Source organism: Stenella coeruleoalba, assembly GCF_951394435.1.
Source record: "Stenella coeruleoalba genome assembly, contig: scaffold_85, whole genome shotgun sequence".
NCBI classification, from domain to species: Eukaryota; Metazoa; Chordata; class Mammalia; order Artiodactyla; family Delphinidae; genus Stenella; species Stenella coeruleoalba.
The window spans coordinates 227837-1354476 of NW_027646009.1; the positions used below are offsets into that span (position 1 = coordinate 227837).

At 43.9% G+C, this 1126640-nt stretch overlaps 1 long non-coding RNA gene and 1 pseudogene across 18 annotated transcripts; one reads left to right on the top strand and one right to left on the bottom strand.

Annotated features, from left to right (window-relative positions):
* Positions 1-188240: 188240 nt before the first annotated feature.
* On the bottom strand, positions 188241-189511 carry LOC307181395 (protein-L-isoaspartate O-methyltransferase domain-containing protein 2-like; annotated as a pseudogene). Its single transcript has one exon. The product of its transcript is annotated as a protein-L-isoaspartate O-methyltransferase domain-containing protein 2-like (transcript).
* A 251985-nt stretch (positions 189512-441496) lies between these two features.
* On the top strand, positions 441497-972823 carry LOC307181396. Of its 17 annotated transcripts, XR_013826657.1 has the most exons (5): positions 450971-451026; positions 457263-457348; positions 460426-460507; positions 810097-810174; positions 813252-813316. It is a non-coding gene; the product is annotated as an uncharacterized lncRNA (long non-coding RNA). The 17 variants fall into 17 exon arrangements; XR_013826653.1 differs by lacking the exons at positions 450971-451026; positions 810097-810174; positions 813252-813316 and adding exons at positions 441497-441549; positions 484102-484468; XR_013826654.1 differs by lacking the exons at positions 810097-810174; positions 813252-813316 and adding an exon at positions 972743-972823.
* The last annotated feature ends 153817 nt before the right edge of the window (positions 972824-1126640 follow it).

Sequence of the window (1126640 nt, forward strand, 5' to 3'; positions counted from 1 at the left end):
GGGGGAAGTGAGACTTCATTGTAGTGCAGATTTCCTTTGCAAGCTTGCTTGGTTGGCCAAAAAGGGCGTATGCGTTTTTTCCTGAATATATTCAGGAAAAAACGCATACGCCCTTTTTGGCCAAGTGCATCATTGTGGACCTTAGGCCTCTTTTCCTATGCTTTCAATGCAATTCCAGTCTACCTCCTGAAATCGGTTTCCTGCAATTCTGCCCCGCTTTCAAGTCCTCTTGGCAGCCTTACTTCAGTCTATTTTTGGACGATAGCTGTCATTTATAACTCTGCAGGTTTGTGAATTACAGTGCCCCTGAGCTCCTTTCTTCAACTCGCTTTCTTGTGAGCTGGCCGCAACACCGCAGGATGGCTTCAGGCCCTAATCTGGTTCCGGCACGGCACCCTGAGCCTTTGGTTAATTCCTCTTCCTGGTGGGAAATGAGAGTTAAATTTGCCCGTCCAGACACCTCCAGCTAGTCTCTCATTGGTTCTCGCTATTCCTGTTCATCTTCCGCAGAAATTGCAAACTGGGCCAAACAGGAGGTTAAAGGGACTGACTCTCCAAGTCGGGAGAGTATTAGTAAAGCGTCTGGAATATTGCACCCGAGTACCAGGGTACGAAAACTGAGACATATTTGAACACGTCTCCCGATCACATGGTTGATCATACTCTAGGTTCCACATGCATGTTTTAGCTGAAGGAAGAATACCTTAAACCTGGGTAGTTGAAACCCGTGTAATGGGTACCTTGCAATATGACTTCAAAGGGTCTTCATTTGCTCACCGAACCTCTCCAATCCTATCACTGCTGCGTTTATGCCCCTGTACACATGCTTGATTGTCTTTTGGAGACATAGCAATCCATAGGTTTTAAGATACTTACTAGTCAGGTACATTCTTAGGCGTTTAATATGGGGTGTTGAGTCCATTTCGTTGAGCAAGGAGTAGCTCTTGTCTATTCCATATTTGGCTTAAGGAACTTTATCTGTGCTCATTTCAATCTCTGGTTTTATGCAGCACCCCAACTCACCTTTCCCCTTAAGCAAGCATAAGTTGGTTTTCTAAATTTGAGACCCTGTTCTGTTTTGGAATGCAGTTCCTGTGTAGCCAAGTTTCCATTCCGTGTATTAGTGATATCTTATGATGTTTCTTTTTCTGTGTGACTTATTTCAGTTAGAATCATCGTACCTGAATCCACTCATGATGCTGCTACGGGCCTGATGACATAGATTTCATTGCTGAGTGATACTGCATTGTACGTAAGTACCACAAGTTCTTTATCCATTTTTCACTTTCTGTGATATTGAACTTGTACGGTAAACGAGGTTCTTGTAAACAGAGGCGTCCCAAACTTTGGGGTGGCTGTGTCTTTTTGATTTTAATTTCCCTAAGCTATAGGACCATAAGTGGAAGGGCCCTAGGTTCTGTTGCTTTGTTTTTTAGATGTTTCAGGAAACACCATACACTTCTCCCGAGTGGTTGTTGGCAATTTACATCCCGCCCATCAGCATAACAAGGCTCCCAGTTCTCCATGGCCTGTCCTGCCTTTCTGGATTTTACACTTTTTTCAGATGGCCCTTTTGACCGGGGGGAAGTGAGACTTCATTGTAGTGCAGATTTCCTTTGCAAGCTTGCTTGGTTGGCCAAAAAGTGCGTATGCGTTTTTTCCTGAATATATTCAGGAAAAAACGCATACGCCCTTTTTGGCCAAGTGCATCATTGTGGACGTTCTGCCTCTTTTCCTATGCTTTCAATGCAATTCCAGTCTACCTCCTGAAATCGGTTTCCTGCAATTCTGCCCCGCTTTCAAGTCCTCTTGGCAGCCTTACTTCAGTCTATTTTTGGACGATAGCTGTCATTTATAACTCTGCAGGTTTGTGAATTACAGTGCCCCTGAGCTCCTTTCTTCAACTCGCTTTCTTGTGAGCTGGCCGCAACACCGCAGGATGGCTTCAGGCCCTAATCTGGTTCCGGCACGGCACCCTGAGCCTTTGGTTAATTCCTCTTCCTGGTGGGAAATGAGAGTTAAATTTGCCCGTCCAGACACCTCCAGCTAGTCTCTCATTGGTTCTCGCTATTCCTGTTCATCTTCCGCAGAAATTGCAAACTGGGCCAAACAGGAGGTTAAAGGGACTGACTCTCCAAGTCGGGAGAGTATTAGTAAAGCGTCTGGAATATTGCACCCGAGTACCAGGGTACGAAAACTGAGACATATTTGAACACGTCTCCCGATCACATGGTTGATCATACTCTAGGTTCCACATGCATGTTTTAGCTGAAGGAAGAATACCTTAAACCTGGGTAGTTGAAACCCGTGTAATGGGTACCTTGCAATATGACTTCAAAGGGTCTTCATTTGCTCACCGAACCTCTCCAATCCTATCACTGCTGCGTTTATGCCCCTGTACACATGCTTGATTCTCTTTCGGAGACATAGCAATCCATAGGTTTTAAGATACTTACTAGTCAGGTACATTCTTAGGCGTTTAATATGGGGTGTTGAGTCCATTTCGTTGAGCAAGGAGTAGCTCTTGTCTATTCCATATTTGGCTTAAGGAACTTTATCTGTGCTCATTTCAATCTCTGGTTTTATGCAGCACCCCAACTCACCTTTCCCCTTAAGCAAGCATAAGTTGGTTTTCTAAATTTGAGACCCTGTTCTGTTTTGGAATGCAGTTCCTGTGTAGCCAAGTTTCCATTCCGTGTATTAGTGATATCTTATGATGTTTCTTTTTCTGTGTGACTTATTTCAGTTAGAATCGTCGTACCTGAATCCACTCATGATGCTGCTACGGGCCTGATGACATAGATTTCATTGCTGAGTGATACTGCATTGTACGTAAGTACCACAAGTTCTTTATCCATTTTTCACTTTCTGTGATATTGAACTTGTACGGTAAACGAGGTTCTTCTAAACAGAGGCGTCCCAAACTTTGGGGTGGCTGTGTCTTTTTGATTTTAATTTCCCTAAGCTATAGGACCATAAGTGGAAGGGCCCTAGGTTCTGTTGCTTTGTTTTTTAGATGTTTCAGGAAACACCATACACTTCTCCCGAGTGGTTGTTGGCAATTTACATCCCGCCCATCAGCATAACAAGGCTCCCAGTTCTCCATGGCCTGTCCTGCCTTTCTGGATTTTACACTTTTTTCAGATGGCCCTTTTGACCGGGGGGAAGTGAGACTTCATTGTAGTGCAGATTTCCTTTGCAAGCTTGCTTGGTTGGCCAAAAAGGGCGTATGCGTTTTTTCCTGAATATATTCAGGAAAAAACGCATACGCCCTTTTTGGCCAAGTGCATCATTGTGGACGTTCTGCCTCTTTTCCTATGCTTTCAATGCAATTCCAGTCTACCTCCTGAAATCGGTTTCCTGCAATTCTGCCCCGCTTTCAAGTCCTCTTGGCAGCCTTACTTCAGTCTATTTTTGGACGATAGCTGTCATTTATAACTCTGCAGGTTTGTGAATTACAGTGCCCCTGAGCTCCTTTCTTCAACTCGCTTTCTTGTGAGCTGGCCGCAACACCGCAGGATGGCTTCAGGCCCTAATCTGGTTCCGGCACGGCACACTGATCCTTTGGTTATTTCCTCTTCCTGGTGGGAAATGAGAGTTAAATTTGCCCGTCCAGACACCTCCAGCTAGTCTCTCATTGGTTTTCGCTATTCCTGTTCATCTTCCGCAGAAATTGCAAACTGGGCCAAACAGGAGGTTAAAGGCGCTGACTCTCCAAGTGCGGAGAGTGTTAGTAAAGCGTCTGGAATGTTGCACCCGAGTACCAGGGGAGGAAAACTGAGACATATTTGAACACGTCTCCCGTTCACATGGTTGATCATACTTGGGTTCCACATGCATGTTTTAGCTGAAGGAAGAATACCTTAAACCTGGGTATTTGAAACCCGTGGAATGGGTACCATGCAATATGACTTCAAAGGGTCTTCATTTGCTCACTGAACCTCTCCAATCCTATCACTGCTGCGTTTATGCCCCTGTACACATGCTTGATTCTCTTTCGGAGACATAGCAATCCATAGGTTTTAAGATACTTAGTAGTCAGGTACATTCTTAGGCGTTTAATATGCGGTGTTGAGTCCATTTCGTTGAGCAAGGAGTAGCTCTTGTCTATTCCATATTTGGCTTAAGGAACTTTATCTGTGCTCATTTCAATCTCTGGTTTTATGCAGCACCCCAACTCACCTTTACCCTTAAGCAAGCATAAGTTGGTTTTCTAAATTTGAGACCCTGTTCTGTTCTGTAATTCAGTTCCTGTGTAGCCAAGTTTACATTCCGTGTATTACTGATATCTTATGATGTTTCTTTTTCTGTGTGACTTATTTCAGTTAGAATCATCATACCTGAATCCACTCATTGTGCTGCTAAGGGCCTGATGACACAGATTTCATTGCTGAGTGATATTGCTTTGTAAGTAAATACCACAACTTTTTAATCCATTTTTCACTTTCTGCGATGTTGAACTTGTACTGTAAACGAAGTTCTTGTAAACAGAGCCGTTTGAAACTTTGGGGTGGCTGTGTCTTTTTGATTTTAAATTCCCTAAGCTATAGGACCATAAGTGGAAGTGACCTAGGCTCTGATGCTTTGTTTTTTAGATGTTTCAGGAAACACCATACACTTCTCCCGAGTGTTTGTTGGCAATTTACAACCCGCCCTTCAGCATAACAAGGCTCCCAGTTCTCCATGGCCTGTCCTGCCTTTTTGGATTTTACACTTTTTTCAGATGGCCCTTTTGACCGGGGGGAAGTGAGACTTCATTGTAGTGCAGATTTCCTTTGCAAGCTTGCTTGGTTGGCCAAAAAGGGCGTATGCATTTTTTCCTGAATATATTCAGGAAAAAACGCATACGCCCTTTTTGGCCAAGTGCATCATTGTGGACGTTCTGCCTCTTTTCCTATGCTTTCAATGCAATTCCAGTCTACCTCCTGAAATCGGTTTCCTGCAATTCTGCCCGGCTCTCAAGTCCTCTTGGCAGCCTTACTTCAGTCTATTTTTGGACGATAGCTGTCATTTATAACTCTGCAGGTTTGTGAATTACAGTGCCCCTGAGCTCCTTTCTTCAACTCGCTTTCTTGTGAGCAGGCCGCAACACCGCAGGATGGCTTCAGGCCCTAATCTGGTTCCGGCACGGCACGCTGAGCCTTTGGTTATTTCCTCTTCCTGGTGGGAAATGAGAGTTAAATTTGCCCGTCCAGACACCTCCAGCTAGTCTCTCATTGGTTTTCGCTATTCCTGTTCATCTTCCGCAGAAATTGCAAACTGGGCCAAACAGGAGGTTAAAGGCGCTGACTCTCCAAGTGCGGAGAGTGTTAGTAAAGCGTCTGGAATGTTGCACCCGAGTACCAGGGGAGGAAAACTGAGACATATTTCAACACGTCTCCCGTTCACATGGTTGATCATACTTGGGTTCCACATGCATGTTTTAGCTGAAGGAAGAATACCTTAAACCTGGGTATTTGAAACCCGTGGAATGGGTACCATGCAATATGACTTCAAAGGGTCTTCATTTGCTCACTGAACCTCTCCAATCCTATCACTGCTGCGTTTATGCCCCTGTACACATGCTTGATTCTCTTTCGGAGACATAGCAATCCATAGGTTTTAAGATAATTACTAGTCAGGTACATTCTTAGGCGTTTAATATGCGGTGTTGAGTCCATTTCGTTGAGCAAGGAGTAGCTCTTGTCTATTCCATATTTGGCTTAAGGAACTTTATCTGTGCTCATTTCAATCTCTGGTTTTATGCAGCACCCCAACTCACCTTTCCCCTTAAGCAAGCATAAGTTGGTTTTCTAAATTTGAGACCCTGTTCTGTTCTGTAATTCAGTTCCTGTGTAGCCAAGTTTACATTCCGTGTATTACTGATATCTTATGATGTTTCTTTTTCTGTGTGACTTATTTCAGTTAGAATCATCATACCTGAATCCACTCATTATGCTGCCACGGGCCTGTTGACATAGATTTCATTGCTGAGTGATATTGCTTTGTAAGTGAATACCACAACTTCTTTATCCATTTTTCACTTTCTGCGATGTTGAACTTGTACTGTAAACGAGGTTCTTGTAAACAGAGCCGTTCCAAACTTTGGGGTGGCTGTGTCTTTTTGATTTTAATTTCCCTAAGCTATAGGACCATAAGTGGAAGTGCCCTAGGTTCTGTTGCTTTGTTTTTTAGATGTTTCAGGAAACACCATACACTTCTCCCGAGTGGTTGTTGGCAATTTACATCCCGCCCATCAACATTACAAGGCTCCCAGTTCTCCATGGCCTGTCCTGCCTTTCTGGATTTTACATTTTTTCAGATGGCCCTTTTGACCGGGGGGAAGTGAGACTTCATTGTAGTGCAGATTTCCTTTGCAAGCTTGCTTGGTTGGCCAAAAAGGGCGTATGCGTTTTTTCCTGAATATATTCAGGAAAAAACGCATACGCCCTTTTTGGCCAAGTGCATCATTGTGGACCTTAGGCCTCTTTTCCTATGCTTTCAATGCAATTCCAGTCTACCTCCTGAAATCGGTTTCCTGCAATTCTGCCCCGCTTTCAATTCTTCTTGGCAGCCTTACTTCAGTCTATTTTTGGACGATAGCTGTCATTTATAACTCTGCAGGTTTGTGAATTACAGTGCCCCTGAGCTCCTTTCTTCAACTCGCTTTCTTGTGAGCTGGCCGCAACATCGCAGGATGGCTTCAGGCCCTAATCTGGTTCCGGCACGGCACCCTGAGCCTTTGGTTAATTCCTCTTCCTGGTGGGAAATGAGAGTTAAATTTGCCCGTCCAGACACCTCCAGCTACTCTCTCATTGGTTCTCGCTATTTCTGTTCATCTTCCGCAGAAATTGCAAACTGGGCCAAACAGGAGGTTAAAGGGACTGACTCTCCACGTCGGGAGAGTATTAGTAAAGCGTCTGGAATATTGCACCCGAGTACCAAGGTACGAAAACTGAGACATATTTGAACACGTCTCCCGATCACATGGTTGATCATACTCTAGGTTCCACATGCATGTTTTAGCTGAAGGAAGAATACCTTAAACCTGGGTAGTTGAAACCCGTGTAATGGGTACCATGCAATATGACTTCAAAGGGTCTTCATTTGCTCACCGAACCTCTCCAATCCTATCACTGCTGCGTTTATGCCCCTGTACACATGCTTGATTGTCTTTTGGAGACATAGCAATCCATAGGTTTTAAGATACTTACTAGACAGGTACATTCTTAGGCGTTTAATATGGGGTGTTGAGTCCATTTCGTTGAGCAAGGAGTAGCTCTTGTCTATTCCATATTTGGCTTAAGGAACTTTATCTGTGCTCATTTCAATCTCTGGTTTTATGCAGCACCCCAGCTCACCTTTCCCCTTAAGCAAGTATAAGTTGGTTTTCTAAATTTGAGACCCTGTTCTGTTTTGGAATGCAGTTCCTGTGTAGCCAAGTTTCCATTCCGTGTATTAGTGATATCTTATGATGTTTCTTTTTCTGTGTGACTTATTTCAGTTAGAATCATCGTACCTGAATCCACTCATGATGCTGCTACGGGCCTGATGACATAGATTTCATTGCTGAGTGATACTGCATTGTACGTAAGTACCACAAGTTCTTTATCCATTTTTCACTTTCTGTGATATTGAACTTGTACGGTAAACGAGGTTCTTGTAAACAGAGGCGTCCCAAACTTTGGGGTGGCTGTGTCTTTTTGATTTTAATTTCCCTAAGCTATAGGACCATAAGTGGCAGTGCCCTAGGCTCTGTTGCTTTGTTTTTTAGATGTTTCAGGAAACACCATACACTTCTCCTGAGTGTCTGTTGGCAATTTACATCCCGCCCATCAGCATAACAAGGCTCCCAGTTCTCAATGGCCTGTTGCCTTTCTGGATTTTACACTTTTTTCAGATGGCCCTTTTGACCGGGGGAAGTGAGACTTCATTGTAGTGCAGATTTCCTTTGCAAGCTTGCTTGGTTGGCCAAAAAGGGCGTATGCGTTTTTTCCTGAATATATTCAGGAAGAAACGCATACGCCCTTTTTGGCCAAGTGCATCATTGTGGACGTTCTGCCTCTTTTCCTATGCTTTCAATGCAATTCCAGTCTACCTCCTGAAATCGGTTTCCTGCAATTCTGCCCCGCTTTCAAGTCCTCTTGGCAGCCTTACTTCAGTCTATTTTTGGACGATAGCTGTCATTTATAACTCTGCAGGTTTGTGAATTACAGTGCCCCTGAGCTCCTTTCTTCAACTCGCTTTCTTGTGACCTGGCCACAACACCGCAGGATGGCTTCAGGCCCTAATCTGGTTCCGGCCCGGCATGCTGAGCCTTTGGTTAATTCCTCTTCCTGGTGGGAAATGAGAGTTAAATTTGCCCGTCCAGACACCTCCAGCTAGTCTTTCATTGGTTCTCGCTATTCCTGTTCATCTTCCGCAGAAATTGCAAACTGGGCCAAACAGGAGGTTAAAGGGACTGACTCTCCAAGTCGGGAGAGTGTTAGTAAAGCGTCTGGAATGTAGCACCCGAGTACCAGGGGAGGAAAACTGAGACATATTTGAACACGTCTCCCGTTCACATGGTTGATCATACTCTGGGTTCCACATGCATGTTTTAGCTGAAGGAAGAATACCTTAAACCTGGAGAGTTGAGACCCGTGGAATGGGTACCATGCAATATGACTTCAAAGGGTCTTCATATGCTCACCGAACCTCTCCAATCCTATCACTGCTGCGTTTATGCCCCTGTACACATGCTTGATTCTCTTTCGGAGACATAGCAATCCATAGGTTTTAAGATACTTACTAGTCAGGTACATTCTTAGGCGTTTAATATGCGGTGTTGAGTCCATTTCGTTGAGCAAGGAGTAGCTCTTGTCTATTCCATATTTGGCTTAAGGAACTTTATCTGTGCTCATTTCAATCTCTGGTTTTATGCAGCACCCCAACTCACCTTTCCCCTTAAGCAAGCATAAGTTGGTTTTCTAAATTTGAGACCCTGTTCTGTTCTGTAATTCAGTTCCTGTGTAGCCAAGTTTCCATTCCGTGTATGACTGATATCTTATTATGTTTCTTTTTCTGTGTGACTTATTTCAGTTAGAATCATCATACCTGAATCCACTCATTGTGCTGCTAAGGGCCTGATGACATAGATTTCATTGCTGAGTGATATTGCTTTGTAAGTAAATACCACAACTTCTTTATCCATTTTTCACTTTCTGCGATGTTGAACTTGTACTGTAAACGAGGTTGTTGTAAACAGAGGCATGCCAAACTTTGGGGTGGCTGTGTCTTTTTGATTTTAATTTCCCTAAGCTATAGGACCATAAGTGGCAGTGCCCTAGGCTCTGTTGCTTTGTTTTTTAGATGTTTCAGGAAACACCATACACTTCTCCTGAGTGTTTGTTGGCAATTTACATCCTGCCCATCAGCATAACAAGGCTCCCAGTTCTCCATTGCCTGTCCTGCCTTTCTGGATTTTACACTTTTTTCAGATGGCCCTTTTGACTGGGGGGAAGTGAGACTTCATTGTAGTGCAGATTTCCTTTGCAAGCTTGCTTGGTTGGCCAAAAAGGGCGTATGCGTTTTTTCCTGAATATATTCAGGAAAAAACGCATACGCCCTTTTTGGCCAAGAGCATCATTGTGGACGTTCTGCCTCTTTTCCTATGCTTTCAATGCAATTCCAGTCTACCTCCTGAAATCGGTTTCCTGCAATTCTGCCCCGCTTTCAAGTCCTCTTGGCAGCCTTACTTCAGTCTATTTTTGGACGATAGCTGTCATTTATAACTCTGCAGGTTTGTGAATTACAGTGCCCCTGAGCTCCTTTCTTCAACTCGCTTTCTTGTGAGCTGGCCGCAACACCGCAGGAGGGCTTCAGGCCCTAATCTGTTTCCGGTACGGCACGCTGAGCCTTTGGTTATTTCCTCTTCCTGTTGGGAAATGAGAGTTAAATTTGCCCGTCCAGACACCTCCAGCTAGCCTCTCATTGGTTCTCGCTATTCCTGTTCATCTTCCGCAGAAATTGCAAACTGGGCCAAACAGGAGGTTAAAGGGACTGACTCTCCAAGTCGGGAGAGTATTAGTAAAGCGTCTGGAATATTGCACCCGAGTACCAGGGTACGAAAACTGAGACATATTTGAACACGTCTCCCGATCACATGGTTGATCATACTCTAGGTTCCACATGCATGTTTTAGCTGAAGGAAGAATACCTTAAACCTGGGTAGTTGAAACCCGTGTAATGGGTACCTTGCAATATGACTTCAAAGGGTCTTCATTTGCTCACCGAACCTCTCCAATCCTATCACTGCTGCGTTTATGCCCCTGTACACATGCTTGATTGTCTTTTGGAGACATAGCAATCCATAGGTTTTAAGATACTTACTAGTCAGGTACATTCTTAGGCGTTTAATATGGGGTGTTGAGTCCATTTCGTTGAGCAAGGAGTAGCTCTTGTCTATTCCATATTTGGCTTAAGGAACTTTATCTGTGCTCATTTCAATCTCGGTTTTATGCAGCACCCCAACTCACCTTTCCCCTTAAGCAAGCATAAGTTGGTTTCCTAAATTTGAGACCCTGTTCTGTTTTGGAATGCAGTTCCTGTGTAGCCAAGTTTCCATTCCGTGTATTAGTGATATCTTATGATGTTTCTTTTTCTGTGTGACTTATTTCAGTTAGAATCATCGTACCTGAATCCACTCATGATGCTGCTACGGGCCTGATGACATAGATTTCATTGCTGAGTGATACTGCATTGTACGTAAGTACCACAAGTTCTTTATCCATTTTTCACTTTCTGTGATATTGAACTTGTACGGTAAACGAGGTTCTTGTAAACAGAGGCGTCCCAAACTTTGGGGTGGCTGTGTCTTTTTGATTTTAATTTCCCTAAGCTATAGAACCATAAGTGGAAGGGCCCTAGGTTCTGTTGCTTTGTTTTTTAGATGTTTCAGGAAACACCATACACTTCTCCCGAGTGGTTGTTGGCAATTTACATCCCGCCCATCAGCATAACAAGGCTCCCAGTTCTCCATGGCCTGTCCTGCCTTTCTGGATTTTACACTTTTTTCAGATGGCCCTTTTGACCGGGGGGAAGTGAGACTTCATTGTAGTGCAGATTTCCTTTGCAAGCTTGCTTGGTTGGCCAAAAAGGGCGTATGCGTTTTTTCCTGAATATATTCAGGAAAAAACGCATACGCCCTTTTTGGCCAAGTGCATCATTGTGGACGTTCTGCCTCTTTTCCTATGCTTTCAATGCAATTCCAGTCTACCTCCTGAAATCGGTTTCCTGCAATTCTGCCCCGCTTTCAAGTCCTCTTGGCAGCCTTACTTCAGTCTATTTTTGGACGATAGCTGTCATTTATAACTCTGCAGGTTTGTGAATTACAGTGCCCCTGAGCTCCTTTCTTCAACTCGCTTTCTTGTGAGCTGGCCGCAACACCGCAGGATGGCTTCAGGCCCTAATCTGGTTCCGGCACGGCACCCTGAGCCTTTGGTTAATTCCTCTTCCTGGTGGGAAATGAGAGTTAAATTTGCCCGTCCAGACACCTCCAGCTAGTCTCTCATTGGTTCTCGCTATTCCTGTTCATCTTCCGCAGAAATTGCAAACTGGGCCAAACAGGAGGTTAAAGGGACTGACTCTCCAAGTCGGGAGAGTATTAGTAAAGCGTCTGGAATATTGCACCCGAGTACCAGGGTACGAAAACTGAGACATATTTGAACACGTCTCCCGATCACATGGTTGATCATACTCTAGGTTCCACATGCATGTTTTAGCTGAAGGAAGAATACCTTAAACCTGGGTAGTTGAAACCCGTGTAATGGGTACCTTGCAATATGACTTCAAAGGGTCTTCATTTGCTCACCGAACCTCTCCAATCCTATCACTGCTGCGTTTATGCCCCTGTACACATGCTTGATTCTCTTTCGGAGACATAGCAATCCATAGGTTTTAAGATACTTACTAGTCAGGTACATTCTTAGGCGTTTAATATGGGGTGTTGAGTCCATTTCGTTGAGCAAGGAGTAGCTCTTGTCTATTCCATATTTGGCTTAAGGAACTTTATCTGTGCTCATTTCAATCTCTGGTTTTATGCAGCACCCCAACTCACCTTTCCCCTTAAGCAAGCATAAGTTGGTTTTCTAAATTTGAGACCCTGTTCTGTTTTGGAATGCAGTTCCTGTGTAGCCAAGTTTCCATTCCGTGTATTAGTGATATCTTATGATGTTTCTTTTTCTGTGTGACTTATTTCAGTTAGAATCATCGTACCTGAATCCACTCATGATGCTGCTACGGGCCTGATGACATAGATTTCATTGCTGAGTGATACTGCATTGTACGTAAGTACCACAAGTTCTTTATCCATTTTTCACTTTCTGTGATATTGAACTTGTACGGTAAACGAGGTTCTTGTAAACAGAGGCGTCCCAAACTTTGGGGTGGCTGTGTCTTTTTGATTTTAATTTCCCTAAGCTATAGGACCATAAGTGGAAGGGCCCTAGGTTCTGTTGCTTTGTTTTTTAGATGTTTCAGGAAACACCATACACTTCTCCCGAGTGGTTGTTGGCAATTTACATCCCGCCCATCAGCATAACAAGGCTCCCAGTTCTCCATGGCCTGTCCTGCCTTTCTGGATTTTACACTTTTTTCAGATGGCCCTTTTGACCGGGGGGAAGTGAGACTTCATTGTAGTGTAGATTTCCTTTGCAAGCTTGCTTGGTTGGCCAAAAAGGGCGTATGCGTTTTTTCCTGAATATATTCAGGAAAAAACGCATACGCCCTTTTTGGCCAAGTGCATCATTGTGGACGTTCTGCCTCTTTTCCTATGCTTTCAATGCAATTCCAGTCTACCTCCTGAAATCGGTTTCCTGCAATTCTGCCCGGCTCTCAAGTCCTCTTGGCAGCCTTACTTCAGTCTATTTTTGGACGATAGCTGTCATTTATAACTCTGCAGGTTTGTGAATTACAGTGCCCCTGAGCTCCTTTCTTCAACTCGCTTTCTTGTGAGCAGGCCGCAACACCGCAGGATGGCTTCAGGCCCTAATCTGGTTCCGGCACGGCACGCTGAGCCTTTGGTTATTTCCTCTTCCTGGTGGGAAATGAGAGTTAAATTTGCCCGTCCAGACACCTCCAGCTAGTCTCTCATTGGTTTTCGCTATTCCTGTTCATCTTCCGCAGAAATTGCAAACTGGGCCAAACAGGATGTTAAAGGCGCTGACTCTCCAAGTGCGGAGAGTGTTAGTAAAGCGTCTGGAATGTTGCACCCGAGTACCAGGGGAGGAAAACTGAGACATATTTGAACACGTCTCCCGTTCACATGGTTGATCATACTTGGGTTCCACATGCATGTTTTAGCTGAAGGAAGAATACCTTAAACCTGGGTATTTGAAACCCGTGGAATGGGTACCATGCAATATGACTTCAAAGGGTCTTCATTTGCTCACTGAACCTCTCCAATCCTATCACTGCTGCGTTTATGCCCCTGTACACATGCTTGATTCTCTTTCGGAGACATAGCAATCCATAGGTTTTAAGATACTTAGTAGTCAGGTACATTCTTAGGCGTTTAATATGCGGTGTTGAGTCCATTTCGTTGAGCAAGGAGTAGCTCTTGTCTATTCCATATTTGGCTTAAGGAACTTTATCTGTGCTCATTTCAATCTCTGGTTTTATGCAGCACCCCAACTCACCTTTACCCTTAAGCAAGCATAAGTTGGTTTTCTAAATTTGAGACCCTGTTCTGTTCTGTAATTCAGTTCCTGTGTAGCCAAGTTTACATTCCGTGTATTACTGATATCTTATGATGTTTCTTTTTCTGTGTGACTTATTTCAGTTAGAATCATCATACCTGAATCCACTCATTGTGCTGCTAAGGGCCTGATGACACAGATTTCATTGCTGAGTGATATTGCTTTGTAAGTAAATACCACAACTTTTTAATCCATTTTTCACTTTCTGCGATGTTGAACTTGTACTGTAAACGAAGTTCTTGTAAACAGAGCCATTTGAAACTTTGGGGTGGCTGTGTCTTTTTGATTTTAAATTCCCTAAGCTATAGGACCATAAGTGGAAGTGACCTAGGCTCTGATGCTTTGTTTTTTAGATGTTTCAGGAAACACCATACACTTCTCCCGAGTGTTTGTTGGCAATTTACAACCCGCCCTTCAGCATAACAAGGCTCCCAGTTCTCCATGGCCTGTCCTGCCTTTTTGGATTTTACACTTTTTTCAGATGGCCCTTTTGACCGGGGGGAAGTGAGACTTCATTGTAGTGCAGATTTCCTTTGCAAGCTTGCTTGGTTGGCCAAAAAGGGCGTATGCATTTTTTCCTGAATATATTCAGGAAAAAACGCATACGCCCTTTTTGGCCAAGTGCATCATTGTGGACGTTCTGCCTCTTTTCCTATGCTTTCAATGCAATTCCAGTCTACCTCCTGAAATCGGTTTCCTGCAATTCTGCCCGGCTCTCAAGTCCTCTTGGCAGCCTTACTTCAGTCTATTTTTGGACGATAGCTGTCATTTATAACTCTGCAGGTTTGTGAATTACAGTGCCCCTGAGCTCCTTTCTTCAACTCGCTTTCTTGTGAGCAGGCCGCAACACCGCAGGATGGCTTCAGGCCCTAATCTGGTTCCGGCACGGCACGCTGAGCCTTTGGTTATTTCCTCTTCCTGGTGGGAAATGAGAGTTAAATTTGCCCGTCCAGACACCTCCAGCTAGTCTCTCATTGGTTTTCGCTATTCCTGTTCATCTTCCGCAGAAATTGCAAACTGGGCCAAACAGGAGGTTAAAGGCGCTGACTCTCCAAGTGCGGAGAGTGTTAGTAAAGCGTCTGGAATGTTGCACCCGAGTACCAGGGGAGGAAAACTGAGACATATTTCAACACGTCTCCCGTTCACATGGTTGATCATACTTGGGTTCCACATGCATGTTTTAGCTGAAGGAAGAATACCTTAAACCTGGGTATTTGAAACCCGTGGAATGGGTACCATGCAATATGACTTCAAAGGGTCTTCATTTGCTCACTGAACCTCTCCAATCCTATCACTGCTGCGTTTATGCCCCTGTACACATGCTTGATTCTCTTTCGGAGACATAGCAATCCATAGGTTTTAAGATAATTACTAGTCAGGTACATTCTTAGGCGTTTAATATGCGGTGTTGAGTCCATTTCGTTGAGCAGGAGTAGCTCTTGTCTATTCCATATTTGGCTTAAGGAACTTTATCTGTGCTCATTTCAATCTCTGGTTTTATGCAGCACCCCAACTCACCTTTCCCCTTAAGCAAGCATAAGTTGGTTTTCTAAATTTGAGACCCTGTTCTGTTCTGTAATTCAGTTCCTGTGTAGCCAAGTTTACATTCCGTGTATTACTGATATCTTATGATGTTTCTTTTTCTGTGTGACTTATTTCAGTTAGAATCATCATACCTGAATCCACTCATTATGCTGCCACGGGCCTGTTGACATAGATTTCATTGCTGAGTGATATTGCTTTGTAAGTGAATACCACAACTTCTTTATCCATTTTTCACTTTCTGCGATGTTGAACTTGTACTGTAAACGAGGTTCTTGTAAACAGAGCCGTTCCAAACTTTGGGGTGGCTGTGTCTTTTTGATTTTAATTTCCCTAAGCTATAGGACCATAAGTGGAAGTGCCCTAGGTTCTGTTGCTTTGTTTTTTAGATGTTTCAGGAAACACCATACACTTCTCCCGAGTGGTTGTTGGCAATTTACATCCCGCCCATCAACATTACAAGGCTCCCAGTTCTCCATGGCCTGTCCTGCCTTTCTGGATTTTACATTTTTTCAGATGGCCCTTTTGACCGGGGGGAAGTGAGACTTCATTGTAGTGCAGATTTCCTTTGCAAGCTTGCTTGGTTGGCCAAAAAGGGCGTATGCGTTTTTTCCTGAATATATTCAGGAAAAAACGCATACGCCCTTTTTGGCCAAGTGCATCATTGTGGACCTTAGGCCTCTTTTCCTATGCTTTCAATGCAATTCCAGTCTACCTCCTGAAATCGGTTTCCTGCAATTCTGCCCCGCTTTCATGTCTTCTTGGCAGCCTTACTTCAGTCTATTTTTGGACGATAGCTGTCATTTATAACTCTGCAGGTTTGTGAATTACAGTGCCCCTGAGCTCCTTTCTTCAACTCGCTTTCTTGTGAGCTGGCCGCAACACCGCAGGATGGCTTCAGGCCCTAATCTGGTTCCGGCACGGCACCCTGAGCCTTTGGTTAATTCCTCTTCCTGGTGGGAAATGAGAGTTAAATTTGCCCGTCCAGACACCTCCAGCTACTCTCTCATTGGTTCTCGCTATTTCTGTTCATCTTCCGCAGAAATTGCAAACTGGGCCAAACAGGACGTTAAAGGGACTGACTCTCCACGTCGGGAGAGTATTAGTAAAGCGTCTGGAATATTGCACCCGAGTACCAAGGTACGAAAACTGAGACATATTTGAACACGTCTCCCGATCACATGGTTGATCATACTCTAGGTTCCACATGCATGTTTTAGCTGAAGGAAGAATACCTTAAACCTGGGTAGTTGAAACCCGTGTAATGGGTACCATGCAATATGACTTCAAAGGGTCTTCATTTGCTCACCGAACCTCTCCAATCCTATCACTGCTGCGTTTATGCCCCTGTACACATGCTTGATTGTCTTTTGGAGACATAGCAATCCATAGGTTTTAAGATACTTACTAGACAGGTACATTCTTAGGCGTTTAATATGGGGTGTTGAGTCCATTTCGTTGAGCAAGGAGTAGCTCTTGTCTATTCCATATTTGGCTTAAGGAACTTTATCTGTGCTCATTTCAATCTCTGGTTTTATGCAGCACCCCAGCTCACCTTTCCCCTTAAGCAAGCATAAGTTGGTTTTCTAAATTTGAGACCCTGTTCTGTTTTGGAATGCAGTTCCTGTGTAGCCAAGTTTCCATTCCGTGTATTAGTGATATCTTATGATGTTTCTTTTTCTGTGTGACTTATTTCAGTTAGAATCATCATACCTGAATCCACTCATGATGCTGCTACGGGCCTGATGACATAGATTTCATTGCTGAGTGATACTGCATTGTACGTAAGTACCACAAGTTCTTTATCCATTTTTCACTTTCTGTGATATTGAACTTGTACGGTAAACGAGGTTCTTGTAAACAGAGGCGTCCCAAACTTTGGGGTGGCTGTGTCTTTTTGATTTTAATTTCCCTAAGCTATAGGACCATAAGTGGCAGTGCCTTAGGCTCTGTTGCTTTGTTTTTTAGATGTTTCAGGAAACACCATACACTTCTCCTGAGTGTCTGTTGGCAATTTACATCCCGCCCATCAGCATAACAAGGCTCCCAGTTCTCAATGGCCTGTTGCCTTTCTGGATTTTACACTTTTTTCAGATGGCCCTTTTGACCGGGGGAAGTGAGACTTCATTGTAGTGCAGATTTCCTTTGCAAGCTTGCTTCATTGGCCAAAAAGGGCGTATGCGTTTTTTCCTGAATATATTCAGGAAAAAACGCATACGCCCTTTTTGGCCAAGTGCATCATTGTGGACGTTCTGCCTCTTTTCCTATGCTTTCAATGCAATTCCAGTCTACCTCCTGAAATCGGTTTCCTGCAATTCTGCCCCGCTTTCAAGTCCTCTTGGCAGCCTTACTTCAGTCTATTTTTGGACGATAGCTGTCATTTATAACTCTGCAGGTTTGTGAATTACAGTGCCCCTGAGCTCCTTTCTTCAACTCGCTTTCTTGTCACCTGGCCACAACACCGCAGGATGGCTTCAGGCCCTAATCTGGTTCCGGCCCGGCATGCTGAGCCTTTGGTTAATTCCTCTTCCTGGTGGGAAATGAGAGTTAAATTTGCCCGTCCAGACACCTCCAGCTAGCCTCTCATTGGTTCTCGCTATTCCTGTTCATCTTCCGCAGAAATTGCAAACTGGGCCAAACAGGAGGTTAAAGGGACTGACTCTCCAAGTCGGGAGAGTGTTAGTAAAGCGTCTGGAATGTTGCACCCGAGTACCAGGGGAGGAAAACTGAGACATATTTGAACACGTCTCCCGTTCACATGGTTGATCATACTCTGGGTTCCACATGCATGTTTTAGCTGAAGGAAGAATACCTTAAACCTGGAGAGTTGAGACCCGTGGAATGGGTACCATGCAATATGACTTCAAAGGGTCTTCATATGCTCACCGAACCTCTCCAATCCTATCACTGCTGCGTTTATGCCCCTGTACACATGCTTGATTCTCTTTCGGAGACATAGCAATCCATAGGTTTTAAGATACTTACTAGTCAGGTACATTCTTAGGCGTTTAATATGCGGTGTTGAGTCCATTTCGTTGAGCAAGGAGTAGCTCTTGTCTATTCCATATTTGGCTTAAGGAACTTTATCTGTGCTCATTTCAATCTCTGGTTTTATGCAGCACCCCAACTCACCTTTCCCCTTAAGCAAGCATAAGTTGGTTTTCTAAATTTGAGACCCTGTTCTGTTCTGTAATTCAGTTCCTGTGTAGCCAAGTTTCCATTCCGTGTATGACTGATATCTTATTATGTTTCTTTTTCTGTGTGACTTATTTCAGTTAGAATCATCATACCTGAATCCACTCATTGTGCTGCTAAGGGCCTGATGACATAGATTTCATTGCTGAGTGATATTGCTTTGTAAGTAAATACCACAACTTCTTTATCCATTTTTCACTTTCTGCGATGTTGAACTTGTACTGTAAACGAGGTTGTTGTAAACAGAGGCATCCCAAACTTTGGGGTGGCTGTGTCTTTTTGATTTTAATTTCCCTAAGCTATAGGACCATAAGTGGCAGTGCCCTAGGCTCTGTTGCTTTGTTTTTTAGATGTTTCAGGAAACACCATACACTTCTCCTGAGTGTTTGTTGGCAATTTACATCCTGCCCATCAGCATAACAAGGCTCCCAGTTCTCCATTCCCTGTCCTGCCTTTCTGGATTTTACACTTTTTTCAGATGGCCCTTTTGACTGGGGGGAAGTGAGACTTCATTGTAGTGCAGATTTCCTTTGCAAGCTTGCTTGGTTGGCCAAAAAGGGCGTATGCGTTTTTTCCTGAATATATTCAGGAAAAAACGCATACGCCCTTTTTGGCCAAGTGCATCATTGTGGACGTTCTGCCTCTTTTCCTATGCTTTCAATGCAATTCCAGTCTACCTCCTGAAATCGGTTTCCTGCAATTCTGCCCCGCTTTCAAGTCCTCTTGGCAGCCTTACTTCAGTCTATTTTTGGACGATAGCTGTCATTTATAACTCTGCAGGTTTGTGAATTACAGTGCCCCTGAGCTCCTTTCTTCAACTCGCTTTCTTGTGAGCTGGCCGCAACACCGCAGGAGGGCTTCAGGCCCTAATCTGTTTCCGGTACGGCACGCTGAGCCTTTGGTTATTTCCTCTTCCTGTTGGGAAATGAGAGTTAAATTTGCCCGTCCAGACACCTCCAGCTAGCCTCTCATTGGTTCTCGCTATTCCTGTTCATCTTCCGCAGAAATTGCAAACTGTGCCAAACAGGAGGTTAAAGGCGCTGACTCTCCAAGTGGGGAGAGTGTTAGTAAAGCGTCTGGAATGTTGCACCCGAGTACCAGGGTACGAAAACTGAGACATATTTGAACACGTCTCCCGATCACATGGTTGATCATACTCTGGGTTCCACATGCATGTTTTAGCTGAAGGAAGAATACCTAAAACCTGGGTAGTTGAAACCCGTGGAATGGGTATCATGCAATATGACTTCAAAGGGTCTTCATTTGCTCACTGAACATCTCCAATCCTATCACTGCTACGTTTATGCCCCTGTACACATGCTTGATTCTCTTTCGGAGACATAGCAATCCATAGGTTTTAAGATACTTACTAGTCAGGTACACTCTTAGGCGTTTAATATGCGGTGTTGAGTCCATTTCATTGAGCAAGGAGTAGCTCTTGTCTATTCCATATTTGGCTTAAGGAACTTTATCTGTGCTCATTTCAATCTCTGGTTTTATGCAGCACCCCACCTCACCTTTCCCCTTAAGCAAGCATAAGTTGGTTTTCTAAATTTGAGACCCTGTTCTGTTCTGTAATTCAGTTCCTGTGTAGCCAAGTTTACATTCCGTGTATTAGTGATATCTTATGATGTTTCTTTTTCTGTGTGACTTATTTCAGTTAGAATCATCGTACCTGAATCCACTCATTATGCTGCTACGGGCCTGATGACATAGATTTCATTGCTGAGTGATACTGCATTGTACGTAAGTACCACAAGTTCTTTATCCATTTTTCACTTTCTGCTATGTTGAACTTGTACTGTAAACGAGGTTCTTGTAAACAGAGCCGTTCCAAACTTTGGGGTGGCTGTGTCTTTTTGATTTTAATTTCCCTAAGCTATAGGACCATAAGTGGAAGTGCCCTAGGTTCTGTTGCTTTGTTTTTTAGATGTTTCAGGAAACACCATACACTTCTCCCGAATGGTTGTTGGCAATTTACATCCCGCCCTTCAGCATAACAAGGCTCCCAGTTCTCCATGGCCTGTCCTGCCTTTCTGGATTTTACACTTTTTTCAGATGGCCCTTTTGACCAGGGGGAAGTGAGACTTCATTGTAGTGCAGATTTCCTTTGCAAGCTTGCTTGGTTGGCCAAAAAGGGCGTATGCGTTTTTTCCTGAATATATTCAGGAAAAAACGCATACGCCCTTTTTGGCCAAGTGCATCATTGTGGACGTTCTGCCTCTTTTCCTATGCTTTCAATGCAATTCCAGTCTACCTCCTGAAATCGGTTTCCTGCAATTCTGCCCCGCTTTCAAGTCCTCTTGGCAGCCTTACTTCAGTCTATTTTTAGACGATAGCTGTCATTTATAACTCTGCAGGTTTGTGAATTACAGTGCCCCTGCGCTCCTTTCTTCTACTTGGTTTCTTTAGAGCTGGCCACAACACCGCAGGATGGCTTCAGGCCCTAATCTGGTTCCGGTACGGCACGCTGAGCCTTTGGTTATTTCCTCTTCCTGGTGGGAAATGAGAGTTAAATTTGCCCGTCCAGACACCTCCAGCTAGCCTCTCATTGGTTCTCGCTATTCCTGTTCATCTTCCGCAGAAATTGCAAACTGTGCCAAACAGGAGGTTAAAGGCGCTGACTCTCCAAGTGGGGAGAGTGTTAGTAAAGCGTCTGGAATGTTGCACCCGAGTACCAGGGGAGGAAAACTGAGACATATTTGAACAAGTCTCCCGATCACATGGTTGATCATACTCTGGGTTCCACATGCATGTTTTAGCTGAAGGAAGAATACCTAAAACCTGGGTAGTTGAAACCCGTGGAATGGGTACCATGCAATATGACTTCAAAGGGTCTTCATTTGCTCACCGAACCTCTCCAATCCTATCACTGCTGCGTTTATGCCCCTGTACACATGCTTGATTCTCTTTCGGAGACATAGCAATCCATAGGTTTTAAGATACTTACTAGTCAGGTACATTCTTAGGCGTTTAATATGCGGTGTTGAGTCCATTTCGTTGAGCAAGGAGTAGCTCTGGTCTATTCCATATTTGGCTTAAGGAACTTTATCTGTGCTCATTTCAATCTCTGGTTTTATGCAGCAACCTAACTCACCTTTCCCCTTAAGCAAGCATAAGTTGGTTTTCTAAATTTGAGAACCTGTTCTGTTTTGGAATTCAGTTCCTGTGTAGCCAAGTTTACATTCCGTGTATTAGTGATATCTTATGATGTTTCTTTTTCTGTGTGACTTATTTCAGTTAGAATCATCGTACCTGAATCTACTCATTATGCTGCTATGGGCCTGATGACATAGATTTCATTGCTGAGTGATACTGCATTGTATGTAAGTACCACAAGTTCTTTATCCATTTTTCACTTTCTGCGATGTTGAACTTGTACTGTAAACGAGGTTCTTGTAAACAGAGCCGTTCCAAACTTTGGGGTGGCTGTGTCTTTTTGATTTTAATTTCCCTAAGCTATAGGACCATAAGTGGAAGTGCCCTAGGCTCTGTTGCTTTGTTTTTTAGATGTTTCAGGAAACACCATACACTTCTCCCGAGTGGTTGTTGGCAATTTACATCCCGCCCATCAGCATAACAAGGCTCCCAGTTCTCCATGACCTGTCCTGCCTTTCTGGATTTTACACTTTTTTCAGATGGCCCTTTTGACCGGGGGGAAGAGAGACTTCATTGTAGTGCAGATTTCCTTTGCAAGCTTGCTTGGTTGGCCAAAAAGGGCGTATGCGTTTTTTCCTGAATATAGTCAGGAAAAAACGCATACGCCCTTTTTGGCCAAGTGCATCATTGTGGACGTTCTGCCTCTTTTCCTATGCTTTCAATGCAATTCCAGTCTACCTCCTGAAATCGGTTTCCTGCAATTCTGCCCCGCTTTCAAGTCCTCTTGGCAGCCTTACTTCAGTCTATTTTTGGACGATAGCTGTCATTTATAACTCTGCAGGTTTGTGAATTACAGTGCCCCTGAGCTCCTTTCTTCAACTTGCTTTCTTGTGACCTGGCCGCAACACCGCAGGATGGCTTCAGGCCCTAATCTGGTTCCGGCACGGCACGCTGAGCCTTTGGTTATTTCCTCTTCCTGGTGGGAAATGAGAGTTAAATTTGCCCGTCCAGACACCTCCAGCTAGTCTCTCATTGGTTCTCGCTATTCCTGTTCATCTTCCGCAGAAATTGCAAACTGGGCCAAACAGGAGGTTAAAGGCGCTGACTCTCCAAGTGGGGAGAGTGTTAGTAAAGCGTCTGGAATGTTGCACCCGAGTACCAGGGTAGGAAAACTGAGACATATTTGAACACGTCTCCCGTTCACATGGTTGATCATACTTGGGTTCCACATGCATGTTTTAGCTGAAGGAAGAATACCTTAAACCTGGAGAGTTGAGACCCGTGTAATGGGTACCATGCAATATGACTTCAAAGGGTCTTCATTTGCTCACCGAACCTCTCCAATCCTATCACTGCTGCGTTTATGCCCCTGTACACATGCTTGATTGTCTTTTGGAGACATAGCAATCCATAGGTTTTACGATACTTACTAGTCAGGTACATTCTTAGGCGTTTAATATGTGGTGTTGAGTCCATTTCGTTGAGCAAGGTGTAGCTCTTGTCTATTCCATATTTGACTTAAGGAACTTTATCTGTGCTCATTTCAATCTCTGGTTTTATGCAGCACCCCAACTCACCTTTACCCTTAAGCAAGCATAAGTTGGTTTTCTAAATTTGAGACCCTGTTCTGTTCTGTAATTCAGTTCCTGTGTAGCCAAGTTTACATTCCGTGTATTACTGATATCTTATGATGTTTCTTTTTCTGTGTGACTTATTTCAGTTAGAATCATCATACCTGAATCCACTCATTGTGATGCTAAGGGCCTGATGACATAGATTTCATTGCTGAGTGATATTGCTTTGTAAGTAAATACCACAACTTCTTTATCCATTTTTCACTTTCTGCGATGTTGAACTTGTACAGTAAACGAGGTTCTTGTAAACAGAGGCGTCCCAAATTTGGGGTGGCTGTGTCTTTTTGATTTTAATTTCCCTAAGCTATAGGACCATAAGTGGCAGTGCCCTAGGCTCTGTTGCTTTGTTTTTTAGATGTTTCAGGAAACACCATACACTTCTCCCAAGTGTCTGTTGGCAATTTATATCCCGCCCCTCAGCATAACAAGGCTCCCAGTTCTCCATGGCCTGTCCTGCCTTTCTGGATTTTACACTTTTTTCTGATGGCCCTTTTGACCGGGGGGAAGAGAGACTTCATTGTAGTGCAGATTTCCTTTGCAAGCTTGCTTGGTTGGCCAAAAAGGGCGTATGCGTTTTTTCCTGAATATAGTCAGGAAAAAACGCATACGCCCTTTTTGGCCAAGTGCATCATTGTGGACGTTCTGCCTCTTTTCCTATGCTTTCAATGCAATTCCAGTCTACCTCCTGAAATCGGTTTCCTGCAATTCTGCCCCGCTTTCAAGTCCTCTTGGCAGCCTTACTTCAGTATATTTTTGGACGATAGCTGTCATTTATAACTCTGCAGGTTTGTGAATTACAGTGCCCCTGAGCTCCTTTCTTCAACTCGCTTTCTTTTGAGCTGGCCGCAACACCGCAGGATGGCTTCAGGCCCTAATCTGGTTCCGGTACGGCACGCTGAGCCTTTGGTTATTTCCTCTTCCTGGTGGGAAATGAGAGTTAAATTTGCCCGTCCAGACACCTCCAGCTAGCCTCTCATTGGTTCTCGCTATTCCTGTTCATCTTCCGCAGAAATTGCAAACTGGGCCAAACAGGAGGTTAAAGGCGCTGACTCTCCAAGTGGGGAGAGTGTTAGTAAAGCGTCTGGAATGTTGCACCCGAGTACCAGGGGAGGAAAACTGAGACATATTTGAACACGTCTCCCGTTCACATGGTTGATCATACTTGGGTTCCACATGCATGTTTTAGCTGAAGGAAGAATACCTTAAACCTGGAGAGTTGAGACCCGTGTAATGGGTACCATGCAATATGACTTCAAAGGGTCTTCATTTGCTCACCGAACCTCTCCAATCCTATCACTGCTGCGTTTATGCCCCTGTACACATGCTTGATTCTCTTTTGGAGACATAGCAATCCATAGGTTTTACGATACTTACTAGTCAGGTACATTCTTAGGCGTTTAATATGCGGTGTTGAGTCCATTTCGTTGAGCAAGGAGTAGCTCTTGTCTATTCCATATTTGACTTAAGGAACTTTATCTGTGCTCATTTCAATCTCTGGTTTTATGCAGCACCCCACCTCACCTTTACCCTTAAGCAAGCATAAGTTGGTTTTCTAAATTTGAGACCCTGTTCTGTTCTGTAATTCAGTTCCTGTGTAGCCAAGTTTACATTCCGTGTATTATTGATATCTTATGATGTTTCTTTTTCTGTGTGACTTATTTCAGTTAGAATCATCATACCTGAATCCACTCATTGTGATGCTAAGGGCCTGATGACATAGATTTCATTGCTGAGTGATATTGCTTTGTAAGTAAATACCACAACTTCTTTATCCATTTTTCACTTTCTGCGATGTTGAACTTGTACTGTAAACGAGGTTGTTGTAAACAGAGGCGTCCCAAACTTTGGGGTGGCTGTGTCTTTTTGATTTTAATTTCCCTAAGCTATAGGACCATAAGTGGCAGTGCCCTAGGCTCTGTTGCTTTGTTTTTTAGATGTTTCAGGAAACACCATACACTTCTCCCAAGTGTCTGTTGGCAATTTACATCCCGCCCATCAGCATAACAAGGCTCCCAGTTCTCCATGGCCTGTCCTGCCTTTCTGGATTTTACACTTTTTTCAGATGGCCCTTTTGACCAGGGGGAAGTGAGACTTCATTGTAGTGCAGATTTCCTTTGCAAGCTTGCTTGGTTGGCCAAAAAGGGCGTATGCGTTTTTTCCTGAATATATTCAGGAAAAAACGCATACGCCCTTTTTGGCCAAGTGCATCATTGTGGACGTTCTGCCTCTTTTCCTATGCTTTCAATGCAATTCCAGTCTACCTCCTGAAATCGGTTTCCTGCAATTCTGCCCCGCTTTCAAGTCCTCTTGGCAGCCTTACTTCAGTCTATTTTTGGACGATAGCTGTCATTTATAACTCTGCAGGTTTGTGAATTACAGTGCCCCTGAGCTCCTTTCTTCAACTCGCTTTCTTGTGACCTGGCCGCAACACCGCAGGATGGCTTCAGGCCCTAATCTGGTTCTGGCACGGCACGCTGAGCCTTTGTTTATTTCCTCCTCCTGGTGGGAAATGAGAGTTAAATTTGCCCGTCCAGACACCTCCAGCTAGCCTCTCATTGGTTCTCGCTATTCCTGTTCATCTTCCACAGAAATTGCAAACTGGGCCAAACAGGAGGTTAAAGGCGCTGACTTTCCAAGTGGGGAGAGTGTTAGTAAAGCGTCTGGAATGTTGCACCCGAGTACCAGGGGAGGAAAACTGAGACATATTTGAACACGTCTCCCGATCAAATGGTTGATCATACTCTGGGTTCCACATGCATGTTTTAGCTGAAGGAAGAATACCTAAAACCTGGGTAGTTGAAACCCGTGGAATGGGTACCATGCAATATGACTTCAAAGGGTCTTCATTTGCTCACCGAACCTCTCCAATCCTATCACTGCTGCGTTTATGCCCCTGTACACATGCTTCATTCTCTTTCGGAGACATAGCAATCTATAGGTTTTAAGATACTTACTAGTCAGGTACATTCTTAGGCGTTTAATATGCGGTGTTGAGTCCATTTCGTTGAGCAACGAGTAGCTCTTGTCTATTCCATATTTGGCTTAAGGAACTTTATCTGTGCTCATTTCAATCTCTGGTTTTATGCAGCACCCCAACTCACCTTTACCCTTAAGCAAGCATAAGTTGGTTTTCTAAATTTGAGACCCTGTTCTGTTCTGTAATTCAGTTCCTGTGTAGCCAAGTTTACATTCCGTGTATTACTGATATCTTATGATGTTTCTTTTTCTGTGTGACTTATTTCAGTTAGAATCATCATACCTGAATCCACTCATTGTGCTGCTAAGGGCCTGATGACACAGATTTCATTGCTGAGTGATATTGCTTTGTAAGTAAATACCACAACTTCTTTATCCATTTTTCACTTTCTGCGATGTTGAACTTGTACTGTAAACGAGGTTCTTGTAAACAGAGCCGTTCCAAACTTTGGGGTGGCTGTGTCTTTTTGATTTTAATTTCCCTAAGCTATAGGACCATAAGTGGAAGTGCCCTAGGTTCTGTTGCTTTGTTTTTTACATGTTTCAGGAAACACCATACACTTCTCCCGAGTGGTTGTTGGCAGTTTACATCCCGCCCATCAGCATAACAAGGCTCCCAGTTCTCCATGGCCTGTCCTGCCTTTCTGGATTTTACACTTTTTTCAGATGGCCCTTTTGACCGGGGGGAAGTGAGACTTCATTGTAGTGCAGATTTCCTTTGCAAGCTTGCTTGGTTGGCCAAAAAGGGCGTATGTGTTTTTTCCTGAATATATTCAGGAAAAAACGCATACGCCCTTTTTGGCCAAGTGCATCATTGTGGACGTTCTGCCTCTTTTCCTATGCTTTCAATGCAATTCCAGTCTACCTCCTGAAATCGGTTTCCTGCAATTCTGCCCCGCTTTCAAGTCCTCTTGGCAGCCTTACTTCAGTCTATTTTTGGACGATAGCTGTCATTTATAACTCTGCAGGTTTGTGAATTACAGTGCCCCTGAGCTCCTTTCTTCAACTCGCTTTCTTTTGAGCTGGCCGCCACACCGCAGGATGGCTTCAGGCCCTAATCTGGTTCCGGTACGGCACGCTGAGCCTTTGGTTATTTCCTCTTCCTGTTGGGAAATGAGAGTTAAATTTGCCCGTCCAGACACCTCCAGCTAGTCTCTCATTGGTTCTCGCTATTCCTGTTCATCTTCCGCAGAAATTGCAAACTGTGCCAAACAGGAGGTTAAAGGCACTGACTCTCCAAGTGGGGAGAGTGTTAGTAAAGCGTCTGGAATGTTGCACCCGAGTACCAGGGGAGGAAAACTGAGACATATTTGAACACGTCTCCCGATCACATGTTTGATCATACTCTGGGTTCCACATGCATGTTTTAGCTGAAGGAAGAATACCTAAAACCTGGGTAGTTGAAACCCGTGGAATGGGTACCATGCAATATGACTTCAAAGGGTCTTCATTTGCTCACCGAACCTCTCCAATCCTATCACTGCTGCGTTTATGCCCCTGTACACATGCTTGATTCTCTTTCGGAGAGATAGCAATCCATAGGTTTTAAGATACTTACTAGTCAGGTACATCTTAGGCGTTTAATATGCGGTGTTGAGTCCATTTCGTTGAGCAACGAGTAGCTCTTGTCTATTCCATATTTGGCATAAGGAACCTTATCTGTGCTCATTTCAATCTCTGGTTTTATGCAGCACCCCAACTCACCTTTACCCTTAAGCAAGCATAAGTTGGTTTTCTAAATTTGAGACCCTGTTCTGTTCTGTAATTCAGTTCCTGTGTAGCCAAGTTTACATTCCGTGTATTACTGATATCTTATGATGTTTCTTTTTCTGTGTGACTTATTTCAGTTAGAATCATCATACCTGAATCCACTCATTGTGATGCTAAGGGCCTGATGACATAGATTTCATTGCTGAGTGATATTGCTTTGTAAGTAAATACCACAACTTCTTTATCCATTTTTCACTTTCTGCGATGTTGAACTTGTACTGTAAACGAGGTTCTTGTAAACAGAGCCGTTCCAAACTTTGGGGTGGCTGTGTCTTTTTGATTTTAATTTCCCTAAGCTATAGGACCATAAGTGGAAGTGCCCTAGGTTCTGTTGCTTTGTTTTTTACATGTTTCAGGAAACACCATACACTTCTCCCGAGTGGTTGTTGGCAGTTTACATCCCGCCCATCAGCATAACAAGGCTCCCAGTTCTCCATGGCCTGTCCTGCCTTTCTGGATTTTACACTTTTTTCAGATGGCCCTTTTGACCGGGGGGAAGTGAGACTTCATTGTAGTGCAGATTTCCTTTGCAAGCTTGCTTGGTTGGCCAAAAAGGGCGTATGTGTTTTTTCCTGAATATATTCAGGAAAAAACGCATACGCCCTTTTTGGCCAAGTGCATCATTGTGGACGTTCTGCCTCTTTTCCTATGCTTTCAATGCAATTCCAGTCTACCTCCTGAAATCGGTTTCCTGCAATTCTGCCCCGCTTTCAAGTCCTCTTGGCAGCCTTACTTCAGTCTATTTTTGGACGATAGCTGTCATTTATAACTCTGCAGGTTTGTGAATTACAGTGCCCCTGAGCTCCTTTCTTCAACTCGCTTTCTTTTGAGCTGGCCGCCACACCGCAGGATGGCTTCAGGCCCTAATCTGGTTCCGGTACGGCACGCTGAGCCTTTGGTTATTTCCTCTTCCTGTTGGGAAATGAGAGTTAAATTTGCCCGTCCAGACACCTCCAGCTAGTCTCTCATTGGTTCTCGCTATTCCTGTTCATCTTCCGAGAAATTGCAAACTGTGCCAAACAGGAGGTTAAAGGCACTGACTCTCCAAGTGGGGAGAGTGTTAGTAAAGCGTCTGGAATGTTGCACCCGAGTACCAGGGGAGGAAAACTGAGACATATTTGAACACGTCTCCCGATCACATGTTTGATCATACTCTGGGTTCCACATGCATGTTTTAGCTGAAGGAAGAATACCTAAAACCTGGGTAGTTGAAACCCGTGGAATGGGTACCATGCAATATGACTTCAAAGGGTCTTCATTTGCTCACCGAACCTCTCCAATCCTATCACTGCTGCGTTTATGCCCCTGTACACATGCTTGATTCTCTTTCGGAGAGATAGCAATCCATAGGTTTTAAGATACTTACTAGTCAGGTACATCTTAGGCGTTTAATATGCGGTGTTGAGTCCATTTCGTTGAGCAACGAGTAGCTCTTGTCTATTCCATATTTGGCATAAGGAACCTTATCTGTGCTCATTTCAATCTCTGGTTTTATGCAGCACCCCAACTCACCTTTCCCCTTAAGCAAGCATAAGTTGGTTTTCTAAATTTGAGACCCTGTTCTGTTCTGTAATTCAGTTCCTGTGTAGCCAAGTTTACATTCCGTGTATTACTGATATCTTATGATGTTTCTTTTTCTGTGTGACTTATTTCAGTTAGAATCATCATACCTGAATCCACTCATTGTGATGCTAAGGGCCTGATGACATAGATTTCATTGCTGAGTGATATTGCTTTGTAAGTAAATACCACAACTTCTTTATCCATTTCTCACTTTCTGCGATGTTGAACTTGTACTGTAAACGAGGTTGTTGTAAACAGAGGCGTCCCAAACTTTGGGGTGGCTGTGTCTTTTTGATTTTAATTTCCCTAAGCTATAGGACCATAAGTGGCAGTGCCCTAGGCTCTGTTGCTTTGTTTTTTAGATGTTTCAGGAAACACCATACACTTCTCCCGAGTGTCTGTTGGCAATTTACATCCCGCCCATCAGCATAACAAGGCTCCCAGTTCTCCATGGCCTGTCCTGCCTTTCTGGATTTTACACTTTTTTCAGATGGCCCTTTTGACCGGGGGGAAGTGAGACTTCATTGTAGTGCAGATTTCCTTTGCAAGCTTGCTTGGTTGGCCAAAAAGGGCGTATGCGTTTTTTCCTGAATATATTCAGGAAAAAACGCATACGCCCTTTTTGGCCAAGTGCATCATTGTGGACATTCTGCCTCTTTTCCTATGCTTTCAATGCAATTCCAGTCTACCTCCTGAAATCGGTTTCCTGCAATTCTGCCCCGCTTTCAAGTCCTCTTGGCAGCCTTACTTCAGTCTATTTTTGGACGATAGCTGTCATTTATAACTCTGCAGGTTTGTGAATTACAGTGCCCCTGAGCTCCTTTCTTCAACTCGCTTTCTTGTGACCTGGCCGCAACACCGCAGGATGGCTTCAGGCCCTAATCTGGTTCTGGCACGGCACGCTGAGCCTTTGTTTATTTCCTCCTCCTGGTGGGAAATGAGAGTTAAATTTGCCCGTCCAGACACCTCCAGCTAGCCTCTCATTGGTTCTCGCTATTCCTGTTCATCTTCCACAGAAATTGCAAACTGGGCCAAACAGGAGGTTAAAGGCGCTGACTTTCCAAGTGGGGAGAGTGTTAGTAAAGCGTCTGGAATGTTGCACCCGAGTACCAGGGGAGGAAAACTGAGACATATTTGAACACGTCTCCCGATCAAATGGTTGATCATACTCTGGGTTCCACATGCATGTTTTAGCTGAAGGAAGAATACCTAAAACCTGGGTAGTTGAAACCCGTGGAATGGGTACCATGCAATATGACTTCAAAGGGTCTTCATTTGCTCACCGAACCTCTCCAATCCTATCACTGCTGCGTTTATGCCCCTGTACACATGCTTGATTCTCTTTCGGAGACATAGCAATCTATAGGTTTTAAGATACTTACTAGTCAGGTACATTCTTAGGCGTTTAATATGCGGTGTTGAGTCCATTTCATTGAGCAAGGAGTAGCTCTTGTCTATTCCATATTTGGCTTAAGGAACTTTATCTGTGCTCATTTCAATCTCTGGTTTTATGCAGCACCCCAACTCACCTTTACCCTTAAGCAAGCATAAGTTGGTTTTCTAAATTTGAGACCCTGTTCTGTTCTGTAATTCAGTTCCTGTGTAGCCAAGTTTACATTCCGTGTATTACTGATATCTTATGATGTTTCTTTTTCTGTGTGACTTATTTCAGTTAGAATCATCATACCTGAATCCACTCATTGTGCTGCTAAGGGCCTGATGACACAGATTTCATTGCTGAGTGATATTGCTTTGTAAGTAAATACCACAACTTCTTTATCCATTTTTCACTTTCTGCGATGTTGAACTTGTACTGTAAACGAGGTTCTTGTAAACAGAGCCGTTCCAAACTTTGGGGTGGCTGTGTCTTTTTGATTTTAATTTCCCTAAGCTATAGGACCATAAGTGGAAGTGCCCTAGGTTCTGTTGCTTTGTTTTTTACATGTTTCAGGAAACACCATACACTTCTCCCGAGTGGTTGTTGGCAGTTTACATCCCGCCCATCAGCATAACAAGGCTCCCAGTTCTCCATGGCCTGTCCTGCCTTTCTGGATTTTACACTTTTTTCAGATGGCCCTTTTGACCGGGGGGAAGTGAGACTTCATTGTAGTGCAGATTTCCTTTGCAAGCTTGCTTGGTTGGCCAAAAAGGGCGTATGCGTTTTTTCCTGAATATATTCAGGAAAAAACGCATACGCCCTTTTTGGCCAAGTGCATCATTGTGGACGTTCTGCCTCTTTTCCTATGCTTTCAATGCAATTCCAGTCTACCTCCTGAAATCGGTTTCCTGCAATTCTGCCCCGCTTTCAAGTCCTCTTGGCAGCCTTACTTCAGTCTATTTTTGGACGATAGCTGTCATTTATAACTCTGCAGGTTTGTGAATTACAGTGCCCCTGAGCTCCTTTCTTCAACTCGCTTTCTTGTGACCTGGCCGCAACACCGCAGGATGGCTTCAGGCCCTAATCTGGTTCTGGCACGGCACGCTGAGCCTTTGTTTATTTCCTCCTCCTGGTGGGAAATGAGAGTTAAATTTGCCCGTCCAGACACCTCCAGCTAGCCTCTCATTGGTTCTCGCTATTCCTGTTCATCTTCCACAGAAATTGCAAACTGTGCCAAACAGGAGGTTAAAGGCGCTGACTCTCCAAGTGGGGAGAGTGTTAGTAAAGCGTCTGGAATGTTGCACCCGAGTACCAGGGGAGGAAAACTGAGACATATTTGAACACGTCTCCCGATCACATGGTTGATCATACTCTGGGTTCCACATGCATGTTTTAGCTGAAGGAAGAATACCTAAAACCTGGGTAGTTGAAACCCGTGGAATGGGTACCATGCAATATGACTTCAAAGGGTCTTCATTTGCTCACCGAACCTCTCCAATCCTATCACTGCTGCGTTTATGCCCCTGTACACATGCTTGATTCTCTTTCGGAGACATAGCAATCTATAGGTTTTAAGATACTTACTAGTCAGGTACATTCTTAGGCGTTTAATATGCGGTGTTGAGTCCATTTCGTTGAGCAAGGAGTAGCTCTTGTCTATTCCATATTTGGCTTAAGGAACTTTATCTGTGCTCATTTCAATCTCTGGTTTTATGCAGCACCCCAACTCACCTTTCCCCTTAAGCAAGCATAAGTTGGTTTTCTAAATTTGAGACCCTGTTCTGTTCTGTAATTCAGTTCCTGTGTAGCCAAGTTTACATTCCGTGTATTACTGATATCTTATGATGTTTCTTTTTCTGTGTGACTTATTTCAGTTAGAATCATCATACCTGAATCCACTCATTGTGCTGCTAAGGGCCTGATGACACAGATTTCATTGCTGAGTGATATTGCTTTGTAAGTAAATACCACAACTTCTTTATCCATTTTTCACTTTCTGCGATGTTGAACTTGTACTGTAAACGAGGTTCTTGTAAACAGAGCCGTTCCAAACTTTGGGGTGGCTGTGTCTTTTTGATTTTAATTTCCCTAAGCTATAGGACCATAAGTGGAAGTGCCCTAGGTTCTGTTGCTTTGTTTTTTAGATGTTTCAGGAAACACCATACACTTCTCCCGAGTGGTTGTTGGCAATTTACATCCCGCCCATCAGCATAACAAGGCTCCCAGTTCTCCATGGCCTGTCCTGCCTTTCTGGATTTTACACTTTTTTCAGATGGCCCTTTTGACCGGGGGGAAGTGAGACTTCATTGTAGTGCAGATTTCCTTTGCAAGCTTGCTTGGTTGGCCAAAAAGGGCGTATGCGTTTTTTCCTGAATATATTCAGGAAAAAACGCATACGCCCTTTTTGGCCAAGTGCATCATTGTGGACGTTCTGCCTCTTTTCCTATGCTTTCAATGCAATTCCAGTCTACCTCCTGAAATCGGTTTCCTGCAATTCTGCCCCGCTTTCAAGTCCTCTTGGCAGCCTTACTTCAGTCTATTTTTGGACGATAGCTGTCATTTATAACTCTGCAGGTTTGTGAATTACAGTGCCCCTGAGCTCCTTTCTTCAACTCGCTTTCTTTTGAGCTGGCTGCAACACCGCAAGATGGCTTCAGGCCCTAATCTGGCTCCGGTACGGCACGCTGAGCCTTTGGTTATTTCCTCTTCTTGTTGGGAAATGAGAGTTAAATTTGCCCGTCCAGACACCTCCAGCTAGCCTCTCATTGGTTCTCGCTATTCCTGTTCATCTTCCGCAGAAATTGCAAACTGGGCCAAACAGGAGGTTAAAGGCGCTGACTCTCCAAGTGGGGAGAGTGTTAGTAAAGCGTCTGGAATGTTGCACCCGAGTACCAGGGTACGAAAACTGAGACATATTTGAACACGTCTCCCATTCACATGGTTGATCATACTTGGGTTCCACATGCATGTTTTAGCTGAAGGAAGAATACCTTAAACCTGGAGAGTTGAGACCCGTGTAATGGGTACCATGCAATATGACTTCAAAGGGTCTTCATTTGCTCACCGAACCTCTCCAATCCTATCACTGCTGCGTTTATGCCCCTGTACACATGCTTGATTCTCTTTCGTAGACATAGCAATCCATAGGTTTTACGATACTTACTAGTCAGGTACATTCTTAGGCGTTTAATATGCGGTGTTGAGTCCATTTCGTTGAGCAAGGAGTAGCTCTTGTCTATTCCATATTTGACTTAAGGAACTTTATCTGTGCTCATTTCAATCTCTGGTTTTATGCAGCACCCCAACTCACCTTTACCCTTAAGCAAGCATAAGTTGGTTTTCTAAATTTGAGACCCTGTTCTGTTCTGTAATTCAGTTCCTGTGTAGCCAAGTTTACATTCCGTGTATTACTGATATCTTATGATGTTTCTTTTTCTGTGTGACTTATTTCAGTTAGAATCATCATACCTGAATCCACTCATTGTGATGCTAAGGGCCTGATGACATAGATTTCATTGCTGAGTGATATTGCTTTGTAAGTAAATACCACAACTTCTTTATCCATTTTTCACTTTCTGCGATGTTGAACTTGTACTGTAAACGAGGTTCTTGTAAACGGAGGCGTCCCAAACTTTGGGGTGGCTGTGTCTTTTTTATTTTAATTTCCCTAAGCTATAGGACCATAAGTGGCAGTGCCCTAGGCTCTGTTGCTTTGTTTTTTAGATGTTTCAGGAAACACCATACACTTCTCCCGAGTGTCTGTTGGCAATTTACATCCCGCCCATCAGCATAACAAGGCTCCCAGTTCTCCATGGCCTGTCCTGCCTTTCTGGATTTTACACTTTTTTCAGATGGCCCTTTTGACCGGGGGGAAGTGAGACTTCATTGTAGTGCAGATTTCCTTTGCAAGCTTGCTTGGTTGGCCAAAAAGGGCGTATGCGTTTTTTCCTGATTATATTCAGGAAAAAACACATACGCCCTTTTTGGCCAAGTGCATCATTGTGGACGTTCTGCCTCTTTTCCTATGCTTTCAATGCAATTCCAGTCTACCTCCTGAAATCGGTTTCCTGCAATTCTGCCCCGCTTTCAAGTCCTCTTGGCAGCCTTACTTCAGTCTATTTTTGGACGATAGCTGTCATTTATAACTCTGCAGGTTTGTGAATTACAGTGCCCCTGAGCTCCTTTCTTCAACTCGCTTTCTTGTGACCTGGCCGCAACACCGCAGGATAGCTTCAGGCCCTAATCTGGTTCCGGCCGGGCATGCTGAGCCTTTGGTTAATTCCTCTTCCTGGTGGGAAATGAGAGTTAAATTTGCCCGTCCAGACACCTCCAGCTAGCCTCTCATTGGTTCTCGCTATTCCTGTTCATCTTCCACAGAAATTGCAAACTGGGCCAAACAGGAGGTTAAAGGGACTGACTCTCCAAGTGGGGAGAGTGTTAGTAAAGCGTCTGGAATGTTGCACCCGAGTACCAGAGGAGGAAAACTGAGACATATTTGAACACGTCTCCCGATCACATGGTTGATCATACTCTAGGTTCCACATGCATGTTTTAGCTGAAGGAAGAATACCTTAAACCTGGGTAGTTGAAACCTGTGGAATGGGTACCATGCAATATGACTTCAAAGGGTCTTCATTTGCTCACCGAACCTCTCCAATCCTATCACTGCTGCGTTTATGCCCCTGTACACATGCTTGATTCTCTTTCGGAGACATAGCAATCCATAGGTTTTAAGATACTTACTAGTCAGGTACATTCTTAGGCGTTTAATATGGGGTGTTGAGTCCATTTCGTTGAGCAAGGAGTAGCTCTTGTCTATTCCATATTTGGCTTAAGGAACTTTATCTGTGCTCATTTCAATCTCTGGTTTTATGCAGCACCCCACCTCACCTTTACCCTTAAGCAAGCATAAGTTGGTTTTCTAAATTTGAGACCCTGTTCTGTTCTGTAATTCAGTTCCTGTGTAGCCAAGTTTACATTCCGTGTATTACTGATATCTTATGATGTTTCTTTTTCTGTGTGACTTATTTCAGTTAGAATCATCATACCTGAATCCACTCATTGTGATGCTAAGTGCCTGATGACATAGATTTCTTTGCTGAGTGATATTGCTTTGTAAGTAAATACCACAACTTCTTTATCCATTTTTCACTTTCTGCGATGTTGAACTTGTACTGTAAACGAGGTTCTTGTAAACGGAGGCGTCCCAAACTTTGGGGTGGCTGTGTCTTTTTGATTTTAATTTCCCTAAGCTATAGGACCATAAGTGGCAGTGCCCTAGGCTCTGTTGCTTTGTTTTTTAGATGTTTCAGGAAACACCATACACTTCTCCCGAGTGTCTGTTGGCAATTTACATCCCGCCCATCAGCATAACAAGGCTCCCAGTTCTCCATGGCCTGTCCTGCCTTTCTGGATTTTACACATTTTTCAGATGGCCCTTTTGACCAGGGGGAAGTGAGACTTCATTGTAGTGCAGATTTCCTTTGCAAGCTTGCTTGGTTGGCCAAAAAGGGCGTATGCGTTTTTTCCTGATTATATTCAGGAAAAAACGCATACGCCCTTTTTGGCCAAGTGCATCATTGTGGACGTTCTGCCTCTTTTCCTATGCTTTCAATGCAATTCCAGTCTACCTCCTGAAATCGGTTTCCTGCAATTCTGCCCCGCTTTCAAGTCCTCTTGGCAGCCTTACTTCAGTCTATTTTTGGACGATAGCTGTCATTTATAACTCTGCAGGTTTGTGAATTACAGTGCCCCTGAGCTCCTTTCTTCAACTCGCTTTCTTGTGACCTGGCCGCAACACCGCAGGATGGCTTCAGGCCCTAATCTGGTTCCGGCCCGGCATGCTGAGCCGTTGGTTAATTCCTCTTCCTGGTGGGAAATGAGAGTTAAATTTGCCCGTCCAGACACCTCCAGCTAGCCTCTCATTGGTTCTCGCTATTCCTGTTCATCTTCCGCAGAAATTGCAAACTAGGCCAAACAGGAGGTTAAAGGGACTGACTCTCCAAGTGGGGAGAGTGTTAGTAAAGCGTCTGGAATGTTGCACCCGAGTACCAGAGGAGGAAAACTGAGACATATTTGAACACGTCTCCCGATCACATGGTTGATCATACTCTAGGTTCCACATGCATGTTTTAGCTGAAGGAAGAATACCTTAAACCTGGGTAGTTGAAACCTGTGGAATGGGTACCATGCAATATGACTTCAAAGGGTCTTCATTTGCTCACCGAACCTCTCCAATCCTATCACTGCTGCGTTTATGCCCCTGTACACATGCTTGATTCTCTTTCGGAGACATAGCAATCCATAGGTTTTAAGATACTTACTAGTCAGGTACATTCTTAGGCGTTTAATATGGGGTGTTGAGTCCATTTCGTTGAGCAAGGAGTAGCTCTTGTCTATTCCATATTTGGCTTAAGGAACTTTATCTGTGCTCATTTCAATCTCTGGTTTTATGCAGCACCCCACCTCACCTTTACCCTTAAGCAAGCATAAGTTGGTTTTCTAAATTTGAGACCCTGTTCTGTTCTGTAATTCAGTTCCTGTGTAGCCAAGTTTACATTCCGTGTATTACTGATATCTTATGATGTTTCTTTTTCTGTGTGACTTATTTCAGTTAGAATCATCATACCTGAATCCACTCATTGTGATGCTAAGGGCCTGATGACATAGATTTCATTGCTGAGTGATATTGCTTTGTAAGTAAATACCACAACTTCTTTATCCATTTTTCACTTTCTGCGATGTTGAACTTGTACTGTAAACGAGGTTCTTGTAAACGGAGGCGTCCCAAACTTTGGGGTGGCTGTGTCTTTTTGATTTTAATTTCCCTAAGCTATAGGACCATAAGTGGCAGTGCCCTAGGCTCTGTTGCTTTGTTTTTTAGATGTTTCAGGAAACACCATACACTTCTCCCGAGTGTCTGTTGGCAATTTACATCCCGCCCATCAGCATAACAAGGCTCCCAGTTCTCCATGGCCTGTCCTGCCTTTCTGGATTTTACACTTTTTTCAGATGGCCCTTTTGACCGGGGGGAAGTGAGACTTCATTGTAGTGCAGATTTCCTTTGCAAGCTTGCTTGGTTGGCCAAAAAGGGCGTATGCGTTTTTTCCTGAATATATTCAGGAAAAAACGCATACGCCCTTTTTGGCCAAGTGCATCATTGTGGACGTTCTGCCTCTTTTCCTATGCTTTCAATGCAATTCCAGTCTACCTCCTGAAATCGGTTTCCTGCAATTCTGCCCCGCTTTCAAGTCCTCTTGGCAGCCTTACTTCAGTCTATTTTTGGACGATAGCTGTCATTTATAACTCTGCAGGTTTGTGAATTACAGTGCCCCTGAGCTCCTTTCTTCAACTCGCTTTCTTGTGACCTGGCCGCAACACCGCAGGATGGCTTCAGGCCCTAATCTGGTTCCGGCCCGGCATGCTGAGCCTTTGGTTAATTCCTCTTCCTGGTGGGAAATGAGAGTTAAATTTGCCCGTCCAGACACCTCCAGCTAGCCTCTCATTGGTTCTCGCTATTCCTGTTCATCTTCCGCAGAAATTGCAAACTGGGCCAAACAGGAGGTTAAAGGGACTGACTCTCCAAGTGGGGAGAGTGTTAGTAAAGCGTCTGGAATGTTGCACCCGAGTACCAGAGGAGGAAAACTGAGACATATTTGAACACGTCTCCCGATCACATGGTTGATCATACTCTAGGTTCCACATGCATGTTTTAGCAGAAGGAAGAATACCTTAAACCTGGGTAGTTGAAACCTGTGGAATGGGTACCATGCAATATGACTTCAAAGGGTCTTCATTTGCTCACCGAACCTCTCCAATCCTATCACTGCTGCGTTTATGCCCCTGTACACATGCTTGATTCTCTTTCGGAGACATAGCAATCCATAGGTTTTAAGATACTTACTAGTCAGGTACATTCTTAGGCGTTTAATATGGGGTGTTGAGTCCATTTCGTTGAGCAAGGAGTAGCTCTTGTCTATTCCATATTTGGCTTAAGGAACTTTATCTGTGCTCATTTCAATCTCTGGTTTTATGCAGCACCCCACCTCACCTTTACCCTTAAGCAAGCATAAGTTGGTTTTCTAAATTTGAGACCCTGTTCTGTTCTGTAATTCAGTTCCTGTGTAGCCAAGTTTACATTCCGTGTATTACTGATATCTTATGATGTTTCTTTTTCTGTGTGACTTATTTCAGTTAGAATCATCATACCTGAATCCACTCATTGTGATGCTAAGGGCCTGATGACATAGATTTCATTGCTGAGTGATATTGCTTTGTAAGTAAATACCACAACTTCTTTATCCATTTTTCACTTTCTGCGATGTTGAACTTGTACTGTAAACGAGGTTCTTGTAAACGGAGGCGTCCCAAACTTTGGGGTGGCTGTGTCTTTTTGATTTTAATTTCCCTAAGCTATAGGACCATAAGTGGCAGTGCCCTAGGCTCTGTTGCTTTGTTTTTTAGATGTTTCAGGAAACACCATACACTTCTCCCGAGTGTCTGTTGGCAATTTACATCCCGCCCATCAGCATAACAAGGCTCCCAGTTCTCCATGGCCTGTCCTGCCTTTCTGGATTTTACACTTTTTTCAGATGGCCCTTTTGACCGGGGGGAAGTGAGACTTCATTGTAGTGCAGATTTCCTTTGCAAGCTTGCTTGGTTGGCCAAAAAGGGCGTATGCGTTTTTTCCTGAATATATTCAGGAAAAAACGCATACGCCCTTTTTGGCCAAGTGCATCATTGTGGACGTTCTGCCTCTTTTCCTATGCTTTCAATGCAATTCCAGTCTACCTCCTGAAATCGGTTTCCTGCAATTCTGCCCCGCTTTCAAGTCCTCTTGGCAGCCTTACTTCAGTCTATTTTTGGACGATAGCTGTCATTTATAACTCTGCAGGTTTGTGAATTACAGTGCCCCTGAGCTCCTTTCTTCAACTCGCTTTCTTGTGACCTGGCCGCAACACCGCAGGATGGCTTCAGGCCCTAATCTGGTTCCGGCCCGGCATGCTGAGCCTTTGGTTAATTCCTCTTCCTGGTGGGAAATGAGAGTTAAATTTGCCCGTCCAGACACCTCCAGCTAGCCTCTCATTGGTTCTCGCTATTCCTGTTCATCTTCCGCAGAAATTGCAAACTGGGCCAAACAGGAGGTTAAAGGGACTGACTCTCCAAGTGGGGAGAGTGTTAGTAAAGCGTCTGGAATGTTGCACCCGAGTACCAGAGGAGGAAAACTGAGACATATTTGAACACGTCTCCCGATCACATGGTTGATCATACTCTAGGTTCCACATGCATGTTTTAGCAGAAGGAAGAATACCTTAAACCTGGGTAGTTGAAACCTGTGGAATGGGTACCATGCAATATGACTTCAAAGGGTCTTCATTTGCTCACCGAACCTCTCCAATCCTATCACTGCTGCGTTTATGCCCCTGTACACATGCTTGATTCTCTTTCGGAGACATAGCAATCCATAGGTTTTAAGATACTTACTAGTCAGGTACATTCTTAGGCGTTTAATATGGGGTGTTGAGTCCATTTCGTTGAGCAAGGAGTAGCTCTTGTCTATTCCATATTTGGCTTAAGGAACTTTATCTGTGCTCATTTCAATCTCTGGTTTTATGCAGCACCCCACCTCACCTTTACCCTTAAGCAAGCATAAGTTGGTTTTCTAAATTTGAGACCCTGTTCTGTTCTGTAATTCAGTTCCTGTGTAGCCAAGTTTACATTCCGTGTATTACTGATATCTTATGATGTTTCTTTTTCTGTGTGACTTATTTCAGTTAGAATCATCATACCTGAATCCACTCATTGTTCTGCTAAGGGCCTGATGACATAGATTTCATTGCTGAGTGATATTGCTTTGTAAGTAAATACCACAACTTCTTTATCCATTTTTCACTTTCTGCGATGTTGAACTTGTACTGTAAACGAGGTTCTTGTAAACGGAGGCGTCCCAAACTTTGGGGTGGCTGTGTCTTTTTGATTTTAATTTCCCTAAGCTATAGGACCATAAGTGGCAGTGCCCTAGGCTCTGTTGCTTTGTTTTTTAGATGTTTCAGGAAACACCATACACTTCTCCCGAGTGTCTGTTGGCAATTTACATCCCGCCCATCAGCATAACAAGGCTCCCAGTTCTCCATGGCCTGTCCTGCCTTTCTGGATTTTACACTTTTTTCAGATGGCCCTTTTGACCGGGGGGAAGTGAGACTTCATTGTAGTGCAGATTTCCTTTGCAAGCTTGCTTGGTTGGCCAAAAAGGGCGTATGCGTTTTTTCCTGATTATATTCAGGAAAAAACGCATACGCCCTTTTTGGCCAAGTGCATCATTGTGGACGTTCTGCCTCTTTTCCTATGCTTTCAATGCAATTCCAGTCTACCTCCTGAAATCGGTTTCCTGCAATTCTGCCCCGCTTTCAAGTCCTCTTGGCAGCCTTACTTCAGTCTATTTTTGGACGATAGCTGTCATTTATAACTCTGCAGGTTTGTGAATTACAGTGCCCCTGAGCTCCTTTCTTCAACTCGCTTTCTTGTGACCTGGCCGCAACACCGCAGGATGGCTTCAGGCCCTAATCTGGTTCCGGCCCGGCATGCTGAGCCTTTGGTTAATTCCTCTTCCTGGTGGGAAATGAGAGTTAAATTTGCCCGTCCAGACACCTCCAGCTAGCCTCTCATTGGTTCTCGCTATTCCTGTTCATCTTCCGCAGAAATTGCAAACTGGGCCAAACAGGAGGTTAAAGGGACTGACTCTCCAAGTGGGGAGAGTGTTAGTAAAGCGTCTGGAATGTTGCACCCGAGTACCAGAGGAGGAAAACTGAGACATATTTGAACACGTCTCCCGATCACATGGTTGATCATACTCTAGGTTCCACATGCATGTTTTAGCAGAAGGAAGAATACCTTAAACCTGGGTAGTTGAAACCTGTGGAATGGGTACCATGCAATATGACTTCAAAGGGTCTTCATTTGCTCACCGAACCTCTCCAATCCTATCACTGCTGCGTTTATGCCCCTGTACACATGCTTGATTCTCTTTTGGAGACATAGCAATCCATAGGTTTTAAGATACTTACTAGTCAGGTACATTCTTAGGCGTTTAATATGCGGTGTTGAGTCCATTTCGTTGAGCAAGGAGTAGCTCTTGTCTATTCCATATTTGGCTTAAGGAACTTTATCTGTGCTCATTTCAATCTCTGGTTTTATGCAGCACCCCACCTCACCTTTACCCTTAAGCAAGCATAAGTTGGTTTTCTAAATTTGAGACCCTGTTCTGTTCTGTAATTCAGTTCCTGTGTAGCCAAGTTTACATTCCGTGTATTACTGATATCTTATGATGTTTCTTTTTCTGTGTAACTTATTTCAGTTAGAATCATCATACCTGAATCCACTCATTGTTCTGCTAAGGGCCTGATGACATAGATTTCATTGCTGAGTGATATTGCTTTGTAAGTAAATACCACAACTTCTTTATCCATTTTTCACTTTCTGCGATGTTGAACTTGTACTGTAAACGAGGTTCTTGTAAACAGAGCCGTTCCAAACATTGGGGTGGCTGTGTCTTTTTGATTTTGAATTCCCTAAGCTATAGGACCATAAGTGGAAGTGCCCTAGGCTCTGTTGCTTTGTTTTTTCGATGTTTCAGGAAACACCATACACTTCTCCCGAGTGTCTGTTGGCAATTTACATCCCGCCCATCAGCATAACAAGGCTCCCACTTCTCAATGGCCTGTTGCCTTTCTGGATTTTACACTTTTTTCAGATGGCCCTTTTGACCGGGGGGAAGTGAGACTTCATTGTAGTGCAGATTTCCTTTGCAAGCTTGCTTGGTTGGCCAAAAAGGGCGTATGCGTTTTTTCCTGAATATATTCAGGAAAAAACGCATACGCCCTTTTTGCCCAACTGCATCATTGTGGACGTTCTGCCTCTTTTCCTATGCTTTCAATGCAATTCCAGTCTACCTCCTGAAATCGGTTTCCTGCAATTCTGCCCCGCTTTCAAGTCCTCTTGGCAGCCTTACTTCAGTCTATTTTTGGACGATAGCTGTCATTTATAACTCTGCAGTTTTGTGAATTACAGTGCCCCTGAGCTCCTTTCTTCAACTCGCTTTCTTGTGACCTGGCTGCAACACCGCAGGATGGCTTCAGGCCCTAATCTGGTTCCGGCCCGGCATGCTGAGCCTTTGGTTAATTCCTCTTCCTGGTGGGAAATGAGAGTTAAATTTGCCCGTCCAGACACCTCCAGCTAGCCTCTCATTGGTTCTCGCTATTCCTGTTCATCTTCCGCAGAAATTGCAAACTGGGCCAAACAGGAGGTTAAAGGGACTGACTCTCCAAGTGGGGAGAGTGTTAGTAAAGCATCTGGAATGTTGCACCCGAGTACCAGGGGAGGAAAACTGAGACATATTTGAACACGTCTCCCGTTCACATGGTTGATCATACTCTGTGTTCCACATGCATGTTTAAGCTGAAGGAAGAATACCTTAAACATGGAGAGTTGAGACCCGTGTAATGGGTACCATGCAATATGACTTCAAAGGGTCTTCATTTGCTCACCAAACCTCTCCAATCCTATCAGTGCTGCGTTTATGCCTCTGTACACACGCTTGATTCTCTTTTGGAGACATAGCAATCCATAGGTTTTAAGATACTTACTAGTCAGGTACATTCTTAGGCGTTTAATATGGGGTTTTGAGTCCATTTCGTTGAGCAAGGAGTAGCTCTTGTCTATTCCATATTTGGCTTAAGGAACTTTATCTGTGCTCATTTCAATCTCTGGTTTTATACAGCACCCCAACTCACCTTTCCCCTTAAGCAAGCATAAGTTGGTTTTCTAAATTTGAGACCCTGTTCTGTTTTGGAATGCAGTTCCTGTGTAGCCAAGTTTACATTCCGTGTATTAGTGATATCTTATGATGTTTCTTTTTCTGTGTGACTTATTTCAGTTAGAATCATCGTACCTGAATCCACTCATTATGCTGCTACGGGCCTGATGACATAGATTTCATTGCTGAGTGATACTGCATTGTACGTAAGTACCACAAGTTCTTTATCCATTTTTCACTTTCTGTGATATTGAACTTGTACGGTAAACGAGGTTCTTGTAAACGGAGGCGTCCCAAACTTTGGGGTGGCTGTGTCTTTTTGATTTTAATTTCCCTAAGCTATAGGACCATAAGTGGAAGTGCCCTAGGTTCTGTTGCTTTGTTTTTTTGATGTTTCAGGAAACACCATACACTTCTCCCGAGTGGTTGTTGGCAATTTACATCCCGCCCATCAGCATAACAAGGCTCCCAGTTCTCCATGGCCTGTCCTGCCTTTCTGGATTTTACACTTTTTTCAGATGGCCCTTTTGACCAGGGGGAAGTGAGACTTCATTGTAGTGCAGATTTCCTTTGCAAGCTTGCTTGGTTGGCCAAAAAGGGCGTATGCGTTTTTTCCTGAATATATTCAGGAAAAAACGCATACGCCCTTTTTGGCCAAGTGCATCATTGTGGACGTTCTGCCTCTTTTCCTATGCTTTCAATGCAATTCCAGTCTACCTCCTGAAATCGGTTTCCTGCAATTCTGCCCCGCTTTCAAGTCCTCTTGGCAGCCTTACTTCAGTCTATTTTTGGACGATAGCTGTCATTTATAACTCTGCAGGTTTGTGAATTACAGTGCCCCTGAGCTCCTTTCTTCAACTCGCTTTCTTGTGACCTGGCCGCAACACCGCAGGATGGCTTCAGGCCCTAATCTGGTTCCGGCCCGGCAAGCTGAGCCTTTGGTTAATTCCTCTTCCTGGTGGGAAATGAGAGTTAAATTTGCCCGTCCAGACACCTCCAGCTAGCCTCTCATTGGTTCTCGCTATTCCTGTTCATCTTCCGCAGAAATTGCAAACTGGGCCAAACAGGAGGTTAAAGGGACTGACTCTCCAAGTGGGGAGAGTGTTAGTAAAGCGTCTGGAATGTTGCACCCGAGTACCACAGGAGGAAAACTGAGACATATTTGAACACGTCTCCCGATCACATGGTTGATCATACTCTAGGTTCCACATGCATGTTTTAGCTGAAGGAAGAATACCTTAAACCTGGGTAGTTGAAACCTGTGGAATGGGTACCATGCAATATGACTTCAAAGGGTCTTCATTTGCTCACCGAACCTCTCCAATCCTATCACTGCTGCGTTTATGCCCCTGTACACATGCTTGATTCTCTTTCAGAGACATAGCAATCCATAGGTTTTAAGATACTTACTAGTCAGGTACATTCTTAGGCGTTTAATATGCGGTGTTGAGTCCATTTCGTTGAGCAAGGAGTAGCTCTTGTCTATTCCATATTTGGCTTAAGGAACTTTATCTGTGCTCATTTCAATCTCTGGTTTTATGCAGCACCCCACCTCACCTTTACCCTTAAGCAAGCATAAGTTGGTTTTCTAAATTTGAGACCCTGTTCTGTTCTGTAATTCAGTTCCTGTGTAGCCAAGTTTACATTCCGTGTATTACTGATATCTTATGATGTTTCTTTTTCTGTGTGACTTATTTCAGTTAGAATCATCATACCTGAATCCACTCATTGTGATGCTAAGGGCCTGATGACATAGATTTCATTGCTGAGTGATATTGCTTAGTAAGTAAATACCACAACTTCTTTATCCATTTTTCACTTTCTGCGATGTTGAACTTGTACTGTAAACGAGGTTCTTGTAAACGGAGGCGTCCCAAACTTTGGGGTGGCTGTGTCTTTTTGATTTTAATTTCCCTAAGCTATAGGACCATAAGTGGCAGTGCCCTAGGCTCTGTTGCTTTGTTTTTTAGATGTTTCAGGAAACACCATACACTTCTCCCAAGTGTCTGTTGGCAATTTACATCCCGCCCATCAGCATAACAAGGCTCCCACTTCTCAATGGCCTGTTGCCTTTCTGGATTTTACACTTTTTTCAGATGGCCCTTTTGACCGGGGGGAAGTGAGACTTCATTGTAGTGCAGATTTCCTTTGCAAGCTTGCTTGGTTGGCCAAAAAGGGCGTATGCGTTTTTTCCTGAATATATTCAGGAAAAAACGCATACGCCCTTTTTGGCCAAGTGCATCATTGTGGACGTTCTGCCTCTTTTCCTATGCTTTCAATGCAATTCCAGTCTACCTCCTGAAATCGGTTTCCTGCAATTCTGCCCCGCTTTCAAGTCCTCTTGGCAGCCTTACTTCAGTCTATTTTTGGACGATAGCTGTCATTTATAACTCTGCAGTTTTGTGAATTACAGTGCCCCTGAGCTCCTTTCTTCAACTCGCTTTCTTGTGACCTGGCTGCAACACCGCAGGATGGCTTCAGGCCCTAATCTGGTTCCGGCCCGGCATGCTGAGCCTTTGGTTAATTCCTCTTCCTGGTGGGAAATGAGAGTTAAATTTGCCCGTCCAGACACCTCCAGCTAGCCTCTCATTGGTTCTCGCTATTCCTGTTCATCTTCCGCAGAAATTGCAAACTGGGCCAAACAGGAGGTTAAAGGGACTGACTCTCCAAGTCGGGAGAGTGTTAGTAAAGCGTCTGGAATGTTGCACCCGAGTACCAGGGGAGGAAAACTGAGACATATTTGAACACGTCTCCCGTTCACATGGTTGATCATACTCTGTGTTCCACATGCATGTTTAAGCTGAAGGAAGAATACCTTAAACATGGAGAGTTGAGACCCGTGTAATGGGTACCATGCAATATGACTTCAAAGGGTCTTCATTTGCTCACCGAACCTCTCCAATCCTATCAGTGCTGCGTTTATGCCTCTGTACACACGCTTGATTCTCTTTTGGAGACATAGCAATCCATAGGTTTTAAGATACTTACTAGTCAGGTACATTCTTAGGCGTTTAATATGGGGTTTTGAGTCCATTTCGTTGAGCAAGGAGTAGCTCTTGTCTATTCCATATTTGGCTTAAGGAACTTTATCTGTGCTCATTTCAATCTCTGGTTTTATACAGCACCCCAACTCACCTTTCCCCTTAAGCAAGCATAAGTTGGTTTTCTAAATTTGAGACCCTGTTCTGTTTTGGAATGCAGTTCCTGTGTAGCCAAGTTTACATTCCGTGTATTAGTGATATCTTATGATGTTTCTTTTTCTGTGTGACTTATTTCAGTTAGAATCATCGTACCTGAATCCACTCATTATGCTGCTACGGGCCTGATGACATAGATTTCATTGCTGAGTGATACTGCATTGTACGTAAGTACCACAAGTTCTTTATCCATTTTTCACTTTCTGTGATATTGAACTTGTACTGTAAACGAGGTTCTTGTAAACGGAGGCGTCCCAAACTTTGGGGTGGCTGTGTCTTTTTGATTTTAATTTCCCTAAGCTATAGGACCATAAGTGGAAGTGCCCTAGGTTCTGTTGCTTTGTTTTTTCGATGTTTCAGGAAACACCATACACTTCTCCCGAGTGGTTGTTGGCAATTTACATCCCGCCCATCAGCATAACAAGGCTCCCAGTTCTCCATGGCCTGTCCTGCCTTTCTGGATTTTACACTTTTTTCAGATGGCCCTTTTGACCGGGGGGAAGTGAGACTTCATTGTAGTGCAGATTTCCTTTGCAAGCTTGCTTGGTTGGCCAAAAAGGGCGTATGCGTTTTTTCCTGAATATATTCAGGAAAAAACGCATACGCCCTTTTTGGCCAAGTGCATCATTGTGGACGTTCTGCCTCTTTTCCTATGCTTTCAATGCAATTCCAGTCTACCTCCTGAAATCGGTTTCCTGCAATTCTGCCCCGCTTTCAAGTCCTCTTGGCAGCCTTACTTCAGTCTATTTTTGGACGATAGCTGTCATTTATAACTCTGCAGGTTTGTGAATTACAGTGCCCCTGAGCTCCTTTCTTCAACTCGCTTTCTTTTGAGATGGCCGCAACACCGCAGGATGGCTTCAGGCCCTAATCTGGTTCCGGCACGGCACGCTGAGCCTTTGGTTAATTCCTCTCTGGTGGGAAATGAGAGTTAAATTTGCCCGTCCAGACACCTCCAGCTAGCCTCTCATTGGTTCTCGCTATTCCTGTTCATCTTCCGCAGAAATTGCAAACTGGGCCAAACAGGAGGTTAAAGGGACTGACTCTCCAAGTGGGGAGAGTGTTAGTAAAGCGTCTGGAATGTTGCACCCGAGTACCAGGGGAGGAAAACTGAGACATATTTGAACACGTCTCCCGTTCACATGGTTGATCATACTCTGGGTTCCACATGCATGTTTTAGCTGAAGGAAGAATACCTTAAACCTGGAGAGTTGAGACCCGTGTAATGGGTACCATGCAATATGACTTCAAAGGGTCTTCATTTGCTCACCGAACCTCTCCAATCCTATCACTGCTGCTTTTATGCCCCTGTACACATGCTTGATTCTCTTTCGGAGACATAGCAATCCATAGGTTTTAAGATACTTACTAGTCAGGTACATTCTTAGGGGTTTAATATGTGGTTTTGAGTCCATTTCGTTGAGCAAGGAGTAGCTCTTGTCTATTCCATATTTGGCTTAAGGAACTTTATCTGTGCTCATTTCAATCTCTGGTTTTATGCAGCACCCCAACTCACCTTTCCCCTTAAGCAAGCATAAGTTGGCTTTCTAAATTTGAGACCCTGTTCTGTTTTGGAATGCAGTTCCTGTGTAGCCAAGTTTACATTCCGTGTATTAGTGATATCTTATGATGTTTCTTTTTCTGTGTGACTTATTTCAGTTAGAATCATCGTACCTGAATCCACTCATTATGCTGCTACGGGCCTGATGACATAGATTTCATTGCTGAGTGATACTGCATTGTACGTAAGTACCACAAGTTCTTTATCCATTTTTCACTTTCTGCGATGTTGAACTTGTACTGTAAACGAGGTTGTTGTAAACAGAGGCGTCCCAAACTTTGGGGTGGCTGTGTCTTTTTGATTTTAATTTCTCTAAGCTATAGGACCATAAGTGGCAGTGCCCTAGGCTCTGTTGCTTTGTTTTTTAGATGTTTCAGGAAACACCATACACTTCTCCCGAGTGTCTGTTGGCAATTTACATCCCGCCCATCAGCATAACAAGGCTCCCAGTTCTCCATGGCCTGTCCTGCCTTTCTGGATTTTACACTTTTTTCAGATGGCCCTTTTGACCGGGGGGAAGTGAGACTTCATTGTAGTGCAGATTTCCTTTGCAAGCTTGCTTGGTTGGCCAAAAAGGGCGTATGCGTTTTTTCCTGAATATATTCAGGAAAAAACGCATACGCCCTTTTTGGCCAAGTGCATCATTGTGGACGTTCTGCCTCTTTTCCTATGCTTTCAATGCAATTCCAGTCTACCTCCTGAAATCGGTTTCCTGCAATTCTGCCCCGCTTTCAAGTCCTCTTGGCAGCCTTACTTCAGTCTATTTTTGGACGATAGCTGTCATTTATAACTCTGCAGGTTTGTGAATTACAGTGCCCCTGAGCTCCTTTCTTCAACTCGCTTTCTTGTGACCTGGCCGCAACACCGCAAGATGGCTTCAGGCCCTAATCTGGTTCCGGGACGGCACGCTGAGCCTTTGGTTATTTCCTCTTCCTGGTGGGAAATGAGAGTTAAATTTGCCCGTCCAGACACCTCCAGCTAGTCTCTCATTGGTTCTCGCTATTTCTGTTCATCTTCCACAGAAATTGCAAACTGGGCCAAACAGGAGGTTAAAGGCGCTGACTCTCCAAGTGGGGAGAGTGTTAGTAAAGCGTCTGGAATGTTGCACCCGAGTACCAGGGGAGGAAAACTGAGACATATTTGAACACGTCTCCCGTTCACATGGTTGATCATACTTGGGTTCCACATGCATGTTTTAGCTGAAGGAAGAATACCTTAAACCTGGAGAGTTAAGACCCGTGTAATGGGTACCATGCAATATGACTTCAAAGGGTCTTCATTTGCTCACCGAACCTCTCCAATCCTATCACTGCTGCGTTTATGCCCCTGTACACATGCTTGATTCTCTTTCGGAGACATAGCAATCCATAGGTTTTAAGATACTTACTAGTCAGGTACATTCTTAGGCGTTTAATATGTGGTGTTGAGTCCATTTCGTTGAGCAAGGAGTAGCTCTTGTCTATTCCATATTTGGCATAAGGAACTTTATCTGTGCTCATTTCAATCTCTGGTTTTATGCAGCACCCCAACTCACCTTTCCCCTTAAGCAAGCATAAGTTGGTTTTCTAAATTTGAGACCCTGTTCTGTTTTGTAATGCAGTTCCTGTGTAGCCAAGTTTACATTCCGTGTATTACTGATATCTTATGATGTTTCTTTTTCTGTGTGACTTATTTCAGTTAGAATCATCGTACCTGAGTCTACTCATTATGCTGCTACGGGCCTGATGACATAGATTTCATTGCTGCGTGATACTGCATTGTACGTAAGTATCTCAAGTTCTTTATCCATTTTTCACTTTCTGCGATGTTGAACTTGTACTGTAAACGAGGTTCTTGTAAACAGAGCCGTCCCAAACTTTGGGGTGGCTGTGTCTTTTTGATTTTAATTTCCCTAAGCTATAGGACCATAAGTGGAAGTGCCCTAGGTTCTGTTGCTTTGTTTTTTAGATGTTTCAGGAAACACCATACACTTCTCCCGAGTGGTTGTTGGCAATTTACATCCCGCCCCTCAGCATAACAAGGCTCCCAGTTCTCAATGGCCTGTTGCCTTTCTGGACTTTACAGTTTTTTCAGATGGCCCTTTTGACCGAGGGGAAGTGAGACTTCATTGTAGTGCAGATTTCCTTTGCAAGCTTGCTTGGTTGGCCAAAAAGGGCGTATGCGTTTTTTCCTGAATATATTCAGGAAAAAACGCATACGCCCTTTTTGGCCAAGTGCATCATTGTGGACGTTCTGCCTCTTTTCCTATGCTTTCAATGCAATTCCAGTCTACCTCCTGAAATCGGTTTCCTGCAATTCTGCCCCGCTTTCAAGTCCTCTTGGCAGCCTTACTTCAGTCTATTTTTGGACGATAGCTGTCATTTATAACTCTGCAGGTTTGTGAATTACAGTGCCCCTGAGCTCCTTTCTTCAACTCGCTTTCTTGTGACCTGGTGGCAACACCGCAGGATGGCTTCAGACCCTAATCTGGTTCCGGCCCGGCATGCTGAGCCTTTGGTTAATTCCTCTTCCTGGTGGGAAATGAGAGTTAAATTTGCCCGTCCAGACACCTCCAGCTAGCCTCTCATTGGTTCTCGCTATTCCTGTTCATCTTCCGCAGAAATTGCAAACTGGGCCAAACAGGAGGTTAAAGGGACTGACTCTCCAAGTCGGGAGAGTGTTAGTAAAGCGTCTGGAATGTTGCACCCGAGTACCACAGGAGGAAAACTGAGACATATTTGAACACGTCTCCCGTTCACATGGTTGATCATACTTGGGTTCCACATGCATGTTTTAGCTGAAGGAAGAATACCTTAAACCTGGAGAGTTGAGACCCGTGTAATGGGTACCATGCAATATGACTTCAAAGGGTCTTCATTTGCTCACCGAACCTCTCCAATCCTATCACTGCTGCGTTTATGCCCCTGTACACATGCTTGATTCTCTTTCGGAGATATAGCAATCCATAGGTTTTACGATACTTACTAGTCAGGTACATTCTTAGGCGTTTAATATGCGGTGTTGAGTCCATTTCGTTGAGCAAGGAGTAGCTCTTGTCTATTCCATATTTGGCCTAAGGAACTTTATCTGTGCTCATTTCAATCTCTGGTTTTATGCAGCACCCCAACTCACCTTTCCCCTTAAGGAAGCATAAGTTGGTTTTCTAAATTTGAGACCCTGTTCTGTTCTGTAATTCAGATCCTGTGTAGCCAAGTTTACATTCCGTGTATTAGTGATATCTTATGATGTTTCTTTTTCTGTGTGACTTATTTCAGTTAGAATCATCATACCTGAATCCACTCATTGTGCTGCTAAGGGCCTGATGACACAGATTTCATTGCTGAGTGATATTGCTTTGTAAGTAAATACCACAACTTTTTTATCCATTTTTCACTTTCTGCGATGTTGAACTTGTACTGTAAACGAGGTTCTTGTAAACAGAGCCGTTCGAAACTTTGGGGTGGCTGTGTCTTTTTGATTTTAAATTCCCTAAGCTATAGGACCATAAGTGGAAGTGCCCTAGGCTCTGTTGCTTTGTTTTTTAGATGTTTCAGGAAACACCATACACTTCTCCCGAGTGTTTGTTGGCAATTTACATCCCGCCCTTCAGCATAACAAGGCTCCCAGTTCTCCATGGCCTGTCCTGCCTTTTTGGATTTTACACTTTTTTCAGATGGCCCTTTTGACCGGGGGGAAGTGAGACTTCATTGTAGTGCAGATTTCCTTTGCAAGCTTGCTTGGTTGGCCAAAAAGGGCGTATGCGTTTTTTCCTGAATATATTCAGGAAAAAACGCATACGTCCTTTTTGGCCAAGTGCATCATTGTGGACGTTCTGCCTCTTTTCCTATGCTTTCAATGCAATTCCAGTCTACCTCCTGAAATCGGTTTCCTGCAATTCTGCCCCGCTTTCAAGTCCTCTTGGCAGCCTTACTTCAGTCTATTTTTGGACGATAGCTGTCATTTATAACTCTGCAGGTTTGTGAATTGCAGTGCCCCTGAGCTCCTTTCTTCAACTCGCTTTCTTTTGAGCTGGCCGCAACACCGCAAGATGGCTTCAGGCCCTAATCTGGTTCCGGGACGGCACGCTGAGCCTTTGGTTATTTCCTCTTCCTGGTGGGAAATGAGAGTTAAATTTGCCCGTCCAGACACCTCCAGCTAGTCTCTCATTGGTTCTCGCTATTTCTGTTCATCTTCCACAGAAATTGCAAACTGGGCCAAACAGGAGGTTAAAGGCGCTGACTCTCCAAGTGGGGAGAGTGTTAGTAAAGCGTCTGGAATGTTGCACCCGAGTACCAGGGGAGGAAAACTGAGACATATTTGAACACGTCTCCCGTTCACATGGTTGATCATACTTGGGTTCCACATGCATGTTTTAGCTGAAGGAAGAATACCTTAAACCTGGAGAGTTAAGACCCGTGTAATGGGTACCATGCAATATGACTTCAAAGGGTCTTCATTTGCTCACCGAACCTCTCCAATCCTATCACTGCTGCGTTTATGCCCCTGTACACATGCTTGATTCTCTTTCGGAGACATAGCAATCCATAGGTTTTAAGATACTTACTAGTCAGGTACATTCTTAGGCGTTTAATATGTGGTGTTGAGTCCATTTCGTTGAGCAAGGAGTAGCTCTTGTCTATTCCATATTTGGCATAAGGAACTTTATCTGTGCTCATTTCAATCTCTGGTTTTATGCAGCACCCCAACTCACCTTTCCCCTTAAGCAAGCATAAGTTGGTTTTCTAAATTTGAGACCCTGTTCTGTTTTGTAATGCAGTTCCTGTGTAGCCAAGTTTACATTCCGTGTATTACTGATATCTTATGATGTTTCTTTTTCTGTGTGACTTATTTCAGTTAGAATCATCGTACCTGAGTCTACTCATTATGCTGCTACGGGCCTGATGACATAGATTTCATTGCTGCGTGATACTGCATTGTACGTAAGTATCTCAAGTTCTTTATCCATTTTTCACTTTCTGCGATGTTGAACTTGTACTGTAAACGAGGTTCTTGTAAACAGAGCCGTCCCAAACTTTGGGGTGGCTGTGTCTTTTTGATTTTAATTTCCCTAAGCTATAGGACCATAAGTGGAAGTGCCCTAGGTTCTGTTGCTTTGTTTTTTAGATGTTTCAGGAAACACCATACACTTCTCCCGAGTGGTTGTTGGCAATTTACATCCCGCCCCTCAGCATAACAAGGCTCCCAGTTCTCAATGGCCTGTTGCCTTTCTGGACTTTACAGTTTTTTCAGATGGCCCTTTTGACCGAGGGGAAGTGAGACTTCATTGTAGTGCAGATTTCCTTTGCAAGCTTGCTTGGTTGGCCAAAAAGGGCGTATGCGTTTTTTCCTGAATATATTCAGGAAAAAACGCATACGCCCTTTTTGGCCAAGTGCATCATTGTGGACGTTCTGCCTCTTTTCCTATGCTTTCAATGCAATTCCAGTCTACCTCCTGAAATCGGTTTCCTGCAATTCTGCCCCGCTTTCAAGTCCTCTTGGCAGCCTTACTTCAGTCTATTTTTGGACGATAGCTGTCATTTATAACTCTGCAGGTTTGTGAATTACAGTGCCCCTGAGCTCCTTTCTTCAACTCGCTTTCTTGTGACCTGGTGGCAACACCGCAGGATGGCTTCAGACCCTAATCTGGTTCCGGCCCGGCATGCTGAGCCTTTGGTTAATTCCTCTTCCTGGTGGGAAATGAGAGTTAAATTTGCCCGTCCAGACACCTCCAGCTAGCCTCTCATTGGTTCTCGCTATTCCTGTTCATCTTCCGCAGAAATTGCAAACTGGGCCAAACAGGAGGTTAAAGGGACTGACTCTCCAAGTCGGGAGAGTGTTAGTAAAGCGTCTGGAATGTTGCACCCGAGTACCACAGGAGGAAAACTGAGACATATTTGAACACGTCTCCCGTTCACATGGTTGATCATACTTGGGTTCCACATGCATGTTTTAGCTGAAGGAAGAATACCTTAAACCTGGAGAGTTGAGACCCGTGTAATGGGTACCATGCAATATGACTTCAAAGGGTCTTCATTTGCTCACCGAACCTCTCCAATCCTATCACTGCTGCGTTTATGCCCCTGTACACATGCTTGATTCTCTTTCGGAGATATAGCAATCCATAGGTTTTACGATACTTACTAGTCAGGTACATTCTTAGGCGTTTAATATGCGGTGTTGAGTCCATTTCGTTGAGCAAGGAGTAGCTCTTGTCTATTCCATATTTGGCCTAAGGAACTTTATCTGTGCTCATTTCAATCTCTGGTTTTATGCAGCACCCCAACTCACCTTTCCCCTTAAGGAAGCATAAGTTGGTTTTCTAAATTTGAGACCCTGTTCTGTTCTGTAATTCAGATCCTGTGTAGCCAAGTTTACATTCCGTGTATTAGTGATATCTTATGATGTTTCTTTTTCTGTGTGACTTATTTCAGTTAGAATCATCATACCTGAATCCACTCATTGTGCTGCTAAGGGCCTGATGACACAGATTTCATTGCTGAGTGATATTGCTTTGTAAGTAAATACCACAACTTTTTTATCCATTTTTCACTTTCTGCGATGTTGAACTTGTACTGTAAACGAGGTTCTTGTAAACAGAGCCGTTCGAAACTTTGGGGTGGCTGTGTCTTTTTGATTTTAAATTCCCTAAGCTATAGGACCATAAGTGGAAGTGCCCTAGGCTCTGTTGCTTTGTTTTTTAGATGTTTCAGGAAACACCATACACTTCTCCCGAGTGTTTGTTGGCAATTTACATCCCGCCCTTCAGCATAACAAGGCTCCCAGTTCTCCATGGCCTGTCCTGCCTTTTTGGATTTTACACTTTTTTCAGATGGCCCTTTTGACCGGGGGGAAGTGAGACTTCATTGTAGTGCAGATTTCCTTTGCAAGCTTGCTTGGTTGGCCAAAAAGGGCGTATGCGTTTTTTCCTGAATATATTCAGGAAAAAACGCATACGTCCTTTTTGGCCAAGTGCATCATTGTGGACGTTCTGCCTCTTTTCCTATGCTTTCAATGCAATTCCAGTCTACCTCCTGAAATCGGTTTCCTGCAATTCTGCCCCGCTTTCAAGTCCTCTTGGCAGCCTTACTTCAGTCTATTTTTGGACGATAGCTGTCATTTATAACTCTGCAGGTTTGTGAATTGCAGTGCCCCTGAGCTCCTTTCTTCAACTCGCTTTCTTTTGAGCTGGCCGCAACACCGCAGGATGGCTTCAGGCCCTAATCTGGTTCCGGTACAGCACGCTGAGCCTTTGGTTATTTCCTCTTCCTGGTGGGAAATGAGAGTTAAATTTGCCCGTCCAGACACCTCCAGCTAGCCTCTCATTGGTTCTCGCTATTCCTGTTCATCTTCCGCAGAAATTGCAAACTGGGCCAAACAGGAGGTTAAAGGCGCTGACTCTCCAAGTGGGGAGAGTGTTAGTAAAGCGTCTGGAATGTTGCACCCGAGTACCAGGGGAGGAAAACTGAGACATATTTGAACACGTCTCCCGTTCACATGGTTGATCATACTTGGGTTCCACATGCATGTTTTAGCTGAAGGAAGAATACCTTAAACCTGGAGAGTTGAGACCCGTGTAATGGGTACCATGCAATATGACTTCAAAGGGTCTTCATTTGCTCACCGAACCTCTCCAATCCTATCACTGCTGCGTTTATGCCCCTGTACACATGCTTGATTCTCTTTCGGAGATATAGCAATCCATAGGTTTTACGATACTTACTAGTCAGGTACATTCTTAGGCGTTTAATATGCGGTGTTGAGTCCATTTCGTTGAGCAAGGAGTAGCTCTTGTCTATTCCATATTTGGCCTAAGGAACTTTATCTGTGCTCATTTCAATCTCTGGTTTTATGCAGCACCCCAACTCACCTTTCCCCTTAAGGAAGCATAAGTTGGTTTTCTAAATTTGAGACCCTGTTCTGTTCTGTAATTCAGATCCTGTGTAGCCAAGTTTCCATTCCGTGTATTACTGATATCTTATGATGTTTCTTTTTCTGTGTGACTTATTTCAGTTAGAATCATCATACCTGAATCCACTCATTGTGCTGCTAAGGGCCTGATGACACAGATTTCATTGCTGAGTGATATTGCTTTGTAAGTAAATACCACAACTTTTTTATCCATTTTTCACTTTCAGCGATGTTGAACTTGTACTGTAAACGAGGTTCTTGTAAACAGAGCCGTTCGAAACTTTGGGGTGGCTGTGTCTTTTTGATTTTAAATTCCCTAAGCTATAGGACCATAAGTGGAAGTGCCCTAGGCTCTGTTGCTTTGTTTTTTAGATGTTTCAGGAAACACCATACACTTCTCCCGAGTGTTTGTTGGCAATTTACATCCCGCCCTTCAGCATAACAAGGCTCCCAGTTCTCCATGGCCTGTCCTGCCTTTTTGGATTTTACACTTTTTTCAGATGGCCCTTTTGACCGGGGGGAAGTGAGACTTCATTGTAGTGCAGATTTCCTTTGCAAGCTTGCTTGGTTGGCCAAAAAGGGCGTATGCGTTTTTTCCTGAATATATTCAGGAAAAAACGCATACGCCCTTTTTGGCCAAGTGCATCATTGTGGACGTTCTGCCTCTTTTCCTATGCTTTCAATGCAATTCCAGTCTACCTCCTGAAATCGGTTTCCTGCAATTCTGCCCCGCTTTCAAGTCCTCTTGGCAGCCTTACTTCAGTCTATTTTTGGACGATAGCTGTCATTTATAACTCTGCAGTTTTGTGAATTACAGTGCCCCTGAGCTCCTTTCTTCAACTCGCTTTCTTGTGACCTGGCTGCAACACCGCAGGATGGCTTCAGGCCCTAATCTGGTTCCGGCCCGGCATGCTGAGCCTTTGGTTAATTCCTCTTCCTGGTGGGAAATGAGAGTTAAATTTGCCCGTCCAGACACCTCCAGCTAGCCTCTCATTGGTTCTCGCTATTCCTGTTCATCTTCCGCAGAAATTGCAAACTGGGCCAAACAGGAGGTTAAAGGGACTGACTCTCCAAGTGGGGAGAGTGTTAGTAAAGCGTCTGGAATGTTGCACCCGAGTACCAGGGGAGGAAAACTGAGACATATTTGAACACGTCTCCCGTTCACATGGTTGATCATACTCTGTGTTCCACATGCACGTTTAAGCTGAAGGAAGAATACCTTAAACATGGAGAGTTGAGACCCGTGTAATTGGTACCATGCAATATGACTTCAAAGGGTCTTCATATGCTCACCGAACCTCTCCAATCCTATCACTGCTGCGTTTATGCCCCTGTACACATGCTTGATTCTCCTTCAGAGACATAGCAATCCATAGGTTTTAAGATACTTACTAGTCAGGTACATTCTTAGGCGTTTAATATGGGGTTTTGAGTCCATTTCGTTGAGCAAGGAGTAGCTCTTGTCTATTCCATATTTGGCTTAAGGAACTTTATCTGTGCTCATTTCAATCTCTGGTTTTATACAGCACCCCAACTCACCTTTCCCCTTAAGCAAGCATAAGTTGGTTTTCTAAATTTGAGACCCTGTTCTGTTTTGGAATGCAGTTCCTGTGTAGCCAAGTTTACATTCCGTGTATTAGTGATATCTTATGATGTTTCTTTTTCTGTGTGACTTATTTCAGTTAGAATCATCGTACCTGAATCCACTCATTATGCTGCTACGGGCCTGATGACATAGATTTCATTGCTGAGTGATACTGCATTGTACGTAAGTACCACAAGTTCTTTATCCATTTTTCACTTTCTGTGATATTGAACTTGTACGGTAAACGAGGTTCTTGTAAACGGAGGCGTCCCAAACTTTGGGGTGGCTGTGTCTTTTTGATTTTAATTTCCCTAAGCTATAGGACCATAAGTGGAAGTGCCCTAGGTTCTGTTGCTTTGTTTTTTCGATGTTTCAGGAAACACCATACACTTCTCCCGAGTGGTTGTTGGCAATTTACATCCCGCCCATCAGCATAACAAGGCTCCCAGTTCTCCATGGCCTGTCCTGCCTTTCTGGATTTTACACTTTTTTCAGATGGCCCTTTTGACCGGGGGGAAGTGAGACTTCATTGTAGTGCAGATTTCCTTTGCAAGCTTGCTTGGTTGGCCAAAAAGGGCGTATGCGTTTTTTCCTGAATATATTCAGGAAAAAACGCATACGCCCTTTTTGGCCAAGTGCATCATTGTGGACGTTCTGCCTCTTTTCCTATGCTTTCAATGCAATTCCAGTCTACCTCCTGAAATCGGTTTCCTGCAATTCTGCCCCGCTTTCAAGTCCTCTTGGCAGCCTTACTTCAGTCTATTTTTGGACGATAGCTGTCATTTATAACTCTGCAGGTTTGTGAATTACAGTGCCCCTGAGCTCCTTTCTTCAACTCGCTTTCTTGTGACCTGGCCGCAACACCGCAGGATGGCTTCAGGCCCTAATCTGGTTCCGGCCCGGCATGCTGAGCCTTTGGTTAATTCCTCTTCCTGGTGGGAAATGAGAGTTAAATTTGCCCGTCCAGACACCTCCAGCTAGCCTCTCATTGGTTCTCGCTATTCCTGTTCATCTTCCACAGAAATTGCAAACTGGGCCAAACAGGAGGTTAAAGGGACTGACTCTCCAAGTGGGGAGAGTGTTAGTAAAGCGTCTGGAATGTTGCACCCGAGTACCAGAGGAGGAAAACTGAGACATATTTGAACACGTCTCCCGATCACATGGTTGATCATACTCTAGGTTCCACATGCATGTTTTAGCTGAAGGAAGAATACCTTAAACCTGGGTAGTTGAAACCTGTGGAATGGGTACCATGCAATATGACTTCAAAGGGTCTTCATTTGCTCACCGAACCTCTCCAATCCTATCACTGCTGCGTTTATGCCCCTGTACACATGCTTGATTCTCTTTCAGAGACATAGCAATCCATAGGTTTTAAGATACTTACTAGTCAGGTACATTCTTAGGCGTTTAATATGCGGTGTTGAGTCCATTTCGTTGAGAAAGGAGTAGCTCTTGTCTATTCCATATTTGGCTTAAGGAACTTTATCTGTGCTCATTTCAATCTCTGGTTTTATGCAGCACCCCACCTCACCTTTACCCTTAAGCAAGCATAAGTTGGTTTTCTAAATTTGAGACCCTGTTCTGTTCTGTAATTCAGTTCCTGTGTAGCCAAGTTTACATTCCGTGTATTACTGATATCTTATGATGTTTCTTTTTCTGTGTGACTTATTTCAGTTAGAATCATCATACCTGAATCCACTCATTGTGATGCTAAGGGCCTGATGACATAGATTTCATTGATGAGTGATATTGCTTTGTAAGTAAATACCACAACTTCTTTATCCATTTTTCACTTTCTGCGATGTTGAACTTGTACTGTAAACGAGGTTCTTGTAAACGGAGGCGTCCCAAACTTTGGGGTGGCTGTGTCTTTTTGATTTTAATTTCCCTAAGCTATAGGACCATAAGTGGCAGTGCCCTAGGCTCTGTTGCTTTGTTTTATAGATGTTTCAGGAAACACCATACACTTCTCCCGAGTGTCTGTTGGCAATTTACATCCCGCCCATCAGCATAACAAGGCTCCCAGTTCTCCATGGCCTGTCCTGCCTTTCTGGATTTTACACTTTTTTCAGATGGCCCTTTTGACCGAGGGGAAGTGAGACTTCATTGTAGTGCAGATTTCTTTGCAAGCTTGCTTGGTTGGCCAAAAAGGGCGTATGCGTTTTTTCCTGAATATATTCAGGAAAAAACGCATACGCCCTTTTTGGCCAAGTGCATCATTGTGGACGTTCTGCCTCTTTTCCTATGCTTTCAATGCAATTCCAGTCTACCTCCTGAAATCGGTTTCCTGCAATTCTGCCCCGCTTTCAAGTCCTCTTGGCAGCCTTACTTCAGTCTATTTTTGGACGATAGCTGTCATTTATAACTCTGCAGGTTTGTGAATTACAGTGCCCCTGAGCTCCTTTCTTCAACTCGCTTTCTTGTGACCTGGCCGCAACACCGCAGGATGGCTTCAGACCCTAATCTGGTTCCGGCCCGGCATGCTGAGCCTTTGGTTAATTCCTCTTCCTGGTGGGAAATGAGAGTTAAATTTGCCCGTCCAGACACCTCCAGCTAGCCTCTCATTGGTTCTCACTATTCCTGTTCATCTTCCGCAGAAATTGCAAACTGGGCCAAACAGGAGGTTAAAGGGACTGACTCTCCAAGTCGGGAGAGTGTTAGTAAAGCGTCTGGAATGTTGCACCCGAGTACCAGGGGAGGAAAACTGAGACATATTTGAACACGTCTCCCGTTCACATGGTTGATCATACTCTGGGTTCCACATGCATGTTTTAGCTGAAGGAAGAATACCTTAAACCTGGAGAGTTGAGACCCGTGTAATGGGTACCATGCAATATGACTTCAAAGGGTCTTCATTTGCTCACCGAACCTCTCCAATCCTATCACTGCTGCTTTTATGCCCCTGTACACATGCTTGATTCTCTTTCGGAGACATAGCAATCCATAGGTTTTAAGATACTTACTAGTCAGGTACATTCTTAGGGGTTTAATATGTGGTTTTGAGTCCATTTCGTTGAGCAAGGAGTAGCTCTTGTCTATTCCATATTTGGCTTAAGGAACTTTATCTGTGCTCATTTCAATCTCTGGTTTTATGCAGCACCCCAACTCACCTTTCCCCTTAAGCAAGCATAAGTTGGCTTTCTAAATTTGAGACCCTGTTCTGTTTTGGAATGCAGTTCCTGTGTAGCCAAGTTTACATTCCGTGTATTAGTGATATCTTATGATGTTTCTTTTTCTGTGTGACTTATTTCAGTTAGAATCATCGTACCTGAATCCACTCATTATGCTGCTACGGGCCTGATGACATAGATTTCATTGCTGAGTGATACTGCATTGTACGTAAGTACCACAAGTTCTTTATCCATTTTTCACTTTCTGCGATGTTGAACTTGTACTGTAAACGAGGTTCTTGTAAACAGAGGCGTCCCAAACTTTGGGGTGGCTGTGTCTTTTTGATTTTAATTTCCCTAAGCTATAGGACCATAAGTGGCAGTGCCCTAGGCTCTGTTGCTTTGTTTTTTAGATGTTTCAGGAAACACCATACACTTCTCCCGAGTGTCTGTTGGCAATTTACATCCCGCCCATCAGCATAACAAGGCTCCCAGTTCTCCATGGCCTGTCCTGCCTTTCTGGATTTTACACTTTTTTCAGATGGCCCTTTTGACCGGGGGGAAGTGAGACTTCATTGTAGTGCAGATTTCCTTTGCAAGCTTGCTTGGTTGGCCAAAAAGGGCGTATGCGTTTTTTCCTGAATATATTCAGGAAAAAACGCATACGCCCTTTTTGGCCAAGTGCATCATTGTGGACGTTCTGCCTCTTTTCCTATGCTTTCAATGCAATTCCAGTCTACCTCCTGAAATCGGTTTCCTGCAATTCTGCCCCGCTTTCAAGTCCTCTTGGCAGCCTTACTTCAGTCTATTTTTGGACGATAGCTGTCATTTATAACTCTGCAGGTTTGTGAATTACAGTGCCCCTGAGCTCCTTTCTTCAACTCGCTTTCTTGTGACCTGGCCGCAACACCGCAAGATGGCTTCAGGCCCTAATCTGGTTCCGGGACGGCACGCTGAGCCTTTGGTTATTTCCTCTTCCTGGTGGGAAATGAGAGTTAAATTTGCCCGTCCAGACACCTCCAGCTAGTCTCTCATTGGTTCTCGCTATTTCTGTTCATCTTCCACAGAAATTGCAAACTGGGCCAAACAGGAGGTTAAAGGCGCTGACTCTCCAAGTGGGGAGAGTGTTAGTAAAGCGTCTGGAATGTTGCACCCGAGTACCAGGGTACGAAAACTGAGACATATTTGAACACGTCTCCCGTTCACATGGTTGATCATACTTGGGTTCCACATGCATGTTTTAGCTGAAGGAAGAATACCTTAAACCTGGAGAGTTAAGACCCGTGTAATGGGTACCATGCAATATGACTTCAAAGGGTCTTCATTTGCTCACCGAACCTCTCCAATCCTATCACTGCTGCGTTTATGCCCCTGTACACATGCTTGATTCTCTTTCGGAGACATAGCAATCCATAGGTTTTAAGATACTTACTAGTCAGGTACATTCTTAGGCGTTTAATATGTGGTGTTGAGTCCATTTCGTTGAGCAAGGAGTAGCTCTTGTCTATTCCATATTTGGCATAAGGAACTTTATCTGTGCTCATTTCAATCTCTGGTTTTATGCAGCACCCCAACTCACCTTTCCCCTTAAGCAAGCATAAGTTGGTTTTCTAAATTTGAGACCCTGTTCTGTTTTGGAATGCAGTTCCTGTGTAGCCAAGTTTACATTCCGTGTATTACTGATATCTTATGATGTTTCTTTTTCTGTGTGACTTATTTCAGTTAGAATCATCGTACCTGAATCTACTCATCATGCTGCTACGGGCCTGATGACATAGATTTCATTGCTGCGTGATACTGCATTGTACGTAAGTATCTCAAGTTCTTTATCCATTTTTCACTTTCTGCGATGTTGAACTTGTACTGTAAACGAGGTTCTTGTAAACGGAGGCGTCCCAAACTTTGGGGTGGCTGTGTCTTTTTGATTTTAATTTCCCTAAGCTATAGGACCATAAGTGGCAGTGCCCTAGGCTCTGTTGCTTTGTTTTTTAGATGTTTCAGGAAACACCATACACTTCTCCCGAGTGTCTGTTGGCAATTTACATCCCGCCCATCAGCATAACAAGGCTCCCAGTTCTCCATGGCCTGTCCTGCCTTTCTGGATTTTACACTTTTTTCAGATGGCCCTTTTGACCGAGGGGAAGTGAGACTTCATTGTAGTGCAGATTTCTTTGCAAGCTTGCTTGGTTGGCCAAAAAGGGCGTATGCGTTTTTTCCTGAATATATTCAGGAAAAAACGCATACGCCCTTTTTGGCCAAGTGCATCATTGTGGACGTTCTGCCTCTTTTCCTATGCTTTCAATGCAATTCCAGTCTACCTCCTGAAATCGGTTTCCTGCCATTCTGCCCCGCTTTCAAGTCCTCTTGGCAGCCTTACTTCAGTCTATTTTTGGACGATAGCTGTCATTTATAACTCTGCAGGTTTGTGAATTACAGTGCCCCTGAGCTCCTTTCTTCAACTCGCTTTCTTGTGACCTGGCCGCAACACCGCAGGATGGCTTCAGACCCTAATCTGGTTCCGGCCCGGCATGCTGAGCCTTTGGTTAATTCCTCTTCCTGGTGGGAAATGAGAGTTAAATTTGCCCGTCCAGACACCTCCAGCTAGCCTCTCATTGGTTCTCACTATTCCTGTTCATCTTCCGCAGAAATTGCAAACTGGGCCAAACAGGAGGTTAAAGGGACTGACTCTCCAAGTCGGGAGAGTGTTAGTAAAGCGTCTGGAATGTTGCACCCGAGTACCAGGGGAGGAAAACTGAGACATATTTGAACACGTCTCCCGTTCACATGGTTGATCATACTCTGGGTTCCACATGCATGTTTTAGCTGAAGGAAGAATACCTTAAACCTGGAGAGTTGAGACCCGTGTAATGGGTACCATGCAATATGACTTCAAAGGGTCTTCATTTGCTCACCGAACCTCTCCAATCCTATCACTGCTGCTTTTATGCCCCTGTACACATGCTTGATTCTCTTTCGGAGACATAGCAATCCATAGGTTTTAAGATACTTACTAGTCAGGTACATTCTTAGGGGTTTAATATGTGGTTTTGAGTCCATTTCGTTGAGCAAGGAGTAGCTCTTGTCTATTCCATATTTGGCTTAAGGAACTTTATCTGTGCTCATTTCAATCTCTGGTTTTATGCAGCACCCCAACTCACCTTTCCCCTTAAGCAAGCATAAGTTGGCTTTCTAAATTTGAGACCCTGTTCTGTTTTGGAATGCAGTTCCTGTGTAGCCAAGTTTACATTCCGTGTATTAGTGATATCTTATGATGTTTCTTTTTCTGTGTGACTTATTTCAGTTAGAATCATCGTACCTGAATCCACTCATTATGCTGCTACGGGCCTGATGACATAGATTTCATTGCTGAGTGATACTGCATTGTACGTAAGTACCACAAGTTCTTTATCCATTTTTCACTTTCTGCGATGTTGAACTTGTACTGTAAACGAGGTTCTTGTAAACAGAGGCGTCCCAAACTTTGGGGTGGCTGTGTCTTTTTGATTTTAATTTCCCTAAGCTATAGGACCATAAGTGGCAGTGCCCTAGGCTCTGTTGCTTTGTTTTTTAGATGTTTCAGGAAACACCATACACTTCTCCCGAGTGTCTGTTGGCAATTTACATCCCGCCCATCAGCATAACAAGGCTCCCAGTTCTCCATGGCCTGTCCTGCCTTTCTGGATTTTACACTTTTTTCAGATGGCCCTTTTGACCGGGGGGAAGTGAGACTTCATTGTAGTGCAGATTTCCTTTGCAAGCTTGCTTGGTTGGCCAAAAAGGGCGTATGCGTTTTTTCCTGAATATATTCAGGAAAAAACGCATACGCCCTTTTTGGCCAAGTGCATCATTGTGGACGTTCTGCCTCTTTTCCTATGCTTTCAATGCAATTCCAGTCTACCTCCTGAAATCGGTTTCCTGCAATTCTGCCCCGCTTTCAAGTCCTCTTGGCAGCCTTACTTCAGTCTATTTTTGGACGATAGCTGTCATTTATAACTCTGCAGGTTTGTGAATTACAGTGCCCCTGAGCTCCTTTCTTCAACTCGCTTTCTTGTGACCTGGCCGCAACACCGCAAGATGGCTTCAGGCCCTAATCTGGTTCCGGGACGGCACGCTGAGCCTTTGGTTATTTCCTCTTCCTGGTGGGAAATGAGAGTTAAATTTGCCCGTCCAGACACCTCCAGCTAGTCTCTCATTGGTTCTCGCTATTTCTGTTCATCTTCCACAGAAATTGCAAACTGGGCCAAACAGGAGGTTAAAGGCGCTGACTCTCCAAGTGGGGAGAGTGTTAGTAAAGCGTCTGGAATGTTGCACCCGAGTACCAGGGTACGAAAACTGAGACATATTTGAACACGTCTCCCGTTCACATGGTTGATCATACTTGGGTTCCACATGCATGTTTTAGCTGAAGGAAGAATACCTTAAACCTGGAGAGTTAAGACCCGTGTAATGGGTACCATGCAATATGACTTCAAAGGGTCTTCATTTGCTCACCGAACCTCTCCAATCCTATCACTGCTGCGTTTATGCCCCTGTACACATGCTTGATTCTCTTTCGGAGACATAGCAATCCATAGGTTTTAAGATACTTACTAGTCAGATACATTCTTAGGCGTTTAATATGTGGTGTTGAGTCCATTTCGTTGAGCAAGGAGTAGCTCTTGTCTATTCCATATTTGGCATAAGGAACTTTATCTGTGCTCATTTCAATCTCTGGTTTTATGCAGCACCCCAACTCACCTTTCCCCTTAAGCAAGCATAAGTTGGTTTTCTAAATTTGAGACCCTGTTCTGTTTTGGAATGCAGTTCCTGTGTAGCCAAGTTTACATTCCGTGTATTACTGATATCTTATGATGTTTCTTTTTCTGTGTGACTTATTTCAGTTAGAATCATCGTACCTGAATCTACTCATCATGCTGCTACGGGCCTGATGACATAGATTTCATTGCTGCGTGATACTGCATTGTACGTAAGTATCTCAAGTTCTTTATCCATTTTTCACTTTCTGCGATGTTGAACTTGTACTGTAAACGAGGTTCTTGTAAACAGAGCCGTCCCAAACTTTGGGGTGGCTGTGTCTTTTTGATTTTAATTTCCCTAAGCTATAGGACCATAAGTGGAAGTGCCCTAGGTTCTGTTGCTTTGTTTTTTAGATGTTTCAGGAAACACCATACACTTCTCCCGAGTGGTTGTTGGCAATTTACATCCCGCCCCTCAGCATAACAAGGCTCCCAGTTCTCAATGGCCTGTTGCCTTTCTGGATTTTACGGTTTTTTCAGATGGCCCTTTTGACCGAGGGGAAGTGAGACTTCATTGTAGTGCAGATTTCCTTTGCAAGCTTGCTTGGTTGGCCAAAAAGGGCGTATGCGTTTTTTCCTGAATATATTCAGGAAAAAACGCATACGCCCTTTTTGGCCAAGTGCATCATTGTGGACGTTCTGCCTCTTTTCCTATGCTTTCAATGCAATTCCAGTCTACCTCCTGAAATCGGTTTCCTGCAATTCTGCCCCGCTTTCAAGTCCTCTTGGCAGCCTTACTTCAGTCTATTTTTGGACGATAGCTGTCATTTATAACTCTGCAGGTTTGTGAATTGCAGTGCCCCTGAGCTCCTTTCTTCAACTCGCTTTCTTTTGAGCTGGCCGCAACACCGCAGGATGGCTTCAGGCCCTAATCTGGTTCCGGTACAGCACGCTGAGCCTTTGGTTATTTCCTCTTCCTGGTGGGAAATGAGAGTTAAATTTGCCCGTCCAGACACCTCCAGCTAGCCTCTCATTGGTTCTCGCTATTCCTGTTCATCTTCCGCAGAAATTGCAAACTGGGCCAAACAGGAGGTTAAAGGCGCTGACTCTCCAAGTGGGGAGAGTGTTAGTAAAGCGTCTGGAATGTTGCACCCGAGTACCAGGGGAGGAAAACTGAGACATATTTGAACACGTCTCCCGTTCACATGGTTGATCATACTTGGGTTCCACATGCATGTTTTAGCTGAAGGAAGAATACCTTAAACCTGGAGAGTTGAGACCCGTGTAATGGGTACCATGCAATATGACTTCAAAGGGTCTTCATTTGCTCACCGAACCTCTCCAATCCTATCACTGCTGCGTTTATGCCCCTGTACACATGCTTGATTCTCTTTCGGAGATATAGCAATCCATAGGTTTTACGATACTTACTAGTCAGGTACATTCTTAGGCGTTTAATATGCGGTGTTGAGTCCATTTCGTTGAGCAAGGAGTAGCTCTTGTCTATTCCATATTTGGCCTAAGGAACTTTATCTGTGCTCATTTCAATCTCTGGTTTTATGCAGCACCCCAACTCACCTTTCCCCTTAAGGAAGCATAAGTTGGTTTTCTAAATTTGAGACCCTGTTCTGTTCTGTAATTCAGATCCTGTGTAGCCAAGTTTACATTCCGTGTATTACTGATATCTTATGATGTTTCTTTTTCTGTGTGACTTACTTCAGTTAGAATCATCATACCTGAATCCACTCATTGTGCTGCTAAGGGCCTGATGACACAGATTTCATTGCTGAGTGATATTGCTTTGTAAGTAAATACCACAACTTTTTTATCCATTTTTCACTTTCTGCGATGTTGAACTTGTACTGTAAACGAGGTTTTTGTAAACAGAGACGTTCGAAACTTTGGGGTGGCTGTGTCTTTTTGATTTTAAATTCCCTAAGCTATAGGACCATAAGTGGAAGTGCCCTAGGCTCTGTTGCTTTGTTTTTTAGATGTTTCAGGAAACACCATACACTTCTCCCGAGTGTTTGTTGGCAATTTACATCCCGCCCTTCAGCATAACAAGGCTCCCAGTTCTCCATGGCCTGTCCTGCCTTTTTGGATTTTACACTTTTTTCAGATGGCCCTTTTGACCGGGGGGAAGTGAGACTTCATTGTAGTGCAGATTTCCTTTGCAAGCTTGCTTGGTTGGCCAAAAAGGGCGTATGCGTTTTTTCCTGAATATATTCAGGAAAAAACGCATACGCCCTTTTTGCCCAAGTGCATCATTGTGGACGTTCTGCCTCTTTTCCTATGCTTTCAATGCAATTCCAGTCTACCTCCTGAAATCGGTTTCCTGCAATTCTGCCCCGCTTTCAAGTCCTCTTGGCAGCCTTACTTCAGTCTATTTTTGGACGATAGCTGTCATTTATAACTCTGCAGGTTTGTGAATTACAGTGCCCCTGAGCTCCTTTCTTCAACTCGCTTTCTTGTGAGCTGGCCGCAACACCGCAGGATGTCTTCAGGCCCTAATGTGGTTCCGGCATGGCACGCTGAGCCTTTGGTTAATTCCTCTTCCTGGTGGGAAATGAGAGTTAAATTTGCCCATCCAGACACCTCCAGCTAGTCTTTCATTGGTTCTCGCTATTCTTGTTCATCTTCCGCAGAAATTGCAAACTGGGCCAAACAGGTGGTTAAAGGGACTGACTCTCCAAGTGGGGAGAGTGTTAGTAAAGCGTCTGGAATGTTGCACCCGAGTACCAGGGTACGAAAACTGAAACATATTTGAACACGTCTCCCGATCACATGGTTGATCATACTCTAGGTTCCACATGCATGTTTTAGATGAAGGAAGAATACCTTAAACCTGGGTAGTTGAAACCCGTGGAATGGGTACCATGCAATATGACTTCAAAGGGTCTTCATTTGCTCACGAACCTCTCCAATCCTATCACTGCTGCGTTTATGCCCCTGTACACATGCTTGATTCTCTTTTGGAGACATAGCAATCCATAGGTTTTAAGATACTTACTAGTCAGGTACATTCTTAGGCGTTTAATATGGGGTGTTGAGTCCATTTCGTTGAGCAAGGAGTAGCTCTTGTCTATTCCATATTTGGCTTAAGGAACTTTATCTGTGCTCATTTCAATCTCTGGTTTTATGCAGCACCCCAACTCACCTTTCCCCTTAAGCAAGCATAAGTTGGTTTTCTAAATTTGAGACCCTGTTCTGTTCTGTAATTCAGTTCCTGTGTAGCCAAGTTTCCATTCCGTGTATTAGTGATATCTTATGATGTTTCTTTTTCTGTGTGACTTATTTCAGTTAGAATCATCATACCTGAATCCACTCATTGTGCTGCTAAGGGCCTGATGACACAGATTTCATTGCTGAGTGATATTGCTTTGTAAGTAAATACCACAACTTCTTTATCCATTTTTCACTTTCTGCGATGTTGAACTTGTACTGTAAACGAGGTTCTTGTAAACAGAGCCGTTCCAAACTTTGGGGTGGCTGTGTCTTTTTGATTTTAATTTCCCTAAGCTATAGGACCATAAGTGGAAGTGCCCTAGGTTCTGTTGCTTTGTTTTTTAGATGTTTCAGGAAACACCATACACTTCTCCCGAGTGGTTGTTGGCAATTTACATCCCGCCCTTCAGCATAACAAGGCTCCCAGTTCTCCATGGCCTGTCCTGCCTTTCTGGATTTTACACTTTTTTCAGATGGCCCTTTTGACCGGGGGGAAGTGAGACTTCATTGTAGTGCAGATTTCCTTTGCAAGCTTGCTTGGTTGGCCAAAAAGTGCGTATGCGTTTTTTCCTGAATATATTCAGGAAAAAATGCATACGCCCTTTTTGGCCAAGTGCATCATTGTGGACGTTCTGCCTCTTTTCCTATGCTTTCAATGCAATTCCAGTCTACCTCCTGAAATCGGTTTCCTGCAATTCTGCTCCACTTTCAAGTCCTCTTGGCAGCCTTACTTCAGTCTATTTTTGGACGATAGCTGTCATTTATAACTCTGCAGGTTTGTGAATTACAGTGCCCCTGAGCTCCTTTCTTCAACTCGCTTTCTTTTGAGCTGGCCGCAACACCGCAGGATGGCTTCAGGCCCTAATCTGGTTCCGGTACAGCACGCTGAACCTTTGGTTATTTCCTCTTCCTGGTGGGAAATGAGAGTTAAATTTGCCCGTCCAGACACCTCCAGCTAGCCTCTCATTGGTTCTCGCTATTCCTGTTCATCTTCCGCAGAAATTGCAAACTGTGCCAAACAGGAGGTTAAAGGCGCTGACTCTCCAAGTGGGGAGAGTGTTAGTAAAGCGTCTGGAATGTTGCACCCGAGTACCAGGGGAGGAAAACTGAGACATATTTGAACACGTCTCCCAATCACATGGTTGATCATACTCTAGGTTCCACATGCATGTTTTAGCTGAAGGAAGAATACCTAAAACCTGGGTAGTTGAAACCCGTGTAATGGGTACCATGCAATATGACTTCAAAGGGTCTTCATTTGCTCACCGAACCTCTCCAATCCTATCACTGCTGCGTTTATGCCCCTGTACACATGCTTGATTCTCCTTCAGAGACATAGCAATCCATAGGTTTTAAGATACTTACTAGTCAGGTACATTCTTAGGCGTTTAATATGCGGTGTTGAGTCCATTTCGTTGAGCAAGGAGTAGCTCTTGTCTATTCCATATTTGGCTTAAGGAACTTTATCTGTGCTCATTTCAATCTCTGGTTTTATGCAGCACCCCAACTCACCTTTACCCTTAAGCAAGCATAAGTTGGTTTTCTAAATTTGAGACCCTGTTCTGTTCTGTAATTCAGTTCCTGTGTAGCCAAGTTTACATTCCGTGTATTACTGATATCTTATGATGTTTCTTTTTCTGTGTGACTTATTTCAGTTAGAATCATCATACCTGAATCCACTCATTGTGCTGCTAAGGGCCTGATGACACAGATTTCATTGCTGAGTGATATTGCTTTGTAAGTGAATACCACAACTTCTTTATCCATTTTTCACTTTCTGCGATGTTGAACTTGTACTGTAAACGAGGTTCTTGTAAACAGAGCCGTTTGAAACTTTGGGGTGGCTGTGTCTTTTTGATTTTAATTTCCCTAAGCTATAGGACCATAAGTGGAAGTGCCCTAGGCTCTGTTGCTTTGTTTTTTAGATGTTTCAGGAAACACCATACACTTCTCCCGAGTGGTTGTTGGCAATTTACATCCCGCCCATCAGCTTAACAAGGCTCCCAGTTCTCCATGGCCTGTCCTGCCTTTCTGGATTTTACACTTTTATCAGATGGCCCTTTTGACCAGGGGGAAGTGAGACTTCATTGTAGTGCAGATTTCCTTTGCAAGCTTGCTTGGTTGGCCAAAAAGGGCGTATGCGTTTTTTCCTGAATATATTCAGGAAAAAACGCATACGCCCTTTTTGGCCAAGTGCATCATTGTGGACGTTCTGCCTCTTTTCCTATGCTTTCAATGCAATTCCAGTCTACCTCCTGAAATCGGTTTCCTGCAATTCTGCCCCGCTTTCAAGTCCTCTTGGCAGCCTTACTTCAGTCTATTTTTGGACGATAGCTGTCATTTATAACTCTGCAGGTTTGTGAATTACAGTGCCCCTGAGCTCCTTTCTTCAACTCGCTTTCTTGTGAGCTGGCCGCAACACCGCAGGATGGCTTCAGGCCCTAATCTGGTTCCGGCACGGCACGCTGAGCCTTTGGTTATTTCCTCTTCCTGGTGGGAAATGAGAGTTAAATTTGCCCGTCCAGACACCTCCAGCTAGCCTCTCATTGGTTCTCGCTATTCCTGTTCATCTTCCGCAGAAATTGCAAACTGGGCCAAACAGGAGGTTAAAGGGACTGACTCTCCAAGTCGGGAGAGTGTTAGTAAAGCGTCTGGAATGTTGCACCCGAGTACCAGGGGAGGAAAACTGAGACATATTTGAACACGTCTCCCGTTCACATGGTTGATCATACTTGGGTTCCACATGCATGTTTTAGCTGAAGGAAGAATACCTTAAACCTGGAGAGTTGAGACCCGTGTAATGGGTACCATGCAATATGACTTCAAAGGGTCTTCATTTGCTCACCGAACCTCTCCAATCCTATCACTGCTGCGTTTATGCCCCTGTACACATGCTTGATTCTCTTTCGGAGATATAGCAATCCATAGGTTTTACGATACTTACTAGTCAGGTACATTCTTAGGCGTTTAATATGCGGTGTTGAGTCCATTTCGTTGAGCAAGGAGTAGCTCTTGTCTATTCCATATTTGGCCTAAGGAACTTTATCTGTGCTCATTTCAATCTCTGGTTTTATGCAGCACCCCAACTCACCTTTCCCCTTAAGGAAGCATAAGTTGGTTTTCTAAATTTGAGACCCTGTTCTGTTCTGTAATTCAGATCCTGTGTAGCCAAGTTTACATTCCGTGTATTACTGATATCTTATGATGTTTCTTTTTCTGTGTGACTTATTTCAGTTAGAATCATCATACCTGAATCCACTCATTGTGCTGCTAAGGGCCTGATGACACAGATTTCATTGCTGAGTGATATTGCTTTGTAAGTAAATACCACAACTTTTTTATCCATTTTTCACTTTCTGCGATGTTGAACTTGTACTGTAAACGAGGTTCTTGTAAACAGAGCCGTTCCAAACTTTGGGGTGGCTGTGTCTTTTTGATTTTAATTTCCCTAAGCTATAGGACCATAAGTGGAAGTGCCCTAGGCTCTGTTGCTTTGTTTTTTAGATGTTTCAGGAAACACCATACACTTCTCCCGAGTGTTTGTTGGCAATTTACATCCCGCCCTTCAGCATAACAAGGCTCCCAGTTCTCCATGGCCTGTCCTGCCTTTTTGGATTTTACACTTTTTTCAGATGGCCCTTTTGACCGGGGGGAAGTGAGACTTCATTGTAGTGCAGATTTCCTTTGCAAGCTTGCTTGGTTGGCCAAAAAGGGCGTATGCGTTTTTTCCTGAATATATTCAGGAAAAAACGCATACGCCCTTTTTGGCCAAGTGCATCATTGTGGACGTTCTGCCTCTTTTCCTATGCTTTCAATGCAATTCCAATCTACCTCCTGAAATCGGTTTCCTGCAATTCTGCCCCGCTTTCAAGTCCTCTTGGCAGCCTTACTTCAGTCTATTTTTGGACGATAGCTGTCATTTATAACTCTGCAGGTTTGTGAATTACAGTGCCCCTGAGCTCCTTTCTTCAACTCGCTTTCTTGTGAGCGGGCCGCAACACCGCAGGATGTCTTCAGGCCCTAATGTGGTTCCGGCATGGCACGCTGAGCCTTTGGTTAATTCCTCTTCCTGGTGGGAAATGAGAGTTAAATTTGCCCATCCAGACACCTCCAGCTAGTCTTTCATTGGTTCTCGCTATTCTTGTTCATCTTCCACAGAAATTGCAAACTGGGCCAAACAGGTGGTTAAAGGGACTGACTCTCCAAGTGGGGAGAGTGTTAGTAAAGCGTCTGGAATGTTGCACCCGAGTACCAGGGTACGAAAACTGAGACATATTTGAACACGTCTCCCGATCACATGGTTGATCATACTCTAGGTTCCACATGCATGTTTTAGATGAAGGAAGAATACCTTAAACCTGGGTAGTTGAAACCCGTGGAATGGGTACCATGCAATATGACTTCAAAGGGTCTTCATTTGCTCACGAACCTCTCCAATCCTATCACTGCTGCGTTTATGCCCCTGTACACATGCTTGATTCTCTTTTGGAGACATAGCAATCCATAGGTTTTAAGATACTTACTAGTCAGGTACATTCTTAGGCGTTTAATATGGGGTGTTGAGTCCATTTCGTTGAGCAAGGAGTAGCTCTTGTCTATTCCATATTTGGCTTAAGGAACTTTATCTGTGCTCATTTCAATCTCTGGTTTTATGCAGCACCCCATCTCACCTTTACCCTTAAGGAAGCATAAGTTGGTTTTCTAAATTTGAGACCCTGTTCTGTTCTGTATTTCAGTTCCTGTGTAGCCAAGTTTCCATTCCGTGTATTAGTGATATCTTATGATGTTTCTTTTTCTGTGTGACTTATTTCAGTTAGAATCATCATACCTGAATCCACTCATTGTGCTGCTAAGGGCCTGATGACACAGATTTCATTGCTGAGTGATATTGCTTTGTAAGTAAATACCACAACTTCTTTATCCATTTTTCACTTTCTGCGATGTTGAACTTGTACTGTAAACGAGGTTCTTGTAAACAGAGCCGTTCCAAACTTTGGGGTGGCTGTGTCTTTTTGATTTTAATTTCCCTAAGCTATAGGACCATAAGTGGAAGTGCCCTAGGTTCTGTTGCTTTGTTTTTTAGATGTTTCAGGAAACACCATACACTTCTCCCGAGTGGTTGTTGGCAATTTACATCCCGCCCATCAGCATAACAAGGCTCCCAGTTCTCCATGGCCTGTCCTGCCTTTCTGGATTTTACACTTTTTTCAGATGGCCCTTTTGACCGGGGGGAAGTGAGACTTCATTGTAGTGCAGATTTCCTTTGCAAGCTTGCTTGGTTGGCCAAAAAGGGCGTATGCGTTTTTTCCTGAATATATTCAGGAAAAAATGCATACGCCCTTTTTGGCCAAGTGCATCATTGTGGACGTTCTGCCTCTTTTCCTATGCTTTCAATGCAATTCCAGTCTACCTCCTGAAATCGGTTTCCTGCAATTCTGCCCCGCTTTCAAGTCCTCTTGGCAGCCTTACTTCAGTCTATTTTTGGATGATAGCTGTCATTTATAACTCTGCAGGTTTGTGAATTACAGTGCCCCTGAGCTCCTTTCTTCAACTCGCTTTCTTTTGAGCTGGCCGCAACACCGCAGGATGGCTTCAGGCCCTAATCTGGTTCCGGTACAGCACGCTGAACCTTTGGTTATTTCCTCTTCCTGGTGGGAAATGAGAGTTAAATTTGCCCGTCCAGACACCTCCAGCTAGCCTCTCATTGGTTCTCGCTATTCCTGTTCATCTTCCGCAGAAATTGCAAACTGTGCCAAACAGGAGGTTAAAGGCGCTGACTCTCCAAGTGGGGAGAGTGTTAGTAAAGCGTCTGGAATGTTGCACCCGAGTACCAGGGGAGGAAAACTGAGACATATTTGAACACGTCTCCCGTTCACATGGTTGATCATACTTGGGTTCCACATGCATCTTTTAGCTGAAGGAAGAATACCTTAAACCTGGGTATTTGAAACCCGTGGAATGGGTACCATGCAATATGACTTCAAAGGGTCTTCATTTGCTCACCGAACCTCTCCAATCCTATCACTGCTGCGTTTATGCCCCTGTACACATGCTTGATTCTCTTTCGGAGACATAGCAATCCATAGGTTTTAAGATACTTACTAGTCAGGTACATTCTTAGGCGTTTAATATGCGGTGTTGAGTCCATTTCGTTGAGCAAGGAGTAGCTCTTGTCTATTTCATATTTGGCCTAAGGAACTTTATCTGTGCTCATTTCAATCTCTGGTTTTATGCAGCACCCCAACTCACCTTTCCCCTTAAGGAAGCATAAGTTGGTTTTCTAAATTTGAGACCCTGTTCTGTTCTGTAATTCAGATCCTGTGTAGCCAAGTTTACATTCCGTGTATTACTGATATCTTATGATGTTTCTTTTTCTGTGTGACTTATTTCAGTTAGAATCATCATACCTGAATCCACTCATTGTGCTGCTAAGGGCCTGATGACACAGATTTCATTGCTGAGTGATATTGCTTTGTAAGTAAATACCACAACTTTTTTATCCATTTTTCACTTTCTGCGATGTTGAACTTGTACTGTAAACGAGTTTCTAGTAAACAGAGCCATTCGAAACTTTGGGGTGGCTGTGTCTTTTTGATTTTAAATTCCCTAAGCTATAGGACCATAAGTGGAAGTGCCCTAGGCTCTGTTGCTTTGTTTTTTAGATGTTTCAGGAAACACCATACACTTCTCCCGAGTGGTTGTTGGCAATTTACATCCCGCCCTTCAGCATAACAAGGCTCCCAGTTCTCCATGGCCTGTCCTGCCTTTTTGGATTTTACACTTTTTTCAGATGGCCCTTTTGACCGGGGGGAAGTGAGACTTCATTGTAGTGCAGATTTCCTTTGCAAGCTTGCTTGGTTGGCCAAAAAGGGCGTATGCGTTTTTTCCTGAATATATTCAGGAAAAAACGCATACGCCCTTTTTGGCCAAGTGCATCATTGTGGACGTTCTGCCTCTTTTCCTATGCTTTCAATGCAATTCCAGTCTACCTCCTGAAATCGGTTTCCTGCAATTCTGCCCCGCTTTCAAGTCCTCTTGGCAGCCTTACTTCAGTCTATTTTTGGACGATAGCTGTCATTTATAACTCTGCAGGTTTGTGAATTACAGTGCCCCTGAGCTCCTTTCTTCAACTCGCTTTCTTGTGAGCTGGCCGCAACACCGCAGGATGTCTTCAGGCCCTAATGTGGTTCCGGCATGGCACACTGAGCCTTTGGTTAATTCCTCTTCCTGGTGGGAAATGAGAGTTAAATTTGCCCATCCAGACACCTCCAGCTAGTCTTTCATTGGTTCTCGCTATTCTTGTTCATCTTCCACAGAAATTGCAAACTGGGCCAAACAGGAGGTTAAAGGCGCTGACTCTCCAAGTGGGGAGAGTGTTAGTAAAGCGTCTGGAATGTTGCACCCGAGTACCAGGGTACGAAAACTGAGACATATTTGAACACGTCTCCCGATCACATGGTTGATCATACTCTAGGTTCCACATGCATGTTTTAGATGAAGGAAGAATACCTTAAACCTGGGAGGTTGAAACCCGTGGAATGGGTACCATGCAATATGACTTCAAAGGGTCTTCATTTGCTCACCGAACCTCTCCAATCCTATCACTGCTGCGTTTATGCCCCTGTACACATGCTTGATTCTCTTTCGGAGACATAGCAATCCATAGGTTTTAAGATACTTACTAGTCAGGTACATTCTTAGGCGTTTAATATGGGGTGTTGAGTCCATTTCGTTGAGCAAGGAGTAGCTCTTGTTTATTCCATATTTGGCTTAAGGAACTTTATCTGTGCTCATTTCAATCTCTGGTTTTATGCAGCACCCCAACTCACCTTTCCCCTTAAGCAAGCATAAGTTGGTTTTCTAAATTTGAGACCCTGTTCTGTTCTGTAATTCAGTTCCTGTGTAGCCAAGTTTCCATTCCGTGTATTACTGATATCTTATGATGTTTCTTTTTCTGTGTTACTTATTTCAGTTAGAATCATCATACCTGAATCCACTCATTGTGCTGCTAAGGGCCTGATGACACAGATTTCATTGCTGAGTGATATTGCTTTGTAAGTAAATACCACAACTTCTTTATCCATTTTTCACTTTCTGCGATGTTGAACTTGTACTGTAAACGAGGTTCTTGTAAACAGAGCCGTTCCAAACTTTGGGGTGGCTGTGTCTTTTTGATTTTAATTTCCCTAAGCTATAGGACCATAAGTGGAAGTGCCCTAGGTTCTGTTGATTTGTTTTTTAGATGTTTCAGGAAACACCATACACTTCTCCCGAGTGTTTGTTGGCAATTTACATCCCGCCCATCAGCATAACAAGGCTCCCAGTTCTCCATGGCCTGTCCTGCCTTTCTGGATTTTACACTTTTTTCAGATGGCCCTTTTGACCGGGGGGAAGTGAGACTTCATTGTAGTGCAGATTTCCTTTGCAAGCTTGCTTGGTTGGCCAAAAAGGGCGTATGCGTTTTTTCCTGAATATATTCAGGAAAAAACGCATACGCCCTTTTTGGCCAAGTGCATCATTGTGGACGTTCTGCCTCTTTTCCTATTCTTTCAATGCAATTCCAGTCTACCTCCTGAAATCGGTTTCCTGCAATTCTGCTCCACTTTCAAGTCCTCTTGGCAGCCTTACTTCAGTCTATTTTTGGACGATAGCTGTCATTTATAACTCTGCAGGTTTGTGAATTACAGTGCCCCTGAGCTCCTTTCTTCAACTCGCTTTCTTTTGAGCTGGCCGCAACACCGCAGGATGGCTTCAGGCCCTAATCTGGTTCCGGTACAGCACGCTGAACCTTTGGTTATTTCCTCTTCCTGGTGGGAAATGAGAGTTAAATTTGCCCGTCCAGACACCTCCAGCTAGCCTCTCATTGGTTCTCGCTATTCCTGTTCATCTTCCGCAGAAATTGCAAACTGTGCCAAACAGGAGGTTAAAGGCGCTGACTCTCCAAGTGGGGAGAGTGTTAGTAAAGCGTCTGGAATGTTGCACCCGAGTACCAGGGGAGGAAAACTGAGACATATTTGAACACGTCTCCCGTTCACATGGTTGATCATACTTGGGTTCCACATGCATCTTTTAGCTGAAGGAAGAATACCTTAAACCTGGGTATTTGAAACCCGTGGAATGGGTACCATGCAATATGACTTCAAAGGGTCTTCATTTGCTCACCGAACCTCTCCAATCCTATCACTGCTGCGTTTATGCCCCTGTACACATGCTTGATTCTCTTTCGGAGACATAGCAATCCATAGGTTTTAAGATACTTACTAGTCAGGTACATTCTTAGGCGTTTAATATGCGGTGTTGAGTCCATTTCGTTGAGCAAGGAGTAGCTCTTGTCTATTTCATATTTGGCCTAAGGAACTTTATCTGTGCTCATTTCAATCTCTGGTTTTATGCAGCACCCCAACTCACCTTTCCCCTTAAGGAAGCATAAGTTGGTTTTCTAAATTTGAGACCCTGTTCTGTTCTGTAATTCAGATCCTGTGTAGCCAAGTTTACATTCCGTGTATTACTGATATCTTATGATGTTTCTTTTTCTGTGTGACTTATTTCAGTTAGAATCATCATACCTGAATCCACTCATTGTGCTGCTAAGGGCCTGATGACACAGATTTCATTGCTGAGTGATATTGCTTTGTAAGTAAATACCACAACTTTTTTATCCATTTTTCACTTTCTGCGATGTTGAACTTGTACTGTAAACGAGTTTCTAGTAAACAGAGCCATTCGAAACTTTGGGGTGGCTGTGTCTTTTTGATTTTAAATTCCCTAAGCTATAGGACCATAAGTGGAAGTGCCCTAGGCTCTGTTGCTTTGTTTTTTAGATGTTTCAGGAAACACCATACACTTCTCCCGAGTGGTTGTTGGCAATTTACATCCCGCCCTTCAGCATAACAAGGCTCCCAGTTCTCCATGGCCTGTCCTGCCTTTTTGGATTTTACACTTTTTTCAGATGGCCCTTTTGACCGGGGGGAAGTGAGACTTCATTGTAGTGCAGATTTCCTTTGCAAGCTTGCTTGGTTGGCCAAAAAGGGCGTATGCGTTTTTTCCTGAATATATTCAGGAAAAAACGCATACGCCCTTTTTGGCCAAGTGCATCATTGTGGACGTTCTGCCTCTTTTCCTATGCTTTCAATGCAATTCCAGTCTACCTCCTGAAATCGGTTTCCTGCAATTCTGCCCCGCTTTCAAGTCCTCTTGGCAGCCTTACTTCAGTCTATTTTTGGACGATAGCTGTCATTTATAACTCTGCAGGTTTGTGAATTACAGTGCCCCTGAGCTCCTTTCTTCAACTCGCTTTCTTGTGAGCTGGCCGCAACACCGCAGGATGTCTTCAGGCCCTAATGTGGTTCCGGCATGGCACACTGAGCCTTTGGTTAATTCCTCTTCCTGGTGGGAAATGAGAGTTAAATTTGCCCATCCAGACACCTCCAGCTAGTCTTTCATTGGTTCTCGCTATTCTTGTTCATCTTCCACAGAAATTGCAAACTGGGCCAAACAGGAGGTTAAAGGCGCTGACTCTCCAAGTGGGGAGAGTGTTAGTAAAGCGTCTGGAATGTTGCACCCGAGTACCAGGGTACGAAAACTGAGACATATTTGAACACGTCTCCCGATCACATGGTTGATCATACTCTAGGTTCCACATGCATGTTTTAGATGAAGGAAGAATACCTTAAACCTGGGAGGTTGAAACCCGTGGAATGGGTACCATGCAATATGACTTCAAAGGGTCTTCATTTGCTCACCGAACCTCTCCAATCCTATCACTGCTGCGTTTATGCCCCTGTACACATGCTTGATTCTCTTTCGGAGACATAGCAATCCATAGGTTTTAAGATACTTACTAGTCAGGTACATTCTTAGGCGTTTAATATGGGGTGTTGAGTCCATTTCGTTGAGCAAGGAGTAGCTCTTGTTTATTCCATATTTGGCTTAAGGAACTTTATCTGTGCTCATTTCAATCTCTGGTTTTATGCAGCACCCCAACTCACCTTTCCCCTTAAGCAAGCATAAGTTGGTTTTCTAAATTTGAGACCCTGTTCTGTTCTGTAATTCAGTTCCTGTGTAGCCAAGTTTCCATTCCGTGTATTACTGATATCTTATGATGTTTCTTTTTCTGTGTTACTTATTTCAGTTAGAATCATCATACCTGAATCCACTCATTGTGCTGCTAAGGGCCTGATGACACAGATTTCATTGCTGAGTGATATTGCTTTGTAAGTAAATACCACAACTTCTTTATCCATTTTTCACTTTCTGCGATGTTGAACTTGTACTGTAAACGAGGTTCTTGTAAACAGAGCCGTTCCAAACTTTGGGGTGGCTGTGTCTTTTTGATTTTAATTTCCCTAAGCTATAGGACCATAAGTGGAAGTGCCCTAGGTTCTGTTGATTTGTTTTTTAGATGTTTCAGGAAACACCATACACTTCTCCCGAGTGTTTGTTGGCAATTTACATCCCGCCCATCAGCATAACAAGGCTCCCAGTTCTCCATGGCCTGTCCTGCCTTTCTGGATTTTACACTTTTTTCAGATGGCCCTTTTGACCGGGGGGAAGTGAGACTTCATTGTAGTGCAGATTTCCTTTGCAAGCTTGCTTGGTTGGCCAAAAAGGGCGTATGCGTTTTTTCCTGAATATATTCAGGAAAAAACGCATACGCCCTTTTTGGCCAAGTGCATCATTGTGGACGTTCTGCCTCTTTTCCTATTCTTTCAATGCAATTCCAGTCTACCTCCTGAAATCGGTTTCCTGCAATTCTGCTCCACTTTCAAGTCCTCTTGGCAGCCTTACTTCAGTCTATTTTTGGACGATAGCTGTCATTTATAACTCTGCAGGTTTGTGAATTACAGTGCCCCTGAGCTCCTTTCTTCAACTCGCTTTCTTTTGAGCTGGCCGCAACACCGCAGGATGGCTTCAGGCCCTAATCTGGTTCCGGGACGGCACGCTGAGCCTTTGGTTATTTCCTCTTCCTGGTGGGAAATGAGAGTTAAATTTGCCCGTCCAGACACCTCCAGCTAGCCTCTCATTGGTTCTCGCTATTCCTGTTCATCTTCCGCAGAAATTGCAAACTGTGCCAAACAGGAGGTTAAAGGCGCTGACTCTCCAAGTGGGGAGAGTGTTAGTAAAGCGTCTGGAATGTTGCACCCGAGTACCAGGGGAGGAAAACTGAGACATATTTGAACACGTCTCCCATTCACATGGTTGATCATACTCTAGGTTCCACATGCATGTTTTAGCTGAAGGAAGAATACCTAAAACCTGGGTAGTTGAAACCCGTGTAATGGGTACCATGCAATATGACTTCAAAGGGTCTTCATTTGCTCACCGAACCTCTCCAATCCTATCACTGCTGCGTTTATGCCCCTGTACACATGCTTGATTCTCCTTCAGAGACATAGCAATCCATAGGTTTTAAGATACTTACTAGTCAGGTACATTCTTAGGCGTTTAATATGCGGTGTTGAGTCCATTTCGTTGAGCAAGGAGTAGCTCTTGTCTATTCCATATTTGGCTTAAGGAACTTTATCTGTGCTCATTTCAATCTCTGGTTTTATGCAGCACCCCAACTCACCTTTACCCTTAAGCAAGCATAAGTTGGTTTTCTAAATTTGAGACCCTGTTCTGTTCTGTAATTCAGTTCCTGTGTAGCCAAGTTTACATTCCGTGTATTACTGATATCTTATGATGTTTCTTTTTCTGTGTGACTTATTTCAGTTAGAATCATCATACCTGAATCCACTCATTGTGCTGCTAAGGGCCTGATGACACAGATTTCATTGCTGAGTGATATTGCTTTGTAAGTGAATACCACAACTTCTTTATCCATTTTTCACTTTCTGCGATGTTGAACTTGTACTGTAAACGAGGTTCTTGTAAACAGAGCCGTTTGAAACTTTGGGGTGGCTGTGTCTTTTTGATTTTAATTTCCCTAAGCTATAGGACCATAAGTGGAAGTGCCCTAGGCTCTGTTGCTTTGTTTTTTAGATGTTTCAGGAAACACCATACACTTCTCCCGAGTGGTTGTTGACAATTTACATCCCGCCCATCAGCTTAACAAGGCTCCCAGTTCTCCATGGCCTGTCCTGCCTTTCTGGATTTTACACTTTTATCAGATGGCCCTTTTGACCAGGGGGAAGTGAGACTTCATTGTAGTGCAGATTTCCTTTGCAAGCTTGCTTGGTTGGCCAAAAAGGGCGTATGCGTTTTTTCCTGAATATATTCAGGAAAAAACGCATACGCCCTTTTTGGCCAAGTGCATCATTGTGGACGTTCTGCCTCTTTTCCTATGCTTTCAATGCAATTCCAGTCTACCTCCTGAAATCGGTTTCCTGCAATTCTGCCCCGCTTTCAAGTCCTCTTGGCAGCCTTACTTCAGTCTATTTTTGGACGATAGCTGTCATTTATAACTCTGCAGGTTTGTGAATTACAGTGCCCCTGAGCTCCTTTCTTCAACTCGCTTTCTTGTGAGCTGGCCGCAACACCGCAGGATGGCTTCAGGCCCTAATCTGGTTCCGGCACGGCACGCTGAGCCTTTGGTTATTTCCTCTTCCTGGTGGGAAATGAGAGTTAAATTTGCCCGTCCAGACACCTCCAGCTAGCCTCTCATTGGTTCTCGCTATTCCTGTTCATCTTCCGCAGAAATTGCAAACTGGGCCAAACAGGAGGTTAAAGGGACTGACTCTCCAAGTCGGGAGAGTGTTAGTAAAGCGTCTGGAATGTTGCACCCGAGTACCAGGGGAGGAAAACTGAGACATATTTGAACACGTCTCCCGTTCACATGGTTGATCATACTTGGGTTCCACATGCATGTTTTAGCTGAAGGAAGAATACCTTAAACCTGGAGAGTTGAGACCCGTGTAATGGGTACCATGCAATATGACTTCAAAGGGTCTTCATTTGCTCACCGAACCTCTCCAATCCTATCACTGCTGCGTTTATGCCCCTGTTCACATGCTTGATTCTCTTTCGGAGATATAGCAATCCATAGGTTTTACGATACTTACTAGTCAGGTACATTCTTAGGCGTTTAATATGCGGTGTTGAGTCCATTTCGTTGAGCAAGGAGTAGCTCTTGTCTATTCCATATTTGGCCTAAGGAACTTTATCTGTGCTCATTTCAATCTCTGGTTTTATGCAGCACCCCAACTCACCTTTCCCCTTAAGGAAGCATAAGTTGGTTTTCTAAATTTGAGACCCTGTTCTGTTCTGTAATTCAGATCCTGTGTAGCCAAGTTTACATTCCGTGTATTACTGATATCTTATGATGTTTCTTTTTCTGTGTGACTTATTTCAGTTAGAATCATCATACCTGAATCCACTCATTGTGCTGCTAAGGGCCTGATGACACAGATTTCATTGCTGAGTGATATTGCTTTGTAAGTAAATACCACAACTTTTTTATCCATTTTTCACTTTCTGCGATGTTGAACTTGTACTGTAAACGAGGTTCTTGTAAACAGAGCCGTTCCAAACTTTGGGGTGGCTGTGTCTTTTTGATTTTAATTTCCCTAAGCTATAGGACCATAAGTGGAAGTGCCCTAGGCTCTGTTGCTTTGTTTTTTAGATGTTTCAGGAAACACCATACACTTCTCCCGAGTGTTTGTTGGCAATTTACATCCCGCCCTTCAGCATAACAAGGCTCCCAGTTCTCCATGGCCTGTCCTGCCTTTTTGGATTTTACACTTTTTTCAGATGGTCCTTTTGACCGGGGGGAAGTGAGACTTCATTGTAGTGCAGATTTCCTTTGCAAGCTTGCTTGGTTGGCCAAAAAGGGCGTATGCGTTTTTTCCTGAATATATTCAGGAAAAAACGCATACGCCCTTTTTGGCCAAGTGCATCATTGTGGACGTTCTGCCTCTTTTCCTATGCTTTCAATGCAATTCCAGTCTACCTCCTGAAATCGGTTTCCTGCAATTCTGCCCCGCTTTCAAGTCCTCTTGGCAGCCTTACTTCAGTCTATTTTTGGACGATAGCTGTCATTTATAACTCTGCAGGTTTGTGAATTACAGTGCCCCTGAGCTCCTTTCTTCAACTCGCTTTCTTGTGAGCGGGCCGCAACACCGCAGGATGTCTTCAGGCCCTAATGTGGTTCCGGCATGGCACGCTGAGCCTTTGGTTAATTCCTCTTCCTGGTGGGAAATGAGAGTTAAATTTGCCCATCCAGACACCTCCAGCTAGTCTTTCATTGGTTCTCGCTATTCTTGTTCATCTTCCACAGAAATTGCAAACTGGGCCAAACAGGTGGTTAAAGGGACTGACTCTCCAAGTGGGGAGAGTGTTAGTAAAGCGTCTGGAATGTTGCACCCGAGTACCAGAGTACGAAAACTGAGACATATTTGAACACGTCTCCCGATCACATGGTTGATCATACTCTAGGTTCCACATGCATGTTTTAGATGAAGGAAGAATACCTTAAACCTGGGTAGTTGAAACCCGTGGAATGGGTACCATGCAATATGACTTCAAAGGGTCTTCATTTGCTCACGAACCTCTCCAATCCTATCACTGCTGCGTTTATGCCCCTGTACACATGCTTGATTCTCTTTTGGAGACATAGCAATCCATAGGTTTTAAGATACTTACTAGTCAGGTACATTCTTAGGCGTTTAATATGGGGTGTTGAGTCCATTTCGTTGAGCAAGGAGTAGCTCTTGTCTATTCCATATTTGGCTTAAGGAACTTTATCTGTGCTCATTTCAATCTCTGGTTTTATGCAGCACCCCATCTCACCTTTACCCTTAAGGAAGCATAAGTTGGTTTTCTAAATTTGAGACCCTGTTCTGTTCTGTATTTCAGTTCCTGTGTAGCCAAGTTTCCATTCCGTGTATTAGTGATATCTTATGATGTTTCTTTTTCTGTGTGACTTATTTCAGTTAGAATCATCATACCTGAATCCACTCATTGTGCTGCTAAGGGCCTGATGACACAGATTTCATTGCTGAGTGATATTGCTTTGTAAGTAAATACCACAACTTCTTTATCCATTTTTCACTTTCTGCGATGTTGAACTTGTACTGTAAACGAGGTTCTTGTAAACAGAGCCGTTCCAAACTTTGGGGTGGCTGTGTCTTTTTGATTTTAATTTCCCTAAGCTATAGGACCATAAGTGGAAGTGCCCTAGGTTCTGTTGCTTTGTTTTTTAGATGTTTCAGGAAACACCATACACTTCTCCCGAGTGGTTGTTGGCAATTTACATCCCGCCCATCAGCATAACAAGGCTCCCAGTTCTCCATGGCCTGTCCTGCCTTTCTGGATTTTACACTTTTTTCAGATGGCCCTTTTGACCGGGGGGAAGTGAGACTTCATTGTAGTGCAGATTTCCTTTGCAAGCTTGCTTGGTTGGCCAAAAAGGGCGTATGCGTTTTTTCCTGAATATATTCAGGAAAAAATGCATACGCCCTTTTTGGCCAAGTGCATCATTGTGGACGTTCTGCCTCTTTTCCTATGCTTTCAATGCAATTCCAGTCTACCTCCTGAAATCGGTTTCCTGCAATTCTGCCCCGCTTTCAAGTCCTCTTGGCAGCCTTACTTCAGTCTATTTTTGGATGATAGCTGTCATTTATAACTCTGCAGGTTTGTGAATTACAGTGCCCCTGAGCTCCTTTCTTCAACTCGCTTTCTTTTGAGCTGGCCGCAACACCGCAGGATGGCTTCAGGCCCTAATCTGGTTCCGGTACAGCACGCTGAACCTTTGGTTATTTCCTCTTCCTGGTGGGAAATGAGAGTTAAATTTGCCCGTCCAGACACCTCCAGCTAGCCTCTCATTGGTTCTCGCTATTCCTGTTCATCTTCCGCAGAAATTGCAAACTGTGCCAAACAGGAGGTTAAAGGCGCTGACTCTCCAAGTGGGGAGAGTGTTAGTAAAGCGTCTGGAATGTTGCACCCGAGTACCAGGGGAGGAAAACTGAGACATATTTGAACACGTCTCCCGTTCACATGGTTGATCATACTTGGGTTCCACATGCATCTTTTAGCTGAAGGAAGAATACCTTAAACCTGGGTATTTGAAACCCGTGGAATGGGTACCATGCAATATGACTTCAAAGGGTCTTCATTTGCTCACCGAACCTCTCCAATCCTATCACTGCTGCGTTTATGCCCCTGTACACATGCTTGATTCTCTTTCGGAGACATAGCAATCCATAGGTTTTAAGATACTTACTAGTCAGGTACATTCTTAGGCGTTTAATATGCGGTGTTGAGTCCATTTCGTTGAGCAAGGAGTAGCTCTTGTCTATTTCATATTTGGCCTAAGGAACTTTATCTGTGCTCATTTCAATCTCTGGTTTTATGCAGCACCACAACTCACCTTTCCCCTTAAGCAAGCATAAGTTGGTTTTCTAAATTTGAGACCCTGTTCTGTTCTGTAATTCAGATCCTGTGTAGCCAAGTTTACATTCCGTGTATTACTGATATCTTATGATGTTTCTTTTTCTGTGTGACTTATTTCAGTTAGAATCATCATACCTGAATCCACTCATTGTGCTGCTAAGGGCCTGATGACACAGATTTCATTGCTGAGTGATATTGCTTTGTAAGTAAATACCACAACTTTTTTATCCATTTTTCACTTTCTGCGATGTTGAACTTGTACTGTAAACGAGTTTCTAGTAAACAGAGCCATTCGAAACTTTGGGGTGGCTGTGTCTTTTTGATTTTAAATTCCCTAAGCTATAGGACCATAAGTGGAAGTGCCCTAGGCTCTGTTGCTTTGTTTTTTAGATGTTTCAGGAAACACCATACACTTCTCCCGAGTGGTTGTTGGCAATTTACATCCCGCCCTTCAGCATAACAAGGCTCCCAGTTCTCCATGGCCTGTCCTGCCTTTTTGGATTTTACACTTTTTTCAGATGGCCCTTTTGACCGGGGGGAAGTGAGACTTCATTGTAGTGCAGATTTCCTTTGCAAGCTTGCTTGGTTGGCCAAAAAGGGCGTATGCGTTTTTTCCTGAATATATTCAGGAAAAAACGCATACGCCCTTTTTGGCCAAGTGCATCATTGTGGACGTTCTGCCTCTTTTCCTATGCTTTCAATGCAATTCCAGTCTACCTCCTGAAATCGGTTTCCTGCAATTCTGCCCCGCTTTCAAGTCCTCTTGGCAGCCTTACTTCAGTCTATTTTTGGACGATAGCTGTCATTTATAACTCTGCAGGTTTGTGAATTACAGTGCCCCTGAGCTCCTTTCTTCAACTCGCTTTCTTGTGAGCTGGCCGCAACACCGCAGGATGTCTTCAGGCCCTAATGTGGTTCCGGCATGGCACACTGAGCCTTTGGTTAATTCCTCTTCCTGGTGGGAAATGAGAGTTAAATTTGCCCATCCAGACACCTCCAGCTAGTCTTTCATTGGTTCTCGCTATTCTTGTTCATCTTCCACAGAAATTGCAAACTGGGCCAAACAGGAGGTTAAAGGCGCTGACTCTCCAAGTGGGGAGAGTGTTAGTAAAGCGTCTGGAATGTTGCACCCGAGTACCAGGGTACGAAAACTGAGACATATTTGAACACGTCTCCCGATCACATGGTTGATCATACTCTAGGTTCCACATGCATGTTTTAGATGAAGGAAGAATACCTTAAACCTGGGAGGTTGAAACCCGTGGAATGGGTACCATGCAATATGACTTCAAAGGGTCTTCATTTGCTCACCGAACCTCTCCAATCCTATCACTGCTGCGTTTATGCCCCTGTACACATGCTTGATTCTCTTTCGGAGACATAGCAATCCATAGGTTTTAAGATACTTACTAGTCAGGTACATTCTTAGGCGTTTAATATGGGGTGTTGAGTCCATTTCGTTGAGCAAGGAGTAGCTCTTGTTTATTCCATATTTGGCTTAAGGAACTTTATCTGTGCTCATTTCAATCTCTGGTTTTATGCAGCACCCCAACTCACCTTTCCCCTTAAGCAAGCATAAGTTGGTTTTCTAAATTTGAGACCCTGTTCTGTTCTGTAATTCAGTTCCTGTGTAGCCAAGTTTCCATTCCGTGTATTACTGATATCTTATGATGTTTCTTTTTCTGTGTTACTTATTTCAGTTAGAATCATCATACCTGAATCCACTCATTGTGCTGCTAAGGGCCTGATGACATAGATTTCATTGCTGAGTGATATTGCTTTGTAAGTAAATACCACAACTTCTTTATCCATTTTTCACTTTCTGCGATGTTGAACTTGTACTGTAAACGAGGTTCTTGTAAACAGAGCCGTTCCAAACTTTGGGGTGGCTGTGTCTTTTTGATTTTAATTTCCCTAAGCTATAGGACCATAAGTGGAAGTGCCCTAGGTTCTGTTGATTTGTTTTTTAGATGTTTCAGGAAACACCATACACTTCTCCCGAGTGTTTGTTGGCAATTTACATCCCGCCCATCAGCATAACAAGGCTCCCAGTTCTCCATGGCCTGTCCTGCCTTTCTGGATTTTACACTTTTTTCAGATGGCCCTTTTGACCGGGGGGAAGTGAGACTTCATTGTAGTGCAGATTTCCTTTGCAAGCTTGCTTGGTTGGCCAAAAAGGGCGTATGCGTTTTTTCCTGAATATATTCAGGAAAAAACGCATACGCCCTTTTTGGCCAAGTGCATCATTGTGGACGTTCTGCCTCTTTTCCTATTCTTTCAATGCAATTCCAGTCTACCTCCTGAAATCGGTTTCCTGCAATTCTGCTCCACTTTCAAGTCCTCTTGGCAGCCTTACTTCAGTCTATTTTTGGACGATAGCTGTCATTTATAACTCTGCAGGTTTGTGAATTACAGTGCCCCTGAGCTCCTTTCTTCAACTCGCTTTCTTTTGAGCTGGCCGCAACACCGCAGGATGGCTTCAGGCCCTAATCTGGTTCCGGTACGGCACGCTGAACCTTTGGTTATTTCCTCTTCCTGGTGGGAAATGAGAGTTAAATTTGCCCGTCCAGACACCTCCAGCTAGCCTCTCATTGGTTCTCGCTATTCCTGTTCATTTTCCGCAGAAATTGCAAACTGTGCCAAACAGGAGGTTAAAGGCGCTGACTCTCCAAGTGGGGAGAGTGTTAGTAAAGCGTCTGGAATGTTGCACCCGAGTACCAGGGGAGGAAAACTGAGACATATTTGAACACGTCTCCCAATCACATGGTTGATCATACTCTAGGTTCCACATGCATGTTTTAGCTGAAGGAAGAATACCTAAAACCTGGGTAGTTGAAACCCGTGTAATGGGTACCATGCAATATGACTTCAAAGGGTCTTCATTTGCTCACCGAACCTCTCCAATCCTATCACTGCTGCGTTTATGCCCCTGTACACATGCTTGATTCTCCTTCAGAGACATAGCAATCCATAGGTTTTAAGATACTTACTAGTCAGGTACATTCTTAGGCGTTTAATATGCGGTGTTGAGTCCATTTCGTTGAGCAAGGAGTAGCTCTTGTCTATTCCATATTTGGCTTAAGGAACTTTATCTGTGCTCATTTCAATCTCTGGTTTTATGCAGCACCCCAACTCACCTTTACCCTTAAGCTAGCATAAGTTGGTTTTCTAAATTTGAGACCCTGTTCTGTTCTGTAATTCAGTTCCTGTGTAGCCAAGTTTACATTCCGTGTATTACTGATATCTTATGATGTTTCTTTTTCTGTGTGACTTATTTCAGTTAGAATCATCATACCTGAATCCACTCATTGTGCTGCTAAGGGCCTGATGACACAGATTTCATTGCTGAGTGATATTGCTTTGTAAGTAAATACCACAACTTTTTTATCCATTTTTCACTTTCTGCGATGTTGAACTTGTACTGTAAACGAGTTTCTAGTAAACAGAGCCATTCGAAACTTTGGGGTGGCTGTGTCTTTTTGATTTTAAATTCCCTAAGCTATAGGACCATAAGTGGAAGTGCCCTAGGCTCTGTTGCTTTGTTTTTTAGATGTTTCAGGAAACACCATACACTTCTCCCGAGTGGTTGTTGGCAATTTACATCCCGCCCTTCAGCATAACAAGGCTCCCAGTTCTCCATGGCCTGTCCTGCCTTTTTGGATTTTACACTTTTTTCAGATGGCCCTTTTGACCGGGGGGAAGTGAGACTTCATTGTAGTGCAGATTTCCTTTGCAAGCTTGCTTGGTTGGCCAAAAAGGGCGTATGCGTTTTTTCCTGAATATATTCAGGAAAAAACGCATACGCCCTTTTTGGCCAAGTGCATCATTGTGGACGTTCTGCCTCTTTTCCTATGCTTTCAATGCAATTCCAGTCTACCTCCTGAAATCGGTTTCCTGCAATTCTGCCCCGCTTTCAAGTCCTCTTGGCAGCCTTACTTCAGTCTATTTTTGGACGATAGCTGTCATTTATAACTCTGCAGGTTTGTGAATTACAGTGCCCCTGAGCTCCTTTCTTCAACTCGCTTTCTTGTGAGCTGGCCGCAACACCGCAGGATGTCTTCAGGCCCTAATGTGGTTCCGGCATGGCACACTGAGCCTTTGGTTAATTCCTCTTCCTGGTGGGAAATGAGAGTTAAATTTGCCCATCCAGACACCTCCAGCTAGTCTTTCATTGGTTCTCGCTATTCTTGTTCATCTTCCACAGAAATTGCAAACTGGGCCAAACAGGAGGTTAAAGGCGCTGACTCTCCAAGTGGGGAGAGTGTTAGTAAAGCGTCTGGAATGTTGCACCCGAGTACCAGGGTACGAAAACTGAGACATATTTGAACACGTCTCCCGATCACATGGTTGATCATACTCTAGGTTCCACATGCATGTTTTAGATGAAGGAAGAATACCTTAAACCTGGGAGGTTGAAACCCGTGGAATGGGTACCATGCAATATGACTTCAAAGGGTCTTCATTTGCTCACCGAACCTCTCCAATCCTATCACTGCTGCGTTTATGCCCCTGTACACATGCTTGATTCTCTTTCGGAGACATAGCAATCCATAGGTTTTAAGATACTTACTAGTCAGGTACATTCTTAGGCGTTTAATATGGGGTGTTGAGTCCATTTCGTTGAGCAAGGAGTAGCTCTTGTTTATTCCATATTTGGCTTAAGGAACTTTATCTGTGCTCATTTCAATCTCTGGTTTTATGCAGCACCCCAACTCACCTTTCCCCTTAAGCAAGCATAAGTTGGTTTTCTAAATTTGAGACCCTGTTCTGTTCTGTAATTCAGTTCCTGTGTAGCCAAGTTTCCATTCCGTGTATTACTGATATCTTATGATGTTTCTTTTTCTGTGTGACTTATTTCAGTTAGAATCATCATACCTGAATCCACTCATTGTGCTGCTAAGGGCCTGATGACACAGATTTCATTGCTGAGTGATATTGCTTTGTAAGTAAATACCACAACTTCTTTATCCATTTTTCACTTTCTGCGATGTTGAACTTGTACTGTAAACGAGGTTCTTGTAAACAGAGCCGTTCCAAACTTTGGGGTGGCTGTGTCTTTTTGATTTTAATTTCCCTAAGCTATAGGACCATAAGTGGAAGTGCCCTAGGTTCTGTTGATTTGTTTTTTAGATGTTTCAGGAAACACCATACACTTCTCCCGAGTGTTTGTTGGCAATTTACATCCCGCCCATCAGCATAACAAGGCTCCCAGTTCTCCATGGCCTGTCCTGCCTTTCTGGATTTTACACTTTTTTCAGATGGCCCTTTTGACCGGGGGGAAGTGAGACTTCATTGTAGTGCAGATTTCCTTTGCAAGCTTGCTTGGTTGGCCAAAAAGGGCGTATGCGTTTTTTCCTGAATATATTCAGGAAAAAACGCATACGCCCTTTTTGGCCAAGTGCATCATTGTGGACGTTCTGCCTCTTTTCCTATTCTTTCAATGCAATTCCAGTCTACCTCCTGAAATCGGTTTCCTGCAATTCTGCTCCACTTTCAAGTCCTCTTGGCAGCCTTACTTCAGTCTATTTTTGGACGATAGCTGTCATTTATAACTCTGCAGGTTTGTGAATTACAGTGCCCCTGAGCTCCTTTCTTCAACTCGCTTTCTTTTGAGCTGGCCGCAACACCGCAGGATGGCTTCAGGCCCTAATCTGGTTCCGGTACGGCACGCTGAACCTTTGGTTATTTCCTCTTCCTGGTGGGAAATGAGAGTTAAATTTGCCCGTCCAGACACCTCCAGCTAGCCTCTCATTGGTTCTCGCTATTCCTGTTCATTTTCCGCAGAAATTGCAAACTGTGCCAAACAGGAGGTTAAAGGCGCTGACTCTCCAAGTGGGGAGAGTGTTAGTAAAGCGTCTGGAATGTTGCACCCGAGTACCAGGGGAGGAAAACTGAGACATATTTGAACACGTCTCCCAATCACATGGTTGATCATACTCTAGGTTCCACATGCATGTTTTAGCTGAAGGAAGAATACCTAAAACCTGGGTAGTTGAAACCCGTGTAATGGGTACCATGCAATATGACTTCAAAGGGTCTTCATTTGCTCACCGAACCTCTCCAATCCTATCACTGCTGCGTTTATGCCCCTGTACACATGCTTGATTCTCCTTCAGAGACATAGCAATCCATAGGTTTTAAGATACTTACTAGTCAGGTACATTCTTAGGCGTTTAATATGCGGTGTTGAGTCCATTTCGTTGAGCAAGGAGTAGCTCTTGTCTATTCCATATTTGGCTTAAGGAACTTTATCTGTGCTCATTTCAATCTCTGGTTTTATGCAGCACCCCAACTCACCTTTACCCTTAAGCTAGCATAAGTTGGTTTTCTAAATTTGAGACCCTGTTCTGTTCTGTAATTCAGTTCCTGTGTAGCCAAGTTTACATTCCGTGTATTACTGATATCTTATGATGTTTCTTTTTCTGTGTGACTTATTTCAGTTAGAATCATCATACCTGAATCCACTCATTGTGCTGCTAAGGGCCTGATGACACAGATTTCATTGCTGAGTGATATTGCTTTGTAAGTAAATACCACAACTTTTTTATCCATTTTTCACTTTCTGCGATGTTGAACTTGTACTGTAAACGAGTTTCTAGTAAACAGAGCCATTCGAAACTTTGGGGTGGCTGTGTCTTTTTGATTTTAAATTCCCTAAGCTATAGGACCATAAGTGGAAGTGCCCTAGGCTCTGTTGCTTTGTTTTTTAGATGTTTCAGGAAACACCATACACTTCTCCCGAGTGGTTGTTGGCAATTTACATCCCGCCCTTCAGCATAACAAGGCTCCCAGTTCTCCATGGCCTGTCCTGCCTTTTTGGATTTTACACTTTTTTCAGATGGCCCTTTTGACCGGGGGGAAGTGAGACTTCATTGTAGTGCAGATTTCCTTTGCAAGCTTGCTTGGTTGGCCAAAAAGGGCGTATGCGTTTTTTCCTGAATATATTCAGGAAAAAACGCATACGCCCTTTTTGGCCAAGTGCATCATTGTGGACGTTCTGCCTCTTTTCCTATGCTTTCAATGCAATTCCAGTCTACCTCCTGAAATCGGTTTCCTGCAATTCTGCCCCGCTTTCAAGTCCTCTTGGCAGCCTTACTTCAGTCTATTTTTGGACGATAGCTGTCATTTATAACTCTGCAGGTTTGTGAATTACAGTGCCCCTGAGCTCCTTTCTTCAACTCGCTTTCTTGTGAGCTGGCCGCAACACCGCAGGATGTCTTCAGGCCCTAATGTGGTTCCGGCATGGCACACTGAGCCTTTGGTTAATTCCTCTTCCTGGTGGGAAATGAGAGTTAAATTTGCCCATCCAGACACCTCCAGCTAGTCTTTCATTGGTTCTCGCTATTCTTGTTCATCTTCCACAGAAATTGCAAACTGGGCCAAACAGGAGGTTAAAGGCGCTGACTCTCCAAGTGGGGAGAGTGTTAGTAAAGCGTCTGGAATGTTGCACCCGAGTACCAGGGTACGAAAACTGAGACATATTTGAACACGTCTCCCGATCACATGGTTGATCATACTCTAGGTTCCACATGCATGTTTTAGATGAAGGAAGAATACCTTAAACCTGGGAGGTTGAAACCCGTGGAATGGGTACCATGCAATATGACTTCAAAGGGTCTTCATTTGCTCACCGAACCTCTCCAATCCTATCACTGCTGCGTTTATGCCCCTGTACACATGCTTGATTCTCTTTCGGAGACATAGCAATCCATAGGTTTTAAGATACTTACTAGTCAGGTACATTCTTAGGCGTTTAATATGGGGTGTTGAGTCCATTTCGTTGAGCAAGGAGTAGCTCTTGTTTATTCCATATTTGGCTTAAGGAACTTTATCTGTGCTCATTTCAATCTCTGGTTTTATGCAGCACCCCAACTCACCTTTCCCCTTAAGCAAGCATAAGTTGGTTTTCTAAATTTGAGACCCTGTTCTGTTCTGTAATTCAGTTCCTGTGTAGCCAAGTTTCCATTCCGTGTATTACTGATATCTTATGATGTTTCTTTTTCTGTGTGACTTATTTCAGTTAGAATCATCATACCTGAATCCACTCATTGTGCTGCTAAGGGCCTGATGACACAGATTTCATTGCTGAGTGATATTGCTTTGTAAGTAAATACCACAACTTCTTTATCCATTTTTCACTTTCTGCGATGTTGAACTTGTACTGTAAACGAGGTTCTTGTAAACAGAGCCGTTCCAAACTTTGGGGTGGCTGTGTCTTTTTGATTTTAATTTCCCTAAGCTATAGGACCATAAGTGGAAGTGCCCTAGGTTCTGTTGATTTGTTTTTTAGATGTTTCAGGAAACACCATACACTTCTCCCGAGTGGTTGTTGGCAATTTACATCCCGCCCATCAGCATAACAAGGCTCCCAGTTCTCCATGGCCTGTCCTGCCTTTCTGGATTTTACACTTTTTTCAGATGGCCCTTTTGACCGGGGGGAAGTGAGACTTCATTGTAGTGCAGATTTCCTTTGCAAGCTTGCTTGGTTGGCCAAAAAGGGCGTATGCGTTTTTTCCTGAATATATTCAGGAAAAAACGCATACGCCCTTTTTGGCCAAGTGCATCATTGTGGACGTTCTGCCTCTTTTCCTATTCTTTCAATGCAATTCCAGTCTACCTCCTGAAATCGGTTTCCTGCAATTCTGCTCCACTTTCAAGTCCTCTTGGCAGCCTTACTTCAGTCTATTTTTGGACGATAGCTGTCATTTATAACTCTGCAGGTTTGTGAATTACAGTGCCCCTGAGCTCCTTTCTTCAACTCGCTTTCTTTTGAGCTGGCCGCAACACCGCAGGATGGCTTCAGGCCCTAATCTGGTTCCGGTACGGCACGCTGAACCTTTGGTTATTTCCTCTTCCTGGTGGGAAATGAGAGTTAAATTTGCCCGTCCAGACACCTCCAGCTAGCCTCTCATTGGTTCTCGCTATTCCTGTTCATTTTCCGCAGAAATTGCAAACTGTGCCAAACAGGAGGTTAAAGGCGCTGACTCTCCAAGTGGGGAGAGTGTTAGTAAAGCGTCTGGAATGTTGCACCCGAGTACCAGGGGAGGAAAACTGAGACATATTTGAACACGTCTCCCAATCACATGGTTGATCATACTCTAGGTTCCACATGCATGTTTTAGCTGAAGGAAGAATACCTAAAACCTGGGTAGTTGAAACCCGTGTAATGGGTACCATGCAATATGACTTCAAAGGGTCTTCATTTGCTCACCGAACCTCTCCAATCCTATCACTGCTGCGTTTATGCCCCTGTACACATGCTTGATTCTCCTTCAGAGACATAGCAATCCATAGGTTTTAAGATACTTACTAGTCAGGTACATTCTTAGGCGTTTAATATGCGGTGTTGAGTCCATTTCGTTGAGCAAGGAGTAGCTCTTGTCTATTCCATATTTGGCTTAAGGAACTTTATCTGTGCTCATTTCAATCTCTGGTTTTATGCAGCACCCCAACTCACCTTTACCCTTAAGCAAGCATAAGTTGGTTTTCTAAATTTGAGACCCTGTTCTGTTCTGTAATTCAGTTCCTGTGTAGCCAAGTTTACATTCCGTGTATTACTGATATCTTATGATGTTTCTTTTTCTGTGTGACTTATTTCAGTTAGAATCATCATACCTGAATCCACTCATTGTGCTGCTAAGGGCCTGATGACACAGATTTCATTGCTGAGTGATATTGCTTTGTAAGTGAATACCACAACTTCTTTATCCATTTTTCACTTTCTGCGATGTTTAACTTGTACTGTAAACGAGGTTCTTGTAAACAGAGCCGTTCGAAACTTTGGGGTGGCTGTGTCTTTTTGATTTTAATTTCCCTAAGCTATAGGACCATAAGTGGAAGTGCCCTAGGCTCTGTTGCTTTGTTTTTTAGATGTTTCAGGAAACACCATACACTTCTCCCGAGTGGTTGTTGGCAATTTACATCCCGCCCATCAGCATAACAAGGCTCCCAGTTCTCCATGGCCTGTCCTGCCTTTCTGGATTTTACACTTTTATCAGATGGCCCTTTTGACCAGGGGGAAGTGAGACTTCATTGTAGTGCAGATTTCCTTTGCAAGCTTGCTTGGTTGGCCAAAAAGGGCGTATGCGTTTTTTCCTGAATATATTCAGGAAAAAACGCATACGCCCTTTTTGGCCAAGTGCATCATTGTGGACGTTCTGCCTCTTTTCCTATGCTTTCAATGCAATTCCAGTCTACCTCCTGAAATCGGTTTCCTGCAATTCTGCCCCGCTTTCAAGTCCTCTTGGCAGCCTTACTTCAGTCTATTTTTGGACGATAGCTGTCATTTATAACTCTGCAGGTTTGTGAATTACAGTGCCCCTGAGCTCCTTTCTTCAACTCGCTTTCTTGTGACCTGGCCGCAACACCGCAGGATGGCTTCAGGCCCTAATCTGGTTCCGGCACGGCACGCTGAGCCTTTGGTTATTTCCTCTTCCTGGTGGGAAATGAGAGTTAAATTTGCCCGTCCAGACACCTCCAGCTAGCCTCTCATTGGTTCTCGCTATTCCTGTTCATCTTCCGCAGAAATTGCAAACTGGGCCAAACAGGAGGTTAAAGGGACTGACTCTCCAAGTCGGGAGAGTGTTAGTAAAGCGTCTGGAATGTTGCACCCGAGTACCAGGGGAGGAAAACTGAGACATATTTGAACACGTCTCCCGTTCACATGGTTGATCATACTTGGGTTCCACATGCATGTTTTAGCTGAAGGAAGAATACCTTAAACCTGGAGAGTTGAGACCCGTGTAATGGGTACCATGCAATATGACTTCAAAGGGTCTTCATTTGCTCACCGAACCTCTCCAATCCTATCACTGCTGCGTTTATGCCCCTGTACACATGCTTGATTCTCTTTCGGAGATATAGCAATCCATAGGTTTTACGATACTTACTAGTCAGGTACATTCTTAGGCGTTTAATATGCGGTGTTGAGTCCATTTCGTTGAGCAAGGAGTAGCTCTTGTCTATTCCATATTTGGCCTAAGGAACTTTATCTGTGCTCATTTCAATCTCTGGTTTTATGCAGCACCCCAACTCACCTTTCCCCTTAAGGAAGCATAAGTTGGTTTTCTAAATTTGAGACCCTGTTCTGTTCTGTAATTCAGATCCTGTGTAGCCAAGTTTACATTCCGTGTATTACTGATATCTTATGATGTTTCTTTTTCTGTGTGACTTATTTCAGTTAGAATCATCATACCTGAATCCACTCATTGTGCTGCTAAGGGCCTGATGACACAGATTTCATTGCTGAGTGATATTGCTTTGTAAGTAAATACCACAACTATTTTATCCATTTTTCACTTTCTGCGATGTTGAACTTGTACTGTAAACGAGGTTCTTGTAAACAGAGCCGTTCCAAACTTTGGGGTGGCTGTGTCTTTTTGATTTTAATTTCCCTAAGCTATAGGACCATAAGTGGAAGTGCCCTAGGCTCTGTTGCTTTGTTTTTTAGATGTTTCAGGAAACACCATACACTTCTCCCGAGTGTTTGTTGGCAATTTACATCCCGCCCTTCAGCATAACAAGGCTCCCAGTTCTCCATGGCCTGTCCTGCCTTTTTGGATTTTACACTTTTTTCAGATGGCCCTTTTGACCGGGGGGAAGTGAGACTTCATTGTAGTGCGATTTCCTTTGCAAGCTTGCTTGGTTGGCCAAAAAGGGCGTATGCGTTTTTTCCTGAATATATTCAGGAAAAAACGCATACGCCCTTTTTGGCCAAGTGCATCATTGTGGACGTTCTGCCTCTTTTCCTATGCTTTCAATGCAATTCCAGTCTACCTCCTGAAATCGGTTTCCTGCAATTCTGCTCCACTTTCAAGTCCTCTTGGCAGCCTTACTTCAGTCTATTTTTGGACGATAGCTGTCATTTATAACTCTGCAGGTTTGTGAATTACAGTGCCCCTGAGCTCCTTTCTTCAACTCGCTTTCTTTTGAGCTGGCCGCAACACCGCAGGATGGCTTCAGGCCCTAATCTGGTTCCGGTACGGCACGCTGAAACTTTGGTTATTTCCTCTTCCTGGTGGGAAATGAGAGTTAAATTTGCCCGTCCAGACACCTCCAGCTAGCCTCTCATTGGTTCTCGCTATTCCTGTTCATCTTCCGCAGAAATTGCAAACTGTGCCAAACAGGAGGTTAAAGGCGCTGACTCTCCAAGTGGGGAGAGTGTTAGTAAAGCGTCTGGAATGTTGCACCCGAGTACCAGGGGAGGAAAACTGAGACATATTTGAACACGTCTCCCAATCACATGGTTGATCATACTCTAGGTTCCACATGCATGTTTTAGCTGAAGGAAGAATACCTAAAACCTGGGTAGTTGAAACCCGTGTAATGCGTACCATGCAATATGACTTCAAAGGGTCTTCATTTGCTCACCGAACCTCTCCAATCCTATCACTGCTGCGTTTATGCCCCTGTACACATGCTTAATTCTCCTTTAGAGACATAGCAATCCATAGGTTTTAAGATACTTACTAGTCAGGTACATTCTTAGGCGTTTAATATGCGGTGTTGAGTCCATTTCGTTGAGCAAGGAGTAGCTCTTGTCTATTCCATATTTGGCTTAAGGAACTTTATCTGTGCTCATTTCAATCTCTGGTTTTATGCAGCACCCCAACTCACCTTTACCCTTAAGCAAGCATAAGTTGGTTTCCTAAATTTGAGACCCTGTTCTGTTCTGTAATTCAGTTCCTGTGTAGCCAAGTTTCCATTCCGTGTATTACTGATATCTTATGATGTTTCTTTTTCTGTGTGACTTATTTCAGTTAGAATCATCATACCTGAATCCACTCATTGTGCTGCTAAGGGCCTGATGACACAGATTTCATTGCTGAGTGATATTGCTTTGTAAGTGAATACCACAACTTCTTTATCCATTTGTCACTTTCTGCGATGTTGAACTTGTACTGTAAACGAGGTTCTTGTAAACAGAGCCGTTCGAAACTTTGGGGTGGCTGTGTCTTTTTGATTTTAATTTCCCTAAGCTATAGGACCATAAGTGGAAGTGCCCTAGGCTCTGTTGCTTTGTTTTTTAGATGTTTCAGGAAACACCATACACTTCTCCCGAGTGGTTGTTGGCAATTTACATCCCGCCCATCAGCATAACAAGGCTCCCAGTTCTCCATGGCCTGTCCTGCCTTTCTGGATTTTACACTTTTTTCAGATGGCCCTTTTGACCAGGGGGAAGTGAGACTTCATTGTAGTGCAGATTTCCTTTGCAAGCTTGCTTGGTTGGCCAAAAAGGGCGTATGCGTTTTTTCCTGAATATATTCAGGAAAAAACGCATACGCCCTTTTTGGCCAAGTGCATCATTGTGGACGTTCTGCCTCTTTTCCTATGCTTTCAATGCAATTCCAGTCTACCTCCTGAAATCGGTTTCCTGCAATTCTGCCCCGCTTTCAAGTCCTCTTGGCAGCCTTACTTCAGTCTATTTTTGGACGATAGCTGTCATTTATAACTCTGCAGGTTTGTGAATTACAGTGCCCCTGAGCTCCTTTCTTCAACTCGCTTTCTTGTGACCTGGCCGCAACACCGCAGGATGGCTTCAGGCCCTAATCTGGTTCCGGTACGGCACGCTGAACCTTTGGTTATTTCCTCTTCCTGGTGGGAAATGAGAGTTAAATTTGCCCGTCCAGACACCTCCAGCTAGCCTCTCATTGGTTCTCACTATTCCTGCTCATCTTCCGCAGAAATTGCAAACTGTGCCAAACAGGAGGTTAAAGGCGCTGACTCTCCAAGTGGGGAGAGTGTTAGTAAAGCGTCTGGAATGTTGCACCCGAGTACCAGGGGAGGAAAACTGAGACATATTTGAACACGTCTCCCAATCACATGGTTGATCATACTCTAGGTTCCACATGCATGTTTTAGCTGAAGGAAGAATAACTTAAACCTGGAGAGTTGAGACCCGTGTAATGGGTACCATGCAATATGACTTCAAAGGGTCTTCATTTGCTCACCGAACCTCTCCAATCCTATCACTGCTGCGTTAATGCCCCTGTACACATGCTTGATTCTCTTTCGGAGACATAGCAATCCATAGGTTTTACGATACTTACTAGTCAGGTACATTCTTAGGCGTTTAATATGCGGTGTTGAGTCCATTTCGTTGAGCAAGGAGTAGCTCTTGTCTATTCCATATTTGGCTTAAGGAACTTTATCTGTGCTCATTTCAATCTCTGGTTTTATGCAGCACCCCAACTCACCTTTCCCCTTAAGCAAGCATAAGTTGGTTTTCTAAGTTTGAGACCCTGTTCTGTTCTGTAATTCAGTTCCTGTGTAGCCAAGTTTACATTCTGTGTATTAGTGATATCTTATGATGTTTCTTTTTCTGTGTGACTTATTTCAGTTCGAATCATCGTACCTGAATCCACTCATTATGCTGCTACGGGCCTGATGACATAGATTTCATTGCTGAGTGATACTGCATTGTACGTAAGTACCACAAGTTCTTTATCCATTTTTCACTTTCTGCGATGTTGAACTTGTACTGTAAACGAGGTTCTTGTAAACAGAGCCATTCGAAACTTTGGGGTGGCTGTGTCTTTTTGATTTTAAATTCCCTAAGCTATAGGACCATAAGTGGAAGTGCCCTAGGCTCTGTTGCTTTGTCTTTTAGATGTTTCAGGAAACACCATACACTTCTCCCGAGTGGTTGTTGGCAATTTACATCCCGCCCTTCAGCATAACAAGGCTCCCAGTTCTCCATGGCCTGTCCTGCCTTTCTGGATTTTACACTTTTTTCAGATGGCCCTTTTGACCTGGGGGAAGTGAGACTTCATTGTAGTGCCGATTTCCTTTGCAAGCTTGCTTGGTTGGCCAAAAAGGGCGTATGCGTTTTTTCCTGAATATATTCAGGAAAAAACGCATACGCCCTTTTTGGCCAAGTGCATCATTGTGGACGTTCTGCCTCTTTTCCTATGCTTTCAATGCAATTCCAATCTACCTCCTGAAATCGGTTTCCTGCAATTCTGCCCCGCTTTCAAGTCCTCTTGGCAGCCTTACTTCAGTCTATTTTTGGACGATAGCTGTCATTTATAACTCTGCAGGTTTGTGAATTACAGTGCTCCTGAGCTCCTTTCTTTAACTCGCTTTCTTGTGACCTGGCCGCAACACCGCAGGATGTCTTCAGGCCCTAATCTGGTTCTGGCACGGCACGCTGAGCCTTTGGTTAATTCCTCTTCCTGGTGGGAAATGAGAGTTAAATTTGCCCATCCAGACACCTCCAGCTACTCTCTCATTGGTTCTCGCTATTCCTGTTCATCTTCCACAGAAATTGCAAACTGGGCCAAACAGGAGGTTAAAGGGACTGACTCTCCAAGTGGGGAGAGTGTTAGTAAAGCGTCTGGAATGTTGCACCCGAGTACCAGGGTACGAAAACTGAGACATATTTGAACACGTCTCCCGATCACATGGTTGATCATACTCTAGGTTCCACATGCATGTTTTAGCTGAAGGAAGAATACCTTAAACCTGGGTAGTTGAAACCCGTGGAATGGGTACCATGCAATATGACTTCAAAGGGTCTTCATTTGCTCACCGAACCTCTCCAATCCTATCACTGCTGCGTTTATACCCCTGTACACACGCTTGATTCTCTTTTGGAGACATAGCAATCCATAGGTTTTAAGATACTTACTAGTCAGGTACATTCTTAGGCGTTTAATATGGGGTGTTGAGTCCATTTCGTTGAGCAAGGAGTAGCTCTTGTCTATTCCATATTTGGCTTAAGGAACTTTATCTGTACTCATTTCAATCTCTGGTTTTATGCAGCACCCCAACTCACCTTTCCCCTTAAGCAAGCATAAGTTGGTTTTCTAAATTTGAGACCCTGTTCTGTTTTGGAATGCAGTTCCTGTGTAGCCAAGTTTACATTCCGTGTATTAGTGATATCTTATGATGTTTCTTTTTCTGTGTGACTTATTTCAGTTAGAATCATCGTACCTGAATCCACTCATTATGCTGCTACAGGCCTGATGACATAGATTTCATTGCTGAGTGATAGTGCATTGTACGTAAGTACCACAAGTTCTTTATCCATTTTTCACTTTCTGTGATATTGAACTTGTACGGTAAACGAGGTTCTTGTAAACGGAGGCGTCCCAAACTTTGGGGTGGCTGTGTCTTTTTGATTTTAATTTCCCTAAGCTATAGGACCATAAGTGGAAGTGCCCTAGGCTCTGTTGCTTTGTTTTTTAGATGTTTCAGGAAACACCGTACACTTCTCCTGAGTGTCTGTTGGCAATTTACATCCCGCCCATCAGCATAACAAGGCTCCCAGTTCTCAATGGCCTGTTGCCTTTCTGGATTTTACACTTTTTTCAGATGGCCCTTTTGACCGGGGGGAAGTGAGACTTCATTGTAGTGCAGATTTCCTTTGCAAGCCTGCTTGGTTGGCCAAAAAGGGCGTATGCGTTTTTTCCTGAATATATTCAGGAAAAAACGCATACGCCCTTTTTGGCCAAGTGCATCATTGTGGACGTTCTGCCTCTTTTCCTATGCTTTCAATGCAATTCCAGTCTACCTCCTGAAATCGGTTTCCTGCAATTCTGCCCCGCTTTCAAGTCCTCTTGGCAGCCTTACTTCAGTCTATTTTTGGACGATAGCTGTCATTTATAACTCTGCAGGTTTGTGAATTACAGTGCCCCTGAGCTCCTTTCTTCAACTCGCTTTCTTGTGACCTGGCCGCAACACCGCAGGATGGCTTCAGGCCCTAATCTGGTTCCGGTACGGCACGCTGAACCTTTGGTTATTTCCTCTTCCTGGTGGGAAATGAGAGTTAAATTTGCCCGTCCAGACACCTCCAGCTAGTCTCTCATTGGTTCTCGCTATTCCTGTTCATCTTCCGCAGAAATTGCAAACTGTGCCAAACAGGAGGTTAAAGGCGCTGACTCTCCAAGTGGGGAGAGTGTTAGTAAAGCGTCTGGAATGTTGCACCCGAGTACCAGGGGAGGAAAACTGAGACATATTTGAACACGTCTCCCAATCACATGGTTGATCATACTCTAGGTTCCACATGCATGTTTTAGCTGAAGGAAGAATAACTTAAACCTGGAGAGTTGAGACCCGTGTAATGGGTACCATGCAATATGACTTCAAAGGGTCTTCATTTGCTCACCGAACCTCTCCAATCCTATCACTGCTGCGTTAATGCCCCTGTACACATGCTTTATTCTCTTTTGGAGACATAGCAATCCATAGGTTTTAAGATACTTACTAGTCAGGTACATTCTTAGGCGTTTAATATGGGGTGTTGAGTCCATTTCGTTGAGCAAGGAGTAGCTCTTGTCTATTCCATATTTGGCTTAAGGAACTTTATCTGTACTCATTTCAATCTCTGGTTTTATGCAGCACCCCAACTCACCTTTCCCCTTAAGCAAGCATAAGTTGGTTTTCTAAATTTGAGACCCTGTTCTGTTTTGGAATGCAGTTCCTGTGTAACCAAGTTTACATTCCGTGTATTAGTGATATCTTATGATGTTTCTTTTTCTGTGTGACTTATTTCAGTTAGAATCATCGTACCTGAATCCACTCATTATGCTGCTACGGGCCTGATGACATAGATTTCATTGCTGAGTGATACTGCATTGTACGTAAGTACCACAAGTTCTTTATCCATTTTTCACTTTCTGTGATATTGAACTTGTACGGTAAACGAGGTTCTTGTAAACGGAGGCGTCCCAAACTTTGGGGTGGCTGTGTCTTTTTGATTTTAATTTCCCTAAGCTATAGGACCATAAGTGGAAGTGCCCTAGGCTCTGTTGCTTTGTTTTTTAGATGTTTCAGGAAACACCATACACTTCTCCTGAGTGTCTGTTGGCAATTTACATCCCGCCCATCAGCATAACAAGGCTCCCAGTTCTCAATGGCCTGTTGCCTTTCTGGATTTTACACTTTTTTCAGATGGCCCTTTTGACCGGGGGGAAGTGAGACTTCATTGTAGTGCAGATTTCCTTTGCAAGCCTGCTTGGTTGGCCAAAAAGGGCGTATGCGTTTTTTCCTGATTATATTCAGGAAAAAACGCATACGCCCTTTTTGGCCAAGTGCATCATTGTGGACGTTCTGCCTCTTTTCCTATGCTTTCAATGCAATTCCAGTCTACCTCCTGAAATCGGTTTCCTGCAATTCTGCCCCGCTTTCAAGTCCTCTTGGCAGCCTTACTTCAGTCTCTTTTTGGACGATAGCTGTCATTTATAACTCTGCAGGTTTGTGAATTACAGTGCCCCTGAGCTCCTTTCTTCAACTAGCTTTCTTGTGACCTGGCCGCAACACCGCAGGATGGCTTCAGGCCCTAATCTGGTTCCGGCACGGCATGCTGAGCCTTTGGTTATTTCCTCTTCCTGGTGGGAAATGAGAGTTATATTTGCCCGTCCAGACACCTCCAGCTAGTCTCTCATTGGTTGTCGCTATTCCTGTTCATCTTCCACAGAAATTGCAAACTGGGCCAAACAGGAGGTTAAAGGGACTGACTCTCCAAGTCGGGAGAGTGTTAGTAAAGCGTCTGGAATGTTGCACCTGAGTACCAGGGGAGGAAAACTGAGACATATTTGAACACGTCTCCCATTCACATGGTTGATCATACTTGGGTTCCACATGCATGTTTTAGCTGAAGGAAGAATACCTTAAACCTGTGTATTTGAAAGCCGTGGAATGGGTACCATGCAATATGACTTCAAAGGGTCTTCATTTGCTTACCGAACCTCTCCAATCCTATCACTGCTGCGTTTATGCCCCTGTACACATGCTTGATTCTCTTTCGTAGACATAGCAATCCATAGGTTTTAACATACTTACTAGTCAGGTACATTCTTAGGCGTTTAATATGCGGTGTTGAGTCCATTTCGTTGAGCAAGGAGTAGCTCTTGTCTATTCCATATTTGGCTTAAGGAACTTTATCTGTGCTCATTTCAATCTCTGGTTTTATGCAGCACCCCAACTCACCTTTACCCTTAAGCAAGCATAAGTTGGTTTTCTAAATTTGAGACCCTATTCTGTTCTGTAACTGAGTTCCTGTGTAGCCAAGTTTACATTCCGTGTATTACTGATATCTTATGATGTTTCTTTTTCTGTGTGACTTGTTTCAGTTAGAATCATCATACCTGAATCCACTCATTGTGCTGCTAAGGGCCTGATGACACAGATTTCATTGCTGAGTGATATTGCTTTGTAAGTAAATACCACAACTTTTTTATCCATTTTTCACTTTCTGCGATGTTGAACTTGTACTGTAAACGAGGTTCTTGTAAACAGAGCCGTTCGAAACTTTGGGGTGGCTGTGTCTTTTTGATTTTAAATTCCCTAAGCTATAGGACCATAAGTGGAAGTGCCCTAGGCTCTGTTGCTTTGTTTTTTAGATGTTTCAGGAAACACCATACACTTCTCCTGAGTGTTTGTTGGCAATTTACATCCCGCCCTTCAGCATAACAAGGCTCCCAGTTCTCCATGGCCTGTCCTGCCTTTCTGCATTTTACACTTTTTTCAGATGGCCCTTTTGACCGGGGGAAGTGAGACTTCATTGTAGTGCAGATTTCCTTGCAAGCTTGCTTTGTTGGCCAAAAAGGGCGTATGCGTTTTTTCCTGAATATATTCAGGAAAAAACGCATATGCCCTTTTTGGCCAAGTGCATCATTGTGGACGTTCTGCCTCTTTTCCTATGCTTTCAATGCAATTCCAGTCTACCTCCTGAAATCGGTTTCCTGCAATTCTGCCCCGCTTTCAAGTCCTCTTGGCAGCCTTACTTCAGTCTATTTTTGGACGATAGCTGTCATTTATAACTCTGCAGGTTTGTGAATTACAGTGCCCCTGAGCTCCTTTCTTCAACTCGCTTTCTTTTGAGCTGGCCGCAACACCGCATGATGGCTTCAGGCCCTAATCTGGTTCCGGTACGGCACGCTGAGCCTTTGGTTATTTCCTCTTCCTGGTGGGAAATGAGAGTTAAATTTGCCCGTCCAGACACCTCCAGCTAGTCTCTCATTGGTTCTCGCTATTCCTGTTCATCTTCCGCAGAAATTGCAAACTGGGCCAAACAGGAGGTTAAAGGCGCTGACTCTCCAAGTGGGGAGAGTGTTAGTAAAGCGTCTGGAATGTTGCACCCGAGTACCAGGGGAGGAAAACTGAGACATATTTGAACACGTCTCCCGTTCACATGGTTGATCATACTCTGGGTTCCACATGCATGTTTTAGCTGAAGGAAGAATACCTTAAACCTGGAGAGTTGAGACCCGTGTAATGGGTACCATGCAATATGACTTCAAAGGGTCTTCATTTGCTCACCGAACCTCTCCAATCCTATCACTGCTGCGTTTATACCCCTGTACACACGCTTGATTCTCTTTTGGAGACATAGCAATCCATAGGTTTTAAGATACTTACTAGTCAGGTACATTCTTAGGCGTTTAATATGGGGTGTTGAGTCCATTTCGTTGAGCAAGGAGTAGCTCTTGTCTATTCCATATTTGGCTTAAGGAACTTTATCTGTACTCATTTCAATCTCTGGTTTTATGCAGCACCCCAACTCACCTTTCCCCTTAAGCAAGCATAAGTTGGTTTTCTAAATTTGAGACCCTGTTCTGTTTTGGAATGCAGTTCCTGTGTAGCCAAGTTTACATTCCGTGTATTAGTGATATCTTATGATGTTTCTTTTTCTGTGTGACTTATTTCAGTTCGAATCATCGTACCTGAATCCACTCATTATGCTGCTATGGGCCTGATGACATAGATTTCATTGCTGAGTGATACTGCATTGTACGTAAGTACCACAAGTTCTTTATCCATTTTTCACTTTCTGTGATATTGAACTTGTACGGTAAACGAGGTTCTTGTAAATGGAGGCGTCCCAAACTTTGGGGTGGCTGTGTCTTTTTGATTTTAATTTCCCTAAGCTATAGGACCATAAGTGGAAGTGCCCTAGGCTCTGTTGCTTTGTTTTTTAGATGTTTCAGGAAACACCATACACTTCTCCTGAGTGTCTGTTGGCAATTTACATCCCGCCCATCAGCATTACAAGGCTCCCAGTTCTCAATGGCCTGTTGCCTTTCTGGATTTTACACTTTTTTCAGATGGCCCTTTTGACCGGGGGGAAGTGAGACTTCATTGTAGTGCAGATTTCCTTTGCAAGCCTGCTTGGTTGGCCAAAAAGGGCGTATGCGTTTTTTCCTGAATATATTCAGGAAAAAACGCATACGCCCTTTTTGGCCAAGTGCATCATTGTGGACGTTCTGCCTCTTTTCCTATGCTTTCAATGCAATTCCAGTCTACCTCCTGAAATCGGTTTCCTGCAATTCTGCCCCGCTTTCAAGTCCTCTTGGCAGCCTTACTTCAGTCTATTTTTGGACGATAGCTGTCATTTATAAGTCTGCAGGTTTGTGAATTGCAGTGCCCCTGAGCTCCTTTCTTCAACTCGCTTTCTTGTGACCTGGCCGCAACACCGCAGGATGGCTTCAGGCCCTAATCTGGTTCCGGCCCGGCACGCTGAGCCTTTGGTTAATTCCTCTTCCTGGTGGGAAATGAGAGTTAAATTTGCCCGTCCAGACACCTCCAGCTAGCCTCTCATTGGTTCTCGCTATTCCTGTTCATCTTCCACAGAAATTGCAAACTGGGCCAAACAGCAGGTTAAAGGGACTGACTCTCCAAGTCGGGAGAGTGTTAGTAAAGCGTCTGGAATGTTGCACCTGCGTACCAGGGGAGGAAAACTGAGACATATTTGAACACGTCTCCCGTTCACATGGTTGATCATACTTGGGTTCCACATGCATGTTTTAGCTGAAGGAAGAATACCTTAAACCTGTGTATTTGAAACCCGTGGAATGGGTACCATGCAATATGACTTCAAAGGGTCTTCATTTGCTCACCGAACCTCTCCAATCCTATCACTGCTGCGTTTATGCCCCTGTACACATGCTTGATTCTCTTTCAGAGACATAGCAATCCATAGGTTTTAAGATACTTACTAGTCAGGTACATTCTTAGGCGTTTAATATGCGGTGTTGAGTCCATTTCGTTGAGCAAGGAGTAGCTCTTGTCTATTCCATATTTGGCTTAAGGAACTTTATCTGTGCTCATTTCAATCTCTGGTTTTATGCAGCACCCCAACTCACCTTTACCCTTAAGCAAGCATAAGTTGGTTTTCTAAATTTGAGACCCTGTTCTGTTCTGTAACTGAGTTCCTTGTAGCCAAGTTTACATTCCGTGTATTACTGATATCTTATGATGTTTCTTTTTCTGTGTGACTTATTTCAGTTAGAATCATCATACCTGAATCCACTCATTGTGCTGCTAAGGGCCTGATGACACAGATTTCATTGCTGAGTGATATTGCTTTGTAAGTAAATACCACAACTTTTTTATCCATTTTTCACTTTCTGCAATGTTGAACTTGTACTGTAAACGAGGTTCTTGTAAACAGAGCCGTTCGAAACTTTGGGGTGGCTGTGTCTTTTTGATTTTAAATTCCCTAAGCTATAGGACCATAAGTGGAAGTGCCCTAGGCTCTGTTGCTTTGTTTTTTAGATGTTTCAGGAAACACCATACACTTCTCCCCAGTGTTTGTTGGCAATTTACATCCCGCCCATCAGCATAACAAGGCTCCCAGTTCTCCATGGCCTGTCCTGCCTTTCTGCATTTTACACTATTTTCAGATGGCCCTTTTGACCGGGGGAAGTGAGACTTCATTGTAGTGCAGATTTCCTTTGCAAGCTTGCTTGGTTGGCCAAAAAGGGCGTATGCGTTTTTTCCTGAATATATTCAGGAAAAAACGCATACGCCCTTTTTGTCCAAGTGCATCATTGTGGACGTTCTGCCTCTTTTCCTATGCTTTCAATGCAATTCCAGTCTACCTCCTGAAATCGGTTTCCTGCAATTCTGCCCCGCTTTCAAGTCCTCTTGGCAGCCTTACTTCAGTCTATTTTTGGACGATAGCTGTCATTTATAACTCTGCAGGTTTGTGAATTACAGTGCCCCTGAGCTCCTTTCTTCAACTCGCTTTCTTTTGAGCTGGCCGCAACACCGCATGATGGCTTCAGGCCCTAATCTGGTTCCGGTACGGCACGCTGAGCCTTTGGTTATTTCCTCTTCCTGGTGGGAAATGAGAGTTAAATTTGCCCGTCCAGACACCTCCAGCTAGCCTCTCATTGGTTCTCGCTATTCCTGTTCATCTTCCGCAGAAATTGCAAACTGGGCCAAACAGGAGGTTAAAGGCGCTGACTCTCCAAGTGGGGAGAGTGTTAGTAAAGCGTCTGGAATGTTGCACCCGAGTACCAGAGGAGGAAAACTGAGACATATTTGAACACGTCTCCCGTTCACATGGTTGATCATACTCTGGGTTCCACATGCATGTTTTAGCTGAAGGAAGAATACCTTAAACCTGGAGAGTTGAGACCCGTGTAATGGGTACCATGCAATATGACTTCAAAGGGTCTTCATTTGCTTACCGAACCTCTCCAATCCTATCACTGCTGCGTTTATACCCCTGTACACACGCTTGATTCTCTTTTGGAGACATAGCAATCCATAGGTTTTAAGATACTTACTAGTCAGGTACATTCTTAGGCGTTTAATATGGGGTGTTGAGTCCATTTCGTTGAGCAAGGAGTAGCTCTTGTCTATTCCATATTTGGCTTAAGGAACTTTATCTGTGCTCATTTCAATCTCTGGTTTTATGCAGCACCCCAACTCACCTTTCCCCTTAAGCAAGCATAAGTTGGTTTTCTAAATTTGAGACCCTGTTCTGTTTTGGAATGCAGTTCCTGTGTAGCCAAGTTTACATTCCGTGTATTACTGATATCTTATGATGTTTCTTTTTCTGTGTGACTTATTTCAGTTAGAATCATCGTACCTGAATCCACTCATTATGCTGCTACGGGCCTGATGACATAGATTTCATTGCTGAGTGATACTGCATTGTATGTAAGTACCACAAGTTCTTTATCCATTTTTCACTTTCTGTGATATTGAACTTGTACGGTAAACGAGGTTCTTGTAAACGGAGGCGTCCCAAACTTTGGGGTGGCTGTGTCTTTTTTATTTTAATTTCCCTAAGCTATAGGACCATAAGTGGAAGTGCCCTCGGTTCTGTTGCTTTGTTTTTTAGATGTTTCAGGAAACACCATACACTTCTCCTGAGTGTCTGTTGGCAATTTACATCCCGCCCATCAGCATAACAAGGCTCCCAGTTCTCAATGGCCTGTTGCCTTTCTGGATTTTACACTTTTTTCAGATGGCCCTTTTGACCGGGGGGAAGTGAGACTTCATTGTAGTGCAGATTTCCTTTGCAAGCCTGCTTGGTTGGCCAAAAAGGGCGTATGCGTTTTTTCCTGAATATATTCAGGAAAAAACGCATACGCCCTTTTTGGCCAAGTGCATCATTGTGGACGTTCTGCCTCTTTTCCTATGCTTTCAATGCAATTCCAGTCTACCTCCTGAAATCGGTTTCCTGCAATTCTGCCCCGCTTTCAAGTCCTCTTGGCAGCCTTACTTCAATCTATTTTTGGACGATAGCTGTCATTTATAACTCTGCAGGTTTGTGAATTACAGTGCCCCTGAGCTCCTTTCTTCAACTCGCTTTCTTGTGACCTGGCCGCAACACCGCAGGATGTCTTCAGGCCCTAATCTGGTTCTGGCACGGCACGCTGAGCCTTTGGTTAATTCCTCTTCCTGGTGGGAAATGAGAGTTAAATTTGCCCATCCAGACACCTCCAGCTAGTCTCTCATTGGTTCTCGCTATTCCTGTTCATCTTCCACAGAAATTGCAAACTGGGCCAAACAGGAGGTTAAAGGGACTGACTCTCCAAGTCGGGAGAGTGTTAGTAAAGCATCTGGAATGTTGCACACGAGTACCAGGGGAGGAAAACTGAGACATATTTGAACACGTCTCCCGTTCACATGGTTGATCATACTTGGGTTCCACATGCATGTTTTATCTGAAGGAAGAATACCTTAAACCTGTGTATTTGAAAGCCGTGGAATGGGTACCATGCAATATGACTTCAAAGGGTCTTCATTTGCTTACCGAACCTCGCCAATCCTATCACTGCTGCGTTTATGCCCCTGTACACATGCTTGATTCTCTTTCGTAGACATAGCAATCCATAGGTTTTAACATACTTACTAGTCAGGTACATTCTTAGGCGTTTAATATGCGGTGTTGAGTCCATTTCGTTGAGCAAGGAGTAGCTCTTGTCTATTCCATATTTGGCTTAAGGAACTTTATCTGTGCTCATTTCAATCTCTGGTTTTATGCAGCACCCCAACTCACCTTTACCCTTAAGCAAGCATAAGTTGGTTTTCTAAATTTGAGACCCTGTTCTGTTCTGTAACTGAGTTCCTTGTAGCCAAGTTTACATTCCGTGTATTACTGATATCTTATGATGTTTCTTTTTCTGTGTGACTTATTTCAGTTAGAATCATCATACCTGAATCCACTCATTGTGCTGCTAAGGGCCTGATGACACAGATTTCATTGCTGAGTGATATTGCTTTGTAAGTAAATACCACAACTTTTTTATCCATTTTTCACTTTCTGCGATGTTGAACTTGTACTGTAAACGAGGTTCTTGTAAACAGAGCCGTTCGAAACTTTGGGGTGGCTGTGTCTTTTTGATTTTAAATTCCCTAAGCTATAAGACCATAAGTGGAAGTGCCCTAGGCTCTGTTGCTTTGTTTTTTAGATGTTTCAGGAAACACCATACACTTCTCCCGAGTGTTTGTTGGCAATTTACATCCCGCCCTTCAGCATAACAAGGCTCCCAGTTCTCCATGGCCTGTCCTGCCTTTCTGCATTTTACACTTTTTTCAGATGGCCCTTTTGACCGGGGGAAGTGAGACTTCATTGTAGTGCAGATTTCCTTTGCAAGCTTGCTTGGTTGGCCAAAAAGGGCGTATGCGTTTTTTCCTGAATATATTCAGGAAAAAACGCATACGCCCTTTTTGGCCAAGTGCATCATTGTGGACGTTCTGCCTCTTTTCCTATGCTTTCAATGCAATTCCAGTCTACCTCCTGAAATCGGTTTCCTGCAATTCTGCCCCGCTTTCAAGTCCTCTTGGCAGCCTTACTTCAGTCTATTTTTGGACGATAGCTGTCATTTATAACTCTGCAGGTTTGTGAATTACAGTGCCCCTGAGCTCCTTTCTTCAACTCGCTTTCTTTTGAGCTGGCCGCAACACCGCATGATGGCTTCAGGCCCTAATCTGGTTCCGGTACGGCACGCTGAGCCTTTGGTTATTTCCTCTTCCTGGTGGGAAATGAGAGTTAAATTTGCCCGTCCAGACACCTCCAGCTAGCCTCTCATTGGTTCTCGCTATTCCTGTTCATCTTCCGCAGAAATTGCAAACTGGGCCAAACAGGAGGTTAAAGGCGCTGACTCTCCAAGTGGGGAGAGTGTTAGTAAAGCGTCTGGAATGTTGCACCCGAGTACCAGGGGAGGAAAACTGAGACATATTTGAACACGTCTCCCGTTCACATGGTTGATCATACTCTGGGTTCCACATGCATGTTTTAGCTGAAGGAAGAATACCTTAAACCTGGAGAGTTGAGACCCGTGTAATGGGTACCATGCAATATGACTTCAAAGGGTCTTCATTTGCTCACCGAACCTCTCCAATCCTATCACTGCTGCGTTTATACCCCTGTACACACGCTTGATTCTCTTTTGGAGACATAGCAAACCATAGGTTTTAAGATACTTACTAGTCAGGTACATTCTTAGGCGTTTAATATGGGGTGTTGAGTCCATTTCGTTGAGCAAGGAGTAGCTCTTGTCTATTCCATATTTGGCTTAAGGAACTTTATCTGTACTCATTTCAGTCTCTGGTTTTATGCAGCACCCCAACTCACCTTTCCCCTTAAGCAAGCATAAGTTGGTTTTCTAAATTTGAGACCCTGTTCTGTTTTGGAATGCAGTTCCTGTGTAGCCATGTTTACATTCCGTGTATTAATGATATCTTATGATGTTTCTTTTTCTGTGTGACTTATTTCAGTTAGAATCATCGTACCTGAATCCACTCATTATGCTGCTACGGGCCTGATGACATAGATTTCATTGCTGAGTGATACTGCATTGTACGTAAGTACCACAAGTTCTTTATCCATTTTTCACTTTCTGTGATATTGAACTTGTACGGTAAACGAGGTTCTTGTAAACGGAGGCGTCCCAAACATTGGGGTGGCTGTGTCTTTTTGATTTTAATTTCCCTAAGCTATAGGACCATAAGTGGAAGTGCCCTAGGCTCTGTTGCTTTGTTTTTTAGATGTTTCAGGAAACACCATACACTTCTCCTGAGTGTCTGTTGGCAATTTACATCCCGCCCATCAGCATAACAAGGCTCCCAGTTCTCAATGGCCTGTTGCCTTTCTGGATTTTACACTTTTTTCAGATGGCCCTTTTGACCGGGGGGAAGTGAGACTTCATTGTAGTGCAGATTTCCTTTGCAAGCCTGCTTGGTTGGCCAAAAAGGGCGTATGCGTTTTTTCCTGAATATATTCAGGAAAAAACGCATACGCCCTTTTTGGCCAAGTGCATCATTGTGGACGTTCTGCCTCTTTTCCTATGCTTTCAATGTAATTCCAGTCTACCTCCTGAAATCGGTTTCCTGCAATTCTGCCCCGCTTTCAAGTCCTCTTGGCAGCCTTACTTCAGTCTATTTTTGGACGATAGCTGTCATTTATAACTCTGCAGTTTTGTGAATTACAGTGCCCCTGAGCTCCTTTCTTCAACTCGCTTTCTTTTGAGCTGGCCGCAACACCGCAGGATGGCTTCAGGCCCTAATCTGGTTCCGGCACGGCATGCTGAGCCTTTGGTTATTTCCTCTTCCTGGTGGGAAATGAGATTTAAATTTGCCCGTCCAGACACCTCCAGCTAGTCTCTCATTGGTTGTCGCTATTCCTGTTCATCTTCCACAGAAATTGCAAACTGGGCCAAACAGGAGGTTAAAGGGACTGACTCTCCAAGTCGGGAGAGTGTTAGTAAAACGTCTGGAATGTTGCACCTGAGTACCAGGGGAGGAAAACTGAGACATATTTGAACACGTCTCCCGTTCACATGGTTGATCATACTTGGGTTCCACATGCATGTTTTAGCTGAAGGAAGAATACCTTAAACCTGTGTATTTGAAAGCCGTGGAATGGGTACCATGCAATATGACTTCAAAGGGTCTTCATTTGCTTACCGAACCTCTCCAATCCTATCACTGCTGCGTTTATGCCCCTGTACACATGCTTGATTCTCTTTCGTAGACATAGCAATCCATAGGTTTTAAGATACTTACTAGTCAGGTACATTCTTAGGCGTTTAATATGCGGTGTTGAGTCCATTTCGTTGAGCAAGGAGTAGCTCTTGTCTATTCCATATTTGGCTTAAGGAACTTTATCTGTGCTCATTTCAATCTCTGGTTTTATGCAGCACCCCAACTCACCTTTACCCTTAAGCAAGCATAAGTTGGTTTTCTAAATTTGAGACCCTGTTCTGTTCTGTAACTGAGTTCCTGTGTAGCCAAGTTTACATTCCGTGTATTACTGATATCTTATGATGTTTCTTTTTCTGTGTGACTTATTTCAGTTAGAATCATCATACCTGAATCCACTCATTGTGCTGCTAAGGGCCTGATGACACAGATTTCATTGCTGAGTGATATTGCTTTGTAAGTAAATACCACAACTTTTTTATCCATTTTTCACTTTCTGCGATGTTGAACTTGTACTGTAAACGAGGTTCTTGTAAACAGAGCCGTTCGAAACTTTGGGGTGGCTGTGTCTTTTTGATTTTAAATTCCCTAAGCTATAGGACCATAAGTGGAAGTGCCCTAGGCTCTGTTGCTTTGTTTTTTAGATGTTTCAGGAAACACCATACACTTCTCCCGAGTGTTTGTTGGCAATTTACATCCCGCCCTTCAGCATAACAAGGCTCCCAGTTCTCCATGGCCTGTCCTGCCTTTCTGCATTTTACACTTTTTTCAGATGGCCCTTTTGACCGGGGGAAGTGAGACTTCATTGTAGTGCAGATTTCCTTTGCAAGCTTGCTTGGTTGGCCAAAAAGGGCGTATGCGTTTTTTCCTGAATATATTCAGGAAAAAACGCATACGCCCTTCTTGGCCAGGTGCATCATTGTGGACGTTCTGCCTCTTTTCCTATGCTTTCAATGCAATTCCAGTCTACCTCCTGAAATCGGTTTCCTGCAATTCTGCCCCGCTTTCAAGTCCTCTTGGCAGCCTTACTTCAGTCTATTTTTGGACGATAGCTGTCATTTATAACTCTGCAGGTTTGTGAATTACAGTGCCCCTGAGCTCCTTTCTTCAACTCGCTTTCTTTTGAGCTGGCCGCAACACCGCATGATGGCTTCAGGCCCTAATCTGGTTCCGGTACGGCACGCTGAGCCTTTGGTTATTTCCTCTTCCTGGTGGGAAATGAGAGTTAAATTTGCCCGTCCAGACACCTCCAGCTAGTCTCTCATTGGTTCTCGCTATTCCTGTTCATCTTCCGCAGAAATTGCAAACTGGGCCAAACAGGAGGTTAAAGGGACTGACTCTCCAAGTGGGGAGAGTGTTAGTAAAGCGTCTGGAATGTTGCACCCGAGTACCAGGGGAGGAAAACTGAGACATATTTGAACACGTCTCCCGTTCACATGGTTGATCATACTCTGGGTTCCACATGCATGTTTTAGCTGAAGGAAGAATACCTTAAACCTGGAGAGTTGAGACCCGTGTAATGGGTACCATGCAATATGAATTCAAAGGGTCTTCATTTGCTCACCGAACCTCTCCAATCCTATCACTGCTGCGTTTATACTCCTGTACACACGCTTGATTCTCTTTTGGAGACATAGCAATCCATAGGTTTTAAGATACTTACTAGTCAGGTACATTCTTAGGCGTTTAATATGGGGTGTTGAGTCCATTTCGTTGAGCAAGGAGTAGCTCTTGTCTATTCCATATTTGGCTTAAGGAACTTTATCTGTGCTCATTTCAATCTCTGGTTTTATGCAGCACCCCAACTCACCTTTCCCCTTAAGCAAGCATAAGTTGGTTTTCTAAATTTGAGACCCTGTTCTGTTTTGGAATGCAGTTCCTGTGTAGCCAAGTTTCCATTCCGTGTATTACTGATATCTTATGATGTTTCTTTTTCTGTGTGACTTATTTCAGTTAGAATCATCGTACCTGAATCCACTCATTATGCTGCTACGGGCCTGATGACATAGATTTCATTGCTGAGTGATACTGCATTGTACGTAAGTACCACAAGTTCTTTATCCATTTTTCACTTTCTGTGATATTGAACTTGTACGGTAAACGAGGTTCTTGTAAACGGAGGCGTCCCAAACTTTGGGGTGGCTGTGTCTTTTTGATTTTAATTTCCCTAAGCTATAGGACCATAAGTGGAAGTGCCCTAGGCTCTGTTGCTTTGTTTTTTAGATGTTTCAGGAAACACCATACACTTCTCCTGAGTGTCTGTTGGCAATTTACATCCCGCCCATCAGCATAACAAGGCTCCCAGTTCTCAATGGACTGTTGCCTTTCTGGATTTTACACTTTTTTCAGATGGCCCTTTTGACCGGGGGGAAGTGAGACTTCATTGTAGTGCAGATTTCCTTTGCAAGCCTGCTTGGTTGGCCAAAAAGGGCGTATGCGTTTTTTCCTGAATATATTCAGGAAAAAACGCATACGCCCTTTTTGGCCAAGTGCATCATTGTGGACGTTCTGCCTCTTTTCCTATGCTTTCAATGCAATTCCAGTCTACCTCCTGAAATCGGTTTCCTGCAATTCTGCCCCGCTTTCAAGTCCTCTTGGCAGCCTTACTTCAGTCTATTTTTGGATGATAGCTGTCATTTATAAGTCTGCAGGTTTGTGAATTGCAGTGCCCCTGAGCTCCTTTCTTCAACTCGCTTTCTTGTGACCTGGCCGCAACACCGCAGGATGGCTTCAGGCCCTAATCTGGTTCCGGCCCGGCATGCTGAGCCTTTGGTTAATTCCTCTTCCTGGTGGGAAATGAGAGTTAAATTTGCCCGTCCAGACACCTCCAGCTAGCCTCTCATTGGTTCTCGCTATTCCTGTTCATCTTCCACAGAAATTGCAAACTGGGCCAAACAGGAGGTTAAAGGGACTGACTCTCCATGTCGGGAGAGTGTTAGTAAAGCGTCTGGAATGTTGCACCTGAGTACCAGGGGAGGAAAACTGAGACATATTTGAACACGTCTCCCGTTCACATGGTTGATCATACTTGGGTTCCACATGCATGTTTTAGCTGAAGGAAGAATACCTTAAACCTGTGTATTTGAAAGCCGTGGAATGGGTACCATGCAATATGACTTCAAAGGGTCTTCATTTGCTCACCGAACCTCTCCAATCCTATCACTGCTGCGTTTATGCCCCTGTACACATGCTTGATTCTCTTTCGGAGACATAGCAATCCATAGGTTTTAAGATACTTACTAGTCAGGTACATTCTTAGGCGTTTAATATGCGGTGTTGAGTCCATTTCGTTGAGCAAGGAGTAGCTCTTGTCTATTCCATATTTGGCTTAAGGAACTTTATCTGTGCTCATTTCAATCTCTGGTTTTATGCAGCACCCCAACTCACCTTTCCCCTTAAGCAAGCATAAGTTGGTTTTCTAAATTTGAGACCCTGTTCTGTTCTGTAACTGAGTTCCTGTGTAGCCAAGTTTACATTCCATGTATTAGTGATATCTTATGATGTTTCTTTTTCTGTGTGACTTATTTCAGTTAGAATCATCATACCTGAATCCACTCATTGTGCTGCTAAGGGCCTGATGACACAGATTTCATTGCTGAGTGATATTGCTTTGTAAGTAAATACCACAACTTTTTTATCCATTTTTCACTTTCTGCGATGTTGAACTTGTACTGTAAACGAGGTTCTTGTAAACAGAGCCGTTCGAAACTTTGGGGTGGCTCTGTCTTTTTGATTTTAAATTCCCTAAGCTATAGGACCATAAGTGGAAGTGCCCTAGGCTCTGTTGCTTTGTTTTTTAGATGTTTCAGGAAACACCATACACTTCTCCCCAGTGTTTGTTGGCAATTTACATCCCGCCCTTCAGCATAACAAGGCTCCCAGTTCTCCATGGCCTGTCCTGCCTTTCTGGATTTTACACTTTTTTCAGATGGCCCTTTTGACCGGGGGAAGTGACACTTCATTGTAGTGCAGATTTCCTTTGCAAGCTTGCTTGGTTGGCCAAAAAGGCCGTATGCGTTTTTTCCTGAATATATTCAGTAAAAAACGCATACGCCCTTTTTGGCCAAGTGCATCATTGTGGACGTTCTGCCTCTTTTCCTATGCTTTCAATGCAATTCCAGTCTACCTCCTGAAATCGGTTTCCTGCAATTCTGTCCCGCTTTCAAGTCCTCTTGGCAGCCTTACTTCAGTCTATTTTTGGACGATAGCTGTCATTTATAACTCTGCAGGTTTGTGAATTACAGTGCCCCTGAGCTCCTTTCTTCAGCTCGCTTTCTTTTGAGCTGGCCGCAACACCGCATGATGGCTTCAGGCCCTAATCTGGTTCCGGTACGGCACGCTGAGCCTTTGGTTATTTCCTCTTCCTGGTGGGAAATGAGAGTTAAATTTGCCCGTCCAGACACCTCCAGCTAGCCTCTCATTGGTTCTCGCTATTCCTGTTCATCTTCCGCAGAAATTGCAAACTGGGCCAAACAGGAGGTTAAAGGCGCTGACTCTCCAAGTGGGGAGAGTGTTAGTAAAGCGTCTGGAATGTTGCACCCGAGTACCAGGGGAGGAAAACTGAGACATATTTGAACACGTCTCCCGTTCACATGGTTGATCATACTCTGGGTTCCACATGCATGTTTTAGCTGAAGGAAGAATACCTTAAACCTGGAGAGTTGAGACCCGTGTAATTGGTACCATGCAATATGACTTCAAAGGGTCTTCATTTGCTCACCGAACCTCTCCAATCCTATCACTGCTGCGTTTATACCCCTGTACACACGCTTGATTCTCTTTTGGAGACATAGCAATCCATAGGTTTTAAGATACTTACTAGTCAGGTACATTCTTAGGCGTTTAATATGGGGTGTTGAGTCCATTTCGTTGAGCAAGGAGTAGCTCTTGTCTATTCCATATTTGGCTTAAGGAACTTTATCTGTGCTCATTTCAATCTCTGGTTTTATGCAGCACCCCAACTCACCTTTCCCCTTAAGCAAGCATAAGTTGGTTTTCTAAATTTGAGACCCTGTTCTGTTCTGTAATTCAGTTCCTGTGTAGCCAAGTTTCCATTCCATGTATTACTGATATCTTATGATGTTTCTTTTTCTGTGTGACTTATTTCAGTTAGAATCATCATACCTGAATCCACTCATTGTGCTGCTAAGGGCCTTGTGACACAGATTTCATTGCTGAGTGATATTGCTTTGTAAGTAAATACCACAACTTCTTTATCCATTTTTCACTTTCTGCGAAGTTGAACTTGTACAGTAAACGAGGTTCTTGTAAACAGAGCCGTTCGAAACTTTGGGGTGGCTGTGTCTTTTTGATTTTAATTTCCCTAAGCTATAGGACCATAAGTGGAAGTGCCCTCGGCTCTGTTGCTTTGTTTTTTAGATGTTTCAGGAAACACCATACACTTCTCCCGAGTGGTTGTTGGCAATTTACATCCCGCCCATCAGCATAACAAGGCTCCCAGTTCTCCATGGCCTGTCCTGCCTTTCTGGATTTTACCCTTTTTTCAGATGGCCCTTTTGACCGGGGGGAAGTGAGACTTCATTGTAGTGCAGATTTCCTTTGCAAGCTTGCTTGGTTGGCCAAAAAGGGCGTATGCGTTTTTTCCTGAATATATTCAGGAAAAAACGCATACGCCCTTTTTGGCCAAGTGCATCATTGTGGACGTTCTGCCTCTTTTCCTATGCTTTCAATGCAATTCCAGTCTACCTCCTGAAATCGGTTTCTTGCAATTCTGCCCCGCTTTCAAGTCCTCTGGGCAGCCTAACTTCAGTCTATTTTTGGACGATAGCTGTCATTTATAACTCTGCAGGTTTGTGAATTGCAGTGCCCCTGAGCTCCTTTCTTCAACTCGCTTTCTTGTGACCTGGCCGCAACACCGCAGGATGGCTTCAGGCCCTAATCTGGTTCCGGCCCGGCATGCTGAGCCTTTGGTTAATTCCTCTTCCTGGTGGGAAATGAGAGTTAAATTTGCCCGTCCAGACACCTCCAGCTAGCCTCTCATTGGTTCTCGCTATTCCTGTTCATCTTCCGCAGAGATTGCAAACTGGGCCAAACAGGAGGTTAAAGGGACTGACTCTCCAAGTGGGGAGAGTGTTAGTAAAGCGTCTGGAATGTTGCACCCGAGTACCAGGGGAGGAATACTGAGACATATTTGAACACGTCTCCCGTTCACATGGTTGATCATACTCTGGGTTCCACATGCATGTTTTAGCTGAAGGAAGAATACCTTAAACCTGGAGAGTTGAGACCCGTGGAATGGGTACCATGCAATATGACTTCAAAGGGTCTTCATTTGCTCACCGAACCTCTCCAATCCTATCACTGCTGCGTTTATGCCCCTGTACAAACGCTTGATTCTCTTTTGGAGACATAGCAATCCATAGTGTTAAGATACTTACTAGTCAGGTACATTCTTAGGCGTTTAATATGGGGTTTTGAGTCCATTTCGTTGAGCAAGGAGTAGCTCTTGTCTATTCCATATTTGGCTTAAGGAACTTTATCTGTGCTCATTTCAATCTCTGGTTTTATGCAGCACCCCAACTCACCTTTCCCCTTAAGCAAGCATAAGTTGGTTTTCTAAATTTGAGACCCTGTTCTGTTTTGGAATGCAGTTCCTGTGTAGCCAAGTTTACATTCCGTGTATTAGTGATATCTTATGATGTTTCTTTTTCTGTGTGACTTATTTCAGTTAGAATCATCGTACCTTAATCCACTCATTGTGCTGCTAAGGGCCTGATGACACAGATTTCATTGCTGAGTGATATTGCTTTGTAAGTAAATACCACAACTTCTTTATCCATTTTTCACTTTCTGCGATGTTGAACGTGTACTGTAAATGAGGTTCTTGTAAACGGAGGCGTCCCAAACTTTGGGGTGGCTGTGTGTTTTTGATTTTAATTTCCCTAAGCTATAAGACCATAAGTGGAAGTGCCCTAGGCTCTGTTGCTTTGTTTTTTAGATGTTTCAGGAAACACCATACACTTCTCCCGAGTGGTTGTTGGCAATTTACATCCCGCCCATCAGCATAACAAGGCTCCCAGTTCTCCATGGCCTGTCCTGCCTTTCTGGATTTTACACTTTTTTCAGATGGCCCTTTTGACCGGGGGGAAGTGAGACTTCATTGTAGTGCAGATTTCCTTTGCAAGCTTGCTTGGTTGGCCAAAAAGGGCGTATGCGTTTTTTCCTGAATATATTCAGGAAAAAACGCATACGCCCTTTTTGGCCAAGTGCATCATTGTGGACGTTCTGCCTCTTTTCCTATGCTTTCAATGCAATTCCAGTCTACCTCCTGAAATCGGTTTCCTGCAATTCTGCCCCGCTTTCAAGTCCTCTTGGCAGCCTTACTTCAGTCTATTTTTGGACGATAGCTGTCATTTATAACTCTGCAGGTTTGTGAATTACAGTGCCCCTGAGCTCCTTTCTTCAACTCGCTTTCTTGTGACCTGGCTGCAACACCGCAGGATGGCTTCAGGCCCTAATCTGGTTCCGGCACGGCACGCTGAGCCTTTGGTTATTTCCTCTTCCTGGTGGGAAATGAGAGTTAAATTTGCCCGTCCAGACACCTCCAGCTAGTCTCTCATTGGTTCTCGCTATTCCTGTTCATCTTCCGCAGAAATTGCAAACTGGGCCAAACAGGAGGTTTAAGGGACTGACTCTCCAAGTCGGGAGAGTGTTAGTAAAGCGTCTGGAATATTGCACCCGAGTACCAGGGTACGAAAACTGAGACATATTTGAACACGTCTCCCGATCACATGGTTGATCATACTCTAGGTTCTACATGCATGTTTTAGCTGAAGGAAGAATACCTTAAACCTGGAGAGTTAAGACCCGTGTAATGGGTACCATGCAATATGACTTCAAAGGGTCTTCATTTGCTCACCGAACCTCTCCAATCCTATCACTGCTGCGTTTATGCCCCTGTACACATGCTTGATTCTCTTTCGGAGACATAGCAATCCATAGGTTTTAAGATACTTACTAGTCAGGTACATTCTTAGGCGTTTAATATGCGGTGTTGAGTCCATTTCGTTGAGCAAGGAGTAGCTCTTGTCTATTCCATATTTGGCTTAAGGAACTTTATCTGTGCTCATTTCAATCTCTGGTTTTATGCAGCACCCCAACTCACCTTTACCCTTAAGCAAGCATAAGTTGGTTTTCTAAATTTGAGACCCTGTTCTGTTCTGTAATTCAGTTCCTGTGTAGCCAAGTTTCCATTCCGTGTATTACTGATATCTTATGATGTTTCTTTTTCTGTGTGACTTATTTCAGTTAGAATCATCATACCTGAATCCACTCATTGTGCTGCTAAGGGCCTGATGACATAGATTTCATTGCTGAGTGATATTGCTTTGTAAGTGAATACCACAACTTCTTTATCCATTTTTCACTTTCTGCGATGTTGAACTTGTACTGTAAACGAGGTTCTTGTAAACAGAGCCGTTCCAAACTTTGGGGTGGCTGTGTCTTTTTGATTTTGAATTCCCTAAGCTATAGGACCATAAGTGGAAGTGCCCTAGGCTCTGTTGCTTTGTTTTTTAGATGTTTCAGGAAACACCATACACTTCTCCCAAGTGTCTGTTGGCAATTTACATCCCGCCCTTCAGCATAACAAGGCTCCCAGTTCTCCATGGCCTGTCCTGCCTTTCTGGATTTTACACTTTTTTCAGATGGCTCTTTTGACCGGGGGGAAGTGAGACTTCATTGTAGTGCAGATTTCCTTTGCAAGCTTGCTTGGTTGGCCAAAAAGGGCGTATGCGTTTTTTCCTGAATATATTCAGGAAAAAACGCATACACCCTTTTTGGCCAAGTGCATCATTGTGGACGTTCTGCCTCTTTTCCTATGTTTTCAATGCAATTCCAGTCTACCTCCTGAAATAGGTTTCCTGCAATTCTGCCCCGCTTTCAAGTCCTCTTGGCAGCCTTACTTCAGTCTATTTTTGGACGATAGCTGTCATTTATAACTCTGCAGGTTTGTGAATTACAGTGCCCCTGAGCTCCTTTCTTCAACTCGCTTTCTTGTGACCTGGCCGCAACACCGCAGGATGTCTTCAGGCCGTAATCTGATTCTGGCATGGCATGCTGAGCCTTTGGTTAATTCCTCTTCCTGGTGGGAAATGAGAGTTAAATTTGCCCATCCAGACACCTCCAGTTAGTCTTTCATTGGTTCTCGCTATTCCTGTTCATCTTCCACAGAAATTGCAAACTGGGCCAAACAGGAGGTTAAAGGGACTGACTCTCCAAGTCGGGAGAGTGTTAGTAAAGTGTCTGGAATGTTGCACCCGAGTACCAGGGTACGAAAACTGAGACATATTTGAACACGTCTCCCGATCACATGGTTGATCATACTCTAGGTTCCACATGCATGTTTTAACTGAAGGAAGAATACCTTAAACCTGGGTAGGTGAAACCCGTGGAATGGGTACCATACAATATGACTTCAAAGGGTCTTCATTTGCTCACCGAACCTCTCCAATCCTATCACTGCTGCGTTTATTCTCCTGTACACATGCTTGATTCTCTTTTGGAGACATAGCAATCCATAGGTTTTAAGATACTTACTAGTCAGGTACATTCTTAGGCGTTTAATATGCGGTGTTGAGTCCATTTCGTTGAGCAAGGAGTAGCTCTTGTCTATTCCATATTTGGCTTAAGGAACTTTATCTGTGCTCATTTCAATCTCTGGTTTTATGCAGCACCCCAACTCACCTTTCCCCTTAAGCAAGCATAAGTTGGTTTTCTAAATTTGAGACCCTGTTCTGTTCTGTAATTCAGTTCCTGTGTAGCCAAGTTTACATTCCGTGTATTACTGATATCTTATGATGTTTCTTTTTTTGTGTGACTTATTTCAGTTAGAATCATCATACCTGAATCCACTCATTGTGCTGCTAAGGGCCTGATGACATAGATTTCATTGCTGAGTGATATTGCTTTGTAAGTGAATACCACAACTTCTTTATCCATTTTTCACTTTCTGCGATGTTGAACTTGTACTGTAAACGAGGTTCTTGTAAACAGAGCCGTTCCAAACTTTGGGGTGGCTGTGTCTTTTTGATTTTAATTTCCCTAAGCTATAGGACCATAAGTGGAAGTGCCCTAGGCTCTGTTGCTTTGTTTTTTAGATGTTTCAGGAAACACCATACACTTCTCCCAAGTGTCTGTTGGGAATTTACATCCCGCCCATCAGCATAACAAGGCTCCCAGTTCTCCATGGCCTGTCCTGCCTTTCTGGATTTTACACTTTTTTCAGATGGCCCTTTTGACCGGGGGGAAGTGAGACTTCATTGTAGTGCAGATTTCCTTTGCAAGCTTGCTTGGTTGGCCAAAAAGGGCGTATGCGTTTTTTCCTGAATATATTCAGGAAAAAACGCATACGCCCTTTTTGGCCAAGTGCATCATTGTGGACGTTCTGCCTCTTTTCCTATGCTTTCAATGCAATTCCAGTCTACCTCCTGAAATCGGTTTCCTGCAATTCTGCCCCGCTTTCAAGTCCTCTTGGCAGCCTTACTTCAGTCTATTTTTGGACGATAGCTGTCATTTATAACTCTGCAGGTTTGTGAATTACAGTGCCCCTGAGCTCCTTTCTTCAACTCGCTTCCTTGTGAGCTGGCCGCAACACCGCAGGATGGCTTCAGGCCCTAATCTGGTTCCGGCCCGGCATGCTGAGCCTTTGGTTAGTTCCTCTTCCTGGTGAGAAATGAGAGTTAAATTTGCCCGTCCAGACACCTCCAGCTAGCCTCTCATTGGTTCTCGCTATTCCTGTTCATCTTCCGCAGAAATTGCAAACTGGGCCAAACAGGAGGTTAAAGGGACTGACTCTCCAAGTCGGGAGAGTGTTAGTAAAGCGTCTGGAATGTTGCACCTGAGTACCAGGGTAGGAAAACTGAGACATATTTGAACACGTCTCCCGTTGACATGGTTGATCATACTCTGGGTTCCACATGCATGTTTTAGCTGAAGGAAAAATACCTTAAACCTGGAGAGTTGAGACCCGTGGAATGGGTACCATGCAACATGACTTCAAAGGATCTTCATTTGCTCACCGAACCTCTCCAATCCTATGACTGCTGCGTTTATGCCCCTGTACACATGCTTGATTCTCTTTCGGAGACATAGCAATCCATAGGTTTTAAGATACTTACTAGTCAGGTACATTCTTAGGCGTTTAATATGCGGTGTTGAGTCCATTTCTTTGAGCAAGGAGTAGCTCTTTTCTATTCCATATTTGGCTTAAGGAACTTTATCTGTGCTCATTTCAATGTCTGGTTTTATGCAGCACCGCAACTCACCTTTACCCTTAAGCAAGCATAAGTTGGTTTTCTAAATTTGAGACCCTGTTCTGTTCTGTAATTCAGTTCCTGTGTAGCCAAGTTTCCATTCCGTGTATTACTGATATCTTATGATGTTTCTTTTTCTGTGTGACTTATTTCAGTTAGAATCATCATACCTGAATCCACTCATTGTGCTGCTAAGGGCCTGATGACATAAATTTCATTGCTGAGTGATATTGCTTTGTAAGTGAATACCACAACTTCTTTATCCATTTTTCACTTTCTGCGATGTTGAACTTGTACTGTAAACGAGGTTCTTGTAAACAGAGCCATTCCAAACTTTGGGGTGGCTGTGTCTTTTTGATTTTAATTTCCCTAAGCTATAGGACCATAAGTGGAAGTGCCCTAGGCTCTGTTGCTTTGTTTTTTAGATGTTTCAGGAAACACCATACACTTCTCCCGAGTGGTTGTTGGCAATTTACATCCCGCCCATCAGCATAACAAGGCTCCCAGTTCTCCATGGCCTGTCCTGCCTTTCTGGATTTTACACTTTTTTCAGATGGCCCTTTTGACCGGGGGGAAGTGAGACTTCATTGTAGTGCAGATTTCCTTTGCAAGCTTGCTTGGTTGGCCAAAAAGGGCGTATGCGTTTTTTCCTGAATATATTCAGGAAAAAACGCATACGCCCTTTTTGGCCAAGTGCATCATTGTGGACGTTCTGCCTCTTTTCCTATGCTTTCAATGCAATTCCAGTCTACCTCCTGAAATCGGTTTCCTGCAATTCTGCCCCGCTTTCAAGTCCTCTTGGCAGCCTTACTTCAGTCTATTTTTGGACGATAGCTGTCATTTATAACTCTGCAGGTTTGTGAATTACAGTGCCCCTGAGCTCCTTTCTTCAACTCTCTTTCTTGTGACCTGGCCGCAACACCGCAGGATGGCTTCAGGCCCTAATCTGGTTCCGGCCCGGCATGCTGAGCCTTTGGTTAATTCCTCTTCCTGGTGGGAAATGAGAGTTAAATTTGCCCGTCCAGACACCTCCAGCTAGCCTCTCATTGGTTCTCGCTATTCCTGTTCATCTTCCGCAGAAATTGCAAACTGGGCCAAACAGGAGGTTAAAGGGACTGACTCTCCAAGTCGGGAAAGTGTTAGTAAAGCGTCTGGAATGTTGCACCCGAGTACCAGGGTACGAAAACTGAGACATATTTGAACACGTCTCCCGTTCACATGGTTGATCATACTCTGGGTTCCACATGCATGTTTTAGCTGAAGGAAGAATACCTTAAACCTGGAGAGTTGAGACCCGTGGAATGGGTACCATGCAATATGACTTCAAAGGGTCTTCATTTGCTCACCGAACCTCTCCAATCCTATCACTACTGCGTTTATGCCCCTGTACACACGCTTGATTCTCTTTTGGAGACATAGCAATCCATAGGTTTTAAGATACTTACTAGTCAGGTACATTCTTAGGCGTTTAATATGCGGTGTTGAGTCCATTTCGTTGAGCAAGGAGTAGCTCTTGTCTATTCCATATTTGGCTTAAGGAACTTTATCTGTGCTCATTTCAATCTCTGGTTTTATGCAGCACCCCAACTCACCTTTCCCCTTAAGCAAGCATAAGTTGGTTTTCTAAATTTGAGACACTGTTCTGTTCTGTAATTCAGTTCCTGTGTAGCCAAGTTTACATTCCGTGTATTAGTGATATCTTATGATGTTTCTTTTTCTGTGTGACTTATTTCAGTTAGAATCATCGTACCTGAATCCACTCATTATGCTGCTACGGGCCTGAAGACATAGATTTCATTGCTGAGTGATACTGTATTGTACGTAAGTACCACAAGTTCTTTATCCATTTTTCACTTTCTGTGATATTGAACTTGTACGGTAAACGAGGTTCTTGTAAACAGAGGTGTCCCAAACTTTGGAGTGGCTGTGTCTTTTTGATTTTAATTTCCCTAAGCTATAGGACCATAAGTGGAAGTGCCCTAGGCTCTGTTGCTTTGTTTTTTAGATGTTTCAGGAAACACCATACACTTCTCCCGAGTGTCTGTAGGCAATTTACATCCCGCCCATCAGCATAACAAGGCTCCCAGTTCTCCATGGCCTGTCCTGCCTTTCTGGATTTTACACTTTTTTCAGATGGCCCTTTTGACTGGGGGGAAGTGAGACTTCATTGTAGTGCAGATTTCCTTTGCAAGCTTGCTTGGTTGGCCAAAAAGGGCGTATGCGTTTTTTCCTGAATATATTCAGGAAAAAACGCATACGCCCTTTTTGGCCAAGTGCATCATTGTGGACGTTCTGCCTCTTTTCCTATGCTTTCAATGCAATTCCAGTCTACCTCCTGAAATCTGTTTCCTGCAATTCTGCCCCGCTTTCAAGTCCTCTTGGCAGCCTTACTTCAGTCTATTTTTGGACGATAGCTGTCATTTATAACTCTGCAGGTTTGTGAATTACAGTGCCCCTGAGCTCCTTTCTTCAACTCGCTTTCTTGTGACCTGGCCGCAACACCGCAGGATGTCTTCAGGCCCTAATCTGGTTCTGGCACGGCACGCTGAGCCTTTGGTTAATTCCTCTTCCTGGTGGGAAATGAGAGTTAAATTTGCCCATCCAGACACCTCCAGCTAGTCTCTCATTGGTTCTCGCTATTCCTGTACATCTTCCACAGAAATTGCAAACTGGGCCAAACAGGAGGTTAAAGGGACTGACTCTCCAAGTGGGGAGAGTGTTAGTAAAGCGTCTGGAATGTTGCACCCGAGTACCAGGGTACGAAAACTGAGACATATTTGAACACGTCTCCCGATCACATGGTTGATCATACTGTAGGTTCCATATGCATGTTTTAGCTGACGGAAGAATACCTTAAACCTGGGTAGTTGAAACCCGTGGAATGGGTACCATGCAATATGACTTCAAAGGGTCTTCATTTGCTCACGAACCTCTCCAATCCTATCACTGCTGCGTTTATGCCCCTGTACACATGCTTGATTCTCTTTCGGAGACATAGCAATCCATAGGTTTTAAGATACTTACTAGTCAGGTACATTCTTAGGCGTTTAATATGCGGTGTTGAGTCCATTTCGTTGAGCAAGGAGTAGCTCTTGTCTATTCCATATTTGGCTTAAGGAACTTTATCTGTGCTCATTTCAATCTCTGGTTTTATGCAGCACCCCAACTCACCTTTACCCTTAAGCAAGCATAAGTTGGTTTTCTAAATTTGAGACCCTGTTCTGTTCTGTAATTCAGTTCCTGTGTAGCCAAGTTTCCATTCCGTGTATTACTGATATCTTATGATGTTTCTTTTTCTGTGTGACTTATTTCAGTTAGAATCATCATACCTGAATCCACTCATTGTGCTGCTAAGGGCCTGATGACATAGATTTCATTGCTGAGTGATATTGCTTTGTAAGTGAATACCACAACTTCTTTATCCATTTTTCACTTTCTGCGATGTTGAACTTGTACTGTAAACGAGGTTCTTGTAAACAGAGCCATTCCAAACTTTGGGGTGGCTGTGTCTTTTTGATTTTAATTTCCCTAAGCTATAGGACCATAAGTGGAAGTGCCTTAGGCTCTGTTGCTTTGTTTTTTAGATGTTTCAGGAAACACCATACACTTCTCCGGAGTGTCTGTAGGCAATTTACATCCCGCCCATCAGCATAACAAGGCTCCCAGTTCTCCATGGCCTGTCCTGCCTTTCTGGATTTTACACTTTTTTCAGATGGCCCTTTTGACCGGGGGGAAGTGAGACTTCATTGTAGTGCAGATTTCCTTTGCAAGCTTGCTTGGTTGGCCAAAAAGGGCGTATGCGTTTTTTCCTGAATATATTCAGGAAAAAACGCATACGCCCTTTTTGGCCAAGTGCATCATTGTGGACGTTCTGCCTCTTTTCCTATGCTTTCAATGCAATTCCAGTCTACCTCCTGAAATCGGTTTCCTGCAATTCTGCCCCGCTTTCAAGTCCTCTTGGCAGCCTTACTTCAGTCTATTTTTGGACGATAGCTGTCATTTATAACTCTGCAGGTTTGTGAATTACAGTGCCCCTGAGCTCCTTTCTTCAACTCGCTTTCTTGTGAGCTGGCCGCAACACCGCAGGATGGCTTCAGGCCCTAATCTGGTTCCGGCCCGGCATGCTGAGCCTTTGGTTAATTCCTCTTCCTGGTGGGAAATGAGAGTTAAATTTGCCCGTCCAGACACCTCCAGCTAGCCTCTCATTGGTTCTCGCTATTCCTGTTCATCTTCCGCAGAAATTGCAAACTGGGCCAAACAGGAGGTTAAAGGGACTGACTCTCCAAGTCGGGAGAGTGTTAGTAAAGCGTCTGGAATGTTGCACCCGAGTACCAGGGTAGGAAAACTGAGACATATTTGAACACGTCTCCCGTTCACATGGTTGATCATACTCTGGGTTCCACATGCATGTTTTAGCTGAAGGAAGAATACCTTAAACCTGGAGAGTTGAGACCCGTGGAATGGGTACCATGCAATATGACTTCAAAGGGTCTTCATTTGCTCACCGAACCTCTCCAATCCTATCACTACTGCGTTTATGCCCCTGTACACACGCTTGATTCTCTTTTGGAGACATAGCAATCCATAGGTTTTAAGATACTTACTAGTCAGGTACATTCTTAGGCGTTTAATATGCGGTGTTGAGTCCATTTCGTTGAGCAAGGAGTAGCTCTTGTCTATTCCATATTTGGCTTAAGGAACTTTATCTGTGCTCATTTCAATCTCTGGTTTTATGCAGCACCCCAACTCACCTTTCCCCTTAAGCAAGCATAAGTTGGTTTTCTAAATTTGAGACCCTGTTCTGTTTTGGAATGCAGTTCCTGTGTAGCCAAGTTTACATTCCGTGTATTAGTGATATCTTATGATGTTTCTTTTTCTGTGTGACTTATTTCAGTTAGAATCATCGTACCTGAATCCACTCATTATCCTGCTACGGGCCTGATGACATAGATTTCATTGCTGAGTGATACTGCATTGTACGTAAGTACCACAAGTTCTTTATCCATTTTTCACTTTCTGTGATATTGAACTTGTACGGTATCCGAGGTTCTTGTAAACGGAGGCGTCCCAAACTTTGGGGTGGCTGTGTCTTTTTGATTTTAATTTCCCTAAGCTATAGGACCATAAGTGGAAGTGCCCTAGGCTCTGTTGCTTTGTATTTTAGATGTTTCAGGAAACACCATACACTTCTCCCAAGTGTCTGTTGGCAATTTACATCCCGCCCATCAGCATAACAAGGCTCCCAGTTCTCCATGGCCTGTCCTGCCTTTCTGGATTTTACACTTTTTTCAGATGGCCCTTTTGACCGGGGGGAAGTGAGACTTCATTGTAGTGCAGATTTCCTTTGCAAGCTTGCTTGGTTGGCCAAAAAGGGCGTATGCGTTTCTTCCTGAATATATTCAGGAAAAAACGCATACGCCCTTTTTGGCCAAGTGCATCATTGTGGACGTTCTGCCTCTTTTCCTATGCTTTCAATGCAATTCCAGTCTACCTCCTGAAATCGGTTTCCTGCAATTCTGCCCCGCTTTCAAGTCCTCTTGGCAGCCTTACTTCAGTCTATTTTTGGACGATAGCTGTCATTTATAACTCTGCAGGTTTGTGAATTACAGTGCCCCTGAGCTCCTTTCTTCAACTCGCTTTCTTGTGACCTGGCTGCAACACCGCAGGATGGCTTCAGGCCCTAATCTGTTTCCGGCACGGCACGCTGAGCCTTTGGTTATTTCCTCTTCCTGGTGGGAAATGAGAGTTAAATTTGCCCGTCCAGACACCTCCAGCTAGTCTCTCATTGGTTCTCGCTATTCCTGTTCATCTTCCGCAGAAATTGCAAACTGGGCCAAACAGGAGGTTAAAGGCGCTGACTCTCCAAGTGGGGAGAGTGTTAGTAAAGTGTCTGGAATGTTGCACCCGAGTACCAGGGGAGGAAAACTGAGACATATTTGAACACGTCTCCCGTTCACGTGGTTGATCATACTTGGGTTCCACATGCATGTTTTAGCTGAAGGAAGAATACCTTAAACCTGGAGAGTTAAGACCCGTGTAATGGGTACCATGCAATATGACTTCAAAGGGTCTTCATTTGCTCACCGAACCTCTCCAATCCTATCACTGCTGCGTTTATGCCCCTGTACACATGCTTGATTCTCTTTCGGAGACATAGCAATCCATAGGTTTTAAGATACTTACTAGTCAGGTACATTCTTAGGCGTTTAATATGCGGTGTTGAGTCCATTTCGTTGAGCAAGGAGTAGCTCTTGTCTATTCCATATTTGGCTTAAGGAACTTTATCTGTGCTCATTTCAATCTCTGGTTTTATGCAGCAACCCAACTCACCTTTACCCTTAAGCAAGCATAAGTTGGTTTTCTAAATTTGAGACCCTGTTCTGTTCTGTAATTCAGTTCCTGTGTAGCCAAGTTTCCATTCCGTGTATTACAGATATCTTATGATGTTTCTTTTTCTGTGTGACTTATTTCAGTTAGAATCATCATACCTGAATCCACTCATTGTGCTGCTAAGGGCCTGATGACATAGATTTCATTGCTGAGTGATATTGCTTTGTAAGTGAATACCACAACTTCTTTATCCATTTGTCAATTTCTGCGATGTTGAACTTGTACTGTAAACGAGGTTCTTGTAAACAGAGCCGTTCCAAACTTTGGGGTGGCTGTGTCTTTTTGATTTTAATTTCCCTAAGCTATAGGACCATAAGTGGAAGTGCCCTAGGCTCTGTTGCTTTGTTTTTTAGATGTTTCAGGAAACACCATACACTTCTCCGGAGTGTCTGTAGGCAATTTACATCCCGCCCATCAGCATAACAAGGTTCCCAGTTCTCCATGGCCTGTCCTGCCTTTCTGGATTTTACACTTTTTTCAGATGGCCCTTTTGACCGGGGGGAAGTGAGACTTCATTGTAGTGCAGATTTCCTTTGCAAGCTTGCTTGGTTGGCCAAAAAGGGCGTATGCGTTTTTTCCTGAATATATTCAGGAAAAAACGCATACGCCCTTTTTGGCCAAGTGCATCATTGTGGACGTTCTGCCTCTTTTCCTATGCTTTCAATGCAATTCCAGTCTACCTCCTGAAATCGGTTTCCTGCAATTCTGCCCCGCTTTCAAGTCCTCTTGGCAGCCTTACTTCAGTCTATTTTTGGACGATAGCTGTCATTTATAACTCTGCAGGTTTGTGAATTACAGTGCCCCTGAGCTCCTTTCTTCAACTCGCTTTCTTGTGAGCTGGCCGCAACACCGCAGGATGGCTTCAGGCCCTAATCTGGTTCCGGCCCGGCATGCTGAGCCTTTGGTTAATTCCTCTTCCTGGTGGGAAATGAGAGTTAAATTTGCCCGTCCAGACACCTCCAGCTAGTCTCTCATTGGTTCTCGCTATTCCTGTTCATCTTCCGCAGAAATTGCAAACTGGGCCAAACAGGAGGTTAAAGGGACTGACTCTCCAAGTCGGGAGAGTGTTAGTAAAGCGTCTGGAATGTTGCACCCGAGTACAAGGGTAGGAAAACTGAGACATATTTGAACACGTCTCCCGTTCACATGGTTGATCATACTCTGGGTTCCACATGCATGTTTTAGCTGAAGGAAGAATACCTTAAACCTGGAGAGTTGAGACCCGTGGAATGGGTACCATGCAATATGACTTCAAAGGGTCTTCATTTGCTCACCGAACCTCTCCAATCCTATCACTACTGCGTTTATGCCCCTGTACACACGCTTGATTCTCTTTTGGAGACATAGCAATCCATAGGTTTTAAGATACTTACTAGTCAGGTACATTCTTAGGCGTTTAATATGCGGTGTTGAGTCCATTTCGTTGAGCAAGGAGTAGCTCTTGTCTATTCCATATTTGGCTTAAGGAACTTTATCTGTGCTCATTTCAATCTCTGGTTTTATGCAGCACCCCAACTCACCTTTCCCCTTAAGCAAGCATAAGTTGGTTTTCTAAATTTGAGACCCTGTTCTGTTTTGGAATGCAGTTCCTGTGTAGCCAAGTTTACATTCCGTGTATTAGTGATATCTTATGATGTTTCTTTTTCTGTGTGACTTATTTCAGTTAGAATCATCGTACCTGAATCCACTCATTATGCTGCTACGGGCCTGATGACATAGATTTCATTGCTGAGTGATACTGCATTGTACGTAAGTACCACAAGTTCTTTATCCATTTTTCACTTTCTGTGATATTGAACTTGTACGGTATCCGAGGTTCTTGTAAACGGAGGCGTCCCAAACTTTGGGGTGGCTGTGTCTTTTTGATTTTAATTTCCCTAAGCTATAGGACCATAAGTGGAAGTGCCCTAGGCTCTGTTGCTTTGTATTTTAGATGTTTCAGGAAACACCATACACTTCTCCCAAGTGTCTGTTGGCAATTTACATCCCGCCCATCAGCATAACAAGGCTCCCAGTTCTCCATGGCCTGTCCTGCCTTTCTGGATTTTACACTTTTTTCAGATGGCCCTTTTGACCGGGGGGAAGTGAGACTTCATTGTAGTGCAGATTTCCTTTGCAAGCTTGCTTGGTTGGCCAAAAAGGGCGTATGCGTTTCTTCCTGAATATATTCAGGAAAAAACGCATACGCCCTTTTTGGCCAAGTGCATCATTGTGGACGTTCTGCCTCTTTTCCTATGCTTTCAATGCAATTCCAGTCTACCTCCTGAAATCGGTTTCCTGCAATTCTGCCCCGCTTTCAAGTCCTCTTGGCAGCCTTACTTCAGTCTATTTTTGGACGATAGCTGTCATTTATAACTCTGCAGGTTTGTGAATTACAGTGCCCCTGAGCTCCTTTCTTCAACTCGCTTTCTTGTGACCTGGCTGCAACACCGCAGGATGGCTTCAGGCCCTAATCTGGTTCCGGCACGGCACGCTGAGCCTTTGGTTATTTCCTCTTCCTGGTGGGAAATGAGAGTTAAATTTGCCCGTCCAGACACCTCCAGCTAGTCTCTCATTGGTTCTCGCTATTCCTGTTCATCTTCCGCAGAAATTGCAAACTGGGCCAAACAGGAGGTTAAAGGCGCTGACTCTCCAAGTGGGGAGAGTGTTAGTAAAGTGTCTGGAATGTTGCACCCGAGTACCAGGGGAGGAAAACTGAGACATATTTGAACACGTCTCCCGTTCACATGGTTGATCATACTTGGGTTCCACATGCATGTTTTAGCTGAAGGAAGAATACCTTAAACCTGGAGAGTTAAGACCCGTGTAATGGGTACCATGCAATATGACTTCAAAGGGTCTTCATTTGCTCACCGAACCTCTCCAATCCTATCACTGCTGCGTTTATGCCCCTGTACACATGCTTGATTCTCTTTCGGAGACATAGCAATCCATAGGTTTTAAGATACTTACTAGTCAGGTACATTCTTAGGCGTTTAATATGCGGTGTTGAGTCCATTTCGTTGAGCAAGGAGTAGCTCTTGTCTATTCCATATTTGGCTTAAGGAACTTTATCTGTGCTCATTTCAATCTCTGGTTTTATGCAGCAACCCAACTCACCTTTACCCTTAAGCAAGCATAAGTTGGTTTTCTAAATTTGAGACCCTGTTCTGTTCTGTAATTCAGTTCCTGTGTAGCCAAGTTTCCATTCCGTGTATTACTGATATCTTATGATGTTTCTTTTTCTGTGTGACTTATTTCAGTTAGAATCATCATACCTGAATCCACTCATTGTGCTGCTAAGGGCCTGATGACATAGATTTCATTGCTGAGTGATATTGCTTTGTAAGTGAATACCACAACTTCTTTATCCATTTGTCAATTTCTGCGATGTTGAACTTGTACTGTAAACGAGGTTCTTGTAAACAGAGCCGTTCCAAACTTTGGGGTGGCTGTGTCTTTTTGATTTTAATTTCCCTAAGCTATAGGACCATAAGTGGAAGTGCCCTAGGCTCTGTTGCTTTGTTTTTTAGATGTTTCAGGAAACACCATACACTTCTCCGGAGTGTCTGTAGGCAATTTACATCCCGCCCATCAGCATAACAAGGCTCCCAGTTCTCCATGGCCTGTCCTGCCTTTCTGGATTTTACACTTTTTTCAGATGGCCCTTTTGACCGGGGGGAAGTGAGACTTCATTGTAGTGCAGATTTCCTTTGCAAGCTTGCTTGGTTGGCCAAAAAGGGCGTATGCGTTTTTTCCTGAATATATTCAGGAAAAAACGCATACGCCCTTTTTGGCCAAGTGCATCATTGTGGACGTTCTGCCTCTTTTCCTATGCTTTCAATGCAATTCCAGTCTACCTCCTGAAATCGGTTTCCTGCAATTCTGCCCCGCTTTCAAGTCCTCTTGGCAGCCTTACTTCAGTCTATTTTTGGACGATAGCTGTCATTTATAACTCTGCAGGTTTGTGAATTACAGTGCCCCTGAGCTCCTTTCTTCAACTCGCTTTCTTGTGAGCTGGCCGCAACACCGCAGGATGGCTTCAGGCCCTAATCTGGTTCCGGCCCGGCATGCTGAGCCTTTGGTTAATTCGTCTTCCTGGTGGGAAATGAGAGTTAAATTTGCCCGTCCAGACACCTCCAGCTAGCCTCTCATTGGTTCTCGCTATTCCTGTTCATCTTCCGCAGAAATTGCAAACTGGGCCAAACAGGAGGTTAAAGGGACTGACTCTCCAAGTCGGGAGAGTGTTAGTAAAGCGTCTGGAATGTTGCACCCGAGTACCAGGGTAGGAAAACTGAGACATATTTGAACACGTCTCCCGTTCACATGGTTGATCATACTCTGGGTTCCACATGCATGTTTTAGCTGAAGGAAGAATACCTTAAACCTGGAGAGTTGAGACCCGTGGAATGGGTACCATGCAATATGACTTCAAAGGGTCTTCATTTGCTCACCGAACCTCTCCAATCCTATCACTACTGCGTTTATGCCCCTGTACACACGCTTGATTCTCTTTTGGAGACATAGCAATCCATAGGTTTTAAGATACTTACTAGTCAGGTACATTCTTAGGCGTTTAATATGCGGTGTTGAGTCCATTTCGTTGAGCAAGGAGTAGCTCTTGTCTATTCCATATTTGGCTTAAGGAACTTTATCTGTGCTCATTTCAATCTCTGGTTTTATGCAGCACCCCAACTCACCTTTCCCCTTAAGCAAGCATAAGTTGGTTTTCTAAATTTGAGACCCTGTTCTGTTTTGGAATGCAGTTCCTGTGTAGCCAAGTTTCCATTCCGTGTATTACTGATATCTTATGATGTTTCTTTTTCTGTGTGACTTATTTCAGTTAGAATCATCGTACCTGAATCCACTCATTATGCTGCTACGGGCCTGATGACATAGATTTCATTGCTGAGTGATACTGCATTGTACGTAAGTACCACAAGTTCTTTATCCATTTTTCACTTTCTGTGATATTGAACTTGTACGGTATCCGAGGTTCTTGTAAACGGAGGCGTCCCAAACTTTGGGGTGGCTGTGTCTTTTTGATTTTAATTTCCCTAAGCTATAGGACCATAAGTGGAAGTGCCCTAGGCTCTGTTGCTTTGTATTTTAGATGTTTCAGGAAACACCATACACTTCTCCCAAGTGTCTGTTGGCAATTTACATCCCGCCCATCAGCATAACAAGGCTCCCAGTTCTCCATGGCCTGTCCTGCCTTTCTGGATTTTACACTTTTTTCAGATGGCCCTTTTGACCGGGGGGAAGTGAGACTTCATTGTAGTGCAGATTTCCTTTGCAAGCTTGCTTGGTTGGCCAAAAAGGGCGTATGCGTTTCTTCCTGAATATATTCAGGAAAAAACGCATACGCCCTTTTTGGCCAAGTGCATCATTGTGGACGTTCTGCCTCTTTTCCTATGCTTTCAATGCAATTCCAGTCTACCTCCTGAAATCGGTTTCCTGCAATTCTGCCCCGCTTTCAAGTCCTCTTGGCAGCCTTACTTCAGTCTATTTTTGGACGATAGCTGTCATTTATAACTCTGCAGGTTTGTGAATTACAGTGCCCCTGAGCTCCTTTCTTCAACTCGCTTTCTTGTGACCTGGCTGCAACACCGCAGGATGGCTTCAGGCCCTAATCTGGTTCCGGCACGGCACGCTGAGCCTTTGGTTATTTCCTCTTCCTGGTGGGAAATGAGAGTTAAATTTGCCCGTCCAGACACCTCCAGCTAGTCTCTCATTGGTTCTCGCTATTCCTGTTCATCTTCCGCAGAAATTGCAAACTGGGCCAAACAGGAGGTTAAAGGCGCTGACTCTCCAAGTGGGGAGAGTGTTAGTAAAGTGTCTGGAATGTTGCACCCGAGTACCAGGGGAGGAAAACTGAGACATATTTGAACACGTCTCCCGTTCACATGGTTGATCATACTTGGGTTCCACATGCATGTTTTAGCTGAAGGAAGAATACCTTAAACCTGGAGAGTTGAGACCTGTGGAATGGGTACCATGCAATATGACTTCAAAGGGTCTTCATTTGCTCACCGAACCTCTCCAATCCTATCACTACTGCGTTTATGCCCCTGTACACACGCTTGATTCTCTTTTGGAGACATAGCAATCCATAGGTTTTAAGATACTTACTAGTCAGGTACATTCTTAGGCGTTTAATATGCGGTGTTGAGTCCATTTCGTTGAGCAAGGAGTAGCTCTTGTCTATTCCATATTTGGCTTAAGGAACTTTATCTGTGCTCATTTCAATCTCTGGTTTTATGCAGCACCCCAACTCACCTTTCCCCTTAAGCAAGCATAAGTTGGTTTTCTAAATTTGAGACCCTGTTCTGTTTTGGAATGCAGTTCCTGTGTAGCCAAGTTTACATTCCGTGTATTAGTGATATCTTATGATGTTTCTTTTTCTGTGTGACTTATTTCAGTTAGAATCATCGTACCTGAATCCACTCATTATGCTGCTACGGGCCTGATGACATAGATTTCATTGCTGAGTGATACTGCATTGTACGTAAGTACCACAAGTTCTTTATCCATTTTTCACTTTCTGTGATATTGAACTTGTACGGTATCCGAGGTTCTTGTAAACGGAGGCGTCCCAAACTTTGGGGTGGCTGTGTCTTTTTGATTTTAATTTCCCTAAGCTATAGGACCATAAGTGGAAGTGCCCTAGGCTCTGTTGCTTTGTATTTTAGATGTTTCAGGAAACACCATACACTTCTCCCAAGTGTCTGTTGGCAATTTACATCCCGCCCATCAGCATAACAAGGCTCCCAGTTCTCCATGGCCTGTCCTGCCTTTCTGGATTTTACACTTTTTTCAGATGGCCCTTTTGACCGGGGGGAAGTGAGACTTCATTGTAGTGCAGATTTCCTTTGCAAGCTTGCTTGGTTGGCCAAAAAGGGCGTATGCGTTTCTTCCTGAATATATTCAGGAAAAAACGCATACGCCCTTTTTGGCCAAGTGCATCATTGTGGACGTTCTGCCTCTTTTCCTATGCTTTCAATGCAATTCCAGTCTACCTCCTGAAATCGGTTTCCTGCAATTCTGCCCCGCTTTCAAGTCCTCTTGGCAGCCTTACTTCAGTCTATTTTTGGACGATAGCTGTCATTTATAACTCTGCAGGTTTGTGAATTACAGTGCCCCTGAGCTCCTTTCTTCAACTCGCTTTCTTGTGACCTGGCTGCAACACCGCAGGATGGCTTCAGGCCCTAATCTGGTTCCGGCACGGCACGCTGAGCCTTTGGTTATTTCCTCTTCCTGGTGGGAAATGAGAGTTAAATTTGCCCGTCCAGACACCTCCAGCTAGTCTCTCATTGGTTCTCGCTATTCCTGTTCATCTTCCGCAGAAATTGCAAACTGGGCCAAACAGGAGGTTAAAGGCGCTGACTCTCCAAGTGGGGAGAGTGTTAGTAAAGTGTCTGGAATGTTGCACCCGAGTACCAGGGGAGGAAAACTGAGACATATTTGAACACGTCTCCCGTTCACATGGTTGATCATACTTGGGTTCCACATGCATGTTTTAGCTGAAGGAAGAATACCTTAAACCTGGAGAGTTAAGACCCGTGTAATGGGTACCATGCAATATGACTTCAAAGGGTCTTCATTTGCTCACCGAACCTCTCCAATCCTATCACTGCTGCGTTTATGCCCCTGTACACATGCTTGATTCTCTTTCGGAGACATAGCAATCCATAGGTTTTAAGATACTTACTAGTCAGGTACATTCTTAGGCGTTTAATATGCGGTGTTGAGTCCATTTCGTTGAGCAAGGAGTAGCTCTTGTCTATTCCATATTTGGCTTAAGGAACTTTATCTGTGCTCATTTCAATCTCTGGTTTTATGCAGCAACCCAACTCACCTTTACCCTTAAGCAAGCATAAGTTGGTTTTCTAAATTTGAGACCCTGTTCTGTTCTGTAATTCAGTTCCTGTGTAGCCAAGTTTCCATTCCGTGTATTACTGATATCTTATGATGTTTCTTTTTCTGTGTGACTTATTTCAGTTAGAATCATCATACCTGAATCCACTCATTGTGCTGCTAAGGGCCTGATGACATAGATTTCATTGCTGAGTGATATTGCTTTGTAAGTGAATACCACAACTTCTTTATCCATTTGTCAATTTCTGCGATGTTGAACTTGTACTGTAAACGAGGTTCTTGTAAACAGAGCCGTTCCAAACTTTGGGGTGGCTGTGTCTTTTTGATTTTAATTTCCCTAAGCTATAGGACCATAAGTGGAAGTGCCCTAGGCTCTGTTGCTTTGTTTTTTAGATGTTTCAGGAAACACCATACACTTCTCCGGAGTGTCTGTAGGCAATTTACATCCCGCCCATCAGCATAACAAGGCTCCCAGTTCTCCATGGCCTGTCCTGCCTTTCTGGATTTTACACTTTTTTCAGATGGCCCTTTTGACCGGGGGGAAGTGAGACTTCATTGTAGTGCAGATTTCCTTTGCAAGCTTGCTTGGTTGGCCAAAAAGGGCGTATGCGTTTTTTCCTGAATATATTCAGGAAAAAACGCATACGCCCTTTTTGGCCAAGTGCATCATTGTGGACGTTCTGCCTCTTTTCCTATGCTTTCAATGCAATTCCAGTCTACCTCCTGAAATCGGTTTCCTGCAATTCTGCCCCGCTTTCAAGTCCTCTTGGCAGCCTTACTTCAGTCTATTTTTGGACGATAGCTGTCATTTATAACTCTGCAGGTTTGTGAATTACAGTGCCCCTGAGCTCCTTTCTTCAACTCGCTTTCTTGTGAGCTGGCCGCAACACCGCAGGATGGCTTCAGGCCCTAATCTGGTTCCGGCCCGGCATGCTGAGCCTTTGGTTAATTCGTCTTCCTGGTGGGAAATGAGAGTTAAATTTGCCCGTCCAGACACCTCCAGCTAGCCTCTCATTGGTTCTCGCTATTCCTGTTCATCTTCCGCAGAAATTGCAAACTGGGCCAAACAGGAGGTTAAAGGGACTGACTCTCCAAGTCGGGAGAGTGTTAGTAAAGCGTCTGGAATGTTGCACCCGAGTACCAGGGTAGGAAAACTGAGACATATTTGAACACGTCTCCCGTTCACATGGTTGATCATACTCTGGGTTCCACATGCATGTTTTAGCTGAAGGAAGAATACCTTAAACCTGGAGAGTTGAGACCCGTGGAATGGGTACCATGCAATATGACTTCAAAGGGTCTTCATTTGCTCACCGAACCTCTCCAATCCTATCACTACTGCGTTTATGCCCCTGTACACACGCTTGATTCTCTTTTGGAGACATAGCAATCCATAGGTTTTAAGATACTTACTAGTCAGGTACATTCTTAGGCGTTTAATATGCGGTGTTGAGTCCATTTCGTTGAGCAAGGAGTAGCTCTTGTCTATTCCATATTTGGCTTAAGGAACTTTATCTGTGCTCATTTCAATCTCTGGTTTTATGCAGCACCCCAACTCACCTTTCCCCTTAAGCAAGCATAAGTTGGTTTTCTAAATTTGAGACCCTGTTCTGTTTTGGAATGCAGTTCCTGTGTAGCCAAGTTTCCATTCCGTGTATTACTGATGTCTTATGATGTTTCTTTTTCTGTGTGACTTATTTCAGTTAGAATCATCGTACCTGAATCCACTCATTATGCTGCTACGGGCCTGATGACATAGATTTCATTGCTGAGTGATACTGCATTGTACGTAAGTACCACAAGTTCTTTATCCATTTTTCACTTTCTGTGATATTGAACTTGTACGGTATCCGAGGTTCTTGTAAACGGAGGCGTCCCAAACTTTGGGGTGGCTGTGTCTTTTTGATTTTAATTTCCCTAAGCTATAGGACCATAAGTGGAAGTGCCCTAGGCTCTGTTGCTTTGTATTTTAGATGTTTCAGGAAACACCATACACTTCTCCCAAGTGTCTGTTGGCAATTTACATCCCGCCCATCAGCATAACAAGGCTCCCAGTTCTCCATGGCCTGTCCTGCCTTTCTGGATTTTACACTTTTTTCAGATGGCCCTTTTGACCGGGGGGAAGTGAGACTTCATTGTAGTGCAGATTTCCTTTGCAAGCTTGCTTGGTTGGCCAAAAAGGGCGTATGCGTTTCTTCCTGAATATATTCAGGAAAAAACGCATACGCCCTTTTTGGCCAAGTGCATCATTGTGGACGTTCTGCCTCTTTTCCTATGCTTTCAATGCAATTCCAGTCTACCTCCTGAAATCGGTTTCCTGCAATTCTGCCCCGCTTTCAAGTCCTCTTGGCAGCCTTACTTCAGTCTATTTTTGGACGATAGCTGTCATTTATAACTCTGCAGGTTTGTGAATTACAGTGCCCCTGAGCTCCTTTCTTCAACTCGCTTTCTTGTGACCTGGCTGCAACACCGCAGGATGGCTTCAGGCCCTAATCTGGTTCCGGCACGGCACGCTGAGCCTTTGGTTATTTCCTCTTCCTGGTGGGAAATGAGAGTTAAATTTGCCCGTCCAGACACCTCCAGCTAGTCTCTCATTGGTTCTCGCTATTCCTGTTCATCTTCCGCAGAAATTGCAAACTGGGCCAAACAGGAGGTTAAAGGCGCTGACTCTCCAAGTGGGGAGAGTGTTAGTAAAGTGTCTGGAATGTTGCACCCGAGTACCAGGGGAGGAAAACTGAGACATATTTGAACACGTCTCCCGTTCACATGGTTGATCATACTTGGGTTCCACATGCATGTTTTAGCTGAAGGAAGAATACCTTAAACCTGGAGAGTTGAGACCCGTGGAATGGGTACCATGCAATATGACTTCAAAGGGTCTTCATTTGCTCACCGAACCTCTCCAATCCTATCACTACTGCGTTTATGCCCCTGTACACACGCTTGATTCTCTTTTGGAGACATAGCAATCCATAGGTTTTAAGATACTTACTAGTCAGGTACATTCTTAGGCGTTTAATATGCGGTGTTGAGTCCATTTCGTTGAGCAAGGAGTAGCTCTTGTCTATTCCATATTTGGCTTAAGGAACTTTATCTGTGCTCATTTCAATCTCTGGTTTTATGCAGCACCCCAACTCACCTTTCCCCTTAAGCAAGCATAAGTTGGTTTTCTAAATTTGAGACCCTGTTCTGTTTTGGAATGCAGTTCCTGTGTAGCCAAGTTTCCATTCCGTGTATTACTGATATCTTATGATGTTTCTTTTTCTGTGTGACTTATTTCAGTTAGAATCATCGTACCTGAATCCACTCATTATGCTGCTACGGGCCTGATGACATAGATTTCATTGCTGAGTGATACTGCATTGTACGTAAGTACCACAAGTTCTTTATCCATTTTTCACTTTCTGTGATATTGAACTTGTACGGTATCCGAGGTTCTTGTAAACGGAGGCGTCCCAAACTTTGGGGTGGCTGTGTCTTTTTGATTTTAATTTCCCTAAGCTATAGGACCATAAGTGGAAGTGCCCTAGGCTCTGTTGCTTTGTATTTTAGATGTTTCAGGAAACACCATACACTTCTCCCAAGTGTCTGTTGGCAATTTACATCCCGCCCATCAGCATAACAAGGCTCCCAGTTCTCCATGGCCTGTCCTGCCTTTCTGGATTTTACACTTTTTTCAGATGGCCCTTTTGACCGGGGGGAAGTGAGACTTCATTGTAGTGCAGATTTCCTTTGCAAGCTTGCTTGGTTGGCCAAAAAGGGCGTATGCGTTTCTTCCTGAATATATTCAGGAAAAAACGCATACGCCCTTTTTGGCCAAGTGCATCATTGTGGACGTTCTGCCTCTTTTCCTATGCTTTCAATGCAATTCCAGTCTACCTCCTGAAATCGGTTTCCTGCAATTCTGCCCCGCTTTCAAGTCCTCTTGGCAGCCTTACTTCAGTCTATTTTTGGACGATAGCTGTCATTTATAACTCTGCAGGTTTGTGAATTACAGTGCCCCTGAGCTCCTTTCTTCAACTCGCTTTCTTGTGACCTGGCTGCAACACCGCAGGATGGCTTCAGGCCCTAATCTGGTTCCGGCACGGCACGCTGAGCCTTTGGTTATTTCCTCTTCCTGGTGGGAAATGAGAGTTAAATTTGCCCGTCCAGACACCTCCAGCTAGTCTCTCATTGGTTCTCGCTATTCCTGTTCATCTTCCGCAGAAATTGCAAACTGGGCCAAACAGGAGGTTAAAGGCGCTGACTCTCCAAGTGGGGAGAGTGTTAGTAAAGTGTCTGGAATGTTGCACCCGAGTACCAGGGGAGGAAAACTGAGACATATTTGAACACGTCTCCCGTTCACATGGTTGATCATACTTGGGTTCCACATGCATGTTTTAGCTGAAGGAAGAATACCTTAAACCTGGAGAGTTAAGACCCGTGTAATGGGTACCATGCAATATGACTTCAAAGGGTCTTCATTTGCTCACCGAACCTCTCCAATCCTATCACTGCTGCGTTTATGCCCCTGTACACATGCTTGATTCTCTTTCGGAGACATAGCAATCCATAGGTTTTAAGATACTTACTAGTCAGGTACATTCTTAGGCGTTTAATATGCGGTGTTGAGTCCATTTCGTTGAGCAAGGAGTAGCTCTTGTCTATTCCATATTTGGCTTAAGGAACTTTATCTGTGCTCATTTCAATCTCTGGTTTTATGCAGCAACCCAACTCACCTTTACCCTTAAGCAAGCATAAGTTGGTTTTCTAAATTTGAGACCCTGTTCTGTTCTGTAATTCAGTTCCTGTGTAGCCAAGTTTCCATTCCGTGTATTACTGATATCTTATGATGTTTCTTTTTCTGTGTGACTTATTTCAGTTAGAATCATCATACCTGAATCCACTCATTGTGCTGCTAAGGGCCTGATGACATAGATTTCATTGCTGAGTGATATTGCTTTGTAAGTGAATACCACAACTTCTTTATCCATTTGTCAATTTCTGCGATGTTGAACTTGTACTGTAAACGAGGTTCTTGTAAACAGAGCCGTTCCAAACTTTGGGGTGGCTGTGTCTTTTTGATTTTAATTTCCCTAAGCTATAGGACCATAAGTGGAAGTGCCCTAGGCTCTGTTGCTTTGTTTTTTAGATGTTTCAGGAAACACCATACACTTCTCCGGAGTGTCTGTAGGCAATTTACATCCCGCCCATCAGCATAACAAGGCTCCCAGTTCTCCATGGCCTGTCCTGCCTTTCTGGATTTTACACTTTTTTCAGATGGCCCTTTTGACCGGGGGGAAGTGAGACTTCATTGTAGTGCAGATTTCCTTTGCAAGCTTGCTTGGTTGGCCAAAAAGGGCGTATGCGTTTTTTCCTGAATATATTCAGGAAAAAACGCATACGCCCTTTTTGGCCAAGTGCATCATTGTGGACGTTCTGCCTCTTTTCCTATGCTTTCAATGCAATTCCAGTCTACCTCCTGAAATCGGTTTCCTGCAATTCTGCCCCGCTTTCAAGTCCTCTTGGCAGCCTTACTTCAGTCTATTTTTGGACGATAGCTGTCATTTATAACTCTGCAGGTTTGTGAATTACAGTGCCCCTGAGCTCCTTTCTTCAACTCGCTTTCTTGTGAGCTGGCCGCAACACCGCAGGATGGCTTCAGGCCCTAATCTGGTTCCGGCCCGGCATGCTGAGCCTTTGGTTAATTCCTCTTCCTGGTGGGAAATGAGAGTTAAATTTGCCCGTCCAGACACCTCCAGCTAGCCTCTCATTGGTTCTCGCTATTCCTGTTCATCTTCCGCAGAAATTGCAAACTGGGCCAAACAGGAGGTTAAAGGGACTGACTCTCCAAGTAGGGAAAGTGTTAGTAAAGCGTCTGGAATGTTGCACCCGAGTACCAGGGTACGAAAACTGAGACATATTTGAACACGTCTCCCGTTCACATGGTTGATCATACTCTGGGTTCCACATGCATGTTTTAGCTGAAGGAAGAATACCTTAAACCTGGAGAGTTGAGACCCGTGGAATGGGTACCATGCAATATGACTTCAAAGGGTCTTCATTTGCTCACCGAACCTCTCCAATCCTATCACTACTGCGTTTATGCCCCTGTACACACGCTTGATTCTCTTTTGGAGACATAGCAATCCATAGGTTTTAAGATACTTACTAGTCAGGTACATTCTTAGGCGTTTAATATGCGGTGTTGAGTCCATTTCGTTGAGCAAGGAGTAGCTCTTGTCTATTCCATATTTGGCTTAAGGAACTTTATCTGTGCTCATTTCAATCTCTGGTTTTATGCAGCACCCCAACTCACCTTTCCCCTTAAGCAAGCATAAGTTGGTTTTCTAAATTTGAGACACTGTTCTGTTCTGTAATTCAGTTCCTGTGTAGCCAAGTTTACATTCCGTGTATTAGTGATATCTTATGATGTTTCTTTTTCTGTGTGACTTATTTCAGTTAGAATCATCGTACCTGAATCCACTCATTATGCTGCTACGGGCCTGAAGACATAGATTTCATTGCTGAGTGATACTGTATTGTACGTAAGTACCACAAGTTCTTTATCCATTTTTCACTTTCTGTGATATTGAACTTGTACTGTAAACGAGGTTCTTGTAAACAGAGGCGTCCCAAACTTTGGAGTGGCTGTGTCTTTTTGATTTTAATTTCCCTAAGCTATAGGACCATAAGTGGAAGTGCCCTAGGCTCTGTTGCTTTGTTTTTTAGATGTTTCAGGAAACACCATACACTTCTCCCGAGTGTCTGTAGGCAATTTACATCCCGCCCATCAGCATAACAAGGCTCCCAGTTCTCCATGGCCTGTCCTGCCTTTCTGGATTTTACACTTTTTTCAGATGGCCCTTTTGACTGGGGGGAAGTGAGACTTCATTGTAGTGCAGATTTCCTTTGCAAGCTTGCTTGGTTGGCCAAAAAGGGCGTATGCGTTTTTTCCTGAATATATTCAGGAAAAAACGCATACGCCCTTTTTGGCCAAGTGCATCATTGTGGACGTTCTGCCTCTTTTCCTATGCTTTCAATGCAATTCCAGTCTACCTCCTGAAATCTGTTTCCTGCAATTCTGCCCCGCTTTCAAGTCCTCTTGGCAGCCTTACTTCAGTCTATTTTTGGACGATAGCTGTCATTTATAACTCTGCAGGTTTGTGAATTACAGTGCCCCTGAGCTCCTTTCTTCAACTCGCTTTCTTGTGACCTGGCCGCAACACCGCAGGATGTCTTCAGGCCCTAATCTGGTTCTGGCACGGCACGCTGAGCCTTTGGTTAATTCCTCTTCCTGGTGGGAAATGAGAGTTAAATTTGCCCATCCAGACACCTCCAGCTAGTCTCTCATTGGTTCTCGCTATTCCTGTACATCTTCCACAGAAATTGCAAACTGGGCCAAACAGGAGGTTAAAGGGACTGACTCTCCAAGTGGGGAGAGTGTTAGTAAAGCGTCTGGAATGTTGCACCCGAGTACCAGGGTACGAAAACTGAGACATATTTGAACACGTCTCCCGATCACATGGTTGATCATACTGTAGGTTCCATATGCATGTTTTAGCTGACGGAAGAATACCTTAAACCTGGGTAGTTGAAACCCGTGGAATGGGTACCATGCAATATGACTTCAAAGGGTCTTCATTTGCTCACGAACCTCTCCAATCCTATCACTGCTGCGTTTATGCCCCTGTACACATGCTTGATTCTCTTTCGGAGACATAGCAATCCATAGGTTTTAAGATACTTACTAGTCAGGTACATTCTTAGGCGTTTAATATGCGGTGTTGAGTCCATTTCGTTGAGCAAGGAGTAGCTCTTGTCTATTCCATATTTGGCTTAAGGAACTTTATCTGTGCTCATTTCAATCTCTGGTTTTATGCAGCACCCCAACTCACCTTTACCCTTAAGCAAGCATAAGTTGGTTTTCTAAATTTGAGACCCTGTTCTGTTCTGTAATTCAGTTCCTGTGTAGCCAAGTTTCCATTCCGTGTATTACTGATATCTTATGATGTTTCTTTTTCTGTGTGACTTATTTCAGTTAGAATCATCATACCTGAATCCACTCATTGTGCTGCTAAGGGCCTGATGACATAGATTTCATTGCTGAGTGATATTGCTTTGTAAGTGAATACCACAACTTCTTTATCCATTTTTCACTTTCTGCGATGTTGAACTTGTACTGTAAACGAGGTTCTTGTAAACAGAGCCATTCCAAACTTTGGGGTGGCTGTGTCTTTTTGATTTTAATTTCCCTAAGCTATAGGACCATAAGTGGAAGTGCCTTAGGCTCTGTTGCTTTGTTTTTTAGATGTTTCAGGAAACACCATACACTTCTCCGGAGTGTCTGTAGGCAATTTACATCCCGCCCATCAGCATAACAAGGCTCCCAGTTCTCCATGGCCTGTCCTGCCTTTCTGGATTTTACACTTTTTTCAGATGGCCCTTTTGACCGGGGGGAAGTGAGACTTCATTGTAGTGCAGATTTCCTTTGCAAGCTTGCTTGGTTGGCCAAAAAGGGCGTATGCGTTTTTTCCTGAATATATTCAGGAAAAAACGCATACGCCCTTTTTGGCCAAGTGCATCATTGTGGACGTTCTGCCTCTTTTCCTATGCTTTCAATGCAATTCCAGTCTACCTCCTGAAATCGGTTTCCTGCAATTCTGCCCCGCTTTCAAGTCCTCTTGGCAGCCTTACTTCAGTCTATTTTTGGACGATAGCTGTCATTTATAACTCTGCAGGTTTGTGAATTACAGTGCCCCTGAGCTCCTTTCTTCAACTCGCTTTCTTGTGAGCTGGCCGCAACACCGCAGGATGGCTTCAGGCCCTAATCTGGTTCCGGCCCGGCATGCTGAGCCTTTGGTTAATTCCTCTTCCTGGTGGGAAATGAGAGTTAAATTTGCCCGTCCAGACACCTCCAGCTAGCCTCTCATTGGTTCTCGCTATTCCTGTTCATCTTCCGCAGAAATTGCAAACTGGGCCAAACAGGAGGTTAAAGGGACTGACTCTCCAAGTCGGGAGAGTGTTAGTAAAGCGTCTGGAATGTTGCACCCGAGTACCAGGGTAGGAAAACTGAGACATATTTGAACACGTCTCCCGTTCACATGGTTGATCATACTCTGGGTTCCACATGCATGTTTTAGCTGAAGGAAGAATACCTTAAACCTGGAGAGTTGAGACCCGTGGAATGGGTACCATGCAATATGACTTCAAAGGGTCTTCATTTGCTCACCGAACCTCTCCAATCCTATCACTACTGCGTTTATGCCCCTGTACACACGCTTGATTCTCTTTTGGAGACATAGCAATCCATAGGTTTTAAGATACTTACTAGTCAGGTACATTCTTAGGCGTTTAATATGCGGTGTTGAGTCCATTTCGTTGAGCAAGGAGTAGCTCTTGTCTATTCCATATTTGGCTTAAGGAACTTTATCTGTGCTCATTTCAATCTCTGGTTTTATGCAGCACCCCAACTCACCTTTCCCCTTAAGCAAGCATAAGTTGGTTTTCTAAATTTGAGACCCTGTTCTGTTTTGGAATGCAGTTCCTGTGTAGCCAAGTTTACATTCCGTGTATTAGTGATATCTTATGATGTTTCTTTTTCTGTGTGACTTATTTCAGTTAGAATCATCGTACCTGAATCCACTCATTATGCTGCTACGGGCCTGATGACATAGATTTCATTGCTGAGTGATACTGCATTGTACGTAAGTACCACAAGTTCTTTATCCATTTTTCACTTTCTGTGATATTGAACTTGTACGGTATCCGAGGTTCTTGTAAACGGAGGCGTCCCAAACTTTGGGGTGGCTGTGTCTTTTTGATTTTAATTTCCCTAAGCTATAGGACCATAAGTGGAAGTGCCCTAGGCTCTGTTGCTTTGTATTTTAGATGTTTCAGGAAACACCATACACTTCTCCCAAGTGTCTGTTGGCAATTTACATCCCGCCCATCAGCATAACAAGGCTCCCAGTTCTCCATGGCCTGTCCTGCCTTTCTGGATTTTACACTTTTTTCAGATGGCCCTTTTGACCGGGGGGAAGTGAGACTTCATTGTAGTGCAGATTTCCTTTGCAAGCTTGCTTGGTTGGCCAAAAAGGGCGTATGCGTTTCTTCCTGAATATATTCAGGAAAAAACGCATACGCCCTTTTTGGCCAAGTGCATCATTGTGGACGTTCTGCCTCTTTTCCTATGCTTTCAATGCAATTCCAGTCTACCTCCTGAAATCGGTTTCCTGCAATTCTGCCCCGCTTTCAAGTCCTCTTGGCAGCCTTACTTCAGTCTATTTTTGGACGATAGCTGTCATTTATAACTCTGCAGGTTTGTGAATTACAGTGCCCCTGAGCTCCTTTCTTCAACTCGCTTTCTTGTGACCTGGCTGCAACACCGCAGGATGGCTTCAGGCCCTAATCTGTTTCCGGCACGGCACGCTGAGCCTTTGGTTATTTCCTCTTCCTGGTGGGAAATGAGAGTTAAATTTGCCCGTCCAGACACCTCCAGCTAGTCTCTCATTGGTTCTCGCTATTCCTGTTCATCTTCCGCAGAAATTGCAAACTGGGCCAAACAGGAGGTTAAAGGCGCTGACTCTCCAAGTGGGGAGAGTGTTAGTAAAGTGTCTGGAATGTTGCACCCGAGTACCAGGGGAGGAAAACTGAGACATATTTGAACACGTCTCCCGTTCACGTGGTTGATCATACTTGGGTTCCACATGCATGTTTTAGCTGAAGGAAGAATACCTTAAACCTGGAGAGTTAAGACCCGTGTAATGGGTACCATGCAATATGACTTCAAAGGGTCTTCATTTGCTCACCGAACCTCTCCAATCCTATCACTGCTGCGTTTATGCCCCTGTACACATGCTTGATTCTCTTTCGGAGACATAGCAATCCATAGGTTTTAAGATACTTACTAGTCAGGTACATTCTTAGGCGTTTAATATGCGGTGTTGAGTCCATTTCGTTGAGCAAGGAGTAGCTCTTGTCTATTCCATATTTGGCTTAAGGAACTTTATCTGTGCTCATTTCAATCTCTGGTTTTATGCAGCAACCCAACTCACCTTTACCCTTAAGCAAGCATAAGTTGGTTTTCTAAATTTGAGACCCTGTTCTGTTCTGTAATTCAGTTCCTGTGTAGCCAAGTTTCCATTCCGTGTATTACAGATATCTTATGATGTTTCTTTTTCTGTGTGACTTATTTCAGTTAGAATCATCATACCTGAATCCACTCATTGTGCTGCTAAGGGCCTGATGACATAGATTTCATTGCTGAGTGATATTGCTTTGTAAGTGAATACCACAACTTCTTTATCCATTTGTCAATTTCTGCGATGTTGAACTTGTACTGTAAACGAGGTTCTTGTAAACAGAGCCGTTCCAAACTTTGGGGTGGCTGTGTCTTTTTGATTTTAATTTCCCTAAGCTATAGGACCATAAGTGGAAGTGCCCTAGGCTCTGTTGCTTTGTTTTTTAGATGTTTCAGGAAACACCATACACTTCTCCGGAGTGTCTGTAGGCAATTTACATCCCGCCCATCAGCATAACAAGGTTCCCAGTTCTCCATGGCCTGTCCTGCCTTTCTGGATTTTACACTTTTTTCAGATGGCCCTTTTGACCGGGGGGAAGTGAGACTTCATTGTAGTGCAGATTTCCTTTGCAAGCTTGCTTGGTTGGCCAAAAAGGGCGTATGCGTTTTTTCCTGAATATATTCAGGAAAAAACGCATACGCCCTTTTTGGCCAAGTGCATCATTGTGGACGTTCTGCCTCTTTTCCTATGCTTTCAATGCAATTCCAGTCTACCTCCTGAAATCGGTTTCCTGCAATTCTGCCCCGCTTTCAAGTCCTCTTGGCAGCCTTACTTCAGTCTATTTTTGGACGATAGCTGTCATTTATAACTCTGCAGGTTTGTGAATTACAGTGCCCCTGAGCTCCTTTCTTCAACTCGCTTTCTTGTGAGCTGGCCGCAACACCGCAGGATGGCTTCAGGCCCTAATCTGGTTCCGGCCCGGCATGCTGAGCCTTTGGTTAATTCCTCTTCCTGGTGGGAAATGAGAGTTAAATTTGCCCGTCCAGACACCTCCAGCTAGTCTCTCATTGGTTCTCGCTATTCCTGTTCATCTTCCGCAGAAATTGCAAACTGGGCCAAACAGGAGGTTAAAGGGACTGACTCTCCAAGTCGGGAGAGTGTTAGTAAAGCGTCTGGAATGTTGCACCCGAGTACAAGGGTAGGAAAACTGAGACATATTTGAACACGTCTCCCGTTCACATGGTTGATCATACTCTGGGTTCCACATGCATGTTTTAGCTGAAGGAAGAATACCTTAAACCTGGAGAGTTGAGACCCGTGGAATGGGTACCATGCAATATGACTTCAAAGGGTCTTCATTTGCTCACCGAACCTCTCCAATCCTATCACTACTGCGTTTATGCCCCTGTACACACGCTTGATTCTCTTTTGGAGACATAGCAATCCATAGGTTTTAAGATACTTACTAGTCAGGTACATTCTTAGGCGTTTAATATGCGGTGTTGAGTCCATTTCGTTGAGCAAGGAGTAGCTCTTGTCTATTCCATATTTGGCTTAAGGAACTTTATCTGTGCTCATTTCAATCTCTGGTTTTATGCAGCACCCCAACTCACCTTTCCCCTTAAGCAAGCATAAGTTGGTTTTCTAAATTTGAGACCCTGTTCTGTTTTGGAATGCAGTTCCTGTGTAGCCAAGTTTACATTCCGTGTATTAGTGATATCTTATGATGTTTCTTTTTCTGTGTGACTTATTTCAGTTAGAATCATCGTACCTGAATCCACTCATTATGCTGCTACGGGCCTGATGACATAGATTTCATTGCTGAGTGATACTGCATTGTACGTAAGTACCACAAGTTCTTTATCCATTTTTCACTTTCTGTGATATTGAACTTGTACGGTATCCGAGGTTCTTGTAAACGGAGGCGTCCCAAACTTTGGGGTGGCTGTGTCTTTTTGATTTTAATTTCCCTAAGCTATAGGACCATAAGTGGAAGTGCCCTAGGCTCTGTTGCTTTGTATTTTAGATGTTTCAGGAAACACCATACACTTCTCCCAAGTGTCTGTTGGCAATTTACATCCCGCCCATCAGCATAACAAGGCTCCCAGTTCTCCATGGCCTGTCCTGCCTTTCTGGATTTTACACTTTTTTCAGATGGCCCTTTTGACCGGGGGGAAGTGAGACTTCATTGTAGTGCAGATTTCCTTTGCAAGCTTGCTTGGTTGGCCAAAAAGGGCGTATGCGTTTCTTCCTGAATATATTCAGGAAAAAACGCATACGCCCTTTTTGGCCAAGTGCATCATTGTGGACGTTCTGCCTCTTTTCCTATGCTTTCAATGCAATTCCAGTCTACCTCCTGAAATCGGTTTCCTGCAATTCTGCCCCGCTTTCAAGTCCTCTTGGCAGCCTTACTTCAGTCTATTTTTGGACGATAGCTGTCATTTATAACTCTGCAGGTTTGTGAATTACAGTGCCCCTGAGCTCCTTTCTTCAACTCGCTTTCTTGTGACCTGGCTGCAACACCGCAGGATGGCTTCAGGCCCTAATCTGGTTCCGGCACGGCACGCTGAGCCTTTGGTTATTTCCTCTTCCTGGTGGGAAATGAGAGTTAAATTTGCCCGTCCAGACACCTCCAGCTAGTCTCTCATTGGTTCTCGCTATTCCTGTTCATCTTCCGCAGAAATTGCAAACTGGGCCAAACAGGAGGTTAAAGGCGCTGACTCTCCAAGTGGGGAGAGTGTTAGTAAAGTGTCTGGAATGTTGCACCCGAGTACCAGGGGAGGAAAACTGAGACATATTTGAACACGTCTCCCGTTCACATGGTTGATCATACTTGGGTTCCACATGCATGTTTTAGCTGAAGGAAGAATACCTTAAACCTGGAGAGTTAAGACCCGTGTAATGGGTACCATGCAATATGACTTCAAAGGGTCTTCATTTGCTCACCGAACCTCTCCAATCCTATCACTGCTGCGTTTATGCCCCTGTACACATGCTTGATTCTCTTTCGGAGACATAGCAATCCATAGGTTTTAAGATACTTACTAGTCAGGTACATTCTTAGGCGTTTAATATGCGGTGTTGAGTCCATTTCGTTGAGCAAGGAGTAGCTCTTGTCTATTCCATATTTGGCTTAAGGAACTTTATCTGTGCTCATTTCAATCTCTGGTTTTATGCAGCAACCCAACTCACCTTTACCCTTAAGCAAGCATAAGTTGGTTTTCTAAATTTGAGACCCTGTTCTGTTCTGTAATTCAGTTCCTGTGTAGCCAAGTTTCCATTCCGTGTATTACTGATATCTTATGATGTTTCTTTTTCTGTGTGACTTATTTCAGTTAGAATCATCATACCTGAATCCACTCATTGTGCTGCTAAGGGCCTGATGACATAGATTTCATTGCTGAGTGATATTGCTTTGTAAGTGAATACCACAACTTCTTTATCCATTTGTCAATTTCTGCGATGTTGAACTTGTACTGTAAACGAGGTTCTTGTAAACAGAGCCGTTCCAAACTTTGGGGTGGCTGTGTCTTTTTGATTTTAATTTCCCTAAGCTATAGGACCATAAGTGGAAGTGCCCTAGGCTCTGTTGCTTTGTTTTTTAGATGTTTCAGGAAACACCATACACTTCTCCGGAGTGTCTGTAGGCAATTTACATCCCGCCCATCAGCATAACAAGGCTCCCAGTTCTCCATGGCCTGTCCTGCCTTTCTGGATTTTACACTTTTTTCAGATGGCCCTTTTGACCGGGGGGAAGTGAGACTTCATTGTAGTGCAGATTTCCTTTGCAAGCTTGCTTGGTTGGCCAAAAAGGGCGTATGCGTTTTTTCCTGAATATATTCAGGAAAAAACGCATACGCCCTTTTTGGCCAAGTGCATCATTGTGGACGTTCTGCCTCTTTTCCTATGCTTTCAATGCAATTCCAGTCTACCTCCTGAAATCGGTTTCCTGCAATTCTGCCCCGCTTTCAAGTCCTCTTGGCAGCCTTACTTCAGTCTATTTTTGGACGATAGCTGTCATTTATAACTCTGCAGGTTTGTGAATTACAGTGCCCCTGAGCTCCTTTCTTCAACTCGCTTTCTTGTGAGCTGGCCGCAACACCGCAGGATGGCTTCAGGCCCTAATCTGGTTCCGGCCCGGCATGCTGAGCCTTTGGTTAATTCGTCTTCCTGGTGGGAAATGAGAGTTAAATTTGCCCGTCCAGACACCTCCAGCTAGCCTCTCATTGGTTCTCGCTATTCCTGTTCATCTTCCGCAGAAATTGCAAACTGGGCCAAACAGGAGGTTAAAGGGACTGACTCTCCAAGTCGGGAGAGTGTTAGTAAAGCGTCTGGAATGTTGCACCCGAGTACCAGGGTAGGAAAACTGAGACATATTTGAACACGTCTCCCGTTCACATGGTTGATCATACTCTGGGTTCCACATGCATGTTTTAGCTGAAGGAAGAATACCTTAAACCTGGAGAGTTGAGACCCGTGGAATGGGTACCATGCAATATGACTTCAAAGGGTCTTCATTTGCTCACCGAACCTCTCCAATCCTATCACTACTGCGTTTATGCCCCTGTACACACGCTTGATTCTCTTTTGGAGACATAGCAATCCATAGGTTTTAAGATACTTACTAGTCAGGTACATTCTTAGGCGTTTAATATGCGGTGTTGAGTCCATTTCGTTGAGCAAGGAGTAGCTCTTGTCTATTCCATATTTGGCTTAAGGAACTTTATCTGTGCTCATTTCAATCTCTGGTTTTATGCAGCACCCCAACTCACCTTTCCCCTTAAGCAAGCATAAGTTGGTTTTCTAAATTTGAGACCCTGTTCTGTTTTGGAATGCAGTTCCTGTGTAGCCAAGTTTCCATTCCGTGTATTACTGATATCTTATGATGTTTCTTTTTCTGTGTGACTTATTTCAGTTAGAATCATCGTACCTGAATCCACTCATTATGCTGCTACGGGCCTGATGACATAGATTTCATTGCTGAGTGATACTGCATTGTACGTAAGTACCACAAGTTCTTTATCCATTTTTCACTTTCTGTGATATTGAACTTGTACGGTATCCGAGGTTCTTGTAAACGGAGGCGTCCCAAACTTTGGGGTGGCTGTGTCTTTTTGATTTTAATTTCCCTAAGCTATAGGACCATAAGTGGAAGTGCCCTAGGCTCTGTTGCTTTGTATTTTAGATGTTTCAGGAAACACCATACACTTCTCCCAAGTGTCTGTTGGCAATTTACATCCCGCCCATCAGCATAACAAGGCTCCCAGTTCTCCATGGCCTGTCCTGCCTTTCTGGATTTTACACTTTTTTCAGATGGCCCTTTTGACCGGGGGGAAGTGAGACTTCATTGTAGTGCAGATTTCCTTTGCAAGCTTGCTTGGTTGGCCAAAAAGGGCGTATGCGTTTCTTCCTGAATATATTCAGGAAAAAACGCATACGCCCTTTTTGGCCAAGTGCATCATTGTGGACGTTCTGCCTCTTTTCCTATGCTTTCAATGCAATTCCAGTCTACCTCCTGAAATCGGTTTCCTGCAATTCTGCCCCGCTTTCAAGTCCTCTTGGCAGCCTTACTTCAGTCTATTTTTGGACGATAGCTGTCATTTATAACTCTGCAGGTTTGTGAATTACAGTGCCCCTGAGCTCCTTTCTTCAACTCGCTTTCTTGTGACCTGGCTGCAACACCGCAGGATGGCTTCAGGCCCTAATCTGGTTCCGGCACGGCACGCTGAGCCTTTGGTTATTTCCTCTTCCTGGTGGGAAATGAGAGTTAAATTTGCCCGTCCAGACACCTCCAGCTAGTCTCTCATTGGTTCTCGCTATTCCTGTTCATCTTCCGCAGAAATTGCAAACTGGGCCAAACAGGAGGTTAAAGGCGCTGACTCTCCAAGTGGGGAGAGTGTTAGTAAAGTGTCTGGAATGTTGCACCCGAGTACCAGGGGAGGAAAACTGAGACATATTTGAACACGTCTCCCGTTCACATGGTTGATCATACTTGGGTTCCACATGCATGTTTTAGCTGAAGGAAGAATACCTTAAACCTGGAGAGTTAAGACCCGTGTAATGGGTACCATGCAATATGACTTCAAAGGGTCTTCATTTGCTCACCGAACCTCTCCAATCCTATCACTGCTGCGTTTATGCCCCTGTACACATGCTTGATTCTCTTTCGGAGACATAGCAATCCATAGGTTTTAAGATACTTACTAGTCAGGTACATTCTTAGGCGTTTAATATGCGGTGTTGAGTCCATTTCGTTGAGCAAGGAGTAGCTCTTGTCTATTCCATATTTGGCTTAAGGAACTTTATCTGTGCTCATTTCAATCTCTGGTTTTATGCAGCAACCCAACTCACCTTTACCCTTAAGCAAGCATAAGTTGGTTTTCTAAATTTGAGACCCTGTTCTGTTCTGTAATTCAGTTCCTGTGTAGCCAAGTTTCCATTCCGTGTATTACTGATATCTTATGATGTTTCTTTTTCTGTGTGACTTATTTCAGTTAGAATCATCATACCTGAATCCACTCATTGTGCTGCTAAGGGCCTGATGACATAGATTTCATTGCTGAGTGATATTGCTTTGTAAGTGAATACCACAACTTCTTTATCCATTTGTCAATTTCTGCGATGTTGAACTTGTACTGTAAACGAGGTTCTTGTAAACAGAGCCGTTCCAAACTTTGGGGTGGCTGTGTCTTTTTGATTTTAATTTCCCTAAGCTATAGGACCATAAGTGGAAGTGCCCTAGGCTCTGTTGCTTTGTTTTTTAGATGTTTCAGGAAACACCATACACTTCTCCGGAGTGTCTGTAGGCAATTTACATCCCGCCCATCAGCATAACAAGGCTCCCAGTTCTCCATGGCCTGTCCTGCCTTTCTGGATTTTACACTTTTTTCAGATGGCCCTTTTGACCGGGGGGAAGTGAGACTTCATTGTAGTGCAGATTTCCTTTGCAAGCTTGCTTGGTTGGCCAAAAAGGGCGTATGCGTTTTTTCCTGAATATATTCAGGAAAAAACGCATACGCCCTTTTTGGCCAAGTGCATCATTGTGGACGTTCTGCCTCTTTTCCTATGCTTTCAATGCAATTCCAGTCTACCTCCTGAAATCGGTTTCCTGCAATTCTGCCCCGCTTTCAAGTCCTCTTGGCAGCCTTACTTCAGTCTATTTTTGGACGATAGCTGTCATTTATAACTCTGCAGGTTTGTGAATTACAGTGCCCCTGAGCTCCTTTCTTCAACTCGCTTTCTTGTGAGCTGGCCGCAACACCGCAGGATGGCTTCAGGCCCTAATCTGGTTCCGGCCCGGCATGCTGAGCCTTTGGTTAATTCGTCTTCCTGGTGGGAAATGAGAGTTAAATTTGCCCGTCCAGACACCTCCAGCTAGCCTCTCATTGGTTCTCGCTATTCCTGTTCATCTTCCGTAGAAATTGCAAACTGGGCCAAACAGGAGGTTAAAGGGACTGACTCTCCAAGTCGGGAGAGTGTTAGTAAAGCGTCTGGAATGTTGCACCCGAGTACCAGGGTAGGAAAACTGAGACATATTTGAACACGTCTCCCGTTCACATGGTTGATCATACTCTGGGTTCCACATGCATGTTTTAGCTGAAGGAAGAATACCTTAAACCTGGAGAGTTGAGACCCGTGGAATGGGTACCATGCAATATGACTTCAAAGGGTCTTCATTTGCTCACCGAACCTCTCCAATCCTATCACTACTGCGTTTATGCCCCTGTACACACGCTTGATTCTCTTTTGGAGACATAGCAATCCATAGGTTTTAAGATACTTACTAGTCAGGTACATTCTTAGGCGTTTAATATGCGGTGTTGAGTCCATTTCGTTGAGCAAGGAGTAGCTCTTGTCTATTCCATATTTGGCTTAAGGAACTTTATCTGTGCTCATTTCAATCTCTGGTTTTATGCAGCACCCCAACTCACCTTTCCCCTTAAGCAAGCATAAGTTGGTTTTCTAAATTTCAGACCCTGTTCTGTTTTGGAATGCAGTTCCTGTGTAGCCAAGTTTACATTCCGTGTATTAGTGATATCTTATGATGTTTCTTTTTCTGTGTGACTTATTTCAGTTAGAATCATCGTACCTGAATCCACTCATTATGCTGCTACGGCCTGATGACATAGATTTCATTGCTGAGTGATACTGCATTGTACGTAAGTACCACAAGTTCTTTATCCATTTTTCACTTTCTGTGATATTGAACTTGTACGGTATACGAGGTTCTTGTAAACGGAGGCGTCCCAAACTTTGGGGTGGCTGTGTCTTTTTGATTTTAATTTCCCTAAGCTATAGGACCATAAGTGGAAGTGCCCTAGGCTCTGTTGCTTTGTATTTTAGATGTTTCAGGAAACACCATACACTTCTCCCAAGTGTCTGTTGGCAATTTACATCCCGCCCATCAGCATAACAAGGCTCCCAGTTCTCCATGGCCTGTCCTGCCTTTCTGGATTTTACACTTTTTTCAGATGGCCCTTTTGACCGGGGGGAAGTGAGACTTCATTGTAGTGCAGATTTCCTTTGCAAGCTTGCTTGGTTGGCCAAAAAGGGCGTATGCGTTTCTTCCTGAATATATTCAGGAAAAAACGCATACGCCCTTTTTGGCCAAGTGCATCATTGTGGACGTTCTGCCTCTTTTCCTATGCTTTCAATGCAATTCCAGTCTACCTCCTGAAATCGGTTTCCTGCAATTCTGCCCCGCTTTCAAGTCCTCTTGGCAGCCTTACTTCAGTCTATTTTTGGACGATAGCTGTCATTTATAACTCTGCAGGTTTGTGAATTACAGTGCCCCTGAGCTCCTTTCTTCAACTCGCTTTCTTGTGACCTGGCTGCAACACCGCAGGATGGCTTCAGGCCCTAATCTGGTTCCGGCACGGCACGCTGAGCCTTTGGTTATTTCCTCTTCCTGGTGGGAAATGAGAGTTAAATTTGCCCGTCCAGACACCTCCAGCTAGTCTCTCATTGGTTCTCGCTATTCCTGTTCATCTTCCGCAGAAATTGCAAACTGGGCCAAACAGGAGGTTAAAAGCGCTGACTCTCCAAGTGGGGAGAGTGTTAGTAAAGTGTCTGGAATGTTGCACCCGAGTACCAGGGGAGGAAAACTGAGACATATTTGAACACGTCTCCCGTTCACATGGTTGATCATACTTGGGTTCCACATGCATGTTTTAGCTGAAGGAAGAATACCTTAAACCTGGAGAGTTAAGACCCGTGTAATGGGTACCATGCAATATGACTTCAAAGGGTCTTCATTTGCTCACCGAACCTCTCCAATCCTATCACTGCTGCGTTTATGCCCCTGTACACATGCTTGATTCTCTTTTGGAGACATAGCAATCCATAGGTTTTAAGATACTTACTAGTCAGGTACATTCTTAGGCGTTTAATATGCGGTGTTGAGTCCATTTCGTTGAGCAAGGAGTAGCTCTTGTCTATTCCATATTTGGCTTAAGGAACTTTATCTGTGCTCATTTCAATCTCTGGTTTTATGCAGCAACCCAACTCACCTTTACCCTTAAGCAAGCATAAGTTGGTTTTCTAAATTTGAGACCCTGTTCTGTTCTGTAATTCAGTTCCTGTGTAGCCAAGTTTCCATTCCGTGTATTACTGATATCTTATGATGTTTCTTTTTCTGTGTGACTTATTTCAGTTAGAATCATCATACCTGAATCCACTCATTGTGCTGCTAAGGGCCTGATGACATAGATTTCATTGCTGAGTGATATTGCTTTGTAAGTGAATACCACAACTTCTTTATCCATTTGTCAATTTCTGCGATGTTGAACTTGTACTGTAAACGAGGTTCTTGTAAACAGAGCCGTTCCAAACTTTGGGGTGGCTGTGTCTTTTTGATTTTAATTTCCCTAAGCTATAGGACCATAAGTGGAAGTGCCCTAGGCTCTGTTGCTTTGTTTTTTAGATGTTTCAGGAAACACCATACACTTCTCCGGAGTGTCTGTAGGCAATTTACATCCCGCCCATCAGCATAACAAGGCTCCCAGTTCTCCATGGCCTGTCCTGCCTTTCTGGATTTTACACTTTTTTCAGATGGCCCTTTTGACCGGGGGGAAGTGAGACTTCATTGTAGTGCAGATTTCCTTTGCAAGCTTGCTTGGTTGGCCAAAAAGGGCGTATGCGTTTTTTCCTGAATATATTCAGGAAAAAACGCATACGCCCTTTTTGGCCAAGTGCATCATTGTGGACGTTCTGCCTCTTTTCCTATGCTTTCAATGCAATTCCAGTCTACCTCCTGAAATCGGTTTCCTGCAATTCTGCCCCGCTTTCAAGTCCTCTTGGCAGCCTTACTTCAGTCTATTTTTGGACGATAGCTGTCATTTATAACTCTGCAGGTTTGTGAATTACAGTGCCCCTGAGCTCCTTTCTTCAACTCGCTTTCTTGTGAGCTGGCCGCAACACCGCAGGATGGCTTCAGGCCCTAATCTGGTTCCGGCCCGGCATGCTGAGCCTTTGGTTAATTCGTCTTCCTGGTGGGAAATGAGAGTTAAATTTGCCCGTCCAGACACCTCCAGCTAGCCTCTCATTGGTTCTCGCTATTCCTGTTCATCTTCCGCAGAAATTGCAAACTGGGCCAAACAGGAGGTTAAAGGGACTGACTCTCCAAGTCGGGAGAGTGTTAGTAAAGCGTCTGGAATGTTGCACCCGAGTACCAGGGTAGGAAAACTGAGACATATTTGAACACGTCTCCCGTTCACATGGTTGATCATACTCTGGGTCCCACATGCATGTTTTAGCTGAAGGAAGAATACCTTAAACCTGGAGAGTTGAGACCCGTGGAATGGGTACCATGCAATATGACTTCAAAGGGTCTTCATTTGCTCACCGAACCTCTCCAATCCTATCACTACTGCGTTTATGCCCCTGTACACACGCTTGATTCTCTTTTGGAGACATAGCAATCCATAGGTTTTAAGATACTTACTAGTCAGGTACATTCTTAGGCGTTTAATATGCGGTGTTGAGTCCATTTCGTTGAGCAAGGAGTAGCTCTTGTCTATTCCATATTTGGCTTAAGGAACTTTATCTGTGCTCATTTCAATCTCTGGTTTTATGCAGCACCCCAACTCACCTTTCCCCTTAAGCAAGCATAAGTTGGTTTTCTAAATTTCAGACCCTGTTCTGTTTTGGAATGCAGTTCCTGTGTAGCCAAGTTTACATTCCGTGTATTAGTGATATCTTATGATGTTTCTTTTTCTGTGTGACTTATTTCAGTTAGAATCATCGTACCTGAATCCACTCATTATGCTGCTACGGCCTGATGACATAGATTTCATTGCTGAGTGATACTGCATTGTACGTAAGTACCACAAGTTCTTTATCCATTTTTCACTTTCTGTGATATTGAACTTGTACGGTATACGAGGTTCTTGTAAACGGAGGCGTCCCAAACTTTGGGGTGGCTGTGTCTTTTTGATTTTAATTTCCCTAAGCTATAGGACCATAAGTGGAAGTGCCCTAGGCTCTGTTGCTTTATATTTTAGATGTTTCAGGAAACACCATACACTTCTCCCAAGTGTCTGTTGGCAATTTACATCCCGCCCATCAGCATAACAAGGCTCCCAGTTCTCCATGGCCTGTCCTGCCTTTCTGGATTTTACACTTTTTTCAGATGGCCCTTTTGACCGGGGGGAAGTGAGACTTCATTGTAGTGCAGATTTCCTTTGCAAGCTTGCTTGGTTGGCCAAAAAGGGCGTATGCGTTTTTTCCTGAATATATTCAGGAAAAAACGCATACGCCCTTTTTGGCCAAGTGCATCATTGTGGACGTTCTGCCTCTTTTCCTATGCTTTCAATGCAATTCCAGTCTACCTCCTGAAATCGGTTTCCTGCAATTCTGCCCCGCTTTCAAGTCCTCTTGGCAGCCTTACTTCAGTCTATTTTTGGACGATAGCTGTCATTTATAACTCTGCAGGTTTGTGAATTACAGTGCCCCTGAGCTCCTTTCTTCAACTCGCTTTCTTGTGACCTGGCTGCAACACCGCAGGATGGCTTCAGGCCCTAATCTGGTTCCGGCACGGCACGCTGAGCCTTTGGTTATTTCCTCTTCCTGGTGGGAAATGAGAGTTAAATTTGCCCGTCCAGACACCTCCAGCTAGTCTCTCATTGGTTCTCGCTATTCCTGTTCATCTTCCGCAGAAATTGCAAACTGGGCCAAACAGGAGGTTAAAGGCGCTGACTCTCCAAGTGGGGAGAGTGTTAGTAAAGTGTCTGGAATGTTGCACCCGAGTACCAGGGGAGGAAAACTGAGACATATTTGAACACGTCTCCCGTTCACATGGTTGATCATACTTGGGTTCCACATGCATGTTTTAGCTGAAGGAAGAATACCTTAAACCTGGAGAGTTAAGACCCGTGTAATGGGTACCATGCAATATGACTTCAAAGGGTCTTCATTTGCTCACCGAACCTCTCCAATCCTATCACTGCTGCGTTTATGCCCCTGTACACATGCTTGATTCTCTTTCGGAGACATAGCAATCCATAGGTTTTAAGATACTTACTAGTCAGGTACATTCTTAGGCGTTTAATATGCGGTGTTGAGTCCATTTCGTTGAGCAAGGAGTAGCTCTTGTCTATTCCATATTTGGCTTAAGGAACTTTATCTGTGCTCATTTCAATCTCTGGTTTTATGCAGCAACCCAACTCACCTTTACCCTTAAGCAAGCATAAGTTGGTTTTCTAAATTTGAGACCCTGTTCTGTTCTGTAATTCAGTTCCTGTGTAGCCAAGTTTCCATTCCGTGTATTACTGATATCTTATGATGTTTCTTTTTCTGTGTGACTTATTTCAGTTAGAATCATCATACCTGAATCCACTCATTGTGCTGCTAAGGGCCTGATGACATAGATTTCATTGCTGAGTGATATTGCTTTGTAAGTGAATACCACAACTTCTTTATCCATTTGTCAATTTCTGCGATGTTGAACTTGTACTGTAAACGAGGTTCTTGTAAACAGAGCCGTTCCAAACTTTGGGGTGGCTGTGTCTTTTTGATTTTAATTTCCCTAAGCTATAGGACCATAAGTGGAAGTGCCCTAGGCTCTGTTGCTTTGTTTTTTAGATGTTTCAGGAAACACCATACACTTCTCCCGAGTGGTTGTTGGCAATTTACATCCCGCCCATCAGCATAACAAGGCTCCCAGTTCTCCATGGCCTGTCCTGCCTTTCTGGATTTTACACTTTTTTCAGATGGCCCTTTTGACCGGGGGGAAGTGAGACTTCATTGTAGTGCAGATTTCCTTTGCAAGCTTGCTTGGTTGGCCAAAAAGGGCGTATGCGTTTTTTCCTGAATATATTCAGGAAAAAACGCATACGCCCTTTTTGGCCAAGTGCATCATTGTGGACGTTCTGCCTCTTTTCCTATGCTTTCAATGCAATTCCAGTCTACCTCCTGAAATCGGTTTCCTGCAATTCTGCCCCGCTTTCAAGTCCTCTTGGCAGCCTTACTTCAGTCTATTTTTGGACGATAGCTGTCATTTATAACTCTGCAGGTTTGTGAATTACAGTGCCCCTGAGCTCCTTTCTTCAACTCGCTTTCTTGTGAGCTGGCCGCAACACCACAGGATGGCTTCAGGCCCTAATCTGGTTCCGGCCCGGCATGCTGAGCCTTTGGTTAATTCGTCTTCCTGGTGGGAAATGAGAGTTAAATTTGCCCGTCCAGACACCTCCAGCTAGCCTCTCATTGGTTCTCGCTATTCCTGTTCATCTTCCGCAGAAATTGCAAACTGGGCCAAACAGGAGGTTAAAGGGACTGACTCTCCAAGTCGGGAGAGTGTTAGTAAAGCGTCTGGAATGTTGCACCCGAGTACCAGGGTAGGAAAACTGAGACATATTTGAACACGTCTCCCGTTCACATGGTTGATCATACTCTGGGTTCCACATGCATGTTTTAGCTGAAGGAAGAATACCTTAAACCTGGAGAGTTGAGACCCGTGGAATGGGTACCATGCAATATGACTTCAAAGGGTCTTCATTTGCTCACCGAACCTCTCCAATCCTATCACTGCTGCGTTTATGCCCCTGTACACATGCTTGATTCTCTTTCGGAGACATAGCAATCCATAGGTTTTAAGATACTTACTAGTCAGGTACATTCTTAGGCGTTTAATATGCGGTGTTGAGTCCATTTCGTTGAGCAAGGAGTAGCTCTTGTCTATTCCATATTTGGCTTAAGGAACTTTATCTGTGCTCATTTCAATCTCTGGTTTTATGCAGCACCCCAACTCACCTTTCCCCTTAAGCAAGCATAAGTTGGTTTTCTAAATTTGAGACCCTGTTCTGTTTTGGAATGCAGTTCCTGTGTAGCCAAGTTTACATTCCGTGTATTAGTGATATCTTATGATGTTTCATTTTCTGTGTGACTTATTTCAGTTAGAATCATCGTACCTGAATCCACTCATTATGCTGCTACGGGCCTGATGACATAGATTTCATTGCTGAGTGATACTGCATTGTACGTAAGTACCACAAGTTCTTTATCCATTTTTCACTTTCTGTGATATTGAACTTGTACGGTATACGAGGTTCTTGTAAACGGAGGCGTCCCAAACTTTGGGGTGGCTGTGTCTTTTTGATTTTAATTTCCCTAAGCTATAGGACCATAAGTGGAAGTGCCCTAGGCTCTGTTGCTTTGTATTTTAGATGTTTCAGGAAACACCATACACTTCTCCCAAGTGTCTGTTGGCAATTTACATCCCGCCCATCAGCATAACAAGGCTCCCAGTTCTCCATGGCCTGTCCTGCCTTTCTGGATTTTACACTTTTTTCAGATGGCCCTTTTGACCGGGGGGAAGTGAGACTTCATTGTAGTGCAGATTTCCTTTGCAAGCTTGCTTGGTTGGCCAAAAAGGGCGTATGCGTTTCTTCCTGAATATATTCAGGAAAAAACGCATACGCCCTTTTTGGCCAAGTGCATCATTGTGGACGTTCTGCCTCTTTTCCTATGCTTTCAATGCAATTCCAGTCTACCTCCTGAAATCGGTTTCCTGCAATTCTGCCCCGCTTTCAAGTCCTCTTGGCAGCCTTACTTCAGTCTATTTTTGGACGATAGCTGTCATTTATAACTCTGCAGGTTTGTGAATTACAGTGCCCCTGAGCTCCTTTCTTCAACTCGCTTTCTTGTGACCTGGCTGCAACACCGCAGGATGGCTTCAGGCCCTAATCTGGTTCCGGCACGGCACGCTGAGCCTTTGGTTATTTCCTCTTCCTGGTGGGAAATGAGAGTTAAATTTGCCCGTCCAGACACCTCCAGCTAGTCTCTCATTGGTTCTCGCTATTCCTGTTCATCTTCCGCAGAAATTGCAAACTGGGCCAAACAGGAGGTTAAAAGCGCTGACTCTCCAAGTGGGGAGAGTGTTAGTAAAGTGTCTGGAATGTTGCACCCGAGTACCAGGGGAGGAAAACTGAGACATATTTGAACACGTCTCCCGTTCACATGGTTGATCATACTTGGGTTCCACATGCATGTTTTAGCTGAAGGAAGAATACCTTAAACCTGGAGAGTTAAGACCCGTGTAATGGGTACCATGCAATATGACTTCAAAGGGTCTTCATTTGCTCACCGAACCTCTCCAATCCTATCACTGCTGCGTTTATGCCCCTGTACACATGCTTGATTCTCTTTTGGAGACATAGCAATCCATAGGTTTTAAGATACTTACTAGTCAGGTACATTCTTAGGCGTTTAATATGCGGTGTTGAGTCCATTTCGTTGAGCAAGGAGTAGCTCTTGTCTATTCCATATTTGGCTTAAGGAACTTTATCTGTGCTCATTTCAATCTCTGGTTTTATGCAGCAACCCAACTCACCTTTACCCTTAAGCAAGCATAAGTTGGTTTTCTAAATTTGAGACCCTGTTCTGTTCTGTAATTCAGTTCCTGTGTAGCCAAGTTTCCATTCCGTGTATTACTGATATCTTATGATGTTTCTTTTTCTGTGTGACTTATTTCAGTTAGAATCATCATACCTGAATCCACTCATTGTGCTGCTAAGGGCCTGATGACATAGATTTCATTGCTGAGTGATACTGCATTGTACGTAAGTACCACAAGTTCTTTATCCATTTTTCACTTTCTGTGATATTGAACTTGTACGGTAAACGAGGTTCTTGTAAACAGAGGCGTCCCAAACTTTGGGGTGGCTGTGTCTTTTTGATTTTAATTTCCCTAAGCTATAGGACCATAAGTGGAAGGGCCCTAGGTTCTGTTGCTTTGTTTTTTAGATGTTTCAGGAAACACCATACACTTCTCCCGAGTGGTTGTTGGCAATTTACATCCCGCCCATCAGCATAACAAGGCTCCCAGTTCTCCATGGCCTGTCCTGCCTTTCTGGATTTTACACTTTTTTCAGATGGCCCTTTTGACCGGGGGGAAGTGAGACTTCATTGTAGTGCAGATTTCCTTTGCAAGCTTGCTTGGTTGGCCAAAAAGGGCGTATGCGTTTTTTCCTGAATATATTCAGGAAAAAACGCATACGCCCTTTTTGGCCAAGTGCATCATTGTGGACGTTCTGCCTCTTTTCCTATGCTTTCAATGCAATTCCAGTCTACCTCCTGAAATCGGTTTCCTGCAATTCTGCCCCGCTTTCAAGTCCTCTTGGCAGCCTTACTTCAGTCTATTTTTGGACGATAGCTGTCATTTATAACTCTGCAGGTTTGTGAATTACAGTGCCCCTGAGCTCCTTTCTTCAACTCGCTTTCTTGTGAGCTGGCCGCAACACCGCAGGATGGCTTCAGGCCCTAATCTGGTTCCGGCCCGGCATGCTGAGCCTTTGGTTAATTCGTCTTCCTGGTGGGAAATGAGAGTTAAATTTGCCCGTCCAGACACCTCCAGCTAGCCTCTCATTGGTTCTCGCTATTCCTGTTCATCTTCCGCAGAAATTGCAAACTGGGCCAAACAGGAGGTTAAAGGGACTGACTCTCCAAGTCGGGAGAGTGTTAGTAAAGCGTCTGGAATGTTGCACCCGAGTACCAGGGTAGGAAAACTGAGACATATTTGAACACGTCTCCCGTTCACATGGTTGATCATACTCTGGGTTCCACATGCATGTTTTAGCTGAAGGAAGAATACCTTAAACCTGGAGAGTTGAGACCCGTGGAATGGGTACCATGCAATATGACTTCAAAGGGTCTTCATTTGCTCACCGAACCTCTCCAATCCTATCACTACTGCGTTTATGCCCCTGTACACACGCTTGATTCTCTTTTGGAGACATAGCAATCCATAGGTTTTAAGATACTTACTAGTCAGGTACATTCTTAGGCGTTTAATATGCGGTGTTGAGTCCATTTCGTTGAGCAAGGAGTAGCTCTTGTCTATTCCATATTTGGCTTAAGGAACTTTATCTGTGCTCATTTCAATCTCTGGTTTTATGCAGCACCCCAACTCACCTTTCCCCTTAAGCAAGCATAAGTTGGTTTTCTAAATTTCAGACCCTGTTCTGTTTTGGAATGCAGTTCCTGTGTAGCCAAGTTTACATTCCGTGTATTAGTGATATCTTATGATGTTTCTTTTTCTGTGTGACTTATTTCAGTTAGAATCATCGTACCTGAATCCACTCATTATGCTGCTACGGCCTGATGACATAGATTTCATTGCTGAGTGATACTGCATTGTACGTAAGTACCACAAGTTCTTTATCCATTTTTCACTTTCTGTGATATTGAACTTGTACGGTATACGAGGTTCTTGTAAACGGAGGCGTCCCAAACTTTGGGGTGGCTGTGTCTTTTTGATTTTAATTTCCCTAAGCTATAGGACCATAAGTGGAAGTGCCCTAGGCTCTGTTGCTTTATATTTTAGATGTTTCAGGAAACACCATACACTTCTCCCAAGTGTCTGTTGGCAATTTACATCCCGCCCATCAGCATAACAAGGCTCCCAGTTCTCCATGGCCTGTCCTGCCTTTCTGGATTTTACACTTTTTTCAGATGGCCCTTTTGACCGGGGGGAAGTGAGACTTCATTGTAGTGCAGATTTCCTTTGCAAGCTTGCTTGGTTGGCCAAAAAGGGCGTATGCGTTTTTTCCTGAATATATTCAGGAAAAAACGCATACGCCCTTTTTGGCCAAGTGCATCATTGTGGACGTTCTGCCTCTTTTCCTATGCTTTCAATGCAATTCCAGTCTACCTCCTGAAATCGGTTTCCTGCAATTCTGCCCCGCTTTCAAGTCCTCTTGGCAGCCTTACTTCAGTCTATTTTTGGACGATAGCTGTCATTTATAACTCTGCAGGTTTGTGAATTACAGTGCCCCTGAGCTCCTTTCTTCAACTCGCTTTCTTGTGACCTGGCTGCAACACCGCAGGATGGCTTCAGGCCCTAATCTGGTTCCGGCACGGCACGCTGAGCCTTTGGTTATTTCCTCTTCCTGGTGGGAAATGAGAGTTAAATTTGCCCGTCCAGACACCTCCAGCTAGTCTCTCATTGGTTCTCGCTATTCCTGTTCATCTTCCGCAGAAATTGCAAACTGGGCCAAACAGGAGGTTAAAGGCGCTGACTCTCCAAGTGGGGAGAGTGTTAGTAAAGTGTCTGGAATGTTGCACCCGAGTACCAGGGGAGGAAAACTGAGACATATTTGAACACGTCTCCCGTTCACATGGTTGATCATACTTGGGTTCCACATGCATGTTTTAGCTGAAGGAAGAATACCTTAAACCTGGAGAGTTAAGACCCGTGTAATGGGTACCATGCAATATGACTTCAAAGGGTCTTCATTTGCTCACCGAACCTCTCCAATCCTATCACTGCTGCGTTTATGCCCCTGTACACATGCTTGATTCTCTTTCGGAGACATAGCAATCCATAGGTTTTAAGATACTTACTAGTCAGGTACATTCTTAGGCGTTTAATATGCGGTGTTGAGTCCATTTCGTTGAGCAAGGAGTAGCTCTTGTCTATTCCATATTTGGCTTAAGGAACTTTATCTGTGCTCATTTCAATCTCTGGTTTTATGCAGCAACCCAACTCACCTTTACCCTTAAGCAAGCATAAGTTGGTTTTCTAAATTTGAGACCCTGTTCTGTTCTGTAATTCAGTTCCTGTGTAGCCAAGTTTCCATTCCGTGTATTACTGATATCTTATGATGTTTCTTTTTCTGTGTGACTTATTTCAGTTAGAATCATCATACCTGAATCCACTCATTGTGCTGCTAAGGGCCTGATGACATAGATTTCATTGCTGAGTGATATTGCTTTGTAAGTGAATACCACAACTTCTTTATCCATTTGTCAATTTCTGCGATGTTGAACTTGTACTGTAAACGAGGTTCTTGTAAACAGAGCCGTTCCAAACTTTGGGGTGGCTGTGTCTTTTTGATTTTAATTTCCCTAAGCTATAGGACCATAAGTGGAAGTGCCCTAGGCTCTGTTGCTTTGTTTTTTAGATGTTTCAGGAAACACCATACACTTCTCCCGAGTGGTTGTTGGCAATTTACATCCCGCCCATCAGCATAACAAGGCTCCCAGTTCTCCATGGCCTGTCCTGCCTTTCTGGATTTTACACTTTTTTCAGATGGCCCTTTTGACCGGGGGGAAGTGAGACTTCATTGTAGTGCAGATTTCCTTTGCAAGCTTGCTTGGTTGGCCAAAAAGGGCGTATGCGTTTTTTCCTGAATATATTCAGGAAAAAACGCATACGCCCTTTTTGGCCAAGTGCATCATTGTGGACGTTCTGCCTCTTTTCCTATGCTTTCAATGCAATTCCAGTCTACCTCCTGAAATCGGTTTCCTGCAATTCTGCCCCGCTTTCAAGTCCTCTTGGCAGCCTTACTTCAGTCTATTTTTGGACGATAGCTGTCATTTATAACTCTGCAGGTTTGTGAATTACAGTGCCCCTGAGCTCCTTTCTTCAACTCGCTTTCTTGTGAGCTGGCCGCAACACCGCAGGATGGCTTCAGGCCCTAATCTGGTTCCGGCCCGGCATGCTGAGCCTTTGGTTAATTCGTCTTCCTGGTGGGAAATGAGAGTTAAATTTGCCCGTCCAGACACCTCCAGCTAGCCTCTCATTGGTTCTCGCTATTCCTGTTCATCTTCCGCAGAAATTGCAAACTGGCCAAACAGGAGGTTAAAGGGACTGACTCTCCAAGTCGGGAGAGTGTTAGTAAAGCGTCTGGAATGTTGCACCGAGTACCAGGGTAGGAAAACTGAGACATATTTGAACACGTCTCCCGTTCACATGGTTGATCATACTCTGGGTTCCACATGCATGTTTTAGCTGAAGGAAGAATACCTTAAACCTGGAGAGTTGAGACCCGTGGAATGGGTACCATGCAATATGACTTCAAAGGGTCTTCATTTGCTCACCGAACCTCTCCAATCCTATCACTACTGCGTTTATGCCCCTGTACACACGCTTGATTCTCTTTTGGAGACATAGCAATCCATAGGTTTTAAGATACTTACTAGTCAGGGGTACATTCTTAGGCGTTTAATATGCGGTGTTGAGTCCATTTCGTTGAGCAAGGAGTAGCTCTTGTCTATTCCATATTTGGCTTAAGGAACTTTATCTGTGCTCATTTCAATCTCTGGTTTTATGCAGCACCCCAACTCACCTTTCCCCTTAAGCAAGCATAAGTTGGTTTTCTAAATTTCAGACCCTGTTCTGTTTTGGAATGCAGTTCCTGTGTAGCCAAGTTTACATTCCGTGTATTAGTGATATCTTATGATGTTTCTTTTTCTGTGTGACTTATTTCAGTTAGAATCATCGTACCTGAATCCACTCATTATGCTGCTACGGCCTGATGACATAGATTTCATTGCTGAGTGATACTGCATTGTACGTAAGTACCACAAGTTCTTTATCCATTTTTCACTTTCTGTGATATTGAACTTGTACGGTATACGAGGTTCTTGTAAACGGAGGCGTCCCAAACTTTGGGGTGGCTGTGTCTTTTTGATTTTAATTTCCCTAAGCTATAGGACCATAAGTGGAAGTGCCCTAGGCTCTGTTGCTTTGTATTTTAGATGTTTCAGGAAACACCATACACTTCTCCCAAGTGTCTGTTGGCAATTTACATCCCGCCCATCAGCATAACAAGGCTCCCAGTTCTCCATGGCCTGTCCTGCCTTTCTGGATTTTACACTTTTTTCAGATGGCCCTTTTGACCGGGGGGAAGTGAGACTTCATTGTAGTGCAGATTTCCTTTGCAAGCTTGCTTGGTTGGCCAAAAAGGGCGTATGCGTTTTTTCCTGAATATATTCAGGAAAAAACGCATACGCCCTTTTTGGCCAAGTGCATCATTGTGGACGTTCTGCCTCTTTTCCTATGCTTTCAATGCAATTCCAGTCTACCTCCTGAAATCGGTTTCCTGCAATTCTGCCCCGCTTTCAAGTCCTCTTGGCAGCCTTACTTCAGTCTATTTTTGGACGATAGCTGTCATTTATAACTCTGCAGGTTTGTGAATTACAGTGCCCCTGAGCTCCTTTCTTCAACTCGCTTTCTTGTGACCTGGCTGCAACACCGCAGGATGGCTTCAGGCCCTAATCTGGTTCCGGCACGGCACGCTGAGCCTTTGGTTATTTCCTCTTCCTGGTGGGAAATGAGAGTTAAATTTGCCCGTCCAGACACCTCCAGCTAGTCTCTCATTGGTTCTCGCTATTCCTGTTCATCTTCCGCAGAAATTGCAAACTGGGCCAAACAGGAGGTTAAAGGCGCTGACTCTCCAAGTGGGGAGAGTGTTAGTAAAGTGTCTGGAATGTTGCACCCGAGTACCAGGGGAGGAAAACTGAGACATATTTGAACACGTCTCCCGTTCACATGGTTGATCATACTTGGGTTCCACATGCATGTTTTAGCTGAAGGAAGAATACCTTAAACCTGGAGAGTTAAGACCCGTGTAATGGGTACCATGCAATATGACTTCAAAGGGTCTTCATTTGCTCACCGAACCTCTCCAATCCTATCACTGCTGCGTTTATGCCCCTGTACACATGCTTGATTCTCTTTCGGAGACATAGCAATCCATAGGTTTTAAGATACTTACTAGTCAGGTACATTCTTAGGCGTTTAATATGCGGTGTTGAGTCCATTTCGTTGAGCAAGGAGTAGCTCTTGTCTATTCCATATTTGGCTTAAGGAACTTTATCTGTGCTCATTTCAATCTCTGGTTTTATGCAGCAACCCAACTCACCTTTACCCTTAAGCAAGCATAAGTTGGTTTTCTAAATTTGAGACCCTGTTCTGTTCTGTAATTCAGTTCCTGTGTAGCCAAGTTTCCATTCCGTGTATTACTGATATCTTATGATGTTTCTTTTTCTGTGTGACTTATTTCAGTTAGAATCATCATACCTGAATCCACTCATTGTGCTGCTAAGGGCCTGATGACATAGATTTCATTGCTGAGTGATATTGCTTTGTAAGTGAATACCACAACTTCTTTATCCATTTGTCAATTTCTGCGATGTTGAACTTGTACTGTAAACGAGGTTCTTGTAAACAGAGCCGTTCCAAACTTTGGGGTGGCTGTGTCTTTTTGATTTTAATTTCCCTAAGCTATAGGACCATAAGTGGAAGTGCCCTAGGCTCTGTTGCTTTGTTTTTTAGATGTTTCAGGAAACACCATACACTTCTCCGGAGTGTCTGTAGGCAATTTACATCCCGCCCATCAGCATAACAAGGCTCCCAGTTCTCCATGGCCTGTCCTGCCTTTCTGGATTTTACACTTTTTTCAGATGGCCCTTTTGACCGGGGGGAAGTGAGACTTCATTGTAGTGCAGATTTCCTTTGCAAGCTTGCTTGGTTGGCCAAAAAGGGCGTATGCGTTTTTTCCTGAATATATTCAGGAAAAAACGCATACGCCCTTTTTGGCCAAGTGCATCATTGTGGACGTTCTGCCTCTTTTCCTATGCTTTCAATGCAATTCCAGTCTACCTCCTGAAATCGGTTTCCTGCAATTCTGCCCCGCTTTCAAGTCCTCTTGGCAGCCTTACTTCAGTCTATTTTTGGACGATAGCTGTCATTTATAACTCTGCAGGTTTGTGAATTACAGTGCCCCTGAGCTCCTTTCTTCAACTCGCTTTCTTGTGAGCTGGCCGCAACACCGCAGGATGGCTTCAGGCCCTAATCTGGTTCCGGCCCGGCATGCTGAGCCTTTGGTTAATTCGTCTTCCTGGTGGGAAATGAGAGTTAAATTTGCCCGTCCAGACACCTCCAGCTAGCCTCTCATTGGTTCTCGCTATTCCTGTTCATCTTCCGCAGAAATTGCAAACTGGGCCAAACAGGAGGTTAAAGGGACTGACTCTCCAAGTCGGGAGAGTGTTAGTAAAGCGTCTGGAATGTTGCACCCGAGTACCAGGGTAGGAAAACTGAGACATATTTGAACACGTCTCCCGTTCACATGGTTGATCATACTCTGGGTTCCACATGCATGTTTTAGCTGAAGGAAGAATACCTTAAACCTGGAGAGTTGAGACCCGTGGAATGGGTACCATGCAATATGACTTCAAAGGGTCTTCATTTGCTCACTGAACTTCTCCAATCCTATCACTGCTGCGTTTATGCCCCTGTACACACGCTTGATTCTCTTTTGGAGACATAGCAATCCATAGGTTTTAAGATACTTACTAGTCAGGTACATTCTTAGGCGTTTAATATGCGGTGTTGAGTCCATTTCGTTGAGCAAGGAGTAGCTCTTGTCTATTCCATATTTGGCTTAAGGAACTTTATCTGTGCTCATTTCAATCTCTGGTTTTATGCAGCACCCCAACTCACCTTTCCCCTTAAGCAAGCATAAGTTGGTTTTCTAAATTTGAGACCCTGTTCTGTTCTGTAATTCAGTTCCTGTGTAGCCAAGTTTACATTCCGTGTATTAGTGATATCTTATGATGTTTCTTTTTCTGTGTGACTTATTTCAGTTAGAATCATCTACCTGAATCCACTCATTATGCTGCTACGGGCCTGAAGACATAGATTTCATTGCTGAGTGATACTGTATTGTACGTAAGTACCACAAGTTCTTTATCCATTTTTCACTTTCTGTGATATTGAACTTGTACGGTAAACGAGGTTCTTGTAAACAGAGGCGTCCCAAACTTTGGGGTGGCTGTGTCTTTTTGATTTTAATTTCCCTAAGCTATAGGACCATAAGTGGAAGTGCCCTAGGCTCTGTTGCTTTGTTTTTTAGATGTTTCAGGAAACACCATACACTTCTCCCGAGTGGTTGTTGGCAATTTACATCCCGCCCATCAGCATAACAAGGCTCCCAGTTCTCCATGGCCTGTCCTGCCTTTCTGGATTTTACACTTTTTTCAGATGGCCCTTTTGACCGGGGGGAAGTGAGACTTCATTGTAGTGCAGATTTCCTTTGCAAGCTTGCTTGGTTGGCCAAAAAGGGCGTATGCGTTTTTTCCTGAATATATTCAGGAAAAAACGCATACGCCCTTTTTGGCCAAGTGCATCATTGTGGACGTTCTGCCTCTTTTCCTATGCTTTCAATGCAATTCCAGTCTACCTCCTGAAATCGGTTTCCTGCAATTCTGCCCCGCTTTCAAGTCCTCTTGGCAGCCTTACTTCAGTCTATTTTTGGACGATAGCTGTCATTTATAACTCTGCAGGTTTGTGAATTACAGTGCCCCTGAGCTCCTTTCTTCAACTCGCTTTCTTGTGAGCTGGCCGCAACACCGCAGGATGGCTTCAGGCCCTAATCTGGTTCCGGCCCGGCATGCTGAGCCTTTGGTTAATTCCTCTTCCTGGTGGGAAATGAGAGTTAAATTTGCCCGTCCAGACACCTCCAGCTAGCCTCTCATTGGTTCTCGCTATTCCTGTTCATCTTCCGCAGAAATTGCAAACTGGGCCAAACAGGAGGTTAAAGGGACTGACTCTCCAAGTCGGGAGAGTGTTAGTAAAGCGTCTGGAATGTTGCACCCGAGTACCAGGGTAGGAAAACTGAGACATATTTGAACACGTCTCCCGTTCACATGGTTGATCATACTCTGGGTTCCACATGCATGTTTTAGCTGAAGGAAGAATACCTTAAACCTGGAGAGTTGAGACCCGTGGAATGGGTACCATGCAATATGACTTCAAAGGGTCTTCATTTGCTCACCGAACCTCTACAATCCTATCACTACTGCGTTTATGCCCCTGTACACACGCTTGATTCTCTTTTGGAGACATAGCAATCCATAGGTTTTAAGATACTTACTAGTCAGGTACATTCTTAGGCGTTTAATATGCGGTGTTGAGTCCATTTCGTTGAGCAAGGAGTAGCTCTTGTCTATTCCATATTTGGCTTAAGGAACTTTATCTGTGCTCATTTCAATCTCTGGTTTTATGCAGATCCCAACTCACCTTTCCCCTTATGCAAGCATAAGTTGGTTTTCTAAATTTGAGACCCTGTTCTGTTTTGTAATTCAGTTCCTGTGTAGCCAAGTTTACATTCCGTGTATTACTGATATCTTATGATGTTTCTTTTTCTGTGTGACTTATTTCAGTTAGAATCATCGTACCTGAATCCACTCATTATGCTGCTACGGGCCTGATGACATAGATTTCATTGCTGAGTGATACTGCATTGTACGTAAGTACCACAAGTTCTTTATCCATTTTTCACTTTCTGTGATATTGAACTTGTACGGTATACGAGGTTCTTGTAAACGGAGGCGTCCCAAACTTTGGGGTGGCTGTGTCTTTTTGATTTTAATTTCCCTAAGCTATAGGACCATAAGTGGAAGTGCCCTAGGCTCTGTTGCTTTGTATTTTAGATGTTTCAGGAAACACCATACACTTCTCCCGAGTGTCTGTTGGCAATTTACATCCCGCCCATCAGCATAACAAGGCTCCCAGTTCTCCATGGCCTGTCCTGCCTTTCTGGATTTTACACTTTTTTCAGATGGCCCTTTTGACCGGGGGGAAGTGAGACTTCATTGTAGTGCAGATTTCCTTTGCAAGCTTGCTTGGTTGGCCAAAAAGGGCGTATGCGTTTTTTCCTGAATATATTCAGGAAAAAACGCATACGCCCTTTTTGGCCAAGTGCATCATTGTGGACGTTCTGCCTCTTTTCCTATGCTTTCAATGCAATTCCAGTCTACCTCCTGAAATCGGTTTCCTGCAATTCTGCCCCGCTTTCAAGTCCTCTTGGCAGCCTTACTTCAGTCTATTTTTGGACGATAGCTGTCATTTATAACTCTGCAGGTTTGTGAATTACAGTGCCCCTGAGCTCCTTTCTTCAACTCGCTTTCTTGTGACCTGGCTGCAACACCGCAGGATGGCTTCAGGCCCTAATCTGGTTCCGGCACGGCACGCTGAGCCTTTGTTTATTTCCTCTTCCTGGTGGGAAATGAGAGTTAAATTTGCCCGTCCAGACACCTCCAGCTAGTCTCTCATTGGTTCTCGCTATTCCTGTTCATCTTCCGCAGAAATTGCAAACTGGGCCAAACAGGAGGTTAAAGGCGCTGACTCTCCAAGTGGGGAGAGTGTTAGTAAAGCGTCTGGAATGTTGCACCCGAGTACCAGGGGAGGAAAACTGAGACATATTTGAACACGTCTCCCGTTCACATGGTTGATCATACTTGGGTTCCACATGCATGTTTTAGCTGAAGGAAGAATACCTTAAACCTGGAGAGTTAAGACCCGTGTAATGGGTACCATGCAATATGACTTCAAAGGGTCTTCATTTGCTCACCGAACCTCTCCAATCCTATCACTGCTGCGTTTATGCCCCTGTACACATGCTTGATTCTCTTTCGGAGACATAGCAATCCATAGGTTTTAAGATACTTACTAGTCAGGTACATTCTTAGGCGTTTAATATGCGGTGTTGAGTCCATTTCGTTGAGCAAGGAGTAGCTCTTGTCTATTCCATATTTGGCTTAAGGAACTTTATCTGTGCTCATTTCAATCTCTGGTTTTATGCAGCACCGCAACTCACCTTTACCCTTAAGCAAGCATAAGTTGGTTTTCTAAATTTGAGACCCTGTTCTGTTCTGTAATTCAGTTCCTGTGTAGCCAAGTTTCCATTCAGTGTATTACTGATATCTTATGATGTTTCATTTTCTGTGTGACTTATTTCAGTTAGAATCATCATACCTGAATCCACTCATTGTGCTGCTAAGGGCCTGATGACATAGATTTCATTGCTGAGTGATATTGCTTTGTAAGTGAATACCACAACTTCTTTATCCATTTGTCAATTTCTGCGATGTTGAACTTGTACTGTAAACGAGGTTCTTGTAAACAGAGCTGTTCCAAACTTTGGGGTGGCTGTGTCTTTTTGATTTTAATTTCCCTAAGCTATAGGACCATAAGTGGAAGTGCCCTAGGCTCTGTTGCTTTGTTTTTTAGATGTTTCAGGAAACACCATACACTTCTCCCGAGTGGTTGTTGGCAATTTACATCCCGCCCATCAGCATAACAAGGCTCCCAGTTCTCCATGGCCTGTCCTGCCTTTCTGGATTTTACACTTTTTTCAGATGGCCCTTTTGACCGGGGGGAAGTGAGACTTCATTGTAGTGCAGATTTCCTTTGCAAGCTTGCTTGGTTGGCCAAAAAGGGTGTATGCGTTTTTTCCTGAATATATTCAGGAAAAAACGCATACGCCCTTTTTGGCCAAGTGCATCATTGTGGACGTTCTGCCTCTTTTCCTATGCTTTCAATGCAATTCCAGTCTACCTCCTGAAATCGGTTTCCTGCAATTCTGCCCCGCTTTCAAGTCCTCTTGGCAGCCTTACTTCAGTCTATTTTTGGAAGATAGCTGTCATTTATAACTCTGCAGGTTTGTGAATTACAGTGCCCCTGAGCTCCTTTCTTCAACTCGCTTTCTTGTGACCTGGCCGCAACACCGCAGGATGGCTTCAGGCCCTAATCTGGTTCCGGCCCGGCATGCTGAGCCTTTGGTTGATTCCTCTTCCTGGTGGGAAATGAGAGTTAAATTTGCCCGTCCAGACACCTCCAGCTAGCCTCTCATTGGTTCTCGCTATTCCTGTTCATCTTCCGCAGAAATTGCAAACTGGGCCAAACAGGAGGTTAAAGGGACTGACTCTCCAAGTCGGGAGAGTGTTAGTAAAGCGTCTGGAATGTTGCACCCGAGTACCAGGGTAGGAAAACTGAGACATATTTGAACACGTCTCCCGTTCACATGGTTGATCATACTCTGGGTTCCACATGCATGTTTTAGCTGAAGGAAGAATACCTTAAACCTGGAGAGTTGAGACCCGTGGAATGGGTACCATGCAATATGACTTCAAAGGGTCTTCATTTGCTCACGAACCTCTCCAATCCTATCACTGCTGCGTTTATGCCCCTGTACACATGCTTGATTCTCTTTCGGAGACATAGCAATCCATAGGTTTTAAGATACTTACTAGTCAGGTACATTCTTAGGCGTTTAATATGGGGTGTTGAGTTCATTTCGTTGAGCAAGGAGTAGCTCTTGTCTATTCCATATTTGGCTTAAGGAACTTTATCTGTGCTCATTTCAATCTCTGGTTTTATGCAGCACCCCAACTCACCTTTACCCTTAAGCAAGCATAAGTTGGTTTTCTAAATTTGAGACCCTGCTCTGTTCTGTAATTCAGTTCCTGTGTAACCAAGTTTCCATTCCGTGTATTACTGATATCTTATGATGTTTCTTTTTCTGTGTGACTTATTTCAGTTAGAATCATCATACCTGAATCCACTCATTGTGCTGCTAAGGGCCTGATGACACAGATTTCATTGCTGAGTGATATTGCTTTGTAAGTAAATACAACAACTTCTTTACCCATTTTTCACTTTCTGCGATGTTGAACTTGTACTGTAAACGAGGTTCTTGTAAACAGAGCCGTTCCAAACTTTGGGGTGGCTGTGTCTTTTTGATTTTAATTTCCCTAAGCTATAGGACCATAAGTGGAAGTGCCCTAGGTTCTGTTGCTTTGTTTTTTAGATGTTTCAGGAAACACCATACACTTCTCCCGAGTGGTTGTTGGCAATTTACATCCCGCCCATCAGCATAACAAGGCTCCCAGTTCTCCATGGCCTGTCCTGCCTTTCTGGATTTTACACTTTTTTAGATGGCCCTTTTGACCGGGGGGAAGTGAGACTTCATTGTAGTGCAGATTTCCTTTGCAAGCTTGCTTGGTTGGCCAAAAAGGGCATATGCGTTTTTTCCTGAATATATTCAGGAAAAAACGCATACGCCATTTTTGGCCAAGTGCATCATTGTGGACGTTCTGCCTCTTTTCCTATGCTTTCAATGCAATTCCAGTCTACCTCCTGAAATCGGTTTCCTGCAATTCTGCCCCGCTTTGAAGTCCTCTTGGCAGCCTTACTTCAGTATGTTTTTGGACGATAGCTGTCATTTATAACTCTGCAGGTTTGTGAATTCCAGTGACCCTGAGCTCCTTTTTTCAACTCGCTTTCTTGTGACCTGGCCGCAACACCGCAGGATGGCTTCAGGCCCTAATCTGGTTCCAGCACGGCACACTGAGCCTTTGGTTATTTCCTCTTCCTGGTAGGAAATGAGAGTTAAATTTGCCCATCCAGACACCTCCAGCTAGTCTCTCATTGGTTCTCGCTATTCCTGTTCATCTTCCACAGAAATTGCAAACTGGGCCAAACAGGAGGTTAAAGGGACTGACTCTCCAAGTGGGGAGAGTGTTAGTAAAGCGTCTGGAATGTTGCACCCGAGTACCAGGGTACGAAAACTGAGACATATTTGAACACGTCTCCCGATCACATGGTTGATCATACTGTAGGTTCCACATGCATGTTTTAGCTGAAGGAAGAATACCTTAAACCTGGAGAGTTGAGACCCGTGGAATGGGTACCATGCAATATGACTTCAAAGGGTCTTCATTTGCTCACGAACCTCTCCAATCCTATCACTGCTGCTTTTATGCCCCTGTACACATGCTTGATTCTCTTTCGGAGACATAGCAATCCATAGGTTTTAAGATACTTACTAGTCAGGTACATTCTTAGGCGTTTAATATGCGGTGTTGAGTCCATTTCGTTGAGCAAGGAGTAGCTCTTGTCTATTCCATATTTGGCTTAAGGAACTTTATCTGTGCTCATTTCAATCTCTGGTTTTATGCAGCACCCCAACTCACCTTTACCCTTAAGCAAGCATAAGTTGGTTTTCTAAATTTGAGACCCTGTTCTGTTCTGTAATTCAGTTCCTGTGTAGCCAAGTTTCCATTCCGTGTATTACAGATATCTTATGATGTTTCTTTTTCTGTGTGACTTATTTCAGTTAGAATCATCATACCTGAATCCACTCATTGTGCTGCTAAGGGCCTGATGACACAGATTTCATTGCTGAGTGATATTGCTTTGTAAGTAGATACCACAACTTCTTTATCCATTTTTCACTTTCTGCGATGTTGAACTTGTACTGTAAACGAGGTTCTTGTAAACAGAGCCGTTCCAAACTTTGGGGTGGCTGTGTCTTTTTGATTTTAATTTCCCTAAGCTATAGGACCATAAGTGGAAGTGCCCTAGGTTCTGTTGCTTTGTTTTTTAGATGTTTCAGGAAACACCATACACTTCTCCCGAGTGGTTGTTGGCAATTTACATCCCGCCCATCAGCATAACAAGGCTCCCAGTTCTCCATGGCCTGTCCTGCCTTTCTGGATTTTACCCTTTTTTCAGATGGCCCTTTTGACCGGGGGGAAGTGAGACTTCATTGTAGTGCAGATTTCCTTTGCAAGCTTGCTTGGTTGGCCAAAAAGTGCGTATGCGTTTTTTCCTGAATATATTCAGGAAAAAACGCATACGCCCTTTTTGGCCAAGTGCATCATTGTGGACGTTCTGCCTCTTTTCCTATGCTTTCAATGCAATTCCAGTCTACCTCCTGAAATCGGTTTCCTGCAATTCTGCCCCGCTTTCAAGTCCTCTTGGCAGCCTTACTTCAGTCTATTTTTGGACGATAGCTGTCATTTATAACTCTGCAGGTTTGTGAATTACAGTGCCCCTGAGCTCCTTTCTTCAACTCGCTTTCTTGTGACCTGGCCGCAACACCGCAGGATGTCTTCAGGCCCTAATCTGGTTCTGGCATGGCACGCTGAGCCTTTGGTTAATTCCTCTTCCTGGTGGGAAATGAGAGTTAAATTTGCCCATCCAGACACCTCCAGCTAGTCTCTCATTGGTTCTCGCTATTCCTGTTCATCTTCCACAGAAATTGCAAACTGGGCCAAACAGGAGGTTAAAAGGACTGACTCTCCAAGTGGGGAGAGTGTTAGTAAAGCGTCTGGAATGTTGCACCCGAGTTCCAGGGTACGAAAACTGAGACATATTTGAACACGTCTCCCGATCACATGGTTGATCATACTGTAGGTTCCATATGCATGTTTTAGCTGAAGGAAGAATACCTTAAACCTGGGTAGTTGAAACCCGTGGAATGGGTACCATGCAATATGACTTCAAAGGGTCTTCATTTGCTCACGAACCTCTCCAATCCTATCACTGCTGCGTTTATGCCCCTGTACACATGCTTGATTCTCTTTCGGAGACATAGCAATCCATAGGTTTTAAGATACTTACTAGTCAGGTACATTCTTAGGCGTTTAATATGCGGTGTTGAGTCCATTTCGTTGAGCAAGGAGTAGCTCTTGTCTATTCCATATTTGGCTTAAGGAACTTTATCTGTGCTCATTTCAATCTCTGGTTTTATGCAGCACCCCAACTCACCTTTCCCCTTAAGCAAGCATAAGTTGGTTTTCTAAATTTGAGACCCTGTTCTGTTCTGTAATTCAGTTCCTGTGTAGCCAAGTTTACATTCCGTGTATTACTGATATCTTATGATGTTTCTTTTTCTGTGTGACTTATTTCAGTTAGAATCATCATACCTGAATCCACTCATTGTGCTGCTAAGGGCCTGATGACATAGATTTCATTGCTGAGTGATATTGCTTTGTAAGTAAATACCACAACTTCTTTATCCATTTTTCACTTTCTGCGATGTTGAACTTGTACTGTAACCGAGGTTCTTGTAAACAGAGGCGTCCCAAACTTTGGGGTGGCTGTGTCTTTTTGATTTTAATTTCCCTAAGCTATAGGACCATAAGTGGCAGTGCCCTAGGCTCTGTTCCTTTTTTTTTAGATGTTTCAGGAAACACCATACACTTCTCCCGAGTGGTTGTTGGCAATTTACATCCTGCCCATCAGCATAACAAGGCTCCCAGTTCTCCATGGCCTGTCCTGCCTTTCTGGATTTTACACTTTTTTCAGATGGCCCTTTTGACCGGGGGGAAGTGGGACTTCATTGTAGTGCAGATTTCCTTTGCAAGCTTGCTTGGTTGGCCAAAAAGGGCGTATGCGTTTTTTCCTGAATATATTCAGGAAAAAACGCATACGCCCTTTTTGGCCAAGTGCATCATTGTGGACGTTCTGCCTCTTTTCCTATGCTTTCAATGCAATTCCAGTCTACCTCCTGAAATCAGTTTCCTGCAATTCTGCCCCGCTTTCAAGTCCTCTTGGCAGCCTTACTTCAGTCTATTTTTGGACGATAGCTGTCATTTATAACTCTGCAGGTTTGTGAATTACAGTGCCCCTGAGCTCCTTTCTTCAACTCGCTTTCTTGTGACCTGGCCGCAACACCGCAGGATGTCTTCAGGCCCTAATCTGGTTCCGGGACGGCACGCTGAGCCTTTGGTTAATTCCTCTTCCTGGTGGGAAATGAGAGTTAAATTTGCCCATCCAGACACCTCCAGCTAGTCTCTCATTGGTTCTCGCTATTCCTGTTCATCTTCCACAGAAATTGCAAACTGGGCCAAACAGGAGGTTAAAGGGACTGACTCTCCAAGTCGGGAGAGTGTTAGTAAAGCGTCTGGAATGTTGCACCCGAGTACCAGGGTACGAAAACTGAGACATATTTGAACACGTCTCCCGATCACATGGTTGATCATACTCTGGGTTCCACATGCATGTTTTAGCTGAAGGAAGAATACCTTAAACCTGGGTAGTTGAAACCCGTGGAATGGGTACCATGCAATATGACTTCAAAGGGTCTTCATTTGCTCACCGAACATCTCCAATCCTATCACTGCTGCGTTTATGCCCCTGTACACATGCTTGATTCTCTTTCGGAGACATAGCAATCCATAGGTTTTAAGATACTTACTAGTCAGGTACATTCTTAGGCGTTTAATATGCAGTGTTGAGTCCATTTCGTTGAGCAAGGAGTAGCTCTTGTCTATTCCATATTGGCTTAAGGAACTTTATCTGTGCTCATTTCAATCTCTGGTTTTATGCAGCACCCCAACTCACCTTTCCCCTTAAGCAAGCATAAGTTGGTTTTCTAAATTTGAGAACCTGTTCTGTTCTGTAATTCAGTTCCTGTGTAGCCAAGTTTACATTCCGTGTATTAGTGATATCTTATGATGTTTCTTTTTCTGTGTGACTTATTTCAGTTAGAATCAACGTACCTGAATCCACTCATGATGCTGCTACGGGCCTGATGACATAGATTTCATTGCTGAGTGATACTGCATTGTACGTAAGTACCACAAGTTCTTTATCCATTTTTCACTTTCTGTGATATTGAACTTGTACGGTAAACGAGGTTCTTGTAAACAGAGGCGTCCCAAACTTTGGGGTGGCTGTGTCTTTTTGATTTTAATTTCCCTAAGCTATAGGACCATAAGTGGAAGTGCCCTAGGCTCTGTTGCTTTGTTTTTTAGATGTTTCAGGAAACACCATACACTTCTCCCGAGTGTCTGTTGGCAATTTACATCCAGCCCATCAGCATAACAAGGCTCCCAGTTCTCCATGGCCTGTCCTGCCTTTTTGGATTTTACACTTTTTTCAGATGGCCCTTTTGACCGGGGGGAAGTGAGACTTCATTGTAGTGCAGATTTCCTTTGCAAGCTTGCTTGGTTGGCCAAAAAGGGCGTATGCGTTTTTTCCTGAATATATTCAGGAAAAAATGCATACGCCCTTTTTGGCCAAGTGCATCATTGTGGACGTTCTGCCTCTTTTCCTATGCTTTCAATGCAATTCCAGTCTACCTCCTGAAATCGGTTTCCTGCAATTCTGCCCCGCTTTCAAGTCCTCTTGGCAGCCTTACTTCAGTCTATTTTTGGACGATAGCTGTCATTTATAACTCTGCAGGTTTGTGAATTACAGTGCCCCTGAGCTCCTTTCTTCAACTCGCTTTCTTTTGAGCTGGCCGCAACACCGCATGATGGCTTCAGGCCCTCATCTGTTTCCGGCACGGCACGCTGAGCCTTTGGTTATTTCCTCTTCCTGGTGGGAAATGAGAGTTAAATTTGCCCGTCCAGACACCTCCAGCTAGCCTCTCATTGGTTCTCGCTATGCCTGTTCATCTTCTGCAGAAATTGCAAACTGGGCCAAACAGGAGGTTAAAGGCGCTGACTCTCCAAGTGGGGAGAGTGTTAGTAAAGCGTCTGGAATGTTGCACCCGAGTACCAGGGGAGGAAAACTGAGACATATTTGAACACGTCTCCCGTTTACATGGTTGATCATACTTGAGTTCCACATGCATGTTTTAGCTGAAGGAAGAATACCTTAAACCTGGAGAGTTGAGACCCGTGTAATGGGTACCATGCAATATGACTTCAAAGGGTCTTCATTTGCTCACCGAACCTCTCCAATCCTATCACTGTTGCGTTTATGCCCCTGTACACATGCTTGATTCTCTTTCAGAGACATAGCAATCCATAGGTTTTAAGATACTTACTAGTCAGGTACATTCTTAGGCGTTTAATATGCGGTGTTGAGTCCATTTCGTTGAGCAAGGAGTAGCTCTTGTCTATTCTATATTTGGCTTAAGGAACTTTATCTGTGCTCATTTCAATCTCTGGTTTTATGCAGCACCCCAACTCACCTTTCCCCTTAAGCAAGCATAAGTTGGTTTTCTAAATTTGAGACCCTGTTCTGTTCTGTAATTCAGTTCCTGTGTAGCCAAGTTTACATTCCGTGTATTACTGATATCTTTTTTTTTTTTTTGCCGTAACTACCTTTATTGGTATCGCTTGTGTATCAGTTCATCAAAACCTTTGTTTCATATTTCTCGCCTTAATCCCCTGAAAGTTCCAGATGGGCAAAAATAGTTTTAAATACGCAGCTGGCTTCTGTCTTATGTGCTTAATATTATACATTTGTTGCTTGTTTTGCACATGTCTATGGCTGCACTACTTGCAAGACGAAAGTCACATATAAAAATACAGACTAATCAACACACAAAAGTCAGCCATTGTCTAGAATGTGGTTTACAATACAGAGCTTGCAGACAACACAGACTATATATATAAGTCATCTGTCTGAAAACAGAAAGTAGTGTCTCATACTGACTCCGGAGAAAGGTGCTGACACACAGGGAAACTCACTGATGATTCTCCTTTATGTTTATTAGATAGATCAATACCAAATTATTTCACATATATTATATTCAATATCTATATATATATATCTTGTAACCAAATTCTGGTTTAAAAGTCACAAACCAACATGTAAATACAAAATGTTAGGAAAGGTTTAACATACATAGGGGAAAACATGTCTTATGCCTCGCAAAGACTTTCTACAATCTAGCATAAAGGCAAATGTGGTTGAAAAAAAAGGAAATCCATATACAATTACAGAAAAACATTTAGTCAAGCCACCTAATATAAAATATTTCAGATATCATGTCCAAAAACGTCCACGTGTTGCAGAGGTCTCTACAAATCAATTAGAATGACGTCAACAAGATCTGCAAACCGAAGTCTTAGCAAGTAAACGTGACTCATGCTTTTCTCTCTGAGACAATGAGGCTTGACGTTCAGTTAAAGGCAGGTAAACACGACTATGAAGAAACCCTTCTTTACAACAGCTTAACGGTACCCATTTAGGGCAATACACCCGCTTTCCCAGCTATGTGTGCACGCAGTGTTCTGTGATAAAATGACTCAGTTACTTTAAAAAAGCATAAATGGCAAAACAAAATAACCAGAACTCCGCGAAGCTGGTAAAACCACAAAGACACTGAAATCCAGCAACTCCTGAGAGGCTGAGAGATCAAATGAATCATAAAATCTGGATGACTCTGATTTGGGGTTTAACTTTGGTTAAAACTGAAAAGTCTGAAAAGAACCAATGTTTTGGAAGAAGCAGTGTCACTTGTAAACATCCTGCCACCTAACTAAAAGGACGGCCTCTTCTTCTAGACCCACGACTTAATAAGACAGGAAGCTCTCAACACACAGCGCTGGAGAAGATGGATTCCACAAGTCAAACTTGAGTGAAACTGTTCTAATGCAATGTACCAAACACGCGTTTGTTCTTAGGAAAAATTACAAAACTAACAAATATTTTTCTCCAGAATTATAAAAGATAAAATCTATGAATCAGTACTGTTATGTGATTACAGAACAATAGCCAACTGAAAAAAAAAACAAAACACCAACCCACAGGCCGTCTACACCGTCCCCAATCCATTTCCTGCAGCCAGTACTTCCCACCTGCTCTGAGGACTGAGCCTTAGACACCGTTGACTGTATTTAAAGTTGAGTCAACAGTACTCTCTGTCTCTGGGGCAAAAGTAATGCAGCTCATTACTTACACACAACACTTGTTTCATTCTTCAGGACTTTCTTTGACGGGATTACTCAATGTTGGTTACTTTAAAGGTAACAAAAGGTGTCAGAAAAAAATGCCTTGGAATTCTTTTGCAATTCCACAAAGACACCTGGCAATCTGATACGTTCATTCCTCTCCCCATCACAATTTTTGTTTTTTAAAATTACAATTGACAACTCACGTAAGATGTAATTAATTTACTTAAAATAAGAGAGGGCTTTTCAATCAAGTATCCACGTTCCAAATAACTAAAACATTTAGTTAAATCTTTTAAATTAATCTTTTAATAAATCTTTAATTACTCGGTGCCAGTAATTAAGAGGTTGATTCCGTAAAATTCAAACTTGCACATAGGCGTGTCCCACTCAGAAAAGATTTCATACACTTAGCAACTTGTGCTTTTTGTCTCACCTTTTATAAGAAACACAGATTAATTTCAACTTCAGTTTTCCTTTCTGATGCAGACACGTGTACCTTGTGTAAGAAACGGTCTCCAGGCCACCTCCACGTGTAGACCTCAGCATTTCCTGAGAGTGTGAAGTCAACCCCTCCTCCAGGAGACTCTCGCCCTTTTGAGACATTCCCCCTTGCACCTTATGTTTGTCAGACTATGTTTACAGAAATCAGATGACTGGATGAAAACTCTACAGGACAGTCAAGGACAGACGAGAAGACGAGATGCAGAGCGGGAGCCCCTTCCTCCTCCAGTGCACCTGCTGCGGGCAACCCTCCAGGAAGGCTTGGCCTCCTCCCCTGGACCACAGACTTACTTTTCTCTGTAATAAAGCAGGTAGTACTTCAGGGGATCTGGCAGAGGGAGGCTCAGGACCTTCTCACGCAGGAAGTTCACCGGGGGCTCGGGCTTGGTGTCCGGCGGGGTTGTCACCTCTTCTTCTTGCCGCTCGTCTTCCAGGTCTCCGCAGCTGGTGTCATCAGAGGGGTTGGAGAGCCGACTGGCAAACACCTCTTTGTCCAAAAAGACAATCGTTTCCATTCGGCGGCGGCGAACTCTCCTCCGTTTAAACCTGGGAGTGTTCTTCAGTCCGTTCCCGTTTTTGTTCACAGCTTCCTGGTGGATGACCTTCTTAATGGTGCCCCGGATGGCAATGCGCGCCAGGTCCTGGAGGCTGCGAACCGCCAGGGGTGTGGACAAGTCGTGATTCTCCTGACTCCGACTGGCAGGGCTGGACGAGTGGAGCAAAAGACACAGCCAGAATCTTTTTGGTTTCCCAGGCGGAAGGACCCGTCCGAGTTATCTTAGTCAACTTCTCTTCCAGCGGCATGACCAGGACGCCCCCGACTTTGAGGAGGCTCTTCATGTACCCCTCGTGCTGCTTCTGCACGCCTGCCCCGCAGTACACCCGGTCATACTGAGAGCAGCCTGGAGAGATCTCCAGGCAATTGCCGGTGACGAAGGAGGGCTCGCAGAAGTCAAACTTGTCGAAGCTGTCACTCGTCCTGATGAAAAAGTCCAGCTTCTGCTTCGCATACTCTGTCACATCTGAATGGAGTTCCACCCCGTGGTTCACACCAAAAGGACCGAGGATGAGCCCCACCATGGAGCTGAGGTAGCCGGTGCCGCTGCCCAGGTTCAGGAAGGAAAGGCCAGGCTGCAGGTCCAGGGCCTCCATCACCTCCGAATAGATGCACGGAGCAGAGAGGTGGATGTTCCCGTGCTTCCACGCCAGGTCCTTGTACGCGTTCTCCTTAAACTCCTCGAGGTAATAGTCGGCGCGGTCAACAGCTCGGAAGGCCTGCTCCACCAGCTCGGAGCGGATGTACTGCGCCGCCTTCAGATGGTCTATCAGCTCGTCGTTGTCTTCACCAGCACTCACCGCGCCTCCCATCTTCGGGACCGCGCTTACAGAAAGCTGCCGCTGGAGAGACCTCGGGAACCCCCGGAACGCTGGAGGGCGGACCCCCGGGGAGGGGGGAGGGGCGACGGGAGACGCCTGGGACGCGGAGGGGTGTTTATCCTTGGGGGTGGGGAACGAGAGGACAGCGGAAGAGGACAGGAAGACGGGGAGAGGAGAATGCGGCCCTGGGGGAGGGTCCGGGAGCCCGGGACCACGGGAAGGGGAGGGGTGGAGAGGAGGGAGAGAGGGGGAGGGGGCCGAGGGGCCGCACCGCCCCCATACCCCGCTGCAGGCCGGGCCGAGGGCGGCGGCGGCGGCGGCGGCGGCTCAGTACCTCCTGGCTCGGCGGGCCCGCGGAATCGGCCGCTGGGCCGCACCTGCAGCTCTTCCGGCGCCCCTCGCCAGTCCGCCTCCCACTACGCAGCCCCGACCTCCGCCCTACTGATATCTTATGATGTTTCTTTTTCTGTGTGACTTATTTCAGTTAGAATCATCATACCTGAATCCACTCATTGTGCTGCTAAGGGCCTGATGACACAGATTTCATTGCTGAGTGATATTGCTTTGTAAGTAAATACCACAACTTTTTTATCCATTTTTCACTTTCTGCGATGTTGAACTTGTACTGTAAATGAGGTTCTTGTAAACAGAGCCGTTCCAAACTTTGGGGTGGCTGTGTCTTTTTGATTTTAAATTCCCTAAGCTATAGGACCATAAGTGGAAGTGCCCTAGGTTCTGTTGCTTTGTTTTTTAGATGTTTCAGGAAACACCATACACTTCTCCCGAGTGTCTGTTGGCAATTTACATCCCGCCCATCAGCATAACAAGGCTCCCAGTTCTCCATGGCCTGTCCTGCCTTTCTGGATTTTACACTTTTTTCAGATGGCCCTTTTGACCGGGGGGAAGTGAGACTTCATTGTAGTGCAGATTTCCTTTGCAAGCTTGCTTGGTTGGCCAAAAAGGGCGTATGCGTTTTTTCCTGAATATATTCAGGAAAAAACGCATACGCCCTTTTTGGCCAAGTGCATCATTGTGGACGTTCTGCCTCTTTTCCTATGCTTGAAATGCAATTCCAGTCTACCTCCTGAAATCGGTTTCCTGCAATTCTGCCCCGCTTTAAAGTCCTCTTGGCAGCCTTACTTCAGTCTATTTTTGGACGATAGCTGTCATTTATAACTCTGCAGGTTTGTGAATTACAGTGCCCCTGAGCTCCTTTCTTCAACTCGCTTTCTTGTGACCTGGCCGCAACACCGCAGGATGTCTTCAGGCCCTAATCTGGTTCTGGCACGGCACGCTGAGCCTTTGGTTAATTCCTCTTCCTGGTGGGAAATGAGAGTTAAATTTGCCCATCCAGACACCTCCACCTAGTCTCTCATTGGTTCTCGCTATTCCTGTTCATCTTCCGCAGAAATTGCAAACTGGGCCAAACAGGAGGTTAAAGGGACTGACTCTCCAAGTGGGGAGAGTGTTACTAAAGCGTCTGGAATGTTGCACCCGAGTACCAGCGTACGAAAACTGAGACATATTTGAACACGTCTCCCGATCACATGGTTGATCATACTCTAGGTTCCACATGCATGTTTTAGCTGAAGGCAGAATACCTTAAACCTGGGTAGTTGAAACCCGTGGAATGGGTACCATGCAATATGACTTCAAAGGGTCTTCATTTGCTCACGAACCTCTCCAATCCTATCACTGCTGCGTTTATGCCCCTGTACACATGCTTGATTCTCTTTCGGAGACATAGCAATCCATAGGTTTTAAGATACTTACTAGTCAGGAACATTCTTAGGCGTTTAATATGGGGTGTTGAGTCCATTTCGTTGAGAAAGGAGTAGCTCTTGTCTATTCCATATTTGGCTTAAGGAACTTTATCTGTGCTCATTTCAATCTCTGGTTTTATGCAGCACCCCAACTCACCTTTACCCTTAAGCAAGCATAAGTTGGTTTTCTAAATTTGAGACCCTGTTCTGTTCTGTAATTCAGTTCCTGTGTAGCCAAGTTTACATTCCGTGTATTACTGATATCTTATGATGTTTCTTTTACTGTGTGACTTATTTCAGTTAGAATCATCATACCTGAATCCACTCATTGTGCTGCTAAGGGCCTGATGACACAGATTTCATTGCTGAGTGATATTGCTTTGTAAGTAAATACCACAACTTTTTTATCCATTTTTCACTTTCTGCGATGTTGAACTTGTACTGTAAACGAGGTTCTTGTAAACAGAGCCGTTCCAAACTTTGGGGTGGCTGTGTCTTTTTGATTTTAAATTCCCTAAGCTATAGGACCATAAGTGGAAGTGCCCTAGGCTCTGTTGCTTTGTTTTTTAGATGTTTCAGGAAACACCATACACTTCTCCTGAGTGGTTTTTGGCAATTTACATCCCGCCCTTCAGCATAACAAGGCTCCCAGTTCTCCATGGCCTGTCCTGCCTTTCTGGATTTTACACTTTTTTCAGATGGCCCTTTTGACCGGGGGGAAGTGAGACTTCATTGTAGTGCAGATTTCCTTTGCAAGCTTGCTTGGTTGGCCAAAAAGGGCGTATGCGTTTTTTCCTGAATATATTCAGGAAAAAACGCATACGCCCTTTTTGGCCAAGTGCATCATTGTGGACGTTCTGCCTCTTTTCCTATGCTTTCAATGCAATTCCAGTCTACCTCCTGAAATCGGTTTCCTGCAATTCTGCCCCGCTTTCAAGTCCTCTTGGCAGCCTTACTTCAGTCTATTTTTGGACGATTGCTGTCATTTATAACTCTGCAGGTTTGTGAATTACAGTGCCCCTGAGCTCCTTTCTTCAACTCGCTTTCTTGTGAGCTGGCCGCAACACCGCAGGATGGCTTCAGGCCCTAATCTGGTTTCGGCACGGCACACTGAGCCTTTGGTTAATTCCTCTTCCTGGTGGGAAATGAGAGTTCAATTGGCCCGTCCAGACACCTCCAGCTAGCCTCTCATTGGTTCTCGCTATTCCTGTTCATCTTCCGCAGAAATTGCAAACTGGGCCAAACAGGAGGTTAAAGGTGCTGACTCTCCAAGTGGGGAGAGTGTTAGTAAAGCGTCTGGAATGTTGCACCCGAGTACCAGCGTAGGAAAACTGAGACATATTTGAACACGTCTCCCGTTCACATGGTTGATCATACTTGGGTTCCACATGCATGTTTTAGCTGAAGGAAGAATACCTTAAACCTGGAGAGTTGAGACCCGTGTAATGGGTACCATGCAATATGACTTCAAAGGGTCTTCATTTGCTCACCGAACCTCTCCAATCCTATCACTGCTGCGTTTATGCCCCTGTACGCATGCTTGATTCTCTTTTGGAGACATAGCAATCCATAGGTTTTACGATACTTACTAGTCAGGTACATTCTTAGGCGTTTAATATGCGGTGTTGAGTCCATTTCGTTGAGCAAGGAGTAGCTCTTGTCTATTCCATATTTGACTTAAGGAACTTTATCTGTGCTCATTTCAATCTCTGGTTTTATGCAGCACCCCAACTCACCTTTACCCTTAAGCAAGAATAAGTTGGTTTTCTAAATTTGAGACCCTGTTCTGTTCTGTAATTCAGTTCCTGTGTAGCCAAGGTTCCATTCCGTGTATTACTGATATCTTATGATGTTTCTTTTTCTGTGTGACTTATTTCAGTTAGAATCATCATACCTGAATCCACTCATTGTGCTGCTAAGGGCCTGATGACATAGATTTCATTGCTGAGTGATATTGCTTTGTAAGTAAATACCACAACTTCTTTATCCATTTTTCACTTTCTGCGATGTTGAACTTGTACTGTAAACGAGGTTCTTGTAAACAGAGGCGTCCCAAACTTTGGGGTGGCTGTGTCTTTTTGATTTTAATTTCCCTAAGCTATAGGACCATAAGTGGAAGTGCCCTAGGCTCTGTTGCTTTGTTTTTTAGATGTTTCAGGAAACACCATACACTTCTCCCGAGTGTCTGTTGGCAATTTACATCCCGCCCATCAGCATAACAAGGCTCCCAGTTCTCCATGGCCTGTCCTGCCTTTCTGGATTTTACACTTTTTTCAGATGGCCCTTTTGACCGGGGGGAAGTGGGACTTCATTGTAGTGCAGATTTCCTTTGCAAGCTTGCTTGGTTGGCCAAAAAGGGCGTATGCGTTTTTTCCTGATTATATTCAGGAAAAAACGCATACGCCCTTTTTGGCCAAGTGCATCATTGTGGACGTTCTGCCTCTTTTCCTATGCTTTCAATGCAATTCCAGTCTACCTCCTGAAATCGGTTTCCTGCAATTCTGCCCCGCTTTCAAGTCCTCTTGGCAGCCTTACTTCAGTCTATTTTTGGACGATTGCTGTCATTTATAACTCTGCAGGTTTGTGAATTACAGTGCCCCTGAGCTCCTTTCTTCAACTCGCTTTCTTGTGAGCTGGCCGCAACACCGCAGGATGGCTTCAGGCCCTAATCTGGTTTCGGCACGGCACACTGAGCCTTTGGTTAATTCCTCTTCCTGGTGGGAAATGAGAGTTCAATTGGCCCATCCAGACACCTCCAGCTAGCCTCTCATTGGTTCTCGCTATTCCTGTTCATCTTCCGCAGAAATTGCAAACTGGGCCAAACAGGAGGTTAAAGGTGCTGACTCTCCAAGTGGGGAGAGTGTTAGTAAAGCGTCTGGAATGTTGCACCCGAGTACCAGCGTAGGAAAACTGAGACATATTTGAACACGTCTCCCGTTCACATGGTTGATCATACTTGGGTTCCACATGCATGTTTTAGCTGAAGGAAGAATACCTTAAACCTGGAGAGTTGAGACCCGTGTAATGGGTACCATGCAATATGACTTCAAAGGGTCTTCATTTGCTCACCGAACCTCTCCAATCCTATCACTGCTGCGTTTATGCCCCTGTACACATGCTTGATTCTCTTTTGGAGACATAGCAATCCATAGGTTTTACGATACTTACTAGTCAGGTACATTCTTAGGCGTTTAATATGCGGTGTTGAGTCCATTTCGTTGAGCAAGGAGTAGCTCTTGTCTATTCCATATTTGACTTAAGGAACTTTATCTGTGCTCATTTCAATCTCTGGTTTTATGCAGCACCCCAACTCACCTTTACCCTTAAGCAAGAATAAGTTGGTTTTCTAAATTTGAGACCCTGTTCTGTTCTGTAATTCAGTTCCTGTGTAGCCAAGGTTCCATTCCGTGTATTACTGATATCTTATGATGTTTCTTTTTCTGTGTGACTTATTTCAGTTAGAATCATCATACCTGAATCCACTCATTGTGCTGCTAAGGGCCTGATGACATAGATTTCATTGCTGAGTGATATTGCTTTGTAAGTAAATACCACAAATTCTTTATCCATTTTTCACTTTCTGCGATGTTGAACTTGTACTGTAAACGAGGTTCTTGTAAACAGAGGCGTCCCAAACTTTGGGGTGGCTGTGTCTTTTTGATTTTAATTTCCCTAAGCTATAGGACCATAAGTGGAAGTGCCCTAGGCTCTGTTGCTTTGTTTTTTAGATGTTTCAGGAAACACCATACACTTCTCCCGAGTGTCTGTTGGCAATTTACATCCCGCCCATCAGCATAACAAGGCTCCCAGTTCTCCATGGCCTGTCCTGCCTTTCTGGATTTTACACTTTTTTCAGATGGCCCTTTTGACCGGGGGGAAGTGAGACTTCATTGTAGTGCAGATTTCCTTTGCAAGCTTGCTTGGTTGGCCAAAAAGGGCGTATGCGTTTTTTCCTGATTATATTCAGGAAAAAACGCATACGCCCTTTTTGGCCAAGTGCATCATTGTGGACGTTCTGCCTCTTTTCCTATGCTTTCAATGCAATTCCAGTCTACCTCCTGAAATCGGTTTCCTGCAATTCTGCCCCGCTTTCAAGTCCTCTTGGCAGCCTTACTTCAGTCTATTTTTGGACGATAGCTGTCATTTATAACTCTGCAGGTTTGTGAATTACAGTGCCCCTGAGCTCCTTTCTTCAACTCGCTTTCTTGTGACCTGGCCGCAACACCGCAGGATGGCTTCAGGCCCTAATCTGGTTCCGGCCCGGCATGCTGAGCCTTTGGTTAATTCCTCTTCCTGGTGGGAAATGAGGGTTAAATTTGCCCGTCCAGACACCTCCAGCTAGCCTCTCATTGGTTCTCGCTATTCCTGTTCATCTTCCGCAGAAATTGCAAACTGGGCCAAACAGGAGGTTAAAGGGACTGACTCTCCAAGTGGGGAGAGTGTTAGTAAAGCGTCTGGAATGTTGCACCCGAGTACCAGGGGAGGAAAACTGAGACATATTTGAACACGTCTCCCGTTCACATGGTTGATCATACTTGGGTTCCACATGCATGTTTTAGCTGAAGGAAGAATACCTTAAACCTGGGTAGTTGAAACCCGTGGAATGGGTACCATGCAATATGACTTCAAAGGGTCTTCATTTGCTCACCGAACCTCTCCAATCCTATCACTGCTGCGTTTATGCCCCTGTACACATGCTTGATTCTCTTTCAGAGACATAGCAATCCATAGGTTTTAAGATACTTACAAGTCAGGTACATTCTTAGGCGTTTAATATGCGGTGTTGAGTCCATTTCGTTGAGCAAGGAGTAGCTCTTGTCTATTCCATATTTGGCTTAAGGAACTTTATCTGTGCTCATTTCAATCTCTGGTTTTATGCAGCACCCCAACTCACCTTTACCCTTAAGCAAGAATAAGTTGGTTTTCTAAATTTGAGACCCTGTTCTGTTCTGTAATTCAGTTCCTGTGTAGCCAAGGTTCCATTCCGTGTATTACTGATATCTTATGATGTTTCTTTTTCTGTGTGACTTATTTCAGTTAGAATCATCATACCTGAATCCACTCATTGTGCTGCTAAGGGCCTGATGACATAGATTTCATTGCTGAGTGATATTGCTTTGTAAGTAAATACCACAACTTCTTTATCCATTTTTCACTTTCTGCAATGTTGAACTTGTACTGTAAACGAGGTTCTTGTAAACAGAGGCGTCCCAAACTTTGGGGTGGCTGTGTCTTTTTGATTTTAATTTCCCTAAGCTATAGGACCATAAGTGGAAGTGCCCTAGGCTCTGTTGCTTTGTTTTTTAGATGTTTCAGGAAACACCATACACTTCTCCCGAGTGTCTGTTGGCAATTTACATCCCGCGCATCAGCATAACAAGGCTCCCAGTTCTCCATGGCCTGTCCTGCCTTTCTGGATTTTACACTTTTTTCAGATGGCCCTTTTGACCGGGGGGAAGTGAGACTTCATTGTAGTGCAGATTTCCTTTGCAAGCTTGCTTGGTTGGCCAAAAAGGGCGTATGCGTTTTTTCCTGAATATATTCAGGAAAAAACGCATACGCCCTTTTTGGCCAAGTGCATCATTGTGGACGTTCTGCCTCTTTTCCTATGCTTTCAATGCAATTCCAGTCTACCTCCTGAAATCGGTTTCCTGCAATTCTGCCCCGCTTTCAAGTCCTCTTGGCAGCCTTACTTCAGTCTATTTTTGGACGATAGCTGTCATTTATAACTCTGCAGGTTTGTGAATTACAGTGCCCCTGAGCTCCTTTCTTCAACTCGCTTTGTTGTGACCTGGCCGCAACACCGCAGGATGGCTTCAGGCCCTAATCTGGTTCCGGCCCGGCATGCTGAGCCTTTGGTTAATTCCTCTTCCTGGTGGGAAATGAGGGTTAAATTTGCCCGTCCAGACACCTCCAGCTAGCCTCTCATTGGTTCTCGCTATTCCTGTTCATCTTCCGCAGAAATTGCAAACTGGGCCAAACAGGAGGTTAAAGGGACTGACTCTCCAAGTGGGGAGAGTGTTAGTAAAGCGTCTGGAATGTTGCACCCGAGTACCAGGGGAGGAAAACTGAGACATATTTGAACACGTCTCCCATTCACATGGTTGATCATACTTGGGTTCCACATGCATGTTTTAGCTGAAGGAAGAATACCTTAAACCTGGGTAGTTGAAACCCGTGGAATGGGTACCATGCAATATGACTTCAAAGGGTCTTCATTTGCTCACCGAACCTCTCCAATCCTATCACTGCTGCGTTTATGCCCCTGTACACATGCTTGATTCTCTTTCAGAGACATAGCAATCCATAGGTTTTAAGATACTTACAAGTCAGGTACATTCTTAGGCGTTTAATATGCGGTGTTGAGTCCATTTCGTTGAGCAAGGAGTAGCTCTTGTCTATTCCATATTTGGCTTAAGGAACTTTATCTGTGCTCATTTCAATCTCTGGTTTTATGCAGCACCCCAACTCACCTTTACCCTTAAGCAAGCATAAGTTGTTTTTCTAAATTTGAGACACTGTTCTGTTCTGTAATTCAGTTCCTGTGTAGCCAAGTTTACATTCCGTGTATTACTGATATCTTATGATGTTTCTTTTTCTGTGTGACTTATTTCAGTTAGAATCATCATACCTGAATCCACTCATTGTGCTGCTAAGGGCCTGATGACACAGATTTCATTGCTGAGTGATATTGCTTTGTAAGTGAATACCACAACTTCTTTATCCATTTTTCACTTTCTGCGATGTTGAACTTGTACTGTAAACGAGGTTCCTGTAAACAGAGGCGTCCCAAACGTTGGGGTGGCTGTGTCTTTTTGATTTTAATTTCCCTAAGCTATAGGACCATAAGTGGAAGTGCCCTAGGTTCTGTTGCTTTGTTTTTTAGATGTTTCAGGAAACACCATACACTTCTCCCGAGTGGTTGTTGGCAATTTACATCCCGCCCATCAGCATAACAAGGCTCCCAGTTCTCCATGGCCTGTCCTGCCTTTCTGGATTTTACACTTTTTTCAGATGGCCCTTTTGACTAGGGGGAAGTGAGACTTCATTGTAGTGCAGATTTCCTTTGCAAGCTTGCTTGGTTGGCCAAAAAGGGCGTATGCGTTTTTTCCTGAATATATTCAGGAAAAAACGCATACGCCCTTTTTGGCCAAGTGCATCATTGTGGACGTTCTGCCTCTTTTCCTATGCTTTCAATGCAATTCCAGTCTACCTCCTGAAATCGGTTTCCTGCAATTCTGCCCCGCTTTCAAGTCCTCTTGGCAGCCTTACTTCAGTCTATTTTTGGACGATAGCTGTCATTTATAACTCTGCAGGTTTGTGAATTACAGTGCCCCTGAGCTCCTTTCTTCAACTCGCTTTCTTTTGAGCTGGCCGCAACAGCACAGGATGGCTTCAGGCCCTAATCTGGTTCCGGCCCGGCACGCTGAGCCTTTGGTTAATTCCTCTTCCTGGTGGGAAATGAGAGTTAAATTTGCCCGTCCAGACACCTCCAGCTAGCCTCTCATTGGTTCTCGCTATTCCTGTTCATCTACCGCAGAAATTGCAAACTGGGCCAAACAGGAGGTTAAAGGCGCTAACTCTCCAAGTGGGGAGAGTGTTAGTAAAGCGTCTGGAATGTTGCACCCGAGTACCAGGGGAGGAAAACTGAGACATATTTGAACACGTCTCCCGTTCACATGGTTGATCATACTTGGGTTCCACATGCATGTTTTAGCTGAAGGAAGAATACCTTAAACCTGGAGAGTAGAGACCCGTGTAACGGGTACCATGCAATACGACGTCAAAGGGTCTTCATTTGCTCACCGAACCTCTCCAATCCTATCACTGCTGCGTTTATGCCCCTGTACACATGCTTGATTCTCTTTCGGAGACATAGCAATCCATAGGTTTTAAGATACTTACTAGTCAGGTACATTCTTAGGCGTTTAATATGCGGTGTTGAGTCCATTTCGTTGAGCAAGGAGTAGCTCTTGTCTATTCCATATTTGACTTAAGGAACTTTATCTGTGCTCATTTCAATCTCTGGTTTTATGCAGCACCCCAACTCACCTTTACCCTTAAGCAAGCATAAGTTGGTTTTCTAAATTTGAGACCCTGTTCTGTTCTGGAATTCAGTTCCTGTGTAGCCAAGTTTACATTCCGTATATTACTGATATCTTATGATGTTTCTTTTTCTGTGTGACTTATTTCAGTTAGAATCTTCATACCTGAATCCACTCATTGTGCTGCTAAGGGCCTGATGACATAGATTTCATTGCTGAGTGATATTGCTTTGTAAGTAAATACCACAACTTCTTTATCCATTTTTCACTTTCTGCGATGTTGAACTTGTACTGTAAACGAGGTTCTTGTAAACAGAGGCGTCCCAAACTTTGGGGTGGCTGTGTCTTTTTGATTTTGATTTCCCTAAGCTATAGGACCACAAGTGGCAGTGCCCTAGGCTCTGTTGCTTTGTTTTTTAGATGTTTCAGGAAACACCATACACTTCTCCCGAGTGTCTGTTGGCAATTTACATCCCGCCCATCAACATAACAAGGCTCCCAGTTCTCCATGGCCTGTCCTGCCTTTCTGGATTTTACACTTTTTTCAGATGGCCCTTTTGACCAGGGGGAAGTGAGACTTCATTGTAGTGCAGATTTCCTTTGCAAGCTTGCTTGGTTGGCCAAAAAGGGCGTATGCGTTTTTTCCTGAATATATTCAGGAAAAAACGCATACGCCCTTTTTGGCCAAGTGCATCATTGTGGACGTTCTGCCTCTTTTCCTATGCTTTCAATGCAATTCCAGTCTACCTCCTGAAATCGGTTTCCTGCAATTCTGCCCCGCTTTCAAGTCCTCTTGGCAGCCTTACTTCAGTCTATTTTTGGACGATAGCTGTCATTTATAACTCTGCAGGTTTGTGAATTACAGTGCCCCTGAGCTCCTTTCCTCAACTCGGTTTCTTGTGACCTGGCCACAACACCGCAGGATGGCTTCAGGCCCTAATCTGGTTCCGGCCCGGCACGCTGAGCCTTTGGTTAATTCCTCTTCCTGGTGGGAAATGAGAGTTAAATTTGCCCGGCCAGACACCTCCAGCTAGCCTCTCATTGGTTCTCGCTATTCCTGTTCATCTTCCGCAGAAATTGCAAACTGGGCCAAACAGGAGGTTAAAGGGACTGACTCTCCAAGTCGGGAGAGTGTTAGTAAAGCGTCTGGAATGTTGCACCCGAGTACCAGGGGAGGAAAACTGAGACATATTTGAACACGTCTCCCGTTCACATGGTTGATCATACTCTGGGTTCCACATGCATGTTTTAGCTGAAGGAAGAATACCTTAAACCTGGAGAGTTGAGACCCGTGGAATGGGTACCATGTAATATGTCTTCAAAGGGTCTTCATTTGCTCACCGAACCTCTCCAATCCTATCACTGCTGCGTTTATGCCCCTGTACACACGCTTGATTCTCTTTTGGAGACATAGCAATCCATAGGTTTTAAGATACTTACTAGTCAGGTACATTCTTAGGCGTTTAATATGGGGTGTTGAGTCCATTTCGTTGAGCAAGGAGTAGCTCTTGTCTATTCCATATTTGGCTTAAGGAACTTTATCTGTGCTCATTTCAATCTCTGGTTTTATGCAGCACCACAACTCACCTTTCCCCTTAAGCAAGCATAAGTTGGTTTTCTAAATTTGAGACCCTGTTCTGTTCTGTAATTCAGTTCCTGTGTAGCCAAGTTTACATTCCGTGTATTACTGATAACTTATGATGTTTCTTTTTCTGTGTGACTTATTTCAGTTAGAATCATCATACCTGAATCCACTCATTGTGCTGCTAAGGGCCTGATGACATAGATTTCATTGCTGAGTGATATTGCTTTGTAAGTAAATACCACAACTTCTTTATCCATTTTTCACTTTCTGCGATGTTGAACTTGTACTGTAAACGAGGTTCTTGTAAACAGAGCCGTTCCAAACTTTGGGGTGGCTGTGTCTTTTTGATTTTAATTTCCCTAAGCTATAGGACCATAAGTGGAAGTGCCCTAGGTTCTGTTGCTTTGTTTTTTAGATGTTTCAGGAAACACCATACACTTCTCCCGAGTGGTTGTTGGCAATTTACATCCCGCCCATCAGCATAACAAGGCTCCCAGTTCTCCATGGCCTGTCCTGCCTTTCTGGATTTTACACTTTTTTCAGATGGCCCTTTTGACCGGGGGGAAGTGAGACTTCATTGTAGTGCAGATTTCCTTTGCAAGCTTGCTTGGTTGGCCAAAAAGGGCGTATGCGTGTTTTCCTGAATATATTCAGGAAAAAACGCATACGCCCTTTTTGGCCAAGTGCATCATTGTGGACGTTCTGCCTCTTTTCCTATGCTTTCAATGCAATTCCAGTCTACCTCCTGAAATCGGTTTCCTGCAATTCTGCCCCGCTTTCAAGTCCTCTTGGCAGCCTTACTTCAGTCTATTTTTGGATGATAGCTGTCATTTATAACTCTGCAGGTTTGTGAATTACAGTGCCCCTGAGCTCCTTTCTTCAACTCGCTTTCTTGTGAACTGGCCGCAACACCGCAGGATGGCTTCAGGCCCTAATCTGGTTCCGGCACGGCACACTGAGCCTTTGGTTATTTCCTCTTCCTGGTGGGAAATGAGAGTTAAATTTGCCCGTCCAGACACCTCCAGCTAGCCTCTCATTGGTTCTCGCTATTCCTGTTCATCTTCCGCAGAAATTGCAAACTGGGCCAAACAGGAGGTTAAAGGGACTGACTCTCCAAGTGGGGAGAGTGTTAGTAAAGCGTCTGGAATGTTGCACCCGAGTACCAGGGGAGGAAAACTGAGACATATTTGAACACGTCTCCCGTTCACGTGGTTGATCATACTTGGGTTCCATATGCATGTTTTAGCTGAAGGAAGAATACCTTAAACCTGGAGAGTTGAGACCCGTGTAATGGGTACCATGCAATATGACTTCAAAGGGTCTTCATGTGCTCACCGAACCTCTCCAATCCTATCACTGCTGCGTTTATGCCCCTGTACACATGCTTGATTCTCTTTCGGAGACATAGCAATCCATAGGTTTTAAGATACTTACTAGTCAGGTACATTCTTAGGCGTTTAATATGCAGTGTTGAGTCCATTTCGTTGAGCAAGGAGTAGCTCTTGTCTATTCCATATTTGGCTTAAGGAACTTTATCTGTGCTCATTTCAATCTCTGGTTTTATGCAGCACCCCAACTCACCTTTACCCTTAAGCAAGCATAAGTTGGTTTTCGAAATTTGAGACCCTGTTCTGTTCTGTAATTCAGTTCCTGTGTAGCCAAGTTTACATTCCGTGTATTACTGATATCTTATGATGTTTCTTTTTCTGTGTGACTTATTTCAGTTAGAATCATCATACCTGAATCCACTCATTGTGCTGCTAAGGGCCTGATGACACAGATTTCATTGCTGAGTGATATTGCTTTGTAAGTAAATACCACAACTTCTTTATCCATTTTTCACTTTCTGCGATGTTGAACTTGTACTGTAAACGAGGTTCTTGTAAACAGAGCCGTTCCAAACTTTGGGGTGGCTGTGTCTTTTTGATTTTGAATTCCCTAAGCTATAGGACCATAAGTGGAAGTGCCCTAGGCTCTGTTGCTTTGTTTTTTAGATGTTTCAGGAAACACCATACACTTCTCCCGAGTGGTTGTTGGCAATTTACATCCCGCCCATCAGCATAACAACGCTCCCAGTTCTCCATGGCCTGTCCTGCCTTTCTGGATTTTACACTTTTTTCAGATGGCCCTTTTGACTGGGGTGAAGTGAGACTTCATTGTAGTGCAGATTTCCTTTGCAAGCTTGCTTGGTTGGCCAAAAAGGGCGTATGCGTTTTTTCCTGAATATATTCAGGAAAAAACGCATACGCCCTTTTTGGCCAAGTGCATCATTGTGGACGTTCTGCCTCTTTTCCTATGCATTCAATGCAATTCCAGTCTACCTCCTGAAATCGGTTTCCTGCAATTCTGCCCCGCTTTGAGTCCTCTTGGCAGCCTTACTTCAGTCTATTTTTGGACGATAGCTGTCATTTATAACTCTGCAGGTTTGTGAATTACAGTGCCCCTGAGCTCCTTTCTTCAACTCGGTTTCTTGTGAGCTGGCCGCAACACCGCAGGATGGCTTCAGGCCCTAATCTGGTTCCGGCACGGCACGCTGAGCCTTTGGTTAATTCCTCTTCCTGGTGGGAAATGAGAGTTAAATTTGCCCGTCCAGACACCTCCAGCTAGTCTCTCATTGGTTCTCGCTATTCCTGTTCATCTTCCGCAGAAATTGCAAACTGGGCCAAACAGAAGGTTAAAGACACTGACTCTCCAAGTCGGGAGAGTGTTAGTAAAGCGTCTGGAATGTTGCACCCGAGTACCAGGGTACGAAAACTGAGACATATTTGAACACGTCTCCCGATCACATGGTTGATCATACTCTGGGTTCCACATGCATGTTTTAGCTGAAGGAAGAATACCTAAAACCTGGGTAGTTGAAACCCGTGGAATGGGTACCTTGCAATATGACTTCAAAGGGTCTTCATTTGCTCACCGAACCTCTCCAATCCTATCACTGCTGCGTTTATGCCCCTGTACACATGCTTGATTCTCTTTCGGAGACATAGCAATCCATAGGTTTTAAGATACTTACTAGTCAGGTACATTCTTAGGCGTTTAATATGCGGTGTTGAGTCCATTTCGTTGAGCAAGGAGTAGCTCTTGTCTATTCCATATTTGACTTAAGGAACTTTATCTGTGCTCATTTCAATCTCTGGTTTTATGCAGCACCCCAACTCACCTTTACCCTTAAGCAAGCATAAGTTGGTTTTCTAAATTTCAGACCCTGTTCTGTTCTGTAATTCAGTTCCTGTGTAGCCAAGTTTACATTCCGTGTATTACTCATATCTTATGATGTTTCTTTTTCTGTGTGACTTACTTCAGTTAGAATCATCATACCTGAATCCACTCATTGTGCTGCTAAGGGCCTGATGACACAGATTTCATTGCTGAGTGATATTGCTTTGTAAGTAAATACCACAACTTCTTTATCCATTTTTCACTTTCTGCGATGTTGAACTTGTACTGTAAACGAGGTTCTTGTAAACAGAGCCGTTCCAAACTTTGGGGTGGCTGTGTCTTTTTGATTTTGAATTCCCTAAGCTATAGGACCATAAGTGGAAGTGCCCTAGGCTCTGTTGCTTTGTTTTTTAGATGTTTCAGGAAACACCATACACTTCTCCTGAGTGGTTTTTGGCAATTTACATCCCGCCCTTCAGCATAACAAGGCTCCCAGTTGTCCATGGCCTGTCCTGCCTTTCTGGATTTTACACTTTTTTCAGATGGCCCTTTTGACCGGGGGGAAGTGAGACTTCATTGTAGTGCAGATTTCCTTTGCAAGCTTGCTTGGTTGGCCAAAAAGGGCGTATGCGTTTTTTCCTGAATATATTCAGGAAAAAACGCATACGCCCTTTTTGGCCAAGTGCATCATTGTGGACGTTCTGCCTCTTTTCCTATGCTTTCAATGCAATTCCAGTCTACCTCCTGAAATCGGTTTCCTGCAATTCTGCCCCGCTTTCAAGTCCTCTTGGCAGCCTTACTTCAGTCTATTTTTGGACGATAGCTGTCATTTATAACTCTGCAGGTTTGTGAATTACAGTGCCCCTGAGCTCCTTTCTTCAACTCGGTTTCTTTTGAGCTGGCCGCAACACCGCAGGATGGCTTCAGGCCCTAATCTGGTTCCGGTACGGCACGCTGAGCCTTTGGTTATTTCCTCTTCCTGGTGGGAAATGAGAGTTAAATTTGCCCGTCCAGACACCTCCAGCTAGCCTCTCATTGGTTCTCGCTATTCCTGTTCATCTTCCGCAGAAATTGCAAACTGGGCCAAACAGGAGGTTAAAGGCGCTGACTCTCCAAGTCGGGAGAGTGTTAGTAAAGCGTCTGGAATGTTGCACCCGAGTACCAGGGGAGGAAAACTGAGACATATTTGAACACGTCTCCCATTCACATGGTTGATCATACTCTGGGTTCCACATGCATGTTTTAGCTGAAGGAAGAATACCTTAAACCTGGAGAGTTGAGACCCGTGTAATGGGTACCATGCAATATGACTTCAAAGGGTCTTCATTTGCTCACCGAACCTCTCCAATCCTATGACTGCTGCGTTTATGCCCCTCTACACATGCTTGATTCTCTTTTGGAGACATAGCAATCCATAGGTTTTACGATACTTACTAGTCAGGTACATTCTTAGGCGTTTAATATGTGGTGTTGAGTCCATTTCGTTGAGCAAGGAGTAGCTCTTGTCTATTCCATATTTGGCTTAAGGAACTTTATCTGTGCTCATTTCAATCTCTGGTTTTATGCAGCACCCCAACTCACCTTTACCCTTAAGCAAGCATAAGTTGGTTTTCTAAATTTGAGACCCTGTTCTGTTCTGTAATTCAGTTCCTGTGTAGCCAAGTTTACATTCCGTGTATTACTGATAACTTATGATGTTTCTTTTTCTGTGTGACTTATTTCAGTTAGAATCATCATACCTGAATCCACTCATTGTTCTGCTAAGGGCCTGATGACATAGATTTCATTGCTGAGTGATATTGCTTTGTAAGTAAATACCACAACTTCTTTATCCATTTTTCACTTTCTGCGATGTTGAACTTGTACTGTAAACGAGGTTCTTGTGAACAGAGCCGTTCCAAACTTTGGGGTGGCTGTGTCTTTTTGATTTTAAATTCCCTAAGCCTTAGGACCATAAGTGGCAGTGCCCTAGGCTCTGTTGCTTTGTTTTTTAGATGTTTCAGGAAACACCATACACTTGTCCCTAGTGGTTGTTGGCAATATACATCCCGCCCATCAGCATAACAAGGCTCCCAGTTCTCCATGGCCTGTCCTGCCTTTCTGGATTTTACACTTTTTTCAGATGGCCCTTTTGACCGGGGGGAAGTGAGACTTCATTGTAGTGCAGATTTCCTTTGCAAGCTTGCTTGGTTGGCCAAAAAGGGCGTATGCGTTTTTTCCTGAATATATTCAGGAAAAAACGCATACGCCCTTTTTGGCCAAGTGCATCATTGTGGACGTTCTGCCTCTTTTCCTATGCTTTCAATGCAATTCCAGTCTACCTCCTGAAATCGGTTTCCTGCAATTCTGCCCTGCTTTCAAGTCCTCTTGGCAGCCTTACTTCAGTCTATTTTTGGACGATAGCTGTCATTTATAACTCTGCAGGTTTGTGAATTACAGTGTCCCTGAGCTCCTTTCTTCAACTCGCTTTCTTGTGAGCTGGCCGCAACACCGCAGGATGGCTTCAGGCCCTAATCTGGTTCCGGCACGGCATGCTGAGCCTTTGGTTATTTCCTCTTCCTGGTGGGAAATAAGAGTTAAATTTGCCCGTCCAGACACCTCCAGCTAGTCTCTCATTGGTTCTCGCTATTCCTGTTCATCTTCCGCAGAAATTGCAAACTGGGCCAAACAGGAGGTTAAAGGCGCTGACTCTCCAAGTGGGGAGAGTGTTAGTAAAGCGTCTGGAATGTTGCACCCGAGTACCAGGGGAGGAAAACTGAGACATATTTGAACACGTCTCCCGTTCACACGGTTGATCATACTCTGGGTTCCACATGCATGTTTTAGCTGAAGGAAGAATACCTTAAACCTGGAGAGTTGAGACCCGTGGAATGGGTACCATGCAATATGACTTCAAAGGGTCTTCATTTGCTCACCGAACTTCTTCAATCCTATCACTGCTGCGTTTATGCCCCTGTACACATGCTTGATTCTCTTTTGGAGACATAGCAATCCATAGGTTTTAAGATACTTACTAGTCAGGTACATTCTTAGGCGTTTAATATGGGGTGTTGAGTCCATTTCGTTGAGCAAGGAGTAGCTCTTGTCTATTCCATATTTGGCTTAAGGAACTTTATCTGTGCTCATTTCAATCTCTGGTTTTATGCAGCACCCCAACTCACCTTTACCCTTAAGCAAGCATAAGTTGGTTTTCTAAATTTGAGACCCTGTTCTGTTTTGGAATTCAGTTCCTGTGTAGCCAGGTTTACATTCCGTGTATTAGTGATATCTTATGATGTTTCTTTTTCTGTGTGACTTATTTCAGTTAGAATCATCGTACCTGAATCCACTCATTGTGCTGCTAAGGGCCTGATGACACAGATTTCATTGCTGAGTGATATTGCTTTGTAAGTAAATACCACAACTTCTTTATCCATTTTTCACTTTCTGCGATGTTGAACTTGTACTGTAAATGAGGTTCTTGTAAACAGAGCCGTTCCAAACTTTGGGGTGGCTGTGTCTTTTTGATTTTAATTTCCCTAAGCTATAGGACCATAAGTGGAAGTGCCCTAGGTTCTGTTGCTTTGTTTTTTAGATGTTTCAGGAAACACCATACACTCCTCCCGAGTGGTTGTTGGCAATTTACATCCCGCCCATCAGCATAACAAGGCTCCCAGTTCTCCATGGCCTGTCCTGCCTTTCTGGATTTTACACTTTATTCAGATGGCCCTTTTGACGGGGGGAAGTGAGACTTCATTGTAGTGCAGATTTCCTTTGCAAGCTTGCTTGGTTGGCCAAAAAGGGCGTATGCGTTTTTTCCTGAATATATTCAGGAAAAAACGCATACGCCCTTTTTGGCCAAGTGCATCATTGTGGACGTTCTGCCTCTTTTCCTATGCTTTCAATGCAATTCCAGTCTACCTCCTGAAATTGGTTTCCTGCAATTCTGCCCCGCTTTCAAGTCCTCTTGGCAGCCTTACTTCAGTCTATTTTTGGACGATAGCTGTCATTTATAACTCTGCAGGTTTGTGAATTACAGTGCCCCTGAGCTCCTTTCTTCAACTCGCTTTCTTGTGAGCTGGCCGCAACACCGCAGGATGGCTTCAGGCCCTAATCTGGTTCCGGCACGGCACACTGAGCCTTTGGTTATTTCCTCTTCCTGGTGGGAAATGAGAGTTAAATTTGCCCGTCCAGACACCTCCAGCTAGCCTCTCATTGGTTCTCGCTATTCCTGTTCATCTTCCGCAGAAATTGCAAACTGGGCCAAACAGGAGGTTAAAGGTGCTGACTCTCCAAGTGGGGAGAGTGTTAGTAAAGCGTCTGGAATGTTGCACCCGAGTACCAGGGGAGGTAAACTGAGACATATTTGAACACGTCTCCCGTTCACGTGGTTGATCATACTTGGGTTCCATATGCATGTTTTAGCTGAAGGAAGAATACGTTAAACCTGGAGAGTTGAGACCCGTGTAATGGGTACCATGCAATATGACTTCAAAGGGTCTTCATGTGCTCACCGAACCTCTCCAATCCTATCACTGCTGCGTTTATGCCCCTGTACACATGCTTGATTCTCTTTCGGAGACATAGCAATCCATAGGTTTTAAGATACTTACTAGTCAGGTACATTCTTAGGCGTTTAATATGCGGTGTTGAGTCCATTTCGTTGAGCAAGGAGTAGCTCTTGTCTATTCCATATTTGGCTTAAGGAACTTTATCTGTGCTCATTTCAATCTCTGGTTTTATGCAGCACCCCAACTCACCTTTACCCTTAAGCAAGCATAAGTTGGTTTTCTAAATTTGAGACCCTGTTCTGTTCTGTAATTCAGTTCCTGTGTAGCCAAGTTTACATTCCGTGTATTACTGATAACTTATGATGTTTCTTTTTCTGTGTGACTTATTTCAGTTAGAATCATCATACCTGAATCCACTCATTGTTCTGCTAAGGGCCTGATGACATAGATTTCATTGCTGAGTGATATTGCTTTGTAAGTAAATACCACAACTTCTTTATCCATTTTTCACTTTCTGCGATGTTGAACTTGTACTGTAAACGAGGTTCTTGTGAACAGAGCCGTTCCAAACTTTGGGGTGGCTGTGTCTTTTTGATTTTAAATTCCCTAAGCCTTAGGACCATAAGTGGCAGTGCCCTAGGCTCTGTTGCTTTGTTTTTTAGATGTTTCAGGAAACACCATACACTTCTCCCTAGTGGTTGTTGGCAATATACATCCCGCCCATCAGCATAACAAGGCTCCCAGTTCTCCATGGCCTGTCCTGCCTTTCTGGATTTTACACTTTTTTCAGATGGCCCTTTTGACCGGGGGGAAGTGAGACTTCATTGTAGTGCAGATTTCCTTTGCAAGCTTGCTTGGTTGGCCAAAAAGGGCGTATGCGTTTTTTCCTGAATATATTCAGGAAAAAACGCATACGCCCTTTTTGGCCAAGTGCATCATTGTGGACGTTCTGCCTCTTTTCCTATGCTTTCAATGCAATTCCAGTCTACCTCCTGAAATCGGTTTCCTGCAATTCTGCCCTGCTTTCAAGTCCTCTTGGCAGCCTTACTTCAGTCTATTTTTGGACGATAGCTGTCATTTATAACTCTGCAGGTTTGTGAATTACAGTGTCCCTGAGCTCCTTTCTTCAACTCGCTTTCTTGTGAGCTGGCCGCAACACCGCAGGATGGCTTCAGGCCCTAATCTGGTTCCGGCACGGCATGCTGAGCCTTTGGTTATTTCCTCTTCCTGGTGGGAAATAAGAGTTAAATTTGCCCGTCCAGACACCTCCAGCTAGTCTCTCATTGGTTCTCGCTATTCCTGTTCATCTTCCGCAGAAATTGCAAACTGGGCCAAACAGGAGGTTAAAGGCGCTGACTCTCCAAGTGGGGAGAGTGTTAGTAAAGCGTCTGGAATGTTGCACCCGAGTACCAGGGGAGGAAAACTGAGACATATTTGAACACGTCTCCCGTTCACACGGTTGATCATACTCTGGGTTCCACATGCATGTTTTAGCTGAAGGAAGAATACCTTAAACCTGGAGAGTTGAGACCCGTGGAATGGGTACCATGCAATATGACTTCAAAGGGTCTTCATTTGCTCACCGAACTTCTTCAATCCTATCACTGCTGCGTTTATGCCCCTGTACACATGCTTGATTCTCTTTTGGAGACATAGCAATCCATAGGTTTTAAGATACTTACTAGTCAGGTACATTCTTAGGCGTTTAATATGGGGTGTTGAGTCCATTTCGTTGAGCAAGGAGTAGCTCTTGTCTATTCCATATTTGGCTTAAGGAACTTTATCTGTGCTCATTTCAATCTCTGGTTTTATGCAGCACCCCAACTCACCTTTACCCTTAAGCAAGCATAAGTTGGTTTTCTAAATTTGAGACCCTGTTCTGTTTTGGAATTCAGTTCCTGTGTAGCCAGGTTTACATTCCGTGTATTAGTGATATCTTATGATGTTTCTTTTTCTGTGTGACTTATTTCAGTTAGAATCATCGTACCTGAATCCACTCATTGTGCTGCTAAGGGCCTGATGACACAGATTTCATTGCTGAGTGATATTGCTTTGTAAGTAAATACCACAACTTCTTTATCCATTTTTCACTTTCTGCGATGTTGAACTTGTACTGTAAACGAGGTTCTTGTAAACAGAGCCGTTCCAAACTTTGGGGTGGCTGTGTCTTTTTGATTTTAATTTCCCTAAGCTATAGGACCATAAGTGGAAGTGCCCTAGGTTCTGTTGCTTTGTTTTTTAGATGTTTCAGGAAACACCATACACTCCTCCCGAGTGGTTGTTGGCAATTTACATCCCGCCCATCAGCATAACAAGGCTCCCAGTTCTCCATGGCCTGTCCTGCCTTTCTGGATTTTACACTTTTTTCAGATGGCCCTTTTGACGGGGGTAAGTGAGACTTCATTGTAGTGCAGATTTCCTTTGCAAGCTTGCTTGGTTGGCCAAAAAGGGCGTATGCGTTTTTTCCTGAATATATTCAGGAAAAAACGCATACGCCCTTTTTGGCCAAGTGCATCATTGTGGACGTTCTGCCTCTTTTCCTATGCTTTCAATGCAATTCCAGTCTACCTCCTGAAATCGGTTTCCTGCAATTCTGCCCCGCTTTCAAGTTCTCTTGGCAGCCTTACTTCAGTCTATTTTTGGACGATAGCTGTCATTTATAACTCTGCAGGTTTGTGAATTACAGTGCCCCTGAGCTCCTTTCTTCAACTCGCTTTCTTGTGAGCTGGCCGCAACACCGCAGGATGGCTTCAGGCCCTAATCTGGTTCCGGCACGGCACACTGAGCCTTTGGTTATTTCCTCTTCCTGGTGGGAAATGAGAGTTAAATTTGCCCGTCCAGACACCTCCAGCTAGCCTCTCATTGGTTCTCGCTATTCCTGTTCATCTTCCGCAGAAATTGCAAACTGGGCCAAACAGGAGGTTAAAGGCGCTGACTCTCCAAGTGGGGAGAGTGTTAGTAAAGCGTCTGGAATGTTGCACCCGAGTACCAGGGGAGGAAAACTGAGACATATTTGAACACGTCTCCCGTTCACGTGGTTGATCATACTTGGGTTCCATATGCATGTTTTAGCTGAAGGAAGAATACCTTAAACCTGGAGAGTTGAGACCCGTGTAATGGGTACCATACAATATGACTTCAAAGGGTCTTCATGTGCTCACCGAACCTCTCCAATCCTATCACTGCTGCGTTTATGCCCCTGTACACATGCTTGATTCTCTTTCGGAGACATAGCAATCCATAGGTTTTAAGATACTTACTAGTCAGGTACATTCTTAGGCGTTTAATATGCGGTGTTGAGTCCATTTCGTTGAGCAAGGAGTAGCTCTTGTCTATTCCATATTTGGCTTAAGGAACTTTATCTGTGCTCATTTCAATCTCTGGTTTTATGCAGCACCCCAACTCACCTTTCCCCTTAAGCAAGCATAAGTTGGTTTTCGAAATTTGAGACCCTGTTCTGTTCTGTAATTCAGTTCCTGTGTAGCCAAGTTTACATTCCGTGTATTACTGATATCTTATGATGTTTCTTTTTCTGTGTGACTTATTTCAGTTAGAATCATCATACCTGAATCCACTCATTGTGCTGCTAAGGGCCTGATGACACAGATTTCATTGCTGAGTGATATTGCTTTGTAAGTAAATACCACAACTTCTTTATCCATTTTTCACTTTCTGCGATGTTGAACTTGTACTGTAAACGAGGTTCTTGTAAACAGAGCCGTTCCAAACTTTGGGGTGGCTGTGTCTTTTTGATTTTGAATTCCCTAAGCTATAGGACCATAAGTGGAAGTGCCCTAGGCTCTGTTGCTTTGTTTTTTAGATGTTTCAGGAAACACCATACACTTCTCCCGAGTGGTTGTTGGCAATTTACATCCCGCCCATCAGCATAACAAGGCTCCCAGTTCTCCATGACCTGTCCTGCCTTTCTGGATTTTACACTTTTTTCAGATGGCCCTTTTGACCGGGGGGAAGTGAGACTTCATTGTAGTGCAGATTTCCTTTGCAAGCTTGCTTGGTTGGCCAAAAAGGGCGTATGCGTTTTTTCCTGAATATATTCAGGAAAAAACGCATACGCCCTTTTTGGCCAAGTGCATCATTGTGGACGTTCTGCCTCTTTTCCTATGCATTCAATGCAATTCCAGTCTACCTCCTGAAATCGGTTTCCTGCAATTCTGCCCCGCTTTGAGTCCTCTTGGCAGCCTTACTTCAGTCTATTTTTGGACGATAGCTGTCATTTATAACTCTGCAGGTTTGTGAATTACAGTGCCCCTGAGCTCCTTTCTTCAACTCGCTTTCTTGTGAGCTGGCCGCAACACCGCAGGATGGCTTCAGGCCCTAATCTTGTTTCGGCACGGCACGCTGAGCCTTTGGTTAATTCCTCTTCCTGGTGGGAAATGAGAGTTAAATTTGCCCGTCCAGACACCTCCAGCTAGTCTCTCATTGGTTCTCGCTATTCCTGTTCATCTTCCGCAGAAATTGCAAACTGGGCCAAACAGGAGGTTAAAGACACTGACTCTCCAAGTCGGGAGAGTGTTAGTAAAGCGTCTGGAATGTTGCACCCGAGTACCAGGGTACGAAAACTGAGACATATTTGAACACGTCTCCCGATCACATGGTTGATCATACTCTGGGTTCCACATGCATGTTTTAGCTGAAGGAAGAATACCTAAAACCTGGGTAGTTGATACCCGTGGAATGGGTACCATGCAATATGACTTCAAAGGGTCTTCATTTGCTCACCGAACCTCTCCAATCCTATCACTGCTGCGTTTATGCCCCTGTACACATGCTTGATTCTCTTTCGGAGACATAGCAATCCATAGGTTTTAAGATACTTACTAGTCAGGTACATTCTTAGGCGTTTAATATGCGGTGTTGAGTCCATTTCGTTGAGCAAGGAGTAGCTCTTGTCTATTCCATATTTGACTTAAGGAACTTTATCTGTGCTCATTTCAATCTCTGGTTTTATGCAGCACCCCAACTCACCTTTACCCTTAAGCAAGCATAAGTTGGTTTTCTAAATTTGAGACCCTGTTCTGTTCTGTAATTCAGTTCCTGTGTAGCCAAGTTTACATTCCGTGTATTACTGATATCTTATGATGTTTCTTTTTCTGTGTGACTTACTTCAGTTAGAATCATCATACCTGAATCCACTCATTGTGCTGCTAAGGGCCTGATGACACAGATTTCATTGCTGAGTGATATTGCTTTGTAAGTAAATACCACAACTTCTTTATCCATTTTTCACTTTCTGCGATGTTGAACTTGTACTGTAAACGAAGTACTTGTAAACAGAGCCGTTCCAAACTTTGGGGTGGCTGTGTCTTTTTGATTTTAATTTCCCTAAGCTATAGGACCATAAGTGGAAGTGCCCTAGGTTCTGTTGCTTTGTTTTTTAGATGTTTCAGGAAACACCATACACTTCTCCCGAGTGGTTGTTGGCAATTTACATCCCGCCCATCAGCATAACAAGGCTCCCAGTTCTCCATGGCCTGTCCTGCCTTTCTGGATTTTACACTTTTTTCAGATGGCCCTTTTGACCGGGGGGAAGTGAGACTTCATTGTAGTGCAGATTTCCTTTGCAAGCTTGCTTGGTTGGCCAAAAAGGGCGTATGCGTTTTTTCCTGAATATATTCAGGAAAAAACGCATACGCCCTTTTTGGCCAAGTGCATCATTGTGGACGTTCTGCCTCTTTTCCTATGCTTTCAATGCAATTCCAGTCTACCTCCTGAAATCGGTTTCCTGCAATTCTGCCCCGCTTTCAAGTCCTCTTGGCAGCCTTACTTCAGTCTATTTTTGGACGATAGCTGTCATTTATAACTCTGCAGGTTTGTGAATTACAGTGCCCCTGAGCTCCTTTCTTCAACTCGCTTTCTTGTGAGCTGGCCGCAACACCGCAGGATGGCTTCAGGCCCTAATCTGGTTCCGGCACGGCACACTGAGCCTTTGGTTATTTCCTCTTCCTGGTGGGAAATGAGAGTTAAATTTGCCCGTCCAGACACCTCCAGCTAGCCTCTCATTGGTTCTCGCTATTCCTGTTCATCTTCCGCAGAAATTGCAAACTGGGCCAAACAGGAGGTTAAAGGCGCTGACTCTCCAAGTGGGGAGAGTGTTAGTAAAGCGTCTGGAATGTTGCACCCGAGTACCAGGGGAGGAAAACTGAGACATATTTGAACACGTCTCCCGTTCACATGGTTGATCATACTTGGGTTCCACATGCATGTTTTAGCTGAAGGAAGAATACCTAAAACCTGGGTAGTTGAAACCCGTGGAATGGGTACCATGCAATATGACTTCAAAGGGTCTTCATTTGCTCACCGAACCTCCCCAATCCTATCACTGCTGCGTTTATGCCCCTGTACACATGCTTGATTCTCTTTCGGAGACATAGCAATCCATAGGTTTTAAGATACTTACTAGTCAGGTACATTCTTAGGCGTTTAATATGGGGTGTTGAGTCCATTTCGTTGAGCAAGGAGTAGCTCTTGTCTATTCCATATTTGGCTTAAGGAACTTTATCTGTGCTCATTTCAATCTCTGGTTTTTTCAGCACCCCAACTCACCTTTCCCCTTATGCAAGGATAAGTTGGTTTTCTAAATTTGAGACCCTGTTCTGTTCTGTAATTCAGTTCCTGTGTAGCCAAGTTTACATTCCGTGTATTACTGATATCTTATGATGTTTCTTTTTCTGTGTGACTTATTTCAGTTAGAATCATCATACCTGAATCCACTCATTGTGCTGCTAAGGGCCTGATGACATAGATTTCATTGCTGAGTGATATTGCTTTGTAAGTAAATACCACAACTTCTTTATCCATTTTTCACTTTCTGCGATGTTGAACTTGTACTGTAAACGAGGTTCTTGTAAACAGAGCCGTTCCAAACTTTGGGGTGGCTGTGTCTTTTTGATTTTAATTTCCCTAAGCTATAGGACCATAAGTGGAAGTGCCCTAGGTTCTGTTGCTTTGTTTTTTAGATGTTTCAGGAAACACCATACACTTCTCCCGAGTGGTTGTTGGCAATTTACATCCCGCCCTTCAGCATAACAAGGCTCCCAGTTCTCCATGGCCTGTCCTGCCTTTCTGGATTTTACCCTTTTTTCAGATGGCCCTTTTGACCGGGGGGAAGTGAGACTTCATTGTAGTGCAGATTTCCTTTGCAAGCTTGCTTGTTTGGCCAAAAAGGGCGTATGCGTTTTTTCCTGAATATATTCAGGAAAAAACGCATACGCCCTTTTTGGCCAAGTGCATCATTGTGTACGTTCTGCCTCTTTTCCTATGCTTTCAATGCAATTCCAGTCTACCTCCTGAAATCGGTTTCCTGCAATTCTGCCCCGCTTTCAAGTCCTTTTGGCAGCCTTACTTCAGTCTATTTTTGGATGATAGCTGTCATTTATAACTCTGCAGGTTGGTGAATTACAGTGCCCCTGAGCTCCTTTCTTCAACTCGCTTTCTTGTGAGCTGGCCGCAACACCGCAGGATGGCTTCAGGCCCTAATCTGGTTCCGGCACGGCACACTGAGCCTTTGGTTATTTCCTCTTCCTGGTGGGAAATGAGAGTTAAATTTGCCCGTCCAGACACCTCCAGCTAGCCTCTCATTGGTTCTCGCTATTCCTGTTCATCTTCCGCAGAAATTGCAAACTGGGCCAAACAGGAGGTTAAAGGCGCTGACTCTCCAAGTGGGGAGAGTGTTAGTAAAGCGTCTGGAATGTTGCACCCGAGTACCAGGGGAGGAAAACTGAGACATATTTGAACACGTCTCCCGTTCATGTGGTTGATCATACTTGGGTTCCATATGCATGTTTTAGCTGAAGGAAGAATACCTTAAACCTGGAGAGTTGAGACCCGTGTAATGGGTACCATGCAATATGACTTCAAAGGGTCTTCATGTGCTCACCGAACCTCTCCAATCCTATCACTGCTGCGTTTATGCCCCTGTACACATGCTTGATTCTCTTTCGGAGACATAGCAATCCATAGGTTTTAAGATACTTACTAGTCAGGTACATTCTTAGGCGTTTAATATGCGGTGTTGAGTCCATTTCGTTGAGCAAGGAGTAGCTCTTGTCTATTCCATATTTGGCTTAAGGAACTTTATCTGTGCTCATTTCAATCTCTGGTTTTATGCAGCACCCCAACTCACCTTTCCCCTTAAGCAAGCATAAGTTGGTTTTCGAAATTTGAGACCCTGTTCTGTTCTGTAATTCAGTTCCTGTGTAGCCAAGTTTACATTCCGTGTATTACTGATATCTTATGATGTTTCTTTTTCTGTGTGACTTATTTCAGTTAGAATCATCATACCTGAATCCACTCATTGTGCTGCTAAGGGCCTGATGACACAGATTTCATTGCTGAGTGATATTGCTTTGTAAGTAAATACCACAACTTCTTTATCCATTTTTCACTTTCTGCGATGTTGAACTTGTACTGTAAACGAGGTTCTTGTAAACAGAGCCGTTCCAAACTTTGGGGTGGCTGTGTCTTTTTGATTTTGAATTCCCTAAGCTATAGGACCATAAGTGGAAGTGCCCTAGGCTCTGTTGCTTTGTTTTTTAGATGTTTCAGGAAACACCATACACTTCTCCAGAGTGGTTGTTGGCAATTTACATCCCGCCCATCAGCATAACAAGGCTCCCAGTTCTCCATGGCCTGTCCTGCCTTTCTGGATTTTACACTTTTTTCAGATGGCCCTTTTGACCGGGGGGAAGTGAGACTTCATTGTAGTGCAGATTTCCTTTGCAAGCTTGCTTGGTTGGCCAAAAAGGGCGTATGCGTTTTTTCCTGAATATATTCAGGAAAAAACGCATACGCCCTTTTTGGCCAAGTGCATCATTGTGGACGTTCTGCCTCTTTTCCTATGCATTCAATGCAATTCCAGTCTACCTCCTGAAATCGGTTTCCTGCAATTCTGCCCCGCTTTGAGTCCTCTTGGCAGCCTTACTTCAGTCTATTTTTGGACGATAGCTGTCATTTATAACTCTGCAGGTTTGTGAATTACAGTGCCCCTGAGCTCCTTTCTTCAACTCGCTTTCTTGTGAGCTGGCCGCAACACCGCAGGATGGCTTCAGGCCCTAATCTGGTTCCGGCACGGCACGCTGAGCCTTTGGTTAATTCCTCTTCCTGGTGGGAAATGAGAGTTAAATTTGCCCGTCCAGACACCTCCAGCTAGCCTCTCATTGGTTCTCGCTATTCCTGTTCATCTTCCGCAGAAATTGCAAACTGGGCCAAACAGGAGGTTAAAGACACTGACTCTCCAAGTCGGGAGAGTGTTAGTAAAGCGTCTGGAATGTTGCACCCGAGTACCAGGGTACGAAAACTGAGACATATTTGAACACGTCTCCCATTCACATGGTTGATCATACTTGGGTTCCACATGCATGTTTTAGCTGAAGGAAGAATACCTTAAACCTGGAGAGTTGAGACCCGTGTAATGGGTACCATGCAATATGACTTCAAAGGGTCTTCATTTGCTCACCGAACCTCTCCAATCCTATCACTGCTGCGTTTATGCCCCTGTACACATGCTTGATTCTCTTTCGGAGACATAGCAATCCATATGTTTTAAGATACTTACTAGTCAGGTACATTCTTAGGCGTTTAATATGGGGTGTTGAGTCCATTTCGTTGAGCAAGGAGTAGCTCTTGTCTATTCCATATTTGACTTAAGGAACTTTATCTGTGCTCATTTCAATCTCTGGTTTTATGCAGCACCCCAACTCACCTTTACCCTTAAGCAAGCATAAGTTGGTTTTCTAAATTTGAGACCCTGTTCTGTTCTGTAATTCAGTTCCTGTGTAGCCAAGTTTACATTCCGTGTATTACTGATAACTTATGATGTTTCTTTTTCTGTGTGACTTATTTCAGTTAGAATCATCATACCTGAATCCACTCATTGTTCTGCTAAGGGCCTGATGACATAGATTTCATTGCTGAGTGATATTGCTTTGTAAGTAAATACCACAACTTCTTTATCCATTTTTCACTTTCTGCGATGTTGAACTTGTACTGTAAACGAGGTTCTTGTAAACAGAGCCGTTCCAAACTTTGGGGTGGCTGTGTCTTTTTGATTTTGAATTCCCTAATCTATAGGACCATAAGTGGAAGTGCCCTAGGCTCTGTTGCTTTGTTTTTTAGATGTTTCAGGAAACACCATACACTTCTCCCGAGTGGTTGTTGGCAATTTACATCCCGCCCATCAGCATAACAAGGCTCCCAGTTCTCCATGGCCTGTCCTGCCTTTCTGGATTTTACACTTTTTTCAGATGGCCCTTTTGACCGGGGGGAAGTGAGACTTCATTGTAGTGCAGATTTCCTTTGCAAGCTTGCTTGGTTGGCCAAAAAGGGCGTATGCGTTTTTTCCTGAATATATTCAGGAAAAAACGCATACGCCCTTTTTGGCCAAGTGCATCATTGTGGACGTTCTGCCTCTTTTCCTATGCATTCAATGCAATTCCAGTCTACCTCCTGAAATCGGTTTCCTGCAATTCTGCCCCGCTTTGAGTCCTCTTGGCAGCCTTACTTCAGTCTATTTTTGGACGATAGCTGTCATTTATAACTCTGCAGGTTTGTGAATTACAGTGCCCCTGAGCTCCTTTCTTCAACTCGCTTTCTTGTGAGCTGTCCGCAACACCACAGGATGGCTTCAGGCCCTAATCTGGTTCCGGCACGGCCCGCTGAGCCTTTGGTTAATTCCTCTTCCTGGTGGGAAATGAGAGTTAAATTTGCCCGTCCAGACACCTCCAGCTAGTCTCTCATTGGTTCTCGCTATTCCTGTTCATCTTCCGCAGAAATTGCAAACTGGGCCAAACAGGAGGTTAAAGACACTGACTCTCCAAGTCGGGAGAGTGTTAGTAAAGCGTCTGGAATGTTGCACCCGAGTACCAGGGTACGAAAACTGAGACATATTTGAACACGTCTCCCGATCACATGGTTGATCATACTCTGGGTTCCACATGCATGTTTTAGCTGAAAGAAGAATACCTAAAACCTGGGTAGTTGAAACCCGTGGAATGGGTACCATGCAATATGACTTCAAAGGGTCTTCATTTGCTCACCGAACCTCTCCAATCCTATCACTGCTGCGTTTATGCCCCTGTACACATGCTTGATTCTCTTTCGGAGACATAGCAATCCATAGGTTTTAAGATACTTACTAGTCAGGTACATTCTTAGGCGTTTAATATGCGGTGTTGAGTCCATTTCGTTGAGCAAGGAGTAGCTCTTGTCTATTCCATATTTGACTTAAGGAACTTTATCTGTGCTCATTTCAATCTCTGGTTTTATGCAGCACCCCAACTCACCTTTACCCTTAAGCAAGCATAAGTTGGTTTTCTAAATTTGAGACCCTGTTCTGTTCTGTAATTCAGTTCCTGTGTAGCCAAGTTTACATTCCGTGTATTACTGATATCTTATGATGTTTCTTTTTCTGTGTGACTTACTTCAGTTAGAATCATCATACCTGAATCCACTCATTGTGCTGCTAAGGGCCTGATGACACAGATTTCATTGCTGAGTGATATTGCTTTGTAAGTAAATACCACAACTTCTTTATCCATTTTTCACTTTCTGCGATGTTGAACTTGTACTGTAAATGAGGTTCTTGTAAACAGAGCCGTTCCAAACTGTGGGGTGGCTGTGTCTTTTTGATTTTAATTTCCCTAAGCTATAGGACCATAAGTGGAAGTGCCCTAGGTTCTGTTGCTTTGTTTTTTAGATGTTTCAGGAAACACCATACACTTCTCCCGAGTGGTTGTTGGCAATTTACATCCCGCCCATCAGCATAACAAGGCTCCCAGTTCTCCATGGCCTGTCCTGCCTTTCTGGATTTTACACTTTTTTCAGATGGCCCTTTTGACCGGGGGGAAGTGAGACTTCATTGTAGTGCAGATTTCCTTTGCAAGCTTGCTTGGTTGGCCAAAAAGGGCGTATGCGTTTTTTCCTGAATATATTCAGGAAAAAACGCATACGCCCTTTTTGGCCAAGTGCATCATTGTGGACGTTCTGCCTCTTTTCCTATGCTTTCAATGCAATTCCAGTCTACCTCCTGAAATCGGTTTCCTGCAATTCTGCCCCGCTTTCAAGTCCTCTTGGCAGCCTTACTTCAGTCTATTTTTGGACGATAGCTGTCATTTATAACTCTGCAGGTTTGTGAATTACAGTGCCCCTGAGCTCCTTTCTTCAACTCGGTTTCTTTTGAGCTGGCCGCAACACCGCAGGATGGCTTCAGGCCCTAATCTGGTTCCGGTACGGCACGCTGAGCCTTTGGTTATTTCCTCTTCCTGGTGGGAAATGAGAGTTAAATTTGCCCGTCCAGACACCTCCAGCTAGCCTCTCATTGGTTCTCGCTATTCCTGTTCATCTTCCGCAGAAATTGCAAACTGTGCCAAACAGGAGGTTAAAGGCGCTGACTCTCCAAGTGGGGAGAGTGTTAGTAAAGCGTCTGGAATGTTGCACCCGAGTACCAGGGGAGGAAAACTGAGACATATATGAACACGTCTCCCATTCACATGGTTGATCATACTTGGGTTTCACATGCATGTTTTAGCTGAAGGAAGAATACCTTAAACCTGGAGAGTTGAGACCCGTGTAATGGTTACCATGCAATATGACTTCAAAGGGTCTTCATTTGCTCACCGAACCTCTCCAATCCTATCACTGCTGCGTTTATGCCCCTGTACACATGCTTGATTCTCTTTTGGAGACATAGCAATCCATAGGTTTTACGATACTTACTAGTCAGGTACATTCTTAGGCGTTTAATATGTGGTGTTGAGTCCATTTCGTTGAGCAAGGAGTAGCTCTTATCTATTCCATATTTGACTTAAGGAACTTTATCTGTGCTCATTTCAATCTCTGGTTTTATGCAGCACCCCAACTCACCTTTACCCTTAAGCAAGCATAAGTTGGTTTTCTAAATTTGAGACCCTGTTCTGTTCTGTAATTCAGTTCCTGTGTAGCCAAGTTTACATTCCGTGTATTACTGATAACTTATGATGTTTCTTTTTCTGTGTGACTTATTTCAGTTAGAATCATCATACCTGAATCCACTCATTGTTCTGCTAAGGGCCTGATGACATAGATTTCATTGCTGAGTGATATTGCTTTGTAAGTAAATACCACAACTTCTTTATCCATTTTTCACTTTCTGCGATGTTGAACTTGTACTATAAACGAGGTTCTTGTAAACAGAGCCGTTCCAAACTTTGGGGTGGCTGTGTCTTTTTGATTTTAAATTCCCTAAGCCTTAGGACCATAAGTGGCAGTGCCCTAGGCTCTGTTGCTTTGTTTTTTAGATGTTTCAGGAAACACCATACACTTCTCCCGAGTGGTTGTTGGCAATTTACATCCCGCCCATCAGCATAACAAGGCTCCCAGTTCTCCATGGCCTGTCCTGCCTTTCTGGATTTTACACTTTTTTCAGATGGCCCTTTTGTCCGGGGGGAAGTGAGACTTCATTGTAGTGCAGATTTCCTTTGCAAGCTTGCTTGGTTGGCCAAAAAGGGCGTATGCGTTTTTTCCTGAATATATTCAGGAAAAAACGCATACGCCCTTTTTGGCCAAGTGCATCATTGTGGACGTTCTGCCTCTTTTCCTATGCTTTCAATGCAATTCCAGTCTACCTCCTGAAATCGGTTTCCTGCAATTCTGCCCTGCTTTCAAGTCCTCTTGGCAGCCTTACTTCAGTCTATTTTTGGACGATAGCTGTCATTTATAACTCTGCAGGTTTGTGAATTACAGTGTCCCTGAGCTCCTTTCTTCAACTCGCTTTCTTGTGAGCTGGCCGCAACACCGCAGGATGGCTTCAGGCCCTAATCTGGTTCCGGCACGGCATGCTGAGCCTTTGGTTATTTCCTCTTCCTGGTGGGAAATAAGAGTTAAATTTGCCCGTCCAGACACCTCCAGCTAGTCTCTCATGGGTTCTCGCTATTCCTGTTCATCTTCCGCAGAAATTGCAAACTGGGTCAAACAGGAGGTTAAAGGCGCTGACTCTCCAAGTGGGGAGAGTGTTAGTAAAGCGTCTGGAATGTGGCACCCGAGTACCAGGGGAGGAAAACTGAGACATATTTGAACACGTCTCCCGTTCACACGGTTGATCATACTCTGGGTTCCACATGCATGTTTTAGCTGAAGGAAGAATACCTTAAACCTGGAGAGTTGAGACCCGTGGAATGGGTACCATGCAATATGACTTCAAAGGCTCTTCATTTGCTCACCGAACTTCTTCAATCCTATCACTGCTGCGTTTATGCCCGTGTAAACACGCTTGATTCTCTTTTGGAGACATAGCAATCCATAGGTTTTAAGATACTTACTAGTCAGGTACATTCTTAGGCGTTTAATATGGGGTGTTGAGTCCATTTCGTTGAGCAAGGAGTAGCTCTTGTCTATTCCATATTTGGCTTAAGGAACTTTATCTGTGCTCATTTCAATCTCTGGTTTTACGCAGCACCCCAACTCACCTTTACCCTTAAGCAAGCATAAGTTGGTTTTCTAAATTTGAGACCCTGTTCTGTTTTGGAATTCAGTTCCTGTGTAGCCAGGTTTACATTCCGTGTATTAGTGATATCTTATGATGTTTCTTTTTCTGTGTGACTTATTTCAGTTAGAATCATCGTACCTGAATCCACTCATTGTGCTGCTAAGGGCCTGATGACACAGATTTCATTGCTGAGTGATATTGCTTTGTAAGTAAATACCACAACTTCTTTATCCATTTTTCACTTTCTGCGATGTTGAACTTGTACTGTAAACGAGGTTCTTGTAAACAGAGCCGTTCCAAACTTTGGGGTGGCTGTGTCTTTTTGATTTTAATTTCCCTAAGCTATAGGACCATAAGTGGAAGTGCCCTAGGTTCTGTTGCTTTGTTTTTTAGATGTTTCAGGAAACACCATACACTTCTCCCGAGTGGTTGTTGGCAATTTACATCCCGCCCATCAGCATAACAAGGCTCCCAGTTCTCCATGGCCTGTCCTGCCTTTCTGGATTTTACACTTTTTTCAGATGGCTCTTTTGACCGGGGGGAAGTGAGACTTCATTGTAGTGCAGATTTCCTTTGCAAGCTTGCTTGGTTGGCCAAAAAGGGCGTATGCGTTTTTTCCTGAATATATTCAGGAAAAAACGCATACGCCCTTTTTGGCCAAGTGCATCATTGTGGACGTTCTGCCTCTTTTCCTATGCTTTCAATGCAATTCCAGTCTACCTCCTGAAATCGGTTTCCAGCAATTCTGCCCCGCTTTGAAGTCCTCTTGGCAGCCTTACTTCAGTCTATTTTTGGACGATAGCTGTCATTTATAACTCTGCAGGTTTGTGAATTACAGTGCCCCTGAGCTCCTTTCTTCAACTCGCTTTCTTGTGAGCTGGCCGCAACACCGCAGGATGGCTTCAGGCCCTAATCTGGTTCCGGCACGGCACACTGAGCCTTTGGTTATTTCCTCTTCCTGGTGGGAAATGAGAGTTAAATTTGCCCGTCCAGACACCTCCAGCTAGCCTCTCATTGGTTCTCGCTATTCCTGTTCATCTTCCGCAGAAATTGCAAACTGTGCCAAACAGGAGGTTAAAGGCGCTGACTCTCCAAGTGGGGAGAGTGTTAGTAAAGCGTCTGGAATGTTGCACCCGAGTACCAGGGGAGGAAAACTGAGACATATTTGAACACGTCTCCCGTTCACATGGTTGATCATACTTGGGTTCCACATGCATGTTTTAGCTGAAGGAAGAATACCTAAAACCTGGGTAGTTGAAACCCGTGGAATGGGTACCATGTAATATGACTTCAAAGGGTCTTCATTTGCTCACCGAACCTCCCCAATCCTATCACTGCTGCGTTTATGCCCATGTACACATGCTTGATTCTCTTTCGGAGACATAGCAATCCATAGGTTTTAAGATACTTACTAGTCAGGTACATTCTTAGGCATTTAATATGCGGTGTTGAGTCCATTTCGTTGAGCAAGGAGTAGCTCTTGTCTATTCCATATTTGGCTTAAGGAACTTTATCTGTGCTCATTTCAATCTCTGGTTTTATGCAGCACCCCAACTCACCTTTCCCCTTAAGCAAGCATAAGTTGGTTTTCGAAATTTGAGACCCTGTTCTGTTCTGTAATTCAGTTGCTGTGTAGCCAAGTTTACATTCCGTGTATTACTGATATCTTATGATGTTTCTTTTTCTGTGTGACTTATTTCAGTTAGAATCATCATACCTGAATCCACTCATTGTGCTGCTAAGGGCCTGATGACACAGATTTCATTGCTGAGTGATATTGCTTTGTAAGTAAATACCACAACTTCTTTATCCATTTTTCACTTTCTGCGATGTTGAACTTGTACTGTAAACGAGGTTCTTGTAAACAGAGCCGTTCCAAACTTTGGGGTGGCTGTGTCTTTTTGATTTTGAATTCCCTAAGCTATAGGACCATAAGTGGAAGTGCCCTAGGCTCTGTTGCTTTGTTTTTCAGATGTTTCAGGAAACACCATACACTTCTCCCGAGTGGTTGTTGGCAATTTACATCCCGCCCATCAGCATAACAAGGCTCCCAGTTCTCCATGGCCTGTCCTGCCTTTCTGGATTTTACACTTTCTTCAGATGGCCCTTTTGACTGGGGTGAAGTGAGACTTCATTGTAGTGCAGATTTCCTTTGCAAGCTTGCTTGGTTGGCCAAAAAGGGCGTATGCGTTTTTTCCTGAATATATTCAGGAAAAAACGCATACGCCCTTTTTGGCCAAGTGCATCATTGTGGACGTTCTGCCTCTTTTCCTATGCATTCAATGCAATTCCAGTCTACCTCCTGAAATCGGTTTCCTGCAATTCTGCCCCGCTTTGAGTCCTCTTGGCAGCCTTACTTCAGTCTATTTTTGGACGATAGCTGTCATTTATAACTCTGCAGGTTTGTGAATTACAGTGCCCCTGAGCTCCTTTCTTCAACTCGCTTTCTTGTGACCTGGCCGCAACACCGCAGGATGGCTTCAGGCCCTAATCTGGTTCCGGCACGGCACGCTGAGCCTTTGGTTAATTCCTCTTCCTGGTGGGAAATGAGAGTTAAATTTGCCCGTCCAGACACCTCCAGCTAGTCTCTCATTGGTTCTCGCTATTCCTGTTCATCTTCCGCAGAAATTGCAAACTGGGCCAAACAGGAGGTTAAAGACACTGACTCTCCAAGTCGGGAGAGTGTTAGTAAAGCATCTGGAATGTTGCACCCGAGTACCAGGGTACGAAAACTGAGACATATTTGAACACGTCTCCCGATCACATGGTTGATCATACTCTGGGTTCCACATGCATGTTTTAGCTGAAGGAAGAATACCTAAAACCTGGGTAGTTGAAACCCGTGGAATGGGTACCATGCAATATGACTTCAAAGGGTCTTCATTTGCTCACCGAACCTCTCCAATCCTATCACTGCTGCGTTTATGCCCCTGTACACATGCTTGATTCTCTTTCGGAGACATAGCAATCCATATGTTTTAAGATACTTACTAGTCAGGTACATTCTTAGGCGTTTAATATGCGGTGTTGAGTCCATTTCGTTGAGCAAGGAGTAGCTCTTGTCTATTCCATATTTGACTTAAGGAACTTTATCTGTGCTCATTTCAATCTCTGGTTCTATGCAGCACCCCAACTCACCTTTACCCTTAAGCAAGCATAAGTTGGTTTTCTAAATTTGAGACCCTGTTCTGTTCTGTAATTCAGTTCCTGTGTAGCCAAGTTTACATTCCGTGTATTAATGATATCTTATGATGTTTGTTTTTCTGTGTGACTTACTTCAGTTAGAATCATCATACCTGAATCCACTCATTGTGCTGCTAAGGGCCTGATGACACAGATTTCATTGCTGAGTGATATTGCTTTGTAAGTAAATACCACAACTTCTTTATCCATTTTTCACTTTCTGCGATGTTGAACTTGTACTGTAAACGAGGTTCTTGTAAACAGAGCTGTTCCAAACTTTGGGGTGGCTGTGTCTTTTTGATTTTAAATTCCCTAAGCCTTAGGACCATAAGTGGCAGTGCCCTAGGCTCTGTTGCTTTGTTTTTTAGATGTTTCAGGAAACACCATACACTTCTCCCGAGTTGTTGTTGGCAATTTACATCCCGCCCATCAGCATAACAAGGCTCCCAGTTCTCCATGGCCTGTCCTGCCTTTCTGGATTTTACACTTTTTTCAGATGGCCCTTTTGACCGGGGGGAAGTGAGACTTCATTGTAGTGCAGATTTCCTTTGCAAGCTTGCTTGGTTGGCCAAAAAGGGCGTATGCGTTTTTTCCTGAATATATTCAGGAAAAAACGCATACGCCCTTTTTGGCCAAGTGCATCATTGTGGACGTTCTGCCTCTTTTCCTATGCTTTCAATGCAATTCCAGTCTACCTCCTGAAATCGGTTTCCTGCAATTCTGCCCTGCTTTCAAGTCCTCTTGGCAGCCTTACTTCAGTCTATTTTTGGACGATAGCTGTCATTTATAACTCTGCAGGTTTGTGAATTACAGTGTCCCTGAGCTCCTTTCTTCAACTCGCTTTCTTGTGAGCTGGCCGCAACAACGCAGGATGGCTTCAGGCCCTAATCTAGTTCCGGCACGGCATGCTGAGCCTTTGGTTATTTCCTCTTCCTGGTGGGAAATAAGAGTTAAATTTGCCCGTCCAGACACCTCCAGCTAGTCTCTCATTGGTTCTCGCTATTCCTGTTCATCTTCCGCAGAAATTGCAAACTGTGCCAAACAGGAGGTTAAAGGCGCTGACTCTCCAAGTGGGGAGAGTGTTAGTAAAGCGTCTGGAATGTTGCACCCGAGTACCAGGGGAGGAAAACTGAGACATATTTGAACACGTCTCCCGTTCACACGGTTGATCATACTCTGGGTTCCACATGCATGTTTTAGCTGAAGGAAGAATACCTTAAACCTGGAGAGTTGAGACCCGTGGAATGGGTACCATGCAATATGACTTCAAAGGGTCTTCATTTGCTCACCGAACTTCTTCAATCCTATCACTGCTGCGTTTATGCCCCTGTATACACGCTTGATTCTCTTTTGCAGACATAGCAATCCATAGGTTTTAAGATACTTACTAGTCAGGTACATTCTTAGGCGTTTAATATGGGGTGTTGAGTCCATTTCTTTGAGCAAGGAGTAGCTCTTGTCTATTCCATATTTGGCTTAAGGAACTTTATCTGTGCTCATTTCAATCTCTGGTTTTATGCAGCACCCCAACTCACCTTTACCCTTAAGCAAGCATAAGTTGGTTTTCTAAATTTGAGACCCTGTTCTGTTTTGGAATTCAGTTCCTGTGTAGCCAGGTTTACATTCCGTGTATTAGTGATATCTTATGATGTTTCTTTTTCTGTGTGACTTATTTCAGTTAGAATCATCGTACCTGAATCCACTCATTGTGCTGCTAAGGGCCTGATGACACAGATTTCATTGCTGAGTGATATTGCTTTGTAAGTAAATACCACAACTTCTTTATCCATTTTTCACTTTCTGCGATGTTGAACTTGTACTGTAAACGAGGTTCTTGTAAACAGAGCCGTTCCAAACTTTGGGGTGGCTGTGTCTTTTTGATTTTAATTTCCCTAAGCTATAGGACCATAAGTGGAAGTGCCCTAGGTTCTGTTGCTTTGTTTTTTAGATGTTTCAGGAAACACCATACACTTCTCCCGAGTGTCTGTTGGCCATTTACATCCCGCCCATCAGCATAACAAGGCTCCCAGTTCTCCATGGCCTGTCCTGCCTTTCTGGATTTTACACTTTTTTCAGATGGCCCTTTTGACCGGGGGGAAGTGAGACTTCATTGTAGTGCAGATTTCCTTTGCAAGCTTGCTTGGTTGGCCAAAAAGGGCGTATGCGTTTTTTCCTGAATATATTCAGGAAAAAACGCATACGCCCTTTTTGGCCAAGTGCATCATTGTGGACGTTCTGCCTCTTTTCCTATGCTTTCAATGCAATTCCAGTCTACCTCCTGAAATCGGTTTCCTGCAATTCTGCCCTGCTTTCAAGTCCTCTTGGCAGCCTTACTTCAGTCTATTTTTGGACGATAGCTGTCATTTATAACTCTGCAGGTTTGTGAATTACAGTGCCCCTGAGCTCCTTTCTTCAACTCGCTTTCTTGTGAGCTGGCCGCAACACCGCAGGATGGCTTCAGGCCCTAATCTGGTTCCGGCACGGCACACTGAGCCTTTGGTTATTTCCTCTTCCTGGTGGGAAATGAGAGTTAAATTTGCCCGTCCAGACACCTCCAGCTAGCCTCTCATTGGTTCTCGCTATTCCTGTTCATCTTCCGCAGAAATTGCAAACTGTGCCAAACAGGAGGTTAAAGGCGCTGACTCTCCAAGTGGGGAGAGTGTTAGTAAAGCGTCTGGAATGTTGCACCCGAGTACCAGGGGAGGAAAACTGAGACATATTTGAACACGTCTCCCGTTCACATGGTTGATCATACTTGGGTTCCACATGCATGTTTTAGCTGAAGGAAGAATACCTAAAACCTGGGTAGTTGAAACCCGTGGAATGGGTACCATGTAATATGACTTCAAAGGGTCTTCATTTGCTCACCGAACCTCCCCAATCCTATCACTGCTGCGTTTATGCCCATGTACACATGCTTGATTCTCTTTCGGAGACATAGCAATCCATAGGTTTTAAGATACTTACTAGTCAGGTACATTCTTAGGCATTTAATATGCGGTGTTGAGTCCATTTCGTTGAGCAAGGAGTAGCTCTTGTCTATTCCATATTTGGCTTAAGGAACTTTATCTGTGCTCATTTCAATCTCTGGTTTTATGCAGCACCCCAACTCACCTTTCCCCTTATGCAAGCATAAGTTGGTTTTCTAAATTTGAGACCCTGTTCTGTTCTGTAATTCAGTTCCTGTGTAGCCAAGTTTACATTCCGTGTATTACTGATATCTTATGATGTTTCTTTTTCTGTGTGACTTATTTCAGTTAGAATCATCATACCTGAATCCACTCATTGTGCTGCTAAGGGCCTGATGACACAGATTTCATTGCTGAGTGATATTGCTTTGTAAGTAAATACCACAACTTCTTTATCCATTTTTCACTTTCTGCGATGTTGAACTTGTACTGTAAACGAGGTTCTTGTAAACAGAGCCGTTCCAAACTTTGGGGTGGCTGTGTCTTTTTGATTTTAAATTCCCTAAGCTATAGGACCATAAGTGGAAGTGCCCTAAGCTCTGTTGCTTTGTTTTTTAGATGTTTCAGGAAACACCATACACTTCTCCCGAGTGGTTGTTGGCAATTTACATCCCGCCCATCAGCATAACAAGGCTCCCAGTTCTCCATGGCCTGTCCTGCCTTTCTGGATTTTACACTTTTTTCAGATGGCCCTTTTGACCGGGGGGAAGTGAGACTTCATTGTAGTGCAGATTTCCTTTGCAAGCTTGCTTGGTTGGCCAAAAAGGGCGTATGCGTTTTTTCCTGAATATATTCAGGAAAAAACGCATACGCCCTTTTTGGCCAAGTGCATCATTGTGGACGTTCTGCCTCTTTTCCTATGCATTCAATGCAATTCCAGTCTACCTCCTAAAATCGGTTTCCTGCAATTCTGCCCCGCTTTCAAGTCCTCTTGGCAGCCTTACTTCAGTCTATTTTTGGACGATAGCTGTCATTTATAACTCTGCAGGTTTGTGAATTACAGTGCCCCTGAGCTCCTTTCTTCAACTCGCTTTCTTGTGAGCTGGCCGCAACACCGCAGGATGGCTTCAGGCCCTAATCTGGTTCCGGCACGGCACACTGAGCCTTTGGTTATTTCCTCTTCCTGGTGGGAAATGAGAGTTAAATTTGCCCGTCCAGACACCTCCAGCTAGCCTCTCATTGGTTCTCGCTATTCCTGTTCATCTTCCGCAGAAATTGCAAACTGTGCCAAACAGGAGGTTAAAGGCGCTGACTCTCCAAGTGGGGAGAGTGTTAGTAAAGCGTCTGGAATGTTGCACCCGAGTACCAGGGTAGGAAAACTGAGACATATTTGAACACGTCTCCCGTTCACATGGTTGATCATACTTGGGTTCCACATGCATGTTTTAGCTGAAGGAAGAATACCTAAAACCTGGGTAGTTGAAACCCGTGGAATGGGTACCATGCAATATGACTTCAAAGGGTCTTCATTTGCTCACCGAACCTCCCCAATCCTATCACTGCTGCGTTTATGCCCATGTACACATGCTTGATTCTCTTTCGGAGACATAGCAATCCATAGGTTTTAAGATACTTACTAGTCAGGTACATTCTTAGGCATTTAATATGCGGTGTTGAGTCCATTTCGTTGAGCAAGGAGTAGCTCTTGTCTATTCCATATTTGGCTTAAGGAACTTTATCTGTGCTCATTTCAATCTCTGGTTTTATGCAGCACCCCAACTCACCTTTCCCCTTATGCAAGCATAAGTTGGTTTTCTAAATTTGAGACCCTGTTCTGTTCTGTAATTCAGTTCCTGTGTAGCCAAGTTTACATTCCGTGTATTACTGATATCTTATGATGTTTCTTTTTCTGTGTGACTTATTTCAGTTAGAATCATCATACCTGAATCCACTCATTGTGCTGCTAAGGGCCTGATGACACAGATTTCATTGCTGAGTGATATTGCTTTGTAAGTAAATACCACAACTTCTTTATCCATTTTTCACTTTCTGCGATGTTGAACTTGTACTGTAAACGAGGTTCTTGTAAACAGAGCCGTTCCAAACTTTGGGGTGGCTGTGTCTTTTTGATTTTGAATTCCCTAAGCTATAGGACCATAAGTGGAAGTGCCCTAGGCTCTGTTGCTTTGTTTTTTAGATGTTTCAGGAAACACCATACACTTCTCCCGAGTGGTTGTTGGCAATTTACATCCCGCCCATCAGCATAACAAGGCTCCCAGTTCTCCATGGCCTGTCCTGCCTTTCTGGATTTTACACTTTTTTCAGATGGCCCTTTTGACCGGGGGGAAGTGAGACTTCATTGTAGTGCAGATTTCCTTTGCAAGCTTGCTTGGTTGGCCAAAAAGGGCGTATGCGTTTTTTCCTGAATATATTCAGGAAAAAACGCATACGCCCTTTTTGGCCAAGTGCATCATTGTGGACGTTCTGCCTCTTTTCCTATGCATTCAATGCAATTCCAGTCTACCTCCTAAAATCGGTTTCCTGCAATTCTGCCCCGCTTTCAAGTCCTCTTGGCAGCCTTACTTCAGTCTATTTTTGGACGATAGCTGTCATTTATAACTCTGCAGGTTTGTGAATTACAGTGCCCCTGAGCTCCTTTCTTCAACTCGCTTTCTTGTGAGCTGGCCGCAACACCGCAGGATGGCTTCAGGCCCTAATCTGGTTCCGGCACGGCACACTGAGCCTTTGGTTATTTCCTCTTCCTGGTGGGAAATGAGAGTTAAATTTGCCCGTCCAGACACCTCCAGCTAGCCTCTCATTGGTTCTCGCTATTCCTGTTCATCTTCCGCAGAAATTGCAAACTGTGCCAAACAGGAGGTTAAAGGCGCTGACTCTCCAAGTGGGGAGAGTGTTAGTAAAGCGTCTGGAATGTTGCACCCGAGTACCAGGGTAGGAAAACTGAGACATATTTGAACACGTCTCCCGTTCACATGGTTGATCATACTTGGGTTCCACATGCATGTTTTAGCTGAAGGAAGAATACCTAAAACCTGGGTAGTTGAAACCCGTGGAATGGGTACCATGCAATATGACTTCAAAGGGTCTTCATTTGCTCACCGAACCTCCCCAATCCTATCACTGCTGCGTTTATGCCCATGTACACATGCTTGATTCTCTTTCGGAGACATAGCAATCCATAGGTTTTAAGATACTTACTAGTCAGGTACATTCTTAGGCATTTAATATGCGGTGTTGAGTCCATTTCGTTGAGCAAGGAGTAGCTCTTGTCTATTCCATATTTGGCTTAAGGAACTTTATCTGTGCTCATTTCAATCTCTGGTTTTATGCAGCACCCCAACTCACCTTTCCCCTTATGCAAGCATAAGTTGGTTTTCTAAATTTGAGACCCTGTTCTGTTCTGTAATTCAGTTCCTGTGTAGCCAAGTTTACATTCCGTGTATTACTGATATCTTATGATGTTTCTTTTTCTGTGTGACTTATTTCAGTTAGAATCATCATACCTGAATCCACTCATTGTGCTGCTAAGGGCCTGATGACACAGATTTCATTGCTGAGTGATATTGCTTTGTAAGTAAATACCACAACTTCTTTATCCATTTTTCACTTTCTGCGATGTTGAACTTGTACTGTAAACGAGGTTCTTGTAAACAGAGCCGTTCCAAACTTTGGGGTGGCTGTGTCTTTTTGATTTTGAATTCCCTAAGCTATAGGACCATAAGTGGAAGTGCCCTAGGCTCTGTTGCTTTGTTTTTTAGATGTTTCAGGAAACACCATACACTTCTCCCGAGTGGTTGTTGGCAATTTACATCCCGCCCATCAGCATAACAAGGCTCCCAGTTCTCCATGGCCTGTCCTGCCTTTCTGGATTTTACACTTTTTTCAGATGGCCCTTTTGACCGGGGGGAAGTGAGACTTCATTGTAGTGCAGATTTCCTTTGCAAGCTTGCTTGGTTGGCCAAAAAGGGCGTATGCGTTTTTTCCTGAATATATTCAGGAAAAAACGCATACGCCCTTTTTGGCCAAGTGCATCATTGTGGACGTTCTGCCTCTTTTCCTATGCATTCAATGCAATTCCAGTCTACCTCCTGAAATCGGTTTCCTGCAATTCTGCCCCGCTTTGAAGTCCTCTTGGCAGCCTTACTTCAGTCTATTTTTGGACGATAGCTGTCATTTATAACTCTGCAGGTTTGTGAATTACAGTGCCCCTGAGCTCCTTTCTTCAACTCGGTTTCTTTTGAGCTGGCCGCAACACCGCAGGATGGCTTCAGGCCCTAATCTGGTTCCGGCACGGCATGCTGAGCCTTTGGTTAATTCCTCTTCCTGGTGGGAAATGAGAGTTAAATTTGCCCGTCCAGACACCTCCAGCTAGTCTCTCATTGGTTCTCGCTATTCCTGTTCATCTTCCGCAGAAATTGCAAACTGGGCCAAACAGGAGGTTATAGACACTGACTCTCCAAGTCGAGAGAGTGTTAGTAAAGCGTCTGGAATGTTGCACCCGAGTACCAGGGGAGGAAAACTGAGACATATTTGAACACGTCTCCCGATCACATGGTTGATCATACTCTGGGTTCCACATGCATGTTTTAGCTGAAGGAAGAATACCTAAAACCTGGGTAGTTGAAACCCGTGGAATGGGTACCATGCAATATGACTTCAAAGGGTCTTCATTTGCTCACCGAACCTCTCCAATCCTATCACTGCTGCGTTTATGCCCCTGTACACATGCTTGATTCTCTTTCGGAGACATAGCAATCCATAGGTTTTAAGATACTTACTAGTCAGGTACATTCTTAGGCGTTTAATATGCGGTGTTGAGTCCATTTCGTTGAGCAAGGAGTAGCTCTTGTCTATTCCATATTTGGCTTAAGGAACTTTATCTGTGCTCATTTCAATCTCTGGTTTTATGCAGCACCCCAACTCACCTTTCCCCTTAAGCAAGCATAAGTTGGTTTTCTAAATTTGAGACCCTGTTCTGTTCTGTAATTCAGTTCCTGTGTAGCCAAGTTTACATTCCGTGTATTACTGATATCTTATGATGTTTCTTTTTCTGTGTGACTTATTTCAGTTAGAATCATCATACCTGAATCCACTCATTGTGCTGCTACGGGCCTGATGACACAGATTTCATTGCTGAGTGATATTGCTTTGTAAGTAAATACCACAACTTCTTTATCCATTTTTCACTTTCTGCGATGTTGAACTTGTACTGTAAACGAGGTTCTTGTAAACAGAGCCGTTCCAAACTTTGGGGTGGCTGTGTCTTTTTGATTTTGAATTCCCTAAGCTATAGGACCATAAGTGGAAGTGCCCTAGGCTCTGTTGCTTTGTTTTTTAGATGTTTCAGGAAACACCATACACTTCTCCCCAGTGGTTGTTGGCAATTTACATCCCGCCCATCAGCATAACAAGGCTCCCAGTTCTCCATGGCCTGTCCTGCCTTTCTGGATTTTACACTTTTTTCAGATGGCCCTTTTGACCGGGGGGAAGTGAGACTTCATTGTAGTGCAGATTTTCTTTGCAAGCTTGCTTGGTTTGCCAAAAAGGGCGTATGCGTTTTTTCCTGAATATATTCAGGAAAAAACGCATACGCCCTTTTTGGCCAAGTGCATCATTGTGGACGTTCTGCCTCTTTTCCTATGCATTCAATGCAATTCCAGTCTACCTCCTGAAATCGGTTTCCTGCAATTCTGCCCCGCTTTGAAGTCCTCTTGGCAGCCTTACTTCAGTCTATTTTTGGACGATAGCTGTCATTTATAAGTCTGCAGGTTTGTGAATTACAGTGCCCCTGAGCTCCTTTCTTCAACTCGGTTTCTTTTGAGCTGGCCGCAACACCGCAGGATGGCTTCAGGCCCTAATCTGGTTCCGGCACGGCACGCTGAGCCTTTGGTTAATTCCTCTTCCTGGTGGGAAATGAGAGTTAAATTTGCCCGTCCAGACACCTCCAGCTAGTCTCTCATTGGTTCTCGCTATTCCTGTTCATCTTCCGCAGAAATTGCAAACTGGGCCAAACAGGAGGTTATAGACACTGACTCTCCAAGTCGAGAGAGTGTTAGTAAAGCGTCTGGAATGTTGCACCCGAGTACCAGGGTACGAAAACTGAGACATATTTGAACACGTCTCCCGATCACATGGTTGATCATACTCTGGGTTCCACATGCATGTTTTAGCTGAAGGAAGAATACCTAAAACCTGGGTAGTTGAAACCCGTGGAATGGGTACCATGCAATATGACTTCAAAGGGTCTTCATTTGCTCACCGAACCTCTCCAATCCTATCACTGCTGCGTTTATGCCCCTGTACACATGCTTGATTCTCTTTCGGAGACATAGCAATCCATAGGTTTTAAGATACTTACTAGTCAGGTACATTCTTAGGCGTTTAATATGCGGTGTTGAGTCCATTTTGTTGAGCAAGGAGTAGCTCTTGTCTATTCCATATTTGGCTTAAGGAACTTTATCTGTGCTCATTTCAATCTCTGGTTTTATGCAGCACCCCAACTCACCTTTCCCCTTAAGCAAGCATAAGTTGGTTTTCTAAATTTGAGACCCTGTTCTGTTCTGTAATTCAGTTCCTGTGTAGCCAAGTTTACATTCCGTGTATTACTGATATCTTATGATGTTTCTTTTTCTGTGTGACTTACTTCAGTTAGAATCATCATACCTGAATCCACTCATTGTGCTGCTAAGGGCCTGATGACACAGATTTCATTGCTGAGTGATATTGCTTTGTAAGTAAATACCACAACTTCTTTATCCATTTTTCACTTTCTGCGATGTTGAACTTGCACTGTAAACGAGGTTCTTGTAAACAGAGCCGTTCCAAACTTTGGGGTGGCTGTGTCTTTTTGATTTTAATTTCCCTAAGCTATAGGACCATAAGTGGAAGTGCCCTAGATTCTGTTGCTTTGTTTTTTAGATGTTTCAGGAAACACCATACACTCCTCCCGAGTGGTTGTTGGCAATTTACATCCCGCCCATCAGCATAACAAGGCTCCCAGTTCTCCATGGCCTGTCCTGCCTTTCTGGATTTTACACTTTTTTCAGATGGCCCTTTTGACAGGGGGGAAGTGAGACTTCATTGTAATGGAGATTTCCTTTGCAAGCTTGCTTGGTTGGCCAAAAAGGGCGTATGCGTTTTTTCCTGAATATATTCAGGAAAAAACGCATACGCCCTTTTTGGCCAAGGGCATCATTGTGGACGTTCTGCCTCTTTTCCTATGCTTTCAATGCAATTCCAGTCTACCTCCTGAAATCGGTTTCCTGCAATTCTGCCCCGCTTTCAAGTCCTCTTGGCAGCCTTACTTCAGTATATTTTTGGACGATAGCTGTCATTTATAACTCTGCAGGTTTGTGAATTACAGTGTCCCTGAGCTCCTTTCTTCAACTCGGTTTCTTTTGAGCTGGCCGCAACACCGCAGGATGGCTTCAGGCCCTAATCTGGTTCCGGTACGGCACGCTGAGCCTTTGGTTATTTCCTCTTCCTGGTGGGAAATGAGAGTTAAATTTGCCCGTCCAGACACCTCCAGCTAGCCTCTCATTGGTTCTCGCTATTCCTGTTCATCTTCCGCAGAAATTGCAAACTGGGCCAAACAGGAGGTTAAAGGCGCTGACTCTCCAAGTGGGGAGAGTGTTAGTAAAGCGTCTGGAATGTTGCACCCGAGTACCAGGGTACGAAAACTGAGACATATTTGAACACGTCTCCCATTCACATGGTTGATCATACTTGGGTTCCACATGCATGTTTTAGCTGAAGGAAGAATACGTTAAACCTGGAGAGTTGAGACCCGTGTAATGGGTACCATGCAATATGACTTCAAAGGGTCTTCATTGGCTCACCGAACCTCTCCAATCCTATCACTTCTGCGTTTATGCCCCTGTACACATGCTTGATTCTCTTTTGGAGACATAGCAATCCATAGGTTTTACGATATTTACTAGTCAGGTACATTCTTAGGCGTTTAATATGTGGTGTTGAGTCCATTTCGTTGAGCAAGGAGTAGCTCTTGTCTATTCCATATTTGACTTAAGGAACTTTATCTGTGCTCATTTCAATCTCTGGTTTTATGCAGCACCCCAACTCACCTTTACCCTTAAGCAAGCATAAGTTGGTTTTCTAAATTTGAGACCCTGTTCTGTTCTGTAATTCAGTTCCTGTGTAGCCAAGTTTACATTCCGTGTATTACTGATAACTTATGATGTTTCTTTTTCTGTGTGACTTATTTCAGTTAGAATCATCATACCTGAATCCACTCATTGTGATGCTAAGGGCCTGATGACATAGATTTCATTGCTGAGTGATATTGCTTTGTAAGTAAATACCACAACTTCTTTATCCATTTTTCACTTTCTGCGATGTTGAACTTGTACTGTAAACGAGGTTCTTGTAAACAGAGCCGTTCCAAACTTTGGGGTGGCTGTGTCTTTTTGATTTTGAATTCCCTAAGCTATAGGACCATAAGTGGAAGTGCCCTAGGCTCTGTTGCTTTGTTTTTCAGATGTTTCAGGAAACACCATACACTTCTCCCGAGTGGTTGTTGGCAATTTACATCCCGCCCATCAGCATAACAAGGCTCCCAGTTCTCCATGGCCTGTCCTGCCTTTCTGGATTTTACACTTTCTTCAGATGGCCCTTTTGACTGGGGTGAAGTGAGACTTCATTGTAGTGCAGATTTCCTTTGCAAGCTTGCTTGGTTGGCCAAAAAGGGCGTATGCGTTTTTTCCTGAATATATTCAGGAAAAAACGCATACGCCCTTTTTGGCCAAGTGCATCATTGTGGACGTTCTGCCTCTTTTCCTATGCATTCAATGCAATTCCAGTCTACCTCCTGAAATCGGTTTCCTGCAATTCTGCCCCGCTTTGAGTCCTCTTGGCAGCCTTACTTCAGTCTATTTTTGGACGATAGCTGTCATTTATAACTCTGCAGGTTTGTGAATTACAGTGCCCCTGAGCTCCTTTCTTCAACTCGGTTTCTTTTGAGCTGGCCGCAACACCGCAGGATGGCTTCAGGCCCTAATCTGATTCCGGCACGGCACGCTGAGCCTTTGGTTAATTCCTCTTCCTGGTGGGAAATGAGAGTTAAATTTGCCCGTCCAGACACCTCCAGCTAGTCTCTCATTGGTTCTCGCTATTCCTGTTCATCTTCCGCAGAAATTGCAAACTGGGCCAAACAGGAGGTTAAAGACACTGACTCTCCAAGTCGGGAGAGTGTTAGTAAAGCATCTGGAATGTTGCACCCGAGTACCAGGGTACGAAAACTGAGACATATTTGAACACGTCTCCCGATCACATGGTTGATCATACTCTGGGTTCCACATGCATGTTTTAGCTGAAGGAAGAATACCTAAAACCTGGGTAGTTGAAACCCGTGGAATGGGTACCATGCAATATGACTTCAAAGGGTCTTCATTTGCTCACCGAACCTCTCCAATCCTATCACTGCTGCGTTTATGCCCCTGTACACATGCTTGATTCTCTTTCGGAGACATAGCAATCCATATGTTTTAAGATACTTACTAGTCAGGTACATTCTTAGGCGTTTAATATGCGGTGTTGAGTCCATTTCGTTGAGCAAGGAGTAGCTCTTGTCTATTCCATATTTGACTTAAGGAACTTTATCTGTGCTCATTTCAATCTCTGGTTCTATGCAGCACCCCAACTCACCTTTACCCTTAAGCAAGCATAAGTTGGTTTTCTAAATTTGAGACCCTGTTCTGTTCTGTAATTCAGTTCCTGTGTAGCCAAGTTTACATTCCGTGTATTAATGATATCTTATGATGTTTGTTTTTCTGTGTGACTTACTTCAGTTAGAATCATCATACCTGAATCCACTCATTGTGCTGCTAAGGGCCTGATGACACAGATTTCATTGCTGAGTGATATTGCTTTGTAAGTAAATACCACAACTTCTTTATCCATTTTTCACTTTCTGCGATGTTGAACTTGTACTGTAAACGAGGTTCTTGTAAACAGAGCTGTTCCAAACTTTGGGGTGGCTGTGTCTTTTTGATTTTAAATTCCCTAAGCCTTAGGACCATAAGTGGCAGTGCCCTAGGCTCTGTTGCTTTGTTTTTTAGATGTTTCAGGAAACACCATACACTTCTCCCGAGTTGTTGTTGGCAATTTACATCCCGCCCATCAGCATAACAAGGCTCCCAGTTCTCCATGGCCTGTCCTGCCTTTCTGGATTTTACACTTTTTCAGATGGCCCTTTTGACCGGGGGGAAGTGAGACTTCATTGTAGTGCAGATTTCCTTTGCAAGCTTGCTTGGTTGGCCAAAAAGGGCGTATGCGTTTTTTCCTGAATATATTCAGGAAAAAATGCATACGCCCTTTTTGGCCAAGTGCATCATTGTGGACGTTCTGCCTCTTTTCCTATGCTTTCAATGCAATTCCAGTCTACCTCCTGAAATCGGTTTCCTGCAATTCTGCCCTGCTTTCAAGTCCTCTTGGCAGCCTTACTTCAGTCTATTTTTGGACGATAGCTGTCATTTATAACTCTGCAGGTTTGTGAATTACAGTGTCCCTGAGCTCCTTTCTTCAACTCGCTTTCCTTGTGAGCTGGCCGCAACAACGCAGGATGGCTTCAGGCCCTAATCTAGTTCCGGCACGGCATGCTGATCCTTTGGTTATTTCCTCTTCCTGGTGGGAAATAAGAGTTAAATTTGCCCGTCCAGACACCTCCAGCCTAGTCTCTCATTGGTTATCGCTATTCCTGTTCATCTTCCGCAGAAATTGCTAACTGTGCCAAACAGGAGGTTAAAGGCGCTGACTCTCCAAGTGGGGAGAGTGTTAGTAAAGCAGTCTGGAATGTTGCACCCGAGTACCAGGGGAGGAAAACTGAGACATATTTGAACACGTCTCCCGTTCACATGGTTGATCATACTGGGTCCCACATGCATGTTTTAGCTGAAGGAAGAATACCTAAAACCTGGGTAGTTGAAACCCGTGGAATGGGTACCATGCAATATGACTTCAAAGGGTCTTCATTTGCTCACCGAACCTCTCCAATCCTATCACTGCTGCGTTTATGCCCCTGTACACATGCTTGATTCTCTTTCGGAGACATAGCAATCCATAGGTTTTAAGATACTTACTAGTCAGGTACATTCTTAGGCGTTTAATATGCGGTGTTGAGTCCATTTCGTTGAGCAAGGAGTAGCTCTTGTCTATTCCATATTTGACTTAAGGAACTTTATCTGTGCTCATTTCAATCTCTGGTTTTATGCAGCACCCCAACTCACCTTTACCCTTAAGCAAGCATAAGTTGGTTTTCGAAATTTGAGACCCTGTTCTGTTCTGTAATTCAGTTCCTGTGTAGCCAAGTTTACATTCCGTGTATTACTGATAACTTATGATGTTTCTTTTTCTGTGTGACTTATTTCAGTTAGAATCATCATACCTGAATCCACTCATTGTGCTGCTAAGGGCCTGATGACACAGATTTCATTTCTGAGTGATATTGCTTTGTAAGTAAATACCACAACTTCTTTATCCATTTTTCACTTTCTGCGATGTTGAACTTGTACTGTAAACGAGGTTCTTGTAAACAGAGCCGTTCCAAACTTTGGGGTGGCTGTGTCTTTTTGATTTTAATTTCCCTAAGCTATAGGACCATAAGTGGAAGTGCCCTAGGTTCTGTTGCTTTGTTTTTTAGATGTTTCAGGAAACACCATACACTTCTCCGGAGTGGTTGTTGGCAATTTACATCCCGCCCATCAGCATAACAAGGCTCCCAGTTCTCCATGGCCTGTCCTGCCTTTCTGGATTTTACACTTTTTTCAGATGGCCCTTTTGACCGGGGGGAAGTGAGACTTCATTGTAGTGCAGATTTCCTTTGCAAGCTTGCTTGGTTGGCCAAAAAGGGCGTATGCGTTTTTTCCTGAATATATTCAGGAAAAAACGCATACGCCCTTTTTGGCCAAGTGCATCATTGTGGACGTTCTGCCTCTTTTCCTATGCTTTCAATGCAATTCCAGTCTACCTCCTGAAATCGGTTTCCTGCAATTCTGCCCCGCTTTCAAGTCCTCTTGGCAGCCTTACTTCAGTCTATTTTTGGACGATAGCTGTCATTTATAACTCTGCAGGTTTGTGAATTACAGTGCCCCTGAGCTCCTTTCTTCAACTCGCTTTCTTTTGAGCTGGCCGCAACACCGCAGGATGGCTTCAGGCCCTAATCTGGTTCCGGTACGGCACGCTGAGCCTTTGGTTATTTCCTCTTCCTGGTGGGAAATGAGAGTTAAATTTGCCCGTCCAGACACCTCCAGCTAGCCTCTCATTGGTTCTCGCTATTCCTGTTCATCTTCCGCAGAAATTACAAACTGGGCCAAACAGGAGGTTAAAGGCGCTGACTCTCCAAGTGGGGAGAGTGTTAGTAAAGCATCTGGAATGTTGCACCAGAGTACCAGGGTACGAAAACTGAGACATATTTGAACACGTCTCCCATTCACATGGTTGATCATACTTGGGTTCCACATGCATGTTTTAGCTGAAGGAAGAATACGTTAAACCTGGAGAGTTGAGACCCGTGTAATGGGTACCATGCAATATGACTTCAAAGGGTCTTCATTTGCTCACCGAACCTCTCCAATCCTATCACTTCTGCGTTTATGCCCCTGTACACATGCTTGATTCTCTTTTGGAAACATAGCAATCCATAGGTTTTACGATACTTACTAGTCAGGTACATTCTTAGGCGTTTAATATGTGGTTTTGAGTCCATTTCGTTGAGCAAGGAGTAGCTCTTGTCTATTCCATATTTGACTTAAGGAACTTTATCTGTGCTCATTTCAATCTCTGGTTTTATGCAGCACCCCAACTCACCTTTACCCTTAAGCAAGCATAAGTTGGTTTTCTAAATTTGAGACCCTGTTCTGTTCTGTAATTCAGTTCCTGTGTAGCCAAGTTTACATTCCGTGTATTACTGATAACTTATGATGTTTCTTTTTCTGTGTGACTTATTTCAGTTAGAATCATCATACCTGAATCCACTCATTGTTCTGCTAAGGGCCTGATGACATAGATTTCATTGCTGAGTGATATTGCTTTGTAAGTAAATACCACAACTTCTTTATCCATTTTTCACTTTCTGCGATGTTGAACTTGTACTGTAAACGAGGTTCTTGTAAACAGAGGCGTCCCAAACTTTGGGGTGGCTGTGTCTTTTTGATTTTAATTTCCCTAATCTATAGGACCATAAGTGGAAGTGCCCTAGGCTCTGTTGCTTTGTTTTTTAGATGTTTCAGGAAACACCATAAACTTCTCCCGAGTGTCTGTTGGCAATTTACATTCCGCCCATCAGCATAACAAGGCTCCCAGTTCTCCTTGGCCTGTCCTGCCTTTCTGGATTTTACACTTTTTTCAGATGGCCCTTTTGACCAGGGGGAAGTGAGACTTCATTGTAGTGCAGATTTCCTTTGCAAGCTTGCTTGGTTGGCCAAAAAGGGCGTATGCGTTTTTTCCTGAATATATTCAGGAAAAAACGCATACGCCCTTTTTGGCCAAGTGCATCATTGTGGACGTTCTGCCTCTTTTCCTATGCTTTCAATGCAATTCCAGTCAACCTCCTGAAATCGGTTTCCTGCAATTCTGCCCCGCTTTCAAGTCCTCTTGGCAGCCTTACTTCAGTCTATTTTTGGACGATAGCTGTCATTTATAACTCTGCAGGTTTGTGAATTACAGTGCCCCTGAGCTCCTTTCTTCAACTCGCTTTCTTGTGCCCTGGCCGCAACACCGCAGGATGGCTTCAGGCCCTAATCTGGTTCCGGCCCGGCATGGTGAGCCTTTGGTTAATTCCTATTCCTGGTGGGAAATGAGAGTTAAATTTGCCCGTCCAGACACCTCCAGCTAGCCTCTCATTGGTTCTCGCTATTCCTGTTCATCTTCTGCAGAAATTGCAAACTGGGCCAAACAGGAGGTTAAAGGGACTGACTCTCCAAGTGGGGAGAGTGTTAGTAAAGCGTCTGGAATGTTGCACCCGAGTACCAGGGGAGGAAAACTGAGACATATTTGAACACGTCTCCTGATCACATGGTAGATCATACTCTAGGTTGCACATGCATGTTTTAGCTGAAGGAAAAATACCTTAAACCTGGGTAGTTGAAACCCGTGGAATGGGTACCATGCAATATGACTTCAAAGGGTCTTCATTTGCTCACCGAACCTCTCCAATCCTATCACTGCTGGATTTATGCCCCTGTACACATGCTTGATTCTCTTTTGGAGACATAGCAATCCATAGGTTTTAAGATACTTACTAGTCAGGTACATTCTTAGGCATTTAATATGCGGTGTTGAGTCCATTTCGTTGAGCAAGGAGTAGCTCTTGTCTATTCCATATTTGGCTTAAGGAACTTTATCTGTGCTCATTTCAATCTCTGGTTTTATGCAGCACCCCAACTCACCTTTCCCCTTAAGCAAGCATAAGTTGGTTTTCGAAATTTGAGACCCTGTTCTGTTCTGTAATTCAGTTCCTGTGTAGCCAAGTTTACATTCCGTGTATTACTGATATCTTATGATGTTTCTTTTTCTGTGTGACTTATTTCAGTTAGAATCATCATACCTGAATCCACTCATTGTGCTGCTAAGGGCCTGATGACACAGATTTCATTGCTGAGTGATATTGCTTTGTAAGTAAATACCACAACTTCTTTATCCATTTTTCACTTTCTGCGATGTTGAACTTGTACTGTAAACGAGGTTCTTGTAAACAGAGCCATTCCAAACTTTGGGGTGGCTGTGTCTTTTTGATTTTAATTTCCCTAAGCTATAGGACCATAAGTGGAAGTGCCCTAGGTTCTGTTGCTTTGTTTTTTAGATGTTTCAGGAAACACCATACACTTCTCCCGAGTGGTTGTTGGCAATTTACATCCCGCCCATCAGCATAACAAGGCTCCCAGTTCTCCATGGCCTGTCCTGCCTTTCTGGATTTTACACTTTTTTCAGATGGCCCTTTTGACCGGGGGGAAGTGAGACTTCATTGTAGTGCAGATTTCCTTTGCAAGCTTGCTTGGTTGGCCAAAAAGGGCGTATGCGTTTTTTCCTGAATATATTCAGGAAAAAACGCATACGCCCTTTTTGGCCAAGTGCATCATTGTGGACGTTCTGCCTCTTTTCCTATGCTTTCAATGCAATTCCAGTCTACCTCCTGAAATCGGTTTCCTGCAATTCTGCCCCGCTTTCAAGTCCTCTTGGCAGCCTTACTTCAGTCTATTTTTGGACGATAGCTGTCATTTATAACTCTGCAGGTTTCTGAATTACAGTGCCCCTGAGCTCCTTTCTTCAACTCGCTTTCTTGTGAGCTGGCCGCAACACCACAGGATGGCTTCAGGCCCTAATCTGGTTCCAGCACGGCACACTGAGCCTTTGGTTATTTCGTCTTCCTGGTGGGAAATGAGAGTTAAATTTGCCCGTCCAGACACCTCCAGCTAGCCTCTCATTGGTTCTCGCTATTCCTGTTCATCTTCCGCAGAAATTGCAAACTGGGCCAAACAGGAGGTTAAAGGGACTGACTCTCCAAGTGGGGAGAGTGTTAGTAAAGCGTCTGGAATGTTGCACCCGAGTACCAGGGGAGGAAAACTGAGACATATTTGAACACGTCTCCCGAGCACATGGTTGATCATACTCTAGGTTCCACATGCATGTTTTAGCTGAAGGAAAAATACCTTAAACCTGGGTAGTTGAAACCCGTGGAATGGGTACCATGCAATATGACTTCAAAGGGTCTTCATTTGCTCACCGAACCTCTCCAATCCTATCACTGCTGCATTTATGCCCCTGTACACATGCTTGATTCTCTTTTGGAGACATAGCAATCCATAGGTTTTAAGATACTTACTAGTCAGGTACATTCTTAGGCATTTAATATGCGGTGTTGAGTCCATTTCGTTGAGCAAGGAGTAGCTCTTGTCTATTCCATATTTGGCTTAAGGAACTTTATCTGTGCTCATTTCAATCTCTGGTTTTATGCAGCACCCCAACTCACCTTTTCCCTTAAGCAAGCATAAGTTGGTTTTCTAAATTTGAGACCCTGTTCTCTTCTGTAATTCAGTTCCTGTGTAGCCAAGTTTCCATTCCGTGTATTACTGATATCTTATGATGTTTCTTTTTCTGTGTGACTTATTTCAGTTAGAATCATCATACCTGAATCCACTCATTGTGCTGCTAAGGGCCTGATGACACAGATTTCATTGCTGAGTGATATTGCTTTGTAAGTAAATACCACAACTTCTTTATCCATTTTTCACTTTCTGCGATGTTGAACTTGTACTGTAAACGAGGTTCTTGTAAACAGAGCCGTTCCAAACTTTGGGGTGGCTGTGTCTTTTTGATTTTAAATTCCCTAAGCCTTAGGACCATAAGTGGCAGTGCCCTAGGCTCTGTTGCTTTGTTTTTTAGATGTTTCAGGAAACACCATACACTTCTCCTGAGTGTCTGTTGGCAATTTACATCCCGCCCATCAGCATAACAAGGCTCCCAGTTCTCCATGGCCTGTCCTGCCTTTCTGGATTTTACACTTTTTTCAGATGGCCCTTTTGACCGGGGGGAAGTGAGACTTCATTGTAGTGCAGATTTCCTTTGCAAGCTTGCTTGGTTGGCCAAAAAGGGCGTATGCGTTTTTTCCTGAATATATTCAGGAAAAAACGCATACGCCCTTTTTGGCCAAGTGCATCATTGTGGACGTTCTGCCTCTTTTCCTATGCTTTCAATGCAATTCCAGTCTACCTCCTGAAATCGGTTTCCTGCAATTCTGCCCCACTTTCAAGTCCTCTTGGCAGCCTTACTTCAGTATATTTTTGGACGATAGCTGTCATTTATAACTCTGCAGGTTTGTGAATTACAGTGCCCCTGAGCTCCTTTCTTCAACTCGCTTTCTTTGAGCTGGCCGCAATACCGCAGGATGTCTTCAGGCCCTAATCTGGTTCCGGTACGGCACGCTGAGCCTTTGGTTATTTCCTCTTCCTGGTGGGAAATGAGAGTTAAATTTGCCCGTCCAGACACCTCCAGCTAGCCTCTCATTGGTTCTCGCTATTCCTGTTCATCTTCCGCAGAAATTGCAAACTGGGCCAAACAGGAGGTTAAAGGCGCTGACTCTCCAAGTGGGGAGAGTGTTAGTAAAGCGTCTGGAATGTTGCACCCGAGTACCAGGGGAGGAAAACTGAGACATATTTGAACACGTCTCCCGATCACATGGTTGATCATACTCTGGATTCCAATGCATGTTTTAGCTGAAGGAAAAATACCTAAAATCTGGGTAGTTGAAACCCGTGGAATGGGTACCATGCAATATGACTTCAAAGGGTCTACATTTGCTCACTGAACCTCTCCAATCCTATCACTGCTGCGTTTATGCCCCTGTACACATGCTTGATTCTCTTTCGGAGACATAGCAATCTATAGGTTTTAAGATACTTACTAGTCAGGTACATTCTTAGGCGTTTAATATGCGGTGTTGAGTCCATTTCGTTGAGCAAGGAGTAGCTCTTGTCTATTCCATATTTGACTTAAGGAACTTTATCTGTGCTCATTTCAATCTCTGGTTTTATGCAGCACCCCAACTCACCTTTCCCCTTAAGCAAGCATAAGTTGGTTTTCTAAATTTGAGACCCTGTTCTGTTCTGTAATTCAGTTCCTGTGTAGCCAAGTTTACATTCCGTGTATTACTGATATCTTATGATGTTTCTTTTTCTGTGTGACTTATTTCAGTTAGAATCATCATACCTGAATCCACTCATTGTGCTGCTAAGGGCCTGATGACACAGATTTCATTGCTGAGTGATATTGCTTTGTAAGTAAATACCACAACTTCTTTATCCATTTTTCACTTTCTGCGATGTTGAACTTGTACTGTAAACGAGGTTCTTGTAAACAGAGCCGTTCCAAACTTTGTGGTGGCTGTGTCTTTTTGATTTTAATTTCCCTAAGCTATAGGACCATAAGTGGAAGTGCCCTAGGTTCTGTTGATTTGTTTTTTAGATGTTTCAGAAAACACCATAACTTCTCCCGAGTGGTTGTTGGCAATTTACATCCCGCCCATCAGCATAACAAGGCTCCCAGTTCTCCATGGCCTGTCCTGCCTTTCTGGATTTTACACTTTTTTCAGATGGCCCTTTTGACCGGGGGGAAGTGAGACTTCATTGTAGTGCAGATTTCCTTTGCAAGCTTGCTTGGTTGGCCAAAAAGGGCGTATGCGTTTTTTCCTGAATATATTCAGGAAAAAACGCATACGCCCTTTTTGGCCAAGTGCATCATTGTGGACGTTCTGCCTCTTTTCCTATGCTTTCAATGCAATTCCAGTCTACCTCCTGAAATCGGTTTCCTGCAATTCTGCCCCGCTTTCAAGTCCTCTTGGCAGCCTTACTTCAGTATATTTTTGGACGATAGCTGTCATTTATAACTCTGCAGGTTTGTGAATTACAGTGCCCCTGAGCTCCTTTCTTCAACTCGCTTTCTTGTGAGCTGGCCGCAACACCGCAGGATGGCTTCAGTCCCTAATCTGGTTCCAGCACGGCACACTGAGCCTTTGGTTATTTCCTCTTCCTGGTGGGAAATGAGAGTTAAATTTGCCCGTCCAGACACCTCCAGCTAGCCTCTCATTGGTTCTCACTATTCCTGTTCATCTTCCGCAGAAATTGCAAACTGGGCCATACAGGAGGTTAAAGGCGCTGACTCTCCAAGTGGGGAGAGTGTTAGTAAAGCATCTGGAATGTTGCACCCGAGTACCAGGGGAGGAAAACTGAGACATATTTGAACACGTCTCCCGTTCACATGGTTGATCATACTTGGGTTCCACATGCATGTTTTAGCTGAAGGAAGAATACCTAAAACCTGGGTAGTTGAAACCCGTGGAATGGGTACCATGCAATATGACTTCAAAGGGTCTTCATTTGCTCACCGAACCTCTCCAATCCTATCACTGCTGCGTTTATGCCCCTGTGCACATGCTTGATTCTCTTTCGGAGACATAGCAATCCATAGGTTTTAAGATACTTACTAGTCAGGTACATTCTTAGGCGTTTAATATGCGGTGTTGAGTCCATTTCGTTGAGCAAGGAGTAGCTCTTGTCTATTCCATATTTGGCTTAAGGAACTTTATCTGTGCTCATTTCAATCTCTGGTTTTATGCAGCACCCCAACTCACCTTTCCTCTTAAGCAAGCATAAGTTGGTTTTCGAAATTTGAGACCCTGTTCTCTTCTGTAATTCAGTTCCTGTGTAGCCAAGTTTCCATTCCGTGTATTAGTGATATCTTATGATGTTTCTTTTTCTGTGTGACTTATTTCAGTTAGAATCATCATACCTGAATCCACTCATTGTGCTGCTAAGGGCCTGATGACATAGATTTCATTGTTGAGTGATATTGCTTTGTAAGTAAATACCACAACTTCTTTATCCATTTTTCACTTTCTGCGATGTTGAACTTGTACTGTATACGAGGTTCTTGTAAACAGAGCCGTTCCAAACTTTGGGGTGGCTGTGTCTTTTTGATTTTAATTTCCCTAAGCTATAGGACCATAAGTGGAAGTGCCCTAGGTTCTGTTGCTTTGTTTTTTAGATGTTTCAGGAAACACCATACACTTCTCCCGAGTGGTTGTTGGCAATTTACATCCCGCCCATCAGCATAACAAGGCTCCCAGTTCTCCATGGCCTGTCCTGCCTTTCTGGATTTTACACTTTTTTCAGATGGCCCTTTTGACCGGGGGGAAGTGAGACTTCATTGTAGTGCAGATTTCCTTTGCAAGCTTGCTTGGTTGGCCAAAAAGGGCGTATGCGTTTTTTCCTGAATATATTCAGGAAAAAACGCATACGCCCTTTTTGGCCAAGTGCATCATTGTGGACGTTCTGCCTCTTTTCCTATGCTTTCAATGCAATTCCAGTCTACCTCCTGAAATCGGTTTCCTGCAATTCTGCCCCGCTTTCAAGTCCTCTTGGCAGCCTTACTTCAGTCTACTTTTGGACGATAGCTGTCATTTATAACTCTGCAGGTTTGTGAATTACAGTGCACCTGAGCTCCTTTCTTCAACTCGCTTTCTTGTGAGCTGGCCGCAACACCGCAGGATGGCTTCAGGCCCTAATCTGGTTCCGGCACGGCACACTGAGCCTTTGGTTATTTCCTCTTCCTGGTGGGAAATGAGAGTTAAATTTGCCCGTCCAGACACCTCCAGCTAGCCTCTCATTGGTTCTCGCTATTCCTGTTCATCTTCCGCAGAAATTGCAAACTGGGCCAAACAGGAGGTTAAAGGGACTGACTCTCCAAGTCGGGAGAGTGTTAGTAAAGCGTCTGGAATGTTGCACCCGAGTACCAGGGGAGGAAAACTGAGACATATTTGAACACGTCTCCCATTCACATGGTTGATCATACTTGGGTTCCACATGCATGTTTTAGCTGAAGGAAGAATACCTAAAACCTGGGCAGTTGAAACCCGTGGAATGGGTACCATGCAATATGACTTCAAAGGGTCTTCATTTGCTCACCGAACCTCTCCAATCCTATCACTGCTGCGTTTATGCCCCTGTACACATGCTTGATTCTCTTTCGGAGACATAGCAATCCATAGGTTTTAAGATACTTACTAGTCAGGTACATTCTTAGGCGTTTAATATGCGGTGTTGAGTCCATTTCGTTGAGCAAGGAGTAGCTCTTGTCTATTCCATATTTGGCTTAAGGAACTTTATCTGTGCTCATTTCAATCTCTGGTTTTATGCAGCACCCCAACTCACCTTTCCCCTTATGCAAGCATAAGTTGGTTTTCGAAATTTGAGACCCTGTTCTGTTCTGTAATTCAGTTCCTGTGTAGCCAAGTTTACATTCCGTGTATTACTGATATCTTATGATGTTTCTTTTTCTGTGTGACTTATTTCAGTTAGATTCATCATACCTGAATCCACTCATTGTGCTGCTAAGGGCCTGATGACACAGATTTCATTGCTGAGTGATATTGCTTTGTAAGTAAATACCACAACTTCTTTATCCATTTTTCACTTTCTGCGATGTTGAACTTGTACTGTAAACGAGGTTCTTGTAAACAGAGCCGTTCCAAACTTTGGGGTGGCTGTGTCTTTTTGATTTTAAATTCCCTAAGCTATAGGACCATAAGTGGAAGTGCCCTAGGCTCTGTTGCTTTGTTTTTTAGATGTTTCAGGAAACACCATACACTTCTCCCGAGTGGTTGTTGGCAATTTACATTCCGCCCATCAGCATAACAAGGCTCCCAGTTCTCCATGGCCTGTCCTGCCTTTCTGGATTTTACACTTTTTTCAGATGGCCCTTTTGACCGGGGGGAAGTGAGACTTCATTGTAGTGCAGATTTCCTTTGCAAGCTTGCTTGGTTGGCCAAAAAGGGCGTATGCGTTTTTTCCTGAATATATTCAGGAAAAAACGCATACGCCCTTTTTGGCCAAGTGCATCATTGTGGACGTTCTGCCTCTTTTCCTATGCATTCAATGCAATTCCAGTCTACCTCCTGAAATAGGTTTCCTGCAATTCTGCCCCGCTTTCAAGTCCTCTTGGCAGCCTTACTTCAGTCTATTTTTGGACGATAGCTGTCATTTATAACTCTGCAGGTTTGTGAATTACAGTGCCCCTGAGCTCCTTTCTTCAACTCGCTTTCTTGTGAGCTGGCCGCAACACCGCAGGATGGCTTCAGGCCCTAATCTGGTTCCGGCACGGCACACTGAGCCTTTGGTTATTTCCTCTTCCTGGTGGGAAATGAGAGTTAAATTTGCCCGTCCAGACACCTCCAGCTAGCCTCTCATTGGTTCTCGCTATTCCTGTTCATCTTCCGCAGAAATTGCAAACTGTGCCAAACAGGAGGTTAAAGGCGCTGACTCTCCAAGTGGGGAGAGTGTTAGTAAAGCGTCTGGAATGTTGCACCCGAGTACCAGGGGAGGAAAACTGAGACATATTTGAACACGTCTCCCGTTCACATGGTTGAGCATACTTGGGTTCCACATGCATGTTTTAGCTGAAGGAAGAATACCTAAAACCTGGGTAGTTGAAACCCGTGGAATGGGTACCATGCAATATGACTTCAAAGGGTCTTCATTTCCTCACCGAACCTCCCCAATCCTATCACTGCTGCGTTTATGCCCCTGTACACATGCTTGATTCTCTTTCGGAGACATAGCAATCCATAGGTTTTAAGATACTTACTAGTCAGGTACATTCTTAGGCGTTTAATATGCGGTGTTGAGTCCATTTCGTTGAGCAAGGAGTAGCTCTTGTCTATTCCATATTTGGCTTAAGGAACTTTATCTGTGCTCATTTCAATCTCTGGTTTTATGCAGCACCCCAACTCACCTTTCCCCTTAAGCAAGCATAAGTTGGTTTTCGAAATTTGAGACCCTGTTCTGTTCTGTAATTCAGTTCCTGTGTAGCCAAGTTTACATTCCGTGTATTACTGATATCTTATGATGTTTCTTTTTCTGTGTGACTTATTTCAGTTAGAATCATCATACCTGAATCCACTCATTGTGCTGCTAAGGGCCTGATGACACAGATTTCATTGCTGAGTGATATTGCTTTGTAAGTAAATACCACAACTGCTTTAACCATTTTTCACTTTCTGCGATGTTGAACTTGTACTGTATACGAGGTTCTTGTAAACAGAGCCGTTCCAAACTTTGGGGTGGCTGTGTCTTTTTGATTTTAAATTCCCTAAGCTATAGGACCATAAGTGGAAGTGCCCTAGGCTCTGTTGCTTTGTTTTTTAGATGTTTCAGGAAACACCATACACTTCTCCCGAGTGGTTGTTGGCAATTTACATCCCGCCCATCAGCATAACAAGGCTCCCAGTTCTCCATGGCCTGTCCTGCCTTTCTGGATTTTACACTTTTTTCAGATGGCCCTTTTGACCGGGGGGAAGTGAGACTTCATTGTAGTGCAGATTTCCTTTGCAAGCTTGCTTGGTTGGCCAAAAAGGGCGTATGCGTTTTTTCCTGAATATATTCAAGAAAAAACGCATACGCCCTTTTTGGCCAAGTGCATCATTGTGGACGTTCTGCCTCTTTTCCTATGCTTTCAATGCAATTAAAGTCTACCTCCTGAAATCGGTTTCCTGCAATTCTGCCCCGCTTTCAAGTCCTCTTGGCAGCCTTACTTCAGTCTATTTTTGGACGATAACTGTCATTTATAACTCTGCAGGTTTGTGAATTACAGTGTCCCTGAGCTCCTTTCTTCAACTCGCTTTCTTGTGAGCTGGCCGCAACACCGCTGGATGGCTTCAGGCCCTAATCTGGTTCCGGCACGGCACACTGAGCCTTTGGTTATTTCCTCTTCCTGGTGGGAAATGAGAGTTAAATTTGCCCGTCCAGACACCTCCAGCTAGCCTCTCATTGGTTCTCGCTATTCCTGTTCATCTTCCGCAGAAATTGCAAACTGGGCCAAACAGGAGGTTAAAGGGACTGACTCTCCAAGTGGGGAGAGTGTTAGTAAAGCGTCTGGAATGTTGCACCCGAGTACCAGGGGAGGAAAACTGAGACATATTTGAATACGTCTCCCGTTCACGTGGTTGATCATACTTGGGTTCCATATGCATGTTTTAGCTGAAGGAAGAATAACTAAAACCTGGGTATTGAAACCCGTGGAATGGGTACCATGCAATATGACTTCAAAGGGTCTTCATTTGCTCACCGAACCTCTCCAATCCTATCACTGCTGCGTTTATGCCCCTGTACACATGCTTGATTCTCTTTCGGAGACATAGCAATCCATAGGTTTTAAGATACTTACTAGTCAGGTACATTCTTAGGCGTTTAATATGCGGTGTTGAGTCCATTTTGTTGAGCAAGGTGTAGCTCTTGTCTATTCCATATTTGGCTTAAGGAACTTTATCTGTGCTCATTTCAATCTCTGGTTTTATGCAGCACCCCAACTCACCTTTCCCCTTAAGCAAGCATAAGTTGGTTTTCTAAATTTGAGACCCTGTTCTGTTCTGTAATTCAGTTCCTGTGTAGCCAAGTTTACATTCCGTGTATTACTGATATCTTATGATGTTTCTATTTCCGTGTGACTTATTTCAGTTAGAATCATCATACCTGAGTCCACTCATTGTGCTGTTAAGGGCCTGATGACACAGATTTCATTGCTGAGTGATATTGCTTTGTAAGTAAATACCAGAACTTCTTTATCCATTTTTCACTTTCTGCGATGTTGAACTTGTACTGTAAACGAGGTTCCTGTAAACAGAGGCGTCCCAAACTTTGGGGTGGCTGTGTCTTTTTGATTTTAATTTCCCTAAGCTATAGGACCATAAGTGGAAGTGCCCTAGGCTCTGTTGCTTTGTTTTTTAGATGTTTCAGGAAACACCATACACTTCTCCCGAGTGGTTGTTGGCAATTTACATCCCGCCCATCAGCATAACAAGGCTCCCAGTTCTCCATGGCCTGTCCTGCCTTTCTGGATTTTACACATTTTTCAGATGGCCCTTTTGACCGGGGGGAAGTGAGACTTCATTGTAGTGCAGATTTCCTTTGCAAGCTTGCTTGGTTGGCCAAAAAGGGCGTATGCGTTTTTTCCTGAATATATTCAGGAAAAAACGCATACGCCCTTTTTGGCCAAGTGCATCATTGTGGACGTTCTGCCTCTTTTCCTATGCTTTCAATGCAATTCCAGTCTACCTCCTGAAATCGGTTTCCTGCAATTCTGCCCCGCTTTCAAGTCCTCTTGGCAGCCTTACTTCAGTCTATTTTTGGACGATAGCTGTCATTTATAACTCTGCAGGTTTGTGAATTACAGTGCCCCTGAGCTCCTTTCTTCAAATCGCTTTCTTTTGAGCTGGCCGCAACACCGCAGGATGGCATCAGGCCCTAATCTGGTTCCGGTACGGCATGCTGAGCCTTTGGTTATTTCCTCTTCCTGGTGGGAAATGAGAGTTAAATTTGCCCATCCAGACACCTCCAGCTAGCCTCTCATTGGTTCTCGCTATTCCTGTTCATCTTCCGCAGAAATTGCAAACTGGGCCAAACAGGAGGTTAAAGGCGCTGACTCTCCAAGTGGGGAGAGTGTTAGTAAAGCGTCTGGAATGTTGCACCCGAGTACCAGGGGAGGAAAACTGAGACATATTTGAACACGTCTCCCGTTCACATGGTTGATCATACTCTGGGTTCCACATGCATGTTTTAGCTGAAGGAAGAATACCTAAAACCTGGGTAGTTGAAACCCGTGGAATGGGTACCATGCAATATGACTTCAAAGGGTCTTCATTTGCTCACCGAACCTCTCCAATCCTATCACTGCTGCGTTTATGCCCCTGTACACATGCTTGATTCTCTTTCGGAGACATAGCAATCCATAGGTTTTAAGATACTTACTAGTCAGGTACATTCTTAGGCGTTTAATATGCGGTGTTGAGTCCATTTCGTTGAGCAAGGAGTAGCTCTTGTCTATTCCATATTTGGCTTAAGGAACTTTATCTGTGCTCATTTCAATCTCTGGTTTTATGCAGCACCCCAACTCACCTTTCCCCTTAAGCAAGCATAAGTTGGTTTTCTAAATTTGAGACCCTGTTCTGTTCTGTAATTCAGTTCCTGTGTAGCCAAGTTTACATTCCGTGTATTACTGATATCTTATGATGTTTCTTTTTCTGTGTGACTTATTTCAGTTAGAATCATCATACCTGAATCCACTCATTGTGCTGCTAAGGGCCTGATGACACAGATTTCATTGCTGAGTGATATTGCTTTGTAAGTAAATACCACAACTTCTTTATCCATTTTTCACTTTCTGCGATGTTGAACTTGTACTGTAAACGAGGTTCTTGTAAACAGAGCCGTTCCAAACTTTGGGGTGGCTGTGTCTTTTTGATTTTAATTTCCCTAAGCTATAGGACCATAAGTGGAAGTGCCCTAGGTTCTGTTGCTTTGTTTTTTAGATGTTTCAGGAAACACCATACACTTCTCCCGAGTGGTTGTTGGCAATTTACATCCCGCCCATCAGCATAACAAGGCTCCCAGTTCTCCATGGCCTGTCCTGCCTTTCTGGATTTTACACTTTTTTCAGATGGCCCTTTTGACCGGGGGGAAGTGAGACTTCATTGTAGTGCAGATTTCCTTTGCAAGCTTGCTTGGTTGGCCAAAAAGGGCGTATGCGTTTTTTCCTGAATATATTCAGGAAAAAACGCATACGCCCTTTTTGGCCAAGTGCATCATTGTGGACGTTCTGCCTCTTTTCCTATGCTTTCAATGCAATTCCAGTCTACCTCCTGAAATCGGTTTCCTGCAATTCTGCCCCGCTTTCAAGTCCTCTTGGCAGCCTTACTTCAGTATATTTTTGGACGATAGCTGTCATTTATAACTCTGCAGGTTTGTGAATTACAGTGCCCCTGAGCTCCTTTCTTCAACTCGCTTTCTTTTAAGCTGGCCGCAACACCGCAGGATGGCTTCAGGTCCTAATCTGGTTCCGGTACGGCATGCTGAGCCTTTGGTTATTTCCTCTTCCTGGTGGGAAATGAGAGTTAAATTTGCCCGTCCAGACACCTCCAGCTAGCCTCTCATTGGTTCTCGCTATTCCTGTTCATCTTCCGCAGAAATTGCAAACTGGGCCAAACAGGAGGTTAAAGGCGCTGACTCTCCAAGTGGGGAGACTGTTAGTAAAGCGTCTGGAATATTGCACCCGAGTACCAGGGGAGGAAAACTGAGACATATTTGAACACGTCTCCCGTTCACATGGTTGATCATACTTCGGTTCCACATGCATGTTTTAGCTGAAGGAAGAATACCTTAAACCTGGTTAGTTGAAACCCGTGTAATGGGTACCATGCAATATGACTTCAAAGGGTCTTCATTTGCTCACCGAACCTCTCCAATCCTATCACTGCTGCGTTTATGCCCCTGTACACATGCTTGATTCTCTTTTGGAGACATAGCAATCCATAGGTTTTACGATACTTACTAGTCAGGTACATTCTTAGGCGTTTAGTATGCGGTGTTGAGTCCATTTCGTTGAGCAAGGAGTAGCTCTTGTCTATTCCATATTTGGCTTAAGGAACTTTATCTGTGCTCATTTCAATCTCTGGTTTTATGCAGCACCCCAACTCACCTTTCCCCTTAAGCAAGCATAAGTTGGTTTTCTAAATTTGAGACCCTGTTCTGTTCTGTAATTCAGTTCCTGTGTAGCCAAGTTTACATTCCGTGTATTACTGATATCTTATGATGTTTCTTTTTCTGTGTGACTTATTTCAGTTAGAATCATCATACCTGAATCCACTCATTGTGCTGCTAAGGGCCTGATGACACAGATTTCATTGCTGAGTGGTATTGCTTTGTAAGTAAATACCACAACTTCTTTATCCATTTTTCACTTTCTGCGATGTTGAACTTGTACTGTAAACGAGGTTCTTGTAAACAGAGCCGTTCCAAACTTTAGGGTGGCTGTGTCTTTTTGATTTTAATTTCTCTAAGCTATAGGACCATAAGTGGAAGTGCCCTAGGTTCTGTTGCTTTGTTTTTTAGATGTTTCAGGAAACACCATACACTTCTCCCGAGTGGTTGTTGGCAATTTACATCCCGCCCATCAGCATAACAAGGCTCCCAGTTCTCCATGGCCTGTCCTGCCTTTCTGGATTTTACACTTTTTTCAGATGGCCCTTTTGACCGGGGGGAAGTGAGACTTCATTGTAGTGCAGATTTCCTTTGCAAGCTTGCTTGGTTGGCCAAAAAGGGCGTATGCGTTTTTTCCTGAATATATTCAGGAAAAAACGCATACGCCCTTTTTGGCCAAGTGCATCATTGTGGACGTTCTGCCTCTTTTCCTATGCTTTTAATGCAATTCCAGTCTACCTCCTGAAATCGGTTTCCTGCAATTCTGCCCCACTTTCAAGTCCTCTTGGCAGCCTTACTTCAGTCTATTTTTGGACGATAGCTGTCATTTATAACTCTGCAGGTTTGTGAATTACAGTGCCCCTGAGCTCCTTTCTTCAACTCGCTTTCTTTTGAGCTGGCCGCAACACCGTAGGATGGCTTCAGGCCCTAATCTGGCTCCGGTATGGCACGCTGAGCCTTTGGTTATTTCCTCTTCCTGGTGGGAAATGAGAGTTAAATTTGCCCGTCCAGACACCTCCAGCTAGCCTCTCATTGGTTCTCGCTATTCCTGTTCATCTTCCGCAGAAATTGCAAACTGGGCCAAACAGGAGGTTAAAGGCGCTGACTCTCCAAGTGGGGAGAGTGTTAGTAAAGCGTCTGGAATGTTGCACCCGAGTACCAGGGGAGGAAAACTGAGACATATTTGAACACGTCTCCCGATCACATGGTTGATCATACTCTAGGTTCCACATGCATGTTTTAGCTGAAGGAAGAACACCTTAAACCTGGGTAGTTGAAACCAGTGGAATGGGTACCATGCAATATGACTTCAAAGGGTCTTCATTTGCTCACTGAACCTCTCCAATCCTATCACTGCTGCGTTTATGCCCCTGTACACATGCTTGATTCTCTTTCGGAGACATAGCAATCCATAGGTTTTAAGATACTTACTAGTCAGGTACATTCTTAGGCGTTTAATATGGTGTGTTGAGTCCATTTCGTTGAGCAAGGAGTAGCTCTTGTCTATTCCATATTTGGCTTAAGGAACTTTATCTGTGCTCATTTCAATCTCTGGTTTTATGCAGCACCCCAACTCACCTTTACCCTTAAGCAAGCATAAGCTGGTTTTCTAAATTTGAGACCCTGTTCTCTTCTGTAATTCAGTTCCTGTGTAGCCAAGTTTACATTCCGTGTATTACTGATAACTTATGATGTTTCTTTTTCTGTGTGACTTATTTCAGTTAGAATCATGATACCTGAATCCACTCATTGTGATGCTAAGGGCCTGATGACACAGATTTCATTGCTGAGTGATATTGCTTTGTAAGTAAATACCACAACTTCTTTATCCATTTCTCACTTTCTGCGATGTTGAACTTGTACTGTAAACGAGGTTGTTGTAAACAGAGGCGTCCCAAACTTTGGGGTGGCTGTGTCTTTTTTATTTTAATTTCCCTAAGCTATAGGACCATAAGTGGCAGTGCCCTAGGCTCTGTTGCTTTGTTTTTTAGATGTTTCAGGAAACACCATACACTTCTCCCGAGTGGTTGTTGGCAATTTACATCCCGCCCATCAGCATAACAAGGCTCCCAGTTCTCCATGGCCTGTCCTGCCTTTCTGGATTTTACACTTTTTTCAGATGGCCCTTTTGACCAGGGGGAAGTGAGACTTCATTGTAGTGCAGATTTCCTTTGCAAGCTTGCTTGGTTCGACAAAAAGGGCGTATGCGTTTTTTCCTGAATATATTCAAGAAAAAACGCATACGCACTTTTTGGCCAAGTGCATCATTGTGGACGTTCTGCCTCTTTTCCTATGCTTTCAATGCAATTCCAGTCTACCTCCTGAAATCGGTTTCCTGCAATTCTGCCCCGCTTTCAAGTCCTCTTGGCAGCCTTACTTCAGTCTATTTTTGGACGATAGCTGTCATTTATAACTCTGCAGGTTTGTGAATTACAGTGTCCCTGAGCTCCTTTCTTCAACTCGCTTTCTTTTGAGCTGGCCGCAACACCGCAGGATGGCTTCAGGTCCTAATCTGGTTCCAGTACGGCATGCTGAGCCTTTGGTTATTTCCTCTTCCTGGTGGGAAATGAGAGTTAAATTTGCCCGTCCAGACACCTCCAGCTAGCCTCTCATTGGTTCTCGCTATTCCTGTTCATCTTCCGCAGAAATTGCAAACTGGGCCAAACAGGAGGTTAAAGGGACTGACTCTCCTAGTGGGGAGAGTGTTAGTAAAGCGTCTGGAATGTTGCACCCGAGTACCAGGGGAGGAAAACTGAGACATATTTGAACACGTCTCCCGATCACATGGTTGATCATACTCTGGGTTCCACATGCATGTTTTAGCTGAAGGAAGAATACCTTAAACCTGGGTAGTTGAAACCTGTGGAATGGGTACCATGCAATATGACTTCAAAGGGTCTTCATTTGCTCACCGAACCTCTCCAATCCTATCACTGCTGCGTTTATGCCCCTGTACACATGCTTGATTCTCTTTCGGAGACATAGCAATCCATAGGTTTTAAGATACTTACTAGTCAGGTACATTCTTAGGCGTTTCATATGCGGTGTTGAGTCCATTTCGTTGAGCAAGGAGTAGCTCTTGTCTATTCCATATTTGGCTTAAGGAACTTTATCTGTGCTCATTTCAATCTCTGGTTTTATGCAGCACCCCAACTCACCTTTACCCTTAAGCAAGCATAAGTTGGTTTTCTAAATTTGAGACCCTGTTCTGTTCTGTAATTCAGTTCCTGTGTAGCCAAGTTTACATTCCGTGTATTACTGATATCTTATGATGTTTCTTTTTCTGTGTGACTTATTTCAGTTAGAATCATCGTACCTGAATCTACTCATTATGCTGCTACGGGCCTGATGACATAGATTTCATTGCTGAGTGATACTGCATTGTACGTAAGTACCACAAGTTCTTTATCCATTTTTCACTTTCTGCGATGTTGAACTTGTACTGTAAACGAGGTTCTTGTAAACAGAGCCGTTCCAAACTTTGGGGTGGCTGTGTCTTTTTGATTTTAATTTCCCTAAGCTATAGGACCATAAGTGGAAGTGCCCTAGGTTCTGTTGCTTTGTTTTTTAGATGTTTCAGGAAACACCATACACTTCTCTCGAGTGGTTGTTGGCAATTTACATCCCGCCCATCAGCATAACAAGGCTCCCAGTTCTCCATGGCCTGTCCTGCCTTTCTGGATTTTACACTTATTTCAGATGGCCCTTTTGACCGGGGGGAAGTGAGACTTCATTGTAGTGCAGATTTCCTTTGCAAGCTTGCTTGGTTGGCCAAAAAGGGCGTATGCGTTTTTTCCTGAATATATTCAGGAAAAAACGCATACGCCCTTTTTGGCCAAGTGCATCATTGTGGACGTTCTGCCTCTTTTCCTATGCTTTCAATGCAATTCCAGTCTACCTCCTGAAATCGGTTTCCTGCAATTCTGCCCCGCTTTCAAGTCCTCTTGGCAGCCTTACTTCAGTATATTTTTGGACGATAGCTGTCATTTATAACTCTGCAGGTTTGTGAATTACAGTGCCCCTGAGCTCCTTTCTTCAACTCGCTTTCTTTTAAGCTGGCCGCAACACCGCAGGATGGCTTCAGGTCCTAATCTGGTTCCGGTACGGCACGCTGAGCCTTTGGTTATTTCCTCTTCCTGGTGGGAAATGAGAGTTAAATTTGCCCGTCCAGACACCTCCAGCTAGCCTCTCATTGGTTCTCGCTATTCCTGTTCATCTTCCGCAGAAATTGCAAACTGGGCCAAACAGGAGGTTAAAGGCGCTGACTCTCCAAGTGGGGAGAGTGTTAGTAAAGCGTCTGGAATGTTGCACCCGAGTACCAGGGGAGGAAAACTGAGACATATTTGAACACGTCTCCCGTTCACATGGTTGATCATACTTCGGTTCCACATGCATGTTTTAGCTGAAGGAAGAATACCTTAAACCTGGGTAGTTGAAACCCGTGGAATGGGTACCATGCAATATGACTTCAAAGGGTCTTCATTTGCTCACCGAACCTCTCCAATCCTATCACTGCTGCGTTTATGCCCCTGTACACATGCTTGATTCTCTTTTGGAGACATAGCAATCCATAGGTTTTACGATACTTACTAGTCAGGTACATTCTTAGGCGTTTAGTATGCGGTGTTGAGTCCATTTCGTTGAGCAAGGAGTAGCTCTTGTCTATTCCATATTTGGCTTAAGGAACTTTATCTGTGCTCATTTCAATCTCTGGTTTTATGCAGCACCCCAACTCACCTTTCCCCTTAAGCAAGCATAAGTTGGTTTTCTAAATTTGAGACCCTGTTCTGTTCTGTAATTCAGTTCCTGTGTAGCCAAGTTTACATTCCGTGTATTACTGATATCTTATGATGTTTCTTTTTCTGTGTGACTTATTTCAGTTAGAATCATCATACCTGAATCCACTCATTGTGCTGCTAAGGGCCTGATGACACAGATTTCATTGCTGAGTGGTATTGCTTTGTAAGTAAATACCACAACTTCTTTATCCATTTTTCACTTTCTGCGATGTTGAACTTGTACTGTAAACGAGGTTCTTGTAAACAGAGCCGTTCCAAACTTTAGGGTGGCTGTGTCTTTTTGATTTTAATTTCTCTAAGCTATAGGACCATAAGTGGAAGTGCCCTAGGTTCTGTTGCTTTGTTTTTTAGATGTTTCAGGAAACACCATACACTTCTCCCGAGTGGTTGTTGGCAATTTACATCCCGCCCATCAGCATAACAAGGCTCCCAGTTCTCCATGGCCTGTCCTGCCTTTCTGGATTTTACACTTTTTTCAGATGGCCCTTTTGACCGGGGGGAAGTGAGACTTCATTGTAGTGCAGATTTCCTTTGCAAGCTTGCTTGGTTGGCCAAAAAGGGCGTATGCGTTTTTTCCTGAATATATTCAGGAAAAAACGCATACGCCCTTTTTGGCCAAGTGCATCATTGTGGACGTTCTGCCTCTTTTCCTATGCTTTCAATGCAATTCCAGTCTACCTCCTGAAATCGGTTTCCTGCAATTCTGCCCCACTTTCAAGTCCTCTTGGCAGCCTTACTTCAGTCTATTTTTGGACGATAGCTGTCATTTATAACTCTGCAGGTTTGTGAATTACAGTGCCCCTGAGCTCCTTTCTTCAACTCGCTTTCTTTTGAGCTGGCCGCAACACCGTAGGATGGCTTCAGGCCCTAATCTGGCTCCGGTATGCAACGCTGAGCCTTTGGTTATTTCCTCTTCCTGGTGGGAAATGAGAGTTAAATTTGCCCGTCCAGACACCTCCAGCTAGCCTCTCATTGGTTCTCGCTATTCCTGTTCATCTTCCGCAGAAATTGCAAACTGGGCCAAACAGGAGGTTAAAGGCGCTGACTCTCCAAGTGGGGAGAGTGTTAGTAAAGCGTCTGGAATGTTGCACCCGAGTACCAGGGGAGGAAAACTGAGACATATTTGAACACGTCTCCCGATCACATGGTTGATCATACTCTAGGTTCCACATGCATGTTTTAGCTGAAGGAAGAACACCTTAAACCTGGGTAGTTGAAACCAGTGGAATGGGTACCATGCAATATGACTTCAAAGGGTCTTCATTTGCTCACTGAACCTCTCCAATCCTATCACTGCTGCGTTTATGCCCCTGTACACATGCTTGATTCTCTTTCGGAGACATAGCAATCCATAGGTTTTAAGATACTTACTAGTCAGGTACATTCTTAGGCGTTTAATATGGTGTGTTGAGTCCATTTCGTTGAGCAAGGAGTAGCTCTTGTCTATTCCATATTTGGCTTAAGGAACTTTATCTGTGCTCATTTCAATCTCTGGTTTTATGCAGCACCCCAACTCCCCTTTACCCTTAAGCAAGCATAAGTTGGTTTTCTAAATTTGAGACCCTGTTCTCTTCTGTAATTCAGTTCCTGTGTAGCCAAGTTTACATTCCGTGTATTACTGATAACTTATGATGTTTCTTTTTCTGTGTGACTTATTTCAGTTAGAATCATCATACCTGAATCCACTCATTGTGATGCTAAGGGCCTGATGACACAGATTTCATTGCTGAGTGATATTGCTTTGTAAGTAAATACCACAACTTCTTTATCCATTTCTCACTTTCTGCGATGTTGAACTTGTACTGTAAACGAGGTTGTTGTAAACAGAGGCGTCCCAAACTTTGGGGTGGCTGTGTCTTTTTTATTTTAATTTCCCTAAGCTATAGGACCATAAGTGGCAGTGCCCTAGGCTCTGTTGCTTTGTTTTTTAGATGTTTCAGGAAACACCATACACTTCTCCCGAGTGGTTGTTGGCAATTTACATCCCGCCCATCAGCATAACAAGGCTCCCAGTTCTCCATGGCCTGTCCTGCCTTTCTGGATTTTACACTTTTTTCAGATGGCCCTTTTGACCAGGGGGAAGTGAGACTTCATTGTAGTGCAGATTTCCTTTGCAAGCTTGCTTGGTTCGCCAAAAAGGGCGTATGCGTTTTTTCCTGAATATATTCAAGAAAAAACGCATACGCACTTTTTGGCCAAGTGCATCATTGTGGACGTTCTGCCTCTTTTCCTATGCTTTCAATGCAATTCCAGTCTACCTCCTGAAATCGGTTTCCTGCAATTCTGCCCCGCTTTCAAGTCCTCTTGGCAGCCTTACTTCAGTATATTTTTGGACGATAGCTGTCATTTATAACTCTGCAGGTTTGTGAATTACAGTGTCCCTGAGCTCCTTTCTTCAACTCGCTTTCTTTTGAGCTGGCCGCAACACCGCAGGATGGCTTCAGGTCCTAATCTGGTTCCGGTACGGCATGCTGAGCCTTTGGTTATTTCCTCTTCCTGGTGGGAAATGAGAGTTAAATTTGCCCGTCCAGACACCTCCAGCTAGCCTCTCATTGGTTCTCGCTATTCCTGTTCATGTTCCGCAGAAATTGCAAACTGGGCCAAACAGGAGGTTAAAGGCGCTGACTCTCCAAGTGGGGAGACTGTTAGTAAAGCGTCTTGAATGTTGCACCCGAGTACCAGGGGAGGAAAACTGAGACATATTTGAACACGTCTCCCGTTCACATGGTTGATCATACTTCGGTTCCACATGCATGTTTTAGCTGAAGGAAGAATACCTTAAACCTGGTTAGTTGAAACCCGTGTAATGGGTACCATGCAATATGACTTCAAAGGGTCTTCATTTGCTCACCGAACCTCTCCAATCCTATCACTGCTGCGTTTATGCCCCTGTACACATGCTTGATTCTCTTTTGGAGACATAGCAATCCATAGGTTTTACGATACTTACTAGTCAGGTACATTCTTAGGCGTTTAATATGCGGTGTTGAGTCCATTTAGTTGAGCAAGGAGTAGCTCTTGTCTATTCCATATTTGACTTAAGGAACTTTATCTGTGCTCATTTCAATCTCTGGTTTTATGCAGCACCCCACCTCACCTTTACCCTTAAGCAAGCATAAGTTGGTTTTCTAAATTTGAGACCCTGTTCTGTTCTGTAATTCAGTTCCTGTGTAGCCAAGTTTACATTCCGTGTATTACTGATATCTTATGATGTTTCTTTTTCTGTGTGACTTATTTCAGTTAGAATCATCATACCTGAATCCACTCATTGTTCTGCTAAGGGCCTGATGACATAGATTTCATTGCTGAGTGATATTGCTTTGTAAGTAAATACCACAACTTCTTTATCCATTTTTCACTTTCTGCGATGTTGAACTTGTACTGTAAACGAGGTTCTTGTAAACAGAGGCGTCCCAAACTTTGGGGTGGCTGTGTCTTTTTGATTTTAATTTCCCTAAGCTATAGGACCATAAGTGGCAGTGCCCTAGGCTCTGTTGCTTTGTGTTTTAGATGTTTCAGGAAACACCATACACTTCTCCCGAGTGTCTGTTGGCAATTTACATCCCGCCCATCAGCATAACAAGGCTCCCAGTTCTCCATGGCCTGTCCTGCCTTTCTGGATTTTACACTTTTTTCAGATGGCCCTTTTGACCGGGGGGAAGTGAGACTTCATTGTAGTGCAGATTTCCTTTGCAAGCTTGCTTGGTTGGCCAAAAAGGGCGTATGCGTTTTTTCCTGAATATATTCAGGAAAAAACGCATACGCCCTTTTTGGCCAAGTGCATCATTGTGGACGTTCTGCCTCTTTTCCTATGCTTTCAATGCAATTCCAGTCTACCTCCTGAAATCGGTTTCCTGCAATTCTGCCCCGCTTTCAAGTCCTCTTGGCAGCCTTACTTCAGTCTATTTTTGGACGATAGCTGTCATTTATAACTCTGCAGGTTTGTGAATTACAGTGCCCCTGAGCTCCTTTCTTCAACTTGCTTTCTTGTGACCTGGCCGCAACACCGCAGGATGGCTTCAGGCCCTAATCTGGTTCTGGCACGGCATGCTGGGCCTTTGTTTATTTCCTCCTCCTGGTGGGAAATGAGAGTTAAATTTGCCCGTCCAGACACCTCCAGCTAGCCTCTCATTGGTTCTCGCTATTCCTGTTCATCTCCACAGAAATTGCAAACTGGGCCAAACAGGAGTTTAAATGCGCTGACTCTCCAAGTGGGGAGAGTGTTAGTAAAGTGTCTGGAATGTTGCACCCGAGTACCAGGGGAGGAAAACTGAGACATATTTGAACACGTCTCCCGATCACATGGTTGATCATACTCTGGGTTCCACATGCATGTTTTAGCTGAAGGAAGAATACCTAAAACCTGGGTAGTTGAAACCCATGGAATGGATACCATGCAATATGACTTCAAAGGGTCTTCATTTGCTCACTGAACCTCTCCAATCCTATCACTGCTGCGTTTATGCCCCTGTACACATGCTTGATTCTCTTTCGGAGACATAGCAATCCATAGGTTTTAAGATACTTACTAGTCAGGTACATTCTTAGGCGTTTAGTATGCGGTGTTGAGTCCATTTCGTTGAGCAAGGAGTAGCTCTTGTCTATTCCATATTTGGCTTAAGGAACTTTATCTGTGCTCATTTCAATCTCTGGTTTTATGCAGCACCCCAACTCACCTTTCCCCTTAAACAAGCATAAGTTGGTTTTCTAAATTTGAGACCCTGTTCTGTTCTGTAATTCAGTTCCTGTGTAGCCAAGTTTACATTCCGTGTATTACTGATATCTTATGATGTTTCTTTTTCTGTGTGACTTATTTCAGTTAGAATCATCATACCTGAATCCACTCATTGTGCTGCTAAGGGCCTGATGACACAGATTTCATTGCTGAGTGATATTGCTTTGTAAGTAAATACCACAACTTCTTTATCCATTTTTCACTTTCTGCGATGTTGAACTTGTACTGTAAACGAGGTTCTTGTAAACAGAGCCGTTCCAAACTTTAGGGTGGCTGTGTCTTTTTGATTTTAATTTCCCTAAGCTATAGGACCATAAGTGGTAGTGCCCTAGGTTCTGTTGCTTTGTTTTTTAGATGTTTCAGGAAACACCATACACTTCTCCCGAGTGGTTGTTGGCAATTTACATCCCGCCCATCAGCATAACAAGGCTCCCAGTTCTCCATGGCCTGTCCTGCCTTTCTGGATTTTACACTTTTTTCAGATGGCCCTTTTGACCGGGGGGAAGTGAGACTTCATTGTAGTGCAGATTTCCTTTGCAAGCTTGCTTGGTTGGCCAAAAAGGGCGTATGCGTTTTTTCCTGAATATATTCAGGAAAAAACGCATACGCCCTTTTTGGCCAAGTGCATCATTGTGTACGTTCTGCCTCTTTTCCTATGCTTTCAATGCAATTCCAGTCTACCTCCTGAAATCGGTTTCCTGCAATTCTGCCCCACTTTCAAGTCCTCTTGGCAGCCTTACTTCAGTCTATTTTTGGACGATAGCTGTCATTTATAACTCTGCAGGTTTGTGAATTACAGTGCCCCTGAGCTCCTTTCTTCAACTCGCTTTCTTTTGAGCTTGCCGCAACACCGCAGGATGGCTTCAGGCCCTAATCTGGCTCCGGTACGGCACGCTGAGCCTTTGGTTATTTCCTCTTCCTGGTGGGAAATGAGAGTTAAATTTGCCCGTCCAGACACCTCCAGCTAGCCTCTCATTCGTTCTCGCTATTCCTGTTCATCTTCCGCAGAAATTGCAAACTGTGCCAAACAGGAGGTTAAAGGCGCTGACTCTCCAAGTGGGGAGAGTGTTAGTAAAGCGTCTGGAATGTTGCACCCGAGTACCAGGGGAGGAAAACTGAGACATATTTGAACACGTCTCCCGATCACATGGTTGATCATACTCTAGGTTCCACATGCATGTTTTAGCTGAAGGAAGAATACCTTAAACCTGGGTAGTTGAAACCCGTGGAATGGGTACCATGCAATATGACTTCAAAGGGTCTTCATTTGCTCACTGAACCTCTCCAATCCTATCACTGCTGCGTTTATGCCCCTGTACACATGCTTGATTCTCTTTCGGACACATAGCAATCCATAGGTTTTAAGATACTTACTAGTCAGGTACATTCTTAGGCGTTTAATATGGGGTGTTGAGTCCATTTCGTTGAGCAAGGAGTAGCTCTTGTCTATTCCATATTTGGCTTAAGGAACTTTATCTGTGCTCATTTCAATCTCTGGTTTTATGCAGCACCCCAACTCACCTTTACCCTTAAGCAAGAATAAGTTGGTTTTCTAAATTTGAGACCCTGTTCTGTTCTGTAATTCAGTTCCTGTGTAGCCAAGTTTACATTCCGTGTATTACTGATATCTTATGATGTTTCTTTTTCTGTGTGACTTATTTCAGTTAGAATAATCATACCTGAATCCACTCACTGTGCTGCTAAGGGCCTGATGACACAGATTTCATTGCTGAGTGATATTGCTTTGTAAGTAAATACCACAACTTCTTTATCCATTTTTCACTTTCTGCGATGTTGAACTTGTACTGTAAACGAGGTTCTTGTAAACAGAGCCGTTCCAAACTTTGGGGTGGCTGTGTCTTTTTGATTTTAATTTCCCTAAGCTATAGGACCATAAGTGGAAGTGCCCTAGGCTCTGTTGCTTTGTTTTTTAGATGTTTCAGGAAACACCATACACTTCTCCCGAGTGTCTGTTGGCAATTTACATCCCGCCCATCAGCATAACAAGGCTCCCAGTTCTCCATGGCCTGTTGCCTTTCTGGATTTTACACTTTTTTCAGATGGCCCTTTTGACCGGGGGGAAGTGAGACTTCATTGTAGTGCAGATTTCCTTTGCAAGCTTGCTTGGTTGGCCAAAAAGGGCGTATGCGTTTTTTCCTGATTATATTCAGGAAAAACCGTATACGCCCTTTTTGGCCAAGTGCATCATTGTGGACGTTCTGCCTCTTTTCCTATGCTTTCAATGCAATTCCAGTCTACCTCCTGAAATCGGTTTCCTGCAATTCTGCCCCGCTTTCAAGTCCTCTTGGCAGCCTTACTTCAGTCTATTTTTGGACGATAGCTGTCATTTATAACTCTGCAGGTTTGTGAATTACAGTGCCCCTGAGCTCCTTTCTTGAACTCGCTTTCTTGTTACCTGGCCGCAACACCGCAGGATGGCTTCAGGCCCTAATCTGGTTCCGGTACGGCACGCTGAGCCTTTGGTTATTTCCTCTTCCTGTTGGGAAATGAGAGTTAAATTTGCCCGTCCAGACACCTCCAGCTAGCCTCTCATTGGTTCTCGCTATTCCTGTTCATCTTCCGCAGAAATTGCAAACTGGGCCAAACAGGAGGTTAAAGGCGCTGACTCTCCAAGTGGGGAGAGTGTTAGTAAAGCGTCTGGAATGTTGCACCCGAGTACCAGGGGAGGAAAACTGAGACATATTTGAACACGTCTCCTGATCACATGGTTGATCATACTCTGGGTTCCACATGCATGTTTTAGCTGAAGGAAGAATACCTAAAACCTGGGTAGTTGAAACCCGTGGAATGGGTACCATGCAATATGACTTCAAAGGGTCTTCATTTGCTCACCGAACCTCTCCAATCCTATCACTGCTGCGTTTATGCCCCTGTACACATGCTTGATTCTCTTTCGGAGAGATAGCAATCCATAGGTTTTAAGATACTTACTAGTCAGGTACATTCTTAGGCGTTTAATATGCGGTGTTGAGTCCATTTCGTTGAGCAAGGAGTAGCTCTTGTCTATTCCATATTTGGCTTAAGGAACTTTATCTGTGCTCATTTCAATCTCTGGTTTTATGCAGCACCCCAACTCACCTTTACCCTTAAGCAAGAATAAGTTGGTTTTCTAAATTTGAGACCCTGTTCTGTTCTGTAATTCAGTTCCTGTGTAGCCAAGTTTACATTCCGTGTATTACTGATATCTTATGATGTTTCTTTTTCTGTGTGACTTATTTCAGTTAGAATCATCATACCTGAATCCACTCATTGTGATGCTAAGGGCCTGATGACATAGATTTCATTGCTGAGTGATATTGCTTTGTAAGTAAATACCACAACTTCTTTATCCATTTTTCACTTTCTGCGATGTTGAACTTGTACTGTAAACGAGGTTCTTGTAAACAGAGCCGTTCCAAAATTTGGGGTGGCTGTGTCTTTTTGATTTTAATTTCCCTAAGCTATAGGACCATAAGTGGCAGTGCCCTAGGCTCTGTTGCTTTGTTTTTTAGATGTTTCAGGAAACACCATACACTTCTCCCGAGTGTCTGTTGGCAATTTACATCCCGCCCATCAGCATAACAAGGCTCCCAGTTCTCCATGGCCTGTCCTGCCTTTCTGGATTTTACACTTTTTTCAGATGGCCCTTTTAACCGGGGGGAAGTGAGACTTCATTGTAGTGCAGATTTCCTTTGCAAGCTTGCTTGGTTGGCCAAAAAGGGCGTATGCGTTTTTTCCTGAATATATTCAGGAAAAACCGTATACGCCCTTTTTGGCCAAGTGCATCATTGTGGACGTTCTGCCTCTTTTCCTATGCTTTCAATGCAATTCCAGTCTACCTCCTGAAATCGGTTTCCTGCAATTCTGCCCCGCTTTCAAGTCCTCTTGGCAGCCTTACTTCAGTCTATTTTTGGACGATAGCTGTCATTTATAACTCTGCAGGTTTGTGAATTACAGTGCCCCTGAGCTCCTTTCTTCAACTCGCTTTCTTGTGACCTGGCCGCAACACCGCAGGATGGCTTCAGGCCCTAATCTGGTTCCGGTACGGCACGCTGAGCCTTTGGTTATTTCCTCTTCCTGTTGGGAAATGAGAGTTAAATTTGCCCGTCCAGACACCTCCAGCTAGCCTCTCATTGGTTCTCGCTATTCCTGTTCATCTTCCGCAGGAATTGCAAACTGAGCCAAACAGGAGGTTAAAGGGACTGACTCTCCAAGTGGGGAGAGTGTTAGTAAAGCGTCTGGAATGTTGCACCCGAGTACCAGGGGAGGAAAACTGAGACATATTTGAACACGTCTCCCGATCACATGGTTGATCATACTCTAGGTTCCACATGCATGTTTTAGCTGAAGGAAGAATACCTTAAACCTGGGTAGTTGAAACCTGTGGAATGGGTACCATGCAATATGACTTCAAAGGGTCTTCATTTGCTCACCGAACCTCTCCAATCCTAGCACTGCTGCGTTTATGCCCCTGTACACATGCTTGATTCTCTTTCGGAGACATAGCAATCCATAGGTTTTAAGATACTTACTAGTCAGGTACATTCTTAGGCGTTTAATATGGGGTGTTGAGTCCATTTCGTTGAGCAAGGAGTAGCTCTTGTATATTCCATATTTGGCTTAAGGAACTTTATCTGTGCTCATTTCAATCTCTGGTTTTATGCAGCACCCCAACTCACCTTTACCCTTAAGCAAGAATAAGTTGGTTTTCTAAATTTGAGACCCTGTTCTGTTCTGTAATTCAGTTCCTGTGTAGCCAAGTTTACATTCCGTGTATTACTGATATCTTATGATGTTTCTTTTTCTGTGTGACTTATTTCAGTTAGAATCATCATACCTGAATCCACTCATTGTGCTGCTAAGGGCCTGATGACACAGATTTCATTGCTGAGTGATATTGCTTTGTAAGTAAATACCACAAGTTCTTTATCCATTTTTCAATTTCTGCGATGTTGAACTTGTACTGTACACGAGGTTCTTGTAAACAGAGCTGTTCCAAACTTTGGGGTGGCTGTGTCTTTTTGATTTTAATTTCCCTAAGCTATAGGACCATAAGTGGAAGTGCCCTAGGCTCTGTTGCTTTGTTTTTTAGATGTTTCAGGAAACACCATACACTTCTCCCCAGTCTCTGTTGGCAATTTACATCCCGCCCATCAGCATAACAAGGCTCCCAGTTCTCCATGGCCTGTCCTGTCTTTCTGGATTTTACACTTTTTTCAGATGGCCCTTTTGACCGGGGGAAGTGAGACTTCATTGTAGTGCAGATTTCCTTTGCAAGCTTGCTGGGTTGGCCAAAAAGGGCGTATGCGTTTTTTCCTGAATATATTCAGGAAAAAACGCATACGCCCTTTTTGGCCAAGTGCATCATTGTGGACGTTCTGCCTCTTTTCCTATGCTTTCAATGCAATTCCAGTCTACCTCCTGAAATCGGTTTCCTGCAATTCTGCCCCGCTTTCAAGTCCTCTTGCCAGCCTTACTTCAGTCTATTTTTGGACGATAGCTGTCATTTATAACTCTGCAGGTTTGTGAATTACAGTGCCCCTGAGCTCCTTTCTTCAACTCGCTTTCTTGTGACCTGGCCGCAACACCGCAGGATGGCTTCAGGCCCTAATCTGGTTCCGGCACGGCACGCTGAGCCTTTGGTTAATTCCTCTTCCTGGTGGGAAATGAGAGTTAAATTTGCCCGTCCAGACACCTCCAGCTAGTCTCTCATTGGTTCTCGCTATTCCTGTTCATCTTCCGCAGAAATTGCAAACTGGGCCAAACAGGAGGTTAAAGGCGCTGACTCTCCAAGTGGGGAGAGTGTTATTAAAGCATCTGGAATGTTGCACCCGAGTACCAGGGGAGGAAAACTGAGACATATTTGAACACGTCTCCCGTTCACATGGTTGATCATACTTGGGTTCCACATGCATGTTTTAGCTGAAGGAAGAATACCTTAAACCTGGAGAGTTAAGACCCGTGTAATGGGTACCATGCAATATGACTTCAAAGTGTCTTCATTTGCTCACCGAACCTCTCCAATCCTATCACTGCTGCGTTTATGCCCCTGTACACATGCTTGATTCTCTATCGGAGACATAGCAATCCATAGGTTTTAAGATACTTACTAGTCAGGTACATTCTTAGGCGTTTAATATGCGGTGTTGAGTCCATTTCATTGAGCAAGGAGTAGCTCTTGTCTATTCCATATTTGGCTTAAGGAACTTTATCTGTGCTCATTTCAATCTCTGGTTTTATGCAGCACCCCAACTAACCTTTACCCTTAAGCAAGAATAAGTTGGTTTTCTAAATTTGAGACACTGTTCTGTTCTGTAATTCAGTTCCTGTGTAGCCAAGTTTACATTCCGTGTATTACTGATATCTTATGATGTTTCTTTTTCTGTGTGACTTATTTCAGTTAGAATCATCATACCTGAATCCACTCATTGTGCTGCTAAGGGCCTGATGACACAGATTTCATTGCTGAGTGATATTGCTTTGTAAGTAAATATCACAACTTCTTTATCCATTTTTCACTTTCTGCGATGTTGAACTTGTATTGTAAACGAGGTTCTTGTAAACAGAGGCGTCCCAAACTTTGGGGTGGCTGTGTCTTTTTGATTTTAATTTCCCTAAGCTATAGGACCATAAGTGGAAGTGCCCTAGGCTCTGTTGCTTTGTTTTTTAGATGTTTCAGGAAACACCATACACTTCTCCAGAGTGGCTGTTGGCAATTTACATCCCGCCCATCAGCATAAGAAGGCTCCCAGTTCTCCATGGCCTGTCGTGCCTTTATGGATTTTACACTTTTTTCAGATGGCCCTTTTGACCGGGGGGAAGTGAGACTTCATTGTAGTGCAGATTTCCTTTGCAAGCTTGCTTGGTTGGCCAAAAAGTGCGTATGCGTTTTTCCTGAATATATTCAGGAAAAAACGCATACGCCCTTTTTGGCCAAGTGCATCATTGTGGACGTTCTGCCTCTTTTCCTATGCTTTCAATGCAATTTCAGTCTACCTCCTGAAATCGGTTTCCTGCAATTCTGCCCCGCTTTCAAGTCCTCTTGGCAGCCTTACTTCAGTCTATTTTTGGACGATAGCTGTCATTTATAACTCTGCAGGTTTGTGAATTACAGTGACCCTGAGCTCCTTTCTACAACTCGCTTTCTTGTGAGCTGGCCGCAACACCGCAGGATGGCTTCAGGCCATAATCTGGTTCCGGCACGGCACGCTGAGCCTTTGGTGAATTCTTCTTCCTGGTGGGAAATGAGAGTTAAATTTGCCCGTCCAGAAACCTCCAGCTAGTCTCTCATTGGTTCTCGCTATTCCTGTTCATCTTCCGCAGAAATTGCAAACTGGGCCAAACAGGAGGTTAAAGGGACTGACTCTCCAAGTCGGGAGACTGTTAGTAAAGCGTCTGGAATGTTGCACCCGAGTACCAGGGTACGAAAACTGAGACATATTTGGACACGTCTCCCGATCACATGGTTGATCATACTCTGGGTTCCACATGCATGTTTTAGCTGAAGGAAGAATACCTAAAACCTGGGTAGTTGAAACCCGTGGAATGGGTACCATGCAATATGACTTCAAAGGGTCTTCATTTGCTCACGAACCTCTCCAATCCTATCACTGCTGCGTTTCTGCCCCTGTACACATGCTTGATTCTCTTTCGGAGACATAGCAATCCATAGGTTTTAAGATACTTACTAGACAGGTACATTCTTAGGCGTTTAATATGCGGTGTTGAGTCCATTTCGTTGAGCAAGGAGTAGCTCTTGTCTATTCCATATTTGGCTTAAGGAACTTTATCTGTGCTCATTTCAATCTCTGGTTTTATGCAGCACCCCAACTCACCTTTCCCCTTAAGCAAGCATAAGTTGGTTTTCTAAATTTGAGACCCTGTTCTGTTCTGTAATTCAGTTCCTGTGTAGCCAAGTTTACATTCCGTGTATTACTGATATCTTATGATGTTTCTTTTTCTGTGTGACTTATTTCAGTTAGAATCATCATACCTGAATCCACTCATTGTGCTGCTAAGGGCCTGATGACACAGATTTCATTGCTGAGTGATATTGCTTTGTAAGTAAATACCACAACTTCTTTATCCATTTTTCACTTTCTGCGATGTTGAACTTGTACTGTAAACGAGGTTCTTGTAAACAGAGGCGTCCCAAACTTTGGGGTGGCTGTGTCTTTTTGATTTTAATTTCCCTAAGCTATAGGACCATAAGTTGCAGTGCCCTAGGCTCTGATGCTTTGTTTTTTAGATGTTTCAGGAAACACCATACACTTCTCCCGAGTGTCTGTTGGCAATTTACATCCCGCCCATCAGCATAACAAGGCTCCCAGTTCTCCATGGCCTGTCCTGCCTTTCTGGATTTTACACTTTTATCAGATGGCCCTTTTGACCAGAGGGAAGTGAGACTTCATTGTAGTGCAGATTTCCTTTGCAAGTTTGCTTGGTTGGCCAAAATGGGCGTATGCGTTTTTTTCTGAATATATTCAGGAAAAAATGCATACGCCCTTTTTGGCCAAGTGCATCATTGTGGACGTTCTGCCTCTTTTCCTATGCTTTCAATGCAATTCCAGTCTACCTCCTGAAATTGGTTTCCTGCAATTCTGCCCCGCTTTCAAGTCCTCTTGGCAGGCTTACTTCAGTCTATTTTTGGACGATAGCTGTCATTTATAACTCTGCAGGTTTGTGAATTACAGTGCCCCTGAGCTCCTTTCTTCAACTCGCTTTCTTGTGAGCTGGCCGCAACACCGCAGGATGGCTTCAGGCCCTAATCTGGTTCCGGCACGGCACGCTGAGCCTTTGGTTATTTCCTCTTCCTGGTGGGAAATGAGAGTTAAATTTGCCCGTCCAGACACCTCCAGCTAGTCTCTCATTGGTTCTCGCTATTCCTGTTCATCTTCCGCAGAAATTGCAAACTGGGCCAAACAGGAGGTTAAAGGGACTGACTCTCCAGGTCGGGAGAGTGTTAGTAAAGCGTCTGGAATGTTGCACCCGAGTACCAGGGTACGAAAACTGAGACATATTTGAACACGTCTCCCGATCACATGGTTAATCATACTCTAGGTTCCACATGCATGTTTTAGCTGAAGGAAGAATACCTTAAACCTGGGTAGTTGAAACCCGTGGAATGGGTACCATGCAATATGACTTCAAAGGGTCTTCATTTGCTCACCGAACCTCTCCAATCCTATCACTGCTGCGTTTATGCCCCTGTACACATGCTTGATTCTCTTTCGGAGACATAGCAATCCATAGGTTTTACGATACTTACTAGTCAGGTACATTCTTAGGCGTTTAATATGGGGTGTTCAGTCCATTTCATTGAGCAAGGAGTAGCTCTTCTCTATTCCATATTTGGCTTAAGGAACTTTATCTGTGCTCATTTCAATCTCTGGTTTTATGCAGCACCCCAACTCACCTTTAGCCTTAAGCAAGAATAAGTTGGTTTTCTAAATTTGAGACCCTGTTCTGTTCTGTAATTCAGTTCCTGTGTAGCCAAGTTTACATTCCGTGTATTACTGATATCTTATGATGTTTCTTTTTCTGTGTGACTTTTTTCAGTTAGAATCATCATACCTGAATCCACTCATTGTGCTGCTAAGGGCCTGATGACACAGATTTCATTGCTGAGTGATATTGCTTTGTAAGTAAATACCACAACTTCTTTATCCATTTTTCACTTTCTGCGATGTTGAACTTGTATTGTAAACGAGGTTCTTGTAAACAGAGGCGTCCCAAACTTTGGGGTGGCTGTGTCTTTTTGATTTTAATTTCCCTAAGCTATAGGACCATAAGTGGAAGTGCCCTAGGCTCTGTTGCTTTGTTTTTTAGATGTTTCAGGAAACACCATACACTTCTCCAGAGTGGCTGTTGGCAATTTACATCCCGCCCATCAGCATAAGAAGGCTCCCAGTTCTCCATGGCCTGTCGTGCCTTTATGGATTTTACACTTTTTTCAGATGGCCCTTTTGACCGGGGGGAAGTGAGACTTCATTGTAGTGCAGATTTCCTTTGCAAGCTTGCTTGGTTGGCCAAAAAGGGCGTATGCGTTTTTTCCTGAATATATTCAGGAAAAAACGCATACGCCCTTTTTGGCCAAGTGCATCATTGTGGACGTTCTGCCTCTTTTCCTATGCTTTCAATGCAATTTCAGTCTACCTCCTGAAATCGGTTTCCTGCAATTCTGCCCCGCTTTCAAGTCCTCTTGGCAGCCTTACTTCAGTCTATTTTTGGACGATAGCTGTCATTTATAACTCTGCAGGTTTGTGAATTACAGTGACCCTGAGCTCCTTTCTACAACTCGCTTTCTTGTGAGCTGGCCGCAACACCGCAGGATGGCTTCAGGCCCTAATCTGGTTCCGGCACGGCACGCTGAGCCTTTGGTTAATTCCTCTTCCTGGTGGGAAATGAGAGTTAAATTTTCCCGTCCAGACACCTCCAGCTAGCCTCTCATTGGTTCTCGCTATTCCTGTTCATCTTCCGCAGAAATTGCAAACTGGGCCAAACAGGAGGTTAAAGGGACTGACTCTCCAAGTCGGGAGAGTGTTAGTAAAGCGTCTGGAATGTTGCACCCGAGTACCAGGGTACGAAAACTGAGACATATTTGAACACGTCTCCCGATCACATGGTTGATCATACTCTGGGTTCCACATGCATGTTTTAGCTGAAGGAAGAATACCTAAAACCTGGGTAGTTGAAACCCGTGGAATGGGTACCATGCAATATGACTTCAAAGGGTCTTCATTTGCTCACGAACCTCTCCAATCCTATCACTGCTGCGTTTCTGCCCCTGTACACATGCTTGATTCTCTTTCGGAGACATAGCAATCCATAGGTTTTAAGATACTTACTAGACAGGTACATTCTTAGGCGTTTAATATGCGGTGTTGAGTCCATTTCGTTGAGCAAGGAGTAGCTCTTGTCTATTCCATATTTGACTTAAGGAACTTTATCTGTGCTCATTTCAATCTCTGGTTTTATGCAGCACCCCAACTCACCTTTACCCTTAAGCAAGCATAAGTTGGTTTTCTAAATTTGAGACCCTGTTCTGTTCTGTAATTCAGTTCCTGTGTAGCCAAGTTTACATTCCGTGTATTACTGATATCTTATGAAGTTTCTTTTTCTGTGTGACTTACTTCAGTTAGAATCATCATACCTGAATCCACTCATTGTGCTGCTAAGGGCCTGATGACACAGATTTCATTGCTGAGTGATATTGCTTTGTAAGTAAATACCACAACTTCTTTATCCATTTTTCACTTTCTGCGATGTTGAACTTGTACTGTAAACGAGGTTCTTGTAAACAGAGGCGTCTCAAACTTTGGGGAGGCTGTGTCTTTTTGATTTTAATTTCCCTAAGCTATAGGACCATAAGTTGCAGTGCCCTAGGCTCTGTTGCTTTGTTTTTTAGATGTTTCAGGAAACACCATACACTTCTCCCGAGTGTCTGTTGGCAATTTACATCCCGCCCATCAGCATAACAAGGCTCCCAGTTCTCCATGGCCTGTCCTGCCTTTCTGGATTTTACACTTTTTTCAGATGGCCCTTTTGACCGGGGGGAAGTGAGACTTCATTGTAGTGCAGATTTCCTTTGCAAGTTTTCTTGGTTGGCCAAAATGGGCGTATGCGTTTTTTTCTGAATATATTCAGGAAAAAATGCATACGCCCTTTTTGGCCAAGTGCATCATTGTGGACGTTCTGCCTCTTTTCCTATGCTTTCAATGCAATTCCAGTCTACCTCCTGAAATCGGTTTCCTGCAATTCTGCCCCGCTTTCAAGTCCTCTTGGCAGGCTTACTTCAGTCTATTTTTGGACGATAGCTGTCATTTATAACTCTGCAGGTTTGTGAATTACAGTGCCCCTGAGCTCCTTTCTTCAACTCGCTTTCTTGTGAGCTGGCCGCAACACCGCAGGATGGCTTCAGGCCCTAATCTGGTTCCGGCACGGCACGTTGAGCCTTTGGTTATTTCCTCTTCCTGGTGGGAAATGAGAGTTAAATTTGCCCGTCCAGACACCTCCAGCTAGTCTCTCATTGGTTCTCGCTATTCCTGTTCATCTTCCGCAGAAATTGCAAACTGGGCCAAACAGGAGGTTAAAGGCGCTGACTCTCCAAGTCGGGAGAGTGTTAGTAAAGCGTCTGGAATGTTGCACCGGAGTACCAGGGTACGAAAACTGAGACATATTTGAACACGTCTCCCGTTCACACGGATGATCATACTCTTGGTTCCACATGCATGTTTTAGCTGAAGGAAGAATACCTTAAACCTGGGTAGTTGAAACCCGTGGAATGGGTACCATGCAATATGACTTCAAAGGGTCTTCATTTGCTCACCGAACCTCTCCAATCCTATCACTGCTGCGTTTATGCCCCTGTACACATGCTTGATTCTCTTTCGGAGACATAGCAATCCATAGGTTTTAAGATACTTACTAGTCAGGTACATTCTTAGGCGTTTAATATGCGGTGTTGAGTCCATTTCGTTGAGCAAGGAGTAGCTCTTGTCTATTCCATATTTGGCTTAAGGAACTTTATCTGTGCTCATTTCAATCTCTGGTTTTATGCAGCACCCCAACTCACCATTACTCTTAAGCAAGCATAAATTGGTTTTCTAAATTTGAGACCCTGTTCTGTTCTGTAATTCAGTTCCTGTGTAGCCACGTTTACATTCCGTGTATTATTGATATCTTATGATGTTTCTTTTTCTGTGTGACTTATTTCAGTTAGAATCATCATACCTGAATCCACTCATTGTGCTGCTAAGGGCCTGATGACACAGATTTCATTGCTGAGTGATATTGCTTTGTAAGTAAATACCACAAGTTCTTTATCCATTTTTCACTTTCTGCGATGTTGAACTTGTACTGTAAACGAGGTTCCTGTAAACAGAGCTGTTCCAAACTTTGGGGTGGCTGTGTCTTTTTGATTTTAATTTCCCTAAGCTATAGAACCATAAGTGGAAGTGCCCTAGGTTCTGTTGCTTTGTTTTTTAGATGTTTCAGGAAACACCATACACTTCTCCGGAGTGGTTGTTGGCAATTTACATCCCGCCGATCAGCATAACAAGGCTCCCAGTTCTCCATGGCCTGTCCTGCCTTTCTGGATTTTACACTTTTTTCAGATGGCCCTTTTGACCGGGGGGAAGTGAGACTTCATTGTAGTGCAGATTTCTTTGCAAGCTTGCTTGGTTGGCCAAAAAGGGCGTATGCGTTTTTTCCTGAATATATTCAGGAAAAAACGCATACGCCCTTTTTGGCCAAGTGCATCATTGTGGACGTTCTGCCTCTTTTCCTATGCTTTCAATGCAATTTCAGTCTACCTCCTGAAATCGGTTTCCTGCAATTCTGCCCCGCTTTCAAGTCCTCTTGGCAGCCTTACTTCAGTATATTTTTGGACGATAGCTGTCATTTATAACTCTGCAGGTTTGTGAATTACAGTGCCCCTGAGCTCCTTTCTTCAACTCGCTTTCTTGTGAGCTGGCCGCAACACCGCAGGATGGCTTCAGGCCCTAATCTGGTTCCGGCACGGCATGCTGAGCCTTTGGTTATTTCCTCTTCCTGGTGGGAAATGAGAGTTAAATTTGCCCGTCCAGACACCTCCAGCTAGCCTCTCATTGGTTCTCGCTATTCCTGTTCATCTTCCGCAGAAATTGCAAACTGAGCCAAACAGGAGGTTAAAGGGACTGACTCTCCAAGTGGGGAGAGTGTTAGTAAAGCGTCTGGAATGTTGCACCCGAGTACCAGGGGAGGAAAACTGAGACATATTTGAACACGTCTCCCGATCACATGGTTGATCATACTCTAGGTTCCACATGCATGTTTTAGCTGAAGGAAGAATACCTTAAACGTGGGTAGTTGAAACCTGTGGAATGGGTACCATGCAATATGACTTCAAAGGGTCTTCATTTGCTCACCGAACCTCTCCAATCCTAGCACTGCTGCGTTTATGCCCCTGTACACATGCTTGATTCTCTTTCAGAGACATAGCAATCCATAGGTTTTAAGATACTTACTAGTCAGGTACATTCTTAGGCGTTTAATATGGGGTGTTGAGTCCATTTCGTTGAACAAGGAGTAGCTCTTGTATATTCCATATTTGGCTTAAGGAACTTTATCTGTGCTCATTTCAATCTCTGGTTTTATGCAGCACCCCAACTCACCTTTACCCTTAAGCAAGAATAAGTTGGTTTTCTAAATTTGAGACCCTGTTCTGTTCTGTAATTCAGTTCCTGTGTAGCCAAGTTTCCATTCCGTGTATTACTGATATCTTATGATGTTTCTTTTTCTGTGTGACTTATTTCAGTTAGAATCATCATACCTGAATCCACTCATTGTGCTGCTAAGGGCCTGATGACACAGATTTCATTGCTGAGTGATATTGCTTTGTAAGTAAATACCACAAGTTCTTTATCCATTTTTCAATTTCTGCGATGTTGAACTTGTACTGTACACGAGGTTCTTGTAAACAGAGCTGTTCCAAACTTTGGGGTGGCTGTGTCTTTTTGATTTTAATTTCCCTAAGCTATAGGACCATAAGTGGAAGTGCCCTAGGCTCTGTTGCTTTGTTTTTTAGATGTTTCAGGAAACACCATACACTTCTCCCGAGTGTCTGTTGGCAATTTACATCCCGCCCATCAGCATAACAAGGCTCCCAGTTCTCCATGGCCTGTCCTGTCTTTCTGGATTTTACACTTTTTTCAGATGGCCCTTTTGACCGGGGGGAAGTGAGACTTCATTGTAGTGCAGATTTCCTTTGCAAGCTTGCTGGGTTGGCCAAAAAGGGCGTATGCGTTTTTTCCTGAATATATTCAGGAAAAAACGCATACGCCCTTTTTGGCCAAGTGCATCATTGTGGACGTTCTGCCTCTTTTCCTATGCTTTCAATGCAATTCCAGTCTACCTCCTGAAATCGGTTTCCTGCAATTCTGCCCCGCTTTCAAGTCCTCTTGGCAGCCTTACTTCAGTCTATTTTTGGACGATAGCTGTCATTTATAACTCTGCAGGTTTGTGAATTACAGTGCCCCTGAGCTCCTTTCTTCAACTCGCTTTCTTGTGACCTGGCCGCAACACCGCAGGATGGCTTCAGGCCCTAATCTGGTTCCGGCACGGCACGCTGAGCCTTTGGTGAATTCCTCTTCCTGGTGGGAAATGAGAGTTAAATTTGCCCGTCCAGACACCTCCAGCTAGTCTCTCATTGGTTCTCGCTATTCCTGTTCATCTTCCGCAGAAATTGCAAACTGGGCCAAACAGGAGGTTAAAGGCGCTGACTCTCCAAGTGGGGAGAGTGTTATTAAAGCATCTGGAATGTTGCACCCGAGTACCAGGGGAGGAAAACTGAGACATATTTGAACACCTCTCCCGTTCACATGGTTGATCATACTTGGGTTCCACATGCATGTTTTAGCTGAAGGAAGAATACCTTAAACCTGGAGAGTTAAGACCCGTGTAATGGGTACCATGCAATATGACTTCAAAGTGTCTTCATTTGCTCACCGAACCTCTCCAATCCTATCACTGCTGCGTTTATGCCCCTGTACACATGCTTGATTCTCTATCGGAGACATAGCAATCCATAGGTTTTAAGATACTTACTAGTCAGGTACATTCTTAGGCGTTTAATATGCGGTGTTGAGTCCATTTCATTGAGCAAGGAGTAGCTCTTGTCTATTCCATATTTGGCTTAAGGAACTTTATCTGTGCTCATTTCAATCTCTGGTTTTATGCAGCACCCCAACTCACCTTTACCCTTAAGCAAGAATAAGTTGGTTTTCTAAATTTGAGACCCTGTTCTGTTCTGTAATTCAGTTCCTGTGTAGCCAAGTTTACATTCCGTGTATTACTGATATCTTATGATGTTTCTTTTTCTGTGTGACTTATTTCAGTTAGAATCATCATACCTGAATCCACTCATTGTGCTGCTAAGGGCCTGATGACACAGATTTCATTGCTGAGTGATATTGCTTTGTAAGTAAATATCACAACTTCTTTATCCATTTTTCACTTTCTGCGATGTTGAACTTGTATTGTAAACGAGGTTCTTGTAAACAGAGGCGTCCCAAACTTTGGGGTGGCTGTGTCTTTTTGATTTTAATTTCCCTAAGCTATAGGACCATAAGTGGAAGTGCCCTAGGCTCTGTTGCTTTGTATTTTAGATGTTTCAGGAAACACCATACACTTCTCCAGAGTGGCTGTTGGCAATTTACATCCCGCCCATCAGCATAAGAAGGCTCCCAGTTCTCCATGGCCTGTCGTGCCTTTATGGATTTTACACTTTTCTCAGATGGCCCCTTTGACCGGGGGGAAGTGAGACTTCATTGTAGTGCAGATTTCCTTTGCAAGCTTGCTTGGTTGGCCAAAAAGGGCGTATGCGTTTTTTCCTGAATATATTCAGGAAAAAACGCATACGCCCTTTTTGGCCAAGTGCATCATTGTGGACGTTCTGCCTCTTTTCCTATGCTTTCAATGCAATTTCAGTCTACCTCCTGAAATCGGTTTCCTGCAATTCTGCCCCGCTTTCAAGTCCTCTTGGCAGCCTTACTTCAGTCTATTTTTGGACGATAGCTGTCATTTATAACTCTGCAGGTTTGTGAATTACAGTGACCCTGAGCTCCTTTCTACAACTCGCTTTCTTGTGAGCTGGCCGCAACACCGCAGGATGGCTTCAGGCCCTAATCTGGTTCCGGCACGGCACGCTGAGCCTTTGGTGAATTCTTCTTCCTGGTGGGAAATGAGAGTTAAATTTGCCCGTCCAGAAACCTCCAGCTAGTCTCTCATTGGTTCTCGCTATTCCTGTTCATCTTCCGCAGAAATTGCAAACTGGGCCAAACAGGAGGTTAAAGGGACTGACTCTCCAAGTCGGGAGAGTGTTAGTAAAGCGTCTGGAATGTTGCACCCGAGTACCAGGGTACGAAAACTGAGACATATTTGGACACGTCTCCCGATCACATGGTTGATCATACTCTGGGTTCCACATGCATGTTTTAGCTGAAGGAAGAATACCTAAAACCTGGGTAGTTGAAACCCGTGGAATGGGTACCATGCAATATGACTTCAAAGGGTCTTCATTTGCTCACGAACCTCTCCAATCCTATCACTGCTGCGTTTCTGCCCCTGTACACATGCTTGATTCTCTTTCGGAGACATAGCAATCCATAGGTTTTAAGATACTTACTAGACAGGTACATTCTTAGGCGTTTAATATGCGGTGTTGAGTCCATTTCGTTGAGCAAGGAGTAGCTCTTGTCTATTCCATATTTGGCTTAAGGAACTTTATCTGTGCTCATTTCAATCTCTGGTTTTATGCAGCACCCCAACTCACCTTTCCCCTTAAGCAAGCATAAGTTGGTTTTCTAAATTTGAGACCCTGTTCTGTTCTGTAATTCAGTTCCTGTGTAGCCAAGTTTACATTCCGTGTATTACTGATATCTTATGATGTTTCTTTTTCTGTGTGACTTATTTCAGTTAGAATCATCATACCTGAATCCACTCATTGTGCTGCTAAGGGCCTGATGACACAGATTTCATTGCTGAGTGATATTGCTTTGTAAGTAAATACCACAACTTCTTTATCCATTTTTCACTTTCTGCGATGTTGAACTTGTACTGTAAACGAGGTTCTTGTAAACAGAGGCGTCCCAAACTTTGGGGTGGCTGTGTCTTTTTGATTTTAATTTCCCTAAGCTATAGGACCATAAGTTGCAGTGCCCTAGGCTCTGTTGCTTTGTTTTTTAGATGTTTCAGGAAACACCATACACTTCTCCCGAGTGTCTGTTGGCAATTTACATCCCGCCCATCAGCATAACAAGGCTCCCAGTTCTCCATGGCCTGTCCTGCCTTTCTGGATTTTACACTTTTTTCAGATGGCCCTTTGGACCAGAGGGAAGTGAGACTTCATTGTAGTGCAGATTTCCTTTGCAAGTTTGCTTGGTTGGCCAAAATGGGCGTATGCGTTTTTTTCTGAATATATTCAGGAAAAAATGCATACGCCCTTTTTGGCCAAGTGCATCATTGTGGACGTTCTGCCTCTTTTCCTATGCTTTCAATGCAATTCCAGTCTACCTCCTGAAATTGGTTTCCTGCAATTCTGCCCCGCTTTCAAGTCCTCTTGGCAGGCTTACTTCAGTATATTTTTGGACGATAGCTGTCATTTATAACTCTGCAGGTTTGTGAATTACAGTGCCCCTGAGCTCCTTTCTTCAACTCGCTTTCTTGTGAGCTGGCCGCAACACCGCAGGATGGCTTCAGGCCCTAATCTGGTTCCGGCACGGCACGTTGAGCCTTTGGTTATTTCCTCTTCCTGGTGGGAAATGAGAGTTAAATTTGCCCGTCCAGACACCTCCAGCTAGTCTCTCATTGGTTCTCGCTATTCCTGTTCATCTTCCGCAGAAATTGCAAACTGGGCCAAACAGGAGGTTAAAGGGACTGACTCTCCAGGTCGGGAGAGTGTTAGTAAAGCGTCTGGAATGTTGCACCCGAGTACCAGGGTACGAAAACTGAGACATATTTGAACACGTCTCCCGATCACATGGTTAATCATACTCTAGGTTCCACATGCATGTTTTAGCTGAAGGAAGAATACCTTAAACCTTGGTAGTTGAAACCCGTGGAATGGGTACCATGCAATATGACTTCAAAGGGTCTTCATTTGCTCACCGAACCTCTCCAATCCTATCACTGCTGCGTTTATGCCCCTGTACACATGCTTGATTCTCTTTCGGAGACATAGCAATCCATAGGTTTTACGATACTTACTAGTCAGGTACATTCTTAGGCGTTTAATATGGGGTGTTCAGTCCATTTCATTGAGCAAGGAGTAGCTCTTGTCTATTCCATATTTGGCTTAAGGAACTTTATCTGTGCTCATTTCAATCTCTGGTTTTATGCAGCACCCCAACTCACCTTTACCCTTAAGCAAGAATAAGTTGGTTTTCTAAATTTGAGACCCTGTTCTGTTCTGTAATTCAGTTCCTGTGTAGCCAAGTTTACATTCCGTGTATTACTGATATCTTATGATGTTTCTTTTTCTGTGTGACTTTTTTCAGTTAGAATCATCATACCTGAATCCACTCATTGTGCTGCTAAGGGCCTGATGACACAGATTTCATTGCTGAGTGATATTGCTTTGTAAGTAAATACCACAACTTCTTTATCCATTTTTCACTTTCTGCGATGTTGAACTTGTATTGTAAACGAGGTTCTTGTAAACAGAGGCGTCCCAAACTTTGGGGTGGCTGTGTCTTTTTGATTTTAATTTCCCTAAGCTATAGGACCATAAGTGGAAGTGCCCTAGGCTCTGTTGCTTTGTTTTTTAGATGTTTCAGGAAACACCATACACTTCTCCAGAGTGGCTGTTGGCAATTTACATCCCGCCCATCAGCATAAGAAGGCTCCCAGTTCTCCATGGCCTGTCGTGCCTTTATGGATTTTACACTTTTTTCAGATGGCCCTCATTGTAGTGCAGATTTCCTTTGCAAGCTTGCTTGGTTGGCCAAAAAGGGCGTATGCGTTTTTTCCTGAATATATTCAGGAAAAAACGCATACGCCCTTTTTGGCCAAGTGCATCATTGTGGACGTTCTGCCTCTTTTCCTATGCTTTCAATGCAATTTCAGTCTACCTCCTGAAATCGGTTTCCTGCAATTCTGCCCCGCTTTCAAGTCCTCTTGGCAGCCTTACTTCAGTCTATTTTTGGACGATAGCTGTCATTTATAACTCTGCAGGTTTGTGAATTACAGTGACCCTGAGCTCCTTTCTACAACTCGCTTTCTTGTGAGCTGGCCGCAACACCACAGGATGGCTTCAGGCCCTAATCTGGTTCCGGCACGGCACGCTGAGCCTTTGGTTAATTCCTCTTCCTGGTGGGAAATGAGAGTTAAATTTGCCCGTCCAGACACCTCCATCTAGTCTCTCATTGGTTCTCGCTATTCCTGTTCATCTTCCGCAGAAATTGCAAACTGGGCCAAACAGGAGGTTAAAGGGACTGACTCTCCAAGTGGGGAGAGTGTTAGTAAAGCGTCTGGAATGTTGCACCCGAGTACCAGGGGAGGAAAATTGAGACATATTTGAACACGTCTCCCGATCACATGGTTGATCATACTCTGGGTTCCACATGCATGTTTTAGCTGAAGGAAGAATACCTAAAACCTGGGTAGTTGAAACCCGTGGAATGGGTACCATGCAATATGACTTCAAAGGGTCTTCATTTGCTCACGAACCTCTCCAATCCTATCACTGCTGCGTTTCTGCCCCTGTACACATGCTTGATTCTCTTTCGGAGACATAGCAATCCATAGGTTTTAAGATACTTACTAGACAGGTACATTCTTAGGCGTTTAATATGCGGTGTTGAGTCCATTTCGTTGAGCAAGGAGTAGCTCTTGTCTATTCCATATTTGGCTTAAGGAACTTTATCTGTGCTCATTTCAATCTCTGGTTTTATGCAGCACCCCAACTCACCTTTACTCTTAAGCAAGCATAAGTTGGTTTTGTAAATTTGAGACCCTGTTCTGTTCTGTAATTCAGTTCCTGTGTAGCCAAGTTTACATTCCGTGTATTACTGATATCTTATGATGTTTCTTTTTCTGTGTGACTTACTTCAGTTAGAATCATCATACCTGAATCCACTCATTGTGCTGCTAAGGGCCTGATGACATAGATTTCATTGCTGAGTGTTATTGCTTTGTAAGTAAATACCACAGCTTCTTTATCCATTTTTCATTTTCTGCGATGTTGAACTTGTACTGTAAACGAGGTTCTTGTAAACAGAGGCGTCCCAAACTTTGGGGTGGCTGTGTCTTTTTGATTTTAATTTCCCTAAGCTATAGGACCATAAGTGGAAGTGCCCTAGGCTCTGTTGCTTTGTTTTTTAGATGTTTCAGGAAACACCATACACTTCTCCAGAGTGGCTGTTGGCAATTTACATCCCGCCCATCAGCATAACAAGGCTCCCAGTTCTCCATGGCCTGTCCTGCCTTTCTGGATTTTACACTTTTTTCAGATGGCCCTTTGGACCAGAGGGAAGTGAGACTTCATTGTAGTGCAGATTTCCTTTGCAAGTTTGCTTGGTTGGCCAAAATGGGCGTATGCGTTTTTTTCTGAATATATTCAGGAAAAAATGCATACGCCCTTTTTGGCCAAGTGCATCATTGTGGACGTTCTGCCTCTTTTCCTATGCTTTCAATGCAATTCCAGTCTACCTCCTGAAATCGGTTTCCTGCAATTCTGCCCCGCTTTCAAGTCCTCTTGGCAGGCTTACTTCAGTCTATTTTTGGACGATAGCTGTCATTTATAACTCTGCAGGTTTGTGAATTACAGTGCCCCTGAGCTCCTTTCTTCAACTCGCTTTCTTGTGACCTGGCCGCAACACCGCAGGATGGCTTCAGGCCCTAATCTGGTTCCGGCACGGCACGCTGAGCCTTTGGTTATTTCCTCTTCCTGGTGGGAAATGAGAGTTAAATTTGCCCGTCCAGACACCTCCAGCTAGTCTCTCATTGGTTCTCGCTATTCCTGTTCATCTTCCGCAGAAATTGCAAACTGGGCCAAACAGGAGGTTAAAGGCGCTGACTCTCCAAGTCGGGAGAGTGTTAGTAAAGCGTCTGGAATGTTGCACCCGAGTACCAGGGTACGAAAACTGAGACATATTTGAACACGTCTCCCGTTCACACGGATGATCATACTCTGGGTTCCACATGCATGTTTTAGCTGAAGGAAGAATACCTTAAACCTGGGTAGTTGAAACCCGTGGAATGGGTACCATGCAATATGACTTCAAAGGGTCTTCATTTGCTCACGAACCTCTCCAATCCTATCACTGCACGTTTCTGCCCCTGTACACATGCTTGATTCTCTTTCGGAGACATAGCAATCCATAGGTTTTAAGATACTTACTAGACAGGTACATTCTTAGGCGTTTAATATGCGGTGTTGAGTCCATTTCGTTGAGCAAGGAGTAGCTCTTGTCTATTCCATATTTGGCTTAAGGAACTTTATCTGTGCTCATTTCAATCTCTGGTTTTATGCAGCACCCCAACTCACCATTACTCTTAAGCAAGCATAAATTGGTTTTCTAAATTTGAGACCCTGTTCTGTTCTGTAATTCAGTTCCTGTGTAGCCACGTTTACATTCCGTGTATTATTGATATCTTATGATGTTTCTTTTTCTGTGTGACTTATTTCAGTTAGAATCATCATACCTGAATCCACTCATTGTGCTGCTAAGGGCCTGATGACACAGATTTCATTGCTGAGTGATATTGCTTTGTAAGTAAATACCACAAGTTCTTTATCCATTTTTCACTTTCTGCGATGTTGAACTTGTACTGTAAACGAGGTTCCTGTAAACAGAGCTGTTCCAAACTTTGGGGTGGCTGTGTCTTTTTGATTTTAATTTCCCTAAGCTATAGAACCATAAGTGGAAGTGCCCTAGGTTCTGTTGCTTTGTTTTTTAGATGTTTCAGGAAACACCATACACTTCTCCCGAGTGGTTGTTGGCAATTTACATCCCGCCCATCAGCATAACAAGGCTCCCAGTTCTCCATGGCCTGTCCTGCCTTTCTGGATTTTACACTTTTTTCAGATGGCCCTTTTGACCGGGGGGAAGTGAGACTTCATTGTAGTGCAGATTTCTTTGCAAGCTTGCTTGGTTGGCCAAAAAGGGCGTATGCGTTTTTTCCTGAATATATTCAGGAAAAAACGCATACGCCCTTTTTGGCCAAGTGCATCATTGTGGACGTTCTGCCTCTTTTCCTATGCTTTCAATGCAATTCCAGTCTACCTCCTGAAATCGGTTTCCTGCAATTCTGACCCGCTTTCAAGTCCTCTTGGCAGCCTTACTTCAGTCTATTTTTGGACGATAGCTGTCATTTATAACTCTGCAGGTTTGTGAATTACAGTGCCCCTGAGTTCCTTTCTTCAACTCGCTTTCTTGTGAGCTGGCCGCAACACCGCAGGATGGCTTCAGGCCCTAATCTGGTTCCGGCACGGCACGCTGAGCCTTTGGTTAATTCCTCTTCCTGGTCGGAAATGAGAGTTAAATTTGCCCGTCCAAAAACCTCCAGCTAGTCTCTCATTGGTTCTCGCTATTCCTGTTCATCTTCCGCAGAAATTGCAAACTGGGCCAAACAGGAGGTTAAAGGGACTGACTCTCCAAGTCGGAAGAGTGTTAGTAAAGCGTCTGGAATGTTGCACCCGAGTACCAGGGTACGAAAACTGAGACATATTTGAACACGTCTCCCGATCACATGGTTGATCATACTCTGGGTTCCACATGCATGTTTTAGCTGAAGGAAGAATACCTAAAACCTGGGTAGTTGAAACCCGTGGAATGGGTACCATGCAATATGACTTCAAAGGGTCTTCATTTGCTCACCGAACCTCTCCAATCCTATCACTGCTGCGTTTATGCCCCTGTACACATGCTTGATTCTCTTTCGGAGACATAGCAATCCATAGGTTTTAAGATACTTACTAGTCAGGTACATTCTTAGGCGTTTAATATGCGGTGTTGAGTCCATTTCGTTGAGCAAGGAGTAGCTCTTGTCTATTCCATATTTGGCTTAAGGAACTTTATCTGTGCTCATTTCAATCTCTGGTTTTATGCAGCACCCCAACTCACCTTTACCCTTAAGCAAGCATAAGTTGGTTTTCTAAATTTGAGACCCTGTTCTGTTCTGTAATTCAGTTCCTGTGTAGCCAAGTTTCCATTCCGTGTATTAGTGACATCTTATGATGTTTCTATTTCTGTGTGACTTATTTCAGTTAGAATCATCATACCTGAATCCACTCATTGTGCTGCTAAGGGCCTGATGACATAGATTTCATTGCTGAGTGTTATTGCTTTGTAAGTAAATACCACAGCTTCTTTATCCATTTTTCATTTTCTGCGATGTTGAACTTGTACTGTAAACGAGGTTCTTGTAAACAGAGGCGTCCCAAACTTTGGGGTGGCTGTGTCTTTTTGATTTTAATTTCCCTAAGCTATAGGACCATAAGTGGAAGTGCCCTAGGCTCTGTTGCTTTGTTTTTTAGATGTTTCAGGAAACACCATACACTTCTCCAGAGTGGCTGTTGGCAATTTACATCCCGCCCATCAGCATAACAAGGCTCCCAGTTCTCCATGGCCTGTCCTGCCTTTCTGGATTTTACACTTTTTTCAGATGGCCCTTTGGACCAGAGGGAAGTGAGACTTCATTGTAGTGCAGATTTCCTTTGCAAGTTTGCTTGGTTGGCCAAAATGGGCGTATGCGTTTTTTTCTGAATATATTCAGGAAAAAATGCATACGCCCTTTTTGGCCAAGTGCATCATTGTGGACGTTCTGCCTCTTTTCCTATGCTTTCAATGCAATTCCAGTCTACCTCCTGAAATCGGTTTCCTGCAATTCTGCCCCGCTTTCAAGTCCTCTTGGCAGCCTTACTTCAGTCTATTTTTGGACGATAGCTGTCATTTATAACTCTGCAGGTTTGTGAATTACAGTGCCCCTGAGCTCCTTTCTTCAACTCGCTTTCTTGTGACCTGGCCGCAACACCGCAGGATGGCTTCAGGCCCTAATCTGGTTCCGGCACGGCACGCTGAGCCTTTGGTTATTTCCTCTTCCTGGTGGGAAATGAGAGTTAAATTTGCCCGTCCAGACACCTCCAGCTAGTCTCTCATTGGTTCTCGCTATTCCTGTTCATCTTCCGCAGAAATTGCAAACTGGGCCAAACAGGAGGTTAAAGGCGCTGACTCTCCAAGTCGGGAGAGTGTTAGTAAAGCGTCTGGAATGTTGCACCCGAGTACCAGGGTACGAAAACTGAGACATATTTGAACACGTCTCCCGTTCACACGGATGATCATACTCTGGGTTCCACATGCATGTTTTAGCTGAAGGAAGAATACCTTAAACCTGGGTAGTTGAAACCCGTGGAATGGGTACCATGCAATATGACTTCAAAGGGTCTTCATTTGCTCACGAACCTCTCCAATCCTATCACTGCACGTTTCTGCCCCTGTACACATGCTTGATTCTCTTTCGGAGACATAGCAATCCATAGGTTTTAAGATACTTACTAGACAGGTACATTCTTAGGCGTTTAATATGCGGTGTTGAGTCCATTTCGTTGAGCAAGGAGTAGCTCTTGTCTATTCCATATTTGGCTTAAGGAACTTTATCTGTGCTCATTTCAATCTCTGGTTTTATGCAGCACCCCAACTCACCATTACTCTTAAGCAAGCATAAATTGGTTTTCTAAATTTGAGACCCTGTTCTGTTCTGTAATTCAGTTCCTGTGTAGCCACGTTTACATTCCGTGTATTATTGATATCTTATGATGTTTCTTTTTCTGTGTGACTTATTTCAGTTAGAATCATCATACCTGAATCCACTCATTGTGCTGCTAAGGGCCTGATGACACAGATTTCATTGCTGAGTGATATTGCTTTGTAAGTAAATACCACAAGTTCTTTATCCATTTTTCACTTTCTGCGATGTTGAACTTGTACTGTAAACGAGGTTCCTGTAAACAGAGCTGTTCCAAACTTTGGGGTGGCTGTGTCTTTTTGATTTTAATTTCCCTAAGCTATAGAACCATAAGTGGAAGTGCCCTAGGTTCTGTTGCTTTGTTTTTTAGATGTTTCAGGAAACACCATACACTTCTCCCGAGTGGTTGTTGGCAATTTACATCCCGCCCATCAGCATAACAAGGCTCCCAGTTCTCCATGGCCTGTCCTGCCTTTCTGGATTTTACACTTTTTTCAGATGGCCCTTTTGACCGGGGGGAAGTGAGACTTCATTGTAGTGCAGATTTCTTTGCAAGCTTGCTTGGTTGGCCAAAAAGGGCGTATGCGTTTTTTCCTGAATATATTCAGGAAAAAACGCATACGCCCTTTTTGGCCAAGTGCATCATTGTGGACGTTCTGCCTCTTTTCCTATGCTTTCAATGCAATTCCAGTCTACCTCCTGAAATCGGTTTCCTGCAATTCTGACCCGCTTTCAAGTCCTCTTGGCAGCCTTACTTCAGTCTATTTTTGGACGATAGCTGTCATTTATAACTCTGCAGGTTTGTGAATTACAGTGCCCCTGAGTTCCTTTCTTCAACTCGCTTTCTTGTGAGCTGGCCGCAACACCGCAGGATGGCTTCAGGCCCTAATCTGGTTCCGGCACGGCACGCTGAGCCTTTGGTTAATTCCTCTTCCTGGTCGGAAATGAGAGTTAAATTTGCCCGTCCAAAAACCTCCAGCTAGTCTCTCATTGGTTCTCGCTATTCCTGTTCATCTTCCGCAGAAATTGCAAACTGGGCCAAACAGGAGGTTAAAGGGACTGACTCTCCAAGTCGGAAGAGTGTTAGTAAAGCGTCTGGAATGTTGCACCCGAGTACCAGGGTACGAAAACTGAGACATATTTGAACACGTCTCCCGATCACATGGTTGATCATACTCTGGGTTCCACATGCATGTTTTAGCTGAAGGAAGAATACCTAAAACCTGGGTAGTTGAAACCCGTGGAATGGGTACCATGCAATATGACTTCAAAGGGTCTTCATTTGCTCACCGAACCTCTCCAATCCTATCACTGCTGCGTTTATGCCCCTGTACACATGCTTGATTCTCTTTCGGAGACATAGCAATCCATAGGTTTTAAGATACTTACTAGTCAGGTACATTCTTAGGCGTTTAATATGCGGTGTTGAGTCCATTTCGTTGAGCAAGGAGTAGCTCTTGTCTATTCCATATTTGGCTTAAGGAACTTTATCTGTGCTCATTTCAATCTCTGGTTTTATGCAGCACCCCAACTCACCTTTACACTTAAGCAAGCATAAGTTGGTTTTCTAAATTTGAGACCCTGTTCTGTTCTGTAATTCAGTTCCTGTGTAGCCAAGTTTCCATTCCGTGTATTAGTGACATCTTATGATGTTTCTATTTCTGTGTGACTTATTTCAGTTAGAATCATCATACCTGAATCCACTCATTGTGCTGCTAAGGGCCTGATGACATAGATTTCATTGCTGAGTGTTATTGCTTTGTAAGTAAATACCACACCTTCTTTATCCATTTTTCATTTTCTGCGATGTTGAACTTGTACTGTAAACGAGGTTCTTGTAAACAGAGCCGTTCCAAACTTTGGGGTGGCTGTGTCTTTTTGATTTTAATTTCCCTAAGCTATAGGACCATAAGTGGAAGTGCCCTAGGTTCTGTTGCTTTGTTTTTTAAATGTTTCAGGAAACACCATACACTTCTCCCGAGTGGTTTTTGGCAATTTACATCCCGCCCATCAGCATAACAAGGCTCCCAGTTCTCCATGGCCTGTCCTGTCTTTCTGGATTTTACACTTTTTTCAGATGGCCCTTTTGACCGGGGGGAAGTGAGACTTCATTGTAGTGCAGATTTCCTTTGCAAGCTTGCTTGGTTGGCCAAAAAGGGCGTATGCGTTTTTTCCTGAATATATTCAGGAAAAAACGCATACGCCCTTTTTGGCCAAGTGCATCATTGTGGACGTTCTGCCTCTTTTCCTATGCTTTCAATGCAATTCCAGTCTACCTCCTGAAATCGGTTTCCTGCAATTCTGCCCCGCTTTCAAGTCCTCTTGGCAGCCTTACTTCAGTCTATTTTTGGACGATAGCTGTCATTTATAACTCTGCAGGTTTGTGAATTACAGTGCCCCTGAGTTCCTTTCTTCAACTCACTTTCTTGTGAGCTGGCCGCAACACCGCAGGATGGCTTCAGGCCCTAATCTGGTTCCGGCACGGCACGCTGAGCCTTTGGTTAATTCCTCTTCCTGGTCGGAAATGAGAGTTAAATTTGCCCGTCCAAAAACCTCCAGCTAGTCTCTCATTGGTTCTCGCTATTCCTGTTCATCTTCCGCAGAAATTGCAAACTGGGCCAAACAGGAGGTTAAAGGGACTGACTCTCCAAGTCGGAAGAGTGTTAGTAAAGCGTCTGGAATGTTGCACCCGAGTACCAGGGTACGAAAACTGAGACATATTTGAACACGTCTCCCGATCACATGGTTGATCATACTCTGGGTTCCACATGCATGTTTTAGCTGAAGGAAGAATACCTAAAACCTGGGTAGTTGAAACCCGTGGAATGGGTACCATGCAATATGACTTCAAAGGGTCTTCATTTGCTCACCGAACCTCTCCAATCCTATCACTGCTGCGTTTATGCCCCTGTACACATGCTTGATTCTCTTTCGGAGACATAGCAATCCATAGGTTTTAAGATACTTACTAGTCAGGTACATTCTTAGGCGTTTAATATGCGGTGTTGAGTCCATTTCGTTGAGCAAGGAGTAGCTCTTGTCTATTCCATATTTGGCTTAAGGAACTTTATCTGTGCTCATTTCAATCTCTGGTTTTATGCAGCACCCCAACTCACCTTTACACTTAAGCAAGCATAAGTTGGTTTTCTAAATTTGAGACCCTGTTCTGTTCTGTAATTCAGTTCCTGTGTAGCCAAGTTTCCATTCCGTGTATTAGTGACATCTTATGATGTTTCTATTTCTGTGTGACTTATTTCAGTTAGAATCATCATACCTGAATCCACTCATTGTGCTGCTAAGGGCCTGATGACATAGATTTCATTGCTGAGTGTTATTGCTTTGTAAGTAAATACCACAGCTTCTTTATCCATTTTTCATTTTCTGCGATGTTGAACTTGTACTGTAAACGAGGTTCTTGTAAACAGAGCCGTTCCAAACTTTGGGGTGGCTGTGTCTTTTTGATTTTAATTTCCCTAAGCTATAGGACCATAAGTGGAAGTGCCCTAGGTTCTGTTGCTTTGTTTTTTAAATGTTTCAGGAAACACCATACACTTCTCCCGAGTGGTTTTTGGCAATTTACATCCCGCCCATCAGCATAACAAGGCTCCCAGTTCTCCATGGCCTGTCCTGTCTTTCTGGATTTTACACTTTTTTCAGATGGCCCTTTTGACCGGGGGGAAGTGAGACTTCATTGTAGTGCAGATTTCCTTTGCAAGCTTGCTTGGTTGGCCAAAAAGGGCGTATGCGTTTTTTCCTGAATATATTCAGGAAAAAACGCATACGCCCTTTTTGGCCAAGTGCATCATTGTGGACGTTCTGCCTCTTTTCCTATGCTTTCAATGCAATTCCAGTCTACCTCCTGAAATCGGTTTCCTGCAATTCTGCCCCGCTTTCAAGTCCTCTTGGCAGCCTTACTTCAGTCTATTTTTGGACGATAGCTGTCATTTATAACTCTGCAGGTTTGTGAATTACAGTGCCCCTGAGTTCCTTTCTTCAACTCGCTTTCTTGTGAGCTGGCCGCAACACCGCAGGATGGCTTCAGGCCCTAATCTGGTTCCGGCACGGCACGCTGAGCCTTTGGTTAATTCCTCTTCCTGTTCGGAAATGAGAGTTAAATTTGCCCGTCCAAAAACCTCCAGCTAGTCTCTCATTGGTTCTCGCTATTCCTGTTCATCTTCCGCAGAAATTGCAAACTGGGCCAAACAGGAGGTTAAAGGGACTGACTCTCCAAGTCGGAAGAGTGTTAGTAAAGCGTCTGGAATGTTGCACCCGAGTACCAGGGTACGAAAACTGAGACATATTTGAACACGTCTCCCGATCACATGGTTGATCATACTCTGGGTTCCACATGCATGTTTTAGCTGAAGGAAGAATACCTAAAACCTGGGTAGTTGAAACCCGTGGAATGGGTACCATGCAATATGACTTCAAAGGGTCTTCATTTGCTCACCGAACCTCTCCAATCCTATCACTGCTGCGTTTATGCCCCTGTACACATGCTTGATTCTCTTTCGGAGACATAGCAATCCATAGGTTTTAAGATACTTACTAGTCAGGTACATTCTTAGGCGTTTGATATGCGGTGTTGAGTCCATTTCGTTGAGCAAGGAGTAGCTCTTGTCTATTCCATATTTGGCTTAAGGAAATTTATCTGTGCTCATTTCAATCTCTGGTTTTATGCAGCACCCCAACTCACCTTTACACTTAAGCAAGCATAAGTTGGTTTTCTAAATTTGAGACCCTGTTCTGTTCTGTAATTCAGTTCCTGTGTAGCCAAGTTTCCATTCCGTGTTTTAGTGACATCTTATGATGTTTCTATTTCTGTGTGACTTATTTCAGTTAGAATCATCATACCTGAATCCACTCATTGTGCTGCTAAGGGCCTGATGACATAGATTTCATTGCTGAGTGTTATTGCTTTGTAAGTAAATACCACAGCTTCTTTATCCATTTTTCATTTTCTGCGATGTTGAACTTGTACTGTAAACGAGGTTCTTGTAAACAGAGCCGTTCCAAACTTTGGGGTGGCTGTGTCTTTTTGATTTTAATTTCCCTAAGCTATAGGACCATAAGTGGAAGTGCCCTAGGTTCTGTTGCTTTGTTTTTTAAATGTTTCAGGAAACACCATACACTTCTCCCGAGTGGTTTTTGGCAATTTACATCCCGCCCATCAGCATAACAAGGCTCCCAGTTCTCCATGGCCTGTCCTGTCTTTCTGGATTTTACACTTTTTTCAGATGGCCCTTTTGACCGGGGGGAAGTGAGACTTCATTGTAGTGCAGATTTCCTTTGCAAGCTTGCTTGGTTGGCCAAAAAGGGCGTATGCGTTTTTTCCTGAATATATTCAGGAAAAAACGCATACGCCCTTTTTGGCCAAGTGCATCATTGTGGACGTTCTGCCTCTTTTCCTATGCTTTCAATGCAATTCCAGTCTACCTCCTGAAATCGGTTTCCTGCAATTCTGCCCCGCTTTCAAGTCCTCTTGGCAGCCTTACTTCAGTCTATTTTTGGACGATAGCTGTCATTTATAACTCTGCAGGTTTGTGAATTACAGTGCCCTTGAGTTCCTTTCTTCAACTCGCTTTCTTGTGAGCTGGCCGCAACACCGCAGGATGGCTTCAGGCCCTAATCTGGTTCCGGCACGGCACGCTGAGCCTTTGGTTAATTCCTCTTCCTGGTCGGAAATGAGAGTTAAATTTGCCCGTCCAAAAACCTCCAGCTAGTCTCTCATTGGTTCTCGCTATTCCTGTTCATCTTCCGCAGAAATTGCAAACTGGGCCAAACAGGAGGTTAAAGGGACTGACTCTCCAAGTCGGAAGAGTGTTAGTAAAGCGTCTGGAATGTTGCACCCGAGTACCAGGGTACGAAAACTGAGACATATTTGAACACGTCTCCCGATCACATGGTTGATCATACTCTGGGTTCCACATGCATGTTTTAGCTGAAGGAAGAATACCTAAAACCTGGGTAGTTGAAACCCGTGGAATGGGTACCATGCAATATGACTTCAAAGGGTCTTCATTTGCTCACGAACCTCTCCAATCCTATCACTGCTGCGTTTATGCCCCTGTACACATGCTTGATTCTCTTTCGGAGACATAGCAATCCATAGGTTTTAAGATACTTACTAGTCAGGTACATTCTTAGGCGTTTAATATGCGGTGTTGAGTCCATTTCGTTGAGCAAGGAGTAGCTCTTGTCTATTCCATATTTGGCTTAAGGAACTTTATCTGTGCTCATTTCAATCTCTGGTTTTATGCAGCACCCCAACTCACCTTTACACTTAAGCAAGCATAAGTTGGTTTTCTAAATTTGAGACCCTGTTCTGTTCTGTAATTCAGTTCCTGTGTAGCCAAGTTTCCATTCCGTGTATTAGTGACATCTTATGATGTTTCTATTTCTGTGTGACTTATTTCAGTTAGAATCATCATACCTGAATCCACTCATTGTGCTGCTAAGGGCCTGATGACATAGATTTCATTGCTGAGTGTTATTGCTTTGTAAGTAAATACCACAGCTTCTTTATCCATTTTTCATTTTCTGCGATGTTGAACTTGTACTGTAAACGAGGTTCTTGTAAACAGAGCCGTTCCAAACTTTTGGGTGGCTGTGTCTTTTTGATTTTAATTTCCCTAAGCTATAGGACCATAAGTGGAAGTGCCCTAGGTTCTGTTGCTTTGTTTTTTAAATGTTTCAGGAAACACCATACACTTCTCCCGAGTGGTTTTTGGCAATTTACATCCCGCCCATCAGCATAACAAGGCTCCCAGTTCTCCATGGCCTGTCCTGTCTTTCTGGATTTTACACTTTTTTCAGATGGCCCTTTTGACCGGGGGGAAGTGAGACTTCATTGTAGTGCAGATTTCCTTTGCAAGCTTGCTTGGTTGGCCAAAAAGGGCGTATGCGTTTTTTCCTGAATATATTCAGGAAAAAACGCATACGCCCTTTTTGGCCAAGTGCATCATTGTGGACGTTCTGCCTCTTTTCCTATGCTTTCAATGCAATTCCAGTCTACCTCCTGAAATCGGTTTCCTGCAATTCTGCCCCGCTTTCAAGTCCTCTTGGCAGCCTTACTTCAGTCTATTTTTGGACGATAGCTGTCATTTATAACTCTGCAGGTTTGTGAATTACAGTGCCCCTGAGTTCCTTTCTTCAACTCGCTTTCTTGTGAGCTGGCCGCAACACCGCAGGATGGCTTCAGGCCCTAATCTGGTTCCGGCACGGCACGCTGAGCCTTTGGTTAATTCCTCTTCCTGGTCGGAAATGAGAGTTAAATTTGCCCGTCCAAAAACCTCCAGCTAGTCTCTCATTGGTTCTCGCTATTCCTGTTCATCTTCCGCAGAAATTGCAAACTGGGCCAAACAGGAGGTTAAAGGGACTGACTCTCCAAGTCGGAAGAGTGTTAGTAAAGCGTCTGGAATGTTGCACCCGAGTACCAGGGTACGAAAACTGAGACATATTTGAACACGTCTCCCGATCACATGGTTGATCATACTCTGGGTTCCACATGCATGTTTTAGCTGAAGGAAGAATACCTAAAACCTGGGTAGTTGAAACCCGTGGAATGGGTACCATGCAATATGACTTCAAAGGGTCTTCATTTGCTCACCGAACCTCTCCAATCCTATCACTGCTGCGTTTATGCCCCTGTACACATGCTTGATTCTCTTTCGGAGACATAGCAATCCATAGGTTTTAAGATACTTACTAGTCAGGTACATTCTTAGGCGTTTAATATGCGGTGTTGAGTCCATTTCGTTGAGCAAGGAGTAGCTCTTGTCTATTCCATATTTGGCTTAAGGAACTTTATCTGTGCTCATTTCAATCTCTGGTTTTATGCAGCACCCCAACTCACCTTTCCCCTTAAGCAAGCATAAGTTGGTTTTCTAAATTTGAGACCCTTTTCTGTTTTGGAATGCAGTTCCTGTGTAGCCAAGTTTACATTCCGTGTATTACTGATATCTTATGATGTTTCTTTTCTGTGTTACTTATTTCAGTTCGAATCATCATACCTGAATCCACTCATTATGCTGCTACGGGCCTGATGACATAGATTTTATTGCTGAGTGATATTGAATTGTACGTAAGTACCACAAGTTCTTTATCCATTTTTCACTTTCTGCGATATTGAACTTGTACTGTAAACGAGGTTCTTGTAAACAGAGCCGTCCCAAACTTTGGGGTGGCTGTGTCTTTTTGATTTTAATTTCCCTAAGCTATAGGACCATAAGTGGAAGTGCCCTAGGTTCTGTTGCTTTGTTTTTTAGATGTTTCAGGAAACACCATACACTTCTCCAGAGTGGCTGTTGGCAATTTACATCCCGCCCATCAGCATAAGAAGGCTCCCAGTTCTCCATGGCCTGTCGTGCCTTTATGGATTTTACACTTTTTTCAGATGGCCCTTTTGACCAGGTGGAAATGAGACTTCATTGTAGTGCAGATTTCCTTTGCAAGCTTGCTTGGTTGGCCAAAAAGTGCGTATGCGTTTTTTCCTGAATATATTCAGGAAAAAACGCATACGCCCTTTTTGGCCAAGTGCATCATTGTCGAGTTTCTGACTCTCTTCATATGCTTTCAATGCAATTCCTGTCTACCTCCTGAAATCGGTTTCCTGCAATTCTGCCTTGCTTTCAATGCCTCTTCATAGCCTTACCTCAATATATTTTTTAAAAATAGTTGGCCTTTATAACTCTGCAGGTTTTTGAATTGCAGTGGCCCTTAGCTCCATTTTTTAGCTCTTATTTTTGTGGTATTGCCCCATAACCACAGGATTCCTTGAAGCCCTATTTTTCTTCTGGGGCACCTGCTGTGCCTTTGGTTAATTCTTCTTACTAATGTGATATTAGAGTGACATGTGCCCATTGAAACCGCTACAGCTAGTTTCTCACTGGTTCCCCCTATTCCCATTCATCCTCTGCACTAACTGCAGACTGTGCGATACCAGAACTTAAAGGCATTGACTCCATGTGGGGATGTTGTTAGTAAAGCGGCTGGAATGTCGATCCGGAGCCCCAGGAGAGGAAAAATGAGGTGCGTTTTAGAAACCTTTCCCGATCATATGGTATACCAGTCGCTGGGTTTCCCAAGCATGGTTTAGCTGTAGGAAGATTCCCTTCAACCTGGAGTGTTGGGACCCTTGGACTGAGTAGCATGAAGTATTGCATTAAACTTTCGGCAGTTGCTCACCAAAGCTCACCAATCCTGTCAGCCCCAAGTGTCCAGCCTTATGTCTTATCCAGCTGTGGGTTTATATGTGGTCAATCCAGGTTGCATCACAGCCCCTGAGCGAATTTTGTAAGAATTTTTCTCTCTTTCATTGTTTCAGCGTTTTGTTTTTAAAATTTATTTCTATAATGGGGTTTAGCTCCTTTTCACTGCTGTGTTTGTGCCGCTCTGCACACACTTGATTCCCTTATGGAGATATATCAATACATGGGTTTTAAGATTCTTATTCCTCAGATATATTTCTCTGCGGTGTATAGGGTGTGTTGAGGCCTGTTCATTGAGCAAGGTGTAGATCTTGTCTAATACCTATTTGGTTTATTGAACGGTATCTGTGCTAATTTCAAACTCTGGTTTTATGCATCACCCCACCTCTCCTTTCCCCTTAAGCTGACATAAGTGTGTTTTCTAAATGTGAGACACTGTTCTGTTCTGTAATTCATTTCTTGTGCAGCCATATTTACCCTCCCTCTATAAGTGATATCTTATGATATGTTTCTTTTTCTGTTTGACTTATTTCAAGTAGTATTATCGGACCTAAATCCACTCTTTATCCTTCTACTAGCCTTATTACATTGATTTCATGGTGAAGAGATATTCCATTGTACATAAGTACCACATCTTCTTTATCCATTGTTCTCTTTCCTGGGATATTTAAGGTGTACTGAAGTTGAGGTTCTTGTAAACAGAGTAGCCCTAAACTGTGGTGTGCTTGTGTCTTGTTGATTTTTAGACTTCCCTAGATATACTCCCATGATTGGAAGTGTCCTATGCTCTGTAGCTCTGTTTTTTAGATGATTTAGGAACCACCATACACTTCTCCAGAGTGGCTCTCGGCAGTTCACACACTGCCCATCAGCGTATAAAGGCTCCCTGTTCTCCATGGCCTGTCCTGCATTTCTGGTTTTTACAATTTTTTAGGATGGCCCTTTTGACCGGTGGGAAGTGAGACTTCTTTGTTGTGCACATTTGCATTGCTTGCTTGCTTCGTTGCCCATAAAGTGCGTATGCGTTTTTTCCTGGATATAATCAGGAAAAAACGCATACGCCCTTTTGGGCCAACTGCATCATTGTCGAAATTCTGCCGCTTTTCATGTGCGTTAAAGACGAGTCCAATCTATCTCTTGAAATCTGTTTCTTGCAATTCTGTCTTGCATTCAGATCCTCTTCTTTGCCTTACCTCAACATATTTTTGGATGTTAGTTTTCATTTATAACTCTGCAGGTTTGTGAATTGCAGTGACCCTGAGCTCCATTTTTTAAGTTGCTCTTTTGTGAGCTGGCCTCAAACCCGCAGGATTGCTTCAGGCCCTATTTTGGCTCCGGCGAGGCAGGCTGAGCCTTTCTTTAATTCTTATTCTTAATGGGAAATTAGAGTGATATGTGCCCGTCCAAACCCCTACAACTCTTCTCTCATTGGTTCCCCCTCTTCCCGTTCATCCTCCTCACAATTTGCAAAATGTGTGAAACAGAAGTTTAAATGTGCTGATTCTCCAAGTGGGGAGATTCTAAGTAGTGTGGCTGGAATGGTGAACAGGAGCACCAGGAGAGGATAAATGAGGTGCATTTTAGACACATCTCCCGATCACATGGTGTACAGTCCTCTGGGGTTTCCATGCATGTTTTAGCTGTAGGAAGATCCCTTGAACCTGCAGATTTGGGACCCATTGAATGGGTACCAGGTAGTATTACTTTAAAGGGTGTGCATTTCCTCACCCAACCTCACATTTCTCTTAGCGCAAACAGTTTCCAGCCTTATGTCTCATCCTGCTGTGGGTCTAGATGTGTTCAATCCATGTTGCATCACCGTCCCTGAGGAAAAGTTGTAAGAGGTTTTCTCTGTCTCTCTGTCGTTTATTTTTTTCAATTTATTACTATATTGGTTACAGCTGATTTTCAAAGCTCTGTTTCTTGCTGCTGTACATCCACTTGATTCGCGTACAGAGAGACATCAATAAATTCTTTTTCAGATTCTTACCAGTCGTATATATTCTTTTCCGGTGACTTGAGTGTGCTGAGTGCAGTTCTTTTAGCTACCGTGTAGGCCTTGTTGATTATCAGTTTGGTATTTGGAATGGTATCTTTGCTAATTTCAACCTCCTGGATGATGTCTCACCCCTCCCCACCTTTCCCGTTTAGCAGCCTTATGCGTGTTTTCTACATATTTGACTATGTTTTTGTTTTGTAATTTATTTCATGTGTAGCCATTTTGGATTCCACCTTTAAGTGATATCTTATGATATGTGTCTTTTTCTTTTTGAATTCTGTCACTTAGAATGATCATACGTAACTCCTCCGGGGTCGTTACAACTGGCCATATTTCATTGATTTCCAGGCTGAATAATATTCCACTCTACCTAAGTACCACATCTCTATCCATTTTTTCCCTCCAGAGACATTTAAGTTATATCCTAGTCGAGGATCTTTTAAACAGAGAGGGGGTAAACATTGGGGTGCCTGTGTCCTCTCGATTTTTGTTTTTCCCAAGATATACGCCCATGAGTGCAAGTGCCCTATGCTCTGTAGCTCATTTTTTAGATGCTTTAGTAAACACAATACACTTCTCCAGAATGGCCGTTGGCAATATACATTTCCACTATAAGTCTCACAGGGCTCCCTCTTCTCGTTGCCCTGTCCTGCATTTCTGTTGTTTACGCTTTATGAGGATGGCTCTTCTGACTGATGCGAAGTGATATCTTTTGTAGTATTGACTTCCAGTGCCCACCTGTTTGGTTGGCTAAAAAAGTGTATGCCCTTTTCTTGAATATATACAGAAAAGAACACATACACCCTTTTTGGCCAACTGCAATGTTGGCAATGTTCAGCTCCTTTTCTTGTGCTTAATGGCGAGTCCTTTCTACCTCCTCAAATCCCTTTCCTGCCATTCTCCCTTGCTTACAAGTCCTTTTCTCTGACTTTCCTCAAGACATTTTTCAGTGATGGATATTTTCAACTCTGCAGTTTTGTGAATTTTACTGCCCCTGAGTTCCATTGTTCAACTCGTGTTTATGGGAACTGGCCACAAAGCAGCGGGATTTCCTCAAGCCCTATACTGTTTCCATGGGCAACCTTAGCCTTTGGTCAATTCGTCTTCCTGATTGGAAATTAGAGTGACATGTGCCTGTCTGAACACCTAGGACTTGTCTCTCATTGTTCCTCATCCTTCCGCTTCATCCTCTGGACAAATTCCAAACTGTACGCAACAGGATGTTGACAGTGCTGACATCTCCAAGTGGGGAGACTGTTAGTAAAGACGCTGGAGGGGTGAACCCGAGCACCAGGAGATGAGGAGATGAGATGCCTTTTCCAAACTCTTCCCGATCAGACGGTATACCATCCTCTGGGTGTGACAGACATGTTTTAGCAGTAGGAAGAGTCCCATTCATGTAAGGAGAACACCAGGGCTTTTTCAAAATCAGTGTCTCCCCGAAACCCAAACTGGGGAAGTTTTTAAGCTACGGCTACACATATGTTCATTAAGGGCCTTGGGAAGTAGGCAGAGTCCAAACTTTAGATGATTGAAGTCTTCAGGGTCAGAAGCACTCACCACCAGCTTCCCTTAGGCTACACTTTAACTGTCATTGATAGATGATGTCAATAAAAATATCTATTCTTTTTCAGATTATTTCCCCTTATAGGTTATTGCAAAATGTTGAGTGTAGTTCCCTGTGCTATACAGTAGTTCCTTGTTGATGATCTATTTTATACATAGCAGTGTGTATGTGTTCATTCCAAACTGTTAATTTATCCCTCCTCCCACCTTTCCCCTTTGGTAATAATAAATTATAAGATTTTATACTTCTCAGAAATGGGGGAGCTGAAAGAGAGGTATCATTTTCAATGGAAAAGCATTTAAAACAAGATTGAAGGTTTAACCAAGATTATTAGCTGTACATCCTTGGAAAGAAATCACTTCGTTTCTCTAATATTGACCTGACAAATAAGACAAACCTTTTCACTGAACTTGCTTATAAAAAGTGATGGAAATATCAAATGGAAGTGTTAAAAACATCTTATTTTACCCGAGCCTTATACACTGTTCTATGTTAACTACAGTTTGGCTCACACATCTGTTCATTGAGGTTACAATAGTCTCAATTTCTGTTACTGATCCTCCAGAGTGGACCCCAACAAGTGTCCCCCTGCCCAGTGTCATTGGGGCCAACAGATCGAGACTGAGTTTGGTTCACAAGCAAAGGAAACTTTATATTTTGATCAGAGAATGGAAAGGTGAGAGCATGCACTACCCCGTGGGCTGTGGGCTGGGCTGCTGTGTAGAGATCCTGTCAGAGTCAGTGGGAGGGAGGGAGGCGGCGGAGCTCTCGAGGGCTGGGTTGGCTGTAGCTCAGGCTCTATATCGTGGAGTCTGCACTGGACCCCAGGAGCTGAGGTGTCGACCCAGCCATTCTGCACTAGGAAATCTGGTCTGAAGTGCCGGGTGTGGAACCTCTGCATGCGGGACCCTAGGAGCACGTGAAATTAGACAAAGCACAAAGGATAAAAAAGGTTAGACTTGACTTTATTGCCCAGATTCTATTTTTATCTCCCAGGGATTTTTAATGGGCTTTGCTGGGGACAAACCCCTCCTCTGCCTTTTGTCCCGTTCCTCATTCTTGGAGTGCTGAGGGTGCAGACCCTTCTTCTGTAACTGCTGAGTGCTGAGTTGGGAGCCCTCATACCCTGGGGCGAGGGTCAGAGCTTCTCCCCAGCAGCCTCCCGGTGACGTTGATTGTCCCCAGGACCCCTGCCTCCCTGCTCGTCCACCTGAGCACCAGCATTGGAAGTGTTATAGATTCTAATGACCTTTAAGGGTCCAGGAAAGAGATGTGCAGAGACGCTGTGGGGGCCGGTTTCACCCCGCCCCACATTTGTTCGGCCACCTTAGGCTGACCGTCTCTGCCAGCCTAGATGCTCTGACCAGTAGTCTGTGCTTTCTTCAGTTAGGCCCCTGAATTAACGTACAAACAGCACCAGGTGTCAGAGCCCTGCCCGCTCAACTCCCAGACAGTCCAGGGTCAGTGGTGATCAAGGACCATGATGGCTACTGAGTCAACAGCCTTTTGAAGTAAACAGGAGTCCAGCCGGTCTTATTGGCCACCATCATCACGGTGTCTGTAGGCTTTTCTATGGTGACAGTGTGGTATACTGTTCCCCCGCCAAGATTATTAGCTCCCCTCTGGGTGCAGTAAGTCCTGCAAGCAGTAGTCTACTCTTTTGGGACACACTCTTGTTGTTTTATGAGAGAAACTCCAGGTCAAGTGATGTTCACATGAGTCGTCATGGTGCCCTGTTGCCCCCGGTTATCTCTCTGGATGTTGGAGTTGGAGGGCCTCCTCACTCGAGGTCGGTGTGCCCACGGAGCGAACCCTGCAACTTCAGGGCATGGTTGGTGGTTAGGATCACCACGTGGGGTCCTTTTCCCTTAGGAGGGAGGTGGCCTTTTGGGCTGCTGATTTCCAGGTTTTTAGATACCGCCAGTATCTTGGCCAGATGTGGCAGTGGGCCAAGCCCCTTAGTGACCGTAGTTTATCCTACCTGGATGGCATTCTTGCATTGTTCCATTTCAAGTGGTCCCAGTTTTTGCACTAATTCTCCAATGGCGATTCACCTTTCACCGGGAATGTAAAGGTCAAAGGGTTTAGCTAAATTAGGGAGTTCCAGGGCAAGGGTCTGAATTGACTGCTCTTTCCATTCTTGAAAGGCCACTTCTGGATTCTATTCAAAAGGATCATCATCTTTTCCTTTCAGTGTTTCATATAGAGGCCCAGCTAGTAGACTGTAGCTAGGGATCCAGAAGCAGCAAACCCTGGCCTCCCCAGGAACCCCTAAGCTGTCTTCTAGTTTTAGAAAGGGGTAAGGCTGAAAATGGTTTCTTCCCTTTCCTGGGATGGGCTTCTCTGACCTTCTGTGAGAATGAAGCCCAGGCAGGTCACCGCAGTCTGTGATATTTGAGCTTTTTCTTGGACAACTTCTATCCTTTATTGGCTTGGTAGTTCAGAGGCCTCCTTAGTAGGGCTGGTGATCAGAATGTCGTCTGCATATTGAAGGAGGGTTTCCTTTTCCAGAGGTAGAACTTTTAGGTCTTTAGCTAAGCTTTCCCCAAAGATGGTGTGGGAATTTTTGCACCCTTGGGGCCAGACGGCCCGGAAGTATTGTTTTAGTTGTATGTTGAGTCCTGCCACTCACAAGCCAAAATTTCTTGTGACTCTGGGACTAATGGAATACAAAAGAAGGCATCATTGAAGACTAATACAGAATACCATGTCCTGGTGGTTGGTAGAATGACCAGCAGGGTGTAGGAATTAGGAGCAACTGGAGGTATATCCTCGGTGGCTTCACTGACTGTCCTGACATCCTTTACCAGGTCCCCAGCAGCCCATGGGGCTCTCGTGGTCAGACCAATCCCAGAATATGGAGCTCACCTGGGCAGGTACCCCACCCCCACCCCAGCCCACGGGGCTCTCGTGGTCAGGCCCCTCCCAGGATACAGAGCTACCCTTGCGGGTACCGTGGCAGGGCTGGGCACACAGGAACCGTGCACATAGCCCTCATTGCAGAGCACCCCCAGCTCACCTGTCGCTCAGAGCTGACACAGAGCACCTCAGAGCAGGACTTGAACTAACAAACAGCAGCTGCGACAGGTCTGTGACCCTGGGCATCACTCCGTGAGGCCTCCCTCCACCTGGTCTTCCAGAGACTTCCACTGCACCCGGGGCACCAGGCCTCTGTCTCCAACCACCACCCACCCCTCCTCTCCCTGACTCCTGGGTTCCTCTCATTAGGAGAGGGTTTTCTTGAAGTTGTCTCCCACTCATGGGCCAGATAAAATGATTAGAAAACAAGCCAAAGCTGCAGCCCCTTGTCTATCCTGACTCTCAGGAGCCCACACCTGTTCCTTGGACCTGGCCGGTTCAGCAAGTTCCATTTTCTGCAACTGTGAGCCCCTGAGGGGTGATGATTGGCTGACCTGGGCAGCCTTACCGTGCCGGCCAGCCCTCCCCAGGTGTGCCTGGGTTGAGATCAATATAAATACCACTCCAGGCAGCAAGAGCCCCTGCAGCCGTGCCTGACGCCATTTTCTCTGCCCTGTCAGCAGTCTCGGGGCTGGGCTGGTGGGAGGGAGTGAGAGGCCACGGCTTTGTGGGTGGCCCAGTGTGAGTGGGGCTCTGCTGGACTTTCTGCAGCAGTTGCCAGGCTGCCACCTGCTAAAGAAGAGGATGTGTCACCCATACCTGCTGCTGGAATTTCTCCCTGGGCAGAGGTGAGGAAGGAAAAAAGCAGTGGGGGCAGGGACAGGACGGGTATCTCAGGCAGGGAAATGGAAATCTTCCAGAAGAGCACCCAGGGCCAGGACCATCCTGGCTGGCCTGCAGGCACCAAGTCGGCCGGCATGCTGTCACTCGTGTGGCTCTATGGCCCTTCCTCTAGGCTTTCAAGTCCTTGTATATATTCAGGTGTTTTACCTGGGATGGGTGGGAATAGTTCAGCAGCAACTGGCCTGGGGCTCAGCTCACGTTTACTCACAGATGCCTCGGCACGGTGCCCCAGCTTTGCAATGAGGACGCTTGTTGCGTGGGGGCTGCTGGCTGAATGGGAGACGATTCCCCACCACTGACCAACTTCAGAATTGTTTACAACTGGAGCAAGTGCCCTGATACGGTTTTCCTCTGTGTAACTGGTGGGTTCTGTGTTTTTTTTCTCTTTTTCGTTTTTGGTTCAAGGTAGATTTTATTCCTCTTTTTTGTATTTACAGATATAAGCATGGAAATAATTTATTCATATAAATACATGTATGTGCAGGGAATAATTGTTTTTTCTGTTTTATTTTTTAAATTTTACTTCATTTTAATTTTGAATTTTATTTTATATTTTTATACAGCAGGTTCTTATTGGTTATCTATTTTATACATATAAATGTATACATGCCAATCCCAGTCTCTCAACTCCTCCCACCACCACCCCCCCAACAGCTTTCCCCCCTTGTTGTCCATACGTTTGTTGTCTACATCTGTTGCTCTATTTATGCCTTGCAAAATGGTTAATCTGTACAGTTTTTCTAGGTTCCACATATATGCATGAATATACAAGATTTGTTTTTCTCTTTCTGACTTACTTCACTCTGTATGACAGTCTCTAGATCCATCGACGTCTCTACAAATGACCCAATTTCATTCCTTTTCATGGCTGAGTATTATTCCATTTTATATATGTACCACAGCTTTATGCATTCGTCTGTCTGTGGGCATTTAGGTTGCTTCCATTACCTCGATATTGTAAATAGTGATGCAATGAACATTGCGGTGAGTGACTCTTTTTGATTTATGGTTTTGTCTGGGTATATGTCCAGTACTGGGATTGCTGTATCATATGGTAATTCTATTGTTAGTTTCTTAAGAAATTCCATATTGTTCTCCATAATGACTGTATCAATTTATATTCCCAACAATAGTGGAAGAGGGTTCCTTTTCTCCACACCCTTTCCAGCATTTTTTGTTTGTAGATTTTCAATGATGCCTATTCTACCAGGTGTGAGGTGATACCTCATTGTTGAATCCATTTCGTTGAGCAAGGGGTAGCTCTTGTCTATTACATATTTGGCTTATGGAACGGTATCTGTGCTAATTTCAAACTCTGCTTTTATGCAGCACCCCAACTCACCTTCCCCCTTAAGCAGGCATAAGTTGGTTTTCTAAACTTGAGACCCTGTTCTGTTTTGTAATTCAGTTCATGTGTAGCCAAGTTCACATTCTGTGTATTAGTGATACCTTATGATGTTTCTTTTTCTGTGTGACTTATTTCACTTAGAATCATCGTGCCTCAATGCACTCATTATGCTGGTACGGGCCTGGTGACATAGATTTCATTGCTGAGTGGTATTCTGTTGTACATAAGTACCGCAACTTCTTTATCCATTATTTGCTCTCTGGGATATTTAACTTGTGCCGTAGAAGAGATTTCTGTAAAAAGAGCCATCCCAAATTTTGGGGTTGCTGTGTCTTTTTGATATTAATTTCCCTAAGCTATAGGACCATAAGTGGAAGTGCCCTAGGCTCTGTTGCTTTGTTTTTTAGATGTTTCAGGAAACACCATACACATCTCCCGAGTGTCTGTTGGCAATTTACATCCCGCCCATCAGCATAACAAGGCTCCCAGTTCTCCATGGCCTGTCCTGCCTTTCTGGGTTTTACACTTTTTTCAGATGGCCCTTTTGACCGGGGGGAAGTGAGACTTCATTGTAGTGCAGATTTCCTTTGCAAGCTTGCTTGGTTGGCCAAAAAGGGCGTATGCGTTTTTTCCTGAATATATTCAGGAAAAAACGCATACGCCCTTTTGGCACAGTGCATCATTGTGGACGTTCTGCCTCTTTTCCTATGCTTTCAATGCAATTCCAGTCTACCTCCTGAAATCGGTATCCTGCAATTCTGCCCCGCTTTCAAGTCCTCTTGGCAGCCTTACTTCAGTATATTTTTGGACGATAGCTGTCATTTATAACTATGCAGGTTTGTGAATTACAGAGACCCTGAGCTCCTTTCTTCAACTCGCTTTCTTTTGAGCTGGCCGCAACACCGCAGGATGGCTTCAGGTCCTAATCTGGTTCCGGCACGGCACGCTGAGCCTTTGGTTAATTCCTCTTCCTGGTGGGAAATGAGAGTTAAATTTGCCCGTCCAGACACCTCCAGCTAGCCTCTCATTGGTTCTCGCTATTCCTGTTCATCTTCCGCAGAAATTGCAAACGGGGACAAACAGGAGGTTAAAGGGACTGACTCTCCACGTGGGGAGAGTGTTAGTAAAGCGTCTGGAATGTTGCACCCGAGTACCAGGGGAGGAAAACTGAGACATATTTGAACACGTCTCCCGATCACATGGTTGATCATACTCTAGGTTCCACATGCATGTTTTAGCTGAAGGAAGAATACCTTAAACCTGGGTAGTTGAAACCCGTGGAATGGGTACCATGCAATATGAATTCAAAGGGTCTTCATTTGCTCACCGAACCTCTCCAATCCTATCACTGCTGCGTTTATGCCCCTGTACACATGCTTGATTCTCTTTCGGAGACATAGCAATCCATAGGTTTTAAGATACTTACTAGTCAGGTACATTCTTAGGCGTTTAATATGCGGTGTTGAGTCCATTTCGTTGAGCAAGGAGTAGCTCTTGTCTATTCCATATTTGACTTAAGGAACTTTATCTGTGCTCCTTTCAATCTCTGGTTTTATGCAGCAGCCCAACTCACCTTTATCCTTAAGCAAGTAAAAGTTGGTTTTCTAAATTTGAGACCTGTTCTGTTCTGTAATTCAGTTCCTGTGTAGCCAAGTTTACATTCCGTGTATTACTGATATCTTATGATGTTTCTTTTTCTGTGTGACTTATTTCAGTTAGAATCATCATACCTGAATCCACTCATTGTGCTGCTAAGGGCCTGATGACACAGATTTCATTGCAGAGTGATATTGCTTTGTAAGTAAATACCACAACTTCTTTATCCATTTTTCACTTTCTGCGATGTTGAACTTGTACTGTAAATGAGGTTCTTGTAAACAGAGCCGTTCCAAACTTTGGGGTGGCTGTGTCTTTTTGATTTTAATTTCCCTAAGCTATAGGACCATAAGTGGAAGTGCCCTAGGTTCTGTTGCTTTGTTTTTTAGATGTTTCAGGAAACACCATACACTTCTCCCGAGTGGTTGTTGGCAATTTACATCCCGCCCATCAGCATAACAAGGCTCCCAGTTCTCCATGGCCTGTCCTGCCTTTCTGGATTTTACACTTTTTTCAGATGGCCCTTTTGACCGGGGGGAAGTGAGACTTCATTGTAGTGCAGATTTCCTTTGCAAGCTTGCTTGGTTGGCCAAAAAGGGCGTATGCGTTTTTTCCTGAATATATTCAGGAAAAAACGCATACGCCCTTTTTGGCCAAGTGCATCATTGTGGACGTTCTGCCTCTTTTCCTATGCTTTCAATGCAATTCCAGTCTACCTCCTGAAATCGGTTTCCTGCAATTCTGCCCCGCTTTCAAGTCCTCTTGGCAGACTTACTTCAGTCTATTTTTGGACGATAGCTGTCATTTATAACTCTGCAGGTTTGTGAATTACAGTGCCCCTGAGCTCCTTTCTTCAACTCGCTTTCTTTTGAGCTGGCCGAAACACCGCAGGATGGCTTCAGGCCCTAATCTGGTTCCGGTACGGCACGCTGAGCCTTTGGTTATTTCCTCTTCCTGGTGGGAAATGAGAGTTAAATTTGCCCGTCCAGACACCTCCAGCTAGCCTCTCATTGGTTCTCGCTATTCCTGTTCATCTTCCGCAGAAATTGCAAACTGGGCCAAACAGGAGGTTAAAGGCGCTGACTCTCCAAGTGGGGAGAGTGTTAGTAAAGCGTCTGGAATGTTGCACCCGAGTACCAGGGGAGGAAAACTGAGACATATTTGAACACGTCTCCCGTTCACATGGTTGATCATACTTGGGTTCCACATGCATGTTTTAGCTGAAGGAAGAATACCTTAAACCTGGAGAGTTGAGACCCGTGGAATGGATACCATGCAATATGACTTCAAAGGGTCTTCATTTGCTCACCGAACCTCTCCAATCCTATCACTGCTGCGTTTATGCCCCTGTACACATGCTTGATTCTCTTTCGGAGACATAGCAATCCATAGGTTTTACGATACTTACTAGTCAGGTACATTCTTAGGCGTTTAATATGCGGTGTTGAGTCCATTTTGTTGAGCAAGGAGTAGCTCTTGTCTATTCCATAATTGACTTAAGGAACTTTATCTGTGCTCATTTCAGTCTCTGGTATATGCAGCACCCCAACTCACCTTTACCCTTAAGCAAGCATAAGTTGGTTTTCGAAATTTGAGACCCTGTTCTGTTCTGTAATTCAGTTCCTGTGTAGCCAAGTTTCCATTCCGTGTATTAGTGATATCTTATGATGTTTCTTTTTCTGTGTGACTTATTTCAGTTAGAATCATCGTACCTGAATCCACTCATTATGCTGCTACGGGCCTGATGACAAAGATTTCATTGCTGAGTGATACTGCATTGTACGTAAGTACCACAAGTTCTTTATCCATTTTTCACTTTCTGTGATATTGAACTTGTACGGTAAACGAGGTTCTTGTAAACGGAGGCGTCCCAAACTTTGGGGTGGCTGTGTCTTTTTGATTTTAATTTCCCTAAGCTATAGGACCATAAGTGGAAGTGCCCTAGGCTCTGTTGCTTTGTTTTTTGGATGTTTCAGGAAACACCATACACTTCTCCGGAGTGGTTGTTGGCAATTTACATCCCGCCCATCAGCATAACAAGGCTCCCAGTTCTCCATGGCCTGTCCTGCCTTTCTGGATTTTACACTTTTTTCAGATGGCCCTTTTGACTGGGGGGAAGTGAGACTTCATTGTAGTGCAGATTTCCTTTGCAAGCTTGCTTGGTTGGCCAAAAAGGGCGTACGCGTTTTTTCCTGAATATATTCAGGAAAAAACGCGTACGCCCTTTTTGGCCAAGTGCATCATTGTGGACGTTCTGCCTCTTTTCCTATGCTTTCAATGCAATTCCAGTCTACCTCCTGAAATCGGTTTCCTGCAATTCTGCCCCGCTTTCAAGTCCTCTTGGCAGCCTTACTTCAGTCTATTTTTGGACGATAGCTGTCATTTATCACTCTGCAGGTTTGTGAATTACAGTGCCCGTGAGCTCCTTTCTTCAACTTGCTTTCTTTTGAGCTGGCCGCAACACCGCAGGATGGCTTCAGGCCCTAATCTGGTTCCGGTATGGCACGCTGAGCCTTTGGTTATTTCCTCTTCCTGGTGGGAAATGAGAGTTAAATTTGCCCGTCCAGACACCTCCAGCTAGCCTCTCATTTGTTCTCGCTATTCCTGTTCATCTTCCGCAGAAATTGCAAACTGGGCCAAACAGGAGGTTAAAGGCGCTGACTCTCCAAGTGGGGAGAGTGTTAGTAAAGCGTCTGGAATGTTGGACCCGAGTACCAGGGGAGGAAAACTGAGACATATTTGAACACGTCTCCCGTTCACATGGTTGATCATACTTGGGTTCCACATGCATGTTTTAGCTGAAGGAAGAATACCTTAAACCTGGAGAGTTGAGACCCGTGGAATGGGTACCATGCAATATGACTTCAAAGGGTCTTCATTTGCTCACCGAACCTCTCCAATCCTATCACTGCTGCGTTTATGCCCCTGTACACATGCTTGATTCTCTTTCGGAGACATAGCAATCCATAGGTTTTAAGATACTTACTAGTCAGGTACATTCTTAGGCCTTTAATATGGGATGTTGAGTCCATTTCGTTGAGCAAGGAGTAGCTCTTGTCTATTCCGTATTTGGCTTAAGGAACTTTATCTGTGCTCATTTCAATCTCTGGTTTTATGCAGCACCCCAACTCACCTTTACCCTTAAGCAAGAATAAGTTGGTTTTCTAAATTTGAGACCCTGTTCTGTTCTGTAATTCAGTTCCTGTGTAGCCAGGTTTACATTCCGTGTATTACTGATATCTTATGATGTTTCTTTTTCTGTGTGACTTATTTCAGTTAGAATCATCATACCTGAATCCACTCATTGTGCTGCTAAGGGCCTGATGACACAGATTTCATTGCTGAGTGATATTGCTTTGTAAGTAAATACCACAACTTCTTTATCCATTTTTCACTTTCTGCGATGTTGAACTTGTACTGTAAACGAGGTTCTTGTAAACAGAGCCGTTCCAAACTTTGGGGTGGCTGTGTCTTTTTGATTTTAATTTCCCTAAGCTATAGGACCATAAGTGGAAGTGCCCTAGGTTCTGTTGCTTTGTTTTTTAGATGTTTCAGGAAACACCATACACTTCTCCCGAGTGGTTGTTGGCAATTTACATCCCGCCCATCAGCATAACAAGGCTCCCAGTTCTCCATGGCCTGTCCTGCCTTTCTGGATTTTACACTTTTTTCAGATGGCCCTTTTGACCGGGGGGAAGTGAGACTTCATTGTAGTGCAGATTTCCTTTGCAAGCTTGCTTGGTTGGCCAAAAAGGGCGTATGCGTTTTTTCCTGAATATATTCAGGAAAAAACGCATACGCCCTTTTTGGCCAAGTGCATCATTGTGGACGTTCTGCCTCTTTTCCTATGCTTTCAATGCAATTCCAGTCTACCTCCTGAAATCGGTTTCCTGCAATTCTGCCCCGCTTTCAAGTCCTCTTGGCAGCCTTACTTCAGTATATTTTTGGACGATAGCTGTCATTTATAACTCTGCAGGTTTGTGAATTATAGTGCCCCTGAGCTCCTTTCTTCAACTCGCTTTCTTTTGAGCTGGCCGCAACACCGCAGGATGGCTTCAGGCCCTAATCTGGTTCCGGTACGGCACGCTGAGCCTTTGGTTATTTCCTCTTCCTGGTGGGAAATGAGAGTTAAATTTGCCCGTCCAGACACCTCCAGCAAGCCTCTCATTGGTTCTCGCTATTCCTGTTCATCTTCCGCAGAAATTGCAAACTGGGCCAAACTGGAGGTTAAAGGGACTGACTCTCCAAGTGGGGAGAGTGTTAGTAAAGCGTCTGGAATGTTGCACCCGAGTACCAGGGGAGGAAAACTGAGACATATTTGAACACGTCTCCCGATCACATGGTTGATCATACTCTGGGTTCCACATGCATATTTTAGCTGAAGGAAGAATACCTAAAACCTGGGTAGTTGAAACCCGTGGAATGGGTACCATGCAATATGACTTCAAAGGGTCTTCATTTGCTCACCAAACCTCTCCAATCCTATCACTGCTGCATTTATGCCCCTGTACACATGCTTGATTCTCTTTCGGAGACATAGCAATCCATAGGTTTTAAGATACTTACTAGTCAGGTACATTCTTAGGCGTTTAATATGCGGTGTTGAGTCCATTTCGTTGAGCAAGGAGTAGCTCTTGTTTATTCCATATTTGGCTTAAGGAACTTTATCTGTGCTCATTTCAATCTCTGGTTTTATGCAGCACCCCAACTCACCTTTCCCCTTAAGCAAGCATAAGTTGGTTTTCTAAATTTGAGATCCTGTTCTGTTTTGGAATGCAGTTCCTGTGTAGCCAAGCTTACATTCTGTGTATTAGTGATATCTTATGATGTTTCTTTTTCTGTGTGACTTATTTCAGTTAGAATCATCGTACCTGAATCCACTCATTATGCTGCTACGGGCCTGATGACATAGATTTCATTGCTGAGTGATACTGCATTGTACGTAAGTACCACAAGTTCTTTATCCATTTTTCACTTTCTGTGATATTGAACTTGTACGGTAAACGAGGTTCTTGTAAACGGAGGCATCCCAAACTTTGGGGTGGCTGTGTCTTTTTGATTTTAATTTCCCTAAGCTATAGGACCATAAGTGGAAGTGCCCTAGGCTCTGTTGCTTTGTTTTTTAGATGTTTCAGGAAACACCATACACTTCTCCCGAGTGGTTGTTGGCAATTTACATCCCGCCCATCAGCATAACAAGGCTCCCAGTTCTTCATGGCCTGTCCTGCTTTTCTGGATTTTACACTTTTTTCAGATGGCCCTTTTGACCGGGGGGAAGTGAGACTTCATTGTAGTGCAGATTTCCTTTGCAAGCTTGCTTGGTTGGCCAAAAAGGGCGTATGCGTTTTTTCCTGAATATATTCAGGAAAAAACGCATACGCCCTTTTTGGCCAAGTGCATCATTGTGGACGTTCTGCCTCTTTTCCTATGCTTTCAATGCAATTCCAGTCTACCTCCTGAAATCGGTTTCCTGCAATTCTGCCCTGCTTTCAAGTCCTCTTGGCAGCCTTACTTCAGTATATTTTTGGACGATAGCTGTCATTTATAACTCTGCAGGTTTGTGAATTATAGTGCCCCTGAGCTCCTTTGTTCAACTCGCTTTCTTTTGAGCTGGCCGCAACACCGCAGGATGGCTTCAGGCCCTAATCTGGTTCCGGTACGGCACGCTGAGCCTTTGGTTATTTCCTCTTCCTGGTGGGAAATGAGAGTTAAATTTGCCCGTCCAGACACCTCCAGCAAGCCTCTCATTGGTTCTCGCTATTCCTGTTCATCTTCCGCAGAAATTGCAAACTGGGCCAAACAGGAGGTTAAAGGGACTGACTCTCCAACTGGGGAGAGTGTTAGTAAAGCGTCTGGAATGTTGCACCCGAGTACCAGGGGAGGAAAACTGAGACATATTTGAACACGTCTCCCGATCACATGGTTGATCATACTCTGGGTTCCACATGCATATTTTAGCTGAAGGAAGAATACCTAAAACCTGGGTAGTTGAAACCCGTGGAATGGGTACCATGCAATATGACTTCAAAGGGTCTTCATTTGCTCACCGAACCTCTCCAATCCTATCACTGCTGCGTTTATGCCCCTGTACACATGCTTGATTCTCTTTCGGAGACATAGCAATCCATAGGTTTTAATATACTTACTAGTCAGGTACATTCTTAGGCCTTTAATATGCGGTGTTGAGTCCATTTCGTTGAGCAAGGAGTAGCTCTTGTCTATTCCATATTTGGCTTAAGGAACTTTATCTGTGCTCATTTCAATCTCTGGTTTTATGCAGCACCCCAACTCACCTTTACCCTTAAGCAAGCATAAGTTGGTTTTCTAAATTTGAGACCCTGTTCTGTTTTGGAATGCAGTTCCTGTGTAGCCAAGTTTACATTCCGTGTATTAGTGATATCTTATGATGTTTCTTTTTCTGTGTGACTTATTTCAGTTAGAATCATCGTACCTGAATCCACTCATTATGCTGCTATGGGCCTGATGACATAGATTTCATTGCTGAGTGATACTGCATTGTACGTAAGTACCACAAGTTCTTTATCCATTTTGCACTTTCTGTGATATTGAACTTGTACGGTAAACGAGGTTCTTGTAAACGGAGGCGTCCCAAACTTTGGGGTGGCTGTGTCTTTTTGATTTTAATTTCCCTAAGCTATAGGACCATAAGTGGAAGTGCCCTAGGCTCTGTTGCTTTGTTTTTTAGATGTTTCAGGAAACACCATACACTTCTCCCGAGTGTCTGTTGGCAATTTACATCCCGCCCATCAGCATAACTAGGCTCCCAGTTCTCCATGGCCTGTCCTGCCTTTCTGGATTTTACACTTTTTTCAGATGGCCCTTTTGACTGGGGGGAAGTGAGACTTCATTGTAGTGCAGATTTCCTTTGCAAGCTTGCTTGGTTGGCCAAAAAGGGCGTATGCGTTTTTTCCTGAATATATTCAGGAAAAAACGCATACGCCCTTTTTGGCCAAGTGCATCATTGTGGACGTTCTGCCTCTTTTCCTATGCTTTCAATGCAATTCCAGTCTACCTCCTGAAATCGGTTTCCTGCAATTCTGCCCTGCTTTCAAGTCCTCTTGGCAGCCTTACTTCAGTATATTTTTGGACGATAGCTGTCATTTATAACTCTGCAGGTTTGTGAATTATAGTGCCCCTGAGCTCCTTTGTTCAACTCGCTTTCTTGTGAGCTGGCCGCAACACCGCAGGATGGCTTCAGGCCCTAATCTGGTTCCGGTACGGCACGCTGAGCCTTTGGTTATTTCCTCTTCCTGGTGGGAAATGAGAGTTAAATTTGCCCGTCCAGACACCTCCAGCAAGCCTCTCATTGGTTCTCGCTATTCCTGTTCATCTTCCGCAGAAATTGCAAACTGGGCCAAACAGGAGGTTAAAGGGACTGACTCTCCAACTGGGGAGAGTGTTAGTAAAGCGTCTGGAATGTTGCACCCGAGTACCAGGGGAGGAAAACTGAGACATATTTGAACACGTCTCCCGATCACATGGTTGATCATACTCTGGGTTCCACATGCATATTTTAGCTGAAGGAAGAATACCTAAAACCTGGGTAGTTGAAACCCGTGGAATGGGTACCATGCAATATGACTTCAAAGGGTCTTCATTTGCTCACCGAACCTCTCCAATCCTATCACTGCTGCGTTTATGCCCCTGTACACATGCTTGATTCTCTTTCGGAGACATAGCAATCCATAGGTTTTAATATACTTACTAGTCAGGTACATTCTTAGGCCTTTAATATGCGGTGTTGAGTCCATTTCGTTGAGCAAGGAGTAGCTCTTGTCTATTCCATATTTGGCTTAAGGAACTTTATCTGTGCTCATTTCAATCTCTGGTTTTATGCAGCACCCCAACTCACCTTTACCCTTAAGCAAGCATAAGTTGGTTTTCTAAATTTGAGACCCTGTTCTGTTTTGGAATGCAGTTCCTGTGTAGCCAAGTTTACATTCCGTGTATTAGTGATATCTTATGATGTTTCTTTTTCTGTGTGACTTATTTCAGTTAGAATCATCGTACCTGAATCCACTCATTATGCTGCTATGGGCCTGATGACATAGATTTCATTGCTGAGTGATACTGCATTGTACGTAAGTACCACAAGTTCTTTATCCATTTTGCACTTTCTGTGATATTGAACTTGTACGGTAAACGAGGTTCTTGTAAACGGAGGCGTCCCAAACTTTGGGGTGGCTGTGTCTTTTTGATTTTAATTTCCCTAAGCTATAGGACCATAAGTGGCAGTGCCCTAGGCTCTGTTGCTTTGTTTTTTAGATGTTTCAGGAAACACCATACACTTCTCCCGAGTGTCTGTTGGCAATTTACATCCCGCCCATCAGCATAACTAGGCTCCCAGTTCTCCATGGCCTGTCCTGCCTTTCTGGATTTTACACTTTTTTCAGATGGCCCTTTTGACTGGGGGGAAGTGAGACTTCATTGTAGTGCAGATTTCCTTTGCAAGCTTGCTTGGTTGGCCAAAAAGGGCGTATGCGTTTTTTCCTGAATATATTCAGGAAAAAATGCATACGCCCTTTTTGGCCAAGTGCATCATTGTGGACGTTCTGCCTCTTTTCCTATGCTTTCAATGCAATTCCAGTCTACCTCCTGAAATCGGTTTCCTGCAATTCTGCCCCGCTTTCAAGTCCTCTTGGCAGCCTTACTTCAGTCTATTTTTGGACGATAGCTGTCATTTATAACTCTGCAGGTTTGTGAATTACAGTGCCCCTGAGCTCCTTTCTTCAACTCGCTTTCTTTTGAGCTGGCCGCAACACCGCAGGATAGCTTCAGGCCCTAATCTGGTTCCGGTACGGCACGCTGAGCCTTTGGTTATTTCCTCTTCCTGGTGGGAAATGAGAGTTAAATTTGCCCGTCCAGACACCTCCAGCTAGCCTCTCATTTGTTCTCGCTATTCCTGTTCATCTTCCGCAGAAATTGCAAACTGGGCCAAACAGGAGGTTAAAGGCGCTGACTCTCCAAGTGGGGAGAGTGTTAGTAAAGCGTCTGGAATGTTGGACCCGAGTACCAGGGGAGGAAAACTGAGACATATTTGAACACGTCTCCCGTTCACATGGTTGATCATACTTGGGTTCCACATGCATGTTTTAGCTGAAGGAAGAATACCTTAAACCTGGAGAGTTGAGACCCGTGGAATGGGTACCATGCAATATGACTTCAAAGGGTCTTCATTTGCTCACCGAACCTCTCCAATCCTATCACTGCTGCGTTTATTCCCCTGTACACATGCTTGATTCTCTTTTGGAGACATAGCAATCCATAGGTTTTACGATACTTACTAGTCAGGTACATTAGGCGTTTAATATGGGGTGTTGAGTCCATTTCGTTGAGCAAGGAGTAGCTCTTGTCTATTCCATATTTGACTTAAGGAACTTTATCTGTGCTCATTTCAATCTCTGGTTTTATGCAGCACCCCAACTCACCTTTACCCTTAAGCAAGCATAAGTTGGTTTTCTCAATTTGAGACCCTGTTCTGTTCTGTAATTCAGTTCCTGTGTAGCCAAGTTTACATTCCGTGTATTCCTGATATCTTATGATGTTTCTTTTTCTGTGTGACTTACTTCAGTTAGAATCATCATACCTGAATCCACTCATTGTGATGCTAAGGGCCTGATGACATAGATTTCATTGCTGAGTGATATTGCTTTGTAAGTAAATACCACAACTTCTTTATCCATTTTTCACTTTCTGCGATGTTGAACTTGTACTGTAAACGAGGTTCTTGTAAACAGAGCCGTTCCAAACTTTGGGGTGGCTGTGTCTTTTTGATTTTAATTTCCCTAAGCTATAGGACCATAAGTGGAAGTGCCCTAGGCTCTGTTGCTTTGTTTTTTAGATGTTTCAGGAAACACCATACACTTCTCCCGAGTGGTTGTTGGCAATTTACATCCCGCCCATCAGCATAACAAGGCTCCCAGTTCTCCATGGCCTGTCCTGCCTTTCTGGATTTTACACTTTTTTCAGATGGCCCTTTTGACCGGGGGGAAGTGAGACTTCATTGTAGTGCAGATTTCCTTTGCAAGCTTGCTTGGTTGGCCAAAAAGGGCGTATGCGTTTTTCCCTGAATATATTCAGGAAAAAACGCATACGCACTTTTTGGCCAAGTGCATCATTGTGGACGTTCTGCCTCTTTTCCTATGCTTTCAATGCAATTCCAGTCTACCTCCTGAAATCGGTTTCCTGCAATTCTGCCCCGCATTCAAGTCCTCTTGGCAGCCTTACTTCAGTCTATTTTTGGACGATAGCTGTCATTTATAACTCTGCAGGTTTGTGAATTACAGTGCCCGTGAGCTCCTTTCTTCAACTCGCTTTCTTTTGAGCTGGCCGCAACACCGCAGGATGGCTTCAGGCCCTAATCTGGTTCCGGTACGGCACGCTGAGCCTTTGGTTATTTCCTCTTCCTGGTGGGAAATGAGAGTTAAATTTGCCCGTCCAGACACCTCCAGCTAGCCTCTCATTTGTTCTCGCTATTCCTGTTCATCTTCCGCAGAAATTGCAAACTGGGTCAAACAGGAGGTTAAAGGCGCTGACTCTCCAAGTGGGGAGAGTGTTAGTAAAGCGTCTGGAATGTTGCACCCGAGTACCAGGGGAGGAAAACTGAGACATATTTGAACACGTCTCCCGTTCACATGGTTGATCATACTTGGGTTCCACATGCATGTTTTAGCTGAAGGAAGAATACCTTAAACCTGGAGAGTTGAGACCCGTGGAATGGGTACCATGCAATATGACTTCAAAGGGTCTTCATTTGCTCACCGAACCTCTCCAATCCTATCACTGCTGCGTTTATGCCCCTGTACACATGCTTGATTCTCTTTCGGAGACATAGCAATCCATAGGTTTTACGATACTTACTAGTCAGGTACATTCTTAGGCGTTTAATATGCGGTGTTGAGTCCATTTCGTTGAGCAAGGAGTAGCTCTTGTCTATTCCATATTTGGCTTAAGGAACTTTATCTGTGCTCAATTCAATCTCTGGTTTTATGCAGCACCCCAACTCACCTTTCCCCTTAAGCAAGCATAAGTTGGTTTTCTAAATTTGAGACCCTGTTCTGTTTTGGAATGCAGTTCCTGTGTAGCCAAGTTTACATTCCGTGTATTAGTGATATCTTATGATGTTTCTTTTTCTGTGTGACTTATTTCAGTTAGAATCATCGTACCTGAATCCACTCATTATGCTGCTACGGGCCTGATGACAAAGATTTCATTGCTGAGTGATACTGCATTGTACGTAAGTACCACAAGTTCTTTATCCATTTTTCACTTTCTGTGATATTGAACTTGTACGGTAAACGAGGTTCTTGTAAACGGAGGCGTCCCAAACTTTGGGGTGGCTGTGTCTTTTTGATTTTAATTTCTCTAAGCTATAGGACCATAAGTGGAAGTGCCCTAGGCTCTGTTGCTTTGTTTTTTGGATGTTTCAGGAAACACCATACACTTCTCCCGAGTGGTTGTTGGCAATTTACATCCCGCCCATCAGCATAACAAGGCTCCCAGTTCTCCATGGCCTGTCCTGCCTTTCTGGATTTTACACTTTTTTCAGATGGCCCTTTTGACTGGGGGGAAGTGAGACTTCATTGTAGTGCAGATTTCCTTTGCAAGCTTGCTTGGTTGGCCAAAAAGGGCGTACGCGTTTTTTCCTGAATATATTCAGGAAAAAACGCATACGCCCTTTTTGGCCAAGTGCATCATTGTGGACGTTCTGCCTCTTTTCCTATGCTTTCAATGCAATTCCAGTCTACCTCCTGAAATCGGTTTCCTGCAATTCTGCCCCGCTTTCAAGTCCTCTTGGCAGCCTTACTTCAGTCTATTTTAGGACGATAGCTGTCATTTATAACTCTGCAGGTTTGTGAATTACAGTGCCCGTGAGCTCCTTTCTTCAACTCGCTTTCTTTTGAGCTGGCCGCAACACCGCAGGATGGCTTCAGGCCCTAATCTGGTTCCGGTACGGCACGCTGAGCCTTTGGTTATTTCCTCTTCCTGGTGGGAAATGAGAGTTAAATTTGCCCGTCCAGACACCTCCAGCTAGCCTCTCATTTGTTCTCGCTATTCCTGTTCATCTTCCGCAGAAATTGCAAACTGGGTCAAACAGGAGGTTAAAGGCGCTGACTCTCCAAGTGGGGAGAGTGTTAGTAAAGCGTCTGGAATGTTGCACCCGAGTACCAGGGGAGGAAAACTGAGACATATTTGAACACGTCTCCCGTTCACATGGTTGATCATACTTGGGTTCCACATGCATGTTTTAGCTGAAGGAAGAATACCTTAAACCTGGAGAGTTGAGACCCGTGGAATGGGTACCATGCAATATGACATCAAAGGGTCTTCATTTGCTCACCGAACCTCTCCAATCCTATCACTGCTGCGTTTATGCCCCTGTACACATGCTTGATTCTCTTTCGGAGACATAGCAATCCATAGGTTTTAAGATACTTACTAGTCAGGTACATTCTTAGGCCTTTAATATGGGGTGTTGAGTCCATTTCGTTGAGCAAGGAGTAGCTCTTGTCTATTCCGAATTTGGCTTAAGGAACTTTATCTGTGCTCATTTCAATCTCTGGTTTTATGCAGCACCCCAACTCACCTTTACCCTTAAGCAAGAATAAGTTGGTTTTCTAACTTTGAGACCCTGTTCTGTTCTGTAATTCAGTTCCTGTGTAGCCAAGTTTACATTCCGTGTATTACTGATATCTTATGATGTTTCTTTTTCTGTGTGACTTATTTCAGTTAGAATCATCATACCTGAATCCACTCATTGTGCTGCTAAGGGCCTGATGACACAGATTTCATTGCTGAGTGATATTGCTTTGTAAGTAAATACCACAACTTCTTTATCCATTTTTCACTTTCTGCGATGTTGAACTTGTACTGTAAACGAGGTTCTTGTAAACAGAGCCGTTCCAAACTTTGGGGTGGCTGTGTCTTTTTGATTTTAATTTCCCTAAGCTATAGGACCATAAGTGGAAGTGCCCTAGGCTCTGTTGCTTTGTTTTTTAGATGTTTCAGGAAACACCATACACTTCTCCCGAGTGGTTGTTGGCAATTTACATCCCGCCCATCAGCATAACAAGGCTCCCAGTTCTTCATGGCCTGTCCTGCCTTTCTGGATTTTACACTTTTTTCAGATGGCCCTTTTGACCGGGGGGAAGTGAGACTTCATTGTAGTGCAGATTTCCTTTGCAAGCCTGCTTGGTTGGCCAAAAAGGGCGTATGCGTTTTTTCCTGAATATATTCAGGAAAAAACGCATACGCCCTTTTTGGCCAAGTGCATCATTGTGGACGTTCTGCCTCTTTTCCTATGCTTTCAATGCAATTCCAGTCTACCTCCTGAAATCGGTTTCCTGCAATTCTGCCCCGCTTTCAAGTCCTCTTGGCAGCCTTACTTCAGTCTATTTTTGGACGATAGCTGTCATTTATAACTCTGCAGGTTTGTGAATTACAGTGCCCCTGAGCTCCTTTCTTCAACTCGCTTTCTTGTGACCTGGCCGCAACACCGCAGCATGGCTTCAGGCCCTAATCTGGTTCCGGTACGGCACGCTGAGCCTTTGGTTATTTCCTCTTCCTGGTGGGAAATGAGAATTAAATTTGCCCGTCCAGACACCTCCAGCTAGCCTCTCATTGGTTCTCGCTATTCCTGTTCATCTTCCGCAGAAATTGCAAACTGGGCCAAACAGGAGTTTAAAGGCGCTGACTCTCCAAGTGGGGAGAGTGTTAGTAAAGCGTCTGGAATGTTGTACCCGAGTACCAGGGGAGGAAAACTGAGACATATTTGAACACGTCTCCCGTTCACATGGTTGATCATACTTGGGTTCCACATGCATGTTTTAGCTAAAGGAAGAATACCTTAAACATGGAGAGTTGAGACCCGTGGAATGGGTACCATGCAATATGACTTCAAAGGGTCTTCATTTGCTCACCGAACCTCTCCAATCCTATCACTGCTGCGTTTATGCCCCTGTACACATGCTTCATTCTCTTTCGGAGACATAGCAATCCATAGGTTTTAAGATACTTACTAGTCAGGTACATTCTTAGGCGTTTAATATGCGGTGTTGAGTCCATTTCGTTGAGCAAGGAGTAGCTCTTGTCTATTCCATATTTGGCTTAAGGAACTTTATCTGTGCTCATTTCAATCTCTGGTTTTATGCAGCACCCCAACTCACCTTTACCCTTAAGCAAGCATAAGTTGGTTTTCTAAATTTGAGACCCTGTTCTGTTCTGTAATTCAGTTCCTGTGTAGCCAAGTTTACATTCCATGTATTACTGATATCTTATGATGTTTCATTTTCTGTGTGACTTATTTCAGTTAGAATCATCATACCTGAATCCACTCATTGTGATGCTAAGGGCCTGATGACACAGATTTCATTGCTGAGTGATACTGCATTGTACGTAAGTACCACAAGTTCTTTATCCATTTTTCACTTTTTGTGATATTGAACTTGTACGGGAAACGAGGTTCTTGTAAACGGAGGCGTCCCAAACTTATGGTGGCTGTTTCTTTTTGATTTTAATTTCCCTAAGCTATAGGACCATAAGTGGAAGTGCCCTAGGCTCTGTTGCTTTGTTTTTTAGATGTTTCAGGAAACACCATACACTTCTCCCGAGTGGTTGTTGGCAATTTACATCCCGCCCATCAGCATAACAAGGCTCCCAGTTCTCCATGGCCTGTCCTGCCTTTCTGGATTTTACACTTTTTTCAGATGGCCCTTTTGACTGGGGGGAAGTGAGACTTCATTGTAGTGCAGATTTCCTTTGCAAGCTTGCTTGGTTGGCCAAAAAGGGCGTATGCGTTTTTTCCTGAATATATTCAGGAAAAAACGCATACGCCCTTTTTGGCCAAGTGCATCATTGTGGACGTTCTGCCTCTTTTCCTATGCTTTCAATGTAATACCAGTCTACCTCCTGAAATCGGTTTCCTGCAATTCTGCCCCGCTTTCAAGTCCTCTTGGCAGCCTTACTTCAGTATATTTTTGGACAATAGCTGTCATTTATAACTCTGCAGGTTTGTGAATTACAGTGCCCCTGAGCTCCTTTCTTCAACTCGCTTTCTTTTGAGCTGGCCGCAACACCGCAGGATGGCTTCAGGCCCTAATTTGGTTCCGGTACGGCACGCTGAGCCTTTGGTTATTTCCTCTTCCTGGTGGGAATTGAGAGTTAAATTTGCCCGTCCAGACACCTCCAGCTAGCCTCTCATTGGTTCTCGCTATTCCTGTTCATCTTCCACAGAAATTGCAAACTGGGCCAAACAGGAGGTTAAAGGCGCTGACTCTCCAAGTGGGGAGAGTGTTAGTAAAGCGTCTGGAATGTTGCACCCGAGTACCAGGGGAGGAAAACTGAGACATATTTGAACACGTCTCCCGTTCACATGGTTGATCATACTTGGGTTCCACATGCATGTTTTAGCTGAAGGAAGAATACCTTAAACCTGGAGAGTTGAGACCCGTGTAATGGGTACCATGCAATATGACTTCAAAGGGTCTTCATTTGCTCACCGAACCTCTCCAATCCTATCACTGCTGCGTTTATGCCCCTGTACACATGCTTGATTCTCTTTCGGAGACATAGCAATCCATAGGTTTTAAGATACTTACTAGTCAGGTACATTCTTAGGCGTTTAATATGCGGTGTTGAGTCCATTTCGTTGAGCAAGGAGTAGCTCTTGTCTATTCCATATTTGACTTAAGGAACTTTATCTGTGCTCATTTCAATCTCTGGTTTTATGCAGCACCCCAACTCACCTTTCCCCTTAAGCAAGCATAAGTTGGTTTTCTAAATTTGAGACCCTGTTCTGTTTTGGAATGCAGTTCCTGTGCAGCCAAGTTTACATTCCGTGTATTAGTGATATCTTATGATGTTTCTTTTTCTGTGTGACTTATTTCAGTTAGAATCATCGTACCTGAATCCACTCATTATGCTGCTACGGGCCTGATGACATAGATTTCATTGCTGAGTGATACTGCATTGTACGTAAGTACCACAAGTTCTTTATCCATTTTTCACTTTTTGTGATATTGAACTTGTACGGGAAACGAGGTTCTTGTAAACGGAGGCGTCCCAAACTTATGGTGGCTGTTTCTTTTTGATTTTAATTTCCCTAAGCTATAGGACCATAAGTGGAAGTGCCCTAGGCTCTGTTGCTTTGTTTTTTAGATGTTTCAGGAAACACCATACACTTCTCCGGAGTGTCTGTAGGCAATTTACATCCCGCCCATCAGCATAACAAGGCTCCCAGTTCTCCATGGCCTGTCCTGCCTTTCTGGATTTTACACTTTTTTCAGATGGCCCTTTTGACCGGGGGGAAGTGAGACTTCATTGTAGTGCAGATTTCCTTTGCAAGCTTGCTTGGTTGGCCAAAAAGGGCGTATGCGTTTTTTCCTGAATATATTCAGGAAAAAACGCATACGCCCTTTTTGGCCAAGTGCATCATTGTGGACGTTCTGCCTCTTTTCCTATGCTTTCAATGCAATTCCAGTCTACCTCCTGAAATCGGTTTCCTGCAATTCTGCCCCGCTTTCAAGTCCTCTTGGCAGCCTTACTTCAGTCTATTTTTGGACGATAGCTGTCATTTATAACTCTGCAGGTTTGTGAATTACAGTGCCCCTGAGCTCCTTTCTTCAACTCGCTTTCTATTGAGCTGGCCGCAACACCGCAGGATGGCTTCAGGCCCTAATCTTGTTCCGGTAAGGCACACTGAGCCTTTGGTTATTTCCTCTTCCTGGTGGGAAATGAGAGTTAAATTTGCCCGTCCAGACACCTCCAGCTAGCCTCTCATTGGTTCTCGCTATTCCTGTTCATCTTCCGCAGAAATTGCAAACTGGGCCAAACAGGAGGTTAAAGGCGCTGACTCTCCAAGTGGGGAGAGTGTTAGTAAAGCGTCTGGAATGTTGCACCCGAGTACCAGGGGAGGAAAACTGAGACATATTTGAACACGTCTCCCGTTCACATGGTTGATCATACTTGGGTTCCACATGCATGTTTTAGCTGAAGGAAGAATACCTTAAACCTGGAGAGTTGAGACCCGTGGAATGGGTACCATGCAATATGACTTCAAAGGGTCTACATTTGCTCACCGAACCTCTCCAATCCTATCACTGCTGCGTTTATGCCCCTGTACACATGCTTGATTCTCTTTCGGAGACATAGCAATCCATAGGTTTTAAGATACTTACTAGTCAGGTACATTCTTAGGCGTTTAATATGCGGTGTTGAGTCCATTTCGTTGAGCAAGGAGTAGCTCTTGTCTATTCCATATTTGACTTAAGGAACTTTATCTGTGCTCATTTCAATCTCTGGTTTTATGCAGCACCCCAACTCACCTTTACCCTTAAGCAAGCATAAGTTGGTTTTCTAAATTTGAGACCCTGTTCTGTTCTGTAATTCAGTTCCTGTGTAGCCAAGTTTACATTCCGTGTATTACTGATATCTTATGATGTTTCATTTTCTGTGTGACTTATTTCAGTTAGAATCATCATACCTGCATCCACTCATTGTGATGCTAAGGGCCTGATGACATAGATTTCATTGCTGAGTGATATTGCTTTGTAAGTAAATACCACAACTTCTTTATCCATTTTTCACTTTCTGCGATGTTGAACTTGTACTGTAAACGAGGTTCTTGTAAACAGAGGCGTCCCAAACTTTGGGGTGGCTGTGTCTTTTTGATTTTAATTTCCCTAAGCTATAGGACCATAAGTGGCAGTGCCCTAGGCTCTGTTGCTTTGTTTTTTAGATGTTTCAGGAAACACCATACACTTCTCCCGAGTGTCTGTTGGCAATTTACATCCCGCCCATCAGCATAACAAGGCTCCCAGTTCTCCATGGCCTGTCCTGCCTTTCTGGATTTTACACTTTTTTCAGATGGCCCTTTTGACTGGGGGGAAGTGAGACTTCATTGTAGTGCAGATTTCCTTTGCAAGCTTGCTTGGTTGGCCAAAAAGGGCGTATGCGTTTTTTCCTGAATATATTCAGGAAAAAACGCATACGCCCTTTTTGGCCAAGTGCATCATTGTGGACGTTCTGCCTCTTTTCCTATGCTTTCAATGCAATTCCAGTCTACCTCCTGAAATCGGTTTCCTGCAATTCTGCCCCGCTTTCAAGTCCTCTTGGCAGCCTTACTTCAGTCTATTTTTGGACGATAGCTGTCATTTATAACTCTGCAGGTTTGTGAATTACAGTGCCCCTGAGCTCCTTTCTTCAACTCGCTTTCTTTTGAGCTGGCCGCAACACCACAGGATGGCTTCAGGCCCTAATCTGATTCTGGCATGGCACGCTGAGCCTTTGGTTAATTCCTCTTCCTGGTAGGAAATGAGAGTTAAATTTGCCCGTCCAGACACCTCCAGCTAGTCTCCATTGGTTCTCGCTATTCCTGTTCATCTTCCGCAGAAATTGCAAACTGGGCCAAACAGGAGGTTAAAGGGACTGACTCTCCAAGTCGGGAGAGTGTTAGTAAAGCGTCTGGAATGTTGCAACCGAGTACCAGGGTACGAAAACTGAGACATATTTGAACACGTCTCCCGATCACATGGTTGATCATACTCTAGGTTCCACATGCATGTTTTAGCTGAAGGAAGAATACCTTAAACCTGGGTAGTTGAAACCCGTGGAATGGGTACCATGCAATATGACTTCAAAGGGTCTTCATTTGCTCACCGAAACTCTCCAATCCTATCACTGCTGCGTTTATGCCCCTGTACACATGCTTGATTCTCTTTTGGAGACATAGCAATCCATAGGTTTTAAGATACTTACAAGTCAGGTACATTCTTAGGCGTTTAATATGCAGTGTTGAGTCCATTTCGTTGAGCAAGGAGTAGCTCTTGTCTATTCCATATTTGGCTTAAGGAACTTTATCTGTGCTCATTTCAATCTCTGGTTTTATGCAGCACCCCAACTCACCTTTACCCTTAAGCAAGCATAAGTTGTTTTTCTAAATTTGAGTCCCTGTTCTGTTCTGTAATTCAGTTCCTGTGTAGCCAAGTTTACATTCCGTGTATTACTGATATCTTATGATGTTTCTTTTTCTGTGTGACTTACTTCAGTTAGAATCATCATACCTGAATCCACTCATTGTGCTGCTAAGGGCCTGATGACACAGATTTCATTGCTGAGTGATATTGCTTTGTAAGTAAATACCACAACTTCTTTCTCCATTTTTCACTTTCTGCGATGTTGAACTTGTACTGTAAACGAGGTTCTTGTAAACAGAGCCGTTCCAAACTTTGGGGTGGCTGTGTCTTTTTGATTTTAATTTCCCTAAGCTATAGGACCATAAGTGGAAGTGCCCTAGGTTCTGTTGCTTTGTTTTTTAGATGTTTCAGGAAACACCATACACTTCTCCCGAGTGGTTGTTGGCAATTTACATCCCGCCCATCAGCATAACAAGGCTCCCAGTTCTCCATGGCCTGTCCTGCCTTTCTGGATTTTACACTTTTTTCAGATGGCCCTTTTGACCGGGGGGAAGTGAGACTTCATTGTAGTGCAGATTTCCTTTGCAAGCTTGCTTGGTTGGCCAAAAAGGGCGTATGCGTTTTTTCCTGAATATATTCAGGAAAAAACGCATACGCCCTTTCTGGCCAAGTGCATCATTGTGGACGTTCTGCCTCTTTTCCTATGCTTTCAATGCAATTCCAGTCTACCTCCTGAAATCGGTTTCCTGCAATTCTGCCCCGCTTTCAAGTCCTCTTGGCAGTCTTACTTCAGTATATTTTTGGACGATAGCTGTCATTTATAACTCTGCAGGTTTGTGAATTACAGTGCCCCTGAGCTCCTTTCTTCAACTCGCTTTCTTTTGAGCTGGCTGCAACACCGCAGGATGGCTTCAGGCCCTAATCTTGTTCCGGTACGGCACGCTGAGCCTTTGGTTATTTCCTCTTCCTGGTGGGAAATGAGAGTTAAATTTGCCCGTCCAGACACCTCCAGCTAGCCTCTCATTGGTTCTCGCTATTCCTGTTCATCTTCCGCAGAAATTGCAAACTGGGCCAAACAGGAGGTTAAAGGCGCTGACTCTCCAAGTGGGGAGAGTGTTAGTAAAGCATCTGGAATGTTGCACCCGAGTACCAGGGGAGGAAAACTGAGACATATTTGAACACGTCTCCCATTCACATGGTTGATCATATTTGGGTTCCACATGCATGTTTTAGCTGAAGGAAGAATACCTTAAACCAGGAGAGTTGAGACCCGTGGAATGGGTACCATGCAATATGACTTCAAAGGGTCTTCATTTGCTCACCGAACCTCTCCAATCCTATCACTGCTGCGTTTATGCCCCTGTACACATGCTTGATTCTCTTTCGGAGACATAGCAATCCATAGGTTTTAAGATACTTACTAGTCACGTACATTCTTAGGCGTTTAATATGCAGTGTTGAGTCCATTTCGTTGAGCAAGGAGTAGCTCTTGTCTATTCCATATTTGGCTTAAGGAACTTTATCTGTGCTCATTTCAATCTCTGGTTTTATGCAGCAACCCAACTCACCTTTCCCCTTAAGCAAGCATAAGTTGGTTTTCTAAATTTGAGAACCTGTTCTGTTTTGGAATTCAGTTCCTGTGTAGCCAAGTTTACATTCCGTGTATTAGTGATATCTTATGATGTTTCTTTTTCTGTGTGATTTATTTCAGTTAGAATCATCTTACCTGAATCTACTCATTATGCTGCTACGGGCCTGATGACATAGATATCATTGCTGAGTGATACTGCATTGTACGTAAGTACCACAAGTTCTTTATCCGTTTTTCACTTTCTGCGATGTTGAACTTGTACTGTAAACGGGGTTCTTGTAAACAGAGCCGTTCCAAACTTTGGGGTGGCTGTGTCTTTTTGATTTTAATTTCCCTAAGCTATAGGACCATAAGTGGAAGTGCCCTAGGCTCTGTTGCTTTGTTTTTTAGATGTTTCAGGAAACACCATACACTTCTCCCGAGTGTCTGATGGCAATTTACATCCCGCCCATCAGCATAACAAGGCTCCCAGTTCTCAATGGCCTGTTGCCTTTCTGGATTTTACACTTTTTTCAGATGGTCCTTTTGACTGGGGGGAAGTGAGACTTCATTGTAGTGCAGATTTCCTTTGCAAGCTTGCTTGGTTGGCCAAAAAGGGCGTATGCGTTTTTTCCTGAATATATTCAGGAAAAAACGCATACGCCCTTTTTGGCCAAGTGCATCATTGTGGACGTTCTGCCTCTTTTCCTATGCTTTCAATGCAATTCCAGTCTACCTCCTGAAATCGGTTTCCTGCAATTCTGCCCCGCTTTCAAGTCCTCTTGGCAGCCTTACTTCAGTCTATTTTTGGACGATAGCTGTCATTTATAACTCTGCAGGTTTGTGAATTACAGTGCCCCTGAGCTCCTTTCTTCAACTCGCTTTCTTTTGAGCTGGCCGCAACACCGCAGGATGGCTTCAGGCCCTAATCTGATTCTGGCATGGCACGCTGAGCCTTTGGTTAATTCCTCTTCCTGGTAGGAAATGAGAGTTAAATTTGCCCGTCCAGACACCTCCAGCTAGTCTCCATTGGTTCTCGCTATTCCTGTTCATCTTCCGCAGAAATTGCAAACTGGGCCAAACAGGAGGTTAAAGGGACTGACTCTCCAAGTCGGGAGAGTGTTAGTAAAGCGTCTGGAATGTTGCACCCGAGTACCAGGGTACGAAAATTGAGACATATTTGAACACGTCTCCCGATCACATGGTTGATCATACTCTAGGTTCCACATGCATGTTTTAGCTGAAGGAAGAATACCTTAAACCTGGGTAGTTGAAACCCGTGGAATGGGTACCATGCAATATGACTTCAAAGGGTCTTCATTTGCTCACCCAACCTCTCCAATCCTATCACTGCTGCGTTTATGCCCCTGTACACATGCTTGATTCTCTTTTGGAGACATAGCAATCCATAGGTTTTAAGATACTTACAAGTCAGGTACATTCTTAGGCGTTTAATATGGGGTGTTGAGTCCATTTCGTTGAGCAAGGAGTAGCTCTTGTCTATTCCATATTTGGCTTAAGGAACTTTATCTGTGCTCATTTCAATCTCTGTTTTTATGCAGCACCCCAACTCACCTTTACCCTTAAGCAAGCATAAGTTGTTTTTCTAAATTTGAGTCCCTGTTCTGTTCTGTAATTCAGTTCCTGTGTAGCCAAGTTTACATTCCGTGTATTACTGATACCTTATGATGTTTCTTTTTCTGTGTGACTTACTTCAGTTAGAATCATCATACCTGAATCCACTCATTGTGCTGCTAAGGGCCTGATGACACAGATTTCATTGCTGAGTGATATTGCTTTGTAAGTAAATACCACAACTTCTTTCTCCATTTTTCACTTTCTGCGATGTTGAACTTGTACTGTAAACGAGGTTCTTGTAAACAGAGCCGTTCCAAACTTTGGGGTGGCTGTGTCTTTTTGATTTTAATTTCCCTAAGCTATAGGACCATAAGTGGAAGTGCCCTAGGTTCTGTTGCTTTGTTTTTTAGATGTTTCAGGAAACACCATACACTTCTCCCGAGTGGTTGTTGGCAATTCACATCCCGCCCATCAGCATAACAAGGCTCCCAGTTCTCCATGGCCTGTCCTGCCTTTCTGGATTTTACACTTTTTTCAGATGGCCCTTTTGACTGGGGGGAAGTGAGACTTCATTGTAGTGCAGATTTCCTTTGCAAGCTTGCTTGGTTGGCCAAAAAGGGCGTATGCGTTTTTTCCTGAATATATTCAGGAAAAAACGCATACGCCCTTTTTGGCCAAGTGCATCATTGTGGACGTTCTGCCTCTTTTCCTATGCTTTCAATGTAATTCCAGTCTACCTCCTGAAATCGGTTTCCTGCAATTCTGCCCCGCTTTCAAGTCCTCTTGGCAGCCTTACTTCAGTATATTTTTGGACAATAGCTGTCATTTATAACTCTGCAGGTTTGTGAATTACAGTGCCCCTGAGCTCCTTTCTTCAACTCGCTTTCTTTTGAGCTGGCCGCAACACCGCAGGATGGCTTCAGGCCCTAATCTGGTTCCGGTACGGCACGCTGAGCCTTTGGTTATTTCCTCTTCCTGGTGGGAATTGAGAGTTAAATTTGCCCGTCCAGACACCTCCAGCTAGCCTCTCATTGGTTCTCGCTATTCCTGTTCATCTTCTACAGAAATTGAAAACTGAGCCAAACAGGAGGTTAAAGGGGCTGACTCTCCAAGTGGGGAGAGTGTTAGTAAAGCGTCTGGAATGTTGCACCCGAGTACCAGGGGAGGAAAACTGAGACATATTTGAACACGTCTCCCGTTCACATGGTTGATCATACTTGGGTTCCACATGCATGTTTTAGCTGAAGGAAGAATACCTTAAACCTGGAGAGTTGAGAACCGTGTAATGGGTACCATGCAATATGACTTCAAAGGGTCTTCATTTGCTCACCGAACCTCTCCAATCCTATCACTGCTGCGTTTATGCCCCTGTACATATGCTTGATTCTCTTTCGGAGACATAGCAATCCATAGGTTTTAAGATACTTACTAGTCAGGTACATTCTTAGGCGTTTAATATGCCGTGTTGAGTCCATTTCGTTGAGCAAGGAGTAGCTCTTGTCTATTCCATATTTGACTTAAGGAACTTTATCTGTGCTCATTTCAATCTCTGGTTTTATGCAGCACCCCAACTCACCTTTACCCTTAAGCAAGCATAAGTTGGTTTTCTAAATTTGAGACCCTGTTCTGTTTTGGAATGCAGTTCCTGTGTAGCCAAGTTTACATTCCGTGTATTAGTGATATCTTATGATGTTTCTTTTTCTGTGTGATTTATTTCAGTTAGAATCATCGTACCTGAATCCACTCATTATGCTGCTACGGGCCTGATGACATAGATTTCATTGCTGAGTGATACTGCATTGTACGTAAGTACCACAAGTTCTTTATCCATTTTTCACTTTTTGTGATATTGAACTTGTACGGGAAACGAGGTTCTTGTAAACGGAGGCGTCCCAAACTTTGGGGTGGCTGTGTCTTTTTGATTTTAATTTCCCTAAGCTATAGGACCATAAGTGGAAGTTCCCTAGGCTCTGTTGCTTTCTTTTTTACATGTTTCAGGAAACACCATACACTTCTCCCGAGTGGTTGTTGGCAATTTACATCCCGCCCATCAGCATAACAAGGCTCCCAGTTCTCCATGGCCTGTCCTGCCTTTCTGGATTTTACACTTTTTTCAGATGGCCCTTTTGACCGGGGGGAAGTGAGACTTCATTGTAGTGCAGATTTCCTTTGCAAGCTTGCTTGGTTGGCCAAAAAGTGCGTATGCGTTTTTTCCTGAATATATTCAGGAAAAAACGCATACGCCCTTTTTGGCCAAGTGCATCATTGTGGACGTTCTGCCTCTTTTCCTATGCTTTCAATGCAATTCCAGTCTACCTCCTGAAATCGGTTTCCTGCAATTCTGCCCCGCTTTCAAGTCCTCTTGGCAGCCTTACTTCAGTCTATTTTTGGACGATAGCTGTCATTTATAACTCTGCAGGTTTGTGAATTACAGTGCCCCTGAGCTCCTTTCTTCAACTCGCTTTCTTGTGACCTGGCCGCAACACCGCAGGATGGCTTCAGGCCCTAATCTGGTTCCGGCCCGGCATGCTGAGCCTTTGGTTAATTCCTCTTCCTGGTGGGAAATGAGAGTTAAATTTGCCCGTCCAGACACCTCCAGCTAGCCTCTCATTGGTTCTCGCTATTCCTGTTCATCTTCCGCAGAAATTGCAAACTGGGCCAAACAGGAGGTTAAAGGGACTGACTCTCCAAGTGGGGAGTGTGTTAGTAAAGCGTCTGGAATGTTGCACCTGAGTACCAGGGGAGGAAAACTGAGACATATTTGAACACATCTCCCGATCACATGGTTGATCATACTCTAGGTTCCACATGCATGTTTTAGCTGAAGGAAGAATACCTTAAACCTGGGTAGTTGAAACCCGTGGAATGGGTACCATGCAATATGACTTCAAAGGGTCTTCATTTGCTCACCGAACCTCTCCAATCCTATCACTGCTGCGTTTATGCCCCTGTACACACGCTTGATTCTCTTTTGGAGACATAGCAATCCATAGGTTTTAAGATACTTACTAGTCAGGTACATTCTTAGGCGTTTAATATGCGGTGTTGAGTCCATTTCGTTGAGCAAGGAGTAGCTCTTGTCTATTCCATATTTGGCTTAAGGAACTTTATCTGTGCTCATTTCAATCTCTGGTTTTATGCAGCATCCCAACTCACCTTTCCCCTGAAGCAAGCATAAGTTGGTTTTCTAAATTTGAGACCCTGTTCTGTTTTGGAATGCAGTTCCTGTGTAGCCAAGTTTACATTCCGTGTATTAGTGATATCTTATGATGTTTCTTTTTCTGTGTGACTTATTTCAGTTAGAATCATCGTACCTGAATCCACTCATTATGCTGCTACGGGCCTGATGACATAGATTTCATTGCTGACTGATACTGCATTGTACGTAAGTACCACAAGTTCTTTATCCATTTTTCACTTTCTGTGATATTGAACTTGTACGGTAAACGAGGTTCTTGTAAACGGAGGCGTCCCAAACTTTGGGGTGGCTGTGTCTTTTTGATTTTAATTTCCCTAAGCTATAGGACCATAAGTGGAAGTGCCCTAGGCTCTGTTGCTTTGTTTTTTAGATGTTTCAGGAAACACCATACACTTCTCCCGAGTGGTTGTTGGCAATTTACATCCCGCCCATCAGCATAACAAGGCTCCCAGTTCTCCATGGCCTGTCCTGCCTTTCTGGATTTTACACTTTTTTCAGATGGCCCTTTTGACCAGGGGGAAGTGAGACTTCATTGTAGTGCAGATTTCCTTTGCAAGCTTGCTTGGTTGGCCAAAAAGGGCGTATGCGTTTTTTCCTGAATATATTCAGGAAAAAACGCATACGCCCTTTTTGGCCAAGTGCATCATTGTGGACGTTCTGCCTCTTTTCCTATGCTTTCAATGCAATTCCAGTCTACCTCCTGAAATCGGTTTCCTGCAATTCTGCCCCGCTTTCAAGTCCTCTTGGCAGCCTTACTTCAGTCTATTTTTGGACGATAGCTGTCATTTATAACTCTGCAGGTTTGTGAATTACAGTGCCCCTGAGCTCCTTTCTTCAACTCGCTTTCTTGTGACCTGGCCGCAACACCGCAGGATGGCTTCAGGCCCTAATCTGGTTCCGGCCCGGCATGCTGAGCCTTTGGTTAATTCCTCTTCCTGGTGGGAAATGAGAGTTAAATTTGCCCGTCCAGACACCTCCAGCTAGCCTCTCATTGGTTCTCGCTATTCCTGTTCATCTTCCGCAGAAATTGCAAACTGGGCCAAACAGGAGGTTAAAGGGACTGACTCTCCAAGTGGGGAGAGTGTTAATAAAGCGTCTGGAATGTTGCACCTGAGTACCAGGGGAGGAAAACTGAGACATATTTGAACACGTCTCCCGATCACATGGTTGATCATACTCTAGGTTCCACATGCATGTTTTAGCTGAAGGAAGAATACCTTAAACCTGGGTAGTTGAAACCCGTGGAATGGGTACCATGCAATATGACTTCAAAGGGTCTTCATTTGCTCACCGAACCTCTCCAATCCTATCACTGCTGCGTTTATGCCCCTGTACACATGCTTGATTCTCTTTCGGAGACATAGCAATCCATAGGTTTTAAGATACTTACTAGTCAGGTACATTCTTAGGCGTTTAATATGGGGTGTTGAGTCCATTTCGTTGAGCAAGGAGTAGCTCTTGTCTATTCCGTATTTGGCTTAAGGAACTTTATCTGTGCTCATTTCAATCTCTGGTTTTATGCAGCACCCCAACTCACCTTTACCCTTAAGCAAGAATAAGTTGGTTTTCTAAATTTGAGACCCTGTTCTGTTCTGTAATTCAGTTCCTGTGTAGCCAAGTTTACATTCCGTGTATTAGTGATATCTTATGATGTTTCTTTTTCTGTGTGACTTATTTCAGTTAGAATCATCGTACCTGAATCCACTCATTATGCTGCTACGGGCCTGATGACATAGATTTCATTGCTGACTGATACTGCATTGTACGTAAGTACCACAAGTTCTTTATCCATTTTTCACTTTCTGTGATATTGAACTTGTACGGTAAACGAGGTTCTTGTAAACGGAGGCGTCCCAAACTTTGGGGTGGCTGTGTCTTTTTGATTTTAATTTCCCTAAGCTATAGGACCATAAGTGGAAGTGCCCTAGGCTCTGTTGCTTTGTTTTTTAGATGTTTCAGGAAACACCATACACTTCTCCCGAGTGGTTGTTGGCAATTTACATCCCGCCCATCAGCATAACAAGGCTCCCAGTTCTCCATGGCCTGTCCTGCCTTTCTGGATTTTACACTTTTTTCAGATGGCCCTTTTGACCGGGGGGAAGTGAGACTTCATTGTAGTGCAGATTTCCTTTGCAAGCTTGCTTGGTTGGCCAAAAAGGGCGTATGCGTTTTTTCCTGAATATATTCAGGAAAAAACGCATACGCCCTTTTTGGCCAAGTGCATCATTGTGGACGTTCTGCCTCTTTTCCTATGCTTTCAATGCAATTCCAGTCTACCTCCTGAAATCGGTTTCCTGCAATTCTGCCCCGCTTTCAAGTCCTCTTGGCAGCCTTACTTCAGTCTATTTTTGGACGATAGCTGTCATTTATAACTCTGCAGGTTTGTGAATTACAGTGCCCCTGAGCTCCTTTCTTCAACTCGCTTTCTTGTGACCTGGCCGCAACACCGCAGGATGGCTTCAGGCCCTAATCTGGTTCCGGCCCGGCATGCTGAGCCTTTGGTTAATTCCTCTTCCTGGTGGGAAATGAGAGTTAAATTTGCCCGTCCAGACACCTCCAGCTAGCCTCTCATTGGTTCTCGCTATTCCTGTTCATCTTCCGCAGAAATTGCAAACTGGGCCAAACAGGAGGTTAAAGGGACTGACTCTCCAAGTGGGGAGAGTGTTAGTAAAGCGTCTGGAATGTTGCACCTGAGTACCAGGGGAGGAAAACTGAGACATATTTGAACACGTCTCCCGATCACATGGTTGATCATACTCTAGGTTCCACATGCATGTTTTAGCTGAAGGAAGAATACCTTAAACCTGGGTAGTTGAAACCCGTGGAATGGGTACCATGCAATATGACTTCAAAGGGTCTTCATTTGCTCACCGAACCTCTCCAATCCTATCACTGCTGCGTTTATGCCCCTGTACACATGCTTGATTCTCTTTCGGAGACATAGCAATCCATAGGTTTTAAGATACTTACTAGTCAGGTACATTCTTAGGCGTTTAATATGGGGTGTTGAGTCCATTTCGTTGAGCAAGGAGTAGCTCTTGTCTATTCCGTATTTGGCTTAAGGAACTTTATCTGTGCTCATTTCAATCTCTGGTTTTATGCAGCACCCCAACTCACCTTTACCCTTAAGCAAGAATAAGTTGGTTTTCTAAATTTGAGACCCTGTTCTGTTCTGTAATTCAGTTCCTGTGTAGCCAAGTTTACATTCCGTGTATTAGTGATATCTTATGATGTTTCTTTTTCTGTGTGACTTATTTCAGTTAGAATCATCGTACCTGAATCCACTCATTATGCTGCTACGGGCCTGATGACATAGATTTCATTGCTGACTGATACTGCATTGTACGTAAGTACCACAAGTTCTTTATCCATTTTTCACTTTCTGTGATATTGAACTTGTACGGTAAACGAGGTTCTTGTAAACGGAGGCGTCCCAAACTTTGGGGTGGCTGTGTCTTTTTGATTTTAATTTCCCTAAGCTATAGGACCATAAGTGGCAGTGCCCTAGGCTCTGTTGCTTTGTTTTTTAGATGTTTCAGGAAACACCATACACTTCTCCCGAGTGGTTGTTGGCAATTTACATCCCGCCCATCAGCATAACAAGGCTCCCAGTTCTCCATGGCCTGTCCTGCCTTTCTGGATTTTACACTTTTTTCAGATGGCCCTTTTGACCGGGGGGAAGTGAGACTTCATTGTAGTGCAGATTTCCTTTGCAAGCTTGCTTGGTTGGCCAAAAAGGGCGTATGCGTTTTTTCCTGAATATATTCAGGAAAAAACGCATACGCCCTTTTTGGCCAAGTGCATCATTGTGGACGTTCTGCCTCTTTTCCTATGCTTTCAATGCAATTCCAGTCTACCTCCTGAAATCGGTTTTCTGCAATTCTGCCCCGCGTTCAAGTCCTCTTGGCAGCCTTACTTCAGTCTATTTTTGGACGATAGCTGTCATTTATAACTCTGCAGGTTTGTGAATTACAGTGCCCCTGAGCTCCTTTCTTCAACTCGCTTTCTTTTGAGCTGGCCGCAACACCGCAGGATGGCTTCAGGCCCTAATCTTATTCCGGTACGGCACACTGAGCCTTTGGTTATTTCCTCTTCCTGGTGGGAAATGAGAGTTAAATTTGCCCGTCCAGACACCTCCAGCTAGCCTCTCATTGGTTCTCGCTATTCCTGTTCATCTTCCGCAGAAATTGCAAACTGGGCCAAACAGGAGGTTAAAGGCGCTGACTCTCCAAGTGGGGAGAGTGTTAGTAAAGCGTCTGGAATGTTGCACCCGAGTACCAGGGGAGGAAAACTGAGACATATTTGAACACGTCTCCCGTTCACATGGTTGATCATACTTGGGTTCCACATGCATGTTTTAGCTGAAGGAAGAATACCTTAAACCTGGAGAGTTGAGACCCGTGGAATGGGTACCATGCAACATGACTTCAAAGGGTCTTCATTTGCTCACCGAACCTCTCCAGTCCTATCACTGCTGCGTTTATGCCCCTGTACACATGCTTGATTCTCTTTCGGAGACATAGCAATCCATAGGTTTTAAGATACTTACTAGTCAGGTACATTCTTAGGCGTTTAATATGCGGTGTTGAGTCCATTTCGTTGAGCAAGGAGTAGCTCTTGTCTATTCCATATTTGACTTAAGGAACTTTATCTGTGCTCATTTCAATCTCTGGTTTTATGTAGCACCCCAACTCACCTTTACCCTTAAGCAAGCATAAGTTGTTTTTCTAAATTTGAGTCCCTGTTCTGTTCTGTAATTCAGTTCCTGTGTAGCCAAGTTTACATTCCGTGTATTACTGATATCTTATGATGTTTCTTTTTCTGTGTGACTTACTTCAGTTAGAATCATCATACCTGAATCCACTCATTGTGCTGCTAAGGGCCTGATGACACAGATTTCATTGCTGAGTGATATTGCTTTGTAAGTAAATACCACAACTTCTTTCTCCATTTTTCACTTTCTGCGATGTTGAACTTGTACTGTAAACGAGGTTCTTGTAAACAGAGCCGTTCCAAACTTTGGGGTGGCTGTGTCTTTTTGATTTCAATTTCCCTAAGCTATAGGACCATAAGTGGAAGTGCCCTAGGTTCTGTTGCTTTGTTTTTTAGATGTTTCAGGAAACACCATACACTTCTCCCGAGTGGTTGTTGGCAATTTACATCCCGCCCATCAGCATAACAAGGCTCCCAGTTCTCCATGGCCTGTCCTGCCTTTCTGGATTTTACACTTTTTACAGATGGCCCTTTTGACCGGGGGGAAGTGAGACTTCATTGTAGTGCAGATTTCCTTTGCAAGCTTGCTTGGTTGGCCAAAAAGGGCGTATGCGTTTTTTCCTGAATATATTCAGGAAAAAACGCATACGCCCTTTCTGGCCAAGGGCATCATTGTGGACGTTCTGCCTCTTTTCCTATGCTTTCAATGCAATTCCAGTCTACCTCCTGAAATCGGTTTCCTGCAATTCTGCCCCGCTTTCAAGTCCTCTTGGCAGCCTTACTTCAGTCTATTTTTGAACGATAGCTGTCATTTATAACTCTGCAGGTTTGTGAATTACAGTGCCCCTGAGCTCCTTTCTTCAACTCGCTTTCTTTTGAGCTGGCCGCAACACCGCAGGATGGCTTCAGGCCCTAATCTTGTTCCGGTACGGCACGCTGAGCCTTTGGTTATTTCCTCTTCCTGGTGGGAAATGAGAGTTAAATTTGCCCGTCCAGACACCTCCAGCTAGCCTCTCATTGGTTCTCGCTATTCCTGTTCACCTTCCGCAGAAATTGCAAACTGGGCCAAACAGGAGGTTAAAGGCGCTGACTCTCCAAGTGGGGAGAGTGTTAGTAAAGCGTCTGGAATGTTGCACCCGAGTACCAGGGGAGGAAAACTGAGACATATTTGAACACGTCTCCCGTTCACATGGTTGATTATACTTGGGTTCCACATGCATGTTTTAGCTGAAGGAAGAATACCTTAAACCTGGAGAGTTGAGACCCGTGGAATGGGTACCATGCAATATGACTTCAAAGGGTCTTCATTTGCTCACTGAACCTCTCCAATCCTATCACTGCTGCGTTTATGCCCCTGTACACATGCTTGATTCTCTTTTGGAGACATAGCAATCCATAGGTTTTAAGATACTTACTAGTCAGGTACATTCTTAGGCGTTTAATATGCGGTGTTGAGTCCATTTCGTTGAGCAAGGAGTAGCTCTTGTCTATTCCATATTTGACTTAAGGAACTTTATCTGTGCTCATTTCAATCTCTGGTTTTATGCAGCACCCCAACTCACCTTTACCCTTAAGCAAGCATAAGTTGGTTTTCTAAGTTTGAGACCCTGTTCTGTTCTGTAATTCAGTTCCTGTGTAGCCAAGTTTACATTCCGTGTATTACTGATATCTTATGATGTTTCATTTTCTGTGTGACTTATTTCAGTTAGAATCATCATACCTGCATCCACTCATTGTGATGCTAAGGGCCTGATGACATAGATTGCATTGCTGAGTGATATTGCTTTGTAAGTAAATACCACAACTTCTTTATCCATTTTTCACTTTCTGCGATGTTGAACTTGTACTGTAAACGAGGTTCTTGTAAACAGAGACGTCCCAAACTTTGGGGTGGCTGTGTCTTTTTGATTTTAATTTCCCTAAGCTATAGGACCATAAGTGGCAGTGCCCTAGGCTCTGTTGCTTTGTTTTTTAGATGTTTCAGGAAACACCATACACTTCTCCCGAGTGTCTGTTGGCAATTTACATCCCGCCCATCAGCATAACAAGGCTCCCAGTTCTCCATGGCCTGTCCTGCCTTTCTGGATTTTACACTTTTTTCAGATGGCCCTTTTGACCGGGGGGAAGTGAGACTTCATTGTAGTGCAGATTTCCTTTGCAAGCTTGCTTGGTTGGCCAAAAAGGGCGTATGCGTTTTTTTCTGAATATATTCAGGAAAAAACGCATACGCCCTTTTTGGCCAAGTGCATCATTGTGGACGTTCTGCCTCTTTTCCTATGCTTTCAATGCAATTCCAGTCTACCTCCTGAAATCGGTTTCCTGCAATTCTGCCCCGCTTTCAAGTCCTCTTGGCAGCCTTACTTCAGTCTATTTTTGGACGATAGCTGTCATTTATAACTCTGCAGGTTTGTGAATTACAGTGCCCCTGAGCTCCTTTCTTCAACTCGCTTTCTTTTGAGCTGGCCGCAACACCACAGGATGGCTTCAGGCCCTAATCTGATTCTGGCATGGCACGCTGAGCCTTTGGTTAATTCCTCTTCCTGGTAGGAAATGAGAGTTAAATTTGCCCGTCCAGACACCTCCAGCTAGTCTCCATTGGTTCTCGCTATTCCTGTTCATCTTCCGCAGAAATTGCAAACTGGGCCAAACAGGAGGTTAAAGGGACTGACTCTCCAAGTCGGGAGAGTGTTAGTAAAGCGTCTGGAATGTTGCACCCGAGTACCAGGGTACGAAAACTGAGACATATTTGAACACGTCTCCTGATCACATGGTTGATCATACTCTAGGTTCCACATGCATGTTTTAGCTGAAGGAAGAATACCTTAAACGTGGGTAGTTGAAACCCGTGGAATGGGTACCATGCAATATGACTTCAAAGGGTCTTCATTTGCTCACCGAACCTCTCCAATCCTATCACTGCTGCGTTTATGCCCCTGTACACATGCTTGATTCTCTTTCGGAGACATAGCAATCCATAGGTTTTAAGATACTTACTAGTCAGGTACATTCTTAGGCGTTTAATATGCGGTGTTGAGTCCATTTCGTTGAGCAAGGAGTAGCTCTTGTCTATTCCATATTTGACTTAAGGAACTTTATCTGTGCTCATTTCAATCTCTGGTTTTATGCAGCACCCCAACTCACCTTTACCCTTAAGCAAGCATAAGTTGTTTTTCTAAATTTGAGTCCCTGTTCTGTTCTGTAATTCAGTTCCTGTGTAGCCAAGTTTACATTCCGTGTATTACTGATATCTTATGATGTTTCTTTTTCTGTGTGACTTACTTCAGTTAGAATCATCATACCTGAATCCACTCATTGTGCTGCTAAGGGCCTGATGACACAGATTTCATTGCTGAGTGATATTGCTTTGTAAGTAAATACCACAACTTCTTTCTCCATTTTTCACTTTCTGCGATGTTGAACTTGTACTGTAAACGAGGTTCTTGTAAACAGAGCCGTTCCAAACTTTGGGGTGGCTGTGTCTTTTTGATTTTAATTTCCCTAAGCTATAGGACCATAAGTGGAAGTGCCCTAGGTTCTGTTGCTTTGTTTTTTAGATGTTTCAGGAAACACCATACACTTCTCCCGAGTGGTTGTTGGCAATTTACATCCCGCCCATCAGCATAACAAGGCTCCCAGTTCTCCATGGCCTGTCCTGCCTTTCTGGATTTTACACTTTTTTCAGATGGCCCTTTTGACCGGGGGGAAGTGAGACTTCATTGTAGTGCAGATTTCCTTTGCAAGCTTGCTTGGTTGGCCAAAAAGGGCGTATGCGTTTTTTCCTGAATATATTCAGGAAAAAACGCATACGCCCTTTCTGGCCAAGGGCATCATTGTGGACGTTCTGCCTCTTTTCCTATGCTTTCAATGCAATTCCAGTCTACCTCCTGAAATCGGTTTCCTGCAATTCTGCCCCGCTTTCAAGTCCTCTTGGCAGCCTTACTTCAGTCTATTTTTGAACGATAGCTGTCATTTATAACTCTGCAGGTTTGTGAATTACAGTGCCCCTGAGCTCCTTTCTTCAACTCGCTTTCTTTTGAGCTGGCCGCAACACCGCAGGATGGCTTCAGGCCCTAATCTTGTTCCGGTACGGCACGCTGAGCCTTTGGTTATTTCCTCTTCCTGGTGGGAAATGAGAGTTAAATTTGCCCGTCCAGACACCTCCAGCTAGCCTCTCATTGGTTCTCGCTATTCCTGTTCACCTTCCGCAGAAATTGCAAACTGGGCCAAACAGGAGGTTAAAGGCGCTGACTCTCCAAGTGGGGAGAGTGTTAGTAAAGCGTCTGGAATGTTGCACCCGAGTACCAGGGGAGGAAAACTGAGACATATTTGAACACGTCTCCCGTTCACATGGTTGATTATACTTGGGTTCCACATGCATGTTTTAGCTGAAGGAAGAATACCTTAAACCTGGAGAGTTGAGACCCGTGGAATGGGTACCATGCAATATGACTTCAAAGGGTCTTCATTTGCTCACCGAACCTCTCCAATCCTATCACTGCTGCGTTTATGCCCCTGTACACATGCTTGATTCTCTTTTGGAGACATAGCAATCCATAGGTTTTAAGATACTTACTAGTCAGGTACATTCTTAGGCGTTTAATATGCGGTGTTGAGTCCATTTCGTTGAGCAAGGAGTAGCTCTTGTCTATTCCATATTTGACTTAAGGAACTTTATCTGTGCTCATTTCAATCTCTGGTTTTATGCAGCACCCCAACTCACCTTTACCCTTAAGCAAGCATAAGTTGGTTTTCTAAGTTTGAGACCCTGTTCTGTTCTGTAATTCAGTTCCTGTGTAGCCAAGTTTACATTCCGTGTATTACTGATATCTTATGATGTTTCATTTTCTGTGTGACTTATTTCAGTTAGAATCATCATACCTGCATCCACTCATTGTGATGCTAAGGGCCTGATGACATAGATTGCATTGCTGAGTGATATTGCTTTGTAAGTAAATACCACAACTTCTTTATCCATTTTTCACTTTCTGCGATGTTGAACTTGTACTGTAAACGAGGTTCTTGTAAACAGAGACGTCCCAAACTTTGGGGTGGCTGTGTCTTTTTGATTTTAATTTCCCTAAGCTATAGGACCATAAGTGGCAGTGCCCTAGGCTCTGTTGCTTTGTTTTTTAGATGTTTCAGGAAACACCATACACTTCTCCCGAGTGTCTGTTGGCAATTTACATCCCGCCCATCAGCATAACAAGGCTCCCAGTTCTCCATGGCCTGTCCTGCCTTTCTGGATTTTACACTTTTTTCAGATGGCCCTTTTGACCGGGGGGAAGTGAGACTTCATTGTAGTGCAGATTTCCTTTGCAAGCTTGCTTGGTTGGCCAAAAAGGGCGTATGCGTTTTTTTCTGAATATATTCAGGAAAAAACGCATACGCCCTTTTTGGCCAAGTGCATCATTGTGGACGTTCTGCCTCTTTTCCTATGCTTTCAATGCAATTCCAGTCTACCTCCTGAAATCGGTTTCCTGCAATTCTGCCCCGCTTTCAAGTCCTCTTGGCAGCCTTACTTCAGTCTATTTTTGGACGATAGCTGTCATTTATAACTCTGCAGGTTTGTGAATTACAGTGCCCCTGAGCTCCTTTCTTCAACTCGCTTTCTTTTGAGCTGGCCGCAACACCACAGGATGGCTTCAGGCCCTAATCTGATTCTGGCATGGCACGCTGAGCCTTTGGTTAATTCCTCTTCCTGGTAGGAAATGAGAGTTAAATTTGCCCGTCCAGACACCTCCAGCTAGTCTCCATTGGTTCTCGCTATTCCTGTTCATCTTCCGCAGAAATTGCAAACTGGGCCAAACAGGAGGTTAAAGGGACTGACTCTCCAAGTCGGGAGAGTGTTAGTAAAGCGTCTGGAATGTTGCACCCGAGTACCAGGGTACGAAAACTGAGACATATTTGAACACGTCTCCTGATCACATGGTTGATCATACTCTAGGTTCCACATGCATGTTTTAGCTGAAGGAAGAATACCTTAAACGTGGGTAGTTGAAACCCGTGGAATGGGTACCATGCAATATGACTTCAAAGGGTCTTCATTTGCTCACCGAACCTCTCCAATCCTATCACTGCTGCGTTTATGCCCCTGTACACATGCTTGATTCTCTTTTGGAGACATAGCAATCCATAGGTTTTAAGATACTTACAAGTCAGGTACATTCTTAGGCGTTTAATATGCAGTGTTGAGTCCATTTCGTTGAGCAAGGAGTAGCTCTTGTCTATTCCATATTTGGCTTAAGGAACTTTATCTGTGCTCATTTCAATCTCTGGTTTTATGCAGCACCCCAACTCACCTTTCCCCTTAAGCAAGCATAAGTTGTTTTTCTAAATTTGAGTCCCTGTTCTGTTCTGTAATTCAGTTCCTGTGTAGCCAAGTTTACATTCCGTGTATTACTGATATCTTATGATGTTTCTTTTTCTGTGTGACTTACTTCAGTTAGAATCATCATACCTGAATCCACTCATTGTGCTGCTAAGGGCCTGATGACACAGATTTCATTGCTGAGTGATATTGCTTTGTAAGTAAATACCACAACTTCTTTCTCCATTTTTCACTTTCTGCGATGTTGAACTTGTACTGTAAACGAGGTTCTTGTAAACAGAGCCGTTCCAAACTTTGGGGTGGCTGTGTCTTTTTGATTTTAATTTCCCTAAGCTATAGGACCATAAGTGGAAGTGCCCTAGGTTCTGTTGCTTTGTTTTTTAGATGTTTCAGGAAACACCATACACTTCTCCCGAGTGGTTGTTGGCAATTTACATCCCGCCCATCAGCATAACAAGGCTCCCAGTTCTCCATGGCCTGTCCTGCCTTTCTGGATTTTACACTTTTTACAGATGGCCCTTTTGACCGGGGGGAAGTGAGACTTCATTGTAGTGCAGATTTCCTTTGCAAGCTTGCTTGGTTGGCCAAAAAGGGCGTATGCGTTTTTTCCTGAATATATTCAGGAAAAAACGCATACGCCCTTTCTGGCCAAGGGCATCATTGTGGACGTTCTGCCTCTTTTCCTATGCTTTCAATGCAATTCCAGTCTACCTCCTGAAATCGGTTTCCTGCAATTCTGCCCCGCTTTCAAGTCCTCTTGGCAGCCTTACTTCAGTCTATTTTTGAACGATAGCTGTCATTTATAACTCTGCAGGTTTGTGAATTACAGTGCCCCTGAGCTCCTTTCTTCAACTCGCTTTCTTTTGAGCTGGCCGCAACACCACAGGATGGCTTCAGGCCCTAATCTTGTTCCGGTACGGCACGCTGAGCCTTTGGTTATTTCCTCTTCCTGGTGGGAAATGAGAGTTAAATTTGCCCGTCCAGACACCTCCAGCTAGCCTCTCATTGGTTCTCGCTATTCCTGTTCACCTTCCGCAGAAATTGCAAACTGGGCCAAACAGGAGGTTAAAGGCGCTGACTCTCCAAGTGGGGAGAGTGTTAGTAAAGCGTCTGGAATGTTGCACCCGAGTACCAGGGGAGGAAAACTGAGACATATTTGAACACGTCTCCCGTTCACATGGTTGATTATACTTGGGTTCCACATGCATGTTTTAGCTGAAGGAAGAATACCTTAAACCTGGAGAGTTGAGACCCGTGGAATGGGTACCATGCAATATGACTTCAAAGGGTCTTCATTTGCTCACCGAACCTCTCCAATCCTATCACTGCTGCGTTTATGCCCCTGTACACATGCTTGATTCTCTTTTGGAGACATAGCAATCCATAGGTTTTAAGATACTTACTAGTCAGGTACATTCTTAGGCGTTTAATATGCGGTGTTGAGTCCATTTCGTTGAGCAAGGAGTAGCTCTTGTCTATTCCATATTTGACTTAAGGAACTTTATCTGTGCTCATTTCAATCTCTGGTTTTATGCAGCACCCCAACTCACCTTTACCCTTAAGCAAGCATAAGTTGGTTTTCTAAGTTTGAGACCCTGTTCTGTTCTGTAATTCAGTTCCTGTGTAGCCAAGTTTACATTCCGTGTATTACTGATATCTTATGATGTTTCATTTTCTGTGTGACTTATTTCAGTTAGAATCATCATACCTGCATCCACTCATTGTGATGCTAAGGGCCTGATGACATAGATTTCATTGCTGAGTGATATTGCTTTGTAAGTAAATACCACAACTTCTTTATCCATTTTTCACTTTCTGCGATGTTGAACTTGTACTGTAAACGAGGTTCTTGTAAACAGAGACGTCCCAAACTTTGGGGTGGCTGTGTCTTTTTGATTTTAATTTCCCTAAGCTATAGGACCATAAGTGGCAGTGCCCTAGGCTCTGTTGCTTTGTTTTTTAGATGTTTCAGGAAACACCATACACTTCTCCCGAGTGTCTGTTGGCAATTTACATCCCGCCCATCAGCATAACAAGGCTCCCAGTTCTCCATGGCCTGTCCTGCCTTTCTGGATTTTACACTTTTTTCAGATGGCCCTTTTGACCGGGGGGAAGTGAGACTTCATTGTAGTGCAGATTTCCTTTGCAAGCTTGCTTGGTTGGCCAAAAAGGGCGTATGCGTTTTTTTCTGAATATATTCAGGAAAAAACGCATACGCCCTTTTTGGCCAAGTGCATCATTGTGGACGTTCTGCCTCTTTTCCTATGCTTTCAATGCAATTCCAGTCTACCTCCTGAAATCGGTTTCCTGCAATTCTGCCCCGCTTTCAAGTCCTCTTGGCAGCCTTACTTCAGTCTATTTTTGGACGATAGCTGTCATTTATAACTCTGCAGGTTTGTGAATTACAGTGCCCCTGAGCTCCTTTCTTCAACTCGCTTTCTTTTGAGCTGGCCGCAACACCACAGGATGGCTTCAGGCCCTAATCTGATTCTGGCATGGCACGCTGAGCCTTTGGTTAATTCCTCTTCCTGGTAGGAAATGAGAGTTAAATTTGCCCGTCCAGACACCTCCAGCTAGTCTCCATTGGTTCTCGCTATTCCTGTTCATCTTCCGCAGAAATTGCAAACTGGGCCAAACAGGAGGTTAAAGGGACTGACTCTCCAAGTCGGGAGAGTGTTAGTAAAGCGTCTGGAATGTTGCACCCGAGTACCAGGGTACGAAAACTGAGACATATTTGAACACGTCTCCTGATCACATGGTTGATCATACTCTAGGTTCCACATGCATGTTTTAGCTGAAGGAAGAATACCTTAAACGTGGGTAGTTGAAACCCGTGGAATGGGTACCATGCAATATGACTTCAAAGGGTCTTCATTTGCTCACCGAACCTCTCCAATCATATCACTGCTGCGTTTATGCCCCTGTACACATGCTTGATTCTCTTTTGGAGACATAGCAATCCATAGGTTTTAAGATACTTACAAGTCAGGTACATTCTTAGGCGTTTAATATGCAGTGTTGAGTCCATTTCGTTGAGCAAGGAGTAGCTCTTGTCTATTCCATATTTGGCTTAAGGAACTTTATCTGTGCTCATTTCAATCTCTGGTTTTATGCAGCACCCCAACTCACCTTTCCCCTTAAGCAAGCATAAGTTGTTTTTCTAAATTTGAGTCCCTGTTCTGTTCTGTAATTCAGTTCCTGTGTAGCCAAGTTTACATTCCGTGTATTACTGATATCTTATGATGTTTCTTTTTCTGTGTGACTTACTTCAGTTAGAATCATCATACCTGAATCCACTCATTGTGCTGCTAAGGGCCTGATGACACAGATTTCATTGCTGAGTGATATTGCTTTGTAAGTAAATACCACAACTTCTTTCTCCATTTTTCACTTTCTGCGATGTTGAACTTGTACTGTAAACGAGGTTCTTGTAAACAGAGCCGTTCCAAACTTTGGGGTGGCTGTGTCTTTTTGATTTTAATTTCCCTAAGCTATAGGACCATAAGTGGAAGTGCCCTAGGTTCTGTTGCTTTGTTTTTTAGATGTTTCAGGAAACACCATACACTTCTCCCGAGTGGTTGTTGGCAATTTACATCCCGCCCATCAGCATAACAAGGCTCCCAGTTCTCCATGGCCTGTCCTGCCTTTCTGGATTTTACACTTTTTACAGATGGCCCTTTTGACCGGGGGGAAGTGAGACTTCATTGTAGTGCAGATTTCCTTTGCAAGCTTGCTTGGTTGGCCAAAAAGGGCGTATGCGTTTTTTCCTGAATATATTCAGGAAAAAACGCATACGCCCTTTCTGGCCAAGGGCATCATTGTGGACGTTCTGCCTCTTTTCCTATGCTTTCAATGCAATTCCAGTCTACCTCCTGAAATCGGTTTCCTGCAATTCTGCCCCGCTTTCAAGTCCTCTTGGCAGCCTTACTTCAGTCTATTTTTGAACGATAGCTGTCATTTATAACTCTGCAGGTTTGTGAATTACAGTGCCCCTGAGCTCCTTTCTTCAACTCGCTTTCTTTTGAGCTGGCCGCAACACCGCAGGATGGCTTCAGGCCCTAATCTTGTTCCGGTACGGCACGCTGAGCCTTTGGTTATTTCCTCTTCCTGGTGGGAAATGAGAGTTAAATTTGCCCGTCCAGACACCTCCAGCTAGCCTCTCATTGGTTCTCGCTATTCCTGTTCACCTTCCGCAGAAATTGCAAACTGGGCCAAACAGGAGGTTAAAGGCGCTGACTCTCCAAGTGGGGAGAGTGTTAGTAAAGCGTCTGGAATGTTGCACCCGAGTACCAGGGGAGGAAAACTGAGACATATTTGAACACGTCTCCCGTTCACATGGTTGATTATACTTGGGTTCCACATGCATGTTTTAGCTGAAGGAAGAATACCTTAAACCTGGAGAGTTGAGACCCGTGGAATGGGTACCATGCAATATGACTTCAAAGGGTCTTCATTTGCTCACCGAACCTCTCCAATCCTATCACTGCTGCGTTTATGCCCCTGTACACATGCTTGATTCTCTTTTGGAGACATAGCAATCCATAGGTTTTAAGATACTTACTAGTCAGGTACATTCTTAGGCGTTTAATATGCGGTGTTGAGTCCATTTCGTTGAGCAAGGAGTAGCTCTTGTCTATTCCATATTTGACTTAAGGAACTTTATCTGTGCTCATTTCAATCTCTGGTTTTATGCAGCACCCCAACTCACCTTTACCCTTAAGCAAGCATAAGTTGGTTTTCTAAGTTTGAGACCCTGTTCTGTTCTGTAATTCAGTTCCTGTGTAGCCAAGTTTACATTCCGTGTATTACTGATATCTTATGATGTTTCATTTTCTGTGTGACTTATTTCAGTTAGAATCATCATACCTGCATCCACTCATTGTGATGCTAAGGGCCTGATGACATAGATTTCATTGCTGAGTGATATTGCTTTGTAAGTAAATACCACAACTTCTTTATCCATTTTTCACTTTCTGCGATGTTGAACTTGTACTGTAAACGAGGTTCTTGTAAACAGAGACGTCCCAAACTTTGGGGTGGCTGTGTCTTTTTGATTTTAATTTCCCTAAGCTATAGGACCATAAGTGGCAGTGCCCTAGGCTCTGTTGCTTTGTTTTTTAGATGTTTCAGGAAACACCATACACTTCTCCCAAGTGTCTGTTGGCAATTTACATCCCGCCCATCAGCATAACAAGGCTCCCAGTTCTCCATGGCCTGTCCTGCCTTTCTGGATTTTACACTTTTTTCAGATGGCCCTTTTGACCGGGGGGAAGTGAGACTTCATTGTAGTGCAGATTTCCTTTGCAAGCTTGCTTGGTTGGCCAAAAAGGGCGTATGCGTTTTTTTCTGAATATATTCAGGAAAAAACGCATACGCCCTTTTTGGCCAAGTGCATCATTGTGGACGTTCTGCCTCTTTTCCTATGCTTTCAATGCAATTCCAGTCTACCTCCTGAAATCGGTTTCCTGCAATTCTGCCCCGCTTTCAAGTCCTCTTGGCAGCCTTACTTCAGTCTATTTTTGGACGATAGCTGTCATTTATAAATCTGCAGGTTTGTGAATTACAGTGCCCCTGAGCTCCTTTCTTCAACTCGCTTTCTTTTGAGCTGGCCGCAACACCACAGGATGGCTTCAGGCCCTAATCTGATTCTGGCATGGCACGCTGAGCCTTTGGTTAATTCCTCTTCCTGGTAGGAAATGAGAGTTAAATTTGCCCGTCCAGACACCTCCAGCTAGTCTCCATTGGTTCTCGCTATTCCTGTTCATCTTCCGCAGAAATTGCAAACTGGGCCAAACAGGAGGTTAAAGGGACTGACTCTCCAAGTCGGGAGAGTGTTAGTAAAGCGTCTGGAATGTTGCACCCGAGTACCAGGGTACGAAAACTGAGACATATTTGAACACGTCTCCTGATCACATGGTTGATCATACTCTAGGTTCCACATGCATGTTTTAGCTGAAGGAAGAATACCTTAAACCTGGGTAGTTGAAACCCGTGGAATGGGTACCATGCAATATGACTTCAAAGGGTCTTCATTTGCTCACCGAACCTCTCCAATCCTATCACTGCTGCGTTTATGCCCCTGTACACATGCTTGATTCTCTTTTGGAGACATAGCAATCCATAGGTTTTAAGATACTTACAAGTCAGGTACATTCTTAGGCGTTTAATATGCAGTGTTGAGTCCATTTCGTTGAGCAAGGAGTAGCTCTTGTCTATTCCATATTTGGCTTAAGGAACTTTATCTGTGCTCATTTCAATCTCTGGTTTTATGCAGCACCCCAACTCACCTTTCCACTTAAGCAAGCATAAGTTGTTTTTCTAAATTTGAGTCCCTGTTCTGTTCTGTAATTCAGTTCCTGTGTAGCCAAGTTTACATTCCGTGTATTACTGATATCTTATGATGTTTCTTTTTCTGTGTGACTTACTTCAGTTAGAATCATCATACCTGAATCCACTCATTGTGCTGCTAATGGCCTGATGACACAGATTTCATTGCTGAGTGATATTGCTTTGTAAGTAAATACCACAACTTCTTTCTCCATTTTTCACTTTCTGCGATGTTGAACTTGTACTGTAAACGAGGTTCTTGTAAACAGAGCCGTTCCAAACTTTGGGGTGGCTGTGTCTTTTTGATTTTAATTTCCCTAAGCTATAGGACCATAAGTGGAAGTGCCCTAGGTTCTGTTGCTTTGTTTTTTAGATGTTTCAGGAAACACCATACACTTCTCCCGAGTGGTTGTTGGCAATTTACATCCCGCCCATCAGCATAACAAGGCTCCCAGTTCTCCATGGCCTGTCCTGCCTTTCTGGATTTTACACTTTTTTCAGATGGCCCTTTTGATCGGGGGGAAGTGAGACTTCATTGTAGTGCAGATTTCCTTTGCAAGCTTGCTTGGTTGGCCAAAAAGGGCGTATGCGTTTTTTCCTGAATATATTCAGGAAAAAACGCATACGCCCTTTCTGGCCAAGTGCATCATTGTGGACGTTCTGCCTCTTTTCCTATGCTTTCAATGCAATTCCAGTCTACCTCCTGAAATCGGTTTCCTGCAATTCTGCCCCGCTTTCAAGTCCTCTTGGCAGCCTTACTTCAGTCTATTTTTGGACGATAGCTGTCATTTATAACTCTGCAGGTTTGTGAATTACAGTGCCCCTGAGCTCCTTTCTTCAACTCGCTTTCTTTTCAGCTGGCCGCAACACCGCAGGATGGATTCAGGCCCTAATCTTGTTCCGGTACGGCACGCTGAGCCTTTGGTTATTTCCTCTTCCTGGTGGGAAATGAGAGTTAAATTTGCCCGTCCAGACACCTCCAGCTAGCCTCTCATTGGTTCTCGCTATTCCTGTTCATCTTCCGCAGAAATTGCAAACTGGGCCAAACAGGAGGTTAAAGGCGCTGACTCTCCAAGTGGGGAGAGTGTTAGTAAAGCGTCTGGAATGTTGCACCCGAGTACCAGGGGAGGAAAACTGAGACATATTTGAACACGTCTCACGTTCACATGGTTGATCATACTTGGGTTCCACATGCATGTTTTAACTGAAGGAAGAATACCTTAAACCTGGAGAGTTGAGACCCGTGGAATGGGTACCATGCAATATGACTTCAAAGGGTCTTCATTTGCTCACCGAACCTCTCCAATCCTATCACTGCTGCGTTTATGCCCCTGTACACATGCTTGATTCTCTTTCGGAGACATAGCAATCCATAGGTTTTAAGATACTTACTAGTCAGGTACATTCTTAGGCGTTTAATATGCGGTGTTGAGTCCATTTCGTTGAGCAAGGAGTAGCTCTTGTCTATTCCATATTTGACTTAAGGAACTTTATCTGTGCTCATTTCAATCTCTGGTTTTATGCAGCACCCCAACTCACCTTTACCCTTAAGCAAGCATAAGTTGGTTTTCTAAATTTGAGACCCTGTTCTGTTCTGTAATTCAGTTCCTGTGTAGCCAAGTTTACATTCCGTGTATTACTGATATCTTATGATGTTTCATTTTCTGTGTGACTTATTTCAGTTAGAATCATCATACCTGCATCCACTCATTGTGATGCTAAGGGCCTGATGACATAGATTTCATTGCTGAGTGATATTGCTTTGTAAGTAAATACCACAACTTCTTTATCCATTTTTCACTTTCTGCGATGTTGAACTTGTACTGTAAACGAGGTTCTTGTAAACAGAGGCGTCCCAAACTTTGGGGTGGCTGTGTCTTTTTGATTTTAATTTCCCTAAGCTATAGGACCATAAGTGGCAGTGCCCTAGGCTCTGTTGCTTTGTTTTTTAGATGTTTCAGGAAACACCATACACTTCTCCGGAGTGTCTGTTGGCAATTTACATCCCGCCCATCAGCATAACAAGGCTCCCAGTTCTCCATGGCCTGTCCTGCCTTTCTGGATTTTACACTTTTTTCAGATGGCCCTTTTGACCGGGGGGAAGTGAGACTTCATTGTAGTGCAGATTTCCTTTGCAAGCTTGCTTGGTTGGCCAAAAAGGGCGTATGCGTTTTTTCCTGAATATATTCAGGAAAAAACGCATACGCCCTTTTTGGCCAAGTGCATCATTGTGGACGTTCTGCCTCTTTTCCTATGCTTTCAATGCAATTCCAGTCTACCTCCTGAAATCGGTTTCCTGCAATTCTGCCCCGCTTTCAAGTCCTCTTGGCAGCCTTACTTCAGTCTATTTTTGGACGATAGCTGTCATTTATAACTCTGCAGGTTTGTGAATTACAGTGCCCCTGAGCTCCTTTCTTCAACTCGCTTTCTTGTGACCTGGCCGCAACACCGCAGGATGGCTTCAGGCCCTAATCTGGTTCCGGCCCGGCTTGCTGAGCCTTTGGTTAATTCCTCTTCCTGGTGGGAAATGAGAGTTAAATTTGCCCGTCCAGACACCTCCAGCTAGCCTCTCATTGGTTCTCGCTATTCCTGTTCATCTTCCGCAGAAATTGCAAACTGGGCCAAACAGGAGGTTAAAGGGACTGACTCTCCAAGTCGGGAGAGTGTTAGTAAAGCGTCTGGAATGTTGCACCCGAGTACCAGGGGAGGAAAACTGAGACATATTTGAACACGTCTCCCGATCACATGGTTGATCATACTCTGGGTTCCACATGCATGTTTTAGCTGAAGGAAGAATACCTAAAACCTGGGTAGTTGAAACCCGTGGAATGGGTACCATGCAATATGACTTCAAAGGGTCTTCATTTGCTCACCGAACCTCTCCAATCCTATCACTGCTGCGTTTATACCCCTGTACACATGCTTGATTCTCTTTCGGAGACATAGCAATCCATAGGTTTTAAGATACTTACTAGTCAGGTACATTCTTAGGCGTTTAATATGCGGTGTTGAGTCCATTTCGTTGAGCAAGGAGTAGCTCTTGTCTATTCCATATTTGGCTTAAGGAACTTTATCTGTGCTCATTTCAATCTCTGGTTTTATGCAGCAACCCAACTCACCTTTCCCCTTAAGCAAGCATAAGTTGGTTTTCTAAATTTGAGACCCTGCTCTGTTCTGTAATTCAGTTCCTGTGTAGCCAAGTTTACATTCCGTGTATTAGTGATATCTTATGATGTTTCTTTTTCTGTGTGACTTATTTCAGTTAGAATCATCGTACCTGAATCTACTCATTATGCTGCTACGGGCCTGATGACATAGATTTCATTGCTGAGTGATATTGCTTTGTAAGTAAATACCACAACTTCTTTATCCATTTTTCACTTTCTGCTATGTTGAACTTGTACTGTAATCGAGGTTCTTGTAAACAGAGGCGTCCCAAACTTTGGGGTGGCTGTGTCTTTTTGATTTTAATTTCCCTAATCTATAGGACCATAAGTAGCAGTGCCCTAGGCTCTGTTGCTTTGTTTTTTAGATGTTTCAGGAAACACCATACACTTCTCCCGAGTGTCTGTTGGCAATTTACATCCCGCCCATCAGCATAACAAGGCTCCCAGTTCTCCATGGCCTGTCCTGCCTTTCTGGATTTTACACTTTATTCAGATGGCCCTTTTGACCGGGGGGAAGTGAGACTTCATTGTAGTGCAGATTTCCTTTGCAAGCTTGCTTGGTTGGCCAAAAAGGGCGTATGCGTTTTTTCCTGAATATATTCAGGAAAAAAAGCATACGCCCTTTTTGGCCAAGTGCATCATTGTGGACGTTCTGCCTCTTTTCCTATGCTTTCAATGCAATTCCAGTCTACCTCCTGAAATCGGTTTCCTGCAATTCTGCCCCGCTTTCAAGTCCTCTTGGCAGCCTTACTTCAGTCTATTTTTGGACGATAGCTGTCATTTATAACTCTGCAGGTTTGTGAATTACAGTGCCCCTGAGCTCCTTTCTTCAACTCGCTTTCTTGTGACCTGGCCGCAACACCGCAGGATGGCTTCAGGCCCTAATCTGGTTCCGTCCCGGCATGCTGAGCCTTTGGTTAATTCCTCTTCCTGGTGGGAAATGAGAGTTAAATTTGCCCGTCCAGACACCTCCAGCTAGCCTCTCATTGGTTCTCGCTATTCCTGTTCATCTTCCACAGAAATTGCAAACTGGGCCAAACAGGAGGTTAAAGGGACTGACTCTCCAAGTGGGGAGAGTGTTAGTAAAGCGTCTGGAATGTTGCACCCGAGTACCAGGGGAGGAAAACTGTGACATATTTGAACACGTCTCCCGATCACATGGTTGATCATACTCTGGGTTCCACATGCATGTTTTAGCTGAAGGAAGAATACCTAAAACCTGGGTAGTTGAAACCCGTGGAATGGGTACCATGCAATATGACTTCAAAGGGTCTTCATTTGCTCACCGAACCTCTCCAATCCTATCACTGCTGCGTTTATGCCCCTGTACACATGCTTGATTCTCTTTCGGAGACATAGCAATCCATAGGTTTTAAGATACTTACTAGTCAGGTACATTCTTAGGCGTTTAATATGCGGTGTTGAGTCCATTTCGTTGAGCAAGGAGTAGCTCTTGTCTATTCCATATTTGGCTTAAGGAACTTTATCTGTGCTCATTTCAATCTCTGGTTTTATGCAGCAACCCAACTCACCTTTCCCCTTAAGCAAGCATAAGTTGGTTTTCTAAATTTGAGACCCTGCTCTGTTCTGTAATTCAGTTCCTGTGTAGCCAAGTTTACATTCCGTGTATTAGTGATATCTTATGATGTTTCTTTTTCTGTGTGACTTATTTCAGTTAGAATCATCGTACCTGAATCTACTCATTATGCTGCTACGGGCCTGATGACATAGATTTCATTGCTGAGTGATATTGCTTTGTAAGTAAATACCACAACTTCTTTATCCATTTTTCACTTTCTGCTATGTTGAACTTGTACTGTAATCGAGGTTCTTGTAAACAGAGGCGTCCCAAACTTTGGGGTGGCTGTGTCTTTTTGATTTTAATTTCCCTAAGCTATAGGACCATAAGTGGCAGTGCCCTAGGCTCTGTTGCTTTGTTTTTTAGATGTTTCAGGAAACACCATACACTTCTCCCGAGTGTCTGTTGGCAATTTACATCCCGCCCATCAGCATAACAAGGCTCCCAGTTCTCCATGGCCTGTCCTGCCTTTCTGGATTTTACACTTTATTCAGATGGCCCTTTTGACCGGAGGGAAGTGAGACTTCATTGTAGTGCAGATTTCCTTTGCAAGCTTGCTTGGTTGGCCAAAAAGGGCGTATGCGTTTTTTCCTGAATATATTCAGGAAAAAACGCATACGCCCTTTTTGGCCAAGTGCATCATTGTGGACGTTCTGCCTCTTTTCCTATGCTTTCAATGCAATTCCAGTCTACCTCCTGAAATCGGTTTCCTGCAATTCTGCCCCGCTTTCAAGTCCTCTTGGCAGCCTTACTTCAGTCTATTTTTGGACGATAGCTGTCATTTATAACTCTGCAGGTTTGTGAATTACAGTGCCCCTGAGCTCCTTTCTTCAACTCGCTTTCTTGTGACCTGGCCGCAACACCGCAGGATGGCTTCAGGCCCTAATCTGGTTCCGGCCCGGCATGCTGAGCCTTTGGTTAATTCCTCTTCCTGGTGGGAAATGAGAGTTAAATTTGCCCGTCCAGACACCTCCAGCTAGCCTCTCATTGGTTCTCGCTATTCCTGTTCATCTTCCGCAGAAATTGCAAACTGGGCCAAACAGGAGGTTAAAGGGACTGACTCTCCAAGTGGGGAGAGTGTTAGTAAAGCGTCTGGAATGTTGCACCCGAGTACCAGGGGAGGAAAACTGAGACATATTTGAACACGTCTCCCGATCACATGGTTGATCATACTCTGGGTTCCACATGCATGTTTTAGCTGAAGGAAGAATACCTAAAACCTGGGTAGTTGAAACCCGTGGAATGGGTACCATGCAATATGACTTCAAAGGGTCTTCATTTGCTCACCGAACCTCTCCAATCCTATCACTGCTGCGTTTATGCCCCTGTACACATGCTTGATTCTCTTTCGGAGACATAGCAATCCATAGGTTTTAAGATACTTACTAGTCAGGTACATTCTTAGGCGTTTAATATGCGGTGTTGAGTCCATTTCGTTGAGCAAGGAGTAGCTCTTGTCTATTCCATATTTGGCTTAAGGAACTTTATCTGTGCTCATTTCAATCTCTGGTTTTATGCAGCAACCCAACTCACCTTTCCCCTTAAGCAAGAATAAGTTGGTTTTCTAAATTTGAGAACCTGTTCTGTTTTGGAATTCAGTTCCTGTGTAGCCAAGTTTACATTCCGTGTATTAGTGATATCTTATGATGTTTCTTTTTCTGTGTGACTTATTTCAGTTAGAATCATCGTACCTGAATCTACTCATTATGCTGCTACGGGCCTGATGACATAGATTTCATTGCTGAGTGATATTGCTTTGTAAGTAAATACCACAACTTCTTTATCCATTTTTCACTTTCTGCGATGTTGAACTTGTACTGTAAACGAGGTTCTTGTAAACAGAGCCGTCCCAAACTTTGGGGTGGCTGTGTCTTTTTGATTTTAATTTCCCTAAGCTATAGGACCATAAGTGGCAGTGCCCTAGGCTCTGTTGCTTTGTTTTTTAGATGTTTCAGGAAACACCATACACTTCTCCCTAGTGTCTGTTGGCAATTTACATCCCGCCCATCAGCATAACAAGGCTCCCAGTTCTCCATGGCCTGTCCTGCCTTTCTGGATTTTACACTTTTTTCAGATGGCCCTTTTGACCGGGGGGAAGTGAGACTTCATTGTAGTGCAGATTTCCTTTGCAAGCTTGCTTGGTTGGCCAAAAAGGGCGTATGCGTTTTTTCCTGAATATATTCAGGAAAAAACGCATACGCCCTTTTTGGCCAAGTGCATCATTGTGGACGTTCTGCCTCTTTTCCTATGCTTTCAATGCAATTCCAGTCTACCTCCTGAAATCGGTTTCCTGCAATTCTGCCCCGCTTTCAAGTCCTCTTGGCAGCCTTACTTCAGTCTATTTTTGGACGATAGCTGTCATTTATAACTCTGCAGGTTTGTGAATTACAGTGCCCCTGAGCTCCTTTCTTCAACTCGCTTTCTTGTGACCTGGCCGCAACACCGCAGGATGGCTTCAGGCCCTAATCTGGTTCCGGCCCGGCATGCTGAGCCTTTGGTTAATTCCTCTTCCTGTTGGGAAATGAGAGTTAAATTTGCCCGTCCAGACACCTCCAGCTAGCCTCTCATTGGTTCTCGCTATTCCTGTTCATCTTCCACAGAAATTGCAAACTGGGCCAAACAGGAGGTTAAAGGGACTGACTCTCCAAGTGGGGAGAGTGTTAGTAAAGCGTCTGGAATGTTGCACCCGAGTACCAGGGTACGAAAACTGAGACATATTTGAACACGTCTCCCGTTCACATGGTTGATCATACTCTGGGTTCCACATGCATGTTTTAGCTGAAGGAAGAATACCTAAAACCTGGGTAGTTGAAACCCGTGGAATGGGTACCATGCAATATGACTTCAAAGGGTCTTCATTTGCTCACCGAACCTCTCCAATCCTATCACTGCTGCGTTTATGCTCCTGTACACATGCTTGATTCTCTTTCGGAGACATAGCAATCCATAGGTTTTAAGATACTTACTAGTCAGGTACATTCTTAGGCGTTTAATATGCGGTGTTGAGTCCATTTCGTTGAGCAAGGAGTAGCTCTTGTCTATTCCATATTTGGCTTAAGGAACTTTATCTGTGCTCATTTCAATCTCTGGTTTTATGCAGCAACCCAACTCACCTTTCCCCTTAAGCAAGCATAAGTTGGTTTTCTAAATTTGAGAACCTGTTCTGTTTTGGAATTCAGTTCCTGTGTAGCCAAGTTTACATTCCGTGTACTAGTGATATCTTATGATGTTTCTTTTTCTGTGTGACTTATTTCAGTTAGAATCATCGTACCTGAATCCACTCATTATGCTGCTACGGGCCTGATGACATAGATTTCATTGCTGACTGATACTGCATTGTACGTAAGTACCACAAGTTCTTTATCCATTTTTCACTTTCTGTGATATTGAACTTGTACGGTAAACGAGGTTCTTGTAAACGGAGGCGTCCCAAACTTTGGGGTGGCTGTGTCTTTTTGATTTTAATTTCCCTAAGCTATAGGACCATAAGTGGAAGTGCCCTAGGTTCTGTTGCTTTGTTTTTTAGATGTTTCAGGAAACACCATACACTTCTCCCGAGTGTCTGTTGGCAATTTACATCCCGCCCATCAGCATAACAAGGCTCCCAGTTCTCCATGGCCTGTCCTGCCTTTCTGGATTTTACACTTTTTTCAGATGGCCCTTTTGACCGGGGGGAAGTGAGACTTCATTGTAGTGCAGATTTCCTTTGCAAGCTTGCTTGGTTGGCCAAAAAGGGCGTATGCGTTTTTTCCTGAATATATTCAGGAAAAAACGCATACGCCCTTTTTGGCCAAGTGCATCATTGTGGACGTTCTGCCTCTTTTCCTATGCTTTCAATGCAATTCCAGTCTACCTCCTGAAATCGGTTTCCTGCAATTCTGCCCCGCTTTCAAGTCCTCTTGGCAGCCTTACTTCAGTCTATTTTTGGACGATAGCTGTCATTTATAACTCTGCAGGTTTGTGAATTACAGTGCCCCTGAGCTCCTTTCTTCAACTCGCTTTCTTGTGACCTGGCCGCAACACCGCAGGATGGCTTCAGGCCCTAATCTGGTTCCGGCCCGGCATGCTGAGCCTTTGGTTAATTCCTCTTCCTGGTGGGAAATGAGAGTTAAATTTGCCCGTCCAGACACCTCCAGCTAGCCTCTCATTGGTTCTCGCTATTCCTGTTCATCTTCCGCAGAAATTGCAAACTGGGCCAAACAGGAGGTTAAAGGGACTGACTCTCCAAGTGGGGAGAGTGTTAGTAAAGCGTCTGGAATGTTGCACCCGAGTACCAGGGTACGAAAACTGAGACATATTTGAACACGTCTCCCGTTCACATGGTTGATCATACTCTGGGTTCCACATGCATGTTTTAGCTGAAGGAAGAATACCTAAAACCTGGGTAGTTGAAACCCGTGGAATGGGTACCATGCAATATGACTTCAAAGGGTCTTCATTTGCTCACCGAACCTCTCCAATCCTATCACTGCTGCGTTTATGCTCCTGTACACATGCTTGATTCTCTTTCGGAGACATAGCAATCCATAGGTTTTAAGATACTTACTAGTCAGGTACATTCTTAGGCGTTTAATATGCGGTGTTGAGTCCATTTCGTTGAGCAAGGAGTAGCTCTTGTCTATTCCATATTTGGCTTAAGGAACTTTATCTGTGCTCATTTCAATCTCTGGTTTTATGCAGCAACCCAACTCACCTTTCCCCTTAAGCAAGCATAAGTTGGTTTTCTAAATTTGAGAACCTGTTCTGTTTTGGAATTCAGTTCCTGTGTAGCCAAGTTTACATTCCGTGTACTAGTGATATCTTATGATGTTTCTTTTTCTGTGTGACTTATTTCAGTTAGAATTATCGTACCTGAATCCACTCATTATGCTGCTACGGGCCTGATGACATAGATTTCATTGCTGACTGATACTGCATTGTACGTAAGTACCACAAGTTCTTTATCCATTTTTCACTTTCTGTGATATTGAACTTGTACGGTAAACGAGGTTCTTGTAAACGGAGGCGTCCCAAACTTTGGGGTGGCTGTGTCTTTTTGATTTTAATTTCCCTAAGCTATAGGACCATAAGTGGAAGTGCCCTAGGCTCTGTTGTTTTGTTTTTTAGATGTTTCAGGAAACACCATACACTTCTCCCGAGTGGTTGTTGGCAATTTACATCCCGCCCATCAGCATAACAAGGCTCCCAGTTCTCCATGGCCTGTACTGCCTTTCTGGATTTTACACTTTTTTCAGATGGCCCTTTTGACCGGGGAGAAGTGAGACTTCATTGTAGTGCAGATTTCCTTTGCAAGCTTGCTTGGTTGGCCAAAAAGGGCGTATGCGTTTTTTCCTGAATATATTCAGGAAAAAACGCATACGCCCTTTTTGGCCAAGTGCATCATTGTGGACGTTCTGCCTCTTTTCCTATGCTTTCAATGCAATTCCAGTCTACCTCCTGAAATCGGTTTCCTGCAATTCTGCCCCGCTTTCAAGTCCTCTTGGCAGCCTTACTTCAGTCTATTTTTGGACGATAGCTGTCATTTATAACTCTGCAGGTTTGTGAATTACAGTGCCCCTGAGCTCCTTTCTTCAACTCGCTTTCTTTTGAGCTGGCCGCAACACCACAGGATGCCTTCAGGCCCTAATCTGATTCTGGCATGGCACGCTGAGCCTTTGGTTAATTCCTCTTCCTGGTAGGAAATGAGAGTTAAATTTGCCCGTCCAGACACCTCAGGCTAGTCTCCATTGGTTCTCGCTATTCCTGTTCATCTTCCGCAGAAATTGCAAACTGGGCCAAACAGGAGGTTAAGGGGACTGACTCTCCAAGTCGGGAGAGTGTTAGTAAAGCGTCTGGAATGTTGCACCCGAGTACCAGGGTACGAAAACTGAGACATATTTGAACACGTCTCCCGATCACATGGTTGATCATACTCTAGGTTCCACATGCATGTTTTAGCTGAAGGAAGAATACCTTAAACCTGGAGAGTTGAGACCCGTGTAATGGGTACCATGCAATATGACTTCAAAGGGTCTTCATTTGCTCACCGAACCTCTCCAATCCTATCACTGCTGCGTTTATGCCCCTGTACACATGCTTGATTCTCTTTCGGAGACATAGCAATCCATAGGTTTTAAGATACTTACTAGTCAGGTACATTCTTAGGCGTTTAATATGCGGTGTTGAGTCCATTTCGTTGAGCAAGGAGTAGCTCTTGTCTATTCCATATTTGACTTAAGGAACTTTATCTGTGCTCATTTCAATCTCTGGTTTTATGCAGCACCCCAACTCACCTTTACCCTTAAGCAAGCATACGTTGGTTTTCTAAATTTGAGACCCTGTTCTGTTCTGTAATTCAGTTCCTGTGTAGCCAAGTTTACATTCCGTGTATTACTGATATCTTATGATGTTTCTTTTTCTGTGTGACTTATTTCAGTTAGAATCATCATACATGAATCCACTCATTGTGATGCTAAGGGCCTGATGACATAGATTTCATTGCTGAGTGATATTGCTTTGTAAGTAAATACCACAACTTCTTTATCCATTTTTCACTTTCTGCGATGTTGAACTTGTACTGTAAACGAGGTTCTTGTAAACAGAGGCGTCCCAAACTTTGGGGTGGCTGTGTCTTTTTGATTTTAATTTCCCTAAGCTATAGGACCATAAGTGGCAGTGCCCTAGGCTCTGTTGCTTTGTTTTTTAGATGTTTCAGGAAACACCATACACTTCTCCCGAGTGTCTGTTGGCAATTTACATCCCGCCCATCAGCATAACAAGGCTCCCAGTTCTCCATGGCCTGTCCTGCCTTTCTGGATTTTACACTTTATTCAGATGGCCCTTTTGACCGGGGGGAAGTGAGACTTCATTGTAGTGCAGATTTCCTTTGCAAGCTTGCTTGGTTGGACAAAAAGGACGTATGAGTTTTTTCCTGAATATATTCAGGAAAAAACGCATACGCCCTTTTTGGCCAAGTGCATCATTGTGGACGTTCTGCCTCTTTTCCTATGCTTTCAATGCAATTCCAGTCTACCTCCTGAAATCGGTTTCCTGCAATTCTGCCCCGCTTTCAAGTCCTCTTGGCAGCCTTACTTCAGTCTATTTTTGGACGATAGCTGTCATTTATAACTCTGCAGGTTTGTGAATTACAGTGCCCCTGAGCTCCTTTCTTCAACTCGCTTTCTTGTGACCTGGCCGCAACACCGCAGGATGGCTTCAGGCCCTAATCTGGTTCTGGCCCGGCATGCTGAGCCTTTGGTTAATTCCTCTTCCTGGTGGGAAATGAGAGTTAAATTTGCCCGTCCAGACACCTCCAGCTAGCCTCTCATTGGTTCTCACTATTCCTGTTCATCTTCCGCAGAAATTGCAAACTGGGCCAAACAGGAGGTTAAAGGGACTGACTCTCAAAGTGGGGAGAGTGTTAGTAAAGCATCTGGAATGTTGCACCCGAGTACCAGGGGAGGAAAACTGAGACATATTTGAACACGTCTCCCGTTCACATGGTTGATCATACTCTAGGTTACACATGCATGTTTTAGCTGAAGGAAGAATACCTTAAACCTGGGTAGTTGAAACCCGTGGAATGGGTACCATGCAATATGACTTCAAAGGGTCTTCATTTGCTCACCGAACCTCTCCAATCCTATCACTGCTGCGTTTATGCCCCTGTACACATGCTTGATTCTCTTTCGGAGACATAGCAATCCATAGGTTTTAAGATACTTACTAGTCAGGTACACTCTTAGGCGTTTAATATGGGGTGTTGAGTCCATTTCGTTGAGCAAGGAGTAGCTCTTGTCTATTCCGTATTTGGCTTAAGGAACTTTATCTGTGCTCATTTCAATCTCTGGTTTAATGCAGCACCCCAACTCACCTTTACCGTTAAGCAAGAATAAGTTGGTTTTCTAAATTTGAGACCCTGTTCTGTTCTGTAATTCAGTTCCTGTGTAGCCAAGTTTACATTCCGTGTATTACTGATATCTTATGATGTTTCTTTTTCTGTGTGACTTATTTCAGTTAGAATCATCATACCTGAATCCACTCATTGTGCTGCTAAGGGCCTGATGACACAGATTTCATTGCTGAGTGATATTGCTTTGTAAGTAAATACCACAACTTCTTTATCCATTTTTCACTTTCTGCGATGTTGAACTTGTACTGTAAACGAGGTTCTTGTAAACAGAGCCTTTCCAAACTTTGGGGTGGCTGTGTCTTTTTGATTTTAATTTCCCTAAGCTATAGGACTATAAGTGGAAGTGCCCTAGGTTCTGTTGCTTTGTTTTTTAGATGTTTCAGGAAACACCATACACTTCTCCCGAGTGGTTGTTGGCAATTTACATCCCGCCCATCAGCATAACAAGGCTCCCAGTTCTCCATGGCCTGTCCTGCCTTTCTGGATTTTACACTTTTTTCAGATGGCCCTTTTGACCGGGGGGAAGTAAGACTTCATTGTAGTGCAGATTTCCTTTGCAAGCTTGCTTGGTTGGCGAAAAAGTGCGTATGCGTTTTTTCCTGAATATATTCAGGAAAAAACGCATACGCCCTTTTTGGCCAAGTGCATCATTTCTATGTTTTCCTGTTTTCCTATGCTTTCAATGCAATTCCAGTCTACCTCCTGAAATCGGTTTCCTGCAATTCTGCCCCAATTTCAAGTCCTCTTGGCAGCCTTACTTCAGTCTATTTTTGGACGATAGCTGTCATTTATAACTCTGCAGGTTTGTGAATTACAGTGCCCCTGAGCTCCTTTCTTCAACTCGGTTTCTTTTGAGGTGGCCGCAACACTGCAGGATGGCTTCAGGCCCTAATCTGGTTCCGGTACGGCACGCTGAGCCTTTGGTTATTTCCTCTTCCTGTTGGGAAATGAGAGTTAACTTTGCCCGTCCAGACACCTCCAGCTAGCCTCTCATTGGTTCTCGCTATTCCTGTTCATCTTCCGCAGAAATTGCAAACTGGGCCAAACTGGAGGTTAAAGGGACTGACTCTCCAAGTGGGGAGAGTGTTAGTAAAGCGTCTGGAATGTTGCACCCGAGTACCAGGGGAGGAAAACTGAGACATATTTGAACACGTCTCCCGATCACATGGTTGATCATACTCTGGGTTCCACATGCATATTTTAGCTGAAGGAAGAATACCTTAAACCTGGGTAGTTGAAACCCGTGGAATGGGTACCATGCAATATGACTTCAAAGGGTCTTCATTTGCTCACCGAACCTCTCCAATCCTATCACTGCTGCGTTTATGCCCCTGTACACATGCTTGATTCTCTTTCGGAGACATAGCAATCCATAGGTTTTAAGATACTTACTAGTCAGGTACATTCTTAGGCGTTTAATATGGGGTGTTGAGTCCATTTCATTGAGCAAGGAGTAGCTCTTGTCTATTCCATATTTGGCTTAAGGAACTTTATCTGTGCTCATTTCAATCTCTGGTTTTATGCAGCACCCCAACTCACCTTTACCCTTAAGCAAGCATAAGTTGGTTTTCTAAATTTGAGACCCTGTTCTGTTCTGTAATTCAGTTCCTGTGTAGCCAAGTTTACATTCCGTGTATTACTGATATCTTATGATGTTTCTTTTTCTGTGTGACTTATTTCAGTTAGAATCATCATACCTGAATCCACTCATTGTGCTGCTAAGGGCCTGATGACACAGATTTCATTGCTTAGTGATATTGCTTTGTAAGTAAATACCACAACTTCTTTATCCATTTTTCACTTTCTGCGATGTTGAACTTGTACTGTAAACGAGGTTCTTGTAAACAGAGCCGTTCCAAACTTTGGGGTGGCTGTGTCTTTTTGATTTTAATTTCCCTAAGCTATAGGACCATAAGTTGCAGTGCCCTAGGCTCTGTTGCTTTGTTTTTTAGATGTTTCAGGAAACACCATACACTTCTCCGGAGTGTCTGTTGGCAATTTACATCCCGCCCATCAGCATAACAAGGCTCCCAGTTCTCCATGGCCTGTCCTGCCTTTCTGGATTTTACACTTTTTTCAGATGGCCCTTTTGACCAGAGGGAAGTGAGACTTCATTGTAGTGCAGATTTCCTTTGCAAGTTTTCTTGGTTGGCCAAAAAGGGCGTATGCGTTTTTTCCTGAATATATTCAGGAAAAAACGCATACGCCCTTTTTGGCCAAGTGCATCATTGTGGACGTTCTGCCTCTTTTCCTATGCTTTCAATGCAATTCCAGTCTACCTCCTGAAATCGGTTTCCTGCAATTCTGCCCCGCTTTCAAGTCCTCTTGGCAGCCTTACTTCAGTATATTTTTGGACGATAGCTGTCATTTATAACTCTGCAGGTTTGTGAATTACAGTGCCCCTGAGCTCCTTTCTTCAACTCGCTTTCTTGTGAGCTGGCCGCAACACCGCAGGATGGCTTCAGGCCCTTATCTGGTTCCGGCACGGCACGCTGAGCCTTTGGTTATTTCCTCTTCCTGGTGGGAAATGAGAGTTAAATTTGCCCGTCCAGACACCTCCAGCTAGTCTCTCATTGGTTCTCGCTATTCCTGTTCATCTTCCGCAGAAATTGCAAACTGGGCCAAACAGGAGGTTAAAGGCGCTGACTCTCCAAGTCGGGAGAGTGTTAGTAAAGCGTCTGGAATGTTGCACCCGAGTACCAGGGTACGAAAACTGAGACATATTTGAACACGTCTCCCGTTCACACGGATGATCATACTCTTGGTTCCACATGCATGTTTTAGCTGAAGGAAGAATACCTTAAACCTGGGTAGTTGAAACCCGTGGAATGGGTACCATGCAATATGACTTCAAAGGGTCTTCATTTGCTCACCAAACCTCTCCAATCCTATCACTGCTGCGTTTATGCCCCTGTACACATGCTTGATTCTCTTTCGGAGACATAGCAATCCATAGGTTTTAAGATACTTACTAGTCAGGTACATTCTTAGGCGTTTAATATGCGGTGTTGAGTCCATTTCGTTGAGCAAGGAGTAGCTCTTGTCTATTCCATATTTGACTTAAGGAACTTTATCTGTGCTCATTTCAATCTCTGGTTTTATGCAGCACCCCAACTCACCTTTACCCTTAAGCAAGCATAAGTTGGTTTTCTAAATTTGAGACCCTTTTCTGTTCTGTAATTCAGTTCCTGTGTAGCCAAGTTTCCATTCCGTGTATTAGTGATATCTTATGATGTTTCTTTTTCTGTGTGACTTATTTCAGTTAGAATCATCATACCTGAATCCACTCATTGTGCTGCTAAGGGCCTGATGACATAGATTTCATTGCTGAGTGTTATTGCTTTGTAGGTAAATACCACAGCTTCTTTATCCATTTTTCATTTTCTGCGATGTTGAACTTGTACTGTAAACGAGGTTCTTGTAAACAGAGCCGTTCCAAACTTTGGGGTGGCTGTGTCTTTTTGATTTTAATTTCCCTAAGCTATAGGACCATAAGTGGAAGTGCCCTAGGCTCTGTTGCTTTGTTTTCTCGATGTTTCAGGAAACACCATACACTTCTCCCATGTGGTTGTTGGCAATTTACATCCCGCCCATCAGCATAACAAGGCTCCCAGTTCTCCATGTCCTGTCCTGCCTTTCTGCATTTTACACTTTTTTCAGATGGCCCTTTTGACCGGGGGGAAGTGAGACTTCATTGTAGTGCAGATTTCCTTTGCAAGCTTGCTTGGTTGGCCAAAAAGGGCGTATGCGTTTTTTCCTGAATATATTCAGGAAAAAACGCATACGCCCTTTTTGGCCAAGTGCATCATTGTGGACGTTCTGCCTCTTTTCCTATGCTTTCAATGCAATTCCAGTCTACCTCCTGAAATCGGTTTCCTGCAATGCTGCCCCGCGTTCAAGTCCTCTTGGCAGCCTTACTTCAGTCTATTTTTGGACGATAGCTGTCATTTATAACTCTGCAGGTTTGTGAATTACAGTGCCCCTGAGCTCCTTTCTTCAACTCGTTTTCTTGTGAGCTGGCTGCAACACCGCTGGATGGCTTCAGGCCCTAATCTGGTTCCGGCATGGCATGCTGAGCCTTTGGTTATTTCCTCTTTCTGGTGGGAAATGAGAGTTAAATTTGCCCGTCCAGACACCTCCAGCTAGTCTCTCATTGGTTCTCCCTATTCCTGTTCATCTTCCGCAGAAATTGCAAACGGGGCCAAACAGGAGGTTAAAGGTGCTGACTCCCCAAGTGGGGAGAGTGTTAGTAAAGCGTCTGGAATGTTGCACCCGAGTACCAGGGGAGGAAAACTGAGACATATTTGAACACGTCTCCCGTTCACACGGTTGATCATACTCTGGGTTCCACATGCATGTTTTAGCTGAAGGAAGAATACCTTAAACCTGGAGAGTTGAGACCCGTGTAGTGGGTACCATGCAATATGACTTCAAAGGGTCTTCATTTGCTCATGAACCTCTCCAATCCTATCACTGCTGCGTTTATGCCCCTGTACACATGCTTGATTCTCTTTCGGAGACATAGCAATCCATAGGTTTTAAGATACTTACTAGACAGGTACATTCTTAGGCGTTTAATATGCGGTGTTGAGTCCATTTCGTTGAGCAAGGAGTAGCTCTTGTCTATTCCATATTTGGCTTAAGGAAGTTTATCTGTGCTCATTTCAATCTCTGGTTTTATGCAGCACCCCAACTCACCTTTACCCTTAAGCAAGCATAAGTTGGTTTTCTAAATTTGAGACCCTGTTCTGTTCTGTAATTCAGTTCCTGTGTAGCCAAGTTTACATTCCGTGTATTACTGATATCTTATGATGTTTCTTTTTCTGTGTGACTTATTTCAGTTAGAATCATCATACCTGAATCCACTCATTGTGCTGCTAAGGGCCTGATGACATAGATTTCATTGCTTAGTGATATTGCTTTGTAAGTGAATACCACAACTTCTTTATCCATTTTTCACTTTCTGCGATGTTGAACTTGTACTGTAAACGAGGTTCTTGTAAACAGAGCCGTTCCAAACTTTGGGGTGGCTGTGTCTTTTTGATTTTAATTTCCCTAAGCTATAGGACCATAAGTGGAAGTGTCCTAGGTTCTGTTGCTTTGTTTTTTAGATGTTTCAGGAAACACCATACACTTCTCCCGAGTGGTTGTTGGCAATTTACATCCCGCCCATCAGCATAACAAGGCTCCCAGTTCTCCATGGCCTGTCCTGCCTTTCTGGATTTTACACTTTTTTCAGATGGCCCTTTTGACCGGGGGGAAGTGAGATTTCATTGTAGTGCAGATTTCGTTTGCAAGCTTGCTTGGTTGGCCAAAAAGGGCGTATGCGTTTTTTCCTGAATATATTCAGGAAAAAACGCATACGCCCTTTTTGGCCAAGTGCATCATTGTGGACGTTCTGCCTCTTTTCCTATGCTTTCAATGCAATTCCAGTCTACCTCCTGAAATCGGTTTCCTGCAATTCTGCCCCGCTTTCAAGTCCTCTTGGCAGCCTTACTTCAGTATATTTTTGGACGATAGCTGTCATTTATAACTCTGCAGGTTTGTGAATTACAGTGCCCCTGAGCTCCTTTCTTCAACTCGCTTTCTTGTGAGCTGGCCGAAACACCGCAGGATGGCTTCAGGCCCTAATCTGGTTCTGGCACGGCACGCTGAGCCTTTGGTTATTTCCTCTTCCTGGTGGGAAATGAGAGTTAAATTTGCCCCTCCAGACACCTCCAGCTAGTCTCTTATTGGTTCTCGCTATTCCTGTTCATCTTCCGCAGAAATTGCAAACTGGGCCAAACAGGAGGTTAAAGGGACTGACTCTCCAAGTCGGGAGACTGTTAGTAAAGCGTCTGGAATGTTGCACCTGAGTACCAGGGTACGAAAACTGAGACATATTTGAACATGTCTCCCGATCACATGGTTGATCATACTCTGGGTTCCACATGCATGTTTTAGCTGAAGGAAGAATACCTAAAACCTGGGTAGTTGAAACCCGTGGAATGGGTACCATGCAATATGACTTCAAAGGGTCTTCATTTGCTCACCGAACCTTTCCAATCCTATCACTGCTGCGTTTATGCCCCTGTACACATGCTTGATTCTCTTTCGGAGACATAGCAATCCATAGGTTTTAAGATACTTACTAGTCAGGTACATTCTTAGGCGTTTAATATGGGGTGTTGAGTCCATTTCGTTGAGCAAGGAGTAGCTCTTGTCTATTCCATATTTGGCTTAAGGAACTTTATCTGTGCTCATTTCAATCTCTGGTTTTATGCAGCACCCCAACTCACCTTTCCCCTTAAGCAAGCATAAGTTGGTTTTCAAAATTTGAGACCCTGTTCTGTTTTGTAATTCAGTTCCTGTGTAGCCAAGTTTACATTCCATGTATTACTGATATCTTATGATGTTTCTTTTTCTGTGTGACTTATTTCAGTTAGAATCATCATACCTGAATCCACTCATTGTGCTGCTAAGGGCCTGATGACACAGATTTCATTGCTGAGTGATATTGCTTTGTAAGTAAATACCACAAATTCTTTATCCATTTTTCACTTTCTGCAATGTTGAACTTGTACGGTAAACGCGGTTCTTGTAAACGGAGGCGTCCCAAACTTTGGGGTGGCTGTGTCTTTTTGATTTTAATTTCCCTAAGCTATAGGACCATAAGTGGAAGTGCCCTAGGCTCTGTTGCTTTGTTTTTTAGATGTTTCAGGAAACACCATACACTTCTCCCGAGTGTCTGTTGGCAATTTACATCCCGCCCATCAGCATAACAAGGCTCCCAGTTCTCCATGGCCTGTCCTGCCTTTCTGGATTTTACACTTTTTTCAGATGGACCTTTTGAACGGGGAGAAGTGAGACTTCATTGTAGTGCAGATTTCCTTTGCAAGTTTGCTTGGTTGGCCAACAAGGGCGTATGCGTTTTTTCCTGAATATATTCAGGAAAAAACGCATACGCCCTTTTTGGCCAAGTGCATCATTGTGGACGTTCTGCCTCTTTTCCTATGCTTTCAATGCAATTCCAGTCTACCTCCTGAAATCGGTTTCCTGCAATTCTGCCCCGCTTTCAAGTCCTCTTGGCAGCCTTACTTCAGTATATTTTTGGACGATAGCTGTCATTTATAACTCTGCAGGTTTGTGAATTACAGTGCCCCTGAGCTCCTTTCTTCAACTCGCTTTCTTTTGAGCTGGCCGCAGCACCGCAGGATGTCTTCAGTCTCTAATCTGGTTCTGGCACGGCACGCTGAGCGTTTGGTTAATTCCTCTTCCTGGTGGGAAATGAGAATTAAATTTGCCCGTCCAGACACCTCCAGCTAGTCTCTCATTGGTTCTCGCTATTCCTGTTCATCTTCCGCAGAAATTGCAAACTGGGCCAAACAGGAGGTTAAAGGCGCTGACTCTCCAAGTGGGGAGAGTGTTAGTAAAGCGTCTGGAATGTTGCACCCGAGTACCAGGGTACGAAAACTGAGACATATTTGAACACGTCTCCCGATCACATGGTTGATCATACTTGGGTTCCACATGCATGTTTTAGCTGAAGGAAGAATACCTTAAACCTGGAGAGTTGAGAACCGTGTAATGGGTACCATGCAATATGACTTCAAAGGGTCTTCATTTGCTCACCGAACCTCTCCAATCCTATCACTGCTGCATTTATGCCCCTGTACACATACTTGATTCTCTTTTGGAGACATAGCAATCCATAGGTTTTACGATACTTACTAGTCAGGTACATTCTTAGGCGTTTAATATGCGGTGTTGAGTCCATTTCGTTGAGCAAGGAGTAGCTCTTGTCTATTCCATATTTGACTTAAGGAACTTTATCTGTGCTCATTTCAATCTCTGGTTTTATGCAGCACCCCAACTCACCTTTACCCTTAAGCAAGCATAAGTTGGTTTTCTAAATTTGAGACCCTGTTCTGTTCTGTAATTCAGTTCCTGTGTAGCCAAGTTTCCATTCCGTGTATTAGTGATATCTTATGATGTTTCTTTTTCTGTGTGACTTATTTCAGTTAGAATCATCATACCTGAATCCACTCATTGTGCTGCTAAGGGCCTGATGACATAGATTTCATTGCTGAGTGTTATTGCTTTGTAGGTAAATACCACAGCTTCTTTATCCATTTTTCATTTTCTGCGATGTTGAACTTGTACTGTAAACGAGGTTCTTGTAAACAGAGCCGTTCCAAACTTTGGGGTGGCTGTGTCTTTTTGATTTTAATTTCCCTAAGCTATAGGACCATAAGTGGAAGTGCCCTAGGCTCTGTTGCTTTGTTTTCTCGATGTTTCAGGAAACACCATACACTTCTCCCATGTGGTTGTTGGCAATTTACATCCCGCCCATCAGCATAACAAGGCTCCCAGTTCTCCATGTCCTGTCCTGCCTTTCTGCATTTTACACTTTTTTCAGATGGCCCTTTTGACCGGGGGGAAGTGAGACTTCATTGTAGTGCAGATTTCCTTTGCAAGCTTGCTTGGTTGGCCAAAAAGGGCGTATGCGTTTTTTCCTGAATATATTCAGGAAAAAACGCATACGCCCTTTTTGGCCAAGTGCATCATTGTGGACGTTCTGCCTCTTTTCCTATGCTTTCAATGCAATTCCAGTCTACCTCCTGAAATCGGTTTCCTGCAATTCTGCCCCGCTTTCAAGTCCTCTTGGCAGCCTTACTTCAGTATATTTTTGGACGATAGCTGTCATTTATAACTCTGCAGGTTTGTGAATTACAGTGCCCCTGAGCTCCTTTCTTCAACTCGCTTTCTTGTGAGCTGGCCGCAACACCGCAGGATGGCTTCAGGCCCTAATCTGGTTCTGGCACGGCACGCTGAGCCTTTGGTTAATTCCTCTTCCTGGTGGGAAATGAGAGTTAAATTTGCCCGTCCAGACACCTCCAGCTAGTCTCTCATTGGTTCTCGCTATTCCTGTTCATCTTCCGCAGAAATTGCAAACTGGGCCAAACAGGAGGTTAAAGGGACTGACTCTCCAAGTCGGGAGACTGTTAGTAAAGCGTCTGGAATGTTGCACCTGAGTACCAGGGTACGAAAACTGAGACATATTTGAACATGTCTCCCGATCACATGGTTGATCATACTCTGGGTTCCACATGCATGTTTTAGCTGAAGGAAGAATACCTAAAACCTGGGTAGTTGAAACCCGTGGAATGGGTACCATGCAATATGACTTCAAAGGGTCTTCATTTGCTCACCGAACCTTTCCAATCCTATCACTGCTGCGTTTATGCCCCTGTACACATGCTTGATTCTCTTTCGGAGACATAGCAATCCATAGGTTTTAAGATACTTACTAGTCAGGTACATTCTTAGGCGTTTAATATGCGGTGTTGAGTCCATTTCGTTGAGCAAGGAGTAGCTCTTGTCTATTCCATATTTGGCTTAAGGAACTTTATCTGTGCTCATTTCAATCTCTGGTTTTATGCAGCACCCCAACTCACCTTTCCCCTTAAGCAAGCATAAGTTGGTTTTCAAAATTTGAGACCCTGTTCTGTTCTGTAATTCAGTTCCTGTGTAGCCAAGTTTACATTCCATGTATTACTGATATCTTATGATGTTTCTTTTTCTGTGTGACTTATTTCAGTTAGAATCATCATACCTGAATCCACTCATTGTGCTGCTAAGGGCCTGATGACACAGATTTCATTGCTGAGTGATATTGCTTTGTAAGTAAATACCACAAATTCTTTATCCATTTTTCACTTTCTGCAATGTTGAACTTGTACGGTAAACGCGGTTCTTGTAAACGGAGGCGTCCCAAACTTTGGGGTGGCTGTGTCTTTTTGATTTTAATTTCCCTAAGCTATAGGACCATAAGTGGAAGTGCCCTAGGCTCTGTTGCTCTGTTTTTTAGATGTTTCAGGAAACACCATACACTTCTCCTGAGTGTCTGTTGGCAATTTACATCCCGCCCATCAGCATAACAAGGCTCCCAGTTCTCCATGGCCTGTCCTGCCTTTCTGGATTTTACACTTTTTTCAGATGGACCTTTTGACCGGGGAGAAGTGAGACTTCATTGTAGTGCAGATTTCCTTTGCAAGTTTGCTTGGTTGGCCAACAAGGGCGTATGCGTTTTTTCCTGAATATATTCAGGAAAAAACGCATACGCCCTTTTTGGCCAAGTGCATCATTGTGGACGTTCTGCCTCTTTTCCTATGCTTTCAATGCAATTCCAGTCTACCTCCTGAAATCGGTTTCCTGCAATTCTGCCCCGCTTTCAAGTCCTCTTGGCAGCCTTACTTCAGTATATTTTTGGACGATAGCTGTCATTTATAACTCTGCAGGTTTGTGAATTACAGTGCCCCTGAGATCCTTTCTTCAACTCGCTTTCTTTTGAGCTGGCCGCAGCACCGCAGGATGTCTTCAGTCTCTAATCTGGTTCTGGCACGGCACGCTGAGCGTTTGGTTAATTCCTCTTCCTGGTGGGAAATGAGAATTAAATTTGCCCGTCCAGACACCTCCAGCTAGTCTCTCATTGGTTCTCGCTATTCCTGTTCTTCTTCCGCAGAAATTGCAAACTGGGCCAAACAGGAGGTTAAAGGTGCTGACTCTCCAAGTGGGGAGAGTGTTAGTAAAGCGTCTGGAATGTTGCACCCGAGTACCAGGGTACGAAAACTGAGACATATTTGAACACGTCTCCCGATCACATGGTTGATCATACTTGGGTTCCACATGCATGTTTTAGCTGAAGGAAGAATACCTTAAACCTGGAGAGTTGAGAACCGTGTAATGGGTACCATGCAATATGACTTCAAAGGGTCTTCATTTGCTCACCGAACCTCTCCAATCCTATCACTGCTGCATTTATGCCCCTGCACACATACTTGATTCTCTTTTGGAGACATAGCAATCCATAGGTTTTACGATACTTACTAGTCAGGTACATTCTTAGGCGTTTAATATGCGGTGTTGAGTCCATTTCGTTGAGCAAGGAGTAGCTCTTGTCTATTCCATATTTGACTTAAGGAACTTTATCTGTGCTCATTTCAATCTCTGGTTTTATGCAGCACCCCAACTCACCTTTACCCTTAAGCAAGCATAAGTTGGTTTTCTAAATTTGAGACCCTGTTCTGTTCTGTAATTCAGTTCCTGTGTAGCCAAGTTTACATTCCGTGTATTACTGATATCTTACGATGTTTCTTTTTCTGTGTGACTTATTTCAGTTAGAATCATCATACCTGAATCCACTCATTGTGATGCTAAGGGCCTGATGACATAGATTTCATTGCTGAGTGATATTGCTTTGTAAGTAAATACCACAACTTCTTTATCCATTTTTCACTTTCTGCGATGTTGAACTTGTACTGTAAACGAGGTTCTTGTAAACAGAGGCTTCCCAAACTTTGGGGTGGCTGTGTCTTTTTGATTTTAATTTCCCTAAGCTATAGGACCATATGTGGAAGTGCCCTAGGCTCTGTTGCTTTGTTTTTTAGATGTTTCAGGAAACACCATACACTTCTCCCGAGTGTCTGTTGGCAATTTACATCCCGCCCATCAGCATAACAAGGCTCCCAGTTCTCCATGGCCTGTCCTGCCTTTCTGGATTTTACACTTTTTTCAGATGGCCCTTTTGACCGGGGGGAAGTGAGACTTCATTGTAGTGCAGATTTCCTTTGCAAGCTTGCTTGGTTGGCCAAAAAGGGCGTATGCGTTTTTTCCTGAATATATTCAGGAAAAAACGCATACGCCCTTTTTGGCCAAGTGCATCATTGTGGACGTTCTGCCTCTTTTCCTATGCTTTCAATGCAATTCCAGTCTACCTCCTGAAATCGGTTTCCTGCAATTCTGCCCCGCTTTCAAGTCCTCTTGGCAGCCTTACTTCAGTCTATTTTTGGACGATAGCTGTCATTTATAACTCTGCAGGTTTGTGAATTACAGTGCCCCTGAGCTCCTTTCTTCAACTCGCTTTCTTGTGACCTGGCCGCAACACCGCAGGATGGCTTCAGGCCCTAATCTGGTTCCGGCCCGGCATGCTGAGCCTTTGGTTAATTCCTCTTCCTGGTGGGAAATGAGAGTTAAATTTGCCCGTCCAGACACCTCCAGCTAGCCTCTCATTGGTTCTCGCTATTCCTGTTCATCTTCCGCAGAAATTGCAAACTGGGCCAAACAGGAGGTTAAAGGGACTGACTCTCCAAGTGGGGAGAGTGTTAGTAAAGCGTCTGGAATGTTGCACCCGAGTACCAGGGGAGGAAAATTGAGACATATTTGAACACGTCTCCCGATCACATGGTTGATCATACTCTAGGTTCCACATGCATGTTTTAGCTGAAGGAAGAATACCTTAAACCTGGGTAATTGAAACCCGTGGAATGGGTACCATGCAATATGACTTCAAAGGGTCTTCATTTGCTCACCGAACCTTTCCAATCCTATCACTGCTGCGTTTATGCCCCTGTACACATGCTTGATTCTCTTTCGGAGACATAGCAATCCATAGGTTTTAAGATACTTACAAGTCAGGTACATTCTTAGGCGTTTAATATGCGGTGTTGAGTCCATTTCGTTGAGCAAGGAGTAGCTCTTGTCTATTCCATATTTGACTTAAGGAACTTTATCTGTGCTCATTTCAATCTCTGGTTTTATGCAGCACCCCAACTCACCTTTACCCTTAAGCAAGCATAAGTTGGTTTTCTAAATTTGAGACCCTGTTCTGTTCTGTAATACAGTTCCTGTGTAGCCAAGTTTACATTCCGTGTATTACTGATATCTTATGATGTTTCTTTTTCTGTGTGACTTACTTCAGTTAGAATCATCATACCTGAATCCACTCATTGTGCTGCTAAGGGCCTGATGACACAGATTTCATTGCTGAGTGATATTGCTTTGTAAGTGAATACCACAACTTCTTTATCCATTTTTCACTTTCTGCGATGTTGAACTTGTACTGTAAACGAGGTTCTTTTAAACAGAGCCGTTCCAAACTTTGGGGTGGCTGTGTCTTTTTGATTTTAATTTCCCTAAGCTATAGGACCATAAGTGGCAGTGCCCTAGGCTCTGTTGCTTTGTTTTTTAGATGTTTCAGGAAACACCATACACTTCTCCCCAGTGTCTGTTGGCAATTTACATCCCGCCCATCAGCATAACAAGGCTCCCAGTTCTCCATGGCCTGTCCTGCCTTTCTAGATTTTACACTTTTTTCAGATGGCCCTTTTGACCGGGGGGAAGTGAGACTTCATTGTAGTGCAGATTTCCTTTGCAAGCTTGCTTGGTTGGCCAAAAAGGGCGTATGCGTTTTTTCCTGAATATATTCAGGAAAAAACGCATACGCCCTTTTTGGCCAAGTGCATTATTGTGGACGTTCTGCCTCTTTTCCTATGCTTTCAATGCAATTCCAGTCTACCTCCTGAAATCGGTTTCCTGCAATTCTGCCCCGCTTTCAAGTCCTCTTGGCAGCCTTACTTCAGTCTATTTTTGGACGATAGCTGTCATTTATAACTCTGCAGGTTTGTGAATTACAGTGCCCCTGAGCTCCTTTCTTCAACTCGCTTTCTTGTGACCTGGCCGCAACACCGCAGGATGGCTTCAGGCCCTAATCTGGTTCCGGCCCGGCATGCTGAGCCTTTGGTTATTTCCTTTTCCTGGTGGGAAATGAGAGTTAAATTTGCCCGTCCAGATACCTCCAGCTAGTGTCTCATTGGTTCTCGCTATTCCTGTTCATCTTCCGCAGAAATTGCAAACTGGGCCAAACAGGAGGTTAAAGGGACTGACTCTCCAAGTCGGGAGAGTGTTAGTAAAGCGTCTGGAATGTTGCACCCGAGTACCACGGGAGGACAACTGAGACATATTTGAACACGTCTCCCGATCACATGGTTGATCATACTCTAGGTTCCACATGCATGTTTTAGCTGAAGGAAGAATACCTTAAACCTGGAGAGTTAAGACCCGTGTAATGGGTACCATGCAATATGACTTCAAAGGGTCTTCATTTGCTCACCGAACCTCTCCAATCCTATCACTGCTGCGTTTATGCCTCTGTACACATGCTTGATTCTCTTTCGGAGACATAGCAATCCATAGGTTTTTAAGATACTTACTAGTCAGGTACATTCTTAGGCGTTTAATATGCGGTGTTGAGTCCATTTCGTTGAGCAAGGAGTAGCTCTTGTCTATTCCATATTTGACTTAAGGAACTTTATCTGTGCTCATTTCAATCTCTGGTTTTATGCAGCACCCCAACTCACCTTTACCCTTAAGCAAGCATAAGTTGGTTTTCTAAATTTGAGACCCTGTTCTATTCTGTAATTCAGTTCCTGTGTAGCCAAGTTTACATTCCGTGTATTACTGATATCTTATGATGTTTCTTTTTCTGTGTGACTTATTTCAGTTAGAATCATCATACCTGAATCCACTCATTGTGATGCTAAGGGCCTGATGACATAGAATTCATTGCTGAGTGATATTGCTTTGTAAGTAAATACCACAACTTCTTTATCCATTTTTCACTTTCTGCGATGTTGAACTTGTACTGTAAACGAGGTTCTTGTAAACAGAGGCGTCCCAAACTTTGGGGTGGCTGTGTCTTTTTGATTTTAATTTCCCTAAGCTATAGGACCATAAGTGGCAGTGCCCTAGGCTCTGTTGCTTTGTTTTTTAGATGTTTCAGGAAACACCATACACTTCTCCCGAGTGGTTGTTGGCAATTTACATCCCGCCCATCAGCATAACAAGGCTCCCAGTTCTCCATGGCCTGTCCTGCCTTTCTGGATTTTACACTTTTTTCAGATGGCCCTTTTGACCGGGGGGAAGTGAGACTTCATTGTAGTGCAGATTTCCTTTGCAAGCTTGCTTGGTTGGCCAAAAAGGGCGTATGCGTTTTTTCCTGAATATATTCAGGAAAAAACGCATACGCCCTTTTTGGCCAAGTGCATCATTGTGGACGTTCTGCCTCTTTTCCTATGCTTTCAATGCAATTCCAGTCTACCTCCTGAAATCGGTTTCCTGCAATTCTGCCCCGCTTTCAAGTCCTCTTGGCAGCCTTACTTCAGTCTATTTTTGGACGATAGCTGTCATTTATAACTCTGCAGGTTTGTGAATTACAGTGCCCCTGAGCTCCTTTCTTCAACTCGCTTTCTTGTGACCTGGCCGCAACACCGCAGGATGGCTTCAGGCCCTAATCTGGTTCCGGCACGGCATGCTGATCCTTTGGTTATTTCCTCTTCCTGTTGGGAAATGAGAGTTAAATTTGCCCGTCCAGACACCTCCAGCTAGTCTCTCATTGGTTCTCGCTATTCCTGTTCATCTTCCACAGAAATTGCAAACTGGGCCAAACAGGAGGTTAAAGGGACTGACTCTCCAAGTCGGGAGAGTGTTAGTAAAGCGTCTGGAATGTTGCACCCGAGTACCAGGGGAGGAAAACTGAGACATATTTGAACACGTCTCCCGTTCACATGGTTGATCATACTCTGGGTTCCACATGCATGTTTTAGCTGAAGGAAGAATACCTTAAACCTGGAGAGTTGAGACCCGTGGAATGGGTACCATGCAATATGACTTCAAAGGGTCTTCATTTGCTCACCGAACCTCTCCAATCCTATCACTGCTGCGTTTATGCCCCTGTACACACGCTTGATTCTCTTTTGGAGACATAGCAATCCATAGGTTTTAAGATACTTACTAGTCAGGTACATTCTTAGGCGTTTAATATGGGGTGTTGAGTCCATTTCGTTGAGCAAGGAGTAGCTCTTGTCTATTCCATATTTGGCTTAAGGAACTTTATCTGTGCTCATTTCAATCTCTGGTTTTATGCAGCACCCCAACTCACCTTTCCCCTTAAGCAAGCATAAGTTGGTTTTCTAAATTTGAGACCCTGTTCTGTTTTGGAATGCAGTTCCTGTGTAGCCAAGTTTACATTCCGTGTATTACTGATATCTTATGATGTTTCTTTTTCTGTGTGACTTATTTCAGTTAGAATCATCGTACCTGAATCCACTCATTATGCTGCTACGGGCCTGATGACATAGATTTCATTGCTGAGTGATACTGCATTGTACGTAAGTACCACAAGTTCTTTATCCATTTTTCACTTTCTGCGATGTTGAACTTGTACTGTAAACGAGGTTCTTGTAAATAGAGGCGTCCCAAACTTTGGGGTGGCTGTGTCTTTTTGATTTTAATTTCCCTAAGCTATAGGACCATAAGTGGCAGTGCCCTAGGCTCTGTTGCTTTGTTTTTTAGATGTTTCAGGAAACACCATACACTTCTCCCGAGTTTCTGTTGGCAATTTACATCCCGCCCATCAGCATAACAAGGCTCCCAGTTCTCCATGGCCTGTCCTGCCTTTCCAGATTTTACACTTTTTTCAGATGGCCCTTTTGACCGGGGGGAAGTGAGACTTCATTGTAGTGCAGATTTCCTTTGCAAGCTTGCTTGGTTGGCCAAAATGGGCGTATGCGTTTTTTCCTGAATATATTCAGGAAAAAACGCATACGCCCTTTTTGGCCAAGTGCATCATTGTGGACGTTCTGCCTCTTTTCCTATGCTTTCAATGCAATTCCAGTCTACCTCCTGAAATCGGTTTCCTGCAATTCTGCCCCGCTTTCAAGTCCTCTTGGCAGCCTTACTTCAGTCTATTTTTGGACGATAGCTGTCATATATAACTCTGCAGGTTTGTGAATTACAGTGCCCCTGGGCTCCTTTCTTCTACTCGCTTTCTTTTGAGCTGGCCGCAACACCGCAGGATGTCTTCAGGCCCTAATCTGGTTCCGGTACGGCACGCTGAGCCTTTGGTTATTTCCTCTTCCTGGTGGGAAATGAGAGTTAAATTTGCCCGTCCAGACACCTCCAGCTAGCCTCTCATTGGTTCTCGCTATTCCTGTTCATCTTCCGCAGAAATTGCAAACTGGGCCAAACAGGAGGTTAAAGGCGCTGACTCTCCAAGTGGGGAGAGTGTTAGTAAAGCGTCTGGAATGTTGCACCCGAGTACCAGGGGAGGAAAACTGAGACATATTTGAACACGTCTCCCGTTCACATAGTTGATCATACTTGGGTTCCACATGCATGTTTTAGCTGAAGGAAGAATACCTTAAACCTGGAGAGTTGAGACCCGTGTAATGGGTACCATGCAATATCACTTCAAAGGGTCTTCATTTGCTCACCGAACCTCTCCAATCCTAACACTGCTGCGTTTATGCCCCTGTACACACGCTTGATTCTCTTTTGGAGACATAGCAATCCATAGGTTTTAAGATACTTACTAGTCAGGTACATTCTTAGGCGTTTAATATGGGGTGTTGAGTCCATTTCGTTGAGCAAGGAGTAGCTCTTGTGTATTCCATATTTGGCTTAAGGAACTTTATCTGTGCTCATTTCAATCTCTGGTTTTATGCAGCACCCCAACTCACCTTTACCCTTAAGCAAGCATAAGTTGCTTTTCTAAATTTGAGACACTGTTCTGTTTTGGAATTCAGTTCCTGTGTAGCCAAGTTTACATTCCGTGTATTAGTGATATCTTATGATGTTTCTTTTTCTGTGTGACTTATTTCAGTTAGAATCATCGTACCTGAATCCACTCATTGTGCTGCTAAGGGCCTGATGACACAGATTTCATTGCTGAGTGATATTGCTTTGTAAGTAAATACCACAACTTCTTTATCCATTTTTCACTTTCTGCGATGTTGAACTTGTACTGTAAACGAGGTTCTTTTAAACAGAGCCGTTCCAAACTTTGGGGTGGCTGTGTCTTTTTGATTTTAATTTCCCTAAGCTATAGGACCATAAGTGGAAGTGCCCTAGGTTCTGTTGCTTTGTTTTTTAGATGTTTCAGGAAACACCATACACTTCTCCCGAGTGGTTGTTGGCAATTTACATCCCGCCCATCAGCATAACAAGGCTCCCAGTTCTCCATGGCCTGTCTTGTCTTTCTGGATTTTACACTTTTTTCAGATGGCCCTTTTGACCGGGGGGAAGTGAGACTTCATTGTAGTGCAGATTTCCTTTGCAAGCTTGCTTGGTTGGCCAAAAAGGGCGTATGCGTTTTTTCCTGAATATATTCAGGAAAAAACGCATACGCCCTTTTTGGCCAAGTGCATCATTGTGGACGTTCTGCCTCTTTTCCTATGCTTTCAATGCAATTCCAGTCTACCTCCTGAAATCGGTTTCCTGCAATTCTGCCCCGCTTTCAAGTCCTCTTGGCAGCCTTACTTCAGTCTATTTTTGGACGATAGCTGTCATTTATAAGTCTGCAGGTTTGTGAATTACAGTGCCCCTGAGCTCCTTTCTTCAACTCGCATTCTTGTGACCTGGCCGCAACACCGCAGGATGGCTTCAGGCCCTAATCTGGTTCTGGCACGGCACGCTGAGCCTTTGGTTAATTCCTCTTCCTGGTGAGAAATGAGAGTTAAATTTGCCCGTCCAGACACCTCCAGCTAGTCTCTCATTGGTTCTCCCTATTCCTGTTCATCTTCCGCAGAAATTGCAAACTGGGCCAAACAGGAGGTTAAAGGGACTGACTCTCCAAGTCGGGAGAGTGTTAGTAAAGCGTCTGGAATGTTGCACCCGAGTACCACGGGAGGACAACTGAGACATATTTGAACACGTCTCCCGATCACATGGTTGATCATACTCTAGGTTCCACATGCATGTTTTAGCTGAAGGAAGAATACCTTAAACCTGGAGAGTTGAGACCCGTGTAATGCGTACCATGCAATATGACTTCAAAGGCTCTTCATTTGCTCACCGAACCTCTCCAATCCTATCACTGCTGCGTTTATGCCCCTGTACACATGCTTGATTCTCTCTTGGAGACATAGCAATCCATAGGTTTTCCGATCCTTACTAGTCAGGTACATTCTTAGGCGTTTAATATGCGGTGTTGAGTACATTTCGTTGAGCAAGGAGTAGCTCTTGTCTTTTCCATATTTGACTTAAGGAACTTTATCTGTGCTCATTTCAATCTCTGGTTTTATGCAGCACCCCAACACACCTTTCCCCTTAAGCAAGCATAAGTTGGTTTTCTAAATTTGAGACCCTGTTCTGTTCTGTAATTCAGTTCCTGTGTAGCCAAGTTTACATTCCGTGTATTACTGATATCTTATGATGTTTCTTTTTCTGTGTGACTTACTTCAGTTAGAATCATCATACCTGAATCCACTCATTGTGCTGCTAAGGGCCTGGTGACACAGATTTCATTGCTGAGTGATATTGCTTTGTAAGTAAATACCACAACTTCTTTATCCATTTTTCACTTTCTGTGATGTTGAACTTGTACTGTAAACGAGGTTCTTGTAAACGGAGGCGTCCCAAACTTTGGGGTGGCTGTGTCTTTTTGATTTTAATTTCCCTAAGCTATAGGACCATAAGTGGAAGTGCCCTAGGCTCTGTTGCTTTGTTTTTTAGATGTTTCAGGAAACACCATACACTTCTCCCGAGTGGTTGTTGGCAATTTATATCCCGCCCATCAGCATAACAAGGCTCCCAGTTCTCCATGGCCTGTCCTGCCTTTCTGGATTTTACACTTTTTTCAGATGGCTCTTTTGACCGGGGGGAAGTGAGACTTCATTGTAGTGCAGATTTCCTTTGCAAGCTTGCTTGGTTGGCCAAAAAGGGCGTATGCGTTTTTTCCTGAATATATTCAGGAAAAAACGCATACGCCCTTTTTGGCCAAGTGCATCATTGTGGACGTTCTGCCTCTTTTCCTATGCTTTCAATGCAATTCCAGTCTACCTCCTGAAATCGGTTTCCTGCAATTCTGCCCCGCTTTCAAGTCCTCTTGGCAGCCTTACTTCAGTCTATTTTTGGACGATAGCTGTCATTTATAAGTCTGCAGGTTTGTGCATTACAGTGCCCCTGAGCTCCTTTCTTCAACTCGCTTTCTTGTGACCTGGCCGCAACACCGCATGATGGCTTCAGGCCCTAATCTGGTTCCGGCACGGCATGCTGAGCCTTTGGTTATTTCCTCTTCCTGTTGGGAAATGAGAGTTAAATTTGCCCGTCCAGACACCTCCAGCTAGTCTCTCATTGGTTCTCGCTATTCCTGTTCATCTTCCGCAGAAATTGCAAACTGGGCCAAACAGGAGGTTAAAGGGACTGACTCTCCAAGTCGGGAGAGTGTTAGTAAAGCGTCTGGAATGTTGCACCCGAGTACCAGGGGAGGAAAACTGAGACATATTTGAACACGTCTCCCGTTCACATGGTTGATCATACTCTGGGTTCCACATGCATGTTTTAGCTGAAGGAAGAATACCTTAAACCTGGAGAGTTGAGACCCGTGGAATGGGTACCATGCAATATGACTTCAAAGGGTCTTCATTTGCTCACCGAACCTCTCCAATCCTATCACTGCTGCGTTTATGCCCCTGTACACACGCTTGATTCTCTTTTGGAGACATAGCAATCCATAGGTTTTAAGATACTTACTAGTCAGGTACATTCTTAGGCGTTTAATATGGGGTGTTGAGTCCATTTCGTTGAGCAAGGAGTAGCTCTTGTCTATTCCATATTTGGCTTAAGGAACTTTATCTGTGCTCATTTCAATCTCTGGTTTTATGCAGCACCCCAACTCACCTTTACCCTTAAGCAAGCATAAGTTGGTTTTCTAAATTTGAGACCCTGTTCTGTTTTGGAATGCAGTTCCTGTGTAGCCAAGTTTACATTCCGTGTATTACTGATATCTTATGATGTTTCTTTTTCTGTGTGACTTATTTCAGTTAGAATCATCGTACCTGAATCCACTCATTATGCTGCTACTGGCCTGATGACATAGATTTCATTGCTGAGTGATACTGCATTGTACGTAAGTACCACAAGTTCTTTATCCATTTTTCACTTTCTGCGATGTTGAACTTGTACTGTAAACGAGGTTCTTGTAAATAGAGGCGTCCCAAACTTTGGGGTGGCTGTGTCTTTTTGATTTTAATTTCCCTAAGCTATAGGACCATAAGTGGCAGTGCCCTAGGCTCTGTTGCTTTGTTTTTTAGATGTTTCAGGAAACACCATACACTTCTCCCGAGTGTCTGTTGGCAATTTACATCCCGCCCATCAGCATAACAAGGCTCCCAGTTCTCCATGGCCTGTCCTGCCTTTCTAGATTTTACACTTTTTTCAGATGGCCCTTTTGACCGGGGGGAAGTGAGACTTCATTGTAGTGCAGATTTCCTTTGCAAGCTTGCTTGGTTGGCCAAAATGGGCGTATGCGTTTTTTCCTGAATATATTCAGGAAAAAACGCATACGCCCTTTTTGGCCAAGTGCATCATTGTGGACGTTCTGCCTCTTTTCCTATGCTTTCAATGCAATTCCAGTCTACCTCCTGAAATCGGTTTCCTGCAATTCTGCCCCGCTTTCAAGTCCTCTTGGCAGCCTTACTTCAGTCTATTTTTGGACGATAGCTGTCATTTATAACTCTGCAGGTTTGTGAATTACAGTGCCCCTGGGCTCCTTTCTTCTACTCGCTTTCTTTTGAGCTGGCCGCAACACCGCAGGATGTCTTCAGGCCCTAATCTGGTTCCGGTACGGCACGCTGAGCCTTTGGTTATTTCCTCTTCCTGGTGGGAAATGAGAGTTAAATTTGCCCGTCCAGACACCTCCAGCTAGCCTCTCATTGGTTCTCGCTATTCCTGTTCATCTTCCGCAGAAATTGCAAACTGGGCCAAACAGGAGGTTAAAGGCGCTGACTCTCCAAGTGGGGAGAGTGTTAGTAAAGCGTCTGGAATGTTGCACCCGAGTACCAGGGGAGGAAAACTGAGACATATTTGAACACGTCTCCCGTTCACATAGTTGATCATACTTGGGTTCCACATGCATGTTTTAGCTGAAGGAAGAATACCTTAAACCTGGAGAGTTGAGACCCGTGTAATGGGTACCATGCAATATGACTTCAAAGGGTCTTCATTTGCTCACCGAACCTCTCCAATCCTAACACTGCTGCGTTTATGCCCCTGTACACACGCTTGATTCTCTTTTGGAGACATAGCAATCCATAGGTTTTAAGATACTTACTAGTCAGGTACATTCTTAGGCGTTTAATATGGGGTGTTGAGTCCATTTCGTTGAGCAAGGAGTAGCTCTTGTGTATTCCATATTTGGCTTAAGGAACTTTATCTGTGCTCATTTCAATCTCTGGTTTTATGCAGCACCCCAACTCACCTTTACCCTTAAGCAAGCATAAGTTGCTTTGCTAAATTTGAGACACTGTTCTGTTTTGGAATTCAGTTCCTGTGTAGCCAAGTTTACATTCCGTGTATTAGTGATATCTTATGATGTTTCTTTTTCTGTGTGACTTATTTCAGTTAGAATCATCGTACCTGAATCCACTCATTGTGCTGCTAAGGGCCTGATGACACAGATTTCATTGCTGAGTGATATTGCTTTGTAAGTAAATACCACAACTTCTTTATCCATTTTTCACTTTCTGCGATGTTGAACTTGTACTGTAAACGAGGTTCTTGTAAACAGAGCCGTTCCAAACTTTGGGGTGGCTGTGTCTTTTTGATTTTAATTTCCCTAAGCTATAGGACCATAAGTGGAAGTGCCCTAGGTTCTGTTGCTTTGTTTTTTAGATGTTTCAGGAAACACCATACACTTCTCCCGAGTGGTTGTTGGCAATTTACATCCCGCCCATCAGCATAACAAGGCTCCCAGTTCTCCATGGCCTGTCTTGTCTTTCTGGATTTTACACTTTTTTCAGATGGCCCTTTTGACCGGGGGGAAGTGAGACTTCATTGTAGTGCAGATTTCCTTTGCAAGCTTGCTTGGTTGGCCAAAAAGGGCGTATGCGTTTTTTCCTGAATATATTCAGGAAAAAACGCATACACCCTTTTTGGCCAAGTGCATCATTGTGGACGTTCTGCCTCTTTTCCTATGCTTTCAATGCAATTCCAGTCTACCTCCTGAAATCGGTTTCCTGCAATTCTGCCCCACTTTCAAGTCCTCTTGGCAGCCTTACTTCAGTCTATTTTTGGACGATAGCTGTCATTTATAAGTCTGCAGGTTTGTGAATTACAGTGCCCCTGAGCTCCTTTCTTCAACTCGCTTTCTTGTGACCTGGCCGCAACACCGCAGGATGGCTTCAGGCCCTAATCTGGTTCTGGCACGGCACGCTGAGCCTTTGGTTAATTCCTCTTCCTGGTGAGAAATGAGAGTTAAATTTGCCCGTCCAGACACCTCCAGCTAGTCTCTCATTGGTTCTCCCTATTCCTGTTCATCTTCCGCAGAAATTGCAAACTGGGCCAAACAGGAGGTTAAAGGGACTGACTCTCCAAGTCGGGAGAGTGTTAGTAAAGCGTCTGGAATGTTGCACCCGAGTACCACGGGAGGACAACTGAGACATATTTGAACACGTCTCCCGATCACATGGTTGATCATACTCTAGGTTCCACATGCATGTTTTAGCTGAAGGAAGAATACCTTAAACCTGGAGAGTTGAGACCCGTGTAATGCGTACCATGCAATATGACTTCAAAGGGTCTTCATTTGCTCACCGAACCTCTCCAATCCTATCACTGCTGCGTTTATGCCCCTGTACACATGCTTGATTCTCTTTTGGAGACATAGCAATCCATAGGTTTTCCGATCCTTACTAGTCAGGTACATTCTTAGGCGTTTAATATGCGGTGTTGAGTACATTTCGTTGAGCAAGGAGTAGCTCTTGTCTTTTCCATATTTGACTTAAGGAACTTTATCTGTGCTCATTTCAATCTCTGGTTTTATGCAGCACCCCAACTCACGTTTCCCCTTAAGCAAGCATAAGTTGGTTTTCGAAATTTGAGACCCTGTTCTGTTCTGTAATTCAGTTCCTGTGTAGCCAAGTTTACATTCCGTGTATTACTGATATCTTATGATGTTTCTTTTTCTGTGTGACTTACTTCAGTTAGAATCATCATACCTGAATCCACTCATTGTGCTGCTAAGGGCCTGGTGACACAGATTTCATTGCTGAGTGATATTGCTTTGTAAGTAAATACCACAACTTCTTTATCCATTTTTCACTTTCTGTGATGTTGAACTTGTACTGTAAACGAGGTTCTTGTAAACGGAGGCGTCCCAAACATTGGGGTGGCTGTGTCTTTTTGATTTTAATTTCCCTAAGCTATAGGACCATAAGTGGAAGTGCCCTAGGCTCTGTTGCTTTGTTTTTTAGATGTTTCAGGAAACACCATACACTTCTCCCGAGTGGTTGTTGGCAATTTATATCCCGCCCATCAGCATAACAAGGCTCCCAGTTCTCCATGGCCTGTCCTGCCTTTCTGGATTTTACACTTTTTTCAGATGGCTCTTTTGACCGGGGGGAAGTGAGACTTCATTGTAGTGCAGATTTCCTTTGCAAGCTTGCTTGGTTGGCCAAAAAGGGCGTATGCGTTTTTTCCTGAATATATTCAGGAAAAAACGCATACGCCCTTTTTGGCCAAGTGCATCATTGTGGACGTTCTGCCTCTTTTCCTATGCTTTCAATGCAATTCCAGTCTACCTCCTGAAATCGGTTTCCTGCAATTCTGCCCCGCTTTCAAGTCCTCTTGGCAGCCTTACTTCAGTATATTTTTGGACGATAGCTGTCATTTATAAGTCTGCAGGTTTGTGCATTACAGTGCCCCTGAGCTCCTTTCTTCAACTCGCTTTCTTGTGACCTGGCCGCAACACCGCAGGATGGCTTCAGGCCCTAATCTGGTTCCGGCACGGCACGCTGAGCCTTTGGTTATTTCCTCTTCCTGGTGGGAAATGAGAGTTAAATTTGCCCGTCCAGACACCTCCAGCTAGCCTGTCATTGGTTCTCGCTATTCCTGTTCATCTTCCGCAGAAATTGCAAACTGGGCCAAACAGGAGGTTAAAGGCGCTGACTCTCCAAGTGGGGAGAGTGTTAGTAAAGCGTCTGGAATGTTGCACCCGAGTACCAGGGGAGGAAAACTGAGACATATTTGAACACGTCTCCCGTTCACATGGTTGATCATACTTGGGTTCCACATGCATGTGTTAGCTGAAGGAAGAATACCTTAAACCTGGAGAGTTAAGACCCGTGTAATGGGTACCATGCAATATGACTTCAAAGGGTCTTCATTTGCTCACCGAACCTCTCCAATCCTATCACTGCTGCGTTTATGCCCCTGTACACATGCTTGATTCTCTTTCGGAGACATAGCAATCCATAGGTTTTTAAGATACTTACTAGTCAGGTACATTCTTAGGCGTTTAATATGCGGTGTTGAGTCCATTTCGTTGAGCAAGGAGTAGCTCTTGTCTATTCCATATTTGACTTAAGGAACTTTATCTGTGCTCATTTCAATCTCTGGTTTTATGCAGCACCCCAACTCACCTTTACCCTTAAGCAAGCATAAGTTGGTTTTCTAAATTTGAGACCCTGTTCTGTTCTGTAATTCAGTTCCTGTGTAGCCAAGTTTACATTCCGTGTATTACTGATATCTTATGATGTTTCTTTTTCTGTGTGACTTACTTCAGTTAGAATCATCATACCTGAATCCACTCATTGTGCTGCTAAGGGCCTGATGACACAGATTTCATTGCTGAGTGATATTGCTTTGTAAGTAAATACCACAACTTCTTTATCCATTTTTCACTTTCTGCGATGTTGAACTTGTACTGTAAACGAGGTTCTTGTAAACAGAGCCGTTCCAAACTTTGGGGTGGCTGTGTCTTTTTGATTTTAATTTCTCTATGCTATAGGTCCATAAGTGGAAGTGCCCTAGGTTCTGTTGCTTTGTTTTTTAGATGTTTCAGGAAACACCATACACTTCTCCCGAGTGGTTGTTGGCAATTTACATCCCGCCCATCAGCATAACAAGGCTCCCAGTTCTCCATGGCCTGTCCTGTCTTTCTGGATTTTACACATTTTTCAGATGGCCCTTTTGACCGGGGGGAAGTGAGACTTCATTGTAGTGCAGATTTCCTTTACAAGCTTGCTTGGTTGGCCAAAAAGGGCGTATGCGTTTTTTCCTGAATATATTCAGGAAAAAACGCATACGCCCTTTTTGGCCAAGTGCATCATTGTGGACGTTCTGCCTCTTTTCCTATGCTTTCAATGCAATTCCAGTCTACCTCCTGAAATCGGTTTCCTGCAATTCTGCCCCGCTTTCAAGTCCTCTTGGCAGCCTTACTTCAGTCTATTTTTGGACGATAGCTGTCATTTATAACTCTGCAGGTTTGTGAATTACAGTGCCCCTGAGCTCCTTTCTTCAACTCGCTTTCTTGTGACCTGGCCGCAACACCGCAGGATGGCTTCAGGCCCTAATCTGGTTCCGGTACGGCACGCTCAGCCTTTGGTTATTTCCTCTTCCTGGTGGGAAATGAGAGTTAAATTTGCCCGTCCAGACACCTCCAGCTAGCCTCTCATTGGTTCTCGCTATTCCTGTTCATCTTCCGCAGAAATTGCAAACTGGGCCAAACAGGAGGTTAAAGGCGCTGACTCTCCAAGTGGGGAGAGTGTTAGTAAAGCGTCTGGAATGTTGCACCCGAGTACCAGGGGAGGAAAACTGAGACATATTTGAACACGTCTCCCGTTCACATGGTTGATCATACTTGGGTTCCACATGCATGTTTTAGCTGAAGGAAGAATACCTAAAACCTGGGTAGTTGAAACCCGTGGAATGGGTACCATGCAATATGACTTCAAAGGGTCTTCATTTGCTCACCGAACCTCTCCAATCCTATCACTGCTGCGTTTATGCCCCTGTACACATGCTTGATTCTCTTTTGGAGACATAGCAATCCATAGGTTTTAAGATACTTACTAGTCAGGTACATTCTTAGGCGTTTAATATGTGGTGTTGAGTCCATTTCGTTGAGCAAGGAGTAGCTCTTGTCTATTCCATATTTGGCTTAAGGAACTTTATCTGTGCTCATTTCAATCTCTGGTTTTATGCAGCACCCCAACTCACCTTTCCCCTTAAGCAAGCATAAGTTGGTTTTCTAAATTTGAGACCCTGTTCTGTTCTGTAATTCAGTTCCTGTGTAGCCAAGTTTACATTCCGTGTATTACTGATATCTTATGATGTTTCTTTTTCTGTGTGACTTACTTCAGTTAGAATCATCGTACCTGAATCCACTCATTGTGCTGCTAAGGGCCTGATGACACAGATTTCATTGCTGAGTGATATTGCTTTGTAAGTAAATACCACAACTTCTTTATCCATTTTTCACTTTCTGCGATGTTGAACTTGTACTGTAAACGAGGTTCTTGTAAACAGAGCCGTTCCAAACTTTGGGGTGGCTGTGTCTTTTTGATTTTAATTTCCCTAAGCTATAGGACCATAAGTGGAAGTGCCCTAGGCTCTGTTGCTTTGTTTTTTAGATATTTCAGGAAACACCATACACTTCTCCCGAGTGGTTGTTGGCAATTTACATCCCGCCCATCAGCATAACAAGGCTCCCAGTTCTCCATGGCCTGTCCTGCCTTTCTGGATTTTACACTTTTTTCAGATGGCCCTTTTGACCGGGGGGAAGTGAGACTTCATTGTAGTGCAGATTTCCTTTGCAAGCTTGCTTGGTTGGCCAAAAAGGTCGTATGCGTTTTTTCCTGAATATATTCAGGAAAAAACGCATACGCCCTTTTTGGCCAAGTGCATCATTGTGGACGTTCTGCCTCTTTTCCTATGCTTTCAATGCAATTCCAGTCTACCTCCTGAAAACGGTTTCCTGCAATGCTGCCCCGCTTTCAAGTCCTCTTGGAAGCCTTACTTCAGTCTATTTTTGGACGATAGCTGTCATTTATAACTCTGCAGGTTTGTGAATTACAGTGCCCCTGAGCTCCTTTCTTCAACTCGCTTTCTTGTGACCTGGCCGAAACACCGCAGGATGGCTTCAGGCCCTAATCTGGTTCCGGGCCGGCATGCTGAGCCTTTGGTTAATTCCTCTTCCTGGTGGGAAATGAGAGTTAAATTTGCCCGTCCAGACACCTCCAGCTAGTCTCTCATTGGTTCTCGCTATTCCTGTTCATCTTCCACAGAAATTGCAAACTGGGCCAAACAGGAGGTTAAAGGGACTGACTCTCCAAGTCGGAAGAGTGTTAGTAAAGCGTCTGGAATGTTGCACCCGAGTACCAGGGGAGGAAAACTGAGACATATTTGAACACCTCTCCCGTTCACATGGTTGATCATACTCTGGGTTCCACATGCATGTTTTAGCTGAAGGAAGAATACCTTAAACATGGAGAGTTGAGACCCGTGGAATGGGTACCATGCAATATGACTTCAAAGGGTCTTCATTTGCTCACCGAACCTCTCCACTCCTATCACTGCTGCATTTATGCCCCTGTACACATGCTTGATTGTCTTTTGGAGACATAGCAATCCATAGGTTTTACGATACTTACTAGTCAGGTACATTCTTAGGCGTTTAATATATGGTGTTGAGTCCATTTCGTTGAGCAAGGAGTAGCTCTTGTCTATTCCATATTTGGCTTAAGGAACTTTATCTGTGCTCATTTCAATCTCTGGTTTTATGCAGCACCCCAACTCACCTTTCCCCTTAAGCAAGCATAAGTTGGTTTTCTAAATTTGAGACACTGTTCTGTTTTGGAATTCAGTTCCTGTGTAGCCAAGTTTACATTCCGTGTATTAGTGATATCTTATGATGTTTCTTTTTCTGTGTGACTTATTTCAGTTAGAATCATCGTACCTGAATCCACTCATTGTGCTGCTAAGGGCCTGATGACACAGATTTCATTGCTGAGTGATATTGCTTTGTATGTAAATACCACAAGTTCTTTATCCATTTTTCACTTTCTGCGATGTTGAACTTGTACTGTAAACGAGGTTCTTGTAAACAGAGCCGTTCCAAACTTTGGGATGGCTGTGTCTTTTTGATTTTAATTTCCCTAAGCTATAGGACCATAAGTGGCAGTGCCCTAGGCTCTGTTGCTTTGTTTTTTAGATGTTTCAGGAAACACCATACACTTCTCCCGAGTGGTTGTTGGCAATTTACATCCCGCCCATCAGCATAACAAGGCTCCCAGTTCTCCATGGCCTGTCCTGCCTTTCTGGATTTTACACTTTTTTCAGATGGCCCTTTTGACCGGGGGGAAGTGAGACTTCATTGTAGTGCAGATTTCCTTTGCAAGCTTGCTTGGTTGGCCAAAAAGGTCGTATGCGTTTTTTCCTGAATATATTCAGGAAAAAACGCATACGCCCTTTTTGGCCAAGTGCATCATTGTGGACGTTCTGCCTCTTTTCCTATGCTTTCAATGCAATTCCAGTCTACCTCCTGAAAACGGTTTCCTGCAATGCTGCCCCGCTTTCAAGTCCTCTTGGAAGCCTTACTTCAGTCTATTTTTGGACGATAGCTGTCATTTATAACTCTGCAGGTTTGTGAATTACAGTGCCCCTGAGCTCCTTTCTTCAACTCGCTTTCTTGTGACCTGGCCGAAACACCGCAGGATGGCTTCAGGCCCTAATCTGGTTCCGGCCCGGCATGCTGAGCCTTTGGTTAATTCCTCTTCCTGGTGGGAAATGAGAGTTAAATTTGCCCGTCCAGACACCTCCAGCTAGTCTCTCATTGGTTCTCGCTATTCCTGTTCATCTTCCACAGAAATTGCAAACTGGGCCAAACAGGAGGTTAAAGGGACTGACTCTCCAAGTCGGAAGAGTGTTAGTAAAGCGTCTGGAATGTTGCACCCGAGTACCAGGGGAGGAAAACTGAGACATATTTGAACACCTCTCCCGTTCACATGGTTGATCATACTCTGGGTTCCACATGCATGTTTTAGCTGAAGGAAGAATACCTTAAACATGGAGAGTTGAGACCCGTGGAATGGGTACCATGCAATATGACTTCAAAGGGTCTTCATTTGCTCACCGAACCTCTCCACTCCTATCACTGCTGCATTTATGCCCCTGTACACATGCTTGATTGTCTTTTGGAGACATAGCAATCCATAGGTTTTACGATACTTACTAGTCAGGTACATTCTTAGGCGTTTAATATATGGTGTTGAGTCCATTTCGTTGAGCAAGGAGTAGCTCTTGTCTATTCCATATTTGGCTTAAGGAACTTTATCTGTGCTCATTTCAATCTCTGGTTTTATGCAGCACCCCAACTCACCTTTCCCCTTAAGCAAGCATAAGTTGGTTTTCTAAATTTGAGACACTGTTCTGTTTTGGAATTCAGTTCCTGTGTAGCCAAGTTTACATTCCGTGTATTAGTGATATCTTATGATGTTTCTTTTTCTGTGTGACTTATTTCAGTTAGAATCATCGTACCTGAATCCACTCATTGTGCTGCTAAGGGCCTGATGACACAGATTTCATTGCTGAGTGATATTGCTTTGTATGTAAATACCACAAGTTCTTTATCCATTTTTCACTTTCTGCGATGTTGAACTTGTACTGTAAACGAGGTTCTTGTAAACAGAGCCGTTCCAAACTTTGGGATGGCTGTGTCTTTTTGATTTTAATTTCCCTAAGCTATAGGACCATAAGTGGCAGTGCCCTAGGCTCTGTTGCTTTGTTTTTTAGATGTTTCAGGAAACACCATACACTTCTCCCGAGTGTCTGTTGGCAATTTACATCCCGCCCATCAGCATAACAAGGCTCCCAGTTCTCCATGGCCTGTCCTGCCTTTCTGGATTTTACACTTTTTTCAGATGGCCCTTTTGACCGGGGGGAAGTGAGACTTCATTGTAGTGCAGATTTCCTTTGCAAGCTTGCTTGGTTGGCCAAAAAGGGCGTATGCGTTTTTTCCTGAATATATTCAGGAAAAAACGCATACGCCCTTTTTGGCCAAGTGCATCATTGTGGACGTTCTGCCTCTTTTCCTATGCTTTCAATGCAATTCCAGTCTACCTCCTGAAATCGGTTTCCTGCAATTCTGCCCCGCTTTCAAGTCCTCTTGGCAGCCTTACTTCAGTCTATTTTTGGACGATAGCTGTCATTTATAACTCTGCAGGTTTGTGAATTACAGTGCCCCTGAGCTCCTTTCTTCAACTCGCTTTCTTTTGACCTGGCCGCAACACCGCAGGATGGCTTCAGGCCCTAATCTGGTTCCGGCCCGGCATGCTGAGCCTTTGGTTAATTCCTCTTCCTGGTGGGAAATGAGAGTTAAATTTGCCCGTTCAGACACCTCCAGCTAGTCTCTCATTGGTTCTCGCTATTCCTGTTCACCTTCCGCAGAAATTGCAAACTGGGCCAAACAGGAAGTTAAAGGGACTGACTCTCCAAGTCGGGAGAGTGTTAGTAAAGCGTCTGGAATGTTGCACCCGAGTACCAGGGGAGGAAAACTGAGACATATTTGAACACCTCTCCCGTTCACATGGTTGATCATACTCTGGGTTCCACATACATGTTTTAGCTGAAGGAAGAATACCTTAAACATGGAGAGTTGAGACCCGTGGAATGGGTACCATGCAATATGACTTCAAAGGGTCTTCATTTGCTCACCGAACCTCTCCAATCCTATCACTGCTGCGTTTATGCCCCTGTACACACGCTTGATTCTCTTTTGGAGACATAGCAATCCATAGGTTTTAAGATACTTACTAGTCAGGTACATTCTTAGGCGTTTAATATGGGGTGTTGAGTCCATTTCGTTGAGCAAGGAGTAGCTCTTGTCTATTCCATATTTGGCTTAAGGAACTTTATCTGTGCTCATTTCAATCTCTGGTTTTATGCAGCACCCCAACTCACCTTTCCCCTTAAGCAAGCATAAGTTGGTTTTCTAAATTTGAGACCCTGTTCTGTTTTGGAATGCAGTTCCTGTGTAGCCAAGTTTACATTCTGTGTATTAGTGATATCTTATGATGTTTCTTTTTCTGTGTGACTTATTTCAGTTAGAATCATCGTACCTGAATCCACTCATTATGCTGCTATGGGCCTGATGACATAGATTTCATTGCTGAATGATACTGCATTGTACGTAAGTACCACAAGTTCTTTATCCATTTTTCAGTTTCTGTGATATCGAAATTGTACGGTAAACGAGGTTCTTGTAAACGGAGGCGTCCCAAACTTTGCGGTGGCTGTGTCTTTTTGATTTTAATTTCCCTAAGCTATAGGACCATAAGTGGCAGTGCCCTAGGCTCTGTTGCTTTGTTTTTTAGATGTTTCAGGAAACACCATACACTTCTCCCGAGTGGTTGTTGGCAATTTACATCCCGCCCATCAGCATAACAAGGCTCCCAGTTCTCCATGGCCTGTCCTGCCTTTCTGGATTTTACACTTTTTTCAGATGGCTCTTTTGACCGGGGGGAAGTGAGACTTCATTGTAGTGCAGATTTCCTTTGCAAGCTTGCTTGGTTGGCCAAAAAGGGCGTATGCGTTTTTTCCTGAATATATTCAGGAAAAAACGCATACGCCCTTTTTGGCCAAGTGCATCATTGTGGACGTTCTGCCTCTTTTCCTATGCTTTCAATGCAATTCCAGTCTACCTCCTGAAATCGGTTTCCTGCAATTCTGCCCCGCTTTCAAGTCCTCTTGGCAGCCTTACTTCAGTCTATTTTTGGACGATAGCTGTCATTTATAAGTCTGCAGGTTTGTGCATTACAGTGCCCCTGAGCTCCTTTCTTCAACTCGCTTTCTTGTGACCTGGCCGCAACACCGCAGGATGGCTTCAGGCCCTAATCTGGTTCCGGCACGGCACGCTGAGCCTTTGGTTATTTCCTCTTCCTGGTGGGAAATGAGAGTTAAATTTGCCCGTCCAGACACCTCCAGCTAGCCTGTCATTGGTTCTCGCTATTCCTGTTCATGTTCCGCAGAAATTGCAAACTGGGCCAAACAGGAGGTTAAAGGCGCTGACTCTCCAAGTGGGGAGAGTGTTAGTAAAGCGTCTGGAATGTTGCACCCGAGTACCAGGGGAGGAAAACTGAGACATATTTGAACACGTCTCCCGTTCACATGGTTGATCATACTTGGGTTCCACATGCATGTTTTAGCTGAAGGAAGAATACCTTAAACCTGGAGAGTTAAGACCCGTGTAATGGGTACCATGCAATATGACTTCAAAGGGTCTTCATTTGCTCACCGAACCTCTCCAATCCTATCACTGCTGCGTTTATGCCCCTGTACACATGCTTGATTCTCTTTCGGAGACATAGCAATCCATAGGTTTTTAAGATACTTACTAGTCAGGTACATTCTTAGGCGTTTAATATGGGGTGTTGAGTCCATTTCGTTGAGCAAGGAGTAGCTCTTGTCTATTCCATATTTGACTTAAGGAACTTTATCTGTGCTCATTTCAATCTCTGGTTTTATGCAGCACCCCAACTCACCTTTCCCCTTAAGCAAGCATAAGTTGGTTTTCAAAATTTGAGACCCTGTTCTGTTCTGTAATTCAGTTCCTGTGTAGCCAAGTTTACATTCCGTGTATTACTGATATCTTATGATGTTTCATTTTCTGTGTGACTTACTTCAGTTAGAATCATCGTACCTGAATCCACTCATTGTGCTGCTAAGGGCCTGATGACACAGATTTCATTGCTGAGTGATATTGCTTTGTAAGTAAATACCACAACTTCTTTATCCATTTTTCACTTTCTGCGATGTTGAACTTGTACTGTAAACGAGGTTCTTGTAAACAGAGCCGTTCCAAACTTTGGGGTGGCTGTGTCTTTTTGATTTTAATTTCCCTAAGCTATAGGACCATAAGTGGAAGTGCCCTAGGCTCTGTTGCTTTGTTTTTTAGATGTTTCAGGAAACACCATACACTTCTCCCGAGTGGTTGTTGGCAATTTACATCCCGCCCATCAGCATAACAAGGCTCCCAGTTCTCCATGGCCTGTCCTGCCTTTCTGGATTTTACACTTTTTTCAGATGGCCCTTTTGACCGGGGGGAAGTGAGACTTCATTGTAGTGCAGATTTCCTTTGCAAGCTTGCTTGGTTGGCCAAAAAGGGCGTATGCGTTTTTTCCTGAATATATTCAGGAAAAAACGCATACGCCCTTTTTGGCCAAGTGCATCATTGTGGACGTTCTGCCTCTTTTCCTATGCTTTCAATGCAATTCCAGTCCACCTCCTGAAATCGGTTTCCTGCAATTCTGCCCCGCTTTCAAGTCCTCTTGGCAGCCTTACTTCAGTCTATTTTTGGACGATAGCTGTCATTTATAACTCTGCAGGTTTGTGAATTACAGTGCCCCTGAGATCCTTTCTTCAACTCACTTTCTTGTGACCTGGCCGCAACACCGCAGGATGGCTTCAGGACCTAATCTGGTTCCGGCACGGCACGCTGAGCCTTTGGTTAATTCCTCTTCCTGGTGGGAAATGAGAGTTAAATTTGCCCGTCCAGACACCTCCAGCTAGTCTCTCATTGGTTCTCGCTATTCCTGTTCATCTTCCGCAGAAATTGCAAACTGGGCCAAACAGGAGGTTAAAGGGACTGACTCTCCAAGTCGGGAGAGTGTTAGTAAAGCGTCTGGAATGTTGCACCCGAGTACCAGGGTATGAAAACTGAGAAATATTTGAACACGTCTCCCGATCACATGGTTGATCATACTCTAGGTTCCACATGCATGTTTTAGCTGAAGGAAGAATACCTTAAACCTGGGTAGTTGAAACCCGTGGAATGGGTACCATGCAATATGACTTCAAAGTGTCTTCATTTGCGCACCGAACCTCTCCAATCCTATCACTGCTGCGTTTATGCCCCTGTACACATGCTTGATTGTCTTTTGGAGACATAGCAATCCATAGGTTTTAAGATACTTACTAGTCAGGAACATTCTTAGGCGTTTAATATGGGGTGTTGAGTCCATTTCGTTGAGCAAGGAGTAGCTCTTGTCTATTCCATATTTGGCTTAAGGAACTTTATCTGTGCTCATTTCAATCTCTGGTTTTATGCAGCACCCCAACTCACCTTTCCCCTTAAGCAAGCATAAGTTGGTTTTCTAAATTTGAGACCCTGTTCTGTTCTGTAATTCAGTTCCTGTGTAGCCAAGTTTACATTCCGTGTATTACTGATATCTTATGATGTTTCTTTTTCTGTGTGACTTACTTCAGTTAGAATCATCATACCTGAATCCACTCATTGTGCTGCTACGGTCCTGATGACACAGATTTCATTGCTGAGTGATATTGCTTTGTAAGTAAATACCACAACTTCTTTATCCATTTTTCACTTTCTGCGATGTTGAACTTGTACTGTAAACGAGGTTCTTGTAAACAGAGCCGTTCCAAACTTTGGGGTGGCTGTGTCTTTTTGATTTTAATTTCCCTAAGCTATAGGACCAAAAGTGGAAGTGCCCTAGGTTCTGTTGCTTTGTTTTTTAGATGTTTCAGGAAACACCATACACTTCTCCCGAGTGTCTGTTGGCAATTTACATCCCGCCCATCAGCATAACAAGGCTCCCAGTTCTCCGTGGCCTGTCCTGCCTTTCTGGATTTTACACTTTTTTCAGATGGCCCTTTTGACCGGGGGGAAGTGAGACTTCATTGTAGTGCAGATTTCCTTTGCAAGCTTGCTTGGTTGGCCAAAAAGGGCGTATGCGTTTTTTCCTGAATATATTCAGGAAAAAACGCATACGCCCTTATTGGCCAAGTGCATCATTGTGGACGATCTGCCTCTTTTCCTGTGCTTTCAATGCAATTCCAGTCTACCTCCTGAAATCGGTTTCCTGCAATGCTGCCCCGCTTTCAAGTCCTCTTGGCAGCCTTACTTCAGTCTATTTTTGGACGATAGCTGTCATTTATAACTCTGAAGGTTTGTGAATTACAGTGCCCCTGAGCTCCTTTCTTCAACTCGCTTTCTTGTGACCTGGCCGCAACACCGCATGATGGCTTCAGGCCCTAATCTGGTTCCGGCACGGCACGCTGAGCCTTTGGTTATTTCCTCTTCCTGGTGGGAAATGAGAGTTAAATTTGCCCGTCCAGACACCTCCAGCTAGCCTCTCATTGGTTCTCGCTATTCCTGTTCATCTTCCGCAGAAATTGCAAACTGGGCCAAACAGGAGGTTAAAGGCTCTGACTCTCCAAGTGGGGAGAGTGTTAGTAAAGCGTCTGGAATGTTGCACCCGAGTACCAGGGGAGGAAAACTGAGACATATTTGAACACGTCTCCCGTTCACATGGTTGATCATACTTGGGTTCCACATGCATGTGTTAGCTGAAGGAAGAATACCTTAAACCTGGAGAGTTAAGACCCGTGTAATGGGTACCATGCAATATGACTTCAAAGGGTCTTCATTTGCTCACCGAACCTCTCCAATCCTATCACTGCTGCGTTTATGCCCCTGTACACATGCTTGATTCTCTTTCGGAGACATAGCAATCCATAGGTTTTTAAGATACTTACTAGTCAGGTACATTCTTAGGCGTTTAATATGCGGTGTTGAGTCCATTTCGTTGAGCAAGGAGTAGCTCTTGTCTATTCCATATTTGACTTAAGGAACTTTATCTGTGCTCATTTCAATCTCTGGTTTTATGCAGCACCCCAACTCACCTTTACCCTTAAGCAAGCATAAGTTGGTTTTCTAAATTTGAGACCCTGTTCTGTTCTGTAATTCAGTTCCTGTGTAGCCAAGTTTACATTCCGTGTATTACTGATATCTTATGATGTTTCTTTTTCTGTGTGACTTACTTCAGTTAGAATCATCATACCTGAATCCACTCATTGTGCTGCTAAGGGCCTGATGACACAGATTTCATTGCTGAGTGATATTGCTTTGTAAGTAAATACCACAACTTCTTTATCCATTTTTCACTTTCTGCGATGTTGAACTTGTACTGTAAACGAGGTTCTTGTAAACAGAGCCGTTCCAAACTTTGGGGTGGCTGTGTCTTTTTGATTTTAATTTCCCTATGCTATAGGTCCATAAGTGGAAGTGCCCTAGGTTCTGTTGCTTTGTTTTTTAGATGTTTCAGGAAACACCATACACTTCTCCCGAGTGGTTGTTGGCAATTTACATCCCGCCCATCAGCATAACAAGGCTCCCAGTTCTCCATGGCCTGTCCTGCCTTTCTGGATTTTACACTTTTTTCAGATGGCCCTTTTGACCGGGGAGAAGTGAGACTTCATTGTAGTGCAGATTTCCTTTACAAGCTTGCTTGGTTGGCCAAAAAGGGCGTATGCGTTTTTTCCTGAATATATTCAGGAAAAAACGCATACGCCCTTTTTGGCCAAGTGCATCATTGTGGACGTTCTGCCTCTTTTCCTATGCTTTCAATGCAATTCCAGTCTACCTCCTGAAATCGGTTTCCTGCAATTCTGCCCCGCTTTCAAGTCCTCTTGGCAGCCTTACTTCAGTCTATTTTTGGACGATAGCTGTCATTTATAACTCTGCAGGTTTGTGAATTACAGTGCCCCTGAGCTCCTTTCTTCAACTCGCTTTCTTGTGACCTGGCCGCAACACCGCAGGATGGCTTCAGGCCCTAATCTGGTTCCGGTACGGCACGCTCAGCCTTTGGTTATTTCCTCTTCCTGGTGGGAAATGAGAGTTAAATTTGCCCGTCCAGACACCTCCAGCTAGCCTCTCATTGGTTCTCGCTATTCCTGTTCATCTTCCGCAGAAATTGCAATCTGGGCCAAACAGGAGGTTAAAGGCGCTGACTCTCCAAGTGGGGAGAGTGTTAGTAAAGCGTCTGGAATGTTGCACCCGAGTACCAGGGGAGGAAAACTGAGACATATTTGAACACGTCTCCCGTTCACATGGTTGATCATACTTGGGTTCCACATGCATGTTTTAGCTGAAGGAAGAATACCTAAAACCTGGGTAGTTGAAACCCGTGGAATGGGTACCATGCAATATGACTTCAAAGGGTCTTCATTTGCTCACCGAACCTCTCCAATCCTATCACTGCTGCGTTTATGCCCCTGTACACATGCTTGATTCTCTTTTGGAGACATAGCAATCCATAGGTTTTAAGATACTTACTAGTCAGGTACATTCTTAGGCGTTTAATATGGGGTGTTGAGTCCATTTCGTTGAGCAAGGAGTAGCTCTTGTCTATTCCATATTTGGCTTAAGGAACTTTATCTGTGCTCATTTCAATCTCTGGTTTTATGCAGCACCCCAACTCACCTTTATCCTTAAGCAAGCATAAGTTGGTTTTCTAAATTTGAGACCCTGTTCTGTTCTGTAATTCAGTTCCTGTGTAGCCAAGTTTACATTCCGTGTATTACTGATATCTTATGATGTTTCTTTTTCTGTGTGACTTACTTCAGTTAGAATCATCGTACCTGAATCCACTCATTGTGCTGCTAAGGGCCTGATGACACAGATTTCATTGCTGAGTGATATTGCTTTGTAAGTAAATACCACAACTTCTTTATCCATTTTTCACTTTCTGCGATGTTGAACTTGTACTGTAAACGAGGTTCTTGTAAACAGAGCCGTTCCAAACTTTGGGGTGGCTGTGTCTTTTTGATTTTAATTTCCCTAAGCTATAGGACCATAAGTGGAAGTGCCCTAGGCTCTGTTGCTTTGTTTTTTAGATATTTCAGGAAACACCATACACTTCTCCCGAGTGGTTGTTGGCAATTTACATCCCGCCCATCAGCATAACAAGGCTCCCAGTTCTCCATGGCCTGTCCTGCCTTTCTGGATTTTACACTTTTTTCAGATGGCCCTTTTGACCGGGGGGAAGTGAGACTTCATTGTAGTGCAGATTTCCTTTGCAAGCTTGCTTGGTTGGCCAAAAAGGGCGTATGCGTTTTTTCCTGAATATATTCAGGAAAAAACGCATACGCCCTTTTTGGCCAAGTGCATCATTGTGGACGTTCTGCCTCTTTTCCTATGCTTTCAATGCAATTCCAGTCTACCTCCTGAAATCGGTTTCCTGCAATGCTGCCCCGCTTTCAAGTCCTCTTGGCAGCCTTACTTCAGTCTATTTTTGGACGATAGCTGTCATTTATAACTCTGCAGGTTTGTGAATTACAGTGCCCCTGAGCTCCTTTCTTCAACTCGCTTTCTTGTGACCTGGCCGAAACACCGCAGGATGGCTTCAGGCCCTAATATGGTTCCGGCCCGGCATGCTGAGCCTTTGGTTAATTCCTCTTCCTGGTGGGAAATGAGAGTTAAATTTGCCCGTCCAGACACCTCCAGCTAGCCTCTCATTGGTTCTCGCTATTCCTGTTCATCTTCCGCAGAAATTGCAAACTGGGCCAAACAGGAGGTTAAAGGGACTGACTCTCCAAGTCGGGAGAGTGTTAGTAAAGCGTCTGGAATGTTGCACCCGAGTACCAGGGGAGGAAAACTGAGACATATTTGAACACGTCTCCCGTTCACATGGTTGATCATACTCTGGGTTCCACATGCATGTTTTAGCTGAAGGAAGAATACCATAAACCTGGAGAGTTGAGACCCGTGTAATGGGTACCATGCAATATAACTTCAAAGGGTCTTCATTTGCTCACCGAACCTCTCCAATCCTATCACTGCTGTGTTTATTCCCCTGTACACACGCTTGATTGTCTTTTGGAGACATAGCAATCCATAGGTTTTAAGATACTTACTAGTCAGGTACATTCTTAGGGGTTAATATGGGGTTTTGAGTCCATTTCGTTGAGCAAGGAGTAGCTCTTGTCTATTCCATATTTGGCTTAAGGAACTTTATCTGTGCTCATTTCAATCTCTGGTTTTATGCAGCACCCCAACTCACCTTTACCCTTAAGCAAGCATAAGTTGGTTTTCTAAATTTGAGACCCTGTTCTGTTCTGTAATTCAGTTCCTGTGTAGCCAAGTTTACATTCCGTGTATTACTGATATCTTATGATGTTTCTTTTTCTGTGTGACTTATTTCAGTTAGAATCATCATACCTGAATCCACTCATTGTGATGCTAAGGGCCTGATGACATAGAATTCATTGCTGAGTGATATTGCTTTGTAAGTAAATACCACAACTTCTTTATCCATTTTTCACTTTCTGCGATGTTGAACTTGTACTGTAAACGAGGTTCTTGTAAACAGAGGCGTCCCAAACTTTGGGGTGGCTGTGTCTTTTTGATTTTAATTTCCCTAAGCTATAGGACCATAAGTGGCAGTGCCCTAGGCTCTGTTGCTTTGTTTTTTAGATGTTTCAGGAAACACCATACACTTCTCCCGAGTGTGTGTTGGCAATTTACATCCCGCCCATCAGCATAACAAGGCTCCCAGTTCTCCATGGCCTGTCCTGCCTTTCTGGATTTTACACTTTTTTCAGATGGCCCTTTTGACCGGGGAGAAGTGAGACTTCATTGTAGTGCAGATTTCCTTTGCAAGCTTGCTTGGTTGGCCAAAAAGGGCGTATGCGTTTTTTCCTGAATATATTCAGGAAAAAACGCATACGCCCTTTTTGGCCAAGTGCATCATTGTGGACGTTCTGCCTCTTTTCCTATGCTTTCAATGCAATTCCTGTCTACCTCCTGAAATCGGTTTCCTGCAATTCTGACCTGCTTTCAAGTCCTCTTGGCAGCCTTACTTCAGTCTATTTTTGGACGATAGCTGTCATTTATAACTCTGCAGGTTTGTGAATTACAGTGCCCCTGAGCTCCTTTCTTCAACTCGCTTTCTTGTGACCTGGCCGCAACACCGCAGGATGGATTCAGGCCCTAATCTGGTTCCGGCACGGCACGCTGAGCCTTTGGTTATTTCCTCTTCCTGGTGGGAAATGAGAGTTAAATTTGCCCGTCCAGACACCTCCAGCTAGTCTCTCATTGGTTCTCGCTATTCCTGTTCATCTTCCGCAGAAATTGCAAACTGGGCCAAACAGGAGGTTAAAGGGACTGACTCTCCAAGTCGGGAGAGTGTTAGTAAAGCGTCTGGAATGTTGCACCCGAGTACCAGGGTACGAAAACTGAGACATATTTGAACACGTCTCCCGATCACATGGTTGATCATACTCTAGGTTCCACATGCATGTTTTAGCTGAAGGAAGAATACCTTAAACCTGGGGAGTTAAGACCCGTGTAATGGGTACCATGCAATATGACTTCAAAGGGTCTTCATTTGCTCACCGAACCTCTCCAATCCTATCACTGCTGCGTTTATGCCCCTGTACACATGCTTGATTCTCTTTCGGAGACATAGCAATCCATAGGTTTTTAAGATACTTACTAGTCAGGTACATTCTTAGGCGTTTAATATGCGGTGTTGAGTCCATTTCGTTGAGCAAGGAGTAGCTCTTGTCTATTCCATATTTGACTTAAGGAACTTTATCTGTGCTCATTTCAATCTCTGGTTTTATGCAGCACCCCAACTCACCTTTCCCCTTAAGCAAGCATAAGTTGGTTTTCTAAATTTGAGACCCTGTTCTGTTCTGTAATTCTGTTCCTGTGTAGCCAAGTTTACATTCCGTGTATTACTGATATCTTATGATGTTTCTTTTTCTGTGTGACTTACTTCAGTTAGAATCATCATACCTGAATCCACTCATTGTGCTGCTAAGGGCCTGATGACACAGATTTCATTGCTGAGTGATATTGCTTTGTAAGTAAATACCACAAGTTCTTTATCCATTTTTCACTTTCTGCGATGTTGAACTTGTACTGTAAACGAGGTTCTTGTAAACGGAGCCGTTCCAAACTTTGGGGTGGCTGTGTCTTTTTGATTTTAATTTCCCTAAGCTATAGGACCATAAGTGGCAGTGCCCTAGGTTCTGTTGCTTTGTTTTTTAGATGTTTCAGGAAACACCATACACTTCTCCCGAGTGGTTGTTGGCAATTTACATCCCGCCCATCAGCATAACAAGGCTCCCAGTTGTCCATGGCCTGTCCTGCCTTTCTGGATTTTACACTTTTTTCAGATGGCCCTTTTGACCGGGGGGAAGTGAGACTTCATTGTAGTGCAGATTTCCTTTGCAAGCTTGCTTGGTTGGCCAAAAAGGGCGTATGCGTTTTTTCCTGAATATATTCAGGAAAAAACGCATACGCCCTTTTTGGCCAAGTGCATCATTGTGGACGTTCTGCCTCTTTTCCTATGCTTTCAATGCAATTCCAGTCTACCTCCTGAAATCGGTTTCCTGCAATTCTGCCCCGCTTTCAAGTCCTCTTGGCAGCCTTACTTCAGTCTATTTTTGGACGATAGCTGTCATTTATAACTCTGCAGGTTTGTGAATTACAGTGCCCCTGAGCTCCTTTGTTCAACTCGCTTTCTTTTGAGCTGGCCGCAACACCGCAGGATGGCTTCAGGCTCTAATCTGGTTCCGGTACGGCACGCTGAGCCTTTGGTTAATTCCTCTTCCTGGTGGGAAATGAGAGTTAAATTTGCCCGTCCAGACACCTCCAGCTAGCCTCTCATTGGTTCTCGCTATTCCTGTTCATCTTCCGCAGAAATTGCAAACTGGGCCAAACAGGAGGTTAAAGGTGCTGACTCTCCAAGTGGGGAGAGTGTTAGTAAAGCGTCTGGAATGTTGCACCCGAGTACCAGGGGAGGAAAACTGAGACATATTTGAACACGTCTCCCATTCACATGGTTGATCATACTTGGGTTCCACATGCATGTTTTAGCTGAAGGAAGAATACCTAAAACCTGGGTAGTTGAAACCCGTGGAATGGGTACCATGCAATATGACTTCAAAGGGTCTTCATTTGCTCACCGAACCTCTCCAATCCTATCACTGCTGCGTTTATGCCCCTGTACACATGCTTGATTCTCTTTCGGAGACATAGCAATCCATAGGTTTTAAGATACTTACTAGTCAGGTACATTCTTAGGCGTTTAATATGCGGTGTTGAGTCCATTTCGTTGAGCAAGGAGTAGCTCTTGTCTATTCCATATTTGGCTTAAGGAACTTTATCTGTGCTCATTTCAATCTCTGGTTTTATGCAGCACCCCAACTCACCTTTCCCCTTAAGCAAGCATAAGTTGGTTTTCTAAATTTGAGACCCTGTTCTGTTTTGGAATTCAGTTCCTGTGTAGCCAAGTTTACATTCCGTGTATTAGTGATATCTTATGATGTTTCTTTTTCTGTGTGACTTATTTCAGTTAGAATCATCGTACCTGAATCTACTCATTATGCTGCTACGGGCCTGATGACATAGATTTCATTGCTGAGTGATACTGCATTGTACGTAAGTACCACAAGTTCTTTATCCATTTTTCACTTTCTGCGATGTTGAACTTGTACTGTAAACGAGGTTCTTGTAAACAGAGCCGTTCCAAACTTTGGGGTGGCTGTGTCTTTTTGATTTTAATTTCCCTAAGCTATAGGACCATAAGTGGAAGTGCCCTAGGCTCTGTTGCTTTGTTTTTTAGATGTTTCAGGAAACACCATACACTTCTCCCGAGTGGTTGTTGGCAATTTACATCCCGCCCATCAGCATAACAAGGCTCCCAGTTCTCCATGGTCTGTCCTGCCTTTCTGGATTTTACACTTTTTTCAGATGGCCCTTTTGACCGGGGGGAAGTGAGACTTCATTGTAGTGCAGATTTCCTTTGCAAGCTTGCTTGGTTGGCCAAAAAGGGCGTATGCGTTTTTTCCTGAATATATTCAGGAAAAAACGCATACGCCCTTTTTGGCCAAGTGCATCATTGTGGACGTTCTGCCTCTTTTCCTATGCTTTCAATGCAATTCCAGTCTACCTCCTGAAATCGGTTTCCTGCAATTCTGTCCCACTTTCAAGTCCTCTTGGCAGCCTTACTTCAGTCTATTTTTGGACGATAGCTGTCATTTATAACTCTGCAGGTTTGTGAATTACAGTGCCCCTGAGCTCCTTTCTTCAACTCGCTTTCTTGTGACCTGGCCGCAACACCGCAGGATGGCTTCAGGACCTAATCTGGTTCCGGCACGGCACGCTGAGCCTTTGGTTAATTCCTCTTCCTGGTGGGAAATGAGAGTTAAATTTGCCCGTCCAGACACCTCCAGCTAGTCTCTCATTGGTTCTCGCTATTCCTGTTCATCTTCCGCAGAAATTGCAAACTGGGCCAAACAGGAGGTTAAAGGGACTGACTCTCCAAGTCGGGAGAGTGTTAGTAAAGCGTCTGGAATGTTGCACCCGAGTACCAGGGTACGAAAACTGAGACATATTTGAACACGTCTCCCGATCACATGGTTGATCATACTCTAGGTTCCACATGCATGTTTTAGCTGAAGGAAGAATACCTTAAACCTGGGGAGTTAAGACCCGTGTAATGGGTACCATGCAATATGACTTCAAAGGGTCTTCATTTGCTCACCGAACCTCTCCAATCCTATCACTGCTGCGTTTATGCCCCTGTACACATGCTTGATTCTCTTTCGGAGACATAGCAATCCATAGGTTTTTAAGATACTTACTAGTCAGGTACATTCTTAGGCGTTTAATATGCGGTGTTGAGTCCATTTCGTTGAACAAGGAGTAGCTCTTGTCTATTCCATATTTGACTTAAGGAACTTTATCTGTGCTCATTTCAATCTCTGGTTTTATGCAGCACCCCAACTCACCTTTACCCTTAAGCAAGCATAAGTTGGTTTTCTAAATTTGAGACCCTGTTCTGTTCTGTAATTCAGTTCCTGTGTAGCCAAGTTTACATTCCGTGTATTACTGATATCTTATGATGTTTCTTTTTCTGTGTGACTTACTTCAGTTAGAATCATCATACCTGAATCCACTCATTGTGCTGCTAAGGGCCTGATGACACAGATTTCATTGCTGAGTGATATTGCTTTGTAAGTAAATACCACAACTTCTTTATCCATTTTTCACTTTCTGCGATGTTGAACTTGTACTGTAAACGAGGTTCTTGTAAACAGAGGCGTCCCAAACTTTGGGGTGGCTGTGTCTTTTTGATTTTAATTTCCCTAAGCTATAGGACCATAAGTGGAAGTGCCCTAGGTTCTGTTGCTTTGTTTTTTAGATGTTTCAGGAAACACCATACACTTCTCCCGAGTGGTTGTTGGCAATTTACATCCCGCCCATCAGCATAACAAGGCTCCCAGTTCTCCATGTCCTGTCCTGCCTTTCTGGATTTTACACTTCTTTCAGATGGCCCTTTTGACCGGGGGGAAGTGAGACTTCATTGTAGTGCAGATTTCCTTTGCAAGCTTACTTGGTTGGCCAAAAAGGGCGTATGCGTTTTTTCCTGAATATATTCAGGAAAAAACGCATACGCCCTTTTTGGCCAAGTGCATCATTGTGGACGTTCTGCCTCTTTTCCTATGCTTTCAATGCAATTCCAGTCTACCTCCTGAAATCGGTTTCCTGCAATGCTGCCCCGCTTTCAAGTCCTCTTGGCAGCCTTACTTCAGTCTATTTTTGGACGATAGCTGTCATTTATAACTCTGCAGGTTTGTGAATTACAGTGCCCCTGAGCTCCTTTCTTCAACTCGCTTTCTTGTGACCTGGCCGCAACACCGCAGGATGGCTTCAGGACCTAATCTGGTTCCGGCACGGCACGCTGAGCCTTTGGTTAATTCCTCTTCCTGGTGGGAAATGAGAGTTAAATTTGCCCGTCCAGACACCTCCAGCTAGTCTCTCATTGGTTCTCGCTATTCCTGTTCATCTTCCACAGAAATTGCAAACTGGGCCAAACAGGAGGTTAAAGGGACTGACTCTCCAAGTCGGGAGAGTGTTAGTAAAGCGTCTGGAATGTTGCACCCGAGTACCAGGGTACGAAAACTGAGACATATTTGAACACGTCTCCCGATCACATGGTTGATCATACTCTAGGTTCCACATGCATGTTTTAGCTGAAGGAAGAATACCTTAAACCTTGGTAGTTGAAACCAGTGGAATGGGTACCATGCAATATGACTTCAAAGGGTCTTCATTTGCTCACCGAACCTCTCCAATCCTATCACTGCTGCGTTTATGCCCCTGTACACATGCTTGATTCTCTTTTGGAGACATAGCAATCCATAGGTTTTAAGATACTTACTAGTCAGGAACATTCTTAGGCGTTTAATATGCGGTGTTGAGTCCATTTCGTTGAGCAAGGAGTAGATCTTGTCTATTCCATATTTGGCTTAAGGAACTTTATCTGTGCTCATTTCAATCTCTGGTTTTATGCAGCATCCCAACTCACCTTTCCCCTTAAGCAAGCATAAGTTGGTTTTCTAAATTTGAGACCCTGTTCTGTTCTGTAATTCAGTTCCTGTGTAGCCAAGTTTACATTCTGTGTATTACTGATATCTTATGATGTTTCTTTTTCTGTGTGACTTACTTCAGTTAGAATCATCATACCTGAATCCACTCATTGTGCTGCTACGGGCCTGATGACACAGATTTCATTGCTGAGTGATATTGCTTTGTAAGTAAATACCACAACTTCTTTATCCATTTTTCACTTTCTGCGATGTTGAACTTGTACTGTAAACGAGGTTCTTGTAAACAGAGCCGTTCCAAACTTTGGGGTGGCTGTGTCTTTTTGATTTTAATTTCCCTAAGCTATAGGACCATAAGTGGAAGTGCCCTAGGTTCTGTTGCTTTGTTTTTTAGATGTTTCAGGAAACACCATACACTTCTCCCGAGTGGTTGTTGGCAATTTACATCCCGCCCATCAGCATAACAAGGCTCCCATTTCTCCATGGCCTGTCCTGCCTTTCTGGATTTTACACTTTTTTCAGATGGCCCTTTTGACCGGGCGGAAGTGAGACTTCATTGTAGTGCAGATTTCCTTTGCAAGCTTGCTTGGTTGGCCAAAAAGGGCGTATGCGTTTTTTCCTGAATATATTCAGGAAAAAACGCATACGCCCTTTTTGGCCAAGTGCATCATTGTGGACGTTCTGCCTCTTTTCCTATGCTTTCAATGCAATTCCAGTCTACCTCCTGAAATCGGTTTCCTGCAATGCTGCCCCGCTTTCCAGTCCTCTTGGCAGCCTTACTTCAGTCTATTTTTGGACGATAGCTGTCATTTATAACTCTGCAGGTTTGTGAATTACAGTGCCCCTGAGCTCCTTTCTTCAACTCGCTTTCTTGTGACCTGGCCGCAACACCGCAGGATGGCTTCAGGCCCTAATCTGGTTCCGGCACGGCACGCTGAGCCTTTGGTTATTTCCTCTTCCTGGTGGGAAATGAGAGTTAAATTTGCCCGTCCAGACACCTCCAGCTAGCCTCTCATTGGTTCTCGCTATTCCTGTTCATCTTCCGCAGAAATTGCAAACTGGGCCAAACAGGAGGTTAAAGGCACTGACTCTCCAAGTGGGGAGAGTGTTAGTAAAGCGTCTGGAATGTTGCACCCGAGTACCAGGGGAGGAAAACTGAGACATATTTGAACACGTCTCCCGTTCACATGGTTGATCATACTTGGGTTCCACATGCATGTTTTAGCTGAAGGAAGAATACCTTAAACCTGGGTAGTTGAAACCCGTGGAATGGGTACCATGCAATATGACTTCAAAGGGTCTTCATTTGCTCACCGAACCTCTCCAATCCTATCACTGCTGCGTTTATGCCCCTGTACACATCCTTGATTCTCTTTTGGAGACATAGCAATCCATAGGTTTTAAGATACTTACTAGTCAGGAACATTCTTAGGCGTTTAATATGGGGTGTTGAGTCCATTTCGTTGGGCAAGGAGTAGCTCTTGTCTATTCCATATTTGGCTTAAGGAACTTTATCTGTGCTCATTTCAATCTCTGGTTTTATGCAGCACCCCAACTCACCTTTACCCTTAAGCAAGCATAAGTTGGTTTTCTAAATTTGAGTCCCTGTTCTGTTCTGTAATTCAGTTCCTGTGTAGCCAAGTTTACATTCCGTGTATTACTGATATCTTATGATGTTTCTTTTTCTGTGTGACTTACTTCAGTTAGAATCATCATACCTGAATCCACTCATTGTGCTGCTACGGGCCTGATGACACAGATTTCATTGCTGAGTGATATTGTTTTGTAAGTAAATATCACAACTTCTTTATCCATTTTTCACTTTCTGCGATGTTGAACTTGTACTGTAAACGAGGTTCTTGTAAACAGAGCCATTCCAAACTTTGGTGTGGCTGTGTCTTTTTGATTTTAATTTCCCTAAGCTATAGGACCATAAGTGGAAGTGCCCTAGGTTCTGTTGCTTTGTTTTTTAGATGTTTCAGGAAACACCATACACTTCTCCCGAGTGGTTGTTGGCAATTTACATCCCGCCCATCAGCATAACAAGGCTCCCAGTTCTCCATGGCCTGTCCTGCCTTTCTGGATTTTACACTTCTTTCAGATGGCCCTTTTGACCGGGGGGAAGTGAGACTTCATTGTAGTGCAGATTTCCTTTGCAAGCTTGCTTGGTTGGCCAAAAAGGGCGTATGCGTTTTTTCCTGAATATATTCAGGAAAAAACGCATACGCCCTTTTTGGCCAAGTGCATCATTGTGGACGTTCTGCCTCTTTTCCTATGCTTTCAATGCAATTCCAGTCTACCTCCTGAAATCGGTTTCCTGCAATTCTGCCCCGCTTTCAAGTCCTCTTGGCAGCCTTACTTCAGTATATTTTTGGACGATAGCTGTCATTTATAACTCTGCAGGTTGGTGTATTACAGTGCCCCTGAGCTCCTTTGTTCAACTCGCTTTCTTTTGAGCTGGCCGCAACACCGCAGGATGGCTTCAGGCTCTAATCTGGTTCCGGCACGGCACTCTGAGCCTTTGGTTAATTCCTCTTCCTGGTGGGAAATGAGAGTTAAATTTGCCAGTCCAGACACCTCCAGCTAGCCTCTCATTGGTTCTCGCTATTCCTGTTCATCTTCCGCAGAAATTGCAAACTGGGCCAAACAGGAGGTTAAAGGGACTGACTCTCCAAGTCGGGAGAGTGTTAGTAAAGCGTCTGGAATGTTGCACCCAAGTTCCAGGGTACGAAAACTGAGACATATTTGAACACGTCTCCCGATCACATGGTTGATCATACTCTAGGTTCCACATGCATGTTTTAGCTGAAGGAAGAATACCTTAAACCTGGGTAGTTGAAACCCGTGGAATGGGTACCATGCAATATGACTTCAAAGGGTCTTCATTTGCTCACCGAACCTCTCCAATCCTATCACTGCTGCGTTTATGCCCCTGAACACATGCTTGATTCTCTTTTGGAGACATAGCAATCCATAGGTTTTAAGATACTTACTAGTAAGGAACATTCTTAGGCGTTTAATATGGGGTGTTGAGTCCATTTCGTTGAGCAAGGAGTAGCTCTTGTCTATTCCATATTTGGCTTAAGGAACTTTATCTGTGCTCATTTCAATCTCTGGTTTTATGCAGCACCCCAACTCACCTTTACCCTTAAGCAAGCATAAGTTGGTTTTCTAAATTTGAGACCCTGTTCTGTTCTGTAATTCAGTTCCTGTGTAGGCAAGTTTACATTCCGTGTATTAGTGATATCTTATGATGTTTCTTTTTCTGTGTGACTTATTTCAGTTAGAATCATCATACCTGAATCCACTCATTGCGATGCTAAGGGCCTGATGACATAGATTTCATTGCTGAGTGATATTGCTTTGTAAGTGAATACCACAAATTCTTTATCCATTTTTCACTTTCTGCGATGTTGAACTTGTACTGTAAACGAGGTTCTTGTAAACAGAGCCGTTCCAAACTTTGGGGTGGCTGTGTCTTTTTGATTTTAATTTCCCTAAGCTATAGGACCATAAGTGGAAGTGCCCTAGGCTCTGTTGCTTTGTTTTTTAGATGTTTCAGGAAACACCATACACTTCTCCCAAGTGTCTGTTGGCAATTTACATCCCGCCCATCAGCATAACAAGGCTCCCAGTTCTCAATGGCCTCTTGCCTTTCTGGATTTTACACTTTTTTCAGATGGCCCTTTTGACCGGGGGGAAGTGAGACTTCATTGTAGTGCAGATTTCCTTTGCAAGCTTGCTTGGTTGGCCAAAAAGGGCGTATGCGTTTTTTCCTGAATATATTCAGGAAAAAACGCATACGCCCTTTTTGGCCAAGTGCATCATTGTGGACGTTCTGCCTCTTTTCCTATGCTTTCAATGCAATTCCAGTCTACCTCCTGAAATCGGTTTCCTGCAATGCTGTCCCGCTTTCAAGTCCTCTTGGCAGCCTTACTTCAGTCTATTTTTGGACGATAGCTGTCATTTATAAGTCTGCAGGTTTGTGAATTACAGTGCCCCTGAGCTCCTTTCTTCAACTCGCTTTCTTGTGACCTGGCCGCAACACCGCAGGATGGCTTCAGGCCCTAATCTGGTTCCGGCACGGCACGCTGAGCCTTTGGTTATTTCCTCTTCCTGGTGGGAAATGAGAGTTAAATTTGCCAGTCCAGACACCTCCAGCTAGCCTCTCATTGGTTCTCGCTATTCCTGTTCATCTTCCGCAGAAATTGCAAACTGGGCCAAACAGGAGGTTAAAGGCACTGACTCTCCAAGTGCGGAGAGTGTTAGTAAAGCGTCTGGAATGTTGCACCCGAGTACCAGGGGAGGAAAACTGAGACATATTTGAACACGTCTCCCGTTCACATGGTTGATCATACTTGGGTTCCACATGCATGTTTTAGCTGAAGGAAGAATACCTTAAACCTGGAGAGTTAAGACCTGTGTAATGGGTACCATGCAATATGACTTCAAAGGGTCTTCATTTGCTCACCGAACCTCTCCAATCCTATCACTGCTGCGTTTATGCCCCTGTACACATGCTTGATTCTCTTTCGGAGACATAGCAATCCATAGGTTTTAAGATACTTACTAGTCAGGTACATTCTTAGGCGTTTAATATGCGGTGTTGAGTCCATTTCGTTGAGCAAGGAGTAGCTCTTGTCTATTCCATATTTGACTTAAGGAACTTTATCTGTGCTCATTTCAATCTCTGGTTTTATGCAGCACCCCAACTCACCTTTACCCTTAAGCAAGCATAAGTTGGTTTTCTAAATTTGAGACCCTGTTCTGTTCTGTAATTCAGTTCCTGTGTAGCCAAGTTTACATTCCGTGTATTACTGATATCTTATGATGTTTCTTTTTCTGTGTGACTTACTTCAGTTAGAATCATCATACCTGAATCCACTCATTGTGCTGCTAAGGGCCTGATGACACAGATTTCATTGCTGAGTGATATTGCTTTGTAAGTAAATACCACAACTTCTTTATCCATTTTTCACTTTCTGCGATGTTGAACTTGTACTGTAAACGAGGTTCTTGTAAACAGAGCCGTTCCAAACTTTGGGGTGGCTGTGTCTTTTTGATTTTAATTTCCCTAAGCTATAGGACCATAAGTGGAAGTGCCCTAGGTTCTGTTGCTTTGTTTTTTAGATGTTTCAGGAAACACCATACACTTCTCCCGAGTGGTTGTTGGCAATTTACATCCCGCCCATCAGCATAACAAGGCTCCCAGTTCTCCATGGCCTGTCCTGCCTTTCTGGATTTTACACTTTTTTCAGATGGCCCTTTTGACCGGGGGGAAGTGAGACTTCATTGTAGTGCAGATTTCCTTTGCAAGCTTGCTTGGTTGGCCAAAAAGGGCGTATGCGTTTTTTCCTGAATATATTCAGGAAAAAACGCATACGCCCTTTTTGGCCAAGTGCATCATTGTGGACGTTCTGCCTCTTTTCCTATGCTTTCAATGCAATTCCAGTCTACCTCCTGAAATCGGTTTCCTGCAATTCTGCCCCGCTTTCAAGTCCTCTTGGCAGCCTTACTTCAGTATATTTTTGGACGATAGCTGTCATTTATAACTCTGCAGGTTTGTGAATTACAGTGCCCCTGAGCTCCTTTGTTCAACTCGCTTTCTTTTGAGCTGGCTGCAACACCGCAGGATGGCTTCAGGCCCTAATCTGGTTCCGGTACGGCACGCTGAGCCTTTGGTTATTTCCTCTTCCTGGTGGGAAATGAGAGTTAAATTTGCCCGTCCAGACACCTCCAGCTAGCCTCTCATTGGTTCTCGCTATTCCTGTTCATCTTCCGCAGAAATTGCAAACTGGGCCAAACAGGAGGTTAAAGGCGCTGACTCTCCAAGTGGGGAGAGTGTTAGTAAAGCGTCTGGAATGTTGCACCCGAGTACCAGGGGAGGAAAACTGAGACATATTTGAACACGTCTCCCGTTCACATGGTTGATCATACTTGGGTTCCACATGCATGTTTTAGCTGAAGGAAGAATACCTAAAACCTGGGTAGTTGAAACCCGTGGAATGGGTACCATGCAATATGACTTCAAAGGGTCTTCATTTGCTCACCGAACCTCTCCAATCCTATCACTGCTGCGTTTATGCCCCTGTACACATGCTTGATTCTCTTTTGGAGACATAGCAATCCATAGGTTTTAAGATACTTACTAGTCAGGTACATTCTTAGGCGTTTAATATGCGGTGTTGAGTCCATTTCGTTGAGCAAGGAGTAGCTCTTGTCTATTCCATATTTGGCTTAAGGAACTTTATCTGTGCTCATTTCAATCTCTGGTTTTATGCAGCAACCCAACTCACCTTTCCCCTGAAGCAAGCATAAGTTGGTTTTCTAAATTTGAGACCCTGTTCTGTTTTGGAATTCAGTTCCTGTGTAGCCAAGTTTACATTCCGTGTATTACTGATATCTTATGATGTTTCTTTTTCTGTGTGACTTATTTCAGTTAGAATCATCGTACCTGAATCTACTCATTATGCTGCTACGGGCCTGATGACATAGATTTCATTGCTGAGTGATACTGCATTGAACGTAAGTACCACAAGTTCTTTATCCATTTTTCACTTTCTGCGATGTTGAACTTGTACTGTAAACGAGGTTCTTGTAAACAGAGCCGTTCCAAACTTTGGGGTGGCTGTGTCTTTTTGATTTTAATTTCCCTAAGCTATAGGACCATAAGTGGAAGTGCCCTAGGCTCTGTTGCTTTGTTTTTTAGATGTTTCAGGAAACACCATACACTTCTCCCTAGTGGTTGTTGGCAATTTACATCCCGCCCATCAGCATAACAAGGCTCCCAGTTCTCCATGGCCTGTCCTGCCTTTCTGGATTTTACACTTTTTTCAGATGGCCCTTTTGACCAGGGGGAAGTGAGACTTCATTGTAGTGCAGATTTCCTTTGCAAGCTTGCTTGGTTGGCCAAAAAGGGCGTATGCGTTTTTTCCTGAATATATTCAGGAAAAAAACGCATACGCCCTTTTTGGTCAAGTGCATCATTGTGGACGTTCTGCCTCTTTTCCTGTGCTTTCAATTCAATTCCAGTCTACCTCCTGAAATCGGTTTCCTGCAATTCTGCCCCGCTTTCAAGTCCTCTTGGCAGCCTTACTTCAGTCTATTTTTGGACGATAGCTGTCATTTATAACTCTGCAGGTTTGTGAATTACAGTGCCCCTGAGCTCCATTCTTCAACTCGCTTTCTTGTGACCTGGCCGCAACACCGCAGGATGGCTTCAGGACCTAATCTGGTTCCGGCACGGCATGCTGAGCCTTTGGTTAATTCCTCTTCCTGGTGGGAAATGAGAGTTAAATTTGCCCGTCCAGACACCTCCAGCTAGCCTCTCATTGGTTCTCGCTATTCCTGTTCATCTTCCGCAGAAATTGCAAACTGGGCCAAACAGGAGGTTAAAGGGACTGACTCTCCAAGTCGGGAGAGTGTTAGTAAAGCGTCTGGAATGTTGCACCCAAGTACCAGGGTACGAAAACTGAGACATATTTGAACACGTCTCCCGATCACATGGTTGATCATACTCTAGGTTCCACATGCATGTTTTAGCTGAAGGAAGAATACCTTAAACCTGGGTAGTTGAAACCCGTGGAATGGGTACCATGCAATATGACTTCAAAGGGTCTTCATTTGCTCACCGAACCTCTCCAATCCTATCACTGCTGCGTTTATGCCCCTGTACACATGCTTGATTCTCTTTTGGAGACATAGCAATCCATAGGTTTTAAGATACTTACTAGTCAGGAACATTCTTAGGCGTTTAATATGGGGTGTTGAGTCCATTTCGTTGGGCAAGGAGTAGCTCTTGTCTATTCCATATTTGGCTTAAGGAACTTTATCTGTGCTCATTTCAATCTCTGGTTTTATGCAGCACCCCAACTCACCTTTACCCTTAAGCAAGCATAAGTTGGTTTTCTAAATTTGAGACCCTGTTCTGTTCTGTAATTCAGTTCCTGTGTAGCCAAGTTTCCATTCCGTGTATTAGTGATATCTTATGATGTTTCTTTTTCTGTGTGACTTATTTCAGTTAGAATCATCATACCTGAATCCACTCATTGCGATGCTAAGGGCCTGATGACATAGATTTCATTGCTGAGTGATATTGCTTTGTAAGTGAATACCACAACTTCTTTATCCATTTTTCACTTTCTGCGATGTTGAACTTGTACTGTAAACGAGGTTCTTGTAAACAGAGCCGTTCCAAACTTTGGGGTGGCTGTGTCTTTTTGATTTTAATTTCCCTAAGCTATAGGACCATAAGTGGCAGTGCACTAGGCTCTGTTGCTTTGTTTTTTAGATGTTTCAGGAAACACCATACACTTCTCCCGAGTGGTTGTTGGCAATTTACATCCCGCCCATCAGCATAACAAGGCTCCCAGTTCTCAATGGCCTGTTGCCTTTCTGGATTTTACACTTTTTTCAGATGGCCCTTTTGACCAGGGGGAAGTGAGACTTCATTGTAGTGCAGATTTCCTTTGCAAGCTTGCTTGGTTGGCCAAAAAGGGCGTATGCGTTTTTTCCTGAATATATTCAGGAAAAAAACGCATACGCCCTTTTTGGCCAAGTGCATCATTGTGGACGTTCTGCCTCTTTTCCTATGCTTTCAATTCAATTCCAGTCTACCTCCTGAAATCGGTTTCCTGCAATTCTGCCCCGCTTTCAAGTCCTCTTGGCAGCCTTACTTCAGTCTATTTTTGGACGATAGCTGTCATTTATAACTCTGCAGGTTTGTGAATTACAGTGCCCCGAGCTCCTTTCTTCAACTCGCTTTCTTGTGACCTGGCCGCAACACCGCAGGATGGCTTCAGGCCCTAATCTGGTTCCGGTACGGCACGCTGAGCCTTTGGTTATTTCCTCTTCCTGGTGGGAAATGAGAGTTAAATTTGCCCGTCCAGACACCTCCAGCTAGCCTCTCATTGGTTCTCGCTATTCCTGTCCATCTTCCGCAGAAATTGCAAACTGGGCCAAACAGGAGGTTAAAGGGACTGACTCTCCAAGTCGGGAGAGTGTTAGTAAAGCGTCTGGAATGTTGCACCCGAGTACCAGGGTACGAAAACTGAGACATATTTGAACACGTCTCCCGATCACATGGTTGATCATACTCTAGGTTCCACATGCATGTTTTAGCTGAAGGAAGAATACCTTAAACCTGGGTAGTTGAAACCCGTGGAATGGGTACCATGCAATATGACTTCAAAGGGTCTTCATTTGCTCACCGAACCTCTCCAATCCTATCACTGCTGCGTTTATGCCCCTGTACACACGCTTGATTCTCTTTTGGAGACATAGCAATCCATAGGTTTTAAGATACTTACTAGTCAGGTACATTCTTAGGGGTTTAATATGGGGTTTTCAGTCCATTTCGTTGAGCAAGGAGTAGCTCTTGTCTATTCCATATTTGGCTTAAGGAACTTTATCTGTGCTCATTTCAATCTCTGGTTTTATGCAGCACCCCAACTCACCTTTCCCCTTAAGCAAGCATAAGTTGGTTTTCTAAATTTGAGACCCTGTTCTGTTCTGTAATTCAGTTCCTGTGTAGCCAAGTTTACATTCCGTGTATTACTGATATCTTATGATGTTTCTTTTTCTGTGTGACTTATTTCAGTTAGAATCATCATACCTGAATCCACTCATTGTGATGCTAAGGGCCTGATGACATAGAATTCATTGCTGAGTGATATTGCTTTGTAAGTAAATACCACAACTTCTTTATCCATTTTTCACTTTCTGTGATGTTGAACTTGTACTGTAAACGAGGTTCTTGTAAACAGAGGCGTCCCAAACTTTGGGGTGGCTGTGTCTTTTTGATTTTAATTTCCCTAAGCTATAGGACCATAAGTGGCAGTGCCCTAGGCTCTGTTGCTTTGTTTTTTAGATGTTTCAGGAAACACCATACACTTCTCCCGAGTGGTTGTTGGCAATTTACATCCCGCCCATCAGCATAACAAGGCTCCCAGTTCTCCATGGCCTGTCCTGCCTTTCTGGATTTTACAGTTTTTTCAGATTGCCCTTTTGACCGGGGGGAAGTGAGACTTCATTGTAGTGCAGATTTCCTTTGCAAGCTTGCTTGGTTGGCCAAAAAGTGCGTATGCATTTTTTCCTGAATATATTCAGGAAAAAACGCATACGCCCTTTTTGGCCAAGTGCATCATTGTGGACGTTCTGCCTCTTTTCCTATGCTTTCAATGCAATTCCAGTCTACCTCCTGAAATCGGTTTCCTGCAATTCTGCCCCGCTTTCAAGTCCTCTTGGCAGCCTTACTTCAGTCTATTTTTGGACGATAGCTGTCATTTATAACTCTGCAGGTTTGTGAATTACAGTGCCCCTGAGCTCCTTTCTTCAACTCGCTTTCTTGTGACCTGGCCGCAACACCGCATGATGGCTTCAGGCCCTAATCTGGTTCCGGCACGGCACGCTGAGCCTTTGGTTATTTCCTCTTCCTGGTGGGAAATGAGAGTTAAATTTGCCCGTCCAGACACCTCCAGCTAGCCTCTCATTGGTTCTCGCTATTCCTGTCCATCTTCCGCAGAAATTGCAAACTGGGCCAAACAGGAGGTTAAAGGGACTGACTCTCCAAGTCGGGAGAGTGTTAGTAAAGCGTCTGGAATGTTGCACCCGAGTACCAGGGTACGAAAACTGAGACATATTTGAACACGTCTCCCGATCACATGGTTGATCATACTCTAGGTTCCACATGCATGTTTTAGCTGAAGGAAGAATACCTTAAACCTGGGTAGTTGAAACCCGTGGAATGGGTACCATGCAATATGACTTCAAAGGGTCTTCATTTGCTCACCGAACCTCTCCAATCCTATCACTGCTGCGTTTATGCCCCTGTACACATGCTTGATTCTCTTTCGGAGACATAGCAATCCATAGGTTTTAAGATACTTACTAGTCAGGTACATTCTTAGGCGTTTAATATGCGGTGTTGAGTCCATTTCGTTGAGCAAGGAGTAGCTCTTGTCTATTCCATATTTGACTTAAGGAACTTTATCTGTGCTCATTTCAATCTCTGGTTTTATGCAGCACCCCAACTCACCTTTACCCTTAAGCAAGCATAAGTTGGTTTTCTAAATTTGAGTCCCTGTTCTGTTCTGTAATTCAGTTCCTGTGTAGCCAAGTTTACATTCCGTGTATTACTGATATCTTATGATGTTTCTTTTTCTGTGTGACTTACTTCAGTTAGAATCATCATACATGAATCCACTCATTGTGCTGCTACGGGCCTGATGACACAGATTTCATTGCTGAGTGATATTGCTTTGTAAGTAAATATCACAACTTCTTTATCCATTTTTCACTTTCTGCGATGTTGAACTTGTACTGTAAACGAGGTTCTTGTAAACAGAGCCGTTCCAAACTTTGGGGTGGCTGTGTCTTTTTGATTTTAATTTCCCTAAGCTATAGGACCATAAGTGGAAGTGCCCTAGGCTCTGTTGCTTTGTTTTTTAGATGTTTCAGGAAACACCATACACTTCTCCCAAGTGTCTGTTGGCAATTTACATCCCGCCCATCAGCATAACAAGGCTCCCAGTTCTCAATGGCCTCTTGCCTTTCTGGATTTTACACTTTTTTCAGATGGCCCTTTTGACCGGGGGGAAGTGAGACTTCATTGTAGTGCAGATTTCCTTTGCAAGCTTGCTTGGTTGGCCAAAAAGGGCGTATGCGTTTTTTCCTGAATATATTCAGGAAAAAACGCATACGCCCTTTTTGGCCAAGTGCATCATTGTGGACGTTCTGCCTCTTTTCCTATGCTTTCAATGCAATTCCAGTCTACCTCCTGAAATGGGTTTCCTGCAATGCTGTCCCGCTTTCAAGTCCTCTTGGCAGCCTTACTTCAGTCTATTTTTGGACGATAGCTGTCATTTATAAGTCTGCAGGTTTGTGAATTACAGTGCCCCTGAGCTCCTTTCTTCAACTCGCTTTCTTGTGACCTGGCCGCAACACCGCAGGATGGCTTCAGGCCCTAATCTGGTTCCGGCACGGCACGCTGAGCCTTTGGTTATTTCCTCTTCCTGGTGGGAAATGAGAGTTAAATTTGCCCGTCCAGACACCTCCAGCTAGCCTCTCATTGGTTCTCGCTATTCCTGTTCATCTTCCGCAGAAATTGCAAACTGGGCCAAACAGGAGGTTAAAGGCACTGACTCTCCAAGTGCGGAGAGTGTTAGTAAAGCGTCTGGAATGTTGCACCCGAGTACCAGGGGAGGAAAACTGAGACATATTTGAACACGTCTCCCATTCACATGGTTGATCATACTTGGGTTCCACATGCATGTTTTAGCTGAAGGAAGAATACCTTAAACCTGGAGAGTTAAGACCCGTGTAATGGGTACCATGCAATATGACTTCAAAGGGTCTTCATTTGCTCACCGAACCTCTCCAATCCTATCACTGCTGCGTTTATGCCCCTGTACACATGCTTGATTCTCTTTCGGAGACATAGCAATCCATAGGTTTTAAGATACTTACTAGTCAGGTACATTCTTAGGCGTTTAATATGCGGTGTTGAGTCCATTTCATTGAGCAAGGAGTAGCTCTTGTCTATTCCATATTTGACTTAAGGAACTTTATCTGTGCTCATTTCAATCTCTGGTTTTATGCAGCACCCCAACTCACCTTTACCCTTAAGCAAGCATAAGTTGGTTTTCTAAATTTGAGACCCTGTTCTGTTCTGTAATTCAGTTCCTGTGTAGGCAAGTTTACATTCCGTGTATTAGTGATATCTTATGATGTTTCTTTTTCTGTGTGACTTATTTCAGTTAGAATCATCATACCTGAATCCACTCATTGCGATGCTAAGGGCCTGATGACATAGATTTCATTGCTGAGTGATATTGCTTTGTAAGTGAATACCACAAATTCTTTATCCATTTTTCACTTTCTGCGATGTTGAACTTGTACTGTAAACGAGGTTCTTGTAAACAGAGCCGTTCCAAACTTTGGGGTGGCTGTGTCTTTTTGATTTTAATTTCCCTAAGCTATAGGACCATAAGTGGAAGTGCCCTAGGCTCTGTTGCTTTGTTTTTTAGATGTTTCAGGAAACACCATACACTTCTCCCAAGTGTCTGTTGGCAATTTACATCCCGCCCATCAGCATAACAAGGCTCCCAGTTCTCAATGGCCTCTTGCCTTTCTGGATTTTACACTTTTTTCAGATGGCCCTTTTGACCGGGGGGAAGTGAGACTTCATTGTAGTGCAGATTTCCTTTGCAAGCTTGCTTGGTTGGCCAAAAAGGGCGTATGCGTTTTTTCCTGAATATATTCAGGAAAAAACGCATACGCCCTTTTTGGCCAAGTGCATCATTGTGGACGTTCTGCCTCTTTTCCTATGCTTTCAATGCAATTCCAGTCTACCTCCTGAAATGGGTTTCCTGCAATGCTGTCCCGCTTTCAAGTCCTCTTGGCAGCCTTACTTCAGTCTATTTTTGGACGATAGCTGTCATTTATAAGTCTGCAGGTTTGTGAATTACAGTGCCCCTGAGCTCCTTTCTTCAACTCGCTTTCTTGTGACCTGGCCGCAACACCGCAGGATGGCTTCAGGCCCTAATCTGGTTCCGGCACGGCACGCTGAGCCTTTGGTTATTTCCTCTTCCTGGTGGGAAATGAGAGTTAAATTTGCCCGTCCAGACACCTCCAGCTAGCCTCTCATTGGTTCTCGCTATTCCTGTTCATCTTCCGCAGAAATTGCAAACTGGGCCAAACAGGAGGTTAAAGGCACTGACTCTCCAAGTGCGGAGAGTGTTAGTAAAGCGTCTGGAATGTTGCACCTGAGTACCAGGGGAGGAAAACTGAGACATATTTGAACACGTCTCCCGTTCACATGGTTGATCATACTTGGGTTCCACATGCATGTTTTAGCTGAAGGAAGAATACCTTAAACCTGGAGAGTTAAGACCCGTGTAATGGGTACCATGCAATATGACTTCAAAGGGTCTTCATTTGCTCACCGAACCTCTCCAATCCTATCACTGCTGCGTTTATGCCCCTGTACACATGCTTGATTCTCTTTCGGAGACATAGCAATCCATAGGTTTTAAGATACTTACTAGTCAGGTACATTCTTAGGCGTTTAATATGCGGTGTTGAGTCCATTTCGTTGAGCAAGGAGTAGCTCTTGTCTATTCCATATTTGACTTAAGGAACTTTATCTGTGCTCATTTCAATCTCTGGTTTTATGCAGCACCCCAACTCACCTTTACCCTTAAGCAAGCATAAGTTGGTTTTCTAAATTTGAGACCCTGTTCTGTTCTGTAATTCAGTTCCTGTGTAGCCAAGTTTACATTCCGTGTATTACTGATATCTTATGATGTTTCTTTTTCTGTGTGACTTACTTCAGTTAGAATCATCATACCTGAATCCACTCATTGTGCTGCTAAGGGCCTGATGACACAGATTTCATTGCTGAGTGATATTGCTTTGTAAGTAAATACCACAACTTCTTTATCCATTTTTCACTTTCTGCGATGTTGAACTTGTACTGTAAACGAGGTTCTTGTAAACAGAGCCGTTCCAAACTTTGGGGTGGCTGTGTCTTTTTGATTTTAATTTCCCTAAGCTATAGGACCATAAGTGGAAGTGCCCTAGGTTCTGTTGCTTTGTTTTTTAGATGTTTCAGGAAACACCATACACTTCTCCCGAGTGGTTGTTGGCAATTTACATCCCGCCCATCAGCATAACAAGGCTCCCAGTTCTCCATGGCCTGTCCTGCCTTTCTGGATTTTACACTTTTTTCAGATGGCCCTTTTGACCGGGGGGAAGTGAGACTTCATTGTAGTGCAGATTTCCTTTGCAAGCTTGCTTGGTTGGCCAAAAAGGGCGTATGCGTTTTTTCCTGAATATATTCAGGAAAAAACGCATACGCCCTTTTTGGCCAAGTGCATCATTGTGGACGTTCTGCCTCTTTTCCTATGCTTTCAATGCAATTCCAGTCTACCTCCTGAAATCGGTTTCCTGCAATTCTGCCCCGCTTTCAAGTCCTCTTGGCAGCCTTACTTCAGTATATTTTTGGACGATAGCTGTCATTTATAACTCTGCAGGTTTGTGAATTACAGTGCCCCTGAGCTCCTTTGTTCAACTCGCTTTCTTTTGAGCTGGCTGCAACACCGCAGGATGGCTTCAGGCCCTAATCTGGTTCCGGTACGGCACGCTGAGCCTTTGGTTATTTCCTCTTCCTGGTGGGAAATGAGAGTTAAATTTGCCCGTCCAGACACCTCCAGCTAGCCTCTCATTGGTTCTCGCTATTCCTGTTCATCTTCCGCAGAAATTGCAAACTGGGCGAAACAGGAGGTTAAAGGCGCTGACTCTCCAAGTGGGGAGAGTGTTAGTAAAGCGTCTGGAATGTTGCACACGAGTACCAGGGGAGGAAAACTGAGACATATTTGAACACGTCTCCCGTTCACATGGTTGATCATACTTGGGTTCCACATGCATGTTTTAGCTGAAGGAAGAATACCTAAAACCTGGGTAGTTGAAACCCGTGGAATGGGTACCATGCAATATGACTTCAAAGGGTCTTCATTTGCTCACCGAACCTCTCCAATCCTATCACTGCTGCGTTTATGCCCCTGTACACATGCTTGATTCTCTTTTGGAGACATAGCAATCCATAGGTTTTAAGATACTTACTAGTCAGGTACATTCTTAGGCGTTTAATATGCGGTGTTGAGTCCATTTCGTTGAGCAAGGAGTAGCTCTTGTCTATTCCATATTTGGCTTAAGGAACTTTATCTGTGCTCATTTCAATCTCTGGTTTTATGCAGCAACCCAACTCACCTTTCCCCTGAAGCAAGCATAAGTTGGTTTTCTAAATTTGAGACCCTGTTCTGTTTTGGAATTCAGTTCCTGTGTAGCCAAGTTTACATTCCGTGTATTACTGATATCTTATGATGTTTCTTTTTCTGTGTGACTTATTTCAGTTAGAATCATCGTACCTGAATCTACTCATTATGCTGCTACGGGCCTGATGACATAGATTTCATTGCTGAGTGATACTGCATTGAACGTAAGTACCACAAGTTCTTTATCCATTTTTCACTTTCTGCGATGTTGAACTTGTACTGTAAACGAGGTTCTTGTAAACAGAGCCGTTCCAAACTTTGGGGTGGCTGTGTCTTTTTGATTTTAATTTCCCTAAGCTATAGGACCATAAGTGGAAGTGCCCTAGGCTCTGTTGCTTTGTTTTTTAGATGTTTCAGGAAACACCATACACTTCTCCCTAGTGGTTGTTGGCAATTTACATCCCGCCCATCAGCATAACAAGGCTCCCAGTTCTCCATGGCCTGTCCTGCCTTTCTGGATTTTACACTTTTTTCAGATGGCCCTTTTGACCAGGGGGAAGTGAGACTTCATTGTAGTGCAGATTTCCTTTGCAAGCTTGCTTGGTTGGCCAAAAAGGGCGTATGCGTTTTTTCCTGAATATATTCAGGAAAAAAACGCATACGCCCTTTTTGGTCAAGTGCATCATTGTGGACGTTCTGCCTCTTTTCCTGTGCTTTCAATTCAATTCCAGTCTACCTCCTGAAATCGGTTTCCTGCAATTCTGCCCCGCTTTCAAGTCCTCTTGGCAGCCTTACTTCAGTCTATTTTTGGACGATAGCTGTCATTTATAACTCTGCAGGTTTGTGAATTACAGTGCCCCTGAGCTCCTTTCTTCAACTCGCTTTCTTGTGACCTGGCCGCAACACCGCAGGATGGCTTCAGGACCTAATCTGGTTCCGGCACGGCACGCTGAGCCTTTGGTTAATTCCTCTTCCTGGTGGGAAATGAGAGTTAAATTTGCCCGTCCAGACACCTCCAGCTAGCCTCTCATTGGTTCTCGCTATTCCTGTTCATCTTCCGCAGAAATTGCAAACTGGGCCAAACAGGAGGTTAAAGGGACTGACTCTCCAAGTCGGGAGAGTGTTAGTAAAGCGTCTGGAATGTTGCACCCAAGTACCAGGGTACGAAAACTGAGACATATTTGAACACGTCTCCCGATCACATGGTTGATCATACTCTAGGTTCCACATGCATGTTTTAGCTGAAGGAAGAATACCTTAAACCTGGGTAGTTGAAACCCGTGGAATGGGTACCATGCAATATGACTTCAAAGGGTCTTCATTTGCTCACCGAACCTCTCCAATCCTATCACTGCTGCGTTTATGCCCCTGTACACATGCTTGATTCTCTTTTGGAGACATAGCAATCCATAGGTTTTAAGATACTTACTAGTCAGGAACATTCTTAGGCGTTTAATATGGGGTGTTGAGTCCATTTCGTTGGGCAAGGAGTAGCTCTTGTCTATTCCATATTTGGCTTAAGGAACTTTATCTGTGCTCATTTCAATCTCTGGTTTTATGCAGCACCCCAACTCACCTTTACCCTTAAGCAAGCATAAGTTGGTTTTCTAAATTTGAGACCCTGTTCTGTTCTGTAATTCAGTTCCTGTGTAGCCAAGTTTCCATTCCGTGTATTAGTGATATCTTATGATGTTTCTTTTTCTGTGTGACTTATTTCAGTTAGAATCATCATACCTGAATCCACTCATTGCGATGCTAAGGGCCTGATGACATAGATTTCATTGCTGAGTGATATTGCTTTGTAAGTGAATACCACAACTTCTTTATCCATTTTTCACTTTCTGCGATGTTGAACTTGTACTGTAAACGAGGTTCTTGTAAACAGAGCCGTTCCAAACTTTGGGGTGGCTGTGTCTTTTTGATTTTAATTTCCCTAAGCTATAGGACCATAAGTGGCAGTGCCCTAGGCTCTGTTGCTTTGTTTTTTAGATGTTTCAGGAAACACCATACACTTCTCCCGAGTGGTTGTTGGCAATTTACATCCCGCCGATCAGCATAACAAGGCTCCCAGTTCTCAATGGCCTGTTGCCTTTCTGGATTTTACACTTTTTTCAGATGGCCCTTTTGACCAGGGGGAAGTGAGACTTCATTGTAGTGCAGATTTCCTTTGCAAGCTTGCTTGGTTGGCCAAAAAGGGCGTATGCGTTTTTTCCTGAATATATTCAGGAAAAAAACGCATACGCCCTTTTTGGCCAAGTGCATCATTGTGGACGTTCTGCCTCTTTTCCTATGCTTTCAATTCAATTCCAGTCTACCTCCTGAAATCGGTTTCCTGCAATTCTGCCCCGCTTTCAAGTCCTCTTGGCAGCCTTACTTCAGTCTATTTTTGGACGATAGCTGTCATTTATAACTCTGCAGGTTTGTGAATTACAGTGCCCCGAGCTCCTTTCTTCAACTCGCTTTCTTGTGACCTGGCCGCAACACCGCAGGATGGCTTCAGGCCCTAATCTGGTTCCGGTACGGCACGCTGAGCCTTTGGTTATTTCCTCTTCCTGGTGGGAAATGAGAGTTAAATTTGCCCGTCCAGACACCTCCAGCTAGCCTCTCATTGGTTCTCGCTATTCCTGTCCATCTTCCGCAGAAATTGCAAACTGGGCCAAACAGGAGGTTAAAGGGACTGACTCTCCAAGTCGGGAGAGTGTTAGTAAAGCGTCTGGAATGTTGCACCAGAGTACCAGGGTACGAAAACTGAGACATATTTGAACACGTCTCCCGATCACATGGTTGATCATACTCTAGGTTCCACATGCATGTTTTAGCTGAAGGAAGAATACCTTAAACCTGGGTAGTTGAAACCCGTGGAATGGGTACCATGCAATATGACTTCAAAGGGTCTTCATTTGCTCACCGAACCTCTCCAATCCTATCACTGCTGCGTTTATGCCCCTGTACACACGCTTGATTCTCTTTTGGAGACATAGCAATCCATAGGTTTTAAGATACTTACTAGTCAGGTACATTCTTAGGGGTTTAATATGGGGTTTTGAGTCCATTTCGTTGAGCAAGGAGTAGCTCTTGTCTATTCCATATTTGGCTTAAGGAACTTTATCTGTGCTCATTTCAATCTCTGGTTTTATGCAGCACCCCAACTCACCTTTCCCCTTAAGCAAGCATAAGTTGGTTTTCTAAATTTGAGTCCCTGTTCTGTTCTGTAATTCAGTTCCTGTGTAGCCAAGTTTACATTCCGTGTATTACTGATATCTTATGATGTTTCTTTTTCTGTGTGACTTATTTCAGTTAGAATCATCATACCTGAATCCACTCATTGTGATGCTAAGGGCCTGATGACATAGAATTCATTGCTGAGTGATATTGCTTTGTAAGTAAATACCACAACTTCTTTATCCATTTTTCACTTTCTGCGATGTTGAACTTGTACTGTAAACGAGGTTCTTGTAAACAGAGGCGTCCCAAACTTTGGGGTGGCTGTGTCTTTTTGATTTTAATTTCCCTAAGCTATAGGACCATAAGTGGCAGTGCCCTAGGCTCTGTTGCTTTGTTTTTTAGATGTTTCAGGAAACACCATACACTTCTCCCGAGTGGTTGTTGGCAATTTACATCCCGCCCATCAGCATAACAAGGCTCCCAGTTCTCCATGGCCTGTCCTGCCTTTCTGGATTTTACAGTTTTTTCAGATTGCCCTTTTGACCAGGGGGAAGTGAGACTTCATTGTAGTGCAGATTTCCTTTGCAAGCTTGCTTGGTTGGCCAAAAAGTGCGTATGCATTTTTTCCTGAATATATTCAGGAAAAAACGCATACGCCCTTTTTGGCCAAGTGCATCATTGTGGACGTTCTGCCTCTTTTCCTATGCTTTCAATGCAATTCCAGTCTACCTCCTGAAATCGGTTTCCTGCAATTCTGCCCCGCTTTCAAGTCCTCTTGGCAGCCTTACTTCAGTCTATTTTTGGACGATAGCTGTCATTTATAACTCTGCAGGTTTGTGAATTACAGTGCCCCTGAGCTCCTTTCTTCAACTCGCTTTCTTGTGACCTGGCCGCAACACCGCATGATGGCTTCAGGCCCTAATCTGGTTCCGGCACGGCACGCTGAGCCTTTGGTTATTTCCTCTTCCTGGTGGGAAATGAGAGTTAAATTTGCCCGTCCAGACACCTCCAGCTAGCCTCTCATTGGTTCTCGCTATTCCTGTCCATCTTCCGCAGAAATTGCAAACTGGGCCAAACAGGAGGTTAAAGGGACTGACTCTCCAAGTCGGGAGAGTGTTAGTAAAGCGTCTGGAATGTTGCACCCGAGTACCAGGGTACGAAAACTGAGACATATTTGAACACGTCTCCCGATCACATGGTTGATCATACTCTAGGTTCCACATGCATGTTTTAGCTGAAGGAAGAATACCTTAAACCTGGGTAGTTGAAACCCGTGGAATGGGTACCATGCAATATGACTTCAAAGGGTCTTCATTTGCTCACCGAACCTCTCCAATCCTATCACTGCTGCGTTTATGCCCCTGTACACATGCTTGATTCTCTTTCGGAGACATAGCAATCCATAGGTTTTAAGATACTTACTAGTCAGGTACATTCTTAGGCGTTTAATATGCGGTGTTGAGTCCATTTCGTTGAGCAAGGAGTAGCTCTTGTCTATTCCATATTTGACTTAAGGAACTTTATCTGTGCTCATTTCAATCTCTGGTTTTATGCAGCACCCCAACTCACCTTTACCCTTAAGCAAGCATAAGTTGGTTTTCTAAATTTGAGTCCCTGTTCTGTTCTGTAATTCAGTTCCTGTGTAGCCAAGTTTACATTCCGTGTATTACTGATATCTTATGATGTTTCTTTTTCTGTGTGACTTACTTCAGTTAGAATCATCATACCTGAATCCACTCATTGTGCTGCTACGGGCCTGATGACACAGATTTCATTGCTGAGTGATATTGCTTTGTAAGTAAATATCACAACTTCTTTATCCATTTTTCACTTTCTGCGATGTTGAACTTGTACTGTAAACGAGGTTCTTGTAAACAGAGCCGTTCCAAACTTTGGGATGGCTGTGTCTTTTTGATTTTAATTTCCCTAAGCTATAGGACCATAAGTGGAAGTGCCCTAGGCTCTGTTGCTTTGTTTTTTAGATGTTTCAGGAAACACCATACACTTCTCCCAAGTGTCTGTTGGCAATTTACATCCCGCCCATCAGCATAACAAGGCTCCCAGTTCTCAATGGCGTCTTGCCTTTCCGGATTTTACACTTTTTTCAGATGGCCCTTTTGACCGGGGGGAAGTGAGACTTCATTGTAGTGCAGATTTCCTTTGCAAGCTTGCTTGGTTGGCCAAAAAGGGCGTATGCGTTTTTTCCTGAATATATTCAGGAAAAAACGCATACGGCCTTTTTGGCCAAGTGCATCATTGTGGACGTTCTGCCTCTTTTCCTATGCTTTCAATGCAATTCCAGTCTACCTCCTGAAATGGGTTTCCTGCAATGCTGTCCCGCTTTCAAGTCCTCTTGGCAGCCTTACTTCAGTCTATTTTTGGACGATAGCTGTCATTTATAAGTCTGCAGGTTTGTGAATTACAGTGCCCCTGAGCTCCTTTCTTCAACTCGCTTTCTTGTGACCTGGCCGCAACACCGCAGGATGGCTTCAGGCCCTAATCTGGTTCCGGCACGGCACGCTGAGCCTTTGGTTATTTCCTCTTCCTGGTGGGAAATGAGAGTTAAATTTGCCCGTCCAGACACCTCCAGCTAGCCTCTCATTGGTTCTCGCTATTCCTGTTCATCTTCCGCAGAAATTGCAAACTGGGCCAAACAGGAGGTTAAAGGCACTGACTCTCCAAGTGCGGAGAGTGTTAGTAAAGCGTCTGGAATGTTGCACCCGAGTACCAGGGGAGGAAAACTGAGACATATTTGAACACGTCTCCCGTTCACATGGTTGATCATACTTGGGTTCCACATGCATGTTTTAGCTGAACGAAGAATACCTTAAACCTGGAGAGTTAAGACCCGTGTAATGGGTACCATGCAATATGACTTCAAAGGGTCTTCATTTGCTCACCGAACCTCTCCAATCCTATCACTGCTGCGTTTATGCCCCTGTACACATGCTTGATTCTCTTTCGGAGACATAGCAATCCATAGGTTTTAAGATACTTACTAGTCAGGTACATTCTTAGGCGTTTAATATGCGGTGTTGAGTCCATTTCGTTGAGCAAGGAGTAGCTCTTGTCTATTCCATATTTGACTTAAGGAACTTTATCTGTGCTCATTTCAATCTCTGGTTTTATGCAGCACCCCAACTCACCTTTACCCTTAAGCAAGCATAAGTTGGTTTTCTAAATTTGAGACCCTGTTCTGTTCTGTAATTCAGTTCCTGTGTAGCCAAGTTTACATTCCGTGTATTACTGATATCTTATGATGTTTCTTTTTCTGTGTGACTTACTTCAGTTAGAATCATCATACCTGAATCCACTCATTGTGCTGCTAAGGGCCTGATGACACAGATTTCATTGCTGAGTGATATTGCTTTGTAAGTAAATACCACAACTTCTTTATCCATTTTTCACTTTCTGCGATGTTGAACTTGTACTGTAAACGAGGTTCTTGTAAACAGAGCCGTTCCAAACTTTGGGGTGGCTGTGTCTTTTTGATTTTAATTTCCCTAAGCTATAGGACCATAAGTGGAAGTGCCCTAGGTTCTGTTGCTTTGTTTTTTAGATGTTTCAGGAAACACCATACACTTCTCCCGAGTGGTTGTTGGCAATTTACATCCCGCCCATCAGCATAACAAGGCTCCCAGTTCTCCATGGCCTGTCCTGCCTTTCTGGATTTTACACTTTTTTCAGATGGCCCTTTTGACCGGGGGGAAGTGAGACTTCATTGTAGTGCAGATTTCCTTTGCAAGCTTGCTTGGTTGGCCAAAAAGGGCGTATGCGTTTTTTCCTGAATATATTCAGGAAAAAACGCATACGCCCTTTTTGGCCAAGTGCATCATTGTGGACGTTCTGCCTCTTTTCCTATGCTTTCAATGCAATTCCAGTCTACCTCCTGAAATCGGTTTCCTGCAATTCTGCCCCGCTTTCAAGTCCTCTTGGCAGCCTTACTTCAGTATATTTTTGGACGATAGCTGTCATTTATAACTCTGCAGGTTTGTGAATTACAGTGCCCCTGAGCTCCTTTGTTCAACTCGCTTTCTTTTGAGCTGGCTGCAACACCGCAGGATGGCTTCAGGCCCTAATCTGGTTCCGGTACGGCACGCTGAGCCTTTGGTTATTTCCTCTTCCTGGTGGGAAATGAGAGTTAAATTTGCCCGTCCAGACACCTCCAGCTAGCCTCTCATTGGTTCTCGCTATTCCTGTTCATCTTCCGCAGAAATTGCAAACTGGGCCAAACAGGAGGTTAAAGGCGCTGACTCTCCAAGTGGGGAGAGTGTTAGTAAAGCGTCTGGAATGTTGCACCCGAGTACCAGGGGAGGAAAACTGAGACATATTTGAACACGTCTCCCGTTCACATGGTTGATCATACTTGGGTTCCACATGCATGTTTTAGCTGAAGGAAGAATACCTAAAACCTGGGTAGTTGAAACCCGTGGAATGGGTACCATGCAATATGACTTCAAAGGGTCTTCATTTGCTCACCGAACCTCTCCAATCCTATCACTGCTGCGTTTATGCCCCTGTACACATGCTTGATTCTCTTTTGGAGACATAGCAATCCATAGGTTTTAAGATACTTACTAGTCAGGTACATTCTTAGGCGTTTAATATGCGGTGTTGAGTCCATTTCGTTGAGCAAGGAGTAGCTCTTGTCTATTCCATATTTGGCTTAAGGAACTTTATCTGTGCTCATTTCAATCTCTGGTTTTATGCAGCAACCCAACTCACCTTTCCCCTGAAGCAAGCATAAGTTGGTTTTCTAAATTTGAGACCCTGTTCTGTTTTGGAATTCAGTTCCTGTGTAGCCAAGTTTACATTCCGTGTATTACTGATATCTTATGATGTTTCTTTTTCTGTGTGACTTATTTCAGTTAGAATCATCGTACCTGAATCTACTCATTATGCTGCTACGGGCCTGATGACATAGATTTCATTGCTGAGTGATACTGCATTGAACGTAAGTACCACAAGTTCTTTATCCATTTTTCACTTTCTGCGATGTTGAACTTGTACTGTAAACGAGGTTCTTGTAAACAGAGCCGTTCCAAACTTTGGGGTGGCTGTGTCTTTTTGATTTTAATTTCCCTAAGCTATAGGACCATAAGTGGAAGTGCCCTAGGCTCTGTTGCTTTGTTTTTTAGATGTTTCAGGAAACACCATACACTTCTCCCTAGTGGTTGTTGGCAATTTACATCCCGCCCATCAGCATAACAAGGCTCCCAGTTCTCCATGGCCTGTCCTGCCTTTCTGGATTTTACACTTTTTTCAGATGGCCCTTTTGACCAGGGGGAAGTGAGACTTCATTGTAGTGCAGATTTCCTTTGCAAGCTTGCTTGGTTGGCCAAAAAGGGCGTATGCGTTTTTTCCTGAATATATTCAGGAAAAAAACGCATACGCCCTTTTTGGTCAAGTGCATCATTGTGGACGTTCTGCCTCTTTTCCTGTGCTTTCAATTCAATTCCAGTCTACCTCCTGAAATCGGTTTCCTGCAATTCTGCCCCGCTTTCAAGTCCTCTTGGCAGCCTTACTTCAGTCTATTTTTGGACGATAGCTGTCATTTATAACTCTGCAGGTTTGTGAATTACAGTGCCCCTGAGCTCCTTTCTTCAACTCGCTTTCTTGTGACCTGGCCGCAACACCGCAGGATGGCTTCAGGACCTAATCTGGTTCCGGCACGGCACGCTGAGCCTTTGGTTAATTCCTCTTCCTGGTGGGAAATGAGAGTTAAATTTGCCCGTCCAGACACCTCCAGCTAGCCTCTCATTGGTTCTCGCTATTCCTGTTCATCTTCCGCAGAAATTGCAAACTGGGCCAAACAGGAGGTTAAAGGGACTGACTCTCCAAGTCGGGAGAGTGTTAGTAAAGCGTCTGGAATGTTGCACCCAAGTACCAGGGTACGAAAACTGAGACATATTTGAACACGTCTCCCGATCACATGGTTGATCATACTCTAGGTTCCACATGCATGTTTTAGCTGAAGGAAGAATACCTTAAACCTGGGTAGTTGAAACCCGTGGAATGGGTACCATGCAATATGACTTCAAAGGGTCTTCATTTGCTCACCGAACCTCTCCAATCCTATCACTGCTGCGTTTATGCCCCTGTACACATGCTTGATTCTCTTTTGGAGACATAGCAATCCATAGGTTTTAAGATACTTACTAGTCAGGAACATTCTTAGGCGTTTAATATGGGGTGTTGAGTCCATTTCGTTGGGCAAGGAGTAGCTCTTGTCTATTCCATATTTGGCTTAAGGAACTTTATCTGTGCTCATTTCAATCTCTGGTTTTATGCAGCACCCCAACTCACCTTTACCCTTAAGCAAGCATAAGTTGGTTTTCTAAATTTGAGACCCTGTTCTGTTCTGTAATTCAGTTCCTGTGTAGCCAAGTTTCCATTCCGTGTATTAGTGATATCTTATGATGTTTCTTTTTCTGTGTGACTTATTTCAGTTAGAATCATCATACCTGAATCCACTCATTGTGATGCTAAGGGCCTGATGACATAGATTTCATTGCTGAGTGATATTGCTTTGTAAGTGAATACCACAACTTCTTTATCCATTTTTCACTTTCTGCGATGTTGAACTTGTACTGTAAACGAGGTTCTTGTAAACAGAGCCGTTCCAAACTTTGGGGTGGCTGTGTCTTTTTGATTTTAATTTCCCTAAGCTATAGGACCATAAGTGGAAGTGCCCTAGGCTCTGTTGCTTTGTTTTTTAGATGTTTCAGGAAACACCATACACTTCTCCCAAGTGTCTGTTGGCAATTTACATCCCGCCCATCAGCATAACAAGGGTCCCAGTTCTCAATGGCCTGTTGCCTTTCTGGATTTTACACTTTTTTCAGATGGCCCTTTTGACCAGGGGGAAGTGAGACTTCATTGTAGTGCAGATTTCCTTTGCAAGCTTGCTTGGTTGGCCAAAAAGGGCGTATGCGTTTTTTCCTGAATATATTCAGGAAAAAAACGCATACGCCCTTTTTGGCCAAGTGCATCATTGTGGACGTTCTGCCTCTTTTCCTATGCTTTCAATTCAATTCCAGTCTACCTCCTGAAATCGGTTTCCTGCAATTCTGCCCCGCTTTCAAGTCCTCTTGGCAGCCTTACTTCAGTCTATTTTTGGACGATAGCTGTCATTTATAACTCTGCAGGTTTGTGAATTACAGTGCCCCTGAGCTCCTTTCTTCAACTCGCTTTCTTGTGACCTGGCCGCAACACCGCAGGATGGCTTCAGGCCCTAATCTGGTTCCGGCACGGCACGCTGAGCCTTTGGTTATTTCCTCTTCCTGGTGGGAAATGAGAGTTAAATTTGCCCGTCCAGACACCTCCAGCTAGCCTCTCATTGGTTCTCGCTATTCCTGTTCATCTTCCGCAGAAATTGCAAACTGGGCCAAACAGGAGGTTAAAGGTGCTGACTCTCCAAGTGGGGAGAGTGTTAGTAAAGCGTCTGGAATGTTGCACCCGAGTACCAGGGGAGGAAAACTGAGACATATTTGAACACGTCTCCCGTTCACATGGTTGATCATACTTGGGTTCCACATGCATGTTTTAGCTGAAGGAAGAATACCTTAAACCTGGAGAGTTAAGACCCGTGTAATGGGTACCATGCAATATGACTTCAAAGGGTCTTCATTTGCTCACCAAACCTCTCCAATCCTATCACTGCTGCGTTTATGCCCCTGTACACATGCTTGATTCTCTTTCGGAGACATAGCAATCCATAGGTTTTTAAGATACTTACTAGTCAGGTACATTCTTAGGCGTTTAATATGCGGTGTTGAGTCCATTTCGTTGAGCAAGGAGTAGCTCTTGTCTATTCCATATTTGACTTAAGGAACTTTATCTGTGCTCATTTCAATCTCTGGTTTTATGCAGCACCCCAACTCACCTTTACCCTTAAGCAAGCATAAGTTGGTTTTCTAAATTTGAGACCCTGTTCTGTTCTGTAATTCAGTTCCTGTGTAGCCAAGTTTACATTCCGTGTATTACTGATATCTTATGATGTTTCTTTTTCTGTGTGACTTACTTCAGTTAGAATCATCATACCTGAATCCACTCATTGTGCTGCTAAGGGCCTGATGACACAGATTTCATTGCTGAGTGATATTGCTTTGTAAGTAAATACCACAACTTCTTTATCCATTTTTCACTTTCTGCGATGTTGAACTTGTACTGTAAATGAGGTTCTTGTAAACAGAGGCGTCCCAAACTTTGGGGTGGCTGTGTCTTTTTAATTTTAATTTCCCTAAGCTATAGGACCATAAGTGGAAGTGCCCTAGGTTCTGTTGCTTTGTTTTTTAGATGTTTCAGGAAACACCATACACTTCTCCCGAGTGGTTGTTGGCAATTTACATCCCGCCCATCAGCATAACAAGGCTCCCAGTTCTCCATGGCCTGTCCTGCCTTTCTGGATTTTACACTTTTTTCAGATGGCCCTTTTGACCGGGGGGAAGTGAGACTTCATTGTAGTGCAGATTTCCTTTGCAAGCTTGCTTGGTTGGCCAAAAAGGGCGTATGCGTTTTTTCCTGAATATATTCAGGAAAAAACGCATACGCCCTTTTTGGCCAAGTGCATCATTGTGGACGTTCTGCCTCTTTTCCTATGCTTTCAATTCAATTCCAGTCTACCTCCTGAAATCGGTTTCCTGCAATTCTGCCCCGCTTTCAAGTCCTCTTGGCAGCCTTACTTCAGTCTATTTTTGGACGATAGCTGTCATTTATAACTCTGCAGGTTTGTGAATTACAGTGCCCCTGAGCTCCTTTCTTCAACTCGCTTTCTTGTGACCTGGCCGCAACACCGCAGGATGGCTTCAGGCCCTAATCTGGTTCCGGTACGGCACGCTGAGCCTTTGGTTATTTCCTCTTCCTGGTGGGAAATGAGAGTTAAATTTGCCCGTCCAGACACCTCCAGCTAGCCTCTCATTGGTTCTCGCTATTCCTGTTCATCTTCCGCAGAAATTGCAAACTGGGCCAAACAGGAGGTTAAAGGCGCTGACTCTCCAAGTGGGGAGAGTGTTAGGAAAGCGTCTGGAATGTTGCACCCGAGTACCAGGGGAGGAAAACTGAGACATATTTGAACACGTCTCCCGTTCACATGGTTGATCATACTTGGGTTCCACATGCATGTTTTAGCTGAAGGAAGAATACCTTAAACCTGGAGAGTTGAGACCTGTGGAATGGGTACCATGCAATATGACTTCAAAGGGTCTTCATTTGCTCACCGAACCTCTCCAATCCTATCACTGCTGTGTTTATGCCCCTGTACACATGCTTGATTGTCTTTTGGAGACATAGCAATCCATAGGTTTTAAGATACTTACTAGTCAGGAACATTCTTAGGCGTTTAATATGGGGTGTTGAGTCCATTTCGTTGAGCAAGGAGTAGCTCTTGTCTATTCCATATTTGGCTTAAGGAACTTTATCTGTGCTCATTTCAATCTCTGGTTTTATGCAGCACCCCAACTCACCTTTACCCTTAAGCAAGCATAAGTTGGTTTTCTAAATTTGAGACCCTGTTCTGTTCTGTAATTCAGTTCCTGTGTAGGCAAGTTTACATTCCGTGTATTAGTGATATCTTATGATGTTTCTTTTTCTGTGTGACTTATTTCAGTTAGAATCATCATACCTGAATTCACTCATTGCGATGCTAAGGGCCTGATGACATAGATTTCATTGCTGAGTGATATTGCTTTGTAAGTGAATACCACAACTTCTTTATCCATTTTTCACTTTCTGCGATGTTGAACTTGTACTGTAAACGAGGTTCTTGTAAACAGAGCCATTCCAAACTTTGGGGTGGCTGTGTCTTTTTGATTTTAATTTCCCTAAGCTATAGGACCATAAGTGGCAGTGCCCTAGGCTCTGTTGCTTTGTTTTTTAGATGTTTCAGGAAACACCATACACTTCTCCCGAGTGTCTGTTGGCAATTTACATCCCGCCCATCAGCATAACAAGGCTCCCAGTTCTCCATGGCCTGTCCTGCCTTTCTGGATTTTACACTTTTTTCAGATGGCCCTTTTGACCGGGGGGAAGTGAGACTTCATTGTAGTGCAGATTTCCTTTGCAAGCTTGCTTGGTTGGCCAAAAAGGGCGTATGCGTTTTTTCCTGAATATATTCAGGAAAAAACGCATACGCCCTTTTTGGCCAAGTGCATCATTGTGGACGTTCTGCCTCTTTTCCTATGCTTTCAATGCAATTCCAGTCTACCTCCTGAAATCGGTTTCCTGCAATTCTGCCCCGCTTTCAAGTCCTCTTGGCAGCCTTACTTCAGTCTATTTTTGGATGATAGCTGTCATTTATAACTCTGCAGGTTTGTGAATTACAGTGCCCCTGAGCTCCTTTCTTCAACTCGCTTTCTTGTGACCTGGCCACAACACCGCAGGATGGCTTCAGGCCCTAATCTGGTTCCGGCACGGCACGCTGAGCCTTTGGTTATTTCCTCTTCCTGGTGGGAAATGAGAGTTAAATTTGCCCGTCCAGACACCTCCAGCTAGTCTCTCATTGGTCTCGCTATTCCTGTTCATCTTCCGCAGAAATTGCAAACTGGGCCAAACAGGAGGTTAAAGGGACTGACTCTCCAAGTCGGGAGAGTGTTAGTAAAGCGTCTGGAATGTTGCACCCGAGTACCAGGGTACGAAAACTGAGACATATTTGAACACGTCTCCCGATCACATGGTTGATCATACTCTAGGTTCCACATGCATGTTTTAGCTGAAGGAAGAATACCTTAAACCTGGGTAGTTGAAACCCGTGGAATGGGTACCATGCAATATGACTTCAAAGGGTCTTCATTTGCTCACCGAACCTCTCCAATCCTATCACTGCTGCTTTTATGCCCCTGTACACATGCTTGATTCTCTTTCGGAGACATAGCAATCCATAGGTTTTAAGATACTTACTAGTCAGGTACATTCTTAGGCGTTTAATATGGGGTGTTGAGTCCATTTCGTTGAGCAAGGAGTAGCTCTTGTCTATTCCATATTTGACTTAAGGAACTTTATCTGTGCTCATTTCAATCTCTGGTTTTATGCAGCACCCCAACTCACCTTTCCCCTTAAGCAAGCATAAGTTGGTTTTCTAAATTTGAGTCCCTGTTCTGTTCTGTAATTCAGTTCCTGTGTAGCCAAGTTTACATTCCGTGTATTACTGATATCTTATGATGTTTCTTTTCTGTGTGACTTACTTCAGTTAGAATCATCATACCTGAATCCACTCATTGTGCTGCTAAGGGCCTGATGACACAGATTTGATTGCTGAGTGATATTGCTTTGTAAGTAAATACCACAACTTCTTTATCCATTTTTCACTTTCTGCGATGTTGAACTTGTACTGTAAACGAGGTTCTTGTAAACAGAGCCGTTCCAAACTTTGGGGTGGCTGTGTCTTTTTGATTTTAATTTCCCTAAGCTATAGGACCATAAGTGGAAGTGCCCTAGGTTCTGTTGCTTTGTTTTTTAGATGTTTCAGGAAACACCATACACTTCTCCCGAGTGGTTGTTGGCAATTTACATCCCGCCCATCAGCATAACAAGGCTCCCAGTTCTCCATGGCCTGTCCTGCCTTTCTGGATTTTACACTTTTTTCAGATGGCCCTTTTGACCGGGGGGAAGTGAGACTTCATTGTAGTGCAGATTTCCTTTGCAAGCTTGCTTGGTTGGCCAAAAAGGGCGTATGCGTTTTTTCCTGAATATATTCAGGAAAAAACGCATACGCCCTTTTTGGCCAAGTGCATCATTGTGGACGTTCTGCCTCTTTTCCTATGCTTTCAATGCAATTCCAGTCTACCTCCTGAAATCAGTTTCCTGCAATTCTGCCCCGCTTTCAAGTCCTCTTGGCAGCCTTACTTCAGTATATTTTTGGACGATAGCTGTCATTTATAACTCTGCAGGTTTGTGAATTACAGTGCCCCTGAGCTCCTTTGTTCAACTCGCTTTCTTTTGAGCTGGCCGCAACACCGCAGGATGGCTTCAGGCCCTAATCTGGTTCCGGTACGGCACACTGAGCCTTTGGTTATTTCCTCTTCCTGGTGGGAAATGAGAGTTAAATTTGCCCGTCCAGACAGCTCCAGCTAGCCTCTCATTGTTTCTCGCTATTCCTGTTCATCTTCCGCAGAAATTGCAAACTGGGCCAAACAGGAGGTTAAAGGCGCTGACTCTCCAAGTGGGGAGAGTGTTAGGAAAGCGTCTGGAATGTTGCACCCGAGTACCAGGGGAGGAAAACTGAGACATATTTGAACACGTCTCCCGTTCACATGGTTGATCATACTTGGGTTCCACATGCATGTTTTAGCTGAAGGAAGAATACCTAAAACCTGGGTAGTTGAAACCCGTGGAATGGGTACCATGCAATATGACTTCAAAGGGTCTTCATTTGCTCACCGAACCTCTCCAATCCTATCACTGCTGCGTTTATGCCCCTGTACACATGCTTGATTCTCTTTTGGAGACATAGCAATCCATAGGTTTTAAGATACTTACTAGTCAGGTACATTCTTAGGCGTTTAATATGCGGTGTTGAGTCCATTTCGTTGAGCAAGGAGTAGCTCTTGTCTATTCCATATTTGGCTTAAGGAACTTTATCTGTGCTCATTTCAATCTCTGGTTTTATGCAGCAACCCAACTCACCTTTACCCTTAAGCAAGCATAAGTTGGTTTTCTAAATTTGAGACCCTGTTCTGTTTTGGAATTCAGTTCCTGTGTAGCCAAGTTTACATTCCGTGTATTACTGATATCTTATGATGTTTCTTTTTCTGTGTGACTTATTTCAGTTAGAATCATCGTACCTGAATCTACTCATTATGCTGCTACGGGCCTGATGACATAGATTTCATTGCTGAGTGATACTGCATTGTACGTAAGTACCACAAGTTCTTTATCCATTTTTCACTTTCTGCGATGTTGAACTTGTACTGTAAACGAGGTTCTTGTAAACAGAGCCATTCCAAACTTTGGGGTGGCTGTGTCTTTTTGATTTTAATTTCCCTAAGCTATAGGACCATAAGTGGAAGTGCCCTAGGCTCTGTTGCTTTGTTTTTTAGATGTTTCAGGAAACACCATACACTTCTCCCGAGTGGTTGTTGGCAATTTACATCCCGCCCATCAGCATAACAAGGCTCCCAGTTCTCCATGGCCTGTCCTGCCTTTCTGGATTTTACACTTTTTTCAGATGGCCCTTTTGACCGGGGGGAAGTGAGACTTCATTGTAGTGCAGATTTCCTTTGCAAGCTTGCTTGGTTGGCCAAAAAGGGCGTATGCGTTTTTTCCTGAATATATTCAGGAAAAAACGCATACGCCCTTTTTGGCCAAGTGCATCATTGTGGACGTTCTGCCTCTTTTCCTATGCTTTCAATGCAATTCCAGTCTACCTCCTGAAATCGGTTTCCTGCAATTCTGCCCCGCTTTCAAGTCCTCTTGGCAGCCTTACTTCAGTCTATTTTTGGACGATAGCTGTCATTTATAACTCTGCAGGTTTGTGAATTACAGTGCCCCTGAGCTCCTTTCTTCAACTCGCTTTCTTGTGACCTGGCCGCAACACCGCAGGATGGCTTCAGGACCTAATCTGGTTCCGGCACGGCACGCTGAGCCTTTGGTTAATTCCTCTTCCTGGTGGGAAATGAGAGTTAAATTTGCCCGTCCAGACACCTCCAGCTAGCCTCTCATTGGTTCTCGCTATTCCTGTTCATCTTCCGCAGAAATTGCAAACTGGGCCAAACAGGAGGTTAAAGGCGCTGACTCTCCAAGTGGGGAGAGTGTTAGTAAAGCGTCTGGAATGTTGCACCCGAGTACCAGGGGAGGAAAACTGAGACATATTTGAACACGTCTCCCGTTCACATGGTTGATCATACTCTGGGTTCCACATGCATGTTTTAGCTGAAGGAAGAATACCTTAAACCTGGAGAGTTGAGACCCGTGTAATGGGTACCATGCAATATAACTTCAAAGGGTCTTCATTTGCTCACCGAACCTCTCCAATCCTATCATTGCTGTGTTTATTCCCCTGTACACACGCTTGATTCTCTTTTGAAGACATAGCAATCCATAGGTTTTAAGATACTTACTAGTCAGGTACATTCTTAGGGGTTTAATATGGGGTTTTGAGTCCATTTCGTTGAGCAAGGAGTAGCTCTTGTCTATTCCATATTTGGCTTAAGGAACTTTATCTGTGCTCATTTCAATCTCTGGTTTTATGCAGCACCCCAACTCACCTTTCCCCTTAAGCAAGCATAAGTTGGTTTTCTAAATTTGAGACCCTGTTCTGTTCTGTAATTCAGTTCCTGTGTAGCCAAGTTTACATTCCGTGCATTACTGATATCTTATGATGTTTCTTTTTCTGTGTGACTTATTTCAGTTAGAATCATCATACCTGAATCCACTCATTGTGATGCTAAGGGCCTGATGACATAGAATTCATTGCTGAGTGATATTGCTTTGTAAGTAAATACCACAACTTCTTTATCCATTTTTCACTTTCTGCGATGTTGAACTTGTACTGTAAACGAGGTTCTTGTAAACAGAGGCGTCCCAAACTTTGGGGTGGCTGTGTCTTTTTGATTTTAATTTCCCTAAGCTATAGGACCATAAGTGGCAGTGCCCTAGGCTCTGTTGCTTTGTTTTTTAGATGTTTCAGGAAACACCATACACTTCTCCCAAGTGTCTGTTGGCAATTTACATCCCGCCCATCAGCATAACAAGGCTCCCAGTTCTCCATGGCCTGTCCTGCCTTTCTGGATTTTACACTTTTTTCAGATGGCCCTTTTGACCGGGGGGAAGTGAGACTTCATTGTAGTGCAGATTTCCTTTGCAAGCTTGCTTGGTTGGCCAAAAAGGGCGTATGCGTTTTTTCCTGAATATATTCAGGAAAAAACGCATACGCACTTTTTGGCCAAGTGCATCATTGTGGACGTTCTGCCTCTTTTCCTATGCTTTCAATGCAATTCCAGTCTACCTCCTGAAATCGGTTTCCTGCAATTCTGCCCCGCTTTCAAGTCCTCTTGGCAGCCTTACTTCAGTCTATTTTTGGACGATAGCTGTCATTTATAACTCTGCAGGTTTGTGAATTACAGTGCCCCTGAGCTCCTTTCTTCAACTCGCTTTCTTGTGACCTGGCCGCAACACCGCAGGATGGCTTCAGGCCCTAATCTGGTTCCGGCACGGCATGCTGAGCCTTTGGTTATTTCCTCTTCCTGGTGGGAAATGAGAGTTAAATTTGCCCGTTCAGACACCTCCACCTAGTCTCTCATTGGTTCTCGCTATTCCTGTTCATCTTCCGCAGAAATTGCAAACTGGGCCAAACAGGAGGTTAAAGGGACTGACTGTCCAAGTCGGGAGAGTGTTAGTAAAGCGTCTGGAATGTTGCACCCGAGTACCAGGGTACGAAAACTGAGACATATTTGAACACGTCTCCCAATCACATGGTTGATCATACTCTAGGTTCCACATGCATGTTTTAGCTGAAGGAAGAATACCTTAAACCTGGAGAGTTGAAACCCGTGGAATGGGTACCATGCAATATGACTTCAAAGGGTCTTCATTTGCTCACCGAACCTCTCCAATCCTATCACTGCTGCGTTTATGCCCCTGTACACATGCTTGATTCTCTTTCGGAGACATAGCAATCCATAGGTTTTAAGATACTTACTAGTCAGGTACATTCTTAGGCGTTTAATATGCGGTGTTGAGTCCATTTCGTTGAGCAAGGAGTAGCTCTTGTCTATTCCATATTTGACTTAAGGAACTTTATCTGTGCTCATTTCAATCTCTGGTTTTATGCAGCACCCCAACTCACCTTTACCCTTAAGCAAGCATAAGTTGGTTTTCTTAATTTGAGTCCCTGTTCTGTTCTGTAATTCAGTTCCTGTGTAGCCAAGTTTACACTCCGTGTATTACTGATATCTTATGATGTTTCTTTTTCTGTGTGACTTACTTCAGTTAGAATCATCATACCTGAATCCACTCATTGTGCTGCTACGGGCCTGATGACACAGATTTCATTGCTGAGTGATATTGCTTTGTAAGTAAATACCACAACTTCTTTATCCATTTTTCACTTTCTGCGATGTTGAACTTGTACTGTAAACGAGGTTCTTGTAAACAGAGCCGTTCCAAACTTTGGGGTGGCTGTGTCTTTTTGATTTTAATTTCCCTAAGCTATAGGACCATAAGTGGAAGTGCCCTAGGTTCTGTTGCTTTGTTTTTTAGATGTTTCAGGAAACACCATACACTTCTCCCGAGTGGTTGTTGGCAATTTACATCCCGCCCATCAGCATAACAAGGCTCCCAGTTCTCCATGGCCTGTCCTGCCTTTCTGGATTTTACACTTTTTTCAGATGGCCCTTTTGACCGGGGGGAAGTGAGACTTCATTGTAGTGCAGATTTCCTTTGCAAGCTTGCTTGGTTGGCCAAAAAGGGCGTATGCGTTTTTTCCTGAATATATTCAGGAAAAAACGCATACGCCCTTTTTGGCCAAGTGCATCATTGTGGACGTTCTGCCTCTTTTCCTATGCTTGCAATGCAATTCCAGTCTACCTCCTGAAATCGGTTTCCTGCAATTCTGCCCCGCTTTCAAGTCCTCTTGGCAGCCTTACTTCAGTCTATTTTTGGACGATAGCTGTCATTTATAACTCTGCGGGTTTGTGAATTACAGTGCCCCTGAGCTCCTTTCTTCAACTCGCTTTCTTTTGAGCTGGCCGCAACACCGCAGGATGGCTTCAGGCCCTAATCTGGTTCCGGTACGGCATGCTGAGCCTTTGGTTATTTCCTCTTCCTGGTGGGAAATGAGAGTTAAATTTGCCCGTCCAGACACCTCCAGCTAGCCTCTCATTGGTTCTCGCTATTCCTGTTCATCTTCCGCAGAAATTGCAAACTGGGCCAAACAGGAGGTTAAAGGCGCTGACTCTCCAAGTGGGGAGAGTGTTAGTAAAGCGTCTGGAATGTTGCACCCGAGTACCAGGGGAGGAAAACTGAGACATATTTGAACACGTCTCCCGTTCACATGGTTGATCATACTTGGGTTCCACATGCATGTTTTAGCTGAAGGAAGAATACCTTAAACCTGGAGAGTTGAGACCCGTGTAATGGGTACCATGCAATATGACTTCAAAGGGTCTTCATTTGCTCACCGAACCTCTCCAATCCTATCACTGCTGCGTTTATGCCCCTGTACACACGCTTGATTCTCTTTTGGAGACATAGCAATCCATAGGTTTTAAGATACTTACTAGTCAGGTACATTCTTAGGCGTTTAATATGGGGTGTTGAGTCCATTTCGTTGAGCAAGGAGTAGCTCTTGTCTATTCCATATTTGGCTTAAGGAACTTTATCTGTGCTCATTTCAATCTCTGGTTTTATGCAGCACCCCAACTCACCTTTACCCTTAAGCAAGCATAAGTTGGTTTTCTAAATTTCAGACCCTGTTCTGTTCTGTAATTCTGTTCCTGTGTAGCCAAGTTTACATTCCGTGTATTACTGATATCTTATGATGTTTCTTTTTCTGTGTGACTTACTTCAGTTAGAATCATCATACCTGAATCCACTCATTGTGCTGCTAAGGGCCTGATGACACAGATTTCATTGCTGAGTGATATTGCTTTGTAAGTAAATACCACAACTTCTTTATCCATTTTTCACTTTCTGCGATGTTGAACTTGTACTGTAAACGAGGTTCTTGTAAACAGAGCCGTTCCAAACTTTGGGGTGGCTGTGTCTTTTTGATTTTAATTTCCCTAAGCTATAGGACCATAAGTGGCAGTGCCCTAGGCTCTGTTGCTTTGTTTTTTAGATGTTTCAGGAAACACCATACACTTCTCCCGAGTGGTTGTTGGCAATTTACATCCCGCCCATCAGCATAACAAGGCTCCCAGTTCTCCATGGCCTGTCCTGCCTTTCTTGATTTTACACTTTTTTCAGATGGCCCTTTTGACCGGGGGGAAGTGAGACTTCATTGTAGTGCAGATTTCCTTTGCAAGCTTGCTTGGTTGGCCAAAAAGGGCGTATGCGTTTTTTCCTGAATATATTCAGGAAAAAACGCATACGCCCTTTTTGGCCAAGTGCATCATTTTGGACGTTCTGCCTCTTTTCCTATGCTTTCAATGCAATTCCAGTCTACCTCCTGAAATCGGTTTCCTGCAATTCTGCCCCGCTTTCAAGTCCTCTTGGCAGCCTTACTTCAGTATATTTTTGGACGATAGCTGTCATTTATAACTCTGCAGGTTTGTGAATTACAGTGCACCTGAGCTCCTTTGTTCAACTCGCTTTCTTTTGAGCTGGCCGCAACACCGCAGGATGGCTTCAGGCCCTAATCTGGTTCCGGTACGGCACGCTGAGCCTTTGGTTATTTCCTCTTCCTGGTGGGAAATGAGAGTTAAATTTGCCCGTCCAGACACCTCCAGCTAGCCTCTCATTGGTTCTCGCTATGCCTGTTCATCTTCTGCAGAAATTGCAAACTGGGCCAAACAGGAGGTTAAAGGCGCTGACTCTCCAAGTGGGGAGAGTGTTAGTAAAGCGTCTGGAATGTTGCACCCGAGTACCAGGGGAGGAAAACTGAGACATATTTGAACACGTCTCCCGTTCACATGGTTGATCATACTTGGGTTCCACATGCATGTTTTAGCTGAAGGAAGAATACCTAAAACCTGGGTAGTTGAAACCCGTGGAATGGGTACCATGCAATATGACTTCAAAGGGTCTTCATTTGCTCACCGAACCTCTCCAATCCTATCACTGCTGCGTTTATGCCCCTGTACACATGCTTGATTCTCTTTTGGAGACATAGCAATCCATAGGTTTTAAGATACTTACTAGTCAGGTACATTCTTAGGCGTTTAATATGCGGTGTTGAGTCCATTTCGTTGAGCAAGGAGTAGCTCTTGTCTATTCCATATTTGGCTTAAGGAACTTTATCTGTGCTCATTTCAATCTCTGGTTTTATGCAGCAACCCAACTCACCTTTACCCTTAAGCAAGCATAAGTTGGTTTTCTAAATTTGAGACCCTGTTCTGTTTTGGAATTCAGTTCCTGTGTAGCCAAGTTTACATTCCGTGTATTACTGATATCTTATGATGTTTCTTTTTCTGTGTGACTTATTTCAGTTAGAATCATCGTACCTGAATCTACTCATTATGCTACTACGGGCCTGATGACATAGATTTCATTGCTGAGTGATACTGCATTGTACGTAAGTACCACAAGTTCTTTATCCATTTTTCACTTTCTGCGATGTTGAACTTGTACTGTAAACGAGGTTCTTGTAAACAGAGCCGTTCCAAACTTTGGGGTGGCTGTGTCTTTTTGATTTTAATTTCCCTAAGCTATAGGACCATAAGTGGCAGTGCCCTAGGCTCTGTTGCTTTGTTTTTTAGATGTTTCAGGAAACACCATACACTTCTCCCGAGTGGTTGTTGGCAATTTACATCCCGCCCATCAGCATAACAAGGCTCCCAGTTCTCCATGGCCTGTCCTGCCTTTCTGGATTTTACACTTTTTTCAGATGGCCCTTTTGACCGGGGGGAAGTGAGACTTCATTGTAGTGCAGATTTCCTTTGCAAGCTTGCTTGGTTGGCCAAAAAGGGCGTATGCGTTTTTTCCTGAATATATTCAGGAAAAAACGCATACGCCCTTTTTGGCCAAGTGCATCATTGTGGACGTTCTGCCTCTTTTCCTATGCTTTCAATGCAATTCCAGTCTACCTCCTGAAATCGGTTTCCTGCAATTCTGCCCCGCTTTCAAGTCCTCTTGGCAGCCTTACTTCAGTCTATTTTTGGACGATAGCTGTCATTTATAACTCTGCAGGTTTGTGAATTACAGTGCCCCTGAGCTCCTTTCTTCAACTCGCTTTCTTGTGACCTGGCCGCAACACCGCAGGATGGCTTCAGGACCTAATCTGGTTCCGGCACGGCACGCTGAGCCTTTGGTTAATTCCTCTTCCTGGTGGGAAATGAGAGTTAAATTTGCCCGTCCAGACACCTCCAGCTAGCCTCTCATTGGTTCTCGCTATTCCTGTTCATCTTCCGCAGAAATTGCAAACTGGGCCAAACAGGAGGTTAAAGGCGCTGACTCTCCAAGTGGGGAGAGTGTTAGTAAAGCGTCTGGAATGTTGCACCCGAGTACCAGGGGAGGAAAACTGAGACATATTTGAACACGTCTCCCGTTCACATGGTTGATCATACTCTGGGTTCCACATGCATGTTTTAGCTGAAGGAAGAATACCTTAAACCTGGAGAGTTGAGACCCGTGTAATGGGTACCATGCAATATAACTTCAAAGGGTCTTCATTTGCTCACCGAACCTCTCCAATCCTATCATTGCTGTGTTTATTCCCCTGTACACACGCTTGATTCTCTTTTGAAGACATAGCAATCCATAGGTTTTAAGATACTTACTAGTCAGGTACATTCTTAGGGGTTTAATATGGGGTTTTGAGTCCATTTCGTTGAGCAAGGAGTAGCTCTTGTCTATTCCATATTTGGCTTAAGGAACTTTATCTGTGCTCATTTCAATCTCTGGTTTTATGCAGCACCCCAACTCACCTTTCCCCTTAAGCAAGCATAAGTTGGTTTTCTAAATTTGAGACCCTGTTCTGTTCTGTAATTCAGTTCCTGTGTAGCCAAGTTTACATTCCGTGCATTACTGATATCTTATGATGTTTCTTTTTCTGTGTGACTTATTTCAGTTAGAATCATCATACCTGAATCCCCTCATTGTGATGCTAAGGGCCTGATGACATAGAATTCATTGCTGAGTGATATTGCTTTGTAAGTAAATACCACAACTTCTTTATCCATTTTTCACTTTCTGCGATGTTGAACTTGTACTGTAAACGAGGTTCTTGTAAACAGAGCCGTTCCAAACTTTGGGGTGGCTGTGTCTTTTTGATTTTAATTTCCCTAAGCTATAGGACCATAAGTGGCAGTGCCCTAGGCTCTGTTGCTTTGTTTTTTAGATGTTTCAGGAAACACCATACACTTCTCCCAAGTGTCTGTTGGCAATTTACATCCCGCCCATCAGCATAACAAGGCTCCCAGTTCTCCATGGCCTGTCCTGCCTTTCTGGATTTTACACTTTTTTCAGATGGCCCTTTTGACCGGGGGGAAGTGAGACTTCATTGTAGTGCAGATTTCCTTTGCAAGCTTGCTTGGTTGGCCAAAAAGGGCGTATGCGTTTTTTCCTGAATATATTCAGGAAAAAACGCATACGCCCTTTTTGGCCAAGTGCATCATTGTGGACGTTCTGCCTCTTTTCCTATGCTTTCAATGCAATTCCAGTCTACCTCCTGAAATCGGTTTCCTGCAATTCTGCCCCGCTTTCAAGTCCTCTTGGCAGCCTTACTTCAGTCTATTTTTGGACGATAGCTGTCATTTATAACTCTGCAGGTTTGTGAATTACAGTGCCCCTGAGCTCCTTTCTTCAACTCGCTTTCTTGTGACCTGGCCGCAACACCGCAGGATGGCTTCAGGCCCTAATCTGGTTCCGGCACGACACGCTGAGCCTTTGGTTATTTCCTCTTCCTGGTGGGAAATGAGAGTTAAATTTGCCCGTCCAGACACCTCCAGCTAGTCTCTCATTGGTTCTCGCTATTCCTGTTCATCTTCCGCAGAAATTGCAAACTGGGCCAAACAGGAGGTTAAAGGGACTGACTCTCCAAGTCAGGAGAGTGTTAGTAAAGCGTCTGGAATGTTGCACCCGAGTACCAGGGTACGAAAACTGAGACATATTTGAACACGTCTCCCGATCACATGGTTGATCATACTCTAGGTTCCACATGCATGTTTTAGCTGAAGGAAGAATACCTTAAACCTGGGTAGTTGAAACCCGTGGAATGGGTACCATGCAATATGACTTCAAAGGGTCTTCATTTGCTCACCGAACCTCTCCAATCCTATCACTGCTGCGTTTATGCCCCTGTACACATGCTTGATTCTCTTTTGGAGACATAGCAATCCATAGGTTTTAAGATACTTACTAGTCAGGTACATTCTTAGGCGTTTAATATGCGGTGTTGAGTCCATTTCGTTGAGCAAGGAGTAGCTCTTGTCTATTCCATATTTGACTTAAGGAACTTTTTTCTGTGCTCATTTCAATCTCTGGTTTTATGCAGCACCCCAACTCACCTTTACCCTTAAGCAAGCATAAGTTGGTTTTCTAAATTTGAGTCCCTGTTCTGTTCTGTAATTCAGTTCCTGTGTAGCCAAGTTTACACTCCGTATATTACTGATATCTTATGATGTTTCTTTTTCTGTGTGACTTACTTCAGTTAGAATCATCATACCTGAATCCACTCATTGTGCTGCTACGGGCCTGATGACACAGATTTCATTGCTGAGTGATATTGCTTTGTAAGTAAATACCACAACTTCTTTATCCATTTTTCACTTTCTGCGATGTTGAACTTGTACTGTAAACGAGGTTCTTGTAAACAGAGCCGTTCCAAACTTTGGGGTGGCTGTGTCTTTTTGATTTTAATTTCCCTAAGCTATAGGACCATAAGTGGCAGTGCCCTAGGCTCTGTTGCTTTGTTTTTTAGATGTTTCAGGAAACACCATACACTTCTCCCGAGTGGTTGTTGGCAATTTACATCCCGCCCATCAGCATAACAAGGCTCCCAGTTCTCCATGGCCTGTCCTGCCTTTCTGGATTTTACACTTTTTTCAGATGGCCCTTTTGACCGGGGGGAAGTGAGACTTCATTGTAGTGCAGATTTCCTTTGCAAGCTTGCTTGGTTGGCCAAAAAGGGCGTATGCGTTTTTTCCTGAATATATTCAGGAAAAAACGCATACGCCCTTTTTGGCCAAGTGCATCATTGTGGACGTTCTGCCTCTTTTCCTATGCTTTCAATGCAATTCCAGTCTACCTCCTGAAATCGGTTTCCTGCAATTCTGCCCCGCTTTCAAGTCCTCTTGGCAGCCTTACTTCAGTCTATTTTTGGACGATAGCTGTCATTTATAACTCTGCAGGTTTGTGAATTACAGTGCCCCTGAGCTCCTTTCTTCAACTCGCTTTCTTGTGACCTGGCCGCAACACCGCAGGATGGCTTCAGGCCCTAATCTGGTTCCGGCACGGCACGCTGAGCCTTTGGTTATTTCCTCTTCCTGGTGGGAAATGAGAGTTAAATTTGCCCGTCCAGACACCTCCAGCTAGCCTCTCATTGGTTCTCGCTATTCCTGTTCATCTTCCGCAGAAATTGCAAACTGGGCCAAACAGGAGGTTAAAGGCGCTGACTCTCCAAGTGGGGAGAGTGTTAGTAAAGCGTCTGGAATGTTGCACCCGAGTACCAGGGGAGGAAAACTGAGACATATTTGAACACGTCTCCCGTTCACATGGTTGATCATACTTGGGTTCCACATGCATGTTTTAGCTGAAGGAAGAATACCTAAAACCTGGGTAGTTGAAACCCGTGGAATGGGTACCATGCAATATGACTTCAAAGGGTATTCATTTGCTCACCGAACCTCTCCAATCCTATCACTGCTGCGTTTATGCCCCTGTACACATGCTTGATTCTCTTTTGGAGACATAGCAATCCATAGGTTTTAAGATACTTACTAGTCAGGTACATTCTTAGGCGTTTAATATGCGGTGCTGAGTCCATTTCGTTGAGCAAGGAGTAGCTCTTGTCTATTCCATATTTGGCTTAAGGAACTTTATCTGTGCTCATTTCAATCTCTGGTTTTATGCAGCAACCCAACTCACCTTTACCCTTAAGCAAGCATAAGTTGGTTTTCTAAATTTGAGACCCTGTTCTGTTTTGGAATTCAGTTCCTGTGTAGCCAAGTTTACATTCCGTGTATTACTGATATCTTATGATGTTTCTTTTTCTGTGTGACTTATTTCAGTTAGAATCATCGTACCTGAATCTACTCATTATGCTGCTACGGGCCTGATGACATAGATTTCATTGCTGAGTGATACTGCATTGTACGTAAGTACCACAAGTTCTTTATCCATTTTTCACTTTCTGCGATGTTGAACTTGTACTGTAAACGAGGTTCTTGTAAACAGAGCCGTTCCAAACTTTGGGGTGGCTGTGTCTTTTTGATTTTAATTTCCCTAAGCTATAGGACCATAAGTGGCAGTGCCCTAGGCTCTGTTGCTTTGTTTTTTAGATGTTTCAGGAAACACCATACACTTCTCCCGAGTGGTTGTTGGCAATTTACATCCCGCCCATCAGCATAACAAGGTTCCCAGTTCTCCATGGCCTGTCCTGCCTTTCTGGATTTTACACTTTTTTCAGATGGCCCTTTTGACCGGGGGGAAGTGAGACTTCATTGTAGTGCAGATTTCCTTTGCAAGCTTGCTTGGTTGGCCAAAAAGGGCGTATGCGTTTTTTCCTGAATATATTCAGGAAAAAACGCATACGCCCTTTTTGGCCAAGTGCATCATTGTGGACGTTCTGCCTCTTTTCCTATGCTTTCAATGCAATTCCAGTCTACCTCCTGAAATCGGTTTCCTGCAATTCTGCCCCGCTTTCAAGTCCTCTTGGCAGCCTTACTTCAGTCTATTTTTGGACGATAGCTGTCATTTTTAACTCTGCAGGTTTGTGAATTACAGTGCCCCTGAGCTCCTTTCTTCAACTCGCTTTCTTGTGACCTGGCCGCAACACCGCAGGATGGCTTCAGGCCCTAATCTGGTTCCGGCACGGCACGCTGAGCCTTTGGTTATTTCCTCTTCCTGGTGGGAAATGAGAGTTAAATTTGCCCGTCCAGATACCTCCAGCTAGTCTCTCATTGGTTCTCGCTATTCCTGTTCATCTTCCGCAGAAATTGCAAACTGGGCCAAACAGGAGGTTAAAGGGACTGACTCTCCAAGTCGGGAGAGTGTTAGTAAAGCGTCTGGAATGTTGCACCCGAGTACCAGGGGAGGAAAACTGAGACATATTTGAACACGTCTCCCGTTCACATGGTTGATCATACTTGGGTTCCACATGCATGTTTTAGCTGAAGGAAGAATACCTTAAACCTGGAGAGTTGAGACCCGTGTAATGGGTACCATGCAATATGACTTCAAAGGGTCTTCATTTGCTCACCGAACCTCTCCAATCCTATCACTGCTGCGTTTATGCCCCTGTACACACGCTTGATTCTCTTTTGGAGACATAGCAATCCATAGGTTTTAAGATACTTACTAGTCAGGTACATTCTTAGGCGTTTAATATGGGGTGTTGAGTCCATTTCGTTGAGCAAGGAGTAGCTCTTGTCTATTCCATATTTGGCTTAAGGAACTTTATCTGTGCTCATTTCAATCTCTGGTTTTATGCAGCACCCCAACTCACCTTTACCCTTAAGCAAGCATAAGTTGGTTTTCTAAATTTGAGACCCTGTTCTGTTCTGTAATTCAGTTCCTGTGTAGCCAAGTTTACATTCCGTGTATTACTGATATCTTATGATGTTTCTTTTTCTGTGTGACTTACTTCAGTTAGAATCATCATACCTGAATCCACTCATTGTGCTGCTAAGGGCCTGATGACACAGATTTCATTGCTGAGTGATATTGCTTTGTAAGTAAATACCACAACTTCTTTATCCATTTTTCACTTTCTGCGATGTTGAACTTGTACTGTAAACGAGGTTCTTGTAAACAGAGCCGTTCCAAACTTTGGGGTGGCTGTGTCTTTTTGATTTTAATTTCCCTAAGCTATAGGACCATAAGTGGAAGTGCCCTAGGTTCTGTTGCTTTGTTTTTTAGATGTTTCAGGAAACACCATACACTTCTCCCGAGTGGTTGTTGGCAATTTACATCCCGCCCATCAGCATAACAAGGCTCCCAGTTCTCCATGGCCTGTCCTGCCTTTCTGGATTTTACACTTTTTTCAGATGGCCCTTTTGACCGGGGGGAAGTGAGACTTCATTGTAGTGCAGATTTCCTTTGCAAGCTTGCTTGGTTGGCCAAAAAGGGCGTATGCGTTTTTTCCTGAATATATTCAGGAAAAAACGCATATGCCCTTTTTGGCCAAGTGCATCATTGTGGACGTTCTGCCTCTTTTCCTATGCTTTCAATGCAATTCCAGTCTACCTCCTGAAATCGGTTTCCTGCAATTCTGCCCCGCTTTCAAGTCCTCTTGGCAGCCTTACTTCAGTATATTTTTGGACGATAGCTGTCATTTATAACTCTGCAGGTTTGTGAATTACAGTGCCCCTGAGCTCCTTTGTTCAACTCGCTTTCTTTTGAGCTGGCCGCAACACCGCAGGATGGCTTCAGGCCCTAATCTGGTTCCGGTACGGCACGATGAGCCTTTGGTTATTTCCTCTTCCTGGTGGGAAATGAGAGTTAAATTTGCCCGTCCAGACACCTCCAGCTAGCCTCTCATTGGTTCTCGCTATTCCTGTTCATCTTCTGCAGAAATTGCAAACTGGGCCAAACAGGAGGTTAAAGGCGCTGACTCTCCAAGTGGGGAGAGTGTTAGTAAAGCGTCTGGAATGTTTCACCCGAGTACCAGGGGAGGAAAACTGAGACATATTTGAACACATCTCCCGTTCACATGTTTGATCATACTTGGGTTCCACATGCATGTTTTAGCTGAAGGAAGAATACCTTAAACCTGGAGAGTTGAGACCCGTGTAATGGGTACCATGCAATATAACTTCAAAGGGTCTTCATTTGCTCACCGAACCTCTCCAATCCTATCATTGCTGTGTTTATTCCCCTGTACACACGCTTGATTCTCTTTTGAAGACATAGCAATCCATAGGTTTTAAGATACTTACTAGTCAGGTACATTCTTAGGGGTTTAATATGGGGTTTTGAGTCCATTTCGTTGAGCAAGGAGTAGCTCTTGTCTATTCCATATTTGGCTTAAGGAACTTTATCTGTGCTCATTTCAATCTCTGGTTTTATGCAGCACCCCAACTCACCTTTCCCCTTAAGCAAGCATAAGTTGGTTTTCTAAATTTGAGACCCTGTTCTGTTCTGTAATTCAGTTCCTGTGTAGCCAAGTTTACATTCCGTGTATTACTGATATCTTATGATGTTTCTTTTTCTGTGTGACTTATTTCAGTTAGAATCATCATACCTGAATCCACTCATTGTGCTGCTAAGGGCCTGATGACACAGATTTCATTGCTGAGTGATATTGCTTTTTAAGTAAATACCACAAGTTCTTTATCCATTTTTCACTTTCTGCGATGTTGAACTTGTACTGTAAACGAGGTTCTTGTAAACAGAGCCATTCCAAACTTTGGGGTGGCTGTGTCTTTTTGATTTTAATTTCCCTAAGCTATAGGACCATAAGTGGAAGTGCCCTAGGTTCTGTTGCTTTGTTTTTTAGATGTTTCAGGAAACACCATACACTTCTCCCGAGTGGTTGTTGGCAATTTACATCCCGCCCATCAGCATAACAAGGCTCCCAGTTCTCCATGGCCTGTCCTGCCTTTCTGGATTTTACACTTTTTTCAGATGGCCCTTTTGACCGGGGGGAAGTGAGACTTCATTGTAGTGCAGATTTCCTTTGCAAGCTTGCTTGGTTGGCCAAAAAGGGTGTATGCGTTTTTTCCTGAATATATTCAGGAAAAAACGCATACGCCCTTTTTGGCCAACTGCATCATTGTGGACGTTCTGCCTCTTTTCCTATGCTTTCAATGCAATTCCAGTCTACCTCCTGAAATCGGTTTCCTGCAATTCTGCCCCGCTTTCAAGTCCTCTTGGCAGCCTTACTTCAGTCTATTTTTGGACGATAGCTGTCATTTATAACTCTGCAGGTTTGTGAATTACAGTGCCCCTGAGCTCCTTTGTTCAACTCGCTTTCTTTTGAGCTGGCCGCAACACCGCAGGATGGCTTCAGGCCCTAATCTGGTTCCGGTACGGCACGCTGAGCCTTTGGTTATTTCCTCTTCCTGGTGGGAAATGAGAGTTAAATCTGCCCGTCCAGACACCTCCAGCTAGCCTGTCATTGGTTCTCGCTATTCCTGTTCATCTTCCACAGAAATTGCAAACTGGGCCAAACAGGAGGTTAAAGGCGCTGACTCTCCAAGTGGGGAGAGTGTTAGTAAAGCGTCTGGAATGTTGCACCCGAGTACCAGGGGAGGAAAACTGAGACATATTTGAACACGTCTCCCGTTCACATGGTTGATCATACTTGGGTTCCACATGCATGTTTTAGCTGATGGAAGAATACCTTAAACCTGGGTAGTTGAAACCCGTGGAATGGGTACCATGCAATATGACTTCAAAGGGTCTTCATTTGCTCACCGAACCTCTCCAATCCTATCACTGCTGCGTTTATGCCCCTGTACACATGCTTGATTCTCTTTCGGAGACATAGCAATCCATAGGTTTTAAGATACTTACTAGTCAGGTACATTCTTAGGCGTTTAATATGCGGTGTTGAGTCCATTTCGTTGAGCAAGGAGTAGCACTTGTCTATTCCATATTTGACTTAAGGAACTTTATCTGTGCTCATTTCAATCTCTGGTTTTATGCAGCACCCCAACTCACCTTTACCCTTAAGCAAGCATAAGTTGGTTTTCTAAATTTGAGTCCCTGTTCTGTTCTGTAATTCAGTTCCTGTGTAGCCAAGTTTACATTCCATGTATTACTGATATCTTATGATGTTTCTTTTTCTGTGTGACTTACTTCAGTTAGAATCATCATACCTGAATCCACTCATTGTGCTGCTACGGGCCTGATGACACAGATTTCATTGCTGAGTGATATTGCTTTGTAAGTAAATATCACAACTTCTTTATCCATTTTTCACTTTCTGCGATGTTGAACTTGTACTGTAAACGAGGTTCTTGTAAACAGAGCCGTTCCAAACTTTGGGGTGGCTGTGTCTTTTTGATTTTAATTTCCCTAAGCTATAGGACCATAAGTGGAAGTGCCCTAGGTTCTGTTGCTTTGTTTTTTAGATGTTTCAGGAAACACCATACACTTCTCCCGAGTGGTTGTTGGCAATTTACATCCCGTCCATCAGCATAACAAGGCTCCCAGTTCTCCATGGCCTGTCCTGCCTTTCTGGATTTTACACTTTTTTCAGATGGCCCTTTTGACCGGGGGGAAGTGAGACTTCATTGTAGTGCAGATTTCCTTTGCAAGCTTGCTTGGTTGGCCAAAAAGGGCGTATGCGTTTTTTCCTGAATATATTCAGGAAAAAACGCATACGCCCTTTTTGGCCAAGTGCATCATTGTGGACGTTCTGCCTCTTTTCCTATGCTTTCAATGCAATTCCAGTCTACCTCCTGAAATCGGTTTCCTGCAATTCTGCCCCGCTTTCAAGTCCTCTTGGCAGCCTTACTTCAGTCTATTTTTGGACGATAGCTGTCATTTATAACTCTGCAGATTTGTGAATTACAGTGCCCCTGAGCTCCTTTCTTCAACTCGCTTTCTTGTGGCCTGGCCGCAACACCGCAGAATGGCTTCAGGCCCTAATCTGGTTCCGGCCCGGCATGCTGAGCCTTCGGTTAATTCCTCTTCCTGGTGGGAAATGAGAGTTAAATTTGCCCGTCCAGACACCTCCAGCTAGCCTCTCATTGGTTCTCGCTATTCCTGTTCATCTTCCGCAGAAATTGCAAACTGGGCCAAACAGGAGGTTAAAGGGACTGACTCTCCAAGTGGGGAGAGTGTTAGTAAAGCGTCTGGAATGTTGCACCCGAGTACCAGGGGAGGAAAACTGAGACATATTTGAAGACGTCTCCCGTTCACATGGTTGATCATACTCTGGGTTCCACATGCATGTTTTAGCTGAAGGAAGAATACCTTAAACCTGGGTAGTTGAAACCCGTGGAATGGGTACCATGCAATATGACTTCAAAGGGTCTTCATTTGCTCACCGAACCTCTCCAATCCTATCACTGCTGCGTTTATGCCCCTGTACACACGCTTGATTCTCTTTTGGAGACATAGCAATCCATAGGTTTTAAGATACTTACTAGTCAGGTACATTCTTAGGGGTTTAATATGGGGTTTTGAGTCCATTTCGTTGAGCAAGGAGTAGTTCTTGTCTATTCCATATTTGGCTTAAGGAACTTTATCTGTGCTCATTTCAATCTCTGGTTTTATGCAGCACCCCAACTCACCTTTCCCCTTAAGCAAGCATAAGTTGGTTTCCTAAATTTGAGACCCTGTTCTGTTCTGTAATTCAGTTCCTCTGTAGCCAAGTTTACATTCCGTGTATTACTGATATCTTATGATGTTTCTTTTTCTGTGTGACTTATTTCAGTTAGAATCATCATACCTGAATCCACTCATTGTGCTGCTAAGGGCCTGATGACACAGATTTCATTGCTGAGTGATATTGCTTTTTAAGTAAATACCACAAGTTCTTTATCCATTTTTCACTTTCTGCGATGTTGAACTTGTACTGTAAACGAGGTTCTTGTAAACAGAGCCATTCCAAACTTTGGGGTGGCTGTGTCTTTTTGATTTTAATTTCCCTAAGCTATAGGACCATAAGTGGAAGTGCCCTAGGTTCTGTTGCTTTGTTTTTTAGATGTTTCAGGAAACACCATACACTTCTCCCGAGTGGTTGTTGGCAATTTACATCCCGCCCATCAGCATAACAAGGCTCCCAGTTCTCCATGGCCTGTCCTGCCTTTCTGGATTTTACACTTTTTTCAGATGGCCCTTTTGACCGGGGGGAAGTGAGACTTCATTGTAGTGCAGATTTCCTTTGCAAGCTTGCTTGGTTGGCCAAAAAGGGCGTATGCGTTTTTTCCTGAATATATTCAGGAAAAAACGCATACGCCCTTTTTGGCCAAGTGCATCATTGTGGACGTTCTGCCTCTTTTCCTATGCTTTCAATGCAATTCCAGTCTACCTCCTGAAATCGGTTTCCTGCAATTCTGCCCCGCTTTCAAGTCCTCTTGGCAGCCTTACTTCAGTCTATTTTTGGACGATAGCTGTCATTTATAACTCTGCAGGTTTGTGAATTACAGTGCCCCTGAGCTCCTTTCTTCAACTCGCTTTCTTTTGAGCTGGCCGCAACACCGCAGGATGGCTTCAGGCCCTAATCTGGTTCCGGTACGGCACGCTGAGCCTTTGGTTATTTCCTCTTCCTGGTGGGAAATGAGAGTTAAATTTGCCCGTCCAGACACCTCCAGCTAGCCTGTCATTGGTTCTCGCTATTCCTGTTCATCTTCCGCAGAAATTGCAAACTGGGCCAAACAGGAGGTTAAAGGCGCTGACTCTCCAAGTGGGGAGAGTGTTAGTAAAGTGTCTGGAATGTTGCACCCGAGTACCAGGGGAGGAAAACTGAGACATATTTGAACACGTCTCCCGTTCACATGGTTGATCATACTTGGGTTCCACATGCATGTTTTAGCTGAAGGAAGAATACCTTAAACCTGGAGAGTTGAGACCCGTGGAATGGGTACCATGCAATATGACTTCAAAGGGTCTTCATTTGCTCACCGAACCTCTCCAATCCTATCACTGCTGCGTTTATGCCCCTGTACACACGCTTGATTCTCTTTTGGAGACATAGCAATCCATAGGTTTTAAGATACTTACTAGTCAGGTACATTCTTAGGCGTTTAATATGGGGTGTTGAGTCCATTTCGTTGAGCAAGGAGTAGCTCTTGTCTATTCCATATTTGGCTTAAGGAACTTTATCTGTGCTCATTTCAATCTCTGGTTTTATGCAGCACCCCAACTCACCTTTCCCCTTAAGCAAGCATAAGTTGGTTTTCTAAATTTGAGACCCTGTTCTGTTTTGGAATTCTGTTCCTGTGTAGCCAAGTTTACATTCCGTGTATTACTGATATCTTATGATGTTTCTTTTTCTGTGTGACTTATTTCAGTTAGAATCATCATACCTGAATCTACTCATTATGCTGCTACGGGCCTGATGACATAGATTTCATTGCTGAGTGATACTGCATTGTACGTAAGTACCACAAGTTCTTTATCCATTTTTCACTTTCTGCGATGTTGAACTTGTACTGTAAACGAGGTTCTTGTAAACAGAGCCGTTCCAAACTTTGGGGTGGCTGTGTCTTTTTGATTTTAATTTCCCTAAGCTATAGGACCATAAGTGGCAGTGCCCTAGGCTCTGTTGCTTTGTTTTTTAGATGTTTCAGGAAACACCATACACTTCTCCCGAGTGGTTGTTGGCAATTTACATCCCGCCCATCAGCATAACAAGGCTCCCAGTTCTCCATGGCCTGTCCTGCCTTTCTGGATTTTACACTTTTTCAGATGGCCCTTTTGACCGGGGGGAAGTGAGACTTCATTGTAGTGCAGATTTCCTTTGCAAGCTTGCTTGGTTGGCCAAAAAGGGCGTATGCGTTTTTTCCTGAATATATTCAGGAAAAAACGCATACGCCCTTTTTGGCCAAGTGCATCATTGTGGACGTTCTGCCTCTTTTCCTATGCTTTCAATGCAATTCCAGTCTACCTCCTGAAATCGGTTTCCTGCAATTCTGCCCCGCTTTCAAGTCCTCTTGGCAGCCTTACTTCAGTCTATTTTTGGACGATAGCTGTCATTTATAACTCTGCAGGTTTGTGAATTACAGTGCCCCTGAGCTCCTTTCTTCAACTCGCTTTCTTGTGACGTGGCCGCAACACCGCAGAATGGCTTCAGGCCCTAATCTGGTTCCGTCCCGGCATGCTGAGCCTTTGGTTAATTCCTCTTCCTGGTGGGAAATGAGAGTTAAATTTGCCCGTCCAGACACCTCCAGCTAGCCTCTCATTGGTTCTCGCTATTCCTGTTCATCTTCCGCAGAAATTGCAAACTGGGCCAAACAGGAGGTTAAAGGGACTGACTCTCCAAGTCGGGAGAGTGTTAGTAAAGCGTCTGGAATGTTGCACCCGAGTACCAGGGGAGGAAAACTGAGACATATTTGAACACGTCTCCCGTTCACATGGTTGATCATACTCTGGGTTCCACATGCATGTTTTAGCTGAAGGAAGAATACCTTAAACCTGGGTAGTTGAAACCCGTGGAATGGGTACCATGCAATATGATTTCAAAGGGTCTTCATTTGCTCACCGAACCTCTCCAATCCTATCACTGCTGCGTTTATTCCCCTGTACACACGCTTGATTCTCTTTTGGAGACATAGCAATCCATAGGTTTTAAGATACTTACTAGTCAGGTACATTCTTAGGGGTTTAATATGGGGTTTTGAGTCCATTTCGTTGAGCAAGGAGTAGCTCTTGTCTATTCCATATTTGGCTTAAGGAACTTTATCTGTGCTCATTTCAATCTCCGGTTTTATGCAGCACCCCAACTCACCTTTCCCCTTAAGCAAGCATAAGTTGGTTTTCTAAATTTGAGACCCTGTTCTGTTCTGTAATTCAGTTCCTGTGTAGCCAAGTTTACATTCCGTGTATTACTGATATCTTATGATGTTTCTTTTTCTGTGTGACTTATTTCAGTTAGAATCATCATACCTGAATCCACTCATTGTGCTGCTAAGGGCCTGATGACACAGATTTCATTGCTGAGTGATATTGCTTTGTAAGTAAATACCACAACTTCTTTATCCATTTTTCACTTTCTGCGATGTTGAACTTGTACTGTAAACGAGGTTCTTGTAAACAGAGCCATTCCAAACTTTGGGGTGGCTGTGTCTTTTTGATTTTAATTTCCCTAAGCTATAGGACCATAGGTGGAAGTGCCCTAGGTTCTGTTGCTTTGTTTTTTAGATGTTTCAGGAAACACCATACACTTCTCCCGAGTGGTTGTTGGCAATTTACATCCCGCCCATCAGCATAACAAGGCTCCCAGTTCTCCATGGCCTGTCCTGCCTTTCTGGATTTTACACTTTTTTCAGATGGCCCTTTTGACCGGGGGGAAGTGAGACTTCATTGTAGTGCAGATTTCCTTTGCAAGCTTGCTTGGTTGGCCAAAAAGGGCGTATGCGTTTTTTCCTGAATATATTCAGGAAAAAACGCATACGCCCTTTTTGGCCAAGTGCATCATTGTGGACGTTCTGCCTCTTTTCCTATGCTTTCAATGCAATTCCAGTCTACCTCCTGAAATCGGTTTCCTGCAATTCTGCCCCGCTTTCAAGTCCTCTTGGCAGCCTTACTTCAGTCTATTTTTGGACGATAGCTGTCATTTATAACTCTGCAGGTTTGTGAATTACAGTGCCCCTGAGCTCCTTTCTTCAACTCGCTTTCTTTTGAGCTGGCCGCAACACCGCAGGATGGCTTCAGGCCCTAATCTGGTTCCGGCACGGCACGCTGAGCCTTTGGTTATTTCCTCTTCCTGGTGGGAAATGAGAGTTAAATTTGCCCGTCCAGACACCTCCAGCTAGCCTGTCATTGGTTCTCGCTATTCCTGTTCATCTTCCGCAGAAATTGCAAACTGGGCCAAACAGGAGGTTAAAGGCGCTGACTCTCCAAGTGGGGAGAGTGTTAGTAAAGTGTCTGGAATGTTGCACCCGAGTACCAGGGGAGGAAAACTGAGACATATTTGAACACGTCTCCCGTTCACATGGTTGATCATACTTGGGTTCCACATGCATGTTTTAGCTGAAGGAAGAATACCTTAAACCTGGAGAGTTGAGACCCGTGGAATGGGTACCATGCAATATGACTTCAAAGGGTCTTCATTTGCTCACCGAACCTCTCCAATCCTATCACTGCTGCGTTTATGCCCCTGTACACACGCTTGATTCTCTTTTGGAGACATAGCAATCCATAGGTTTTAAGATACTTACTAGTCAGGTACATTCTTAGGCGTTTAATATGGGGTGTTGAGTCCATTTCGTTGAGCAAGGAGTAGCTCTTGTCTATTCCATATTTGGCTTAAGGAACTTTATCTGTGCTCATTTCAATCTCTGGTTTTATGCAGCACCCCAACTCACCTTTACCCTTAAGCAAGCATAAGTTGGTTTTCTAAATTTGAGACCCTGTTCTGTTTTGGAATTCTGTTCCTGTGTAGCCAAGTTTACATTCCATGTATTACTGATATCTTATGATGTTTCTTTTTCTGTGTGACTTATTTCAGTTAGAATCATCATACCTGAATCTACTCATTATGCTGCTACGGGCCTGATGACATAGATTTCATTGCTGAGTGATACTGCATTGTACGTAAGTACCACAAGTTCTTTATCCATTTTTCACTTTCTGCGATGTTGAACTTGTACTGTAAACGAGGTTCTTGTAAACAGAGCCGTTCCAAACTTTGGGGTGGCTGTGTCTTTTTGATTTTAATTTCCCTAAGCTATAGGACCATAAGTGGCAGTGCCCTAGGCTCTGTTGCTTTGTTTTTTAGATGTTTCAGGAAACACCATACACTTCTCCCGAGTGGTTGTTGGCAATTTACATCCCGCCCATCAGCATAACAAGGCTCCCAGTTCTCCATGGCCTGTCCTGCCTTTCTGGATTTTACACTTTTTTCAGATGGCCCTTTTGACCGGGGGGAAGTGAGACTTCATTGTAGTGCAGATTTCCTTTGCAAGCTTGCTTGGTTGGCCAAAAAGGGCGTATGCGTTTTTTCCTGAATATATTCAGGAAAAAACGCATACGCCCTTTTTGGCCAAGTGCATCATTGTGGACGTTCTGCCTCTTTTCCTATGCTTTCAATGCAATTCCAGTCTACCTCCTGAAATCGGTTTCCTGCAATTCTGCCCCGCTTTCAAGTCCTCTTGGCAGCCTTACTTCAGTCTATTTTTGGACGATAGCTGTCATTTATAACTCTGCAGGTTTGTGAATTACAGTGCCCCTGAGCTCCTTTCTTCAACTCACTTTCTTGTGACCTGGCCGCAACACCGCAGGATGGCTTCAGGCCCTAATCTGGTTCCGGCACGGCACGCTGAGCCTTTGGTTATTTACTCTTCCTGGTGGGAAATGAGAGTTAAATTTGCCCGTCCAGACACCTCCAGCTAGTCTCTCATTGGTTCTCGCTATTCCTGTTCATCTTCCGCAGAAATTGCAAACTGGGCCAAACAGGAGGTTAAAGGGACTGACTCTCCAAGTGGGGAGAGTGTTAGTAAAGCGTCTGGAATGTTGCACCCGAGTACCAGGGTACGAAAACTGAGACATATTTGAACACGTCTCCCAATCACATGGTTGATCATATTCTAGGTTCCACATGCATGTTTTAGCTGAAGGAAGAATACCTTAAACCTGGGTAGTTGAAACCCGTGGAATGGGTACCATGCAATATGACTTCAAAGGGTCTTCATTTGCTCACCGAACCTCTCCAATCCTATCACTGCTGCGTTTATGCCCCTGTACACATGCTTGATTCTCTTTCGGAGACATAGCAATCCATAGGTTTTAAGATACTTACTAGTCAGGTACATTCTTAGTCGTTTAATATGCGGTGTTGAGTCCATTTCGTTGAGCAAGGAGTAGCTCTTGTCTATTCCATATTTGGCTTAAGGAACTTTATCTGTGCTCATTTCAATCTCTGGTTTTATGCAGCACCCCAACTCACCTTTACCCTTAAGCAAGCATAAGTTGGTTTTCTAAATTTGAGACCCTGTTCTGTTCTGTAATTCAGTTCCTCTGTAGCCAAGTTTACATTCCGTGTATTAGTGATATCTTATGATGTTTCTTTTTCTGTGTGACTTACTTCAGTTAGAATCATCATACCTGAATCCACTCATTGTGCTGCTAAGGGCCTGATGACACAGATTTCATTGCTGAGTGATATTGCTTTGTAAGTAAATACCACAACTTCTTTATCCATTTTTCACTTTCTGCGATGTTGAACTTGTACTGTAAACGAGGTTCTTGTAAACAGAGCCGTTCCAAACTTTGGGGTGGCTGTGTCTTTTTGATTTTAATTTCCCTAAGCTATAGGACCATAAGTGGAAGTGCCCTAGGCTCTGTTGCTTTGTTTTTTAGATGTTTCAGGAAACACCATACACTTCTCCCGAGTGGTTGTTGGCAATTTACATCCCGCCCATCAGCATAACAAGGCTCCCAGTTCTCCATGGCCTGTCCTGCCTTTCTGGATTTTACACTTTTTTCAGATGGCCCTTTTGACCGGGGGGAAGTGAGACTTCATTGTAGTGCAGATTTCCTTTGCAAGCTTGCTTGGTTGGCCAAAAAGGGCGTATGCGTTTTTTCCTGAATAGGAAAAAACGCATACGCCCTTTTTGGCCAAGTGCATCATTGTGGACGTTCTGCCTCTTTTCCTATGCTTTCAATGCAATTCCAGTCTACCTCCTGAAATCGGTTTCCTGCAATTCTGCCCCGCTTTCAAGTCCTCTTGGCAGCCTTACTTCAGTCTATTTTTGGACGATAGCTGTCATTTATAACTCTGCAGGTTTGTGAATTACAGTGCCCCTGACCTCCTTTCTTCAACTCGCTTTCTTGTGACCTGGCCGCAACACCGCAGAATGGCTTCAGGCCCTAATCTGGTTCCGTCCCGGCATGCTGAGCCTTTGGTTAATTCCTCTTCCTGGTGGGAAATGAGAGTTAAATTTGCCCGTCCAGACACCTCCAGCTAGCCTCTCATTGGTTCTCGCTATTCCTGTTCATCTTCCGCAGAAATTGCAAACTGGGCCAAACAGGAGGTTAAAGGGACTGGCTCTCCAAGTCGGGAGAGTGTTAGTAAAGCGTCTGGAATGTTGCACCCGAGTACCAGGGGAGGAAAACTGAGACATATTTGAAGACGTCTCCCGTTCACATGGTTGATCATACTCTGGGTTCCACATGCATGTTTTAGCTGAAGGAAGAATACCTTAAACCTGGGTAGTTGAAACCCGTGGAATGGGTACCATGCAATATGATTTCAAAGTGTCTTCATTTGCTCACCGAACCTCTCCAATCCTATCACTGCTGCGTTTATTCCCCTGTACACACGCTTGATTCTCTTTTGGAGACATAGCAATCCATAGGTTTTAAGATACTTACTAGTCAGGTACATTCTTAGGGGTTTAATATGGGGTTTTGAGTCCATTTCGTTGAGCAAGGAGTAGCTCTTGTCTATTCCATATTTGGCTTAAGGAACTTTATCTGTGCTCATTTCAATCTCCGGTTTTATGCAGCACCCCAACTCACCTTTCCCCTTAAGCAAGCATAAGTTGGTTTTCTAAATTTGAGACACTGTTCTGTTCTGTAATTCAGTTCCTGTGTAGCCAAGTTTACATTCCGTGTATTACTGATATCTTATGATGTTTCTTTTTCTGTGTGACTTATTTCAGTTAGAATCATCATACCTGAATCCACTCATTGTGCTGCTAAGGGCCTGATGACACAGATTTCATTGCTGAGTGATATTGCTTTGTAAGTAAATACCACAACTTCTTTATCCATTTTTCACTTTCTGCGATGTTGAACTTGTACTGTAAACGAGGTTCTTGTAAACAGAGCCATTCCAAACTTTGGGGTGGCTGTGTCTTTTTGATTTTAATTTCCCTAAGCTATAGGACCATAGGTGGAAGTGCCCTAGGTTCTGTTGCTTTGTTTTTTAGATGTTTCAGGAAACACCATACACTTCTCCCGAGTGGTTGTTGGCAATTTACATCCCGCCCATCAGCATAACAAGGCTCCCAGTTCTCCATGGTCTGTCCTGCCTTTCTGGATTTTACACTTTTTTCAGATGGCCCTTTTGACCGGGCGGAAGTGAGACTTCATTGTAGTGCAGATTTCCTTTGCAAGCTTGCTTGGTTGGCCAAAAAGGGCGTATGCGTTTTTTCCTGAATATATTCAGGAAAAAACGCATACGCCCTTTTTGGCCAAGTGCATCATTGTGGACGTTCTGCCTCTTTTCCTATGCTTTCAATGCAATTCCAGTCTACCTCCTGAAATCGGTTTCCTGCAATTCTGCCCCGCTTTCAAGTCCTCTTGGCAGCCTTACTTCAGTCTATTTTTGGATGATAGCTGTCATTTATAACTCTGCAGGTTTGTGAATTACAGTGCCCCTGAGCTCCTTTCTTCAACTCGCTTTCTTTTGAGCTGGCCGCAACACCGCAGGATGGCTTCAGGCCCTAATCTGGTTCCGGTACGGCACGCTGAGCCTTTGGTTATTTCCTCTTCCTGGTGGGAAATGAGAGTTAAATTTGCCCGTCCAGACACCTCCAGCTAGCCTCTCATTGGTTCTCGCTATTCCTGTTCATCTTCCGCAGAAATTGCAAACTGGGCCAAACAGGAGGTTAAAGGCGCTGACTCTCCAAGTGGGGAGAGTGTTAGTAAAGCGTCTGGAATGTTGCACCCGAGTACCAGGGGAGGAAAACTGAGACATATTTGAACACGTCTCCCGTTCACATGGTTGATCATACTTGGGTTCCACATGCATGTTTTAGCTGAAGGAAGAATACCTTAAACCTGGGTAGTTGAAACCCGTGGAATGGGTACCATGCAATATGACTTCAAAGGGTCTTCATTTGCTCACCGAACCTCTCCAATCCTATCACTGCTGCGTTTATGCCCCTGTACACATGCTTGATTCTCTTTCGGAGACATAGCAATCCATAGGTTTTAAGATACTTACTAGTCAGGTACATTCTTAGGCGTTTAATATGCGGTGTTGAGTCCATTTCGTTGAGCAAGGAGTAGCTCTTGTCTATTCCATATTTGGCTTAAGGAACTTTATCTGTGCTCATTTCAATCTCTGGTTTTATGCAGCACCCCAACTCACCTTTACCCTTAAGCAAGCATAAGTTGGTTTTCTAAATTTGAGACCCTGTTCTGTTTTGGAATTCTGTTCCTGTGTAGCCAAGTTTACATTCCATGTATTACTGATATCTTATGATGTTTCTTTTTCTGTGTGACTTATTTCAGTTAGAATCATCATACCTGAATCTACTCATTATGCTGCTACGGGCCTGATGACATAGATTTCATTGCTGAGTGATACTGCATTGTACGTAAGTACCACAAGTTCTTTATCCATTTTTCACTTTCTGCGATGTTGAACTTGTACTGTAAACGAGGTTCTTGTAAACAGAGCCGTTCCAAACTTTGGGGTGGCTGTGTCTTTTTGATTTTAATTTCCCTAAGCTATAGGACCATAAGTGGCAGTGCCCTAGGCTCTGTTGCTTTGTTTTTTAGATGTTTCAGGAAACACCATACACTTCTCCCGAGTGGTTGTTGGCAATTTACATCCCGCCCATCAGCATAACAAGGCTCCCAGTTCTCCATGGCCTGTCCTGCCTTTCTGGATTTTACACTTTTTTCAGATGGCCCTTTTGACCGGGGGGAAGTGAGACTTCATTGTAGTGCAGATTTCCTTTGCAAGCTTGCTTGGTTGGCCAAAAAGGGCGTATGCGTTTTTTCCTGAATATATTCAGGAAAAAACGCATACGCCCTTTTTGGCCAAGTGCATCATTGTGGACGTTCTGCCTCTTTTCCTATGCTTTCAATGCAATTCCAGTCTACCTCCTGAAATCGGTTTCCTGCAATTCTGCCCCGCTTTCAAGTCCTCTTGGCAGCCTTACTTCAGTCTATTTTTGGACGATAGCTGTCATTTATAACTCTGCAGGTTTGTGAATTACAGTGCCCCTGAGCTCCTTTCTTCAACTCACTTTCTTGTGACCTGGCCGCAACACCGCAGGATGGCTTCAGGCCCTAATCTGGTTCCGGCACGGCACGCTGAGCCTTTGGTTATTTCCTCTTCCTGGTGGGAAATGAGAGTTAAATTTGCCCGTCCAGACACCTCCAGCTAGTCTCTCATTGGTTCTCGCTATTCCTGTTCATCTTCCGCAGAAATTGCAAACTGGGCCAAACAGGAGGTTAAAGGGACTGACTCTCCAAGTGGGGAGAGTGTTAGTAAAGCGTCTGGAATGTTGCACCCGAGTACCAGGGTACGAAAACTGAGACATATTTGAACACGTCTCCCAATCACATGGTTGATCATATTCTAGGTTCCACATGCATGTTTTAGCTGAAGGAAGAATACCTTAAACCTGGGTAGTTGAAACCCGTGGAATGGGTACCATGCAATATGACTTCAAAGGGTCTTCATTTGCTCACCGAACCTCTCCAATCCTATCACTGCTGCGTTTATGCGCCTGTACACATGCTTGATTCTCTTTCGGAGACATAGCAATCCATAGGTTTTAAGATACTTACTAGTCAGGTACATTCTTAGGCGTTTAATATGCGGTGTTGAGTCCATTTCGTTGAGCAAGGAGTAGCTCTTGTCTATTCCATATTTGGCTTAAGGAACTTTATCTGTGCTCATTTCAATCTCTGGTTTTATGCAGCACCCCAACTCACCTTTACCCTTAAGCAAGCATAAGTTGGTTTTCTAAATTTGAGACCCTGTTCTGTTCTGTAATTCAGTTCCTCTGTAGCCAAGTTTACATTCCGTGTATTACTGATATCTTATGATGTTTCTTTTTCTGTGTGACTTACTTCAGTTAGAATCATCATACCTGAATCCACTCATTGTGCTGCTAAGGGCCTGATGACACAGATTTCATTGCTGAGTGATATTGCTTTGTAAGTAAATACCACAACTTCTTTATCCATTTTTCACTTTCTGCGATGTTGAACTTGTACTGTAAACGAGGTTCTTGTAAACAGAGCCGTTCCAAACTTTGGGGTGGCTGTGTCTTTTTGATTTTAATTTCCCTAAGCTATAGGACCATAAGTGGAAGTGCCCTAGGCTCTGTTGCTTTGTTTTTTAGATGTTTCAGGAAACACCATACACTTCTCCCGAGTGGTTGTTGGCAATTTACATCCCGCCCATCAGCATAACAAGGCTCCCAGTTCTCCATGGCCTGTCCTGCCTTTCTGGATTTTACACTTTTTTCAGATGGCCCTTTTGACCGGGGGGAAGTGAGACTTCATTGTAGTGCAGATTTCCTTTGCAAGCTTGCTTGGTTGGCCAAAAAGGGCGTATGCGTTTTTTCCTGAATATATTCAGGAAAAAACGCATACGCCCTTTTTGGCCAAGTGCATCATTGTGGACGTTCTGCCTCTTTTCCTATGCTTTCAATGCAATTCCAGTCTACCTCCTGAAATCGGTTTCCTGCAATTCTGCCCCGCTTTCAAGTCCTCTTGGCAGCCTTACTTCAGTCTATTTTTGGACGATAGCTGTCATTTATAACTCTGCAGGTTTGTGAATTACAGTGCCCCTGAGCTCCTTTCTTCAACTCGCTTTCTTGTGACCTGGCCGCAACACCGCAGAATGGCTTCAGGCCCTAATCTGGTTCCGTCCCGGCATGCTGAGCCTTTGGTTAATTCCTCTTCCTGTTGGGAAATGAGAGTTAAATTTGCCCGTCCAGACACCTCCAGCTAGCCTCTCATTGGTTCTCGCTATTCCTGTTCATCTTCCGCAGAAATTGCAAACTGGGCCAAACAGGAGGTTAAAGGGACTGACTCTCCAAGTCGGGAGAGTGTTAGTAAAGCGTCTGGAATGTTGCACCCGAGTACCAGGGGAGGAAAACTGAGACATATTTGAAGACGTCTCCCGTTCACATGGTTGATCATACTCTGGGTTCCACATGCATGTTTTAGCTGAAGGAAGAATACCTTAAACCTGGGTAGTTGAAACCCGTGGAATGGGTACCATGCAATATGATTTCAAAGGGTCTTCATTTGCTCACCGAACCTCTCCAATCCTATCACTGCTGCGTTTATTCCCCTGTACACACGCTTGATTCTCTTTTGGAGACATAGCAATCCATAGGTTTTAAGATACTTACTAGTCAGGTACATTCTTAGGGGTTTAATATGGGGTTTTGAGTCCATTTCGTTGAGCAAGGAGTAGCTCTTGTCTATTCCATATTTGGCTTAAGGAACTTTATCTGTGCTCATTTCAATCTCCGGTTTTATGCAGCACCCCAAGTCACCTTTCCCCTTAAGCAAGCATAAGTTGGTTTTCTAAATTTGAGACACTGTTCTGTTCTGTAATTCAGTTCCTGTGTAGCCAAGTTTACATTCCGTGTATTACTGATATCTTATGATGTTTCTTTTTCTGTGTGACTTATTTCAGTTAGAATCATCATACCTGAATCCACTCATTGTGCTGCTAAGGGCCTGATGACACAGATTTCATTGCTGAGTGATATTGCTTTGTAAGTAAATACCACAACTTCTTTATCCATTTTTCACTTTCTGCGATGTTGAACTTGTACTGTAAACGAGGTTCTTGTAAACAGAGCCATTCCAAACTTTGGGGTGGCTGTGTCTTTTTGATTTTAATTTCCCTAAGCTATAGGACCATAGGTGGAAGTGCCCTAGGTTCTGTTGCTTTGTTTTTTAGATGTTTCAGGAAACACCATACACTTCTCCCGAGTGGTTGTTGGCAATTTACATCCCGCCCATCAGCATAACAAGGCTCCCAGTTCTCCATGGTCTGTCCTGCCTTTCTGGATTTTACACTTTTTTCAGATGGCCCTTTTGACCGGGCGGAAGTGAGACTTCATTGTAGTGCAGATTTCCTTTGCAAGCTTGCTTGGTTGGCCAAAAAGGGCGTATGCGTTTTTTCCTGAATATATTCAGGAAAAAACGCATACGCCCTTTTTGGCCAAGTGCATCATTGTGGACGTTCTGCCTCTTTTCCTATGCTTTCAATGCAATTCCAGTCTACCTCCTGAAATCGGTTTCCTGCAATTCTGCCCCGCTTTCAAGTCCTCTTGGCAGCCTTACTTCAGTCTATTTTTGGATGATAGCTGTCATTTATAACTCTGCAGGTTTGTGAATTACAGTGCCCCTGAGCTCCTTTCTTCAACTCGCTTTCTTTTGAGCTGGCCGCAACACCGCAGGATGGCTTCAGGCCCTAATCTGGTTCCGGTACGGCACGCTGAGCCTTTGGTTATTTCCTCTTCCTGGTGGGAAATGAGAGTTAAATTTGCCCGTCCAGACACCTCCAGCTAGCCTCTCATTGGTTCTCGCTATTCCTGTTCATCTTCCGCAGAAATTGCAAACTGGGCCAAACAGGAGGTTAAAGGCGCTGACTCTCCAAGTGGGGAGAGTGTTAGTAAAGCGTCTGGAATGTTGCACCCGAGTACCAGGGGAGGAAAACTGAGACATATTTGAACACGTCTCCCGTTCACATGGTTGATCATACTTGGGTTCCACATGCATGTTTTAGCTGAAGGAAGAATACCTTAAACCTGGAGAGTTGAGACCCGTGGAATGGGTACCATGCAATATGACTTCAAAGGGTCTTCATTTGCTCACCGAACTTCTCCAATCCTATCACTGCTGCGTTTATGCCCCTGTACACACGCTTGATTCTCTTTTGGAGACATAGCAATCCATAGGTTTTAAGATACTTACTAGTCAGGTACATTCTTAGGCGTTTAATATGGGGTGTTGAGTCCATTTCGTTGAGCAAGGAGTAGCTCTTGTCTATTCCATATTTGGCTTAAGGAACTTTATCTGTGCTCATTTCAATCTCTGGTTTTATGCAGCACCCCAACTCACCTTTACCCTTAAGCAAGCATAAGTTGGTTTTCTAAATTTGAGACCCTGTTCTGTTCTGTAATTCAGTTCCTGTGTAGGCAAGTTTACATTCCGTGTATTAGTGATATCTTATGATGTTTCTTTTTCTGTGTGACTTATTTCAGTTAGAATCATCATACCTGAATCCACTCATTGTGATGCTAAGGGCCTGATGACATAGATTTCATTGCTGAGTGATATTGCTTTGTAAGTGAATACCACAACTTCTTTATCCATTTTTCACTTTCTGCGATGTTGAACTTGTACTGTAAACGAGGTTCTTGTAAACAGAGCCGTTCCAAACTTTGGGGTGTCTGTGTCTTTTTGATTTTAATTTCCCTAAGCTATAGGACCATAAGTGGAAGTGCCCTAGGTTCTGTTGCTTTGTTTTTTAGATGTTTCAGGAAACACCATACACTTCTCCCGAGTGGTTGTTGGCAATTTACATCCCGCCCATCAGCATAACAAGGCTCCCAGTTCTCCATGGCCTGTCCTGCCTTTCTGGATTTTACACTTTTTTCAGATGGCCCTTTTGACCGGGGGGAAGTGAGACTTCATTGTAGTGCAGATTTCCTTTGCAAGCTTGCTTGGTTGGCCAAAAAGGGCGTATGCGTTTTTTCCTGAATAGGAAAAAACGCATACGCCCTTTTTGGCCAAGTGCATCATTGTGGACGTTCTGCCTCTTTTCCTATGCTTTCAATGCAATTCCAGTCTACCTCCTGAAATCGGTTTCCTGCAATTCTGCCCCGCTTTCAAGTCCTCTTGGCAGCCTTACTTCAGTCTATTTTTGGACGATAGCTGTCATTTATAACTCTGCAGGTTTGTGAATTACAGTGCCCCTGAGCTCCTTTCTTCAACTCGCTTTCTTTTGAGCTGGCCGCAACACCGCAGGGTGGCTTCAGGCCCTAATCTGGTTCCGGTACGGCACGCTGAGCCTTTGGTTATTTCCTCTTCCTGGTGGGAAATGAGAGTTAAATTTGCCCGTCCAGACACCTCCAGCTAGCCTCTCATTGGTTCTCGCTATTCCTGTTCATCTTCTGCAGAAATTGCAAACTGGGCCAAACAGGAGGTTAAAGGCGCTGACTCTCCAAGTGGGGAGAGTGTTAGTAAAGCGTCTGGAATGTTGCACCCGAGTACCAGGGGAGGAAAACTGAGACATATTTGAACACGTCTCCCGTTCACATGGTTGATCATACTTGGGTTCCACATGCATGTTTTAGCTGAAGGAAGAATACCTTAAACCTGGAGAGTTGAGACCCGTGTAATGGGTACCATGCAATATGACTTCAAAGGGTCTTCATTTGCTCACCGAACCTCTCCAATCCTATCACTGCTGCATTTATGCCCCTGTACACATGCTTAATTCTCTTTTGGAGACATAGCAATCCATAGGTTTTACGATACTTACTAGTCAGGTACATTCTTAGGCGTTTAATATGCGGTGTTGAGTCCATTTCGTTGAGCAAGGAGTAGCTCTTGTCTATTCCATATTTGACTTAAGGAACTTTATCTGTGCTCATTTCAATCTCTGGTTTTATGCAGCACCCCAACTCACCTTTACCCTTAAGCAAGCATAAGTTGGTTTTCTAAATTTGAGACCCTGTTCTGTTCTGTAATTCAGTTCCTGTGTAGCCAAGTTTACATTCCGTGTATTACTGATATCTTATGATGTTTCTTTTTCTGTGTGACTTATTTCAGTTAGAATCATCGTACCTGAATCCACTCATTGTGCTGCTAAGGGCCTGATGACACAGATTTCATTGCTGAGTGATATTGCTTTGTAAGTAAATACCACAACTTCTTTATCAATTTTTCACTTTCTGCGATGTTGAACTTGTACTGTAAACGAGGTTCTTGTAAACAGAGCCGTTCCAAACTTTGGGGTGGCTGTGTCTTTTTGATTTTAATTTCCCTAAGCTATAGGACCATAAGTGGAAGTGCCCTAGGTTCTGTTGCTTTGTTTTTTACATGTTTCAGGAAACACCATACACTGCTCCCGAGTGGTTCTTGGCAATTTACATCCCGCCCATCAGCATAACAAGGCTCCCAGTTCTCCATGGCCTGTCCTGCCTTTCTGGATTTTACACTTTTTTCAGATGGCCCTTTTGACCGGGGGGAAGTGAGACTTCATTGTAGTGCAGATTTCCTTTGCAAGCTTGCTTGGTTGGCCAAAAAGGGCGTATGCGTTTTTTCCTGAATATATTCAGGAAAAAACGCATACGCCCTTTTTGGCCAAGTGCATCATTGTGGACGTTCTGCTTCTTTTCCTATGCTTTCAATGCAATTCCAGTCTACCTCCTGAAATCGGTTTCCTGCAATTCTGCCCTGCTTTCAAGTCCTCTTGGCAGCCTTACTTCAGTCTATTTTTGGACGATAGCTGTCATTTATAACTCTGCAGGTTTGTGAATTACAGTGCCCCTGAGCTCCTTTCTTCAACTCGCTTTCTTTTGAGCTGGCCGCAACACCACAGGATGGCTTCAGGCCCTAATCTGGTTCCGGCACGGCACGCTCAGCCTTTCGTGAATTCCTCTTCCTGGTGGGAAATGAGAGTTAAATTTGCCCGTCCAGACACCTCCAGCTAGCCTCTCATTGGTTCTCGCTATTCCTGTTCATCTTCCGCAGAAATTGCAAACTGGGCCAAACAGGAGGTTAAAGGCGCTGACTCTCCAAGTGGGGAGAGTGTTAGTAAAGCGTCTGGAATGTTGCACCCGAGTACCAGGGGAGGAAAACTGAGACATATTTGAACACGTCTCCCGTTCACATGGTTGATCATACTTGGGTTCCACATGCATGTTTTAGCTGAAGGAAGAATACCTTAAACCTGGAGAGTTAAGACCCGTGTAATGGGTACCATGCAATATGACTTCAAAGGGTCTTCATTTGCTCACCGAACCTCTCCAATCCTATCACTGCTGCGTTTATGCCCCTGTACACATGCTTGATTCTCTTTCGGAGACATAGCAATCCATAGGTTTTAAGATACTTACTAGTCAGGTACATTCTTAGGCGTTTAATATGCGGTGTTGAGTCCATTTCGTTGAGCAAGGAGTAGCTCTTGTCTATTCCATATTTGACTTAAGGAACTTTATCTGTGCTCATTTCAATCTCTGGTTTTATGCAGCACCCCAACTCACCTTTACCCTTAAGCAAGCATAAGTTGGTTTTCTAAATTTGAGACCCTGTTCTGTTCTGTAATTCAGTTCCTGTGTAGCCAAGTTTACATTCCGTGTATTACTGATATCTTATGATGTTTCTTTTTCTGTGTGACTTACTTCAGTTAGAATCATCATACCTGAATCCACTCATTGTGCTGCTAAGGGCCTGATGACACAGATTTCATTGCTGAGTGATATTGCTTTGTAAGTAAATACCACAACTTCTTTATCCATTTTTCACTTTCTGCGATGTTGAACTTGTACTGTAAACGAGGTTCTTGTAAACAGAGGCGTCCCAAACTTTGGGGTGGCTGTGTCTTTTTGATTTTAATTTCCCTAAGCTATAGGACCATAAGTGGCAGTGCCCTAGGCTCTGTTGCTTTGTTTTTTAGATGTTTCAGGAAACACCATACACTTCTCCCGAGTGGTTGTTGGCAATTTACATGCCGCCCATCAGCATAACAAGGCTCCCAGTTCTCCATGGCCTGTCCTGCCTTTCTGGATTTTACACTTTTTTCAGATGGCCCTTTTGACCGGGGGGAAGTGAGACTTCATTGTAGTGCAGATTTCCTTTGCAAGCTTGCTTGGTTGGCCGTAAAGGGCGTATGCGTTTTTTCCTGAATATATTCAGGAAAAAACGCATACGCCCTTTTTGGCCAAGTGCATCATTGTGGACGTTCTGCCTCTTTTCCTATGCTTTCAATGCAATTCCAGTCTACCTCCTGAAATCGGTTTCCTGCAATTCTGCCCCGCTTTCAAGTCCTCTTGGCAGCCTTACTTCAGTCTATTTTTGGACGATAGCTGTCATTTATAACTCTGCATGTTTGTGAATTACAGTGCCCCTGAGCTCCTTTCTTCAACTCGCTTTCTTGTGACCTGGCCGCAACACCGCAGGATGGCTTCAGGCCCTAATCTGGTTCTGGCACGGCACGCTGAGCCTTTGGTTATTTCCTCTTCCTGGTGGGAAATGAGAGTTAAATTTGCCCGTCCAGACACCTCCAGCTAGTCTCTCATTGGTTCTCGCTATTCCTGTTCATCTTCCGCAGAAATTGCAAACTGGGCCAAACAGGAGGTTAAAGGCGCTGACTCTCCAAGTGGGGAGAGTGTTAGTAAAGCGTCTGGAATGTTGCACCCGAGTACCAGGGGAGGAAAACTGAGACATATTTGAACACGTCTCCCGTTCACATGGTTGATCATACTTGGGTTCCACATGCATGTTTTAGCTGAAGGAAGAATACCTTAAACCTGGAGAGTTAAGACCCGTGTAATGGGTACCATGCAATATGACTTCAAAGGGTCTTCATTTGCTCACCGAACCTCTCCAATCCTATCACTGCTGCGTTTATGCCCCTGTACACATGCTTGATTCTCTTTCAGAGACATAGCAATCCATAGGTTTTAAGATACTTACTAGTCAGGTACATTCTTAGGCGTTTAATATGCGGTGTTGAGTCCATTTCGTTGAGCAAGGAGTAGCTCTTGTCTATTCCATATTTGACTTAAGGAACTTTATCTGTGCTCATTTCAATCTCTGGTTTTATGCAGCACCCCAACTCACCTTTACCCTTAAGCAAGCATAAGTTGGTTTTCTAAATTTGAGACCCTGTTCTGTTCTGTAATTCAGTTCCTGTGTAGCCAAGTTTACATTCCGTGTATTACTGATATCTTATGATGTTTCTTTTTCTGTGTGACTTACTTCAGTTAGAATCATCATACCTGAATCCACTCATTGTGCTGCTAAGGGCCTGATGACACAGATTTCATTGCTGAGTGATATTGCTTTGTAAGTAAATACCACAACTTCTTTATCCATTTTTCACTTTCTGCGATGTTGAACTTGTACTGTAGACAAGGTTCTTGTAAACAGAGCCGTTCCAAACTTTGGGGTGGCTGTGTCTTTTTGATTTTAATTTCCCTAAGCTATAGGACCATAAGTGGCAGTGCCCTAGGCTCTGTTGCTTTGTTTTTTAGATGTTTCAGGAAACACCATACACTTCTCCCGAGTGTCTGTTGGCAATTTACATCCCGCCCATCAGCATAACAAGGCTCCCAGTTCTCCATGGCCTGTCCTGCCTTTCTGGATTTTACACTTTTTTCAGATGGCCCTTTTGACCGGGGGGAAGTGAGACTTCATTGTAGTGCAGATTTCCTTTGCAAGCTTGCTTGGTTGGCCAAAAAGGGCGTATGCGTTTTTTCCTGAATATATTCAGGAAAAAACGCATACGCCCTTTTTGGCCAAGTGCATCATTGTGGACGTTCTGCCTCTTTTCCTATGCTTGCAATGCAATTCCAGTCTACCTCCTGAAATCGGTTTCCTGCAATTCTGCCCCGCTTTCAAGTCCTCTTGGCAGCCTTACTTCAGTATATTTTTGGACGATAGCTGTCATTTATAACTCTGCAGGTTTGTGAATTACAGTGCCCCTGAGCTCCTTTCTTCAACTCGCTTTCTTGTGACCTGGCCGCAACACCGCAGGATGGCTTCAGGCCCTAATCTGGTTCCGGCCCGGCACGCTGAGCGTTTGGTTAATTCCTCTTCCTGGTGGGAAATGAGAGTTAAATTTGCCCGTCCAGACACCTCCAGCTAGCCTCTCATTGGTTCTCGCTATTCCTGTTCATCTTCCGCAGAATTTGCAAACTGGGCCAAACAGGAGGTTAAAGGGACTGACTCTCCAAGTGGGGAGAGTGTTAGTAAAGCGTCTGGAATGTTGCACCCGAGTACCAGGGGAGGAATACTGAGACATATTTGAACACGTCTCCCGATCACATGGTTGATCATACTCTAGGTTCCATATGCATGTTTTAGCTGAAGGAAGAATACCTTAAACCTGGGTAGTTGAAACCCGTGGAATGGGTACCATGCAATATGACTTCAAAGGGTCTTCATTTGCTCACCGAACCTCTCCAATCCTATCACTGCTGCGTTTATGCCCCTGTACACATGCTTGATTCTCTTTCGGAGACATAGCAATCCATAGGTTTTAAGATACTTACAAGTCAGGTATATTCTTAGGCGTTTAATATGCGGTGTTGAGTCCATTTCGTTGAGCAAGGAGTAGCTCTTGTCTATTCCATATTTGGCTTAAGGAACTTTATCTGTGCTCATTTCAATCTCTGGTTTTATGCAGCACCCCAACTCACCTTTCCCCTTAAGCAAGCATAAGTTGGTTTTCTAAATTTGAGACCCTGTTCTGTTCTGTAATTCAGTTCCTGTGTAGCCAAGTTTCCATTCCGTGTATTACTGATATCTTATGATGTTTCTTTTTCTGTGTGACTTATTTCAGTTAGAATCATCATACCTGAATCCACTCATTGTGCTGCTAAGGGCCTGATGACATAGATTTCATTGCTGAGTGATATTGCTTTGTAAGTGAATACCACAAGTTCTTTATCCATTTTTCACTTTCTGCGATGTTGAACTTGTACTGTAAACGAGGTTCTTGTAAACAGAGCCGTTCCAAACATTAGGGTGGCTGTGTCTTTTTGATTTTTATTTCCCTAAGCTATAGGACCATAAGTGGAAGTGCCCTAGGCTCTGTTTCTTTGTTTTTTAGATGTTTCAGGAAACACCATACACTTCTCCCAAGTGTCTGTTGGCAATTTACATCCCGCCCATCAGCATAACAAGGCTCCCAGTTCTCAATGGCCTGTTGCCTTTCTGGATTTTACACTTTTTTCAGATGGCCCTTTTGACCGGGGGGAAGTGAGACTTCATTGTAGTGCAGATTTCCTTTGCACGCTTGCTTGGTTGGCCAAAAAGTGCGTATGCGTTTTTTCCTGAATATATTCAGGAAAAAACGTATACGCCCTTTTTGGCCAAGTGCATGATTGTGGACGTTCTGCCTCTTTTCCTATGCTTTCAATGCAATTCCAGTCTACCTCCTGAAATCGGTTTCCTGCAATTCTGCCCCGCTTTCAAGTCGACTTGGCAGCCTTACTTCAGTCTATTTTTGGACGATAGCTGTCATTTATAACTCTGCAGGTTTCTGAATTACAGTGCCCCTGAGCTCCTTTCTTCAACTCGCTTTCTTTTGAGCTGGCCGCAACACCGCAGGATGGCTTCAGGCCCTAATCTGGTTCAGGCACGGCACGCTGAGCCTTTGGTTATTTCCTCTTCCTGGTGGGAAATGAGAGTTAAATTTGCCCGTCCAGACACCTCCAGCTAGTCTCTCATTGGTTCTCGCTATTCCTGTTCTTCTTCCGCAGAAATTGCAAACTGGGCCAAACAGGAGGTTAAAGGCGCTGACTCTCCAAGTGGGGAGAGTGTTAGTAAAGCGTCTGGAATGTTGCACCCGAGTACCAGGGGAGGAAAACTGAGACATATTTGAACACGTCTCCCGTTCACATGGTTGATCATACTTGAGTTCCACATGCATGTTTTAGCTGAAGGAAGAATACCTTAAACCTGGAGAGTTAAGACCCGTGTAATGGGTACCATGCAATATGACTTCAAAGGGTCTTCATTTGCTCACCGAACCTCTCCAATCCTATCACTGCTGCGTTTATGCCCCTGTACACATGCTTGATTCTCTTTCGGAGACATAGCAATCCATAGGTTTTAAGATACTTACTAGTCAGGTACATTCTTAGGCGTTTAATATGCGGTGTTGAGTCCATTTCGTTGAGCAAGGAGTAGCTCTTGTCTATTCCATATTTGACTTAAGGAACTTTATCTGTGCTCATTTCAATCTCTGGTTTTATGCAGCACCCCAACTCACCTTTACCCTTAAGCAAGCATAAGTTGGTTTTCTAAATTTGAGACCCTGTTCTGTTCGGTAATTCAGTTCCTGTGTAGCCAAGTTTACATTCCGTGTATTACTGATATCTTATGATGTTTCTTTTTCTGTGTGACTTACTTCAGTTAGAATCATCATACCTGAATCCACTCATTGTGCTGCTAAGGGCCTGATGACACAGATTTCATTGCTGAGTGATATTGCTTTGTAAGTAAATACCACAACTTCTTTATCCATTTTTCACTTTCTGCGATGTTGAACTTGTACTGTAAACGAGGTTCTTGTAAACAGAGGCGTCCCAAACTTTGGGGTGGCTGTGTCTTTTTGATTTTAATTTCCCTAAGCTATAGGACCATAAGTGGAAGTGCCCTAGGCTCTGTTGCTTTGTTTTTTAGATGTTTTAGGAAACACCATACACTTCTCCCGAGTTTCTGTTGGCAATTTACATGCCGCCCATCAGCATAACAAGGCTCCCAGTTCTCCATGGCCTGTCCTGCTTTTCTGGATTTTACACTTTTTTCAGATGGCCCTTTTGACCGGGGGGAAGTGAGACTTCATTGTAGTGCAGATTTCCTTTGCAAGCTTGCTTGGTTGGCCATAAAGTGCGTATGCGTTTTTTCCTGAATATATTCAGGAAAAAACGCATACGCCCTTTTTGGCCAAGTGCATCATTGTGGACGTTCTGCCTCTTTTCCTATGCTTTCAATGCAATTCCAGTCTACCTCCTGAAATCGGTTTCCTGCAATTCTGCCCCGCTTTCAAGTCGACTTGGCAGCCTTACTTCAGTCTATTTTTGGACGATAGCTGTCATTTATAACTCTGCAGGTTTGTGAATTACAGTGCCCCTGAGCTCCTTTCTTCAACTCGCTTTCTTTTGAGCTGGCCGCAACACTGCAGGATGGCTTCAGGCCCTAATCTGGTTCAGGCCCGGCACGCTGAGCCTTTGGTTATTTCCTCTTCCTGGTGGGAAATGAGAGTTAAATTTGCCCGTCCAGACACCTCCAGCTAGCCTCTCATTGGTTCTCGCTATTCCTGTTCATCTTCCGCAGAAATTGCAAACTGGGCCAAACAGGAGGTTAAAGGCGCTGACTCTCCAAGTGGGGAGAGTGTTAGTAAAGCGTCTGGAATGTTGCACCCGAGTACCAGGGGAGGAAAACTGAGACATATTTGAACACGTCTCCCGTTCACATGGTTGATCATACTTGGGTTCCACATGCATGTTTTAGCTGAAGGAAGAATACCTTAAACCTGGAGAGTTGAGACCCGTGTAATGGGTACCATGCAATATGACTTCAAAGGGTCTTCATTTGCTCACCGAACCTCTCCAATCCTATCACTGCTGCATTTATGCCCCTGTACACATGCTTAATTCTCTTTTGGAGACATAGCAATCCATAGGTTTTACGATACTTACTAGTCAGGTACATTCTTAGGCGTTTAATATGCGGTGTTGAGTCCATTTCGTTGAGCAAGGAGTAGCTCTTGTCTATTCCATATTTGACTTAAGGAACTTTATCTGTGCTCATTTCAATCTCTGGTTTTATGCAGCACCCCAACTCACCTTTACCCTTAAGCAAGCATAAGTTGGTTTTCTAAATTTGAGACCCTGTTCTGTTCTGTAATTCAGTTCCTGTGTAGCCAAGTTTACATTCCGTGTATTACTGATATCTTATGATGTTTCTTTTTCTGTGTGACTTATTTCAGTTAGAATCATCATACCTGACTCCACTCATTGTGCTGCTAAGGGCCTGATGACACAGATTTCATTGCTGAGTGATATTGCTTTGTAAGTAAATACCACAACTTCTTTATCAATTTTTCACTTTCTGCGATGTTGAACTTGTACTGTAAACGAGGTTCTTGTAAACAGAGGCGTCCCAAACTTTGGGGTGGCTGTGTCTTTTTGATTTTAATTTCCCTAAGCTATAGGACCATAAGTGGAAGTGCCCTAGGTTCTGTTGCTTTGTTTTTTACATGTTTCAGGAAACACCATACACTGCTCCCGAGTGGTTCTTGGCAATTTACATCCCGCCCATCAGCATAACAAGGCTCCCAGTTCTCCATGGCCTGTCCTGCCTTTCTGGATTTTACACTTTTTTCAGATGGCCCTTTTGACCGGGGGGAAGTGAGACTTCATTGTAGTGCAGATTTCCTTTGCAAGCTTGCTTGGTTGGCCAAAAAGGGCGTATGCGTTTTTTCCTGAATATACTCAGGAAAAAACGCATACGCCCTTTTTGGCCAAGTGCATCATTGTGGACGTTCTGCTTCTTTTCCTATGCTTTCAATGCAATTCCAGTCTACCTCCTGAAATCGGTTTCCTGCAATTCTGCCCTGCTTTCAAGTCCTCTTGGCAGCCTTACTTCAGTCTATTTTTGGACGATAGCTGTCATTTATAACTCTGCAGGTTTGTGAATTACAGTGCCCCTGAGCTCCTTTCTTCAACTCGCTTTCTTGTGACCTGGCCGCAACACCGCAGGATGGCTTCAGGCCCTAATCTGGTTCCGGTACGGCACGCTCAGCCTTTGGTTAATTCCTCTTCCTGGTGGGAAATGAGAGTTAAATTTGCCCGTCCAGACACCTCCAGCTAGCCTCTCATTGGTTCTCGCTATTCCTGTTCATCTTCCGCAGAAATTGCAAACTGGGCCAAACAGGAGGTTAAAGGCGCTGACTCTCCAAGTGGGGAGAGTGTTAGTAAAGCGTCTGGAATGTTGCACCCGAGTACCAGGGGAGGAAAACTGAGACATATTTGAACACGTCTCCCGTTCACATGGTTGATCATACTTGGGTTCCACATGCATGTTTTAGCTGAAGGAAGAATACCTTAAACCTGGAGAGTTAAGACCCGTGTAATGGGTACCATGCAATATGACTTCAAAGGGTCTTCATTTGCTCACCGAACCTCTCCAATCCTTTCACTGCTGCGTTTATGCCCCTGTACACATGCTTGATTCTCTTTCGGAGACATAGCAATCCATAGGTTTTAAGATACTTACAAGTCAGGTATATTCTTAGGCGTTTAATATGCGGTGTTGAGTCCATTTCGTTGAGCAAGGAGTAGCTCTTGTCTATTCCATATTTGGCTTAAGGAACTTTATCTGTGCTCATTTCAATCTCTGGTTTTATGCAGCACCCCAACTCACCTTTACCCTTAAGCAAGCATAAGTTGTTTTTCTAAATTTGAGACCCTGTTCTGTTCTGTAATTCAGTTCCTGTGTAGCCAAGTTTCCATTCCGTGTATTACTGATATCTTATGATGTTTCTTTTTCTGTGTGACTTATTTCAGTTAGAATCATCATACCTGAATCCACTCATTGTGCTGCTAAGTGCCTGATGACATAGATTTCATTGCTGAGTGATATTCCTTTGTAAGTGAATCCCACAACTTCTTTATCCATTTTTCACTTTCTGCGATGTTGAACTTGTACTGTAAACGAGGTTCTTGTAAACAGAGCCGTTCCAAACATTGGGGTGGCTGTGTCTTTTTGATTTTTATTTCCCGAAGCTATAGGACCATAAGTGGAAGTGCCCTAGGCTCTGTTTCTTTGTTTTTTAGATGTTTCAGGAAACACCATACACTTCTCCCAAGTGTCTGTTGGCAATTTACATCCCGCCCATCAGCATAACAAGGCTCCCAGTTCTCAATGGCCTGTTGCCTTTCTGGATTTTACACTTTTTTCAGATGGCCCTTTTGACCGGGGGGAAGTGAGACTTCATTGTAGTGCAGATTTCCTTTGCAAGCTTGCTTGGTTGGCCAAAAAGGGCGTATGCGTTTTTTCCTGAATATATTCAGGAAAAAACGTATACGCCCTTTTTGGCCAAGTGCATCATTGTGGACGTTCTGCCTCTTTTCCTATGCTTTCAATGCAATTCCAGTCTACCGCCTGAAATCGGTTTCCTGCAATTCTGCCCCGCTTTCAAGTCGACTTGGCAGCCTTACTTCAGTCTATTTTTGGACGATAGCTGTCATTTATAACTCTGCAGGTTTGTGAATTACAGTGCCCCTGAGCTCCTTTCTTCAACTCGCTTTCTTTTGAGCTGGCCGCAACACCGCAGGATGGCTTCAGGCCCTAATCTGGTTCAGGCCCGGCACGCTGAGCCTTTGGTTATTTCCTCTTCCTGGTGGGAAATGAGAGTTAAATTTGCCTGTCCAGACACCTCCAGCTAGTCTCTCATTGGTTCTCGCTATTCCTGTTCTTCTTCCGCAGAAATTGCAAACTGGGCCAAACAGGAGGTTAAAGGCGCTGACTCTCCAAGTGGGGAGAGTGTTAGTAAAGCGTCTGGAATGTTGCACCCGAGTACCAGGGGAGGAAAACAAACATATTTGAACACGTCTCCCGTTCACATGGTTGATCATACTTGGGTTCCACATGCATGTTTTAGCTGAAGGAAGAATACCTTAAACCTGGAGAGTTTAGACCCGTGTAATGGGTACCATGCAATATGACTTCAAAGGGTCTTCATTTGCTCACCGAACCTCTCCAATCCTATCACTGCTGCGTTTATGCCCCTGTACACATGCTTGATTCTCTTTCGGAGACATAGCAATCCATAGGTTTTAAGATACTTACTAGTCAGGTACATTCTTAGGCGTTTAATATGCGGTGTTGAGTCCATTTCGTTGAGCAAGGAGTAGCTCTTGTCTATTCCATATTTGACTTAAGGAACTTTATCTGTGCTCATTTCAATCTCTGGTTTTATGCAGCACCCCAACTCACCTTTACCCTTAAGCAAGCTTAAGTTGGTTTTCTAAATTTGAGACCCTGTTCTGTTCTGTAATTCAGTTCCTGTGTAGCCAAGTTTACATTCCGTGTATTACTGATATCTTATGATGTTTCTTTTTCTGTGTGACTTACTTCAGTTAGAATCATCATACCTGAATCCACTCATTGTGCTGCTAAGGGCCTGATGACACAGATTTCATTGCTGAGTGATATTGCTTTGTAAGTAAATACCACAACTTCTTTATCCATTTTTCACTTTCTGCGATGTTGAACTTGTACTGTAAACGAGGTTCTTGTAAACAGAGGCGTCCCAAACTTTGGGGTGGCTGTGTCTTTTTGATTTTAATTTCCCTAAGCTATAGGACCATAAGTGGCAGTGCCCTAGGCTCTGTTGCTTTGTTTTTTAGATGTTTCAGGAAACACCATACACTTCTCCCGAGTGGTTGTTGGCAATTTACATGCCGCCCATCAGCATAACAAGGCTCCCAGTTCTCCATGGCCTGTCCTGCCTTTCTGGATTTTACACTTTTTTCAGATGGCCCTTTTGACCGGGGGGAAGTGAGACTTCATTGTAGTGCAGATTTCCTTTGCAAGCTTGCTTGGTTGGCCATAAAGGGCGTATGCGTTTGTTCCTGAATATATTCAGGAAAAAACGCATACGCCCTTTTTGGCCAAGTGCATCATTGTGGACGTTCTGCCTCTTTTCCTATGCTTTCAATGCAATTCCAGTCTACCTCCTGAAATCGGTTTCCTGCAATTCTGCCCCGCTTTCAAGTCCTCTTGGCAGCCTTACTTCAGTCTATTTTTGGACGATAGCTGTCATTTATAACTCTGCAGGTTTGTGAATTACAGTGCCCCTGAGCTCCTTTCTTCAACTCGCTTTCTTGTGACCTGGCCGCAACACCGCAGGATGGCTTCAGGCCCTAATCTGGTTCCGGCACGGCACGCTGAGCCTTTGGTTATTTCCTCTTCCTGGTGGGAAATGAGAGTTAAATTTGCCCGTCCAGACACCTCCAGCTAGTCTCTCATTGGTTCTCGCTATTCCTGTTCATCTTCCGCAAAAATTGCAAACTGGGCCAAACAGGAGGTTAAAGGCGCTGACTCTCCAAGTGGGGAGAGTGTTAGTAAAGCGTCTGGAATGTTGCACCCGAGTACCTGGGGAGGAAAACTGAGACATATTTGAACACGTCTCCCGTTCACATGGTTGATCATACTTGGGTTCCACATGCATGTTTTAGCTGAAGGAAGAATACCTTAAACCTGGAGAGTTAAGACCCGTGTAATGGATACCATGCAATATGACTTCAAAGGGTCTTCATTTGCTCACCGAACCTCTCCAATCCTATCACTGCTGCGTTTATGCCCCTGTACACATGCTTGATTCTCTTTCAGAGACATAGCAATCCATAGGTTTTAAGATACTTACTAGTCAGGTACATTCTTAGGCGTTTAATATGCGGTGTTGAGTCCATTTCGTTGAGCAAGGAGTAGCTCTTGTCTATTCCATATTTGACTTAAGGAACTTTATCTGTGCTCATTTCAATCTCTGGTTTTATGCAGCACCCCAACTCACCTTTACCCTTAAGCAAGCATAAGTTGTTTTTCTAAATTTGAGACCCTGTTCTGTTCTGTAATTCAGTTCCTGTGTAGCCAAGTTTACATTCCGTGTATTACTGATATCTTATGATGTTTCTTTTTCTGTGTGACTTACTTCAGTTAGAATCATCATACCTGAATCCACTCATTGTGCTGCTAAGGGCCTGATGACACAGATTTCATTGCTGAGTGATATTGCTTTGTAAGTAAATACCACAACTTCTTTATCCATTTTTCACTTTCTGCGATGTTGAACTTGTACTGTAAACGAGGTTCTTGTAAACAGAGGCGTCCCAAACTTTGGGGTGGCTGTGTCTTTTTGATTTTAATTTCCCTAAGCTATAGGACCATAAGTGGCAGTGCCCTAGGCTCTGTTGCTTTGTTTTTTAGATGTTTCAGGAAACACCATACACTTCTCCCGAGTGTCTGTTGGCAATTTACATCCCGCCCATCAGCATAACAAGGCTCCCAGTTCTCCATGGCCTGTCCTGCCTTTCTGGATTTTACACTTTTTTCAGATGGCCCTTTTGACCGGGGGGAAGTGAGACTTCATTGTAGTGCAGATTTCCTTTGCAAGCTTGCTTGGTTGGCCAAAAAGGGCATATGCGTTTTTTCCTGAATATATTCAGGAAAAAACGCATACGCCCTTTTTGGCCAAGTGCATCATTGTGGACGTTCTGCCTCTTTTCCTATGCTTGCAATGCAATTCCAGTCTACCTCCTGAAATCGGTTTCCTGCAATTCTGCCCCGCTTTCAAGTCCTCTTGGCAGCCTTACTTCAGTCTATTTTTGGACGATAGCTGTCATTTATAACTCTGCAGGTTTGTGAATTACAGTGCCCCTGAGCTCCTTTCTTCAACTCGCTTTCTTGTGACCTGGCCGCAACACCGCAGGATGGCTTCAGGCCCTAATCTGGTTCCGGCACGGCACGCTGAGCCTTTGGTTATTTCCTCTTCCTGGTGGGAAATGAGAGTTAAATTTGCCCGTCCAGACACCTCCAGCTAGTCTCTCATTGGTTCTCGCTATTCCTGTTCATCTTCCGCAAAAATTGCAAACTGGGCCAAATAGGAGGTTAAAGGTGCTGACTCTCCAAGTGGGGAGAGTGTTAGTAAAGCGTCTGGAATGTTGCACCCGAGTACCAGGGGAGGAAAACTGAGACATATTTGAACACGTCTCCCGTTCACATGGTTGATCATACTTGGGTTCCACATGCATGTTTTAGCTGAAGGAAGAATACCTTAAACCTGGAGAGTTAAGACCCGTGTAATGGGTACCATGCAATATGACTTCAAAGGGTCTTCATTTGCTCACCGAACCTCTCCAATCCTATCACTGCTGCGTTTATGCCCCTGTACACATGCTTGATTCTCTTTCAGAGACATAGCAATCCATAGGTTTTAAGATACTTACTAGTCAGGTACATTCTTCGGCGTTTAATATGCGGTGTTGAGTCCATTTCGTTGAGCAAGGAGTAGCTCTTGTCTATTCCATATTTGACTTAAGGAACTTTATCTGTGCTCATTTCAATCTCTGGTTTTATGCAGCACCCCAACTCACCTTTACCCTTAAGCAAGCATAAGTTGGTTTTCTAAATTTGAGACCCTGTTCTGTTCTGTAATTCAGTTCCTGTGTAGCCAAGTTTCCATTCCGTGTATTACTGATATCTTATGATGTTTCTTTTTCTGTGTGACTTATTTCAGTTAGAATCATCATACCTGAATCCACTCATTGTGCTGCTAAGGGCCTGATGACATAGATTTCATTGCTGAGTGATATTGCTTTGTAAGTAAATACCACAACTTCTTTATCCATTTTTCACTTTCTGCGATGTTGAACTTGTACTGTAAACGAGGTTCTTGTAAACAGAGCCGTTCCAAACTTTGGGGTGGCTGTGTCTTTTTGATTTTTATTTCCCTAAGCTATAGGACCATAAGTGGAAGTGCCCTAGGCTCTGTTGCTTTGTTTTTTAGATGTTTCAGGAAACACCATACACTTCTCCCAAGTGTCTGTTGGCAATTTACATCCCGCCCATCAGCATAACAAGGCTCCCAGTTCTCAATGGCCTGTTGCCTTTCTGGATTTTACACTTTTTTCAGATGGCCCTTTTGACCGGGGGGAAGTGAGACTTCATTGTAGTGCAGATTTCCTTTGCAAGCTTGCTTGGTTGGCCAAAAAGTGCGTATGCATTTTTTCCTGAATATATTCAGGAAAAAACGTATACGCCCTTTTTGGCCAAGTGCATCATTGTGGACGTTCTGCCTCTTTTCCTATGCTTTCAATGCAATTCCAGTCTACCTCCTGAAATCGGTTTCCTGCAATTCTGCCCCGCTTTCAAGTCCTCTTGGCAGCCTTACTTCAGTCTATTTTTGGACGATAGCTGTCATTTATAACTCTGCAGGTTTGTGAATTACAGTGCCCCTGAGCTCCTTTCTTCAACTCGCTTTCTGTTGAGCTGGCCGCAACACCGCAGGATGGCTTCAGGCCCTAATCTGGTTCCGGCCCGGCACGCTGAGCCTTTGGTTATTTCCTCTTCCTGGTGGGAAATGAGAGTTAAATTTGCCCGTCCAGACACCTCCAGCTAGTCTCTCATTGGTTCTCGCTATTCCTGTTCTTCTTCCGCAGAAATTGCAAACTGGGCCAAACAGGAGGTTAAAGGCGCTGACTCTCCAAGTGGGGAGAGTGTTAGTAAAGCGTCTGGAATGTTGCACCCGAGTACCAGGGGAGGAAAACTGAGACATATTTGAACACGTCTCCCGTTCACATGGTTGATCATACTTGGGTTCCACATGCATGTTTTAGCTGAAGGAAGAATACCTTAAACCTGGGTAGTTGAAACCCGTGGAATGGGTACCATGCAATATGACTTCAAAGGGTCTTCATTTGCTCACCGAACCTCTCCAATCCTATCACTGCTGCGCTTATGCCCCTGTACACATGCTTGATTCTCTTTCAGAGACATAGCAATCCATAGGTTTTAAGATACTTACTAGTCAGGTACATTCTTAGGCGTTTAATATGCGGTGTTGAGTCCATTTCGTTGAGCAAGGAGTAGCTCTTGTCTATTCCATATTTGACTTAAGGAACTTTATCTGTGCTCATTTCAATCTCTGGTTTTATGCAGCACCCCAACTCACCTTTACCCTTAAGCAAGCATAAGTTGGTTTTCTAAATTTGAGACCCTGTTCTGTTCTGTAATTCAGTTCCTGTGTAGCCAAGTTTACATTCCGTGTATTACTGATATCTTATGATGTTTCTTTTTCTGTGTGACTTACTTCAGTTAGAATCATCATACCTGAATCCACTCATTGTGCTGCTAAGGGCCTGATGACACAGATTTCATTGCTGAGTGATATTGCTTTGTAAGTAAATACCACAACTTCTTTATCCATTTTTCACTTTCTGCGATGTTGAACTTGTACTGTAAACGAGGTTCTTGTAAACAGAGGCGTCCCAAACTTTGGGGTGGCTGTGTCTTTTTGATTTTAATTTCCCTAAGCTATAGGACCATAAGTGGCAGTGCCCTAGGCTCTGTTGCTTTGTTTTTTAGATGTTTCAGGAAACACCATACACTTCTCCCGAGTGTCTGTTGGCAATTTACATCCCGCCCATCAGCATAACAAGGCTCCCAGTTCTCCATGGCCTGTCCTGCCTTTCTGGATTTTACACTTTTTTCAGATGGCCCTTTTGACCGGGGGGAAGTGAGACTTCATTGTAGTGCAGATTTCCTTTGCAAGCTTGCTTGGTTGGCCAAAAAGGGCGTATGCGTTTTTTCCTGAATATATTCAGGAAAAAACGCATACGCCCTTTTTGGCCAAGTGCATCATTGTGGACGTTCTGCCTCTTTTCCTATGCTTGCAATGCAATTCCAGTCTACCTCCTGAAATCGGTTTCCTGCAATTCTGCCCCGCTTTCAAGTCCTCTTGGCAGCCTTACTTCAGTCTATTTTTGGACGATAGCTGTCATTTATAACTCTGCAGGTTTGTGAATTACAGTGCCCCTGAGCTCCTTTCTTCAACTCGCTTTCTTGTGACCTGGCCGCAACACCGCAGGATGGCTTCAGGCCCTAATCTGGTTCCGGCCCGGCACGCTGAGCCTTTGGTTAATTCCTCTTCCTGGTGGGAAATGAGAGTTAAATTTGCCCGTCCAGACACCTCCAGCTAGCCTCTCATTGGTTCTCGCTATTCCTGTTCATCTTCCGCAGAAATTGCAAACTGGGCCAAACAGGAGGTTAAAGGGACTGACTCTCCAAGTGGGGAGAGTGTTAGTAAAGCGTCTGGAATGTTGCACCCGAGTACCAGGGGAGGAAAACTGAGACATATTTGAACACGCCTCCCGTTCACATGGTTGATCATACTTGGGTTCCACATGCATATTTTAGTTGAAGGAAGAATACCTTAAACCTGGAGAGTTAAGACCCGTGTAATGGGTACCATGCAATATGACTTCAAAGGGTCTTCATTTGCTCACCGAACCTCTCCAATCCTATCACTGCTGAGTTTATGCCCCTGTACACATGCTTGATTCTCTTTCAGAGACATAGCAATCCATAGGTTTTAAGATACTTACTAGTCAGGTACATTCTTAGGCGTTTAATATGCGGTGTTGAGTCCATTTCGTTGAGCAAGGAGTAGCTCTTGTCTATTCCATATTTGACTTAAGGAACTTTATCTGTGCTCATTTCAATCTCTGGTTTTATGCAGCACCCCAACTCACCTTTACCCTTAAGCAAGCATAAGTTGGTTTTCTAAATTTGAGACCCTGTTCTGTTCTGTAATTCAGTTCCTGTGTAGCCAAGTTTACATTCCGTGTATTACTGATATCTTATGATGTTTCTTTTTCTGTGTGACTTACTTCAGTTAGAATCATCATACCTGAATCCACTCATTGTGCTGCTAAGGGCCTGATGACACAGATTTCATTGCTGAGTGACATTGCTTTGTAAGTAAATACCACAAATTCTTTATCCATTTTTCACTTTCTGCGATGTTGAACTTGTACTGTAAACGAGGTTCTTGTAAACAGAGCCGTTCCAAACTTTGGGGTGGCTGTGTCTTTTTGATTTTAATTTCCCTAAGCTATAGGACCATAAGTGGAAGTGCCCTAGGTTCTGTTGCTTTGTTTTTTAGATGTTTCAGGAAACACCATACACTTCTCCCGAGTGGTTGTTGGCAATTTACATCCCGCCCATCAGCATAACAAGGCTCCCAGTTCTCCATGGCCTGTCCTGCCTTTCTGGATTTTACACTTTTTTCAGATGGCCCTTTTGACCGGGGGGAAGTGAGACTTCATTGTAGTGCAGATTTCCTTTGCAAGCTTGCTTGGTTGGCCAAAAAGGGCGTATGCGTTTTTTCCTGAATATATTCAGGAAAAAACGCATACGCCCTTTTTGGCCAAGTGCATCATTGTGGACGTTCTGCCTCTTTTCCTATGCTTTCAATGCAATTCCAGTCTACCTCCTGAAATCGGTTTCCTGCAATTCTGCCCCACTTTCAAGTCCTCTTGGCAGCCTTACTTCAGTCTATTTTTGGACGATAGCTGTCATTTATAACTCTGCATGTTTGTGAATTACAGTGTCCCTGAGCTCCTTTCTTCAACTCGCTTTCTTGTGACCTGGCCGCAACACCGCAGGATGGCTTCAGGCCCTAATCTGGTTCTGGTACGGCACGCTGAGCCTTTGGTTATTTCCTCTTCCTGGTGGGAAATGAGAGTTAAATTTGCCCGTCCAGACACCTCCAGCTAGCCTCTCATTGGTTCTCGCTATTCCTGTTCATCTTCCGCAGAAATTGCAAACTGGGCCAAACAGGAGGTTAAAGGCGCTGACTCTCCAAGTGGGGAGAGTGTTAGTAAAGCGTCTGGAATGTTGCACCCGAGTACCAGGGGAGGAAAACTGAGACATATTTGAACACGTCTCCCGTTCACATGGTTGATCATACTTGGGTTCCACATGCATGTTTTAGCTGAAGGAAGAATACCTTAAACCTGGAGAGTTGAGACCCGTGGAATGGGTACCATGCAATATGACTTCAAAGGGTCTTCATTTGCTCACCGAACCTCTCCAATCCTATCACTGCTGCGTTTATGCCCCTGTACACATGCTTGATTCTCTTTCGGAGACATAGCAATCCATAGGTTTTAAGATACTTACTAGTCAGGTACATTCTTAGGCGTTTATATGCGGTTTTGAGTCCATTTCGTTGAGCAAGGAGTAGCTCTTGTCTATTCCATATTTGACTTAAGGAACTTTATCTGTGCTCATTTCAATCTCTGGTTTTATGCAGCACCCCAACTCACCTTTACCCTTAAGCAAGCATAAGTTGTTTTTCTAAATTTGAGTCCCTGTTCTGTTCTGTAATTCAGTTCCTGTGTAGCCAAGTTTACATTCCGTGTATTACTGATATCTTATGATGTTTCTTTTCCTGTGTGACTTACTTCAGTTAGAATCATCATACCTGAATCCACTCATTGTGCTGCTAAGGGCCTGATGACATAGATTTCATTGCTGAGTGATATTGCTTTGTAAGTAAATACCACAACTTCTTTATCCATTTTTCACTTTCTGCGATGTTGAACTTGTACTGTAAACGAGGTTCTTGTAAACAGAGCCGTTCCAAACTTTGGGGTGGCTGTGTCTTTTTGATTTTAATTTCCCTAAGCTATAGGACCATAAATGGAAGTGCCCTAGGTTCTGTTGCTTTGTTTTTTAGATGTTTCAGGAAACACCATACACTTCTCCCGAGTGGTTGTTGGCAATTTACATCCCGCACATCAGCATAACAAGGCTCCCAGTTCTCCATGGCCTGTCCTGCCTTTCTGGATTTTACACTTTTTTCAGATGGCCCTTTTGACCGGGGGGAAGTGAGACTTCATTGTAGTGCAGATTTCCTTTGCAAGCTTGCTTGGTTGGCCAAAAAGGGCGTATGCGTTTTTTCCTGAATATATTCAGGAAAAAACGCATACGCCCTTTTTGGCCAAGTGCATCATTGTGGACGTTCTGCCTCTTTTCCTATGCTTTCAATGCAATTCCAGTCTACCTCCTGAAATCGGTTTCCTGCAATTCTGCCCCGCTTTCAAGTCCTCTTGGCAGCCTTACTTCAGTCTATTTTTGGACGATAGCTGTCATTTATAACTCTGCAGGTTTGTGAATTACAGTGCCCCTGAGCTCCTTTCTTCAACTCGCTTTCTTTTGAGCTGGCCGCAACACCGCAGGATGGCTTCAGGCCCTAATCTGGTTCCGGTACGGCACGCTGAGCCTTTGGTTATTTCCTCTTCCTGGTGGGAAATGAGAGTTAAATTTGCCCGTCCAGACACCTTCAGCTAGCCTCTCATTGGTTCTCGCTATTCCTGTTCATCTTCCGCAGAAATTGCAAACTGGGCCAAACAGGAGGTTAAAGGCGCTGACTCTCCAAGTGGGGAGAGTGTTAGTAAAGCGTCTGGAATGTTGCACCGAGTACCAGGGGAGGAAAACTGAGACATATTTGAACACGTCTCCCATTCACATGGTTGATCATACTTGGGTTCCACATGCATGTCTTAGCTGAAGGAAGAATACCTTAAACCTGGAGAGTTAAGACCCGTGTAATGGGTACCATGCAATATGACTTCAAAGGGTCTTCATTTGCTCACCGAACCTCTCCAATCCTATCACTGCTGCGTTTATGCCCCTGTACACATGCTTGATTCTCTTTCGGAGACATAGCAATCCATAGGTTTCAAGATACTTACTAGTCAGGTACATTCTTAGGCGTTTAATATGGGGTGTTGAGTCCATTTCGTTGAGCAAGGAGTAGCTCTTGTCTATTCCATATTTGGCTTAAGGAACTTTATCTGTGCTCATTTCAATCTCTGGTTTTATGCAGCACCCCAACTCACCTTTACCCTTAAACAAGAATAAGTTGTTTTTCTAAATTTGAGACCCTGTTCTGTTCTGTAATTCAGTTCCTGTGTAGCCAAGTTTACATTCCGTGTATTACTGATATCTTATGATGTTTCTTTTTCTGTGTGACTTATTTCAGTTAGAATCATCGTACCTGAATCTACTCATTATGCTGCTACTGGCCTGATGACATAGATTTCATTGCTGAGTGATACTGCATTGTACGTAATACCACAAGTTCTTTATCCATTTTTCACTTTCTGCGATGTTGAACTTGTACTGTAAACGAGGTTCTTGTAAACAGAGCCGTTCCAAACTTTGGGGTGGCTGTGTCTTTTTGATTTTAATTTCCTTAAGCTATAGGACCATAAGTGGAAGTGCCCTAGGTTCTGTTGCTTTGTTTTTAAGATGTTTCAGGAAACACCATACACTTCTCCCAAGTGTCTGTTGGCAATTTACATCCCGCCCATCAGCATAACAAGGCTCCCAGTTCTCAATGGCCTGTTGCCTTTCTGGATTTTACACTTTTTACAGATGGCCCTTTTGACCGGGGGGAACAGAGACTTCATTGTAGTGCAGATTTCCTTTGCAAGCTTGCTTGGTTGGCCAAAAAGGGCGTATGCGTTTTTTCCTGAATATATTCAGGAAAAAACGCATACGCCCTTTTTGGCCAAGTGCATCATTGTGGACGTTCTGCCTCTTTTCCTATGCTTTCAATGAAATTCCAGTCTACCTCCTGAAATCGGTTTCCTGCAATTCTGCCCCGCTTTCAAGTCCTCTTGGCAGCCTTACTTCAGTCTATTTTTGGACGATAGCTGTCATTTATAACTCTGCAGGTTTGTGAATTACAGTGCCCCTGAGCTCCTTTCTTCAACTCGCTTTCTTGTGACCTGGCCGCAACACCGCAGGATGGCTTCAGGCCCTAATCTGGTTCCGGCCCGACATGCTGAGCCTTTGGTTAATTCCTCTTCCTGGTGGGAAATGAGAGTTAAATTTGCCCGTCCAGACACCTCCAGCTAGCCTCTCATTGGTTCTCGCTATTCCTGTTCATCTTCCGCAGAAATTGCAAACTGGGCCAAACAGGAGGTTAAAGGCGCTGACTCTCCAAGTGGGGAGAGTGTTAGTAAAGCGTCTGGAATGTTGCACCCGAGTACCAGGGGAGGAAAACTGAGACATATTTGAACACGTCTCCCGTTCACATGGTTGATCATACTTGGGTTCCACATGCATGTTTTAGCTGAAGGAAGAATACCTTAAACCTGGAGAGTTGAGACCCGTGTAATGGGTACCATGCAATATGACTTCAAAGGGTCTTCACTTGCTCACCGAACCTCTCCAATCCTATCACTGCTTCGTTTATGCCCCTGTACACATGCTTGATTCTCTTTTGGAGACATAGCAATCCATAGGTTTTACGATACTTACTAGTCAGGTACATTCTTAGGCGTTTAATATGGGGTGTTGAGTCCATTTCGTTGAGCAAGGAGTAGCTCTTGTCTATTCCATATTTGACTTAAGGAACTTTATCTGTGCTCATTTCAATCTCTGGTTTTATGCAGCACCCCAACTCACCTTTACCCTTAAGCAAGCATAAGTTGGTTTTCTAAATTTGAGACCCTGTTCTGTTCGGTAATTCAGTTCCTGTGTAGCCAAGTTTACATTCCGTGTATTACTGATATCTTATGATGTTTCTTTTTCTGTGTGACTTACTTCAGTTAGAATCATCATACCTGAATCCACTCATTGTGCTGCTAAGGGCCTGATGACACAGATTTCATTGCTGAGTGACATTGCTTTGTAAGTAAATACCACAAATTCTTTATCCATTTTTCACTTTCTGCGATGTTGAACTTGTACTGTAAACGAGGTTCTTGTAAACAGAGCCGTTCCAAACTTTGGGGTGGCTGTGTCTTTTTGATTTTAATTTCCCTAAGCTATAGGACCATAAGTGGAAGTGCCCTAGGTTCTGTTGCTTTGTTTTTTAGATGTTTCAGGAAACACCATACACTTCTCCCGAGTGGTTGTTGGCAATTTACATCCCGCCCATCAGCATAACAAGGCTCCCAGTTCTCCATGGCCTGTCCTGCCTTTCTGGATTTTACACTTTTTTCAGATGGCCCTTTTGACCGGGGGGAAGTGAGACTTCATTGTAGTGCAGATTTCCTTTGCAAGCTTGCTTGGTTGGCCAAAAAGGGCGTATGCGTTTTTTCCTGAATATATTCAGGAAAAAACGCATACGCCCTTTTTGGCCAAGTGCATCATTGTGGACGTTCTGCCTCTTTTCCTATGCTTTCAATGCAATTCCAGTCTACCTCCTGAAATCGGTTTCCTGCAATTCTGCCCCACTTTCAAGTCCTCTTGGCAGCCTTACTTCAGTCTATTTTTGGACGATAGCTGTCATTTATAACTCTGCATGTTTGTGAATTACAGTGCCCCTGAGCTCCTTTCTTCAACTCGCTTTCTTGTGACCTGGCCGCAACACCGCAGGATGGCTTCAGGCCCTAATCTGGTTCCGGTACGGCACGCTGAGCCTTTGGTTATTTCCTCTTCCTGGTGGGAAATGAGAGTTAAATTTGCCCGTCCAGACACCTCCAGCTAGCCTCTCATTGGTTCTCGCTATTCCTGTTCATCTTCCGCAGAAATTGCAAACTGGGCCAAACAGGAGGTTAAAGGCGCTGACTCTCCAAGTGGGGAGAGTGTTAGTAAAGCGTCTGGAATGTTGCACCCGAGTACCAGGGGAGGAAAACTGAGACATATTTGAACACGTCTCCCGTTCACATGGTTGATCATACTTGGGTTCCACATGCATGTTTTAGCTGAAGGAAGAATACCTTAAACCTGGAGAGTTGAGACCCGTGGAATGGGTACCATGCAATATGACTTCAAAGGGTCTTCATTTGCTCACCGAACCTCTCCAATCCTATCACTGCTGCGTTTATGCCCCTGTACACATGCTTGATTCTCTTTCGGAGACATAGCAATCCATAGGTTTTAAGATACTTACTAGTCAGGTACATTCTTAGGCGTTTATATGCGGTTTTGAGTCCATTTCGTTGAGCAAGGAGTAGCTCTTGTCTATTCCATATTTGACTTAAGGAACTTTATCTGTGCTCATTTCAATCTCTGGTTTTATGCAGCACCCCAACTCACCTTTACCCTTAAGCAAGCATAAGTTGTTTTTCTAAATTTGAGTCCCTGTTCTGTTCTGTAATTCAGTTCCTGTGTAGCCAAGTTTACATTCCGTGTATTACTGATATCTTATGATGTTTCTTTTCCTGTGTGACTTACTTCAGTTAGAATCATCATACCTGAATCCACTCATTGTGCTGCTAAGGGCCTGATGACATAGATTTCATTGCTGAGTGATATTGCTTTGTAAGTAAATACCACAACTTCTTTATCCATTTTTCACTTTCTGCGATGTTGAACTTGTACTGTAAACGAGGTTCTTGTAAACAGAGCCGTTCCAAACTTTGGGGTGGCTGTGTCTTTTTGATTTTAATTTCCCTAAGCTATAGGACCATAAATGGAAGTGCCCTAGGTTCTGTTGCTTTGTTTTTTAGATGTTTCAGGAAACACCATACACTTCTCCCGAGTGGTTGTTGGCAATTTACATCCCGCACATCAGCATAACAAGGCTCCCAGTTCTCCATGGCCTGTCCTGCCTTTCTGGATTTTACACTTTTTTCAGATGGCCCTTTTGACCGGGGGGAAGTGAGACTTCATTGTAGTGCAGATTTCCTTTGCAAGCTTGCTTGGTTGGCCAAAAAGGGCGTATGCGTTTTTTCCTGAATATATTCAGGAAAAAACGCATATGCCCTTTTTGGCCAAGTGCATCATTGTGGACGTTCTGCCTCTTTTCCTATGCTTTCAATGTAATTCCAGTCTACCTCCTGAAATCGGTTTCCTGCAATTCTGCCCCGCTTTCAAGTCCTCTTGGCAGCCTTACTTCAGTCTATTTTTGGACGATAGCTGTCATTTATAACTCTGCAGGTTTGTGAATTACAGTGCCCCTGAGCTCCTTTCTTCAACTCGCTTTCTTTTGAGCTGGCCGCAACACCGCAGGATGGCTTCAGGCCCTAATCTGGTTCCGGTACGGCACGCTGAGCCTTTGGTTATTTCCTCTTCCTGGTGGGAAATGAGAGTTAAATTTGCCCGTCCAGACACCTTCAGCTAGCCTCTCATTGGTTCTCGCTATTCCTGTTCATCTTCCGCAGAAATTGCAAACTGGGCCAAACAGGAGGTTAAAGGCGCTGACTCTCCAAGTGGGGAGAGTGTTAGTAAAGCGTCTGGAATGTTGCACCGAGTACCAGGGGAGGAAAACTGAGACATATTTGAACACGTCTCCCATTCACATGGTTGATCATACTTGGGTTCCACATGCATGTCTTAGCTGAAGGAAGAATACCTTAAACCTGGAGAGTTGAGACCCGTGTAATTGGTACCATGCAATATGACTTCAAAGGGTCTTCATTTGCTCACCGAACCTCTCCAATCCTATCACTGCTGCGTTTATGCCCCTGTACACATGCTTGATTCTCTTTCGGAGACATAGCAATCCATAGGTTTCAAGATACTTACTAGTCAGGTACATTCTTAGGCGTTTAATATGGGGTGTTGAGTCCATTTCGTTGAGCAAGGAGTAGCTCTTGTCTATTCCATATTTGGCTTAAGGAACTTTATCTGTGCTCATTTCAATCTCTGGTTTTATGCAGCACCCCAACTCACCTTTACCCTTAAGCAAGCATAAGTTGGTTTTCTAAATTTGAGACCCTGTTCTGTTCTGTAATTCAGTTCCTGTGTAGCCAAGTTTACATTCCGTGTATTACTGATATCTTATGATGTTTCTTTTTCTGTGTGACTTACTTCAGTTAGAATCATCATACCTGAATCCACTCATTGTGCTGCTAAGGGCCTGATGACACAGATTTCATTGCTGAGTGATATTGCTTTGTAAGTAAATACCACAACTTCTTTATCCATTTTTCACTTTCTGCGATGTTGAACTTGTACTGTAAACGAGGTTCTTGTAAACAGAGCCGTTCCAAACTTTGGGGTGGCTGTGTCTTTTTGATTTTAATTTCCCTAAGCTATAGAACCATAAGTGATAGTGCCCTAGGCTCTGTTGCTTTGTTTTTTAGATGTTTCAGGAAACACCATACACTTCTCCCAAGTGTCTGTTGGCAATTTACATCCCGCCCATCAGCATAACAAGGCTCCCAGTTCTCAATGGCCTGTTGCCTTTCTGGATTTTACACTTTTTACAGATGGCCCTTTTGACCGGGGGGAACAGAGACTTCATTGTAGTGCAGATTTCCTTTGCAAGCTTGCTTGGTTGGCCAAAAAGGGCGTATGCGTTTTTTCCTGAATATATTCAGGAAAAAACGCATACGCCCTTTTTGGCCAAGTGCATCATTGTGGACGTTCTGCCTCTTTTCCTATGCTTTCAATGAAATTCCAGTCTACCTCCTGAAATCGGTTTCCTGCAATTCTGCCCCGCTTTCAAGTCCTCTTGGCAGCCTTACTTCAGTCTATTTTTGGACGATAGCTGTCATTTATAACTCTGCAGGTTTGTGAATTACAGTGCCCCTGAGCTCCTTTCTTCAACTCGCTTTCTTGTGACCTGGCCGCAACACCGCAGGATGGCTTCAGGCCCTAATCTGGTTCCGGCCCGACATGCTGAGCCTTTGGTTAATTCCTCTTCCTGGTGGGAAATGAGAGTTAAATTTGCCCGTCCAGACACCTCCAGCTAGCCTCTCATTGGTTCTCGCTATTCCTGTTCATCTTCCGCAGAAATTGCAAACTGGGCCAAACAGGAGGTTAAAGGCGCTGACTCTCCAAGTGGGGAGAGTGTTAGTAAAGCGTCTGGAATGTTGCACCCGAGTACCAGGGGAGGAAAACTGAGACATATTTGAACACGTCTCCCGTTCACATGGTTGATCATACTTGGGTTCCACATGCATGTTTTAGCTGAAGGAAGAATACCTTAAACCTGGAGAGTTGAGACCCGTGTAATGGGTACCATGCAATATGACTTCAAAGGGTCTTCACTTGCTCACCGAACCTCTCCAATCCTATCACTGCTTCGTTTATGCCCCTGTACACATGCTTGATTCTCTTTTGGAGACATAGCAATCCATAGGTTTTACGATACTTACTAGTCAGGTACATTCTTAGGCGTTTAATATGGGGTGTTGAGTCCATTTCGTTGAGCAAGGAGTAGCTCTTGTCTATTCCATATTTGACTTAAGGAACTTTATCTGTGCTCATTTCAATCTCTGGTTTTATGCAGCACCCCAACTCACCTTTACCCTTAAGCAAGCATAAGTTGGTTTTCTAAATTTGAGACCCTGTTCTGTTCTGTAATTCAGTTCCTGTGTAGCCAAGTTTACATTCCGTGTATTACTGATATCTTATGATGTTTCTTTTTCTGTGTGACTTACTTCAGTTAGAATCATCATACCTGAATCCACTCATTGTGCTGCTAAGGGCCTGATGACACAGATTTCATTGCTGAGTGATATTGCTTTGTAAGTAAATACCACAACTTCTTTATCCATTTTTCACTTTCTGCGATGTTGAACTTGTACTGTAAACGAGGTTCTTGTAAACAGAGCCGTTCCAAACTTTGGGGTGGCTGTGTCTTTTTGATTTTAATTTCCCTAAGCTATAGGACCATAAGTGGAAGTGCCCTAGGTTCTGTTGCTTTGTTTTTTAGATGTTTCAGGAAACACCATACACTTCTCCCGAGTGGTTGTTGGCAATTTACATCCCGCCCATCAGCATAACAAGGCTCCCAGTTCTCCATGGCCTGTCCTGCCTTTCTGGATTTTACACTTTTTTCAGATGGCCCTTTTGACCGGGGGGAAGTGAGACTTCATTGTAGTGCAGATTTCCTTTGCAAGCTTGCTTGGTTGGCCAAAAAGGGCGTATGCGTTTTTTCCTGAATATATTCAGGAAAAAACGCATACGCCCTTTTTGGCCAAGTGCATCATTGTGGACGTTCTGCCTCTTTTCCTATGCTTTCAATGCAATTCCAGTCTACCTCCTGAAATCGGTTTCCGGCAATTCTGCCCCGCTTTCAAGTCCTCTTGGCAGCCTTACTTCAGTCTATTTTTGGACGATAGCTGTCATTTATAACTCTGCAGGTTTGTGAATTACAGTGCCCCTGAGCTCCTTTCTTCAACTCGCTTTCTTGTGACCTGGCCGCAACACCACAGGATGTCTTCAGGCCCTAATCTGGTTCCGGCACGGCACGCTGAGCCTTTGGTTATTTCCTCTTCCTGGTGGGAAATGAGAGTTAAATTTGCCCGTCCAGACACCTCCAGCTAGCCTCTCATTGGTTCTCGCTATTCCTGTTCATCTTCCGCAGAAATTGCAAACTGGGCCAAACAGGAGGTTAAAGGGACTGACTCTCCAAGTGGGGAGAGTGTTAGTAAAGCGTCTGGAATGTTGCACCCGAGTACCAGGGGAGGAAAACTGAGACATATTTGAACACGTCTCCCGATCACATGGTTGATCATACTCTAGGTTCCACATGCCTGTTTTAGCTGAAGGAAGAATACCTTAAACCTGGGTAGTTGAAACCCGTGGAATGGGTACCATGCAATATGACTTCAAAGGGTCTTCATTTGCTCACCGAACCTCTCCAATCCTATCACTGCTGCATTTATGCCCATGTACACATGCTTGATTCTCTTTCGGAGACATAGCAATCCATAGGTTTTAAGATACTTACTAGTCAGGTACATTCTTAGGCGTTTAATATGCGGTGTTGAGTCCATTTCGTTGAGCAAGGAGTAGCTCTTGTCTATTCCATATTTGGCTTAAGGAACTTTATCTGTGCTCATTTCAATCTCTGGTTTTATGCAGCACCCCAACTCACCTTTCCCCTTAAGCAAGCATAAGTTGTTTTTCTAAATTTGAGACCCTGTTCTGTTCTGTAATTCAGTTCCTGTGTAGCCAAGTTTACATTCCGTGTATTACTGATATCTTATGATGTTTCTTTTTCTGTGTGACTTATTTCAGTTAGAATCATCATACCTGAATCCACTCATTGTGCTGCTAAGGGCCTGATGACATAGATTTCATTGCTGAGTGATATTGCTTTGTAAGTGAATACCACAACTTCTTTATCCATTTTTCACTTTCTGCGATGTTGAACTTGTACTGTAAACGAGGTTCTTGTAAACAGAGCCGTTCCAAACTTTGGGGTGGCTGTGTCTTTTTGAGTTTAATTTCCCTAAGCTATAGGACCATAAGTGGCAGTGCCCTAGGCTCTGTTGCTTTGTTTTTTAGATGTTTCAGGAAACACCATACACTTCTCCCGAGTGTCTGTTGGCAATTTACATCCCGCCCATCAGCATAACAAGGCTCCCAGTTCTCCATGGCCTGTTGCCTTTCTGGATTTTACACTTTTTTCAGATGGCCCTTTTGACCGGAGGGAAGTGAGACTTCATTGTAGTGCAGATTTCCTTTGCAAGCTTGCTTGGTTGGCCAAAAAGCGCGTGTGCGTTTTTACCTGAATATATTCAGGAAAAAACGCATACGCCCTTTTTGGCCAAGTGCATCATTGTGGACGTTCTGCCTCTTTTCCTATGCTTTCAATGCAATTCCAGTCTACCTCCTGAAATCGGTTTCCTGCAAATGTGCCCCGCTTTCAAGTCCACTTGGCAGCCTTACTTCAGTCTATTTTTGGACGATAGCTGTCATTTATAACTCTGCAGGTTTGTGAATTACAGTGCCCCTGAGCTCCTTTCTTCAACTCGCTTTCTTGTGACCTGGCCGCAACACCGCAGGATGGCTTCAGGCCCTAATCTGGTTCCGGCCCGGCATGCTGAGCCTTTGGTTAATTCCTCTTCCTGGTGGGAAATGAGAGTTAAATTTGCCCGTCCAGACACCTCCAGCTAGCCTCTCATTGGTTCTCGCTATTCCTGTTCATCTTCCGCAAAAATTGCAAACTGGGCCAAACAGGAGGTTAAAGGCGCTGACTCTCCAAGTGGGGAGAGTGTTAGTAAAGCGTCTGGAATGTTGCACCCGAGTACCAGGGGAGGAAAACTGAGACATATTTGAACACGTCTCCCGTTCACATGGTTGATCATACTTGGGTTCCACATGCATGTTTTAGCTGAAGGAAGAATACCTTAAACCTGGAGAGTTAAGAACCGTGTAATGGATACCATGCAATATGACTTCAAATGGTCTTCATTTGCTCACCGAACCTCTCCAATCCTATCACTGCTGCGTTTATGCCCCTGTACACATGCTTGATTCTCTTTCAGAGACATAGCAATCCATAGGTTTTAAGATACTTACTAGTCAGGTACATTCCTAGGCGTTTAATATGCGGTGTTGAGTCCATTTCGTTGAGCAAGGAGTAGCTCTTGTCTATTCCATATTTGACTTAAGGAACTTTATCTGTGCTCATTTCAATCTCTGGTTTTATGCAGCACCCCAACTCACCTTTACCCTTAAGCAAGCATAAGTTGTTTTTCTAAATTTGAGACCCTGTTCTGTTCTGTAATTCAGTTCCTGTGTAGCCAAGTTTACATTCCGTGTATTACTGATATCTTATGATGTTTCTTTTTCTGTGTGACTTACTTCAGTTAGAATCATCATACCTGAATCCACTCATTGTGCTGCTAAGGGCCTGATGACACAGATTTCATTGCTGAGTGATATTGCTTTGTAAGTAAATACCACAACTTCTTTATCCATTTTTCACTTTCTGCGATGTTGAACTTGTACTGTAAACGAGGTTCTTGTAAACAGAGGCGTTCCAAACTTTGGGGTGGCTGTGTCTTTTTGATTTTAATTTCCCTAAGCTATAGGACCATAAGTGGCAGTGCCCTAGGCTCTGTTGCTTTGTTTTTTAGATGTTTCAGGAAACACCATACACTTCTCCCGAGTGTCTGTTGGCAATTTACATCCCGCCCATCAGCATAACAAGGCTCCCAGTTCTCCATGGCCTGTCCTGCCTTTCTGGATTGTACACTTTTTTCAGATGGCCCTTTTGACCGGGGGGAAGTGAGACTTCATTGTAGTGCAGATTTCCTTTGCAAGCTTGCTTGGTTGGCCAAAAAGGGCGTATGCGTTTTTTCCTGAATATATTCAGGAAAAAACGCATACGCCCTTTTTGGCCAAGTGCATCATTGTGGACGTTCTGCCTCTTTTCCTATGCTTGCAATGCAATTCCAGTCTACCTCCTGAAATCGGTTTCCTGCAATTCTGCCCCGCTTTCAAGTCCTCTTGGCAGCCTTACTTCAGTCTATTTTTGGACGATAGCTGTCATTTATAACTCTGCAGGTTTGTGAATTACAGTGCCCCTGAGCTCCTTTCTTCAACTTGCTTTCTTGTGACCTGGCCGCAACACCGCAGGATGGCTTCAGGCCCTAATCTGGTTCCGGCCCGGCACGCTGAGCCTTTGGTTAATTCCTCTTCCTGGTGGGAAATGAGAGTTAAATTTGCCCGTCCAGACACCTCCAGCTAGCCTCTCATTGGTTCTCGCTATTCCTGTTCATCTTCCGCAGAAATTGCAAACTGGGCCAAACAGGAGGTTAAAGGGACTGACTCTCCAAGTGGGGAGAGTGTTAGTAAAGCGTCTGGAATGTTGCACCCGAGTACCAGGGGAGGAAAACTGAGACATATTTGAACACGTCTCCCGATCACATGGTTGATCATACTCTAGGTTCCATATGCATGTTTTAGCTGAAGGAAGAATACCTTAAACCTGGGTAGTTGAAACCCGTGGAATGGGTACCATGCAATATGACTTCAAAGGGTCTTCATTTGCTCACCGAACCTCTCCAATCCTATCACTGCTGCGTTTATGCCCCTGTACACATGCTTGATTCTCTTTCGGAGACATAGCAATCCATAGGTTTTAAGATACTTACAAGTCAGGTATATTCTTAGGCGTTTAATATGCGGTGTTGAGTCCATTTCGTTGAGCAAGGAGTAGCTCTTGTCTATTCCATATTTGGCTTAAGGAACTTTATCTGTGCTCATTTCAATCTCTGGTTTTATGCAGCACCCCAACTCACCTTTACCCTTAAGCAAGCATAAGTTGTTTTTCTAAATTTGAGACCCTGTTCTGTTCTGTAATGCAGTTCCTGTGTAGCCAAGTTTCCATTCCGTGTATTACTGATATCTTATGATGTTTCTTTTTCTGTGTGACTTATTTCAGTTAGAATCATCATACCTGAATCCACTCATTGTGCTGCTAAGGGCCTGATGACATAGATTTCATTGCTGAGTGATATTGCTTTGTAAGTGAATACCACAGCTTCTTTATCCATTTTTCACTTTCTGCGATGTTGAACTTGTACTGTAAACGAGGTTCTTGTAAACAGAGCCGTTCCAAACTTTGGGGTGGCTGTGTCTTTTTGATTTTTATTTCCCTAAGCTATAGGACCATAAGTGGAAGTGCCCTAGGCTCTGTTGCTTTGTTTTTTAGATGTTTCAGGAAACACCATACACTTCTCCCAAGTGTCTGTTGGCAATTTACATCCCGCCCATCAGCATAACAAGGCTCCCAGTTCTCAATGGCCTGTTGCCTTTCTGGATTTTACACTTTTTTCAGATGGCCCTTTTGACCGGGGGGAAGTGAGACTTCATTGTAGTGCAGATTTCCTTTGCAAGCTTGCTTGGTTGGCCAAAAAGGGCGTATGCGTTTTTTCCTGAATATATTCAGGAAAAAACGCATACGCACTTTTTGGCCAAGTGCATCATTGTGGACGTTCTGCCTCTTTTCCTATGCTTGCAATGCAATTCCAGTCTACCTCCTGAAATCGGTTTCCTGCAATTCTGCCCCGCTTTCAAGTCCTCTTGGCAGCCTTACTTCAGTGTATTTTTGGACGATAGCTGTCATTTATAACTCTGCAGGTTTGTGAATTACAGTGCCCCTGAGCTCCTTTCTTCAACTCGCTTTCTTGTGACCTGGCCGCAACACCGCAGGATGGCATCAGGCCCTAATCTGGTTCCGGCCCGGCACGCTGAGCCTTTGGTTAATTCCTCTTCCTGGTGGGAAATGAGAGTTAAATTTGCCCGTCCAGACACCTCCAGCTAGCCTTTCATTGCTTCTCGCTATTCCTGTTCATCTTCCGCAGAAATTGCAAACTGGGCCAAACAGGAGGTTAAAGGGACTGATTCTCCAAGTGGGGAGAGTGTTAGTAAAGCGTCTGGAATGTTGCACCCGAGTACCAGGGGAGGAAAACTGAGACATATTTGAACACGTTTCCCGATCACATGGTTGATCATACTCTAGGTTCCATATGCATGTTTTCGCTGAAGGAAGAATACCTTAAACCTCGGTAGTTGAAACCCGTGGAATGGGTACCATGCAATATGACTTCAAAGGGTCTTCATTTGCTCACCGAACCTCTCCAATCCTATCACTGCTGCGTTTATGCCCCTGTACACATGCTTGATTCTCTTTCGGAGACATAGCAATCCATAGGTTTTAAGATACTTACAAGTCAGGTATATTCTTAGGCGTTTAATATGCGGTGTTGAGTCCATTTCGTTGAGCAAGGAGTAGCTCTTGTCTATTCCATATTTGGCTTAAGGAACTTTATCTGTGCTCATTTCAATCTCTGGTTTTATGCAGCACCCCAACTCACCTTTACCCTTAAGCAAGCATAAGTTGGTTTTCTAAATTTGAGACCCTGTTCTGTTCTGTAATTCAGTTCCTGTGTAGCCAAGTTTCCATTCCGTGTATTACTGATATCTTATGATGTTTCTTTTTCTGTGTGACTTATTTCAGTTAGAATCATCATACCTGAATCCACTCATTGTGCTGCTAAGGGCCTGATGACATAGATTTCATTGCTGAGTGATATTGCTTTGTAAGTGAATACCACAACTTCTTTATCCATTTTTCACTTTCTGTGATGTTGAACTTGTACTGTAAACGAGGTTCTTGTAAACAGAGCCGTTCCAAACTTTGGGGTGGCTGTGTCTTTTTGATTTTTATTTCCCTAAGCTATAGGACCATAAGTGGAAGTGCCCTAGGCTCTGTTGCTTTGTTTTTTAGATGTTTCAGGAAACACCATACACTTCTCCCAAGTGTCTGTTGGCAATTTACATGCCGCCGATCAGCATAACAAGGCTCCCAGTTCTCAATGGCCTGTTGCCTTTCTGGATTTTACACTTTTTTCAGATGGCCCTTTTGTCCGGGGGGAAGTGAGTCTTCATTGTAGTGCAGATTTCCTTTGCAAGCTTGCTTGGTTGGCCAAAAAGGGCGTATGCGTTTTTTCCTGAATATATTCAGGAAAAAACGCATACGCCCTTTTTGGCCAAGTGCATCATTGTGGACGTTCTGCCTCTTTTCCTATGCTTTCAATGCAATTCCAGTCTACCTCCTGAAATCGGTTTCCTGCAATTCTGCCCTGCTTTCAAGTCCTCTTGGCAGCCTTACTTCAGTCTATTTTTGGACGATAGCTGTCATTTATAACTCTGCAGGTTTGTGAATTACAGTGCTCCTGAGCTCCTTTCTTCAACTCGCTTTCTTGTGACCTGGCCGCAACACCACAGGATGGCTTCAGGCCCTAATCTGGTTCCGGCCCGGCATGCTGAGCCTTTGGTTAATTCCTCTTCCTGGTGGGAAATGAGAGTTAAATTTGCCCGTCCAGACACCTCCAGCTAGCCTCTCATTGGTTCTCGCTATTCCTGTTCATCTTCCGCAGAAATTGCAAACTGGGCCAAACAGGAGGTTAAAGGGACTGACTCTCCAAGTGGGGAGAGTGTTAGTAAAGCGTCTGGAATGTTGCACCCGAGTACCAGGGGAGGAAAACTGAGACATATTTGAACACGTCTCCCGATCACATGGTTGATCATACTCTAGGTTCCACATGCATGTTTTAGCTGAAGGAAGAATACCTTAAACCTGGGTAGTTGAAACCCGTGGAATGGGTACCATGCAATATGACTTCAAAGGTTCTTCATTTGCTCACCGAACCTCTCCAAACCTATCACTGCTGCGTTTATGCCCCTGTACACATGCTTGATTCTCTTTCGGAGACATAGCAATCCATAGGTTTTAAGATACTTACTAGTCAGGTACATTCTTAGGCGTTTAATATGCGGTGTTGAGTCCATTTCGTTGAGCAAGGAGTAGCTCTTGTCTATTCCATATTTGGCTTAAGGAACTTTATCTGTGCTCATTTCAATCTCTGGTTTTATGCAGCACCCCAACTCACCTTTACCTTTAAGCAAGCATAAGTTGTTTTTCTAAATTTGAGACCCTGTTCTGTTCTGTAATTCAGTTCCTGTGTAGCCAAGTTTACATTCCGTGTATTACTGATATCTTATGATGTTTCTTTTTCTGTGTGACTTACTTCAGTTAGAATCATCATACCTGAATCCACTCATTGTGCTGCTAAGGGCCTGATGACACAGATTTCATTGCTGAGTGATATTGCTTTGTAAGTAAATACCACAACTTCTTTATCCATTTTTCACTTTCTGCGATGTTGAACTTGTACTGTAAACGAGGTTCTTGTAAACAGAGCCGTTCCAAACTTTGGGGTGGCTGTGTCTTTTTGATTTTTATTTCCCTAAGCTATAGGACCATAAGTGGAAGTGCCCTAGGCTCTGTTGCTTTGTTTTTTAGATGTTTCAGGAAACACCATACACTTCTCCCGAGTGTCTGTTGGCAATTTACATCCCGCCCATCAGCATATCAAGGCTCCCAGTTCTCAATGGCCTGTTGCCTTTCTGGATTTTACACTTTTTTCAGATGGCCCTTTTGACCGGGGGGAAGTGAGAGTTCATTGTAGTGCAGATTTCCTTTGCAAGCTTGCTTGGTTGGCCAAAAAGGGCGTATGCGTTTTTTCCTGAATATATTCAGGAAAAAACGCATACGCCCTTTTTGGCCAAGTGCATCATTGTGGACGTTCTGCCTCTTTTCCTATGCTTGCAATGCAATTCCAGTCTACCTCCTGAAATCGGTTTCCTGCAATTCTGCCCTGCTTTCAAGTCCTCTTGGCAGCCTTACTTCAGTCTATTTTTGGACGATAGCTGTCATTTATAACTCTGCAGGTTTGTGAATTACAGTGCCCCTGAGCTCCTTTCTTCAACTCGCTTTCTTGTAACCTGGCCGCAACACCGCAGGATGGCATCAGGCCCTAATCTGGTTCCGGCCCGGCACGCTGAGCCTTTGGTTAATTCCTCTTCCTGGTGGGAAATGAGAGTTAAATTTGCCCGTCCAGACACCTCCAGCTAGCCTTTCATTGGTTCTCGCTATTCCTGTTCATCTTCCGCAGAAATTGCAAACTGGGCCAAACAGGAGGTTAAAGGGACTGATTCTCCAAGTGGGGAGAGTGTTAGTAAAGCGTCTGGAATGTTGCACCCGAGTACCAGGGGAGGAAAACTGAGACATATTTGAACACGTTTCCCGATCACATGGTTGATCATACTCTAGGTTCCATATGCATGTTTTCGCTGAAGGAAGAATACCTTAAACCTGGGTAGTTGAAACCCGTGGAATGGGTACCATGCAATATGACTTCAAAGGGTCTTCATTTGCTCACCGAACCTCTCCAATCCTATCACTGCTGCGTTTATGCCCCTGTACACATGCTTGATTCTCTTTCGGAGACATAGCAATCCATAGGTTTTAAGATACTTACAAGTCAGGTATATTCTTAGGCGTTTAATATGCGGTGTTGAGTCCATTTCGTTGAGCAAGGAGTAGCTCTTGTCTATTCCATATTTGGCTTAAGGAACTTTATCTGTGCTCATTTCAATCTCTGGTTTTATGCAGCACCCCAACTCACCTTTACCCTTAAGCAAGCATAAGTTGTTTTTCTAAATTTGAGACCCTGTTCTGTTCTGTAATTCAGTTCCTGTGTAGCCAAGTTTCCATTCCGTGTATTACTGATATCTTATGATGTTTCTTTTTCTGTGTGACTTATTTCAGTTAGAATCATCATACCTGAATCCACTCATTGTGCTGCTAAGGGCCTGATGACATAGATTTCATTGCTGAGTGATATTGCTTTGTAAGTGAATACCACAACTTCTTTATCCATTTTTCACTTTCTGCGATGTTGAACTTGTACTGTAAACGAGGTTCTTGTAAACAGAGCCGTTCCAAACTTTGGGGTGGCTGTGTCTTTTTGATTTTAATTTCCCTAAGCTATAGGACCATAAGTGGAAGTGCCCTAGGTTCTGTTGCTTTGTTTTTTAGATGTTTCAGGAAACACCATACACTTCTCCCGAGTGGTTGTTGGCAATTTACATCCCGCCCATCAGCATAACAAGGCTCCCAGTTCTCCATGGCCTGTCCTGCCTTTCTGGATTTTACACTTTTTTCAGATGGCCCTTTTGACCGGGGGGAAGTGAGACTTCATTGTAGTGCAGATTTCCTTTGCAAGCTTGCTTGGTTGGCCAAAAAGGGCGTATGCGTTTTTTCCTGAATATATTCAGGAAAAAATGCATACGCCCTTTTTGGCCAAGTGCATCATTGTGGACGTTCTGCCTCTTTTCCTATGCTTTCAATGCAATTCCAGTCTACCTCCTGAAATCGGTTTCCTGCAATTCTGCCCCGCTTTCAAGTCCTCTTGGCAGCCTTACTTCAGTCTATTTTTGGACGATAGCTGTCATTTATAACTCTGCAGGTTTGTGAATTACAGTGCCCCTGAGCTCCTTTCTTCAACTCGCTTTCTTTTGAGCTGGCCGCAACACCGCAGGATGGCTTCAGGCCCTAAACTGGTTCCGGCACGGCACGCTGAGCCTTTGGTTAATTCCTCTTCCTGGTGGGAAATGAGAGTTAAATTTGCCCGTCCAGACACCTCCAGCTAGCCTCTCATTGGTTCTCGCTATTCCTGTTCATCTTCCGCAGAAATTGCAAACTGGGCCAAACAGGAGGTTAAAGGGACTGACTCTCCAAGTGGGGAGAGTGTTAGTAAAGCGTCTGGAATGTTGCACCCGAGTACCAGGGGAGGAAAACTGAGACATATTTGAACACGTCTCCCGATCACATGGTTGATCATACTTGGGTTCCACATGCATGTCTTAGATGAAGGAAGAATACCTTAAACCTGGAGAGTTGAGACCCGTGTAATTTGTACCATGCAATATGACTTCAAAGGGTCTTCATTTGCTCACCGAACCTCTCCAATCCTATCACTGCTGCGTTTATGCCCCTGTACACATGCTTGATTCTCTTTCGGAGACATAGCAATCCATAGGTTTTAAGATACTTACTAGTCAGGTACATTCTTAGGCGTTTAATATGCGGTGTTGAGTCCATTTCGTTGAGCAAGGAGTAGCTCTTGTCTATTCCATATTTGACTTAAGGAACTTTATCTGTGCTCATTTCAATCTCTGGTTTTATGCAGCACCCCAACTCACCTTTACCCTTAAGCAAGCATAAGTTGTTTTTCTAAATTTGAGTTCCTGTTCTGTTCTGTAATTCAGTTCCTGTGTAGCCAAGTTTACATTCCGTGTATTACTGATATCTGATGATGTTTCTTTTTCTGTGTGACTTACTTCAGTTAGAATCATCATACCTGAATCCACTCATTGTGCTGCTAAGGGCCTGATGACATAGATTTCATTGCTGAGTGATATTGCTTTGTAAGTGAATACCACAACTTCTTTATCCATTTTTCACTTTCTGCGATGTTGAACTTGTACTGTAAACGAGGTTCTTGTAAACAGAGCCGTTCCAAACTTTGGGGTGGCTGTGTCTTTTTGATTTTTATTTCCCTAAGCTATAGGACCATAAGTGGAAGTGCCCTAGGCTCTGTTGTTTGTTTTTTAGATGTTTCAGGAAACACCATACACTTCTCCCGATTGGTTGTTGGCAATTTACATCCCGCCCATCAGCATAACAAGGCTCCCAGTTCTCCATGGCCTGTCCTGCCTTTCTGGATTTTACACTTTTTTCAGATGGCCCTTTTGACCGGGGAGAAGTGAGACTTCATTGTAGTGCAGATTTCCTTTGCAAGCTTGCTTGGTTGGCCAAAAAGGGCGTATGCGTTTTTTCCTGAATATATTCAGGAAAAAACGCATACGCCCTTTTTAGCCAAGTGCATCATTGTGGACGTTCTGCCTCTTTTCCTATGCTTTCAATGCAATTCCAGTCTACCTCCTGAAATCGGTTTCCTGCAATTCTGCCCCGCTTTCAAGTCCTCTTGGCAGCCTTACTTCAGTCTATTTTTGGACGATAGCTGTCATTTATAACTCTGCAGGTTTGTGAATTACAGTGCCCCTGAGCTCCTTTCTTCAACTCGCTTTCTTGTGAGCTGGCCGCAACACCGCAGGATGGCTTCAGGCCCTAATCTGGTTCCGGCATGGCACGCTGAGCCTTTGGTTATTTCCTCTTCCTGGTGGGAAATGAGAGTTAAATTTGCCCGTCCAGACACCTCCAGCTAGTCTCTCATTGGTTCTCGCTATTCCTGTTCATCTTCCGCAGAAATTGCAAACTGGGCCAAACAGGAGGTTAAAGGCGCTGACTCTCCAAGTGGGGAGAGTGTTAGTAAAGCGTCTGGAATGTTGCACCCGAGTACCAGGGGAGGAAAACTGAGACATATTTGAACACGTCTCCCGTTCACATGGTTGATCATACTTGGGTTCCACATGCATGTTTTAGCTGAAGGAAGAATACCTTAAACCTGGAGAGTTAAGACCCGTGTAATGGGTACCATGCAATATGACTTCAAAGGGTCTTCATTTGCTCACCGAACCTCTCCAATCCTATCACTGCTGCGTTTATGCCCCTGTACACATGCTTGATTCTCTTTCGGAGACATAGCAATCCATAGGTTTTAAGATACTTACTAGTCAGGTACATTCTTAGGCGTTTAATATGCGGTGTTGAGTCCATTTCGTTGAGCAAGGAGTAGCTCTTGTCTATTCCATATTTGACTTAAGGAACTTTATCTGTGCTCATTTCAATCTCTGGTTTTATGCAGCACCCCAACTCACCTTTCCCCTTAAGCAAGCATAAGTTGGTTTTCTAAATTTGAGACCCTGTTCTGTTCTGTAATTCAGTTCCTGTGTAGCCAAGTTTACATTCCGTGTATTACTGATATCTTATGATGTTTCTTTTTCTGTGTGACTTACTTCAGTTAGAATCATCATACCTGAATCCACTCATTGTGCTGCTAAGGGCCTGATGACACAGATTTCATTGCTGAGTGATATTGCTTTGTAAGTAAATACCACAACTTCTTTATCCATTTTTCAATTTCTGCGATGTTGAACTTGTACTGTAAACGAGGTTCTTGTAAACAGAGCCGTTCCAAACTTTGGGGTGGCTGTGTCTTTTTGATTTTAATTTCCCTAAGCTATAGGACCATAAGTGGAAGTGCCCTAGGTTCTGTTGCTTTGTTTTTTAGATGTTTCAGGAAACACCATACACTTCTCCCGAGTGGTTGTTGGCAATTTACATCCCGCCCATCAGCATAACAAGGCTCCCAGTTCTCCATGGCCTGTCCTGCCTTTCTGGATTTTACACTTTTTTCAGATGGCCCTTTTGACCGGGGGGAAGTGAGACTTCATTGTAGTGCAGATTTCCTTTGCAAGCTTGCTTGGTTGGCCAAAAAGGGCGTATGCGTTTTTTCCTGAATATATTCAGGAAAAAACGCATACGCCCTTTTTGGCCAAGTGCATCATTGTGGACGTTCTGCCTCTTTTCCTATGCTTTCAATGCAATTCCAGTCTACCTCCTGAAATCGGTTTCCTGCAATTCTGCCCCGCTTTCAAGTCCTCTTGGCAGCCTTACTTCAGTCTATTTTTGGACGATAGCTATCATTTATAACTCTGCAGGTTTGTGAATTACAGTGCCCCTGAGCTCCTTTCTTCAACTCGCTTTCTTTTGAGCTGGCCGCAACACCGCAGGATGGCTTCAGGCCCTAATCTGGTTCCGGCACGGCACGCTGAGCCTTTGGTTAATTCCTCTTCCTGGTGGGAAATGAGAGTTAAATTTGCCCGTCCAGACACCTCCAGCTAGCCTCTCATTGGTTCTCGCTATTCCTGTTCATCTTCCACAGAAATTGCAAACTGGGCCAAACAGGAGGTTAAAGGGACTGACTCTCCAAGTGGGGAGAGTGTTAGTAAAGCGTCTGGAATGTTGCACCCGAGTACCAGGGGAGGAAAACTGAGACATATTTGAACACGTCTCCCGATCACATGGTTGATCATACTTGGGTTCCACATGCATGTCTTAGCTGAAGGAAGAATACCTTAAACCTGGAGAGTTGAGACCCGTGTAATTGGTACCATGCAATATGACTTCAAAGGGTCTTCATTTGCTCACCGAACCTCTCCAATCCTATCACTGCTGCGTTTATGCCCCTGTACACATGCTTGATTCTCTTTCAGAGACATAGCAATCCATAGGTTTTAAGATACTTACTAGTCAGGTACATTCTTAGGCGTTTAATATGCGGTGTTGAGTCCATTTCGTTGAGCAAGGAGTAGCTCTTGTCTATTCCATATTTGACTTAAGGAACTTTATCTGTGCTCATTTCAATCTCTGGTTTTATGCAGCACCCCAACTCACCTTTACCCTTAAGCAAGCATAAGTTGTTTTTCTAAATTTGAGTTCCTGTTCTGTTCTGTAATTCAGTTCCTGTGTAGCCAAGTTTACATTCCGTGTATTACTGATATCTGATGATGTTTCTTTTCCTGTGTGACTTACTTCAGTTAGAATCATCATACCTGAATCCACTCATTGTGCTGCTAAGGGCCTGATGACATAGATTTCATTGCTGAGTGATATTGCTTTGTAAGTGAATACCACAACTTCTTTATCCATTTTTCACTTTCTGCGATGTTGAACTTGTACTGTAAACGAGGTTCTTGTAAACAGAGCCGTTCCAAACTTTGGGGTGGCTGTGTCTTTTTGATTTTTATTTCCCTAAGCTATAGGACCATAAGTGGAAGTGCCCTAGGCTCTGTTGCTTTGTTTTTTAGATGTTTCAGGAAACACCATACACTTCTCCCAAGTGTCTGTTGGCAATTTACATGCCGCCCATCAGCATAACAAGGCTCCCAGTTCTCAATGGCCTGTTGCCTTTCTGGATTTTACACTTTTTTCAGATGGCCCTTTTGTCCGGGGGGAAGTGAGACTTCATTGTAGTGCAGATTTCCTTTGCAAGCTTGCTTGGTTGGCCAAAAAGGGCGTATGCGTTTTTTCCTGAATATATTCAGGAAAAAACGCATACGCCCTTTTTGGCCAAGTGCATCATTGTGGACGTTCTGCCTCTTTTCCTATGCTTTCAATGCAATTCCAGTCTACCTCCTGAAATCGGTTTCCTGCAATTCTGCCCCGCTTTCAAGTCCTCTTGGCAGCCTTACTTCAGTCTATTTTTGGACGATAGCTGTCATTTATAACTCTGCAGGTTTGTGAATTACAGTGCTCCTGAGCTCCTTTCTTCAACTCGCTTTCTTGTGACCTGGCCGCAACACCGCAGGATGGCTTCAGGCCCTAATCTGGTTCCGGCCCGGCATGCTGAGCCTTTGGTTAATTCCTCTTCCTGGTTGGAAATGAGAGTTAAATTTGCCCGTCCAGACACCTCCAGCTAGCCTCTCATTGGTTCTCGCTATTCCTGTTCATCTTCCGCAGAAATTGCAAACTGGGCCAAACAGGAGGTTAAAGGGACTGACTCTCCAAGTGGGGAGAGTGTTAGTAAAGCGTCTGGAATGTTGCACCCGAGTACCAGGGGAGGAAAACTGAGACATATTTGAACACGTCTCCCGATCACATGGTTGATCATACTCTAGGTTCCACATGCATGTTTTAGCTGAAGGAAGAATACCTTAAACCTGGGTAGTTGAAACCCGTGGAATGGGTACCATGCAATATGACTTCAAAGGGTCTTCATTTGCTCACCGAACCTCTCCAATCCTATCACTGCTGCGTTTATGCCCCTGTACACATGCTTGATTCTCTTTCGGAGACATAGCAATCCATAGGTTTTAAGATACTTACTAGTCAGGTACATTCTTAGGCGTTTAATATGCGGTGTTGAGTCCATTTCGTTGAGCAAGGAGTAGCTCTTGTCTATTCCATATTTGACTTAAGGAACTTTATCTGTGCTCATTTCAATCTCTGGTTTTATGCAGCACCCCAACTCACCTTTACCCTTAAGCAAGCATAAGTTGGTTTTCTAAATTTGAGACCCTGTTCTGTTCTGTAATTCAGTTCCTGTGTAGCCAAGTTTACATTCCGTGTATTACTGATATCTTATGATGTTTCTTTTTCTGTGTGACTTACTTCAGTTAGAATCATCATACCTGAATCCACTCATTGTGCTGCTAAGGGCCTGATGACACAGATTTCATTGCTGAGTGATATTGCTTTGTAAGTAAATACCACAACTTCTTTATCCATTTTTCACTTTCTGCGATGTTGAACTTGTACTGTAAACGAGGTTCTTGTAAACAGAGCCGTTCCAAACTTTGGGGTGGCTGTGTCTTTTTGATTTTAATTTCCCTAAGCTATAGGACCATAAGTGGAAGTGCCCTAGGTTCTGTTGCTTTGTTTTTTAGATGTTTCAGGAAACACCATACACTTCTCCCGAGTGGTTGTTGGCAATTTACATCCCGCCCATCAGCATAACAAGGCTCCCAGTTCTCCATGGCCTGTCCTGCCTTTCTGGATTTTACACTTTTTTCAGATGGCCCTTTTGACCGGGGGGAAGTGAGACTTCATTGTAGTGCAGATTTCCTTTGCAAGCTTGCTTGGTTGGCCAAAAAGGGCGTATGCGTTTTTTCCTGAATATATTCAGGAAAAAACGCATACGCCCTTTTTGGCCAAGTGCATCATTGTGGACGTTCTGCCTCTTTTCCTATGCTTGCAATGCAATTCCAGTCTACCTCCTGAAATCGGTTTCCTGCAATTCTGCCCCGCTTTCAAGTCCTCTTGGCAGCCTTACTTCAGTCTATTTTTGGACGATAGCTGTCATTTATAACTCTGCAGGTTTGTGCATTACAGTGCCCCTGAGCTCCTTTCTTCAACTTGCTTTCTTGTGACCTGGCCGCAACACCGCAGGATGGCTTCAGGCCCTAATCTGGTTCCGGCACGGCACGCTGAGCCTTTGGTTATTTCCTTTTCCTGGTGGGAAATGAGAGTTAAATTTGCCCGTCCAGACACCTCCAGCTAGCCTCTCATTGGTTCTCACTATTCCTGTTCATCTTCCGCAGAAATTGCAAACTGTGCCAAACAGGAGGTTAAAGGCGCTGACTCTCCAAGTGGGGAGAGTGTTAGTAAAGCGTCTGGAATGTTGCACCCGAGTACCAGGGGAGGAAAACTGAGACATATTTGAACACGTCTCCCGTTCACATGGTTGATCATACTTGGGTTCCACATGCATGTTTTAGTTGAAGGAAGAATACCTTAAACCTGGAGAGTTAAGACCCGTGTAATGGGTACCATGCAATATGACTTCAAAGGGTCTTCATTTGCTCACCGAACCTCTCCAATCCTATCACTGCTGCGTTTATGCCCCTGTACACATGCTTGATTCTCTTTCGGAGACATAGCAATCCATAGGTTTTAAGATACTTACTAGTCAGGTACATTCTTAGGCGTTTAATATGCGGTGTTGAGTCCATTTCGTTGAGCAAGGAGTAGCTCTTGTCTATTCCATATTTGGCTTAAGGAAATTTATCTGTGCTCATTTCAATCTCTGGTTTTATGCAGCACCCCAACTCACCTTTCCCCTTAAGCAAGCATAAGTTGGTTTTCTAAATTTGAGACCCTGTTCTGTTGTGTAATTCAGTTCCTGTGTAGCCAAGTTTACATTCCGTGTATTACTGATATCTTATGATGTTTCTTTTCTGTGTGACTTATTTCAGTTAGAATCATCATACCTGAATCCACTCATTGTGCTGCTACGGGCCTGATGACACAGATTTCATTGCTGAGTGATATTGCTTTGTAAGTAAATACCACAACTTCTTTATCCATTTTTCACTTTCTGCGATGTTGAACTTGTACTGTAAACGAGGTTCTTATAAACAGAGCCGATCCAAATTTTGGGGTGGCTGTGTCTTTTTGATTTTAATTTCCCTAAGCTATAGGACCATAAGTGGCAGTGCCCTAGGCTCTGTTGCTTTGTTTTTTAGATGTTTCAGGAAACACCATACACTTCTCCCGAGTGTCTGTTGGCAATTTACATCCCGCCCATCAGCATAACAAGGCTCCCAGTTCTCCATGGCCTGTCCTGCCTTTCTGGATTTTACACTTTTTTCAGATGGCCCTTTTGACCGGGGGGAAGTGAGACTTCATTGTAGTGCAGATTTCCTTTGCAAGCTTGCTTGGTTGGCCAAAAAGGGCGTATGCGTTTTTTCCTGAATATATTCAGGAAAAAACGCATACGCCCTTTTTGGCCAAGTGCATCATTGTGGACGTTCTGCCTCTTTTCCTATGCTTTCAATGCAATTCCAGTCTACCTCCTGAAATCGGTTTCCTGCAATTCTGCCCCGCTTTCAAGTCCTCTTGGCAGCCTTACTTCAGTCTATTTTTGGACGATAGCTGTCATTTATAACTCTGCAGGTTTGTGAATTACAGTGCCCCTGAGCTCCTTTCTTCAACTCGCTTTCTTGTGACCTGGCCGCAACACCGCAGGATGGCTTCAGGCCCTAATCTGGTTCCGGCACGGCACGCTGAGCCTTTGGTTAATTCCTCTTCCTGGTGGGAAATGAGAGTTAAATTTGCAGGTCCAGACACCTCCAGCTAGTCTCTCATTGGTTCTCGCTATTCCTGTTCATCTTCCGCAGAAATTGCAAACTGGGCCAAACAGGAGGTTAAAGGCGCTGACTCTCCAAGTGGGGAGAGTGTTAGTAAAGCGTCTGGAATGTTGCACCCGAGTACCAGGGGAGGAAAACTGAGACATATTTGAACACGTCTCCCGTTCACATGGTTGATCATACTTGGGTTCCACATGCATGTTTTAGCTGAAGGAAGAATACCTTAAACCTGGAGAGTTGAGACCTGTGGAATGGGTACCATGCAATATGACTTCAAAGGGTCTTCATTTGCTCACCGAACCTCTCCAATCCTATCACTGCTGCGTTTATGCCCCTGTACACATGCTTGATTCTCTTTTGGAGACATAGCAATCCATAGGTTTTACGATACTTACTAGTCAGGTACATTCTTAGGCATTTAATATGCGGTGTTGAGTCCATTTCGTTGAGCAAGGAGTAGCTCTTGTCTATTCCATATTTGACTTAAGGAACTTTATCTGTGCTCATTTCAATCTCTGGTTTTATGCAGCACCCCAACTCACCTTTCCCCTTAAGCAAGCATAAGTTGGTTTTCTAAATTTGAGACCCTGTTCTGTTCTGTAATTCAGTTCCTGTGTAGCCAAGTTTAGATTCCGTGTATTACTGATATCTTATGATGTTTCTTTTTCTGTGTGACTTATTTCAGTTAGAATTATCATACCTGAATCCACTCATTGTGATGCTAGGGGCCTGATGACATAGATTTCATTGCTGAGTGATATTGCTTTGTAAGTAAATACCACAACTTCTTTATCCATTTTTCACTTTTTGTGATAGTGAACTTGTACAGTAAACGAGGTTCTTGTAACCAGAGGCGTCCCAAACTTTTGGGCGGCTGTGTCTCTTTGATTTTAATTTCCCTAAGCTATAGGACCATAAGTGGAAGTGCCCTAGGCTCTGTTGCTTTGTTTTTTAGATGTTTCAGGAAACACCATACACTTCTCCGGAGTTTCTGTTGGCAATTTACATCCCGCCCATCAGCATAACAAGGCTCCCAGTTCTCCATGGCCTGTCCTGCCTTTCTGGATTTTACACTTTTTTCAGATGGCCCTTTTGACCGGGGGGAAGTGAGACTTCATTGTAGTGCAGATTTCCTTTGCAAGCTTGCTTGGTTGGCCAAAAAGGGCGTATGCGTTTTTTCCTGAATATATTCAGGAAAAAACGCATACGCCCTTTTTGGCCAAGTGCATCATTGTGGACGTTCTGCCTCTTTTCCTATGCTTTCAATGCAATTCCAGTCTACCTCCTGAAATTGGTTTCCTGCAATTCTGCCCCGCTTTCAAGTCCTCTTGGCAGCCTTACTTCAGTATATGTTTGGACGATGGGTGTCATTTATAACTCTGCAGGTTTGTGAATTACAGTGCCCCTGAGCTCATTTCTTCAACTCGCTTTCTTTTGAGCTGGCCGCAACACCGCAGGATCGCTTCAGTCCCTAATCTGGTTCCGGCACGGCACGCTGAGCCTTTGGTTATTTCCTCTTCCTGGTGGGAAATGAGAGTTAAATTTGCCCGTCCAGACACCTCCAGCTAGTCTCTCATTGGTTCTCCCTATTCCTGTTCATCTTCCGCAGAAATTGCAAACTGGGCCAAACAGGAGGTTAAAGGCGCTGACTCTCCAAGTGGGGAGAGTGTTAGTAAAGCGTCTGGAATGTTGCACCCGAGTACCAGGGGAGGAAAACTGAGACATATTTGAACACGTCTCCCGTTCACACGGTTGATCATACTCTGGGTTCCACATGCATGTTTTAGCTGAAGGAAGAATACCTTAAACCTGGAGAGTTGAGACCCTTGTAATGGGTACCATGCAATATGACTTCAAAGGGTCTTCATTTGCTCACCGAACCTCTCCAATCCTATCACTGCTGCGTTTATGCCCCTGTACACACGCTTGATTCTCTTTTGGAGACATAGCAATCCATAGGTTTTAAGATACTTACTAGTCAGGTACATTCTTAGGCGTTTAATATGGGGTGTTGAGTCCATTTCGTTGAGCAAGGAGTAGCTCTTGTCTATTCCATATTTGGCTTAAGGAAATTTATCTGTGCTCATTTCAATCTCTGGTTTTATGCAGCACCCCAACTCACCTTTCCCCTTAAGCAAGCATAAGTTTATTTTCTAAATTTGAGACCCTGTTCTGTTTTGGAATTCAGTTCCTGTGTAGCCACGTTTACATTCCGTGTATTAGTGATATCTTATGATGTTTCTTTTTCTGTGTGACTTATTTCAGTTAGAATCATCGTACCTGAATCCACTCATTATGCTGCTACGGGCCTGATGACATAGATTTCATTGCTGAGTGATACTGCATTGTACGTAAGTACCACAAGTTCTTTATCCATTTTTCACTTTCTGTGATAGTGAACTTGTACAGTAAACGAGGTTCTTGTAACCAGAGGCGTCCCAAACTTTCGGGCGGCTGTGTCTTTTTGATTTTAATTTCCCTAAGCTATAGGACCATAAGTGGAAGTGCCCTAGGCTTTGTTGCTTTGTTTTTTAGATGTTTCAGGAAACACCATACACTTCTCCCGAGTTTCTGTTGGCAATTTACATCCCGCCCATCAGCATAACAAGGCTCCCAGTTCTCCATGGCCTGTCCTGCCTTTCTGGATTTTACACTTTTGTCAGATGGCCCTTTTGACCGGGGGGAAGTGAGACTTCATTGTAGTGCAGATTTCCTTTGCAAGCTTGCTTGGTTGGCCAAAAAGGGCGTATGCGTTTTTTCCTGAATATATTCAGGAAAAAACGCATACGCCCTTTTTGGCCAAGTGCATCATTGTGGACGTTCTGCCTCTTTTCCTATGCTTTCAATGCAATTCCAGTCTACCTCCTGAAATCGGTTTCCTGCAATTCTGCCCTGCTTTCAAGTCCTCTTGGCAGCCTTACTTCAGTATATTTTTGGACGATGGCTGTCATTTATAACTCTGCAGGTTTGTGAATTACAGTGCCCCTGAGCTCCTTTCTTCAACTCGCTTTCTTTTGAGCTGGCCGCAACACCGCAGGATGGCTTCAGTCCCTAATCTGGTTCCGGCACGGCACGCTGAGCCTTTGGTTATTTCCTCTTCCTGGTGGGAAATGAGAGTTAAATTTGCCCGTCCAGACACCTCCAACTAGTCTCTCATTGGTTCTCCCTATTCCTGTTCATCTTCCGCAGAAATTGCAAACTGGGCCAAAAAAGAGGTTAAAGGGACTTACTCTCCAAGTGGGGAGAGTGTTAGTAAAGCGTCTGCAATGTTGCACCCGAGTACCAGGGGAGGAAAACTGAGACATATTTGAACACGTCTCCCGTTCACACGGTTGATCATACTCTGGGTTCCACATGCATGTTTTAGCTGAAGGAAGAATACCTTAAACCTGGAGAGTTGAGACCCGTGGAATGGGTACCATGCAATATGACTTCAAAGGGTCTTCATTTGCTCACCGAACCTCTCCAGTCCTATCACTGTTGCGTTTATGCCCCTGTACACATGCTTGATTCTCTTTTGGAGACATAGCAATCCATAGGTTTTAAGATACTTACTAGTCACGTACATTCTTAGGCGTTTAATATGGGGTGTTGAGTCCATTTCGTTGAGCAAGGAGTAGCTCTTGTCTATTCCATATTTGGCTTAAGGAACTTTATCTGTGCTCATTTCAATCTCTGGTTTTATGCAGCACCCCAACTCACCTTTACCCTTAAGCAAGCATAAGTTGGTTTTCTAAATTTGAGACCCTGTTCTGTTCTGTAATTCAGTTCCTGTGTAGCCAAGTTTCCATTCCGTGTATTACTGATATCTTATGATGTTTCTTTTTCTGTGTGACTTATTTCAGTTAGAGTCATCATACCTGAATCCACTCATTGTGCTGCTAAGGGCCTGATGACATAGATTTCATTGCTGAGTGATATTGCTTTGTAAGTGAATACCACAACTTCTTTATCCATTTTTCACTTTCTGCAATGTTGAACTTGTACTGTAAACGAGGTTCTTGTAAACAGAGGCGTCCCAATCTTTGGGGTGGCTGTGTCTTTTTGATTTTAATTTCCCTAAGCTATAGGACCATAAGTGGAAGTGCCCTAGGCTCTGTTGCTTTGTTTTTCAGATGTTTCAGGAAACACCATACACTTCTCCGGAGTGTCTGTTGGCAATTTACATCCCGCCCATCAGCATAACAAGGCTCCCAGTTCTCCATGGCCTGTCCTGCTTTTCTGGATTTTACACTTTTTTCAGATGGCCCTTTTGACCGGGGGGAAGTGAGACTTCATTGTAGTGCAGATTTCCTTTGCAAGCTTGCTTGGTTGGCCAAAAAGGGCGTATGCGTTTTTTCCTGAATATATTCAGGAAAAAACGCATACGCCCTTTTTGGCCAAGTGCATCATTGTGGACGCTCTGCCTCTTTTCCTTTGCTTTCAATGCAATTCCAGTCTACCTCCTGAAATCGGTTTCCTGCAATTCTGCCCCGCTTTCAAGTCCTCTTGGCAGCCTTACTTCAGTATATTTTTGGACGATAGCTGTCATTTATAACTCTGCAGGTTTGTGAATTACAGTGCCCCTGAGCTCCTTTCTTCAACTCGCTTTCTTGTGACCTGGCCGCAACACCGCAGGATGGCTTCAGGCCCTAATCTGGTTCCGGCCTGGCATGCTGAGCCTTTGGTTAATTCCTCTTCCTGGTGGGAAATGAGAGTTAAATTTGCCCGTCCAGACACCTCCAGCTAGTCTCTCATTGGTTCTCCCTATTCCTGTTCATCTTCCGCAGAAATTGCAAACTGGGCCAAACAGGAGGTTAAAGGCGCTGACTCTCCAAGTGGGGAGAGTGTTAGTAAAGCGTCTGGAATGTTGCACCCGAGTACCAGGGGAGGAAAACTAAGACATATTTGAACACGTCTCCCGATCACATGGTTGATCATACTCTAGGTTCCACATGCATGTTTTAGCTGAAGGAAGAATACCTTAAACCTGGGTAGTTGAAACCCGTGGAATGGGTACCATGCAATATGACTTCAAAGGGTCTTCATTTACTCACCGAACCTCTCCAATCCTATCACTGCTGCGTTTATGCCCCTGCACACACGCTTGATTCTCTTTTGGAGACATAGCAATCCATAGGTTTTAAGATACTTACTAGTCAGGTACATTCTTAGGCGTTTAATATGGGGTGTTGAGTCCATTTTGTTGAGCAAGGAGTAGCTCTTGTCTATTCCATATTTGGCTTAAGGAACTTTATCTGTGCTCATTTCGATCTCTGGTTTTATGCAGCACCCCAACTCACCTTTCCCCTTAAGCAAGCATAAGTTGGTTTTCTAAATTTGAGACCCTGTTCTGTTTTGGAATTCAGTTCCTGTGTAGACAAGTTTACATTCCGTGTATTAGTGATATCTTATGATGTTTCTTTTTCTGTGTGACTTACTTCAGTTAGAATCATCATACCTGAATCCACTCATTGTGCTGCTACGGGCCTGATGACACAGATTTCATTGCTGAGTGATATTGCTTTATAAGTAAATACCACAACTTCTTTATCCATTTTTCACTTTCTGCGATGTTGAACTTGTACTGTAAATGAGGTTCTTGTAAACAGATCCGTTCCAAACTTTGGGGTGGCTGTGTCTTTTTTATTTTAATTTCCCTAAGCTATAGGACCATAAGTGGAAGTGCCCTAGGTTCTGTTGCTTTGTTTTTTAGATGTTTCAGGAAACACCATACACTTCTCCCCAGTGGTTCTTGGCAATTTACATCCCGCCCATCAGCATAACAAGGCTCCCAGTTCTCCATGGCCTGTCCTGCCTTTCTGGATTTTACACTTTTTTCAAATGGCCCTTTTGACCGGGGGGAAGTGAGACTTCATTGTAGTGCAGATTTCCTTTGCAAGCTTGCTTGGTTGGCCAAAAAGGGCGTATGCGTTTTTTCCTGAATATATTCAGGAAAAAACGCATACGCCCTTTTTGGCCAAGTGCATCATTGTGGACATTCTGCCTCTTTTCCTATGCTTTCAATGCAATTCCAGTCTACCTCCTGAAATCGGTTTCCTGCAATTCTGCCCCGCTTTCAAGTCCTCTTGGCAGCCTTACTTCAGTCTATTTTTGGACGATAGCTGTCATTTATAACTCTGCAGGTTTGTGAATTACAGTGCCCCTGAGCTCCTTTCTTCAACTCGCTTTCTTGTGACCTGGCCGCAACACCGCAGGATGGCTTCAGGCCCTAATCTGGTTCCGGTACGGCACGCTGAGCCTTTGGTTATTTCCTCTCTGTGGTGGGAAATGAGAGTTAAATTTGCCCGTCCAGACACCTCCAGCTAGCCTCTCATTGGTTCTCGCTATTCCTGTTCATCTTCTGCAGAAATTGCAAACTGGGCCAAACAGGAGGTTAAAGGCGCTGACGCTCCAAGTGGGGAGAGTGTTAGTAAAGCGTCTGGAATGTTGCACCCGAGTACCAGGGGAGGAAAACTGAGACATATTTGAACACGTCTCCCGTTCACATGGTTGATCATACTTGGGTTCCACATGCATGTTTTAGCTGAAGGAAGAATACCTTAAACCTGGAGAGTTGAGACCTGTGGAATGGGTACCATGCAATATGACTTCAAAGGGTCTTCATTTGCTCACCGAACCTCTCCAATCCTATCACTGCTGCGTTTATGCCCCTGTACACATGCTTGATTCTCTTTTGGAGACATAGCAATCCATAGGTTTTACGATACTTACTAGTCAGGTACATTCTTAGGCATTTAATATGCGGTGTTGAGTCCATTTCGTTGAGCAAGGAGTAGCTCTTGTCTATTCCATATTTGACTTAAGGAACTTTATCTGTGCTCATTTCAATCTCTGGTTTTATGCAGCACCCCAACTCACCTTTACCCTTAAGCAAGCATAAGTTGGTTTTCTAAATTTGAGACCCTGTTCTGTTTTGGAATTCAGTTCCTGTGTAGCCAAGTTTAGATTCCGTGTATTACTGATATCTTATGATGTTTCTTTTTCTGTGTGACTTATTTCAGTTAGAATCATCATACCTGAATCCACTCATTGTGCTGCTAAGGGCCTGATGACATAGATTTCATTGCTGAGTGATATTGCTTTGTAAGTGAATACCACAACTTCTTTATCCATTTTTCACTTTCTGCGATGTTGAACTTGTACTGTAAACGAGGTTCTTGTAAACAGAGCCGTTCCAAACTTTGGGGTGGCTGTGTCTTTTTGATTTTAATTTCCCTAAGCTATAGGACCATAAGTGGCAGTGCCCTAGGCTCTGTTGCTTTGTTTTTTAGATTTTTCAGGAAACACCATACAATTCTCCCGAGTGTCTGTTGGCAATTTACATCTCGCCCATCAGCATAACAAGGCTCCCAGTTCTCCATGGCCTGTCCTGCCTTTCTGGATTTTACACTTTTTTCAGATGGCCCTTTTGACCGGGGGGAAGTGAGACTTCATTGTAGTGCAGATTTCCTTTGCAAGCTTGCTTGGTTGGCCAAAAAGGGCGTATGCGTTTTTTCCTGAATATATTCAGGAAAAAACGCATACGCCCTTTTTGGCCAAGTGCATCATTGTGGACGTTCTGCCTCTTTTCCTATGCATTCAATGCAATTCCAGTCTACCTCCTGAAATCGGTTTCCTGCAATTCTGCCCCGCTTTCAAGTCCTCTTGGCAGCCTTACTTCAGTCTATTTTTGGACGATAGCTGTCATTTATAACTCTGCAGGTTTGTGAATTACAGTGCCCCTGAGCTCCTTTCTTCAACTTGCTTTCTTGTGACCTGGCCGCAACACCGCAGGATGGCTTCACGCCCTAATCTGGTTCCGGCATGGCACGCTGAGCCTTTGGTTATTTCCTCTTCCTGGTGGGAAATGAGAGTTAAATTTGCCCGTCCAGACACCTCCAGCTAGTCTCTCATTGGTTCTCGCTATTCCTGTTCATCTTCCGCAGAAATTGCAAACTGGGCCAAACAGGAGGTTAAAGGCGCTGACTCTCCAAGTGGGGAGAGTGTTAGTAAAGCGTCTGGAATGTTGCACCCGAGTACCAGGGGGGGAAAACTGAGACATATTTGAACACGTCTCCCGTTCACATGGTTGATCATACTTGGGTTCCACATGCATGTTTTAGCTGAAGGAAGAATACCTTAAACCTGGAGAGTTGAGACCCGTGTAATGGGTACCATGCAATATGACTTCAAAGGGTCTTCATTTGCTCACCGAACCTCTCCAATCCTATCACTGCTGCGTTTATGCCCCTGTACACACGCTTGATTCTCTTTTGGAGACATAGCAATCCATAGGTTTTAAGATACTTACTAGTCAGATACATTCTTAGGCGTTTAATATGGGGTGTTGAGTCCATTTTGTTGAGCAAGGAGTAGCTCGTGTCTATTCCATATTTGGCTTAAGGAAATTTATTTGTGCTCATTTTGATCTCTGGTTTTATGCAGCACCCCAACTCACCTTTACCCTTAAGCAAGCATAAGTTGGTTTTCTAACTTTGGGACCCTGTTCTGTTCTGTAATTCAGTTCCTGTGTAGCCAAGTTTACATTCCGTGTATTACTGATATCTTATGATGTTTCTTTTTCTGTGTTACTTATTTCAGTTAGAATCATCATACCTGAATCCACTCATTATGCTGCTACGGGCCTGATGACATAGATTTCATTGCTGAGTGATACTGCATTGTACGTAAGTACCACAAGTTCTTTATCCATTTTTCACTTTTTGTGATAGTGAACTTGTACAGTAAACGAGGTTCTTGTAACCAGAGGTGTCCCAAACTTTCGGGCGGCTGTGTCTCTTTGATTTTAATTTCCCTAAGCTATAGGACCATAAGTGGAAGTGCCCTAGGCTCTGTTGCTTTGTTTTTTAGATGTTTCATGAAACACCATACACTTCTCCCGAGTTTCTGTTGGCAATTTACATCCCGCCCATCAGCATAACAAGGCTCCCAGTTCTCCATGGCCTGTCCTGCCTTTCTGGATTTTACACTTTTTCAGATGGCCCTTTTGACCGGGGGGAAGTGAGACTTCATTGTAGTGCAGATTTCCTTTGCAAGCTTGCTTGGTTGGCCAAAAAGGGCGTATGCGTTTTTTCCTGAATATATTCAGGAAAAAACGCATACGCCCTTTTTGGCCAAGTGCATCATTGTGGACGTTCTGCCTCTTTTCCTATGCTTTCAATGCAATTCCAGTCTACCTCCTGAAATCGGTTTCCTGCAATTCTGCCCCGCTTTCAAGTCCTCTTGGCAGCCTTACTTCAGTATATATTTGGACGATGGGTGTCATTTATAACTCTGCAGGTTTGTGAATTACAGTGCCCCTGAGCTCATTTCTTCAACTCGCTTTCTTTTGAGCTGGCCGCAACACCGCAGGATCGCTTCAGTCCCTAATCTGGTTCCGGCACGACACGCTGAGCCTTTGGTTATTTCCTCTTCCTGGTGGGAAATGAGAGTTAAATTTGCCCGTCCAGACACCTCCAGCTAGTCTCTCATTGGTTCTCCCTATTCCTGTTCATCTTCCGCAGAAATTGCAAACTGTGCCAAAAAGGAGGTTAAAGGGACTGACTCTCCAAGTGGGGAGAGTGTTAGTAAAGCATCTGGAATGTTGCACCCGAGTACCAGGGGAGGAAAACTGAGACATATTTGAACACGTCTCCCGTTCACACGGTTGATCATACTCTGGGTTCCACATACATGTTTTAGCTGAAGGAAGAATACCATAAACCTGGAGAGTTGAGACCCTTGTAATGGGTACCATGCAATATGACTTCAAAGGGTCTTCATTTGCTCACCGAACCTCTCCAATCCTATCACTGCTGCGTTTATGCCCCTGTACACACGCTTGATTCTCTTTTGGAGACATAGCAATCCATAGGTTTTAAGATACTTACTAGTCAGGTACATTCTTAGGCGTTTAATATGGGCTGTTGAGTCCATTTCTTTGAGCAAGGAGTAGCTCTTGTCTATTCCATATTTGGCTTAAGGAACTTTATCTGTGCTCATTTCAATCTCTGGTTTTATGCAGCACCCCAACTCACCTTTACCCTTAAGCAAGCATAAGTTGGTTTTCTAAATTTGAGACCCTGTTCTGTTCTGTAATTCAGTTCCTGTGTAGCCAAGTTTAGATTCCGTGTATTACTGATATCTTATGATGTTTCTTTTTCTGTGTGACTTATTTCAGTTAGAATCATCATACCTGAATCCACTCATTGTGATGCTAAGGGCCTGATGACATAGATTTCATTGCTGAGTGATATTGCTTTGTAAGTAAATACCACAACTTCTTTATCCATTTTTCACTTTCTGCGATGTTGAAATTGTACTGTAAACGAGGTTCTTGTAAACAGAGGCGTCCCAAACTTTGGGGTGGCTGTGTCTTTTTGATTTTAATTTCCCTAAGCTATAGGACCATAAGTGGCAGTGCCCTAGGCTCTGTTGCTTTGTTTTTTAGATTTTTCAGGAAACACCATACAATTCTCCCAAGTGTCTGTTGGCAATTTACATCTCGCCCATCAGCATAACATGGCTCCCAGTTCTCCATGGCCTGTCCTGCCTTTCTGGATTTTACACTTTTTTCAGATGGCCCTTTTGACCGGGGGGAAGTGAGACTTCATTGTAGTGCAGATTTCCTTTGCAAGCTTGCTTGGTTGGCCAAAAAGGGCGTATGCGTTTTTTCCTGAATATATTCAGGAAAAAACGCATACGCCCTTTTTGGCCAAGTGCATCATTGTGGACGTTCTGCCTCTTTTCCTATGCTTTCAATGCAATTCCAGTCTACCTCCTGAAATCGGTTTCCTGCAATTCTGCCCCGCTTTCAAGTCCTCTTGGCAGCCTTACTTCAGTCTATTTTTGGACGATAGCTGTCATTTATAACTCTGCAGGTTTGTGAATTACAGTGCCCCTGAGCTCCTTTCTTCAACTTGCTTTCTTGTGACCTGGCCGCAACACCGCAGGATGGCTTCACGCCCTAATCTGGTTCCGGCACGGCACGCTGAGCCTTTGGTTATTTCCTCTTCCTGGTGGGAAATGAGAGTTAAATTTGCCCGTCCAGACACCTCCAGCTAGCCTCTCATTGGTTCTCGCTATTCCTGTTCATCTTCCGCAGAAATTGCAAACTGGGCCAAACAGGAGGTTAAAGGGACTGACTCTCCAAGTGGGGAGAGTGTTAGTAAAGCGTCTGGAATGTTGCACCCGAGTACCAGGGGAGGAAAACTGAGACATATTTGAACACATCTCCCGATCACATGGTTGATCATACTCTAGGTTCCACATGCATGTTTTAGCTGAAGGAAGAATACCTTAAACCTGGGTAGTTGAAACCCGTGGAATGGGTACCATGCAATATGACTTCAAAGGGTCTTCATTTGCTCACCGAACCTCTCCAATCCTATCACTGCTGCGTTTATGCCCCTGTACACATGCTTGATTCTCTTTCGGAGACATAGCAATCCATAGGTTTTAAGATACTTACTAGTCAGGTACATTCTTAGGCGTTTAATATGCGGTGTTGAGTCCATTTCGTTGAGCAAGGAGTAGCTCTTGTCTATTCCATATTTGGCTTAAGGAACTTTATCTGTGCTCATTTCAATCTCTGGTTTTATGCAGCACCCCAACTCACCTTTACCCTTAAGCAAGTATAAGTTGGTTTTCTAAATTTGAGACCCTGTTCTGTTCTGTAATTCAGTTCCTGTGTAGCCAAGTTTACATTCCGTGTATTACTGATATCTTATGATGTTTCTTTTTCTGTGTGACTTATTTCAGTTAAAATCATCATACCTGAATCCACTCATTGTGCTGCTAAGGGCCTGATGACACAGATTTCATTGCTGAGTGATATTGCTTTGTAAGTAAATACCACAACTTCTTTATCCATTTTTCACTTTCTGCGATGTTGAACTTGTACTGTAAACGAGGTTCTTGTAAACAGAGGCGTCCCAAACTTTGGGGTGGCTGTGTCTTTTTGATTTTAATTTCCCTAAGCTATAGGACCATAAGTGGAAGTGCCCTAGGCTCTGTTGTTTGTTTTTTAGATGTTTCAGGAAACACCATACACTTCTCCCGATTGGTTGTTGGCAATTTACATCCCGCCCATCAGCATAACAAGGCTCCCAGTTCTCCATGGCCTGTCCTGCCTTTCTGGATTTTACACTTTTTTCAGATGGCCCTTTTGACCGGGGAGAAGTGAGACTTCATTGTAGTGCAGATTTCCTTTGCAAGCTTGCTTGGTTGGCCAAAAAGGGCGTATGCGTTTTTTCCTGAATATATTCAGGAAAAAACGCATACGCCCTTTTTAGCCAAGTGCATCATTGTGGACGTTCTGCCTCTTTTCCTATGCTTTCAATGCAATTCCAGTCTACCTCCTGAAATCGGTTTCCTGCAATTCTGCCCCGCTTTCAAGTCCTCTTGGCAGCCTTACTTCAGTCTATTTTTGGACGATAGCTGTCATTTATAACTCTGCAGGTTTGTGAATTACAGTGCCCCTGAGCTCCTTTCTTCAACTCGCTTTCTTGTGAGCTGGCCGCAACACCGCAGGATGGCTTCAGGCCCTAATCTGGTTCCGGCATGGCACGCTGAGCCTTTGGTTATTTCCTCTTCCTGGTGGGAAATGAGAGTTAAATTTGCCCGTCCAGACACCTCCAGCTAGTCTCTCATTGGTTCTCGCTATTCCTGTTCATCTTCCGCAGAAATTGCAAACTGGGCCAAACAGGAGGTTAAAGGCGCTGACTCTCCAAGTGGGGAGAGTGTTAGTAAAGCGTCTGGAATGTTGCACCCGAGTACCAGGGGAGGAAAACTGAGACATATTTGAACACGTCTCCCGTTCACATGGTTGATCATACTTGGGTTCCACATGCATGTTTTAGCTGAAGGAAGAATACCTTAAACCTGGAGAGTTAAGACCCGTGTAATGGGTACCATGCAATATGACTTCAAAGGGTCTTCATTTGCTCACCGAACCTCTCCAATCCTATCACTGCTGCGTTTATGCCCCTGTACACATGCTTGATTCTCTTTCGGAGACATAGCAATCCATAGGTTTTAAGATACTTACTAGTCAGGTACATTCTTAGGCGTTTAATATGCGGTGTTGAGTCCATTTCGTTGAGCAAGGAGTAGCTCTTGTCTATTCCATATTTGACTTAAGGAACTTTATCTGTGCTCATTTCAATCTCTGGTTTTATGCAGCACCCCAACTCACCTTTCCCCTTAAGCAAGCATAAGTTGGTTTTCTAAATTTGAGACCCTGTTCTGTTCTGTAATTCAGTTCCTGTGTAGCCAAGTTTACATTCCGTGTATTACTGATATCTTATGATGTTTCTTTTTCTGTGTGACTTACTTCAGTTAGAATCATCATACCTGAATCCACTCATTGTGCTGCTAAGGGCCTGATGACACAGATTTCATTGCTGAGTGATATTGCTTTGTAAGTAAATACCACAACTTCTTTATCCATTTTTCAATTTCTGCGATGTTGAACTTGTACTGTAAACGAGGTTCTTGTAAACAGAGCCGTTCCAAACTTTGGGGTGGCTGTGTCTTTTTGATTTTAATTTCCCTAAGCTATAGGACCATAAGTGGAAGTGCCCTAGGTTCTGTTGCTTTGTTTTTTAGATGTTTCAGGAAACACCATACACTTCTCCCGAGTGGTTGTTGGCAATTTACATCCCGCCCATCAGCATAACAAGGCTCCCAGTTCTCCATGGCCTGTCCTGCCTTTCTGGATTTTACACTTTTTTCAGATGGCCCTTTTGACCGGGGGGAAGTGAGACTTCATTGTAGTGCAGATTTCCTTTGCAAGCTTGCTTGGTTGGCCAAAAAGGGCGTATGCGTTTTTTCCTGAATATATTCAGGAAAAAACGCATACGCCCTTTTTGGCCAAGTGCATCATTGTGGACGTTCTGCCTCTTTTCCTATGCTTTCAATGCAATTCCAGTCTACCTCCTGAAATCGGTTTCCTGCAATTCTGCCCCGCTTTCAAGTCCTCTTGGCAGCCTTACTTCAGTCTATTTTTGGACGATAGCTATCATTTATAACTCTGCAGGTTTGTGAATTACAGTGCCCCTGAGCTCCTTTCTTCAACTCGCTTTCTTTTGAGCTGGCCGCAACACCGCAGGATGGCTTCAGGCCCTAATCTGGTTCCGGCACGGCACGCTGAGCCTTTGGTTAATTCCTCTTCCTGGTGGGAAATGAGAGTTAAATTTGCCCGTCCAGACACCTCCAGCTAGCCTCTCATTGGTTCTCGCTATTCCTGTTCATCTTCCACAGAAATTGCAAACTGGGCCAAACAGGAGGTTAAAGGGACTGACTCTCCAAGTGGGGAGAGTGTTAGTAAAGCGTCTGGAATGTTGCACCCGAGTACCAGGGGAGGAAAACTGAGACATATTTGAACACGTCTCCCGATCACATGGTTGATCATACTTGGGTTCCACATGCATGTCTTAGCTGAAGGAAGAATACCTTAAACCTGGAGAGTTGAGACCCGTGTAATTGGTACCATGCAATATGACTTCAAAGGGTCTTCATTTGCTCACCGAACCTCTCCAATCCTATCACTGCTGCGTTTATGCCCCTGTACACATGCTTGATTCTCTTTCAGAGACATAGCAATCCATAGGTTTTAAGATACTTACTAGTCAGGTACATTCTTAGGCGTTTAATATGCGGTGTTGAGTCCATTTCGTTGAGCAAGGAGTAGCTCTTGTCTATTCCATATTTGACTTAAGGAACTTTATCTGTGCTCATTTCAATCTCTGGTTTTATGCAGCACCCCAACTCACCTTTACCCTTAAGCAAGCATAAGTTGTTTTTCTAAATTTGAGTTCCTGTTCTGTTCTGTAATTCAGTTCCTGTGTAGCCAAGTTTACATTCCGTGTATTACTGATATCTGATGATGTTTCTTTTCCTGTGTGACTTACTTCAGTTAGAATCATCATACCTGAATCCACTCATTGTGCTGCTAAGGGCCTGATGACATAGATTTCATTGCTGAGTGATATTGCTTTGTAAGTGAATACCACAACTTCTTTATCCATTTTTCACTTTCTGCGATGTTGAACTTGTACTGTAAACGAGGTTCTTGTAAACAGAGCCGTTCCAAACTTTGGGGTGGCTGTGTCTTTTTGATTTTTATTTCCCTAAGCTATAGGACCATAAGTGGAAGTGCCCTAGGCTCTGTTGCTTTGTTTTTTAGATGTTTCAGGAAACACCATACACTTCTCCCAAGTGTCTGTTGGCAATTTACATGCCGCCCATCAGCATAACAAGGCTCCCAGTTCTCAATGGCCTGTTGCCTTTCTGGATTTTACACTTTTTTCAGATGGCCCTTTTGTCCGGGGGGAAGTGAGACTTCATTGTAGTGCAGATTTCCTTTGCAAGCTTGCTTGGTTGGCCAAAAAGGGCGTATGCGTTTTTTCCTGAATATATTCAGGAAAAAACGCATACGCCCTTTTTGGCCAAGTGCATCATTGTGGACGTTCTGCCTCTTTTCCTATGCTTTCAATGCAATTCCAGTCTACCTCCTGAAATCGGTTTCCTGCAATTCTGCCCCGCTTTCAAGTCCTCTTGGCAGCCTTACTTCAGTCTATTTTTGGACGATAGCTGTCATTTATAACTCTGCAGGTTTGTGAATTACAGTGCTCCTGAGCTCCTTTCTTCAACTCGCTTTCTTGTGACCTGGCCGCAACACCGCAGGATGGCTTCAGGCCCTAATCTGGTTCCGGCCCGGCATGCTGAGCCTTTGGTTAATTCCTCTTCCTGGTGGGAAATGAGAGTTAAATTTGCCCGTCCAGACACCTCCAGCTAGCCTCTCATTGGTTCTCGCTATTCCTGTTCATCTTCCGCAGAAATTGCAAACTGGGCCAAACAGGAGGTTAAAGGGACTGACTCTCCAAGTGGGGAGAGTGTTAGTAAAGCGTCTGGAATGTTGCACCCGAGTACCAGGGGAGGAAAACTGAGACATATTTGAACACGTCTCCCGATCACATGGTTGATCATACTCTAGGTTCCACATGCATGTTTTAGCTGAAGGAAGAATACCTTAAACCTGGGTAGTTGAAACCCGTGGAATGGGTACCATGCAATATGACTTCAAAGGGTCTTCATTTGCTCACCGAACCTCTCCAATCCTATCACTGCTGCGTTTATGCCCCTGTACACATGCTTGATTCTCTTTCGGAGACATAGCAATCCATAGGTTTTAAGATACTTACTAGTCAGGTACATTCTTAGGCGTTTAATATGCGGTGTTGAGTCCATTTCGTTGAGCAAGGAGTAGCTCTTGTCTATTCCATATTTGACTTAAGGAACTTTATCTGTGCTCATTTCAATCTCTGGTTTTATGCAGCACCCCAACTCACCTTTACCCTTAAGCAAGCATAAGTTGGTTTTCTAAATTTGAGACCCTGTTCTGTTCTGTAATTCAGTTCCTGTGTAGCCAAGTTTACATTCCGTGTATTAGTGATATCTTATGATGTTTCTTTTTCTGTGTGACTTACTTCAGTTAGAATCATCATACCTGAATCCACTCATTGTGCTGCTAAGGGCCTGATGACACAGATTTCATTGCTGAGTGATATTGCTTTGTAAGTAAATACCACAACTTCTTTATCCATTTTTCACTTTCTGCGATGTTGAACTTGTACTGTAAACGAGGTTCTTGTAAACAGAGCCGTTCCAAACTTTGGGGTGGCTGTGTCTTTTTGATTTTAATTTCCCTAAGCTATAGGACCATAAGTGGAAGTGCCCTAGGTTCTGTTGCTTTGTTTTTTAGATGTTTCAGGAAACACCATACACTTCTCCCGAGTGGTTGTTGGCAATTTACATCCCGCCCATCAGCATAACAAGGCTCCCAGTTCTCCATGGCCTGTCCTGCCTTTCTGGATTTTACACTTTTTTCAGATGGCCCTTTTGACCGGGGGGAAGTGAGACTTCATTGTAGTGCAGATTTCCTTTGCAAGCTTGCTTGGTTGGCCAAAAAGGGCGTATGCGTTTTTTCCTGAATATATTCAGGAAAAAACGCATACGCCCTTTTTGGCCAAGTGCATCATTGTGGACGTTCTGCCTCTTTTCCTATGCTTGCAATGCAATTCCAGTCTACCTCCTGAAATCGGTTTCCTGCAATTCTGCCCTGCTTTCAAGTCCTCTTGGCAGCCTTACTTCAGTCTATTTTTGGACGATAGCTGTCATTTATAACTCTGCAGGTTTGTGCATTACAGTGCCCCTGAGCTCCTTTCTTCAACTTGCTTTCTTGTGACCTGGCCGCAACACCGCAGGATGGCTTCAGGCCCTAATCTGGTTCCGGCACGGCACGCTGAGCCTTTGGTTATTTCCTTTTCCTGGTGGGAAATGAGAGTTAAATTTGCCCGTCCAGACACCTCCAGCTAGCCTCTCATTGGTTCTCACTATTCCTGTTCATCTTCCGCAGAAATTGCAAACTGTGCCAAACAGGAGGTTAAAGGCGCTGACTCTCCAAGTGGGGAGAGTGTTAGTAAAGCGTCTGGAATGTTGCACCCGAGTACCAGGGGAGGAAAACTGAGACATATTTGAACACGTCTCCCGTTCACATGGTTGATCATACTTGGGTTCCACATGCATGTTTTAGTTGAAGGAAGAATACCTTAAACCTGGAGAGTTAAGACCCGTGTAATGGGTACCATGCAATATGACTTCAAAGGGTCTTCATTTGCTCACCGAACCTCTCCAATCCTATCACTGCTGCGTTTATGCCCCTGTACACATGCTTGATTCTCTTTCGGAGACATAGCAATCCATAGGTTTTAAGATACTTACTAGTCAGGTACATTCTTAGGCGTTTAATATGCGGTGTTGAGTCCATTTCGTTGAGCAAGGAGTAGCTCTTGTCTATTCCATATTTGGCTTAAGGAAATTTATCTGTGCTCATTTCAATCTCTGGTTTTATGCAGCACCCCAACTCACCTTTCCCCTTAAGCAAGCATAAGTTGGTTTTCTAAATTTGAGACCCTGTTCTGTTGTGTAATTCAGTTCCTGTGTAGCCAAGTTTACATTCCGTGTATTACTGATATCTTATGATGTTTCTTTTCTGTGTGACTTATTTCAGTTAGAATCATCATACCTGAATCCACTCATTGTGCTGCTACGGGCCTGATGACACAGATTTCATTGCTGAGTGATATTGCTTTGTAAGTAAATACCACAACTTCTTTATCCATTTTTCACTTTCTGCGATGTTGAACTTGTACTGTAAACGAGGTTCTTATAAACAGAGCCGATCCAAATTTTGGGGTGGCTGTGTCTTTTTGATTTTAATTTCCCTAAGCTATAGGACCATAAGTGGCAGTGCCCTAGGCTCTGTTGCTTTGTTTTTTAGATGTTTCAGGAAACACCATACACTTCTCCCGAGTGTCTGTTGGCAATTTACATCCCGCCCATCAGCATAACAAGGCTCCCAGTTCTCCATGGCCTGTCCTGCCTTTCTGGATTTTACACTTTTTTCAGATGGCCCTTTTGACCGGGGGGAAGTGAGACTTCATTGTAGTGCAGATTTCCTTTGCAAGCTTGCTTGGTTGGCCAAAAAGGGCGTATGCGTTTTTTCCTGAATATATTCAGGAAAAAACGCATACGCCCTTTTTGGCCAAGTGCATCATTGTGGACGTTCTGCCTCTTTTCCTATGCTTTCAATGCAATTCCAGTCTACCTCCTGAAATCGGTTTCCTGCAATTCTGCCCCGCTTTCAAGTCCTCTTGGCAGCCTTACTTCAGTCTATTTTTGGACGATAGCTGTCATTTATAACTCTGCAGGTTTGTGAATTACAGTGCCCCTGAGCTCCTTTCTTCAACTCGCTTTCTTGTGACCTGGCCGCAACACCGCAGGATGGCTTCAGGCCCTAATCTGGTTCCGGCACGGCACGCTGAGCCTTTGGTTAATTCCTCTTCCTGGTGGGAAATGAGAGTTAAATTTGCAGGTCCAGACACCTCCAGCTAGTCTCTCATTGGTTCTCGCTATTCCTGTTCATCTTCCGCAGAAATTGCAAACTGGGCCAAACAGGAGGTTAAAGGCGCTGACTCTCCAAGTGGGGAGAGTGTTAGTAAAGCGTCTGGAATGTTGCACCCGAGTACCAGGGGAGGAAAACTGAGACATATTTGAACACGTCTCCCGTTCACATGGTTGATCATACTTGGGTTCCACATGCATGTTTTAGCTGAAGGAAGAATACCTTAAACCTGGAGAGTTGAGACCTGTGGAATGGGTACCATGCAATATGACTTCAAAGGGTCTTCATTTGCTCACCGAACCTCTCCAATCCTATCACTGCTGCGTTTATGCCCCTGTACACATGCTTGATTCTCTTTTGGAGACATAGCAATCCATAGGTTTTACGATACTTACTAGTCAGGTACATTCTTAGGCATTTAATATGCGGTGTTGAGTCCATTTCGTTGAGCAAGGAGTAGCTCTTGTCTATTCCATATTTGACTTAAGGAACTTTATCTGTGCTCATTTCAATCTCTGGTTTTATGCAGCACCCCAACTCACCTTTCCCCTTAAGCAAGCATAAGTTGGTTTTCTAAATTTGAGACCCTGTTCTGTTCTGTAATTCAGTTCCTGTGTAGCCAAGTTTAGATTCCGTGTATTACTGATATCTTATGATGTTTCTTTTTCTGTGTGACTTATTTCAGTTAGAATTATCATACCTGAATCCACTCATTGTGATGCTAGGGGCCTGATGACATAGATTTCATTGCTGAGTGATATTGCTTTGTAAGTAAATACCACAACTTCTTTATCCATTTTTCACTTTTTGTGATAGTGAACTTGTACAGTAAACGAGGTTCTTGTAACCAGAGGCGTCCCAAACTTTTGGGCGGCTGTGTCTCTTTGATTTTAATTTCCCTAAGCTATAGGACCATAAGTGGAAGTGCCCTAGGCTCTGTTGCTTTGTTTTTTAGATGTTTCAGGAAACACCATACACTTCTCCGGAGTTTCTGTTGGCAATTTACATCCCGCCCATCAGCATAACAAGGCTCCCAGTTCTCCATGGCCTGTCCTGCCTTTCTGGATTTTACACTTTTTTCAGATGGCCCTTTTGACCGGGGGGAAGTGAGACTTCATTGTAGTGCAGATTTCCTTTGCAAGCTTGCTTGGTTGGCCAAAAAGGGCGTATGCGTTTTTTCCTGAATATATTCAGGAAAAAACGCATACGCCCTTTTTGGCCAAGTGCATCATTGTGGACGTTCTGCCTCTTTTCCTATGCTTTCAATGCAATTCCAGTCTACCTCCTGAAATTGGTTTCCTGCAATTCTGCCCCGCTTTCAAGTCCTCTTGGCAGCCTTACTTCAGTATATGTTTGGACGATGGGTGTCATTTATAACTCTGCAGGTTTGTGAATTACAGTGCCCCTGAGCTCATTTCTTCAACTCGCTTTCTTTTGAGCTGGCCGCAACACCGCAGGATCGCTTCAGTCCCTAATCTGGTTCCGGCACGGCACGCTGAGCCTTTGGTTATTTCCTCTTCCTGGTGGGAAATGAGAGTTAAATTTGCCCGTCCAGACACCTCCAGCTAGTCTCTCATTGGTTCTCCCTATTCCTGTTCATCTTCCGCAGAAATTGCAAACTGGGCCAAACAGGAGGTTAAAGGCGCTGACTCTCCAAGTGGGGAGAGTGTTAGTAAAGCGTCTGGAATGTTGCACCCGAGTACCAGGGGAGGAAAACTGAGACATATTTGAACACGTCTCCCGTTCACACGGTTGATCATACTCTGGGTTCCACATGCATGTTTTAGCTGAAGGAAGAATACCTTAAACCTGGAGAGTTGAGACCCTTGTAATGGGTACCATGCAATATGACTTCAAAGGGTCTTCATTTGCTCACCGAACCTCTCCAATCCTATCACTGCTGCGTTTATGCCCCTGTACACACGCTTGATTCTCTTTTGGAGACATAGCAATCCATAGGTTTTAAGATACTTACTAGTCAGGTACATTCTTAGGCGTTTAATATGGGGTGTTGAGTCCATTTCGTTGAGCAAGGAGTAGCTCTTGTCTATTCCATATTTGGCTTAAGGAAATTTATCTGTGCTCATTTCAATCTCTGGTTTTATGCAGCACCCCAACTCACCTTTCCCCTTAAGCAAGCATAAGTTTATTTTCTAAATTTGAGACCCTGTTCTGTTTTGGAATTCAGTTCCTGTGTAGCCACGTTTACATTCCGTGTATTAGTGATATCTTATGATGTTTCTTTTTCTGTGTGACTTATTTCAGTTAGAATCATCGTACCTGAATCCACTCATTATGCTGCTACGGGCCTGATGACATAGATTTCATTGCTGAGTGATACTGCATTGTACGTAAGTACCACAAGTTCTTTATCCATTTTTCACTTTCTGTGATAGTGAACTTGTACAGTAAACGAGGTTCTTGTAACCAGAGGCGTCCCAAACTTTCGGGCGGCTGTGTCTTTTTGATTTTAATTTCCCTAAGCTATAGGACCATAAGTGGAAGTGCCCTAGGCTTTGTTGCTTTGTTTTTTAGATGTTTCAGGAAACACCATACACTTCTCCCGAGTTTCTGTTGGCAATTTACATCCCGCCCATCAGCATAACAAGGCTCCCAGTTCTCCATGGCCTGTCCTGCCTTTCTGGATTTTACACTTTTGTCAGATGGCCCTTTTGACCGGGGGGAAGTGAGACTTCATTGTAGTGCAGATTTCCTTTGCAAGCTTGCTTGGTTGGCCAAAAAGGGCGTATGCGTTTTTTCCTGAATATATTCAGGAAAAAACGCATACGCCCTTTTTGGCCAAGTGCATCATTGTGGACGTTCTGCCTCTTTTCCTATGCTTTCAATGCAATTCCAGTCTACCTCCTGAAATCGGTTTCCTGCAATTCTGCCCTGCTTTCAAGTCCTCTTGGCAGCCTTACTTCAGTATATTTTTGGACGATGGCTGTCATTTATAACTCTGCAGGTTTGTGAATTACAGTGCCCCTGAGCTCCTTTCTTCAACTCGCTTTCTTTTGAGCTGGCCGCAACACCGCAGGATGGCTTCAGTCCCTAATCTGGTTCCGGCACGGCACGCTGAGCCTTTGGTTATTTCCTCTTCCTGGTGGGAAATGAGAGTTAAATTTGCCCGTCCAGACACCTCCAACTAGTCTCTCATTGGTTCTCCCTATTCCTGTTCATCTTCCGCAGAAATTGCAAACTGGGCCAAAAAAGAGGTTAAAGGGACTTACTCTCCAAGTGGGGAGAGTGTTAGTAAAGCGTCTGCAATGTTGCACCCGAGTACCAGGGGAGGAAAACTGAGACATATTTGAACACGTCTCCCGTTCACACGGTTGATCATACTCTGGGTTCCACATGCATGTTTTAGCTGAAGGAAGAATACCTTAAACCTGGAGAGTTGAGACCCGTGGAATGGGTACCATGCAATATGACTTCAAAGGGTCTTCATTTGCTCACCGAACCTCTCCAGTCCTATCACTGTTGCGTTTATGCCCCTGTACACATGCTTGATTCTCTTTTGGAGACATAGCAATCCATAGGTTTTAAGATACTTACTAGTCACGTACATTCTTAGGCGTTTAATATGGGGTGTTGAGTCCATTTCGTTGAGCAAGGAGTAGCTCTTGTCTATTCCATATTTGGCTTAAGGAACTTTATCTGTGCTCATTTCAATCTCTGGTTTTATGCAGCACCCCAACTCACCTTTACCCTTAAGCAAGCATAAGTTGGTTTTCTAAATTTGAGACCCTGTTCTGTTCTGTAATTCAGTTCCTGTGTAGCCAAGTTTCCATTCCGTGTATTACTGATATCTTATGATGTTTCTTTTTCTGTGTGACTTATTTCAGTTAGAGTCATCATACCTGAATCCACTCATTGTGCTGCTAAGGGCCTGATGACATAGATTTCATTGCTGAGTGATATTGCTTTGTAAGTGAATACCACAACTTCTTTATCCATTTTTCACTTTCTGCAATGTTGAACTTGTACTGTAAACGAGGTTCTTGTAAACAGAGGCGTCCCAATCTTTGGGGTGGCTGTGTCTTTTTGATTTTAATTTCCCTAAGCTATAGGACCATAAGTGGAAGTGCCCTAGGCTCTGTTGCTTTGTTTTTCAGATGTTTCAGGAAACACCATACACTTCTCCGGAGTGTCTGTTGGCAATTTACATCCCGCCCATCAGCATAACAAGGCTCCCAGTTCTCCATGGCCTGTCCTGCTTTTCTGGATTTTACACTTTTTTCAGATGGCCCTTTTGACCGGGGGGAAGTGAGACTTCATTGTAGTGCAGATTTCCTTTGCAAGCTTGCTTGGTTGGCCAAAAAGGGCGTATGCGTTTTTTCCTGAATATATTCAGGAAAAAACGCATACGCCCTTTTTGGCCAAGTGCATCATTGTGGACGCTCTGCCTCTTTTCCTTTGCTTTCAATGCAATTCCAGTCTACCTCCTGAAATCGGTTTCCTGCAATTCTGCCCCGCTTTCAAGTCCTCTTGGCAGCCTTACTTCAGTATATTTTTGGACGATAGCTGTCATTTATAACTCTGCAGGTTTGTGAATTACAGTGCCCCTGAGCTCCTTTCTTCAACTCGCTTTCTTGTGACCTGGCCGCAACACCGCAGGATGGCTTCAGGCCCTAATCTGGTTCCGGCCTGGCATGCTGAGCCTTTGGTTAATTCCTCTTCCTGGTGGGAAATGAGAGTTAAATTTGCCCGTCCAGACACCTCCAGCTAGTCTCTCATTGGTTCTCCCTATTCCTGTTCATCTTCCGCAGAAATTGCAAACTGGGCCAAACAGGAGGTTAAAGGCGCTGACTCTCCAAGTGGGGAGAGTGTTAGTAAAGCGTCTGGAATGTTGCACCCGAGTACCAGGGGAGGAAAACTAAGACATATTTGAACACGTCTCCCGATCACATGGTTGATCATACTCTAGGTTCCACATGCATGTTTTAGCTGAAGGAAGAATACCTTAAACCTGGGTAGTTGAAACCCGTGGAATGGGTACCATGCAATATGACTTCAAAGGGTCTTCATTTACTCACCGAACCTCTCCAATCCTATCACTGCTGCGTTTATGCCCCTGCACACACGCTTGATTCTCTTTTGGAGACATAGCAATCCATAGGTTTTAAGATACTTACTAGTCAGGTACATTCTTAGGCGTTTAATATGGGGTGTTGAGTCCATTTTGTTGAGCAAGGAGTAGCTCTTGTCTATTCCATATTTGGCTTAAGGAACTTTATCTGTGCTCATTTCGATCTCTGGTTTTATGCAGCACCCCAACTCACCTTTCCCCTTAAGCAAGCATAAGTTGGTTTTCTAAATTTGAGACCCTGTTCTGTTTTGGAATTCAGTTCCTGTGTAGACAAGTTTACATTCCGTGTATTAGTGATATCTTATGATGTTTCTTTTTCTGTGTGACTTACTTCAGTTAGAATCATCATACCTGAATCCACTCATTGTGCTGCTACGGGCCTGATGACACAGATTTCATTGCTGAGTGATATTGCTTTATAAGTAAATACCACAACTTCTTTATCCATTTTTCACTTTCTGCGATGTTGAACTTGTACTGTAAATGAGGTTCTTGTAAACAGATCCGTTCCAAACTTTGGGGTGGCTGTGTCTTTTTTATTTTAATTTCCCTAAGCTATAGGACCATAAGTGGAAGTGCCCTAGGTTCTGTTGCTTTGTTTTTTAGATGTTTCAGGAAACACCATACACTTCTCCCCAGTGGTTCTTGGCAATTTACATCCCGCCCATCAGCATAACAAGGCTCCCAGTTCTCCATGGCCTGTCCTGCCTTTCTGGATTTTACACTTTTTTCAAATGGCCCTTTTGACCGGGGGGAAGTGAGACTTCATTGTAGTGCAGATTTCCTTTGCAAGCTTGCTTGGTTGGCCAAAAAGGGCGTATGCGTTTTTTCCTGAATATATTCAGGAAAAAACGCATACGCCCTTTTTGGCCAAGTGCATCATTGTGGACATTCTGCCTCTTTTCCTATGCTTTCAATGCAATTCCAGTCTACCTCCTGAAATCGGTTTCCTGCAATTCTGCCCCGCTTTCAAGTCCTCTTGGCAGCCTTACTTCAGTCTATTTTTGGACGATAGCTGTCATTTATAACTCTGCAGGTTTGTGAATTACAGTGCCCCTGAGCTCCTTTCTTCAACTCGCTTTCTTGTGACCTGGCCGCAACACCGCAGGATGGCTTCAGGCCCTAATCTGGTTCCGGTACGGCACGCTGAGCCTTTGGTTATTTCCTCTCTGTGGTGGGAAATGAGAGTTAAATTTGCCCGTCCAGACACCTCCAGCTAGCCTCTCATTGGTTCTCGCTATTCCTGTTCATCTTCTGCAGAAATTGCAAACTGGGCCAAACAGGAGGTTAAAGGCGCTGACGCTCCAAGTGGGGAGAGTGTTAGTAAAGCGTCTGGAATGTTGCACCCGAGTACCAGGGGAGGAAAACTGAGACATATTTGAACACGTCTCCCGTTCACATGGTTGATCATACTTGGGTTCCACATGCATGTTTTAGCTGAAGGAAGAATACCTTAAACCTGGAGAGTTGAGACCTGTGGAATGGGTACCATGCAATATGACTTCAAAGGGTCTTCATTTGCTCACCGAACCTCTCCAATCCTATCACTGCTGCGTTTATGCCCCTGTACACATGCTTGATTCTCTTTTGGAGACATAGCAATCCATAGGTTTTACGATACTTACTAGTCAGGTACATTCTTAGGCATTTAATATGCGGTGTTGAGTCCATTTCGTTGAGCAAGGAGTAGCTCTTGTCTATTCCATATTTGACTTAAGGAACTTTATCTGTGCTCATTTCAATCTCTGGTTTTATGCAGCACCCCAACTCACCTTTACCCTTAAGCAAGCATAAGTTGGTTTTCTAAATTTGAGACCCTGTTCTGTTTTGGAATTCAGTTCCTGTGTAGCCAAGTTTAGATTCCGTGTATTACTGATATCTTATGATGTTTCTTTTTCTGTGTGACTTATTTCAGTTAGAATCATCATACCTGAATCCACTCATTGTGCTGCTAAGGGCCTGATGACATAGATTTCATTGCTGAGTGATATTGCTTTGTAAGTGAATACCACAACTTCTTTATCCATTTTTCACTTTCTGCGATGTTGAACTTGTACTGTAAACGAGGTTCTTGTAAACAGAGCCGTTCCAAACTTTGGGGTGGCTGTGTCTTTTTGATTTTAATTTCCCTAAGCTATAGGACCATAAGTGGCAGTGCCCTAGGCTCTGTTGCTTTGTTTTTTAGATTTTTCAGGAAACACCATACAATTCTCCCGAGTGTCTGTTGGCAATTTACATCTCGCCCATCAGCATAACAAGGCTCCCAGTTCTCCATGGCCTGTCCTGCCTTTCTGGATTTTACACTTTTTTCAGATGGCCCTTTTGACCGGGGGGAAGTGAGACTTCATTGTAGTGCAGATTTCCTTTGCAAGCTTGCTTGGTTGGCCAAAAAGGGCGTATGCGTTTTTTCCTGAATATATTCAGGAAAAAACGCATACGCCCTTTTTGGCCAAGTGCATCATTGTGGACGTTCTGCCTCTTTTCCTATGCTTGCAACGCAATTCCAGTCTACCTCCTGAAATCGGTTTCCTGCAATTCTGCCCCGCTTTCAAGTCCTCTTGGCAGCCTTACTTCAGTCTATTTTTGGACGATAGCTGTCATTTATAACTCTGCAGGTTTGTGAATTACAGTGCCCCTGAGCTCCTTTCTTCAACTTGCTTTCTTGTGACCTGGCCGCAACACCGCAGGATGGCTTCACGCCCTAATCTGGTTCCGGCATGGCACGCTGAGCCTTTGGTTATTTCCTCTTCCTGGTGGGAAATGAGAGTTAAATTTGCCCGTCCAGACACCTCCAGCTAGTCTCTCATTGGTTCTCGCTATTCCTGTTCATCTTCCGCAGAAATTGCAAACTGGGCCAAACAGGAGGTTAAAGGCGCTGACTCTCCAAGTGGGGAGAGTGTTAGTAAAGCGTCTGGAATGTTGCACCCGAGTACCAGGGGGGGAAAACTGAGACATATTTGAACACGTCTCCCGTTCACATGGTTGATCATACTTGGGTTCCACATGCATGTTTTAGCTGAAGGAAGAATACCTTAAACCTGGAGAGTTGAGACCCGTGTAATGGGTACCATGCAATATGACTTCAAAGGGTCTTCATTTGCTCACCGAACCTCTCCAATCCTATCACTGCTGCGTTTATGCCCCTGTACACACGCTTGATTCTCTTTTGGAGACATAGCAATCCATAGGTTTTAAGATACTTACTAGTCAGATACATTCTTAGGCGTTTAATATGGGGTGTTGAGTCCATTTTGTTGAGCAAGGAGTAGCTCGTGTCTATTCCATATTTGGCTTAAGGAAATTTATTTGTGCTCATTTTGATCTCTGGTTTTATGCAGCACCCCAACTCACCTTTACCCTTAAGCAAGCATAAGTTGGTTTTCTAACTTTGGGACCCTGTTCTGTTCTGTAATTCAGTTCCTGTGTAGCCAAGTTTACATTCCGTGTATTACTGATATCTTATGATGTTTCTTTTTCTGTGTTACTTATTTCAGTTAGAATCATCATACCTGAATCCACTCATTATGCTGCTACGGGCCTGATGACATAGATTTCATTGCTGAGTGATACTGCATTGTACGTAAGTACCACAAGTTCTTTATCCATTTTTCACTTTTTGTGATAGTGAACTTGTACAGTAAACGAGGTTCTTGTAACCAGAGGTGTCCCAAACTTTCGGGCGGCTGTGTCTCTTTGATTTTAATTTCCCTAAGCTATAGGACCATAAGTGGAAGTGCCCTAGGCTCTGTTGCTTTGTTTTTTAGATGTTTCATGAAACACCATACACTTCTCCCGAGTTTCTGTTGGCAATTTACATCCCGCCCATCAGCATAACAAGGCTCCCAGTTCTCCATGGCCTGTCCTGCCTTTCTGGATTTTACACTTTTTCAGATGGCCCTTTTGACCGGGGGGAAGTGAGACTTCATTGTAGTGCAGATTTCCTTTGCAAGCTTGCTTGGTTGGCCAAAAAGGGCGTATGCGTTTTTTCCTGAATATATTCAGGAAAAAACGCATACGCCCTTTTTGGCCAAGTGCATCATTGTGGACGTTCTGCCTCTTTTCCTATGCTTTCAATGCAATTCCAGTCTACCTCCTGAAATCGGTTTCCTGCAATTCTGCCCCGCTTTCAAGTCCTCTTGGCAGCCTTACTTCAGTATATATTTGGACGATGGGTGTCATTTATAACTCTGCAGGTTTGTGAATTACAGTGCCCCTGAGCTCATTTCTTCAACTCGCTTTCTTTTGAGCTGGCCGCAACACCGCAGGATCGCTTCAGTCCCTAATCTGGTTCCGGCACGACACGCTGAGCCTTTGGTTATTTCCTCTTCCTGGTGGGAAATGAGAGTTAAATTTGCCCGTCCAGACACCTCCAGCTAGTCTCTCATTGGTTCTCCCTATTCCTGTTCATCTTCCGCAGAAATTGCAAACTGTGCCAAAAAGGAGGTTAAAGGGACTGACTCTCCAAGTGGGGAGAGTGTTAGTAAAGCATCTGGAATGTTGCACCCGAGTACCAGGGGAGGAAAACTGAGACATATTTGAACACGTCTCCCGTTCACACGGTTGATCATACTCTGGGTTCCACATACATGTTTTAGCTGAAGGAAGAATACCATAAACCTGGAGAGTTGAGACCCTTGTAATGGGTACCATGCAATATGACTTCAAAGGGTCTTCATTTGCTCACCGAACCTCTCCAATCCTATCACTGCTGCGTTTATGCCCCTGTACACACGCTTGATTCTCTTTTGGAGACATAGCAATCCATAGGTTTTAAGATACTTACTAGTCAGGTACATTCTTAGGCGTTTAATATGGGCTGTTGAGTCCATTTCTTTGAGCAAGGAGTAGCTCTTGTCTATTCCATATTTGGCTTAAGGAACTTTATCTGTGCTCATTTCAATCTCTGGTTTTATGCAGCACCCCAACTCACCTTTACCCTTAAGCAAGCATAAGTTGGTTTTCTAAATTTGAGACCCTGTTCTGTTCTGTAATTCAGTTCCTGTGTAGCCAAGTTTAGATTCCGTGTATTACTGATATCTTATGATGTTTCTTTTTCTGTGTGACTTATTTCAGTTAGAATCATCATACCTGAATCCACTCATTGTGATGCTAAGGGCCTGATGACATAGATTTCATTGCTGAGTGATATTGCTTTGTAAGTAAATACCACAACTTCTTTATCCATTTTTCACTTTCTGCGATGTTGAAATTGTACTGTAAACGAGGTTCTTGTAAACAGAGGCGTCCCAAACTTTGGGGTGGCTGTGTCTTTTTGATTTTAATTTCCCTAAGCTATAGGACCATAAGTGGCAGTGCCCTAGGCTCTGTTGCTTTGTTTTTTAGATTTTTCAGGAAACACCATACAATTCTCCCAAGTGTCTGTTGGCAATTTACATCTCGCCCATCAGCATAACATGGCTCCCAGTTCTCCATGGCCTGTCCTGCCTTTCTGGATTTTACACTTTTTTCAGATGGCCCTTTTGACCGGGGGGAAGTGAGACTTCATTGTAGTGCAGATTTCCTTTGCAAGCTTGCTTGGTTGGCCAAAAAGGGCGTATGCGTTTTTTCCTGAATATATTCAGGAAAAAACGCATACGCCCTTTTTGGCCAAGTGCATCATTGTGGACGTTCTGCCTCTTTTCCTATGCTTTCAATGCAATTCCAGTCTACCTCCTGAAATCGGTTTCCTGCAATTCTGCCCCGCTTTCAAGTCCTCTTGGCAGCCTTACTTCAGTCTATTTTTGGACGATAGCTGTCATTTATAACTCTGCAGGTTTGTGAATTACAGTGCCCCTGAGCTCCTTTCTTCAACTTGCTTTCTTGTGACCTGGCCGCAACACCGCAGGATGGCTTCACGCCCTAATCTGGTTCCGGCACGGCACGCTGAGCCTTTGGTTATTTCCTCTTCCTGGTGGGAAATGAGAGTTAAATTTGCCCGTCCAGACACCTCCAGCTAGTCTCTCATTGGTTCTCGCTATTCCTGTTCATCTTCCGCAGAAATTGCAAACTGGGCCAAACAGGAGGTTAAAGGCGCTGACTCTCCAAGTGGGGAGAGTGTTAGTAAAGCGTCTGGAATGTTGCACCCGAGTACCAGGGGGGGAAAACTGAGACATATTTGAACACGTCTCCCGTTCACATGGTTGATCATACTTGGGTTCCACATGCATGTTTTAGCTGAAGGAAGAATACCTTAAACCTGGAGAGTTGAGACCCGTGTAATGGGTACCATGCAATATGACTTCAAAGGGTCTTCATTTGCTCACCGAACCTCTCCAATCCTATCACTGCTGCGTTTATGCCCCTGTACACACGCTTGATTCTCTTTTGGAGACATAGCAATCCATAGGTTTTAAGATACTTACTAGTCAGATACATTCTTAGGCGTTTAATATGGGGTGTTGAGTCCATTTTGTTGAGCAAGGAGTAGCTCTTGTCTATTCCATATTTGGCTTAAGGAAATTTATTTGTGCTCATTTTGATCTCTGGTTTTATGCAGCACCCCAACTCACCTTTACCCTTAAGCAAGCATAAGTTGGTTTTCTAACTTTGAGACCCTGTTCTGTTCTGTAATTCAGTTCCTGTGTAGCCAAGTTTACATTCCGTGTATTACTGATATCTTATGATGTTTCTTTTTCTGTGTTACTTATTTCAGTTAGAATCATCATACCTGAATCCACTCATTATGCTGCTACGGGCCTGATGACATAGATTTCATTGCTGAGTGATACTGCATTGTACGTAAGTACCACAAGTTCTTTATCCATTTTTCACTTTTTGTGATAGTGAACTTGTACAGTAAACGAGGTTCTTGTAACCAGAGGTGTCCCAATCTTTCGGGCGGCTGTGTCTCTTTGATTTTAATTTCCCTAAGCTATAGGACCATAAGTGGAAGTGCCCTAGGCTCTGTTGCTTTGTTTTTTAGATGTTTCAGGAAACACCATACACTTCTCCCGAGTTTCTGTTGGCAATTTACATCCCGCCCATCAGCATAACAAGGCTCCCAGTTCTCCATGGCCTGTCCTGCCTTTCTGGATTTTACACTTTTTTCAGATGGCCCTTTTGACCGGGGGGAAGTGAGACTTCATTGTAGTGCAGATTTCCTTTGCAAGCTTGCTTGGTTGGCCAAAAAGGGCGTATGCGTTTTTTCCTGAATATATTCAGGAAAAAACGCATACGCCCTTTTTGGCCAAGTGCATCATTGTGGACGTTCTGCCTCTTTTCCTATGCTTTCAATGCAATTCCAGTCTACCTCCTGAAATCGGTTTCCTGCAATTCTGCCCCGCTTTCAAGTCCTCTTGGCAGCCTTACTTCAGTATATATTTGGACGATGGGTGTCATTTATAACTCTGCAGGTTTGTGAATTACAGTGCCCCTGAGCTCATTTCTTCAACTCGCTTTCTTTTGAGCTGGCCGCAACACCGCAGGATCCCTTCAGTCCCTAATCTGGTTCCGGCACGGCACGCTGAGCCTTTGGTTATTTCCTCTTCCTGGTGGGAAATGAGAGTTAAATTTGCCCGTCCAGAAACCTCCAGCTAGTCTCTCATTGGTTCTCCCTATTCCTGTTCATCTTCCGCAGAAATTGCAAACTGGGCCAAAAAGGAGGTTAAAGGGACTGACTCTCCAAGTGGGGAGAGTGTTAGTAAAGCATCTGGAATGTTGCACCCGAGTACCAGGGGAGGAAAACTGAGACATATTTGAACACGTCTCCCGTTCACACGGTTGATCATACTCTGGGTTCCACATGCATGTTTTAGCTGAAGGAAGAATACCTTAAACCTGGGTAGTTGAAACCCGTGGAATGGGTACCATGCAATATGACTTCAAAGGGTCTTCATTTGCTCACCGAACCTCTCCAATCCTATCACTGCTGCGTTTATGCCCCTGCACACACGCTTGATTCTCTTTTGGAGACATAGCAATCCATAGGTTTTAAGATACTTACTAGTCAGGTACATTCTTAGGCGTTTAATATGGGGTGTTGAGTCCATTTTGTTGAGCAAGGAGTAGCTCTTGTCTATTCCATATTTGGCTTAAGGAACTTTATCTGTGCTCATTTCGATCTCTGGTTTTATGCAGCACCCCAACTCACCTTTACTCTTAAGCAAGCATAAGTTGGTTTTCTAAATTTGAGACCCTGTTCTGTTCTGTAATTCAGTTCCTGTGTAGCCACGTTTACATTCCGTGTATTAGTGATATCTTATGATGTTTCTTTTTCTGTGTGACTTATTTCAGTTAGAATCATCGTACCTGAATCCACTCATTATGCTGCTACGGGCCTGATGTCATAGATTTCATTGCTGAGTGATACTGCATTGTACGTAAGTACCACAAGTTCTTTATCCATTTTTCACTTTCTGTGATAGTGAACTTGTACAGTAAACGAGGTTCTTGTAACCAGAGGCGTCCCAAACTTTCGGGCGGATGTGTCTTTTTGATTTTAAATTCCCTAAGCTATAGGACCATAAGTGGAAGTGCCCTAGTCTCTGTTGCTTTGTTTTTTAGATGTTTCAGGAAACACCATACACTTCTCCCGAGTTTCTGTTGGCAATTTACATCCCGCCCATCAGCATAACAAGGCTCCCAGTTCTCCATGGCCTGTCCTGCCTTTCTGGATTTTACACTTTTTTCAGATGGCCCTTTTGACCGGGGGGAAGTGAGACTTCATTGTAGTGCAGATTTCCTTTGCAAGCTTGCTTGGTTGGCCAAAAAGGGCGTTTGCGTTTTTTCCTGAATATATTCAGGAAAAACGCATACGCCCTTTTTGGCCAAGTGCATCATTGTGGACGTTCTGCCTCTTTTCCTATGCTTTCAATGCAATTCCAGTCTACCTCCTGAAATCGGTTTCCTGCAATTCTGCCCCGCTTTCAAGTCCTCTTGGCAGTCTTACTTCAGTATATTTTTGGACGATAGCTGTCATTTATAACTCTGCAGGTTTGTGAATTACAGTGCCCCTGAGCTGCTTTCTTCAACTCGCTTTCTTTTGAGCTGGCCGTAACACCGCAGGTTGGCTTCAGGCCGTAATCTGGTTCGGGCACGGCATGCTGAGCCTTTGGTTATTTCCTCTTCCTGGTGGGAAATGAGAGTTAAATTTGCCCGTCCAGACACCTCCAGCTAGTCTCTCATTGGTTCTCCCTATTCCTGTTCATCTTCCGCAGAAATTGCAAACTGGGCCAAAAAGGAGGTTAAAGGGACTGACTCTCCAAGTGGGGAGAGTGTTAGTAAAGCGTCTGGAATGTTGTACCCGAGTACCAGGGGAGGAAAACTGAGACATATTTGAACACGTCTCCCGTTCACATGGTTGATCATACTCTGGGTTCCACATGCATGTTTTAGCTGAAGGAAGAATACGTTAAACCTGGAGAGTTGAGACCCGTGGAATGGGTACCATGCAATATGACTTCAAAGGGTCTTCATTTGCTCACCGAACCTCTCCAATCCTATCACTGCTGCGTTTATGCCCCTGTACACACGCTTGATTCTCTTTTGGAGACATAGTAATCCATAGGTTTTAAGATACTTACTAGTCAGGTACATTCTCAGGCGTTTAATATGGGGTGTTGAGTCCATTTCGTTGAGCAAGGAGTAGCTCTTGTCTATTCCATATTTGGCTTAAGGAAATTTATTTGTGCTCATTTCAATCTCTGATTTTATGCAGCACCCCAACTCACCTTTCCCCTTAAGCAAGCATAAGTTGGTTTTCTAAATTTGAGACCCTGTTCTGTTTTGGAATTCAGTTCCTGTGTAGCCAAGTTTACATTCCGTGTATTAGTGATATCTTGTGATGTTTCTTTTTCTGTGTGACTTATTTCAGTTAGAATCATCGTACCTGAATCCACTCATTATGCTGCTACGGGCCTGATGACATAGATTTCATTGCTGAGTGATACTGCATTGTACGTAAGTACCACAAGTTCTTTATCCATTTTTCACTTTCTGTGATATTGAACTTGTACGGTAAACGAGGTTCTTGTAAACAGAGGCGTCCCAAACTTTGGGGTGGCTGTGTCTTTTTGATTTTAATTTCCCTAAGCTATAGGACCATAAGTGGAAGTGCCCTAGGCTCTGTTGCTTTGTTTTTTAGATGTTTCAGGAAACACCATACACTTCTCCCGAGTGTCTGTTGGCAATTTACATCCCGCCCATCAGCATAACAAGGCTCCCAGTTCTCCATGGCCTGTCCTGCCTTTCTGGATTTTACACTTTTTTCAGATGGCCCTTTTGACCGGGGGGAAGTGAGACTTCATTGTAGTGCAGATTTCCTTTGCAAGCTTGCTTGGTTGGCCAAGAAGGGCGTATGAGTTTTTTCCTGAATATATTCAGGGAAAAACGCATACGCCCTTTTTGGCCAAGTGCATCATTGTGGACGTTCTGCCTCTTTTCCTATGCTTTCAATGCAATTCCAGTCTACCTCCTGAAATCGGTTTCCTGCAATTCTGCCCCACTTTCAAGTCCTCTTGGCAGCCTTACTTCAGTATATTTTTGGACGATAGCTGTCATTTATAACTCTGAAGGTTTGTCAATTACAGTGCCCCTGAGCTCCTTTCTTCAACTCGTTTTCTTTTGAGCTGGCCGCAACACCGCAGAATGGCTTCAGGCCCTAATCTGGTTCCGGAACGGCACACTGATCCTTTGGTTATTTCCTCTTCCTGGTGGGAAATGAGAGTTAAATTTGCCCGTCCAGACACCTCCAGCTAGTCTCTCATTGGTTCTCCCTATTCCTGTTCATCTTCCGCAGAAATTGCAAACTTGGCCAAACAGGAGGTTAAAGGCGTTGACTCTCCAAGTGGGGAGAGTGTTAGTAAAGCGTCTGGAATGTTGCACCCGAGTACCAGGGGAGGAAAACTGAGACATATTTGAACACGTTTCCCGTTCACATGGTTGATCATACTCTGGGTTCCACATGCATGTTTTAGCTGAAGGAAGAATACGTTAAACCTGGAGAGTTGAGACCCGTGGAATGGGTACCATGCAATATGACTTCAAAGGGTCTTCATTTGCTCACCGAACCTCTCCAATCCTATCACTGCTGCGTTTATGCCCCTGTACACACGCTTGATTCTCTTTTGGAGACATAGCAATCCATAGGTTTTAAGATACTTACTAGTCAGGTACATTCTTAGGCGTTTAATATGGGGTGTTGAGTCCATTTCGTTGAGCAAGGAGTAGCTCTTGTCTATTCCATATTTGGCTTAAGGAACTTTATCTGTGCTCATTTCAATCTCTGGTTTTATGCAGCACCCCAACTCACCTTTCCCCTTAAGCAAGCATAAGTTGGTTTTCTAAATTTTAGACCCTCTTCTGTTTTGGAATTCAGTTCCTGTGTAGCCAAGTTTACATTCCGTGTATTAGTGATATCTTATGATGTTTCTTTTTCTGTGTGACTTATTTCAGTTAGAATCATCGTACCTGAATCCACTCATTATGCTGCTACGGGCCTGATGACATAGATTTCATTGCTGAGTGATACTGCATTGTACATAAGTACCACAAGTTCTTTATCCATTTTTCACTTTCTGTGATATTGAACTTGTACGGTATACGAGGTTCTTGTAAACAGAGGCGTCCCAAACTTTGGGGTGGCTGTGTCTTTTTGATTTTAATTTCCCTAAGCTATAGGACCATAAGTGGAAGTGCCCTAGGCTCTGTTGCTTTGTTTTTTAGATGTTTCAGGAAACACCATACACTTCTCCCGAGTGTCTGTTGGCAATTTACATCCCGCCCATCAGCATAACAAGGCTCCCAGTTCTCCATGGCCTGTCCTGCCTTTCTGGATTTTACACTTTTTTCAGATGGCCCTTTTGACCGGGGGGAAGTGAGACTTCATTGTAGTGCAGATTTCCTTTGCAAGCTTGCTTGGTTGGCCAAGAAGGGCGTATGCGTTTTTTCCTGAATATATTCAGGAAAAAACGCATACGCCCTTTTTGGCCAAGTGCATCATTGTGGACGTTCTGCCTCTTTTCCTATGCTTTCAATGCAATTCCAGTCTACCTCCTGAAATCGGTTTCCTGCAATTCTGCCCCGCTTTCAAGTCCTCTTGGCAGCCTTACTTCAGTATATTTTTGGACGATAGCTGTCATTTAAAACTCTGCATGTTTGTGAATTACAGTGCCCCTGAGCTCCTTTCTTCAACTCGCTTTCTTTTGAGCTGGCCGCAACACCGCAGAATGTCTTCAGGCCCTAATCTGGTTCCGGAACGGCACACTGAGCCTTTGGTTATTTCCTCTTCCTGGTGGGAAATGAGAGTTAAATTTGCCCGTCCAGACCCCTCCAGCTAGTCTCTCATTGGTTCTCCCTATTCCTGTTCATCTTCCGCAGAAATTGCAAACTTGGCCAAACAGGAGGTTAAAGGCGCTGACTCTCCAAGTCGAGAGAGTGTTAGTAAAGCGTCTGGAATGTTGCACCCGAGTACCAGGGGAGGAAAACTGAGACATATTTGAACACGTCTCCCGTTCACATGGTTGATCATACTCTGGGTTCCACATGCATGTTTTAGCTGAAGGAAGAATACCTTAAACCTGGAGAGTTGAGACCCGTGGAATGGGTACCATGCAATATGACTTCAAGGGGTCTTCATTTGCTCACCGAACCTCTCCAATCCTATCACTGCTGGGTTTATGCCCCTGTACACAGGCTTGATTCTCTTTTGGAGACATAGCAATCCATAGGTTTTAAGATACTTACTAGTCAGGTACATTCTTAGGCGTTTAATATGGGGTGTTGAGTCCATTTCTTTGAGCAAGGAGTAGCTCTTGTCTATTCCATATTTGGCTTAAGGAACTTTATCTGTGCTCATTTCAATCTCTGGTTTTATGCAGCACCCCAACTCACCTTTCCCCTTAAGCAAGCATAAGTTGGTTTTCTAAATTTGAGACCCTGTTCTGTTTTGGAATTCAGTTCCTGTGTAGCCAAGTTTACATTCCGTGTATTACTGATATCTTATGATGTTTCTTTTTCTGTTTGACTTATTTCAGTTAGAATCATCATACCTGAATCCACTCATTGTGCTGCTAAGGGCCTGATGACATAGATTTCATTGCTGAGTGATATTGCTTTGTAAGTAAATACCACAACTTCTTTATCCATTTTTCACTTGCTGCGATGTTGAACTTGTACTGTAAACGAGGTTCTTGTAAACAGAGCCGTTCCAAACTTTGGGGTGGCTGTGTCTTTTTGATTTTAATTTCCCTAAGCTATAGGACCATAAGTGGAAGTGCCCTAGGCTCTGTTGCTTTGTTTTTTAGATGTTTCAGGAAACACCATACACTTCTCCCCAGTGGCTGTTGGCAATTTACATCCCGCCCATCAGCATAACAAGGCTCCCAGTTCTCCATGGCCTGTCCTGCCTTTCTGGATTTTACACTTTTTTCAGATGGCCCTTTTGACCGGGGGGAAGTGAGACTTCATTGTAGTGCAGATTTCCTTTGCAAGCTTGCTTGGTTGGCCAAAAAGCGCGTATGCCTTATTTCCTGAATATATTCAGGAAAAAACGCATACGCCCTTTTTGGCCAAGTGCATCATTGTGGATGTTCTGCCTCTTTTCCTATGCTTTCAATGCAATTCCAGTCTACCTCCTGAAATCGGTTTCCTGCAATTCTGCCCCGCTTTCAAGTCCTCTTGGCAGCCTTACTTCAGTCTATTTTTGGACGATAGCTGTCATTTATAACTCTGCAGGTTTTTGAATTACAGTGCCCCTGAGCTCCTTTCTTCAACTCGCTTTCTTGTGACCTGGCCGCAACACCGCAGGATGGCTTCAGGCCCTAATCTGGTTCCGGCACGGCACGCTGAGCCTTTGGTTAATTCCTCTTCCTGGTGGGAAATGAGAGTTAAATTTGCCCGTCCAGACACCTCCAGTTAGTCTCTCATTGGTTCTCGCTATTCCTGTTCATCTTCCGCAGAAATTGCAAACTGGGCCAAACAGGAGGTTAAAGGGACTGACTCTCCAAGTGGGGAGAGTGTTAGTAAAGCGTCTGGAATGTTGCACCCGAGTACCAGGTTACGAAAACTGAGACATATTTGAACACATCTCCCGTTCACACGGTTGATCATACTCTGGGTTCCACATGCATGTTTTAGCTGAAGGAAGAATACCTTAAACCTGGAGAGTTGAGACCCGTGTAATGGGTACCATGCAATATGACTTCAAAGGGTCTTCATTTGCTCACCGAACCTCTCCAATCCTATCACTGCTGCGTTTATGCCCCTGTACACACGCTTGATTCTCTTTTGGAGACATAGCAATCCATAGGTTTTAAGATACTTACTAGTCAGGTACATTCTTAGGCGTTTAATATGGGGTGTTGAGTCCATTTCATTGAGCAAGGAGTAGCTCTTGTCTATTCCATATTTGGCTTAAGGAAATTTATCTGTGCTCATTTCAATCTCTGGTTTTATGCAGCACCCCAACTCACCTTTCCCCTTAAGCAAGCATAAGTTGGTTTTCTAAATTTGAGACCCTGTTCTGTTTTGGAATTCAGTTCCTGTGTAGCCACGTTTACATTCCGTGTATTAGTGATATCTTATGATGTTTCTTTTTCTGTGTGACTTATTTCAGTTAGAATCATCGTACCTGAATCCACTCATTATGCTGCTACGAGCCTGATGTCATAGATTTCATTGCTGAGTGATACTGCATTGTACGTAAGTACCACAAGTTCTTTATCCATTTTTCACTTTTTGTGATAGTGAACTTGTACGGTAAACGAGGTTCTTGTAACCAGAGGCGTCCCAAACTTTGGGGTGGCTGTGTCTTTTTGATTTTAATTTCCCTAAGCTATAGGACCATAAGTGGAAGTGCCCTAGGCTCTGTTGCTTTGTTTTTTAGATGTTTCAGGAAACACCATACACTTCTCCCGAGTGTCTGTTGGCAATTTACATCCCGCCCATCAGCATAACAAGGCTCCCAGTTCTCCATGGCCTGTCCTGCCTTTCTGGATTTTACACTTTTTTCAGATGGCCCTTTTGACCGGGGGGAAGTGAGACTTCATTGTAGTGCAGATTTCCTTTGCAAGCTTGCTTGGTTGGCCAAAAAGGGCGTATGCGTTTTTTCCTGAATATATTCAGGAAAAAACGCATACGCCCTTTTTGGCCAAGTGCATCATTGTGGACGTTCTGCCTCTTTTCCTATGCTTGCAACGCAATTCCAGTCTACCTCCTGAAATCGGTTTCCTGCAATTCTGCCCCGCTTTCAAGTCCTCTTGGCAGCCTTACTTCAGTCTATTTTTGGACGATAGCTGTCATTTATAACTCTGCAGGTTTGTGAATTACAGTGCCCCTGAGCTCCTTTCTTCAACTCGCTTTCTTGTGAGCTGGCCGCAACACCGCAGGATGGCTTCAGGCCCTAATCTGGTTCCGGCACGGCACGCTGAGCCTTTGGTTATTTCCTCTTCCTGGTGGGAAATGAGAGTTAAATTTGCCCGTCCAGACACCTCCAGCTAGCCTCTCATTGGTTCTCCCTATTCCTGTTCATCTTCCGCAGAAATTGCAAACTGGGCCAAACAGGAGGTTAAAGGCGCTGACTCTCCAAGTCGAGAGAGTGTTAGTAAAGTGTCTGGAATGTTGCACCCGAGTACCAGGGGAGGAAAACTGAGACATATTTGAACACGTCTCCCGTTCACATGGTTGATCATACTCTGGGTTCCACATGCATGTTTTAGCTGAAGGAAGAATACCTTAAACCTGGAGAGTTGAGACCCGTGGAATGGGTACCATGCTATATGACTTCAAAGGGTCTTCATTTGCTCACCGAACCTCTCCAATCCTATCACTGCTGCGTTTATGCCCCTGTACACACGCTTGATTCTCTTTTGGAGACATAGCAATCCATAGGTTTTAAGATACTTACTAGTCAGGTACATTCTTAGGCGTTTAATATGGGGTGTTGAGTCCATTTCGTTGAGCAAGGAGTAGCTCTTGTCTATTCCATATTTGGCTTAAGGAACTTTATCTGTGCTCATTTCAATCTCTGGTTTTATGCAGCACCCCAACTCACCTTTCCCCTTAAGCAAGCATAAGTTGGTTTTCTAAATTTGACACCCTGTTCTGTTCTGCAATTCAGTTCCTGTGTAGCCAAGTTTACATTCTGTGTATTACTGATATCTTATGATGTTTCTTTTTCTGTGTGGCTTATTTCAGTTAGAATCATCAAACCTGAATCCACTCATTGTGCTGCTAAGGGCCTGATGACATAGATTTCATTGCTGAGTGATATTGCTTTGTAAGTAAATACCACAACTTCTTTATCCGTTTTTCACTTTCTGCGATGTTGAACTTGTACTGTAAACGAGGTTCTTGTAAACAGAGCCGTTCCAAACTTTGGGGTGGCTGTATCTTTTTGATTTTAATTTCCCTAAGCTATAGGACCATAAGTGGAAGTGCCCTAGGCTCTGTTGCTTTGTTTTTTAGGTGTTTCAGGAAACACCATACACTTCTCCCTAGTGTCTGTTGGCAATTTACATCCCGCCCATCAGCATAACAAGGCTCCCAGTTCTCCATGGCTTGTCCTGCCTTTCTGGATTTTACACTTTTTTCAGATGGCCCTTTTGACCGGGGGGAAGTGAGACTTCTTTGTAGTGCAGATTTCCTTTGCAAGCTTGCTTGGTTGGCCAAAAAGGGCGTATGCGTTTTTTCCTGAATATATTCAGGAAAAAACGCATACGCCCTTTTTGGCCAAGTGCATCATTGTGGACGTTCTGCCTCTTTTCCTATGCATTCAATGCAATTCCAGTCTACCTCCTGAAATCAGTTTCCTGCAATTCTGCCCCGCTTTGAAGTCCTCTTGGCAGCCTTACTTCAGTCTATTTTTGGACGATAGCTGTCATTTATAACTCTGCAGGTTTGTGAATTACAGTGCCCCTGAGCTCCTTTCTTCAACTCGCTTTCTTGTGACCTGGCCGCAACACCGCAGGATGGCTTCAGGCCCTAATCTGGTTCCGGCACGGCACGCTGAGCCTTTGGTTATTTCCTCTTCCTGGTGGGAAATGAGAGTTAAATTTGCCCGTCCAGACCCCTCCAGCTAGTCTCTCATTGGTTCTCCCTATTCCTGTTCATCTTCCGCAGAAATTGCAAACTGGGCCAAACAGGAGGTTAAAGGGACTGACTCTCCAAGTGGGGAGAGTGTTAGTAAAGCGTCTGGAATGTTGCACCCGAGTACCAGGGTACGAAAACTGAGACATATTTGAACACATCTCCCGTTCACACGGTTGATCATACTCTGGGTTCCACATGCATGTTTTAGCTGAAGGAAGAATACCTTAAACCTGGAGAGTTGAGACCCGTGTAATGGGTACCATGCAATATGACTTCAAAGGGTCTTCATTTGCTCACCGAACCTCTCCAATCCTATCACTGCTGCGTTTATGCCCCTGTACACACGCTTGATTCTCTTTTGGAGACATAGCAATCCATAGGTTTTAAGATACTTACTAGTCAGGTACATTCTTAGGCGTTTAATATGGGGTGTTGAGTCCATTTCATTGAGCAAGGAGTAGCTCTTGTCTATTCCATATTTGGCTTAAGGAAATTTATCTGTGCTCATTTCAATCTCTGGTTTTATGCAGCACCCCAACTCACCTTTCCCCTTAAGCAAGCATAAGTTGGTTTTCTAAATTTGAGACCCTGTTCTGTTTTGGAATTCAGTTCCTGTGTAGCCACGTTTACATTCCGTGTATTAGTGATATCTTATGATGTTTCTTTTTCTGTGTGACTTATTTCAGTTAGAATCATCGTACCTGAATCCACTCATTATGCTGCTACGAGCCTGATGTCATAGATTTCATTGCTGAGTGATACTGCATTGTACGTAAGTACCACAAGTTCTTTATCCATTTTTCACTTTTTGTGATAGTGAACTTGTACGGTAAACGAGGTTCTTGTAACCAGAGGCGTCCCAAACTTTGGGGTGGCTGTGTCTTTTTGATTTTAATTTCCCTAAGCTATAGGACCATAAGTGGAAGTGCCCTAGGCTCTGTTGCTTTGTTTTTTAGATGTTTCAGGAAACACCATACACTTCTCCCGAGTGTCTGTTGGCAATTTACATCCCGCCCATCAGCATAACAAGGCTCCCAGTTCTCCATGGCCTGTCCTGCCTTTCTGGATTTTACACTTTTTTCAGATGGCCCTTTTGACCGGGGGGAAGTGAGACTTCATTGTAGTGCAGATTTCCTTTGCAAGCTTGCTTGGTTGGCCAAAAAGGGCGTATGCGTTTTTTCCTGAATATATTCAGGAAAAAACGCATACGCCCTTTTTGGCCAAGTGCATCATTGTGGACGTTCTGCCTCTTTTCCTATGCTTGCAACGCAATTCCAGTCTACCTCCTGAAATCGGTTTCCTGCAATTCTGCCCCGCTTTCAAGTCCTCTTGGCAGCCTTACTTCAGTCTATTTTTGGACGATAGCTGTCATTTATAACTCTGCAGGTTTGTGAATTACAGTGCCCCTGAGCTCCTTTCTTCAACTCGCTTTCTTGTGAGCTGGCCGCAACACCGCAGGATGGCTTCAGGCCCTAATCTGGTTCCGGCACGGCACGCTGAGCCTTTGGTTATTTCCTCTTCCTGGTGGGAAATGAGAGTTAAATTTGCCCGTCCAGACACCTCCAGCTAGTCTCTCATTGGTTCTCCCTATTCCTGTTCATCTTCCGCAGAAATTGCAAACTGGGCCAAACAGGAGGTTAAAGGCGCTGACTCTCCAAGTCGAGAGAGTGTTAGTAAAGTGTCTGGAATGTTGCACCCGAGTACCAGGGGAGGAAAACTGAGACATATTTGAACACGTCTCCCGTTCACATGGTTGATCATACTCTGGGTTCCACATGCATGTTTTAGCTGAAGGAAGAATACCTTAAACCTGGAGAGTTGAGACCCGTGGAATGGGTACCATGCAATATGACTTCAAAGGGTCTTCATTTGCTCACCGAACCTCTCCAATCCTATCACTGCTGCGTTTATGCCCCTGTACACACGCTTGATTCTCTTTTGGAGACATAGCAATCCATAGGTTTTAAGATACTTACTAGTCAGGTACATTCTTAGGCGTTTAATATGGGGTGTTGAGTCCATTTCGTTGAGCAAGGAGTAGCTCTTGTCTATTCCATATTTGGCTTAAGGAACTTTATCTGTGCTCATTTCAATCTCTGGTTTTATGCAGCACCCCAACTCACCTTTCCCCTTAAGCAAGCATAAGTTGGTTTTCTAAATTTGAGACCCTGTTCTGTTCTGCAATTCAGTTCCTGTGTAGCCAAGTTTACATTCTGTGTATTACTGATATCTTATGATGTTTCTTTTTCTGTGTGGCTTATTTCAGTTAGAATCATCAAACCTGAATCCACTCATTGTGCTGCTAAGGGCCTGATGACATAGATTTCATTGCTGAGTGATATTGCTTTGTAAGTAAATACCACAACTTCTTTATCCGTTTTTCACTTTCTGCGATGTTGAACTTGTACTGTAAACGAGGTTCTTGTAAACAGAGCCGTTCCAAACTTTGGGGTGGCTGTATCTTTTTGATTTTAATTTCCCTAAGCTATAGGACCATAAGTGGAAGTGCCCTAGGCTCTGTTGCTTTGTTTTTTAGGTGTTTCAGGAAACACCATACACTTCTCCCTAGTGTCTGTTGGCAATTTACATCCCGCCCATCAGCATAACAAGGCTCCCAGTTCTCCATGGCTTGTCCTGCCTTTCTGGATTTTACACTTTTTTCAGATGGCCCTTTTGACCGGGGGGAAGTGAGACTTCTTTGTAGTGCAGATTTCCTTTGCAAGCTTGCTTGGTTGGCCAAAAAGGGCGTATGCGTTTTTTCCTGAATATATTCAGGAAAAAACGCATACGCCCTTTTTGGCCAAGTGCATCATTGTGGACGTTCTGCCTCTTTTCCTATGCATTCAATGCAATTCCAGTCTACCTCCTGAAATCAGTTTCCTGCAATTCTGCCCCGCTTTGAAGTCCTCTTGGCAGCCTTACTTCAGTCTATTTTTGGACGATAGCTGTCATTTATAACTCTGCAGGTTTGTGAATTACAGTGCCCCTGAGCTCCTTTCTTCAACTCGCTTTCTTGTGACCTGGCCGCAACACCGCAGGATGGCTTCAGGCCCTAATCTGGTTCCGGCACGGCACGCTGAGCCTTTGGTTATTTCCTCTTCCTGGTGGGAAATGAGAGTTAAATTTGCCCGTCCAGGCACCTCCAGCTAGTCTCTCATTGGTTCTCGCTATTCCTGTTCATCTTCCGCAGAAATTGCAAACTGGGCCAAACAGGAGGTTAAAGGGACTGACTCTCCAAGTGGGGAGAGTGTTAGTAAAGCGTCTGGAATGTTGCACCCGAGTACCAGGGGAGGAAAACTGAGACATATTTGAACACGTCTCCCGTTCACATGGTTGATCATACTCTGGGTTCCACATGCATGTTTTAGCTGAAGGAAAAATACCTAAAACCTGGGTAGTTGAAACCCGTGGAATGGGTACCATGCAATATGACTTCAAAGGGTCTTCCTTTGCTCACCGAACCTCTCCAATCCTATCACTGCTGCGTTTATGCCCCTGTACACATGCTTGATTCTCTTTCGGAGACATAGCAATCCATAGGTTTTAAGATACTTACTAGTCAGGTACATTCTTAGGCGTTTAATATGCGGTGTTGAGTCCATTTCGTTGAGCAAGGAGTAGCTCTTGTCTATTCCATATTTGGCTTAAGGAACTTTATCTGTGCTCATTTCAATCTCTGGTTTTATGCAGCACCCCAACTCACCTTTCCCCTTAAGCAAGCATAAGTTGGTTTTCTAAATTTGAGACCCTGTTCTGTTCTGTAATTCAGTTCCTGTGTAGCCAAGTTTACATTCCGTGTATTACTGATATCTTATGATGTTTCTATTTCTGTGTGACTTATTTCAGTTAGAATCATCATACCTGAATCCACTCATTGTGCTGCTAAGGGCCTGATGACACAGATTTCATTGCTGAGTGATATTGCTTTGTAAGTAAATACCAGAACTTCTTTATCCATTTTTCACTTTCTGCGATGTTGAACTTGTACTGTAAACGAGGTTCCTGTAAACAGAGGCGTCCCAAACTTTGGGGTGGCTGTGTCTTTTTGATTTTAATTTCCCTAAGCTATAGGACCATAAGTGGAAGTGCCCTAGGCTCTGTTGCTTTGTTTTTTAGATGTTTCAGGAAACACCATACACTTCTCCCGAGTGGTTGTTGGCAATTTACATCCCGCCCATCAGCATAACAAGGCTCCCAGTTCTCCATGGCCTGTCCTGCCTTTCTGGATTTTACACTTTTTTCAGATGGCCCTTTTGACCGGGGGGAAGTGAGACTTCATTGTAGTGCAGATTTCCTTTGCAAGCTTGCTTGGTTGGCCACAAAGCGCGTATGCCTTATTTCCTGAATATATTCAGGAAAAAACGCATACGCCCTTTTTGGCCAAGTGCATCATTGTGGACGTTCTGCCTCTTTTCCTATGCTTTCAATGCAATTCCAGTCTACCTCCTGAAATCGGTTTCCTGCAATTCTGCCCCGCTTTCAAGTCCTCTTGGCAGTCTTACTTCAGTATATTTTTGGACGATAGCTGTCATTTATAACTCTGCAGGTTTGTGAATTACAGTGCCCCTGAGCTCCTTTCTTCAACTCGCTTTCTTGTGACCTGGCCGCAACACCGCAGGATGGCTTCAGGCCCTAATCTGGTTCCGGCACGGCACGCTGAGCCTTTGGTTAATTCCTCTTCCTGGTGGGAAATGAGAGTTAAATTTGCCCGTCCAGACACCTCCAGTTAGTCTCTCATTGGTTCTCGCTAGTCCTGTTCATCTTCCGCAGAAATTGCAAACTGGGCCAAACAGGAGGTTAAAGGGACTGACTCTCCAAGTGGGGAGAGTGTTAGTAAAGCGTCTGGAATGTTGCACCCGAGTACCAGGGTACGAAAACTGAGACATATTTGAACACATCTCCCGTTCACACGGTTGATCATACTCTGGGTTCCACATGCATGTTTTAGCTGAAGGAAGAATACCTTAAACCTGGAGAGTTGAGACCCGTGTAATGGGTACCATGCAATATGACTTCAAAGGGTCTTCATTTGCTCACCGAACCTCTCCAATCCTATCACTGCTGCGTTTATGCCCCTGTACACACGCTTGATTCTCTTTTGGAGACATAGCAATCCATAGGTTTTAAGATACTTACTAGTCAGGTACATTCTTAGGCGTTTAATATGGGGTGTTGAGTCCATTTCATTGAGCAAGGAGTAGCTCTTGTCTATTCCATATTTGGCTTAAGGAAATTTATCTGTGCTCATTTCAATCTCTGGTTTTATGCAGCACCCCAACTCACCTTTCCCCTTAAGCAAGCATAAGTTGGTTTTCTAAATTTGAGACCCTGTTCTGTTTTGGAATTCAGTTCCTGTGTAGCCACGTTTACATTCCGTGTATTAGTGATATCTTATGATGTTTCTTTTTCTGTGTGACTTATTTCAGTTAGAATCATCGTACCTGAATCCACTCATTATGCTGCTACGAGCCTGATGTCATAGATTTCATTGCTGAGTGATACTGCATTGTACGTAAGTACCACAAGTTCTTTATCCATTTTTCACTTTCTGCGATGTTGAACTTGTACTGTAAACGAGGTTCTTGTAAACAGAGCCGTTCCAAACTTTGGGGTGGCTGTATCTTTTTGATTTTAATTTCCCTAAGCTATAGGACCATAAGTGGAAGTGCCCTAGGCTCTGTTGCTTTGTTTTTTAGGTGTTTCAGGAAACACCATACACTTCTCCCTAGTGTCTGTTGGCAATTTACATCCCGCCCATCAGCATAACAAGGCTCCCAGTTCTCCATGGCTTGTCCTGCCTTTCTGGATTTTACACTTTTTTCAGATGGCCCTTTTGACCGGGGGGAAGTGAGACTTCTTTGTAGTGCAGATTTCCTTTGCAAGCTTGCTTGGTTGGCCAAAAAGGGCGTATGCGTTTTTTCCTGAATATATTCAGGAAAAAACGCATACGCCCTTTTTGGCCAAGTGCATCATTGTGGACGTTCTGCCTCTTTTCCTATGCATTCAATGCAATTCCAGTCTACCTCCTGAAATCAGTTTCCTGCAATTCTGCCCCGCTTTGAAGTCCTCTTGGCAGCCTTACTTCAGTCTATTTTTGGACGATAGCTGTCATTTATAACTCTGCAGGTTTGTGAATTACAGTGCCCCTGAGCTCCTTTCTTCAACTCGCTTTCTTGTGACCTGGCCGCAACACCGCAGGATGGCTTCAGGCCCTAATCTGGTTCCGGCACGGCACGCTGAGCCTTTGGTTATTTCCTCTTCCTGGTGGGAAATGAGAGTTAAATTTGCCCGTCCAGACACCTCCAGCTAGTCTCTCATTGGTTCTCGCTATTCCTGTTCATCTTCCGCAGAAATTGCAAACTGGGCCAAACAGGAGGTTAAAGGGACTGACTCTCCAAGTGGGGAGAGTGTTAGTAAAGCGTCTGGAATGTTGCACCCGAGTACCAGGGGAGGAAAACTGAGACATATTTGAACACGTCTCCCGTTCATGTGGTTGATCATACTTGGGTTCCATATGCATGTTTTAGCTGAAGGAAGAATACCTAAAACCTGGGTAGTTGAAACCCGTGGAATGGGTACCATGCAATATGACTTCAAAGGGTCTTCCTTTGCTCACCGAACCTCTCCAATCCTATCACTGCTGCGTTTATGCCCCTGTACACATGCTTGATTCTCTTTCGGAGACATAGCAATCCATAGGTTTTAAGATACTTACTAGTCAGGTACATTCTTAGGCGTTTAATATGCGGTGTTGAGTCCATTTCGTTGAGCAAGGAGTAGCTCTTGTCTATTCCATATTTGGCTTAAGGAACTTTATCTGTGCTCATTTCAATCTCTGGTTTTATGCAGCACCCCAACTCACCTTTCCCCTTAAGCAAGCATAAGTTGGTTTTCTAAATTTGAGACCCTGTTCTGTTCTGTAATTCAGTTCCTGTGTAGCCAAGTTTACATTCCGTGTATTACTGATATCTTATGATGTTTCTTTTTCTGTGTGACTTATTTCAGTTAGAATCATCATACCTGAATCCACTCATTGTGCTGCTAAGGGCCTTATGACACAGATTTCATTGCTGAGTGATATTGCTTTGTAAGTAAATACCACAACTTCTTTATCCATTTTTCACTTTCTGCGATGTTGAACTTGTACTGTAAACGAGGTTCCTGTAAACAGAGGCGTCCCAAACTTTGGGGTGGCTGTGTCTTTTTGATTTTAATTTCCCTAAGCTATAGGACCATAAGTGGAAGTGCCCTAGGCTCTGTTGCTTTGTTTTTTAGATATTTCAGGAAACACCATACACTTCTCCCGAGTGTCTGTTGGCAATTTACATCCCACCCATCACCATAACAAGGCTCCCAGTTCTCCATGGCCTGTCCTGCCTTTCTGGATTTTACACTTTTTTCAGATGGCCCTTTTGACCGGGGGGAAGTGAGACTTCATTGTAGTGCAGATTTCCTTTGCAAGCTTGCTTGGTTGGCCAAAAAGGGCGTATGCGTTTTTTCCTGAATATATTCAGGAAAAAACGCATACGCCCTTTTTGGCCAAGTGCATCATTGTGGACGTTCTGCCTCTTTTCCTATGCTTTCAATGCAATTCCAGTCTACCTCCTGAAATCGGTTTCCTGCAATTCTGCCCCGCTTTCAAGTCTTCTTGGCAGCCTTACTTCAGTCTATTTTTGGACGATAGCTGTCATTTATAACTCTGCAGGTTTGTGAATTACAGTGCCCCTGAGCTCCTTTCTTCAACTCGCTTTCTTGTGAGCTGGCCGCAACACCGCAGGATGGCTTCAGGCCCTAATCTGGTTCCGGCCCGGCACGCTGAGCCTTTGGTTAATTCCTCTTCCTGGTGGGAAATGAGAGTTAAATTTGCCCGTCCAGACACCTCCAGCTAGCCTCTCATTGGTTCTCGCTATTCCTGTTCATCTTCCGCAGAAATTGCAAACTGGGCCAAACAGGAGGTTAAAGGGACTGACTCTCCAAGTCGGGAGAGTGTTAGTAAAGCGTCTGGAATGTTGCACCCGAGTACCAGGTTACGAAAACTGAGACATATTTGAACACGTCTCCCGATCACATGGTTGATGATACTCTGGGTTCCACATGCATGTTTTAGCTGAAGGAAGAATACCTAAAACCTGGGTAGTTGAAACCCGTGGAATGGGTACCATGCAATATGACTTCAAAGGGTCTTCATTTGCTCACCGAACCTCTCCAATCCTATCACTGCTGCGTTTATGCCCCTGTACACATGCTTGATTCTCTTTCGGAGACATAGCAATCTATAGGTTTTAAGATACTTACTAGTCAGGTACATTCTTAGGCGTTTAATATGCGGTGTTGAGTCCATTTCGTTGAGCAAGGAGTAGCTCTTGTCTATTCCATATTTGACTTAAGGAACTTTATCTGTGCTCATTTCAATCTCTGGTTTTATGCAGCACCCCAACTCACCTTTACCCTTAAGCAAGCATAAGTTGGTTTTCTAAATTTGAGACCCTGTTCTGTTCTGTAATTCAGTTCCTGTGTAGCCAAGTTTACATTCCGTGTATTACTGATAACTTATGATGTTTCTTTTTCTGTGTGACTTATTTCAGTTAGAATCATCATACCTGAATCCACTCATTGTTCTGCTAAGGGCCTGATGACATAGATTTCATTGCTGAGTGATATTGCTTTGTAAGTAAATACCACAACTTCTTTATCCATTTTCCACTTTCTGCGATGTTGAACTTGTACTGTAAACGAGGTTCTTGTAAACAGAGGCGTCCCAAACTTTGGGGTGGCTGTGTCTTTTTGATTTTAATTTCCCTAAGCTATAGGACCATAAGTGGCAGTGCCCTAGGCTCTGTTGCTTTGTGTTTTAGATGTTTCAGGAAACACCATACACTTCTCCCGAGTGTCTGTTGGCAATTTACATCCCGCCAATCAGCATAACAAGGCTCCCAGTTCTCCATGGCCTGTCCTGCCTTTCTGGATTTTACACTTTTTTCAGATTGCCCTTTTGACCGGGGGGAAGTGAGACTTCATTGTAGTGCAGATTTCCTTTGCAAGCTTGCTTGGTTGGCCAAAAAGGGCGTATGCGTTTTTTCCTGAATATATTCAGGAAAAAACGCATACGCCCTTTTTGGCCAAGTGCATCATTGTGGACGTTCTGCCTCTTTTCCTATGCTTTCAATGCAATTCCAGTCTACCTCCTGAAATCGGTTTCCTGCAATTCTGCCCCGCTTTCAAGTCCTCTTGGCAGCCTTACTTCAGTCTATTTTTGGACGATAGCTGTCATTTATAACTCTGCATGTTTGTGAATTACAGTGCCCCTGAGCTCCTTTCTTCAACTCGCTTTCTTGTGACCTGGCCGCAACACCGCAGGATGGCTTCAGGCCCTAATCTGGTTCTGTCACGGCATGCTGAGCCTTTGGTTATTTCCTCCTCCTGGTGGGAAATGAGAGTTAAATTTGCCCGTCCAGACACCTGCAGCTAGCCTCTCATTGGTTCTCGCTATTCCTGTTCATCTTCCGCAGAAATTGCAAACTGGGCCAAACAGGAGGTTAAAGGCGCTGACTCTCCAAGTGGGGAGAGTGTTAGTAAAGCGTCTGGAATGTTGCACCCGAGTACCAGGGTACAAAAACTGAGACATATTAGAACACGTCTCCCGATCACATGGTTGATGATACTCTGGGTTCCACATGCATGTTTTAGCTGAAGGAAGAATACCTAAAACCTGGGTAGTTGAAACCCGTGGAATGGGTACCATGCAATATGACTTCAAAGGGTCTTCATTTGCTCACCGAACCTCTCCAATCCTATCACTGCTGCGTTTATGCCCCTGTACACATGCTTGATTCTCTTTCGGAGACATAGCAATCTATAGGTTTTAAGATACTTACTAGTCAGGTACATTCTTAGGCGTTTCATATGCGGTGTTGAGTCCATTTCGTTGAGCAAGGAGTAGCTCTTGTCTATTCCATATTTGACTTAAGGAACTTTATCTGTGCTCATTTCAATCTCTGGTTTTATGCAGCACCCCAACTCACCTTTACCCTTAAGCAAGCATAAGTTGGTTTTCTAAATTTGAGACCCTGTTCTGTTCTGTAATTCAGTTCCTGTGTAGCCAAGTTTACATTCCGTGTATTACTGATAACTTATGATGTTTCTTTTTCTGTGTGACTTATTTCAGTTAGAATCATCATACCTGAATCCACTCATTGTTCTGCTAAGGGCCTGATGACATAGATTTCATTGCTGAGTGATATTGCTTTGTAAGTAAATACCAAAACTTCTTTATCCATTTTTCACTTTCTGCGATGTTGAACTTGTACTGTAAACGAGGTTCTTGTAAACAGAGGCGTCCCAAACTTTGGGGTGGCTGTGTCTTTTTGATTTTAATTTCCCTAAGCTATAGGACCATAAGTGGCAGTGCCCTAGGCTCTGTTGCTTTGTTTTTTAGATGTTTCAGGAAACACCATAAACTTCTCCCGAGTGTCTGTTGGCAATTTACATTCCGCCCATCAGCATAACAAGGCTCCCAGTTCTCCATGGCCTGTCCTGCCTTTCTGGATTTTACACTTTTTTCAGATGGCCCTTTTGACCAGGGGGAAGTGAGACTTCATTGTAGTGCAGATTTCCTTTGCAAGCTTGCTTGGTTGGCCAAAAAGTGCGTATGCGTTTTTTCCTGAATATATTCAGGAAAAAACGCATACGCCCTTTTTGGCCAAGTGCATCATTGTGGACGTTCTGCCTCTTTTCCTATGCTTTCAATGCAATTCCAGTCAACGTCCTGAAATCGGTTTCCTGCAATTCTGCCCCGCTTTCAAGTCCTCTTGGTAGCCTTACTTCAGTCTATTTTTGGATGATAGCTGTCATTTATAACTCTGCAGGTTTGTGAATTACAGTGCCCCTGAGCTCCTTTCTTCAACTCGCTTTCTTGTGACCTGGCCGCAACACCGCAGGATGGCTTCAGGACCTAATCTGGTTCCGGCCCGGCATGGTGAGCCTTCGGTTAATTCCTCTTCCTGGTGGGAAATGAGAGTTAAATTTGCCCGTCCAGACACCTCCAGCTAGCCTCTCATTGGTTCTCGCTATTCCTGTTCATCTTCCGCAGAAATTGCAAACTGGGCCAAACAGGAGGTTAAAGGGACTGACTCTCCAAGTGGGGAGAGTGTTAGTAAAGCGTCTGGAATGTTGCACCCGAGTACCAGGGGAGGAAAACTGAGACATATTTGAACACGTCTCCCGATCACATGGTTGATCATACTCTAGGTTCCACATGCATGTTTTAGCTGAAGGAAGAATACCTTAAACCTGGGTAGTTGAAACCCGTGGAATGGGTACCATGCAATATGACTTCAAAGGGTCTTCATTTGCTCACCGAACCTCTCCAATCCTATCACTGCTGCGTTTACGCCCCTGTACACATGCTTGATTCTCTTTTGGAGACATAGCAATCCATAGGTTTTAAGATACTTACTAGTCAGGTACATTCTTAGGCATTTAATATGCGGTGTTGAGTCCATTTCGTTGAGCAAGGAGTAGCTCTTGTCTATTCCATATTTGGCTTAAGGAACTTTATCTGTGCTCATTTCAATCTCTGGTTTTATGCAGCACCCCAACTCACCTTTTCCCTTAAGCAAGCATAAGTTGGTTTTCGAAATTTGAGACCCTGTTCTGTTCTGTAATTCAGTTCCTGTGTAGCCAAGTTTACATTCCGTGTATTACTGATATCTTATGATGTTTCTTTTTCTGTGTCACTTATTTCAGTTAGAATCATCATACCTGAATCCACTCATTGTGCTGCTAAGGGCCTGATGACACAGATTTCATTGCTGAGTGATATTGCTTTGTAAGTAAATACCACAACTTCTTTATCCATTTTTCACTTTCTGCGATGTTGAACTTGTACTGTAAACGAGGTTCTTGTAAACAGAGCCCTTCCAAACTTTGGGGTGGCTGTGTCTTTTTGATTTTAAATTCCCTAAGCCTTAGGACCATAAGTGGCAGTGCCCTAGGCTCTGTTGCTTTGTTTTTTAGATGTTTCAGGAAACACCATACACTTCTCCCGAGTGGTTGTTGGCAATTTACATCCCGCCCATCAGCATAACAAGGCTCCCAGTTCTCCATGGCCTGTCCTGCCTTTCTGGATTTTACACTTTTTTCAGATGGCCCTTTTGACCGGGGGGAAGTGAGACTTCATTGTAGTGCAGATTTCCTTTGCAAGCTTGCTTGGTTGGCCAAAAAGGGCGTATGCGTTTTTTCCTGAATATATTCAGGAAAAAACGCATACGCCCTTTTTGGCCAAGTGCATCATTGTGGACGTTCTGCCTCTTTTCCTCTGCTTTCAATGCAATTCCAGTCTACCTCCTGAAATCGGTTTCCTGCAATTCTGCCCCACTTTCAACTCCTCTTGGCAGCCTTACTTCAGTATATTTTTGGACGATAGCTGTCATTTATTACTCTGCAGGTTTGTGAATTACAGTGCCCCTGAGCTCCTTTCTTCAACTCGCTTTCTTTTGAGCTGGCCGCAATACCGCAGGATGGCTTCAGGCCCTAATCTGGTTCCGGTACGGCACGCTGAGCCTTTGGTTATTTCCTCTTCCTGGTGGGAAATGAGAGTTAAATTTGCCCGTCCAGACACCTCCAGCTAGCCTCTCATTGGTTCTCGGTATTCCTGTTCATCTTCCGCAGAAATTGCAAACTGGGCCAAACAGGAGGTTAAAGGCGCTGACTCTCCAAGTGGGGAGAGTGTTAGTAAAGCGTCTGGAATGTTGCACCCGAGTACCAGGGTACGAAAACTGAGACATATTTGAACACGTCTCCCGATCACATGGTTGATCATACTCTGGGTTCCACATGCATGTTTTAGCTGAAGGAAAAATACCTAAAATCTGGGTAGTTGAAACCCGTGGAATGGGTACCATGCAATATGACTTCAAAGGGTCTTCATTTGCTCACTGAACCTCTCCAATCCTATCACTGCTGCGTTTATGCCCCTGTACACATGCTTGATTCTCTTTCGGAGACATAGCAATCCATAGGTTTTAAGATACTTACTAGTCAGGTACATTCTTAGGCGTTTAATATGCGGTGTTGAGTCCATTTCGTTGAGCAAGGAGTAGCTCTTGTCTATTCCATATTTGGCTTAAGGAACTTTATCTGTGCTCATTTAAATCTCTGGTTTTATGCAGCACCCCAACTCACCTTTCCCCTTAAGCAAGCATAAGTTGGTTTTCGAAATTTGAGACCCTGTTCTGTTCTGTAATTCAGTTCCTGTGTAGCCAAGTTTACATTCCGTGTATTACTGATATCTTATGATGTTTCTTTTTCTGTGTGACTTATTTCAGTTAGAATCATCATACCTGAATCCACTCATTGTGCTGCTAAGGGCCTGATGACACAGATTTCATTGCTGAGTGATATTGCTTTGTAAGTAAATACCACAACTTCTTTATCCATTTTTCACTTTCTGCGATGTTGAACTTGTACTGTAAACGAGGTTCTTGTAAACAGAGCCGTTCCAAACTTTGGGGTGGCTGTGTCTTTTTGATTTTAAGTTCCCTAAGCTATAGGACCATAAGTGGAAGTGCCCTAGGTTCTGTTGCTTTGTTTTTTAGATGTTTCAGGAAACACCATACACTTCTCCCGAGTGGTTGTTGGCAATTTACATCCCGCCCATCAGCATAACAAGGCTCCCAGTTCTCCATGGCCTGTCCTGCCTTTCTGGATTTTACACTTTTTTCAGATGGCCCTTTTGACCAGGGGGAAGTGCAACTTCATTGTAGTGCAGATTTCCTTTGCAAGCTTGCTTGGTTGCCCAAAAAGGGCGTATGCGTTTTTTCCTGAATATATTCAGGAAAAAACGCATACGCCCTTTTTGGCCAAGTGCATCATTGTGTACGTTCTGCCTCTTTTCCTATGCTTTCAATGCAATTCCAGTCTACCTCCTGAAATCGGTTTCCTGCAATTCTGCCCCGCTTTCAAGTCCTCTTGGCAGCCTTACTTCAGTCTATTTTTGGACGATAGCTGTCATTTATAACTCTGCAGGTTTGTGAATTACAGTGCCCCTGAGCTCCTTTCTTCAACTCGCTTTCTTGTGAGCTGGCCGCAACACCGCAGGATGGCTTCAGGCCCTAATCTGGTTCCGGCACGGCACGCTGAGCCTTTGGTTATTTCCTCTTCCTGGTGGGAAATGAGAGTTAAATTTGCCCGTCCAGACACCTCCAGCTAGCCTCTCATTGGTTCTCGCTATTCCTGTTCATCTTCCGCAGAAATTGCAAACTGGGCCAAACAGGAGGTTAAAGGCGCTGACTTTCCAAGTGGGGAGAGTGTTAGTAAAGCGTCTGGAATGTTGCACCCGAGTACCAGGGGAGGAAAACTGAGACATATTTGAACACGTCTCCCGTTCACATGGTTGATCATACTTGGGTTCCACATGCATGTTTTAGCTGAAGGAAGAATACCTAAAACCTGGGTAGTTGAAACCCGTGGAATGGGTACCATGCAATATGACTTCAAAGGGTCTTCATTTGCTCACTGAACCTCTCCAATCCTATCACTGCTGCGTTTATGCCCCTGTACACATGCTTGATTCTCTTTCGGAGACATAGCAATCCATAGGTTTTAAGATACTTACTAGTCAGGTACATTCTTAGGCGTTTCATATGCGGTGTTGAGTCCATTTCGTTGAGCAAGGAGTAGCTCTTGTCTATTCCATATTTGGCTTAAGGAACTTTATCTGTGCTCATTTCAATCTCTGGTTTTATGCAGCACCCCAACTCACCTTTCCTCTTAAGCAAGCATAAGTTGGTTTTCGAAATTTGAGACCCTGTTCTGTTTTGGAATGCAGTTCCTGTGTAGCCAAGTTTACATTCCGTGTATTACTGATATCTTATGATGTTTCTTTTTCTGTGTGACTTATTTCAGTTAGAATCATCGTACCTGAATCTACTCATTATGCTGCTACGGGCCTGCTGACATAGATTTCATTGCTGAGTGATACTGCATTGTACGTAAGTACCACAAGTTCTTTATTCATTTTTCACTTTCTGCGATGTTGAACTTGTACTGTAAACGAGGTTCTTGTAAACAGAGCCGTTCCAAACTTTGGGGTGGCTGTGTCTTTTTGATTTTAATTTCCCTAAGCTATAGGACCATAAGTGGAAGTGCCCTAGGCTCTGTTGCTTTGTTTTTTAGATGTTTCAGGAAACACCATACACTTCTCCCGAGTGGTTGTTGGCAATTTACATCCCGCCCATCAGCATAACAAGGCTCCCAGTTCTCCATGGCCTGTCCTGCCTTTCTGGATTTTACACTTTTTTCAGATGGCCCTTTTGACCGGGGGGAAGTGAGACTTCATTGTAGTGCAGATTTCCTTTGCAAGCTTGCTTGGTTGGCCAAAAAGGGCGTATGCGTTTTTTCCTGAATATATTCAGGAAAAAACGCATACGCCCTTTTTGGCCAAGTGCATCATTGTGGACGTTCTGCCTCTTTTCCTATGCTTTCAATGCAATTCCAGTCTACCTCCTGAAATCGGTTTCCTGCAATTCTGCCCCGCTTTCAAGTCCTCTTGGCAGCCTTACTTCAGTCTATTTTTGGACGATAGCTGTCATTTATAACTCTGCAGGTTTGTGAATTACAGTGCCCCTGAGCTCCTTTCTTCAACTCGCTTTCTTGTGACCTGGCCGCAACACCGCAGGATGGCTTCAGGCCCTAATCTGGTTCCGGTACGGCACGCTGAGCCTTTGGTTATTTCCTCTTCCTGGTGGGAAATGAGAGTTAAATTTGCCCGTCCAGACACCTCCAGCTAGCCTCTCATTGGTTCTCGCTATTCCTGTTCATCTTCCGCAGAAATTGCAAACTGGGCCAAACAGGAGGTTAAAGGGACTGACTCTCCAAGTGGGGAGAGTGTTAGTAAAGCGTCTGGAATGTTGCACCCGAGTACCAGGGGAGGAAAACTGAGACATATTTGAACACGTCTCCCGATCACATGGTTGATCATACTCTAGGTTCCACATGCATGTTATAGCTGAAGGAAGAATACCTTAAACCTGGGTAGTTGAAACCCGTGGAATGGGTACCATGCAATATGACTTCAAAGGGTCTTCATTTGCTCACCGAACCTCTCCAATCCTATCACTGCTGCGTTTATGCCCCTGTACACATGCTTTATTCTCTTTCGGAGACATAGCAATCCATAGGTTTTAAGATACTTACTAGTCAGGTACATTCTTAGGCGTTTAATATGGGGTGTTGAGTCCATTTCGTTGAGCAAGGAGTAGCTCTTGTCTATTCCATATTTGGCTTAAGGAACTTTATCTGTGCTCATTTCAATCTCTGGTTTTATGCAGCACCCCAACTCACCTTTACCCTTAAGCAAGAATAAGTTGGTTTTCTAAATTTGAGACCCTGTTCTGTTCTGTAATTCAGTTCCTGTGTAGCCAAGTTTACATTCCGTGTATTACTGATATCTTATGATGTTTCTTTTTCTGTGTGACTTATTTCAGTTAGAATCATCATACCTGAATCCACTCATTGTGCTGCTAAGGGCCTGATGACACAGATTTCATTGCTGAGTGATATTGCTTTGTAAGTAAATACCACAACTTCTTTATCCATTTTTCACTTTCTGCGATGTTGAACTTGTACTGTAAACGAGGTTCTTGTAAACAGAGCCGTTCCAAACTTTCGGGTGGCTGTGTCTTTTTGATTTTAATTTCCCTAAGCTATAGGACCATAAGTGGAAGTGCCCTAGGTTCTGTTGCTTTGTTTTTTAGATGTTTCAGGAAACACCATACACTTCTCCCGAGTGGTTGTTGGCAATTTACATCCCGCCCATCAGCATAACAAGGCTCCCAGTTCTCCATGGCCTGTCCTGCCTTTCTGGATTTTACACATTTTTCAGATGGCCCTTTTGACCGGGGGGAAGTGAGACTTCATTGTAGTGCAGATTTCCTTTGCAAGCTTGCTTGGTTGGCCAAAAGGGGCGTATGCGTTTTTTCCTGAATATATTCAGGAAAAAACGCATACGCCCTTTTTGGCCAAGTGCATCATTGTGGACGTTCTGCCTCTTTTCCTATGCTTTCAATGCAATTACAGTCTACCTCCTGAAATCGGTTTCCTGCAATTCTGCCCCGCTTTCAAGTCCTCTTGGCAGCCTTACTTCAGTCTATTTTTGGACGATAGCTGTCATTTATAACTCTGCAGGTTTGTGAATTACAGTGCCCCTGAGCTCCTTTCTTCAAATCGCTTTCTTTTGAGCTGGCCGCAACACCGCAGGATGGCTTCAGGCCCTAATCTGGTTCCGGTACGGCACGCTGAGCCTTTGGTTATTTCCTCTTCCTGGTGGGAAATGAGAGTTAAATTTGCCCGTCCAGACACCTCCAGCTAGCCTCTCATTGGTTCTCGCTATTCCTGTTCATCTTCCGCAGAAATTGCAAACTGTGCCAAACAGGAGGTTAAAGGCGCTGACTCTCCAAGTGGGGAGAGTGTTATTAAAGCGTCTGGAATGTTGCACCCGAGTACCAGGGGAGGAAAACTGAGACATATTTGAACACGTCTCCCGATCACATGGTTGATCATACTCTGGGTTCCACATGCATGTTTTAGCTGAAGGAAGAATACCTAAAACCTGGGTAGTTGAAACCCGTGGAATGGGTACCATGCAATATGACTTCAAAGGGTCTTCATTTGCTCACCGAACCTCTCCAATCCTATCACTGCTGCGTTTATGCCCCTGTACACATGCTTGATTCTCTTTCGGAGACATAGCAATCCATAGGTTTTAAGATACTTACTAGTCAGGTACATTCTTAGGCGTTTAATATGCGGTGTTGAGTCCATTTCGTTGAGCAAGGAGTAGCTCTTGTCTATTCCATATTTGGCTTAAGGAACTTTATCTGTGCTCATTTCAATCTCTGGTTTTAGGCAGCACCCCAACTCACCTTTCCCCTTAAGCAAGCATAAGTTGGTTTTCTAAATTTGAGACCCTGTTCTGTTTTGGAATGCAGTTCCTGTGTAGCCAAGTTTAATTCCGTGTATTAGTGATATCTTATGATGTTTCTTTTTCTGTGTGACTTATTTCAGTTAGAATCATCGTACTTGAATCCACTCATTATGCTGCTACGGGCCTGATGACATAGATTTCATTGCTGAGTGATACTGCATTGTACGTAAGTACCACAAGTTCTTTATCCATTTTTCACTTTCTGTGATATTGAACTAGTACGGTAAATGAGGTTCTTGTAAACAGAGGCGTCCCAAACTTTGGGGTGGCTGTGTCTTTTTGATTTTAATTTCCCTAAGCTATAGGACCATAAGTGGAAGTGCCCTAGGCTCTGTTGCTTTGTTTTTTAGATGTTTCAGGAAACACCATACACTTCTCCCGAGTGGTTGTTGGCAATTTACATCCCGCCCATCAGCATAACAAGGCTCCCAGTTCTCCATGGCCTGTCCTGCCTTTCTGGATTTTACACATTTTTCAGATGGCCCTTTTGACCGGGGGGAAGTGAGACTTCATTGTAGTGCAGATTTCCTTTGCAAGCTTGCTTGGTTGGCCAAAAAGGGCGTATGCGTTTTTTCCTGAATATATTCAGGAAAAAACGCATACGCCCTTTTTGGCCAAGTGCATCATTGTGGACGTTCTGCCTCTTTTCCTATGCTTTCAATGCAATTCCAGTCTACCTCCTGAAATCGGTTTCCTGCAATTCTGCCCCGCTTTCAAGTCCTCTTGGCAGCCTTACTTCAGTCTATTTTTGGACGATAGCTGTCATTTATAACTCTGCAGGTTTGTGAATTACAGTGCCCCTGAGCTCCTTTCTTCAACTTGCTTTCTTGTGACCTGGCCGCAACAGCACAGGATGGCTTCAGGCCCTAATCTGGTTCCGGCACGGCACGCTGAGCCTTTGGTTATTTCCTCTTCCTGGTGGGAAATGAGAGTTAAATTTGCCCGTCCAGACACCTCCAGCTAGTCTCTCATTGGTTCTCGCTATTCCTGTTCATCTTCCGCAGAAATTGCAAACTGGGCCAAACAGGAGGTTAAAGGCGCTGACTCTCCAAGTGGGGAGAGTGTTAGTAAAGCGTCTGGAATGTTGCACCCGAGTACCAGGGGAGGAAAACTGAGACATATTTGAACACGTCTGCCGATCACATGGTTGATCATACTCTGGGTTCCACATGCATGTTTTAGCTGAAGGAAGAATACCTTAAACCTGGGTAGTTGAAACCTGTGGAATGGGTACCATGCAATATGACTTCAAAGGGTCTTCATTTGCTCACCGAACCTCTCCAATCCTATCACTGCTGCGTTTATGCCCCTGTACACATGCTTGATTCTCTTTCGGAGACATAGCAATCCATAGGTTTTAAGATACTTACTAGTCAGGTACATTCTTAGGCGTTTAATATGGGGTGTTGAGTCCATTTCGTTGAGCAAGGAGTAGCTCTTGTCTATTCCATATTTGGCTTAAGGAACTTTATCTGTGCTCATTTCAATCTCTGGTTTTATGCAGCACCCCAACTCACCTTTACCCTTAAGCAAGCATAAGTTGGTTTTCTAAATTTGAGACCCTGTTCTGTTCTGTAATTCAGTTCCTGTGTAGCCAAGTTTACATTCCGTGTATTACTGATATCTTATGATGTTTCTTTTTCTGTGTGACTTATTTCAGTTAGAATCATCATACCTGAATCCACTCATTGTGCTGCTAAGGGCCTGATGACACAGATTTCATTGCTGAGTGATATTGCTTTGTAAGTAAATACCACAACTTCTTTATCCATTTTTCACTTTCTGCGATGTTGAACTTGTACTGTAAACGAGGTTCTTGTAAACAGAGCCGTTCCAAACTTTGGGGTGTCTGTGTCTTTTTGATTTTAATTTCCCTAAGCTATAGGACCATAAGTGGAAGTGCCCTAGGTTCTGTTGCTTTGTTTTTTAGATGTTTCAGGAAACACCATACACTTCTCCCGAGTGGTTGTTGGCAATTTACATCCCGCCCATCAGCATAACAAGGCTCCCAGTTCTCCATGGCCTGTCCTGCCTTTCTGGATTTTACACTTTTTTCAGATGGCCCTTTTGACCGGGGGGAAGTGAGACTTCATTGTAGTGCAGATTTCCTTTGCAAGCTTGCTTGGTTGGCCAAAAAGGGCGTATGCGTTTTTTCCTGAATAGGAAAAAACGCATACGCCCTTTTTGGCCAAGTGCATCATTGTGGACGTTCTGCCTCTTTTCCTATGCTTTCAATGCAATTCCAGTCTACCTCCTGAAATCGGTTTCCTGCAATTCTGCCCCGCTTTCAAGTCCTCTTGGCAGCCTTACTTCAGTCTATTTTTGGACGATAGCTGTCATTTATAACTCTGCAGGTTTGTGAATTACAGTGCCCCTGAGCTCCTTTCTTCAACTCGCTTTCTTGTGACCTGGCCGCAACACCGCATGATGGCTTCAGGCCCTAATCTGGTTCCGGCCCGGCATGCTGAGCCTTTGGTTAATTCCTCTTCCTGGTGGGAAATGAGAGTTAAATTTGCCCGTCCAGACACCTCCAGCTAGCCTCTCATTGGTTCTCGCTATTCCTGTTCATCTTCCGCAGAAATTGCAAACTGGGCCAAACAGGAGGTTAAAGGGAGTGACTCTCCAAGTGGGGAGAGTGTTAGTAAAGCGTCTGGAATGTTGCACCCGAGTACCAGGGGAGGAAAACTGAGACATATTTGAACACGTCTCCCGATCACATGGTTGATCATACTCTAGGTTCCACATGCATGTTTTAGCTGAAGGAAGAATACCTTAAACCTGGGTAGTTGAAACCTGTGGAATGGGTACCATGCAATATGACTTCAAAGGGTCTTCATTTGCTCACCGAACCTCTCCAATCCTATCACTGCTGCGTTTATGCCCCTGTACACATGCTTGATTCTCTTTCGGAGACATAGCAAAACATAGGTTTTAAGATACTTACTAGTCAGGTACATTCTTAGGCGTTTAATATGCGGTGTTGAGTCCATTTCGTTCAGCAAGGAGTTGCTCTTGTCTATTCCATATTTGGCTTAAGGAACTTTATCTGTGCTCATTTCAATCTCTGGTTTTATGCAGCACCCCAACTCACCTTTACCCTTAAGCAAGCATAAGTTGGTTTTCTAAATTTGAGACCCTGTTCTGTTCTGTAATTCAGTTCCTGTGTAGCCAAGTTTACATTCCGTGTATTACTGATATCTTATGATGTTTCTTTTTCTGTGTGACTTATTTCAGTTAGAATCATCATACCTGAATCCACTCATTGTGCTGCTAAGGGCCTGATGACACAGATTTCATTGCTGAGTGATATTGCTTTGTAAGTAAATACCACAACTTCTTTATCCATTTTTCACTTTCTGCGATGTTGAACTTGTACTGTAAACGAGGTTCTTGTAAACAGAGCCGTTCCAAACTTTGGGGTGGCTGTGTCTTTTTGATTTTAATTTCCCTAAGCTATAGGACCATAAGTGGAAGTGCCCTAGGCTCTGTTGCTTTGTTTTTTAGATGTTTCAGGAAACACCATACACTTCTCCCGAGTGTCTGTTGGCAATTTACATCCCGCCCATCAGCATAACAAGGCTCCCAGTTCTCAATGGCCTGTTGCCTTTCTGGATTTTACACTTTTTTCAGATGGCCCTTTTGACCGGGGGGAAGTGAGACTTCATTGTAGTGCAGATTTCCTTTGCAAGCTTGCTTGGTTGGCCAAAAAGGGCGTATGCGTTTTTTCCTGATTATATTCAGGAAAAAACGCATACGCCCTTTTTGGCCAAGTGCATCATTGTGGACGTTCTGCCTCTTTTCCTATGCTTTCAATGCAATTCCAGTCTACCTCCTGAAATCGGTTTCCTGCAATTCTGCCCCGCTTTCAAGTCCTCTTGGCAGCCTTACTTCAGTCTATTTTTGGACGATAGCTGTCATTTATAACTCTGCAGGTTTGTGAATTACAGTGCCCCTGAGCTCCTTTCTTCAACTCGCTTTCTTGTGACCTGGCCGCAACACCGCAGGATGGCTTCAGGCCCTAATCTGGTTCCGGCCCGGCATGCTGAGCCTTTGGTTAATTCCTCTTCCTGGTGGGAAATGAGAGTTAAATTTGCCCGTCCAGACACCTCCAGCTAGCCTCTCATTGGTTCTCGCTATTCCTGTTCATCTTCCGCAGAAATTGCAAACTGGGCCAAACAGGAGGTTAAAGGGACTGACTCTCCAAGTGGGGAGAGTGTTAGTAAAGCGTCTGGAATGTTGCACCCGAGTACCAGGGGAGGAAAACTGAGACATATTTGAACACGTCTCCCGATCACATGGTTGATCATACTCTAGGTTCCACATGCATGTTATAGCTGAAGGAAGAATACCTTAAACCTGGGTAGTTGAAACCCGTGGAATGGGTACCATGCAATATGACTTCAAAGGGTCTTCATTTGCTCACCGAACCTCTCCAATCCTATCACTGCTGCGTTTATGCCCCTGTACACATGCTTGATTCTCTTTCGGAGACATAGCAATCCATAGGTTTTAAGATACTTACTAGTCAGGTACATTCTTAGGCGTTTCATATGCGGTGTTGAGTCCATTTCGTTGAGCAAGGAGTAGCTCTTGTCTATTCCATATTTGGCTTAAGGAAATTTATCTGTGCTCATTTCAATCTCTGGTTTTATGCAGCACCCCAACTCACCTTTACCCTTAAGCAAGCATAAGTTGGTTTTCTAAATTTGAGACCCTGTTCTGTTTTGGAATGCAGTTCCTGTGTAGCCAAGTTTACATTCCGTGTATTACTGATATCTTATGATGTTTCTTTTTCTGTGTCACTTATTTCAGTTAGAATCATCATACCTGAATCCACTCATTGTGCTGCTAAGGGCCTGATGACACAGATTTCATTGCTGAGTGATATTGCTTTGTAAGTAAATACCACAACTTCTTTATCCATTTTTCACTTTCTGCGATGTTGAACTTGTACTGTAAACGAGGTTCTTGTAAACAGAGCCCTTCCAAACTTTGGGGTGGCTGTGTCTTTTTGATTTTAAATTCCCTAAGCCTTAGGACCATAAGTGGCAGTGCCCTAGGCTCTGTTGCTTTGTTTTTTAGATGTTTCAGGAAACACCATACACTTCTCCCGAGTGGTTGTTGGCAATTTACATCCCGCCCATCAGCATAACAAGGCTCCCAGTTCTCCATGGCCTGTCCTGCCTTTCTGGATTTTACACTTTTTTCAGATGGCCCTTTTGACCGGGGGGAAGTGAGACTTCATTGTAGTGCAGATTTCCTTTGCAAGCTTGCTTGGTTGGCCAAAAAGGGCGTATGCGTTTTTTCCTGAATATATTCAGGAAAAAACGCATACGCCCTTTTTGGCCAAGTGCATCATTGTGGACGTTCTGCCTCTTTTCCTCTGCTTTCAATGCAATTCCAGTCTACCTCCTGAAATCGGTTTCCTGCAATTCTGCCCCACTTTCAACTCCTCTTGGCAGCCTTACTTCAGTATATTTTTGGACGATAGCTGTCATTTATTACTCTGCAGGTTTGTGAATTACAGTGCCCCTGAGCTCCTTTCTTCAACTCGCTTTCTTTTGAGCTGGCCGCAATACCGCAGGATGGCTTCAGGCCCTAATCTGGTTCCGGTACGGCACGCTGAGACTTTGGTTATTTCCTCTTCCTGGTGGGAAATGAGAGTTAAATTTGCCCGTCCAGACACCTCCAGCTAGCCTCTCATTGGTTCTCGCTATTCCTGTTCATCTTCCGCAGAAATTGCAAACTGGGCCAAACAGGAGGTTAAAGGCGCTGACTCTCCAAGTGGGGAGAGTGTTAGTAAAGCGTCTGGAATGTTGCACCCGAGTACCAGGGGAGGAAAACTGAGACATATTTGAACACGTCTCCCGATCACATGGTTGATCATACTCTGGGTTCCACATGCATGTTTTAGCTGAAGGAAAAATACCTAAAATCTGGGTAGTTGAAACCCGTGGAATGGGTACCATGCAATATGACTTCAAAGGGTCTTCATTTGCTCACTGAACCTCTCCAATCCTATCACTGCTGCGTTTATGCCCCTGTACACATGCTTGATTCTCTTTCGGAGACATAGCAATCCATAGGTTTTAAGATACTTACTAGTCAGGTACATTCTTAGGCGTTTAATATGCGGTGTTGAGTCCATTTCGTTGAGCAAGGAGTAGCTCTTGTCTATTCCATATTTGGCTTAAGGAACTTTATCTGTGCTCATTTCAATCTCTGGTTTTATGCAGCACCCCAACTCACCTTTCCCCTTAAGCAAGCATAAGTTTGTTTTCGAAATTTGAGACCCTGTTCTGTTCTGTAATTCAGTTCCTGTGTAGCCAAGTTTACATTCCGTGTATTACTGATATCTTATGATGTTTCTTTTTCTGTGTGACTTATTTCAGTTAGAATCATCATACCTGAATCCACTCATTGTGCTGCTAAGGGCCTGATGACACAGATTTCATTGCTGAGTGATATTGCTTTGTAAGTAAATACCACAACTTCTTTATCCATTTTTCACTTTCTGCGATGTTGAACTTGTACTGTAAACGAGGTTCTTGTAAACAGAGCCGTTCCAAACTTTGGGGTGGCTGTGTCTTTTTGATTTTAAGTTCCCTAAGCTATACGACCATAAGTGGAAGTGCCCTAGGTTCTGTTGCTTTGTTTTTTAGATGTTTCAGGAAACACCATACACTTCTCCCGAGTGGTTGTTGGCAATTTACATCCCGCCCATCAGCATAACAAGGCTCCCAGTTCTCCATGGCCTGTCCTGCCTTTCTGGATTTTACACTTTTTTCAGATGGCCCTTTTGACCAGGGGGAAGTGAAACTTCATTGTAGTGCAGATTTCCTTTGCAAGCTTGCTTGGTTGGCCAAAAAGTGCGTATGCGTTTTTTCCTGAATATATTCAGGAAAAAACGCATACGCCCTTTTTGGCCAAGTGCATCATTGTGGACGTTCTGCCTCTTTTCCTATGCTTTCAATGCAATTCCAGTCTACCTCCTGAAATCGGTTTCCTGCAATTCTGCCCCGCTTTCAAGTCCTCTTGGCAGCCTTACTTCAGTCTATTTTTGGATGATAGCTGTCATTTATAACTCTGCAGGTTTGTGAATTACAGTGCCCCTGAGCTCCTTTCTTCAACTCGCTTTCTTGTGACCTGGCCGCAACACCGCAGGATGGCTTCAGGCCCTAATCTGGTTCCGGCACGGCACGCTGAGCCTTTGGTTATTTCCTCTTCCTGGTGGGAAATGAGAGTTAAATTTGCCCGTCCAGACACCTCCAGCTAGCCTCTCATTGGTTCTCGCTATTCCTGTTCATCTTCCGCAGAAATTGCAAACTGGGCCAAACAGGAGGTTAAAGGCGCTGACTCTCCAAGTGGGGAGAGTGTTAGTAAAGCGTCTGGAATGTTGCACCCGAGTACCAGGGGAGGAAAACTGAGACATATTTGAACACGTCTCCCGTTCACATGGTTGATCATACTTGGGTTCCACATGCATGTTTTAGCTGAAGGAAGAATACCTAAAACCTGGGTAGTTGAAACCCGTGGAATGGGTACCATGCAATATGACTTCAAAGGGTCTTCATTTGCTCACTGAACCTCTCCAATCCTATCACTGCTGCGTTTATGCCCCTGTACACATGCTTGATTCTCTTTCGGAGACATAACAATCCATAGGTTTTAAGATACTTACTAGTCAGGTACATTCTTAGGCGTTTAATATGCGGTGTTGAGTCCATTTCGTTGAGCAAGGAGTAGCTCTTGTCTATTCCATATTTGGCTTAAGGAACTTTATCTGTGCTCATTTCAATCACTGGTTTTATGCAGCACCCCAACTCACCTTTCCTCTTAAGCAAGCATAAGTTGGTTTTCGAAATTTGAGACCCTGTTCTGTTTTGGAATGCAGTTCCTGTGTAGCCAAGTTTACATTCCGTGTATTACTGATATCTTATGATGTTTCTTTTTCTGTGTGACTTATTTCCGTTAGAATCATCGTACCTGAATCCACTCATTATGCTGCTACGGGCCTGATGACATAGATTTCATTGCTGAGTGATACTGCATTGTACGTAAGTACCACAAGTTCTTTATCCATTTTTCACTTTCTGTGATATTGAACTTGTACGGTAAACGAGGTTCTTGTAAACAGAGGCGTCCCAAACTTTGGGGTGGCTGTGTCTTTTTGATTTTAATTTCCCTAAGCTATAGGACCATAAGTGGAAGTGCCCTAGGCTCTGTTGCTTTGTTTTTTAGATGTTTCAGGAAACACCATACACTTCTCCCGAGTGTCTGTTGGCAATTTACATCCCGCCCATCAGCATAACAAGGCTCCCAGTTCTCAATGGCCTGTTGCCTTTCTGGATTTTACACTTTTTTCAGATGGCCGTTTTGACCGGGGGGAAGTGAGACTTCATTGTAGTGCAGATTTCCTTTGCAAGCTTGCTTGGTTGGCCAAAAAGGGCGTATGCGTTTTTTCCTGATTATATTCAGGAAAAAACGCATACGCCCTTTTTGCCAAGTGCATCATTGTGGACGTTCTGCCTCTTTTCCTATGCTTTCAATGCAATTCCAGTCTACCTCCTGAAATCGGTTTCCTGCAATTCTGCCCCGCTTTCAAGTCCTCTTGGCAGCCTTACTTCAGTCTATTTTTGGACGATAGCTGTCATTTATAACTCTGCAGGTTTGTGAATTACAGTGCCCCTGAGCTCCTTTCTTCAACTCGCTTTCTTGTGACCTGGCCGCAACACCGCAGGATGGCTTCAGGCCCTAATCTGGTTCCGGCCCGGCATGCTGAGCCTTTGGTTAATTCCTCTTCCTGGTGGGAAATGAGAGTTAAATTTGCCCATCCAGACACCTCCAGCTAGCCTCTCATTGGTTCTCGCTATTCCTGTTCATCTTCCGCAGAAATTGCAAACTGGGCCAAACAGGAGGTTAAAGGGACTGACTCTCCAAGTGGGGAGAGTGTTAGTAAAGCGTCTGGAATGTTGCACCCGAGTACCAGGGGAGGAAAACTGAGACATATTTGAACACGTCTCCCGATCACATGGTTGATCATACTCTAGGTTCCACATGCATGTTTTAGCTGAAGGAAGAATACCTTAAACCTGGGTAGTTGAAACCTGTGGAATGGGTACCATGCAATATGACTTCAAAGGGTCTTCATTTGCTCACCGAACCTCTCCAATCCTATCACTGCTGCGTTTATGCCCCTGTACACATGCTTGATTCTCTTTCGGAGACATAGCAATCCATAGGTTTTAAGATACTTACTAGTCAGGTACATTCTTAGGCGTTTAATATGCGGTGTTGAGTCCATTTCGTTGAGCAAGGAGTAGCTCTTGTCTATTCCATATTTGGCTTAAGGAACTTTATCTGTGCTCATTTCAATCTCTGGTTTTATGCAGCACCCCAACTCACCTTTACCCTTAAGCAAGCATAAGTTGGTTTTCTAAATTTGAGACCCTGTTCTGTTCTGTAATTCAGTTCCTGTGTAGCCAAGTTTCCATTCCGTGTATTACTGATATCTTATGATGTTTCTTTTTCTGTGTGACTTATTTCAGTTAGAATCATCATACCTGAATCCACTCATTATGCTGCTAAGGGCCTGATGACACAGATTTCATTGCTGAGTGATATTGCTTTGTAAGTAAATACCACAACTTCTTTATCCATTTTTCACTTTCTGCGATGTTGAACTTGTACTGTAAACGAGGTTCTTGTAAACAGAGCCGTTCCAAACTTTGGGGTGGCTGTGTCTTTTTGATTTTAATTTCCCTAAGCTATAGGACCATAAGTGGAAGTGCCCTAGGCTCTGTTGCTTTGTTTTTTAGATGTTTCAGGAAACACCATACACTTCTCCCGAGTGTCTGTTGGCAATTTACATCCCGCCCATCAGCATAACAAGGCTCCCAGTTCTCAATGGCCTGTTGCCTTTCTGGATTTTACACTTTTTTCAGATGGCCGTTTTGACCGGGGGGAAGTGAGACTTCATTGTAGTGCAGATTTCCTTTGCAAGCTTGCTTGGTTGGCCAAAAAGGGCGTATGCGTTTTTTCCTGATTATATTCAGGAAAAAACGCATACGCCCTTTTTGCCAAGTGCATCATTGTGGACGTTCTGCCTCTTTTCCTATGCTTTCAATGCAATTCCAGTCTACCTCCTGAAATCGGTTTCCTGCAATTCTGCCCCGCTTTCAAGTCCTCTTGGCAGCCTTACTTCAGTCTATTTTTGGACGATAGCTGTCATTTATAACTCTGCAGGTTTGTGAATTACAGTGCCCCTGAGCTCCTTTCTTCAACTCGCTTTCTTGTGACCTGGCCGCAACACCGCAGGATGGCTTCAGGCCCTAATCTGGTTCCGGCCCGGCATGCTGAGCCTTTGGTTAATTCCTCTTCCTGGTGGGAAATGAGAGTTAAATTTGCCCATCCAGACACCTCCAGCTAGCCTCTCATTGGTTCTCGCTATTCCTGTTCATCTTCCGCAGAAATTGCAAACTGGGCCAAACAGGAGGTTAAAGGGACTGACTCTCCAAGTGGGGAGAGTGTTAGTAAAGCGTCTGGAATGTTGCACCCGAGTACCAGGGGAGGAAAACTGAGACATATTTGAACACGTCTCCCGATCACATGGTTGATCATACTCTAGGTTCCACATGCATGTTTTAGCTGAAGGAAGAATACCTTAAACCTGGGTAGTTGAAACCTGTGGAATGGGTACCATGCAATATGACTTCAAAGGGTCTTCATTTGCTCACCGAACCTCTCCAATCCTATCACTGCTGCGTTTATGCCCCTGTACACATGCTTGATTCTCTTTCGGAGACATAGCAATCCATAGGTTTTAAGATACTTACTAGTCAGGTACATTCTTAGGCGTTTAATATGCGGTGTTGAGTCCATTTCGTTGAGCAAGGAGTAGCTCTTGTCTATTCCATATTTGGCTTAAGGAACTTTATCTGTGCTCATTTCAATCTCTGGTTTTATGCAGCACCCCAACTCACCTTTACCCTTAAGCAAGCATAAGTTGGTTTTCTAAATTTGAGACCCTGTTCTGTTCTGTAATTCAGTTCCTGTGTAGCCAAGTTTCCATTCCGTGTATTACTGATATCTTATGATGTTTCTTTTTCTGTGTGACTTATTTCAGTTAGAATCATCATACCTGAATCCACTCATTATGCTGCTAAGGGCCTGATGACACAGATTTCATTGCTGAGTGATATTGCTTTGTAAGTAAATACCACAACTTCTTTATCCATTTTTCACTTTCTGCGATGTTGAACTTGTACTGTAAACGAGGTTCTTGTAAACAGAGCCGTTCCAAACTTTGGGGTGGCTGTGTCTTTTTGATTTTAATTTCCCTAAGCTATAGGACCATAAGTGGAAGTGCCCTAGGCTCTGTTGCTTTGTTTTTTAGATGTTTCAGGAAACACCATACACTTCTCCCAAGTGTCTGTTGGCAATTTACATCCCGCCCATCAGCATAACAAGGCTCCCAGTTCTCAATGGCCTGTTGCCTTTCTGGATTTTACACTTTTTTCAGATGGCCCTTTTGACCGGGGGGAAGTGAGACTTCATTGTAGTGCAGATTTCCTTTGCAAGCTTGCTTGGTTGGCCAAAAAGGGCGTATGCGATTTTTCCTGATTATATTCAGGAAAAAACGCATACGCCCTTTTTGCCAAGTGCATCATTGTGGACGTTCTGCCTCTTTTCCTATGCTTTCAATGCAATTCCAGTCTACCTCCTGAAATCGGTTTCCTGCAATTCTGCCCCGCTTTCAAGTCCTCTTGGCAGCCTTACTTCAGTCTATTTTTGGACGATAGCTGTCATTTATAACTCTGCAGGTTTGTGAATTACAGTGCCCCTGAGCTCCTTTCTTCAACTCGCTTTCTTGTGACCTGGCCGCAACACCGCAGGATGGCTTCAGGCCCTAATCTGGTTCCGGCCCGGCATGCTGAGCCTTTGGTTAATTCCTCTTCCTGGTGGGAAATGAGAGTTAAATTTGCCCGTCCAGACACCTCCAGCTAGCCTCTCATTGGTTCTCGCTATTCCTGTTCATCTTCCGCAGAAATTGCAAACTGGGCCAAACAGGAGGTTAAAGGGACTGACTCTCCAAGTGGGGAGAGTGTTAGTAAAGCGTCTGGAATGTTGCACCCGAGTACCAGGGGAGGAAAACTGAGACATATTTGAACACGTCTCCCGATCACATGGTTGATCATACTCTAGGTTCCACATGCATGTTATAGCTGAAGGAAGAATACCTTAAACCTGGGTAGTTGAAACCTGTGGAATGGGTACCATGCAATATGACTTCAAAGGGTTTTCATTTGCTCACCGAACCTCTCCAATCCTATCACTGCTGCGTTTATGCCCCAGTACACATGCTTGATTCTCTTTCGGACACATAGCAATCCATAGGTTTTAAGATACTTACTAGTCAGGTACATTCTTAGGCGTTTAATATGGGGTGTTGAGTCCATTTCGTTGAGCAAGGAGTAGCTCTTGTCTATTCCATATTTGGCTTAAGGAACTTTATCTGTGCTCATTTCAATCTCTGGTTTTATGCAGCACCCCAACTCACCTTTACCTTTAAGCAAGAATAAGTTGGTTTTCTAAATTTGAGTCCCTGTTCTGTTCTGTAATTCAGTTCCTGTGTAGCCAAGTTTACATTCCGTGTATTACTGATATCTTATGATGTTTCTTTTTCTGTGTGACTTATTTCAGTTAGAATCATCATACCTGCATCCACTCATTGTGCTGCTAAGGGCCTGATGACACAGATTTCATTGCTGAGTGATATTGCTTTGTAAGTAAATACCACAACTTCTTTATCCATTTTTCACTTTCTGCGATGTTGAACTTGTACTGTAAACGAGGTTCTTGTAAACAGAGCCATTCCAAACTTTGGGGTGGCTGTGTCTTTTTGATTTTAATTTCCCTAAGCTATAGGACCATAAGTGGAAGTGCCCTAGGTTCTGTTGCTTTGTTTTTTAGATGTTTCAGGAAACACCATACACTTCTCCCGAGTGGTTGTTGGCAATTTACATCCCGCCCATCAGCATAACAAGGCTCCCAGTTCTCCATGGCCTGTCCTGCCTTTCTGGATTTTACACTTTTTTCAGATGGCCCTTTTGACCGGGGGGAAGTGAGACTTCATTGTAGTGCTGATTTCCTTTGCAAGCTTGCTTGGTTGGCCAAAAAGTGGGTATGCGATTTTTCCTGAATATATTCAGGAAAAAACGCATACGCCCTTTTTGGCCAAGTGCATCATTGTGGACGTTCTGCCTCTTTTCCTATGCTTTCAATGCAATTCCAGTCTACCTCCTGAAATCGGTTTCCTGCAATTCTGCCCCGCTTTCAAGTCCTCTTGGCAGCCTTACTTCAGTCTATTTTTGGACGATAGCTGTCATTTATAACTCTGCAGGTTTGTGAATTACAGTGCCCCTGCGCTCCTTTCTTCAACTCGGTTTCTTTTGAGCTGACCGCAACACCGCAGGATGACTTCAGGCCCTAATCTGGTTCCGGTACGGCACGCTGAGCCTTTGGTTATTTCCTCTTCCTGTTGGGAAATGAAAGTTAAATTTGCCCGTCCAGACACCTCCAGCTAGCCTCTCATTGGTTCTCGCTATTCCTGTTCATCTTCCGCAGAAATTGCAAACTGGGCCAAACAGGAGGTTAAAGGCGCTGACTCTCCAAGTGGGGAGAGTGTTAGTAAAGCGTCTGGAATGTTGCACCCGAGTACCAGGGGAGGAAAACTGAGACATATTTGAACACGTCTCCCGATCACATGGTTGATCATACTCTGGGTTCCACATGCATGTTTTAGCTGAAGGAAGAATACCTAAAACCTGGGTAGTTGAAACCCGTGGAATGGGTACCATGCAATATGACTTCAAAGGGTCTTCATTTGCTCACCGAACCTCTCAAATCCTATCACTGCTGCGTTTATGCCCCTGTACACATGCTTGATTCTCTTTCGGAGACATAGCAATCCATAGGTTTTAAGATACTTACTAGTCAGGTACATTCTTAGGCGTTTAATATGCGGTGTTGAGTCCATTTCGTTGAGCAAGGAGTAGCTCTTGTCTATTCCATATTTGGCTTAAGGAACTTTATCTGTGCTCATTTCAATCTCTGGTTTTATGCAGCAACCCAACTCACCTTTCCCCTTAAGCAAGCATAAGTTGGTTTTCTAAATTTGAGAACCTGTTCTGTTTTGGAATTCAGTTCCTGTGTAGCCAAGTTTACATTCCGTGTATTAGTGATATCTTATGATGTTTCTTTTTCTGTGTGACTTATTTCAGTTAGAATCATCGTACCTGAATCTACTCATTATGCTGCTACGGGCCTGATGACATAGATTTCATTGCTGAGTGATACTGCATTGTACGTAAGTACCACAAGTTCTTTATCCATTTTTCACTTTCTGCGATGTTGAACTTGTACTGTAAACGAGGTTCTTGTAAACAGAGCCGTTCCAAACTTTGGGGTGGCTGTGTCTTTTTGATTTTAATTTCCCTAAGCTATAGGACCATAAGTGGAAGTGCCCTAGGTTCTGTTGCTTTGTTTTTTAGATGTTTCAGGAAACACCATACACTTCTCTCGAGTGGTTGTTGGCAATTTACATCCCGCCCATCAGCATAACAAGGCTCCCAGTTCTCCATGGCCTGTCCTGCCTTTCTGGATTTTACACTTTTTTCAGATGGCCCTTTTGACCGGGGGGAAGTGAGACTTCATTGTAGTGCAGATTTCCTTTGCAAGCTTGCTTGGTTGGCCAAAAAGGGCGTATGCGTTTTTTCCTGAATATATTCAGGAAAAAACGCATACGCCCTTTTTGGCCAAGTGCATCATTGTGGACGTTCTGCCTCTTTTCCTATGCTTTCAATGCAATTCCAGTCTACCTCCTGAAATCGGTTTCCTGCAATTCTGCCCCGCTTTCAAGTCCTCTTGGCAGCCTTACTTCAGTCTATTTTTGGACGATAGCTGTCATTTATAACTCTGCAGGTTTGTGAATTACAGGGCCCCTGCGCTCCTTTCTTCAACTCGGTTTCTTTAGAGCTGGCCGCAACACCGCAGGATGGCTTCAGGCCCTAATCTGGTTCCGGTACGGCACGCTGAGCCTTTGGTTATTTCCTCTTCCTGGTGGGAAATGAGAGTTAAATTTGCCCGTCCAGACACCTCCAGCTAGCCTCTCATTGGTTCTCGCTATTCCTGTTCATCTTCCGCAGAAATTGCAAACTGGGCCAAACAGGAGGTTAAAGGCGCTGACTCTCCAAGTGGGGAGAGTGTTAGTAAAGCGTCTGGAATGTTGCACCCGAGTACCAGGGGAGGAAAACTGAGACATATTTGAACACGTCTCCCGTTCACATGGTTGATCATACTTGGGTTCCACATGCATGTTTTAGCTGAAGGAAGAATACCTTAAACCTGGAGAGTTGAGACCCGTGTAATGGGTACCATGCAATATGACTTCAAAGGGTCTTCATTTGCTCACCGAACCTCTCCAATCCTATCACTGCTGCGTTTATGCCCCTGTACACATGCTTGATTCTCTTTCGGAGACATAGCAATCCATAGGTTTTACGATACTTACTAGTCAGGTACATTCTTAGTCGTTTAATATGCGGTGTTGAGTCCATTTAGTTGAGCAAGGAGTAGCTCTTGTCTATTCCATATTTGACTTAAGGAACTTTATCTGTGCTCATTTCAATATCTGGTTTTATGCAGCACCCCAACTCACCTTTACCCTTAAGCAAGCATAAGTTGGTTTTCTAAATTTGAGAACCTGTTCTGTTCTGTAATTCAGTTCCTGTGTAGCCAAGTTTACATTCTGTGTATTACTGATATCTTATGATGTTTCTTTTTCTGTGTGACTTATTTCAGTTAGAATCATCATACCTGAATCCACTCATTGTGATGCTAAGGGCCTGATGACATAGATTTCATTGCTGAGTGATATTGCTTTGTAAGTAAATACCACAACTTCTTTATCCATTTTTCACTTTCTGCGATGTTGAACTTGTACTGTAAACGAGGTTGTTGTAAACAGAGGCGTCCCAAACTTTGGGGTGGCTGTGTCTTTTTGATTTTAATTTCCCTAAGCTATAGGACCATAAGTGGCAGTGCCCTAGGCTCTGTTGCTTTGTTTTTTAGATGTTTCAGGAAACACCATACACTTCTCCCCAGTGTCTGTTGGCAATTTACATCCCGCCCATCAGCATAACAAGGCTCCCAGTTCTCCATGGCCTGTCCTGCCTTTCTGGATTTTACACTTTTTTCAGATGGCCCTTTTGACCGGGGGGAAGTGAGACTTCATTGTAGTGCAGATTTCCTTTGCAAGCTTGCTTGGTTGGCCAAAAAGGGCGTATGGGTTTTTTCCTGATTATATTCAGGAAAAAACGCATACGCCCTTTTTGGCCAAGTGCATCATTGTGGACGTTCTGCCTCTTTTCCTATGCTTTCAATGCAATTCCAGTCTACCTCCTGAAATCGGTTTCCTGCAATTCTGCCCCGCTTTCAAGTCCTCTTGGCAGCCTTACTTCAGTCTATTTTTGGACGATAGCTGTCATTTATAACTCTGCAGGTTTGTGAATTACAGTGCCCCTGAGCTCCTTTCTTCAACTCGCTTTCTTTTGAGCTGGCCGCAACACCGCAGGATGGCTTCAGGACCTAATCTGGTTCCGGCCCGGCATGCTGAGCCTTTGGTTAATTCCTCTTCCTGGTGGGAAATGAGAGTTAAATTTGCCCGTCCAGACACCTCCAGCTAGCCTCTCATTGGTTCTCACTATTCCTGTTCATCTTCCGCAGAAATTGCAAACTGGGCCAAACAGGAGGTTAAAGGGACTGACTCTCCAAGTGGGGAGAGTGTTAGTAAAGCGTCTGGAATGTTGCACCCGAGTACCAGGGGAGGAAAACTGAGACATATTTGAACACGTCCTCCGATCACATGGTTGATCATACTCTAGGTTCCACATGCATGTTTTAGCTGAAGGAAGAATACCTTAAACCTGGGTAGTTGAAACCTGTGGAATGGGTACCATGCAATATGACTTCAAAGGGTCTTCATTTGCTCACCAAACCTCTCCAATCCTAGCACTGCTGCGTTTATGCCCCTGTACACATGCTTGATTCTCTTTTGGAGACATAGCAATCCATAGGTTTTACGATACTTACTAGTCAGGTACATTCTTAGGCGTTTAGTATGCGGTGTTGAGTCCATTTCGTTGAGCAAGGAGTAGCTCTTGTCTATTCCATATTTGGCTTAAGGAACTTTATCTGTGCTCATTTCAATCTCTGGTTTTATGCAGCACCCCAACTCACCTTTCCCCTTAAGCAAGCATAAGTTGGTTTTCTAAATTTGAGACCCTGTTCTGTTCTGTAATTCAGTTCCTGTGTAGCCAAGTTTACATTCCGTGTATTACTGATATCTTATGATGTTTCTTTTTCTGTGTGACTTATTTCAGTTAGAATCATCATACCTGAATCCACTCATTGTGCTGCTAAGGGCCTGATGACACAGATTTCATTGCTGAGTGGTATTGCTTTGTAAGTAAATACCACAACTTCTTTATCCATTTTTCACTTTCTGCGATGTTGAACTTGTACTGTAAACGAGGTTCTTGTAAACAGAGCCGTTCCAAACTTTAGGGTGGCTGTGTCTTTTTGATTTTAATTTCCCTAAGCTATAGGACCATAAGTGGCAGTGCCCTAGGTTCTGTTGCTTTGTTTTTTAGATGTTTCAGGAAACACCATACACTTCTCCCGAGTGGTTGTTGGCAATTTACATCCCGCCCATCAGCATAACAAGGCTCCCAGTTCTCCATGGCCTGTCCTGCCTTTCTGGATTTTACACTTTTTTCAGATGGCCCTTTTGACCGGGGGGAAGTGAGACTTCATTGTAGTGCAGATTTCCTTTGCAAGCTTGCTTGGTTGGCCAAAAAGGGCGTATGCGTTTTTTCCTGAATATATTCAGGAAAAAAACGCATACGCCCTTTTTGGCCAAGTGCATCATTGTGGACGTTCTGCCTCTTTATCTATGCTTTCAATGCAATTCCAGTCTACCTCCTGAAATCGGTTTCCTGCAATTCTGCCCCACTTTCAACTCCTCTTGGCAGCCTTACTTCAGTCTATTTTTGGACGATAGCTGTCATTTATAACTCTGCAGGTTTGTGAATTACAGTGCCCCTGAGCTCCTTTCTTCAACTCGCTTTCTTTTGAGCTGGCCGCAACACCGCAGGATGGCTTCAGGCCCTAATCTGGCTCCGGTACGGCACGCTGAGCCTTTGGTTATTTCCTCTTCCTGTTGGGAAATGAGAGTTAAATTTGCCCGTCCAGACACCTCCAGCTAGCCTCTCATTGGTTCTCGCTATTCCTGTTCATCTTCCGCAGAAATTGCAAACTGGGCCAAACAGGAGGTTAAAGGCGCTGACTCTCCAAGTGGGGAGAGTGTTAGTAAAGCGTCTGGAATGTTGCACCCGAGTACCAGGGTAGGAAAACTGAGACATATTTGAACACGTCTCCCGATCACATGGTTGATCATACTCTAGGTTCCACATGCATGTTTTAGCTGAAGGAAGAATACCTTAAACCTGGGTAGTTGAAACCCGTGGAATGGGTACCATGCAATATGACTTCAAAGGGTCTTCATTTGCTCACTGAACCTCTCCAATCCTATCACTGCTGCGTTTATGCCCCTGTACACATGCTTGATTCTCTTTCGGAGACATAGCAATCCATAGGTTTTAAGATACTTACTAGTCAGGTACATTCTTAGGCGTTTAATATGGTGTGTTGAGTCTATTTCGTTGAGCAAGGAGTAGCTCTTGTCTATTCCATATTTGGCTTAAGGAACTTTATCTGTGCTCATTTCAATCTCTGGTTTTATGCAGCACCCCAACTCCCCTTTACCCTTAAGCAAGCATAAGTTGGTTTTCTAAATTTGAGACCCTGTTCTGTTCTGTAATTCAGTTCCTGTGTAGCCAAGTTTACATTCCGTGTATTACTGATATCTTATGATGTTTCTTTTTCTGTGTGACTTATTTCAGTTAGAATCATCATACCTGAATCCACTCATTGTGATGCTAAGGGCCTGATGACACAGATTTCATTGCTGAGTGATATTGCTTTGTAAGTAAATACCACAACTTCTTTATCCATTTCTCACTTTCTGCGATGTTGAACTTGTACTGTAAACGAGGTTGTTGTAAACAGAGGCGTCCCAAACTTTGGGGTGGCTGTGTCTTTTTTATTTTAATTTCCCTAAGCTATAGGACCATAAGTGGCAGTGCCCTAGGCTCTGTTGCTTTGTTTTTTAGATGTTTCAGGAAACACCATACACTTCTCCCGAGTGGTTGTTGGCAATTTACATCCCGCCCATCAGGATAACAAGGCTCCCAGTTCTCCATGGCCTGTCCTGCCTTTCTGGATTTTACACTTTTTTCAGATGGCCCTTTTGACCGGGGGGAAGTGAGACTTCATTGTAGTGCAGATTTCCTTTGCAAGCTTGCTTGGTTGGCCAAAAAGGGCGTATGCGTTTTTTCCTGAATATATTCAGGAAAAAATGCATACGCCCTTTTTGGCCAAGTGCATCATTGGGGACGTTCTGCCTCTTTTCCTATGCTTTCAATGCAATTCCAGTCTACCTCCTGAAATCGGTTTCCTGCAATTCTGCCCCGCTTTCAAGTCCTCTTGGCAGCCTTACTTCAGTCTATTTTTGGACGATAGCTGTCATTTATAACTCTGCAGGTTTGTGAATTACAGTGCCCCTGAGCTCCTTTCTTCAACTCGCTTTCTTTTGAGCTGGCCGCAACACCGCAGGATGGCTTCAGGTCCTAATCTGGTTCCGGTACGGCATGCTGAGCCTTTGGTTATTTCCTCTTCCTGGTGGGAAATGAGAGTTAAATTTGCCCGTCCAGACACCTCCAGCTAGCCTCTCATTGGTTCTCGCTATTCCTGTTCATCTTCCGCAGAAATTGCAAACTGGGCCAAACAGGAGGTTAAAGGCGCTGACTCTCCAAGTGGGGAGAGTGTTAGTAAAGCGTCTGGAATGTTGCACCCGAGTACCAGGGGAGGAAAACTGAGACTTATTTGAACACGTCTCCCGTTCACATGGTTGATCATACTTCGGTTCCACATGCATGTTTTAGCTGAAGGAAGAATACCTTAAACCTGGTTAGTTGAAACCCGTGTAATGGGTACCATGCAATATGACTTCAAAGGGTCTTCATTTGCTCACCGAACCTCTCCAATCCTATCACTGCTGCGTTTATGCCCCTGTACACATGCTTGATTCTCTTTTGGAGACATAGCAATCCATAGGTTTTAAGATACTTACTAGTCAGGTACATTCTTAGGCGTTTAATATGCGGTGTTGAGTCCATTTCGTTGAGCAAGGAGTAGCTCTTGTCTATTCCATATTTGACTTAAGGAACTTTATCTGTGCTCATTTCAATCTCTGGTTTTATGCAGCACCCCACCTCACCTTTACCCTTAAGCAAGCATAAGTTGGTTTTCTAAATTTGAGACCCTGTTCTGTTCTGTAATTCAGTTCCTGTGTAGCCAAGTTTACATTCCGTGTATTACTGATATCTTATGATGTTTCTTTTTCTGTGTGACTTATTTCAGTTAGAATCATCATACCTGAATCCACTCATTGTTCTGCTAAGGGCCTGATGACATAGATTTCATTGCTGAGTGATATTGCTTTGTAAGTAAATACCACAACTTCTTTATCCATTTTTCACTTTCTGCGATGTTGAACTTGTACTGTAAACGAGGTTCTTGTAAACAGAGGCGTCCCAAACTTTGGGGTGGCTGTGTCTTTTTGATTTTAATTTCCCTAAGCTATAGGACCATAAGTGGCAGTGCCCTAGGCTCTGTTGCTTTGTGTTTTAGATGTTTCAGGAAACACCATACACTTCTCCCGAGTGTCTGTTGGCAATTTACATCCCGCCCATCAGCATAACAAGGCTCCCAGTTCTCCATGGCCTGTCCTGCCTTTCTGGATTTTACACTTTTTTCAGATGGCCCTTTTGACCGGGGGGAAGTGAGACTTCATTGTAGTGCAGATTTCCTTTGCAAGCTTGCTTGGTTGGCCAAAAAGGGCGTATGCGTTTTTTCCTGAATATATTCAGGAAAAAATGCATACGCCCTTTTTGGCCAAGTGCATCATTGGGGACGTTCTGCCTCTTTTCCTATGCTTTCAATGCAATTCCAGTCTACCTCCTGAAATCGGTTTCCTGCAATTCTGCCCCGCTTTCAAGTCCTCTTGGCAGCCTTACTTCAGTCTATTTTTGGACGATAGCTGTCATTTATAACTCTGCAGGTTTGTGAATTACAGTGCCCCTGAGCTCCTTTCTTCAACTCGCTTTCTTTTGAGCTGGCCGCAACACCGCAGGATGGCTTCAGGTCCTAATCTGGTTCCGGTACGGCATGCTGAGCCTTTGGTTATTTCCTCTTCCTGGTGGGAAATGAGAGTTAAATTTGCCCGTCCAGACACCTCCAGCTAGCCTCTCATTGGTTCTCGCTATTCCTGTTCATCTTCCGCAGAAATTGCAAACTGGGCCAAACAGGAGGTTAAAGGCGCTGACTCTCCAAGTGGGGAGAGTGTTAGTAAAGCGTCTGGAATGTTGCACCCGAGTACCAGGGGAGGAAAACTGAGACTTATTTGAACACGTCTCCCGTTCACATGGTTGATCATACTTCGGTTCCACATGCATGTTTTAGCTGAAGGAAGAATACCTTAAACCTGGTTAGTTGAAACCCGTGTAATGGGTACCATGCAATATGACTTCAAAGGGTCTTCATTTGCTCACCGAACCTCTCCAATCCTATCACTGCTGCGTTTATGCCCCTGTACACATGCTTGATTCTCTTTTGGAGACATAGCAATCCATAGGTTTTAAGATACTTACTAGTCAGGTACATTCTTAGGCGTTTAATATGCGGTGTTGAGTCCATTTCGTTGAGCAAGGAGTAGCTCTTGTCTATTCCATATTTGACTTAAGGAACTTTATCTGTGCTCATTTCAATCTCTGGTTTTATGCAGCACCCCACCTCACCTTTACCCTTAAGCAAGCATAAGTTGGTTTTCTAAATTTGAGACCCTGTTCTGTTCTGTAATTCAGTTCCTGTGTAGCCAAGTTTACATTCCGTGTATTACTGATATCTTATGATGTTTCTTTTTCTGTGTGACTTATTTCAGTTAGAATCATCATACCTGAATCCACTCATTGTTCTGCTAAGGGCCTGATGACATAGATTTCATTGCTGAGTGATATTGCTTTGTAAGTAAATACCACAACTTCTTTATCCATTTTTCACTTTCTGCGATGTTGAACTTGTACTGTAAACGAGGTTCTTGTAAACAGAGGCGTCCCAAACTTTGGGGTGGCTGTGTCTTTTTGATTTTAATTTCCCTAAGCTATAGGACCATAAGTGGCAGTGCCCTAGGCTCTGTTGCTTTGTGTTTTAGATGTTTCAGGAAACACCATACACTTCTCCCGAGTGGTTGTTGGCAATTTACATCCCGCCCATCAGCATAACAAGGCTCCCAGTTCTCCATGGCCTGTCCTGCCTTTCTGGATTTTACACTTTTTTCAGATGGCCCTTTTGACCGGGGGGAAGTGAGACTTCATTGTAGTGCAGATTTCCTTTGCAAGCTTGCTTGGTTGGCCAAAAAGGGCGTATGCGTTTTTTCCTGAATATATTCAGGAAAAAACGCATACGCCCTTTTTGGCCAAGTGCATCATTGTGGACGTTCTGCCTCTTTTCCTATGCTTTCAATGCAATTCCAGTCTACCTCCTGAAATCGGTTTCCTGCAATTCTGCCCCGCTTTCAAGTCCTCTTGGCAGCCTTACTTCAGTCTATTTTTGGACGATAGCTGTCATTTATAACTCTGCAGGTTTGTGAATTACAGTGCCCCTGAGCTCCTTTCTTCAACTCGCTTTCTTGTGACCTGGCCGCAACACCGCAGGATGGCTTCAGGCCCTAATCTGGTTCTGGCACGGCACGCTGAGCCTTTGTTTATTTCCTCCTCCTGGTGGGAAATGAGAGTTAAATTTGCCCGTCCAGACACCTCCAGCTAGCCTCTCATTGGTTCTCGCTATTCCTGTTCATCTTCCACAGAAATTGCAAACTGGGCCAAACAGGAGTTTAAAGGCGCTGACTCAACAAGTGGGGAGAGTGTTAGTAAAGTGTCTGGAATGTTGCACCCGAGTACCAGGGGAGGAAAACTGAGACATATTTGAACACGTCTCCCGATCACATGGTTGATCATACTCTGGGTTCCACATGCATGTTTTAGCTGAAGGAAGAATACCTAAAACCTGGGTAGTTGAAACCCATGGAATGGGTACCATGCAATATGACTTCAAAGGGTCTTCATTTGCTCACTGAACCTCTCCAATCCTATCACTGCTGCGTTTATGCCCCTGTACACATGCTTGATTCTCTTTCGGAGACATAGCAATCCATAGGTTTTAAGATACTTACTAGTCAGGTACATTCTTAGGCGTTTAGTATGCGGTGTTGAGTCCATTTCGTTGAGCAAGGAGTAGCTCTTGTCTATTCCATATTTGGCTTAAGGAACTTTATCTGTGCTCATTTCAATCTCTGGTTTTATGCAGCACCCCAACTCACCTTTCCCCTTAAGCAAGCATAAGTTGGTTTTCTAAATTTGAGACCCTGTTCTGTTCTGTAATTCAGTTCCTGTGTAGCCAAGTTTACATTCCGTGTATTACTGATATCTTATGATGTTTCTTTTTCTGTGTGACTTATTTCAGTTAGAATCATCATACCTGAATCCACTCATTGTGCTGCTAAGGGCCTGATGACACAGATTTCATTGCTGAGTGATATTGCTTTGTAAGTAAATACCACAACTTCTTTATCCATTTTTCACTTTCTGCGATGTTGAACTTGTACTGTAAACGAGGTTCTTGTAAACAGAGCCGTTCCAAACTTTCGGGTGGCTGTGTCTTTTTGATTTTAATTTCCCTAATCTATAGGACCATAAGTGGAAGTGCCCTAGGTTCTGTTGCTTTGTTTTTTAGATGTTTCAGGAAACACCATACACTTCTCCCGAGTGGTTGTTGGCAATTTACATCCCGCCCATCAGCATAACAAGGCTCCCAGTTCTCCATGGCCTGTCCTGCCTTTCTGGATTTTACACTTTTTTCAGATGGCCCTTTTGACCGGGTGGAAGTGAGACTTCATTGTAGTGCAGATTTCCTTTGCAAGCTTGCTTGGTTGGCCAAAAAGGGCGTATGCGTTTTTTCCTGAATATATTCAGGAAAAAACGCATACGCCCTTTTTGGCCAAGTGCATCATTGTGGACGTTCTGCCTCTTTATCTATGCTTTCAATGCAATTCCAGTCTACCTCCTGAAATCGGTTTCCTGCAATTCTGCCCCACTTTCAAGTCCTCTTGGCAGCCTTACTTCAGTCTATTTTTGGACGATAGCTGTCATTTATAACTCTGCAGGTTTGTGAATTACAGTGCCCCTGAGCTCCTTTCTTCAACTCGCTTTCTTTTGAGCTGGCCGCAACACCGCAGGATGGCTTCAGGCCCTAATCTGGCTCCGGTACGGCACGCTGAGCCTTTGGTTATTTCCTCTTCTTGGTGGGAAATGAGAGTTAAATTTGCCCGTCCAGACACCTCCAGCTAGCCTCTCATTGGTTCTCGCTATTCCTGTTCATCTTCCGCAGAAATTGCAAACTGGGCCAAACAGGAGGTTAAAGGCGCTGACTCTCCAAGTGGGGAGAGTGTTAGTAAAGCGTCTGGAATGTTGCACCCGAGTACCAGGGGAGGAAAACTGAGACATATTTGAACACGTCTCCCGATCACATGGTTGATCATACTTGGGTTCCACATGCATGTCTTAGCTGAAGGAAGAATACCTTAAACCTGGAGAGTTAAGACCCGTGTAATGGGTACCATGCAATATGACTTCAAAGGGTCTTCATTTGCTCACCGAACCTCTCCAATCCTATCACTGCTGCGTTTATGCCCCTGTACACATGCTTGATTCTCTTTCGGAGACATAGCAATCCATAGGTTTTAAGATACTTACTAGTCAGGTACATTCTTAGGCGTTTAATATGGTGTGTTGAGTCTATTTCGTTGAGCAAGGAGTAGCTCTTGTCTATTCCATATTTGGCTTAAGGAACTTTATCTGTGCTCATTTCAATCTCTGGTTTTATGCAGCACCCCAACTCCCCTTTACCCTTAAGCAAGCATAAGTTGGTTTTCTAAATTTGAGACCCTGTTCTGTTCTGTAATTCAGTTCCTGTGTAGCCAAGTTTACATTCCGTGTATTACTGATATCTTATGATGTTTCTTTTTCTGTGTGACTTATTTCAGTTAGAATCATCATACCTGAATCCACTCATTGTGATGCTAAGGGCCTGATGACACAGATTTCATTGCTGAGTGATATTGCTTTGTAAGTAAATACCACAACTTCTTTATCCATTTCTCACTTTCTGCGATGTTGAACTTGTACTGTAAACGAGGTTGTTGTAAACAGAGGCGTCCCAAACTTTGGGGTGGCTGTGTCTTTTTTATTTTAATTTCCCTAAGCTATAGGACCATAAGTGGCAGTGCCCTAGGCTCTGTTGCTTTGTTTTTTAGATGTTTCAGGAAACACCATACACTTCTCCCGAGTGGTTGTTGGCAATTTACATCCCGCCCATCAGGATAACAAGGCTCCCAGTTCTCCATGGCCTGTCCTGCCTTTCTGGATTTTACACTTTTTTCAGATGGCCCTTTTGACCGGGGGGAAGTGAGACTTCATTGTAGTGCAGATTTCCTTTGCAAGCTTGCTTGGTTGGCCAAAAAGGGCGTATGCGTTTTTTCCTGAATATATTCAGGAAAAAATGCATACGCCCTTTTTGGCCAAGTGCATCATTGGGGACGTTCTGCCTCTTTTCCTATGCTTTCAATGCAATTCCAGTCTACCTCCTGAAATCGGTTTCCTGCAATTCTGCCCCGCTTTCAAGTCCTCTTGGCAGCCTTACTTCAGTCTATTTTTGGACGATAGCTGTCATTTATAACTCTGCAGGTTTGTGAATTACAGTGCCCCTGAGCTCCTTTCTTCAACTCGCTTTCTTTTGAGCTGGCCGCAACACCGCAGGATGGCTTCAGGTCCTAATCTGGTTCCGGTACGGCATGCTGAGCCTTTGGTTATTTCCTCTTCCTGGTGGGAAATGAGAGTTAAATTTGCCCGTCCAGACACCTCCAGCTAGCCTCTCATTGGTTCTCGCTATTCCTGTTCATCTTCCGCAGAAATTGCAAACTGGGCCAAACAGGAGGTTAAAGGCGCTGACTCTCCAAGTGGGGAGAGTGTTAGTAAAGCGTCTGGAATGTTGCACCCGAGTACCAGGGGAGGAAAACTGAGACTTATTTGAACACGTCTCCCGTTCACATGGTTGATCATACTTCGGTTCCACATGCATGTTTTAGCTGAAGGAAGAATACCTTAAACCTGGTTAGTTGAAACCCGTGTAATGGGTACCATGCAATATGACTTCAAAGGGTCTTCATTTGCTCACCGAACCTCTCCAATCCTATCACTGCTGCGTTTATGCCCCTGTACACATGCTTGATTCTCTTTTGGAGACATAGCAATCCATAGGTTTTAAGATACTTACTAGTCAGGTACATTCTTAGGCGTTTAATATGCGGTGTTGAGTCCATTTCGTTGAGCAAGGAGTAGCTCTTGTCTATTCCATATTTGACTTAAGGAACTTTATCTGTGCTCATTTCAATCTCTGGTTTTATGCAGCACCCCACCTCACCTTTACCCTTAAGCAAGCATAAGTTGGTTTTCTAAATTTGAGACCCTGTTCTGTTCTGTAATTCAGTTCCTGTGTAGCCAAGTTTACATTCCGTGTATTACTGATATCTTATGATGTTTCTTTTTCTGTGTGACTTATTTCAGTTAGAATCATCATACCTGAATCCACTCATTGTTCTGCTAAGGGCCTGATGACATAGATTTCATTGCTGAGTGATATTGCTTTGTAAGTAAATACCACAACTTCTTTATCCATTTTTCACTTTCTGCGATGTTGAACTTGTACTGTAAACGAGGTTCTTGTAAACAGAGGCGTCCCAAACTTTGGGGTGGCTGTGTCTTTTTGATTTTAATTTCCCTAAGCTATAGGACCATAAGTGGCAGTGCCCTAGGCTCTGTTGCTTTGTGTTTTAGATGTTTCAGGAAACACCATACACTTCTCCCGAGTGTCTGTTGGCAATTTACATCCCGCCCATCAGCATAACAAGGCTCCCAGTTCTCCATGGCCTGTCCTGCCTTTCTGGATTTTACACTTTTTTCAGATGGCCCTTTTGACCGGGGGGAAGTGAGACTTCATTGTAGTGCAGATTTCCTTTGCAAGCTTGCTTGGTTGGCCAAAAAGGGCGTATGCGTTTTTTCCTGAATATATTCAGGAAAAAACGCATACGCCCTTTTTGGCCAAGTGCATCATTGTGGACGTTCTGCCTCTTTTCCTATGCTTTCAATGCAATTCCAGTCTACCTCCTGAAATCGGTTTCCTGCAATTCTGCCCCGCTTTCAAGTCCTCTTGGCAGCCTTACTTCAGTCTATTTTTGGACGATAGCTGTCATTTATAACTCTGCAGGTTTGTGAATTACAGTGCCCCTGAGCTCCTTTCTTCAACTCGCTTTCTTGTGACCTGGCCGCAACACCGCAGGATGGCTTCAGGCCCTAATCTGGTTCTGGCACGGCACGCTGAGCCTTTGTTTATTTCCTCCTCCTGGTGGGAAATGAGAGTTAAATTTGCCCGTCCAGACACCTCCAGCTAGCCTCTCATTGGTTCTCGCTATTCCTGTTCATCTTCCACAGAAATTGCAAACTGGGCCAAACAGGAGTTTAAAGGCGCTGACTCAACAAGTGGGGAGAGTGTTAGTAAAGTGTCTGGAATGTTGCACCCGAGTACCAGGGGAGGAAAACTGAGACATATTTGAACACGTCTCCCGATCACATGGTTGATCATACTCTGGGTTCCACATGCATGTTTTAGCTGAAGGAAGAATACCTAAAACCTGGGTAGTTGAAACCCATGGAATGGGTACCATGCAATATGACTTCAAAGGGTCTTCATTTGCTCACTGAACCTCTCCAATCCTATCACTGCTGCGTTTATGCCCCTGTACACATGCTTGATTCTCTTTCGGAGACATAGCAATCCATAGGTTTTAAGATACTTACTAGTCAGGTACATTCTTAGGCGTTTAGTATGCGGTGTTGAGTCCATTTCGTTGAGCAAGGAGTAGCTCTTGTCTATTCCATATTTGGCTTAAGGAACTTTATCTGTGCTCATTTCAATCTCTGGTTTTATGCAGCACCCCAACTCACCTTTCCCCTTAAGCAAGCATAAGTTGGTTTTCTAAATTTGAGACCCTGTTCTGTTCTGTAATTCAGTTCCTGTGTAGCCAAGTTTACATTCCGTGTATTACTGATATCTTATGATGTTTCTTTTTCTGTGTGACTTATTTCAGTTAGAATCATCATACCTGAATCCACTCATTGTGCTGCTAAGGGCCTGATGACACAGATTTCATTGCTGAGTGATATTGCTTTGTAAGTAAATACCACAACTTCTTTATCCATTTTTCACTTTCTGCGATGTTGAACTTGTACTGTAAACGAGGTTCTTGTAAACAGAGCCGTTCCAAACTTTCGGGTGGCTGTGTCTTTTTGATTTTAATTTCCCTAATCTATAGGACCATAAGTGGAAGTGCCCTAGGTTCTGTTGCTTTGTTTTTTAGATGTTTCAGGAAACACCATACACTTCTCCCGAGTGGTTGTTGGCAATTTACATCCCGCCCATCAGCATAACAAGGCTCCCAGTTCTCCATGGCCTGTCCTGCCTTTCTGGATTTTACACTTTTTTCAGATGGCCCTTTTGACCGGGTGGAAGTGAGACTTCATTGTAGTGCAGATTTCCTTTGCAAGCTTGCTTGGTTGGCCAAAAAGGGCGTATGCGTTTTTTCCTGAATATATTCAGGAAAAAACGCATACGCCCTTTTTGGCCAAGTGCATCATTGTGGACGTTCTGCCTCTTTATCTATGCTTTCAATGCAATTCCAGTCTACCTCCTGAAATCGGTTTCCTGCAATTCTGCCCCACTTTCAAGTCCTCTTGGCAGCCTTACTTCAGTCTATTTTTGGACGATAGCTGTCATTTATAACTCTGCAGGTTTGTGAATTACAGTGCCCCTGAGCTCCTTTCTTCAACTCGCTTTCTTTTGAGCTGGCCGCAACACCGCAGGATGGCTTCAGGCCCTAATCTGGCTCCGGTACGGCACGCTGAGCCTTTGGTTATTTCCTCTTCTTGGTGGGAAATGAGAGTTAAATTTGCCCGTCCAGACACCTCCAGCTAGCCTCTCATTGGTTCTCGCTATTCCTGTTCATCTTCCGCAGAAATTGCAAACTGGGCCAAACAGGAGGTTAAAGGCGCTGACTCTCCAAGTGGGGAGAGTGTTAGTAAAGCGTCTGGAATGTTGCACCCGAGTACCAGGGGAGGAAAACTGAGACATATTTGAACACGTCTCCCGATCACATGGTTGATCATACTCTAGGTTCCACATGCATGTTTTAGCTGAAGGAAGAATACCTTAAACCTGGGTAGTTGAAACCCGTGGAATGGGTACCATGCAATATGACTTCAAAGGGTCTTCATTTGCTCACTGAACCTCTCCAATCCTATCACTGCTGCGTTTATGCCCCTGTACACATGCTTGATTCTCTTTCGGAGACATAGCAATCCATAGGTTTTAAGATACTTACTAGTCAGGTACATTCTTGGGCGTTTAATATGGGGTGTTGAGTCCATTTCGTTGAGCAAGGAGTAGCTCTTGTCTATTCCATATTTGGCTTAAGGAACTTTATCTGTGCTCATTTCAATCTCTGGTTTTATGCAGCACCCCAACTCACCTTTCCCCTTAAGCAAGCATAAGTTGGTTTTCTAAATTTGAGACCCTGTTCTGTTCTGTAATTCAGTTCCTGTGTAGCCAAGTTTACATTCCGTGTATTACTGATATCTTATGATGTTTCTTTTTCTGTGTGACTTATTTCAGTTAGAATCATCATACCTGAATCCACTCACTGTGCTGCTAAGGGCCTGATGACACAGATTTCATTGCTGAGTGATATTGCTTTGTAAGTAAATACCACAACTTCTTTATCCATTTTTCACTTTCTGCGATGTTGAACTTGTACTGTAAACGAGGTTCTTGTAAACAGAGCCGTTCCAAACTTTGGGGTGGCTGTGTCTTTTTGATTTTAATTTCCCTAAGCTATAGGACCATAAGTGGAAGTGCCGTAGGCTCTGTTGCTTTGTTTTTTAGATGTTTCAGGAAACACCATACACTTTTTCCGAGTGTCTGTTGGCAATTTACATCCCGCCCATCAGCATAACAAGGCTCCCAGTTCTCAATGGCCTGTTGCCTTTCTGGATTTTACACTTTTTTCAGATGGCCCTTTTGACTGGGGGGAAGTGAGACTTCATTGTAGTGCAGATTTCCTTTGCAAGCTTGCTTGGTTGGCCAAAAAGGGCGTATGCGTTTTTTCCTGAATATATTCAGGAAAAAACGCATACGCCCTTTTTGGCCAAGTGCATCATTGTGGACGTTCTGCCTCTTTTCCTATGCTTTCAATGCAATTCCAGTCTACCTCCTGAAATCGGTTTCCTGCAATTCTGCCCCGCTTTCAAGTCCTCTTGGCAGCCTTACTTCAGTCTATTTTTGGACGATAGCTGTCATTTATAACTCTGCAGGTTTGTGAATTACAGTGCCCCTGAGCTCCTTTCTTCAACTCGCTTTCTTGTGACCTGGCTGCAACACCGCAGGATGGCTTCAGGCCCTAATCTGGTTCTGGCACGGCACGCTGAGCCTTTGGTTATTTCCTCCTCATGGTGGGAAATGAGAGTTAAATTTGCCCGTCCAGACACCTCCAGCTAGCCTCTCATTGGTTCTCACTATTCCTGTTCATCTTCCGCAGAAATTGCAAACTGTGCCAAACAGGAGGTTAAAGGCGCTGACTCTCCAAGTGGGGAGAGTGTTAGTAAAGCGTCTGGAATGTTGCACCCGAGTACCAGGGGAGGAAAACTGAGACATATTTGAACACGTCTCCCGATCACATGGTTGATCATACTCTGGGTTCCACATGCATGTTTTAGCTGAAGGAAGAATACCTAAAACCTGGGTAGTTGAAACCCGTGGAATGAGTACCATGCAATATGACTTCAAAGGGTCTTCATTTGCTCACCGAACCTCTCCAATCCTATCACTGCTGCGTTTATGCCCCTGTACACATGCTTGATTCTCTTTCGGAGACATAGCAATCTATAGGTTTTAAGATACTTACTAATCAGGTACATTCTTAGGCGTTTAATATGCGGTGTTGAGTCCATTTCGTTGAGCAAGGAGTAGCTCTTGTCTATTCCATATTTGGCCTAAGGAACTTTATCTGTGCTCATTTCAATCTCTGGTTTTATGCAGCACCCCAACTCACCTTTCCCCTTAAGCAAGCATAAGTTGGTTTTCTAAATTTGAGACCCTGTTCTGTTCTGTAATTCAGTTCCTGTGTAGCCAAGTTTACATTCCGTGTATTACTGATATCTTATGATGTTTCTTCTTCTGTGTGACTTACTTCAGTTAGAATCATCATACCTGAATCCACTCATTGTGCTGCTAAGGGCCTGATGACACAGATTTCATTGCTGAGTGATATTGCTTTGTAAGTAAATACCACAACTTCTTTATCCATTTTTCACTTTCTGCGATGTTGAACTTGTACTGTAAACGAGGTTCTTGTAAACAGAGCCGTTCCAAACTTTCGGGTGGCTGTGTCTTTTTGATTTTAATTTCCCTAATCTATAGGACCATAAGTGGAAGTGCCCTAGGTTCTGTTGCTTTGTTTTTTAGATGTTTCAGGAAACACCATACACTTCTCCCGAGTGGTTGTTGGCAATTTACATCCCGCCCATCAGCATAACAAGGCTCCCAGTTCTCCATGGCCTGTCCTGCCTTTCTGGATTTTACACTTTTTTCAGATGGCCCTTTTGACCGGGTGGAAGTGAGACTTCATTGTAGTGCAGATTTCCTTTGCAAGCTTGCTTGGTTGGCCAAAAAGGGCGTATGCGTTTTTTCCTGAATATATTCAGGAAAAAACGCATACGCCCTTTTTGGCCAAGTGCATCATTGTGGACGTTCTGCCTCTTTATCTATGCTTTCAATGCAATTCCAGTCTACCTCCTGAAATCGGTTTCCTGCAATTCTGCCCCACTTTCAAGTCCTCTTGGCAGCCTTACTTCAGTCTATTTTTGGACGATAGCTGTCATTTATAACTCTGCAGGTTTGTGAATTACAGTGCCCCTGAGCTCCTTTCTTCAACTCGCTTTCTTTTGAGCTGGCCGCAACACCGCAGGATGGCTTCAGGCCCTAATCTGGCTCCGGTACGGCACGCTGAGCCTTTGGTTATTTCCTCTTCTTGGTGGGAAATGAGAGTTAAATTTGCCCGTCCAGACACCTCCAGCTAGCCTCTCATTGGTTCTCGCTATTCCTGTTCATCTTCCGCAGAAATTGCAAACTGGGCCAAACAGGAGGTTAAAGGCGCTGACTCTCCAAGTGGGGAGAGTGTTAGTAAAGCGTCTGGAATGTTGCACCCGAGTACCAGGGGAGGAAAACTGAGACATATTTGAACACGTCTCCCGATCACATGGTTGATCATACTCTAGGTTCCACATGCATGTTTTAGCTGAAGGAAGAATACCTTAAACCTGGGTAGTTGAAACCCGTGGAATGGGTACCATGCAATATGACTTCAAAGGGTCTTCATTTGCTCACTGAACCTCTCCAATCCTATCACTGCTGCGTTTATGCCCCTGTACACATGCTTGATTCTCTTTCGGAGACATAGCAATCCATAGGTTTTAAGATACTTACTAGTCAGGTACATTCTTGGGCGTTTAATATGGGGTGTTGAGTCCATTTCGTTGAGCAAGGAGTAGCTCTTGTCTATTCCATATTTGGCTTAAGGAACTTTATCTGTGCTCATTTCAATCTCTGGTTTTATGCAGCACCCCAACTCACCTTTACCCTTAAGCAAGAATAAGTTGGTTTTCTAAATTTGAGACCCTGTTCTGTTCTGTAATTCAGTTCCTGTGTAGCCAAGTTTACATTCCGTGTATTACTGATATCTTATGATGTTTCTTTTTCTGTGTGACTTATTTCAGTTAGAATAATCATACCTGAATCCACTCACTGTGCTGCTAAGGGCCTGATGACACAGATTTCATTGCTGAGTGATATTGCTTTGTAAGTAAATACCACAACTTCTTTATCCATTTTTCACTTTCTGCGATGTTGAACTTGTACTGTAAACGAGGTTCTTGTAAACAGAGCCGTTCCAAACTTTGGGGTGGCTGTGTCTTTTTGATTTTAATTTCCCTAAGCTATAGGACCATAAGTGGAAGTGCCGTAGGCTCTGTTGCTTTGTTTTTTAGATGTTTCAGGAAACACCATACACTTTTTCCGAGTGTCTGTTGGCAATTTACATCCCGCCCATCAGCATAACAAGGCTCCCAGTTCTCAATGGCCTGTTGCCTTTCTGGATTTTACACTTTTTTCAGATTGCCCTTTTGACTGGGGGGAAGTGAGACTTCATTGTAGTGCAGATTTCCTTTGCAAGCTTGCTTGGTTGGCCAAAAAGGGCGTATGCGTTTTTTCCTGAATATATTCAGGAAAAAACGCATACGCCCTTTTTGGCCAAGTGCATCATTGTGGACGTTCTGCCTCTTTATCTATGCTTTCAATGCAATTCCAGTCTACCTCCTGAAATCGGTTTCCTGCAATTCTGCCCCACTTTCAAGTCCTCTTGGCAGCCTTACTTCAGTCTATTTTTGGACGATAGCTGTCATTTATAACTCTGCAGGTTTGTGAATTACAGTGCCCCTGAGCTCCTTTCTTCAACTCGCTTTCTTTTGAGCTGGCCGCAACACCGCAGGATGGCTTCAGGCCCTAATCTGGCTCCGGTACGGCACGCTGAGCCTTTGGTTATTTCCTCTTCCTGGTGGGAAATGAGAGTTAAATTTGCCCGTCCAGACACCTCCAGCTAGCCTCTCATTGGTTCTCGCTATTCCTGTTCATCTTCCGCAGAAATTGCAAACTGGGCCAAACAGGAGGTTAAAGGCGCTGACTGTCCAAGTGGGGAGAGTGTTAGTAAAGCGTCTGGAATGTTGCACCCGAGTACCAGGGGAGGAAAACTGAGACATATTTGAACACGTCTCCCGATCACATGGTTGATCATACTCTAGGTTCCACATGCATGTTTTAGCTGAAGGAAGAATACCTTAAACCTGGGTAGTTGAAACCCGTGGAATGGGTACCATGCAATATGACTTCAAAGGGTCTTCATTTGCTCACTGAACCTCTCCAATCCTATCACTGCTGCGTTTATGCCCCTGTACACATGCTTGATTCTCTTTCGGAGACATAGCAATCCATAGGTTTTAAGATACTTACTAGTCAGGTACATTCTTAGGCGTTTAATATGGGGTGTTGAGTCCATTTCGTTGAGCAAGGAGTAGCTCTTGTCTATTCCATATTTGGCTTAAGGAACTTTATCTGTGCTCATTTCAATCTCTGGTTTTATGCAGCACCCCAATTCACCTTTACCCTTAAGCAAGAATAAGTTGGTTTTCTAAATTTGAGACCCTGTTCTGTTCTGTAATTCAGTTCCTGTGTAGCCAAGTTTACATTCCGTGTATTACTGATATCTTATGATGTTTCTTTTTCTGTGTGACTTATTTCAGTTAGAATAATCATACCTGAATCCACTCACTGTGCTGCTAAGGGCCTGATGACACAGATTTCATTGCTGAGTGATATTGCTTTGTAAGTAAATACCACAACTTCTTTATCCATTTTTCACTTTCTGCGATGTTGAACTTGTACTGTAAACGAGGTTCTTGTAAACAGAGCCGTTCCAAACTTTGGGGTGGCTGTGTCTTTTTGATTTTAATTTCCCTAAGCTATAGGACCATAAGTGGAAGTGCCGTAGGCTCTGTTGCTTTGTTTTTTAGATGTTTCAGGAAACACCATACACTTCTCCCGAGTGTCTGTTGGCAATTTACATGCCGCCCATCAGCATAACAAGGCTCCCAGTTCTCAATGGCCTGTTGCCTTTCTGGATTTTACACTTTTTTCAGATGGCCCTTTTGACCGGGGGGAAGTGAGACTTCATTGTAGTGCAGATTTCCTTTGCAAGCTTGCTTGGTTGGCCAAAAAGGGCGTATGCGTTTTTTCCTGAATATATTCAGGAAAAAACGCATACGCCCTTTTTGGCCAAGTGCATCATTGTGGACGTTCTGCCTCTTTTCCTATGCTTTCAATGCAATTCCAGTCTACCTCCTGAAATCGGTTTCCTGCAATTCTGCCCCGCTTTCAAGTCCTCTTGGCAGCCTTACTTCAGTCTATTTTTGGACGATAGCTGTCATTTATAACTCTGCAGGTTTGTGAATTACAGTGCCCCTGAGCTCCTTTCTTCAACTCGCTTTCTTGTGACATGGCTGCAACACCGCAGGATGGCTTCAGGCCCTAATCTGGTTCTGGCACGGCACGCTGAGCCTTTGGTTATTTCCTCCTCATGGTGGGAAATGAGAGTTAAATTTGCCCGTCCAGACACCTCCAGCTAGCCTCTCATTGGTTCTCACTATTCCTGTTCATCTTCCGCAGAAATTGCAAACTGTGCCAAACAGGAGGTTAAAGGCGCTGACTCTCCAAGTGGGGAGAGTGTTAGTAAAGCGTCTGGAATGTTGCACCCGAGTACCAGGGGAGGAAAACTGAGACATATTTGAACACGTCTCCCGATCACATGGTTGATCATACTCTGGGTTCCACATGCATGTTTTAGCTGAAGGAAGAATACCTAAAACCTGGGTAGTTGAAACCCGTGGAATGAGTACCATGCAATATGACTTCAAAGGGTCTTCATTTGCTCACCGAACCTCTCCAATCCTATCAGTGCTGCGTTTATGCCCCTGTACACATGCTTGATTCTCTTTCGGAGACATAGCAATCTATAGGTTTTAAGATACTTACTAATCAGGTACATTCTTAGGCGTTTAATATGCGGTGTTGAGTCCATTTCGTTGAGCAAGGAGTAGCTCTTGTCTATTCCATATTTGGCCTAAGGAACTTTATCTGTGCTCATTTCAATCTCTGGTTTTATGCAGCACCCCAACTCACCTTTCCCCTTAAGCAAGCATAAGTTGGTTTTCTAAATTTGAGACCCTGTTCTGTTCTGTAATTCAGTTCCTGTGTAGCCAAGTTTACATTCCGTGTATTACTGATATCTTATGATGTTTCTTCTTCTGTGTGACTTACTTCAGTTAGAATCATCATACCTGAATCCACTCATTGTGCTGCTAAGGGCCTGATGACACAGATTTCATTGCTGAGTGATATTGCTTTGTAAGTAAATACCACAACTTCTTTATCCATTTTTCACTTTCTGCGATGTTGAACTTGTACTGTAAACGAGGTTCTTGTAAACAGAGCCGTTCCAAACTTTGGGGTGGCTGTGTCTTTTTGATTTTAATTTCCCTAAGCTATAGGACCATAAGTGGAAGTGCCCTAGGTTCTGTTGCTTTGTTTTTTAGATGTTTCAGGAAACACCATACACTTCTCCCGAGTGGTTGTTGGCAATTTACATCCCGCCCATCAGCATAACAAGGCTCCCAGTTCTCCATGGCCTGTCCTGCCTTTCTGGATTTTACACTTTTTTCAGATGGCCCTTTTGACCTGGGGGAAGTGAGACTTCATTGTAGTGCAGATTTCCTTTGCAAGCTTGCTTGGTTGGCCAAAAAGGGCGTATGCGTTTTTACATCCCGCCCATCAGCATAACAAGACTCCTAGTTCTCCATGGCCTGTCCTGCCTTTCTGGATTTTACACTTTTTTCAGATGGCCCTTTTGACCGGGGGAAAGTGAGACTTCATTGTAGTGCAGATTTCCTTTGCAAGCTTGCTTGGTTGGCCAAAAAGGGCGTATTCGTTTTTTCCTGAATATATTCAGGAAAAAACGCATACGCCCTTTTTGGCCAAGTGCATCATTGTGGACGTTCTGCCTCTTTTCCTATGCTTGCAATGCAATTCCAGTCTACCTCCTGAAATCGGTTTCCTGCAATTCTGCCCTGCTTTCAAGTCCTCTTGGCAGCCTTACTTCAGTCTATTTTTGGACGATAGCTGTCATTTATAACTCTGCAGGTTTGTGCATTACAGTGCCCCTGAGCTCCTTTCTTCAACTTGCTTTCTTGTGACCTGGCCGCAACACCGCAGGATGGCTTCAGGCCCTAATCTGGTTCCGGCACGGCACGCTGAGCCTTTGGTTATTTCCTTTTCCTGGTGGGAAATGAGAGTTAAATTTGCCCGTCCAGACACCTCCAGCTAGCCTCTCATTGGTTCTCACTATTCCTGTTCATCTTCCGCAGAAATTGCAAACTGTGCCAAACAGGAGGTTAAAGGCGCTGACTCTCCAAGTGGGGAGAGTGTTAGTAAAGCGTCTGGAATGTTGCACCCGAGTACCAGGGGAGGAAAACTGAGACATATTTGAACACGTCTCCCGTTCACATGGTTGATTATACTTGGGTTCCACATGCATGTTTTAGTTGAAGGAAGAATACCTTAAACCTGGAGAGTTAAGACCCGTGTAATGGGTACCATGCAATATGACTTCAAAGGGTCTTCATTTGCTCAACGAACCTCTCCAATCCTATCACTGCTGCGTTTATGCCCCTGTACACATGCTTGATTCTCTTTCGGAGACATAGCAATCCATAGGTTTTTAAGATACTTACTAGTCAGGTACATTCTTAGGCATTTAATATGCGGTGTTGAGTCCATTTCGTTGAGCAAGGAGTAGCTCTTGTCTATTCCATATTTGACTTAAGGAACTTTATCTGTGCTCATTTCAATCTCTGGTTTTATGCAGCACCCCAACTCACCTTTACCCTTAAGCAAGCATAAGTTGGTTTTCTAAATTTGAGTCCCTGTTCTGTTCGGTAATTCAGTTCCTGTGTAGCCAAGTTTACATTCCGTGTATTACTGATATCTTATGATGTTTCTTTTTCTGTGTGACTTACTTCTGTTAGAATCATCATACCTGAATCCACTCATTGTGCTGCTAAGGGCCTGATGACACAGATTTCATTGCTGAGTGATATTGCTTTGTAAGTAAATACCACAACTTCTTTATCCATTTTTCACTTTCTGCGATGTTGAACTTGTACTGTAAACGAGGTTCTTGTAAACAGAGCCGTTCCAAACTTTGGGGTGGCTGTGTCTTTTTGATTTTAATTTCCCTAAGCTATAGGACCATAAGTGGAAGTGCCCTAGGTTCTGTTGCTTTGTTTTTTAGATGTTTCAGGAAACACCATACACTTCTCCCGAGTGGTTGTTGGCAATTTACATCCCGCCCATCAGCATAACAAGGCTCCCAGTTCTCCATGGCCTGTCCTGCCTTTCTGGATTTTACACTTTTTTCAGATGGCCCTTTTGACCGGGGGGAAGTGAGACTTCATTGTAGTGCAGATTTCCTTTGCAAGCTTGCTTGGTTGGCCAAAAAGGGCGTATGCGTTTTTTCCTGAATATATTCAGGAAAAAACGCATACGCCCTTTTTGGCCAAGTGCATCATTGTGGACGTTCTGCCTCTTTTCCTATGCTTGCAATGCAATTCCAGTCTACCTCCTGAAATCGGTTTCCTGCAATTCTGCCCTGCTTTCAAGTCCTCTTGGCAGCCTTACTTCAGTCTATTTTTGGACGATAGCTGTCATTTATAACTCTGCAGGTTTGTGCATTACAGTGCCCCTGAGCTCCTTTCTTCAACTTGCTTTCTTGTGACCTGGCCGCAACACCGCAGGATGGCTTCAGGCCCTAATCTGGTTCCGGCACGGCACGCTGAGCCTTTGGTTATTTCCTTTTCCTGGTGGGAAATGAGAGTTAAATTTGCCCGTCCAGACACCTCCAGCTAGCCTCTCATTGGTTCTCGCTATTCCTGTTCATCTTCCGCAGAAATTGCAAACTGTGCCAAACAGGAGGTTAAAGGCGCTGACTCTCCAAGTGGGGAGAGTGTTAGTAAAGCGTCTGGAATGTTGCACCCGAGTACCAGGGGAGGAAAACTGAGACATATTTGAACACGTCTCCCGTTCACATGGTTGATCATACTTGGGTTCCACATGCATGTTTTAGTTGAAGGAAGAATACCTTAAACCTGGAGAGTTAAGACCCGTGTAATGGGTACCATGCAATATGACTTCAAAGGGTCTTCATTTGCTCACCGAACCTCTCCAATCCTATCACTGCTGCGTTTATGCCCCTGTACACATGCTTGATTCTCTTTCGGAGACATAGCAATCCATAGGTTTTTAAGATACTTACTAGTCAGGTACATTCTTAGGCATTTAATATGCGGTGTTGAGTCCATTTCGTTGAGCAAGGAGTAGCTCTTGTCTATTCCATATTTGACTTAAGGAACTTTATCTGTGCTCATTTCAATCTCTGGTTTTATGCAGCACCCCAACTCACCTTTACCCTTAAGCAAGCATAAGTTGGTTTTCTAAATTTGAGACCCTGTTCTGTTGTGTAATTCAGTTCCTGTGTAGCCAAGTTTACATTCCGTGTATTACTGATATCTTATGATGTTTCTTTTTCTGTGTGACTTACTTCTGTTAGAATCATCATACCTGAATCCACTCATTGTGCTGCTAAGGGCCTGATGACACAGATTTCATTGCTGAGTGATATTGCTTTGTAAGTAAATACCACAACTTCTTTATCCATTTTTCACTTTCTGCGATGTTGAACTTGTACTGTAAACGAGGTTCTTGTAAACAGAGCCGTTCCAAACTTTGGGGTGGCTGTGTCTTTTTGATTTTAATTTCCCTAAGCTATAGGACCATAAGTGGAAGTGCCCTAGGTTCTGTTGCTTTGTTTTTTAGATGTTTCAGGAAACACCATACACTTCTCCCGAGTGGTTGTTGGCAATTTACATCCCGCCCATCAGCATAACAAGGCTCCCAGTTCTCCATGGCCTGTCCTGCCTTTCTGGATTTTACACTTTTTTCAGATGGCCCTTTTGACCGGGGGGAAGTGAGACTTCATTGTAGTGCAGATTTCCTTTGCAAGCTTGCTTGGTTGGCCAAAAAGGGCGTATGCGTTTTTTCCTGAATATATTCAGGAAAAAACGCATACGCCCTTTTTGGCCAAGTGCATCATTGTGGACGTTCTGCCTCTTTTCCTATGCTTTCAATGCAATTCCAGTCTACCTCCTGAAATCGGTTTCCTGCAATTCTGCCCTGCTTTCAAGTCCTCTTGGCAGCCTTACTTCAGTGTATTTTTGGACGATAGCTGTCATTTATAACTCTGCAGGTTTGTGAATTACAGTGCCCCTGAGCTCCTTTCTTCAACTCGCTTTCTTGTGACCTGGCCGCAACACCGCAGGATGGCTTCAGGCCCTAATCTGGTTCCGGCACGGCACGCTGAGCCTTTGGTTAATTCCTCTTCCTGGTGGGAAATGAGAGTTAAATTTGCAGGTCCAGACACCTCCAGCTAGTCTCTCATTGGTTCTCGCTATTCCTGTTCATCTTCCGCAGAAATTGCAAACTGGGCCAAACAGGAGGTTAAAGGCGCTGACTCTCCAAGTGGGGAGAGTGTTAGTAAAGCGTCTGGAATGTTGCACCCGAGTACCAGGGGAGGAAAACTGAGACATATTTGAACACGTCTCCCGTTCACATGGTTGATCATACTTGGGTTCCACATGCATGTTTTAGCTGAAGGAAGAATACCTTAAACCTGGAGAGTTGAGACCTGTGGAATGGGTACCATGCAATATGACTTCAAAGGGTCTTCATTTGCTCACCGAACCTCTCCAATCCTATCACTCCTGCGTTTATGCCCCTGTACACATGCTTGATTCTCTTTTGGAGACATAGCAATCCATAGGTTTTACGATACTTACTAGTCAGGTACATTCTTAGGCATTTAATATGCGGTGTTGAGTCCATTTCGTTGAGCAAGGAGTAGCTCTTGTCTATTCCATATTTGACTTAAGGAACTTTATCTGTGCTCATTTCAATCTCTGGTTTTATGCAGCACCCCAACTCACCTTTCCCCTTAAGCAAGCATAAGTTGGTTTTCTAAATTTGAGACCCTGTTCTGTTCTGTAATTCAGTTCCTGTGTAGCCAAGTTTAGATTCCGTGTATTACTGATATCTTATGATGTTTCTTTTTCTGTGTGACTTATTTCAGTTAGAATCATCATACCTGAATCCACTCATTGTGATGCTAGGGGCCTGATGACATAGATTTCATTGCTGAGTGATATTGCTTTGTAAGTAAATACCACAACTTCTTTATCCATTTTTCACTTTTTGTGATAGTGAACTTGTACAGTAAACGAGGTTCTTGTAACCAGAGGCGTCCCAAACTTTTGGGCGGCTGTGTCTCTTTGATTTTAATTTCCCTAAGCTATAGGACCATAAGTGGAAGTGCCCTAGGCTCTGTTGCTTTGTTTTTTAGATGTTTCAGGAAACACCATACACTTCTCCGGAGTTTCTGTTGGCAATTTACATCCCGCCCATCAGCATAACAAGGCTCCCAGTTCTCCATGGCCTGTCCTGCCTTTCTGGATTTTACACTTTTTTCAGATGGCCCTTTTGACCGGGGGGAAGTGAGACTTCATTGTAGTGCAGATTTCCTTTGCAAGCTTGCTTGGTTGGCCAAAAAGGGCGTATGCGTTTTTTCCTGAATATATTCAGGAAAAAACGCATACGCCCTTTTTGGCCAAGTGCATCATTGTGGACGTTCTGCCTCTTTTCCTATGCTTTCAATGCAATTCCAGTCTACCTCCTGAAATCGGTTTCCTGCAATTCTGCCCCGCTTTCAAGTCCTCTTGGCAGCCTTACTTCAGTCTATTTTTGGACGATAGCTGTCATTTATAACTCTGCAGGTTTGTGAATTACAGTGCCCCTGAGCTCCTTTCTTCAACTCGCTTTCTTTTGAGCTGGCCGCAACACCGCCGGATCGCTTCAGTCCCTAATCTGGTTCCGGCACGGCACGCTGAGCCTTTGGTTATTTCCTCTTCCTGGTGGGAAATGAGAGTTAAATTTGCCCGTCCAGACACCTCCAGCTAGTCTCTCATTGGTTCTCCCTATTCCTGTTCATCTTCCGCAGAAATTGCAAACTGGGCCAAACAGGAGGTTAAAGGCGCTGACTCTCCAAGTGGGGAGAGTGTTAGTAAAGCGTCTGGAATGTTGCACCCGAGTACCAGGGGAGGAAAACTGAGACATATTTGAACACGTCTCCCGTTCACACGGTTGATCATACTCTGGGTTCCACATGCATGTTTTAGCTGAAGGAAGAATACCTTAAACCTGGAGAGTTGAGACCCTTGTAATGGGTACCATGCAATATGACTTCAAAGGGTCTTCATTTGCTCACCGAACCTCTCCAATCCTATCACTGCTGCGTTTATGCCCCTGTACACACGCTTGATTCTCTTTTGGAGACATAGCAATCCATAGGTTTTAAGATACTTACTAGTCAGGTACATTCTTAGGCGTTTAATATGGGGTGTTGAGTCCATTTTGTTGAGCAAGGAGTAGCTCTTGTCTATTCCATATTTGGCTTAAGGAACTTTATCTGTGCTCATTTCGATCTCTGGTTTTAGGCAGCACCCCAACTCACCTTTCCCCTTAAGCAAGCATAAGTTGGTTTTCTAAATTTGAGACCCTGTTCTGTTTTGGAATTCAGTTCCTGTGTAGCCAAGTTTAGATTCCGTGTATTACTGATATCTTATGATGTTTCTTTTTCTGTGTGACTTATTTCAGTTAGAATCATCATACCTGAATCCACTCATTGTGATGCTAAGGGCCTGATGACATAGATTTCATTGCTGAGTAATATTGCTTTGTAAGTAAATACCACAACTTCTTTATCCATTTTTCACTTTCTGCGATGTTGAAATTGTACTGTAAACGAGGTTCTTGTAAACAGAGGCGTCCCAAACTTTGGGGTGGCTGTGTCTTTTTGATTTTAATTTCCCTAAGCTATAGGACCATAAGTGGCAGTGCCCTAGGCTCTGTTGCTTTGTTTTTTAGATGTTTCAGGAAACACCATACACTTCTCCCGAGTGTCTGTTGGCAATTTACATCCCGCCCATCAGCATAACAAGGCTCCCAGTTCTCCATGGCCTGTCCTGCCTTTCTGGATTTTACACTTTTTTCAGATGGCCCTTTTGACCGGGGGGAAGTGAGACTTCATTGTAGTGCAGATTTCCTTTGCAAGCTTGCTTGGTTGGCCAAAAAGGGCGTATGCGTTTTTTCCTGAATATATTCAGGAAAAAACGCATACGCCCTTTTTGGCCAAGTGCATCATTGTGGACGTTCTGCCTCTTTTCCTATGCTTTCAATGCAATTCCAGTCTACCTCCTGAAATCGGTTTCCTGCAATTCTGCCCCGCTTTCAAGTCCTCTTGGCAGCCTTACTTCAGTCTATTTTTGGACGATAGCTGTCATTTATAACTCTGCAGGTTTGTGAATTACAGTGCCCCTGAGCTCCTTTCTTCAACTCGCTTTCTTGTGACCTGGCCGCAACACCGCAGGATGGCTTCAGGCCCTAATCTGGTTCCGGTACAGCACGCTGAGCCTTTGGTTATTTCCTCTCTGTGGTGGGAAATGAGAGTTAAATTTGCCCGTCCAGACACCTCCGGCTAGCCTCTCATTGGTTCTCGCTATTCCTGTTCATCTTCTGCAGAAATTGCAAACTGGGCCAAACAGGAGGTTAAAGGCGCTGACTCTCCAAGTGGGGAGAGTGTTAGTAAAGCGTCTGGAATGTTGCACCCGAGTACCAGGGGAGGAAAACTGAGACATATTTGAACACGTCTCCCGTTCACATGGTTGATCATACTTGGGTTCCACATGCATGTTTTAGCTGAAGGAAGAATACCTTAAACCTGGAGAGTTGAGACCCGTGGAATGGGTACCATGCAATATGACTTCAAAGGGTCTTCATTTGCTCACCGAACCTCTCCAATCCTATCACTGCTGCGTTTATGCCCCTGCACACATGCTTGATTCTCTTTTGGAGACATAGCAATCCATAGGTTTTAAGATACTTACTAGTCAGGTACATTCTTAGGCGTTTAATATGGGGTGTTGAGTCCATTTTGTTGAGCAAGGAGTAGCTCTTGTCTATTCCATATTTGACTTAAGGAACTTTATCTGTGCTCATTTCGATCTCTGGTTTTATGCAGCACCCCAACTCACCTTTACTCTTAAGCAAGCATAAGTTGGTTTTCTAAATTTGAGACCCTGTTCTGTTCTGTAATTCAGTTCCTGTGTAGCCACGTTTACATTCCGTGTATTAGTGATATCTTATGATGTTTCTTTTTCTGTGTGACTTATTTCAGTTAGAATCATCGTACCTGAATCCACTCATTATGCTGCTACGGGCCTGATGACATAGATTTCATTGCTGAGTGATACTGCATTGTACGTAAGTACCACAAGTTCTTTATCCATTTTTCACTTTCTGTGATAGTGAACTTGTACAGTAAACGAGGTTCTTGTAACCAGAGGCGTCCCAAACTTTCGGGCGGATGTGTCTTTTTGATTTTAATTTCCCTAAGCTATAGGACCATAAGTGGAAGTGCCCTAGTCTCTGTTGCTTTGTTTTTTAGATGTTTCAGGAAACACCATACACTTCTCCCGAGTTTCTGTTGGCAATTTACATCCCGCCCATCAGCATAACAAGGCTCCCAGTTCTCCATGGCCTGTCCTGCCTTTCTGGATTTTACACTTTTTTCAGATGGCCCTTTTGACCGGGGGGAAGTGAGACTTCATTGTAGTGCAGATTTCCTTTGCAAGCTTGCTTGGTTGGCCAAAAAGGGCGTATGCGTTTTTTCCTGAATATATTCAGGAAAAAACGCATACGCCCTTTTTGGCCAAGTGCATCATTGTGGACGTTCTGCCTCTTTTCCTATGCTTTCAATGCAATTCCAGTCTACCTCCTGAAATCGGTATCCTGCAATTCTGCCCCGCTTTCAAGTCCTCTTGGCAGCCTTACTTCAGTATATTTTTGGACGATAGCTGTCATTTATAACTCTGCAGGTTTGTGAATTACAGTGCCCCTGAGCTCCTTTCTTCAACTCGCTTTCTTTTGAGCTGGCCGTAACACCGCAGGTTGGCTTCAGGCCCTAATCTGGTTCGGGCACGGCATGCTGAGCCTTTGGTTATTTCCTCTTCCTGGTGGGAAATGAGAGTTAAATTTGCCCGTCCAGACACCTCCAGCTAGTCTCTCATTGGTTCTCCCTATTCCTGTTCATCTTCCGCAGAAATTGCAAACTGGGCCAAAAAGGAGGTTAAAGGGACTGACTCTCCAAGTGGGGAGAGTGTTAGTAAAGCGTCTGGAATGTTGTACCTGAGTACCAGGGGAGGAAAACTGAGACATATTTGAACACGTCTCCTGTTCACACGGTTGATCATACTCTGGGTTCCACATGCATGTTTTAGCTGAAGGAAGAATACCTTAAACATGGAGAGTTGAGACCCGTGGAATGGGTACCATGCAATATGACTTCAAAGGGTCTTCATTTGCTCACCGAACCTCTCCAATCCTATCATTGCTGCGTTTATGCCCTTGTACACACGCTTGATTCTCTTTTGGAGACATAGCCATCCATAGGTTTTAAGATACTTACTAGTCACGTACATTCTTAGGCGTTTAATATGGGGTGTTGAGTCCATTTCGTTGAGCAAGGAGTAGCTCTTGTCTATTCCATATTTGGCTTAAGGAAGTTTATCTGTGCTCATTTCAATCTCTGGTTTTATGCAGCACCCCAACTCACCTTTCCCCTTAAGCAAGCATAAGTTGGTTTTCTAAATATGAGACCCTGTTCTGTTTTGGAATTCAGTTCCTGTGTAGCCAAGTTTACATTCCGTGTATTAGTGATATCTTATGATGTTTCTTTTTCTGTGTGACTTATTTCAGTTAGAATCATCGTACCTGAATCCACTCATTATGCTGCTACGGGCCTGATGACATAGATTTCATTGCTGAGTGATACTGCATTGTACGTAAGTACCACAAGTTCTTTATCCATTTTTCACTTTCTGTGATATTGAACTTGTACGGTAAACGAGGTTCTTGTAAACAGAGGCGTCCCAAACTTTGGGGTGGCTGTGTCTTTTTGATTTTAATTTCCCTAAGCTATAGGACCATAAGTGGAAGTGCCCTAGGCTCTGTTGCTTTGTTTTTTAGATGATTCAGGAAACACCATACACTTCTCCCGAGTGTCTGTTGGCAATTTACATCCCGCCCATCAGCATAACAAGGCTCCCAGTTCTCCATGGCCTGTCCTGCCTTTCTGGATTTTACACTTTTTTCAGATGGCCCTTTTGACCGGGGGGAAGTGAGACTTCATTGTAGTGCAGATTTCCTTTGCAAGCTTGCTTGGTTGGCCAAGAAGTGCGTATGCGTTTTTTCCTGAATATATTCAGGAAAAAACGCATACGCCCTTTTTGGCCAAGTGCATCATTGTGGACGTTCTGCCTCTTTTCCTATGCTTTCAATGCAATTCCAGTCTACCTCCTGAAATCGGTTTCCTGCAATTCTGCCCCGCTTTCAAGTCCTCTTGGCAGCCTTACTTCAGTATATTTTTGGACGATAGCTGTCATTTATAACTCTGCAGGTTTGTGAATTACAGTGCCCCTGAGCTGCTTTCTTCAACTCGCTTTCTTTTGAGCTGGCCGCAACACCGCAGAATGGCTTCAGGCCGTAATCTGGTTCCGGAACGGCACACTGATCCTTTGGTTATTTCCTCTTCCTGGTGGGAAATGAGAGTTAAATTTGCCCGTCCAGACACCTCCAGCTAGTCTCTCATTGGTTCTCACTATTCCTGTTCATCTTCCGCAGAAATTGCAAACTTGGCCAAACAGGATGTTAAAGGCGCTGACTCTCCAAGTGGGGAGAGTGTTAGTAAAGCGTCTGGAATGTTGCACCCGAGTACCAGGGGAGGAAAACTGAGACATATTTGAACACGTCTCCCGTTCACATGGTTGATCATACTCTGGGTTCCACATGCATGTTTTAGCTGAAGGAAGAATACGTTAAACCTGGAGAGTTGAGACCCGTGGAATGGGTACCATGCAATATGACTTCAAAGGGTCTTCATTTGCTCACCGAACCTCTCCAATCCTATCACTGCTGCGTTTATGCCCCTGTAAACACGCTTGATTCTCTTTTGGAGACATAGCAATCCATAGGTTTTAAGATACTTACTAGTCAGGTACATTCTCAGGCGTTTAATATGGGGTGTTGAGTCCATTTCGTTGAGCAAGGAGTAGCTCTTGTCTATTCCATATTTGGCTTAAGTAAATTTATTTGTGCTCATTTCAATCTCTGATTTTATGCAGCACCCCAACTCACCTTTCCCCTTAAGCAAGCATAAGTTGGTTTTCTAAATTTGAGACCCTGTTCTGTTTTGGAATTCAGTTCCTGTGTAGCCAAGTTTACATTCCGTGTATTAGTGATATCTTGTGATGTTTCTTTTTCTGTGTGACTTATTTCAGTTAGAATCATCGTACCTGAATCCACTCATTATGCTGCTACGGGCCTGATGACATAGATTTCATTGCTGAGTGATACTGCATTGTACGTAAGTACCACAAGTTCTTTATCCATTTTTCACTTTCTGTGATATTGAACTTGTACGGTAAACGAGGTTCTTGTAAACAGAGGCGTCCCAAACTTTGGGGTGGCTGTGTCTTTTTGATTTTAATTTCCCTAAGCTATAGGACCATAAGTGGAAGTGCCCTAGGCTCTGTTGCTTTGTTTTTTAGATGTTTCAGGAAACACCATACACTTCTCCCGAGTGTCTGTTGGCAATTTACATCCCGCCCATCAGCATAACAAGGCTCCCAGTTCTCCATGGCCTGTCCTGCCTTTCTGGATTTTACACTTTTTTCAGATGGCCCTTTTGACCGGGGGGAAGTGAGACTTCATTGTAGTGCAGATTTCCTTTGCAAGCTTGCTTGGTTGGCCAAGAAGGGCGTATGAGTTTTTTCCTGAATATATTCAGGGAAAAACGCATACGCCCTTTTTGGCCAAGTGCATCATTGTGGACGTTCTGCCTCTTTTCCTATGCTTTCAATGCAATTCCAGTCTACCTCCTGAAATCGGTTTCCTGCAATTCTGCCCCACTTTCAAGTCCTCTTGGCAGCCTTACTTCAGTATATTTTTGGACGATAGCTGTCATTTATAACTCTGAAGGTTTGTCAATTACAGTGCCCCTGAGCTCCTTTCTTCAACTCGTTTTCTTTTGAGCTGGCCGCAACACCGCAGAATGGCTTCAGGCCCTAATCTGGTTCCGGAACGGCACACTGATCCTTTGGTTATTTCCTCTTCCTGGTGGGAAATGAGAGTTAAATTTGCCCATCCAGACACCTCCAGCTAGTCTCTCATTGGTTCTCCCTATTCCTGTTCATCTTCCGCAGAAATTGCAAACTTGGCCAAACAGGAGGTTAAAGGCGTTGACTCTCCAAGTGGGGAGAGTGTTAGTAAAGCGTCTGGAATGTTGCACCCGAGTACCAGGGGAGGAAAACTGAGACATATTTGAACACGTTTCCCGTTCACATGGTTGATCATACTCTGGGTTCCACATGCATGTCTTAGCTGAAGGAAGAATACGTTAAACCTGGAGAGTTGAGACCCGTGGAATGGGTACCATGCAATATGACTTCAAAGGGTCTTCATTTGCTCACCGAACCTCTCCAATCCTATCACTGCTGCGTTTATGCCCCTGTACACACGCTTGATTCTCTTTTGGAGACATAGCAATCCATAGGTTTTAAGATACTTACTAGTCAGGTACATTCTTAGGCGTTTAATATGGGGTGTTGAGTCCATTTCGTTGAGCAAGGAGTAGCTCTTGTCTATTCCATATTTGGCTTAAGGAACTTTATCTGTGCTCATTTCAATCTCTGGTTTTATGCAGCACCCCAACTCACCTTTCCCCTTAAGCAAGCATAAGTTGGTTTTCTAAATTTTAGACCCTCTTCTGTTTTGGAATTCAGTTCCTGTGTAGCCAAGTTTACATTCCGTGTATTAGTGATATCTTATGATGTTTCTTTTTCTGTGTGACTTATTTCAGTTAGAATCATCGTACCTGAATCCACTCATTATGCTGCTACGGGCCTGATGACATAGATTTCATTGCTGAGTGATACTGCATTGTACATAAGTACCACAAGTTCTTTATCCATTTTTCACTTTCTGTGATATTGAACTTGTACGGTAAACGAGGTTCTTGTAAACAGAGGCGTCCCAAACTTTGGGGTGGCCGTGTCTTTTTGATTTTAATTTCCCTAAGCTATAGGACCATAAGTGGAAGTGCCCTAGGCTCTGTTGCTTTGTTTTTTAGATGTTTCAGGAAACACCATACACTTCTCCCGAGTGTCTGTTGGCAATTTACATCCCGCCCATCAGCATAACAAGGCTCCCAGTTCTCCATGGCCTGTCCTGCCTTTCTGGATTTTACACTTTTTTCAGATGGCCCTTTTGACCGGGGGGAAGTGAGACTTCATTGTAGTGCAGATTTCCTTTGCAAGCTTGCTTGGTTGGCCAAGAAGGGCGTATGCGTTTTTTCCTGAATATATTCAGGAAAAAACGCATACGCCCTTTTTGGCCAAGTGCATCATTGTGGACGTTCTGCCTCTTTTCCTATGCTTTCAATGCAATTCCAGTCTACCTCCTGAAATCGGTTTCCTGCAATTCTGCCCCGCTTTCAAGTCCTCTTGGCAGCCTTACTTCAGTATATTTTTGGACGATAGCTGTCATTTAAAACTCTGCATGTTTGTGAATTACAGTGCCCCTGAGCTCCTTTCTTCAACTCGCTTTCTTTTGAGCTGGCCGCAACTCCGCAGAATGTCTTCAGGCCCTAATCTGGTTCCGGAACGGCACACTGAGCCTTTGGTTATTTCCTCTTCCTGGTGGGAAATGAGAGTTAAATTTGCCCGTCCAGACCCCTCCAGCTAGTCTCTCATTGGTTCTCCCTATTCCTGTTCATCTTCCGCAGAAATTGCAAACTTGGCCAAACAGGAGGTTAAAGGCGCTGACTCTCCAAGTCGAGAGAGTGTTAGTAAAGCGTCTGGAATGTTGCACCCGAGTACCAGGGGAGGAAAACTGAGACATATTTGAACACGTCTCCCGTTCACATGGTTGATCATACTCTGTGTTCCACATGCATGTTTTAGCTGAAGGAAGAATACCTTAAACCTGGAGAGTTGAGACCCGTGGAATGGGTACCATGCAATATGACTTCAAGGGGTCTTCATTTGCTCACCGAACCTCTCCAATCCTATCACTGCTGCGTTTATGCCCCTGTACACACGCTTGATTCTCTTTTGGAGACATAGCAATCCATAGGTTTTAAGATACTTACTAGTCAGGTACATTCTTAGGCGTTTAATATGGGGTGTTGAGTCCATTACTTTGAGCAAGGAGTAGCTCTTGTCTATTCAATATTTGGCTTAAGGAAATTTATCTGTGCTCATTTCAATCTCTGGTTTTATGCAGCACCCCAACTCACCTTTCCCCTTAAGCAAGCATAAGTTGGTTTTCTAAATTTGAGACCCTGTTCTGTTTTGGAATTCAGTTCCTGTGTAGCCAAGTTTACATTCCGTGTATTACTGATATCTTATGATGTTTCTTTTTCTGTGTGACTTATTTCAGTTAGAATCATCATACCTGAATCCACTCATTGTGCTGCTAAGGGCCTGATGACATAGATTTCATTGCTGAGTGATATTGCTTTGTAAGTAAATACCACAACTTCTTTATCCATTTTTCACTTGCTGCGATGTTGAACTTGTACTGTAAACGAGGTTCTTGTAAACAGAGCCGTTCCAAACTTTGGGGTGGCTGTGTCTTTTTGATTTTAATTTCCCTAAGCTATAGGACCATAAGTGGAAGTGCCCTAGGCTCTGTTGCTTTGTTTTTTAGATGTTTCAGGAAACACCATACACTTCTCCCCAGTGGCTGTTGGCAATTTACATCCCGCCCATCAGCATAACAAGGCTCCCAGTTCTCCATGGCCTGTCCTGCCTTTCTGGATTTTACACTTTTTTCAGATGGCCCTTTTGACCGGGGGGAAGTGAGACTTCATTGTAGTGCAGATTTCCTTTGCAAGCTTGCTTGGTTGGCCAAAAAGCGCGTATGCCTTATTTCCTGAATATATTCAGGAAAAAACGCATACGCCCTTTTTGGCCAAGTGCATCATTGTGGACGTTCTGCCTCTTTTCCTATGCTTTCAATGCAATTCCAGTCTACCTCCTGAAATCGGTTTCCTGCAATTCTGCCCCGCTTTCAAGTCCTCTTGGCAGTCTTACTTCAGTATATTTTTGGACGATAGCTGTCATTTATAACTCTGCAGGTTTGTGAATTACAGTGCCCCTGAGCTCCTTTCTTCAACTCGCTTTCTTGTGAGCTGGCCGCAACACCGCAGGATGGCTTCAGGCCCTAATCTGGTTCCGGCACGGCACGCTGAGCCTTTGGTTACTTCCTCTTCCTGGTGGGAAATGAGAGTTAAATTTGCCCGTCCAGACACCTCCAGTTAGTCTCTCATTGGTTCTCGCTAGTCCTGTTCATCTTCCGCAGAAATTGCAAACTGGGCCAAACAGGAGGTTAAAGGGACTGACTCTCCAAGTGGGGAGAGTGTTAGTAAAGCGTCTGGAATGTTGCACCCGAGTACCAGGGTACGAAAACTGAGACATATTTGAACACATCTCCCGTTCACACGGTTGATCATACTCTGGGTTCCACATGCATGTTTTAGCTGAAGGAAGAATACCTTAACCCTGGAGAGTTGAGACCCGTGTAATGGGTACCATGCAATATGACTTCAAAGGGTCTTCATTTGCTCACCGAACCTCTCCAATCCTATCACTGCTGCGTTTATGCCCCTGTACACACGCTTGATTCTCTTTTGGAGACATAGCAATCCATAGGTTTTAAGATACTTACTAGTCAGGTACATTCTTAGGCGTTTAATATGGGGTGTTGAGTCCATTTCATTGAGCAAGGAGTAGCTATTGTCTATTCCATATTTGGCTTAAGGAAATTTATCTGTGCACATTTCAATCTCTGGTTTTATGCAGCACCCCAACTCACCTTTCCCCTTAAGCAAGCATAAGTTGGTTTTCTAAATTTGAGACCCTGTTCTGTTTTGGAATTCAGTTCCTGTGTAGCCACGTTTACATTCCGTGTATTAGTGATATCTTATGATGTTTCTTTTTCTGTGTGACTTATTTCAGTTAGAATCATCATACCTGAATCCACTCATTGTGATGCTAAGGGCCTGATGACACAGATTTCATTGCTGAGTGATATTGCTTTGTAAGTAAATACCACAACTTCTTTATCCGTTTTTCACTTTCGGCGATGTTGAACTTGTACTGTAAACGAGGTTCTTGTAAACAGAGCCGTTCCAAACTTTGGGGTGGCTGTATCTTTTTGATTTTAATTTCCCTAAGCTATAGGACCATAAGTGGAAGTGCCCTAGGCTCTGTTGCTTTGTTTTTTAGGTGTTTCAGGAAACACCATACACTTCTCCCTAGTGTCTGTTGGCAATTTACATCCCGCCCATCAGCATAACAAGGCTCCCAGTTCTCCATGGCTTGTCCTGCCTTTCTGGATTTTACACTTTTTTCAGATGGCCCTTTTGACCGGGGGGAAGTGAGACTTCTTTGTAGTGCAGATTTCCTTTGCAAGCTTGCTTGGTTGGCCAAAAAGGGCGTATGCGTTTTTTCCTGAATATATTCAGGAAAAAACGCATACGCCCTTTTTGGCCAAGTGCATCATTGTGGACGTTCTGCCTCTTTTCCTATGCATTCAATGCAATTCCAGTCTACCTCCTGAAATCAGTTTCCTGCAATTCTGCCCCGCTTTGAAGTCCTCTTGGCAGCCTTACTTCAGTCTATTTTTGGACGATAGCTGTCATTTATAACTCTGCAGGTTTGTGAATTACAGTGCCCCTGAGCTCCTTTCTTCAACTCGCTTTCTTGTGACCTGGCCGCAACACCGCAGGATGGCTTCAGGCCCTAATCTTGTTACGGCACGGCACGCTGAGCCTTTGGTTATTTCCTCTTCCTGGTGGGAAATGAGAGTTAAATTTGCCCGTCCAGACACCTCCAGCTAGTCTCTCATTGGTTCTCGCTATTCCTGTTCATCTTCCGCAGAAATTGCAAACTGGGCCAAACAGGAGGTTAAAGGGACTGACTCTCCAAGTGGGGAGAGTGTTAGTAAAGCGTCTGGAATGTTGCACCCGAGTACCAGGGGAGGAAAACTGAGACATATTTGAACACGTCTCCCGTTCACATGGTTGATCATACTCTGGGTTCCACATGCATGTTTTAGCTGAAGGAAGAATACCTAAAACCTGGGTAGTTGAAACCCGTGGAATGGGTACCATGCAATATGACTTCAAAGGGTCTTCATTTGCTCACCGAACCTCTCCAATCCTATCACTGCTGCGTTTATGCCCCTGTACACATGCTTGATTCTCTTTCGGAGACATAGCAATCCATAGGTTTTAAGATACTTACTAGTCAGGTACATTCTTAGGCGTTTAATATGCGGTGTTGAGTCCATTTTGTTGAGCAAGGAGTAGCTCTTGTCTATTCCATATTTGGCTTAAGGAACTTTATCTGTGCTCATTTCAATCTCTGGTTTTATGCAGCACCCCAACTCACCTTTCCCCTTAAGCAAGCATAAGTTGGTTTTCTAAATTTGAGACCCTGTTCTGTTCTGTAATTCAGTTCCTGTGTAGCCAAGTTTACATTCCGTGTATTACTGATATCTTATGATGTTTCTTTTTCTGTGTGACTTATTTCAGTTAGAATCATCATAACTGAATCCACTCATTGTGCTGCTAAGGGCCTGATGACACAGATTTCATTGCTGAGTGATATTGCTTTGTAAGTAAATACCACAACTTCTTTATCCATTTTTCACTTAATGCGATGTTGAACTTGTACTGTAAACGAGGTTCCTGTAAACAGAGGCGTCCCAAACTTTGGGGTGGCTGTGTCTTTTTGATTTTAATTTCCCTAAGCTATAGGACCATAAGTGGAAGTGCCCTAGGCTCTGTTGCTTTGTTTTTTAGATGTTTCAGGAAACACCATACACTTCTCCCGAGTGGTTGTTGGCAATTTACATCCCGCCCATCAGCATAACAAGGCTCCCAGTTCTCCATGGCCTGTCCTGCCTTTCTGGATTTTACACTTTTTTCAGATGGCCCTTTTGACCGGGGGGAAGTGAGACTTCATTGTAGTGCAGATTTCCTTTGCAAGCTTGCTTGGTTGGCCAAAAAGGGCGTATGCGTTTTTTCCTGAATATATTCAGGAAAAAACGCATACGCCCTTTTTGGCCAAGTGCATCATTGTGGACGTTCTGCCTCTTTTCCTATGCTTTCAATGCAATTAAAGTCTACCTCCTGAAATCGGTTTCCTGCAATTCTGCCCCACTTTCAAGTCCTCTTGGCAGCCTTATTTCAGTCTATTTTTGGACGATAGCTGTCATTTATAACTCTGCAGGTTTGTGAATTACAGTGCCCCTGAGCTCCTTTCTTCAACTCGCTTTCTTGTGAGCTGGCCGCAACACCGCAGGATGGCTTCAGGCCCTAATCTGGTTCCGGCACGGCACACTGAGCCTTTGGTTATTTCCTCTTCCTGGTGGGAAATGAGAGTTAAATTTGCCCGTCCAGACACCTCCAGCTAGCCTCTCATTGGTTCTCGCTATTCCTGTTCATCTTCCGCAGAAATTGCAAACTGGGCCAAACAGGAGGTTAAAGGGACTGACTCTCCAAGTGGGGAGAGTGTTAGTAAAGCGTCTGGAATGTTGCACCTGAGTACCAGGGGAGGAAAACTGAGACATATTTGAACACGTCTCCCGTTCATGTGGTTGATCATACTTGGGTTCCATATGCATGTTTTAGCTGAAGGAAGAATACCTAAAACCTGGGTAGTTGAAACCCGTGGAATGGGTACCATGCAATATGACTTCAAAGGGTCTTCATTTGCTCACCGAACCTCTCCAATCCTATCACTGCTGCGTTTATGCCCCTGTACACATGCTTGATTCTCTTTCGGAGACATAGCAATCCATAGGTTTTAAGATACTTACTAGTCAGGTACATTCTTAGGCGTTTAATATGCGGTGTTGAGTCCATTTCGTTGAGCAAGGAGTAGCTCTTGTCTATTCCATATTTGGCTTAAGGAACTTTATCTGTGCTCATTTCAATCTCTGGTTTTATGCAGCACCCCAACTCACCTTTCCCCTTAAGCAAGCATAAGTTGGTTTTCTAAATTTGAGACCCTGTTCTGTTCTGTAATTCAGTTCCTGTGTAGCCAAGTTTACATTCCGTGTATTACTGATATCTTATGATGTTTCTATTTCTGTGTGACTTATTTCAGTTAGAATCATCATACCTGAATCCACTCATTGTGCTGCTAAGGGCCTGATGACACAGATTTCATTGCTGAGTGATATTGCTTTGTAAGTAAATACCACAACTTCTTTATCCATTTTTCACTTTCTGCGATGTTGAACTTGTACTGTAAACGAGGTTCCTGTAAACAGAGGCGTCCCAAACTTTGGGGTGGCTGTGTCTTTTTGATTTTAATTTCCCTAAGCTATAGGACCATAAGTGGAAGTGCCCTAGGCTCTGTTGCTTTGTTTTTTAGATATTTCAGGAAACACCATACACTTCTCCCGAGTGTCTGTTGGCAATTTACATCCCGCCCATCAGCATAACAAGGCTCCCAGTTCTCCATGGCCTGTCCTGCTTTTCTGGATTTTACACTTTTTTCAGATGGCCCTTTTGACCGGGGGGAAGTGAGACTTCATTGTAGTGCAGATTTCCTTTGCAAGCTTGCTTGGTTGGCCAAAAAGGGCGTATGCGTTTTTTCCTGAATATATTCAGGAAAAAACGCATACGCCCTTTTTGGCCAAGTGCATCATTGTGGACGTTCTGCCTCTTTTCCTATGCTTTCAATGCAATTCCAGTCTACCTCCTGAAATCGGTTTCCTGCAATTCTGCCCCGCTTTCAAGTCCTCTTGGCAGCCTTACTTCAGTCTATTTTTGGACGATAGCTGTCATTTATAACTCTGCAGGTTTGTGAATTACAGTGCCCCTGAGCTCCTTTCTTCAACTCGCTTTCTTGTGAGCTGGCCGCAACACCGCAGGATGGCTTCAGGCCCTAATCTGGTTCCGGCACGGCACGCTGAGCCTTTGGTTAATTCCTCTTCCTGGTGGGAAATGAGAGTTAAATTTGCCCGTCCAGACACCTCCAGCTAGCCTCTCATTGGTTCTCGCTATTCCTGTTCATCTTCCGCAGAAATTGCAAACTGGGCAAAACAGGAGGTTAAAGGGACTGACTCTCCAAGTCGGGAGAGTGTTAGTAAAGCGTCTGGAATGTTGCACCCGAGTACCAGGGTACGAAAACTGAGACATATTTGAACACGTCTCCCGATCACATGGTTGATGATACTCTGGGTTCCACATGCATGTTTTAGCTGAAGGAAGAATACCTAAAACCTGGGTAGTTGAAACCCGTGGAATGGGTACCATGCAATATGACTTCAAAGGGTCTTCATTTGCTCACCGAACCTCTCCAATCCTATCACTGCTGCGTTTATGCCCCTGTACACATGCTTGATTCTCTTTCGGAGACATAGCAATCCATAGGTTTTAAGATACTTACTAGTCAGGTACATTCTTAGGCGTTTAATATGCGGTGTTGAGTCCATTTCGTTGAGCAAGGAGTAGCTCTTGTCTATTCCATATTTGACTTAAGGAACTTTATCTGTGCTCATTTCAATCTCTGGTTTTATGCAGCACCCCAACTCACCTTTACCCTTAAGCAAGCATAAGTTGGTTTTCTAAATTTGAGACCCTGTTCTGTTCTGTAATTCAGTTCCTGTGTAGCCAAGTTTACATTCCGTGTATTACTGATAACTTATGATGTTTCTTTTTCTGTGTGACTTATTTCAGTTAGAATCATCATACCTGAATCCACTCATTGTTCTGCTAAGGGCCTGATGACATAGATTTCATTGCTGAGTGATATTGCTTTGTAAGTAAATACCACAACTTCTTTATCCATTTTCCACTTTCTGCGATGTTGAACTTGTACTGTAAACGAGGTTCTTGTAAACAGAGGCGTCCCAAACTTTGGGGTGGCTGTGTCTTTTTGATTTTAATTTCCCTAAGCTATAGGACCATAAGTGGCATTGCCCTAGGCTCTGTTGCTTTGTGTTTTAGATGTTTCAGGAAACACCATACACTTCTCCCGAGTGTCTGTTGGCAATTTACATCCCGCCAATCAGCATAACAAGGCTCCCAGTTCTCCATCGCCTGTCCTGCCTTTCTGGATTTTACACTTTTTTCAGATTGCCCTTTTGACCGGGGGGAAGTGAGACTTCATTGTAGTGCAGATTTCCTTTGCAAGCTTGCTTGGTTGGCCAAAAAGGGCATATGCGTTTTTTCCTGAATATATTCAGGAAAAAACGCATACGCCCTTTTTGGCCAAGTGCATCATTGTGGACGTTCTGCCTCTTTTCCTATGCTTTCAATGCAATTCCAGTCTACCTCCTGAAATCGGTTTCCTGCAATTCTGCCCCGCTTTCAAGTCCTCTTGGCAGCCTTACTTCAGTCTATTTTTGGACGATAGCTGTCATTTATAACTCTGCATGTTTGTGAATTACAGTGCCCCTGAGCTCCTTTCTTCAACTCGCTTTCTTGTGACCTGGCCGCAACACCGCAGGATGGCTTCAGGCCCTAATCTGGTTCTGGCACGGCACGCTGAGCCTTTGGTTATTTCCTCCTCCTGGTGGGAAATGAGAGTTAAATTTGCCCGTCCAGACACCTGCAGCTAGCCTCTCATTGGTTCTCGCTATTCCTGTTCATCTTCCGCAGAAATTGCAAACTGGGCCAAACAGGAGGTTAAAGGCGCTGACTCTCCAAGTGGGGAGAGTGTTAGTAAAGCGTCTGGAATGTTGCACCCGAGTACCATGGTACGAAAACTGAGACATATTAGAACACGTCTCCCGATCACATGGTTGATGATACTCTGGGTTCCACATGCATGTTTTAGCTGAAGGAAGAATACCTAAAACCTGGGTAGTTGAAACCCGTGGAATGGGTACCATGCAATATGACTTCAAAGGGTCTTCATTTGCTCACCGAACCTCTCCAATCCTATCACTGCTGCGTTTATGCCCCTGTACACATGCTTGATTCTCTTTCGGAGACATAGCAATCTATAGGTTTTAAGATACTTACTAGTCAGGTACATTCTTAGGCGTTTAATATGCGGTGTTGAGTCCATTTCGTTGAGCAAGGAGTAGCTCTTGTCTATTCCATATTTGACTTAAGGAACTTTATCTGTGCTCATTTCAATCTCTGGTTTTATGCAGCACCCCAACTCACCTTTACCCTTAAGCAAGCATAAGTTGGTTTTCTAAATTTGAGACCCTGTTCTGTTCTGTAATTCAGTTCCTGTGTAGCCAAGTTTACATTCCGTGTATTACTGATAACTTATGATGTTTCTTTTTCTGTGTGACTTATTTCAGTTAGAATCATCATACCTGAATCCACTCATTGTTCTGCTAAGGGCCTGATGACATAGATTTCATTGCTGAGTGATATTGCTTTGTAAGTAAATACCAAAACTTCTTTATCCATTTTTCACTTTCTGCGATGTTGAACTTGTACTGTAAACGAGGTTCTTGTAAACAGAGGCGTCCCAAACTTTGGGGTGGCTGTGTCTTTTTGATTTTAATTTCCCTAAGCTATAGGACCATAAGTGGCAGTGCCCTAGGCTCTGTTGCTTTGTTTTTTAGATGTTTCAGGAAACACCATAAACTTCTCCCGAGTGTCTGTTGGCAATTTACATTCCGCCCATCAGCATAACAAGGCTCCCAGTTCTCCATGGCCTGTCCTGCCTTTCTGGATTTTACACTTTTTTCAGATGGCCCTTTTGACCAGGGGGAAGTGAGACTTCATTGTAGTGCAGATTTCCTTTGCAAGCTTGCTTGGTTGGCCAAAATGTGCGTATGCGTTTTTTCCTGAATATATTCAGGAAAAAACGCATACGCCCTTTTTGGCCAAGTGCATCATTGTGGACGTTCTGCCTCTTTTCCTATGCTTTCAATGCAATTCCAGTCAACGTCCTGAAATCGGTTTCCTGCAATTCTGCCCCGCTTTCAAGTCCTCTTGGCAGCCTTACTTCAGTCTATTTTTGGATGATAGCTGTCATTTATAACTCTGCAGGTTTGTGAATTACAGTGCCCCTGAGCTCCTTTCTTCAACTCGCTTTCTTGTGACCTGGCCGCAACACCGCAGGATGGCTTCAGGACCTAATCTGGTTCCGGCCCGGCATGGTGAGCCTTTGGTTAATTCCTCTTCCTGGTGGGAAATGAGAGTTAAATTTGCCCGTCCAGACACCTCCAGCTAGCCTCTCATTGGTTCTCGCTATTCCTGTTCATCTTCCGCAGAAATTGCAAACTGGGCCAAACAGGAGGTTAAAGGCGCTGACTCTCCAAGTGGGGAGAGTGTTAGTAAAGCGTCTGGAATGTTGCACCCGAGTACCAGGGGAGGAAAACTGAGACATATTTGAACACGTCTCCCGTTCACATGGTTGATCATACTTGGGTTCCACATGCATGTTTTAGCTGAAGGAAGAATACCTTAAACCTGGAGAGTTGAGACCCGTGGAATGGGTACCATGCAATATGACTTCAAAGGGTCTTCATTTGCTCACCGAACCTCTCCAATCCTATCACTGCTGCGTTTATGCCCCTGTACACATGCTTGATTCTCTTTCGGAGACATAGCAATCCATAGGTTTTAAGATACTTACTAGTCAGGTACATTCTTAGGCGTTTAATATGCGGTGTTGAGTCCATTTCGTTGAGCAAGGAGTAGCTCTTGTCTATTCCATATTTGACTTAAGGAACTTTATCTGTGCTCATTTCAATCTCTGGTTTTATGCAGCACCCCAACTCACCTTTACCCTTAAGCAAGCATAAGTTGGTTTTCTAAATTTGAGACCCTGTTCTGTTCTGTAATTCAGTTCCTGTGTAGCCAAGTTTACATTCCGTGTATTACTGATATCTTATGATGTTTCTTTTTCTGTGTGACTTACTTCAGTTAGAATCATCATACCTGAATCCACTCATTGTGCTGCTAAGGGCCTGATGACACAGATTTCATTGCTGAGTGATATTGCTTTGTAAGTAAATACCACAACTTCTTTATCCATTTTTCACTTTCTGCGATGTTGAACTTGTACTGTAAACGAGGTTCTTGTAAACAGAGCCGTTCCAAACTTTGGGGTGGCTGTGTCTTTTTGATTTTAATTTCCCTATGCTATAGGACCATAAGTAGAAGTGCCCTAGGTTCTGTTGCTTTGTTTTTTAGATGTTTCAGGAAACACCATACACTTCTCCCGAGTGGTTGTTGGCAATTTACATCCCGCCCATCAGCATAACAAGGCTCCCAGTTCTCCATGGCCTGTCCTGCCTTTCTGGATTTTACACTTTTTTCAGATGGCCCTTTTGACCGGGGGGAAGTGAGACTTCATTGTAGTGCAGATTTCCTTTGCAAGCTTGCTTGGTTGGCCAAAAAGGGCGTATGCGTTTTTTCCTGAATATATTCAGGAAAAAACGCATACGCCCTTTTTGGCCAAGTGCATCATTGTGGACGTTCTGCCTCTTTTCCTATGCTTGCAATGCAATTCCAGTCTACCTCCTGAAATCGGTTTCCTGCAATTCTGCCCCGCTTTCAAGTCCTCTTGGCAGCCTTACTTCAGTCTATTTTTGGACGATAGCTATCATTTATAACTCTGCAGGTTTGTGAATTACAGTGCCCCTGAGCTCCTTTCTTCAACTCGCTTTCTTGTGACCTGGCCGCAACACCGCAGGATGGCTTCAGGCCCTAATCTGGTTCCGGTACGGCATGCTGAGCCTTTGGTTAATTCCTCTTCCTGGTGGGAAATGAGAGTTAAATTTGCCCGTCCAGACACCTCCAGCTAGCCTCTCATTGGTTCTCGCTATTCCTGTTCATCTTCCCCAGAAATTGCAAACTGGGCCAAACAGGCGGTTAAAGGGACTGACTCTCCAAGTGGGGAGAGTGTTAGTAAAGCGTCTGGAATGTTGCACCCGAGTACTAGGGGAGGAAAACTGAGACATATTTGAACACGTCTCCCGTTCACATGGTTGATCATACTTGGGTTCCAAATGCATGTTTTAGCTGAAGGAAGAATACCTTAAACCTGGAGAGTTAAGACCCGTGTAATGGGTACCATGCAATATGACTTCAAAGGGTCTTCATTTGCTCACCGAACCTCTCCAATCCTATCACTGCTGCGTTTATGCCCCTGTACACATGCTTGATTCTCTTTCGGAGACATAGCAATCCATAGGTTTTAAGATACTTACTAGTCAGGTACATTCTTAGGCGTTTAATATGCGGTGTTGAGTCCATTTCATTGAGCAAGGAGTAGCTCTTGTCTATTCCATATTTGGCTTAAGGAACTTTATCTGTGCTCATTTCAATCTCTGGTTTTATGCAGCACCCCAACTCACCTTTACCCTTAAGCAAGAATAAGTTGGTTTTCTAAATTTGAGACCCTGTTCTGTTCTGTAATTCAGTTCCTGTGTAGCCAAGTTTACATTCCGTGTATTACTGATATCTTATGATGTTTCTTTTTCTGTGTGACTTATTTCAGTTAGAATCATCATACCTGAATCCACTCATTGTGCTGCTAAGGGCCTGATGACACAGATTTCATTGCTGAGTGATATTGCTTTGTAAGTAAATACCACAACTTCTTTATCCATTTTTCACTTTCTGCGATGTTGAACTTGTACTGTAAACGAGGTTCTTGTAAACAGAGCCATTCCAAACTTTGGGGTGGCTGTGTCTTTTTGATTTTAATTTCCCTAAGCTATAGGACCATAAGTGGAAGTGCCCTAGGTTATGTTGCTTTGTTTTTTAGATGTTTCAGGAAACACCATACACTTCTCCCGAGTGGTTGTTGGCAATTTACATCCCACCCATCAGCATAACAAGGCTCCCAGTTCTCAATGGCCTGTTGCCTTTCTGGATTTTACACTTTTTTCAGATGGCCCTTTTGACCAGGGGGAAGTGAGACTTCATTGTAGTGCAGATTTCCTTTGCAAGCTTGCTTGGTTGGCCAAAAAGGGCGTATGCGTTTTTTCCTGAATATATTCAGGAAAAAACGCATACGCCCTTTTTGGCCAAGTGCATCATTGTGGACGTTCTGCCTCTTTTCCTATGCTTTCAATGCAATTCCAGTCTACCTCCTGAAATCGGTTTCCTGCAATTCTGCCCCGCTTTCAAGTCCTCTTGGCAGCCTTACTTCAGTCTATTTTTGGACGATAGCTGTCATTTATAACTCTGCAGGTTTGTGAATTACAGTGCCCCTGAGCTCCTTTCTTCAACTCGCTTTCTTGTGACCTGGCCGCAACACCGCAGGATGGCTTCAGGCCCTAATCTGGTTCCGGCCGGCATGCTGAGCCTTTGGTTAATTCCTCTTCCTGGTGGGAAATGAGAGTTAAATTTGCCCGTCCAGACACCTCCAGCTAGCCTCTCATTGGTTCTCGCTATTCCTGTTCATCTTCCGCAGAAATTGCAAACTGGGCCAAACAGGAGGTTAAAGGGACTGACTCTCCAAGTGGGGAGAGTGTTAGTAAAGCGTCTGGAATGTTGCACCCGAGTACTAGGGGAGGAAAATTGAGACATATTTGAACACGTCTCCCGTTCACATGGTTGATCATACTTGGGTTCCAAATGCATGTTTTAGCTGAAGGAAGAATACCTTAAACCTGGAGAGTTAAGACCCGTGTAATGGGTACCATGCAATATGACTTCAAAGGGTCTTCATTTGCTCACCGAACCTCTCCAATCCTATCACTGCTGCGTTTATGCCCCTGTACACATGCTTGATTCTCTTTCGGAGACATAGCAATCCATAGGTTTTAAGATACTTACTAGTCAGGTACATTCTTAGGCGTTTAATATGCGGTGTTGAGTCCATTTCGTTGAGCAAGGAGTAGCTCTTGTCTATTCCATATTTGGCTTAAGGAACTTTATCTGTGCTCATTTCAATCTCTGGTTTTATGCAGCACCCCAACTCACCTTTACCCTTAAGCAAGCATAAGTTGGTTTTCTAAATTTGAGACCCTGTTCTGTTCTGTAATTCAGTTCCTGTGTAGCCAAGTTTACATTCCGTGTATTACTGATATCTTATGATGTTTCTTTTTCTGTGTGACTTATTTCAGTTAGAATCATCATACCTGAATCCACTCATTGTGCTGCTAAGGGCCTGATGAAACAGATTTCATTGCTGAGTGATATTGCTTTGTAAATAAATACCACAACTTCTTTATCCATTTTTCACTTTCTGCGATGTTGAACTTGTACTGTAAACGAGGTTCTTGTAAACAGAGCCGTTCCAAACTTTGGGGTGGCTGTGTCTTTTTGATTTTAATTTCCCTAAGCTATAGGACCATAAGTGGAAGTGCCCTAGGTTCTGTTGCTTTGTTTTTTAGATGTTTCAGGAAACACCATACACTTCTCCCGAGTGGTTGTTGGCAATTTACATCCCGCACATCAGCATAACAAGGCTCCCAGTTCTCAATGGCCTGTTGCCTTTCTGGATTTTACACTTTTTTCAGATGGCCCTTTTGACCGGGGGGAAGTGAGACTTCATTGTAGTGCAGATTTCCTTTGCAAGCTTGCTTGGTTGGCCAAAAAGGGCGTATGCGTTTTTTCCTGAATATATTCAGGAAAAAACGCATACGCCCTTTTTGGCCAAGTGCATCATTGTGGACGTTCTGCCTCTTTTCCTATGCTTTCAATGCAATTCCAGTCTACCTCCTGAAATCGGTTTCCTGCAATTCTGCCCCGCTTTCAAGTCCTCTTGGCAGCCTTACTTCAGTCTATTTTTGGACGATAGCTGTCATTTATAACTCTGCAGGTTTGTGAATTACAGTGCCCCTGAGCTCCTTTCTTCAACTCGCTTTCTTTTGAGCTGGCCGCAACACCGCAAGATGGCTTCAGGCCCTAATCTGGTTCCGGTACGGCACGCTGAGCCTTTGGTTATTTCCTCTTCCTGGTGGGAAATGAGAGTTAAATTTGCCCGTCCAGACACCTCCAGCTAGCCTCTCATTGGTTCTCGCTATTCCTGTTCATCTTCCGCAGAAATTGCAAACTGGGCCAAACAGGAGGTTAAAGGCGCTGACTCTCCAAGTGGGGAGAGTGTTAGTAAAGCGTCTGGAATGTTGCACCCGAGTACCAGGGGAGGAAAACTGAGACATATTTGAACACGTCTCCCGTTCACATGGTTGATCATACTTGGGTTCCACATGCATGTTTTAGCTGAAGGAAGAATACCTTAAACCTGGAGAGTTGAAACCCGTGGAATGGGTACCATGCAATATGACTTCAAAGGGTCTTCATTTGCTCACCGAACCTCTCCAATCCTATCACTGCTGCGTTTATGCCCCTGTACACATGCTTGATTCTCTTTCGGAGACATAGCAATCCATAGGTTTTAAGATACTTACTAGTCAGGTACATTCTTAGGCGTTTAATATGCGGTGTTGAGTCCATTTCGTTGAGCAAGGAGTAGCTCTTGTCTATTCCATATTTGGCTTAAGGAACTTTATCTGTGCTCATTTCAATCTCTGGTTTTATGCAGCACCCCAACTCACCTTTACCCTTAAGCAAGCATAAGTTGGTTTTCTAAATTTGAGACCCTGTTCTGTTCTGTAATTCAGTTCCTGTGTAGCCAAGTTTCCATTCCGTGTATTACTGATATCTTATGATGTTTCTTTTTCTGTGTGACTTATTTCAGTTAGAATCATCATACCTGAATCCACTCATTGTGCTGCTAAGGGCCTGATGACACAGATTTCATTGCTGAGTGATATTGCTTTGTAAGTAAATACCACAACTTCTTTATCCATTTTTCACTTTCTGCGATGTTGAACTTGTACTGTAAACGAGGTTCTTGTAAACAGAGGTGTCCCAAACTTTGAGGTGGCTGTGTCTTTTTGATTTTAATTTCCCTAAGCTATAGGACCATAAGTGGCAGTGCCCTAGGCTCTGTTGCTTTGTTTTTTAGATGTTTCAGGAAACACCATACACTTCTCCCAAGTGTCTGTTGGCAATTTACATCCCGCCCATCAGCATAACAAGGCTCCCAGTTCTCCATGGCCTGTCCTGACTTTCTGGATTTTACACTTTTTTCAGATGGCCCTTTTGACCGGGGGGAAGTGAGACTTCATTGTAGTGCAGATTTCCTTTGCAAGCTTGCTTGGTTGGCCAAAAAGTGCGTATGCGTTTTTTCCTGAATATATTCAGGAAAAAACGCATACGCCCTTTTTGGCCAAGTGCATCATTGTGGACGTTCTGCCTCTTTTCTTATGCTTTCAATGCAATTTCAGTCTACCTCCTGAAATCGGTTTCCTGCAATTCTGCCCCGCTTTCAAGTCCTCTTGGCAGCCTTACTTCAGTCTATTTTTGGACGATAGCTGTCATTTATAACTCTGCAGGTTTGTGAATTACAGTGCCCCTGAGCTCCTTTCTTCAACTCGCTTTCTTTTGAGGTGGCCGCAACACCGCAGGATGGCTTCAGGCCCTAATCTGGTTCCGGCACGGCACGCTGAGCCTTTGGTTATTTCCTCTTCCTGGTGGGAAATGAGAGTTAAATTTGCCCGTCCAGACACCTCCAGCTAGCCTCTCATTGGTTCTCGGTATTCCTGTTCATCTTCCGCAGAAATTGCAAACTGGGCCAAACAGGAGGTTAAAGGCGCTGACTCTCCAAGTGGGGAGAGTGTTAGTAAAGTGTCTGGAATGTTGCACCCGAGTACCAGGGGAGGAAAACTGAGACATATTTGAACACGTCTCCCGATCACATGGTTGATCATACTCTGGGTTCCACATGCATGTTTTAGCTGAAGGAAAAATACCTAAAATCTGGGTATTTGAAACCCGTGGAATGGGTACCATGCAATATGACTTCAAAGGGTCTTCATTTGCTCACTGAACCTCTCCAATCCTATCACTGCTGCGTTTATGCCCCTGTACACATGCTTGATTCTCTTTCGGAGACATAGCAATCCATAGGTTTTAAGATACTTACTAGTCAGGTACATTCTTAGGCGTTTAATATGCGGTGTTGAGTCCATTTCGTTGAGCAAGGAGTAGCTCTTGTCTATTCCATATTTGGCTTAAGGAACTTTATCTGTGCTCATTTCAATCTCTGGTTTTATGCAGCACCCCAACTCACCTTTCCCCTTAAGCAAGCATAAGTTGGTTTTCGAAATTTGAGACCCTGTTCTGTTCTGTAATTCAGTTCCTGTGTAGCCAAGTTTACATTCCGTGTATTACTGATATCTTATGATGTTTCTTTTTCTGTGTGACTTATTTCAGTTAGAATCATCATACCTGAATCCACTCATTGTGCTGCTAAGGGCCTGATGACACAGATTTCATTGCTGAGTGATATTGCTTTGTAAGTAAATACCACAACTTCTTTATCCATTTTTCACTTTCTGCGATGTTGAACTTGTACTGTAAACGAGGTTCTTGTAAACAGAGCCGTTCCAAACTTTGGGGTGGCTGTGTCTTTTTGATTTTAATTTCCCTAAGCTATAGGACCATAAGTGGAAGTGCCCTAGGCTCTGTTGCTTTGTTTTTTAGATGTTTCAGGAAACACCATACACTTCTCCCGAGTGGTTGTTGGCAATTTACATCCCGCCCATCAGCATAACAAGGCTCCCAGTTCTCCATGGCCTGTCCTGCCTTTCTGGATTTTACACTTTTTTCAGATGGCCCTTTTGACCGGGGGGAAGTGAGACTTCATTGTAGTGCAGATTTCCTTTGCAAGCTTGCTTGGTTGGCCAAAAAGGGCGTATGCGTTTTTTCCTGAATATATTCAGGAAAAAACGCATACGCCCTTTTTGGCCAAGTGCATCATTGTGGACGTTCTGCCTCTTTTCCTATGCTTTCAATGCAATTCCAGTCTACCTCCTGAAATCGGTTTCCTGCAATTCTGCCCCGCTTTCAAGTCCTCTTGGCAGCCTTACTTCAGTCTATTTTTGGACGATAGCTGTCATTTATAACTCTGCAGGTTTGTGAATTACAGTGCCCCTGAGCTCCTTTCTTCAACTCGCTTTCTTGTGACCTGGCCGCAACACCGCAGGATGGCTTCAGGCCCTAATCTGGTTCCGGTACGGCACGCTGAGCCTTTGGTTATTTCCTCTTCCTGGTGGGAAATGAGAGTTAAATTTGCCCGTCCAGACACCTCCAGCTAGCCTCTCATTGGTTCTCGCTATTCCTGTTCATCTTCCGCAGAAATTGCAAACTGGGCCAAACAGGAGGTTAAAGGGACTGACTCTCCAAGTGGGGAGAGTGTTAGTAAAGCGTCTGGAATGTTGCACCCGAGTACCAGGGGAGGAAAACTGAGACATATTTGAACACGTCTCCCGATCACATGGTTGATCATACTCTAGGTTCCACATGCATGTTATAGCTGAAGGAAGAATACCTTAAACCTAGGTAGTTGAAACCCGTGGAATGGGTACCATGCAATATGACTTCAAAGGGTCTTCATTTGCTCACCGAACCTCTCCAATCCTATCACTGCTGCGTTTATGCCCCTGTACACATGCTTTATTCTCTTTCGGAGACATAGCAATCCATAGGTTTTAAGATACTTACTAGTCAGGTACATTCTTAGGCGTTTAATATGGGGTGTTGAGTCCATTTCGTTGAGCAAGGAGTAGCTCTTGTCTATTCCATATTTGGCTTAAGGAACTTTATCTGTGCTCATTTCAATCTCTGGTTTTATGCAGCACCCCAACTCACCTTTACCCTTAAGCAAGAATAAGTTGGTTTTCTAAATTTGAGACCCTGTTCTGTTCTGTAATTCAGTTCCTGTGTAGCCAAGTTTACATTCCGTGTATTACTGATATCTTATGATGTTTCTTTTTCTGTGTGACTTATTTCAGTTAGAATCATCATACCTGAATCCACTCATTGTGCTGCTAAGGGCCTGATGACACAGATTTCATTGCTGAGTGATATTGCTTTGTAAGTAAATACCACAACTTCTTTATCCATTTTTCACTTTCTGCGATGTTGAACTTGTACTGTAAACGAGGTTCTTGTAAACAGAGCCGTTCCAAACTTTCGGGTGTCTGTGTCTTTTTGATTTTAATTTCCCTAATCTATAGGACCATAAGTGGAAGTGCCCTAGGTTCTGTTCCTTTGTTTTTTAGATGTTTCAGGAAACACCATACACTTCTCCCGAGTGGTTGTTGGCAATTTACATCCCGCCCATCAGCATAACAAGGCTCCCAGTTCTCCATGGCCTGTCCTGCCTTTCTGGATTTTACACATTTTTCAGATGGCCCTTTTGACCGGGGGGAAGTGAGACTTCATTGTAGTGCAGATTTCCTTTGCAAGCTTGCTTGGTTGGCCAAAAAGGGCGTATGCGTTTTTTCCTGAATATATTCAGGAAAAAACGCATACGCCCTTTTTGGCCAAGTGCATCATTGTGGACGTTCTGCCTCTTTTCCTATGCTTTCAATGCAATTCCAGTCTACCTCCTGAAATCGGTTTCCTGCAATTCTGCCCCGCTTTCAAGTCCTCTTGGCAGCCTTACTTCAGTCTATTTTTGGATGATAGCTGTCATTTATAACTCTGCAGGTTTGTGAATTACAGTGCCCCTGAGCTCCTTTCTTCAAATCGCTTTCTTTTGAGCTGGCCGCAACACCGCAGGATGGCTTCAGGCCCTAATCTGGTTCCGGTACGGCACGCTGAGCCTTTGGTTATTTCCTCTTCCTGGTGGGAAATGAGAGTTAAATTTGCCCGTCCAGACACCTCCAGCTAGCCTCTCATTGGTTCTCGCTATTCCTGTTCATCTTCCGCAGAAATTGCAAACTGTGCCAAACAGGAGGTTAAAGGCGCTGACTCTCCAAGTGGGGAGAGTGTTAGTAAAGCGTCTGGAATGTTGCACCCGAGTACCAGGGGAGGAAAACTGAGACATATTTGAACACGTCTCCTGATCACATGGTTGATCATACTCTGGGTTCCACATGCATGTTTTAGCTGAAGGAAGAATACCTAAAACCTGGGTAGTTGAAACCCGTGGAATGGGTACCATGCAATATGACTTCAAAGGGTCTTCATTTGCTCACCGAACCTCTCCAATCCTATCACTGCTGCGTTTATGCCCCTGTACACATGCTTGATTCTCTTTCGGAGACATAGCAATCCATAGGTTTTAAGATACTTACTAGTCTGGTACATTCTTAGGCGTTTAATATGCGGTGTTGAGTCCATTTCGTTGAGCAACGAGTAGCTCTTGTCTATTCCATATTTGGCTTAAGGAACTTTATCTGTGCTCATTTCAATCTCTGGTTTTATGCAGCACCCCAACTCACCTTTCCCCTTAAGCAAGCATAAGTTGGTTTTCTAAATTTGAGACCCTGTTCTGTTTTGGAATGCAGTTCCTGTGTAGCCAAGTTTTATTCCGTGTATTAGTGATATCTTATGATGTTTCTTTTTCTGTGTGACTTATTTCAGTTAGAATCATCGTACCTGAATCCACTCATTATGCTGCTACGGGCCTGATGACATAGATTTCATTGCTGAGTGATACTGCATTGTACGTAAGTACCACAAGTTCTTTATCCATTTTTCACTTTCTGTGATATTGAACTAGTACGGTAAATGAGGTTCTTGTAAACAGAGGCGTCCCAAACTTTGGGGTGGCTGTGTCTTTTTGATTTTAATTTCCCTAAGCTATAGGACCATAAGTGGAAGTGCCCTAGGCTCTGTTGCTTTGTTTTTTAGATGTTTCAGGAAACACCATACACTTCTCCCGAGTGGTTGTTGGCAATTTACATCCCGCCCATCAGCATAACAAGGCTCCCAGTTCTCCATGGCCTGTCCTGCCTTTCTGGATTTTACACTTTTTTCAGATGGCCCTTTTGACCGGGGGGAAGTGAGACTTCATTGTAGTGCAGATTTCCTTTGCAAGCTTGCTTGGTTGGCCAAAAAGGGCGTATGCGTTTTTTCCTGAATATATTCAGGAAAAAACGCATACGCCCTTTTTGGCCAAGTGCATCATTGTGGACGTTCTGCCTCTTTTCCTATGCTTTCAATGCAATTCCAGTCTACCTCCTGAAATCGGTTTCCTGCAATTCTGCCCCGCTTTCAAGTCCTCTTGGCAGCCTTACTTCAGTCTATTTTTGGACGATAGCTGTCATTTATAACTCTGCAGGTTTGTGAATTACAGTGCCCCTGAGCTCCTTTCTTCAACTTGCTTTCTTGTGACCTGGCCGCAACAGCACAGGATGGCTTCAGGCCCTAATCTGGTTCCGGCACGGCACGCTGAGCCTTTGGTTATTTCCTCTTCCTGGTGGGAAATGAGAGTTAAATTTGCCCGTCCAGACACCTCCAGCTAGTCTCTCATTGGTTCTCGCTATTCCTGTTCATCTTCCGCAGAAATTGCAAACTGGGCCAAACAGGAGGTTAAAGGCGCTGACTCTCCAAGTGGGGAGAGTGTTAGTAAAGCGTCTGGAATGTTGCACCCGAGTACCAGGGGAGGAAAACTGAGACATATTTGAACACGTCTCCCGATCACATGGTTGATCATACTCTAGGTTCCACATGCATGTTATAGCTGAAGGAAGAATACCTTAAACCTGGGTAGTTGAAACCCGTGGAATGGGTACCATGCAATATGACTTCAAAGGGTCTTCATTTGCTCACCGAACCTCTCCAATCCTATCACTGCTGCGTTTATGCCCCTGTACACATGCTTTATTCTCTTTCGGAGACATAGCAATCCATAGGTTTTAAGATACTTACTAGTCAGGTACATTCTTAGGCGTTTAATATGGGGTGTTGAGTCCATTTCGTTGAGCAAGGAGTAGCTCTTGTCTATTCCATATTTGGCTTAAGGAACTTTATCTGTGCTCATTTCAATCTCTGGTTTTATGCAGCACCCCAACTCACCTTTACCCTTAAGCAAGAATAAGTTGGTTTTCTAAATTTGAGACCCTGTTCTGTTCTGTAATTCAGTTCCTGTGTAGCCAAGTTTACATTCCGTGTATTACTGATATCTTATGATGTTTCTTTTTCTGTGTGACTTATTTCAGTTAGAATCATCATACCTGAATCCACTCATTGTGCTGCTAAGGGCCTGATGACACAGATTTCATTGCTGAGTGATATTGCTTTGTAAGTAAATACCACAACTTCTTTATCCATTTTTCACTTTCTGCGATGTTGAACTTGTACTGTAAACGAGGTTCTTGTAAACAGAGCCGTTCCAAACTTTCGGGTGGCTGTGTCTTTTTGATTTTAATTTCCCTAAGCTATAGGACCATAAGTGGAAGTGCCCTAGGTTCTGTTGCTTTGTTTTTTAGATGTTTCAGGAAACACCATACACTTCTCCCGAGTGGTTGTTGGCAATTTACATCCCGCCCATCAGCATAACAAGGCTCCCAGTTCTCCATGGCCTGTCCTGCCTTTCTGGATTTTACACATTTTTCAGATGGCCCTTTTGACCGGGGGGAAGTGAGACTTCATTGTAGTGCAGATTTCCTTTGCAAGCTTGCTTGGTTGGCCAAAAAGGGCGTATGCGTTTTTTCCTGAATATATTCAGGAAAAAACGCATACGCCCTTTTTGGCCAAGTGCATCATTGTGGACGTTCTGCCTCTTTTCCTATGCTTTCAATGCAATTCCAGTCTACCTCCTGAAATCGGTTTCCTGCAATTCTGCCCCGCTTTCAAGTCCTCTTGGCAGCCTTACTTCAGTCTATTTTTGGACGATAGCTGTCATTTATAACTCTGCAGGTTTGTGAATTACAGTGCCCCTGAGCTCCTTTCTTCAACTCGCTTTCTTTTGAGCTGGCCGCAACACCGCAAGATGGCTTCAGGCCCTAATCTGGTTCCGGTACGGCACGCTGAGCCTTTGGTTATTTCCTCTTCCTGGTGGGAAATGAGAGTTAAATTTGCCCGTCCAGACACCTCCAGCTAGCCTCTCATTGGTTCTCGCTATTCCTGTTCATCTTCCGCAGAAATTGCAAACTGGGCCAAACAGGAGGTTAAAGGCGCTGACTCTCCAAGTGGGGAGAGTGTTAGTAAAGCGTCTGGAATGTTGCACCCGAGTACCAGGGGAGGAAAACTGAGACATATTTGAACACGTCTCCCGTTCACATGGTTGATCATACTTGGGTTCCACATGCATGTTTTAGCTGAAGGAAGAATACCTTAAACCTGGAGAGTTGAAACCCGTGGAATGGGTACCATGCAATATGACTTCAAAGGGTCTTCATTTGCTCACCGAACCTCTCCAATCCTATCACTGCTGCGTTTATGCCCCTGTACACATGCTTGATTCTCTTTCGGAGACATAGCAATCCATAGGTTTTAAGATACTTACTAGTCAGGTACATTCTTAGGCGTTTAATATGCGGTGTTGAGTCCATTTCGTTGAGCAAGGAGTAGCTCTTGTCTATTCCATATTTGGCTTAAGGAACTTTATCTGTGCTCATTTCAATCTCTGGTTTTATGCAGCACCCCAACTCACCTTTACCCTTAAGCAAGCATAAGTTGGTTTTCTAAATTTGAGACCCTGTTCTGTTCTGTAATTCAGTTCCTGTGTAGCCAAGTTTCCATTCCGTGTATTACTGATATCTTATGATGTTTCTTTTTCTGTGTGACTTATTTCAGTTAGAATCATCATACCTGAATCCACTCATTGTGCTGCTAAGGGCCTGATGACACAGATTTCATTGCTGAGTGATATTGCTTTGTAAGTAAATACCACAACTTCTTTATCCATTTTTCACTTTCTGCGATGTTGAACTTGTACTGTAAACGAGGTTCTTGTAAACAGAGGTGTCCCAAACTTTGAGGTGGCTGTGTCTTTTTGATTTTAATTTCCCTAAGCTATAGGACCATAAGTGGCAGTGCCCTAGGCTCTGTTGCTTTGTTTTTTAGATGTTTCAGGAAACACCATACACTTCTCCCAAGTGTCTGTTGGCAATTTACATCCCGCCCATCAGCATAACAAGGCTCCCAGTTCTCCATGGCCTGTCCTGACTTTCTGGATTTTACACTTTTTTCAGATGGCCCTTTTGACCGGGGGGAAGTGAGACTTCATTGTAGTGCAGATTTCCTTTGCAAGCTTGCTTGGTTGGCCAAAAAGTGCGTATGCGTTTTTTCCTGAATATATTCAGGAAAAAACGCATACGCCCTTTTTGGCCAAGTGCATCATTGTGGACGTTCTGCCTCTTTTCTTATGCTTTCAATGCAATTTCAGTCTACCTCCTGAAATCGGTTTCCTGCAATTCTGCCCCGCTTTCAAGTCCTCTTGGCAGCCTTACTTCAGTCTATTTTTGGACGATAGCTGTCATTTATAACTCTGCAGGTTTGTGAATTACAGTGCCCCTGAGCTCCTTTCTTCAACTCGCTTTCTTTTGAGGTGGCCGCAACACCGCAGGATGGCTTCAGGCCCTAATCTGGTTCCGGCACGGCACGCTGAGCCTTTGGTTATTTCCTCTTCCTGGTGGGAAATGAGAGTTAAATTTGCCCGTCCAGACACCTCCAGCTAGCCTCTCATTGGTTCTCGGTATTCCTGTTCATCTTCCGCAGAAATTGCAAACTGGGCCAAACAGGAGGTTAAAGGCGCTGACTCTCCAAGTGGGGAGAGTGTTAGTAAAGTGTCTGGAATGTTGCACCCGAGTACCAGGGGAGGAAAACTGAGACATATTTGAACACGTCTCCCGATCACATGGTTGATCATACTCTGGGTTCCACATGCATGTTTTAGCTGAAGGAAAAATACCTAAAATCTGGGTAGTTGAAACCCGTGGAATGGGTACCATGCAATATGACTTCAAAGGGTCTTCATTTGCTCACTGAACCTCTCCAATCCTATCACTGCTGCGTTTATGCCCCTGTACACATGCTTGATTCTCTTTCGGAGACATAGCAATCCATAGGTTTTAAGATACTTACTAGTCAGGTACATTCTTAGGCGTTTAATATGCGGTGTTGAGTCCATTTCGTTGAGCAAGGAGTAGCTCTTGTCTATTCCATATTTGGCTTAAGGAACTTTATCTGTGCTCATTTCAATCTCTGGTTTTATGCAGCACCCCAACTCACCTTTCCCCTTAAGCAAGCATAAGTTGGTTTTCGAAATTTGAGACCCTGTTCTGTTCTGTAATTCAGTTCCTGTGTAGCCAAGTTTACATTCCGTGTATTACTGATATCTTATGATGTTTCTTTTTCTGTGTGACTTATTTCAGTTAGAATCATCATACCTGAATCCACTCATTGTGCTGCTAAGGGCCTGATGACACAGATTTCATTGCTGAGTGATATTGCTTTGTAAGTAAATACCACAACTTCTTTATCCATTTTTCACTTTCTGCGATGTTGAACTTGTACTGTAAACGAGGTTCTTGTAAACAGAGCCGTTCCAAACTTTGGGGTGGCTGTGTCTTTTTGATTTTAATTTCCCTAAGCTATAGGACCATAAGTGGAAGTGCCCTAGGCTCTGTTGCTTTGTTTTTTAGATGTTTCAGGAAACACCATACACTTCTCCCGAGTGGTTGTTGGCAATTTACATCCCGCCCATCAGCATAACAAGGCTCCCAGTTCTCCATGGCCTGTCCTGCCTTTCTGGATTTTACACTTTTTTCAGATGGCCCTTTTGACCGGGGGGAAGTGAGACTTCATTGTAGTGCAGATTTCCTTTGCAAGCTTGCTTGGTTGGCCAAAAAGGGCGTATGCGTTTTTTCCTGAATATATTCAGGAAAAAACGCATACGCCCTTTTTGGCCAAGTGCATCATTGTGGACGTTCTGCCTCTTTTCCTATGCTTTCAATGCAATTCCAGTCTACCTCCTGAAATCGGTTTCCTGCAATTCTGCCCCGCTTTCAAGTCCTCTTGGCAGCCTTACTTCAGTCTATTTTTGGACGATAGCTGTCATTTATAACTCTGCAGGTTTGTGAATTACAGTGCCCCTGAGCTCCTTTCTTCAACTCGCTTTCTTGTGACCTGGCCGCAACACCGCAGGATGGCTTCAGGCCCTAATCTGGTTCCGGTACGGCACGCTGAGCCTTTGGTTATTTCCTCTTCCTGGTGGGAAATGAGAGTTAAATTTGCCCGTCCAGACACCTCCAGCTAGCCTCTCATTGGTTCTCGCTATTCCTGTTCATCTTCCGCAGAAATTGCAAACTGGGCCAAACAGGAGGTTAAAGGGACTGACTCTCCAAGTGGGGAGAGTGTTAGTAAAGCGTCTGGAATGTTGCACCCGAGTACCAGGGGAGGAAAACTGAGACATATTTGAACACGTCTCCCGATCACATGGTTGATCATACTCTAGGTTCCACATGCATGTTATAGCTGAAGGAAGAATACCTTAAACCTAGGTAGTTGAAACCCGTGGAATGGGTACCATGCAATATGACTTCAAAGGGTCTTCATTTGCTCACCGAACCTCTCCAATCCTATCACTGCTGCGTTTATGCCCCTGTACACATGCTTTATTCTCTTTCGGAGACATAGCAATCCATAGGTTTTAAGATACTTACTAGTCAGGTACATTCTTAGGCGTTTAATATGGGGTGTTGAGTCCATTTCGTTGAGCAAGGAGTAGCTCTTGTCTATTCCATATTTGGCTTAAGGAACTTTATCTGTGCTCATTTCAATCTCTGGTTTTATGCAGCACCCCAACTCACCTTTACCCTTAAGCAAGAATAAGTTGGTTTTCTAAATTTGAGACCCTGTTCTGTTCTGTAATTCAGTTCCTGTGTAGCCAAGTTTACATTCCGTGTATTACTGATATCTTATGATGTTTCTTTTTCTGTGTGACTTATTTCAGTTAGAATCATCATACCTGAATCCACTCATTGTGCTGCTAAGGGCCTGATGACACAGATTTCATTGCTGAGTGATATTGCTTTGTAAGTAAATACCACAACTTCTTTATCCATTTTTCACTTTCTGCGATGTTGAACTTGTACTGTAAACGAGGTTCTTGTAAACAGAGCCGTTCCAAACTTTCGGGTGTCTGTGTCTTTTTGATTTTAATTTCCCTAATCTATAGGACCATAAGTGGAAGTGCCCTAGGTTCTGTTCCTTTGTTTTTTAGATGTTTCAGGAAACACCATACACTTCTCCCGAGTGGTTGTTGGCAATTTACATCCCGCCCATCAGCATAACAAGGCTCCCAGTTCTCCATGGCCTGTCCTGCCTTTCTGGATTTTACACATTTTTCAGATGGCCCTTTTGACCGGGGGGAAGTGAGACTTCATTGTAGTGCAGATTTCCTTTGCAAGCTTGCTTGGTTGGCCAAAAAGGGCGTATGCGTTTTTTCCTGAATATATTCAGGAAAAAACGCATACGCCCTTTTTGGCCAAGTGCATCATTGTGGACGTTCTGCCTCTTTTCCTATGCTTTCAATGCAATTCCAGTCTACCTCCTGAAATCGGTTTCCTGCAATTCTGCCCCGCTTTCAAGTCCTCTTGGCAGCCTTACTTCAGTCTATTTTTGGATGATAGCTGTCATTTATAACTCTGCAGGTTTGTGAATTACAGTGCCCCTGAGCTCCTTTCTTCAAATCGCTTTCTTTTGAGCTGGCCGCAACACCGCAGGATGGCTTCAGGCCCTAATCTGGTTCCGGTACGGCACGCTGAGCCTTTGGTTATTTCCTCTTCCTGGTGGGAAATGAGAGTTAAATTTGCCCGTCCAGACACCTCCAGCTAGCCTCTCATTGGTTCTCGCTATTCCTGTTCATCTTCCGCAGAAATTGCAAACTGTGCCAAACAGGAGGTTAAAGGCGCTGACTCTCCAAGTGGGGAGAGTGTTAGTAAAGCGTCTGGAATGTTGCACCCGAGTACCAGGGGAGGAAAACTGAGACATATTTGAACACGTCTCCTGATCACATGGTTGATCATACTCTGGGTTCCACATGCATGTTTTAGCTGAAGGAAGAATACCTAAAACCTGGGTAGTTGAAACCCGTGGAATGGGTACCATGCAATATGACTTCAAAGGGTCTTCATTTGCTCACCGAACCTCTCCAATCCTATCACTGCTGCGTTTATGCCCCTGTACACATGCTTGATTCTCTTTCGGAGACATAGCAATCCATAGGTTTTAAGATACTTACTAGTCTGGTACATTCTTAGGCGTTTAATATGCGGTGTTGAGTCCATTTCGTTGAGCAACGAGTAGCTCTTGTCTATTCCATATTTGGCTTAAGGAACTTTATCTGTGCTCATTTCAATCTCTGGTTTTATGCAGCACCCCAACTCACCTTTCCCCTTAAGCAAGCATAAGTTGGTTTTCTAAATTTGAGACCCTGTTCTGTTTTGGAATGCAGTTCCTGTGTAGCCAAGTTTTATTCCGTGTATTAGTGATATCTTATGATGTTTCTTTTTCTGTGTGACTTATTTCAGTTAGAATCATCGTACCTGAATCCACTCATTATGCTGCTACGGGCCTGATGACATAGATTTCATTGCTGAGTGATACTGCATTGTACGTAAGTACCACAAGTTCTTTATCCATTTTTCACTTTCTGTGATATTGAACTAGTACGGTAAATGAGGTTCTTGTAAACAGAGGCGTCCCAAACTTTGGGGTGGCTGTGTCTTTTTGATTTTAATTTCCCTAAGCTATAGGACCATAAGTGGAAGTGCCCTAGGCTCTGTTGCTTTGTTTTTTAGATGTTTCAGGAAACACCATACACTTCTCCCGAGTGGTTGTTGGCAATTTACATCCCGCCCATCAGCATAACAAGGCTCCCAGTTCTCCATGGCCTGTCCTGCCTTTCTGGATTTTACACTTTTTTCAGATGGCCCTTTTGACCGGGGGGAAGTGAGACTTCATTGTAGTGCAGATTTCCTTTGCAAGCTTGCTTGGTTGGCCAAAAAGGGCGTATGCGTTTTTTCCTGAATATATTCAGGAAAAAACGCATACGCCCTTTTTGGCCAAGTGCATCATTGTGGACGTTCTGCCTCTTTTCCTATGCTTTCAATGCAATTCCAGTCTACCTCCTGAAATCGGTTTCCTGCAATTCTGCCCCGCTTTCAAGTCCTCTTGGCAGCCTTACTTCAGTCTATTTTTGGACGATAGCTGTCATTTATAACTCTGCAGGTTTGTGAATTACAGTGCCCCTGAGCTCCTTTCTTCAACTTGCTTTCTTGTGACCTGGCCGCAACAGCACAGGATGGCTTCAGGCCCTAATCTGGTTCCGGCACGGCACGCTGAGCCTTTGGTTATTTCCTCTTCCTGGTGGGAAATGAGAGTTAAATTTGCCCGTCCAGACACCTCCAGCTAGTCTCTCATTGGTTCTCGCTATTCCTGTTCATCTTCCGCAGAAATTGCAAACTGGGCCAAACAGGAGGTTAAAGGCGCTGACTCTCCAAGTGGGGAGAGTGTTAGTAAAGCGTCTGGAATGTTGCACCCGAGTACCAGGGGAGGAAAACTGAGACATATTTGAACACGTCTCCCGATCACATGGTTGATCATACTCTAGGTTCCACATGCATGTTATAGCTGAAGGAAGAATACCTTAAACCTGGGTAGTTGAAACCCGTGGAATGGGTACCATGCAATATGACTTCAAAGGGTCTTCATTTGCTCACCGAACCTCTCCAATCCTATCACTGCTGCGTTTATGCCCCTGTACACATGCTTTATTCTCTTTCGGAGACATAGCAATCCATAGGTTTTAAGATACTTACTAGTCAGGTACATTCTTAGGCGTTTAATATGGGGTGTTGAGTCCATTTCGTTGAGCAAGGAGTAGCTCTTGTCTATTCCATATTTGGCTTAAGGAACTTTATCTGTGCTCATTTCAATCTCTGGTTTTATGCAGCACCCCAACTCACCTTTACCCTTAAGCAAGAATAAGTTGGTTTTCTAAATTTGAGACCCTGTTCTGTTCTGTAATTCAGTTCCTGTGTAGCCAAGTTTACATTCCGTGTATTACTGATATCTTATGATGTTTCTTTTTCTGTGTGACTTATTTCAGTTAGAATCATCATACCTGAATCCACTCATTGTGCTGCTAAGGGCCTGATGACACAGATTTCATTGCTGAGTGATATTGCTTTGTAAGTAAATACCACAACTTCTTTATCCATTTTTCACTTTCTGCGATGTTGAACTTGTACTGTAAACGAGGTTCTTGTAAACAGAGCCGTTCCAAACTTTCGGGTGGCTGTGTCTTTTTGATTTTAATTTCCCTAAGCTATAGGACCATAAGTGGAAGTGCCCTAGGTTCTGTTGCTTTGTTTTTTAGATGTTTCAGGAAACACCATACACTTCTCCCGAGTGGTTGTTGGCAATTTACATCCCGCCCATCAGCATAACAAGGCTCCCAGTTCTCCATGGCCTGTCCTGCCTTTCTGGATTTTACACATTTTTCAGATGGCCCTTTTGACCGGGGGGAAGTGAGACTTCATTGTAGTGCAGATTTCCTTTGCAAGCTTGCTTGGTTGGCCAAAAAGGGCGTATGCGTTTTTTCCTGAATATATTCAGGAAAAAACGCATACGCCCTTTTTGGCCAAGTGCATCATTGTGGACGTTCTGCCTCTTTTCCTATGCTTTCAATGCAATTCCAGTCTACCTCCTGAAATCGGTTTCCTGCAATTCTGCCCCGCTTTCAAGTCCTCTTGGCAGCCTTACTTCAGTCTATTTTTGGACGATAGCTGTCATTTATAACTCTGCAGGTTTGTGAATTACAGTGCCCCTGAGCTCCTTTCTTCAAATCGCTTTCTTTTGAGCTGGCCGCAACACCGCAGGATGGCTTCAGGCCCTAATCTGGTTCCGGTACGGCACGCTGAGCCTTTGGTTATTTCCTCTTCCTGGTGGGAAATGAGAGTTAAATTTGCCCGTCCAGACACCTCCAGCTAGCCTCTCATTGGTTCTCGCTATTCCTGTTCATCTTCCGTAGAAATTGCAAACTGTGCCAAACAGGAGGTTAAAGGCGCTGACTCTCCAAGTGGGGAGAGTGTTAGTAAAGCGGCTGGAATGTTGCACCCGAGTACCAGGGGAGGAAAACTGAGACATATTTGAACACGTCTCCTGATCACATGGTTGATCATACTCTGGGTTCCACATGCATGTTTTAGCTGAAGGAAGAATACCTAAAACCTGGGTAGTTGAAACCCGTGGAATGGGTACCATGCAATATGACTTCAAAGGGTCTTCATTTGCTCACCGAACCTCTCCAATCCTATCACTGCTGCGTTTATGCCCCTGTACACATGCTTGATTCTCTTTCGGAGACATAGCAATCCATAGGTTTTAAGATACTTACTAGTCAGGTACATTCTTAGGCGTTTAATATGCGGTGTTGAGTCCATTTCGTTGAGCAACGAGTAGCTCTTGTCTATTCCATATTTGGCTTAAGGAACTTTATCTGTGCTCATTTCAATCTCTGGTTTTATGCAGCACCCCAACTCACCTTTCCCCTTAAGCAAGCATAAGTTGGTTTTCTAAATTTGAGACCCTGTTCTGTTTTGGAATGCAGTTCCTGTGTAGCCAAGTTTAATTCCGTGTATTAGTGATATCTTATGATGTTTCTTTTTCTGTGTGACTTATTTCAGTTAGAATCATCGTACCTGAATCCACTCATTATGCTGCTACGGGCCTGATGACATAGATTTCATTGCTGAGTGATACTGCATTGTACGTAAGTACCACAAGTTCTTTATCCATTTTTCACTTTCTGTGATATTGAACTAGTACGGTAAATGAGGTTCTTGTAAACAGAGGCGTCCCAAACTTTGGGGTGGCTGTGTCTTTTTGATTTTAATTTCCCTAAGCTATAGGACCATAAGTGGAAGTGCCCTAGGCTCTGTTGCTTTGTTTTTTAGATGTTTCAGGAAACACCATACACTTCTCCCGAGTGGTTGTTGGCAATTTACATCCCGCCCATCAGCATAACAAGGCTCCCAGTTCTCCATGGCCTGTCCTGCCTTTCTGGATTTTACACTTTTTTCAGATGGCCCTTTTGACCGGGGGGAAGTGAGACTTCATTGTAGTGCAGATTTCCTTTGCAAGCTTGCTTGGTTGGCCAAAAAGTGCGTATGCGTTTTTTCCTGAATATATTCAGGAAAAAACGCATACGCCCTTTTTGGCCAAGTGCATCATTGTGGACGTTCTGCCTCTTTTCCTATGCTTTCAATGCAATTCCAGTCTACCTCCTGAAATCGGTTTCCTGCAATTCTGCCCCGCTTTCAAGTCCTCTTGGCAGCCTTACTTCAGTCTATTTTTGGACGATAGCTGTCATTTATAACTCTGCAGGTTTGTGAATTACAGTGCCCCTGAGCTCCTTTCTTCAACTCGCTTTCTTGTGACCTGGCCGCAACAGCACAGGATGGCTTCAGGCCCTAATCTGGTTCCGGCACGGCACGCTGAGCCTTTGGTTATTTCCTCTTCCTGGTGGGAAATGAGAGTTAAATTTGCCCGTCCAGACACCTCCAGCTAGTCTCTCATTGGTTCTCGCTATTCCTGTTCATCTTCCGCAGAAATTGCAAACTGGGCCAAACAGGAGGTTAAAGGCGCTGACTCTCCAAGTGGGGAGAGTGTTAGTAAAGCGTCTGGAATGTTGCACCCGAGTACCAGGGGAGGAAAACTGAGACATATTTGAACACGTCTGCCGATCACATGGTTGATCATACTCTGGGTTCCACATGCATGTTTTAGCTGAAGGAAGAATACCTTAAACCTGGGTAGTTGAAACCCGTGGAATGGGTACCATGCAATATGACTTCAAAGGGTCTTCATTTGCTCACCGAACCTCTCCAATCCTATCACTGCTGCGTTTATGCCCCTGTACACATGCTTGATTCTCTTTCGGAGACATAGCAATCCATAGGTTTTAAGATACTTACTAGTCAGGTACATTCTTAGGCGTTTAATATGGGGTGTTGAGTCCATTTCGTTGAGCAAGGAATAGCTCTTGTCTATTCCATATTTGGCTTAAGGAACTTTATCTGTGCTCATTTCAATCTCTGGTTTTATGCAGCACCCCAACTCACCTTTACCCTTAAGCAAGCATAAGTTGGTTTTCTAAATTTGAGACCCTGTTCTGTTCTGTAATTCAGTTCCTGTGTAGCCAAGTTTACATTCCGTGTATTACTGATATCTTATGATGTTTCTTTTTCTGTGTGACTTATTTCAGTTAGAATCATCATACCTGAATCCACTCATTGTGCTGCTAAGGGCCTGATGACACAGAATTCATTGCTGAGTGATATTGCTTTGTAAGTAAATACCACAACTTCTTTATCCATTTTTCACTTTCTGCGATGTTGAACTTGTACTGTAAACGAGGTTCTTGTAAACAGAGCCGTTCCAAACTTTGGGGTGGCTGTGTCTTTTTGATTTTAATTTCCCTAAGCTATAGGACCATAAGTGGAAGTGCCCTAGGCTCTGTTGCTTTGTTTTTTAGATGTTTCAGGAAACACCATACACTTCTCCCGAGTGTCTGTTGGCAATTTACATCCCGCCCATCAGCATAACAAGGCTCCCAGTTCTCAATGGCCTGTTGCCTTTCTGGATTTTACACTTTTTTCAGATGGCCCTTTTGACCGGGGGGAAGTGAGACTTCATTGTAGTGCAGATTTCCTTTGCAAGCTTGCTTGGTTGGCCAAAAAGGGCGTATGCGTTTTTTCCTGATTATATTCAGGAAAAAACGCATACGCCCTTTTTGCCAAGTGCATCATTGTGGACGTTCTGCCTCTTTTCCTATGCTTTCAATGCAATTCCAGTCTACCTCCTGAAATCGGTTTCCTGCAATTCTGCCCCGCTTTCAAGTCCTCTTGGCAGCCTTACTTCAGTCTATTTTTGGACGATAGCTGTCATTTATAACTCTGCAGGTTTGTGAATTACAGTGCCCCTGAGCTCCTTTCTTCAACTCGCTTTCTTGTGACCTGGCCGCAACACCGCAGGATGGCTTCAGGCCCTAATCTGGTTCCGGCCCGGCATGCTGAGCCTTTGGTTAATTCCTCTTCCTGGTGGGAAATGAGAGTTAAATTTGCCCGTCCAGACACCTCCAGCTAGCCTCTCATTGGTTCTCGCTATTCCTGTTCATCTTCCGCAGAAATTGCAAACTGGGCCAAACAGGAGGTTAAAGGGACTGACTCTCCAAGTGGGGAGAGTGTTAGTAAAGCGTCTGGAATGTTGCACCCGAGTACCAGGGGAGGAAAACTGAGACATATTTGAACACGTCTCCCGATCACATGGTTGATCATACTCTAGGTTCCACATGCATGTTATAGCTGAAGGAAGAATACCTTAAACCTGGGTAGTTGAAACCCGTGGAATGGGTACCATGCAATATGACTTCAAAGGGTCTTCATTTGCTCACCGAACCTCTCCAATCCTATCACTGCTGCGTTTACGCCCCTGTACACATGCTTGATTCTCTTTCGGAGACATAGCAATCCATAGGTTTTAAGATACTTACTAGTCAGGTACATTCTTAGGCGTTTCATATGCGGTGTTGAGTCCATTTCGTTGAGCAAGGAGTAGCTCTTGTCTATTCCATATTTGGCTTAAGGAAATTTATCTGTGCTCATTTCAATCTCTGGTTTTATGCAGCACCCCAACTCACCTTTACCCTTAAGCAAGCATAAGTTGGTTTTCTAAATTTGAGACCCTGTTCTGTTCTGTAATTCAGTTCCTGTGTAGCCAAGTTTACATTCCGTGTATTACTGATATCTTATGATGTTTCTTTTTCTGTGTCACTTATTTCAGTTAGAATCATCATACCTGAATCCACTCATTGTGCTGCTAAGGGCCTGATGACACAGATTTCATTGCTGAGTGATATTGCTTTGTAAGTAAATACCACAACTTCTTTATCCATTTTTCACTTTCTGCGATGTTGAACTTGTACTGTAAACGAGGTTCTTGTAAACAGAGCTCTTCCAAACTTTGGGGTGGCTGTGTCTTTTTGATTTTAAATTCCCTAAGCCTTAGGACCATAAGTGGCAGTGCCCTAGGCTCTGTTGCTTTGTTTTTTAGATGTTTCAGGAAACACCATACACTTCTCCCGAGTGGTTGTTGGCAATTTACATCCCGCCCATCAGCATAACAAGGCTCCCAGTTCTCCATGGCCTGTCCTGCCTTTCTGGATTTTACACTTTTTTCAGATGGCCCTTTTGACCGGGGGGAAGTGAGACTTCATTGTAGTGCAGATTTCCTTTGCAAGCTTGCTTGGTTGGCCAAAAAGGGCGTATGCGTTTTTTCCTGAATATATTCAGGAAAAAACGCATACGCCCTTTTTGGCCAAGTGCATCATTGTGGACGTTCTGCCTCTTTTCCTCTGCTTTCAATGCAATTCCAGTCTACCTCCTGAAATCGGTTTCCTGCAATTCTGCCCCACTTTCAACTCCTCTTGGCAGCCTTACTTCAGTATATTTTTGGACGATAGCTGTCATTTATTACTCTGCAGGTTTGTGAATTACAGTGCCCCTGAGCTCCTTTCTTCAACTCGCTTTCTTTTGAGCTGGCCGCAATACCGCAGGATGGCTTCAGGCCCTAATCTGGTTCCGGTACGGCACGCTGAGCCTTTGGTTATTTCCTCTTCCTGGTGGGAAATGAGAGTTAAATTTGCCCGTCCAGACACCTCCAGCTAGTCTCTCATTGGTTCTCGCTATTCCTGTTCATCTTCCGCAGAAATTGCAAACTGGGCCAAACAGGAGGTTAAAGGCGCTGACTCTCCAAGTGGGGAGAGTGTTAGTAAAGCGTCTGGAATGTTGCACCCGAGTACCAGGGGAGGAAAACTGAGACATATTTGAACACGTCTGCCGATCACATGGTTGATCATACTCTGGGTTCCACATGCATGTTTTAGCTGAAGGAAGAATACCTTAAACCTGGGTAGTTGAAACCTGTGGAATGGGTACCATGCAATATGACTTCAAAGGGTCTTCATTTGCTCACCGAACCTCTCCAATCCTATCACTGCTGCGTTTATGCCCCTGTACACATGCTTGATTCTCTTTCGGAGACATAGCAATCCATAGGTTTTAAGATACTTACTAGTCAGGTACATTCTTAGGCGTTTAATATGGGGTGTTGAGTCCATTTCGTTGAGCAAGGAATAGCTCTTGTCTATTCCATATTTGGCTTAAGGAACTTTATCTGTGCTCATTTCAATCTCTGGTTTTATGCAGCACCCCAACTCACCTTTCCCCTTAAGCAAGCATAAGTTGGTTTTCTAAATTTGAGACCCTGTTCTGTTCTGTAATTCAGTTCCTGTGTAGCCAAGTTTACATTCCGTGTATTACTGATATCTTATGATGTTTCTTTTTCTGTGTGACTTATTTCAGTTAGAATCATCATACCTGAATCCACTCATTGTGCTGCTAAGGGCCTGATGACACAGAATTCATTGCTGAGTGATATTGCTTTGTAAGTAAATACCACAACTTCTTTATCCATTTTTCACTTTCTGCGATGTTGAACTTGTACTGTAAACGAGGTTCTTGTAAACAGAGCCGTTCCAAACTTTGGGGTGGCTGTGTCTTTTTGATTTTAATTTCCCTAAGCTATAGGACCATAAGTGGAAGTGCCCTAGGCTCTGTTGCTTTGTTTTTTAGATGTTTCAGGAAACACCATACACTTCTCCCGAGTGTCTGTTGGCAATTTACATCCCGCCCATCAGCATAACAAGGCTCCCAGTTCTCAATGGCCTGTTGCCTTTCTGGATTTTACACTTTTTTCAGATGGCCCTTTTGACCGGGGGGAAGTGAGACTTCATTGTAGTGCAGATTTCCTTTGCAAGCTTGCTTGGTTGGCCAAAAAGGGCGTATGCGTTTTTTCCTGATTATATTCAGGAAAAAACGCATACGCCCTTTTTGCCAAGTGCATCATTGTGGACGTTCTGCCTCTTTTCCTATGCTTTCAATGCAATTCCAGTCTACCTCCTGAAATCGGTTTCCTGCAATTCTGCCCCGCTTTCAAGTCCTCTTGGCAGCCTTACTTCAGTCTATTTTTGGACGATAGCTGTCATTTATAACTCTGCAGGTTTGTGAATTACAGTGCCCCTGAGCTCCTTTCTTCAACTCGCTTTCTTGTGACCTGGCCGCAACACCGCAGGATGGCTTCAGGCCCTAATCTGGTTCCGGCACGGGACACTGAGCCTTTGGTTAATTCCTCTTCCTGGTGGGAAATGAGAGTTAAATTTGCCCGTCCAGACACCTCCAGCTAGCCTCTCATTGGTTCTCGTTATTCCTGTTCATCTTCCGCAGAAATTGCAAACTGGCCAAACAGGAGGTTAAAGGGACTGACTCTCCAAGTGGGGAGAGTGTTAGTAAAGCGTCTGGAATGTTGCACCCGAGTACCAGGGGAGGAAAACTGAGACATATTTGAACACGTCTCCCGATCACATGGTTGATCATACTCTAGGTTCCACATGCATGTTATAGCTGAAGGAAGAATACCTTAAACCTGGGTAGTTGAAACCCGTGGAATGGGTACCATGCAATATGACTTCAAAGGGTCTTCATTTGCTCACCGAACCTCTCCAATCCTATCACTGCTGCGTTTACGCCCCTGTACACATGCTTGATTCTCTTTCGGAGACATAGCAATCCATAGGTTTTAAGATACTTACTAGTCAGGTACATTCTTAGGCGTTTCATATGCGGTGTTGAGTCCATTTCGTTGAGCAAGGAGTAGCTCTTGTCTATTCCATATTTGGCTTAAGGAAATTTATCTGTGCTCATTTCAATCTCTGGTTTTATGCAGCACCCCAACTCACCTTTACCCTTAAGCAAGCATAAGTTGGTTTTCTAAATTTGAGACCCTGTTCTGTTCTGTAATTCAGTTCCTGTGTAGCCAAGTTTACATTCCGTGTATTACTGATATCTTATGATGTTTCTTTTTCTGTGTCACTTATTTCAGTTAGAATCATCATACCTGAATCCACTCATTGTGCTGCTAAGGGCCTGATGACACAGATTTCATTGCTGAGTGATATTGCTTTGTAAGTAAATACCACAACTTCTTTATCCATTTTTCACTTTCTGCGATGTTGAACTTGTACTGTAAACGAGGTTCTTGTAAACAGAGCCCTTCCAAACTTTGGGGTGGCTGTGTCTTTTTGATTTTAAATTCCCTAAGCCTTAGGACCATAAGTGGCAGTGCCCTAGGCTCTGTTGCTTTGTTTTTTAGATGTTTCAGGAAACACCATACACTTCTCCCGAGTGGTTGTTGGCAATTTACATCCCGCCCATCAGCATAACAAGGCTCCCAGTTCTCCATGGCCTGTCCTGCCTTTCTGGATTTTACACTTTTTTCAGATGGCCCTTTTGACCGGGGGGAAGTGAGACTTCATTGTAGTGCAGATTTCCTTTGCAAGCTTGCTTGGTTGGCCAAAAAGGGCGTATGCGTTTTTTCCTGAATATATTCAGGAAAAAACGCATACGCCCTTTTTGGCCAAGTGCATCATTGTGGACGTTCTGCCTCTTTTCCTCTGCTTTCAATGCAATTCCAGTCTACCTCCTGAAATCGGTTTCCTGCAATTCTGCCCCACTTTCAACTCCTCTTGGCAGCCTTACTTCAGTATATTTTTGGACGATAGCTGTCATTTATTACTCTGCAGGTTTGTGAATTACAGTGCCCCTGAGCTCCTTTCTTCAACTCGCTTTCTTTTGAGCTGGCCACAATACCGCAGGATGGCTTCAGGCCCTAATCTGGTTCCGGTACGGCACGCTGAGAATTTGGTTATTTCCTCTTCCTGGTGGGAAATGAGAGTTAAATTTGCCCGTCCAGACACCTCCAGCTAGCCTCTCATTGGTTCTCGGTATTCCTGTTCATCTTCCGCAGAAATTGCAAACTGGGCCAAACAGGAGGTTAAAGGCGCTGACTCTCCAAGTGGGGAGAGTGTTAGTAAAGCGTCTGGAATGTTGCACCCGAGTACCAGGGGAGGAAAAATGAGACATATTTGAACACGTCTCCCGATCACATGGTTGATCATACTCTGGGTTCCACATGCATGTTTTAGCTGAAGGAAAAATACCTAAAATCTGGGTAGTTGAAACCCGTGGAATGGGTACCATGCAATATGACTTCAAAGGGTCTTCATTTGCTCACTGAACCTCTCCAATCCTATCACTGCTGCGTTTATGCCCCTGTACACATGCTTGATTCTCTTTCGGAGACATAGCAATCCATAGGTTTTAAGATACTTACTAGTCAGGTACATTCTTAGGCGTTTAATATGCGGTGTTGAGTCCATTTCGTTGAGCAAGGAGTAGCTCTTGTCTATTCCATATTTGGCTTAAGGAACTTTATCTGTGCTCATTTCAATCTCTGGTTTTATGCAGCACCCCAACTCACCTTTCCCCTTAAGCAAGCATAAGTTGGTTTTCGAAATTTGAGACCCTGTTCTGTTCTGTAATTCAGTTCCTGTGTAGCCAAGTTTACATTCCGTGTATTACTGATATCTTATGATGTTTCTTTTTCTGTGTGACTTATTTCAGTTAGAATCATCATACCTGAATCCACTCATTGTGCTGCTAAGGGCCTGATGACACAGATTTCATTGCTGAGTGATATTGCTTTGTAAGTAAATACCACAACTTCTTTATCCATTTTTCACTTTCTGCGATGTTGAACTTGTACTGTAAACGAGGTTCTTGTAAACAGAGCCGTTCCAAACTTTGGGGTGGCTGTGTCTTTTTGATTTTAAGTTCCCTAAGCTATAGGACCATAAGTGGAAGTGCCCTAGGTTCTGTTGCTTTGTTTTTTAGATGTTTCAGGAAACACCATACACTTCTCCCGAGTGGTTGTTGGCAATTTACATCCCGCCCATCATCATAACAAGGCTCCCAGTTCTCCATGGCCTGTCCTGCCTTTCTGGATTTTACACTTTTTTCAGATGGCCCTTTTGACCAGGGGGAAGTGAAACTTCATTGTAGTGCAGATTTCCTTTGCAAGCTTGCTTGGTTGGCCAAAAAGGGCGTATGCGTTTTTTCCTGAATATATTCAGGAAAAAACGCATACGCCCTTTTTGGCCAAGTGCATCATTGTGGACGTTCTGCCTCTTTTCCTCTGCTTTCAATGCAATTCCAGTCTACCTCCTGAAATCGGTTTCCTGCAATTCTGCCCCACTTTCAACTCCTCTTGGCAGCCTTACTTCAGTATATTTTTGGACGATAGCTGTCATTTATTACTCTGCAGGTTTGTGAATTACAGTGCCCCTGAGCTCCTTTCTTCAACTCGCTTTCTTTTGAGCTGGCCACAATACCGCAGGATGGCTTCAGGCCCTAATCTGGTTCCGGTACGGCACGCTGAGAATTTGGTTATTTCCTCTTCCTGGTGGGAAATGAGAGTTAAATTTGCCCGTCCAGACACCTCCAGCTAGCCTCTCATTGGTTCTCGGTATTCCTGTTCATCTTCCGCAGAAATTGCAAACTGGGCCAAACAGGAGGTTAAAGGCGCTGACTCTCCAAGTGGGGAGAGTGTTAGTAAAGCGTCTGGAATGTTGCACCCGAGTACCAGGGGAGGAAAAATGAGACATATTTGAACACGTCTCCCGATCACATGGTTGATCATACTCTGGGTTCCACATGCATGTTTTAGCTGAAGGAAAAATACCTAAAATCTGGGTAGTTGAAACCCGTGGAATGGGTACCATGCAATATGACTTCAAAGGGTCTTCATTTGCTCACTGAACCTCTCCAATCCTATCACTGCTGCGTTTATGCCCCTGTACACATGCTTGATTCTCTTTCGGAGACATAGCAATCCATAGGTTTTAAGATACTTACTAGTCAGGTACATTCTTAGGCGTTTAATATGCGGTGTTGAGTCCATTTCGTTGAGCAAGGAGTAGCTCTTGTCTATTCCATATTTGGCTTAAGGAACTTTATCTGTGCTCATTTCAATCTCTGGTTTTATGCAGCACCCCAACTCACCTTTCCCCTTAAGCAAGCATAAGTTGGTTTTCGAAATTTGAGACCCTGTTCTGTTCTGTAATTCAGTTCCTGTGTAGCCAAGTTTACATTCCGTGTATTACTGATATCTTATGATGTTTCTTTTTCTGTGTGACTTATTTCAGTTAGAATCATCATACCTGAATCCACTCATTGTGCTGCTAAGGGCCTGATGACACAGATTTCATTGCTGAGTGATATTGCTTTGTAAGTAAATACCACAACTTCTTTATCCATTTTTCACTTTCTGCGATGTTGAACTTGTACTGTAAACGAGGTTCTTGTAAACAGAGCCGTTCCAAACTTTGGGGTGGCTGTGTCTTTTTGATTTTAAGTTCCCTAAGCTATAGGACCATAAGTGGAAGTGCCCTAGGTTCTGTTGCTTTGTTTTTTAGATGTTTCAGGAAACACCATACACTTCTCCCGAGTGGTTGTTGGCAATTTACATCCCGCCCATCATCATAACAAGGCTCCCAGTTCTCCATGGCCTGTCCTGCCTTTCTGGATTTTACACTTTTTTCAGATGGCCCTTTTGACCAGGGGGAAGTGAAACTTCATTGTAGTGCAGATTTCCTTTGCAAGCTTGCTTGGTTGGCCAAAAAGTGCGTATGCGTTTTTTCCTGAATATATTCAGGAAAAAACGCATACGCCCTTTTTGGCCAAGTGCATCATTGTGGACGTTCTGCCTCTTTTCCTCTGCTTTCAATGCAATTCCAGTCTACCTCCTGAAATCGGTTTCCTGCAATTCTGCCCCACTTTCAACTCCTCTTGGCAGCCTTACTTCAGTATATTTTTGGACGATAGCTGTCATTTATTACTCTGCAGGTTTGTGAATTACAGTGCCCCTGAGCTCCTTTCTTCAACTCGCTTTCTTTTGAGCTGGCCACAATACCGCAGGATGGCTTCAGGCCCTAATCTGGTTCCGGTACGGCACGCTGAGAATTTGGTTATTTCCTCTTCCTGGTGGGAAATGAGAGTTAAATTTGCCCGTCCAGACACCTCCAGCTAGCCTCTCATTGGTTCTCGGTATTCCTGTTCATCTTCCGCAGAAATTGCAAACTGGGCCAAACAGGAGGTTAAAGGCGCTGACTCTCCAAGTGGGGAGAGTGTTAGTAAAGCGTCTGGAATGTTGCACCCGAGTACCAGGGGAGGAAAACTGAGACATATTTGAACACGTCTCCCGATCACATGGTTGATCATACTCTGGGTTCCACATGCATGTTTTAGCTGAAGGAAAAATACCTAAAATCTGGGTAGTTGAAACCCGTGGAATGGGTACCATGCAATATGACTTCAAAGGGTCTTCATTTGCTCACTGAACCTCTCCAATCCTATCACTGCTGCGTTTATGCCCCTGTACACATGCTTCATTCTCTTTCGGAGACATAGCAATCCATAGGTTTTAAGATACTTACTAGTCAGGTACATTCTTAGGCGTTTAATATGCGGTGTTGAGTCCATTTCGTTGAGCAAGGAGTAGCTCTTGTCTATTCCATATTTGGCTTAAGGAACTTTATCTGTGCTCATTTCAATCTCTGGTTTTATGCAGCACCCCAACTCACCTTTCCCCTTAAGCAAGCATAAGTTGGTTTTCGAAATTTGAGACCCTGTTCTGTTCTGTAATTCAGTTCCTGTGTAGCCAAGTTTACATTCCGTGTATTACTGATATCTTATGATGTTTCTTTTTCTGTGTGACTTATTTCAGTTAGAATCATCATACCTGAATCCACTCATTGTGCTGCTAAGGGCCTGATGACACAGATTTCATTGCTGAGTGATATTGCTTTGTAAGTAAATACCACAACTTCTTTATCCATTTTTCACTTTCTGCGATGTTGAACTTGTACTGTAAACGAGGTTCTTGTAAACAGAGCCGTTCCAAACTTTGGGGTGGCTGTGTCTTTTTGATTTTAAGTTCCCTAAGCTATAGGACCATAAGTGGAAGTGCCCTAGGTTCTGTTGCTTTGTTTTTTAGATGTTTCAGGAAACACCATACACTTCTCCCGAGTGGTTGTTGGCAATTTACATCCCGCCCATCATCATAACAAGGCTCCCAGTTCTCCATGGCCTGTCCTGCCTTTCTGGATTTTACACTTTTTTCAGATGGCCCTTTTGACCAGGGGGAAGTGAAACTTCATTGTAGTGCAGATTTCCTTTGCAAGCTTGCTTGGTTGGCCAAAAAGTGCGTATGCGTTTTTTCCTGAATATATTCAGGAAAAAACGCATACGCCCTTTTTGGCCAAGTGCATCATTGTGGACGTTCTGCCTCTTTTCCTCTGCTTTCAATGCAATTCCAGTCTACCTCCTGAAATCGGTTTCCTGCAATTCTGCCCCACTTTCAACTCCTCTTGGCAGCCTTACTTCAGTATATTTTTGGACGATAGCTGTCATTTATTACTCTGCAGGTTTGTGAATTACAGTGCCCCTGAGCTCCTTTCTTCAACTCGCTTTCTTTTGAGCTGGCCACAATACCGCAGGATGGCTTCAGGCCCTAATCTGGTTCCGGTACGGCACGCTGAGAATTTGGTTATTTCCTCTTCCTGGTGGGAAATGAGAGTTAAATTTGCCCGTCCAGACACCTCCAGCTAGCCTCTCATTGGTTCTCGGTATTCCTGTTCATCTTCCGCAGAAATTGCAAACTGGGCCAAACAGGAGGTTAAAGGCGCTGACTCTCCAAGTGGGGAGAGTGTTAGTAAAGCGTCTGGAATGTTGCACCCGAGTACCAGGGGAGGAAAACTGAGACATATTTGAACACGTCTCCCGATCACATGGTTGATCATACTCTGGGTTCCACATGCATGTTTTAGCTGAAGGAAAAATACCTAAAATCTGGGTAGTTGAAACCCGTGGAATGGGTACCATGCAATATGACTTCAAAGGGTCTTCATTTGCTCACTGAACCTCTCCAATCCTATCACTGCTGCGTTTATGCCCCTGTACACATGCTTGATTCTCTTTCGGAGACATAGCAATCCATAGGTTTTAAGATACTTACTAGTCAGGTACATTCTTAGGCGTTTAATATGCGGTGTTGAGTCCATTTCGTTGAGCAAGGAGTAGCTCTTGTCTATTCCATATTTGGCTTAAGGAACTTTATCTGTGCTCATTTCAATCTCTGGTTTTATGCAACACCCCAACTCACCTTTCCCCTTAAGCAAGCATAAGTTGGTTTTCGAAATTTGAGACCCTGTTCTGTTCTGTAATTCAGTTCCTGTGTAGCCAAGTTTACATTCCGTGTATTACTGATATCTTATGATGTTTCTTTTTCTGTGTGACTTATTTCAGTTAGAATCATCATACCTGAATCCACTCATTGTGCTGCTAAGGGCCTGATGACACAGATTTCATTGCTGAGTGATATTGCTTTGTAAGTAAATACCACAACTTCTTTATCCATTTTTCACTTTCTGCGATGTTGAACTTGTACTGTAAACGAGGTTCTTGTAAACAGAGCCGTTCCAAACTTTGGGGTGGCTGTGTCTTTTTGATTTTAAGTTCCCTAAGCTATAGGACCATAAGTGGAAGTGCCCTAGGTTCTGTTGCTTTGTTTTTTAGATGTTTCAGGAAACACCATACACTTCTCCCGAGTGGTTGTTGGCAATTTACATCCCGCCCATCAGCATAACAAGGCTCCCAGTTCTCCATGGCCTGTCCTGCCTTTCTGGATTTTACACTTTTTTCAGATGGCCCTTTTGACCAGGGGGAAGTGAAACTTCATTGTAGTGCAGATTTCCTTTGCAAGCTTGCTTGGTTGGCCAAAAAGTGCGTATGCGTTTTTTCCTGAATATATTCAGGAAAAAACGCATACGCCCTTTTTGGCCAAGTGCATCATTGTGGACGTTCTGCCTCTTTTCCTATGCTTTCAATGCAATTCCAGTCTACCTCCTGAAATCGGTTTCCTGCAATTCTGCCCCGCTTTCAAGTCCTCTTGGCAGCCTTACTTCAGTCTATTTTTGGATGATAGCTGTCATTTATAACTCTGCAGGTTTGTGAATTACAGTGCCCCTGAGCTCCTTTCTTCAACTCGCTTTCTTGTGAGCTGGCCGCAACACCGCAGGATGGCTTCAGGCCCTAATCTGGTTCCGACACGGCACGCTGAGCCTTTGGTTATTTCCTCTTCCTGGTGGGAAATGAGAGTTAAATTTGCCCGTCCAGACACCTCCAGCTAGCCTCTCATTGGTTCTCGCTATTCCTGTTCATCTTCCGCAGAAATTGCAAACTGGGCCAAACAGGAGGTTAAAGGCGCTGACTCTCCAAGTGGGGAGAGTGTTAGTAAAGCGTCTGGAATGTTGCACCCGAGTACCAGGGGAGGAAAACTGAGACATATTTGAACACGTCTCCCGATCACATGGTTGATCATACTCTAGGTTCCACATGCATGTTATAGCTGAAGGAAGAATACCTTAAACCTGGGTAGTTGAAACCCGTGGAATGGGTACCATGCAATATGACTTCAAAGGGTCTTCATTTGCTCACCGAACCTCTCCAATCCTATCACTGCTGCGTTTATGCCCCTGTACACATGCTTTATTCTCTTTCGGAGACATAGCAATCCATAGGTTTTAAGATACTTACTAGTCAGGTACATTCTTAGGCGTTTAATATGGGGTGTTGAGTCCATTTCGTTGAGCAAGGAGTAGCTCTTGTCTATTCCATATTTGGCTTAAGGAACTTTATCTGTGCTCATTTCAATCTCTGGTTTTATGCAGCACCCCAACTCACCTTTACCCTTAAGCAAGAATAAGTTGGTTTTCTAAATTTGAGACCCTGTTCTGTTCTGTAATTCAGTTCCTGTGTAGCCAAGTTTACATTCCGTGTATTACTGATATCTTATGATGTTTCTTTTTCTGTGTGACTTATTTCAGTTAGAATCATCATACCTGAATCCACTCATTGTGCTGCTAAGGGCCTGATGACACAGATTTCATTGCTGAGTGATATTGCTTTGTAAGTAAATACCACAACTTCTTTATCCATTTTTCACTTTCTGCGATGTTGAACTTGTACTGTAAACGAGGTTCTTGTAAACAGAGCCGTTCCAAACTTTCGGGTGGCTCTGTCTTTTTGATTTTAATTTCCCTAATCTATAGGACCATAAGTGGAAGTGCCCTAGGTTCTGTTGCTTTGTTTTTTAGATGTTTCAGGAAACACCATACACTTCTCCCGAGTGGTTGTTGGCAATTTACATCCCGCCCATCAGCATAACAAGGCTCCCAGTTCTCCATGGCCTGTCCTGCCTTTCTGGATTTTACACATTTTTCAGATGGCCCTTTTGACCGGGGGGAAGTGAGACTTCATTGTAGTGCAGATTTCCTTTGCAAGCTTGCTTGGTTGGCCAAAAAGGGCGTATGCGTTTTTTCCTGAATATATTCAGGAAAAAACGCATACGCCCTTTTTGGCCAAGTGCATCATTGTGGACGTTCTGCCTCTTTTCCTATGCTTTCAATGCAATTCCAGTCTACCTCCTGAAATCGGTTTCCTGCAATTCTGCCCCGCTTTCAAGTCCTCTTGGCAGCCTTACTTCAGTCTATTTTTGGACGATAGCTGTCATTTATAACTCTGCAGGTTTGTGAATTACAGTGCCCCTGAGCTCTTTTCTTCAAATCGCTTTCTTTTGAGCTGGCCGCAACACCGCAGGATGGCTTCAGGCCCTAATCTGGTTCCGGTACGGCACGCTGAGCCTTTGGTTATTTCCTCTTCCTGGTGGGAAATGAGAGTTAAATTTGCCCGTCCAGACACCTCCAGCTAGCCTCTCATTGGTTCTCGCTATTCCTGTTCATCTTCCGCAGAAATTGCAAACTGTGCCAAACAGGAGGTTAAAGGCGCTGACTCTCCAAGTGGGGAGAGTGTTAGTAAAGCGTCTGGAATGTTGCACCCGAGTACCAGGGGAGGAAAACTGAGACATATTTGAACACGTCTCCCGATCACATGGTTGATCATACTCTGGGTTCCACATGCATGTTTTAGCTGAAGGAAGAATACCTAAAACCTGGGTAGTTGAAACCCGTGGAATGGGTACCATGCAATATGACTTCAAAGGGTCTTCATTTGCTCACCGAACCTCTCCAATCCTATCACTGCTGCGTTTATGCCCCTGTACACATGCTTGATTCTCTTTCGGAGACATAGCAATCCATAGGTTTTAAGATACTTACTAGTCAGGTACATTCTTAGGCGTTTAATATGCGGTGTTGAGTCCATTTCGTTGAGCAACGAGTAGCTCTTGTCTATTCCATATTTGGCTTAAGGAACTTTATCTGTGCTCATTTCAATCTCTGGTTTTATACAGCACCCCAACTCACCTTTCCCCTTAAGCAAGCATAAGTTGGTTTTCTAAATTTGAGACCCTGTTCTGTTTTGGAATGCAGTTCCTGTGTAGCCAAGTTTAATTCCGTGTATTAGTGATATCTTATGATGTTTCTTTTTCTGTGTGACTTATTTCAGTTAGAATCATCGTACCTGAATCCACTCATTATGCTGCTACGGGCCTGATGACATAGATTTCATTGCTGAGTGATACTGCATTGTACGTAAGTACCACAAGTTCTTTATCCATTTTTCACTTTCTGTGATATTGAACTAGTACGGTAAATGAGGTTCTTGTAAACAGAGGCGTCCCAAACTTTGGGGTGGCTGTGTCTTTTTGATTTTAATTTCCCTAATCTATAGGACCATAAGTGGAAGTGCCCTAGGTTCTGTTGCTTTGTTTTTTAGATGTTTCAGGAAACACCATACACTTCTCCCGAGTGTCTGTTGGCAATTTACATCCCGCCCATCAGCATAACAAGGCTCCCAGTTCTCCATGGCCTGTCCTGCCTTTCTGGATTTTACACATTTTTCAGATGGCCCTTTTGACCGGGGGGAAGTGAGACTTCATTGTAGTGCAGATTTCCTTTGCAAGCTTGCTTGGTTGGCCAAAAAGGGCGTATGCGTTTTTTCCTGAATATATTCAGGAAAAAACGCATACGCCCTTTTTGGCCAAGTGCATCATTGTGGACGTTCTGCCTCTTTTCCTATGCTTTCAATGCAATTCCAGTCTACCTCCTGAAATCGGTTTCCTGCAATTCTGCCCCGCTTTCAAGTCCTCTTGGCAGCCTTACTTCAGTCTATTTTTGGACGATAGCTGTCATTTATAACTCTGCAGGTTTGTGAATTACAGTGCCCCTGAGCTCCTTTCTTCAACTCGCTTTCTTTTGAGCTGGCCGCAACACCGCAGGATGGCTTCAGGCCCTCATCTGGTTCCGGTACGGCACGCTGAGCCTTTGGTTATTTCCTCTTCCTGGTGGGAAATGAGAGTTAAATTTGCCCGTCCAGACACCTCCAGCTAGCCTCTCATTGGTTCTCGCTATTCCTGTTCATCTTCCGCAGAAATTGCAAACTGTGCCAAACAGGAGGTTAAAGGCGCTGACTCTCCAAGTGGGGAGAGTGTTAGTAAAGCGTCTGGAATGTTGCACCCGAGTACCAGGGGAGGAAAACTGAGACATATTTGAACACGTCTCCCGATCACATGGTTGATCATACTCTGGGTTCCACATGCATGTTTTAGCTGAAGGAAGAATACCTAAAACCTGGGTAGTTGAAACCCGTGGAATGGGTACCATGCAATATGACTTCAAAGGGTCTTCATTTGCTCACCGAACCTCTCCAATCCTATCACTGCTGCGTTTATGCCCCTGTACACATGCTTGATTCTCTTTCGGAGACATAGCAATCCATAGGTTTTAAGATACTTACTAGTCAGGTACATTCTTAGGCGTTTAATATGCGGTGTTGAGTCCATTTCGTTGAGCAACGAGTAGCTCTTGTCTATTCCATATTTGGCTTAAGGAACTTTATCTGTGCTCATTTCAATCTCTGGTTTTATACAGCACCCCAACTCACCTTTCCCCTTAAGCAAGCATAAGTTGGTTTTCTAAATTTGAGACCCTGTTCTGTTTTGGAATGCAGTTCCTGTGTAGCCAAGTTTAATTCCGTGTATTAGTGATATCTTATGATGTTTCTTTTTCTGTGTGACTTATTTCAGTTAGAATCATCGTACCTGAATCCACTCATTATGCTGCTACGGGCCTGATGACATAGATTTCATTGCTGAGTGATACTGCATTGTACGTAAGTACCACAAGTTCTTTATCCATTTTTCACTTTCTGTGATATTGAACTAGTACGGTAAATGAGGTTCTTGTAAACAGAGGCGTCCCAAACTTTGGGGTGGCTGTGTCTTTTTGATTTTAATTTCCCTAAGCTATAGGACCATAAGTGGAAGTGCCCTAGGCTCTGTTGCTTTGTTTTTTAGATGTTTCAGGAAACACCATACACTTCTCCCGAGTGGTTGTTGGCAATTTACATCCCGCCCATCAGCATAACAAGGCTCCCAGTTCTCCATGGCCTGTCCTGCCTTTCTGGATTTTACACTTTTTTCAGATGGCCCTTTTGACCGGGGGGAAGTGAGACTTCATTGTAGTGCAGATTTCCTTTGCAAGCTTGCTTGGTTGGCCAAAAAGGGCGTATGCGTTTTTTCCTGAATATATTCAGGAAAAAACGCATACGCCCTTTTTGGCCAAGTGCATCATTGTGGACGTTCTGCCTCTTTTCCTATGCTTTCAATGCAATTCCAGTCTACCTCCTGAAATCGGTTTCCTGCAATTCTGCCCCGCTTTCAAGTCCTCTTGGCAGCCTTACTTCAGTCTATTTTTGGACGATAGCTGTCATTTATAACTCTGCAGGTTTGTGAATTACAGTGCCCCTGAGCTCCTTTCTTCAAATCGCTTTCTTTTGAGCTGGCCGCAACACCGCAGGATGGCTTCAGGCCCTAATCTGGTTCCGGTACGGCACGCTGAGCCTTTGGTTATTTCCTCTTCCTGGTGGGAAATGAGAGTTAAATTTGCCCGTCCAGACACCTCCAGCTAGCCTCTCATTGGTTCTCGCTATTCCTGTTCATCTTCCGCAGAAATTTCAAACTGTGCCAAACAGGAGGTTAAAGGCGCTGACTCTGCAAGTGGGGAGAGTGTTAGTAAAGCGTCTGGAATGTTGCACCCGAGTACCAGGGGAGGAAAACTGAGACATATTTGAACACGTCTCCCGATCACATGGTTGATCATACTCTGGGTTCCACATGCATGTTTTAGCTGAAGGAAGAATACCTAAAACCTGGGTAGTTGAAACCCGTGGAATGGGTACCATGCAATATGACTTCAAAGGGTCTTCATTTGCTCACCGAACCTCTCCAATCCTATCACTGCTGCGTTTATGCCCCTGTACACATGCTTGATTCTCTTTCGGAGACATAGCAATCCATAGGTTTTAAGATACTTACTAGTCAGGTACATTCTTAGGCGTTTAATATGCGGTGTTGAGTCCATTTCGTTGAGCAACGAGTAGCTCTTGTCTATTCCATATTTGGCTTAAGGAACTTTATCTGTGCTCATTTCAATCTCTGGTTTTATACAGCACCCCAACTCACCTTTCCCCTTAAGCAAGCATAAGTTGGTTTTCTAAATTTGAGACCCTGTTCTGTTTTGGAATGCAGTTCCTGTGTAGCCAAGTTTAATTCCGTGTATTAGTGATATCTTATGATGTTTCTTTTTCTGTGTGACTTATTTCAGTTAGAATCATCGTACCTGAATCCACTCATTATGCTGCTACGGGCCTGATGACATAGATTTCATTGCTGAGTGATACTGCATTGTACGTAAGTACCACAAGTTCTTTATCCATTTTTCACTTTCTGTGATATTGAACTAGTACGGTAAATGAGGTTCTTGTAAACAGAGGCGTCCCAAACTTTGGGGTGGCTGTGTCTTTTTGATTTTAATTTCCCTAAGCTATAGGACCATAAGTGGAAGTGCCCTAAGCTCTGTTGCTTTGTTTTTTAGATGTTTCAGGAAACACCATACACTTCTCCTGAGTGGTTGTTGGCAATTTACATCCCGCCCATCAGCATAACAAGGCTCCCAGTTCTCCATGGCCTGTCCTGCCTTTCTGGATTTTACACTTTTTTCAGATGGCCCTTTTGACCGGGGGGAAATGAGACTTCATTGTAGTGCAGATTTCCTTTGCAAGCTTGCTTGGTTGGCCAAAAAGGGCGTATGCGTTTTTTCCTGAATATATTCAGGAAAAAACGCATACGCCCTTTTTGGCCAAGTGCATCATTGTGGACGTTCTGCCTCTTTTCCTATGCTTTCAATGCAATTCCAGTCTACCTCCTGAAATCGGTTTCCTGCAATTCTGCCCCGCTTTCAAGTCCTCTTGGCAGCCTTACTTCAGTCTATTTTTGGACGATAGCTGTCATTTATAACTCTGCAGGTTTGTGAATTACAGTGCCCCTGAGCTCCTTTCTTCAACTCGCTTTCTTGTGACCTGGCCGCAACACCGCAGGATGGCTTCAGGCCCTAATCTGGTTCCGGCCCGGCATGCTGAGCCTTTGGTTAATTCCTCTTCCTGGTGGGAAATGAGAGTTAAATTTGCCCGTCCAGACACCTCCAGCTAGCCTCTCATTGGTTCTCGCTATTCCTGTTCATCTTCCGCAGAAATTGCAAACTGGGCCAAACAGGAGGTTAAAGGGACTGACTCTCCAAGTGGGGAGAGTGTTAGTAAAGCGTCTGGAATGTTGCACCCGAGTACCAGGGGAGGAAAACTGAGACATATTTGAACACGTCTCCCGATCACATGGTTGATCATACTCTAGGTTCCACATGCATGTTTTAGCTGAAGGAAGAATACCTTAAACCTGGGTAGTTGAAACCTGTGGAATGGGTACCATGCAATATGACTTCAAAGGGTCTTCATTTGCTCACCGAACCTCTCCAATCCTATCACTGCTGCGTTTATGCCCCTGTACACATGCTTGATTCTCTTTCGGAGACATAGCAATCCATAGGTTTTAAGATACTTCCTAGTCAGGTACATTCTTAGGCGTTTAATATGCGGTGTTGAGTCCATTTCGTTGAGCAAGGAGTAGCTCTTGTCTATTCCATATTTGGCTTAAGGAACTTTATCTGTGCTCATTTCAATCTCTGGTTTTATGCAGCACCCCAACTCACCTTTACCCTTAAGCAAGCATAAGTTTGTTTTCGAAATTTGAGACCCTGTTCTGTTCTGTAATTCAGTTCCTGTGTAGCCAAGTTTACATTCCGTGTATTACTGATATCTTATGATGTTTCTTTTTCTGTGTGACTTATTTCAGTTAGAATCATCATACCTGAATCCACTCATTGTGCTGCTAAGGGCCTGATGACACAGATTTCATTGCTGAGTGATATTGCTTTGTAAGTAAATACCACAACTTCTTTATCCATTTTTCACTTTCTGCGATGTTGAACTTGTACTGTAAACGAGGTTCTTGTAAACAGAGCCGTTCCAAACTTTGGGGTGGCTGTGTCTTTTTGATTTTAATTTCCCTAAGCTATAGGACCATAAGTGGAAGTGCCCTAGGCTCTGTTGCTTTGTTTTTTAGATGTTTCAGGAAACACCATACACTTCTCCCGAGTGTCTGTTGGCAATTTACATCCCGCCCATCAGCATAACAAGGCTCCCAGTTCTCAATGGCCTGGTGCCTTTCTGGATTTTACACTTTTTTCAGATGGCCCTTTTGACCGGGGGGAAGTGAGACTTCATTGTAGTGCAGATTTCCTTTGCAAGCTTGCTTGGTTGGCCAAAAAGGGCGTATGCGTTTTTTCCTGATTATATTCAGGAAAAAACGCATACGCCCTTTTTGGCCAAGTGCATCATTGTGGACGTTCTGCCTCTTTTCCTATGCTTTCAATGCAATTCCAGTCTACCTCCTGAAATCGGTTTCCTGCAATTCTGCCCCGCTTTCAAGTCCTCTTGGCAGCCTTACTTCAGTCTATTTTTGGACGATAGCTGTCATTTATAACTCTGCAGGTTTGTGAATTACAGTGCCCCTGAGCTCCTTTCTTCAACTCGCTTTCTTGTGACCTGGCCGCAACACCGCAGGATGGCTTCAGGCCCTAATCTGGTTCCGGCCTGACATGCTGAGCCTTTGGTTAATTCCTCTTCCTGGTGGGAAATGAGAGTTAAATTTGCCCGTCCAGACACCTCCAGCTAGCCTCTCATTGGTTCTCGCTATTCCTGTTCATCTTCCGCAGAAATTGCAAACTGGGCCAAACAGGAGGTTAAAGGGACTGACTCTCCAAGTGGGGAGAGTGTTAGTAAAGCGTCTGGAATGTTGCACCCGAGTACCAGGGGAGGAAAACTGAGACATATTTGAACACGTCTCCCGATCACATGGTTGATCATACTCTAGGTTCCACATGCATGTTATAGCTGAAGGAAGAATACCTTAAACCTGGGTAGTTGAAACCTGTGGAATGGGTACCATGCAATATGACTTCAAAGGGTCTTCATTTGCTCACCGAACCTCTCCAATCCTATCACTGCTGCGTTTATGCCCCTGTACACATGCTTGATTCTCTTTCGGAGACATAGCAATCCATAGGTTCTAAGATACTTACTAGTCAGGTACATTCTTAGGCGTTTCATATGCGGTGTTGAGTCCATTTCGTTGAGCAAGGAGTAGCTCTTGTCTATTCCATATTTGGCTTAAGGAACTTTATCTGTGCTCATTTCAATCTCTGGTTTTATGCAGCACCCCAACTCACCTTTACCCTTAAGCAAGCATAAGTTGGTTTTCTAAATTTGAGACCCTGTTCTGTTCTGTAATTCAGTTCCTGTGTTGCCAAGTTTACATTCCGTGTATTACTGATATCTTATGATGTTTCTTTTTCTGTGTGACTTATTTCAGTTAGAATCATCATACCTGAATCCACTCATTGTGCTGCTAAGGGCCTGATGACACAGATTTCATTGCTGAGTGATATTGCTTTGTAAGTAAATACCACAACTTCTTTATCCATTTTTCACTTTCTGCGATGTTGAACTTGTACTGTAAACGAGGTTCTTGTAAACAGAGCCGTTCCAAACTTTGGGGTGGCTGTGTCTTTTTGATTTTAATTTCCCTAAGCTATAGGACCATAAGTGGAAGTGCCCTAGGCTCTGTTGCTTTGTTTTTTAGATGTTTCAGGAAACACCATACACTTCTCCCGAGTGTCTGTTGGCAATTTACATCCCGCCCATCAGCATAACAAGGCTCCCAGTTCTCAATGGCCTGTTGCCTTTCTGGATTTTACACTTTTTTCAGATGGCCCTTTTGACCGGGGGGAAGTGAGACTTCATTGTAGTGCAGATTTCCTTTGCAAGCTTGCTTGGTTGGCCAAAAAGGGCGTATGCGTTTTTTCCTGAATATATTCAGGAAAAAACGCATACGCCCTTTTTGCCAAGTGCATCATTGTGGACGTTCTGCCTCTTTTCCTATGCTTTCAATGCAATTCCAGTCTACCTCCTGAAATCGGTTTCCTGCAATTCTGCCCCGCTTTCAAGTCCTCTTGGCAGCCTTACTTCAGTCTATTTTTGGACGATAGCTGTCATTTATAACTCTGCAGGTTTGTGAATTACAGTGCCCCTGAGCTCCTTTCTTCAACTCGCTTTCTTGTGACCTGGCCGCAACACCGCAGGATGGCTTCAGGCCCTAATCTGGTTCCGGCCCGGCATGCTGAGCCTTTGGTTAATTCCTCTTCCTGGTGGGAAAGGAGAGTTAAATTTGCCCGTCCAGACACCTCCAGCTAGTCTCTCATTGGTTCTCGCTATTCCTGTTCATCTTCCACAGAAATTGCAAACTGGGCCAAACAGGAGGTTAAAGGGACTGACTCTCCAAGTGGGGAGAGTGTTAGTAAAGCGTCTGGAATGTTGCACCCGAGTACCAGGGGAGGAAAACTGAGACATATTTGAACACGTCTCCCGATCACATGGTTGATCATACTCTAGGTTCCACATGCATGTTATAGCTGAAGGAAGAATACCTTAAACCTGGGTAGTTGAAACCTGTGGAATGGGTACCATGCAATATGACTTCAAAGGGTTTTCATTTGCTCACCGAACCTCTCCAATCCTATCACTGCTGCGTTTATGCCCCTGTACACATGCTTGATTCTCTTTCGGACACATAGCAATCCATAGGTTTTAAGATACTTACTAGTCAGGTACATTCTTAGGCGTTTAATATGGGGTGTTGAGTCCATTTCGTTGAGCAAGGAGTAGCTCTTGTCTATTCCATATTTGGCTTAAGGAACTTTATCTGTGCTCATTTCAATCTCTGGTTTTATGCAGCACCCCAACTCACCTTTACCCTTAAGCAAGAATAAGTTGGTTTTCTAAATTTGAGACCCTGTTCTGTTCTGTAATTCAGTTCCTGTGTAGCCAAGTTTCCATTCCGTGTATTACTGATATCTTATGATGTTTCTTTTTCTGTGTGACTTATTTCAGTTAGAATCATCATACCTGCATCCACTCATTGTGCTGCTAAGGGCCTGATGACACAGATTTCATTGCTGAGTGATATTGCTTTGTAAGTAAATACCACAACTTCTTTATCCATTTTTCACTTTCTGCGATGTTGAACTTGTACTGTAAACGAGGTTCTTGTAAACAGAGCCGTTCCAAACTTTGGGGTGGCTGTGTCTTTTTGATTTTAATTTCCCTAAGCTATAGGACCATAAGTGGAAGTGCCCTAGGTTCTGTTGCTTTGTTTTTTAGATGTTTCAGGAAACACCATACACTTCTCCCGAGTGGTTGTTGGCAATTTACATCCCGCCCATCAGCATAACAAGGCTCCCAGTTCTCCATGGCCTGTCCTGCCTTTCTGGATTTTACACTTTTTTCAGATGGCCCTTTTGACCGGGGGGAAGTGAGACTTCATTGTAGTGCAGATTTCCTTTGCAAGCTTGCTTGGTTGGCCAAAAAGTGGGTATGCGATTTTTCCTGAATATATTCAGGAAAAAACGCATACGCCCTTTTTGGCCAAGTGCATCATTGTGGACGTTCTGCCTCTTTTCCTATGCTTTCAATGCAATTCCAGTCTACCTCCTGAAATCGGTTTCCTGCAATTCTGCCCCGCTTTCAAATCCTCTTGGCAGCCTTACTTCAGTCTATTTTTGGACGATAGCTGTCATTTATAACTCTGCAGGTTTGTGAATTACAGTGCCCCTGCGCTCCTTTCTTCAACTCGGTTTCTTTTGAGCTGACCGCAACACCGCAGGATGACTTCAGGCCCTAATCTGGTTCCGGTACGGCACGCTGAGCCTTTGGTTATTTCCTCTTCCTGTTGGGAAATGAGAGTTAAATTTGCCCGTGCAGACACCTCCAGCTAGCCTCTCATTGGTTCTCGGTATTCCTGTTCATCTTCCGCAGAAATTGCAAACTGGGCCAAACAGGAGGTTAAAGGCGCTGACTCTCCAAGTGGGGAGAGTGTTAGTAAAGCGTCTGGAATGTTGCACCCGAGTACCAGGGGAGGAAAACTGAGACATATTTGAACACGTCTCCCGATCACATGGTTGATCATACTCTGGGTTCCACATGCATGTTTTAGCTGAAGGAAGAATACCTAAAACCTGGGTAGTTGAAACCCGTGGAATGGGTACCATGCAATATGACTTCAAAGGGTCTTCGTTTGCTCACCGAACCTCTCCAATCCTATCACTGCTGCGTTTATGCCCCTGTACACATGCTTGATTCTCTTTCGGAGACATAGCAATCCATAGGTTTTAAGATACTTACTAGTCAGGTACATTCTTAGGCGTTTAATATGCGGTGTTGAGTCCATTTCGTTGAGCAAGGAGTAGCTCTTGTCTATTCCATATTTGGCTTAAGGAACTTTATCTGTGCTCATTTCAATCTCTGGTTTTATGCAGCAACCCAACTCACCTTTCCCCTTAAGCAAGCATAAGTTGGTTTTCTAAATTTGAGAACCTGTTCTGTTTTGGAATTCAGTTCCTGTGTAGCCAAGTTTACATTCCGTGTATTAGTGATATCTTATGATGTTTCTTTTTCTGTGTGACTTATTTCAGTTAGAATCATCGTACCTGAATCTACTCATTATGCTGCTACGGGCCTGATGACATAGATTTCATTGCTGAGTGATACTGCATTGTACGTAAGTACCACAAGTTCTTTATCCATTTTTCACTTTCTGCGATGTTGAACTTGTACTGTAAACGAGGTTCTTGTAAACAGAGCCGTTCCAAACTTTGGGGTGGCTGTGTCTTTTTGATTTTAATTTCCCTAAGCTATAGGACCATAAGTGGAAGTGCCCTAGGTTCTGTTGCTTTGTTTTTTAGATGTTTCAGGAAACACCATACACTTCTCTCGAGTGGTTGTTGGCAATTTACATCCCGCCCATCAGCATAACAAGGCTCCCAGTTCTCCATGGCCTGTCCTGCCTTTCTGGATTTTACACTTTTTTCAGATGGCCCTTTTGACCGGGGGGAAGTGAGACTTCATTGTAGTGCAGATTTCCTTTGCAAGCTTGCTTGGTTGGCCAAAAAGGGCATATGCGTTTTTTCCTGAATATATTCAGGAAAAAACGCATATGCCCTTTTTGGCCAAGTGCATCATTGTGGACGTTCTGCCTCTTTTCCTATGCTTTCAATGCAATTCCAGTCTACCTCCTGAAATCGGTTTCCTGCAATTCTGCCCCGCTTTCAAGTCCTCTTGGCAGCCTTACTTCAGTCTATTTTTGGACGATAGCTGTCATTTATAACTCTGCAGGTTTGTGAATTACAGGGCCCCTGCGCTCCTTTCTTCAACTCGGTTTCTTTAGAGCTGGCCGCAACACCGCAGGATGGCTTCAGGCCCTAATCTGGTTCCGGTACGGCACGCTGAGCCTTTGGTTATTTCCTCTTCCTGGTGGGAAATGAGAGTTAAATTTGCCCGTCCAGACACCTCCAGCTAGCCTCTCATTGGTTCTCGCTATTCCTGTTCATCTTCCGCAGAAATTGCAAACTGGGCCAAACAGGAGGTTAAAGGGACTGACTCTCCAAGTGGGGAGAGTGTTAGTAAAGCGTCTGGAATGTTGCACCCGAGTACCAGGGGAGGAAAACTGAGACATATTTGAACACGTCTCCCGATCACATGGTTGATCATACTCTAGGTTCCACATGCATGTTATAGCTGAAGGAAGAATACCTTAAACCTGGGTAGTTGAAACCTGTGGAATGGGTACCATGCAATATGACTTCAAAGGGTCTTCATTTGCTCACCGAACCTCTCCAATCCTATCACTGCTGCGTTTATGCCCCTGTACACATGCTTGATTCTCTTTCGGAGACATAGCAATCCATAGGTTCTAAGATACTTACTAGTCAGGTACATTCTTAGGCGTTTCATATGCGGTGTTGAGTCCATTTCGTTGAGCAAGGAGTAGCTCTTGTCTATTCCATATTTGGCTTAAGGAACTTTATCTGTGCTCATTTCAATCTCTGGTTTTATGCAGCACCCCAACTCACCTTTACCCTTAAGCAAGCATAAGTTGGTTTTCTAAATTTGAGACCCTGTTCTGTTCTGTAATTCAGTTCCTGTGTTGCCAAGTTTACATTCCGTGTATTACTGATATCTTATGATGTTTCTTTTTCTGTGTGACTTATTTCAGTTACAATCATCATACCTGAATCCACTCATTGTGCTGCTAAGGGCCTGATGACACAGATTTCATTGCTGAGTGATATTGCTTTGTAAGTAAATACCACAACTTCTTTATCCATTTTTCACTTTCTGCGATGTTGAACTTGTACTGTAAACGAGGTTCTTGTAAACAGAGCCGTTCCAAACTTTGGGGTGGCTGTGTCTTTTTGATTTTAATTTCCCTAAGCTATAGGACCATAAGTGGAAGTGCCCTAGGCTCTGTTGCTTTGTTTTTTAGATGTTTCAGGAAACACCATACACTTCTCCCGAGTGTCTGTTGGCAATTTACATCCCGCCCATCAGCATAACAAGGCTCCCAGTTCTCAATGGCCTGTTGCCTTTCTGGATTTTACACTTTTTTCAGATGGCCCTTTTGACCGGGGGGAAGTGAGACTTCATTGTAGTGCAGATTTCCTTTGCAAGCTTGCTTGGTTGGCCAAAAAGGGCGTATGCGATTTTTCCTGATTATATTCAGGAAAAAACGCATACGCCCTTTTTGCCAAGTGCATCATTGTGGACGTTCTGCCTCTTTTCCTATGCTTTCAATGCAATTCCAGTCTACCTCCTGAAATCGGTTTCCTGCAATTCTGCCCCGCTTTCAAGTCCTCTTGGCAGCCTTACTTCAGTCTATTTTTGGACGATAGCTGTCATTTATAACTCTGCAGGTTTGTGAATTACAGTGCCCCTGAGCTCCTTTCTTCAACTCGCTTTCTTGTGACCTGGCCGCAACACCGCAGGATGGCTTCAGGCCCTAATCTGGTTCCGGCCCGGCATGCTGAGCCTTTGGTTAATTCCTCTTCCTGGTGGGAAATGAGAGTTAAATTTGCCCGTCCAGACACCTCCAGCTAGTCTCTCATTGGTTCTCGCTATTCCTGTTCATCTTCCGCAGAAATTGCAAACTGGGCCAAACAGGAGGTTAAAGGGACTGACTCTCCAAGTGGGGAGAGTGTTAGTAAAGCGTCTGGAATGTTGCACCCGAGTACCAGGGGAGGAAAACTGAGACATATTTGAACACGTCTCCCGATCACATGGTTGATCATACTCTAGGTTCCACATGCATGTTATAGCTGAAGGAAGAATACCTTAAACCTGCGTAGTTGAAACCTGTGGAATGGGTACCATGCAATATGACTTCAAAGGGTTTTCATTTGCTCACCGAACCTCTCCAATCCTATCACTGCTGCGTTTATGCCCCTGTACACATGCTTGATTCTCTTTCGGACACATAGCAATCCATAGGTTTTAAGATACTTACTAGTCAGGTACATTCTTAGGCGTTTAATATGGGGTGTTGAGTCCATTTCGTTGAGCAAGGAGTAGCTCTTGTCTATTCCATATTTGGCTTAAGGAACTTTATCTGTGCTCATTTCAATCTCTGGTTTTATGCAGCACCCCAACTCACCTTTACCCTTAAGCAAGAATAAGTTGGTTTTCTAAATTTGAGACCCTGTTCTGTTCTGTAATTCAGTTCCTGTGTAGCCAAGTTTCCATTCCGTGTATTACTGATATCTTATGATGTTTCTTTTTCTGTGTGACTTATTTCAGTTAGAATCATCATACCTGCATCCACTCATTGTGCTGCTAAGGGCCTGATGACACAGATTTCATTGCTGAGTGATATTGCTTTGTAAGTAAATACCACAACTTCTTTATCCATTTTTCACTTTCTGCGATGTTGAACTTGTACTGTAAACGAGGTTCTTGTAAACAGAGCCGTTCCAAACTTTGGGGTGGCTGTGTCTTTTTGTTTTTAATTTCCCTAAGCTATAGGACCATAAGTGGAAGTGCCCTAGGTTCTGTTGCTTTGTTTTTTAGATGTTTCAGGAAACACCATACACTTCTCCCGAGTGGTTGTTGGCAATTTACATCCCGCCCATCAGCATAACAAGGCTCCCAGTTCTCCATGGCCTGTCCTGCCTTTCTGGATTTTACACTTTTTTCAGATGGCCCTTTTGACCGGGGGGAAGTGAGACTTCATTGTAGTGCAGATTTCCTTTGCAAGCTTGCTTGGTTGGCCAAAAAGTGGGTATGCGATTTTTCCTGAATATATTCAGGAAAAAACGCATACGCCCTTTTTGGCCAAGTGCATCATTGTGGACGTTCTGCCTCTTTTCCTATGCTTTCAATGCAATTCCAGTCTACCTCCTGAAATCGGTTTCCTGCAATTCTGCCCCGCTTTCAAATCCTCTTGGCAGCCTTACTTCAGTCTATTTTTGGACGATAGCTGTCATTTATAACTCTGCAGGTTTGTGAATTACAGTGCCCCTGCGCTCCTTTCTTCAACTCGGTTTCTTTTGAGCTGACCGCAACACCGCAGGATGACTTCAGGCCCTAATCTGGTTCCGGTACGGCACGCTGAGCCTTTTATTATTTCCTCTTCCTGTTGGGAAATGAGAGTTAAATTTGCCCGTGCAGACACCTCCAGCTAGCCTCTCATTGGTTCTCGCTATTCCTGTTCATCTTCCGCAGAAATTGCAAACTGGGCCAAACAGGAGGTTAAAGGCGCTGACTCTCCAAGTGGGGAGAGTGTTAGTAAAGCGTCTGGAATGTTGCACCCGAGTACCAGGGGAGGAAAACTGAGACATATTTGAACACGTCTCCCGATCACATGGTTGATCATATTCTGGGTTCCACATGCATGTTTTAGCTGAAGGAAGAATACCTAAAACCTGGGTAGTTGAAACCCGTGGAATGGGTACCATGCAATATGACTTCAAAGGGTCTTCATTTGCTCACCGAACCTCTCCAATCCTATCACTGCTGCGTTTATGCCCCTGTACACATGCTTGATTCTCTTTCGGAGACATAGCAATCCATAGGTTTTAAGATACTTACTAGTCAGGTACATTCTTAGGCGTTTAATATGCGGTGTTGAGTCCATTTCGTTGAGCAAGGAGTAGCTCTTGTCTATTCCATATTTGGCTTAAGGAACTTTATCTGTGCTCATTTCAATCTCTGGTTTTATGCAGCAACCCAACTCACCTTTCCCCTTAAGCAAGCATAAGTTGGTTTTCTAAATTTGAGAACCTGTTCTGTTTTGGAATTCAGTTCCTGTGTAGCCAAGTTTACATTCCGTGTATTAGTGATATCTTATGATGTTTCTTTTTCTGTGTGACTTATTTCAGTTAGAATCATCGTACCTGAATCTACTCATTATGCTGCTACGGGCCTGATGACATAGATTTCATTGCTGAGTGATACTGCATTGTACGTAAGTACCACAAGTTCTTTATCCATTTTTCACTTTCTGCGATGTTGAACTTGTACTGTAAATGAGGTTCTTGTAAACAGAGCCGTTCCAAACTTTGGGGTGGCTGTGTCTTTTTGATTTTAATTTCCCTAAGCTATAGGACCATAAGTGGAAGTGCCCTAGGTTCTGTTGCTTTGTTTTTTAGATGTTTCAGGAAACACCATACACTTCTCTCGAGTGGTTGTTGGCAATTTACATCCCGCCCATCAGCATAACAAGGCTCCCAGTTCTCCATGGCCTGTCCTGCCTTTCTGGATTTTACACTTTTTTCAGATGGCCCTTTTGACCGGGGGGAAGTGAGACTTCATTGTAGTGCAGATTTCCTTTGCAAGCTTGCTTGGTTGGCCAAAAAGGGCATATGCGTTTTTTCCTGAATATATTCAGGAAAAAACGCATATGCCCTTTTTGGCCAAGTGCATCATTGTGGACGTTCTGCCTCTTTTCCTATGCTTTCAATGCAATTCCAGTCTACCTCCTGAAATCGGTTTCCTGCAATTCTGCCCCGCTTTCAAGTCCTCTTGGCAGCCTTACTTCAGTCTATTTTTGGACGATAGCTGTCATTTATAACTCTGCAGGTTTGTGAATTACAGGGCCCCTGCGCTCCTTTCTTCAACTCGGTTTCTTTAGAGCTGGCCGCAACACCGCAGGATGGCTTCAGGCCCTAATCTGGTTCCGGTACGGCACGCTGAGCCTTTGGTTATTTCCTCTTCCTGGTGGGAAATGAGAGTTAAATTTGCCCGTCCAGACACCTCCAGCTAGCCTCTCATTGGTTCTCGCTATTCCTGTTCATCTTCCGCAGAAATTGCAAACTGGGCCAAACAGGAGGTTAAAGGCGCTGACTCTCCAAGTGGGGAGAGTGTTAGTAAAGCGTCTGGAATGTTGCACCCGAGTACCAGGGGAGGAAAACTGAGACATATTTGAACACGTCTCCCGTTCACATGGTTGATCATACTTGGGTTCCACATGCATGTTTTAGCTGAAGGAAGAATACCTTAAACCTGGGTAGTTGAAACCTGTGGAATGGGTACCATGCAATATGACTTCAAAGGGTCTTCATTTGCTCACCGAACCTCTCCAATCCTATCACTGCTGCGTTTATGCCCCTGTACACATGCTTGATTCTCTTTCGGAGACATAGCAATCCATAGGTTTTAAGATACTTACTAGTCAGGTACATTCTTAGGCGTTTCATATGCGGTGTTGAGTCCATTTCGTTGAGCAAGGAGTAGCTCTTGTCTATTCCATATTTGGCTTAAGGAACTTTATCTGTGCTCATTTCAATCTCTGGTTTTATGCAGCACCCCAACTCACCTTTACCCTTAAGCAAGCATAAGTTGGTTTTCTAAATTTGAGACCCTGTTCTGTTCTGTAATTCAGTTCCTGTGTAGCCAAGTTTCCATTCCGTGTATTACTGATATCTTATGATGTTTCTTTTTCTGTGTGACTTATTTCAGTTAGAGTCATCATACCTGAATCCACTCATTGTGCTGCTAAGGGCCTGATGACACAGATTTCATTGCTGAGTGATATTGCTTTGTAAGTAAATACCACAACTTCTTTATCCATTTTTCACTTTCTGCGATGTTGAACTTGTACTGTAAACGAGGTTCTTGTAAACAGAGCCGTTCCAAACTTTGGGGTGGCTGTGTCTTTTTGATTTTAATTTCCCTAAGCTATAGGACCATAAGTGGAAGTGCCCTAGGCTCTGTTGCTTTGTTTTTTAGATGTTTCAGGAAACACCATACACTTCTCCCGAGTGTCTGTTGGCAATTTACATCCCGCCCATCAGCATAACAAGGCTCCCAGTTCTCAATGGCCTGTTGCCTTTCTGGATTTTACACTTTTTTCAGATGGCCCTTTTGACCGGGGGGAAGTGAGACTTCATTGTAGTGCAGATTTCCTTTGCAAGCTTGCTTGGTTGGCCAAAAAGGGCGTATGCGATTTTTCTTGATTATATTCAGGAAAAAACACATACGCCCTTTTTGCCAAGTGCATCATTGTGGACGTTCTGCCTCTTTTCCTATGCTTTCAATGCAATTCCAGTCTACCTCCTGAAATCGGTTTCCTGCAATTCTGCCCCGCTTTCAAGTCCTCTTGGCAGCCTTACTTCAGTCTATTTTTGGACGATAGCTGTCATTTATAACTCTGCAGGTTTGTGAATTACAGTGCCCCTGAGCTCCTTTCTTCAACTCGCTTTCTTGTGACCTGGCCGCAACACCGCAGGATGGCTTCAGGCCCTAATCTGGTTCCGGCCCGGCATGCTGAGCCTTTGGTTAATTCCTCTTCCTGGTGGGAAATGAGAGTTAAATTTGCCCGTCCAGACACCTCCAGCTAGTCTCTCATTGGTTCTCGCTATTCCTGTTCATCTTCCGCAGAAATTGCAAACTGGGCCAAACAGGAGGTTAAAGGGACTGACTCTCCAAGTGGGGAGAGTGTTAGTAAAGCGTCTGGAATGTTGCACCCGAGTACCAGGGGAGGAAAACTGAGACATATTTGAACACGTCTCCCGATCACATGGTTGATCATACTCTAGGTTCCACATGCATGTTATAGCTGAAGGAAGAATACCTTAAACCTGGGTAGTTGAAACCTGTGGAATGGGTACCATGCAATATGACTTCAAAGGGTTTTCATTTGCTCACCGAACCTCTCCAATCCTATCACTGCTGCGTTTATGCCCCTGTACACATGCTTGATTCTCTTTCGGACACATAGCAATCCATAGGTTTTAAGATACTTACTAGTCAGGTACATTCTTAGGCGTTTAATATGGGGTGTTGAGTCCATTTCGTTGAGCAAGGAGTAGCTCTTGTCTATTCCATATTTGGCTTAAGGAACTTTATCTGTGCTCATTTCAATCTCTGGTTTTATGCAGCACCCCAACTCACCTTTACCCTTAAGCAAGAATAAGTTGGTTTTCTAAATTTGAGACCCTGTTCTGTTCTGTAATTCAGTTCCTGTGTAGCCAAGTTTCCATTCCGTGTATTACTGATATCTTATGATGTTTCTTTTTCTGTGTGACTTATTTCAGTTAGAATCATCATACCTGAATCCACTCATTGTGCTGCTAAGGGCCTGATGACACAGATTTCATTGCTGAGTGATATTGCTTTGTAAGTAAATACCACAATTTCTTTATCCATTTTTCACTTTCTGCGATGTTGAACTTGTACTGTAAACGAGGTTCTTGTAAACAGAGCCGTTCCAAACTTTGGGGTGGCTGTGTCTTTTTGATTTTAATTTCCCTAAGCTATAGGACCATAAGTGGAAGTGCCCTAGGTTCTGTTGCTTTGTTTTTTAGATGTTTCAGGAAACACCATACACTTCTCCCGAGTGGTTGTTGGCAATTTACATCCCGCCCATCAGCATAACAAGGCTCCCAGTTCTCCATGGCCTGTCCTGCCTTTCTGGATTTTACACTTTTTTCAGATGGCCCTTTTGACCGGGGGGAAGTGAGACTTCATTGTAGTGCAGATTTCCTTTGCAAGCTTGCTTGGTTGGCCAAAAAGTGGGTATGCGATTTTTCCTGAATATATTCAGGAAAAAACGCATACGCCCTTTTTGGCCAAGTGCATCATTGTGGACGTTCTGCCTCTTTTCCTATGCTTTCAATGCAATTCCAGTCTACCTCCTGAAATCGGTTTCCTGCAATTCTGCCCCGCTTTCAAGTCCTCTTGGCAGCCTTACTTCAGTCTATTTTTGGACGATAGCTGTCATTTATAACTCTGCAGGTTTGTGAATTACAGTGCCCCTGCGCTCCTTTCTTCAACTCGGTTTCTTTTGAGCTGACCGCAACACCGCAGGATGACTTCAGGCCCTAATCTGGTTCCGGTACGGCACGCTGAGCCTTTGGTTAATTCCTCTTCCTGGTGGGAAATGAGAGTTAAATTTGCCCGTCCAGACACCTCCAGCTAGCCTCTCATTGGTTCTCGCTATTCCTGTTCATCTTCCGCAGAAATTGCAAACTGGGCCAAACAGGAGGTTAAAGGCGCTGACTCTCCAAGTGGGGAGAGTGTTAGTAAAGCGTCTGGAATGTTGCACCCGAGTACCAGGGGAGGAAAACTGAGACATATTTGAACACGTCTCCCGATCACATGGTTGATCATACTCTGGGTTCCACATGCATGTTTTAGCTGAAGGAAGAATACCTAAAACCTGGGTAGTTGAAACCCGTGGAATGGGTACCATGCAATATGACTTCAAAGGGTCTTCATTTGCTCACCGAACCTCTCCAATCCTATCACTGCTGCGTTTATGCCCCTGTACACATGCTTGATTCTCTTTCGGAGACATAGCAATCCATAGGTTTTAAGATACTTACTAGTCAGGTACATTCTTAGGCATTTAATATGCGGTGTTGAGTCCATTTCGTTGAGCAAGGAGTAGCTCTTGTCTATTCCATATTTGGCTTAAGGAACTTTATCTGTGCTCATTTCAATCTCTGGTTTTATGCAGCAACCCAACTCACCTTTCCCCTTAAGCAAGCATAAGTTGGTTTTCTAAATTTGAGAACCTGTTCTGTTTTGGAATTCAGTTCCTGTGTAGCCAAGTTTACATTCCGTGTATTAGTGATATCTTATGATGTTTCTTTTTCTGTGTGACTTATTTCAGTTAGAATCATCGTACCTGAATCTACTCATTATGCTGCTACGGGCCTGATGACATAGATTTCATTGCTGAGTGATACTGCATTGTACGTAAGTACCACAAGTTCTTTATCCATTTTTCACTTTCTGCGATGTTGAACTTGTACTGTAAACGAGGTTCTTGTAAACAGAGCCGTTCCAAACTTTGGGGTGGCTGTGTCTTTTTGATTTTAATTTCCCTAAGCTATAGGACCATAAGTGGAAGTGCCCTAGGTTCTGTTGCTTTGTTTTTTAGATGTTTCAGGAAACACCATACACTTCTCTCGAGTGGTTGTTGGCAATTTACATCCCGCCCATCAGCATAACAAGGCTCCCAGTTCTCCATGGCCTGTCCTGCCTTTCTGGATTTTACACTTTTTTCAGATGGCCCTTTTGACCGGGGGGAAGTGAGACTTCATTGTAGTGCAGATTTCCTTTGCAAGCTTGCTTGGTTGGCCAAAAAGGGCGTATGCGTTTTTTCCTGAATATATTCAGGAAAAAACGCATACGCCCTTTTTGGCCAAGTGCATCATTGTGGACGTTCTGCCTCTTTTCCTATGCTTTCAATGCAATTCCAGTCTACCTCCTGAAATCGGTTTCCTGCAATTCTGCCCCGCTTTCAAGTCCTCTTGGCAGCCTTACTTCAGTCTATTTTTGGACGATAGCTGTCATTTATAACTCTGCTGGTTTGTGAATTACAGGGCCCCTGCGCTCCTTTCTTCAACTCGGTTTCTTTAGAGCTGGCCGCAACACCGCAGGATGGCTTCAGGCCCTAATCTGGTTCCGGTACGGCACGCTGAGCCTTTGGTTATTTCCTCTTCCTGGTGGGAAATGAGAGTTAAATTTGCCCGTCCAGACACCTCCAGCTAGCCTCTCATTGGTTCTCGCTATTCCTGTTCATCTTCCGCAGAAATTGCAAACTGGGCCAAACAGGAGGTTAAAGGCGCTGACTCTCCAAGTGGGGAGAGTGTTAGTAAAGCGTCTGGAATGTTGCACCCGAGTACCAGGGGAGGAAAACTGAGACATATTTGAACACGTCTCCCGTTCACATGGTTGATCATACTTGGGTTCCACATGCATGTTTTAGCTGAAGGAAGAATACCTTAAACCTGGAGAGTTGAGACCCGTGTAATGGGTACCATGCAATATGACTTCAAAGGGTCTTCATTTGCTCACCGAACCTCTCCAATCCTATCACTGCTGCGTTTATGCCCCTGTACACATGCTTGATTCTCTTTCGGAGACATAGCAATCCATAGGTTTTACGATACTTACTAGTCAGGTACATTCTTAGTCGTTTAATATGCGGTGTTGAGTCCATTTAGTTGAGCAAGGAGTAGCTCTTGTCTATTCCATATTTGACTTAAGGAACTTTATCTGTGCTCATTTCAATATCTGGTTTTATGCAGCACCCCAACTCACCTTTACCCTTAAGCAAGCATAAGTTGGTTTTCTAAATTTGAGAACCTGTTCTGTTCTGTAATTCAGTTCCTGTGTAGCCAAGTTTACATTCCGTGTATTACTGATATCTTATGATGTTTCTTTTTCTGTGTGACTTATTTCAGTTAGAATCATCATACCTGAATTCACTCATTGTGATGCTAAGGGCCTGATGACATAGATTTCATTGCTGAGTGATATTGCTTTGTAAGTAAATACCACAACTTCTTTATCCATTTTTCACTTTCTGCGATGTTGAACTTGTACTGTAAACGAGGTTGTTGTAAACAGAGGCGTCCCAAACTTTGGGGTGGCTGTGTCTTTTTTATTTTAATTTCCCTAAGCTATAGGACCATAAGTGGCAGTGCCCTAGGCTCTGTTGCTTTGTTTTTTAGATGTTTCAGGAAACACCATACACTTCTCCCGAGTGTCTGTTGGCAATTTACATCCCGCCCATCAGCATAACAAGGCTCCCAGTTCTCCATGGCCTGTCCTGCCTTTCTGGATTTTACACTTTTTTCAGATGGCCCTTTTGACCGGGGGGAAGTGAGACTTCATTGTAGTGCAGATTTCCTTTGCAAGCTTGCTTGGTTGGCCAAAAAGGGCGTATGCGTTTTTTCCTGATTATATTCAGGAAAAAACGCATACGCCCTTTTTGGCCAAGTGCATCATTGTGGACGTTCTGCCTCTTTTCCTATGCTTTCAATGCAATTCCAGTCTACCTCCTGAAATCGGTTTCCTGCAATTCTGCCCCGCTTTCAAGTCCTCTTGGCAGCCTTACTTCAGTCTATTTTTGGACGATAGCTGTCATTTATAACTCTGCAGGTTTGTGAATTACAGTGCCCCTGAGCTCCTTTCTTCAACTCGCTTTCTTTTGACCTGGCCGCAACACCGCAGGATGGCTTCAGGACCTAATCTGGTTCCGGCCCGGCATGCTGAGCCTTTGGTTAATTCCTCTTCCTGGTGGGAAATGAGAGTTAAATTTGCCCGTCCAGACACCTCCAGCTAGCCTCTCATTGGTTCTCACTATTCCTGTTCATCTTCCGCAGAAATTGCAAACTGGGCCAAACAGGAGGTTAAAGGGACTGACTCTCCAAGTGGGGAGAGTGTTAGTAAAGCGTCTGGAATGTTGCACCCGAGTACCAGGGGAGGAAAACTGAGACATATTTGAACACGTCCTCCGATCACATGGTTGATCATACTCTAGGTTCCACATGCATGTTTTAGCTGAAGGAAGAATACCTTAAACCTGGGTAGTTGAAACCTGTGGAATGGGTACCATGCAATATGACTTCAAAGGGTCTTCATTTGCTCACCAAACCTCTCCAATCCTAGCACTGCTGCGTTTATGCCCCTGTACACATGCTTGATTCTCTTTTGGAGACATAGCAATCCATAGGTTTTACGATACTTACTAGTCAGGTACATTCTTAGGCGTTTAGTATGCGGTGTTGAGTCCATTTCGTTGAGCAAGGAGTAGCTCTTGTCTATTCCATATTTGGCTTAAGGAACTTTATCTGTGCTCATTTCAATCTCTGGTTTTATGCAGCACCCCAACTCCCCTTTACCCTTAAGCAAGCATAAGTTGGTTTTCTAAATTTGAGACCCTGTTCTGTTCTGTAATTCAGTTCCTGTGTAGCCAAGTTTACATTCCGTGTATTACTGATATCTTATGATGTTTCTTTTTCTGTGTGACTTATTTCAGTTAGAATCATCATACCTGAATCCACTCATTGTGATGCTAAGGGCCTGATGACACAGATTTCATTGCTGAGTGATATTGCTTTGTAAGTAAATACCACAACTTCTTTATCCATTTCTCACTTTCTGCGATGTTGAACTTGTACTGTAAACGAGGTTGTTGTAAACAGAGGCGTCCCAAACTTTGGGGTGGCTGTGTCTTTTTTATTTTAATTTCCCTAAGCTATAGGACCATAAGTGGCAGTGCCCTAGGCTCTGTTGCTTTGTTTTTTAGATGTTTCAGGAAACACCATACACTTCTCCCGAGTGGTTGTTGGCAATTTACATCCCGCCCATCAGCATAACAAGGCTCCCAGTTCTCCATGGCCTGTCCTGCCTTTCTGGATTTTACACTTTTTTCAGATGGCCCTTTTGACCGGGGGGAAGTGAGACTTCATTGTAGTGCAGATTTCCTTTGCAAGCTTGCTTGGTTGGCCAAAAGGGCGTATGCGTTTTTTCCTGAATATATTCAGGAAAAAACGCATACGCCCTTTTTGGCCAAGTGCATCATTGTGGACGTTCTGCCTCTTTTCCTATGCTTTCAATGCAATTCCAGTCTACCTCCTGAAATCGGTTTCCTGCAATTCTGCCCCGCTTTCAAGTCCTCTTGGCAGCCTTACTTCAGTATATTTTTGGACGATAGCTGTCATTTATAACTCTGCAGGTTTGTGAATTACAGTGCCCCTGAGCTCCTTTCTTCAACTCGCTTTCTTTTGAGCTGGCCGCAACACCGCAGGATGGCTTCAGGTCCTAATCTGGTTCCGGTACGGCATGCTGAGCCTTTGGTTATTTCCTCTTCCTGGTGGGAAATGAGAGTTAAATTTGCCCGTCCAGACACCTCCAGCTAGCCTCTCATTGGTTCTCGCTATTCCTGTTCATCTTCCGCAGAAATTGCATACTGGGCCAAACAGGAGGTTAAAGGCGCTGACTCTCCAAGTGGGGAGAGTGTTAGTAAAGCGTCTGGAATGTTGCACCCGAGTACCAGGGGAGGAAAACTGAGACTTATTTGAACACGTCTCCCGTTCACATGGTTGATCGTACTTCGGTTCCACATGCATGTTTTAGCTGAAGGAAGAATACCTTAAACCTGGTTAGTTGAAACCCGTGTAATGGGTACCATGCAATATGACTTCAAAGGGTCTTCATTTGCTCACCGAACCTCTCCAATCCTATCACTGCTGCGTTTATGCCCCTGTACACATGCTTGATTCTCTTTTGGAGACATAGCAATCCATAGGTTTTACGATACTTACTAGTCAGGTACATTCTTAGGCGTTTAATATGCGGTGTTGAGTCCATTTAGTTGAGCAAGGAGTAGCTCTTGTCTATTCCATATTTGACTTAAGGAACTTTATCTGTGCTCATTTCAATCTCTGGTTTTATGCAGCACCCCACCTCACCTTTACCCTTAAGCAAGCATAAGTTGGTTTTCTAAATTTGAGACCCTGTTCTGTTCTGTAATTCAGTTCCTGTGTAGCCAAGTTTACATTCCGTGTATTACTGATATCTTATGATGTTTCTTTTTCTGTGTGACTTATTTCAGTTAGAATCATCATACCTGAATCCACTCATTGTTCTGCTAAGGGCCTGATGACATAGATTTCATTGCTGAGTGATATTGCTTTGTAAGTAAATACCACAACTTCTTTATCCATTTTTCACTTTCTGCGATGTTGAACTTGTACTGTAAACGAGGTTCTTGTAAACAGAGGCGTCCCAAACTTTGGGGTGGCTGTGTCTTTTTGATTTTAATTTCCCTAAGCTATAGGACCATAAGTGGCAGTGCCCTAGGCTCTGTTGCTTTGTGTTTTAGATGTTTCAGGAAACACCATACACTTCTCCCGAGTGTCTGTTGGCAATTTACATCCCGCCCATCAGCATAACAAGGCTCCCAGTTCTCCATGGCCTGTCCTGCCTTTCTGGATTTTACACTTTTTTCAGATGGCCCTTTTGACCGGGGGGAAGTGAGACTTCATTGTAGTGCAGATTTCCTTTGCAAGCTTGCTTGGTTGGCCAAAAAGGGCGTATGCGTTTTTTCCTGAATATATTCAGGAAAAAACGCATACGCCCTTTTTGGCCAAGTGCATCATTGTGGACGTTCTGCCTCTTTTCCTATGCTTTCAATGCAATTCCAGTCTACCTCCTGAAATCGGTTTCCTGCAATTCTGCCCCGCATTCAAGTCCTCTTGGCAGCCTTACTTCAGTCTATTTTTGGACGATAGCTGTCATTTATAACTCTGCAGGTTTGTGAATTACAGTGCCCCTGAGCTCCTTTCTTCAACTCGCTTTCTTGTGACCTGGCCGCAACACCGCAGGATGGCTTCAGGCCCTAATCTGGTTCTGGCACGGCACGCTGAGCCTTTGTTTATTTCCTCCTCCTGGTGGGAAATGAGAGTTAAATTTGCCCGTCCAGACACCTCCAGCTAGCCTCTCATTGGTTCTCGCTATTCCTGTTCATCTTCCACAGAAATTGCAAACTGGGCCAAACAGGAGTTTAAAGGCGCTGACTCAACAAGTGGGGAGAGTGTTAGTAAAGCGTCTGGAATGTTGCACCCGAGTACCAGGGGAGGAAAACTGAGACATATTTGAACACGTCTCCCGATCACATGGTTGATCATACTCTGGGTTCCACATGCATGTTTTAGCTGAAGGAAGAATACCTAAAACCTGGGTAGTTGAAACCCATGGAATGGGTACCATGCAATATGACTTCAAAGGGTCTTCATTTGCTCACTGAACCTCTCCAATCCTATCACTGCTGCGTTTATGCCCCTGTACACATGCTTGATTCTCTTTCGGAGACATAGCAATCCATAGGTTTTAAGATACTTACTAGTCAGGTACATTCTTAGGCGTTTAGTATACGGTGTTGAGTCCATTTCGTTGAGCAAGGAGTAGCTCTTGTCTATTCCATATTTGGCTTAAGGAACTTTATCTGTGCTCATTTCAATCTCTGGTTTTATGCAGCACCCCAACTCACCTTTCCCCTTAAGCAAGCATAAGTTGGTTTTCTAAATTTGAGACCCTGTTCTGTTCTGTAATTCAGTTCCTGTGTAGCCAAGTTTCCATTCCGTGTATTACTGATATCTTATGATGTTTCTTTTTCTGTGTGACTTATTTCAGTTAGAATCATCATACCTGCATCCACTCATTGTGCTGCTAAGGGCCTGATGACACAGATTTCATTGCTGAGTGATATTGCTTTGTAAGTAAATACCACAACTTCTTTATCCATTTTTCACTTTCTGCGATGTTGAACTTGTACTGTAAACGAGGTTCTTGTAAACAGAGCCGTTCCAAACTTTAGGGTGGCTGTGTCTTTTTGATTTTAATTTCCCTAAGCTATAGGACCATAAGTGGTAGTGCCCTAGGTTCTGTTGCTTTGTTTTTTAGATGTTTCAGGAAACACCATACACTTCTCCCGAGTGGTTGTTGGCAATTTACATCCCGCCCATCAGCATAACAAGGCTCCCAGTTCTCCATGGCCTGTCCTGCCTTTCTGGATTTTACACTTTTTTCAGATGGCCCTTTTGACCGGGGGGAAGTGAGACTTCATTGTAGTGCAGATTTCCTTTGCAAGCTTGCTTGGTTGGCCAAAAAGGGCGTATGCGTTTTTTCCTGAATATATTCAGGAAAAAACGCATACGCCCTTTTTGGCCAAGTGCATCATTGTGGACGTTCTGCCTCTTTATCTATGCTTTCAATGCAATTCCAGTCTACCTCCTGAAATCGGTTTCCTGCAATTCTGCCCCGCTTTCAAGTCCTCTTGGCAGCCTTACTTCAGTCTATTTTTGGACGATAGCTGTCATTTATAACTCTGCAGGTTTGTGAATTACAGTGCCCCTGAGCTCCTTTCTTCAACTCGCTTTCTTTTGAGCTGGCCGCAACACCGCAGGATGGCTTCAGGCCCTAATCTGGCTCCGGTACGGCACGCTGAGCCTTTGGTTATTTCCTCTTCCTGGTGGGAAATGAGAGTTAAATTTGCCCGTCCAGACACCTCCAGCTAGCCTCTCATTGGTTCTCGCTATTCCTGTTCATCTTCCGCAGAAATTGCAAACTGGGCCAAACAGGAGGTTAAAGGCGCTGACTCTCCAAGTGGGGAGAGTGTTAGTAAAGCGTCTGGAATGTTGCACCCGAGTACCAGGGGAGGAAAACTGAGACATATTTGAACACGTCTCCCGATCACATGGTTGATCATACTCTAGGTTCCACATGCATGTTTTAGCTGAAGGAAGAATACCTTAAACCTGGGTAGTTGAAACCCGTGGAATGGGTACCATGCAATATGACTTCAAAGGGTCTTCATTTGCTCACTGAACCTCTCCAATCCTATCACTGCTGCGTTTATGCCCCTGTACACATGCTTGATTCTCTTTCGGAGACATAGCAATCCATAGGTTTTAAGATACTTACTAGTCAGGTACATTCTTGGGCGTTTAATATGGGGTGTTGAGTCCATTTCGTTGAGCAAGGAGTAGCTCTTGTCTATTCCATATTTGGCTTAAGGAACTTTATCTGTGCTCATTTCAATCTCTGGTTTTATGCAGCACCCCAACTCACCTTTACCCTTAAGCAAGAATAAGTTGGTTTTCTAAATTTGAGACCCTGTTCTGTTCTGTAATTCAGTTCCTGTGTAGCCAAGTTTACATTCCGTGTATTACTGATATCTTATGATGTTTCTTTTTCTGTGTGACTTATTTCAGTTAGAATAATCATACCTGAATCCACTCACTGTGCTGCTAAGGGCCTGATGACACAGATTTCATTGCTGAGTGATATTGCTTTGTAAGTAAATACCACAACTTCTTTATCCATTTTTCACTTTCTGCGATGTTGAACTTGTACTGTAAACGAGGTTCTTGTAAACAGAGCCGTTCCAAACTTTGGGGTGGCTGTGTCTTTTTGATTTTAATTTCCCTAAGCTATAGGACCATAAGTGGAAGTGCCCTAGGCTCTGTTGCTTTGTTTTTTAGATGTTTCAGGAAACACCATACACTTTTCCCGAGTGTCTGTTGGCAATTTACATCCCGCCCATCAGCATAACAAGGCTCCCAGTTCTCAATGGCCTGTTGCCTTTCTGGATTTTACACTTTTTTCAGATGGCCCTTTTGACTGGGGGGAAGTGAGACTTCATTGTAGTGCAGATTTCCTTTGCAAGCTTGCTTGGTTGGCCAAAAAGGGCGTATGCGTTTTTTCCTGAATATATTCAGGAAAAAACGCATACGCCCTTTTTGGCCAAGTGCATCATTGTGGACGTTCTGCCTCTTTTCCTATGCTTTCAATGCAATTTCAGTCTACCTCCTGAAATCGGTTTCCTGCAATTCTGCCCCGCTTTCAAGTCCTCTTGGCAGCCTTACTTCAGTCTATTTTTGGACGATAGCTGTCATTTATAACTCTGCAGGTTTGTGAATTACAGTGACCCTGAGCTCCTTTCTACAACTCGCTTTCTTGTGAGCTGGCCGCAACACCGCAGGATGGCTTCAGGCCCTAATCTGGTTCCGGCACGGCACGCTGAGCCTTTGGTTAATTCTTCTTCCTGGTGGGAAATGAGAGTTAAATTTGCCCGTCCAGAAACCTCCAGCTAGTCTCTCACTGGTTCTCGCTATTCCTGTTCATCTTCCGCAGAAATTGCAAACTGGGCCAAACAGGAGGTTAAAGGGACTGACTCTCCAAGTCGGGAGAGTGTTAGTAAAGCGTCTGGAATGTTGCACCCGAGTACCAGGGTACGAAAACTGAGACATATTTGAACACGTCTCCCGATCACATGGTTGATCATACTCTGGGTTCCACATGCATGTTTTAGCTGAAGGAAGAATACCTAAAACCTGGGTAGTTGAAACCCGTGGAATAGGTACCATGCAATATGACTTCAAAGGGTCTTCATTTGCTCACGAACCTCTCCAATCCTATCACTGCTGCGTTTCTGCCCCTGTACACATGCTTGATTCTCTTTCGGAGAGATAGCAATCCATAGGTTTTAAGATACTTACTAGTCAGGTACATTCTTAGGCGTTTAATATGCGGTGTTGAGTCCATTTCGTTGAGCAAGGAGTAGGTCTTGTCTATTCCATATTTGGCTTAAGGAACTTTATCTGTGCTCATTTCAATCTCTGGTTTTATGCAGCAACCCAACTCACCTTTACCCTTAAGCAAGCATAAGTTGGTTTTCTAAATTTGAGACCCTGTTCTGTTCTGTAATTCAGTTCCTGTGTAGCCAAGTTTACATTCCGTGTATTACTGATATCTTATGATGTTTCTTTTTCTGTGTGACTTATTTCAGTTAGAATCATCATACCTGAATCCACTCATTGTGATGCTAAGGGCCTGATGACATAGATTTCATTGCTGAGTGATATTGCTTTGTAAGTGAATACCACAACTTCTTTATCCATTTTTCACTTTCTGCGATGTTGAACTTGTACTGTAAACGAGGTTCTTGTAAACAGAGCCGTTCCAAACTTTGGGGTGGCTGTGTCTTTTTGATTTTAATTTCCCTAAGCTATAGGACCATAAGTGGCAGTGCCCTAGGCTCTGTTGCTTTGTTTTTTAGATGTTTCAGGAAACACCATACACTTCTCCCGAGTGTCTGTTGGCAATTTACATCCCGCCCATCAGCATAACAAGGCTCCCAGTTCTCCATGGCCTGTCCTGCCTTTCTGGATTTTACACTTTTTTCAGATGGCCCTTTTAACCGGGGGGAAGTGAGACTTCATTGTAGTGCAGATTTCCTTTGCAAGCTTGCTTGGTTGGCCCAAAAGGGCGTATGCGTTTTTTTCTGAATATATTCAGGAAAAACCGTATACGCCCTTTTCGGCCAAGTGCATCATTGTGGACGTTCTGCCTCTTTTCCTATGCTTTCAATGCAATTCCAGTCTACCTCCTGAAATCGGTTTCCTGCAATTCTGCCCCGCTTTCAAGTCCTCTTGGCAGCCTTACTTCAGTCTATTTTTGGACGATAGCTGTCATTTATAACTCTGCAGGTTTGTGAATTACAGTGCCCCTGAGCTCCTTTCTTCAACTCGCTTTCTTGTGACCTGGCCGCAACACAGCAGGATGGCTTCAGGCCCTAATCTGGTTCCGGCCCGGCATGCTGAGCCTTTGGTTAATTCCTCTTCCTGGTGGGAAATGAGAGTTAAATTTGCCCGTCCAGACACCTCCAGCTAGCCTCTCATTGGTTCTCGCTATTCCTGTTAATCTTCCGCAGAAATTGCAAACTGGGCCAAACAGGAGGTTAAAGGGACTGACTCTCCAAGTGGGGAGAGTGTTAGTAAAGCGTCTGGAATGTTGCACCCGAGTACCAGGGGAGGAAAACTGAGACATAATTGAACACGTCTCCCGATCACATGGTTGATCATACTCTAGGTTCCACATGCATGTTTTAGCTGAAGGAAGAATACCTTAAACCTGGGTAGTTGAAACCCGTGGAATGGGTACCATGCAATATGACTTCAAAGGGTCTTCATTTGCTCACTGAACCTCTCCAATCCTATCACTGCTGCGTTTATGCCCCTGTACACATGCTTGATTCTCTTTCGGAGACATAGCAATCCATAGGTTTTAAGATACTTACTAGTCAGGTACATTCTTAGGCGTTTAGTATGCGGTGTTGAGTCCATTTCGTTGAGCAAGGAGTAGCTCTTGTCTATTCCATATTTGGCTTAAGGAACTTTATCTGTGCTCATTTCAATCTCTGGTTTTATGCAGCACCCCAACTCACCTTTCCCCTTAAGCAAGAATATGTTGGTTTTCTAAATTTGAGACCCTGTTCTGTTCTGTAATTCAGTTCCTGTGTAGCCAAGTTTACATTCCATGTATTACTGATATCTTATGATGTTTCTTTTTCTGTGTGACTTATTTCAGTTAGAATCATCATACCTGAATCCACTCATTGTGCTGCTAAGGGCCTGATGACACAGATTTCATTGCTGAGTGATATTGCTTTGTAAGTAAATACCACAACTTCTTTATCCATTTTTCACTTTCTGCGATGTTGAACTTGTACTGTAAACGAGGTTCTTGTAAACAGAGCCGTTCCAAACTTTAGGGTGGCTGTGTCTTTTTGATTTTAATTTCCCTAAGCTATAGGACCATAAGTGGAAGTGCCCTAGGTTCTGTTGCTTTGTTTTTTAGATGTTTCAGGAAACACCATACACTTCTCCCGAGTGGTTGTTGGCAATTTACATCCCGCCCATCAGCATAACAAGGCTCCCAGTTCTCCATGGCCTGTCCTGCCTTTCTGGATTTTACACTTTTTTCAGATGGCCCTTTTGACCGGGGGGAAGTGAGACTTCATTGTAGTGCAGATTTCCTTTGCAAGCTTGCTTGGTTGGCCAAAAAGGGCGTATGCGTTTTTTCCTGAATATATTCAGGAAAAAACGCATACGCCCTTTTTGGCCAAGTGCATCATTGTGGACGTTCTGCTTCTTTTCCTATGCTTTCAATGCAATTCCAGTCTACCTCCTGAAATCGGTTTCCTGCAATTCTGCCCTGCTTTCAAGTCCTCTTGGCAGCCTTACTTCAGTCTATTTTTGGACGATAGCTGTCATTTATAACTCTGCAGGTTTGTGAATTACAGTGCCCCTGAGCTCCTTTCTTCAACTCGCTTTCTTGTGACCTGGCCGCAACACCGCAGGATGGCTTCAGGCCCTAATCTGGTTCTGGTACGGCACGCTCAGCCTTTGGTTAATTCCTCTTCCTGGTGGGAAATGAGAGTTAAATTTGCCCGTCCAGACACCTCCAGCTAGCCTCTCATTGGTTCTCGCTATTCCTGTTCATCTTCCGCAGAAATTGCAAACTGGGCCAAACAGGAGGTTAAAGGCGCTGACTCTCCAAGTGGGGAGAGTGTTAGTAAAGCGTCTGGAATGTTGCACCCGAGTACCAGGGGAGGAAAACTGAGACATATTTGAACACGTCTCCCGTTCACATGGTTGATCATACTTGGGTTCCACATGCATGTTTTAGCTGAAGGAAGAATACCTTAAACCTGGAGAGTTGATACCCGTGGAATGGGTAGCATGCAATATGACTTCAAAGGGTCTTCATTTGCTCACGAACCTCTCCAATCCTATCACTGCTGCGTTTATGCCCCTGTACACATGCTTGATTCTCTTTCGGAGACATAGCAATCCATAGGTTTTACGATACTTACTAGTCAGGTACATTCTTAGGCGTTTAATATGGGGTGTTGAGTCCATTTCGTTGAGCAAGGAGTAGCTCTTGTCTATTCCATATTTGGCTTAAGGAACTTTATCTGTGCTCATTTCAATCTCTGGTTTTATGCAGCACCCCAACTCACCTTTACCCTTAAGCAAGAATAAGTTGGTTTTCTAAATTTGAGACCCTGTTCTGTTCTGTAATTCAGTTCCTGTGTAGCCAAGTTTACATTCCGTGTATTACTGATATCTTATGATGTTTCTTTTTCTGTGTGACTTATTTCAGTTAGAATAATCATACCTGAATCCACTCACTGTGCTGCTAAGGGCCTGATGACACAGATTTCATTGCTGAGTGATATTGCTTTGTAAGTAAATACCACAACTTCTTTATCCATTTTTCACTTTCTGCGATGTTGAACTTGTACTGTAAACGAGGTTCTTGTAAACAGAGCCGTTCCAAACTTTGGGGTGGCTGTGTCTTTTTGATTTTAATTTCCCTAAGCTATAGGACCATAAGTGGAAGTGCTCTAGGCTCTGTTGCTTTGTTTTTTAGATGTTTCAGGAAACACCATACACTTCTCCCGAGTGTCTGTTGGCAATTTACATCCCGCCCATCAGCATAACAAGGCTCCCAGTTCTCAATGGCCTGTTGCCTTCTGGATTTTACACTTTTTTCAGATGGCCCTTTTGACCGGGGGGAAGTGAGACTTCATTGTAGTGCAGATTTCCTTTGCAAGCTTGCTTGGTTGGCCAAAAAGGGCGTATGCGTTTTTTCCTGATTATATTCAGGAAAAAATGCATACGCCCTTTTTGGCCAAGTGCATCATTGTGGACGTTCTGCCTCTTTTCCTATGCTTTCAATGCAATTCCAGTCTACCTCCTGAAATCGGTTTCCTGCAATTCTGCCCCGCTTTCAAGTCCTCTTGGCAGCCTTACTTCAGTCTATTTTTGGACGATAGCTGTCATTTATAACTCTGCACGTTTGTGAATTACAGTGCCCCTGAGCTCCTTTCTTCAACTCGCTTTCTTGTGACCTGGCCGCAACACCGCAGGATGGCTTCAGGCCCTAATCTGGTTCCGGTACGGCACGCTGAGCCTTTGGTTATTTCCTCTTCCTGTTGGGAAATGAGAGTTAAATTTGCCCGTCCAGACACCTCCAGCTAGCCTCTCATTGGTTCTCGCTATTCCTGTTCATCTTCCGCAGAAATTGCAAACTGGGCCAAACAGGAGGTTAAAGGCGCTGACTCTCCAAGTGGGGAGAGTGTTAGTAAAGCGTCTGGAATGTTGCACCCGAGTACCAGGGGAGGAAAACTGAGACATATTTGAACACGTCTCCTGATCACATGGTTGATCATACTCTGGGTTCCACATGCATGTTTTAGCTGAAGGAAGAATACCTAAAACCTGGGTAGTTGAAACCCGTGGAATGGGTACCATGCAATATGACTTCAAAGGGTCTTCATTTGCTCACCGAACCTCTCCAATCCTATCACTGCTGCGTTTATGCCCCTGTACACATGCTTGATTCTCTTTCGGAGAGATAGCAATCCATAGGTTTTAAGATACTTACTAGTCAGGTACATTCTTAGGCGTTTAATATGCGGTGTTGAGTCCATTTCGTTGAGCAAGGAGTAGGTCTTGTCTATTCCATATTTGGCTTAAGGAACTTTATCTGTGCTCATTTCAATCTCTGGTTTTATGCAGCAACCCAACTCACCTTTACCCTTAAGCAAGCATAAGTTGGTTTTCTAAATTTGAGACCCTGTTCTGTTCTGTAATTCAGTTCCTGTGTAGCCAAGTTTACATTCCGTGTATTACTGATATCTTATGATGTTTCTTTTTCTGTGTGTCTTATTTCAGTTAGAATCATCATACCTGAATCCACTCATTGTGATGCTAAGGGCCTGATGACATAGATTTCATTGCTGAGTGATATTGCTTTGTAAGTAAATACCACAACTTCTTTATCCATTTTTCACTTTCTGCGATGTTGAACTTGTACTGTAAACGAGGTTCTTGTAAACAGAGCCATTCCAAACTTTGGGGTGGCTGTGTCTTTTTGATTTTAATTTCCCTAAGCTATAGGACCATAAGTGGCAGTGCCCTAGGCTCTGTTGCTTTGTTTTTTAGATGTTTCAGGAAACACCATACACTTCTCCCCAGCGGCTGTTGGCAATTTACATCCCGCCCATCAGCATAACAAGGCTCCCAGTTCTCCATGGCCTGTCCTGCCTTTCTGGATTTTACAGTTTTTTCAGATGGCCCTTTTGACCGGGGGGAAGTGAGACTTCATTGTAGTGCAGATTTCCTTTGCAAGCTTGCTTGGTTGGCCAAAAAGGGCGTATGCGTTTTTTCCTGAATATATTCAGGAAAAACCGTATACGCCCTTTTTGGCCAAGTGCATCATTGTGGACGTTCTGCCTCTTTTCCTATGCTTTCAATGCAATTCCAGTCTACCTCCTGAAATCGGTTTCCTGCAATTCTGCCCCGCTTTCAAGTCCTCTTGGCAGCCTTACTTCAGTCTATTTTTGGACGATAGCTGTCATTTATAACTCTGCAGGTTTGTGAATTACAGTGCCCCTGAGCTCCTTTCTTCAACTCGCTTTGTTGTGACCTGGCCGCAACACCGCAGGATGGCTTCAGGCCCTAATCTGGTTCCGGCACGGCACGCTGAGCCTTTGGTTAATTCCTCTTCCTGGTGGGAAATGAGAGTTAAATTTGCCCGTCCAGACACCTCCAGCTAGTCTCTCATTGGTTCTCGCTATTCCTGTTCATCTTCCGCAGAAATTGCAAACTGGGCCAAACAGGAGGTTAAAGGCGCTGACTCTCCAAGTGGGGAGAGTGTTATTAAAGCATCTGGAATGTTGCACCCGAGTACCAGGGGAGGAAAACTGAGACATATTTGAACACGTCTCCCGTTCACATGGTTGATCATACTTGGGTTCCACATGCATGTTTTAGCTGAAGGAAGAATACCTTAAACCTGGAGAGTTAAGACCCGTGTAATGGGTACCATGCAATATGACTTCAAAGGGTCTTCATTTGCTCACCGAACCTCTCCAATCCTATCACTGCTGCGTTTATGCCCCTGTACACATGCTTGATTCTCTATCGGAGACATAGCAATCCATAGGTTTTAAGATACTTACTAGTCAGGTACATTCTTAGGCGTTTAATATGCGGTGTTGAGTCCATTTCATTGAGCAAGGAGTAGCTCTTGTCTATTCCATATTTGGCTTAAGGAACTTTATCTGTGCTCATTTCAATCTCTGGTTTTATGCAGCACCCCAACTCACCTTTACCCTTAAGCAAGAATAAGTTGGTTTTCTAAATTTGAGACCCTGTTCTGTTCTGTAATTCAGTTCCTGTGTAGCCAAGTTTACATTCCGTGTATTACTGATATCTTATGATGTTTCTTTTTCTGTGTGACTTATTTCAGTTAGAATCATCATACCTGAATCCACTCATTGTGCTGCTAAGGGCCTGATGACACAGATTTCATTGCTGAGTGATATTGCTTTGTAAGTAAATATCACAACTTCTTTATCCATTTTTCACTTTCTGCGATGTTGAACTTGTATTGTAAACGAGGTTCTTGTAAACAGAGGCGTCCCAAACTTTGGGGTGGCTGTGTCTTTTTGATTTTAATTTCCCTAAGCTATAGGACCATAAGTGGAAGTGCCCTAGGCTCTGTTGCTTTGTTTTTTAGATGTTTCAGGAAACACCATACACTTCTCCAGAGTGGCTGTTGGCAATTTACATCCCGCCCATCAGCATAACAAGGCTCCCAGTTCTCCATGGCCTGTCGTGCCTTTATGGATTTTACACTTTTTTCAGATGGCCCTTTTGACCGGGGGGAAGTGAGACTTCATTGTAGTGCAGATTTCCTTTGCAAGCTTGCTTGGTTGGCCAAAAAGGGCGTATGCGTTTTTCCTGAATATATTCAGGAAAAAACGCATACGCCCTTTTTGGCCAAGTGCATCATTGTGGACGTTCTGCCTCTTTTCCTATGCTTTCAATGCAATTTCAGTCTACCTCCTGAAATCGGTTTCCTGCAATTCTGCCCCGCTTTCAAGTCCTCTTGGCAGCCTTACTTCAGTCTATTTTTGGACGATAGCTGTCATTTATAACTCTGCAGGTTTGTGAATTACAGTGACCCTGAGCTCCTTTCTACAACTCGCTTTCTTGTGAGCTGGCCGCAACATCGCAGGATGGCTTCAGGCCCTAATCTGGTTCCGGCACGGCACGCTGAGCCTTTGGTTAATTCTTCTTCCTGGTGGGAAATGAGAGTTAAATTTGCCCGTCCAGAAACCTCCAGCTAGTCTCTCACTGGTTCTCGCTATTCCTGTTCATCTTCCGCAGAAATTGCAAACTGGGCCAAACAGGAGGTTAAAGGGACTGACTTTCCAAGTCGGGAGAGTGTTAGTAAAGCGTCTGGAATGTTGCACCCGAGTACCAGGGTACGAAAACTGAGACATATTTGAACACGTCTCCCGATCACATGGTTGATCATACTCTGGGTTCCACATGCATGTTTTAGCTGAAGGAAGAATACCTAAAACCTGGGTAGTTGAAACCCGTGGAATGGGTACCATGCAATATGACTTCAAAGGGTCTTCATTTGCTCACGAACCTCTCCAATCCTATCACTGCTGCGTTTCTGCCCCTGTACACATGCTTGATTCTCTTTCGGAGACATAGCAATCCATAGGTTTTAAGATACTTACTAGACAGGTACATTCTTAGGCGTTTAATATGCGGTGTTGAGTCCATTTCGTTGAGCAAGGAGTAGCTCTTGTCTATTCCATATTTGGCTTAAGGAACTTTATCTGTGCTCATTTCAATCTCTGGTTTTATGCAGCACCCCAACTCACCTTTCCCCTTAAGCAAGCATAAGTTGGTTTTCTAAATTTGAGACCCTGTTCTGTTCTGTAATTCAGTTCCTGTGTAGCCAAGTTTACATTCCGTGTATTACTGATATCTTATGATGTTTCTTTTTCTGTGTGACTTATTTCAGTTAGAATCATCATACCTGAATCCACTCATTGTGCTGCTAAGGGCCTGATGACACAGATTTCATTGCTGAGTGATATTGCTTTGTAAGTAAATACCACAACTTCTTTATCCATTTTTCACTTTCTGCGATGTTGAACTTGTACTGTAAACGAGGTTCTTGTAAACAGAGGCGTCCCAAACTTTCGGGTGGCTGTGTCTTTTTGATTTTAATTTCCCTAAGCTATAGGACCATAAGTTACAGTGCCCTAGGCTCTGATGCTTTGTTTTTTAGATGTTTCAGGAAACACCATACACTTCTCCCGAGTGTCTGTTGGCAATTTACATCCCGCCCATCAGCATAACAAGGCTCCCAGTTCTCCATGGCCTGTCCTGCCTTTCTGGATTTTACACTTTTTTCAGATGGCCCTTTTGACCAGAGGGAAGTGAGACTTCATTGTAGTGCAGATTTCCTTTGCAAGTTTGCTTGGTTGGCCAAAATGGGCGTATGCGTTTTTTTCTGAATATATTCAGGAAAAAATGCATACGCCCTTTTTGGCCAAGTGCATCATTGTGGACGTTCTGCCTCTTTTCCTATGCTTTCAATGCAATTCCAGTCTACCTCCTGAAATCGGTTTCCTGCAATTCTGCCCCGCTTTCAAGTCCTCTTGGCAGCCTTACTTCAGTCTATTTTTGGACGATAGCTGTCATTTATAACTCTGCAGGTTTGTGAATTACAGTGCCCCTGAGCTCCTTTCTTCAACTCGCTTTCTTGTGAGCTGGCCGCAACACCGCAGGATGGCTTCAGGCCCTAATCTGGTTCCGGCACGGCACGCTGAGCCTTTGGTTATTTCCTCTTCCTGGTGGGAAATGAGAGTTAAATTTGCCCGTCCAGACACCTCCAGCTAGCCTCTCATTGGTTCTCGCTATTCCTGTTCATCTTCCGCAGAAATTGCAAACTGGGCCAAACAGGAGGTTAAAGGCGCTGACTCTCCAAGTGGGGAGAGTGTTAGTAAAGCGTCTGGAATGTTGCACCCGAGTACCAGGGGAGGAAAACTGAGACATATTTGAACACGTCTCCCGTTCACATGGTTGATCATACTTCGGTTCCACATGCATGTTTTAGCTGAAGGAAGAATACCTTAAACCTGGAGAGTTAAGACCCGTGTAATGGGTACCATGCAATATGACTTCAAAGGGTCTTCATTTGCTCACCGAACCTCTCCAATCCTATCACTGCTGCGTTTATGCCCCTGTACACATGCTTGATTCTCTATCGGAGACATAGCAATCCATAGGTTTTAAGATACTTACTAGTCAGGTACATTCTTAGGCGTTTAATATGCGGTGTTGAGTCCATTTCATTGAGCAAGGAGTAGCTCTTGTCTATTCCATATTTGGCTTAAGGAACTTTATCTGTGCTCATTTCAATCTCTGGTTTTATGCAGCACCCCAACTCACCTTTACCCTTAAGCAAGAATAAGTTGGTTTTCTAAATTTGAGACCCTGTTCTGTTCTGTAATTCAGTTCCTGTGTAGCCAAGTTTACATTCCGTGTATTACTGATATCTTATGATGTTTCTTTTTCTGTGTGACTTATTTCAGTTAGAATCATCATACCTGAATCCACTCATTGTGCTGCTAAGGGCCTGATGACACAGATTTCATTGCTGAGTGATATTGCTTTGTAAGTAAATATCACAACTTCTTTATCCATTTTTCACTTTCTGCGATGTTGAACTTGTATTGTAAACGAGGTTCTTGTAAACAGAGGCGTCCCAAACTTTGGGGTGGCTGTGTCTTTTTGATTTTAATTTCCCTAAGCTATAGGACCATAAGTGGAAGTGCCCTAGGCTCTGTTGCTTTGTTTTTTAGATGTTTCAGGAAACACCATACACTTCTCCAGAGTGGCTGTTGGCAATTTACATCCCGCCCATCAGCATAACAAGGCTCCCAGTTCTCCATGGCCTGTCGTGCCTTTATGGATTTTACACTTTTTTCAGATGGCCCTTTTGACCGGGGGGAAGTGAGACTTCATTGTAGTGCAGATTTCCTTTGCAAGCTTGCTTGGTTGGCCAAAAAGGGCGTATGCGTTTTTCCTGAATATATTCAGGAAAAAACGCATACGCCCTTTTTGGCCAAGTGCATCATTGTGGACGTTCTGCCTCTTTTCCTATGCTTTCAATGCAATTTCAGTCTACCTCCTGAAATCGGTTTCCTGCAATTCTGCCCCGCTTTCAAGTCCTCTTGGCAGCCTTACTTCAGTCTATTTTTGGACGATAGCTGTCATTTATAACTCTGCAGGTTTGTGAATTACAGTGACCCTGAGCTCCTTTCTACAACTCGCTTTCTTGTGAGCTGGCCGCAACACCGCAGGATGGCTTCAGGCCCTAATCTGGTTCCGGCACGGCACGCTGAGCCTTTGGTTAATTCTTCTTCCTGGTGGGAAATGAGAGTTAAATTTGCCCGTCCAGAAACCTCCAGCTAGTCTCTCACTGGTTCTCGCTATTCCTGTTCATCTTCCGCAGAAATTGCAAACTGGGCCAAACAGGAGGTTAAAGGGACTGACTCTCCAAGTCGGGAGAGTGTTAGTAAAGCGTCTGGAATGTTGCACCCGAGTACCAGGGTACGAAAACTGAGACATATTTGAACACGTCTCCCGATCACATGGTTGATCATACTCTGGGTTCCACATGCATGTTTTAGCTGAAGGAAGAATACCTAAAACCTGGGTAGTTGAAACCCGTGGAATGGGTACCATGCAATATGACTTCAAAGGGTCTTCATTTGCTCACGAACCTCTCCAATCCTATCACTGCTGCGTTTCTGCCCCTGTACACATGCTTGATTCTCTTTCGGAGACATAGCAATCCATAGGTTTTAAGATACTTACTAGACAGGTACATTCTTAGGCGTTTAATATGCGGTGTTGAGTCCATTTCGTTGAGCAAGGAGTAGCTCTTGTCTATTCCATATTTGGCTTAAGGAACTTTATCTGTGCTCATTTCAATCTCTGGTTTTATGCAGCACCCCAACTCACCTTTCCCCTTAAGCAAGCATAAGTTGGTTTTCTAAATTTGAGACCCTGTTCTGTTCTGTAATTCAGTTCCTGTGTAGCCAAGTTTACATTCCGTGTATTACTGATATCTTATGATGTTTCTTTTTCTGTGTGACTTATTTCAGTTAGAATCATCATACCTGAATCCACTCATTGTGATGCTAAGGGCCTGATGACACAGATTTCATTGCTGAGTGATATTGCTTTGTAAGTAAATACCACAACTTCTTTATCCATTTTTCACTTTCTGCGATGTTGAACTTGTACTGTAAACGAGGTTCTTGTAAACAGAGGCGTCCCAAACTTTGGGGTGGCTGTGTCTTTTTGATTTTAATTTCCCTAAGCTATAGGACCATAAGTTGCAGTGCCCTAGGCTCTGATGCTTTGTTTTTTAGATGTTTCAGGAAACACCATACACTTCTCCCGAGTGTCTGTTGGCAATTTACATCCCGCCCATCAGCATAACAAGGCTCCCAGTTCTCCATGGCCTGTCCTGCCTTTCTGGATTTTACACTTTTTTCAGATGGCCCTTTTGACCAGAGGGAAGTGAGACTTCATTGTAGTGCAGATTTCCTTTGCAAGTTTGCTTGGTTGGCCAAAATGGGCGTATGCGTTTTTTTCTGAATATATTCAGGAAAAAATGCATACGCCCTTTTTGGCCAAGTGCATCATTGTGGACGTTCTGCCTCTTTTCCTATGCTTTCAATGCAATTCCAGTCTACCTCCTGAAATCGGTTTCCTGCAATTCTGCCCCGCTTTCAAGTCCTCTTGGCAGCCTTACTTCAGTCTATTTTTGGACGATAGCTGTCATTTATAACTCTGCAGGTTTGTGAATTACAGTGCCCCTGAGCTCCTTTCTTCAACTCGCTTTCTTGTGAGCTGGCCGCAACACCGCAGGATGGCTTCAGGCCCTAATCTGGTTCCGGCACGGCACGCTGAGCCTTTGGTTATTTCCTCTTCCTGGTGGGAAATGAGAGTTAAATTTGCCCGTCCAGACACCTCCAGCTAGCCTCTCATTGGTTCTCGCTATTCCTGTTCATCTTCCGCAGAAATTGCAAACTGGGCCAAACAGGAGGTTAAAGGCGCTGACTCTCCAAGTGGGGAGAGTGTTAGTAAAGCGTCTGGAATGTTGCACCCGAGTACCAGGGGAGGAAAACTGAGACATATTTGAACACGTCTCCCGATCACATGGTTGATCATACTCTAGGTTCCACATGCATGTTTTAGCTGAAGGAAGAATACCTTAAACCTGGGTAGTTGAAACCCGTGGAATGGGTACCATGCAATATGACTTCAAAGGGTCTTCATTTGCTCACTGAACCTCTCCAATCCTATCACTGCTGCATTTATGCCCCTGTACACATGCTTGATTCTCTTTCGGAGACATAGCAATCCATAGGTTTTAAGATACTTACTAGTCAGGTACATTCTTAGGCGTTTAATATGGGGTGTTGAGTCCATTTCGTTGAGCAAGGAGTAGCTCTTGTCTATTCCATATTTGGCTTAAGGAACTTTATCTGTGCTCATTTCAATCTCTGGTTTTATGCAGCACCCCAACTCACCTTTACCCTTAAGCAAGAATAAGTTGGTTTTCTAAATTTGAGACCCTGTTCTGTTCTGTAATTCAGTTCCTGTGTAGCCAAGTTTACATTCCGTGTATTACTGATATCTTATGATGTTTCTTTTTCTGTGTGACTTATTTCAGTTAGAATAATCATACCTGAATCCACTCACTGTGCTGCTAAGGGCCTGATGACACAGATTTCTTTGCTGAGTGATATTGCTTTGTAAGTAAATACCACAACTTCTTTATCCATTTTTCACTTTCTGCGATGTTGAACTTGTACTGTAAACGAGGTTCTTGTAAACAGAGCCGTTCCAAACTTTGGGGTGGCTGTGTCTTTTTGATTTTAATTTCCCTAAGCTATAGGACCATAAGTGGAAGTGCCCTAGGCTCTGTTGCTTTGTTTTTTAGATGTTTCAGGAAACACCATACACTTCTCCCGAGTGTCTGTTGGCAATTTACATCCCGCCCATCAGCATAACAAGGCTCCCAGTTCTCAATGGCCTGTTGCCTTTCTGGATTTTACACTTTTTTCAGATGGCCCTTTTGACCGGGGGGAAGTGAGACTTCATTGTAGTGCAGATTTCCTTTGCAAGCTTGCTTGGTTGGCCAAAAAGGGCGTATGCGTTTTTTCCTGAATATATTCAGGAAAAACCGTATACGCCCTTTTTGGCCAAGTGCATCATTGTGGACGTTCTGCCTCTTTTCCTATGCTTTCAATGCAATTCCAGTCTACCTCCTGAAATCGGTTTCCTGCAATTCTGCCCCGCTTTCAAGTCCTCTTGGCAGCCTTACTTCAGTCTATATTTGGACGATAGCTGTCATTTATAACTCTGCAGGTTTGTGAATTACAGTGCCCCTGAGCTCCTTTCTTCAACTCGCTTTCTTGTGACCTGGCCGCAACACCGCAGGATGGCTTCAGGCCCTAATCTGGTTCCGGTACGGCACGCTGAGCCTTTGGTTATTTCCTCTTCCTGTTGGGAAATGAGAGTTAAATTTGCCCGTCCAGACACCTCCAGCTAGCCTCTCATTGGTTCTCGCTATTCCTGTTCATCTTCCGCAGAAATTGCAAACTGAGCCAAACAGGAGGTTAAAGGGACTGACTCTCCAAGTGGGGAGAGTGTTAGTAAAGCGTCTGGAATGTTGCACCCGAGTACCAGGGGAGGAAAACTGAGACATATTTGAACACGTCTCCCGATCACATGGTTGCTCATACTCTAGGTTCCACATGCATGTTTTAGCTGAAGGAAGAATACCTTAAACCTGGGTAGTTGAAACCTGTGGAATGGGTACCATGCAATATGACTTCAAAGGGTCTTCATTTGCTCACCGAACCTCTCCAATCCTAGCACTGCTGCGTTTATGCCCCTGTACACATGCTTGATTCTCTTTCAGAGACATAGCAATCCATAGGTTTTAAGATACTTACTAGTCAGGTACATTCTTAGGCGTTTAATATGGGGTGTTGAGTCCATTTCGTTGAGCAAGGAGTAGCTCTTGTATATTCCATATTTGGCTTAAGGAACTTTATCTGTGCTCATTTCAATCTCTGGTTTTATGCAGCACCCCAACTCACCTTTACCCTTAAGCAAGAATAAGTTGGTTTTCTAAATTTGAGACCCTGTTCTGTTCTGTAATTCAGTTCCTGTGTAGCCAAGTTTACATTCCGTGTATTACTGATATCTTATGATGTTTCTTTTTCTGTGTGACTTATTTCAGTTAGAATCATCATACCTGAATCCACTCATTGTGCTGCTAAGGGCCTGATGACACAGATTTCATTGCTGAGTGATATTGCTTTGTAAGTAAATACCACAAGTTCTTTATCCATTTTTCAATTTCTGCGATGTTGAACTTGTACTGTACACGAGGTTCTTGTAAACAGAGCTGTTCCAAACTTTGGGGTGGCTGTGTCTTTTTGATTTTAATTTCCCTAAGCTATAGGACCATAAGTGGAAGTGCCCTAGGCTCTGTTGCTTTGTTTTTTAGATGTTTCAGGAAACACCATACACTTCTCCAGAGTGTCTGTTGGCAATTTACATCCCGCCCATCAGCATAACAAGGCTCCCAGTTCTCCATGGCCTGTCCTGCCTTTCTGGATTTTACACTTTTTTCAGATGGCCCTTTTGACCGGGGGGAAGTGAGACTTCATTGTAGTGCAGATTTCCTTTGCAAGCTTGCTGGGTTGGCCAAAAAGGGCGTATGCGTTTTTTCCTGAATATATTCAGGAAAAAACGCATACGCCCTTTTTGGCCAAGTGCATCATTGTGGACGTTCTGCCTCTTTTCCTATGCTTTCAATGCAATTCCAGTCTACCTCCTGAAATCGGTTTCCTGCAATTCTGCCCCGCTTTCAAGTCCTCTTGGCAGCCTTACTTCAGTCTATTTTTGGACGATAGCTGTCATTTATAACTCTGCAGGTTTGTGAATTACAGTGCCCCTGAGCTCCTTTCTTCAACTCGCTTTCTTGTGACCTGGCCGCAACACCGCAGGATGGCTTCAGGCCCTAATCTGGTTCCGGCACGGCACGCTGAGCCTTTGGTTAATTCCTCTTCCTGGTGGGAAATGAGAGTTAAATTTGCCCGTCCAGACACCTCCAGCTAGTCTCTCATTGGTTCTCGCTATTCCTGTTCATCTTCCGCAGAAATTGCAAACTGGGCCAAACAGGAGGTTAAAGGCGCTGACTCTCCAAGTGGGGAGAGTGTTATTAAAGCATCTGGAATGTTGCACCCGAGTACCAGGGGAGGAAAACTGAGACATATTTGAACACGTCTCCCGTTCACATGGTTGATCATACTTGGGTTCCACATGCATGTTTTAGCTGAAGGAAGAATACCTTAAACCTGGAGAGTTAAGACCCGTGTAATGGGTACCATGCAATATGATTTCAAAGGGTCTTCATTTGCTCACCGAACCTCTCCAATCCTATCACTGCTGCGTTTATGCCCCTGTACACATGCTTGATTCTCTATCGGAGACATAGCAATCCATAGGTTTTAAGATACTTACTAGTCAGGTACATTCTTAGGCGTTTAATATGCGGTGTTGAGTCCATTTCATTGAGCAAGGAGTAGCTCTTGTCTATTCCATATTTGGCTTAAGGAACTTTATCTGTGCTCATTTCAATCTCTGGTTTTATGCAGCACCCCAACTCACCTTTACCCTTAAGCAAGAATAAGTTGGTTTTCTAAATTTGAGACCCTGTTCTGTTCTGTAATTCAGTTCCTGTGTAGCCAAGTTTACATTCCGTGTATTACTGATATCTTATGATGTTTCTTTTTCTGTGTGACTTATTTCAGTTAGAATCATCATACCTGAATCCACTCATTGTGCTGCTAAGGGCCTGATGACACAGATTTCATTGCTGAGTGATATTGCTTTGTAAGTAAATATCACAACTTCTTTATCCATTTTTCACTTTCTGCGATGTTGAACTTGTATTGTAAACGAGGTTCTTGTAAACAGAGGCGTCCCAAACTTTGGGGTGGCTGTGTCTTTTTGATTTTAATTTCCCTAAGCTATAGGACCATAAGTGGAAGTGCCCTAGGCTCTGTTGCTTTGTTTTTTAGATGTTTCAGGAAACACCATACACTTCTCCAGAGTGGCTGTTGGCAATTTACATCCCGCCCATCAGCATAAGAAGGCTCCCAGTTCTCCATGGCCTGTCGTGCCTTTATGGATTTTACACTTTTTTCAGATGGCCCTTTTGACCGGGGGGAAGTGAGACTTCATTGTAGTGCAGATTTCCTTTGCAAGTTTGCTTGGTTGGCCAAAAAGGGCGTATGCGTTTTTCCTGAATATATTCAGGAAAAAACGCATACGCACTTTTTGGCCAAGTGCATCATTGTGGACGTTCTGCCTCTTTTCCTATGCTTTCAATGCAATTTCAGTCTACCTCCTGAAATCGGTTTCCTGCAATTCTGCCCCGCTTTCAAGTCCTCTTGGCAGCCTTACTTCAGTCTATTTTTGGACGATAGCTGTCATTTATAACTCTGCAGGTTTGTGAATTACAGTGACCCTGAGCTCCTTTCTTCAACTCGCTTTCTTGTGAGCTGGCCGCAACACCGCAGGATGGCTTCAGGCCCTAATCTGGTTCCGGCACGGCACGCTGAGCCTTTGGTTAATTCTTCTTCCTGGTGGGAAATGAGAGTTAAATTTGCCCGTCCAGAAACCTCCAGCTAGTCTCTCACTGGTTCTCGCTATTCCTGTTCATCTTCCGCAGAAATTGCAAACTGGGCCAAACAGGAGGTTAAAGGGACTGACTCTCCAAGTCGGGAGAGTGTTAGTAAAGCGTCTGGAATGTTGCACCCGAGTACCAGGGTACGAAAACTGAGACATATTTGAACACGTCTCCCGATCACATGGTTGATCATACTCTGGGTTCCACATGCATGTTTTAGCTGAAGGAAGAATACCTAAAACCTGGGTAGTTGAAACCCGTGGAATGGGTACCATGCAATATGACTTCAAAGGGTCTTCATTTGCTCACGAACCTCTCCAATCCTATCACTGCTGCGTTTCTGCCCCTGTACACATGCTTGATTCTCTTTCGGAGACATAGCAATCCATAGGTTTTAAGATACTTACTAGACAGGTACATTCTTAGGCGTTTAATATGCGGTGTTGAGTCCATTTCGTTGAGCAAGGAGTAGCTCTTGTCTATTCCATATTTGGCTTAAGGAACTTTATCTGTGCTCATTTCAATCTCTGGTTTTATGCAGCACCCCAACTCACCTTTCCACTTAAGCAAGCATAAGTTGGTTTTCTAAATTTGAGACCCTGTTCTGTTCTGTAATTCAGTTCCTGTGTAGCCAAGTTTACATTCCGTGTATTACTGATATCTTATGATGTTTCTTTTTCTGTGTGACTTATTTCAGTTAGAATCATCATACCTGAATCCACTCATTGTGCTGCTAAGGGCCTGATGACACAGATTTCATTGCTGAGTGATATTGCTTTGTAAGTAAATACCACAAGTTCTTTATCCATTTTTCACTTTCTGCGATGTTGAACTTGTACTGTAAACGAGGTTCCTGTAAACAGAGCTGTTCCAAACTTTGGGGTGGCTGTGTCTTTTTGATTTTAATTTCCCTAAGCTATAGAACCATAAGTGGAAGTGCCCTAGGTTCTGTTGCTTTGTTTTTTAGATGTTTCAGGAAACACCATACACTTCTCCGGAGTGGTTGTTGGCAATTTACATCCCGCCGATCAGCATAACAAGGCTCCCAGTTCTCCATGGCCTGTCCTGCCTTTCTGGATTTTACACTTTTTTCAGATGGCCCTTTTGACCGGGGGGAAGTGAGACTTCATTGTAGTGCAGATTTCCTTTGCAAGCTTGCTTGGTTGGCCAAAAAGGGCGTATGCGTTTTTTCCTGAATATATTCAGGAAAAAACGCATACGCCCTTTTTGGCCAAGTGCATCATTGTGGACGTTCTGCCTCTTTTCCTATGCTTTCAATGCAATTCCAGTCTACCTCCTGAAATCGGTTTCCTGCAATTCTGCCCCGCTTTCAAGTCCTCTTGGCAGCCTTACTTCAGTCTATTTTTGGACGATAGCTGTCATTTATAACTCTGCAGGTTTGTGAATTACAGTGCCCCTGAGCTCCTTTCTTCAACTCGCTTTCTTGTGAGCTGGCCGCAACACCGCAGGATGGCTTCAGGCCCTAATCTGGTTCCGGCACGGCACGCTGAGCCTTTGGTTAATTCCTCTTCCTGGTGGGAAATGAGAGTTAAATTTGCCCGTCCAGACACCTCCAGCTAGTCTCTCATTGGTTCTCGCTATTCCTGTTCATCTTCCGCAGAAATTGCAAACTGGGCCAAACAGGAGGTTAAAGGGACTGACTCTCCAAGTCGGGAGAGTGTTAGTAAAGCGTCTGGAATGTTGCACCCGAGTACCAGGGTACGAAAACTGAGACATATTTGAACACGTCTCCCGATCACATGGTTGATCATACTCTGGGTTCCACATGCATGTTTTAGCTGAAGGAAGAATACCTTAAACCTGGGTAGTTGAAACCCGTGGAATGGGTACCATGCAATATGACTTCAAAGGGTCTTCATTTGCTCACCGAACCTCTCCAATCCTATCACTGCTGCGTTTATGCCCCTGTACACATGCTTGATTCTCTTTCGGAGACATAGCAATCCATAGGTTTTAAGATACTTACTAGTCAGGTACATTCTTTGGCATTTAATATGGGGTGTTGAGTCCATTTCGTTGAGCAAGGAGTAGCTGTTGTCTATTCCATATTTGGCTTAAGGAACTTTATCTGTGCTCATTTCAATCTCTGGTTTTATGCAGCACCCCAACTCACCTTTCCCCTTAAGCAAGCATAAGTTGGTTTTCTAAATTTGAGACCCTTTTCTGTTTTGGAATGCAGTTCCTGTGTAGCCAAGTTTACATTCCGTGTATTACTGATATCTTATGATGTTTCTTTTTCTTTGTGAATTATTTCAGTTAGAATCATCGTACCTGAATCCACTCATTATGCTGCTACGGGCCTGATGACATAGATTTCATTGCTGAGTGATACTGCATTGTACGTAAGTACCACAAGTTCTTTATCCATTTTTCACTTTCTGTGATATTGAACTTGTACGGTAAACGAGGTTCTTGTAAACGAAGCCGTTCCAAACTTTGGGGTGGCTGTGTCTTTTTGATTTTAATTTCCCTAAGCTATAGGACCATAAGTGGAAGTGCCCTAGGCTCTGTTGCTTTGTTTTTTAGATGTTTCAGGAAACACCATACACTTCTCCCACGTGTCTGTTGGCAATTTACATCCCGCCCATCAGCATAACAAGGCTCCCAGTTCTCCATGGCCTGTCCTGCCTTTCTGGATTTTACACTTTTTTCAGATGGCCCTTTTGACCGGGGGGGAAGTGAGACTTCATTGTAGTGCAGATTTCCTTTGCAAGCTTGCTTGGTTGGCCAAAAAGTGCGTATGCGTTTTTTCCTGAATATATTCAGGAAAAAACGCATACGCCCTTTTTGGCCAAGTGCATCATTGTGGACGTTCTGCCTCTTTTCCTATGCTTTCAATGCAATTCCAGTCTACCTCCTGAAATCGGTTTCCTGCAATTCTGCCCGGCTTTCAAGTCCTCTTGGTAGCCTTACTTCAGTCTATTTTTGGACGATAGCTGTCATTTATAACTCTGCAGGTTTGTGAATTACAGTGCCCCTGAGCTCCTTTCTTCAACTCGTTTTCTTGTGAGCTGGCTGCAACACCGCTGGATGGCTTCAGGCCCTAATCGGGTTCCGGCACGGCATGCTGAGCCTTTGGTTATTTCCTCTCTCTGGTGGGTAATGAGAGTTAAATTTGCCCGTCCAGACACCTCCAGCTAGGCTCTCATTGGTTCTCCCTATTCCTGTTCATCTTCCGCAGAAATTGCAAACGGGGCCAAACAGGAGGTTAAAGGTGCTGACTCTCCAAGTGGGGAGAGTGTTAGTAAAGCGTCTGGAATGTTGCACCCGAGTACCAGGGGAGGAAAACTGAGACATATTTGAACATGTCTCCCGTTCACACGGTTGATCATACTCTGGGTTCCACCTGCATGTTTTAGCTGAAGGAAGAATACCTTAAACCTGGAGAGTTGAGACCCGTGTAATGGGTACCATGCAATATGACTTCAAAGGGTCTTCATTTGCTCACCGAACCTCTCCAATCCTATCACTGCTGCGTTTATGCCCCTGTACACACGCTTGATTCTCTTTTGGAGACATAGCAATACATAGGTTTTAAGATACTTACTAGTCAGGTACATTCTTAGGCGTTTAATATGCGGTGTTGAGTCCATTTCGTTGAGCAAGGAGTAGCTCTTGTCTATTCTATATTTGGCTTAAGGAACTTTATCTGTGCTCATTTCAATCTCTGGTTTTATGCAGCACCCCAACTCACCTTCCCCCTTAAGCATGCATAAGTTGGTTTTCTAAACTTGAGACACTGTTCTGTTTTGTAATTCAGTTCATGTGTAGCCAAGTTCACATTCTGTGTATTAGTGATACCTTATGATGTTTCTTTTCTGTGTTACTTATTTCAGTTCGAATCATCATACCTGAATCCACTCATTATGCTGCTACGGGCCTGATGACATAGATTTTATTGCTGAGTGATATTGCATTGTACGTAAGTACCACAAGTTCTTTATCCATTTTTCACTTTCTGCGATATTGAACTTGTACTGTAAACGAGGTTCTTGTAAACAGAGCCGTCCCAAACTTTGGGTTGGCTGTGTCTTTTTGATTTTAATTTCCCTAAGTTATAGGACCATAAGTGGAAGTGCCCTAGGTTCTTTTGCTTTGTTTTTTAGATGTTTCAGGAAACACCATACACTTCTCCAGAGTGGCTGTTGGCAATTTACATCCCGCCCATCAGCATAAGAAGGCTCCCAGTTCTCCATGGCCTGTCGTGCCTTTATGGATTTTACACTTTTTTCAGATGGCCCTTTTGACCAGGTGGAAATGAGACTTCATTGTAGTGCAGATTTCCTTTGCAAGCTTGCTTGGTTGGCCAAAAAGTGCGTATGCGTTTTTTCCTGAATATATTCAGGAAAAAACGCATACGCCCTTTTTGGCCAAGTGCATCATTGTCGAGTTTCTGACTCTCTTCATATGCTTTCAATGCAATTCCTGTCTACCTCCTGAAATCGGTTTCCTGCAATTCTGCCTTGCTTTCAATGCCTCTTCATAGCCTTACCTCAATATATTTTTTAAAAATAGTTGGCCTTTATAACTCTGCAGGTTTTTGAATTGCAGTGGCCCTTAGCTCCATTTTTTAGCTCTTATTTTTGTGGTATTGCCCCATAACCACAGGATTCCTTGAAGCCCTATTTTTCTTCTGGGGCACCTGCTGTGCCTTTGGTTAATTCTTCTTACTGATGTGATATTAGAGTGACATGTGCCCATTGAAACCGCTACAGCTAGTTTCTCACTGGTTCCCCCTATTCCCATTCATCCTCTGCACTAACTGCAGACTGTGCGATACCAGAACTTAAAGGCATTGACTCCATGTGGGGATGTTGTTAGTAAAGCGGCTGGAATGTCGATCCGGAGCCCCAGGAGAGGAAAAATGAGGTGCGTTTTAGAAACCTTTCCCGATCATATGGTATACCAGTCGCTGGGTTTCCCAAGCATGGTTTAGCTGTAGGAAGATTCCCTTCAACCTGGAGTGTTGGGACCCTTGGACTGAGTAGCATGAAGTATTGCATTAAACTTTCGGCAGTTGCTCACCAAAGCTCACCAATCCTGTCAGCCCCAAGTGTCCAGCCTTATGTCTTATCCAGCTGTGGGTTTATATGTGGTCAATCCAGGTTGCATCACAGCCCCTGAGCGAATTTTGTAAGAATTTTTCTCTCTTTCATTGTTTCAGCGTTTTGTTTTTAAAATTTATTTCTATAATGGGGTTTAGCTCCTTTTCACTGCTGTGTTTGTGCCGCTCTGCACACACTTGATTCCCTTATGGAGATATATCAATACATGGGTTTTAAGATTCTTATTCCTCAGATATATTTCTCTGCGGTGTATAGGGTGTGTTGAGGCCTGTTCATTGAGCAAGGTGTAGATCTTGTCTAATACCTATTTGGTTTATTGAACGGTATCTGTGCTAATTTCAAACTCTGGTTTTATGCATCACCCCACCTCTCCTTTCCCCTTAAGCTGACATAAGTGTGTTTTCTAAATGTGAGACACTGTTCTGTTCTGTAATTCATTTCTTGTGCAGCCATATTTACCCTCCCTCTATAAGTGATATCTTATGATATGTTTCTTTTTCTGTTTGACTTATTTCAAGTAGTATTATTGGACCTAAATCCACTCTTTATCCTTCTACTAGCCTTATTACATTGATTTCATGGTGAAGAGATATTCCATTGTACATAAGTACCACATCTTCTTTATCCATTGTTCTCTTTCCTGGGATATTTAAGGTGTACTGAAGTTGAGGTTCTTGTAAACAGAGTAGCCCTAAACTGTGGTGTGCTTGTGTCTTGTTGATTTTTAGACTTCCCTAGATATACTCCCATGATTGGAAGTGTCCTATGCTCTGTAGCTCTGTTTTTTAGATGATTTAGGAACCACCATACACTTCTCCAGAGTGGCTCTTGGCAGTTCACACACTGCCCATCAGCGTATAAAGGCTCCCTGTTCTCCATGGCCTGTCCTGCATTTCTGGTTTTTACAATTTTTTAGGATGGCCCTTTTGACCGGTGGGAAGTGAGACTTCTTTGTTGTGCACATTTGCATTGCTTGCTTGCTTCGTTGCCCATAAAGTGCGTATGCGTTTTTTCCTGGATATAATCAGGAAAAAACGCATACGCCCTTTTGGGCCAACTGCATCATTGTCGAAATTCTGCCGCTTTTCATGTGCGTTAAAGACGAGTCCAATCTATCTCTTGAAATCTGTTTCTTGCAATTCTGTCTTGCATTCAGATCCTCTTCTTTGCCTTACCTCAACATATTTTTGGATGTTAGTTTTCATTTATAACTCTGCAGGTTTGTGAATTGCAGTGACCCTGAGCTCCATTTTTTAAGTTGCTCTTTTGTGAGCTGGCCTCAAACCCGCAGGATTGCTTCAGGCCCTATTTTGGCTCCGGCGAGGCAGGCTGAGCCTTTCTTTAATTCTTATTCTTAATGGGAAATTAGAGTGATATGTGCCCGTCCAAACCCCTACAACTCTTCTCTCATTGGTTCCCCCTCTTCCCGTTCATCCTCCTCACAATTTGCAAAATGTGTGAAACAGAAGTTTAAATGTGCTGATTCTCCAAGTGGGGAGATTCTAAGTAGTGTGGCTGGAATGGTGAACAGGAGCACCAGGAGAGGATAAATGAGGTGCATTTTAGACACATCTCCCGATCACATGGTGTACAGTCCTCTGGGTTTTCCATGCATGTTTTAGCTGTAGGAAGATCCCTTGAACCTGCAGATTTGGGACCCATTGAATGGGTACCAGGTAGTATTACTTTAAAGGGTGTGCATTTCCTCACCCAACCTCACATTTCTCTTAGCGCAAACAGTTTCCAGCCTTATGTCTCATCCTGCTGTGGGTCTAGATGTGTTCAATCCATGTTGCATCACCGTCCCTGAGGAAAAGTTGTAAGAGGTTTTCTCTGTCTCTCTGTCGTTTATTTTTTTCAATTTATTACTATATTGGTTACAGCTGATTTTCAAAGCTCTGTTTCTTGCTGCTGTACATCCACTTGATTCGCGTACAGAGAGACATCAATAAATTCTTTTTCAGATTCTTACCAGTCGTATATATTCTTTTCCGGTGACTTGAGTGTGCTGAGTGCAGTTCTTTTAGCTACCGTGTAGGCCTTGTTGATTATCAGTTTGGTATTTGGAATGGTATCTTTGCTAATTTCAACCTCCTGGATGATGTCTCACCCCTCCCCACCTTTCCCGTTTAGCAGCCTTATGCGTGTTTTCTACATATTTGACTATGTTTTTGTTTTGTAATTTATTTCATGTGTAGCCATTTTGGATTCCACCTTTAAGTGATATCTTATGATATGTGTCTTTTTCTTTTTGAATTCTGTCACTTAGAATGATCATACGTAACTCCTCCGGAGTCGTTACAACTGGCCATATTTCATTGATTTCCAGGCTGAATAATATTCCACTCTACCTAAGTACCACATCTCTATCCATTTTTTCCCTCCAGAGACATTTAAGTTATATCCTAGTCGAGGATCTTTTAAACAGAGAGGGGGTAAACATTGGGGTGCCTGTGTCCTCTCGATTTTTGTTTTTCCCAAGATATACGCCCATGAGTGCAAGTGCCCTATGCTCTGTAGCTCATTTTTTAGATGCTTTAGTAAACACAATACACTTCTCCAGAATGGCCGTTGGCAATATACATTTCCACTATAAGTCTCACAGGGCTCCCTCTTCTCGTTGCCCTGTCCTGCATTTCTGTTGTTTACGCTTTATGAGGATGGCTCTTCTGACTGATGCGAAGTGATATCTTTTGTAGTATTGACTTCCAGTGCCCACTTGTTTGGTTGGCTAAAAAAGTGTATGCCCTTTTCTTGAATATATACAGAAAAGAACGCATACACCCTTTTTGGCCAACTGCAATGTTGGCAATGTTCAGCTCCTTTTCTTGTGCTTAATGGCGAGTCCTTTCTACCTCCTCAAATCCCTTTCCTGCCATTCTCCCTTGCTTACAAGTCCTTTTCTCTGACTTTCCTCAAGACATTTTTCAGTGATGGATATTTTCAACTCTGCAGTTTTGTGAATTTTACTGCCCCTGAGTTCCATTGTTCAACTCGTGTTTATGGGAACTGGCCACAAAGCAGCGGGATTTCCTCAAGCCCTATACTGTTTCCATGGGCAACCTTAGCCTTTGGTCAATTCGTCTTCCTGATTGGAAATTAGAGTGACATGTGCCTGTCTGAACACCTAGGACTTGTCTCTCATTGTTCCTCATCCTTCCGCTTCATCCTCTGGACAAATTCCAAACTGTACGCAACAGGATGTTGACAGTGCTGACATCTCCAAGTGGGGAGACTGTTAGTAAAGACGCTGGAGGGGTGAACCCGAGCACCAGGAGATGAGGAGATGAGATGCCTTTTCCAAACTCTTCCCGATCAGACGGTATACCATCCTCTGGGTGTGACAGACATGTTTTAGCAGTAGGAAGAGTCCCATTCATGTAAGGAGAACACCAGGGCTTTTTCAAAATCAGTGTCTCCCCGAAACCCAAACTGGGCAAGTTTTTAAGCTACGGCTACACATATGTTCATTAAGGGCCTTGGGAAGTAGGCAGAGTCCAAACTTTAGATGATTGAAGTCTTCAGGGTCAGAAGCACTCACCACCAGCTTCCCTTAGGCTACACTTTAACTGTCATTGATAGATGATGTCAATAAAAATATCTATTCTTTTTCAGATTATTTCCCCTTATAGGTTATTGCAAAATGTTGAGTGTAGTTCCCTGTGCTATACAGTAGTTCCTTGTTGATGATCTATTTTATACATAGCAGTGTGTATGTGTTCATTCCAAACTGTTAATTTATCCCTCCTCCCACCTTTCCCCTTTGGTAATAATAAATTATAAGATTTTATACTTCTCAGAAATGGGGGAGCTGAAAGAGAGGTATCATTTTCAATGGAAAAGCATTTAAAACAAGATTGAAGGTTTAACCAAGATTATTAGCTGTACATCCTTGGAAAGAAATCACTTCGTTTCTCTAATATTGACCTGACAAATAAGACAAACCTTTTCACTGAACTTGCTTATAAAAAGTGATGGAAATATCAAATGGAAGTGTTAAAAACATCTTATTTTACCCGAGCCTTATACACTGTTCTATGTTAACTACAGTTTGGCTCACACATCTGTTCATTGAGGTTACAATAGTCTCAATTTCTGTTACTGATCCTCCAGAGTGGACCCCAACAAGTGTCCCCCTGCCCAGTGTCATTGGGGCCAACAGATCGAGACTGAGTTTGGTTCACAAGCAAAGGAAACTTTATATTTTGATCAGAGAATGGAAAGGTGAGAGCATGCACTACCCCGTGGGCTGTGGGCTGGGCTGCTGTGTAGAGATCCTGTCAGAGTCAATGGGAGGGAGGGAGGCGGCGGAGCTCTCGAGGGCTGGGTTGGCTGTAGCTCAGGCTCTATATCGTGGAGTCTGCACTGGACCCCAGGAGCTGAGGTGTCGACCCAGCCATTCTGCACTAGGAAATCTGGTCTGAAGTGCCGAGTGTGGAACCTCTGCATGCGGGACCCTAGGAGCACGTGAAATTAGACAAAGCACAAAGGATAAAAAAGGTTAGACTTGACTTTATTGCCCAGATTCTATTTTTATCTCCCAGGGATTTTTAATGGGCTTTGCTGGGGACAAACCCCTCCTCTGCCTTTTGTCCCGTTCCTCATTCTTGGAGTGCTGAGGGTGCAGACCCTTCTTCTGTAACTGCTGAGTGCTGAGTTGGGAGCCCTCATACCCTGGGGCGAGGGTCAGAGCTTCTCCCCAGCAGCCTCCCGGTGACGTTGATTGTCCCCAGGACCCCTGCCTCCCTGCTCGTCCACCTGAGCACCAGCATTGGAAGTGTTATAGATTCTAATGACCTTTAAGGGTCCAGGAAAGAGATGTGCAGAGACGCTGTGGGGGCCGGTTTCACCCCGCCCCACATTTGTTCGGCCACCTTAGGCTGACCGTCTCTGCCAGCCTAGATGCTCTGACCAGTAGTCTGCGCTTTCTTCAGTTAGGCCCCTGAATTAACGTACAAACAGCACCAGGTGTCAGAGCCCTGCCCGCTCAACTCCCAGACAGTCCAGGGTCAGTGGTGATCAAGGACCATGATGGCTACTGAGTCAACAGCCTTTTGAAGTAAACAGGAGTCCAGCCGGTCTTATTGGCCACCATCATCACGGTGTCTGTAGGCTTTTCTATGGTGACAGTGTGGTATACTGTTCCCCCGCCAAGATTATTAGCTCCCCTCTGGGTGCAGTAAGTCCTGCAAGCAGTAGTCTACTCTTTTGGGACACACTCTTGTTGTTTTATGAGAGAAACTCCAGGTCAAGTGATGTTCACATGAGTCGTCATGGTGCCCTGTTGCCCCCGGTTATCTCTCTGGATGTTGGAGTTGGAGGGCCTCCTCACTCGAGGTCGGTGTGCCCACGGAGCGAACCCTGCAACTTCAGGGCATGGTTGGTGGTTAGGATCACCACGTGGGGTCCTTTTCCCTTAGGAGGGAGGTGGCCTTTTGGGCTGCTGATTTCCAGGTTTTTAGATACCGCCAGTATCTTGGCCAGATGTGGCAGTGGGCCAAGCCCCTTAGTGACCGTAGTTTATCCTACCTGGATGGCATTCTTGCATTGTTCCATTTCAAGTGGTCCCAGTTTTTGCACTAATTCTCCAATGGCGATTCACCTTTCACCGGGAATGTAAAGGTCAAAGGGTTTAGCTAAATTAGGGAGTTCCAGGGCAAGGGTCTGAATTGACTGCTCTTTCCATTCTTGAAAGGCCACTTCTGGATTCTATTCAAAAGGATCATCATCTTTTCCTTTCAGTGTTTCATATAGAGGCCCAGCTAGTAGACTGTAGCTAGGGATCCAGAAGCAGCAAACCCTGGCCTCCCCAGGAACCCCTAAGCTGTCTTCTAGTTTTAGAAAGGGGTAAGGCTGAAAATGGTTTCTTCCCTTTCCTGGGATGGGCTTCTCTGACCTTCTGTGAGAATGAAGCCCAGGCAGGTCACCGCAGTCTGTGATATTTGAGCTTTTTCTTGGACAACTTCTATCCTTTATTGGCTTGGTAGTTCAGAGGCCTCCTTAGTAGGGCTGGTGATCAGAATGTCGTCTGCATATTGAAGGAGGGTTTCCTTTTCCAGAGGTAGAACTTTTAGGTCTTTAGCTAAGCTTTCCCCAAAGATGGTGTGGGAATTTTTGCACCCTTGGGGCCAGACGGCCCGGAAGTATTGTTTTAGTTGTATGTTGAGTCCTGCCACTCACAAGCCAAAATTTCTTGTGACTCTGGGACTAATGGAATACAAAAGAAGGCATCATTGAAGACTAATACAGAATACCATGTCCTGGTGGTTGGTAGAATGACCAGCAGGGTGTAGGAATTAGGAGCAACTGGAGGTATATCCTCGGTGGCTTCACTGACTGTCCTGACATCCTTTACCAGGTCCCCAGCAGCCCATGGGGCTCTCGTGGTCAGACCAATCCCAGAATATGGAGCTCACCTGGGCAGGTACCCCACCCCCACCCCAGCCCACGGGGCTCTCGTGGTCAGGCCCCTCCCAGGATACAGAGCTACCCTTGCAGGTACCGTGGCAGGGCTGGGCACACAGGAACCGTGCACATAGCCCTCATTGCAGAGCACCCCCAGCTCACCTGTCGCTCAGAGCTGACACAGAGCACCTCAGAGCAGGACTTGAACTAACAAACAGCAGCTGCGACAGGTCTGTGACCCTGGGCATCACTCCGTGAGGCCTCCCTCCACCTGGTCTTCCAGAGACTTCCACTGCACCCGGGGCACCAGGCCTCTGTCTCCAACCACCACCCACCCCTCCTCTCCCTGACTCCTGGGTTCCTCTCATTAGGAGAGGGTTTTCTTGAAGTTGTCTCCCACTCATGGGCCAGATAAAATGATTAGAAAACAAGCCAAAGCTGCAGCCCCTTGTCTATCCTGACTCTCAGGAGCCCACACCTGTTCCTTGGACCTGGCCGGTTCAGCAAGTTCCATTTTCTGCAACTGTGAGCCCCTGAGGGGTGATGATTGGCTGACCTGGGCAGCCTTACCGTGCCGGCCAGCCCTCCCCAGGTGTGCCTGGGTTGAGATCAATATAAATACCACTCCAGGCAGCAAGAGCCCCTGCAGCCGTGCCTGACGCCATTTTCTCTGCCCTGTCAGCAGTCTCGGGGCTGGGCTGGTGGGAGGGAGTGAGAGGCCACGGCTTTGTGGGTGGCCCAGTGTGAGTGGGGCTCTGCTGGACTTTCTGCAGCAGTTGCCAGGCTGCCACCTGCTAAAGAAGAGGATGTGTCACCCATACCTGCTGCTGGAATTTCTCCCTGGGCAGAGGTGAGGAAGGAAAAAAGCAGTGGGGGCAGGGACAGGACGGGTATCTCAGGCAGGGAAATGGAAATCTTCCAGAAGAGCACCCAGGGCCAGGACCATCCTGGCTGGCCTGCAGGCACCAAGTCGGCCGGCATGCTGTCACTCGTGTGGCTCTATGGCCCTTCCTCTAGGCTTTCAAGTCCTTGTATATATTCAGGTGTTTTACCTGGGATGGGTGGGAATAGTTCAGCAGCAACTGGCCTGGGGCTCAGCTCACGTTTACTCACAGATGCCTCGGCACGGTGCCCCAGCTTTGCAATGAGGACGCTTGTTGCGTGGGGGCTGCTGGCTGAATGGGAGACGATTCCCCACCACTGACCAACTTCAGAATTGTTTACAACTGGAGCAAGTGCCCTGATACGGTTTTCCTCTGTGTAACTGGTGGGTTCTGTGTCTTTTTTCTCTTTTTCGTTTTTGGTTCAAGGTAGATTTTATTCCTCTTTTTTGTATTTACAGATATAAGCATGGAAATAATTTATTCATATAAATACATGTATGTGCAGGGAATAATTGTTTTTTCTGTTTTATTTTTTAAATTTTACTTCTTTTTAATTTTGAATTTTATTTTATATTTTTATACAGCAGGTTCTTATTGGTTATCTATTTTATACATATAAATGTATACATGCCAATCCCAGTCTCTCAACTCCTCCCACCACCACCCCCCCAACAGCTTTCCCCCCTTGTTGTCCATACGTTTGTTGTCTACATCTGTTGCTCTATTTATGCCTTGCAAAATGGTTAATCTGTACAGTTTTTCTAGGTTCCACATATATGCATGAATATACAAGATTTGTTTTTCTCTTTCTGACTTACTTCACTCTGTATGACAGTCTCTAGATCCATCGACGTCTCTACAAATGACCCAATTTCATTCCTTTTCATGGCTGAGTATTATTCCATTTTATATATGTACCACAGCTTTATGCATTCGTCTGTCTGTGGGCATTTAGGTTGCTTCCATTACCTCGATATTGTAAATAGTGATGCAATGAACATTGCGGTGAATGACTCTTTTTGATTTATGGTTTTGTCTGGGTATATGTCCAGTACTGGGATTGCTGTATCATATGTTAATTCTATTGTTAGTTTCTTAAGAAATTCCATATTGTTCTCCATAATGACTGTATCAATTTATATTCCCAACAATAGTGGAAGAGGGTTCCTTTTCTCCACACCCTTTCCAGCATTTTTTGTTTGTAGATTTTCAATGATGCCTATTCTACCAGGTGTGAGGTGATACCTCATTGTTGAATCCATTTCGTTGAGCAAGGGGTAGCTCTTGTCTATTACATATTTGACTTATGGAACGGTATCTGTGCTAATTTCAAACTCTGCTTTTATGCAGCACCCCAACTCACCTTCCCCCTTAAGCAGGCATAAGTTGGTTTTCTAAACTTGAGACCCTGTTCTGTTTTGTAATTCAGTTCATGTGTAGCCAAGTTCACATTCTGTGTATTAGTGATACCTTATGATGTTTCTTTTTCTGTGTGACTTATTTCACTTAGAATCATCGTGCCTCAATGCACTCATTATGCTGGTACGGGCCTGGTGACATAGATTTCATTGCTGAGTGGTATTCTGTTGTACATAAGTACCGCAACTTCTTTATCCATTATTTGCTCTCTGGGATATTTAACTTGTGCCGTAGAAGAGATTTCTGTAAAAAGAGCCATCCCAAATTTTGGGGTTGCTGTGTCTTTTTGATATTAATTTCCCTAAGCTATAGGACCATAAGTGGAAGTGCCCTAGGCTCTGTTGCTTTGTTTTTTAGATGTTTCAGGAAACACCATACACATCTCCCGAGTGTCTGTTGGCAATTTACATCCCGCCCATCAGCATAACAAGGCTCCCAGTTCTCCATGGCCTGTCCTGCCTTTCTGGGTTTTACACTTTTTTCAGATGGCCCTTTTGACCGGGGGGAAGTGAGACTTCATTGTAGTGCAGATTTCCTTTGCAAGCTTGCTTGGTTGGCCAAAAAGGGCGTATGCGTTTTTTCCTGAATATATTCAGGAAAAAACGCATACGCCCTTTTGGCACAGTGCATCATTGTGGACGTTCTGCCTCTTTTCCTATGCTTTCAATGCAATTCCAGTCTACCTCCTGAAATCGGTATCCTGCAATTCTGCCCCGCTTTCAAGTCCTCTTGGCAGCCTTACTTCAGTATATTTTTGGACGATAGCTGTCATTTATAACTATGCAGGTTTGTGAATTACAGAGACCCTGAGCTCCTTTCTTCAACTCGCTTTCTTTTGAGCTGGCCGCAACACCGCAGGATGGCTTCAGGCCCTAATCTGGTTCCGGCACGGCACGCTGAGCCTTTGGTTAATTCCTCTTCCTGGTGGGAAATGAGAGTTAAATTTGCCCGTCCAGACACCTCCAGCTAGCCTCTCATTGGTTCTCGCTATTCCTGTTCATCTTCCGCAGAAATTGCAAACGGGGACAAACAGGAGGTTAAAGGGACTGACTCTCCAAGTGGGGAGAGTGTTAGTAAAGCGTCTGGAATGTTGCACCCGAGGATCAGGGTACGAAAACTGAGACATATTTGAACACGTCTCCCGATCACATGGTTGATCATACTCTAGGTTCCACATGCATATTTTAGCTGAAGGAAGAATACCTTAAACCTGGGTAGTTGAAACCCGTGGAATGGGTACCATGCAATATGAATTCAAAGGGTCTTCATTTGCTCACCGAACCTCTCCAATCCTATCACTGCTGCGTTTATGCCCCTGTACACATGCTTGATTCTCTTTCGGAGACATAGCAATCCATAGGTTTTAAGATACTTACTAGTCAGGTACATTCTTAGGCGTTTAATATGCGGTGTTGAGTCCATTTCGTTGAGCAAGGAGTAGCTCTTGTCTATTCCATATTTGACTTAAGGAACTTTATCTGTGCTCATTTCAATCTCTGGTTTTATGCAGCAGCCCAACTCACCTTTACCCTTAAGCAAGCATAAGTTGGTTTTCTAAATTTGAGACCCTGTTCTGTTCTGTAATTCAGTTCCTGTGTAGCCAAGTTTACATTCCGTGTATTACTGATATCTTATGATGTTTCTTTTTCTGTGTGACTTATTTCAGTTAGAATCATCATACCTGAATCCACTCATTGTGCTGCTAAGGGCCTGATGACACAGATTTCATTGCAGAGTGATATTGCTTTGTAAGTAAATACCACAACTTCTTTATCCATTTTTCACTTTCTGCGATGTTGAACTTGTACTGTAAACGAGGTTCTTGTAAACAGAGCCGTTCCAAACTTTGGGGTGGCTGTGTCTTTTTGATTTTAATTTCCCTAAGCTATAGGACCATAAGTGGAAGTGCCCTAGGTTCTGTTGCTTTGTTTTTTAGATGTTTCAGGAAACACCATACACTTCTCCCGAGTGGTTGTTGGCAATTTACATCCCGCCCATCAGCATAACAAGGCTCCCAGTTCTCCATGGCCTGTCCTGCCTTTCTGGATTTTACACTTTTTTCAGATGGCCCTTTTGACCGGGGGGAAGTGAGACTTCATTGTAGTGCAGATTTCCTTTGCAAGCTTGCTTGGTTGGCCAAAAAGGGCGTATGCGTTTTTTCCTGAATATATTCAGGAAAAAACGCATACGCCCTTTTTGGCCAAGTGCATCATTGTGGACGTTCTGCCTCTTTTCCTATGCTTTCAATGCAATTCCAGTCTACCTCCTGAAATCGGTTTCCTGCAATTCTGCCCCGCTTTCAAGTCCTCTTGGCAGCCTTACTTCAGTCTATTTTTGGACGATAGCTGTCATTTATAACTCTGCAGGTTTGTGCATTACAGTGCCCCTGAGCTCCTTTCTTCAACTCGCTTTCTTGTGACCTGGCCGCAACACCGCAGGATGGCTTCAGGCCATAATCTGGTTCCGGCACGGCACGCTGAGCCTTTGGTTATTTCCTTTTCCTGGTGGGAAATGAGAGTTAAATTTGCCCGTCCAGACACCTCCAGCTAGTCTCTCATTGGTTCTCGCTATTCCTGTTCATCTTCCGCAGAAATTGCAAACTGGGCCAAACAGGAGGTTAAAGGCGCTGACTCTCCAAGTGGGGAGAGTGTTAGTAAAGCGTCTGGAATGTTGCACCCGAGTACCAGGGGAGGAAAACTGAGACATATTTGAACACGTCTCCCGTTCACATGGTTGATCATACTTGGGTTCCACATGCATGTTTTAGCTGAAGGAAGAATACCTTAAACCTGGAGAGTTAAGACCCGTGTAATGGGTACCATGCAATATGACTTCAAAGGGTCTTCATTTGCTCACCGAACCTCTCCAATCCTATCACTGCTGCGTTTATGCCCCTGTACACATGCTTGATTCTCTTTCGGAGACATAACAATCCATAGGTTTTAGGATACTTACTAGTCAGGTACATTCTTAGGCGTTTAATATGCGGTGTTGAGTCCATTTCGTTGAGCAAGGAGTAGCTCTTGTCTATTCCATATTTGGCTTAAGGAACTTTATCTGTGCTCATTTCAATCTCTGGTTTTAGGCAGCACCCCAACTCACCTTTACCCTTAAGCAAGCATAAGTTGGTTTTCTAAATTTGAGACCCTGTTCTGTTCTGTAATTCAGTTCCTGTGTAGCCAAGTTTACATTCCGTGTATTACTGATATCTTATGATGTTTCTTTTTCTTTGTGACTTACTTCAGTTAGAATCATCATACCTGAATCCACTCATTATGCTGCTAAGGGCCTGATGACACAGATTTCATTGCTGAGTGATATTGCTTTGTAAGTAAATACCACAACTTCTTTATCCATTTTTCACTTTCTGCGATGTTGAACTTGTACTGTAAACGAGGTTCTTGTAAACAGAGCCGTTCCAAACTTTGGGGTGGCTGTGTCTTTTTGATTTTAATTTCCCTAAGCTATAGGACCATAAGTGGAAGTGCCCTAGGTTCTGTTGCTTTGTTTTTTAGATGTTTCAGGAAACACCATACACTTCTCCCGAGTGGTTGTTGGCAATTTACATCCCGCCCATCAGCATAACAAGGCTCCCAGTTCTCCATGGCCTGTCCTGCCTTTCTGGATTTTACACTTTTTTCAGATGGCCCTTTTGACCGGGGGGAAGTGAGACTTCATTGTAGTGCAGATTTCCTTTGCAAGCTTGCTTGGTTGGCCAAAAAGGGCGTATGCGTTTTTTCCTGAATATATTCAGGAAAAAACGCATACGCCCTTTTTGGCCAAGTGCATCATTGTGGACGTTCTGCCTCTTTTCCTATGCTTTCAATGCAATTCCAGTCTACCTCCTGAAATCGGTTTCCTGCAATTCTGCCCCGCTTTCAAGTCCTCTTGGCAGCCTTACTTCAGTCTATTTTTGGACGATAGCTGTCATTTATAACTCTGCAGGTTTGTGAATTACAGTGCCCCTGAGCTCCTTTCTTCAACTCGCTTTCTTTTGAGCTGGCCGCAACACCGCAGGATGGCTTCAGGCCCTAATCTGGTTCCGGTACGGCACGCTGAGCCTTTGGTTATTTCCTCTTCCTGGTGGGAAATGAGAGTTAAATTTGCCCGTCCAGACACCTCCAGCTAGCCTCTCATTGGTTCTCGCTATTCCTGTTCATCTTCCGCAGAAATTGTAAACTGGGCCAAACAGGAGGTTAAAGGCGCTGACTCTCCAAGTGGGGAGAGTGTTAGTAAAGCGTCTGGAATGTTGCACCCGAGTACCAGGGGAGGAAAACTGAGACATATTTGAACACGTCTCCCGTTCACATGGTTGATCATACTTGGGTTCCACATGCATGTTTTAGCTGAAGGAAGAATACCTTAAACCTGGAGAGTTGAGACCCGTGGAATGGGTACCATGCAATATGACTTCAAAGGGTCTTCATTTGCTCACCGAACCTCTCCAATCCTATCACTGCTGCGTTTATGCCCCTGTACACATGCTTGATTCTCTTTTGGAGACATAGCAATCCATAGGTTTTACGATACTTACAAGTCAGGTACATTAGGCGTTTAATATGCGGTGTTGAGTCCATTTCGTTGAGCAAGGAGTAGCTCTTGTCTATTCCATATTTGACTTAAGGAACTTTATCTGTGCTCATTTCAATCTCTGGTTTTATGCAGCACCCCAACTCACCTTTACCCTTAAGCAAGCATAAGTTGTTTTTCTAAATTTGAGTCCCTGTTCTGTTCTGTAATTCAGTTCCTGTGTAGCCAAGTTTACATTCCGTGTATTACTGATATCTTATGATGTTTCTTTTTCTGTGTGACTTACTTTAGTTAGAATCATCATACCTGAATCCACTCATTGTGCTGCTAAGGGCCTGATGACACAGATTTCATTGCTGAGTGATATTGCTTTGTAAGTAAATACCACAACTTCTTTATCCATTTTTCACTTTCTGCGATGTTGAACTTGTACTGTAAACGAGGTTCTTGTAAACAGAGCCGTTCCAAACTTTGGGGTGGCTGTGTCTTTTTGATTTTAAGTTCCCTAAGCTATAGGACCATAAGTGGAAGTGCCCTAGGTTCTGTTGCTTTGTTTTTTAGATGTTTCAGGAAACACCATACACTTCTCCCGAGTGGTTGTTGGCAATTTACATCCCGCCCATCAGCATAACAAGGCTCCCAGTTCTCCATGGCCTGTCCTGCCTTTCTGGATTTTACACTTTTTTCAGATGGCCCTTTTGACCGGGGGGAAGTGAGACTTCATTGTAGTGCAGATTTCCTTTGCAAGCTTGCTTGGTTGGCCAAAAAGGGCGTATGCGTTTTTTCCTGAATATATTCAGGAAAAAACGCATACGCCCTTTTTGGCCAAGTGCATCATTGTGGACGTTCTGCCTCTTTTCCTATGCTTTCAATGCAATTCCAGTCTACCTCCTGAAATCGGTTTCCTGCAATTCTGCCCCGCTTTCAAGTCCTCTTGGCAGCCTTACTTCAGTATATTTTTGGACGATAGCTGTCATTTATAACTCTGCAGGTTTGTGAATTATAGTGCCCCTGAGCTCCTTTCTTCAACTCGCTTTCTTTTGAGCTGGCCGCAACACCGCAGGATGGCTTCAGGCCCTAATCTGGTTCCGGTACGGCACGCTGAGCCTTTGGTTATTTCCTCTTCCTGGTGGGAATTGAGAGTTAAATTTGCCCGTCCAGACACCTCCAGCAAGCCTCTCATTGGTTCTCGCTATTCCTGTTCATCTTCCGCAGAAATTGCAAACTGGGCCAAACTGGAGGTTAAAGGGACTGACTCTCCAAGTGGGGAGAGTGTTAGTAAAGCGTCTGGAATGTTGCACCCGAGTACCAGGGGAGGAAAACTGAGACAAATTTAACACGTCTCCCGATCACATGGTTGATCATACTCTGGGTTCCACATGCATATTTTAGCTGAAGGAAGAATACCTAAAACCTGGGTAGTTGAAACCCGTGGAATGGGTACCATGCAATATGACTTCAAAGGGTCTTCATTTGCTCACCAAACCTCTCCAATCCTATCACTGCTGCGTTTATGCCCCTGTACACATGCTTGATTCTCTTTCGGAGACATAGCAATCCATAGGTTTTAAGATACTTACTAGTCAGGTACATTCTTAGGCGTTTAATATGCGGTGTTGAGTCCATTTCGTTGAGCAAGGAGTAGCTCTTGTCTATTCCATATTTGGCTTAAGGAACTTTATCTGTGCTCATTTCAATCTCTGGTTTTATGCAGCACCCCAACTCACCTTTCCCCTTAAGCAAGCATAAGTTGGTTTTCTAAATTTGAGAACCTGTTCTGTTTTGGAATGCAGTTCCTGTGTAGCCAAGTTTACATTCCGTGTATTAGTGATATCTTATGATGTTTCTTTTTCTGTGTGACTTATTTCAGTTAGAATCATCGTACCTGAATCCACTCATTATGCTGCTACGGGCCTGATGACATAGATTTCATTGCTGAGTGATACTGCATTGTACGTAAGTACCACAAGTTCTTTATCCATTTTTCACTTTTTGTGATATTGAACTTGTTCGGGAAACGAGGTTCTTGTAAACGGAGGCGTCCCAAACTTTGGGGTGGCTGTGTCTTTTTGATTTTAATTTCCCTAAGCTATAGGACCATAAGTGGAAGTGCCCTAGGCTCTGTTGCTTTGTTTTTTAGATGTTTCAGGAAACACCATACACTTCTCCCGAGTGGTTGTTGGCAATTTACATCCCGCCCATCAGCATAACAAGGCTCCCAGTTCTCCATGGCCTGTCCTGCCTTTCTGGATTTTACACTTTTTTCAGATGGCCCTTTTGACCGGGGGGAAGTGAGACTTCATTGTAGTGCAGATTTCCTTTGCAAGCTTGCTTGGTTGGCCAAAAAGGGCGTATGCGTTTTTTCCTGAATATATTCAGGAAAAAACGCATACGCCCTTTTTGGCCAAGTGCATCATTGTGGACGTTCTGCCTCTTTTCCTATGCTTTCAATGCAATTCCAGTCTACCTCCTGAAATCGGTTTCCTGCAATTCTGCCCCGCTTTCAAGTCCTCTTGGCAGCCTTACTTCAGTCTATTTTTGGACGATAGCTGTCATTTATAACTCTGCAGGTTTGTGAATTACAGTGCCCCTGAGCTCCTTTCTTCAACTCGCTTTCTTGTGACCTGGCCGCAACACCGCAGGATGGCTTCAGGCCCTAATCTGGTTCCGGCCCGGCATGCTGAGCCTTTGGTTAATTCCTCTTCCTGGTGGGAAATGAGAGTTAAATTTGCCCGTCCAGACACCTCCAGCTAGCCTCTCATTGGTTCTCGCTATTCCTGTTCATCTTCCGCAGAAATTGCAAACTGGGCCAAACAGGAGGTTAAAGGGACTGACTCTCCAAGTGGGGAGAGTGTTAGTAAAGCGTCTGGAATGTTGCACCCGAGTACCAGGGGAGGAAAACTGAGACATATTTGAACACGTCTCCCGATCACATGGTTGATCATACTCTAGGTTCCACATGCATGTTTTAGCTGAAGGAAGAATACCTAAAACCTGGGTAGTTGAAACCCGTGGAATGGGTACCATGCAATATGACTTCAAAGGGTCTTCATTTGCTCACCGAACCTCTCCAATCCTATCACTGCTGCGTTTATGCCCCTGTACACATGCTTGATTCTCTTTTGGAGACATAGCAATCCATAGGTTTTAAGATACTTACAAGTCAGGTACATTCTTAGGCGTTTAATATGCAGTGTTGAGTCCATTTCGTTGAGCAAGGAGTAGCTCTTGTCTATTCCATATTTGGCTTAAGGAACTTTATCTGTGCTCATTTCAATCTCTGGTTTTATGCAGCACCCCAACTCACCTTTACCCTTAAGCAAGCATAAGTTGTTTTTCTAAATTTGAGTCCCTGTTCTGTTCTGTAATTCAGTTCCTGTGTAGCCAAGTTTACATTCCGTGTATTACTGATATCTTATGATGTTTCTTTTTCTGTGTGACTTACTTCAGTTAGAATCATCATACCTGAATCCACTCATTGTGCTGCTAAGGGCCTGATGACACAGATTTCATTGCTGAGTGATATTGCTTTGTAAGTAAATACCACAACTTCTTTCTCCATTTTTCACTTTCTGCGATGTTGAACTTGTACTGTAAACGAGGTTCTTGTAAACAGAGCCGTTCCAAACTTTGGGGTGGCTGTGTCTTTTTGATTTTAATTTCCCTAAGCTATAGGACCATAAGTGGAAGTGCCCTAGGTTCTGTTGCTTTGTTTTTTAGATGTTTCAGGAAACACCATACACTTCTCCCGAGTGGTTGTTGGCAATTTACATCCCGCCCATCAGCATAACAAGGCTCCCAGTTCTCCATGGCCTGTCCTGCCTTTCTGGATTTTACACTTTTTTCAGATGGCCCTTTTGACCGGGGGGAAGTGAGACTTCATTGTAGTGCAGATTTCCTTTGCAAGCTTGCTTGGTTGGCCAAAAAGGGCGTATGCGTTTTTTCCTGAATATATTCAGGAAAAAACGCATACGCCCTTTTTGGCCAAGTGCATCATTGTGGACGTTCTGCCTCTTTTCCTATGCTTTCAATGTAATTCCAGTCTACCTCCTGAAATCGGTTTCCTGCAATTCTGCCCCGCTTTCAAGTCCTCTTGGCAGCCTTACTTCAGTATATTTTTGGACAATAGCTGTCATTTATAACTCTGCAGGTTTGTGAATTACAGTGCCCCTGAGCTCCTCTCTTCAACTCGCTTTCTTTTGAGCTGGCCGCAACACCGCAGGATGGCTTCAGGCCCTAATCTGGTTCCGGTACGGCACGCTGAGCCTTTGGTTATTTCCTCTTCCTGGTGGGAATTGAGAGTTAAATTTGCCCGTCCAGACACCTCCAGCTAGCCTCTCATTGGTTCTCGCTATTCCTGTTCATCTTCCACAGAAATTGCAAACTGGGCCAAACAGGAGGTTAAAGGCGCTGACTCTCCAAGTGGGGAGAGTGTTAGTAAAGCGTCTGGAATGTTGCACCCGAGTACCAGGGGAGGAAAACTGAGACATATTTGAACACGTCTCCCGTTCACATGGTTGATCATACTTGGGTTCCACATGCATGTTTTAGCTGAAGGAAGAATACCTTAAACCTGGAGAGTTGAGACCCGTGTAATGGGTACCATGCAATATGACTTCAAAGGGTCTTCATTTGCTCACCGAACCTCTCCAATCCTATCACTGCTGCGTTTATGCCCCTGTACACATGCTTGATTCTCTTTCGGAGACATAGCAATCCATAGGTTTTAAGATACTTACTAGTCAGGTACATTCTTAGGCGTTTAATATGCGGTGTTGAGTCCATTTCGTTGAGCAAGGAGTAGCTCTTGTCTATTCCATATTTGACTTAAGGAACTTTATCTGTGCTCATTTCAATCTCTGGTTTTATGCAGCACCCCAACTCACCTTTCCCCTTAAGCAAGCATAAGTTGGTTTTCTAAATTTGAGACCCTGTTCTGTTTTGGAATGCAGTTCCTGTGTAGCCAAGTTTACATTCCGTGTATTAGTGATATCTTATGATGTTTCTTTTTCTGTGTGACTTATTTCAGTTAGAATCATCGTACCTGAATCCACTCATTATGCTGCTACGGGCCTGATGACATAGATTTCATTGCTGAGTGATACTGCATTGTACGTAAGTACCACAAGTTCTTTATCCATTTTTCACTTTTTGTGATATTGAACTTGTACGGGAAACGAGGTTCTTGTAAACGGAGGCGTCCCAAACTTTGGGGTGGCTGTGTCTTTTTGATTTTAATTTCCCTAAGCTATAGGACCATAAGTGGAAGTGCCCTAGGCTCTGTTGCTTTGTTTTTTAGATGTTTCAGGAAACACCATACACTTCTCCCGAGTGGTTGTTGGCAATTTACATCCCGCCCATCAGCATAACAAGGCTCCCAGTTCTCCATGGCCTGTCCTGCCTTTCTGGATTTTACACTTTTTTCAGATGGCCCTTTTGACCGGGGGGAAGTGAGACTTCATTGTAGTGCAGATTTCCTTTGCAAGCTTGCTTGGTTGGCCAAAAAGGGCGTATGCGTTTTTTCCTGAATATATTCAGGAAAAAACGCATACGCCCTTTTTGGCCAAGTGCATCATTGTGGACGTTCTGCCTCTTTTCCTATGCTTTCAATGCAATTCCAGTCTACCTCCTGAAATCGGTTTCCTGCAATTCTGCCCCGCTTTCAAGTCCTCTTGGCAGCCTTACTTCAGTCTATTTTTGGACGATAGCTGTCATTTATAACTCTGCAGGTTTGTGAATTACAGTGCCCCTGAGCTCCTTTCTTCAACTCGCTTTCTTGTGACCTGGCCGCAACACCGCAGGATGGCTTCAGGCCCTAATCTGGTTCCGGCCCGGCATGCTGAGCCTTTGGTTAATTCCTCTTCCTGGTGGGAAATGAGAGTTAAATTTGCCCGTCCAGACACCTCCAGCTAGCCTCTCATTGGTTCTCGCTATTCCTGTTCATTTTCCACAGAAATTGCAAACTGGGCCAAACAGGAGGTTAAAGGGACTGACTCTCCAAGTGGGGAGAGTGTTAGTAAAGCGTCTGGAATGTTGCACCCGAGTACCAGGGGAGGAAAACTGAGACATATTTGAACACGTCTCCCGATCACATGGTTGATCATACTCTGGGTTCCACATGCATGTTTTAGCTGAAGGAAGAATACCTAAAACCTGGGTAGTTGAAACCCGTGGAATGGGTACCATGCAATATGACTTCAAAGGGTCTTCATTTGCTCACCGAACCTCTCCAATCCTATCACTGCTGCGTTTATGCCCCTGTACACATGCTTGATTCTCTTTCGGAGACATAGCAATCCATAGGTTTTAAGATACTTACTAGTCAGGTACATTCTTAGGCGTTTAATATGCGGTGTTGAGTCCATTTCGTTGAGCAAGGAGTAGCTCTTGTCTATTCCATATTTGGCTTAAGGAACTTTATCTGTGCTCATTTCAATCTCTGGTTTTATGCAGCACCCCAACTCACCTTTACCCTTAAGCAAGCATAAGTTGTTTTTCTAAATTTGAGTCCCTGTTCTGTTCTGTAATTCAGTTCCTGTGTAGCCAAGTTTACATTCCGTGTATTACTGATATCTTATGATGTTTCTTTTTCTGTGTGACTTACTTCAGTTAGAATCATCATACCTGAATCCACTCATTGTGCTGCTAAGGGCCTGATGACACAGATTTCATTGCTGAGTGATATTGCTTTGTAAGTAAATACCACAACTTCTTTCTCCATTTTTCACTTTCTGCGATGTTGAACTTGTACTGTAAACGAGGTTCTTGTAAACAGAGCCGTTCCAAACTTTGGGGTGGCTGTGTCTTTTTGATTTTAATTTCCCTAAGCTATAGGACCATAAGTGGAAGTGCCCTAGGTTCTGTTGCTTTGTTTTTTAGATGTTTCAGGAAACACCATACACTTCTCCCGAGTGGTTGTTGGCAATTTACATCCCGCCCATCAGCATAACAAGGCTCCCAGTTCTCCATGGCCTGTCCTGCCTTTCTGGATTTTACACTTTTTTCAGATGGCCCTTTTGACCGGGGGGAAGTGAGACTTCATTGTAGTGCAGATTTCCTTTGCAAGCTTGCTTGGTTGGCCAAAAAGGGCGTATGCGTTTTTTCCTGAATATATTCAGGAAAAAACGCATACGCCCTTTTTGGCCAAGTGCATCATTGTGGACGTTCTGCCTCTTTTCCTATGCTTTCAATGCAATTCCAGTCTACCTCCTGAAATCGGTTTCCTGCAATTCTGCCCCGCTTTCAAGTCCTCTTGGCAGCCTTACTTCAGTATATTTTTGGACAATAGCTGTCATTTATAACTCTGCAGGTTTGTGAATTACAGTGCCCCTGAGCTCCTTTCTTCAACTCACTTTCTTTTGAGCTGGCCGCAACACCGCAGGATGGCTTCAGGCCCTAATCTGGTTCCGGCACGGCACGCTGAGCCTTTGGTTATTTCCTCTTCCTGGTGGGAAATGAGAGTTAAATTTGCCCGTCCAGACACCTCCAGCTAGCCTCTCATTGGTTCTCGCTATTCCTGTTCATCTTCCGCAGAAATTGCAAACTGGGCCAAACAGGAGGTTAAAGGCGCTGACTCTCCAAGTGGGGAGAGTGTTAGTAAAGCGTCTGGAATGTTGCACCCGAGTACCAGGGGAGGAAAACTGAGACATATTTGAACACGTCTCCCGTTCACATGGTTGATCATACTTGGGTTCCACATGCATGTTTTAGCTGAAGGAAGAATACCTTAAACCTGGAGAGTTGAGACCCGTGTAATGGGTACCATGCAATATGACTTCAAAGGGTCTTCATTTGCTCACCGAACCTCTCCAATCCTATCACTGCTGCGTTTATGCCCCTGTACACATGCTTGATTCTCTTTCGGAGACATAGCAATCCATAGGTTTTAAGATACTTACTAGTCAGGTACATTCTTAGGCGTTTAATATGCGGTGTTGAGTCCATTTCGTTGAGCAAGGAGTAGCTCTTGTCTATTCCATATTTGGCTTAAGGAACTTTATCTGTGCTCATTTCAATCTCTGGTTTTATGCAGCACCCCAACTCACCTTTACCCTTAAGCAAGCATAAGTTGGTTTTCTAAATTTGAGACCCTGTTCTGTTCTGTAATTCAGTTCCTGTGTAGCCAAGTTTACATTCCATGTATTACTGATATCTTATGATGTTTCATTTTCTGTGTGACTTATTTCAGTTAGAATCATCATACCTGAATCCACTCATTGTGCTGCTAAGGGTCTGATGACACAGATTTCATTGCTGAGTGATATTGCTTTGTAAGTAAATACCACAACTTCTTTATCCATTTTTCACTTTCTGCGATGTTGAACTTGTACTGTAAACGAGGTTCTTGTAAACAGAGCCGTTCCAAACTTTGGGGTGGCTGTGTCTTTTTGATTTTAATTTCCCTAAGCTATAGGACCATAAGTGGCAGTGCCCTAGGCTCTGTTGCTTTGTTTTTTAGATGTTTCAGGAAACACCATACACTTCTCCCGAGTGTCTGTTGGCAATTTACATCCCGCCCATCAGCATAACAAGGCTCCCAGTTCTCCATGGCCTGTCCTGCCTTTCTGGATTTTACACTTTATTCAGATGGCCCTTTTGACCGGGGGGAAATGAGACTTCATTGTAGTGCAGATTTCCTTTGCAAGCTTGCTTGGTTGGCCAAAAAGGGCGTATGCGTTTTTTCCTGAATATATTCAGGAAAAAACGCATACGCCCTTTTTGGCCAAGTGCATCATTGTGGACGTTCTGCCTCTTTTCCTATGCTTTCAATGCAATTCCAGTCTACCTCCTGAAATCGGTTTCCTGCAATTCTGCCCCGCTTTCAAGTCCTCTTGGCAGCCTTACTTCAGTCTATTTTTGGACGATAGCTGTCATTTATAACTCTGCAGGTTTGTGAATTACAGTGCCCCGAGCTCCTTTCTTCAACTTGCTTTCTTGTGACCTGGCCGCAACACCGCAGGATGGCTTCAGGCCCTAATCTGGTTCCGGCCCGGCATGCTGAGCCTTTGGTTAATTCCTCTTCCTGGTGGGAAATGAGAGTTAAATTTGCCCGTCCAGACACCTCCAGCTAGCCTCTCATTGGTTCTCGCTATTCCTGTTCATCTTCCGCAGAAATTGCAAACTGGGCCAAACAGGAGGTTAAAGGGACTGACTCTCCAAGTGGGGAGAGTGTTAGTAAAGCGTCTGGAATGTTGCACCCGAGTACCAGGGGAGGAAAACTGAGACATATTTGAACACGTCTCCCGATCACATGGTTGATCATACTCTAGGTTCCACATGCATGTTTTAGCTGAAGGAAGAATACCTAAAACCTGGGTAGTTGAAACCCGTGGAATGGGTACCATGCAATATGACTTCAAAGGGTCTTCATTTGCTCACCGAACCTCTCCAATCCTATCACTGCTGCGTTTATGCCCCTGTACACATGCTTGATTCTCTTTCGGAGACATAGCAATCCATAGGTTTTAAGATACTTACAAGTCAGGTACATTCTTAGGCGTTTAATATGGGGTGTTGAGTCCATTTCGTTGAGCAAGGAGTAGCTCTTGTCTATTCCATATTTGGCTTAAGGAACTTTATCTGTGCTCATTTCAATCTCTGGTTTTATGCAGCACCCCAACTCACCTTTACCCTTAAGCAAGCATAAGTTGTTTTTCTAAATTTGAGTCCCTGTTCTGTTCTGTAATTCAGTTCCTGTGTAGCCAAGTTTACATTCCGTGTATTACTGATATCTTATGATGTTTCTTTTTCTGTGTGACTTACTTCAGTTAGAATCATCATACCTGAATCCACTCATTGTGCTGCTAAGGGCCTGATGACACAGATTTCATTGCTGAGTGATATTGCTTTGTAAGTAAATACCACAACTTCTTTCTCCATTTTTCACTTTCTGCGATGTTGAACTTGTACTGTAAACGAGGTTCTTGTAAACAGAGCCGTTCCAAACTTTGGGGTGGCTGTGTCTTTTTGATTTTAATTTCCCTAAGCTATAGGACCATAAGTGGAAGTGCCCTAGGTTCTGTTGCTTTGTTTTTTAGATGTTTCAGGAAACACCATACACTTCTCCCGAGTGGTTGTTGGCAATTTACATTCCGCCCATCAGCATAACAAGGCTCCCAGTTCTCCATGGCCTGTCCTGCCTTTCTGGATTTTACACTTTTTTCAGATGGCCCTTTTGACCGGGGGGAAGTGAGACTTCATTGTAGTGCAGATTTCCTTTGCAAGCTTGCTTGGTTGGCCAAAAAGGGCGTATGCGTTTTTTCCTGAATATATTCAGGAAAAAACGCATACGCCCTTTTTGGCCAAGTGCATCATTGTGGACGTTCTGCCTCTTTTCCTATGCTTTCAATGTAATTCCAGTCTACCTCCTGAAATCGGTTTCCTGCAATTCTGCCCCGCTTTCAAGTCCTCTTGGCAGCCTTACTTCAGTATATTTTTGGACAATAGCTGTCATTTATAACTCTGCAGGTTTGTGAATTACAGTGCCCCTGAGCTCCTTTCTTCAACTCGCTTTTTTTGAGCTGGCCGCAACACCGCAGGATGGCTTCAGGCCCTAATCTGGTTCCGGTACGGCACGCTGAGCCTTTGGTTATTTCCTCTTCCTGGTGGGAATTGAGAGTTAAATTTGCCCGTCCAGACACCTCCAGCTAGCCTCTCATTGGTTCTCGCTATTCCTGTTCATCTTCCACAGAAATTGCAAACTGGGCCAAACAGGAGGTTAAAGGCGCTGACTCTCCAAGTGGGGAGAGTGTTAGTAAAGCGTCTGGAATGTTGCACCCGAGTACCAGGGGAGGAAAACTGAGACATATTTGAACACGTCTCCCGTTCACATGGTTGATCATACTTGGGTTCCACATGCATGTTTTAGCTGAAGGAAGAATACCTTAAACCTGGAGAGTTGAGACCCGTGTAATGGGTACCATGCAATATGACTTCAAAGGGTCTTCATTTGCTCACCGAACCTCTCCAATCCTATCACTGCTGCGTTTATGCCCCTGTACACATGCTTGATTCTCTTTCGGAGACATAGCAATCCATAGGTTTTAAGATACTTACTAGTCAGGTACATTCTTAGGCGTTTAATATGCGGTGTTGAGTCCATTTCGTTGAGCAAGGAGTATCTCTTGTCTATTCCATATTTGACTTAAGGAACTTTATCTGTGCTCATTTCAATCTCTGGTTTTATGCAGCACCCCAACTCACCTTTCCCCTTAAGCAAGCATAAGTTGGTTTTCTAAATTTGAGACCCTGTTCTGTTTTGGAATGCAGTTCCTGTGTAGCCAAGTTTACATTCCGTGTATTAGTGATATCTTATGATGTTTCTTTTTCTGTGTGACTTATTTCAGTTAGAATCATCGTACCTGAATCCACTCATTATGCTGCTACGGGCCTGATGACATAGATTTCATTGCTGAGTGATACTGCATTGTACGTAAGTACCACAAGTTCTTTATCCATTTTTCACTTTTTGTGATATTGAACTTGTACGGGAAACGAGGTTCTTGTAAACGGAGGCGTCCCAAACTTTGGGGTGGCTGTGTCTTTTTGATTTTAATTTCCCTAAGCTATAGGACCATAAGTGGAAGTGCCCTAGGCTCTGTTGCTTTGTTTTTTAGATGTTTCAGGAAACACCATACACTTCTCTCGAGTGGTTGTTGGCAATTTACATCCCGCCCATCAGTATAACAAGGCTCCCAGTTCTCCATGGCCTGTCCTGCCTTTCTGGATTTTACACTTTTTTCAGATGGCCCTTTTGACCGGGGGGAAGTGAGACTTCATTGTAGTGCAGATTTCCTTTGCAAGCTTGCTTGGTTGGCCAAAAAGGGCGTATGCGTTTTTTCCTGAATATATTCAGGAAAAAACGCATACGCCCTTTTTGGCCAAGTGCATCATTGTGGACGTTCTGCCTCTTTTCCTATGCTTTCAATGCAATTCCAGTCTACCTCCTGAAATCGGTTTCCTGCAATTCTGCCCCGCTTTCAAGTCCTCTTGGCAGCCTTACTTCAGTCTATTTTTGGACGATAGCTGTCATTTATAACTCTGCAGGTTTGTGAATTACAGTGCCCCTGAGCTCCTTTCTTCAACTCGCTTTCTTGTGACCTGGCCGCAACACCGCAGGATGGCTTCAGGCCCTAATCTGGTTCCGGCCCGGCATGCTGAGCCTTTGGTTAATTCCTCTTCCTGGTGGGAAATGAGAGTTAAATTTGCCCGTCCAGACACCTCCAGCTAGCCTCTCATTGGTTCTCGCTATTCCTGTTCATTTTCCGCAGAAATTGCAAACTGGGCCAAACAGGAGGTTAAAGGGACAGACTCTCCAAGTGGGGAGAGTGTTAGTAAAGCGTCTGGAATGTTGCACCCGAGTACCAGGGGAGGAAAACTGAGACATATTTGAACACGTCTCCCGTTCACATGGTTGATCATACTTGGGTTCCACATACATGTTTTAGCTGAAGGAAGAATACCTTAAACCTGGAGAGTTGAGACCCGTGTAATGGGTACCATTCAATATGACTTCAAAGGGTCTTCATTTGCTCACCGAACCTCTCCAATCCTATCACTGCTGCGTTTATGCCCCTGTACACATGCTTGATTCTCTTTTGGAGACATAGCAATCCATAGGTTTTACGATACTTACTAGTCAGGTACATTCTTAGGCGTTTAATATGCGGTGTTGAGTCCATTTCGTTGAGCAAGGAGTAGCTCTTGTCTATTCCATATTTGACTTAAGGAACTTTATCTGTGCTCATTTCAATCTCTGGTTTTATGCAGCACCCCAACTCACCTTTACCCTTAAGCAAGCATAAGTTGGTTTTCTAAATTTGAGACCCTGTTCTGTTCTGTAATTCAGTTCCTGTGTAGCCAAGTTCACATTGCATGTATTACTGATATCTTATGATGTTTTTTCTCTGTGTGACTTATTTCAGTTAGAATCATCATACCTGAATCCACTCATTGTGATGCTAAGGGCCTAATGACATAGATTTCATTGCTGAGTGATATTGCTTTGTAAGTAAATACCACAACTTCTTTATCCATTTTTCACTTTCTGCGATGTTGAACTTGTACTGTAAACGAGGTTCTTGTAAACAGAGGCGTCCCAAACTTTGGGGTGGCTGTGTCTTTTTGATTTTAATTTCCCTAAGCTATAGGACCATAAGTGGCAGTGCCCTAGGCTCTGTTGCTTTGTTTTTTAGATGTTTCAGGAAACACCATACACTTCTCCCAAGTGTCTGTTGGCAATTTACATCCCGCCCATCAGCATAACAAGGTTCCCAGTTCTCAATGGCCTGTTGCCTTTCTGGATTTTACACTTTTTTCAGATGGCCCTTTTGACTGGGGGGAAGTGAGACTTCATTGTAGTGCAGATTTCCTTTGCAAGCTTGCTTGGTTGGCCAAAAAGGGCGTATGCGTTTTTTCCTGAATATATTCAGGAAAAAACGCATACGCCCTTTTTGGCCAAGTGCATCATTGTGGACGTTCTGCCTCTTTTCCTATGCTTTCAATGCAATTCCAGTCTACCTCCTGAAATCGGTTTCCTGCAATTCTGCCCCGCTTTCAAGTCCTCTTGGCAGCCTTACTTCAGTCTATTTTTGGACGATAGCTGTCATTTATAACTCTGCAGGTTTGTGAATTACAATGCCCCTGAGCTCCTTTCTTCAACTCGCTTTCTTGTGACCTGGCCGCAACACCGCAGGATGGCTTCAGGCCCTAATCTGGTTCCGGCCCGGCATGCTGAGCCTTTGGTTAATTCCTCTTCCTGGTGGGAAATGAGAGTTAAATTTGCCCGTCCAGACACCTCCAGCTAGCCTCTCATTGGTTCTCGCTATTCCTGTTCATCTTCCGCAGAAATTGCAAACTGGGCCAAACAGGAGGTTAAAGGCGCTGACTCTCCAAGTGGGGAGAGTGTTAGTAAAGCGTCTGGAATGTTGCACCCGAGTACCAGGGGAGGAAAACTGAGACATATTTGAACACGTCTCCCGTTCACATGGTTGATCATACTTGGGTTCCACATGCATGTTTTAGCTGAAGGAAGAATACCTTAAACCTGGAGAGTTGAGACCCGTGTAATGGGTACCATGCAATATGACTTCAAAGGGTCTTCATTTGCTCACCGAACCTCTCCAATCCTATCACTGCTGCATTTATGCCCCTGTACACATGCTTGATTCTCTTTCGGAGACATAGCAATCCATAGGTTTTAAGATACTTACTAGTCAGGTACATCCTTAGGCGTTTAATATGCGGTGTTGAGTCCATTTCGTTGAGCAAGTAGTATCTCTTGTCTATTCCATATTTGACTTAAGGAACTTTATCTGTGCTCATTTCAATCTCTGGTTTTATGCAGCACCCCAACTCACCTTTCCCCTTAAGCAAGCATAAGTTGGTTTTCTAAATTTGAGACCCTGTTCTGTTTTGGAATGCAGTTCCTGTGTAGCCAAGTTTACATTCCGTGTATTAGTGATATCTTATGATGTTTCTTTTTCTGTGTGACTTATTTCAGTTAGAATCATCGTACCTGAATCTACTCATTATGCTGCTACGGGCCTGATGACATAGATTTCATTGCTGAGTGATACTGCATTGTACGTAAGTACCACAAGTTCTTTATCCATTTTTCAGTTTCTGCGATGTTGAACTTGTACTGTAAACGGGGTTCTTGTAAACAGAGCCGTTCCAAACTTTGGGGTGGCTGTGTCTTTTTGATTTTAATTTCCCTAAGCTATAGGACCATAAGTGGAAGTGCCCTAGGCTCTGTTGCTTTGTTTTTTAGATGTTTCAGGAAACACCATACACTTCTCCCGAGTGTCTGATGGCAATTTACATCCCGCCCATCAGCATAACAAGGCTCCCAGTTCTCAATGGCCTGTTGCCTTTCTGGATTTTACACTTTTTTCAGATGGCCCTTTTGACCGGGGGGAAGTGAGACTTCATTGTAGTGCAGATTTCCTTTGCAAGCTTGCTTGGTTGGCCAAAAAGCGCGTATGCGTTTTTTCCTGAATATATTCAGGAAAAAACGCATACGCCCTTTTTGGCCAAGTGCATCATTGTGGACGTTCTGCCTCTTTTCCTATGCTTTCAATGCAATTCCAGTCTACCTCCTGAAATCGGTTTCCTGCAATTCTGCCCCGCTTTCAAGTCCTCTTGGCAGCCTTACTTCAGTCTATTTTTGGACGATAGCTGTCATTTATAACTCTGCACGTTTGTGAATTACAGTGCCCCTGAGCTCCTTTCTTCAACTCGCTTTCTTGTGACCTGGCCGCAACACCGCAGGATGGCTTCAGGCCCTAATCTGGTTCCGGCCCGGCATGCTGAGCCTTTGGTTAATTCCTCTTCCTGGTGGGAAATGAGAGTTAAATTTGCCCGTTCAGACACCTCCAGCTAGTCTCTCATTGGTTCTCGCTATTCCTGTTCATCTTCCGCAGAAATTGCAAACTGGGCCAAACAGGAGGTTAAAGGGACTGACTCTCCAAGTGGGGAGAGTGTTAGTAAAGCGTCTGGAATGTTGCACCCGAGTACCAGGGGAGGAAAACTGAGACATATTTGAACACGTCTCCCGATCACATGGTTGATCATACTCTGGGTTCCACATGCATGTTTTAGCTGAAGGAAGAATACCTTAAACCTGGAGAGTTGAGACCCGTGGAATGGGTACCATGCAACATGACTTCAAAGGGTCTTCATTTGCTCACCGAACCTCTCCAATCCTATCACTGCTGCGTTTATGCCACTGTACACACGCTTGATTCTCTTTTGGAGACATAGCAATCCATAGGTTTTAAGATACTTACTAGTCAGGTACATTCTTAGGCGTTTAATATGGGGTGTTGAGTCCATTTCGTTGAGCAAGGAGTAGCTCTTGTCTATTCCATATTTGGCTTAAGGAACTTTATCTGTGCTCATTTCAATCTCTGGTTTTATGCAGCAACCCAACTCACCTTTCCCCTGAAGCAAGCATAAGTTGGTTTTCTAAATTTGAGTCCCTGTTCTGTTCTGTAATTCAGTTCCTGTGTAGCCAAGTTTACATTCCGTGTATTACTGATATCTTATGATGTTTCTTTTTCTGTGTGACTTACTTCAGTTAGAATCATCATACCTGAATCCACTCATTGTGCTGCTAAGGGCCTGATGACACAGATTTCATTGCTGAGTGATATTGCTTTGTAAGTAAATACCACAACTTCTTTCTCCATTTTTCACTTTCTGCGATGTTGAACTTGTACTGTAAACGAGGTTCTTGTAAACAGAGCCGTTCCAAACTTTGGGGTGGCTGTGTCTTTTTGATTTTAATTTCCCTAAGCTATAGGACCATAAGTGGAAGTGCCCTAGGTTCTGTTGCTTTGTTTTTTAGATGTTTCAGGAAACACCATACACTTCTCCCGAGTGGTTGTTGGCAATTTACATCCCGCCCATCAGCATAACAAGGCTCCCAGTTCTCCATGGCCTGTCCTGCCTTTCTGGATTTTACACTTTTTTCAGATGGCCCTTTTGACCGGGGGGAAGTGAGACTTCATTGTAGTGCAGATTTCCTTTGCAAGCTTGCTTGGTTGGCCAAAAAGGGCGTATGCGTTTTTTCCTGAATATATTCAGGAAAAAACGCATACGCCCTTTTTGGCCAAGTGCATCATTGTGGACGTTCTGCCTCTTTTCGTATGCTTTCAATGCAATTCCAGTCTACCTCCTGAAATCGGTTTCCTGCAATTCTGCCCCGCTTTCAAGTCCTCTTGGCAGCCTTACTTCAGTCTATTTTTGGACGATAGCTGTCATTTATAACTCTGCAGGTTTGTGAATTACAGTGCCCCTGAGCTCCTTTCTTCAACTCGCTTTCTTTTGAGCTGGCCGCAACACCGCAGGATGGCTTCAGGCCCTAATCTGATTCTGGCATGGCACGCTGAGCCTTTGGTTAATTCCGCTTCCTGGTAGGAAATGAGAGTTAAATTTGCCCGTTCAGACACCTCCAGCTAGCCTCTCATTGGTTCTCGCTATTCCTGTTCATCTTCCGCAGAAATTGAAAACTGGGCCAAACAGGAGGTTAAAGGCGCTGACTCTCCAAGTGGGGAGAGTGTTAGTAAAGCGTCTGGAATGTTGCACCCGAGTACCAGGGTAGGAAAACTGAGACATATTTGAACACGTCTCCCGATCACATGGTTGATCATACTTGGGTTCCACATGCATGTTTTAGCTGAAGGAAGAATACCTTAAACCTGGAGAGTTGAGACCCGTGTAATGGGTACCATGCAATATGACTTCAAAGGGTCTTCATTTGCTCACCGAACCTCTCCAATCCTATCACTGCTGCGTTTATGCCCCTGTACACATGCTTGATTCTCTTTCGGAGACATAGCAATCCATAGGTTTTAAGATACTTACTAGTCAGGTACATTCTTAGGCGTTTAATATGCGGTGTTGAGTCCATTTCGTTGAGCAAGGAGTAGCTCTTGTCTATTCCATATTTGACTTAAGGAACTTTATCTGTGCTCATTTCAATCTCTGGTTTTATGCAGCACCCCAACTCACCTTTCCCCTTAAGCAAGCATAAGTTGGTTTTCTAAATTTGAGACCCTGTTCTGTTTTGGAATGCAGTTCCTGTGTAGCCAAGTTTACATTCCGTGTATTAGTGATATCTTATGATGTTTCTTTTTCTGTGTGACTTATTTCAGTTAGAATCATCGTACCTGAATCCACTCATTATGCTGCTACGGGCCTGATGACATAGATTTCATTGCTGAGTGATACTGCATTGTACGTAAGTACCACAAGTTCTTTATCCATTTTTCACTTTTTGTGATATTGAACTTGTACGGGAAACGAGGTTCTTGTAAACGGAGGCGTCCCAAACTTTGGGGTGGCTGTGTCTTTTTGATTTTAATTTCCCTAAGCTATAGGACCATAAGTGGAAGTGCCCTAGGCTCTGTTGCTTTCTTTTTTAGATGTTTCAGGAAACACCATACACTTATCCTGAGTGGTTGTTGGCAATTTACATCCCGCCCATCAGCATAACAAGGCTCCCAGTTCTCCATGGCCTGTCCTGCCTTTCTGGATTTTACACTTTTTTCAGATGGCCCTTTTGACCGGGGGGAAGTGAGACTTCATTGTAGTGCAGATTTCCTTTGCAAGCTTGCTTGGTTGGCCAAAAAGGGCGTATGCGTTTTTTCCTGAATATATTCAGGAAAAAACGCATACGCCCTTTTTGGCCAAGTGCATCATTGTGGACGTTCTGCCTCTTTTCCTATGCTTTCAATGCAATTCCAGTCTACCTCCTGAAATCGGTTTCCTGCAATTCTGCCCCGCTTTCAAGTCCTCTTGGCAGCCTTACTTCAGTCTATTTTTGGACGATAGCTGTCATTTATAACTCTGCAGGTTTGTGAATTACAGTGCCCCTGAGCTCCTTTCTTCAACTCGCTTTCTTGTGACCTGGCCGCAACACCGCAGGATGGCTTCAGGCCCTAATCTGGTTCCGGTACGGCACGCTGAGCCTTTGGTTATTTCCTCTTCCTGGTGGGAATTGAGAGTTAAATTTGCCCGTCCAGACACCTCCAGCTAGCCTCTCATTGGTTCTCGCTATTCCTGTTCATCTTCCACAGAAATTGCAAACTGGGCCAAACAGGAGGTTAAAGGCGCTGACTCTCCAAGTGGGGAGAGTGTTAGTAAAGCGTCTGGAATGTTGCACCCGAGTACCAGGGGAGGAAAACTGAGACATATTTGAACACGTCTCCCGTTCACATGGTTGATCATACTTGGGTTCCACATGCATGTTTTAGCTGAAGGAAGAATACCTTAAACCTGGAGAGTTGAGACCCGTGTAATGGGTACCATGCAATATGACTTCAAAGGGTCTTCATTTGCTCACCGAACCTCTCCAATCCTATCACTGCGGCGTTTATGCCCCTGTACACATGCTTGATTCTCTTTCGGAGACATAGCAATCCATAGGTTTTAAGATACTTACTAGTCAGGTACATTCTTAAGCGTTTAATATGTGGTGTTGAGTCCATTTCGTTGAGCAAGGAGTAGCTCTTGTCTATTCCATATTTGACTTAAGGAACTTTATCTGTGCTCATTTCAATCTCTGGTTTTATGCAGCACCCCAACTCACCTTTCCCCTTAAGCAAGCATAAGTTGGTTTTCTAAATTTGAGACCCTGTTCTGTTTTGGAATGCAGTTCCTGTGTAGCCAAGTTTACATTCCGTGTATTAGTGATATCTTATGATGTTTCTTTTTCTGTGTGACTTATTTCAGTTAGAATCATCATACCTGAATCCACTCATTATGCTGCTACGGGCCTGATGACATAGATTTCATTGCTGAGTGATACTGCATTGTACGTAAGTACCACAAGTTCTTTATCCATTTTTCACTTTTTGTGATATTGAACTTGTACGGGAAACGAGGTTCTTGTAAACGGAGGCGTCCCAAACTTTGGGGTGGCTGTGTCTTTTTGATTTTAATTTCCCTAAGCTATAGGACCATAAGTGGAAGTGCCCTAGGCTCTGTTGCTTTGTTTTTTAGATGTTTCAGGAAACACCATACACTTCTCCCGAGTGGTTGTTGGCAATTTACATCCCGCCCATCAGCATAACAAGGCTCCCAGTTCTCCATGGCCTGTCCTGCCTTTCTGGATTTTACACTTTTTTCAGATGGCCCTTTTGACCGGGGGGAAGTGAGACTTCATTGTAGTGCAGATTTCCTTTGCAAGCTTGCTTGGTTGGCCAAAAAGGGCGTATGCGTTTTTTCCTGAATATATTCAGGAAAAAACGCATACGCCCTTTTTGGCCAAGTGCATCATTGTGGACGTTCTGCCTCTTTTCCTATGCTTTCAATGCAATTCCAGTCTACCTCCTGAAATCGGTTTCCTGCAATTCTGCCCCGCTTTCAAGTCCTCTTGGCAGCCTTACTTCAGTCTATTTTTGGACGATAGCTGTCATTTATAACTCTGCAGGTTTGTGAATTACAGTGCCCCTGAGCTCCTTTCTTCAACTCGCTTTCTTGTGACCTGGCCGCAACACCGCAGGATGGCTTCAGGCCCTAATCTGGTTCCGGCCCGGCATGCTGAGCCTTTGGTTAATTCCTCTTCCTGGTGGGAAATGAGAGTTAAATTTGCCCGTCCAGACACCTCCAGCTAGCCTCTCATTGGTTCTCGCTATTCCTGTTCATTTTCCGCAGAAATTGCAAACTGGGCCAAACAGGAGGTTAAAGGGACTGACTCTCCAAGTGGGGAGAGTGTTAGTAAAGCGTCTGGAATGTTGCACCCGAGTACCAGGGGAGGAAAACTGAGACATATTTGAACACGTCTCCCGATCACATGGTTGATCATACTCTGGGTTCCACATGCATGTTTTAGCTGAAGGAAGAATACCTAAAACCTGGGTAGTTGAAACCCGTGGAATGGGTACCATGCAATATGACTTCAAAGGGTCTTCATTTGCTCACCGAACCTCTCCAATCCTATCACTGCTGCGTTTATGCCCCTGTACACATGCTTGATTCTCTTTCGGAGACATAGCAATCCATAGGTTTTAAGATACTTACTAGTCAGGTACATTCTTAGGCGTTTAATATGCGGTGTTGAGTCCATTTCGTTGAGCAAGGAGTAGCTCTTGTCTATTCCATATTTGGCTTAAGGAACTTTATCTGTGCTCATTTCAATCTCTGGTTTTATGCAGCAACCCAACTCACCTTTCCCCTTAAGCAAGCATAAGTTGGTTTTCTAAATTTGAGACCCTGTTCTGTTCTGTAATTCAGTTCCTGTGTAGCCAAGTTTCCATTCCGTGTATTACTGATATCTTATGATGTTTCTTTTTCTGTGTGACTTATTTCAGTTAGAATCATCATACCTGAATCCACTCATTGTGCTGCTAAGGGCCTGATGACATAGATTTCATTGCTGAGTGATACTGCATTGTACGTAAGTACCACAAGTTCTTTATCCATTTTTCACTTTCTGCGATGTTGAACTTGTACTGTAAACGGGGTTCTTGTAAACAGAGCCGTTCCAAACTTTGGGGTGGCTGTGTCTTTTTGATTTTAATTTCCCTAAGCTATAGGACCATAAGTGGAAGTGCCCTAGGCTCTGTTGCTTTGTTTTTTAGATGTTTCAGGAAACACCATACACTTCTCCGGAGTGTCTGTTGGCAATTTACATCCCGCCCATCAGCATAACAAGGCTCCCAGTTCTCAATGGTCTGTTGCCTTTCTGGATTTTACACTTTTTTCAGATGGCCCTTTTGACCGGGGGGAAGTGAGACTTCATTGTAGTGCAGATTTCCTTTGCAAGCTTGCTTGGTTGGCCAAAAAGGGCGTATGCGTTTTTTCCTGAATATATTCAGGAAAAAACGCATATGCCCTTTTTGGCCAAGTGCATCATTGAGGACGTTCTGCCTCTTTTCCTATGCTTTCAATGCAATTCCAGTCTACCTCCTGAAATCGGTTTCCTGCAATTCTGCCCCGCTTTCAAGTCCTCTTGGCAGCCTTACTTCAGTCTATTTTTGGACGATAGCTGTCATTTATAACTCTGCAGGTTTGTGAATTACAGTGCCCCTGAGCTCCTTTCTTCAACTCGCTTTCTTGTGACCTGGCCGCAACACCGCAGGATGGCTTCAGGCCCTAATCTGGTTCCGGCCCGGCATGCTGAGCCTTTGGTTAATTCCTCTTCCTGGTGGGAAATGAGAGTGAAATTTGCCCGTTCAGACACCTCCAGCTAGCCTCTCATTGGTTCTCGCTATTCCTGTTCATCTTCCGCAGAAATTGCAAACTGGGCCAAACAGGAGGTTAAAGGGACTGACTCTCCAAGTCGGGAGAGTGTTAGTACAGCTTCTGGAATGTTGCACCCGAGTACAAGGGGAGGAAAACTGAGACATATTTGAACACGTCTCCCGTTCACATGGTTGATCATACTCTGGGTTCCACATGCATGTTTTAGCTGAAGGAAGAATACCTAAAACCTGGGTAGTTGAAACCCGTGGAATGGGTACCATGCAACATGACTTCAAAGGGTCTTCATTTGCTCACCGAACCTCTCCAATCCTATCACTGCTGCGTTTATGCCCCTGTACACATGCTTGATTCTCTTTCGGAGACATAGCAATCCATAGGTTTTAAGATACTTACTAGTCAGGTACATTCTTAGGCGTTTAATATGGGGTGTTGAGTCCATTTCGTTGAGCAAGGAGTAGCTCTTGTCTATTCCATATTTGGCTTAAGGAACTTTATCTGTGCTCATTTCAATCTCTGGTTTTATGCAGCACCCCAACTCACCTTTACCCTTAAGCAAGAATAAGTTGGTTTTCTAAATTTGAGACCCTGTTCTGTTCTGTAATTCAGTTCCTGTGTAGCCAAGTTTACATTCCGTGTATTAGTGATATCTTATGATGTTTCTTTTTCTGTGTGACTTATTTCAGTTAGAATCATCGTACCTGAATCCACTCATTATGCTGCTACGGGCCTGATGACATAGATTTCATTGCTGACTGATACTGCATTGTACGTAAGTAACACAAGTTCTTTATCCATTTTTCACTTTCTGTGATATTGAACTTGTACGGTAAACGAGGTTCTTGTAAATGGAGGCGTCCCAAACTTTGGGGTGGCTGTGTCTTTTTGATTTTAATTTCCCTAAGCTATAGGACCATAAGTGGAAGTGCCCTAGGCTCTGTTGCTTTGTTTTTTAGATGTTTCAGGAAACACCATACACTTCTCCAGAGTGGTTGTTGGCAATTTACATCCCGCCCATCAGCATAACAAGGCTCCCAGTTCTCCATGGCCTGTCCTGCCTTTCTGTATTTTACACTTTTTTCAGATGGCCCTTTTGACCGGGGGGAAGTGAGACTTCATTGTAGTGCAGATTTCCTTTGCAAGCTTGCTTGGTTGGCCAAAAAGGGCGTATGCGTTTTTTCCTGAATATATTCAGGAAAAAACGCATACGCCCTTTTTGGCCAAGTGCATCATTGTGGACGTTCTGCCTCTTTTCCTATGCTTTCAATGCAATTCCAGTCTACCTCCTGAAATCGGTTTCCTGCAATTCTGCCCCGCTTTCAAGTCCTCTTGGCAGCCTTACTTCAGTCTATTTTTGGACGATAGCTGTCATTTATAACTCTGCAGGTTTGTGAATTACAGTGCCCCTGAGCTCCTTTCTTCAACTCGCTTTCTTTTGAGCTGGCCGCAACACCGCAGGATGGCTTCAGGCCCTAATCTTGTTCCGGTACGGCACACTGAGCCTTTGGTTATTTCCTCTTCCTGGTGGGAAATGAGAGTTAAATTTGCCCGTCCAGACACCTCCAGCTAGCCTCTCATTGGTTCTCGCTATTCCTGTTCATCTTCCACAGAAATTGCAAACTGGGCCAAACAGGAGGTTAAAGGCGCTGACTCTCCAAGTGGGGAGAGTGTTAGTAAAGCGTCTGGAATGTTGCACCCGAGTACCAGGGGAGGAAAACTGAGACATATTTGAACACGTCTCCCGTTCACATGGTTGATCATACTCTGGGTTCCACATGCATGTTTTAGCTGAAGGAAGAATACCTTAAACCTGGAGAGTTGAGACCCGTGTAATGGGTACCATGCAATATAACTTCAAAGGGTCTTCATTTGCTCACCGTACCTCTCCAATCCTATCACTGCTGTGTTTATTCCCCTGTACACAAGCTTGATTCTCTTTTGGAGACATAGCAATCCATAGGTTTTAAGATACTTACTAGTCAGGTACATTCTTAGGGGTTTAATATGGGGTTTTGAGTCCATTTCGTTGAGCAAGGAGTAGCTCTTGACTATTCCATATTTCGCTTAAGGAACTTTATCTGTGCTCATTTCAATCTCTGGTTTTATGCAGCACCCCAACTCACCTTTCCCCTTAAGCAAGCATAAGTTGGTTTTCTAAATTTGAGACCCTGTTCTGTTCTGTAATTCAGTTCCTGTGTAGCCAAGTTTACATTCCGTGTATTACTGATATCTTATGATGTTTCTTTTTCTGTGTGACTTATTTCAGTTAGAATCATCATACCTGAATCCACTCATTGTGATGCTAAGGGCCTGATGACATAGAATTCATTGCTGAGTGATATTGCTTTGTAAGTAAATACCACAACTTCTTTATCCATTTTTCACTTTCTGCGATGTTGAACTTGTACTGTAAACGAGGTTCTTGTAAACAGAGGCGTCCCAAACTTTGGGGTGGCTGTGTCTTTTTGATTTTAATTTCCCTAAGCTATAGGACCATAAGTGGCAGTGCCCTAGGCTCTGTTGCTTTGTTTTTTAGATGTTTCAGGAAACACCATACACTTCTCCCGAGTGTCTGTTGGCAATTTACATCCCGCCCATCAGCATAACAAGGCTCCCAGTTCTCCATGGCCTGTCCTGCCTTTCTGGATTTTACACTTTTTTCAGATGGCCCTTTTGACCGGGGGGAAGTGAGACTTCATTGTAGTGCAGATTTCCTTTGCAAGCTTGCTTGGTTGGCCAAAAAGGGCGTATGCGTTTTTTCCTGAATATATTCAGGAAAAAAAGCATACGCCCTTTTTGGCCAAGTGCATCATTGTGGACGTTCTGCCTCTTTTCCTATGCTTTCAATGCAATTCCAGTCTACCTCCTGAAATTGGTTTCCTGCAATTCTGCCCCGCTTTCAAGTCCTCTTGGCAGCCTTACTTCAGTCTATTTTTGGACGATAGCTGTCATTTATAACTCTGCAGGTTTGTGAATTACAGTGCCCCTGAGCTCCTTTCTTCAACTCGCTTTCTTTTGAGCTGGCCGCAACACCGCAGGATGGCTTCAGGCCCTAATCTTGTTCCGGTACGGCACGCTGAGCCTTTGGTTATTTCCTCTTCCTGGTGGGAAATGAGAGTTAAATTTGCCCGTCCAGACACCTCCAGCTAGCCTCTCATTGGTTCTCGCTATTCCTGTTCATCTTCCACAGAAATTGCAAACTGGGCCAAACAGGAGGTTAAAGGCGCTGACTCTCCAAGTGGGGAGAGTGTTAGTAAAGCGTCTGGAATGTTGCACCCGAGTACCAGGGGAGGAAAACTGAGACATATTTGAACACGTCTCCCGTTCACATGGTTGATCATACTCTGGGTTCCACATGCATGTTTTAGCTGAAGGAAGAATACCTTAAACCTGGAGAGTTGAGACCCGTGTAATGGGTACCATGCAATATAACTTCAAAGGGTCTTCATTTGCTCACCGAACCTCTCCAATCCTATCACTGCTGTGTTTATTCCCCTGTACACACGCTTGATTCTCTTTCGGAGACATAGCAATCCATAGGTTTTAAGATACTTACTAGTCAGGTACATTCTTAGGGGTTTAATATGGGGTTTTGAGTCCATTTCGTTGAGCAAGGAGTAGCTCTTGACTATTCCATATTTCGCTTAAGGAACTTTATCTGTGCTCATTTCAATCTCTGGTTTTATGCAGCACCCCAACTCACCTTTCCCCTTAAGCAAGCATAAGTTGGTTTTCTAAATTTGAGACCCTGTTCTGTTCTGTAATTCAGTTCCTGTGTAGCCAAGTTTACATTCCGTGTATTACTGATATCTTATGATGTTTCTTTTTCTGCGTGACTTATTTCAGTTAGAATCATCATACCTGAATCCACTCATTGTGATGCTAAGGGCCTGATGACATAGAATTCATTGCTGAGTGATATTGCTTTGTAAGTAAATACCACAACTTCTTTATCCATTTTTCACTTTCTGCGATGTTGAACTTGTACTGTAAACGAGGTTCTTGTAAACAGAGGCGTCCCAAACTTTGGGGTGGCTGTGTCTTTTTGATTTTAATTTCCCTAAGCTATAGGACCATAAGTGGCAGTGCCCTAGACTCTGTTGCTTTGTTTTTTAGATGTTTCAGGAAACACCATACACTTCTCCCGAGTGTCTGTTGGCAATTTACATCCCGCCCATCAGCATAACAAGGCTCCCAGTTCTCCATGGCCTGTCCTGCCTTTCTGGATTTTACACTTTTTTCAGATGGCCCTTTTGACCGGGGGGAAGTGAGACTTCATTGTAGTGCAGATTTCCTTTGCAAGCTTGCTTGGTTGGCCAAAAAGGGCGTATGCGTTTTTTCCTGAATATATTCAGGAAAAAACGCATACGCCCTTTTTGGCCAAGTGCATCATTGTGGACGTTCTGCCTCTTTTCCTATGCTTTCAATGCAATTCCAGTCTACCTCCTGAAATCGGTTTCCTGCAATTCTGCCCCGCTTTCAAGTCCTCTTGGCAGCCTTACTTCAGTCTATTTTTGGACGATAGCTGTCATTTATAACTCTGCAGGTTTGTGAATTACAGTGCCCCTGAGCTCCTTTCTTCAACTCGCTTTCTTGTGACCTGGCCGCAACACCGCAGGATGGCTTCAGGCCCTAATCTGGTTCCGGCACGGCACGCTGAGCCTTTGGTTATTTCCTCTTCCCTGTGGGAAATGAGAGTTAAATTTGCCCGTCCAGACACCTCCAGCTAGCCTCTCATTGGTTCTCGCTATTCCTGTTCATCTTCCGCAGAAATTGCAAACTGGGCCAAACAGGAGGTTAAAGGGACTGACTCTCCAAGTGGGGAGAGTGTTAGTAAAGCGTCTGGAATGTTGCACCCGAGTACCAGGGTACGAAAACTGAGACATATTTGAACACGTCTCCCGATCACATGGTTGATCATACTCTAGGTTCCACATGCATGTTTTAGCTGAAGGAAGAATACCTTAAACCTGGGTAGTTGAAACCCGTGGAATGGGTACCATGCAATATGACTTCAAAGGGTCTTCATTTGCTCACCGAACCTCTCCAATCCTATCACTGCTGCGTTTATGCCCCTGTACACATGCTTGATTCCCTCCGGAGACATAGCAATCCATAGGTTTTAAGATACTTACTAGTCAGGTACATTCTTAGGCGTTTAATATGCGGTGTTGAGTCCATTTCGTTGAGCAAGGAGTAGCTCTTGTCTATTCCATATTTGACTTAAGGAACTTTATCTGTGCTCATTTCAATCTCTGGTTTTATGCAGCACCCCAACTCACCTTTCCCCTTAAGCAAGCATAAGTTGGTTTTCTAAATTTGAGTCCCTGTTCTGTTCTGTAATTCAGTTCCTGTGTAGCCAAGTTTACATTCCGTGTATTACTGATATCTTATGATGTTTCTTTTTCTGTGTGACTTACTTCAGTTAGAATCATCATACCTGAATCCACTCATTGTGCTGCTACGGGCCTGATGACACAGATTTCATTGCTGAGTGATATTGCTTTGTTAGTAAATATCACAACTTCTTTATCCATTTTTCACTTTCTGCGATGTTGAACTTGTACTGTAAACGAGGTTCTTGTAAACAGAGCCGTTCCAAACTTTGGGGTGGCTGTGTCTTTTTGATTTTAATTTCCCTAAGCTATAGGACCATAAGTGGAAGTGCCCTAGGTTCTGTTGCTTTGTTTTTTAGATGTTTCAGGAAACACCATACACTTCTCCCGAGTGGTTGTTGGCAATTTACATCCCGCCCATCAGCATAACAAGGCTCCCAGTTCTCCATGGCCTGTCCTGCCTTTCTGGATTTTACACTTCTTTCAGATGGCCCTTTTGACCGGGGGGAAGTGAGACTTCATTGTAGTGCAGATTTCCTTTGCAAGCTTGCTTGGTTGGCCAAAAAGGGCGTATGCGTTTTTTCCTGAATATATTCAGGAAAAAACGCATACGCCCTTTTTGGCCAAGTGCATCATTGTGGACGTTCTGCCTCTTTTCCTATGCTTTCAATGCAATTCCAGTCTACCTCCTGAAATCGGTTTCCTGCAATTCTGCCCCGCTTTCAAGTCCTCTTGGCAGCCTTACTTCAGTCTATTTTTGGACGATAGCTGTCATTTATAACTCTGCAGGTTTGTGAATTACAGTGCCCCTGAGCTCCTTTCTTCAACTCGCTTTCTTTTGAGCTGGCCGCAACACCGCAGGATGGCTTCAGGCTCTAATCTGGTTCCGGCACGGCACTCTGAGCCTTTGGTTAATTCCTCTTCCTGGTGGGAAATGAGAGTTAAATTTGCCCGTCCAGACACCTCCAGCTAGCCTCTCATTGGTTCTCGCTATTCCTGTTCATCTTCCGCAGAAATTGCAAACTGGGCCAAACAGGAGGTTAAAGGGACTGACTCTCCAAGTCGGGAGAGTGTTAGTAAAGCGTCTGGAATGTTGCACCCAAGTTCCAGGGTACGAAAACTGAGACATATTTGAACACGTCTCCCGATCACATGGTTGATCATACTCTAGGTTCCACATGCATGTTTTAGCTGAAGGAAGAATACCTTAAACCTGGGTAGTTGAAACCCGTGGAATGGGTACCATGCAATATGACTTCAAAGGGTCTTCATTTGCTCACCGAACCTCTCCAATCCTATCACTGCTGCGTTTATGCCCCTGAACACATGCTTGATTCTCTTTTGGAGACATAGCAATCCATAGGTTTTAAGATACTTACTAGTAAGGAACATTCTTAGGCGTTTAATATGGGGTGTTGAGTCCATTTCGTTGAGCAAGGAGTAGCTCTTGTCTATTCCATATTTGGCTTAAGGAACTTTATCTGTGCTCATTTCAATCTCTGGTTTTATGCAGCACCCCAACTCACCTTTACCCTTAAGCAAGCATAAGTTGGTTTTCTAAATTTGAGACCCTGTTCTGTTCTGTAATTCAGTTCCTGTGTAGGCAAGTTTACATTCCGTGTATTAGTGATATCTTATGATGTTTCTTTTTCTGTGTGACTTATTTCAGTTAGAATCAGCATACCTGAATCCACTCATTGTGATGCTAAGGGCCTGATGACATAGATTTCATTGCTGAGTGATATTGCTTTGTAAGTGAATACCACAAATTCTTTATCCATTTTTCACTTTCTGCGATGTTGAACTTGTACTGTAAACGAGGTTCTTGTAAACAGAGCCGTTCCAAACTTTGGGGTGGCTGTGTCTTTTTGATTTTAATTTCCCTAAGCTATAGGACCATAAGTGGAAGTGCCCTAGGCTCTGTTGCTTTGTTTTTTAGATGTTTCAGGAAACACCATACACTTCTCCCAAGTGTCTGTTGGCAATTTACATCCCGCCCATCAGCATAACAAGGCTCCCAGTTCTCAATGGCCTCTTGCCTTTCTGGATTTTACACTTTTTTCAGATGGCCCTTTTGACCGGGGGGAAGTGAGACTTCATTGTAGTGCAGATTTCCTTTGCAAGCTTGCTTGGTTGGCCAAAAAGGGCGTATGCGTTTTTTCCTGAATATATTCAGGAAAAAACGCATACGCCCTTTTTGGCCAAGTGCATCATTGTGGACGTTCTGCCTCTTTTCCTATGCTTTCAATGCAATTCCAGTCTACCTCCTGAAATCGGTTTCCTGCAATGCTGTCCCGCTTTCAAGTCCTCTTGGCAGCCTTACTTCAGTCTATTTTTGGACGATAGCTGTCATTTATAACTCTGCAGGTTTGTGAATTACAGTGCCCCTGAGCTCCTTTCTTCAACTCGCTTTCTTGTGACCTGGCCGCAACACCGCAGGATGGCTTCAGGCCCTAATCTGGTTCCGGCACGGCACGCTGAGCCTTTGGTTATTTCCTCTTCCTGGTGGGAAATGAGAGTTAAATTTGCCCGTCCAGACACCTCCAGCTAGCCTCTCATTGGTTCTCGCTATTCCTGCTCATCTTCCGCAGAAATTGCAAACTGGGCCAAACAGGAGGTTAAAGGCACTGACTCTCCAAGTGCGGAGAGTGTTAGTAAAGCGTCTGGAATGTTGCACCCGAGTACCAGGGGAGGAAAACTGAGACATATTTGAACACGTCTCCCGTTCACATGGTTGATCATACTTGGGTTCCACATGCATGTTTTAGCTGAAGGAAGAATACCTTAAACCTGGAGAGTTAAGACCCGTGTAATGGGTACCATGCAATATGACTTCAAAGGGTCTTCAGTTGCTCACCGAACCTCTCCAATCCTATCACTGCTGCGTTTATGCCCCTGTACACATGCTTGATTCTCTTTCGGAGACATAGCAATCCATAGGTTTTTAAGATACTTATTAGTCAGGTACATTCTTAGGCGTTTAATATGCGGTGTTGAGTCCATTTCGTTGAGCAAGGAGTAGCTCTTGTCTATTCCATATTTGACTTAAGGAACTTTATCTGTGCTCATTTCAATCTCTGGTTTTATGCAGCACCCCAACTCACCTTTACCCTTAAGCAAGCATAAGTTGGTTTTCTAAATTTGAGACCCTGTTCTGTTCTGTAATTCAGTTCCTGTGTAGCCAAGTTTACATTCCGTGTATTACTGATATCTTATGATGTTTCTTTTTCTGTGTGACTTACTTCAGTTAGAATCATCATACCTGAATCCACTCATTGTGCTGCTAAGGGCCTGATGACACAGATTTCATTGCTGAGTGATATTGCTTTGTAAGTAAATACCACAACTTCTTTATCCATTTTTCACTTTCTGCGATGTTGAACTTGTACTGTAAACGAGGTTCTTGTAAACAGAGCCGTTCCAAACTTTGGGGTGGCTGTGTCTTTTTGATTTTAATTTCCCTAAGCTATAGGACCATAAGTGGAAGTGCCCTAGGCTCTGTTGCTTTGTTTTTTAGATGTTTCAGGAAACACCATACACTTCTCCCGAGTGGTTGTTGGCAATTTACATCCCGCCCATCAGCATAACAAGGCTCCCAGTTCTCCATGGCCTGTCCTGCCTTTCTGGATTTTACAGTTTTTTCAGATGGCCCTTTTGACCGGGGGGAAGTGAGACTTCATTGTAGTGCAGATTTCCTTTGCAAGCTTGCTTGGTTGGCCAAAAAGGGCGTATGCGTTTTTTCCTGAATATATTCAGGAAAAAACGCATACGCCCTTTTTGGCCAAGTGCATCATTGTGGACGTTCTGCCTCTTTTCCTATGCTTTCAATGCAATTCCAGTCTACCTCCTGAAATCGGTTTCCTGCAATTCTGCCCCGCTTTCAAGTCCTCTTGGCAGCCTTACTTCAGTCTATTTTTGGACGATAGCTGTCATTTATAACTCTGCAGGTTTGTGAATTACAGTGCCCCTGAGCTCCTTTGTTCAACTCGCTTTCTTTTGAGCTGGCTGCAACACCGCAGGATGGCTTCAGGCCCTAATCTGGTTCCGGTACGGCACGCTGAGCCTTTGGTTATTTCCTCTTCCTGGTGGGAAATGAGAGTTAAATTTGCCCGTCAAGACACCTCCAGCTAGCCTCTCATTGGTTCTCGCTATTCCTGTTCATCTTCCGCAGAAATTGCAAACTGGGCCAAACAGGAGGTTAAAGGCGCTGACTCTCCAAGTGGGGAGAGTATTAGTAAAGCGTCTGGAATGTTGCACCCGAGTACCAGGGGAGGAAAACTGAGACATATTTGAACACGTCTCCCGTTCACATGGTTGATCATACTTGGGTTCCACATGCATGTTTTAGCTGAAGGAAGAATACCTTAAACCTGGAGAGTTAAGAACCGTGTAATGGATACCATGCAATATGACTTCAAAGGGTCTTCATTTGGTCACCGAACCTCTCCAATCCTATCACTGCTGCGTTTATGCCCCTGTACACATGCTTGATTCTCTTTTGGAGACATAGCAATCCATAGGTTTTAAGATACTTACTAGTCAGGTACATTCTTAGGCGTTTAATATGCGGTGTTGAGTCCATTTCGTTGAGCAAGGAGTAGCTCTTGTCTATTCCATATTTGGCTTAAGGAACTTTATCTGTGCTCATTTCAATCTCTGGTTTTATGCAGCAACCCAACTCACCTTTACCCTGAAGCAAGCATAAGTTGGTTTTCTAAATTTGAGACCCTGTTCTGTTTTGGAATTCAGTTCCTGTGTAGCCAAGTTTACATTCCGTGTATTACTGATATCTTATGATGTTTCTTTTTCTGTGTGACATATTTCAGTTAGAATCATCGTACCTGAATCTACTCATTATGCTGCTACGGGCCTGATGACATAGATTTCATTGCTGAGTGATACTGCATTGAACGTAAGTACCACAAGTTCTTTATCCATTTTTCACTTTCTGCGATGTTGAACTTGTACTGTAAACGAGGTTCTTGTAAACAGAGCCGTTCCAAACTTTGGGGTGGCTGTGTCTTTTTGATTTTAATTTCCCTAAGCTATAGGACCATAAGTGGAAGTGCCCTAGGCTCTGTTGCTTTGTTTTTTAGATGTTTCAGGAAACACCATACACTTCTCCCTAGTGGTTGTTGGCAATTTACATCCCGCCCATCAGCATAACAAGGCTCCCAGTTCTCCATGGCCTGTCCTGCCTTTCTGGATTTTACACTTTTTTCAGATGGCCCTTTTGACCAGGGGGAAGTGAGACTTCATTGTAGTGCAGATTTCCTTTGCAAGCTTGCTTGGTTGGCCAAAAAGGGCGTATGCGTTTTTTCCTGAATATATTCAGGAAAAAAACGCATACGCCCTTTTTGGTCAAGTGCATCATTGTGGACGTTCTGCCTCTTTTCCTATGCTTTCAATTCAATTCCAGTCTACCTCCTGAAATCGGTTTCCTGCAATTCTGCCCCGCTTTCAAGTCCTCTTGGCAGCCTTACTTCAGTCTATTTTTGGACGATAGCTGTCATTTATAACTCTGCAGGTTTGTGAATTACAGTGCCCCTGAGCTCCTTTCTTCAACTCGCTTTCTTGTGACCTGGCCGCAACACCGCAGGATGGCTTCAGGACCTAATCTGGTTCCGGCACGGCACGCTGAGCCTTTGGTTAATTCCTCTTCCTGGTGGGAAATGAGAGTTAAATTTGCCCGTCCAGACACCTCCAGCTAGCCTCTCATTGGTTCTCGCTATTCCTGTTCATCTTCCGCAGAAATTGCAAACTGGGCCAAACAGGAGGTTAAAGGGACTGACTCTCCAAGTGGGGAGAGTGTTAGTAAAGCGTCTGGAATGTTGCACCCGAGTACCAGGGTACGAAAACTGAGACATATTTGAACACGTCTCCCGATCACATGGTTGATCATACTCTAGGTTCCACATGCATGTTTTAGCTGAAGGAAGAATACCTTAAACCTGGGTAGTTGAAACCCGTGGAATGGGTACCATGCAATATGACTTCAAAGGGTCTTCATTTGCTCACCGAACCTCTCCAATCCTATCACTGCTGCGTTTATGCCCCTGTACACATGCTTGATTCTCTTTTGGAGACATAGCAATCCATAGGTTTTAAGATACTTACTAGTCAGGAACATTCTTAGGCGTTTAATATGGGGTGTTGAGTCCATTTCGTTGGGCAAGGAGTAGCTCTTGTCTATTCCATATTTGGCTTAAGGATCTTTATCTGTGCTCATTTCAATCTCTGGTTTTATGCAACACCCCAACTCACCTTTACCCTTAAGCAAGCATAAGTTGGTTTTCTAAATTTGAGACCCTGTTCTGTTCTGTAATTCAGTTCCTGTGTAGCCAAGTTTCCATTCCGTGTATTACTGATATCTTATGATGTTTCTTTTTCTGTGTGACTTATTTCAGTTAGAATCATCATACCTGAATCCACTCATTGCGATGCTAAGGGCCTGATGACATAGATTTCATTGCTGAGTGATATTGCTTTGTAAGTGAATACCGCAACTTCTTTATCCATTTTTCACTTTCTGCGATGTTGAACTTGTACTGTAAACGAGGTTCTTGTAAACAGAGCCGTTCCAAACTTTGGGGTGGCTGTGTCTTTTTTATTTTAATTTCCCTAAGCTATAGGACCATAAGTGGAAGTGCCCTAGGCTCTGTTGCTTTGTTTTTTAGATGTTTCAGGAAACACCATACACTTCTCCCAAGTGTCTGTTGGCAATTTACATCCCGCCCATCAGCATAACAAGGCTCCCAGTTCTCAATGGCCTGTTGCCTTTCTGGATTTTACACTTTTTTCAGATGGCCCTTTTGACCAGGGGGAAGTGAGACTTCATTGTAGTGCAGATTTCCTTTGCAAGCTTGCTTGGTTGGCCAAAAAGGGCGTATGCGTTTTTTCCTGAATATATTCAGGAAAAAAACGCATACGCCCTTTTTGACCAAGTGCATCATTGTGGACGTTCTGCCTCTTTTCCTATGCTTTCAATTCAATTCCAGTCTACCTCCTGAAATCGGTTTCCTGCAATTCTGCCCCGCTTTCAAGTCCTCTTGGCAGCCTTACTTCAGTCTATTTTTGGACGATAGCTGTCATTTATAACTCTGCAGGTTTGTGAATTACAGTGCCCCGAGCTCCTTTCTTCAACTCGCTTTCTTGTGACCTGGCCGCAACACCGCAGGATGGCTTCAGGCCCTAATCTGGTTCCGGTACGGCACGCTGAGCCTTTGGTTATTTCCTCTTCCTGGTGGGAAATGAGAGTTAAATTTGCCCGTCCCGACAGCTCCAGCTAGCCTCTCATTGGTTCTCGCTATTCCTGTTCATCTTCCGCAGAAATTGCAAACTGGGCCAAAGAGGAGGTTAAAGGCGCTGACTCTCCAAGTGGGGAGAGTGTTAGTAAAGCGTCTGGAATGTTGCACCCGAGTACCAGGGGAGGAAAACTGAGACATATTTGAACACGTCTCCCGTTCACATGGTTGATCATACTTGGGTTCCACATGTATGTTTTAGCTGAAGGAAGAATACCTAAAACCTGGGTAGTTGAAACCCGTGGAATGGGTACCATGCAATATGACTTCAAAGGGTCTTCATTTGCTCACCGAACCTCTCCAATCCTATCACTGCTGCGTTTATGCCCCTGTACACATGCTTGATTCTCTTTTGGAGACATAGCAATCCATAGGTTTTAAGATACTTACTAGTCAGGTACATTCTTAGGCGTTTAATATGGGGTGTTGAGTCCATTTCGTTGAGCAAGGAGTAGCTCTTGTCTATTCCATATTTGGCTTAAGGAACTTTATCTGTGCTCATTTCAATCTCTGGTTTTATGCAGCAACCCAACTCACCTTTACCCTTAAGCAAGCATAAGTTGGTTTTCTAAATTTGAGACCCTGTTCTGTTTTGGAATTCAGTTCCTGTGTAGCCAAGTTTACATTCCGTGTATTACTGATATCTTATGATGTTTCTTTTTCTGTGTGACTTATTTCAGTTAGAATCATCGTACCTGAATCTACTCATTATGCTGCTACGTGCCTTATGACATAGATTTCATTGCTGAGTGATACTGCATTGTACGTAAGTACCACAAGTTCTTTATCCATTTTTCACTTTCTGCGATGTTGAACTTGTACTGTAAACGAGGTTCTTGTAAACAGAGCCGTTCCAAACTTTGGGGTGGCTGTGTCTTTTTGATTTTAATTTCCCTAAGCTATAGGACCATAAGTGGAAGTGCCCTAGGCTCTGTTGCTTTGTTTTTTAGATGTTTCAGGAAACACCATACACTTCTCCCTAGTGGTTGTTGGCAATTTACATCCCGCCCATCAGCATAACAAGGCTCCCAGTTCTCCATGGCCTGTCCTGCCTTTCTGGATTTTACACTTTTTTCAGATGGCCCTTTTGACCAGGGGGAAGTGAGACTTCATTGTAGTGCAGATTTCCTTTGCAAGCTTGCTTGGTTGGCCAAAAAGTGCGTATGCGTTTTTTCCTGAATATATTCAGGAAAAAAACGCATACGCCCTTTTTGGCCAAGTGCATCATTGTGGACGTTCTGCCTCTTTTCCTATGCTTTCAATTCAATTCCAGTCTACCTCCTGAAATCGGTTTCCTGCAATTCTGCCCCGCTTTCAAGTCCTCTTGGCAGCCTTACTTCAGTCTATTTTTGGACGATAGCTGTCATTTATAACTCTGCAGGTTTGTGAATTACAGTGCCCCTGAGCTCCTTTCTTCAACTCGCTTTCTTGTGACCTGGCCGCAACACCGCAGGATGGCTTCAGGCCCTAATCTGGTTCCGGCCCGGCATGCTGAGCCTTTGGTTAATTCCTCTTCCTGGTGGGAAATGAGAGTTAAATTTGCCCGTCCAGACACCTCCAGCTAGCCTCTCATTGGTTCTCGCTATTCCTGTTCATCTTCCGCAGAAATTGCAAACTGGGCCAAACAGGAGGTTAAAGGGACTGACTCTCCAAGTCGGGAGAGTGTTAGTAAAGCGTCTGGAATGTTGCACCCGAGTACCAGGGGAGGAAAACTGAGACATATTTGAACACGTCTCCCGTTCACATGGTTGATCATACTCTGGGTTCCACATGCATGTTTTCGCTGAAGGAAGAATACCTTAAACCTGGAGAGTTGAGACCCGTGTAATGGGTACCATGCAATATAATTTCAAAGGGTCTTCATTTGCTCACCGAACCTCTCCAATCCTATCACTGCTGTGTTTATTCCCCTGTACACACGCTTGATTCTCTTTTGGAGACATAGCAATCCATAGGTTTTAAGATACTTACTAGTCAGGTACATTCTTAGGGGTTTAATATGGGGTTTTGAGTCCATTTCGTTGAGCAAGGAGTAGCTCTTGTCTATTCCATATTTGGCTTAAGGAACTTTATCTGTGCTCATTTCAATCTCTGGTTTTATGCAGCACCCCAACTCACCTTTCCCCTTAAGCAAGCATAAGTTGGTTTTCTAAATTTGAGACCCTGTTCTGTTTTGGAATTCAGTTCCTGTGTAGCCAAGTTTACATTCCGTGTATTACTGATATCTTATGATGTTTCTTTTTCTGTGTGACTTATTTCAGTTAGAATCATCGTACCTGAATCTACTCATTATGCTGCTACGGGCCTTATGACATAGATTTCATTGCTGAGTGATACTGCATTGTACGTAAGTACCACAAGTTCTTTATCCATTTTTCACTTTCTGCGATGTTGAACTTGTACTGTAAACGAGGTTCTTGTAAACAGAGCCGTTCCAAACTTTGGGGTGGCTGTGTCTTTTTGATTTTAATTTCCCTAAGGTATAGGACCATAAGTGGAAGTGCCCTAGGCTCTGTTGCTTTGTTTTTTAGATGTTTCAGGAAACACCATACACTTCTCCCTAGTGGTTGTTGGCAATTTACATCCCGCCCATCAGCATAACAAGGCTCCCAGTTCTCCATGGCCTGTCCTGCCTTTCTGGATTTTACACTTTTTTCAGATGGCCCTTTTGACCAGGGGGAAGTGAGACTTCATTGTAGTGCAGATTTCCTTTGCAAGCTTGCTTGGTTGGCCAAAAAGTGCGTATGCGTTTTTTCCTGAATATATTCAGGAAAAAAACGCATACGCCCTTTTTGGCCAAGTGCATCATTGTGGACGTTCTGCCTCTTTTCCTATGCTTTCAATTCAATTCCAGTCTACCTCCTGAAATCGGTTTCCTGCAATTCTGCCCCGCTTTCAAGTCCTCTTGGCAGCCTTACTTCAGTCTATTTTTGGACGATAGCTGTCATTTATAACTCTGCAGGTTTGTGAATTACAGTGCCCCTGAGCTCCTTTCTTCAACTCGCTTTCTTGTGACCTGGCCGCAACACCGCAGGATGGCTTCAGGCCCTAATCTGGTTCCGGCCCGGCATGCTGAGCCTTTGGTTAATTCCTCTTCCTGGTGGGAAATGAGAGTTAAATTTGCCCGTCCAGACACCTCCAGCTAGCCTCTCATTGGTTCTCGCTATTCCTGTTCATCTTCCGCAGAAATTGCAAACTGGGCCAAACAGGAGGTTAAAGGGACTGACTCTCCAAGTCGGGAGAGTGTTAGTAAAGCGTCTGGAATGTTGCACCCGAGTACCAGGGGAGGAAAACTGAGACATATTTGAACACGTCTCCCGTTCACATGGTTGATCATACTCTGGGTTCCACATGCATGTTTTCGCTGAAGGAAGAATACCTTAAACCTGGAGAGTTGAGACCCGTGTAATGGGTACCATGCAATATAATTTCAAAGGGTCTTCATTTGCTCACCGAACCTCTCCAATCCTATCACTGCTGTGTTTATTCCCCTGTACACACGCTTGATTCTCTTTTGGAGACATAGCAATCCATAGGTTTTAAGATACTTACTAGTCAGGTACATTCTTAGGGGTTTAATATGGGGTTTTGAGTCCATTTCGTTGAGCAAGGAGTAGCTCTTGTCTATTCCATATTTGGCTTAAGGAACTTTATCTGTGCTCATTTCAATCTCTGGTTTTATGCAGCACCCCAACTCACCTTTCCCCTTAAGCAAGCATAAGTTGGTTTTCTAAATTTGAGACCCTGTTCTGTTTTGGAATTCAGTTCCTGTGTAGCCAAGTTTACATTCCGTGTATTACTGATATCTTATGATGTTTCTTTTTCTGTGTGACTTATTTCAGTTAGAATCATCGTACCTGAATCTACTCATTATGCTGCTACGGGCCTTATGACATAGATTTCATTGCTGAGTGATACTGCATTGTACGTAAGTACCACAAGTTCTTTATCCATTTTTCACTTTCTGCGATGTTGAACTTGTACTGTAAACGAGGTTCTTGTAAACAGAGCCGTTCCAAACTTTGGGGTGGCTGTGTCTTTTTGATTTTAATTTCCCTAAGGTATAGGACCATAAGTGGAAGTGCCCTAGGCTCTGTTGCTTTGTTTTTTAGATGTTTCAGGAAACACCATACACTTCTCCCTAGTGGTTGTTGGCAATTTACATCCCGCCCATCAGCATAACAAGGCTCCCAGTTCTCCATGGCCTGTCCTGCCTTTCTGGATTTTACACTTTTTTCAGATGGCCCTTTTGACCAGGGGGAAGTGAGACTTCATTGTAGTGCAGATTTCCTTTGCAAGCTTGCTTGGTTGGCCAAAAAGTGCGTATGCGTTTTTTCCTGAATATATTCAGGAAAAAAACGCATACGCCCTTTTTGGCCAAGTGCATCATTGTGGACGTTCTGCCTCTTTTCCTATGCTTTCAATTCAATTCCAGTCTACCTCCTGAAATCGGTTTCCTGCAATTCTGCCCCGCTTTCAAGTCCTCTTGGCAGCCTTACTTCAGTCTATTTTTGGACGATAGCTGTCATTTATAACTCTGCAGGTTTGTGAATTACAGTGCCCCTGAGCTCCTTTCTTCAACTCGCTTTCTTGTGACCTGGCCGCAACACCGCAGGATGGCTTCAGGCCCTAATCTGGTTCCGGCCCGGCATGCTGAGCCTTTGGTTAATTCCTCTTCCTGGTGGGAAATGAGAGTTAAATTTGCCCGTCCAGACACCTCCAGCTAGCCTCTCATTGGTTCTCGCTATTCCTGTTCATCTTCCGCAGAAATTGCAAACTGGGCCAAACAGGAGGTTAAAGGGACTGACTCTCCAAGTCGGGAGAGTGTTAGTAAAGCGTCTGGAATGTTGCACCCGAGTACCAGGGGAGGAAAACTGAGACATATTTGAACACGTCTCCCGTTCACATGGTTGATCATACTCTGGGTTCCACATGCATGTTTTCGCTGAAGGAAGAATACCTTAAACCTGGAGAGTTGAGACCCGTGTAATGGGTACCATGCAATATAATTTCAAAGTGTCTTCATTTGCTCACCGAACCTCTCCAATCCTATCACTGCTGTGTTTATTCCCCTGTACACACGCTTGATTCTCTTTTGGAGACATAGCAATCCATAGGTTTTAAGATACTTACTAGTCAGGTACATTCTTAGGGGTTTAATATGGGGTTTTGAGTCCATTTCGTTGAGCAAGGAGTAGCTCTTGTCTATTCCATATTTGGCTTAAGGAACTTTATCTGTGCTCATTTCAATCTCTGGTTTTATGCAGCACCCCAACTCACCTTTCCCCTTAAGCAAGCATAAGTTGGTTTTCTAAATTTGAGACCCTGTTCTGTTCTGTAATTCAGTTCCTGTGTAGCCAAGTTTACATTCCGTGTATTACTGATATCTTATGATGTTTCTTTTTCTGTGTGACTTATTTCAGTTAGAATCATCATACCTGAATCCACTCATTTTGATGCTAAGGGCCTGATGACATAGAATTCATTGCTGAGTGATATTGCTTTGTAAGTAAATACCACAACTTCTTTATCCATTTTTCACTTTCTGCGATGTTGAACTTGTACTGTAAACGAGGTTCTTGTAAACAGAGGCGTCCCAAACTTTGGGGTGGCTATGTCTTTTTGATTTTAATTCCCTAAGCTATAGGACCATAAGTGGCAGTGCCCTAGGCTCTGTTGCTTTGTTTTTTAGATGTTTCAGGAAACACCATACACTTCTCCCGAGTGTCTGTTGGCAATTTACATCCCGCCCATCAGCATAACAAGGCTCCCAGTTCTCCATGGCCTGTCCTGCCTTTCTGGATTTTACACTTTTTTCAGATGGCCCTTTTGACCGGGGGGAAGTGAGACTTCATTGTAGTGCAGATTTCCTTTGCAAGCTTGCTTGGTTGGCCAAAAAGGGCGTATGCGTTTTTTCCTGAATATATTCAGGAAAAAACGCATACGCCCTTTTTGGCCAAGTGCATCATTGTGGACGTTCTGCCTCTTTTCCTATGCTTTCAATGCAATTCCAGTCTACCTCCTGAAATCGGTTTCCTGCAATTCTGCCCCGCTTTCAAGTCCTCTTGGCAGCCTTACTTCAGTCTATTTTTGGATGATAGCTGTCATTTATAACTCTGCAGGTTTGTGAATTACAGTGCCCCTGAGCTCCTTTCTTCAACTCGCTTTCTTTTGAGCTGGCCGCAACACCGCAGGATGGCTTCAGGCCCTAATCTGGTTCCGGCACGGCACGCTGAGCCTTTGGTTATTTCCTCTTCCTGGTGGGAAATGAGAGTTAAATTTGCCCGTCCAGACACCTCCAGCTAGTCTCTCATTGGTTCTCGCTATTCCTGTTCATCTTCCGCAGAAATTGCAAACTGGGCCAAACAGGAGGTTAAAGGGACTGACTCTCCAAGTCGGGAGAGTGTTAGTAAAGCGTCTGGAATGTTGCACCCGAGTACCAGGGTACGAAAACTGAGACATATTTGAACACGTCTCCCGATCACATGGTTGATCATACTCTAGGTTCCACATGCATGTTTTAGCTGAAGGAAGAATACCTTAAACCTGGGTAGTTGAAACCCGTGGAATGGGTACCATGCAATATGACTTCAAAGGGTCTTCATTTGCTCACCGAACCTCTCCAATCCTATCACTGCTGCGTTTATGCCCCTGTACACATGCTTGATTCTCTTTCGGAGACATAGCAATACATAGGTTTTAAGATACTTACTAGTCAGGTACATTCTTAGGCGTTTAATATGCGGTGTTGAGTCCATTTCGTTGAGCAAGGAGTAGCTCTTGTCTATTCCATATTTGACTTAAGGAACTTTATCTGTGCTCATTTCAATCTCTGGTTTTATGCAGCACCCCAACTCACCTTTACCCTTAAGCAAGCATAAGTTGGTTTTCTAAATTTGAGTCCCTGTTCTGTTCTGTAATTCAGTTCCTGTGTAGCCAAGTTTACATTCCGTGTATTACTGATATCTTATGATGTTTCTTTTCTGTGTGACTTACTTCAGTTAGAATCATCATACCTGAATCCACTCATTGTGCTGCTACGGGCCTGATGACACAGATTTCATTGCTGAGTGATATTGCTTTGTAAGTAAATACCACAACTTCTTTATCCATTTTTCACTTTCTGCGATGTTGAACTTGTACTGTAAACGAGGTTCTTGTAAACAGAGCCGTTCCAAACTTTGGGGTGGCTGTGTCTTTTTGATTTTAATTTCCCTAAGCTATAGGACCATAAGTGGAAGTGCCCTAGGTTCTGTTGCTTTGTTTTTTAGATGTTTCAGGAAACACCATACACTTCTCCCGAGTGGTTGTTGGCAATTTACATCCCGCCCATCAGCATAACAAGGCTCCCAGTTCTCCATGGCCTGTCCTGCCTTTCTGGATTTTACACTTTTTTCAGATGGCCCTTTTGACCGGGGGGAAGTGAGACTTCATTGTAGTGCAGATTTCCTTTGCAAGCTTGCTTGGTTGGCCAAAAAGGGCGTATGCGTTTTTTCCTGAATATATTCAGGAAAAAACGCATACGCCCTTTTTGGCCAAGTGCATCATTTTGGACGTTCTGCCTCTTTTCCTATGCTTTCAATGCAATTCCAGTCTACCTCCTGAAATCGGTTTCCTGCAATTCTGCCCCGCTTTCAAGTCCTCTTGGCAGCCTTACTTCAGTATATTTTTGGACGATAGCTGTCATTTATAACTCTGCAGGTTTGTGAATTACAGTGCCCCTGAGCTCCTTTGTTCAACTCGCTTTCTTTTGAGCTGGCCGCAACACCGCAGGATGGCTTCAGGCCCTAATCTGGTTCCGGTATGGCACACTGAGCCTTTGGTTATTTCCTCTTCCTGGTGGGAAATGAGAGTTAAATTTGCCCGTCCAGACAGCTCCAGCTAGCCTCTCATTGTTTCTCGCTATTCCTGTTCATCTTCCGCAGAAATTGCAAACTGGGCCAAACAGGAGGTTAAAGGCGCTGACTCTCCAAGTGGGGAGAGTGTTAGTAAAGCGTCTGGAATGTTGCACCCGAGTACCAGGGGAGGAAAACTGAGACATATTTGAACACGTCTCCCGTTCACATGGTTGATCATACTTGGGTTCCACATGCATGTTTTAGCTGAAGGAAGAATACCTAAAACCTGGGTAGTTGAAACCCGTGGAATGGGTACCATGCAATATGACTTCAAAGGGTCTTCATTTGCTCACCGAACCTCTCCAATCCTATCACTGCTGCGTTTATGCCCCTGTACACATGCTTGATTCTCTTTTGGAGACATAGCAATCCATAGGTTTTAAGATACTTACTAGTCAGGTACATTCTTAGGCGTTTAATATGCGGTGTTGAGTCCATTTCGTTGAGCAAGGAGTAGCTCTTGTCTATTCCATATTTGGCTTAAGGAACTTTATCTGTGCTCATTTCAATCTCTGGTTTTATGCAGCAACCCAACTCACCTTTACCCTTAAGCAAGCATAAGTTGGTTTTCTAAATTTGAGACCCTGTTCTGTTTTGGAATTCAGTTCCTGTGTAGCCAAGTTTACATTCCGTGTATTACTGATATCTTATGATGTTTCTTTTTCTGTGTGACTTATTTCAGTTAGAATCATCGTACCTGAATCTACTCATTATGCTGCTAGGGGCCTGATGACATAGATTTCATTGCTGAGTGATACTGCATTGTACGTAAGTACCACAAGTTCTTTATCCATTTTTCACTTTCTGCGATGTTGAACTTGTACTGTAAACGAGGTTCTTGTAAACAGAGCCGTTCCAAACTTTGGGGTGGCTGTGTCTTTTTGATTTTAATTTCCCTAAGCTATAGGACCATAAGTGGAAGTGCCCTAGGCTCTGTTGCTTTGTTTTTTAGATGTTTCAGGAAACACCATACACTTCTCCCGAGTGGTTGTTGGCAATTTACATCCCGCCCATCAGCATAACAAGGCTCCCAGTTCTCCATGGCCTGTCCTGCCTTTCTGGATTTTACACTTTTTTCAGATGGCCCTTTTGACCGGGGGGAAGTGAGACTTCATTGTAGTGCAGATTTCCTTTGCAAGCTTGCTTGGTTGGCCAAAAAGGGCGTATGCGTTTTTTCCTGAATATATTCAGGAAAAAACGCATACGCCCTTTTTGGCCAAGTGCATCATTGTGGACGTTCTGCCTCTTTTCCTATGCTTTCAATGCAATTCCAGTCTACCTCCTGAAATCGGTTTCCTGCAATTCTGCCCCGCTTTCAAGTCCTCTTGGCAGCCTTACTTCAGTCTATTTTTGGACGATAGCTGTCATTTATAACTCTGCAGGTTTGTGAATTACAGTGCCCCTGAGCTCCTTTCTTCAACTCGCTTTCTTGTGACCTGGCCGCAACACCGCAGGATGGCTTCAGGACCTAATCTGGTTCCGGCACGGCACGCTGAGCCTTTGGTTAATTCCTCTTACTGGTGGGAAATGAGAGTTAAATTTGCCCGTCCAGACACCTCCAGCTAGCCTCTCATTGGTTCTCGCTATTCCTGTTCATCTTCCGCAGAAATTGCAAACTGGGCCAAACAGGAGGTTAAAGGCGCTGACTCTCCAAGTGGGGAGAGTGTTAGTAAAGCGTCTGGAATGTTGCACCCGAGTACCAGGGGAGGAAAACTGAGACATATTTGAACACGTCTCCCGTTCACATGGTTGATCATACTCTGGGTTCCACATGCATGTTTTAGCTGAAGGAAGAATACCTTAAACCTGGAGAGTTGAGACCCGTGTAATGGGTACCATGCAATATAACTTCAAAGGGTCTTCATTTGCTCACCGAACCTCTCCAATCCTATCATTGCTGTGTTTATTCCCCTGTACACACGCTTGATTCTCTTTTGAAGACATAGCAATCCATAGGTTTTAAGATACTTACTAGTCAGGTACATTCTTAGGGGTTTAATATGGGGTTTTGAGTCCATTTCGTTGAGCAAGGAGTAGCTCTTGTCTATTCCATATTTGGCTTAAGGAACTTTATCTGTGCTCATTTCAATCTCTGGTTTTATGCAGCACCCCAACTCACCTTTCCCCTTAAGCAAGCATAAGTTGGTTTTCTAAATTTGAGACCCTGTTCTGTTCTGTAATTCAGTTCCTGTGTAGCCAAGTTTACATTCCGTGCATTACTGATATCTTATGATGTTTCTTTTTCTGTGTGACTTATTTCAGTTAGAATCATCATACCTGAATCCACTCATTGTGATGCTAAGGGCCTGATGACATAGAATTCATTGCTGAGTGATATTGCTTTGTAAGTAAATACCACAACTTCTTTATCCATTTTTCACTTTCTGCGATGTTGAACTTGTACTGTAAACGAGGGTCTTGTAAACAGAGGCGTCCCAAACTTTGGGGTGGCTGTGTCTTTTTGATTTTAATTTCCCTAAGCTATAGGACCATAAGTGGCAGTGCCCTAGGCTCTGTTGCTTTGTTTTTTAGATGTTTCAGGAAACACCATACACTTCTCCCAAGTGTCTGTTGGCAATTTACATCCCGCCCATCAGCATAACAAGGCTCCCAGTTCTCCATGGCCTGTCCTGCCTTTCTGGATTTTACACTTTTTTCAGATGGCCCTTTTGACCGGGGGGAAGTGAGACTTCATTGTAGTGCAGATTTCCTTTGCAAGCTTGCTTGGTTGGCCAAAAAGGGCGTATGCGTTTTTTCCTGAATATATTCAGGAAAAAACGCATACGCCCTTTTTGGCCAAGTGCATCATTGTGGACGTTCTGCCTCTTTTCCTATGCTTTCAATGCAATTCCAGTCTACCTCCTGAAATCGGTTTCCTGCAATTCTGCCCCGCTTTCAAGTCCTCTTGGCAGCCTTACTTCAGTCTATTTTTGGACGATAGCTGTCATTTATAACTCTGCAGGTTTGTGAATTACAGTGCCCCTGAGCTCCTTTCTTCAACTCGCTTTCTTGTGAGCTGGCCGCAACACCGCAGGATGGCTTCAGGCCCTAATCTGGTTCCAGCACGGCACGCTGAGCCTTTGGTTATTTCCTCTTCCTGGTGGGAAATGAGAGTTAAATTTGCCCGTCCAGACACCTCCACCTAGTCTCTCATTGGTTCTCGCTATTCCTGTTCATCTTCCGCAGAAATTGCAAACTGGGCCAAACAGGAGGTTAAAGGGACTGACTCTCCAAGTCGGGAGAGTGTTAGTAAAGCGTCTGGAATGTTGCACCCGAGTACCAGGGGAGGAAAACTGAGACATATTTGAACACGTCTCCCAATCACATGGTTGATCATACTCTAGGTTCCACATGCATGTTTTAGCTGAAGGAAGAATACCTTAAACCTGGGTAGTTGAAACCCGTGGAATGGGTACCATGCAATATGACTTCAAAGGGTCTTCATTTGCTCACCGAACCTCTCCAATCCTATCACTGCTGCGTTTATGCCCCTGTACACATGCTTGATTCTCTTTCGGAGACATAGCAATCCATAGGTTTTAAGATACTTACTAGTCAGGTACATTCTTAGGCGTTTAATATGCGGTGTTGAGTCCATTTCGTTGAGCAAGGAGTCGCTCTTGTCTATTCCATATTTGACTTAAGGAACATTATCTGTGCTCATTTCAATCTCTGGTTTTATGCAGCACCCCAACTCACCTTTACCCTTAAGCAAGCATAAGTTGGTTTTCTAAATTTGAGTCCCTGTTCTGTTCTGTAATTCAGTTCCTGTGTAGCCAAGTTTACACTCCGTGTATTACTGATATCTTATGATGTTTCTTTTTCTGTGTGACTTACTTCAGTTAGAATCATCATACCTGAATCCACTCATTGTGCTGCTACGGGCCTGGTGACACAGATTTCATTGCTGAGTGATATTGCTTTGTAAGTAAATAGCACAACTTCTTTATCCATTTTTCACTTTCTGCGATGTTGAACTTGTACTGTAAACGAGGTTCTTGTAAACAGAGCCGTTCCAAACTTTGGGGTGGCTGTGTCTTTTTGATTTTAATTTCCCTAAGCTATAGGACCATAAGTGGAAGTGCCCTAGGTTCTGTTGCTTTGTTTTTTAGAAGTTTCAGGAAACACCATACACTTCTCCCGAGTGGTTGTTGGCAATTTACATCCCGCCCATCAGCATAACAAGGCTCCCAGTTCTCCATGGCCTGTCCTGCCTTTCTGGATTTTACACTTTTTTCAGATGGCCCTTTTGACCAGGGGGAAGTGAGACTTCATTGTAGTGCAGATTTCCTTTGCAAGCTTGCTTGGTTGGCCAAAAAGGGCGTATGCGTTTTTTCCTGAATATATTCAGGAAAAAACGCATACGCCCTTTTTGGCCAAGTGCATCATTGTGGACGTTCTGCCTCTTTTCCTATGCTTTCAATGCAATTCCAGTCTACCTCCTGAAATCGGTTTCCTGCAATTCTGCCCCGCTTTCAAGTCCTCTTGGCAGCCTTACTTCAGTCTATTTTTGGACGATAGCTGTCATTTATAACTCTGCAGGTTTGTGAATTACAGTGCCCCTGAGCTCCTTTCTTCAACTCGCTTTCTTTTGAGCTGGCCGCAACACCGCAGGATGGCTTCAGGCCCTAATCTGGTTCCGGTACGGCAGGCTGAGCCTTTGGTTATTTCCTCTTCCTGGTGGGAAATGAGAGTGAAATTTGCCCGTCCAGACACCTCCAGCTAGCCTCTCATTGGTTCTCGCTATGCCTGTTCATCTTCTGCAGAAATTGCAAACTGGGCCAAACAGGAGGTTAAAGGCGCTGACTCTCCAAGTGGGGAGAGTGTTAGTAAAGCGTCTGGAATGTTGCACCCGAGTACCAGGGGAGGAAAACTGAGACATATTTGAACACGTCTCCCGTTCACATGGTTGATCATACTTGGGTTCCACATGCATGTTTTAGCTGAAGGAAGAATACCTAAAACCTGGGTAGTTGAAACCCGTGGAATGGGTACCATGCAATATGACTTCAAAGGGTCTTCATTTGCTCACCGAACCTCTCCAATCCTATCACTGCTGCGTTTATGCCCCTGTACACATGCTTGATTCTCTTTTGGAGACATAGCAATCCATAGGTTTTAAGATACTTACTAGTCAGGTACATTCTTAGGCGTTTAATATGCGGTGTTGAGTCCATTTCGTTGAGCAAGGAGTAGCTCTTGTCTATTCCATATTTGGCTTAAGGAACTTTATCTGTGCTCATTTCAATCTCTGGTTTTATGCAGCAACCCAACTCACCTTTACCCTTAAGCAAGCATAAGTTGGTTTTCTAAATTTGAGACCCTGTTCTGTTTTGGAATTCAGTTCCTGTGTAGCCAAGTTTACATTCCGTGTATTAGTGATATCTTATGATGTTTCTTTTTCTGTGTGACTTATTTCAGTTAGAATCATCGTACCTGAATCTACTCATTATGCTGCTACGGGCCTGATGACATAGATTTCATTGCTGAGTGATACTGCATTGTACGTAAGTACCACAAGTTCTTTATCCATTTTTCACTTTCTGCGATGTTGAACTTGTACTGTAAACGAGGTTCTTGTAAACAGAGCCGTTCCAAACTTTGGGGTGGCTGTGTCTTTTTGATTTTAATTTCCCTAAGCTATAGGACCATAAGTGGAAGTGCCCTAGGCTCTGTTGCTTTGTTTTTTAGATGTTTCAGGAAACACCATACACTTCTCCCGAGTGGTTGTTGGCAATTTACATCCCGCCCATCAGCATAACAAGGCTCCCAGTTCTCCATGGCCTGTCCTGCCTTTCTGGATTTTACACTTTTTTCAGATGGCCCTTTTGACCGGGGGGAAGTGAGACTTCATTGTAGTGCAGATTTCCTTTGCAAGCTTGCTTGGTTGGCCAAAAAGGGCGTATGCGTTTTTTCCTGAATATATTCAGGAAAAAACGCATACGCCCTTTTTGGCCAAGTGCATCATTGTGGACGTTCTGCCTCTTTTCCTATGCTTTCAATGTAATTCCAGTCTACCTCCTGAAATCGGTTTCCTGCAATTCTGCCCCGCTTTCAAGTCCTCTTGGCAGCCTTACTTCAGTCTATTTTTGGACGATAGCTGTCATTTATAACTCTGCAGGTTTGTGAATTACAGTGCCCCTGAGCTCCTTTCTTCAACTCGCTTTCTTGTGACCTGGCCGCAACACCGCAGAATGGCTTCAGGCCCTAATCTGGTTCCGGCACGGCATGCTGAGCCTTTGGTTAATTCCTCTTCCTGGTGGGAAATGAGAGTTAAATTTGCCCGTCCAGACACCTCCAGCTAGCCTCTCATTGGTTCTCGCTATTCCTGTTCATCTTCCGCAGAAATTGCAAACTGGGCCAAACAGGAGGTTAAAGGGACTGACTCTCCAAGTCGGGAGAGTGTTAGTAAAGCGTCTGGAATGTTGCACCCGAGTACCAGGGGAGGAAAACTGAGACATATTTGAACACGTCTCCCGTTCACATGGTTGATCATACTTGGGTTCCACATGCATGTTTTAGCTGATGGAAGAATACCTTAAACCTGGGTAGTTGAAACCCGTGGAATGGGTACCATGCAATATGACTTCAAAGGGTCTTCATTTGCTCACCAAACCTCTCCAATCCTATCACTGCTGCGTTTATGCCCCTGTACACATGCTTGATTCTCTTTCGGAGACATAGCAATCCATAGGTTTTAAGATACTTACTAGTCAGGTACATTCTTAGGCGTTTAATATGCGGTGTTGAGTCCATTTCGTTGAGCAAGGAGTAGCACTTGTCTATTCCATATTTGACTTAAGGAAATTTATCTGTGCTCATTTCAATCTCTGGTTTTATGCAGCACCCCAACTCACCTTTACCCTTAAGCAAGCATAAGTTGGTTTTCTAAATTTGAGTCCCTGTTCTGTTCTGTAATTCAGTTCCTGTGTAGCCAAGTTTACATTCCGTGTATTACTGATATCTTATGATGTTTCTTTTTCTGTGTGACTTACTTCAGTTAGAATCATCATACCTGAATCCACTCATTGTGCTGCTACGGGCCTGATGACACAGATTTCATTGCTGAGTGATATTGCTTTGTAAGTAAATACCACAACTTCTTTATCCATTTTTCACTTTCTGCGATGTTGAACTTGTACTGTATACGAGGTTCTTGTAAACAGAGGCGTTCCAAACTTTGGGGTGGCTGTGTCTTTTTGATTTTAATTTCCCTAAGCTATAGGACCATAAGTGGAAGTGCCCTAGGTTCTGTTGCTTTGTTTTTTAGATGTTTCAGGAAACACCATACACTTCTCCCGAGTGGTTGTTGGCAATTTACATCCCGCCCATCAGCATAACAAGGCTCCCAGTTCTCCATGGCCTGTCCTGCCTTTCTGGATTTTACACTTTTTTCAGATGGCCCTTTTGACCGGGGGGAAGTGAGACTTCATTGTAGTGCAGATTTCCTTTGCAAGCTTGCTTGGTTGGCCAAAAAGGGCGTATGCGTTTTTTCCTGAATATATTCAGGAAAAAACGCATACGCCCTTTTTGGCCAAGTGCATCATTGTGGACGTTCTGCCTCTTTTCCTATGCTTTCAATGCAATTCCAGTCTACCTCCTGAAATCGGTTTCCTGCAATTCTGCCCCGCTTTCAAGTCCTCTTGGCAGCCTTACTTCAGTCTATTTTTGGACGATAGCTGTCATTTATATCTCTGCAGGTTTGTGAATTACAGTGCCCCTGAGCTCCTTTGTTCAACTCGCTTTCTTTTGAGCTGGCCGCAACACCGCAGGATGGCTTCAGGCCCTAATCTGGTTCCGGTACGGCACGCTGAGCCTTTGGTTATTTCCTCTTCCTGGTGGGAAATGAGAGTTAAATTTGCCCGTCCAGACACCTCCAGCTAGCCTCTCATTGGTTCTCGCTATTCCTGTTCATCTTCCGCAGAAATTGCAAACTGGGCCAAACAGGAGGTTAAAGGCGCTGACTCTCCAAGTGGGGAGAGTGTTAGTAAAGCGTCTGGAATGTTGCACCCGAGTACCAGGGGAGGAAAACTGAGACGTATTTGAACACGTCTCCCGTTCACATGGTTGATCATACTTGGGTTCCACATGCATGTTTTAGCTGAAGGAAGAATACCTTAAACCTGGAGAGTTGAGACCCGTGTAATGGGTACCATGCAATATGACTTCAAAGGGTCTTCATTTGCTCACCGAACCCCTCCAATCCTATCACTGCTGCGTTTATGCCCCTGTACACACGCTTGATTCTCTTTTGGAGACATAGCAATCCATAGGTTTTAAGATACTTACTAGTCAGGTACATTCTTAGGCGTTTAATATGGGGTGTTGAGTCCATTTCGTTGAGCAAGGAGTAGCTCTTGTCTATTCCATATTTGGCTTAAGGAACTTTATCTGTGCTCATTTCAATCTCTGGTTTTATGCAGCACCCCAACTCACCTTTCCCCTTAAGCAAGCATAAGTTGGTTTTCTAAATTTGAGACCCTGTTCTGTTCTGTAATTCAGTTCCTGTGTAGCCAAGTTTACATTCCGTGTATTACTGATATCTTATGATGTTTCTTTTTCTGTGTGACTTACTTCAGTTAGAATCATCATACCTGAATCCACTCATTGTGCTGCTAAGGGCCTGATGACACAGATTTCATTGCTGAGTGATATTGCTTTGTAAGTAAATACCACAACTTCTTTATCCATTTTTCACTTTCTGCGATGTTGAACTTGTACTGTAAACGAGGTTCTTGTAAACAGAGCCGTTCCAAACTTTGGGGTGGCTGTGTCTTTTTGATTTTAATTTCCCTAAGCTATAGGACCATAAGTGGAAGTGCCCTAGGTTCTGTTGCTTTGTTTTTTAGATGTTTCAGGAAACACCATACACTTCTCCCGAGTGGTTGTTGGCAATTTACATCCCGCCCATCAGCATAACAAGGCTCCCAGTTCTCCATGGCCTGTCCTGCCTTTCTGGATTTTACACTTTTTTCAGATGGCCCTTTTGACCGGGGGGAAGTGAGACTTCATTGTAGTGCAGATTTCCTTTGCAAGCTTGCTTGGTTGGCCAAAAAGGGCGTATGCGTTTTTTCCTGAATATATTCAGGAAAAAACGCATACGCCCTTTTTGGCCAAGTGCATCATTGTGGACGTTCTGCCTCTTTTCCTATGCTTTCAATGCAATTCCAGTCTACCTCTTGAAATCGGTTTCCTGCAATTCTGTCCCGCTTTCAAGTCCTCTTGGCAGCCTTACTTCAGTCTATTTTTGGACGATAGCTGTCATTTATAACTCTGCAGGTTTGTGAATTACAGTGCCCCTGAGCTCCTTTGTTCAACTCGCTTTCTTTTGAGCTGGCCGCAACACCGCAGGATGGCTTCAGGCCCTAATCTGGTTCCGGTACGGCACGCTGAGCCTTTGGTTATTTCCTCTTCCTGGTGGGAAATGAGAGTTAAATTTGCCCGTCCAGACACCTCCAGCAAGCATCTCATTGGTTCTCGCTATGCCTGTTCATCTTCCGCAGAAATTGCAAACTGGGCCAAACAGGAGGTTAAAGGCGCTGACTCTCCAAGTGGGGAGAGTGTTAGTAAAGCGTCTGGAATGTTGCACCCGAGTACCAGGGGAGGAAAACTGAGACATATTTGAACACGTCTCCCGTTCACATGGTTGATCATACTTGGGTTCCACATGCATGTTTTAGCTGATGGAAGAATACCTTAAACCTGGGTAGTTGAAACCCGTGGAATGGGTACCATGCAATATGACTTCAAAGGGTCTTCATTTGCTCACCGAACCTCTCCAATCCTATCACTGCTGCATTTATGCCCCTGTACACATGCTTGATTCTCTTTCGGAGACATAGCAATCCATAGGTTTTAAGATACTTACTAGTCAGGTACATTCTTAGACGTTTAATATGCGGTGTTGAGTCCATTTCGTTGAGCAAGGAGTAGCACTTGTCTATTCCATATTTGACTTAAGGAACTTTATCTGTGCTCATTTCAATCTCTGGTTTTATGCAGCACCCCAACTCACCTTTACCCTTAAGCAAGCATAAGTTGGTTTTCTAAATTTGAGTCCCTGTTCTGTTCTGTAATTCAGTTCCTGTGTAGCCAAGTTTACATTCCGTGTATTACTGATATCTTATGATGTTTCTTTTTCTGTGTGACTTACTTCAGTTAGAATCATCATACCTGAATCCACTCATTGTGCTGCTACGGGCCTGATGACACAGATTTCATTGCTGAGTGATATTGCTTTGTAAGTAAATACCACAACTTCTTTATCCATTTTTCACTTTCTGCGATGTTGAACTTGTACTGTAAACGAGGTTCTTGTAAACAGAGGCGTTCCAAACTTTGGGGTGGCTGTGTCTTTTTGATTTTAATTTCCCTAAGCTATAGGACCATAAGTGGAAGTGCCCTAGGCTCTGTTGCTTTGTTTTTTAGATGTTTCAGGAAACACCATACACTTCTCCCAAGTGTCTGTTGGCAATTTACATCCCGCCCATCAGCATAACAAGGCTTCCAGTTCTCAATGGCCTGCTGCCTTTCTGGATTTTACACTTTTTTCAGATGGCCCTTTTGACCGGGGGGAAGTGAGACTTCATTGTAGTGCAGATTTCCTTTGCAAGCTTGCTTGGTTGGCCAAAAAGTGCGTATGCGTTTTTTCCTGAATATATTCAGGAAAAAACGCATACGCCCTTTTTGGCCAAGTGCATCATTGTGGACGTTCTGCCTCTTTTCCTATGCTTTCAATTCAATTCCAGTCTACCTCCTGAAATCGGTTTCCTGCAATTCTGCCCCGCTTTCAAGTCCTCTTGGCAGCCTTACTTCAGTCTATTTTTGGACGATAGCTGTCATTTATAACTCTGCAGGTTTGTGAATTACAGTGCCCCTGAGCTCCTTTCTTCAACTCGCTTTCTTGTGACCTGGCCGCAACACCGCAGAATCGCTTCAGGCCCTAATCTGGTTCCGGCCCGGCATGCTGAGCCTTTGGTTAATTCCTCTTCCTGGTGGGAAATGAGAGTTAAATTTGCCCGTCCAGACACCTCCAGCTAGCCTCTCATTGGTTCTCGCTATTCCTGTTCATCTTCCGCAGAAATTGCAAACTGGGCCAAACAGGAGGTTAAAGGGACTGACTCTCCAAGTGGGGAGAGTGTTAGTAAAGCGTCTGGAATATTGCACGCGAGTACCAGGGGAGGAAAACTGAGACATATTTGAAGACGTCTCCCATTCACATGGTTGATCATACTCTGGGTTCCACATGCATGTTTTAGCTGAAGGAAGAATACCTTAAACCTGGGTAGTTGAAACCCGTGGAATGGGTACCATGCAATATGACTTCAAAGGGTCTTCATTTGCTCACCGAACCCCTCCAATCCTATCACTGCTGCGTTTATTCCCCTGTACACACGCTTGATTCTCTTTTGGAGACATAGCAATCCATAGGTTTTAAGATACTTACTAGTCAGGTACATTCTTAGGGGTTTAATATGGGGTTTTGAGTCCATTTCGTTGAGCAAGGAGTAGCTCTTGTCTATTCCATATTTGGCTTAAGGAACTTTATCTGTGCTCATTTCAATCTCTGGTTTTATGCAGCACCCCAACTCACCTTTCCCCTTAAGCAAGCATAAGTTGGTTTTCTAAATTTGAGACCCTGTTCTGTTCTGTAATTCAGTTCCTGTGTAGCCAAGTTTACATTCCGTGTATTACTGATATCTTATGATGTTTCTTTTTCTGTGTGACTTATTTCAGTTAGAATCATCATACCTGAATCCACTCATTGTGCTGCTAAGGGCCTGATGACGCAGATTTCATTGCTGAGTGATATTGCTTTTTAAGTAAATACCACAAGTTGTTTATCCATTTTTCACTTTCTGCGATGTTGAACTTGTACTGTAAACGAGGTTCTTGTAAACAGAGCCATTCCAAACTTTGGGGTGGCTGTGTCTTTTTGATTTTAATATCCCTAAGCTATAGGACCATAAGTGGAAGTGCCCTAGGTTCTGTTGCTTTGTTTTTTAGATGTTTCAGGAAACACCATACACTTCTCCCGAGTGGTTGTTGGCAATTTACATCCCGCCCATCAGCATAACAAGGCTCCCAGTTCTCCATGGCCTGTCCTGCCTTTCTGGATTTTACACTTTTTTCAGATGGCCCTTTTGACCGGGGGGAAGTGAGACTTCATTGTAGTGCAGATTTCCTTTGCAAGCTTGCTTGGTTGGCCAAAAAGGGTGTATGCGTTTTTTCCTGAATATATTCAGGAAAAAACGCATACGCCCTTTTTGGCCAAGTGCATCATTGTGGACGTTCTGCCTCTTTTCCTATGCTTTCAATGCAATTCCAGTCTACCTCCTGAAATCGGTTTCCTGCAATTCTGCCCCGCTTTCAAGTCCTCTTGGCAGCCTTACTTCAGTCTATTTTTGGACGATAGCTGTCATTTATAACTCTGCAGGTTTGTGAATTACAGTGCCCCTGAGCTCCTTTCTTCAACTCGCTTTCTTTTGAGCTGGCCGCAACACCGCAGGATGGCTTCAGGCCCTAATCTGGTTCCGGTACGGCACGCTGAGCCTTTGGTTATTTCCTCTTCCTGGTGGGAAATGAGAGTTAAATCTGCCCGTCCAGACACCTCCAGCTAGCCTCTCATTGGTTCTCGCTATTCCTGTTCATCTTCCGCAGAAATTGCAAACTGGGCCAAACAGGAGGTTAAAGGCGCTGACTCTCCAAGTGGGGAGAGTGTTAGTAAAGCGTCTGGAATGTTGCACCCGAGTACCAGGGGAGGAAAACTGAGACGTATTTGAACACGTCTCCCGTTCACATGGTTGATCATACTTGGGTTCCACATGCATGTTTTAGCTGAAGGAAGAATACCTTAAACCTGGAGAGTTGAAACCCGTGGAATGGGTACCATGCAATATGACTTCAAAGGGTCTTCATTTGCTCACCGAACCTCTCCAATCCTATCACTGCTGCGTTTATGCCCCTGTACACATGCTTGATTCTCTTTTGGAGACATAGCAATCCATAGGTTTTAAGATACTTACTAGTCAGGTACATTCTTAGGCGTTTAATATGCGGTGTTGAGTCCATTTCGTTGAGCAAGGAGTAGCTCTTGTCTATTCCATATTTGGCTTAAGGAACTTTATCTGTGCTCATTTCAATCTCTGGTTTTATGCAGCAACCCAACTCACCTTTACCCTTAAGCAAGCATAAGTTGGTTTTCTAAATTTGAGACCCTGTTCTGTTTTGGAATTCAGTTCCTGTGTAGCCAAGTTTACATTCCGTGTATTACTGATATCTTATGATGTTTCTTTTTCTGTGTGACTTATTTCAGTTAGAATCATCGTACCTGAATCTACTCATTATGCTGCTAGGGGCCTGATGACATAGATTTCATTGCTGAGTGATACTGCATTGTACGTAAGTACCACAAGTTCTTTATCCATTTTTCACTTTCTGCGATGTTGAACTTGTACTGTAAACGAGGTTCTTGTAAACAGAGCTGTTCCAAACTTTGGGGTGGCTGTGTCTTTTTGATTTTAATTTCCCTAAGCTATAGGACCATAAGTGGAAGTGCCCTAGGCTCTGTTGCTTTGTTTTTTAGATGTTTCAGGAAACACCATACACTTCTCCCAAGTGTCTGTTGGCAATTTACATCCCGCCCATCAGCATAACAAGGCTCCCAGTTCTCAATGGCCTGCTGCCTTTCTGGATTTTACACTTTTTTCAGATGGCCCTTTTGACCGGGGGGAAGTGAGACTTCATTGTAGTGCAGATTTCCTTTGCAAGCTTGCTTGGTTGGCCAAAAAGGGCGTATGCGTTTTTTCCTGAATATATTCAGGAAAAAACGCATACGCCCTTTTTGGCCAAGTGCATCATTGTGGACGTTCTGCCTCTTTTCCTATGCTTTCAATGCAATTCCAGTCTACCTCCTGAAATCGGTTTCCTGCAATTCTGCCCCGCTTTCAAGTCCTCTTGGCAGCCTTACTTCAGTCTATTTTTGGACGATAGCTGTCATTTATAACTCTGCAGGTTTGTGAATTACAGTGCCCCTGAGCTCCTTTCTTCAACTCGCTTTCTTGTGACCTGGCCGCAACACCGCAGAATGGCTTCAGGCCCTAATCTGGTTCCGGCCCGGCATGCTGAGCCTTTGGTTAATTCCTCTTCCTGGTGGGAAATGAGAGTTAAATTTGCCCGTCCAGACACCTCCAGCTAGCCTCTCATTGGTTCTCGCTATTCCTGTTCATCTTCCGCAGAAATTGCAAACTGGGCCAAACAGGAGGTTAAAGGGACTGACTCTCCAAGTGGGGAGAGTGTTAGTAAAGCGTCTGGAATGTTGCACCCGAGTACCAGGGGAGGAAAACTGAGACATATTTGAAGACGTCTCCCGTTCACATGGTTGATCATACTCTGGGTTCCACATGCATGTTTTAGCTGAAGGAAGAATACCTTAAACCTGGGTAGTTGAAACCCGTGGAATGGGTACCATGCAATATGACTTCAAAGGGTCTTCATTTGCTCACCGAACCCCTCCAATCCTATCACTGCTGCGTTTATTCCCCTGTACACACGCTTGATTCTCTTTTGGAGACATAGCAATCCATAGGTTTTAAGATACTTACTAGTCAGGTACATTCTTAGGGGTTTAATATGGGGTTTTGAGTCCATTTCGTTGAGCAAGGAGTAGCTCTTGTCTATTCCATATTTGGCTTAAGGAACTTTATCTGTGCTCATTTCAATCTCTGGTTTTATGCAGCACCCCAACTCACCTTTCCCCTTAAGCAAGCATAAGTTGGTTTTCTAAATTTGAGACCCTGTTCTGTTCTGTAATTCAGTTCCTGTGTAGCCAAGTTTACATTCCGTGTATTACTGATATCTTATGATGTTTCTTTTTCTGTGTGACTTATTTCAGTTAGAATCATCATACCTGAATCCACTCATTGTGCTGCTAAGGGCCTGATGACGCAGATTTCATTGCTGAGTGATATTGCTTTTTAAGTAAATACCACAAGTTCTTTATCCATTTTTCACTTTCTGCGATGTTGAACTTGTACTGTAAACGAGGTTCTTGTAAACAGAGCCATTCCAAACTTTGGGGTGGCTGTGTCTTTTTGATTTTAATTTCCCTAAGCTATAGGACCATAAGTGGAAGTGCCCTAGGTTCTGTTGCTTTGTTTTTTAGATGTTTCAGGAAACACCATACACTTCTCCCGAGTGGTTGTTGGCAATTTACATCCCGCCCATCAGCATAACAAGGCTCCCAGTTCTCCATGGCCTGTCCTGCCTTTCTGGATTTTACACTTTTTTCAGATGGCCCTTTTGACCGGGGGGAAGTGAGACTTCATTGTAGTGCAGATTTCCTTTGCAAGCTTGCTTGGTTGGCCAAAAAGGGTGTATGCGTTTTTTCCTGAATATATTCAGGAAAAAACGCATACGCCCTTTTTGGCCAAGTGCATCATTGTGGACGTTCTGCCTCTTTTCCTATGCTTTCAATGCAATTCCAGTCTACCTCCTGAAATCGGTTTCCTGCAATTCTGCCCCGCTTCCAAGTCCTCTTGGCAGCCTTACTTCAGTCTATTTTTGGACGATAGCTGTCATTTATAACTCTGCAGTTTTGTGAATTACAGTGCCCCTGAGCTCCTTTCTTCAACTCGCTTTCTTTTGAGCTGGCCGCAACACCGCAGGATGGCTTCAGGCCCTAATCTGGTTCCGGTACGGCACGCTGAGCCTTTGGTTATTTCCTCTTCCTGGTGGGAAATGAGAGTTAAATCTGCCCGTCCAGACACCTCCAGCTAGCCTCTCATTGGTTCTCGCTATTCCTGTTCATCTTCCGCAGAAATTGCAAACTGGGCCAAACAGGAGGTTAAAGGCGCTGACTCTCCAAGTGGGGAGAGTGTTAGTAAAGCGTCTGGAATGTTGCACCCGAGTACCAGGGGAGGAAAACTGAGACGTATTTGAACACGTCTCCCGTTCACATGGTTGATCATACTTGGGTTCCACATGCATGTTTTAGCTGAAGGAAGAATACCTTAAACCTGGAGAGTTGAAACCCGTGGAATGGGTACCATGCAATATGACTTCAAAGGGTCTTCATTTGCTCACCGAACCTCTCCAATCCTATCACTGCTGCATTTATGCCCCTGTACACATGCTTGATTCTCTTTCGGAGACATAGCAATCCATAGGTTTTAAGATACTTACTAGTCAGGTACATTCTTAGGCGTTTAATATGCGGTGTTGAGTCCATTTCGTTGAGCAAGGAGTAGCACTTGTCTATTCCATATTTGACTTAAGGAACTTTATCTGTGCTCATTTCAATCTCTGGTTTTATGCAGCACCCCAACTCACCTTTACCCTTAAGCAAGCATAAGTTGGTTTTCTAAATTTGAGTCCCTGTTCTGTTCTGTAATTCAGTTCCTGTGTAGCCAAGTTTACATTCCGTGTATTACTGATATCTTATGATGTTTCTTTTTCTGTGTGACTTACTTCAGTTAGAATCATCATACCTGAATCCACTCATTGTGCTGCTACGGGCCTGATGACACAGATTTCATTGCTGAGTGATATTGCTTTGTAAGTAAATACCACAACTTCTTTATCCATTTTTCACTTTCTGCGATGTTGAACTTGTACTGTAAACGAGGTTCTTGTAAACAGAGCCGTTCCAAACTTTGGGGTGGCTGTGTCTTTTTGATTTTAATTTCCCTAAGCTATAGGACCATAAGTGGAAGTGCCCTAGGTTCTGTTGCTTTGTTTTTTAGATGTTTCAGGAAACACCATACACTTCTCCCGAGTGGTTGTTGGCAATTTACATCCCGCCCATCAGCATAACAAGGCTCCCAGTTCTCCATGGCCTGTCCTGCCTTTCTGGATTTTACACTTTTTTCAGATGGCCCTTTTGACCGGGGGGAAGTGAGACTTCATTGTAGTGCAGATTTCCTTTGCAAGCTTGCTTGGTTGGCCAAAAAGGGCGTATGCGTTTTTTCCTGAATATATTCAGGAAAAAACGCATACGCCCTTTTTGGCCAAGTGCATCATTGTGGACGTTCTGCCTCTTTTCCTATGCTTTCAATGCAATTCCAGTCTACCTCCTGAAATCGGTTTCCTGCAATTCTGCCCCGCTTTCAAGTCCTCTTGGCAGCCTTACTTCAGTCTATTTTTGGACGATAGCTGTCATTTATAACTCTGCAGGTTTGTGAATTACAGTGCCCCTGAGCTCCTTTGTTCAACTCGCTTTCTTTTGAGCTGGCCGCAACACCGCAGGATGGCTTCAGGCCCTAATCTGGTTCCGGTACGGCACGCTGAGCCTTTGGTTATTTCCTCTTCCTGGTGGGAAATGAGAGTTAAATTTGCCCGTCCAGACACCTCCAGCTAGCCTCTCATTGGTTCTCGCTATTCCTGTTCATCTTCCGCAGAAATTGCAAACTGGGCCAAACAGGAGGTTAAAGGCGCTGACTCTCCAAGTGGGGAGAGTGTTAGTAAAGCGTCTGGAATGTTGCACCCGAGTACCAGGGGAGGAAAACTGAGACATATTTGAACACGTCTCCCGTTCACATGGTTGATCATACTTGGGTTCCACATGCATGTTTTAGCTGAAGGAAGAATACCTTAAACCTGGAGAGTTGAGACCCGTGTAATGGGTACCATGCAATATGACTTCAAAGGGTCTTCATTTGCTCACCGAACCTCTCCAATCCTATCACTGCTGCGTTTATGCCCCTGTACACACGCTTGATTCTCTTTTGGAGACATAGCAATCCATAGGTTTTAAGATACTTACTAGTCAGGTACATTCTTAGGCGTTTAATATGGGGTGTTGAGTCCATTTCGTTGAGCAAGGAGTAGCTCTTGTCTATTCCATATTTGGCTTAAGGAACTTTATCTGTGCTCATTTCAATCTCTGGTTTTATGCAGCACCCCAACTCACCTTTCCCCTTAAGCAAGCATAAGTTGGTTTTCTAAATTTGAGACCCTGTTCTGTTCTGTAATTCAGTTCCTGTGTAGCCAAGTTTACATTCCGTGTATTACTGATATCTTATGATGTTTCTTTTTCTGTGTGACTTACTTCAGTTAGAATCATCATACCTGAATCCACTCATTGTGCTGCTAAGGGCCTGATGACACAGATTTCATTGCTGAGTGATATTGCTTTGTAAGTAAATACCACAACTTCTTTATCCATTTTTCACTTTCTGCGATGTTGAACTTGTACTGTAAACGAGGTTCTTGTAAACAGAGCCGTTCCAAACTTTGGGGTGGCTGTGTCTTTTTGATTTTAATTTCCCTAAGCTATAGGACCATAAGTGGAAGTGCCCTAGGCTCTGTTGCTTTGTTTTTTAGATGTTTCAGGAAACACCATACACTTCTCCCAAGTGTCTGTTGGCAATTTACATCCCGCCCATCAGCATAACAAGGCTCCCAGTTCTCCATGGCCTGTTGCCTTTCTGGATTTTACACTTTTTTCAGATGGCCCTTTTGACCGGGGGGAAGTGAGACTTCATTGTAGTGCAGATTTCCTTTGCAAGCTTGCTTGGTTGGCCAAAAAGGGCGTATGCGTTTTTTCCTGAATATATTCAGGAAAAAACGCATACGCCCTTTTTGGCCAAGTGCATCATTGTGGACATTCTGCCTCTTTTCCTATGCTTTCAATGCAATTCCAGTCTACCTCCTGAAATCGGTTTCCTGCAATTCTGCCCCGCTTTCAAGTCCTCTTGGCAGCCTTACTTCAGTCTATTTTTGGACGATAGCTGTCATTTATAACTCTGCAGGTTTGTGAATTACAGTGCCCCTGAGCTCCTTTCTTCAACTCGCTTTCTTTTGAGCTGGCCGCAACACCGCAGGGTGGCTTCAGGCCCTAATCTGGTTCTGGTACGGCACGCTGAGCCTTTGGTTATTTCCTCTTCCTGGTGGGAAATGAGAGTTAAATTTGCCCGTCCAGACACCTCCAGCTAGCCTCTCATTGATTCTCGCTATTCCTGTTCATCTTCCGCAGAAATTGCAAACTGGGCCAAACAGGAGGTTAAAGGCGCTGACTCTCCAAGTGGGGAGAGTGTTAGTAAAGCGTCTGGAATGTTGCACCCGAGTACCAGGGGAGGAAAACTGAGACATATTTGAACACGTCTCCCGTTCACATGGTTGATCATACTTGGGATCCACATGCATGTTTTAGCTGAAGGAAGAATACCTTAAACCTGGAGAGTTGAGACCCGTGTAATGGGTACCATGCAATATGACTTCAAAGGGTCTTCATTTGCTCACCGAACCTCTCCAATCCTATCACTGCTGCGTTTATGCCCCTGTACACACGCTTGATTCTCTTTTGGAGACATAGCAATCCATAGGTTTTACGATACTTACTAGTCAGGTACATTCTTAGGCGTTTAATATGGGGTGTTGAGTCCATTTCGTTGAGCAAGGAGTAGCTCTTGTCTATTCCATATTTGGCTTAAGGAACTTTATCTGTGCTCATTTCAATCTCTGGTTTTATGCAGCACCCCAACTCACCTTTACCCTTAAGCAAGCATAAGTTGGTTTTCAAAATTTGAGACCCTCTTCTGTTCTGTAATTCAGTTCATGTGTAGCCAAGTTTACATTCCGTGTATTACTGATATCTTATGATGTTTCTTTTCTGTGTGACTTACTTCAGTTAGAATCATCATACCTGAATCCACTCATTGTGCTGCTAAGGGCCTGATGACACAGATTTCATTGCTGAGTGATATTGCTTTGTAAGTAAATACCACAACTTCTTTATCCATTTTTCACTTTCTGCGATGTTGAACTTGTACTGTAAACGAGGTTCTTGTAAACAGAGCCGTTCCAAACTTTGGGGTGGCTGTGTCTTTTTGATTTTAATTTCCCTAAGCTATAGGACCATAAGTGGAAGTGCCCTAGGTTCTGTTGCTTTGTTTTTTAGATGTTTCAGGAAACACCATACACTTCTCCCGAGTGGTTGTTGGCAATTTACATCCCGCCCATCAGCATAACAAGGCTCCCAGTTCTCCATGGCCTGTCCTGCCTTTCTGGATTTTACACTTTTTTCAGATGGCCCTTTTGACCGGGGGGAAGTGAGACTTCATTGTAGTGCAGATTTCCTTTGCAAGCTTGCTTGGTTGGCCAAAAAGGGCGTATGCGTTTTTTCCTGAATATATTCAGGAAAAAACGCATACGCCCTTTTTGGCCAAGTGCATCATTGTGGACGTTCTGCCTCTTTTCCTATGCTTTCAATGCAATTCCAGTCTACCTCCTGAAATCGGTTTCCTGCAATTCTGCCCTGCTTTCAAGTCCTCTTGGCAGCCTTACTTCAGTCTATTTTTGGACGATAGCTGTCATTTATAACTCTGCAGGTTTGTGAATTACAGTGCCCCTGAGCTCCTTTCTTCAACTCGCTTTCTTTTGAGCTGGCCGCAACACCGCAGGGTGGCTTCAGGCCCTAATCTGGTTCCGGTACGGCACGCTGAGCCTTTGGTTATTTCCTCTTCCTGGTGGGAAATGAGAGTTAAATTTGCCCGTCCAGACACCTCCAGCTAGCCTCTCATTGGTTCTCGCTATTCCTGTTCATCTTCCGCAGAAATTGCAAACTGGGCCAAACAGGAGGTTAAAGGCGCTGACTCTCCAAGTGGGGAGAGTGTTAGTAAAGCGTCTGGAATGTTGCACCCGAGTACCAGGGGAGGAAAACTGAGACGTATTTGAACACGTCTCCCGTTCACATGGTTGATCATACTTGGGTTCCACATGCATGTTTTAGCTGAAGGAAGAATACCTTAAACCTGGAGAGTTGAGACCCGTGTAATGGGTACCATGCAATATGACTTCAAAGGGTCTTCATTTGCTCACCGAACCTCTCCAATCCTATCACTGCTGCGTTTATGCCCCTGTACACACGCTTGATTCTCTTTTGGAGACATAGCAATCCATAGGTTTTAAGATACTTACTAGTCAGGTACATTCTTAGGCGTTTAATATGGGGTGTTGAGTCCATTTCGTTGAGCAAGGAGTAGCTCTTGTCTATTCCATATTTGGCTTAAGGAACTTTATCTGTGCTCATTTCAATCTCTGGTTTTATGCAGCACCCCAACTCACCTTTCACCTTAAGCAAGCATAAGTTGGTTTTCTAAATTTGAGACCCTGTTCTGTTCTGTAATTCAGTTCCTGTGTAGCCAAGTTTACATTCCGTGTATTACTGATATCTTATGATGTTTCTTTTTCTGTGTGACTTACTTCAGTTAGAATCATCATACCTGAATCCACTCATTGTGCTGCTAAGGGCCTGATGACACAGATTTCATTGCTGAGTGATATTGCTTTGTAAGTAAATACCACAACTTCTTTATCCATTTTTCACTTTCTGCGATGTTGAACTTGTACTGTAAACGAGGTTCTTGTAAACAGAGCCATTCCAAACTTTGGGGTGTCTGTGTCTTTTTGAATTTAATTTCCCTAATCTATAGGACCATAGGTGGAAGTGCCCTAGGTTCTGTTGCTTTGTTTTTTAGATGTTTCAGGAAACACCATACACTTCTCCCGAGTGGTTGTTGGCAATTTACATCCCGCCCATCAGCATAACAAGGCTCCCAGTTCTCCATGGCCTGTCCTGCCTTTCTGGATTTTACACTTTTTTCAGATGGCCCTTTTGACCGGGCGGAAGTGAGACTTCATTGTAGTGCAGATTTCCTTTGCAAGCTTGCTTGGTTGGCCAAAAAGGGCGTATGCGTTTTTTCCTGAATATATTCAGGAAAAAACGCATACGCCCTTTTTGGCCAAGTGCATCATTGTGGACGTTCTGCCTCTTTTCCTATGCTTTCAATGCAATTCCAGTCTACCTCCTGAAATCGGTTTCCTGCAATTCTGCCCCGCTTTCAAGTCCTCTTGGCAGCCTTACTTCAGTCTATTTTTGGATGATAGCTGTCATTTATAACTCTGCAGGTTTGTGAATTACAGTGCCCCTGAGCTCCTTTCTTCAACTCGCTTTCTTTTGAGCTGGCCGCAACACCGCAGGATGGCTTCAGGCCCTAATCTGGTTCCGGTACGGCACGCTGAGCCTTTGGTTATTTCCTATTCCTGGTGGGAAATGAGAGTTAAATTTGCCCGTCCAGACACCTCCAGCTAGCCTCTCATTGGTTCTCGCTATTCCTGTTCATCTTCCGCAGAAATTGCAAACTGGGCCAAACAGGAGGTTAAAGGCGCTGACTCTCCAAGTGGGGAGAGTGTTAGTAAAGCGTCTGGAATGTTGCACCCGAGTACCAGGGGAGGAAAACTGAGACATATTTGAACACGTCTCCCGTTCACATGGTTGATCATACTTGGGTTCCACATGCATGTTTTAGCTGAAGGAAGAATACCTTAAACCTGGAGAGTTGAGACCCGTGGAATGGGTACCATGCAATATGACTTCAAAGGGTCTTCATTTGCTCACCGAACTTCTCCAATCCTATCACTGCTGCGTTTATGCCCCTGTACACACGCTTGATTCTCTTTTGGAGACATAGCAATCCATAGGTTTTAAGATACTTACTAGTCAGGTACATTCTTAGGCGTTTAATATGGGGTGTTGAGTCCATTTCGTTGAGCAAGGAGTAGCTCTTGTCTATTCCATATTTGGCTTAAGGAACTTTATCTGTGCTCATTTCAATCTCTGGTTTTATGCAGCAACCCAACTCACCTTTCCCCTTAAGCAAGCATAAGTTGGTTTTCTAAATTTGAGACCCTGTTCTGTTCTGTAATTCAGTTCCTGTGTAGGCAAGTTTACATTCCGTGTATTAGTGATATCTTATGATGTTTCTTTTTCTGTGTGACTTATTTCAGTTAGAATCATCATACCTGAATCCACTCATTGCGATGCTAAGGGCCTGATCACATAGATTTCATTGCTGAGAGATATTGCTTTGTAAGTGAATACCACAACTTCTTTATCCATTTTTCACTTTCTGCGATGTTGAACTTGTACTGTAAACGAGGTTCTTGTAAACAGAGCCGTTCCAAACTTTGGGGTGGCTGTGTCTTTTTGATTTTAATTTCCCTAAGCTATAGGACCATAAGTGGAAGTGCCCTAGGCTCTGTTGCTTTGTTTTTTAGATGTTTCAGGAAACACCATACACTTCTCCCAAGTGTCTGTTGGCAATTTACATCCCGCCCATCAGCATAACAAGGCTCCCAGTTCTCCATGGCCTGTTGCCTTTCTGGATTTTACACTTTTTTCAGATGGCCCTTTTGACCGGGGGGAAGTGAGACTTCATTGTAGTGCAGATTTCCTTTGCAAGCTTGCTTGGTTGGCCAAAAAGGGCGTATGCGTTTTTTCCTGAATATATTCAGGAAAAAACGCATACGCCCTTTTTGGCCAAGTGCATCATTGTGGACGTTCTGCCTCTTTTCCTATGCTTTCAATGCAATTCCAGTCTACCTCCTGAAATCGGTTTCCTGCAATTCTGCCCCGCTTTCAAGTCCTCTTGGCAGCCTTACTTCAGTCTATTTTTGGACGATAGCTGTCATTTATAACTCTGCAGGTTTGTGAATTACAGTGCCCCTGAGCTCCTTTCTTCAACTCGCTTTCTTTTGAGCTGGCCGCAACACCGCAGGGTGGCTTCAGGCCCTAATCTGGTTCCGGTACGGCACGCTGAGCCTTTGGTTATTTCCTCTTCCTGGTGGGAAATGAGAGTTAAATTTGCCCGTCCAGACACCTCCAGCTAGCCTCTCATTGGTTCTCGCTATTCCTGTTCATCTTCCGCAGAAATTGCAAACTGGGCCAAACAGGAGGTTAAAGGCGCTGACTCTCCAAGTGGGGAGAGTGTTAGTAAAGCGTCTGGAATGTTGCACCCGAGTACCAGGGGAGGAAAACTGAGACATATTTGAACACGTCTCCCGTTCACATGGTTGATCATACTTGGGATCCACATGCATGTTTTAGCTGAAGGAAGAATACCTTAAACCTGGAGAGTTGAGACCCGTGTAATGGGTACCACGCAATATGACTTCAAAGGGTCTTCATTTGCTCACCGAACCTCTCCAATCCTATCACTGCTGCGTTTATGCCCCTGTACACACGCTTGATTCTCTTTTGGAGACATAGCAATCCATAGGTTTTACGATACTTACTAGTCAGGTACATTCTTAGGCGTTTAATATGGGGTGTTGAGTCCATTTCGTTGAGCAAGGAGTAGCTCTTGTCTATTCCATATTTGGCTTAAGGAACTTTATCTGTGCTCATTTCAATCTCTGGTTTTATGCAGCACCCCAACTCACCTTTCCCCTTAAGCAAGCATAAGTTGGTTTTCAAAATTTGAGACCCTCTTCTGTTCTGTAATTCAGTTCCTGTGTAGCCAAGTTTACATTCCGTGTATTACTGATATCTTATGATGTTTCTTTTTCTGTGTGACTTATTTCAGTTAGAATCATCGTACCTGAATCCACTCATTGTGCTGCTAAGTGCCTGATGACACAGATTTCATTGCTGAGTGATATTGCTTTGTAAGTAAATACCACAACTTCTTTATCCATTTTTCACTTTCTGCGATGTTGAACTTGTACTGTAAACGAGGTTCTTGTAAACAGAGCCGTTCCAAACTTTGGGGTGGCTGTGTCTTTTTGATTTTAATTTCCCTAAGCTATAGGACCATAAGTGGAAGTGCCCTAGGTTCTGTTGCTTTGTTTTTTACATGTTTCAGGAAACACCATACACTGCTCCCGAGTGGTTCTTGGCAATTTACATCCCGCCCATCAGCATAACAAGGCTCCCAGTTCTCCATGGCCTGTCCTGCCTTTCTGGATTTTACACTTTTTTCAGATGGCCCTTTTGACCGGGGGGAATTGAGACTTCATTGTAGTGCAGATTTCCTTTGCAAGCTTGCTTGGTTGGCCATAAAGGGCGTATGCGTTTGTTCCTGAATATATTCAGGAAAAAACGCATACGCCCTTTTTGGCCAAGTGCATCATTGTGGACGTTCTGCCTCTTTTCCTATGCTTTCAATGCAATTCCAGTCTACCTCCTGAAATCGGTTTCCTGCAATTCTGCCCCGCTTTCAAGTCGACTTGGCAGCCTTACTTCAGTCTATTTTTGGACGATAGCTGTCATTTATAACTCTGCAGGTTTGTGAATTACAGTGCCCCTGAGCTCCTTTCTTCAACTCGCTTTCTTTTGAGCTGGCCTCAACACCGCAGGATGGCTTCAGGCCCTAATCTGGTTCAGGCCCGGCACGCTGAGCCTTTGGTTATTTCCTCTTCCTGGTGGGAAATGAGAGTTAAATTTGCCCGTCCAGACACCTCCAGCTAGCCTCTCATTGGTTCTCGCTATTCCTGTTCATCTTCCGCAGAAATTGCAAACTGGGCCAAACAGGAGGTTAAAGGCGCTGACTCTCCAAGTGGGGAGAGTGTTAGTAAAGCGTCTGGAATGTTGCACCCGAGTACCAGGGGAGGAAAACTGAGACATATTTGAACACGTCTCCCGTTCACATGGTTGATCATACTTGGGATCCACATGCATGTTTTAGCTGAAGGAAGAATACCTTAAACCTGGAGAGTTGAGACCCGTGTAATGGGTACCATGCAATATGACTTCAAAGGGTCTTCATTTGCTCACCGAACCTCTCCAATCCTATCACTGCTGCGTTTATGCCCCTGTACACACGCTTGATTCTCTTTTGGAGACATAGCAATCCATAGGTTTTAAGATACTTACTAGTCAGGTACATTTTTAGGTGTTTAATATGCCGTGTTGAGTCCATTTCGTTGAGCAAGGAGTAGCTCTTGTCTATTCCATATTTGGCTTAAGGAACTTTATCTGTGCTCATTTCAATCTCTGGTTTTATGCAGCACCCCAACTCACCTTTCCCCTTAAGCAAGCATAAGTTGGTTTTCAAAATTTGAGACCCTCTTCTGTTCTGTAATTCAGTTCCTGTGTAGCCAAGTTTACATTCCGTGTATTACTGATATCTTATGATGTTTCTTTTCTGTGTGACTTACTTCAGTTAGAATCATCATACCTGAATCCACTCATTGTGCTGCTAAGGGCCTGATGACACAGATTTCATTGCTGAGTGATATTGCTTTGTAAGTAAATACCACAACTTCTTTATCCATTTTTCACTTTCTGCGATGTTGAACTTGTACTGTAAACGAGGTTCTTGTAAACAGAGCCGTTCCAAACTTTGGGGTGTCTGTGTCTTTTTGATTTTAATTTCCCTAAGCTATAGGACCATAAGTGGAAGTGCCCTAGGTTCTGTTGCTTTGTTTTTTAGATGTTTCAGGAAACACCATACACTTCTCCCGAGTGGTTGTTGGCAATTTACATCCCGCCCATCAGCATAACAAGGCTCCCAGTTCTCCATGGCCTGTCCTGCCTTTCTGGATTTTACACTTTTTTCAGATGGCCCTTTTGACCGGGGGGAAGTGAGACTTCATTGTAGTGCAGATTTCCTTTGCAAGCTTGCTTGGTTGGCCAAAAAGGGCGTATGCGTTTTTTCCTGAATATATTCAGGAAAAAACGCATACGCCCTTTTTGGCCAAGTGCATCATTGTGGACGTTCTGCCTCTTTTCCTATGCTTTCAATGCAATTCCAGTATACCTCCTGAAATCGGTTTCCTGCAATTCTGCCCCGCTTTCAAGTCCTCTTGGCAGCCTTACTTCAGTCTATTTTTGGACGATAGCTGTCATTTATAACTCTGCAGGTTTGTGAATTACAGTGCCCCTGAGCTCCTTTCTTCAACTCGCTTTCTTTTGAGCTGGCCGCAACACCGCAGGGTGGCTTCAGGCCCTAATCTGGTTCCGGTACGGCACGCTGAGCCTTTGGTTATTTCCTCTTCCTGGTGGGAAATGAGAGTTAAATTTGCCCGTCCAGACACCTCCAGCTAGCCTCTCATTGGTTCTCGCTATTCCTGTTCATCTTCCGCAGAAATTGCAAACTGGGCCAAACAGGAGGTTAAAGGCGCTGACTCTCCAAGTGGGGAGAGTGTTAGTAAAGCGTCTGGAATGTTGCACCCGAGTACCAGGGGAGGAATACTGAGACATATTTGAACACGTCTCCCGTTCACATGGTTGATCATACTTGGGTTCCACATGCATGTTTTAGCTGAAGGAAGAATACCTTAAACCTGGAGAGTTGAGACCCGTGTAATGGGTACCATGCAATATGACTTCAAAGGGTCTTCATTTGCTCACCGAACCTCTCCAATCCTATCACTGCTGCATTTATGCCCCTGTACACATGCTTAATTCTCTTTTGGAGACATAGCAATCCATAGGTTTTAAGATACTTACTAGTCAGGTACATTCTTAGGCGTTTAATATGCGGTGTTGAGTCCATTTCGTTGAGCAAGGAGTAGCTCTTGTCTATTCCATATTTGACTTAAGGAACTTTATCTGTGCTCATTTCAATCTCTGGTTTTATGCAGCACCCCAACTCACCTTTACCCTTAAGCAAGCATAAGTTGGTTTTCTAAATTTGAGACCCTGTTCTGTTCTGTAATTCAGTTCCTGTGTAGCCAAGTTTACATTCCGTGTATTACTGATATCTTATGATGTTTCTTTTTCTGTGTGACTTATTTCAGTTAGAATCATCGTACCTGACTCCACTCATTGTGCTGCTAAGGGCCTGATGACACAGATTTCATTGCTGAGTGATATTGCTTTGTAAGTAAATACCACAACTTCTTTATCCATTTTTCACTTTCTGCGATGTTGAACTTGTACTGTAAACGAGGTTCTTGTAAACAGAGCCGTTCCAAACTTTGGGGTGGCTGTGTCTTTTTGATTTTAATTTCCCTAAGCTATAGGACCATAAGTGGAAGTGCCCTAGGTTCTGTTGCTTTGTTTTTTACATGTTTCAGGAAACACCATACACTGCTCCCGAGTGGTTCTTGGCAATTTACATCCCACCCATCAGCATAACAAGGCTCCCAGTTCTCCATGGCCTGTCCTGCCTTTCTGGATTTTACACTTTTTTCAGATGGCCCTTTTGACCGGGGGGAAGTGAGACTTCATTGTAGTGCAGATTTCCTTTGCAAGCTTGCTTGGTTGGCCAAAAAGGGCGTATGCGTTTTTTCCTGAATATATTCAGGAAAAAACGCATACGCCCTTTTTGGCCAAGTGCATCATTGTGGACGTTCTGCTTCTTTTCCTATGCTTTCAATGCAATTCCAGTCTGCCTCGTGAAATCGGTTTCCTGCAATTCTGCCCTGCTTTCAAGTCCTCTTGGCAGCCTTACTTCAGTCTATTTTTGGACGATAGCTGTCATTTATAACTCTGCAGGTTTGTGAATTACAGTGCCCCTGAGCTCCTTTCTTCAACTCGCTTTCTTTTGAGCTGGCCGCAACACCGCAGGATGGCTTCAGGCCCTAATCTGGTTCCGGTACGGCACGCTCAGCCTTTGGTTAATTCCTCTTCCTGGTGGGAAATGAGAGTTAAATTTGCCCGTCCAGACACCTCCAGCTAGCCTCTCATTGGTTCTCGCTATTCCTGTTCATCTTCCGCAGAAATTGCAAACTGGGCCAAACAGGAGGTTAAAGGCGCTGACTCTCCAAGTGGGGAGAGTGTTAGTAAAGCGTCTGGAATGTTGCACCCGAGTACCAGGGGAGGAAAACTGAGACATATTTGAACACGTCTCCCGTTCACATGGTTGATCATACTTGGGTTCCACATGCATGTTTTAGCTGAAGGAAGAATACCTTAAACCTGGAGAGTTAAGACCCGTGTAATGGGTACCATGCAATATGACTTCAAAGGGTCTTCATTTGCTCACCGAACCTCTCCAATCCTATCACTGCTGCGTTTATGCCCCTGTACACATGCTTGATTCTCTTTCAGAGACATAGCAATCCATAGGTTTTACGATACTTACTAGTCAGGTACATTCTTAGGCGTTTAATATGCGGTGTTGAGTCCATTTCGTTGAGCAAGGAGTAGCTCTTGTCTATTCCATATTTGACTTAAGGAACTTTATCTGTGCTCATTTCAATCTCTGGTTTTATGCAGCACCCCAACTCACCTTTCCCCTTAAGCAAGCATAAGTTGGTTTTCTAAATTTGAGACCCTGTTCTGTTTTGGAATTCAGTTCCTGTGTAGCCAAGTTTACATTCCGTGTATTACTGATATCTTATGATGTTTCTTTTTCTGTGTGACTTATTTCAGTTAGAATCATCGTACCTGAATCTACTCATTATGCTGCTACGGGCCTGATGACATAGATTTCATTGCTGAGTGATACTGCATTGTACGTAAGTACCACAAGTTCTTTATCCATTTTTCACTTTCTGCGATGTTGAACTTGTACTGTAAACGAGGTTCTTGTAAACAGAGCCGTTCCAAACTTTGGGGTGGCTGTGTCTTTTTGATTTTAATTTCCCTAAGCTATAGGACCATAAGTGGAAGTGCCCTAGGCTCTGTTGCTTTGTTTTTTAGATGTTTCAGGAAACACCATACACTTCTCCCGAGTGGTTGTTGGCAATTTACATCCCGCCCATCAGCATAACAAGGCTCCCAGTTCTCCATGGCCTGTCCTGCCTTTCTGGATTTTACACTTTTTTCAGATGGCCCTTTTGACCGGGGGGAAGTGAGACTTCATTGTAGTGCAGATTTCCTTTGCAAGCTTGCTTGGTTGGCCAAAAAGGGCGTATGCGTTTTTTCCTGAATATATTCAGGAAAAAACGCATACGCCCTTTTTGGCCAAGTGCATCATTGTGGACGTTCTGCCTCTTTTCCTATGCTTTCAATGCAATTCCAGTCTACCTCCTGAAATCGGTTTCCTGCAATTCTGCCCCGCTTTCAAGTCCTCTTGGCAGCCTTACTTCAGTCTATTTTTGGACGATAGCTGTCATTTATAACTCTGCAGGTTTGTGAATTACAGTGCCCCTGAGCTCCTTTCTTCAACTCGCTTTCTTGTGACCTGGCCGCAACACCGCAGGATGGCTTCAGGACCTAATCTGGTTCCGGCACGGCACGCTGAGCCTTTGGTTAATTCCTCTTCCTGGTGGGAAATGAGAGTTAAATTTGCCCGTCCAGACACCTCCAGCTAGCCTCTCATTGGTTCTCGCTATTCCTGTTCATCTTCCGCAGAAATTGCAAACTGGGCCAAACAGGAGGTTAAAGGCGCTGACTCTCCAAGTGGGGAGAGTGTTAGTAAAGCGTCTGGAATGTTGCACCCGAGTACCAGGGGAGGAAAACTGAGACATATTTGAACACGTCTCCCGTTCACATGGTTGATCATACTCTGGGTTCCACATGCATGTTTTAGCTGAAGGAAGAATACCTTAAACCTGGAGAGTTGAGACCCGTGTAATGGGTACCATGCAATATAACTTCAAAGGGTCTTCATTTGCTCACCGAACCTCTCCAATCCTATCATTGCTGTGTTTATTCCCCTGTACACACGCTTGATTCTCTTTTGAAGACATAGCAATCCATAGGTTTTAAGATACTTACTAGTCAGGTACATTCTTAGGGGTTTAATATGGGGTTTTGAGTCCATTTCGTTGAGCAAGGAGTAGCTCTTGTCTATTCCATATTTGGCTTAAGGAACTTTATCTGTGCTCATTTCAATCTCTGGTTTTATGCAGCACCCCAACTCACCTTTCCCCTTAAGCAAGCATAAGTTGGTTTTCTAAATTTGAGACCCTGTTCTGTTCTGTAATTCAGTTCCTGTGTAGCCAAGTTTACATTCCGTGCATTACTGATATCTTATGATGTTTCTTTTTCTGTGTGACTTATTTCAGTTAGAATCATCGTACCTGACTCCACTCATTGTGCTGCTAAGGGCCTGATGACACAGATTTCATTGCTGAGTGATATTGCTTTGTAAGTAAATACCACAACTTCTTTATCCATTTTTCACTTTCTGCGATGTTGAACTTGTACTGTAAACGAGGTTCTTGTAAACAGAGCCGTTCCAAACTTTGGGGTGGCTGTGTCTTTTTGATTTTAATTTCCCTAAGCTATAGGACCATAAGTGGAAGTGCCCTAGGTTCTGTTGCTTTGTTTTTTACATGTTTCAGGAAACACCATACACTGCTCCCGAGTGGTTCTTGGCAATTTACATCCCGCCCATCAGCATAACAAGGCTCCCAGTTCTCCATGGCCTGTCCTGCCTTTCTGGATTTTACACTTTTTTCAGATGGCCCTTTTGACCGGGGGGAAGTGAGACTTCATTGTAGTGCAGATTTCCTTTGCAAGCTTGCTTGGTTGGCCAAAAAGGGCGTATGCGTTTTTTCCTGAATATATTCAGGAAAAAACGCATACGCCCTTTTTGGCCAAGTGCATCATTGTGGACGTTCTGCTTCTTTTCCTATGCTTTCAATGCAATTCCAGTCTGCCTCCTGAAATCGGTTTCCTGCAATTCTGCCCTGCTTTCAAGTCCTCTTGGCAGCCTTACTTCAGTCTATTTTTGGACGATAGCTGTCATTTATAACTCTGCAGGTTTGTGAATTACAGTGCCCCTGAGCTCCTTTCTTCAACTCGCTTTCTTGTGACCTGGCCGCAACACCGCAGGATGGCTTCAGGCCCTAATCTGGTTCCGGTACGGCACGCTCAGCCTTTGGTTAATTCCTCTTCCTGGTGGGAAATGAGAGTTAAATTTGCCCGTCCAGACACCTCCAGCTAGCCTCTCATTGGTTCTCGCTATTCCTGTTCATCTTCCGCAGAAATTGCAAACTGGGCCAAACAGGAGGTTAAAGGCGCTGACTCTCCAAGTGGGGAGAGTGTTAGTAAAGCGTCTGGAATGTTGCACCCGAGTACCAGGGGAGGAAAACTGAGACATATTTGAACACGTCTCCCGTTCACATGGTTGATCATACTTGGGTTCCACATGCATCTTTTAGCTGAAGGAAGAATACCTTAAACCTGGAGAGTTAAGACCCGTGTAATGGGTACCATGCAATATGACTTCAAAGGGTCTTCATTTGCTCACCGAACCTCTCCAATCCTATCACTGCTGCGTTTATGCCCCTGTACACATGCTTGATTCTCTTTCGGAGACATAGCAATCCATAGGTTTTACGATACTTACTAGTCAGGTACATTCTTAGGCGTTTAATATGCGGTGTTGAGTCCATTTCGTTGAGCAAGGAGTAGCTCTTGTCTATTCCATATTTGACTTAAGGAACTTTATCTGTGCTCATTTCAATCTCTGGTTTTATGCAGCACCCCAACTCACCTTTCCCCTTAAGCAAGCATAAGTTGGTTTTCTAAATTTGAGTCCCTGTTCTGTTCTGTAATTCAGTTCCTGTGTAGCCAAGTTTACATTCCGTGTATTACTGATATCTTATGATGTTTCTTTTCTGTGTGACTTACTTCAGTTAGAATCATCATACCTGAATCCACTCATTGTGCTGCTACGGGCCTGATGACACAGATTTCATTGCTGAGTGATATTGCTTTGTAAGTAAATACCACAACTTCTTTATCCATTTTTCACTTTCTGTGATGTTGAACTTGTACTGTAAACGAGGTTCTTGTAAACAGAGCCGTTCCAAACTTTGGGGTGGCTGTGTCTTTTTGATTTTAATTTCCCTAAGCTATAGGACCATAAGTGGAAGTGCCCTAGGTTCTGTTGCTTTGTTTTTTAGATGTTTCAGGAAACACCATACACTTCTCCCGAGTGGTTGTTGGCAATTTACATCCCGCCCATCAGCATAACAAGGCTCCCAGTTCTCCATGGCCTGTCCTGCCTTTCTGGATTTTACACTTTTTTCAGATGGCCCTTTTGACCGGGGGGAAGTGAGACTTCATTGTAGTGCAGATTTCCTTTGCAAGCTTGCTTGGTTGGCCAAAAAGGGCGTATGCGTTTTTTCCTGAATATATTCAGGAAAAAACGCATACGCCCTTTTTGGCCAAGTGCATCATTGTGGACGTTCTGCCTCTTTTCCTATGCTTTCAATGCAATTCCAGTCTACCTCCTGAAATCGGTTTCCTGCAATTCTGCCCCGCTTTCAAGTCCTCTTGGCAGCCTTACTTCAGTCTATTTTTGGACGATAGCTGTCATTTATAACTCTGCAGGTTTGTGAATTACAGTGCCCCTGAGCTCCTTTGTTCAACTCGCTTTCTTTTGAGCTGGCCGCAACACCGCAGGATGGCTTCAGGCCCTAATCTTGTTCCGGTATGGCACACTGAGCCTTTGGTTATTTCCTCTTCCTGGTGGGAAATGAGAGTTAAATTTGCCCGTCCAGACAGCTCCAGCTAGCCTCTCATTGTTTCTCGCTATTCCTGTTCATCTTCCGCAGAAATTGCAAACTGGGCCAAACAGGAGGTTAAAGGCGCTGACTCTCCAAGTGGGGAGAGTGTTAGTAAAGCGTCTGGAATGTTGCACCCGAGTACCAGGGGAGGAAAACTGAGACATATTTGAACACGTCTCCCGTTCACATGGTTGATCATACTTGGGTTCCACATGCATGTTTTAGCTGAAGGAAGAATACCTAAAACCTGGGTAGTTGAAACCCGTGGAATGGGTACCATGCAATATGACTTCAAAGGGTCTTCATTTGCTCACCGAACCTCTCCAATCCTATCACTGCTGCGTTTATGCCCCTGTACACATGCTTGATTCTCTTTTGGAGACATAGCAATCCATAGGTTTTAAGATACTTACTAGTCAGGTACATTCTTAGGCATTTAATATGCGGTGTTGAGTCCATTTCGTTGAGCAAGGAGTAGCTCTTGTCTATTCCATATTTGGCTTAAGGAACTTTATCTGTGCTCATTTCAATCTCTGGTTTTATGCAGCAACCCAACTCACCTTTACCCTTAAGCAAGCATAAGTTGGTTTTCTAAATTTGAGACCCTGTTCTGTTTTGGAATTCAGTTCCTGTGTAGCCAAGTTTACATTCCGTGTATTACTGATATCTTATGATGTTTCTTTTTCTGTGTGACTTATTTCAGTTAGAATCATCGTACCTGAATCTACTCATTATGCTGCTACGGGCCTGATGACATAGATTTCATTGCTGAGTGATACTGCATTGTACGTAAGTACCACAAGTTCTTTATCCATTTTTCACTTTCTGCGATGTTGAACTTGTACTGTAAACGAGGTTCTTGTAAACAGAGCCGTTCCAAACTTTGGGGTGGCTGTGTCTTTTTGATTTTAATTTCCCTAAGCTATAGGACCATAAGTGGCAGTGCCCTAGGCTCTGTTGCTTTGTTTTTTAGATGTTTCAGGAAACACCATACACTTCTCCCGAGTGGTTGTTGGCAATTTACATCCCGCCCATCAGCATAACAAGGCTCCCAGTTCTCCATGGCCTGTCCTGCCTTTCTGGATTTTACACTTTTTTCAGATGGCCCTTTTGACCGGGGGGAAGTGAGACTTCATTGTAGTGCAGATTTCCTTTGCAAGCTTGCTTGGTTGGCCAAAAAGGGCGTATGCGTTTTTTCCTGAATATATTCAGGAAAAAACGCATACGCCCTTTTTGGCCAAGTGCATCATTGTGGACGTTCTGCCTCTTTTCCTATGCTTTCAATGCAATTCCAGTCTACCTCCTGAAATCGGTTTCCTGCAATTCTGCCCCGCTTTCAAGTCCTCTTGGCAGCCTTACTTCAGTCTATTTTTGGACGATAGCTGTCATTTATAACTCTGCAGGTTTGTGAATTACAGTGCCCCTGAGCTCCTTTCTTCAACTCGCTTTCTTGTGACCTGGCCGCAACACCGCAGGATGGCTTCAGGACCTAATCTGGTTCCGGCACGGCACGCTGAGCCTTTGGTTAATTCCTCTTCCTGGTGGGAAATGAGAGTTAAATTTGCCCGTCCAGACACCTCCAGCTAGCCTCTCATTGGTTCTCGCTATTCCTGTTCATCTTCCGCAGAAATTGCAAACTGGGCCAAACAGGAGGTTAAAGGCGCTGACTCTCCAAGTGGGGAGAGTGTTAGTAAAGCGTCTGGAATGTTGCACCCGAGTACCAGGGGAGGAAAACTGAGACATATTTGAACACGTCTCCCGTTCACATGGTTGATCATACTCTGGGTTCCACATGCATGTTTTAGCTGAAGGAAGAATACCTTAAACCTGGAGAGTTGAGACCCGTGTAATGGGTACCATGCAATATAACTTCAAAGGGTCTTCATTTGCTCACCGAACCTCTCCAATCCTATCATTGCTGTGTTTATTCCCCTGTACACACGCTTGATTCTCTTTTGAAGACATAGCAATCCATAGGTTTTAAGATACTTACTAGTCAGGTACATTCTTAGGGGTTTAATATGGGGTTTTGAGTCCATTTCGTTGAGCAAGGAGTAGCTCTTGTCTATTCCATATTTGGCTTAAGGAACTTTATCTGTGCTCATTTCAATCTCTGGTTTTATGCAGCACCCCAACTCACCTTTCCCCTTAAGCAAGCATAAGTTGGTTTTCTAAATTTGAGACCCTGTTCTGTTCTGTAATTCAGTTCCTGTGTAGCCAAGTTTACATTCCGTGCATTACTGATATCTTATGATGTTTCTTTTTCTGTGTGACTTATTTCAGTTAGAATCATCATACCTGAATCCACTCATTGTGGATGCTAAGGGCCTGATGACATAGATTTCATTGCTGAGTGATATTGCTTTGTAAGTGAATACCACAACTTCTTTATCCATTTTTCACTTTCTGCGATGTTGAACTTGTACTGTGAACGAGGTTCTTGTAAACAGAGCCGTTCCAAACTTTGGGGTGGCTGTGTCTTTTTGATTTTAATTTCCCTAAGCTATAGGACCATAAGTGGAAGTGCCCTAGGCTCTGTTGCTTTGTTTTTTAGATGTTTCAGGAAACACCATACACTTCTCCCAAGTGGCTGTTGGCAATTTACATCCCGCCCATCAGCATAACAAGGCTCCCAGTTCTCAATGGCCTGTTGCCTTTCTGGATTTTACACTTTTTTCAGATGGCCCTTTTGACCGGGGGGAAGTGAGACTTCATTGTAGTGCAGATTTCCTTTGCAAGCTTGCTTGGTTGGCCAAAAAGGGCGTATGCGTTTTTTCCTGAATATATTCAGGAAAAAACTCATACGCCCTTTTTGGCCAAGTGCATCATTGTGGACGTTCTGCCTCTTTTCCTATGCTTTCAATGCAATTCCAGTCTACCTCCTGAAATCGGTTTCCTGCAATGCTGCCCCGCTTTCAAGTCCTCTTGGCAGCCTTACTTCAGTCTATTTTTGGACGATAGCTGTCATTTATAACTCTGCAGGTTTGTGAATTACAGTGCCCCTGAGCTCCTTTCTTCAACTCGCTTTCTTGTGACCTGGCCGCAACACCGCAGGATGGCTTCAGGCCCTAATCTGGTTCCGGCACGGCACGCTGAGCCTTTGGTTATTTCCTCTTCCTGGTGGGAAATGAGAGTTAAATTTGCCCGTCCAGACACCTCCAGCTAGCCTCTCATTGGTTCTCGCTATTCCTGTTCATCTTCCGCAGAAATTGCAAACTGGGCCAAACAGGAGGTTAAAGGCGCTGACTCTCCAAGTGGGGAGAGTGTTAGTAAAGCGTCTGGAATGTTGCACCCGAGTACCAGGGGAGGAAAACTGAGACATATTTGAACACGTCTCCCGTTCACATGGTTGATCATACTTGGGTTCCACATGCATGTTTTAGCTGAAGGAAGAATACCTTAAATCTGGAGAGTTAAGACCCGTGTAATGGGTACCATGCAATATGACTTCAAAGGGTCTTCATTTGCTCACCGAACCTCTCCAATCCTATCACTGCTGCGTTTATGCCCCTGTACACATGCTTGATTCTCTTTCGGAGACATAGCAATCCATAGGTTTTTAAGATACTTACTAGTCAGGTACATTCTTAGGCGTTTAATATGCGTTGTTGAGTCCATTTCGTTGAGCAAGGAGTAGCTCTTGTCTATTCCATATTTGACTTAAGGAACTTTATCTGTGCTCATTTCAATCTCTGGTTTTATGCAGCACCCCAACTCACCTTTACCCTTAAGCAAGCATAAGTTGGTTTTCTAAATTTGAGACCCTGTTCTGTTCTGTAATTCAGTTCCTGTGTAGCCAAGTTTACATTCCGTGTATTACTGATATCTTATGATGTTTCTTTTTCTGTGTGACTTACTTCAGTTAGAATCATCATACCTGAATCCACTCATTGTGCTGCTAAGGGCCTGATGACACAGATTTCATTGCTGAGTGATATTGCTTTGTAAGTAAATACCACAACTTCTTTATCCATTTTTCACTTTCTGCGATGTTGAACTTGTACTGTAAACGAGGTTCTTGTAAACAGAGTCGTTCCAAACTTTGGGGTGGCTGTGTCTTTTTGATTTTAATTTCCCTAAGCTATAGGACCATAAGTGGAAGTGCCCTAGGTTCTGTTGCTTTGTTTTTTAGATGTTTCAGGAAACACCATACACTTCTCCCGAGTGGTTGTTGGCAATTTACATCCCGCCCATCAGCATAACAAGGCTCCCAGTTCTCCATGGCCTGTCCTGCCTTTCTGGATTTTACACTTTTTTCAGATGGCCCTTTTGACCGGGGGGAAGTGAGACTTCATTGTAGTGCAGATTTCCTTTGCAAGCTTGCTTGGTTGGCCAAAAAGGGCGTATGCGTTTTTTCCTGAATATATTCAGGAAAAAACGCATACGCCCTTTTTGGCCAAGTGCATCATTGTGGACGTTCTGCCTCTTTTCCTATGCTTTCAATGCAATTCCAGTCTACCTCCTGAAATCGGTTTCCTGCAATTCTGCCCCGCTTTCAAGTCCTCTTGGCAGCCTTACTTCAGTCTATTTTTGGACGATAGCTGTCATTTATAACTCTGCAGGTTTGTGAATTACAGTGCCCCTGAGCTCCTTTGTTCAACTCGCTTTCTTTTGAGCTGGCCGCAACACCGCAGGATGGCTTCAGGCCCTAATCTGGTTCCGGCCCGGCATGCTGAGCCTTTGGTTATTTCCTCTTCCTGGTGGGAAATGAGAGTTAAATTTGCCCGTCCAGACACCTCCAGCTAGCCTCTCATTGGTTCTCGCTATTCCTGTTCATCTTCCGCAGAAATTGCAAACTGGGCCAAACAGGAGGTTAAAGGCGCTGACTCTCCAAGTGGGGAGAGTGTTAGTAAAGCGTCTGGAATGTTGCACCCGAGTACCAGGGGAGGAAAACTGAGACATATTTGAACACGTCTCCCGTTCACATGGTTGATCATACTTGGGTTCCACATGCATGTTTTATCTGAAGGAAGAATACCTAAAACCTGGGTAGTTGAAACCCGTGGAATGGGTACCATGCAATATGACTTCAAAGGGTCTTCATTTGCTCACCGAACCTCTCCAATCCTATCACTGCTGCGTTTATGCCCCTGTACACATGCTTGATTCTCTTTTGGAGACATAGCAATCCATAGGTTTTAAGATACTTACTAGTCAGGTACATTCTTAGGCGTTTAATATGCGGTGTTGAGTCCATTTCGTTGAGCAAGGAGTAGCTCTTGTCTATTCCATATTTGGCTTAAGGAACTTTATCTGTGCTCATTTCAATCTCTGGTTTTATGCAGCAACCCAACTCACCTTTACCCTTAAGCAAGCATAAGTTGGTTTTCTAAATTTGAGACCCTGTTCTGTTTTGGAATTCTGTTCCTGTGTAGCCAAGTTTACATTCCGTGTATTACTGATATCTTATGATGTTTCTTTTTCTGTGTGACTTATTTCAGTTAGAATCATCGTACCTGAATCTACTCATTATGCTGCTACGGGCCTGATGACATAGATTTCATTGCTGAGTGATACTGCATTGTACGTAAGTACCACAAGTTCTTTATCCATTTTTCACTTTCTGCGATGTTGAACTTGTACTGTAAACGAGGTTCTTGTAAACAGAGCCGTTCCAAACTTTGGGGTGGCTGTGTCTTTTTGATTTTAATTTCCCTAAGCTATAGGACCATAAGTGGAAGTGCCCTAGGCTCTGTTGCTTTGTTTTTTAGATGTTTCAGGAAACACCATACACTTCTCCCGAGTGGTTGTTGGCAATTTACATCCCGCCCATCAGCATAACAAGGCTCCCAGTTCTCCATGGCCTGTCCTGCCTTTCTGGATTTTACACTTTTTTCAGATGGCCCTTTTGACCGGGGGGAAGTGAGACTTCATTCTAGTGCAGATTTCCTTTGCAAGCTTGCTTGGTTGGCCAAAAAGGGCGTATGCGTTTTTTCCCTGAATATATTCAGGAAAAAAACGCATACGCCCTTTTTGGCCAAGTGCATCATTGTGGACGTTCTGCCTCTTTTCCTATGCTTTCAATGCAATTCCAGTCTACCTCCTGAAATCGGTTTCCTGCAATTCTGCCCCGCTTTCAAGTCCTCTTGGCAGCCTTACTTCAGTCTATTTTTGGACGATAGCTGTCATTTATAACTCTGCAGGTTTGTGAATTACAGTGCCCCTGAGCTCCTTTCTTCAACTCACTTTCTTGTGAGCTGGCCGCAACACCGCAGGATGGCTTCAGGCCCTAATCTGTTTCCGGCACGGCACGCTGAGCCTTTGGTTAATTCCTCTTCCTGGTGGGAAATGAGAGTTAAATTTGCCCGTCCAGATATCTCGGGCTAGCCTCTCATTGGTTCTCGCTATTCCTGTTCATCTTCCGCAGAAATTGCAAACTGGGCCAAACAGGAGGTTAAAGGGACTGACTCTCCAAGTCGGGAGAGTGTTAGTAAAGCGTCTGGAATGTTGCACCAAAGTACCAGGTACGAAAACTGAGACATATTTGAACACGTCTCCCGATCACATGGTTGATCATACTCTAGGTTCCACATGCATGTTTTAGCTGAAGGAAGAATACCTTAAACCTGGGTAGTTGAAACCCGTGGAATGGGTACCATGCAATATGACTTCAAAGGGTCTTCATTTGCTCACCGAACCTCTCCAATCCTATCACTGCTGCGTTTATGCCCCTGTACACATGCTTGATTCTCTTTTGGAGACATAGCAATCCATAGGTTTTAAGATACTTACTAGTCAGGAACATTCTTAGGCGTTTAATATGGGGTGTTGAGTCCATTTCGTTGAGCAAGGAGTAGCTCTTGTCTATTCCATATTTGACTTAAGGAACTTTATCTGTGCTCATTTCAATCTCTGGTTTTATGCAGCACCCCAACTCACCTTTACCCTTAAGCAAGCATAAGTTGGTTTTCTAAATTTGAGACCCTGTTCTGTTCTGTAATTCAGTTCCTGTGTAGCCAAGTTTACATTCCGTGTATTACTGATATCTTATGATGTTTCTTTTTCTGTGTGACTTACTTCAGTTAGAATCATCATACCTGAATCCACTCATTGTGCTGCTAAGGGCCTGATGACACAGATTTCATTGCTGAGTGATATTGCTTTGTAAGTAAATACCACAACTTCTTTATCCATTTTTCACTTTCTGCGATGTTGAACTTGTACTGTAAACGAGGTTCTTGTAAACAGAGGCGTCCCAAACTTTGGGGTGGCTGTGTCTTTTTGATTTTAATTTCCCTAAGCTATAGGACCATAAGTGGCAGTGCCCTAGGCTCTGTTGCTTTGTTTTTTAGATGTTTCAGGAAACACCATACACTTCTCCCGAGTGTCTGTTGGCAATTTACATCCCGCCCATCAGCATAACAAGGCTCCCAGTTCTCCATGGCCTGTCCTGCCTTTCTGGATTTTACACTTTTTTCAGATGGCCCTTTTGACCGGGGGGAAGTGAGACTTCATTGCAGTGCAGATTTCCATTGCAAGCTTGCTTGGTTGGCCAAAAAGTGCGTATGCGTTTTTTCCTGAATATATTCAGGAAAAAACGCATACGCCCTTTTTGGCCAAGTGCATCATTGTGGACGTTCTGCCTCTTTTCCTATGCTTTCAATGCAATTCCAGTCTACCTCCTGAAATCGGTTTCCTGCAATTCTGCCCCGCTTTCAAGTCCTCTAGGCAGCCTTACTTCAGTCTATTTTTGGACGATAGCTGTCATTTATAACTCTGCAGGTTTGTGAATTACAGTGCCCCTGAGCTCCTTTCTTCAACTCGCTTTCTTGTGACCTGGCCGCAACACCGCAGGATGGCTTCAGGCCCTAATCTGGTTCCGGCACGGCACGCTGAGCCTTTGGTTATTTCCTTTTCCTGGTGGGAAATGAGAGTTAAATTTGCCCGTCCAGACACCTCCAGCTAGTCTCTCATTGGTTCTCGCTATTCCTGTTCATCTTCCGCAAAAATTGCAAACTGGGCCAAACAGGAGGTTAAAGGCACTGACTCTCCAAGTGGGGAGAGTGTTAGTAAAGCGTCTGGAATGTTGCACCCGAGTACCAGGGGAGAAAAACTGAGACATATTTGAACACGTCTCCCGTTCACATGGTTGATCATACTTGGGTTCCACATGCATGTTTTAGCTGAAGGAAGAATACCTTAAACCTGGAGAGTTAAGACCCGTGTAATGGGTACCATGCAATATGACTTCAAAGGGTCTTCATTTGCTCACCGAACCTCTCCAATCCTATCACTGCTGCGTTTATGCCCCTGTACACATGCTTGATTCTCTTTCAGAGACATAGCAATCCATAGGTTTTAAGATACTTACTAGTCAGGTACATTCTTAGGCGTTTAATATGCGGTGTTGAGTCCATTTCGTTGAGCAAGGAGTAGCTCTTGTCTATTCCATATTTGACTTAAGGAACTTTATCTGTGCTCATTTCAATCTCTGGTTTTATGCAGCACCCCAACTCACCTTTCCCCTTAAGCAAGCATAAGTTGGTTTTCTAAATTTGAGACCCTGTTCTGTTCTGTAATTCAGTTCCTGTGTAGCCAAGTTTCCATTCCGTGTATTACTGATATCTTATGATGTTTCTTTTTCTGTGTGACTTACTTCAGTTAGAATCATCATACCTGAATCCACTCATTGTGCTGCTACGGGCCTGATGACACAGATTTCATTGCTGAGTGACATTGCTTTGTAAGTAAATACCACAACTTCTTTATCCATTTTTCACTTTCTGCGATGTTGAACTTGTACTGTAAACGAGGTTCTTGTAAACAGAGCCGTTCCAAACTTTGGGGTGGCTGTGTCTTTTTGATTTTAATTTCCCTAAGCTATAGGACCATAAGTGGCAGTGCCCTAGGCTCTGTTGCTTTGTTTTTTAGATGTTTCAGGAAACACCATACACTTCTCCCGAGTGTCTGTTGGCAATTTACATCCCGCCCATCAGCATAACAAGGCTCCCAGTTCTCCATGGCCTGTCCTGCCTTTCTGGATTTTACACTTTTTTCAGATGGCCCTTTTGACCGGGGGGAAGTGAGACTTCATTGTAGTGCAGATTTCCTTTGCAAGCTTGCTTGGTTGGCCAAAAAGGGCGTATGCGTTTTTTCCTGAATATATTCAGGAAAAAACGCATACGCCCGTTTTGGCCAAGTGCATCATTGTGGACGTTCTGCCTCTTTTCCTATGCTTGCAATGCAATTCCAGTCTACCTCCTGAAATCGGTTTCCTGCAATTCTGCCCCGCTTTCAAGTCCTCTTGGCAGCCTTACTTCAGTCTATTTTTGGACGATAGCTGTCATTTATAACTCTGCAGGTTTGTGAATTACAGTGCCCCTGAGCTCCTTTCTTCAACTCGCTTTCTTGTGACCTGGCCGCAACACCGCAGGATGGCTTCAGGCCCTAATCTGGTTCCGGCCCGGCACGCTGAGCCTTTGGTTATTTCCTCTTCCTGGTGGGAAATGAGAGTTAAATTTGCCCGTCCAGACACCTCCAGCTAGCCTCTCATTGGTTCTCGCTATTCCTGTTCATCTTCCGCAGAAATTGCAAACTGGGCCAAACAGGAGGTTAAAGGGACTGACTCTCCAAGTGGGGAGAGTGTTAGTAAAGCGTCTGGAATGTTGCACCCGAGTACCAGGGGAGGAAAACTGAGACATATTTGAACACGTCTCCCGTTCACATGGTTGATCATACTCTAGGTTCCATATGCATGTTTTAGCTGAAGGAATAATACCTTAAACCTGGAGAGTTGAGACCCGTGTAATGGGTACCATGCAATATGACTTCAAAGGGTCTTCATTTGCTCACCGAACCTCTCCAATCCTATCACTGCTGCGTTTATGCCCCTGTACACATGCTTGATTCTCTTTTGGAGACATAGCAATCCATAGGTTTTACGATACTTACTAGTCAGGTACATTCTTAGGCGTTTAATATGCGGTGTTGAGTCCATTTCGTTGAGCAAAGAGTAGCTCTTGTCTATTCCATATTTGACTTAAGGAACTTTATCTGTGCTCATTTCAATCTCTGGTTTTATGCAGCACCCCAACTCACCTTTCCCCTTAAGCAAGCATAAGTTGGTTTTCTAAATTTGAGACCCTGTTCTGTTCTGTAATTCAGTTCCTGTGTAGCCAAGTTTCCATTCCGTGTATTACTGATATCTTATGATGTTTCTTTTTCTGTGTGACTTACTTCAGTTAGAATCATCATACCTGAATCCACTCATTGTGCTGCTAAGGGCCTGATGACACAGATTTCATTGCTGAGTGATATTGCTTTGTAAGTAAATACCACAACTTCTTTATCCATTTTTCACTTTCTGCGATGTTGAACTTGTACTGTAAACGAGGTTCTTGTAAACAGAGGCGTCCCAAACTTTGGGGTGGCTGTGTCTTTTTGATTTTAATTTCCCTAAGCTATAGGACCATAAGTGGCAGTGCCCTAGGCTCTGTTGCTTTGTTTTTTAGATGTTTCAGGAAACACCATACACTTCTCCCGAATGTCTGTTGGCAATTTACATCCCGCCCATCAGCATAACAAGGCTCCCAGTTCTCCATGGCCTGTCCTGCCTTTCTGGATTTTACACTTTTTTCAGATGGCCCTTTTGACCGGGGGGAAGTGAGACTTCATTGTAGTGCAGATTTCCATTGCAAGCTTGCTTGGTTGGCCAAAAAGGGCGTATGCGTTTTTTCCTGAATATATTCAGGAAAAAACGCATACGCCCTTTTTGGCCAAGTGCATCATTGTGGACGTTCTGCCTCTTTTCCTATGCTTTCAATGCAATTCCAGTCTACCTCCTGAAATCGGATTCCTGCAATTCTGCCCCGCTTTCAAGTCCTCTTGGCAGCCTTACTTCAGTCTATTTTTGGACGATAGCTGTCATTTATAACTCTGCAGGTTTGTGAATTACAGTGCCCCTGAGCTCCTTTCTTCAACTCGCTTTCTTGTGACCTGGCCGCAACACCGCAGGATGGCTTCAGGCCCTAATCTGGTTCCGGCACGGCACGCTGAGCCTTTGGTTATTTCCTTTTCCTGGTGGGAAATGAGAGTTAAATTTGCCCGTCCAGACACCTCCAGCTAGTCTCTCATTGGTTCTCGCTATTCCTGTTCATCTTCCGCAAAAATTGCAAACTGGGCCAAACAGGAGGTTAAAGGCGCTGACTCTCCAAGTGGGGAGAGTGTTAGTAAAGCGTCTGGAATGTTGCACCCGAGTACCAGGGGAGAAAAACTGAGACATATTTGAACACGTCTCCCGTTCACATGGTTGATCATACTTGGGTTCCACATGCATGTTTTAGCTGAAGGAAGAATACCTTAAACCTGGAGAGTTAAGACCCGTGTAATGGGTACCATGCAATATGACTTCAAAGGGTCTTCATTTGCTCACCGAACCTCTCCAATCCTATCACTGCTGCGTTTATGCCCCTGTACACATGCTTGATTCTCTTTCAGAGACATAGCAATCCATAGGTTTTAAGATACTTACTAGTCAGGTACATTCTTAGGCGTTTAATATGCGGTGTTGAGTCCATTTCGTTGAGCAAGGAGTAGCTCTTGTCTATTCCATATTTGACTTAAGGAACTTTATCTGTGCTCATTTCAATCTCTGGTTTTATGCAGCACCCCAACTCACCTTTCCCCTTAAGCAAGCATAAGTTGGTTTTCTAAATTTGAGACCCTGTTCTGTTCTGTAATTCAGTTCCTGTGTAGCCAAGTTTCCATTCCGTGTATTACTGATATCTTATGATGTTTCTTTTTCTGTGTGACTTACTTCAGTTAGAATCATCATACCTGAATCCACTCATGGTGCTGCTAAGGGCCTGATGACACAGATTTCATTGCTGAGTGATATTGCTTTGTAAGTAAATACCACAACTTCTTTATCCATTTTTCACTTTCTGCGATGTTGAACTTGTACTGTAAACGAGGTTCTTGTAAACAGAGCCGTTCCAAACTTTGGGGTGGCTGTGTCTTTTTGATTTTAATTTCCCTAAGCTATAGGACCATAAGTGGCAGTGCCCTAGGCTCTGTTGCTTTGTTTTTTAGATGTTTCAGGAAACACCATACACTTCTCCCGAGTGTCTGTTGGCAATTTACATCCCGCCCATCAGCATAACAAGGCTCCCAGTTCTCCATGGCCTGTCCTGCCTTTCTGGATTTTACACTTTTTTCAGATGGCCCTTTTGACCGGGGGGAAGTGAGACTTCATTGTAGTGCAGATTTCCTTTGCAAGCTTGCTTGGTTGGCCAAAAAGGGCGTATGCGTTTTTTCCTGAATATATTCAGGAAAAAACGCATACGCCCGTTTTGGCCAAGTGCATCATTGTGGACGTTCTGCCTCTTTTCCTATGCTTTCAATGCAATTCCAGTCTACCTCCTGAAATCGGTTTCCTGCAATTCTGCCCCGCTTTCAAGTCCTCTTGGCAGCCTTACTTCAGTCTATTTTTGGACGATAGCTGTCATTTATAACTCTGCAGGTTTGTGAATTACAGTGCCCCTGAGCTCCTTTCTTCAACTCGCTTTCTTGTGACCTGGCCGCAACACCGCAGGATGGCTTCAGGCTCTAATCTGGTTCCGGCCCGGCACGCTGAGCCTTTGGTTATTTCCTCTTCCTGGTGGGAAATGAGAGTTAAATTTGCCCGTCCAGACACCTCCAGCTAGCCTCTCATTGGTTCTCGCTATTCCTGTTCATCTTCCGCAGAAATTGCAAACTGGGCCAAACAGGAGGTTAAAGGGACTGACTCTCCAAGTGGGGAGAGTGTTAGTAAAGCGTCTGGAATGTTGCACCCGAGTACCAGGGGAGGAAAACTGAGACATATTTGAACACGTCTCCCGATCACATGGTTGATCATACTCTAGGTTCCATATGCATGTTTTAGCTGAAGGAAGAATACCTTAAACCTGGAGAGTTGAGACCCGTGTAATGGGTACCATGCAATATGACTTCAAAGGGTCTTCATTTGCTCACCGAACCTCACCAATCCTATCACTGCTGCGTTTATGCCCCTGTACACATGCTTGATTCTCTTTTGGAGACATAGCAATCCATAGGTTTTACGATACTTACTAGTCAGGTACATTCTTAGGCGTTTAATATGCGGTGTTGAGTCCATTTCGTTGAGCAAAGAGTAGCTCTTGTCTATTCCATATTTGGCTTAAGGAACTTTATCTGTGCTCGTTTCAATCTCTGGTTTTATGCAGCACCCCAACTCACCTTTACCCTTAAGCAAGCATAAGTTGGTTTTCTAAATTTGAGACCCTGTTCTGTTCTGTAATTCAGTTCCTGTGTAGCCAAGTTTACATTCCGTGTATTACTGATATCTTATGATGTTTCTTTTTCTGTGTGACTTATTTCAGTTAGAATCATCATACCTGAATCCACTCATTGTGATGCTAAGGGCCTGATGACATAGATTTCATTGCTGAGTGATATTGCTTTGTAAGTAAATACCACAACTTCTTTATCCATTTTTCACTTTCTGCGATGTTGAACTTGTACTGTAGACGAGGTTCTTGTAAACAGAGGCGTCCCAAACTTTGGGGTGGCTGTGTCTTTTTGATTTTAATTTCCCTAAGCTATAGGACCATAAGTGGCAGTGCCCTAGGCTCTGTTGCTTTGTTTTTTAGATGTTTCAGGAAACACCATACACTTCTCCCCAGTGTCTGTTGGCAATTTACATGCCGCCCATCAGCATAACAAGGCTCCCAGTTCTCCATGGCCTGTCCTGTCTTTCTGGATTTTACACTTTTTTCAGATGGCCCTTTTGACCGGGGGGAAGTGAGACTTCATTGTAGTGCAGATTTCCTTTGCAAGCTTGCTTGGTTGGCCAAAAACGGCGTATGCGTTTTTTCCTGAATATATTCAGGAAAAAACGCATACGCCCTTTTTGGCCAAGAGCATCATTGTGGACGTTCTGCCTCTTTTCGTATGCTTTCAATGCAATTGCAGTCTACCTCCTGAAATCGGTTTCCTGCAATTCTGCCCCGCTTTCAAGTCCTCTTGGCAGCCTTACTTCAGTCTATTTTTGGACGATAGCTGTCATTTATAACTCTGCAGGTTTGTGAATTACAGTGCCCCTGAGCTCCTTTCTTCAACTCGCTTTCTTGTGACCTGGCCGCAACACCGCAGGATGGCTTCAGGCCCTAATCTGGTTCCGGCACGGCACGCTGAGCCTTTGGTTATTTCCTCTTCCTGGTGGGAAATGAGAGTTAAATTTGCCCGTCCAGACACCTCCAGCTAGTCTCTCATTGGTTCTCGCTATTCCTGTTCATCTTCCGCAGAAATTGCAAACTGGGCCAAACAGGAGGTTAAAGGCGCTGACTCTCCAAGTGGGGAGAGTGTTACTAAAGCATCTGGAATGTTGCACCCGAGTACCAGGGGAGGAAAACTGAGACATATTTGAACACGCCTCCCGTTCACATGGTTGATCATACTTGGGTTCCACATGCATGTTTTAGTTGAAGGAAGAATACCTTAAACCTGGAGAGTTAAGACCCGTGTAATGGGTACCATGCAATATGACTTCAAAGGGTCTTCATTTGCTCACCGAACCTCTCCAATCCTATCACTGCTGAGTTTATGCCCCTGTACACATGCTTGATTCTCTTTCAGAGACATAGCAATCCATAGGTTTTAAGATACTTACTAGTCAGGTACATTCTTAGGCGTTTAATATGCGGTGTTGAGTCCATTTCGTTGAGCAAGGAGTAGCTCTTGTCTATTCCATATTTGACTTAAGGAACTTTATCTGTGCTCATTTCAATCTCTGGTTTTATGCAGCACCCCAACTCACCTTTACCCTTAAGCAAGCATAAGTTGGTTTTCTAAATTTGAGACCCTGTTCTGTTCTGTAATTCAGTTCCTGTGTAGCCAAGTTTACATTCCGTGTATTACTGATATCTTATGATGTTTCTTTTTCTGTGTGACTTACTTCAGTTAGAATCATCATACCTGAATCCACTCATTGTGCTGCTACGGGCCTGATGACACAGATTTCATTGCTGAGTGACATTGCTTTGTAAGTAAATACCACAACTTCTTTATCCATTTTTCACTTTCTGCGATGTTGAACTTGTACTGTAAACGAGGTTCTTGTAAACAGAGCCGTTCCAAACTTTGGGGTGGCTGTGTCTTTTTGATTTTAATTTCCCTAAGCTATAGGACCATAAGTGGAAGTGCCCTAGGTTCTGTTGCTTTGTTTTTTAGATGTTTCAGGAAACACCATACACTTCTCCCGAGTGGTTGTTGGCAATTGACATCCCGCCCATCAGCATAACAAGGCTCCCAGTTCTCCATGGCCTGTCCTGCCTTTCTGGATTTTACACTTTTTTCAGATGGCCCTTTTGACCGGGGGGAAGTGAGACTTCATTGTAGTGCAGATTTCCTTTGCAAGCTTGCTTGGTTGGCCAAAAAGGGCGTATGCGTTTTTTCCTGAATATATTCAGGAAAAAACGCATACGCCCTTTTCGGCCAAGTGCATCATTGTGGACGTTCTGCCTCTTTTCCTATGCTTTCAATGCAATTCCAGTCTACCTCCTGAAATCGGTTTCCTGCAATTCTGCCCCGCTTTCAAGTCCTCTTGGCAGCCTTACTTCAGTCTATTTTTGGACGATAGCTGTCATTTATAACTCTGCAGGTTTGTGAATTACAGTGCCCCTGAGCTCCTTTCTTCAACTCGCTTTCTTTTGAGCTGGCCGCAACACCGCAGGATGGCTTCAGGCCCTAATCTGGTTCCGGCCCGGCATGCTGAGCCTTTGGTTAATTCCTCTTCCTGGTGGGAAATGAGAGTTAAATTTGCCCGTCCAGACACCTCCAGCTAGCCTCTCATTGGTTCTCACTATTCCTGTTCATCTTCCGCAGAAATTGCAAACTGGGCCAAACAGGAGGTTAAAGGGACTGACTCTCCAAGTGGGGAGAGTGTTAGTAAAGCGTCTGGAATGTTGCACCCGAGTACCAGGGGAGGAAAACTGAGACATATTTGAACACGTCTCCCGATCACATGGTTGATCATACTTGGGTTCCACATGCATGTCTTAGCTGAAGGAAGAATACCTTAAACCTGGAGAGTTGAGACCCGTGTAATGGGTACCATGCAATATGACTTCAAAGGGTCTTCATTTGCTCACCGAACCTCTCCAATCCTATCACTGCTGCGTTTATGCCCCTGTACACATGCTTGATTCTCTTTCGGAGACATAGCAATCCATAGGTTTTAAGATACTTACTAGTCAGGTACATTCTTAGGCGTTTAATATGCGGTGTTGAGTCCATTTCGTTGAGCAAGGAGTAGCTCTTGTCTATTCCATATTTGACTTAAGGAACTTTATCTGTGCTCATTTCAATCTCTGGTTTTATGCAGCACCCCAACTCACCTTTACCCTTAAGCAAGCATAAGTTGTTTTTCTAAATTTGAGTCCCTGTTCTGTTCTGTAATTCAGTTCCTGTGTAGCCAAGTTTACATTCCGTGTATTACTGATATCTTATGATGTTTCTTTTTCTGTGTGACTTATTTCAGTTAGAATCATCATACCTGAATCCACTCATTGTGCTGCTAAGGGCCTGATGACACAGATTTCATTGCTGAGTGATATTGCTTTGTAAGTAAATACCACAACTTCTTTATCCATTTTTCACTTTCTGCGATGTTGAACTTGTACTGTAAACGAGGTTCTTGTAAACAGAGCCGTTCCAAACTTTGGGGTGGCTGTGTCTTTTTGATTTTAATTTCCCTAAGCTATAGGACCATAAGTGGAAGTGCCCTAGGCTCTGTTGCTTTGTTTTTTAGATGTTTCAGAAACACCATACACTTCTCCCGAGTGGTTGTTGGCAATTTACATCCCGCCCATCAGCATAACAAGGCTCCCAGTTCTCCATGGCCTGTCCTGCCTTTCTGGATTTTACACTTTTTTGAGATGGCCCTTTTGACCGGGGGGAATTGAGACTTCATTGTAGTGCACATTTCCTTTGCAAGCTTGCTTGGTTGGCCAAAAAGGGCGTATGCGTTTTTTCCTGAATATATTCAGGAAAAAACGCATACGCCCTTTTTGGCCAAGTGCATCATTGTGGACGTTCTGCCTCTTTTCCTATGCTTTCAATGCAATTGCAGTCTACCTCCTGAAATCGGTTTCCTGCAATTCTGCCCCGCTTTCAAGTCCTCTTGGCAGCCTTACTTCAGTCTATTTTTGGACGATAGCTGTCATTTATAACTCTGCAGGTTTGTGAATTACAGTGCCCCTGAGCTCCTTTCTTCAACTCGCTTTCTTTTGAGCTGGCCGCAACACCGCAGGATGGCTTCAGGCCCTAATCTGGTTCCGGTACGGCACGCTGAGCCTTTGGTTATTTCCTCTTCCTGGTGGGAAATGAGAGTTAAATTTGCCCGTCCAGACACCTTCAGCTAGCCTCTCATTGGTTCTCGCTATTCCTGTTCATCTTCCGCAGAAATTGCAAACTGGGCCAAACAGGAGGTTAAAGGCGCTGACTCTCCAAGTGGGGAGAGTGTTAGTAAAGCGTCTGGAATGTTGCACCCGAGTACCAGGGGAGGAAAACTGAGACATATTTGAACACGTCTCCCGTTCACATGGTTGATCATACTTGGGTTCCACATGCATGTCTTAGCTGAAGGAAGAATACCTTAAACCTGGAGAGTTGAGACCCGTGTAATGGGTACCATGCAATATGACTTCAAAGGGTCTTCATTTGCTCACCGAACTTCTCCAATCCTATCACTGTTGCGTTTATGCCCCTGTACACATGCTTGATTCTCTTTCGGAGACATAGCAATCCATAGGTTTCAAGATACTTACTAGTCAGGTACATTCTTAGGCGTTTAATATGGGGTGTTGAGTCCATTTTGTTGAGCAAGGAGTAGCTCTTGTCTATTCCATATTTGGCTTAAGGAACTTTATCTGTGCTCATTTCAATCTCTGGTTTTATGCAGCACCCCAACTCACCTTTACCCTTAAGCAAGAATAAGTTGTTTTTATAAATTTGAGACCCTGTTCTGTTCTGTAATTCAGTTCCTGTGTAGCCAAGTTTACATTCCGTGTATTACTGATATCTTATGATGTTTCTTTTTCTGTGTGACTTATTTCAGTTAGAATCATCGTACCTGAATCTACTCATTATGCTGCTACGGGCCTGATGACATAGATTTCATTGCTGAGTGATACTGCATTGTACGTAAGTACCACAACTTCTTTATCCATTTTTCACTTTCTGCGATGTTGAACTTGTACTGTAAACGAGGTTCTTGTAAACAGAGCCGTTCCAAACTTTGGGGTGGCTGTGTCTTTTTGATTTTAATTTCCCTAAGCTATAGGACCATAAGTGGCAGTGCCCTAGGCTCTGTTGCTTTGTTTTTTAGATGTTTCAGGAAACACCATACACTTCTCCCGAGTGTCTGTTGGCAATTTACATCCCGCCCATCAGCATAACAAGGCTCCCAGTTCTCAATGGCCTGTTGCCTTTCTGGATTTTACACTTTTTTCAGATGGCCCTTTTGACTGGAGGGAAGTGAGAGTTCATTGTAGTGCAGATTTCCTTTGCAAGCTTGCTTGGTTGGCCAAAAAGGGCGTATGCGTTTTTTCCTGAATATATTCAGGAAAAAACGCATACGCCCTTTTTGGCCAAGTGCATCATTGTGGACGTTCTGCCTCTTTTCCTATGCTTTCAATGCAATTCCAGTCTGCCTCCTGAAATCGGTTTCCTGCAATTCTGCCCCGCTTTCAAGTCCTCTTGGCAGCCTTACTTCAGTCTATTTTTGGACGATAGCTGTCATTTATAACTCTGTAGGTTTGTGAATTACAGTGCCCCTGAGCTCCTTTCTTCAACTCGCTTTCTTGTGACCTGGCCGCAACACCGCAGAATGGCTTCAGGCCCTAATCTGGTTCTGGCCCGGCATGCTGAGCCTTTGGTTAATTCCTCTTCCTGGGTGGAAATGAGAGTTAAATTTTCCCGTTCGGACACCTCCAGCTAGTCTCTCATTGGTTCTCGCTATTCCTGTTCATCTTCCGCAGAAATTGCAAACTGGGCCAAACAGGAGGTTAAAGGGACTGACTCTCCAAGTCGGGAGAGTGTTAGTAAAGCGTCTGGAATGTTGCACCCGAGTACCAGGGGAGGAAAACTGAGACATATTTGAACACGTCTCCCGTTCACGTGGTTGATCATACTCTGGGTTCCACATGCATGTTTTAGCTGAAGGAAGAATACCTTAAACCTGGAGAGTTGAGACCCGTGGAATGGGTACCATGCAATATGACTTCAAAGGGTTTTCATTTGCTCACCGAACCTCTCCAATCCTATCACTGCTGCGTTTATGCCCCTGTACACATGCTTGATTCTCTTTTGGAGACATAGCAATCCGTAGGTTTCAAGATACTTACTAGTCAGGTACATTCTTAGGCGTTTAATATGCGGTGTTGAGTCCATTTCGTTGAGCAAGGAGTAGCTCTTGTCTATTCCATATTTGGCTTAAGGAACTTTATCTGTGCTCATTTCAATCTCTGGTTTTTTGCAGCACCCCAACTCACCTTTCCCCTTAAGCAAGAATAAGTTGTTTTTCTAAATTTGAGACCCTGTTCTGTTCTGTAGTTCAGTTTCTGTGTAGCCAAGTTTACATTCCGTGTATTACTGATATCTTATGATGTTTCTTTTTCTGTGTGACTTATTTCAGTTAGAATCATCATACCTGAATCCACTCATTGTGATGCTAAGGGCCTGGTGACATAGATTTCATTGCTGAGTGATATTGCTTTGTAAGTAAATACCACAACTTCTTTATCCATTTTTCACTTTCTGCGATGTTGAACTTGTACTGTAAACGAGGTTCTTGTAAACAGAGCCGTCCCAAACTTTGGGGTGGCTGTGTCTTTTTGATTTTAATTTCCCTAAGCTATAGGACCATAAGTGGCAGTGCCCTAGGCTCTGTTGCTTTGTTTTTTAGATGTTTCAGGAAACACCATACACTTCTCCTGAGTGTCTGTTGGCAATTTACATCCCGCCCATCAGCATAACAAGGCTCCCAGTTCTCCATGGCCTGTCCTGCCTTTCTGGATTTTACACTTTTTTCAGATGGCCCTTTTGACCGGGGGGAAGTGAGACTTCATTGTAGTGCAGATTTCCTTTGCAAGCTTGCTTGGTTGGCCAAAAAGGGCGTATGCGTTTTTTCCTGAATATATTCAGGAAAAAACGCATACGCCCTTTTTGGCCAAGTGCATCATTGTGGACGTTCTGCCTCTTTTCCTATGCTTTCAATGCAATTCCAGTCTACCTCCTGAAATCGGTTTCCTGCAATTCTGCCCTGCTTTCAAGTCCTCTTGGCAGCCTTACTTCAGTCTATTTTTGGACGATAGCTGTGATTTATAACTCTGCAGGTTTTTGAATTACAGTGCCCCTGAGCTCCTTTCTTCAACTCGCTTTCTTGTGACCTGGCCGCAACACCGCAGGATGGCTTCAGGCCCTAATCTGGTTCCGGCACGGCACGCTGAGCCTTTGGTTATTTCCTCTTCCTGGTGGGAAATGAGAGTTAAATTTGCCCGTCCAGACACCTCCAGCTAGTCTCTCATTGGTTCTCGCTATTCCTGTTCATCTTCCGCAGAAATTGCAAACTGGGCCAAACAGGAGGTTAAAGGCGCTGACTCTCCAAGTGGGGAGAGTGTTAGTAAAGCGTCTGAAATGTTGCACCCGAGTACCAGGGGAGGAAAACTGAGACATATTTGAACACATCTCCCGTTCGCATGGTTGATCATACTTGGGTTCCACATGCATGTTTTAGCTGAAGGAAGAATACCTTAAACCTGGAGAGTTAAGACCCGTGTAATGGGTACCATGCAATATGACTTCAAAGGGTCTTCATTTGCTCACCGAACCTCTCCAATCCTATCACTGATGCGTTTATGCCCCTGTACACATGCTTGATTCTCTTTTGGAGACATAGCAATCCATAGGTTTTAGGATACTTACTAGTCAGGTACATTCTTAGGCGTTTAATATGGGGTGTTGAGTCCATTTCGTTGAGCAAGGAGTAGCTCTTGTCTATTCCATATTTGACTTAAGGAACTTTATCTATGCTCATTTCAATCTCTGGTTTTATGCAGCACCCCAACTCACCTTTACCTTTAAGCAAGCATAAGTTTGTTTTCTAAATTTGAGACCCTGTTCTGTTCTGTAATTCAGTTCCTGTGTAGCCAAGTTTACATTCCGTGTATTACTGATATCTTATGATGTTTCTTTTTCTGTGTGACTTATTTCAGTTAGAATCATCGTACCTGAATCCACTCATTGTGATGCTAAGGGCCTGATGACGTAGATTTCATTGCTGAGTGATATTGCTTTGTAAGTAAATACCACAACTTCTTTATCCATTTTTCACTTTCTGCGGTGTTGAACTCGTACTGTAAAGGAGGTTCTTGTAAACAGAGCCGTTCCAAACTTTGGGATGGCTGTGTCTTTTTGATTTTAATTTCCCTAAGCTATAGGACCATAAGTGGCAGTGCCCTAGGCTCTGTTGCTTTGTTTTTTAGATGTTTCAGGAAACACCATACACTTCTCCCGAGTGGTTGTTGGCAATTTACATCCCGCCCATCAGCATAACAAGGCTCCCAGTTCTCCATGGCCTGTCCTGCCTTTCTGGATTTTACACTTTTTTCAGATGGCCCTTTTGACCGGGGGGAAGTGAGACTTCATTGTAGTGCAGATTTCCTTTGCAAGCTTGCTTGGTTGGCCAAAAAGGGCGTATGCGTTTTTTCCTGAATATATTCAGGAAAAAACGCATACGCCCTTTTTGGCCAAGTGCATCATTGTGGACGTTCTGCCTCTTTTCCTATGCTTTCAATGCAATTCCAGTCTACCTCCTGAAATCGGTTTCCTGCAATTCTGCCCCGCTTTCAAGTCCTCTTGGCAGCCTTACTTCAGTCTATTTTTGGACGATAGCTGTCATTTATAACTCTGCAGGTTTGTGAATTACAGTGCCCCTGAGCTCCTTTCTTCAACTCGCTTTCTTGTGACCTGGCCGCAACACCGCAGGATGGCTTCAGGCCCTAATCTGGTTCCGGCCCGGCATGCTGAGCCTTTGGTTAATTCCTCTTCCTGGTGGGAAATGAGAGTTAAATTTGCCCGTCCAGACACCTCCAGCTAGCCTCTCATTGGTTCTCGCTATTCCTGTTCATCTTCCGCAGAAAAAGCAAACTGGGCCAAACAGGAGGTTAAAGGGACTGACTCTCCAAGTGGGGAGAGTGTTAGTAAAGCGTCTGGAATATTGCACCCGAGTACCAGGGGAGGAAAACTGAGACATATTTGAACACGTCTCCCGATCACATGGTTGATCATACTCTAGGTTCCACATGCATGTTTTAGCTGAAGGAAGAATACCTTAAACCTGGAGAGTTGAGACCCGTGTAATGGGTACCATGCAATATGACTTCAAAGGGTCTTCATTTGCTCACCGAACCTCTCCAATCCTATCACTGCTGCGTTTATGCCCCTGTACACATGCTTGATTCTCTTTTGGAGACATAACAATCCATAGGTTTTACGATAATTACTAGTCAGGTACATTCTTAGGCGTTTAATATGCGGTGTTGAGTCCATTTCGTTGAGCAAGGAGTAGCTCTTGTCTATTCCATATTTGACTTAAGGAACTTTATCTGTGCTCATTTCAATCTCTAGTTTTATGCAGCACCCCAACTCACCTTTCCCCTTAAGCAAGCATAAGTTGGTTTTCTAAATTTGAGACCCTGTTCTGTTCTGTAATTCAGTTCCTGTGTAGCCAAGTTTACATTCCGTGTATTACTGATATCTTATGATGTTTCTTTTTCTGTGTGACTTATTTCAGTTAGAATCATCATACCTGAATCCACTCATTGTGATGCTAAGGGCCTGATGACATAGATTTCATTGCTGAGTGATATTGCTTTGTAAGTAAATACCACAACTTCTTTATCCATTTTTCACTTTCTGTGATGTTGAACTTGTACTGTAAACGAGGTTCTTGTAAACAGAGGCGTCCCAAACTTTGGGGTGGCTGTGTCTTTTTGATTTTAATTTCCCTAAGCTATAGGACCATAAGTGGCAGTGCCCTAGGCTCTGTTGCTTTGTTTTTTAGACGTTTCAGGAAACACCATACACTTGTCCCGAGTGTCTGTTGGCAATTTACATCCCGCCCATCAGCATAACAAGGCTCCCAGTTCTCCATGGCCTGTCCTGCCTTTCTGGATTTTACACTTTTTTCAGATGGCCCTTTTGACCGGGGGGAAGTGAGACTTCATTGTAGTGCAGATTTCCTTTGCAAGCTTGCTTGGTTGGCCAAAAAGGGCGTATGCGTTTTTTCCTGAATATATTCAGGAAAAAACGCATACGCCCTTTTTGGCCAAGTGCATCATTGTGGACGTTCTGCCTCTTTTCCTATGCTTTCAATGCAATTCCAGTCTACCTCCTGAAATCGGTTTCCTGCAATTCTGCCCCGCTTTCAAGTCCTCTTGGCAGCCTTACTTCAGTCTATTTTTGGACGATAGCTGTCATTTATAACTCTGCAGGTTTGTGAATTACAGTGCCCCTGAGCTCCTTTGTTCAACTCGCTTTCTTTTGAGCTGGCCGCAACACCGCAGGATGGCTTCAGGCCCTAATCTGGTTCCGGCACGGCACGCTGAGCCTTTGGTTAATTCCTCTTCCTGGTGGGAAATGAGAGTTAAATTTGCCCGTCCAGACACCTCCAGCTAGCCTCTCATTGGTTCTCGCTATTCCTGTTCATCTTCCGCAGAAATTGCAAACTGGGCCAAACGGGAGGTTAAAGGCGCTGACTCTCCAAGTGGGGAGAGTGTTAGTAAAGCATCTGGAATGTTGCACCCGAGTACCAGGGGAGGAAAACTGAGACATATTTGAACACGTCTCCCGTTCACATGGTTGATCATACTTGGGTTCCACATGCATGTTTTCGCTGAAGGAAGAATATCTTAAACCTGGAAAGTTAAGACCCGTGGAATGGGTACCATGCAATATGACTTCAAAGGGTCTTCATTTGCTCACCGAACCTCTCCAATCCTATCACTGCTGCGTTTATGCCCCTGTACACATGCTTGATTCTCTTTCGGAGACATAGCAATCCATAGGTTTTAAGATACTTACTAGTCAGGTACATTCTTAGGCGTTTAATATGGGGTGTTGAGTCCATATCGTTGAGCAAGGAGTAGCTCTTGTCTATTCCATATTTGGCTTAAGGAACTTTATCTGTGCTCATTTCAATCTCTGGTTTTATGCAGCACCCCAACTCACCTTTACCTTTAAGCAAGAATAAGTTGGTTTTCTAAATTTGAGACCCTGTTCTGTTCTGTAATTCAGTTCCTGTGTAGCCAAGTTTACATTCCGTGTATTACTGATATCTTATGATGTTTCTTTTTCTGTGTGACTTATTTCAGTTAGAATAATCATACCTGAATCCACTCATTGTGCTGCTAAGGGCCTGATGACACAGATTTCATTGCTGAGTGATATTGTTTTGTAAGTAAATAGCACACTTCTTTATCCATTTTTCACTTTCTGCGATGTTGAACTTGTACTGTAAACGAGGTTCTTGTAAACAGAGCCATTCCAAACTTTGGGGTGGCTGTGTCTTTTTGATTTTAATTTCCCTAAGCTATAGGACCATAAGTGGAAGTGCCCTAGGTTCTGTTGCTTTGTGTTTTAGATGTTTCAGGAAACACCATACACTTCTCCCGAGTGTCTGTTGGCAATTTACATCCCGCCCATCAGCATAACAAGGCTCCCAGTTCTCCATGGCCTGTCCTGCCTTTCTGGATTTTACACTTTTTTCAGATGGCCCTTTTGACCGGGGGGAAGTGAGACTTCATTGTAGTGCAGATTTCCTTTGCAAGCTTGCTTGGTTGGCCAAAAAGGGCGTATGCGTTTTTTCCTGAATATATTCAGGAAAAAACGCATACGCACTTTTCGGCCAAGTGCATCATTGTGGACGTTCTGCCTCTTTTCCTATGCTTTCAATGCAATTCCAGTCTACCTCCTGAAATCGGTTTCCTGCAATTCTGCCCCGCTTTCAAGTCCTCTTGGCAGCCTTACTTCAGTCTATTTTTGGACGATAGCTGTCATTTATAACTCTGCAGGTTTGTGAATTACAGTGCCCCTGAGCTCCTTTCTTCAACTCGCTTTCTTGTGACCTGGCCACAACACCGCAGGATGGCTTCAGGCCCTAATCTGGTTCCGACACGGCACGCTGAGCCTTTGGTTATTTCCTCTTCCTGGTGGGAAATGAGAGTTAAATTTACCCGTCCAGACACCTCCAGCTAGTCTCTCATTGGTTCTTGCTATTCCTGTTCATCTTCCGCAGAAATTGCAAACTGGGCCAAACAGGAGGTTAAAGGGACTGACTCTCCAAGTGGGGAGAGTGTTAGTAAAGCGTCTGGAATGTTGCACCCGAGTACCAGGGGAGGAAAACTGAGACATATTTGAACACGTCTCCCGTTCACATGGTTGATCATACTTGGGTTCCACATGCATGTTTTAGCTGAGGGAAGAATACCTTAAACCTGGAGAGTTAAGACCCGTGAAATGGGTACCATGCAATATGACTTCAAAGGGTCTTCATTTGCTCACTGAACCTCTCCAATCCTATCACTGCTGCGTTTATGCCCCTGTACACATGCTTGATTCTCTTTCGGAGACATAGCAATCCATAGGTTTTAAGATACTTACTAGTCAGGTACATTCTTAGGCGTTTAATATGGGGTGTTGAGTCCAATTTGTTGAGCAAGGAGTAGCTCTTGTCTATTCCATATTTGACTTAAGGAACTTTATCTGTGCTCATTTCAATCTCTGGTTTTATGCAGCACCCCAACTCACCTTTACCCTTAAGCAAGCATGAGTTGGTTTTCTAAATTTGAGACCCTGTTCTGTTCTGTAATTCAGTTCCTGTGTAGCCAAGTTTACATTCCGTGTATTACTGATATCTTATGATGTTTCTTTTTCTGTGTGACTTACTTCAGTTAGAATCATCATACCTGAATCCACTCATTGTGCTGCTAAGGGCCTGATGACACAGATTTCATTGCTGAGTGATATTGCTTTGTAAGTAAATACCACAACTTCTTTATCCATTTTTCACTTTCTGCGATGTTGAACTTGTACTGTAAACGAGGTTCTTGTAAACAGAGGCGTCCCAAACTTTGGGGTGGCTGTGTCTTTTTGATTTTAATTTCCCTAAGCTATAGGACCATAAGTGGAAGTGCCCTAGGTTCTGTTGCTTTGTTTTTTAGATGTTTCAGGAAACACCATACACTTCTCCCGAGTGTCTGTTGGCAATTTACATCCCGCCCATCAGCATAACAAGGCTCCCAGTTCTCCATGGCCTGTCCTGCCTTTCTGGATTTTACACTTTTTTCAGATGGCCCTTTTGACCGGGGGGAAGTGAGACTTCATTTTAGTGCAGATTTCCTTTGCAAGCTTGGTTGGTTGGCCAAAAAGGGCGTATGCGTTTTTTCCTGAATATATTCAGGAAAAAACGCATACGCCCTTTTTGGCCAAGTACATCATTGTGGACGTTCTGCCTCTTTTCCTATGCTTTCAATGCAATTCCAGTCTACCTCCTGAAATCGGTTTCCTGCAATTCTGCCCCGCTTTCAAGTCCTCTTGGCAGCCTTACTTCAGTCTATTTTTGGACGATAGCTGTCATTTATAACTCTGCAGGTTTGTGAATTACAGTGCCCCTGAGCTCCTTTCTTCAACTCACTTTCTTGTGACCTGGCCGCAACACCACAGGATGGCTTCAGGCCCTAATCTGGTTCCGGCCCGGCATGCTGAGCCTTTGGTTAATTCCTCTTCCTGGTGGGAAATGAGAGTTAAATTTGCCCGTCCAGACACCTCCAGCTAGCCTCTCATTGGTTCTCGCTATTCCTGTTCATCTTCCGCAGAAATTGCAAACTGGGCCAAACAGGAGGTTAAAGGGACTGACTCTCCAAGTGGGGAGAGTGCTAGTAAAGCGTCTGGAATGTTGCACCCGAGTACCAGGGGAGGAAAACTGAGACATATTTGAACACGTCTCCCGATCACATGGTTGATCATACTCTAGGTTCCACATGCATGTTTTAGCTGAAGGAAGAATACCTTAAACCTGGGTAGTTGAAACCCGTGGAATGGGTACCATGCAATATGACTTCAAAGGGTCTTCATTTGCTCACCGAACCTCTCCAATCCTATCACTGCTGCGTTTATGCCCCTGTACACATGCTTGATTCTCTTTCGGAGACATAGCAATCCATAGGTTTTAAGATACTTACTAGTCAGGTACATTCTTAGGCGTTTAATATGGGGTGTTGAGTCCATTTCGTTGAGCAAGGAGTAGCTCTTGTCTATTCCATATTTGGCTTAAGGAACTTTATCTGTGCTCATTTCAATCTCTGGTTTTATGCAGCACCCCAAGTCACCTTTAACCTTAAGCAAGAATAAGTTGGTTTTCTAAATTTGAGACCCTGTTCTGTTCTGTAATTCAGTTCCTGTGTAGCCAAGTTTACATTCCGTGTATTACTGATATCTTATGATGTTTCTTTTTCTGTGTGACTTATTTCAGTTAGAATCATCATACCTGATCCACTCATTGTGCTGCTAAGGGCCTGATGACACAGATTTCATTGTTGAGTGATATTGCTTTGTAAGTAAATACCACAACTTCTTTATCCATTTTTCACTTTCTGCGATGTTGAACTTGTACTGTAAACGAGGTTCTTGTAAACAGAGCCGTTCCAAACTTTGGGGTGGCTGTGTCTTTTTGATTTTAATTTCCCTAAGCTATAGGACCATAAGTGGAAGCGCCCTAGGTTCTGTTGCTTTGTTTTTTAGATGTTTCAGGAAACACCATACACTTCTCCCGAGTGGTTGTTGGCAATTTACATCCCGCCCATCAGCATAACAAGGCTGCCAGTTCTCCATGGCCTGTCCTGCCTTTCTGGATTTTACACTTTTTTCAGATGGCCCTTTTGACCGGAGGGAAGTGAGACTTCATTGTAGTGCAGATTTCCTTTGCAAGCTTGCTTGGTTGGCCAAAAAGGGCGTATGCGTTTTTTCCTGAATATATTCAGGAAAAAACGCATACGCCCTTTTTGGCCAAGTGCATCATTGTGGACGTTCTGCCTCTTTTCCTATGCTTTCAATGCAATTCCAGTCTACCTCCTGAAATCGGTTTCCTGCAATTCTGCCCCGCTTTCAAGTCCTCTTGGCAGCCTTACTTCAGTCTATTTTTGGACGATAGCTGTCATTTATAACTCTGTAGGTTTGTGAATTACAGTGCCCCTGAGCTCCTTTCTTCAACTCGCTTTCTTGTGACCTGGCCGCAACACCGCAGGATGGCTTCAGGCCCTAATCAGGTTCCGGCCCGGCATGCTGAGCCTTTGGTTAATTCCTCTTCCTGGTGGGAAATGAGAGTTAAATTTGCCCGTCCAGACACCTCCAGCTAGCCTCTCATTGGTTTTCGCTATTCCTGTTCATCTTCCGCAGAAATTGCAAACTGGGCCAAACAGGAGGTTAAAGGGACTGACTCTCCAAGTGGGGAGAGTGTTAGTAAAGCGTCTGGAATGTTGCACCCGAGTACCAGGGGAGGAAAACTGAGACATATTTGAACACGTCTCCCGATCACATGGTTGATGATACTCTAGGTTCCACATGCCTGTTTTAGCTGAAGGAAGAATACCTTAAACCTGGGTAGTTGAAACCCGTGGAATGGGTACCATGCAATATGACTTCAAAGGGTCTTCATTTGCTCACCGCACCTCTCCAATCCTATCACTGCTGCGTTTATGCCCCTGTACACATGCTTGATTCTCTTTCGGAGACATAGCAATCCATAGGTTTTAAGATACTTACAAGTCAGGTACATTCTTAGGCGTTTAATATGCGGTGTTGAGTCAATTTCGTTGAGCAAGGAGTAGCTCTTGTCTATTCCATATTTGGCTTAAGGAACTTTATCTGTGCTCATTTCAATCTCTGGTTTTATGCAGCACCCCAACTCACCTTTACCCTTAAGCAAGCATAAGTTGTTTTTCTAAATTTGAGACTCTGTTCTGTTCTGTAATTCAGTTCCTGTGTAGCCAAGTTTACATTCCGTGTATTACTGATATCTTATGATGTTTCTTTTTCTGTGTGACTTATTTCAGTTAGAATCATCATACCTGAATCCACTCATTGTGCTGCTAAGGGCGTGATGACATAGATTTCATTGCTGAGTGATATTGCTTTGTAAGTGAATACCACAACTTCTTTATCCATTTTTCACTTTCTGCGATGTTGAACTTGTACTGTAAACGAGGTTCTTGTAAACAGAGCCGTTCCAAACTTTGGGGTGGCTGTGTCTTTTTGATTTTAATTTCCCTAAGCTATAGGACCATAAGTGGAAGTGCCCTAGGCTCTGTTGCTTTGTTTTTTAGATGTTTCAGGAAACACCATACACTTCTCCCAAGTGTCTGTTGGCAATTTACATCCCGCCCATCAGCATAACAAGGCTCCCAGTTCTCAATGGCCTGTTGCCTTTCTGGATTTTACACTTTTTTCAGATGGCCCTTTTGACCGGGGGGAAGTGAGACTTCATTGTAGTGCAGATTTCCTTTGCAAGCTTGCTTGGTTGGCCAAAAAGGGCGTATGCGTTTTTTCCTGAATATATTCAGGAAAAAACGCATACGCCCTTTTTGGCCAAGTGCATCATTGTGGACGTTCTGCCTCTTTTCCTATGCTTTCAATGCAATTCCAGTCTACCTCCTGAAATCGGTTTCCTGCAATTCTGCCCCGCTTTCAAGTCCTCTTGGCAGCCTTACTTCAGTCTATTTTTGGACGATAGCTGTCATTTATAACTCTGCAGGTTTGTGAATTACAGTGCCCCTGAGCTCCTTTCTTCAACTCGCTTTCTTGTGACCTGGCCGCAACACCGCAGGATGGCTTCAGGCCCTAATCTGGTTCCGGCCCGGCATGCTGAGCCTTTGGTTAATTCCTCTTCCTGGTGGGAAATGAGAGTTAAATTTGCCCGTCCAGACACCTCCAACTAGCCTCTCATTGGTTCTCGCTATTCCTGTTCATCTTCCGCAGAAATTGCAAACTGGGCCAAACAGGAGGTTAAAGGCGCTGACTCTCCAAGTGGGGAGAGTGTTAGTAAAGCGTCTGGAATGTTGCACCCGAGTACCAGGGGAGGAACACTGAGACATATTTGAACACGTCTCCCGTTCACATGGTTGATCATACTTGGGTTCCACATGCATGCTTTAGCTGAAGGAAGAATACCTTAAACCTGGGTAGTTGAAACCCGTGGAATGGGTACCATGCAATATGACTTCAAAGGGTCATCATTTGCTCACCGAACCTCTCCAATCCTATCACTGCTGCGTTTATGCCCCTGTACACATGCTTGATTCTCTTTCGGAGACATAGCAATCCATAGGTTTTACGATACTTACTAGTCAGGTATATTCTTAGGCGTTTAATATGCGGTGTTGAGTCCATTTCGTTGAGCAAGGAGTAGCTCTTGTCTATTCCATATTTGACTTAAGGAACTTTATCTGTGCTCATTTCAATCTCTGGTTTTATGCAGCACCCCAACTCACCTTTATCCTTAAGCAAGCATAGTTGGTTTTCTAAATTTGAGACCCTGTTCTGTTCAGTAATTCAGTTCCTGTGTAGCCAAGTTTACATTCCGTGTATTACTGATATCTTATGATGTTTCTTTTTCTGTGTGACTTACTTCAGTTAGAATCATCATACCTGAATCCACTCATTGTGCTGGTAAGGGCCTGATGACACAGATTTCATTGCTGAGTGATATTGCTTTGTAAGTAAATACCACAACTTCTTTATCCATTTTTCACTTTCTGCGATGTTGAACTTGTACTGTAAACGAGGTTCTTGTAAACAGAGCCGTTCCAAACTTTGGGTTGGCTGTGTCTTTTTGATTTTAATTTCCCTAAGCTATAGGACCATAAGTGGCAGTGCCCTAGGCTCTGTTGCTTTGTTTTTTAGATGTTTCAGGAAACACCATACACTTCTCCCGAGTGGTTGTTGGCAATTTACATCCCGCCCATCAGCATAACAAGGCTCCCAGTTCTCCATGGCCTGTCCTGCCTTTCTGGATTTTACACTTTTTTCAGATGGCCCTTTTGTCCGGGGGGAAGTGAGACTTCATTGTAGTGCAGATTTCCTTTGCAAGCTTGCTTGGTTGGCCAAAAAGGGCGTATGCGTTTTTTCCTGAATATATTCAGGAAAAAACGCATACGCCCTTTTCGGCCAAGTGCATCATTGTGGACGTTCTGCCTCTTTTCCTATGCTTTCAATGCAATTCCAGTCTACCTCCTGAAATCGGTTTCCTGCAATTCTGCCCCGCTTTCAAGTCCTCTTGGCAGCCTTACTTCAGTCTATTTTTGGACGATAGCTGTCATTTATAACTCTGCAGGTTTGTGAATTACAGTGCCCCTGAGCTCCTTTCTTCAACTCGCTTTCTTTTGAGCTGGCCGCAACACCGCAGGATGGCTTCAGGCCCTAATCTGGTTCCGGCCCGGCACGCTGAGCCTTTGGTTATTTCCTCTTCCTGGTGGGAAATGAGAGTTAAATTTGCCCGTCCAGACACCTCCAGCTAGCCTCTCATTGGTTCTCGCTATTCCTGTTCATCTTCCGCAGAAATTGCAAACTGGGCCAAACAGGAGGTTAAAGGCGCTGACTCTCCAAGTGGGGAGAGTGTTAGTAAAGCGTCTGGAATGTTGCACCCGAGTACCAGGGGAGGAAAACTGAGACATATTTGAACACGTCTCCCGTTCACACGGTTGATCATACTTGGGTTCCACATGCATGTTTTAGCTGAAGGAAGAATACCTTAAACCTGGGTAGTTGAAACCCGTGTAATGGGTACCATGCAATATGACTTCAAAGGGTCTTCATTTGCTCACCGCACCTCTCCAATCCTATCACTGCTGCGTTTATGCCCCTGTACACATGCTTGATTCTCTTTCGGAGACATAGCAATCCATAGGTTTTAAGATACTTACTAGTCAGGTACATTCTTAGGCGTTTAATATGGGGTGTTGAGTCCATTTTGTTGAGCAAGGAGTAGCTCTTGTCTATTCCATATTTGGCTTAAGGAACTTTATCTGTGCTCATTTCAATCTCTGGTTTTATGCAGCACCCCAACTCACCTTTACCCTTAAGCAAGCATAAGTTGGTTTTCTAAATTTGAGACCCTGTTCTGTTCTGTAATTCAGTTCCTGTGTAGCCAAGTTTCTATTCCGTGTATTACTGATATCTTATGATGTTTCTTTTTCTGTGTGACTTATTTCAGTTAGAATCATCATACCTGAATCCACTCATTGTGCTGCTAAGGGCCTGATGACACAGATTTCATTGCTGAGTGATATTGCTTTGTAAGTAAATACCACAACGTCTTTATCCATTTTTCACTTTCTGCGATGTTGAACTGGTACTGTAAACGAGGTTCTTGTAAACAGAGCCGTTCCAAACTTTGGGGTGGCTGTGTCTTTTTGATTTTAATTTCCCTAAGCTATAGGACCATAAGTGGAAGTGCCCTAGGCTCTGTTGCTTTGTTTTTTAGATGTTTCAGGAAACACCATACACTTCTCCCGAGTGGTTGTTGGCAATTTACATCCCGCCCATCAGCATAACAAGGCTCCCAGTTCTCCATGGCCTGTCCTGCCTTTCTGGATTTTACACTTTTTTCAGATGGCCCTTTTGACTGGGGGGAAGTGAGACTTCATTGTAGTGCAGATTTCATTTGCAAGCTTGCTTGGTTGGCCAAAAAGGGCGTATGCGTTTTTTCCTGAATATATTCAGGAAAAAACGCATACGCCCGTTTTGGCCAAGTGCATCATTGTGGACGTTCTGCCTCTTTTCCTATGCTTTCAATGCAATTCCAGTCTACCTCCTGAAATCGGTTTCCTGCAATTCTGCCCCGCTTTCAAGTCCTCTTGGCAGCCTTACTTCAGTCTATTTTTGGACGATAGCTGTCATTTATAACTCTGCAGGTTTGTGAATTACAGTGCCCCTGAGCTCCTTTCTTCAACTCGCTTTCTTTTGAGCTGGCCGCAACACCGCAGGATGGCTTCAGGCCCTAATCTGGTTCCGGCCCGGCACGCTGAGCCTTTGGTTATTTCCTCTTCCTGGTGGGAAATGAGAGTTAAATTTGCCCGTCCAGACACCTCCAGCTAGCCTCTCATTGGTTCTCGCTATTCCTGTTCATCTTCCGCAGAAATTGCAAACTGGGCCAAACAGGAGGTTAAAGGCGCTGACTCTCCAAGTGGGGAGAGTGTTAGTAAAGCGTCTGGAATGTTGCACCCGAGTACCAGGGGAGGAAAACTGAGACATATTTGAACACGTCTCCCGTTCACATGGTTGATCATACTTGGGTTCCACATGCATGTTTTAGCTGAAGGAAGAATACCTTAAACCTGGGTAGTTGAAACCCGTGTAATGGGTACCATGCAATATGACTTCAAAGGGTCTTCATTTGCTCACCGCACCTCTCCAATCCTATCACTGCTGCGTTTATGCCCCTGTACACATGCTTGATTCTCTTTCGGAGACATAGCAATCCATAGGTTTTAAGATACTTACTAGTCAGGTACATTCTTAGGCGTTTAATATGGGGTGTTGAGTCCATTTTGTTGAGCAAGGAGTAGCTCTTGTCTATTCCATATTTGGCTTAAGGAACTTTATCTGTGCTCATTTCAATCTCTGGTTTTATGCAGCACCCCAACTCACCTTTACCCTTAAGCAAGCATAAGTTGGTTTTCTAAATTTGAGACCCTGTTCTGTTCTGTAATTCAGTTCCTGTGTAGCCAAGTTTCTATTCCGTGTATTACTGATATCTTATGATGTTTCTTTTTCTGTGTGACTTATTTCAGTTAGAATCATCATACCTGAATCCACTCATTGTGCTGCTAAGGGCCTGATGACACAGATTTCATTGCTGAGTGATATTGCTTTGTAAGTAAATACCACAACGTCTTTATCCATTTTTCACTTTCTGCGATGTTGAACTGGTACTGTAAACGAGGTTCTTGTAAACAGAGCCGTTCCAAACTTTGGGGTGGCTGTGTCTTTTTGATTTTAATTTCCCTAAGCTATAGGACCATAAGTGGAAGTGCCCTAGGCTCTGTTGCTTTGTTTTTTAGATGTTTCAGGAAACACCATACACTTCTCCCGAGTGGTTGTTGGCAATTTACATCCCGCCCATCAGCATAACAAGGCTCCCAGTTCTCCATGGCCTGTCCTGCCTTTCTGGATTTTACACTTTTTTCAGATGGCCCTTTTGACTGGGGGGAAGTGAGACTTCATTGTAGTGCAGATTTCCTTTGCAAGCTTGCTTGGTTGGCCAAAAAGGGCGTATGCGTTTTTTCCTGAATATATTCAGGAAAAAACGCATACGCCCGTTTTGGCCAAGTGCATCATTGTGGACGTTCTGCCTCTTTTCCTATGCTTTCAATGCAATTCCAGTCTACCTCCTGAAATCGGTTTCCTGCAATTCTGCCCCGCTTTCAAGTCCTCTTGGCAGCCTTACTTCAGTATATTTTTGGACGATAGCTGTCATTTATAACTCTGCAGGTTTGTGAATTACAGTGCCCCTGAGCTCCTTTCTTCAACTCGCTTTCTTGTGACCTGCCCGCAACACCGCAGGATGGCTTCAGGCCCTAATCTGGTTCCGGTACGGCACGCTGAGCCTTTGGTTATTTCCTCTTCCTGTTGGGAAATGAGAGTTAAATTTGCCCGTCCAGACACCTCCAGCTAGCCTCTCATTGGTTCTCGCTATTCCTGTTCATCTTCCGCAGAAATTGCAAACTGTGCCAAACAGGAGGTTAAAGGCGCTGATCTCCAAGTGGGGAGAGTGTTAGTAAAGCATCTGGAATGTTGCACCCGAGTACCAGGGGAGGAAAACTGAGACATATTTGAACACGTCTCCCGATCACATGGTTGATCATACTCTGGGTTCCACATGCATGTTTTAGCTGAAGGAAGAATACCTAAAACCTGGGTAGTTGAAACCCGTGGAATGGGTACCATGCAATATGACTTCAAAGGGTCTTCATTTGCTCACCGAACCTCTGCAATCCTATCACTGCTGCGTTTATGCCCCTGTACACATGCTTGATTCTCTTTCGGAGACATAGCAATCCATAGGTTTTAAGATACTTACTAGTCAGGTACATTCTTAGGCGTTTAATATGCGGTGTTGAGTCCATTTCATTGAGCAAGGAGTAGCTCTTGTCTATTCCATATTTGGCTTAAGGAACTTTATCTGTGCTCATTTCAATCTCTGGTTTTATGCAGCAACCCAACTCCCCTTTACCCTTAAGCAAGCATAAGTTGGTTTTCTAAATTTGAGAACCTGTTCTGTTTTGGAATTCAGTTCCTGTGTAGCCAAGTTTACATTCCGTGTATTAGTGATATCTTATGATGTTTCTTTTTCTGTGTGACTTATTTCAGTTAGAATCATCGTACCTGAATCCACTCATTATGCTGCTACGGGCCTGATGACATAGATTTCATTGCTGTGTGACACTGCATTGTACGTAAGTACCACAAGTTCTTTATCCATTTTTCACTTTCTGCGATGTTGAACTTGTACTGTAAACGAGGTTCTTGTAAACAGAGCCGTTCCAAACTTTGGGGTGGCCGTGTCTTTTTGATTTTAATTTTCCTAAGCTATAGGACCATAAGTGGAAGTGCCCTAGGCTCTGTTGCTTTGTTTTTTAGATGTTTCAGGAAACACCATACACTTCTCCCAAGTGTCTGTTGGCAATTTACATCCCGCCCATCAGCATAAGAAGGCTCCCAGTTCTCAATGGCCTGTTGCCTTTCTGGATTTTACACTTTTTTCAGATGGCCCTTTTGACCGGGGGGAAGTGAGACTTCATTGTAGTGCAGATTTCCTTTGCAAGCTTGCTTGGTTGGCCAAAAAGGGCGTATGCGTTTTTTCCTGAATATATTCAGGAAAAAACGCATACGCCCTTTTTGGCCAAGTGCATCATTGTGGACGTTCTGCCTCTTTTCCTATGCTTTCAATGCAATTCCAGTCTACCTCCTGAAATCGGTTTCCTGCAATTCTGCCCCGCTTTCAAGTCCTCTTGGCAGCCTTACTTCAGTCTATTTTTGGACGATAGCTGTCATTTATAACTCTGCAGGTTTGTGAATTACAGTGCCCCTGAGCTCCTTTCTTCAACTCGCTTTCTTGTGACCTGGCCGCAACACCGCAGGATGGCTTCAGGCCCTAATCTGGTTCCGGCACGGCACGCTGAGCCTTTCGTTAATTCCTCTTCCTGGTGGGAAATGAGAGTTAAATTTGCCCGTCCAGACACCTCCAGCTAGTCTCTCATTGGTTCTCGCTATTCCTGTTCATCTTCCGCAGAAATTGCAAACTGGGCCAAACAGGAGGTTAAAGGCGCTGACTCTCCAAGTGGGGAGAGTGTTAGTAAAGCGTCTGGAATGTTGCACCCGAGTACCAGGGGAGGAAAACTGAGACATATTTGAGCATGTCTCCCGATCACACGTTTGATCATACTCTGTCTTCCACATGCATGTTTTAGCTGAAGGAAGAATACCTTAAACCTGGAGAGTTGAGACCCGTGGAATGGGTACCATGCAATATGACTTCAAAGGGTCTTCATTTGCTCACCGAACCTCTCCAATCCTATCACTGCTGCGTTTATGCCCCTGTACACACGCTTGATTCTATTTGGAGACATAGCAATCCATAGGTTTTAAGATACTTACTAGTCAGGTACATTCTTAGGCGTTTAGTATGGGGTGTTGAGTCCATTTCGTTGAGCAAGGAGTAGCTCTTGTCTATTCCATATTTGGCTTAAGGAACTTTATCTGTGCTCATTTCAATCTCTGGTTTTATGCAGCACCCCAACTCACCTTTCCCCTTAAGGAAGCATAAGTTGCGTTTCTAAATTTGAGACCCTGTTCTGTTTTGGAATTCAGTTCCTGTGTAGCCAAGTTTACATTCCTTGTATTAGTGATATCTTATGATGTTTCTTTTTCTGTGTGACTTATTTCAGTTAGAATCATCGTACCTGAATCCACTCATTATGCTGCTACGGGCCTGATGACATAGATTTCATGGCTGAGTGATACTGCATTGTAAGTAAATTCCACAACTTCTTTATCCATTTTTTACTTCCTGCGATGTTGAACTTGTACTGTAAACGAGGTTCTTGTAAATAGAGGCGTCCCAAACTTTGGGGTGGCTGTGTCTTTTTGATTTTAATTTCCCTAAGCTATAGGACCAGAAGTGGAAGTGCCCTAGTCTCTGTTGCTTTGGTTTTTAGATGTTTCAGGAAACACCGTGCACTACTCCCGAGTGTCTGTTGGCAATTTACATCCCTCCCATCAGCATAACAAGGCTCCCATTTGTCCATGGCCTGTCCTGCCTTTCTGGATTTTACACTTTTTTCAGATGGCCCTTTTGACCGGGGGGAAGTGAGACTTCATTGTAGTGCAGATTTCCTTTGCAAGCTTGCTTGGTTGGCCAAAAAGGGCGTATGCGTTTTTTCCTGAATATATTCAGGAAAAAACGCATACGCCCTTTTTGGCCAAGTGCATCATTTTGGACGTTCTGCCTCTTTTCCTATGCTTTCAATGCAATTCCAGTCTACCTCCTGAAATCGGTTTCCTGCAGTTCTGCCCCGTTTTCAAGTCCTCTTGGCAGCCTTACTTCAGTATATTTTTTGACGATAGCTGTCATTTATAACTCTGCAGGTTTGTGAATTACATTGCCCCTGAGCTACTTTCTTCAACTCGCTTTCTTGTGAGCTGGCCGCAACACCGCAGGATGGCTTCAGGCCCTAATCTGGTTCTGGCTCGGCACACTGAGCCTTTGGTTAATTCCTCTTCCTGGTGGGAAATGAGAGTTAAATTTGCCCGTCCAGACACCTCCAGCTAGTCTCTCATTGGTTCTCCCTATTCCTGTTCATCTTCCGCAGAAATTGCGAACTGGGCCAAACAGGAGTTTAAAGGCGCTGACTCTCCAAGTCGGGAGAGTGTTAGTAAAGCGTCTGGAATGTTGCCCCCGAGTACCAGGGTACGAAAACTGAGACATATTTGAACACGTCTCTCGATCACATGGTTGATCATACTCTAGGTTCCACATGCATGTTTTAGCTGAAGGAAGAATACCTTAAACCTGGGTAGTTGAAACCCGTGGAATGGGTACCATGCAATATGACTTCAAAGGGTCTTCATTTGCTCACCGAACCTCTCCAATCCTATCACTGCTGCGTTTATGCCCCTGTACACATGCTTGATTCTCTTTTGGAGACATAGCAATCCATAGGTTTTAAGATACTTACTAGTCAGGAACATTCTTAGGCGTTTAATATGGGGTGTTGAGTCCATTTCGTTGAGCAAGGAGTAGCTCTTGTCTATTCCATATTTGGCTTAAGGACCTTTATCTGTGCTCATTTCAATCTCTGGTTTTATGCAGCACCCCAACTCACCTTTCCCCTTAAGCAAGCATAAGTTGGTTTTCTAAATTTGAGACCCTTTCTGTTCTGTAATTCAGTTCCTGTGTAGCCAAGTTTACATTCCGTGTATTAGTGATATCTTATGATGTTTCTTTTTCTGTGTGACTTATTTCAGTTAGAATCATCGTACCTGAATCCACTCATTATGCTGCTACGGGCCTGATGACATAGATTTCATTGCTGAGTGATACTGCATTGTACGTAAGTACCACAAGTTCTTTATCCATTTTTCACTTTCTGTGATATTGAACTTGTACTGTAAACGAGGTTCTTGTAAACAGAGCCATTCCAAACTTTGGGGTGGCTGTGTCTTTTTGATTTTAATTTCCCTAAGCTATAGGACCATAAGTGGAAGTGCCCTAGGCTCTGTTGCTTTGTTTTTTAGATGTTTCAGGAAACACCATACACTTCTCCCGAGTGTCTGTTGGCAATTTACATCCCGCCCATCAGCATAACAAGGCTCCCAGTTCTCCATGGCCTGTCCTGCCTTTCTGGATTTTACACTTTTTTCAGATGGCCCTTTTGACCGGGGGGAAGTGAGACTTCATTGTAGTGCAGATTTCCTTTGCAAGCTTGCTTGGTTGGCCAAAAAGGGCGTATGCGTTTTTTCCTGAATATATTCAGGAAAAAACGCATACGCCCTTTTTGGCCAAGTGCATCATTGTGGACGTTCTGCCTCTTTTCCTATGCTTTCAATGCAATTCCAGTCTACCTCCTGAAATCGGTTTCCTGCAATTCTGCCCCGCTTTCAAGTCCTCTTGGCAGCCTTACTTCAGTATATTTTTGGACGATAGCTGTCATTTATAACTCTGCATGTTTGTGAATTACAGTGCCCCTGATCTCCTTTCTTCAACTCGCTTTCTTGTGACCTGGTCGCAACACCGTAGGATGGCTTCAGGCCCTAATCTGGTTCTGGCACGGCACGCTGAGCCTCTGGTTATTTCCTCTTTTTGGTGGGAAATGAGAGTTGAATTTGCCCGTCCAGACACCTCCAGCTAGCCTCTCATTGGTTCTCGCTATTCCTGTTCATCTTCCGCAGAAATTGCAAACTGTCCCAAACAGGAGGTTAAAGGCGCTGACTCTCCAAGTGGGGAGAGTGTTAGTAAAGCATCTGGAATGTTGCACCCGAGTACCAGGGGAGGCAAACTGAGACAAATTTGAACACGTCTCCCGTTCACACGGTTGATCATACTCTGGGTTCCACATGCATGTTTTAGCTGAAGGAAGAATACCTTAAACATGGAGAGTTGAGACCCGTGTAATGGGTACCATGCAATATGACTTCAAAGGGTCTTCATTTGCTCACCGAACCTCTCCAATCCTATCACTGCTGCGTTTATGTCCTTGTACACACGCTTGATTCTCTTTTGGAGACATAGCAATCCATAGGTTTTAAGATACTTACTAGTCAGGTACATTCTTAGGTGTTTAATATGCGGTGTTGAGTCCATTTCGTTGAGCAAGGAGTAGCTCTTGTCTATTCCATATTTGGCTTAAGGAACTTTATCTGTGCTCATTTCAATCTCTGGTTTTATGTAGCACCCCAACTCACCTTTCCCCTTAAGCAAGCATAAGTTGGGTTTCTAAATTTGAGACCCTGTTCTGTTTTGGAATTCAGTTCCTGTGTAGCCATGTTTACATTCCGTGTATTACTGATATCTTATGATGTTTCTTTTTCTGTGTGACTTATTTCAGTTAGAATCATCGTACCTGAATCCACTCATTATGCTGCTACGGGCCTGATGACATAGATTTCATGGCTGAGTGATACTGCATTGTACGTAAGTACCACAAGTTCTTTATCCATTTTTCACTTTCTGTGATATTGAACTTGTACGGTAAACGAGGTTCTTGTAAACAAAGGCGTCCCAAACTTTGGGGTGGCTGTGTCTTTTTGATTTTAATTTCCCTAAGCTATAGGACCATAAGTGGAAGTGCCCTAGGCTCTGTTGCTTTGTTTTTTAGATGTTTCAGGAAACACCATACACTTCTCCCGAGTGTCTGTTGGCAATTTACATCCCGCCCATCAGCATAACAAGGCTCCCAGTTCTCCATGGCCTGTCCTGCCTTTCTGGATTTTACACTTTTTTCAGATGGCCCTTTTGACCGGGGGGAAGTGAGACTTCATTGTAGTGCAGATTTCCTTTGCAAGCTTGCTTGGTTGGCCAAAAAGGGCGTATGCGTTTTTTCCTGAATATATTCAGGAAAAAACGCATACGCCCTTTTTGGCCAAGTGCATCATTGTGGACGTTCTACCTCTTTTCCTATGCTTTCAATGCAATTCCAGTCTACCTCCTGAAATCGGTTTCCTGCAATTCTGCCCCGCTTTCAAGTCCTCTTGGCAGCCTTACTTCAGTCTATTTTTGGACGATAGCTGTCATTTATAACTCTGCAGATTTGTGAATTACAGTGCCCCTGAACTCCTTTCTTCAACTCGCTTTCTTGTGACCTGGCCGCAACACCGCAGGATGTCTTCAGGCCCTAAACTGGTTCCGGCACGGCACGCTGAGCCTTTGGTTATTTCCTCTTCCTGGTGGGAAATGAGAGTTAAATTTGCCCGTCCAGACACCTCCAGCTAGTCTCTCATTGGTTCTCCCTATTCCTGTTCATCTTCCGCAGAAATTGCAAACTGGGCCAAACATGAGGTTAAAGGGACTGACTCTCCAAGTGGGGCGAGTGTTAGTAAAGTGTCTGGAATGTTGCACCCGAGTACCAGGGGAGGAAAACTGAGACATATTTGAACACGTCTCCCGTTCACACGGTTGATCATACTCTGGGTTCCACGTGCATGTTTTAGCTGAAGGAAGAATACCTTAAACCTGGAAAGTTGAGACCCGTGGAATGGGTACCATGCAATATGACTTCAAAGGGTCTTCATTTGCTCACCGAACGTCTCCAATCCTATCACTGCTGCGTTTATGCCCCTGTACACATGCGTGATTCTCTTTCGGAAACATAGCAATCCATAGGTTTTAAGATACTTACTAGTCAGGTACATTCTTAGGCGTTTAATATGGGGTGTTGAGTCCATTTCGTTGAGCAAGGAGTAGCTCTTGTCTATTCCATATTTGGCTTAAGGAACTTTATCTGTGCTCATTTCAATCTCTGGTTTTATGCAGCACCCCAACTCACCTTTCCCCTTAAGCAAGCATAAGTTGGTTTTCTAAATTTGAGACCCTGTTCTGTTCTGTAATTCAGTTCCTGTGTAGCCAAGTTTACATTCCGTGTATTACTGATATCTTATGATGTTTCTTTTTCTGTGTGACTTATTTCAGTTTGAATCATCATACCTGAATCCACTCATTGTGCTGCTAAGGGCCTGATGACATAGATTTCATTGCTGAGTGATATTGCTTTGTAAGTAAATACCACAACTTCTTTATCCATTTTTCACTTTCTGTGATGTTGAACTTGTACTGTAAACGAGGTTCTTGTAAACAGAGGCATCCCAAACTTTTGGGTGGCTGTGTCTTTTTGATTTTAATTTCCCTAAGCTATAGGACCATAAGTGGAAGTGCCCTAGGCTCTTTTGCTTTGTTTTTTAGATGTTCCTGGAAACACCATACACTTCTCCCGAGTGTCTGTTGGCAATTTACATCCCGCCCATCAGCATAACAAGGCTCCCAGTTCTCCATGGCCTGTCCTGCCTTTCTGGATTTTACACTTTTTTCAGATGGCCCGTTTGACCGGGGGGAAGTGAGACTTCATTGTAGTGCAGATTTCCTTTGCAGGCTTGCTTGGTTGGCCAAAAAGGGCGTATGCGTTTTTTCCTGAATATATTCAGGAAAAAACGCATACGCCCTTTTTGGCCAAGTGCATCATTGTGGACGTTCTGCCTCTATTCCTATGCTTTCAATGCAATTCCAGTCTACCTCCTGAAAACAGTTTCCTGCAATTCTGCCCCGCTTTCAAGTCCTCTTGGCAGCCTTACTTCAGTATATTTTTGGACGAGAGCTGTCATTTATAACTCTGCAGGTTTGTGAATTACAGTGCCCCTGAGCTCCTTTCTTCAACTTGCTTTCTTGTGAGCTGGCCGCAACACCGCAGGATGGCTTCAGGCCCTAATCTGGTTCTGTCACGGCACGCTGAGCCTTTGGTTAATTCCTCTTCCTGGTGGGAAATGAGAGTTAAATTTGCCCGTCCAGACACCTCCAGCTAGTCTCTCATTGGTTCTCGGTATTCCTGTTCATCTTCCGCAGAAATTGCAAGCTGGGCCAAACAGGAGGTTAAAGGGACTGACTCTCCAAGTCGGGAGAGTGTTAGTAAAGCGTCTGGAATGTTGCATCCGAGTACCAGGGTACGAAAACTGAGACATATTTGAACACGTCTCTCGATCACATGGTTGGTCATACACTAGGTTCCACATGCATGTTTTAGCTGAAGGAAGAATACCTTAAACCTGGAGAGTTGAGACCCGTGGAATGGGTACCATGCAATATGAGTTCAAAGGGTCTTCATTTGCTCACCGAACCTCTCCAATCCTATCACTGCTGCCTTTATGCCCCTGTACACACGCTTGATTCTCTTTCGGAGACATAGCAATCCATAGGTTTTAAGTTACTTACTAGTCAGGTACATTCTTAGGAGTTTAATATGGGGTGTTGAGTCCATTTCGTTGAGCAAGGAGTAGCTCTTGTCTATTCCATATTTGGCTTAAGGAACTTTATCTGTGCTCATTTCAATCTCTGGTTTTATGTAGCACCCCAACTCACCTTTACCCTTACGCAAGCATAAGTTGGTTTTCTCAATTTGAGACCCTGTTCTGTTTTGGAATTCAGTTCCTGTGTAGCCAAGTTTACATTCCGTGTATTACTGATATCTTATGATGTTTCTTTTTCTGTGTGACTTATTTCAGTTAGAATCATCGTACCTGAATCCACTCATTATGCTGCTACGGGCCTGATGACATAGATTTCATTGCTGAGTGATACTACATTGCACGTAAGTACCACAAGTTCTTTATCCATTTTTCACTTTCTGTGATATTCAACTTGTACGGTAAATGAGGTTCTTGTAAACAGAGGCGTCCCAAACTTTGGGGTGGTTGTGTCTTTTTGATTTTAATTTCCCTAAGCTATAGGACCATAAGTGGAAGTGCCCTAGGCTCTGTTGCTTTGTTTCTTAGATGTTTCAGGAAACACCATACACTTCTCCCGAGTGTCTGTTGACAATTTACATCCCGCCCATCAACATAACAAGGCTCCCAGTTATCCATGGCCTGTCCTGCCTTTCTGGATTTTACACTGTTTTCAGATGGCCCTTTTGACCGGGGGGAAGTGAGACTTCATTGTAGTGCAGATTTCCTTTGCAAGTTTGCTTGGTTGGCCAAAAAGGGCGTATTCGTTTTTTCCTAAATATATTCAGGAAAAAACGCATATGCCCTTTTTGGCCAAGTGCATCATTGTGGACGTTCTGCCTCTTTTCCTATGCTTTCAATGCAATTCCAGTCTACCTCCTGAAATCGGTTTCCTGCAATTCTGCCCCGCTTTCAAGTCCTCTTGGCAGCCTTACTTCACTATATTTTTGGACGATAGCTGTCATTTATAACTCTGCAGGTTTGTGAATTACAGTGCCCCTGAGCTCCTTTCTTCAACTCCCTATCTTTTGAGCTGGCCGCAACACCGCAGGATGGCCTCAGGCCCTAATCTGGTTCCGACATGGCATGCTGAGCCTTTGGTTAATTCCTCTTCCTGGTGGGAAATGAGAGTTAAATTTGCCCGTCCAGACACCTCCAGCTAGTCTCTCATTGGTTCTCCCTATTCCTGTTCATCTTCCGCAGAAATTGCAAACTGGGCCAAACAGGAGGTTAAAGGCGCTGACTCTCCAAGTGGGGAGAGTGTTAGTAAAGCGTCTGGAATGTTGCCCCCGAGTACCAGGGGAGGAAAACTGAGACATATATGAACACGTCTCCCGTTCACATGGTTGATCATACTCTAGGTTCCACATGCATGTTTTAGCTGAAGGAAGAATACCTTAAACCTGGGTAGTTGAAACCCGTGTAATGGGTACCATGCAATATGACTTCAAAGGGTCTTCATTTGCTCACCGAACCTCTCCAATCCTATCACTGCTGCGTTTATGCCCCTGTACACATGCTTGATTCTCTTTTGGAGACATAGCAATCCATAGGTTTTAACATACTTACTAGTCAGGTACATTTTTAGGCGTTTAATATGCGGTGTTGAGTCCATTTCGTTGAGCAAGGAGTAGCTCTTGTGTATTCCATATTTGGCTTGAGGAACTTTATCTGTGCTCATTTCAATCTCTGGTTTTATGCAGCACCCCAACTCACCTTTACCCTTAAGCAAGCATAAGTTGGTTTTCTAAATTTGAGACCCTGTTCTGTTTTGGAATTCATTTCCTGTGTAGCCAAGTTTCCATTCCGTGTATTAGTGATATCTTATGATGTTTCTTTTTCTGTGTGACTTATTTCAGTTAGAATCATCATACCTGAATCGACTCATTGTGCTGCTAAGGGCCTGATGACACAGATTTCATTACTGAGTGATATTGCTTTGTAAGTAAATACCACAACTTCTTTATCCATTTTTCACTTTCTGCGATGTTGAACTTGTACTGTAAACGAGGTTCTTGTAAACAGAGCCGTTCCAAACTTTGGGGTGGCTGTGTCTTTTTCATTTTAATTTCCCTAAGCTATAGGACCATAAGTGGAAGTGCCCTAGGTTCTGTTGCTTTGTTTTTTAGTTGTTTCAGGAAACACCATACACTTCTCCCAAGTGGTTCTTGGCAATTTACATCCCGCCCATCAGCATAACAAGGCTCCCAGTTCTCCATGGCCTGTCCTGCCTTTCTGGATTTTACACTTTTTTCAGATGGCCCTTTTGACCGGGGGGAAGTGAGACTTCATTGTAGTGCAGATTTCCTTTGCAAGCTTGCTTGGTTGGCCAAAAAGGGCGTATGCGTTTTTTCCTGAATATATTCAGGAAAAAACGCATACGCCCTTTTTGGCCAAGTGCATCATTGTGGACGTTCTGCCTCTTTTCCTATGCTTTCAAAGCAATTCCAGTCTACCTCCTGAAATCGGTTTCCTGCAATTCTGCCCCGCTTTCAAGTCCTCTTGGCAGCCTTACTTCAGTCTATTTTTGGACGATAGCTGTCATTTATAACTCTGCAGGTTTGTGAATTACAGTGCCCCTGAGCTCCTTTCTTCAACTCGCTTTCTTGTGACCTGGCCGCAACACTGCAGGATGGCTTCAGGCCCTAATATGGTTCCGGCCCGGCATGCTGAGCCTTTGGTTAACTCCTCTTCCTGGTGGGAAATGAGAGTTTAATTGCCCGTCCAGACACCTCCAGCTAGCCTCTCATTGGTTCTCGCTATTCCTGTTCATCTTCCGCAGAAATTGCAAACTGGGCCAAACAGGAGGTTAAAGGGACTGACTCTCCAAGTCGGGAGAGTGTTAGTAAAGCGTCTGGAATGTTGCACCCGAGTACCAGGGGAGGAAAACTGAGACATATTTGAACACGTCTCCCGATCACATGGTTGATCATACTCTGGGTTCCACATGCATGTTTTAGCTGAAGGAAGAATACCTTAAACCTGGAGAGTTGAGACCCGTGTAATGGGTACCATGCAATATGACTTCAAAGGGTCTTCATTTGCTCACCGAACCTCTCCAATCCTATGACTGCTGCGTTTATGCCCCTGTACACACGCTTGATTCTCTTTTGGAGACATAGCAATCCATAGGTTTTAAGATACTTACTAGTCAGTTACATTCTTAGGCGTTTAATATGCGGTGTTGAGTCCATTTCGTTGAGCAAGGAGTAGCTCTTGTCTATTCCATATTTGGCTTAAGGAACTTTATCTGTGCTCATTTCAATCTCTGGTTTTATGCAGCACCCCAACTCACCTTTCCCCTTAAGCAAGCATAAGTTGGTTTTCTAAATTTGAGACCCTGTTCTGTTCTGTAATTCAGTTCCTGTGTAGCCAAGTTTCCATTCCGTGTATTACTGATATCTTATGATGTTTCTTTTTCTGTGTGACTTATTTCAGTTAGAATCATCATACCTGAATCCACTCATTGTGCTGCTAAGGGCCTGATGACACAGATTTCATTGCTGAGTGATATTGCTTTGTAAGTAAATACCACAACTTCTTTATCCATTTTTCACTTTCTGCGATGTTGAACTTGTACTGTAAACGAGTTTCTTGTAAACAGAGCCGTTCCAAACTTTGGGGTGGCTGTGTCTTTTTCATTTTAATTTCCCTAAGCTATAGGACCATAAGTGGAAGTGCCCTAGGTTCTGTTGCTTTGTTTTTTAGATGTTTCAGGAAACACCATACACTTCTCCCGAGTGGTTGTTGGCAAATTACATCCCGCCCATCAGCATAACAAGGCTCCCAGTTCTCCATGGCCTGTCCTGCCTTTCTGGATTTTACACTTTTTTCAGATGGCCCTTTTGACCGGGGGGAAGTGAGACTTCATTGTAGTGCAGATTTCCTTTGCAAGCTTGCTTGGTTGGCCAAAAAGTGCGTATGCGTTTTTTCCTGAATATATTCAGGAAAAAACGCATACGCCCTTTTTGGCCAAGTGCATCATTGTGGACGTTCTGCCTCTTTTCCTATGCTTTCAATGCAATTCCAGTCTACCTCCTGAAATCGGTTTCCTGCAATTCTGCCCCGCTTTCAAGTCCTCTTGGCAGCCTTACTTCAGTCTATTTTTGGACGATAGCTGTCATTTATAACTCTGCAGGTTTGTGAATTACAGTGCCCCTGAGCTCCTTTCTTCAACTCGCTTTCTTGTGACCTGGCCGCAACACCGCAGGATGGCTTCAGGCCCTAATCTGGTTCCGGCACGGCACGCTGAGCCTTTGGTTAATTCCTCTTCCTGGTGGGAAATGAGAGTTGAATTTGCCCGTCCAGACACCTCCAGCTAGCCTCTCATTGGTTCTCGCTATTCCTGTTCATCTTCCGCAGAAATTGCAAACTGGGCCAAACAGGAGGTTAAAGGGACTGACTCTCCAAGTCGGGAGAGTGTTAGTAAAGCGTCTGGAATGTTGCACCCGAGTACCAGGGGAGGAAAACTGAGACATATTTGAACATGTCTCCCGTTCACATGGTTGATCATACTCTGGGTTCCACATGCATGTTTTAGCTGAAGGAAGAATACCTTAAACCTGGAGAGTTGAGACCCGTGTAATGGGTACCATGCAATATGACTTCAAAGGGTCTTCATTTGCTCACCGAACCTCTCCAATCCTATCACTGCTGCGTTTATGCCCCTGTACACACGCTTGATTCTCTTTTGGAGACATAGCAATCCATAGGTTTTAAGATACTTACTTGTCAGGTACATTCTTAGGCGTTTAATATGGGGTTTTGAGTCCATTTCGTTGAGCAAGGAGTAGCTCATGTCTATTCCATATTTGGCTTAAGGAACTTTATCTGTGCTCATTTCAATCTCTGGTTTTATGCAGCACCCCAACTCACCTTTCCCCTTAAGCAAGCATAAGTTGGTTTTCTAAATTTGAGACCCTGTTCTGTTTTGGAATGCAGTTCCTGTGTAGCCAAGTTTACATTCCGTGTATTAGTGATATCTTATGATGTTTCTTTTTCTGTGTGACTTATTTCAGTTAGAATCATCATACCTGAATCCACTCATTGTGCTGCTAAGGGCCTGATGACACAGATTTCATTGCTGAGTGATATTGCTTTGTAAGTAAATACCACAACTTCTTTATCCATTTTTCACTTTCTGCGATGTTGAACTTGTACTGTAAACGAGGTTCTTGTAAACAGAGCCGTTCCAAACTTTGGGGTGGCTGTGTCTTTTTCATTTTAATTTCCCTAAGCTATAGGACCATAAGTGGAAGTGCCCTAGGTTCTGTTGCTTTGTTTTTTAGATGTTTCAGGAAACACCATACACTTCTCCCGAGTCGTTGTTGGCAAATTACATCCCGCCCATCAGCATAACAAGGCTCCCAGTTCTCCATGGCCTGTCCTGCCTTTCTGGATTTTACACTTTTTTCAGATGGCCCTTTTGACCGGGGGGAAGTGAGACTTCATTGTAGTGCAGATTTCCTTTGCAAGCTTGCTTGGTTGGCCTAAAAGGGCATATGCGTTTTTTCCTGAATATATTCAGGAAAAAACGCATACGCCCTTTTTGGCCAAGTGCATCATTGTGGACGTTCTGCCTCTTTTCCTATGCTTTCAATGCAATTCCAGTCTACCTCCTGAAATCGGTTTCCTGCAATTCTGCCCCGCTTTCAAGTCCTCTTGGCAGCCTTACTTCAGTCTATTTTTGGACGATAGCTGTCATTTATAACTCTGCAGGTTTGTGAATTACAGTGCCCCTGAGCTCCTTTCTTCAACTCGCTTTCTTGTGACCTGGCCGCAACACCGCTGGATGGCTTCAGGCCCTAATCTGGTTCCGGCACGGCACGCTGAGCCTTTGGTTAATTCCTCTTCCTGGTGGGAAATGAGAGTTGAATTTGCCCGTCCAGACACCTCCAGCTAGCCTCTCATTGGTTCTCGCTATTCCTGTTCATCTTCCGCAGAAATTGCAAACTGGGCCAAACAGGAGGTTAAAGGGACTGACTCTCCAAGTCGGGAGAGTGTTAGTAAAGCGTCTGGAATGTTGCACCCGAGTACCAGGGGAGGAAAACTGAGACATATTTGAACACGTCTCCCGTTCACATGGTTGATCATACTCTGGGTTCCACATGCATGTTTTAGCTGAAGGAAGAATACCTTAAACCTGGAGAGTTGAGACCCGTGTAATGGGTACCATGCAATATGACTTCAAAGGGTCTTCATTTGCTCACCGAACCTCTCCAATCCTATCACTGCTGCGTTTATGCCCCTGTACACACGCTTGATTCTCTTTTGGAGACATAGCAATCCATAGGTTTTAAGATACTTACTTGTCAGGTACATTCTTAGGCGTTTAATATGGGGTTTTGAGTCCATTTCGTTGAGCAAGGAGTAGCTCATGTCTATTCCATATTTGGCTTAAGGAACTTTATCTGTGCTCATTTCAATCTCTGGTTTTATGCAGCACCCCAACTCACCTTTCCCCTTAAGCAAGCATAAGTTGGTTTTCTAAATTTGAGACACTGTTCTGTTTTGGAATGCAGTTCCTGTGTAGCCAAGTTTACATTCCGTGTATTAGTGATATCTTATGATGTTTCTTTTTCTGTGTGACTTATTTCAGTTAGAATCATCATACCTGAATCCACTCATTGTGCTGCTAAGGGCCTGATGACACAGATTTCATTGCTGAGTGATATTGCTTTGTAAGTAAATACCACAACTTCTTTATCCATTTTTCACTTTCTGCGATGTTGAACTTGTACTGTAAACGAGGTTCTTGTAAACAGAGCCGTTCCAAACTTTGGGGTGGCTGTGTCTTTTTCATTTTAATTTCCCTAAGCTATAGGACCATAAGTGGAAGTGCCCTAGGTTCTGTTGCTTTGTTTTTTAGTTGTTTCAGGAAACACCATACACTTCTCCCAAGTGGTTCTTGGCAATTTACATCCCGCCCATCAGCATAACAAGGCTCCCAGTTCTCCATGGCCTGTCCTGCCTTTCTGGATTTTACACTTTTTTCAGATGGCCCTTTTGACCCGGGGGAAGTGAGACTTCATTGTAGTGCAGATTTCCTTTGCAAGCTTGCTTGGTTGGCCAAAAAGGGCGTATGCGTTTTTTCCTGAATATATTCAGGAAAAAACGCATACGCCCTTTTTGGCCAAGTGCATCATTGTGGACGTTCTGCCTCTTTTCCTATGCTTTCAATGCAATTCCAGTCTACCTCCTGAAATCGGTTTCCTGCAATTCTGCCCCGCTTTCAAGTCCTCTTGGCAGCCTTACTTCAGTCTATTTTTGGACGATAGCTGTCATTTATAACTCTGCAGGTTTGTGAATTACAGTGCCCCTGAGCTCCTTTCTTCAACTCGCTTTCTTGTGACCTGGCCGCAACACCGCAGGATGTCTTCAGGCCCTAATCTGGTTCCGGCCCGGCATGCTGAGCCTTTGGTTAATTCCTCTTCCTGGTGGGAAATGAGAGTTGAATTTGCCCGTCCAGACACCTCCAGCTAGTCTCTCATTGGTTCTCGCTATTCCTGTTCATCTTCTGCAGAAATTGCAAACTGGACCAAACAGGAGGTTAAAGGGACTGACTCTCCAAGTCGGGAGAGTGTTAGTAAAGCGTCCGGAATGTTACACCCGAGTACCAGGGTACGAAAACTGAGACATATTTGAACACATCTCCCGATCACATGGTTGATCATACTCTAGGTTCCACATGCATGTTTTAGCTGAAGGAAGAATACCTTAAACCTGGGTAGTTGAAACCCGTGGAATGGGTACCATGCAATATGACTTCACAGGGTCTTCATTTGCTCACCGAACCTCTCCAATCCTATCACTGCTGTGTTTTTGCCCCTGTAGACATGCTTGATTCTTTTTCGGAGACATAGCAATCCATAGGTTTTAAGATACTTACTAGTCAGGTACATTCTTAGGCGTTTTATATGGGGTGTTGAGTCCATTTCGTTGAGCAAGGAATAGCTCTTGTCTATTCCATATTTGGCTTAAGGAACTTTATCTGTGCTCATTTCAATCTCTGGTTTTATGCAGCACCCCAACTCTCCTTTCCCCTTAAGCAAGCATAAGTTGGTTTTCTAAATTTGAGACCCTGTTCTGTTTTGGAATTCAGTTCCTGTGTAGCCAAGTTTACATTCCGTGTATTAGTGATATCTTATGATGTTTCTTTTTCTGTGTGACTTATTTCAGTTAGAATCATCGTACCTGAATCCACTCATTATGCTGCTACGGGCCTGATGACATAGATTTCATTGCTGAGTGATACTGCATTGTACGTAAGTACCACAAGGTCTTTATCCATTTTTCACTTTCTGCGATGTTGAACTTGTACTGTGAACGAGGTTCTTGTAAACAGAAGCGTCCCAAACTTTGGGGTGGCTGTGTCTTTTTGATTTTAATTTCCCTAAGCTATAGGACCATAAGTGGAAGTGCCCTAGGCTCTGTTGCTTTGTTTTTTAGATGTTTCAGTAAACACCATACACTTCTACCGAGTGTCTGTTGGCAATTTACATCCCGCCCATCAGCATAACAAGGCTCCCAGTTTTCCATGGCCTGTCCTGCCTTTCTGGATTTTACACTGTTTTCAGATGGCCCTTTTGACCGGGGGGGAAGTGAGACTTCATTGTAGTGCAGATTTCCTTTGCAATCTTCCTTGGTTGGCCAAAAATGGCGTATGCGTTTTTTCCTGAATATATTCAGGAAAAAACGCATACGCACTTTTTGACGAAGTGCATCATTGTGGACGTTCTGCCTCTTTTCCTATGCTTTCAATGCAATTCCAGTCTACCTCCTGAAATCGGTTTCCTGCAATTCTGCCCCGCTTTCAAGTCCTCTTGGCAGCCTTACTTCAGTCTATTTTTGGACGATAGCTGTCATTTATAACTCTGCAGGTTTGTGAATTACAGTGCCCCTGAGCTCCTTTCTTCAACTCGCTATATTTTGAGCTGGCCGCAACACCGCAGGATGGCTTCAGGCCCTAATCTGGTTCCGGCACGGCACGCTGAGCCTTTGGTTAATTCCTCTTCCTGGTGGGAAATGAGAGTTAAATTTGCCCGTCCAGACACCTCCAGCTAGTCTCTCATTGGTTCTCCCTATTCCTGTTCATCTTCCGCAGAAATTGCAAACTGGGCCAAACAGGAGGTTAAAGGGGCTGACTCTCCAAGTCAGTAGAGTGTTAGTAAAGCGTCTAGAATGTTGCACCCGAGTACCAGGGTACGAAAACTGAGACATATTTGAATACGTCTCCCGTTCACACGGTTGATCATACTCTGGGTTCCACATGCATGTTTTAGCTGAAGGAAGAATACCTTAAAACTGGGTAGTTGAAACCCGTGGAATGGGTACCATGCAATATGACTTCAAAGGGTCTTCATTTGCTCACCGAACCTCTCCAATACTATCACTGCTGCGTTTATGCCCCTGTACACATGCTTGATTCTCTTTCAGAGACATAGCAATCCATAGGTTTTAAGATACTTACTAGTCAGGTACATTCTTAGGCGTTTAATATGCGGTGTTGAGTCCATTTCGTTGAGCAAGGAGTAGCTCTTGTCTATTCCATATTTGGCTTAAGGAACTTTATTTGTGCTAATTTCAATCTCTGGTTTTATGCAGCACCCCAACTCACCTTTCCCCTCTAGCAAGCATAAGTTGGTTTTTTAAATTTGAGACCCCGTTCTTTTCTGTAATTCTGTTCCTGTGTAGCCAAGTTTACATTCCATGTATTAGTGATATCTTATGATGTTTCTTTTTCTGTGTGACTTATTTCAGTTAGAATCATCGTACCTGAATCCACTCATTATGCTGCTACGGGCCTGATGACATAGATTTCATTGCTGAGTGATACTGCATTGTACGTAAGTACCACAAGTTCTTTATCCATTTTTCACTTTCTGTGATATTGAACTTGCACGGTAAACGAGGTTCTTGTAAACAGAGGCGTCCCAAACTTTGGGGTGGCTTTGTCTTTTTGATTTTAATTTCTCTAAGCTATAGGACCATAAGTGGAAGTGCCCTAGGCTCTGTTGCTTTGTTTTTTAGATGTTTCAGGAAACACCATACACTTCTCCCCAGTGGTTGTTGGCAATTTACATCCCGCCCATCAGCATAACAAGGCTCCCAGTTCTCCATGGCCTGTCCTGCCTTTCTGGATTTTACACTTTTTTCAGATGGCCCTTTTGACCGGGGGGAAGTGAGACTTCATTGTAGTGCAGATTTCCTTTGCAAGCTTGCTTGGTTGGCCAAAAAGGGCGTATGCGTTTTTTCCTGAATATATTCAGGAAAAAACGCATACGCCCTTTTTGCCCAAGTGCATCATTGTGGACGTTCTGCCTCTTTTCCTATGCTTTCAATGCAATTCCAGTCTACCTCCTGAAATCGGTTTCCTGCAATTCTGCCCCGCTTTCAAGTCCTCTTGGCAGCCTTACTTCAGTATATTTTTGGACGATAGCTGTCATTTATAACTCTGCAGGTTTGTGAATTACAGTGCCCCTGAGCTCCTTTCTTCAACTCGCTTTCTTGTGACCTGGCCGCAACACCGCAGGATGGCTTCAGGCCCTAATCTGGTTTGGCACGGCACGCTGAGCCTTTGGTTAATTCCTCTTCCTGGTGGGAAATGAGAGTTAAATTTGCCCGTCCAGACACCTCCAGCTAGTCTCTCATTGGTTCTCGCTATTCCTGTTCATCTTCCGCAGAAATTGCAAACTGGGCCAAACAGGAGGTTAAAGGGACTGACTCTCCAAGTCAGTAGAGTGTTAGTAAAGCATCTGGAATGTTGCACCCGAGTACCAGGGTACGAAAACTGAGACATATTTGAATACGTCTCCCGATCACATGGTTGATCATACTCTAGGTTCCACATGCATGTTTTAGCTGAAGGAAGAATACCTTAAAACTGGGTAGTTGAAACCCGTGGAATGGGTACCATGCAATATGACTTCAAAGGGTCTTCATTTGCTCACCGAACCTCTCCAATACTATCACTGCTGCGTTTATGCCCCTGTACACATGCTTGATTCTCTTTCAGAGACATAGCAATCCATAGGTTTTAACATACTTACTAGTCAGGTACATTCTTAGGCGTTTAATATGCGGTGTTGAGTCCATTTCGTTGAGCAAGGAGTAGCTCTTGTCTATTCCATATTTGGCTTAAGGAACTTTATTTGTGCTAATTTCAATCTCTGGTTTTATGCAGCACCCCAACTCACCTTTCCCCTCTAGCAAGCATAAGTTGGTTTTCTAAATTTGAGACCCCGTTCTTTTCTGTAATTCTGTTCCTGTGTAGCCAAGTTTACATTCCGTGTATTAGTGATATCTTATGATGTTTCTTTTTCTGTGTGACTTATTTCAGTTAGAAGCATCGTACCTGAATCCACTCATTATGCTGCTACGGGCCTGATGACATAGATTTCATTGCTGAGTGATACTGCATTGTACGTAAGTACCACAAGTTCTTTATCCATTTTTCACTTTCTGTGATATTGAACTTGTACGGTAAACGAGTTTCTTGTAAACAGAGGCGTCCCAAACTTTGGGGTGGCTTTGTCTTTTTGATTTTAATTTCTCTAAGCTATAGGACCATAAGTGGAAGTGCCCTAGGCTCTGTTGCTTTGTTTTTTAGATGTTTCAGGAAACACCATACACTTCTCCCGAGTGTCTGTTGGCAATTTACATCCCGCCCATCAGCATAACAAGGCTCCCAGTTCTTCATGGCCTGTCCTGCCTTTCTGGATTTTACACTTTTTTCAGATGGCCCTTTTGACCGGGGGGAAGTGAGACTTCATTGTAGTGCAGATTTCCTTTGCAAGCTTGCTTGGTTGGCCAAAAAGGGCGTATGCGTTTTTTCCTGAATATATTCAGGAAAAAACGCATACGCCCTTTTTGGCCAAGTGCATCATTGTGGACGTTCTGCCTCTTTTCCTATGCTTTCAATGCAATTCCAGTCTACCTCCTGAAATCGGTTTCCTGCAATTCTGCCCCGCTTTCAAGTCCTCTTGGCAGCCTTACTTCAGTATATTTTTGGACGATAGCTGTCATTTATAACTCTGCAGGTTTGTGAATTACAGTGCCCCTGAGCTCCTTTCTTCAACTCGCTTTCTTGTGAGCTGGCCGCAACACCGCAGGATGGCTTCAGGCCCTAATCTGGTTCCGGCATGGCACACTGAGCCTTTGGTTAATTCCTCTTCCTGGTGGGAAATGAGAGTTAAATTTGCCCGTCCAGACACCTCCAGCTAGCCTCTCATTGGTTCTCGCTATTCCTGTTCATCTTCCGCAGAAATTGCAAACTGGGCCAAACAGGAGGTTAAAGGGACTGACTCTCCAAGTGGGGAGAGTGTTAGTAAAGCGTCTGGAATGTTGCACCCGAGTACCAGGGGAGGAAAACTGAGACATATTTGAACACGTCTCCCGATCACATGGTTGATCATACTCTAGGTTCCACATGCATGTTTTAGCTGAAGGAAGAATACCTTAAACCTGGGTAGTTGAAACCCGTGGAATGGGTACCATGCAATATGACTTCAAAGGGTCTTCATTTGCTCACCGAACCTCTCCAATCCTATCACTGCTGCATTTATGCCCCTGTACACATGCTTGATTCTCTTTCGGAGACATAGCAATCCATAGGTTTTAAGATACTTACTAGTCAGGAACATTCTTAGGCGTTTAATATGGGGTGTTGAGTCCATTTCGTTGAGCAAGGAGTAGCTCTTGTCTATTCCATATTTGGCTTAAGGAACTTTATCTGTGCTCATTGCAATCTCTGGTTTTATGCAGCACCCCAACTCACCTTTCCCCTTAAGCAAGAATAAGTTGGTTTTCTAAATTTGAGACCCTGTTCTGTTCTGTAATTCAGTTCCTGTGTAGCCAAGTTTACATTCCGTGTATTACTGATATCTTATGATGTTTCTTTTTCTGTGTGACTTACTTCAGTTAGAATCATCATACCTGAATCCACTCATTGTGCTGCTAAGGGCCTGATGACACAGATTTCATTGCTGAGTGATATTGCTTTGTAAGTAAATACCACAACTTCTTTATCCATTTTTCACTTTCTGCGATGTTGAACTTGTACTGTAAACGAGGTTCTTGTAAACAGAGCCGTTCCAAACTTTGGGGTGGCTGTGTCTTTTTGATTTTAATTTCTCTAAGCTATAGGACCATAAGAGGAAGTGCCCTAGGTTCTGTTGCTTTGTTTTTTAGATGTTTCAGGAAACACCATACACTTCTCCCGAGTGGTTGTTGGCAATTTACATCCCGCCCATCAGCATAACAAGGCTCCCAGTTCTCCATGGCCTGTCCTGCCTTTCTGGATTTTACACTTTTTTCAGATGGCCCTTTTGACCGGGGGGAAGTGAGACTTCATTGTAGTGCAGATTTCCTTTGCAAGCTTGCTTGGTTGGCCAAAAAGGGCGTATGCGTTTTTTCCTGAATATATTCAGGAAAAAACGCATACGCCCTTTTTGGCCAAGTGCATCATTGTGGACGTTCTGCCTCTTTTCCTATGCTTTCAATGCAATTCCAGTCTACCTCCTGAAATCGGTTTCCTGCAATTCTGCCCCGCTTTCAAGTCCTCTTGGCAGCCTTACTTCAGTCTATTTTGGATGATAGCTGTCATTTATAACTCTGCAGGTTTGTGAATTACAGTGCCCCTGAGCTCCTTTCTTCAACTTGCTTTCTTGTGACCTGGCCGCAACACCGCAGGATGGCTTCAGGCCCTAATCTGGTTCCGGCACGGCACGCTGAGCCTTTGGTTATTTCCTTTTCCTGGTGGGAAATGAGAGTTAAATTTGCCCGTCCAGACACCTCCAGCTAGTCTCTCATTGGTTCTCGCTATTCCTGTTCATCTTCCGAAGAAATTGCAAACTGGGCCAAACAGGAGGTTAAAGGCGCTGACTCTCCAAGTGGGGAGAGTGTTAGTAAAGCGTCTGGAATGTTGCACCCGAGTACCAGGGGAGGAAAACTGAGACATATTTGAACACGTCTCCCATTCACATGGTTGATCATACTTGGGTTCCACATGCATGTTTTAGCTGAAGGAAGAATACCTTAAACCTGGAGAGTTGAGACCCGTGTAATGGGTACCATGCAATATGACTTCAAAGGGTCTTCATTTGCTCACCGAACCTCTCCAATCCTATCACTGCTGCGTTTATGCCCCTGTACACATGCTTGATTCTCTTTCGGAGACATAGCAATCCATAGGTTTTAAGATACTTACTAGTCAGGTACATTCTTAGGCGTTTAATATGCGGTGTTGAGTCCATTTCGTTGAGCAAGGAGTAGCTCTTGTCTATTCCATATTTGACTTAAGGAACTTTATCTGTGCTCATTTCAATCTCTGGTTTTATGCAGCACCCCAACTCACCTTTCCCCTTAAGCAAGCATAAGTTGTTTTTCTAAATTTGAGACCCTGTTCTGTTCTGTAATTCAGTTCCTGTGTAGCCAAGTTTACATTCCGTGTATTACTGATATCTTATGATGTTTCTTTTTCTGTGTGACTTACTTCAGTTAGAATCATCATACCTGAATCCACTCATTGTGATGCTAAGGGCCTGATGACACAGATTTCATTGCTGAGTGATATTGCTTTGTAAGTAAATACCACAACTTCTTTATCCATTTTTCACTTTCTGCGATGTTGAACTTGTACTGTAAACGAGGTTCTTGTAAACAGAGCCGTTCCAAACTTTGGGGTGGCTGTGTCTTTTTGATTTTAATTTCCCTAAGCTATAGGACCATAAGTGGAAGTGCCCTAGGTTCTGTTGCTTTGTTTTTTAGATGTTTCAGGAAACACCATACACTTCTCCCGAGTGGTTGTTGGCAATTGACATCCCGCCCATCAGCATAACAAGGCTCCCAGTTCTCCATGGCCTGTCCTGCCTTTCTGGATTTTACACTTTTTTCAGATGGCCCTTTTGACCGGGGGGAAGTGAGACTTCATTGTAGTGCAGATTTCCTTTGCAAGCTTGCTTGGTTGGCCAAAAAGGGCGTATGCGTTTTTTCCTGAATATATTCAGGAAAAAACGCATACGCCCTTTTTGGCCAAGTGCATCATTGTGGACGTTCTGCCTCTTTTCCTATGCTTTCAATGCAATTCCAGTCTACCTCCTGAAATCGGGTTCCTGCAATTCTGCCCCGCTTTCAAGTCCTCTTGGCAGCCTTACTTCAGTCTATTTTGGATGATAGATGTCATTTATAACTCTGCAGGTTTGTGAATTACAGTGCCCCTGAGCTCCTTTCTTCAACTTGCTTTCTTGTGACCTGGCCGCAACACCGCAGGATGGCTTCAGGCCCTAATCTGGTTCCGGCACGGCACGCTGAGCCTTTGGTTATTTCCTTTTCCTGGTGGGAAATGAGAGTTAAATTTGCCCGTCCAGACACCTCCAGCTAGTCTCTCATTGGTTCTCGCTATTCCTGTTCATCTTCCGCAGAAATTGCAAACTGGGCCAAACAGGAGGTTAAAGGCGCTGACTCTCCAAGTGGGGAGAGTGTTAGTAAAGCGTCTGGAATGTTGCACCCGAGTACCAGGGGAGGAAAACTGAGACATATTTGAACACGTCTCCCGTTCACATGGTTGATCATACTTGGGTTCCACATGCATGTTTTAGCTGAAGGAAGAATACCTTAAACCTGGAGAGTTGAGACCCGTGTAATGGGTACCATGCAATATGACTTCAAAGGGTCTTCATTTGCTCACCGAACCTCTCCAATCCTATCACTGCTGCGTTTATGCCCCTGTACACATGCTTGATTCTCTTTCGGAGACATAGCAATCCATAGGTTTTAAGATACTTACTAGTCAGGTACATTCTTAGGCGTTTAATATGCGGTGTTGAGTCCATTTCGTTGAGCAAGGAGTAGCTCTTGTCTATTCCATATTTGACTTAAGGAACTTTATCTGTGCTCATTTCAATCTCTGGTTTTATGCAGCACCCCAACTCACCTTTCCCCTTAAGCAAGCATAAGTTGTTTTTCTAAATTTGAGACCCTGTTCTGTTCTGTAATTCAGTTCCTGTGTAGCCAAGTTTACATTCCGTGTATTACTGATATCTTATGATGTTTCTTTTTCTGTGTGACTTACTTCAGTTAGAATCATCATACCTGAATCCACTCATTGTGCTGCTAAGGGCCTGATGACACAGATTTCATTGCTGAGTGATATTGCTTTGTAAGTAAATACCACAACTTCTTTATCCATTTTTCACTTTCTGCGATGTTGAACTTGTACTGTAAACGAGGTTCTTGTAAACAGAGCCATTCCAAACTTTGGGGTGGCTGTGTCTTTTTGATTTTAATTTCCCTAAGCTATAGGACCATAAGTGGAAGTGCCCTAGGTTCTGTTGCTTTGTTTTTTAGACGTTTCAGGAAACACCATACACTTCTCCTGAGTGGTTGTTGGCAATTTACATCCCGCCCATCAGCATAACAAGGCTCCCAGTTCTCCATGGCCTGTTGCCTTTCTGGATTTTACACTTTTTTCAGATGGCCCTTTTGACCGGGGGGAAGTGAGACTTCATTGTAGTGCAGATTTCCTTTGCAAGCTTGCTTGGTTGGCCAAAAACGGCGTATGCGTTTTTTCCTGAATATATTCAGGAAAAAACGCATACGCCCTTTTTGGCCAAGTGCATCATTGTGGACGTTCTGCCTCTTTTCCTATGCTTTCAATGCAATTCCAGTCTACCTCCTGAAATCGGTTTCCTGCAATTCTGCCCCGCTTTCAAGTCCTCTTGGCAGCCTTACTTCAGTCTATTTTGGATGATAGCTGTCATTTATAACTCTGCAGGTTTGTGAATTACAGTGCCCCTGAGCTCCTTTCTTCAACTTGCTTTCTTGTGACCTGGCCGCAACACCGCAGGATGGCTTCAGGCCCTAATCTGGTTCCGGCACGGCACGCTGAGCCTTTGGTTATTTCCTTTTCCTGGTGGGAAATGAGAGTTAAATTTGCCCGTCCAGACACCTCCAGCTAGTGTCTCATTGGTTCTCGCTATTCCTGTTCATCTTCCGAAGAAATTGCAAACTGGGCCAAACAGGAGGTTAAAGGCGCTGACTCTCCAAGTGGGGAGAGTGTTAGTAAAGCGTCTGGAATGTTGCACCCGAGTACCAGGGGAGGAAAACTGAGACATATTTGAACACGTCTCCCATTCACATGGTTGATCATACTTGGGTTCCACATGCATGTTTTAGCTGAAGGAAGAATACCTTAAACCTGGAGAGTTGAGACCCGTGTAATGGGTACCATGCAATATGACTTCAAAGGGTCTTCATTTGCTCACCGAACCTCTCCAATCCTATCACTGCTGCGTTTATGCCCCTGTACACATGCTTGATTCTCTTTCGGAGACATAGCAATCCATAGGTTTTAAGATACTTACTAGTCAGGTACATTCTTAGGCGTTTAATATGCGGTGTTGAGTCCATTTCGTTGAGCAAGGAGTAGCTCTTGTCTATTCCATATTTGACTTAAGGAACTTTATCTGTGCTCATTTCAATCTCTGGTTTTATGCAGCACCCCAACTCACCTTTCCCCTTAAGCAAGCATAAGTTGTTTTTCTAAATTTGAGACCCTGTTCTGTTCTGTAATTCAGTTCCTGTGTAGCCAAGTTTACATTCCGTGTATTACTGATATCTTATGATGTTTCTTTTTCTGTGTGACTTACTTCAGTTAGAATCATCATACCTGAATCCACTCATTGTGATGCTAAGGGCCTGATGACACAGATTTCATTGCTGAGTGATATTGCTTTGTAAGTAAATACCACAACTTCTTTATCCATTTTTCACTTTCTGCGATGTTGAACTTGTACTGTAAACGAGGTTCTTGTAAACAGAGCCGTTCCAAACTTTGGGGTGGCTGTGTCTTTTTGATTTTAATTTCCCTAAGCTATAGGACCATAAGTGGAAGTGCCCTAGGTTCTGTTGCTTTGTTTTTTAGATGTTTCAGGAAACACCATACACTTCTCCCGAGTGGTTGTTGGCAATTGACATCCCGCCCATCAGCATAACAAGGCTCCCAGTTCTCCATGGCCTGTCCTGCCTTTCTGGATTTTACACTTTTTTCAGATGGCCCTTTTGACCGGGGGGAAGTGAGACTTCATTGTAGTGCAGATTTCCTTTGCAAGCTTGCTTGGTTGGCCAAAAAGGGCGTATGCGTTTTTTCCTGAATATATTCAGGAAAAAACGCATACGCCCTTTTTGGCCAAGTGCATCATTGTGGACGTTCTGCCTCTTTTCCTATGCTTTCAATGCAATTCCAGTCTACCTCCTGAAATCGGGTTCCTGCAATTCTGCCCCGCTTTCAAGTCCTCTTGGCAGCCTTACTTCAGTCTATTTTGGATGATAGATGTCATTTATAACTCTGCAGGTTTGTGAATTACAGTGCCCCTGAGCTCCTTTCTTCAACTCACTTTCTTGTGACCTGGCCGCAACACCGCAGGATGGCTTCAGGCCCTAATCTGGTTCCGGCACGGCACGCTGAGCCTTTGGTTATTTCCTTTTCCTGGTGGGAAATGAGAGTTAAATTTGCCCGTCCAGACACCTCCAGCTAGTCTCTCATTGGTTCTCGCTATTCCTGTTCATCTTCCGCAGAAATTGCAAACTGGGCCAAACAGGAGGTTAAAGGCGCTGACTCTCCAAGTGGGGAGAGTGTTAGTAAAGCGTCTGGAATGTTGCACCCGAGTACCAGGGGAGGAAAACTGAGACATATTTGAACACGTCTCCCGTTCACATGGTTGATCATACTTGGGTTCCACATGCATGTTTTAGCTGAAGGAAGAATACCTTAAACCTGGAGAGTTGAGACCCGTGTAATGGGTACCATGCAATATGACTTCAAAGGGTCTTCATTTGCTCACCGAACCTCTCCAATCCTATCACTGCTGCGTTTATGCCCCTGTACACATGCTTGATTCTCTTTCGGAGACATAGCAATCCATAGGTTTTAAGATACTTACTAGTCAGGTACATTCTTAGGCGTTTAATATGCGGTGTTGAGTCCATTTCGTTGAGCAAGGAGTAGCTCTTGTCTATTCCATATTTGACTTAAGGAACTTTATCTGTGCTCATTTCAATCTCTGGTTTTATGCAGCACCCCAACTCACCTTTCCCCTTAAGCAAGCATAAGTTGTTTTTCTAAATTTGAGACCCTGTTCTGTTCTGTAATTCAGTTCCTGTGTAGCCAAGTTTACATTCCGTGTATTACTGATATCTTATGATGTTTCTTTTTCTGTGTGACTTACTTCAGTTAGAATCATCATACCTGAATCCACTCATTGTGCTGCTAAGGGCCTGATGACACAGATTTCATTGCTGAGTGATATTGCTTTGTAAGTAAATACCACAACTTCTTTATCCATTTTTCACTTTCTGCGATGTTGAACTTGTACTGTAAACGAGGTTCTTGTAAACAGAGCCATTCCAAACTTTGGGGTGGCTGTGTCTTTTTGATTTTAATTTCCCTAAGCTATAGGACCATAAGTGGAAGTGCCCTAGGTTCTGTTGCTTTGTTTTTTAGACGTTTCAGGAAACACCATACACTTCTCCTGAGTGGTTGTTGGCAATTTACATCCCGCCCATCAGCATAACAAGGCTCCCAGTTCTCAATGGCCTGTTGCCTTTCTGGATTTTACACTTTTTTCAGATGGCCCTTTTGACCGGGGGGAAGTGAGACTTCATTGTAGTGCAGATTTCCTTTGCAAGCTTGCTTGGTTGGCCAAAAACGGCGTATGCGTTTTTTCCTGAATATATTCAGGAAAAAACGCATACGCCCTTTTTGGCCAAGTGCATCATTGTGGACGTTCTGCCTCTTTTCCTATGCTTTCAATGCAATTCCAGTCTACCTCCTGAAATCGGTTTCCTGCAATTCTGCCCCGCTTTCAAGTCCTCTTGGCAGCCTTACTTCAGTCTATTTTTGGACGATAGCTGTCATTTATAACTCTGCAGGTTTGTGAATTACAGTGCCCCTGAGCTCCTTTCTTCAACTCGCTTTCTTGTGACCTGGCCGCAACACCGCAGGATGACTTCAGGCCCTAATCTGGTTCCGGCATGGCACGCTGAGCCTTTGGTTAATGCCTCTTCCTGGTGGGAAATGAGAGTTAAATTTGCCCGTCCAGACACCTCCAGCTAGTCTCTCATTGGTTCTCGCTATTCCTGTTCATCTTCCGCAGAAATTGCAAACTGGGCCAAACAGGAGGTTAAAGGGACTGACTCTCCAAGTCGGGAGAGTGTTAGTAAAGCGTCTGGAATGTTGCACCCGAGTACTAGGGGAGGAAAACTGAGACATATTTGAACACGTCTCCCGATCACATGGTTGATCATACTCTAGGTTCCACATGCATGTTTTAGCTGAAGGAAGAATACCTTAAACCTGGGTACTTGAAACCCGTGGAATGGGTACCATGCAATATGACTTCAAAGGGTCTTCATTTGCTCACCGAACCTCTCCAATCCTATCACTGCTGCATTTATGCCCCTGTACACATGCTTGATTCTCTTTCGGAGACATAGCAATCCATAGGTTTTAAGATACTTACTAGTCAGGAACATTCTTAGGCGTTTAATATGGGGTGTTGAGTCCATTTCGTTGAGCAAGGAGTAGCTCTTGTCTATTCCATATTTGGCTTAAGGAACTTTATCTGTGCTCATTGCAATCTCTGGTTTTATGCAGCACCCCAACTCACCTTTCCCCTTAAGCAAGAATAAGTTGGTTTTCTAAATTTGAGACCCTGTTCTGTTCTGTAATTCAGTTCCTGTGTAGCCAAGTTTACATTCCGTGTATTACTGATATCTTATGATGTTTCTTTTTCTGTGTGACTTACTTCAGTTAGAATCATCATACCTGAATCCACTCATTGTGCTGCTAAGGGCCTGATGACACAGATTTCATTGCTGAGTGATATTGCTTTGTAAGTAAATACCACAACTTCTTTATCCATTTTTCACTTTCTGCGATGTTGAACTTGTACTGTAAACGAGGTTCTTGTAAACAGAGCCGTTCCAAACTTTGGGGTGGCTGTGTCTTTTTGATTTTAATTTCTCTAAGCTATAGGACCATAAGAGGAAGTGCCCTAGGTTCTGTTGCTTTGTTTTTTAGATGTTTCAGGAAACACCATACACTTCTCCCGAGTGGTTGTTGGCAATTTACATCCCGCCCATCAGCATAACAAGGCTCCCAGTTCTCCATGGCCTGTCCTGCCTTTCTGGATTTTACACTTTTTTCAGATGGCCCTTTTGACCGGGGGGAAGTGAGACTTCATTGTAGTGCAGATTTCCTTTGCAAGCTTGCTTGGTTGGCCAAAAAGGGCGTATGCGTTTTTTCCTGAATATATTCAGGAAAAAACGCATACGCCCTTTTTGGCCAAGTGCATCATTGTGGACGTTCTGCCTCTTTTCCTATGCTTTCAATGCAATTCCAGTCTACCTCCTGAAATCGGTTTCCTGCAATTCTGCCCCGCTTTCAAGTCCTCTTGGCAGCCTTACTTCAGTCTATTTTGGATGATAGCTGTCATTTATAACTCTGCAGGTTTGTGAATTACAGTGCCCCTGAGCTCCTTTCTTCAACTTGCTTTCTTGTGACCTGGCCGCAACACCGCAGGATGGCTTCAGGCCCTAATCTGGTTCCGGCACGGCACGCTGAGCCTTTGGTTATTTCCTTTTCCTGGTGGGAAATGAGAGATAAATTTGCCCGTCCAGACACCTCCAGCTAGTCTCTCATTGGTTCTCGCTATTCCTGTTCATCTTCCGAAGAAATTGCAAACTGGGCCAAACAGGAGGTTAAAGGCGCTGACTCTCCAAGTGGGGAGAGTGTTAGTAAAGCGTCTGGAATGTTGCACCCGAGTACCAGGGGAGGAAAACTGAGACATATTTGAACACGTCTCCCATTCACATGGTTGATCATACTTGGGTTCCACATGCATGTTTTAGCTGAAGGAAGAATACCTTAAACCTGGAGAGTTGAGACCCGTGTAATGGGTACCATGCAATATGACTTCAAAGGGTCTTCATTTGCTCACCGAACCTCTCCAATCCTATCACTGCTGCGTTTATGCCCCTGTACACATGCTTGATTCTCTTTCGGAGACATAGCAATCCATAGGTTTTAAGATACTTACTAGTCAGGTACATTCTTAGGCGTTTAATATGCGGTGTTGAGTCCATTTCGTTGAGCAAGGAGTAGCTCTTGTCTATTCCATATTTGACTTAAGGAACTTTATCTGTGCTCATTTCAATCTCTGGTTTTATGCAGCACCCCAACTCACCTTTCCCCTTAAGCAAGCATAAGTTGTTTTTCTAAATTTGAGACCCTGTTCTGTTCTGTAATTCAGTTCCTGTGTAGCCAAGTTTACATTCCGTGTATTACTGATATCTTATGATGTTTCTTTTTCTGTGTGACTTACTTCAGTTAGAATCATCATACCTGAATCCACTCATTGTGATGCTAAGGGCCTGATGACACAGATTTCATTGCTGAGTGATATTGCTTTGTAAGTAAATACCACAACTTCTTTATCCATTTTTCACTTTCTGCGATGTTGAACTTGTACTGTAAACGAGGTTCTTGTAAACAGAGCCGTTCCAAACTTTGGGGTGGCTGTGTCTTTTTGATTTTAATTTCCCTAAGCTATAGGACCATAAGTGGAAGTGCCCTAGGTTCTGTTGCTTTGTTTTTTAGATGTTTCAGGAAACACCATACACTTCTCCCGAGTGGTTGTTGGCAATTTACATCCCGCCCATCAGCATAACAAGGCTCCCAGTTCTCCATGGCCTGTCCTGCCTTTCTGGATTTTACACTTTTTTCAGATGGCCCTTTTGACCGGGGGGAAGTGAGACTTCATTGTAGTGCAGATTTCCTTTGCAAGCTTGCTTGGTTGGCCAAAAAGGGCGTATGCGTTTTTTCCTGAATATATTCAGGAAAAAACGCATACGCCCTTTTTGGCCAAGTGCATCATTGTGGACGTTCTGCCTCTTTTCCTATGCTTTCAATGCAATTCCAGTCTACCTCCTGAAATCGGGTTCCTGCAATTCTGCCCCGCTTTCAAGTCCTCTTGGCAGCCTTACTTCAGTCTATTTTGGATGATAGATGTCATTTATAACTCTGCAGGTTTGTGAATTACAGTGCCCCTGAGCTCCTTTCTTCAACTTGCTTTCTTGTGACCTGGCCGCAACACCGCAGGATGGCTTCAGGCCCTAATCTGGTTCCGGCACGGCACGCTGAGCCTTTGGTTATTTCCTTTTCCTGGTGGGAAATGAGAGTTAAATTTGCCCGTCCAGACACCTCCAGCTAGTCTCTCATTGGTTCTCGCTATTCCTGTTCATCTTCCGCAGAAATTGCAAACTGGGCCAAACAGGAGGTTAAAGGCGCTGACTCTCCAAGTGGGGAGAGTGTTAGTAAAGCGTCTGGAATGTTGCACCCGAGTACCAGGGGAGGAAAACTGAGACATATTTGAACACGTCTCCCGTTCACATGGTTGATCATACTTGGGTTCCACATGCATGTTTTAGCTGAAGGAAGAATACCTTAAACCTGGAGAGTTGAGACCCGTGTAATGGGTACCATGCAATATGACTTCAAAGGGTCTTCATTTGCTCACCGAACCTCTCCAATCCTATCACTGCTGCGTTTATGCCCCTGTACACATGCTTGATTCTCTTTCGGAGACATAGCAATCCATAGGTTTTAAGATACTTACTAGTCAGGTACATTCTTAGGCGTTTAATATGCGGTGTTGAGTCCATTTCGTTGAGCAAGGAGTAGCTCTTGTCTATTCCATATTTGACTTAAGGAACTTTATCTGTGCTCATTTCAATCTCTGGTTTTATGCAGCACCCCAACTCACCTTTCCCCTTAAGCAAGCATAAGTTGTTTTTCTAAATTTGAGACCCTGTTCTGTTCTGTAATTCAGTTCCTGTGTAGCCAAGTTTACATTCCGTGTATTAGTGATATCTTATGATGTTTCTTTTTCTGTGTGACTTACTTCAGTTAGAATCATCATACCTGAATCCACTCATAGTGCTGCTAAGGGCCTGATGACACAGATTTCATTGCTGAGTGATATTGCTTTGTAAGTAAATACCACAACTTCTTTATCCATTTTTCACTTTCTGCGATGTTGAACTTGTACTGTAAACGAGGTTCTTGTAAACAGAGCCGTTCCAAACTTTGGGGTGGCTGTGTCTTTTTGATTTTAATTTCCCTAAGCTATAGGACCATAAGTGGAAGTGCCCTAGGTTCTGTTGCTTTGTTTTTTAGACGTTTCAGGAAACACCATACACTTCTCCCGAGTGGTTGTTGGCAATTTACATCCCGCCCATCAGCATAACAAGGCTCCCAGTTCTCCATGGCCTGTCCTGCCTTTCTGGATTTTACACTTTTTTCAGATGCCCCTTTTGACCGGGGGGAAGTGAGACTTCATTGTAGTGCAGATTTCCTTTGCAAGCTTGCTTGGTTGGCCAAAAAGGGCGTATGCGTTTTTTCCTGAATATATTCAGGAAAAAACGCATACGCCCTTTTTGGCCAAGTGCATCATTGTGGACGTTCTGCCTCTTTTCCTATGCTTTCAATGCAATTCCAGTCTACCTCCTGAAATCGGGTTCCTGCAATTCTGCCCCGCTTTCAAGTCCTCTTGGCAGCCTTACTTCAGTCTATTTTGGATGATAGATGTCATTTATAACTCTGCAGGTTTGTGAATTACAGTGCCCCTGAGCTCCTTTCTTCAACTTGCTTTCTTGTGACCTGGCCGCAACACCGCAGGATGGCTTCAGGCCCTAATCTGGTTCCGGCACGGCACGCTGAGCCTTTGGTTATTTCCTTTTCCTGGTGGGAAATGAGAGTTAAATTTGCGCGTCCAGACACCTCCAGCTAGTCTCTCATTGGTTCTCGCTATTCCTGTTCATCTTCCGCAGAAATTGCAAACTGGGCCAAACAGGAGGTTAAAGGCGTTGACTCTCCAAGTGGGGAGAGTGTTAGTAAAGCGTCTGGAATGTTGCACCCGAGTACCAGGGGAGGAAAACTGAGACATATTTGAACACGTCTCCCGATCACATGGTTGATCATACTCTGGGTTCCACATGCATGTTTTAGCTGAAGGAAGAATACCTAAAACCTGGGTAGTTGAAACCCGTGGAATGGGTACCATGCAATATGACTTCAAAGGGTTTTCATTTGCTCACCGAACCTCTCCAATCCTATCACTGCTGCGTTTATGCCCCTGTACACATGCTTGATTCTCTTTTGGAGACATAACAATCCATAGGTTTTAAGATACTTACTAGTCAGGTACATTCTTAGGCGTTTAATATGCGGTGTTGAGTCCATTTCATTGAGCAAGGAGTAGCTCTTGTCTATTCCATATTTGGCTTAAGGAACTTTATCTGTGCTCATTTCAATCTCTGGTTTTATGCAGCAACCCAACTCACCTTTCCCCTTAAGCAAGCATAAGTTGGTTTTCTAAATTTTTGAACCTGTTCTGTTTTGGAATTCAGTTCCTGTGTAGCCAAGTTTACATTCCGTGTATTAGTGATATCTTATGATGTTTCTTTTTCTGTGTGACTTATTTCAGTTAGAATCATCGTACCTGAATCTACTCATTATGCTGCTACGGGCCTGATGACATAGATTTCATTGCTGAGTGACACTGCATTGTACGTAAGTACCACAAGTTCTTTATCCATTTTTCACTTTCTGCGATGTTGAACTTGTACTGTAAACGAGGTTCTTGTAAACAGAGCCGTTCCAAACTTTGGGGTGGCTGTGTCTTTTTGATTTTAATTTTCCTAAGGTATAGGACCATAAGTGGAAGTGCCCTAGGCTCTGTTGCTTTGTTTTTTAGATGTTTCAGGAAACACCATACACTTCTCCCAAGTGTCTGTTGGCAATTTACATCCCGCCCATCAGCATAACAAGGCTCCCAGTTCTCAATGGCCTGTTGCCTTTCTGGATTTTACACTTTTTTCAGATGGCCCTTTTGACCGGGGGGAAGTGAGACTTCATTGTAGTGCAGATTTCCTTTGCAAGCTTGCTTGGTTGGCCAAAAAGGGCGTATGCGTTTTTTCCTGAATATATTCAGGAAAAAACGCATACGCCCTTTTTGGCCAAGTGCATCATTGTGGACGTTCTGCCTCTTTTCCTATGCTTTCAATGCAATTCCAGTCTACCTCCTGAAATCGGTTTCCTGCAATTCTGCCCCGCTTTCAAGTCCTCTTGGCAGCCTTACTTCAGTCTATTTTTGGACGATAGCTGTCATTTATAACTCTGCAGGTTTGTGAATTACAGTGCCCCTGAGCTCCTTTCTTCAACTCGCTTTCTTTTGAGCTGGCCGCAACACCGCAGGATGGCTTCAGGCCCTAATCTGGTTCCGGTACGGCACGCTGAGCCTTTGGTTATTTCCTCTTCCTGGTGGGAAATGAGAGTTAAATTTGCCCGTCCAGACACCTCCAGCTAGCCTCTCATTGGTTCTCGCTATTCCTGTTCATCTTCCGCAGAAATTGCAAACTGGGCCAAACAGGAGGTTAAAGGCGCTGACTCTCCAAGTGGGGAGAGTGTTAGTAAAGCGTCTGGAATGTTGCACCCGAGTACCAGGGGAGGAAAACTGAGACATATTTGAACACGTCTCCCGTTCACATGGTTGATCATACTTGGGTTCCACATGCATGTTTTAGCTGAAGGAAGAATACCTTAAACCTGGAGAGTTGAGACCCGTGTAATGGGTACCATGCAATATGACTTCAAAGGGTCTTCATTTGCTCACCGAACCTCTCCAATCCTATCACTGCTGCGTTTATGCCCCTGTACACATGCTTGATTCTCTTTTGGAGACATAGAAATCCATAGGTTTTACGATACTTACTAGTCAGGTACATTCTTAGGCGTTTAATATGCGGTGTTGAGTCCATTTCGTTGAGCAAGGAGTAGCTCTTGTCTATTCCATATTTGACTTAAGGAACTTTATCTGTGCTCATTTCAATCTCTGGTTTTATGCAGCACCCCAACTCACCTTTACCCTTAAGCAAGCATAAGTTGGTTTTCTAAATTTGAGACCCTGTTCTGTTCTGTAATTCAGTTCCTGTGTAGCCAAGTTTACATTCCGTGTATTACTGATATCTTATGATGTTTCTTTTTCTGTGTGACTTATTTCAGTTAGAGTCATCATACCTGAATCCACTCATTGTGATGCTAAGGGCCTGATGACATAGATTTCATTGCTGAGTGATATTGCTTTGTAAGTAAATACCACAACTTCTTTATCCATTTTTCACTTTCTGCGATGTTGAACTTGTACTGTAAACGAGGTTCTTGTAAACAGAGCCGTTCCAAACTTTGGGGTGGCTGTGTCTTTTTGATTTTAATTTCCCTAAGCTATAGGACCATAAGTGGAAGTGCCCTAGGTTCTGTTGCTTTGTGTTTTAGATGTTTCAGGAAACACCATACACTTCTCCCTAGTGGTTGTTGGCAATTTACATCCAGCCCATCAGCATAACAAGGCTCCCAGTTCTCCATGGCCTGTCCTGCCTTTCTGGATTTTACACTTTTTTCAGATGGCCCTTTTGACCGGGGGGAAGTGAGACTTCATTGTAGTGCAGATTTCCTTTGCAAGCTTGCTTGGTTGGCCAAAAAGGGCGTATGCGTTTTTTCCTGAATATATTCAGGAAAAAACGCATACGCCCTTTTTGGCCAAGTGCATCATTGTGGACGTTCTGCCTCTTTTCCTATGCTTTCAATGCAATTCCAGTCTACCTCCTGAAATCGGTTTCCTGCAATTCTGCCCCGCTTTCAAGTCCTCTTGGCAGCCTTACTTCAGTCTATTTTTGGACGATAGCTGTCATTTATAACTCTGCAGGTTTGTGAATTACAGTGCCCCTGAGCTCCTTTCTTCAACTCGCTTTCTTGTGACCTGGCCGCAACACCGCAGGATGGCTTCAGGCCCTAATCTGGTTCCGGCACGGCACGCTGAGCCTTTGGTTATTTCCTCTTCCTGGTGGGAAATGAGAGTTAAATTTGCCCGTCCAGACACCTCCAGCTAGCCTCTCATTGGTTCTCGCTATTCCTGTTCATCTTCCGCAGAAATTGCAAACTGGGCCAAACAGGAGGTTAAAGGCGCTGACTCTCCAAGTGGGGAGAGTGTTAGTAAAGCGTCTGGAATGTTGCACCCGAGTACCAGGGGAGGAAAACTGAGACATATTTGAACATGTCTCCCGTTCACATGGTTGATCATACTTGGGTTCCACATGCATGTTTTAGCTGAAGGAAGAATACCTTAAACCTGGAGAGTTGAGACCCGTGTAATGGGTACCATGCAATATGACTTCAAAGGGTTTTCATTTGCTCACCGAACCTCTCCAATCCTATCACTGCTGCGTTTATGCCCCTGTACACATGCTTGATTCTCTTTCGGAGACATAGCAATCCATAGGTTTTACGATACTTACTAGTCAGGTACATTCTTAGGCGTTTAATATGCGGTGTTGAGTCCATTTCGTTGAGCAAGGAGTAGCTCTTGTCTATTCCATATTTGACTTAAGGAACTTTATCTGTGCTCATTTCAATCTCTGGTTTTATGCAGCACCCCAACTCACCTTTACCCTTAAGCAAGCATAAGTTGGTTTTCTAAATTTGAGAACCTGTTCTGTTCTGTAATTCAGTTCCTGTGTAGCCAAGTTTACATTCCGTGTATTACTGATATCTTATGATGTTTCTTTTTCAGTGTGACTTATTTCAGTTAGAATCATCATACCTGAATCCACTCATTGTGATGCTAAGGGCCTGATGACATAGATTTCATTGCTGAGTGATATTGGTATGTAAGTAAATACCACAACTTCTTTATCCATTTTTCACTTTCTGCGATGTTGAACTTGTACTGTAAACGAGGTTCTTGTAAACACAGGCGTCCCAAACTTTGGGGTGGCTGTGTCTTTTTGATTTTAATTTCCCTAAGCTATAGGACCATAAGTGGCAGTGCCCTAGGCTCTGTTGCTTTGTTTTTTAGATGTTTCAGGAAACACCATACACTTCTCCCGAGTGTCTGTTGGCAATTTACATCCCGCCCATCAGCATAACAAGGCTCCCAGTTCTCCATGGCCTGTCCTGCCTTTCTGGATTTTACACTTTTTTCAGATGGCCCTTTTGACCGGGGGAAAGTGAGACTTCATTGTAGTGCAGATTTCCTTTGCAAGCTTGCTTGGTTGGCCAAAAAGGGCGTATGCGTTTTTTCCTGAATATATTCAGGAAAAAACGCATACGCCCTTTTTGGCCAAGTGCATCATTGTGGACGTTCTGCCTCTTTTCCTATGCTTTCAATGCAATTCCAGTCTGCCTCCTGAAATCGGATTCCTGGAATTCTGCCCCGCTTTCAAGTCCTCTTGGCAGCCTTACTTCAGTCTATTTTTGGACGATAGCTGTCATTTATAACTCTGCAGGTTTGTGAATTAAGTGCCCCTGAGCTCCTTTCTTCAACTCGCTTTCTTGTGACCTGGCCGCAACACCACAGGATGGCTTCAGGCCCTAATCTGGTTCCGGCACGGCACGCTGAGCCTTTGGTTAATTCCTCTTCCTGGTGGGAAATGAGAGTTAAATTTGCCCGTCCAGACACCTCCAGCTAGCCTCTCATTGTTTCTCGCTATTCCTGTTCATCTTCCGCAGAAATTGCAAACTGGGCCAAACAGGAGGTTAAAGGTACTGACTCTCCAAGTGGGGAGAGTGTTAGTAAAGCGTCTGGAATGTTGCACCCGAGTACCAGGGGAGGAAAACTGAGACATATTTGAACATGTCTCCCGATCACATGGTTGATCATACTCTAGGTTCCACATGTATGTTTTACCTGAAGGAAGAATACCTTAAACCTGGGTAGTTGAAACCCGTGGAATGGGTACCATGCAATATGACTTCAAAGGGTCTTCATTTGCTCACCGAACCTCTCCAATCCTATCACTGCTGCGTTTATGCCCCTGTACACATGCTTGATTCTCTTTCGGAGACATAGCAATCCATAGGTTTTAAGATACTTACAAGTCAGGTACATTCTTAGGCGTTTAATATGCGGTGTTGAGTCCATTTCGTTGAGCAAGGAGTAGCTCTTGTCTATTCCATATTTGGCTTAAGGAACTTTATCTGTGCTCATTTCAATCTCTCGTTTTATGCAGCACCCCAACTCACCTTTACCCTTAAGCAAGCATAAGATGTTTTTCTAAATTTGAGACCCTGTTCTGTTCTGTAATTCAGTTCCTGTGTAGCCAAGTTTCCATTCCGTGTTTTACTGATATCTTATGATGTTTCTTTTTCTGTGTGACTTATTTCAGTTAGAATCATCATACCTGAATCCACTCATTGTGCTGCTAAGGGCCTGATGACATAGATTTCATTGCTGAGTGATATTGCTTTGTAAGTGAATACCACAACTTCTTTATCCATTTTTCACTTTCTGCGATGTTGAACTTGTACTGTAAAGGAGGTTCTTGTAAACAGAGGCGTCCCAAACTTTGGGGTGGCTGTGTCTTTTTGATTTTAATTTCCCTAAGCTATAGGACCATAAGTGGAAGTGCCCTAGGCTCTGTTGCTTTGTTTTTTAGATGTTTCAGGAAACACCATACACTTCTCCCAAGTGTCTGTTGGCAATTTACATCCCGCCCATCAGCATAAGAAGGCTCCCAGTTCTCAATGGCCTGTTGCCTTTCTGGATTTTACACTTTTTTCAGATGGCCCTTTTGACCGGGGGGAAGTGAGACTTCATTGTAGTGCAGATTTCCTTTGCAAGCTTGCTTGGTTGGCCAAAAAGGGCGTATGCGTTTTTTCTGAATATATTCAGGAAAAAATGCATACGCCCTTTTTGGCCAAGTGCATCATTGTGGACGTTCTGCCTCTTTTCCTATGCTTTCAATGCAATTCCAGTCTACCTTCTGAAATTGGTTTCCTGCAATTCTGCCCCGCTTTCAAGTCCTCTTGGCAGCCTTACTTCAGTCAATTTTTGGACGATAGCTGTCATTTATAACTCTGCAGGTTTGTGAATTACAGTGCCCCTGAGCTCCTTTCTTCAACTCGATTTCTTGTGACCTGGCCGCAACACCGCAGGATGGCTTCAGGCCCTAATCTGGTTCCGGCCCGGCACGCTGAGCCTTTGGTTAATTCCTCTTTCTGGTGGGAAATGAGAGTTAAATTTGCCCGTCCAGACACCTCCAGCTAGCCTCTCATTGGTTCTCGATATTCCTGTTTATCTTCCGCAGAAATTGCAAACTGGGCCAAACAGGAGGTTAAAGGGACTGACTCTCCAAGTGGGGAGAGTGTTAGTAAAGCGTCTGGAATGTTGCACCCGAGTACCAGGGGAGGAAAACTGAGACATATTTGAACACGTCTCCCGATCACATGGTTGTTCATACTCTAGGTTCCACATGCATGTTTTAGCTGAAGGAAGAATACCTTAAACCTGGGTAGTTGAAACCCGTGGAATGGGTACCATGCAATATGACTTCAAAGGGTCTTCATTTGCTCACCGAACCTCTCCAATCCTATCACTGCTGCATTTATGCCCCTGTACACATGCTTGATTCTCTTTCGGAGACATAGCAATCCATAGGTTTTAAGATACTTACTAGTCAGGTACATTCTTAGGCGTTTAATATGCGGTGTTGAGTCCATTCCGTTGAGCAAGGAGTAGCTCTTGTCTATTCCATATTTGGCTTACGGAACTTTATCTGTGCTCATTTCAATCTCTGGTTTTATGCAGCACCCCAACTCACCTTTACCCTTAAGCCAGAATAAGTTGGTTTTCTAAATTTGAGACCCTGTTCTGTTCTGTAATTCAGTTCCTGTGTAGCCAAGTTTCTATTCCGTGTATTACTGATATCTTATGATGTTTCTTTTTCTGTGTGACTTATTTCAGTTAGAATCATCATACCTGAATCCACTCATTGTGCTGCTAAGGGCCTGATGACACAGATTTCATTGCTGAGTGATATTGCTTTGTAAGTAAATACCACAACTTCTTTATCCATTTTTCACTTTCTGCGATGTTGAACTTGTACTGTAAACGAGGTTCTTGTAAACAGAGCCGTTCCAAACTTTGGGGTGGCTGTGTCTTTTTGATTTTAATTTCCCTAAGCTATAGGACCATAAGTGGAAGTGCCCTAGGTTCTGTTGCTTTGTTTTTTAGATGTTTCAGGAAACACCATACACTTCTCCCGAGTGGTTGTTGGCAATTTACATCCCGCCCATCAGCATAACAAGGCTCCCAGTTCTCCATGGCCTGCCCTGCCTTTCTGGATTTTACACTTTTTTCAGATGGCCCTTTTGACCGGGGGGAAGTGAGACTTCATTGTAGTGCAGATTTCCTTTGCAAGCTTGCTTGGTTGGCCAAAAAGGGCGTATGCGTTTTTTCGTGAATATATTCAGGAAAAAACGCATACGCCCTTTTTGGCCAAGTGCATCATTGTGGACGTTCTGCCTCTTTTCCTATGCTTTCAATGCAATTCCAGTCTACCTCCTGAAATCGGTTTCCTGCAATTCTGCCCCGCTTTCAAGTCCTCTTGGCAGCCTTACTTCAGTCTATTTTTGGACGATAGCTGTCATTTATAACTCTGCAGGTTTGTGAATTACAGTGCCCCTGAGCTCCTTTCTTCAACTTGCTTTCTTGTGACCTGGCCGCAACACCGCAGGATGGCTTCACGCCCTAATCTGGTTCCGGCACGGCACGCTGAGCCTTTGGTTACTTCCTCTTCCTGGTGGGAAATGAGAGTTAAATTTGCCCGTCCAGACACCTCCAGCTAGTCTCTCATTGGTTCTCGCTATTCCTGTTCATCTTCCGCAGAAATTGCAAACTGGGCCAAACAGGAGGTTAAAGGCACTGACTCTCCAAGTGGGGAGAGTGTTAGTAAAGCGTCTGGAATGTTGCACCCGAGTACCAGGGGAGGAAAACTGAGACATATTTGAACACGTCTCCCGTTCACATGGTTGATCATACTTGGGTTCCACATGCATGTTTTAGCTGAGGGAAGAATACCTTAAACCTGGAGAGTTAAGACCCGTGTAATGGGTACCATGCAATATGACTTCAAAGGGTCTTCATTTGCTCACCGAACCTCTCCAATCCTATCACTGCTGCGTTTATGCCCCTGTACACATGCTTGATTCTCTTTCGGAGACATAGCAATCTATAGGTTTTAAGATACTTACTAGTCAGGTACATTCTTAGGCGTTTAATATGCGGTGTTGAGTCCATTTCGTTGAGCAAGGAGTAGCTCTTGTCTATTCCATATTTGGCTTAAGGAACTTTATCTGTGCTCATTTCAGTCTCTGGTTTTATGCAGCACCCCAACTCACCTTTCCCCTTAAGCAAGCATAAGTTGGTTTTCTAAATTTGAGACCCTGTTCTGTTCTGTAATTCAGTTCCTGTGTAGCCAAGTTTACATTCCGTGTATTACTGATATCTTATGATGTTTCTTTTTCTGTGTGACTTATTTCAGTTAGAATCATCATACCTGAATCCACTCATTGTGCTGCTAAGGGCCTGATGACACAGATTTCATTGCTGAGTGATATTGCTTTGTAAGTAAATACCACAACTTCTTTATCCATTTTTCACTTTCTGCGATGTTGAACTTGTACTGTAAACGAGGTTCTTGTAAACAGAGCCGTTCCAAACTTTGGGGTGGCTGTGTCTTTTTGATTTTAATTTCCCTAAGCTATAGGACCATAAGTGGAAGTGCCCTAGGTTCTGTTGCTTTGTTTTTTAGATGTTTCAGGAAACACCATACACTTCTCCCGAGTGGTTGTTGGCAATTTACATCCCGCCCATCAGCATAACAAGGCTCCCAGTTCTCCATGGCCTGTCCTGCCTTTCTGGATTTTACACTTTTTTCAGATGGCCCTTTTGACCGGGGGGAAGTGAGACTTCATTGTAGTGCAGATTTCCTTTGCAAGCTTGCTTGGTTGGCCAAAAAGGGCGTATGCGTTTTTTCCTGAATATATTCAGGAAAAAACGCATACGCCCTTTTTGGCCAAGTGCATCATTGTGGACGTTCTGCCTCTTTTCCTATGCTTTCAATGCAATTCCAGTCTACCTCCTGAAATCGGTTTCCTGCAATTCTGCCCTGCTTTCAAGTCCTCTTGGCAGCCTTACTTCAGTCTATTATTGGACGATAGCTGTCATTTATAACTCTGCAGGTTTGTGCATTACAGTGCCCCTGAGCTCCTTTCTTCAACTTGCTTTCTTGTGACCTGGCAGCAACACCGCAGGATGGCTTCAGGCCCTAATCTGGTTCCGGCACGGCACGCTGAGCCTTTGGTTATTTCCTTTTCCTTGTGGGAAATGAGAGTTAAATTTGCCCGTACAGACACCTCCAGCTAGCCTCTCATTGGTTCTCGCTATTCCTGTTCATCTTCCGCAGAAATTGCAAACTGGGCCAAACAGGAGGTTAAAGGCGCTGACTCTCCAAGTGGGGAGAGTGTTAGTAAAGCGTCTGGAATGTTGCACCCGAGTACGAGGGGAGGAAAACTGAGACATATTTGAACACGTCTCCCGTTCACATGGTTGATCATACTTGGGTTCCACATGCATGTTTTAGCTGAAGGAAGAATACCTAAAACCTGCGTAGTTGAAACCCGTGGAATGGGTACCATGCAATATGACTTCAAAGGGTCTTCATTTGCTCACCGAACCTCTCCAATCCTATCACTGCTGCGTTTATGCCCCTGTACACATGCTTGATTCTCTTTCGGAGACATAGCAATCCATAGGTTTTAAGATACTTACTCGTCAGGTACATTCTTAGGCGTTTAATATGGGGTGTTGAGTCCATTTCGTTGAGCAAGGAGTAGCTCTTGTCTATTCCATATTTGGCTTAAGGAACTTTATCTGTGCTCATTTCAATCTCTGGTTTTATGCAGCACCCCAACTCACCTTTCCCCTTAAGCAAGCATAAGTTGGTTTTCTAAATTTGAGACCCTGTTCTGTTTTGGAATTCAGTTCCTGTGTAGCCAAGTTTACATTCCGTGTATTAGTGATATCTTATGATGTTTCTTTTTCTGTGTGACTTACTTCAGTTAGAATCATCATACCTGAATCCACTCATTGTGCTGCTACGGGCCTGATGACACAGATTTCATTGCTGAGTGATATTGCTTTGTAAGTAAATACCACAACTTCTTTATCCATTTTTCACTTTCTGCGATGTTGAACTTGTACTGTAAACGAGGTTCTTGTAAACAGAGCCGTTCCAAACTTTGGGGTGGCTGTGTCTTTTTGATTTTAATTTCCCTAAGCTATAGGACCATAAGTGGCAGTGCCCTAGGCTCTGTTGCTTTGTTTTTTAGATGTTTCAGGAAATACCATACACTTCTCCCGAGTGTCTGTTGGCAATTTACATCCCGCCCATCAGCATAACAAGGCTCCCAGTTGTCCATGGCCTGTCCTGCCTTTCTGGATTTTACACTTTTTTCAGATGGCCCTTTTGACCGGGGGGAAGTGAGACTTCATTGTAGTGCAGATTTCCTTTGCAAGCTTGCTTGGTTGGCCAAAAAGGGCGTATGCGTTTTTTCCTGAATATATTCAGGAAAAAACGCATACGCCCTTTTTGGCCAAGTGCATCATTGTGGACGTTCTGCCTCTTTTCCTATGCTTTCAATGCAATTCCAGTCTACCTCCTGAAATCTGTTTCCTGCAATTCTGGCCCGCTTTCAAGTCCTCTTGGCAGCCTTACTTCAGTCTATTTTTGGACGATAGCTGTCATTTATAACTGCAGGTTTGTGAATTACAGTGCCCCTGAGCTCCTTTCTTCAACTCGCTTTCTTGTGACCTGGCCGCAACACCGCAGGATGGCTTCAGGCCCTAATCTGGTTCCGGCACGGCACGCTGAGCCTTTGGTTAATTCCTCTTCCTGGTGGGAAATGAGAGTTAAATTTGCCCGTCCAGACACCTCCAGCTAGCCTCTCATTGGTTCTCGCTCTTCCTGTTCATCTTCCGCAGAAATTGCAAACTGGGCCAAACAGGAGGTTAAAGGCGCTGACTCTCCAAGTGGGGAGAGTGTTAGTAAAGCGTCTGGAATGTTGCACCCGAGTACCAGGGGAGGAAAACTGAGACATATTTGAACACGTCTCCCGTTCACATGGTTGATCATACTTGGGTTCCACATGCATGTTTTAGCTGAAGGAAGAATACCTTAAACCTGGAGAGTTGAGACCCGTGGAATCGGTACCATGCAATATGACTTCAAAGGGTCTTCATTTGCTCACCGAACCTCTCCAATCCTATCACTGCTGCGTTTATGCCCCTGTACACATGCTTGATTCTCTTTTGGAGACATAGCAATCCATAGGTTTTACGATACTTACTAGTCAGGTACATACTTAGGCGTTTAATATGCGGTGTTGAGTCCATTTCGTTGAGCAAGGAGTAGCTCTTGTCTATTCCATATTTGACTTAAGGAACTTTATCTGTGCTCATTTCAATCTCTGGTTTTATGCAGCACCCCAACTCACCTTTACCCTTAAGCAAGCATAAGTTGGTTTTCTAAATTTGAGACCCTGTTCTGTTCTGTAATTCAGTTCCTGTGTAGCCAAGTTTACATTCCGTGTATTACTGATATCTTATGATGTTTCTTTTTCTGTGTGACTTATTTCAGTTAGAATCATCATACCTGAATCCACTCATTGTGATGCTAAGGGCCTGATGACACAGATTTCATTGCTGAGTGATATTGCTTTGTAAGTAAATACCACAACTTCTTTATCCATTTTTCACTTTCTGCGATGTTGAACTTGTACTGTAAATGAGGTTCTTGTAAACAGAGCCGTTCCAAACTTTGGGGTGGCTGTGTCTTTTTGATTTTAATTTCCCTAAGCTATAGGACCATAAGTGGCAGTGCCCTAGGCTCTGTTGCTTTGTTTTTTAGATGTTTCAGGAAACACCATACACTTCTCCCGAGTGTCTGTTGGCAATTTACATCCCGCCCATCAGCATAACAAGGCTCCCAGTTGTCCATGGCCTGTCCTGCCTTTCTGGATTTTACACTTTTTTCAGATGGCCCTTTTGACCGGGGGGAAGTGAGACTTCATTGTAGTGCAGATTTCCTTTGCAAGCTTGCTTGGTTGGCCAAAAAGGGCGTATGCGTTTTTTCCTGAATATATTCAGGAAAAAACGCATACGCCCTTTTTGGCCAAGTGCATCATTGTGGACGTTCTGCCTCTTTTCCTATGCTTTCAATGCAATTCCAGTCTACCTCCTGAAATCGGTTTCCTGCAATTCTGGCCCGCTTTCAAGTCCTCTTGGCAGCCTTACTTCAGTGTATTTTTGGACGATAACTGTCATTTATAACTCTGCAGGTTTGTGAATTACAGTGCCCCTGGGCTCCTTTCTTCAACTCGCTTTCTTTTGAGCTGGCCGCAACACCGCAGGATGGCTTCAGGCCCTAATCTGGTTCCGGTACGGCACGCTGTGCGTTTGGTTATTTCCTCTTCCTGGTGGGAAATGAGAGTTAAATTTGCCCGTCCAGACACCTCCAGCTAGTCTCTCATTGGTTCTCGCTATTCCTGTTCATCTTCCGCAGAAATTGCAAACTGGGCCAAACAGGAGGTTAAAGGGACTGACTCTCCAAGTCGGGAGAGTGTTAGTAAAGCGTCTGGAATGTTGCACCCGAGTACCAGGGGAGGAAAACTGAGACATATTTGAACACGTCTCCCGTTCACATGGTTGATCATACTCTGGGTTCCACATGCATGTTTTAGCTGAAGGTAGAATACCTTATACATGGAGAGTTGAGACCCGTGGAATGGGTACCATGCAATATGACTTCAAAGGGTCTTCATTTGCTCACCGAACCTCTCCAATCCTATCACTGCTGCGTTTATGCCCCTGTACACACGCTTGATTCTCTTTTGGAGACATAGCAATCCATAGGTTTTAAGATACTTACTAGTCAGGTACATTCTTAGGTGTTTAATATGGGGTGTTGAGTCCATTTCGTTGAGCAAGGAGTAGCTCTTGTCTATTCCATATTTGGCTTAAAGAACTTTATCTGTGCTCATTTCAATCTCTGGTTTTATGCAGCACCCCAACTCACCTTTACCCTTAAGCAAGCATAAGTTGGTTTTCTAAATTTGAGAACCTGTTCTGTTTTGGAATTCAGTTCCTGTGTAGCCAAGTTTACATTCCGTGTATTAGTGATATCTTATGATGTTTCTTTTTCTGTGTGACTTATTTCAGTTAGAATCATCGTACCTGAATCCACTCATTGTGCTGCTAAGGGCCTGATGACACAGATTTCATTGCTGAGTGATATTGCTTTGTAAGTAAATACCACAACTTCTTTATCCATTTTTCACTTTCTGCGATGTTGAACTTGTACTGTAAACGAGGTTCTTGTAAACAGAGCCGTTCCAAACTTTGGGGTGGCTGTGTCTTTTTGATTTTAATTTCCCTAAGCTATAGGACCATAAGTGGCAGTGCCCTAGGTTCTGTTGCTTTGTTTTTTAGATGTTTCAGGAAACACCATACACTTCTCCCGAGTGTCTGTTGGCAATTTACATCCCGCCCATCAGCATAACAAGGCTCCCAGTTGTCCATGGCCTGTCCTGCCTTTCTGGATTTTACACTTTTTTCAGATGGCCCTTTTGACCGGGGGGAAGTGAGACTTCATTGTAGTGCAGATTTCCTTTGCAAGCTTGCTTGGTTGGCCAAAAAGGGCGTATGCGTTTTTTCCTGAATATATTCAGGAAAAAACGCATATGCCCTTTTTGGCCAAGTGCATCATTGTGGACGTTCTGCCTCTTTTCCTATGCTTTCAATGCAATTCCAGTCTACCTCCTGAAATCGGTTTCCTGCAATTCTGCCCCGCTTTCAAGTCCTCTTGGCAGCCTTACTTCAGTCTATTTTTGGACGATAGCTGTCATTTATAACTCTGCAGGTTTGTGAATTACAGTGCCCCTGAGCTCCTTTCTTCAACTCGCTTTCTTGTGACCTGGCCGCAACACCGCAGGATGGCTTCAGGCCCTAATCTGGTTCCGGCACGGCACGCTGAGCCTTTGGTTAATTCCTCTTCCTGGTGGGAAATGAGAGTTAAATTTGCCCGTCCAGACACCTCCAGCTAGTCTCTCATTGGTTCTCGCTATTCCTGTTCATCTTCCGCAGAAATTGCAAACTGGGCCAAACAGGAGGTTAAAGGGACTGACTCTCCAAGTGGGGAGAGTGTTAGTAAAGCGTCTGGAATGTTGCACCCGAGTACCAGGGGAGGAAAACTGAGACATATTTGAACACGTCTCCCGTTCACATGGTTGATCATACTCTGGGTTCCACATGCATGTTTTAGCTGAAGGAAGAATACCTTAAACCTGGAGAGTTGAGACCCGTGTAATGGGTACCATGCAATATGACTTCAAAGGGTCTTCATTTGCTCACCGAACCTCTCCACTCCTATCACTGCTGCGTTTATGCCCCTGTACACATGCTTGATTCTCTTTTGGAGACATAGCAATCCATAGGTTTTACGATACTTACTAGTCAGATACATTCTTAGGCGTTTAATATGGGGTGTTGAGTCCATTTCCGTTGAGCAAGGAGTACCTCTTGTCTATTCCATATTTGGCTTAAGGAACTTTATCTGTGCTCATTTCAATCTCTGGTTTTATGCAGCACCCCAACTCACCTTTCCCCTTAAGCAAGCATAAGTTGGTTTTCTAAATTTGAGACCCTGTTCTGTTTTGGAATGCAGTTCCTGTGTAGCCAAGTTTACATTCCGTGTATTAGTGATATCTTATGATGTTTCTTTTTCTGTGTGACTTACTTCAGTTAGAATCATCATACCTGAATCCACTCATTGTGCTGCTACGGGCCTGATGACACAGATTTCATTGCTGAGTGATATTGCTTTGTAAGTAAATACCACAACTTCTTTATCCATTTTTCACTTTCTGCGATGTTGAACATGTACTGTAAATGAGGTTCTTGTAAACAGATCCGTTCCAAACTTTGGGGTGGCTGTGTCTTTTTTATTTTAATTTCTTAAGCTATAGGACCATAAGTGGAAGTGCCCTAGGTTCTGTTGCTTTGTTTTTTAGATGTTTCAGGAAACACCATACACTTCTCCCGAGTGGTTGTTGGCAATTTACATCCCGCCCATCAGCATAACAAGGCTCCCAGTTCTCCATGGCCTGTCCTGCCTTTCTGGATTTTACACTTTTTTCAGATGGCCCTTTTGACCGGGGGGAAGTGAGACTTCATTGTAGTGCAGATTTCCTTTGCAAGCTTGCTTGGTTGGCCAAAAAGGGCGTATGCGTTTTTTCCTGAATATATTCAGGAAAAAACGCATACGCCCGTTTTGGCCAAGTGCATCATTGTGGACGTTCTGCCTCTTTTCCTATGCTTTCAATGAAATTCCAGTCTACCTCCTGAAATCGGTTTCCTGCAATTCTGCCCCGCTTTCAAGTCCTCTTGGCAGCCTTACTTCAGTTTATTTTTGGACGATAGCTGTCATTTATAACTCTGCAGGTTTGTGAATTACAGTGCCCCTGAGCTCCTTTGTTCAACTCGCTTTCTTGTGACCTGGCCGCAACACCGCAGGATGGCTTCAGGCCCTAATCTGGTTCCGGCACGGCACGCTGAGCCTTTGGTTAATTCCTCTTCCTGGTGGGAAATGAGAGTTAAATTTGCCCGTCCAGACACCTCCAGCTAGTCTCTCATTGGTTCTCGCTATTCCTGTTCATCTTCCGCAGAAATTGCAAACTGGGCCAAACAGGAGGTTAAAGGGACTGACTCTCCAAGTGGGGAGAGTGTTAGTAAAGCGTCTGGAATGTTGCACCCGAGTACCAGGGGAGGAAAACTGAGACATATTTGAACACGTCTCCCGTTCACATGGTTGATCATACTCTGGGTTCCACATGCATGTTTTAGCTGAAGGAAGAATACCTTAAACCTGGAGAGTTGAGACCCGTGGAATGGGTACCATGCAATATGACTTCAAAGGGTCTTCATTTGCTCACCGAACCTCTCCACTCCTATCACTGCTGCGTTTATGCCCCTGTACACATGCTTGATTCTCTTTTGGAGACATAGCAATCCATAGGTTTTAAGATACTTACTAGTCAGGTACATTCTTAGGCGTTTAATATGCGGTGTTGAGTCCATTTCGTTGAGCAAGGAGTAGCTCTTGTCTATTCCATATTTGACTTAAGGAACTTTATCTGTGCTCATTTCAATCTCTGGTTTTATGCAGCACCCCAACTCACCTTTCCCCTTAAGCAAGCATAAGTTGGTTTTCTAAATTTGAGACCCTGTTCTGTTCTGTAATTCAGTTCCTGTGTAGCCAAGTTTACATTCCGTGTATTACTGATATCTTATGATGTTTCTTTTTCTGTGTGACTTACTTCAGTTAGAATCATCATACCTGAATCCACTCATTGTGCGGCTAAGTGCCTGATGACACAGATTTCATTGCTGAGTGATATTGCTTTGTAAGTAAATACCACAACTTCTTTATCCATTTTTCACTTTCTGCGATGTTGAACTTGTACTGTAAACGAGGTTCTTGTAAACGGAGCCGTTCCAAACTTTGGGGTGGCTGTGTCTTTTTGATTTTAATTTCCCTAAGCTATAGGACCATAAGTGGAAGTGCCCTAGGTTCTGTTGCTTTGTTTTTTAGATGTTTCAGGAAACACCATACACTTCTCCCGAGTGGTTGTTGGCAATTTACATCCCGCCCATCAGCATAACAAGGCTCCCAGTTCTCCATGGCCTGTCCTGCCTTTCTGGATTTTACACTTTTTTCAGATGGCCCTTTTGACCGGGGGGAAGTGAGACTTCATTGTAGTGCAGATTTCCTTTGCAAGCTTGCTTGGTTGGCCAAAAAGGGCGTATGCGTTTTTTCCTGAATATATTCAGGAAAAAACGCATACACCCTTTTTGGCCAAGTGCATCATTGTGGACGTTCTGCCTCTTTTCCTATGCTTTCAATGCAATTCCAGTCTACCTCCTGAAATCGGTTTCCTGCAATTCTGCCCCGCTTTCAAGTCCTCTTGGCAGCCTTACTTCAGTCTATTTTTGGACGATAGCTGTTATTTATAACTCTGCAGGTTTGTGCATTACAGTGCCCCTGAGCTCCTTTCTTCAACTTGCTTTCTTGTGACCTGGCCGCAACACCGCAGGATGGCTTCAGGCCCTAATCTGGTTCCGGCACGGCACGCTGAGCCTTTGGTTATTTCCTTTTCCTGGTGGGAAATGAGAGTTAAATTTGCCCGTCCAGACACCTCCAGCTAGTCTCTCATTGGTTCTCGCTATTCCTGTTCATCTTCCGTAGAAATTGCAAACTGGGCCAAACAGGAGGTTAAAGGCGCTGACTCTCCAAGTGGGGAGAGTGTTAGTAAAGCGTCTGGAATGTTGCACCCGAGTACCAGGGGAGGAAAACTGAGACATATTTGAACACGTCTCCCGTTCACATGGTTGATCATACTTGGGTTCCACATGCATGTTTTAGCTGAAGGAAGAATACCTTAAACCTGGAGAGTTAAGACCCGTGTAATGGGTACCATGCAATATGACTTCAAAGGGTCTTCATTTGCTCACCGAACCTCTCCAATCCTATCACTGCTGCGTTTATGCCCCTGTACACATGCTTGATTCTCTTTCGGAGACATAGCAATCCATAGGTTTTTAAGATACTTACTAGTCAGGTACATTCTTAGGCGTTTAATATGCGGTGTTGAGTCCATTTCGTTGAGCAAGGAGTAGCTCTTGTCTATTCAATATTTGGCTTAAGGAACTTTATCTGTGCTCATTTCTATCTCTGGTTTTATGCAGCAACCCAACTCACCTTTCCCCTTAAGCAAGCATAAGTGGGTTTTCTAAATTTGAGACCCTGTTCTGTTTTGGAATTCAGTTCCTGTGTAGCCAAGTTTACATTCCGTGTATTAGTGATATCTTATGATGTTTCTTTTTCTGTGTGACTTATTTCAGTTAGAATCATCGTACCTGAATCTACTCATTATGCTGCTACGGGCCTGATGACATAGATTTCATTGCTGAGTGATACTGCATTGTACGTAAGTACCACTAGTTCTTTATCCATTTTTCACTTTCTGCGATGTTGAACTTGTACTGTAAACGAGGTTCTTGTAAACAGAGCCGTTCCAAACTTTGGGGTGGCTGTGTCTTTTTGATTTTAATTTCCCTAAGCTATAGGACCATAAGTGGAAGTGCCCTAGGCTCTGTTGCTTTGTTTTTTAGATGTTTCAGGAAACACCATACACTTCTCCCGAGTGGTTGTTGGCAATTTACATCCCGCCCATCAGCATAACAAGGCTCCCAGTTCTCCATGGCCTGTCCTGCCTTTCTGGATTTTACACTTTTTTCAGTTGGCCCTTTTGACCGGGGGGAAGTGAGACTTCATTGTAGTGCAGATTTCCTTTGCAAGCTTGCTTGGTTGGCCAAAAAGGGCGTATGCGTTTTTTCCTGAATATATTCAGGAAAAAACGCATACGCCCTTTTTGGCCAAGTGCATCATTGTGGACGTTCTGCCTCTTTTCCTATGCTTTCAATGCAATTCCAGTCTACCTCCTGAAATCGGTTTCCTGCAATTCTGCCCCGCTTTCAAGTCCTCTTGGCAGCCTTACTTCAGTCTATTTTTGGACGATAGCTGTCATTTATAACTCTGCAGGTTTGTGAATTACAGTGCCCCTGAGCTCCTTTCTTCAACTCGCTTTCTTGTGACCTGGCCGCAACACCGCAGGATGGCTTCAGGACCTAATCTGGTTCCGGCACGGCACGCTGATCCTTTGGTTAATTCCTCTTCCTGGTGGGAAATGAGAGTTAAATTTGCCCGTCCAGACACCTCCAGCTAGTCTCTCATTGGTTCTCGCTATTCCTGTTCATCTTCCGCAGAAATTGCAAACTGGGCCAAACAGGAGGTTAAAGGGACTGACTCTCCAAGTCGGGAGAGTGTTAGTAAAGCGTCTGGAATGTTGCACCCAAGTACCAGGGTACGAAAAGTGAGACATATTTGAACACGTCTCCCGATCACATGGTTGATCATACTCTAGGTTCCACATGCATGTTTTAGCTGAAGGAAGAATACCTTAAACCTGGGTAGTTGAAACCCGTGGAATGGGTACCATGCAATATGACTTCAAAGTGTCTTCATTTGCGCACCGAACCTCTCCAATCCTATCACTGCTGCGTTTATGCCCCTGTACACATGCTTGATTCTCTTTTGGAGACATAGCAATCCATAGGTTTTAAGATACTTACTAGTCAGGAACATTCTTAGGCGTTTAATATGGGGTGTTGAGTCCATTTCGTTGAGCAAGGAGTAGCTCTTGTCTATTCCATATTTGGCTTAAGGAACTTTATCTGTGTTCATTTCAATCTCTGGTTTTATGCAGCACCCCAACTCACCTTTACCCTTAAGCAAGCATAAGTTGGTTTTCTAAATTTGAGACCCTGTTCTGTTCTGTAATTCAGTTCCTGTGTAGCCAAGTTTACATTCCGTGTATTAGTGATATCTTATGATGTTTCTTTTTCTGTGTGACTTATTTCAGTTAGAATCATCATACCTGAATCCACTCATTGTGATGCTAAGGGTCTGATGACATAGATTTCATTGCTGAGTGATATTGCTTTGTAAGTGAATACCACAACTTCTTTATCCATTTTTCACTTTCTGCGATGTTGAACTTGTACTGTAAACGAGGTTCTTGTAAACAGAGCCGTTCCAAACTTTGGGGTGGCTGTGTCTTTTTGAATTTAATTTCCCTAAGCTATAGGACCATAAGTGGAAGTGCCCTAGGCTCTGTTGCTTTGTTGTTTAGATGTTTCAGGAAACACCATACACTTCTCCCGAGTGTCTGTTGGCAATTTACATCCCGCCCATCAGCATAACAAGGCTCCCAGTTCTCCATGGCCTGTCCTGCCTTTCTGGATTTTACACTTTTTTCAGATGGCCCTTTTGACCAGGGGGAAGTGAGACTTCATTGTAGTGCAGATTTCCTTTGCAAGTTTGCTTGGTTGGCCAAAAAGGGCGTATGCGTTTTTTCCTGAATATATTCAGGAAAAAACGCATACGCCCTTTTTGGCCAAGTGCATCATTGTGGACGTTCTGCCTCTTTTCCTATGCTTTCAATGCAATTCCAGTCTACCTCCTGAAATCGGTTTCCTGCAATTCTGCCCCGCTTTCAAGTCCTCTTGGCAGCCTTACTTCAGTCTATTTTTGGACGATAGCTGTCATTTATAACTCTGCAGGTTTGTGAATTACAGTGCCCCTGAGCTCCTTTCTTCAACTCACTTTCTTGTGACCTGGCCGCAACACCGCAGGATGGCTTCAGGCCCTAATCTGCTTCCGGCCCGGCATGCTGAGCCTTTGGTTAATTCCTCTTCCTGGTGGGAAGTGAGAGTTAAATTTGCCCGTCCAGACACCTACAGCTAGTCTCTCATTGGTTCTCGCTATTCCTGTTCATCTTCCGCAGAAATTGCAAACTGGGCCAAACAGGAGGTTAAAGGCGCTGACTCTCCAAGTGGGGAGAGTGTTAGTAAAGCGTCTGGAATGTTGCACCCGAGTACCAGGGGAGGAAAACTGAGACATATTTGAACACGTCTCCCGTTCACATGGTTGATCATACTTGGGTTCCACATGCATGTTTTAGCTGAAGGAAGAATACCTTAAACCTGGAGAGTTGAGACCCGTGTAATGAGTACCATGCAATATGACTTCAAAGGGTCTTCATTTGCTCACCGAACCTCTCCAATCCTATCACTGCTGCGTTTATGCCCCTGTACACATGCTTGATTCTCTTTCGGAGACATAGCAATCCATAGGTTTTAAGATACTTACTAGTCAGGTACATTCTTAGGCGTTTAATATGCGGTGTTGAGTCCATTTCGTTGAGCAAGGAGTAGCTCTTGTCTATTCCATATTTGACTTAAGGAACTTTATCTGTGCTCATTTCAATCTCTGGTTTTATGCAGCACCCCAACTCACCTTTCCCCTTAAGCAAGCATAAGTTGGTTTTCTAAATTTGAGACCCTGTTCTGTTCTGTAATTCAGTTCCTGTGTAGCCAAGTTTACATTCCGTGTATTACTGATATCTTATGATGTTTCTTTTTCTGTGTGACTTACTTCAGTTAGAATCATCATACCTGAATCCACTCATTGTGCTGCTAAGGGCCTGATGACACAGATTTCATTGCTGAGTGATATTGCTTTGTAAGTAAATACCACAACTTCTTTATCCATTTTTCACTTTCTGTGATGTTGAACTTGTACTGTAAACGAGGTTCTTGTAAACGGAGCCGTTCCAAACTTTGGGGTGGCTGTGTCTTTTTGATTTTAATTTCCCTAAGCTATAGGACCATAAGTGGAAGTGCCCTAGGTTCTGTTGCTTTGTTTTTTAGATGTTTCAGGAAACACCATACACTTCTCCCGAGTGGTTGTTGGCAATTTACATCCCGCCCATCAGCATAACAAGGCTCCCAGTTCTCCATGGCCTGTCCTGCCTTTCTGGATTTTACACTTTTTTCAGATGGCCCTTTTGACCGGGGGGAACTGAGACTTCATTGTAGTGCAGATTTCCTTTGCAAGCTTGCTTGGTTGGCCAAAAAGGGCGTATGCGTTTTTTCCTGAATATATTCAGGAAAAAACGCATACGCCCTTTTTGGCCAAGTGCATCATTGTGGACGTTCTGCCTCTTTTCCTATGCTTTCAATGCAATTCCAGTCTACCTCCTGAAATCGGTTTCCTGCAATTCTGCCCCGCTTTCAAGTCCTCTTGGCAGCCTTACTTCAGTCTATTTTTGGACGATAGCTGTCATTTATAACTCTGCAGGTTTGTGAATTACAGTGCCCCTGAGCTCCTTTGTTCAACTCGCTTTCTTTTGAGCTGGCCGCAACACCGCAGGATGGCTTCAGGACCTAATCTGGTTCCGGTACGGCACGCTGAGCCTTTGGTTATTTCCTCTTCCTGGTGGGAAATGAGAGTTAAATTTGCCCGTCCAGACACCTCCAGCTAGCCTCTCATTGGTTCTCGCTATTCCTGTTCATCTTCCGCAGAAATTGCAAACTGGGCCAAACAGGAGGTTAAAGGCGCTGACTCTCCAAGTGGGGAGAGTGTTAGTAAAGCGTCTGGAATGTTGCACCTGAGTACCAGGGGAGGAAAACTGAGACATATTTGAACACGTCTCCCGTTCACATGGTTGATCATACTTGGGTTCCACATGCATGTTTTAGCTGAAGGAAGAATACCTAAAACCTGGGTAGTTGAAACCCGTGGAATGGGTACCATGCAATATGACTTCAAAGTGTCTTCATTTGCGCACCGAACCTCTCCAATCCTATCACTGCTGCGTTTATGCCCCTGTACACATGCTTGATTCTCTTTTGGAGACATAGCAATCCATAGGTTTTAAGATACTTACTAGTCAGGAACATTCTTAGGCGTTTAATATGCGGTGTTGAGTCCATTTCGTTGAGCAAGGAGTAGCTCTTGTCTATTCCATATTTGACTTAAGGAACTTTATCTGTGCTCATTTCAATCTCTGGTTTTATGCAGCACCCCAACTCACCTTTACCCTTAAGCAAGCATAAGTTGGTTTTCTAAATTTGAGACCCTGTTCTGTTCTGTAATTCAGTTCCTGTGTAGCCAAGTTTACATTCCGTGTATTACTGATATCTTATGATGTTTCTTTTTCTGTGTGACTTACTTCAGTTAGAATCATCATACCTGAATCCACTCATTGTGCTGCTAAGGGCCTGATGACACAGATTTCATTGCTGAGTGATATTGCTTTGTAAGTAAATACCACAACTTCTTTATCCATTTTTCACTTTCTGCGATGTTGAACTTGTACTGTAAACGAGGTTCTTGTAAACAGAGCCGTTCCAAACTTTGGGGTGGCTGTGTCTTTTTGATTTTAATTTCCCTAAGCTATAGGACCATAAGTGGAAGTGCCCTAGGTTCTGTTGCTTTGTTTTTTAGATGTTTCAGGAAACACCATACACTTCTCCCGAGTGGTTGTTGGCAATTTACATCCCGCCCATCAGCATAACAAGGCTCCCAGTTCTCCATGGCCTGTCCTGCCTTTCTGGATTTTACAGTTTTTTCAGATGGCCCTTTTGACCGGAGGGAAGTGAGACTTCATTGTAGTGCAGATTTCCTTTGCAAGCTTGCTTGGTTGGCCAAAAAGGGCGTATGCGTTTTTTCCTGAATATATTCAGGAAAAAACGCATACGCCCTTTTTGGCCAAGTGCATCATTGTGGACGTTCTGCCTCTTTTCCTATGCTTTCAATGCTATTCCAGTCTACCTCCTGAAATCGGTTTCCTGCAATTCTGCCCCGCTTTCAAGTCCTCTTGGCAGCCTTACTTCAGTATATTTTTGGACGATAGCTGTCATTTATAACTCTGCAGGTTTGTGAATTACAGTGCCCCTGAGCTCCTTTGTTCAACTCGCTTTCTTTTGAGCTGGCCGCAACACCGCAGGATGGCTTCAGGCCCTAATCTGGTTCCGGTACGGCATGCTGAGCCTTTGATTATTTCCTCTTCCTGGTGGGAAATGAGAGTTAAATTTGCCCGTCCAGACACCTCCAGCTAGCCTCTCATTTGTTCTCACTATTCCTGTTCATCTTCCGCAGAAATTGCAAACTGGGTCAAACAGGAGGTTAAAGGCGCTGACTCTCCAAGTGGGGAGAGTGTTAGTAAAGCGTCTGGAATGTTGCACCCGAGTACCAGGGGAGGAAAACTGAGACATATTTGAACACGTCTCCCGTTCACATGGTTGATCATACTTGGGTTCCACATGCATGTTTTAGCTGAAGGAAGAATACCTAAAACCTGGGTAGTTGAAACCCGTGGAATGGGTACCATGCAATATGACTTCAAAGGGTCTTCATTTGCTCACCGAACCTCTCCAATCCTATCACTGCTGCGTTTATGCCCCTGTACACATGCTTTATTCTCTTTCGGAGACATAGCAATCCATAGGTTTTAAGATACTTACTAGTCAGGTACATTCTTAGGCGTTTAATATGCGGTGTTGAGTCCATTTCGTTGAGCAAGGAGTAGCTCTTGTCTATTCCATATTTGGCTTAAGGAACTTTATCTGTGCTCATTTCAATCTCTGGTTTTATGCAGCAACCCAACTCACCTTTACCCTTAAGCAAGCATAAGTTGGTTTTCTAAATTTGAGACCCTGTTCTGTTTTGGAATTCAGTTCCTGTGTAGCCAAGTTTACATTCCGTGTATTAGTGATATCTTATGATGTTTCTTTTTCTGTGTGACTTATTTCAGTTAGAATCATCGTACCTGAATCTACTCATTATGCTGCTACGGGCCTGATGACATAGATTTCATTGCTGAGTGATACTGCATTGTACGTAAGTACCACAAGTTCTTTATCCATTTTTCACTTTCTGCGATGTTGAACTTGTACTGTAAACGAGGTTCTTGTAAACAGAGCCGTTCCAAACTTTGGGGTGGCTGTGTCTTTTTGATTTTAATTTCCCTAAGCTATAGGACCATAAGTGGAAGTGCCCTAGGCTCTGTTGCTTTGTTTTTTAGATGTTTCAGGAAACACCATACACTTCTCCCGAGTGGTTGTTGGCAATTTACATCCCGCCCATCAGCATAACAAGGCTCCCAGTTCTCCATGGCCTGTCCTGCCTTTCTGGATTTTACACTTTTTTCAGATGGCCCTTTTGACCAGGGGGAAGTGAGACTTCATTGTAGTGCAGATTTCCTTTGCAAGCTTGCTTGGTTGGCCAAAAAGGGCGTATGCGTTTTTTACTGAATATATTCAGGAAAAAAACACATACGCCCTTTTTGGCCAAGTGCATCATTGTGGACGTTCTGCCTCTTTTCCTATGCTTTCAATGCAATTCCAGTCTACCTCCTGAAATTGGTTTCCTGCAATTCTGCCCCGCTTTCAAGTCCTCTTGGCAGCCTTACTTCAGTCTATTTTTGGACGATAGCTGTCATTTATAACTCTGCAGGTTTGTGAATTACAGTGCCCCTGAGCTCCTTTCTTCAACTCGCTTTCTTGTGACCTGGCCGCAACACCGCAGGATGGCTTCAGGACCTAATCTGGTTCCGGCACGGCACGCTGAGCGTTTGGTTAATTCCTCTTGCTGGTGGGAAATGAGAGTTAAATTTGCCTGTCCAGACACCTCCAGCTAGCCTCTCATTGGTTCTCACTATTCCTGTTCATCTTCCGCAGAAATTGCAAACTGGGCCAAACAGGAGGTTAAAGGGACTGACTCTCCAAGTCGGGAGAGTGTTAGTAAAGCGTCTGGAATGTTGCACCCGAGTACCAGGGTACGAAAACTGAGACATATTTGAACACGTCTCCCGATCACATGGTTGATCATACTCTAGGTTCCACATGCATGTTTTAGCTGAAGGAAGAATACCTTAAACATGGGTAGTTGAAACCCGTGGAATGGGTACCATGCAATATGACTTCAAAGGGTCTTCATTTGCTCACCGAACCTCTCCAATCCTATCACTGCTGCGTTTATGCCCCTGTACACATGCTTGATTCTCTTTTGGAGACATAGCAATCCATAGGTTTTAAGATACTTACTAGTCAGGAACATTCTTAGGCGTTTAATATGGGGTGTTGAGTCCATTTCGTTGAGCAAGGAGTAGCTCTTGTCTATTCCATATTTGTCTTAAGGAACTTTATCTGTGCTCATTTCAATCTCTGGTTTTATGCAGCACCCCAACTCACCTTTACCCTAAAGCAAGCATAAGTTGGTTTTCTAAATTTGAGACCCTGTTCTGTTCTGTAATTCAGTTCCTGTGTAGCCAAGTTTACATTCCATGTATTAGTGATATCTTATGATGTTTCTTTTTCTGTGTGACTTATTTCAGTTAGAATCATCATACCTGAATCCACTCATTGCGATGCTAAGGGCCTGATGACATAGATTTCACTGCTGAGTGATATTGCTTTGTAAGTGAATACCACAATTTCTTTATCCATTTTTCACTTTCTGTGATGTTGAACTTGTACTGTAAACGAGTTTCTTGTAAACAGAGCCGTTCCAAACTTTGGGGTGGCTGTGTCTTTTTGATTTTAATTTCCCTAAGCTATAGGACCATAAGTGGAAGTGCCCTAGGCTCTGTTGCTTTGTTTTTTAGATGTTTCAGGAAACACCATACACTTCTCCCAAGTGGCTGTTGGCAATTTACATCCCGCCCATCAGCATAACAAGGCTCCCAGTTCTCAATGGCCTGTTGCCTTTCTGGATTTTACACTTTTTTCAGATGTCCCTTTTGACCGGGGGGAAGTGAGACTTCATTGTAGTGCAGATTTCCTTTGCAAGCTTGCTTGGTTGGCCAAAAAGGGCGTATGCGTTTTTTCCTGAATATATTCAGGAAAAAACGCATACGCCCTTTTTGGCCAAGTGCATCATTGTGGACGTTCTGCCTCTTTTCCTATGCTTTCAATGCAATTCCAGTCTACCTCCTGAAATCGGTTTCCTGCAATTCTGCCCCGCTTTCAAGTCCTCTTGGCAGCCTTACTTCAGTCTATTTTTGGACGATAGCTGTCATTTATAACTCTGCAGGTTTGTGAATTACAGTGCCCCTGAGCTCCTTTGTTCAACTCGCTTTCTTTTGAGCTGGCCGCAACACCGCAGGATGGCTTCAGGCCCTAATCTGGTTCCGGTACGGCACGCTGAGCCTTTGGTTATTTCCTCTTCCTGGTGGGAAATGAGAGTTAAATTTGCCCGTCCAGACACCTCCAGCTAGCCTCTCATTGGTTCTCGCTATTCCTGTTCATCTTCCGCAGAAATTGCAAACTGGGCCAAACAGGAGGTTAAAGGCACTGACTCTCCAAGTGGGGAGAGTGTTAGTAAAGCGTCTGGAATGTTGCACCCGAGTACCAGGGGAGGAAAACTGAGACATATTTGAACACGTCTCCCGTTCACATGGTTGATCATACTCTGGGTTCCACATGCATGTTTTAGCTGAAGGAAGAATACCTTAAACCTGGAGAGTTGAGACCCGTGTAATGGGTACCATGCAATATAACTTCAAAGGGTCTTCATTTGCTCACCGAACCTCTCCAATCCTATCACTGCTGTGTTTATTCCCCTGTACACACGCTTGATTCTCTTTTGGAGACATAGTAATCCATAGGTTTTAAGATACTTACTAGTCAGGTACATTCTTAGGGGTTTAATATGGGGTTTTGAGTCCATTTCGTTGAGCAAGGAGTAGCTCTTGTCTATTCCATATTTGGCTTAAGGAACTTTATCTGTGCTCATTTCAATCTCTGGTTTTATGCAGCACCCCAACTGACCTTTACCCTTAAGCAAGCATAAGTTGGTTTTCTAAATTTGAGACCCTGTTCTGTTCTGTAATTCAGTTCCTGTGTAGCCAAGTTTACATTCCGTGTATTACTGATATCTTATGATGTTTCTTTTTCTGTGTGACTTACTTCAGTTAGAATCATCATACCTGAATCCACTCATTGTGCTGCTTAGGGCCTGATGACACAGATTTCATTGCTGAGTGATATTGCTTTGTAAGTAAATACCACAACTTCTTTATCCATTTTTCACTTTCTGCGATGTTGAACTTGTACTGTAAACGAGGTTCTTGTAAACAGAGCCATTCCAAACTTTGGGGTGGCTGTGTCTTTTTGATTTTAATTTCCCTAAGCTATAGGACCATAAGTGGAAGTGCCCTAGGTTCTGTTGCTTTGTTTTTTAGATGTTTCAGGAAACACCATACACTTCTCCCGAGTGGTTGTTGGCAATTTACATCCCGCCCATCAGCATAACAAGGCTCCCAGTTCTCCATGGCCTGTCCTGCCTTTCTGGATTTTACACTTTTTTCAGATGGCCCTTTTGACCGGGGGGAAGTGAGACTTCATTGTAGTGCAGATTTCCTTTGCAAGCTTGCTTGGTTGGCCAAAAAGGGCGTATGCGTTTTTTCCTGAATATATTCAGGAAAAAACGCATACGCCCTTTTTGGCCAAGTGCATCATTGTGGACGTTCTGCCTCTTTTCCTATGCTTTCAATGCAATTCCAGTCTACCTCCTGAAATCGGTTTCCTGCAATTCTGCCCCGCTTTCAAGTCCTCTTGGCAGCCTTACTTCAGTCTATTTTTGGACGATAGCTGTCATTTATAACTCTGCAGGTTTGTGAATTACAGTGCCCCTGAGCTCCTTTGTTCAACTCGCTTTCTTTTGAGCTGGCCGCAACACCGCAGGATGGCTTCAGGCCCTAATCTGTTTCCGGCACGGCACGCTGAGCCTTTGGTTATTTCCTCTTCCTGGTGGGAAATGAGAGTTAAATTTGCCCGTCCAGACACCTCCAGCTAGCCTCTCATTGGTTCTCGCTATTCCTGTTCATCTTCCGCAGAAATTGCAAACTGGGCCAAACAGGAGGTTAAAGGCACTGACTCTCCAAGTGGGGAGAGTGTTAGTAAAGCGTCTGGAATGTTGCACCCGAGTACCAGGGGAGGAAAACTGAGACATATTTGAACACGTCTCCCCTTCACATGGTTGATCATACTCTGGGTTCCACATGCATGTTTTAGCTGAAGGAAGAATACCTTAAACCTGGAGAGTTGAGACCCGTGTAATGGGTACCATGCAATATAACTTCAAAGGGTCTTCATTTGCTCACCGAACCTCTCCAATCCTATCACTGCTGTGTTTATTCCCCTGTACACACGCTTGATTCTCTTTTGGAGACATAGCAATCCATAGGTTTTAAGATACTTACTAGTCAGGTACATTCTTAGGGGTTTAATATGGGGTTTTGAGTCCATTTCGTTGAGCAAGGAGTAGCTCTTGTCTATTCCATATTTGGCTTAAGGAACTTTATCTGTGCTCATTTCAATCTCTGGTTTTATGCAGCACCCCAACTCACCTTTCCCCTTAAGCAAGCATAAGTTGGTTTTCTAAATTTGAGACCCTGTTCTGTTTTGGAATTCAGTTCCTGTGTAGCCAAGTTTACATTCCGTGTATTACTGATATCTTATGATGTTTCTTTTTCTGTGTGACTTATTTCAGTTAGAATCATCATACCTGAATCCACTCATTGTGATGCTAAGGGCCTGATGACATAGAATTCATTGCTGAGTGATATTGCTTTGTAAGTAAATACCACAACTTCTTTATCCATTTTTCACTTTCTGCGATGTTGAACTTGTACTGTAAACGAGGTTCTTGTAAACAGAGGCGTCCCAAACTTTGGGGTGGCTGTGTGTTTTTGATTTTAATTTCCCTAAGCTATAGGACCATAAGTGGCAGTGCCCTAGGCTCTGTTGCTTTGTTTTTTAGATGTTTCAGGAAACACCATACACTTCTCCCGAGTGTCTGTTGGCAATTTACATCCCGCCCATCAGCATAACAAGGCTCCCAGTTCTCCATGGCCTGTCCTGCCTTTCTGGATTTTACACTTTTTTCAGATGGCCCTTTTGACCGGGGGGAAGTGAGACTTCATTGTAGTGCAGATTTCCTTTGCAAGCTTGCTTGGTTGGCCAAAAAGAGCGTATGCGTTTTTTCCTGAATATATTCAGGAAAAAACGCATACGCCCTTTTTGGCCAAGTGCTTCATTGTGGACGTTCTGCCTCTTTTCCTATGCTTTCAATGCAATTCCAGTCTACCTCCTGAAATCGGTTTCCTGCAATTCTGCCCCGCTTTCAAGTCCTCTTGGCAGCCTTACTTCAGTCTATTTTTGGACGATAGCTGTCATTTATAACTCTGCAGGTTTGTGAATTACAGTGCCCCTGAGCTCCTTTCTTCAACTCGCTTTCTTGTGACCTGGCCGCAACACCGCAGGATGGCTTCAGGCCCTAATCTGGTTCCGGCACGGCACGCTGAGCCTTTGGTTATTTCCTCTTCCTGGTGGGAAATGAGAGTTAAATTTGCCCGTCCAGACACCTCCAGCTAGTCTCTCATTGGTTCTCGCTATTCCTGTTCATCTTCCGCAGAAATTGCAAACTGGGCCAAACAGGAGGTTAAAGGGACTGACTCTCCAAGTCGGGAGAGTGTTAGTAAAGCGTCTGGAATGTTGCACCCGAGTACCAGGGTACGAAAACTGAGACATATTTGAACACGTCTCCCGATCACATGGTTGATCATACTCTAGGTTCCACATGCATGTTTTAGCTGAAGGAAGAATACCTTAAACCTGGGTAGTTGAAACCCGTGGAATGGGTACCATGCAATATGACTTCAAAGGGTCTTCATTTGCTCACCGAACCTCTCCAATCCTATCACTGCTGCGTTTATGCCCCTGTACACATGCTTGATTCTCTTTCGGAGACATAGCAAACCATAGGTTTTAAGATACTTACTAGTCAGGTACATTCTTAGGCGTTTAATATGCGGTGTTGAGTCCATTTCGTTGAGCAAGGAGTAGCTCTTGTCTATTCCATATTTGACTTAAGGAACTTTATCTGTGCTCATTTCAATCTCTGGTTTTATGCAGCACCCCAACTCACCTTTCCCCTTAAGCAAGCATAAGTTGGTTTTCTAAATTTGAGACCCTGTTCTGTTCTGTAATTCAGTTCCTGTGTAGCCAAGTTTACATTCCGTGTATTACTGATATCTTATGATGTTTCTTTTTCTGTGTGACTTACTTCAGTTAGAATCATCATACCTGAATCCACTCATTGTGCTGCTAAGGGCCTGATGACACAGATTTCATTGCTGAGTGATATTGCTTTGTAAGTAAATACCACAACTTCTTTATCCATTTTTCACTTTCTGCGATGTTGAACTTGTACTGTAAACGAGGTTCTTGTAAACGGAGCCGTTCCAAACTTTGGGGTGGCTGTGTCTTTTTTATTTTAATTTCCCTAAGCTATAGGACCATAAGTGGAAGTGCCCTAGGTTCTGTTGCTTTGTTTTTTAGATGTTTCAGGAAACACCATACACTTCTCCCGAGTGGTTGTTGGCAATTTACATCCCGCCCATCAGCATAACAAGGCTCCCAGTTCTCCATGGCCTGTTCTGCCTTTCTGGATTTTACACTTTTTTCAGATGGCCCTTTTGACCGGGGGGAAGTGAGACTTCATTGTAGTGCAGATTTCCTTTGCAAGCTTGCTTGGTTGGCCAAAAAGGGCGTATGCGTTTTTTCCTGAATATATTCAGGAAAAAACGCATACGCCCTTTTTGGCCAAGTGCATCATTGTGGACGTTCTGCCTCTTTTCCTATGCTTTCAATGCAATTCCAGTCTACCTCCTGAAATCGGTTTCCTGCAATTCTGCCCCGCTTTCAAGTCCTCTTGGCAGCCTTACTTCAGTCTATTTTTGGACGATAGCTGTCATTTATAACTCTGCAGGTTTCTGCATTACAGTGCCCCTGAGCTCCTTTCTTCACCTTGCTTTCTTGTGACCTGGCCGCAACACCGCAGGATGGCTTCAGGCCCTAATCTGGTTCCGGCACGGCACGCTGAGCCTTTGGTTATTTCCTTTTCCTGGTGGGAAATGAGAGTTAAATTTGCCCGTCCAGACACCTCCAGCTAGTCTCTCATTGGTTCTCGCTATTCCTGTTCATCTTCCGCAGAAATTGCAAACTGGGCCAAACAGGAGGTTAAAGGCGCTGACTCTCCAAGTGGGGAGAGTGTTAGTAAAGCGTCTGGAATGTTGCACCCGAGTACCAGGGGAGGAAAACTGAGACATATTTGAACACGTCTCCCGTTCACATGGTTGACCATACTTGGGTTCCACATGCATGTTTTAGCTGAAGGAAGAATACCTTAAACCTGGAGAGTTAAGACCCGTGTAATGGGTACCATGCAATATGACTTCAAAGGGTCTTCATTTGCTCACCGAACCTCTCCAATCCTATCACTGCTGCGTTTATGCCCCTGTACACATGCTTGATTCTCTTTCGGAGACATAGCAATCCATAGGTTTTTAAGATACTTACTAGTCAGGTACATTCTTAGGCGTTTAATATGCGGTGTTGAGTCCATTTCGTTGAGCAAGGAGTAGCTCTTGTCTATTCCATATTTGACTTAAGGAACTTTATCTGTGCTCATTTCAATCTCTGGTTTTATGCAGCACCCCAACTCACCTTTACCCTTAAGCAAGCATAAGTTGGTTTTCTAAATTTGAGACCCTGTTCTGTTCTGTAATTCAGTTCCTGTGTAGCCAAGTTTACATTCCGTGTATTAGTGATATCTTATGATGTTTCTTTTTCTGTGTGACTTATTTCAGTTAGAATCATCGTACCTGAATCTACTCATTATGCTGCTACGGGCCTGATGACATAGATTTCATTGCTGAGTGATACTGCATTGTACGTAAGTACCACAAGTTCTTTATCCATTTTTCACTTTCTGCGATGTTGAACTTGTACTGTAAACGAGGTTCTTGTAAACAGAGCCGTTCCAAACTTTGGGGTGGCTGTGTCTTTTTGATTTTAATTTCCCTAAGCTATAGGACCATAAGTGGAAGTGCCCTAGGCTCTGTTGCTTTGTTTTTTAGATGTTTCAGGAAACACCATACACTTCTCCCGAGTGGTTGTTGGCAATTTACATCCCGCCCATCAGCATAACAAGGCTCCCAGTTCTCCATGGCCTGTCCTGCCTTTCTGGATTTTACACTTTTTTCAGATGGCCCTTTTGACCAGGGGGAAGTGAGACTTCATTGTAGTGCAGATTTCCTTTGCAAGCTTGCTTGGTTGGCCAAAAAGGGCGTATGCGTTTTTTACTGAATATATTCAGGAAAAAAACACATACGCCCTTTTTGGCCAAGTGCATCATTGTGGACGTTCTGCCTCTTTTCCTATGCTTTCAATGCAATTCCAGTCTACCTCCTGAAATTGGTTTCCTGCAATTCTGCCCCGCTTTCAAGTCCTCTTGGCAGCCTTACTTCAGTCTATTTTTGGACGATAGCTGTCATTTATAACTCTGCAGGTTTGTGAATTACAGTGCCCCTGAGCTCCTTTCTTCAACTCGCTTTCTTGTGACCTGGCCGCAACACCGCAGGATGGCTTCAGGACCTAATCTGGTTCCGGCACGGCACGCTGAGCGTTTGGTTAATTCCTCTTGCTGGTGGGAAATGAGAGTTAAATTTGCCTGTCCAGACACCTCCAGCTAGCCTCTCATTGGTTCTCACTATTCCTGTTCATCTTCCGCAGAAATTGCAAACTGGGCCAAACAGGAGGTTAAAGGGACTGACTCTCCAAGTCGGGAGAGTGTTAGTAAAGCGTCTGGAATGTTGCACCCAAGTACCAGGGTACGAAAACTGAGACATATTTGAACACGTCTCCCGATCACATGGTTGATCATACTCTAGGTTCCACATGCATGTTTTAGCTGAAGGAAGAATACCTTAAACATGGGTAGTTGAAACCCGTGGAATGGGTACCATGCAATATGACTTCAAAGGGTCTTCATTTGCTCACCGAACCTCTCCAATCCTATCACTGCTGCGTTTATGCCCCTGTACACATGCTTGATTCTCTTTTGGAGACATAGCAATCCATAGGTTTTAAGATACTTACTAGTCAGGAACATTCTTAGGCGTTTAATATGGGGTGTTGAGTCCATTTCGTTGAGCAAGGAGTAGCTCTTGTCTATTCCATATTTGTCTTAAGGAACTTTATCTGTGCTCATTTCAATCTCTGGTTTTATGCAGCACCCCAACTCACCTTTACCCTAAAGCAAGCATAAATTGGTTTTCTAAATTTGAGACCCTGTTCTGTTCTGTAATTCAGTTCCTGTGTAGGCAAGTTTACATTCCATGTATTAGTGATATCTTATGATGTTTCTTTTTCTGTGTGACTTATTTCAGTTAGAATCATCATACCTGAATCCACTCATTGCGATGCTAAGGGCCTGATGACATAGATTTCACTGCTGAGTGATATTGCTTTGTAAGTGAATACCACAACTTCTTTATCCATTTTTCACTTTCTGTGATGTTGAACTTGTACTGTAAACGAGTTTCTTGTAAACAGAGCCGTTCCAAACTTTGGGGTGGCTGTGTCTTTTTGATTTTAATTTCCCTAAGCTATAGGACCATAAGTGGAAGTGCCCTAGGCTCTGTTGCTTTGTTTTTTAGATGTTTCAGGAAACACCATACACTTCTCCCAAGTGGATGTTGGCAATTTACATCCCGCCCATCAGCATAACAAGGCTCCCAGTTCTCAATGGCCTGTTGCCTTTCTGGAATTTACACTTTTTTCAGATGTCCCTTTTGACCGGGGGGAAGTGAGACTTCATTGTAGTGCAGATTTCCTTTGCAAGCTTGCTTGGTTGGCCAAAAAGGGCGTATGCGTTTTTTCCTGAATATATTCAGGAAAAAACGCATACGCCCTTTTTGGCCAAGTGCATCATTGTGGACGTTCTGCCTCTTTTCCTATGCTTTCAATGCAATTCCAGTCTACCTCCTGAAATCGGTTTCCTGCAATGCTGCCCCGCTTTCAAGTCCTCTTGGCAGCCTTACTTCAGTCTATTTTTGGACGATAGCTGTCATTTATAACTCTGCAGGTTTGTGAATTACAGTGCCCCTGAGCTCCTTTCTTCAACTCGCTTTCTTGTGACCTGGCCGCAACACGGCAGGATGGCTTCAGGCCCTAATCTGGTTCCGGCACGGCACGCTGAGCCTTTGGTTATTTCCTCTTCCTGGTGGGAAATGAGAGTTAAATTTGCCCGTCCAGACACCTCCAGCTAGCTTCTCATTGGTTCTCGCTATTCCTGTTCATCTTCCGCAGAAATTGCAAACTGGGCCAAACAGGAGGTTAAAGGCGCTGACTCTCCAAGTGGGGAGAGTGTTAGTAAAGCGTCTGGAATGTTGCACCCGAGTACCAGGGGAGGAAAACTGAGACATATTTGAACACGTCTCCCGTTCACATGGTTGATCATACTTGGGTTCCACATGCATGTTTTAGCTGAAGGAAGAATACCTTAAATCTGGAGAGTTAAGACCCGTGTAATGGGTACCATGTAATATGACTTCAAAGGGTCTTCATTTGCTCACCGAACCTCTCCAATCCTATCACTGCTGCGTTTATGCCCCTGTACACATGCTTGATTCTCTTTCGGAGACATAGCAATCCATAGGTTTTTAAGATACTTACTAGTCAGGTACATTCTTAGGCGTTTAATATGCGGTGTTGAGTCCATTTCGTTGAGCAAGGAGTAGCTCTTGTCTATTCCATATTTGACTTAAGGAACTTTATCTGTGCTCATTTCAATCTCTGGTTTTATGCAGCACCCCAACTCACCTTTACCCTTAAGCAAGCATAAGTTGGTTTTCTAAATTTGAGACCCTGTTCTGTTCTGTAATTCAGTTCCTGTGTAGCCAAGTTTACATTCCGTGTATTACTGATATCTTATGATGTTTCTTTTTCTGTGTGACTTACTTCAGTTAGAATCATCATACCTGAATCCACTCATTGTGCTGCTAAGGGCCTGATGACACAGATTTCATTGCTGAGTGATATTGCTTTGTAAGTAAATACCACAACTTCTTTATCCATTTTTCACTTTCTGCGATGTTGAACTTGTACTGTAAACGAGGTTCTTGTAAACAGAGTCGTTCCAAACTTTGTGGTGGCTGTGTCTTTTTGATTTTAATTTCCCTAAGCTATAGGACCATAAGTGGAAGTGCCCTAGGTTCTGTTGCTTTGTTTTTTAGATGTTTCAGGAAACACCATACACTTCTCCCGAGTGGTTGTTGGCAATTGACATCCCGCCCATCAGCATAACAAGGCTCCCAGTTCTCCATGGCCTGTCCTGCCTTTCTGGATTTTACACTTTTTTCAGATGGCCCTTTTGACCGGGGGGAAGTGAGACTTCATTGTAGTGCAGATTTCCTTTGCAAGCTTGCTTGGTTGGCCAAAAAGGGCGTATGCGTTTTTTCCTGAATATATTCAGGAAAAAACGCATACGCCCTTTTTGGCCAAGTGCATCATTGTGGACGTTCTGCCTCTTTTCCTATGCTTTCAATGCAATTCCAGTCTACCTCCTGAAATCGGTTTCCTGCAATTCTGCCCCGCTTTCAAGTCCTCTTGGCAGCCTTACTTCAGTCTATTTTTGGACGATAGCTGTCATTTATAACTCTGCAGGTTTGTGAATTACAGTGCCCCTGAGCTCCTTTGTTCAACTCGCTTTCTTTTGAGCTGGCCGCAACACCGCAGGATGGCTTCAGGCCCTAATCTGGTTCCGGCCTGGCATGCTGAGCCTTTGGTTATTTCCTCTTCCTGGTGGGAAATGAGAGTTAAATTTGCCCGTCCAGACACCTCCAGCTAGCCTCTCATTGGTTCTCGCTATTCCTGTTCATCTTCCGCAGAAATTGCAAACTGGGCCAAACAGGAGGTTAAAGGGACTGACTCTCCAAGTCGGGAGAGTGTTAGTAAAGCGTCTGGAATGTTGCACCCAAGTACCAGGTACGAAAACTGAGACATATTTGAACACGTCTCCCGATCACATGGTTGATCATACTCTAGGTTCCATATGCATGTTTTAGCTGAAGGAAGAATACCTTAAACCTGGAGAGTTGAGACCCGTGTAATGGGTACCATGCAATATGACTTCAAAGGGTCTTCATTTGCTCACCGAACCTCTCCAATCCTATCACTGCTGCGTTTATGCCCCTGTACACATGCTTGATTCTCTTTTGGAGACATAGCAATCCATAGGTTTTACGATACTTACTAGTCAGGTACATTCTTAGGCGTTTAATATGCGGTGTTGAGTCCATTTCGTTGAGCAAGGAGTAGCTCTTGTCTATTCCATATTTGACTTAAGGAACTTTATCTGTGCTCATTTCAATCTCTGGTTTTATGCAGCACCCCAACTCACCTTTACCCTTAAGCAAGCATAAGTTGGTTTTCTAAATTTGAGACCCTGTTCTGTTCTGTAATTCAGTTCCTGTGTAGCCAAGTTTACATTCCGTGTATTACTGATATCTTATGATGTTTCTTTTTCTGTGTGACTTATTTCAGTTAGAATCATCATACCTGAATCCACTCATTGTGATGCTAAGGGCCTGATGACATAGATTTCATTGCTGAGTGATATTGCTTTGTAAGTAAATACCACAACTTCTTTATCCATTTTTCACTTTCTGCGATGTTGAACTTGTACTGTAGACGAGGTTCTTGTAAACAGAGGCGTCCCAAACTTTGGGGTGGCTGTGTCTTTTTGATTTTAATTTCCCTAAGCTATAGGACCATAAGTGGCAGTGCCCTAGGCTCTGTTGCTTTGTTTTTTAGATGTTTCAGGAAACACCATACACTTCTCCCGAGTGTCTGTTGGCAATTTACATGCCGCCCATCAGCATAACAAGGCTCCCAGTTCTCCATGGCCTATCCTGCCTTTCTGGATTTTACACTTTTTTCAGATGGCCCTTTTGACCGGGGGGAAGTGAGACTTCATTGTAGTGCAGATTTCCTTTGCAAGCTTGCTTGGTTGGCCAAAAAGGGCGTATGCGTTTTTTCCTGAATATATTCAGGAAAAAACGCATACGCCCTTTTTGGCCAAGTGCATCATTGTGGACGTTCTGCCTCTTTTCCTATGCTTTCAATGCAATTCCAGTCTACCTCCTGAAATCGGTTTCCTGCAATTCTGCCCCACTTTCAAGTCCTCTTGGCAGCCTTACTTCAGTCTATTTTTGGACGATAGCTGTCATTTATAACTCTGCAGGTTTGTGAATTACAGTGACCCTGAGCTCCTTTCTTCAACTCGCTTTCTTGTGACCTGGCCTCAACACCGCAGGATGGCTTCAGGCCCTAATCTGGTTCCGGTACGGCACGCTGAGCCTTTGGTTATTTCCTCTTCCTGGTGGGAAATGAGAGTTAAATTTGCCCGTCCAGACACCTCCAGCTAGCCTCTCATTGGTTCTCGCTATTCCTGTTCATCTTCCGCAGAAATTGCAAACTGGGCCAAACAGGAGGTTAAAGGGACTGACTCTCCAAGTGGGGAGAGTGTTAGTAAAGCGTCTGCAATGTTGCACCCGAGTACCAGGGGAGGAAAACTGAGACATATTTGAACACGCCTCCCGTTCACATGGTTGATCATACTTGGGTTCCACATGCATGTTTTAGTTGAAGGAAGAATACCTTAAACCTGGAGAGTTGAGACCCGTGTAATGGGTACCATGCAATATGACTTCAAAGGGTCTTCATTTGCTCACCGAACCTCTCCAATCCTATCACTGCTGAGTTTATGCCCCTGTACACATGCTTGATTCTCTTTTGGAGACATAGCAATCCATAGGTTTTACGATACTTACTAGTCAGGTACATTCTTAGGCGTTTAATATGCGGTGTTGAGTCCATTTCGTTGAGCAAGGAGTAGCTCTTGTCTATTCCATATTTGACTTAAGGAACTTTATCTGTGCTCATTTCAATCTCTGGTTTTATGCAGCACCCCAACTCACCTTTACCCTTAAGCAAGCATAAGTTGGTTTTCTAAATTTGAGACCCTGTTCTGTTCTGTAATTCAGTTCCTGTGTAGCCAAGTTTACATTCCGTGTATTACTGATATCTTATGATGTTTCTTTTTCTGTGTGACTTACTTCAGTTAGAATCATCATACCTGAATCCACTCATTGTGCTGCTACGGGCCTGATGACACAGATTTCATTGCTGAGTGACATTGCTTTGTAAGTAAATACCACAACTTCTTTATCCATTTTTCACTTTCTGCGATGTTGAACTTGTACTGTAAACGAGGTTCTTGTAAACAGAGCCGTTCCAAACTTTGGGGTGGCTGTGTCTTTTTGATTTTAATTTCCCTAAGCTATAGGACCAAAAGTGGCAGTGCCCTAGGCTCTGTTGCTTTCTTTTTTAGATGTTTCAGGAAATACCATACACTTCTCCCGAGTGTCTGTTGGCAATTTACATCCCGCCCATCAGCATAACAAGGCTCCCAGTTCTCCATGGCCTGTCCTGCCTTTCTGGATTTTACACTTTTTTCAGATGGCCCTTTTGACCGGGGGGAAGTGAGACTTCATTGTAGTGCAGATTTCCTTTGCAAGCTTGCTTGGTTGGCCAAAAAGGGCGTATGCGTTTTTTCCTGAATATATTCAGGAAAAAACGCATACGCCCGTTTTGGCCAAGTGCATCATTGTGGACGTTCTGCCTCTTTTCCTATGCTTTCAATGCAATTCCAGTCTACCTCCTGAAATCGGTTTCCTGCAATTCTGCCCCGCTTTCAAGTCCTCTTGGCAGCCTTACTTCAGTCTATTTTTGGACGATAGCTGTCATTTATAACTCTGCAGGTTTGTGAATTACAGTGCCCCTGAGCTCCTTTCTTCAACTCGCTTTCTTGTGACCTGGCCGCAACACCGCAGGATGGCTTCAGGCCCTAATCTGGTTCCGGCCCGGCACGCTGAGCCTTTGGTTATTTCCTCTTCCTGGTGGGAAATGAGAGTTAAATTTGCCCGTCCAGACACCTCCAGCTAGCCTCTCATTGGTTCTCGCTATTCCTGTTCATCTTCCGCAGAAATTGCAAACTGGGCCAAACAGTAGGTTAAAGGGACTGACTCTCCAAGTGGGGAGAGTGTTAGTAAAGCGTCTGGAATGTTGCACCCGAGTACCAGGGGAGGAAAACTGAGACATATTTGAACACGTCTCCCGATCACATGGTTGATCATACTCTAGGTTCCATATGCATGTTTTAGCTGAAGGAAGAATACCTTAAACCTGGAGAGTTGAGACCCGTGGAATGGGTACCATGCAATATGACTTCAAAGGGTCTTCATTTGCTCACCGAACCTCTCCAATCCTATCACTGCTGCGTTTATGCCCCTGTACACATGCTTGATTCTCTTTTGGAGACATAGCAATCCATAGGTTTTACGATACTTACTAGTCAGGTACATTCTTAGGCGTTTAATATGCGGTGTTGAGTCCATTTCGTTGAGCAAGGAGTAGCTCTTGTCTATTCCATATTTGACTTAAGGAACTTTATCTGTGCTCATTTCAATCTCTGGTTTTATGCAGCACCCCAACTCACCTTTACCCTTAAGCAAGCATAAGTTGGTTTTCTAAATTTGAGACCCTGTTCTGTTCTGTAATTCAGTTCCTGTGTAGCCAAGTTTACATTCCGTGTATTACTGATATCTTATGATGTTTCTTTTTCTGTGTGACTTATTTCAGTTAGAATCATCATACCTGAATCCACTCATTGTGATGCTAAGGGCCTGATGACATAGATTTCATTGCTGAGTGATATTGCTTTGTAAGTAAATACCACAACTTCTTTATCCATTTTTCACTTTCTGCGATGTTGAACTTGTACTGTAGACGAGGTTCTTGTAAACAGAGGCGTCCCAAACTTTGGGGTGGCTGTGTCTTTTTGATTTTAATTTCCCTAAGCTATAGGACCATAAGTGGCAGTGCCCTAGGCTCTGTTGCTTTGTTTTTTAGATGTTTCAGGAAACACCATACACTTCTCCCGAGTGTCTGTTGGCAATTTACATCCCGCCCATCAGCATAACAAGGCTCCCAGTTCTCCATGGCCTGTCCTGCCTTTCTGGATTTTACACTTTTTTCAGATGGCCCTTTTGACCGGGGGGAAGTGAGACTTCATTGTAGTGCAGATTTCCTTTGCAAGCTTGCTTGGTTGGCCAAAAAGGGCGTATGCGTTTTTTCCTGAATATATTCAGGAAAAAACGCATACGCCCTTTTTGGCCAAGTGCATCATTGTGGACGTTCTGCCTCTTTTCCTATGCTTTCAATGCAATTCCAGTCTACCTCCTGAAATCGGTTTCCTGCAATTCTGCCCCGCTTTCAAGTCCTCTTGGCAGCCTTACTTCAGTCTATTTTTGGACGATAGCTGTCATTTATAACTCTGCAGGTTTGTGAATTACAGTGCCCCTGAGCTCCTTTCTTCAACTCGCTTTCTTGTGACCTGGCCGCAACACCGCAGGATGGCTTCAGGCCCTAATCTGGTTCCGGCACGGCACGCTGAGCCTTTGGTTATTTCCTCTTCCTGGTGGGAAATGCGAGTTAAATTTGCCCGTCCAGACACCTCCAGCTAGTCTCTCATTGGTTCTCGCTATTCCTGTTCATCTTCCGCAGAAATTGCAAACTGGGCCAAACAGGAGGTTAAAGGCGCTGACTCTCCAAGTGGGGAGAGTGTTACTAAAGCATCTGGAATGTTGCACCCGAGTACCAGGGGAGGAAAACTGAGACATATTTGAACACGCCTCCCGTTCACATGGTTGATCATACTTGGGTTCCACATGCATGTTTTAGTTGAAGGAAGAATACCTTAAACCTGGAGAGTTAAGACCCGTGTAATGGGTACCATGCAATATGACTTCAAAGGGTCTTCATTTGCTCACCGAACCTCTCCAATCCTATCACTGCTGAGTTTATGCCCCTGTACACATGCTTGATTCTCTTTCAGAGACATAGCAATCCATAGGTTTTAAGATACTTACTAGTCAGGTACATTCTTAGGCGTTTAATATGCGGTGTTGAGTCCATTTCGTTGAGCAAGGAGTAGCTCTTGTCTATTCCATATTTGACTTAAGGAACTTTATCTGTGCTCATTTCAATCTCTGGTTTTATGCAGCACCCCAACTCACCTTTACCCTTAAGCAAGCATAAGTTGGTTTTCTAAATTTGAGACCCTGTTCTGTTCTGTAATTCAGTTCCTGTGTAGCCAAGTTTACATTCCGTGTATTACTGATATCTTATGATGTTTCTTTTTCTGTGTGACTTACTTCAGTTAGAATCATCATACCTGAATCCACTCATTGTGCTGCTACGGGCCTGATGACACAGATTTCATTGCTGAGTGACATTGCTTTGTAAGTAAATACCACAACTTCTTTATCCATTTTTCACTTTCTGCGATGTTGAACTTGTACTGTAAACGAGGTTCTTGTAAACAGAGCCGTTCCAAACTTTGGGGTGGCTGTGTCTTTTTGATTTTAATTTCCCTAAGCTATAGGACCATAAGTGGAAGTGCCCTAGGTTCTGTTGCTTTGTTTTTTAGATGTTTCAGGAAACACCATACACTTCTCCCGAGTGGTTGTTGGCAATTGACATCCCGCCCATCAGCATAACAAGGCTCCCAGTTCTCCATGGCCTGTCCTGCCTTTCTGGATTTTACACTTTTTTCAGATGGCCCTTTTGACCGGGGGGAAGTGAGACTTCATTGTAGTGCAGATTTCCTTTGCAAGCTTGCTTGGTTGGCCAAAAAGGGCGTATGCGTTTTTTCCTGAATATATTCAGGAAAAAACGCATACGCCCTTTTTGGCCAAGTGCATCATTGTGGACGTTCTGCCTCTTTTCCTATGCTTTCAATGCAATTGCAGTCTACCTCCTGAAATCGGTTTCCTGCAATTCTGCCCCGCTTTCAAGTCCTCTTGGCAGCCTTACTTCAGTCTATTTTTGGACGATAGCTGTCATTTATAACTCTGCAGGTTTGTGAATTACAGTGCCCCTGAGCTCCTTTGTTCAACTCGCTTTCTTTTGAGCTGGCCGCAACACCGCAGGATGGCTTCAGGCCCTAATCTGGTTCCGGCACGGCACGCTGAGCCTTTGGTTAATTCCTCTTCCTGGTGGGAAATGAGAGTTAAATTTGCCCGTCCAGACACCTCCAGCTAGCCTCTCATTGGTTCTCACTATTCCTGTTCATCTTCCGCAGAAATTGCAAACTGGGCCAAACAGGAGGTTAAAGGGACTGACTCTCCAAGTGGGGAGAGTGTTAGTAAAGCGTCTGGAATGTTGCACCCGAGTACCAGGGGAGGAAAACTGAGACATATTTGAACACGTCTCCCGATCACATGGTTGATCATACTTGGGTTCCACATGCATGTCTTAGCTGAAGGAAGAATACCTTAAACCTGGAGAGTTGAGACCCGTGTAATGGGTACCATGCAATATGACTTCAAAGGGTCTTCATTTGCTCACCGAACCTCTCCAATCCTATCACTGCTGCGTTTATGCCCCTGTACACATGCTTGATTCTCTTTCGGAGACATAGCAATCCATAGGTTTTAAGATACTTACTAGTCAGGTACATTCTTAGGCGTTTAATATGCGGTGTTGAGTCCATTTCGTTGAGCAAGGAGTAGCTCTTGTCTATTCCATATTTGACTTAAGGAACTTTATCTGTGCTCATTTCAATCTCTGGTTTTATGCAGCACCCCAACTCACCTTTACCCTTAAGCAAGCATAAGTTGTTTTTCTAAATTTGAGTCCCTGTTCTGTTCTGTAATTCAGTTCCTGTGTAGCCAAGTTTACATTCCGTGTATTACTGATATCTTATGATGTTTCTTTTTCTGTGTGACTTACTTCAGTTAGAATCATCATACCTGAATCCACTCATTGTGCTGCTAAGGGCCTGATGACACAGATTTCATTGCTGAGTGATATTGCTTTGTAAGTAAATACCACAACTTCTTTATCCATTTTTCACTTTCTGCGATGTTGAACTTGTACTGTAAACGAGGTTCTTGTAAACAGAGCCGTTCCAAACTTTGGGGTGGCTGTGTCTTTTTGATTTTAATTTCCCTAAGCTATAGGACCATAAGTGGAAGTGCCCTAGGCTCTGTTGCTTTGTTTTTTAGATGTTTCAGGAAACACCATACACTTCTCCCGAGTGGTTGTTGGCAATTTACATCCCGCCCATCAGCATAACAAGGCTCCCAGTTCTCCATGGCCTGTCCTGCCTTTCTGGATTTTACACTTTTTTGAGATGGCCCTTTTGACCGGGGGGAATTGAGACTTCATTGTAGTGCAGATTTCCTTTGCAAGCTTGCTTGGTTGGCCAAAAAGGGCGTATGCGTTTTTTCCTAAATATATTCAGGAAAAAACGCATACGCCCTTTTTGGCCAAGTGCATCATTTTGGACGTTCTGCCTCTTTTCCTATGCTTTCAATGCAACTGCAGTCTACCTCCTGAAATCGGTTTCCTGCAATTCTGCCCCGCTTTCAAGTCCTCTTGGCAGCCTTACTTCAGTCTATTTTTGGACGATAGCTGTCATTTATAACTCTGCAGGTTTGTGAATTACAGTGCCCCTGAGCTCCTTTCTTCAACTCGCTTTCTTTTGAGCTGGCCGCAACACCGCAGGATGGCTTCAGGCCCTAATCTGGTTCCGGTACGGCACGCTGAGCCTTTGGTTATTTCCTCTTCCTGGTGGGAAATGAGAGTTAAATTTGCCCGTCCAGACACCTTCAGCTAGCCTCTCATTGGTTCTCGCTATTCCTGTTCATCTTCCGCAGAAATTGCAAACTGGGCCAAACAGGAGGTTAAAGGCGCTGACTCTCCAAGTGGGGAGAGTGTTAGTAAAGCGTCTGGAATGTTGCACCCGAGTACCAGGGGAGGAAAACTGAGACATATTTCAACACGTCTCCCGTTCACATGGTTGATCATACTTGGGTTCCACATGCATGTCTTAGCTGAAGGAAGAATACCTTAAACCTGGAGAGTTGAGACCCGTGTAATGGGTACCATGCAATATGACTTCAAAGGGTCTTCATTTGCTCACCGAACTTCTCCAATCCTATCACTGTTGCGTTTATGCCCCTGTACACATGCTTGATTCTCTTTCGGAGACATAGCAATCCATAGGTTTCAAGATACTTACTAGTCAGGTACATTCTTAGGCGTTTAATATGGGGTGTTGAGTCCATTTTGTTGAGCAAGGAGTAGCTCTTGTCTATTCCATATTTGGCTTAAGGAACTTTATCTGTGCTCATTTCAATCTCTGGTTTTATGCAGCACCCCAACTCACCTTTACCCTTAAGCAAGAATAAGTTGTTTTTCTAAATTTGAGACCCTGTTCTGTTCTGTAATTCAGTTCCTGTGTAGCCAAGTTTACATTCCGTGTATTACTGATATCTTATGATGTTTCTTTTTCTGTGTGAATTATTTCAGTTAGAATCATCGTACCTGAATCTACTCATTATGCTGCTACGGGCCTGATGACATAGATTTCATTGCTGAGTGATACTGCATTGTACGTAAGTACCACAACTTCTTTATCCATTTTTCACTTTCTGCGATGTTGAACTTGTACTGTAAACGAGGTTCTTGTAAACAGAGCCGTTCCAAACTTTGGGGTGGCTGTGTCTTTTTGATTTTAATTTCCCTAAGCTATAGGACCATAAGTGGAAGTGCCCTAGGCTCTGTTGCTTTGTTTTTTAGATGTTTCAGGAAACACCATACACTTCTCCCGAGTGTCTGTTGGCAATTTACATCCCGCCCATCAGCATAACAAGGCTCCCAGTTCTCAATGGCCTGTTGCCTTTCTGGATTTTACACTTTTTTCAGATGGCCCTTTTGACTGGAGGGAAGTGAGAGTTCATTGTAGTGCAGATTTCCTTTGCAAGCTTGCTTGGTTGGCCAAAAAGGGCGTATGCGTTTTTTCCTGAATATATTCAGGAAAAAACGCATACGCCCTTTTTGGCCAAGTGCATCATTGTGGACGTTCTGCCTCTTTTCCTATGCTTTCAATGCAATTCCAGTCTGCCTCCTGAAATCGGTTTCCTGCAATTCTGCCCCGCTTTCAAGTCCTCTTGGCAGCCTTACTTCAGTCTATTTTTGGACGATAGCTGTCATTTATAACTCTGCAGGTTTGTGAATTACAGTGCCCCTGAGCTCCTTTCTTCAACTCGCTTTCTTGTGACCTGGCCGCAACACCGCAGGATGGCTTCAGGCCCTAATCTGGTTCTGGCCCGGCATGCTGAGCCTTTGGTTAATTCCTCTTCCTGGGTGGAAATGAGAGTTAAATTTTCCCGTTCGGACACCTCCAGCTAGTCTCTCATTGGTTCTCGCTATTCCTGTTCATCTTCCGCAGAAATTGCAAACTGGGCCAAACAGGAGGTTAAAGGGACTGACTCTCCAAGTCGGGAGAGTGTTAGTAAAGCGTCTGGAATGTTGCACCCGAGTACCAGGGGAGGAAAACTGAGACATATTTGAACACGTCTCCCGTTCACGTGGTTGATCATACTCTGGGTTCCACATGCATGTTTTAGCTGAAGGAAGAATACCTTAAACCTGGAGAGTTGAGACCCGTGGAATGGGTACCATGCAATATGACTTCAAAGGGTTTTCATTTGCTCACCGAACCTCTCCAATCCTATCACTGCTGCGTTTATGCCCCTGTACACACGCTTGATTCTCTTTTGGAGACATAGCAATCCATAGGTTTCAAGATACTTACTAGTCAGGTACATTCTTAGGCGTTTAATATGCGGTGTTGAGTCCATTTCGTTGAGCAAGGAGTAGCTCTTGTCTATTCCATATTTGGCTTAAGGAACTTTATCTGTGCTCATTTCAATCTCTGGTTTTTTGCAGCACCCCAACTCACCTTTACCCTTAAGCAAGAATAAGTTGTTTTTCTAAATTTGAGACCCTGTTCTGTTCTGTAATTCAGTTTCTGTGTAGCCAAGTTTACATTCCGTGTATTACTGATATCTTATGATGTTTCTTTTTCTGTGTGACTTATTTCAGTTAGAATCATCGTACCTGAATCTACTCATTATGCTGCTACGGGCCTGATGACATAGATTTCATTGCTGAGTGATACTGCATTGTACGTAAGTACCACAAGTTCTTTATCCATTTTTCACTTTCTGCGATGTTGAACTTGTACTGTAAACGAGGTTCTTGTAAACAGAGCCGTTCCAAACTTTGGGGTGGCTGTGTCTTTTTGATTTTAATTTCCCTAAGCTATAGGACCATAAGTGGAAGTGCCCTAGGCTCTGTTGCTTTGTTTTTTAGATGTTTCAGGAAACACCATACACTTCTCCCGAGTGGTTGTTGGCAATTTACATCCCGCCCATCAGCATAACAAGGCTCCCAGTTCTCAATGCCCTGTTGCCTTTCTGGATTTTACACTTTTTTCAGATGGCCCTTTTGACCGGGGGGAAGTGAGACTTCATTGTAGTGCAGATTTCCTTTGCAAGCTTGCTTGGTTGGCCAAAAAGGGCGTATGCGTTTTTTCCTGAATATATTCAGGAAAAAACGCATACGCCCTTTTTGGCCAAGTGCATCATTGTGGACGTTCTGCCTCTTTTCCTATGCTTTCAATGCAATTCCAGTCTGCCTCCTGAAATCGGTTTCCTGCAATTCTGCCCCGCTTTCAAGTCCTCTTGGCAGCCTTACTTCAGTCTATTTTTGGACGATAGCTGTCATTTATAACTCTGTAGGTTTGTGAATTACAGTGCCCCTGAGCTCCTTTCTTCAACTCGCTTTCTTTTGAGCTGGCCGCAACACCACAGGATGGCTTCAGGCCCTAATCTGGTTCCGGTACGGCACCCTGAGCCTTTGGTTATTTCCTCTTCCTGGTGGGAAATGAGAGTTAAATTTGCCCGTCCAGACACCTCCAGCTAGCCTCTCATTGGTTCTCGCTATTCCTGTTCATCTTCCGCAGAAATTGCAAACTGGGCCAAACAGGAGGTTAAAGGCGCTGACTCTCCAAGTGGGGAGAGTGTTAGTAAAGCGTCTGGAATGTTGCACCCGAGTACCAGGGGAGGAAAACTGAGACATATTTGAACACGTCTCCCGTTCACATGGTTGATCATACTTGGGTTCCACATGCATGTTTTAGCTGAAGGAAGAATACCTTAAACCTGGAGAGTTGAGACCCGTGTAATGGGTACCATGCAATATGACTTCAAAGGGTCTTCATTTGCTCACCGAACCTCTCCAATCCTATCACTGCTGCGTTTATGCCCCTGTACACATGCTTGATTCTCTTTCGGAGACATAGCAATCCATAGGTTTTACGATACTTACTAGTCAGGTACATTCTTAGGCGTTTAATATGCGGTGTTGAGTCCATTTCGTTGAGCAAGGAGTAGCTCTTGTCTATTCCATATTTGACTTAAGGAACTTTATCTGTGCTCATTTCAATCTCTGGTTTTATGCAGCACCCCAACTCACCTTTACCCTTAAGCAAGCATAAGTTGGTTTTCTCAATTTGAGACCCTGTTCTGTTCTGTAATTCAGTTCCTGTGTAGCCAAGTTTACATTCCGTGTATTACTGATATCTTATGATGTTTCTTTTTCTGTGTGACTTATTTCAGTTAGAATCATCATACCTGAATCCACTCATTGTGATGCTAAGGGCCTGATGACATAGATTTCATTGCTGAGTGATATTGCTTTGTAAGTAAATACCACAACTTCTTTATCCATTTTTCACTTTCTGCGATGTTGAACTTGTACTGTAAACGAGGTTCTTGTAAACAGAGGCGTCCCAAACTTTGGGGTGGCTGTGTCTTTTTGATTTTAATTTCCCTAAGCTATAGGACCATAAGTGGCAGTGCCCTAGGCTCTGTTGCTTTGTTTTTTAGATGTTTCAGGAAACACCATACACTTCTCCCGAGTGTCTGTTGGCAATTTACATCCCGCCCATCAGCATAACAAGGCTCCCAGTTCTACATGGCCTGTCCTGCCTTTCTGGATTTTACACTTTTTTCAGATGGCCCTTTTGACCGGGGGGAAGTGAGACTTCATTGTAGTGCAGATTTCCTTTGCAAGCTTGCTTGGTTGGCCAAAAAGGGCGTATGCGTTTTTTCCTGAATATATTCAGGAAAAAACGCATACGCCCTTTTTGGCCAAGTGCATGATTGTGGACGTTCTGCCTCTTTTCCTATGCTTTCAATGCAATTGCAGTCTACCTCCTGAAATCGGTTTCCTGCAATTCTGCCCCGCTTTCAAGTCCTCTTGGCAGCCTTACTTCAGTCTATTTTTGGACGATAGCTGTCATTTATAACTCTGCAGGTTTGTGAATGACAGTGCCCCTGAGCTCCTTTCTTCAACTCGCTTTCTTGTGACCTGGCCGCAACACCGCAGGATGGCTTCAGGCCCTAATCTGGTTCCGGCACGGCACGTTGAGCCTTTGGTTAATTCCTCTTCCTGGTGGGAAATGAGAGTTAAATTTGCCCGTCCAGACACCTCCAGCTAGCCTCTCATTGGTTCTCGCTATTCCTGTTCATCTTCCGCAGAAATTGCAAACTGGGCCAAACAGGAGGTTAAAGGCGCTGACTCTCCAAGTGGGGAGAGTGTTAGTAAAGCGTCTGGAATGTTGCACCCGAGTACCAGGGGAGGAAAACTGAGACATATTTGAACACGTCTCCCGTTCACATGGTTGATCATACTTGGGTTCCACATGCATGTTTTACCTGAAGGAAGAATACCTTAAACCTGGAGAGTTGAGACCCGTGTAATGGGTACCATGCAATATGACTTCAAAGGGTCTTCATTTGCTCACCGAACCTCTCCAATCCTATCACTGCTGCGTTTATGCCCCTGTACACATGCTTGATTCTCTTTTGGAGACATAGCAATCCATAGGTTTTATGATACTTACTAGTCAGGTACATTCTTAGGCGTTTAATATGCGGTGTTGAGTCCATTTCGTTGAGCAAGGAGTAGCTCTTGTCTATTCCATATTTGACTTAAGGAACTTTATCTGTGTTCATTTCAATCTCTGGTTTTATGCAGCACCCCAACTCACCTTTACCCTTAAGCAAGCATAAGTTGGTTTTCTAAATTTGAGACCCTGCTCTGTTCTGTAATTCAGTTCCTGTGTAGCCAAGTTTACATTCCGTGTATTACTGATATCTTATGATGTTTCTTTTTCTGTGTGACTTATTTCAGTTAGAATCATCATACCTGAATCCACTCATTGTGATGCTAAGGGCCTGGTGACATAGATTTCATTGCTGAGTGATATTGCTTTGTAAGTAAATACCACAACTTCTTTATCCATTTTTCACTTTCTGCGATGTTGAACTTGTACTGTAAACGAGGTTCTTGTAAACAGAGCCGTCCCAAACTTTGGGGTGGCTGTGTCTTTTTGATTTTAATTTCCCTAAGCTATAGGACCATAAGTGGCAGTGCCCTAGGCTCTGTTGCTTTGTTTTTTAGATGTTTCAGGAAACACCATACACTTCTCCCGAGTGTCTGTTGGCAATTTACATCCCGCCCATCAGCATAACAAGGCTCCCAGTTCTCCATGGCCTGTCCTGCCTTTCTGGATTTTACACTTTTTTCAGATGGCCCTTTTGACCGGGGGGAAGTGAGACTTCATTGTAGTGCAGATTTCCTTTGCAAGCTTGCTTGGTTGGCCAAAAAGGGCGTATGCGTTTTTTCCTGAATATATTCAGGAAAAAACGCATACGCCCTTTTTGGCCAAGTGCATCATTGTGGACGTTCTGCCTCTTTTCCTATGCTTTCAATGCAATTCCAGTCTACCTCCTGAAATCGGTTTCCTGCAATTCTGCCCTGCTTTCAAGTCCTCTTGGCAGCCTTACTTCAGTCTATTTTTGGACGATAGCTGTGATTTATAACTCTGCAGGTTTGTGAATTACAGTGCCCCTGAGCTCCTTTCTTCAACTCGCTTTCTTGTGACCTGGCCGCAACACCGCAGGATGGCTTCAGGCCCTAATCTGGTTCTGGCACGGCACGCTGAACCTTTGGTTATTTCCTCTTCCTGGTGGGAAATGAGAGTTAAATTTGCCCGTCCAGACACCTCCAGCTAGTCTCTCATTGGTTCTCGCTATTCCTGTTCATCTTCCGCAGAAATTGCAAACTGGGCCAAACAGGAGGTTAAAGGCGCTGACTCTCCAAGTGGGGAGAGTGTTAGTAAAGCGTCTGAAATGTTGCACCCGAGTACCAGGGGAGGAAAACTGAGACATATTTGAACACATCTCCCGTTCGCATGGTTGATCATACTTGGGTTCCACATGCATGTTTTAGCTGAAGGAAGAATACCTTAAACCTGGAGAGTTAAGACCCGTGTAATGGGTACCATGCAATATGACTTCAAAGGGTCTTCATTTGCTCACCGAACCTCTCCAATCCTATCACTGCTGCGTTTATGCCCCTGTACACATGCTTGATTCTCTTTTGGAGACATAGCAATCCATAGGTTTTAGGATACTTACTAGTCAGGTACATTCTTAGGCGTTTAATATGGGGTGTTGAGTCCATTTCGTTGAGCAAGGAGTAGCTCTTGTCTATTCCATATTTGACTTAAGGAACTTTATCTGTGCTCATTTCAATCTCTGGTTTTATGCAGCACCCCAACTCACCTTTACCTTTAAGCAAGCATAAGTTTGTTTTCTAAATTTGAGACCCTGTTCTGTTCTGTAATTCAGTTCCTGTGTAGCCAAGTTTACATTCCGTGTATTACTGATATCTTATGATGTTTCTTTTTCTGTGTGACTTATTTCAGTTAGAATCATCGTACCTGAATCCACTAATTGTGATGCTAAGGGCCTGATGACGTAGATTTCATTGCTGAGTGATATTGCTTTGTAAGTAAATACCACAACTTCTTTATCCATTTTTCACTTTCTGCGGTGTTGAACTCGTACTGTAAAGGAGGTTCTTGTAAACAGAGCCGTTCCAAACTTTGGGATGGCTGTGTCTTTTTGATTTTAATTTCCCTAAGCTATAGGACCATAAGTGGCAGTGCCCTAGGCTCTGTTGCTTTGTTTTTTAGATGTTTCAGGAAACACCATACACTTCTCCCGAGTGTCTGTTGGCAATTTACATCCCGCCCATCAGCATAACAAGGCTCCCAGTTCTACATGGCCTGTCCTGCCTTTCTGGATTTTACACTTTTTTCAGATGGCCCTTTTGACCGGGGGGAAGTGAGACTTCATTGTAGTGCAGATTTCCTTTGCAAGCTTGCTTGGTTGGCCAAAAAGGGCGTATGCGTTTTTTCCTGAATATATTCAGGAAAAAACGCATACGCCCTTTTTGGCCAAGTGCATCATTGTGGACGTTCTGCCTCTTTTCCTATGCTTTCAATGCAATTCCAGTCTACCTCCTGAAATCGGTTTCCTGCAATTCTGCCCTGCTTTCAAGTCCTCTTGGCAGCCTTACTTCAGTCTATTTTTGGACGATAGCTGTGATTTATAACTCTGCAGGTTTGTGAATTACAGTGCCCCTGAGCTCCTTTCTTCAACTCGCTTTCTTGTGACCTGGCCGCAACACCGCAGGATGGCTTCAGGCCCTAATCTGGTTCTGGCACGGCACGCTGAACCTTTGGTTATTTCCTCTTCCTGGTGGGAAATGAGAGTTAAATTTGCCCGTCCAGACACCTCCAGCTAGTCTCTCATTGGTTCTCGCTATTCCTGTTCATCTTCCGCAGAAATTGCAAACTGGGCCAAACAGGAGGTTAAAGGCGCTGACTCTCCAAGTGGGGAGAGTGTTAGTAAAGCGTCTGAAATGTTGCACCCGAGTACCAGGGGAGGAAAACTGAGACATATTTGAACACATCTCCCGTTCGCATGGTTGATCATACTTGGGTTCCACATGCATGTTTTAGCTGAAGGAAGAATACCTTAAACCTGGAGAGTTAAGACCCGTGTAATGGGTACCATGCAATATGACTTCAAAGGGTCTTCATTTGCTCACCGAACCTCTCCAATCCTATCACTGCTGCGTTTATGCCCCTGTACACATGCTTGATTCTCTTTTGGAGACATAGCAATCCATAGGTTTTAGGATACTTACTAGTCAGGTACATTCTTAGGCGTTTAATATGGGGTGTTGAGTCCATTTCGTTGAGCAAGGAGTAGCTCTTGTCTATTCCATATTTGACTTAAGGAACTTTATCTGTGCTCATTTCAATCTCTGGTTTTATGCAGCACCCCAACTCACCTTTACCTTTAAGCAAGCATAAGTTTGTTTTCTAAATTTGAGACCCTGTTCTGTTCTGTAATTCAGTTCCTGTGTAGCCAAGTTTACATTCCGTGTATTACTGATATCTTATGATGTTTCTTTTTCTGTGTGACTTATTTCAGTTAGAATCATCGTACCTGAATCCACTAATTGTGATGCTAAGGGCCTGATGACGTAGATTTCATTGCTGAGTGATATTGCTTTGTAAGTAAATACCACAACTTCTTTATCCATTTTTCACTTTCTGCGGTGTTGAACTCGTACTGTAAAGGAGGTTCTTGTAAACAGAGCCGTTCCAAACTTTGGGATGGCTGTGTCTTTTTGATTTTAATTTCCCTAAGCTATAGGACCATAAGTGGCAGTGCCCTAGGCTCTGTTGCTTTGTTTTTTAGATGTTTCAGGAAACACCATACACTTCTCCCGAGTGTCTGTTGGCAATTTACATCCCGCCCATCAGCATAACAAGGCTCCCAGTTCTACATGGCCTGTCCTGCCTTTCTGGATTTTACACTTTTTTCAGATGGCCCTTTTGACCGGGGGGAAGTGAGACTTCATTGTAGTGCAGATTTCCTTTGCAAGCTTGCTTGGTTGGCCAAAAAGGGCGTATGCGTTTTTTCCTGAATATATTCAGGAAAAAACGCATACGCCCTTTTTGGCCAAGTGCATCATTGTGGACGTTCTGCCTCTTTTCCTATGCTTTCAATGCAATTCCAGTCTACCTCCTGAAATCGGTTTCCTGCAATTCTGCCCCGCTTTCAAGTCCTCTTGGCAGCCTTACTTCAGTCTATTTTTGGACGATAGCTGTCATTTATAACTCTGCAGGTTTGTGAATTACAGTGCCCCTGAGCTCCTTTCTTCAACTCGCTTTCTTGTGACCTGGCCGCAACACCGCAGGATGGTTTCAGGCCCTAATCTGGTTCCGGCCCGGCATGCTGAGCCTTTGGTTAATTCCTCTTCCTGGTGGGAAATGAGAGTTAAATTTGCCCGTCCAGACACCTCCAGCTAGCCTCTCATTGGTTCTCGCTATTCCTGTTCATCTTCCGCAGAAAAAGCAAACTGGGCCAAACAGGAGGTTAAAGGGACTGACTCTCCAAGTGGGGAGAGTGTTAGTAAAGCGTCTGGAATGTTGCACCCGAGTACCAGGGGAGGAAAACTGAGACATATTTGAACACGTCTCCCGATCACATGGTTGATCATACTCTAGGTTCCACATGCATGTTTTAGCTGAAGGAAGAATACCTTAAACCTGGGTAGTTGAGCCCGTGGAATGGGTACCATGCAATATGACTTCAAAGGGTCTTCATTTGCTCACCGAACCTCTCCAATCCTATCACTGCTGCGTTTACGCCCCTGTACACATGCTTGATTCTCTTTCAGAGACATAGCAATCCATAGGTTTTAAGATACTTACTAGTCAGGTACATTCTTAGGCGTTTAATATGGGGTATTGAGTCCATTTCGTTGAGCAAGGAGTAGCTCTTGTCTATTCCATATTTGGCTTAAGGAACTTTATCTGTGCTCATTTCAATCTCTGGTTTTATGCAGCACCCCAACTCACCTTTACCTTTAAGCAAGAATAAGTTGGTTTTCTAAATTTGAGACCCTGTTCTGTTCTGTAATTCAGTTCCTGTGTAGCCAAGTTTACATTCCGTGTATTACTGATATCTTATGATGTTTCTTTTTCTGTGTGACTTATTTCAGTTAGAATCATCATACCTGAATCCACTCATTGTGCTGCTAAGGGCCTGATGACACAAATTTCATTGCTGAGTGATATTGCTTTGTAAGTAAATACCACAACTTCTTTATCCATTTTTCACTTTCTGCGATGTTGAACTTGTACTGTAAACGAGGTTCTTGTAAACAGAGCCGTCCCAAACTTTGGGGTGGCTGTGTCTTTTTGATTTTAATTTCCCTAAGCTATAGGACCATAAGTGGCAGTGCCCAAGGCTCTGTTGCTTTGTTTTTTAGATGTTTCAGGAAACACCATACACTTCTCCCGAGTGTCTGTTGGCAATTTACATCCCGCCCATCAGCATAACAAGGCTCCCAGTTCTCCAAGGCCTGTCCTACCATTCTGGATTTTGCACTTTTTTCAGATGGCCCTTTTGACCGGGGGGAAGTGAGACTTCATTGTAGTGCAGATTTCCTTTGCAAGCTTGCTTGGTTGGCCAAAAAGGGCGTATGCGTTTTTTCCTGAATATATTCAGGAAAAAACGCATACGCCCTTTTTGGCCAAGTGCCTCATTGTGGACCTTCTGCCTCTTTTCCTATGCTTTCAATGCAATTCCAGTCTACCTCCTGAAATCGGTTTCCTGCAATTCTGCCCCGCTTTCAAGTCCTCTTGGCAGCCTTACTTCAGTCTATTTTTGGACGATAGCTGTCATTTATAACTCTGCAGGTTTGTGAATTACAGTGCCCCTGAGCTCCTTTCTTCAACTCGCTTTCTTTTGAGCTGGCCGCAACACCGCAGGATGGCTTCAGGCCCTAATCTGGTTCCGGTACGGCACGCTGAGCCTTTGGTTGTTTCCTCTTCCTGGTGGGAAATGAGAGTTAAATTTGCCCGTCCAGACACCTCCAGCTAGCCTCTTATTGGTTCTCGCTATTCCTGTTCATCTTCCGCAGAAATTGCAAACTGGGCCAAACAGGAGGTTAAAGGCGCTGACTCTCCAAGTGGGGAGAGTGTTAGTAAAGCGTCTGGAATGTTGCACCCGAGTACCAGGGGAGGAAAACTGAGACATATTTGAACACGTCTCCCGTTCACATGGTTGATCATACTTGGGTTCCACATGCATGTTTTAGCTGAAGGAAGAATACCTTAAACCTGGAGAGTTGAGACCCGTGTAATGGGTACCATGCAATATGACTTCAAAGGGTCTTCATTTGCTCACCGAACCTCTCCAATCCTATCACTGCTGCGTTTATGCCCCTGTACACATGCTTGATTCTCTTTCGGAGACATAGCAATCCATAGGTTTTAAGATACTTACTAGTCAGGTACATTCTTAGGCGTTTAATATGGGGTGTTGAGTCCAATTTGTTGAGCAAGGAGTAGCTCTTGTCTATTCCATATTTGACTTAAGGAACTTTATCTGTGCTCATTTCAATCTCTGGTTTTATGCAGCACCCCAACTCACCTTTACCCTTAAGCAAGCATGAGTTGGTTTTCTAAATTTGAGACCCTGTTCTGTTCTGTAATTCAGTTCCTGTGTAGCCAAGTTTACATTCCGTGTATTACTGATATCTTATGATGTTTCTTTTTCTGTGTGACTTACTTCAGTTAGAATCATCATACCTGAATCCACTCATTGTGCTGCTAAGGGCCTGATGACACAGATTTCATTGCTGAGTGATATTGCTTTGTAAGTAAATACCACAACTTCTTTATCCATTTTTCACTTTCTGCGATGTTGAACTTGTACTGTAAACGAGGTTCTTGTAAACAGAGGCGTCCCAAACTTTGGGGTGGCTGTGTCTTTTTGATTTTAATTTCCCTAAGCTATAGGACCATAAGTGGCAGTGCCCTAGGCTCTGTTGCTTTGTTTTTTAGATGTTTCAGGAAACACCATACACTTCTCCCGAGTGTCTGTTGGCAATTTACATCCCGCCCATCAGCATAACAAGGCTCCCAGTTCTCTATGGCCTGTCCTGCCTTTCTGGATTTTACAGTTTTTTCAGATGGCCCTTTTGACCGGGGGGAAGTGAGACTTCATTGTAGTGCAGATTTCCTTTGCAAGCTTGCTTGGTTGGCCAAAAAGGGCGTATGCGTTTTTTCCTGAATATATTCAGGAAAAAACGCATACGCCCTTTTTGGCCAAGTGCATCATTGTGGACGTTCTGCCTCTTTTCCTATGCTTTCAATGCAATTCCAGTCTACCTCCTGAAATCGGTTTCCTGCAATTCTGCCCCACTTTCAAGTCCTCTTGGCAGCCTTACTTCAGTCTATTTTTGGACGATAGCTGTCATTTATAACTCTGCAGGTTTGTGAATTACAGTGACCCTGAGCTCCTTTCTTCAACTCGCTTTCTTTTGAGCTGGCCGCAACACCGCAGGATGGCTTCAGGCCCTAATCTGGTTCCGGTACGGCACGCTGAGCCTTTGGTTATTTCCTCTTCCTGGTGGGTAATTAGAGTTAAATTTGCCCGTCCAGACACCTCCAGCTAGCCTCTCATTGGTTCTCGCTATTCCTATTCATCTTCCGCAGAAATTGCAAACTGGGCCAAACAGGAGGTTAAAGGCGCTGACTCTCCAAGTGGGGAGAGTGTTAGTAAAGCTTCTGGAATGTTGCACCCGAGTACCAGGGGAGGAAAACTGAGACATATTTGAACACGTCTCCCGATCACATGGTTGATCATACTCTAGGTTCCACATGCATGTTTTAGCTGAAGGAAGAATACCTTAAACCTGGGTAGTTGAAACCCGTGGAATGGGTACCATGCAATATGACTTCAAAGGGTCTTCATTTGCTCACCGAACCTCTCCACTCCTATCACTGCTGCGTTTATGCCCCTGTACACATGCTTGATTCTCTTTTGGAGACATAGCAATCCATAGGTTTTACGATACTTACTAGTCAGGTACATTCTTAGGCGTTTAATATGCGGTGTTGAGTCCATTTCGTTGAGCAAGGAGTAGCTCTTGTCTATTCCATATTTGGCTTAAGGAACTTTATCTGTGCTCATTTCAATCTCTGGTTTTATGCAGCACCCCAACTCACCTTTACCCTTAAGCAAGCATAAGTTGGTTTTCTAAATTTGAGGCCCTGTTCTGTTCTGTAATTCAGTTCCTGTGTAGCCAAGTTTCCATTCCGTGTATTACTGATATCTTATGATGTTTCTTTTTCTGTGTGACTTATTTCAGTTAGAATCATCATACCTGAATCCACTCATTGTGCTGCTAAGGGCCTGATGACATAGATTTCATTGCTGAGTGATATTGCTTTGTAAGTTAATACCACAACGTCTTTATCCATTTTTCACTTTCTGTGATGTTGAACTTGTACTGTAAACGAGGTTCTTGTAAACAGAGCCGTTCCAAACTTTGGGGTGGCTGTGTCTTTTTGATTTTAATTTCCCTAAGCTATAGGACCATAAGTGGAAGTGCCCTAGGCTCTGTTGCTTTGTTTTTTAGATGTTTCAGGAAACACCATACACTTCTCCCAAGTGTCTGTTGGCAATTTACATCCCGCCCATCAGCATAACAAGGCTCCCAGTTCTCTATGGCCTGTCCTGCCTTTCTGGATTTTACACTTTTTTCAGATGGCCCTTTTGACCGGGGGGAAGTGAGACTTCATTTTAGTGCAGATTTCCTTTGCAAGCTTGGTTGGTTGGCCAAAAAGGGCGTATGCGTTTTTTCCTGAATATATTCAGGAAAAAACGCATATGCCCTTTTTGGCCAAGTACATCATTGTGGACGTTCTGCCTCTTTTCCTATGCTTTCAATGCAATTCCAGTCTACCTCCTGAAATCGGTTTCCTGCAATTCTGCCCCGCTTTCAAGTCCTCTTGGCAGCCTTACTTCAGTCTATTTTTGGACGATAGCTGTCATTTATAACTCTGCAGGTTTGTGAATTACAGTGCCCCTGAGCTCCTTTCTTCAACTCACTTTCTTGTGACCTGGCCGCAACACCACAGGATGGCTTCAGGCCCTAATCTGGTTCCGGCCCGGCATGCTGAGCCTTTGGTTAATTCCTCTTCCTGGTGGGAAATGAGAGTTAAATTTGCCCGTCCAGACACCTCCAGCTAGTCTCTCATTGGTTCTCGCTATTCCTGTTCATCTTCCGCAGAAATTGCAAACTGGGCCAAACAGGAGGTTAAAGGGACTGACTCTCCAAGTGGGGAGAGAGCTAGTAAAGCGTCTGGAATGTTGCACCCGAGTACCAGGGGAGGAAAACTGAGACATATTTGAACACGTCTCCCGATCACATGGTTGATCATACTCTAGGTTCCACATGCATGTTTTAGCTGAAGGAAGAATACCTTAAACCTGGGTAGTTGAAACCCGTGGAATGGCTACCATGCAATATGACTTCAAAGGGTCTTCATTTGCTCACCGAACCTCTCCAATCCTATCACTGCTGCGTTTATGCCCCTGTACACATGCTTGATTCTCTTTCGGAGACATAGCAATCCATAGGTTTTAAGATACTTACAAGTCAGGTACATTCTTAGGCGTTTAATATGGGGTGTTGAGTCCATTTCGTTGAGCAAGGAGTAGCTCTTGTCTATTCCATATTTGGCTTAAGGAACTTTATCTGTGCTCATTTCAATCTCTGGTTTTATGCAGCACCCCAACTCACCTTTACCCTTAAGCAAGAATAAGTTGGTTTTCTAAATTTGAGACCCTGTTCTGTTCTGTAATTCAGTTCCTGTGTAGCCAAGTTTACATTCCGTGTATTACTGATATCTTATGATGTTTCTTTTTCTGTGTGACTTATTTCAGTTAGAATCATCATACCTGAATCCACTCATTGTGCTGCTAAGGGCCTGATGACACAGATTTCATTGCTGAGTGATATTGCTTTGTAAGTAAATACCACAACTTCTTTATCCATTTTTCACTTTCTGCGATGTTGAACTTGTACTGTAAACGAGGTTCTTGTAAACAGAGCCGTTCCAAACTTTGGGGTGGCTGTGTCTTTTTGATTTTAATTTCCCTAAGCTATAGGACCATAAGTGGAAGTGCCCTAGGCTCTGTTGCTTTGTTTTTTAGATGTTTCAGGAAACACCATACACTTCTCCCAAGTGTCTGTTGGCAATTTACATCCCGCCCATCAGCATAACAAGGCTGCCAGTTCTCAATGGTCTGTTGCCTTTCTGGATTTTACACTTTTTTCAGATGGCCCTTTTGGCCGGGGGGAAGTGAGACTTCATTGTAGTGCAGATTTCCTTTGCAAGCTTGCTTGGTTGGCCAAAAAGGGCGTATGCGTTTTTTCCTGAATATATTCAGGAAAAAACGCATACGCCCTTTTTGGCCAAGTGCATCATTGTGGACGTTCTGCCTCTTTTCCTATGCTTTCAATGCAATTCCAGTCTACCTCCTGAAATCGGTTTCCTGCAATTCTGCCCCGCTTTCAAGTCCTCTTGGCAGCCTTACTTCAGTCTATTTTTGGACGATAGCTGTCATTTATAACTCTGCAGGTTTGTGAATTACAGTGCCCCTGAGCTCCTTTCTTCAACTCGCTTTCTTGTGACCTGGCCGCAACACCGCAGGATGGCTTCAGGCCCTAATCTGGTTCCCGCCCGGCATGCTGAGCCTTTGGTTAATTCCTCTTCCTGGTGGGAAATGAGAGTTAAATTTGCCCGTCCAGACACCTCCAACTAGCCTCTCATTGGTTCTCGCTATTCCTGTTCATCTTCCGCAGAAATTGCAAACTGGGCCAAACAGGAGGTTAAAGGCGCTGACTCTCCAAGTGGGGAGAGTGTTAGTAAAGCGTCTGGAATGTTGCACCCGAGTACCAGGGGAGGAACACTGAGACATATTTGAACACGTCTCCCGTTCACATGGTTGATCATACTTGGGTTCCACATGCATGCTTTAGCTGAAGGAAGAATACCTTAAACCTGGGTAGTTGAAACCCGTGGAATGGGTACCATGCAATATGACTTCAAAGGGTCATCATTTGCTCACCGAACCTCTCCAATCCTATCACTGCTGCGTTTATGCCCCTGTACACATGCTTGATTCTCTTTCGGAGACATAGCAATCCATAGGTTTTAAGATACTTACTAGTCAGGTACATTCTTAGGCGTTTAATATGCGGTGTTGAGTCCATTTCGTTGAGCAAGGAGTAGCTCTTGTCTATTCCATATTTGACTTAAGGAACTTTATCTGTGCTCATTTCAATCTCTGGTTTTATGCAGCACCCCAACTCACCTTTCCCCTTAAGCAAGCATAAGTTGTTTTTCTAAATTTGAGACCCTGTTCTGTTCTGTAATTCAGTTCCTGTGTAGCCAAGTTTACATTCCGTGTATTACTGATATCTTATGATGTTTCTTTTTCTGTGTGACTTACTTCAGTTAGAATCATCATACCTGAATCCACTCATTGTGCTGCTAAGGGCCTGATGACACAGATTTCATTGCTGAGTGATATTGCTTTGTAAGTAAATACCACAATTTCTTTATCCATTTTTCACTTTCTGCGATGTTGAACTTGTACTGTAAACGAGGTTCTTGTAAACAGAGGCGTCCCAAAATTTGGGGTGGCTGTGTCTTTTTGATTTTAATTTCCCTAAGCTATAGGACCATAAGTGGAAGTGCCCTAGGCTCTGTTGCTTTGTTTTTTAGATGTTTCAGGAAACACCATACACTTCTCCCGAGTGTCTGTTGGCAATTTCCATCCCGCCCATCAGCATAACAAGGCTCCCAGTTCTCCATGGCCTGTCCTGCCTTTCTGGATTTTACACTTTTTTCAGATGGCCCTTTTGACCCGGGGGAAGTGAGACTTCATTGTAGTGCAGATTTCCTTTGCAAGCTTGCTTGGTTGGCCAAAAAGGGCGTATGCGTTTTTTCCTGAATATATTCAGGAAAACACGCATACGCCCTTTTTGGCCAAGTGCATCATTGTGGACGTTCTGCCTCTTTTCCTATGCTTTCAATGCAATTCCAGTCTACCTCCTGAAATCGGTTTCCTGCAATTCTGCCCCGCTTTGAAGTCCTCTTGGCAGCCTTACTTCAGTATATTTTTGGACGATAGCTGTCATTTATAACTCTGCAGGTTTGTGAATTACAGTGCCCCTGAGCTCCTTTCTTCAACTCGCTTTCTTGTGACCTGCCCGCAACACCGCAGGATGGCTTCAGGCCCTAATCTGGTTCCGGTACGGCACGCTGAGCCTTTGGTTATTTCCTCTTCCTGTTGGGAAATGAGAGTTAAATTTGCCCGTCCAGACACCTCCAGCTAGCCTCTCATTGGTTCTCGCTATTCCTGTTCATCTTCCGCAGAAATTGCAAACTGTGCCAAACAGGAGGTTAAAGGCGCTGACTCTCCAAGTGGGGAGAGTGTTAGTAAAGCGTCTGGAATGTTGCACCCGAGTACCAGGGGAGGAAAACTGAGACATATTTGAGCATGTCTCCCGATCACACGTTTGATCATACTCTGGCTTCCACATGCATGTTTTAGCTGAAGGAAGAATACCTTAAACCTGGAGAGTTGAGACCCGTGGAATGGGTACCATGCAATATGACTTCAAAGGGTCTTCATTTGCTCACCGAACCTCTCCAATCCTATCACTGCTGCGTTTATGCCCCTGTACACACGCTTGATTCTATTTGGAGACATAGCAATCCATAGGTTTTAAGATACTTACTAGTCAGGTACATTCTTAGGCGTTTAGTATGGGGTGTTGAGTCCATTTCGTTGAGCAAGGAGTAGCTCTTGTCTATTCCATATTTGGCTTAAGGAACTTTATCTGTGCTCATTTCAATCTCTGGTTTTATGCAGCACCCCAACTCACCTTTCCCCTTAAGCAAGCATAAGTTGCGTTTCTAAATTTGAGACCCTGTTCTGTTTTGGAATTCAGTTCCTGTGTAGCCAAGTTTACATTCCTTGTATTAGTGATATCTTATGATGTTTCTTTTTCTGTGTGACTTATTTCAGTTAGAATCATCGTACCTGAATCCACTCATTATGCTGCTACGGGCCTGATGACATAGATTTCATGGCTGAGTGATACTGCATTGTAAGTAAATACCACAACTTCTTTATCCATTTTTTACTTTCTGCGATGTTGAACTTGTACTGTAAACGAGGTTCTTGTAAATAGAGGCGTCCCAAACTTTGGGGTGGCTGTGTCTTTTTGATTTTAATTTCCCTAAGCTATAGGACCAGAAGTGGAAGTGCCCTAGTCTCTGTTGCTTTGGTTTTTAGATGTTTCAGGAAACACCGTGCACTTCTCCCGAGTGTCTGTTGGCAATTTACATCCCGCCCATCAGCATAACAAGGCTCCCAGTTGTCCATGGCCTGTCCTGCCTTTCTGGATTTTACACTTTTTTCAGATGGCCCTTTTGACCGGGGCGAAGTGAGACTTCATTGTAGTGCAGATTTCATTTGCAAGCTTGCTTGGTTGGCCAAAAAGGGCGTATGCGTTTTTTCCTGAATATATTCAGGAAAAAACGCATACGCCCTTTTTGGCCAAGTGCATCATTGTGGACGTTCTGCCTCTTTTCCTATGCTTTCAATGCAATTCCAGTCTACCTCCTGAAATCGGTTTCCTGCAGTTCTGCCCCGCTTTCAAGTCCTCTTGGCAGCCTTACTTCAGTATATTTTTGGACGATAGCTGTCATTTATAACTCTGCAGGTTTGTGAATTACATTGCCCCTGAGCTACTTTCTTCAACTCGCTTTCTTGTGAGCTGGCCGCAACACCGCAGGATGGCTTCAGGCCCTAATCTGGTTCCGGCACGGCACGCTGAGCCTTTGGTTAATTCCTCTTCCTGGTAGGAAATGAGAGTTAAATTTGCCCGTCCAGACACCTCCAGCTAGTCTCTCATTGGTTCTCCCTATTCCTGTTCATCTTCCGCAGAAATTGCAAACTGGGCCAAACAGGAGGTTAAAGGCGCTGACTCTCCAAGTGGGGAGAGTGTTAGTAAAGCGTATGGAATGTTGCACCCGAGTACCAGGGGAGGAAAACTGAGACATATTTGAACACGTCTCCCATTCACACGGTTGATCATACTCTGGGTTCCACATGCATGTGTTAGCTGAAGGAAGAATACCTTAAACCTGGAGAGTTGAGACCCGTGGAATGGGTACCATGCAATATGACTTCAAAGGGTCTTCACTTGCTCACCGAACCTCTCCAATCCTATCACTGCTGCGTTTATGCCCCTGTACACACGCTTGATACTCTTTTGGAGACATAGCAATCCATAGGTTTTAAGATACCTACTAGTCAGGTACATTCTTAGGCGTTCAGTATGGGGTGTTGAGTCCATTTCGTTGAGCAAGGAGTAGCTCTTGTCTATTCCATATTTGGCTTAAGGAACTTTACCTGTGCTCATTTCAATCTCTGGTTTTATGCAGCACCCCAACTCACCTTTCCCCTTAAGCAAGCATAAGTTGGTTTTCTAAATTTGAGACCCTGTTCTGTTTTGGAATTCAGTTCCTGTGTAGCCAAGTTTACATTCCGTGTATTAGTGATATCTTATGATGTTTCTTTTTCTGTGTGACTTATTTCAGTTAGAATCATCGTACCTGAATCCACTCATTATGCGGCTATGGGCCTGATGACATAGATTTCATTGCTGAGTGATACTGCATTGTATGTAAGTACCACAAGTTCTTTATCCATTTTTCACTTTCTGTGATATTGAACTTGTACGGTAAATGAGGTTCTTGTAAACAGAGGCGTCCCAAACTTTGGGGTGGCTGTGTCTTTTTGATTTTAATTTCCCTAAGCTATAGGACCATAAGTGGAAGTGCCCTAGGCTCTGTTGCTTTGTTTTTTAGATGTTTCAGGAAACACCATACACTTCTCCGGAGTGTCTGTTGGCAGTTTACATCCCGCCCATCAGCATAACAAGGTTCCCAGTTCTCCATGGCCTGTCCTGCCTTTCTGGATTTTACACTTTTTTCAGATGGCCCTTTTGACCGGGGGGAAGTGAGACTTCATTGTAGTGCAGATTTCCTTTGCAAGCTTGCTTGGTTGCCCAAAAGGGCGTGTGCGTTTTTTCCTGAATATATTCAGGAAAAAACGCACACGCCCTTTTTGGCCAAGTGCATCATTGTGGACGTTCTGCCTCTTTTCCTATGCTTTCAATGCAATTCCAGTCTACCTCCTGAAATCGGTTTCCTGCAATTCTGCCCCGCTTTCAAGTCCTCTTGGCAGCCTTACTTCAGTCTATTTTTGGACGATAGCTGTCATTTATAACTCTGCAGGTTTGTGAGTTACAGTGCCCCTGAGCTCCTTTCTTCAACTCGCTTTCTTGTGAGCCGGCCACAACACCGCAGGATGGCTTCAGGCCCTAATCTGGTTCAGGCATGGCACGCTGAGCCTTTGGTTATTTCCTCTTCCTGGTGCGAAATGAGAGTTAAATTTGCCCGTCCAGACACCTCCAGCTAGTCTCTCATTGGTTCTCCCTATTCCTGTTCATCTTCCGCAGAAATTGCAAACTGGGCCAAACATGAGGTTAAAGGTGCTGACTCTCCAAGTGGGGCGAGTGTTAGTAAAGTGTCTGGAATGTTGCACCCGAGTACCAGGGGAGGAAAACTGAGACATATTTGAACACGTCTCCCATTCACACGGTTGATCATACTCTGGGTTCCACGTGCATGTTTTAGCTGAAGGAAGAATACCTTAAACCTGGAGAGTTGAGACCCGTGGAATGGGTACCATGCAATATGACTTCAAAGGGTCTTCATTTGCTCACCGAACGTCTCCAATCCTATCACTGCTGCGTTTATGCCCCTGTACACATGCGTGATTCTCTTTCGGAGACATAGCAATCCATAGGTTTTAAGATACTTACTAGTCAGGTACATTCTTAGGCGTTTAATATGGGGTGTTGAGTCCATTTCGTTGAGCAAGGAGTAGCTCTTGTCTATTCCATATTTGACTTAAGGAACTTTATCTGTGCTCATTTCAATCTCTGGTTTTATGCAGCACCCCAACTCACCTTTCCCCTTAAGCAAGCATAAGTTGGTTTTCTAAATTTGAGACCCTGTTCTGTTCTGTAATTCAGTTCCTGTGTAGCCAAGTTTACATTCCGTGTATTACTGATATCTTATGATGTTTCTTTTTCTGTGTGACTTATTTCAGTTTGAATCATCATACCTGAATCCACTCATTGTGTTGCTAAGGGCCTGATGACATAGATTTCATTGCTGAGTGATATTGCTTTGTAAGTAAATACCACAACTTCTTTATCCATTTTTCACTTTCTGTGATGTTGAACTTGTACTGTAAACGAGGTTCTTGTAAACAGAGGCATCCCAAACTTTTGGGTGGCTGTGTCTTTTTGATTTTAATTTCCCTAAGCTATAGGACCATAAGTGGAAGTGCCCTAGGCTCTTTTGCTTTGTTTTTTAGATGTTTCTGGAAACACCATACACTTCTCCCGAGTGTCTGTTGGCAATTTACATCCCGCCCATCAGCATAACAAGGCTCCCAGTTCTCCATGGCCTGTCCTGCCTTTCTGGATTTTACACTTTTTTCAGATGGCCCGTTTGACCGGGGGGAAGTGAGACTTCATTGTAGTGCAGATTTCCTTTGCAAGCTTGCTTGGTTGGCCAAAAAGGGCGTATGCGTTTTTTCCTGAATATATTCAGGAAAAAACGCATACGCCCTTTTTGGCCAAGTGCATCATTGTGGACGTTCTGCCTCTATTCCTATGCTTTCAATGCAATTCCAGTCTACCTCCTGAAAACAGTTTCCTGCAATTCTGCCCCGCTTTCAAGTCCTCTTGGCAGCCTTACTTCAGTATATTTTTGGACGAGAGCTGTCATTTATAACTCTGCAGGTTTGTGAATTACAGTGCCCCTGAGCTCCTTTCTTCAACTTGCTTTCTTGTGAGCTGGCCGCAACACCGCAGGATGGCTTCAGGCCCTAATCTGGTTCTGTCACGGCACGCTGAGCCTTTGGTTAATTCCTCTTCCTGGTGGGAAATGAGAGTTAAATTTGCCCGTCCAGACACCTCCAGCTAGTCTCTCATTGGTTCTCGGTATTCCTGTTCATCTTCCGCAGAAATTGCAAGCTGGGCCAAACAGGAGGTTAAAGGGACTGACTCTCCAAGTCGGGAGAGTGTTAGTAAAGCGTCTGGAATGTTGCATCCGAGTACCAGGGTACGAAAACTGAGACATATTTGAACACGTCTCTCGATCACATGGTTGGTCATACACTAGGTTCCACATGCATGTTTTAGCTGAAGGAAGAATACCTTAAACCTGGAGAGTTGAGACCCGTGGAATGGGTACCATGCAATATGAGTTCAAAGGGTCTTCATTTGCTCACCGAACCTCTCCAATCCTATCACTGCTGCCTTTATGCCCCTGTACACACGCTTGATTCTCTTTCGGAGACATAGCAATCCATAGGTTTTAAGTTACTTACTAGTCAGGTACATTCTTAGGAGTTTAATATGGGGTGTTGAGTCCATTTCGTTGAGCAAGGAGTAGCTCTTGTCTATTCCATATTTGGCTTAAGGAACTTTATCTGTGCTCATTTCAATCTCTGGTTTTATGTAGCACCCCAACTCACCTTTACCCTTACGCAAGCATAAGTTGGTTTTCTCAATTTGAGACCCTGTTCTGTTTTGGAATTCAGTTCCTGTGTAGCCAAGTTTCCATTCCGTGTATTAGTGATATCTTATGATGTTTCTTTTTCTGTGTGACTTATTTCAGTTAGAATCATCGTACCTGAATCCACTCATTATGCTGCTACGGGCCTGATGACATAGATTTCATTGCTGAGTGATACTACATTGCACGTAAGTACCACAAGTTCTTTATCCATTTTTCACTTTCTGTGATATTCAACTTGTACGGTAAATGAGGTTCTTGTAAACAGAGGCGTCCCAAACTTTGGGGTGGTTGTGTCTTTTTGATTTTAATTTCCCTAAGCTATAGGACCATAAGTGGAAGTGCCCTAGGCTCTGTTGCTTTGTTTCTTAGATGTTTCAGGAAACACCATACACTTCTCCCGAGTGTCTGTTGACAATTTACATCCCGCCCATCAGCATAACAAGGCTCCCAGTTATCCATGGCCTGTCCTGCCTTTCTGGATTTTACACTGTTTTCAGATGGCCCTTTTGACCGGGGGGAAGTGAGACTTCATTGTAGTGCAGATTTCCTTTGCAAGTTTGCTTGGTTGGCCAAAAAGGGCGTATGCGTTTTTTCCTAAATATATTCAGGAAAAAACGCATATGCCCTTTTTGGCCAAGTGCATCATTGTGGACGTTCTGCCTCTTTTCCTATGCTTTCAATGCAATTCCAGTCTACCTCCTGAAATCGGTTTCCTGCAATTCTGCCCCGCTTTCAAGTCCTCTTGGCAGCCTTACTTCACTATATTTTTGGACGATAGCTGTCATTTATAACTCTGCAGGTTTGTGAATTACAGTGCCCCTGAGCTCCTTTCTTCAACTCCCTATCTTTTGAGCTGGCCGCAACACCGCAGGATGGCCTCAGGCCCTAATCTGGTTCCGACATGGCATGCTGAGCCTTTGGTTAATTCCTCTTCCTGGTGGGAAATGAGAGTTAAATTTGCCCGTCCAGACACCTCCAGCTAGTCTCTCATTGGTTCTCCCTATTCCTGTTCATCTTCCGCAGAAATTGCAAACTGGGCCAAACAGGAGGTTAAAGGCGCTGACTCTCCAAGTGGGGAGAGTGTTAGTAAAGCGTCTGGAATGTTGCACCCGAGTACCAGGGGAGGAAAACTGAGACATATATGAACACGTCTTCCGTTCACATGGTTGATCATACTCTAGGTTCCACATGCATGTTTTAGCTGAAGGAAGAATACCTTAAACCTGGGTAGTTGAAACCCGTGTAATGGGTACCATGCAATATGACTTCAAAGGGTCTTCATTTGCTCACCGAACCTCTCCAATCCTATCACTGCTGCGTTTATGCCCCTGTACACATGCTTGATTCTCTTTTGGAGACATAGCAATCCATAGGTTTTAAGATACTTACTAGTCAGGTACATTTTTAGGCGTTTAATATGCGGTGTTGAGTCCATTTCGTTGAGCAAGGAGTAGCTCTTGTGTATTCCATATTTGGCTTGAGGAACTTTATCTGTGCTCATTTCAATCTCTGGTTTTTTGCAGCACCCCAACTCACCTTTCCCCTTAAGCAAGCATAAGTTGGTTTTCTAAATTTGAGACCCTGTTCTGTTTTGGAATTCATTTCCTGTGTAGCCAAGTTTACATTCCGTGTATTAGTGATATCTTATGATGTTTCTTTTTCTGTGTGACTTATTTCAGTTAGAATCATCGTACCTGAATCCACTCATTATGCTGCTACGGGCCTGATGACATAGATTTCATTGCTGAGTGATACTGCATTGTACGTAAGTACCACAAGTTCTTTATCCATTTTTCACTTTCTGTGATATTGAACTTGTACGGTAAACGAGGTTCTTGTAAACAGAGGTGTCCCAAACTTTGGGGTGGCTGTGTCTTTTTGATTTTAATTTCCCTAAGCTATAGGACCATAAGTGGAAGTGCCCTAGGCTCTGTTGCTTTGTTTCTTAGATGTTTCAGGAAACACCATACACTTCTCCCGAGTGTCTGTTGACAATTTACATCCCGCCCATCAGCAAAACAAGGCTCCCAGTTCTCCATGGCCTGTCCTGCCTTTCTGGATTTTACACTGTTTTCAGATGGCCCTTTTGACCGGGGGGAAGTGAGACTTCATTGTAGTGCAGATTTCATTTGCAAGTTTGCTTGGTTGGCCAAAAAGGGCGTATGCGTTTTTTCCTAAATATATTCAGGAAAAAACGCATATGCCCTTTTTGACCAAGTGCATCATTGTGGACGTTCTGCCTCTTTTCCTATGCTTTCAATGCAATTCCAGTCTACCTCCTGAAATCGGTTTCCTGCAATTCTGCCCCGCTTTCAAGTCCTCTTGGCAACCTTACTTCAGTATATTTTTGGAAGATAGCTGTCATTTATAACTCTGCAGGTTTGTGAATTACAGTGCCCCTGAGCTCCTTTCTTCAACTCGCTTTCTTGTGACCTGGCCGCAACACCGCAGGATGGCTTCAGACCCTAATATGGTTCCGGGACGGCACACTGAGCCTTTGGTTAATTCCTCTTCCTGGTGGGAAATGAGAGTTAAATTTGCCCGTCCAGACACCTCCAGCTAGTCTCTCATTGGTTCTCGCTATTCCTGTTCATCTTCCGCAGAAATTGCAAACTGGACCAAACAGGAGGTTAAAGGGACTGACTCTCCAAGTCGGGAGAGTGTTAGTAAAGCGTCCGGAATGTTACACCCGAGTACCAGGGTACGAAAACTGAGACATATTTGAACACATCTCCCGATCACATGGTTGATCATACTCTAGGTTCCACATGCATGTTTTAGCTGAAGGAAGAATACCTTAAACCTGGGTAGTTGAAACCCGTGGAATGGGTACCATGCAATATGACTTCACAGGGTCTTCATTTGCTCACCGAACCTCTCCAATCCTATCACTGCTGTGTTTTTGCCCCTGTAGACATGCTTGATTCTTTTTCGGAGACATAGCAATCCATAGGTTTTAAGATACTTACTAGTCAGGTACATTCTTAGGCGTTTTATATGGGGTGTTGAGTCCATTTCGTTGAGCAAGGAGTAGCTCTTGTCTATTCCATATTTGGCTTAAGGAACTTTATCTGTGCTCATTTCAATCTCTGGTTTTATGCAGCACCCCAACTCTCCTTTCCCCTTAAGCAAGCATAAGTTGGTTTTCTAAATTTGAGACCCTGTTCTGTTTTGGAATTCAGTTCCTGTGTAGCCAAGTTTACATTCCGTGTATTAGTGATATCTTATGATGTTTCTTTTTCTGTGTGACTTATTTCAGTTAGAATCATCGTACCTGAATCCACTCATTATGCTGCTACGGGCCTGATGACATAGATTTCATTGCTGAGTGATACTGCATTGTACGTAAGTACCACAAGGTCTTTATCCATTTTTCACTTTCTGCGATGTTGAACTTGTACTGTGAACGAGGTTCTTGTAAACAGAAGCGTCCCAAACTTTGGGGTGGCTGTGTCTTTTTGATTTTAATTTCCCTAAGCTATAGGACCATAAGTGGAAGTGCCCTAGGCTCTGTTGCTTTGTTTTTTAGATGTTTCAGGAAACACCATACACTTCTCCCGAGTGTCTGTTGGCAATTTACATCCCGCCCATCAGCATAACAAGGCTCCCAGTTTTCCATGGCCTGTCCTGCCTTTCTGGATTTTACACTTTTTTCAGATGGCCCTTTTGACCGGGGGGAAGTGAGACTTCATTGTAGTGCAGATTTCCTTTGCAATCTTCCTTGGTTGGCCAAAAAGGGCGTATGTGTTTTTTCCTGAATATATTCAGGAAAAAACGCATACGCACTTTTTGACGAAGTGCATCATTGTGGACGTTCTGCCTCTTTTCCTATGCTTTCAATGCAATTCCAGTCTACCTCCTGAAATCGGTTTCCTGCAATTCTGCCCCGCTTTCAAGTCCTCTTGGCAGCCTTACTTCAGTATATTTTTGGACGATAGCTGTCATTTATAACTCTGCAGGTTTGTGAATTACAGTGCCCCTGAGCTCCTTTCTTCAACTCGCTATCTTTTGAGCTGGCCGCAACACCGCAGGATGGCTTCAGGCGCTAATCTGGTTCCGGCACGGCACGCTGAGCCTTTGGTTAATTCCTCTTCCTGGTGAGAAATGAGAGTTAAATTTGCCCGTCCAGACACCTCCAGCTAGTCTCTCATTGGTTCTCCCTATTCCTGTTCATCTTCCGCAGAAATTGCAAACTGGGCCAAACAGGAGGTTAAAGGCGCTGACTCTCCAAGTGGGGAGAGTGTTAGTAAAGCGTCTAGAATGTTGCACCTGAGTACCAGCGTACGAAAACTGAGACATATTTGAACACGTCTCCCGTTCACACGGTTGATCATACTCTGGGTTCCACATGCATGTTTTAGCTGAAGGAAGAATACCTTAAACCTGGGTAGTTGAATCCCGTGTAATGGGTACCATGCAATATGACTTCAAAGGGTCTTCATTTGCTCACCGAACCTCTCCAATCCTATCACTGCTGCGTTTATGTGCCTGTACACATGCTTGATTCTCTTTTGGAGACATAGCAATCCATAGGTTTTAAGATACTTACTAGTCAGGTACATTCTTAGGCGTTTAATATGCGGTGTTGAGTCCATTTCATTGAGCAAGGTGTAGCTCTTGACTATTCCATATTTGGCTTAAGGAACTTTATCTGTGCTCATTTCAATCTCTGGTTTTATGCAGCACTCCAACTCACCTTTCCCCTTAAGCAAGCATAAGTTGGTTTTCTAAATTTGAGACTCCGTTCTTTTCTGTAATTCTGTTCCTGTGTAGCCAAGTTTACATTCCGTGTATTAGTGATATCTTATGATGTTTCTTTTTCTGTGTGACTTATTTCAGTTAGAATCATCGTACCTGAATCCACTCATTGTGCTGCTAAGGGCCTGATGACACAGATTTCATTGCTGAGTGATATTGCTTTGTAAGTAAATACCACAACTTCTTTATCCATTTTTCACTTTCTGCGATGTTGAACTTGTACTGTAAACGAGGTTCTTGTAAACAGAGCCGTTCCAAACTTTGGAGTGACTGTGTCTTTTTGATTTTAATTTCCCTAAGCTATAGGACCATAAGTGGAAGTGCCCTAGGTTCTGTTGCTTTGTTTTTTAGACGTTTCAGGAAACACCATACACTTCTCCTGAGTGGTTGTTGGCAATTTACATCCCGCCCATCAGCATAACAAGGCTCCCAGTTCTCAATGGCCTGTTGCCTTTCTGGATTTTACACTTTTTTCAGATGGCCCTTTTGACCGGGGGGAAGTGAGACTTCATTGTAGTGCAGATTTCCTTTGCAAGCTTGCTTGGTTGGCCAAAAACGGCGTATGCGTTTTTTCCTGAATATATTCAGGAAAAAACGCATACGCCCTTTTTGGCCAAGTGCATCATTGTGGACGTTCTGCCTCTTTTCCTATGCTTTCAATGCAATTCCAGTCTACCTCCTGAAATCGGTTTCCTGCAATTCTGCCCCGCTTTCAAGTCCTCTTGGCAGCCTTACTTCAGTCTATTTTTGGACGATAGCTGTCATTTATAACTCTGCAGGTTTGTGAATTACAGTGCCCCTGAGCTCCTTTCTTCAACTCGCTTTCTTGTGACCCGGCCGCAACACCGCAGGATGGCTTCAGGCCCTAATCTGGTTCCGGCACGGCACGCTGAGCCTTTGGTTAATGCCTCTTCCTGGTGGGAAATGAGAGTTAAATTTGCCCGTCCAGACACCTCCAGCTAGTCTCTCATTGGTTCTCGCTATTCCTGTTCATCTTCCGCAGAAATTGCAAACTGGGCCAAACAGGAGGTTAAAGGGACTGACTCTCCAAGTCGGGAGAGTGTTAGTAAAGCGTCTGGAATGTTGCACCCGAGTACTAGGGGAGGAAAACTGAGACATATTTGAACACGTCTCCCGATCACATGGTTGATCATACTCTAGGTTCCACATGCATGTTTTAGCTGAAGGAAGAATACCTTAAACCTGGGTAGTTGAAACCCGTGGAATGGGTACCATGCAATATGACTTCAAAGGGTCTTCATTTGCTCACCGAACCTCTCCAATCCTATCACTGCTGCATTTATGCCCCTGTACACATGCTTGATTCTCTTTCGGAGACATAGCAATCCATAGGTTTTAAGATACTTACTAGTCAGGAACATTCTTAGGTGTTTAATATGGGGTGTTGAGTCCATTTCGTTGAGCAAGGAGTAGCTGTTGTCTATTCCATATTTGGCTTAAGGAACTTTATCTGTGCTCATTGCAATCTCTGGTTTTATGCAGCACCCCAACTCACCTTTCCCCTTAAGCAAGAATAAGTTGGTTTTCTAAATTTGAGACCCTGTTCTGTTCTGTAATTCAGTTCCTGTGTAGCCAAGTTTACATTCCGTGTATTACTGATATCTTATGATGTTTCTTTTTCTGTGTGACTTACTTCAGTTAGAATCATCATACCTGAATCCACTCATTGTGCTGCTAAGGGCCTGATGACACAGATTTCATTGCTGAGTGATATTGCTTTGTAAGTAAATACCACAACTTCTTTATCCATTTTTCACTTTCTGCGATGTTGAACTTGTACTGTAAACGAGGTTCTTGTAAACAGAGCCGTTCCAAACTTTGGGGTGGCTGTGTCTTTTTGATTTTAATTTCTCTAAGCTATAGGACCATAAGAGGAAGTGCCCTAGGTTCTGTTGCTTTGTTTTTTAGATGTTTCAGGAAACACCATACACTTCTCCCGAGTGGTTGTTGGCAATTTACATCCCGCCCATCAGCATAACAAGGCTCCCAGTTCTCCATGGCCTGTCCTGCCTTTCTGGATTTTACACTTTATTCAGATGGCCCTTTTGACCGGGGGGAAGTGAGACTTCATTGTAGTGCAGATTTCCTTTGCAAGCTTGCTTGGTTGGCCAAAAAGGGCGTATGCGTTTTTTCCTGAATATATTCAGGAAAAAACGCATACGCCCTTTTTGGCCAAGTGCATCATTGTGGACGTTCTGCCTCTTTTCCTATGCTTTCAATGCAATTCCAGTCTACCTCCTGAAATCGGTTTCCTGCAATTCTGCCCCGCTTTCAAGTCCTCTTGGCAGCCTTACTTCAGTCTATTTTGGATGATAGCTGTCATTTATAACTCTGCAGGTTTGTGAATTACAGTGCCCCTGAGCTCCTTTCTTCAACTTGCTTTCTTGTGACCTGGCCGCAACACCGCAGGATGGCTTCAGGCCCTAATCTGGTTCCGGCACGGCACGCTGAGCCTTTGGTTATTTCCTTTTCCTGGTGGGAAATGAGAGTTAAATTTGCCCGTCCAGACACCTCCAGCTAGTCTCTCATTGGTTCTCGCTATTCCTGTTCATCTTCCGAAGAAATTGCAAACTGGGCCAAACAGGAGGTTAAAGGCGCTGACTCTCCAAGTGGGGAGAGTGTTAGTAAAGCGTCTGGAATGTTGCACCCGAGTACCAGGGGAGGAAAACTGAGACATATTTGAACACGTCTCCCATTCACATGGTTGATCATACTTGGGTTCCACATGCATGTTTTAGCTGAAGGAAGAATACCTTAAACCTGGAGAGTTGAGACCCGTGTAATGGGTACCATGCAATATGACTTCAAAGGGTCTTCATTTGCTCACCGAACCTCTCCAATCCTATCACTGCTGCGTTTATGCCCCTGTACACATGCTTGATTCTCTTTCGGAGACATAGCAATCCATAGGTTTTAAGATACTTACTAGTCAGGTACATTCTTAGGCGTTTAATATGCGGTGTTGAGTCCATTTCGTTGAGCAAGGAGTAGCTCTTGTCTATTCCATATTTGACTTAAGGAACTTTATCTGTGCTCATTTCAATCTCTGGTTTTATGCAGCACCCCAACTCACCTTTCCCCTTAAGCAAGCATAAGTTGTTTTTCTAAATTTGAGACCCTGTTCTGTTCTGTAATTCAGTTCCTGTGTAGCCAAGTTTACATTCCGTGTATTACTGATATCTTATGATGTTTCTTTTTCTGTGTGACTTACTTCAGTTAGAATCATCATACCTGAATCCACTCATTGTGCTGCTAAGGGCCTGATGACACAGATTTCATTGCTGAGTGATATTGCTTTGTAAGTAAATACCACAACTTCTTTATCCATTTTTCACTTTCTGCGATGTTGAACTTGTACTGTAAACGAGGTTCTTGTAAACAGAGCCGTTCCAAACTTTGGGGTGGCTGTGTCTTTTTGATTTTAATTTCCCTAAGCTATAGGACCATAAGTGGAAGTGCCCTAGGTTCTGTTGCTTTGTTTTTTAGATGTTTCAGGAAACACCATACACTTCTCCCGAGTGGTTGTTGGCAATTTACATCCCGCCCATCAGCATAACAAGGCTCCCAGTTCTCCATGGCCTGTCCTGCCTTTCTGGATTTTACACTTTTTTCAGATGCCCCTTTTGACCGGGGGGAAGTGAGACTTCATTGTAGTGCAGATTTCCTTTGCAAGCTTGCTTGGTTGGCCAGAAAGGGCGTATGCGTTTTTTCCTGAATATATTCAGGAAAAAACGCATACGCCCTTTTTGGCCAAGTGCATCATTGTGGACGTTCTGCCTCTTTTCCTATGCTTTCAATGCAATTCCAGTCTACCTCCTGAAATCGGGTTCCTGCAATTCTGCCCCGCTTTCAAGTCCTCTTGGCAGCCTTACTTCAGTCTATTTTGGATGATAGATGTCATTTATAACTCTGCAGGTTTGTGAATTACAGTGCCCCTGAACTCCTTTCTTCAACTTGCTTTCTTGTGACCTGGCCGCAACACCGCAGGATGGCTTCAGGCCCTAATCTGGTTCCGGCACGGCACGCTGAGCCTTTGGTTATTTCCTTTTCCTGGTGGGAAATGAGAGTTAAATTTGCCCGTCCAGACACCTCCAGCTAGTCTCTCATTGGTTCTCGCTATTCCTGTTCATCTTCCGCAGAAATTGCAAACTGGGCCAAACAGGAGGTTAAAGGCGCTGACTCTCCAAGTGGGGAGAGTGTTAGTAAAGCGTCTGGAATGTTGCACCCGAGTACCAGGGGAGGAAAACTGAGACATATTTGAACACGTCTCCCGTTCACATGGTTGATCATACTTGGGTTCCACATGCATGTTTTAGCTGAAGGAAGAATACCTTAAACCTGGAGAGTTGAGACCCGTGTAATGGGTACCATGCAATATGACTTCAAAGGGTCTTCATTTGCTCACCGAACCTCTCCAATCCTATCACTGCTGCGTTTATGCCCCTGTACACATGCTTGATTCTCTTTCGGAGACATAGCAATCCATAGGTTTTAAGATACTTACTAGTCAGGTACATTCTTAGGCGTTTAATATGCGGTGTTGAGTCCATTTCGTTGAGCAAGGAGTAGCTCTTGTCTATTCCATATTTGACTTAAGGAACTTTATCTGTGCTCATTTCAATCTCTGGTTTTATGCAGCACCCCAACTCACCTTTCCCCTTAAGCAAGCATAAGTTGTTTTTCTAAATTTGAGACCCTGTTCTGTTCTGTAATTCAGTTCCTGTGTAGCCAAGTTTACATTCTGTGTATTACTGATATCTTATGATGTTTCTTTTTCTGTGTGACTTACTTCAGTTAGAATCATCATACCTGAATCCACTCATTGTGCTGCTAAGGGCCTGATGACACAGATTTCATTGCTGAGTGATATTGCTTTGTAAGTAAATACCACAACTTCTTTATCCATTTTTCACTTTCTGCGATGTTGAACTTGTACTGTAAACGAGGTTCTTGTAAACAGAGGCGTCCCAAACTTTGGGGTGGCTGTGTCTTTTTGATTTTAATTTCCCTAAGCTATAGGACCATAAGTGGCAGTGCCCTAGGCTCTGTTGCTTTGTTTTTTAGATGTTTCAGGAAACACCATACACTTCTCCCGAGTGTCTGTTGGCAATTTCCATCCCGCCCATCAGCATAACAAGGCTCCCAGTTCTCCATGGCCTGTCCTGCCTTTCTGGATTTTACACTTTTTTCAGATGGCCCTTTTGACCCGGGGGAAGTGAGACTTCATTGTAGTGCAGATTTCCTTTGCAAGCTTGCTTGGTTGGCCAAAAAGGGCGTATGCGTTTTTTCCTGAATATATTCAGGAAAAAACGCATACGCCCTTTTTGGCCAAGTGCATCATTGTGGACGTTCTGCCTCTTTTCCTATGCTTTCAATGCAATTCCAGTCTACCTCCTGAAATCGGTTTCCTGCAATTCTGCCCCGCTTTGAAGTCCTCTTGGCAGCCTTACTTCAGTATATTTTTGGACGATAGCTGTCATTTATAACTCTGCAGGTTTGTGAATTACAGTGCCCCTGAGCTCCTTTCTTCAACTCGCTTTCTTGTGACCTGCCCGCAACACCGCAGGATGGCTTCAGGCCCTAATCTGGTTCCGGTACGGCACGCTGAGCCTTTGGTTATTTCCTCTTCCTGTTGGGAAATGAGAGTTAAATTTGCCCGTCCAGACACCTCCAGCTAGCCTCTCATTGGTTCTCGCTATTCCTGTTCATCTTCCGCAGAAATTGCAAACTGTGCCAAACAGGAGGTTAAAGGCGCTGACTCTCCAAGTGGGGAGAGTGTTAGTAAAGCATCTGGAATGTTGCACCCGAGTACCAGGGGAGGAAAACTGAGACATATTTGAACACGTCTCCCGATCACATGGTTGATCATACTCTGGGTTCCACATGCATGTTTTAGCTGAAGGAAGAATACCTAAAACCTGGGTAGTTGAAACCCGTGGAATGGGTACCATGCAATATGACTTCAAAGGGTCTTCATTTGCTCACCGAACCTCTCCAATCCTATCACTGCTGCGTTTATGCCCCTGTACACATGCTTGATTCTCTTTCGGAGACATAGCAATCCATAGGTTTTAAGATACTTACTAGTCAGGTACATTCTTAGGCGTTTAGTATGGGGTGTTGAGTCCATTTCGTTGAGCAAGGAGTAGCTCTTGTCTATTCCATATTTGGCTTAAGGAACTTTATCTGTGCTCATTTCAATCTCTGGTTTTATGCAGCACCCCAACTCACCTTTCCCCTTAAGCAAGCATAAGTTGCGTTTCTAAATTTGAGACCCTGTTCTGTTTTGGAATTCAGTTCCTGTGTAGCCAAGTTTACATTCCTTGTATTAGTGATATCTTATGATGTTTCTTTTTCTGTGTGACTTATTTCAGTTAGAATCATCGTACCTGAATCCACTCATTATGCTGCTACGGGCCTGATGACATAGATTTCATGGCTGAGTGATACTGCATTGTAAGTAAATACCACAACTTCTTTATCCATTTTTTACTTTCTGCGATGTTGAACTTGTACTGTAAACGAGGTTCTTGTAAATAGAGGCGTCCCAAACTTTGGGGTGGCTGTGTCTTTTTGATTTTAATTTCCCTAAGCTATAGGACCAGAAGTGGAAGTGCCCTAGTCTCTGTTGCTTTGGTTTTTAGATGTTTCAGGAAACACCGTGCACTTCTCCCGAGTGTCTGTTGGCAATTTACATCCCGCCCATCAGCATAACAAGGCTCCCAGTTGTCCATGGCCTGTCCTGCCTTTCTGGATTTTACACTTTTTTCAGATGGCCCTTTTGACCGGGGGGAAGTGAGACTTCATTGTAGTGCAGATTTCATTTGCAAGCTTGCTTGGTTGGCCAAAAAGGGCGTATGCGTTTTTTCCTGAATATATTCAGGAAAAAACGCATACGCCCTTTTTGGCCAAGTGCATCATTGTGGACGTTCTGCCTCTTTTCCTATGCTTTCAATGCAATTCCAGTCTACCTCCTGAAATCGGTTTCCTGCAGTTCTGCCCCGCTTTCAAGTCCTCTTGGCAGCCTTACTTCAGTATATTTTTGGACGATAGCTGTCATTTATAACTCTGCAGGTTTGTGAATTACATTGCCCCTGAGCTACTTTCTTCAACTCGCTTTCTTGTGAGCTGGCCGCAACACCGCAGGATGGCTTCAGGCCCTAATCTGGTTCTGGCGCGGCACACTGAGCCTTTGGTTAATTCCTCTTCCTGGTGGGAAATGAGAGTTAAATTTGCCCGTCCAGACACCTCCAGCTAGTCTCTCATTGGTTCTCCCTATTCCTGTTCATCTTCCGCAGAAATTGCAAACTGGGCCAAACAGGAGTTTAAAGGCGCTGACTCTCCAAGTCGGGAGAGTGTTAGTAAAGCGTCTGGAATGTTGCACCCGAGTACCAGGGTACGAAAACTGAGACATATTTGAACACGTCTCTCGATCACATGGTTGATCATACTCTAGGTTCCACATGCATGTTTTAGCTGAAGGAAGAATACCTTAAACCTGGGTAGTTGAAACCCGTGGAATGGGTACAATGCAATATGACTTCAAAGGGTCTTCATTTGCTCACCGAACCTCTCCAATCCTATCACTGCTGCGTTTATGCCCCTGTACACATGCTTGATTCTCTTTTGGAGACATAGCAATCCATAGGTTTTAAGATACTTACTAGTCAGGAACATTCTTAGGCGTTTAATATGGGGTGTTGAGTCCATTTCGTTGAGCAAGGAGTAGCTCTTGTCTATTCCATATTTGGCTTAAGGACCTTTATCTGTGCTCATTTCAATCTCTGGTTTTATGCAGCACCCCAACTCACCTTTCCCCTTAAGCAAGCATAAGTTGGTTTTCTAAATTTGAGACCCTGTTCTGTTCTGTAATTCAGTTCCTGTGTAGCCAAGTTTACATTCCGTGTATTAGTGATATCTTATGATGTTTCTTTTTCTGTGTGACTTATTTCAGTTAGAATCATCGTACCTGAATCCACTCATTATGCTGCTATGGGCCTGATGACATAGATTTCATTGCTGAGTGATACTGCATTGTACGTAAGTACCACAAGTTCTTTATCCATTTTTCACTTTCTGTGATATTGAACTTGTACTGTACACGAGGTTCTTGTAAACAGAGCCATTCCAAACTTTGGGGTGGCTGTGTCTTTTTGATTTTAATTTCCCTAAGCTATAGGACCATAAGTGGAAGTGCCCTAGGCTCTGTTGCTTTGTTTTTTAGATGTTTCAGGAAACACCATACACTTCTCCCGAGTGTCTGTTGGCAATTTACATCCCGCCCATCAGCATAACAAGGCTCCCAGTTCTCCATGGCCTGTCCTGCCTTTCTGGATTTTACACTTTTTTCAGATGGCCCTTTTGACCGGGGGGAAGTGAGACTTCATTGTAGTGCAGATTTCCTTTGCAAGCTTGCTTGGTTGGCCAAAAAGGGCGTATGCGTTTTTTCCTGAATATATTCAGGAAAAAACGCATACGCCCTTTTTGGCCAAGTGCATCATTGTGGACGTTCTGCCTCTTTTCCTATGCTTTCAATGCAATTCCAGTCTACCTCCTGAAATCGGTTTCCTGCAATTCTGCCCCGCTTTCAAGTCCTCTTGGCAGCCTTACTTCAGTATATTTTTGGACGATAGCTGTCATTTATAACTCTGCATGTTTGTGAATTACAGTGCCCCTGATCTCCTTTCTTCAACTCGCTTTCTTGTGACCTGGTCGCAACACCGTAGGATGGCTTCAGGCCCTAATCTGGTTCTGGCACGGCACGCTGAGCCTCTGGTTATTTCCTCTTTTTGGTGGGAAATGAGAGTTAAATTTGCCTGTCCAGACACCTCCAGCTAGTCTCTCATTGGTTCTCCCTATTCCTGTTCATCTTCCGCAGAAATTGCAAACTGGGCCAAACAGGAGGTTAAAGGCGCTGACTCTCCAAGTGGGGAGAGTGTTAGTAAAGCATCTGGAATGTTGCACCCGAGTACCAGGGGAGGCAAACTGAGACAAATTTGAACACGTCTCCCGTTCACACGGTTGATCATACTCTGGGTTCCACATGCATGTTTTAGCTGAAGGAAGAATACCTTAAACATGGAGAGTTGAGACCCGTGTAATGGGTACCATGCAATATGACTTCAAAGGGTCTTCATTTGCTCACCGAACCTCTCCAATCCTATCACTGCTGCGTTTATGTCCTTGTACACACGCTTGATTCTCTTTTGGAGACATAGCAATCCATAGGTTTTAAGATACTTACTAGTCAGGTACATTCTTAGGTGTTTAATATGCGGTGTTGAGTCCATTTCGTTGAGCAAGGAGTAGCTCTTGTCTATTCCATATTTGGCTTAAGGAACTTTATCTGTGCTCATTTCAATCTCTGGTTTTATGTAGCACCCCAACTCACCTTTCCCCTTAAGCAAGCATAAGTTGGGTTTCTAAATTTGAGACCCTGTTCTGTTTTGGAATTCAGTTCCTGTGTAGCCATGTTTACATTCCGTGTATTACTGATATCTTATGATGTTTCTTTTCCTGTGTGACTTATTTCAGTTAGAATCATCGTACCTGAATCCACTCATTATGCTGCTATGGGCCTGATGACATAGATTTCATGGCTGAGTGATACTGCATTGTACGTAAGTACCACAAGTTCTTTATCCATTTTTCACTTTCTGTGATATTGAACTTGTACGGTAAACGAGGTTCTTGTAAACAAAGGCGTCCCAAACTTTGGGGTGGCTGTGTCTTTTTGATTTTAATTTCCCTAAGCTATAGGACCATAAGTGGAAGTGCCCTAGGCTCTGTTGCTTTGTTTTTTAGATGTTTCAGGAAACACCATACACTTCTCCCGAGTGTCTGTTGGCAATTAACATCCCGCCCATCAGCATAACAAGGCTCCCAGTTCTCCATGGCCTGTCCTGCCTTTCTGGATTTTACACTTTTTTCAGATGGCCCTTTTGACCGGGGGGAAGTGAGACTTCATTGTAGTGCAGATTTCCTTTGCAAGCTTGCTTGGTTGGCCAAAAAGGGCGTATGCGTTTTTTCCTGAATATATTCAGGAAAAAACGCATACGCCCTTTTTGGCCAAGTGCATCATTGTGGACGTTCTACCTCTTTTCCTATGCTTTCAATGCAATTCCAGTCTACCTCCTGAAATCGGTTTCCTGCAATTCTGCCCCGCTTTCAAGTCCCCTTGGCAGCCTTACTTCAGTATATTTTTGGACGATAGCTGTCATTTATAACTCTGCAGGTTTGTGAATTACAGTGCCCCTGAGCTCCTTTCTTCAACTCGCTTTCTTGTGACCTGGCCGCAACACCGCAGGATGGCTTCAGGACCTAATCTGGTTCCCGCACGGCACGCTGAGCCTTTGGTTAATTCCTCTTCCTGGTAGGAAATGAGAGTTAAATTTGCCCGTCCAGACACCTCCAGCTAGTCTCTCATTGGTTCTCCCTATTCCTGTTCATCTTCCGCAGAAATTGCAAACTGGGCCAAACAGGAGGTTAAAGGCGCTGACTCTCCAAGTGGGGAGAGTGTTAGTAAAGCGTATGGAATGTTGCACCCGAGTACCAGGGGAGGAAAACTGAGACATATTTGAACACGTCTCCCATTCACACGGTTGATCATACTCTGGGTTCCACATGCATGTGTTAGCTGAAGGAAGAATACCTTAAACCTGGAGAGTTGAGACCCGTGGAATGGGTACCATGCAATATGACTTCAAAGGGTCTTCACTTGCTCACCGAACCTCTCCAATCCTATCACTGCTGCGTTTATGCCCCTGTACACACGCTTGATACTCTTTTGGAGACATAGCAATCCATAGGTTTTAAGATACCTACTAGTCAGGTACATTCTTAGGCGTTTAATATGGGGTGTTGAGTCCATTTCGTTGAGCAAGGAGTAGCTCTTGTCTATTCCATATTTGGCTTAAGGAACTTTACCTGTGCTCATTTCAATCTCTGGTTTTATGCAGCACCCCAACTCACCTTTCCCCTTAAGCAAGCATAAGTTGGTTTTCTAAATTTGAGACCCTGTTCTGTTTTGGAATTCAGTTCCTGTGTAGCCAAGTTTACATTCCGTGTATTAGTGATATCTTATGATGTTTCTTTTTCTGTGTGACTTATTTCAGTTAGAATCATCGTACCTGAATCCACTCATTATGCGGCTATGGGCCTGATGACATAGATTTCATTGCTGAGTGATACTGCATTGTATGTAAGTACCACAAGTTCTTTATCCATTTTTCACTTTCTGTGATATTGAACTTGTACGGTAAATGAGGTTCTTGTAAACAGAGGCGTCCCAAACTTTGGGGTGGCTGTGTCTTTTTGATTTTAATTTCCCTAAGCTATAGGACCATAAGTGGAAGTGCCCTAGGCTCTGTTGCTTTGTTTTTTAGATGTTTCAGGAAACACCATACACTTCTCCGGAGTGTCTGTTGGCAGTTTACATCCCGCCCATCAGCATAACAAGGTTCCCAGTTCTCCATGGCCTGTCCTGCCTTTCTGGATTTTACACTTTTTTCAGATGGCCCTTTTGACCGGGGGGAAGTGAGACTTCATTGTAGTGCAGATTTCCTTTGCAAGCTTGCTTGGTTGCCCAAAAGGGCGTGTGCGTTTTTTCCTGAATATATTCAGGAAAAAACGCACACGCCCTTTTTGGCCAAGTGCATCATTGTGGACGTTCTGCCTCTTTTCCTATGCTTTCAATGCAATTCCAGTCTACCTCCTGAAATCGGTTTCCTGCAATTCTGCCCCGCTTTCAAGTCCTCTTGGCAGCCTTACTTCAGTCTATTTTTGGACGATAGCTGTCATTTATAACTCTGCAGGTTTGTGAGTTACAGTGCCCCTGAGCTCCTTTCTTCAACTCGCTTTCTTGTGAGCCGGCCACAACACCGCAGGATGGCTTCAGGCCCTAATCTGGTTCAGGCATGGCACGCTGAGCCTTTGGTTATTTCCTCTTCCTGGTGCGAAATGAGAGTTAAATTTGCCCGTCCAGACACCTCCAGCTAGTCTCTCATTGGTTCTCCCTATTCCTGTTCATCTTCCGCAGAAATTGCAAACTGGGCCAAACATGAGGTTAAAGGTGCTGACTCTCCAAGTGGGCCGAGTGTTAGTAAAGTGTCTGGAATGTTGCACCCGAGTACCAGGGGAGGAAAACTGAGACATATTTGAACACGTCTCCCGTTCACACGGTTGATCATACTCTGGGTTCCACGTGCATGTTTTAGCTGAAGGAAGAATACCTTAAACCTGGAGAGTTGAGACCCGTGGAATGGGTACCATGCAATATGACTTCAAAGGGTCTTCATTTGCTCACCGAACCTCTCCAATCCTATCACTGCTGCGTTTATGCCCCTGTACACATGCGTGATTCTCTTTCGGAGACATAGCAATCCATAGGTTTTAAGATACTTACTAGTCAGGTACATTCTTAGGCGTTTAATATGGGGTGTTGAGTCCATTTCGTTGAGCAAGGAGTAGCTCTTGTCTATTCCATATTTGGCTTAAGGAACTTTATCTGTGCTCATTTCAATCTCTGGTTTTATGCAGCACCCCAACTCACCTTTCCCCTTAAGCAAGCATAAGTTGGTTTTCTAAATTTGAGACCCTGTTCTGTTCTGTAATTCAGTTCCTGTGTAGCCAAGTTTACATTCCGTGTATTACTGATATCTTATGATGTTTCTTTTTCTGTGTGACTTATTTCAGTTTGAATCATCATACCTGAATCCACTCATTGTGCTGCTAAGGGCCTGATGACATAGATTTCATTGCTGAGTGATATTGCTTTGTAAGTAAATACCACAACTTCTTTATCCATTTTTCACTTTCTGTGATGTTGAACTTGTACTGTAAACGAGGTTCTTGTAAACAGAGGCATCCCAAACTTTTGGGTGGCTGTGTCTTTTTGATTTTAATTTCCCTAAGCTATAGGACCATAAGTGGAAGTGCCCTAGGCTCTTTTGCTTTGTTTTTTAGATGTTTCTGGAAACACCATACACTTCTCCCGAGTGTCTGTTGGCAATTTACATCCCGCCCATCAGCATAACAAGGCTCCCAGTTCTCCATGGCCTGTCCTGCCTTTCTGGATTTTACACTTTTTTCAGATGGCCCGTTTGACCGGGGGGAAGTGAGACTTCATTGTAGTGCAGATTTCCTTTGCAAGCTTGCTTGGTTGGCCAAAAATGGCGTATGCGTTTTTTCCTGAATATATTCAGGAAAAAACGCATACGCCCTTTTTGGCCAAGTGCATCATTGTGGACGTTCTGCCTCTATTCCTATGCTTTCAATGCAATTCCAGTCTACCTCCTGAAAACAGTTTCCTGCAATTCTGCCCCGCTTTCAAGTCCTCTTGGCAGCCTTACTTCAGTATATTTTTGGACGAGAGCTGTCATTTATAACTCTGCAGGTTTGTGAATTACAGTGCCCCTGAGCTCCTTTCTTCAACTTGCTTTCTTGTGAGCTGGCCGCAACACCGCAGGATGGCTTCAGGCCCTAATCTGGTTCTGTCACGGCACGCCGAGCCTTTGGTTAATTCCTCTTCCTGGTGGGAAATGAGAGTTAAATTTGCCCGTCCAGACACCTCCAGCTAGTCTCTCATTGGTTCTCGGTATTCCTGTTCATCTTCCACAGAAATTGCAAGCTGGGCCAAACAGGAGGTTAAAGGGACTGACTCTCCAAGTCGGGAGAGTGTTAGTAAAGCGTCTGGAATGTTGCATCCGAGTACCAGGGTACGAAAACTGAGACATATTTGAACACGTCTCTCGATCACATGGTTGGTCATACACTAGGTTCCACATGCATGTTTTAGCTGAAGGAAGAATACCTTAAACCTGGAGAGTTGAGACCCGTGGAATGGGTACCATGCAATATGAGTTCAAAGGGTCTTCATTTGCTCACCGAACCTCTCCAATCCTATCACTGCTGCGTTTATGCCCCTGTACACATGCTTGATTCTCTTTTGGAGACATAGCAATCCATAGGTTTTAAGATACTTACTAGTCAGGTACATTTTTAGGCGTTTAATATGCGGTGTTGAGTCCATTTCGTTGAGCAAGGAGTAGCTCTTGTGTATTCCATATTTGGCTTGAGGAACTTTATCTGTGCTCATTTCAATCTCTGGTTTTATGCAGCACCCCAACTCACCTTTCCCCTTAAGCAAGCATAAGTTGGTTTTCTAAATTTGAGACCCTGTTCTGTTTTGGAATTCATTTCCTATGTAGCCAAGTTTACATTCCGTGTATTAGTGATATCTTATGATGTTTCTTTTTCTGTGTGACTTATTTCAGTTAGAATCATCGTACCTGAATCCACTCATTATGCTGCTACGGGCCTGATGACATAGATTTCATTGCTGAGTGATACTGCATTGTACGTAAGTACCACAAGTTCTTTATCCATTTTTCACTTTCTGTGATATTGAACTTGTACGGTAAACGAGGTTCTTGTAAACAGAGGCGTCCCAAACTTTGGGGTGGCTGTGTCTTTTTGATTTTAATTTCCCTAAGCTATAGGACCATAAGTGGAAGTGCCCTAGGCTCTGTTGCTTTGTTTCTTAGATGTTTCAGGAAACACCATACACTTCTCCCGAGTGTCTGTTGACAATTTACATCCCGCCCATCAGCATAACAAGGCTCCCAGTTCTCCATGGCCTGTCCTGCCTTTCTGGATTTTACACTGTTTTCAGATGGCCCTTTTGACCGGGGGGAAGTGAGACTTCATTGTAGTGCAGATTTCATTTGCAAGTTTGCTTGGTTGGCCAAAAAGGGCGTATGCGTTTTTTCCTAAATATATTCAGGAAAAAACGCATATGCCCTTTTTGACCAAGTGCATCATTGTGGACGTTCTGCCTCTTTTCCTATGCTTTCAATGCAATTCCAGTCTACCTCCTGAAATCGGTTTCCTGCAATTCTGCCCCGCTTTCAAGTCCTCTTGGCAACCTTACTTCAGTATATTTTTGGAAGATAGCTGTCATTTATAACTCTGCAGGTTTGTGAATTACAGTGCCCCTGAGCTCCTTTCTTCAACTCGCTTTCTTGTGACCTGGCCGCAACACCGCAGGATGGCTTCAGACCCTAATATGGTTCCGGGATGGCACGCTGAGCCTTTGGTTAATTCCTCTTCCTGGTGGGAAATGAGAGTTAAATTTGCCCGTCCAGACACCTCCAGCTAGTCTCTCATTGGTTCTCGCTATTCCTGTTCATCTTCCGCAGAAATTGCAAACTGGACCAAACAGGAGGTTAAAGGGACTGACTCTCCAAGTCGGGAGAGTGTTAGTAAAGCGTCCGGAATGTTACACCCGAGTACCAGGGTACGAAAACTGAGACATATTTGAACACATCTCCCGATCACATGGTTGATCATACTATAGGTTCCACATGCATGTTTTAGCTGAAGGAAGAATACCTTAAACCTGGGTAGTTGAAACCCGTGGAATGGGTACCATGCAATATGACTTCAAAGGGTCTTCATTTGCTCACCGAACCTCTCCAATCCTATCACTGCTGCGTTTATGCCCCTGTACACATGCTTGATTCTCTTTCGGAGACATAGCAATCCATAGGTTTTAAGATACTTACTAGTCAGGTACATTCTTAGGCGTTTAATATGCGGTGTTGAGTCCATTTCATTGAGCAAGGAGTAGCTCTTGTCTATTCCATATTTGGCTTAAGGAACTTTATCTGTGCTCATTTCAATCTCTGGTTTTATGCAGCAACCCAACTCCCCTTTACCCTTAAGCAAGCATAAGTTGGTTTTCTAAATTTGAGAACCTGTTCTGTTTTGGAATTCAGTTCCTGTGTAGCCAAGTTTACATTCCGTGTATTAGTGATATCTTATGATGTTTCTTTTTCTGTGTGACTTATTTCAGTTAGAATCATCGTACCTGAATCCACTCATTATGCTGCTACGGGCCTGATGACATAGATTTCATTGCTGAGTGACACTGCATTGTACGTAAGTACCACAAGTTCTTTATCCATTTTTCACTTTCTGCGATGTTGAACTTGTACTGTAAACGAGGTTCTTGTAAACAGAGCCATTCCAAACTTTGGGGTGGCTGTGTCTTTTTGATTTTAATTTTCCTAAGCTATAGGACCATAAGTGGAAGTGCCCTAGGCTCTGTTGCTTTGTTTTTTAGATGTTTCAGGAAACACCATACACTTCTCCCAAGTGTCTGTTGGCAATTTACATCCCGCCCATCAGCATAAGAAGGCTCCCAGTTCTCAATGGACTGTTGCCTTTCTGGATTTTACACTTTTTTCAGATGGCCCTTTTGACCGGGGGGAAGTGAGACTTCATTGTAGTGCAGATTTCCTTTGCAAGCTTGCTTGGTTGGCCAAAAAGGGCGTATGCGTTTTTTCCTGAATATATTCAGGAAAAAACGCATACGCCCTTTTTGGCCAAGTGCATCATTGTGGACGTTCTGCCTCTTTTCCTATGCTTTCAATGCAATTCCAGTCTACCTCCTGAAATCGGTTTCCTGCAATTCTGCCCCGCTTTCAAGTCCTCTTGGCAGCCTTACTTCAGTCTATTTTTGGACGATAGCTGTCATTTATAACTCTGCAGGTTTGTGAATTACAGTGCCCCTGAGCTCCTTTCTTCAACTCGCTTTCTTGTGACCTGGCCGCAACACCGCAGGATGGCTTCAGGCCCTAATCTGGTTCCGGCACGGCACGCTGAGCCTTTCGTTAATTCCTCTTCCTGGTGGGAAATGAGAGTTAAATTTGCCCGTCCAGACACCTCCAGCTAGTCTCTCATTGGTTCTCGCTATTCCTGTTCATCTTCGGCAGAAATTGCAAACTGGGCCAAACAGGAGGTTAAAGGGACTGACTCTCCAAGTCGGGAGAGTGTTAGTAAAGCGTCTGGAATGTTGCACCCGAGTACCAGGGTACGAAAACTGAGACATATTTGAACACGTCTCCCGATCACATGGTTGATCATACTCTAGGTTCCACATGCATGTTTTAGCTGAAGGAAGAATACCTTAAACCTGGGTAGTTGAAACCCGTGGAATGGGTACCATGCAATATGACTTCAAAGGGTCTTGATTTGCTCACCGAACCTCTCCAATCCTATCACTGCTGCGTTTATGCCCCTGTACACATGCTTGATTCTCTTTCGGAGACATAGCAATCCATAGGTTTTAAGATACTTACTAGTCAGGAACATTCTTAGGCGTTTAATATGGGGTGTTGAGTCCATTTCGTTGAGCAAGGAGTAGCTGTTGTCTATTCCATATTTGGCTTAAGGAACTTTATCTGTGCTCATTGCAATCTCTGGTTTTATGCAGCACCCCAACTCACCTTTACCCTTAAGCAAGCATAAGTTGTTTTTCTAAATTTGAGACCCTGTTCTGTTCTGTAATTCAGTTCCTGTGTAGCCAAGTTTCCATTCCCTGTATTACTGATATCTTATGATGTTTCTTTTTCTGTGTGACTTATTTCAGTTAGAATCAACATACCTGAATCCACTCATTGTGCTGCTAAGGGCCAGATGACACAGATTTCATTGCTGAGTGATATTGCTTTGTAAGTAAATACCACAACTTCTTTATCCATTTTTCACTTTCTGCGATGTTGAACTTGTACTGTAAACGAGGTTCTTGTAAACAGAGCCGTTCGAAACTTTGGGGTGGCTGTGTCTTTTTGATTTTAATTTCCCTAAGCTATAGGACCATAAGTGGAAGTGCCCTAGGTTCTGTTGCTTTGTTTTTTAGATGTTTCAGGAAACACCATACACTTCTCCCGAGTGGTTGTTGGCAATTTACATCCCGCCCATCAGCATAACAAGGCTCCCAGTTCTCCATGGCCTGTCCTGCCTTTCTGGATTTTACACTATTTTCAGATGGCCCTTTTGACCGGGGGGAAGTGAGACTTCATTGTAGTGCAGATTTCCTTTGCAAGCTTGCTTGGTTGGCCAAAAAGGGCGTATGCGTTTTTTCCTGAATATATTCAGGAAAAAACGCATACGCCCTTTTTGGCCAAGTGCATCATTGTGGACGTTCTGCCTCTTTTCCTATGCTTTCAATGCAATTCCAGTCTACCTCCTGAAATCGGTTTCCTGCAATTCTGCCCCGCTTTCAAGTCCTCTTGGCAGCCTTACTTCAGTATATTTTTGGACGAAAGCTGTCATTTATAACTGCAGGTTTGTGAATTACAGTGCCCCTGAGCTCCTTTCTTCAACTCGGTTTCTTTTGAGCTGGCCGCAACACCGCAGGATGGCTTCACGCTCTAATCTGGTTCCGGTACGGCACGCTGAGCCTTTGGTTATTTCCTCTTCCTGGTGGGAAATGAGAGTTAAATTTGCCCGTCCAGACACCTCCAGCTAGCCTCTCATTGGTTCTCGCTATTCCTGTTCATCTTCCGCAGAAATTGCAAACTGGGCCAAACAGGACGTTAAAGGCGCTGACTCTCCAAGTGGGGAGAGTGTTAGTAAAGCGTCTGGAATGTTGCACCCGAGTACCAGGGGAGGAAAACTGAGACATATTTGAGCATGTCTCCCGATCACACGTTTGATCATACTCTGGCTTCCACATGCATGTTTTAGCTGAAGGAAGAATACCTTAAACCTGGAGAGTTGAGACCCGTGGAATGGGTACCATGCAATATGACTTCAAAGGGTCTTCATTTGCTCACCGAACCTCTCCAATCCTATCACTGCTGCGTTTATGCCCCTGTACACACGCTTGATTCTATTTGGAGACATAGCAATCCATAGGTTTTAAGATACTTACTAGTCAGGTACATTCTTAGGCGTTTTGTATGGGGTGTTGAGTCCATTTCGTTGAGCAAGGAGTAGCTCTTGTCTATTCCATATTTGGCTTAAGGAACTTTATCTGTGCTCATTTCAATCTCTGGTTTTATGCAGCACCCCAACTCACCTTTCCCCTTAAGCAAGCATAAGTTGCGTTTCTAAATTTGAGACCCTGTTCTGTTTTGGAATTCAGTTCCTGTGTAGCCAAGTTTACATTCCTTGTATTAGTGATATCTTATGATGTTTCTTTTTCTGTGTGACTTATTTCAGTTAGAATCATCGTACCTGAATCCACTCATTATGCTGCTATGGGCCTGATGACATAGATTTCATGGCTGAGTGATACTGCATTGTAAGTAAATACCACAACTTCTTTATCCATTTTTTACTTTCTGCGATGTTGAACTTGTACTGTAAACGAGGTTCTTGTAAATAGAGGCGTCCCAAAATTTGGGGTGGCTGTGTCTTTTTGATTTTAATTTCCCTAAGCTATAGGACCATAAGTGGAAGTGCCCTAGGCTCTGTTGCTTTGTATTTTAGATGTTTCAGGAAACACCATACACTTCTCCCGAGTGTCTGTTGGCAATTTACATCCCGCCCATCAGCATAACAAGGCTCCCAGTTCTCCATGGCCTGTCCTGCCTTTCTGGATTTTACACTTTTTTCAGATGGCCCTTTTGACCGGGGGGAAGTGAGACTTCATTGTAGTGCAGATTTCCTTTGCAAGCTTGCTTGGTTGGCCAAAAAGGGCGTATGCGTTTTTTCCTGAATATATTCAGGAAAAAACGCATACGCCCTTTTTGGCCAAGTGCATCATTGTGGACGTTCTGCCTCTTTTCCTATGCTTTCAATGCAATTCCAGTCTACCTCCTGAAATCGGTTTCCTGCAATTCTGCCCCGCTTTCAAGTCCTCTTGGCAGCCTTACTTCAGTCTATTTTTGGACGATAGCTGTCATTTATAACTCTGCAGGTTTGTGAATTACAGTGCCCCTGAGCTCCTTTCTTCAACTCGCTTTCTTGTGACCTGGCCGCAACACCGCAGGATGTCTTCAGGCCCTAATCTTGTTCCGGCCCGGCACGCTGAGCCTTTGGTTAATTCCTCTTCCTGGTGGGAAATGAGAGTTAAATTTGTCCGTCCAGACACCTCCAGCGAGCCTCTCATTGGTTCTCGCTATTTCTGTTAATCTTCCGTAGAAATTGCAAACTGTGCCAAACAGGAGGTTAAAGGCGCTGACTCTCCAAGTGGGGAGAGTGTTAGTAAAGCGTCTGGAATGTTGCACCCGAGTACCAGGGGAGGAAAACTGAGACATATTTGAACACGTCTCCCATTCACATGGTTGATCATACTTGGGTTCCACATGCATGTTTTAGCTGAAGGAAGAATACCTTAAACCTGGAGAGTTGAGACCCGTGTAATGGGTACCATGCAATATGACTTCAAAGGGTCTTCATTTGCTCACCGAACCTCTCCAATCCTATCACTGCTGCATTTATGCCCCTGTACACATGCTTGATTCTCTTTCGGAGACATAGCAATCCATAGGTTTTAAGATACTTACTAGTCAGGTACATTCTTAGGCGTTTAATATGCGGTGTTGAGTCCATTTCGTTGAGCAAGGAGTAGCTCTTGTCTATTCCATATTTGACTTAAGGAACTTTATCTGTGCTCATTTCAATCTCTGGTTTTATGCAGCACCCCAACTCACCTTTACCCTTAAGCAAGCATAAGTTGTTTTTCTAAATTTGAGACCCTGTTCTGTTTTGTAATTCAGTTCCTGTGTAGCCAAGTTTACATTCCGTGTATTACTGATATCTTATGATGTTTCTTTTTCTGTGTGACTTACTTCAGTTAGAATCATCATACCTGAATCCACTCATTGTGCTGCTAAGGGCCTGATGACACAGATTTCATTGCTGAGTGATATTGCTTTGTAAGTAAATACCACAACTTCTTTATCCATTTTTCACTTTCTGCGATGTTGAACTTGTACTGTAAACGAGGTTCTTGTAAACAGAGCCGTTCCAAATTTGGGGTGGCTGTGTCTTTTTGATTTTAATTTCCCTAAGCTATAGGACCATAAGTGGAAGTGCCCTAGGTTCTGTTGCTTTGTTTTTTAGATGTTTCAGGAAACACCATACACTTCTCCCGAGTGGTTGTTGGCAATTTACATCCCGCCCATCAGCATAACAAGGCTCCCAGTTCTCCATGGCCTGTCCTGCCTTTCTGGATTTTACACTTTTTTCAGATGCCCCTTTTGACCGGGGGGAAGTGAGACTTCATTGTAGTGCAGATTTCCTTTGCAAGCTTGCTTGGTTGGCCAAAAAGGGCGTATGCGTTTTTTCCTGAATATATTCAGGAAAAAACGCATACGCCCTTTTTGGCCAAGTGCATCATTGTGGACGTTCTGCCTCTTTTCCTATGCTTTCAATGCAATTCCAGTCTACCTCCTGAAATCGGGTTCCTGCAATTCTGCCCCGCTTTCAAGTCCTCTTGGCAGCCTTACTTCAGTCTATTTTGGATGATAGATGTCATTTATAACTCTGCAGGTTTGTGAATTACAGTGCCCCTGAGCTCCTTTCTTCAACTTGCTTTCTTGTGACCTGGCCGCAACACCGCAGGATGGCTTCAGGCCCTAATCTGGTTCCGGCACGGCACGCTGAGCCTTTGGTTATTTCCTTTTCCTGGTGGGAAATGAGAGTTAAATTTGCCCATCCAGACACCTCCAGCTAGTCTCTCATTGGTTCTCGCTCTTCCTGTTCATCTTCCGCAGAAATTGCAAACTGGGCCAAACAGGAGGTTAAAGGCGCTGACTCTCCAAGTGGGGAGAGTGTTAGTAAAGCGTCTGGAATGTTGCACCCGAGTACCAGGGGAGGAAAACTGAGACATATTTGAACACGTCTCCCGTTCACATGGTTGATCATACGTGGGTTCCACATGCATGTTTTAGCTGAAGGAAGAATACCTTAAACCTGGAGAGTTGAGACCCGTGTAATGGGTACCATGCAATATGACTTCAAAGGGTCTTCATTTGCTCACCGAACCTCTCCAATCCTATCACTGCTGCGTTTATGCCCCTGTACACATGCTTGATTCTCTTTCGGAGACATAGCAATCCATAGGTTTTAAGATACTTACTAGTCAGGTACATTCTTAGGCGTTTAATATGCGGTGTTGAGTCCATTTCGTTGAGCAAGGAGTAGCTCTTGTCTATTCCATATTTGACTTAAGGAACTTTATCTGTGCTCATTTCAATCTCTGGTTTTATGCAGCACCCCAACTCACCTTTCCCCTTAAGCAAGCATAAGTTGTTTTTCTAAATTTGAGACCCTGTTCTGTTCTGTAATTCAGTTCCTGTGTAGCCAAGTTTACATTCCGTGTATTACTGATATCTTATGATGTTTCTTTTTCTGTGTGACTTACTTCAGTTAGAATCATCATACCTGAATCCACTCATTGTGCTGCTAAGGGCCTGATGACACAGATTTCATTGCTGAGTGATATTGCTTTGTAAGTAAATACCACAACTTCTTTATCCATTTTTCACTTTCTGCGATGTTGAACTTGTACTGTAAACGAGGTTCTTGTAAACAGAGCCGTTCCAAACTTTGGGGTGGCTGTGTCTTTTTGATTTTAATTTCCCTAAGCTATAGGACCATAAGTGGAAGTGCCCTAGGTTCTGTTGCTTTGTTTTTTAGATGTTTCAGGAAACACCATACACTTCTCCCGAGTGGTTGTTGGCAATTGACATCCCGCCCATCAGCATAACAAGGCTCCCAGTTCTCCATGGCCTGTCCTGTCTTTCTGGATTTTACACTTTTTTCAGATGCCCCTTTTGACCGGGGGGAAGTGAGACTTCATTGTAGTGCAGATTTCCTTTGCAAGCTTGCTTGGTTGGCCAAAAAGGGCGTATGCGTTTTTTCCTGAATATATTCAGGAAAAAACGCATACGCCCTTTTTGGCCAAGTGCATCATTGTGGACGTTCTGCCTCTTTTCCTATGCTTTCAATGCAATTCCAGTCTACCTCCTGAAATCGGTTTCCTGCAATTCTGCCCCGCTTTGAAGTCCTCTTGGCAGCCTTACTTCAGTATATTTTTGGACGATAGCTGTCATTTATAACTCTGCAGGTTTGTGAATTACAGTGCCCCTGAGCTCCTTTCTTCAACTCGCTTTCTTGTGACCTGCCCGCAACACCGCAGGATGGCTTCAGGCCCTAATCTGGTTCCGGTACGGCACGCTGAGCCTTTGGTTATTTCCTCTTCCTGTTGGGAAATGAGAGTTAAATTTGCCCGTCCAGACACCTCCAGCTAGCCTCTCATTGGTTCTCGCTATTCCTGTTCATCTTCCACAGAAATTGCAAACTGTGCCAAACAGGAGGTTAAAGGCGCTGACTCTCCAAGTGGGGAGAGTGTTAGTAAAGCGTCTGGAATGTTGCACCCGAGTACCAGGGGAGGAAAACTGAGACATATTTGAACACGTCTCCCGATCACATGGTTGATCATACTCTGGGTTCCACATGCATGTTTTAGCTGAAGGAAGAATACCTAAAACCTGGGTAGTTGAAACCCGTGGAATGGGTACCATGCAATATGACTTCAAAGGGTCTTCATTTGCTCACCGAACCTCTCCAATCCTATCACTGCTGCGTTTATGCCCCTGTACACATGCTTGATTCTCTTTTGGAGACATAGCAATCCATAGGTTTTAAGATACTTACTAGTCAGGTACATTCTTAGGCGTTTAATATGCGGTGTTGAGTCCATTTCGTTGAGCAAGGAGTAGCTCTTGTCTATTCCATATTTGACTTAAGGAACTTTATCTGTGCTCATTTCAATCTCTGGTTTTATGCAGCACCCCAACTCACCTTTACCCTTAAGCAAGCATAAGTTGGTTTTCTAAATTTGAGACCCTGTTCTGTTCTGTAATTCAGTTCCTGTGTAGCCAAGTTTACATTCCGTGTATTACTGATATCTTATGATGTTTCTTTTTCTGTGTGACTTACTTCAGTTAGAATCATCATACCTGAATCCACTCATTGTGCTGCTACGGGCCTGATGACACAGATTTCATTGCTGAGTGACATTGCTTTGTAAGTAAATACCACAACTTCTTTATCCATTTTTCACTTTCTGCGATGTTGAACTTGTACTGTAAACGAGGTTCTTGTAAACAGAGCCGTTCCAAACTTTGGGGTGGCTGTGTCTTTTTGATTTTAATTTCCCTAAGCTATAGGACCATAAGTGGAAGTGCCCTAGGTTCTGTTGCTTTGTTTTTTAGATGTTTCAGGAAACACCATACACTTCTCCCGAGTGGTTGTTGGCAATTGACATCCCGCCCATCAGCATAACAAGGCTCCCAGTTCTCCATGGCCTGTCCTGCCTTTCTGGATTTTACACTTTTTTCAGATGGCCCTTTTGACCGGGGGGAAGTGAGACTTCATTGTAGTGCAGATTTCCTTTGCAAGCTTGCTTGGTTGGCCAAAAAGGGCGTATGCGTTTTTTCCTGAATATATTCAGGAAAAAACGCATACGCCCTTTTTGGCCAAGTGCATCATTGTGGACGTTCTGCCTCTTTTCCTATGCTTTCAATGCAATTCCAGTCTACCTCCTGAAATCGGTTTCCTGCAATTCTGCCCCGCTTTCAAGTCCTCTTGGCAGCCTTACTTCAGTCTATTTTTGGACGATAGCTGTCATTTATAACTCTGCAGGTTTGTGAATTACAGTGCCCCTGAGCTCCTTTGTTCAACTCGCTTTCTTTTGAGCTGGCCGCAACACCGCAGGATGGCTTCAGGCCCTAATCTGGTTCCGGCACGGCACGCTGAGCCTTTGGTTAATTCCTCTTCCTGGTGGGAAATGAGAGTTAAATTTGCCCGTCCAGACACCTCCAGCTAGCCTCTCATTGGTTCTCACTATTCCTGTTCATCTTCCGCAGAAATTGCAAACTGGGCCAAACAGGAGGTTAAAGGGACTGACTCTCCAAGTGGGGAGAGTGTTAGTAAAGCGTCTGGAATGTTGCACCCGAGTACCAGGGGAGGAAAACTGAGACATATTTGAACACGTCTCCCGATCACATGGTTGATCATACTTGGGTTCCACATGCATGTCTTAGCTGAAGGAAGAATACCTTAAACCTGGAGAGTTGAGACCCGTGTAATGGGTACCATGCAATATGACTTCAAAGGGTCTTCATTTGCTCACCGAACCTCTCCAATCCTATCACTGCTGCGTTTATGCCCCTGTACACATGCTTGATTCTCTTTCGGAGACATAGCAATCCATAGGTTTTAAGATACTTACTAGTCAGGTACATTCTTAGGCGTTTAATATGCGGTGTTGAGTCCATTTCGTTGAGCAAGGAGTAGCTGTTGTCTATTCCATATTTGACTTAAGGAACTTTATCTGTGCTCATTTCAATCTCTGGTTTTATGCAGCACCCCAACTCACCTTTCCCCTTAAGCAAGCATAAGTTGTTTTTCTAAATTTGAGACCCTGTTCTGCTCTGTAATTCAGTTCCTGTGTAGCCAAGTTTACATTCCGTGTATTACTGATATCTTATGATGTTTCTTTTTCTGTGTGACTTACTTCAGTTAGAATCATCATACCTGAATCCACTCATTGTGCTGCTAAGGGCCTGATGACACAGATTTCATTGCTGAGTGATATTGCTTTGTAAGTAAATACCACAATTTCTTTATCCATTTTTCACTTTCTGCGATGTTGAACTTGTACTGTAAACGAGGTTCTTGTAAACAGAGGCGTCCCAAACTTTGGGGTGGCTGTGTCTTTTTGATTTTAATTTCCCTAAGCTATAGGACCATAAGTGGCAGTGCCCTAGGCTCTGTTGCTTTGTTTTTTAGATGTTTCAGGAAACACCATACACTTCTCCCGAGTGTCTGTTGGCAATTTCCATCCCGCCCATCAGCATAACAAGGCTCCCAGTTCTCCATGGCCTGTCCTGCCTTTCTGGATTTTACACTTTTTTCAGATGGTCCTTTTGACCCGGGGGAAGTGAGACTTCATTGTAGTGCAGATTTCCTTTGCAAGCTTGCTTGGTTGGCCAAAAAGGGCGTATGCGTTTTTTCCTGAATATATTCAGGAAAAAACGCATACGCCCTTTTTGGCCAAGTGCATCATTGTGGACGTTCTGCCTCTTTTCCTATGCTTTCAATGCAATTCCAGTCTACCTCCTGAAATCGGTTTCCTGCAATTCTGCCCCGCTTTGAAGTCCTCTTGGCAGCCTTACTTCAGTATATTTTTGGACGATAGCTGTCATTTATAACTCTGCAGGTTTGTGAATTACAGTGCCCCTGAGCTCCTTTCTTCAACTCGCTTTCTTGTGACCTGCCCGCAACACCGCAGGATGGCTTCAGGCCCTAATCTGGTTCCGGTACGGCACGCTGAGCCTTTGGTTATTTCCTCTTCCTGTTGGGAAATGAGAGTTAAATTTGCCCGTCCAGACACCTCCAGCTAGCCTCTCATTGGTTCTCGCTATTCCTGTTCATCTTCCGCAGAAATTGCAAACTGTGCCAAACAGGAGGTTAAAGGCGCTGATCTCCAAGTGGGGAGAGTGTTAGTAAAGCATCTGGAATGTTGCACCCGAGTACCAGGGGAGGAAAACTGAGACATATTTGAACACGTCTCCCGATCACATGGTTGATCATACTCTGGGTTCCACATGCATGTTTTAGCTGAAGGAAGAATACCTAAAACCTGGGTAGTTGAAACCCGTGGAATGGGTACCATGCAATATGACTTCAAAGGGTCTTCATTTGCTCACCGAACCTCTCCAATCCTATCACTGCTGCGTTTATGCCCCTGTACACATGCTTGATTCTCTTTCGGAGACATAGCAATCCATAGGTTTTAAGATACTTACTAGTCAGGTACATTCTTAGGCGTTTAATATGCGGTGTTGAGTCCATTTCATTGAGCAAGGAGTAGCTCTTGTCTATTCCATATTTGGCTTAAGGAACTTTATCTGTGCTCATTTCAATCTCTGGTTTTATGCAGCAACCCAACTCCCCTTTACCCTTAAGCAAGCATAAGTTGGTTTTCTAAATTTGAGAACCTGTTCTGTTTTGGAATTCAGTTCCTGTGTAGCCAAGTTTACATTCCGTGTATTAGTGATATCTTATGATGTTTCTTTTTCTGTGTGACTTATTTCAGTTAGAATCATCGTACCTGAATCCACTCATTATGCTGCTACGGGCCTGATGACATAGATTTCATTGCTGTGTGACACTGCATTGTACGTAAGTACCACAAGTTCTTTATCCATTTTTCACTTTCTGCGATGTTGAACTTGTACTGTAAACGAGGTTCTTGTAAACAGAGCCGTTCCAAACTTTGGGGTGGCTGTGTCTTTTTGATTTTAATTTTCCTAAGCTATAGGACCATAAGTGGAAGTGCCCTAGGCTCTGTTGCTTTGTTTTTTAGATGTTTCAGGAAACACCATACACTTCTCCCAAGTGTCTGTTGGCAATTTACATCCCGCCCATCAGCATAAGAAGGCTCCCAGTTCTCAATGGCCTGTTGCCTTTCTGGATTTTACACTTTTTTCAGATGGCCCTTTTGACCGGGGGGAAGTGAGACTTCATTGTAGTGCAGATTTCCTTTGCAAGCTTGCTTGGTTGGCCAAAAAGGGCGTATGCGTTTTTTCCTGAATATATTCAGGAAAAAACGCATACGCCCTTTTTGGCCAAGTGCATCATTGTGGACGTTCTGCCTCTTTTCCTATGCTTTCAATGCAATTCCAGTCTACCTCCTGAAATCGGTTTCCTGCAATTCTGCCCCGCTTTCAAGTCCTCTTGGCAGCCTTACTTCAGTCTATTTTTGGACGATAGCTGTCATTTATAACTCTGCAGGTTTGTGAATTACAGTGCCCCTGAGCTCCTTTCTTCAACTCGCTTTCTTGTGACCTGGCCGCAACACCGCAGGATGGCTTCAGGCCCTAATCTGGTTCCGGCACGGCACGCTGAGCCTTTCGTTAATTCCTCTTCCTGGTGGGAAATGACAGTTAAATTTGCCCGTCCAGACACCTCCAGCTAGTCTCTCATTGGTTCTCGCTATTCCTGTTCATCTTCGGCAGAAATTGCAAACTGGGCCAAACAGGAGGTTAAAGGGACTGACTCTCCAAGTCGGGAGAGTGTTAGTTAAGCGTCTGGAATGTTGCACCCGAGTACCAGGGTACGAAAACTGAGACATATTTGAACACGTCTCCCGTTCACATGGTTGATCATACTTGGGTTCCACATGCATGTTTTAGCTGAAGGAAGAATACCTTAAACCTGGAGAGTTGAGACCCGTGTAATGGGTACCATGCAATATGACTTCAAAGGGTCTTCATTTGCTCACCGAACCTCTCCAATCCTATCACTGCTGCGTTTATGCCCCTGTACACATGCTTGATTCTCTTTCGGAGACATAGCAATCCATAGGTTTTAAGATACTTACTAGTCAGGTACATTCTTAGGCGTTTAATATGCGGTGTTGAGTCCATTTCGTTGAGCAAGGAGTAGCTCTTGTCTATTCCATATTTGACTTAAGGAACTTTATCTGTGCTCATTTCAATCTCTGGTTTTATGCAGCACCCCAACTCACCTTTCCCCTTAAGCAAGCATAAGTTGTTTTTCTAAATTTGAGACCCTGTTCTGTTCTGTAATTCAGTTCCTGTGTAGCCAAGTTTACATTCCGTGTATTACTGATATCTTATGATGTTTCTTTTTCTGTGTGACTTACTTCAGTTAGAATCATCATACCTGAATCCACTCATTGTGCTGCTAAGGGCCTGATGACACAGATTTCATTGCTGAGTGATATTGCTTTGTAAGTAAATACCACAATTTCTTTATCCATTTTTCACTTTCTGCGATGTTGAACTTGTACTGTAAACGAGGTTCTTGTAAACAGAGGCGTCCCAAACTTTGGGGTGGCTGTGTCTTTTTGATTTTAATTTCCCTAAGCTATAGGACCATAAGTGGCAGTGCCCTAGGCTCTGTTGCTTTGTTTTTTAGATGTTTCAGGAAACACCATACACTTCTCCCGAGTGTCTGTTGGCAATTTCCATCCCGCCCATCAGCATAACAAGGCTCCCAGTTCTCCATGGCCTGTCCTGCCTTTCTGGATTTTACACTTTTTTCAGATGGCCCTTTTGACCCGGGGGAAGTGAGACTTCATTGTAGTGCAGATTTCCTTTGCAAGCTTGCTTGGTTGGCCAAAAAGGGCGTATGCGTTTTTTCCTGAATATATTCAGGAAAAAACGCATACGCCCTTTTTGGCCAAGTGCATCATTGTGGACGTTCTGCCTCTTTTCCTATGCTTTCAATGCAATTCCAGTCTACCTCCTGAAATCGGTTTCCTGCAATTCTGCCCCGCTTTGAAGTCCTCTTGGCAGCCTTACTTCAGTATATTTTTGGACGATAGCTGTCATTTATAACTCTGCAGGTTTGTGAATTACAGTGCCCCTGAGCTCCTTTCTTCAACTCGCTTTCTTGTGACCTGCCCGCAACACCGCAGGATGGCTTCAGGCCCTAATCTGGTTCCGGTACGGCACGCTGAGCCTTTGGTTATTTCCTCTTCCTGTTGGGAAATGAGAGTTAAATTTGCCCGTCCAGACACCTCCAGCTAGCCTCTCATTGGTTCTCGCTATTCCTGTTCATCTTCCGCAGAAATTGCAAACTGTGCCAAACAGGAGGTTAAAGGCGCTGATCTCCAAGTGGGGAGAGTGTTAGTAAAGCATCTGGAATGTTGCACCCGAGTACCAGGGGAGGAAAACTGAGACATATTTGAACACGTCTCCCGATCACATGGTTGATCATACTCTGGGTTCCACATGCATGTTTTAGCTGAAGGAAGAATACCTAAAACCTGGGTAGTTGAAACCCGTGGAATGGGTACCATGCAATATGACTTCAAAGGGTCTTCATTTGCTCACCGAACCTCTCCAATCCTATCACTGCTGCGTTTATGCCCCTGTACACATGCTTGATTCTCTTTCGGAGACATAGCAATCCATAGGTTTTAAGATACTTACTAGTCAGGTACATTCTTAGGCGTTTAATATGTGGTGTTGAGTCCATTTCATTGAGCAAGGAGTAGCTCTTGTCTATTCCATATTTGGCTTAAGGAACTTTATCTGTGCTCATTTCAATCTCTGGTTTTATGCAGCAACCCAACTCCCCTTTACCCTTAAGCAAGCATAAGTTGGTTTTCTAAATTTGAGAACCTGTTCTGTTTTGGAATTCAGTTCCTGTGTAGCCAAGTTTACATTCCGTGTATTAGTGATATCTTATGATGTTTCTTTTTCTGTGTGACATATTTCAGTTAGAATCATCGTACCTGAATCCACTCATTATGCTGCTACGGGCCTGATGACATAGATTTCATTGCTGTGTGACACTGCATTGTACGTAAGTACCACAAGTTCTTTATCCATTTTTCACTTTCTGCGATGTTGAACTTGTACTGTAAACGAGGTTCTTGTAAACAGAGCCGTTCCAAACTTTGGGGTGGCTGTGTCTTTTTGATTTTAATTTTCCTAAGCTATAGGACCATAAGTGGAAGTGCCCTAGGCTCTGTTGCTTTGTTTTTTAGATGTTTCAGGAAACACCATACACTTCTCCCAAGTGTCTGTTGGCAATTTACATCCCGCCCATCAGCATAAGAAGGCTCCCAGTTCTCAATGGCCTGTTGCCTTTCTGGATTTTACACTTTTTTCAGATGGCCCTTTTGACCGGGGGGAAGTGAGACTTCATTGTAGTGCAGATTTCCTTTGCAAGCTTGCTTGGTTGGCCAAAAAGGGCGTATGCGTTTTTTCCTGAATATATTCAGGAAAAAACGCATACGCCCTTTTTGACCAAGTGCATCATTGTGGACGTTCTGCCTCTTTTCCTATGCTTTCAATGCAATTCCAGTCTACCTCCTGAAATCGGTTTCCTGCAATTCTGCCCCACTTTCAAGTCCTCTTGGCAGCCTTACTTCAGTCTATTTTTGGACGATAGCTGTCATTTATAACTCTGCAGGTTTGTGAATTACAGTGCCCCTGAGCTCCTTTCTTCAACTCGCTTTCTTGTGACCTGGCCGCAACACCGCAGGATGGCTTCAGGCCCTAATCTGGTTCCGGCACGGCACGCTGAGCCTTTCGTTAATTCCTCTTCCTGGTGGGAAATGAGAGTTAAATTTGCCCGTCCAGACACCTCCAGCTAGTCTCTCATTGGTTCTCGCTATTCCTGTTCATCTTCGGTAGAAATTGCAAACTGGGCCAAACAGGAGGTTAAAGGGACTGACTCTCCAAGTCGGGAGAGTGTTAGTAAAGCGTCTGGAATGTTGCACCCGAGTACCAGGGTACGAAAACTGAGACATATTTGAACACGTCTCCCGATCACATGGTTGATCATACTCTAGGTTCCACATGCATGTTTTAGCTGAAGGAAGAATACCTTAAACCTGGGTAGTTGAAACCCGTGGAATGGGTACCATGCAATATGACTTCAAAGGGTCTTCATTTGCTCACCGAACCTCTCCAATCCTATCACTGCTGCGTTTATGCCCCTGTACACATGCTTGATTCTCTTTCGGAGACATAGCAATCCATAGGTTTTAAGATACTTACTAGTCAGGAACATTCTTAGGCGTTTAATATGGGGTGTTGAGTCCATTTCGTTGAGCAAGGAGTAGCTGTTGTCTATTCCATATTTGGCTTAAGGAACTTTATCTGTGCTCATTGCAATCTCTGGTTTTATGCAGCACCCCAACTCACCTTTACCCTTAAGCAAGCATAAGTTGTTTTTCTAAATTTGAGACCCTGTTCTGTTCTGTAATTCAGTTCCTGTGTAGCCAAGTTTCCATTCCCTGTATTACTGATATCTTATGATGTTTCTTTTTCTGTGTGACTTATTTCAGTTAGAATCAACATACCTGAATCCACTCATTGTGCTGCTAAGGGCCAGATGACACAGATTTCATTGCTGAGTGATATTGCTTTGTAAGTAAATACCACAACTTCTTTATCCATTTTTCACTTTCTGCGATGTTGAACTTGTACTGTAAACGAGGTTCTTGTAAACAGAGCCGTTCGAAACTTTGGGGTGGCTGTGTCTTTTTGATTTTAATTTCCCTAAGCTATAGGACCATAAGTGGAAGTGCCCTAGGTTCTGTTGCTTTGTTTTTTAGATGTTTCAGGAAACACCATACACTTCTCCCGAGTGTCTGTTGGCAATTTACATCCCGCCCATCAGCATAACAAGGCTCCCAGTTGTCCATGGCCTGTCCTGCCTTTCTGGATTTTACACTTTTTTCAGATGGCCCTTTTGACCGGGGGGAAGTGAGACTTCATTGTAGTGCAGATTTCCTTTGCAAGCTTGCTTGGTTGGCCAAAAAGGGCGTATGCGTTTTTTCCTGAATATATTCAGGAAAAAACGCATACGCCCTTTTTGGCCAAGTGCATCATTGTGGACGTTCTGCCTCTTTTCCTATGCTTTCAATGCAATTCCAGTCTACCTCCTGAAATCGGTTTCCTGCAATTCTGCCCCGCTTTCAAGTCCTCTTGGCAGCCTTACTTCAGTATATTTTTGGACGAAAGCTGTCATTTATAACTGCAGGTTTGTGAATTACAGTGCCCCTGAGCTCCTTTCTTCAACTCGGTTTCTTTTGAGCTGGCCGCAACACCGCAGGATGGCTTCACGCTCTAATCTGGTTCCGGTACGGCACGCTGAGCCTTTGGTTATTTCCTCTTCCTGGTGGGAAATGAGAGTTAAATTTGCCCTTCCAGACACCTCCAGCTAGCCTCTCATTGGTTCTCGCTATTCCTGTTCATCTTCCGCAGAAATTGCAAACTGGGCCAAACAGGAGGTTAAAGGCGCTGACTCTCCAAGTGGGGAGAGTGTTAGTAAAGCGTCTGGAATGTTGCACCCGAGTACCAGGGGAGGAAAACTGAGACATATTTGAGCATGTCTCCCGATCACACGTTTGATCATACTCTGTCTTCCACATGCATGTTTTAGCTGAAGGAAGAATACCTTAAACCTGGAGAGTTGAGACCCGTGGAATGGGTACCATGCAATATGTCTTCAAAGGGTCTTCATTTGCTCACCGAACCTCTCCAATCCTATCACTGCTGCGTTTATGCCCCTGTACACACGCTTGATTCTATTTGGAGACATAGCAATCCATAGGTTTTAAGATACTTACTAGTCAGGTACATTCTTAGGCGTTTAGTATGGGGTGTTGAGTCCATTTCGTTGAGCAAGGAGTAGCTCTTGTCTATTCCATATTTGGCTTAAGGAACTTTATCTGTGCTCATTTCAATCTCTGGTTTTATGCAGCACCCCAACTCACCTTTCCCCTTAAGCAAGCATAAGTTGCGTTTCTAAATTTGAGACCCTGTTCTGTTTTGGAATTCAGTTCCTGTGTAGCCAAGTTTACATTCCTTGTATTAGTGATATCTTATGATGTTTCTTTTTCTGTGTGACTTATTTCAGTTAGAATCATCGTACCTGAATCCACTCATTATGCTGCTACGGGCCTGATGACATAGATTTCATGGCTGAGTGATACTGCATTGTATGTAAATTCCACAACTTCTTTATCCATTTTTTACTTTCTGCGATGTTGAACTTGTACTGTAAACGAGGTTCTTGTAAATAGAGGCGTCCCAAACTTTGGGGTGGCTGTGTCTTTTTGATTTTAATTTCCCTAAGCTATAGGACCAGAAGTGGAAGTGCCCTAGTCTCTGTTGCTTTGGTTTTTAGATGTTTCAGGAAACACCGTGCACTTCTCCCGAGTGTCTGTTGGCAATTTACATCCCGCCCATCAGCATAACAAGGCTCCCAGTTGTCCATGGCCTGTCCTGCCTTTCTGGATTTTACACTTTTTTCAGATGGCCCTTTTGACCGGGGGGAAGTGAGACTTCATTGTAGTGCAGATTTCCTTTGCAAGCTTGCTTGGTTGGCCAAAAAGGGCGTATGCGTTTTTTCCTGAATATATTCAGGAAAAAACGCATACGCCCTTTTTGGCCAAGTGCATCATTTTGGACGTTCTGCCTCTTTTCCTATGCTTTCAATGCAATTCCAGTCTACCTCCTGAAATCGGTTTCCTGCAGTTCTGCCCCGCTTTCAAGTCCTCTTGGCAGCCTTACTTCAGTATATTTTTTGACGATAGCTGTCATTTATAACTCTGCAGGTTTGTGAATTACATTGCCCCTGAGCTACTTTCTTCAACTCGCTTTCTTGTGAGCTGGCCGCAACACCGCAGGATGGCTTCAGGCCCTAATCTGGTTCTGGCTCGGCACACTGAGCCTTTGGTTAATTCCTCTTCCTGGTGGGAAATGAGAGTTAAATTTGCCCGTCCAGACACCTCCAGCTAGTCTCTCATTGGTTCTCCCTATTCCTGTTCATCTTCCGCAGAAATTGCGAACTGGGCCAAACAGGAGTTTAAAGGCGCTGACTCTCCAAGTCGGGAGAGTGTTAGTAAAGCGTCTGGAATGTTGCACCCGAGTACCAGGGTACGAAAACTGAGACATATTTGAACACGTCTCTCGATCACATGGTTGATCATACTCTAGGTTCCACATGCATGTTTTAGCTGAAGGAAGAATACCTTAAACCTGGGTAGTTGAAACCCGTGGAATGGGTACCATGCAATATGACTTCAAAGGGTCTTCATTTGCTCACCGAACCTCTCCAATCCTATCACTGCTGCGTTTATGCCCCTGTACACATGCTTGATTCTCTTTTGGAGACATAGCAATCCATAGGTTTTAAGATACTTACTAGTCAGGAACATTCTTAGGCGTTTAATATGGGGTGTTGAGTCCATTTCGTTGAGCAAGGAGTAGCTCTTGTCTATTCCATATTGGGCTTAAGGAACTTTATCTGTGCTCATTTCAATCTCTGGTTTTATGCAGCACCCCAACTCACCTTTCCCCTTAAGCAAGCATAAGTTGGTTTTCTAAATTTGAGACCCTTTCTGTTCTGTAATTCAGTTCCTGTGTAGCCAAGTTTACATTCCGTGTATTAGTGATATCTTATGATGTTTCTTTTTCTGTGTGACTTATTTCAGTTAGAATCATCGTACCTGAATCCACTCATTATGCTGCTACGGGCCTGATGACATAGATTTCATTGCTGAGTGATACTGCATTGTACGTAAGTACCACAAGTTCTTTATCCATTTTTCACTTTCTGTGATATTGAACTTGTACTGTACACGAGGTTCTTGTAAACAGAGCCATTCCAAACTTTGGGGTGGCTGTGTCTTTTTGATTTTAATTTCCCTAAGCTATAGGACCATAAGTGGAAGTGCCCTAGGCTCTGTTGCTTTGTTTTTTAGATGTTTCAGGAAACACCATACACTTCTCCCGAGTGGTTGTTGGCAATTTACATCCCGCCCATCAGCATAACAAGGCTCCCAGTTCTCCATGGCCTGTCCTGCCTTTCTGGATTTTACACTTTTTTCAGATGGCCCTTTTGACCGGGGGGAAGTGAGACTTCATTGTAGTGCAGATTTCCTTTGCAAGCTTGCTTGGTTGGCCAAAAAGGGCGTATGCGTTTTTTCCTGAATATATTCAGGAAAAAACGCATACGCCCTTTTTGGCCAAGTGCATCATTGTGGACGTTCTGCCTCTTTTCCTATGCTTTCAATGCAATTCCAGTCTACCTCCTGAAATCGGTTTCCTGCAATTCTGCCCCGCTTTCAAGTCCTCTTGGCAGCCTTACTTCAGTATATTTTTGGACGATAGCTGTCATTTATAACTCTGCATGTTTGTGAATTACAGTGCCCCTGATCTCCTTTCTTCAACTCGCTTTCTTGTGACCTGGTCGCAACACCGTAGGATGGCTTCAGGCCCTAATCTGGTTCTGGCACGGCACGCTGAGCCTCTGGTTATTTCCTCTTTTTGGTGGGAAATGAGAGTTAAATTTGCCTGTCCAGACACCTCCAGCTAGTCTCTCATTGGTTCTCCCTATTCCTGTTCATCTTCCGCAGAAATTGCAAACTGGGCCAAACAGGAGGTTAAAGGCGCTGACTCTCCAAGTGGGGAGAGTGTTAGTAAAGCATCTGGAATGTTGCACCCGAGTACCAGGGGAGGCAAACTGAGACAAATTTGAACACGTCTCCCGTTCACACGGTTGATCATACTCTGGGTTCCACATGCATGTTTTAGCTGAAGGAAGAATACCTTAAACATGGAGAGTTGAGACCCGTGTAATGGGTACCATGCAATATGACTTCAAAGGGTCTTCATTTGCTCACCGAACCTCTCCAATCCTATCACTGCTGCGTTTATGTCCTTGTACACACGCTTGATTCTCTTTTGGAGACATAGCAATCCATAGGTTTTAAGATACTTACTAGTCAGGTACATTCTTAGGTGTTTAATATGCGGTGTTGAGTCCATTTCGTTGAGCAAGGAGTAGCTCTTGTCTATTCCATATTTGGCTTAAGGAAATTTATCTGTGCTCATTTCAATATCTGGTTTTATGTAGCACCCCAACTCACCTTTCCCCTTAAGCAAGCATAAGTTGGGTTTCTAAATTTGAGACCCTGTTCTGTTTTGGAATTCAGTTCCTGTGTAGCCATGTTTACATTCCGTGTATTACTGATATCTTATGATGTTTCTTTTTCTGTGTGACTTATTTCAGTTAGAATCATCGTACCTGAATCCACTCATTATGCTGCTACGGGCCTGATGACATAGATTTCATGGCTGAGTGATACTGCATTGTACGTAAGTACCACAAGTTCTTTATCCATTTTTCACTTTCTGTGATATTGAACTTGTACGGTAAACGAGGTTCTTGTAAACAAAGGCGTCCCAAACTTTGGGGTGGCTGTGTCTTTTTGATTTTAATTTCCCTAAGCTATAGGACCATAAGTGGAAGTGCCCTAGGCTCTGTTGCTTTGTTTTTTAGATGTTTCAGGAAACACCATACACTTCTCCCGAGTGTCTGTTGGCAATTTACATCCCGCCCATCAGCATAACAAGGCTCCCAGTTCTCCATGGCCTGTCCTGCCTTTCTGGATTTTACACTTTTTTCAGATGGCCCTTTTGACCGGGGGGAAGTGAGACTTCATTGTAGTGCAGATTTCCTTTGCAAGCTTGCTTGGTTGGCCAAAAAGGGCGTATGCGTTTTTTCCTGAATATATTCAGGAAAAAACGCATACGCCCTTTTTGGCCAAGTGCATCATTGTGGACGTTCTACCTCTTTTCCTATGCTTTCAATGCAATTCCAGTCTACCTCCTGAAATCGGTTTCCTGCAATTCTGCCCCGCTTTCAAGTCCTCTTGGCAGCCTTACTTCAGTGTATTTTTGGACGATAGCTGTCATTTATAACTCTGCAGGTTTGTGAATTACAGTGCCCCTGAACTCCTTTCTTCAACTCGCTTTCTTGTGACCTGGCCGCAACACCGCAGGATGTCTTCAGGCCCTAAACTGGTTCCGGCACGGCACGCTGAGCCTTTGGTTATTTCCTCTTCCTGGTGGGAAATGAGAGTTAAATTTGCCCGTCCAGACACCTCCAGCTAGTCTCTCATTGGTTCTCCCTATTCCTGTTCATCTTCCGCAGAAATTGCAAACTGGGCCAAACATGAGGTTAAAGGTGCTGACTCTCCAAGTGGGCCGAGTGTTAGTAAAGTGTCTGGAATGTTGCACCCGAGTACCAGGGGAGGAAAACTGAGACATATTTGAACACGTCTCCCGTTCACACGGTTGATCATACTCTGGGTTCCACGTGCATGTTTTAGCTGAAGGAAGAATACCTTAAACCTGGAGAGTTGAGACCCGTGGAATGGGTACCATGCAATATGACTTCAAAGGGTCTTCATTTGCTCACCGAACGTCTCCAATCCTATCACTGCTGCGTTTATGCCCCTGTACACATGCGTGATTCTCTTTCGGAAACATAGCAATCCATAGGTTTTAAGATACTTACTAGTCAGGTACATTCTTAGGCGTTTAATATGGGGTGTTGAGTCCATTTCGTTGAGCAAGGAGTAGCTCTTGTCTATTCCATATTTGGCTTAAGGAACTTTATCTGTGCTCATTTCAATCTCTGGTTTTATGCAGCACCCCAACTCACCTTTCCCCTTAAGCAAGCATAAGTTGGTTTTCTAAATTTGAGACCCTGTTCTGTTCTGTAATTCAGTTCCTGTGTAGCCAAGTTTACATTCCGTGTATTACTGATATCTTATGATGTTTCTTTTTCTGTGTGACTTATTTCAGTTTGAATCATCATACCTGAATCCACTCATTGTGCTGCTAAGGGCCTGATGACATAGATTTCATTGCTGAGTGATATTGCTTTGTAAGTAAATACCACAACTTCTTTATCCATTTTTCACTTTCTGTGATGTTGAACTTGTACTGTAAACGAGGTTCTTGTAAACAGAGGCATCCCAAACTTTTGGGTGGCTGTGTCTTTTTGATTTTAATTTCCCTAAGCTATAGGACCATAAGTGGAAGTGCCCTAGGCTCTTTTGCTTTGTTTTTTAGATGTTTCTGGAAACACCATACACTTCTCCCGAGTGTCTGTTGGCAATTTACATCCCGCCCATCAGCATAACAAGGCTCCCAGTTCTCCATGGCCTGTCCTGCCTTTCTGGATTTTACACTTTTTTCAGATGGCCCGTTTGACCGGGGGGAAGTGAGACTTCATTGTAGTGCAGATTTCCTTTGCAGGCTTGCTTGGTTGGCCAAAAAGGGCGTATGCGTTTTTTCCTGAATATATTCAGGAAAAAACGCATACGCCCTTTTTGGCCAAGTGCATCATTGTGGACGTTCTGCCTCTATTCCTATGCTTTCAATGCAATTCCAGTCTACCTCCTGAAAACAGTTTCCTGCAATTCTGCCCCGCTTTCAAGTCCTCTTGGCAGCCTTACTTCAGTATATTTTTGGACGAGAGCTGTCATTTATAACTCTGCAGGTTTGTGAATTACAGTGCCCCTGAGCTCCTTTCTTCAACTTGCTTTCTTGTGAGCTGGCCGCAACACCGCAGGATGGCTTCAGGCCCTAATCTGGTTCTGTCACGGCACGCTGAGCCTTTGGTTAATTCCTCTTCCTGGTGGGAAATGAGAGTTAAATTTGCCCGTCCAGACACCTCCAGCTAGTCTCTCATTGGTTCTCGGTATTCCTGTTCATCTTCCGCAGAAATTGCAAGCTGGGCCAAACAGGAGGTTAAAGGGACTGACTCTCCAAGTCGGGAGAGTGTTAGTAAAGCGTCTGGAATGTTGCATCCGAGTACCAGGGTACGAAAAGTGAGACATATTTGAACACGTCTCTCGATCACATGGTTGGTCATACACTAGGTTCCACATGCATGTTTTAGCTGAAGGAAGAATACCTTAAACCTGGAGAGTTGAGACCCGTGGAATGGGTACCATGCAATATGAGTTCAAAGGGTCTTCATTTGCTCACCGAACCTCTCCAATCCTATCACTGCTGCCTTTATGCCCCTGTACACACGCTTGATTCTCTTTCGGAGACATAGCAATCCATAGGTTTTAAGTTACTTACTAGTCAGGTACATTCTTAGGAGTTTAATATGGGGTGTTGAGTCCATTTCGTTGAGCAAGGAGTAGCTCTTGTCTATTCCATATTTGGCTTAAGGAACTTTATCTGTGCTCATTTCAATCTCTGGTTTTATGTAGCACCCCAACTCACCTTTACCCTTACGCAAGCATAAGTTGGTTTTCTCAATTTGAGACCCTGTTCTGTTTTGGAATTCAGTTCCTGTGTAGCCAAGTTTCCATTCCGTGTATTAGTGATATCTTATGATGTTTCTTTTTCTGTGTGACTTATTTCAGTTAGAATCATCGTACCTGAATCCACTCATTATGCTGCTACGGGCCTGATGACATAGATTTCATTGCTGAGTGATACTACATTGCACGTAAGTACCATAAGTTCTTTATCCATTTTTCACTTTCTGTGATATTCAACTTGTACGGTAAATGAGGTTCTTGTAAACAGAGGCGTCCCAAACTTTGGGGTGGTTGTGTCTTTTTGATTTTAATTTCCCTAAGCTATAGGACCATAAGTGGAAGTGCCCTAGGCTCTGTTGCTTTGTTTCTTAGATGTTTCAGGAAACACCATACACTTCTCCCGAGTGTCTGTTGACAATTTACATCCCGCCCATCAACATAACAAGGCTCCCAGTTATCCATGGCCTGTCCTGCCTTTCTGGATTTTACACTGTTTTCAGATGGCCCTTTTGACCGGGGGGAAGTGAGACTTCATTGTAGTGCAGATTTCCTTTGCAAGTTTGCTTGGTTGGCCAAAAAGGGCGTATTCGTTTTTTCCTAAATATATTCAGGAAAAAACGCATATGCCCTTTTTGGCCAAGTGCATCATTGTGGACGTTCTGCCTCTTTTCCTATGCTTTCAATGCAATTCCAGTCTACCTCCTGAAATCGGTTTCCTGCAATTCTGCCCCGCTTTCAAGTCCTCTTGGCAGCCTTACTTCACTATATTTTTGGACGATAGCTGTCATTTATAACTCTGCAGGTTTGTGAATTACAGTGCCCCTGAGCTCCTTTCTTCAACTCCCTATCTTTTGAGCTGGCCGCAACACCGCAGGATGGCCTCAGGCCCTAATCTGGTTCCGACATGGCATGCTGAGCCTTTGGTTAATTCCTCTTCCTGGTGGGAAATGAGAGTTAAATTTGCCCGTCCAGACACCTCCAGCTAGTCTCTCATTGGTTCTCCCTATTCCTGTTCATCTTCCGCAGAAATTGCAAACTGGGCCAAACAGGAGGTTAAAGGCGCTGACTCTCCAAGTGGGGAGAGTGTTAGTAAAGCGTCTGGAATGTTGCACCCGAGTACCAGGGGAGGAAAACTGAGACATATATGAACACGTCTCCCGTTCACATGGTTGATCATACTCTAGGTTCCACATGCATGTTTTAGCTGAAGGAAGAATACCTTAAACCTGGGTAGTTGAAACCCGTGTAATGGGTACCATGCAATATGACTTCAAAGGGTCTTCATTTGCTCACCGAACCTCTCCAATCCTATCACTGCTGCGTTTATGCCCCTGTACACATGCTTGATTCTCTTTTGGAGACATAGCAATCCATAGGTTTTAAGATACTTACTAGTCAGGTACATTTTTAGGCGTTTAATATGCGGTGTTGAGTCCATTTCGTTGAGCAAGGAGTAGCTCTTGTGTATTCCATATTTGGCTTGAGGAACTTTATCTGTGCTCATTTCAATCTCTGGTTTTATGCAGCACCCCAACTCACCTTTACCCTTAAGCAAGCATAAGTTGGTTTTCTAAATTTGAGACCCTGTTCTGTTTTGGAATTCATTTCCTGTGTAGCCAAGTTTACATTCCGTGTATTAGTGATATCTTATGATGTTTCTTTTTCTGTGTGACTTATTTCAGTTAGAATCATCGTACCTGAATCCACTCATTATGCTGCTACGGGCCTGATGACATAGATTTCATTGCTGAGTGATACTGCATTGTACGTAAGTACCACAAGTTCTTTATCCATTTTTCACTTTCTGTGATATTGAACTTCTACGGTAAACGAGGTTCTTGTAAACAGAGGCGTCCCAAACTTTGGGGTGGCTGTGTCTTTTTGATTTTAATTTCCCTAAGCTATAGGACCATAAGTGGAAGTGCCCTAGGCTCTGTTGCTTTGTTTCTTAGATGTTTCAGGAAACACCATACACTTCTCCCGAGTGTCTGTTGACAATTTACATCCCGCCCATCAGCATAACAAGGCTCCCAGTTCTCCATGGCCTGTCCTGCCTTTCTGGATTTTACACTGTTTTCAGATGGCCCTTTTGACCGGGGGGAAGTGAGACTTCATTGTAGTGCAGATTTCATTTGCAAGTTTGCTTGGTTGGCCAAAAAGGGCGTATGCGTTTTTTCCTAAATATATTCAGGAAAAAACGCATATGCCCTTTTTGACCAAGTGCATCATTGTGGACGTTCTGCCTCTTTTCCTATGCTTTCAATGCAATTCCAGTCTACCTCCTGAAATCGGTTTCCTGCAATTCTGCCCCGCTTTCAAGTCCTCTTGGCAACCTTACTTCAGTATATTTTTGGAAGATAGCTGTCATTTATAACTCTGCAGGTTTGTGAATTACAGTGCCCCTGAGCTCCTTTCTTCAACTCGCTTTCTTGTGACCTGGCCGCAACACCGCAGGATGGCTTCAGACCCTAATATGGTTCCGGGCGGCACGCTGAGCCTTTGGTTAATTCCTCTTCCTGGTGGGAAATGAGAGTTAAATTTGCCCGTCCAGACACCTCCAGCTAGTCTCTCATTGGTTCTCGCTATTCCTGTTCATCTTCCGCAGAAATTGCAAACTGGACCAAACAGGAGGTTAAAGGGACTGACTCTCCAAGTCGGGAGAGTGTTAGTAAAGCGTCCGGAATGTTACACCCGAGTACCAGGGTACGAAAACTGAGACATATTTGAACACATCTCCCGATCACATGGTTGATCATACTCTAGGTTCCACATGCATGTTTTAGCTGAAGGAAGAATACCTTAAACCTGGGTAGTTGAAACCCGTGGAATGGGTACCATGCAATATGACTTCACAGGGTCTTCATTTGCTCACCGAACCTCTCCAATCCTATCACTGCTGTGTTTTTGCCCCTGTAGACATGCTTGACTCTTTTTCGGAGACATAGCAATCCATAGGTTTTAAGATACTTACTAGTCAGGTACATTCTTAGGCGTTTTATATGGGGTGTTGAGTCCATTTCGTTGAGCAAGGAATAGCTCTTGTCTATTCCATATTTGGCTTAAGGAACTTTATCTGTGCTCATTTCAATCTCTGGTTTTATGCAGCACCCCAACTCTCCTTTCCCCTTAAGCAAGCATAAGTTGGTTTTCTAAATTTGAGACCCTGTTCTGTTTTGGAATTCAGTTCCTGTGTAGCCAAGTTTACATTCCGTGTATTAGTGATATCTTATGATGTTTCTTTTTCTGTGTGACTTATTTCAGTTAGAATCATCGTACCTGAATCCACTCATTATGCTGCTACGGGCCTGATGACATAGATTTCATTGCTGAGTGATACTGCATTGTACGTAAGTACCACAAGGTCTTTATCCATTTTTCACTTTCTGCGATGTTGAACTTGTACTGTGAACGAGGTTCTTGTAAACAGAAGCGTCCCAAACTTTGGGGTGGCTGTGTCTTTTTGATTTTAATTTCCCTAAGCTATAGGACCATAAGTGGAAGTGCCCTAGGCTCTGTTGCTTTGTTTTTTAGATGTTTCAGGAAACACCATACACTTCTCCCGAGTGTCTGTTGGCAATTTACATCCCGCCCATCAGCATAACAAGGCTCCCAGTTTTCCATGGCCTGTCCTGCCTTTCTGGATTTTACACTGTTTTCAGATGGCCCTTTTGACCGGGGGGGAAGTGAGACTTCATTGTAGTGCAGATTTCCTTTGCAATCTTCCTTGGTTGGCCAAAAAGGGCGTATGCGTTTTTTCCTGAATATATTCAGGAAAAAACGCATACGCACTTTTTGACGAAGTGCATCATTGTGGACGTTCTGCCTCTTTTCCTATGCTTTCAATGCAATTCCAGTCTACCTCCTGAAATCGGTTTCCTGCAATTCTGCCCCGCTTTCAAGTCCTCTTGGCAGCCTTACTTCAGTCTATTTTTGGACGATAGCTGTCATTTATAACTCTGCAGGTTTGTGAATTACAGTGCCCCTGAGCTCCTTTCTTCAACTCGCTATCTTTTGAGCTGGCCGCAACACCGCAGGATGGCTTCAGGCCCTAATCTGGTTCCGGCACGGCACGCTGAGCCTTTGGTTAATTCCTCTTCCTGGTGGGAAATGAGAGTTAAATTTGCCCGTCCAGACACCTCCAGCTAGTCTCTCATTGGTTCTCCCTATTCCTGTTCATCTTCCGCAGAAATTGCAAACTGGGCCAAACAGGAGGTTAAAGGGGCTGACTCTCCAAGTCAGTAGAGTGTTAGTAAAGCGTCTAGAATGTTGCACCCGAGTACCAGGGTACGAAAACTGAGACATATTTGAATACGTCTCCCGTTCACACGGTTGATCATACTCTGGGTTCCACATGCATGTTTTAGCTGAAGGAAGAATACCTTAAAACTGGGTAGTTGAAACCCGTGGAATGGGTACCATGCAATATGACTTCAAAGGGTCTTCATTTGCTCACCGAACCTCTCCAATACTATCACTGCTGCGTTTATGCCCCTGTACACATGCTTGATTCTCTTTCAGAGACATAGCAATCCATAGGTTTTAACATACTTACTAGTCAGGTACATTCTTAGGCGTTTAATATGCGGTGTTGAGTCCATTTCGTTGAGCAAGGAGTAGCTCTTGTCTATTCCATATTTGGCTTAAGGAACTTTATTTGTGCTAATTTCAATCTCTGGTTTTATGCAGCACCCCAACTCACCTTTCCCCTCTAGCAAGCATAAGTTGGTTTTCTAAATTTGAGACCCTGTTCTGTTCTGTAATGCAGTTCCTGTGTAGCCAAGTTTACATTCCGTGTATTACTGATATCTTATGATGTTTCTTTTTCTGTGTGACTTACTTCAGTTAGAATCATCATACCTGAATCCACTCATTGTGCTGCTAAGGGCCTGATGACACAGATTTCATTGCTGAGTGATATTGCTTTGTAAGTAAATACCACAACTTCTTTATCCATTTTTCACTTTCTGCGATGTTGAACTTGTACTGTAAACGAGGTTCTTGTAAACAGAGCCGTTCCAAACTTTGGGGTGGCTGTGTCTTTTTGATTTTAATTTCTCTAAGCTATAGGACCATAAGAGGAAGTGCCCTAGGTTCTGTTGCTTTGTTTTTTAGATGTTTCAGGAAACACCATACACTTCTCCCGAGTGGTTGTTGGCAATTTACATCCCGCCCATCAGCATAACAAGGCTCCCAGTTCTCCATGGCCTGTCCTGCCTTTCTGGATTTTACACTTTTTTCAGATGGCCCTTTTGACCGGGGGGAAGTGAGACTTCATTGTAGTGCAGATTTCCTTTGCAAGCTTGCTTGGTTGGCCAAAAAGGGCGTATGCGTTTTTTCCTGAATATATTCAGGAAAAAACGCATACGCCCTTTTTGGCCAAGTGCATCATTGTGGACGTTCTGCCTCTTTTCCTATGCTTTCAATGCAATTCCAGTCTACCTCCTGAAATCGGTTTCCTGCAATTCTGCCCCGCTTTCAAGTCCTCTTGGCAGCCTTACTTCAGTCTATTTTGGATGATAGCTGTCATTTATAACTCTGCAGGTTTGTGAATTACAGTGCCCCTGAGCTCCTTTCTTCAACTTGCTTTCTTGTGACCTGGCCGCAACACCGCAGGATGGCTTCAGGCCCTAATCTGGTTCCGGCACGGCACGCTGAGCCTTTGGTTATTTCCTTTTCCTGGTGGGAAATGAGAGTTAAATTTGCCCGTCCAGACACCTCCAGCTAGTCTCTCATTGGTTCTCGCTATTCCTGTTCATCTTCCGAAGAAATTGCAAACTGGGCCAAACAGGAGGTTAAAGGCGCTGACTCTCCAAGTGGGGAGAGTGTTAGTAAAGCGTCTGGAATGTTGCACCCGAGTACCAGGGGAGGAAAACTGAGACATATTTGAACACGTCTCCCATTCACATGGTTGATCATACTTGGGTTCCACATGCATGTTTTAGCTGAAGGAAGAATACCTTAAACCTGGAGAGTTGAGACCCGTGGAATGGGTACCATGCAATATGACTTCAAAGGGTCTTCATTTGCTCACCGAACCTCTCCAATCCTATCACTGCTGCGTTTATGCCCCTGTACACATGCTTGATTCTCTTTCGGAGACATAGCAATCCATAGGTTTTAAGATACTTACTAGTCAGGTACATTCTTAGGCGTTTAATATGCGGTGTTGAGTCCATTTCGTTGAGCAAGGAGTAGCTCTTGTCTATTCCATATTTGACTTAAGGAACTTTATCTGTGCTCATTTCAATCTCTGGTTTTATGCAGCACCCCAACTCACCTTTCCCCTTAAGCAAGCATAAGTTGTTTTTCTAAATTTGAGACCCTGTTCTGTTCTGTAATTCAGTTCCTGTGTAGCCAAGTTTACATTCCGTGTATTACTGATATCTTATGATGTTTCTTTTTCTGTGTGACTTACTTCAGTTAGAATCATCATACCTGAATCCACTCATTGTGATGCTAAGGGCCTGATGACACAGATTTCATTGCTGAGTGATATTGCTTTGTAAGTAAATACCACAACTTCTTTATCCATTTTTCACTTTCTGCGATGTTGAACTTGTACTGTAAACGAGGTTCTTGTAAACAGAGCCGTTCCAAACTTTGGGGTGGCTGTGTCTTTTTGATTTTAATTTCCCTAAGCTATAGGACCATAAGTGGAAGTGCCCTAGGTTCTGTTGCTTTGTTTTTTAGATGTTTCAGGAAACACCATACACTTCTCCCGAGTGGTTGTTGGCAATTTACATCCCGCCCATCAGCATAACAAGGCTCCCAGTTCTCCATGGCCTGTCCTGCCTTTCTGGATTTTACACTTTTTTCAGATGGCCCTTTTGACCGGGGGGAAGTGAGACTTCATTGTAGTGCAGATTTCCTTTGCAAGCTTGCTTGGTTGGCCAAAAAGGGCGTATGCGTTTTTTCCTGAATATATTCAGGAAAAAACGCATACGCCCTTTTTGGCCAAGTGCATCATTGTGGACGTTCTGCCTCTTTTCCTATGCTTTCAATGCAATTCCAGTCTACCTCCTGAAATCGGGTTCCTGCAATTCTGCCCCGCTTTCAAGTCCTCTTGGCAGCCTTACTTCAGTCTATTTTGGATGATAGCTGTCATTTATAACTCTGCAGGTTTGTGAATTACAGTGCCCCTGAGCTCCTTTCTTCAACTTGCTTTCTTGTGACCTGGCCGCAACACCGCAGGATGGCTTCAGGCCCTAATCTGGTTCCGGCACGGCACGCTGAGCCTTTGGTTATTTCCTTTTCCTGGTGGGAAATGAGAGTTAAATTTGCCCGTCCAGACACCTCCAGCTAGTCTCTCATTGGTTCTCGCTATTCCTGTTCATCTTCCGCAGAAATTGCAAACTGGGCCAAACAGGAGGTTAAAGGCGCTGACTCTCCAAGTGGGGAGAGTGTTAGTAAAGCGTCTGGAATGTTGCACCCGAGTACCAGGGGAGGAAAACTGAGACATATTTGAACACGTCTCCCGTTCACATGGTTGATCATACTTGGGTTCCACATGCATGTTTTAGCTGAAGGAAGAATACCTTAAACCTGGAGAGTTGAGACCCGTGTAATGGGTACCATGCAATATGACTTCAAAGGGTCTTCATTTGCTCACCGAACCTCTCCAATCCTATCACTGCTGCGTTTATGCCCCTGTACACATGCTTGATTCTCTTTCGGAGACATAGCAATCCATAGGTTTTAAGATACTTACTAGTCAGGTACATTCTTAGGCGTTTAATATGCGGTGTTGAGTCCATTTCGTTGAGCAAGGAGTAACTCTTGTCTATTCCATATTTGACTTAAGGAACTTTATCTGTGCTCATTTCAATCTCTGGTTTTATGCAGCACCCCAACTCACCTTTCCCCTTAAGCAAGCATAAGTTGTTTTTCTAAATTTGAGACCCTGTTCTGTTCTGTAATTCAGTTCCTGTGTAGCCAAGTTTACATTCCGTGTATTACTGATATCTTATGATGTTTCTTTTTCTGTGTGACTTACTTCAGTTAGAATCATCATACCTGAATCCACTCATTGTGCTGCTAAGGGCCTGATGACACAGATTTCATTGCTGAGTGATATTGCTTTGTAAGTAAATACCACAACTTCTTTATCCATTTTTCACTTTCTGCGATGTTGAACTTGTACTGTAAACGAGGTTCTTGTAAACAGAGCCGTTCCAAACTTTGGGGTGGCTGTGTCTTTTTTATTTTAATTTCCCTAAGCTATAGGACCATAAGTGGAAGTGCCCTAGGTTCTGTTGCTTTGTTTTTTAGACGTTTCAGGAAACACCATACACTTCTCCCGAGTGGTTGTTGGCAATTTACATCCCGCCCATCAGCATAACAAGGCTCCCAGTTCTCCATGGCCTGTCCTGCCTTTCTGGATTTTACACTTTTTTCAGATGCCCCATTTGACCTGGGGGAAGTGAGACTTCATTGTAGTGCAGATTTCCTTTGCAAGCTTGCTTGGTTGGCCAAAAAGGGCGTATGCGTTTTTTCCTGAATATATTCAGGAAAAAACGCATACGCCCTTTTTGGCCAAGTGCATCATTGTGGACGTTCTGCCTCTTTTCCTATGCTTTCAATGCAATTCCAGTCTACCTCCTGAAATCGGGTTCCTGCAATTCTGCCCCGCTTTCAAGTCCTCTTGGCAGCCTTACTTCAGTCTATTTTGGATGATAGATGTCATTTATAACTCTGCAGGTTTGTGAATTACAGTGCCCCTGAGCTCCTTTCTTCAACTTGCTTTCTTGTGACCTGGCCGCAACACCGCAGGATGGCTTCAGGCCCTAATCTGGTTCCGGCACGGCACGCTGAGCCTTTGGTTATTTCCTTTTCCTGGTGGGAAATGAGAGTTAAATTTGCCCGTCCAGACACCTCCAGCTAGTCTCTCATTGGTTCTCGCTATTCCTGTTCATCTTCCGCAGAAATTGCAAACTGGGCCAAACAGGAGGTTAAAGGCGTTGACTCTCCAAGTGGGGAGAGTGTTAGTAAAGCGTCTGGAATGTTGCACCCGAGTACCAGGGGAGGAAAACTGAGACATATTTGAACACGTCTCCCGATCACATGGTTGATCATACTCTGGGTTCCACATGCATGTTTTAGCTGAAGGAAGAATACCTAAAACCTGGGTAGTTGAAACCCGTGGAATGGGTACCATGCAATATGACTTCAAAGGGTCTTCATTTGCTCACCGAACCTCTCCAATCCTATCACTGCTGCGTTTATGCCCCTGTACACATGCTTGATTCTCTTTTGGAGACATAGCAATCCATAGGTTTTAAGATACTTACTAGTCAGGTACATTCTTAGGCGTTTAATATGCGGTGTTGAGTCCATTTCATTGAGCAAGGAGTAGCTCTTGTCTATTCCATATTTGGCTTAAGGAACTTTATCTGTGCTCATTTCAATCTCTGGTTTTATGCAGCAACCCAACTCACCTTTCCCCTTAAGCAAGCATAAGTTGGTTTTCTAAATTTTTGAACCTGTTCTGTTTTGGAATTCAGTTCCTGTGTAGCCAAGTTTACATTCCGTGTATTAGTGATATCTTATGATGTTTCTTTTTCTGTGTGACTTATTTCAGTTAGAATCATCGTACCTGAATCTACTCATTATGCTGCTACGGGCCTGATGACATAGATTTCATTGCTGAGTGACACTGCATTGTACGTAAGTACCACAAGTTCTTTATCCATTTTTCACTTTCTGCGATGTTGAACTTGTACTGTAAACGAGGTTCTTGTAAACAGAGCCGTTCCAAACTTTGGGGTGGCTGTGTCTTTTTGATTTTAATTTTCCTAAGGTATAGGACCATAAGTGGAAGTGCCCTAGGCTCTGTTGCTTTGTTTTTTAGATGTTTCAGGAAACACCATACACTTCTCCCAAGTGTCTGTTGGCAATTTACATCCCGCCCATCAGCATAACAAGGCTCCCAGTTCTCAATGGCCTGTTGCCTTTTTGGATTTTACACTTTTTTCAGATGGCCCTTTTGACCGGGGGGAAGTGAGACTTCATTGTAGTGCAGATTTCCTTTGCAAGCTTGCTTGGTTGGCCAAAAAGGGCGTATGCGTTTTTTCCTGAATATATTCAGGAAAAAACGCATACGCCCTTTTTGGCCAAGTGCATCATTGTGGACGTTCTGCCTCTTTTCCTATGCTTTCAATGCAATTCCAGTCTACCTCCTGAAATCGGTTTCCTGCAATTCTGCCCCGCTTTCAAGTCCTCTTGGCAGCCTTACTTCAGTCTATTTTTGGACGATAGCTGTCATTTATAACTCTGCAGGTTTGTGAATTACAGTGCCCCTGAGCTCCTTTCTTCAACTCGCTTTCTTTTGAGCTGGCCGCAACACCGCAGGATGGCTTCAGGCCCTAATCTGGTTCCGGTACGGCACGCTGAGCCTTTGGTTATTTCCTCTTCCTGGTGGGAAATGAGAGTTAAATTTGCCCGTCCAGACACCTCCAGCTAGCCTCTCATTGGTTCTCGCTATTCCTGTTCATCTTCCGCAGAAATTGCAAACTGGGCCAAACAGGAGGTTAAAGGCGCTGACTCTCCAAGTGGGGAGAGTGTTAGTAAAGCGTCTGGAATGTTGCACCCGAGTACCAGGGGAGGAAAACTGAGACATATTTGAACACGTCTCCCGTTCACATGGTTGATCATACTTGGGTTCCACATGCATGTTTTAGCTGAAGGAAGAATACCTTAAACCTGGAGAGTTGAGACCCGTGTAATGGGTACCATGCAATATGACTTCAAAGGGTCTTCATTTGCTCACCGAACCTCTCCAATCCTATCACTGCTGCGTTTATGCCCCTGTACACATGCTTGATTCTCTTTTGGAGACATAGAAATCCATAGGTTTTACGATACTTACTAGTCAGGTACATTCTTAGGCGTTTAATATGCGGTGTTGAATCCATTTCGTTGAGCAAGGAGTAGCTCTTGTCTATTCCATATTTGACTTAAGGAACTTTATCTGTGCTCATTTCAATCTCTGGTTTTATGCAGCACCCCAACTCACCTTTACCCTTAAGCAAGCATAAGTTGGTTTTCTAAATTTGAGACCCTGTTCTGTTCTGTAATTCAGTTCCTGTGTAGCCAAGTTTACATTCCGTGTATTACTGATATCTTATGATGTTTCTTTTTCTGTGTGACTTATTTCAGTTAGAGTCATCATACCTGAATCCACTCATTGTGATGCTAAGGGCCTGATGACATAGATTTCATTGCTGAGTGATATTGCTTTGTAAGTAAATACCACAACTTCTTTATCCATTTTTCACTTTCTGCGATGTTGAACTTGTACTGTAAACGAGGTTCTTGTAAACAGAGCCGTTCCAAACTTTGGGGTGGCTGTGTCTTTTTGATTTTAATTTCCCTAAGCTATAGGACCATAAGTGGAAGTGCCCTAGGTTCTGTTGCTTTGTGTTTTAGATGTTTCAGGAAACACCATACACTTCTCCCTAGTGGTTGTTGGCAATTTACATCCAGCCCATCAGCATAACAAGGCTCCCAGTTCTCCATGGCCTGTCCTGCCTTTCTGGATTTTACACTTTTTTCAGATGGCCCTTTTGACCGGGGGGAAGTGAGACTTCATTGTAGTGCAGATTTCCTTTGCAAGCTTGCTTGGTTGGCCAAAAAGGGCGTATGCGTTTTTTCCTGAATATATTCAGGAAAAAACGCATACGCCCTTTTTGGCCAAGTGCATCATTGTGGACGTTCTGCCTCTTTTCCTATGCTTTCAATGCAATTCCAGTCTACCTCCTGAAATCGGTTTCCTGCAATTCTGCCCCGCTTTCAAGTCCTCTTGGCAGCCTTACTTCAGTCTATTTTTGGACGATAGCTGTCATTTATAACTCTGCAGGTTTGTGAATTACAGTGCCCCTGAGCTCCTTTCTTCAACTCGCTTTCTTGTGACCTGGCCGCAACACCGCAGGATGGCTTCAGGCCCTAATCTGGTTCCGGCACGGCACGCTGAGCCTTTGGTTATTTCCTCTTCCTGGTGGGAAATGAGAGTTAAATTTGCCCGTCCAGACACCTCCAGCTAGCCTCTCATTGGTTCTCGCTATTCCTGTTCATCTTCCGCAGAAATTGCAAACTGGGCCAAACAGGAGGTTAAAGGCGCTGACTCTCCAAGTGGGGAGAGTGTTAGTAAAGCGTCTGGAATGTTGCACCCGAGTACCAGGGGAGGAAAACTGAGACATATTTGAACATGTCTCCCGTTCACATGGTTGATCATACTTGGGTTCCACATGCATGTTTTAGCTGAAGGAAGAATACCTTAAACCTGGAGAGTTGAGACCCGTGTAATGGGTACCATGCAATATGACTTCAAAGGGTCTTCATTTGCTCACCGAACCTCTCCAATCCTATCACTGCTGCGTTTATGCCCCTGTACACATGCTTGATTCTCTTTCGGAGACATAGCAATCCATAGGTTTTACGATACTTACTAGTCAGGTACATTCTTAGGCGTTTAATATGCGGTGTTGAGTCCATTTCGTTGAGCAAGGAGTAGCTCTTGTCTATTCCATATTTGACTTAAGGAACTTTATCTGTGCTCATTTCAATCTCTGGTTTTATGCAGCACCCCAACTCACCTTTCCCCTTAAGCAAGCATAAGTTGGTTTTCTAAATTTGAGAACCTGTTCTGTTCTGTAATTCAGTTCCTGTGTAGCCAAGTTTACATTCCGTGTATTACTGATATCTTATGATGTTTCTTTTTCAGTGTGACTTATTTCAGTTAGAATCATCATACCTGAATCCACTCATTGTGATGCTAAGGGCCTGATGACATAGATTTCATTGCTGAGTGATATTGGTATGTAAGTAAATACCACAACTTCTTTATCCATTTTTCACTTTCTGCGATGTTGAACTTGTACTGTAAACGAGGTTCTTGTAAACACAGGCGTCCCAAACTTTGGGGTGGCTGTGTCTTTTTGATTTTAATTTCCCTAAGCTATAGGACCATAAGTGGCAGTGCCCTAGGCTCTGTTGCTTTGTTTTTTAGATGTTTCAGGAAACACCATACACTTCTCCCGAGTGTCTGTTGGCAATTTACATCCCGCCCATCAGCATAACAAGGCTCCCAGTTCTCCATGGCCTGTCCTGCCTTTCTGGATTTTACACTTTTTTCAGATGGCCCTTTTGACCGGGGGAAAGTGAGACTTCATTGTAGTGCAGATTTCCTTTGCAAGCTTGCTTGGTTGGCCAAAAAGGGCGTATGCGTTTTTTCCTGAATATATTCAGGAAAAAACGCATACGCCCTTTTTGGCCAAGTGCATCATTGTGGACGTTCTGCCTCTTTTCCTATGCTTTCAATGCAATTCCAGTCTGCCTCCTGAAATCGGATTCCTGCAATTCTGCCCCGCTTTCAAGTCCTCTTGGCAGCCTTACTTCAGTCTATTTTTGGACGATAGCTGTCATTTATAACTCTGCAGGTTTGTGAATTACAGTGCCCCTGAGCTCCTTTCTTCAACTCGCTTTCTTGTGACCTGGCCGCAACACCACAGGATGGCTTCAGGCCCTAATCTGGTTCCGGCACGGCACGCTGAGCCTTTGGTTAATTCCTCTTCCTGGTGGGAAATGAGAGTTAAATTTGCCCGTCCAGACACCTCCAGCTAGCCTCTCATTGTTTCTCGCTATTCCTGTTCATCTTCCGCAGAAATTGCAAACTGGGCCAAACAGGAGGTTAAAGGTACTGACTCTCCAAGTGGGGAGAGTGTTAGTAAAGCGTCTGGAATGTTGCACCCGAGTACCAGGGGAGGAAAACTGAGACATATTTGAACATGTCTCCCGATCACATGGTTGATCATACTCTAGGTTCCACATGTATGTTTTACCTGAAGGAAGAATACCTTAAACCTGGGTAGTTGAAACCCGTGGAATGGGTACCATGCAATATGACTTCAAAGGGTCTTCATTTGCTCACCGAACCTCTCCAATCCTATCACTGCTGCGTTTATGCCCCTGTACACATGCTTGATTCTCTTTCGGAGACATAGCAATCCATAGGTTTTAAGATACTTACAAGTCAGGTACATTCTTAGGCGTTTAATATGCGGTGTTGAGTCCATTTCGTTGAGCAAGGAGTAGCTCTTGTCTATTCCATATTTGGCTTAAGGAACTTTATCTGTGCTCATTTCAATCTCTCGTTTTATGCAGCACCCCAACTCACCTTTACCCTTAAGCAAGCATAAGATGTTTTTCTAAATTTGAGACCCTGTTCTGTTCTGTAATTCAGTTCCTGTGTAGCCAAGTTTCCATTCCGTGTTTTACTGATATCTTATGATGTTTCTTTTTCTGTGTGACTTATTTCAGTTAGAATCATCATACCTGAATCCACTCATTGTGCTGCTAAGGGCCTGATGACATAGATTTCATTGCTGAGTGATATTGCTTTGTAAGTGAATACCACAACTTCTTTATCCATTTTTCACTTTCTGCGATGTTGAACTTGTACTGTAAAGGAGGTTCTTGTAAACAGAGGCGTCCCAAACTTTGGGGTGGCTGTGTCTTTTTGATTTTAATTTCCCTAAGCTATAGGACCATAAGTGGAAGTGCCCTAGGCTCTGTTGCTTTGTTTTTTAGATGTTTCAGGAAACACCATACACTTCTCCCAAGTGTCTGTTGGCAATTTACATCCCTACCATCAGCATAAAAAGGCTCCCAGTTCTCAATGGCCTGTTGCCTTTCTGGATTTTACACTTTTTTCAGATGGCCCTTTTGACCGGGGGGAAGTGAGACTTCATTGTAGTGCAGATTTCCTTTGCAAGCTTGCTTGGTTGGCCAAAAAGGGCGTATGCGTTTTTTCCTGAATATATTCAGGAAAAAACGCATACGCCCTTTTTGGCCAAGTGCATCATTGTGGACGTTCTGCCTCTTTTCCTATGCTTTCAATGCAATTCCAGTCTACCTTCTGAAATTGGTTTCCTGCAATTCTGCCCCGCTTTCAAGTCCTCTTGGCAGCCTTACTTCAGTCAATTTTTGGACGATAGCTGTCATTTATAACTCTGCAGGTTTGTGAATTACAGTGCCCCTGAGCTCCTTTCTTCAACTCGATTTCTTGTGACCTGGCCGCAACACCGCAGGATGGCTTCAGGCCCTAATCTGGTTCCGGCCCGGCACGCTGAGCCTTTGGTTAATTCCTCTTTCTGGTGGGAAATGAGAGTTAAATTTGCCCGTCCAGACACCTCCAGCTAGCCTCTCATTGGTTCTCGCTATTCCTGTTTATCTTCCGCAGAAATTGCAAACTGGGCCAAACAGGAGGTTAAAGGGACTGACTCTCCAAGTGGGGAGAGTGTTAGTAAAGCGTCTGGAATGTTGCACCCGAGTACCAGGGGAGGAAAACTGAGACATATTTGAACACGTCTCCCGATCACATGGTTGTTCATACTCTAGGTTCCACATGCATGTTTTAGCTGAAGGAAGAATACCTTAAACCTGGGTAGTTGAAACCCGTGGAATGGGTACCATGCAATATGACTTCAAAGGGTCTTCATTTGCTCACCGAACCTCTCCAATCCTATCACTGCTGCATTTATGCCCCTGTACACATGCTTGATTCTCTTTCGGAGACATAGCAATCCATAGGTTTTAAGATACTTACTAGTCAGGTACATTCTTAGGCGTTTAATATGCGGTGTTGAGTCCATTCCGTTGAGCAAGGAGTAGCTCTTGTCTATTCCATATTTGGCTTAAGGAACTTTATCTGTGCTCATTTCAATCTCTGGTTTTATGCAGCACCCCAACTCACCTTTACCCTTAAGCCAGAATAAGTTGGTTTTCTAAATTTGAGACCCTGTTCTCTTCTGTAATTCAGTTCCTGTGTAGCCAAGTTTCTATTCCGTGTATTACTGATATCTTATGATGTTTCTTTTTCTGTGTGACTTATTTCAGTTAGAATCATCATACCTGAATCCACTCATTGTGCTGCTAAGGGCCTGATGACACAGATTTCATTGCTGAGTGATATTGCTTTGTAAGTAAATACCACAACTTCTTTATCCATTTTTCACTTTCTGCGATGTTGAACTTGTACTGTAAACGAGGTTCTTGTAAACAGAGCCGTTCCAAACTTTGGGGTGGCTGTGTCTTTTTGATTTTAATTTCCCTAAGCTATAGGACCATAAGTGGAAGTGCCCTAGGTTCTGTTGCTTTGTTTTTTAGATGTTTCAGGAAACACCATACACTTCTCCCGAGTGGTTGTTGGCAATTTACATCCCGCCCATCAGCATAACAAGGCTCCCAGTTCTCCATGGCCTGCCCTGCCTTTCTGGATTTTACACTTTTTTCAGATGGCCCTTTTGACCGGGGGGAAGTGAGACTTCATTGTAGTGCAGATTTCCTTTGCAAGCTTGCTTGGTTGGCCAAAAAGGGCGTATGCGTTTTTTCCTGAATATATTCAGGAAAAAACGCATACGCCCTTTTTGGCCAAGTGCATCATTGTGGACGTTCTGCCTCTTTTCCTATGCTTTCAATGCAATTCCAGTCTACCTCCTGAAATCGGTTTCCTGCAATTCTGCCCCGCTTTCAAGTCCTCTTGGCAGCCTTACTTCAGTCTATTTTTGGACGATAGCTGTCATTTATAACTCTGCAGGTTTGTGAATTACAGTGCCCCTGAGCTCCTTTCTTCAACTTGCTTTCTTGTGACCTGGCCGCAACACCGCAGGATGGCTTCACGCCCTAATCTGGTTCCGGCACGGCACGCTGAGCCTTTGGTTACTTCCTCTTCCTGGTGGGAAATGAGAGTTAAATTTGCCCGTCCAGACACCTCCAGCTAGTCTCTCATTGGTTCTCGCTATTCCTGTTCATCTTCCGCAGAAATTGCAAACTGGGCCAAACAGGAGGTTAAAGGCACTGACTCTCCAAGTGGGGAGAGTGTTAGTAAAGCGTCTGGAATGTTGCACCCGAGTACCAGGGGAGGAAAACTGAGACATATTTGAACACGTCTCCCGTTCACATGGTTGATCATACTTGGGTTCCACATGCATGTTTTAGCTGAGGGAAGAATACCTTAAACCTGGAGAGTTAAGACCCGTGTAATGGGTACCATGCAATATGACTTCAAAGGGTCTTCATTTGCTCACCGAACCTCTCCAATCCTATCACTGCTGCGTTTATGCCCCTGTACACATGCTTGATTCTCTTTCGGAGACATAGCAATCTATAGGTTTTAAGATACTTACTAGTCAGGTACATTCTTAGGCGTTTAATATGCGGTGTTGAGTCCATTTCGTTGAGCAAGGAGTAGCTCTTGTCTATTCCATATTTGGCTTAAGGAACTTTATCTGTGCTCATTTCAGTCTCTGGTTTTATGCAGCACCCCAACTCACCTTTCCCCTTAAGCAAGCATAAGTTGGTTTTCTAAATTTGAGACCCTGTTCTGTTCTGTAATTCAGTTCCTGTGTAGCCAAGTTTACATTCCGTGTATTACTGATATCTTATGATGTTTCTTTTTCTGTGTGACTTATTTCAGTTAGAATCATCATACCTGAATCCACTCATTGTGCTGCTAAGGGCCTGATGACACAGATTTCATTGCTGAGTGATATTGCTTTGTAAGTAAATACCACAACTTCTTTATCCATTTTTCACTTTCTGCGATGTTGAACTTGTACTGTAAACGAGGTTCTTGTAAACAGAGCCGTTCCAAACTTTGGGGTGGCTGTGTCTTTTTGATTTTAATTTCCCTAAGCTATAGGACCATAAGTGGAAGTGCCCTAGGTTCTGTTGCTTTGTTTTTTAGATGTTTCAGGAAACACCATACACTTCTCCCGAGTGGTTGTTGGCAATTTACATCCTGCCCATCAGCATAACAAGGCTCCCAGTTCTCCATGGCCTGTCCTGCCTTTCTGGATTTTACACTTTTTTCAGATGGCCCTTTTGACCGGGGGGAAGTGAGACTTCATTGTAGTGCAGATTTCCTTTGCAAGCTTGCTTGGTTGGCCAAAAAGGGCGTATGCGTTTTTTCCTGAATATATTCAGGAAAAAACGCATACGCCCTTTTTGGCCAAGTGCATCATTGTGGACGTTCTGCCTCTTTTCCTATGCTTTCAATGCAATTCCAGTCTACCTCCTGAAATCGGTTTCCTGCAATTCTGCCCTGCTTTCAAGTCCTCTTGGCAGCCTTACTTCAGTCTATTATTGGACGATAGCTGTCATTTATAACTCTGCAGGTTTGTGCATTACAGTGCCCCTGAGCTCCTTTCTTCAACTCGCTTTCTTGTGACCTGGCAGCAACACCGCAGGATGGCTTCAGGCCCTAATCTGGTTCCGGCACGGCACGCTGAGCCTTTGGTTATTTCCTTTTCCTTGTGGGAAATGAGAGTTAAATTTGCCCGTCCAGACACCTCCAGCTAGCCTCTCATTGGTTCTCGCTATTCCTGTTCATCTTCCGCAGAAATTGCAAACTGGGCCAAACAGGAGGTTAAAGGCGCTGACTCTCCAAGTGGGGAGAGTGTTAGTAAAGCGTCTGGAATGTTGCACCCGAGTACCAGGGGAGGAAAACTGAGACATATTTGAACACGTCTCCCGTTCACATGGTTGATCATACTTGGGATCCACATGCATGTTTTAGTTGAAGGAAGAATACCTTAAACCTGGAGAGTTAAGACCCGTGTAATGGGTACCATGCAATATGACTTCAAAGGGTCTTCATTTGCTCACTGAACCTCTCCAATCCTATCACTGCTGCGTTTATGCCCCTGTACACATGCTTGATTCTCTTTCGGAGACATAGCAATCCATAGGTTTTTAAGATACTTACTAGTCAGGTACATTCTTAGGCATTTAATATGCGGTGTTGAGTCCATTTCGTTGAGCAAGGAGTAGCTCTTGTCTATTCCATATTTGGCTTAAGGAACTTTATCTGTGCTCATTTCAATCTCTGGTTTTATGCAGCACCCCAACTCACCTTTACCCTTAAGCAAGCATAAGTTGGTTTTCTAAATTTGAGACCCTGTTCTGTTCTGTAATTCAGTTCCTGTGTAGCCAAGTTTACATTCCGTGTATTACTGATATCTTATGATGTTTCTTTTTCTGTGTGACTTACTTCTGTTAGAATCATCATACCTGAATCCACTCATTGTGCTGCTAAGGGCCTGATGACACAGATTTCATTGCTGAGTGATATTGCTTTGTAAGTAAATACCACAACTTCTTTATCCATTTTTCACTTTCTGCGATGTTGAACTTGTACTGTAAACGAGGTTCTTGTAAACAGAGCCGTTCCAAACTTTGGGGTGGCTGTGTCTTTTTGATTTTAATTTCCCTAAGCTATAGGACCATAAGTGGAAGTGCCCTAGGTTCTGTTGCTTTGTTTTTTAGATGTTTCAGGAAACACCATACACTTCTCCCTAGTGGTTGTTGGCAATTTACATCCCGCCCATCAGCATAACAAGGCTCCCAGTTGTCCATGGCCTGTCCTGCCTTTCTGGATTTTACACTTTTTTCAGATGGCCCTTTTGACCGGGGGGAAGTGAGACTTCATTGTAGTGCAGATTTCCTTTGCAAGCTTGCTTGGTTGCCCAAAAAGGGCGTATGCGTTTTTTCCTGAATATATTCAGGAAAAAACGCATACGCCCTTTTTGGCCAAGTGCATCATTGTGGACGTTCTGCCTCTTTTCCTATGCTTTCAATGCAATTCCAGTCTACCTCCTGAAATGGGTTTCCTGCAATTCTGCCCCGCTTTCAAGTCCTCTTGGCAGCCTTACTTCAGTCTATTTTTGGACGATAGCTGTCATTTATAACTCTGCAGGTTTGTGAATTACAGTGCCCCTGAGCTCCTTTGTTCAACTCGCTTTCTTTTGAGCTGGCCGCAACACCGCAGGATGGCTTCAGGCCCTAATCTGGTTCCGGTACGGCACGCTGAGCCTTTGATTATTTCCTCTTCCTGTTGGGAAATGAGAGTTAAATTTGCCCGTCCAGACACCTCCAGCTAGCCTCTCATTGGTTCTCGCTATTCCTGTTCATCTTCCGCAGAAATTGCAAACTGGGCCAAACAGGAGGTTAAAGGCGCTGACTCTCCAAGTGGGGAGAGTGTTAGTAAAGCGTCTGGAATGTTGCACCCGAGTACGAGGGGAGGAAAACTGAGACATATTTGAACACGTCTCCCGTTCACATGGTTGATCATACTTGGGTTCCACATGCATGTTTTAGCTGAAGGAAGAATACCTAAAACCTGCGTAGTTGAAACCCGTGGAATGGGTACCATGCAATATGACTTCAAAGGGTCTTCATTTGCTCACCGAACCTCTCCAATCCTATCACTGCTGCGTTTATGCCCCTGTACACATGCTTGATTCTCTTTCGGAGACATAGCAATCCATAGGTTTTAAGATACTTACTCGTCAGGTACATTCTTAGGCGTTTAATATGGGGTGTTGAGTCCATTTCGTTGAGCAAGGAGTAGCTCTTGTCTATTCCATATTTGGCTTAAGGAACTTTATCTGTGCTCATTTCAATCTCTGGTTTTATGCAGCACCCCAACTCACCTTTCCCCTTAAGCAAGCATAAGTTGGTTTTCTAAATTTGAGACCCTGTTCTGTTTTGGAATTCAGTTCCTGTGTAGCCAAGTTTACATTCCGTGTATTAGTGATATCTTAAGATGTTTCTTTTTCTGTGTGACTTACTTCAGTTAGAATCATCATACCTGAATCCACTCATTGTGCTGCTACGGGCCTGATGACACAGATTTCATTGCTGAGTGATATTGCTTTGTAAGTAAATACCACAACTTCTTTATCCATTTTTCACTTTCTGCGATGTTGAACTTGTACTGTAAACGAGGTTCTTGTAAACAGAGCCGTTCCAAACTTTGGGGTGGCTGTGTCTTTTTGATTTTAATTTCCCTAAGCTATAGGACCATAAGTGGAAGTGCCCTCGGCTCTGTTGCTTTGTTTTTTAGATGTTTCAGGAAATACCATACACTTCTCCCGAGTGTCTGTTGGCAATTTACATCCCGCCCATCAGCATAACAAGGCTCCCAGTTGTCCATGGCCTGTCCTGCCTTTCTGGATTTTACACTTTTTTCAGATGGCCCTTTTGACCGGGGGGAAGTGAGACTTCATTGTAGTGCAGATTTCCTTTGCAAGCTTGCTTGGTTGGCCAAAAAGGGCGTATGCGTTTTTTCCTGAATATATTCAGGAAAAAACGCATACGCCCTTTTTGGCCAAGTGCATCATTGTGGACGTTCTGCCTCTTTTCCTATGCTTTCAATGCAATTCCAGTCTACCTCCTGAAATCGGTTTCCTGCAATTCTGGCCCGCTTTCAAGTCCTCTTGGCAGCCTTACTTCAGTCTATTTTTGGACGATAGCTGTCATTTATAACTGCAGGTTTGTGAATTACAGTGCCCCTGAGCTCCTTTCTTCAACTCGCTTTCTTGTGACCTGGCCGCAACACCGCAGGATGGCTTCAGGCCCTAATCTGGTTCCGGCACGGCACACTGAGCCTTTGGTTAATTCCTCTTCCTGGTGGGAAATGAGAGTTAAATTTGCCCGTCCAGACACCTCCAGCTAGCCTCTCATTGGTTCTCGCTCTTCCTGTTCATCTTCCGCAGAAATTGCAAACTGGGCCAAACAGGAGGTTAAAGGCGCTGACTCTCCAAGTGGGGAGAGTGTTAGTAAAGCGTCTGGAATGTTGCACCCGAGTACCAGGGGAGGAAAACTGAGACATATTTGAACATGTCTCCCGTTCACATGGTTGATCATACTTGGGTTCCACATGCATGTTTTAGCTGAAGGAAGAATACCTTAAACCTGGAGAGTTGAGACCCGTGGAATCGGTACCATGCAATATGACTTCAAAGGGTCTTCATTTGCTCACCGAACCTCTCCAATCCTATCACTGCTGCGTTTATGCCCCTGTACACATGCTTGATTCTCTTTTGGAGACATAGCAATCCATAGGTTTTACGATACTTACTAGTCAGGTACATACTTAGGCGTTTAATATGCGGTGTTGAGTCCATTTCGTTGAGCAAGGAGTAGCTCTTGTCTATTCCATATTTGACTTAAGGAACTTTATCTGTGCTCATTTCAATCTCTGGTTTTATGCAGCACCCCAACTCACCTTTACCCTTAAGCAAGCATAAGTTGGTTTTCTAAATTTGAGACCCTGTTCTGTTCTGTAATTCAGTTCCTGTGTAGCCAAGTTTACATTCCGTGTATTACTGATATCTTATGATGTTTCTTTTTCTGTGTGACTTATTTCAGTTAGAATCATCATACCTGAATCCACTCATTGTGCGGCTAAGTGCCTGATGACACAGATTTCATTGCTGAGTGATATTGCTTTGTAAGTAAATACCACAACTTCTTTATCCATTTTTCACTTTCTGCGATGTTGAACTTGTACTGTAAATGAGGTTCTTGTAAACAGAGCCGTTCCAAACTTTGGGGTGGCTGTGTCTTTTTGATTTTAATTTCCCTAAGCTATAGGACCATAAGTGGCAGTGCCCTAGGCTCTGTTGCTTTGTTTTTTAGATGTTTCAGGAAACACCATACACTTCTCCCGAGTGTCTGTTGGCAATTTACATCCCGCCCATCAGCATAACAAGGCTCCCAGTTGTCCATGGCCTGTCCTGCCTTTCTGGATTTTACACTTTTTTCAGATGGCCCTTTTGACCGGGGGGAAGTGAGACTTCATTGTAGTGCAGATTTCCTTTGCAAGCTTGCTTGGTTGGCCAAAAAGGGCGTATGCGTTTTTTCCTGAATATATTCAGGAAAAAACGCATACGCCCTTTTTGGCCAAGTGCATCATTGTGGACGTTCTGCCTCTTTTCCTATGCTTTCAATGCAATTCCAGTCTACCTCCTGAAATCGGTTTCCTGCAATTCTGCCCCGCTTTCAAGTCCTCTTGGCAGCCTTACTTCAGTGTATTTTTGGACGATAACTGTCATTTATAACTCTGCAGGTTTGTGAATTACAGTGCCCCTGGGCTCCTTTCTTCAACTCGCTTTCTTTTGAGCTGGCCGCAACACCGCAGGATGGCTTCAGGCCCTAATCTGGTTCCGGTACGGCACGCTGAGCCTTTGGTTATTTCCTCTTCCTGGTGGGAAATGAGAGTTAAATTTGCCCGTCCAGACACCTCCAGCTAGTCTCTCATTGGTTCTCGCTATTCCTGTTCATCTTCCACAGAAATTGCAAACTGGGCCAAACAGGAGGTTAAAGGGACTGACTCTCCAAGTCGGGAGAGTGTTAGTAAAGCGTCTGGAATGTTGCACCCGAGTACCAGGGGAGGAAAACTGAGACATATTTGAACACGTCTCCCGTTCACATGGTTGATCATACTCTGGGTTCCACATGCATGTTTTAGCTGAAGGTAGAATACCTTAAACATGGAGAGTTGAGACCCGTGGAATGGGTACCATGCAATATGACTTCAAAGGGTCTTCATTTGCTCACCGAACCTCTCCAATCCTATCACTGCTGCGTTTATGCCCCTGTACACACGCTTGATTCTCTTTTGGAGACATAGCAATCCATAGGTTTTAAGATACTTACTAGTCAGGTACATTCTTAGGTGTTTAATATGGGGTGTTGAGTCCATTTCGTTGAGCAAGGAGTAGCTCTTGTCTATTCCATATTTGGCTTAAAGAACTTTATCTGTGCTCATTTCAATCTCTGGTTTTATGCAGCACCCCAACTCACCTTTACCCTTAAGCAAGCATAAGTTGGTTTTCTAAATTTGAGAACCTGTTCTGTTTTGGAATTCAGTTCCTGTGTAGCCAAGTTTACATTCCGTGTATTAGTGATATCTTATGATGTTTCTTTTTCTGTGTGACTTATTTCAGTTAGAATCATCGTACCTGAATCCACTCATTGTGCTGCTAAGGGCCTGATGACACAGATTTCATTGCTGAGTGATATTGCTTTGTAAGTAAATACCACAACTTCTTTATCCATTTTTCACTTTCTGCGATGTTGAACTTGTACTGTAAACCAGGTTCTTGTAAACAGAGCCGTTCCAAACTTTGGGGTGGCTGTGTCTTTTTGATTTTAATTTCCCTAAGCTATAGGACCATAAGTGGCAGTGCCCTAGGTTCTGTTGCTTTGTTTTTTAGATGTTTCAGGAAACACCATACACTTCTCCCGAGTGTCTGTTGGCAATTTACATCCCGCCCATCAGCATAACAAGGCTCCCAGTTGTCCATGGCCTGTCCTGCCTTTCTGGATTTTACACTTTTTTCAGATGGCCCTTTTGACCGGGGGGAAGTGAGACTTCATTGTAGTGCAGATTTCCTTTGCAAGCTTGCTTGGTTGGCCAAAAAGGGCGTATGCGTTTTTTCCTGAATATATTCAGGAAAAAACGCATACGCCCTTTTTGGCCAAGTGCATCATTGTGGACGTTCTGCCTCTTTTCCTATGCTTTCAATGCAATTCCAGTCTACCTCCTGAAATCGGTTTCCTGCAATTCTGCCCCGCTTTCAAGTCCTCTTGGCAGCCTTACTTCAGTCTATTTTTGGACGATAGCTGTCATTTATAACTCTGCAGGTTTGTGAATTACAGTGCCCCTGAGCTCCTTTCTTCAACTCGCTTTCTTGTGACCTGGCCGCAACACCGCAGGATGGCTTCAGGCCCTAATCTGGTTCCGGCACGGCACGCTGAGCCTTTGGTTAATTCCTCTTCCTGGTGGGAAATGAGAGTTAAATTTGCCCGTCCAGACACCTCCAGCTAGTCTCTCATTGGTTCTCGCTATTCCTGTTCATCTTCCGCAGAAATTGCAAACTGGGCCAAACAGGAGGTTAAAGGGACTGACTCTCCAAGTGGGGAGAGTGTTAGTAAAGCGTCTGGAATGTTGCACCCGAGTACCAGGGGAGGAAAACTGAGACATATTTGAACACGTCTCCCGTTCACATGGTTGATCATACTCTGGGTTCCACATGCATGTTTTAGCTGAAGGAAGAATACCTTAAACCTGGAGAGTTGAGACCCGTGGAATGGGTACCATGCAATATGACTTCAAAGGGTCTTCATTTGCTCACCGAACCTCTCCACTCCTATCACTGCTGCGTTTATGCCCCTGTACACATGCTTGATTCTCTTTTGGAGACATAGCAATCCATAGGTTTTAAGATACTTACTAGTCAGGTACATTCTTAGGCGTTTAATATGCGGTGTTGAGTCCATTTCGTTGAGCAAGGAGTAGCTCTTGTCTATTCCATATTTGACTTAAGGAAATTTATCTGTGCTCATTTCAATCTCTGGTTTTATGCAGCACCCCAACTCACCTTTCCCCTTAAGCAAGCATAAGTTGGTTTTCTAAATTTGAGACCCTGTTCTGTTCTGTAATTCAGTTCCTGTGTAGCCAAGTTTACATTCCGTGTATTACTGATATCTTATGATGTTTCTTTTTCTGTGTGACTTACTTCAGTTAGAATCATCATACCTGAATCCACTCATTGTGCGGCTAAGTGCCTGATGACACAGATTTCATTGCTGAGTGATATTGCTTTGTAAGTAAATACCACAACTTCTTTATCCATTTTTCACTTTCTGCGATGTTGAACTTGTACTGTAAACGAGGTTCTTGTAAACAGAACCGTTCCAAACTTTGGGGTGGCTGTGTCTTTTTGATTTTAATTTCCCTAAGCTATAGGACCATAAGTGGAAGTGCCCTAGGCTCTGTTGCTTTGTTTTTTAGATGTTTCAGGAAACACCATACACTTCTCCCGAGTGGTTGTTGGCAATTTACATCCCGCCCATCAGCATAACAAGGCTCCCAGTTCTCCATGGCCTGTCCTGCCTTTCTGGATTTTACACTTTTTTCAGTTGGCCCTTTTGACCGGGGGGAAGTGAGACTTCATTGTAGTGCAGATTTCCTTTGCAAGCTTGCTTGGTTGGCCAAAAAGTGCGTATGCGTTTTTTCCTGAATATATTCAGGAAAAAACGCATACGCCCTTTTTGGCCAAGTGCATCATTGTGGACGTTCTGCCTCTTTTCCTATGCTTTCAATGCAATTCCAGTCTACCTCCTGAAATCGGTTTCCTGCAATTCTGCCCCGCTTTCAAGTCCTCTTGGCAGCCTTACTTCAGTCTATTTTTGGACGATAGCTGTCATTTATAACTCTGCAGGTTTGTGAATTACAGTGCCCCTGAGCTCCTTTCTTCAACTCGCTTTCTTGTGACCTGGCCGCAACACCGCAGGATGGCTTCAGGACCTAATCTGGTTCCGGCACGGCACGCTGATCCTTTGGTTAATTCCTCTTCCTGGTGGGAAATGAGAGTTAAATTTGCCCGTCCAGACACCTCCAGCTAGCCTCTCATTGGTTCTCGCTATTCCTGTTCATCTTCCGCAGAAATTGCAAACTGGGCCAAACAGGAGGTTAAAGGGACTGACTCTCCAAGTCGGGAGAGTGTTAGTAAAGCGTCTGGAATGTTGCACCCAAGTACCAGGGTACGAAAAGTGAGACATATTTGAACACGTCTCCCGATCACATGGTTGATCATACTCTAGGTTCCACATGCATGTTTTAGCTGAAGGAAGAATACCTTAAACCTGGGTAGTTGAAACCCGTGGAATGGGTACCATGCAATATGACTTCAAAGTGTCTTCATTTGCGCACCGAACCTCTCCAATCCTATCACTGCTGCGTTTATGCCCCTGTACACATGCTTGATTCTCTTTTGGAGACATAGCAATCCATAGGTTTTAAGATACTTACTAGTCAGGAACATTCTTAGGCATTTAATATGGGGTGTTGAGTCCATTTCGTTGAGCAAGGAGTAGCTCTTGTCTATTCCATATTTGGCTTAAGGACCTTTATCTGTGTTCATTTCAATCTCTGGTTTTATGCAGCACCCCAACTCACCTTTACCCTTAAGCAAGCATAAGTTGGTTTTCTAAATTTGAGACCCTGTTCTGTTCTGTAATTCAGTTCCTGTGTAGCCAAGTTTACATTCCGTGTATTAGTGATATCTTATGATGTTTCTTTTTCTGTGTGACTTACTTCAGTTAGAATCATCATACCTGAATCCACTCATTGTGCTGCTACGGGCCTGATGACACAGATTTCATTGCTGAGTGATATTGCTTTGTAAGTAAATACCACAACTTCTTTATCCATTTTTCACTTTCTGCGATGTTGAACATGTACTGTAAATGAGGTTCTTGTAAACAGATCCGTTCCAAACTTTGGGGTGGCTGTGTCTTTTTTATTTTAATTTCCCTAAGCTATAGGACCATAAGTGGAAGTGCCCTAGGTTCTGTTGCTTTGTTTTTTAGATGTTTCAGGAAACACCATACACTTCTCCCGAGTGGTTGTTGGCAATTTACATCCCGCCCATCAGCATAACAAGGCTCCCAGTTCTCCATGGCCTGTCCTGCCTTTCTGGATTTTACACATTTTTCAGATGGCCCTTTTGACCGGGGGGAAGTGAGACTTCATTGTAGTGCAGATTTCCTTTGCAAGCTTGCTTGGTTGGCCAAAAAGGGCGTATGCGTTTTTTCCTGAATATATTCAGGAAAAAACGCATACGCCCGTTTTGGCCAAGTGCATCATTGTGGACGTTCTGCCTCTTTTCCTATGCTTTCAATGCAATTCCAGTCTACCTCCTGAAATCTGTTTCCTGCAATTCTGCCCCGCTTTCAAGTCCTCTTGGCAGCCTTACTTCAGTTTATTTTTGGACGATAGCTGTCATTTATAACTCTGCAGGTTTGTGAATTACAGTGCCCCTGAGCTCCTTTGTTCAACTCGCTTTCTTGTGACCTGGCCGCAACACCGCAGGATGGCTTCAGGCCCTAATCTGGTTCCGGCACGGCACGCTGAGCCTTTGGTTAATTCCTCTTCCTGGTGGGAAATGAGAGTTAAATTTGCCCGTCCAGACACCTCCAGCTAGTCTCTCATTGGTTCTCGCTATTCCTGTTCATCTTCCGCAGAAATTGCAAACTGGGCCAAACAGGAGGTTAAAGGGACTGACTCTCCAAGTGGGGAGAGTGTTAGTAAAGCGTCTGGAATGTTGCACCCGAGTACCAGGGGAGGAAAACTGAGACATATTTGAACACGTCTCCCGTTCACATGGTTGATCATACTCTGGGTTCCACATGCATGTTTTAGCTGAAGGAAGAATACCTTAAACCTGGAGAGTTGAGACCCGTGGAATGGGTACCATGCAATATGACTTCAAAGGGTCTTCATTTGCTCACCGAACCTCTCCACTCCTATCACTGCTGCGTTTATGCCCCTGTACACATGCTTGATTCTCTTTTGGAGACATAGCAATCCATAGGTTTTAAGATACTTACTAGTCAGGTACATTCTTAGGCGTTTAATATGCGGTGTTGAGTCCATTTCGTTGAGCAAGGAGTAGCTCTTGTCTATTCCATATTTGACTTAAGGAACTTTATCTGTGCTCATTTCAATCTCTGGTTTTATGCAGCACCCCAACTCACCTTTCCCCTTAAGCAAGCATAAGTTGGTTTTCTAAATTTGAGACCCTGTTCTGTTCTGTAATTCAGTTCCTGTGTAGCCAAGTTTACATTCCGTGTATTACTGATATCTTATGATGTTTCTTTTTCTGTGTGACTTACTTCAGTTAGAATCATCATACCTGAATCCACTCATTGTGCGGCTAAGTGCCTGATGACACAGATTTCATTGCTGAGTGATATTGCTTTGTAAGTAAATACCACATCTTCTTTATCCATTTTTCACTTTCTGCGATGTTGAACTTGTACTGTAAACGAGGTTCTTGTAAACGGAGCCGTTCCAAACTTTGGGGTGGCTGTGTCTTTTTGATTTTAATTTCCCTAAGCTATAGGACCATAAGTGGAAGTGCCCTAGGTTCTGTTGCTTTGTTTTTTAGATGTTTCAGGAAACACCATACACTTCTCCCGAGTGGTTGTTGGCAATTTACATCCCGCCCATCAGCATAACAAGGCTCCCAGTTCTCCATGGCCTGTCCTGCCTTTCTGGATTTTACACTTTTTTCAGATGGCCCTTTTGACCGGGGGGAAGTGAGACTTCATTGTAGTGCAGATTTCCTTTGCAAGCTTGCTTGGTTGGCCAAAAAGGGCGTATGCGTTTTTTCCTGAATATATTCAGGAAAAAACGCATACACCCTTTTTGGCCAAGTGCATCATTGTGGACGTTCTGCCTCTTTTCCTATGCTTTCAATGCAATTCCAGTCTACCTCCTGAAATCGGTTTCCTGCAATTCTGCCCCGCTTTCAAGTCCTCTTGGCAGCCTTACTTCAGTCTATTTTTGGACGATAGCTGTTATTTATAACTCTGCAGGTTTGTGCATTACAGTGCCCCTGAGCTCCTTTCTTCAACTTGCTTTCTTGTGACCTGGCCGCAACACCGCAGGATGGCTTCAGGCCCTAATCTGGTTCCGGCACGGCACGCTGAGCCTTTGGTTATTTCCTTTTCCTGGTGGGAAATGAGAGTTAAATTTGCCCGTCCAGACACCTCCAGCTAGTCTCTCATTGGTTCTCGCTATTCCTGTTCATCTTCCGTAGAAATTGCAAACTGGGCCAAACAGGAGGTTAAAGGCGCTGACTCTCCAAGTGGGGAGAGTGTTAGTAAAGCGTCTGGAATGTTGCACCCGAGTACCAGGGGAGGAAAACTGAGACATATTTGAACACGTCTCCCGTTCACATGGTTGATCATACTTGGGTTCCACATGCATGTTTTAGCTGAAGGAAGAATACCTTAAACCTGGAGAGTTAAGACCCGTGTAATGGGTACCATGCAATATGACTTCAAAGGGTCTTCATTTGCTCACCGAACCTCTCCAATCCTATCACTGCTGCGTTTATGCCCCTGTACACATGCTTGATTCTCTTTCGGAGACATAGCAATCCATAGGTTTTTAAGATACTTACTAGTCAGGTACATTCTTAGGCGTTTAATATGCGGTGTTGAGTCCATTTCGTTGAGCAAGGAGTAGCTCTTGTCTATTCAATATTTGGCTTAAGGAACTTTATCTGTGCTCATTTCAATCTCTGGTTTTATGCAGCAACCCAACTCACCTTTCCCCTTAAGCAAGCATAAGTGGGTTTTCTAAATTTGAGACCCTGTTCTGTTTTGGAATTCAGTTCCTGTGTAGCCAAGTTTACATTCCGTGTATTAGTGATATCTTATGATGTTTCTTTTTCTGTGTGACTTATTTCAGTTAGAATCATCGTACCTGAATCTACTCATTATGCTGCTACGGGCCTGATGACATAGATTTCATTGCTGAGTGATACTGCATTGTACGTAAGTACCACTAGTTCTTTATCCATTTTTCACTTTCTGCGATGTTGAACTTGTACTGTAAACGAGGTTCTTGTAAACAGAACCGTTCCAAACTTTGGGGTGGCTGTGTCTTTTTGATTTTAATTTCCCTAAGCTATAGGACCATAAGTGGAAGTGCCCTAGGCTCTGTTGCTTTGTTTTTTAGATGTTTCAGGAAACACCATACACTTCTCCCGAGTGGTTGTTGGCAATTTACATCCCGCCCATCAGCATAACAAGGCTCCCAGTTCTCCATGGCCTGTCCTGCCTTTCTGGATTTTACACTTTTTTCAGTTGGCCCTTTTGACCGGGGGGAAGTGAGACTTCATTGTAGTGCAGATTTCCTTTGCAAGCTTGCTTGGTTGGCCAAAAAGTGCGTATGCGTTTTTTCCTGAATATATTCAGGAAAAAACGCATACGCCCTTTTTGGCCAAGTGCATCATTGTGGACGTTCTGCCTCTTTTCCTATGCTTTCAATGCAATTCCAGTCTACCTCCTGAAATCGGTTTCCTGCAATTCTGCCCCGCTTTCAAGTCCTCTTGGCAGCCTTACTTCAGTCTATTTTTGGACGATAGCTGTCATTTATAACTCTGCAGGTTTGTGAATTACAGTGCCCCTGAGCTCCTTTCTTCAACTCGCTTTCTTGTGACCTGGCCGCAACACCGCAGGATGGCTTCAGGACCTAATCTGGTTCCGGCACGGCACGCTGATCCTTTGGTTAATTCCTCTTCCTGGTGGGAAATGAGAGTTAAATTTGCCCGTCCAGACACCTCCAGCTAGTCTCTCATTGGTTCTCGCTATTCCTGTTCATCTTCCGCAGAAATTGCAAACTGGGCCAAACAGGAGGTTAAAGGGACTGACTCTCCAAGTCGGGAGAGTGTTAGTAAAGCGTCTGGAATGTTGCACCCAAGTACCAGGGTACGAAAAGTGAGACATATTTGAACACGTCTCCCGATCACATGGTTGATCATACTCTAGGTTCCACATGCATGTTTTAGCTGAAGGAAGAATACCTTAAACCTGGGTAGTTGAAACCCGTGGAATGGGTACCATGCAATATGACTTCAAAGTGTCTTCATTTGCGCACCGAACCTCTCCAATCCTATCACTGCTGCGTTTATGCCCCTGTACACATGCTTGATTCTCTTTTGGAGACATAGCAATCCATAGGTTTCAAGATACTTACTAGTCAGGAACATTCTTAGGCATTTAATATGGGGTGTTGAGTCCATTTCGTTGAGCAAGGAGTAGCTCTTGTCTATTCCATATTTGGCTTAAGGAACTTTATCTGTGTTCATTTCAATCTCTGGTTTTATGCAGCACCCCAACTCACCTTTACCCTTAAGCAAGCATAAGTTGGTTTTCTAAATTTGAGACCCTGTTCTGTTCTGTAATTCAGTTCCTGTGTAGCCAAGTTTACATTCCGTGTATTAGTGATATCTTATGATGTTTCTTTTTCTGTGTGACTTATTTCAGTTAGAATCATCATACCTGAATCCACTCATTGTGATGCTAAGGGCCTGATGACATAGATTTCATTGCTGAGTGATATTGCTTTGTAAGTGAATACCACAACTTCTTTATCCATTTTTCACTTTCTGCGATGTTGAACTTGTACTGTAAACGAGGTTCTTGTAAACAGAGCCGTTCCAAACTTTGGGGTGGCTGTGTCTTTTTGAATTTAATTTCCCTAAGCTATAGGACCATAAGTGGAAGTGCCCTAGGCTCTGTTGCTTTGTTGTTTAGATGTTTCAGGAAACACCATACACTTCTCCCGAGTGTCTGTTGGCAATTTACATCCCGCCCATCAGCATAACAAGGCTCCCAGTTCTCCATGGCCTGTCCTGCCTTTCTGGATTTTACACTTTTTTCAGATGGCCCTTTTGACCAGGGGGAAGTGAGACTTCATTGTAGTGCAGATTTCCTTTGCAAGCTTGCTTGGTTGGCCAAAAAGGGCGTATGCGTTTTTTCCTGAATATATTCAGGAAAAAACGCATACGCCCTTTTTGGCCAAGTGCATCATTGTGGACGTTCTGCCTCTTTTCCTATGCTTTCAATGCAATTCCAGTCTACCTCCTGAAATCGGTTTCCTGCAATTCTGCCCCGCTTTCAAGTCCTCTTGGCAGCCTTACTTCAGTCTATTTTTGGACGATAGCTGTCATTTATAACTCTGCAGGTTTGTGAATTACAGTGCCCCTGAGCTCCTTTCTTCAACTCACTTTCTTGTGACCTGGCCGCAACACCGCAGGATGGCTTCAGGCCCTAATCTGCTTCCGGCCCGGCATGCTGAGCCTTTGGTTAATTCCTCTTCCTGGTGGGAAGTGAGAGTTAAATTTGCCCGTCCAGACACCTACAGCTAGTCTCTCATTGGTTCTCGCTATTCCTGTTCATCTTCCGCAGAAATTGCAAACTGGGCCAAACAGGAGGTTAAAGGGACTGACTCTCCAAGTCGGGAGAGTGTTAGTAAAGCGTCTGGAATGTTGCACCCGAGTACCAGGGGAGGAAAACTGAGACATATTTGAACACGTCTCCCGTTCACATGGTTGATCATACTCTGGGTTCCACATGGATGTTTTAGCTGAAGGAAGAATACCTTAAACATGGAGAGTTGAGACCCGTGGAATGGGTACCATGCAATATGACTTCAAAGGGTCTTCATTTGCTCACCGAACCTCTCCAATCCTATCACTGCTGCGTTTATGCCCCTGTACACACGCTTGATTCTCTTTTGGAGACATAGCAATCCATAGGTTTTAAGATACTTACTAGTCAGTTACATTCTTAGGCGTTTAATATGGGGTGTTGAGTCCATTTCGTTGAGCAAGGAGTAGCTCTTGTCTATTCCATATTTGGCTTAAGGAACTTTATCTGTGCTCATTTCAATCTCTGGTTTTATGCAGCACCCCAACTCACCTTTCCCCTTAAGCAAGCATAAGTTGGTTTTCTAAATTTGAGACCCTGTTCTGTTTTGGAATGCAGTTCCTGTGTAGCCAAGTTTACATTCCGTGTATTAGTGATATCTTATGATGTTTCTTTTTCTGTGTGACTTATTTCAGTTAGAATCATCGTACCTGAATCCACTCATTATGCTGCTACGGGCCTGATGACATAGATTTCATTGCTGAGTGATACTGCATTGTACGTAAGTACCACAATTTCTTTATCCATTTTTCACTTTCTGTGATATTGAACTTGTACGGTAAACGAGGTTCTTGTAAACGGAGGCGTCCCAAACTTTGGGGTGGCTGTGTCTTTTTGATTTTAATTTCCCTAAGCTATAGGACCATAAGTGGAAGTGCCCTAGGCTCTGTTGCTTTGTTTTTTAGATGTTTCAGGAAACACCATACACTTCTCCCGAGTGTCTGTTGGCAATTTACATCCCGCCCATCAGCATAACAAGGCTCCCAGTTCTCCATGGCCTGTCCTGCCTTTCTGGATTTTACACTTTTTTCAGATGGCTCTTTTGACCGGGGGGAAGTGAGACTTCATTGTAGTGCAGATTTCCTTTGCAAGCTTGCTTGGTTGGCCAAAAAGGGCGTATGCTTTTTTTCCTGAATATATTCAGGAAAAAACGCATACGCCCTTTTTGGCCAAGTGCATCATTGTGGACGTTCTGCCTCTTTTCCTATGCTTTCAATGCAATTCCAGTCTACCTCCTGAAATCGGTTTCCTGCAATTCTGCCCCGCTTTCAAGTCCTCTTGGCAGCCTTACTTCAGTCTATTTTTAGACGATAGCTGTCATTTATAACTCTGCAGGTTTGTGAATTACAGTGCCCCTGAGCTCCTTTCTTCAACTTGCTTTCTTTTGACCTGGCCGCAACACCGCAGGATGGCTTCAGGCCCTAATCTGGTTCCGGCACGGCACGCTGAGCCTTTGGTTATTTCCTCTTCCTGGTGGGAAATGAGAGTTAAATTTGCCCGTCCAGACACCTCCAGCTAGTCTCTCATTGGTTCTCGCTATTCCTGTTCATCTTCCGCAGAAATTGCAAACTGGGCCAAACAGGAGGTTAAAGGCGCTGACTCTCCAAGTGGGGAGAGTGTTAGTAAAGCGTCTGGAATGTTGCACCCGAGTACCAGGGGAGGAAAACTGAGACATATTTGAACACGTCTCCCGTTCACATGGTTGATCATACTTGGGTTCCACATGCATGTTTTAGCTGAAGGAAGAATACCTTAAACCTGGAGAGTTGAGACCCGTGTAATGAGTACCATGCAATATGACTTCAAAGGGTCTTCATTTGCTCACCGAACCTCTCCAATCCTATCACTGCTGCGTTTATGCCCCTGTACACATGCTTGATTCTCTTTCGGAGACATAGCAATCCATAGGTTTTAAGATACTTACTAGTCAGGTACATTCTTAGGCGTTTAATATGCGGTGTTGAGTCCATTTCGTTGAGCAAGGAGTAGCTCTTGTCTATTCCATATTTGACTTAAGGAACTTTATCTGTGCTCATTTCAATCTCTGGTTTTATGCAGCACCCCAACTCACCTTTCCCCTTAAGCAAGCATAAGTTGGTTTTCTAAATTTGAGACCCTGTTCTGTTCTGTAATTCAGTTCCTGTGTAGCCAAGTTTACATTCCGTGTATTACTGATATCTTATGATGTTTCTTTTTCTGTGTGACTTACTTCAGTTAGAATCATCATACCTGAATCCACTCATTGTGCTGCTAAGGGCCTGATGACACAGATTTCATTGCTGAGTGATATTGCTTTGTAAGTAAATACCACAACTTCTTTATCCATTTTTCACTTTCTGCGATGTTGAACTTGTACTGTAAACGAGGTTCTTGTAAACGGAGCCGTTCCAAACTTTGGGGTGGCTGTGTCTTTTTGATTTTAATTTCCCTAAGCTATAGGACCATAAGTGGAAGTGCCCTAGGTTCTGTTGCTTTGTTTTTTAGATGTTTCAGGAAACACCATACACTTCTCCCGAGTGGTTGTTGGCAATTTACATCCCGCCCATCAGCATAACAAGGCTCCCAGTTCTCCATGGCCTGTCCTGCCTTTCTGGATTTTACACTTTTTTCAGATGGCCCTTTTGACCGGGGGGAACTGAGACTTCATTGTAGTGCAGATTTCCTTTGCAAGCTTGCTTGGTTGGCCAAAAAGGGCGTATGCGTTTTTTCCTGAATATATTCAGGAAAAAACGCATACGCCCTTTTTGGCCAAGTGCATCATTGTGGACGTTCTGCCTCTTTTCCTATGCTTTCAATGCAATTCCAGTCTACCTCCTGAAATCGGTTTCCTGCAATTCTGCCCCGCTTTCAAGTCCTCTTGGCAGCCTTACTTCAGTCTATTTTTGGACGATAGCTGTCATTTATAACTCTGCAGGTTTGTGAATTACAGTGCCCCTGATCTCCTTTCTTCAACTCGCTTCTTGTGACCTGGCCGCAACACCGCAGGATGGCTTCAGGACCTAATCTGGTTCCGGCACGGCACGCTGAGCCTTTGGTTAATTCCTCTTCCTGGTGGGAAATGAGAGTTAAATTTGCCCGTCCAGACACCTCCAGCTAGTCTCTCATTGGTTCTCGCTATTCCTGTTCATCTTCCGCAGAAATTGCAAACTGGGCCAAACAGGAGGTTAAAGGGACTGACTCTCCAAGTCGGGAGAGTGTTAGTAAAGCGTCTGGAATGTTGCACCCGAGTACCAGGGTACGAAAACTGAGAAATATTTGAACACGTCTCCCGATCACATGGTTGATCATACTCTAGGTTCCACATGCATGTTTTAGCTGAAGGAAGAATACCTTAAACCTGGGTAGTTGAAACCCGTGGAATGGGTACCATGCAATATAACTTCAAAGGGTCTTCATTTGCTCACCGAACCTCTCCAATCCTATCACTGCTGTGTTTATTCCCCTGTACACACGCTTGATTCTCTTTTGGAGACATAGCAATCCATAGGTTTTAAGATACTTACTAGTCAGGTACATTCTTAGGGGTTTAATATGGGGTTTTGAGTCCATTTCGTTGAGCAAGGAGTAGCTCTTGTCTATTCCATATTTGGCTTAAGGAACTTTATCTGTGCTCATTTCAATCTCTGGTTTTATGCAGCACCCCAACTGACCTTTACCCTTAAGCAAGCATAAGTTGGTTTTCTAAATTTGAGACCCTGTTCTGTTCTGTAATTCAGTTCCTGTGTAGCCAAGTTTACATTCCGTGTATTACTGATATCTTATGATGTTTCTTTTTCTGTGTGACTTACTTCAGTTAGAATCGTCATACCTGAATCCACTCATTGTGCTGCTTAGGGCCTGATGACACAGATTTCATTGCTGAGTGATATTGCTTTGTAAGTAAATACCACAACTTCTTTATCCATTTTTCACTTTCTGCGATGTTGAACTTGTACTGTAAACGAGGTTCTTGTAAACAGAGCCATTCCAAACTTTGGGGTGGCTGTGTCTTTTTGATTTTAATTTCCCTAAGCTATAGGACCATAAGTGGAAGTGCCCTAGGTTCTGTTGCTTTGTTTTTTAGATGTTTCAGGAAACACCATACACTTCTCCCCAGTGGTTGTTGGCAATTTACATCCCGCCCATCAGCATAACAAGGCTCCCAGTTCTCCATGGCCTGTCCTGCCTTTCTGGATTTTACACTTTTTTCAGATGGCCCTTTTGACCGGGGGGAAGTGAGACTTCATTGTAGTGCAGATTTCCTTTGCAAGCTTGCTTGGTTGGCCAAAAAGGGCGTATGCGTTTTTTCCTGAATATATTCAGGAAAAAACGCATACGCCCTTTTTGGCCAAGTGCATCATTGTGGACGTTCTGCCTCTTTTCCTATGCTTTCAATGCAATTCCAGTCTACCTCCTGAAATCGGTTTCCTGCAATTCTGCCCCGCTTTCAAGTCCTCTTGGCAGCCTTACTTCAGTATATTTTTGGACGATAGCTGTCATTTATAACTCTGCAGGTTTGTGAATTACAGTGCCCCTGAGCTCCTTTGTTCAACTCGCTTTCTTTTGAGCTGGCCGCAACACCGCAGGATGGCTTCAGGCCCTAATCTGTTTCCGGCACGGCACGCTGAGCCTTTGGTTATTTCCTCTTCCTGGTGGGAAATGAGAGTTAAATTTGCCCGTCCAGACACCTCCAGCTAGCCTCTCATTGGTTCTCGCTATTCCTGTTCATCTTCCGCAGAAATTGCAAACTGGGCCAAACAGGAGGTTAAAGGCACTGACTCTCCAAGTGGGGAGAGTGTTAGTAAAGCGTCTGGAATGTTGCACCCGAGTACCAGGGGAGGAAAACTGAGACATATTTGAACACGTCTCCCGTTCACATGGTTGATCATACTCTGGGTTCCACATGCATGTTTTAGCTGAAGGAAGAATACCTTAAACCTGGAGAGTTGAGACCCGTGTAATGGGTACCATGCAATATAACTTCAAAGGGTCTTCATTTGCTCACCGAACCTCTCCAATCCTATCACTGCTGTGTTTATTCCCCTGTACACACGCTTGATTCTCTTTTGGAGACATAGCAATCCATAGGTTTTAAGATACTTACTAGTCAGGTACATTCTTAGGGGTTTAATATGGGGTTTTGAGTCCATTTCGTTGAGCAAGGAGTAGCTCTTGTCTATTCCATATTTGGCTTAAGGAACTTTATCTGTGCTCATTTCAATCTCTGGTTTTATGCAGCACCCCAACTCACCTTTCCCCTTAAGCAAGCATAAGTTGGTTTTCTAAATTTGAGACCCTGTTCTGTTTTGGAATTCAGTTCCTGTGTAGCCAAGTTTACATTCCGTGTATTACTGATATCTTATGATGTTTCTTTTTCTGTGTGACTTATTTCAGTTAGAATCATCATACCTGAATCCACTCATTGTGATGCTAAGGGCCTGATGACATAGAATTCATTGCTGAGTGATATTGCTTTGTAAGTAAATACCACAACTTCTTTATCCATTTTTCACTTTCTGCGATGTTGAACTTGTACTGTAAACGAGGTTCTTGTAAACAGAGGCGTCCCAAACTTTGGGGTGGCTGTGTGTTTTTGATTTTAATTTCCCTAAGCTATAGGACCATAAGTGGCAGTGCCCTAGGCTCTGTTGCTTTGTTTTTTAGATGTTTCAGGAAACACCATACACTTCTCCCGAGTGTCTGTTGGCAATTTACATCCCGCCCATCAGCATAACAAGGCTCCCAGTTCTCCATGGCCTGTCCTGCCTTTCTGGATTTTACACTTTTTTCAGATGGCCCTTTTGACCGGGGGGAAGTGAGACTTCATTGTAGTGCAGATTTCCTTTGCAAGCTTGCTTGGTTGGCCAAAAAGAGCGTATGCGTTTTTTCCTGAATATATTCAGGAAAAAACGCATACGCCCTTTTTGGCCAAGTGCTTCATTGTGGACGTTCTGCCTCTTTTCCTATGCTTTCAATGCAATTCCAGTCTACCTCCTGAAATCGGTTTCCTGCAATTCTGCCCCGCTTTCAAGTTCTCTTGGCAGCCTTACTTCAGTCTATTTTTGGACGATAGCTGTCATTTATAACTCTGCAGGTTTGTGAATTACAGTGCCCCTGAGCTCCTTTCTTCAACTCGCTTTCTTGTGACCTGGCCGCAACACCGCAGGATGGCTTCAGGCCCTAATCTGGTTCCGGCACGGCACGCTGAGCCTTTGGTTATTTCCTCTTCCTGGTGGGAAATGAGAGTTAAATTTGCCCGTCCAGACACCTCCAGCTAGTCTCTCATTGGTTCTCGCTATTCCTGTTCATCTTCCACAGAAATTGCAAACTGGGCCAAACAGGAGGTTAAAGGGACTGACTCTCCAAGTCGGGAGAGTGTTAGTAAAGCGTCTGGAATGTTGCACCCGAGTACCAGGGTACGAAAACTGAGACATATTTGAACACGTCTCCCGATCACATGGTTGATCATACTCTAGGTTCCACATGCATGTTTTAGCTGAAGGAAGAATACCTTAAACCTGGGTAGTTGAAACCCGTGGAATGGGTACCATGCAATATGACTTCAAAGGGTCTTCATTTGCTCACCGAACCTCTCCAATCCTATCACTGCTGCGTTTATGCCCCTGTACACATGCTTGATTCTCTTTCGGAGACATAGCAAACCATAGGTTTTAAGATACTTACTAGTCAGGTACATTCTTAGGCGTTTAATATGTGGTGTTGAGTCCATTTCGTTGAGCAAGGAGTAGCTCTTGTCTATTCCATATTTGACTTAAGGAACTTTATCTGTGCTCATTTCAATCTCTGGTTTTATGCAGCACCCCAACTCACCTTTCCCCTTAAGCAAGCATAAGTTGGTTTTCTAAATTTGAGACCCTGTTCTGTTCTGTAATTCAGTTCCTGTGTAGCCAAGTTTACATTCCGTGTATTACTGATATCTTATGATGTTTCTTTTTCTGTGTGACTTACTTCAGTTAGAATCATCATACCTGAATCCACTCATTGTGCTGCTAAGGGCCTGATGACACAGATTTCATTGCTGAGTGATATTGCTTTGTAAGTAAATACCACAACTTCTTTATCCATTTTTCACTTTCTGCGATGTTGAACTTGTACTGTAAACGAGGTTCTTGTAAACGGAGCCGTTCCAAACTTTGGGGTGGCTGTGTCTTTTTTATTTTAATTTCCCTAAGCTATAGGACCATAAGTGGAAGTGCCCTAGGTTCTGTTGCTTTGTTTTTTAGATGTTTCAGGAAACACCATACACTTCTCCCGAGTGGTTGTTGGCAATTTACATCCCGCCCATCAGCATAACAAGGCTCCCAGTTCTCCATGGCCTGTTCTGCCTTTCTGGATTTTACACTTTTTTCAGATGGCCCTTTTGACCGGGGGGAAGTGAGACTTCATTGTAGTGCAGATTTCCTTTGCAAGCTTGCTTGGTTGGCCAAAAAGGGCGTATGCGTTTTTTCCTGAATATATTCAGGAAAAAACGCATACGCCCTTTTTGGCCAAGTGCATCATTGTGGACGTTCTGCCTCTTTTCCTATGCTTTCAATGCAATTCCAGTCTACCTCCTGAAATCGGTTTCCTGCAATTCTGCCCCGCTTTCAAGTCCTCTTGGCAGCCTTACTTCAGTCTATTTTTGGACGATAGCTGTCATTTATAACTCTGCAGGTTTCTGCATTACAGTGCCCCTGAGCTCCTTTCTTCACCTTGCTTTCTTGTGACCTGGCCGCAACACCGCAGGATGGCTTCAGGCCCTAATCTGGTTCCGGCACGGCACGCTGAGCCTTTGGTTATTTCCTTTTCCTGGTGGGAAATGAGAGTTAAATTTGCCCGTCCAGACACCTCCAGCTAGTCTCTCATTGGTTCTCGCTATTCCTGTTCATCTTCCGCAGAAATTGCAAACTGGGCCAAACAGGAGGTTAAAGGCGCTGACTCTCCAAGTGGGGAGAGTGTTAGTAAAGCGTCTGGAATGTTGCACCCGAGTACCAGGGGAGGAAAACTGAGACATATTTGAACACGTCTCCCGTTCACATGGTTGACCATACTTGGGTTCCACATGCATGTTTTAGCTGAAGGAAGAATACCTTAAACCTGGAGAGTTAAGACCCGTGTAATGGGTACCATGCAATATGACTTCAAAGGGTCTTCATTTGCTCACCGAACCTCTCCAATCCTATCACTGCTGCGTTTATGCCCCTGTACACATGCTTGATTCTCTTTCGGAGACATAGCAATCCATAGGTTTTTAAGATACTTACTAGTCAGGTACATTCTTAGGCGTTTAATATGCGGTTTTGAGTCCATTTCGTTGAGCAAGGAGTAGCTCTTGTCTATTCCATATTTGACTTAAGGAACTTTATCTGTGCTCATTTCAATCTCTGGTTTTATGCAGCACCCCAACTCACCTTTACCCTTAAGCAAGCATAAGTTGGTTTTCTAAATTTGAGACCCTGTTCTGTTTTGGAATTCAGTTCCTGTGTAGCCAAGTTTACATTCCGTGTATTACTGATATCTTATGATGTTTCTTTTTCTGTGTGACTTACTTCAGTTAGAATCATCATACCTGAATCCACTCATTGTGCTGCTAAGGGCCTGATGACACAGATTTCATTGCTGAGTGATATTGCTTTGTAAGTAAATACCACAACTTCTTTATCCATTTTTCACTTTCTGCGATGTTGAACTTGTACTGTAAACGAGGTTCTTGTAAACAGAGCCGTTCCAAACTTTGGGGTGGCTGTGTCTTTTTGATTTTAATTTCCCTAAGCTATAGGACCATAAGTGGAAGTGCCCTAGGTTCTGTTGCTTTGTTTTTTAGATGTTTCAGGAAACACCATACACTTCTCCCGAGTGGTTGTTGGCAATTTACATCCCGCCCATCAGCATAACAAGGCTCCCAGTTCTCCATGGCCTGTCCTGCCTTTCTGGATTTTACAGTTTTTTCAGATGGCCCTTTTGACCGGGGGGAAGTGAGACTTCATTGTAGTGCAGATTTCCTTTGCAAGCTTGCTTGGTTGGCCAAAAAGGGCGTATGCGTTTTTTACTGAATATATTCAGGAAAAAAACACATACGCCCTTTTTGGCCAAGTGCATCATTGTGGACGTTCTGCCTCTTTTCCTATGCTTTCAATGCAATTCCAGTCTACCTCCTGAAATTGGTTTCCTGCAATTCTGCCCCGCTTTCAAGTCCTCTTGGCAGCCTTACTTCAGTCTATTTTTGGACGATAGCTGTCATTTATAACTCTGCAGGTTTGTGAATTACAGTGCCCCTGAGCTCCTTTCTTCAACTCGCTTTCTTGTGACCTGGCCGCAACACCGCAGGATGGCTTCAGGACCTAATCTGGTTCCGGCACGGCACGCTGAGCGTTTGGTTAATTCCTCTTGCTGGTGGGAAATGAGAGTTAAATTTGCCTGTCCAGACACCTCCAGCTAGCCTCTCATTGGTTCTCACTATTCCTGTTCATCTTCCGCAGAAATTGCAAACTGGGCCAAACAGGAGGTTAAAGGGACTGACTCTCCAAGTCGGGAGAGTGTTAGTAAAGCGTCTGGAATGTTGCACCCAAGTACCAGGGTACGAAAACTGAGACATATTTGAACACGTCTCCCGATCACATGGTTGATCATACTCTAGGTTCCACATGCATGTTTTAGCTGAAGGAAGAATACCTTAAACCTGGGTAGTTGAAACCCGTGGAATGGGTACCATGCAATATGACTTCAAAGGGTCTTCATTTGCTCACCGAACCTCTCCAATCCTATCACTGCTGCGTTTATGCCCCTGTACACATGCTTGATTCTCTTTTGGAGACATAGCAATCCATAGGTTTTAAGATACTTACTAGTCAGGAACATTCTTAGGCGTTTAATATGGGGTGTTGAGTCCATTTCGTTGAGCAAGGAGTAGCTCTTGTCTATTCCATATTTGTCTTAAGGAACTTTATCTGTGCTCATTTCAATCTCTGGTTTTATGCAGCACCCCAACTCACCTTTACCCTAAAGCAAGCATAAGTTGGTTTTCTAAATTTGAGACCCTGTTCTGTTCTGTAATTCAGTTCCTGTGTAGGCAAGTTTACATTCCATGTATTAGTGATATCTTATGATGTTTCTTTTTCTGTGTGACTTATTTCAGTTAGAATCATCATACCTGAATCCACTCATTGCGATGCTAAGGGCCTGATGACATAGATTTCACTGCTGAGTGATATTGCTTTGTAAGTGAATACCACAACTTCTTTATCCATTTTTCACTTTCTGTGATGTTGAACTTGTACTGTAAACGAGTTTCTTGTAAACAGAGCCGTTCCAAACTTTGGGGTGGCTGTGTCTTTTTGATTTTAATTTCCCTAAGCTATAGGACCATAAGTGGAAGTGCCCTAGGCTCTGTTGCTTTGTTTTTTAGATGTTTCAGGAAACACCATACACTTCTCCCAAGTGGCTGTTGGCAATTTACATCCCGCCCATCAGCATAACAAGGCTCCCAGTTCTCAATGGCCTGTTGCCTTTCTGGATTTTACACTTTTTTCAGATGTCCCTTTTGACCGGGGGGAAGTGAGACTTCATTGTAGTGCAGATTTCCTTTGCAAGCTTGCTTGGTTGGCCAAAAAGGGCGTATGCGTTTTTTCCTGAATATATTCAGGAAAAAACGCATACGCCCTTTTTAGCCAAGTGCATCATTGTGGACGTTCTGCCTCTTTTCCTATGCTTTCAATGCAATTCCAGTCTACCTCCTGAAATCGGTTTCCTGCAATGCTGCCCCGCTTTCAAGTCCTCTTGGCAGCCTTACTTCAGTCTATTTTTGGACGATAGCTGTCATTTATAACTCTGCAGGTTTGTGAATTACAGTGCCCCTGAGCTCCTTTCTTCAACTCGCTTTCTTGTGACCTGGCCGCAACACCGCAGGATGGCTTCAGGCCCTAATCTGGTTCCGGCACGGCACGCTGAGCCTTTGGTTATTTCCTCTTCCTGGTGGGAAATGAGAGTTAAATTTGCCCGTCCAGACACCTCCAGCTAGCCTCTCATTGGTTCTCGCTATTCCTGTTCATCTTCCGCAGAAATTGCAAACTGGGCCAAACAGGAGGTTAAAGGCGCTGACTCTCCAAGTGGGGAGAGTGTTAGTAAAGCGTCTGGAATGTTGCACCCGAGTACCAGGGGAGGAAAACTGAGACATATTTGAACACGTCTCCCGTTCACATGGTTGATCATACTTGGGTTCCACATGCATGTTTTAGCTGAAGGAAGAATACCTTAAATCTGGAGAGTTAAGACCCGTGTAATGGGTACCATGTAATATGACTTCAAAGGGTCTTCATTTGCTCACCGAACCTCTCCAATCCTATCACTGCTGCGTTTATGCCCCTGTACACATGCTTGATTCTCTTTCGGAGACATAGCAATCCATAGGTTTTTAAGATACTTACTAGTCAGGTACATTCTTAGGCGTTTAATATGCGGTGTTGAGTCCATTTCGTTGAGCAAGGAGTAGCTCTTGTCTATTCCATATTTGACTTAAGGAACTTTATCTGTGCTCATTTCAATCTCTGGTTTTATGCAGCACCCCAAGTCACCTTTACCCTTAAGCAAGCATAAGTTGGTTTTCTAAATTTGAGACCCTGTTCTGTTCTGTAATTCAGTTCCTGTGTAGCCAAGTTTACATTCCGTGTATTACTGATATCTTATGATGTTTCTTTTTCTGTGTGACTTACTTCAGTTAGAATCATCATACCTGAATCCACTCATTGTGCTGCTAAGGGCCTGATGACACAGATTTCATTGCTGAGTGATATTGCTTTGTAAGTAAATACCACAACTTCTTTATCCATTTTTCACTTTCTGCGATGTTGAACTTGTACTGTAAACGAGGTTCTTGTAAACAGAGTCGTTCCAAACTTTGGGGTGGCTGTGTCTTTTTGATTTTAATTTCCCTAAGCTATAGGACCATAAGTGGAAGTGCCCTAGGTTCTGTTGCTTTGTTTTTTAGATGTTTCAGGAAACACCATACACTTCTCCCGAGTGGTTGTTGGCAATTGACATCCCGCCCATCAGCATAACAAGGCTCCCAGTTCTCCATGGCCTGTCCTGCCTTTCTGGATTTTACACTTTTTTCAGATGGCCCTTTTGACCGGGGGGAAGTGAGACTTCATTGTAGTGCAGATTTCCTTTGCAAGCTTGCTTGGTTGGCCAAAAAGGGCGTATGCGTTTTTTCCTGAATATATTCAGGAAAAAACGCATACGCCCTTTTTGGCCAAGTGCATCATTGTGGACGTTCTGCCTCTTTTCCTATGCTTTCAATGCAATTCCAGTCTACCTCCTGAAATCGGTTTCCTGCAATTCTGCCCCGCTTTCAAGTCCTCTTGGCAGCCTTACTTCAGTCTATTTTTGGACGATAGCTGTCATTTATAACTCTGCAGGTTTGTGAATTACAGTGCCCCTGAGCTCCTTTGTTCAACTCGCATTCTTTTGAGCTGGCCGCAACACCGCAGGATGGCTTCAGGCCCTAATCTGGTTCCGTCCCGGCACGCTGAGCCTTTGGTTATTTCCTCTTCCTGGTGGGAAATGAGAGTTAAATTTGCCCGTCCAGACACCTCCAGCTAGCCTCTCATTGGTTCTCGCTATTCCTGTTCATCTTCCGCAGAAATTGCAAACTGGGCCAAACAGGAGGTTAAAGGGACTGACTCTCCAAGTCGGGAGAGTGTTAGTAAAGCGTCTGGAATGTTGCACCCAAGTACCAGGTACGAAAACTGAGACATATTTGAACACGTCTCCCGATCACATGGTTGATCATACTCTAGGTTCCATATGCATGTTTTAGCTGAAGGAAGAATACCTTAAACCTGGAGAGTTGAGACCCGTGTAATGGGTACCATGCAATATGACTTCAAAGGGTCTTCATTTGCTCACCGAACCTCTCCAATCCTATCACTGCTGCGTTTATGCCCCTGTACACATGCTTGATTCTCTTTTGGAGACATAGCAATCCATAGGTTTTACGATACTTACTAGTCAGGTACATTCTTAGGCGTTTAATATGCGGTGTTGAGTCCATTTCGTTGAGCAAGGAGTAGCTCTTGTCTATTCCATATTTGACTTAAGGAACTTTATCTGTGCTCATTTCAATCTCTGGTTTTATGCAGCACCCCAACTCACCTTTACCCTTAAGCAAGCATAAGTTGGTTTTCTAAATTTGAGACCCTGTTCTGTTCTGTAATTCAGTTCCTGTGTAGCCAAGTTTACATTCCGTGTATTACTGATATCTTATGATGTTTCTTTTTCTGTGTGACTTATTTCAGTTAGAATCATCATACCTGAATCCACTCATTGTGATGCTAAGGGCCTGATGACATAGATTTCATTGCTGAGTGATATTGCTTTGTAAGTAAATACCACAACTTCTTTATCCATTTTTCACTTTCTGCGATGTTGAACTTGTACTGTAGACGAGGTTCTTGTAAACAGAGGCGTCCCAAACTTTGGGGTGGCTGTGTCTTTTTGATTTTAATTTCCCTAAGCTATAGGACCATAAGTGGCAGTGCGCTAGGCTCTGTTGCTTTGTTTTTTAGATGTTTCAGGAAACACCATACACTTCTCCCGAGTGTCTGTTGGCAATTTACATGCCGCCCATCAGCATAACAAGGCTCCCAGTTCTCCATGGCCTATCCTGCCTTTCTGGATTTTACACTTTTTTCAGATGGCCCTTTTGACCGGGGGGAAGTGAGACTTCATTGTAGTGCAGATTTCCTTTGCAAGCTTGCTTGGTTGGCCAAAAAGGGCGTATGCGTTTTTTCCTGAATATATTCAGGAAAAAACGCATACGCCCGTTTTGGCCAAGTGCATCATTGTGGACGTTCTGCCTCTTTTCCTATGCTTGCAATGCAATTCCAGTCTACCTCCTGAAATCGGTTTCCTGCAATTCTGCCCCGCATTCAAGTCCTCTTGGCAGCCTTACTTCAGTCTATTTTTGGACGATAGCTGTCATTTATAACTCTGCAGGTTTGTGAATTACAGTGCCCCTGAGCTCCTTTCTTCAACTCGCTTTCTTGTGACCTGGCCGCAACACCGCAGGATGGCTTCAGGCCCTAATCTGGTTCGGCCCGGCACGCTGAGCCTTTGGTTATTTCCTCTTCCTGGTGGGAAATGAGAGTTAAATTTGCCCGTCCAGACACCTCCAGCTAGCCTCTCATTGGTTCTCGCTATTCCTGTTCATCTTCCGCAGAAATTGCAAACTGGGCCAAACAGCAGGTTAAAGGGACTGACTCTCCAAGTGGGGAGAGTGTTAGTAAAGCGTCTGGAATGTTGCACCCGAGTACCAGGGGTGGAAAACTGAGACATATTTGAACACGTCTCCCGATCACATGGTTGATCATACTCTAGGTTCCATATGCATGTTTTAGCTGAAGGAAGAATACCTTAAACCTGGAGAGTTGAGACCCGTGGAATGGGTACCATGCAATATGACTTCAAAGGGTCTTCATTTGCTCACCGAACCTCTCCAATCCTATCACTGCTGCGTTTATGCCCCTGTACACATGCTTGATTCTCTTTTGGAGACATAGCAATCCATAGGTTTTACGATACTTACTAGTCAGGTACATTCTTAGGCGTTTAATATGCGGTGTTGAGTCCATTTCGTTGAGCAAGGAGTAGCTCTTGTCTATTCCATATTTGACTTAAGGAACTTTATCTGTGCTCATTTCAATCTCTGGTTTTATGCAGCACCCCAACTCACCTTTACCCTTAAGCAAGCATAAGTTGGTTTTCTAAATTTGAGACCCTGTTCTGTTCTGTAATTCAGTTCCTGTGTAGCCAAGTTTACATTCCGTGTATTACTGATATCTTATGATGTTTCTTTTTCTGTGTGACTTATTTCAGTTAGAATCATCATACCTGAATCCACTCATTGTGATGCTAAGGGCCTGATGACATAGATTTCATTGCTGAGTGATATTGCTTTGTAAGTAAATACCACAACTTCTTTATCCATTTTTCACTTTCTGCGATGTTGAACTTGTACTGTAGACGAGGTTCTTGTAAACAGAGGCGTCCCAAACTTTGGGGTGGCTGTGTCTTTTTGATTTTAATTTCCCTAAGCTATAGGACCATAAGTGGCAGTGCCCTAGGCTCTGTTGCTTTGTTTTTTAGATGTTTCAGGAAACACCATACACTTCTCCCCAGTGGCTGTTGGCAATTTACATGCCGCCCATCAGCATAACAAGGCTCCCAGTTCTCCATGGCCTGTCCTGCCTTTCTGGATTTTACACTTTTTTCAGATGGCCCTTTTGACCGGGGGGAAGTGAGACTTCATTGTAGTGCAGATTTCCTTTGCAAGCTTGCTTGGTTGGCCAAAAACGGCGTATGCGTTTTTTCCTGAATATATTCAGGAAAAAATGCATACGCCCTTTTTGGCCAAGTGCATCATTGTGGACGTTCTGCCTCTTTTCCTATGCTTTCAATGCAATTCCAGTCTACCTCCTGAAATCGGTTTCCTGCAATTCTGCCCCGCTTTCAAGTCCTCTTGGCAGCCTTACTTCAGTCTATTTTTGGACGATAGCTGTCATTTATAACTCTGCAGGTTTGTGAATTACAGTGCCCCTGAGCTCCTTTCTTCAACTCGCTTTCTTGTGACCTGGCCGCAACACCGCAGGATGGCTTCAGGCCCTAATCTGGTTCCGGCACGGCACGCTGAGCCTTTGGTTATTTCCTCTTCCTGGTGGGAAATGAGAGTTAAATTTGCCCGTCCAGACACCTCCAGCTAGTCTCTCATTGGTTCTCGCTATTCCTGTTCATCTTCCGCAGAAATTGCAAACTGGGCCAAACAGGAGGTTAAAGGCGCTGACTCTCCAAGTGGGGAGAGTGTTACTAAAGCATCTGGAATGTTGCACCCGAGTACCAGGGGAGGAAAACTGAGACATATTTGAACACGCCTCCCCTTCACATGGTTGATCATACTTGGGTTCCACATGCATGTTTTAGTTGAAGGAAGAATACCTTAAACCTGGAGAGTTAAGACCCGTGTAATGGGTACCATGCAATATGACTTCAAAGGGTCTTCATTTGCTCACCGAACCTCTCCAATCCTATCACTGCTGCGTTTATGCCCCTGTACACATGCTTGATTCTCTTTCAGAGACATAGCAATCCATAGGTTTTAAGATACTTACTAGTCAGGTACATTCTTAGGCGTTTAATATGCGGTGTTGAGTCCATTTCGTTGAGCAAGGAGTAGCTCTTGTCTATTCCATATTTGACTTAAGGAACTTTATCTGTGCTCATTTCAATCTCTGGTTTTATGCAGCACCCCAACTCACCTTTACCCTTAAGCAAGCATAAGTTGGTTTTCTAAATTTGAGACCCTGTTCTGTTCTGTAATTCAGTTCCTGTGTAGCCAAGTTTACATTCCGTGTATTACTGATATCTTATGATGTTTCTTTTTCTGTGTGACTTACTTCAGTTAGAATCATCATACCTGAATCCACTCATTGTGCTGCTACGGGCCTGATGACACAGATTTCATTGCTGAGTGACATTGCTTTGTAAGTAAATACCACAACTTCTTTATCCATTTTTCACTTTCTGCGATGTTGAACTTGTACTGTAAACGAGGTTCTTGTAAACAGAGCCGTTCCAAACTTTGGGGTGGCTGTGTCTTTTTGATTTTAATTTCCCTAAGCTATAGGACCATAAGTGGAAGTGCCCTAGGTTCTGTTGCTTTGTTTTTTAGATGTTTCAGGAAACACCATACACTTCTCCCGAGTGGTTGTTGGCAATTGACATCCCGCCCATCAGCATAACAAGGCTCCCAGTTCTCCATGGCCTGTCCTGCCTTTCTGGATTTTACACTTTTTTCAGATGGCCCTTTTGACCGGGGGGAAGTGAGACTTCATTGTAGTGCAGATTTCCTTTGCAAGCTTGCTTGGTTGGCCAAAAAGGGCGTATGCGTTTTTTCCTGAATATATTCAGGAAAAAACGCATACGCCCTTTTTGGCCAAGTGCATCATTGTGGACGTTCTGCCTCTTTTCCTATGCTTTCAATGCAATTCCAGTCTACCTCCTGAAATCGGTTTCCTGCAATTCTGCCCCGCTTTCAAGTCCTCTTGGCAGCCTTACTTCAGTCTATTTTTGGACGATAGCTGTCATTTATAACTCTGCAGGTTTGTGAATTACAGTGCCCCTGAGCTCCTTTGTTCAACTCGCTTTCTTTTGAGCTGGCCGCAACACCGCAGGATGGCTTCAGGCCCTAATCTGGTTCCGGCACGGCACGCTGAGCCTTTGGTTAATTCCTCTTCCTGGTGGGAAATGAGAGTTAAATTTGCCCGTCCAGACACCTCCAGCTAGCCTCTCATTGGTTCTCACTATTCCTGTTCATCTTCCGCAGAAATTGCAAACTGGGCCAAACAGGAGGTTAAAGGGACTGACTCTCCAAGTGGGGAGAGTGTTAGTAAAGCGTCTGGAATGTTGCACCCGAGTACCAGGGGAGGAAAACTGAGACATATTTGAACACGTCTCCCGATCACATGGTTGATCATACTTGGGTTCCACATGCATGTCTTAGCTGAAGGAAGAATACCTTAAACCTGGAGAGTTGAGACCCGTGTAATGGGTACCATGCAATATGACTTCAAAGGGTCTTCATTTGCTCACCGAACCTCTCCAATCCTATCACTGCTGCGTTTATGCCCCTGTACACATGCTTGATTCTCTTTCGGAGACATAGCAATCCATAGGTTTTACGATACTTACTAGTCAGGTACATTCTTAGGCGTTTAATATGCGGTGTTGAGTCCATTTCGTTGAGCAAGGAGTAGCTCTTGTCTATTCCATATTTGACTTAAGGAACTTTATCTGTGCTCATTTCAATCTCTGGTTTTATGCAGCACCCCAACTCACCTTTACCCTTAAGCAAGCATAAGTTGTTTTTCTAAATTTGAGTCCCTGTTCTGTTCTGTAATTCAGTTCCTGTGTAGCCAAGTTTACATTCCGTGTATTACTGATATCTTATGATGTTTCTTTTTCTGTGTGACTTACTTCAGTTAGAATCATCATACCTGAATCCACTCATTGTGCTGCTAAGGGCCTGATGACACAGATTTCATTGCTGAGTGATATTGCTTTGTAAGTAAATACCACAACTTCTTTATCCATTTTTCACTTTCTGCGATGTTGAACTTGTACTGTAAACGAGGTTCTTGTAAACAGAGCCGTTCCAAACTTTGGGGTGGCTGTGTCTTTTTGATTTTAATTTCCCTAAGCTATAGGACCATAAGTGGAAGTGCCCTAGGCTCTGTTGCTTTGTTTTTTAGATGTTTCAGGAAACACCATACACTTCTCCCGAGTGGTTGTTGGCAATTTACATCCCGCCCATCAGCATAACAAGGCTCCCAGTTCTCCATGGCCTGTCCTGCCTTTCTGGATTTTACACTTTTTTGAGATGGCCCTTTTGACCGGGGGGAATTGAGACTTCATTGTAGTGCAGATTTCCTTTGCAAGCTTGCTTGGTTGGCCAAAAAGGGCGTATGCGTTTTTTCCTGAATATATTCAGGAAAAAACGCATACGCCCTTTTTGGCCAAGTGCATCATTGTGGACGTTCTGCCTCTTTTCCTATGCTTTCAATGCAATTGCAGTCTACCTCCTGAAATCGGTTTCCTGCAATTCTGCCCCGCTTTCAAGTCCTCTTGGCAGCCTTACTTCAGTCTATTTTTGGACGATAGCTGTCATTTATAACTCTGCAGGTTTGTGAATTACAGTGCCCCTGAGCTCCTTTCTTCAACTCGCTTTCTTTTGAGCTGGCCGCAACACCGCAGGATGGCTTCAGGCCCTAATCTGGTTCCGGTACGGCACGCTGAGCCTTTGGTTATTTCCTCTTCCTGGTGGGAAATGAGAGTTAAATTTGCCCGTCCAGACACCTTCAGCTAGCCTCTCATTGGTTCTCGCTATTCCTGTTCATCTTCCGCAGAAATTGCAAACTGGGCCAAACAGGAGGTTAAAGGCGCTGACTCTCCAAGTGGGGAGAGTGTTAGTAAAGCGTCTGGAATGTTGCACCCGAGTACCAGGGGAGGAAAACTGAGACATATTTCAACACGTCTCCCGTTCACATGGTTGATCATACTTGGGTTCCACATGCATGTCTTAGCTGAAGGAAGAATACCTTAAACCTGGAGAGTTGAGACCCGTGTAATGGGTACCATGCAATATGACTTCAAAGGGTCTTCATTTGCTCACCGAACTTCTCCAATCCTATCACTGTTGCGTTTATGCCCCTGTACACATGCTTGATTCTCTTTCGGAGACATAGCAATCCATAGGTTTCAAGATACTTACTAGTCAGGTACATTCTTAGGCGTTTAATATGGGGTGTTGAGTCCATTTCGTTGAGCAAGGAGTAGCTCTTGTCTATTCCATATTTGGCTTAAGGAACTTTATCTGTGCTCATTTCAATCTCTGGTTTTATGCAGCACCCCAACTCACCTTTACCCTTAAGCAAGAATAAGTTGTTTTTATAAATTTGAGACCCTGTTCTGTTCTGTAATTCAGTTCCTGTGTAGCCAAGTTTACATTCCGTGTATTACTGATATCTTATGATGTTTCTTTTTCTGTGTGACTTATTTCAGTTAGAATCATCGTACCTGAATCTACTCATTATGCTGCTACGGGCCTGATGACATAGATTTCATTGCTGAGTGATACTGCATTGTACGTAAGTACCACAAGTTCTTTATCCATTTTTCACTTTCTGCGATGTTGAACTTGTACTGTAAACGAGGTTCTTGTAAACAGAGCCGTTCCAAACTTTGGGGTGGCTGTGTCTTTTTGATTTTAATTTCCCTAAGCTATAGGACCATAAGTGGAAGTGCCCTAGGCTCTGTTGCTTTGTTTTTTAGATGTTTCAGGAAACACCATACACTTCTCCCAAGTGGCTGTTGGCAATTTACATCCCGCCCATCAGCATAACAAGGCTCCCAGTTCTCAATGGCCTGTTGCCTTTCTGGATTTTACACTTTTTTCAGATGTCCCTTTTGACCGGGGGGAAGTGAGACTTCATTGTAGTGCAGATTTCCTTTGCAAGCTTGCTTGGTTGGCCAAAAAGGGCGTATGCGTTTTTTCCTGAATATATTCAGGAAAAAACGCATACGCCCTTTTTGGCCAAGTGCATCATTGTGGACGTTCTGCCTCTTTTCCTATGCTTTCAATGCAATTCCAGTCTACCTCCTGAAATCGGTTTCCTGCAATGCTGCCCCGCTTTCAAGTCCTCTTGGCAGCCTTACTTCAGTCTATTTTTGGACGATAGCTGTCATTTATAACTCTGCAGGTTTGTGAATTACAGTGCCCCTGAGCTCCTTTCTTCAACTCGCTTTCTTGTGACCTGGCCGCAACACCGCAGGATGGCTTCAGGCCCTAATCTGGTTCTGGCCCGGCATGCTGAGCCTTTGGTTAATTCCTTTTCCTGGTGGGAAATGAGAGTTAAATTTGCCCGTTCAGACACCTCCAGCTAGTCTCTCATTGGTTCTCGCTATTCCTGTTCATCTTCCGCAGAAATTGCAAACTGGGCCAAACAGGAGGTTAAAGGGACTGACTCTCCAAGTCGGGAGAGTGTTAGTAAAGCGTCTGGAATGTTGCACCCGAGTACCAGGGAAGGAAAACTGAGACATATTTGAACACGTCTCCCGTTCACGTGGTTGATCATACTCTGGGTTCCACATGCATGTTTTAGCTGAAGGAAGAATACCTTAAACCTGGAGAGTTGAGACCCGTGTAATGGGTACCATGCAATATGACTTCAAAGGGTCTTCATTTGCTCACCGCACCTCTCCAATCCTATCACTGCTGCGTTTATGCCCCTGTACACACGCTTGATTCTCTTTTGGAGACATAGCAATCCATAGGTTTCAAGATACTTACTAGTCAGGTACATTCTTAGGCGTTTAATATGGGGTGTTGAGTCCATTTCGTTGAGCAAGGAGTAGCTCTTGTCTATTCCATATTTGGCTTAAGGAACTTTATCTGTGCTCATTTCAATCTCTGGTTTTATGCAGCACCCCAACTCACCTTTCCCCTTAAGCAAGAATAATTTGTTTTTCTAAATTTGAGACCCTGTTCTGTTCTGTAATTCAGTTTCTGTGTAGCCAAGTTTACATTCCGTGTATTACTGATATCTTATGATGTTTCTTTTTCTGTGTGACTTATTTCAGTTAGAATCATCGTACCTCAATCTACTCATTATGCTGCTACGGGCCTGATGACATAGATTTCATTGCTGAGTGATACTGCATTGTACGTAAGTACCACAAGTTCTTTATCCATTTTTCACTTTCTGCGATGTTGAACTTGTACTGTAAACGAGGTTCTTGTAAACAGAGCCGTTCCAAACTTTGGGGTGGCTGTGTCTTTTTGATTTTAATTTCCCTAAGCTATAGGACCATAAGTGGAAGTGCCCTAGGCTCTGTTGCTTTGTTTTTTAGATGTTTCAGGAAACACCATACACTTCTCCCGAGTGGTTGTTGGCAATTTACATCCCGCCCATCAGCATAACAAGGCTCCCAGTTCTCAATGCCCTGTTGCCTTTCTGGATTTTACACTTTTTTCAGATGGCCCTTTTGACCGGGGGGAAGTGAGACTTCATTGTAGTGCAGATTTCCTTTGCAAGCTTGCTTGGTTGGCCAAAAAGGGCGTATGCGTTTTTTCCTGAATATATTCAGGAAAAAACGCATACGCCCTTTTTGGCCAAGTGCATCATTGTGGACGTTCTGCCTCTTTTCCTATGCTTTCAATGCAATTCCAGTCTGCCTCCTGAAATCGGTTTCCTGCAATTCTGCCCCGCTTTCAAGTCCTCTTGGCAGCCTTACTTCAGTCTATTTTTGGACGATAGCTGTCATTTATAACTCTGTAGGTTTGTGAATTACAGTGCCCCTGAGCTCCTTTCTTCAACTCGCTTTCTTTTGAGCTGGCCGCAACACCACAGGATGGCTTCAGGCCCTAATCTGGTTCCGGTACGGCACCCTGAGCCTTTGGTTATTTCCTCTTCCTGGTGGGAAATGAGAGTTAAATTTGCCCGTCCAGACACCTCCAGCTAGCCTCTCATTGGTTCTCGCTATTCCTGTTCATCTTCCGCAGAAATTGCAAACTGGGCCAAACAGGAGGTTAAAGGCGCTGACTCTCCAAGTGGGGAGAGTGTTAGTAAAGCGTCTGGAATGTTGCACCCGAGTACCAGGGGAGGAAAACTGAGACATATTTGAACACGTCTCCCGTTCACATGGTTGATCATACTTGGGTTCCACATGCATGTTTTAGCTGAAGGAAGAATACCTTAAACCTGGAGAGTTGAGACCCGTGTAATGGGTACCATGCAATATGACTTCAAAGGGTCTTCATTTGCTCACCGAACCTCTCCAATCCTATCACTGCTGCGTTTATGCCCCTGTACACATGCTTGATTCTCTTTCGGAGACATAGCAATCCATAGGTTTTACGATACTTACTAGTCAGGTACATTCTTAGGCGTTTAATATGCGGTGTTGAGTCCATTTCGTTGAGCAAGGAGTAGCTCTTGTCTATTCCATATTTGACTTAAGGAACTTTATCTGTGCTCATTTCAATCTCTGGTTTTATGCAGCACCCCAACTCACCTTTACCCTTAAGCAAGCATAAGTTGGTTTTCTCAATTTGAGACCCTGTTCTGTTCTGTAATTCAGTTCCTGTGTAGCCAAGTTTACATTCCGTGTATTACTGATATCTTATGATGTTTCTTTTTCTGTGTGACTTATTTCAGTTAGAATCATCATACCTGAATCCACTCATTGTGATGCTAAGGGCCTGATGACATAGATTTCATTGCTGAGTGATATTGCTTTGTAAGTAAATACCACAACTTCTTTATCCATTTTTCACTTTCTGCGATGTTGAACTTGTACTGTAAACGAGGTTCTTGTAAACAGAGGCGTCCCAAACTTTGGGGTGGCTGTGTCTTTTTGATTTTAATTTCCCTAAGCTATAGGACCATAAGTGGCAGTGCCCTAGGCTCTGTTGCTTTGTTTTTTAGATGTTTCAGGAAACACCATACACTTCTCCCGAGTGTCTGTTGGCAATTTACATCCCGCCCATCAGCATAACAAGGCTCCCAGTTCTACATGGCCTGTCCTGCCTTTCTGGATTTTACACTTTTTTCAGATGGCCCTTTTGACCGGGGGGAAGTGAGACTTCATTGTAGTGCAGATTTCCTTTGCAAGCTTGCTTGGTTGGCCAAAAAGGGCGTATGCGTTTTTTCCTGAATATATTCAGGAAAAAACGCATACGCCCTTTTTGGCCAAGTGCATGATTGTGGACGTTCTGCCTCTTTTCCTATGCTTTCAATGCAATTGCAGTCTACCTCCTGAAATCGGTTTCCTGCAATTCTGCCCCGCTTTCAAGTCCTCTTGGCAGCCTTACTTCAGTCTATTTTTGGACGATAGCTGTCATTTATAACTCTGCAGGTTTGTGAATGACAGTGCCCCTGAGCTCCTTTCTTCAACTCGCTTTCTTGTGACCTGGCCGCAACACCGCAGGATGGCTTCAGGCCCTAATCTGGTTCCGGCACGGCACGTTGAGCCTTTGGTTAATTCCTCTTCCTGGTGGGAAATGAGAGTTAAATTTGCCCGTCCAGACACCTCCAGCTAGCCTCTCATTGGTTCTCGCTATTCCTGTTCATCTTCCGCAGAAATTGCAAACTGGGCCAAACAGGAGGTTAAAGGCGCTGACTCTCCAAGTGGGGAGAGTGTTAGTAAAGCGTCTGGAATGTTGCACCCGAGTACCAGGGGAGGAAAACTGAGACATATTTGAACACGTCTCCCGTTCACATGGTTGATCATACTTGGGTTCCACATGCATGTTTTAGCTGAAGGAAGAATACCTTAAACCTGGAGAGTTGAGACCCGTGTAATGGGTACCATGCAATATGACTTCAAAGGGTCTTCATTTGCTCACCGAACCTCTCCAATCCTATCACTGCTGCGTTTATGCCCCTGTACACATGCTTGATTCTCTTTTGGAGACATAACAATCCATAGGTTTTACGATAATTACTAGTCAGGTACATTCTTAGGCGTTTAATATGCGGTGTTGAGTCCATTTCGTTGAGCAAGGAGTAGCTCTTGTCTATTCCATATTTGACTTAAGGAACTTTATCTGTGCTCATTTCAATCTCTAGTTTTATGCAGCACCCCAACTCACCTTTCCCCTTAAGCAAGCATAAGTTGGTTTTCTAAATTTGAGACCCTGTTCTGTTCTGTAATTCAGTTCCTGTGTAGCCAAGTTTACATTCCGTGTATTACTGATATCTTATGATGTTTCTTTTTCTGTGTGACTTATTTCAGTTAGAATCATCGTACCTGAATCTACTCATTATGCTGCTACGGGCCTGATGACATAGATTTCATTGCTGAGTGATACTGCATTGTACGTAAGTACCACAAGTTCTTTATCCATTTTTCACTTTCTGCGATGTTGAACTTGTACTGTAAACGAGGTTCTTGTAAACAGAGCTGTTCCAAACTTTGGGGTGGCTGTGTCTTTTTGATTTTAATTTCCCTAAGCTATAGGACCATAAGTGGAAGTGCCCTAGGCTCTGTTGCTTTGTTTTTTAGATGTTTCAGGAAACACCATACACTTCTCCCGAGTGTCTGTTGGCAATTTACATCCCGCCCATCAGCATAACAAGGCTCCCAGTTCTCAATGGCCTGTTGCCTTTCTGGATTTTACACTTTTTTCAGATGGCCCTTTTGACCGGGGGGAAGTGAGACTTCATTGTAGTGCAGATTTCCTTTGCAAGCTTGCTTGGTTGGCCAAAAAGGGCGTATGCGTTTTTTCCTGAATATATTCAGGAAAAAACGCATACGCCCTTTTTGGCCAAGTGCATCATTGTGGACGTTCTGCCTCTTTTCCTATGCTTTCAATGCAATTCCAGTCTGCCTCCTGAAATCGGTTTCCTGCAATTCTGCCCCGCTTTCAAGTCCTCTTGGCAGCCTTACTTCAGTCTATTTTTGGACGATAGCTGTCATTTATAACTCTGTAGGTTTGTGAATTACAGTGCCCCTGAGCTCCTTTCTTCAACTCGCTTTCTTTTGAGCTGGCCGCAACACCACAGGATGGCTTCAGGCCCTAATCTGGTTCCGGTACGGCACGCTGAGCCTTTGGTTATTTCCTCTTCCTGGTGGGAAATGAGAGTTAAATTTGCCCGTCCAGACACCTCCAGCTAGCCTCTCATTGGTTCTCGCTATTCCTGTTCATCTTCCGCAGAAATTGCAAACTGGGCCAAACAGGAGGTTAAAGGCGCTGACTCTCCAAGTGGGGAGAGTGTTAGTAAAGCGTCTGGAATGTTGCACCCAAGTACCAGGGGAGGAAAACTGAGACATATTTGAACACGTCTCCCGTTCACATGGTTGATCATACTTGGGTTCCACATGCATGTCTTAGCTGAAGGAAGAATACCTTAAACCTGGAGAGTTGAGACCCGTGTAATGGGTACCATGCAATATGACTTCAAAGGGTCTTCATTTGCTCACCGAACCTCTCCAATCCTATCACTGCTGTGTTTATGCCCCTGTACACATGCTTGATTCTCTTTCGGAGACATAGCAATCCATAGGTTTCAAGATACTTACTAGTCAGGTACATTCTTAGGCGTTTAATATGGGGTGTTGAGTCCATTTTGTTGAGCAAGGAGTAGCTCTTGTCTATTCCATATTTGGCTTAAGGAACTTTATCTGTGCTCATTTCAATCTCTGGTTTTATGCAGCACCCCAACTCACCTTTACCCTTAAGCAAGAATAAGTTGTTTTTCTAAATTTGAGACCCTGTTCTGTTCTGTAATTCAGTTCCTGTGTAGCCAAGTTTACATTCCGTGTATTACTGATATCTTATGATGTTTCTTTTTCTGTGTGAATTATTTCAGTTAGAATCATCGTACCTGAATCTACTCATTATGCTGCTACGGGCCTGATGACATAGATTTCATTGCTGAGTGATACTGCATTGTACGTAAGTACCACAACTTCTTTATCCATTTTTCACTTTCTGCGATGTTGAACTTGTACTGTAAACGAGGTTCTTGTAAACAGAGCCGTTCCAAACTTTGGGGTGGCTGTGTCTTTTTGATTTTAATTTTCCTAAGCTATAGGACCATAAGTGGAAGTGCCCTAGGCTCTGTTGCTTTGTTTTTTAGATGTTTCAGGAAACACCATACACTTCTCCCGAGTGTCTGTTGGCAATTTACATCCCGCCCATCAGCATAACAAGGCTCCCAGTTCTCAATGGCCTGTTGCCTTTCTGGATTTTACACTTTTTTCAGATGGCCCTTTTGACTGGAGGGAAGTGAGAGTTCATTGTACTGCAGATTTCCTTTGCAAGCTTGCTTGGTTGGCCAAAAAGGGCGTATGCGTTTTTTCCTGAATATATTCAGGAAAAAACGCATACGCCCTTTTTGGCCAAGTGCATCATTGTGGACGTTCTGCCTCTTTTCCTATGCTTTCAATGCAATTCCAGTCTGCCTCCTGAAATCGGTTTCCTGCAATTCTGCCCCGCTTTCAAGTCCTCTTGGCAGCCTTACTTCAGTCTATTTTTGGACGATAGCTGTCATTTATAACTCTGCAGGTTTGTGAATTACAGTGCCCCTGAGCTCCTTTCTTCAACTCGCTTTCTTGTGACCTGGCCGCAACACCGCAGGATGGCTTCAGGCCCTAATCTGGTTCTGGCCCGGCATGCTGAGCCTTTGGTTAATTCCTCTTCCTGGGTGGAAATGAGAGTTAAATTTTCCCGTTCGGACACCTCCAGCTAGTCTCTCATTGGTTCTCACTATTCCTGTTCATCTTCCGCAGAAATTGCAAACTGGGCCAAACAGGAGGTTAAAGGGACTGACTCTCCAAGTCGGGAGAGTGTTAGTAAAGCGTCTGGAATGTTGCACCCGAGTACCAGGGGAGGAAAACTGAGACATATTTGAACACGTCTCCCGTTCACGTGGTTGATCATACTCTGGGTTCCACATGCATGTTTTAGCTGAAGGAAGAATACCTTAAACCTGGAGAGTTGAGACCCGTGGAATGGGTACCATGCAATATGACTTCAAAGGGTCTTCATTTGCTCACCGAACCTCTCCAATCCTATCACTGCTGCGTTTATGCCCCTGTACACACGCTTGATTCTCTTTTGGAGACATAGCAATCCATAGGTTTCAAGATACTTACTAGTCAGGTACATTCTTAGGCGTTTAATATGCGGTGTTGAGTCCATTTCGTTGAGCAAGGAGTAGCTCTTGTCTATTCCATATTTGGCTTAAGGAACTTTATCTGTGCTCATTTCAATCTCTGGTTTTTTGCAGCACCCCAACTCACCTTTACCCTTAAGCAAGAATAAGTTGTTTTTCTAAATTTGAGACCCTGTTCTGTTCTGTAATTCAGTTTCTGTGTAGCCAAGTTTACATTCCGTGTATTACTGATATCTTATGATGTTTCTTTTTCTGTGTGACTTATTTCAGTTAGAATCATCGTACCTGAATCTACTCATTATGCTGCTACGGGCCTGATGACATAGATTTCATTGCTGAGTGATACTGCATTGTACGTAAGTACCACAAGTTCTTTATCCATTTTTCACTTTCTGCGATGTTGAACTTGTACTGTAAACGAGGTTCTTGTAAACAGAGCCGTTCCAAACTTTGGGGTGGCTGTGTCTTTTTGATTTTAATTTCCCTAAGCTATAGGACCATAAGTGGAAGTGCCCTAGGCTCTGTTGCTTTGTTTTTTAGATGTTTCAGGAAACACCATACACTTCTCCCGAGTGGTTGTTGGCAATTTACATCCCGCCCATCAGCATAACAAGGCTCCCAGTTCTCAATGCCCTGTTGCCTTTCTGGATTTTACACTTTTTTCAGATGGCCCTTTTGACCGGGGGGAAGTGAGACTTCATTGTAGTGCAGATTTCCTTTGCAAGCTTGCTTGGTTGGCCAAAAAGGGCGTATGCGTTTTTTCCTGAATATATTCAGGAAAAAACGCATACGCCCTTTTTGGCCAAGTGCATGATTGTGGACGTTCTGCCTCTTTTCCTATGCTTTCAATGCAATTGCAGTCTACCTCCTGAAATCGGTTTCCTGCAATTCTGCCCCGCTTTCAAGTCCTCTTGGCAGCCTTACTTCAGTCTATTTTTGGACGATAGCTGTCATTTATAACTCTGCAGGTTTGTGAATGACAGTGCCCCTGAGCTCCTTTCTTCAACTCGCTTTCTTGTGACCTGGCCGCAACACCGCAGGATGGCTTCAGGCCCTAATCTGGTTCCGGCACGGCACGTTGAGCCTTTGGTTAATTCCTCTTCCTGGTGGGAAATGAGAGTTAAATTTGCCCGTCCAGACACCTCCAGCTAGCCTCTCATTGGTTCTCGCTATTCCTGTTCATCTTCCGCAGAAATTGCAAACTGGGCCAAACAGGAGGTTAAAGGCGCTGACTCTCCAAGTGGGGAGAGTGTTAGTAAAGCGTCTGGAATGTTGCACCCGAGTACCAGGGGAGGAAAACTGAGACATATTTGAACACGTCTCCCGTTCACATGGTTGATCATACTTGGGTTCCACATGCATGTTTTAGCTGAAGGAAGAATACCTTAAACCTGGAGAGTTGAGACCCGTGTAATGGGTACCATGCAATATGACTTCAAAGGGTCTTCATTTGCTCACCGAACCTCTCCAATCCTATCACTGCTGCGTTTATGCCCCTGTACACATGCTTGATTCTCTTTTGGAGACATAACAATCCATAGGTTTTACGATAATTACTAGTCAGGTACATTCTTAGGCGTTTAATATGCGGTGTTGAGTCCATTTCGTTGAGCAAGGAGTAGCTCTTGTCTATTCCATATTTGACTTAAGGAACTTTATCTGTGCTCATTTCAATCTCTAGTTTTATGCAGCACCCCAACTCACCTTTTCCCTTAAGCAAGCATAAGTTGGTTTTCTAAATTTGAGACCCTGTTCTGTTCTGTAATTCAGTTCCTGTGTAGCCAAGTTTACATTCCGTGTATTACTGATATCTTATGATGTTTCTTTTTCTGTGTGACTTATTTCAGTTAGAATCATCATACCTGAATCCACTCATTGTGATGCTAAGGGCCTGATGACATAGATTTCATTGCTGAGTGATACTGCATTGTACGTAAGTACCACAACTTCTTTATCCATTTTTCACTTTCTGCGATGTTGAACTTGTACTGTAAACGAGGTTCTTGTAAACAGAGCCGTTCCAAACTTTGGGGTGGCTGTGTCTTTTTGATTTTAATTTTCCTAAGCTATAGGACCATAAGTGGAAGTGCCCTAGGCTCTGTTGCTTTGTTTTTTAGATGTTTCAGGAAACACCATACACTTCTCCCGAGTGTCTGTTGGCAATTTACATCCCGCCCATCAGCATAACAAGGCTCCCAGTTCTCAATGGCCTGTTGCCTTTCTGGATTTTACACTTTTTTCAGATGGCCCTTTTGACTGGAGGGAAGTGAGAGTTCATTGTACTGCAGATTTCCTTTGCAAGCTTGCTTGGTTGGCCAAAAAGGGCGTATGCGTTTTTTCCTGAATATATTCAGGAAAAAACGCATACGCCCTTTTTGGCCAAGTGCATCATTGTGGACGTTCTGCCTCTTTTCCTATGCTTTCAATGCAATTCCAGTCTGCCTCCTGAAATCGGTTTCCTGCAATTCTGCCCCGCTTTCAAGTCCTCTTGGCAGCCTTACTTCAGTCTATTTTTGGACGATAGCTGTCATTTATAACTCTGCAGGTTTGTGAATTACAGTGCCCCTGAGCTCCTTTCTTCAACTCGCTTTCTTGTGACCTGGCCGCAACACCGCAGGATGGCTTCAGGCCCTAATCTGGTTCTGGCCCGGCATGCTGAGCCTTTGGTTAATTCCTCTTCCTGGGTGGAAATGAGAGTTAAATTTTCCCGTTCGGACACCTCCAGCTAGTCTCTCATTGGTTCTCACTATTCCTGTTCATCTTCCGCAGAAATTGCAAACTGGGCCAAACAGGAGGTTAAAGGGACTGACTCTCCAAGTCGGGAGAGTGTTAGTAAAGCGTCTGGAATGTTGCACCCGAGTACCAGGGGAGGAAAACTGAGACATATTTGAACACGTCTCCCGTTCACGTGGTTGATCATACTCTGGGTTCCACATGCATGTTTTAGCTGAAGGAAGAATACCTTAAACCTGGAGAGTTGAGACCCGTGTAATGGGTACCATGCAATATGACTTCAAAGGGTTTTCATTTGCTCACCGAACCTCTCCAATCCTATCACTGCTGCGTTTATGCCCCTGTACACACGCTTGATTCTCTTTTGGAGACATAGCAATCCATAGGTTTCAAGATACTTACTAGTCAGGTACATTCTTAGGCGTTTAATATGCGGTGTTGAGTCCATTTCGTTGAGCAAGGAGTAGCTCTTGTCTATTCCATATTTGGCTTAAGGAACTTTATCTGTGCTCATTTCAATCTCTGGTTTTTTGCAGCACCCCAACTCACCTTTACCCTTAAGCAAGAATAAGTTGTTTTTCTAAATTTGAGACCCTGTTCTGTTCTGTAATTCAGTTTCTGTGTAGCCAAGTTTACATTCCGTGTATTACTGATATCTTATGATGTTTCTTTTTCTGTGTGACTTATTTCAGTTAGAATCATCGTACCTGAATCTACTCATTATGCTGCTACGGGCCTGATGACATAGATTTCATTGCTGAGTGATACTGCATTGTACGTAAGTACCACAAGTTCTTTATCCATTTTTCACTTTCTGCGATGTTGAACTTGTACTGTAAACGAGGTTCTTGTAAACAGAGCCGTTCCAAACTTTGGGGTGGCTGTGTCTTTTTGATTTTAATTTCCCTAAGCTATAGGACCATAAGTGGAAGTGCCCTAGGCTCTGTTGCTTTGTTTTTTAGATGTTTCAGGAAACACCATACACTTCTCCCGAGTGGTTGTTGGCAATTTACATCCCGCCCATCAGCATAACAAGGCTCCCAGTTCTCAATGCCCTGTTGCCTTTCTGGATTTTACACTTTTTTCAGATGGCCCTTTTGACCGGGGGGAAGTGAGACTTCATTGTAGTGCAGATTTCCTTTGCAAGCTTGCTTGGTTGGCCAAAAAGGGCGTATGCGTTTTTTCCTGAATATATTCAGGAAAAAACGCATACGCCCTTTTTGGCCAAGTGCATCATTGTGGACGTTCTGCCTCTTTTCCTATGCTTTCAATGCAATTCCAGTCTGCCTCCTGAAATCGGTTTCCTGCAATTCTGCCCCGCTTTCAAGTCCTCTTGGCAGCCTTACTTCAGTCTATTTTTGGACGATAGCTGTCATTTATAACTCTGTAGGTTTGTGAATTACAGTGCCCCTGAGCTCCTTTCTTCAACTCGCTTTCTTTTGAGCTGGCCGCAACACCACAGGATGGCTTCAGGCCCTAATCTGGTTCCGGTACGGCACCCTGAGCCTTTGGTTATTTCCTCTTCCTGGTGGGAAATGAGAGTTAAATTTGCCCGTCCAGACACCTCCAGCTAGCCTCTCATTGGTTCTCGCTATTCCTGTTCATCTTCCGCAGAAATTGCAAACTGGGCCAAACAGGAGGTTAAAGGCGCTGACTCTCCAAGTGGGGAGAGTGTTAGTAAAGCGTCTGGAATGTTGCACCCGAGTACCAGGGGAGGAAAACTGAGACATATTTGAACACGTCTCCCGTTCACATGGTTGATCATACTTGGGTTCCACATGCATGTTTTAGCTGAAGGAAGAATACCTTAAACCTGGAGAGTTGAGACCCGTGTAATGGGTACCATGCAATATGACTTCAAAGGGTCTTCATTTGCTCACCGAACCTCTCCAATCCTATCACTGCTGCGTTTATGCCCCTGTACACATGCTTGATTCTCTTTCGGAGACATAGCAATCCATAGGTTTTACGATACTTACTAGTCAGGTACATTCTTAGGCGTTTAATATGCGGTGTTGAGTCCATTTCGTTGAGCAAGGAGTAGCTCTTGTCTATTCCATATTTGACTTAAGGAACTTTATCTGTGCTCATTTCAATCTCTGGTTTTATGCAGCACCCCAACTCACCTTTCCCCTTAAGCAAGCATAAGTTGGTTTTCTCAATTTGAGACCCTGTTCTGTTCTGTAATTCAGTTCCTGTGTAGCCAAGTTTACATTCCGTGTATTACTGATATCTTATGATGTTTCTTTTTCTGTGTGACTTATTTCAGTTAGAATCATCATACCTGAATCCACTCATTGTGATGCTAAGGGCCTGATGACATAGATTTCATTGCTGAGTGATATTGCTTTGTAAGTAAATACCACAACTTCTTTATCCATTTTTCACTTTCTGCGATGTTGAACTTGTACTGTAAACGAGGTTCTTGTAAACAGAGGCGTCCCAAACTTTGGGGTGGCTGTGTCTTTTTGATTTTAATTTCCCTAAGCTATAGGACCATAAGTGGCAGTGCCCTAGGCTCTGTTGCTTTGTTTTTTAGATGTTTCAGGAAACACCATACACTTCTCCCGAGTGTCTGTTGGCAATTTACATCCCGCCCATCAGCATAACAAGGCTCCCAGTTCTACATGGCCTGTCCTGCCTTTCTGGATTTTACACTTTTTTCAGATGGCCCTTTTGACCGGGGGGAAGTGAGACTTCATTGTAGTGCAGATTTCCTTTGCAAGCTTGCTTGGTTGGCCAAAAAGGGCGTATGCGTTTTTTCCTGAATATATTCAGGAAAAAACGCATACGCCCTTTTTGGCCAAGTGCATGATTGTGGACGTTCTGCCTCTTTTCCTATGCTTTCAATGCAATTGCAGTCTACCTCCTGAAATCGGTTTCCTGCAATTCTGCCCCGCTTTCAAGTCCTCTTGGCAGCCTTACTTCAGTCTATTTTTGGACGATAGCTGTCATTTATAACTCTGCAGGTTTGTGAATGACAGTGCCCCTGAGCTCCTTTCTTCAACTCGCTTTCTTGTGACCTGGCCGCAACACCGCAGGATGGCTTCAGGCCCTAATCTGGTTCCGGCACGGCACGTTGAGCCTTTGGTTAATTCCTCTTCCTGGTGGGAAATGAGAGTTAAATTTGCCCGTCCAGACACCTCCAGCTAGCCTCTCATTGGTTCTCGCTATTCCTGTTCATCTTCCGCAGAAATTGCAAACTGGGCCAAACAGGAGGTTAAAGGCGCTGACTCTCCAAGTGGGGAGAGTGTTAGTAAAGCGTCTGGAATGTTGCACCCGAGTACCAGGGGAGGAAAACTGAGACATATTTGAACACGTCTCCCGTTCACATGGTTGATCATACTTGGGTTCCACATGCATGTTTTAGCTGAAGGAAGAATACCTTAAACCTGGAGAGTTGAGACCCGTGTAATGGGTACCATGCAATATGACTTCAAAGGGTCTTCATTTGCTCACCGAACCTCTCCAATCCTATCACTGCTGCGTTTATGCCCCTGTACACATGCTTGATTCTCTTTTGGAGACATAACAATCCATAGGTTTTACGATAATTACTAGTCAAGTACATTCTTAGGCGTTTAATATGCGGTGTTGAGTCCATTTCGTTGAGCAAGGAGTAGCTCTTGTCTATTCCATATTTGACTTAAGGAACTTTATCTGTGCTCATTTCAATCTCTAGTTTTATGCAGCACCCCAACTCACCTTTTCCCTTAAGCAAGCATAAGTTGGTTTTCTAAATTTGAGACCCTGTTCTGTTCTGTAATTCAGTTCCTGTGTAGCCAAGTTTACATTCCGTGTATTACTGATATCTTATGATGTTTCTTTTTCTGTGTGACTTATTTCAGTTAGAATCATCATACCTGAATCCACTCATTGTGATGCTAAGGGCCTGATGACATAGATTTCATTGCTGAGTGATATTGCTTTGTAAGTAAATACCACAACTTCTTTATCCATTTTTCACTTTCTGCGATGTTGAACTTGTACTGTAAACGAGGTTCTTGTAAACAGAGCCATTCCAAACTTTGGGGTGGCTGTGTCTTTTTGATTTTAATTTCCCTAAGCTATAGGACCATAAGTGGAAGTGCCCTAAGTTCTGTTGCTTTGTTTTTTAGATGTTTCAGGAAACACCATACACTTCTCCCGAGTGTCTGTTTGCAATTTACATCCCGCCCATCAGCATAACAAGGCTCCCAGTTCTCCATGGCCTGTCCTGCCTTTCTGGATTTTACACTTTTTTCAGATGGCCCTTTTGACCGGGGGGAAGTGAGACTTCATTGTAGTGCAGATTTCCTTTGCAAGCTTGCTTGGTTGGCCAAAAAGGGCGTATGCGTTTTTTCCTGAATATATTCAGGAAAAAACGCATACGCACTTTTCGGCCAAGTGCATCATTGTGGACGTTCTGCCTCTTTTCCTATGCTTTCAATGCAATTCCAGTCTACCTCCTGAAATCGGTTTCCTGCAATTCTGCCCCGCTTTCAAGTCCTCTTGGCAGCCTTACTTCAGTCTATTTTTGGACGATAGCTGTCATTTATAACTCTGCAGGTTTGTGAATTACAGTGCCCCTGAGCTCCTTTCTTCAACTCGCTTTCTTGTGACCTGGCCACAACACCGCAGGATGGCTTCAGGCCCTAATCTGGTTCCGACACGGCACGCTGAGCCTTTGGTTATTTCCTCTTCCTGGTGGGAAATGAGAGTTAAATTTACCCGTCCAGACACCTCCAGCTAGTCTCTCATTGGTTCTTGCTATTCCTGTTCATCTTCCACAGAAATTGCAAACTGGGCCAAACAGGAGGTTAAAGGGACTGACTCTCCAAGTGGGGAGAGTGTTAGTAAAGCGTCTGGAATGTTGCACCCGAGTACCAGGGGAGGAAAACTGAGACATATTTGAACACGTCTCCCGTTCACATGGTTGATCATACTTGGGTTCCACATGCATGTTTTAGCTGAGTGAAGAATACCTTAAACCTGGAGAGTTAAGACCCGTGTAATGGGTACCATGCAATATGACTTCAAAGGGTCTTCATTTGCTCACCGAACCTCTCCAATCCTATCACTGCTGCGTTTATGCCCCTGTACACATGCTTGATTCTCTTTCGGAGACATAGCAATCCATAGGTTTTAAGATACTTACTAGTCAGGTACATTCTTAGGCGTTTAATATGGGGTGTTGAGTCCAATTTGTTGAGCAAGGAGTAGCTCTTGTCTATTCCATATTTGACTTAAGGAACTTTATCTGTGCTCATTTCAATCTCTGGTTTTATGCAGCACCCCAACTCACCTTTACCCTTAAGCAAGCATGAGTTGGTTTTCTAAATTTGAGACCCTGTTCTGTTCTGTAATTCAGTTCCTGTGTAGCCAAGTTTACATTCCGTGTATTACTGATATCTTATGATGTTTCTTTTTCTGTGTGACTTACTTCAGTTAGAATCATCATACCTGAATCCACTCATTGTGCTGCTAAGGGTCTGATGACACAGATTTCATTGCTGAGTGATATTGCTTTGTAAGTAAATACCACAACTTCTTTATCCATTTTTCACTTTCTGCGATGTTGAACTTGTACTGTAAACGAGGTTCTTGTAAACAGAGGCGTCCCAAACTTTGGGGTGGCTGTGTCTTTTTGATTTTAATTTCCCTAAGCTATAGGACCATAAGTGGCAGTGCCCTAGGCTCTGTTGCTTTGTTTTTTAGATGTTTCAGGAAACACCATACACTTCTCCTGAGTGTCTGTTGGCAATTTACATCCCGCCCATCAGCATAACAAGGCTCCCAGTTCTCTATGGCCTGTCCTGCCTTTCTGGATTTTACAGTTTTTTCAGATGGCCCTTTTGACCGGGGGGAAGTGAGACTTCATTGTAGTGCAGATTTCCTTTGCAAGCTTGCTTGGTTGGCCAAAAAGGGCGTATGCGTTTTTTCCTGAATATATTCAGGAAAAAACGCATACGCCCTTTTTGGCCAAGTGCATCATTGTGGACGTTCTGCCTCTTTTCCTATGCTTTCAATGCAATTCCAGTCTACCTCCTGAAATCGGTTTCCTGCAATTCTGCCCCACTTTCAAGTCCTCTTGGCAGCCTTACTTCAGTCTATTTTTGGACGATAGCTGTCATTTATAACTCTGCAGGTTTGTGAATTACAGTGACCCTGAGCTCCTTTCTTCAACTCGCTTTCTTTTGAGCTGGCCGCAACACCGCAGGATGGCTTCAGGCCCTAATCTGGTTCCGGTACGGCACCCTGAGCCTTTGGTTATTTCCTCTTCCTGGTGGGTAATTAGAGTTAAATTTGCCCGTCCAGACACCTCCAGCTAGCCTCTCATTGGTTCTCGCTATTCCTATTCATCTTCCGCAGAAATTGCAAACTGGGCCAAACAGGAGGTTAAAGGCGCTGACTCTCCAAGTGGGGAGAGTGTTAGTAAAGCTTCTGGAATGTTGCACCCGAGTACCAGGGGAGGAAAACTGAGACATATTTGAACACGTCTCCCGATCACATGGTTGATCATACTCTAGGTTCCACATGCATGTTTTAGCTGAAGGAAGAATACCTTAAACCTGGGTAGTTGAAACCCGTGGAATGGGTACCATGCAATATGACTTCAAAGGGTCTTCATTTGCTCACCGAACCTCTCCACTCCTATCACTGCTGCGTTTATGCCCCTGTACACATGCTTGATTCTCTTTTGGAGACATAGCAATCCATAGGTTTTACGATACTTACTAGTCAGGTACATTCTTAGGCGTTTAATATGCGGTGTTGAGTCCATTTCGTTGAGCAAGGAGTAGCTCTTGACTATTCCATATTTGGCTTAAGGAACTTTATCTGTGCTCATTTCAATCTCTGGTTTTATGCAGCACCCCAACTCACCTTTACCCTTAAGCAAGCATAAGTTGGTTTTCTAAATTTGAGGCCCTGTTCTGTTCTGTAATTCAGTTCCTGTGTAGCCAAGTTTCCATTCCGTGTATTACTGATATCTTATGATGTTTCTTTTTCTGTGTGACTTATTTCAGTTAGAATCATCATACCTGAATCCACTCATTGTGCTGCTAAGGGCCTGATGACATAGATTTCATTGCTGAGTGATATTGCTTTGTAAGTCAATACCACAACGTCTTTATCCATTTTTCACTTTCTGTGATGTTGAACTTGTACTGTAAACGAGGTTCTTGTAAACAGAGCCGTTGCAAACTTTGGGGTGGCTGTGTCTTTTTGATTTTAATTTCCCTAAGCTATAGGACCATAAGTGGAAGTGCCCTAGGCTCTGTTGCTTTGTTTTTTAGATGTTTCAGGAAACACCATACACTTCTCCCAAGTGTCTGTTGGCAATTTACATCCCGCCCATCAGCATAACAAGGCTCCCAGTTCTCTATGGCCTGTCCTGCCTTTCTGGATTTTACACTTTTTTCAGATGGCCCTTTTGACCGGGGGGAAGTGAGACTTCATTTTAGTGCAGATTTCCTTTGCAAGCTTGGTTGGTTGGCCAAAAAGGGCGTATGCGTTTTTTCCTGAATATATTCAGGAAAAAACGCATACGCCCTTTTTGGCCAAGTACATCATTGTGGACGTTCTGCCTCTTTTCCTATGCTTTCAATGCAATTCCAGTCTACCTCCTGAAATCGGTTTCCTGCAATTCTGCCCCGCTTTCAAGTCCTCTTGGCAGCCTTACTTCAGTCTATTTTTGGACGATAGCTGTCATTTATAACTCTGCAGGTTTGTGAATTACAGTGCCCCTGAGCTCCTTTCTTCAACTCACTTTCTTGTGACCTGGCCGCAACACCACAGGATGGCTTCAGGCCCTAATCTGGTTCCGGCCCGGCATGCTGAGCCTTTGGTTAATTCCTCTTCCTGGTGGGAAATGAGAGTTAAATTTGCCCGTCCAGACACCTCCAGCTAGTCTCTCATTGGTTCTCGCTATTCCTGTTCATCTTCCGCAGAAATTGCAAACTGGGCCAAACAGGAGGTTAAAGGGACTGACTCTCCAAGTGGGGAGAGTGCTAGTAAAGCGTCTGGAATGTTGCACCCGAGTACCAGGGGAGGAAAACTGAGACATATTTGAACACGTCTCCCGATCACATGGTTGATCATACTCTAGGTTCCACATGCATGTTTTAGCTGAAGGAAGAATACCTTAAACCTGGGTAGTTGAAACCCGTGGAATGGGTACCATGCAATATGACTTCAAAGGGTCTTCATTTGCTCACCGAACCTCTCCAATCCTATCACTGCTGCGTTTATGCCCCTGTACACATGCTTGATTCTCTTTCGGAGACATAGCAATCCATAGGTTTTAAGATACTTACAAGTCAGGTACATTCTTAGGCGTTTAATATGGGGTGTTGAGTCCATTTCGTTGAGCAAGGAGTAGCTCTTCTCTATTCCATATTTGGCTTAAGGAACTTTATCTGTGCTCATTTCAATCTCTGGTTTTATGCAGCACCCCAACTCACCTTTACCCTTAAGCAAGAATAAGTTGGTTTTCTAAATTTGAGACCCTGTTCTGTTCTGTAATTCAGTTCCTGTGTAGCCAAGTTTACATTCCGTGTATTACTGATATCTTATGATGTTTCTTTTTCTGTGTGACTTATTTCAGTTAGAATCATCATACCTGAATCCACTCATTGTGCTGCTAAGGGCCTGATGACACAGATTTCATTGCTGAGTGATATTGCTTTGTAAGTAAATACCACAACTTCTTTATCCATTTTTCACTTTCTGCGATGTTGAACTTGTACTGTAAACGAGGTTCTTGTAAACAGAGCCGTTCCAAACTTTGGGGTGGCTGTGTCTTTTTGATTTTAATTTCCCTAAGCTATAGGACCATAAGTGGAAGTGCCCTAGGCTCTGTTGCTTTGTTTTTTAGATGTTTCAGGAAACACCATACACTTCTCCCAAGTGTCTGTTGGCAATTTACATCCCGCCCATCAGCATAACAAGGCTGCCAGTTCTCAATGGTCTGTTGCCTTTCTGGATTTTACACTTTTTTCAGATGGCCCTTTTGGCCGGGGGGAAGTGAGACTTCATTGTAGTGCAGATTTCCTTTGCAAGCTTGCTTGGTTGGCCAAAAAGGGCGTATGCGTTTTTTCCTGAATATATTCAGGAAAAAACGCATACGCCCTTTTTGGCCAAGTGCATCATTGTGGACGTTCTGCCTCTTTTCCTATGCTTTCAATGCAATTCCAGTCTACCTCCTGAAATCGGTTTCCTGCAATTCTGCCCCGCTTTCAAGTCCTCTTGGCAGCCTTACTTCAGTCTATTTTTGGACGATAGCTGTCATTTATAACTCTGCAGGTTTGTGAATTACAGTGCCCCTGAGCTCCTTTCTTCAACTCGCTTTCTTGTGACCTGGCCGCAACACCGCAGGATGGCTTCAGGCCCTAATCTGGTTCCGGCCCGGCATGCTGAGCCTTTGGTTAATTCCTCTTCCTGGTGGGAAATGAGAGTTAAATTTGCCCGTCCAGACACCTCCAACTAGCCTCTCATTGGTTCTCGCTATTCCTGTTCATCTTCCGCAGAAATTGCAAACTGGGCCAAACAGGAGGTTAAAGGCGCTGACTCTCCAAGTGGGGAGAGTGTTAGTAAAGCGTCTGGAATGTTGCACCCGAGTACCAGGGGAGGAACACTGAGACATATTTGAACACGTCTCCCGTTCACATGGTTGATCATACTTGGGTTCCACATGCATGCTTTAGCTGAAGGAAGAATACCTTAAACCTGGAGAGTTGAAACCCGTGGAATGGGTACCATGCAATATGACTTCAAAGGGTCATCATTTGCTCACCGAACCTCTCCAATCCTATCACTGCTGCGTTTATGCCCCTGTACACATGCTTGATTCTCTTTCGGAGACATAGCAATCCATAGGTTTTAAGATACTTACTAGTCAGGTACATTCTTAGGCGTTTAATATGCGGTGTTGAGTCCATTTCGTTGAGCAAGGAGTAGCTCTTGTCTATTCCATATTTGACTTAAGGAACTTTATCTGTGCTCATTTCAATCTCTGGTTTTATGCAGCACCCCAACTCACCTTTCCCCTTAAGCAAGCATAAGTTGTTTTTCTAAATTTGAGACCCTGTTCTGTTCTGTAATTCAGTTCCTGTGTAGCCAAGTTTACATTCCGTGTATTACTGATATCTTATGATGTTTCTTTTTCTGTGTGACTTACTTCAGTTAGAATCATCATACCTGAATCCACTCATTGTGCTGCTAAGGGCCTGATGACACAGATTTCATTGCTGAGTGATATTGCTTTGTAAGTAAATACCACAATTTCTTTATCCATTTTTCACTTTCTGCGATGTTGAACTTGTACTGTAAACGAGGTTCTTGTAAACAGAGGCGTCCCAAACTTTGGGGTGGCTGTGTCTTTTTGATTTTAATTTCCCTAAGCTATAGGACCATAAGTGGCAGTGCCCTAGGCTCTGTTGCTTTGTTTTTTAGATGTTTCAGGAAACACCATACACTTCTCCCGAGTGTCTGTTGGCAATTTCCATCCCGCCCATCAGCATAACAAGGCTCCCAGTTCTCCATGGCCTGTCCTGCCTTTCTGGATTTTACACTTTTTTCAGATGGCCCTTTTGACCCGGGGGAAGTGAGACTTCATTGTAGTGCAGATTTCCTTTGCAAGCTTGCTTGGTTGGCCAAAAAGGGCGTATGCGTTTTTTCCTGAATATATTCAGGAAAAAACGCATACGCCCTTTTTGGCCAAGTGCATCATTGTGGACGTTCTGCCTCTTTTCCTATGCTTTCAATGCAATTCCAGTCTACCTCCTGAAATCGGTTTCCTGCAATTCTGCCCCGCTTTGAAGTCCTCTTGGCAGCCTTACTTCAGTCTATTTTTGGACGATAGCTGTCATTTATAACTCTGCAGGTTTGTGAATTACAGTGCCCCTGAGCTCCTTTCTTCAACTCGCTTTCTTGTGACCTGCCCGCAACACCGCAGGATGGCTTCAGGCCCTAATCTGGTTCCGGTACGGCACGCTGAGCCTTTGGTTATTTCCTCTTCCTGTTGGGAAATGAGAGTTAAATTTGCCCGTCCAGACACCTCCAGCTAGCCTCTCATTGGTTCTCGCTATTCCTGTTCATCTTCCGCAGAAATTGCAAACTGTGCCAAACAGGAGGTTAAAGGCGCTGACTCTCCAAGTGGGGAGAGTGTTAGTAAAGCGTCTGGAATGTTGCACCCGAGTACCAGGGGAGGAAAACTGAGACATATTTGAGCATGTCTCCCGATCACACGTTTGATCATACTCTGGCTTCCACATGCATGTTTTAGCTGAAGGAAGAATACCTTAAACCTGGAGAGTTGAGACCTGTGGAATGGGTACCATGCAATATGACTTCAAAGGGTCTTCATTTGCTCACCGAACCTCTCCACTCCTATCACTGCTGCGTTTATGCCCCTGTACACACGCTTGATTCTATTTGGAGACATAGCAATCCATAGGTTTTAAGATACTTACTAGTCAGGTACATTCTTAGGCGTTTAGTATGGGGTGTTGAGTCCATTTCGTTGAGCAAGGAGTAGCTCTTGTCTATTCCATATTTGGCTTAAGGAACTTTATCTGTGCTCATTTCAATCTCTGGTTTTATGCAGCACCCCAACTCACCTTTCCCCTTAAGCAAGCATAAGTTGCGTTTCTAAATTTGAGACCCTGTTCTGTTTTGGAATTCAGTTCCTGTGTAGCCAAGTTTACATTCCTTGTATTAGTGATATCTTATGATGTTTCTTTTTCTGTGTGACTTATTTCAGTTAGAATCATCGTACCTGAATCCACTCATTATGCTGCTACGGGCCTGATGACATAGATTTCATGGCTGAGTGATACTGCATTGTAAGTAAATACCACAACTTCTTTATCCATTTTTTACTTTCTGCGATGTTGAACTTGTACTGTAAACGAGGTTCTTGTAAATAGAGGCGTCCCAAACTTTGGGGTGGCTGTGTCTTTTTGATTTTAATTTCCCTAAGCTATAGGACCAGAAGTGGAAGTGCCCTAGTCTCTATTGCTTTGGTTTTTAGATGTTTCAGGAAACACCGTGCACTTCTCCCGAGTGTCTGTTGGCAATTTACATCCCGCCCATCAGCATAACAAGGCTCCCAGTTGTCCATGGCCTGTCCTGCCTTTCTGGATTTTACACTTTTTTCAGATGGCCCTTTTGACCGGGGGGAAGTGAGACTTCATTGTAGTGCAGATTTCATTTGCAAGCTTGCTTGGTTGGCCAAAAAGGGCGTATGCGTTTTTTCCTGAATATATTCAGGAAAAAACGCATACGCCCTTTTTGGCCAAGTGCATCATTGTGGACGTTCTGCCTCTTTTCCTATGCTTTCAATGCAATTCCAGTCTACCTCCTGAAATCGGTTTCCTGCAGTTCTGCCCCGCTTTCAAGTCCTCTTGGCAGCCTTACTTCAGTATATTTTTGGACGATAGCTGTCATTTATAACTCTGCAGGTTTGTGAATTACATTGCCCCTGAGCTACTTTCTTCAACTCGCTTTCTTGTGAGCTGGCCGCAACACCGCAGGATGGCTTCAGGCCCTAATCTGGTTCTGGCGCGGCACACTGAGCCTTTGGTTAATTCCTCTTCCTGGTGGGAAATGAGAGTTAAATTTGCCCGTCCAGACACCTCCAGCTAGTCTCTCATTGGTTCTCCCTATTCCTGTTCATCTTCCGCAGAAATTGCGAACTGGGCCAAACAGGAGTTTAAAGGCGCTGACTCTCCAAGTGGGGAGAGTGTTAGTTAAGCGTCTGGAATGTTGCACCCGAGTACCAGGGTACGAAAACTGAGACATATTTGAACACGTCTCTCGATCACATGGTTGATCATACTCTAGGTTCCACATGCATGTTTTAGCTGAAGGAAGAATACCTTAAACCTGGGTAGTTGAAACCCGTGGAATGGGTACCATGCAATATGACTTCAAAGGGTCTTCATTTGCTCACCGAACCTCTCCAATCCTATCACTGCTGCGTTTATGCCCCTGTACACATGCTTGATTCTCTTTTGGAGACATAGCAATCCATAGGTTTTAAGATACTTACTAGTCAGGAACATTCTTAGGCGTTTAATATGGGGTGTTGAGTCCATTTCGTTGAGCAAGGAGTAGCTCTTGTCTATTCCATATTTGGCTTAAGGACCTTTATCTGTGCTCATTTCAATCTCTGGTTTTATGCAGCACCCCAACTCACCTTTCCCCTTAAGCAAGCATAAGTTGGTTTTCTAAATTTGAGACCCTGTTCTGTTCTGTAATTCAGTTCCTGTGTAGCCAAGTTTACATTCCGTGTATTAGTGATATCTTATGATGTTTCTTTTTCTGTGTGACTTATTTCAGTTAGAATCATCGTAACTGAATCCACTCATTATGCTGCTACGGGCCTGATGACATAGATTTCATTGCTGAGTGATACTGCATTGTACGTAAGTACCACAAGTTCTTTATCCATTTTTCACTTTCTGTGATATTGAACTTGTACTGTACACGAGGTTCTTGTAAACAGAGCCATTCCAAACTTTGGGGTGGCTGTGTCTTTTTGATTTTAATTTCCCTAAGCTATAGGACCATAAGTGGAAGTGCCCTAGGCTCTGTTGCTTTGTTTTTTAGATGTTTCAGGAAACACCATACACTTCTCCCGAGTGTCTGTTGGCAATTTACATCCCGCCCATCAGCATAACAAGGCTCCCAGTTCTCCATGGCCTGTCCTGCCTTTCTGGATTTTACACTTTTTTCAGATGGCCCTTTTGACCGGGGGGAAGTGAGACTTCATTGTAGTGCAGATTTCCTTTGCAAGCTTGCTTGGTTGGCCAAAAAGGGCGTATGCGTTTTTTCCTGAATATATTCAGGAAAAAACGCATACGCCCTTTTTGGCCAAGTGCATCATTGTGGACGTTCTGCCTCTTTTCCTATGCTTTCAATGCAATTCCAGTCTACCTCCTGAAATCGGTTTCCTGCAATTCTGCCCCGCTTTCAAGTCCTCTTGGCAGCCTTACTTCAGTATATTTTTGGACGATAGCTGTCATTTATAACTCTGCATGTTTGTGAATTACAGTGCCCCTGATCTCCTTTCTTCAACTCGCTTTCTTGTGACCTGGTCGCAACACCGTAGGATGGCTTCAGGCCCTAATCTGGTTCTGGCACGGCACGCTGAGCCTCTGGTTATTTCCTCTTTTTGGTGGGAAATGAGAGTTAAATTTGCCTGTCCAGACACCTCCAGCTAGTCTCTCATTGGTTCTCCCTATTCCTGTTCATCTTCCGCAGAAATTGCAAACTGGGCCAAACAGGAGGTTAAAGGCGCTGACTCTCCAAGTGGGGAGAGTGTTAGTAAAGCATCTGGAATGTTGCACCCGAGTACCAGGGGAGGCAAACTGAGACAAATTTGAACAGGTCTCCCGTTCACACGGTTGATCATACTCTGGGTTCCACATGCATGTTTTAGCTGAAGGAAGAATACCTTAAACATGGAGAGTTGAGACCCGTGTAATGGGTACCATGCAATATGACTTCAAAGGGTCTTCATTTGCTCACCGAACCTCTCCAATCCTATCACTGCTGCGTTTATGTCCTTGTACACACGCTTGATTCTCTTTTGGAGACATAGCAATCCATAGGTTTTAAGATACTTACTAGTCAGGTACATTCTTAGGTGTTTAATATGCGGTGTTGAGTCCATTTCGTTGAGCAAGGAGTAGCTCTTGTCTATTCCATATTTGGCTTAAGGAACTTTATCTGTGCTCATTTCAATCTCTGGTTTTATGTAGCACCCCAACTCACCTTTCCCCTTAAGCAAGCATAAGTTGGGTTTCTAAATTTGAGACCCTGTTCTGTTTTGGAATTCAGTTCCTGTGTAGCCATGTTTACATTCCGTGTATTACTGATATCTTATGATGTTTCTTTTTCTGTGTGACTTATTTCAGTTAGAATCATCGTACCTGAATCCACTCATTATGCTGCTACGGGCCTGATGACATAGATTTCATGGCTGAGTGATACTGCATTGTACGTAAGTACCACAAGTTCTTTATCCATTTTTCACTTTCTGTGATATTGAACTTGTACGGTAAACGAGGTTCTTGTAAACAAAGGCGTCCCAAACTTTGGGGTGGCTGTGTCTTTTTGATTTTAATTTCCCTAAGCTATAGGACCATAAGTGGAAGTGCCCTAGGCTCTGTTGCTTTGTTTTTTAGATGTTTCAGGAAACACCATACACTTCTCCCGAGTGTCTGTTGGCAATTTCCATCCCGCCCATCAGCATAACAAGGCTCCCAGTTCTCCATGGCCTGTCCTGCCTTTCTGGATTTTACACTTTTTTCAGATGGCCCTTTTGACCGGGGGGAAGTGAGACTTCATTGTAGTGCAGATTTCCTTTGCAAGCTTGCTTGGTTGGCCAAAAAGGGCGTATGCGTTTTTTCCTGAATATATTCAGGAAAAAACGCATACGCCCTTTTTGGCCAAGTGCATCATTGTGGACGTTCTACCTCTTTTCCTATGCTTTCAATGCAATTCCAGTCTACCTCCTGAAATCGGTTTCCTGCAATTCTGCCCCGCTTTCAAGTCCTCTTGGCAGCCTTACTTCAGTCTATTTTTGGACGATAGCTGTCATTTATAACTCTGCAGGTTTGTGAATTACAGTGCCCCTGAACTCCTTTCTTCAACTCGCTTTCTTGTGACCTGGCCGCAACACCGCAGGATGTCTTCAGGCCCTAAACTGGTTCCGGCACGGCACGCTGAGCCTTTGGTTATTTCCTCTTCCTGGTGGGAAATGAGAGTTAAATTTGCCCGTCCAGACACCTCCAGCTAGTCTCTCATTGGTTTTCGCTATTCCTGTTCATCTTCCAAGAAATTGCAAACTGGGCCAAACAGGAGGTTAAAGGCGCTGACTCTCCAAGTCGGGAGAGTGTTAGTAAAGCTTCTGGAATGTTGCACCCGAGTAGCAGGGTACGATAACTGAGACATATTTTAACACGTCTCCCGATCACATGGTTGATCATACTCTAGGTTCCACATGCATGTTTTAGCTGAAGGAAGAATACCTTAAACCTGGAGAGTTGAAACCCGTGGAATGGGTACCATGCAATATGACTTCAAAGGGTCTTCATTTGCTCACCGAACCTCTCCAATCCTATCACTGCTGCGTTTATGCCCCTGTACACATGGTTGATTCTCTTTCGGAGACATAGCCATCCATAGGTTTTAAGATACTTACTAGTCAGGTACATTCTTAGGCGTTTAATATGCGGTGTTGAGTCCATTTCGTTGAGCAAGGAGTAGCTCTTGTCTATTCCATATTTGGCTTAAGGAACTTTATCTGTGCTCATTTCAATCTCTGGTTTTATGCAGCACCCCAACTCACCTTTCCCCTTAAGCAAGCATAAGTTGGTTTTCTAAATTTGAGACCCTGTTCTCTTCTGCAATTCAGTTCCTGTGTACTCAAGTTTTCATTCCATTTATTACCGATATCTTATGATGTTTCTTTTTCTGTGTGACTTATTTCAGTTAGAATCATCGTACCTGAATCCACTCATTATGCTGCTAGGGGCCTGATGACATAGATTTCATTGCTGAGTGATACTGCATTGTACGTAAGTACCACAAGTTCTTTATCCATTTTTCACTTTCTGTGATATTGAACTTGTACAGTAAACGAGGTTCTTGTAAACAGAGGCGTCCCAAACATTGGGGTGGCTGTGTCTTTTTGATTTTAATTTCCCTAAGCTATAGGACCATAAGTGGAAGTGTCCTAGGCTCTGTTGCTTTGTTTTCTAGATGTTTCAGGAAACACCATACACTTCTCCGGAGTGTCTGTTGGCAATTTACATCCCGCCCTTCAGCATAACAAGGCTCCCAGTTCTCCATGGCCTGTTCTGCCTTTCTGGGTTTTACACTTTTTTCAGATGGCCCTTTTGACCGGGGTGAAGTGAGACTTCATTGTAGTGCAGATTTCCTTTGCAAGCTTGCTTGGTTGGCCAAAAAGGGCGTATGCGTTTTTTCCTGAATATATTCAGGAAAAAACGCATACGCCCTTTTTGGCCAAGTGCATCATTGTGGACGTTCTGCCTCTTTTCCTATGCTTTCAGTGCAATTCCAGTCTACCTCCTGAAATTGGTTTCCTGCAATTCTGCCCCGCTTTCAAGTCCCCTTGGCAGCCTTACTTCAGTATATTTTTGGACGATAGCTGTCATTTATAACTCTGCAGGTTTGTGAATTACAGTGCCCCTGAGCTCCTTTCTTCAACTCGCTTTCTTGTGACCTGGCCGCAACACCGCAGGATGGCTTCAGGCCCTAATCTGGTTCCGGCACGGCACGCTGAGCCTTTGGTTAATTCCTCTTCCTGGTAGGAAATGAGAGTTAAATTTGCCCGTCCAGACACCTCCAGCTAGTCTCTCATTGGTTCTCCCTATTCCTGTTCATCTTCCGCAGAAATTGCAAACTGGGCCAAACAGGAGGTTAAAGGCGCTGACTCTCCAAGTGGGGAGAGTGTTAGTAAAGCGTATGGAATGTTGCACCCGAGTACCAGGGGAGGAAAACTGAGACATATTTGAACACGTCTCCCATTCACACGGTTGATCATACTCTGGGTTCCACATGCATGTGTTAGCTGAAGGAAGAATACCTTAAACCTGGAGAGTTGAGACCCGTGGAATGGGTACCATGCAATATGACTTCAAAGGGTCTTCACTTGCTCACCGAACCTCTCCAATCCTATCACTGCTGCGTTTATGCCCCTGTACACACGCTTGATACTCTTTTGGAGACATAGCAATCCATAGGTTTTAAGATACCTACTAGTCAGGTACATTCTTAGGCGTTCAATATGGGGTGTTGAGTCCATTTCGTTGAGCAAGGAGTAGCTCTTGTCTATTCCATATTTGGCTTAAGGAACTTTACCTGTGCTCATTTCAATCTCTGGTTTTATGCAGCACCCCAACTCACCTTTCCCCTTAAGCAAGCATAAGTTGGTTTTCTAAATTTGAGACCCTGTTCTGTTTTGGAATTCAGTTCCTGTGTAGCCAAGTTTACATTCCGTGTATTAGTGATATCTTATGATGTTTCTTTTTCTGTGTGACTTATTTCAGTTAGAATCATCGTACCTGAATCCACTCATTATGCTGCTACGGGCCTGATGACATAGATTTCATTGCTGAGTGATACTGCATTGTACGTAAGTACCACAAGTTCTTTATCCATTTTTCACTTTCTGTGATATTGAACTTGTACGGTAAATGAGGTTCTTGTAAACAGAGGCGTCCCAAACTTTGGGGTGGCTGTGTCTTTTTGATTTTAATTTCCCTAAGCTATAGGACCATAAGTGGAAGTGCCCTAGGCTCTGTTGCTTTGTTTTTTAGATGTTTCAGGAAACACCATACACTTCTCCGGAGTGTCTGTTGGCAGTTTACATCCCGCCCATCAGCATAACAAGGTTCCCAGTTCTCCATGGCCTGTCCTGCCTTTCTGGATTTTACACTTTTTTCAGATGGCCCTTTTGACCGGGGGGAAGTGAGACTTCATTGTAGTGCAGATTTCCTTTGCAAGCTTGCTTGGTTGCCCAAAAGGGCGTGTGCGGTTTTTCCTGAATATATTCAGGAAAAAACGCACACGCCCTTTTTGGCCAAGTGCATCATTGTGGACGTTCTGCCTCTTTTCCTATGCTTTCAATGCAATTCCAGTCTACCTCCTGAAATCGGTTTCCTGCAATTCTGCCCCGCTTTCAAGTCCTCTTGGCAGCCTTACTTCAGTCTATTTTTGGACGATAGCTGTCATTTATAACTCTGCAGGTTTGTGAGTTACAGTGCCCCTGAGCTCCTTTCTTCAACTCGCTTTCTTGTGAGCCGGCCACAACACCGCAGGATGGCTTCAGGCCCTAATCTGGTTCAGGCATGGCACGCTGAGCCTTTGGTTATTTCCTCTTCCTGGTGCGAAATGAGAGTTAAATTTGCCCGTCCAGACACCTCCAGCTAGTCTCTCATTGGTTCTCCCTATTCCTGTTCATCTTCCGCAGAAATTGCAAACTGGGCCAAACATGAGGTTAAAGGTGCTGACTCTCAAAGTGGGGCGAGTGTTAGTAAAGTGTCTGGAATGTTGCACCCGAGTACCAGGGGAGGAAAACTGAGACATATTTGAACACGTCTCCCATTCACACGGTTGATCATACTCTGGGTTCCACGTGCATGTTTTAGCTGAAGGAAGAATACCTTAAACCTGGAGAGTTGAGACCCGTGGAATGGGTACCATGCAATATGACTTCAAAGGGTCTTCATTTGCTCACCGAACGTCTCCAATCCTATCACTGCTGCGTTTATGCCCCTGTACACATGCGTGATTCTCTTTCGGAGACATAGCAATCCATAGGTTTTAAGATACTTACTAGTCAGGTACATTCTTAGGCGTTTAATATGGGGTGTTGAGTCCATTTCGTTGAGCAAGGAGTAGCTCTTGTCTATTCCATATTTGACTTAAGGAACTTTATCTGTGCTCATTTCAATCTCTGGTTTTATGCAGCACCCCAACTCACCTTTCCCCTTAAGCAAGCATAAGTTGGTTTTCTAAATTTGAGACCCTGTTCTGTTCTGTAATTCAGTTCCTGTGTAGCCAAGTTTACATTCCGTGTATTACTGATATCTTATGATGTTTCTTTTTCTGTGTGACTTATTTCAGTTTGAATCATCATACCTGAATCCACTCATTGTGCTGCTAAGGGCCTGATGACATAGATTTCATTGCTGAGTGATATTGCTTTGTAAGTAAATACCACAACTTCTTTATCCATTTTTCACTTTCTGTGATGTTGAACTTGTACTGTAAACGAGGTTCTTGTAAACAGAGGCATCCCAAACTTTTGGGTGGCTGTGTCTTTTTGATTTTAATTTCCCTAAGCTATAGGACCATAAGTGGAAGTGCCCTAGGCTCTTTTGCTTTGTTTTTTAGATGTTTCTGGAAACACCATACACTTCTCCCGAGTGTCTGTTGGCAATTTACATCCCGCCCATCAGCATAACAAGGCTCCCAGTTCTCCATGGCCTGTCCTGCCTTTCTGGATTTTACACTTTTTTCAGATGGCCCGTTTGACCGGGGGGAAGTGAGACTTCATTGTAGTGCAGATTTCCTTTGCAAGCTTGTTTGGTTGGCCAAAAAGGGCGTATGCGTTTTTTCCTGAATATATTCAGGAAAAAACGCATACGCCCTTTTTGGCCAAGTGCATCATTGTGGACGTTCTGCCTCTATTCCTATGCTTTCAATGCAATTCCAGTCTACCTCCTGAAAACAGTTTCCTGCAATTCTGCCCCGCTTTCAAGTCCTCTTGGCAGCCTTACTTCAGTATATTTTTGGACGAGAGCTGTCATTTATAACTCTGCAGGTTTGTGAATTACAGTGCCCCTGAGCTCCTTTCTTCAACTTGCTTTCTTGTGAGCTGGCCGCAACACCGCAGGATGGCTTCAGGCCCTAATCTGGTTCTGTCACGGCACGCTGAGCCTTTGGTTAATTCCTCTTCCTGGTGGGAAATGAGAGTTAAATTTGCCCGTCCAGACACCTCCAGCTAGTCTCTCATTGGTTCTCGGTATTCCTGTTCATCTTCCGCAGAAATTGCAAGCTGGGCCAAACAGGAGGTTAAAGGGACTGACTCTCCAAGTCGGGAGAGTGTTAGTAAAGCGTCTGGAATGTTGCATCCGAGTACCAGGGTACGAAAACTGAGACATATTTGAACACGTCTCTCGATCACATGGTTGGTCATACACTAGGTTCCACATGCATGTTTTAGCTGAAGGAAGAATACCTTAAACCTGGAGAGTTGAGACCCGTGGAATGGGTACCATGCAATATGAGTTCAAAGGGTCTTCATTTGCTCACCGAACCTCTCCAATCCTATCACTGCTGCCTTTATGCCCCTGTACACACGCTTGATTCTCTTTCGGAGACATAGCAATCCATAGGTTTTAAGTTACTTACTAGTCAGGTACATTCTTAGGAGTTTAATATGGGGTGTTGAGTCCATTTCGTTGAGCAAGGAGTAGCTCTTGTCTATTCCATATTTGGCTTAAGGAACTTTATCTGTGCTCATTTCAATCTCTGGTTTTATGTAGCACCCCAACTCACCTTTACCCTTACGCAAGCATAAGTTGGTTTTCTCAATTTGAGACCCTGTTCTGTTTTGGAATTCAGTTCCTGTGTAGCCAAGTTTCCATTCCGTGTATTAGTGATATCTTATGATGTTTCTTTTTCTGTGTGACTTATTTCAGTTAGAATCATCGTACCTGAATCCACTCATTATGCTGCTACGGGCCTGATGACATAGATTTCATTGCTGAGTGATACTACATTGCACGTAAGTACCACAAGTTCTTTATCCATTTTTCACTTTCTGTGATATTCAACTTGTACGGTAAATGAGGTTCTTGTAAACAGAGGCGTCCCAAACTTTGGGGTGGTTGTGTCTTTTTGATTTTAATTTCCCTAAGCTATAGGACCATAAGTGGAAGTGCCCTAGGCTCTGTTGCTTTGTTTCTTAGATGTTTCAGGAAACACCATACACTTCTCCCGAGTGTCTGTTGACAATTTACATCCCGCCCATCAGCATAACAAGGCTCCCAGTTATCCATGGCCTGTCCTGCCTTTCTGGATTTTACACTGTTTTCAGATGGCCCTTTTGACCGGGGGGAAGTGAGACTTCATTGTAGTGCAGATTTCCTTTGCAAGTTTGCTTGGTTGGCCAAAAAGGGCGTATTCGTTTTTTCCTAAATATATTCAGGAAAAAACGCATATGCCCTTTTTGGCCAAGTGCATCATTGTGGACGTTCTGCCTCTTTTCCTATGCTTTCAATGCAATTCCAGTCTACCTCCTGAAATCGGTTTCCTGCAATTCTGCCCCGCTTTCAAGTCCTCTTGGCAGCCTTACTTCAGTCTATTTTTGGACGATAGCTGTCATTTATAACTCTGCAGGTTTGTGAATTACAGTGCCCCTGAGCTCCTTTCTTCAACTCGCTTTCTTGTGAGCTGGCCGCAACACCGCAGGATGGCTTCAGGCCCTAATCTGGTTCCGGCACGGCACGCTGAGCCTTTGGTTAATTCCTCTTCCTGGTGGGAAATGAGAGTTAAATTTGCCCGTCCAGACACCTCCAGCTAGCCTCTCATTGGTTCTCGCTATTCCTGTTCATCTTCCGCAGAAATTGCAAACTGGGCCAAACAGGAGGTTAAAGGGACTGACTCTCCAAGTGGGGAGAGTGTTAGTAAAGCGTCTGGAATGTTGCACCCGAGTACCAGGGGAGGAAAACTGAGACATATTTGAACAAGTCTCCCGATCACATGGTTGATCATACTCTAGGTTCCACATGCATGTTTTAGCTGAAGGAAGAATACCTTAAACCTGGGTAGTTGAAACCCGTGGAATGGGTACCATGCAATATGACTTCAAAGGGTCTTCATTTGCTCACCGAACCTCTCCAATCCTATCACTGCTGCATTTATGCCCCTGTACACATGCTTGATTCTCTTTCGGAGACATAGCAATCCATAGGTTTTAAGATACTTACTAGTCAGGAACATTCTTAGGCGTTTAATATGGGGTGTTGAGTCCATTTCGTTGAGCAAGGAGTAGCTGTTGTCTATTCCATATTTGGCTTAAGGAACTTTATCTGTGCTCATTGCAATCTCTGGTTTTATGCAGCACCCCAACTCACCTTTCCCCTTAAGCAAGAATAAGTTGGTTTTCTAAATTTGAGACCCTGTTCTGTTCTGTAATTCAGTTCCTGTGTAGCCAAGTTTACATTCCGTGTATTACTGATATCTTATGATGTTTCTTTTTCTGTGTGACTTACTTCAGTTAGAATCATCATACCTGAATCCACTCATTGTGCTGCTAAGGGCCTGATGACACAGATTTCATTGCTGAGTGATATTGCTTTGTAAGTAAATACCACAACTTCTTTATCCATTTTTCACTTTCTGCGATGTTGAACTTGTACTGTAAACGAGGTTCTTGTAAACAGAGCCGTTCCAAACTTTGGGGTGGCTGTGTCTTTTTGATTTTAATTTCTCTAAGCTATAGGACCATAAGAGGAAGTGCCCTAGGTTCTGTTGCTTTGTTTTTTAGATGTTTCAGGAAACACCATACACTTCTCCCGAGTGGTTGTTGGCAATTTACATCCCGCCCATCAGCATAACAAGGCTCCCAGTTCTCCATGGCCTGTCCTGCCTTTCTGGATTTTACACTTTTTTCAGATGGCCCTTTTGACCGGGGGGAAGTGAGACTTCATTGTAGTGCAGATTTCCTTTGCAAGCTTGCTTGGTTGGCCAAAAAGGGCGTATGCGTTTTTTCCTGAATATATTCAGGAAAAAACGCATACGCCCTTTTTGGCCAAGTGCATCATTGTGGACGTTCTGCCTCTTTTCCTATGCTTTCAATGCAATTCCAGTCTACCTCCTGAAATCGGTTTCCTGCAATTCTGCCCCGCTTTCAAGTCCTCTTGGCAGCCTTACTTCAGTCTATTTTGGATGATAGCTGTCATTTATAACTCTGCAGGTTTGTGAATTACAGTGCCCCTGAGCTCCTTTCTTCAACTTGCTTTCTTGTGACCTGGCCGCAACACCGCAGGATGGCTTCAGGCCCTAATCTGGTTCCGGCACGGCACGCTGAGCCTTTGGTTATTTCCTTTTCCTGGTGGGAAATGAGAGTTAAATTTGCCCGTCCAGACACCTCCAGCTAGTCTCTCATTGGTTCTCGCTATTCCTGTTCATCTTCCGAAGAAATTGCAAACTGGGCCAAACAGGAGGTTAAAGGCGCTGACTCTCCAAGTGGGGAGAGTGTTAGTAAAGCGTCTGGAATGTTGCACCCGAGTACCAGGGGAGGAAAACTGAGACATATTTGAACACGTCTCCCGTTCACATGGTTGATCATACTTGGGTTCCACATGCATGTTTTAGCTGAAGGAAGAATACCTTAAACCTGGAGAGTTGAGACCCGTGTAATGGGTACCATGCAATATGACTTCAAAGGGTCTTCATTTGCTCACCGAACCTCTCCAATCCTATCACTGCTGCGTTTATGCCCCTGTACACATGCTTGATTCTCTTTCGGAGACATAGCAATCCATAGGTTTTAAGATACTTACTAGTCAGGTACATTCTTAGGCGTTTAATATGCGGTGTTGAGTCCATTTCGTTGAGCAAGGAGTAGCTCTTGTCTATTCCATATTTCACTTAAGGAACTTTATCTGTGCTCATTTCAATCTCTGGTTTTATGCAGCACCCCAACTCACCTTTCCCCTTAAGCAAGCATAAGTTGTTTTTCTAAATTTGAGACCCTGTTCTGTTCTGTAATTCAGTTCCTGTGTAGCCAAGTTTACATTCTGTGTATTACTGATATCTTATGATGTTTCTTTTTCTGTGTGACTTACTTCAGTTAGAATCATCATACCTGAATCCACTCATTGTGCTGCTAAGGGCCTGATGACACAGATTTCATTGCTGAGTGATATTGCTTTGTAAGTAAATACCACAACTTCTTTATCCATTTTTCACTTTCTGCGATGTTGAACTTGTACTGTAAACGAGGTTCTTGTAAACAGAGGCGTCCCAAACTTTGGGGTGGCTGTGTCTTTTTGATTTTAATTTCCCTAAGCTATAGGACCATAAGTGGCAGTGCCCTAGGCTCTGTTGCTTTGTTTTTTAGATGTTTCAGGAAACACCATACACTTCTCCCGAGTGTCTGTTGGCAATTTCCATCCCGCCCATCAGCATAACAAGGCTCCCAGTTCTCCATGGCCTGTCCTGCCTTTCTGGATTTTACACTTTTTTCAGATGGCCCTTTTGACCCGGGGGAAGTGAGACTTCATTGTAGTGCAGATTTCCTTTGCAAGCTTGCTTGGTTGGCCAAAAAGGGCGTATGCGTTTTTTCCTGAATATATTCAGGAAAAAACGCATACGCCCTTTTTGGCCAAGTGCATCATTGTGGACGTTCTGCCTCTTTTCCTATGCTTTCAATGCAATTCCAGTCTACCTCCTGAAATCGGTTTCCTGCAATTCTGCCCCGCTTTCAAGTCCTCTTGGCAGCCTTACTTCAGTATATTTTTGGACGATAGCTGTCATTTATAACTCTGCAGGTTTGTGAATTACAGTGCCCCTGAGCTCCTTTCTTCAACTCGCTTTCTTGTGACCTGCCCGCAACACCGCAGGATGGCTTCAGGCCCTAATCTGGTTCCGGTACGGCACGCTGAGCCTTTGGTTATTTCCTCTTCCTGTTGGGAAATGAGAGTTAAATTTGCCCGTCCAGACACCTCCAGCTAGCCTCTCATTGGTTCTCGCTATTCCTGTTCATCTTCCGCAGAAATTGCAAACTGTGCCAAACAGGAGGTTAAAGGCGCTGACTCTCCAAGTGGGGAGAGTGTTAGTAAAGCATCTGGAATGTTGCACCCGAGTACCAGGGGAGGAAAACTGAGACATATTTGAACACGTCTCCCGATCACATGGTTGATCATACTCTGGGTTCCACATGCATGTTTTAGCTGAAGGAAGAATACCTAAAACCTGGGTAGTTGAAACCCGTGGAATGGGTACCATGCAATATGACTTCAAAGGGTCTTCATTTGCTCACCGAACCTCTCCAATCCTATCACTGCTGCGTTTATGCCCCTGTACACATGCTTGATTCTCTTTCGGAGACATAGCAATCCATAGGTTTTAAGATACTTACTAGTCAGGTACATTCTTAGGCGTTTAATATGCGGTGTTGAGTCCATTTCATTGAGCAAGGAGTAGCTCTTGTCTATTCCATATTTGGCTTAAGGAACTTTATCTGTGCTCATTTCAATCTCTGGTTTTATGCAGCAACCCAACTCCCCTTTACCCTTAAGCAAGCATAAGTTGGTTTTCTAAATTTGAGAACCTGTTCTGTTTTGGAATTCAGTTCCTGTGTAGCCAAGTTTACATTCCGTGTATTAGTGATATCTTATGATGTTTCTTTTTCTGTGTGACTTATTTCAGTTAGAATCATCGTACCTGAATCCACTCATTATGCTGCTACGGGCCTGATGACATAGATTTCATTGCTGAGTGACACTGCATTGTACGTAAGTACCACAAGTTCTTTATCCATTTTTCACTTTCTGCGATGTTGAACTTGTACTGTAAACGAGGTTCTTGTAAACAGAGCCGTTCCAAACTTTGGGGTGGCTGTGTCTTTTTGATTTTAATTTTCCTAAGCTATAGGACCATAAGTGGAAGTGCCCTAGGCTCTGTTGCTTTGTTTTTTAGATGTTTCAGGAAACACCATACACTTCTCCCAAGTGTCTGTTGGCAATTTACATCCCGCCCATCAGCATAAGAAGGCTTCCAGTTCTCAATGGCCTGTTGCCTTTCTGGATTTTACACTTTTTTCAGATGGCCCTTTTGACCGGGGGGAAGTGAGACTTCATTGTAGTGCAGATTTCCTTTGCAAGCTTGCTTGGTTGGCCAAAAAGGGCGTATGCGTTTTTTCCTGAATATATTCAGGAAAAAACGCATACGCCCTTTTTGGCCAAGTGCATCATTGTGGACGTTCTGCCTCTTTTCCTATGCTTTCAATGCAATTCCAGTCTACCTCCTGAAATCGGTTTCCTGCAATTCTGCCCCGCTTTCAAGTCCTCTTGGCAGCCTTACTTCAGTCTATTTTTGGACGATAGCTGTCATTTATAACTCTGCAGGTTTGTGAATTACAGTGCCCCTGAGCTCCTTTCTTCAACTCGCTTTCTTGTGACCTGGCCGCAACACCGCAGGATGGCTTCAGGCCCTAATCTGGTTCCGGCACGGCACGCTGAGCCTTTCGTTAATTCCTCTTCCTGGTGGGAAATGAGAGTTAAATTTGCCCGTCCAGACACCTCCAGCTAGTCTCTCATTGGTTCTCGCTATTCCTGTTCATCTTCGGCAGAAATTGCAAACTGGGCCAAACAGGAGGTTAAAGGGACTGACTCTCCAAGTCGGGAGAGTGTTAGTAAAGCGTCTGGAATGTTGCACCCGAGTACCAGGGTACGAAAACTGAGACATATTTGAACACGTCTCCCGATCACATGGTTGATCATACTCTAGGTTCCACATGCATGTTTTAGCTGAAGGAAGAATACCTTAAACCTGGGTAGTTGAAACCCGTGGAATGGGTACCATGCAATATGACTTCAAAGGGTCTTCATTTGCTCACCGAACCTCTCCAATCCTATCACTGCTGCGTTTATGCCCCTGTACACACGCTTGATTCTATTTGGAGACATAGCAATCCATAGGTTTTAAGATACTTACTAGTCAGGTACATTCTTAGGCGTTTAGTATGGGGTGTTGAGTCCATTTCGTTGAGCAAGGAGTAGCTCTTGTCTATTCCATATTTGGCTTAAGGAACTTTATCTGTGCTCATTTCAATCTCTGGTTTTATGCAGCACCCCAACTCACCTTTCCCCTTAAGCAAGCATAAGTTGCGTTTCTAAATTTGAGACCCTGTTCTGTTTTGGAATTCAGTTCCTGTGTAGCCAAGTTTACATTCCTTGTATTAGTGATATCTTATGATGTTTCTTTTTCTGTGTGACTTATTTCAGTTAGAATCATCGTACCTGAATCCACTCATTATGCTGCTACGGGCCTGATGACATAGATTTCATGGCTGAGTGATACTGCATTGTAAGTAAATACCACAACTTCTTTATCCATTTTTTACTTTCTGCGATGTTGAACTTGTACTGTAAACGAGGTTCTTGTAAATAGAGGCGTCCCAAACTTTGGGGTGGCTGTGTCTTTTTGATTTTAATTTCCCTAAGCTATAGGACCAGAAGTGGAAGTGCCCTAGTCTCTGTTGCTTTTGTTTTTAGATGTTTCAGGAAACACCGTGCACTTCTCCCGAGTGTCTGTTGGCAATTTACATCCCGCCCATCAGCATAACAAGGCTCCCAGTTGTCCATGGCCTGTCCTGCCTTTCTGGATTTTACACTTTTTTCAGATGGCCCTTTTGACCGGGGGGAAGTGAGACTTCATTGTAGTGCAGATTTCATTTGCAAGCTTGCTTGGTTGGCCAAAAAGGGCGTATGCGTTTTTTCCTGAATATATTCAGGAAAAAACGCATACGCCCTTTTTGGCCAAGTGCATCATTGTGGACGTTCTGCCTCTTTTCCTATGCTTTCAATGCAATTCCAGTCTACCTCCTGAAATCGGTTTCCTGCAGTTCTGCCCCGCTTTCATGTCCTCTTGGCAGCCTTACTTCAGTATATTTTTGGACGATAGCTGTCATTTATAACTCTGCAGGTTTGTGAATTACATTGCCCCTGAGCTACTTTCTTCAACTCGCTTTCTTGTGAGCTGGCCGCAACACCGCAGGATGGCTTCAGGCCCTAATCTGGTTCTGGCGCGGCACACTGAGCCTTTGGTTAATTCCTCTTCCTGGTGGGAAATGAGAGTTAAATTTGCCCGTCCAGACACCTCCAGCTAGTCTCTCATTGGTTCTCCCTATTCCTGTTCATCTTCCGCAGAAATTGCGAACTGGGCCAAACAGGAGTTTAAAGGCGCTGACTCTCCAAGTCGGGAGAGTGTTAGTAAAGCGTCTGGAATGTTGCACCCGAGTACCAGGGTACGAAAACTGAGACATATTTGAACACGTCTCTCGATCACATGGTTGATCATACTCTAGGTTCCACATGCATGTTTTAGCTGAAGGAAGAATACCTTAAACCTGGGTAGTTGAAACCCGTGGAATGGGTACCATGCAATATGACTTCAAAGGGTCTTCATTTGCTCACCGAACCTCTCCAATCCTATCACTGCTGCGTTTATGCCCCTGTACACATGCTTGATTCTCTTTTGGAGACATAGCAATCCATAGGTTTTAAGATACTTACTAGTCAGGAACATTCTTAGGCGTTTAATATGGGGTGTTGAGTCCATTTCGTTGAGCAAGGAGTAGCTCTTGTCTATTCCATATTTGGCTTAAGGACCTTTATCTGTGCTCATTTCAATCTCTGGTTTTATGCAGCACCCCAACTCACCTTTCCCCTTAAGCAAGCATAAGTTGGTTTTCTAAATTTGAGACCCTGTTCTGTTCTGTAATTCAGTTCCTGTGTAGCCAAGTTTACATTCCGTGTATTAGTGATATCTTATGATGTTTCTTTTTCTGTGTGACTTATTTCAGTTAGAATCATCGTAACTGAATCCACTCATTATGCTGCTACGGGCCTGATGACATAGATTTCATTGCTGAGTGATACTGCATTGTACGTAAGTACCACAAGTTCTTTATCCATTTTTCACTTTCTGTGATATTGAACTTGTACTGTACACGAGGTTCTTGTAAACAGAGCCATTCCAAACTTTGGGGTGGCTGTGTCTTTTTGATTTTAATTTCCCTAAGCTATAGGACCATAAGTGGAAGTGCCCTAGGCTCTGTTGCTTTGTTTTTTAGATGTTTCAGGAAACACCATACACTTCTCCCGAGTGGTTGTTGGCAATTTACATCCCGCCCATCAGCATAACAAGGCTCCCAGTTCTCCATGGCCTGTCCTGCCTTTCTGGATTTTACACTTTTTTCAGATGGCCCTTTTGACCGGGGGGAAGTGAGACTTCATTGTAGTGCAGATTTCCTTTGCAAGCTTGCTTGGTTGGCCAAAAAGGGCGTATGCGTTTTTTCCTGAATATATTCAGGAAAAAACGCATACGCCCTTTTTGGCCAAGTGCATCATTGTGGACGTTCTGCCTCTTTTCCTATGCTTTCAATGCAATTCCAGTCTACCTCCTGAAATCGGTTTCCTGCAATTCTGCCCCGCTTTCAAGTCCTCTTGGCAGCCTTACTTCAGTATATTTTTGGACGATAGCTGTCATTTATAACTCTGCATGTTTGTGAATTACAGTGCCCCTGATCTCCTTTCTTCAACTCGCTTTCTTGTGACCTGGTCGCAACACCGTAGGATGGCTTCAGGCCCTAATCTGGTTCTGGCACGGCACGCTGAGCCTCTGGTTATTTCCTCTTTTTGGTGGGAAATGAGAGTTAAATTTGCCTGTCCAGACACCTCCAGCTAGTCTCTCATTGGTTCTCCCTATTCCTGTTCATCTTCCGCAGAAATTGCAAACTGGGCCAAACAGGAGGTTAAAGGCGCTGACTCTCCAAGTGGGGAGAGTGTTAGTAAAGCATCTGGAATGTTGCACCCGAGTACCAGGGGAGGCAAACTGAGACAAATTTGAACACGTCTCCCGTTCACACGGTTGATCATACTCTGGGTTCCACATGCATGTTTTAGCTGAAGGAAGAATACCTTAAACATGGAGAGTTGAGACCCGTGGAATGGGTACCATGCAATATGACTTCAAAGGGTCTTCATTTGCTCACCGAACCTCTCCAATCCTATCACTGCTGCGTTTATGTCCTTGTACACACGCTTGATTCTCTTTTGGAGACATAGCAATCCATAGGTTTTAAGATACTTACTAGTCAGGTACATTCTTAGGTGTTTAATATGCGGTGTTGAGTCCATTTCGTTGAGCAAGGAGTAGCTCTTGTCTATTCCATATTTGGCTTAAGGAACTTTATCTGTGCTCATTTCAATCTCTGGTTTTATGTAGCACCCCAACTCACCTTTCCCCTTAAGCAAGCATAAGTTGGGTTTCTAAATTTGAGACCCTGTTCTGTTTTGGAATTCAGTTCCTGTGTAGCCATGTTTACATTCCGTGTATTACTGATATCTTATGATGTTTCTTTTTCTGTGTGACTTATTTCAGTTAGAATCATCGTACCTGAATCCACTCATTATGCTGCTATGGGCCTGATGACATAGATTTCATGGCTGAGTGATACTGCATTGTACGTAAGTACCACAAGTTCTTTATCCATTTTTCACTTTCTGTGATATTGAACTTGTACGGTAAACGAGGTTCTTGTAAACAAAGGCGTCCCAAACTTTGGGGTGGCTGTGTCTTTTTGATTTTAATTTCCCTAAGCTATAGGACCATAAGTGGAAGTGCCCTAGGCTCTGTTGCTTTGTTTTTTAGATGTTTCAGGAAACACCATACACTTCTCCCGAGTGTCTGTTGGCAATTTACATCCCGCCCATCAGCATAACAAGGCTCCCAGTTCTCCATGGCCTGTCCTGCCTTTCTGGATTTTACACTTTTTTCAGATGGCCCTTTTGACCGGGGGGAAGTGAGACTTCATTGTAGTGCAGATTTCCTTTGCAAGCTTGCTTGGTTGGCCAAAAAGGGCGTATGCGTTTTTTCCTGAATATATTCAGGAAAAAACGCATACGCCCTTTTTGGCCAAGTGCATCATTGTGGACGTTCTGCCTCTTTTCCTATGCTTTCAATGCAATTCCAGTCTACCTCCTGAAATCGGTTTCCTGCAATTCTGCCCCGCTTTCAAGTCCCCTTGGCAGCCTTACTTCAGTATATTTTTGGACGATAGCTGTCATTTATAACTCTGCAGGTTTGTGAATTACAGTGCCCCTGAGCTCCTTTCTTCAACTCGCTTTCTTGTGACCTGGCCGCAACACCGCAGGATGGCTTCAGGACCTAATCTGGTTCCGGCACGGCACGCTGAGCCTTTGGTTAATTCCTCTTCCTGGTAGGAAATGAGAGTTAAATTTGCCCGTCCAGACACCTCCAGCTAGTCTCTCATTGGTTCTCCCTATTCCTGTTCATCTTCCGCAGAAATTGCAAACTGGGCCAAACAGGAGGTTAAAGGCGCTGACTCTCCAAGTGGGGAGAGTGTTAGTAAAGCGTATGGAATGTTGCACCCGAGTACCAGGGGAGGAAAACTGAGACATATTTGAACACGTCTCCCATTCACACGGTTGATCATACTCTGGGTTCCACATGCATGTGTTAGCTGAAGGAAGAATACCTTAAACCTGGAGAGTTGAGACCCGTGGAATGGGTACCATGCAATATGACTTCAAAGGGTCTTCACTTGCTCACCGAACCTCTCCAATCCTATCACTGCTGCGTTTATGCCCCTGTACACACGCTTGATACTCTTTTGGAGACATAGCAATCCATAGGTTTTAAGATACCTACTAGTCAGGTACATTCTTAGGTGTTTAATATGGGGTGTTGAGTCCATTTCGTTGAGCAAGGAGTAGCTCTTGTCTATTCCATATTTGGCTTAAGGAACTTTACCTGTGCTCATTTCAATCTCTGGTTTTATGCAGCACCCCAACTCACCTTTCCCCTTAAGCAAGCATAAGTTGGTTTTCTAAATTTGAGACCCTGTTCTGTTTTGGAATTCAGTTCCTGTGTAGCCAAGTTTACATTCCGTGTATTAGTGATATCTTATGATGTTTCTTTTTCTGTGTGACTTATTTCAGTTAGAATCATCGTACCTGAATCCACTCATTATGCGGCTATGGGCCTGATGACATAGATTTCATTGCTGAGTGATACTGCATTGTATGTAAGTACCACAAGTTCTTTATCCATTTTTCACTTTCTGTGATATTGAACTTGTACGGTAAATGAGGTTCTTGTAAACAGAGGCGTCCCAAACTTTGGGGTGGCTGTGTCTTTTTGATTTTAATTTCCCTAAGCTATAGGACCATAAGTGGAAGTGCCCTAGGCTCTGTTGCTTTGTTTTTTAGATGTTTCAGGAAACACCATACACTTCTCCGGAGTGTCTGTTGGCAGTTTACATCCCGCCCATCAGCATAACAAGGTTCCCAGTTCTCCATGGCCTGTCCTGCCTTTCTGGATTTTACACTTTTTTCAGATGGCCCTTTTGACCGGGGGGAAGTGAGACTTCATTGTAGTGCAGATTTCCTTTGCAAGCTTGCTTGGTTGCCCAAAAGGGCGTGTGCGTTTTTTCCTGAATATATTCAGGAAAAAACGCACACGCCCTTTTTGGCCAAGTGCATCATTGTGGACGTTCTGCCTCTTTTCCTATGCTTTCAATGCAATTCCAGTCTACCTCCTGAAATCGGTTTCCTGCAATTCTGCCCCGCTTTCAAGTCCTCTTGGCAGCCTTACTTCAGTCTATTTTTGGACGATAGCTGTCATTTATAACTCTGCAGGTTTGTGAGTTACAGTGCCCCTGAGCTCCTTTCTTCAACTCGCTTTCTTGTGAGCCGGCCACAACACCGCAGGATGGCTTCAGGCCCTAATCTGGTTCAGGCATGGCACGCTGAGCCTTTGGTTATTTCCTCTTCCTGGTGCGAAATGAGAGTTAAATTTGCCCGTCCAGACACCTCCAGCTAGTCTCTCATTGGTTCTCCCTATTCCTGTTCATCTTCCGCAGAAATTGCAAACTGGGCCAAACATGAGGTTAAAGGTGCTGACTCTCCAAGTGGGGCGAGTGCTAGTAAAGTGTCTGGAATGTTGCACCCGAGTACCAGGGGAGGAAAACTGAGACATATTTGAACACGTCTCCCGTTCACACGGTTGATCATACTCTGGGTTCCACGTGCATGTTTTAGCTGAAGGAAGAATACCTTAAACCTGGAGAGTTGAGACCCGTGGAATGGGTACCATGCAATATGACTTCAAAGGGTCTTCATTTGCTCACCGAACCTCTCCAATCCTATCACTGCTGCGTTTATGCCCCTGTACACATGCGTGATTCTCTTTCGGAGACATAGCAATCCATAGGTTTTAAGATACTTACTAGTCAGGTACATTCTTAGGCGTTTAATATGGGGTGTTGAGTCCATTTCGTTGAGCAAGGAGTAGCTCTTGTCTATTCCATATTTGGCTTAAGGAACTTTATCTGTGCTCATTTCAATCTCTGGTTTTATGCAGCACCCCAACTCACCTTTCCCCTTAAGCAAGCATAAGTTGGTTTTCTAAATTTGAGACCCTGTTCTGTTCTGTAATTCAGTTCCTGTGTAGCCAAGTTTACATTCCGTGTATTACTGATATCTTATGATGTTTCTTTTTCTGTGTGACTTATTTCAGTTTGAATCATCATACCTGAATCCACTCATTGTGCTGCTAAGGGCCTGATGACACAGATTTCATTGCTGAGTGATATTGCTTTGTAAGTAAATACCACAACTTCTTTATCCATTTTTCACTTTCTGTGATGTTGAACTTGTACTGTAAACGAGGTTCTTGTAAACAGAGGCATCCCAAACTTTTGGGTGGCTGTGTCTTTTTGATTTTAATTTCCCTAAGCTATAGGACCATAAGTGGAAGTGCCCTAGGCTCTTTTGCTTTGTTTTTTAGATGTTTCAGGAAACACCATACACTTCTCCCGAGTGTCTGTTGGCAATTTACATCCCGCCCATCAGCATAACAAGGCTCCCAGTTCTCCATGGCCTGTCCTGCCTTTCTGGATTTTACACTTTTTTCAGATGGCCCGTTTGACCGGGGGGGAAGTGAGACTTCATTGTAGTGCAGATTTCCTTTGCAAGCTTGCTTGGTTGGCCAAAAAGGGCGTATGCGTTTTTTCCTGAATATATTCAGGAAAAAACGCATACGCCCTTTTTGGCCAAGTGCATCATTGTGGACGTTCTGCCTCTATTCCTATGCTTTCAATGCAATTCCAGTCTACCTCCTGAAAACAGTTTCCTGCAATTCTGCCCCGCTTTCAAGTCCTCTTGGCAGCCTTACTTCAGTATATTTTTGGACGAGAGCTGTCATTTATAACTCTGCAGGTTTGTGAATTACAGTGCCCCTGAGCTCCTTTCTTCAACTTGCTTTCTTGTGAGCTGGCCGCAACATCGCAGGATGGCTTCAGGCCCTAATCTGGTTCTGTCACGGCACGCTGAGCCTTTGGTTAATTCCTCTTCCTGGTGGGAAATGAGAGTTAAATTTGCCCGTCCAGACACCTCCAGCTAGTCTCTCATTGGTTCTCGGTATTCCTGTTCATCTTCCGCAGAAATTGCAAGCTGGGCCAAACAGGAGGTTAAAGGGACTGACTCTCCAAGTCGGGAGAGTGTTAGTAAAGCGTCTGGAATGTTGCATCCGAGTACCAGGGTACGAAAACTGAGACATATTTGAACACGTCTCTCGATCACATGGTTGGTCATACACTAGGTTCCACATGCATGTTTTAGCTGAAGGAAGAATACCTTAAACCTGGAGAGTTGAGACCCGTGGAATGGGTACCATGCAATATGAGTTCAAAGGGTCTTCATTTGCTCACCGAACCTCTCCAATCCTATCACTGCTGCGTTTATGCCCCTGTACACATGCTTGATTCTCTTTTGGAGACATAGCAATCCATAGGTTTTAAGATACTTACTAGTCAGGTACATTTTTAGGCGTTTAATATGCGGTGTTGAGTCCATTTCGTTGAGCAAGGAGTAGCTCTTGTGTATTCCATATTTGGCTTGAGGAACTTTATCTGTGCTCATTTCAATCTCTGGTTTTATGCAGCACCCCAACTCACCTTTCCCCTTAAGCAAGCATAAGTTGGTTTTCTAAATTTGAGACCCTGTTCTGTTTTGGAATTCATTTCCTGTGTAGCCAAGTTTACATTCCGTGTATTAGTGATATCTTATGATGTTTCTTTTTCTGTGTGACTTATTTCAGTTAGAATCATCGTACCTGAATCCACTCATTATGCTGCTACGGGCCTGATGACATAGATTTCATTGCTGAGTGATACTGCATTGTACGTAAGTACCACAAGTTCTTTATCCATTTTTCACTTTCTGTGATATTGAACTTGTACGGTAAACGAGGTTCTTGTAAACAGAGGCGTCCCAAACTTTGGGGTGGCTGTGTCTTTTTGATTTTAATTTCCCTAAGCTATAGGACCATAAGTGGAAGTGCCCTAGGCTCTGTTGCTTTGTTTCTTAGATGTTTCAGGAAACACCATACACTTCTCCCGAGTGTCTGTTGACAATTTACATCCCGCCCATCAGCATAACAAGGCTCCCAGTTCTCCATGGCCTGTCCTGCCTTTCTGGATTTTACACTGTTTTCAGATGGCCCTTTTGACCGGGGGGAAGTGAGACTTCATTGTAGTGCAGATTTCATTTGCAAGTTTGCTTGGTTGGCCAAAAAGGGCGTATGCGTTTTTTCCTAAATATATTCAGGAAAAAACGCATATGCCCTTTTTGACCAAGTGCATCATTGTGGACGTTCTGCCTCTTTTCCTATGCTTTCAATGCAATTCCAGTCTACCTCCTGAAATCGGTTTCCTGCAATTCTGCCCCGCTTTCAAGTCCTCTTGGCAACCTTACTTCAGTATATTTTTGGAAGATAGCTGTCATTTATAACTCTGCAGGTTTGTGAATTACAGTGCCCCTGAGCTTCTTTCTTCAACTCGCTTTCTTGTGACCTGGCCGCAACACCGCAGGATGGCTTCAGACCCTAATATGGTTCCGGGACGGCACGCTGAGCCTTTGGTTAATTCCTCTTCCTGGTGGGAAATGAGAGTTAAATTTGCCCGTCCAGACACCTCCAGCTAGTCTCTCATTGGTTCTCGCTATTCCTGTTCATCTTCCGCAGAAATTGCAAACTGGACCAAACAGGAGGTTAAAGGGACTGACTCTCCAAGTCGGGAGAGTGTTAGTAAAGCGTCCGGAATGTTACACCCGAGTACCAGGGTACGAAAACTGAGACATATTTGAACACATCTCCCGATCACATGGTTGATCATACTATAGGTTCCACATGCATGTTTTAGCTGAAGGAAGAATACCTTAAACCTGGGTAGTTGAAACCCGTGGAATGGGTACCATGCAATATGACTTCAAAGGGTCTTCATTTGCTCACCGAACCTCTCCAATCCTATCACTGCTGCGTTTATGCCCCTGTACACATGCTTGATTCTCTTTCGGAGACATAGCAATCCATAGGTTTTAAGATACTTACTAGTCAGGTACATTCTTAGGCGTTTAATATGCGGTGTTGAGTCCATTTCATTGAGCAAGGAGTAGCTCTTGTCTATTCCATATTTGGCTTAAGGAACTTTATCTGTGCTCATTTCAATCTCTGGTTTTATGCAGCAACCCAACTCCCCTTTACCCTTAAGCAAGCATAAGTTGGTTTTCTAAATTTGAGAACCTGTTCTGTTTTGGAATTCAGTTCCTGTGTAGCCAAGTTTACATTCCGTGTATTAGTGATATCTTATGATGTTTCTTTTTCTGTGTGACTTATTTCAGTTAGAATCATCGTACCTGAATCCACTCATTATGCTGCTACGGGCCTGATGACATAGATTTCATTGCTGAGTGACACTGCATTGTACGTAAGTACCACAAGTTCTTTATCCATTTTTCACTTTCTGCGATGTTGAACTTGTACTGTAAACGAGGTTCTTGTAAACAGAGCCGTTCCAAACTTTGGGGTGGCTGTGTCTTTTTGATTTTAATTTTCCTAAGCTATAGGACCATAAGTGGAAGTGCCCTAGGCTCTGTTGCTTTGTTTTTTAGATGTTTCAGGAAACACCATACACTTCTCCCAAGTGTCTGTTGGCAATTTACATCCCGCCCATCAGCATAAGAAGGCTCCCAGTTCTCAATGGACTGTTGCCTTTCTGGATTTTACACTTTTTTCAGATGGCCCTTTTGACCGGGGGGAAGTGAGACTTCATTGTAGTGCAGATTTCCTTTGCAAGCTTGCTTGGTTGGCCAAAAAGGGCGTATGCGTTTTTTCCTGAATATATTCAGGAAAAAACGCATACGCCCTTTTTGGCCAAGTGCATCATTGTGGACGTTCTGCCTCTTTTCCTATGCTTTCAATGCAATTCCAGTCTACCTCCTGAAATCGGTTTCCTGCAATTCTGCCCCGCTTTCAAGTCCTCTTGGCAGCCTTACTTCAGTCTATTTTTGGACGATAGCTGTCATTTATAACTCTGCAGGTTTGTGAATTACAGTGCCCCTGAGCTCCTTTCTTCAACTCGCTTTCTTGTGACCTGGCCGCAACACCGCAGGATGGCTTCAGGCCCTAATCTGGTTCCGGCACAGCACGCTGAGCCTTTCGTTAATTCCTCTTCCTGGTGGGAAATGAGAGTTAAATTTGCCCGTCCAGACACCTCCAGCTAGTCTCTCATTGGTTCTCGCTATTCCTGTTCATCTTCGGCAGAAATTGCAAACTGGGCCAAACAGGAGGTTAAAGGGACTGACTCTCCAAGTCGGGAGAGTGTTAGTAAAGCGTCTGGAATGTTGCACCCGAGTACCAGGGTACGAAAACTGAGACATATTTGAACACGTCTCCCGATCACATGGTTGATCATACTCTAGGTTCCACATGCATGTTTTAGCTGAAGGAAGAATACCTTAAACATGGAGAGTTGAAACCCGTGGAATGGGTACCATGCAATATGACTTCAAAGGGTCTTCATTTGCTCACCGAACCTCTCCAATCCTATCACTGCTGCGTTTATGCCCCTGTACACATGCTTGATTCTCTTTCGGAGACATAGCAATCCATAGGTTTTAAGATACTTACTAGTCAGGAACATTCTTAGGCGTTTAATATGGGGTGTTGAGTCCATTTCGTTGAGCAAGGAGTAGCTGTTGTCTATTCCATATTTGGCTTAAGGAACTTTATCTGTGCTCATTGCAATCTCTGGTTTTATGCAGCACCCCAACTCACCTTTACCCTTAAGCAAGCATAAGTTGTTTTTCTAAATTTGAGACCCTGTTCTGTTCTGTAATTCAGTTCCTGTGTAGCCAAGTTTCCATTCCCTGTATTACTGATATCTTATGATGTTTCTTTTTCTGTGTGACTTATTTCAGTTAGAATCAACATACCTGAATGCACTCATTGTGCTGCTAAGGGCCAGATGACACAGATTTCATTGCTGAGTGATATTGCTTTGTAAGTAAATACCACAACTTCTTTATCCATTTTTCACTTTCTGCGATGTTGAACTTGTACTGTAAACGAGGTTCTTGTAAACAGAGCCGTTCGAAACTTTGGGGTGGCTGTGTCTTTTTGATTTTAATTTCCCTAAGCTATAGGACCATAAGTGGAAGTGCCCTAGGCTCTGTTGCTTTGTATTTTAGATGTTTCAGGAAACACCATACACTTCTCCCGAGTGTCTGTTGGCAATTTACATCCCGCCCATCAGCATAACAAGGCTCCCAGTTCTCCATGGCCTGTCCTGCCTTTCTGGATTTTACACTTTTTTCAGATGGCCCTTTTGACCGGGGGGAAGTGAGACTTCATTGTAGTGCAGATTTCCTTTGCAAGCTTGCTTGGTTGGCCAAAAAGGGCGTATGCGTTTTTTCCTGAATATATTCAGGAAAAAACGCATACGCCCTTTTTGGCCAAGTGCATCATTGTGGACGTTCTGCCTCTTTTCCTATGCTTTCAATGCAATTCCAGTCTACCTCCTGAAATCGGTTTCCTGCAATTCTGCCCCGCTTTGAAGTCCTGTTGGCAGCCTTACTTCAGTATATTTTTGGACGATAGCTGTCATTTATAACTCTGCAGGTTTGTGAATTACAGTGCCCCTGAGCTCCTTTCTTCAACTCGCTTTCTTGTGACCTGGCCGCAACACCGCAGGATGGCTTCAGGCCCTAATCTGGTTCGGCACGGCACGCTGAGCCTTTGGTTAATTCCTCTTCCTGGTGGGAAATGAGAGTTAAATTTGCCCGTCCAGACACCTCCAGCTAGTCTCTCATTGGTTCTCGCTATTCCTGTTCATCTTCCGCAGAAATTGCAAACTGGGCCAAACAGGAGGTTAAAGGGACTGACTCTCCAAGTCAGTAGAGTGTTAGTAAAGCATCTGGAATGTTGCACCCGAGTACCAGGGTATGAAAACTGAGACATATTTGAATACGTCTCCCGATCACATGGTTGATCATACTCTAGGTTCCACATGCATGTTTTAGCTGAAGGAAGAATACCTTAAAACTGGGTAGTTGAAACCCGTGGAATGGGTACCATGCAATATGACTTCAAAGGGTCTTCATTTGCTCACCGAACCTCTCCAATACTATCACTGCTGCGTTTATGCCCCTGTACACATGCTTGATTCTCTTTCAGAGACATAGCAATCCATAGGTTTTAACATACTTACTAGTCAGGTACATTCTTAGGCGTTTAATATGCGGTGTTGAGTCCATTTCATTGAGCAAGGAGTAGCTCTTGTCTATTCCATATTTGGCTTAAGGAACTTTATTTGTGCTAATTTCAATCTCTGGTTTTATGCAGCACCCCAACTCACCTTTCCCCTCTAGCAAGCATAAGTTGGTTTTCTAAATTTGAGACCCCGTTCTTTTCTGTAATTCTGTTCCTGTGTAGCCAAGTTTACATTCCGTGTATTAGTGATATCTTATGATGTTTCTTTTTCTGTGTGACTTATTTCAGTTAGAATCATCGTACCTGAATCCACTCATTATGCTGCTACGGGCCTGATGACATAGATTTCATTGCTGAGTGATACTGCATTGTACGTAAGTACCACAAGTTCTTTATCCATTTTTCACTTTCTGTGATACTGAACTTGTACGGTAAACGAGGTTCTTGTAAACAGAGGCGTCCCAAACTTTGGGGTGGCTTTGTCTTTTTGATTTTAATTTCTCTAAGCTATAGGACCATAAGTGGAAGTGCCCTAGGCTCTGTTGCTTTGTTTTTTAGATGTTTCAGGAAACACCATACACTTCTCCCGAGTGTCTGTTGGCAATTTACATCCCGCCCATCAGCATAACAAGGCTCCCAGTTCTCCATGGCCTGTCCTGCCTTTCTGGATTTTACACTTTTTTCAGATGGCCCTTTTGACCGGGGGGAAGTGAGACTTCATTGTAGTGCAGATTTCCTTTGCAAGCTTGCTTGGTTGGCCAAAAAGGGCGTATGCGTTTTTTCCTGAATATATTCAGGAAAAAACGCATACGCCCTTTTTGGCCAAGTGCATCATTGTGGACGTTCTGCCTCTTTTCCTATGCTTTCAATGCAATTCCAGTCTACCTCCTGAAATCGGTTTCCTGCAATTCTGCCCCGCTTTCAAGTCCTCTTGGCAGCCTTACTTCAGTCTATTTTTGGACGATAGCTGTCATTTATAACTCTGCAGGTTTGTGAATTACAGTGCCCCTGAGCTCCTTTCTTCAACTCGCTTTCTTGTGACCTGGCCGCAACACCGCAGGATGGCTTCAGGCCCTAATCTGGTTTGGCACGGCACGCTGAGCCTTTGGTTATTTCCTCTTCCTGGTGGGAAATGAGAGTTAAATTTGCCCGTCCAGACACCTCCAGCTAGTCTCTCATTGGTTCTCGCTATTCCTGTTCATCTTCTGCAGAAATTGCAAACTGGGCCAAACAGGAGGTTAAAGGGACTGACTCTCCAAGTCAGTAGAGTGTTAGTAAAGCATCTGGAATGTTGCACCCGAGTACCAGGGTACGAAAACTGAGACGTATTTGAATACGTCTCCCGATCACATGGTTGATCATACTCTAGGTTCCACATGCATGTTTTAGCTGAAGGAAGAATACCTTAAAACTGGGTAGTTGAAACCCGTGGAATGGGTACCATGCAATATGACTTCAAAGGGTCTTCATTTGCTCACCGAACCTCTCCAATACTATCACTGCTGCGTTTATGCCCCTGTACACATGCTTGATTCTCTTTCAGAGACATAGCAATCCATAGGTTTTAACATACTTACCAGTCAGGTACATTCTTAGGCGTTTAATATGCGGTGTTGAGTCCATTTCGTTGAGCAAGGAGTAGCTCTTGTCTATTCCATATTTGGCTTAAGGAACTTTATCTGTGCTCATTTCAATCTCTGGTTTTATGCAGCACCCCAACTCACCTTTCCCCTTAAGCAAGCATAAGTTGGTTTTCTAAATTTGAGACCCTGTTCTGTTTTGGAATTCAGTTCCTGTGTAGCCAAGTTTACATTCCGTGTATTAGTGATATCTTATGATGTTTCTTTTTCTGTGTGACTTATTTCAGTTAGAATCCTAGTACCTGAATCCACGCATTATGCTGCTACGGGCCTGATGACATAGATTTCATTGCTGAGTGATACTGCATTGTACGTAAGTACCACAAGTTCTTTATCCATTTTTCACTTTCTGTGATATTGAACTTGTACGGTAAACGAGGTTCTTGTAAACAGAGGCGTCTCAAACTTTTGGGTGGCTGTGTCTTTTTGATTTTAATTTCCCTAAGCTATAGGACCATAAGTGGAAGTGCCCTAGGCTCTGTTGCTTTGTTTTTTAGATGTTTCAGGAAACACCATACACTTCTCCCGAGTGTCTGTTGGCAATTTACATCCCGCCCATCAGCATAACAAGGCTCCCAGTTCTCCATGGCCTGTCCTGCCTTTCTGGATTTTACACTTTTTTCAGATGGCCCTTTTGACCGGGGGGAAGTGAGACTTCATTGTAGTGCAGATTTCCTTTGCAAGCTTGCTTGGTTGGCCAAAAAGTGCGTATGCGTTTTTTCCTGAATATATTCAGGAAAAAACGCATATGCCCTTTTTGGCCAAGTGCATCATTGTGGACGTTCTGCGTCTTTTCCTATGCTTTCAATGCATTTCCAGTCTACCTCCTGAAATCGGTTTCCTGCAATTCTGCCCCGCTTTCAAGTCCTCTTGGCAGCCTTACTTCAGTATATTTTTGAACGATAGCTGTCATTTATAACTCTGCAGGTTTGTGAATTACAGTGCCCCTGAGCTCCTTTCTTCAACTCGCTTTCTTGTGAGCTGGCCGCAACACCGCAGGATGGCTTCAGACCCTAATCTGGTTCCGGCACGGCACGCTGAGCCTTTGGTTATTTCCTCTTCCTGGTGGGAAATGAGAGTTAAATTTGCCCGTCCAGACACCTCCAGCTAGTCTCTCATTGGTTCTCGCTATTCCTGTTCATCTTCCGCAGAAATTGCAAACTGGGCCAAACAGGAGGTTAAAGGGACTGACTCTCCAAGTCGGGAGAGTGTTAGTAAAGCGTCTGGAATGTTGCACCCGAGTACCAGGGTACGAAAACTGAGACATATTTGAACACGTCTCCCGATCACATGGTTGATCATACTCTAGGTTCCACATGCATGTTTTAGCTGAAGGAAGAATACCTTAAACCTGGGTAGTTGAAACCCGTGGAATGGGTACCATGCAATATGACTTCAAAGGGTCTTCATTTGCTCACCGAACCTCTCCAATCCTATCACTGCTGCGTTTATGCCCCTGTACACATGCTTGATTCTCTTTCGGAGACATAGCAATCCATAGGTTTTAAGATACTTACTAGTCAGGTACATTCTTAGGCGTTTAATATGGGGTGTTGAGTCCTTTTCGTTGAGCAAGGAGTAGCTCTTGTCTATTCCATATTTGGCTTAAGGAACTTTATCTGTGCTCATTTCAATCTCTGGTTTTATGCAGCACCCCAACTCACCTTTCCCCTTAAAAAAGCATAAGTTTGTTTTCTAAATTTGAGACCCTGTTCTGTTTTGGAATTCAGTTCCTGTGTAGCCAAGTTTACATTCTGTGTATTACTGATATCTCATGATGTTTCTTTTTCTGTGTGACTTATTTCAGTTAGAATCATCATACCTGAATCCACTCATTGTGCTGCTAAGGGCCTGATGACATAGATTTCATTGCTGAGTGATATTGCTTTGTAAGTAAATACCACAACTTCTTTATCCATTTTTCACTTTTTGCGATGTTGAACTTGTACTGTAAACGAGGTTCTTGTAAACAGAGGCGTCCCAAACTTTGGGGTGGCTGTGTCTTTTTGATTTTAATTTCCCTAAGCTATAGGACCATAAGTGGAAGTGCCCTAGGCTCTGTTGCTTTGTTTTTTAGATGTTTCAGGAAACACCATACACTTCTCCTGAGTGTCTGCTGGCAATTTACATCCCGCCCATCAGCATAACAAGGCTCCCAGTTCTCCATGGAATGTCCTGCCTTTCTGGATTTTACACTTTTTTCAGATGGCCCTTTTGACTGGGGGGAAGGGAGACTTCATTGTAGTGCAGATTTCCTTTGCATGTTTGCTTGGTTGGCCAAAAAGGGCGTATGCGTTTTTTCCTGAATATATTCAGGAAAAAACGCATACGCCCTTTTTGGCCAAGTGCATCATTGTGGACGTTCTGCCTCTATTCGTATGCTTTGAATGCAATTCCAGTCTACCTCCTTAAATCGGTTTCCTGCAATGCTGTCCCGCTTTCAAGTCCTCTTGGCAGCCTTACTTCAGTCTATTTTTGGACGATAGCTGTCATTTATAAGTCTGCAGGTTTGTGAATTACAGTGCCCCTGAGCTCCTTTCTTCATCTCGCTTTCTTGTGATCTGGCCGCAACACCGCAGGATGGCTTCAGGCCCTAATCTGCTTCCGGCACGGCATGCTGAGCCTTTGGTTATTTCCTCTTCCTGGTGGGAAATGAGAGTTAAATTTGCCCATCCAGACACCTCCAGCTAGTCTCTCATTGGTTCTCCCTATTCCTGTTCATCTTCCGCAGAAATTGCGAACTGGGCCAAACAGGAGGTTAAAGGCGCTGACTCTCCAAGTGGGGAGAGTGTTAGTAAAGCGTCTGGAATGTTGCACCCAAGTACCAGGGTACGAAAACTGAGACATATTTGAACACGTCTCTCGATCACATGGTTGATCATACTCTAGGTTCCACATGCATGTTTTAGCTGAAGGAAGAATACCTTAAACCTGGAGAGTTGAAACCCGTGGAATGGGTACCATGCAATATGACTTCAAAGGGTCTTCATTTGCTCACCGAACCTCTCCAATCCTATCACTGCTGCGTTTATGCCCCTGTACACATGCTTGATTCTCTTTCGGAGACATAGCAATCCATAGGTTTTAAGATACTTACTAGTCAGGTACATTCTTAGGCGTTTAATATGCGGTGTTGAGTCCATTTCGTTGAGCAAGGAGTAGCTCTTGTCTATTCCATATTTGGCTTAAGGAACTTTATCTGTGCTCATTTCAATCTCTGGTTTTATGCAGCACCCCAACTCACCTTTCCCCTTAAGCAAGCATAAGTTGGTTTTCTAAATTTGAGACCCTGTTCTGTTCTGCAATTCAGTTCCTGTGTACTCAAGTTTTCATTCCATTTATTACCGATATCTTATGATGTTTCTTTTTCTGTGTGACTTATTTCAGTTAGAATCATCGTACCTGAATCCACTCATTATGCTGCTAGGGGCCTGATGACATAGATTTCATTGCTGAGTGATACTGCATTGTACGTAAGTACCACAAGTTCTTTATGCATTTTTCACTTTCTGTGATATTGAACTTGTACAGTAAACGAGGTTCTTGTAAACAGAGGCGTCCCAACCATTGGGGTGGCTGTGTCTTTTTGATTTTAATTTCCCTAAGCTATAGGACCATAAGTGGAAGTGTCCTAGGCTCTGTTGCTTTATTTTCTAGATGTTTCAGGAAACACCATACACTTCTCCGGAGTGTCTGTTGGCAATTTACATCCCGCCCTTCAGCATAACAAGGCTCCCAGTTCTCCATGGTCTGTCCTGCCTTTCTGGATTTTACACTTTTTTCAGATGGCCCTTTTGACCGGGGGGAAGTGAGACTTCATTGTAGTGCAGATTTCCTTTGCAAGCTTGCTTGGTTGGCCAAAAAGGGCGTATGCGTTTTTTCCTGAATATATTCAGGAAAAAACGCATACGCCCTTTTTGGCCAAGTGCATCATTGTGGACGTTCTGCCTCTTTTCCTATGCTTTCAATGCAATTCCAGTCTACCTCCTGAAATCGGTTTCCTGCAATTCTGCCCCGCTTTCAAGTCCTCTTGGCAGCCTTACTTCTGTATATTTTTGGACGATAGCTGTCATTTATAACTCTGCAGGTTTGTGAATTACAGTGCCCCTGAGCTCCTTTCTTCAACTCGCTTTCTTGTGAGCTGGCCGCAACACCGCAGGATGGCTTCAGGCCCTAATCTGGTTCCGGCTCGGCACGCTGAGCCTTTGGTTAATTCCTCTTCCTGGTGGGAAATGAGAGTTAAATTCGCCCGTCCAGACACCTCCAGCTAGTCTCTCATTGGTTCTCGCTATTACTGTTCATTTTCCGCAGAAATTGCAAACTTGGCCAAACAGGAGGTTAAAGGGACTGACTCTCCAAGTTGGGAGAGTGTTAGTAAAGCGTCTGGAACCTTGCACCCGAGTACCAGGGTACGAAAACTGAGACATATTTGAATACGTCTCCCGATCACATGGTTGATCATACTCTAGGTTCCACATGCATGTTTTAGCTGAAGGAAGAATACCTTAAACCTGGGTAGTTGAAACCCGTGGAATGGGTACCATGCAATATGACTTCAAAGGGTCTTCATTTGCTCACCGAACCTCTCCAATCCTATCACTGCTGCGTTTATGCCCCTGTACGCATGCTTGATTCTCTTTCGGAGACATAGCAATCCATAGGTTTTAAGATACTTACTAGTCAGGTACATTCTTAGGCGTTTAATATGCGGTGTTGAGTCCATTTCGTTGAGCAAGGAGTAGCTCTTGTCTATTCCATATTTGGCTTAAGGAACTTTATCCGTGCTCATTTCAATCTCTGGTTTTATGCAGCACCCCAACTCACCTTTCCCCTTAAGCAAGCATAAGTTGGTTTTCTAAATTTGAGACCCTGTTCTGCTCTGTAATTCAGTTCCTGTGTAGCCAAGTTTACATTCGGTGTATTACTGATATCTTATGATGTTTCTTTTTCTGTGTGACTTATTTCAGTTAGAATCATCATACCTGAATCCACTCATTGTGCTGCTAAGGGCCTGATGACATAGATTTCATTGCTGAGTGATATTGCTTTGTAAGTAAATACCACAACTTCTTTATCCATTTTTCACTTTCTGTGATGTTGAACTTGTACTGTAAACGAGGTTCTTGTAAACAGAGCTATTCAAAACTTTGGGGTTGATGTGTCTTTTCGATTTTAATTTCCCTAAGCTATAGGACCATAAGTGGAAGTGCCCTAGGCTCTGTTGCTTTGTTTTTTAGATGTTTCAGGAAACACCATACACTTCTCCCGACTGTCTGTTGGCAATTTACATCCCGCCCATCAGCATAACAAGGCTCCCAGTTCTCCATGGAATGTCCTGCCTTTCTGGATTTTACACTTTTTTCAGATGGCCCTTTTGACTGGGGGGAAGGGAGACTTCATTGTAGTGCAGATTTCCTTTGCATGTTTGCTTGGTTGGCCAAAAAGGGCGTATGCGTTTTTTCCTGAATATATTCAGGAAAAAACGCATACGCCCTTTTTGGCCAAGTGCATCATTGTGGACGTTCTGCCTCTATTCGTATGCTTTGAATGCAATTCCAGTCTACCTCCTTAAATCGGTTTCCTGCAATGCTGTCCCGCTTTCAAGTCCTCTTGGCAGCCTTACTTCAGTATATTTTTGGACGATAGCTGTCATTTATAAGTCTGCAGGTTTGTGAATTACAGTGACCCTGAGCTCCTTTCTTCATCTCGCTTTCTTGTGACCTGGCCGCAACACCGCAGGATGGCTTCAGGCCCTAATCTGGTTCTGGCACGGCACGCTGAGCCTTTGGTTATTTCCTCTTCCTGGTGAGAAATGAGAGTTAAATTTGCCCGTCCAGACACCTCCAGCTAGTCTCTCATTGGTTCTCGCTATTCCTGTTCATCTTCCGCAGAAATTGCAAACTGGGCCAAACAGGAGGTTAAAGGGACTGACTCTCCAAGTCGGGAGAGTGTTAGTAAAGCGTCTGGAATGTTGCACCCGAGTACCAGGGTACGAAAACTGAGACATATTTGAACACGTCTCCCGCTCGCATGGTTGATCATACTCTAGGTTCCACATGCATGTTTTAGCTGAAGGAAGAATACCTTAAACCTGGAGAGTTGAGACCCGTGGAATGGGTACCATGCAATATGACTTCAAAGGGTCTTCATTTGCTCACCGAACCTCTCCAATCCTATCACTGCTGCATTTATGCCCCTGTGCACACGCTTGATTCTCTTTTGGAGACATAGCAATCCATAGGTTTTAAGATACTTACAAGTCAGGTACATTCTTAGGCGTTTAATATGGGGTGTTGAGTCCATTTCGTTGAGCAAGGAGTAGCTCTTGTCTATTCCATATTTGGCTTAAGGAACTTTATCTGTGCTCATTTCAATCTCTGGTTTTATGCAGCACCCCAACTCACCTTTCCGCTTAAGCAAGCATAAGTTGGTTTTCTAAATTTGAGACCCTGTTCTGTTTTGGAATTCAGTTCCTGTGTAGCCAAGTTTTCATTCCGTGTATTAGTGATATCTTATGATGTTTCTTTTTCTGTGTGACTTATTTCAGTTAGAATCATCGTACCTGAATCCACTCATTACGCTGCTACGGGCCTGATGACATAGATTTCATTGCTGAGTGATACTGCATTGTACGTAAGTACCACAAGTTCTTTATCCATTTTTCACTTTCTGTGATATTGAACTTGTACGGTAAACGAGGTTCTTGTAAACAGAGGCGTCCCAAACTTTCGGGCGGCTGTGTCTTTTTGATTTTAATTTCCCTAAGCTATAGGACCATAAGTGGAAGTGCCCTAGGCTCTGTTGCTTTGTTTTTTCGATGTTTCAGGAAACACCATACACTTCTCCCGAGTGTCTGTTGGCAATTTACATCCCGCCCATCAGCATAAGAAGGCTCCCAGTTCTCCATGGCCTGTCCTGCCTTTCTGGATTTTACACTTTTTTCAGATGGCCCTTTTGATCGGAGAGAAGTGAGACTTCATTGTAGTGCAGATTTCCTTTGCAAGTTTGCTTGGTTGGCCAAAAAGGGCGTATGCGTTTTTTCCTGAATATATTCAGGTAAAAACGCATACGCCCTTTATGGCCAAGTGCATCATTGTGGACGTTCTGCCTCTTTTCCTATGCTTTCAATGCAATTCCAGTCTACCTCCTGAAATCGGTTTCCTGCAATTCTGCCCCGCTTTCAAGTCCTCTTGGCAGCCTTACTTCAGTATATTTTTGGACGATAGCTGTCATGTATAACTCTGCAGGTTTGTGAATTACAGTGCCCCTGAGCTCCTTTCTTCAACTCGCTTTCTTGTGATCTGGCCGCAACACCGCAGGATGGCTTCAGGCCCTAATCTGCTTCCGGCACGGCACGCTGAGCCTTTGGTTATTTCCTCTTCCTGGTGGGAAATGAGAGTTAAATTTGCCCATCCAGACACCTCCAGCTAGTCTCTCATTGGTTCTCCCTATTCCTGTTCATCTTCCGCAGAAATTGCGAACTGGGCCAAACAGGAGGTTAAAGGCGCTGACTCTCCAAGTGGGGAGAGTGTTAGTAAAGCGTCTGGAATGTTGCACCCAAGTACCAGGGTACGAAAACTGAGACATATTTGAACACGTCTCTCGATCACATGGTTGATCATACTCTAGGTTCCACATGCATGTTTTAGCTGAAGGAAGAATACCTTAAACCTGGGTAGTTGAAACCCGTGGAATGGGTACTATGCAATATGATTTCAAAGGGTCTTCATTTGCTCACCGAACCTCTCCAATCCTATCACTGCTGCGTTTATGCCCCTGTACACACGCTTGATTCTCTTTTGGAGACATAGCAATCCATAGGTTTTAAGATACTTACTAGTCAGGTACATTCTTAGGCGTTTAATATGGGGTGTTGAGTCCATTTCGTTGAGCAAGGAGTAGCTCTTGTCTATTCCATATTTGGCTTAAGGAACTTTATCTGTGCTCATTTCAATCTCTGGTTTTATGCAGCACCCCAACTCACCTTTCCCCTTAAGCAAGCATAAGTTGGTTTTCTAAATTTGAGACCCTGTTCTGTTCTGTAATTCAGTTCTTGTGTAGCCAAGTTTACATTCCGTGTATTAGTGATATCTTATGATGTTTCTTTTTCTGTGTGACTTATTTCAGTTAGAATCATCGTACCTGAATCCACTCATTATGTTGCTACGGGCCTGATGACATAGATTTCATTGCTGAGTGATACTGCATTGTACGTAAGTACCACAAGTTCTTTATCCATTTTTCACTTTCTGTGATATTGAACTTGTACGGTAAACGAGGTTCTTGTAAACACAGGCGTCCCAAACTTTGGGGTGGCTGTGTCTTTTTGATTTTAATTTCCCTAAGCTATAGGACCATAAGTGGAAGTGCCCTAGGCTCTGTTGCTTTGTTTTTTAGATGTTTCAGGAAACACCATACACTTCTCCCGAGTGTCTGTTGGCAATTTACATCCCGCCCATCAGCATAACAAGGCTCCCAGTTCTCCATGGCCTGTCCTGCCTTTCTGGATTTTACACTTTTTTCAGATGGCCCTTTTGACCGGGGGGAAGTGAGACTTCATTGTAGTGCAGATTTCCTTTGCAAGCTTGCTTGGTTGGCCAAAAAGGGCGTATGCGTTTTTTCCTGAATATATTCAGGAAAAAACGCATACGCCCTTTTTGGCCAAGTGCATCATTGTGGACGTTCTACCTCTTTTCCTATGCTTTCAATGCAATTCCAGTCTACCTCCTGAAATCGGTTTCCTGCAATTCTGCCCCGCTTTCAAGTCCTCTTGGCAGCCTTACTTCAGTCTATTTTTGGACGATAGCTGTCATTTATAACTCTGCAGGTTTGTGAATTACAGTGCCCCTGAACTCCTTTCTTCAACTCGCTTTCTTGTGACCTGGCCGCAACACCGCAGGATGTCTTCAGGCCCTAAACTGGTTCCGGCACGGCACGCTGAGCCTTTGGTTATTTCCTCTTCCTGGTGGGAAATGAGAGTTAAATTTGCCCGTCCAGACACCTCCAGCTAGTCTCTCATTGGTTCTCGCTATTCCTGTTCATCTTCCAAGAAATTGCAAACTGGGCCAATTAGGAGGTTAAAGGCGCTGACTCTCCAAGTCGGGAGAGTGTTAGTAAAGCTTCTGGAATGTTGCACCCGAGTAGTAGGGTACGATAACTGAGACATATTTTAACACGTCTCCCGATCACATGGTTGATCATACTCTAGGTTCCACATGCATGTTTTAGCTGAAGGAAGAATACCTTAAACCTGGAGAGTTGAAACCCGTGGAATGGGTACCATGCAATATGACTTCAAAGGGTCTTCATTTGCTCACCGAACCTCTCCAATCCTATCACTGCTGCGTTTATGCCCCTGTACACATGCTTGATTCTCTTTCGGAGACATAGCAATCCATAGGTTTTAAGATACTTACTAGTCAGGTACATTCTTAGGCGTTTAATATGCGGTGTTGAGTCCATTTCGTTGAGCAAGGAGTAGCTCTTGTCTATTCCATATTTGGCTTAAGGAACTTTATCTGTGCTCATTTCAATCTCTGGTTTTATGCAGCACCCCAACTCACCTTTCCCCTTAAGCAAGCATAAGTTGGTTTTCTAAATTTGAGACCCTGTTCTGTTCTGCAATTCAGTTCCTGTGTACTCAAGTTTTCATTCCATTTATTACCGATATCTTATGATGTTTCTTTTTCTGTGTGACTTATTTCAGTTAGAATCATCGTACCTGAATCCACTCATTATGCTGCTAGGGGCCTGATGACATAGATTTCATTGCTGAGTGATACTGCATTGTACGTAAGTACCACAAGTTCTTTATCCATTTTTCACTTTCTGTGATATTGAACTTGTACAGTAAATGAGGTTCTTGTAAACAGAGGCGTCCCAACCATTGGGGTGGCTGTGTCTTTTTGATTTTAATTTCCCTAAGCTATAGGACCATAAGTGGAAGTGTCCTAGGCTCTGTTGCTTTATTTTCTAGATGTTTCAGGAAACACCATACACTTCTCCGGAGTGTCTGTTGGCAATTTACATCCCGCCCTTCAGCATAACAAGGCTCCCAGTTCTCCATGGTCTGTCCTGCCTTTCTGGATTTTACACTTTTTTCAGATGGCCCTTTTGACCGGGGGGAAGTGAGACTTCATTGTAGTGCAGATTTCCTTTGCAAGCTTGCTTGGTTGGCCAAAAAGGGCGTATGCGTTTTTTCCTGAATATATTCAGGAAAAAATGCATACGCCCTTTTTGGCCAAGTGCATCATTGTGGACGTTCTGCCTCTTTTCCTATGCTTTCAATGCAATTCCAGTCTACCTCCTGAAATCGGTTTCCTGCAATTCTGCCCCGCTTTCAAGTCCTCTTGGCAGCCTTACTTCTGTATATTTTTGGACGATAGCTGTCATTTATAACTCTGCAGGTTTGTGAATTACAGTGCCCCTGAGCTCCTTTCTTCAACTCGCTTTCTTGTGAGCTGGCCGCAACACCGCAGGATGGCTTCAGGCCCTAATCTGGTTCCGGCTCGGCACGCTGAGCCTTTGGTTAATTCCTCTTCCTGGTGGGAAATGAGAGTTAAATTCGCCCGTCCAGACACCTCCAGCTAGTCTCTCATTGGTTCTCGCTATTACTGTTCATTTTCCGCAGAAATTGCAAACTTGGCCAAACAGGAGGTTAAAGGGACTGACTCTCCAAGTTGGGAGAGTGTTAGTAAAGCGTCTGGAACCTTGCACCCGAGTACCAGGGTACGAAAACTGAGACATATTTGAATACGTCTCCCGATCACATGGTTGATCATACTCTAGGTTCCACATGCATGTTTTAGCTGAAGGAAGAATACCTTAAACCTGGGTAGTTGAAACCCGTGGAATGGGTACCATGCAATATGACTTCAAAGGGTCTTCATTTGCTCACCGAACCTCTCCAATCCTATCACTGCTGCGTTTATGCCCCTGTACGCATGCTTGATTCTCTTTCGGAGACATAGCAATCCATAGGTTTTAAGATACTTACTAGTCAGGTACATTCTTAGGCGTTTAATATGCGGTGTTGAGTCCATTTCGTTGAGCAAGGAGTAGCTCTTGTCTATTCCATATTTGGCTTAAGGAACTTTATCCGTGCTCATTTCAATCTCTGGTTTTATGCAGCACCCCAACTCACCTTTCCCCTTAAGCAAGCATAAGTTGGTTTTCTAAATTTGAGACCCTGTTCTGCTCTGTAATTCAGTTCCTGTGTAGCCAAGTTTACATTCGGTGTATTACTGATATCTTATGATGTTTCTTTTTCTGTGTGACTTATTTCAGTTAGAATCATCATACCTGAATCCACTCATTGTGCTGCTAAGGGCCTGATGACATAGATTTCATTGCTGAGTGATATTGCTTTGTAAGTAAATACCACAACTTCTTTATCCATTTTTCACTTTCTGTGATGTTGAACTTGTACTGTAAACGAGGTTCTTGTAAACAGAGCTATTCAAAACTTTGGGGTTGATGTGTCTTTTCGATTTTAATTTCCCTAAGCTATAGGACCATAAGTGGAAGTGCCCTAGGCTCTGTTGCTTTGTTTTTTAGATGTTTCAGGAAACACCATACACTTCTCCCGACTGTCTGTTGGCAATTTACATCCCGCCCATCAGCATAACAAGGCTCCCAGTTCTCCATGGCCTGTCCTGCCTTTCTGGATTTTACACTTTTTTCAGATGGCCCTTTTGACCGGGGGGAAGTGAGACTTCATTGTAGTGCAGATTTCCTTTGCAAGCTTGCTTGGTTGGCCAAAAAGGGCGTATGCGTTTTTTCCTGAATATATTCAGGAAAAAACGCATACGCCCTTTTTGGCCAAGTGCATCATTGTGGACGTTCTGCCTCTTTTCCTATGCTTTCAATGCAATTCCAGTCTACCTCCTGAAATCGGTTTCCTGCAATTCTGCCCCGCTTTCAAGTCCTCTTGGCAGCCTTACTTCAGTATATTTTTGGACGATAGCTGTCATTTATAACTCTGCAGGTTTGTGAATTACAGTGCCTGTGAGCTGTTTTCTTCCACTCGCTTTCTTGTGACCTGGCCGCAACACCGCAGGATGGCTTCAGGCCCTAATCTGGTTCCGGCACAGCACGCTGAGCCTTTGGTTAATTCCTCTTCCTGGTGGGAAATGAGAGTTAAACTTGCCCGTCCAGACACCTCCAGCAAGTCTCTCATTGGTTCTCGCTATTCCTGTTCATCTTCCGCAGAAATTGCAAACTGGGCCAAATAGGAGGTTAAAGGCACTGACTCTCCAAGTGGGGAGAGTGTTAGTAAAGCGTCTGGAATGTTGCACCCGAGTACCAGTGGAGGAAAACTGAGACATATTTGAACACGTCTCCCGTTCACATGGTTGATCATACTCTGGGTTCCACATGCGTGTTTTAGCTGAAGGAAGAATACCTTAAACCTGGGTAGTTGAAACCCGTGGAATGGGTACCATGCAATATGACTTCAAAGGGTCTTCATTTGCTCACCGAACCTCTCCAATCCTATCACTGCTGCGTTTATGCCCCTGTACACAGGCTTGATTCTCTTTTGGAGACATAGCAATCCATAGGTTTTAAGATACCTAATAGTCAGGTACATTCTTAGGCGTTTAATATGGGGTGTTGAGTCCATTTCGTTGAGCAAGGAGTAGCTCTTGTCTATTCCATATTTGCCTTAAGGAACTTTATCTGTGCTCATTTCAATCTCTGGTTTTATGCAGCACCCCAACTCACCTTTCCCCTTAAGCCTGCATAAGTTGGTTTTCTAAATTTGAGACCCTGTTCTGTTTTGGAATTCAGTACCTGTGTAGCCAAGTTTACATTCCGTGTATTAGTGATATCTTATGATGTTTCTTTTTCTGTGTGACTTATTTCAGTTAGAATCATCGTACCTGAATCCACTCATTATGCTGCTACGGGCCTGATGACATAGATTTCATTGCTGAGTGATACTGCATTGTACGTAAGTACCACAAGTTCTTTATCCATTTTTCACTTTCTGTGATATTGAACTTGTACGGTAAACGAGGTTCTTGTAAACGGAGGCGTCCCAAACTTTGGGGTGGCTGTGTCTTTTTGATTTTAATTTCCCTAAGCTATAGGACCATAAGTGGAAGTGCCCTAGGCTCTGTTGCTTTGTTTTTTAGATGTTTCAGGAAACACCATACACTTCTCCCGAGTGTCTGTTGGCAATTCACATCCCGCCCATCAGCATAAAAAGGCTCCCAGTTCTCCATGGCCTGTCCTGCCTTTCTGGATTTTACACTTTTTTCAGATGGCCCTTTTGACCGGGGGGAAGTGAGACTTCATTGTAGTGCAGATTTCCTTTGCAACTTTGCTTGCTTGGCCAAAAAGGGCGTATGCGTTTTTTCCTGAATATATTCAGGAAAAAACGCATACGCCCTTTTTGGCCAAGTGCATCATTGTGGACGTTCTGCCTCTATTCCTATGCTTTCAATGCAATTCCAGTCAACCTCCTGAAATCAGTTTCCTGCAATTCTGCCCCGCTTTCAAGTCCTCTTGGCAGCCTTACTTCAGTATATTTTTGGACGATAGCTGTCATTTATAACTCTGCAGGTTTGTGAATTACAGTGCCCCTGAGCTCCTTTCTTCAACTCGCTTTCTTGTGAGCTGGCCGCAACACCGCAGGATGGCTTCAGGCCCTAATCTGGTTCCGGCACAGCACGCTGAGCCTTTGGTTAATTCCTCTTCCTGGTGGGAAATGAGAGTTAAATTTGCCCGTCCAGACACCTCCAGCTAGTCTCTCATTGGTTCTCGCTATTCCTGTTCATCTTCCGCAGAAATTGCAAACTGGGCCAAACAGGAGGTTAAAGGCGCTGACTCTCCAAGTGGGGAGAGTGTTAGTAAAGCGTCTGGAATGTTGGACCCGAGTACCAGGGGAGGAAAACTGAGACATATTTGAACACGTCTCCCGATCACATGGTTGATCATACTCTAGGTTCCACATGCATGTTTTAGCTGAAGGAAGAATACCTTAAACCTGGGTAGTTGAAACCCGTGGAATGGGTACCATGCAATATGACTTCAAAGGGTCTTCATTTGCTCACCGAACCTCTCCAATCCCATCACTGCTGCGTTTATGCCCCTGTACACATGCTTGAGTCTCTTTCAGAGACATAGCAATCCATAGGTTTTAAGATACTTACTAGTCAGGTACATTCTTAGGCGTTTAATATGCGGTGTTGAGTCCATTTCGTTGAGCAAGGAGTAGCTCTTGTCTATTCCATATTTGGCTTAAGGAACTTTATCTGTGCTCATTTCGATCTCTGGTTTTATGCAGCACCGCAACTCACCTTTCCCCTTAAGCAAGCATAAGTTGGTTTTCTAAATTTGAGACCCTGTTCTGTTCTGTAATTCAGTTCCTGTGTAGCCAAGTTTACATTCCGTGTATTACTGATATCTTATGATGTTTCTTTTTCTGTGTGACTTATTTCAGTTAGAATCATCATACCTGAATCCACTCATTGTGCTGCTAAGGGCCTGATGACATAGATTTCATTGCTGAGTGATATTGATTTGTAAGTAAATACCACAACTTCTTTATCCATTTTTCACTTTCTGCGATGTTGAACTTGTACTGTAAACGAGGTTCTTGTAAACAGAGGCGTCCCAAACTTTGGGGTGGCTGTGTCTTTTTGATTTTAATTTCGCTAAGCTATAGGACCATAAGTGGAAGTGCCCTAGGCTCTGTTGCTTTGTTTTTTAGATGTTTCAGGAAACACCATACACTTCTCCCGAGTGTCTGTTGGCAATTTACATCCCGCCCATCAGCATAACAAGGCTCCCAGTTCTCCATGGCCTGTCCTGCCTTTCTGGATTTTACACTTTTTTCAGATGGCCCTTTTGACCGGGGGGAAGTGAGACTTCATTGTAGTGCAGATTTCCTTTGCAAGCTTGCTTGGTTGGCCAAAAAGGGCGTATGCGTTTTTTCCTGAATATATTCAGGAAAAAACGCATACGCCCTTTTTGGCCAAGTGCATCATTGTGGACGTTCTGCCTCTTTTCCTGTGCTTTCAATGCAATTCCAGTCTACCTCCTGAAATCGGTTTCCTGCAATTCTGCCCCGCTTTCAAGTCCTCTTGGCAGCCTTACTTCAGTATATTTTTGGACGATAGCTGTCATTTATAACTCTGCAGGTTTGTGAATTACAGTGCCCCTGAGCTCCTTTCTTCAACTCGCTTTCTTGTGACCTGGCCGCAACACCGCAGGATGGCTTCAGGCCCTAATATGGTTCCGTCACGGCACACTGAGCCTTTGGTTATTTCCTCTTCCTGGTGGGAAACGAGACTTAAATTTGCCCGTCCAGACACCTCCAGCTAGTCTCTCTTTGGTTCTCCCTATTCCTGTTCATCTTCCGCAGAAATTGCAAACTGGGCCAAACAGGAGGTTAAAGGCGCTGACTCTCCAAGTGGGGAGAGTGTTAGTAAAGCGTCTGGAATGTTGCACCCGAGTACCAGGGGAGGAAAACTGAGACATATTTGAACATGTCTCCCGTTCACACCTTTGATCATACTCTAGGTTCCACATGCATGTTTTAGCTGAAGGAAGAATACCTTAAACCTGGAGAGTTGAGACCCGTGGAATGGGTACCATGCAATATGACTTCAAAGGGTCTTCATTTGCTCACCGAACCTCTCCAATCCTATCACTGCTGCGTTTATGCCCCTGTACACATGCTTGATTCTCTTTTGGAGACATAGCAATCCATAGGTTTTAAGATACTTACTAGTCACGTACATTCTTAGGCGTTTAATATGGGGTGTTGAGTCCATTTCGTTGAGCAAGGAGTAGCTCTTGTCTATTCCATATTTGTCTTAAGGAACTTTATCTGTGGTCATTTCAATCTCTGGTTTTATGCAGCACCCCAACTCACCTTTCACCTTAAGCAAGCATAAGTTGGTTTTCTAAATTTGAGACCCTGTTCTGTTCTGGAATTCAGTTCCTGTGTAGCCAAGTTTACATTCCGTGTATTAGTGATATCTTATGATGTTTCTTTTTCTGTGTGACTTATTTCAGTTAGAATCATCGTACCTGAATCCACTCATTGTGCTGCTACGGGCCTGATGACATAGATTTCATTGCTGAGTGATACTGCATTGTACGTAAGTACCACAAGTTCTTTATCCATTTTTCACTTTCTGTGATATTGAACTTGTACGGTAAACGAGGTTCTTGTAAACAGAGGCGTCCCAAACTTTGGGGTGGCTGTGTCTTTTTGATTTTAATTTCCCTAAGCTATAGGACCATAAGTGGAAGTGCCCTAGGCTCTGTTGCTTTGTTTTTTAGATGTTTCAGGAAACACCATACACTTCTCCCCAGTGGCTGTTGGCAATTTACATCCCGCCCATCAGCATAACAAGGCTCCCAGTTCTCCATGGCCTGTCCTGCCTTTCTGGATTTTACACTTTTTTCAGATGGCCCTTTTGACCGGGGGAAGTGAGACTTCATTGTAGTGCAGATTTCCTTTGCAAGCTTGCTTGGTTGGCCAAAAAGGGCGTATGCGTTTTTTCCTGAATATATTCAGGAAAAAACGCATACGCCCTTTTTGGCCAAGTGCATCATTGTGGACGCTCTGCCTCTTTTCCTATGCTTTCAATGCAATTCCAGTCTACCTCCTGAAATCGGTTTCCTGCAATTCTGCCCCGCTTTCAAGTCCTCTTGGCAGCCTTACTTCAGTATATTTTTGGACGATAGCTGTCATTTATAACTCTGCAGGTTTGTGAATTACAGTGCCCCTGAGCTCCTTTCTTCAACTCGCTTTCTTGTGACCTGGCCGCAACACCGCAGGATGGCTTCAGGCCCTAATCTGGTTCCGGCACGGCACGCTGAGCCTTTGGTTAATTCCTCTTCCTGGTGGGAAATGAGTGTTAAATTTGCCCGTCCAGACACCTCCAGCTAGTCTCTCATTGGTTCTCCCTATTCCTGTTCATCTTCCGCAGAAATTGCAAACTGGGCCAAACAGGAGGTTAAAGGCGCTGACTCTCCAAGTGGGGAGAGTGTTAGTAAAGCGTCTGGAATGTTGCACCCGAGTACCAGGGTACGAGAACTGAGACATATTTGAACACGTCTCCCGATCACATGGTTGATCATACTCTAGGTTCCACATGCATGTTTTAGCTGAAGGAAGAATACCTTAAACCTGGGTAGTTGAAACCCGTGGAATGGGTACCATGCAATATGACTTCAAAGGGTCTTCATTTACTCACCGAACCTCTCCAATCCTATCACTGCTGCGTTTATGCCCCTGTACACACGCTTGATTCTCTTTTGGAGACATAGCAATCCATAGGTTTTAAGATACTTACTAGTCAGGTACATTCTTAGGCGTTTAATATGGGGTGTTGAGTCCATTTTGTTGAGCAAGGAGTAGCTCTTGTCTATTCCATATTTGGCTTAAGGAACTTTATCTGTGCTCATTTCGATCTCTGGTTTTATGCAGCACCCCAACTCACCTTTACCCTTAAGGAAGCATAAGTTGGTTTTCTAAATTTGAGACCCTGTTCTGTTCTGTAATTCAGTTCCTGTGTAGCCAAGTTTACATTCCGTGTATTACTGATATCTTATGATGTTTCTTTTTCTGTGTGACTTATTTCAGTTAGAATTATCGTACCTGAATCCACTCATTATGCTGCTACGGGCCTGATGACATAGATTTCATTGCTGAGTGATACTGCATTGTACGTAAGTACCACAAGTTCTTTATCCATTTTTCACTTTTTGTGATAGTGAACTTGTACAGTAAACGAGGTTCTTGTAACCAGAGGGGCCTCAAACTTTCGGGCGGCTGTGTCTTTTTGATTTTAATTTCCCTAAGCTATAGGACCATAAGTGGAAGTGCCCTAGGCTCTGTTGCTTTGTTTTTTAGATGTTTCAGGAAACACCATACACTTCTCCCGAGTGTCTGTTGGCAATTTACATCCCGCCCATCAGCATAACAAGGCTCCCAGTTCTCCATGGCCTGTCCTGCCTTTCTGGATTTTACACTTTTTCCAGATGGCCCTTTTGACCGGGGGGAAGTGAGACTTCATTGTAGTGCAGATTTCCTTTGCAAGCTTGCTTGGTTGGTCAAGAAGGGCGTATGAGTTTTTTCCTGAATATATTCAGGAAAAAACGCATATGCCCTTTTTGGCCAAGTGCATCATTGTGGACGTTCTGCCTCTTTTCCTGTGCTTTCAATGCAATTCCAGTCTACCTCCTGAAATCGGTTTCCTGCAATTCTGCCCCGCTTTCAAGTCCTCTTGGCAGCCTTACTTCAGTCTATTTTTGGACGATAGCTGTCATTTATAACTCTGCAGGTTTGTGAATTACAGTGCCCCTGAGCTCCTTTCTTCAACTCGCTTTCTTGTGACCTGGCCGCAACACCGCAGGATGGCTTCAGGCCCTAATATGGTTCCGGCACGGCACACTGAGCCTTTGGTTATTTCCTCTTCCTGGTGGGAAACGAGACTTAAATTTGCCCGTCCAGACACCTCCAGCTAGTCTCTCTTTGGTTCTCCCTATTCCTGTTCATCTTCCGCAGAAATTGCAAACTGGGCCAAACAGGAGGTTAAAGGCGCTGACTCTCCAAGTGGGGAGAGTGTTAGTAAAGCGTCTGGAATGTTGCACCCGAGTACCAGGGGAGGAAAACTGAGACATATTTGAACATGTCTCCCGTTCACACCTTTGATCATACTCTAGGTTCCACATGCATGTTTTAGCTGAAGGAAGAATACCTTAAACCTGGAGAGTTGAGACCCGTGGAATGGGTACCATGCAATATGACTTCAAAGGGTCTTCATTTGCTCACCGAACCTCTCCAATCCTATCACTGCTGCGTTTATGCCCCTGTACACATGCTTGATTCTCTTTTGGAGACATAGCAATCCATAGGTTTTAAGATACTTACTAGTCACGTACATTCTTAGGCGTTTAATATGGGGTGTTGAGTCCATTTCGTTGAGCAAGGAGTAGCTCTTGTCTATTCCATATTTGTCTTAAGGAACTTTATCTGTGGTCATTTCAATCTCTGGTTTTATGCAGCACCCCAACTCACCTTTCACCTTAAGCAAGCATAAGTTGGTTTTCTAAATTTGAGACCCTGTTCTGTTCTGGAATTCAGTTCCTGTGTAGCCAAGTTTACATTCCGTGTATTAGTGATATCTTATGATGTTTCTTTTTCTGTGTGACTTATTTCAGTTAGAATCATCGTACCTGAATCCACTCATTGTGCTGCTACGGGCCTGATGACATAGATTTCATTGCTGAGTGATACTGCATTGTACGTAAGTACCACAAGTTCTTTATCCATTTTTCACTTTCTGTGATATTGAACTTGTACGGTAAACGAGGTTCTTGTAAACAGAGGCGTCCCAAACTTTGGGGTGGCTGTGTCTTTTTGATTTTAATTTCCCTAAGCTATAGGACCATAAGTGGAAGTGCCCTAGGCTCTGTTGCTTTGTTTTTTAGATGTTTCAGGAAACACCATACACTTCTCCCCAGTGGCTGTTGGCAATTTACATCCCGCCCATCAGCATAACAAGGCTCCCAGTTCTCCATGGCCTGTCCTGCCTTTCTGGATTTTACACTTTTTTCAGATGGCCCTTTTGACCGGGGGAAGTGAGACTTCATTGTAGTGCAGATTTCCTTTGCAAGCTTGCTTGGTTGGCCAAAAAGGGCGTATGCGTTTTTTCCTGAATATATTCAGGAAAAAACGCATACGCCCTTTTTGGCCAAGTGCATCATTGTGGACGCTCTGCCTCTTTTCCTATGCTTTCAATGCAATTCCAGTCTACCTCCTGAAATCGGTTTCCTGCAATTCTGCCCCGCTTTCAAGTCCTCTTGGCAGCCTTACTTCAGTATATTTTTGGACGATAGCTGTCATTTATAACTCTGCAGGTTTGTGAATTACAGTGCCCCTGAGCTCCTTTCTTCAACTCGCTTTCTTGTGACCTGGCCGCAACACCGCAGGATGGCTTCAGGCCCTAATCTGGTTCCGGCACGGCACGCTGAGCCTTTGGTTAATTCCTCTTCCTGGTGGGAAATGAGTGTTAAATTTGCCCGTCCAGACACCTCCAGCTAGTCTCTCATTGGTTCTCCCTATTCCTGTTCATCTTCCGCAGAAATTGCAAACTGGGCCAAACAGGAGGTTAAAGGCGCTGACTCTCCAAGTGGGGAGAGTGTTAGTAAAGCGTCTGGAATGTTGCACCCGAGTACCAGGGTACGAGAACTGAGACATATTTGAACACGTCTCCCGATCACATGGTTGATCATACTCTAGGTTCCACATGCATGTTTTAGCTGAAGGAAGAATACCTTAAACCTGGGTAGTTGAAACCCGTGGAATGGGTACCATGCAATATGACTTCAAAGGGTCTTCATTTACTCACCGAACCTCTCCAATCCTATCACTGCTGCGTTTATGCCCCTGTACACACGCTTGATTCTCTTTTGGAGACATAGCAATCCATAGGTTTTAAGATACTTACTAGTCAGGTACATTCTTAGGCGTTTAATATGGGGTGTTGAGTCCATTTTGTTGAGCAAGGAGTAGCTCTTGTCTATTCCATATTTGGCTTAAGGAAATTTATCTGTGCTCATTTCGATCTCTGGTTTTATGCAGCACCCCAACTCACCTTTACCCTTAAGCAAGCATAAGTTGGTTTTCTAAATTTGAGACCCTGTTCTGTTCTGTAATTCAGTTCCTGTGTAGCCAAGTTTACATTCCGTGTATTACTGATATCTTATGATGTTTCTTTTTCTGTGTGACTTATTTCAGTTAGAATCATCGTACCTGAATCCACTCATTATGCTGCTACGGGCCTGATGACATAGATTTCATTGCTGAGTGATACTGCATTGTACGTAAGTACCACAAGTTCTTTATCCATTTTTCACTTTTTGTGATAGTGAACTTGTACAGTAAACGAGGTTCTTGTAACCAGAGGGGCCTCAAACTTTCGGGCGGCTGTGTCTTTTTGATTTTAATTTCCCTAAGCTATAGGACCATAAGTGGAAGTGCCCTAGGCTCTGTTGCTTTGTTTTTTAGATGTTTCAGGAAACACCATACACTTCTCCCGAGTGTCTGTTGGCAATTTACATCCCGCCCATCAGCATAACAAGGCTCCCAGTTCTCCATGGCCTGTCCTGCCTTTCTGGATTTTACACTTTTTCCAGATGGCCCTTTTGACCGGGGGGAAGTGAGACTTCATTGTAGTGCAGATTTCCTTTGCAAGCTTGCTTGGTTGGCCAAGAAGGGCGTATGAGTTTTTTCCTGAATATATTCAGGAAAAAACGCATACGCCCTTTTTGGCCAAGTGCATCATTGTGGACGTTCTGCCTCTTTTCCTGTGCTTTCAATGCAATTCCAGTCTACCTCCTGAAATCGGTTTCCTGCAATTCTGCCCCGCTTTCAAGTCCTCTTGGCAGCCTTACTTCAGTATATTTTTGGACGATAGCTGTCATTTATAACTCTGCAGGTTTGTGAATTACAGTGCCCCTGAGCTCCTTTCTTCAACTCGCTTTCTTTTGAGCTGGCCGCAACACCGCAGAATGGCTTCAGGCCCTAATCCGGTTCCGGAACGGCACACTGATCCTTTGGTTATTTCCTCTTCCTGGTGGGAAATGAGAGTTAAATTTGCCCGTCCAGACACCTCCAGCTAGTCTCTCATTGGTTCTCGCTATTCCTGTTCATCTTCCGCAGAAATTGCAAACTTGGCCAAACAGGAGGTTAAAGGCGCTGACTCTCCAAGTGGGGAGAGTGTTAGTAAAGCGTCCGGAATGTTGCACCCGAGTACCAGGGGAGGAAAACTGAGACATATTTGAACACGTCTCCCGTTCACATGGTTGATCATACTCTGGGTTCCACATGCATGTTTTAGCTGAAGGAAGAATACCTTAAACCTGGGTAGTTGAAACCCTTGGAATGGGTACCATGCAATATGACTTCAAAGGGTCTTCATTTGCTCACCGAACTTCTCCAATCCTATCACTGCTGCGTTTATGCCCCTGTACACACGCTTGATTCTCTTTTGGAGACATAGCCATCCATAGGTTTTAAGATACTTACTAGTCAGGTACATTCTTAGGCGTTTAATATGGGGTGTTGAGTCCATTTCGTTGAGCAAGGAGTAGCTCTTGTCTATTCCATATTTGGCTTAAGGAACTTTATCTGTGCTCATTTCAATCTCTGGTTTTATGCAGCACCCCAACTCACCTTTCCCCTTAAGCAAGCATAAGTTGATTTTCTAAATTTGAGACCCTGTTATGTTTTGGAATTAAGTTCCTGTGTAGCCAAGTTTACATTCCGTGTATTAGTGATATCTTATGATGTTTCTTTTTCTGTGTGACTTATTTCAGTTAGAATCATCGTACCTGAATCCACTCATTATGCTGCTACGGACCTGATGACATAGATTTCATTGCTGAGTGATACTGCATTGTACGTAAGTACCACAAGTTCTTTATCCATTTTTCACTTTCTGTGATAGTGAACTTGTACGGTAAAAGAGGTTCTTGTAAACAGAGGCGTCCCAAACTTTGGGGTGGCTGTGTCTTTTTGATTTTAATTTCCCTAAGCTATAGGACCATAAGTGGAAGTGCCCTAGGCTCTGTTGCTTTGTTTTTTAGATGTTTCAGGAAACACCATACACTTCTCCCGAGTGTCTGTTGGCAATTTACATCCCGCTCATCAGCATAACAAGGCTCCCAGTTCTCCATGGCCTGTCCTGACTTTCTTGATTTTACACTTTTTTCAGATGGCCCTTTTGACCGGGGGGAAGTGAGACTTCATTGTAGTGCAGATTTCCTTTGCAAGCTTGCTTGGTTGGCCAAAAAGGGCGTATGCGTTTTTTCCTGAATATGTTCAGGAAAAAACGCATACGCCCTTTTTGGCCAAGTGCATCATTGTGGACGTTCTGCCTCTTTTCCTATGCTTTCAGTGCAATTCCAGTCTACCTCCTGAAATCGGTTTCCTGCAATTCTGCCCCGCTTTCAAGTCCTCTTGGCAGTCTTACTTCAGTATATTTTTGGAAGATAGCTGTCATTTATAACTCTGCAGGTTTGTGAATTACAGTGCCCCTGAGCTCCTTTCTTCAACTCGCTTTCTTTTGAGCTGGCCGCAACACCGCAGGTTGGCTTCAGGCCCTAATCTGGTTCCGGCACGGCACGCTGAGCCTTTGGTTATTTCCTCTTCCTGGTGGGAAATGAGAGTTAAATTTGCCCGTCCAGACACCTCCAGCTCGTCTCTCATTGGTTCTCCCTATTCCTGTTCATCTTCCGCAGAAATTGCAAACTGGGCCAAAAAGGAGGTTCAAGGGACTGACTCTCCAAGTGGGGAGAGTGTTAGTAAAGCGTCTGGAATGTTGCACCCGAGTACCAGGGGAGGAAAACTGAGACATATTTGAACACGTCTCCCGTTCACACGGTTGATCATACTCTGGGTTCCACATGCATGTTTTAACTGAAGGAAGAATACTTTAAACCTGGAGAGTTGAGACACGTGTAATGGGTACCATGCAATATGACTTCAAAGGGTCTTCATTTGCTCACCGAACCTCTCCAATCCTATCACTGCTGCGTTTATGCCCCTGTACACACGCTTGATTCTCTTTTGGAGACATAGCAATCCATAGGTTTTAAGATACTTACTAGTCAGGTACATTCTTAGGCGTTTAATATGGGGTGTTGAGTGCATTTCATTGAGCAAGGAGTAGCTCTTGTCTATTCCATATTTGGCTTAAGGAAATTTATCTGTGCTCATTTCAATCTCTGGTTTTATGCAGCACCCCAACTCACCTTTCCCCTTAAGCAAGCATAAGTTGGTTTTCTAAATTTGAGACCCTGTTCTGTTTTGGAATTCAGTTCCTGTGTAGCCACGTTTACATTCCGTGTATTAGTGATATCTTATGATGTTTCTTTTTCTGTGTGACTTATTTCAGTTAGAATCATCGTACCTGAATCGACTCATTATGCTGCTACGAGCCTGATGTAATAGATTTCATTGCTGAGTGATACTGCATTGTACGTAAGTACCACAAGTTCTTTATCCATTTTTCACTTTTTGTGATAGTGAACTTGTACGGTAAACGAGGTTCTTGTAAACAGAGGCGTCCCAAACTTTGGGGTGGCTGTGTCTTTTTGATTTTAATTTCCCTAAGCTATAGGACCATAAGTGGAAGTGCCCTAGGCTCTGTTGCTTTGTCTTTTAGATGTTTCAGGAAACACCATACACTTCTCCCGAGTGTCTGTTGGCAATTTACATCCCGCCCATCAGCATAACAAGGCTCCCAGTTCTCCATGGCCTGTCCTGCCTTTCTGGATTTTACACTTTTTTCAGATGGCCCTTTTGACCGGGGGGAAGTGAGACTTCATTGTAGTGCAGATTTCCTTTGCAAGCTTGCTTGGTTGGCCAAAAAGGGCGTATGCGTTTTTTCCTGAATATATTCAGGAAAAAACGCATACGCCCTTTTTGGCCAAGTGCATCATTGTGGACGTTCTGCCTCTTTTCCTATACTTTCAATGCAATTCCAGTCTACCTCCTGAAATCGGTTTCCTGCAATTCTGCCCCGCTTTCAAGTCCTCTTGGCAGCCTTACTTCAGTATATTTTTGGACGATAGCTGTCATTTATAACTCTGCAGGTTTGTGAATTACAGTGCCCCTGAGCTCCTTTCTTCAACTCGCTTTCTTTTGAGCTGGCCGCAACACCACAGAATGGCTTCAGGCCCTAATCTGGTTCCGGAACGGCACACTGATCCTTTGGTTATTTCCTTTTCCTGGTGGGAAATGAGAGTTAAATTTGCCCGTCCAGACACCTCCAGCTAGTCTCTCATTGGTTCTCCCTATTCCTGTTCATCTTCCGCAGAAATTGCAAACTTGGCCAAACAGGAGGTTAAAGGCGCTGACTCTCCAAGTGGGGAGAGTGTTAGTAAAGCGTCTGGAATGTTGCACCCGAGTACCAGGGGAGGAAAACTGAGACATATTTGAACACGTCTCCCGTTCACATGGTTGATCATACTCTGGGTTCCACATGCATGTTTTAGCTGAAGGAAGAATACCTTAAACCTGGAGAGTTGAGACCCGTGGAATGGGTACCATGCAATATGACTTCAAAGGGTCTTCATTTGCTCACCGAACCTCTCCAATCCTATCACTGCTGCGTTTATGCCCCTGTACACACGCTTGATTCTCTTTTGGAGACATAGCAATCCATAGGTTTTAAGATACTTACTAGTCAGGTACATTCTTAGGCGTTTAATATGGGGTGTTGAGTCCATTTCGTTGAGCAAGGAGTAGCTCTTGTCTATTCCATATTTGGCTAAAGGAACTTTATCTGTGCTCATTTCGATCTCTGGTTTTATGCAGCACCCCAACTCACCTTTCCCCTTAAGCAAGCATAAGTTGGTTTTCTAAATTTGAGACCCTGTTCTGTTTTGGAATTCAGTTCCTGTGTAGCCAAGTTTACATTCCGTGTATTACTGATATCTTATGATGTTTCTTTTTCTGTGTGACTTATTTCAGTTAGAATCATCGTACCTGAATCCACTCATTATGCTGCTATGGGCCTGAGGACATAGATTTCATTGCTGAGTGATACTGCATTGTACGTAAGTACCACAGGTTCTTTATCCATTTTTCACTTTTTGTGATAATGAACTTCTACGGTAAACGAGGTTCTTGTAAACAGAGGCGTCCCAAACTTTGGGGTGGCTGTGTCTTTTTGATTTTAATTTCCTTAAGCTATAGGACCATAAGTGGAAGTGCCCTAGGCTCTGTTGCTTTGTTTTTTAGATGTTTCAGGAAACACCATACACTTCTCCCGAGTGGTTGTTGGCAATTTACATCCCGCCCATCAGCATAACAAGGCTCCCAGTTCTCCATGGCCTGTCCTGCCTTTCTGGATTTTACACTTTTTTCAGATGGTCCTTTTGACCTGGGGGAAGTGAGACTTCATTGTAGTGCAGATTTCCTTTGCAAGCTTGCTTGGTTGGCCAAAAAGGGTGTATGCGTTTTTTCCTGAATATATTCAGGAAAAAAACGCATACGCCCTTTTTGGCCAAGTGCATCATTGTGGACGTTCTGCCTCTTTTCCTATGCTTTCAATGCAATTCCAGTCTACCTCCTGAAATCGGTTTCCTGCAATTCTGCCCCGCTTTCAAGTCCTCTTGGCAGTCTTCCTTCAGTATATTTTTGGACGATAGCTGTCATTTATAACTCTGCAGGTTTGTGAATTACAGAGACCCTGAGCTCCTTTCTTCAACTCGCTTTCTTTTGAGCTGGCCGCAACACCGCAGGTTGGCTTCAGGCCCTAATCTGGTTCCGGCACGGCACGCTGAGCCTTTGGTTATTTCCTCTTCCTGGTGGGAAATGAGTGTTAAATTTGCCCGTCCAGACACCTCCAGCTAGTCTCTCATTGGTTCTCCCTATTCCTGTTCATCTTCCGCAGAAATTGCAAACTTGGCCAAACAGGAGGTTAAAGGCGCTGACTCTCCAAGTCGAGAGAGTGTTAGTAAAGCGTCTGGAATGTTGCACCCGAGTACCAGGGGAGGAAAACTGAGACATATTTGAACACGTCTCCCGTTCACATGGTTGATCATACTCTGGGTTCCACATGCATGTTTTAGCTGAAGGAAGAATACCTTAAACCTGGAGAGTTGAGACCCGTGGAATGGGTACCATGCAATATGACTTCAAAGGGTCTTCATTTGCTCACCGAACCTCTCCAATCCTATCACTGCTGCGTTTATGCCCCTGTACACACGCTTGATTCTCTTTTGGAGACATAGCAATCCATAGGTTTTAAGATACTTACTAGTCAGGTACATTCTTAGGCGTTTAATATGGGGTGTTGAGTCCATTTCGTTGAGCAAGGAGTAGCTCTTGTCTATTCCATATTTGGCTTAAGGAACTTTATCTGTGCTCATTTCAATCTCTGGTTTTATGCAGCACCCCAACTCACCTTTCCCCTTAAGCAAGCATAAGTTGGTTTTCTAAATTTGAGACCCTGTTCTGTTTTGGAATTCAGTTCCTGTGTAGCCAAGTTTACATTCCATGTATTAGTGATATCTTATGATGTTTCTTTTTCTGTGTGACTTATTTCAGTTAGAATCATCGTACCTGAATCCACTCATTATGCTGCTACGGGCCTGATGACATAGATTTCATTGCTGAGTGATACTGCATTGTACGTAAGTACCACAAGTTCTTTATCCATTTTTCACTTTCTGTGATAGTGAACTTGTACGGTAAACGAGGTTCTTGTAAACAGAGGCGTCCCAAACTTTGGGGTGGCTGTGTCTTTTTGATTTTAATTTCCCTAAGCTATAGGACCATAAGTGGAAGTGCCCTAGGCTCTGTTGCTTTGTTTTTTAGATGTTTCAGGAAACACCATACACTTCTCCCGAGTGTCTGTTGGCAATTTACATCCCGCCCATCAGCATAACAAGGCTCCCAGTTCTCCATGGCCTGTCCTGCCTTTCTGGATTTTACACTTTCTTCAGATGGCCCTTTTGACCGGGGGGAAGTGAGACTTCATTGTAGTGCAGATTTCCTTTGCAAGCTTGCTTGGTTGGCCAAAAAGGGCGTATGCGTTTTTTCCTGAATATATTCAGGAAAAACCGCATACGCCCTTTTTGGCCAAGTGCATCATTGTGGACGTTCTGCCTCTTTTCCTATGCTTTCAATGCAATTCCAGTCTACCTCCTGAAATCGGTTTCCTGCAATTCTGCCCCGCTTTCAAGTCCTCTTGGCAGCCTTACTTCAGTCTATTTTTGGACGATAGCTGTCATTTATAACTCTGCAGGTTTGTGAATTACAGTGCCCCTG